This window comes from Erythranthe guttata, chromosome 13 (assembly GCF_056151865.1).
Source record: "Erythranthe guttata isolate IM_541 chromosome 13, IM_541, whole genome shotgun sequence".
Taxonomy (NCBI): Eukaryota; Viridiplantae; Streptophyta; class Magnoliopsida; order Lamiales; family Phrymaceae; genus Erythranthe; species Erythranthe guttata.
The window spans coordinates 15464883-16382500 of record NC_142545.1 but is presented as its reverse complement, the minus strand read 5'-3'; the positions used below and the strand labels follow the sequence as shown (position 1 = coordinate 16382500).

At 36.0% G+C, this 917618-nt stretch overlaps 190 protein-coding genes, 3 long non-coding RNA genes, 11 other non-coding genes and 3 pseudogenes across 269 annotated transcripts; 93 read left to right on the top strand and 114 right to left on the bottom strand.

Moving 5' to 3' along the window:
* The first annotated feature begins 1205 nt into the window (after positions 1-1205).
* Positions 1206-2412, top strand: LOC105969110 (protein S40-6). The gene has a single exon (XR_016029130.1). It is a non-coding gene; the product is annotated as a protein S40-6 (transcript).
* Positions 2413-18586: 16174 nt separating this feature from the next.
* Positions 18587-22058, top strand: LOC105968996 (putative GPI-anchored protein At1g61900). 2 transcript variants are annotated; one of them, XM_012993713.2, is made up of 8 exons: positions 18587-18917; positions 19816-19995; positions 20097-20702; positions 20798-21043; positions 21170-21181; positions 21299-21442; positions 21527-21571; positions 21665-22058. In XM_012993713.2, exons 1-8 carry the CDS (start codon positions 18848-18850, stop codon positions 21733-21735), a joined length of 1374 nt encoding a protein of 457 aa, XP_012849167.2. In that variant the 5' UTR covers positions 18587-18847; the 3' UTR covers positions 21736-22058. The 2 variants fall into 2 exon arrangements, with proteins under 2 accessions (XP_012849167.2, XP_012849166.2); XM_012993712.2 differs by having other exon boundaries at positions 21524-21571.
* A 13931-nt stretch (positions 22059-35989) lies between these two features.
* Positions 35990-38790, top strand: LOC105968717 (protein DETOXIFICATION 40). Its single transcript, XM_012993365.2, has 7 exons — positions 35990-36411; positions 36499-37130; positions 37237-37293; positions 37559-37797; positions 38090-38208; positions 38289-38375; positions 38459-38790. Exons 1-7 carry the CDS (start codon positions 36061-36063, stop codon positions 38564-38566), a joined length of 1593 nt encoding a protein of 530 aa, XP_012848819.2. The 5' UTR covers positions 35990-36060; the 3' UTR covers positions 38567-38790.
* LOC105968715 (heat shock protein 70 (Hsp 70) family protein) lies at positions 38752-43436 on the bottom strand. Its single transcript, XM_088827495.1, has 11 exons — positions 43382-43436; positions 43217-43301; positions 41778-42989; positions 41138-41350; positions 40655-40750; positions 40453-40563; positions 40175-40375; positions 39890-40036; positions 39684-39812; positions 39440-39570; positions 38752-39195 (listed from the first exon to the last, which is right to left on the bottom strand). Exons 3-11 carry the CDS (start codon positions 42945-42947, stop codon positions 39093-39095), a joined length of 2301 nt encoding a protein of 766 aa, XP_088683621.1. The 5' UTR covers positions 42948-42989; positions 43217-43301; positions 43382-43436; the 3' UTR covers positions 38752-39092.
* Positions 43437-47592: 4156 nt separating this feature from the next.
* Positions 47593-47934, bottom strand: LOC105968564 (uncharacterized). The gene has a single exon (XM_012993194.2). It carries the CDS (start codon positions 47932-47934, stop codon positions 47593-47595), a length of 342 nt encoding a protein of 113 aa, XP_012848648.2.
* Positions 47935-51415: 3481 nt separating this feature from the next.
* Positions 51416-53918, bottom strand: ABCI8 (ATP binding cassette protein 1). Its single transcript, XM_012993593.2, has 2 exons — positions 52281-53918; positions 51416-51875 (listed from the first exon to the last, which is right to left on the bottom strand). Exons 1-2 carry the CDS (start codon positions 53703-53705, stop codon positions 51657-51659), a joined length of 1644 nt encoding a protein of 547 aa, XP_012849047.2. The 5' UTR covers positions 53706-53918; the 3' UTR covers positions 51416-51656.
* Positions 53919-55016: 1098 nt separating this feature from the next.
* LOC105969217 (DNA binding protein) lies at positions 55017-57242 on the top strand. 2 transcript variants are annotated; one of them, XM_012993966.2, is made up of 3 exons: positions 55017-55315; positions 55554-55635; positions 55750-57242. In XM_012993966.2, the coding sequence occupies exon 3, from the start codon at positions 55815-55817 to the stop codon at positions 57135-57137; it is 1323 nt and encodes a 440-aa protein (XP_012849420.2). In that variant the 5' UTR covers positions 55017-55315; positions 55554-55635; positions 55750-55814; the 3' UTR covers positions 57138-57242. The 2 variants fall into 2 exon arrangements, with proteins under 2 accessions (XP_012849420.2, XP_088668236.1); XM_088812110.1 differs by having other exon boundaries at positions 55121-55315; positions 55558-55635.
* Positions 57243-57918: 676 nt separating this feature from the next.
* MED21 (mediator 21) lies at positions 57919-59581 on the top strand. 2 transcript variants are annotated; one of them, XR_016029291.1, is made up of 5 exons: positions 57993-58312; positions 58422-58499; positions 58746-58797; positions 59148-59315; positions 59402-59581. XR_016029291.1 is itself a non-coding variant. In XM_012993116.2 (4 exons), the coding sequence occupies exons 1-4, from the start codon at positions 58100-58102 to the stop codon at positions 59222-59224; spliced, it is 420 nt and encodes a 139-aa protein (XP_012848570.1). In that variant the 5' UTR covers positions 57919-58099; the 3' UTR covers positions 59225-59581. The 2 variants fall into 2 exon arrangements, 1 of the variants encoding a protein (XP_012848570.1); XM_012993116.2 differs by having other exon boundaries at positions 57919-58312; positions 59148-59581.
* Positions 59582-59857: 276 nt separating this feature from the next.
* LOC105968675 (polyadenylate-binding protein RBP45) lies at positions 59858-64178 on the bottom strand. The gene is made up of 7 exons (XM_012993312.2): positions 63747-64178; positions 62946-63411; positions 61347-61402; positions 61100-61230; positions 60904-61000; positions 60645-60818; positions 59858-60123 (listed from the first exon to the last, which is right to left on the bottom strand). The coding sequence occupies exons 1-6, from the start codon at positions 64038-64040 to the stop codon at positions 60663-60665; spliced, it is 1200 nt and encodes a 399-aa protein (XP_012848766.2). The 5' UTR covers positions 64041-64178; the 3' UTR covers positions 59858-60123; positions 60645-60662.
* Positions 64179-64387: 209 nt separating this feature from the next.
* On the top strand, positions 64388-65192 carry LOC105968676 (HSP20-like chaperones superfamily protein). Of its 2 annotated transcripts, none has more exons than XM_012993316.2 (2): positions 64388-64684; positions 64790-65192. In XM_012993316.2, exons 1-2 carry the CDS (start codon positions 64558-64560, stop codon positions 65041-65043), a joined length of 381 nt encoding a protein of 126 aa, XP_012848770.2. In that variant the 5' UTR covers positions 64388-64557; the 3' UTR covers positions 65044-65192. The 2 variants fall into 2 exon arrangements, with proteins under 2 accessions (XP_012848770.2, XP_088668235.1); XM_088812109.1 differs by having other exon boundaries at positions 64465-64684; positions 64802-65192.
* On the bottom strand, positions 65140-73161 carry LOC105968674 (binding / calmodulin binding protein). 2 transcript variants are annotated; one of them, XM_012993311.2, is made up of 20 exons: positions 72202-73161; positions 71053-71521; positions 70857-70942; positions 70613-70726; positions 70338-70526; positions 70095-70163; positions 69868-69918; positions 69644-69766; positions 69446-69562; positions 69072-69179; positions 68904-68991; positions 68317-68454; positions 67978-68127; positions 67276-67871; positions 66736-66913; positions 66421-66641; positions 66088-66277; positions 65773-65998; positions 65521-65664; positions 65140-65399 (listed from the first exon to the last, which is right to left on the bottom strand). In XM_012993311.2, the coding sequence occupies exons 1-20, from the start codon at positions 72916-72918 to the stop codon at positions 65312-65314; spliced, it is 4062 nt and encodes a 1353-aa protein (XP_012848765.2). In that variant the 5' UTR covers positions 72919-73161; the 3' UTR covers positions 65140-65311. The 2 variants fall into 2 exon arrangements, with proteins under 2 accessions (XP_012848765.2, XP_088668233.1); XM_088812107.1 differs by having other exon boundaries at positions 70098-70163.
* Positions 73162-74823: 1662 nt separating this feature from the next.
* LOC105968600 (derlin-2.2) lies at positions 74824-78333 on the top strand. Its single transcript, XM_012993230.2, has 6 exons — positions 74824-75418; positions 75763-75862; positions 76631-76845; positions 76947-77030; positions 77513-77566; positions 77924-78333. The coding sequence occupies exons 1-6, from the start codon at positions 75320-75322 to the stop codon at positions 78104-78106; spliced, it is 735 nt and encodes a 244-aa protein (XP_012848684.1). The 5' UTR covers positions 74824-75319; the 3' UTR covers positions 78107-78333.
* Positions 78334-78496: 163 nt separating this feature from the next.
* Positions 78497-82558, bottom strand: LOC105968599 (tobamovirus multiplication protein 1). Its single transcript, XM_012993229.2, has 11 exons — positions 82155-82558; positions 81933-82023; positions 81793-81845; positions 81311-81403; positions 80842-80913; positions 80089-80161; positions 79903-79948; positions 79720-79783; positions 79216-79269; positions 79012-79089; positions 78497-78914 (listed from the first exon to the last, which is right to left on the bottom strand). The coding sequence occupies exons 1-11, from the start codon at positions 82305-82307 to the stop codon at positions 78822-78824; spliced, it is 870 nt and encodes a 289-aa protein (XP_012848683.1). The 5' UTR covers positions 82308-82558; the 3' UTR covers positions 78497-78821.
* Positions 82559-82817: 259 nt separating this feature from the next.
* TRNAW-CCA (transfer RNA tryptophan (anticodon CCA)) lies at positions 82818-82889 on the top strand. Its single transcript has one exon. It is a non-coding gene; the product is annotated as a tRNA-Trp (tRNA).
* A 184-nt stretch (positions 82890-83073) lies between these two features.
* Positions 83074-84443, top strand: LOC105968596 (uncharacterized). The gene has a single exon (XM_012993227.2). It carries the CDS (start codon positions 83082-83084, stop codon positions 84324-84326), a length of 1245 nt encoding a protein of 414 aa, XP_012848681.2. The 5' UTR covers positions 83074-83081; the 3' UTR covers positions 84327-84443.
* Positions 84444-84487: 44 nt separating this feature from the next.
* CLS (cardiolipin synthase) lies at positions 84488-87610 on the bottom strand. The gene is made up of 8 exons (XM_012993228.2): positions 86998-87610; positions 86135-86201; positions 85947-86021; positions 85756-85807; positions 85300-85385; positions 85133-85207; positions 84925-85019; positions 84488-84832 (listed from the first exon to the last, which is right to left on the bottom strand). Exons 1-8 carry the CDS (start codon positions 87498-87500, stop codon positions 84730-84732), a joined length of 1056 nt encoding a protein of 351 aa, XP_012848682.2. The 5' UTR covers positions 87501-87610; the 3' UTR covers positions 84488-84729.
* A 78-nt stretch (positions 87611-87688) lies between these two features.
* Positions 87689-89640, bottom strand: LOC105968336 (putative serine/threonine-protein kinase PBL23). The gene is made up of 5 exons (XM_088812249.1): positions 89291-89640; positions 89010-89191; positions 88641-88830; positions 88146-88537; positions 87689-88047 (listed from the first exon to the last, which is right to left on the bottom strand). The coding sequence occupies exons 1-5, from the start codon at positions 89406-89408 to the stop codon at positions 87808-87810; spliced, it is 1122 nt and encodes a 373-aa protein (XP_088668375.1). The 5' UTR covers positions 89409-89640; the 3' UTR covers positions 87689-87807.
* A 336-nt stretch (positions 89641-89976) lies between these two features.
* LOC105968595 (phospholipase A I-like protein) lies at positions 89977-97656 on the bottom strand. Its single transcript, XM_012993226.2, has 18 exons — positions 96525-97656; positions 95975-96122; positions 95720-95798; positions 95456-95609; positions 95149-95358; positions 94826-95071; positions 94578-94740; positions 94236-94496; positions 93994-94115; positions 93553-93714; positions 93274-93466; positions 93043-93179; positions 92684-92822; positions 92007-92198; positions 91451-91928; positions 91133-91349; positions 90944-91033; positions 89977-90649 (listed from the first exon to the last, which is right to left on the bottom strand). The coding sequence occupies exons 1-18, from the start codon at positions 97158-97160 to the stop codon at positions 90206-90208; spliced, it is 4071 nt and encodes a 1356-aa protein (XP_012848680.1). The 5' UTR covers positions 97161-97656; the 3' UTR covers positions 89977-90205.
* Positions 97657-98191: 535 nt separating this feature from the next.
* Positions 98192-100894, bottom strand: LOC105969188 (adenosine/AMP deaminase family protein). The gene is given in 12 exon segments (XM_088811971.1): positions 98192-98511; positions 98513-98565; positions 98674-98778; positions 98857-98923; positions 99079-99192; positions 99272-99341; positions 99420-99511; positions 99514-99831; positions 99957-100016; positions 100132-100223; positions 100490-100560; positions 100721-100894. Coding segments are annotated over 12 exon segments (1194 nt in total). The 5' UTR covers positions 100798-100894; the 3' UTR covers positions 98192-98436.
* Positions 100895-103274: 2380 nt separating this feature from the next.
* Positions 103275-104896, top strand: LOC105968953 (vacuolar protein sorting-associated protein 28 homolog 2). Of its 2 annotated transcripts, none has more exons than XM_012993662.2 (2): positions 103275-103385; positions 103931-104896. In XM_012993662.2, exon 2 carries the CDS (start codon positions 104024-104026, stop codon positions 104651-104653), a length of 630 nt encoding a protein of 209 aa, XP_012849116.1. In that variant the 5' UTR covers positions 103275-103385; positions 103931-104023; the 3' UTR covers positions 104654-104896. The 2 variants fall into 2 exon arrangements, with proteins under 2 accessions (XP_012849116.1, XP_012849117.1); XM_012993663.2 differs by having other exon boundaries at positions 103366-103499.
* A 431-nt stretch (positions 104897-105327) lies between these two features.
* On the bottom strand, positions 105328-107774 carry LOC105968952 (tryptophan synthase beta chain 1). The gene is made up of 5 exons (XM_012993661.2): positions 107217-107774; positions 106561-106917; positions 106028-106461; positions 105855-105949; positions 105328-105762 (listed from the first exon to the last, which is right to left on the bottom strand). The coding sequence occupies exons 1-5, from the start codon at positions 107568-107570 to the stop codon at positions 105554-105556; spliced, it is 1449 nt and encodes a 482-aa protein (XP_012849115.2). The 5' UTR covers positions 107571-107774; the 3' UTR covers positions 105328-105553.
* A 3203-nt stretch (positions 107775-110977) lies between these two features.
* On the bottom strand, positions 110978-116384 carry LOC105968841 (homeobox-leucine zipper protein MERISTEM L1). 4 transcript variants are annotated; one of them, XM_088812224.1, is made up of 13 exons: positions 115932-116384; positions 115167-115292; positions 114420-114711; positions 114214-114331; positions 113914-114102; positions 113383-113814; positions 113109-113210; positions 112797-112997; positions 112506-112680; positions 112142-112413; positions 111842-111937; positions 111363-111758; positions 110978-111282 (listed from the first exon to the last, which is right to left on the bottom strand). In XM_088812224.1, exons 3-12 carry the CDS (start codon positions 114644-114646, stop codon positions 111390-111392), a joined length of 2181 nt encoding a protein of 726 aa, XP_088668350.1. In that variant the 5' UTR covers positions 114647-114711; positions 115167-115292; positions 115932-116384; the 3' UTR covers positions 110978-111282; positions 111363-111389. The 4 variants fall into 4 exon arrangements, with proteins under 4 accessions (XP_088668350.1, XP_088668351.1, XP_088668352.1 ...); XM_088812225.1 differs by having other exon boundaries at positions 115171-115292; positions 115932-116275; XM_088812226.1 differs by having other exon boundaries at positions 115167-115283; positions 115932-116275.
* Positions 116385-119419: 3035 nt separating this feature from the next.
* Positions 119420-120178, bottom strand: LOC105968993 (late embryogenesis abundant protein At1g64065-like). The gene has a single exon (XM_012993708.2). It carries the CDS (start codon positions 120032-120034, stop codon positions 119480-119482), a length of 555 nt encoding a protein of 184 aa, XP_012849162.2. The 5' UTR covers positions 120035-120178; the 3' UTR covers positions 119420-119479.
* An 84-nt stretch (positions 120179-120262) lies between these two features.
* On the bottom strand, positions 120263-122851 carry LOC105968994 (CRIB domain-containing protein RIC10). The gene is made up of 5 exons (XM_012993710.2): positions 122315-122851; positions 121993-122109; positions 121798-121895; positions 121628-121712; positions 120263-120864 (listed from the first exon to the last, which is right to left on the bottom strand). Exons 2-5 carry the CDS (start codon positions 122051-122053, stop codon positions 120656-120658), a joined length of 453 nt encoding a protein of 150 aa, XP_012849164.1. The 5' UTR covers positions 122054-122109; positions 122315-122851; the 3' UTR covers positions 120263-120655.
* Positions 122852-124328: 1477 nt separating this feature from the next.
* Positions 124329-126363, bottom strand: LOC105968337 (Tetratricopeptide repeat (TPR)-like superfamily protein). Its single transcript, XM_012992967.2, has one exon. It carries the CDS (start codon positions 126295-126297, stop codon positions 124552-124554), a length of 1746 nt encoding a protein of 581 aa, XP_012848421.2. The 5' UTR covers positions 126298-126363; the 3' UTR covers positions 124329-124551.
* Positions 126364-126899: 536 nt separating this feature from the next.
* LOC105968338 (transcriptional activator hap3) lies at positions 126900-127655 on the bottom strand. The gene has a single exon (XM_012992968.2). It carries the CDS (start codon positions 127520-127522, stop codon positions 127070-127072), a length of 453 nt encoding a protein of 150 aa, XP_012848422.2. The 5' UTR covers positions 127523-127655; the 3' UTR covers positions 126900-127069.
* Positions 127656-130587: 2932 nt separating this feature from the next.
* On the bottom strand, positions 130588-132097 carry LOC105969071 (thiamine thiazole synthase 2, chloroplastic-like). The gene is made up of 2 exons (XM_088811400.1): positions 131005-132097; positions 130588-130892 (listed from the first exon to the last, which is right to left on the bottom strand). The coding sequence occupies exons 1-2, from the start codon at positions 131908-131910 to the stop codon at positions 130722-130724; spliced, it is 1077 nt and encodes a 358-aa protein (XP_088667526.1). The 5' UTR covers positions 131911-132097; the 3' UTR covers positions 130588-130721.
* A 238-nt stretch (positions 132098-132335) lies between these two features.
* On the bottom strand, positions 132336-132415 carry TRNAL-UAG (transfer RNA leucine (anticodon UAG)). Its single transcript has one exon. It is a non-coding gene; the product is annotated as a tRNA-Leu (tRNA).
* Positions 132416-133275: 860 nt separating this feature from the next.
* On the top strand, positions 133276-134727 carry LOC105969100 (putative xyloglucan endotransglucosylase/hydrolase protein 8). Its single transcript, XM_012993837.2, has 3 exons — positions 133276-133808; positions 133899-134101; positions 134192-134727. The coding sequence occupies exons 1-3, from the start codon at positions 133515-133517 to the stop codon at positions 134592-134594; spliced, it is 900 nt and encodes a 299-aa protein (XP_012849291.2). The 5' UTR covers positions 133276-133514; the 3' UTR covers positions 134595-134727.
* Positions 134728-135424: 697 nt separating this feature from the next.
* LOC105969107 (postsynaptic protein-like protein) lies at positions 135425-137020 on the top strand. Its single transcript, XM_012993845.2, has 4 exons — positions 135425-135592; positions 135705-135822; positions 136496-136587; positions 136693-137020. The coding sequence occupies exons 1-4, from the start codon at positions 135577-135579 to the stop codon at positions 136755-136757; spliced, it is 291 nt and encodes a 96-aa protein (XP_012849299.1). The 5' UTR covers positions 135425-135576; the 3' UTR covers positions 136758-137020.
* A 194-nt stretch (positions 137021-137214) lies between these two features.
* LOC105969108 (MYB-like transcription factor ETC1) lies at positions 137215-137964 on the bottom strand. The gene is made up of 3 exons (XM_012993846.2): positions 137810-137964; positions 137640-137730; positions 137215-137549 (listed from the first exon to the last, which is right to left on the bottom strand). The coding sequence occupies exons 1-3, from the start codon at positions 137859-137861 to the stop codon at positions 137450-137452; spliced, it is 243 nt and encodes an 80-aa protein (XP_012849300.1). The 5' UTR covers positions 137862-137964; the 3' UTR covers positions 137215-137449.
* Positions 137965-138402: 438 nt separating this feature from the next.
* On the bottom strand, positions 138403-139973 carry LOC105968339 (protein translation factor SUI1 homolog 1). The gene is made up of 4 exons (XM_088811337.1): positions 139832-139973; positions 139189-139263; positions 138878-139083; positions 138403-138791 (listed from the first exon to the last, which is right to left on the bottom strand). The coding sequence occupies exons 2-4, from the start codon at positions 139223-139225 to the stop codon at positions 138693-138695; spliced, it is 342 nt and encodes a 113-aa protein (XP_088667463.1). The 5' UTR covers positions 139226-139263; positions 139832-139973; the 3' UTR covers positions 138403-138692.
* Positions 139974-140770: 797 nt separating this feature from the next.
* Positions 140771-141606, bottom strand: LOC148766044 (polyubiquitin pseudogene; annotated as a pseudogene).
* Positions 141607-142444: 838 nt separating this feature from the next.
* Positions 142445-143430, bottom strand: LOC105968569 (polyubiquitin). The gene is made up of 3 exons (XM_088827483.1): positions 143366-143430; positions 143253-143320; positions 142445-143138 (listed from the first exon to the last, which is right to left on the bottom strand). Exon 3 carries the CDS (start codon positions 143135-143137, stop codon positions 142559-142561), a length of 579 nt encoding a protein of 192 aa, XP_088683609.1. The 5' UTR covers position 143138; positions 143253-143320; positions 143366-143430; the 3' UTR covers positions 142445-142558.
* A 361-nt stretch (positions 143431-143791) lies between these two features.
* On the bottom strand, positions 143792-147831 carry TDP1 (tyrosyl-DNA phosphodiesterase-like protein). The gene is made up of 16 exons (XM_088827482.1): positions 147814-147831; positions 147693-147720; positions 147421-147609; positions 146754-147185; positions 146579-146639; positions 146397-146473; positions 146039-146305; positions 145713-145802; positions 145444-145578; positions 145178-145327; positions 144901-145004; positions 144779-144832; positions 144573-144663; positions 144381-144449; positions 144156-144300; positions 143792-144078 (listed from the first exon to the last, which is right to left on the bottom strand). Exons 2-16 carry the CDS (start codon positions 147708-147710, stop codon positions 143981-143983), a joined length of 1980 nt encoding a protein of 659 aa, XP_088683608.1. The 5' UTR covers positions 147711-147720; positions 147814-147831; the 3' UTR covers positions 143792-143980.
* Positions 147832-148041: 210 nt separating this feature from the next.
* On the bottom strand, positions 148042-151697 carry LOC105968882 (Chaperone DnaJ-domain superfamily protein). Its single transcript, XM_012993570.2, has 10 exons — positions 151383-151697; positions 151208-151270; positions 151053-151119; positions 150665-150724; positions 150155-150205; positions 149995-150075; positions 149149-149261; positions 148813-148930; positions 148582-148708; positions 148042-148425 (listed from the first exon to the last, which is right to left on the bottom strand). The coding sequence occupies exons 1-10, from the start codon at positions 151499-151501 to the stop codon at positions 148322-148324; spliced, it is 903 nt and encodes a 300-aa protein (XP_012849024.1). The 5' UTR covers positions 151502-151697; the 3' UTR covers positions 148042-148321.
* A 3523-nt stretch (positions 151698-155220) lies between these two features.
* Positions 155221-158037, top strand: GA2OX8 (gibberellin 2-oxidase 8). Its single transcript, XM_088812070.1, has 4 exons — positions 155221-155626; positions 156281-156750; positions 157195-157525; positions 157616-158037. Exons 1-4 carry the CDS (start codon positions 155534-155536, stop codon positions 157874-157876), a joined length of 1155 nt encoding a protein of 384 aa, XP_088668196.1. The 5' UTR covers positions 155221-155533; the 3' UTR covers positions 157877-158037.
* Positions 158038-159551: 1514 nt separating this feature from the next.
* LOC105969199 (uncharacterized) lies at positions 159552-162551 on the bottom strand. 4 transcript variants are annotated; one of them, XM_012993949.2, is made up of 6 exons: positions 162231-162551; positions 161819-161858; positions 161492-161638; positions 161104-161194; positions 160045-160294; positions 159552-159947 (listed from the first exon to the last, which is right to left on the bottom strand). In XM_012993949.2, exons 2-6 carry the CDS (start codon positions 161837-161839, stop codon positions 159866-159868), a joined length of 591 nt encoding a protein of 196 aa, XP_012849403.2. In that variant the 5' UTR covers positions 161840-161858; positions 162231-162551; the 3' UTR covers positions 159552-159865. The 4 variants fall into 4 exon arrangements, with proteins under 4 accessions (XP_012849403.2, XP_012849404.2, XP_088667793.1 ...); XM_012993950.2 differs by having other exon boundaries at positions 160045-160291; positions 162231-162549; XM_088811667.1 differs by lacking the exon at positions 162231-162551 and adding an exon at positions 161942-161960 and having other exon boundaries at positions 161819-161911.
* A 2602-nt stretch (positions 162552-165153) lies between these two features.
* Positions 165154-165725, top strand: LOC148766043 (Late embryogenesis abundant (LEA) hydroxyproline-rich glycoprotein family; the record flags this gene model as incomplete). The annotated part of the gene is given in 1 exon segment (XM_088812479.1): positions 165154-165725. A coding segment is annotated over 1 exon segment (525 nt), but the record flags the coding sequence as incomplete, so codon positions are not given.
* A 511-nt stretch (positions 165726-166236) lies between these two features.
* On the bottom strand, positions 166237-169780 carry LOC105968610 (putative UDP-3-O-acylglucosamine N-acyltransferase 2, mitochondrial). Of its 2 annotated transcripts, XM_088811666.1 has the most exons (11): positions 169530-169780; positions 169061-169268; positions 168704-168780; positions 168484-168533; positions 168202-168266; positions 168046-168097; positions 167899-167969; positions 167659-167725; positions 167400-167471; positions 167146-167279; positions 166237-167004 (listed from the first exon to the last, which is right to left on the bottom strand). In XM_088811666.1, the coding sequence occupies exons 1-10, from the start codon at positions 169639-169641 to the stop codon at positions 167175-167177; spliced, it is 879 nt and encodes a 292-aa protein (XP_088667792.1). In that variant the 5' UTR covers positions 169642-169780; the 3' UTR covers positions 166237-167004; positions 167146-167174. The 2 variants fall into 2 exon arrangements, with proteins under 2 accessions (XP_088667792.1, XP_012848696.2); XM_012993242.2 differs by having other exon boundaries at positions 166982-167279.
* An 871-nt stretch (positions 169781-170651) lies between these two features.
* On the top strand, positions 170652-173586 carry LOC105968342 (cysteine-rich receptor-like protein kinase 15). Of its 2 annotated transcripts, XM_088827556.1 has the most exons (7): positions 170652-171549; positions 171632-171772; positions 171852-171988; positions 172085-172295; positions 172386-172623; positions 172722-172872; positions 172955-173586. In XM_088827556.1, the coding sequence occupies exons 1-7, from the start codon at positions 170718-170720 to the stop codon at positions 173270-173272; spliced, it is 2028 nt and encodes a 675-aa protein (XP_088683682.1). In that variant the 5' UTR covers positions 170652-170717; the 3' UTR covers positions 173273-173586. The 2 variants fall into 2 exon arrangements, with proteins under 2 accessions (XP_088683682.1, XP_088683681.1); XM_088827555.1 differs by having other exon boundaries at positions 172085-172623.
* Positions 173587-175581: 1995 nt separating this feature from the next.
* LOC105968343 (cysteine-rich receptor-like protein kinase 10) lies at positions 175582-178522 on the top strand. The gene is made up of 7 exons (XM_088827559.1): positions 175582-176615; positions 176699-176839; positions 176946-177082; positions 177183-177393; positions 177479-177716; positions 177822-177972; positions 178058-178522. The coding sequence occupies exons 1-7, from the start codon at positions 175787-175789 to the stop codon at positions 178373-178375; spliced, it is 2025 nt and encodes a 674-aa protein (XP_088683685.1). The 5' UTR covers positions 175582-175786; the 3' UTR covers positions 178376-178522.
* Positions 178523-178665: 143 nt separating this feature from the next.
* Positions 178666-181969, top strand: LOC148766042 (cysteine-rich receptor-like protein kinase 15). Its single transcript, XM_088827558.1, has 7 exons — positions 178666-179692; positions 180098-180238; positions 180334-180464; positions 180553-180763; positions 180867-181104; positions 181203-181356; positions 181458-181969. The coding sequence occupies exons 1-7, from the start codon at positions 178897-178899 to the stop codon at positions 181851-181853; spliced, it is 2067 nt and encodes a 688-aa protein (XP_088683684.1). The 5' UTR covers positions 178666-178896; the 3' UTR covers positions 181854-181969.
* Positions 181970-182702: 733 nt separating this feature from the next.
* LOC105968344 (cysteine-rich receptor-like protein kinase 15) lies at positions 182703-186320 on the top strand. Its single transcript, XM_088827557.1, has 7 exons — positions 182703-183906; positions 184338-184532; positions 184624-184754; positions 184845-185055; positions 185184-185421; positions 185512-185662; positions 185756-186320. Exons 1-7 carry the CDS (start codon positions 183090-183092, stop codon positions 186125-186127), a joined length of 2115 nt encoding a protein of 704 aa, XP_088683683.1. The 5' UTR covers positions 182703-183089; the 3' UTR covers positions 186128-186320.
* Positions 186321-186367: 47 nt separating this feature from the next.
* LOC105968347 (antimicrobial ginkbilobin-2-like protein) lies at positions 186368-187761 on the bottom strand. Its single transcript, XM_088827561.1, has 2 exons — positions 186925-187761; positions 186368-186698 (listed from the first exon to the last, which is right to left on the bottom strand). Exons 1-2 carry the CDS (start codon positions 187688-187690, stop codon positions 186613-186615), a joined length of 852 nt encoding a protein of 283 aa, XP_088683687.1. The 5' UTR covers positions 187691-187761; the 3' UTR covers positions 186368-186612.
* Positions 187762-189541: 1780 nt separating this feature from the next.
* LOC105968346 (cysteine-rich receptor-like protein kinase 15) lies at positions 189542-195772 on the top strand. The gene is made up of 7 exons (XM_088827563.1): positions 189542-190368; positions 190460-190566; positions 194010-194134; positions 194221-194431; positions 194580-194817; positions 194909-195056; positions 195176-195772. The coding sequence occupies exons 1-7, from the start codon at positions 189563-189565 to the stop codon at positions 195467-195469; spliced, it is 1929 nt and encodes a 642-aa protein (XP_088683689.1). The 5' UTR covers positions 189542-189562; the 3' UTR covers positions 195470-195772.
* On the bottom strand, positions 191966-193380 carry LOC148766041 (uncharacterized). Of its 3 annotated transcripts, none has more exons than XR_016035198.1 (5): positions 192773-192904; positions 192605-192676; positions 192477-192520; positions 192277-192399; positions 192105-192176 (listed from the first exon to the last, which is right to left on the bottom strand). XR_016035198.1 is itself a non-coding variant. In XM_088827562.1 (4 exons), the coding sequence occupies exons 1-4, from the start codon at positions 193312-193314 to the stop codon at positions 192057-192059; spliced, it is 279 nt and encodes a 92-aa protein (XP_088683688.1). In that variant the 5' UTR covers positions 193315-193380; the 3' UTR covers positions 191966-192056. The 3 variants fall into 3 exon arrangements, 1 of the variants encoding a protein (XP_088683688.1); XR_016035197.1 differs by having other exon boundaries at positions 192288-192399; XM_088827562.1 differs by lacking the exons at positions 192605-192676; positions 192773-192904 and adding an exon at positions 193312-193380 and having other exon boundaries at positions 191966-192176; positions 192288-192399.
* Positions 195773-197107: 1335 nt separating the features above from the next.
* Positions 197108-197259, bottom strand: LOC148766040 (5.8S ribosomal RNA; annotated as a pseudogene).
* Positions 197260-197761: 502 nt separating this feature from the next.
* LOC105968348 (cysteine-rich receptor-like protein kinase 15) lies at positions 197762-199484 on the top strand. Its single transcript, XM_088812478.1, is given in 8 exon segments — positions 197762-198043; positions 198137-198258; positions 198352-198414; positions 198417-198567; positions 198702-198939; positions 199031-199181; positions 199309-199401; positions 199404-199484. Coding segments are annotated over 8 exon segments (1092 nt in total). The 5' UTR covers positions 197762-197850.
* A 356-nt stretch (positions 199485-199840) lies between these two features.
* LOC105968349 (antimicrobial ginkbilobin-2-like protein) lies at positions 199841-201060 on the bottom strand. The gene is made up of 2 exons (XM_012992978.2): positions 200280-201060; positions 199841-200067 (listed from the first exon to the last, which is right to left on the bottom strand). The coding sequence occupies exons 1-2, from the start codon at positions 201025-201027 to the stop codon at positions 199961-199963; spliced, it is 855 nt and encodes a 284-aa protein (XP_012848432.2). The 5' UTR covers positions 201028-201060; the 3' UTR covers positions 199841-199960.
* On the bottom strand, positions 200167-200238 carry TRNAH-GUG (transfer RNA histidin (anticodon GUG)). Its single transcript has one exon. It is a non-coding gene; the product is annotated as a tRNA-His (tRNA).
* Positions 201061-202147: 1087 nt separating the features above from the next.
* LOC148766038 (antimicrobial ginkbilobin-2-like protein) lies at positions 202148-203007 on the bottom strand. Its single transcript, XM_088827560.1, has one exon. It carries the CDS (start codon positions 202913-202915, stop codon positions 202157-202159), a length of 759 nt encoding a protein of 252 aa, XP_088683686.1. The 5' UTR covers positions 202916-203007; the 3' UTR covers positions 202148-202156.
* Positions 203008-205119: 2112 nt separating this feature from the next.
* Positions 205120-206315, top strand: PSBQA (photosystem II subunit QA). The gene is made up of 3 exons (XM_012993366.2): positions 205120-205570; positions 205652-205947; positions 206053-206315. Exons 1-3 carry the CDS (start codon positions 205270-205272, stop codon positions 206149-206151), a joined length of 696 nt encoding a protein of 231 aa, XP_012848820.2. The 5' UTR covers positions 205120-205269; the 3' UTR covers positions 206152-206315.
* A 477-nt stretch (positions 206316-206792) lies between these two features.
* On the top strand, positions 206793-208843 carry LOC105968662 (GLABROUS1 enhancer-binding protein-like). Its single transcript, XM_012993296.2, has one exon. It carries the CDS (start codon positions 207437-207439, stop codon positions 208625-208627), a length of 1191 nt encoding a protein of 396 aa, XP_012848750.2. The 5' UTR covers positions 206793-207436; the 3' UTR covers positions 208628-208843.
* A 302-nt stretch (positions 208844-209145) lies between these two features.
* Positions 209146-210046, bottom strand: LOC105968664 (transmembrane protein, putative (DUF1218)). Its single transcript, XM_012993299.2, has 3 exons — positions 209889-210046; positions 209610-209815; positions 209146-209525 (listed from the first exon to the last, which is right to left on the bottom strand). The coding sequence occupies exons 1-3, from the start codon at positions 209985-209987 to the stop codon at positions 209285-209287; spliced, it is 546 nt and encodes a 181-aa protein (XP_012848753.2). The 5' UTR covers positions 209988-210046; the 3' UTR covers positions 209146-209284.
* Positions 210047-211033: 987 nt separating this feature from the next.
* On the top strand, positions 211034-213336 carry HSA32 (Aldolase-type TIM barrel family protein). Its single transcript, XM_012993298.2, has 5 exons — positions 211034-211433; positions 211965-212156; positions 212238-212448; positions 212631-212854; positions 212940-213336. The coding sequence occupies exons 1-5, from the start codon at positions 211311-211313 to the stop codon at positions 213048-213050; spliced, it is 861 nt and encodes a 286-aa protein (XP_012848752.1). The 5' UTR covers positions 211034-211310; the 3' UTR covers positions 213051-213336.
* A 644-nt stretch (positions 213337-213980) lies between these two features.
* Positions 213981-216026, top strand: LOC105968661 (uncharacterized). The gene is made up of 2 exons (XM_012993295.2): positions 213981-215070; positions 215170-216026. Exons 1-2 carry the CDS (start codon positions 214422-214424, stop codon positions 215814-215816), a joined length of 1296 nt encoding a protein of 431 aa, XP_012848749.2. The 5' UTR covers positions 213981-214421; the 3' UTR covers positions 215817-216026.
* Positions 216027-218384: 2358 nt separating this feature from the next.
* LOC105968665 ((E,E)-alpha-farnesene synthase) lies at positions 218385-220947 on the top strand. The gene is made up of 7 exons (XM_012993300.2): positions 218385-218551; positions 218670-218964; positions 219136-219502; positions 219593-219811; positions 219893-220034; positions 220106-220351; positions 220543-220947. Exons 1-7 carry the CDS (start codon positions 218438-218440, stop codon positions 220843-220845), a joined length of 1686 nt encoding a protein of 561 aa, XP_012848754.2. The 5' UTR covers positions 218385-218437; the 3' UTR covers positions 220846-220947.
* LOC148766037 ((E,E)-alpha-farnesene synthase-like) lies at positions 220861-222309 on the top strand. The gene is made up of 5 exons (XM_088811932.1): positions 220861-221027; positions 221109-221327; positions 221405-221546; positions 221693-221938; positions 222136-222309. The coding sequence occupies exons 1-5, from the start codon at positions 220975-220977 to the stop codon at positions 222244-222246; spliced, it is 771 nt and encodes a 256-aa protein (XP_088668058.1). The 5' UTR covers positions 220861-220974; the 3' UTR covers positions 222247-222309.
* Positions 222310-223117: 808 nt separating this feature from the next.
* LOC105968670 (eukaryotic translation initiation factor-like protein) lies at positions 223118-227714 on the top strand. The gene is made up of 6 exons (XM_012993306.2): positions 223118-223648; positions 224044-224965; positions 225047-225234; positions 226337-226373; positions 226651-226712; positions 226812-227714. Exons 1-6 carry the CDS (start codon positions 223560-223562, stop codon positions 227290-227292), a joined length of 1779 nt encoding a protein of 592 aa, XP_012848760.2. The 5' UTR covers positions 223118-223559; the 3' UTR covers positions 227293-227714.
* A 99-nt stretch (positions 227715-227813) lies between these two features.
* Positions 227814-233876, bottom strand: LOC105968355 (trans-alpha-bergamotene synthase). 4 transcript variants are annotated; one of them, XM_088811854.1, is made up of 10 exons: positions 233748-233876; positions 233019-233441; positions 232860-232933; positions 230107-230236; positions 229680-229947; positions 229242-229605; positions 228939-229157; positions 228713-228851; positions 228371-228619; positions 227814-228278 (listed from the first exon to the last, which is right to left on the bottom strand). In XM_088811854.1, exons 4-10 carry the CDS (start codon positions 230188-230190, stop codon positions 227976-227978), a joined length of 1626 nt encoding a protein of 541 aa, XP_088667980.1. In that variant the 5' UTR covers positions 230191-230236; positions 232860-232933; positions 233019-233441; positions 233748-233876; the 3' UTR covers positions 227814-227975. The 4 variants fall into 4 exon arrangements, with proteins under 4 accessions (XP_088667980.1, XP_088667981.1, XP_088667978.1 ...); XM_088811855.1 differs by having other exon boundaries at positions 230107-230233; XM_088811852.1 differs by lacking the exon at positions 233748-233876 and having other exon boundaries at positions 232860-233101.
* A 9065-nt stretch (positions 233877-242941) lies between these two features.
* Positions 242942-245431, bottom strand: LOC148766036 (trans-alpha-bergamotene synthase-like). The gene is made up of 7 exons (XM_088811551.1): positions 245218-245431; positions 244792-245059; positions 244349-244712; positions 244046-244264; positions 243820-243958; positions 243478-243726; positions 242942-243385 (listed from the first exon to the last, which is right to left on the bottom strand). Exons 1-7 carry the CDS (start codon positions 245299-245301, stop codon positions 243074-243076), a joined length of 1635 nt encoding a protein of 544 aa, XP_088667677.1. The 5' UTR covers positions 245302-245431; the 3' UTR covers positions 242942-243073.
* Positions 245432-247817: 2386 nt separating this feature from the next.
* On the top strand, positions 247818-248991 carry LOC148766035 (transcription factor DYT1-like). The gene is made up of 4 exons (XM_088811856.1): positions 247818-248164; positions 248260-248430; positions 248519-248695; positions 248779-248991. The coding sequence occupies exons 1-4, from the start codon at positions 247844-247846 to the stop codon at positions 248848-248850; spliced, it is 741 nt and encodes a 246-aa protein (XP_088667982.1). The 5' UTR covers positions 247818-247843; the 3' UTR covers positions 248851-248991.
* Positions 248992-264788: 15797 nt separating this feature from the next.
* On the bottom strand, positions 264789-265389 carry LOC148766034 (trans-alpha-bergamotene synthase pseudogene; annotated as a pseudogene).
* Positions 265390-265574: 185 nt separating this feature from the next.
* Positions 265575-268029, bottom strand: LOC105968351 (trans-alpha-bergamotene synthase). The gene is made up of 7 exons (XM_012992980.2): positions 267861-268029; positions 267436-267703; positions 266997-267360; positions 266694-266912; positions 266475-266613; positions 266133-266381; positions 265575-266040 (listed from the first exon to the last, which is right to left on the bottom strand). Exons 1-7 carry the CDS (start codon positions 267942-267944, stop codon positions 265729-265731), a joined length of 1635 nt encoding a protein of 544 aa, XP_012848434.2. The 5' UTR covers positions 267945-268029; the 3' UTR covers positions 265575-265728.
* A 2504-nt stretch (positions 268030-270533) lies between these two features.
* LOC105968353 (transcription factor DYT1) lies at positions 270534-271570 on the top strand. The gene is made up of 4 exons (XM_012992981.2): positions 270534-270846; positions 270946-271116; positions 271205-271381; positions 271463-271570. The coding sequence occupies exons 1-4, from the start codon at positions 270640-270642 to the stop codon at positions 271532-271534; spliced, it is 627 nt and encodes a 208-aa protein (XP_012848435.2). The 5' UTR covers positions 270534-270639; the 3' UTR covers positions 271535-271570.
* A 1830-nt stretch (positions 271571-273400) lies between these two features.
* LOC105968354 (trans-alpha-bergamotene synthase) lies at positions 273401-275911 on the bottom strand. The gene is made up of 7 exons (XM_012992982.2): positions 275742-275911; positions 275317-275584; positions 274878-275241; positions 274575-274793; positions 274349-274487; positions 274008-274256; positions 273401-273915 (listed from the first exon to the last, which is right to left on the bottom strand). The coding sequence occupies exons 1-7, from the start codon at positions 275823-275825 to the stop codon at positions 273604-273606; spliced, it is 1635 nt and encodes a 544-aa protein (XP_012848436.2). The 5' UTR covers positions 275826-275911; the 3' UTR covers positions 273401-273603.
* Positions 275912-280373: 4462 nt separating this feature from the next.
* LOC148766033 (trans-alpha-bergamotene synthase-like) lies at positions 280374-282178 on the bottom strand. The gene is made up of 6 exons (XM_088812477.1): positions 282112-282178; positions 281782-281874; positions 281396-281663; positions 280951-281314; positions 280778-280844; positions 280374-280685 (listed from the first exon to the last, which is right to left on the bottom strand). Exons 2-6 carry the CDS (start codon positions 281863-281865, stop codon positions 280374-280376), a joined length of 1095 nt encoding a protein of 364 aa, XP_088668603.1. The 5' UTR covers positions 281866-281874; positions 282112-282178.
* Positions 282179-285599: 3421 nt separating this feature from the next.
* Positions 285600-287922, bottom strand: LOC105968673 (trans-alpha-bergamotene synthase). The gene is made up of 7 exons (XM_088811857.1): positions 287801-287922; positions 287419-287686; positions 286980-287343; positions 286678-286896; positions 286453-286591; positions 286110-286358; positions 285600-286015 (listed from the first exon to the last, which is right to left on the bottom strand). Exons 1-7 carry the CDS (start codon positions 287882-287884, stop codon positions 285716-285718), a joined length of 1623 nt encoding a protein of 540 aa, XP_088667983.1. The 5' UTR covers positions 287885-287922; the 3' UTR covers positions 285600-285715.
* Positions 287923-290056: 2134 nt separating this feature from the next.
* Positions 290057-291440, top strand: LOC105968560 (transcription factor DYT1). Its single transcript, XM_012993189.2, has 4 exons — positions 290057-290391; positions 290490-290660; positions 290749-290925; positions 291011-291440. The coding sequence occupies exons 1-4, from the start codon at positions 290185-290187 to the stop codon at positions 291080-291082; spliced, it is 627 nt and encodes a 208-aa protein (XP_012848643.2). The 5' UTR covers positions 290057-290184; the 3' UTR covers positions 291083-291440.
* Positions 291441-292134: 694 nt separating this feature from the next.
* Positions 292135-292995, bottom strand: LOC105968500 (uncharacterized). The gene is made up of 2 exons (XM_012993135.2): positions 292524-292995; positions 292135-292418 (listed from the first exon to the last, which is right to left on the bottom strand). The coding sequence occupies exons 1-2, from the start codon at positions 292951-292953 to the stop codon at positions 292360-292362; spliced, it is 489 nt and encodes a 162-aa protein (XP_012848589.2). The 5' UTR covers positions 292954-292995; the 3' UTR covers positions 292135-292359.
* A 1379-nt stretch (positions 292996-294374) lies between these two features.
* LOC105968830 (DAG protein, chloroplastic) lies at positions 294375-298375 on the bottom strand. Of its 2 annotated transcripts, XM_088811851.1 has the most exons (6): positions 297930-298375; positions 297273-297370; positions 297078-297143; positions 296779-296961; positions 296341-296692; positions 294375-296295 (listed from the first exon to the last, which is right to left on the bottom strand). In XM_088811851.1, exons 1-4 carry the CDS (start codon positions 298274-298276, stop codon positions 296789-296791), a joined length of 684 nt encoding a protein of 227 aa, XP_088667977.1. In that variant the 5' UTR covers positions 298277-298375; the 3' UTR covers positions 294375-296295; positions 296341-296692; positions 296779-296788. The 2 variants fall into 2 exon arrangements, with proteins under 2 accessions (XP_088667977.1, XP_088667976.1); XM_088811850.1 differs by lacking the exons at positions 297078-297143; positions 297273-297370; positions 297930-298375 and having other exon boundaries at positions 296341-296631; positions 296779-296826.
* A 4947-nt stretch (positions 298376-303322) lies between these two features.
* LOC105969160 (uncharacterized) lies at positions 303323-305594 on the top strand. The gene is made up of 7 exons (XM_012993903.2): positions 303323-303742; positions 303896-304409; positions 304558-304656; positions 304814-304879; positions 304980-305045; positions 305152-305205; positions 305450-305594. The coding sequence occupies exons 1-7, from the start codon at positions 303456-303458 to the stop codon at positions 305582-305584; spliced, it is 1221 nt and encodes a 406-aa protein (XP_012849357.2). The 5' UTR covers positions 303323-303455; the 3' UTR covers positions 305585-305594.
* A 1867-nt stretch (positions 305595-307461) lies between these two features.
* On the bottom strand, positions 307462-308760 carry LOC105968486 (NAD(P)H dehydrogenase (quinone) FQR1). The gene is made up of 3 exons (XM_012993121.2): positions 308606-308760; positions 308170-308526; positions 307462-307948 (listed from the first exon to the last, which is right to left on the bottom strand). Exons 1-3 carry the CDS (start codon positions 308626-308628, stop codon positions 307714-307716), a joined length of 615 nt encoding a protein of 204 aa, XP_012848575.2. The 5' UTR covers positions 308629-308760; the 3' UTR covers positions 307462-307713.
* Positions 308761-312651: 3891 nt separating this feature from the next.
* Positions 312652-314392, bottom strand: PUB8 (plant U-box 8). Its single transcript, XM_012993884.2, has one exon. The coding sequence runs from the start codon at positions 313992-313994 to the stop codon at positions 312891-312893; it is 1104 nt and encodes a 367-aa protein (XP_012849338.2). The 5' UTR covers positions 313995-314392; the 3' UTR covers positions 312652-312890.
* Positions 314393-315181: 789 nt separating this feature from the next.
* LOC105968356 (G-type lectin S-receptor-like serine/threonine-protein kinase At4g27290) lies at positions 315182-318679 on the bottom strand. Of its 3 annotated transcripts, none has more exons than XM_088811656.1 (7): positions 317023-318679; positions 316800-316922; positions 316536-316711; positions 316256-316466; positions 315943-316180; positions 315700-315850; positions 315182-315603 (listed from the first exon to the last, which is right to left on the bottom strand). In XM_088811656.1, the coding sequence occupies exons 1-7, from the start codon at positions 318314-318316 to the stop codon at positions 315286-315288; spliced, it is 2511 nt and encodes an 836-aa protein (XP_088667782.1). In that variant the 5' UTR covers positions 318317-318679; the 3' UTR covers positions 315182-315285. The 3 variants fall into 3 exon arrangements, with proteins under 3 accessions (XP_088667782.1, XP_088667783.1, XP_088667784.1); XM_088811657.1 differs by having other exon boundaries at positions 316536-316705; positions 317023-318633; XM_088811658.1 differs by having other exon boundaries at positions 316536-316696; positions 317023-318633.
* Positions 318680-319862: 1183 nt separating this feature from the next.
* On the bottom strand, positions 319863-321778 carry LOC105968357 (G-type lectin S-receptor-like serine/threonine-protein kinase SD1-1). Its single transcript, XM_088812284.1, has 5 exons — positions 321645-321778; positions 321307-321517; positions 320984-321218; positions 320744-320894; positions 319863-320180 (listed from the first exon to the last, which is right to left on the bottom strand). Exons 1-5 carry the CDS (start codon positions 321750-321752, stop codon positions 319863-319865), a joined length of 1023 nt encoding a protein of 340 aa, XP_088668410.1. The 5' UTR covers positions 321753-321778.
* A 524-nt stretch (positions 321779-322302) lies between these two features.
* LOC148766032 (G-type lectin S-receptor-like serine/threonine-protein kinase At4g27290) lies at positions 322303-323724 on the bottom strand. Its single transcript, XM_088812476.1, has one exon. The coding sequence runs from the start codon at positions 323722-323724 to the stop codon at positions 322303-322305; it is 1422 nt and encodes a 473-aa protein (XP_088668602.1).
* A 3012-nt stretch (positions 323725-326736) lies between these two features.
* RK3 (receptor kinase 3) lies at positions 326737-331206 on the bottom strand. Its single transcript, XM_088812280.1, has 7 exons — positions 329692-331206; positions 328512-328688; positions 328187-328380; positions 327887-328097; positions 327548-327785; positions 327286-327436; positions 326737-327212 (listed from the first exon to the last, which is right to left on the bottom strand). The coding sequence occupies exons 1-7, from the start codon at positions 331004-331006 to the stop codon at positions 326901-326903; spliced, it is 2598 nt and encodes an 865-aa protein (XP_088668406.1). The 5' UTR covers positions 331007-331206; the 3' UTR covers positions 326737-326900.
* Positions 331207-333312: 2106 nt separating this feature from the next.
* Positions 333313-337984, bottom strand: LOC105968620 (G-type lectin S-receptor-like serine/threonine-protein kinase B120). Its single transcript, XM_012993251.2, has 7 exons — positions 335778-337984; positions 335011-335121; positions 334696-334904; positions 334389-334599; positions 334071-334308; positions 333828-333975; positions 333313-333724 (listed from the first exon to the last, which is right to left on the bottom strand). Exons 1-7 carry the CDS (start codon positions 337105-337107, stop codon positions 333413-333415), a joined length of 2559 nt encoding a protein of 852 aa, XP_012848705.2. The 5' UTR covers positions 337108-337984; the 3' UTR covers positions 333313-333412.
* A 1742-nt stretch (positions 337985-339726) lies between these two features.
* On the top strand, positions 339727-340296 carry LOC105968624 (calcium-binding protein PBP1). Its single transcript, XM_012993256.2, has one exon. It carries the CDS (start codon positions 339818-339820, stop codon positions 340139-340141), a length of 324 nt encoding a protein of 107 aa, XP_012848710.2. The 5' UTR covers positions 339727-339817; the 3' UTR covers positions 340142-340296.
* On the bottom strand, positions 340263-343036 carry LOC105968622 (putative metal-nicotianamine transporter YSL7). Its single transcript, XM_012993254.2, has 4 exons — positions 342246-343036; positions 342027-342124; positions 341611-341935; positions 340263-341501 (listed from the first exon to the last, which is right to left on the bottom strand). Exons 1-4 carry the CDS (start codon positions 342783-342785, stop codon positions 340419-340421), a joined length of 2046 nt encoding a protein of 681 aa, XP_012848708.2. The 5' UTR covers positions 342786-343036; the 3' UTR covers positions 340263-340418.
* A 2941-nt stretch (positions 343037-345977) lies between these two features.
* Positions 345978-346343, bottom strand: LOC105968623 (glutaredoxin-C5). The gene has a single exon (XM_012993255.2). The coding sequence runs from the start codon at positions 346341-346343 to the stop codon at positions 345978-345980; it is 366 nt and encodes a 121-aa protein (XP_012848709.2).
* A 550-nt stretch (positions 346344-346893) lies between these two features.
* On the bottom strand, positions 346894-349964 carry LOC105968621 (G-type lectin S-receptor-like serine/threonine-protein kinase At1g11330). The gene is made up of 7 exons (XM_012993252.2): positions 349134-349964; positions 348888-348995; positions 348625-348815; positions 348323-348533; positions 347983-348217; positions 347663-347813; positions 346894-347572 (listed from the first exon to the last, which is right to left on the bottom strand). The coding sequence occupies exons 1-7, from the start codon at positions 349651-349653 to the stop codon at positions 347255-347257; spliced, it is 1734 nt and encodes a 577-aa protein (XP_012848706.2). The 5' UTR covers positions 349654-349964; the 3' UTR covers positions 346894-347254.
* Positions 349965-350476: 512 nt separating this feature from the next.
* Positions 350477-354163, bottom strand: LOC105968359 (G-type lectin S-receptor-like serine/threonine-protein kinase At1g11300). Its single transcript, XM_012992988.2, has 7 exons — positions 352434-354163; positions 352252-352359; positions 351952-352157; positions 351647-351857; positions 351319-351562; positions 351039-351189; positions 350477-350933 (listed from the first exon to the last, which is right to left on the bottom strand). Exons 1-7 carry the CDS (start codon positions 353764-353766, stop codon positions 350634-350636), a joined length of 2553 nt encoding a protein of 850 aa, XP_012848442.2. The 5' UTR covers positions 353767-354163; the 3' UTR covers positions 350477-350633.
* A 1565-nt stretch (positions 354164-355728) lies between these two features.
* LOC148766031 (G-type lectin S-receptor-like serine/threonine-protein kinase At1g11300) lies at positions 355729-358906 on the bottom strand. 2 transcript variants are annotated; one of them, XM_088812281.1, is made up of 6 exons: positions 357595-358906; positions 357406-357504; positions 357100-357308; positions 356523-356971; positions 356294-356444; positions 355729-356188 (listed from the first exon to the last, which is right to left on the bottom strand). In XM_088812281.1, the coding sequence occupies exons 1-6, from the start codon at positions 358904-358906 to the stop codon at positions 355889-355891; spliced, it is 2520 nt and encodes an 839-aa protein (XP_088668407.1). In that variant the 3' UTR covers positions 355729-355888. The 2 variants fall into 2 exon arrangements, with proteins under 2 accessions (XP_088668407.1, XP_088668408.1); XM_088812282.1 differs by having other exon boundaries at positions 357406-357501.
* LOC105968616 (G-type lectin S-receptor-like serine/threonine-protein kinase At1g11300) lies at positions 358865-362397 on the bottom strand. The gene is made up of 7 exons (XM_012993250.2): positions 360942-362397; positions 360680-360787; positions 360384-360586; positions 360084-360294; positions 359735-359978; positions 359510-359660; positions 358865-359419 (listed from the first exon to the last, which is right to left on the bottom strand). Exons 1-7 carry the CDS (start codon positions 362224-362226, stop codon positions 359120-359122), a joined length of 2502 nt encoding a protein of 833 aa, XP_012848704.1. The 5' UTR covers positions 362227-362397; the 3' UTR covers positions 358865-359119.
* Positions 362398-362551: 154 nt separating this feature from the next.
* LOC105968361 (G-type lectin S-receptor-like serine/threonine-protein kinase At1g11300) lies at positions 362552-366604 on the bottom strand. 2 transcript variants are annotated; one of them, XM_088812283.1, is made up of 8 exons: positions 366273-366604; positions 364504-365718; positions 364307-364414; positions 364007-364212; positions 363715-363925; positions 363370-363604; positions 363131-363281; positions 362552-363051 (listed from the first exon to the last, which is right to left on the bottom strand). In XM_088812283.1, the coding sequence occupies exons 2-8, from the start codon at positions 365591-365593 to the stop codon at positions 362731-362733; spliced, it is 2322 nt and encodes a 773-aa protein (XP_088668409.1). In that variant the 5' UTR covers positions 365594-365718; positions 366273-366604; the 3' UTR covers positions 362552-362730. The 2 variants fall into 2 exon arrangements, with proteins under 2 accessions (XP_088668409.1, XP_012848443.1); XM_012992989.2 differs by lacking the exon at positions 366273-366604 and having other exon boundaries at positions 364504-366044.
* Positions 366605-368056: 1452 nt separating this feature from the next.
* LOC105968880 (uncharacterized) lies at positions 368057-369333 on the top strand. Of its 2 annotated transcripts, none has more exons than XM_012993566.2 (2): positions 368057-369043; positions 369149-369333. In XM_012993566.2, exons 1-2 carry the CDS (start codon positions 368550-368552, stop codon positions 369246-369248), a joined length of 594 nt encoding a protein of 197 aa, XP_012849020.1. In that variant the 5' UTR covers positions 368057-368549; the 3' UTR covers positions 369249-369333. The 2 variants fall into 2 exon arrangements, with proteins under 2 accessions (XP_012849020.1, XP_012849021.1); XM_012993567.2 differs by having other exon boundaries at positions 368057-369056.
* A 2064-nt stretch (positions 369334-371397) lies between these two features.
* Positions 371398-373893, bottom strand: LOC105968879 (universal stress protein PHOS32). Its single transcript, XM_012993565.2, has 2 exons — positions 372911-373893; positions 371398-371689 (listed from the first exon to the last, which is right to left on the bottom strand). Exons 1-2 carry the CDS (start codon positions 373620-373622, stop codon positions 371670-371672), a joined length of 732 nt encoding a protein of 243 aa, XP_012849019.1. The 5' UTR covers positions 373623-373893; the 3' UTR covers positions 371398-371669.
* A 694-nt stretch (positions 373894-374587) lies between these two features.
* On the top strand, positions 374588-377588 carry LOC105968939 (phosphoinositide binding protein). Its single transcript, XM_012993642.2, has 2 exons — positions 374588-375037; positions 376715-377588. The coding sequence occupies exons 1-2, from the start codon at positions 374799-374801 to the stop codon at positions 377388-377390; spliced, it is 915 nt and encodes a 304-aa protein (XP_012849096.2). The 5' UTR covers positions 374588-374798; the 3' UTR covers positions 377391-377588.
* A 327-nt stretch (positions 377589-377915) lies between these two features.
* On the top strand, positions 377916-379849 carry LOC105968940 (uncharacterized). The gene is made up of 5 exons (XM_088811314.1): positions 377916-378444; positions 378842-378905; positions 379057-379221; positions 379345-379410; positions 379533-379849. Exons 1-5 carry the CDS (start codon positions 378149-378151, stop codon positions 379683-379685), a joined length of 744 nt encoding a protein of 247 aa, XP_088667440.1. The 5' UTR covers positions 377916-378148; the 3' UTR covers positions 379686-379849.
* An 889-nt stretch (positions 379850-380738) lies between these two features.
* Positions 380739-382477, bottom strand: LOC105968456 (putative cyclin-D6-1). Of its 2 annotated transcripts, none has more exons than XM_012993089.2 (6): positions 382057-382477; positions 381867-381953; positions 381660-381761; positions 381353-381566; positions 381147-381277; positions 380739-381062 (listed from the first exon to the last, which is right to left on the bottom strand). In XM_012993089.2, exons 1-6 carry the CDS (start codon positions 382228-382230, stop codon positions 380823-380825), a joined length of 948 nt encoding a protein of 315 aa, XP_012848543.2. In that variant the 5' UTR covers positions 382231-382477; the 3' UTR covers positions 380739-380822. The 2 variants fall into 2 exon arrangements, with proteins under 2 accessions (XP_012848543.2, XP_012848544.2); XM_012993090.2 differs by having other exon boundaries at positions 381353-381563.
* Positions 382478-386786: 4309 nt separating this feature from the next.
* On the bottom strand, positions 386787-390525 carry LOC105968948 (uncharacterized). Of its 2 annotated transcripts, none has more exons than XM_012993656.2 (5): positions 390044-390525; positions 388392-389730; positions 387782-388051; positions 387510-387665; positions 386787-387323 (listed from the first exon to the last, which is right to left on the bottom strand). In XM_012993656.2, the coding sequence occupies exons 1-5, from the start codon at positions 390049-390051 to the stop codon at positions 387204-387206; spliced, it is 1893 nt and encodes a 630-aa protein (XP_012849110.2). In that variant the 5' UTR covers positions 390052-390525; the 3' UTR covers positions 386787-387203. The 2 variants fall into 2 exon arrangements, with proteins under 2 accessions (XP_012849110.2, XP_012849109.2); XM_012993655.2 differs by having other exon boundaries at positions 388392-389739; positions 390044-390393.
* Positions 390526-391036: 511 nt separating this feature from the next.
* On the bottom strand, positions 391037-392081 carry LOC105968363 (protein MOTHER of FT and TFL1). Its single transcript, XM_012992991.2, is given in 4 exon segments — positions 391037-391386; positions 391500-391540; positions 391698-391759; positions 391842-392081. Coding segments are annotated over 4 exon segments (522 nt in total). The 5' UTR covers positions 392058-392081; the 3' UTR covers positions 391037-391183.
* A 2590-nt stretch (positions 392082-394671) lies between these two features.
* Positions 394672-396116, bottom strand: LOC105968512 (transcription factor MYB102). The gene is made up of 3 exons (XM_012993145.2): positions 395882-396116; positions 395675-395804; positions 394672-395572 (listed from the first exon to the last, which is right to left on the bottom strand). The coding sequence occupies exons 1-3, from the start codon at positions 396015-396017 to the stop codon at positions 394774-394776; spliced, it is 1065 nt and encodes a 354-aa protein (XP_012848599.1). The 5' UTR covers positions 396018-396116; the 3' UTR covers positions 394672-394773.
* Positions 396117-398572: 2456 nt separating this feature from the next.
* On the bottom strand, positions 398573-401487 carry LOC105969112 (Inositol monophosphatase family protein). The gene is made up of 9 exons (XM_012993851.2): positions 401318-401487; positions 401126-401228; positions 400942-401044; positions 400641-400852; positions 400256-400315; positions 399632-400020; positions 399145-399223; positions 399002-399052; positions 398573-398898 (listed from the first exon to the last, which is right to left on the bottom strand). The coding sequence occupies exons 1-9, from the start codon at positions 401413-401415 to the stop codon at positions 398761-398763; spliced, it is 1233 nt and encodes a 410-aa protein (XP_012849305.2). The 5' UTR covers positions 401416-401487; the 3' UTR covers positions 398573-398760.
* A 1795-nt stretch (positions 401488-403282) lies between these two features.
* On the top strand, positions 403283-406203 carry LOC105969079 (vesicle-associated protein 4-2). Its single transcript, XM_012993810.2, has 7 exons — positions 403283-403942; positions 404669-404739; positions 404888-404969; positions 405069-405187; positions 405408-405485; positions 405587-405706; positions 405826-406203. Exons 1-7 carry the CDS (start codon positions 403672-403674, stop codon positions 405883-405885), a joined length of 801 nt encoding a protein of 266 aa, XP_012849264.1. The 5' UTR covers positions 403283-403671; the 3' UTR covers positions 405886-406203.
* Positions 406204-406849: 646 nt separating this feature from the next.
* On the bottom strand, positions 406850-409773 carry LOC105968465 (sugar carrier protein C). Its single transcript, XM_012993099.2, has 4 exons — positions 409394-409773; positions 408995-409317; positions 407906-408535; positions 406850-407508 (listed from the first exon to the last, which is right to left on the bottom strand). Exons 1-4 carry the CDS (start codon positions 409530-409532, stop codon positions 407026-407028), a joined length of 1575 nt encoding a protein of 524 aa, XP_012848553.1. The 5' UTR covers positions 409533-409773; the 3' UTR covers positions 406850-407025.
* Positions 409774-411598: 1825 nt separating this feature from the next.
* On the top strand, positions 411599-414382 carry LOC105968365 (uncharacterized). The gene is made up of 6 exons (XM_088812278.1): positions 411599-413099; positions 413281-413533; positions 413622-413658; positions 413738-413843; positions 413922-414032; positions 414127-414382. Exons 1-6 carry the CDS (start codon positions 412935-412937, stop codon positions 414241-414243), a joined length of 789 nt encoding a protein of 262 aa, XP_088668404.1. The 5' UTR covers positions 411599-412934; the 3' UTR covers positions 414244-414382.
* A 14-nt stretch (positions 414383-414396) lies between these two features.
* LOC105968979 (cytochrome b-c1 complex subunit Rieske-4, mitochondrial) lies at positions 414397-416857 on the bottom strand. The gene is made up of 2 exons (XM_012993694.2): positions 416532-416857; positions 414397-415338 (listed from the first exon to the last, which is right to left on the bottom strand). Exons 1-2 carry the CDS (start codon positions 416707-416709, stop codon positions 414695-414697), a joined length of 822 nt encoding a protein of 273 aa, XP_012849148.1. The 5' UTR covers positions 416710-416857; the 3' UTR covers positions 414397-414694.
* A 55-nt stretch (positions 416858-416912) lies between these two features.
* On the top strand, positions 416913-416985 carry TRNAK-UUU (transfer RNA lysine (anticodon UUU)). Its single transcript has one exon. It is a non-coding gene; the product is annotated as a tRNA-Lys (tRNA).
* A 555-nt stretch (positions 416986-417540) lies between these two features.
* LOC105968906 (protein TRANSPORT INHIBITOR RESPONSE 1) lies at positions 417541-421807 on the bottom strand. Of its 6 annotated transcripts, none has more exons than XM_012993601.2 (5): positions 421467-421807; positions 420238-420813; positions 419563-420055; positions 418067-418824; positions 417541-417970 (listed from the first exon to the last, which is right to left on the bottom strand). In XM_012993601.2, the coding sequence occupies exons 2-4, from the start codon at positions 420753-420755 to the stop codon at positions 418069-418071; spliced, it is 1767 nt and encodes a 588-aa protein (XP_012849055.2). In that variant the 5' UTR covers positions 420756-420813; positions 421467-421807; the 3' UTR covers positions 417541-417970; positions 418067-418068. The 6 variants fall into 6 exon arrangements, with proteins under 6 accessions (XP_012849055.2, XP_012849058.2, XP_088668402.1 ...); XM_012993604.2 differs by having other exon boundaries at positions 418060-418824; positions 421467-421801; XM_088812276.1 differs by having other exon boundaries at positions 418060-418824; positions 421128-421547.
* Positions 421808-428511: 6704 nt separating this feature from the next.
* LOC148766029 (uncharacterized) lies at positions 428512-429860 on the bottom strand. Its single transcript, XM_088812475.1, has 4 exons — positions 429854-429860; positions 429264-429417; positions 429073-429196; positions 428512-429002 (listed from the first exon to the last, which is right to left on the bottom strand). The coding sequence occupies exons 1-4, from the start codon at positions 429858-429860 to the stop codon at positions 428553-428555; spliced, it is 735 nt and encodes a 244-aa protein (XP_088668601.1). The 3' UTR covers positions 428512-428552.
* A 3988-nt stretch (positions 429861-433848) lies between these two features.
* Positions 433849-434735, bottom strand: LOC105968556 (uncharacterized). Its single transcript, XM_012993185.2, has one exon. It carries the CDS (start codon positions 434545-434547, stop codon positions 433942-433944), a length of 606 nt encoding a protein of 201 aa, XP_012848639.1. The 5' UTR covers positions 434548-434735; the 3' UTR covers positions 433849-433941.
* Positions 434736-436070: 1335 nt separating this feature from the next.
* On the bottom strand, positions 436071-438265 carry LOC105969129 (Pentatricopeptide repeat (PPR) superfamily protein). The gene is made up of 2 exons (XM_012993868.2): positions 438145-438265; positions 436071-437747 (listed from the first exon to the last, which is right to left on the bottom strand). Exon 2 carries the CDS (start codon positions 437715-437717, stop codon positions 436326-436328), a length of 1392 nt encoding a protein of 463 aa, XP_012849322.2. The 5' UTR covers positions 437718-437747; positions 438145-438265; the 3' UTR covers positions 436071-436325.
* A 505-nt stretch (positions 438266-438770) lies between these two features.
* On the bottom strand, positions 438771-440368 carry LOC105969198 (F-box protein At1g61340-like). The gene is made up of 3 exons (XM_012993947.2): positions 439614-440368; positions 439435-439509; positions 438771-439342 (listed from the first exon to the last, which is right to left on the bottom strand). The coding sequence occupies exons 1-3, from the start codon at positions 439857-439859 to the stop codon at positions 439094-439096; spliced, it is 570 nt and encodes a 189-aa protein (XP_012849401.2). The 5' UTR covers positions 439860-440368; the 3' UTR covers positions 438771-439093.
* A 1552-nt stretch (positions 440369-441920) lies between these two features.
* LOC105968518 (FBD, F-box and Leucine Rich Repeat domains containing protein) lies at positions 441921-443925 on the bottom strand. Its single transcript, XM_012993151.2, has 3 exons — positions 442959-443925; positions 442501-442650; positions 441921-442390 (listed from the first exon to the last, which is right to left on the bottom strand). The coding sequence occupies exons 1-3, from the start codon at positions 443835-443837 to the stop codon at positions 442055-442057; spliced, it is 1365 nt and encodes a 454-aa protein (XP_012848605.2). The 5' UTR covers positions 443838-443925; the 3' UTR covers positions 441921-442054.
* A 1264-nt stretch (positions 443926-445189) lies between these two features.
* On the bottom strand, positions 445190-448936 carry LOC105969194 (uncharacterized). 2 transcript variants are annotated; one of them, XM_012993942.2, is made up of 14 exons: positions 448627-448936; positions 448455-448517; positions 448303-448355; positions 447814-447894; positions 447651-447724; positions 447480-447562; positions 447062-447168; positions 446721-446863; positions 446588-446635; positions 446441-446493; positions 446073-446157; positions 445918-445984; positions 445677-445790; positions 445190-445436 (listed from the first exon to the last, which is right to left on the bottom strand). In XM_012993942.2, exons 1-14 carry the CDS (start codon positions 448815-448817, stop codon positions 445357-445359), a joined length of 1242 nt encoding a protein of 413 aa, XP_012849396.2. In that variant the 5' UTR covers positions 448818-448936; the 3' UTR covers positions 445190-445356. The 2 variants fall into 2 exon arrangements, with proteins under 2 accessions (XP_012849396.2, XP_088668081.1); XM_088811955.1 differs by having other exon boundaries at positions 447814-447919; positions 448627-448852.
* A 237-nt stretch (positions 448937-449173) lies between these two features.
* Positions 449174-452976, bottom strand: LOC105969181 (bifunctional riboflavin kinase/FMN phosphatase). 2 transcript variants are annotated; one of them, XM_088811824.1, is made up of 11 exons: positions 452696-452976; positions 451942-452078; positions 451523-451709; positions 451302-451432; positions 451140-451209; positions 450977-451042; positions 450740-450894; positions 450563-450658; positions 450317-450468; positions 450133-450216; positions 449174-449468 (listed from the first exon to the last, which is right to left on the bottom strand). In XM_088811824.1, the coding sequence occupies exons 2-11, from the start codon at positions 452009-452011 to the stop codon at positions 449328-449330; spliced, it is 1152 nt and encodes a 383-aa protein (XP_088667950.1). In that variant the 5' UTR covers positions 452012-452078; positions 452696-452976; the 3' UTR covers positions 449174-449327. The 2 variants fall into 2 exon arrangements, with proteins under 2 accessions (XP_088667950.1, XP_088667951.1); XM_088811825.1 differs by having other exon boundaries at positions 451942-452002; positions 452696-452835.
* A 418-nt stretch (positions 452977-453394) lies between these two features.
* LOC105968366 (myosin-3-like) lies at positions 453395-455241 on the bottom strand. Its single transcript, XM_088811839.1, has 5 exons — positions 454636-455241; positions 454435-454567; positions 454062-454156; positions 453789-453977; positions 453395-453692 (listed from the first exon to the last, which is right to left on the bottom strand). Exons 1-5 carry the CDS (start codon positions 454816-454818, stop codon positions 453450-453452), a joined length of 843 nt encoding a protein of 280 aa, XP_088667965.1. The 5' UTR covers positions 454819-455241; the 3' UTR covers positions 453395-453449.
* A 1092-nt stretch (positions 455242-456333) lies between these two features.
* LOC105968796 (uncharacterized) lies at positions 456334-459417 on the top strand. The gene is made up of 7 exons (XM_012993466.2): positions 456334-456546; positions 456762-456826; positions 457328-457443; positions 458186-458325; positions 458437-458584; positions 458681-458840; positions 458929-459417. Exons 2-7 carry the CDS (start codon positions 456814-456816, stop codon positions 459021-459023), a joined length of 672 nt encoding a protein of 223 aa, XP_012848920.1. The 5' UTR covers positions 456334-456546; positions 456762-456813; the 3' UTR covers positions 459024-459417.
* A 187-nt stretch (positions 459418-459604) lies between these two features.
* LOC105968795 (calmodulin-binding protein 60 B) lies at positions 459605-464422 on the bottom strand. Its single transcript, XM_012993465.2, has 8 exons — positions 463665-464422; positions 462891-462966; positions 462539-462597; positions 461670-462163; positions 461440-461600; positions 461145-461348; positions 460813-461044; positions 459605-460562 (listed from the first exon to the last, which is right to left on the bottom strand). The coding sequence occupies exons 1-8, from the start codon at positions 463778-463780 to the stop codon at positions 460072-460074; spliced, it is 1833 nt and encodes a 610-aa protein (XP_012848919.2). The 5' UTR covers positions 463781-464422; the 3' UTR covers positions 459605-460071.
* A 457-nt stretch (positions 464423-464879) lies between these two features.
* LOC105968477 (small ribosomal subunit protein eS28x) lies at positions 464880-466190 on the bottom strand. Its single transcript, XM_012993113.2, has 2 exons — positions 466054-466190; positions 464880-465242 (listed from the first exon to the last, which is right to left on the bottom strand). The coding sequence occupies exon 2, from the start codon at positions 465238-465240 to the stop codon at positions 465043-465045; it is 198 nt and encodes a 65-aa protein (XP_012848567.1). The 5' UTR covers positions 465241-465242; positions 466054-466190; the 3' UTR covers positions 464880-465042.
* Positions 466191-466722: 532 nt separating this feature from the next.
* Positions 466723-471188, top strand: SPHK1 (sphingosine kinase 1). The gene is made up of 10 exons (XM_012993806.2): positions 466723-467154; positions 467313-467435; positions 467529-467629; positions 468262-468334; positions 468838-468924; positions 469045-469122; positions 469328-469398; positions 469857-470153; positions 470317-470439; positions 470684-471188. The coding sequence occupies exons 1-10, from the start codon at positions 466839-466841 to the stop codon at positions 470909-470911; spliced, it is 1497 nt and encodes a 498-aa protein (XP_012849260.1). The 5' UTR covers positions 466723-466838; the 3' UTR covers positions 470912-471188.
* A 741-nt stretch (positions 471189-471929) lies between these two features.
* Positions 471930-478984, top strand: LOC105968432 (B3 domain-containing protein Os07g0563300). Of its 3 annotated transcripts, none has more exons than XM_088812136.1 (15): positions 471930-472187; positions 472624-472754; positions 473571-473652; positions 473735-473830; positions 474459-474795; positions 474865-475198; positions 475405-475501; positions 475597-475771; positions 476084-476163; positions 476408-476510; positions 476823-477034; positions 477327-477379; positions 477501-477614; positions 477856-477926; positions 478005-478984. In XM_088812136.1, exons 2-15 carry the CDS (start codon positions 472645-472647, stop codon positions 478598-478600), a joined length of 2460 nt encoding a protein of 819 aa, XP_088668262.1. In that variant the 5' UTR covers positions 471930-472187; positions 472624-472644; the 3' UTR covers positions 478601-478984. The 3 variants fall into 3 exon arrangements, with proteins under 3 accessions (XP_088668262.1, XP_012848516.1, XP_012848515.1); XM_012993062.2 differs by having other exon boundaries at positions 472060-472187; positions 476829-477034; XM_012993061.2 differs by lacking the exon at positions 471930-472187 and having other exon boundaries at positions 472291-472754.
* Positions 478985-479102: 118 nt separating this feature from the next.
* Positions 479103-480959, top strand: LOC105968435 (syntaxin-124). Its single transcript, XM_012993068.2, has 2 exons — positions 479103-479897; positions 480266-480959. Exons 1-2 carry the CDS (start codon positions 479407-479409, stop codon positions 480765-480767), a joined length of 993 nt encoding a protein of 330 aa, XP_012848522.1. The 5' UTR covers positions 479103-479406; the 3' UTR covers positions 480768-480959.
* A 93-nt stretch (positions 480960-481052) lies between these two features.
* LOC105968434 (uncharacterized) lies at positions 481053-482796 on the bottom strand. Of its 2 annotated transcripts, none has more exons than XM_012993067.2 (2): positions 481973-482796; positions 481053-481695 (listed from the first exon to the last, which is right to left on the bottom strand). In XM_012993067.2, the coding sequence occupies exons 1-2, from the start codon at positions 482622-482624 to the stop codon at positions 481343-481345; spliced, it is 1005 nt and encodes a 334-aa protein (XP_012848521.2). In that variant the 5' UTR covers positions 482625-482796; the 3' UTR covers positions 481053-481342. The 2 variants fall into 2 exon arrangements, with proteins under 2 accessions (XP_012848521.2, XP_088668264.1); XM_088812138.1 differs by having other exon boundaries at positions 481053-481698; positions 481973-482753.
* Positions 482797-490630: 7834 nt separating this feature from the next.
* LOC105968439 (TatD related DNase) lies at positions 490631-492162 on the top strand. The gene has a single exon (XM_012993074.2). It carries the CDS (start codon positions 491086-491088, stop codon positions 491968-491970), a length of 885 nt encoding a protein of 294 aa, XP_012848528.2. The 5' UTR covers positions 490631-491085; the 3' UTR covers positions 491971-492162.
* Positions 492031-493666, bottom strand: LOC105968440 (uncharacterized). Its single transcript, XM_012993075.2, has 4 exons — positions 493198-493666; positions 492996-493118; positions 492567-492857; positions 492031-492385 (listed from the first exon to the last, which is right to left on the bottom strand). The coding sequence occupies exons 1-4, from the start codon at positions 493459-493461 to the stop codon at positions 492182-492184; spliced, it is 882 nt and encodes a 293-aa protein (XP_012848529.2). The 5' UTR covers positions 493462-493666; the 3' UTR covers positions 492031-492181.
* Positions 493667-494400: 734 nt separating this feature from the next.
* On the top strand, positions 494401-499808 carry LOC105968367 (beta-galactosidase 8-like). 3 transcript variants are annotated; one of them, XM_088811341.1, is made up of 20 exons: positions 494401-494806; positions 494900-495024; positions 495129-495224; positions 495471-495583; positions 495751-495817; positions 495907-495999; positions 496143-496286; positions 496373-496461; positions 496534-496639; positions 496735-496822; positions 496998-497116; positions 497240-497404; positions 497508-497713; positions 497859-497965; positions 498034-498143; positions 498213-498320; positions 498421-498531; positions 498628-498839; positions 498953-499283; positions 499441-499808. In XM_088811341.1, exons 6-20 carry the CDS (start codon positions 495913-495915, stop codon positions 499555-499557), a joined length of 2100 nt encoding a protein of 699 aa, XP_088667467.1. In that variant the 5' UTR covers positions 494401-494806; positions 494900-495024; positions 495129-495224; positions 495471-495583; positions 495751-495817; positions 495907-495912; the 3' UTR covers positions 499558-499808. The 3 variants fall into 3 exon arrangements, with proteins under 3 accessions (XP_088667467.1, XP_088667469.1, XP_012848448.2); XM_088811343.1 differs by having other exon boundaries at positions 494557-494806; positions 494921-495024; XM_012992994.2 differs by lacking the exon at positions 494401-494806 and having other exon boundaries at positions 494860-495024.
* A 272-nt stretch (positions 499809-500080) lies between these two features.
* On the bottom strand, positions 500081-502114 carry LOC105968437 (oxidoreductase, zinc-binding dehydrogenase family protein). The gene is made up of 6 exons (XM_012993071.2): positions 501662-502114; positions 501292-501471; positions 500916-500997; positions 500712-500819; positions 500479-500637; positions 500081-500380 (listed from the first exon to the last, which is right to left on the bottom strand). Exons 1-6 carry the CDS (start codon positions 501911-501913, stop codon positions 500181-500183), a joined length of 981 nt encoding a protein of 326 aa, XP_012848525.2. The 5' UTR covers positions 501914-502114; the 3' UTR covers positions 500081-500180.
* A 60-nt stretch (positions 502115-502174) lies between these two features.
* Positions 502175-504858, top strand: LOC105968436 (endonuclease 4-like). Its single transcript, XM_012993070.2, has 10 exons — positions 502175-502349; positions 502425-502540; positions 502669-502849; positions 503066-503179; positions 503254-503309; positions 503394-503477; positions 503590-503682; positions 503794-503852; positions 504138-504211; positions 504321-504858. The coding sequence occupies exons 2-10, from the start codon at positions 502427-502429 to the stop codon at positions 504437-504439; spliced, it is 894 nt and encodes a 297-aa protein (XP_012848524.2). The 5' UTR covers positions 502175-502349; positions 502425-502426; the 3' UTR covers positions 504440-504858.
* Positions 504823-506743, top strand: BFN1 (bifunctional nuclease i). Its single transcript, XM_012993072.2, has 9 exons — positions 504823-504965; positions 505119-505299; positions 505393-505500; positions 505589-505644; positions 505785-505868; positions 505987-506082; positions 506208-506272; positions 506396-506469; positions 506564-506743. The coding sequence occupies exons 1-9, from the start codon at positions 504840-504842 to the stop codon at positions 506686-506688; spliced, it is 915 nt and encodes a 304-aa protein (XP_012848526.2). The 5' UTR covers positions 504823-504839; the 3' UTR covers positions 506689-506743.
* A 670-nt stretch (positions 506744-507413) lies between these two features.
* Positions 507414-511081, top strand: LOC105968433 (internal alternative NAD(P)H-ubiquinone oxidoreductase A2, mitochondrial). 4 transcript variants are annotated; one of them, XM_088811346.1, is made up of 10 exons: positions 507504-507616; positions 507879-507934; positions 508543-509146; positions 509247-509460; positions 509617-509777; positions 509864-509929; positions 510043-510206; positions 510287-510392; positions 510500-510682; positions 510805-511081. In XM_088811346.1, exons 3-10 carry the CDS (start codon positions 508565-508567, stop codon positions 510958-510960), a joined length of 1632 nt encoding a protein of 543 aa, XP_088667472.1. In that variant the 5' UTR covers positions 507504-507616; positions 507879-507934; positions 508543-508564; the 3' UTR covers positions 510961-511081. The 4 variants fall into 4 exon arrangements, with proteins under 4 accessions (XP_088667471.1, XP_088667472.1, XP_088667470.1 ...); XM_088811345.1 differs by lacking the exon at positions 507879-507934 and having other exon boundaries at positions 507414-507616; XM_088811344.1 differs by lacking the exon at positions 507504-507616 and having other exon boundaries at positions 507752-507934.
* Positions 511082-511179: 98 nt separating this feature from the next.
* LOC105968441 (E3 ubiquitin-protein ligase AIRP2) lies at positions 511180-513836 on the bottom strand. Of its 2 annotated transcripts, none has more exons than XM_012993076.2 (5): positions 513269-513836; positions 512551-512701; positions 512401-512467; positions 512085-512319; positions 511180-511632 (listed from the first exon to the last, which is right to left on the bottom strand). In XM_012993076.2, the coding sequence occupies exons 1-5, from the start codon at positions 513355-513357 to the stop codon at positions 511422-511424; spliced, it is 753 nt and encodes a 250-aa protein (XP_012848530.2). In that variant the 5' UTR covers positions 513358-513836; the 3' UTR covers positions 511180-511421. The 2 variants fall into 2 exon arrangements, with proteins under 2 accessions (XP_012848530.2, XP_012848531.2); XM_012993077.2 differs by having other exon boundaries at positions 512551-512728; positions 513269-513625.
* A 4823-nt stretch (positions 513837-518659) lies between these two features.
* LOC148766028 (uncharacterized) lies at positions 518660-519174 on the bottom strand. The gene is made up of 2 exons (XR_016035179.1): positions 519080-519174; positions 518660-518958 (listed from the first exon to the last, which is right to left on the bottom strand). It is a non-coding gene; the product is annotated as an uncharacterized LOC148766028 (long non-coding RNA).
* Positions 519175-526376: 7202 nt separating this feature from the next.
* Positions 526377-526970, bottom strand: LOC148766027 (uncharacterized). The gene is made up of 2 exons (XR_016029398.1): positions 526840-526970; positions 526377-526661 (listed from the first exon to the last, which is right to left on the bottom strand). It is a non-coding gene; the product is annotated as an uncharacterized LOC148766027 (long non-coding RNA).
* An 839-nt stretch (positions 526971-527809) lies between these two features.
* Positions 527810-530584, top strand: LOC105968922 (uncharacterized). Its single transcript, XM_012993621.2, has 3 exons — positions 527810-529821; positions 529975-530065; positions 530149-530584. The coding sequence occupies exons 1-3, from the start codon at positions 528055-528057 to the stop codon at positions 530334-530336; spliced, it is 2046 nt and encodes a 681-aa protein (XP_012849075.2). The 5' UTR covers positions 527810-528054; the 3' UTR covers positions 530337-530584.
* Positions 530585-530643: 59 nt separating this feature from the next.
* LOC105968923 (CBS domain-containing protein CBSX5) lies at positions 530644-534001 on the bottom strand. Its single transcript, XM_012993622.2, has 2 exons — positions 533511-534001; positions 530644-531680 (listed from the first exon to the last, which is right to left on the bottom strand). The coding sequence occupies exons 1-2, from the start codon at positions 533834-533836 to the stop codon at positions 530777-530779; spliced, it is 1230 nt and encodes a 409-aa protein (XP_012849076.2). The 5' UTR covers positions 533837-534001; the 3' UTR covers positions 530644-530776.
* A 3260-nt stretch (positions 534002-537261) lies between these two features.
* Positions 537262-538846, top strand: LOC105968691 (stem-specific protein TSJT1). Its single transcript, XM_012993334.2, has 4 exons — positions 537262-537631; positions 537773-538013; positions 538143-538263; positions 538371-538846. The coding sequence occupies exons 1-4, from the start codon at positions 537429-537431 to the stop codon at positions 538553-538555; spliced, it is 750 nt and encodes a 249-aa protein (XP_012848788.2). The 5' UTR covers positions 537262-537428; the 3' UTR covers positions 538556-538846.
* A 154-nt stretch (positions 538847-539000) lies between these two features.
* Positions 539001-547541, bottom strand: SFR6 (sensitive to freezing 6). Of its 2 annotated transcripts, none has more exons than XM_012993331.2 (16): positions 546919-547541; positions 546549-546617; positions 545887-545975; positions 545596-545708; positions 545345-545446; positions 545167-545251; positions 543819-544415; positions 542784-543399; positions 542541-542620; positions 541997-542079; positions 541615-541851; positions 541310-541487; positions 540622-541136; positions 540081-540257; positions 539591-539968; positions 539001-539489 (listed from the first exon to the last, which is right to left on the bottom strand). In XM_012993331.2, the coding sequence occupies exons 1-16, from the start codon at positions 547263-547265 to the stop codon at positions 539343-539345; spliced, it is 3813 nt and encodes a 1270-aa protein (XP_012848785.2). In that variant the 5' UTR covers positions 547266-547541; the 3' UTR covers positions 539001-539342. The 2 variants fall into 2 exon arrangements, with proteins under 2 accessions (XP_012848785.2, XP_088668378.1); XM_088812252.1 differs by having other exon boundaries at positions 545167-545246; positions 546919-547472.
* A 1624-nt stretch (positions 547542-549165) lies between these two features.
* Positions 549166-552389, top strand: LOC105969143 (cold-responsive protein kinase 1). Of its 2 annotated transcripts, none has more exons than XM_012993885.2 (7): positions 549166-549495; positions 550061-550246; positions 550496-550608; positions 550823-551033; positions 551121-551355; positions 551476-551626; positions 551730-552389. In XM_012993885.2, the coding sequence occupies exons 2-7, from the start codon at positions 550162-550164 to the stop codon at positions 552057-552059; spliced, it is 1125 nt and encodes a 374-aa protein (XP_012849339.2). In that variant the 5' UTR covers positions 549166-549495; positions 550061-550161; the 3' UTR covers positions 552060-552389. The 2 variants fall into 2 exon arrangements, with proteins under 2 accessions (XP_012849339.2, XP_088668379.1); XM_088812253.1 differs by having other exon boundaries at positions 549371-549495; positions 550046-550246.
* A 198-nt stretch (positions 552390-552587) lies between these two features.
* Positions 552588-555617, bottom strand: LOC105969072 (clathrin light chain 1). Its single transcript, XM_012993803.2, has 3 exons — positions 554916-555617; positions 553349-553502; positions 552588-553243 (listed from the first exon to the last, which is right to left on the bottom strand). The coding sequence occupies exons 1-3, from the start codon at positions 555296-555298 to the stop codon at positions 552821-552823; spliced, it is 960 nt and encodes a 319-aa protein (XP_012849257.2). The 5' UTR covers positions 555299-555617; the 3' UTR covers positions 552588-552820.
* Positions 555618-556208: 591 nt separating this feature from the next.
* Positions 556209-563951, bottom strand: CPL1 (C-terminal domain phosphatase-like 1). 2 transcript variants are annotated; one of them, XM_012993551.2, is made up of 17 exons: positions 563193-563951; positions 561650-562126; positions 561216-561426; positions 560972-561129; positions 560816-560886; positions 560614-560719; positions 560350-560433; positions 559547-560140; positions 559384-559447; positions 558886-559016; positions 558742-558795; positions 558397-558493; positions 557850-558088; positions 557679-557765; positions 557355-557420; positions 557102-557178; positions 556209-556896 (listed from the first exon to the last, which is right to left on the bottom strand). In XM_012993551.2, the coding sequence occupies exons 1-17, from the start codon at positions 563454-563456 to the stop codon at positions 556788-556790; spliced, it is 2889 nt and encodes a 962-aa protein (XP_012849005.1). In that variant the 5' UTR covers positions 563457-563951; the 3' UTR covers positions 556209-556787. The 2 variants fall into 2 exon arrangements, with proteins under 2 accessions (XP_012849005.1, XP_012849004.1); XM_012993550.2 differs by having other exon boundaries at positions 559532-560140; positions 563193-563934.
* Positions 563952-564879: 928 nt separating this feature from the next.
* Positions 564880-568840, top strand: LOC105969183 (wings apart-like protein 2). Its single transcript, XM_012993928.2, has 12 exons — positions 564880-565746; positions 566037-566136; positions 566217-566487; positions 566624-566736; positions 566819-566947; positions 567078-567171; positions 567248-567474; positions 567578-567786; positions 567871-568006; positions 568100-568197; positions 568308-568389; positions 568478-568840. Exons 1-12 carry the CDS (start codon positions 564989-564991, stop codon positions 568562-568564), a joined length of 2304 nt encoding a protein of 767 aa, XP_012849382.2. The 5' UTR covers positions 564880-564988; the 3' UTR covers positions 568565-568840.
* Positions 568841-569645: 805 nt separating this feature from the next.
* Positions 569646-573240, top strand: LOC105968894 (4-hydroxy-tetrahydrodipicolinate reductase 2, chloroplastic). The gene is made up of 8 exons (XM_012993586.2): positions 569646-570070; positions 570270-570507; positions 571223-571356; positions 571533-571607; positions 571817-571918; positions 572342-572451; positions 572562-572649; positions 572787-573240. The coding sequence occupies exons 1-8, from the start codon at positions 569837-569839 to the stop codon at positions 572853-572855; spliced, it is 1050 nt and encodes a 349-aa protein (XP_012849040.2). The 5' UTR covers positions 569646-569836; the 3' UTR covers positions 572856-573240.
* A 7-nt stretch (positions 573241-573247) lies between these two features.
* Positions 573248-574857, bottom strand: LOC105968895 (epoxide hydrolase 2). The gene is made up of 4 exons (XM_012993587.2): positions 574432-574857; positions 574041-574208; positions 573686-573921; positions 573248-573603 (listed from the first exon to the last, which is right to left on the bottom strand). The coding sequence occupies exons 1-4, from the start codon at positions 574717-574719 to the stop codon at positions 573357-573359; spliced, it is 939 nt and encodes a 312-aa protein (XP_012849041.2). The 5' UTR covers positions 574720-574857; the 3' UTR covers positions 573248-573356.
* Positions 574858-575127: 270 nt separating this feature from the next.
* LOC105969168 (epoxide hydrolase 2) lies at positions 575128-576548 on the bottom strand. Its single transcript, XM_012993914.2, has 4 exons — positions 576191-576548; positions 575917-576084; positions 575589-575824; positions 575128-575505 (listed from the first exon to the last, which is right to left on the bottom strand). Exons 1-4 carry the CDS (start codon positions 576476-576478, stop codon positions 575259-575261), a joined length of 939 nt encoding a protein of 312 aa, XP_012849368.2. The 5' UTR covers positions 576479-576548; the 3' UTR covers positions 575128-575258.
* Positions 576549-577412: 864 nt separating this feature from the next.
* On the bottom strand, positions 577413-577515 carry LOC148766026 (U6 spliceosomal RNA). Its single transcript, XR_016029429.1, has one exon. It is a non-coding gene; the product is annotated as a U6 spliceosomal RNA (small nuclear RNA).
* Positions 577516-578063: 548 nt separating this feature from the next.
* Positions 578064-579720, bottom strand: LOC105968475 (epoxide hydrolase 3). The gene is made up of 3 exons (XM_012993111.2): positions 579408-579720; positions 578522-578928; positions 578064-578448 (listed from the first exon to the last, which is right to left on the bottom strand). Exons 1-3 carry the CDS (start codon positions 579693-579695, stop codon positions 578202-578204), a joined length of 942 nt encoding a protein of 313 aa, XP_012848565.2. The 5' UTR covers positions 579696-579720; the 3' UTR covers positions 578064-578201.
* Positions 579721-580218: 498 nt separating this feature from the next.
* On the top strand, positions 580219-583736 carry VIP5 (plus-3 domain-containing protein). The gene is made up of 2 exons (XM_012993606.2): positions 580219-580615; positions 581635-583736. The coding sequence occupies exon 2, from the start codon at positions 581647-581649 to the stop codon at positions 583516-583518; it is 1872 nt and encodes a 623-aa protein (XP_012849060.1). The 5' UTR covers positions 580219-580615; positions 581635-581646; the 3' UTR covers positions 583519-583736.
* Positions 583737-584426: 690 nt separating this feature from the next.
* On the top strand, positions 584427-585929 carry LOC105969062 (uncharacterized). Its single transcript, XM_012993790.2, has one exon. The coding sequence runs from the start codon at positions 584559-584561 to the stop codon at positions 585861-585863; it is 1305 nt and encodes a 434-aa protein (XP_012849244.2). The 5' UTR covers positions 584427-584558; the 3' UTR covers positions 585864-585929.
* Positions 585930-586035: 106 nt separating this feature from the next.
* Positions 586036-587980, bottom strand: LOC105969061 (putative polyol transporter 4). Its single transcript, XM_012993789.2, has 2 exons — positions 587718-587980; positions 586036-587445 (listed from the first exon to the last, which is right to left on the bottom strand). Exons 1-2 carry the CDS (start codon positions 587926-587928, stop codon positions 586094-586096), a joined length of 1563 nt encoding a protein of 520 aa, XP_012849243.2. The 5' UTR covers positions 587929-587980; the 3' UTR covers positions 586036-586093.
* Positions 587981-599911: 11931 nt separating this feature from the next.
* LOC105968368 (uncharacterized) lies at positions 599912-601304 on the top strand. The gene has a single exon (XM_012992996.2). The coding sequence runs from the start codon at positions 600074-600076 to the stop codon at positions 600974-600976; it is 903 nt and encodes a 300-aa protein (XP_012848450.2). The 5' UTR covers positions 599912-600073; the 3' UTR covers positions 600977-601304.
* Positions 601305-601960: 656 nt separating this feature from the next.
* On the bottom strand, positions 601961-619879 carry MOR1 (ARM repeat superfamily protein). 2 transcript variants are annotated; one of them, XM_012993264.2, is made up of 54 exons: positions 619409-619879; positions 619129-619234; positions 618891-619014; positions 618354-618433; positions 618083-618260; positions 617924-617988; positions 617181-617263; positions 616912-616997; positions 616719-616832; positions 615376-615495; positions 614931-615033; positions 614311-614447; positions 613909-613974; positions 613702-613813; positions 613573-613613; positions 613271-613342; positions 613034-613138; positions 612817-612922; positions 612251-612363; positions 612079-612166; positions 611810-611910; positions 610730-610837; positions 610498-610603; positions 610328-610407; positions 610097-610246; positions 609940-610015; positions 609744-609868; positions 609548-609658; positions 609314-609463; positions 609122-609196; positions 608956-609037; positions 608759-608865; positions 608585-608686; positions 608428-608502; positions 608002-608097; positions 607824-607925; positions 607593-607694; positions 607214-607396; positions 606941-607052; positions 606630-606706; positions 606467-606546; positions 606131-606193; positions 605574-605697; positions 604876-604998; positions 604717-604794; positions 604425-604583; positions 604146-604304; positions 603918-604015; positions 603616-603772; positions 603409-603525; positions 603197-603292; positions 602995-603066; positions 602619-602910; positions 601961-602544 (listed from the first exon to the last, which is right to left on the bottom strand). In XM_012993264.2, the coding sequence occupies exons 1-54, from the start codon at positions 619566-619568 to the stop codon at positions 602291-602293; spliced, it is 6051 nt and encodes a 2016-aa protein (XP_012848718.1). In that variant the 5' UTR covers positions 619569-619879; the 3' UTR covers positions 601961-602290. The 2 variants fall into 2 exon arrangements, with proteins under 2 accessions (XP_012848718.1, XP_088667720.1); XM_088811594.1 differs by having other exon boundaries at positions 602622-602910.
* A 2204-nt stretch (positions 619880-622083) lies between these two features.
* Positions 622084-624251, top strand: LOC105968974 (aureusidin synthase). The gene has a single exon (XM_012993689.2). The coding sequence runs from the start codon at positions 622266-622268 to the stop codon at positions 624030-624032; it is 1767 nt and encodes a 588-aa protein (XP_012849143.2). The 5' UTR covers positions 622084-622265; the 3' UTR covers positions 624033-624251.
* A 681-nt stretch (positions 624252-624932) lies between these two features.
* Positions 624933-626882, bottom strand: LOC105968369 (uncharacterized protein At4g04980). Its single transcript, XM_088811830.1, has 5 exons — positions 626522-626882; positions 626267-626432; positions 625626-625790; positions 625364-625516; positions 624933-625277 (listed from the first exon to the last, which is right to left on the bottom strand). Exons 1-5 carry the CDS (start codon positions 626782-626784, stop codon positions 625107-625109), a joined length of 918 nt encoding a protein of 305 aa, XP_088667956.1. The 5' UTR covers positions 626785-626882; the 3' UTR covers positions 624933-625106.
* A 628-nt stretch (positions 626883-627510) lies between these two features.
* On the bottom strand, positions 627511-631911 carry LOC105968370 (uncharacterized). Its single transcript, XM_088811593.1, has 9 exons — positions 631420-631911; positions 631083-631292; positions 630867-630962; positions 630649-630772; positions 628978-630259; positions 628735-628900; positions 628479-628643; positions 628221-628373; positions 627511-628141 (listed from the first exon to the last, which is right to left on the bottom strand). Exons 1-9 carry the CDS (start codon positions 631486-631488, stop codon positions 627944-627946), a joined length of 2463 nt encoding a protein of 820 aa, XP_088667719.1. The 5' UTR covers positions 631489-631911; the 3' UTR covers positions 627511-627943.
* A 1001-nt stretch (positions 631912-632912) lies between these two features.
* LOC105968798 (disease resistance protein (TIR class)) lies at positions 632913-637262 on the bottom strand. The gene is made up of 10 exons (XM_088811946.1): positions 636927-637262; positions 636774-636851; positions 636437-636619; positions 635999-636132; positions 635828-635880; positions 635685-635734; positions 635442-635594; positions 635165-635361; positions 633492-635068; positions 632913-633385 (listed from the first exon to the last, which is right to left on the bottom strand). Exons 2-10 carry the CDS (start codon positions 636830-636832, stop codon positions 633185-633187), a joined length of 2607 nt encoding a protein of 868 aa, XP_088668072.1. The 5' UTR covers positions 636833-636851; positions 636927-637262; the 3' UTR covers positions 632913-633184.
* A 5770-nt stretch (positions 637263-643032) lies between these two features.
* LOC105968371 (putative 2' cyclic ADP-D-ribose synthase BdTIR) lies at positions 643033-644026 on the top strand. The gene is made up of 2 exons (XM_088811891.1): positions 643033-643635; positions 643724-644026. The coding sequence occupies exons 1-2, from the start codon at positions 643145-643147 to the stop codon at positions 643791-643793; spliced, it is 561 nt and encodes a 186-aa protein (XP_088668017.1). The 5' UTR covers positions 643033-643144; the 3' UTR covers positions 643794-644026.
* A 1362-nt stretch (positions 644027-645388) lies between these two features.
* On the top strand, positions 645389-646712 carry LOC105968503 (NAC transcription factor 56). Its single transcript, XM_012993136.2, has 3 exons — positions 645389-645629; positions 645734-646044; positions 646246-646712. Exons 1-3 carry the CDS (start codon positions 645452-645454, stop codon positions 646687-646689), a joined length of 933 nt encoding a protein of 310 aa, XP_012848590.2. The 5' UTR covers positions 645389-645451; the 3' UTR covers positions 646690-646712.
* Positions 646713-648029: 1317 nt separating this feature from the next.
* Positions 648030-651311, bottom strand: SCPL31 (serine carboxypeptidase-like 31). The gene is made up of 10 exons (XM_012993762.2): positions 650475-651311; positions 650084-650191; positions 649893-649988; positions 649643-649735; positions 649451-649533; positions 649068-649358; positions 648843-648973; positions 648651-648746; positions 648454-648559; positions 648030-648344 (listed from the first exon to the last, which is right to left on the bottom strand). The coding sequence occupies exons 1-10, from the start codon at positions 650749-650751 to the stop codon at positions 648198-648200; spliced, it is 1428 nt and encodes a 475-aa protein (XP_012849216.2). The 5' UTR covers positions 650752-651311; the 3' UTR covers positions 648030-648197.
* A 2291-nt stretch (positions 651312-653602) lies between these two features.
* On the top strand, positions 653603-654831 carry LOC105969149 (alpha/beta-Hydrolases superfamily protein). The gene has a single exon (XM_012993892.2). The coding sequence runs from the start codon at positions 653779-653781 to the stop codon at positions 654727-654729; it is 951 nt and encodes a 316-aa protein (XP_012849346.2). The 5' UTR covers positions 653603-653778; the 3' UTR covers positions 654730-654831.
* Positions 654832-654903: 72 nt separating this feature from the next.
* On the bottom strand, positions 654904-654975 carry TRNAQ-CUG (transfer RNA glutamine (anticodon CUG)). Its single transcript has one exon. It is a non-coding gene; the product is annotated as a tRNA-Gln (tRNA).
* A 709-nt stretch (positions 654976-655684) lies between these two features.
* Positions 655685-664532, bottom strand: LOC105968738 (helicase-like transcription factor CHR28). 3 transcript variants are annotated; one of them, XM_088811592.1, is made up of 12 exons: positions 663906-664532; positions 663301-663354; positions 662467-662931; positions 661295-662328; positions 660652-660723; positions 659653-659730; positions 658695-659568; positions 658140-658270; positions 657825-658046; positions 656606-657172; positions 656293-656502; positions 655685-656157 (listed from the first exon to the last, which is right to left on the bottom strand). In XM_088811592.1, the coding sequence occupies exons 3-12, from the start codon at positions 662585-662587 to the stop codon at positions 656050-656052; spliced, it is 3417 nt and encodes a 1138-aa protein (XP_088667718.1). In that variant the 5' UTR covers positions 662588-662931; positions 663301-663354; positions 663906-664532; the 3' UTR covers positions 655685-656049. The 3 variants fall into 3 exon arrangements, with proteins under 3 accessions (XP_088667718.1, XP_012848853.2, XP_012848852.2); XM_012993399.2 differs by having other exon boundaries at positions 663312-663354; XM_012993398.2 differs by having other exon boundaries at positions 663308-663354; positions 663906-664500.
* A 1052-nt stretch (positions 664533-665584) lies between these two features.
* Positions 665585-668512, top strand: LOC105969179 (protein GID8 homolog). 3 transcript variants are annotated; one of them, XM_012993926.2, is made up of 6 exons: positions 665585-665790; positions 666303-666462; positions 666585-666691; positions 667252-667383; positions 667477-667633; positions 668146-668512. In XM_012993926.2, the coding sequence occupies exons 1-6, from the start codon at positions 665788-665790 to the stop codon at positions 668238-668240; spliced, it is 654 nt and encodes a 217-aa protein (XP_012849380.2). In that variant the 5' UTR covers positions 665585-665787; the 3' UTR covers positions 668241-668512. The 3 variants fall into 3 exon arrangements, with proteins under 3 accessions (XP_012849380.2, XP_088667887.1, XP_088667888.1); XM_088811761.1 differs by having other exon boundaries at positions 665628-666090; positions 666137-666462; XM_088811762.1 differs by lacking the exon at positions 665585-665790 and having other exon boundaries at positions 666323-666462; positions 666548-666691.
* On the bottom strand, positions 668283-669157 carry LOC148766024 (uncharacterized). The gene is made up of 2 exons (XR_016029083.1): positions 669002-669157; positions 668283-668731 (listed from the first exon to the last, which is right to left on the bottom strand). It is a non-coding gene; the product is annotated as an uncharacterized LOC148766024 (long non-coding RNA).
* A 1305-nt stretch (positions 669158-670462) lies between these two features.
* On the top strand, positions 670463-671536 carry LOC105968530 (uncharacterized). Its single transcript, XM_012993164.2, has one exon. The coding sequence runs from the start codon at positions 670463-670465 to the stop codon at positions 671534-671536; it is 1074 nt and encodes a 357-aa protein (XP_012848618.2).
* Positions 671537-673340: 1804 nt separating this feature from the next.
* Positions 673341-675383, top strand: LOC105968507 (uncharacterized). Its single transcript, XM_012993140.2, has 2 exons — positions 673341-674018; positions 675073-675383. Exons 1-2 carry the CDS (start codon positions 673713-673715, stop codon positions 675229-675231), a joined length of 465 nt encoding a protein of 154 aa, XP_012848594.2. The 5' UTR covers positions 673341-673712; the 3' UTR covers positions 675232-675383.
* Positions 675384-676299: 916 nt separating this feature from the next.
* LOC105968454 (uncharacterized) lies at positions 676300-677523 on the bottom strand. Its single transcript, XM_012993088.2, has one exon. The coding sequence runs from the start codon at positions 677295-677297 to the stop codon at positions 676449-676451; it is 849 nt and encodes a 282-aa protein (XP_012848542.2). The 5' UTR covers positions 677298-677523; the 3' UTR covers positions 676300-676448.
* A 2962-nt stretch (positions 677524-680485) lies between these two features.
* LOC105968998 (protein STRUBBELIG-RECEPTOR FAMILY 3) lies at positions 680486-685047 on the top strand. 2 transcript variants are annotated; one of them, XM_012993717.2, is made up of 16 exons: positions 680486-680872; positions 681045-681220; positions 681478-681607; positions 681711-681782; positions 681872-681937; positions 682061-682132; positions 682223-682294; positions 682399-682470; positions 682610-682675; positions 682770-682835; positions 682921-683575; positions 683657-683928; positions 684000-684138; positions 684233-684354; positions 684442-684598; positions 684716-685047. In XM_012993717.2, the coding sequence occupies exons 2-16, from the start codon at positions 681115-681117 to the stop codon at positions 684815-684817; spliced, it is 2169 nt and encodes a 722-aa protein (XP_012849171.2). In that variant the 5' UTR covers positions 680486-680872; positions 681045-681114; the 3' UTR covers positions 684818-685047. The 2 variants fall into 2 exon arrangements, with proteins under 2 accessions (XP_012849171.2, XP_012849172.2); XM_012993718.2 differs by having other exon boundaries at positions 680612-680872; positions 681051-681220.
* A 13150-nt stretch (positions 685048-698197) lies between these two features.
* On the top strand, positions 698198-703826 carry LOC105968877 (Transducin/WD40 repeat-like superfamily protein). Of its 3 annotated transcripts, none has more exons than XM_012993562.2 (17): positions 698198-698571; positions 699083-699213; positions 699763-699880; positions 700058-700284; positions 700371-700473; positions 700566-700636; positions 700840-700914; positions 700995-701138; positions 701225-701405; positions 701490-702062; positions 702155-702291; positions 702386-702589; positions 702675-702749; positions 702868-702980; positions 703063-703179; positions 703261-703329; positions 703426-703826. In XM_012993562.2, exons 1-17 carry the CDS (start codon positions 698547-698549, stop codon positions 703484-703486), a joined length of 2424 nt encoding a protein of 807 aa, XP_012849016.2. In that variant the 5' UTR covers positions 698198-698546; the 3' UTR covers positions 703487-703826. The 3 variants fall into 3 exon arrangements, with proteins under 3 accessions (XP_012849016.2, XP_088667958.1, XP_088667957.1); XM_088811832.1 differs by having other exon boundaries at positions 698210-698571; positions 701484-702062; XM_088811831.1 differs by having other exon boundaries at positions 698254-698571; positions 701225-702062.
* Positions 703827-704858: 1032 nt separating this feature from the next.
* On the top strand, positions 704859-710216 carry LOC105969084 (uncharacterized). 5 transcript variants are annotated; one of them, XM_088811834.1, is made up of 17 exons: positions 704947-705141; positions 705328-705441; positions 706147-706224; positions 706343-706450; positions 706543-706578; positions 706714-706824; positions 706971-707054; positions 707151-707269; positions 707458-707559; positions 707926-708042; positions 708123-708188; positions 708360-708426; positions 708961-709014; positions 709200-709289; positions 709564-709590; positions 709689-709715; positions 709811-710216. In XM_088811834.1, the coding sequence occupies exons 3-17, from the start codon at positions 706165-706167 to the stop codon at positions 709910-709912; spliced, it is 1170 nt and encodes a 389-aa protein (XP_088667960.1). In that variant the 5' UTR covers positions 704947-705141; positions 705328-705441; positions 706147-706164; the 3' UTR covers positions 709913-710216. The 5 variants fall into 5 exon arrangements, with proteins under 5 accessions (XP_012849272.1, XP_088667960.1, XP_012849273.1 ...); XM_012993819.2 differs by having other exon boundaries at positions 704973-705141; positions 706128-706224; XM_088811835.1 differs by having other exon boundaries at positions 705053-705176.
* Positions 710217-711084: 868 nt separating this feature from the next.
* LOC105968913 (secretory carrier-associated membrane protein 5) lies at positions 711085-715487 on the top strand. The gene is made up of 13 exons (XM_012993610.2): positions 711085-711360; positions 712315-712380; positions 712730-712843; positions 712963-713025; positions 713680-713713; positions 713844-713966; positions 714103-714165; positions 714242-714335; positions 714475-714520; positions 714595-714662; positions 714852-714900; positions 715006-715071; positions 715160-715487. Exons 1-13 carry the CDS (start codon positions 711301-711303, stop codon positions 715244-715246), a joined length of 933 nt encoding a protein of 310 aa, XP_012849064.1. The 5' UTR covers positions 711085-711300; the 3' UTR covers positions 715247-715487.
* LOC148766023 (U4 spliceosomal RNA) lies at positions 712394-712542 on the top strand. The gene has a single exon (XR_016029435.1). It is a non-coding gene; the product is annotated as a U4 spliceosomal RNA (small nuclear RNA).
* Positions 715488-715548: 61 nt separating the features above from the next.
* LOC105968914 (uncharacterized) lies at positions 715549-716342 on the bottom strand. The gene has a single exon (XM_088811837.1). The coding sequence runs from the start codon at positions 716272-716274 to the stop codon at positions 715831-715833; it is 444 nt and encodes a 147-aa protein (XP_088667963.1). The 5' UTR covers positions 716275-716342; the 3' UTR covers positions 715549-715830.
* A 1646-nt stretch (positions 716343-717988) lies between these two features.
* Positions 717989-719767, top strand: DES-1-LIKE (fatty acid desaturase family protein). Its single transcript, XM_012993636.2, has 2 exons — positions 717989-718364; positions 718693-719767. The coding sequence occupies exons 1-2, from the start codon at positions 718194-718196 to the stop codon at positions 719524-719526; spliced, it is 1005 nt and encodes a 334-aa protein (XP_012849090.1). The 5' UTR covers positions 717989-718193; the 3' UTR covers positions 719527-719767.
* A 75-nt stretch (positions 719768-719842) lies between these two features.
* Positions 719843-721133, bottom strand: LOC105968935 (tetraspanin-19). 2 transcript variants are annotated; one of them, XM_012993637.2, is made up of 5 exons: positions 720777-721133; positions 720564-720663; positions 720339-720419; positions 720157-720249; positions 719843-720080 (listed from the first exon to the last, which is right to left on the bottom strand). In XM_012993637.2, the coding sequence occupies exons 1-5, from the start codon at positions 720944-720946 to the stop codon at positions 719925-719927; spliced, it is 600 nt and encodes a 199-aa protein (XP_012849091.1). In that variant the 5' UTR covers positions 720947-721133; the 3' UTR covers positions 719843-719924. The 2 variants fall into 2 exon arrangements, with proteins under 2 accessions (XP_012849091.1, XP_088668131.1); XM_088812005.1 differs by lacking the exon at positions 720339-720419 and having other exon boundaries at positions 720777-721076.
* A 146-nt stretch (positions 721134-721279) lies between these two features.
* On the top strand, positions 721280-721352 carry TRNAV-UAC (transfer RNA valine (anticodon UAC)). Its single transcript has one exon. It is a non-coding gene; the product is annotated as a tRNA-Val (tRNA).
* A 135-nt stretch (positions 721353-721487) lies between these two features.
* Positions 721488-723562, bottom strand: LOC105968466 (defensin-like protein). Its single transcript, XM_012993100.2, has 5 exons — positions 723361-723562; positions 722354-722407; positions 722148-722251; positions 722009-722047; positions 721488-721886 (listed from the first exon to the last, which is right to left on the bottom strand). The coding sequence occupies exons 1-5, from the start codon at positions 723434-723436 to the stop codon at positions 721731-721733; spliced, it is 429 nt and encodes a 142-aa protein (XP_012848554.1). The 5' UTR covers positions 723437-723562; the 3' UTR covers positions 721488-721730.
* Positions 723563-723749: 187 nt separating this feature from the next.
* Positions 723750-728224, top strand: ALN (allantoinase). The gene is made up of 16 exons (XM_088812004.1): positions 723750-724598; positions 725024-725117; positions 725249-725369; positions 725454-725527; positions 725661-725737; positions 725912-725948; positions 726035-726120; positions 726208-726267; positions 726360-726508; positions 726585-726711; positions 726789-726944; positions 727150-727260; positions 727367-727477; positions 727556-727654; positions 727742-727874; positions 727956-728224. Exons 1-15 carry the CDS (start codon positions 724515-724517, stop codon positions 727865-727867), a joined length of 1512 nt encoding a protein of 503 aa, XP_088668130.1. The 5' UTR covers positions 723750-724514; the 3' UTR covers positions 727868-727874; positions 727956-728224.
* Positions 728225-728706: 482 nt separating this feature from the next.
* LOC105968712 (DNA mismatch repair protein MutS, type 2) lies at positions 728707-732185 on the top strand. Its single transcript, XM_012993361.2, has 5 exons — positions 728707-729272; positions 729421-730336; positions 730433-730957; positions 731075-731530; positions 731717-732185. The coding sequence occupies exons 1-5, from the start codon at positions 728806-728808 to the stop codon at positions 732035-732037; spliced, it is 2685 nt and encodes an 894-aa protein (XP_012848815.2). The 5' UTR covers positions 728707-728805; the 3' UTR covers positions 732038-732185.
* A 325-nt stretch (positions 732186-732510) lies between these two features.
* LOC105968713 (stem-specific protein TSJT1) lies at positions 732511-734065 on the top strand. Its single transcript, XM_012993362.2, has 4 exons — positions 732511-732852; positions 732935-733175; positions 733249-733369; positions 733469-734065. The coding sequence occupies exons 1-4, from the start codon at positions 732650-732652 to the stop codon at positions 733669-733671; spliced, it is 768 nt and encodes a 255-aa protein (XP_012848816.2). The 5' UTR covers positions 732511-732649; the 3' UTR covers positions 733672-734065.
* Positions 734066-735669: 1604 nt separating this feature from the next.
* GRXS17 (thioredoxin family protein) lies at positions 735670-738800 on the top strand. Its single transcript, XM_012993322.2, has 3 exons — positions 735670-736012; positions 736858-736932; positions 737382-738800. The coding sequence occupies exons 1-3, from the start codon at positions 735827-735829 to the stop codon at positions 738615-738617; spliced, it is 1497 nt and encodes a 498-aa protein (XP_012848776.2). The 5' UTR covers positions 735670-735826; the 3' UTR covers positions 738618-738800.
* A 102-nt stretch (positions 738801-738902) lies between these two features.
* LOC105968681 (Tetratricopeptide repeat (TPR)-like superfamily protein) lies at positions 738903-741029 on the bottom strand. Its single transcript, XM_012993320.2, has 2 exons — positions 740490-741029; positions 738903-740265 (listed from the first exon to the last, which is right to left on the bottom strand). The coding sequence occupies exons 1-2, from the start codon at positions 740742-740744 to the stop codon at positions 739000-739002; spliced, it is 1521 nt and encodes a 506-aa protein (XP_012848774.2). The 5' UTR covers positions 740745-741029; the 3' UTR covers positions 738903-738999.
* Positions 741030-741050: 21 nt separating this feature from the next.
* Positions 741051-743492, top strand: LOC105968683 (pentatricopeptide repeat-containing protein At2g20710, mitochondrial). The gene is made up of 2 exons (XM_012993323.2): positions 741051-741338; positions 741444-743492. The coding sequence occupies exons 1-2, from the start codon at positions 741051-741053 to the stop codon at positions 742587-742589; spliced, it is 1434 nt and encodes a 477-aa protein (XP_012848777.2). The 3' UTR covers positions 742590-743492.
* Positions 742595-744380, bottom strand: LOC105968684 (E3 ubiquitin-protein ligase RMA1H1-like). Its single transcript, XM_012993324.2, has 3 exons — positions 744271-744380; positions 743789-744127; positions 742595-743337 (listed from the first exon to the last, which is right to left on the bottom strand). The coding sequence occupies exons 2-3, from the start codon at positions 743853-743855 to the stop codon at positions 742682-742684; spliced, it is 723 nt and encodes a 240-aa protein (XP_012848778.2). The 5' UTR covers positions 743856-744127; positions 744271-744380; the 3' UTR covers positions 742595-742681.
* Positions 744381-747213: 2833 nt separating this feature from the next.
* Positions 747214-750324, top strand: LOC105969209 (DNA ligase-like protein). Its single transcript, XM_012993959.2, has 8 exons — positions 747214-747685; positions 747792-747881; positions 748640-748699; positions 748789-748828; positions 748928-749021; positions 749627-749686; positions 749768-749859; positions 749951-750324. Exons 1-8 carry the CDS (start codon positions 747576-747578, stop codon positions 750035-750037), a joined length of 633 nt encoding a protein of 210 aa, XP_012849413.2. The 5' UTR covers positions 747214-747575; the 3' UTR covers positions 750038-750324.
* A 343-nt stretch (positions 750325-750667) lies between these two features.
* On the top strand, positions 750668-751519 carry LOC105969210 (CASP-like protein 1C1). The gene is made up of 3 exons (XM_012993960.2): positions 750668-750937; positions 751040-751142; positions 751230-751519. Exons 1-3 carry the CDS (start codon positions 750780-750782, stop codon positions 751458-751460), a joined length of 492 nt encoding a protein of 163 aa, XP_012849414.2. The 5' UTR covers positions 750668-750779; the 3' UTR covers positions 751461-751519.
* Positions 751520-752399: 880 nt separating this feature from the next.
* GSL1 (glucan synthase-like 1) lies at positions 752400-758703 on the top strand. The gene is made up of 3 exons (XM_012993259.2): positions 752400-758118; positions 758249-758329; positions 758460-758703. Exon 1 carries the CDS (start codon positions 752775-752777, stop codon positions 758103-758105), a length of 5331 nt encoding a protein of 1776 aa, XP_012848713.1. The 5' UTR covers positions 752400-752774; the 3' UTR covers positions 758106-758118; positions 758249-758329; positions 758460-758703.
* Positions 755752-755830, top strand: LOC148766021 (small nucleolar RNA J33). Its single transcript, XR_016029445.1, has one exon. It is a non-coding gene; the product is annotated as a small nucleolar RNA J33 (small nucleolar RNA).
* Positions 758704-759046: 343 nt separating the features above from the next.
* On the bottom strand, positions 759047-762238 carry LOC105968372 (DUF2921 family protein, putative (DUF2921)). The gene is made up of 2 exons (XM_088811766.1): positions 759316-762238; positions 759047-759231 (listed from the first exon to the last, which is right to left on the bottom strand). The coding sequence occupies exon 1, from the start codon at positions 762124-762126 to the stop codon at positions 759334-759336; it is 2793 nt and encodes a 930-aa protein (XP_088667892.1). The 5' UTR covers positions 762127-762238; the 3' UTR covers positions 759047-759231; positions 759316-759333.
* A 2160-nt stretch (positions 762239-764398) lies between these two features.
* On the bottom strand, positions 764399-767204 carry NFD1 (Ribosomal protein L21). The gene is made up of 5 exons (XM_012993877.2): positions 766649-767204; positions 766467-766547; positions 765629-765730; positions 764994-765068; positions 764399-764883 (listed from the first exon to the last, which is right to left on the bottom strand). Exons 1-5 carry the CDS (start codon positions 767090-767092, stop codon positions 764770-764772), a joined length of 816 nt encoding a protein of 271 aa, XP_012849331.2. The 5' UTR covers positions 767093-767204; the 3' UTR covers positions 764399-764769.
* Positions 767205-767569: 365 nt separating this feature from the next.
* Positions 767570-771793, bottom strand: LOC105968373 (strawberry notch protein (DUF616)). 2 transcript variants are annotated; one of them, XM_088811764.1, is made up of 10 exons: positions 771025-771793; positions 770632-770941; positions 770069-770446; positions 769769-769979; positions 769528-769637; positions 769251-769450; positions 768694-768797; positions 768384-768571; positions 768116-768315; positions 767570-768005 (listed from the first exon to the last, which is right to left on the bottom strand). In XM_088811764.1, the coding sequence occupies exons 2-10, from the start codon at positions 770885-770887 to the stop codon at positions 767826-767828; spliced, it is 1827 nt and encodes a 608-aa protein (XP_088667890.1). In that variant the 5' UTR covers positions 770888-770941; positions 771025-771793; the 3' UTR covers positions 767570-767825. The 2 variants fall into 2 exon arrangements, with proteins under 2 accessions (XP_088667890.1, XP_088667889.1); XM_088811763.1 differs by having other exon boundaries at positions 770632-771682.
* Positions 771794-775354: 3561 nt separating this feature from the next.
* Positions 775355-777854, top strand: LOC105968809 (L-type lectin-domain containing receptor kinase VII.1-like). 2 transcript variants are annotated; one of them, XM_012993481.2, is made up of 2 exons: positions 775355-777523; positions 777609-777854. In XM_012993481.2, the coding sequence occupies exons 1-2, from the start codon at positions 775426-775428 to the stop codon at positions 777659-777661; spliced, it is 2151 nt and encodes a 716-aa protein (XP_012848935.2). In that variant the 5' UTR covers positions 775355-775425; the 3' UTR covers positions 777662-777854. The 2 variants fall into 2 exon arrangements, with proteins under 2 accessions (XP_012848935.2, XP_088667542.1); XM_088811416.1 differs by having other exon boundaries at positions 775362-777647.
* Positions 777825-779384, bottom strand: LOC105968810 (uncharacterized). The gene is made up of 3 exons (XM_012993483.2): positions 779048-779384; positions 778558-778783; positions 777825-778445 (listed from the first exon to the last, which is right to left on the bottom strand). The coding sequence occupies exons 1-3, from the start codon at positions 779309-779311 to the stop codon at positions 778033-778035; spliced, it is 903 nt and encodes a 300-aa protein (XP_012848937.2). The 5' UTR covers positions 779312-779384; the 3' UTR covers positions 777825-778032.
* Positions 779385-785713: 6329 nt separating this feature from the next.
* On the top strand, positions 785714-786819 carry LOC105968811 (basic helix-loop-helix (bHLH) DNA-binding superfamily protein). Its single transcript, XM_012993484.2, has 3 exons — positions 785714-785982; positions 786072-786476; positions 786606-786819. Exons 1-3 carry the CDS (start codon positions 785857-785859, stop codon positions 786693-786695), a joined length of 621 nt encoding a protein of 206 aa, XP_012848938.2. The 5' UTR covers positions 785714-785856; the 3' UTR covers positions 786696-786819.
* Positions 786820-787711: 892 nt separating this feature from the next.
* On the top strand, positions 787712-791584 carry LOC105968822 (eukaryotic translation initiation factor 3 subunit D). Its single transcript, XM_012993495.2, has 2 exons — positions 787712-790398; positions 791260-791584. The coding sequence occupies exon 1, from the start codon at positions 788653-788655 to the stop codon at positions 790393-790395; it is 1743 nt and encodes a 580-aa protein (XP_012848949.2). The 5' UTR covers positions 787712-788652; the 3' UTR covers positions 790396-790398; positions 791260-791584.
* A 4246-nt stretch (positions 791585-795830) lies between these two features.
* On the top strand, positions 795831-796916 carry LOC148766020 (pistil-specific extensin-like protein). Its single transcript, XM_088811934.1, has 2 exons — positions 795831-796309; positions 796419-796916. Exons 1-2 carry the CDS (start codon positions 795934-795936, stop codon positions 796739-796741), a joined length of 699 nt encoding a protein of 232 aa, XP_088668060.1. The 5' UTR covers positions 795831-795933; the 3' UTR covers positions 796742-796916.
* An 8585-nt stretch (positions 796917-805501) lies between these two features.
* Positions 805502-806657, top strand: LOC105968472 (VQ motif-containing protein 4). Its single transcript, XM_012993108.2, has one exon. The coding sequence runs from the start codon at positions 805778-805780 to the stop codon at positions 806489-806491; it is 714 nt and encodes a 237-aa protein (XP_012848562.2). The 5' UTR covers positions 805502-805777; the 3' UTR covers positions 806492-806657.
* Positions 806658-810638: 3981 nt separating this feature from the next.
* On the top strand, positions 810639-814636 carry LOC105969219 (Telomerase activating protein Est1). 2 transcript variants are annotated; one of them, XM_088811749.1, is made up of 6 exons: positions 810639-810989; positions 811483-811560; positions 811674-812249; positions 812335-812457; positions 812549-812721; positions 812808-814636. In XM_088811749.1, the coding sequence occupies exons 2-6, from the start codon at positions 811534-811536 to the stop codon at positions 814378-814380; spliced, it is 2472 nt and encodes an 823-aa protein (XP_088667875.1). In that variant the 5' UTR covers positions 810639-810989; positions 811483-811533; the 3' UTR covers positions 814381-814636. The 2 variants fall into 2 exon arrangements, with proteins under 2 accessions (XP_088667875.1, XP_088667876.1); XM_088811750.1 differs by having other exon boundaries at positions 810867-810989; positions 811279-811560.
* Positions 814637-815093: 457 nt separating this feature from the next.
* LOC105969012 (uncharacterized) lies at positions 815094-817659 on the top strand. Its single transcript, XM_012993730.2, has 3 exons — positions 815094-815284; positions 815432-815589; positions 817199-817659. The coding sequence occupies exons 1-3, from the start codon at positions 815204-815206 to the stop codon at positions 817296-817298; spliced, it is 339 nt and encodes a 112-aa protein (XP_012849184.2). The 5' UTR covers positions 815094-815203; the 3' UTR covers positions 817299-817659.
* Positions 817660-818824: 1165 nt separating this feature from the next.
* On the top strand, positions 818825-822387 carry LOC105969011 (uncharacterized). Its single transcript, XR_016029068.1, has 7 exons — positions 818825-819099; positions 819246-819343; positions 820486-820595; positions 820708-821117; positions 821340-821388; positions 821472-821553; positions 822153-822387. It is a non-coding gene; the product is annotated as an uncharacterized LOC105969011 (transcript).
* A 6528-nt stretch (positions 822388-828915) lies between these two features.
* LOC105969136 (uncharacterized) lies at positions 828916-830019 on the top strand. The gene is made up of 2 exons (XM_012993876.2): positions 828916-829140; positions 829229-830019. Exons 1-2 carry the CDS (start codon positions 829009-829011, stop codon positions 829814-829816), a joined length of 720 nt encoding a protein of 239 aa, XP_012849330.2. The 5' UTR covers positions 828916-829008; the 3' UTR covers positions 829817-830019.
* A 13123-nt stretch (positions 830020-843142) lies between these two features.
* LOC105968554 (uncharacterized) lies at positions 843143-844392 on the top strand. Its single transcript, XM_012993184.2, has 2 exons — positions 843143-843370; positions 843458-844392. The coding sequence occupies exons 1-2, from the start codon at positions 843239-843241 to the stop codon at positions 844235-844237; spliced, it is 912 nt and encodes a 303-aa protein (XP_012848638.2). The 5' UTR covers positions 843143-843238; the 3' UTR covers positions 844238-844392.
* Positions 844393-846463: 2071 nt separating this feature from the next.
* LOC105968504 (uncharacterized) lies at positions 846464-848609 on the top strand. The gene has a single exon (XM_012993138.2). The coding sequence runs from the start codon at positions 847433-847435 to the stop codon at positions 848351-848353; it is 921 nt and encodes a 306-aa protein (XP_012848592.2). The 5' UTR covers positions 846464-847432; the 3' UTR covers positions 848354-848609.
* Positions 848610-852936: 4327 nt separating this feature from the next.
* On the bottom strand, positions 852937-855123 carry LOC105968496 (Dof-type zinc finger DNA-binding family protein). Its single transcript, XM_012993131.2, has 2 exons — positions 854936-855123; positions 852937-854728 (listed from the first exon to the last, which is right to left on the bottom strand). Exons 1-2 carry the CDS (start codon positions 854954-854956, stop codon positions 853652-853654), a joined length of 1098 nt encoding a protein of 365 aa, XP_012848585.2. The 5' UTR covers positions 854957-855123; the 3' UTR covers positions 852937-853651.
* Positions 855124-861817: 6694 nt separating this feature from the next.
* Positions 861818-863379, top strand: SPL3 (squamosa promoter binding protein-like 3). Its single transcript, XM_012993875.2, has 2 exons — positions 861818-862368; positions 863052-863379. The coding sequence occupies exons 1-2, from the start codon at positions 862052-862054 to the stop codon at positions 863152-863154; spliced, it is 420 nt and encodes a 139-aa protein (XP_012849329.2). The 5' UTR covers positions 861818-862051; the 3' UTR covers positions 863155-863379.
* A 753-nt stretch (positions 863380-864132) lies between these two features.
* Positions 864133-866934, bottom strand: MBAC1 (Mitochondrial substrate carrier family protein). The gene is made up of 8 exons (XM_012993460.2): positions 866572-866934; positions 866014-866103; positions 865569-865670; positions 865288-865392; positions 865118-865216; positions 864860-865048; positions 864666-864764; positions 864133-864585 (listed from the first exon to the last, which is right to left on the bottom strand). Exons 1-8 carry the CDS (start codon positions 866665-866667, stop codon positions 864451-864453), a joined length of 915 nt encoding a protein of 304 aa, XP_012848914.1. The 5' UTR covers positions 866668-866934; the 3' UTR covers positions 864133-864450.
* Positions 866935-867274: 340 nt separating this feature from the next.
* DEG15 (protease-like protein) lies at positions 867275-872285 on the bottom strand. The gene is made up of 15 exons (XM_088811555.1): positions 872076-872285; positions 871801-871935; positions 871587-871633; positions 871282-871432; positions 871137-871184; positions 870979-871044; positions 870682-870825; positions 870098-870220; positions 869895-869995; positions 869689-869774; positions 869507-869601; positions 868761-869427; positions 868096-868273; positions 867926-868017; positions 867275-867835 (listed from the first exon to the last, which is right to left on the bottom strand). Exons 2-15 carry the CDS (start codon positions 871864-871866, stop codon positions 867564-867566), a joined length of 2136 nt encoding a protein of 711 aa, XP_088667681.1. The 5' UTR covers positions 871867-871935; positions 872076-872285; the 3' UTR covers positions 867275-867563.
* Positions 872286-875282: 2997 nt separating this feature from the next.
* Positions 875283-879703, top strand: LOC105968538 (putative E3 ubiquitin-protein ligase RING1a). Its single transcript, XM_088811575.1, has 10 exons — positions 875283-875617; positions 875753-875795; positions 877298-877356; positions 877593-877674; positions 877758-877878; positions 877970-878011; positions 878096-878635; positions 878839-878946; positions 879072-879266; positions 879375-879703. Exons 1-10 carry the CDS (start codon positions 875482-875484, stop codon positions 879405-879407), a joined length of 1359 nt encoding a protein of 452 aa, XP_088667701.1. The 5' UTR covers positions 875283-875481; the 3' UTR covers positions 879408-879703.
* Positions 879704-879962: 259 nt separating this feature from the next.
* Positions 879963-880952, bottom strand: LOC105968562 (dormancy-associated protein 1). Its single transcript, XM_012993191.2, has 3 exons — positions 880776-880952; positions 880426-880654; positions 879963-880341 (listed from the first exon to the last, which is right to left on the bottom strand). Exons 1-3 carry the CDS (start codon positions 880879-880881, stop codon positions 880305-880307), a joined length of 372 nt encoding a protein of 123 aa, XP_012848645.1. The 5' UTR covers positions 880882-880952; the 3' UTR covers positions 879963-880304.
* A 1042-nt stretch (positions 880953-881994) lies between these two features.
* FES1 (Zinc finger C-x8-C-x5-C-x3-H type family protein) lies at positions 881995-892082 on the bottom strand. Of its 4 annotated transcripts, none has more exons than XM_088811327.1 (9): positions 891716-892082; positions 889469-889612; positions 889065-889281; positions 888752-888945; positions 887683-888635; positions 887253-887593; positions 884083-884311; positions 882937-883353; positions 881995-882587 (listed from the first exon to the last, which is right to left on the bottom strand). In XM_088811327.1, exons 1-6 carry the CDS (start codon positions 891906-891908, stop codon positions 887564-887566), a joined length of 1731 nt encoding a protein of 576 aa, XP_088667453.1. In that variant the 5' UTR covers positions 891909-892082; the 3' UTR covers positions 881995-882587; positions 882937-883353; positions 884083-884311; positions 887253-887563. The 4 variants fall into 4 exon arrangements, with proteins under 4 accessions (XP_088667453.1, XP_088667454.1, XP_012848868.1 ...); XM_088811328.1 differs by having other exon boundaries at positions 883152-883353; XM_012993414.2 differs by lacking the exon at positions 881995-882587 and having other exon boundaries at positions 882860-883353.
* A 1689-nt stretch (positions 892083-893771) lies between these two features.
* On the top strand, positions 893772-898318 carry RLP4 (receptor like protein 4). Its single transcript, XM_012993691.2, has 9 exons — positions 893772-894161; positions 894622-895680; positions 896150-896297; positions 896653-896724; positions 896922-896993; positions 897110-897181; positions 897265-897342; positions 897448-897629; positions 897774-898318. Exons 1-9 carry the CDS (start codon positions 894092-894094, stop codon positions 897893-897895), a joined length of 1875 nt encoding a protein of 624 aa, XP_012849145.1. The 5' UTR covers positions 893772-894091; the 3' UTR covers positions 897896-898318.
* Positions 898319-904791: 6473 nt separating this feature from the next.
* Positions 904792-905647, top strand: ERF12 (ERF domain protein 12). Its single transcript, XM_012993929.2, has one exon. It carries the CDS (start codon positions 905041-905043, stop codon positions 905491-905493), a length of 453 nt encoding a protein of 150 aa, XP_012849383.2. The 5' UTR covers positions 904792-905040; the 3' UTR covers positions 905494-905647.
* Positions 905648-911673: 6026 nt separating this feature from the next.
* Positions 911674-912741, bottom strand: LOC105969192 (ethylene-responsive transcription factor 11). The gene has a single exon (XM_012993939.2). It carries the CDS (start codon positions 912653-912655, stop codon positions 911990-911992), a length of 666 nt encoding a protein of 221 aa, XP_012849393.2. The 5' UTR covers positions 912656-912741; the 3' UTR covers positions 911674-911989.
* Between the last annotated feature and the right edge of the window lie 4877 nt (positions 912742-917618).

Here is a 917618-nt window from a genome sequence, read left to right as displayed (position 1 = left end):
CTGAGCCGTCCAATATGCCTCTCGAAAGAGACTCTCCTTCATCTTCCACATCCTACTAATTAATGGCTTCGGGTTTTTAATTAGCCTAATCGAATAATTAATTAATTAACCAACTTTCTTTTGATCATTTCGGCGCATGCTTTCTCGTCTACTCTTTCGTATTATTTTGTCGATTGTTAATAACACTGGATTGAATATAATTTACCGATTTCTTAGTAAAACGGAAAAGGATGAAGAAAAACGAGTTAGGGAAATAATTAACTTAGTTACCTAATGTAACTGCACAGCATGGCCACATCTCAAACTTTTTATGACATCCTGGGAACCAACGTGGCACAGATGGTGACCTGTGAAGAATGTGGGGCCCACGCTTCGACGTAGCCCATCCACGTGTCGAATTGCGAAAGGATCGGTGATGAATAGGATGTGTGAACCCAATGTCCACGTGCCCTGTAGGGTCAAGATAGAAATTTCGAAAGCCACACATTTTCACCTTAGTCTTAATTTCAAACCTCAAGATAAAGTAATTAAATGCCACCAACTGTGTCAAGACTATACACACTCCTAGTAATTAATACTAATTTCATGCCCCTAATCATCATTTTTGACTAATCCATTAACTTCTCATAAAGAATTTTTATACAAATTTCACCTTTAAAATAATATAATGAAAGAATAATAACAAAACTAAAAAATAAAAAATAATTTCAATAGCATACACCAAATTCTTAAAAAAAAAAAAAACCCCGGCAATCATATATTCATGATGCCGATGAGGAACCATTCGATAAATGGGCCGAACTGTTCCTAAACTGGTTGAGTTGAGCTCGACTCGACTCGTTGTGTGGTATATAAATATAAAGTAATAATAAAATAAAATTGGATATATGCAGTGATATTTTTCTAATTAAGCAAAAATAACTGGTATAATATATATAGAATCCAAATTAATTAGTTAAATTTAGAAGTGGATACTGGATAGTGTTATCAAAACTTCCTTTATTTGGTGTTACAATTATAATGAATTAGATGCATATAAATAAATCCTCATATTTAAGACACACTTGTATGTTATGTTCAATCTGACAGGACAATCTAAATTTGTTGTAGTAATTACAAACAAGCACGTGTCTCGGACGCGCCTTCAGTAGCTGGAGTTTCTCACTAAATAATGAATCATGCATCCTTTTTTACAGTTTCGTGGTCGTCTTCCCAATATCAACATACATACATGGTTGCCTTGTCCTTATTGTGGCATTCATGAAATTCAGACAAAATGAAACCCAAATGCAAATGAAATTCATGTGGCCCCATCCATTATGCATTAAACGCTATATATATACATCCGCAGTTGAGTCTCTGTAAATCAGCCATTATATTTACACACTTACGTAAACACACACATTCACAGTTACATATATCATTATCTTTTTTTTTTTTTTTTTTTAATTCGTAGATTTTTTTTTTTTTTCATATACAAATCAAGATTCCGGCGAAAATCGGTCGGAACTCGGACGAGTCAAGAGTTTTGGGTTAACTCGGCTTTTGTGAACAGTTAATGGCCAAGGGTCGAAAATTAACCACCAGTCGCAGTGAACTCTTTCTAGGAAATTCCGGCTACAATTACCAGGTCCAAGGAGCGGCGAACGCTGCGGCGGAGTTGGGAGAAGAAGACGTCTGGTCGGCGGCTGACGACACGGTCGACGGCGATGATCACTCGGGTTATGGAACGTTCAGCTCACGCGCCTCCTCCCAGAGTAACGGAAGCTTCAGCAGCAGCTACAGAAGCCACCGCCAAGCTTCACGCGCCGACGGCCACCAGGTGGGCGGCCTGTCGTTTGCCTTCGACAACTTCGGCAACAACACCTCACCGCAGACGATCCTGCACCAATACCACCCGCAGGGCAGCAGCGCGGCGCAATCTCCACGTGGGCGCCACGTGGCCACCTCTGCCCCAGTGAACGTCCCAGATTGGTCGAAGATATATCGGGTCAACTCGGTCGAGTCGTTGCATGACTCAGATGACTACTGCTTCAACGAGCCGGATCTCGTCCCGCCACACGAATACCTAGCGGCGCGTGAGTATGCAAGCAGCCACAAAATGGCGGCCTACTCCGTATTCGAGGGGGTGGGCCGGACGCTCAAGGGTCGGGACGCGAGCCGGGTCAGGGATGCAGTGTGGAGCCAGACCGGGTTCGATGGATGAACGACTATCAAATTGATGACGTTTACTCATTGGTTCGAATAAATAATTAAAAATTAATTAATATAAGCATGCGGTATTTCAATGTTGTCATTAGTCAGTTATGAATTTTTATTTTTATTTTATTTTTTATTTGGTCATTGGGCAATGAGTCAGACCAAGTGAGTGAACTTGGAATAGATTGAGCCCAAACTCGTAATTTTCTATTATTATTTATTGGGTAAATTACAAATACCCCCTGAGGTATGGTTAAATTACAAAAAACCCCCTATTGTTTGGATAATTACATCTACCCCCCTCAACTATGATTTTTTCTTACCTTTATGGTGCCAAATTCAACATAGTCATCTAGATTCCGTGAAATGTGCTCTAGTTTGTACTCTTTGTGTAAAAAATACAGTTTTCGATGCACCACAAACTGATATATACAAGCTAAAAATCACATATTATGGTCATCTTGCTTCATAATGTAGAGTTTGAATGGGATAAAACGGGTACAAAAGTGATAATATTCCATATCATCTCGAAGATTCCACTAAATTTGATGAGTTGAGGGGGGTGGTTGTAATTATCCAAACAAGAGGGGTGTTTTTGTAATTTGGTCATACCTCAGGGGGGTGTTTGTAATTTACCCTTATTTATTATATCGTGCCAAAAAAAAAAAGATAAAGCGTGTTTTGGGATCAAGTACTTTTAATTAAGACAAAAAATATGGTACATTTTGGATTTACTTTTTAACTGTCACTGGGCATATAGTTTCTGACAAATTGTAACTAAAAAAATATGGGCACTAAATTTTTTTCAGACACACACACACAAACACACACACGAGCCTAGGAAACAGGGAAACATTAAATATAGGTTTTATAAAATGTCAGAAATGTTTGCATGAAATCTGAGATGTGAAACAGTTCACAAAGTCAGGCAAAAAACAATAATACTTATATTCATTAATTCCAACATTATTGGACCACAAAATACTTGTAATATTAGAAAGTGACAATTACCTACTCACTTGTAATACTTTGGCCGTTTGTGTTTATTAATTGTACTATCTAATTAATTCTTACCTTACTACACGTTTATTAACTAGATCTACTAAGTCAATTGACATTAATTAATTAAAAAAACAACTTATTTCACAAACTTTAGTATTGAACTAATTAGAGTAAAAAATAATTATATGGACTTAATCCCCAGCTCCCAATCCTATGGAGCTAGGACAAATAAATAAAATAATTAATATAAAAATAAAATGAAATAAAGAAAGTGAATTTAATTGGAAGGTGAAAGATGACGTGGATGCAGAAAGGAGCAAGTGGGAGTAAATGGGGGGTGTATGTGTAATAGTAGATTAAAAGCTGGAAGAAGCAATAATATTGAAAGGTAGATACCTTCTTGCTTACCTTTTTCAAGAAAATGATAGTTGTCCCCATTTATTGCTTATTGCTCCTCTATTTTCATTTCCTCCTCCAATTTCTCCACTATATTTAAATATTTTATATTTTTTTATTTTTTTGGTTGGGACCACACTCCACCCCTTTGGTCACATATTAAGTTAAAATACTATAGAGGACAATACATAATTTGGAAAAAAAAAGAAGAAGAAGAAAATATCAAGTAGAAATCGGACGGTTCAGATTGAAACTCGCAGTTTTAGAGAGTTCGAAAGTTGAAATTAAAAAAAATATAAGATTCAGAGAGTTCGAATGAATTGAAATTTGCTAGCTACGGTTTTATCGATTAAGCCCAAAAAAAAGAAAAGAAAAACAGAACCATAGCAAGTTCACAACAATTACTGGAGTGTGGATAGATGATTTTTTTGTGGTTGAGGTGAATGGTAGCCGTTGATTGGGTGAGCAGTCCACGATAGACAAGTGTTCCCCACCAGTGGCGGATCCACTATGGTTCTAGGGTGTGCATCTGCACACCCTTGATTTTTAAAAAAAAATATTCCTTATATATTTATGGTATATATTTTTTTCGATGTGTTCCTTTGATGAAATGTTGTTCTAGCTTGAATGGTAAAGTATTCAAGTAGATTTTTGAGAGGTAACATAGTTCAAAACTCATCTAGTGCATTTTACATGTTTCTTTTTTTATTTTTTGTAATATTTATAACTTTTTTAAATATTTAAGGCATTATATTTTAAATATACCTTTAAATTCTTATTTTTTATATATATTTATGGTACCACTATTTAAATACACATTTTGCTACTAGAAACTACAATTAATTTACAGTTTTTCGAACATTTTTACCAAGCTTATGTCCAAATATTTTCTAAATTACCCAAAATTTATAAATGATCTTTTTATATTTGAAGTTTTACATATTCCTATTATTTTATGTGTATATTATTTATTAAAAAAAAATCGGGGGCGCTGCCCCCGAACCCCCGTAAACTTTTAGTTCAATCTCGCACCCCCTTGGCGAAAAACCTGGATTCGCCACTGTTCCCCACCACACTAAATTGCGCATGGAACTTGATATGTATATAGTTGATGCTACATTGATTGATTTATCAACTTTTTCTCATATATATAAAAATATATTTTAATAATATTTCTTCCTAGTGTGAAATATGAAGTAAATCGAACATGTTCGAAAAATGGAGACAACGTAGTGCAAGTTGGTTTGGAATTGCGTGGCCAATTAGTAACCTGGAAATTGAACAAATATAAAGGTGGCCAATTTGCTTTTTACCGTTTGAAAAAGGCTATTTACCGTTCAAAAAAACTCTCTCTCTCTCTCTCTAAAAAAAATTGCTCTCAAGACAATTTCTTCACAAATCATTCCAACCATAGAGCATTGAAGAGATGGTTGGAATCGTCGACGGGTGGCTTCGACACATTTTGGGCACAGTATCACTCAATGATGAAAGATCAATTTAACGAGATACTAGCCGATTTTGCAAAATCAAAGAGGATTCGGGCCCACTTTGTGTATGTGAAGATGAATGACAATTGTCCGCTTCCTCCGTTTGATAGACAGTGGGCGAGGTATAGCAATAATAGTGTTGCATATCTACCAGAGGCGTTGCGGAGTCGACGTGAAATGTGGGATATTCTTAATAGTGTTTGATTTAGTTTTGTTTATTTTGTTGGAATGAATGTGTCACTATTGACATTGTATGTTATAATTATTATTATGTTATGATGTTATAATAAATATTACTATGTTATGATGTTCTAATAATAATAATAATAATAATAATAATAATAATAATAATAATAATAATAATAATAATAATAATAAAAAACGGAAATCAGGTTATGGTTACAACATATTTTATTAAACATAGACTTAGCTTAAAAAAACGGAAATCAGGTTATGGTTACACCATATTTTATTAAACATAAATTTAGCTTAAAAAACGGAAATCAGGTCCTGAACACCTAAGTATCCCTCGTCCTACGCCTGCGGTGAGAATGTCGCCCCTGAGAGGGTCCTGCATCCCGATCGTCAGCATCAGCACGGTCCAACTGTAGATACTCAGCGAATGGGGCGCACATGTCCTGGATCGTCCTGAAGAAGTCATCGGGCATACACCGATATCCTGGAATAGTAGACGGAGGCAAGTTATCGTAGAAGTACGGATGCAACAACAACAACAACACCAGCAACAACAACAACACCAGCAGCAACAACAACAACAACAACAACAACAACAACAACAACAACAACAACAACAACAACAACAACAATAATAATAATAGTAATAATAATAATAATACCTCTAATAGTGTAAGACATCCAGCAATCTGCGCCGCCTCAGCTCGCGTAGCCATGCCCAACTGTCGGTACAGATAGGCCAATGTAGCCGAACCCCAAGAATACTCGCAAATGAGATCGATTTCCTCTAACAGTGGGAAAAAATCTGCTCTAACCTTCGATCCACTCTTATCCACGAACAACAACTTTCCAAGCAAGTATGCAATATATGCTCGTACCCGATACGCGGAAGGAAATGTAGAATTGTCGCCATACTTCACCTCCAAATCATCTAACCGGGGTCCGCCACCATACCACCACTGCTCCATAAGTGCGGGTGCGACCCCGAAAGCTCTCGCACCAAGCTGGATCGCGTCGGCCTTATCCATCCAAACGTTAGGGCGAGTTCCACTAACTCGCAAACCCATGATGTAATGCACGTCGTGCAGGGTAATTGTCATCTCACCGAATGGCATGTGAAAACTGTTGGTGTCCGGCTGCCACCTCTCAATAAAAGCCTCTATGAGTGGGTTATTGTGCTGAGGCAGCGAACAATCACGCAAGTGATACAAGCCGGTATTCTCCAGTAGTGAGACACAATCATCGTCGTCGGGGCCCGGCCAAGTACACTTCGCGTGCGACCGTAATTTAACCATATGTCGACCCTGTTCAAGATATATTCATATATAAGTATACCACAAGCAAGTGTAAATATTATAAACAAAATTTATTAATATTAATAAGTATTACCTTTCCCTCCCAAATGTCATAGGCAATGTGTGCTCCAAAACTTGGAATCAAGTGAGCGTATTTAGGTCCACCGGGTGTCTCACCGGTCAACATCCAAGGTCGAGAAGGAAGTTTTTTTCTCGGAGCGGTGCGGGACCTCGAGACAGGATTAGAACCATCGAAAGTACCACCCATCGGGACAGGAGGCGGAGTCGGAGTCCGAACATCCTCGTAATCGTCATCGGATGGAAAATCCGGCACCGGAAACTGATACTTCTGCTGAAAGCGTAGTTGTGGATCGTACTCGTACTCCTGCGGCTGCATATATGCATCCATGGGTGCATCCATCTCCTGATCGGCCTCTGTCTCTGTCTCCTCCTGAATCATCGTACGTGGGGGTACAAAAGCACCAGTGCGTTCCCCACGACGTTTAGAACCGGTAACATTTCTATTATGTGTCCTTCCCTCCCGTTCCGCAGTATTCTCCTCCACCGGATCTGCAGGAGGACGAATCAGGAGTCCTTTCCCTTTTCCCAGTCCGAATTTTTTCGCCCAATTAGACATCCTGTAAACATAAAATTATTATAATTTTCTAACTTATTTTAATTCAGAAAAAAAATATTTCTTTTAAATCAGAAAAAAAAAAAAAAAAAATATATATATATATATTAAATCGAACGCCCGGTTTGGGCGTTTCCCGGCCGAACCGACGCCTGGACCGGGCGCCGGTTCGCCCGGGAAACGCCCAAACCGGGCGTCCAAACACTCATTTCACGCCCAAACCGGGCGCCGGCAGCATGAACGGACGCCCACTTTGGGCGTCGGTTCATGCAGCCAGCGCCCGGTTTGGGCGTTTGGCTCTAACTTCCGAAAAATTCAAAAGCCCTACAAATCGATTTGTAGGGCTTTTAAACATGAAATTGGTTGCAAAATCGAGTTACCCATTGCATATAACACATGTAGGTGTTGAAATTACCTGAAAAAATCGAAGCCCAAGCTCGATTTTGGTTGATTTCGAAATTTTTCGAAAAAAAAAAAATTTTCTGAAATTTTTGGAATGGGGGGTAATTGGAGAGAATTTCGAATTTTAGGGGTTTTAGAGAGATAAACTGTTTTTTACTTTGAACAGTAAATAGCAGTTATTAACCCGTAAAGAGCATTTTCTTATGTAAAACATAATTGAAATTTCAGAGGAGTGTATATTTATTTTTTGGGCCTAAATGAAAGGCCTGCTTGAGGAGCCAGCTCATCATCTAATATTTTTTTTAAAGCCCATTCTGCAACTATTATTAGCCACTTAATTAACTTGAGATTTATCATTTAAGGGTCTTATGTCGTAATTTAATTGCGTCCATTAATTAGCTTCTTGTGCTTGACTTTTTAATCACGTATTGACTTGTTAGGAAGTCAACCCATGGAAATTTGTGCCTTTGCCTTATAATTACTCCATGTAGTAACATTTAAAGAATGTTGTAGTAACTGTTAAGCCACCATGCACTACTAATTAGGGCTGGGACTGGGTTGGTTTTTATCCACCAACCGATTCAGTACCGACCATATTTTTAGACGGATAATCAATTTTTAACCGACCCATTGGATCGGGTCGAAAATTTTAACCAACCTATCTATAATGGGTCGGTTGGTGGTTTCTAATATTATCAAAAGTTGGTTGACCGATAATTATCGGTTATCCAACTATACTATTAAAATTTTATTAAAAAATAAAATAAATGCCGTGTTTTCTTAAGTGGTTATTGAAATTATCAAAATAATTAGTATTCTAAATTTTAAAACAATCAACAAACGAAAAAAAAATTGACCTAAATCTTCAACCAGTTTCTTTATGCCCAAGCTTAAACAAAAAGTCCACAAAACTTCACTAAATCTCTTGTGCATGTTGAAATTACTTTGAATTTCTTAATTATATTTTTTCGTTAAATTGTTATTAATTATTTTGAACTGATAAATGATGATCGCACCGTGGCAATACACAAAATTTGGATATTTTTACTCCAAATTTTTTTTTTTAAGTGAACTAGGTGGCGGGTATAAACCATCAACCGAACCATTTCGGAATCAAATATTCGGTTGCCAACCATCAACCGACTCACAAAGGTTGGGTCGGCAATGGTTTTCAAATTTGAGCAAAAATGGTTTGACGGTTGGGTCGGCAATGGTTTTCAAATTTGAGCAAAAATGGTTTGACGGTTGGGTCGGTTTTTAGGCTGGTAATCGACCGACCCAACCCAGTCCCAGCCCTACTACTAATGAAGTCATTTTTTAATTTTTTTTTGTAAAATAATCTAATGCAATTCTACATTATTTCAAAAGTCTTAATTTCATAGTTTCTGTACAATTTATTCAATGAATTGTCCGGCAATTTTATTTTTTATTTTTGGTCAAACTATATATGGATTGGTAATTAATAATTAAATATATTAAAAATTAATGGGGTCGGGTGTATTAAATTCAGGAAGACTATGGGTAGGTATAAGCAAAATTCCCAGTTAAATATACAAACCAAGACAAGGAAATTAATTATAAGTCTAAAATTGGCGTCCAATTCATTAATGAAACTTAGTTGGTTTGGTTGTTATCACATGCAATGCAAGCATTATATATATATTATACATATATATTGACCTCCATTATTCATAATTTTGAGAGCCTTGAAATTACATAATTAATTGATATATCATATAAGACCCAACCACTTTTCAAAACATTATCCTTAAATTTGTCGGACCTCTAATTGTTTGTTACTGTATTTGATATTTGATATTTGATATTTAGTAAATTAACTAATATATAATATATTTGGAAAAATGTGTGAATAAGAGAAATTGTTAGAGATGAGATTCAAGACAATTATGTATGAAAATGAGAAAATTCTGTGATGTGTGAAAACCAGACCAAAACACACACAGACACACAAAAACAGTGAAACATATATAAAAAGAGCGAGAGATACGCTAATCACGTGACCTGCATGTGAGTCACGAAACCACAGTGAAGAAAAAAAAGGCAGCACCATGGACTTTAATGCAATGCCCTTATAGCACCTTAGGTGGTTGTAGCCAACTAGCCATATGTTGCATGTATCTATCTATCAATATTGTTTTTATGTGGGTCCCACAAAAAAAAATGACTTAGTTTACCTCGTAAAATTTTACTTGAATTCGATTTTTTTTTTTTTTTAATTTTTTTATCAATATTTTAATTCTAAGTCGAACATGTTTTAAATATCTCGTGTGATTTAAAAGTTATTATACCTGACTAAAAGCATCCGGTATCGATTGACTCATAAAATTTCCCCCGGTTGATGCATCTAAGACCGTTCGTGCATTCTCGTTAATCCCTTGGTAGAAGATGTGGATTTGCCGCCATTGTTCGACTCCATGTGTTGGACACTGCCGCAAAAGAGTTTTAAATCTCTCCCATGCCTCGTATAATTGCTCGCCTTGCTCTTGGACAAAATTATGAATTTCTCGTCGGATTCTTTCGTCCTTCTCTGGTGAGCTGTAAACTTTCATGAAAAGGTTGAGGAGTTGAGACCACGACGAGATAGAGTGGGGGGCTTGGGACATCAACCACTGGCGAGCTCTTCCTTGTAAGGAGTGCTTGAAGAGAATTAATTGTAGCGCCTCTTGGGAAACGCCGTTTTGACGGTGGGAGTTACAGGTATCTAGAAAATTGACAATGTGAAGATGGGGATCTTCACCTGCCAATCCACTAAATAACCCGTTATTTTGGAGCATCGTCAAGAGGCCTTGCTTGATCTCAAAATTGTGCGCCTCAATGGGTGGATATTGGATGCTCGGGCGGAATCCGTCATGAGTCGGGATTATGTAGTCTTGAAGTGCCCGTGGCCTAACTGCTGGCTGTACTGGAAGTTGATGGGGTGGGTCTTGGACTTGGTTTCCGTTGTCCCCGAGTAAATTACCCGCTACGCGTATGCGTTCTTCGTCCTCCATTGTATTGGTTGCGTGTTGACGTCTCCTAGCGGCTCGAAAAGTGCGTTCGATTTCGGGATCAAACGGTTCTCTGGCAAGATCGAGTCTCCTAGGCATACACCGTACCTAAAACAAAAATAAAATAAAACAAAAATTAAATGGGTGAATCGTGAAAATTGTTCAAATCTAGAGCTAGAATAAAATAAATAATTAAAATGTTCCCCGGCAACGGCGCCAAAAACTTGTTGGTCGAAAACCTACACGCAAGTGCACGTATCGTACAAGTAATATAGTGGACAAAAAGTCCGGATATCGAACCCACAGGGAATATTTAATTATCTAATCCTAGACGCTAAATTCTACCAATTATTATCAAGCCCACCCTACACAGTCGACTTTAGAGAGAATTAACTAGATTAAATTAAAAAGCAAATTAAAACGACAAAGCAAGAAAGCAAATTAAACACGAAGATTTATCAGAGTAAACAAGCCTAGGATTTTATTCTTCCCCCTATGTGATTATTACTCCCCCAATTCCTTCAATTATGCAAGCAATTAACCCGGATTATTAACCTGAGATGCTAAAATAATCATAACCCGCTTCCGCGTGTATTACGATTCTAATACTCTAGATTCAATTACTATATTCCTATGCAATTAATTCTAGAACACAGCATTAAGCACAAATCTCAATAATAGCTACCTAAGAGATTAACTATATTCCTATGTTAATACAACAAAGGCTCTTCTACCACAGTTCTAATTATTAACCCGATCTTCCGATTCATGCGATTAACAATAACATAAAAGCGCATAAAGTGGCCAGTTTCATGAACTTAATAAAACAAGAAGAAGAAATAATCCGGAATTAAAACTTGCATAAAATCATAGAATTGGGTTCATAAATCCCACATAGGGTTCCAAATAAAATCCTAGAAATAAGAAATTTAGCTACTCATGATTAAAGGAAAAACACAAATAAAATAAATCATAGACGATAAATCTATGCTTGAAGTCTTCGAATTCTTCGTTATTGCTTTGTTGCTCTTGAAATTGTGTAAAAAGATCCTCAATTGTGTGCTTGGTTTGGTCTTATATAGGGTGAAGAACTTGGGGAAGAAGGCAGTTTCCTTGTGCAATTAAAATCCCTTTACTGCGCAACTTCGGATTCTCGGACGGGGGTCCCACGATTTGCACTAAAACTGGGACGGGGGTCCGAGCTTTAAATCTTCAGAATTTTGATATTTTCACTTTTGACCCATATTTTCGCCAAAATTGCAGTTTTGACCCCATACTTTTCCAATTCTTCAATTTGTACCTAAAATACAATAAATCAACTTTTTAAGCACCAATTATCGTTAAAACACACCAAAAGCTCAAATAAAAAGATACGATAAAGTGTAAAAATATACACTTAACACACCCCCAAACTTGAACTTTTGTTTGTCCTCAAGCAAAATCTACCAATAAGCAAATAACTTAACTATAACATCTCATCACATAGATCAATGATCAACTTCACGTTTTCAGAACTTGTAATTATAATGACAATTCTTAGGCATTCGCAAGCTCAAAATTCAACAACACTTAGTCACTCACCATTACCAAAAACCACAATTCATACAATTGCTTCAAGCATCCAATATTTATAAATTAAAGATAGAAAGAATTTATACTTACATGCATGCTTGACTCCAAATACTCACCAAATTATTCTACTCTACTAATATCGAACATTAAGCTATTGGGATCATTGGGGCTTTGTGGCTTTCAATTGTTAGGCTCTTTGGTTCGAGGTAGGAAATATGGGTATATGTGGCTATTTTTCTTGAATTTAGGTGATTACGCCAAAATTTGAAAGATAGGCGTTTGAAACAATGAATTCACCTTTACGGACTTCAATAAACTCGATTCTCAAAAGTTCAAAAGTCTCCACTTTTGCTTTTGAGACAATGGGTCGAGTTTTCAAAAATAATTCAACAACTAGTCCTTATTTCTCCCTTCTAGTCTCTTCTTCTTCTCTTTTTCTTTTTTTTTTTTTTTTTTTTTTTTTTTTTTTAATTTTTAATATATATATAGAAGCATATATATTTGTCTTTTTTTTTTTCTTTTTTTTTTTTTTTTCGAAGAAGAAGAAGGACCTTATAAAAAATTTCGACCGAACTCCAAGGGGTAATTTTTCAAGAACCTCCACTTTTCTACCTTATACACGTTGGCTAAAAGAAAGAACACATTTTCTCCGAGGCTCAAATCAAGGTTCTAAGGATAATTTCGATAAAAAGGTCGGCTTGAAAGGCTCAAACGGTTCAAAGAAGGCCCAAATCATATCCCAAATCACTCACTACTCAATACTTCGTATCATAAATTTCCTAAGGTGAGTCTTAAAACCGAACATAGCATGATCTAGCACAAATTAATTCCAAATTTAAAATACAAAACATTCAACCAAAGCAATGCACAAAATGTGATTCCTAGCAATAATTCGCTTCGAAGTCCCGTTGAATCGAAAGCTAAACAAACATCAAATCCTTATCACATAAAACAAGCAATTTCATCATCAAACATTGATCATCTCTCATCATCATAAATCATAGATGCATTCGACTCAAGCAATTTTTTTTTTTTTTTTTTTTTTTTTTTATATTCCGGAAAAACGAGAAAAACAATAAAAACGAATAAAACCTAATGCATGCAAACTAAAACAAAAAATAAGCACAAAAACATGTTTTTCACCCCCAAATTATCGAACACCTTGTGGGCGTGCCTTGAAAGAGTAGATTTTGGAGAATTTGGTTTGATTCTCTAGCTTCCTTTTGTGTGTGAGAGTTTGAGAAAAAGAACGAGGAGGGTTTAAGAAATAATGGGGGAGAAAATCTAATTTTTGAAAATTGAAACGCCCCCTATTGAGGTCGGACGGCCGTCCCACGTTTTTGCCTAATTCTCGGACGGCCGTCCGAGAATTTGTCTGCCCTCACTGGTTTGGGGACGGCCGTCCCGGTTTTAAGGCTAAAACTCGGACGGCCGTCCAAGGCTACTTGTTCCTTCTGGTTGTGGGACGGCCGTCCCATTTTTAAGGTATATTTTGGGACGGCCGTCCCAAATACAGTGCTGCAAATTTTTTTTTTTTTTTTTTTTTTTTTTTTCGCGGACAGCCGACTCGACCCTCGATCACGTTTTCGACCCTGAAAAGTAAAATTCAAATAATAAATTAGAATGCATGCTTATGATATTAAAAACGGAACGAAAAAATTTAAGAAAAATACGAAAAACAATAAAACTCGGGTTGCCTCCCGAGAAGCGCTAAGTTTAAAGTCTTCAGCCGGACATTGCTTCGTTATTTTCAAGCAAAAGTGACCGAGGTCACTTGGCATTCTTTACTCGCTTCCCAATACGATTTGAGCCGGCTCCGCTTCACGTTGAATGTACGATTTGAATCGCGCTCCTTTATTTTGACCACCTCATGAGGAAGAATTTCTTGGACAATAAACGGCCGCGACCACTTTGATTTGCGCTTCCTTGGAAATAACCAAAGACGGGATTTGCACAATAACACCAATTGTCCTTTGTGCAATTCCTTTTTGATTTTCTCCTTACGACCACAATAGCTTGACTCATCCTTCTCTCGTGACTTGCTCGAGCCTTTGGGTGGCAACATCTTCCTTGCATTCTCATCATCGTTAAGACCTCGATTCGCATGACTTTCTCTCGGAGGATTTAAAAGTGAGTCCATGAAATAAACTTGCTCCGTCCGATTCCCGTTTCTGCCATCATCCCCTGCACTCAAAGATACTTTCCCATTGTCCAAGTTCAAAACATCAAATTTTTCATGAGTTGTAAAATCCATAAGTTCAATAGAAAAACAATCATTATTATCACATGGATTTTTATTAGCACTAAAAACATTGAATTTGATTGTTTGATCGTGCACAGTCATTGTAAGATCACCACTAGCACAATCAATGAGAGTTTTCGACGTGGCTAAAAACGGTCTCCCTACGATAAGAGGTATCTCCCTATCCTCATCTATATCTAGTATCACGAAATCAACAGGGAAGATAAATTTATTGACTTTCACTAGCACATTCTCTAAAATACCTTTTGGGTAAACTAAAGATCTATCGGCTAATTGAAGAGTTATAGCCGTCGGTTCAATTTCTCCTAACCCAAGATTTTTAAAAGTAGAGTACGGCATAAGATTAATGCTAGCACCTAAATCAATGAGCGATCTAAAATTTTTACCTCCTATAGTACAAGGAACAGTAAACTTACCTGGATCGCCGAGTTTTTGTGGAAGAGGCCGAGTAAGAATTGCACTAATTTGCTCCGTGAGTTGGATCATCTCGTTCCCTTGCAATTTCTTACTTTTCTTCACGAGGTCCTTGAGGAACTTCACCCACTTTGGCATCTTTTGAAGTGCTTCAATGAAAGGAATATTTATGCGAATTTCCTTCAACTTGTCCAAAAATCTTTGATATTCGGCGTCGAGCTTCTTCTTTATAAACTTTTGAGGATAAGGAATTGGAGGGACTTGTGAAGGCACCGTCGATGGTGGCTCGTCATAAGATGATTCTTTTTCCTCATTCTTTTTCGGCTTCTCGATTACCGTGTTTCTCTTCTCTTTTTGTGGGGCTTCCTCCAATTTCTTGCCGTTCCTCAAGGTGACTGCTTGGCACGTCTCGACCTCGATCTTTTTCGTTAGCAATCTTTGTGGATATGGGATTGGCTCGACCCATTCGGCTACAGTGACTTGCGGCTTGACTTGAATTTCTTCCTTTTTCTCGATCTTGACATCGATAGCGTGGCACGTCTCGAACTTTTGCTTTCGAGGATCTTCCGTATTCGATGATAATGCTCCTTGCGGACGGTTCTCTTGATTCAAAGCTAATTGAGCGAGTTGATTCTCCAAATTTCGCAACGAGGCTTGGGTAGCGGTCATGAATTGGGCCAATATCTCATCCGTGTTTGATTTTTGGGCCGGTGGATTGTTGCCTTGATAGCTTTGTTGAGGAGGGGCTTGATTTTGGAATTGACCTTGAGGTCTTTGATATCCTTGGCCTTGTTGATTTCCTCCATATTGCCCTTGTGATCTCCACCCTTGATTTTGGAATTGGCGAGGCGCATTGTTGACGTAGTTGAGCGACTCCACATCTTGTTGGCATTGGAGCGTGTAATGATTTCCACCGCAAATTTCACAACATGGAGAATCGATTGCTTGGACTTGTTGTGGTGGACTTGCTTTGATGTGTTGTAGAAGGAGTTGATTTTGTTGAGCAATTTGGGTCACTTGAGCTTGAAGGGCCGTAATTGCATCTAACTCCAACACTCCGGGAACTTTCTTGGCTCCACTAACCGTCCTCTCGCTTGACTTGGCAAACCGATTTTGAGCAATTTGATCCAACATGATAAAAGCATCCGGTATCGATTGACTCATAAAATTTCCCCCGGTTGATGCATCTAAGACCGTTCGTGCATTCTCGTTAATCCCTTGGTAGAAGATGTGGATTTGCCGCCATTGTTCGACTCCATGTGTTGGACACTGCCGCAAAAGAGTTTTAAATCTCTCCCATGCCTCGTATAATTGCTCGCCTTGCTCTTGGACAAAATTATGAATTTCTCGTCGGATTCTTTCGTCCTTCTCTGGTGAGCTGTAAACTTTCATGAAAAGGTTGAGGAGTTGAGACCACGACGAGATAGAGTGGGGGGCTTGGGACATCAACCACTGGCGAGCTCTTCCTTGTAAGGAGTGCTTGAAGAGAATTAATTGTAGCGCCTCTTGGGAAACGCCGTTTTGACGGTGGGAGTTACAGGTATCTAGAAAATTGACAATGTGAAGATGGGGATCTTCACCTGCCAATCCACTAAATAACCCGTTATTTTGGAGCATCGTCAAGAGGCCTTGCTTGATCTCAAAATTGTGCGCCTCAATGGGTGGATATTGGATGCTCGGGCGGAATCCGTCATGAGTCGGGATTATGTAGTCTTGAAGTGCCCGTGGCCTAACTGCTGGCTGTACTGGAAGTTGATGGGGTGGGTCTTGGACTTGGTTTCCGTTGTCCCCGAGTAAATTACCCGCTGCGCGTATGCGTTCTTCGTCCTCCATTGTATTGGTTGCGTGTTGACGTCTCCTAGCGGCTCGAAAAGTGCGTTCGATTTCGGGATCAAACGGTTCTCTGGCAAGATCGAGTCTCCTAGGCATACACCGTACCTAAAACAAAAATAAAATAAAACAAAAATTAAATGGGTGAATCGTGAAAATTGTTCAAATCTAGAGCTAGAATAAAATAAATAATTAAAATGTTCCCCGGCAACGGCGCCAAAAACTTGTTGGTCGAAAACCTACACGCAAGTGCACGTATCGTACAAGTAATATAGTGGACAAAAAGTCCGGATATCGAACCCACAGGGAATATTTAATTATCTAATCCTAGACGCTAAATTCTACCAATTATTATCAAGCCCACCCTACACAGTCGACTTTAGAGAGAATTAACTAGATTAAATTAAAAAGCAAATTAAAACGACAAAGCAAGAAAGCAAATTAAACACGAAGATTTATCAGAGTAAACAAGCCTAGGATTTTATTCTTCCCCCTATGTGATTATTACTCCCCCAATTCCTTCAATTATGCAAGCAATTAACCCGGATTATTAACCTGAGATGCTAAAATAATCATAACCCGCTTCCGCGTGTATTACGATTCTAATACTCTAGATTCAATTACTATATTCCTATGCAATTAATTCTAGAACACAGCATTAAGCACAAATCTCAATAATAGCTACCTAAGAGATTAACTATATTCCTATGTTAATACAACAAAGGCTCTTCTACCACAGTTCTAATTATTAACCCGATCTTCCGATTCATGCGATTAACAATAACATAAAAGCGCATAAAGTGGCCAGTTTCATGAACTTAATAAAACAAGAAGAAGAAATAATCCGGAATTAAAACTTGCATAAAATCATAGAATTGGGTTCATAAATCCCACATAGGGTTCCAAATAAAATCCTAGAAATAAGAAATTTAGCTACTCATGATTAAAGGAAAAACACAAATAAAATAAATCATAGACGATAAATCTATGCTTGAAGTCTTCGAATTCTTCGTTATTGCTTTGTTGCTCTTGAAATTGTGTAAAAAGATCCTCAATTGTGTGCTTGGTTTGGTCTTATATAGGGTGAAGAACTTGGGGAAGAAGGCAGTTTCCTTGTGCAATTAAAATCCCTTTACTGCGCAACTTCGGATTCTCGGACGGGGGTCCCACGATTTGCACTAAAACTGGGACGGGGGTCCGAGCTTTAAATCTTCAGAATTTTGATATTTTCACTTTTGACCCATATTTTCGCCAAAATTGCAGTTTTGACCCCATACTTTTCCAATTCTTCAATTTGTACCTAAAATACAATAAATCAACTTTTTAAGCACCAATTATCGTTAAAACACACCAAAAGCTCAAATAAAAAGATACGATAAAGTGTAAAAATATACACTTAACAATAGCAATAAACAGACCTTTTATTTCCAAACACCTGAACAACTTATAAAAACAAAAAGTAACTTATAAGCTACATATCCAAACACCTTAAAAAATAATTTTTAAAATAAGATCTAACAGCTTATCAGCTCCGAAAACATCTTATCAGATGTAGGAGCTTATAAGATGTTTTAAATAAGCTTAGCCAAACGGGCTCTTAGTTTACCTCTTAAAATTTTACTTGAATTCGATTTTTTTTTTTTTTTTAATTTTTTTATCAATATTTTAATTCTAAGTCGAACATGTTTTAAATATCTCGTGTGATTTAAAAGTTATTATACCTGACTAAATTTACCCACCTTATATTTGTTTTTTGAGTTCCACACCAAGAATCAAAATATAAAAATATATATATTTAATTCCCTTATACAATATAAAAAAATAAAATAAAAAATATATATATATATATATTTTATATTTAATGAGTGGGCCCAGTTCATAAAATATGTACAGCTAATGTAGAATTACTGCTTTTGTCCCCACTCAACTTAAGCAGCTCATTCATGGCTGCCCCAACCCTCTTCATCTCTACCCACATCCCTCTCTTTACTCTTCTTCTCAATTTCCCCCCCGAATCTTTTCTTTTTTCTTCCTTGAGCTCCAATTCCAATTCTCCTTCGTAAAATTCTCTTACATTTCTTTTTTCTGCTTCTTCAATTTCGCTGCATTGTTTGCTAATTTCATTTCTCTGGTGCTGGAAGCAAGCTGGAATGGCGGGAGGCCCGGCCCGAATTTTCAGTCTATTTGCTCTAATTGAGCTCATGCTTCTTCTTCTTCTCTGTGAGTATTTATTTATATACAGCTCCTTTTCTTTTTAAAAAAATAGTTAAAAAAAATAAAAAATTGGTCATGGTGCTCTTGAAAATGCTTGAATTCTCAAGAATTTTACTGGGTTTTTATCTGTGATTAATGATTAGGGTTTTTTTAGGGTAAAATTCATTTTTTTTTTCAAGATTAGATTTTTAGAATGTTGTTGTCCTAAAGGCTTGAGTTGATTTATATATTAAATTTTGTTTATTTGGTCTGTGGATTCTGCGTTAATTACTGCATTGGTTGTCTCTAATCTTAAACTGCAATCAAATCTTAACAATTTACTTAGAGATAATATAATTCCATATCGGTTCTTTCGTGCGTGCTTACGGCATCTCTCTATCCCGAGTTTTACCCATTCGGATTGTGTCGATTTCTGCTAGGATAAGAACACTTTAGGGTTTTGAATTGGGGATTTCATTAATGACTCTTCTTTTTAGTCTCCAGGGTCATCTAATTAATTATCTTGATATTTCATATACTAATCGATAATTTAATTGCATTGGCTAATCTTGCATTGATTATATCTTTTAACCATTTCTGCCTTCATCATGAAGATAGATAATCCTTCAGTCACAGTCCTCTGATAATCGACTTAATTTACAGCAATCGAGTGTACGCATGAAGACTTTTATAATTCCGTTAAAACTCTTTCATTAGCATTACGTCTTTGCAACGAATATTTCGACAATTTAAATTTGAATATCACGATTTCCGGCTAGAACCAATGATAGCCAATAAAATTATCCCCCTTTTTTTTTGTCGTTATACGACAACTTTAAGGAAAGAAAATGCCAACTAAGTCCGGTGAATTCTCCGAGATATTTTGAGTTAATTCATTTATGTCGGATACTTGCTACATTTACAGGTACACACCAATCATTTTGCGTCTCAACGACGAATTCCAAGAGTTCGATACACGCAGACAAAAAAGCAGACGTACTTCTACCGTACACTTCTCCAACCGCATCGCCTCAGCCCTTTCTCCCTCTTCTCGCACCATCTCCATTAACTCCCTTCACAAACAGCACAATCCCCCAATTATCCGGTTCGTCTTTATTTATTTTATTTTTTTAAAAAAATTATCCATATATACGTCAAATCCACGTCATCGCATTAATTTCAAATTCCCGTTTTTTTTTTCCACAGGACTATGCGTGCTGAACTTCACTTCCTCCACAAACATGCTGACGGTGACATCAACCGATTGCATGGCGGCATTCGCACCACTCTTGGCAAACGTAGTGTGCTGTCCACAAGTCGAGGCTACTTTGGTCATTCTCATCGGCCAATCCAGTAAATACACAAACACCCTTTCTCTAAATGGGACCACAGCAACCCACTGCCTTTCCGATTTCGAGCAGATTCTCGTGGGCCAGGGTGCAAATGACAGCCTGTCAAAGATATGCTCTGTCCATTCTTCGAATCTAACGGAAGGTTCTTGCCCAGTCAGCGATGTTTCCGAGTTCGAGAGCACAGTAGATTCGTCCAACCTTCTCGCTGCATGCGAGAAGATTGATATTGTCAATGAATGCTGCCAGCAAATCTGTCAGAATGCTATTCTAGAAGCTTCTAGAAAGCTCGCTCAGAAGGCTTACAATCTCTTGACCCTCGGTGAGACCCACGCGCTTTCAGATCATTCGAGTAGGATTAATGACTGCAAAAGCGTCGTGCTGAGGTGGCTCGCGAGTAAACTCGAGCCTTCTCGCGCCAAAGAAGTTCTTCGAGGGCTGTCCAATTGCGGAATTAATAAAGGTGAGATTTTTAATACAAAAAAAAAGTTATAGCATATGATTTGTTTCGGTATTGTTTGGATGTTTTTAACTGAAAAAAAATATCGTTTTCTTCAGTGTGTCCTCTGAAGTTTCCGAATTTGGACCGTGTAATAAAAGGGTGTGGCGGTGGAATAAGTAATCGTACGGAGTGTTGCGGTTCTTTGGAGAGTTACGTTTCTCACTTGCAGAGGCAGAGCTTCGTGACGAATTTGCAAGCTTTGAATTGTGCTGCGTTGCTCGGAGTGAAATTGAGGAGAGCGAATATTACTGAAAATGTGTACAGCCAGTGCCGTGTTAGTCTCAAGGATTTCTCTCTTCAAGGTTAGTTTGGTCTTTTGCCACTTATCTAATGAAATATCCATTTTTCGAGGTGGAAAATCGAGTTAACACGAAGCTAATGGTTTTGTTGTTTTTGTCATGCTGGTCTCGTCTCGCAATCTGGTCCAGTTGGTGCTCAGGGTAATTTTCTTAAATATTTTGTGCTTTAAAATATTTTCTTATCATCGGATTATATATGATGTTTACTTGGTTTATATTGAATATATATGTTTTTTTATTATTAATTTGGGAGAATAGAATCGGGATGCCTATTACCGAGCTTGCCATCGGATGTAGTGTTCGACCGAACAACAGGTGTCAGCTTCGTCTGTGATTTGAATGATAATATTCCAGCTCCTTGGCCTGCTTCCTCTCAGTTACCACCTTCATCATGCAACAAAAGTATGGACAATTATTTTTATTTTATTTTTATTTTTTTCCGAATTATTACTTACAAACATAATAAACCTTTTTTTCTTGCAGCAGCTGTCAAAATTCCTGCCCTTCCTGCAGTAGCTTCTGGTCAAACCAGTAAGTTCCGGATTTTTTTTTATTACTATTATTATTTATTTATTTTTTGCACTCTTATTTCACTTTTTTTATATATATTTTTTTTAATTACAGGTTTCGACAGCTCAGACATGAACTCGTTTCTGTATTTAACGGTGTTAGCTGCTCTCTCGATTCTCATTTAGCTTTCACTAGAACGATTCGACTTTTGATTGATGGAATTAGTAGAGATTTGCTAAAAAACATGGGAGTCCATTACATCAAAAGCAAAATGGTCAACGTTCGAGCTAGGTGGGCCCCACCTGCATTCAGGTCCGGCCAGTTACTCATGCCTCAAATTTACTCCGGTGACTATTTTATGGTTTAGATTTCTTATAGTTTTACCATATATATTATATATAATTCTTGTGTGCTTGTGTAATAAGATTTTTTTGTAAAGGATGAGGAAATATAATTCATGTAAGAATCTATAAAATTTATATATTACCATGTATATTTTTAGTTTGGATTTCTAAGGAGCAATGGATTTTCTTGCCCTAATGAAAACATAGACCTATTGTGATGATGTAATAAGAGAGAATTAATTCTTAATAATAATAATATAATTTAAGCAACAAGGGTAAAAATAAGAAAAATTGAATTTATGCAAATATAAATATATATTTTTTAATTTCTAAAACGACAAATAATATGGAATTAGGCTTCAGGGGGTACGTAGATACGGCCACGGCACTTGCATCTCCATACTTCTGGGTAGAAATTCTCATCGGTACCGACAGCACCTGGCGGATGATAACGAACAAGAACCTGCGTACACGGCTCGCAGCCCTCGCAGACACCCTGGCAACTCGGCGGCTCCGACGAGTCAACCACAGTCAACTCAGCTTCTTTTCCTGAAGCACTCTGCTGCTGCCACGTGCCTTCTTGCATGTGGTCACTAATATTCGACCCACAAACTACAAAACCAATGTAGAATGCGGTCAAACAGATGAAACACAGAAGCTTCTTCATCGTACAGATCAAAATGATTTTTAATTTTTAATTTCTTTTTAGTTGTGGGGATGTATAATATATATAATAAATAGTAATGGGGAGATTAAAGGTTGTAATGACGAGAATAAATCGTGTTTCCTTAGCAATTTTAGGGAAGGGAATATTGATGTTTCCAATGAAAATCATTTAGTAGATTTTGTAGTTCTAAACCAAGGAATTAAGATATACACATTGAAAGAAAATAATCTATAAAGTACGTTTTTATCGAGTCGAGATCGAAGATATTATTATTTATTATTCAAACAAGATTATTAATTTATCGAGTATTAATTTATTAAGATCCTGTAATGCACTTGAATTGTACTTAAATATGAAATTTTGGATTTGGCAAATAATTTTAAATTATTTTAAAAACGTAAAATTTTGGAATCCATCACATACTCGAAGGCCCATTAGTGTTTCTAACGGGCCGTTGAGTTACTATGATTTACATTCCCCCATCACATACTTGTCGGCCCAAAGGATGAGGGCGAAAAATTTCGCCTTTTTTAGTACAAATTCTAAATTTTATAGATATCTAAAAAAAGCCCATTCCCGTAATTCCGGGCCCAAAGGCCCATTAGTGTCTCTAATGTTATCAATAATCATTGTAATTTTGTGCGTTTTGCTAGTGGCTGACTGTTATATTTTCATATTTTGCTAAAAAAAATTCGGGCAACTTTGTTAGGAAGTTTAGATAGAAAATAGTCATTTTAGATTAAAAATAATTTATTATTCTCTAATTCACTTGTCTTCAAAATCACATCCACTCTGAAAGAATTTATGGTCCCGAATTCGTTTTATACAGAGGTGTTGTCTAAAGTGTTATGACACTTGAACAAACATGCAGCGGAAATAAAGAGAACAATACTCAGAATTAAAAAAATGTTCACAAGTAAAGACTTGTGAACTTGCCCTTTACAGGACGAAAAATATATTAAAAACAGTATTCTAAGAATACAAACAGAAGAGTGCGAAAACTTCTTCCTTATGAGTAAATCTTTTTCAAGATCACTCTTACAACCAAATCTAGATACTAAAAGAAAAATATTAAAAATTCTAGATTTCAAAGAATGTACTCATAAAGAGTACGTACAACAGATCCTAGAAAACACACTAAAATTCTCGAGATTAAAACTTCAGCTCTATTTTTGTTTCCTCGAAATCTGTCCGAATCTTGAGTCTTGAGTTGGGTATTTATAGACTTGCCAAGCTTCCACTTCTCAGCCCATGATCTGCAAGAAAACCAACCACAAGAGCACTCAAGATAATGGGTTAGTGGGTTAGTTTGGAAGTTAAGATAAATTCCATAATTAAATCCACTAAGCACTACTTAACCCCACTTAGCCCACTAACTAAGATTTAGTTTAGAGTTAAGAAAAGTTAAAAACACATTGTGAAATTAAATCACGTGTTTCAAACTCCCCCTTTTTAACTTTCTGATCAAAACTAAATCGTAGTCAAAGACTCCCCCTGAGATATTGCTTGAACTCCCCCTGAATTTGATACCATTTGAAAAACATAGAAAAAATAAATTAAAACCAAATTCAGCAAGATAGTTCAACAAAAGAAATAACCAAAGTGCAGTCCTAAACAAAAGTTCAGAGGGAAAATAAACAAAACACAAACAAAAACAGAATATTGTTTATGAAAACAATCTAAAGTAAAATATCCAGAGTCTCCAAGGTCTCCTCAGTATCAGCTGCTGCTCCTCCATCACTAGAACCAGCTGCTGCTCCTCCATCACTAGAACCACTGCTTTCTTCTTGAGCTTCACTCTCTTTCTCTGCTTCCTCTACATTGACTCCTTGCTCTCTGCCTCTAGCATCCAAAGGGTGAGATGTTCCTTCTTCAGCTTCATGATCTTTTTCTCCCCCTTTTTGATCAGAAAGAGCCTTCTGAATCAGCTCCACCATGGACTGATGATAGGTAATCTGAGCTAGAGAATGAGTAAGTTGCTGCAATAGAAGATCTCTAGGAACAGACACAAGAAGGTTAGAAGTGTTGTCAACATGAGGTGCAACACCCTCAGTACCAATGTTATTTTGACCTGATTCAGTTGAGAGAAAATTATCTCCATTCCAGGGAAGATCTTGAACATGAGGGGCTCTCAGAAAATTTTGAGAAACAGTGATCATGCCTTGTGGAGTGTGAAGATATTCTGAGTCATCTTGGCCCAATTTTTGAGAGAGTAAGATGGAATAGATGAGAGAAGGATAGGGGAGGTGAGTGGAGGGTGAAATTTTCTGGGCAAGATGACCAATAGTATCAAAGAACAGTTTGCCAAAATCCACTGGTAAACCCATCCCCAATTTGTACATGAGTACAGCATGAGGCTTAGTTACCACAGAGACATTTTTGGATGGAATCCAATTAGTCACTGTGAGTCTAAACAGGACAGAGTAGAAAGCAGTGAGTTGAGACACTTGGAATTTTCTTGGGTGTGCAGGCCAATTTTTTAAACGGTTTCCAGAAATAACTTTGCAAATCTCAGTAAAATCACCATAATTATCCTCATCAATCACAGTAGGAGTTTGTAAATGAGAGTTGATAATTTTGGGAGAAAAAGAAAAGATGGCATTGCGCACAAAAACTTTGCCAAAGTTTGGAGAGTTTTTCTTTAAAAAAAGAAGTTTACAAATTTGCATAAAATTCCTTCACAACCAAGGGATCATAAGAGCAGGCAATCTCAACTAGGTTAAGAATTTTTCTTTGGTGAAGAAATGCAGTTATCCTATGCCTATCAAATTCTTCCTTAGAAATTTTCTTTTCCTCAATGAATTGACAATTCATGATTTGAGGACTCAACAGTGAATCAGATTCAAAATAAAAATGAGGACTGAAGGCATTGGTTACCTCAAAAGGGGTTGACAAATTCTTCCCATCCAAGTCTGGTTCTTCTTCTTCTGAGAAATCATCATCTTCTGAATCTTCAAGCTCATCAGGGACATATGCTGGTTCAGGTGATGCAGCAGGTGGGGCAACACCTTCTTCCTGCTGAGAAGAGTCTTCAGAGGATTCACTGTCAGAATCAGAAGAGGACAAGTTTTTGCGAAAAGTAGCTAGTGGAACCTCCCAACTGTCTTCACTTTTCTCTGATTCTTCAGCCTGAGGAGGAGTTGCATCTGCTTGAACTGCTGCTTCTGCCAGAGTTACCAGAGGATCTCCATGAGGTGCTGATGGAGTTTCTTCTGTAGTGGTGAAGTCTTGAGCATCCACATATGGAATATCTACATGCTCTGCTGATGACATTCCAGAGAAATCAGGCATTTCTTCATCCTGATAAGGGCCAGCATCCTCAGCAGCATTCTGAGGAGCATTTTCTGAAACAGTAGGTGCAGCAGCATCTTCTGTAGCATGTGCAGCAACACCTTCAGAAACAGGTACAGCAGCATCTTCTGGAGCATGTGCAGCAACACCTTCAGAAACAGGTGCAGCAGCATCTTCTGGAGCAGAATGTTGAGAGGCTGCTGTTGCCATGCTGGGCTGTGATGTCTCCCCCTGAGTTGATGCTGGGGAAGGTGAGTTGTTGGATGATGACTCGGAGGAACTGGAGGACAAGGCTTGAGCCTGTGGTGCAGCAAATGTAGGGTCTCCTTCTTCATCATCAGTTTCTTCATCCACCAAATGAAGACCTCTTGGTGGATTTGACCTAACAGGAGTGCGGCCACCTCTGCCTCCTCTTCTTCCACCTCTGCTTCCTCTCCGGGGAGAGTTTTCTATTCTCCGGCGTTGTGGCACCGCAGTATTCAGATCTGGGAAGGGGTTTGTGCGCTTGGACCGGCGCGTTGGAAACCTTCCGGCGGTGGAAGAGGGACCCACAAAATCAAAATTATCTGGGTCAATCGGGTTCAGCTCATCTCCGGGCTCAATGTAGCTGATTGGAACAGCTTCAAAGTTGATTGGATGAACGATGATGGCCAGATTTGGGTCTGCTGGTACAGGTGCTGCAGCATCGTTGTGGACATCATCATCGGCGGCTGGAGGAGGATTTCTAGGTGGGGATGCCATGATACAGTAGATAAAGGAAAATAGCTTCTTTGTGCTTTTGATTTTTGAGTGTGAATTTTTGAGAAAATAAGCACGAAATTTATAAGCCCTAATTTTGCTGAAGAGAGAAAGAAAAAAATTGAAGTGGAGAAGGTGAAGAAGTGGTGTGCGTTTTTCTTGGGGAGAGTGTGATTAAGGAGAATAAAATTTCCTTGGCAGTTTAAAGAAGAAACGTGACACATGGCACAATAAGGAGTGGACTTAGTGGAAAATAAGGAATTAACCCATGTACCCATGACCCATATAAATAGGGATAATTCAACAAAAATAAATAAAAAAAATAAAACTGTAGCACTCATGAAATATTCACAAAAATAGAAAAACTCATTTATTAATGATTAATAGTGAGAAAAATTTGCTGACAGGCATAGATACAATTATATATATATATATATATTTATTATAATTTTTTTTTTTTTTTTTTTTTTTTTTTTTTTTTTTTTTTATAATATATATATATATATATATAAACTCTTATTTTCAAGTCAAACAATTCACATGGAACATGATCAAGTGTTCAGTTTGAAGGTTCCTCAGTTACTAAGATATGACTATCAAAATAGAGGAGTTTGACTTATGTGAGTGTAATTATTGGCTAAATGTTTACATGAAGCATGATCACGTTTCACGGTGAAAGACTTCCAGTTACTGATTTAGAAAATAATACATCACAGTGAAGTCATTATTTAATGAAGCTAATGCTTCAGTAAATTGTGTTGCAGCTTAAGATATTTGATGAGGTGCTGCAACACGTTCCAGGACATGTTTATTGAGTACACATCCCGAGAGATTTTCTGAGTTTTGAAAACCTCTCATAATCTAATGCCTTTGTAAAGATGTCAGCCAGCTGATCTTCTGTAGGAATGTACTTTAAGCACACAATATTTTTCTCAACTATATCACGAATAAAATGATGTTTAATATCTATGTGTTTAGTTCGTGAGTGTTGAACAGGATTTTTTGAAATGTCAATAGCACTTGAATTATCACAATATATGGTCAGGGTATCACTGGCTAACCCATAATCCCCCAACATTTGTTTCATCCAAATTAGTTGACCACAGCACCCTCCAGCAGCTACATATTCTGATTCAGCTGTTGAGAGAGATACACAGTTTTGCTTTCTACTAAACCAAGAAACTAGATTATTCCCCAGAAAGAAACATGCACCTGAGGTGCTTTTTCTGTCACTAATATCCCCAGCCCAATCAGAATCACTAAAGCCTATCAAGTTTGTATTTGTGTCTTTGAAAAACTGAATCCCTAAGTCTACTGTACCTGCAACATACCTAATAATCCTCTTCACAGCTTTAAGATGAGTGACCTTGGGATTAGCTTGATATCTGGCACACACACAAACACTAAACATAATATCAGGCCTGCTTGCTGTTAGATACAGAAGGCTTCCAATCATGCTTCTGTAGAGAGTGCTGTCGACATCTTCTGCAACATCATCCTTAGACAGTTTTTGGCTGGAACCCATTGGAGTTTTCATGTGCTTGGCTGATTCCAACTCAAACCTTTTGACCAGATTGAGAGCATATTTCTTTTGATTCACAAACATTCCTTCACCTGTCTGTTTGATTTGGAGTCCTAAGAAGTAATTCAACTCCCCTACCATACTCATTTCAAAAGTGTGAGACATAGAATCTACAAAAGACTGCAAAAGGTTAGCACAAGTAGAGCCAAAAACAATGTCATCAACATATATCTGAACAATAATGATATGATTATTAGTTCTTCTAACAAACAAGGTTCTGTCTGCCTCCCCTCTTTTGAACTGTATTTCAAGTAAGAAGTCAGTGAGTCTTTGATACCAAGCTCTAGGAGCTTGTTTAAGACCATACAGTGCCTTCTTAAGCTTGAAAACATGATTAGGTTTGGCAGAATCTTCAAAACCCTTTGGCTGTTCTACATATGCTTCTTCATTTAAAACTCCATTCAGAAATGCACTTTTGATATCCATCTGATACAGTTTGATTTTAAGAAAGCAGGCTATAGCAAGAAGTAATCTAATAGATTCAATTCTAGCTACTGGAGCAAAGGTCTCATCAAAGTCTATACCCTCAATTTGAGTGTATCCTTGTGCTACTAACCTAGCCTTGTTTCTAACAACTGTACCTTTTTCATCAGTTTTGTTCTTGTAGATCCACTTAGTTCATATCACATTTACATGGCTTGGTCTGGGAACTAAGTACCAAACATCATTCCTGATGAATTGATTCAATTCTTCATGCATTGCATTGACCCAGAATTCATCCTTCAGAGCTTCTGCAATATTCCTTGGTTCCACTGAAGACACAAAACAAGTGGTTCCAGTTAGTGCACATTCAGAAGATAAATTTGCAAATCTTACCATATCTCTGTAGTTTACTCTCTCTTTTCTCCTTGTCCTCATTCCATCAAAGATATCTCCCACTACTTGAGTAGACGGGTGATTTTTCTGAATTCTACTTGAGGGTTCCTTTCTGCAGACATCAAAGATTGGCTGCAATTCAGTCTCTGTAGGATGTGTTGAGTCAGATGTGGTGACACTTGGCTCAACACCTTCTTCTCTTAAGACTGGACTGTTTGTGTCTGGGCTCTCTGTGGTAGAAGTGTCTTCCTCTGTTGTTTCTCTTTCAGCAATTAAGTCATCAACTTCATCTTCAGCTGTTTTACTGCGGAGATCAGCAAAGTCATCAAATACCACATTTACAGATTCAATAATGGTTCGAGTTCTTAGATTATATACTCTATAAGCATGACTGTTATTAGAGTATCCCATAAATAAACTCAAATCACTTTTTGAATCAAACTTAGCTAGATGATCTCTATCATTTAGAACATAGCAGACACATCCAAACACATGCATGTATTTTAGATTAGGTTTCTTACCATAAAGAATTTCATATGAAGTCATCATAGATCCTAATCTTAGGTACACACGGTTTGAGATGTGACAGGCTGTGTTGACAGCCTCAGCCCAAAACCTCTTAGACAGATTTTTTGCACTCATCATCACCCTAGCCATTTCCTGGATGGTTCTGTTTTTTCTTTCAGCAATGCCATTTTGCTGAGGAGTTTTTGGAGCAGAAAATTCATGCTTTATACCCTTTTTATTACAAAATGCAACAAATAAAGCATTCTCAAATTCTTTTCCATGATCAGATCTTATCCTACGAATAGAAACTTGAAATTGAGTTTTAACAAACCTATACAAATTTCTGAATACATCAAAAGTGTCTGATTTTTCTCTTAAAAAGTACACCCAAGTATATCTTGAAAAATCATCAACACACACAAAGACATATTTTTTACCACCTAGGCTTTCTACCTCTATAGGACCCATAAGATCCATATGTACTAGTTCAAAACAAATAGTGGTACCAACGTGTTGCAACACTTTGTGTGGTACTCTGGTTTGTTTTCCCTTCTGGCACATTCCACATATAGGAATATCCTTGATCTTGAGATCTGGTACTCCTCTTATAGCATTGTACTTGTTGAGCAGCTTCAGATTCTTGAAATTTGTGTGGCCTAGTTTCTGGTGCCACAGCTCTACTTCACTTACTCTTGAGCTCTTGCATGAGATGGTGTCACCTGTTTGATAGCAATTATCCATTGATCTGGAACCTGTAAGTACACAATGATTTTGATTATCAAACACAGAACAACAGTATTTATCAAATTCTACACGTAGATCATCATCACACAATTGACTGATACTGATGAGGTTTGACCCCAATCCTTCAACATGTAAAACATTTGAGAGTTTTGGAAGCCCCTCAATACTGAGTGTTCCACGTCCAACCACTTTGCCTTTAGCTCCTCCTCCATAGGTTACACGTCCTCCATTAAGTGTGTGGTAGTTTGATAGAAATTCCTTTGTTCCAGTCATGTGCCTAGAGCATCCACTATCAAAGTACCATGAACCTGAAATGTTAGCATTTAAAGAGGTGTATACTGCTTTGCACAAAAGTTTACCTTTGGGAGTCCATATTTTACACTCCTTTTTGGTAGATTCTACCTTTTTCTTTGAGGTGTTCCTTGAGGTGTTGTGGATTATTTTATACAACATTTTGTCACTGCTGAGTTTTTCACAAAATGGACGAATGTGTCCTGGTGAGAAACAATAATGACAAATATAACCTCTTATTCTGGAATCTGGAGTGGTGACTGTGGACTTCCTGCAATCCTTTCTGTTTGCACCCTTTTCTTTTACAAAGACAATTTCTTTCTTCTTAACTGGCTTCATTTGTTTTTTGAACCCTAGCCCTTCATGTTTGTAGTGCTTTTCCATTGACACAATCTCTTCGAGTTTAGTTGTGCCAGTGTTCATCCTCTTGATTGCTAGAGTTGCCTTTTTGAGTTCTTCTTTCACTTTTGCCAGTTCAAGATCCTTCTTGGTGATTCCAACCTCTAAATGTGTGATTGTTTCTTTGAGGGAGGAATTTTCCTTGTTGGCTGCATCTAGAGCTTGAGTCTTCTTCTCCAAATTTCTGATCAGCTTCTTACACATTTCTTCATCATCACTGACTGCTTCATTACTGGATTCTGCTGCATTCACAGAAATAGAGTTTAAACATGTATAATGATCAGTATTTAACTCACAAACTGAAAGTGTTTCAGAAAGTGTTGCAGCATCCAGAGAGACTCCTTGGGATTCTGTTTCAGAGAAACTTTCAGTGAGATATCTGACAGAAAGAGCTTGTTTAGAGGATTGCTGTTCCTCTGTCTGTTCAGGTTGTTCTTCCTCCTCATCACTGACAGCACAAATCAAACTCATTCCTCTCCTTCTCAAGGTATTTGCACATTCGTTAGCATAATGTCCAAATCCTGAACAAGCCCTGCATTTAATATGATCTAAGTTAGGTGGTTCAGAATTTGAACGATTAAAAGAAGAATTTTTTAAATTGTTTTGAGAAGGTGTTTGAGAAAATGTTCTCTGTGGAATTGATCTGTTCCGGGGCTGAGTTTGTCGATTTTGTGGAGACCCTTCTGGAAATAACTGTCTGGGCTTGATTCCACTTCGTCTGTTCGCCCTATTGAACTTCTGAATCTGAAATGCCACATTGTTAAGGCATTCTTCTGCATCATCATCAAATTCCGGAGCAACATCTTCCTTTTCTAATTCTGCCTGGAGTGCATTTGAGATAGCCTTTCCTTTCTCCTTTCTTTGATCTTCGAAGTTCATTTCTCTGGACTTGAGACTACCAATTAACTCGTCCAGCCGTAGAGATGATGTATCTTTAGCCTCCTCAATAGCAGTAACTGTCATGCTGAACCTTTCTGGAAGAGTTCTCAATACCTTATTCACTAGTGTCTCGTTGCTCAAGGGACCACCTAAGGATTGAAATTCATTAGCCAAATCAATCAACTTCTCATTGTACTGAGAAATTGTTTCAGTTTCCTCCATTCTCAGTCTCTCAAATTTGGAAGAGAGTAATCTGAGCTTGGTTCTTTTGACACTATCTGATCCCTCACAATGTAGCTGAAGAATTTCCCAAGCATCCTTTGCAGAAGTGCATACAGAGATTAATTTAAACATTGTTAAATCTACTGAATTAAAAATTGCATTTAACGCCTTTGAGTTTTGGTTAGCATTTGATAGATCGTCTGGTGTCCACCGTAATTCTGGAGTTGGAAAAACATCTCCGTCCACATCTGTGATAGTTGGTGGCTTCCATCCAGTGAGAATAGATCTCCATGCTCTCTCATCAATAGCTTTGATGTACGCCCTCATCTTGACTTTCCAGTAGGTGTAGTTCGTGCCATCAAGTACAGGAGGTCGCATAGAAGCAGTCATCTGAGTATCCATCACGAATTCGTTTCTGTAAAGAAAATAGGAACAAACACTTAGTATAATACGTCAAGTGTTGGCTCTTGATGCCAATTGAAAGAATTTATGGTCCCGAATTCGTTTTATACAGAGGTGTTGTCTAAAGTGTTATGACACTTGAACAAACATGCAGCGGAAATAAAGAGAACAATACTCAGAATTAAAAAAATGTTCACAAGTAAAGACTTGTGAACTTGCCCTTTACAGGACGAAAAATATATTAAAAACAGTATTCTAAGAATACAAACAGAAGAGTGCGAAAACTTCTTCCTTATGAGTAAATCTTTTTCAAGATCACTCTTACAACCAAATCTAGATACTAAAAGAAAAATATTAAAAATTCTAGATTTCAAAGAATGTACTCATAAAGAGTACGTACAACAGATCCTAGAAAACACACTAAAATTCTCGAGATTAAAACTTCAGCTCTATTTTTGTTTCCTCGAAATCTGTCCGAATCTTGAGTCTTGAGTTGGGTATTTATAGACTTGCCAAGCTTCCACTTCTCAGCCCATGATCTGCAAGAAAACCAACCACAAGAGCACTCAAGATAATGGGTTAGTGGGTTAGTTTGGAAGTTAAGATAAATTCCATAATTAAATCCACTAAGCACTACTTAACCCCACTTAGCCCACTAACTAAGATTTAGTTTAGAGTTAAGAAAAGTTAAAAACACATTGTGAAATTAAATCACGTGTTTCACACTCGAATACGTTATTCTGCCTCTTCCAATCAATACTCGGCCGCCGACCGCCTAAACTCTGCTACAACATCATTGGAAGAATATTATTTTCATCTAAAATATTTATTTTCAGTTCAAACTAGACTGTCTATTTAATAAAATAAAGGATGTATATTTTTATGGTGAGTGAGTCAAAGATATTCCACCATAGTGGAGATAAAGGGATTATCTTTGATTTTGATGCCCTTCAAATAAGAAGTTCTAAATGGGCCACATCGACAGCTAGTCCCAGGTAATAGTGAAAGGTTTTCCAATATTAATTATAATAATTTAATATGGATAACGACACCATATTGCTCTTTGTTGCACTTCAAAAGGATCTCTTTAATTTTTTTTATTACATATTTCTTTTTTCGTATTTCAATTGTTATGATTCGAATTTGTATCAATCTACAGGAAGGTCTATTTACAAAAAAAAACCTCTCATTTTTTCATAATTACATTTACTCCCCTTTAATTTATAGATTTCTTCGAAAAAAGGTAAGGGAAAAGTTGCTTTTACTTTCTTTTAGGATGCCCACCTGAACAATGGAATTGGGATGCTGGTCTTTTCAAGAGAAAGTAATATTGACAAAATAGTACGTAGTATTACAATATTATTACTTTTACTATAAATAAAAAAACACTCTATTAATTATTACTTTTATTTTAAAATTTATGAAGGGTCCATTTTATATACATCCTTAATATGGAAAATATATAGGGATAGGTTCACCCCTAAAATTCTTACTTTGAGATAACCCCTGAAGAGACAAAAGTACTATTATGCCCTTATTTCCATTTTTTGCCCAACTGCATTCAGTATTTTTGCTAACTGCATTCAACATTATGGTCAACTGCATTTAGCATTTAGACCTGCATTTATCAAATTATCAGATTTTTTTAATAAAAAATTACAAATGTTTATTTTATTATTATTTTTTATATATACCTCTGTTGTATTTTTTAATTTTTTTAATTTTTTATTTTTTTTAAATTGTTTAATTTTTTGTAATTTTTTATTTTTTTAATTTTTTTAAATTTTTAATTTTTTTAACTTTTAATTTTGTTTCAATTTTTTGATAAATTTACTGTACTGAAATTGACTACACATGACTATTGTATATATATTACATATGATAATATAAAAAAAAATTCATATACACCAAAACCAAAATTCACAATTTGAATCTTGATATTATAAATCAATTAATACCCAACAAAAAATTGGAAAAATACAATCATTAACATCACTATACATCAGAAAAAACACATAGCTTATATATAGCTTATATATAACAATATATTACTACGAGTTACTACACATGACTATATATGACTACACGTGACTATATATGAATACATTTATATGACTACACGTGACTATATATGACTACATGTATATGACTACACGTGACTATATATGACTATATGTATATGACTACGTGTGACTATATATGACTTGATAACGCAAATCTCTCCAACACTGAATCAAGTATAGCCAAGTTCCGATCTGAAAAATATTCTGCGACTGCATTACCCGTGCTCTTATTGGAAAAAAAAAACCAATCATAAATAAAAATTCATGACAAACATGGTAAAAAAAAATTATTTAAACGAAACAAGAATTCACACCAACCTATGGCAAAAACTATTAAACCTTTCCATCAAAAGAAATGCCTTCTATACTAATTTTATCTATTTCTTTCTCTCTCCGTAACATGGATTCTTCATCATCTTGTACAACAAAACAAAATTTCATATGTCACATACACTTTGTATAACATGTAAATTTGAAAACACTGTCTTACCTAGCACAAATATTTTCCATCGGCTCGATTAGCCAGAAAGATAGCACACATAAAAGAAATCATATCCACTTGATTCTCCAATTTCAAACCATCGTTTCAAAAAAAATGTGGAATTTTTTTTTAATTTATGAACTATCAAACGACATGAACTTTGTCAATGACCCAAAAAAAGGCAAAAATTCTTCTTAAAATAAAATGAACGCTGCAATACCTAATAATTTATGCATCATAAAATTAATGGAAGCACTTCTAAACAATTATATTGCTACGTTAAGCAAAGTGGAAAGAATATAGTTTTTTAAATGAAGTCAATTATTTACCCTGACAATTCACAATCAAATTGTAACATAATATTTATACCGTAGCACATGTATATGTTGTGTTTCTTCTTCCTCTTCTTCGTCGGCGCCAGATCTGGCGAGAAAGAGTTTAATATGAGAAGATCCGGCAAAGAGGGAAGTGGTGATGGGCTGCGATGTCGCCGGAAAGGAGAGTCGCGCAAGACAGACGGAAAGCGGCGGCGGGAGACGGTGGATTGGTGGTGGGTAGCGGCTGCCGACGATGGAGTGGTGGTGGGCGGCGGTGGGCTGTGGTAAAACGAGACAGAAGAGAACGAAAGTTGAGGAGAGAGAGAAAAAAGAAACGCAGTCTGATTAAATTGTAAGGTTAGGATTTTGCCTAGAAAATACATTAAATTGAAACTAAAAGGGTAAAACAGGTATTTGAAATTATCTATAGGAGTCTTATAAATTAAGATTAAAATTTGGATTTTTGCCTAGGAAAGAAAATATTATTGGACCTATACATATATATTTCCAAAATTAGGGTTGTATCTCTCATTTTCCCGACATGATATTATTAAATGACAACAACTACTTCTCAGGATAATAATTAATAATAGAATTCTACGTACACAAACTTTGTCATTGGACTTGTAAAGTCTATTTTTGGTGAAGTTCATCGGAATGTAATTTATTTATTTACACGTATAATTAGTGTGTGTGTATATATATATATATATATCATTTCAACACCAACGTTTTCTCACACAATACACACGCTCACAAAAGCTGGGATGGAGCAATTTGCGGATGAGCATAACCAATTACAAGCGCCTGATCACTCAATGCACCAGTCCTCACCGGAAACGCCGCCACCGCCGCCCGCCGCCGCAACTCACTCCAGTTCGGAGCTGGAAAAGGTGCTGTCAGACACCGATTTGACATTTTTGACGCGGTATAAGAAGGCCACGTGGATCGAGTTGAGACTCCTGTTCAAACTCGCGGCACCCGCCGTGATGATGTACATGATAAACAACGCCATGTCCATGTCCACCCGCATCTTCTCCGGCCACCTCGGCAACCTGGAGTTCGCCGCCGCCTGCCTCGGCAACCAGGGCATCCAATTGTTCGCCTACGGCCTCCTCGTTAGTTCAATTTTTTTTTTACATTATCTCTAATTTTAATCCCGATCGATACGACGTAGTTTTAAATTTAATTTATCAATCCTGCAGCTAGGAATGGGGAGCGCGGTGGAGACGCTCTGCGGTCAAGCGTACGGCGCGCGTCGCTACGAGATGCTGGGCGTGTACCTGCAACGCGCCACCGTGGTTCTCATGCTATTCAGCCTCCCGATCGTGGCGGTGTACCTTCTATCGAGGCAGATCCTCCTCTTAATCGGAGAGGAGGAGCAGGTGGCGACGCCGGCGTCGGTGTTCGTGTACGGACTGATACCGCAGGTGTTCGCGTACACAATAAATTTCCCGATCCAGAAATTCCTGCAGGCGCAGAGCATAGTGATGCCGAGCGCGTTGATATCACTCGCGACGCTAGGGGTGCACCTGGTGGTGAGCTGGATCGCGGTGTACAGGATCGGGCTAGGGTTACTGGGAGCTTCGCTGGTGCTGAGCTTGTCGTGGTGGATAATAGTAACGGCGCAGTTTGTTTACATTGTGAACAGCCGTAGATGTAAGGACACGTGGACGGGGTTTAGGTGGGAGGCGTTCGCCGGTGTTTGGGAGTTTGTTAAGCTTTCGATTGCTTCGGCGGTGATGCTGTGCTTGGAGACGTGGTACTTTCAGGTACTAGTATTGGTTGCAGGACTGCTTGAAAACCCTGAACTCTCCTTGGACGCACTTTCCGTATGGTAAATTTAACCGTCATTTAAATTAAATTAAAAAAAAAAATTGAATTGAATTAAGTTGATTTGTGTTTAAATCGATTAAATCTCGTCTAATCACACGCTTATGCAGCATGTCAATAAATGGGCTGCTGTTCATGGTTGCAATCGGATTCAATGCTGCTGCCAGGTTGGTTTGCCTCCATCCCTTGAGATCTTTCCACGTGTTTTTTTTAAATTTGTATTAATTTCAAATATGCTGATTATATCTAAATTTCTAAATTGGGCTAACAAGTACTTAACAAAATTTATTTCATCATCAGCATGGGATATATATGACACAAAGATGCACATATATTAATTATATTTCAGTAGTGGTTAAGTTAAATTAAAGCAAGGGGGTAAAGAAAAAAGTAGTAATTAATTAATAATAATAAATGAATGGAAAAGAGCAGTGTGAGAGTGGGGAATGAGATAGGAGCAGGGCACCCAAAGTCTGCGGCATTCTCGGTGGTGGTGGTCAATTCAGTATCTTTCACGGTGGCGGTAGTGGAGGCAGTCGTAGTCTTATCGCAACGCCACGTCATCAGTTACATATTCACCGGTGGCGAAACAGTCGCCAACGCCGTCTCGGACCTCTGTCCATTCTTGGCCGTCACTCTCCTCCTCAATGGCCTCCAGCCAGTCTTGTCCGGTAATACTTATTTCCCTCACACACACACACACACACACACACACATATATATATATATATACACATGCATGAGTACATTGAGTAGGAAGAGAATGTTTTGTATCATCATATGTTGACTCAGTTCTTGATAGCTTTTGAGTAGTTGACCTATAGTGGGAAGGTCAGCAAAAAGCCAAAATAACTAATACAGTGAGACAAAGATTTGATTAAAAATTACTTTAGTAATTTTTATTCATTTATTTTTTTATTTTTTTCTACTTGTTGATAATAATGAAAATGTTCAAAAATGAAGGGGTGGCAGTGGGCTGCGGATGGCAAGCATACGTGGCCTATGTAAATATAGGCTGTTACTACGTGGTTGGGATTCCAATTGGATGCCTTCTTGGCTTTAAATTCAACCTTGGTGTTAAGGTAAAATCAAATAAAAATTAAATAAATCGACATATTATAACAATAATATATAAATCCAAACTTAATACTTATGTTGGCAGGGGATTTGGACTGGCATGATTGGAGGAACTGCAATGCAAACTCTAATCTTACTCTGGGTAACATTTCGTACGGATTGGAACAAGGAGGTTAATTTTTTAATTTTTTAATTTGTTTGGTAGCAATATAAAATATGTCAGGTGTTAAATGAGCAAAATAATGAATATGGCAGGTGGAGAAAGCAGGTAAGCGTTTGGCCATGTGGGATGATATTAAAGAGCCACTCCTCAAGTACCACAAAGAGGTTGAAGAAATTAAAGATGCAAGCACACCACCCTAGGAGAGGGCTATCTCAAAGCCGGCATCTGCGACTCGATCGAATCACGTTGCTGTCGATATTTAGTGTTTACCGATACATATATATTGTTTGAGGGGCATCGATATCTTATTACTCTGATTCGTCCATGATCAGTAGTTACTCGTAGGAATAAATTTCCAGGACGAAAAAATATTGATCCATCATTAAACAAATACCAGCTTAAAAAATATTACATTACTGGTCAATCTTTATTATTCTTCCAGTATATAAGGAATCAGTCGAAAGGGGACAAATTGCTTTGGTATCACAACAACTGGACCTCTGTATCGAAGAAACAGCTATCGAAAAAAATGGGAGAAACCACCACCAATCCACCATATAAGTGAAACTTTTTTCATGTTTCAGTTGATATAATTAGCGCACATCCATCCAGAAAGATGGTGTAGAGAGAGAACTTACAAAAGAATTTTGACACACGTAAATCCACGTCATCAAGCGGTGATGGATTTGGGTACTTTCTCGAACTTCATCACTTGATACCGAAAAATCAATCAACTTGCATATCATCCCCTTTACTCCTTGAATCTGATTCTCTGCCAGCCTTTCGTTTGGGTGACGAAGACTTGGAACCGGTCACATGCTTGTACATCCTGAAACGCAATTCTCTTAAAAGATTGATAAAGCGGAGAAAAAATATTTTACTGAATAAATAAACGAGACTTTTAAACATTTTTTTAATCCAGGCAACAAGAATCAGATGTCTTTAGGTAATATTTCAGGTTTGGCGAAAAAGATAAAAGCATTGGATTCAAACATTATAACTACTCATTTTTACGATTCTAAATAAAGTAATGGACTGTATATTTCAATGTCTACTTGGGTTGCCAGACATACTCATCAAGAGCCTTAGCTTTCCTTGAGATTTCACCAGACCAAAGTATAGGATCTGCATTCTTGGGCAGCATATCCTGCTGCTGGCTTTTTTCCCGAAGCCACTGCTCTGCTTTATTACATTCTCCGATTACCTTAAAAACATCAAAATTGAGATAATAGTCACATCTTCTTAGGAATCATTCAAAAAGAATATTTCCGATTAGGAAAAAAAAAAGGAAAAGAGAAGGCATGCTAGGAACCATACTGCATCTCTTTCAGTCGGGGGAAGTGATCGTACAGCCATCCGGTACTCGACTAAGCAATTTAATAGGTTTCTGGTGGCCAGTGCCCTGGCCTCTTCTTCTTTGTATCGATCTTCAATTGGAACCACCATCTGATAAACATTTAAAAATGATCAATTAAGAGGAAACTATTAACTCAAGAAAGAGAAACAAAATAAAGTAAACGAACCTTCTTCAGATTTTCTAATTTTTCAGTGTAAACATTTTCGGACTCACTGTCCCCGTCTTCATAAAGCCACTCCTCTGTTTGTTGCAAGTTACTGCAAATCCCTTCCTTTTCAGAATCAGTGGCGAAACTCCGATATGAATTCAGAAGCTGTTAATTTTTTCACAAGTCTCTTATTAGATATTAAAATTGCCAAAAAAAAAGGTAAAAAGACAATGATAGCAATTAACAGCATCGGACCAAAGCACAAATCAATATGGGCATTGACATTTTCATGCGACTATATACCTTGTTTCTTGTTTCGTAAACATAAGCCTCGAGTGTATTTTTCTTCTCTTTGGTCCTCTCCATGTTTATGTCCTGCTGAGCCAACTGAAGCTCTTTTTCTTGAGCTTGGGAGAGCTCGCCCTGTGTCATTCCACCGTGTACAGTCTCGTCAATGAATATGTCCTGCCTTCTAATAGCCTTTAGCCTTCTCATTTCATGACCCTGCAAAAGAAGATCGTGATACTTTGACACTAATACAGCTTTCGTGAGATTAATATTAGGTAATCAACTGGACTTACAAAAGGACCATTTGCTTTGTCAGAGGACACATGATTGCTTGGTTCAACATTTTCTGAATGAGTATCAATTCTGTTGTTTACAGTAGAATCATCAACTTGATCATCCACCAGCTGCAGAGATAATACAACTTCCCAGTAAAAAAATTGGCATCACGTCAATAGTTCCTAACTTGATACGAATAACACATAAATTCATACTTACAGAGGCAGATTCTATAGAAAAAATTCCGTGGAGGTTTAGCTGAAGTTTAACCTTAATCTTCGTCCTCTCCTCATGCGAAACTCTGAACGGTCCGATCTGAAATGAGGGCCCGATAAATAAAGTATTAATTAAAAAAATTTCCCGATATTCACTGATAAAATTTGAAAAGTTCAAAGTTACTTCGACTAATAGAGGTTGCATGGTGTGTGCAACTAGCCTAGACGTCTGCATCCGTAATAGGAGTCAAATCCATAGTTCATGCACTGATACTATGTATAAGTCTTCTATTTGAGGTTATACAGAGACCAAATTTATAGTGTCCATAATACATGTTACAAATTACCTCGTACTTTGACAAAAAATATGTATTCATTCAAGTATAACAATTAATACTAAAGTTACCCTGTCAACTTAGATTTATAGTATTCCCATGTACAGTGGACAAAATGACCATAATGGCAGAATAATGTAATCGAACTATACCTTGAAAGAACTGATCCGAGTAGAGACACCAGAGGGTAGCTCATCGTGATTTGGATAGAAAGATTCCATCTGAAATATATCACTCCTGTGCAATGTAATCACCTTCGTACATGGAAAAGCATTATTTTTCGGAAACAACACTCCATCTTTCAACGAGCAGACTGGCCCTTCGTCTGATGCAAATGCAATTGAAAATGGGAAACGGTCCTGCACCTGCAAATAGAATGTACAAATACTTAGCACTGTCATTGAAAGGGGAAACTTATTTAGGCATAATTAACTGGTAATTTGAATAAGGTCAGGTGTCAATATTCTTACTGCGCATCCAAATATTTTTTCGCAAAACTTGATATTCTTTCTACTTATGAAAATGTTTTTTAAGGCTACAAAGTAAGATATTAGAAACTACAGTATTTAAGAGATTCTTCTTACCATTCCCGCTGTACGAGTTTTATATGCATACTATTTTTCATAAACAGATTAGATAAATTATTGGCATCTCAGAGAAGGGCATTCTTTCATTTTTAAATATCCTTCTTGAGGAAATTTAAAGGGAAAATGAGGATTTTCTAGATAAGATAAACTAGGATTTATCGATGGAAGGATGTATACGAAGATAATATAGCCACAGAAAACGAACCTCATACTCTCTAACTCGGGTTATCGGGCTAAGCATTGCGCACTGAAGGGCACAACCACGAGCCACACATTCACTTGCATTCAGTGTCCGGCTCGGCTCTTTCCTAAACACCGAATTCAGCATCTTAGTAACAGCCGGTACTCGAGAACCCGACCCAACAAGCTCAACACTGTGAATCTTGTCAACACTGAGACCAGATTCAATCAAAGCCCTACGACACGGAATGCTAATCCTCTCTACTAGTGAAGACGCCAATTTCTCAAACTCGTCTCTCTTGATATACCCTTTCACATCTTTCTCTTCCATCAAGCACTCGATATTAAGTGGCGCCTCCGCATTAGCACTCAAGACTTTCTTCAGCTTCTCGCACGATGCTCTCAGCCTCACAGAAGCCCGTGTACTAGAATAAACATCAATCCTGTACTGGTCCTTAAATTGAGCAGCAAAATGTCTGAACAGAACTTCGTCAAAGTCTCTTCCTCCCAAGTTGCTGTCAAAGGAGTGGGACAACACCTTCATATTCCCAGACAGAAACGATACAACAGCAACTTGCGTATCGCAATGGCCAATATCTACAAACACAACATTTGTGGGACCCTTTGTTGGGTAATCTGTCTTGTAAATACCATAACCAAGCGCAGTAGCAGTACAGTCGTGCATTAACCTCAATGGCTTCAAACCCGCAATCTCTGCTGCGTGCAAATATGCCCGTCTTTGCAGAGCAGTGAAGTAGGACGGAATTCCAATCACGCAATTGGAAATCTGCGTCTCGAGATTCTTTTCTGCAATCTGCTTTAAATGCGCGAGTAGCATTGCCAAAATCTGTATTGGGGTAAAAGTTTGTCTTTCTTCCAAGTATTGTAGATGAATCAGGATTCCACCATCGGGCCCCTCTGATGTCTCGAAAGGAAGCAATCTTAGGTCATTTTGCACTGTAGGTTCGCTGAAATTCCGACCGATCAATCTCTTGACCTGAGATATAGTTGACTTTGGGTGCATAGTAGCGGATGCCGCCCCAGCAGAGCCCAAGAACCTCTGCTTTTCTCCGAACGAAACCACTGCCGGATTCTCACGGTTTGACTCATCGTTTAACAACACATCGATCCCACGCTGCTTAGCTACAGCTATCACACAGTTCTCATTTCCGATGTCAAACCCCACCACACTCATCTCCAGCTAAAAATCCCCAATTCCAATCACAAGAACTTCAAACTGTAATAAACAACACAAAATTCAATATCAAACGACATAATCTAAATCCCAACCATTTTCAAATTAAACTATACAAAATGATCTCAACATGATTAGCTCATCGATTCAATAAGATATTCGACAACAGCATAATGAATTTCGCTATAGCAATACTCTAATTCTGCCGCATTGATTAGCATAAAATCCCGAAATGTAAAAGCCGGAAGGGTTTGAAACATGAAATATACCTCTACTTTGATAAAATCAGCGGGTGATAATGGAGAACCCTAAAACTGGACGATTGAGAAATTCCCCCAAATTTCTTGTAAATTCAGAGCGGACGATTTTTCGAAGATTTATGTTTATATATATATATATATACGTCGGATTGTGGTTATAGATGTAGACTTGTCCTAGTGCGCAAGCAAATAATGAACAAAGGTTCGATGTTTGCTGATATTATGCAATGGAAAACTGTGATTTAACTTTGTTAATTATTTAGTCTAATTATCTAAATATAATATTAATTTTGGTAGCTTTCCTTTTTTACTTTTTTCTCCTTCATAATTTCTCTTTAACGTATACTTTTCCATAGTGCTTTTTCAGATTTTTTTTTGATAATTTAAAATCAAAAAATCTAAATAAAAAAATTATATATAAATAGCTGAAATTATGGTCTAAATTACATCCACACAGTTCTCTTATAAAATTTTCATTATAATTCAGATAGAGGTTTCCTCTTCATATTTATTTTTTGGTCCAACCCCGCTTAAGCCCATTTAATCATAATTATCCACCATCAAGCCCACTTTTTTGGAAGGATGATCTTATTCGTGGAATTAATGTTTCACGTCGTGACCAAATGACTTCTCATTAAGTACGTTTATCTTCTATTTCATTATTTTTCTCATTTGTCTCTTGATATGCTCTTCTCAACTAGTTCGTCTGTTTTTTTGCTTCTTTGCTCTGTCAATCATGGGTCAAACTCAGTCGTACTTGACAGGTTTTGACTAATCGGTGGTCCCTTGACCGGATTTTGACTTGAGCTCCTATTTAAAGCAGAAGGTGGACTGGTGGAGATTAAGACTGAGTAAAAATCCTAAATACTTGTACGTTTTTCTAAGTCGTACTCTTTGTGTAAGATTTGAGCCTTTAATGAGTGTGTAAGCTTGTGTGCTTCGTTTTCAGTCTCCCTGTACAATTTCTGGATGGGTTGAGAGAGAGAGGCTGTGACCAATGATTTGTTCTCTCTTATTATCATTAGTGGTGTTGGTGGTGTTTTTAAGTTGATCTTTAGTGTGAATTCGGATAGAAAAAACTGATCTATACCCAAGACTATGTAACGATTTTAGGCCATGATTATACTTGACATGATAATTAATTTGTCAAATATATGAAATTTAAGTTTAAGCCCATAAAAAGTGAATGTGGGTTTTAATTAAAATTTGAAAGATAGTCCATATACAACCGGGCCGAAATAACGGCCCAATTATCCCTTGCACACTATAATTCAGTTTATTGCAGCCCAACTCTACCAATTACTGTCAACTCATCTTTCAGTGTCAGAATTTTTCCGGAAACTGATAACTGCAAAAAATCCCCTAAACTTTGGACGTTTTTGCGCTTTATCCCCTAAACGGAAAAAAGTTGCACAAGCATACCTGAACTTGTCAAATTGTTGCACCGACGAATAAAATGTCCATTTATAGCTAAATTTCTGCCTGAATTGCACATGTGCAACTCACACGTGACAGTGGAAGGGCAATTTTGTCAATTCACAATACTTTTAGGAAAAAAATAATAAAAGAACAAAGAAAAAGAAAAAAGAAAAAGAAAAAGAAAAAAGAAAAAGGAAAAAAAAAGAAAAACGGGACTGCTATTTGCTAACCCACCTTCTTCCTCCTCTCTTGCTGTTACTGCGGAACAGGGGAGGGGGGATTTTGTACAGCACCACCAACACCTCCTCTGCTCCGCCGCACCACCACCACCTCTTCGCCTTCGCTGACGTCCGCCTCTTTAAAATCGCCGAGCCCGCCTCCTTCAGCCGCCGCATCGTTCAATCGTTTGAGAATGGGAAGGTACCTTTGATGTGAGAAAGCTCACACAAACAAAGGCGCGTGGACTAGCGAGGGATGCTGGCGGTCGCTGCCCAAATCCGCCGGACTCCTCCGCTGCGGTAAGAGTTGCTGCCTCCGGCCGGACCTCAAACGTGGCAGCTTCACCGAAGAAGAAGACGAACTCATTATCAGAAGAAAGCTTTTGAGCAGGGGTATTGACCCCACTACTCACAGACCAATCAATCATAATCCCGCAATTATTAATCATAATATTTCATTTTCCGGTACTGCAAGTTCTAAGGAAGAAGATCGGAAATATATGAGCGGCTGCGGCGGCGGCGGCTATGGTGGTTTGATAGTCGGAAAAGAAGAGAAAATGATCAGCAGCCCGGTTAATACTATTATTAAAGAACGGTGCCCCGATTTGAATCTTGAACTGAGAATTAGCCCACCCACTTATCAAGAACCGATTTTGTTGATGATGAAATCACAGAGCCATGAGGATATAATTAGCCCAGTGTCAATTGTGTTTGATTTGGATAATTTCTTCCTTCAATTGATTGTGTTGAATTGAAATTTGATTTACTCAGTCACAGATTAGCTGTAGATTGTCTTTTCTTGAGTAGGTCTTTTTTTTTTCTCCCGTGGTGAAGCAGGAGGAAAAGAGGAAGAAGATGATGGGTGCCAATTTCTTCATTTTTTTTTTTATTTTTTCATTTTTTTTATAAAAATTGTGTGAGTTGGCGAAATTGCCCCTCTATTTTCACGTGTGAGTTGCACGTGCACAATTCAGGCAGAGATTTGGCTATAAATAGACTTTTTATTCGTCGGTGCAACAATTTAACAAGTTCAGGTATGCCCGTGCAACTTTTTTCCGTTCAGGGGGTAAAGCGCAAAAACGTCCAAAGTTTAGGGGATTTTTTGCAGTTAACCCTAAAATAAAATAAGAAAATTACAGTATTTTTCAACCAAAATTGAAAGTTTGAACCAATGTGGGACATGATGATATTTTGCTTGCATATGTTAATTAATTAATTTATTTTTTCTGTTCAAGCACATGAATAAGTGTGACAATAAATAAGATAACATGCCCAAAAAGATAAAAACCCAATCCGAAATGAGAAATTAATCAGGGGTCTGGATATTAGCTGTTCAAATTAGTGTGTAATAATTAGTCCGTACGTACTTGTAGTTGTAGTTGTAGTTGTAACTTGTACCCACAACGAACACATTGATGATTACTGGCCTTCTTCCTACCGAGTTGCCCCCACCCAATTCATTAACTCACCGACACCACAAATCATATTCATATTTATTACAAAAATTTAAATTTATACACACACACACACAAAAAGAACTCATCATTTCTTTCCTTTTTTTCAATATAACTTTTTGACCGGCAAGTCTAAAATGTGAGGCCGGTCAACGGGCAAAATATTAGGCAGATTTTATTGTGTTGTCGTTTATGCAGATTGAAAGGCTCTGTGGATTAATATAAAGTATAAACTCTCAACGACGACGTTTGTTATATGATCTTATGACATGCCTAGCAATATAATAGCATATGTGACATGCCCTTAGTTTGTTTCGATGAATACTATGTAATAAGTATATTTTCTTTGCTGTCTTTAGTTAGAAATTAAGACCAATGGAAATAACAATGTTGCTGTTGTTACATTTCTAATCATGCAATCCACATTTTCCATCCAGTTGTCGGAAAAGAAGTGGTCTTTCTTTCATGTTTCCGTTACAAAAAAGTTCACTCACGGTTGTTTTAGGGTAAATTACTAAAATACCACTATTTATCCATAATTACCAAATTATCCTTGACGTTTGTTTCTTCCTTGCACCGATCCTCTTATGGTTTGATTTTTGATGGATTTTTTATTTTTATTTCTTGGAATATTCCCGAAATATGTGATTCTTTCTCTAATTAAGAACAGTCTCTTAAGGGTCACTACACTTTCTAGATTGCTAGTATGAACCATCGTAGCATACTTAAGCATTTTTTGAACATATGTGCATGGCTACCTTCAATATGTTCTTCATCTGTAGGGGTATAATCGGTAAGAATATTCCCATAAATAAAAAAAGATTCATGAAAAATCACACCAGTCGGGTGTAAGGATCATGTAGTATTTATGAATCCTATATATTAAAATAAAAATCACAAATTACATTATCAACAACATTGTAAATAATGGAATAACAATTCTGATTACTTCTGTTGGTTAATTTGACACAAGTGCACAACCATGGATTTGGTCTATATAAAAACGTGGTTATGACTAACACCTTAAAACACAAAATTTAATCACCACAAGTCAAACGATTTTTCTCTTAGTTCTAAAACGAAAAATTAATTAGTGAAATAATCATTTAAAGAATATAATCAATTATCAAATTAAAGCAGAAACATTATATTAACCCTTTTTTTTGTTCAAGTACAAAAAAACTATAACACAATTAGGCTTTTAATTATGAAGCCAAACACGCCCCAAGTATACTTCTGTCACCACTCTCATTTTCTTAATGGACAAAACAGAGGAGAAATCAAAAACAAATGTTCAAAAAATTGGTGGGAGAGCCCCAGCCACAGAGCCCTGTTTGCCATGCAACAAGTGCTTGCAAGATTTCAGGACAGAACTAATCTGTTTGCATAAACGACCCTTGGAAGAAAAGACATTTGCAGATAAGCCCTTCTTAAGATTCCTCAATCTCTTACCAAACTTGATCTTCAACTTGAACATCTTCACTCTCAACCAAGATGGCCTTCTTCTATTACAGCTGTCAGCCCTCTGCATCGCCTTGTAGATCAAGAACTGCGCCAAACGATGCTGCGTTTCTTCCGGATCTTCGTTATCCAGCTTCGAGTAGTTACCGTATTCTCTGTTCATTAGAAGAGCCATCTTTTTTTTTCCTCTCTTATTTTTTTTAATTCAAGAATTAAACAAAAGAAGAGAGAGAAAATAAGTTGGTTATTGAAAGTTTGCAGTTTTGTGAGTATTTATAGGGAAGTATTATAGAGAGATGAAATGAAACAGTGCATGTGCATAAAAATCATAAGTCATAAAACAGCTCTTTTAATTATTTTTGCCTTGGAAAAAAAATGGGAATTAATTTTTAAAATGGGAAAGTGAGCTGGCAAAGGGACAGTGTAGAAGAAATGTTTGTCAAAGGGATGTATATATTTTAATTGATTTTGTGGAGAGGGTGATTTAATTTACTCAGACTGTAGATACACTTTTGTATTGATGATGATAATATGAAGCAATTAATTAAAAAAATTTGAGTTGCCATTTTTTAATTAGATTCTGCTAACATGGAACCAATAATGTAATAATTAATTAGAGATGATACTAAATGATTAGTTTCTGACTGCTAATTGTGAAAGTATTATTATTTTTTTAATGTGCCATTTGCAGTAAATTAAAAAGGCTGAAATAATTAGTTGAACACTACACTGAATATTTCTGTGTTACCCATTTTCTTGGCATTATTTCATGAGTGTAACCATAAATTATTTGTTTTTTTTTTTTTTTAAATTGACAAGTGTAGACTCAAATTCAATTGGGACTAGGGATGGCAACAAATCGATTTTTACTACTACCCCATAACCCGACCTATTATTCAATCCAAAATCGCTTAACTTACTAAGACTTGCCCCAAATAGGTCTGTTCAGGGTCCGAGACCCCCACAAACTCGTGCGCATTGACATCCCTAATTGGGACTAACGTAATATTGAAATAATCAAAGTAAAGTATTTCAAGATTTTGATAATTGATTTTGACTCTAAATGTAAATTTCCTTTTAGTCGATCTCAAAAGGTATAATACTACATAGTAGTAGTAGTATCTTGTTGTGGGTTGGATTGTTCCACCAAATGGCATTTTGGCCCCCCCTAATTGTCTAAATAATTAATTAATAACGTTAATAATAACAAAATGCAGGGCAGGGGCGGCATTGTTTTTGTAGATAATATTAGAATAATAATTGACTAAATTGTGATTAACAATAAAATAAAAAATTAGACGGCCATTTGCAAATTTACCTCATTAACTAACGTCATCATCTTCTTCATTATTGGTCTAAAAAAATATAACACTTGTGACTTCTGACGACATGAGAAGGTACCCCACCTCCCTACCCTACCCTACCCTACTGGTACCCTACCCCATTTTCCTTAAAGTCAACTACATAAATCACACACACTACTTTTCTTTTTCTTTTTCTTTTTTTCTTTTTCTTTTTATTTTAACTTAAATGCTAAAATAATTTAGAACTAGTTTTAGTGCTAGAATTGTAATAAACAATTGGATAAATTACGAAACCCCACTGAATTTAGGTTATATTTCAAAAAACACCCCAATTATTTTTCATTACCAAAATACCCATAACGTTTGTTTCCGTATTACATCAACCCCTTACGGTGTGATTTTTCATGGATTTTTTTCATTTCAGGTAATATTCCTCAAAAATCTCAATCCTACTCCTGCAAACGTGACGTTTTTTATGCTATTTTTAGACAAAAGTTACTCTCGAAAGAATAATGGTAATGTTAAAATGTTGTGAAGATGTTATTTAAGAAAGAGTAACAATTCCGTATAAAGGCCCCTTGAGGGTAAGTTATTCCTTTAAAAAGTAGCATAAAGAAAAGTCACGTTTGTAGGTGTAGAATCGACATTTTCTGAGAATATTCCTTGGAATTTAAAAGATTTTGAGAAAAAAGATTTTGTAATTTAACATAAGTTGAGGAAGGTATTCGTAATTTATCCTAAACAATATCCAATCGAACCATCACCACCAAAATTATTTCTTCACGGAACAATGGTGCGACAAGCTTCATTATTGTCCAGCAACGCCGGTTCGATTCAATTTGAATCGTTCCGATGAACAGTGATTTTAGGCAAGCATGAATTATTGTGAGGTGGGGCCAACAAAAGACGAGAGGTCGAGGCCATGTTTTTTCCAAGAGTTTGACTATAAATCACTTTGGCTTATGTCTTTTTCACATGCATTGACTCTAATATTTTAGGAACTGTATAAAAAAGTAAAATCAAAGGTCCAAAAACTTTCATATAAACTACACAATAACTATGTGATGAAGGGTGGTTCGAACTTGAATCAAATGCATGATTTCACGTTTTTTTGCTCCACTAACTAGATCACTAACCAGTAAAGGCTAAAATATCGTAAAATGTTGCAGAACTCTGGAAATCAATAACTTTAGAAATAAACTTTCAAATTTATTTTGATATTTAAAATGTGCATGCATGGATATTCCGTTTATGACCCTCGCGAATTAGGGCAATTCAAGTTCGGGGATTAATGGGCCGAAGTGACGTCGTTTAAGAAGAGACTCAAAAGCGTTATTTACACTTTCACGATTTTATTAGGGTTAAATACAAAAACACCCCTGTACTATGAGCTTTGTATCATTTACCCCCCTATACTACACATAAATACAAAAGCCCCCCTCACATTGCATTTTTTTCCAAAATATGACGAAAATACCCCTACTCAAGCATATATATATATATGTATATATATATATATATATATATATATATATATATATATATATATATATATATATATATATATATATATATATATATAGTTTGAGCCATTTTCCACTATATATTTTACCATTTTCAGTCAATTTTATGTTGAAAATTTTGGTATTTATACTTTTTTCTCCAAAACATCTAAGTGTTTACATTTTTTCTATTTTCTAAATAAAACCTTTTATTTTTGTCATTCTGAGTTTCTTCATTTTTTTTCTTAAATGTCTTCCGATAGTTCAAACATCCTAAGATTACATACATCTTTACAATCCTATTATTGTTGAGAATTTGAACTATGGGAAGATATTTAAGAAAAAAATGAAGAAATTCAAAATGACTAAAATAAAAGATTTTTATTCAGAAAATTTTAAAAAAAAATCGAAGTAATTAAATGTTTTGAAGGAAAAAATAAAAAAAATAAAAATTTCCCAAGTAAAATTGACCGAAAATGTTAAAAAATATAGTGGAAAATGGCTCAAACAAACCCTTATATTTATAGGTTTAGCAGGGGTATTTTCGTCAGATTCTGGAAAAAATATAATAGCAGGGGGGTTTTTGTATTTATGTGTAGTACAGAGGGGTAAATGATACAAAGTCCATAGTACAGGGGTGTTTTTGTATTTAGCCCTTTTATTTATTATGCATTTCTGTAATAGCCATAGCCTGAAGTTTTCCCTTAGGTTGAGCCCAGTTAAATTCTTCGCCGGCCCAGAATAACCAGATCACAACCTTGGACCGGCCCATTAGCTTAACGGGTCGACCCGTTTACGAATCCAAACAGCAGAGAAACTATAGCTGAAGTTGTTCCCTCTGTTATCTGAGTGAATACAAAACAAGGAACTTAATTTATACAACAGATCCCAGCACAAGTTACAAATTACAATAACAAATATTACAACTTATTACCTTTACAGTTTTACATAACACTGTGTGTGTAAAAAGGTCCATATTCAAGAAATGTATACATACAGTTACACCTCCATAGTTCTTCACTTTTTACTGATAATTTAAAAAAAAAAAAAAAAAAGAAAAAAAAAACTAACAAGTTAGAAACGCTCGGGCTTTAGCCGACAGATCCTTCGAGTTTCAAACTCATGAGCTGATTCACCTCAGCACCAAACTCATCGGGCAGTTCGTTGAACACATCCCTGCAAAAACCAGATATCATAGCAGCCATTGCTTTCTCGTAGTCGATACCTCTTTGTTGGAAGTAGAATAACTGATCTTCTCCGATTTTCGAGGTCGTGGCTTCGTGTTCAATTCTTGCTGTGGGGTTCTTCGCCTGTTTCACATAACAAACAAGTTTAAATAAATTTACCAGCTTTAATTTGCTATATATTAATCACCGGCTTCTACATTTAGGTCATTCGGTTACAGAGATTAGCCATGAATTGATTAACTAAATAACTGGACTTCGTTTAATGTTTGGTAAACCCGATAGTTATATCCGGGTGGACCCCAAAATATTATTTTATCATGGCATCTTGCCTTTCAGCTCACACAGTCCAGTAATATAATTAGGGTTTCAATAGATCGTTTAATCTTATCTTAGGAACCAAACGAGGCCCTTATAGTAGTAGGCCACCTTAAATAGATCAATGAACACTAACAAAATAGAATATGCTACCATATAAAACAAATTGCAAACGAATAAAGCGTTGTATAAAAAAGAACAAGGAATATTTACTTGAATATACGGATACGTATTCGCAGCAGCGCCATCTCCAATAAGCATCGAATCACACTGCGAAGAGTTCTTAGCATTATCGGCACTTGACATCACTTGAACCAAACCCCTATAACAATTCCTCGAATGTCCAGCCGAAATCCCTTTCGAAATAATCCGACTCCTCGTGTTCTTCCCCTTATGTATCATCTTCGTACCCGTATCAGCCTGCTGATAATTATTCGTCAACGCCACGGAATAAAACTCGCCAACCGATTCATCGCCTTCCAAAATCACACTCGGGTACTTCCAAGTAATAGCCGAACCTGTCTCGACTTGCGTCCACGAAATCTTCGAGCGGGCCCCAGCGCACAGTCCCCTCTTGGTAACGAAATTGTAGATTCCACCTTTACCCTCCTCATCGCCCGCGTACCAATTCTGAACCGTCGAGTACTTAATCTGAGCGCCAGCGTGGCAGTACAGCTCCACCACTGCAGCGTGCAATTGATTAGTATCGTACGAAGGTGCGGTACAGCCCTCCAAGTACTCGACAAAACTCCCTTCTTCTGCTACTATCAAAGTCCTCTCGAATTGCCCTGTTTCCATGGCGTTGATGCGGAAATAAGTCGATATTTGCATCGGGCACTTTGTGTCCTTCGGTATGTACACGAAAGAACCGTCACTGAACACAGCTGCATTCAAAGCCGAGTAGAAATTATCGTCGGCCGGAACAACTCTGCCTAGATACTTCTTGATTAAGTCGGGGTAGTCTTTAACGGCTTCCGATATAGAGCAAAAGATAACCCCCGATTTCTCTAGGGTTTTTCTATGAGTAGTAGCGATCGAGACGCTATCGAGTACGGCATCAACCGCGACGTTAGCCAATCGATTCCTTTCGTTCAACGGAATCCCGAGCTTATCGAAATACCTAACGAGCTCTGGATCGGCCTCCTCGAGGCTGTTTAAAGTCGGCTTATTTTTGGGTTCGGAGTAGTAACATAGATTTTGAAAATCAATTCTAGGGTACCGATTGTCGGACCAATTGGGCTCCTTCATGTTGATGAATTTCTCGTAGGACTTCAATCTGAACTCCAGCATCCAATCGGGTTCGTTTTTCCTTGATGAAATTAACCTGACGGTTTCCTCGGAGAGCCCCTTCGGGATGGTGAAGGAGTCGATTTCTTGAGTGAATCCCCACTTGTAGTCACGTTTCAGGAATTTCTGAAGCGGGTCGTCGTTGTCGGATTTCTTGGCGGGGTAGTCGACGGTGGTTTTGGATTCGTATCCGACATCGGCGGCCCTGATTTTGAGTGAGGCTCTGGAATTAGGGTTTCTGCAGATGGTGGAATTGAGAGAGGGGTGGAAGTATAATAGAGACCCTTTGGAGAAATCGGAGACGGTTTGTGAGGAGAAGGGCGAAATCCCGTTGGTGAGAAGAGACGCCATAGCGAGCGCGTGTGTGTGTGTGTGCGCGCGTGTGGTGGTGGAGGATTTCAATTTGGGGATACAGAGTTTCAAAGATGAAGATGAAGATGAAGATGAAAACACCTAGTAGAAAGAAGTATAGCTATTGTTTTTGTTTTCTTGTTAGAGAGAGAAATTTGCGAAATATAATAATTAATAATAATAAATAATTATGTGGTAATATATGTTGTGTGTGAGTGTGTGGCCAATGGTCGTTAACATTTTTAGGTGATGTCGCACGCAGACCACGAGCCCCTCTGGGACCATTACATTTGGTAGGGTTTTTAATTTAATTTTTTTTTTGATAATTAAGTTTAGTAGTTAAACTTAATTATTATTCATGTAATAAACAGAAATAGATTATTCATGTAATAAACTTAATTATTATTTATTTTATTCGCCCCTCATGGGTGTAGCTCAACTGGTTACGGGTAGTAAGTTGGTACAAAGTCCTATGATCGAATCCTGGCAGCGGAATTTCAACTCCAATGAGGGTTAGTTCCTTGTGGGCACCAAATTTGGGTCCGCGAGGGTTCTGGCAATTTCAACTCCAATGAGGGTTGGTTCCTTGTGGGCACCAAATCGGGGTCTGGCAATTTCAACTCTAATGAGGGTTGGTTCAGTGTGGGAATTTCAACTTCAATGGGGGTTAGTTCCTTGTGGACACCAAATTCGGTTCCGCCACATAATTGATGAACAGTTTTAATTACCTAAACAAGAAGGGTCTTTTCGTAATTTGACATTACTTCATGGGTGGCCGTAATTTGCCAATTTTATCGATTACGATCCCAAAATTTCATTTAATACTTTTCATACGGGATTTCAAAATTTTGAATTTCGATTTTTTTGGATTTGAACTGAAATATACACGAGGTTCCGATTTCCGATCCCAATTTTAAATTCTCAAAAATAATTGCAAAAAGATCGAGTTTTCATTCCAAAATGTACACTTATAATATCAAAATCATTATGTATTTTATATTTAAAGTAACTAAAAATTAGAAATATCCGAATTCCACAAAATCCGATTCCGATCTGAAAATTTTATTAATTTTGAACTAAAATGTAATACACAAGACATATTCCAAAACAAATTACGGATAAGAGCCCTAAAATACACACGACATGTTTTATTATGTGTAAATCAACGATGCAGATTACTTGGGCTATATTTCATCGGGTGTAGAATATACAGAACCGGGTGGTAGGTTGAGAGAAAATTGCTCCCCAATTCTCTGTCAATCCCAAATTGCTGCCAACAAAAACGGAAAGCTGAAAGCTCCACTTAGATGCTAAAAACATGCAATTAACGTTGGTGGTAAAGCATATTCATTTGCGGTCAAGTTTTCTTTCATTCACTGCACATAATTTACATCACCAATTACCCCCTTTTTTTTTTCTTTTTTCTTGATTTATCTTTTTTGCATGTTTCCGATTTATTAGTGATTTGTTTTAACAGAAAATCACACTCTTTTGCACGACTGAATTTCTTGAGTGTTTTCCCCCAAAAGACAGCTGAATTCATTGTAGAAAATCAAAGGGTTCATCGAACGGTTTCGATTTCCAGGCTACGAATTCGAAGCCTTGCGGAGGTGAGTTCTTGATTTTTTATTTTTTTTTAATTCCCCTTTTAAGGAATTTATATAATTTGAATATGTCTGATATATAGAATATAGAATGATTTTGTATCTATATGTGTGTGTATCTGGACTGTATGTATTTGGAGGTGGTGAGAGAATTGAGATTTATATTTTATATGAATGTTTCAAAAATTTGCATGCATGTTCGAAATGGAGGAGTTAAAATTATTGATGGGATTCATTAATTTAGACAGGTGAAGAGCACGCGCCTTCGTTGTTACCTCAAGAGGCTTCGATCAATCAATCAATCAATTGTTGCACAATCTCATCTGGTAATTCCTCATCCAAAGAACCTCTGTTTTTTCGGGTAAACGAAATCTCGAAAAAAAATCGATACCTCAAGAATTTCATTACATCATGATACTTGATTTCAACTTTTCTTGCAGGGTAAATAAAAAAAATTCATAGTACTAAACAAAGCTGCTGTATTTCGAGGCCGTCTTTTTTTCCGATGACAGATGTCTCGATCTCCCTCCCCGCCAAACGCAAGCGTGGCCGCCCCCGTAAAGACAACCATCTCTACAGAGAAGGCGGCACCACCTCAACAAACTCACCCAAACACCCGACTCAAGAATTTGACAAAAAATCCCACAATGCCCCTGTTATAGACGACACCTTGGTCGGGTCCACTGTCCACGGAGTTATAGACGGTTCGTTCGACGCGGGGTATCTAATTTCTGTCAGAATCGGGAACAACGAAACAGCTTTCCGAGGAGTTGTTTTTCAGCCAAGAAAATTCGTTCCTATTACATCGGCAAATGACGTGGCGCCACAAGCGAAAATGTACCAACGAAGAGAGATTAATAATGATATTGGCCCGAGCCAGAACATCACCGGCGCCTTTAGTCCTCAACCGGAAAATCCAGTTTTCCGGCCAGTTCTGCCGCCACTCTCAGCCACCACCGCCACCACCACCACCACCAACCCATCATACCCTTCGAGCAACAATAATAATACTCATTCGAACTTTCTCCATAATAACAAACAACAACAGCCTCCGTTTCTCCACTCGACCGGAAATCTAAGAATGGTGGAAGAGGATGACGTGATGCAAGCGTTCGAGGTTTCGACATCATCGAAAGCCATGTCGAAGAATATTCCAGAATCTTTATTCAAAGGTGGTAACGAAATGATCGATAAAGTCGGCCCGAATTTAGAACAACTCCACCACAACTTCATGGAGGATATGCCTCGGTGCGCGTTCGAAATCCAGCGAGACGAAATGGTTTGCCCTGAAAATTACCATCAAAATCTTTTGACCAATCATCATCATCAAACTCAAAATCCCGATAAATTGTTTCTTACGAGCGATCATTTGAAGTTGGATCTGTCTAATTCTTCCCTGCATGAAAAGAAACCAGAACAATTACAGCTTCTTGAGACAAATTATTTGGGGCTAAACGGGCTAAAAAGCCCGAATCTTGGGTACCAGCAAGCGTTGGTAGCGGGTAATCCTCTGTTGTTGCCCCCAGCGTTTATCGGTGAGCCTGCGTTGGATTTTATGCTGGGGAAGACTACTAATAAGTCACCTACAAACAGTAGGACTAATTTGGAGGTGGAATCCACTGGTGGTGCGGGTGCGGGTGCAGGTGCACCGTATGATTTGGAGCTGGCTACTCCACAGTCGAATGTGAACGCGAGGACCGCAAATGCGAATCAGACGAATTCTTCTGCTGCGTGTATTAACGATATGGATTTTGATCTGAGTGACGTTGTTCAACCTACGGAATCGCATGGCCGACAGAGCTACTTGTCGGAAACCGAGCATAGATGATGTAAGCCCTAGAAAATAAACATTCCATGTTTCGAGTGAAGTTGATAAAGATTATTTACCAGTGAAAATACTATTATATGATTGAGTTTCTGCCTTTTAAGTTAACATCTATTTTCTTGCAATGTTTTATTTTCTTGGATGCTATTTCTCAGTTGAATTTTAAGTTGTTGGACTAGACGAAACGAAATTTACACGTAAAGGGACGCGTAAGTATGACTTGGTGAAGTTCGTCGAATGTGTGTAGTATAAAACAAACCGTTCATAGACACGGCGAATGCAGATGGAAAAAGCAAGTAATTTGTTAGTAGCAACGACTAAAAAATGAAAAGGAGAGATTTTAATCTTTCAAACAATATTTTAATTTTCCAGATCATAGGTGGGATGTGATAAATGTCATTCGAGCTATAATAATATTGTTTCGACTTCAGGTGCAATTTTGATCATTTTTTACTCCAAATTTTGCAAAACTGAAAACATAGAATTTGTACTCTTTTGAGTTGGCTTCCTAATCCAACTTGAATCAACAAAGTTGGATGTCGGATGAGAAAGATATACATTAATCAATGAACACTGCCCACAGTTTATATATATTGAGTTAAATAAAATTCAAAATATGACTCATTCATACATAATTTTATCACACAACATCCAATTTAGCTGATTGAAGTTGAATTAGAAACTTATCCCAAAGTACTAGAATTTTGAATTTTGTCAATTTCAAACTAAAAATATGTCAACATCAGATTTAGAGTCAAAATGATATCAATAAAATGAAAACAAGCATTTAACACTTTAGTAAGATAAATAAAATACCGCGGTTATATATACAAGAAAAAATATTTTATATCTTATTTCGTCTTCCTCCAATTTATTTCGCCGCACCGCCATCTCCACCCCGCGCCACCCACGCGCGCAGACGAAGAACCAGAAGAGCAAGAGAGAGGCGAAGGAGATCACCGGATATGGATATTATATCTCAATTGCAAGAACAAGTGAACGCAGTAGCATCTATTGCATTCAACACCTTCGGTACACTTCAAAGAGACGCGCCTCCAGTACAGCTGTCGCCTAATTATCCAGATCCTCCCGCCAATCCCAACGGTGTAGAAGACGCCGCCACTCTTGCCGAGCAGCCCAAGCTTCTCAGCGCTGAACTGGTGAAAGCGGCCAAACAGGTTCGTTCATTTCATTGTTTTATTTGCTTACAAATGCAATTTACTGGAGTCAAACCCTAATTTGTTCATCTCCTTAGAAATGTAAAACCCTAATTTTTTTTTGGGGCAGTTTGATGCTTTAGTTGCTGCACTTCCATTAACTGAGGGGGGTGAAGAAGCTCAATTAAAAAGAATTGCCGAACTTCAGGTATGAATTATGATTGCACTATTTCTGTGATTGCTCCCTTGCTCGGGACTTTTGTTTCATACACTTTTGGTTATCTAATCTGCGAAAGCTTAATATGTTGCGATTATCCGATTATTGCATCATTCTAAATTCATGCTATTTAATAACTTTCACAGTATAAACAAATTTTACCCTGTTACGCATGTTCTTTGTTTTGTCATCGATATATTATGGTGAAGTCTTACTAATGGAAAGAATCACTGGCAGACTGAGAATGATGCAATCGGACAGGAACTTCAAAAGCAACTTGAAGCCGCCGGTAAGATCTTTTACCTCTTTAAAAAACAAAAACAAAAAAACAAAGATCGTAAACTTCAGTACTTCAAAATTTGATGTTATCCAATTCTTTTATAGCAACTAATGGGAAAATTCACTTCGGCATCTCCCTTTTCACTTTCCTTCATCTTATGACTGAACAAACATATGAACTACATCTTTCGTAAAGTTCCATGACGTAGTTCTGTCTCTAGATTTTGTTATGTAAAATTGGGCTATCACGGTATTACACAAGCTCCTAAATGCTATAAAGCATGCCCTGTTGGTGGATCAGTTTATCTTGAAGCTGCATATTTATTCTGAAACTTACAGATATTAATGCGTTTGTCCCAGAAAAGGAGCTGAGGCAGGTCCAGGAGTTGTTCGGCCAAGCAGTGGATAACTGTTTAAACTTAAAGAAACCAGATTGAAGCGAAAGATGGCCTGAACCATTCCTCCAAACCTTTCCTTTTACTCCCAAAGCTTATAAAGTCGAGCAGTTTTTTTCAGTCTTGGTAGCAGGTATATCACACTGTAACATAATGCTGCCCTGAATTTAGTTCACTGATTTGCAACTAGTCTCGTTGTATGACTATGAGATTTCTTAGGAAGTTGGGATCTCGGTTTTGATCTTCACCTCGTAGATGCTCTGCTGGTATTTCTACTTGATGAGCCTGGTGAAATCTCAGAGCATGCAAAAATGTCGCGGACTGTGTAGCCTAACTGGTTATTTTTGCACCGCGTTTAAATGCAGATGAATTCGTCCGGCTTGGACAGATATTCTAGAATACTTGTTCTTTAAAAGATTTCACAACTTCTTTATGGGGATTTTACAACTTTTTATCTGACTGAAAATTTCCAGCATACGACATATGAAGAAAATTCGAAGTTAGAACGAAGCAAATTGCAGGACTAATTTGAAAACTGACTCAAATCTTTTTGTTCAGGATTAACCCTTGATTGTTCCTTTCCTGCTAATATTTGAGGGCTCAAATAATTTTGCAAGACTGATTTTGAATTTGACTTGCATACCAATGTTATGCATTTCCTAAGCACGACATAACTTCACCAAAAGATGACCTCAAATAGAGAAAAGCATAAACGAGTTTATTTTGTTTTTCATTCTGCTCATAACGAATTAAGACAAAACAGGAGAGAGATGAGTTAATTTCAACAGTACAACTCATCCAATAGAAAACACAATCTAGCCAAAACAGTAGTCTATACAGACTCGTTAACTGCTAGAATCACACAAGAACAACCAACTACTCCCCTCATGGTAATCCCTGCTACGCCACCAAGTTAATTTCACTTTGATGCCGGTAGCTCACTGCACAACAAATTAGACGACTATTATTAACTTCAAGATAAATGAATATTGGTGAACAGCAGAAATACAATAAACAAAAGCAACAACAAACCACAAGAACAGCATCTAATATCATTTTGTTTTTCTTTTTCTTTTCATATAATAACCACTTTAGGGGGGGGGGGGGGGGGGGGGGGGGGGGGTAGACACTGAAAGTTAAGAGTTATTTAACTCTTCAATTAAAATAATCAAATTGAAACTTAGGAGTGCATAGCATTATTTTTTAGTCAAAAAACTTGCACCAATCCGTGCAAGGCAAGGATGGAAGGGAATAGTGTGTCAAAGACAATAAACAGATAAGAGTCGGGTGTCAAAATATAAGAGATAAGAAAACTACTCTGACTCTACTCAGAAGTGGGAAATTAAAGATAAGTTTATGAGTAAGAACCATTATATATATATATATATATATATATATATATATATATATATATATATATATATATATATATATATATATATATAGACACACACACACACACCTAATATTATTGCATCATCTATTGCTGCTGTTGTGGAGGGGGTGGGTAGTTCCCATAACCAGGATAGCCTGCATAGTACAAATTTGGATCCTGCACAGCTGCTGGAGCATAACCATAGGTTTCATATCCAGGAGTATATCCGTAATATCCACCACTCCACTGGTTCGGGTCAACCTGAGGGTAGAAGTTGAGATAGATGAGTATCTGTAACTGACAGCATAACAAAACAAAATAAATGAACAAACTTAGCGGGATGAACCTGTTTGTTTGAAGGGCTACGGCCCCAAGAGAGTCTAATGCTCTGTCCTCCCAACTGGGTTCCGTTTAACAATCTTAGAGCTTCTTCAGCACCACTTCTGTTATCATTGATGTACAAAGGAAGAAAAAAAAATTCAAACTTGATTTATTGATAATTAAACAAAGGGGGGAAACAACTGTTGGAATTCCCAATTCACCTGTCAGCATATTGAACAAAACCACAACGTTTGCCTGCAGGTATCTTTACATGGAGTAACTGTCCATATTGTCCAAATACCTGCCTTAGACGTTCATCTGTAACATCAGAGTCCAAATTCCCTACAAAGACCTGGAGGGTGAAAAAATTCAAAGCCGTGAATAGTGTTGTTCTCTTTTCCCAAAAAAAAAAAAAGCAAAGAAAGAAAGAAAAGGACATATCAAATGCTCTTCAGTAAATCTACTAACCGTTGTGTTAGAGGGATCATCCTCAGTTGGGCTTCCTTGGGAAGTCTGGTACGAGGCTGCAATTTGAACAGATGTATGTGAGAAACAGGGGAAGATTGTCGACAGAAACTATGGGGGAGGGTTGAGGGATGAACATTTTTTCCTAACTAAAAGGAAGCAATATTTAGTGCTTGTTCATAGCTCAATGCATAAATGTAAATCGTATGCACTATGCTAACTTCTATTATATTACAACAAAATTATAAGAAGAAAATAGTCAACACGTAAAATCTAGCCTGAAACCTTCAATCAATCTCCATGATAAAGCGTGTAGCTTATGCATTAAATATAAATAGACATTTCATTCATGAATTTCCACAGAAGTATGGCAGGGTAAACTGCAAAGAAGATGAAACTTGCGCCCGTTCCTTTGCTATGTACATATTTTCTTTTGGGCATATTATTATCCCACTTCATATAATTACCACCTGGGAAAATGATGTAATCTGCAGCAGAATAGTTCTTCAGTAGTAGACTGGTAGAGCATCATATTCAAGCAAATCACCAGTAAACTTTCTAAAATAAAGCACTATATAGAACCCAATAAGACAGAGATGCACCATTTTTATGGTTTCACCAATGTACAAACGAGAAACCTATTCGAAATTTGCACAAGAATACAGCAACATTATAGGTCGACTTATGGAGCTGATAAAAAGATGTACGACTTAACCAATCGTCATAGTCGTTAAAGAATTGGAAGGGAAAAGGTAAAAACTAGAAAATTGTAAGAAGGGAGCAACTCCACCAACGGAGAGGCTAACTTTGACAATTGTATTAAATGCTGGTTAGATCACAAACGATTGAAACCCCTGTGTGCTGTAAGAAGTTTCACTGGCCTTATATCATCGGCCACACTCCATGGTGAACCATTTGTAACAGGAGTATAACCAATGTCAAGTGCTTGAAGAAAAATTAAGACCAGAAACGCTGAATGAAAAAAAATATCCAATGACACAAAGGAAAGTGGTATCTGGATATAAAGAGTAAATTACAGCGGCTGAAATTTAAATTTGAATATTAAAAACAGGACAGAAAAAAAATTGTAATTTAACTTGACTGGGAGCTTAGAAAGTAAAAGGATTGGCGGAGGAAAAGAAACTGAAATTCGTAGCAGAATTAATGCCTGAAGGAATAAAAAAGTAAGAAACATTAACATAAAACTGACCTACACAAAACCAGGCACTAAAAGGGTTATCATTTCTGCTGAAATTGGCTCCAGGCCCCTATATGATAGAGCCTCCTGACACCCTGCTTTGAGACAACCGCAGTTTTCTATGAGATTATGCAAGTTTTAACAACTAAAAAACCTAAAATTCTTAAAATACGGGAAGGAAAAGGCAGTGTAGTTGTGGTTAGAAATCAACTTAATAGCATTGCTGAATAAAAAGACATCTATACTCAGTATGTTCCAAAATATAAAAGCCACCAATGCATTGAAGCTGCCAAACTAAACCAGAGCATCACAACACATGGGAATGACCAACTAAAACCAAAATCAACAGATATGATTTATATTTTGCACTGAAAGCCCCAAAAATCTGGAAGCACTAAGAATACCTGTGGTCTGACCACCCGGTTTTTGTTTGTTAGCAGCTGGGCCAATTCGCATGGGCCTGGTGGAACAAAGAATTCCATTCATTTCAGTCATGGCGCGAATTTGCTCATTTTCATCACCAAACCGCACAAAACCATAGCCCTTTGTCCGACCAGTTATCCTATCTGTGACAATCTTTGCACCCTTGACTGAAGGATAATTGGCTCTAAAGGTTTCCTGGAGCACGTAATCAGTAACATCTGCCGCCAAATCTCCAACAAAAATTGTATATTCATTGGCATCTTCACGTTTTTCACCAGCTCCCATGGATGCCCAGTTCAGTCGGAAAGTTTGCTCAGCATTTGGCATAAGGGCGCCATTATATGTCTGCAGAATCCTTTCAGCAGCAGCATGACTAGCAAACCTGATGAATCCATAACCTTCTGATTGGCCGGATTGCTTGTTACGGATAACTTTAGCAGAGACCACCTATAGAAACAAAAAGATACAATGACTTGAAAAAAAAACATAAATAATAAGAACAGAATCACGACGCATTCAACAACTTGTCACAAATCTAACACTCCAAGCCGTCATTGCAAAACAGACTTTAAATCACACATTGACAAACCCAATAAACAGAAGTTCAAATTGAAAAGCTTACAAAATAGAAATACAGTTACTGAATAGTTTCAGCACAGAGAAATCTAAAATTCACCAACACAAAGATAATTAAACTACATGCGTAAGACAAGCACTAAAAAGTAAGACTAAAAGCTACTAATATATTCATTAGTAAATGGAAAACAGACATGCGTGCATACCTCCCCAGCAGCAGGAAAACAGCTACATAAATACTGTTCGTCCATCCAGTATTGCAGGTCTCCGATCCAAAGACTCTTGACACCATCATCTGCCACTGACCGAGCCTGATCCGTCGGTGCGGCCGCGTACAATTGCGGCGGGACTGCGGCCGACGGTGCGTGTGGTTGCTGGTAATAGTATCCAGCGGCGGGTGGCTGCTGCAGCGGAGGAATCTGGTATTGTGGTTGCTGAGGCATCCATGGCTGAGACGGATGTTGTAGCGGTTGTTGGGCCATGTTGTTAGCCGGCTGCATCGTCGTCGAAACCCCTAGATTCGTTTGTGACGATGGATGAATTTCGTGAGCGGAACCCTAATTTCGGGTGACGAGAGAGAACCAAAGAGAGGTTATGAGGGTACCGGAGCTCGTGTATCGCAATCGCACAACTGAGGCCCAAATACAAATGTAGAATACCAATTATACCCCTTGACTAATACGAATTTTGACTTATAGCCCTCCTCTGTCAGACTTTCAAATCCATGCCCCAAAACCTTGTCTGGGAGAACTTAATAAGATATTTTGTGGGGATATTTAATAGCTTGTAATAAATTCAATTCCCCGGGAAAAAAAAAAAAAAAAGATTATTTTAATCAGCCAACATGAGAAGCCAATCATATTTATGGCTCAGAACCAAAACCAACCACCCTAAAATTTGCTGCTGCCCTATAAAAAGGGATGGTATGAGCACTCCCATAAAACTGACCAATTATTTTACAATCCCATCTTTTTTTTGTAGAGAGAGAAAGAAGAGAGAGAGAGAGAGAGAGGAAATATGGAAGTTACAAGAGCATTTCAGCCATATGCACGCAGGTATCTATTGGCTTATCATACGATTCCTGAAAATTATGTCCATTGGTCACAAACCCCTGAATCCCATGTTTACTCAGCTGATATCCCAGGTAATAACAAATTATAAATAAATAAATAATTTTTGATTATGTTATACTTGTTTTTCTTTTTTTTTTTTTATATTGGTTTCTTCATTAATGAAATATGTTTTGCAGGTGTGAGGAAAGAGGACTTAAGAGTGGAATTGGAGGACTCGAGATACGTCATCATAAGAACTGCGGAAATGGCGGAGAGGAGCTTCAGTAGGAAGTTCCGGCTGCCGGAGCAGGTGGATGTTGACGGAATCTCCGCCGAGTATGTCGCCGGAGTTTTGACGGTGAAGGTGCCGAGATCTTTCGTTAGAAGGGGATTTGTTGTTGACCTTGCTGACAGGCCTGAAACTGTTCATGTTCTTGCAAGGGCTGCTTGATTCTAAGCTATAGAATGAATGTTCAGTATTTGTGAGCCTTCATACAAGTTGTGTTTGTTGTTATTGTTCTAAACTGTGGTATGAAAATGCGACTTATTAAGGAAAATCAACTCAATTAATGTAGAAAAAACGTGGATTGTTTTTTCCAATTTAATCCCACTACACTCAAATAACTGCTAATAACAAATTCTCTTCATTTCCATGGTTGAATTTATATACACAATACAAAAAGGGGGAGAAGAAAAATACACCTGCAGCCGATTGTACCTTAGGCGTTCGTAACGAGTTTGAGGAGCTCGACAACTTCTCTCAACCTTCTCTCCGCAGTTTCTCTTCCCACCAAGTTCTTCGCGTTCCTACACACCAACAAATCAATCATTATTCAAAACAATTATTACCATCAACAAAGTTCGTCTACACATACGTATACATATGTTTTTACATTTCGAAAATATGAAATTTCTATTGACCACTGACCTGGACTTCCTGGCGAGTTCTTCCACGAGATTGTTCAACCTCTTCAAAAGAGCCGGTGACTTGCGAATAGCCTTCGCCCCTTTCTCGCATGCACATATTTTCTTCAACACTTCAGATGCAATGAAATATCCCTCCTCTTTGTTTCTAATCACCCAAAATAGAATGTCAAAATAATTTCAAATACTAAGCTTACACACAAAAACAAAAAAAAAACAACTTGTAATCATAATTCACGGAAATTCCCAAACAAACCTTATGAACTCCAACACAACAATTTCGACACACTGTGGACTCTCAACCAATACTTGGACGAGGTTTGAATAGCGGGCCAGGTTCCGAAGAGTGGATAGCGCATGCTTTAGAACTTGCTGATCGGGTATGCTCCGACTCACAGAGCGGATTAATTTCAGTAATGTGCCAATTGCTCCAGCAGCAACAAGCTCTTCACAGCATTTTTGTGAAAGTTCTGTGGCTACATCTGTTTAAAACAAATACCAAACTTTTATTGCTATTTATGTGTCTCGTAGAGTTCTCTATTAATAAAATCAGACGTGATTGAGGGCTTACCTAAAGTTGCACAAGTGTGCAAAATGCCACTGACACTTCTCATACTGAGAAGTTCCGAGAGTGCTGCAATAAGCCTGTTTATCAGACGCCTGCTATCATCTACGTTTGCAGCAGATTTTTGCATTCTCATGCGCAGATCAATGAGCTGACTTCTTGCGTCTTTTCGTGCAAGGTAACCTTTCCAGCACGACTAATCACACGGGAAAGAAAAAAGGATCACGAATAGTTGAAGCAACGAAATTGCTAAATATGTATTCGAGTAAACATATAGCACAAATCAAATTATTGTACAGTTATTGCAATTAAACACGCATACAATATACATATACTCACTTGAATCACAACCACGCTCTGCCTTTCTCTCTTAGCCGTTTGTCTTGCCATCCATCCCCGAAAATGTGATTGAATCACCACTGCAGACTTTGTTTTCACTCTAACGTGTATTATATAATACCTCCACCATCTCTGCAGCTTCACAACAGATTGCAGGAATATTTTCATTTCATGACCATGGAAGGTATGCATTGACGCCTCCTTACCAGAGCAGAAAGCTCCTGTTTTAGTGCATGTAGTCGAGTTGATGATTACAGCTAAAATCAAGAAAAATTGTATAAGAAAAACATTCATCAAAAGAAAGAAAAAAAATACCTATAAGCCTTTTCCTAGTGGTCTCCCCTCTGACAAAGCGTTGGATTTCAATTGCAGCATTGGTTTGAGATATGAATGCCTCGCGACAGCTCATACAACGGAAAGCACTTTGGATTATTATAGCAGCATCCTTTCGCAATATGAGCTCCTTCCTTTGAAGCCAACCGCGGCAGAAGCTCTTATTCATATCAACAAATAATACACGGTATAGATACAATCACATTAATGGTGGGAAAAGAAAAGTGAAAACATGATCAGTCAGTCGTGTTGATAAGCCCGTCTGACTGATTTTTGGAACATAACATAGTAGGCACTAGACATGAAAAATAAATAAAAAAATAGACAATCGCATGTTGACTGCGAACTAGAATATATCCATACAACCCTAGGCACTTAAGACATAATTTTGCTTCATATAATAATGGACCTAATAAAGCCAATGAATATGTTTTTTTATCACTAAGATGAAAAGTAATAACTTATAACTTATAAGCAATTCCATATTAAAAAAGTATTTATATGAAAAGCAGAAACAACTACCTGTATCATAATCAAGAGATTTTTTTCTCTGTGAGCTTCTCTACGAGCCATGCATCCACGAAAATGAGATTGAATGATAATTGCCGATGCATTTTCCTCTCGCTGTATCCGGAAATCCCTTCTACTCCTCAAACACCGAAAACTCCTTTGAATTTTTACTACTGCTTGCTTCTTACATGCAACACTTTTTCTCACAAACGAACCACGATAATGACTCTGGATTACGGTTGCAGCAAAGTGCTTATTTCGGATAGATTTTCGTAAGACATACTCTTTCCAAGATTGCTGAATTATGATTGCTGCTCTTGGCTGGATATTTTCCACAGACAAACATTTCTCTGTAGTTGTGACCCTTTGAGCATAAACAGACCTCACCTTCCATCCACGGATCCACTTCTGCATGATAATGGCAGCATTGATGAAATCTGGATTTTGCATATGATTATGAGAGACACTTTCATTATAATGCCTCTGAGCAATCCATGCCCTTATGGCCCGCTGAATGACTACGGTTGACTTCTTTAAGTGGACAAAGTAATGCCTATCAGCCATAAACGTAACATACATTCCAAACTCCTCCAAGTGCTTCCCCCTAGCTGTATGGTTAGCTATAAATCAGACAAGGTAAAGAGGAACAAGAAACTGAAAAGTACATCTCAGATCAAGTCAGATAATACGAATAAGATAATAATCCTATCCCACCTCTTGCTCTAAGCTCCTTCGTAGGCTTTTTCACCGATAACCAAGCCAATGCGATATTTTGCAAGACTATAGCCGCATTTGTTATTCTCATATAATTCCGTTGTAGTACGAATCGCCTATAATGAGACTGTATTATTGTTGCAGCATTCTCTGAAAACAGCAAAACATTGTCATGATAGTGTGTTAATTGATGACTCCAGACAAAGAGGATTTTCAAGGAGGATACAAATATGCACAACGAAAGGAAATATTTGAAAAATTAACAATTTCAGAACCACTGAACAGAGCATGTCAACAGGATTTACAAACTCTCTTAATAAACGAGCATGTCATACTTACCACTTTGGACAGAGCTGTCCCTTTTGTCGTTTAAGGAGCGTTGTACAGAAAATGCAGCTGGTTTTGAACTGCACTTGCCATTCTGATGAGCCATGTCTTGCCACCACGACATGATAGCCTTGAAATTTCTAGTAGGATCTGCATTAACAAGGATATTTTACATGAGCAACTAATAAGTAAGAAATTTTTTGGCTATAGTTCATGCTTTTCTGATTGGAAACGTGTCTAGCTAGAAAGCTGAATGATGTGTAGAAAAAGTATAATTCGTCATTGGTCAAGGGTACTGTAACTCGTCAATAATCTTATTTAAAGAGGAAGCCATATAGATAGATGTACAAAAGGAGAGAGTTTTCAGTTTGATTGTCAGAATGAGCAAGTTCACCAATTTAACACTGGTTAAACCTTTTTTTCCCCTTAAATCAATGGGCAAGAAAAATTTCACCCAGAACAACATACATACAGCACCACAATTTGAATCAAGCTCTTACCCTAGAATATATGCTATTTGTGAAATGGACCATTTTTGCATATCGTATGGGAAATGCTACAAGCAACTGTAAAACTATAAAGATAACACTAATTAAGACCTTTCTCATTGTTCCACTGTGTACTTAAATGCTGGTTGTTCGGATTCTGGCAACTGAAACCAAGCAATTTATGAAAGTTCAGCTTATCCTGAAAACGAAACAGAGCGTTAAAAGATTTCCATTAGCTGGGTCACAACATTATGCATAGTATTGTGTTTCGAACATTACCATATTTCTTTTTACAAGTAGTTGAACTGACAGAAATGCCAAGAGGACAATTACACTTTGTCCATTACATGCACCATTGTGTTCTAGAATGTCACTGACTTGTAGAACCTGTAGGTGGCAGTTTCATGCACATTAGTCCAATAAAATTCGAATAAATATCAACTTGACACGCGACAATCTGATATTAAAAACAATTCAATAAATATCCGCGCACTGCAGAAGTTTTGAACTAAGAAAAGGTTAACTTGATTAACTTATATGCACCAAAATGCTCAACTGAAAAAAGTTAAGATTTAGTCCTGATGACTTGGCATGATATTTGTGATTCGTCTATTCGGGCATCTATTAGTGCATACTTAAAACGAAAATATTACCTCTGGGAAGTTCCCTAACAAAGATGTTAGCTTTTGAGAAAGTATGAAATTGTGCACTGCATCTGTATACTCGATTGCTGACATGATAGAAATCTCTGTCTTTGTCCCGTCTGGGTTCTGCAAAACATAGTATGATAAGCTTGAATCTAATCAAATTACAGAATGGAAAATTGTCAATGAGAAATATAAGCAAATTACCTTAAAAGAACATAAACAATCATGTTCTTTGCGAAAATAATAATCAAGCAAGCACCACATTGCTTTTCCATCCAACAAGGAGGAGTGATTATCAACCTTGAGCTCGTACGTTTCACAAATTGCCTGAGAAATGCATTTTATTGTTTAAAAAACGTGTAGGAAATGCAACCCTCAGAAATTTTGTGTGCATCAAAATGTCGGGCTGTTTAGTTGGATGAACACACCTGGATCCAACTAAGCAGCAAATCCAGAAGCATCCGGGTGCTTGTGTTCTCCTGCAATTCAGTGGAGATTCAGATACTAATGAGACTCCAGAAATGGCGATATATAATAGTTGCGAAAGTCCCCACTAAAATACAAGATGAAATATTTGAAACATTTTCATTTAAATGGATACACGCAATCTTTTCTGAAACAGACAAGCAATAACAACAGTATAAGTAAATCACACCACCACTGCTGTTCCACGGATATTTGAAATTTCTTCAGCTAAAAGTTTTTTGTTGATTAAGAGGGGCAACTGAAAAAACAAAAAAGAGCAAGTGGTAGTCAGCATCAAATGCAGAAATAGAGACTGTCCAGTTTATATCCTTACCAATGTGCAAAAAATGATAATCTACCGGTTCAATTTATACAATAAAGAGATTAATGACTAAGAAAAAAAAAATGGATAACAAAAAAATCATCAACCCACCTGTAGGTGAACAAACATATTCCAAAGTAAGGAAAGAGTAAGCTCTTTGTCACCATTAACTACATCTTCTGCAATGATTTCTGTTCCATCCTCGTCAAGTAATGGTATACCAGCCTGCTTTAGATATTGCAGTGCAATACCACAATTAACCATACTCTTCTTTTGAGTATCAGATGGAACCACCACTTTCTGTCAAAACCAAAAAAATCAGGAATTGCATCATATTACGCAGAAAAATATAAGACAAACTAATAGACTACTCTTTTTACACCAACCATTAGAATGGAGGCATCATGTTTTAAGAGTTCAATGGCTCTGCATAATCGGACACCATCTCGAAGATCTTCGAATACATCAATGACTTTGAAGTCATACTCGACCAATGGACTCTGAAAAGAAAAAAATTACGATTACTAAGTTTAGCAAAGGTAAACAGGATAATTATGATTGTCACCCAAAAAAGTTGGAAAAAAAAAAAAACAGAACCTAAAATGAAAATTGTATGAGCTGAACTCTTACTTGCTGGTAAGTTACTTTGTATCCAACAATCACAAGATGCGCTAGAAGATTGCCTTCTCCATGCATTACATCAGAAGATAAAAAATCTAATTTGAGGAAATAGAAAAAAAGGTCAAGCCACATACTGGTAAGAACAACAATAAACAAAAAGTAAACTAGCACAACCATATGTAGAGCAGGAAAAAAGGTGGAATACCAATAATCAGTTGTCGGCTTGATTTAATATTAGATTTTGAAGAAAACAAAGGAGGAGAGCCGCCGTCCAGACCGTCAATACCATATTTTAGGGGAAGACTTGTTTGAGACTTGGCTCTATCAATTATGATAACAAGCAACAAAAATCTCTTCAACAGGACATTCCCTAACTTCTCATAGTAACCTGGCCTGTATAAACCCTCAACCAGCTTGTTATAAGCATGTGCTTTAGCTAAACCGGAGTGTGAGAAAAACTGCTTTTCGAGAACCATCCTCAAGAACGCATTTTCTTGCTCGTTATTGACATCATCATTTGGCAGCAAGGAGTCACCACCGAAGATTATGTATAAGCCAATTCGGAGCCAAATTGGGTTATAGCTCATGAGAATTCTAATGGCTTTCTCCTTCATCCCTACGTCACTAACTATTGGACAACTTGCCCTCATTTTCAGCCGTCCTTCATCGATGTTCTGGAAAAGAAAGAACAAAAGGCGATGTTACAAGATGATCACATAAAAACAGTGAAATCAAGGCGAAGCGTCAAATAAACTTACTTAGATGCATGGCCAGAAAAGGTGAATTCTAACATAAGGAAAAAAAAAAAGAAAAAGTGCACATTCCAAGTTCTGAAAAACGAAAATATCCTTCAAACAAGTTACAGTATACATCATCTAAATACCGTTGACTTCAAAATGATTACATATAACATTGGGTTGGTCACTGTACATGGCGGACAAAATTCCAACCAACTTAAAACCTTCCACCAGAATCTAATTCGTTACCAAACATAAAATGACACCTTCAATTTTGCATAGCTGGAGCATTGAAGTGGAGAAATAACGTTATTTAGCTAAATAACGCAAAATTGCAACAAGAAAGAGAGAGGACCTTAACAAGGTGACCTAATATACAATTTTAACACAGGGACTTCATCAACTACATGCAGTACCAGCTTGGTCTATTCATGGTGTGGTTAACACATTATTATTTCCAAAAAGGAAAAAAATAAATAAAAATGATTTTGCCAAATGCAGTAATGAGAACTACCTAAAACATATAATTTCCATAAAATCAATCTAAAGATATCATCAGATAAGCTCAACCTCCAATAAATTCACATATCACTTCCAGATAAAATGAAAAATCAAACCTTAGCTACTTGAGTCATTGCTTCGAAAATATCTTTAAAGCTATCCAAGGTCACATACATCCTCATCCTCTCCTTCAAATCCTCAAAACTGCATATCTCCTGCAACGAATTCCTCAAACCCGAAAACATTGAATCCGAAAATACATTCTTCCCCAACTCATCATTCCCCATCTCTCTCTGTCTCTTCGGGCCTCTCCACGGGCCGTCAACTCCCACCCTACGGCCCGACCCGCCCTCCCTCTTCCCATAATTACCAAACACTTCCTTCGCCCCATCACCTAATCTCAAATCGGAAGCAGCAATTTCTCCAGTAAAGTTCGCCGGATCGCAGCCACACGAACTAGGGTTTTCCAACAGGAAATTGAGCCACACGGTGAGCGATCTCGCAAGCGACTTGAGCGATTTTTCCTTCTCGGACTGAGCCTTCCGCGCCGACTTGGACTGCTCGAGCTCAAAGGCCTTCAATCTACGGGCCGCCTTAGATTTCAGAGCGGAGGTCTTGCAGCCGCGCCGCAGAGACGACTGTGGGGTGTTCTTACTGGCGGTGAAGAACTGGGGAGAGCTCTGGAAACATGGAGTTCTGGATGGATGTTTGGAATTGGGGGTTTTGAAATTCGAAATGTCTCTGAAGATCGAAGATGGTGGTGGATTCGGATTTTGCAGTGGAGAAGAAGGAGGGTGAGAATTTAAATTGGGTTTCCGTTTTCTCGACTCCATTGTTTGAATCTCCTTTGAATTTTTGGTATGTGATTTTGTAGGAGCGTTTGTCTGAAAGAGGAAGGGAATTGAATATTTTTGAACTTTTTTACCGTTTCGGATTTGAATTTGGATTCCGACGGAATGGCGGTTCACCGATGGGATTTGCCAATGTGACTGAATTGCCCTTGGTAGATTCTTCTTGCTTTTATGCTTCTCTTTGGGTCTTTCGCCCTTTTCCGTAATTTGGGACCACGCCCCCAATATTTTGTTGGCGTAGCAACTATGGTAAATTAAATCTTATACTATTAGTCTAACTCATTATCTTAGTGTTTTTTTCTCGATTAACTTATGTTAAGAGTTGACGCATTCTGATGTCTATAAATATGAATCTATATTGCTAGTTTTCATTACGGATTTTAGAATAGAAAAACGAGAGTATTTGGAGAGAAGAAGAAAATAGATTCGAGTTATTTTTATTATCTATTTTATAGTTTGTTGTAAGTATTTATCTTAGATGCATAGTTTTTAAGTCTAGAGATCTGTTAATTTATATTGAACAATCTAAACTTGACTCTACGAAGATCTGTGCAAGATACTTTCATAATATGGAATATCGTTTACTTCTTTTCTTCTGTATTCCTGTAATACTATTTATATAAGTATTTTCACCTTGGATGATAGTGGATATTAAAGTTTGTGTTTACTTTCATTTATTTCATTGCATGTTATGTTAAGTGTTATTACCTATGTTGCACGGACACGAATATGTGGACACGGCGATACACGGATACGGACACGGTGATACGGCATTTCCAAAAAACTAGGATACGGACACGCGAGGGACACGCGTAAATATAAAAATATAGGGGTATATTTATAAATAATAAAAATATAGTGGTACATTTATAAATTGTAAAGAATATGTATAAGTCGTCATCGCATAAGAGAACCGCTCGCCCTTGTTGCTCGTGTTTTTGGCTGGCGTCGCATGCTAGACTTTTGGAGTTTTGGGTGGACTCACAAAGAAAACAGAGGGAATGTGTATTACGGAGAAAAGAAAATGCGCATTTTTTTTATTAGGGCACTCTTAAAACGTAAGAGAAGTGTCCCAACTTTTTCAAAAATTGTGGACACTGCCCGACACAGGTGTCCTACTTTAAGCGAAATTACGACACAGCCCGACACGGGTGTCCGAGAAGTGTTCGGGTGTGTCCGAGTGTCCAAGTATCGGATACGGAAACTCTTCACCTTCTAGAGATGTCCGTGCAACATAGGTTATTACATTTCACATAATATCTCCGATATTCACTACGAATTCGGAGCCATTGATTCTCCCAATTATAGTAATTAAATAGTATTTGTATTTACACTTATAAGTAAGTCGTTTCTCAATCGAACCTAAAATAATTGAGTTTTTCTTTAACTTGTTGATCATCATTGGGTTGTGTCCAAAACCAATAATATTGGATTTGGACTTAAGATTATATTTTTGAAAATTGATAAAATTCTTTTCTCATAATATTTTATATAACTGTATGCAAATCAACTAATGAATGTAATAAGCTAATAATTAAAAAAAAAAAAAAAAAAAATGCAATAAGCTGATGGTATAAAGTAATTTTGAATCAATTTTTTGATGGGCTGTGAGGGCTTAAGTAAGAATAATGAAAGTTGACACGACCAGGCCTAACCAAATCCGAGATGGCGGGCTTCAAGAAAAACAGGCTCAAACAAATAGATCAAGGCCCACAAAAAAATATCCATTTATATAAATATTTCAAAATTCTTCACCATAATTAGAATGTCCGCAAAATATTATATTTTACAAATAAATAATTATTTAATACTCCTAATTTCATGATAAATTAGTAATCATGATAATTAGTAAATTATAAGAGTAAACTTTTTAACAGCAAAATCCACGTACATGAGAAAACTATTTTCTCACACACGAACACGTGCTAATGACATCACCGGCCACGCGTATTGGCATCTCATTGGTCGTTCCTCTCCCGGCGAACATCCTATTGGCTCGTGTATCACACTCCATCTTCGCGCGCGTGGCTTAAAAGTTTAACGAGTTTAGAAAGCAAGGAAACAGCTAGCTATATATTCGAAGGCACAGGAGATAGAAACAACGGGAAGACAAAAAAATCACCGCTTCGTTCTATTTGTTCTCATATATACACATCACCTGTGTGTATATATATAGAAAATTATAGATACACATTTTATATACACACATAGATACATTTCGATTCCAGCTGGTCGAGAGGCGCTGTTGATTTTGGTTGAATTTGCACCTGTTTTCACATTTTGGGGGTATATAACTTTTACAATCGCGGAGAAAATCGCGCTAGGGTTTCTCTTTTTGCTTTTTTTGATTGATTAATCAAAGAGAAATTCGAAGGAAGCGGAAATGGCACAAGCGGTGGAAGAATGGTACAAGCAGATGCCGATCATTACGCGTTCATACCTCACGGCCGCCATCGTCACGACCATCGGCTGCTCTCTGGATGTAATACTTCACCGCTCAGTTAAATTGTTTGTGTGTGTGTGTGTAAAATACAGTTGAATTTTATAATTCAATCGCCTATATGATTATATGAGTTAGATATAGCTTTGTGTTTTTAGAGAGGGGTTCGTGGGATTTCTGTTTTCGTGGTTGTTTTTTGGAGTCCAAAGCTAAATGATTTTTTTTAAAAGCTGAATTATTGGATATACTGAATTACTTTTGGTGCTTCATGTTATCATTAATGGTGTTGAAGACATTTCAATTGTTCGGGTATGGAACTGAATAGAAATAGAGTTGTGATTTTGTTGAAGTCTGACTGGAATTCCCTTTTCTGTGGCTATTTTCAGATAATTTCTCCATATGATTTGTACTTGAATCCGAAGCTTGTGGTGGATCATTACCAAATTTGGCGCATCATTACCAATTTTCTGTATTTCCGCAAGATGGGTAAAGTATCTATCTATCCTCCAAATGGTGTTGCTTGCGTTGATTGTTAGGTTTTGATCTTTTAATGAATGTATGCGGTTTGTTATTGGGGATTATAATCTAATCTGGTTCAAGTGGTTAGATGATTTAGTTATACGCTCACTTAATTTTTTGTGCATGTTGGGTCTAGGAGGTCAATTGATTTTTACGTCCTTCATATAACGACATATTTGAAAGCACATGTGGTAAAATGAAAGAGGAATGTTGACAAAGCTGATTAATGTTATTCTTGTATGGGAAATAAAATATGGTTTGATGTCTTGCACGTGTTTATTGTTTACGTCCATTGACTTAACAAGAAATTTTGTTATAGTTCTGCATATATTAGGGCTTTTATGGTACAATGGGCCTTGTTTGGTAAGACTTCCAACTTGAATGGAAGATGATCCATTTTCGAGAATATTTGCCTTCTAGTTATAGTGTTACACGTGTTAAACATGCATCCTTTTTTTCTACATAGCGTAGTTGCAGACGCGCAAAGAGAGCGCGTGCATACACAAAATTGTAGCTATTGATAATACAGTGCATTTAATTAGTTACTCCTTTGTCGCTATGTGTATTTCCTTAGCTCTGTGCTCAGTTGTTGTGCTGGTAATTTTGTATTCAGATTACTGAAACGATAATTTGTTTGATAAATTTAGAGCAAAATAGTCTATATGAGATGATAATTTTAATGGATCTTGTAGATCACTCCTTTAACTTACCACAGCTTAATTTTTTTCTTTACAGATTTGGACTTTTTGTTTCACATGTTCTTTCTTGCTCGATACTGCAAGCTTCTTGAAGAGAACTCCTTCCGTGGAAGGACCGCAGATTTCTTCTACATGCTGTTGTTTGGTGCGACTGTTTTGACTGGCATAGTACTTATCGGGGGGATGATTCCTTATGTCTCAGAGTCATTTGCGAAGATTATATTTCTTAGCAATTCCCTTACATTTATGATGGTTAGTTTTCCTGCAATTACTATGATTTGTGATTAAAGGATCTTTCAATAAAGCTGTTTGACATTCATCCCGCAATTTTGTTTCTTCTCTTATTGTATTAGGTATATGTGTGGAGCAAGCAGAACCCGTACATTCACATGAGCTTTTTGGGCCTTTTCACTTTCACAGCTGCCTACTTGCCATGGGTAAGTGATTTAATATCCGTCAGCTATCTGTTCAAGTGCTGCCATATTCTCCTTTTCCTTTTATACTATTTTCATCGCGTACTGTTTTATAAAAAATGTAAATAAGTTGCTGCACTTTTTTTTTTCTTTCTTTTTCTATTTGATCATTTTCTTCACATATGTTGAAATTTTGAGAGGGTCTACTTATATGATGCTATATGTATCTAATACATGGTTACTTAGATGCCCTCACAAAGTATGATAACTAATGATGGAGAATAACCTTTATGATGATGAAATATATTTCTTAAATATCTACTTCTTAAGATCCCTGTATATCTGACTCTTACAATGAGCTGTCTTGTAAGAATGAAAAAAGAACAATCGGAAGCAAGATATAATCTAGTCATTATTCGGCATGCTTTAGAACTATTTACAGTTTTTGCTCATTTACTTGCATCTGGTGTTGATACTTGACATATTCAATGGTTTTCTTTGTACAGGTTCTTCTTGGGTTTTCTGTCCTTGTTGGTGCCAGTGCTTGGGTGGATCTTTTGGTATGTCCTCACTATTGCACTTAATTTTCTCTTAAACTGGAAACTTCTCGTCACTTTAGCGTTTTTTTTTGGGGGGAATTATGAATGAGTTATTTATTTTTGTAAATGTCATTCTCCGAGCATTCCGGGCATTTATCAATGTCCGAGGTATTAGAATTTTCATCTGGGTTGCTAATGGTATAGCTGTGGCTGAAAGCCTCGATAGTTTGTACATATAGTTATCACATTTCATATGGCTTGCCTAGGGTATTCATGTGCGTACGAGTCTATTTATGATTATTCCTTTTCCTCACAATTATATTTGTCATTGGAAGATATTTCCGATACTTAAAAAACGAAGGATTGACTTTGTATCAGGGAATGATAGCTGGTCATGCCTACTATTTTCTTGAAGACGTGTATCCGAGAATGACAGCTCGCCGACCCCTGAGGACTCCAGCTTTCATCAAAGCATTATTTGCAGATGATCCTGTGGTGGCGGCTAGGCCTGATGATGTCAGATTTGCTGCTCCACAAGGCGGCCCTTTTCAAATGAATTAATTGGGTTGCGAGGTGTTTTGAGCTAGTGAATATTATTTGCATTTTATCTTTCACCTTTAGTTGTCCAGTTTTAAGCCCTGACTGTATAAAAATGCACCCCTACATGTTAACTCTGTTGCAGTATACTCTCTGCTTTTGCTACAATGATGTTTTTTTTCAGGCGACAGAATTACCATTATGGCAGAAATGTAACTTCTTATGGGATATTTTCGTAGTTCTTCCCTAAATTTCTTCGTCTTCTGTGGCTATATTAACATATAATTAAATAGCTCTCCCGAGGAGATATCATACCAGTAATTAGATTGCCGATGGGAGAAGTCTGAAATTCCCGTTAATAAGATTTGTCCGTATGAATTGGACTTGGATTAGGTGCATGCTGTAAGATGGATATTTAGATGGACAATAGCACTCAGAACTCGACGATTTAGTACGAGGAAAGTAATTTGCAACATTACAATTATGAGAAGCAAAAAACGTTAAACTGCAAAATGTGACAAAATGGCGAACTTTTTCCATGCCACAAGTCTAAAAAATAGTTTTATTGTTATCCTCAGCTTAAGATCAGCACAAGAAACAACCCAGAACAATAATAAATCTGGACTTTGTTTTCTAGGCTCTGGTTTGATCTTGTAAGACCACCAGATACGAAGCTTGAACCAGAGGAACCCTTCAAGCAAAGCCACCTAATTGTACGACTACTGCACCATTTCGTTGACTAGCGGATTGGATGGTACTGTGCTGATATTCTTTTGGGAGGTAACTTCCGCAAAATGTACAAGACAAGAACTGAAGGAAGAATCTCGACCAGCTGTTTTTGTTTTTTAAAAATGAAATATGAATCAGAATACGAGAAATACTCTTACTTGGGGGAAGTTGGCACAGGGACTAAAGAAGGAATACGATACCGTGTAGTAGATTAAGTTCAAGATTGGATGGTTTAATACGTCAAGTGTTGCATCTGAATCAAATGCTGACAGCACAACCTGCAGTAAAGGGGGAAATAAACACTTAACTTTTCCAAATTCGTACTTGGTCTTTTTCAATTTCTTGTCTGTAAATCTCGACCTAATGTTATCAAGAATAGAAAGTGAAAGGAAACTTAATCTTACCACGAAGCAGCTTACAAGAAAGCAAGTGAAGCATATAGCCGTTACGGATCCAACCTGTTAACAAATTACGGTCAGTTCCGGGAATCACAAAAGAAACAACAAGGAACGAAAGGACAAGCTATATAGTTCACCGTACAAAGTGAATTTACGAATAAATTTATTTCAGAAAAAATGTTGCCATCTGCCACTTCAACCATTGTTATTCTAAAGGGCTATCCAGATTTTAATTAATCTATTCAACACTTCTCGGAGATGGATAATTTGCTACATGTTGAGTTCTGAAAGTGGATGATGACAAATCATTGTTGGTGCCTGGGACAAAGTCGGAACTATAATTACTACTGCTTAAGAAGTCATAGAAATACAGGTACAGTCCTTCTGGAATATTTAACTCTCCTCCGACAATAAGCAATCGCATTTCCAGTTTAATCGATCGATACACAGTGGGAATCAGAATACCTTGTCACAAAAGTTTAAATGAATATGAGATAAATAGGCACAAACCTCATGAAGTTTCTTTCTCCTCCCTTTAGATTCAATAGGGAAGCGTTTGAGCATAAAAAATAACCTACAAAAAGAAAAATGACAAATTTGACACGCATATAACAGTGAAGAAATCCAAACTTAAAGACTCCGAGATAATAATTCTGGTAAGAAAGAAGAACAACAAACAAGAAAAAAATTCACCTTCCCCCATATAGCAAAAACCCTAATGCAGCTATAAGTGATACCACTGCAGAACATAAAGAGATAATCAAGATCAGATAAGTAGAATATCCACATCTCAAGCAAACTAAGAAACGCGAAGCCTCAAATTTTGCACAAATATTTATTCGAGACTGAACAAAAGAACTATGGTGGGGTCAGAATAACCTGCAATAAATATCTTCCCGATGAATTCCACAGTGCTGTTATCATCTATCCAGAGGTATACCCAAATACAGCCCTGATATCAACAGCTCTTTCTTGTCAGACTAAACAAATCAAATGGAAGATTTGCTCGATCAATCCAACAATTTGAAACATTTTAACTTTATAAATATCAGGACATCTTTGCAAACCTTACAATTCAAATTATCTTTATCTTACCTGACATTCTACACCCTTGGCAGACATTATGCAGTGTAGGCATGGATTAACTTAGACCAACAAAATAAGATAACTCATGCAGTCTATGATCTCAGAAAGAAACAAAATCGAAGTTATTGGAAGCTAAGTTTTTCATTGTGCATTAATTGGATTTCTGTAAAATCTTTAGGATCTTTTCATGTCTATTTTTCTAGTTAATTAAGTTTATCAGTTTTTTTACCTTTTGAAGTACACGCAGATAGGCAAATCTGATTTTGACATATTCACGGGAAGTCTCTAATCTTTCAAACCAAAGTTGGGTAGCAAGGCACTTGGTCACTGATTTTTTTCTTTCTTATTACATAACTTAATGTTAGTTATTCTACATATACGAGAATTCCTTACTTTTTGTTAAAAAGCAAGATTCAACATATAGGGTATCCTAATTCTGCCAGCTATAAAACTACGGTACTTCAGCTGAAAGGAGAAAAATAATGCCCACATATCAAGTAGAGAACCAAACAGGTATTTTGTCTAGAGATTGGATGTGCAGTGCACCTGTATGAAGTAAATTGCACCGTTGATGGCAATGTAGAAAATCTTCAGTTTATCTGCTGGCAAACTTTTAGCCTGAACAGGACAAGGATGAAACAAACTGTCAGTGATTATAATGTGACATAACTGCATTCACAATTCAAAAGCATCTTAATTTCAGCACCACTCCAATCAGGAAAAGTAAACGCAATGTTCGAGTACTTTAAAACATTCCACATTGGCTCCTTCTCTGAATTGAAGTCCCAGAGACTTGGCTTTTCCGACAATTCTATCGTATTTTTACTTCGAAAATCGATTTAATGGTGTAGTCATTACACTCCAAAATATTTCAAAATAAAGCCAAATCTCCTCACATGCTCCTATATATTTCCCCGAAAAACTAAAACAATCTATAATAAAACGTAGCATTCCTAACTTTCTTTAGCCACAACCTTTAACTGTATAAATTTTAACTTGAACTTTCTAGTCATACCTGATGGTAAATCTCTGCCCAAAAAAGGACAAGAAGCGAATATGTGGAAAAGAAGAGCAGGCCAGGAAAATCCAACAGTATCAAAGTCAAAGCCTGATTAGAAGTAAACAACATATATTAGATGATCAGAATAAGCATGAAAATGTATAATTATTAATGACATCTACAAGCATTTCCAATGAAATTCATCTAACTCGTAACATAATTAAAAAAAAAACTTCTATATGAAAGAACTATGCTAAAAAATCACAAAATATCGTTTCAATTAGCAAAGGGCCTCCATATGCTGGCCTTGGAAGATAACTAAGTAACTTGACTAGCTGACATCTTTCAACGGAATCAAACATTCTCTAAGAAAGTGGTAAAACAACTGTTCTTGATGAGTGATGCCGTAAAATTTTCTGTTACTTCAAACTTCAAGCAGACTGATAAGCATTATAATTGCATAGGGGCCATAAATCCGAAGGCGAAGCGAAACTTACCTTGGGATGCAAGAGAAACACGTGATAATGAAATCCAAACAGAAGAGCACGAACTGCAAGGAGTAGTTTAATGATTAATCCAATGAATAGAAATTATATTAAAAAAGAAAAAAGTTTAATTGAGTGGTTACTCTTCATACCTCCATTCACAATGAAGTTCATGAGGTGGAAGACTTTTTGGGTGGTCCAACCAAACTCAGGCACCCTTAGTTCAATCCTAATCAACTGTATCTGCAAAAGATAAAACGTAACCCCATTTTAGGGATTTCTATTTCACACACAAAAAAGAAAAAAAAAAAGAAAAAAAAGAGCAACGCGTATAAGCAGTAAGGAAATAAGGAATGAATACACAATTGACTAACAAGGGCGACGGTGGAGACGAGGGCGTAGGCGGCGCAGAGAGAGAAGAATATTCCGTCCTGCCATTTGTCGGACTCGTCGATCTCGTCCCACCAGCTGGCCCGCAGTCCTCCGGCGTCGATGATGGCCGGAAAGCTGAGCAGCGTCCTCGTCATTTTGCACAGAAGCTCTCTCTCTCTCTCTCTCTCTCTCTCTCCTCTTCTCCTTGCTCACGTGGTTGAACTGAATAGGTCAAAATCGATTAGCTGGTTGTGTGCCTGTACTTGTGTGTAATATATTATATATATATTTTCCAATCAGAGGAAGAGATCAAATCGGAGAGGTCTTTTTTTCTTACAGGAGAAAATAGAAAAAGGAAAACAGAAAGAAAGGTGTGAGATTTTCAAACGAAACATTGTGAAAGGACAACTTTACCCTCGTTGTTAGCTGGAAATACTTGAAAGGTCAAAGAAGTTATTTAACTGGTGGTTGAAATATTGTAATATGGTTACCATTTGACAAACTGTAAATCAAATATAAGGATTTGTGCTCTTAAATTTAAATAAAACTACCAGGATTTTATGATATTTAATTTTGCTTTTTAACTTTAATAAGTGATCAAAATTGCATTCATATCAGAATAAGATCAATAGAATTAATGTTAACGAAGAGAAATATCACCATCGGGATCCGTGGCGCAATGGTAGCGCGTCTGACTCCAGATCAGAAGGTTGCGTGTTCGATTCACGTCGGGTTCAAACCCCCCGATACATACGGATCATTTTTTATTTCTCGGCCCATCCTTTATATTTATATTTATTTCTCGGCCCACCCTTTATATATGTATATATTATTTTTTTCGGCCCATCTTTTATATTTTTATTATATTTGTCGGGCCATCCTTTATATTTTTATTCTTTTTTATCGGCCCACCCTTAATTTTCTTTGAAATGCGCAGTCAAGAACCAGGTTCATTTTTCATTTGTGCTTTCCTCAATTCGAGAACGATGCAACGATCAATGGCGTTGCGCAGCAAACTCCGATCACTGGTACTCCACCGGAATCGCCTTTTCTGCACCTCTGTAGTGAGCACAGACTCCAAAAGCACAGAGAAAACCCGGGCCGTACTCTTCCGCCTCCGCTTCGAGCAAAACCCCGACCGCATCCTCGACATCTGCCGGTCCGCCGCCCTCACCCCGGAGTTTCACCTGGACCGGATCGCCTACTCGAAAATCGTTTCAAAGCTAAGAGAATCTAACTACCCCGGCATAGGGGACTTCATCAAGGAGTCCATGGATCAAATCGCCTGCAAATCCGAACGCGTCCTCGCTCACTTCATCGTCCTCTACGGCCACGCGCGCCTTGCCAAGGACGCCGTCAACCTGTTCGACGAAATGCCAGCCCTAGGCGTCGATCGAGACGTGAAGACTCTGAACTCCCTGCTCTTCGCCTGCGACCTGGCCGGAGAATACGGCGAATTGAGGAGGGTATTTCTGGAATTCCCTCGAAAGTACCAGCTGGAACCGAATCTGGACACGTACAACATCGCCCTAAAGGGGTTGTGCGCCTCCGGCAGTGCGAACGAGGCCCACTCCTTACTTGCCGAAATGGAGAGGAAAAGCATAAGGCCTAACGCCACGACATTCGCAACCGTGATTGCGGGGTTCTACAAGGAGGAGAACTTCGAAAGCGTGGGCAAGATAATGGAGTTGATGAAGAAATACGGCATACCGCCGGGTATTTCTATCTACAACGTGAGAATCCAGAGCTTGTGCAAGCTCAAAAGATCGGCCGAGGCGAAGGCGTTATTGGACGGGATTTTATCGAGGGGTATGAAGCCGAATGCGATGACGTATAGCCATTTGATTTACGGGTTCTGTAGAGAAGGGAATTTGGTGATGGCCAAGAGTTTGTTCAAGGATATGGTCGACAGAGGGTTTGAGCCGGGTGTCAAGTGTTATTTCACTATAGTTTATTATCTTTGTGAAGGAGGAGATTTTGAGGTTGCTTTGGCTATCTGTGAGGAGTGTTTGGAGAAGGGTTGGGTGCCGAATTTTTCTACCATGAAAGCGCTGGTTATGGGGCTTGTGAGCATTGGCAAGGCTGATGTGGCCAAGAAAATCATTCAGCAGGTGAAGGGGAAATTCTCGAGGAATACTGATACTTGGGTGGAGATTGAGGAGAAGATTGGTTAGCGAAAGCTTTGGTTTCTGCGTTTCATTTTTGTTTTTGAACCATGTTTTTGTAATGGTTAACGAAAAATCGACACATTAAGACAGTGGTGTCTTTATGATATGGGTAGTTTCGTTTCACTTCCTAGAAAGAAAGCAAAAAAGTATAGCCAAGGAAAAACGAATAACCAGGCCAGTCAAAACTCGATAAACTATGCCACGATAAGATGTTGAGGCAACATTTTCCCTAATACGAGCCAGAAAATGTCCTCGTAACACTATTATAGACTGCTGCAAACGTATTGCTAAGGCATAGTTTTTTTTTTTCCGGTTTTGAGAGCATAGAAATAACAAGAAATGTAAAATCATGTAACAAGAGAATGGTCTGGCATAATCCCTAATATAGACAGCTCGAGTTTTGTTTTCTTCAAGCTTTGAACTTAGACTTGCTCAACAAAGCAGCTCCGTTTTTCCAGTGTTGTACCCCATATGCAGCAGTTGAAGCTACTGTGGTAGAAGCCACTAACCAACTGCACCAAAGCAAAATAATGGATCGATCAAATTTCGTTACCCACACAAGTATGTTTAAACATTAGACGATTTTTCGAGGCAAGCAAACTACCTCAAGTAAGTGATATATAGCTGAGTTTCTTCATTTCCAAATCCTGGTTGAAGTAGAGCTGCTGCAACCAGGGCCAGTTGGAAAACTGTATTCACCTGTATGTAGCATTAAAAAATAAGCATTTAAACTTCTTCAATGCTCATTACCCAGTTTAGCTACAATTTCACTCTTGATGGACAAAAGGAAAAATGTAATGTAGCTTATGTACCTTGCTAATGAAGAGAGGCTCAACTTTTGGTGCATTGGCTCTATTGAGATCGAAGAAGTCACGCCAGGTGTTCCACTAATAAGGAATAAAATTAGAAAATGTAACGATTAAATGAGATTTTAATTACATCGAACTAGACAGATTACTTGATGTTGGTCTTTTCTCACCTTCCAATCCATATCGCTAGCTCTTTTATAAACCGCACCACCAACAAGAGCAACGTCACGCAGCAGAACAAGTGCAACCAGTCCAGCTTCATATAAAAGAGAATCGAGTTTTCAAAACTAGTTGTAAGAACAAGTTACTCATCCCTCGAGTTCCAAGTAAATGAATAAACACCAGCGCTTAAAGGCTTAGTATAGACAATAAGAGATACGATCAACTAGATCACCAGAAAATATAATCTACTAACAATTAGCCAAAAACATTTTCGCTCAAATAAACAAGTCAGTAGCCTTATCCATAGAAGCTACTTTAATATGCAACAGTTCATATATCTACAGACATGCTTGTGGACACCTCTCTCAAGCGAGCATTCATATTACAAACATTCCCTGATATTATATAGATCAAGGAGAAAAAAATAATAAATACAGACAAGGGAAAAATGAACAATTACTCACGATGTAGAAGATCCTTATCCACCATTGCCAAAGCAACACTTCCAATTAGAACCTATAAACATTGTAATAAATAAAACCAGTGAGCAAGCGACTAGGAAGCTTCTCCTAATAAATGAGAAAATAGATATGAATATCCACAGGGGGGTTCTTGATTTATTGACCATTTGACAAAAAAGAACTTCCAAACTAACCTTGTCTGCAAGAGGATCAAGGTAAGAACCAACTACAGAATTGATTCTCATTTTTCTGGCCATGTAACCATCTAACTGAAATTAAATAGAGACATTATGTGAGGAATATTGTTCCTCACACTAAGGGAAAACGAATCTTGTCCTCACTGTCGCAATTGACCATGGAAAAAGAAGGACAACTTTCATACCCAGTCAGTAGCTCCCGATACGGCAAGTCCAATAAATGCATAAGAATACATGTCATGTATAATCATCCTACAAAAAAGTCTTTCAATCAATATTATGACAATGATTCACAAGAAAAATGAAAAATTAATGTAACACAAATGTTAATAGAGTGAAATAATTATGGAGTCCTAAATAACAAAAGAGAAGGAGAGCCCTGCCAAGAGCCAATATATCTACTTAAATGGTACATGGTGCAATTGCAGAAGAACAAACCATTATAACACAATAAAATTACAAACAACAAAAATTGTAAATAGAAGATAGTTATTGAAATTAGAAACTGAATGAGTTAAAATATCCGTGGTTCTTTTGATTTTTCGCCTCAAGAATGCGATCTTAGATTTTTATTTTTTTTTAAGAATTATTTGCAATTGATTTTCTTCAGGGTTGGATTTGAACAATATCAATGTTGATTGGGGGGTTTAGCACCACAGTTCCTAATCAAACACTATAACTTCACGAATGTTAACTTCTTATCCAGAAAACATTACATAAATGATGGCTTCATATCCGATATCAAAGTTCACATAAAATGCATTTGAATATCTATTTCCCCCACCACCCCATACACACATCAAATGCAACATTGTTGTCTCCAAATCTCTTATGTGGACAACATCTTTACATTACACATTTCTGAAGCAACGAACAAAGTAAAACGCCAAAAACACGCATTATTTCGACACAAACGATAATATACTCTGCCTTACATCATGATGGAGTACTCGAGTCAATCAAGTACACAAATCACTAATTGTATCATATTCAACTGTAACACCGATAATAAAACAGATAAACAAATCGGAGAAGTTCAGAGACTCACCATCCAATAACTGGACCAGAAAGCAACCGAGCGAATGAAATAAAATTTGGAAGATTCAAGTAATCGTCGCTAATCCCGCCGTCGCCAGTAAGCCGCGACACCTCCGAATCAACCGGATCCCCATTTTTATGTTCCTCCCTTCCACTCTCCTTAAGCAGCCTCCTAGCATCGTACGCAACATTGCAAGGAAGTATCGGTGGTTGAAGCAGATTAAGAGCACGGAGGTTCAATACGACGTCGGATTGGAGGAGAGGGGTGGCGGACTGAGAGAGCTTCCATGGAGGATTGAATAGAAATAGTGGTCCCCTCGCCGGATACAGAAAACTCGGCCGGAGGAGAAAGTGGCGGCGTAAATAGCAGCTGTTACTTGGTAGCAGAAACGGCGGCGGAATTGGTGAAGCGGAGCAGTTAGAAAGGGAGAAGAAAGTTCTGGAGAGAGAGGAAGGGGAATTGTTTCTGTGAGATCGAGAAAGTAGGGTTTTCAGTGATCTGAAGATCGCCATTAACGATCACGTTTGAGCATTTTTTGTGCGAAGGCACTGTTTGAGAGGGTATGGCGGTTCTGGGTTTTGGAGTGGGAAATCGAGGCGGCACGTGCCGAGGCTGTGGCACTGGCACGTGCTCGGAATAACATTTTTAATATTATTTTTGGAAACAACATCTGGAATTTTTCCGAATTAAGAGAAATAAATTGATTAATTCGGTAAATCTTGATCAATAAACAATGTGTGACAAATATTTCATACAAAAAAAAAAAAAGTACAACATATAAATAAGGAGAGCATGCATGAAGAAAATCTGTTAATATATTTACATAATTACATCTAATAAATCTGTTTCAGTACTACTGCTAACTTCATCAGTCCTGATGCATAAAAATTCAAGTGCAGTGACGACATCTCCGATAAGCGGTCGAGTATTCGCTTCCTCTTGTAGACACATCGCCGCAACCGCAATAGCTTGATGAAGACCCTTTGTCGGGTAATTCCCTTCGAGCAACGGATCGGCCATCATATTATACTTTCTCCTATCTTTAAATAGCGGTTTCGCCTGCATTCGATTTTCAATTACCTTAAGTTATTTATTTCAGTTATTCTTGTGTTATGTGATATATATATAATTTAAAAAACAAAAAAAAAAAAACTAACCCAAGCAACAAGATTCTCCTCATCGGGGGGTTTCTTGTTATCAATAGCTCGTCTACCGGAAATGATTTCAAGAAACACAACCCCGAAACTGTAGACATCGGATTTTGTGGTCAACTGTCCTGTCTGTGCGTACTCCGGTGCACAATAGCCGTATGTACCCATCACCCTAGTGGAAACGTGATCCTGTTCACCTGTGGGCCCCAGCTTAGCGAGGCCGAAATCGGAGAGCTTAGGGTTGAAAACCTCGTCCAATAATATATTAGACGACTTAAAATCCCGGTATATAATAGGCGGATTCGCTGTGTCGTGCAAGTACTCTAGCCCTTGTGCTGCTCCTTTAGCTATCTCCATTCTCGTGTACCAATCCAGCGGCTTCTTGTCCGGAGCTAAATCTGACAAAAGTAGAACAAGATCGAACGAGAAGAAGAAGAATGTGTTAATGCTGAATCGGATATGATTTTATTACATGTTTTTTTGAAGGATCTTAATTATTACCGAGAAGATGATCTTCTAAAGATCCATTGTGCATGTAATCATAGACCAATATCCTCTGGCGCCCGTCTGCGCAATATCCGATTAAATTAACGAGATTCGGGTGGTGGACGAGGCTTAGGGTTAGAACCTCTGCCAAGAATTCCCGGTTCCCCTGCACACCGTTTCTATCGAGCTGCTTCACAGCCACAATCTGCATGCATGCATGCCCCCCATGCAAATGAAATATCATCATCATCATAACATCATAAACATTAGAGAGAGAGAGAGAGAGAGAGAGAGAGAGAGAGAGAGAGAGAGAGAGAGAGAGAGAGAGAGAGAGAGAGAGAGAGAGAGAGAGAGAGAGAGAGAGAGAGAGAGAGAGAGAGAGACCTGATTTGTTTTGTTGAGATGTCCCTTATAGACCCTCCCAAATCCACCTTCACCAACAAGGAGTTCGGGGTTGAAATTATCGGTGGCGTTTGCAAGTTCGCGGAACGTGAATACCTCGGACGGGACCCTCACATTTCCATGCCTTAGTATATCTTCTGCTATTAGCCTTTGTTTGGTTCCACCTGCACCATTATTGAATCAATTAAAAAAAAAAACAATTACATATATCGATATGTATGTATATATTGAATAGAGATCCTTATAATTAATTAATTAATTACAGGCATTCATGGAAATGCTTCTGGCAATTGTGGATAATGCCTCTGCATCATCATATTTCTTGTTTCCCTTAATTCCATGGACAGAGCTTTTCGAGGTTTTGAGAGATGTTTTCCTCATTTTGTATCACTTGTTTTGATCCCCTGCAACAAAGACAATATGCTAGCAAAAAGGACCTCTTCTCTGAGGTTTCAAATTTCTTCTGTTCATTTTTTTCAATTTTTTTTTTTAAATTATTTTTTTTTGATCAATAAAGAATTGTGCAGATAGTTGAAAACAAATTATCTAAGAGAGAATTGAATGGGGAAAATTAAACGAGAATTGAAGATGGGAATTTGTGACCTATAAACATGGGGAACACCTACTTTTCAGGCTACCATAATCACAACATACCATCTTGGATTAACGGTCGTATTTTTCGGACAAGGTTAGGTGAACTATGTATATATATTTTGGGGCAATTTGCTATATGTCCTAATATAATAGCTTCTATATATATAAATCCAACTTTCAATAAATATATTAATTTTGATTTATCCAAATACTACCTAATAATTAATTTTGGTTTGCATTTTCGTATCGGGGATCGCACACATATAGTGATGGATAGGGGTTTCGAATTAGGGGTTTCGAAAATATGAGAGATTATTTTGGACAATATAAATATACTAAGGGACATTAAATCAAATTAACAAAAAAAGTAGTCCTTAGTTCAAATAAAATTAGGTGCACAGAGTTTTCTCTAATCCCGCCATTCTTTAAAATTTGCTCTTCTTTCCTATTCCTAATTTGAATGTTCTTTACAGTATAAAGTAGTATTACAGAAAGATGGAGTAAGATAAAATACCTCGGACACGCACAGTATCCTCCACTCCCCATTTATATATATAACAAAATAAAAAAAAAAAAAAAACTCGTTACAGAATTCTTGGGAGGTGGCATACGTATTTGAGGCTCCGATGCGAAGCAAGTGCATTCTTTAAGGCCACATCCAATCCCTCCCCCTGAAAAAGGGAATCGTAAATCTTAGCCACAAATTGAGCCAATTTTTTCTCGTCATCGTCCCAGAAACTCATTGAGTGCTCTCCGTTTTTTTCTGGTTCACTATCTTCCCAATCATCTTCATCAGCACTATCTTCATCATCTTCTCCTTCCTCTTCTTCTTCTCCGATCTCAAACTTTCCATTCTCGTAACTGCTAAACTCACCCGCCCCGTAGAAGGATGTTAACTGCAATTCCTCTGGCTCGGAAGAGGGGCATAAAACTGCTTTAGCACCGGAATCTAGAAACGCCTTGGTCAAAGCTCGGGTGGGCCCACATATTCCTGTGAATATTATAATCCTGTCTCTCCAAGATCCAACCTGTATTTATATTAGTGCCGTCAATAGTTTTTTTACTCTCTTTTTATTTTATTTTTTGGATTCTGTATATGAGAAGAATTTGTTCAGAATTTAATCTAGAAGTGCCTAAGCAAGTTGAAAGTACTGTTATTCTGTGTTACCATATGTTCCAACAATCATGGTTTAGCAATACGAGAGCAATAATTTAATCAAATTCAATCTCACATTACTCGTCATGAAGCTATAATTTTAGGCTGATAAAACTAACGCACACGCATGTATATATTTATATAAAGACAAGATTGAAGGACATACCATGCAACGAACATCTTCTGGAGCCAAGTGCATGGAAGGAACTGTTCTTCGAAACATGTAAGCACCAATTTCTTGATCATCTTCCATGACCTTCAGAATACCACAGCTAAGATGTCAATATTCCCACCCTAATTGAGCCAATCAATGACTTTTTCCAATGCCGAGCAATGGTGGGAGTATAGTGTATACCTGTGTTTGGCGTCCGATATACCTGTGGACAACACCGCCAATTTGGAAGTAGGGCCTGCATGACACAAGACCAGCAACCGTTGAAATGTTGGTAATGCTTGATGCATACTTCCTCCTCCTACCCTTCATCATTGATAGTAAGCTGTATTTAACACTCTGTAGAAACTTTTCTGCCAACTCTCCAGGTTCCGCCACCACAAACACATCATTCTGCCAACTATTTGACAAAAGAAGAAACTTTAGAGTGAAATAAAACCAACAACACAGTATATCATGAAGGAAAAATAAAATAATAATTGGGTCAAATTACTAATATACCTTAAAATGGAGCCTCTTGTGTCATTTTGCAAGGCCAAATGAAGAACTCCAACCTGGGGCGAATTTTGTATCTTCTCATGCAAAGATAGGACAGGAGCAGAAAGCTGCCTACGCTTGGGAGGAGAGTCGGGGGGTGAAGCTGATGATTTGGCAGAATGAAATCCATCCAAATTTAAAGGTGGGACTAAATCAATTCTACCAACACGTTGTGGGCCAATGTCAGGGCTGTAAATTAGGGGACTTGACGGGAAGCTTCCAGTAAATAAAGGTGATGTAAATGGTGTTGGAATTGATCCTGGAATATTCTTACTAGCCACAGATACCCCGTTAGCAAGTGATAATCTTATTCCATTACTAGCACAAAATGTCTCAAGTGCGCGCGCGTGATGAAAAACTCTTCCAGAATCTGGACTATTGGAAGCCTCGACTAGAAGTACACCACGTCTCCAGCCCAACGAGGCATTATTCTCATTTGTAACTGTGGCATAAAAAGACAACAGAAGTTCAAGGAAGCAGCTAAAGAAGGATCGAGAGTTAAAGGGGATTTCAGTAATACCTTTTGCCCTGAAAAGCTGCTGAGACCTCAAACCATCTGAAATTTTCTCATCGTGCATACTCTCGAGCAGTCTTTCAGCAAGATTTTTGAATGAAAGAGAATTATTCTGAATGTACTCATCTGTAGCACCCTCTAATTTCAACCAGATTGCTGGATCAGTCTCGTCAAGCTCCATATCACAACGTTCATCAACTGTACAAGCAATCAAATACTTGAACATGTTTTGTGATATTGCAATTAAAAATATCTGAGAGATGCAACTGCTTTCGTTGAAAGACACAACTGCTATAGTGATTGCAAGTCACCAAACAAGTTGGATCACTGTAGTGATTGCAAGATTGCAGTTTGATTTCTAAATTAATCATAATTAGTAGTTTTCACATTCCTGTGAGGAAACTGTCATGAGCCACGAAAAATATTAGCACGATCTTTGTAAACTTTTATGTTATTATTGATAAAAAGATTAATTGATTTATTCAATACAAATATACAGGCATCCTCTAACGAATATGACAATCATTTGACCCTAAACTAACAAAACGGTTTTTTTTTTTGAAGTTTAATATGTATAAAATCTAAAATAATCTTTTTTATTTCCCAGAAACTCAGGATAGGCACCTTATCTGTACTTAGATCTCATAGAAGACACTGGCAAAAAAACTTCTCTAAAAGTTCACCTGGATTAAATCGAAAATAGTGTACATCTGGAAGCATAGGAAGCAATGTACTTAAAGTTTCCTCCACACGGTCAACAGAGCATGCACTTTCAATGAGCACCTGCCCAGTGTCCAAATAACGCCAGCCACCCTTGCGGACCTAAAAGAACAGAAACATAGAGAAGTAATTTAAAGAACTATAGGAAAGGCAATTGTACTGATTCATAAAATAACTGCACCACCACAATCAAATATACTAATCCATTCACCAAAGTTTATCCAGTAAATGGTCAGGGAACTGTCACATTGAAAACTGCAAGTAAATATGAAACACAAAATCCTTATCACAGTCTGCAGCAAAATGATGAATCTTTTCATACCTTTGTTGGAACAGATCCACAGCCGATTGAAACTAAGCAATCAATTTTAGAATCAGGCCACAACAGTTGAGCTTCTCGTACAGCAAATATTGTGGGATTATTTGCTACAATAGCCCCATCTTGCCAGCGATATATACCTGTAGCATAGAGACAAGAAAAAGTTCCAGATATAACGATCTAGAACATGGAAATAAAATCCATGACAGATGGTGAATACAAAAAAGTAAGTACCATCAGAGAAATCATCCAAATAATATGGTGCCGCAGATGATGCTCTTATAGCTTGCCAAATGGGATGCTTACAACTCCCTATAAAAGCATTGCGTTTGTATCCAACCTGAGCTCCAGTAGTCGCCACTCCTTGTCCACCATTTGCCAAGTTTTCAGAAACTGCAGAAGAGATCTCGGGTGTTCCAACAGGGTACTGTACGTCAGAAGAACAGCGAATTTGTTAGATAATAAAAGGTAACAGAAATAATTCAGTAATACGATAATGATAAGAATATCAACCTGGTAATTTCGAAATATAAACGGCTGAGCTGGTGAAACGCTGACAAGAGTAGATACAACAAAAACTTTGGGGATCTTTTTAACTGCTGATTCTATTAGGAGATCTCCATCATCATCAGCACACATCTCCTTCAGCAGCCTCTCAAAATGATCTGCACTGTGCTGGAAAAAGATTGCAATATAAATGATAATGTCATGATGCACGATAAAATTCATATGATAAGAAATTGGGCAAATAGAAAAGCAGGACAGATGTTAGAGATGAAGTAAATGATTATAAATAGAAGAAAAAGTAAATACGTTTTGACATATCAAAGAAGTAAAAAAAAACTTGTATTCTCTCATTATTCTTCAATTTGTAGAAGGGCCTTATTGAAGAGAAAAAAAATTAAGATATCAAGACTGGAATAACGGAAGGAGATAGGAGAAGGGCATACATACTTTAGATCCATGAACGACAACACGAAAACTTTGCGATGAGCTCTTGTAAAGTTGATCCAACTTTTCTCTCCATGTTGCTGCTTCATTTTCCTTTGGAACAGGTTCCGCAAACACAAGTTTCCCTAGGAAAAATCAACCACAAAGTAATTACAGAGAGAAAAAAGAAAAAAAAAAAAAAAAAGAGGTGAAGGAAAAGATATGATAAAACATGGACCGAGGTGTTGAAACCATGAAATGATTACCAAGTTCCTTGTATATTTCTTCACACTTGTCCAAGGACATCAATTTTACTCCAAGAGCAACAGCAAGCATGCCACCAGTAGATGTTCCACAAATAAGGTCAAAGAGCTCATGGATCTGCTTTCCAGTACCCTTCTCAATCTCTCTAAGAATCTTCACAGTTGCCAACCCTTTCATGCCACCACCATCCATTGTAAGTATGCGTAAGCCTCGTTTGGGGACCTGCCTCCCTTTAATAGCACGTCGCAAGATCTCATTCTCCCCTAAAATGACATATATAAGTCATGCAAGACTGTATCCCCCATTCATATAGAATCATAAGAAAGATAACTGCAATAAATCACCTAAGATAGCCAAAGCACGGGCTGCAGCTCTGCACACACGGGAATCAGATGCAGCTGTCAGCCGCAGAAGAAGTTCCCGCAGACTTTCTGATGCAGCAAGCCCTCGGCGGTTTTCCAAACAGAATGCAAAATTTCCAACAGCAAATAAAGCTAATCTTTGCACCTAGAGGAGATAAATCTTCATTTGAGAAAACGACAAAACACAACGTAACAATACAGACGTAAAAGAAATATGTAATGCAACTTGCCTCTGGATTCTTGTGCGCACACAATACTTTCAATGACTTCAATGTATCTTTGGTCAACATCTTTAGAGCTACACTATCAGATGTAAAAGCCAACTTGACCACAACTTGCAGAACAGATATAACTTCTTTGGACTCGGCGGATTTCAGCACTCGCTCAATAGGTTGCATAACATCAGATTTTATTAGTTGCATTGCCACAGAAGCATCTGAAGCAAGAGCTGTGAGTGCAGAGCAAGCTTGTTCAACCTGGTATATAAAATCATAAATAATAAGTGCAAAAAATCAGAAGAAACAAGCAAATTAACTGATAAATTGAAACGTACCACATGCTGGTTTTCACTGCTTATCATACTTATTAGCTGCCGAACTGCATTCTCATCTTTTCCCACGACAACACGGTTTCCCTCGTCTTGCATTATCTTTGCAAGGGCAGATGCAAGCAATGGGTGATGGCAAGAAGAAAATCGGAATATGAGTGAGAAGAAGGCACTCAGTTTATGCCGAGATGCAACAAAGTAAGAACTATTCTCCGTCTGAATCAATCACAAAAAGATTAAGGGTGTAATTCAATTTAACAGCTTTTATCCTTGATATGTGTACTAACCATCAGAAGAATTCATCACCACATACCTCAATCTGTACATTGACGGAAACTAAATTGTCATCAGCCACAATCCGAATATTTGCAAGGGACAGATGGCGAAGTTCATGTAACGGCAAAATATCCGGAAGAAATTCAAGGGGATTGCCAAAAAGTCTTAATACACGTAACTCTGCCATAGCCCTGTCAACAAGCTGAAGAGAAGTATTAAGCTATGGAACAACATCTGAGATATTAAAGGAGAAAATCAATAGATATAAAGCAAGCAAAATTACAGGTGAAAATTTAATGACCTGAAATCAAGAATTGGGCGGACCAGCTTGTTGTGTTCCAGGGATAATTCAACAAGACCAGCACACTGTCTTAATTCAACTGCTTGGTTCCAGCGTAGATTATAAATGATGTATTAGCACGAGTAACTAAGTTAAGCTATAGTTTATGACTCATCAAACTTATTATGTGAATGTGGACATAGTTGCAGAGACAACCAACAATTATCCAATCAGTTATACAAAATGAAAATCCCAAAAGAAATATCCAAATCTTACCAGGCACAGAAACGAGCATGTTATAGTCTACGGCAAGAACTTGTAAGTTTTTCAGTTCACCAAGCTCAGGTGGTAATACTGACAGCTTGTTATTATCAAGGTACAGTTTCTCAAGAAGAGGAAGACCCGTTATCTCAACTGGCAATGCCTGAGGACAACAAAAACACAAATACAAACAGATAATTAGATTGTTGAAATACTCTACCTGCTTGATAAAATAACCAGAAGCTGACACTCATCAGTCAGTCAGCTTTAAGCATTCTAAATTTAAAAAAAAAAATCAAAGAGATAGAGACCTGCCCATCTCAGTATTAGACAATATAAGAACAGCCTTTCAGAACTAAGAAAAACTAAACACCGGCAGTTAAAAAAGTAAAGTCACCAGATAAACAATCAAACAAAGCACAAGCAGAGATATATCACATGAAAAACACCAATACACATAGTGAACAAATAATACGAAAGATATATATCATGCTATCCACAATGCACTCTAACGTGTTCAAATCTTCAATTAAAATCCCATGCGTTAAAGGAAGAAAGGACTCACGGTTAATCCAAGACCACAAAGGCTGACAACGGCAACATTCCGCCAATGATCCGCACAGCCGGACCCCACTGCCGCCCCATCTGAAACCCCATTGGCGAAATTCAACCTCATCAGCTTCACCAAAACCCCCATTCCCCCATCATTCTGTTGCCCCGAACCACCGGCTCTCCACATTATAACCCCCTTCAACGGCTCCCTCTTCCTGACAACCCTCATCTCCAACCCCACCCCCAACCCCTCCACTCCATTACTCTCCAAATTAATTTCTCCAGCGTCCTCTGCAATCCCCAAACAGTCCCCCCCATTTTCTGTCCTCTCCCTCAATTCAATTTCCACGATGTCTTGCGGCGTGGGCAGGGCGATCATCACCTGCGACTGCAGCTTCAACGCGACCTGATCCTCGTCATCGCCGGCGTTCCAATCTAGGTCGATCCTAAACCCTAATTGGTCCTGATTGCTGGTGGTGGTCGGCGGTCCGTCCTTGGAAGTGGGGGATGAGCCCGAGAAGGCGGAGCTGGCGGATGACGCGCGTGATGACGTCGGCGAGACGTCCTCAAGGGTGTCGATGTCCAGACCGTAACTCAGCGTCAGGTGGAAGACATCCGTCGGGCGCTTCCAGCCCAGTCCCCACGACATTGATGCCAAAATTCAGATCAGAATTGTTTCTTTTATTTTTCTCCAATTTCTCGGATTAACAGTGATGCGATCCGACCAGTCTGGATTCACGAATGTGATTCCACATTCGATTAAATCGTGTAGATCAAGGATTTGTGCGTATACACACAATAATCACAAACACAAGAGTGAAGTGTTACAGTGTTTTGATTTGTGGGAGTGATGGTGTGCGCGTGTGTACAGATGAATGTTCTGGACTGGAATACAGGAAATTTAAAATAGTATGATCTCCATTGCATGTGTTAATTAATCTCTGTTGGCTCTGTTTGTAGAGAGTGGCGTTTTTTTGGAGATTTTATTGCTACAGCCTACTGGTCTGAATGGCGGTGGAGGGGACGGACGGAACGACAGCGTTTCGAATAGGGAACTCTGTAAATGTTATTTAGTTTGCCCCTATTACCAAAATTCAACAAACATTAAAATCATGATACGAATTCGGATTGACTTATTGCCGTTTAATTAAATTTCTACGACTTGATTTTCTAGAAAGGAAAAAAAAAATGAAATTCTTAAAGTGGGATTCTTTATTTATCTATTTATTTATTTATTTATTTATTTATTATTTTTATTTTTTAATAGTTTAAGTCGCTCAAACATCATTAGAGTTTAAATAAAGGGTAAATTACAATCTATTGACTAAAAAATCCTTCATTTTTCATAACTACATCCACCCATTGCAATTTATAGGTTTCTTACATTAAAACTCTTTTGTAGGGGAAGAATGTAAGAAATTTATAAACCGTGGGGGGTAAATGTAATTTCTCAAAATAAAGGGGATTTTTTGTAATTACATTTTGCTTAGGGAGGTTGTTGTAAATTAACCTTAAATAAATGAAATTGAAGGACAAATTGGCATTGCTTTAAATTAAAATCGAAATCTGATGTTCGGATTCATTTTATTTTTGTAATTTTTGAAATTTTTTTGAAAATAAAAATCAGATTGAAAATAGAAATCTCAGATGAATCCGGGAATCAGATTTTTCCGAATGAAATTTCAGATGGTGGATTGAAAAATAACTCAAATATTGACCTCAATATACCGTTTCTTCAAAGTTATCTTCATCGCCACCGGAGTTCGACATACATAATTACATTGGATTCCAGACAAGTGAAAATCGAGAACAAAATCGAAACATATTCGTTCACAGAAACCAAGGAACAAGTACAGAATTCGCCATTAGCAGTTACTGTTGTTGTCGTAAGCAAAGTCGTTTGAAGCCTTGGATGAAAATTACGGCTATAAGTTGAGGAGTTCACTAAGACCTGAAGCAAACATAGTCTTCAGTTCTTGTTTTACTCTATCACATGCAAAAAATGAAATCAATCGCCCTGTCATTCATCTCGAACATTTCCCTCTTTCCAATACCTTATAATCGAAATATGACCAAAACGCAAAACAAAACAATAATCAGGATAAAATCATTAGTAACACATAGTTTTAGATTCACATGTACAGAATAATTACAACACCTACCAAATGTAGACGAGGCTAGTGCGTACTCAGCAGATATACTGGTAGAGAAAACCCCACAATCATCCGTGCACAATATTAACGGATGGTTTGATTTATATAAATCAGCTGCATGCAGAAATTGCTCCAGTGGATTTAAAAATGTATATCACTAAAGTTTATCCAGAAAGAGTTATGAAATCTGACCAAAATGATGAACATCTACAGAAGCAATCGTTTCAGTTATAATGTTGGATGTCAAACAAACCTCCACCTGTTTGAATAAAGGATCAATCAAACAAAAACGAACGACCAAGATAGCAAAATGCAGTGAGATGTTTTGTAATGCATTTCTAAACGTATATTATTAGTGAAGGCGCCCTTTAGACAACCAAAAGAACAAAAAAAAGGTATATATGAAACACTAACCGGAATCTTGAGCCTTTTTAAGAGATTCCACTCATCATCTTCAAAGCAACAAGCATGTCCGATTCTCCTAGGAAGAAAGTTTAGCATTGCACGGATTTCATCTGGATTGGGTACCTATAAGCACTAATAAGTTGCAAATACTAATGTTGGTTCACGAGAAATAAATTATTAAAGACAACAGAAATAATTGCACCTCGCCACAGTGTAGAGTAATTGGAAGTCCTTGCTCTTTAGCAAACTCCAAAGCTGGTAAGAATGTCAGCCTAGTACAAGGAATTACCGGATATTCATCGTCAAATTACGCAAAGAGAAACGATGCTGACATCATGTAGGTAAGTTACCATTCACCAATGACAGGGTTTCCGGAAAGATCTATGCCCACTACTCCCAAATCTCTCATTTCCAAAGCAAGCTTCACCTTTAAAAAAAAAAGGGGTAATAAAGTCTAAAATCTCTCGATTTGAACAAACTTATCAAACCTTAAAACTTATTTTATTTTACCACATTAATTTAACTTACAGTTTCAATTGCAGCTTCAGTTGTTTCACGGCGGTCGATACTGAGCAGTAGCCCCACGTATATCTTCTTTCTTCGAGTTTTATTATTACAGATATCATCCACAGTGTGGGAATGTGCAGAAGTATCTTCTTTCAGTTTATGACAAAGATCCACCTCAACCGAATTAACAGATCTTATGCCCTCTAGAACTGCTTCCATGTACGAGCGCTTGCTCATTCCTTTAGAATCATTGTTCTACACTTGAAGAATGTAAAACGTAAAGAACTCACATGTATCAAATATACAAAATCCAAGATCAAAGCAACAACGAAAAACAATAGAAAATTCAGTACTCATCGTGCAACAAACAGTATATATACCTTTGGAGTAGTTCTTAGTTCCAAGTAAACAACATTATCATCAGCAAAATCTTCAATAACCTAATGCACATTAAAAAAATAATAATAAGGAACCGAATAGTGAATACAAGTGGTGAATGTGTAATGTATAAGAATACGTAATACAACGACCCGGAATTATTGTTGCAAATAGTACCTCTTTGGTCATCCTAGTAACAATTTTGTGGTCGGTAGTAAGAATATGAATTAAGTCGAACAACTTGAACACTTCCTTGAACGATCGATCATCTGCACTCACAATGTCTTAATTCACATCAACGATAAACCCTCATACCAAAACTCATCTCAATAAAATCCCAAATAACTAGTCACACACGAATTTGTCAGTAAGCTTCAAGTATTCTAGTCGGATGTCTAAGGATTACAATAAATGGAGATTAAGCAGTAGTTCTAAAAATTCCCAAAAATTCTACGCATGGCAATTGGCAAAAAAAATAAATAAATTAGAATCTACAAGAAAATATTCATTAGAACCAAAACCAGAGGCGCCGTACTTTTCAGTATAACATGCTCCACGTCTGGGAAATTAATAGCTCCCTTCTCACCCAATTCTCTAGCAAGTTTCCTGCACATGATATTTTCTTCCGATAACTCAAAAAAAAAAAAAATATCGGACTTCCTTTTCAATTTTCAGCGCATAAATTGAAATCCGTACAACTGAATTAAAAGAAAAAATTACAAAAATTGAAAAATCAAACAGTTGAAGTGAGAGAAGGCGTACGTACAGTAGAGTGGAGTCTCTAATGGAGCCATTTAGATGAGCATGTAATTCAATCTTCGGCATCGATACACACCACTCCATCTCTCTCACTCTCTCTCTCTCTCTCTCTCTCTCTCTCTCTCTCTCTCTCTCTCTCTCTCTCTCTCTCTCTCTCTCTCTCTCTCTCTCCCTCTCTGCGAATTGCGATCAGCAGTTCAATATTTTTGGGGGCAAAAGACAAAATTTAGCTCCTCTTTCCAACTACTCTTGTACCTATTTGACTGATGAACTTTTGTTGTAGGGTTTTCTCGTAATTTGACATTACGTCAAGGGGCTAACCGTAATTTACCCTTTTTTTTTTCTAAGAACCACGTTTCTCTATATTGGGCTTGGTGGACAAATTGTTGGGCCATTTTTTAATATAGATCGGCCCCTTTAGGATTATATTTCCATTTTTACTTAAAATAAATATATTCTGGAATAAGAATTAAGAAGGCTTATTAAAATATTATTTAATGAGTTTATCAAATGTCCGTCTTTTTTTTTTTTTTCTTGATGTCAACGAAGATAAATAAACAAATAAATAATAAATATAAGTAAAAAAAAGAAAAAGAAAAATGGGGTCATTAGCGATAAGCCCCTCATCTCGCTAATAAATGGTGATATGTCCACCCCTTAAATCTTTCTTTGTGATAAACCCTTAGAAATTTTATTCCCAATACTACCCTTATATCAATTAGCACATTTTTTTCCTATTATTCATTTTTTTGTTTTTTTTCCTAATTCCTAAAAATCTGCAACCAAATAAAAAAAATTAATTTTTATTTATTATTTCGGATATAAGCATTTTTTATTTATTTATTTATTTATTTATTTTTTTTTTAATATTTTTTAATAAAAATATTTTTTTTAAAACAAAAAATTGAATTTTGTTCTCAACAGATTTATTAGGCCGAATGTGACTATATGTGACTATTTCAATTGTAGTCATATTCTTTTTTTATATTGCAGTTTTTTACATTTTTAACTTAAAAAATCCGATTATATTGTGTGGTACAATCCAATCAACATCCACAAAAAAATCACAATTCAATCTTGTTATTTTAAGTCAACTTGAAACGATAAGATAAAACATATTCGAATATGACTACTGCCATATTCAACAATAGTCATATTCGAATATGACTATAGTCATGTTATAGTCATGTTATAGTCATGTTACTGCTGTTCTATCTGGAAAAAAAAAAAGACGACAACGAAGATTGTCTATTATTTACGAAAACAATCCAATCAACATCCACACAAAAAATCATAATTTGAATCTTGTTATTACAAGTCAACATGAAACGATAAAATGGAACATATTCGAATATGACTACAGTCATATTCAACAATAGTCATATTCGAATATAACTATAGTCATATTACTACCGTTGTTCAAATCTAAAACTGTAATACAGAGATCTGAAAAAGAAAAAAAAATTCAAAAAATACAGAAATAAAACACATGCACAAAACAATATTTCACACACACATATATAGAACACACACACACACATACATATATTTCACACACACATATACAAAACACACACACGCATATACAGAACACACACACATATACAGAACACACACACGCATATACAGAACACACACACATATACAGAACACACACACACACACACACACACACACACACACACACATATACAGAACACACACACACACACACACACACACACACACACACATATACAGAACACACACACACACATATACAGAACACACACACACACACATATATACAGAACACACACACACACACACACACATATACAGAACACACACACACACACACACACATACAATATTTCACACACACATATACAGAACACACACACACACACACACATACAATATTTCACACACACATATACAGAACACACACACGCATATACAAAACACACACACACACACACATACATTTCACACATATACACACAGACCCACATACAAAGTCGCAAGAGATCCAAAAATCTAAAAATCACAAGAGACAGATCTCAAGAAAAAAAAAACATAACAGAGAAAGAGAGAGACAATATTTCACACACACATACAAAACACACACACACACAGACCTACATATCCATACAACATGAGTTTTTTGGAAGGTTTGACGGCGGAACCCTAGGCGGCGGCTGTGATCGGCGGTTAGGTAAGTGGATAATGGCGGTGGTGTGAAACGGAGAAGGAGGGCGGCGACGCCGGTGTAAATCTCGATGGAGAACGGCGGCACCGGTGTAAATCTCGATGAATAGCGGCGGCGGTAATACAGATCTGCAAAGAAAAAAAAAAGAAAAAAAAAAAAGAACAGAGAGAGTGAACGTGAGAGAAAGAGTGTGAACGTGTGAGGAATAAAATTAAAACCCTAACACATAGGGGCATTTTAGTCTTATCATATCTGATAAGGGGGGTCTCACTAATTTAGATTAGAATTTGGGTTATGGGAAAAGTCTTTAAAGTCAATTGGGTTTAATTCAAAATATTTTTCAAATGAGGGGGGTATTGCATATTTCCCCAAGAAAAATAGTATTATCGAATAAACCCCACACGCAATCTCAGACTGGCAAACAACCTGTTCTCCTCTCTGCAACACTCTTCCCATTATTCAGACGCGTTTTCATTCATTTGTAAGTGCTTTTCTTCCCAATTCCTTCTCTCTGTAAAATCAATGTGTTTTTGTGTGTTTAAATCTATTGGATTTTGCCCCGTTAATTTGGTTTATCGCAATCCTATGTTCTGAGGTAATTTGTTCTTCGCGATTCTATCTAAGTTCTGAGTTAGGGTTTAGGGTATAAATTAACCGATCTGAATTAATATTCTCGTATTTGTGTTTTTGGAGCTCGATTAAACTGCGAATCTAGGGTTTCTTCCCCGTTTCCCCTCTTTTTAACTTTCTGGGTAATAATCAGATATTGTTCTAATTGATTTGATACGAAGACTGTTGACAAATTTATTGTAGCAGAGAAGCCGATGGATTAATGATTCATTTGGCTAGCTGTTTGTTATACATGTTCTATGATGGCGTCTATATTTGGACTAATGATTCGTTTGGAAATTAAGGTTGAGGATTTTGTTTTATGTTTGTAATAAATCTTGTGTGTTTCTGTAAATATCTTACATTATGTTTAGAATGATGGATCTGATGATTGCTTGGACTTGTGATTTTGTGCAGTGACGAAGGATTAGGTTCTCTTTGCGCGTGTCCCATTCTCTTCTCCAATTATACGTAGATATATATACATATATATTAGATTAACATAATTCGATGGAGGTTAAGCTATGGAACGACAAGCGCGAAAGAGAGATGTACGATAATTTCGGGGAGCTATTCGCGATTATAAAAGTTACAGAGAAGCTCGAGAAGGCCTACGTGCGCGACATAATTTCCCCATCGGAATACGAAGTCGAATGCCAAAAGCTGATTGCCCATTTCAAGACTCTGTCCTCCACGCTTAAAGACATCTTACCTAGCATCGAGCGTTTTCACGATACGTACAAGATGGACTGCCCTTCTGCCCTCAACCGCCTCTTGGTGTCTGGAGTTCCGGCCACTGTTGAGCACAGAGCCGCCGTGGCTACATCGGCCAACACATCTGCCGCCACTGTGGCGGAATGCGTTCAGAATTTCATTACAGCCATGGATTCATTGAAACTGAATATGATTGCAGTTGATCAGGTGCATCCTTTGTTGTCTGATCTGTCAGCTTCTCTCAACAAGCTGTCGATATTGCCGCCTGATTTCGAAGGGAAGACAAAGATGAGGGATTGGATTTCGAGGCTGGCGAAAATGGGAGCCGCGGATGAACTCACGGAGCAGCAAGCTAGGCAGCTGCACTTCGACCTGGAATCGTCGTACAACTCGTTTATGGCGGTGTTACCTACTCTCGGTACATAATTCTTGATTTTGAGGTATGATTTGTGTATATAATGCTACAATTAAATATATATGTTATAAACTATTTAGTAAAACTTCTGGAGGAAGACAAACTGTTTAGTGCCGGTGGCTTGCATTTTGATGTTATCACGTGCTTTTAGGAATTGTATGGATTTTTGAAATGTGATTTGTGACTGTAGTGAATGGAATTTGTTGTCCTGTTTGATGGAGATGAAAGAATTATTCAAGTTGCACTTTGTTTGACCTTGTATTTGTAGTTTATCTTAATAAAATTTTCAAGGTATTTGAAGTGTTTTAGGCTTGTTCAGTAATATGTTACATTGTCGGAGGCATAAAAACTAGTGATTCCTCTTCTCCTATGCATTTCTTTGTCTCCAATGTGTCGAGTTGCAAATGGAAAACTACAAAGAATTATCATATTCTGCTTTATCGTGGCATTTGGAAATAAACACACGTAGTCCCTTGTAATTTTGCTGAGTTTGCTCGTTCTTGAACTTCTTTATTGTGCTGTATCGGTCAAGTAACTGATGAATTCGAAAGAGAACTGACTAACTCTATTCTTGCAATCTTATTTCTCTTGTATGTATGAACGTTTACTTGGCCTCGTCTGCGATAGCTTTGCTTCACATGTTTGAAATTTTTGTGGTTCAAACTTGTTTGATTATCTGCCTTGATTTATTTGGTAGTATTCTTATTCATCCTGCATTCAAGTAGTATATAATTGTATCTTACATTACAGTACAAGGCCAATGGTTTAAGTGTTCTTTAACTTAGTTACCATCACCATCCAATCCTGAATTCCCGATGATCCAACGGCTAAAAGTACGACTAAACTGAGATTGTATCGTATCGAGTATTTTATTTACGAGAGCAACATTAGTTGTATGAGTATCATTACAGCTAGTGACTAGTGCAAGTGTGTGAGGCTATTTGTTTCTCCAGTTGATAGTTTAAGACTGTCTTTGCATCTTTATTACCACCCCCACTGCAATTAACCACCACCTTTGTCCCATTTGGCAAACCCTCGCAAAGCTTTCCCAGATATGCCAATGCATGAGATGCCTCCAGCGCAGGGCATATACCTTCTACTCTGCACACCAAACCATACGCTGCAACCAAAAATAAAAAATAAAATAATAATTATTACATGATTGTTATTTAGTTTATGTAATATTTTATATTAAAAAAAAAATATTATTACCATCTAGGGCTTCTTCATCTGTGACCGTGTAAAACTCTGCTCGGCCAATGTCTTTGAGAAAGCACAGTTCTGGGCTAACCCCTGGGTATTCTAATCTGCGGTTTCAATAATTGAATTATTAATCCATAAATTGGAATTCATATATTTTTAAATTTTCTTGATTGATGACTCACCCAACACCGATTGAATGCGGGCCAATAATTTGGCCTTCGTCGTCTTGTAATAAATAGCTCATGGCCCCATGGTACACCCCTATTACTCCTTTAGCCATAGTTGCTGAGTGTTTGCCGCTATCTATTCCGGCGCCGGCGGCCTCAACTCCGATCAATCGGACGTCTTCGTCTCCGATGAACTCATGGAAAATCCCTAGCGCGTTGGACCCACTACCCACACATGCAACTACTACATCTGGCTTCCCGCCCCACTTCTCCATTGCCTGTTTTCTTGTTTCTTTTCCGATTATCGATTGGAATTGTCGGACTATGGTCGGACATGGGTGGGGCCCCACCGCCGTTCCGGCCAAGTAGTAGCTTTTGTCCAAATCTTCCACCCATTTTCGTATTGCTTCTGATGTGGCATCCTTGAATGTTCCTTGAACGGATGTTATCTGGATAAATGGATTTATTCAAATCTATTGTAGTTAACGATCAAACGTTAAATATAATACTAATACTAATACTAATACTAGTACTATATGACAAGGCACCTGAGCACCAAAGAGTTTCATCAAGAGCACGTTGGACGACTGTCTCTCCATATCCACTTCACCTATGACTATCGTACAGTCCAAGTCAAGCTTAGCACAAGCTGCCGCGGTGGCGACGCCGTGTTGGCCGGCGCCGGTGGCGGCGACCACCCTTTTCCGGCCCATGCGTTTGGCGAGCATCGCCTGAGCGATGGCATTGTTGATCTTGTGGGCTCCACCGTGGTTGAGATCTTCCCTCTTGAGATAAATCTCCGGGCCTTGTCCGTAGCAGTTCTTGTAATGATTAGTGAGCCTTTGAGCAAAATAAAGAGGAGTTTCACGCCCCACGTAATCTCTTAGCGCAACTGAAAGCTCAGCCTATATATACGACAAATAAAAATATAATTTCTATAATTAGAACAAATAAGGATAAGTAATAAAAAGAAAAAAATCATGTTGAATTTAAGGATACAAAATTACAGCTTTGTCCTTACTCGTTATCAATCAAATAGGTTAAGTTATTAGTTTGGGAATAGGGGATTATTAATTTATTATTCCGTAATTAAAATTAAGAATAAGAAAACACCCAACAACCTTGTGGGAATCATTAATTCTTAATACTGATAATACATATGAAAATCGAGCTAGAAAAATAAAATAAAATAATAGTAATTAACCTGAAAATGGGAATCATGAAGAACAAGATTGAACTCATCAGCAAGTTTGCTCAGACAAGTGACAAGTGTTTCGGGCACGAAGATTCCTCCGAACCGACCGAATTTTCCGGTACTAAACAAAGATGCCTCCTCCATTTGATTTACCATTCTGTGACGGCCGTCTGACGGTCTTCTTCTCACGCCAACATCACTCGAACATACCATCGTTGAATAAGCTTTATGTTCGACCGATGGCCGATTTACGTTTAGAACTCCAGGTAATAAATTAGGGATAAAAAATAATCGAGGGCACGAGTACTTGTTTGCATGGTGATCGCGAGAACGAGAATATTGAAGATGTGTGGTGCAAGACATCGAACTTATAAGTAAAAATAATATTGCTGGTAGTGTAGAGCAAAGTTTGTTTTTCTCAATTACTCTGTGTTTCGGGCTTTTTATAGAGAGAGAAACGAATAGCAGATCGAGCTAGGTAAAACAATGGAGTGAACGTATTCGATTCGTTTAATTATATCCTTTGTAGAAGGTAGGGTATATAGAATTATATTTGGCCCCTGCAATATTATTGATGAATTGGAAACACTGTTTTGTGGTTTTCAAGTATCACAACTGCACATTCAATTTATTATGTGGGGCCGGTCCGCGGTATTTGGTGGTCCTGGCCAAAACTATATTAAGAAACTAGGCCCTAAATAATACGAGTTCGGTTGCAGTATCCTCGATTTTTTTTAGAAATAAATGCATGAAATATAAATATATTTAACAATAAAATTATATTAGAAAAATTGTCTGCTTTAAACGTTAGGAAAAAACTAACAATTGTGAAAAAATAAGAATTAAGGTACAAGTTTTACAAGAACACAAATAGAATAGTACAAGTATATAACATCTTATAAGCTATTTTTAATTTTGTTATCTAATACGACTTTTATATATATTATTGTACTAATTAAACTTAAAAAATAAACAAGTATATATTTGATTTTTTAAAATTAAATATGACTATAATATGATCACTAAAAATGCTACTATACATCATAAGTCGTTGTTAATTTACTTTGTTTTTGGGTGGGGGTTGCGCAAATTGCCAAATACACTAAAATATATAATTAAAAATAAATAAAAACACTAATTTTCATTTTTCTGCAGATGGCTGCCCTACAAGCTATGCCTTGGGTCGCCCCTGCACACAACCATGCATATAAATAACATGCACACTATATATATATAATGTTTTAAAATATGAGCCATTTGATTGTTGTCGTGAATGACTACGGTCCAAAATATTATCTAAATGTACATTTAGATACTTAGTGCATGCATTTACTGCATTAAGATAATTACATCTACCATTCAATTATTATTTGTTTTTACGCTTCCACTTTTATGGTGCCAAATTCAACATAATCATCTAGATTTCGTAGAATGTGCTCTATTTTGTACTCGTTTTGTGTAAAAATACAGTTTCTGATCCACCATAATCTGATATATACAAGCCAAAAAACACATATTATGATCATCTTGCTCCAAAATGTGGAGTTCGAATGGGATAAAATGGGTACAAAAGTGATAATATGCTATATAATCTCGAAAAAATTCCACTAAATTTGAAACTGCAAAGGGTGGACGTATAAAAAGATTTATAATTGAGGGTTGGTTATAATTACCCAAACATAAATAGTGTTTTCGTAATTTGATTATACCTCAGAGATGGTTGTAATTTACACTTTTTTTTATTAATTACCAGGACCACACTGAAAAATAAATAAAAATATATATAACACCGTACAGCATAAAATAAGACAGCTAGCCCAAATCATGTAAACCAAGAAGCACATTAATCACTAGTAATGCACAAACATCCAATATCACTTTTGGACAATACTTGGAGGAAAATGTATATACTGAATATAATATATATATATATAGTGACGTGTTTTCTTTTTGTTCAAGATTTCGTACAAAAACATTTTACATGTGTTTTATTTACAAAGTCAGGTTGGAGTAGGAAAGGATTGGGACCCATAAAACATATATCTAACGTAGGTTAATAGGTTACGTACCTAGGTTAGCTGTCAATGCTGTGTTTTGTATTTATTTATTTATATGAACTGTCGAAGCTGATTGGGAAAAAACACGTTTAGGCACGTGTAGTTGTTTTTAAGGAAAGAAAAGATTCTATTTATACATGGGCACGTTTTACTTATTTTTTGCAACTAAACTGGGCTTGGTCCATCTACCGTAAAATTAGGCCCATTTATTTATTCGGGCTTCAGCTTTTTTCAAAACAAATTCTTTGTTTGCTAATGTTAAGTTTCGGGCCCATAAATGAATTTAATGCTCAACCCCAATGATTTCTTGGCAGGCCCAGTTTCAGGAATTGTATTCAGGCTTCTTAAGCCCAATTCAGTAACAACTTTTGATCTTGACCGTTCAGATTTTTTCGTTTCATTTGAATGTGTTGCTTTTCTCTTCCCCTTTCGCCCTCTCTATCCTGACAGTATTTCTGTCATCAGCTTGTTTTTTTCTGACAACGCTTTACATATCAGTCTTCATTGTATACGGCTAACTTTGACTCAAGAACAACTTTGTCTCTTTCTTTCTGTTGACTATGTGCCTATTTATACTACTCTTAGAAAGATGGACATCTATACACATCATCTCTGTAGTTTTCTTCTATCAATCTCCCTCTCATATGTGTGATCGAGTCTCCGAATGCGAGAAAACTAGGGTGAGTGTGAGAGTGTTTATTTTTATGTGTTGGGGAGTCAACTCAGAATAGAAAGAAAAGGGTAATAAGGTAATTGAAGCACCTCACTAAGTCAATATGATTTCTTCCGACAACTTAATTTTTTCTTTTCTTTTCTTGTATAAAATAAATTAAATACGTTTGCTGCATTCTACAACTATCACTTTTAAATGAAGCTACAGTGGGATGGTTGAGTCCTTACTCTCTCAAACTTTTAATATTTGGTTGATGCAAAACTTTATTACAATCCCATTTAATTTATGTTGGTATTTATTAATCAAAACATGACATCAGCAAAGACATCCACCAGAATGCCAAGTATAAATGACTGCTGCATGTTATACCAACACCACTTCACTCAATTTATTGCATCTAATTTTACTACCCTCAGTTTAATCTCTCTCTCTCTCTCTCTCTCTCTCTCTCTCTCTCTCTCTCTCTCTCTCTCTTCTCTCTATATATATATATATATATATATATATATATATATATATATATATATATATATATATATATATATATATATATATATATATATATAATATTTAATATTTAAGAAAATGATGAGCAATAATGGCAACCACCTGTTTATATTCAGTTTCCAACTACTCCCACCTCGTTGTTTTATTGCAACAATTTTTAGCTTGGCAGAGGGTGACCTCACCAAATTTAAGGAAATAATGATTATTACAGTGTACTGCCTTCTGCAATATTAATATCAGCCCCTCATAGTAACTTTATTATTATTTATTTTTTAAAATTACGAAATAAACCGTCTTGTTTAAGTAATTACAGCTACCCCACTCGACAATATATTTTCTTACAAAAAAAACCCATTTTATACATTAAATACATTTAACACCGTAAGAATTGACGTATTGTTGAGGATGGTGATTATAATTATCCAAACATGAGATATTTTTTCGTAATTTTACATTACCTTTATGGTGACCGTAATTTGCCATGAATATAAGAATAAGTGAGGTAATTAAACAATATTATAGAATAAATAAAGTGAGCCAAAATGTGGTCGGAAAATTAAAGAAACCAAGATTGAGGATAATACATGGTCTACAAACTTTAATTAAACTAATTAAATTAACCAACCTCCTTCAAAACACAACATTAATTAGCCCTAATTAAGAAAAGTACACAATGCATACAATTAATTAATTAATTAAACAAGGGTTTTTGTTTACTTTAATCCTTAACCGGTGCAGAGTCAATACCCGAACCTATTACCCTTTGCACAATACCAGGATTACACAAGGTGCGTTCTTGACTTCTTCCCTTCTCTTAATTCTTACAGTAAACAAATCCCTATGCATCAATTTTAATTTAAATAAATCAGTATATAATAATAATATAATTATTAATAAACGAATTAATTAATTAATTACCTGGAAAATGATTAATTTATTATTTGGTCAGGCCACGTCACAGAGGACAGCACCTTTGATTCTCTCGACGGTGCATTTGATGAGGCTATTAACAGTTGCAACTGAACCCAAAGAAAGCTTAGCCGTTGGAACGGAATCAACCAGTATCTGAAATGCAACGGTCAGCAGCGATCCACCAGATCCCACCTCCGGATTAATCCCCACCGTCGGATCAGTGGGCCCATCTGGTAGTATTGCAAAACCCGACGGCAAGAGTGCCACGTAATCCGGGTCGCCCCCACTGAGGACAACATTCATTGCCACTATATCCACCGGCGCGTAGATCACATACGACCCCGTCGAATCGGTGCTGCTCTCCTGCAGAATCAGCATATTGCTCTGGCTCGAATTTGCGCTCTGCATTTTTTTTAATCAGTAATTAATTAACATTTAAGCCAATTAATTAAAACGTTAGCTAATAATAATAACGACGAACTCACGTTGACCCGCAGTAAAGAAACGGAGTTCCCAGGATCACGGCCGTTTGCAATGTGGGCCATTTCTTGAACTAGGCCCCCGTTTGACAGAATATCCCACTTTTCCATAATACCAAACCAAAACAATAAATCAGTATGTCATTTAATTAAAATAAAATAAATAATATATAACCTCGATAAATTGATATTCTACAATAAATTAATAACTTTACCTCGATGAAAACAGATTGAATTATTGGTTCGATCATTTAATATTTTACTAAATTAATAGAATTTTGATAGTCGTAATTTATATAAAATTACCTCGCTTCTAGAATTCTCATCACGGAGGAAATCGAAGACTCGTTTGGGAGGAACGGGTAGCCAGAAAGAAGTAGCAGCACTAAGGACAATGCCAGGTGGCCGACCCGGGTCATCCATGCTTTTCCGGGTCATGACCCGAACATCGTCCGCGCCACTTCCGGATAGGGTCGTCCACGTATGGGCAGTCGAAGCACCGACACCAGTGCAGAAGCTCATCACCATTCTTTCAGCAAGTTTCAGCATACTCTTTCTACCTTCTGGTGATGATATCACTGCACCATAATAATACCATCCATGCACAATTATTTTCATTTTTTTTTTTCCAAAAATAAAAAATAAAAAATGCGAGATAATTAATAAATACCGCCAACATCTCCCGCCGAAATGTTATTAGCCATTAAACTCGCCAAGCGTTCGCATTGCCTGTCCAAAGTTGCCACCCAACGCTTTGCTCCGAAAGCGAGCCCCGAGTTCACTAGCGGTTTGTATATGCTGTGCACCGCTCTGTCGTCTATCTCAACATGTTCGATCCACGTTACCTATATATGTATATATATTGTAACAAATTATATAATCACATGTTACATATATATATATTCGAAGACACATTCAGAATTTTTTTTGAGATATTAATTTAAAAATTAATTATAATTACCTTGGAGTAGCCATTAGGCAGTTCTTGAATCAAACAACCAGAAGGGCGTCTCCTACATCTCGATATCGAAGAAGGTCTTAGGTTGTCCAAAGAAACATCGACAACCGCCCATGTTCCGTCGCTGTGCTGCTTGCAATATCTTATGTAGTAGTTCTCTCGTGTCGGGACCAAAGGAGACGGGACTTGGAACTCCGCAGTCATCTGATAATTAATTAACCACACCATTTAATTAATACGCAGATTTTCGATTTGTTTTTATATATATTATTCAACAAAATTAATTATAAGTTATTAATGTACGGACGAACGTACCACTTGTAGAGCGCCATTATAGTTGCCAGCCACACCGGTAGACAACACCTCCAAAGTCACCGCTCTCGAAACAATGCTAGCAAACACATTTGTCCATTGATTCTGCAAAATGAAAAATTATGCGAAAATTACGACAAAATATATGTTATATTATATATATATATATATATATATATATATATATATATATATATATATATATATATATATATATATATATATATATATATATATATATATATATATATATATATGTACAATGAAAAAATCATACCACATCCATGAGAATCTCGACAAGGTTGACATGATTCATAATAACAACAGCCGACTCGCGCGAGGCTTCCGATTTCAAGCCCAAAGGCTTAGGTCCGATCCCACGAGGGAATATCCGAGAATATTCCTCTTCACACAAGAGCTCACCGCAGTTAATGTCGGAGCTAGGAATCCACAACGGCTCTCCACTTTGAGCCATTCTTATCAACTCCTCCATAGCTGCAACTGCAAGCTCGATAATCATAGGCTTGTCAGCATCTGTGGGGCCCGTTACCGACCTAAGAAGATCGGCAGCTCCAAAACCCTCACTAGAAAGGCCCGTTTGAGGCCCGTAGTTCCCAACTCCAAGATCAAGCGAACGTGTGGGAAGATTAGGGTATGTCATCATTGGCTTGCCCACGTATTTCGCAGCTATTCCAGATATCCTATCAATCTGGAAAAATAAAAAGACAATATAAACAATATCGTAATTAATTATATGCACATTTTAAATAATTCAATTATTCAAAGTTTTTTTTCTTCGTTTAATTACCTCTTCTCGTAAACGAACGTTTTCAATCCTGAGATGCTGCTCGTCGAACGACATTTCACCAATGGCAGCTGGCCCCCCACAGTTTGGACATGCGGCGTTGCTTAGGGCTTCTTTGTACCGTATATTTTCGGCACGGAGCTTGTCGTTCTCGTTCCTCAGCTGAGTATTCTCATGGCGTTCATGTTGGGCCTGTAAGTAAACCATAAAAATAAAATGCACTTAATCATTATTACACTACAAAATACAAAAGAAGAAAAGGATGAAACTGAAGTTAGATAACTAAAGAAAACGAGCATATACCTTCATTTGCGTACGTTTGTTTTGAAACCAAAATTTCACCTGCAAAGGCTCCAATGCTAACCGACGACCTAGCTCCTTCCTTTGTTTGTCATCGGGGTGAGGGCATTCGTTGAAAAACCTGTCGAAAAAAGTATTAGCGAAAAGAATTAAATAAGACATGATTAACTAACTAATTAATATTTCTTGCTAATTAATTAATTACATACGATTCCATTTCTTGAATCTGATGCTGAGTATGGCGATGGTAGCGTTTCTTCTTGTTAGGGCGTTGGTTAGGGTCTTGTTCATCGCCAGAGGGTGCCTCCATAATATCGGTTCCCGATTTGCTTTCGTAGTCATCGTCTCGAATAAGGTCCATTTCGTTTTCCGGGGTTTTATTATGCCCCATGTCGAGCAAGTGGTGGTGGCTATCGAACATGTTTGGCTGAAACATCTTCACCTATTCGTATATACGTTGTCGTTGAAGCTGCTCGAAAAACGCTAGTCTTCTTCTTCAATCTGTCAAAACAAATTAAAGTGAGCTCAGACATGATTATTAGTTTGAACATAAACAAAGTAATTCAAAAATGGAAAAACTTCGATGATCGGAAAACGATAGTCGAAAACAAACTTAACAGGCCAAGATCTCTCTTTTTGCTACGCTGATCTCCATTGTAAGAGTAATTTACTGGAATTTAATTTCTATTACCTTTAATTTATATAAATTAAATCAACCAGATCTCAAATGTGTACACAATTAAAACCAGAGAGAAAATTATATTGGCCGACTCTTGAAATAATAAATGATAAAGGGAAGCTAAAGGGTTTCTTTTTAATTAAAAGCCGCACATCTTCCAACAGAAAGAATTGATGTACAGAAAATTCACAAATCCATTGAATCAAAACCCTGAATTCTTATCCATTTAATAATTAATAATAATAATCGCTAAAGGAAAAAGCAATAATTAACTCACCGACTTTTTTGTTGGGACAAAGAATGGAGTTCGTCGGAGTTCTTGCCGGAAACTTCACTCCATCGGACCTCATCAACAATCCTTTTGAAAGCTGCGGATCTTCACCTCCAGGAAACCCTAGAAAAACTTTTGTTTTAAAAGTTAGTGCGTTGAGTTTAATAAGATTCTCTGGCAGAGCGTTTGAGAGAAAAAAAAGTACAAATGGGATTGTTACATGTAATAACAACAGACTAACAATGGACTTTTGTTCCTCGTTTTCTTGTTTTTTTTATTCTTTTTTTATTTTATGTTAATTAATTAGGAGATGGACTTTTTTGATTTTCGAAACAAGACTTTCTATGTTCGCTGTAGTGACGTGCCAAAAGACTAAAACGAGAAAAAAACCAGCAAAGAGTTGACTCTGTGTGAACTCACCGTTTGACACACTACTACTATATTATAGCTACCTCTATCTTTTTTTTTCAAACCCTTGTTACACACATACATACATACATACATACATACATACATACATATTCGGTGGATGCAGATTCTCTCTCTCTCTCTCTACATGCCAAAAATAAAATAAAACGGAAGAAAACATTAAAATTAGAATACAAGTTACAAAATTTAAAACTTATTAGAAGGAGAGAATCACGCTTTAATTTCGGTTTATTTTTATATATATATATGTTTATATATAAATAGCAGAAAAATGGAAGTTGAAAAGAACGAGTATATATTATACAGAAGCAAGCTAAATGGTAAAGGTGTAAATAAACTTACTGTTGTTGAAACCCTTATCAGGAATTAGGGTTAGGAGAAAGAGACGAGGTTCAGATCTAGTTTTTCCAGGTAAAAAGTGATGCAAGAACTGCAGTTTTTTTGGATACTACAGAAATGGTGCTTTTCTTGTGAATAGAATTTATGAAAAATTCTTGGCATATATATATGTGGTTTGATAGAAAAAGAAAAAAGAAAAAAGAAAAAAGAAAAAAGAGAGATAGAGAGAGAGAGAGAGAGAGAGAGAGAGAGAGAGAGAGAGAGAAAGAAAAGGTTTGAAGAAGGTGAAGAAGAAGAAAAGGGGAGAAGAGGTAGAGAGAAGATAATGGCAGGGATGGAGTTATTGCAGAGCGTATAGAGATGGTGCGATAGCATTTATGGCGGGGGTTTGTGGGGGTGGGGGGTGGGGGGTGGTTTTTATTACAGCGGAGAGAGAGAAGGGTTTTGGGTTGGTATATCATGTTTAAATTTTCTGTATGTCTATATGGGGGGGTGGGGGTGGTCGGGGGTGGGGTGGGGGTGGGGGGTGGATTGGTCTCTTTACTTACTTACCCCTTCACTCACTCTCCATACAACTCACTTCCTACTGGATCCAATTTTCTCAGTTTTTTTTTTTTTTTTTTTTTTTCTTTTATATGAAATGTTTTTTTTTTCTTGTCTCACTAATTTATTATCAAAATGTATTTCTTAGGCAAAAGAGAAGTATTTATCATTAAATTAAAATGGCAGTAGACCTTAATTAATCCCATCAATTGTTTAAGAAAGAAAATAAATTACTATCAGATTAAGCGTCTTCATACGGGGCTTATGAAATCCGACACCCGATTAAAGTACAGATCAACGATGTAAAACTACGGAACCGTCAACGTGTTAGGTGATCATATTTTGAATTTTGTATATATTTTAAATTACAATTAAACTGGAGAGAATATTTATTTAAAATTATATATACGTATATTCGTCACAAAAATATACATTTATACATACACTTTCAGGTATATGTATAAAAGCCTCTTTCTCTCACATACACACAGATGAGATTTTCAGATGATGATGATGTATATAGGCATGCATTTACACTCCAAATATATTGTCAATAAATTCAAGGCGTCATCAAGCTGTAATTAAATCATGATTTCTGATTTCTACAAGTAAAATCATTTCACCTACATCTTATAAATTATATATTCACTTAATTAATTCACTACTGCATTTAATAAATATCCAGAAATGCTGATGACCTCACCTTACTCTTCTCTCCAATATTATATTATCCGCACAGTACCTCTTAATTGCCACAAATTTCATAATCTTATTTATTTACACCTCACAATCTTCCTAATTTATTCATACATTTTATATATATATATATATATATATATATATATATATATATATATATATATATATATATATATATGTATATATATATATATATATATATATATATATATATATATATATATATGAGAGGAGACACATGCAAAATATTTAACTAAATTAATTAGCCATTTGTTTGTAGTTTTTTTTTTTTTTTTTTTATCTAGTCAAAGTGAATTTAATCAACTTCGTTCCCGTACAATAACTCGTAAACCGCACGAGAGATGTAAACTACATCTTATTAACTACGCGTGGCAAACTCAATCTTAAAAGTATTGGCAGAAAAATTCGAACTATTGTGTGTTTCGCTCACCGCCCATTCATTTGTAGATGCTTCTTTCAATAAGAAGTTGGCGATTCTTGACCTAATTTATTCAATGTGAATGCTCTATATGCCAGAAATCTAACCCAACCAAGTACGATGATTTTTCACTTGTCCCTCAATGTGGAGGATGCCCTAATACATGTACTTATACTTGATTATATAAAACATCATTAATTAATAATTAGGATAATAGGAAATTAAATTAATTTATTACATTGTAACCTGATGAGACTTTGATTAATCAATTCATCTCGGCTTCACTAAATATTATGTTATATAGTACAATATCCTTTCAATTAATTATTTTTTCAGCAAAATTGTCTTAATAAATTTTATTTTTAATAGAGATAATTAAAGATGGAATAAATATTATTAAAATAATTAACTATCCCTTTCTCAATTAAACCTCAGAGGGTAGAGAAAGGCATCATTGAACATTGTACTACTTATATATTAAATTAGTCTAGACTAGTAATAAATTAGGACATTTAATTTAAAGAATTTGTGATAAATGACCAATAAAGATGATGAGTGTCTCACTAGGTGAAGCCGATGCACGTCATCATAATTAACGTAGGACCAATATTAATATTTATATTGCTTCTATTTCCAGTTGCATGACATAATATAATACTACATCACAATAAAGAAAATGATTATTATTAGCTATCAATTGGGTTAATATAATTATTATTAGCGTTAAGAAATTATATTGATGGTGATGAGACGATGACCATTGCATATTCTGTTATTGCGTTGGAAAATAAATTTATTAGTTTCTTAAAAAAATATAAAAATACAAGTAATTAATGCGAGCATGTCAAACAAGTGCCTAATATTAATTTCGGTAATTGAATAAAAATAAATAGAATTTTAATATATAAAATAATAAAAAAATAGAAGGCATTAATTCCACCATACTTGACATCCCAACTGCACAACAATGCTTTGGATTTTTCAATCTTTATTATATCGTCCAGTTGATAGCTACGCTGAAATTTGTCACTAGCTTAATAATAGTTTTTTCTATTTATTTTTTATTTTTCTAAAATAAAGGTAAATTACGGTCACCCCTGAAGTGATATCAAATTAAATAAGAATCCTTCATGTTTGGATAATCACAACTACCCATTAACGACTATGAATCTTCTTACACGTTCACCTTCGCGGCGTCAAATTTAGTGGAATCTTCTAGATTATGTAGAATAATCTCTAGTTTGTACCCGTTTTACCCCATTCAAGCTCCACGTTTTGAACGAGGTGATCATAAAATGTGTCTATCGGCTTGTAAATATCATATTGTGGTGGATCAGAAACTGCATTTTTGCAAAACGAGTACAAACTAGAGAACATTTAGCAGAATCTAGAAGCTTATATTGAATTCGACACCCATAAGGGTGGACGTGTAAGTAATTCGTAGTTGATGATGGATGGGATGGTTGTAATTACCCAAACAGGAGGGGGGTTTTCATAATTTAACCTTACCTCAGGGACAACCTAGTTTACCCTAAAATAAACAACAATATCGATACTATAATTTAAAGACCTTACCTCAGGGGTACCCGTAGTTTACCCTAAAAGAAACAACAATGTCGATACTATAATTTAAATTTTTGGGAAAAAAAAATTATAATTATTTTCATAATTGCATTTGCAACCCCTTTCCACATCTAAAATCCATTTTCGAATGGGTAATATTAACTTGAGAGGAAAAGCAGCCCAAAATTACCTGAGCAAATTATTATTTCAATAATATACAGCCCAAAAATCAGGCCCATATCAAAATGAAACTACCCACAATCGAGGCCCAATTTAAATTCTATGTCGAAAATAAAATTAAAATTAATTAATATTTGAGTTCCGACGCGCAAACAAAAGATGACGTCTGGGATTGAAGATAAACAGAGATGTAGCACGTGCTGTGCACGGTCGCCTTTATCTTCAAAAGTCTCAGCACCTTCGCCTCGCCGTGGAATGTGGTCAACGACGTGAAATTCAGGCATCCGGCGAGGATATCCGCCGGAAAACCAGGATTGGAGACCAAATTGTTCACAACCACCAGCACCGTGGTGCTGACGTCAAGCTCCCCTCGAGCCGGTATGGTGTCCTCCTCAATTGGGGCTTCAGCCGCCGGCGTATCACGGTAAGTCACATACGCCGTCGTATTGTCGTACTGAAAGCTGCCGTAGTTAGGGTTGTTGACATTCACCACAAGCCCTAGCGTGAAATTGAGGCTGAATGGATTGAATATGATGTTGAAATTTTCTAAATTGACTTGTTCAGTAGTGATTTTGGGTTGTTTGGGTTTGAGTATTGTGAGTGCTAGGGTTAGTATTACTGCAAATACAGTCACTACCACAATTAGTGTCACTATACAACATATTTTCACTGATCTTCTCATAATTTTTTTTTTTTGATGTAGAAATTATTTAATGAATCTTAATTGCAATTAGATGAAGTTTATGAAGGATGTTTACGAGGTGATCTCGTTTACGATTCCGTAAAAAAACAAACTATTTTTAGTGTACATTTCAATGCAGGGAAAAAAAAACATTTGTCCGAAACCTTGTTTCTATCGAATAGTCGAATGGTTTTTTCGAAGAATCCGAATTTGAATAACACTGCAAAGAATAAAACCAGGATTAAATAAAATGATGCTGAAACAAACAGTTGATACAAAGTCTCTCCTATTATATTATGTCCAAACCCAATAAGTAGTTCTGCATCAGCACAACGAACTTTTTCAACTCTTTACAAAGCCCTCTCCTCGTCGTAATTCCGATTACGGAGAAACCGAAAAAAAACACGATAAAGAAGAGACAGAAAATTAATTTCCTCCACATAACTGTCGTCTCGCGTATTAGCTAGATTGAATGTACCTTTTTTTTCGCCTTAGATTTTGCATGCAACCCCTCGAGAATTTCACTTAAATGCAATTAACCCCCCAAACTAAACTAATATACGGAAGTTTTCCACCACATGTTCTAAACTCTTCGTTTGATCCCATACTCGATTCTTTTGTTTATGCAACTTCAATGTTTGATGGTTTAGCATTGCCTTCGACGAATTTGGCCTTTGACTTTAATGCTCTCGAAGACTTTGATGAGGACCCGGAATTTGACTTTGGCGAGGAAGCTGACTTCATCTTCTTCCGTTTTTGCTTCTTCTTCATTGGAGGAAGTTCGTTAAACATCTCCGAACCTGATTGCTGCCTCATCGATTCCCCAAAATCTGTTTCAATAACCTAATATTAGGTAGATTTAAAACTTTTTATTTCCCTTTTTATTTATTTATTTATTATTTATTGGTACTTCAGGTGTTCTAGGGTTAAAAAGAGAGTTGAGGTTAGTGCCAAGAAATCCACCATTTCACAGCATGTGAGCAAAAAAAAAAAAAACACCAGTCATTTTCAAAAGGCCCATTTTCACACACACACACACACACACACACAACAATGTGCAAAAAAAACATCTCGTGACAGATGAGCCAAAAAAATTCCTGTTCTTTTTTAAGGCAAAGAATCTTATGATCTTTCCCCTCACAAAACTATGTCTGAATTAAAACACCACATACGACATATTATATTTTTTTTAAGTCAGAAATGCAGCCCTCGTGACAAAGGTTTTTGTATTTTCTCTAATTCAATCTGCACATGATGTAAAAAAATCTATGGATCAACTGTCCCCTCTCTCTCTCTCTCTCTCTCTCTCTCTCTCTCTCTCTCTCTCTCTCTCTCTCTCTCTCTCTCTCTACAGTTCTTGACCGTACAAATACTCAAAAAGTTATCCAATTCCTTCTTTAACTGTTCTTCAACATTCTTGTCTCAGGTAATAGAGTAATACTAACTTGTCGGTGTAAAATTAAGTGACGGATAATATCGAACAATCTTTTTTTCTTTCAAAGCAACTGTTAATTAACAATGGAGTAAAATTTTGCATTAATTATGGTATTATTATTTTTATTAAAAAAAAGATCAAGAGAGGAAAAAACAAACCTTGAGAAGACCATGGAGAAAGTGCAGAACCAGAATTACCAATTGAAGTAGCAGCAAAATCAGGGCCGGTCTTGAATTCATTCATCTGATAATAAAATTGTCTGAAAATTTGAATAAAAATAAATAAAATTAAAGAAATAGAAAAAAAGGAAGAGAAAAATGAGACATACCCAAGTGGGGGCACTCCCAGAGGGGCCATCCCACCCAATATGTGCCACATGCTTAACATCTGTCGGAAATCCAATCTCCATTTCACGCTCCTTCACAACTACAACAAAAAAAAAAAATTAAAATTAAAATTAAATAAATCATTGAATTTTCTGCTCAAACCCTAGAAAAATAAACAAAATTGAATAAAGATCTACCAAAGAATTGAGAAAGCGTGTATTTGAACCCTTTGTAGATCCCTTTCATTGCAGTTCCCATTGTGGGATATGAAGCCCAATGCAGAAGAAAAACTGTCGGAAAAAATTAAACTTTGCCTGCATAAAAATTGTCAAATCATTTCTGATGTAAGAATTCTGAATCCGAGAAAGGCAAAAAGAAAGGATTTTTCAGCACCAAAACAGGTAAAGATTGGATTTTTTTTTTGGGGGCACATTTGCAAAATAAAGAATTGATATGGGGTACAAGAAAAGCATATATAAAGGCAAGCAAAAGAACACATTTTTTTACTATAATTTTTACCTTTTCAGAGAAGAGTATTGAAGAGGAAGGGGGAAAGTAGATTCAAAAGAGAAGCTAATTGTTCTTCTTCTCTCCTCCTCTTTACCATTCCTATATATCTTCACATATAGATGTTGGTAAACATTTCCTACAATAAGCATGCGAACAAAATTGAAATTAGGTGAAAAAAGGGCTCTTCTGAGAATTAACAAAGAATCAAGAATTCAAAACACAACACACAAAAGGGAGTTGGAGTTGTGAAGAACAGGTGAAAAAAGATTGCTTTTTTAAGGTTTCAAGATTAAAGGGTGGGTTGGGGTGACATTGTTAGAGAGAGACGATAAGGTTGGATTTTGGGAATGGTTTTGAGGAGAGAGAAACAAGAATTAGATTGACAATGGATGAAGAGAAAAGAGCAAGAGAGAGAGAGAGAGAGAGAGAGAAGAAAGAGAACTGGAGAACCACGAAAATCTCCCCTAAAAAAGGGGGCGAGGGGGGTGGATTTGAAGGACATGGACAGAGAAAAACCTCACATAAGTTCAACGATACAGTCATTGTAAAATTATTACCAGTAATAAATAATTAATAATTAAATGCAAAAAGATAATGACCAAAGTCAATTGTTTTCATAAGGTAATTAAGGAGTGGGGGATTAAATATTTATTTTGCAGGGCAATAAATGGGCTAAAAGTAGTGTTGGTGGAAGAAAATGGGACCGAAGCCATCTTTTATTTCTATGTTTTAAGAATCTAATGACACTAATTATGTGGTCATACACCTCTTAATAACCCCAGGTGGACTACCTTAAACATATTACTTAGATTTCTAATCCATTATTAATTTTACAACTAGCATTTTTTTTAGGCTTACAACCGTACAAATACAACTAGTATTTTTTTGGAAATGATTATATAAATGAAATTTTAATTTTTTTTTTTTATTATTATTTTCAACTTATCATTTGAAACAATCAAGGGACTCAGACAGGAGGCCATTCGACTTCCCTCGACCCGGTACGACTAGATATGCATTCGGTGGAGCTCAGATCGGAGCCCCCTTGGCACCAAACACGCGATAAGGTGCAGGATATGATTGCAGTTGCAGGCATTCGAAAATTCCATTTCAATTTCCGTCCTACTTATATGTAATGTGTTTGCAAAGAAATAACGAAGATGGAGTGATTTTCGCAAATAAGGTTCAAATCATCTCTCTATCATAATTTGATTTTTCAAAGGAAAGAAATAAATAATTCCACACAACAATATAGTACCCGGATCCCAACTGTCATAAACTAGAAAACGACGTCGTTCTCTCGACTCTCAACGCTCCGTTTTTTCAAAAAATATTTTATTAATATTGCAAGTGGGATTTCTAGAACCAAAATTACATCATCATATCAATTATACAATTATTCCTAAATAAGTGTAACCTCTAATTATATAATTCATAAACAATAATTGCCAGTTGAGCCATTTCTCAGACATATTCCAACATAATTATTTAATTTTATTAATTTATGATTATTTTCATTCGTTGTAACCACGTTTTGGTATGTTGTTGCTTGCAGTGCAGCACTCATAATATTTCATATTACTGGAAATAGAATTTGTTGGTCGCCTTCAAACAGCTGATTATGATTCGTATCTCGAATTAATTAATTAATTTTCTTTGAATATTTTATGGTATGATTCGTATCTCGAATTAATTACTTAATTTTCTTCGAATATTTTATGGCAGAAATGGATAAGATATGCTACAGATTACTTGTCAGTGCACTGTATTTAGTTTTAGAAATGTTGTTAGTTCGTGATTTTTATTTTTATTTTAACTCGATTAAATTATATTTAGTAATTTTTTTTTTACATAATGTTGTGCATAATCTTCAGTTAGATATTTCTTTGGTAAATTACAAGTAACCCCAGAGGTATACCTAAATTACGAGAATCCCCTCTTTTTTGCAAAATAGTAACAATTATCCCCTCAAATAGCTACAAAAACCTAACAGAAGGTATGAAATGTCTAAATTGCTCCTGAATAAAAAATAAATGAAAAATAAATAGAAAATAAAAATTACAAATAACCCCCTAAGATATGTTAATATTACAAAAATCCCCCTTTTATTTGAAAAAACTACATTTATCCCCTTAAACTAACAATCACTTACAAACTCTATCGAAAATTTTGAAATCAAATCAACCACTTTCTTCACCGCCCAAAATCGACACAAACATCACGACAACAAACTCCGCACATTCGATTCACCCGAAACCCGAAATTAACCTCTTGTACGTTTTTCGATCGGGTTTAAGCCCCAATTCCAGCATTTCATCGTGAAATCTCATTGCTTTCCTCAATTCCTTCACACGACACAGACCACTTATCATGTGCGAAAAACTCTCACCGTCGAAAATTTTGCACGCTTTCATATAATCGAACACCTTGATGGTTTCTTCAGCTCTGTTATCTCTGAACAACGCCGCAATAAATTTATTGTACGCTGCAATGTCTAAACTACCCTTCAACTCCTCTAACTTATTATGAACCACAATCGCTTTACCAATTTGCCCGCTTGAACAGTGACGTTTCACAATAGAGCCACAACACGTTGAATCGAGCAAAAACCTTTTATTCAGAACTGCATTAAAGATTTCATCTGCTTCTCTCCATCGACCTTCGGCACACTGTTTGCTAATGTATCCGGAAAGTTCTTTCGGCTGAAAAAAGAACCCTTGTTTCGTTATATCCACTAACAAATTGGTTATCTCCCGTGATGGATTCTCTTTGCAAAGAATCACTACAAACTCACTGTAACAACTCTCACTTAGTAAAATATTCTTTTCACGAACGATTTTGTATAACTTAATCGCATCTTCTAATCTAGCTTCCTCGGATAATAATGCCATGAGCATACACTCATATGTACCGTGCTGCAGTTCAATCTTCGCCTCATAAGCCCTTTCCGAAAAGAGATCCACAGCAAATGTTTTTCCCTCATCACAAAGTTCCTTAACGATCGAATCGTAATCACAAACGGGAGTTTCTGCAATATGCCCCTTCTCTACCATTAAAGACAGCATATTTTCAATGATTTCTCCATCTTGATGTTTACAAGCCCCGTTGAGTATCGAGCTGTAAGTACTGAAACTCGGCCCGATTTCTTTACTGCACATTCTATTTAGATAATCGAAAGCAGCTTCGAAATCCCCTCTTTTGCTATGACCATCAATAATCAAATCGAACATCTCGGGTGTAAATATTCCCACATCGAACACCTTTGAAATTCTTTCGAATTTTCCATCTTTATGTAAAATTCTAGCAATTGAAGACCACGTAAACCGATTACCCGAAACCCCATTTCGAATAATCGAAGCGTAATAGCACCAAGCTAATTTTAGCTCATTTTTGTCACCCAACAAATTGAGCAATGTGTTACAAGAATCTACACTCAATCCAATCCTATAATCTTTAGCCATATGATAAACCTCCAAACTTTGCAAATACATTTGTTTGCTGCAATAACATTCGACGACGGAGTTCATTACCGGGGAAATATTCTGAAAATCAACAGCTTTGCGCGATTGAATCAATAGAGGGAAAATCTTGGCAGGTGGGTAATCTTGAACAATTGAATCTAAGATGGGGTTTCCAAGTACAGAAAGCTCCGACCCTAACAGTATCCGGATAATCCGGCACCGGTCGCCGATATCAGGCTTGAAATCGAGGGTTTTCTGAGCCCAATTGAAGAAACTAAAACATATTTTGGGGTGGGTTTCGATTCTGTTCAAGATTTGGTGAAAGAGGGAAGGAGTAAAATTGGAGGAAAACTTGAGGGGTTTGAGAAGCGGAGCCCATAATTTGGAGTGTCGTTGCAGGAGAACTGTGGAGGCCTGTGAAACAAGCTGGGTTTGATTGATTCGGATCCTCCAATTTCGGGTCGGGTTTCTTCCTGAAGTTGTGAAGTAATTTGGGTCGGCCGGATCTCCGGGCCGTTGATTTCCGAGCATTTGTTGGTGATGCGGGATAGGAATACGAAGCGGCCGGCGAAAGGGGAACGACTGAACATGTGTGTAGTAAAAACGTCATTCTGTAGTTTGACGATTTCTAAAAAAGGATAAATTCTTCTTTGACCCCTGTATTTTCAGTCGACGCTAAATGGACCCTAACTTACTATTAAGTACACAAATTTACCCCACTTTTAAGTCTTCAATTTTGAAAATGTTGTGTATTTTCATGGATATTTATTTAGCCCATCCAAATTTATTAATTAGCCCACCCAAAATTTCAATAAATGCAAAAGAAGTCCTATATTTTATTAATTAGCCCACCCAAAATTTAGATTAATGCAAAAAAATCCCAAATTTTATTAATTAGCCCACCCAAAATCCAAATTAATGCAAAACAAACTCTAAAATTTGTTTTTATTTTTTCTTTTTTTTTTTCGTTTCTCCTTTTCCTATTTTCAAAAATCCTAAAAAATCTCGGGGGCGCTGCCCCCGAACCCCCGAAAATTGAAGCCCACCATGTACCAAATTCCTGGACTCGCCACTGATTGTTCATTATAATTCTATAATGACAGGTGATATGTAATTAAAAAAAATGTTGGATATAATATTACATGAAAAATAATTACCAAATCTGAAATACCAAATAGCAGAACATTAATTTCTACCAATATTCCTTCTAAGTTAAAAAAGAAAATTCGTAAATTAATTATTCTTTGAAAATAAATAATAATAAAAATAAAACTCCAGTTGAAGAGCTGCATGCATGGAAAAACTACACGCCACTGGAGGACCCTTCTCCACCACCACCACCCTGATTCTGACGGCTGCCGAATATGCATTCATTCAGAAATTCCGTCAGCCCGATATATTCGTCGCTGTCCACCGCGACCTCGGCAGCTGCAGCGACCGGCGGCGGTGGGGACGGCGGAGGAGCGTTTTCAACCGCACGCGCCTGGTGACTCGTGGAGGGGCCGCCACGCTCCAGTTCTTGGGCGGCGGCTCGGTATTTGTTCAGATATAGGGTCAAGGGACCCACGTAGTTGTCGAACCCGAGTGCCACCATGGCGGCGAGCAAGTCGTCCGCCGTGATCATTTTCCGGTACTCCCCCTGGCACCGCTCGTTTGCTTCATCGGTGATGAAGCTGATGAATTCAGTGACGCAATCCTGCATAATCTCCTTCGACTCCTCTCCGATTTTCGCGTTGGGCGGAAGGCCCCGCCGCATGATGCGGGTGATGTTGGCTAACGGAGCGTAGTGGTTGGTCACTCGCCTGGCTGGCTCCGGCGGATTTACGTTGCCGGCGGCGGCGTTGGTGGCTGCGGGTGCGCCGCCGCCCTCTTGGATGACTATGCCTGAGATTTATGGAGAAGAAAACTTACAACCAGGCTGAATTATATAAAGCAAAAAAAGGCAATTTGCTTTAAATTTTTGAGGGGATTAGGATGAAATTTATTAAGAGATTTAATGCGGTTCTTATCCCTTAATCCCTTGTAATAAATTACTAATAATCTCAACACGTATTTATGTAATTGACTATTCAAAAAGAAAACCAAAAAAAATTATATTAATTAATTCTGCATTGTAGTAATGCATTTGATTCTGCATCATGTGTAAATTTCTACATTAATTATATATATACGCATATAAGTTATATGTGATAATATTTCATAATATATACCAAAAATCAAAAGTTTTCACAAATTATAATAAATTCAACGGGACTAAAAGTTCAAACTTGGTCGTATAATTAAATTTATTTTACCAGCAGTAAGGCTGAAAACTCCATTAATATTTATATCCATGTACTGGTTTTGGCTAATAAATGATTTTTTAAAATAAAGTTTCGGCTAATTGTATTAATTACTATGACCAACTGTAAATTAAATAGTGTTGGATCACGTTTTGTGACCATCTTCTATTTCTTTCATCATGTACAAAGAGCCAAGTAGTAATTAATTAATTGCGAACAAAATATGTAAAAAGGAAAATAAACTTTAACCAGTTTAAAAAAATAAAAATTACAAGGATATATGAAGATTTATAAAAAAAATTAAAAAAAAAAAAGAATTGGATCGAAGTTGAAAAAACAAAAAAATGAGATCTAAGATAATGTGAAAAAGAAAAAAAAAAAAAAAACAAAATTTGAATATTAATGATTAATTTAAGTATGTGAGCAAAACTAAAAACAATTAACGCGTGTCGCGTGACGGTGAAAAAATAAAATAAAAAGTATCATAGATCAATTAGTTACGTGTCGAACGTGATCTAAATCGCAATAGAATGACGCGCGGAAGCGACAAAATAAATCTTTTCACTTCAAATTTACGCGCCACTCGTATTTAAATTTAAAAACAGTATCATGGAAATGAAATGTTACCATTTTGTTTTTCAATTTAACATGCCAAACATCAAAGATCCAAGAAGTAAAAATCATTTTTTTATTGCATGTTAATAAAGAGATACATATATATGAGAGAAATACAATGGTACGAAAAAAAACTTTTGTGCAACTTTTACCAGATGTGGTCGCCCTTGTGGTGTTTTTTTCGGGTTGGTTTGAGCTTCGTCCTCCACTTTCCATTTTCGACTTTTACTTCTGAAAAACGATATGTATATATTTTTTAATTTTTTTTCTCACAAAAATGGCACACTATTTTGCTCACAAAAGTGTGTGTGTGTGTGTGTGTGTGTGTGTGTGTGTGTGTGTGTGTGTGTGTGTGTGTGTGTGTGTGTGTGTGTTTTACTCTTGTTTATGATTTGTGTAAGTATCAAGGGAATTGTACTGAATATATATAGAGAAGTGAAGGTTAAGAAATGAGTCCACAGGGGCAAAATGGATAATTATTAAAAATGTTGTCCCCAAAAATATTTGTGAATTAGGGCAAACGTGTAAGTTGGTGGGAAGGGTCGATTACTGTAATAAAGTGGCCTATTTTACTTTTTATTTTTTTCTGATAAGTAATTTTATTTCCTTTTGGTAAGTAGAAAAAAATTGTTGTAATTATAATTTATAAATAAGGGACCCTAGTTACAAGAATACATCATTTGATTTATTTGGTAAAAATAGTCGGATTGCTTATATTTTTTGATTACGTAAATTTTTAATGGCTATTACCATAAAGTTTATTGATGAAAAAATGATATATTTAGTGAAGAAGATATACTACTAAATATTGTGAGATAACCACAATTTAGTAGGTTAATTGTTTAAACTCTACAAATTAATACAAAAATTTATTAATTTAGCAAAAAAATAAATTATCAAACTAATAATTTAGAATGTTTTAATCGAGTTAGAACCGAAAAATTATTATTTAAACGGAGTTATTAATTTATCGAGATTATAACGTGGCTAGTAAATATAGTCAGTGTAGGTACATTTTCATATTTGATTTTTTGACATGCGTGATTTGTATTGTCTTAATTGAATTCTATAACCCGTACATATATCTAATTATTGAAATGTGCACCTTCTAGTTATGTTCTTATTTTTGCTAATACACGAAATCTTGTCACAAAGCTATCTTTGACTCATGCACAATATATGAATTTCTTAATTATTATTTATTAAATCAAGAGATATAATCAAGAGATATATGAATTTCTTAATTATTAAGACAGTTAGTTTCATTGTTTTTTAAATGCGAAATATTTAATTTGTATAATTGGATTTTCACCACTTACAACTAATTGCGCATTTACTTGCAAAGATGACATATTGATTTTTAATTCTGAAATATAATCCAAATTTCACATTGGCCCTAATTTATCTACAATATGCGAAGATGAACAAAAAGAATGGCAAATTACAACAATCCACTAAATGTTTGGATAATTGCAACTTGCCGTCAACTATGTATTGTCTTACACGTTCATTCTTACGGAGGCAACTTTACCTACTAAATGAGGGGTTGTTTTGTAATATACATAGTTGATGGAAGTTATTGTAATTATTCAAAGAAGAAAAATTATTTCATAATTTGGTCTTACCTCAGAAAGGTGTCTGTAATTTGGCAAAAAAAGAATTTAGCCCAAGGGTGACCTCGTTTGTTATGCATGCCAACATTTTTTAGCCCAGAAGTTAGTCCAACAACACAAGCCCACCAGCTTATATCTTCACTCCCATACTTTTAGAACTTCAAATAAATTATTACATTTAGAAAATGTGTAGTTATATTATTAAAAAATAAAAACCCTTAATTTAATACCATGGTAAATTTATAAAAAATCTATACGAGTACTAATTAGAGAAGATAATAGCATTTGAAGCCAAACACCATCTCCACATATCTACAACTAACAACCATGCATATTTTATTATTTTATACCAATCTCTCAAATATAACAGAATTGAATCATTTTTACTTTTCTGTTTATTTATCAAGCAATATATATAGTTTCACTAGTCGTCCCCCCAATTTAATTAAGCATCTACGGACACATCGGAATCCGCGGAGGCGAGGATGAATTCCGGCTGAGCAGTTTCGACTCCGCCGGCGTAAGAACCATCTAAAGCATTTGGCAGCCCCAATGCCCTCAACGCCAAATGCGCCGCTTTCTGTCCCGAAATCATCATCGCTCCAAATGTTGGCCCCTGTTATTATTTCATCAAAACAAAAAAATTAATTACTTCAATTTTGAACCAGATTAATTAATTAATTAATGGATTTTTTTAATTTATTTATTTATTTGAATATATACCGTACCATTCTTGGTGAACCGTCGATTTCAGCAACTTCCATGCCGGTGACGATCATTCCAGGCACAATCTCCCTGGTGAGCCTAACAATGGCGTCCTCGGCGGTGTTCATGTCGAGGGCCTTCATTCCGGGGACGCTCTCGATCATTCCGATGCTCCTCAGCCGCTTCACTCCGGTGGCGCCGAATGGTCCGTCGTGGCCGCACGAGCTCACCACTATTTTCGCCTCCATCACGTTCGGGTCCATGCACGACTGCGTGTGGTGGTTCTGTGCCACCAGGGCCCAGTTGGTGACCACTCCGGCGACCCTCCCTCCCTTGACGATCAGATCCTCGGCAGCGACGGCGTTGAACAGCTTGACGTTCGGCTTGGCCAGGAGCTTGCTCATGATCGTCGAGGTGAACAGGGCGGCGTGCTTGATCACCACGTAGTTGTCCTGCTCGTCGTACTCGATTTCCAGCTCGTCGAGGAACTTGTGGGCGGGTTTGCGGACGACCATGGCGGAGAACAGCTGGCCTCCCAGCCACGCGCCGCCGCCGGGGCTGACGGACTGCTCGATGATGGCGATGTTGATGTCGGGGTTCTTGCTGAGCTCGTAGGCGCAGGAGAGGCCGGCGGATCCGGCGCCGACGACGACAACGTCGGTGTCGGCGTAGGTTATCATGTCGGTCATGTATCGCCTGGTCATTTCGCGGGCGACGATGGATTCTTTAATCGGCTGGAAGTTGAAGCTGTCCAGATTGTACGGAGTGGTGGACATGGTGATTGAGAGGTTTGACTGGGGGCCGGATTTGATGGGATGGGCGGCGGCGCGTGTGGACACGGGGGAGCCATGGAAGGAGGATTTGTTGGCGTCGAAGAATTGGGTTTTTGAGAGGGAGGAGGAGGTGAGGGTTGTAGCCATGGCTGCCATTATATTTAGTTAATTAATGGAAAATAAATATATATGTATATGGAAAATAAAAAAGAAAGTAGTTGGAAATATATATTATATATATGTGAGGAGAAAAGATGAGAGAAAGTGGGGTTTAATTTTCACAACTTTAAAAGCGCGAGGAAGATAGAATTTGAATGATTCATAATACTTGTGGTTTTGTTTTGATAATATATGGAGCAATGGTTTCTTAAGGTGATGATGATAGGGTTGTGAATTTCAATTTAAAAAAAAATTAATATTAGAAAAATAATAATAAAAATATATAGAAAGTGTGAATTTCAATTAAAAATATAAATTTCTTAAGGTGATGATGATAGGGTTGTGAATTTCAATTAGAAAAATAAAAATAAAAATATATAGAAAGTGTGAATTTCAATTAAAAAAATAAAATAATAAAAAATTGACAGCTGTGGGATTTGAACCCACGCCCTTTCGGACCAGAGCCTAAATCTGGCGCCTTAGACCACTCGGCCAAACTGTCTTTGTTGAAATGAAATTCATTGTTATTATATATTTATATTAATTTACTATTAATCAACTAGAAAATCAGTAAATTTTGGTTACCCACCGACACCTTTGGCACGTGATTTTCAGCTGTATGCCACGTGAAGTTTTACAAGATAATTTAATCCATAATCTCCCAAGTCCCAACTAATATAAAATATATATGCCAAAACAAATTGAAAAAAAATGTTAAAACATTGATTGCCACTCTATTCAAAATTAACTTCCAAAGAAGTATATTATTTAATCCCCCCCTTTCTAGCTACGATTCCAACAAAGCCAGTGAGCACTCGGTACTAGAGAAGTAGCACAATAAAGTCATATTCCCTCAAGAACAAGACACAACTCCAAACATAGTTATGTGACTATGTTAAAAACATTACTACATGTTTTCTCGAATTGTAGACCAAAATAATAATATGATTTTTCATATTTTCTTATCTTTTTGGTTAATGTAACTGACAATGGCATGTTTGGTTTGGTGGATCCCTTTCCTCCAGCAGCTCTTCTCCCAACCAATACAATTCCACTATACTTTTATGGCTAAAAACTCTAAAGCACAACCCCCAAAAAATTCACACAAATATAAAAATATAGTGACAGCATCCAAACAAGAAAGTCAAAAGATAATAAATCCCTTAATCTAAGCTATTGACCATGCTAATCTTATTCTAAAGTTGCCTCTTTTTTTTTTAATTGCAAGAACTTTACTGCAAAGTGAACATTTAAACTACCGATGTAGATCTAGTGTGTCTGTGTCCACCAATTCCAGTTGTCAAATACCAAGAAACTTTTTTTTTCTGATTAATTATATAAGACCAAATCAAATGTGGTCACGTTCTTTCATGCGACATGTTGGACCCATCCCTAATTTTTATATTCCTGCAACAATTGAAATAGCAGCCTGGAATTTCCACCCAAATCACCAATCACACACACACACACACTAACTAACAGTTTCTTAATTATAAGTTCCACTTGTTAAACTGTCACTTGAAAAGAAACTAGCAAGAACTTATAGTGTGAGAGAGAGAGAGTAATTAAAGCTTGTCTTTATTTTTTTCCTTAGGAAAAAAATGGAGAAAAGGGCAAATCTCTTTGTTAGTGTTTTACTCACAACTTTAGTTCTAGCTGTACTTATTACATGTTCAAAGGCAGGGGAATTAAAAGGTACATTTGATGATAATTTCAGCAAAAGCTGCCCGGAAACCCATTTCAAAACTTCCGAAGATGGCCAGATTTGGTACCTCTCTCTCGACAAACAAGCCGGATGCGGGTTTATGACAAGACAGAGATACCGATACGGGTGGTTTAGCATGAAACTCAAACTCGTCGGGGGCGATTCCGCCGGAGTTGTCACCGCTTATTACGTAAGTCTTGATATTCAATTCATATGGCACCAAATCAGATGTTCCCGTATATGTAATAAAAATGCAATCTTTTTCACTTGAAATGTGTAGATGTGTTCGGAGAATGCAGCGGGGCCGGAGAGAGACGAGCTCGACATCGAGTTCTTGGGTAACAGAACAGGGCAGCCTTACCTCCTACAAACAAACATCTACAAGAACGGAACTGGTAACCGTGAAATGAGACACGTGTTATGGTTCGACCCGACCGAGGATTTCCACACCTACTCCATTCTTTGGAACACGCATCAAATAGTGTAACGACTTCTCGCCCTCGAAATAGTGTACCGAATTAGTCAATTTCGTCTAAGCTAATTAATTATTTATAACTTTTTTTGTGTTTTTAGGTTCTTTGTGGATCAAGTGCCGATTAGGGTATTCAAGAACGCAAACTACACGAACAATTTCTTCCCGAGTGAGAAACCAATGTACTTGTTCTCGAGCATATGGAACGCCGACGACTGGGCGACGAGGGGCGGGGTGGAGAAGACGGACTGGAAAAAGGCTCCGTTTGTATCGTCGTACAAAGAGTTCAACGTGGACGCGTGTCAGTGGGAGGATCCGTACCCGGCGTGCGTGGCGACGACGGCGGATAACTGGTGGGACCAGTACAAGGCGTGGCACTTGTCGGAAGATCAGAAGCTGGATTATGCTTGGGTGCAGAGGAACCTCGTTATATATGATTACTGCAAAGATACTCAGAGGTTTCCTAAGTTGCCTGAAGAGTGTTGGCTCAGCCCATGGGCTTGAATGTAATTACTTATTAGTAGTCTTTAATTACTATTGCATATGAGATCTATATTTCTTTACTATTCATGCATTTCTTGATTATTTATTGAAATTATGTACACCCCATTTATAGATCGTTTCAGTTCCATTGCAATGTCGTGGAAATTTTACGCCTAAAAAGAACATTTGAATAAAATATGCCAAAATAACTTGCAAATTCTTGAAATATATTACTAAGACTAGAAAAGTAGTATGATATGTGCTAAATACTATTGTTATTATTGGCAAAAATGAAGTTATAAGTTGTTATTATTATGTAAACATATGTTTGTCACTCAATTCTAAATTTGTTTATTTTTTGTTACAAAATATTAGAAATTATGATATTTTCCTTTGTCTTATCAAAAAAAAAAATGATATTTTCCTTTGGCCGTACATATGGCTAAGCTCATTGACATGGGATAATTATAGTTTTGATCCATATACTTGCCACCTAAAACGATTTTAGTACTCAAACTTCTAAGTTCATAAAATTAGTCCTGAATCTTACCACATTTAGAGGGCTAAATTCGTGAATTTAAAAATTTGAGGACAAAAATTATTTTAGATGACAAGTATAGGGGCCAAAAGTGTAATTAAGCATTTACACCAAATACTTGGGCTGGTGACCACATAGTTTGTTTTTGTTAATATAAGAGCCCAATTATTAATCCTACAAAAGTGGGAGATGTAATTAGAAGCCCAGCCCAATTTGATTTATAATTTAATTTTATTTCCACATCGTTATTAATTTTTATTTATTATTAAAAAAAAAAAGGGTAAAGATAAAACCGTCTCATGAAGGGTACATTAGTCTATTCGCATTCATGTTCTCCAGCAATCAGTAGGAAATCAGGCAACAATAGAAATATCCGCTTAAAAAAAAAAAAAGTAAAAATCCATCGCTAGTTCCTGAGATTGGAGGTTCCTTTTGTCGTCAATCGGAAAAAATTACAGCTTCACAATGGTTTGCGAAAAGTGTAAGATCCAATCTACGTGATCCGAATTCAACTATTTTGTGATGGATAATTGTGAATTATGTAGTTAGGGTTTTTGTGGAAATTCGTAAGTAATTTTGATGTTGATTTATAGGTGAGAAGAAGCTTGCGAAGGTGATAGTGCCGGACAAGTGGAAGGATGGGGCCCACAACACCACCGAAGGCGGTGGCCGTAAGATCAACGAGAACAAACTCCTCTCCAAGAAAAATAGGTCCGTAAATCTCCCCCTTTTTCTCTGCTTGTAATTATACTGAGGGAGAAAGAACCTTCTTTTTCCTTTTATCATTTATTGAATAATTAATTATTTATAGGTTTGAGGTTCATAATCATGCATGTAGATTGCGAGATGCAAACTTAGTTTTATGAGGTGCAAAATTGAAATTACAAGTATTTTGTTGTTTTTCTTCCCTTTTGGGCAATTGATTTGATCTTTAATTTGGGCATTTGGGCCAATTTTGTTTACATGTCTGTGAATGTTTATGTTGTTTGTTGTTGTTTATGCCCTAGGAAAGAAATTGGGATAGCTTGAATTTTCCGTAAATTCGTAGCTGCAGTTGTTTCTATTATTAGTTTTTCACTTTGTCCATTGCTTCGATACTAGACCGACTCTTTGTAGAAAGCTCGTATTTTATTTTATATTATGATTTCCCTTCTGTTTGGTTTTTCATAAAGACGTTTTTTTTTTTTTTTTTGTATTTCTTATCCATTTATGCTGTAAATAATATGATTGGGTTTCCGGGTGTCCCCTAGTGGGTATTTTAGTGTCGAATTCCCGAGTGGTTTCTCTTAGTAATTTCTTTATTTGTGAATGATGTTCTTGTTATAAATTTGATATGTGCTATGCCTTGTATCTAATAAGTAATTTGAAATCTGTTGCTTTGCAGATGGAAACCTTACGGACAAACCAAATGTATAATCTGTAAGCAGCAAGTACATCAAGATGGCAAATACTGCCATACATGTGCTTACAGTAAAGGTAGTTTCTTTTTTTTTCGTGTTTTTTTTCGTTCCGTTTTGATGTAATGTTTTGATGAACGAAAGCATTATTGCCGAGTTTTCTGATGTACTTTTGTGAATGCAGGAGTTTGTGCAATGTGCGGGAAGCAAGTACTCGACACCGAGTTCTACAAACAGAGCAATGTATGACAGATTTGATTCCTTCAGACAAACCTCGGAAAAGCTCTCCTAGTTGATGTCATCCTTAATTTGTATCTTAAACTGCATGTAACAAGAATGCTCTTATGCTCAGTAGACGAAATTTTATACAGTTATTTGCTCACCAAGATTTATCCGGCAGTTATCGTGCTGTGAAATGTATTACACTTACGTTGTACAGACGAACACAGCTGTTTGGTCTGTGCTGGGACCAGGCCACTTGAAAGAAACTCGATTTTATGTCGATTTTGATTTGCTGACCTTTCTAAATTTATATAGTATGCGCCGTCTGTTTCAAAAACATGTCAAGAGTGTGCATATCTCATTTCATTAAATAAAACTTTTTGACTTGTAAACGCCGTGTCGGTCTGGCATGGAAATAAATATGTGTACAGAAATCATCTTATTTTCTCGTCCTCTTATTTCTTTCTTGCACATTAAATACCAGTTTTGCATGGGAATTATTTTCAACCATAGTTTCTCGAATTATATTACATTATAACTTGATCAACGAGCAGCATAACACTTCGATTTTACGAATCGGTAACAAATCACGGGCTATAAATAACATTATTCCGACTGATATCACTGATCTTAGTTACAGACATACTAATAATACTAGAATACATCCTTAGGCAGCAGATGTTTGAAATACTACAGTTCTAACGGTAGATACATATGTTTTATTTCCGAAAAGCAGAGGTGGGATATCGTCGCGATATCCAGTATTTCTTGATTTGGTCAGCATTTCTTCCCGGAATTCTTCCAGCAATTAAAGACCATCTGTTATGCAAAAATATATACGACTTAAACTTAAAATTCAAAGAAAGAAACGAGAACTGTGTGAAGAAGGTGATCGATTATATTAATTACCTGTCCCCGACGAGCTTATACATCCTAATTATCAGCGATTCCTCGTCTTCCGAGAACTCGATTTCAACCTCGGATTCTTTCCTGTTGACTTCTGCAACTCAAAGTTTCTTAAGAAGCAGGTTTAAGAAATAGCAAGTTATAGCAAAAATAGAAAGCTAGTTATTTATTACCTTGAGAAGTGGAAAAATAATCATCTGAAGAAGAGTTTTCTGAGCTGGCCATTTTAAGGACTATTTTCTCACACCACCAGTTTTCACACACTTGTTTAGTATTATTACAAACTGCAGAGACTACACTATTATATATAGATAGGGTGCCGACAAATTGCCCAATTAATTTTATTTTTTATTTTAATTTTTTACTTTATTTTACACTGCAGGATTATCTATTTGGCTGTCATTTTTACTAGCGATTGGTACTGAATTTAATTGGTCAGTGGGGCAAATCAAAGTTGTCCTTTTAAATGCAAAAATAAGTCACATTCTCACAATATTAATTTTATTTATTTATTTATTTTTATTTAGATAAGCCACATCCACATGCATCTCCCAATTAATTCTTACTAATTTTAAGAAACTTTAAACGTGACACGTAAACTATATATAAGTACTACATTAGCTTTGATATCTGGAGGGACCATTGATTGAAATACAAAAAAGGACAGTTAAAAAAAATGACTTGATACAACAACTACCTTAGCTTATCCTTGTGAATTATGACGTGTCACTTTATTACTGGTTTGGTTGTAATGAAATGCACGGCATTTAATTAATTTTTTTTCAAATGAAAAATCACATCATGTGTGATTGTTAATTTTGTTCTGATCACAAGTTTAACAGAAATTCAAATATATCTCAACTATTTTCTTAAACCACCATAAAAATGTATTTTTACAGCACTAAGCACACATATATATACGGACGCGAAATACACGATACACAAAAACGTAAGCACGCTCTTAAATAAAATTTATATATAAAGAAAAGGAAAAATATTAACATTTTCGGAAAATCTTGAGCAACGCAAGTACCGAGGCAGAGTGTCGATGATAATTTAGAAACCGTGAATCTTGATGTGGTCTTTCTTCACAATACCTGCCTGAACGAGAAATGTCGAAACATTCTTCCTCTGATCACCTTGGAGTTGTATAACCTATATAATGAAACGAGCTAGGTCGTTACTAATTATATATAAACATAGAACGAAAATCGGAATTTCGAGAAGTGTAGAATGCTGACCTGGCCAAGCTCGGAGTCCTGAACAACAGTACCATTACAGCAAAACTCTTTCTTAAGGTCTTTGAGAATTTTAGTGTAGCTGAACTCTTTCTTCAAACCTTGTACGGTTGTCAGGCTTTTCCGACCATTACGCTGCTGTATGCGTATATGTACATATTCTTTTGAACCGACACCCGAGTCTTCTGCTTTTGCCTCGGCAAAAGGATCTGTTGTTACAACCAAGATAAATTGCGAAAAATTTAAGTGCTTATTTTTTTTATTTTTTTTTTTTGAATAAAAATGGGATACGTCGATCGATTCACTAGGCTTACCGAAGGGGCTAGGGATTTGAGTGTCAAGATCAGACATGAAAATTGGCTGTGTGAGTTTGACGAAAGTAACCAAGACTGCGAACGAAGAAAAACAGAATCTGCTTACTGATTTAACAATTATCGATCATGATTAATACTAATAATGAAATAGCGTACGTTACATATGCGCCAATTCAAACCAATGTACAAAACCAACAATAAATTAAAAAAAAAAAAAAAAATCAACCCTGACAGTGCACATTCATTGAATTTGTTATACAAACATCCACAATAAATTAAAAAAAAATAAAAAAAATTGGTTCGATTTTTGTAAGGGACAAAAGATTAGTTACATTGTGGAAAGGCATGCACATAATCACCAATTTCCAGAGACAAATATTGATCATGTTCGTCAAACGTAATGTTGTAAAAACAAAAGGGAATAACAAGAAAAAGTTTTCACCTTCGATACCATGCTTAAAAAAATCAAGAAACCTAGACTAATCAAAATTTCACGAAGAATTAATCGGTCAATTCTCAAAGAAAAAAAAAAAAAACCGTTCGGAGAATTATGGAGATCGTCAACGCATAGCTATAATTAGTATAAACAAATGCTGAAAATGTACATAAAAGAAAAGGGGAAAGTAGATTGATTGAAGAATACCTGATGAGATGGAGAAATGGTAAAATTTCTTCGAGAAAATAATCGAAGGCAGAAAAACTGAAGAGAGAAATAAGTTTGAGGAATGATGAATGAGGGTGTTTATATTAAGAGCACCAACCACACACCAAAATTTGTTCGTCTCTTATAATCTTTCGATTATCGATTGGTTGATTGCAATGCTCTCTTTCTTACATATATCTATGGAAATTAGAGTCTTGGTTTTAAATATAACTACTTTTAACTATAACTTCTATTTTTCTTTTAACTTATTATTTATCTTTCGACCATATATCACATTTTTCCCCCTATTTTTTCTCATTAAACATTCCACTTTTATGTATGATATGTCTAATTGGCTCAACCCAATGGGCATACAAATTATTTATCTACTGGGTCACGAGTCCAATATCGAAGACCACTATCACCGAGGCCGAATCACCTTCAAGCAAGGTTTGGGCCCGACAATCTCAACTAAGCTATAAATACACATTTGAACTCATTCCATAAGGTACGTCCTATTAACTGAGCAATACTACAATACGTATTATCTGGACTATTTCTACTATCAGAACGTCTGACTTGAGCGTCGGAGGGGTTTCCGCCGGATCAACCCCCGGCTTAGTTCATGTGTTCTATGATCGCAGGTACCTCAGGATCATCAAGTTGTCAAGCTACTGATTCTGCTTTGCTCTCCCAGTTCATTTTCTACACTACCCCAGGTGATCTAAATAATTAGCATCATCAATGTATTTTCGAACCTTGGAATTAGGAATTTGGCCTAAAATATTCAAATAACTCCATATATATTTCTATTTTATTTTTTAATACTCCCGAAAAAAGCTAAAAAGAATTGCAAATAAATTGATCATTCAAGCAAAGTTCAATCAATTTATTATTATGAATATATAACATGTATATATAAGTGGAACAAAAAACATATCATAAAAATATATATCACCTGCTATTATTAAAAAAAAAAAAAAGAAAAAAAAAAAGAAAAAACAACAACAACCCCGCACACACATAATAATAAGAATTATGTAATTAATGATGAAATGATGATAATTAATTAATTAATTAATTAAATCCGGCCGCCAGGAAGCCTCAAGACGAGGTGAAGATTAGACTCCTTGTGTATGTCATAATCTGCAACACTTTTTTCATTGCCTAATTCTTTCCCTGAAAATATCAATCTCTGATATTCCGGCGAGATTCCCTCCTTATCATATATCTTCTCCTTCACGGTATATATCGTATCCGACCTCTTAACGTCCAGTGTTATCGTCTTCCCCGTCAGCGTTATCACGAATATCTGCATCCCGCCGCCGCCGCCGCCGCTCTCAACGGGCGCGGGGAGGCGCTCAGTGCTAACCTCCGGCTGTTTTCTGGCGAGCGGCTGAATTTTTTCTTCTTCCATTTTGGCCTTCCCTTTGCCTGACGATTCGACTTCGACGTTGGCTTTGCCCAGGGAGAGGGTTCTCCAGGTGCTTGGATTCAATATTCTGAAATTTGTCGCCGGCGGCGGGTGTGCGGCGGGAGTCGTGGAGCTTTTCCCGGCGAAGATGAGGCGGCGGTGGTCAACGGGAATGCCTTCTTTGAGTTGGATTTTGGATTTAACGTTGTCGGAGCTTTCAACCTCCATGGTGATGGTTTCTCCGGCGAGAGTCTCAACGGAAATATTCATTGTGCGCAGCAATTAATGGCAGGAATGTAATTAGCAGCAGATCGTTGATACGTACAGATCTCAAATGAAGAAGATAAAGTTTATATATAAGTCAATTAATAGACAAGTCTTTGTAAATTCAGCACTAGAGAATTATTAGAGACTATTTCCTGATTCATTCTGGTGTACACGTCGTTCATTTACCAAGCTCTGTACTGAATTGGTAAATGATGTCTTCATGCTTATAAACAATATTATAAGTCAACTAAATTAAATTAAAAAAAAATCAGTTTACTAAATTAAAATGTAATTAGAGTTTTAGAGTCAGGAATTTCAAACAACCCCGTTAAATTTTTGGGTAAATTACGGCCTCCCGTGAGTTAATTTCAAATTACGGAAAATTCCTTCTTATTTGGGTAATTACGACTATCTCCTCAACTATGAATCTTCTTAAATGTTCACCTTTAATTTTGTGCAAAAATACAGTTTTCGATGCACCACAATCTGATATTTACAAGCCAAGAGACACATATTATGATCATCTTGTTCCAAAATGTAGAGCTCGAATAGGGTAAATCCGGTACAAAGTGGAGAATATTCCACTAAATTTGATACCACAAGGGTGAACGTGTAAGAAGATTGATAGTTGATGGATGGTTGTAATTATCTAAACAAGATGGGGTTTTTCATAATTTAACAGTAATTTAGCCTAATTTTTTATGTTCTTTTTAAATACTCCCCAAAAAGCTATAAAGAAATTGTAATGAAATAATTTAATTTTAAATTGATTTAACTCAAGCAAGTCCAATCAATTTTATTATGATTAATATAACATATGTGGAAAAAAAACACATCACATAAACAACCGAAAATTTCATTTGACAAAGCAAACGCAAACAGGCGGTGTGGGTTCCACATACATACACAATTACACGTGTATATTTATTCACACGTGAGAACCCAACCCTCACACACAAATCGATTAATCATCCATCATATTATAATTAACTATAAGAATTATGTAAATAACCATTTGATGATAATTAATTATGAGTTGAATTAGATCAGGCGCCAGGGTGCCTCGTAACGAGATGAAGATAAGAGTCCTTTTGTATGTTATAATCTGCAACAGTCTTATAATCTTCCAGCTGTTTCCCTCCAAATATCAGTCTCTGATATTCCGGCGAGATTCCCACCTTATTATAAATCTTCTTCTTCACGTCAAATATCGTCTCCGAGCTCTTAACATCCACTGTTATCGTCCTCCCCGTCAGTATCATCACGAATATCTGCATCCCGCCGCCGCCCTCAACGAGCGTGGGCCGCAGACTTAGCTCCGGCTGTTTTCCGGCGATCCGTTGATTTTTTTCGTCTTCTACTTTGGCCTTCCGTATGCCGGATGATTCGACTTGGGCGGGGCCCGGGGAGATGGTCCAGGAAAGTGGATTCAATTTTCTGAATTTTGAGGCCCACAGCGAGGGTGCCGCGACCGTCTTCGTCTTGGAGCTGTTCCCGGCGAAGATGAGGCGGTGGTGGTCGAGGGGGATGCCTCGTTTGACTTGGATTTTGGATTTGACGTTGTCGGAGCTTTCAACCTCGACGGTGATGGTTTCGCCGGTGAGAGACTCAACATATATATTCATTCTGCGTACCGAAATAACAAAATATATATACGTGCTCAGAATAACAGAAGCACGGATTTTCGATACAGAAATGGAAAAAAAAATATGAAAGATGAATCAATGAATGAGTACTCACCTTTTGGTTTGAAGATTTGTTCAGAATTGTACTGTGTGAGTTAAAAGGCGTGGGATACAGAATGTGTGCAGTGTGTATATATATATATATATATATATATATATATATATATATATATATTGATGAAGAAGCTTAATTGGCCATGGCAGATAATAAAATTAAAATAATAAAGTTGACTATATAATTGATTAAGGAACAACACAGGTACAAACGAGGAAATAACACCAGTTATTCATTCCCATTGAATTTGCTTATGAAAGGGAAATCTTGTACCTACTTAATATTGTCTTTACAATAAATTAATATATAAACAAATAGAATTAATTAATTAATTAATTTAACGATCCATTTTGCGGTCCACTGGACATTTTGTTGAACAAAATTTCGTCAAATTCAGGCCCGATAATTTGGTTGCGGGCCTAGTGAAACTACTTTATTTTTCTAAAACAGAAAAGCAATTTCGGGCCCATTTGGCTTTTCCCATGTGGAGTGCAGTGGGACACAAGAATGAATATCCTCTCATTATTCCAAAAGCCACGTGAGTGAAATTGATGTCATATCACACGTGAATGAATCAGTCAATGTCAATAGGTGGAAAACATAATATAATGCAGATATGTATATAAGGACTAAATAGCAATTAAAAAGAAGGAATATTCCAGTGAAGCTGTTATGCGTTTCAACAGAGTCAACCCAAACAGTCAACACAAAAAAAAAAAAAAGAAAAATCAGAAATCTTGACTGGAATAGAGCTTCACCTGCCTGGGCCAAACTTGACCGTACACATCCTTCTCCGTGTACGTTCGATCCCAGCACCACGGTACATCTGTAATACATTTTATTTTTCGGTTATATCTAACTTTTAGAGCGATATTATTATTAAATTAGGGCAGTGCAAAAAACCTGTCGAAGAGTACAGTCTTGGAGGAAGTTCGTAAGGCACAGGCAATCGAATAACTTCGTCATTTTCGTCGTTACCCTTTTCATTCCAAGCCAATGTGACCAGTTTCACTTGGGAATTTCTTACAGGTGTCGATTTATTATTATCCTGAAATAAAAATAGAAAATAAACAGCTCAATGTTTCGAACAAGACAGTTTATTTTTCTTGACATATAAATATATAATACCTCTGAGATATCTGTACAAGAAAAGCCACATCCATCTTTTTTGGAGATAGGCAGAAACAGCACTCCTAGCTTTGATGATGATTGACAAAATAAAATAAAACGCGTCGGTATATTTCACATCCAACGAGCTTATTACATAACTAGGCATTTCAGTAATACAATCTTCGGTGAGAGATATACATAATATAATACCTCATATGAACGGATCATTAACTGAGAATTGTTTTTCTGAAGAGCTCCCCAGGCAGCTTTGCTCAGGTTTGACGAAGTAAGCAGCAGCCATCTGTTCAATACAACAACAGCAAATTAGTTTTGACCAGTCAAAATCAAGATTGATGCCAGGCTGGCAGAAAAGCAACAATTTATAAACACGACACGTTGCTCGAATTCATTCTTACGCGAGATTCTGCCCATTGTAACGTGTGAATGTCTTTATATGAGGCATTGCGCGACTGCAAAAATAAAAAGTAAATATATTTTACGTACAAATCCCGTTGGATAAACACATACATATACATACCAGCGGCCTGTGTGGCTTGCTTTCCATTTAGCCCAATACTTCTTCAAGAACTCTTTCTCCACATTCTTTAGTGGACTCGGAACAGCATTCCCAGCTGCATAACCCTTCGCAAGAAAAAAAGGGATTATTTTCCATCTGATCTTGGATTTATCAGAAGAAAATTAAGAAAAACATTTGATTCTTAAGTACAAAACTATTTCACGACCCTCGGTTTATTACAATCAAGAAATTCTCGTTTTTAGTAGTATCAAATGTAATAAGATTTGTTTGCAATTACCTCCAAGGAAGATCTAACATCTTCGACTGATGGCCATACTATCAAGGGCTTCCCCATACCCAAAGGCTTTTTGTCTTGTGTAATTCCTGCCGACATTGAAGTTGCTAACTCTGTCACCCACTTCTCATCCACCGAACCTAGCGAAGAAAACTGCAGTATAATAATACAAATGATTTAATGTCATGCGTTCAAAACCTTGACAAGTTTTCTATATAATTCAATGCGTAAAAACAAAACCGTAAACCTGAAAGTAATATGATAAGTACCTGGTAAATAAGAGGAGACTTCTCAAACTGCTTCTCAAAGGTACACTCTTGCAGAACTGTACGTAACTTCATATGTCCCCATTTCCTTAAACTGGAACCCGAATGATATCCGGGAACAGATGCAATAAGCCTGACCTGGACATCAAAATTACTTTCAGAATTTCGTTTTACGTATATAAATGGGACAAATTAAACATTAGAAGAGAGTTCTCAATGGCTCAACGTGTAAGAGATAAAAAATACAAGTTGTAATTGAATGTGTCAATTACCATGGCAGAGCTGTAATCGAATTTCCTGAAGAATTGTGGGTTTATACTGAAGTTGCCGATACCAGGTAAATTAGCATTGAATTCAGGCAACTGCAAGTAAGAGAAAATTAGAATGAATTAACACAAACAGATGTAATGACACAAGTCCCTTTGTACCAAATTATCGGCAAATTTAGGTTTCTACAAGCAGCCTAACCATATACTTCGAAAACTTCAATCAGAAATAACTCCATTTTCTATCATAGGATGACTAATGCATGCATGCATTATTACCCAACAATTTGCATCTAACGGGAGCTATTGAATGGCAATGCAGATAGTAATACCTTGAGTGCGCCAAGATAATCGATCAGGTCATTTTCAAATCCACATGCACTAGGACCACTACTTTTACTGCTTTGATCTTTCCATGGGAAATCTTGCATCCATAAACCCTGAGTTTTGTTGTTCCAGTCAACATATATCAAGTTTGCTGTATGGACAATGACTCGCACTCCTCGAGGATAGACAAGAAGCATGGCTTTCGAATGGTGTGTTCCGTACGAAATCGGCAACGGAGGTTTGTGGAGAATCCAGTTCGAAGGCTTGTTTCTCTAAGAAGAAATCAGCAGATGAAAATTTGAGAACACATCCAAGAAATTTCAATGTCAAGATTTTATGACGAGAAAATAGAAATTGGTCAACCTTCATATACTCGAGGGTACCGTCACCTTCCCCGTGGACAACTAGGACATGAGGGACCCTTTTAATCATCGGACATGCTGAAACGAGATAGTCTTACTAAATCAATGAAGTTCACAGACGATACATAATAGATATGAAATTAATTGCAATCAGATACAAGGCTGAATAGAAGAAAAAACTACCAGAAAGTAGCCAATCAACGTCGACCATGTAATTTGATAGGACAGCTAATAGCACATTTCCCTACAAAACAAAAATTTAAGCACACATCAACATACTGACGAAAACAGGATATAAAAGATCCACTCAAACCAGAAAAACTCTGTACTATATTCTTTAGATATAGAGAACTCTTACCTGAATCACATCACCAATGGAAACAGCATTCGTATTTGCCCACTCCGGCAGTTCTTTCACTCGCAATAGCCTAAAAGTTGAAGGCAAATTATCCTTAGAAATACGAAAACTACGTATGCCCTCAGAGTTAGCATTAGCCTGTACATTCGAATCCCGAACAAGTGGTGCATCCTCCTCTGGAATCTTTTGTATTCTCTTTCCACTACAAGCAAGGTCTTTCTCGCCCTTACTACTTTCTTCAATCAAAGGCCTCTTCCCTCTAGAAGTAGTTGGAAAATTCCCCACTGTGTTGTTAGTGACGGGCACATACTTGAAAAAGTAATGCCCAGGTATCAACTCTATCACATCACCATTTTGAATTCTCCTCTTTTCTCCAGATAAAAGCTTCTTTCTATCATTTCCGGATCGTAAGACGACCGGGTTCGTTCCTTTCTACATTTTGAATTCTCATAGTATCAAAAATTCCGCGAAAGAAAATACTAACGGGACTCAAGCATACATAATTCATAAACCCACAAAACTACAAAAAAAAAAAAAAAAGTTGGAAATTTGTACACTGGTAAGGTTTTAGGCAGACCCATAATACGACGTCACCTTCCCAGAATTTGCAATGTTAAAAATAGGCAAACGAAATCAATTATAATCTTAGAGACAGAGGGAGGCGTACTACGATGATTTCAGCAGAGCCGTCACCGAAGGAGCTAACTGCGAGGTGGTTCCTGCTGACGCGCTTGTCGGTGTTCGAAATGCAATCGCGGCCGACGAAAGTAGTGCCCTTGGAGAGTGGTATTTTGGGAGTGGCAGTGTTGTTCTCTTCCTCCTCCAAAATACCATTCAAGGGCATCAAAAACCCAATCTTCAAACAATGAAACGGGATGAATCAAAAGCTCACCCGACTCATAAAAAACAGAGAGAGAGAGAGAGAATTGCTTGTGTTACCGTTGGAGCGGCGGCCATGGTCAACTCCCTCCGAAGTTGAGGGTGTTGATTTAGAGCATGCAGATGAATAAATAATTAATAAACCAAACAGATTGTGAAATTGGGGTTTTTGGGGGTTTACCAAAAGGTTTCTGGAACTATGGAAGCAATCAGAGGTCAAAACGGTGGAGGGAGAAGACAACTTGCTTTTTGTACAAATATAAATTGTTAATTTACTTATTTTTTAAAATCGGTCGGGTCGGGTCGGGTCGGGTCGGGTATAAATACATCGACAGGAAAACCCATATTAATGTCATCAGTATCGCATATATCAGTACTATCCTGTATATTAAGACTTGAAAAGGAATAATGAATTGTAGCATATGCTTGATATCAGCAAATTCTCATAAATATAGTATATAGCGATATCTTTGATATTACATCTTTTAAGGAACTATCATCGATAAAGCTTCTCGGTCGATTGATTGGTGGGCTCGAAAACGGATTCCCACCCTAGTCTTCAGTATAGGAGTATGATTATGTTTTTGTTATCTGTCAAAACATTTCTACCCAAAATTTTTAACTAATGGAATAAATTAAAATCAATGGAATAAACTGCACTTGTATTCTCTTCTCCAACACATTCAAAATTATCTTCGGCGCTTTGATTCTTTCCGCATCTCAGCTACATAGCTCTCCATGTTAGGTTTCTCCCATAGACGTCTCTCAATAAGGTCATCCTTTCTTGATTCATCTGGTAGATATCAATTAAAAGGTCATAATGTTTGTACAGAAATCCTAGCAAGAACTAAATATAATAATTAATTTAATAACTATAAAAAGCCCGAAGTGATTAAGAATCAGTCACACTAATAAATGGAGAAATATAGTGGTTAAGAAATATAATTACCAACGTATCTCCACGACTGGAAAGGTACTCCCAAGGATCTTCTTGTTAGATAGGAGGCATCCTCCCAAGAGTATGGTGCTTTTTTCACCTGATACCGCCAGAACCAACACCCATACCATAATAACAGCTGTAGGTAACAAGGCCAATCGGTAAGAGGTTTCAGTGAGGAATGAGTAAAACCAATGAATTTTTCTTATAATTAGGCAAAATTGGAGGAAAAACTATATAGACCTTTCCCAAAGTGTAAGGTAACAAAAGTAAACGAATGCCAAAAAGTTCCCAAATAGATGGTTTTTCCGCTCCTTTTATATCCAGTTCAAGTTCCTTGCTAAGGTCTTCCTCCATTTTCCTGCCAAAAATATAAAACTCAAACACTTATAAACTTTGAATATGTCTGACATATTAGCTATAAAGAAAATTGAGATAACCTTAAGGACAAAAAGAAAAAGAAAAGATACAGGCGTGCATTTGTAAGCCGAAAAAATAATTATGCGACATGATTCGTTTAATTTGCTGAATTTGCGATCAACATCGAATTGATGGACAATGATATGTAATGAGTCATACTTGTTTATCTGCTTGTTACCCTTCTTCTTATTTGTCACTCCCCCAGTACGTTCAAGTTCTAAGGCCTTTAGCTTATTTTTGTAAGCAGGAGTCTTCTTCACCATATCAATAGCCTGAAATGAGAAAATCAGATGAAATCAGTGGCAAAGACGAGAGTGAGGGGCCTATGCTTCAAGTCTAAATAATAAACACTATACACTGGCTGATCTTTTCATATTAACAAAGATAGTTCCATCGAAATAATGCTCTCACAAGACAAAAACCCAAACAATCTTGTACTGAAAATTTTGTTTTAGAACGAACAGAAACTTTCCATCTAATCTCTGAATAGCAAAGCCTGATGGCTCGATGAATGTGAAACAATAGCTAGCTGACCAGGAGTAGATAAGAACGGAATTTGCTGAAGGTGTATCCTTCATGGGTCCACCTCAGAGAACACAAATATAGTGAAAATTTCACATTTCACCCATAACAAAATTTCAGAGTTGTAATTTCGTTATTCGCCTCAATGTAGGAATTATTAGACCAGGTAAAATGGCTGAAAGCTAAAATCTCAATAGTACTGGGTTTTGAACATATTAAAAATTTCACCAGACATTGACATGTCATCACTCTTAGTTCAAACAATAGAACTGCTCTGAGAGCCATCTTAATTCTAACCAAAGAAAAGCTCCTTACATTTTATTAGAAATTAATTTATTTGCGTCAATTCTATGGAAAGGCTAATAATTTTACAACCTAAAAAAATGGAAGAAAAAGGAAGAGGGTATTGGAATCCAGGATTGAATGATTGTAATTTTCAGTAAGTGATGTCCTTGTTAAGTTACAGATAGTATCTTGATTTACCTGATTATATCTTGTCCACTGGTTCAAATACTGAAATCCCGAGACCACCAGAATAAGACCCACGAGGACAGCACGAGTATCCTGTTATAACAAAATAATCAAAATTCAGTATACCCAAATTTGCAGTAGATTAAAAGAAATAGTAGCCAGAAAATCTTACTGTCTTATGGCCATAGTAAGCATGGTAATACCGTGCTGTGTTGTAGAATACCTAATCAGGGAGTAAAAGGTTTAGCGTTAATGAATATCGTTTCTGCAACTGAAAAAAAACAAAGATTGACTACTCTGAATGTCATAATTTTAGTGGACATCCTGAAAAATAAATACTCTTTGAAGACATCTTCAGCATCAAAGTCGGAACTTGTCAGTGTATATGTGAATGATCCGATTAATGCCGAATAAAATCATGATGCAATCATCCAAAAGAACTAATCCTGATGATTTTGAATGATTGGATATGTAAAAGTCAAAGTAGTGGCTATAAAAATCAACTTTTCATCACGAACTACTACACTAACATGCAATACACTAAGATGGCAAACTAAATGAATATGGTACGATTATGAACCAAAATCTTATCGTGGATGCACAATATAGGAATAAACTATAATCATCTAGAACGTTTTGCATGTATTCCATCTAATACAGGAACAAATTCCACTAAACAAACCTCCTCTGGATGTGCAATTGCATAATCATACTGCTCCCTTGTGGCTTCGTCTTTCAAAATCTGAAAAATGAATAGAATTATAATGCAGGAAAACAATATGGCGACAAATGGTTGACAAATTCAACAAAAAAGGTACATATAGTAATTCAATAAATTACTCTTTGTCAAGTGCATTGCTAAGTCAATGAAATCATAAAAATTATATCATACTGAGTAGTTCTATATCTCAAATTTATCAGTCAATATAGCTTCACATTCATGAAAAACGCCCTTAATACATAATTAGACTAAAAAAGGTACAATTAAACAAAACCTGAACACTAAAATTTTCAACCCAATCGACTAATTGGATTCAAAATCCATTAAGACCAAAAATCAGTGAGCATACCTCGTACGCATTAGCAACTTTCACAAACAACTTCTTCGATTCTGGATCGGGATTTTTATCCGGGTGACTACAATTAAACGAAATCAACAATGTTCAAGGTCACCGGAAAAACAAAATTCACATATTAAATCAGGACAAAAAACAAAACAACTCACTGTTTAAGAGACAGCTTGTAGTATGCTTTCTTTATCTCGGAGCTATTGGCAGTCTGAGTTACTCTGGATAATTAATACGCAAAAAACAAAATTGGTAACGAAATAAGTCGAAAAATGGAGAAAAATAAGAGAAAGGCAACAGCAGAAAGGAACATCGGAGCAGAGGTATACGCACCCTAGGAGATCGTAACAGTCGTCCTCCTCACAGTAGATCGAAACGGACGGCTGAATGAGGAGGGCGACCACGAGAATCAGCGTGGGGACGCACCACCGGATCGCCGCTAATGTCTCCATCAGACTAGTTTACACGGAGGATCTCCACCCAGAATTGGGAATTTTGGTGCGGTCTTTTATGTCGGCGTAGAGCGAAAAGCACACCGGAGTACGCCGAATTACTATTTTGACCTTCTTAAATCAATATGCGCTTGTCCCCCACTCCTCACCATTTTCCCCTTTCTTTTTACGTTATTTGTATTTTTATTTTCTGCATAATAATTTACCTTTGAGGCGTGCTATTTTTAAATCTTCAAATTGAAAAAATAAAATAATAATAATAATAATAATAATAATAATAATAATAATAATAATTTTACCACCTATACTTCCTGTCTTGCCCTTCTTCCCTTATAACTCAAATTAAAATGAAAAATCAGCATTGGTATAAAAAAATATTCCCTTCTATTATAAAAAAAAAATATTAAAATACAAATAATTAATATTATTTATCACACATATAGGATATAATCAATTTTAAAAAATCCTATATGTTTATCTCGTTTAAATTCTTTACATGAGTTTAGACTTGTTTTCTTTTTAAACTTATTTGAGTATGTCTGAATTATATTGGTGTATATGAGTATATCTATACTTTTACGTTGTTTTGTAATTTTATAAAGTTATTAACTTAATATGTTATAAGTTATATTAAATAATATAAGTTCTTTTCAATAAAAAAAAGAATATAATATATTATTGGTACTAATAAATATTTTACAACGTGATCTTTTTCCAATTTTTTTAAGTTTATAAATGTGGGCCGATATCTTGAGATAATGTTTCGGATTGCATTGGGCTTTTTATGGTGACGTAATTGGGCTAATTGATAGAACAAGAGAGTTCGGGGTATAAGTTAATTCGGCCCGGTTTTGTTTATTAAAATTCAAAAGTTGCTAATTAGTAGTATTTTCTACATCAAAGGGACTTGAATAACTTGCAAACCGTTAGTGAGTGTGACAATCTTTATTTAGCAACCGTTGATAAGGGAATTCGAACTTCAGTCAACTGACATATATTTACTTGATACAATCGTTGTTTTTAGGGTTCGTTTGACTAAACTTGTTTAAAACATCTTATAAACATTTACATTCGTAAGTTCTCTTCGATTAAGATGAGGAAGAAGCCGTTACTATAAGAGGCTATGTCTTAATTGTACAATTAATTAAATCTATATAGATTGTCTTGAGAATCCATGGCGATTAAATGAACATAAACATAATCAGATCTGATCCGAAACATATATATTATTTCTGTAATATATATTAACTTTCTCTTAGTGACATCAAAATTACTCCATATATACTCGGATCGCCACATAAAACCTACAAGATTGCCATAAAACGAATTGGATTGGGTATTAAAACAAAATATTGAGTACTAATGATGATACTTTATCGGAGTAGATTATATTTCAGTATGAAGGAAATTATCATTAATTGCATATCCAAACCTTAATTTAATTTCTGTATATAATTAACCTGCATCTGCCTTCCCCACACCATTAGCTTTCATATATGTTGTGATTTGTTTAAGGTTTTCGTTTCTGGACATTCAAATACATATATTCATATCTCCAGGCAAAAAGATGGCTTCTCTCCCTATTGAGGTACTAAAACTATTTCATTAATTTAGTCAATGAGTCCTGCCAATTTGCATTATTTCATTTTTCACCCTATTTCATTACATATATATATCATTTATGTCCTTGCTAGTGATACATATTTTTCAGCATTTGATTGATCGATCAATTGTTGTACGTACATGTTATATATATAGTATTTTAATTAATTAAAAACATACATACATGAACAATTATACAAATATCTAAATTAATTAATTAAATATGAATATTTTAAAGTGTCGATTCAGAAAATTGTTTTATGCTGCTATTGTTGGTATGCAGTTTTTTGTCTTGATGAGGGGACAAGACTTGTCCTCACAATAAAAAAACGCACATGCTCACCTTAGGGATTAAAGTCTGTTTTCCTCTCAACTTATTAATGGTTAAATCGATCACGTGGGGGAGATGGTGTTTAGCATGTGATATAGGCTATACCCACGTGTCTGTGCATGGGAATGCTGACATGGATTCAGATTTTTAATACCCGGCCCGTTATTTCAGTTGGGTCCAGTTAGTATTATTATTATTATCATGTTGGCCTTGATCTGATTATCAACAATCAGGGTGGGGAATTGAATAGTGGAACTGGGAAATTAGACTTGGAAGAAGCACAACCAAACGAGTTGGTGGTGCATTTGGATACTCTGTGGGGACCACTGAACCAACTCTCCACCAATCGGATTTATCAATCATATCTTCATTATTTGATTGTAAATCTTTTTTTTTTTTTAATGGCCGCCTCCAACATTAAATTAATTTATTAATATATACCACTATATATATACACACATGGCAGTAATAATTCGGTAACCTTTGTAGATTAAGCCATTTAATTTGAGATTAAGCCGAAAATTAAAGATAATATTTTGAGGATGGGTGGTGTTATTAATACTACCAGCCTCCCTCCAATACCACTATAGTCTATATATTAATTCGGTAATAATTCGGTAACCTTGTAGATTAAGGCCGCGTTTGCTTAGTGTTATTAACCTCTATTAACTAAATAGTAGGGGTTAGTAAGATGTTTGGTTGACGAGATTCGTATTTAGTCTAGTCAAGTCCGCTATTACACTCAAAGCCCGCAATTAAGTGCTATTATTTGGTTAAATTAGTAGCACCTCTCCCCCTGCGATTAATTTTTAATTAAAATACTTTTTAGACAATTCACATTGAATACCGGAATTTAACAAATTTAATACAAGATTTAGTCTAACGAATCAAACATCTTACTGACTAAATAATTAATTAGTCAGTGGAATATTAATCCAATCTCACCTAATCCAATGTAATTCGATATAGGTAAGCAAACGAGGCCTAAGCCTTTTAATTTGGGATTAAGCATTTTAATGTGATATTAAGCCCAAAATTAAAGATAATATTTTGAGGATGGATTGTGTTATTTGGTGGAATTGTCAATATGATATTATAGTACTGAAAAATTGCAATTATTTTTGGACCTATATTAAGATCAAAGAGGTGATTGGGCCAGGTGGCCCTATAAAGACCAACAATATTGAATATGGATTTTTTGAGGTATCTCTATTATTACACGACAATTTTATCCTATCCGACCTGGCCTCTTATTTATAGTATATTATTATTAAAGTTGGAATATCTTGTTCAATGGTGGCTAATGTTCCTCTTCATATATAGATAACCCTAGCTATAGCTACTAGACCCATACATAACCAATGGTGCCATTTCGCCATTTTAATTGCCTCGTGAATTATTATTTATTTTTAATTTCATACAATCTAATTCATTAGTCTACCTATATTCATAAAAAATATTGAAATTTTCAGTGTTGATATTCTACCTGATGATAATTTGTAATTGGGTTTATGTTCCTGATCAATCTCATATACATAAATCATTGTTATTTTATTTTATTTTCTTTATTTATTGAATATATATATACCGGTGATAAATGATAATGATGATGAATATAATGTTTATATATATAATTTTGTCTGTAGAAAAATATCTTCCCTCCCTCCCCCTCCGATCTTCCTGGACACAAGTCCTACACGCACTCCAAAAACTTGATCAATTCCTACACCATTCCTTTTTCTTTCTTCAAGAGAGATATATAGTATAGACAGATGTGTATATATGAATATATAAATAGATATATATATATGTACTACCGGCCCCCATGATTGTATGTATATATCATATACTATACTATACTTCAAATAATTTTATTCGAGTCCCTGTTTATGATTTGAAATATTGTCATGCCAACTTGATTGCATGTCCTTGCACAGACAGTGTAGTATCTGTTCATCATAAAAGATTTTTCCAAGAATATCATATATAGTGAAAAAAGATTTTGTCGATTTCGATTAATTAGTTGCAAAAGTTAATAAACTTATATATATATATGATCGCTATATATATACTCGATCTCACTCAACTTGCACGAGAAAATGCAGGATCAGGGCTTACAGTGGCTACAATCCGATCAGACAGAATATTCTTCGGCGGATCATACTCAGATACCGGTGCCTATCAACAATCAAGTAAGGATTACATTATTATAAATATATATACATATTTCATTAGTTTAAGACAGACGTTCTTGATCCATTTACCAGTGTTATTCTTGTATATTAATTATAAAGACAGACATATATACTTCAGAAGTAGCTTAACTATAAACTAGTTTTGAAACAGTTATTTTGTGGTGGTGTAGACCAGTGCCTAATTTGTTAACATGTTTGTCTTCACTTCGTCTGCAGATATTTTTCATGTTTAATTACAATTCTACTACTTTTCGATCGGTCTGTATATACATATTATATATATTTTTTATGGCAGAATGGGTCCTGCATGCGTGCCGATCGATCTATTGTCTATCCTAAATTTCGGGTTCTAATATCATTACACAGATTTTACGCGGTACCCCATATCTCAAAACCCGCATCAAACACACACGAACGCTAGCTAGCTACCCTATAAATTAAACGAATAATTATTGTTTTCATTAATTATATACAACGATATATATAAAACTTTTATCATCTGATCTTGTTCATTTGCCCCGTCTCATGAAATCTCTGTTTAGTTAAAACTTAGCCACGACGACTACTACTACTAGTACTACTACGAGGGTTTTTCTGTAAAAGTTAAAGGTTAACAACATGGTTGTAATAACTTGCTGTTTAATTAACTAGCCTGGAAGAATGGCCGCCAGAGAATCACCAGATCCGCCGTTGGAGATAACCTACAAGAATCTCATCTCCGGCAAAACGCAGAATTACCGTCGTCCGGAGCTTCCGGTGGTAGAGGAGTGCGAGCTGCCGTTGATTGATCTGAAGGAACTGGACCTGGGAGATTCCGACAAGAACTTAGCATGCAAGAAACTGATAGCAGAAGCTTCCAGAGAATGGGGGTTCTTCCAGGTGATAAACCATGGAATCCCAAGCCAAGTATTGGAGATAATGAGAGCCGAACAGGTGAAGCTATTCGAAAAGCCGTTTGAAGAGAAGAAAACCTACAAAGATTTGAACTTCTCAGCTGGAAGTTACCGTTGGGGCACCCCTTCAGCAACCAACGTCAACCAGCTTTCTTGGTCTGAAGCCTTTCATGTACCCTTGTCCGATATATTGGCCTCCGCTCCAAACATTCATAACAACACCCTCAGGTATATTTTATTTATTTAATTAACTAATCATCATCTTCAATATCATTACGTAATATATATTCAAAATTATATATTTTCAATCCGTACGTACGGCCCTTATCCAGCTTGAATTTAGTTCACATATAATTTTTGGGGAAGTGAGTCATGAAAAGGAATCTTTAGTACATGAGATAGTGTACTTGATGGCGTTCACTTCTTTATATATATATATATATATATATATGATGTACAATAACAACTGCATTATATTAATATATGTACACTGTCTGAAAAGATGAGACATGCCAGCCTAGGGCATTGTTTATCTTGTGCCTAATTCCGAGACAAACTGCAGTAGTACGTACTAGCATAAAACACACATCAACTTTATCCTTGTTTTTTTCATCAATATATATAATATAATCAAGATTTTCATGAGTGATTAATTAGTATATAATTAATTAGCTCAACAATGGAGCAATTTGCGGCAAGGGTGTCAGAATTAGCGAAGAAGTTAGCGGGGATACTAGCGGAGGAAATAGGTAAGAAAACGGGGTTTTTCGAAGAAACGTGCCTGCCGAGCAGTTGCTACATACGACTGAACAGGTACCCGGTGTGCCCGGTGGTAGTACAGCACCCTCAGATGTTGGGTATAATGCCCCACACCGACAGCGACTTCGTTACGGTTTTGCAGCAAGACGGTATCGGAGGATTGCAGTTAGTCAAAGATGGCAACTGGATTGCTGTTAAACCTAATCCCCATGCCCTCATTATCAACATCGGAGATTTGTTCCAGGTACGTTACATAGTACACATGCATATATACATACATATATATCTGCATATATGTTTTGTGATTTACTAGTAATTACATGCATGAATGCAGGCTTGGAGCAATGATGTATACAAAAGTGTGGAGCACAGAGTTGTGGCAAATGCTGAGAAGGAAAGATTCTCCGCGGCGTACTTCTATTGTCCATCTAAAGACACAGTTATAGAGAGTGATGTTTATAAGAGATTTAGCTTCGGAGAATTCAAGAAACAGGTTGAAGATGATGTTCAAACGTTCGGCCATAAAATCGGGCTTTCGAGGTTCCTCGTACCACCAGGTGGATCATCATCATCATCACTAAGTGGTGGTTTGTAGGATTGATTAAACTAGATTAATGGAATAATTAATTAATTAGATTAACAAATTATGGGCTTTCATCGGACATTCCTAGTAATTAAATCAGTAGGGTTTTTCTCCTATGTTTTGAACAAGGTTTAATTAAAAAGCTTTGATAAATAATAAATAGACTTAATACAGTCCTCTTCTCCTCCAAATTGATTGGTGCGTACAAACTACAAATTAAAGTTGTTACACAGAGAGTTGAAGAGTTGTTTTCTAGTTATAAGACAAATCCTTTATTTAGGGGTGTGCAGGGGTCGTACGGTTCGGTTTTTGCAATAAACCAAGTACGTACCGATAATATCGGTTTTTCACATTTTTAAGAACTGAACATGTCGGTTTTTTCCGGTTCGGTGTTGATCGGTTTTTCGGTTTTCAGTTAACGGTTTCGGTATCAATTCGGTTTATTTTCGATTTCGGTTTCATCTATTAGTTCGGCATAAAACCAATATTTGATTAACAATGAATTTCGACTTTCATTACATTTGTTTGAGAAATTAACAAATAACAATTCAAAATTAACTAATAAACAACATGTCCCAACCCAAATTAACTAATAAAAAAATGTCATATTGAGGCGTTCGATGGATAGATGGTAAATAGTTATACTATATATCAAAACGATGTTGTTTTGTAAGAATCGGTTCGGTTCGGGTAATTGGTTCGGTAATTTTTTTATTCTCCATATACGAACCGATATTTTCGATTTTTGATTTTTTTTTTTACCGTGTATGCTGTTTTAAGTTGGGACGGTGTATATTGGCTCGGTTTTTTTCGGTTCTTGGTTCGGTTTTTTGGTTTCTCTTTTTTTTTTTCTCACCCCTACCTTTATTAAGCTTTCAATATTCAATTCGAAATTGATTGACCTAATTTTTTTAGTATAATTCTGGATTGCAATTTTAAAGCATTCTTGATTTTTACATAGGCCCAATTGGACAAAGTAGTCTATTAATACGACCCAATGGGTCAAATTAGTCTATTATGGCCCAATTGGTAAAATTAGTTATTACAGCCCAATTGGTTAAATTCGTCTATTACGGCCCAATTAGCAAAATATTATTTATTGGCCCAATTGGATTTACAATAGAATATAGGCCCAAAGTTGGCCCGCATCCGAATCAAACCCAAACAACCTCCCCTCCACATATATGGCATCCAATGGGAGGTGGTGCACCGTGCACGGCGGAGCAACACCCTGCTGTATGATTAATCACAGATTATAAGTGATTATTTGATGCGATTAGTTTAACCTTTTGAACTGCCTACTGAAAGTGTCTACTGCCTTTCTATAATAAATTATCAAGCAAAAAGCATAATCATGAACCAATTTTTTCATTTTTTTTTTCTTTTCAAATTTTCATTTTTTTTGGCAATAATGGGGATAGGTTGTTGACTGGGGCCACCTAGTGTAGTAATAATGTTGAGTGGTGGAGGGTTCTGAATTCCGGTACATAATCACCCGATGCTTTTGAATTCTGATTTGTTTGTTTGTATGTGTGCTTAACGGGTGAGTATCTGTATAGAACTACGGTAGAGAATCACCTGATGCTTTTCATCGAGTGTAGCATCTCACAGATCATGCGTATATTTGAAAATTCCATTTGAAGGACCATGCTACATTAGTATTATGCAGCACAAAAAAAAAAAAAAGTTTGCAAAATGGGCTTTCTTTATGCCTTTCAAATTAACATTAAAAAGGTATACAGCATCATGTACTTTTGATGTCTTCCACTCTTGCAACAATTAAAAAACAAAAAGAAATAAAAAAAAAAGATTCTCGATTCCTGTCTTAATGCTGCGGCGCCTATCTGCTGTCGAAAAAAAGTTTGATGCCCTTTCTGCCAAAAAATGGTGTTTCTCTGTGTTCTTCTTTTTGTTTTGAATCTTTTGTAGTTCCAACCTTATATTACGATCAAGAGTTGGTCCTGTAATAATCGAGCGTTCTACAATTTGATGTCATGTTATTCAATCGAGTGCATTTTCATCGCCTTTGAAGTTTCCCATGGATAATGTGAAATAGATCAGCACCATTGTTCCCATGCACGACCTGCAACGCAATTACGATTCATCAGTTACATAACACCGCATAACTATTTCTCGATTTACTATTTTTTTAAATTTAATTCACTATATCACAAACTTACAATGTGGCAAAGAAGAGAAATATCCTCTTAGGATTGAGAGTCCACGTCGGAGGAGACGATCGCCTGAAACTGAATCTCCTTCCGCCCAATTTGCTCTCCACCGCCGCCGGCACGCCGCTCAGGCTGCCGTTAGTGATTGTGATCTGATGATGAACTTGAGGTGTGATTGATGAGTGGTCTGTGGGCCCCACAGCCACCACCCCCTCTGCCTTTTCGGGCGTGCTGCCGCCTCCTCCATGTAAAGCAGCTGCTGCAATTTTCATATATACCAAACCAAATTAAAAGTTACAAAATAAATAGGCCTCTTTTTCAGTACCAAACTTTTTCCCTAATCTATCTAACAGGCGTGCCCAGAATGAAATGTATGTGGTGTACCAAATAGAAGATGCTATTTGGTTTAATAAGCTAATTAAATTAAACCATTAGAATTAATTAAGCACTAACACAGCTAATTATGCAACTTAATTAAGTCGATTATATCAACGATAAGTGGGGCATGATCTTTGCACGATGATGTATATTATTATTGTTATTGTTATTGTTATTGTGCTAGTCCACGTAAAAATATATCCGTCGAACGAACGATCGACGTGCAAAATCATGCCCCACATATCTTTGATAATGTATATAAAACAATTCAATTATGTAATATATATGTCAGTTTGTGGTTGTTGTCATTATAACAAATTAAATAAAACAAAAAAAAGAATTCCAGCATGTTATGAACACACAGAGAAACCCATCCCCCGACAAGAAACAAAAGTGCATACATACAAACTGAACTCAAAGACAACTCAGAATTAAATGCTGGAACAACAAGATTTTTTTTCTTTTTTTTTCTGATTTATTTAAGTCTTTTTCTCGATTAAAATTCTTTGTCAGCAACCGATGAAAAAAAACAAAAATGTTGAATGACCGACATTCTTTTTTTTTTTTTTCTGGGGTAAATTGTAGTAGTTCTGCAAATAAGATGATCTTTTTTTGTAATTTCAGAAGTTATTTGTAAAAAAACAAATTTAAATTAAAAAAAAAAGAATAAATTGATTGTGCCACGTGTACCTTTAGGTGAGATGGCAAGCAGAGCAGTGTCTCTATCGACTTTGTTCTCTCCAGTTCTGGCAGATCCTTTTCTCGAAAGGTTTCTCTGCAACTGTTTTTAACAAAAACCCCATATATTAACAAAAATTATATCTCTCCATCCTTTATTTATTTTATTTTATTTTTTAATAATAATACAAATTGTTTAGAAAATTGTTTAAAGAATAATCTTAAAGAAGTGACACTGGATTGAGACGAATTAATACGAAGTAAATCAGAGTGGAACTTTCTGGAATAAAGTCGTCATCTTATTTTATTTACTTATTTCATTATTAAAATATTTATGCGTAAATTAATTAATTACAATTTACAAGAAAAGAGAGAGAGAGAGGAGGATGAATGAACTTACTGTAATTCTTGAATGTGCATTTATGTCTTTTTCTAAAATATGAGAAAACCGTTCCATATCCACCACAAAGCTATCGGATTTCGTGCTCGAATGCTCCAACCCGTTTACTTGACCCGATACACAATCTGGACCCATATTATTCTCCTCCTGAAATACAAGTTCTTCTGAATATCAGTAAATTTAATTTCTGTATGGATATATGTCATATATATATATATAGCCTATAGAATTAATAACGAAGTGGAAACTAGTTTGGGTAAATTATGTAAGGTAAATGGAGCAGTTGGGAAATAATTATATAAACAAAAAAGGGAAAAAACCGCTTACCAGTTTTGGATTATCAGTCATTTTCTTTTGCCTGTGAATTCTGAAATAATCAAGAAGAAGAAGGGGTAAAGAAAAAGGATTGATTTTGATTTTAATTTTGATTTTGATTTTGATTTTGATTTTGATTTTGATTTTGGAGTAGTTTGTTCACAAGGTTGCGTATGTAATCAGGAAATCGTTTTCCTATTTCCACTATCTGATTTATCCAAACAGAAAAATAAAATAAATAAAATAAAAAGCACGCCTTTTTTGAGTCAACTTTGGATTACCTAAATAGATAATCAAAACAAGTTCTTTTCTTGCAAGAAAACTCTCGTGAATTATAAGAAACAGAAAGAAAGAAACCTTAATTTTCAAGCTTCTCTTTTTTTTTTTATTATTAATTAAATAAAAGAAAATGAAAAGTTCAAACCTCTGCACAGCACGAAAAGCAGAGCTTCTGTTAATCCCTCTAGAAGAATATATGTATGTATCTATGTATGTATGTATGTATGTATGTATGTATGTAACGGTACTATAATGAATAATACAGTAATTGATTGGAGAAGAAGGGACAATTGTGTGGGGATTTCGAGGATGATTATGGTGAGAGAAAGTTTGGGTTTTTATTATTATTATTATTGTTTTTTATTTTCTTTTGGAGAATGAATGAAATATTAATATTATGAAAAATGTTGTTTTTTTGCGTGAAGAGAGAGGGTGGATGGGGTCTTCAGTAAGTTGGAAGTTATATATATATATACACGCAGTTGTTGTTATCTGTCATTATTGTAAAGCTCTATGATTAATATTTAGAACTTATATTAATAATGGGTTTTAAAATTTGGAGCCGTGTTCATGTGAGTTTGGGGTCTATTTGTATGATAATAAATTCAAATTTTGTTACATGATTGCGATATATCAATCATGGATTTTGAGAAAAATATTGTATGATTTGATTTGATTATTTATATTTTATTGTTTTTTTGAAATTAATCGGGGTGAATTTAAACTGCTCTAATTTATCCAGTATCTATCCAAAAAAAATTAAAAATTAAAAAATTATCCGATATCTACGCATGTTGATGCAGTCATGGGTTTATAGAACTCAGATTCAATGCATTAATTTAAATAAATCAGTCAAAAGTTTAAAATAGTATAATCTGGTCTGAACGTATAATATCACATGATTCCCATTTTCCATTACATCTGTTTTTTTTTTTTGTATTTATCTTTTACATTCAAATAATCAGCACTCTTGTAACTTTATACCCCATTATGAATTAATAAGTATTATTGAGTTATTATGTAGTGGTAAACAATATTTATAATTAAAAGAGACAAAGAAGTCCCTGATTATTAACATGTCAAAAGAAAAAAAAATTACATGCTTGAGTGATTCAATGTGTATAATAATATAGTTCAATTTATTAAACAAATGACCAAAATTTCCACATGTAAAGGTGAAAAAGGAAGAAAAATTCAATTTGGCAAGAGTAAAAAGAACATATATGTAATTTCTTTTAGGGTAAATTACGGGTAACCCATGAGTTAAGAACAAATAACTTAAATACTCATGTGGTACCAGTAATCACAAAATACCCTTCTTAACTATTGCTCCATCTAATATGTAATATCAGGGGTAAATGTAATATTTTGTCTTACCTGAGAGGTACTAATTTATCATAGTTTGTTTGTTTAATAAAATGCTAATTTAGACAATTCATTCATTCTAGTAGCGTTTATGATCGACTATTAGTTTTGAAGGTGTATTTATAATTATTGATATTTACTACAAAAATTTATAGGTTATTTAATTTTACCCGAGAGGTATCCGTAATTATTTAACCTTTCTTTCATGCATAAATAAGTCAAGTCATATATACAAAACACACACATTTGGTATATACAATCATATAATAAATGAACAATTTTCTTTCTAAATTATAACTCGTCTCCTAGTTGCTACACACGGTGCAAAATATCGAATAGTTTTTCACCTTTAATTTACATACAGTCACACATATATGCATAAATTTGTAGCCTAGAGTAAAGCCCAAATACTGTGTGTAGCATAAATCGAACTCTATATATGGACCACTTTTCCCTCACGCCTAATTGAGCCCGGTTATCATGCTGCAATACGACAGGGTGCAACCTTAACTCCTTTATTTTATTAAATTTTTTATTTATATATACTGCAGCTGTTAAAACTTAAATTAAAATTGATTAATTGTCTCTGCTAACATGGCATTTGGATATATAATTTCTTTTATTTAACAAACTCACACAAAATAAAACAACTTGTTTATTAATTGTCTATACGTACAGATACTATTCACCTGTTTTCCTCAGATGTCTTTCAATTTATTATGCTACATTAAATGGGAATGCAAATGAAGGTCAAACGGTTGACTTTTTGTGCTAGTTGAGTTACTACTTGTACCACATGCATGCGGCCCAAGTCAACTCACTGTTTGTTCCAATTTTTTTTTTTCCCATGGAAATAAATTAAATATATATTTATGGTTCACTACTTTATGGATTTATGCAGTGATTTAGGTATTTATTGACTTTTTTTTTTTTTTAATTTATTATTTTGTTTATCTCCTCGTGCATGTAGTGGTTAATGTTCATTAAGGCTCTTGAATGCATTTGCCAACATTTTTAAATTAGAGGTTGACAAATATAGAGTAATGCAATAATGTAGAATTAATTACAGGTAATATATAATCAGGACTATTCCCCTTTTTCATGTTCTTACCGTGTTTTCTGGAAATATTTAATTACATATTACTCCTCTTTTTAATAGATAATATTGCAATCCTGTTGTGTTCAGACTAGTTTAAAACAAGCCCATATACCTTTTCTTATTTGGGCCTTTAGATTTTGGGCTTTGCTTATTTAATGTAATTCAAAATTTATTTACAGTTTCCATTATGCAGTAAATAAATCATCTCATTATTTTATATTTTTCAATTACAATTAACTGGTGATTATATTTTATTATTATATATTTTAGGGTAAATTACACCCACACCCTGAGGTATACTTAAATAATTTTAAGGTCCTTATGGTATCGATAATTACACTATAAAGTTATTTAAGCATACCTAAGGAGTGTGAGTGTAATTTACCCTGTATTTTAATATTAATTAGATAAGCTTCCTTTCTTTCCATAGACGAAAACATCCAACACAAACATTCTCCGGCAGATATTCCTTTGTACAATGGCTAACCAATTAATTATAGAAAGCATATATGCAACAATTTCATCTCAATTTTCCACGTCAGCATTGCGGGAGAAAAGGATAAATGAGGTCACCGGATAGTAACCATATTACAATTCAAATTGATCAATCAAGCCCACCACGCGGCACCAAACGGCGCGTGAGAAAGGAAGTCTCACCACCAGAGTATCACAGCTCATCTGCACCGCCGTGTTTTTAGCCCTCTTCTTCCTTATCGGCCTCACCACTTTCATCCTGTGGCTGAGTTTACGCCCACACCGACCTCCATGAATTCTCCATAACTGCAACGCCAGGATAATCTACAACGCCACTGCGCGTAATTCGAACCAAAACATTGGAATTCACTACGATTCCATGGATTTAACCGTTTATTACGACGAGGACCAAAGTGTGGTCGGCTCACCGTTGTTGTTCCCGTTTTATCAGAAACCGAAAAATACGACGTCGATCGCCGGACAATTGGGCGGCGCTGCCCTGAGGGTGACTGACGAGCGGTGGCGTCGGTTCAGAATATCGAGTTGGGATAGCAAGCGCCATAAGGTGCATGCTAATTGTCCGGTTCGAGTTGGACCGGACGGTTTGATGTTGCCGAATTACAAAGATACGAGGTGTCCGGTTCACTTCAGCTAATATCCCATAATGCTTTGTAGGATTTATTCAAATTCATTTTTTTAAAGATATTTTTAAAAAGAAAAATTCAATTATATTACAGCTAGTAAAATAGGGGAATATGTAAGTTTTAATAATAATGAATTGATCTAAACTTCAAAGATTAAGATGACTAATACTAAACAAACAAAATTCTTGTTCATGAAATTCAATGAATTCAAATAGTAAATATTTTGCTAAATTAATATTCAATAAACTAATAATCTCATTTAAATAATATTTTTTTTCGATCCCTACTCAAGGACAACGTAATCTGCTTTCGGCATTCAGGCAGGCGGTGTAAAATAATTAATTTATAAATCCTTGTTTAACAAAGGAATAGATTTCCTAGTCAGGGCAGATCACCTTCTACACATAAACCACATCCAACACTAATTACCATACATATATATTCTCTCTACCTGTTAAAGTCCCAAACTTTTCAAATGCTTAATCACTCCTAATCCTCATTAATAATTAATAATCACATCTATGCACATATATATATGACTTCTGTCTTATCAGATTCCATCCTTAATCCATCAATACAACCATTCTTCTTCTCTGATAATTCAACAGTTACAGCCAAAATGGTTCGCCGGAAAATCGACAAAAACCAACTTGATTTTTTCTGCTGGTTCTTTTGTGTGGTTACTATTCTAAGTTTGGCTGGTTTCGTTGCATGGCTAAGCCTAATCCCAAGAAGCCCGATTTTCAGAATTTCAGACGCACACTTTCCTTCACCAGATTCCAATAATCATTCTACTCGTAGTAATATATCAGTTCCAAACAGGCCCTTAATCTTTAACCTCGAAATCTTCAATCCAAACAAGCGTATGGGAATCTATTACAGTGGGATCAATATGGAACTGTACGGTGGTGGTGATGGTGGTGGTGTTGTTGGGAGAAATTCGACTCCGGGTTTTTATCAGGGGCATAAGAATACTACTCTGCTACAGATAGTGATCCAAGCCAATCAAGAAATTTGGCAGAGGGGTAATGGTGGAAATCTGGATTTCGTTAGGGTTAAAACTGGTGTCGTTTTTCGGATTATCAAATGGAAGACGAAGCTTCGCCAGATTGTTTGCGATGAACAATTCAGCATTGAGAAAGTCAATACCAATGGTACTGTTTTAGGAGGAAATTATGCACAGCAGCAAAATTCATCAAGAGTAAAAATTAGAAATTGAAGTGTTGATACAATCATACAATTATACCGTCGTAGAATCAAATTTTGTATTATTCTTTCTTTCTTCGGTTTGTTTTTCAGTTGAGTGTAATGTTAGAATGCATCAAAATGTAATATACCTGCAGAAAATTCATAAACGGGAATATCATTTGGTCGGTTGTGTTTCAAGATTTGTCTTTCCCGCCTAAATTAAATCTATATTCTGATGTTCTTAGTAATGTGAAGGAACTAATACGGCAGCAAAGAGCAAAGAGAGTAACCTTTATTCTTTACAGCTTTGACAAAAGAATCAACGACTTCTCTTATCGTCAGATTTCATCTTTCTATGGTACCAAAATTCCTTTGAAGTTTGGCGTACACTAACGACTTGCTTTCGCCATTCACGAATAGGAATCTGCAAACAAAGAAAAAGAAAGTTTTCTGACCATAAAAACTTATAATGCTATAAATTGTGTTGAGAAAGTCGATTAAAATGGATTGAGAAAAATAAAATTGAATTTAAGTAAATTCTTACAGCAGGGAAGCCTCCATAATCCCCTGCTTCAGTAATGTTCTTTGTGACGCAGCTATTAGCCGCTAATCTGACCTGCATTTCCACAGCCATTAACAGTTTTAGCATATTGTCTTAATTGGATTGCGACCCAAAACTAGAAACAATATTAATAAACTATCAGATCAGGAAGAAAGCAAAATTAAATATTCAACTACCGAAATAAGAACTCAAACGACATTAAAAATGATATCTCGAACATTGTTGCTATGCAGAGTTATACCTTTGATGCTATGCAGACATGATCACGAATTGAAACTCTTCCTCCTAATGCCACATAATCTCCCATCCTGAAAGAATTAAGTGTACAAACATGTCTCAGATTCTCAGAGGTTTTGAAATTTAACTGAGATTTGATCTTATGAAATATGAACAGATAGTATTAATATTAATAAAAATATTAATAAATAAATGTAAGTTGTTGGAGGTGTAAAAACAGAAAGTGTAAAAGAAGATAGTATACGTCACTGAACCAGCAATCCCGACTTGTCCACATAACATACAACTTTTCCCAATCTCCACATTGTGACCTATCTGCAAGGTGAAGCACTTAAAAAATGACTGCACATGAAGAATAATTACGATACTGCCAGAGAATAGAATCACACACCTGTACTAAATTGTCGATTTTGGTATGATCCCCAACTATTGTATCTCGCCAACTACATGCACAAAAATATTAAATGATCACCATACAAACAAATAGTTAGGAACATCCCACATTCTAAGATTTGTAATGATAGCAGCAAATAACTAGTTAGAGTACCTGCCCCTGTCTATGCACGTATTTGCACCAATTTCCACATGATTGCCTATCCTTGCTTTCAAGATCTGTAGACCAAGAAGGAAGAGTTCACAATAAAATGCCTAGAAAGATAAACAAATAGTTTACGCAAAGAGAAAAAAAAGATAAAATGGAAAAGAAATGGAAATTCGAGAAATGTCCTGTTTTACACGACTAACTGCATCTTCAGCGTTTAAAATTGTAACCATACATAAGGCAAGAATTCAAGACTGGTATCATAGAAAATTGTAATTGATAACTAACTTGAGGCTTCTTCACCATAGACCCCTTTTCATCAACAAAAAATCCAAAACCTACCAAGGAAAGACAATATGAACTGCACTTAGATTGAATGTTAGAAAATCAATGATACATGCTTGTAAGAAAAGACGATGTAATGAAAAAGGTGTAATAATATATGGAAACTCAAGAGTCAAGACATTGATAGTAACACCAACCCAAACAGCTTGAGGAAGGGCCTTACCATCTTGACCAATGCAGACCCCATGATGAATAACACAAAAATCACCGATCGTGCAATTACTGAGTACAACCTTGTAACTGGAGAAATACATGTTCGTTTAGTCGGAAAAAAAAGGTCAGTCAAAAAGTAAACAATAATCTATTAACACACAAAAAATGAACAAAGGAACTCCAGTGACCAAAAAGAACTGCTTAGGAAAATCATCACAGTGATTCAAAAGGGTTTCATGTAAGAGTTTCCGACACAACTTTGTACCGAAACGTGAGTTCATGAGTCAAAATGCAGTAATGAGAAAATATTCTTTTGTAAATGCCAAAAACCAAGGGCGGTTTTTCTAGGATAAACAAATGGCTGTACCCTGTTGTTGTTGATTGACCAATAGTGACAGAAGGTCCGACGATGCTTCCGGACCCAATGGAGACATTTGCACCCACAGTAGATTCTGAATGAACGAGTGCGCCAATCTCTATCCGGGCAGTTGGATCAATACGAGCAGATTTATGAAACATGCCTCCCCCATTGCACCATTGCTGATATTCTTGATCACATCTCTTGAAATCATCATCTAACAAGAATAACAAGAACACAAATCTCAACACCATTGAAATGGCAGACTGATCTTTTAATCCAAACAAAACAAAAAAAACGGGGTAATTGCAAACAATAGAAACTCAGGATTCATATCTAGTGTCAATGTATTAAAGCATAATAGGTGGGAATAATAAATTATATAGAAATACTTGTAAGCGGAATTTTCACAAACAGTTTGAGAGCAAGAAATTAGTAACGACTAATTTAGACTAGTGTGAAATAATAACTGAGTCACCTGGGTGTCGAGTTGTGAAATTGTTAGATATGGGTCTTGAGAAGAAGAAGGTAGTACGGATATCGGGTTTGATGAAGTTATAGGAAGCTAATTTAGCAATGCGTATAGCCATGGCAAATGTGAAGCCTTGTTGATTTCGTTATAGAAAGTAAAGCAGCTGGTTTTCTTTCAGAAACGCCTGGATTGTCTTTTCTCGGTTTCATGCCGTAATCACTCTAATCTCCATTTGAATTTTTTAATTTCTTTAATTTATATTTTTTTTTATATTTATTATATATATATATATATGTCAGGCTTCCCTATTTTGGGCCGTCCCATTTCGTTCATCCTTTTCTTTTTGGGCCATTCATTTACAACATCCTCCCATTCCCTCCAAAATTTTAAGAATCTTTTTAATATTTCAATTGCTTTGAGGTACGGTGAAATTACAAAAAAATTTCCTTATATTATTTAGGTAATTATAAGTCCTCCTAACTATGCATCTTCTTACAAGAAATACTTAGAAAACTATTTTCCAAAATTTAGAATTTCACCTCAAATTTAACGGTGGAAATTCCGCTATTTCATATATAAATCTCATAGTTGATTAATTTTAGAGATGAAAAAAGTGTATCAATGGTGTGATTTCGGTATCAATAGTTGATTTGATTCTTATAAACTTTTTAAATGTGGTAAAACTTGGTTTGCTAAGAAGTTGGTTAAAAAAAGAATAATTTTATTTAATTAACTAAATAATATATATTTATTTAATTATTTAATATCCACCTACATTTCTTTTTCTTATTTTAATTACATGTACCTTTCTTCATCTCTCTCTCTCCACCTTTACGATTCTCTCTCTACTCAACTCCTTTTTCTTCTTTTTTTATCTTGATATCCAGACCATTTATAACCTCCATTTCCGGTCGAACCGGCGTTTTTGTCCAATAACTCCGGTTTTCATTTCTCTGGTTTTCGATGTTGTACCAGACCGGGTATGTGGTGGGTCGCGCTCGGACCGCCCGGTCCGGTCGGTTCTGACAACCATGGTTGTGAGTCTTGTGACCTGCTCCTTCCTTTGTCCTCGTCGCTAAAGTCAGTCAAGAAAAGTACACGCTTCTTCATATATATATATATATATATATTTTTTTTTTTTATTTTTTCGAGCCAGCATCAATTAGTCAAACTGTGTGAGCAACTATAGTTATTATGACAATTTATTCATGTACAAGATCACAAAAAATGGAAATGAGAATCCAATTAGTAGTCGTGATTCTGATAAGCCTTTCAGCAAGTTATGTCGGAGCCCAGTCCCTAACTACCTACGCTTGTCTGAACAACGGAAACTACACAGTTAACAGCACATACAGCACAAATCTCAACACCCTACTCTCGTCTCTCTCCTCAAACATCACCGACGATGGATTCCACAACGACGCCTCATTCGGGCAGAGCCCAGACAGTACCGCCAACGCCATTGTCGTCTGCAGAGCCGACAGAACCCTCGACCAGTGCCGCACGTGCGTCCAAAGCGCTGCGGTTAGGTTATTAGAGCTGTGCCCCAATCAAAGGCAGGCTATTATATGGTACGATTTCTGTATGCTGCGCTTCTCAAACGAGTCCATTATCCGAACCCCGGCTTTCGATCCAAGGTGGATCACGCGCAATGTTGCGAATGTCCCGGAGATCGGTAGCATTGATCGGTTAAGGGAGAATCGGACAAGGCTGCTGCTGGACGATCTTCAGTTCCAAGCTGTTTATGGCAACACTGTAATGAAGGTTGGTGCAGGGTCCAGGAGTTTTTCAGATTCTACAACACTTTACGGGCTGGTGCAGTGCACCCCGGATTTATCCCCGTCGGATTGCGCATCTTGCTTGATCCAGGCAGCTCGAAGCTTGAGTGATGGTTTTGATGCAAGGGGAATGAGAATACTGTTACCCAGCTGCTATATTCGTTATGAGACTTATCTCTTCTACAATGAAACCAGGCTTCTCGAACTCCATCTCGTACTTTTGCAGCCCACCCCAACACTTCCTGCAGGTAAGAATGATTGACTGTTAGAATAATTATATTGATAAGTTAATTAACAAGCAACTAATCATCATGTATGCAAGTCTTGCAGGAACGGGTGATAATACAATTAAAATTGCTGTGAGCGTTGTTGTTCCGATTGTGGTGTGTCTATTAATCCTGGCTGCTTTTGCTGTAATCTGCGTGAGAAAAAGAATGAAGCGGAGGAGGCCGAATAGAATCCCCTTCGAGGGTAATAAATTAGTTTTTTTTCTATAATTTTGGTTTATTGTATTTTTCAATTATTGATTACTTTTTTGTTACCTAGCTAGATGGATCAGAAGATAAAGATGATATTAGCAGTACTGTTGATTCCCTGCAATACGATTTTGGTAAAATTAGAGACGCAACCAATGATTTTGCCCCTGAAAATGAGCTTGGGCAGGGTGGATTCGGGGCTGTTTATGCGGTAATTGAGCAATGATGAATATTAGAACAAAGACAATTAATTACATGCAGGTTTGGTTTAATTTATTCGATTGATTATATCTTGTTTTAACTTCAGGGGAAACTTCCAAATGGTCAACAAATAGCTGTCAAAAGATTGTCTAGAGATTCAGGGCAAGGCAATTTGGAATTCAATAACGAAGTGTTGATAGTGGCTAAGCTTCAGCATAGGAATCTGGTTAGACTATTGGGTTTCTCCAGAGAAGGAACCGAGAGGCTTCTAATATATGAATTCGTCGAGAATGCCAGCCTCGACAAGTTCCTCTTTGGTAACTTTGCTTTTTCTTTTTTGAGCTTTGATAATGAATTAATTAATGTTATTCTGATCGCTTTCTTGATTATTGGATATGTAATACTAGACCCGATCAAACGTTCGGATTTGGATTGGGATACACGCTACAAGATCATAGGGGGTATTGCAAGGGGACTTGTGTACTTGCACGAAGATTCTCGACTCAGGATCATTCACCGTGATCTCAAAGCCAGCAATGTGCTTTTAGATGGAGAGATGAACCCTAAAATTGCAGATTTCGGAATGGCAAGATTATTCGGGCAAGGTGAAACCCTAGGAAACACAAAAAGGATTGTCGGAACCTAGTAAGTGTCATTTATACTCGTATTAAAACCCCATTATGACATTAAAAGATTTCACTTTTGAATAAGAATAACAATTTCCAATAATTTACCTATCTCAGTGGATATATGTCACCTGAATATGCAATGCATGGACAGTTCTCCGTTAAATCGGATGTGTTTAGCTTCGGAGTGCTAGTCTTGGAAATCATCAGCGGTCAGAAAAATACTGGTATCGAAAATGAGGGGAATGTGGAGTACCTCTTGACTTTTGTAAGTATGGATATGTAGCATCATAACTTCGATGACTGTTAAATTTGAATATGAAACTAAAGATTTTGCATATTTTTCTCAGATATGGAGAAACTGGCAGGAAGGAAGTGTTGAAAATATGATAGATCCAGTCTTGATGAATGGTACGGGTTCATTGGCCGAAATATTGAGATGCATTCACATCGGTTTGTTGAGTGTTCAAGAAAATGCTGCTGATAGACCAACAATGACTGAAGTTCTTCTAATGCTCAATAGCTCCACCGTAACTTTGCCACTACCTTCAAGGCCGGCGTTTTTAATGGGCAGTCATTTTGGTCCAAACGTGGAATATGATTCCAAGAACATTCGTCAAGGTTCATCTGTAAATGATGTCACGGTGACTGAGTTACATCCACGGTGACTATATATGCAAGAAGGTGTCATCCGTTTCTGCAAGACGTGTTTGTATTTCGGTTATTTTTGCTTTACATCGATTTTGTTTTGTTTTTCTACATACTTGTAACCGTACGTAATTATATAGTATTATGCATAGGGTATGTAGTTAATACGCATCCAATCAATTGAATTTGTTTTGGGGGTCACAGTTGATCAATTGTATTCCAGGTTTCTGTAAAAACTTCTGTGGAATTTTAACAAACAGTTTGGGAGAGCATGAACTTTGTAACGGCTAATTTATCAGGGAAATAATAACTGACTCACCTGGGTTTTATGAAATACTACTCTGCTCAGATAGTGATCCGAGCCAATCAAGAAATTTGGCAGAGGGGTAATGGTGGAAATCTGGATTTCGTTAGGTTGAAAACTGGTGTTGTGTTTCGGATTATCAAATGGAAGACGAAGCTTCGCCAGATTGCGTGCGATGAACAATTCAGCATTGGGAAAGTCAATACCAATGGTACTGTTTTAGGAGGAAATTATGAAGAGCAGCAAAATTCATCAAGAGTAAAAATCAGAAATTGAGGTGTTGATACAATTACAATTAGACAGTGGTAGAATCAAAATTAAAAAAAAAAAAATTCTTCGGGTTTATTTTTCAGTTGAGTGTAATGTTAGGATGCATCAAAATGTAATATACCTGCATCATAGACTATAAATCTGCAGAACATTCATAAACAAGAATATCATTTAGTCGGTTGTGTTTGAAAATTTGTTTTTCCCTCCTAAATTAAATCTATATTCTGATGTTCTAACTAATGTGGAGGAACTAATACGGCAGCAAAGAGCAAAGAGAGTAACCTTTATTCTGTACAGCTTTGACAAAAGAATCACCGACTTCTCTTATCAGCAGATTTCATCTTTCTATGGTACCAAAAGTCCTTTGAAGTTTGGCGTACACTAACGACTTGCTTTTGCCATTCATGAATAGGAATCTGCATTGACAATATGAAGAAAGTTTTCTAACCTTAAAAACTTATAATACTATAAATTGTGTAAAGAAAGTCGATTAAAATGGATCGAGAAAAATAAATTTGAAAATTGAAGTAAATTCTTACAGCAGGGAAGCCTCCATAATCCCCTGCTTCAGTAATATTCTTTGTGACGCAGCTATTAGCCGCTAATCTGACCTGCATTTCCAGATTCAGTTTTAGCATATTTTCTTAACAAATGACGGCCCTGTTGTTGTTGATTGACCAATAGTGACAGAAGGTCCGACGATGCTTCCGGACCCAATGGAGACATTTGCACCCACAGTAGATTCTGAATGAACGAGTGCGCCAATCTCTATCCGGGCAGTTGGATCAATACGAGCAGATTTATGAAACATGCCTCCCCCATTGCACCATTGCTGATATTCTTGATCACATCTCTTGAAATCATCATCTAACAAGAATAACAAGAACACAAATCTCAACACCAATGAAATGGCAGACTGATCTTTTAATCCAAAAAAAAAAAAACGGGGTAATTGCTAACAATAGAAACTCATGATACATATCTAGTGTCAATGTATTGAAGCATAATAGGTGGAATTATAAATTATGTATAAATTAGTTTCTATTTATATATATATGTCAGGCTTCCCTATTTTGGGCCGGCCCATTTCTTTCCTCCTTTTCTTTTGGGCCATCCATTCACGAGACGACGACGTTTTTATATGACCTCCAAAATTGTAAGAATCTTTTTAATATTTCAAACTACGAGGCAATTTCAATTTTTTATTAAATAGTAGAAACTTTATTCCCCAAAATTTTAGAATTTCACTCAAAATTTAATGCCGAAAAATTCCGTTATTTCATATATAAATCTCATAGTACTATAATTATGCATCGTTGGCGCCGAGGAAACAATGCGACTGCTACAAACTAGCAAGTAGCAACCGATGATTTGTCAATTTTAGAGATGAAAAAAAATGTGTCAATGGTGTGATTTCACTACCAATGGTTGATTCTTATAAACTTTTAAAATGTGGTAATGTATGCTTGCTAAGAAGTTGTTTACAATAATAAACAGTGCTACTTATTCGTCGATATACTTATAGTAAATATTATATGTTTTATGGTGCATAGTAAAATAGATATATTAGACAACATTAAGATGAATGAAATGAGGAATTTATCTGAAAAATGAGACCACATCTAAGTATAGGCTAAAATTAATATCTTATTTACGAAAATAAGAAAGTTGGAATTTTCTTTGATCCAAAACTTGAACGAAACTTCCACGAAAGAAGTCTGTATACCGTCGCGGCCTGCTCCTTCGTTTGTCCTCATCGAGTAATGTCTAATTCGACTACTAATCAAACACATATGACATCTAAGTCTTTTCTCTCTCTCTATTTTATTTTATCATATTTTTAATTATTTTGGGTGGATAAATCTAATTATGAAGAAAAGTAGAGGTTTCTGATTCAAACTGTGTGACCAAGAATATAATATAGATAATGTGAATCTATTCTGATCACAAAATTTTGGAAATGAGAATCATCCAAGTTATGAGGAGGGAGCTACTAGTAGTAGTAGTACTCGTGATTCTGATAAACTTTTTATCCAGCTTTGTCGGAGCCCAGGATCAAAATCCGTACTACGTTTGTCTAAATAACGGAAACTACACAGTTAACAGCACATACAGCACAAATCTCAACACCCTACTCTCATCTCTCTCCTCAAACATTCATGACGACAATGTATTGATCTACAACAACGCCTCCGCCTCCGTTGGGCGGAACCTAGACACAGCCAACGCCATTGTCCTCTGCAGAGCCGACAGAACCCTCGACCAGTGCCGCACGTGCGTACACAACGCCGCCGTTGGGGTATTAGAGCTGTGCCCTAATCAGAGGCAGGCTGTTATATGGTACGAATTTTGTATGCTGCGCTACTCAAACGAGCCCATATTTCGAACTCCGACTTTTGATCCAGGACTTATCCTGCGTAACACTGCAGAAGTATCGAGTTCCGTCAATCAGTTTAGGGAGAACCGGACAAGGTTGCTGCTGAACGATCTTCAGTTCCAAGCTGTTTATGGCAACCCTGTCATGAAGGTTGGTGTAGGGTCTAGGAGTTTTTCAGATTTTACGACACTTTACGGGATGCTGCAGTGCACTCCGGATTTATCCCCGTCGGGTTGCGGCTCTTGCTTGATCCAGGCAGCCCAAGTCTTGAGGGATGATTTTGATGCAAGCGGATTGAGAATACTGTTTCCCAGCTGCTATATTCGGTATGAGACTTATCTCTTCTACAATCAAACCAGGCTTCTCGAACTCCATCTCGTACTGCTGCAGTCGCCCCCATCACCTGCTGCAGGTAAAAATGATTGATTGTTATAATAATTATATTGATAAATCAATTAACAAGAAACTAATCATATATATATACAAGTCTTGCAGGAACGGATGATAAAACAATTAAAATTGCTGTGAGCGTTGTTGTTCCGATTGTGGTGTGTCTATTAATCCTGGCTGCTTTTGCTGTAATCCGCGTGAGAAAAAGAATGAAGCGGAGGAGGCCGCGTAGAATCCCCTTCGAGGGTAATAAATTTGTTTTTTTTCTATAAGATATGTAATTTTCATTCATTTGTATTTTTTTTTTTTATAATTTTTCAATTATTGATTACTTTTCTTTTTACCTAGCTAGATGGATCAGAAGATAATGATGATATTAGCAGTACTGTTGATTCCTTGCAATACGATTTTGGTAAAATTAGAGACGCAACCAATGATTTTGCCTTTGCAAACAAGCTTGGGCAGGGTGGATTTGGGGCTGTTTATGCGGTAATATTTAAACAGTGATGAATATTTGAACAAGACACAAATGATTACCTGCAGTTTTGGTTTAATTTATTTGACTGATTATATCTTGTTTTAACTCCAGGGGAAACTTCCAGATGGTCAACAAATAGCTGTCAAAAGATTGTCTAGAGATTCAGGGCAAGGCAATTTGGAATTCAACAACGAGGTGTTGCTAGTGGCTAAGCTTCAGCACAGGAATCTGGTTAGACTATTGGGTTTCTCCAGAGAAGGAACCGAGAGGCTTCTAATATATGAATTCGTCGAGAATGCCAGCCTCAACAAGTTCCTCTTTGGTAACTCTGCCTTTTTTTTTTGAGCTTTGATAATTAATTAATGTTATTCTGATCGATTTCTTGATTATTGGATATGTAATACTAGACCCCATCAAACGTTCGTATTTGGATTGGGATACACGCTACAAGATTATAGGGGGTATAGCAAGGGGACTTGTGTACTTGCACGAAGACTCACGACTCAGGATCATTCACCGTGATCTCAAAGCGAGCAATGTACTTTTAGATGGAGAGATGAACCCTAAAATTGCAGATTTTGGCATGGCAAGATTATTCGGACAAGGTGAAACCCTCGGGAACACAAACAGGATTGTCGGAACCTAGTAAGTTCATTTAGACTTTTATACTTGTCATCATAAAACCCTAGTAAGACATTGCAAGAATTCATTTTGAACAACCGTTTACTATATTTAACCTACATTTCTCAGTGGATATATGTCACCTGAATATGCAATGCATGGGGAGTTCTCCGTTAAATCGGATGTGTTTAGCTTCGGAGTCTTAGTTCTGGAAATCATCAGCGGTCAGAAAAATACTTCTATAAGGAATGGGGAGAATGTCGAGAATCTCTTGACTTTTGTAAGCATAGATAGATATGTAGAATAACTAATTTATTTATGTTACTAAATTATATGTAACTAAAGATTTTGCATATTTTTCTCAGATATGGAGAAACTGGCACGAAGGAAGTGCTGAAAATATGATAGATCCCGTCTTGATGACTGGTACGGGTTCATTGGCCGAAATATTGAGATGCATTCACATCGGTTTGTTGAGTGTTCAAGATAATGCTGCTAATAGACCAACAATGACTGCAGTTCTTCTAATGCTCAGTAGCTCCACCGTAACTTTGCCACTACCTTCAAAGCCGTCGTTTTTTATGGCTAGTCATTTTGGTCCAGACACGGTATACGATTCCAAGAAAATTCCTCAGGGTTCATCTGTAAATGATGTCACAGTTACTGAGCTAGATCCACGGTGACGATGTTTGCGAGAATGTACCATCCGTTTCTGCAAGACGTGTTTGTATTTCGTTTATTTTTGCTTGTACTTGTAACTGTATACTATTTAAGGTTTCCGTAAACACTTGTATGTGAAATAATAACCGACTCACCTGGATTTTATGCAATTCGTTGGAAGAAAATTAAAATTATTTTTTCACTTCCAAAAAACTAATAATAAAAAAAAAAAAATTCAATTTCAATCCAATTCTGGAAAAGGAAATGAATTTGCAACAAGAGAGTTTTCGCTGAAACGGTCGCAAGCGCGTGTACCCAAACACGTCGTTATATGTCCACTCAAGTCTCATTCAGTAATAAAATTCCACAAACAGAGTGGAAAGCAAAACCCCACAAAGAAAAAACTTGCAATTCCTATTCTTTTGAATTCTCCACAATTGTATTTTAGTAGAGATTAAAATTATCAAACAGAATTAAAGAGCTCTATTTAACTATGGAATAAGTCTGTAAGTGCAAGAAGCATATGCATAGTTCATAACTAACAATGGGTTTACGAAGAATAATAATGCTTGTTTTCACATTCCTCATTTTCGCAAATTTCTTACCCTCGATCCAATCAGTCTGCATAAACAACGGCAACTACACCGTTAACAGCACATACGCATCCAACCTCGACGCCGTCCTTTCCTCTCTCTACGCAAACATCACCAGCGACGGTTTCTACAACGCCTCCGTCGGCCAAAATCCAGATAGAGCCAACGCCGCCGTGCTCTGCCGGGGCGACGTCGACCTCGACGAGTGCCGCCGATGTCTCCGAGATATGACCACCAAACTTCTCCAATCGTGCCCTAATCAGAAGCAGGCCGTTGACTGGGCCGACGAGTGCATGCTACGGTACTCGAACGAGTCCATGTTCGGAGTTCTCCACATGGACCCCGGCTTCTGGATGTGGAATCCGTACAACGCGACGAGTCCCGCCCAGTTTAAGGAAGATCTGAGAACTCTCATCGACGATCTGCGGAGCAAGGCCGTTGGCGGCGGCGGTATGAGGAAGTTCGCCGCCGGGAATGCCACGGCGCCTGATTTTCAGGACATTTATTCGCTGCTTCAATGCACCCCGGATTTGTCGCCGGAGGATTGTAACAATTGCTTAATTGGCGCTGCTGCGGATATACCCGGATGCTGTGACAATAAGAGAGGGGGCAGAGTTCTCCGGCCAAGCTGCAATCTTCGTTTTGAGATTTACCCCTTCTTTAATCAAACTAGGGTTCAACAACTGGAGCCTGTGCCGGTGCCGGTGCCGGTGCCGACACCTGAGCCTCCAGTACAGTCACCACCAGGTAATTTATGCTTAGGCTATTCTAATTATGGTTTATTGCATTTTTTTTCTCATAATTATGGTTTATTGCATTAAGCCCCCTGGATTTACTCTAATTAGTAAACAAAATTCCTTGTATTGTAAATATTAGCAAATAACCCCGATTTTTTTCACAACTATCCTAAACACTCAATATTGAAGGGTTGTGTGCTACAAAAAAAAAGGAATCATAGTTGGGTGTCGACTAATATTTCTAACACGGAATTTTTTTAGCAATTCAATGTAATGTTTCTTAGTCGGGTGTCGACTAATATTTCTAGCACGGATTTTTTTTTTAACAATTCGATGTAATGTTGAGTACTAAATACAATAAACTCTTTCTTATTACAAGGTATAAAATAATTTATAATGAGCCGAAATTTTGCAGGAAAGAATGATGGCAATTCATCAAATCGAACCGGTATTATCGTTGCGGTTTCAATTATTGCGTGTGTGATAATAGTAGCTGCTTTATTCGGCATGTGTTTAAGAAACAGGATGCGACGTAAACCAAAGGAAAATCCTCAGAGTAAGAGATCTTATTCTTGAAATCTATAATTTTATTTCCTAGCTAGCATAATTGCAACACATGTTCAAGTATTTTTTTTTTTTTTTTGACTTTAGTTGGAGCTGTAGACGAGACTACTACTACAGTTGAATCTCTGCAATATGATTTTAGCACGATGAAAACAGCAACAAATGACTTCTCTGATGATAACAAGTTGGGGCAAGGTGGATTTGGAGCTGTTTATAAGGTAAATTATACTATGATTTCATTATGTTATAAGAACAAAAGCTGATTAACATGGATGAAAACTTACAACTTTTGCCATTTGATTTTAGGGAAAACTTCCAAACAATAAAGAAATAGCGGTGAAAAGATTGTCTAGGAATTCAGGACAGGGTGATGTAGAATTTAAGAATGAGGTCTTATTACTTGCTAAACTTCAACACCGGAATCTTGTCAAACTATTGGGTTTCTCTATACAAGGAAACGAAAAGCTCATCGTGTATGAATTTGTTCATAATGGAAGCCTTGATCACTTTATGTTAGGTAACATTTATGTCTTTTGTAGTAGTTATAAAATAAAATCGTTAATATTGGTACACATTTTTGTTGTGATTTTGATTTTAACCTAATTAAATTGAACGTGTAGACCCAATAAAGCGTTCGTGTTTGGATTGGGATAGACGGTACAAAATCATAAAGGGTATTGCCAGGGGACTTTTATACTTGCATGAAGATTCTCAGCTTAGGATTATTCACCGAGATCTCAAACCTGGTAATATACTCTTAGATAGAGAGATGAATCCCAAGATTGCAGATTTTGGGTTGGCGAGGTTATTTGGACAAGACGAAACTCAAGGAAATACAAACATGATTGCTGGAACTTAGTAAGTACTTATATTTTGCATATTATAGACAATAAAACTTGGTAAGAGCAAGTACTGATTATTGTTGTAAGAGACTTAAAAAAATACATGCATTGCAGTGGATTTATGGCACCAGAATATGCAGTTCGCGGGCATTTTTCTGTTAAATCTGACGTGTTCAGCTTCGGAGTACTACTCTTGGAGATCATCAGCGGACGAAAAATCAACAGTTTTCGAGATGGAGAGAATATTGTAGAGGACCTCTTGATTATCGTAAGTATAAGTTCAATCATGTTATTTATTTCTCTTTGAAGCCCACTTCGAATAACGATTAATATTATAAACAAGCGTTATATGATAAATAAATGTTGCAGGCGTGGAGAAATTGGCGGGAAGGAACGAGTCGAAATATGGTGGACCCCTTGTTGTTGGGGTCCGGTTCAGGTTCGATGAGCGACATATTGAGATGCATTCACATTGGTTTATTGTGTGTTCAACAAAAGGCAGCCGATAGGCCAACCATGGCTTCAGTTATTATTATGCTTAGTAGTGTTTCCATGTCTATGGCGGTGCCTTCCGAGCCTTCGTTGTATATGGTCAGCGATTATGAGTCGGAGTACAGCTCGAGAGACCATGATCGGTACAACACCAACAACAACCATAATATCAATAGTAATCAACCAAAGATTAATTATGCTGATACACCAATCGTTCAATCTGATGACTCGTCCAAAAATGATGTATCAATCACTGAGTTTTATCCTCGATAATTTAATTTTCGGTAGCACAAATTTGTTCATAGAATTGAGTAGCAGAGCTATGAATAAGTCTTCTTTTTTACATTTGTGATTGTTTTATAATAATTATTTGAACAAAACAAAACAAACTAGATGTATTTTATTTTGAGCTTATTGCATTCGACTCCCTTGTTTAGTATCAAAGTACGAAAAACATCCTTCTATTACTTTAGTGTGCAAACAACTCCCATTGTAATGTAAAGTTAAATGCGATTTTTTTTTTATTTAGAGGTCATCGTATCGTATTACTCACTCACAAATTGTAAAATTTATATGGTAATTTAGGAATAAAACGACATTGATATCCTTTAATTGATTTGATTAATATTTCAGCTTTAATTCTGAATAATCCTACTTTTGAGGACCAAGTTGCAATTTCTACAATTCCTTAAAGAAAAACACTAATAATGATCCCTATACTTTTCCTTTAATTATTTTCCACCGTCTAATAAATAATAATATGTGATTTAACGATCATGCATTTAATTAATATGTGCTCCGAAGTCAAGTCTCGTACGTACGTCATCGGCGTAGAAAATAGATTGCTGTGGAAATTTCCTTCGTCTCTGTTACTTCGTTTGTCGTAATGGGAGTCCTGTCTTAATCTTTCCAAATTAATTAATTACGTAACCTCATTTCTGAAAAATCAACGGTTCCAAGTATATGGCCTTATCTCTCAGTCCAGGAAATTTCCCTTGGTGACTTTTTTTTTTTTTTTGGGGGGTAAATAAAAATAATTTTCAAGACTTGAAGTCTCTGGTGAACTAAACTAATCCAATGAATTAATAAGAGAGAGAGAGAGAGAGAGAGAGAGAGAGATGTAGTGAGATGAACAAAAATAAAAGGAGTAAATTAATTAATGAGGAGATCGAAACGACGTCGTTTTAGTGGCACTCCTGTCTCTTTCATATTATCTCATCGCACATTAAATTCCGAACGGAAGCAAAGACTGAAACGCTGACTAGTCTAATTCCCAGGACCAAGTCAACCCATAGGAAAAATCTGCCGTACAGCTTGTTGTGCTTCAAAGTTCACCTGTATCACGCAATTTATTCACAGTTTTACATACATCAAATAAATAGTAAATCGTAATTTTGGGCAGACATTTCTTCAATATAAACATAGACTAGTTTCTTCATCATCGTTTCTTATTCTCCCCCCCAAAAAAAAAAAAATAGAGAAGACAGAAAACAGAAATCATTTCCAGTTATGAGTTTTAAGAGCTGGAAAATAACGTTGTCTAAAATTCTGCTACTCGTGTTTTTTATTACAAAAATAGCCTTTGTCGGAGCCCAGGATCAACCTCCGTACGTTTGTCTAAACAACGGAAATTACACAGTTAACAGCACATACAGCACGAATCTCAACACCCTACTCTCATCTCTCTCCTCAAACATCGCCGACAATGGATTCTACAACGCCTCTGTCGGGCTGAACACAGACACGGCCAACGCCCTTGTCCTCTGCAGAACCGACAGAACCCTCGACCAGTGCCGCACGTGCGTACAAAACGCCGCCGTTGGGGTATTGGAGGTGTGCCCTAATCGGAGGCAGGCTGTTATATGGTACGAATTCTGCATGCTGCGCTACTCAAACGAGCCCATATTTCGAACTCCGACTTTCGATCCAGGACTTATCCTGAGTAACACTGCAGACGTATCGAGTTCCGTCGTCGATCAGTTTAGGGAGAACCGGACGAGACTGGTGGCAGATCTTCGGGTTCGGGCGGCTAACGGCAGCTCTGCCGTGAAGGGTGGTGCAGGGAGTAGGAATACATCGAATTCCGAAACGCTTCATATGCTGGTTCAGTGCACCCCGGATTTGTCATCGGAGGATTGTAATGATTGCTTGAACCGGGCGGCTCAACCTATCGGAAGTTCTAGTGCGAGAGGAATGAGACTGCTGTTTCCCAGCTGCAATATTCGGTATGAGCTTTACTCCTTCTACAATGAAACCAGGCTCCGCGAAATTCAGGCACTATTGCCGCCGCCGTTGCCCCCACCACCTTCTCCACCGGCACCGGCAGGTAACTATATATATCATTCATGATACGTAATCCTTTGATCCTGTTTGATTTTTTTAGTAACGATTAAATATTGCATTAGATCAATTTATTTTAAAATTAAATAAATGAAGCATATAAAATATGTTATTGATGTTGTCACGAATTTACTTACGTCGATCGCTACTATATTAGGACTAGTGCATATGCAATTAGGGTTTATTTATAATTGGAAGTATGTGGATTTTTCTTCCAACGACCTTTCTTATATTTCGGCGTACACGAAAAATGCCAAAGTGATGATGATGATACAAATGTCAAAAATAATTATTTTCGGAAAAATATATTTTCGGAAATTAGAAATAAGAACAAAACAACAAAGAATTGTGTTTGTGGTCCTGATAGTTAAAAAAATAATATTTATATCCATAAAATGCTGATGAAATTTTTCGCAGGAACGAATAACGATACCACAGGAGGAAACGAAACCAATAATGACAGTACAAGAGGAAAGAAAGATGATAACACAACTAAAATTGTTGTCAGCATTGTCGTTCCAGTTGTCGTGTGTTTAATCGTGGCTGCTTTTGCTGTAATCTGCGTGAGAAAGAGAATGAAAAGGAGGGCACGACAGAGAATCCCCTCCGATGGTACGATTTTTTTTTAGGATATAAACTTTTCGTGTATCGTAATTTTTTCTATTATTGTTTTAACTTTATAGCATGAACTTATTTTTACTAGATGTAGAAGATAACGGTGATATTAGCACCGTTGAATCACTCCAACACGACTTTGGCAAAATTAGAGACGCAACCAATGATTTCGACGATGCTAACAAGCTCGGGCAAGGTGGATTTGGAGCTGTTTATATGGTAATTAAATTGTACATAATATTGCAATATATACCAACAAACACTAGTTACCAATTTAATCATTTGCTTATACCTTAATATTAACTTCAGGGAAGACTTCGAAACGGTGAAGAAATGGCTGTTAAAAGATTGTCTAAAGATTCAGGGCAAGGCAATGTGGAGTTCAAGAACGAGGTGTTGTTACTTGCTAAGCTTCAACATAGGAATTTGGTCAGACTATTGGGTTTCTCTATCGAAGGAACCGAGAGGCTTCTAATATACGAATACGTCGAGAATGCCAGTTTAGACCAGTTCATTTTTGGTAAGAACAACTCTGCTTTTTATTACATCAATTATTCAATCTAATTTAGTATACTAATGACAATTTTGAGCTCTAACAATTAATTAATGTTCTTTTATATCACTTTCTTGATTACTGGATAATACTAGACTCGGTCAAACGTTCGATCTTGGATTGGGATAAACGCTACAAGATTATAGGGGGTATAGCAAGGGGGCTTGTGTACTTGCACGAAGACTCTCGACTCAGGATTATTCACCGTGATCTAAAAGCCAGTAATATACTCTTGGATGGGGAGATGAACCCTAAAATCGCAGATTTTGGCATGGCGAGATTGTTTGGACAAGATGAAACTCAGGGAAACACAAGCAAGATTGTCGGAACTTAGTAAGTGTTACTACATACTTGTATTATTAACTGCAAAAATAAACATTCTAAGCCGAGAAAAGTATTCTTAATTAACCTATGTTGTTGCAGTGGATATATGTCGCCTGAATATGCAATGCATGGGCATTTCTCCGTTAAGTCAGATGTGTTTAGCTTCGGAGTTTTAGTCCTGGAAATAATGAGCGGTCAGAAAAATAATTCTATCAGAAATGGGGACAATGTGGAGGATCTCTTGACTTTTGTAAGTAATTAATTACTTAGAGATGCCTTAAATTTGAAGCCAAATATTAATCAAATCTGGTCAAATTGGAATATAATCCATGTGTATTTTCAGACGTGGAAGAATTGGTGGGAAGGAACAGCGGAGAATATTATAGACCCTGTCCTGAGAACAGCTGGCACGGGCTCGTTACGTGACATGATAAAGTGCATACACATTGGTTTGTTGTGCGTGCAAGAAAATGCAGCTAACAGACCAACAATGGCTTCGATTCTCGTAATGCTGAGTAGCTCAACCATGACTCTGCCTGTACCTTCTGAGCCTGCGTTTTTTATGGCTAGTCGTTTTGGTCCGAACACTTTACTCTTTCGTAACTACGATGATTCGAACTCGTCGGATGTTAGCAAAGGATTGAAGGCCAGAACAGCTATGTCTGAAGGCTCGTCTGTAAATGATGTGACAGTTACCGAGTTAGATCCTCGGTGATTTTGGAATATTTTCTTATTGTGATAAGATTGGTTTGTATTATGTTGGTTGTGGGTTTTGAACTACGCATATAGGCTATATTTGAATCGCGGTTTCGTTTCATTTTTTATGTTTTGTGTGTTAATAATTCTGAAATAAAGCTGTGAAGTAGTGTTGTTATACACAATAATCTTGATTTCAAGGCTTACCACAATAAGTTTTGTCTTTCATTCTAATTACCTGGAGAAAATTTGCAAGCAGTTGTAGAACTATGTGGTAACCAATTGCACAATGGAGATCGAATAAAATTGCAATTTTATTTATTTATTTTAAATTGATCTCATTGTAGTGACCAAATGAGACCATTGAAACATTTGAAAATTGAAGGGAAATAAAATATATCATAGATTAAGTTCACAGAAGCAACTTAAAGAATGGGGTTAGCAACTGCTACCAGTTACAACATTGTGAATATTTTTGGCACTTTTGGTGGTGGAAGGAGAAGATTAGAGAAAAGCCATTGCTGTAATGAAAATGGTTATGGCCATGGATAATCGTCCTGACAAACCTCTGTTTGCTGCTCCTCTTAGTCCTACAAATATACAGACAAATCTTAATCTAAGTCTGGCCCAACTGAAAAATGTTTTAGAAATGCAAGATAATAATATTGGGCTGCAGAGAAAAATAAAAAGGATCATTAAATATTGTGGCTGCTGAAATTCGAGCACAGGTCTCCATGGGCACAACGTGGAATCCTCACCAGTAAACTACGGCCACTTCTGTTGAAAATGGTTCAAATAAAATATAATTATACTTACCCTCTTCGGCAGTAAGGTTAAAGTAGAAACTAGTATTATAGTACAACATGAAACAGCCCATCCCATGGATTTCACGACTCCGATCGTCGGAAACGTTTCTCGCAAAGCCCTCAACCAACCACTCCAAACAATCCCTACATGCCGACTTTCCCAAGTCTCTGGTGCACTGGGCCGTCCCATACCTCTTCCCGCCAAGGCCGTCATCGATCTCTCCCTTCGCGAACATCAAACTATCTCCGGGAGCCGCCTCCGCCAGCCCCATCATCAACATCTTCCCCTTTGCCGCCGCCACCGACTGCTCTACCAAACTCGCACGGTTCGATTGAGATACAGTTAAACTGTTTTTCTCCCAAGTCCCGAAGAAGCTCACGTTCGAAAACCTGAGCAAACACCACGTCTGCCAGGTCAGGACTCCTTTGCCACACGAGGGGTCGTTGACATTCAAAATGAACGACCGTCTGGTGCAGTTAGTGCAGTTAGACTTTGAAACATCGCCTCTGCACTGTATGAGTCCGTACGCTCTATCGGGACCTTTTTCCCCTGCCTCCGCTATGTAATAGCCGTTGTTCAGGATCACGTTTTCTTCCAGCTTTCTGAACATGCTGTTTCGATTTTCCGTCCACGTGGAAGATTTATTAGCTTTTGACGAATCCACGTAGCACGAATAACCCACATGTTCGTTGGTATCTGCATAGCAATGACGACACAAGAACAATGGTAGGAAAATCATTATCAATGACGACGCTGAACTTAATTTAAAGGCCATCTCTCTCTCTCTCTCTCTCTCTCTCTCTCTCTCTCTCTCTCTCTCTCTCTCTCTCTCTCTCTCTAATAATAATAATACCCCTGGTTCTTATAATTAATGTTGAGTTTTATAATGTTGATATAAGTTAGTGTGAAGATTTGGTGGTTGCGAAGGGGTTTGAGTTGATAAATTCCACGCGTAGTGTGCAAAGGGTTTTATCTATCCTACACCCGGTGAAGGTTACACCGGGTGACTTTTTACCGTTGATCTAAACATACCAATGTGGGTGTGTGTGTGTTTGTGTGTATATGAATGGTAAAGATCTACCCGGTGTATTTCACCCAGTGTAGGATCTCAAAAGCCGTGTGCAAAGTGTTGCAACTCCCGGCCAGATCCAGTCCCACCGACTATTATTCGTACGAATTTACTGTTTTTACCTGGTTGGTTTATCAGTTTAAAACATTGTCAAGTGGTCCCACTATAACTTCTGTTTCCGTAAGTCAACCCGCGGCCAAACGTGGTTGACTATTTGAGTAATGGGCTATTTGGATCTTTTGTTTTCATGGACTACTTGAGTCTGTTGGGCTTACACATCATATATTTAGATCCAGTTTACATAATTGCAACTCAAGAAATAGAGTTAACTACTATCACAATTCACAGTATAATGTGCAATCAAACTTTAGTGCAAATAAATAAATAATACAACAGTCATTAATAAAGATTTATTAATGTTTGAATCTTTTTGTCTCTATTTGCTGCATGGTATATACAGATACAAATATACAGACAAAATTAGTTGGCCAACTGTATCATGTTTCAGAAATCAAGAAATGATAATGGGCTGCCTATTTGGTGATAGCCCAGAGAAAAAATTAAAAAGTTTTCTTTTGTGGCTGCTTATGTTTCAAGCCCAAGAATTTGGTGAGGCCCAGAGGAACAATCAAATTAAAAAAAAAAAATTGTCAGTTGCTGGGGCTCGAACCCTGGTTTCCAGGGCCACAACGCGGTATTCTCATTGGTTTGTTGCGTGTGCAAAAAAATGCAGCTAACAGACCAACAATGGCTTCAAAGTGTGTTATGGCTAGTCGTTTCAGTCCAGACACTTTACTCTTTCGTAACTACGATGATTCGAACTCGTCGGATGCTGGCAAAGGACTGAAGGCCACGACAGCTACTTCAGAAGGCTCGTCTTTAAATGATGTGACAATCTATCATTGAGTTAGATCCTCGGTGAATTGCAAGAGTTTGACATTCTTCATCACCGAAATATGCGTGTTTTACCAACCCTCATTAGGAGAGTTGGTACCTAGCCTTTACTAATAGGGTAAAGGTCTAGGGTTCGAGTCCCCCCTCCCCTACTTCCCCTTGTAATGGACTTGAATTTACTCAAAAAAAAAAAAAATGCGTGTTTAATTTGATTTGTATTCCGCCGGTTTTATTTAGAACTATGTTTTGAATATTTTTTTATATTCCATTGCAGGATGGTATGAAAGAAATATAACTACTCAATAATAGTGCAAGCAATTAGGAAAAATTAGGTAATTAGGAGTTGTGCAAATATATATATATAAGCAAAAATTCTAATAATTCTTAGCGAAATTTTGACAAACAGTTTAATTTGTCACCAAGAGATTTTGATTGGCGAAACAAAAAACAGATTTACCTGGACGTTGACTAGTGAATTGAATACCAACTCACCTGGATGTTCAACTGTTAGATGATGACTGATGAGGTTAACCACTAAAAAATATGTTTAATATATACTAAATGATAAGGACTGAACTCGCAATCTTATATCTATCTTTCCAATTGCCATCGCTAATTCTTATAAAAATGTAGTAATAAATACATGCTCTCAATTTCATTCCCCGTTGTCTCTCATTCTCCAATATGAATTTTCAAAAAATTCTGGTAGCCTTGATATTCCTAATTCTGAGAAGCCATTTAGCCCTAGGCTTATGCATAGATTCCGCGGGTGGCAACTACACGAGTAAAAGCACGTACAGGGCCAACCTGGAAACCGTTCTCTCCTACATGCCAGCAAATGTCAACAGCAGCAGTGGTTTCTACAGCGCCTCCGCCGGTCAAACCCCGTATATGGTCAACGCCATCGTGCTCTGCAGGATCGACGCTCCGCTGGACACTTGTCGCCGATGCATCCAGGATCTAACTGCCGCGCTTCTAAAAGAATGCCCGAACCAAAAACAGGCGATTGGCTGGTACGAGTTCTGCATGGTACGTTATTCAGACCAGACGATATTCGGAACCCTAGCAACTTCCCCATTTGTATACTGGTGGATCCTAACCAAAGTTACGAGTCCCGATAAGTACAACGAGGGACTCAGGACGGTTTTAGACAGTCTCCGAAACCAGGCTTCTAATGGCGGTTCTCTGAGGAAGATTGCTGCTGGGAATGTAACTGTGCCAGATTTTCAGATCATATTTGCCCTGGTCCAATGCACCCCTGATTTGTCTGCAGATGACTGCAACAGTTGCTTAATAAGTGCTGCTGGAGATTTATCAACGTGTTGCAACGGGTTTAAAGCGGCTAGCATGAACTATCCTAGCTGCACTATTGTTTATCAAACTAATAACCACTTCTACAACGAAACAAGGCTTCAAGAACTGCAGTTTGTGCCACCGCCGCCCCCACCACCACCACCACCGCCGCCATCGCCACATGGTATTACCACTTTATCTTCAAATATTAAATTTAAAAAAAAGGGTAAAATAGAGAAGTCGATGTTTACAAGTTCCTTCGTTTTCTGCAGGAACAATCATTCGAACTGTCGTTATAATTACCGTGGTTTTGATTGCTGTAATCGTACTGGTACTAGTTGTCGGCTACTGCTTAAGAAAGAAAATGAAACAGAAACTAAAGGAAGAGCTTCTGAGTAAGTACTCTTGCTCTTTTCCTTCCTTAATTTTCAAATGCTCAGTTTTATATATTTGTCCGTTATGACTATTGTTTACATATTCAAGTACTATATAAATATTGTTGAATTTAAAGACAAGATTGCGAATACTGTCACTAGGCCAAAATGAACGACTGGCGACGAAATTTGGCGACGAAATAAGATACTTGGCGACGATTTTTCGAGACTTGCGACGAAATTTTTTCGTCGCCAAATCGGACAAAAAACGTCGCCAAACGTCCCGTCGCAAAGACTGCGACGAAAAAGCATTTCCGACGCGAGGTTTGGCGACTAATCTGGGAAATCGTCGCCAAATTCGTATTTTCCGAAAAAATGATTTTTTTAATCCTCGCGACGGATTCCATATTTTCGTTGCGTAGTGTTTGCGACGAATTGATATTCCGTCGCCAAATTTAGCGACGTTTGTTATGATTTCGTCGCTAATTGTGAAAATATGTTTGCGACTAATAATAGTTTTCGTCGCAAGGCGTACAACTTATTTGCGACGATGTGTTTATTTGATTCGTCGCAAGCTAGTCATTTCTTTTGTTTGCGACTATAGTCTATTTTAGTCGCAAAGTTTTTTTTTTTTTTTTTTTTTTTTAAATTAAATTCTGGTTTTCTATATATTTTCAATTGACGAATTCAACCTGTATTCAGCTGTTGTATAAAAAAATAAACACTTATATCAAAAATATTAAAACCAAATTTACGGATTAAATATCAAAAGGTAGCACACAAACATAAATTCAAAAAGTACATAAAAACTTAAAAGCATATAATTTTGTGTTTCAAACTTTAATGCAAAAAGCAAACAAACTTCATCCCTTTTTATACTCCACCATCATTAGAAAGAGTCGATGTCGAGGCTTCTAGTCCAAAACGCCCGGCCAAGGTGTTCACAATTTCTCGGGTTTCACTCTATAGTCTTAGTTCTGTAGTTGGAATACCGGCCCCTCCGTATTCCCGTGTCTACTCGACCGATAGCCATGTTAAGATTCTGATTTTCCTATACATCACCGTGCAATAACATAAATGAGAAATCATTCGACTCAAATAATATAACCATGTTAGATCGAACTTGCAAAACACATAACCACATAAGTAACAAACATATACAAAACATTTTCTTCCTTACAGTTTCTTATAACATACCAATATAATTATCTTAAATGCATCGTTCATACGTTTTCTAGGTTATACATTTATGTTAACGTATAAGCATACGATAACTATAATAGCACATGCACACATAATACATGAAATTCAAATCCACATACTCCATTCCAAAGAACTATAAAAAAATCGTATCAGCTTTGCAATATAATCACATTAAGATTCCAAAGAGGCATCATACTGCAAATAGTCCAAAGCAAACGACATATTAGCTCAATTACCAGATAGGAGTCGGACCCCCGCAATTTATTTCACCCCAACAAAGAATTTTCATCGAACAAAGAAATTGGATCTCAGATATAATTTAAGACTCGTGTTGACTCAGTGAACGAGAAAGTTACCTTATCAAATGCTTTGCGACATTCATTCGACTGCGTCCCAACAAATGGGATATTTGATTTCTCCAACAGCTCCTGCAAAGTAGTTCATACGAAAAAGATATCACAAAATGTACGACAATTGGTTCACTATATTGAAAAATGTATCAACAAATAAACAACTTTTGTAAGTCACCACAATCTCACTTGAATGCCACCGTCTTCACCGAAACGGCCATGTATAACCGGAAATACTATGTCCACGGAGGTGGCAAGGTGTTCGACAAAATCAGACAATGATTCGAAACCTTGAGCGAGGCTGCAATTATAATGTTGAACTTAGTTTTCGAAAATTGATTAAAACAAAATGGTAAAAATATCCCGGACAAAGCTTACCTTTCGAGTTTGAAATCAAAATCTGCAGGTGTGTTCGAGTAAACCTGCAATTGAAAATCATTATCAGAAGTAATATTTTTCAATCGGAGAAAATAACATATGAAAGATGAAGGTATAAATAAAGGGACCTGAGCAGAGGATATGGCGTAGGGTTTGAGATTGCAGTCAATGTAATATGCGCTGACATGCAAATCATCCCCCTAATCCAAATCAAACAGAAATTGTTCAAAGCTATCAATCAAAGTTCATAATTTAAATTGTTAATTGAAAAAAAAAAGAAAAAGGAAATTGAGTACCTGAATATGATCGAGCACAGAGCGGGCAGAATTGAGCTAAATTCCGCGCTCGGCGGAAGGGCCGCCGCAGATGAGTCCGACTCTCAAAACCCTCCTACCTTCATCACCGGCGGTGCGATCACGGGCCACCTCCGGCTCCGCGTTGTGGCAGAAGCTTTCACCACCCCGACGCCGCAAAAACGGCGTTCGCAGTTCAAACTCCGTTTCGAGGAGGAGGCGGTGGGGTTTGACGGAAAATTCAGAAACCCGTGACGGCGAGTAGAGAAGGGAGGCAGCGAGCCCTTGTTATTGCGGAAGAGGGTTGGGTTCAAAGCGGCGGAAGAAGAAGAAGAAGCCATTGGAGCTGAGAAGAGGGGTATTGATACATATATAACCGGAGTATTATATATATATTTGGCCGGCAGCGAGGGGTCTGTCTTTTTCCATGTTTATTTGAGCCGTTTGTTTAATCAAAGATTCAGGATGAACTCAAATAAAATATGTAAATGGTGGGATTGAATTTGAAACGAAATTGCAGGGAGAAGCGATAAATTAGCAACCATCAGAGAAGTTAATTAATTCAGGTTGGTGGAATCAGAGGGCGGACGGAGGCGGAGGCGGAGGCGGAGAGGGAGGCGCCGGCGGAGGGTGGGCTGTGAGAGATTGAAAGAGAGAGATTATGAGAAACGAAGAAGAAAAGAGTTAAAGAAGAGGGGAAATAGAATTAGGGTTTGTCTTCTAATTACAACTTTGGCGATGATTTATACAAAATCGTAGCTAACAAAGACTAAAACGAATCTCTTTGCGACGTTTTATTAGCTTTCGTAGCAAATAAAAAAAAAAAAAAAAAAAAAAAAAAAAGAAAATCGTAACAAACAAAGACTAAAACTTATTTTTCCTTTGCGACGATTCCGGAACTATAGTCGCGAGTTAGCGACAATTAATATTTTGCGTCGCTAGACTAAACACCAAAATCATAATTTCCGACATCTTGCGACGATTTGTAATTTAAAACGTCGCAATGCTGCGACGATTCATAAATCGTCGCACAAAAAAACGTCGCTAGTGAGACTTTTTATTTTTTATTTTTACTTTGCGACGATTTTGGAATTATAGTCGCGAGTTAGCGACGATTACTATTTTCGTCGCTAGACTAAACACCAAAATCATAATTTCCAATATCTTGCGACGATTTTTTATTTAAATCGTCGCAAGATCGCGACGATTCATAAATCGTCGCCAAATAAAACGTCGCCAGTGAGCTGTTTTGGCCTAGTGTGTGCAGAATCTCTGGATTATGGTTTTAGCACAATCAAAGCAGCAACAAATGATTTCTCAATCGATAACAAGCTGGGGCAGGGTGGATTTGGAGTTGTCTATAAGGTAATTTGATATTTGATTTGATGTTAATTAACAACTTTGAAGTGTGAACAAAATACTAAATATTGCTGTGATGTGTTTAATTTCAGGGAACGCTCGAGAACGATCAGGAAATCGCGGTCAAAAGATTGTCCATGAATTCAGGGCAGGGCGACCAGGAATTTAAGAATGAGGTCGTATTACTTGCTAAGCTTCAACATCAGAATCTGGTTAGACTCTTGGGTTTCTCTATACAAGAAAAGGAAAGGCTTATCATATATGAATTTCTTCACAATGGAAGCCTAAATAACTTTATATTTGGTAAGTTTTTATTTTATATTTATAATGAATTAATATATATAGTGTCTACTGATCATTATTGCAAATTATATAATTGGTTGCACATATTAGCTAGTGATGTGAATTGTGATTTCTTTTTATTTGGACTATATATATAATATAATTGTAGACCCAATCAAGCGTTTGAGTTTGGATTGGGATAGACGCTACAAGATCATAGAGGGCATTGCCAGAGGAATACAATACTTGCATGAAGATTCTGGACTCAGGATTATTCATCGTGATCTCAAAACTGATAATATACTATTGGATGGGGAGATGAATTCAAAAATTGCTGATTTTGGCCTGGCAAGATTATTTAAACATGATGGAAGTCAAGTATATACAAGTAACATTGTCGGAACTCCGTAAGTACAAATTATTCTAATTGAATCGAACTGCAAAAAAGCTTTCTAATTATAATAAGCTGAGAAAGTATTCTAATAACCGTTGTTGCAGGGGATATATCTCACCTGAATATGCAGCGCATGGGCAATTCTCTTTTAAGTCGGATGTGTTTAGCTTTGGAGTGATAGTCCTGGAAGTCATCAGCGGTCAAAGGTCTAAATCTATAAAAGATGGGGAGAATGTGGACCTCGTGTCTTGTGTAAGTATACACCTACATATATACATATACATCATGAAGATTAACTTATAATGATTCCTTAGTTTGTTAAATTTGAAGCTAATTAATATATATTGAATTGTCGTGTTTTGTGTTTTCAGGCATGGAAAAATTGGCGGGAAGGAACACCTGAGAAGATCATAGATCCTGAGTTGAGAGAAACAAACACGTTTTCCTTACAGAAGGACATATTGAGATGCATTCACATTGGTTTGTTGTGTATTCAAGAAAATGTTGCTAATAGACCGACAATGCGTAAAATTATTCAAATGCTCGACAACCCCAACACGACTTTGCCGATACCTGAAGACCCTGCATTAGCTATGGCTAAACGCTTTGGTCCGAACATTTTATTACTATCTGATCATGATAGTAACCGTGTTTCAAACGTGTAGGGACGACAGCTCTATCTCAGGGTGTATTTGAGTTGAAGGATTTGTTGACATGTCACGTGCATAAAGTTTTTCGGACGTCTAAGTTCTATCCACTCCAATAAGCAAGAATTTGTCATCCATTGATGATGTGATTCTATGTATATATCGCTGGTTTTTGCTTTAGAACTATTCAGATTGCCTGCATTCTATTTTGCTGCTTTTTTTTTAATATATATATATTTGTGTGTTAATAGTTGTGAAATAAAGTTGTAAGTAATGTCATGAATAGACGGTGTACCTAAGCATGAAACATGTTTGTGACAGCGTTGTGTGTTTAAACTAGAAGGACAAAGAGATCATCCGCAAAATAAGCAAACCAAAAGATGTTTATGTGGTATTTACCTAATTAATAAGTAGCTAATTATTTGTAATTAAAACAATAATGAATAGTACCTGGTCTAATAAAACATATTTTCCTGTTAAAAAATGCATAACTGTATTATTTGACTTTGTTTTAAAATTATTGATATCAGTTCCAATCGCTGAGTTGTTTTTTTTTTCGAAAAAAATAACAAGTTGGTGTTATATTTAACATCTTATTTTCAAATGTGATTTGATTGATCAATAAAATAAATATTACTTATAATACACGCTTTTATTATGTTTTAATATTGTCATGATTGTTAAGTCGCAAATTAAATTGAGGATTGTTATGCTAATTTTACAAATTGTAAATCATACCAGTTTTACTAAAATCGTTATATTTATTTATTTATCAAATATATTTTTAACATTATAAAGAGGGTCTTGGATAGGATTAAGAGGAGTATTATATTTTTGCCAAAAAAAAATATATATATTAATGCAACATCACTGGAAGTATTTTAGTATATTGAGGTGTTGATTAGCATGTCGTTCCGACATGGTTATTTCTTCGCATTACGAACGGGATTGAAGACGAACAGTCCATGTTATCGAAAAAAATATGATCATATACAATGTCTTTTATGAATTTGTGTTTTTTTTTTATAGGGTTTCATGAACTGATCAAGTCACAATAAGGTGTCAAGTAGACTTCTTTTGGTAGATTAATCATAACCAATTTTTAATTAGCACGTCAGCAGGAGGGGAAGATCAATAAGATTATTTGCATAATTTATTATTATGAATTTTCAAACTTACCACCTCCTCCTAATTTGTGAAATAAAATCGCAATATTAGGTTAGTACTAGTAGCCAGGACAAATTCAAGATTCCTCTCCTAGGATGACTAATATTTAATGTAATTATTGCCAGTTCTTACAGAAATTTATGTTTGTTAACAAGAAAACAAATATTAATAAATTAAATTAAATGTACACATCAACTACAATACAATAATGGACCTAATAACTATCACCTCATTTTGTGATTATAATCCTAATCCCATACTATGTAATACAACAACTCAGTTTCCAACCAATTACCAGAAAATAAGGGAAATTTCCAAAAAGTCCCTAGAGATTGAAATATATAGCATAAATGACATGGAAAAATAATATTATGCTAAAAGTCTCTCACATATCCATTTTACAATAATACCCTCATTTTTTATACTCGCTAAAAAGTCCATGAAAAAAGTAACGCTTTTATTTTTTTCACAAGTTCACCATCCGTTTTTAAACGCCCAGGTATACGTGCCTCCGGCCTAATGGCTTCGAGCACAAATTAAGTTCAAAGACATGGTTAATGGGATTCTGAAATTCACACAAAATATCTAATTTCATTACGTTTTTATCGGTACGAGAGCCGAAATATCCGTTGTCGAGAGTCAGTTTAGCATTCAAGACTCGTTAATGGTTTGGAGTTGGACTATTGGTAATAATAATTAATGAGTCGAAGAGTATCCAAGCCCGAAAAAACAAATGAAAGCCCAAGCCGCCGTGCTCTGCAGAGGCGACGTCGGCCTCGACGAGTGCCGCCGATGTCTCCGCGATATCACCGCCAAGCTTCTAAAATCTTGCCCTAATCAGAAGCAGGCGGTTAAGATAAGTAGATTTAGTTTTTTTCTTTTTTTTTTTGAGCAATAAAATTTAGTTAATAAAATGAAATAATCTTATCAGAAGTCAATTCATTTGTTGGACCGGTCCAATAAGTAAATGCCCATTTGGTTAAGATTAAAGATATTTTTTTTCCATAATTGCAAGCCAGGCCGAAACTTATTCAACAATATTATTTGGCCTTATTGAATGTCCAAAAATTGAGTTATTTAACCAAGAAGTTCTTGTTAATACAATGTAAAGTTATTTACTTATTTTGGGTTATTTTTCGTATACCTCCAAAAAAACTTTTAGGGCTGCTGCCCCGAACCCCGTCGTTTTAGGCCCCGCCCTCATCTATAATTCTGGCCTCATTACTATTTGCATGTCAAAAAGATTAATCGTATTCTTTCAAATATTGCATTCAAATATTGCAGGGAAGAATGATGACAATTCATCAACTCGAACTATCGTTATTATTGTGGTTTCAATTGTTACTTGTGTGTTACTGACAGTTGCTTCAGTTGGTATCTGGTTAAGAAAGACAATAAAACATAAATCAACGGAAAATCCTCAGGGTAATAAATCTTATTCTTGAAATCCATAAAAAAAAATTCTATTTGTATAATTGCTGCACATATTGATCAAGTATATGATTTTTTTCTTTACAGCTGTAGACGAGATTACGGCACTTGAATCTCTACAATATGTTTTTAGCACAATTAAAGCAGCAACAAACGATTTCTCTGATAATAACAAACTGGGCCAAGGTGGATTTGGTTCTGTTTATAAGGTAATTTTATATGATTTCATTATAGCGCAAGAATAGAAGTTGATGTTGCTTACAACTATACAAGAACTAAAGAACTTTGCAATTTAATATCAGGGGAAACTCCCAAACGATAAAGAAATAGCGGTGAAAAGATTGTCTATGAATTCAGGACAGGGTACGGTGATGTCGAATTTAAGAATGAGGTCTTATTACTAGCTAAACTTCAACACCGGAATCTCGTTAGACTCTTGGGCTTTGCTATACAAGGAACGGAAAAACTTATCGTGTATGAATTTGTTCACAATGGAAGCCTGGATCACTTTATGTTAGGTAATATTTCTTTCTTTTGTAGTAGTTATATAAAATTATAAATATAATATTGGTTAAAATTTCTTGCACATTTTAGTCATAGCTAATTAAGACACCTGTGATTTGGATTTAACCTGATTTAATTCAACATATAGACCCAATAAAGAGTCAGTGTTTGGATTGGGATAGACGCTACGAGATCATAAGGGGTATCGCCAGGGGACTTTTGTACTTGCATGAAGATTCGGAACTGAGAATCATTCACCGTGATCTGAAACTTGGTAATGTACTCTTAGATAGAGAGATGAATCCTAAAATTGCTGATTTCGGGTTGGCGAGGTTATTTGAACAAGACGAAACTCAAGGAAATACGCGCATGGTCGTTGGAACTTAGTAAGCGTTATTATATACTTGTATTAGAATCTAAGCCGAGAAAGCATATTCTATGTTTGACCTTACTATACAATCTGTATTGTTACTACAGTGGATACATGTCGCCTGAATATATTATGCACGGGCATTTCTCTGTTAAGTCGGATGTGTTTAGCTTCGGAGTTTTAGTCCTAGAAATCACGAGTGGTCAGAAAAACAGTTCTATCAAGATTGGGGACAATATGGAGGATCTCTTGACTTTTGTAAGTAATTAATTGATGCCTTAAGTTTGAAGCCAAATATTAATCAATCTGAACAAAATGGAATCCATGTATACATATATATATACATATATATATATTTTCTTTTTGTTCTTTTTTTTTCTTTCAGACATGGAAGAATTGGAGGGAAGGAACAACTGAGAATATAATAGATCCTGTCCTAAGAGCAGCCGGGGCTGTTTCTTTACGGGAGATGTTGAAGTGCATTCACATTGGTTTGTTGTGCGTGCAAGAAAATGCAGCTAACAGACCAACAATGGCTTCAATTTTTGTTATGTTGAGTAGCTCTACAATGGTTTTGCCTGTACCTTCTGAGCCATCGTTTTATAGGGCTAGTGGTTTTGGTCCAGATACTTCACTCTTTCGTAACTAATATGATTCATCACACTCGTCGATTTGATGCTAGCAAAGGATGGAATGCTAAGAGCCTAAGACAGCTACATCTGAATTTGATCCTCGGTAATTTGCAAGATTTTCTTAATGCACCAATGTTTGTTTGTATTGTTATAGGTTTTGAACAATGAATATAGGCTACATTTGAATCGCTGTTTCTGTTCTTTATCTTATGTGTTGTGTGTTAATATTTATGAAATAAAGCTGTATAAATAATGTTTTTACGCAGACAATGTATGTACCTAATCTTGATTCTCGAACCAGTTATTATTGGAGATTAAGTTTACATAAGTAACTTAAATAACGGGGCTAACAACTGTTACCACATTGTGAATATGTTTGGCTGTTTTGGTGGTGGAAGGAGAAGCTTAGAGAAACGCCATTGTTGTCATGAAAATGGTTATGGCCATTGCTAATCGTCCCGCCAAACCTCTGTTTGATGCATCTGATTTGGGAGGTGCCGGCTTTCCTAGTCCTACAAATATACAGACAAAACTTAATTAAGTTTGGATAATAATATTGGGCTGCCTTTTTCTTGATAGCCCAGAGAAAAATAAAAAGGATAACAAAATACTGTGGCTGCTGGGATTCGAGCCCAGGTCTCCACGGCCACAACGTGGAATTCTCACCACTAAACTACAGCCACTTTTGTTGAAAATGATTCAAGTAAACTATAATTATACGTACCCTCTTCGGCAGTAAGGTTAAAGTAGAAACGAGTATGATCGTACAACATGAAACAACCCACCCCATTGATTTGACAACTCCGATCGTCGGAAACGGTTGTCCCAAAGGCCTTTACCAACCACTCCAAACAATCCCTACACTCCGACTTTCCCAAGTCTCTGGTGCACTGGCCCAACCCATACCTCTTCCCGCCAAGGCCGTCATCCACCTCCCCTGTCGCGAACATCAAACTCTCTCCAGGAGCCGCCTCTGCCAGCCCCAGCAACATCGTCCTCCCCTTTGCCGCCGCCGCCGGCTCTCCCAAACTCGAGCTGTTCGATCGATATACAGTTAAACTCGATTTCTCCCAAGTCCCGTAGAAGCTCGCGTTCGAATACCTTAGCAAACACCAACTCTGCCAGATCAGGGCGCCTTTATTCCCCGCGCCGCCACACGCGCTGCTGTTGGCGCTCAAAATGAACGACTCTCTGGTGCAGTTAGCGCAGTTGGACTTTGAAATATCGCCTCTGCACTGTATGAGTCCGTACACTCTGTCGGGGCCTTTTTCCCCCGCCTCGGCTCTGTAATAGCCGTTGTTCAGGATCACGTTTGCTTCCAGCTTGGTGAACAAGGTGTTTACATTTTCCGTCCAGGCGGAAGAGCTTTTAGCTTCTGACGACGGCCAGCAGATAGAACCCCCGTGTTCGTTGGTATCTGCATAGCAATGACGGCACAAGAAAAGCATGAAAATTGGTAGGAAATTAATCATTATCAATGACGACGACGCTGAACTTAATTTAAAGGCCATCGATTTTTATTTTTTTCTTTTGGTGCTGATAAAATGGATTTAATAATTCCCCCTGGTTTTTATAATATTGTTGAGTTTTAGTCAACGTGCATGCATGTATTTATTTTTATAAGTTAGTGTGGTTTCGTGCTTGCGAAGGGATTAGAGTTGATCAATTCCACGCGTAGTGTGCAAAGAGTTGCAACTCCCACCGGCTATTAATCTAAGGTATTATTCCTACTTGTGTACTGTCTTTACCTGGTTTATCACTTTAAACATTGTCAAATTGTCCCACTAAACTTTTGTTCCCGTAAGTCAACTCGCCGCCGCCAAATGTGGTTGACTATTTAAGTAATGGGCTATTTGTATCTCTTCTTTTGACTTTTGTTTTAATGGGCTACTGGAGTCTGTTGGGCCAAATTTCTAGTAGCCATATCAAATATTACATGTGACAAATTAATGAAAACATCATCAAGAAAGACATTGCAATGTGTGCATTTTATTATAACTAAACTTTACTGTTTAGATAATTAATTAATTTATGAATCCATTATTATATTTTTAATGAATAGTAAATTTTACTGGTCCAATGCACCCCCGATTCTCAGACCATTGAAACGTTTGAAAACTGAGAGGAAATTAATATTTCCTTCAGTTTCCTACAAAGTAAAATAGAATATATATATATATATATATATATATATATATATATATATATATATATATATAGAGACTGAGTTTACAGAATTGCAAGTCAAGAAATAGAGGTTAACTACTATCACAATTCACAATGTGCAATCAAACTTTAGTGCAAATAAATAATATGTTTGAATCTTTTTCTCTTTTGGTGGTGGAAGAAGAGCTTAGAGAAACGCCATTGCTGTCATAAAAATGGTTATGGCCGTCGCTAATCGTCCTGCCAAACCTCTGTTTCTGGTAACGGAAGGTATCACCTCTCTTAGTCCTACAACCCAAATATACATACAAACTTTAATAAAGTCGTCGATCGGCCAACAGGTAAAAAAAATAAATCAGAAATCAAGAAATAATTTCGCCACTAAACTACAGCCACTGCCACTGTATAATGCCAATATATAATATTGAATTAAATTTACATGTAGTTACCTTCTTCAGCACTAGTATTGAAGTACAAATGTGTATCATCGTACAGCATGAAACAACTCACTCCATAAACACCCCAACTCCGTTTGTCGATTACCCCAAAAACCTTTAACAAGTCCTCCAAACAATCTCTACAATCGGACTTTCCCAAGTCTCTGGTGCACTGGGCCAACCCATACCTCTTCCCGCCCTTGCCATCATCCATCTCCGCTTTCGCAAACTTCAGACTCTCTTTAGCTGCCGCTGCCGGCAGCCCCATCATCATCATCCGCCCCTTCGCAACAACCCCCGGTTCCTCCAAACTCGAGCTGTTCGGATATACTGCAGAGCGCAATTCCTCCCAAACCGGCTGGTTGAAGCTTACGTTCGAGTACCGCAGCAAACACCACCTCTGCCAAACCACTGCGCTTCTGCTCCTCCGGCTGCACCAGCTGCTGCGGAATGACTTCTTTGTGCAGTCTGTGCAGTTTGACTTGGAAATATCGGCTCTGCATTGTATGATGCCGTACACTTTGTCTACACCCTTTTCCTCCCCTGCCTCGGCTCTGTAGTAGCCGTTGTTGATAATCACGTTTGCTTCCAGTGCGGTGAACAAGCTGTTTAGATTTTCCGTCCACGTGGGACTTTCAGCTTCCGACGACAGGTGCCAGCAGGAAGAACTCGTCACATCGTTTCTGTCTGCGTAGCAACGACAGAAAACCGATACTAAAATCATTATTGACGACAGTGAATTGAATAAAGAGGCCATCGATCTTTTTATATACGTGTGATCGAGCTAGTATATTTTCTTGCCGTTGAGAAATAGATTTCCCTGCAGGTTCTTATAATGCTGATTTTTCAGTTTAGTCTTTTTTTTTTTTGATAAATATTTCAGTTTAGTCAATATATATATATATATATATATATATATATGTGTGTGCTGCAAGTGTTTGAGTTGATCAATTCCAGGTTTTTTTTTGGGTTAACTGCAAAAAATCCCCTAAACTTTGGACGTTTTTGCACTTTATCCCCTGAACGGAAAAAAGTTGCACGAGCATACCCGAACTTAATAAATTATTGCACCGGCAACTAAAACTTCTATTTTCAGCCACATTCTTCCCTGAATTGTACACGTGCCATTCACACGTGAAAATAGAGGGGCAATTTCGCCATCTCACAAGATTTATAGAAAAAACTAAAAAAAGAAAAAAAAAAAAAAGAAAAAAAAAAAACAAATTGGTCATCTTCTTCATCATTCTCTTGGCAGCCAAACAGAGCAGGAGAATCTCCGCCGCCGCGCCACCACCTCTGGCTTCTGCTCCTCCGCCGCACCACCACCACCACCATCTCGGCCGCGCGTTTCTTCCAGGTCCACCAATTTCAGTCCCCCACCCCTTAGTCTCACTCTCAAATCAGCGCCCCTTTGGCTCCCCCAACAACTCTCCTCTCGTCATTTCCGTACACTTCTCCTTCAACCCTTCTAACCCCACTTTCTCTCTCTTCTTCAAACCTCAATTTGGATTTTTCTCTCTCCGAAAATCCACCTTCTCTCATACAGAATCGAGTGGCCTAGCAGCGAACCCAGAAATGGAGATGTCGGATTTGATTCCATCTCCTTCGGGTTTGTTCCACTGGAGTAGCCCGCTGTATCGTGAAGGACCTATCACCGGAAAATTATCGTGAGGGAGAAACCTTCCACCATTGAAACCGCCGGCGGTGGTGCATCAATTTCGGCCCCCGACCAATTTTTTTTCTTTGAATCAGAGTTTGATTCGCCAAGGATTTGAGTTTATGGAATCAAAGCTTAATCAACAATACAGTCCTCAATTTCGTGTTTTTTTTCGGGAGAGAGAGAGAGAGAGAGATTGATTAATTTGGTGTGATGTGCTTTCAAGTTACAGTCTTTAATTTCCGATTGACGGTGAAGTAGAGGCGGCAGGCGGTGGAGGGAGGCGGCGCAGAGGTGGCGGAGGGAGGTGAAGTAGAGGCGGCAGGCGGCGGCGCAGAGGTGGCGGAGGGAGGTGATGCAGAGGCGGCAGGCGGCGGCTGAGGGCTGGTGTTGACGGGATGAGGGATGATGGTGACCGGAAGAAGAAAACTTTTTTTTTTTCTTTTTAAGATTTATTTATATTTATTAAAAAGAAAATGAAGAGAATGGGTGTATAAGGAAATGACTCATTTAACCCAGCTATATTCACGTGTAAGGCACGTGACTTGGATTCCGGTCAATATTTGCCATAAATGGACATTTTGGATATTGGTGCTAAGAATAATAGAGTTCGGGTATGCTCGTGCAACTTTTTTCCGTTCAGGGGGTAAAGCGCAAAAACGTCTAAAGTTTAGGGGATTTTTTGCAGTTAACTCTTTTTTTTTTAAAATAGAATCACTGTCGTTAACTGTTACAAATTGTTCAGTTTTACTAAACATCTATATATTATGAGTTTTTAAATTGAGATCTTATCTATTTGTTTCCTTACGTCAATCATAAAAGATTTTAATACTCAATGGGAAAAGAAGATAAAGAAAAAAATTATATATATATATATATATATCAAAAAAGAAAAAAAAAAGATTATTATCGCATAAATTCAACCTACCGCGAAATATGGATGACTAGCATGATTTTTTATGTATATATTGGACTTCTTACTTAGGCCAACTATACAATTCAAAAATTTGGTATTAATTATTGTTTCTGTTCAGATTGATTATAGCTTTGGAGGAATTTTATCGATTTATAAATCATCGATGTTAATAAACTATAGTAATTTTTAGATAAATTATTAATTAATAATATCATTAGTATATTTTTTAACCAATAAATTTTATTGATTTATAAACACTTTTATCTGAAATTCGAATTTAGACGACAAATTGGTGCAAAATTTTAGCGATCCATGAATCCACGTGTCACAATGCTATTGCCTGGAAGAGATCATAATCATACGTGTCAACAATTGGAACACTCATTGGCTGAGACAACATCCAAAGTCAGATAAGATGATTTCTTCATCACATGAATATAACTTATAACTTAGCTTCATATCCCCCATCCTACATTTTCCCTTATTTTCACCTGAGAATTTCTTGTTTTAAAGAGAAATTAGATATACAGTTCTTGTAATGGCTCAAGCTATGGCGTCAATGGCTGGCTTGCGTGGCTCTTCTCAAGCCGTCCTGGAAGGGAGCTTCCAATCCAGCCGCTTGAGCACAGCCGCCAACACCGGCAGAATCGCCGTGTCCAGACCAGAGTACTTCACTATTCGAGCCCAGCAGCAGAACTCAGGCGAGACCGAGACTAGCCGCCGTACCATGTTGGGGCTCGTTGCCGCCGGAATCGCATCGGGATCCTTTGTGCAAGCCGTGCTCGCCGACGCCAAGCCGATCAAGATCGGAGGACCACCCCCACCCTCCGGTGGACTGCGTGAGTAGCTTCTTTTTTATCAGTTAATTAATCTAGTAATTAGTGGAGTAATTACACTACTAATTAATCATTAATTAACAGCTGGAACATTGAACTCGGACGAAGCAAGAGACTTCAAATTGCCCCTAAAAGAGAGGTTTTATCTTCAGCCAAAAACACCCATTGAGGCTGCAGCAAGGGCTAAAGAATCTGCTAAAGAAATTGTGGGGGTGAAAACGCTAATCGAACAGAAGGCTTGGCCTTACGTGCAAAACGATCTCCGTTCAAAGGCATCCTACCTCCGTTACGATCTTAACACCGTTATCGCTGCCAAGCCCAAGGCAGAAAAGCAATCTCTTAAAGATCTCACTTCCAAGCTCCTCAAGAACATCAGCGATGTAACTAATTAATTACTTCCACTATTATATTATTAATTTCGCATTTAATTACCAATTAGCAACTTATTATATGCTATTAAATCTTTTTTTTTTTTTAATCTCCAGCTGGACCATGCGGCAAAAATCAAGAGCTCGGCGGAGGCGGAGAAGTACTACGCTGAAACTGTGTCCACACTGAATGAAGTTCTGGCCAAGCTTGGTTAGAAAAAAATAATGTGTGTTGAATGAAATGTAACTTTTGCTTTGAGCCAATGGCATATGCTTTCTTAATTACATGAAATTTCAAGAATTTTTGTTTTGTTCTGTCGTCGGAGACTTGTATATTTGATCTCTAAGGTTGTAATGATCCAATTCATCTCTATGGTTGTAATGATCTATTGAGATTGCGAATTAATAAAGGTTAGAAAATATGCACAAGGATTAATGAAAAGAAACGATGATGAAATCCTCCCACTCAGTTGAAAAAAAATGTGAAAACTACACCAACTAAGTATTGAAAATAAAAGGTTCAACACATTCCACCAAATTAAAAAGATAGTAATTTTAAAAAATAAAATAATTCTCAATGACTGTTTATTCTCTTTCCAAAAAAAAAAATTTAATTAATTTAGAATGTGATCCGGGCTCATGGCATCGGACCTCTACATAGCGAAAGTCCAAACATTTGGGAAAGCCCGGTTGACAGGCCCACACTCCTATCCTGTTGCCGAGTAGCGAAGTCGGGAAGTACTGCCGAGATCATAGGTCGGCATACTCGGAGGCCCATTTAATGACTTGGGCCATATATTTATTGCACCAACACTAGCATTTAATGCTCGGATGTCCGCTTGCCGCGCGACAATGGGAGATACCATAACTTCCTATCTAAGAGACTTCACCTAAGGATATAAGGTGCCATCCGGCTAATCCAATGATGATGATTACACGGATTACCAAGGAACGTGCGGCGAAGTAACATCATTCACTCTCTCAATAAATATTTTCGCCAAAACACTACCTAGATATTTCATGACTTGATTGTTGGAGCGTTAATTCCGGCGTCAACTCGGGTTTTTTCTATCACACGTGAACACATCACTCCCAAATCACCTCTTGAGAAGAACCAATACTATTTCATCGGTGCTTGGCGGACGGGTTAGAATTATATATGTACATTGCATTTTAAGGATTTAAAAATTCAAATTATCTTTTTGTAAACACTAAAATTGTTTTTTTTAATATGAGTTTGAGATGGGATTAACTCTGAATTAGACTTACACTTAATTAATCTTATAATGTATGGTATAGCAATGTCATGCATTTGAAACGACACCGGATCGTTGGCTGTGTGAATTGAGACGTGGTACCCTACAACCTTGTTTTCTCCGACGTGTACGAAAATAAAATAAAGTTATTACACAATCCCCCAAAAGTACAACATTTTCTCCAGAAACCCTAGATTTTTTATTCACCACAACAATTTCTGTAATTAAACCTCTATCTGAAAAAAATGGCTAAGAATCGGGAACCGGAGAAGACCGTGGAATCATCGGAATCGCATGAGGAAGAAGATGACGACGACTCGTCTGAAGAAGTCGGTTCACACGAATCCGACTCCGAACCCGAACAGACCCAAGTTACCAAAAAGCCCTTGTCTTCGACACCGGCTGCAACCCTAAAAAAAACCCAACCGCCGTCCTCCTCCAAACCCCAGAAGCAGCTGCCGGCGTCCTCTTCCTCCGGCGAGGATGAGTCCGGATCTGAGTCCGATTCGGACTCGGACGGACCAGATCCAAAGGTCAAGCCTTTAGCAACCAAGCCCATGGACAGCTCACAGAAATCCAACGCCGCCGCTAGGAAGCCCGGATCCAAATCCGCAGCTTCAGATCTCGTCACTCCGGCAAAATCCGCCGCCGCAAAACGCCCTGCGGAGGAGAAAGAAACGGAGGCGAAGGATTCAAAGAAGGCGAAGAAGAAGGCCACCGAACCCGAGAGCTCCGCAAAAAAATCCTCCGACGATTCAAAGAAACAGCTTTTCCAGAGGCTGTGGAGCGCGGACGACGAGATCGCGATTCTGAAAGGAATGACCGATTACACCCTAAAGAAGAACTCCGACCCGTTAGCGAATATGAACGGTTTCCATGATTTCATCAAGAAAAATCTCCACGTGGATGTGACCCGGACTCAGTTGAGCGATAAGGTGAGGAGGCTGAAGAAGAAGTACGTGAACAACAAAAAGAAAGAGAAGGGAGGCAAAGACAGGACATTCTCCAACCCCCACGAGCAAAAAGCATACGAACTGTCCAAAAAGGTGTGGGGGAACGACACCGCGAAAGAAAATGGGGTCGAGAAAATCGTTACGACCCCAACCCCGAAAGCAAACGGCACCGCAGCGAAGAAGACGCCAGCAGCAGCAGCTAAGGTGGCTACTGTGGCCAAGGCTGAAGAAGAGGCTGTGGTGGCTGTGAAAAAGGATGTGCAGAGTTTGTCACCAGCAGCCACACTGTACGCCGATGGTGGATCGGTCGAGAGCAATATTTTGAGGACCGGTGAAGTGATGTTTGCGTCGGGAAAATGGACCGATAGGGAGAAGGAGTGGAACAGATTGAAGTTGGAGGAGGTTGCTATTATCCAGAGGCATTTGGAGATCAAAACCGCACAAGTGAAGCTTGTTTTGGATGGTTTGAAGTCTGATGAATGACCACTGAGTTTCCGGACAGGTGTTGCTTCTTGTTATAAATTGTATGAACTTTTGTTATTTTTATGTCTATGAATCGTTCTTGTTTCGAGGCTAATTAGTTTGTACTAGGTTAGCTTTCTTGATTGGCCTTCGTCTTTCTTTTCTAGTTATAAAGATTATGTTCTGCATGCTGTATAATGAACTCCTTTGATATATAATGTAGTATGTTTGTTGTTATGTTCTTGGTGTTTTCATTTGTGTTTTTGTTTTGCTGTCTATTAGTAATTACTTGTTATTCAGAGGTAGTTTAATCGAAATGGTTACTTTGTAATTTTCCATCTATTGCAGTTATTACCTTAATTGTGGTCATGTCTCGTTTTGTTTCTCTGGACTCGGGTTTGTAGCTATGCGGGACCTGGATTATGTTGCTTCGTATACATGCATATGAGTTATTTGTGGCAATAACTAGGATATTAAGATTGTCCATTTCTCAATGATGTTAAACTCGAACATTTTGTAACATTGAATCGATCACATCCTTTTGTCCCAGTAGAAAACCTTCATTAGAATAGGCATGTGTTGGTGATTATGAGTTACGAATTTACCGAACAATTATCTGTAGAAAGTAAGATGCAAAATCAAACATATGTATTGTTGATTAGGAGAAAGAGAAAACGCTCAGGCAGGTGGTGCTTGTTGATTCGGTTTGTTTTCCTGGCCTTGTTGATTTAGTTTCCTTTCTTCGTGAAAGACTGCAACCGCAGAAATATAGTAGGCAACCGCAAAAAGCCCGTGAATAAAACACAGTATCCCTCCGATCGACAGCTGGCGGTGGTGGGTCATCCCACAATTCTTTCTCGATCTCGAGTTCGCTAACGTTCCCGATATTAGCAGGATGAATGCAATACCCAACATAACCCTGTTTTTTTAACGAACGCAGATTACGTTAGTCATCTCCAAAACCTAAACCTAGTACTTATGTACTAAATAATATGAAGTGTACCATGACAGAATAAGGGAAGCAGCAGCGAGCTGCTTGTTAGGAGAAGCCCGATCCAGTTCTTCTTTCGATCCGATGAAGATGCACCCTGCGAGTAGATTCACTATGCTGTGTGCCAGACACAGTAGCACCACTGCACCCAATCCAAGCTTGAAAGCTTGGTAGCTCGGGTCTCGACATTCGAATATCCATAGCCTCAGCTGTTGAACCTGTTACACACGCGATTAAATAAACGGTAGGAAAATTAATTTTGACTTTTTTTTTTGTGGGATAAAGGCAAACCTTATTTTCGGCGACCTCGGCCTGGATGCCGAGAACTCCTGCTACAACGTCGATAACCATGATTAACAGACATACAAGTAAGTCCAAGTTTTTCGCCATAGCTTCTGAACAATTTAGAGATGTACAGAGCTTTAGAATTGGAACAAGAAGTTATGTTATCTTATAATGGTTGTATGAAAGAATCAGAATAATGGACAGGCTGACAAATGGTTCAGATGTGAGAGGGAAAAAAAGGTTTCATTTGTCTTGTAAGATGTCTTTGATCTCTCTCTGCTTTTTTGGTGCTGAGGATTCCTTTCATGGGTAACAAGAAAAGCAGAGATTGTGAAATACAGCTTGGTTTTAGGTTTATATTCTCTTGCATGTTTACTTCAATCTTTAGTCAGGTGTTTGCCATTTTTTATTTGTTACTTTCATCTTCTTTTTTCATGTGTATTCCCATACTCTTAACTGTAAGTTTCATCATTACATTGTTTTAATCAAGGTATATTTTGATTCTTTTTAGTTTTATTATTATCCTGTGGCTGAGTCATAATTTTGTCATAGCATATACAGTAAACAATCTTAAGGCCCTTAATCTTATCAACTTAATTATCTTACACAAAAAATAAATAAATTATCTTAGTTTGGATTTGGGGCAGTTCTACTCATTAAAACCAAAGTGGGCCTGAAGCCCAAATCTACGACTTGCGCTTTAAGATATGGGCCAAATTACAATTTTCTTTTTCTTCTCATTTTAGGAAAATTACAGTCAGCCCCCTGAGGTAAAACTAAATTATGAAAAAAAACCTTTTATGTTTGGGTAATTATAGCTATCCCTTCAACTATGTATCGTCTCACACGTCCACCTTTAGGAAATCAAATTTACATATTGGAGGGGTTTTTTCGTAAAACAATACATTTGAGGGGATGATTGTAATTATTGGAACATAAGGAGTTTATTTGTCATTTAACTTTATCTCAAGGGGCTGGTTGTAATTTTCCCTATTATAGAACTATGTTCTATTCTCACAGTATGGAATGGGCCATTATGTGAAATTCTTATTAAAGAACTTTTAATAATGGTGTGTTAAATTTAGTGATAATTTTTTTTTGAGAGAATTTAGTGATAAATTTTTATTTTTTTCCGAAAATTAATTTCGGGAAAAAAAAATGAAGCCCGAGTATAACTCGCGATTCTAATTTAGTAACTCGCTTTATTTTGTGTCAATAAAAAATAAAACAAACTAGAAGGAACACATGATTTCTAGAAGGCGCTCCAGAGTTCTTCAGCTAACAATAAACCCACCGATCTTACACCAATTCCTACTTTTTTTTTTCCAATCATATTTTCTGCATTCTTCCACCCTGCATCGATTTTAATGTTCAAGTATTGGATTCATCCAGAAGCTCGAAATTCAGTGTGACGAACAAGGAAAAAAGATGGCAGGATACCGATGGAAAACCTTCTTCGAAGAAGAGGATCGTCCAGAGAAGCCAAGGAGGTTCGGCGTCACCGAAATGAGGGGACCTCATTTTTCTCTTCTCTCCCAAAATCATCTCCAGGTGCGTAATTTCTTCTCCTTTTCCTACAGAATTAGTTTTATCAATTTTTTTTAATTTTTTTTTTATTTTCAGTTTATCGTCTTCGTTGTATGATTTTTCTGTAAATTGATCTGTGAAATCGTGCGAGTGTGATCAAACGATGCTTCAATTTCAAGCATATTTGAGGAAATTGAAGATCGAGTTTATGTGCATGCATGAGGATTTCATTTCCTTGTAATTGTAGCTTTTTGTTCGCATGAATTGGATCTGTGTGCAGTTGAATAATATTTTGAGGTGTGGCGTAGCTGGTTGTGCTTATTGAACTAAAATTAATAAATTGATTAGTTGTATATTGCTCGTGTGATCTAATTTTGCTACTTGGATTAACAGAGTTTACAGAAAGATTATGTATATCTACTCATCAAATGAAGCTTTGTTGCTTGGGTTTAGAGTTTCTAATTGTGTTTTCAGTACTAAATTATCAACGTAATGTTCCTTCGTAATTCTCTGCAACTATTACTCATCGTGAACTTTCTTTATCATGTGTTCAAGGATGTTTTCGAGTCAATGGGACAATTTGTTGACGGATTGAAATTTGCCGGAGGCTCTCATAGTTTGATACCTAAAAGTTACATCAAAGAAGTAACTGAAATGGCGCATAAGCACAATGTGTACGTAAGCAGCGGTGACTGGGCTGAACACCTTCCGCGAAAAGGTCCCTCTGCTTTTCAAGACTATATCGAGGTAAGTTAAATATTTTTTTTTCTTTCCCTCACTTATTTTAATGTATGTGGCGATCAATGTCATTCTGCAATTATGTCATAGGAATGTAAGCGATTAGGGATTGATACTATTGAGATAGATGCTGGATCGCTTGGCGTACCCGAAGATGTGCTCTTGAGATATGTGAGGCTGGTGAAAAGTGGTGGTCTTAGAGCTAAGCCCTTATTTGCTGTTAAATTTAACAAGTCGGATATACCCTCAAAAAGGGATAGGGCATTTGGATCTTATGTGGTCCCCACACCTCGAACTTCAGGTGAGAGCAATCTGATTTGTTTGACCGATTAATTTCTAAAATGTGATGATCATATTTTTTTCGTCTGTATTATGGCTGTCATATAGTTAGGTATTTGTCATAGAGGATTATAAGCAACAAATCTGCCAGTCTTCGTGTTCAATTTTTTGCTACCATTGAGCTTATTAAATATTATTGTGCAGAGCTAGTTGAGGATGTGGATCTTTTGATTAGAAAGGCAGAGAGATGCCTTGAAGCAGGGGCAGACATGATAATGATCGATGCTGACGGTGTGTGCAGACAGGCTGATTCAATGAGGGCCGATATTATTGCAAAAGTTGTCAGCCGTTTAGGGCTTGAGAAGACAATGTTCGAAGCATCAAATCCCAAGACATCTGAGTGGTTCATCAAACAATATGGTCCAAGGGTATACTTTCTTTAATTAATCCCTGTTTTATTAACCGTTCGATTTAATTCTGTGGAAGAAAACTTAATAGTCTTGTTTCTCATAGGTGAATCTTTTTGTTGATCATTCTCAAGTAATGGATCTGGAGTGTCTTAGAGGTCGTAACCTGGGCAGGGATCATGCATCTGTTCTTGGTTCATCGTATTTCCTACTTTAAGCTGCGGTTCGTATTGGAAAAATCATTGTCTGAAGGAATAAAAATGCTTTATAATTAGTATTAAATAGTCGAATTTGGTTTATGTGTTAAGTTTGTATTTGATTGCTTAAACATTATGTATTTCTCATGGGGTTAATAGTGTATATATATTCTGATATCAAGATCATATATATATATATATATATATGTGTCATCTACCGTTGGATCTGCATCGGATTAAAGTTCAATGTTTATTATTATTGATGTGCCTCTATGAAATACCGGTGTTGTGTATGATTTTGACAGACATTTTTCTTTAATGTGATCCATCTATGTGTTTAATATTGATGTGTTGTTTGTTTGAATTTAGACAAAGGCCTTTGAATTAGATTCAAGATTCGACACGTCGTATGAACTTCCTACTTGTACATGTGCTGTTGTCTTTCAGTTGCTGTTATCTTTAGAAGCTTTACTAATTCACTTCTTGCAAATGTGAACTACTATTTAGTTTCTCTCTTTCTCTCTCTGTGTGCATGTGCCTAATCAATGTAAAGCATGACCATAGGTGGGTAAGGGCAATTAATTGTGTCATAAATGTGATAGCATGTAAGTTCTTTATTTAGTGCCATTGATTGATTTGATCTGAAATTAACGCAAGAAAATCCCATATAAAACGAGAAACTTAAGCATTTATTCTGAAACCAAAATTAATGGTATGAATGCTTTCTTTTATCTTAATTAATTAATATTAATTTTTATAATTGATGGAGCGAAATTAATGAAGACGAAGGAGTTGAGATATCGAAAAGCACATGCAGGAGTAGTATATGTATATATATTGCAAGTTGAACAGTAGATGTAATAAACTGTAATCGGGTGGTCCGATAGCGTTGTGTCTGACGAGTCGAACGAGTAGTCTCTTTCCCGTTTTCACTACCATGTCTGCTTATTACACAAACATCCATTTCCCACTATTTAATGAATTAGTTGGAATGAATCTGGTCCCCCTCCTCCTTCTCCTCCTCCTCGATTAGATCATATTATATTCAATGGCCCCTTCTCTAAGTTTATCTGTTGTGTATAAACTGGAAGAAGACCAATATAATGAACTTTCCTTAAATATTCTGTGTGTATATACCATTCTTCATAAATTTCTCCACTTAGCCACATAAATTAAGGGGATATTGATTTCAGTAACTCACAATGCGCATTGATTTCAGCGCGTGGGATTCTATTAAAGACAAGTTTAAGAAGCTTGCCATAATTACTCACCATAATAACAGTCTATACATTTAAAAAGAATAACACCATTTCTGTATGGTATGGTGGTTTCGGCACTGAATCAAGAAACAGGGGATGGATGGTTGAAGAATCAGCAAGAATAATATAATAATGCCTGCAGTTTGGTTTGCTTTGAAGAGGTCCTTGCATTGCAAATCAGAGCAAGCCGATGTTTACGAACCGAAGGGCAACGACGACGACAATAACAGAAATTTGAGCAATATCTGCACGAAGAAATCTAGTGGGACCCGCTCCGGTTGTTCTCGGTCCATCGCGAATCTGAAAGATGTCGTCATTCATGGAAGCAAGAGGCACATGGAGAAGCCGACTATTTGCAGTCCCAGATCCATCGGAAGCAGCGAACTCCTCAACCCGATAACCCACGAAGTCGTCCTTAATAATTCCACCTGCGAACTCAAAATTAGCGCCGGGATTGGTTTCCGAGAAGGCGGCGATAGCGGCGGTTTTAATGACTTTGTTGGCATGTTGAAGCCGGGAACTCCAGGGCCGGTAGGGTTTCACGTGGGGCGGGTACAGAAGCCGGGTATATTGGGCAGCCCGATAAGGAGAAGCTCAAGCAGCCTTTCTAGGAGGAATGGATTTGGCGGTGGTGGTGGTGGTGGTGGCGGTGCTTCTTCGACAAGGCCGAGGTCATCTTTCGGTGCAGATTCTCACGGTGGAGCCATTTCTTGCCATAAATGTGGCGAGCAGTTTCTCAGATGGGAAGCTGTTGAAGAACATCACCTCTCCAAACACGCCGGTAATTCTTTATACATGCTTACAACAATTCTTGATTTTCCTTAACAATTTTTTTTTTTTGCCTCAAAAAAAAAGTTAATTATTTCTGTATGTTTTTTAGTTACTGAATTAGTGGAAGGAGATTCGTCAAGAAAAATAGTCGAGATAATATGCCGAACGAGCACAAAGCCGGAGAATCACCACCGAAGTACCGGAATCGAGAGGATTCTTAAAGTCCACAACATGCAGAAAACTCTAGCACAATTCGAGGAGTACAGAGAAGTGGTTAAAATCAAAGCAAGCAAGCTCCTCAAGAAGCACCCTCGTTGCTTGGCTGACGGAAACGAACTTTTGAGATTTCACGGTTCGACCTTAGAGTGCTCATTGGGTACGAAAGGAGGCTCGTGCAGCCTATGCACTTCCGATAGATGCAGAGTTTGCCGGATTTTGAGGAACGGGTTTTCAAGCAAGAAAGAGGTTGTGCAAGGTGGAGGCATTGGGGTGTTCACGGCTTCGACGAGCGGGAGAGCTTTCGAGTCGATCCAGGTGGCGGACGGTGATTCGTCGGTGGTGAGGAAGGCGTTGATTGTTTGTAGGGTGATAGCTGGGAGGGTGCATAAGCCGTTGGAGAATATACAAGAATTGGTTGGACAGACGGGATTCGATTCGTTGGCTGGGAAAGTCGGAGTTCATTCTAATATTGAGGAGCTTTATTTGCTTAGCCCAAGAGCTCTTCTTCCTTGCTTTGTGGTGATTTATAAACCTTGATGAAAAATTGGTTAAGTGAATTTGATTATTTTGTACAACTCTTTTTTTGTTTTCCCACTTGAATCGAAATTTCGATTCAAAAATTTTCATTATGGAATATTTGGTAAAGTTCCAATTCTTTTGTTGTTCTGGAAATTCGATACATAACTTTTGGAATTTTTCGTGTTTTCGATCTGATTTCAATTTTGAAATTACATTTATGTCCAACTCTATGGTGATGTGGATTACATATACATTGTAAATTTCCGCTTATTTGATGTTACTCACTTACACCCAATAAAATTTACCGATTAATTTCTAACCATTGATCTACATATACTCACACATCCAGCTACGTGTGTTTAGAGTATGGTAATAACAATCAACCGCTAATTAAAATCACACAGTATAGTATCTAACCCCTGTAAATCTTTATGGTGACGTGGATTATACATACATGATGTATACAATTACAACCCATGAAACACGTTACTGGGGACATTATCTTGGGCTTATGTCTGGGCCGTCACAACAAGGCCATTGCTTTGGATCTGGACCGAAAACAGTTCTGAAATTTCCATCACTACTTCCGAAATTTTTATATATTTAGAATTATTTTATAGTGCATGTTACGCCTGAAATATGATCAAATTTCGAAAAAATTCCTCTTGTTTGGGTAATTACTGTCACTCCTCATTTTAAATATTTTTACATAAAATTTATGTAATTCATTTATTTACCGAACCAAATCATATATTCAGTTCGGTAAACAGTATGAAATGTTGGCGTACCGAAATTTCGGTTTGGTTTTATCGATTTAACCAGGAGGCAGAACCAGGATTTTTCGGTAGGGGGGCCGAAAAATTAAAAGAGTAAATAAATATACGGTGGGGGTTTGGGGGCAGCGCCCCCGAATTTTTTTAGGGATATTTATGAAGAAATTAACCAACACAAATAGTAATGAGTAATAGATATTGTTTGTTGTCAAAACAATATTCATAAACTTGTGTAAAATAAATTGTAATATAGTATACATTTAGTTGAATAAGTAAGAGTGTTTACAAAAAATAAAATCTTGAAATACATAGAAATTCGATGGATTAAAAACTTTAAACATTGAGAAGAAATAAAATAAATACTTTCTTTTTTATGTTATATTAATTTTCTATCATAAGCTTTAATAGAGATTAGGAATTGAGATTGTGGAAAATATTTTATAGAATAAATTATAATAAAAAAGTGGAAATAATAATTCATTTTTTAATGTGGACATATATACATATTTGTAAATAAAAAATATATATAATAGTAGATAAAAGTTAATATACAAACCAATTTGTGTACATATATCCATCTAATATCTATAAGTATTAGTATATATATAATAGAAGTAAAAAAAAAAAAAAAAAATCTCGGGTGGCAACAGCCCCTTCTGCCCCAATGAAGTTCCGCCACTGGGTTTAACATCCCTAAATTTATTTCTGAAGGAATATTCGTAAGATAATTCATAGTTAAGGGGTGGCTACAATTACGCAAACATAAGGGTGTATTCGTCAGTGCCGGTCCTGGGGTGGGGCGTGCCATGTCTAGGGCCCAATTTTATAAGGGGACCATTTTTGGTGTTTTTTTATATATATATAACTACATTTTTTATGTGTGAAAAAAAAATATTTTTCTATTTTATAAAAAAAAGTTTATTCTTCTATTGCCTAAAAAAATATAGTTTCTATTTATAAATTTTAAAGCTTAGTTTAAAATATATACAATTTAAAAATATTTGTTATATTCTAACACAAATTATTTCATACATTTCTAACATTTGCTTTATAAAAAAATATATTTAGATATACATTAATATTTTCAATATTTTATTGATAATGAAATTTAAATTAATAATTATTTATCTATATTATTTCATAAAAAAAAATCGGGCCGTTATCGCGAAACCTCATATTTTTAAGGGCACAATATATATTCTTGCCCCGGGTTTGTATGCTGCGTTCGGGAAGGATGAATAGCTCGTCTCAACTACGCCGGACGGGCACTGGTTTTCGTAATTTGACCATAACTCATGGGTGACCATAGTTTGCCCTTATTTTATACGTACTTATTACTAACTTTATAACATAGTTCCTGGTCAACTCTTCCAATTACCCTTGTTAGAGAATACTTTGTGAAATACATGCTTTTAGAATTATGAACCGAAGCTCTTGACAAAAATCTCCTTTTCTGCACGTGAATTTAATTTAATTTATTCATTTTCAAACGGACATGATTTTGGTGCACATGGAAACGTGAGGCGGCTCTTATTGAATGGCCAGATATTTTTGTATGGAATCCATAGTGCAGAACATTGTGCCCATAAAATAACGTTCACAAACGCTGCTTTCAGGCATTTTAATTATGCGTTGAAGCTAGAGTACGTAATAAAATATAACACCTGAAATAATAAATAAATTAAAAAAAAATCTTTTTTTTACGATTCATCAACCTGGTCATATTTCTTCTCAATTCTCATCAGATATATATATCAGTCATCCTCTCTCTCTCTCTATATATATATAGCAAGCCTATATATAGCAAGCCTATAGCTTATACATACACACACATATAATATATATACAATTTCCAGCAGCCAATTAATGAACATGGAATCTGCAGTTGACAACTTTGCCAGGCGGCGAACAGCCAATTACAAACCAAACATCTGGAGTTACGATAACCTACTACACTCGCTTATAACAACCCAATACAGTGTAATTTTATTATCCATATATGATATATATAGTACGTGCATGGCTCATATTAATTAATATAATAGTGTTTTTACATTATTACTTACAACTAATGAATGTTAATTGGTTTTGTTCATAGGAAGACAAGTACAGAAGAGAAGCTGAGACACTGAAAGAGGAAATCCGTGGCATTATAGTGGGCCGTCGTGTGTCTTTGTCGTCGTCGTCGTCCGAGGATCCGTTAGTATTAATTAGCAATCTTGAGCTTATAGACGAGATAAATAAACTAGCGATTTCGTATTGCTTTGAAAAAGAAATCAGAGAATCCTTGGAGGGGATGGCGCGCTATACGAAGACCACGAAATTCGTTGATCTTTACTCTGCTGCGTTGTACTTCAGGATCTTGAGGCAGCATGGTTATCATGTTTCACAAGGTGAACGATAATTTTCATTCTGATTTTCCGATTTTCGGTTTTTCCAATTTTTTTTTTCTTAACAGAATTGGAATACATGTTAGGGTTCCGATTTTAATTTTCGAAAAAAACATTCCCGCAATTACACTTTTAGACTAACTATGTACGAGGTGATGCTATCGTGTAACACAGATGCAATCCTTGAATTGTTGGATGATCACGACGAGAAACTAAGTATGACAAGGGCTCGTGACTCGGAATATTGCGACAAAGCCATTGCTGAAATCTTCGAAGCTTCTCATCTTGCTTTGGATGGTGAAAATGGCCTGTTTGATATTATTGCTAGTTATTTCAGTGGTCTTAATTCAAATGATGATGACAAGGACGACAAATCGTATTCGGACAAGTGTCCTTCCCATTGGAGTGTCGCCTGGTTTAACGCCAAGAAACACATACATGTAAGTAATAATAATAACAAGTCTACGTTGCATCGTCTGGCTCGACTTAGCTTCAACATGGTTCAACTTCACCACCAAAAGGATCTCAAAGTCATTTTAAGGTGATCGATCGATATATTGTCCTACAAATTAAACTTTGAAAATTAAATTAGCTAAGTGAAAATTATTTGTCTATATATATGAATGAGCAGATGGTGGAGGAATCTGGGGCTTACAGAAGTTTTAACATTCACAAGAGATCGAGCGGTGGAGAGCTTTCTGTGGGCAGTTGGAGTGGCTTACGAGCCTCGATACGGAAGCCTTAGAAAATGGCTCACAAAATCCATTATTCTCGTACTTATAATCGATGACGTTTACGACATTTATGGCACCAACCGTGAACTACACCAATTCACCACTGCAGTAGAAAAGTATATATATTAATCTTAATTAGTGTGTTTAGTATGTATATATATACAAACAAGGTTTTTATTTATTATGTTCTTCATCAGATGGGATCCAATGGAAGTTCAGCATCTTCCCGAACCAATTAAGAGATGCTTTTCTGCACTATACGACACTGCATACGACATCGACCGTGAAATTCAGAAAGAGAAAGGCTGGAACTCGGTTTTACCGTATCTCAAAAAAGTGGTACTGTTTTTCATTATTTATAACATCCCATCTTTTCTTTTATATATATAACTCCTTTGGTTAATTAGCAGTGGACAGATTTTTGCAAAGCACTGTTAGTTGAAGCAAAATGGTACAACAAGGGCCACACTCCATCTCTTGGGGAATACCTAGAAAACGGTTGGATATCCTCGTCGGGCCCCGTTCTTTCGCTACATGTACTTTTCGGCGTCGGCCATGATTTTGCACAAACTCTCCTTGCCTTTAATACCAACCAAGAATTAATTCGCCACGCTTCTCTCGTTATTCGACTATGCAATGATCAAGGAACTTCCAAAGTAATTATTAACTATATATTTACACTCTTTTAATATCAAGGGTTAATTATTCATCTATGTTTAATGATCACACACACACACACACACACACACATATATATATATATATATATATATATATATATATATATATATATATATATATATATATATATATATATATATATATATATATATATAAATATATACAGGCGGAAGGGGAGAGAGGCGATGCGCCTTCGTCAATAATATGTTACATGAGAGAAGAGAATGTTACCGAAGAAGAAGCTCGGAGCCGTATCAAGAACATTATAACAGATTCATGGAAGAAAATAAATGGGCTATTCATTAATACTACTCCAAATTCTCAGAAACAAATAATCAAATACATTGTGAACGTTGCAAGAGTTGCAAATTTCATATACCAAAATGGAGATGGCTTTGGCGTTCAAGATCGAGAGACAAAAGAGCAAGTTTTATCATGCTTGATTGAGCCTCTTCTTCCTCTGCCTTAATCACCACGTACCCTATTTATTGAATAAATTGTATTTTTCACCACTTATTTGTAATTAAATTGTATTTTGTCTTCTGATGATGCATATGTTTCTAATGTAAAATTTATGGAAATAAATGAATAAATTGGAATGTATAACATGGTTCAGCTTCAGCACCAAAAGGATCTCGAGGAGATTTTGAGGTGAGTAAGTAACATTTGCTCAGAGAAAAATAAAATCGACAACCCCTTTTCATCGGATATAATTGGCTTTGATTTGAGCAGATGGTGGAGGAATCTCGGCCTTTCAGAAGTATTTACCTTTGCAAGAGATCGAGCGGTTGAAAGTTTTCTGTTTGCTGTGGGAATGGCGTACGAGCCTCAAAATGGAAGCCTCAGAAAATGGCTGGCAAAAGCCATTACGTTGATACTTATAATTGATGATGTCTACGACATTTATGGTTCCATCGATGAACTACACCAATTCACCACTGCAGTTGAAAGGCAAGTCTTGCCCAGTACAACTTACTATATATATTTTTTTAAAAAAAGGGAATAATATATTGTGTCATGAATTACAGGTGGGATCCAACGGAAGCTCAACATCTTCCGGAAGCAATTAAGATATGCTTTTCGGCCCTGTACGATACTGTTAATGACATGGATTGTGAAATTCAGAAAGACAAGGACTGGAACTCGGTTTTACCACTTCTTACGAAAGTGGTACGGTGTGTGTTTCCAAAAATAAGATGAATCATACCGACATAAAAATCGTACTATATATTGTTTTCTTTACCAAGATCCTTTTTTTTTTTTCTTCTCCTCGCATTTCGTTTTTTTTTTTACTCCTTTGCTTGATTAATTACCAGTGGACAGATTTTTGCAAAGCATTGTTGACGGAAGCAAAATGGTACGAGAAAGGTCACACTCCATCTCTCAGTGAATACCTAGATAACGGGTGTAAATCCTCGTCGGGCTCTATCCTTTCTCTTTATGCCCTTTTCGGTGTTGGTCGAGACATGGCACAAACTCTGCTTGCCTTTGACAGCAACCAAGAAATCATCCACCGTGTCTCCCTCATTATTCGACTCTGCAATGATCGAGCAACTTCTAAAGTCATTAACTATACATTACTTAAATGGTTATTATTTTTCCAACATTATAATTTAAGGAATATATTTCTTATGTAATGATATATGTATATATATATATATATATATATATATATATATATATATATATATATATATATATATATATATATATATATATATATATATATATATATATATATATATATATATATACACAGGCGGAAGTGGAGAGAGGCGATGCGCCTTCGTCAATAATATGTTACATGAGAGAAGCGAATGTTACGGAAGAAGAAGCTCAGGAACGTACCAGAGACCTTATAACAGATTAATGGAAGAAAATAAATGGGCTGGTAATCAATACTACTCCAAATTCTCAGAAACAAATAATCAAATACATTGTGAACATTGCAAGAGTTGCAAATTTCATCTACCAAAATGGAGATGGCTTTGGCGTTCAAGATCGAGAGACAAAAGAGCAAGTTTTATCATGCTTGATTCAGCCTCTTCCTCTACCTTAATCTATCACCCTATATTGCATAAATAAATTTTAATGTATAATATTTTTTATGATTGTATTTTTCATATAATAAGATTCACTTTATTTTTTAGACGAAAAAATAAATTAGGGTAAATTTTACTTTCCCCTTATACTTTGACTCGGTATTACTTTACCTCCTTCTACTCTCGATTGCATTGATTTGTCCCCTGTACTTGAAAAATTGTCTCAATGTGACCCTCGTCGCTAGTTTTCAGACATTTGACCTTAATACCGTTTGAGATAAGTCTGAAACTTACAAAAAAAACCACCTCTCCCAGTTTAAATAATTATTAAAAAAATAAAAAATAAATTGTGGTGGGTTTCGTGACTATGTTTTCTCGTTGTCTTGATTTTCTAATTATTTTATTAGTTTTTATTTATTTTATTTTTGTTTTTTTAATATTTATTTAAATTGAGGTGACGTTTTTGTAATTTTAGAGCTCAAATCAAACAGTGTTGAGGTCAAATTGTCTAACAACTAACAGCGATGCCACATTGTGACAATTTTTCAAATATAAGGGAGCAAATCGATGCAATCGAGAGTAGAATGAGGTAAAGTAATACGGAGTTAAAGTAAACGGGTGAAAGTAGAAATTATTCAAATAAATTATTTTGGGAAAAAAATGGTGTACAAAATCCAAAAAGGACGAAATAGGAAAATCGAGAACGCGTGTCCGCAATAATTCCACTGGGGCATATAAACAACAAGTAAAAGTACAACTCGGGAAGCGTAAGAAAATATAAAAAAAGTTAATCCTAATAAAAGTACAACACCTCGAAGCGTCATTGCCAGATTACTTACCCGTGAGTGCTAAAGTTGCAAACCCTTGCCGGCCCAAACTTCTTCTCCCCCCTCCTCACCTTCTACTGCGTGCGTGTGCGCGCGTGCCTCTGGATCAACAAACAAAATTGTTATCCATCAGTAGAAGGCAGGTTTCTGGAATAATTATCGATCTTTTCCTCTGTTTATATTTTTGCAATTCGAATATACATACAGATTCATTCATCTTATATCCAAAGGGGAGAAGATAATTACTTCCTTTTTTTCTCGATATATCGATATATACTTTGCGAATCGATTGATTCGCTAGTTTTCGCGAGAGAATGTCGAAGAAGAAGACGACGATGACTCTTAAGGACTTCCATGGCGGCTCCATTCCTTCCGATCTTCCTCTCCCCTCCGCTCCTGGCATGTATGATTCATTCTGCCTTTATTTTTATTTCAATTTTTTGGGTGTTTTTATACATTTGTTAAAAGATTTTGGGTATAGCACCTAATCTCTTCTGATCTGGCTTGATTAGTTTCGTTATCTGTTTATAATTACTAACTTGTATTATTCAATCCTGTATAGATTTCACGGTACCGAAAAAAATTAAACAATTGGTTATCAATTTTTGTTTTGTTGTGTTTTGTTTTAAGGTCTGGATTTATATAGATGAATAACCTAGATCTATGCATTATATATATAGATTTCATTTTTGGATATTTGGAACGCTAAAACCCATATAATGATTTAATCATGTTGCTGGATGCGTGTGCACGATAGAATTCCAATTTAATCATTTTGATTTCCGTAACATTTTTCAGAACTGCGAGACCAGTAGATCGTGGTAGTGGCTTTGATCGGCAGTTATCATGGGGTAATTCAGCTGGAAGGTCGGATAATCGCTTACGCCCTGCATCTGCTGGCTCAGTCAGGAACCTTGATGAAAAGACTCATTTCTTAAATCACAGCCCACATATTGGCCGCAACTTTGATGAGGATGAGCGCAAGCCTTTGGATGGGGTTTCAGGCCCTCGTCGAACAGTTACAGATGAAAGCTCTCGTGCTCAAACCAGTCCCGCGACTGCTTCGATCCCCGCGTCTCATACTTCAAGCGGTTCAACTGGTAGCTCTTATGCACGAAGGGTTAGTGAAGTGCATAACGCGAGATTGAACACTCAAACTTCTAGTGGCGGTCGTGGTCAGGGGTCGAATTATCTAGTTATGAGTGGCAATGCTGGGCAGGTAGTGGCTGGATCTACAAATGCGTGGGGAATGAGAAAGGAGACTGCTGGCGTGAAAGAACATGTATCTGCTGCAGATGCCGAGACAAAATTGGCTCATGCCAGTGCCCTCGAAATGGTTGGTCGGTGGAGCTTAAAACAACCTGTCAATCCTCTCAAAGATGCTGGACAACCGGAAATTGAGGGACAGCTTGAGTATAATGCCAACAACATATACAATAAAAAAATCTACAATACGTTGGATGTAGTTGGTGACTCTGACCGTCATGATGTTGCTCTTACGAGGCATGCTGAAAGGAGTCTAGCTGTTGATGATGGGATTCTCGGTGGTGGAAAGGAGAAGCAAACTAATGAGAGGGTTAGATCCATCATTCAAGTGGAGTCGCAAGAGAGAAAAAATTCTTTTGTATTGCCTTCAGAATCATCAGAAAGACCAAAATTGAAGTTACTTCCAAGATCCAAGCCGATGGAGAACTTAGAAACCTCAATTGACAATAAGCAGGTAAACTTGTTCAGTTGGGTTGTCAGGTTATATGAATTAGATTCAAAAACACATTTGTATTCATCATTTTTCTAGTAGCAGGGATATGAGCGGACAAGTGATCAGCATCATGTGGAGGATAACTATGTTGTCCGTGAACCTAAAAATCCCATGCAATCCGATGTTTCTGGATCGGTGGTTTGTGATCGAGCTCCAGAACGCCCAAAACTTAATTTGAAGCCGAGATCACCGCCCCTTGAGCAACTCAAAGGAAAGAGTGAAGTCAAAAGGTCCAGATACTTGGAATTTTTTTGTCTTTCAAAATTGCTCTTCTAATTTTCTAATTATGCTATTCTACCTGATTGTTATATCTCTTCTAGATACGATCTTATGAATAAAATTTTCTAGTAATGTGTAGATGTTAAAATGAGGCGACACAGAGGAATAGGATTGATCAATAAACACATAAAGAAAATCTAGGGGGTATATGCTTTATAAGATTTACAACTTTACACTCTGATGTTTCTGTGCTGTTCTTCCTGAATTTTTCTGAGCCCAGTTGAGTTCGAAAACATTAATTATTATGCTATGCTGGTTTACCTTCCCAAGTTTTTTGAGGTATTCTGTTATCTTTTAGTTGGTTTGGGTAGGTGGTCGGAGGGGGGTGGGTTCAGCAATTAAATCAGGAACAACTTGTAAGGCTTAAAAAGCAAAGAAATAACTCAGGATAATAATCGTATGAAATACATAGCATTGAGATGCATTGTTGAATGTTGTAGCTTAGTGATTACTAGGAAAATGATGATGTGTGTGAAAATACTATGATGAAGATGCTGCTTTCTGTTAAGAAATCACTTCAAAAGCATGGAGTATCATCCTATTTTCTTATTTTTGCTTAACTTTTTGATATATAACTACTGTTTTTTAAAGGTCCGTATCAGCTGAATAACAGTGTCTCTTTTAAGGATCCCGTTTTTCAAATTATGGTTTCAAATTATGTTCGAACAATAGTGAGAGGGCGGAAGTATAGTTTATATGCATCCGGTATTTGTACATTGCTGATTGTATGCATGAAAATGTAACAAGACTAATAGTAAGCTATGGGGATTAGTATATGTTAGCTACAATTCACAGTACATAGTAGTAACAACACCTGCTACTCCACAGCCATATCAGTAGTCGGAGCAAGTTTATTAGGTTCAAGTTCAACTAAAATGGGGAATACATTATGAGCATTTCTGTATTTTATATAATTCGGGAGTGGAATAAATTGTGTAACTGACATGCAGTTCCGTTTCTAACTCTAGACTTGTGTTTTTCTGTTTCCATTTGAAAATTTCCAACACGAATTTACTTTCTGTGATATTGATTTGTATCTTTCGTGTTGTTCAGAGGGACTGTTTTTGGGGGAGCTCGGCCACGAGAACTGGTGAGTTTTTTTTTTTTTTTTTTTTTTTTCATTTTACAAAGCAATTCATTTACCATCACATTCCACTTTTGGAATAGCATTGCAGAAGCTTGGGGATTGAATGTTTTGAGCTCTATCCATAAAATACTAGTTATATTTGCTCCTGTTGGCATTTATTATTGTTTTGCAGGACTTGTAGTGTTGCGTAATCAGTTGGCATTTGTTCTTTGAACCGTTTGTTTCCCTTTTTTCTTTTTTGGTTTTAATTTTTCTAATAACACGATTATCACAATACCAGGTGTTGAAGGAGCGAGGAGTTGATGATGATGTAAGCACTTACGAGAGCCAACCTCCTTTGAGGTACTGAATTAGTTATTTCCTTTTTCTTATCTTACTTTTTAAATGTCAATAACATGCTTGATCGCTAATTTTTTGTTGCAATAATTACCACTTGAAAAGGGCGAAGGAAAGCTCTCCGAAGGCTGACACATTCACGCATGCAACTCATGCACGCCATGGTGACAAAGCCGAAAGTAACATCATCCCTATCGATCAAAGAACAACGAAGTACCAGGTGGATGGTAACAGAATTGACTCACATAGAAAGAGCAGGCAAAACGAGACTTGGAGAAACAATGAGAAGCCTCGTAATCAACAACAACAGAAGCAGGTGCAGGAACGGGCCCCGTCACCAGAGACTTGGCGCAAACCCGTCGAGCCACATCATCATGAGAAGCCAGCTTCAACCGATGCCCCAATCCGTTACGGGAAAGCAGCTTCAGCGGTTGAGCTGGCTCAGGCCTTTTCGAAAAAGTCAGTATCCGATCCAACGGTTGAGGATCGATTTTCTGGTCTGAGAGGCATTCCCAACCAGATTCAGATCCCATTTTCTCGCCTAACAACAGGTTCATCTCCTAGGCCACAGATAAACGGTTACTGAAAATTTAAATCGAGAGCTTGGTGGGCTACATATATAAATATAACATGGGCGATTGAAATACGGAGAGGGAAATTTGTTTTATCTGGTGCTGGTCATGAATTTGTTCCAGTAATAATTAGATAAAGAAAAAGAACACATGGTGAAGTTGATCATTTAGTGATGGCTGCTGGAATTTATTCATCAAGTCTTCTTCCATGCCTTTCTCAGATGCATCAACTTTATGTATCGTGGTGCTTCTCGTAATCGTGTACTTGTATTTTTACTGATTCTTTTTCAATTTATTTCTAACTTTCTGTCCGCAATTATATTACTGTGGCAGTTAAAAGTTAATTTCTTCAGTTTCATGCTTGGGGATTTATTGGGAAAATTATCTCAGTTATAAGTTGATTTGTCGGCATACAATTGAATGCCCGTCATTAAAATTTTGCACGGATGATAGTTTGTTACATATAGAATATAAATTAGTGTTGGATAAATGAGTTGTAGTAGTTTGAAGTCGGTAAAATATGTACTAATTTGTCTTTATTTGTTGCTTGGAAAAACTAATTGTAGTATTATTGCTTGAAAAAACTTAGGACAGAACTTCTGCAGTTCTTTATTAGCTCGAAAAAATTGAAAATGCTAGAAATACAAATTACTTTATTCTATCGTCTCCGACAAATAAGTGTGGGTGCACATTGTCTTCAAGATGGAATAGGGATTGGTTCAGCCAAGAGTGAAACCAAATATGTCTTGGTGTCACTATCTGGTGCACCAAAACCATCACCAAACTGGTAAAAGCTGAAACCAATCCGAGCAAGATTCATAGCAATTGTCTGAAAATTCTCTATGGGCTTATCCATAAATAGTATTTCGTTGTTCATCTTCTTCAACAGATCATCAATCAGATCTTTCTTGATGTGCTCGCGCGCGTCCTCTTCAGAACAGCCTGTTTCGTGCATGTAACACTGGATATATTTCGGAACATCCCCTCGTTTTATTTCAGCCTGTAAATCAATTTTCATTAGACAAACCAAAAAAATATAAATATGTTAGTGATTAATTAGTTTTGATTAGTGGTTTAATTTTGGAAACGTACAGAAGAAGTGCCCAAGTCGTCTGAGAGGCGAAGAACGGTGGCCGGCCAACGAATAATTCCAGGGTATCGCTCTAAAAAGTGCAGGTCCTTGGTGTTAATGGGATTTGTTATGCAAAAGTAACCATGGAAAAGAAGCACAGGGCCTGTAATCGAAACCCAGGCTACGTTGATGTACTCGTTCGTGCTCGGGCGATACCCACTGTGGAACCATTGTGCTTCTTTATAGTAAGCTCTACTCAGTTCCGCCCACTGTACATAATCAGTACATACATGTAAGAAGATGATCAGAAGAAGAAACGAAAAAACGAAGAAAAAAAAACCGAATTATTTGCATATAAATACCAATTTTCTCAGTTTTGAGATGATGTTGAGACCTTGGTCCCTGAGAACTTTGTAAGCCAATTCATTAGCGCAGTTAAACAGAGCTAGGAAGCAGATTCGCATGTATTCGGGTAAGCGGTCCAATGCGTTAATATCCCACCTGATTATGTAATAATTATATTAATTAATTAAAACTTACTAGGATCTTGGTAATATATAAATACATTGTATTAACCAATTAATTTACCTCTCGACCGTATCGGTGAAAAGCTCGAGTTCATCCATCGTACCGTACACATCGTATATGTCGTCTATAATTGTAATCATTACAGCAATCTTGGTCATAAACTCCCTGGGATACCCAAATCGAACCTCGGGTGTAAATCCGACAGCCCATAAGTAACACTCCGGCAATCGGTGCCTGGCAAACCCCAACTTGTCTGCAAGACCGGTTTCTTTATGCCACCTGTAAGATAATAATATAATTAAAATTGTCACATAATTTCTTCATTTCTGCTAATTTAATTAAAAAACGACGATAAATGAGCACCTCGATAGCTGTTTAATTTCGTCCTGATAAATGGCTTGAACCATGTTGAAGTCCAGTGCAGCCAATTGGAGAAGAATAGGGTCACCATTGTAGATGTTCATAAACCATCTTGCTTCGAGTTTATGCACTCTCCAGTGCAGTGGAATCTCCAATGCATGCCTCACTTTCTCGGCTAGAATCGAGTCTTCGATTTGCTTCACCTTTTCAGTTAGATGACGAGTCGAGAATTTTTTGGCAGAATCCAATATTCTCTCACCTTCGACGGATAAAAACGAAGCTTCATACAGAGACAAAACTCCCTTCACATCACCAGCAAAACACTCCTTAAAATTTCCTTCCTTGTCCAAGAAACTTCCAAAAACCTCTGTATAAAAAAAATTAAAAAAAATTAAAAAAAATGTTGGTGTTATTACATAAAAAAATATATATAAAATGCACCTTGAGGGACAAGAAATCCATTTTGCCTGAGAAGTCTAAATTTAAGAGATGTGACATGCAAGTGTTGCACGTGTTTGCCGTCATCAAATTCATCACGGTAAATGTCGCCCAAGATCTTTTTGATTGAATCCTCGAAGTGGTTGGATATATGGAACCTCTGCAGATTATCGATAAGTTCAAGTTGCTCTAGCGTATGATTTTCGGTTTCGTCGATGATTATCTGCACCTGCCTTTTCAGCTTCTCAGCTTGCTCTACGTATTTCTTGTCCTGCATTTCCAACAAACAATCGTCAGATATTAAATTTGCGTCTTATGGATGCTCTCATCCAATCGTGAAACGTGTTTGATGAAATTTTCCCATAATTAACGAAACTAGTGATATATATTTATATGATCAAGCAAGAGATAAGTTTTTTTTTTTCCTTACCGTGTATGGAGTGGCGAGGGACTGAACGTAATCGTGATCCCAAATGCTCCTTCCGTAGTTTCCGGATCTTCTTGCCTCCTCCATACCGTTTCGGCGCTTACGTCGATTATGAGCTGTTTTTTTTTTTCTTCTTTTGTAAGAAGAAATGAAATATGAGTGCTGATAGAAAAGGTGTACCTTGGATGTTGATATTAGCAAGGTATTTATAGTTGAAGGTTGAGTCCATTGTTAAGTGAATATAGGGATGTGAGATTTACGGAATTGCCATCGGTCTCTATTGGTTTTGATGATGCGATTAATTAAATTGGTTTTGATGATGCGATTAATTAAATTGGTTCAATGTTGTTGCACTATTAAGAATTATGTAATATAAATAGTTTATAGACAAGAGGGTTATTTTTTTTGTCACTAGGTTTCACATTCAAGATATTTACTCCACTTGATTTCAAAAGTATGATTAACTTATGTAACTTGCAAAAGAAAATCAGATTTTTGGTCATGTTACTTGTTGAATGATGTAGATCTTCTGGTAAATCTAACATAGAAAGAATTATGCAACATATATAATTGAAACACATTGATTATATAATACTAGAAAAAAAAAAAAAAATCATTCATATTTCGAAATGAAAGTATAATCAATTACAAAATTTATAAAAAAATATTTTCAAATTAGATAACTATTATAATTTAACAGAAAATACGAAATTTTCAACATATTATTTTCAGAAATCTCGATTATGTAAATTTGACGACATATTCCAAAAAGTATTGGTAAAATTACATATATGATGATTTCAGAGTATTATTAGAAGTGTATATCTAAATGTTAGAACTAATGAAATACTATTTGCACACTTGATCTACGTATATATATGATGTAGAAACACCTGATAAATTATTTTTATGTTACGGACGATGAAAGTTACATCAGATTGTTTTTTACCGTTGATCTACACACACCAATATGAATATAAACGTGTGTTTCTGATTTTCTGTATATGAATAATAAAGATTTACCAGATATCTTTCACCCACTGCAACATACTATAAACCAGATGGTTGCAAATAAAATTTGATAATACACCAATAAATCACAATAGTCAGTGGTCAAATGTTTGCCTTCTTTTTCTCGTATTTTGAACAAGTCATGGGGAAGCGATTGTAGTAATTTAGTGATATTCTAATTTTTTTAATATAAAACATAATATTTATTAATTTTCTTAACATGTACTTCACAACTTGAGACGATATATTGGACCGGAGAGAGCACTAAGCAAGAGGGAAGAACAATACAAGAATTAAGATGGCTCGGAAGTTTCTCTGACAGCTTCTTATTATGTGCTAAACAATTATTAATCATATTATTAAACTAATGCTTTAACTAATTTAGTTCTTATGATTTTTTACTGATTTTAATTCTCATGACTTTTTAACCTTGATGGGTTCAATTCTGATGGCTTCAATCCTTATGACTTTAATTCTTATGACGTTCACTTATTTTAATTTTTATTAATAGTACCCCGTGCTATGCACGGTATATATATAGGGAAATTTGTAGTTTTGGTCCTCTATGTTGGCCTATTTAGGAATTTGGTTCTCTAACATATCATGTTTCAATTTTACATTTAATAACTTTTTCAAATATAGTATTTTTAATCCTTCTTAATAGGCATGACTAATAAAAATAAAAAATAGGAGAAAATGTCTGCTTTAAAGAAAACGTGAGAAAGTGGGTTAGAGATACAAAATAAGCTTGCTTTCAGGGCGGGAGCGCAATAGATGGTAGTAGGGGTGGGAACGAGTCGAGCTCGGCTCTTTTGGCCAGCTCGAGCTCGAGCTCGAGTCCATGTTGCCGAGCTCGAGCTCATCGAGCCAATTTTTTTTTGGCTCGAGCTCATGCTTATTTAATTTGTTTTTTATTTATTTATTATTATTTAATTTTTTTATTAAAATCATTTTATTTTTTATTAAAAATTATTCATAGGAAAATAAAAAAAATTATAAAATAAATAATGAACTCTAGTTATATATATTTTTTATTTTTTCTATTATTATTATTATTATAATATTTTATATTATTATGAATTATTTAAGTAATATAGATTTGTTTCTATTTAAATACTAGATATATTTATTATTATAGACTATTTACTATTTAGTTAATAATAATAATAATAATAATAATAATAATAATAATAATAATAATAAGAATAAGAATAATATATATATATATATATATATATATATATATATATATATATATATATATGTAAAAAGAAAAAAAAAAAAAAAGAAGGCAGCTCGCGAGCCGGGCTCGCGAGCTGCCGAACAACTAATTTTGGGCTCGAGCTCGAGCTCGAAAAACCCGAGCTCGAGTTCGAGCTTTTTTCGAGCCGGCTCGTCGAGTTCGCGAGCCGGCTCGACTCGTTTACCACCCCTAGATGGTAGCAATTTAAAGGCTTGAATTGGCCAATCTTAGTTTCATGCCATGCTCTAATAGTGAAGACCTGAAATTATTATTTTTGTTTATTAAGATTTTCATACATTAATCAAGCAGTTCACAACATAATGATAAATGGGCGGATATCATTTACCTTAACATTAAAATTATATCTGTCAATATACAAAAACAATCTGGGGTTGAAATGACATATTGTCATGTTAATGCCTATGTATATAATAATCAAGCAATGGTATATTTCAGACAACATAGTGATTAAAACCAACCATGGAAATTTAAACACTCATACCTGAGGATAGCAAGAGGTAAGGGCAAGTCCAGCCCATGGCTAAGGTGCCTTACCCATGTGTCGAAGTCCACTTCCTGTAAGTATGTTATGTCGGTTACTATTGCGTGCATTTGTTCTCTTCCAATATGTTCCTCACTGATGATGCTAGAGATAGATCACCTTAGAGAGTTGAAGTAGGATGAGCTGGAAGAGCAGAGTGGATCACTGGCTCACGAGCTTGATGACCTTGAGATACCTGCGATCATAGAACACGTGAACTAGGCCGGGGGTTGATCCGGCGGAAACCCCTCCGACGCTCAAGTCAGACGTGCAGATAATGGAAATAGTCCAGATAATACATATTATAGTATTGCTCAGTTAATAGGACGTACCTTAAGCAATGAGTCCAAACATTTATTTATAACTTAGTTGAGATTGTCGGGCCCAAACCTTACTTGAAGGTGATTGGGCCTCGGTGATAGTGGTCTTAAATATTGGGTTCATAGCCCATTAGATAAAGAAATTGTAGGCCAATTGGGTTGGCCCAATTAGGCATATCACTCACTAATTTCACCACCACATATAGGAAACAACAACAAAACCCTGGAATCAAAAGCACCCGCGAGTAAAGAAAGTAATTAGCAAAAATTTCGGTTGACATAACCATACATTCTCGATTTCTGGGGTATAAGGCTGCATAATGAAAAAAATAAAAAATAAACGGAAAGAATTATTAGATATTGCAGCAGAACTTTGTGGATATATACCTCAAGTGTGAATGCAAAAATTAAATGACAAAATATAATTCAATCCATTATATTAATCCGGAAATGAAGATTAAAAAAGATTGTAACAGAAATATTAATTATTAGAAAAATTAAATTAAAATAATAAAACAAAAAAACAAACCTATAAGCAGAAGAAGCAGAGCCAAAGACAAAACCTTTTGAAAAACTTGCTCTGCTCTGAGCAACAAATGAGAATTATCTATATCTATATCTATACTACTTATAAAAGTATGAATAGTTAGGTGGTTTCTTCCTTTTTTTGTAAGGACAAAATTGCCCTACAAAATATCCTTTATAAATAGGATCTTAAAGACAATTATGTCATTTGATTAACATACATTAATAAATAATAATGTAAAAAATTGGGATTCATTTGTATTAATTAAGAGACAAACGGACACCATGCATCCACACTAGAATATTAAAAGTAATATGAATACATGAATTGCAAATTGATGACAACTTTAATTTGACATTCAATCCAATATTACGGTTTCTTTTTGAAGAGAACATCTGTATTTGTTGCATGATAAATACTAACAGTACTCACAAATACATGGTATATAGTCCACCCCATTTTATGTGTTCCCATATCGAGCGCCCAACTATCACCTTCCATTGAAGAAAATTGTGTATGAATACATGCATGTGGTGGAGCAAACAAAATGAGGCAAGATCTCAATATTGTTTGGTAAGAATTTTATTAGTTTGTGAGACTGAACCATTACCTACTTTAGCAGATCCAAGTATAAAAGGGAATGACTCATCCATCCTCACAAATTACTTCTTCTACATATTTACCAAAAAATAAAAAATTGAGGCCTATTTTATTGATTATTTAATCTGACATAAAAATGTGTTTCTTGCTTCAGGTGGATGATGGAACAGTCAAGATATTGGAATTTAGATTTTCACTATGATAATACATTTGTAAGTTTTTCTGGTAATATATATCTACTCATTTAGGAATTAAGTATACATTAATATGTGACTTTCATCTAGGTAAGTCAGAATGTGATATATGGCGTGTTGCAGGTTTCTTGAGGGCGAATTCTTTATGTGTTAAGTTTCACAGTAGATTTTTCCATGATTCTTCATATATCACAAGAGAAAAGAAGCTACTGTAAACAAGGTGAACTATATTCTTAGTGTCTGTGAGGGGCACATAAATAATAAATGGGTATTTTGAATGGCATTACCACACATGCACGGTGCACCCAAAGGTATTCAAACGGCCCCGCTCTCTCACCGACCCTCATTGTAGAACATTTTCTGATACCACTTATGCTAAGACTCAATCATGATAGGTCTATATTAAGGGGAATATATAAAGAGGTTTTGGGGATAAATGATACAACTCATAATTTAGGTTGGTGCTTAATACGTTGTGTATAGTTTCAGGGTTGCAAATGTATTTTACAAGTGTAAGAATATGTATGTGTTCATGCTACCATAATGCATGCGCTAATTTGCGTCTATTTTCGCTTTAGATTGGAGTGCATTATGAGAATTTGCACATATTTGGTTAGACTTTTGTAGTTTTTGCCTTTTGTGGTTAGATTGCATTTTTAGAGTTTTAGGGATGCGAAGTAATACAGGGCGAAACAGGGGGAAGTGGAGCAACATTTTGTAAAAAAAGGAAGTGCAAGTGCTGCTCAAGCTTAAGGAATCACCGCTCGAGCGTCGTTTAAGCATATAGCCAAGTGACTACTCCCTGGTTTTACCGCTAGAGAGACAATATTTGCACTCTCGAGCCCTGAAGGAACATAAATTTGGGGAAGCTACTAGATCTGATGCTCGAGGGATAGATATAGATGCCCGAGCGCCGATGAAAAGAAAGAATCGAGATAGCTACTGGTTTTACCGCTCGAACGAGAGATTTTGCGTCCGAGCAGCAAAACTTGAAGTAATTTGAAGTAATTTAAATTTTTTTTTTTTTGGTAATTTGAAGTAATATTTTTAAAATATAGTTTTTGGCCCCCCAATCTTTTAAAAATATCAGTTTTGACCCTTCAATTTGTTTTTTATTTTCATGTAAAATTATATATTTTTTCATATTTAATTACAATATAAAATATAATTGTTAAAATTATACCAGTTTAAATAAACTTTATGAAATATTACTCCTTTTTGCTTACTTTTATAAATTACTCTTAAAACAATCAGGGGTGATGCCCCAAAAAACAAAACTTAATTGTCCCCATTCTATTATTTCATAAAATACAGGCCCCCTAATCAAATTCCCAGGTTTTGCCCCTGTGCTCGAGCTGGAGTTATCGTTTATATATATTATGTTTCCATTTTTTAAGAAGACGGGTCCACTTTGCACGAAAATACATTCTTTTAGTTATGGGAGAAAAAACCATAGCTACAACCATTAGGGTCTGATTGATTTGTGGAAAGCGATAGGGAAAATAATAGAGTAACTCGCATAAAATCATCTTAGAGAGAATATAAGTGGAGTGAGAGATTTTTTATTTATTTATGTGTGGGATTTAGTAAATTTTAGTGTTTTATTTAGCACGCCCCTTCTTTATTAATTTTTTTAATTAAAAAAGAAAAGGGGAGAGAGACATAAGAGAGAGAAGAGAAGGGGTGACTGATGAGAGAGGAAGAGAGGAGAGAAAGGAAGAATATGTAAGTAGAGAGATAGAATGATACATTTTCCTCATATTTTTTTAGGGAAACCCATTACCCTTGTTTTAGTACAATTTTTTTTCCACATTTTCCATGAAATTGTTTTACATAGTATTTTACTTATTAACCAAACAAGAAAACTATTTTACCTACTATTTTCCTTGAACCAATCAGACCCTTAGTGCCCCAGGAATTACATAGAGCGGTCACAAATCAAAAATTTAGACGTTAACACTTGATTAACAAAAAAAATAGTTTTTTCTGTTCTATCATGTTTACCATTGAAAATGTTGCTACTTCTTATAACTAATTGATAATTGATTATTGGATAGAGAAACTCCATGGAAGTTCATTATTTACTAAAAAAAACCATAATGAATTAGAAAGCTTTAAGCACAATGACCAAAGGCAATCTTAATTACAGTTTTATTAACTTCCAAGATATATAGATATCCGATTACATGACAAAACAATATTGGTATGACAAGTTATTGTAATTCAAAATATCTTTTATATCCAAAATTTCATCATATGTGTATAATAGTCAATCCGTAAACAAATAGCAAATCACGAGGAGGCGAAGTATATAAGATATCTCGTGGTCAAAATATAGTTATAGACTGCACTGCACAAATTCAATTAACAAAACAGTCCACGATCACTCAAAAGTCATGATAAAAAAAACTACAAAATCGATATTGAATGCAACAAAGAAGATAATATTGCATGCACTCGATACATAATTTATAAAAGAGATATTTATGTACAGGAAAATGCGCATGTCATGCTCAAATAATAAGATCAACAATCAAATAGATTAGTTTTTTGATACAAGTCACATAGTATTTTCAAACGGAATCTATGAAAATATTAAAAAATAAAAAAGTCATATATGGTGTATGATTCACGCAAACAACAATTCATGGCGTCAATCGTTAGAAAAATATATTTTATGAAGTAAAAGGGGAAAAATAAATCAATGTACTTTAGCGCACTAAGCCCATAGAGATCTAATGACTCATATTTTTTTATCACATCAAACAAAAATATATTCGTATTCATTGAACAATTGGAAGTTAAACTATATCTATATTTTAGAAAAAATAGTTATCATGGGAAAGAAATAAAAATAAACGATACCAGAAAACATAGAAAAATTAACCCGACACGTGCAACGCACGTGCACCTCTCTAGTTACAATAAATGCAACTATCAAAGCTTTCATGCTTTTTCTCAGCAACATCATTTTTATTTGCTCTTCTTCTATTTTTTTATTTTTTCTCAAAGTGTTTGAGTCTTTGTCTGCCTTGAAAAGTATGAGATTTGACATGTAATTTGTGTCTCATTCGTAAATTTCTCAAAAAGGCTGAAAATATTGCAACTGTTTGCATCCAACAACTTCATCGGCCTCTTCTTGCCCGTCAAACTTTGTTTCCCCTCTATCGAAAATTTTTAGCAGATAATTAATCGAATGAATATGGAATAAGCTAAGGTGGTGTTTGCAAATGCTTTTTGAAAGTGATTATGCGGTTTTTTTTGCTCATAATCTGTTTTTAGGTGTTTGAAAAATCAACTTTTGCTTTTGCTTCTCTTAAAATAATCTGCTTTAAGCTATTTTTTTAAAAGCACCCCTAACCCTGCTTTTTCAATTTTAGTTTATTTTCCGAAATATTTGCAAACACCCCCAACTTTTAGAAATAAACACTTAAAACTAACTTAAATCACAATCACTAACTTCTGCTTTTAAATAATCATTTGCAAACACCACCTAAGAGTGGAGAAGTTATGAGAAGAGAAGAAGTTATTTAACGTGTGCAAACATGATACGATCCACACAAGCTCCAAAACAAAGAATTGAAAGAAGAGAAAGCGAGTGATATTAATGGAGCCGTTTGTATTGGGATTAAAGAATAAAGGCTTGAATCAGGCCTTTGAAGAGTTGATGGTTTGGAATTGGAAGAAAAGAAAGAGAAGAATTCGTTGGACAAGTCGAATTCCATGCATCCGAGATTCTCGCCTATTCTGGCAGAGTTTACCATTCGGGTTATAACTCTCGCATCTGAAGTCCATTTAAGCTGATTCAAAATGATTCGGAAAGCTAACTGAAAGATCTACAACTTTCATGTTTTGAGCGAAGAGATATTCGAAGTGGAACAGTGCCGAAATTGAGATTTAATTGCATGCACGTGCACAGCCCAATGTCGCGAGTTAAGAAGGGTGATCGAGAAGTCGACTTGAAGATCAAGTTATCTAATTTATTTATGCACGTTTTTAATTTAGTATTTATTATTTTAGAGTCTTTTATGGTTAGGATTTGCTTATTTACAAGTTATCTTATTATAGTTTAGGTAGGAGTCCTTTTCCTTGTGAAAAATGAGTCTTTTTAGACCTTATAAATAGGTTGCCAATTTGGCTTATTTTATTGGACGAATTTTAATGAATATTTGAGTATTTTGAGAGTTATTCTCCTTCGCTGTTCTACAGCATTCTTCGGGAATTTACAAGTGGATTCTTGTAATTTTCTTAGCGCCATAATATTGGTTTCTGGTTCTTTATAACCACGGGGTCAATTTTACGAGACCCTCGTCCCATATTGACCACGGGGTCGCGGTTCCACCCTATGAATCTTTGTTTTTGGATGTTTTCGATCTTGCTTCCGCGTAGGGTATTAGGGTCTCGTAACGAGTTCTACGGGCATCGTATCAAAACATGTAGGAACGTAGGAAAGAAAAACTGTAAAAGGAAACTGACAAAATTGCAAAATAAAATAAATAACTTTCAAGTAAATGGACAAATAAGCCCCTAGGGTTACAAATAATTTACAAAATTGCATCTAGGGTTTCGGGCAAAACCTTTCTTTTATATATAAAGATTGCATCTAGGGTTTCGGGAAAAACCTTTCTTTTATATATAAAGATGAGTTTTATTCTTATGACTAATTGATTTTAATAATTAATCATACTAGCATTTTTCCCCGTGCGATGCACAGAATATTATTTCAAAAGTGAAAAAATAATCAATTTAATACATAATAAGAAAATGTAATACTCAAAAATAGTAAAATTTAATAATATAGTATTTTTTATATTTTATATAACATTATTTTTTTTAAATCTTACATATTAAGATTTATAATTCAAATAAGTAGATTAAGATTTAACAAATTGAATTTCTATCTTTATCTTTTAAGATTTGAGATATATTGATGAAAAATAGGAGATTAATAATTGCTGAAAATTATAGTTAGAAAATTAATACAGAAAAAATATTAAAAATAAATAATTACAGAAGTGCCATTAGGGTTGCCCAACGTTTCTTTCTTTTATATGTAAGATTATTCAATTTTAGATTTTAACCCACTCCTAAAAAAAAACATATATCACATATATTTTTTTTAGATATTTTATTTCTTGGCTTAACAACCTCCCCTCTCTCTCTCATATATATATATATATATATATATATATATATATATATATATATATATATATATATATATATCAAGCTGCTATATTACATTTATTCTGCAATCCCAAGAAAACTAATTTAGACCGGATTTCCCTTAACGAGTCCCTCGATATATACATTTTGTCGTGTATGGATGGATACTAAACCGGTTTTTTTCGAACTCGGGAAGATGGGGAAGAATAAGCAATTCTTACCATTGGGCCAACCAACATTTTTATTTTAATATAGACAATAAATATATATAATATAAAACACTGGTGTAAAATGATAAATATGTTAAATAAATTATTAATTTTCATATTAATTGTTATTAAATAATTTTAATTAAATTATTAACAAATGCAATATAAGAAACTTTTAAAAAATATATAGAATCACCATTCAATATTTCAAAACATCTATTATTAATTATTATATCAATATAATCTCCACTATTGAAAAATATAAAATATTGAATCAATTCAATATATAAACAAACGCGTTGATTTAATACAAACTCACTTATGTTATTAAAATCGATAGTGTGAAAAATTCGAATGAAAAATAAAATAAGATGTTTATTTAAAAAAAATGATTATAACTCATTTCAATTAATTTAAATCGATTAACCTCAATTGTTGACAAGAACTTATTAAAATTATTGATTATTTTATCATAAGATAATTATTTAAAAATATAGATGATGTTTATTTTAACAAAAATAGATTATATCTCATTCCAATTAATTTCTTACTTTAAAAATAAAACTATATATGACGAGTATAATCAAAATATTATGATGTGATTTCTGTTTTAATAAATGGTTTAGCTTAGTTTGTAAAAATCGTAAGAATTAAATCGTAGATCATATGATTTAATCTTTTTTTTTTACATTTACATTTTATTCAAATATTAGAATCGAATCGTAAGATTTAAATGGATTAAGCTCAAGTCCATTCATTTTTTTAAATTATTTTTATTATATTATATTTGTTAATAATTTAATTCAATTATTTAATAATAATGAATATGATAATTAATAATCTATTTAACATTATTTATTATAATCATTTTACACCTTTTGTTTATGTTATATATATTCCTTGTTATAATAATCCTAACTATAAATATAAAAATATAAATAACAGTATCAAATGATTATAATAATTGTATAACTAATGTTCTATAAATTATTAATTGTCATGTTGACTATTATTAATATCAAAAATCCCAACTAATAACAAATGCATATATATTTAATTTTGAAAAATATAAAAAAAATCCGATTTAATTTAAAAGAAAGATTGAATATTGATTTTTTTTGAATTTTGAAATTTTGAAAAATTTCTCAATTATTATTTTCACTTATAAATACCCATAATCCAATCTTCACGACTTTCATTTTATTTAGTTTATGTCTCAAGGTCTTAATTGTTTCATTTTTTTCTAAAATTGTTCAATGTTTAAATTCAATTATTTTTTTAATTTTGAATTTAAAGTTAATCTCATGTTTTTTCAAGTTTCAATATAAGTTTTTTTTGTTTAAAAAAAAAAAAGATTTTTTTTTTTTTTGAAAAACCGGATTGGACCCGGACCCGAATGGACTTGGGTGGACCCGCCCCGGACCCGGACCCGGTTCCCCGCGGGTCGGTTTCGAGTCCCCTAAAAGTCGGACCCGGACCCGACCCGCCCCGTGGCCATGTCTACGATGCAATCGCTTACATTGAAGAGCTGAGAAATTCCGTCGAAGAGCTTACTGACCAAATACTCCAAATGGAGGCCGCCGACGAAGACAGGAACACCAAATTTGAAGATATTAATATTAATGATGACGACCACCAGATGATCAAAATCGCGGTATATATGATAACTAATAAAATACATTTTAATGATCTTTTCTTAATTATAGTTAATTGTTCTTAATTATCATGACTTGGAGCATCAGCCGGAAGTTGAGGTAAAAATAATTATCGTCCAGAAGAAGAGAGGAAGGCTTACTAAACTAATGGAAGCAATTAGTGTGATTGGATTTCATCTCATTGATATCTGCATTACTACCTCACAACAAGCCATTCTTTTTACTTCATCTGCAGAGGTAAAAATAAATTAATTAAATTATTCAATAAAAATATGCATAAATGATATATATATATATATATATATATATATATATATATATATATATATATATATATATATATATATATATATATTTTTTTTTTTTTTGTGTTACCAAATAATTACTAGCAGGGAGTTCATGGTGGAGTGCAGGATGCTGATCAGATAAAAAAGTTCTTGTTGGAGATTATAAGGAGCATTTAGAGGAATTAATTATATTTAATGGACAATTATTTTATATATAAACCAATTGATCTCTGTTCCTAATTCAGAACGGCAACCATACTATTCCTATCAACCATTAATTATATTTCAGGAACGAAAATGACAAATTTAATTTTCTATTTAGTAATATTAATTATTTTATTTCCATTTCTCCTTCAAAAAAAATATATTAATTATCAAAATGAAAAATAAAACCCACTGGACCAAATACAAATATAACAGCAATCATTTACAATTAAAAGATAATATTACTTTTTTTTTTTAATTTTTGGATGACGAATGGGGATAATTAACAATCTCGCGCGCTCTCTCTCTCTCTCTCCTCTTTTCTCTCTCATGCAAGGAAATAGAGTCTCACACAGTCATACACTGATCACAGTGTGTTAATGAATTGACTAACAAACTCCAACAATAATAGATTCCCAATTTTCTTCTTCTTCTTCCTATTTGTCTCTTTTAAGGATCCCGTTTTTTCGAATTATGGTTTCAAATTATGTTCGAACAATAGTGAGAGGACGGAAGTATAGTTTATATGCATCCGGTATTTGTACATTGCTGATTGTATGCATGAAAATGTAACAAGACTAATAGTAAGCTATATGGGGATTAGTATCTGTTAGCTACAATTCACAGTACATAGTAGTAACAACACTTAAAAGTTAATTTCTTTAGTTTCATGCTTGGGGATTTATTGGGAATTATCTCAGTTATAAGTTGATTTGTCGGAAATACAATTGAATGCCCGTCATTAAAATTTTGCACGGATGATAGTTTGTTACATATAGAATAGAAATTAGTGTTGGATAAATGAGTTGTAGTACGTAGTTTGAAGTCAGTAAAACATGTACTAATTTGTCTTCATTTGTCGCTTGGAAAAACAAATTGTAGTATTATTGCTTGAAAAAACTTAGAATAGAACTTCTGCAGTTCTTTATTAGCTCGACGAAAAATGAAAATGCTAGAAATACAAATTACTTTATTCGATCGTCTCCGATAAATAAGAGTGGGTGCGCATTGTCTTCAAGAGCGTGTTGATGGAATAGGGATTGGTTCAACCAAGAGTGAAACCATATATGTCTTGGTGTCACTATCTGGTGCACCAAAACCATCACCAAATTGGTAAAAGCTGAAACCAATCCGAGCAAGATTCATAGCAATTGCCTGAAAATTCTCTATGGGCTTATCCATAAATAGTATTTCGTTATTCATCTTCTTCAACAGATCATCAATCAGATCTTTCTTGATGTGCTCGCGCGCGTCCTCTTCAGAACAGCCTGTTTCGTGCATGTAACACTGGATATATTTCGGAACATCTCCTCGTTTTATTTCAGCCTGTAAATCAATTTTCATTAGACAAACCAAAAAAATATAAATATATTAGTGATTAATTAGTTTTGATTAGTGGTTTAATTTTGGAAACGTACAGAAGAAGTGCCCAAGTCGTCTGCGAGGCGAAGAACGGTGGCCGGCCAACGAATAATTCCAGGGTATTGCTCTAAAAAGTGCAGGTCCTTGGTGTTAATGGGATTTGTTATGCAAAAGTAACCATGGAAAAGAAGCAGAGGGCCTGTAATCGAAACCCAGGCTAAGTTGATGTACTCGTTCGTGCTCGGGCGATACCCACTGTGGAACCATTGTGCTTCTTTATAGTAAGCTCTACACAGTTCCGCCCACTGTACATAATCAGTACATGCATGTAAGAAGATGATCAGAAGAAGAAACGAAAAAACGAAGAAAAAAAAACCGAATTATTTGCATATAAATACCAATTTTCTCAGTTTTGAGATGATGATGAGACCTTGGTCCCTGAGAACTTTGTAAGCGAATTCATTAGCGCAGTTAAACAGAGCTAGGAAGCTGATTCGCATGTATTCGGGTAAGCGGTCCAATGCGTTAATATCCCACCTGATTATGTAATAATTATATTAATTAATTAAAACTTACTAGGATCTTGGTAATATATAAATACATTGTATTAACCAATTAATTTACCTCTCGACCGTATCGGTGAAAAGCTCGAGTTCATCCATCGTACCGTACACATCGTATATGTCGTCTATAATTGTAATCATTACAGCAATCTTGGTCATAAACTCCCTGGGATACCCAAATCGAACCTCAGGTGTATATCCGACAGCCCATAAGTAACACTCTGGCAATCGGTCCCTGGCAAACCCCAACTTGTCTGCAAGACCGGTTTCTTTATGCCACCTGTAAGGTAATAATATAATTATAACTGTCACATAATTTCTTCATTTCTGCTAATTTAATTAAAAAACGACGATAAATAAGCACCTCGATAGCTGTTTAAGTTCGTCCTGATAAATGGCTTGAACCATGTTGAAGTCCAGTGCGGCCAATTGGAGAAGAATAGGGTCACCATTGTAGATGTTCATAAACCATCTTGCTTCGAGTTTATGCACTCTCCAGTGCAGTGGAAGCTCCAATGCATGCCTAACTTTCTCAGCTAGAATGGCGTCTTCGATTTTCTTCACCTTTTCAGTTAGATGACGAGTCGAGAATTTTTTGGCAGAATCCAATATTCTCTCACCTTCGACGGATAAAAACGAAGCTTCATACAGAGACAAAACTCCCTTCACATCACCAGCAAAACACTCCTTAAAATTTCCTTCCTTGTCTAAGAAACTACCGAAAACCTCTGTATAAAACAAAATGATTTAAAAAAAAAAAATTAATATTGGTGTTCTTAAATAAAAAAAAAGATATATAAAATGCACCTTGAGGGACAAGAAATCCATTTTGTCTGAGAAGTCTAAATTTGAGAGATGTAACATGCAAGTGTTGCACGTGTTTGCCGTCATCAAATTCATCACGGTAAATGTCGCCCAAGATCTTTTTGATTGAATCCTCGAAGTGGTCGGATATATGGAACCTCTGCAAATTATCGATAAGTTCAAGTTGCTCTAGCGTATGATTTTCTGTTTCGTTGATGATTATCTGCACCTGCCTTTTCAGCTTCTCAGCTTGCTCTACGTATTTCTCGTCCTGCATTTCCAACAAACAACCGTCAGATATTAAATTTGCGTCTTACGGATGCTCTCATCCAATCGTGAAACGTGTTTGATGAAATTTTCCCATAATTAACGAAACTAGTAATATATATTTATATCATCAAGCAAGAGATAAGTTTTTTTTTTCCTTACCGTGTATGGAGTGGCGAGGGACTGAACGTAATCGTGATCCCAAATGCTCCTTCCGTAGTTTCCGGATCTTCTTGCCTCCTCCATACCGTTTCGGCGCTTACGTCGATTATGAGCTGTTTTTTTTTTCTTTCTGTTGTAAGAAGAAATGAAATATGAGTGCTGATAGAAAAGGTGTACCTTGGATGTTGATATTAGCAAGGTATTTATAGTTGAAGGTTGAATCCATAGTGAAGTGAATAAAGGGATGTCAGATTTACGGAATTGCCATCGGTCTCTATTGGTTTTGATGATGGGATTAATTAAATTGGTTCAATGTTGTTGCACTATTAGGAATTATGTAATATAAATAGTTTATAGACAAGAGGGTTATTATTTTTGTCCACTAGGTTTCACATGTGAGATATTTACTCCACTTGATTTCAAAAGTATGATTTAATTATGTAACTTGCAAAAGAAAATCAGATTTTTGGCCATTTGACATATTATATATAGGTAAAAAGCATAAAACTTCGTGTGAAAGAAAACATGCGCCAAACTCCCCTCTTGTATTTTATTTTATTTTGCATGAAATCCTCTTTTTCATTAAATGTTAACGCTTAACTACAAAGGAGATTATATGCAATTTTTTTCATAATATGGGGTTTAAGGCATATCTTCTACAATACAAGGAAGTTTTATGCAAAATTAATTTATTCGTTTAATTTCATATTACTTTCTTAAATTAAGTCGAGCACATTTATTCGGTTACAATAGGGAAAATAGAAATTAATAGGTGTGGTGATTTTTTTTTAAAATCAATTTTTATATGATATAATTTATTAGAATTATTATATATTTTTATAATTTATTGTGGATTAATTATATGTGAAAAAAAACATGAATATTTGAGAATTCGTTCCACTTTCTATCTCGAATATTTTTTTTAGTTTTTCATATTTTAAATTAATAGATGTATGCTACTTTATTTAAAAAAATAATTTGAATTTTAAATGAATTTAATTAATTTTGCATAGGCCCCTCTGTGTTGCGAAACCATGCACAAAATCCTCCTATGTTATAAAAAACTTGCATAAAATCCCTTCTATAGTTCACGGAGTTAACTTTTAATGGAAAATGGGATTTTGTACAAAATAAAATGAAACACAACGGGATTTAACGCAAGAAAAAAACCACAGAGAAATTTAGCGCATATTTTTCTTAACACGTATGGCTTTTATACTTTTTACTATAATCATATATAGTAGGTAGTCGTATGATGTAGATCTTCTGGTAAATCTAACATAGAAAGAAAGAATTATGCAACATATATAATTGAAACACATTGATTATATAATACTAGAAAGAAAAAAAATCATTCATATTTTGAAATGAAATTATAATCAATCACAAAATTTATAAAAAAATATTTTCAAATTAGATAACTATTATAATTTAACAAAAAATATGAAATTTTCAACAAATTATTTTCAGAAATCTCAATTATGTAAATTCGACGCAATATTCCAACAAATATTGGTAAAATTATATATATGATGATTTCAGAGTATTTTTAGAAGTGTGTATCTGGATGCTAGAGCTAACGAAATACACTGAATATATTTGCACACTTGATCTACGTATATATATGATGTGGAAACACTTGATAAATTATTTTTATGTTACGGCCGATGAAGATTACATCGGATTATTTTTCGTTGTTGATCTATTCTACACACACCAATATGAATACAAATGTGTGTTTGTGTATATGAAAAATAATGATTTACCCGGTATATTTCATCCACTGTAACATGCTATAAAATTTGATAATACACCAACAAATCACAATAGTCGGTGGTGAAATGTTTGCCTTCTTTTTCTCTTATTTTGTACAAGTCATGGGGAAGCGATTGTAGTAATTTAGTGATCATATTCTAATTCTTTTAATATAAAACATAATATTTATTAATTTTCTTAACAAGTACTTAACAACTTGAGACGAGATATTGGACCGGAGAGAGCACTAAACTAAGCAAGAGGGAAGAACAATTAATGTACAACTTATGGGGTAATTAAGAATTAAGATGGCTCTGAAGTTTCTCTGTCAGCTTCTTATTATGCATGTGCTTAACAATTATTAATCATATTATTAAACTAATGCTTTAGCTTATTATATTCTTATGATTTTTTTACTGATTTTAATTCTCTTGACTTTTTAACCTTGATGGCTTTCTTTCTGATGGCTTCAATCCTTATGACGTTCACTTATTTTAATTTTTATGAGTTTTATTCTTATGACTAATTGATTTTAATTATTAATCATATTATTCAATTTTAGGTTTTATCCCACTCCTAAAAAATATAAAAATATATCACATATAAACTTTTTAGATATTTAATTATTTCTTGGCTTAACAACCTCTCTCTCTCTCTCTCTCTCTCTCTCTCTCTCTCTCTCTCTCTCTCTCTCTCTCTCTCTCTCTCTCTCATGCTAGAAACGAGGCTCTCAACGCCCAAAGAAACTGATAATTGTGTACGTTGAATAGATGCCTAACAAACTACAACAAGAAAGATTCCCCTTCTCTTCTCTCTCTTCCTAAAACACAAATTAAAGTGCTCTTCTTGTGAATAACACTCATCATATCATATGTATATATATATCAAACTGCTATATTACATCTATTCTGCAATCCCAAGAAAACTAATTGAGACCGGATTTCACTTAACGAATCCCTCGATATATACATTTTGTTGTGTATGGATGGATACTGCATTCGAAGATTTATGCATAACTGATGAAGACAGAAAAAATTGGAGTAGAATGGATAAGAGGAAGAAAACCGACCAAGAAGACAATGGCGTCGACCGAGAGTTCATATCCAAAAACCTCGAGGCTGAAAGAAGGAGGCGAAAGAAACTCAACGATAGACAGCTCGAGCTCCGCTCCTTAGTCCCGATTATCACAAATGCAGGAAGTCAAAACCCTTTTTTTTTTGGTTTCTTTTTTTAATTATTCTATATTACTTTTATTAATTTTGAAAGTTTAATGATGGATGTATGTAGATGAACAAAGCAACCATAATAACCGATGCAATCGCTTACATTGAAGAGCTGAGAAATTCCGTCGAAGAGCTTACTGACCAAATACTCCAAATGGAGGCCACCGACGAAAACAGAAACACCAAAAATGAAGACATTAATATTAATGACGACGACCACCCGATGAAAATCGCGGTATATATGATAATTAATAAAATACAGTTTAATGATCTTTTCTTAATTATAGTTAATTGTTCTTAATTATCATCACTTGGATCATCAGCAGGAAGTTGAGGTAAACCACATTTGCGGGACGAAGATATGGATAAAGATTATCGTCCAGAAGAAGAGAGGAAGGCTTACTAAACTAATGGAAGCAATTAGTGTGCTTGGATTTCATCTCATTGATATCTGCATTACTACCTCACAACAAGCCATTCTTTTTACTTCATCTGCAGAGGTAAAAATAAATTAAACTATTCGATAAAAAAATATGCATAAATGATGTTTTTATTTCTTGGCTTAACAAATAATTACTTGCAGGGAGTTCATGGTGGAGTGCAGGATGCTGATCAGATAAAAAAGTTCTTGTTGGATATTATAAGGAGCATTTAGAGAAATTAATTATATTCAGTTATTTTATATATACACCAATTGATCTCTGTACCTAATTCAGCACGGTAACCATACTATTACTGTCAACTATAAATTATATTTCAGGAACCAAAATGACAAATTTAATTTTCTATTGAGTAATATTAATTATTATATTTTCATTTTTCCTTCAAAAAAAATATTAATTATCAAAATTGAAAAATAAAACCTAGGGAACCAAATACAAATATAACAGCAATCATTTACAATTAAAAAATATATATATATATATATATATATATATATATATATATATATATATATATATATATATATATATATATATATTAAAAGTCAGCAAGTCTATGATTAATAGTGACTTGCAATTTCTATAGAATGAGGAAGTTGGAAGACTTCTTTTGTAGGTTGAAAAAGAGTTAAACGAAATTTCAATCTCTCTCTCTCTCCTCTTTTCTCTCTCATGGAAGAAAACAGAGTCACACACTGATCAGAGTGTGTTGAATGGATTGACTAACAAACTCCAACAAACTCCAACAATAATAGATTCCCTCGTGTGAAAAAAATACTCACTAATTCCCCCTTATGTTAACAAAGTCAAGGCATCCGAACCCCTAGAGGCAAATCGTGTCTCTTACTCACGGAACGTGCGATTTTTTATTCTATTTTCAGGGTGAAATGACATAAATATCCATTTATAAGAGGAAAAAAACCAGATTGATTTAATTATAAATAATCTAAATTTATAGGACTAAATTGTAATTTTTAAAATTGTTAAAACAAACAAAAAGAATACAGTAAAAAAAGGGTAAATAGCACTTAGCCCCCTTGTGGTTTAGACATTTTGCACATGACCCCCTTATGGTATGAATTTAGGCACATAACCCCCTTGTGATTTTTACATTTTGCACATGACCCCCTTATGGTATGAAATTAGGCACATAACCCCCTTGTGGTTTTGAAATTTTGCACATGACCCCCTTATGGTATGAAATTAGCACATAACCCCCTAGAATAGAAAACTGGAAAAGACTAAATTACCCCTATCAAGTCAAAAGTTCTTGTTTTAATTTAAAAATAATTATTTTATAAAATGAAAAGCTTAATGTAATTTTTTTTAAATGAGAAATATAATATATTATTGTGTTTTTTCTATTTTACCACACATGTATTTTTTTTTAAAAAATAATTTTTCATTTCAACTTTAGAGAAATATTTTTTTTAGATTTTTCTAAAAGAATACAAAAAATAAAGACAATGTTAAAGATTTTCAAATTGATTTTTAAAATTAAATAAATTGTCAGTCATACAATAACTAGTATTTTATACCTTTGTGCTGTAAAATTAAAAAAAAAAAGACACAATAATATATTATATTCTCATTTTACAAAAAAAATACATTAAACTTTTCATTTTATAAAATAATTATTTTTAAATTAAAACAATAATTTTTGACATGACAGGGATAATTTAGTCTTTTTCAGTTTTCTATTCTAGGGGGTTATGTGCTAATTTCGTACCATAAGGGGGTTATGTGAAAAATTTCAAAACCACAAGGGGGTTATGTGCTTAATTCCATACCATAAGGGGGTCATGTGCAAAATATCAAAACCACAAGGGGGTTATGTGCCTAAATTCATACCATAAGGGAGTCATATGCAAAATGTCCAAACCACAAGGGACCCGAAAAAAAAATCTAAAGGAATACATCGTCTTCTTCGTTCTTCCCCAAATTTTTTCCTCCACCGCCTCCTCTTTCCTTCCACCAACCGCCTCCTCCACTCTTCTCGTCGGTGACCGATGTTATTCCCTCTTCGCCTTCATGACTATCTCATCATCCTTCGCCAATTTCTCTTTGTCGCCGCAAAGTTCTTGAAGAACCCCAGCCCTCTGGTATTCGTCGATAATGGAGGATCTTCAGCCCTTGCGTCCTTCAACCACGGTTTTCTGGCGAGAACCACGAATGCGGGGAAGTTTTTTCGACGAGATCTAAGGGTGTGGACTGGTCCAAGGTAAGTTCGACAGGGCAGGCTTTTCCGACCAAATCTTCCGACGAGTTCTAAAGGTGGGGGTTTCGTGCGAAGTAGATTCGAGAGGGACAAATTGAACGGAAACACTTTGATTCCGCCGAGATCTCTCCGCCACCGGAACACAGATTCGTCGTCGCTGCTAATATATATATATAGAGTAAATTGCAAATACCACCCCTGTGTAATACGTAATTGTCAAATACCCCCTGTCAAATACCCCCGTCAAATAAAAATTCACTCATACCCTCCTGTGTAATCAAAGTCAAAGCATTGAGACCCCTGGAATCGAATCGTGTCTCACACGCGCGAGTTGTGCGATTTTTCCTTCACTTTTGCTATGGGAAATGACAGAGTTGCCCCCCACATCTTTTTCTTTTCTTCTTTGTTCGTCATCTTCCTCACGAATCGACCCCCTGCATCAAAAACTCCCAATCCATGGCTGTCGAAACTCCAGCTGTGGATTTGCAGTCACATATGTATATGTGTGTGTTGATAATGGTTACAGGAGCACTATAAGGATTTGCAGTCAAAATCATTCTTTTTGTTGTGTGTTTATAGCTACCATTTTCACTGTTGTTGTAGTGATGGATATGGAGAAGATGGTTGTGGTGTTGTAGCAGGGCAGCACCTGGTTGAGACGGGGCAGAGAAGAAGACCTCTTTTTGTTTTTTTCTCTTTTTTTTTTTTTTTCTTTTAATGATTATTGTTAATTTAATATAAAATATAACAAACAATTACAAAGCATATAAAAATACTAAAAAAAAGCATATAAGAACTTGTAACGTTACAATATATATTTATTTCTTGTTTAATTTTTAATTTTTATTTTTAAGAATTAAAAAAAATGCATAATATTTATAAAATTAAAGTGATTCTAAAATTAGTGTATTATACTTTACTAATTGCTAAAAAACCCCTTAGGGTATCTTTGTCTATTCACCATTAGTCAAAGTCTAAAATCAAAAAGGGTGCAGTGTGCTTCGAAAATGTTAACATAAGGGGGAGTTAGTGCTTTTTTTTTCACAAGGGGATATTTGACAATTAGAGATTATACATGGGTGGTATTTGCAATAAGCTCATACTTTATAGGGTAAAATTTATTTTGCACCCCTGTACTATGAGAAAGGTATCGTTTACCCCCCCTGATGTATGAAAAACATCAAATACCCCCCTACCGTTAACTTTTTTCTTGAATCTGTTAGTCAAACCCTTTGACTGGCCGTTATAAAGACTCGTTGGCTTTTTTTTGACGAAATTACCCCCAATAATCTCTATATAGGTTTTGTTTGATTGGCCAATTTTTTGGATACATTTGTTTTTGCTGGAAAGAATAAGAAACATGTTCAGTTGTTTTTGAAGAATCTAAAATTAAGTTGTTTGGTTACAATCAATATGAAACATAGTTAGTTGGTTTACAAATATGTGGATCTAAGACAAATGAAGAATTCAAGAACAGAAGAAAAAATGGGTAGTGAAAAAAAAACATGTTGAAAAGAGTGAAAAAATGGCTGAATAAGTGGGAAAATTTAGTAAAAAAATGGCTAAAACTAGACAATCTATATATAGTGATTATTGGGGGTAATTTCGTCAAAAAAAAAAAGCCAACGGGTCTTTATAACGGCCAGTCAAAGGGTTTGACTAACGGATTCAAGAAAAAAGTTAACGGCAGGGGGGTGTTTGATGTTTTTCATACACCAGGGGGTAAACGATACCTTTCTCATAGTACAGGGGTGCAAAATGAATTTTATCCTACTTTATATGCATCCGGTATTAATTTGTACATTGCTGATTGTGAAAGAATTTATGGTCCCGAATTCGTATTATACAGAGATGTTATCTTAAGTGTTATGACACTTGAACAAACATGCAGCGGAAATATAAAGATAAAAGAACAATACTCAGAATTAAAAATGTTCACAAGTAAAGACTTGTGAACTTGCCCTTTACAGGACGGAAAAAATATATTAAAATCAATATTCCAAGAATACAAACAGAAGAGTGCGAAAACTTCTTCCTTATGAATGAATCTTTTTCAATATCATTCTTACAATCAAATCTAGATATTAAAAGAAAAATATTAAAAATTCTAGATTTCAAAGAATGTACTCATAAGGAGTACGTAAAACAGATCCTAGAAAACACTCTAAAATTCTCGAGATTAAACTTTAGCTCTCTTTTTGTTTTCTCGAAATCTGTATATTCTTGAGTCTTGAGTTTGGTATTTATAGACTTGCCAAGCTTCCACTCATCAGCCCATGATCTGCAAGAAAACCAACCACAAGAGCACTCAAGATAATGGGTTAGTGGGTTAGTTAGGAAGTTAAGATAAATTCCATAATTAAATCCACTAAGCACTACTTAACCCTACTTAGCCCACTAACTAAGATTTAGTTTAGAGTTTAAGAAAAGTTAAAAACACATTGTGAAATTAATTCACGTGTTTCAGATTGTATGCATGAAAATGTAACAAGACTAATAGTAAGCTATGGGGATTAGTATCTGTCCGTTAGCTACAATTTACAGTACATAGTAGTAACGACACTTGAAAGTTAATTTCTTTAGTTTCATGCTTGGGGATTTATTGGGAAACGGTTATATGTTGATTTGTCGGCATACGGTTTAATACCCGTCATTAAAATTTTGCACAGACCATAATTTGTACATATAGAAATTAGTGTTTAATCAATAAGCGAGTTGTAGTAGTTTGAAGTAAGTAACACATGTACTAATTTGTGTTTATTTGTTGCTTGGAAAAACTAATTATAGTATTATTGCTTTAAAAAACTTAGTACAAAACTTCTGCAGTTTTTTATTAACTCGACGACAAATGAAAATGCAAGAAATACAAATTACTTTATTCGACCAGTACAGAACTTATGCAGTTCTTTATTAGCTCGATGAAAAATGAAAATACTAGAAATACAAATTACTTTATTCGATCGTCTCCGACAAGTTTGGGTGCTGAGTGGGTGGGCATTGTTTTCAAGAGCTTGTTGATGGAATAGGGATTGGTTCAACCAAGAGTGAGACCAAATTTGTCTTGGTGTCGCTATCTGGTGCACCAAAACCATCACCAAACTGGTAAAAGCTGAAACCAATCCGAGCAAGATTCATAGCAGTTGTCTGAAAATTCTTTATCGGCTTATCCATAAATATTATTTCTTTGTTCATCTTCTTCAACAGATCATCAATCACATCTTTCTTGATGTACTCGCGTGCGTCCTCTTCAGAACAGCCTGTTTCGTGCATGTAACACTCTATATATTTCGGAACATCCCCTCGTTTTATTTCAGCCTGTAAATCAATTTTCATTAGACAACCAAAATATAAATCTGTTAGTGATTAATTAGTTTTGATTTAGTGGTTTAATTTTAGAAACGTACAGATGAAGTGCCCAAGTCCCCTAAGAGGCGAAGAACAATGGAAGGCCAACGAATAATTCCAGGGTATTGCTCTAAAAAGTGCAGCTCCTTAGTGTTAATCGTGTACTTGTATTTTTACTGATTCTTTTTCAATTTATTTCTAACTTTCTGTCCGCAATTATATTACTGTGGCAGTTAAAAGTTAATTTCTTCAGTTTCATGCTTGGGGATTTATTGGGAAAATTATCTCAGTTATAAGTTGATTTGTCGGCATACAATTGAATGCCCGTCATTAAAATTTTGCACGGATGATAGTGTGTTACATATAGAATAGAAATTAGTGTTGGATAAATGAGTTGTAGTAGTTTGAAGTCAGTAAAACATGTACTAATTTGTCTTCATTTGTTGCTTGGAAAAACTAATTGTAGTATTATTGCTTGAAAAAACTTAGGACAGAACTTCTGCAGTTCTTTATTAGCTCGACGAAAAATGAAAATGCTAGAAATACAAATTACTTTATTCGATCGTCTCCGAGAAATAAGAGTGGGTGCGCATTGTCTTCAAGAGCGTGGTGATGGAATAGGGATTGGTTCAACCAAGAGTGAAACCATATATGTCTTGGTGTCACTATCTGGTGCACCAAAACCATCACCAAATTGGTAAAAGCTGAAACCAATCCGAGCAAGATTCATAGCAATTGCCTGAAAATTCTCTATGGGCTTATCCATAAATAGTATTTCGTTGTTCATCTTCTTCAAGAGACCATCAATCAGATCTTTCTTGATGTGCTCGCGCGCGTCCTCTTCAGAACAGCCTGTTTCGTGCATGTAACACTGGATATATTTCGGAACATCCCCTCGTTTTATTTCAGCCTGTAAATCAATTTCCATTAGACAAACCAACAAAATATAAATATGTTAGTGATTAATTAGTTTTGATTAGTGGTTTAATTTTGGAAACGTACAGAAGAAGTGCCCAAGTCGTCTGCGAGGCGAAGAACGGTGGCCGGCCAACGAATAATGCCAGGGTATTGCTCTAAGAAGTGCAGGTCCTTGGTGTTAATGGGATTTGTTATGCAAAAGTAACCATGGAAAAAATTGTTCATGAAAACAATCTAAAGTAAAATATCCAGAGTCTCCAAGGTCTCCTCAGTATCAGCTGCTGCTCCTCCTCCATCACTAGATCCACTGCTTTCTTCTTGAGCTTCACCCTCTTTCTTTGCTTCCTCTTCATTGACTCCTTGCTCTCTGCCTCTAGCATCCAAAGGGTGAGATGTTCCTGCTTCAGTTTCATGATCTTTTTCTCCCCCTTTTTGATCAGAAAGAGCCTTCTGAATCATCTCCACCATGGACTGATGATAGGTAATCTGAGCTAGAGAATGAGTAAGCTGCTGCAATAGAAGATCTCTAGGAACAGACACAAGAAGGTTAGAAGTGTTGTCAACATGAGGTGCAACACCCTCAGTACCAATGTTATTTTGACCTGATTCAGTTGAGAGAAAATTATCTCCATTCCAGGGAAGATCTTGAACATGAGGAGCTCTCAGAAAATTTTGGGAAACAGTGATCATGCCTTGTGGAGTGTGAAGATATTCTGAGTCATCTTGGCCCAAGTTTTGAGAGAGTAAGATGGAATAGATGAGAGAAGGATAAGGAAGATGAGTGGAGGGTGAAATTTTCTGGGCAAGATGACCAATAGAATCAAAGAACAGTTTGCCAAAATCCACTGGTAATCCCATCCCCAATTTGTACATGAGTACAGCATGAGGTTTAGTTACCACAGAGACATTTTTGGATGGAATCCAATTCATCACTGTGAGTCTAAATAGGACAGAGTAAAAAGCAGTGAGTTGAGACACTTGGAATTTTCTTGGGTGTGCAGGCCAATTTCTTAAACGATTTCCAGAAATAACTTTGCAAATCTCAGTAAAATCACCATAATTATCCTCATCAATCACAGTAGGAGTTTGTAAGTGAGAGTTGATAATTTTGGGAGAAAAATAAAAGATAGAATTGCGCACAAAAACTTTGCCAAAGTTTGGAGAGTTTTTCTTTAAAAAGGAGGTTTGCAAATTGGCATAAAATTCCTTCACAGCCATGGGATCATAAGAGCAGGCAATCTCAACTAAGTTAAGTATTTTTCTTTGGTGAAGAAAAGCAGTTATCCTATGCCTATCAAATTCTTCCTTAGAAATTTTCTTTTCCTCAATGAATTGACAATTCATGACTTGAGGACTCAACAGTGAATCAGATTCAAAGTAAAAATTTGGACTGAAGGCATTGGTTACCTCAAAAAGGGTTGACAAATTCTTCCCATCCAAGTCTGGTTCTTCTTCTTCTGAGGAGTCATCATCTTCTGAATCTTCAAGCTCATCAGGGACATATGCTGGTTCAGGTGATGCAGCAGGTAGAGCAACACCTTCTTCCTGCTGAGAAGAGTCTTCAGAGGATTCACTGTCAGAGTCAGAGGAGGGTAAATTTTTGCGAAAAGCAGCTAGAGGAACCTCCCAGCTGTCATCACTTTTCTCTGGTTGTTCTTCAGTCTGAGGAGGAATTGCATCTGCTTGAGCTGCTGCTTCTGCCAGGGTTTCCAGAGGATCTCCCTGAGGTGCTGATGGAGTTTCTTCTGTAGTGGTGAAATCCTGAGCATCAACAGTGGGAATGTCAACATGCTCTGCAGAAGACATCCCAGAAAAATCAGGCATTTCTTCATCCTGATAGGGAGCAGCACCCTCAGAAGCATTCTGAGGAACATCTGTTGAAGCAGTGGGTGCAGCAGCATCTTCTGGAACAGGTGCAGCAACACCTTCAGAAACAGGTGCAGCAACATCTTCAGGAACAGAATTTTGAGAGGCTGCTGTTGCCATGCTGGGCTGTGACGTCTCCCCCTGAGTAGATGCTGGGGAAGGTGAGTTGTTGGATGAAGACTCGGAGGAGCTGGAGGATAAGGCTTGAGCCTGTGGTGCAGCGAAGGTAGGATCCCCTGTTTCATCATCAGTTTCTTCATCTACCAAATGAAGACCTCTTCGTGGATTTGACCGAACTGGAGTGCGGCTACCTCTGCCTCCTCTTCTTCCACCTCTGTTTCCTCTCCGGGGAGAGTTTTCTCCTCTCCGGCGTTGTGGCACTGCAGTATTCAGATCTGGGAAAGGGTTTGTGCGCTTGGACCGGCGCGTTGGAAACCTACCGGCGGTGGAAGAGGGACCCACAAAATCGAAGTTGTCTGGGTCAATCGGGTTCAGCTCGTCGCCGGGCTCAATGTAGCTGATAGGAATAGCATCAAGGTTGACCGGATGAACGATGATGGCTAGATTTGGGTCTGCCACTTCAGGTGCTGCAGCATCGTTGTGGGCATCATCATCGGCGGCTGGAAGAGAATTCCTAGGTGGGGATGCCATGATACAGTAGATAAAGGAAAAATAGCTTCTTTGTGCTTTTGATTTTTGAGTGTGAGATTTTTGAGAAAAGAAGCACTAAATTTATAAGCCCTAATTTTTGCGGAAGAAAGAAAGAAAAAAAATTGAAGTGGAGAAGGTGAAGAAGTGGTGTCCGTTTTTCTTGGGGAGAGTGTGATTAAGGAGAATAAAATTTCCTTGGCAATTTAAAGCAGAATCGTGACACATGGCACAATAAGGAGTGAACTTAGTGGAAAAATAAGGGATTAACCCATGTACCCATGACCCATATAAATAGGGATAATTCAAATAAAAATAAAATTAATACCGTAGTACTCATGAAATATTCACAAAAATAGAAAAACACATTTATTAATGATTAATAGTGAGAAAAATTTGCTGACAGGCATAGATACAATTATATATATATAATATATATATATATATATATATATATATATATATATATATATATATATATATATATATATATATATATATATATATATATATATATATATTTTTTTTTTTTTTAATAATATATATATATATATAAACTCTTATTTTCAAGTCAAACAATTCACATGGAACATGATCAAGTGTTCAGTTTGAAGGTTCCTCAGTTACTAAGATATGACTATCAAAATAGAGGAGTTTGACTTATGTGAGTGTAATTATTGGCTAAATGTTTACATGAAGCATGATCACGTTTCAAGGTGAAAGACTTCCAGTTACTGATTTAGAAAATAATACATCACAGTGAAGTCATTATTTAATGAAGCTAATGCTTCAGTAAATTGTGTTGCAGCTTAAGATATTTGATGAGGTGCTGCAACACGTTCCATGACATGTTTATTGAGTACACATCCCGAGAGATTTTCTGAGTTTTGAAAACCTCTCATAATCTAATGCCTTTGTAAAGATGTCAGCCAGCTGATCTTCTGTAGGAATGTACTTTAAGCACACAATATTTTTCTCAACTATATCACGAATAAAATGATGTTTAATATCTATGTGTTTAGTTCGTGAGTGTTGAACAGGATTTTTTGAAATGTCAATAGCACTTGAATTATCACAATATATGGTCAGGGTATCACTGGCTAACCCATAATCCCCCAACATTTGTTTCATCCAAATTAGTTGACCACAGCACCCTCCAGCAACTACATATTCTGATTCAGCTGTTGAGAGAGATACACAGTTTTGCTTTCTACTAAACCAAGAAACTAGATTATTCCCCAGAAAGAAACATGCACCTGAGGTGTTTTTTCTGTCACTAATATCCCCAGCCCAATCAGAATCACTAAAGCCTATCAAGTTTGTATTTGTGTCTTTGAAAAACTGAATCCCTAAGTCTACTGTACCTGCAACATACCTAATAATCCTCTTCACAGCTTTAAGATGAGTGACCTTGGGATTAGCTTGATATCTGGCACACACACAAACACTAAACATAATATCAGGCTTGCTTGCTGTTAGATACAGAAGGCTTCCAATCATGCTTCTGTAGAGAGTGCTGTCGACATCTTCTGCAACATCATCCTTAGACAGTTTTTGGCTGGAACCCATTGGAGTTTTCATGTGCTTGGCTGTATCCAACTCAAACCTTTTGACCAGATTGAGAGCATACTTCTTTTGATTCACAAACATTCCTTCACCTGTCTGTTTGATTTGGAGTCCTAAGAAGTAATTCAACTCCCCTACCATACTCATTTCAAAAGTGTGAGACATAGAATCTACAAAAGACTGCAAAAGGTTAGCACAAGTAGAGCCAAAAACAATGTCATCAACATATATCTGAACAATAATGATATGATTATTAGTTCTTCTAACAAACAAGGTTCTGTCTGCCTCCCCTCTTTTGAACTGTATTTCAAGTAAGAAGTCAGTGAGTCTTTGATACCAAGCTCTAGGAGCTTGTTTAAGACCATACAGTGCCTTCTTAAGCTTGAAAACATGATTAGGTTTGGCAGAATCTTCAAAACCCTTTGGTTGTTCTACATATGCTTCTTCATTTAAAACTCCATTCAGAAATGCACTTTTGATATCCATCTGATACAGTTTGATTTTAAGAAAGCAGGCTATAGCAAGAAGTAATCTAATAGATTCAATTCTAGCTACTGGAGCAAAAGTCTCATCAAAGTCTATACCCTCAATTTGAGTGTATCCTTGTGCTACTAACCTAGCCTTGTTTCTAACCACTGTACCTTTTTCATCAGTTTTGTTTTTGAAGATCCACTTAGTTCCTATCACATTTACATGGCTTGGTCTGGGAACTAAGTACCAAACATCATTTCTGATGAATTGATTCAACTCTTCATGCATTGCATTGACCCAGAATTCATCCTTCAGAGCTTCTGCAATATTCCTTGGTTCCACTGAAGACACAAAACAAGTGGTTCCAGTTAGTGCACATTCAGAAGATAAATTTGCAAATCTTACCATATCTCTGTAGTTTACTCTCTCTTTTCTTCTGGTCCTTATTCCATCAAAGATATCTCCCACTACTTGAGTTGATGGGTGATTTTTCTGAATTCTGCTTGATGGTTCCTTTCTGCAGACATCAAAAGTTGGCTGCAATTCAGTCTCTGTAGGATGTGTTGAGTCAGATGTGGTGACACTTGGCTCAACACCTTCTTCTCTTAAGACTGGACTGTTTGTGTCTGGGCTCTCTATGGTAGAAGTGTCTTCTTCTGTTGTTTCTCTTTCAGCAATTAAGTCATCAACTTCATCTTCAGCTGTTTACTGCGGAGATCAGCAAAGTCATCAAATACCACATTTACAGATTCAATAATGGTTCGAGTTCTTAGATTATATACTCTATAAGCATGACTGTTATTAGAGTATCCCATAAATAAACTCAAATCACTTTTTGAATCAAACTTAGCTAGATGATCTCTATCATTTAGAACATAGCAGACACATCCAAACACATGCATGTATTCTAGATTAGGTTTCTTACCATAAAGAATTTCATATGAAGTCATCATAGATCCTAATCTTAGGTACACACGGTTTGAGATGTGACAGGCTGTGTTGACAGCCTCAGCCCAAAACCTCTTAGACATATTTTTTGCACTCATCATCACCCTAGCCATTTCCTGGATGGTTCTGTTTTTTCTTTCAGCAATGCCATTTTGCTGAGGAGTTTTTGGAGCAGAAAATTCATGCTTTATACCCTTTTTATTACAAAATGCAACAAATAAAGCATTCTCAAATTCTTTTCCATGATCAGATCTTATCCTACGAACAGAAACTTGAAATTGAGTTCTAACAAACCTGTACAAATTTTTTAATACATCAAAAGTGTCTGATTTTTCTCTTAAAAAGTACACCCAAGTATACCTTGAAAAATCATCAACACACACAAAGACATATTTTTTACCACCTAGGCTTTCTACCTCTATTGGACCCATAAGATCCATATGTACAAGTTCAAAACAAATAGTGGTACCAACGTGTTGCAACACTTTGTGTGGTACTCTGGTTTGTTTTCCCTTCTGGCACATTCCACATATAGGAATATCCTTAATCTTGAGATCTGGTACTCCTCTTATAGCATTGTACTTGTTGAGCATCTTCAGATTCTTGAAATTTGTGTGGCCTAGTTTCTGGTGCCACAGCTCTACTTCACTTACTCTTGAGCTCTTGCATGAGATGGTGTCACCTGTTTGATAGCAATTATCCATTGATCTGGAACCTGTAAGTACACAATGATTTTGATTATCAAACACAGAACAACAGTATTTATCAAATTCTACACGTAGATCATCATCACACAATTGACTGATACTGATGAGGTTTGACCCCAATCCTTCAACATGTAAAACATTTGAGAGTTTTGGAAGCCCCTCAATACTGAGTGTTCCACGTCCAACCACTTTGCCTTTAGCTCCTCCTCCATAGGTTACACGTCCTCCATTAAGTGTGTGGTAGTTTGATAGAAATTCCTTTGTTCCAGTCATGTGCCTAGAGCATCCACTATCAAAGTACCATGAACCTGAAATGTTAGCATTTAAAGAGGTGTATACTGCCTTGCACAAAAGTTTACCTTTGGGAGTCCATATTTTACACTCCTTTTTGGTAAATTCTACCTTTTTCTTTGAGGTGTTCCTTGGAGTGTTGTGGCTTATTTTGTACAACATTTTGTCACTACTGAGTTTCTCACAAAATGGACGAATGTGTCCTGGTGAGAAACAGTAATGGCAAACATAACCTCTTATTCTGGAGTCTGGAGTAGTGGCTGTGGACTTCCTACATTCCTTTCTGTTTGCACCCTTTTCTTTTACAAAAACAATTTCTTTCTTCTTAGCTGGCTTTATTTGTTTTTTGAACCCTAGCCCTTCATGTTTGTAGTGCTTTTCCATTGACACAATCTCATCAAGTTTAGTTGTGCCAGTGTTCATCCTCTTGATTGCTAGGGTTGCCTTTTTGAGTTCATCTTTCACCTTTGCCAGTTCAAGATCCTTCTTGGTGATTCCAACCTCCAAATGTGTGATTGTTTCTTTGAGGGAGGAATTTTCCTTGTTGGCTGCATCTAGAGCTTGAGTCTTCTTCTCCAGGTCAAGAGCAAGTTTTCTACACATTTCTTCCTCATCACTAGTTGCTTCAATGCTGGATTCTGCTGCATTTAAAGAAATAGAGTTTAAACATGTATAATGATCAGTGTTTAACTCAGAAATTTCAGTTACTGAAAGTGTTTCAGAAAGTGTTGCAGCATCCAGGGAAACTCTTTGTGATTCTGTTTCAGAAGCATTTCCAGTGATATATCTGACAGAGAGAGCTTGTTTAGTGGATTGCTGTTCCTCTGTCTGTTCAGGTTGCTCTTCCTCCTCATCACTGACAGCACAAATCAAACTCATTCCTCTTCTTCTTAAGGTATTTGCACACTCATTTGCATAATGTCCAAATCCTGAACAAGCCCTGCATTTAATGTGATCCAAGTTAGGTGGTTCAGAATTTGAACGAACAAATGAAGAATTTTTAGAAGTGTTCTGAGAAGGTGTTTGAGAAAATGTTCTCTGTGAAGTAGATCTGTTCCGGGGCTGAGTTTGTCGATTTTGCGAAGAGCCATCTGGAAATAATTGTCTGGGCTTGATTCCACCTCGCCTGTATGCCCTGTTGAATTTCTGAATTTGGAATGCAACATTGTTGAGACATTCCTCTGCATCATCATCAAACTCCGGAGCAACATCTTCTTTCTCCAATTCTGCCTGAAGTGCATTTGAGATAGCCTTTCCTTTCTCCTTTCTTTGATCTTCAAAGTTCATCTCTCTAGACTTTAGACTACCAATTAAGTCGTCCAGCCGTAGTGATGATGTGTCTTTGGCCTCCTCAATAGCAGTAACCGTCATGCTGAATCTTTCTGGGAGAGTTCTCAATACCTTATTCACCAGTGTCTCATTGCTTAAAGGACCACCTAAGGATTGAAATTCATTGGCTAAATCAATCAATTTCTCATTGTACTGAGAAATTGTTTCAGTTTCTTCCATTCTCAGTCTCTCAAATTTGGAAGAGAGTAATCTGAGCTTGGTTCTTCTGACACTATCTGATCCTTCACAATGTAGCTGTAGAACCTCCCATGCATCCTTTGCAGAAGTGCATACTGAGATCAATTTAAACATTGTTAAATCTACTGAATTGAAGATTGCATTCAACGCCTTGGAGTTTTGATTGGCATTTGATAGATCATCTGCTGTCCACCGTAACTCTGGTGTTGGAAATACATCCCCATCTGCATCTGTGATTGTTGGTGCCTTCCATCCAGTGAGAATGGATCTCCAGGCTCTCTCATCAATGGCCTTGATGTATGCCCTCATCTTGACTTTCCAGTAGGTGTAGTTTGTGCCGTCGAGTACAGGAGGTCGCATAGAAGCAGTCATCTGAGTATCCATCACGAATTCGTTTCTGAAAAAAAATAGGAACAAACACTTAGTATACGTCAAGTGTTGGCTCTGATACCAATTGAAAGAATTTATGGTCCCGAATTCGTATTATACAGAGATGTTATCTTAAGTGTTATGACACTTGAACAAACATGCAGCGGAAATATAAAGATAAAAGAACAATACTCAGAATTAAAAATGTTCACAAGTAAAGACTTGTGAACTTGCCCTTTACAGGACGGAAAAAATATATTAAAATCAGTATTCCAAGAATACAAACAGAAGAGTGCGAAAACTTCTTCCTTATGAATGAATCTTTTTCAAGATCATTCTTACAATCAAATCTAGATATTAAAAGAAAAATATTAAAAATTCTAGATTTCAAAGAATGTACTCATAAGGAGTACGTAAAACAGATCCTAGAAAACACTCTAAAATTCTCGAGATTAAACTTTAGCTCTCTTTTTGTTTTCTCGAAATCTGTATATTCTTGAGTCTTGAGTTTGGTATTTATAGACTTGCCAAGCTTCCACTCATCAGCCCATGATCTGCAAGAAAACCAACCACAAGAGCACTCAAGATAATGGGTTAGTGGGTTAGTTAGGAAGTTAAGATAAATTCCATAATTAAATCCACTAAGCACTACTTAACCCTACTTAGCCCACTAACTAAGATTTAGTTTAGAGTTTAAGAAAAGTTAAAAACACATTGTGAAATTAATTCACGTGTTTCAGATTGTATGCATGAAAATGTAACAAGACTAATAGTAAGCTATGGGGATTAGTATCTGTCCGTTAGCTACAATTTACAGTACATAGTAGTAACGACACTTGAAAGTTAATTTCTTTAGTTTCATGCTTGGGGATTTATTGGGAAACGGTTATATGTTGATTTGTCGGCATACGGTTTAATACCCGTCATTAAAATTTTGCACAGACCATAATTTGTACATATAGAAATTAGTGTTTAATCAATAAGCGAGTTGTAGTAGTTTGAAGTAAGTAACACATGTACTAATTTGTGTTTATTTGTTGCTTGGAAAAACTAATTATAGTATTATTGCTTTAAAAAACTTAGTACAAAACTTCTGCAGTTTTTTATTAACTCGACGACAAATGAAAATGCAAGAAATACAAATTACTTTATTCGACCAGTACAGAACTTATGCAGTTCTTTATTAGCTCGATGAAAAATGAAAATACTAGAAATACAAATTACTTTATTTGATCGTCTCCGACAAGTTTGGGTGCTGAGTGGGTGTGCATTGTTTTCAAGAGCTTGTTGATGGAATAGGGATTGGTTCAACCAAGAGTGAGACCAAATTTGTCTTGGTGTCGCTATCTGGTGCACCAAAACCATCACCAAACTGGTAAAAGCTGAAACCAATCCGAGCAAGATTCATAGCAGTTGTCTGAAAATTCTTTATCGGCTTATCCATAAATATTATTTCTTTGTTCATCTTCTTCAACAGATCATCAATCACATCTTTCTTGATGTACTCGCGTGCGTCCTCTTCAGAACAGCCTGTTTCGTGCATGTAACACTCTATATATTTCGGAACATCCCCTCGTTTTATTTCAGCCTGTAAATCAATTTTCATTAGACAACCAAAATATAAATCTGTTAGTGATTAATTAGTTTTGATTTAGTGGTTTAATTTTAGAAACGTACAGATGAAGTGCCCAAGTCCCCTAAGAGGCGAAGAACAATGGAAGGCCAACGAATAATTCCAGGGTATTGCTCTAAAAAGTGCAGCTCCTTAGTGTTAATCGTGTACTTGTATTTTTACTGATTCTTTTTCAATTTATTTCTAACTTTCTGTCCGCAATTATATTACTGTGGCAGTTAAAAGTTAATTTCTTCAGTTTCATGCTTGGGGATTTATTGGGAAAATTATCTCAGTTATAAGTTGATTTGTCGGCATACAATTGAATGCCCGTCATTAAAATTTTGCACGGATGATAGTGTGTTACATATAGAATAGAAATTAGTGTTGGATAAATGAGTTGTAGTAGTTTGAAGTCAGTAAAACATGTACTAATTTGTCTTCATTTGTTGCTTGGAAAAACTAATTGTAGTATTATTGCTTGAAAAAACTTAGGACAGAACTTCTGCAGTTCTTTATTAGCTCGACGAAAAATGAAAATGCTAGAAATACAAATTACTTTATTCGATCGTCTCCGAGAAATAAGAGTGGGTGCGCATTGTCTTCAAGAGCGTGGTGATGGAATAGGGATTGGTTCAACCAAGAGTGAAACCATATATGTCTTGGTGTCACTATCTGGTGCACCAAAACCATCACCAAATTGGTAAAAGCTGAAACCAATCCGAGCAAGATTCATAGCAATTGCCTGAAAATTCTCTATGGGCTTATCCATAAATAGTATTTCGTTGTTCATCTTCTTCAAGAGACCATCAATCAGATCTTTCTTGATGTGCTCGCGCGCGTCCTCTTCAGAACAGCCTGTTTCGTGCATGTAACACTGGATATATTTCGGAACATCCCCTCGTTTTATTTCAGCCTGTAAATCAATTTCCATTAGACAAACCAACAAAATATAAATATGTTAGTGATTAATTAGTTTTGATTAGTGGTTTAATTTTGGAAACGTACAGAAGAAGTGCCCAAGTCGTCTGCGAGGCGAAGAACGGTGGCCGGCCAACGAATAATGCCAGGGTATTGCTCTAAGAAGTGCAGGTCCTTGGTGTTAATGGGATTTGTTATGCAAAAGTAACCATGGAAAAGAAGCAGAGGGCCTGTAATCGAAACCCAGGCTAAGTTGATGTACTCGTTCGTGCTCGGGCGATACCCACTGTGGAACCATTGTGCTTCTTTATAGTAAGCTCTACACAGTTCCGCCCACTGTACATAATCAGTACATGCATGTAAGAAGATGATCAGAAGAAGAAAAGAAAAAACGAAGAAAAAAAAACCGAATTATTTGCATATAAATACCAATTTTCTCAGTTTTGAGATGATGATGAGACCTTGGTCCCTGAGAACTTTGTAAGCCAATTCATTAGCGCAGTTAAACAGAGCTAGGAAGCTGATTCGCATGTATTCGGGTAAGCGTTCCAATGCGTTAATATCCCACCTGATTATGTAATAATTATATTAATTAATTAAAACTTACTTGGTAATATATAAATACATTGTATTAACCAATTAATTTACCTCTCGACCGTATCGGTGAAAAGCTCGAGTTCATCCATCGTACCGTACACATCGTATATGTCGTCTATAATTGTAATCATTACAGCAATCTTGGTCATAAACTCCCTGGGATACCCAAATCGAACCTCGGGTGTATATCCGACAGCCCATAAGTAACACTCTGGCAATCGGTCCCTGGCAAACCCCAACTTGTCTGCAAGACCGGTTTCTTTATGCCACCTGTAAGGTAATAATATAATTAAAATTGTCACATAATTTCTTCATTTCTGCTAATTTAATTAGAAAACGACGATAAATGAGCACCTCGATAGCTGTTTAAGTTCGTCCTGATAAATGGCTTGAACCATGTTGAAGTCCAGTGCGGCCAATTGGAGAAGAATAGGGTCACCATTGTAGATGTTCATAAACCATCTTGCTTCGAGTTTATGCACTCTCCAGTGCAGTGGAAGCTCCAATGCATGCCTCACTTTCTCAGCTAGAATCGCGTCTTCGATTTGCTTCACCTTTTCAGTTAGATGACGAGTCGAGAATTTTTTGGCAGAATCCAATATTCTCTCACCTTCGACGGATAAAAACGAAGCTTCATACAGAGACAAAACTCCCTTCACATCACCAGCAAAACACTCCTTAAAATTTCCTTCCTTGTCCAAGAAACTACCGAAAACCTCTGTATAAAAAAAATGATTTTAAAAAAAAATTATTGGTGTTATTAAATAAAAAAAAAAAGATATATAAAATGCACCTTGAGGGACAAGAAATCCATTTTGTCTGAGAAGTCTAAATTTGAGAGATGTAACATGCAAGTGTTGCACGTGTTTGCCGTCGTCAAATTCGTCACGGTAAATGTCGCCCAAGATCTTTTTGATTGAATCCTCGAAGTGGTGGGATATATGGAACCTCTGCAGATTATCGATAAGTTCAAGTTGCTCTAGCGTATGGTTTTCGGTTTCGTCGATGATTATCTGCACCTGCCTTTTCAGCTTCTCAGCTTGCTCAACGTATTTCTTGTCCTGCATTTCCAACAAACAATCGTCAGATATTAAATTTGCGTCTTACGGATGCTCTCATCCAATCGTGAAACGTGTTTGATGAAATTTTCCCATAATTAACGAAGCTAGTGACATATATTTATATGATCAAGCAAGAGATAAGTTTTTTTTTCCTTACCGTGTATGGAGTGGTGAGGGACTGAACGTAATCGTGATCCCAAATGCTCCTTCCGTAGTTTCCGGATCTTCTTGCCTCCTCCATACCGTTTCGGCGCTTACGTCGATTATGAGTTGTTTTCTTTTTCTTTCTGTTGTAAGAAGAAATGAAATATGAGTACTGATAGAAAAGGTGTACCTTGGATGTTGATATTAGCAAGGTATTTATAGTTGAAGGTTGAATCCATAGTGAAGTGAATAAAGGGATGTCAGATTTACGGAATTGCCATCGGTCTCTATTGGTTTTGATGATGGGATTAATTAAATTGGTTCAATGTTGTTGCACTATTAGGAATTATGTAATATAAATAGTTTGTAGACAATAGGGTTATTATTTTTGTCCACTAGGTTTCACATGTGAGATATTTACTCCACTTGATTTCAAAAGTATGATTTAATTATGTAACTTGCAAAAGAAAATCAGATTTTTGGCCATTTGACATATTATATATGGGTAAAAAGCATGAAACCCCGTGTTAAAGAAAATATGCGCCAAACTCCCCTCTTGTGTTTTATTTTATTTAGCATGAAATCCCCCTTTCCATTAAATGTTAACGCCGTTAACTACAAAGGAGATTATATGCAATTTTTTCATAATATGGGGGGTTTAAGGCATATCTTCTACAATACAAGGAAGTTTTATGCAAAATTAATTTATTCGTTTAATTTCATATTACTTTTTTAAATTAAGTCGAACACATTTATTCGGTTACAATAAGGAAAATAGATATTAATAGGTGTGGTGAATTTTTTTTTTAAATCAATTTTTATATGCTATAATTTATTAATGTATTTGAAAAATTTGAGTTTTTAAAATATATAATATTTATTAGAATTATTATATATTTTTATAATTTATTGTGGATTAATTATATGTGAAAAAAACATGAATGATTTGAGAATTCATTCCACTTTCTATCTCGAATATTTTTTTTTAGTTTTTCATATTTTAAATTAATAGATGTATACTACTTTATTTAAAAAAATAATTTGAGTTTTAAATGAATATAATTAATTTTGCATGTGTTGCGAAACCATGCACAAAATCCTCCTATGTTATAAAAAACTTGCATAAAATCCCTTCTCTAGTTCACGAAGTTAACTTTTAACGGAAAATGAGATTTTGTACAAAATAAAATGAAACACAACGGGATTTAACGCAAGAAAAAAACCACAGAGAAATTTAGCGCAGATTTTTCTTAACACATGTGGATTTTATACTTTTTACTATAATTATATATAGTAGGTAGTCGTTACTTGTCAAATGATGTAGATGTTCTGGTAAATCTAACATAGAAAGAAAGAATTATGCAACATATATATAATTGAAACACATTGATTATATAATACTAGAAAGAAAAAAAAATCATTCATATTTTGGAATGAAATTATAATCAATCACAAAGTTTATAAAAAAATATTTGCAAATTAGATAACTATTATAATTTAAAAAAAAATATGAAATTTTCAAAAATCTCAATTATGTAAATTCGACGCAATATTCTAACAAATATTACTAAAATTATATATATGATGATTTCAGAGTATTGATAGATGTGTGTATCTGGATGCTAGAGCTAACGAAATACACTGAATGTATTTGCACACTTGATCTACGTGTATATATATGATGTGGAAACACCTGATAAATTATTTTTATGTTACGCCCGATGAAGATTACATCGGATTATTTTTCGTTGTTATCTATTCTACACACACCAATATGAATACAAATGTGTGTTTGTGTATATGAAAATTTATGATTTACTCGGTGTATTTCACCCACTGTAACATGCTATAAAATTTGATAATACACCAACAAATCACAATAGTCGGTGGTGAAATGTTTGCCTTCTTTTTCTCTTATTTTGTACAAGCTAAGTCATGGGGAAGCGATTGTAGTAATTTAGTGATATTCTAATTCTTTTAATATAAAACATAATATTTATTAACAATTTGAGACGAGATATTGGACCGGAGAGAGCACTAAACTAAGCAAGAGGGAAGAACAATGTACAACTTAATTATGGGGTAATTAAGAATTAAGATGGCTCTGAAGTTTCTCTGACAGCTTCTTATTATGCATGTGCTAAACAATTATTAATCATATTATTAAACTAATGCTTTAACTTATTATAATTCTTATGATTTTTTACTGATTTTAATTCTCATAACTTTTTAACTTTGATGGCTTTCTTTCTGATGGCTTAAATCCTTATGACTTTAATTCTTATGACGTTCACTTATTTTAATTTTTATGAGTTTTATTCTTATGACTAATTGATTTTAATTATTAATCATATTATTCAATTTTAGGTTTTAACCCACTCCTAAGACAAATAATTAAAAATATATCACATATAAATTTTTTAGATATTTTATTTCTTGGCTTAACAACCCCCCTCTCCTCTCTCTCTCTCTCTCTCTCTCTCTCTCTCTCTCTCTCTCTCTCTCTCTCTCTCTCTCTCTCTCTCATGCTAGAAAGGAGCCTCTCAACGCCCAAAGAAACTGATAATTGTGTACGTTGAATAGATGCCTAACAAACTACAACAAGAAAGATTCCCCTTCTCTCTCTTCCTTCCACAAATTAAAGTGCTCTTCTTGTGAACAACACTCCTCATACCATATCATATATATATATCAAACTGCTATATTACATCTATTCTGCAATCCCAAGAAAACTAATTGAGACCGGATTTCACTTAACGAATCCCTCGATATATACATTTTGTCGTGTATGGATGGATACTGCATTCGAAGATTTATGCATAACTGATCGAGACAGAAAAAATTGGAGCAGAATGGATAAGAGAAAGAAGATTGACCAAGAAGACAATAGCATTGACCGAGAGTTCATATCCAAAAACCTCGAGGCTGAAAGAAGGAGGCGAAAGAAACTCAACGATAGACAGCTCGAGCTCCGCTCCTTAGTCCCGATTATCACAAATGCAGGAAGTCAAAACCCTTTTTCTTTTTTGGTTTTTTTTTTATTATTTTATATTACTTTTATTAATTTTGAAAGTTTAATGATGGATGGATGTATGTAGATGAACAAAGCAACCATAATAACCGATGCAATCGCTTACATTGAAGAGCTAAGAAACTCCGTCGAAGAGCTTACTGACCAAATACTCCAAATGGAGGCCACCGACGAAGACAGAAACACCAAATTTGAAGACATTAATATTAATGACGACGACCACGAGATGAAAATCGCGGTATATATGATAATTAATAAACTACAATTTAATGATATTTTCTTAATTATAGTTAATTGTTCATAATTATCATGACTTGGAGCATCAGCCGGAAGTTGAGGTAAACCACATTTGCGGGACGAAGATATGGATAAAGATTATCATCCAGAAGAAGAGAGGAAGGCTTACTAAACTAATGGAAGCAATTAGTGTGATTGGATTTCATCTCACTGATATCAGCATTACTACCTCACAACAAGCCATTCTTTTTACTTCATCTGCAGAGGTAAAAATAAATTAAATTATTCAATAAAGAAAATGCATAAATGATTTTTTTATTTTTGTGTTAACAAATAATAACTTGCAGGGTGTTCATGGTGGAGTGCAGGATGCTGATCAGATAAAAAAGTTCTTGTTGGAGATTATAAGAAGCATTTAGAGAAATTAATTATATTTAATGGACAATTATTTTATATATACACCAATTGATCTCTGTACCTAATTCAGCACGGTAACCATACTATTACTATCAACTATAAATTATATTTCAGGAACCAAAATGACAAATTTAATTTTCTATTTAGTAATATTAATTATTATATTTTCATTTTTCCTTCCAAAAAAAAAATATTAATTATCAAAATTGAAAAATAAAACCTAGGGAACCAAATACAAATATAACAGCATTACAGCAATCATTTACAATTAAAAAATTATATATATATATATATATATATATATATATATATATATATATATAAATATATATATATATATATATATATTAAAAGTCAGCAAGTCTATGATTAATAGTGACTTGCAATTTCTATAGAATGAAGAACTTGGAAGCTAAGACTTCTTTTGTAGGTTGAAAAGGAGTTGACGAAATTTCAATCTCTCTCTCTCTCCTCTTTTCTCTCTCATGGAAGAAAACAGAGTCACACACTAATCACAGTGTGTTGAATGGATTGACTAACAAACTCCAACAATAATAGATTCCCAGTTTTCTTCTTCGTATTTGTCTCTTAATTTAAGGACCCTGTTTTTCAAATTATGTTCGAACAATAGTGAGAGGACGGAAATAGTATACTTTATATGCATCCGGTATTTGTACATTGCTAATTGTATGCATGGAAATGTAACAAGACTAATAGTAAGCTATGGGGATTAGTATCTGTCCGTTAGCTACAATTTACAGTACATAGTAGTAACGACACTTGAAAGTTAATTTCTTTAATTTCATGCTTGGGGATTTATTGGGAAACGGTTATGAAACACGTGGATTATTTCCACATTTTGTTTTTAACTTTCTTATTTTCTAAACTAAATTTTAGTTATTGAATAAGTAGTGCTTAGTGGGTTAAGTATAGTACTTAGTGGGCTAAGTAGTGCTTAGTGGATTAAATTGTGTGGTTATTTTAACTACTAAACTAACCCACTAACCCATGTTCTTGAGTGCTATTGTAGTTGGTTTTCTTGCAGATCATGGGCTGATGAGTAGAAGCTTGAAATGTCTATAAATACCGATTTCAATACTCAAGGAAATTGATTGATTCCAATAAATAAACACCGAGAGCTAAAAAGAATACATGAGTGTTTTAGTGTGTTTTTAGAATCGGTTGGTTGTACTCCTAATGAGTACAATCTTTACGTACTTGTCATGAGTACATTCTTTACGTACTTCTCATAAGTACATTCTTTGTAGTTTAGATTGTTTAGTATATATGTTTCTAGACTTGGTTGTAAGAATGATCAAGATGGTGATTCATTCATAAGTTCTTTACGTACTCCTCACGAGTACATTCTTTGAAATCTAGAATTTTTAATATTTCTCTTTTTGTTTCTAGATTTGAATGTAAGAATGATCATGAGAATGATTCATTCATAAGGAAGAAGTTTTCGTACATCTCCTGTTTGTATTCTTGGAATACTGTTTGTTTAATATAATTTTTTCGTCCTGTAAAGGGCAAGTTCACAAGTTTTACTTGTGAACATTTTTAGATCTGAGTATTGTTTTTATATTTCCGCTGCATGTTTTTTCAAGTGTCACAACACTTAAGATAACACCTCTGTATTAAACGAATTCGGGACCATAAATTCTTTCAGGTTATAAGTTGATTTGTCGGCATACGGTTTAATACCCGTCATTAAAATTTTGCACAAACGATAATTTGTACATATAGAATAGAAATTAGTGTTTAATCAATAAGCGAGTTGTAGTAGTTTGAAGTCAGTAACACATGTACTAATTTGTGTTTATTTGTTGCTTGGAAAAACTAATTATAGTATTATTGCTTGAAAAAACTTAGTACAAAACTTCTGCAGTTTTTTATTAACTCGACGAAAAATGAAAATGCAAGAAATACAAATACAAATTACTTTATTCGACCAGTACAGAACTTCTGCAGTTCTTTATTAGCTCGATGAAAAATGAAAATACTAGAAATACAAATTACTTTATTCGATCGTCTCCGACAAATTTGGGTGCTGAGTGGGTGCGCATTGTCTTCAAGAGCTTGTTGATGGAATAGGGATTGGTTCAACCAAGAGTGAAACCATATATGTCTTGGTGTCACTATCTGGTGAACCAAAACCATCACCAAATTGGTAAAAGCTGAAACCAATCCGAGCAAGATTCATAGCAATTGCCTGAAAATTCTCTATGGGCTTATCCATAAATAGTATTTCGTTGTTCATCTTCTTCAACAGATCATCAATCAGATCTTTCTTGATGTGCTCGCGCGCGTCCTCTTCAGAACATCCTGTTTCGTGCATGTAACACTGGATATATTTCGGAACATCTCCTCGTTTTATTTCAGCCTGTAAATCAATTTTCATTAGACAAACCAAAAATATATAAATATATTAGTGATTAATTTGTTTTGATTAGTGGTTTAATTTTGGAAACGTACAGAAGAAGTGCCCAAGTCGTCTGCGAGGCGAAGAACGGTGGCCGGCCAACGAATAATTCCAGGGTATTGCTCTAAAAAGTGCAGGTCCTTGGTGTTAATGGGATTTGTTATGCAAAAGTAACCATGGAAAAGAAGCAGAGGGCCTGTAATCGAAACCCAGGCTAAGTTGATGTACTCGTTCGTGCTCGGGCGATACCCACTGTGGAACCATTGTGCTTCTTTATAGTAAGCTCTACACAGTTCCGCCCACTGTACATAATCAGTACATTCATGTAAGAAGATGATCAGAAGAAGAAACGAAAAAACGAAGAAAAAAAAGCGAACTATTTGAATATAAATACCAATTTTCTCAGTTTTGAGATGATGATGAGACCTTGGTCCCTGAGAACTTTGTAAGCGAATTCATTAGCGCAGTTAAACAGAGCTAGGAAGCTGATTCGCATGTATTCGGGTAAGCGGTCCAATGCGTTAATATCCCACCTGATTATGTAATAATTATATTAATTAATTAAAACTTACTAGGATCTTGGTAATATATAAATACATTGTATTAACCAATTAATTTACCTCTCGACCGTATCGGTGAAAAGCTCGAGTTCATCCATCGTACCGTACACATCGTATATGTCGTCTATAATTGTAATCATTACAGCAATCTTGGTCATAAACTCCCTGGGATACCCAAATCGAACCTCAGGTGTATATCCGACAGCCCATAAGTAACACTCTGGCAATCGGTCCCTGGCAAACCCCAACTTGTCTGCAAGACCGGTTTCTTTATGCCACCTGTAAGGTAATAATATAATTATAACTGTCACATAATTTCTTCATTTCTGCTAATTTAATTAAAAAACGACGATAAATAAGCACCTCGATAGCTGTTTAAGTTCGTCCTGATAAATGGCTTGAACCATGTTGAAGTCCAGTGCGGCCAATTGGAGAAGAATAGGGTCACCATTGTAGATGTTCATAAACCATCTTGCTTCGAGTTTATGCACTCTCCAGTGCAGTGGAAGCTCCAATGCATGCCTCACTTTCTCAGCTAGAATCGTGTCTTCGATTTGCTTCACCTTTTCAGTTAGATGACGAGTCGAGAATTTTTTGGCAGAATCCAATATTCTCTCACCTTCGACGGATAAAAACGAAGCTTCATACAGAGACAAAACTCCCTTCACATCACCAGCAAAACACTCCTTAAAATTTCCTTCCTTGTCCAAGAAACTACCGAAAACCTCTGTATAAAAATAAATGATTTAAAAAAAAAAATTTATTGGTGTTATTAAATAAAAAAAAGATATAAAAAATGCACCTTGAGGGACAAGAAATCCATTTTGTCTGAGAAGTCTAAATTTGAGAGATGTAACATGCAAGTGTTGCACGTGTTTGCCGTCATCAAATTCGTCACGGTAAATGTCGCCCAAGATCTTTTTGATTGAATCCTCGAAGTGGTGGGATATATGGAACCTCTGCAGATTATCGATAAGTTCAAGTTGCTCTAGCGTATGGTTTTCGGTTTCGTCGAGGATTATCTGCACCTGCCTTTTCAGCTTCTCAGCTTGCTCAACGTATTTCTTGTCCTGCATTTCCAACAAACAATCGTCAGATATTAAATTTACGTCTTACGGATGCTCTCATCCAATCGTGAAACGTGTTTGATGAAATTTTCCCATAATTAACGAAACTAGTGACATATATTTATATGATCAAGCAAGAGATAAGTTTTTTTTTCCTTACCGTGTATGGAGTGGTGAGGGACTGAACGTAATCGTGATCCCAAATGCTCCTTCCGTAGTTTCCGGATCTTCTTGCCTCCTCCATACCGTTTCGGCGCTTACGTCGATTATGAGTTGTTTTCTTTTTCTTTCTGTTGTAAGAAGAAATGAAATATGAGTACTGATAGAAAAGGTGTACCTTGGATGTTGATATTAGCAAGTTATTTATAGTTGAAGGTTGAATCCATAGTAAAGTGAATAAAGGGATGTGAGATTTACGGAATTGCCATCGGTCTCTATTGGTTTTGATGATGGGATTAATTAAATTGGTTCAATGTTGTTGCACTATTAGGAATTATGTAATATAAATAGTTTATAGACAAGAGGGTTATTATTTTTGTCCACTAGGTTTCACATGTGAGATATTTACTCCACTTGATTTCGAAAGTATTATTTAATTATGTAACTTGCAAAAGAAAATCAGATTTTTGGCCATGTAACATATTATATATGGGTAAAAAGCATAAAACTCCGTTCTAAGGAAAACATGCGCCAAACTCCCTCTTGTATTTGATTTTATTTTGTATGAAATTTCCTTTTCCATTAAATGTTAACGTCGTTAACTACAAGGGAGATTATATGCAATTTTTTCATAATATGGCGGGTTTAAGGCATATCTTTTATAATACAAGGAAGTTATGCAAAATTAATTTGTTCATTTAATTTCATATTACTTTCTTATAAAATTAAGTCGAACACATTTATTCGGTTACAATAGGGAAAATAGAAATTAATAGGTATGGTGATTTTTTTTAAATCAATTTTTATATGCTATAATTTATTAATGTATTTGAAAAATTTGAGTTTTTAAAATATATAATATTTATTAGAATTATTATATATTTTTATAATTTATTGTGGATTAATTATATGTGAAAAAAACATGAATGATTTGAGAATTCATTCCACTTTCTATCTCGAATATTTTTTTTTAGTTTTTCATATTTTAAATTAATAGATGTATACTACTTTATTTAAAAAAATAATTTGAGTTTTAAATGAATATAATTAATTTTGCATGTGTTGCGAAACCATGCACAAAATCCTCCTATGTTATAAAAAACTTGCATAAAATCCCTTCTCTAGTTCACGAAGTTAACTTTTAACGGAAAATGAGATTTTGTACAAAATAAAATGAAACACAACGGGATTTAACGCAAGAAAAAAACCACAGAGAAATTTAGCGCAGATTTTTCTTAACACATGTGGATTTTATACTTTTTACTATAATTATATATAGTAGGTAGTCGTTACTTGTCAAATGATGTAGATGTTCTGGTAAATCTAACATAGAAAGAAAGAATTATGCAACATATATATAATTGAAACACATTGATTATATAATACTAGAAAGAAAAAAAAATCATTCATATTTTGGAATGAAATTATAATCAATCACAAAGTTTATAAAAAAATATTTGCAAATTAGATAACTATTATAATTTAAAAAAAAATATGAAATTTTCAAAAATCTCAATTATGTAAATTCGACGCAATATTCTAACAAATATTACTAAAATTATATATATGATGATTTCAGAGTATTGATAGATGTGTGTATCTGGATGCTAGAGCTAACGAAATACACTGAATGTATTTGCACACTTGATCTACGTGTATATATATGATGTGGAAACACCTGATAAATTATTTTTATGTTACGCCCGATGAAGATTACATCGGATTATTTTTCGTTGTTATCTATTCTACACACACCAATATGAATACAAATGTGTGTTTGTGTATATGAAAATTTATGATTTACTCGGTGTATTTCACCCACTGTAACATGCTATAAAATTTGATAATACACCAACAAATCACAATAGTCGGTGGTGAAATGTTTGCCTTCTTTTTCTCTTATTTTGTACAAGCTAAGTCATGGGGAAGCGATTGTAGTAATTTAGTGATATTCTAATTCTTTTAATATAAAACATAATATTTATTAACAATTTGAGACGAGATATTGGACCGGAGAGAGCACTAAACTAAGCAAGAGGGAAGAACAATGTACAACTTAATTATGGGGTAATTAAGAATTAAGATGGCTCTGAAGTTTCTCTGACAGCTTCTTATTATGCATGTGCTAAACAATTATTAATCATATTATTAAACTAATGCTTTAACTTATTATAATTCTTATGATTTTTTACTGATTTTAATTCTCATAACTTTTTAACTTTGATGGCTTTCTTTCTGATGGCTTAAATCCTTATGACTTTAATTCTTATGACGTTCACTTATTTTAATTTTTATGAGTTTTATTCTTATGACTAATTGATTTTAATTATTAATCATATTATTCAATTTTAGGTTTTAACCCACTCCTAAGACAAATAATTAAAAATATATCACATATAAATTTTTTAGATATTTTATTTCTTGGCTTAACAACCCCCTCTCTCTCTCTCTCTCTCTCTCTCTCTCTCTCTCTCTCTCTCTCTCTCTCTCTCTCTCTCTCTCTCTCTCTCATGCTAGAAAGGAGCCTCTCAACGCCCAAAGAAACTGATAATTGTGTACGTTGAATAGATGCCTAACAAACTACAACAAGAAAGATTCCCCTTCTCTCTCTTCCTTCCACAAATTAAAGTGCTCTTCTTGTGAACAACACTCCTCATACCATATCATATATATATATCAAACTGCTATATTACATCTATTCTGCAATCCCAAGAAAACTAATTGAGACCGGATTTCACTTAACGAATCCCTCGATATATACATTTTGTCGTGTATGGATGGATACTGCATTCGAAGATTTATGCATAACTGATCGAGACAGAAAAAATTGGAGCAGAATGGATAAGAGAAAGAAGATTGACCAAGAAGACAATAGCATTGACCGAGAGTTCATATCCAAAAACCTCGAGGCTGAAAGAAGGAGGCGAAAGAAACTCAACGATAGACAGCTCGAGCTCCGCTCCTTAGTCCCGATTATCACAAATGCAGGAAGTCAAAACCCTTTTTCTTTTTTGGTTTTTTTTTTATTATTTTATATTACTTTTATTAATTTTGAAAGTTTAATGATGGATGGATGTATGTAGATGAACAAAGCAACCATAATAACCGATGCAATCGCTTACATTGAAGAGCTAAGAAACTCCGTCGAAGAGCTTACTGACCAAATACTCCAAATGGAGGCCACCGACGAAGACAGAAACACCAAATTTGAAGACATTAATATTAATGACGACGACCACGAGATGAAAATCGCGGTATATATGATAATTAATAAACTACAATTTAATGATATTTTCTTAATTATAGTTAATTGTTCATAATTATCATGACTTGGAGCATCAGCCGGAAGTTGAGGTAAACCACATTTGCGGGACGAAGATATGGATAAAGATTATCATCCAGAAGAAGAGAGGAAGGCTTACTAAACTAATGGAAGCAATTAGTGTGATTGGATTTCATCTCACTGATATCAGCATTACTACCTCACAACAAGCCATTCTTTTTACTTCATCTGCAGAGGTAAAAATAAATTAAATTATTCAATAAAGAAAATGCATAAATGATTTTTTTATTTTTGTGTTAACAAATAATAACTTGCAGGGTGTTCATGGTGGAGTGCAGGATGCTGATCAGATAAAAAAGTTCTTGTTGGAGATTATGAGGAGCATTTAGTGAAATTAATTATATTTTGTGGACAATTATTTTATATATACACCAATTGATCTCTGTTCCTAATCCAGAACCGTAACCATACTATTACTATCAACCATTAATTATATTTCAGGAACGAAAATGACAAATTTAATTTTCTGTTTAATAATATTAATTATTTTATTTTCATTTTTCCTTCAAAAAAAATATTAATTATCAAAATTGAAAAATAAAACCTAGGGGACCAAATACAAATATATCAGCAATCATTTACAATTGAAAAAACTAGCATTTTTTCCCCGTGCGATGCATGGGATATTATTTCGAAAGTGAAAATAAAAAATCAATTTAATACATAATAAGAAAATATAGTACATTAACATAGTAAAATTTAACATTAATTTTTTTAAATTTTACATATTATGATTTATAATTCAAATATATAGGTTTAGATTTAACAAATCGAATTTCTCTCTTTATCTATTAAGATTTGTGATATATTATTGAAAAATAAGAAATTGATAATTGTTGAAAATTAACACAAAAAAAAAAATATTAAAAATAAATAATTACAAAAATAATTAACGCAATTATATTACTGTGGCAGTTAAAAGTTAATTTCATTAGTTTCATGCTTGGGGATTTATTGGGAAAATTATCTCAGTTATAAGTTGATTTGTCGGCATACGGTTTAATACCCGTTATTAAAATTTTGCACGGACGATAATTTGTTACATATAGAATAGAAATTAGTGTTTAATCAATAAGCGAGTTGGAGTAGTTTGAAGTAAGTAACACATGTACTAATTTGTGTTTATTTGTTGCTTGGAAAAACTAATTATAGTATTGTTGCTAGAAAAAACTTAGTACAGAACTTCTGCAATTCTTTATTAGTTCGACGAAAAATGATAATGCAAGAAATACAAATTACTTTACTCGATCGTCTCCGACAAATTAGGGTGAGAGTGGGTGTGCATTGTCTTCAAGAGCGTGATGATGGAATAGGGATTGGCTCAACCAAGAGTGAGACCAAATTTGTCTTGGTGTCACTATCTGGTTCACCAAAACCATCACCAAACTGGTAAAAGCTGAAACCAATCCGAGCAAGATTCATAGCAGTTGTCTGAAAATTCTTTATGGGCTTCTCCATAAGTAGTATTTCTTTGTTCATCTTCTTCAACAGATCACCAATCAGATCTTTCTTGATGTACTCGCGCGCGTCCTCTTCAGAACAGCATGTTTCGTGCATGTAACACTGGATATATTTCGGAACGTCACCTCGTTTTATTTCAGCCTGTCAATCAATTTTCATTAGACAAACCAAAATAATATAAATCTATTAATGATTAATTAGTTTTGGTTAGTGGTTTAATTTTGGAAACGTACAGATGATGTGCCCAAGTCGTCTGAGAGGCGAAGAACTGTGGCCGGCCAACGAATAATTCCAGGGTATTGCTCAAAAAAGTGCAGGTCCTTGACACCTGTAAGATAATATAATTAAAATTTCACATAATTTCTTCCTTTCTGCTAATTAATCAAAAACGACGACAAACTAGTACCTCGACAGCTGTTTAATTTCGTCCTGATAAATGGCTTGAACCATGTTGAAGTCCAGTGCAGCCAACTGGAGAAGAATAGGGTCACCATTGTAGATGTTCATAAACCATCTTGCTTCGAGTTTTTGCACTCGCCAGTGCACTGGAAGCACCAATGCATGCCTCACTTTCTCGGCAAGAATCGCGTCTTCGATTTGCTTCACCTTTTTAGTTAGATGACGGGTCGAGAATTTTTTGGCAGAATCCAATATTCTCTCACCTTCGACGGATAAAAAAGAAGCTTCATACAGAGACAAAACTCCCTTCACATCACCAGCAAAGCACTCCTTAAAATTCCCTTCCTTGTCCAAGAAACTACCGAAAACCTCTGTATATATCAAAAAATTAAAAATATATTAATCTTATTAGATGAACCGTATAATATATATATATATTATATAAAATGCACCTTGATGGACAAGAAATCCATTTTGTCTGAGAAGTCTAAATTTGAGAGATGTAACATGCAAGTGTTGCACGTGTTTGCCGTCATCAAATTTATCACGGTAAATGTCGGCCAAGATCTTTTTGATTGAATCCTCGAAGTGGTTGGATATATCGAACCTCTGCAGATTATCGATAAGTTCAAGTTGCTCTAGCGTATGAGTTTCGGTTTCGTCGATGATTATCTGCACCTGTCTTTTCAGCTTCTCAGCTTGCTCGACGTATTTCTTGTCCTGCATTTCCATCAAAGCAATGTTTAGACACTAAATTTACCTCTCACGTATGGTTCGAATAATTTTCTTTGTTATGATCTTATCCAAACATGGAACATGTTTTAATTTTTTTCCTGACTGTGTATGGAGTGGTGAGGGACTGCATGTAATCGTGATCCCAAATGCTCGTTCCGTAGTTTCCAGATCTTCGTGCCTCCTCCATAGTAATTATCTGCGATCGATTGAACACAACAGTAATGAATATTGCATTATCTTGTTAATTAGTATGTAATAATTTTGCTCCTTTCTTTCTCATATCTGTGATACACGATCTCTAAGGTATCATAAGATTTTTTTACGAAACGCAGGAAAACTCAAAATAAATATTATTCTGCATAATATAAAACCCTTTTGCAATCTTTAAATGATCAACATTAAAAGACACTAAGAGTCATATTGGAAAGAATACCTTTTCGGCGCTTAAATCGATTATGAACTGTTTTTTTTTTCTTTTTTTTTTTTGGGTAAGAAGAAATGAAATATGAGTGATGATATGTAGAAAAGGTAGCAAGGTATTTGTTAGAATTTATTTCGTGCAGATATTAAATTATTTGTGTCAGATTCAGTTTTTCGTTACTGTTGCGTGAAGTGTTGCAACAGTTCGTGAAGCAGTTCGTAAAAAACAGTAATAAACGAGACACAAATTTTAATGTGGTTCGGATACAACTGTACCCTACATCCACGGGGACCTGCAAATAAAATTTACTAATTTTTAGTTTTACGAATACAATAATAGGACTTAATCAAAATACAAAGACTCCCTCTTTGTTGACGCCTTTCTTGTATACTACGCTGAATTATAAATCTTCAATTTGCAGCACGTCCCTTGCTCCGCACGGTTGAACTCCCTTCAACGCTGAATCCCTCAGTCGGCGGATTGATCTCCTCCCGAGATCTGTTTAAGCCCCTCTCCCGAAGAACCGATCTTCTTTTTGTATAGAAGAAGCAAACTTGTGATACTCGTTGAATCTTGGTGTCTTCACCACAAAGCCTTGAAGCCGATATATTTTCGATGAAAATCACGTATCACGATGGAGCAATAAAAAACGAGAGGAAAAAATATTTCTCTGAAATCTTCTCTCGATGAAAAAGACGCTCCAGGTGCAGCAAAAATAAGAGCAGAAAAATATAATTTTTCTTCTCCAACAAAAGGCGTGCAACAGCAACCAAGAAGAGAGAGATCGGCTTCTCTCCAAAAAAACGCACACACCGTATTATGTTCCTGCTTCTTCTTTTATAGTTTAGGAACACTCATGTATTAGGTTTTACAAGGTTAGAGACGTAGAAGGAATTATCTTGTTAAAAGATATGGAATAAAAGTCCATGCCTTATTAAAATATTGTCATCCTAATTTAATGGGAATTCCCATGTAAACAAACAACCAATTAATGACAATAAAATATAAAAGATAATCAAGGAAATCTTTTCCTTCTTGAAAAAATTATAGCACAAGGACTATTGGATAGTCTTGGTGTACAAAAACTCTTTTTGATTAATAAAATAGTTTTCTATATAAAAGAAACAATTAATGACAAATTAAAGAATTTAAGTAAATAAAGAGACTTTCCTTTTGTGTCACGGTACATAGGACTTGTTGCACAAGTCTTTACTCATCCCTTGTTTATTAGAATCCAATTAGATTCTAACAGTATTTATAGTCGAAGATTGAGACCAGTGTTACGTGAACACGGGGTGATATTTATGGAATTGCCACAACGTTGTTGCACTGTTAAGAATTATGTAATATAAGAGAAGACGGTTATTTTGTTTTATGAAGAATTATGCCACTTATGAAACACGTTGATTATATAATACTAGAAAAACACATTATTCACATTTCGAAATGAGATCGTAATCAATTACAAAATTTATAAAAATAGATATTGAAATTAGATAAAAATTATAATATAAAATAAAATATATGAAATTTTCAACAAATTATTTTCAGAAATCTCGATTATGTAAATTCAACGACATATTCCACAAAAAAATATTGGTAAAATTTTATATATGATGGTTTAAGAGTATGACTAGAAGTGTATATATGTATTTCCTAGATCTGGTGAAATACACAGTATGTATTATTTGTACTAATGATCTACGCATATATATGATGTAAAACCACCGGATAATTATTTATATGCTATACCCGATGAAAGTTATATTAAGTGTAATGGGGGAAAGCGATTGTACTAATTTAGTGATATTCTATATTTTTTACTATATACATAATATTTATTCGTTTTCTTATTCGACAACTTAAGATGATATATTGGATGGAGGAAGAGAAGGATAAGGTACTTGTTGGTAAGAATTAAGATGGCTATGAAGTTTATTTGACAGCTTTTTATCATGTGCTAAACAATTATCAATGGAATAAAGTTGGATTTTTTCTTACTTCCCTTTAACTGTTTCAACACAGACCAAGCAAAATCGACAATTACAAAAAATATCAAGCGAAAAAAAAAAATACGAACAACAGTCCAGAAGTGAGGCACCTGGCAAAGAAAATCAAGAAAATGACATAATTTCTGAGCACATGACTGGTAACTATGTTTCTCACAATTTGATTGTCTTTATGTTATTGATATGGTCCCAAAAGAAAGAAGAAGAAATAGAAAGATAACAAAGAAGAATTGAGAGAAGATAAGAGGAATTATAATTCTCGGTGAATAATTGTCTGCCCATTTCTCTCATTCATCAGATTTATAACACTTACAAATAAAATGAATGTGCCCTATCGACTAAGCTAAGACCACTATGAGACGTGCCCTAATCTACTTAATTTAATTGACCTACTAATCCGCTAATCTAGCTAACTAACTAACCCACTAACTTTTCTAACCGTAACAGTTATTTATAACGTTTCACACTTGTAACAAATTCTCTAATATGTGAACTGACATTAGGGGCGGCTTTCATGTAATTTTATCCTTACTCCTTTTTCTTTCTTCTGAACAAATGTTACATATAGGAAAAGATGATTTTCTTGTGTTGATCTCGTCCATCTCGTCAAGAAGAGAAAGCATGCATCAACAGGTAATAAGATTTCAATCTTTCTTGAATCCTATGTTGCTCTTAATTGATTTAATTGTTTCTCACGTTAATTAACACTATGGAAGAGAAGCACTCTTCTTTCTCAACAGCCTATTCCACTTCGTCGGTGTGTGAAAGAAGAAGAAGAGGAACATGCTGTTGAGAAAGAAGAGGAAGCACTCGTCGTCGGAGGAGAATCAACGAAAATCTAATATAAATCAATTATAATGTTTTTGTATATATATATATATATTATTTTTTTTTTTAAATATAGTTGATTTTGCATTCTTTTGCAGTTGTGATTTGTTATTTTTAGTAGTAGATTCTTAATTGACTATACTTCATCATAGTCAATTAATATACCAGGTATAGAAAATATATATATATATATATATATATATATATATATTAGTGTTTAATCAATAAGCGAGTTGTAGTAGTTTGAAGTCAGATGTACTAATTTGTGTTTATTTGTTGCTTGGAAAAACTAATTATAGTATTATTGCTTGAAAAAACTTGGTACAAAACTTCTGCAGTTCTTTATTAGCTCCACGAAGAATGAAAATACTAGAAATACAAATTACTTTATTCGATCGTCTTAGCTCGACGAAGGATGAAAATACTAGAAATACAAATTACTTTATTCGATCGTCTTAGCTCGACGAAAAATGAAAATACTAGAAATACAAATTACTTTATTCGATCGTCTTAGCTCGACGAAGGATGAAAATACTAGAAATACAAATTACTTTATTCGATCATCTTAGCTCGACGAAAAATGAAAATACTAGAAATACAAATTACTTTATTCGATCGTCTTAGCTCGACGAAAAATGAAAATACTAGAAATACAAATTACTTTATTCGATCGTCTTAGCTCGACGAAAAATGAAAATACTAGAAATACAAATTACTTTATTCGATCGTCTCCGACAAGTTTGGGTGCGAGTGGGTGTGCATTGTTTTCAAGAGCTTGTTCATGGAATAGGGATTGGTTCAACCAAGAGTGAGACCAAATTTGTCTTGGTGTCGCCATCTAGTGCACCAAAACCATCACCAAACTGGTAAAAGCTGAAACCAATCCGAGCAAGATTCATAGCAGTTGTCTGAAAATTCTTTATGGGCTTATCCATAAATAGTATTTCTTTGTTCATCTTCTTCAACAGATCATCAATCAGATCTTTCTTGATGTACTCGCGTGCATCCTCTTCAGAACAGCCTGTTTCATGCATGTAACACTCTATATATTTCGGAACATCCCCTCGTTTTATTTCAGCCTGTACATCAATTTTCATTAGACAAACCAAAATATAAATATGTTAGTGATTAATTAGTTTTGATATGATTAGTGGTTTAATTTTGGAAACGTACAGATGAAGTGCCCAAGTCGCCTAAGAGGCGAAGAACAATGCCAGGCCAACGAATAATTCCAGGGTATTGCTCTAAAAAGTGCAGCTCCTTGGTGTTAATGGGATTTGTTACACAAAAGTAACCATGCAAAAGAAGCACAGGGCCCGGAATTGTAAGCCAGGCTACGTTGATGTACTCATTCGTGCTCGGGCGATACCCACTGTGGAACCATTTTGCTTCTTGATAGTAAGCTCTACTCAGTTCTGCCCACTGTACATAATCATTACATGCATGTAAGAAGATGATCAGAAGAAGAAACGAAAAAACGAAAAGAAAACAAACCGAATTATTTGCATATATATACCAATTTTCTCAGTTTTGAGATGATGTTGAGACCTTGGTCCCTGAGAATTTTGTAAGCCAATTCATTAGCGCAGTTAAACAGAGCTAGGAAGCTGATTCGCATGTACTCCGGTAGGCGGTCCAATGCGTTAATATCCCACCTGGTTATGTAATAATTAAATTAATTAATTTAAACTAGCTAGGGTCTTGGTAATATATAAATATAATGTATAACCAATTAATTTACCTCTCGACCATCTCGGTGAAAATCTCGAGTTCATCCATCGTACCGTACACATCGTATGTGTCGTCCATAATTACAATCATTACAGCAATCTTGGTCATAATCTCCCTGGAAAACCCAAATTGAGGCTCGGGTGTAAATCCCACGGCCCATAAGTAACTCTCCGGCAATCGGTTTCTGGCAAACCCCAACTTGTCTGCAAGACCGGTTTCCTTATGCCACCTGTAAGATAATAATATAATTAAAATTGTCACAGAATTTCTTCATTTCTGCTAATTTAATTAAAAACGACGATAAACGAGTACCTCGACAGTTGTTTAATTTCGTCCTGATATATGGCTTGAACCATGTTGAAGTCCAGCGCAGCCAACTGGAGAAGAATAGGGTCACCATTGTAGATGTTCATAAACCATCTTGCTTCGAGTTTTTGCACTCTCCAGTGCAGTGGAAGCACCAATGCATGCCTCACTTTCTCGGCAAGAATCGCGTCTTCGATTTTTTTCACCTTTTCAATTAGATGACGAGTCGAGAATTTTTTGGCAGAATCCAATAGTCTCTCACCTTCGACGGATAAAAACGAAGCTTCATACAGAGACAAAACCCCATTCACATCACCAGCAAAGCACTCCTTAAGATTTCCTTCCTTGTCCAAGAAACTACCGAAAACCTCTGTATAAAATAAATTTAAAAAATAAAAAAAAAAAATATTGGTGTTATCAAATAAAAAATATATATAAAATGAACCTTGAGGGACAAAAAATCCATTTTGTCTGAGAAGTCTAAATTTGAGGGATGTAACATGCAAGTGTTGCATGTGTTTGCCGTCATCAAATTCATCACGGTAAATTTCGCCCAAGATTTTTTTGATTGAATCCTCGAAGTGGTTGGATATATCGAACCTCTGCAGATTATCGATAAGTTCAAGTTGTTCTAGCGTATGATTTTCGGTTTCGTCGATGATTATCTGCACCTGTTTTTTCAACTTCTCAGCTTGCTCTATGTAGTTATTGTCCTGCATTTTCAACAAAGCATTGTTCGGACACTAAATTTACCTCTCATGGTTCGAATAATTTCCTTTGTTATAATCTTATTCAAACATGGAACATGTTTTAATTTTTTTCCTGACCGTGTATGGAGTAGTGAGGGACTGAACGTAATCATGATCCCAAATGCTCGTTCCGTAGTTTCCAGATCTTCTTGCCTCCTCCATAGTAATTATCTGCAATCGATTGAACAACAGTAATGAATATTGCATTATCTTGTTCATTAGTATGTAATAATTTTGCTTTTTTTTCATATTTGTGATACGATTTCTAAGGTATTATAAGATTTATTTACGAAATGCAAGAAAACTCAAAATAAATATTATTATGCATAATATAAAACCCTTTTGTGAATCTTTAAATCAACATTAAAAGACACTAAGAGTGATATTCGAAAGAATACCTTTTCGGCGCTTAAATTGATTATGAACTGTTTTTTTTTTTTTTGTTTTTTTTTTGGTAAGAAGAAATGAAGTATGAGTGTTGATATGTAGAAAAGGTAGCAAGGTATTTATAGTAGAAGATTGAGACCAGTGTTAGGGTTGAGATTTACGGAATTGCCATTAGCCTCTATTGGAACAGTGTTGTTGCACTGTCAAGAATTATGCAATATTAGACAAGAGGGTTATTTTGTTTTATAAAGAATTATGCAAATTATATGATGGAAACACGTTGATTATATAATAATAGAAAAACAATCATTCACATTTCGAAAATGAGATCATAATCAATTACAAAATTTATAAAAATAGATATTCAAATAAGATAAATATTATAATTTGAAAAAAAGAACATGAAATTTTCAACAAATTATTTTCAAAAATCTCGATTATGTAAATTCGACGACATATTCCACAAAAGATCTTGGTAAAATTTTATAAAAATATGATTTCAGAGTATTACTAGAAGTGTATATATCTAAATCCTATTGGTGAAATACACTGTATGTGTTTGTACAATTGATCTACGCATATATATATGATGTAAAACTATTTGATAAATTATGTATGAATAATAAAAATTCATCTAATGTATTTCACCCGATTAGCATATATAGTATGAACTGATGATTGCATAGTACACTTTGATAGCACACCAACAAACCACAATAGTTTGTGGTCCAATGTTTGCCTTCTTTTTCTCGTGTTTTGCACAAGTTGTAGGGGAAGCAATTGTACTAATTTAGTAATATTCTATATTTTTGGCAATAATACATAATATGTATTCGTTTTCGTATTCAACAACTTAAGACGATATATTGGACTAAGTAATAGGAGGACAGTATACTTTGATAAGTCTAAAACTGAGAGATGTAACATGCAAGTGATCATTTTCCACGTGTTTTCGATCATCAAATTCATCACGTTAACAAGGAACTGACCCTTTTGGAGGCGGGTTCAGGTCAGGTCCAATCGGGTCCGGGACAGGTTCAAAACCGGTTTTTGAATTTTTTTTCTTTAATTATTATTTTCACATATATCAAAAAAGAGGAAAAGAAAAGGCTAAATTTCGGGTACGGAATCAAAAGAATCCTGGCCCTTCATCTCAAACGGTCGAATGATCGTGACCGTTGGGAAAAAAAAAATTGAAATCAGTCAGATCGAGTCGGTTCGAGTCCGGGTGGACCCCAAGTTTCTAACCGTTGAAAACAAAAAAAAACAATAAATTCGGACCGAGTCCAGTTTATAGATACATTTCTTTATTCGAGTGAATCCGACGGGTACTCGGGTCGGGTCCTCAGATCCCCGCCGGGTAGACCCGTAGAGTCTCGAGTCTAAAAAATTGAGACCCGAAACCGACCCATACTTTGTCGGATCTGGGTCCGGGTCGGGGTCCGGGTCAATGGTCAACGGGACGGTCTTTGGGTTGGATCGGAGCCGGGCCGGGTTAAACCCGACCCGTGGCTGTGTAAGAAGTAATGTGGTGTTTTTGTTAAAGAGCCCCTACTTTAATTCTTATGACTTTCACTTATTTTAATTCTTATGACTAATTGATTTTAATTTTAATCATATTATTCAATTTTAGGTTTTATCCCACTCCTAAAAAATATAAAAATATATCACATATAAACTTTTTAGATTTTTTATTTCTTGGCTTAACAACCTCTCTCTCTCTCTCTCTCTCTCTCTCTCTCTCTCTCTCTCTCTCTCTCTCTCTCTCTCTCTCTCTCATGCTAGAAACGAGCCTCCCAACGCCCAAAGAAACTGATAATTGTGTACGTTGAATAGATGCCTAACAAACTACAACAAGAAAGATTCCCCTTCTCTCTCTTCCTTCCACAATGTGCTCTTCTTGTGAACAACACTCTTCATATATATATATATATATATATATATATCAAACTGCTATATTACATTTATTCTGCAATAGTTCCAATTCTTACAACTACTCACATTTCCTCCCAAGAAAACTTGAGACCGGATTTCACTTAACGAGTCCCTCGATATATACATTTTGTGGTGTATGGATGGATACTGCATTCGAAGATTTAGGCATAACTGATCAAGACAGAAAAAATTGGAGCAGAATGGATAAGAGGAAGAAAACCGACCAAGAAGACAATGGCGTCGACCCAGAGTTCATATCCAAAAACCTCGAGGCTGAAAGAAGGAGGCGAAAGAAACTCAACGATAGACAGCTCGAGCTCCGCTCCTTGGTCCCCATTATCACAAATGCAGGAAGTCAAAACCCTTTTTTTTTTGTTTTTTTTTTTTATTATTTTATATTACTTTTATTAATTTTGAAAGTTTAATGATGGATGGATGTATGTAGATGAACAAAGCAACCATAATAACCGATGCAATCGCTTACATTGAAGAGCTAAGAAACTCCGTCGAAGAGCTTACTGACCAAATACTCCAAATGGAGGCCACCGACGAAGACATAAACACCAAATTTGAAGACATTAATATTAATGACGACGACCACGAGATGAAAATCGCGGTATATATGATAATTAATAAACTACAATTTAATGATATTTTCTTAATTATAGTTAATTGTTCATAATTATTATCACTTCGAGCATCAGCCGGAAGTTGAGGTAAACCACATTTGCGGGACGAAGATATGGATAAAGATTATCATCCAGAAGAAGAGAGGAAGGCTTACTAAACTAATGGAAGCAATTAGTGTGATTGGATTTCATCTCACTGATATCAGCATTACTACCTCACAACAAGCCATTCTTTTTACTTCATCTGCAGAGGTCAAAAATAAATTAAACTATTCGATAAAAAAAATATGCATAAATGATGTTTTTATTTCTTGGCTTAACAAATAATTACTTGCAGGGAGTTCATGGTGGAGTGCAGGATGCTGATCAGATAAAAAGGTTCCTATTGGAGATTATAAGGACCATTTAGAGGAATTAATTATATATAATGGACAATTATTTGCCGTTTCTCCGGTTGCAGCCGTAATCTGCTACAACATACGGATCACAAGAAGAAACAACAATGCCTCTGAAAAATTGACTTATATATATATATATATATATATATATATATATATATATATATATATATATGTTCTTTCTATTTTTCGGGTATCTGTTTTATTCAGTTACAAGCTTTTAGTCTTATAATTTCATTAATTGTAACAAACATCACGCGAAGTAGGACCGCTGAACGAAAGCGTTAATTTTGAATATAATGATGTCCAACATGAATACATATGTTTTTATAACTTTTAAAGATTGTATTTGATTTATTTAACAAGTAACCTGAAAAGAGCAGAGCAAACATCACACTGTTTTGTTTTACCCCACCTGCAAAATCACCTTTCAAGTACCATTAACAAGATTTCATGCACTTTTTTTTTTTAATAATTTCTTTAGCTTTAATCAATCCTTTATTAATTGTTCATCACACACAAAACCGTCTATTAATGATTGATAAAATATCTTCCTCGTGAATTTTCCATTTTAAATCGAACTTTTCTGACCAAACCTGTTGGACTCAAAGGTAACAATGCGCAATATATATACATACAGATGTATGCATACAGAATACTATGATAGTCTGTTAAATATTTGATTTAAAAAATCAAAACATGTGGACCTGAGTTGGAATAATTTACTGCATTTCTTTTTATTGATGGATTGGTACTACTGTAGGGTCCAATTTACTCTCAGTAGTTACATGTTAATGTATGGACTATGGTAAATATATGATTTTGCCAACAGGTCCTCAATCTTTTTCATATTTTTGTTGTTACATTCAAGTTAAAAATATTCGGGTTGCTCAACAACAAAGCGATTTAGGGTCATAATTCAACCCGGTGTCGAGTTTAGTGAAATCAAGATTTAATCTTTATATTGGCTACGTTCTTCATCTCAAGAAAATTTGATACTTGCAATGTTATAAACAGGAAATTCCGACGTACAACAGACATAATTCACTACAATCGGGGGGTATTAGAAAATCCGAGAATCTTTTCATTTCTCTCCAAAAACAAACTCTGTAGTTAGTATCCATCTTTTTACAACCCTACAATCTCCTACATTAGGAAGAACCATTAAAAAAAAAAAAAAAAAAAAAAAAAAAAAAAAATCTTTTTCCATTTCAGGTTTCCCAAAATCTCAACAAAGCAAACGAAAACGAGGTCGCAAACAAATCGAACAACGAAAAAATCGAGACTTTCATCTCTGAACTTCAAACCCCAACTCTTTCCTTGTATTCATTTCCAGCACCCCTCCTCCTACATTGTCCCAAAACAAGCAAATTTCATCAGTTCCAATTCAAATTCTTACCAAAACAGAGAGAGAGAGAGAGAGAGAGAGAGAGAGAGAGAGAGAGAGAAAACCTTGAGTTTGTTGAGGATGGCAAAAAGGAGGTTCTTCGAACAGAGAAAGAGACATCTGTTTATGAGCAACACCAATATCAAACAAAATAAGACCAGAAGAAGGATCATAAACAATGATATCTTTAACAGGCAACCACAAGAACAGCTCTTCTTGAGACAAACCCTCAACCCCGATTAAGCCGCCGTAACTAAGGTTAGCCCTCACCACACTCTCAAAGAAAACCCTCGTCTCAAATGTTGCGAAACAGGGCCTCTCCAGAAACACCTCCAGCACACCATCTTCTCCGAGTTGGTATGATTTCACACCATTCTTTGGGAATAGTCCACCTGGCAATCCTCTGCTTTCTAGAAGCTCGTGTATGGAAGAACTTGTGGCCAAAGGAAGAAGAAAGAGACCAATGAGAAGTGTGGTGAATATCACCATAGCCATTTTTTCTGGGTTTTTAGTGAAATGGGAAAAGAGTGAAATAGAAAAAAAGGAAGATTTTTGAGGGTTTTATATTGCCGTTGCATTGAATAAAACGGTGTCGTATCTGTGGACTGAGTTTTTTTTTTTCTCATTTTGGTGTGTGTTATTTATTTTTCCCATTTTGGCCTTATTTGCTAAAATACCAATGATTTTTTTTTTTATTATTTTTTTTGTGTGTTTGTATGTTGAGCTGGCAATTTGAGTTGACAGATAAACATGCGATGTCTTGCCAGAAGACATCTACCTAAGAACCAATTATTATTGTACATATATATATTATATATATTACAAATATTTGATTTGTTTCTTTATATGTCTATTATTATTCTAGTAATATACACTAGAGTTATTACAGTCTGAAGACTTGAAAAACTTCAAAATGAGTAACCAAAAGTTGGAAGGGTAAAATGGTAAAAGAGGAAATAAAAAGTGTAGGAAACGCGAGACAAATGGCTTAAGGCTAAAGGGTGCGTGGTGGGGGTGTTTTGTGCATGGTAAGAGAATCATGTGAAAAAAGAAATTATTATTATTATTATTATTATTATTATTATTATTTATTAGTGTTATTATCCCTACTCATTAAAGTGGAACACCAAACCTCACATTTCTTATCACCCAATCCGACGACGGAAAATACGAGGTTGCCTGCCCCCACTTTTGGACCTTTCTGTTTCACTTAAAATAATATTTATTTAATCATTAATTTATTTTACAGTAAAAGATTAATTTTTAATTTTAATGTATGCTTGGTTATGAGATGCCTTTGGGCTTTCCCTAATATTCCTGTAGCAAAAATTTGCATACAGACATTTGAGTTGGGCATCTCTCAGACAAAGAATTCGACAGTACGTAGGACAAATTAAATTTCTAAATTTCAAGAATAATAATATTAATAATTACCAGTTTCTTCTAGATCCTTTTCTTTTTTTTTCTTTACCAGTTTTAATTAATGTTAATAATTTACCAGTATATGTTTTTAATTCAATGGGCTGCCTACTGGAAAAATATGAGAAATAAAATAACTGAGACAGAGGTGGAAGTTTCCTGAGTATCAACTTCGGTTGGCAGGCAGTTGTTACTGTACGGACAAAAACTGAAACAATGGTACTAAATAAATATTATTAAATTTTGATTTCAGAAGTACCTATTTCCAGGAAAATGGTCAGAGCCTATGGATTTCATTTCACACTAAAGTATGCTGTCACATTATTATATGGCTAATTACAAGGTAGTAAGGCATAATTACGAAAAAATCAAATCCTCGTTGTTTATATAAGTACGAGCACTACCCTGAGGTATTCTCCGTCTAACGAATTTACTCTGTTAGAGTTAACAATATCCATGAAATATCCATTTTGTAATGAGCAGAATAACCTTATAAGTTTTAAGGAAGAAAATCTCTAATTTAAAATATGTAATGATGAACTCTAACCATATACTCATACCAGACAGCATCACTGAATATCCTCCCAAAAAAGAGCATGATTTTGCCTTCCACCAATCACAAAATAGTGCCATATAATAAAAAATTATGGAAGCAAATAGTAAAAAAACATAGAGAATTATTTGAGAATATTGTTTATTGAAGCCATGAATGGTACTCATATTGAGCCTGCTTTTGGTTATGATGGTGATAGTTTTCATAATCATAAGTAACTGCTTCAGCTTCTGCTTCTGGACCCCCAAATAGATAATCTGCGGCTCTTTTCCATGGATCCATTCTTCTTTCTTCCATGAACTCACAATAGTTGTTCCTCTGCTTCTGCTTTTGCTGCTCGATCTTGGCTAAGCACGGCCAATAACCAAATATACTCTCGCAAATATCGATTGTTTCCAAACCAGAACCATATGGCATATAATGCATCCCCCTCTCACTTTCATCACCGTAATAATCGCCTCTCGCTGTTTCCTCAACCCCATTTTCATCTCCTTTAGCCATCAAATCATCGCCAACGATTTCGACTATTTCGGTTTCGATTGGTTCACCTCCATTCTTAGGCTTCTCTGGAAGATCAGCCATCAAATCATCGCCAACAATTTCGACAATTTTGGTGTCGATTGGCTTAGCTCCATTCTGAGGCTTCTTTGGAATAACAATATCTTCATCATCTTTACCATACGGTGAAGGAATCGAAGAATAAGAGAAATTTTCCAGTGATGACGTGGCATCAGATCGAGGCGCGGAGCGAGGGTAACAGGTAGTTTCTGAAGGAGGGAGTGGTTTGCCATATGTGGCAACCGGGTCATAACCTCCACCGTAAGGGGTCGGGTCGTATTCTTCGAATTCGGGTTCGTTGAATTCTTGCTTAGAGTATGATATGAAGAATTTTGTCTCGTAAGGAGGTGGCTCGTAAGTGAGAAGCTTAGGCTCAATGTAGTTGTAGTGTGATGGATTTACAGAGTAGTGGGAATAATTATATTCAATCGGATCGTAACGCAGCGTTTGAGGCTCGGAAGAAGTGTAGACAGAGTAGTTTAATTCCGGATCCGCAAAAGAATCATCATCTCTATAGTAGTAAGCAGAAGATTTATATTCTAAAAATGCAGGCTCACCGTATTCATATGGAGAGAAGTACAGCGATGAAGCTTCACTCGGAGCAGGGGCAAAATCGTAATTGTAATTACTACCCGTGTCGGCAAAGCCATAGAAGGCCATTGTCTATGCCTCAGATTTCAATGGAGTTGAAGAAAATGTGACACATTTGAACTGAGAAATCAGTTAACTCCGAAAGAAGCTTTAATATCAGCCATTTGATTCTTATCCACTTAGCAACTTGTTTGGTGATTTCACTATTTGTAAATTTTTTTATTACAAGTGAGTGATTTGTTTGAGGACAAAGTGCATGTGCTACAGTAGCTTCATCTACATGCCAAACCCCAATAAGTTAAAATCATGATTATGACAGTTGACCTCACGCAACTGTTTTTTGTAATCGCCATAATTCATTTACTATGGCATGTGGGCAAATGCACACATTTTAATTGGATGGGCAAATGCACACATTTTAAGCAACGTTTGGCACTCTTTTGTTCCGATTCAGGTCGGATCGGACCTGAATCGGAATCATGGCTGAAGCTTGTGTGTAGTCAACAAATCGAGTCACCGGATTGTTGACCCAAAACCAAAATCAGCCCGTGTATATAGGCCGGTTAAGTGTTGGTATTTTCTGACCCGACAATTTTCACGGAGCCGACGGGTCGAACCATCTAACCCGCGTCTGACCCGAGGGTTAATCTCCCTAAAATATTGAAAAAAATAATAAAAAAAAATAGAATACTCGTAAAATCACCTAGAGTAGTTTACTACAGTATTTGTATGAACAATTCGCCACGAGACAAATTGATTGCTATAACATCTCCACTAATCTTCCATTTTTTGTTTTTTTTGAAAACTCAAACCTCTTAGTGAATATAAGCTTAACTTAAATTTTGTTCGACACTATTAAATACAATTTTTTTACGGTTTTAAGCTACCAAAGTCAACCATATGCGAAAGGAAACAAGCATCATTTCTCAGACAATCGATTGTAGAACCATGACTAAGGATTAAGGAGTTCCAGATTACATACTCGTACAGCTCCGATTATGAGGGGAATCGCTAATCTTAATCAACCTCCCATCTGTGGAACCAATTCCAAGCTGTAAACAACATTACAAAAAAATCCATTTATACCAATTCGAATTGCAACTGCTACACGAGCTGCAGAGGACACAAAAGAAAGGAATAAATTGAATAGACTATATCAAATTCAGCATTCAAATAATATTCGGCAATTTTGAACCTACTCGTAATTCATTAAGAGGCAGATTGTGGAGGGGCTTCTTGTTTTTTAGGTCTTTTCTGTTCAGCAGGAGGGCCGTCTCTCTGTCTTACGTATGCTTTGCTCTTGTACTTTGTACTTCTATCCTGCCTTGGTTGATAAGTCGGATATTGACAAGGAATTATCTCTCCATTAACATATTTATCCCCTACAATCACCAAAAAACGAAAAGAACAGTGAAAATTACATAAAAAGAAAACAACTTTCCATTTTTATGTCGGATTATAGATAGTGTTAAAAAAACAAAAAAAAAAAACGACCAACCTCCGTAGTCCTTGTTCTTAACATCGATATACGAATCGGGCAAGACCCATAAAACACCAGGTAGACCTACAAATGGCGAAGCAGAATCATCAAGACGGCCATTTTTAGGGACCGGAAACTCAACCAATTTTCTGTGTATATGTGTTTGATAGGTTGAGATGAAAAAGAGATTTTGAGAGTGTGAAGAGAATATACCCTTGAATTTCTCGGATGTTTCTTCAGACACGGTGCATTGAAACCCGGTGTATGTGGTGGTACTAAATGCGTACATATTCTTCTTGGCTTCTTCCATGCTACACAGATAATTTCAGGTTCATTTTTCGAGATATTTGGCCACTAAATAGATACATTTTCTACTTCGAATACGCTAGCGATTATACTGAAACATATAGTGTCGTGGTATTCTCGAAAATCCCAATTCCCAAACTCTAGATTATAGCCACCTAGTTAACATATACAGTAGAATCTCGATTTAAATAATAGTTTCTCTTGGTCTCGATTCGGTGAAAAAATATGTTAAATTATTAACTCGATAATTTAATGATTCGCTAAATTAGTAGAATTCCCCACCCCCCCCCCCCCCCCCCCCCCGACTGTATTAATTTATAGAGGTTCAACCGTAATACATCAGCTTCTAAAATCAATATGCTAAATACTAGCAGCAAGCATATGATATAAATACATAGAAACAACAATCAAACATACTGCAATTTGAAACAAAAAATAAAAAGATCAAAAAAAAATTGTATTTTGGGGCTTCAATTTCATCCAAAAATAAGAAAATCATTATCCATATAATTACTACGTAAGCTAAGAATAAGAGTCCGAAAAACAAGGAAGGAAGAGAAAAACCTGCCGAGGACGGTGGCGAGAGTGTTGAGATAAGTATCAATCATCTGGTCTCTGGTTGGAGCTGGGTCTTTGGGGAATTCCATAACGATGAGCCAGTGGTTGTAGTCACAGCCAGGTAACATTATCGTTTCCCTTTCCTCGCCGCCGCTTCTCCTCTTCCCAGAGTATTCACCATCGCCCAACGCTCTCACGGCCGTGAAAGCGGCGGCTCTTGATTTGATTAGGTGCGCCGGAGCGCACGGTAGGAACGATAGGGATGAGGTTGAAGGAAGCGAAGGAAGAGTGTTCTGATTCCTGATGGCGGGGGTTAGGGTTTTGGGAAGAAGAGAGATGCTTAGAGAAGCCATTTTCTCGACTGTGAATGGTGGAGAAGAAGCACAGTCACTCTGGGGAGGAAGATAATACACAAATTAAAATTAGAGATTTTTATTTTTAATTATTTGTTTTGTGATAAATAGTTATGCTAATTACTAAAAAAAAAAAACTGATTTTTTTAAAGAAAATGGCCCAAGTATTAAAACAGATTATCTACCTAAGCCCATTGGACCCAAATTAGTGCAATAATTAAAATAATTGGGCCGGTTGATTTTGGGCAGCTGATACAGGCCCATTAACAAATGACAATGAAAGATGAGTCAACTTTTAGTAATTTATTTATAGTAATTAAATAGTAGTTGACCAATTCCTTTGTTCAGTTGAATAAATTGGTTGGACAATTAAATTGCGTCATCTGCATGAAAAAATCGAATATATATCTATCAAGAAGTAAGTCGAAAGCTTCAAGACTTAGATAGGTCATATGCATTGACGAAGAAAATATTAAATTAAATGAAATAATGAGGGAATAATTATTACAAGATTAGGTGAAAACCCGGCACACAAAAATATTATGAAAGAATCCCCCCTATGTTAGTTTGTAGTCGAATGATGTTTTTGTGTCTTGTATGAGAATAAAATACTACTATATATTTGACTAAATTGTATCTATTTAAGCGTGCAAACTACTCTTTTCCAAAAGTGAATACATACAACTTTACTTTATTTAATTTTAGTATTTATTTCACCAAATCTTCATACTTAATCAGTAGTTCAACATAACTTTGTCTACACCTAATGGTCTATGTAGCAAATACGATCGATTATTAGGGGTGCGCTCGGGTCACAAATCTGCGGGTTTTGCTGAAAACCCTACTTAGTCAAACAACGGTTCTTGATTTTAAGAAACCAAATTTATAATTTTTTTACGGGTTGAAGATAGACGGGTCTATTATCTATAGCGGGTTTATATATTAAGATCCAACCTTCACGGATCGAAAACTGTTACAACCTAAACATGTTTTTTTTAAGATATCCCTCACTAAGAGACTAATACCTAAATATTTGTTTTTTAAAATTTATTAATTGGTCGTTAAAAGTGACGTATTTCCGCATCTCATGAAAGCCCCTGTTTTTTTCATTTTTTTGGGGGTCAATAATTAGTGTTGTGTTCATAATATAGTAGAGTTGCTTAACCTCCCTTAACCGTAGTTTGGCGTGTAGTTTATGGCAGCAAATTTCGTTAGTTATTCTGATTTTTTAGCAATTTTTATTCTTTATTGGCATACAAAATGAATACTTAAATTAATAGACACAAAAGAAATCAAGCATTAACAAGAAGTCCTTCTAGACCTTTGACAATATTTACATACAACTTACGTGTCAACCCCACACACCCAAGACTTATATATATATATATATATATATATATATATATATATATATATATATATATATATATATATATATATATATATATATATATATATTAAAAGTCAGCAAGTCTTTGATTAATAGTGACATGCAATTTCTATAGAATGAGGAAGTTGGAAGACTTCTTTTCTAGGTTGAAAAAGAGTTAACGAAATTTCAACACCCTAAAAAGTCAACGATAAGATATGGTAGGAAAATAGCATAAGAAAGATTTACATTTCATTGTTTAATTAAAATAGCCTCATAAAAATTAAGTAAAAACTTCCGCTTATGTGTAACACGCGTTTTGAAAAGCAAAAATATAATAAGAGAAATTTACTAAAGTAACAATATGAACAAGTTAGTACTTATAATTAATTGACTTTAAGCCCGATAAATAACCGAAAGCTCCTCCTTTCGAAAGCTAGCAAGAATAGGAATGTTAACGATGATTCAGCGGTTGCTGGAAGTGAGTTTATATCAACGATCGACAAATCGAGTTTATCATACATGGTTAGTTTAGTGTCTGCCTTCATAGATTGGTGTTACTAAATAGTAAATAGGACCAATGTACAATTGTTGTACATAGGATAAAACATGTGGCTGAACATGTGTATACCTTCTTTTCCCCCCACTAATATACTTTTCCCAATTTCATCATTTATATGTGGAACCCTCCTCACCTGACTGTCACGTGCCAAAGTTTTTTCTTGGCCCATACAAAAATAACCTTCTGTGTATTCTTTTTGTCAATTTGTTACACCTCAATCTGAGATCAGCCTGATGTCATATTTATCTTTAATATTTTTAAGGAACTAAAATTGAATCCTAGTCTCCTATTGTATAGATATATAAAGCACTAATATTGACGTTAATTAATAATAATTATTGGTCTGAAAAATGAAGAAATTCGATTGTAGATCAAGTTTTATTCATATGCACCATTTCAATAGTTTTATTTTGTCATTGCAATAATAATTGAATAAATATATTGGCAAGACTTTAATTCGCAAAAAAATCATATTTAATTAGAAAATTCCAGGCCAGGGCTTTGACTCGTTGGACCAAATGGAGCCCACATGATGCGTCTGCCCCATATTTGGGACCGGTACGGCGTCGTTTCTTGCCCCTTACTAATTAATATTATTATTATCCAGAAAATGCTTTTGCAAGAAGAAGCAAATGACAAAATGAATTGTGTTTCATTTTCCTTTTTTTTTTTTTTTTTTTGTAATGGGAACTTTTGACGCTTTAGAATATTAATCACTTTGATTCAATAATAATTAATTAAATATACTTTTGATAGAGAATCGCTGCATTGTCGGTTGAATAATATTAACATGTCAAGTGTAACAGATGATATTATACTGTAGATAATGATCATAATGTGAATTCAGTATTATATTATAGTAAATTTCCACTTATTTACAGATACATTTTCATATTATTCACCATGCATTCACAAGTCAACGCGATTATGACTTAATACCTATTCCATCTTTATCACTAATATTGATTGTGAAAAATACCAGAAAACGTGTTGTTGATTAAGATATTTTAGCATTATGATGATATTATTAACTTGATCAAGTTTCTTGATGCTAGCTCAAAATAAGGTTCCTTTTGGTTTAGATGGTTAACCCTAAGTTATAATCACATTAAATTAAGTCTTATCGATTGACTTTTGCATTAATATTTGACATTTAAAAGCTTGTGATTAAGAAATTTAACCAATCCCATCATCTAGTCATTTTGTCAATTTGTCAATTTATGTTGTTAAAACTTGAGTATAAATTTCGAAACAAAAATTACGCTAAATATAGCTAATGCAACTAACTACTACCTCTAAAATAGACAGGTTAGCTTTTTAATTAATGGGAATTTGGAACACTTTTATTAATTGTCAGTTGAAATTTTCATAGTTTTCTCACCCTAATTTATTATTGCTGCACTTTTCAATTTATTTTGCCTTTAATAGGCTTCAGAATATGTATACTCAATACATTCATGATTCATGTATAATTAGAGATTAGAGACATTCTTTTTAATCTTATATATAAAAGAAAGAAACACTAGGTTACCCCTAAGAAACCCTAATAGTATTTTAATAATTATTTATTTTTAATATTTTTTATGTATTAAGTTTCTAACTATATTAATAATTATCAAAATTGACACTGAACCATGAAGAATCCTCCCGGTTTCAATCTCCTATTTTACATTAATATATCTCAAATCTTAATTGATAAAGATATAAATTCAATTTTTTAACTCTAAACTTATTTGTTTGAATTATAAATCTTACTACGTAAAAAAACTAATGTTATATAAAATATGAATAGTCGTACTTTCTTAAATTTTACAATGTTAGTGTATTATATTTTTATTATTATGTATTAAATTTATTATTTTCTTTCACTTTTAAAATACGATCCCGTGCATCGCACGGGAAAAGAAATGCTAGTATATTTAAATTCTTGAGCTTCCGAACTTCAACTCTATAAGTTACCACCAATTTCCGGAGCAATTCCCATTTAATGTTTAGCGTTATTATAAGATTATTAAAAACAACAGCTAAAGGTTGATTTAGAAAGATAATTATTACCATTAAGTATAGATTTTTCTACTATAGACATTAATAAAATAAAAAAGGAAAATAGCACTTCACCCCCTCAGTAAACCAAAATTTTCACTTTCCCCCCTAAAATATTAAAAAGAGACAATCCCACTTCAAAATATACTATTTGTTGCACTTTGCCTCAAAGGTGTATTCAAGAAGTCTCCTTCCTCCTATACCAAATACACATTTGGGGCAAAGTGCAACAAATTGTCTACTTTGAAGGGGAATTGTATCTTTTCTATATTTTTTGGGGGGAAAGTGCAAGAATGATGTCCTTTTAAGGGGGTGAAGTGATATTTGCCCATAAAAATAAAAATAAAAAGAATAAAAGTATTTAATATGGGGCCAAGAGTGAAAGTAGTTACCATAAAGCCCACAACTTTTCTATCAACCAGTAAATAATACTCCGAATTAATAAAATCAAGTATATGTTTTTATTTATATATATGTCACAATTATACAATCATCATGAAAATGAAATAAGGAAATGGTCCTGAAATTCCGGTTCACCTCTATAAAGTATAAACAATTTTCGACCTTAGAATTTTAATAACAACCCAAAAAAAAGGTACATTATTCGTCCTAAAAGTGACGTTGCGAGCCACATTAAAAAATCATAAAATAAAATAAAAAAATATACAAAAAGAATAAAAAAATTAAAAAAAAATCCAATCATACCACATCCCTTTATTTATAAGCAACTAGGGAATTTTTATGCTTTACACTAAGCAACAAAAATTAGACACTGATTAATCAAATCAAAGATGCAGCAGTAGCAGCTAGCCAGCCATAAATAATAATTTAATAATTTAATAATTCTCTTTCAATACCATATCCAGAAGAACAATTCTCTACCCAATATAATTTCCTCTCTTAATTTTTTAATCTCATAATTAAATATAATTAATCCAATATACCCTCTCCTTAATCTTGATTGTCTAATCACAATCTCTCTTACATTAAAGGGTTTCCACCAGATTCCTGTAGTTCAACTCACCTGATTCACATGTAAATCTATATATATATATACACTATATATACTATATATATATACTAATACACATCACAAACCATATAAAACTGAGCTCAAATTTGGCAAGATTTAATTTCAGGTGTATTATATATATTGTACACTTATATATATCAAGAGTCAATCAAGAAGAAGGGCAACTGCCGCCATGGCAGAAGAGTTATTTCACGGCGGAGTATGTGGCGGCGGAGCAAACTGGTGGAATAATTCAACGAGAAATACGTACAGTTCATCGTCGCTGTGTTCGTCTTTGGCAAATCGCGATCTGACGACGACGAACATGAAAAGTAATACAAGATCGAGCGATGCTGACTCAGCATCGGATGGCAGCTGCAGCTCTACTGTAGTAATCCAGGATGTTCTTAAACCTAATCAAACCCTACAAATGGTGGGGATTAGTCCAGATGATCATTGGATTAATAATCAAGATTTGCTGTAAGTATATATATATATACTTTTATATAATATATATGCTTGATTAATTATATACTTTGGACTTATATACTTTGTATAGAATATTCTTATGGAAAAAAGGAAGCTGCAAGTTGATTGAAGAAACTCATATATTTTCTTCTTGTCTTGTTGCAGACATAATAATGGGAGATCAGACCAAAATTACTCTAATATCCTTGATTCAAGCATGAATTACTGGCAAGAAAACGACTGGATTTCCGCGACGAGTAATTTAACTAGCCAAGATTCGAATTCCGTGATTAACTCGTTGAATCAAACTTTTGATCAGTTAAATTCATCGAATGGATTTCCGTTGATGAACTCAGCCTCGTTTAGTAGCTACGATTCGTCTTTGTTGCAAACTCTTTTTGAAGACACGGATTCGAACTCTCTTCGAAGCCAACAATCTTTATTAGATAACCGGGAATTCAATTACTCGTCGTCTGCTGAAAACTATCAGGTGAATTCAAATGAATTATTGCCTATGGAGAATCCCTCTTTTGCCAAACAACAGCAGTTATGGAATTCCACAGCTGCAGATTTGAGTACTAATGTTCGTTCGAGTTTTCTGCCTTCTTCGTCGCAATCTCAGTTTCTTCCGTCATCCCTTCATTGTAAGAAACCTAATCTTCCCAGCTTCAGTGTTAAGGTACATATCTATATATATATATATATATATATATATAGCCTTATATGAATATATATAAAAGATTTTTTATTTTATTTTTTGTTATTCAGAAGTGTTGTCTAGGGTTTTTAATTTGCAATTTTACGATATTTTTTTGGCGAATTGGCAGCATCAAAATGAAGAAGCTTCGGTGCCTAAGAAAGCGAGTAATGAACCGTCATTCAAGCGTCCACGAATCGAAACTCCATCACCATTACCAACATTTAAGGTATGGTATAATATAATTGATTAATATTAAGCTAGCTTTTTGAAAGATTTACAAAGGGAACTTTACCTTTTCTCTTTCCAAGTAAAAAATCAATACTCGTGCAAGGCGAAGGATGAAAAAAAAAGGGTACAATTCAGCTTTTTCTTTTTTTCGACAGGTTCGAAAAGAGAAACTTGGGGACCGAATAACTGCCCTCCAACAGTTGGTTTCACCTTTCGGAAAGGTAAAAAAAAATTATTGATCCTCCTTCAAGATTATGACACTTTCGATTCTAGGTCGTTGTAATAACACAAAATGAAGTTTCTAACGAATTACTGTTACAGACTGATACAGCATCGGTTCTCCATGAAGCTATTGAATACATCAAGTTTCTCCATGATCAAGTCAATGTACGTATCCATCACACATGAAATTAATCAGTATATACACTTCTCGATCACACTTACGGTACTAGTATTATATATTAATTATTATATTGTTTAATTTGATTTTCAGGAATTAAGTTCACCGTATTTGAAACACAGACCGTCTCCGGTTCAACGTCTACAGGTAGGACCTATAGAATTAAATTTAATTATTTCACTCATTTCTAATCAACATGTGGAATAATTGCAAAGTCCGCGAAACTGTTCATATATATTGGTGTACTATATATATGAGTAGAGATGATTGCGGTACACTTTTTCTCGTATTTTTAGAGCATGCCGAAATTACCAATAATCAATTACATATAAATGCATGTTAATTAGAGCTTGAAAATAATTAATCATGGCCCATCGATATTTTTGCTTAGGCTGAAGATAAAGAAGGGGTAATGCAAGACCTAAAAACCCGAGGTCTATGCCTTGTACCGGTAACGAGCACGTTCCCCGTCGCTCAGACCCCCGCAGATTTTTGGACGCCTACATTCGGAGGAAGCTTCAAATAATTAGACAATATATCAAATAAACCAAAAAAAAAAAAGGAAAGAAAAAAGGAAAAAAAGAAAAAAAGAGAGCTGCATTTTTGTGTAGTACTGAAAGCTTTGAGGAAAAGCAAGACAAAGTAAAAGGTGACAGCCCATCCTGGGCCATACCATGTAAGCCAAGCATATGTTATGATGATTAGGGATTGGACATATAATTAAGGATATATATATATATCTATATATAAAGTTGTAATAATCTTGGAATTACGTACTAGCTACAATTAATATTTCATTAAGAGGTGGTACTTGAGGAACAGGAACAGGTGCTAAATTCAGCTTTAGTTATTACTGAGATTCAGCTGAATTTAGCAGCTTATTTATATTATATATATATAATCTTGTTCCTGTTTCTTCATTTTATATAGGGGCATCCACTATTTTGTTATTTTATATATATGCAAAGTTGAATTCTCTATCGAAACACTGAAGATAATTGATGAGTATTGGTTAGGGTTTTGCTAAATGCTAACATTATTGTTTATGGGCATCGAGGAATTGTTTCTACCTAAAACTCCAACAAGGTTGTCTATAACTGTGGCACGCGCGCGCAAACACACATACATATATGTATATATGTAAACATGCATGGTATATAGTAAGACAAGGTAGTCTGTTGATACGCAACTTACACCTAGGATTATTGGGTCATGGGTTCGAGGCAGAAGGAATGGATCGGAATTGGGGAACCAGTAACTACCTTCCTTTATGAAAAAGAAAAACTAGCTAGTTTTAACAACAAAATCTCCATTGGCCGAGTCACACCAGAATCAAAATAAGAACAAGTGATCGTGTATCAAAAGTCTGTCGTTTTTCATCACTTTCTTTTTTTATCCGGATAGAACAATATTCTTTGATCCAAGCCATCCATATGTTCTCATTCTAATAATATTTGTTTTATTCAATTGTTCTGGTATCTAGCTCTGGCTAGATATACCTTTCACAAAGAACTCTTCTTTTTTTTTTCTCCGGACGAAATTAAGTCGTAATATACTTTGAAAAAAGTATATATATATATATATATATATATATATTGATTCCAACGTTGTGGAGCATCCAGCTTCATTGTCACAACTCACAAGTACAGTTTTTAGTACTTTGCCCAGCAAAAAGAAGCTGTGAAAGAACATTAATTTGCTTTGCATAAAGCCTTTATGTGTATATATATAGATCCCGAGCTTCTTACATATTATTATAATTAGTGGAATAAAATTAAACAATATGTTTAATTATGAGCATATGAGTACAGAGATTGATTATTTTATAGGTATTTATTTATATACCCACCCAATTCATATTATTTAATTAGTACACCTATAAAATATTTAATATGAAAATACTATTCACTACGATTCTCATTTCTCCAATGTTATGTAAATGTGGGAGCGTCTGATATATAATATTATTGAATTTCAAGGGTGAGGCATTTCTCCACAAGTACGATTATTCATAGATCGATCGAAGATTCTTTAGTGTATTCATAGTTAGGAAACTATTCGATATTATAAACATAATCTTTATTATATTCGCAATAGGCTCCGAGAATAACTTGATACAAATATTACATTTACGCTGGAAAATTGCCAATAAAAATTATGTTATTTAATATAATAATTTATATCTACCAGTAAAATTGGCAAATTTTATTTTATCTAAAATTTGGACATTTCCATTTATGAAAGATATTTAAAAAAGAATGGTAAAACTAGTTTAGACCCATATAACAATCTCCGGCCCAAGGTCATCTAACTTATATTTTATGGGCCTTAAATTAACATACCAGGCCCAAGTGTGACAAGGAAGAGCCCCATATATTATAATAATAAAACACAAAATAAATATAAATAGAAAAATAAAATTCAATAATCCATTGATCTGAGAATGTTCTTGAACAAAAGTATAACCAAACAAATCACCAGCATCCAATTAAGTATACTAAATAGAAAAAACACCACATTTAATTTATTCGATGAACACAAACTTAAATTAAAAAACAAAAACAAAAAAAAAAAAAAGAAGAAGAAGAAGAAAGTAAAATGAAATTGATGCATGTGTTGCTGTGTAGTAGGAGACAAATAGACAATAGAGAATGATCAAGCAGCAGAAGTTTTGAGCTTCTTAGTGATGGCGGCAATGTATTTGCCTTGGTGGAAAGCTTGTGCCAGCTCAAGATCGGATGGTTGTCTGGATCCATCCCCAGCGTAAGTCCCTGCACCGTAGGGGCTCCCACCCTTGATCTCCCCCATCTCAAACATCCCCGCTCCAAATGTGTACCCTATCGGCACAAATATCATACCATGGTGCGTCAGCTGCGTGATCGCCGTCAACCTGCAATCGTAACATCAACCAATTACGGTGATTTAATATTAATAATAATACTAATACAGTAACCTCGCATAAATAATAATTTATTTGATCAGTCGTCCTTACTTAGTCAGTCAGTCAAGACGTATTAAATTACTAGTTCGATAATTTAACAATATTTCCTTTAAATTTAATAATTGAGATTATATATGGGTTGAATGAAGTAGTAGTAGTGTAGTACTTACGGAGTAGTCTCTTGACCGCCGCCTTGAGATCCGGTGCTGTAGAATATACCGGCGGGTTTTCCGGCGAGAGCCTGAGTCCTCCATAGGCCTCCGGTAGAATCGATGAAAGCTTTGAACTGAGCAGCCATCATTCCGAATCTGGTCGGGAAACCGAAGAGAATACCGTCAGCTTCGACGAGTTCGTTGGGGGTGATGATCGGAACATCGCTCTTTGGTGGGCCACCCATCTTTGAAAGAATCTCGTCGGAAAGTGTCTCCGGTACCTGCCATAGTTTAGCCTCCACTCCTTCGACGGACTCAGCTCCCTTTTTGATCTCTTTGGCCAGTCTTTCAACGTGTCCGTAAGTCGAATAGTAACTGTAATAGATAATAATATATATAAATAAATACAGGAAAAAATTAGAAGTAATCAACAAACTGGAAGAGAGATACATACACAATGTAGACTTTAGTTGCCATTGGAATGAAGGTTTTGATTGCTCTGTTTTTGTTTTTGTTTTGCTGTGAACTTGTGTTTGTGAATGAATTAAATTGGGGAAGAGATGCTACGGTATATATAGATACTTTTATTTATGGGAAGAGAAATCTTTGACTTGGATTATGTAATAATTTATTCGAATTGTGGTCATTAGTTTTCTCATTAAATCTTTCTAGGTTAATGTTGATGTCACGCTAATCGTCATTATTACTGCAATAATTGGTGATTATATTGATAATTTAGTCAAATTCTTTTTTGATCTGGAATCTTCCTTTTTTGTTTATGACAACCGAAGGGGGTGTATTATAGTGAAAATTACCAGTTGTTAGGAAGAATTTTTATGAGCTGTAAAGATTATTAATCTTATTAATAAGAAAGAAAAAGGAAATAAAAAATATTAATAACTTTGTTGTTGTTCTTGAATTGGAGATATATTATTTCAAGGTTCGCAGTATCGGTTCTATATTTAGTTACCTTACTTAAGGTTAAATTTGAAACGCTAATATTAATTGATATTTCCAATGTATCACTAGGGTGAAATTTGAAGGGGTTCACATTGACAATTTTCTCAAAAAAATAATAAATGTAGGTAATTCATAATAAATTATACTATCATTTAATTACATTTTAGTCGAACTAATAATACTACTACCCTTTGCATTACTTGTGTTTATATTTACTACTCGAATTTCACACAACGTTAAGATGATGTGTGTATGACATCATCTAAATGCAAGATTAATTTAATTATTTGAATAAGAAGAGTGTTTTGTCACTAATGATGTTTGGTAGTCGTCATCTAATTGTAAGAGGTTTTTTTTTTTTTTTTTTTTTTTGGAGTAAATCTAATTGTAAGAGTTGACTCGGATTAATTAGAAGGAGGTAATTAATTTTATTTTTTATATAATACTAGTGTTTGCCTCTTCTACTTGGAAATTGGAATATATACAATAGAAAATGTTGGAGTACTTGCCAATTGGAATTTGGGTACAAGATTAGGGACTGTTATTGGCTTAGCCACAACGTGACATTATTCAAACCTAACCTGCATTTTTAATACACAATTTTCTACTACTCCTTATATAATTTTATGCTGAATAATGATGCAAAGTTTTGGCATACCTTAAAGGATAATTATTTTTGGCGCCCTAATTAATTAAGTGCAATTCATAAACCAATTATATAATTAATCATGACTAATTTTGGCCGTAAAACAAGAGTTAATCTAGGAACAGTTGATTTTGAAAGCTTTTGAAATTATATTGTGTAAGTTGAGTCTAACATTTGAAACATAGCAAGATTCGATTTGTGCATGTATGATTGGAAAGATGATGAATCAACCAATGCTGGCGGCCCCCTAAACACTAATTTTAAATTTCAAACCAACAACATATTAACTATTAACTACTATATTATATTATATTAATTAGAGTTAATTAAAATCAAGCCTTGAGTTGCCAAAATTAGCCCGTGATATAGGAAGTCGTTTTCATAAATTTAGCAGTAAGCAAAATTACTGTTAGTTGCTACACCAATTACGACGTGCTTTGATTCACAGCCCCAGTTAAATAATATAAAAAAATTAATATTTCTGGACTCTTTAATTTAAAAGGCTTAAATATTAAAAAAAAAAAAAAAAAAAAAAAAAAAAAAAAAAAAAGAGGAAAGCGACAACATGGCTGCGCTGTCTTATAAGAAGAATGACTGATTAAAACTTAATAATTGTTTTCTTTTTGGGACAAAAATAATGACTATATTATATTGGCATTTATAACGTATCCTCATACATCACTTGTTCTTCCATGTAATCATTACGTATTCATCTCGTCATACTAATTTTTAAATGTCATTTTTTCTTTTTGTTTTTTACTAATTTGTTGGATTTTTTTTAGTCCAAGCACTAAACAAATAGTGATTAGTGATGAACAAATTTCAGCCCAGGCCCATGAAGACCGCCCGCACCAAGTTCGTGGATTTAGCCCGCCTAACCCAGCAATATAATTCTACGGGCTGGACCGGCCCGTGGTCCGTAACGTACTTTTCAGTTTCTACGTTTATGGGTTTTTTTATTTTTTATTTTCTACTAATAAAATATGAAAAAAATACTTTAATAAATATATCTCTTACTTATGTAATAGGTTTAAAAATAATTTTCAAATTTGTAAACTCATTCTATAAAATTATATGATTTTTTTTTTTTAAATATTTTGCCTGAGGTTTGTCAAAATAGGATAACATGGGCTAAGTGTCCGGTTGGGCCGGCCCGTGAATATAGTGGACCGGGTGGGCTGAGCCCGCGGGTTAGACGGGCCATCTTCAATGGGCCGCGGGCGGACCATTTGTTCACCACTAGTAGTGGTGTGTGTTTTTCGTAAAATATAAACTTTTTTATTTTTATTTATCTCCATAATTGAAATTAATAATCCATTTGCGTTTGTAGACACGATGTATTTGAAATAAAACTATGCTCGAAAGATATAATTTATCCTGAAAAGAAAGAGAAAAAAAAAGTCGTGATTTGCTTTAACTCCGAAAGTTTGCTTTAGCATATATTATAGATTGCGATCTCATCCAAATTTATCTAGTAGACGAACTACAAGAAAAAAAAACGGTTTGCCCGTAGAATTAATGAGGCGAAGTTTGAACATCTGGGTTTTTAAAAAAAATTGCTTTACTCCCAAAAAAAAAAAAAAATTAGTTTACGAAATTGGATGTGAGATTAAAAAAAAAAAAGTAAGCATTGCTTAATTAGTGTGAGCATGGTGGATGAATAATGTTGGGCTTTATGGAGGATACAATGATTTAATGCTTTCGGTGCTTTTTGGTAATATTGCATATCATTATTAGTAAGAGAAGTGAATATTTAATAAAGCAATATTAAAATCTAACAATTTAGTAAGCAAATCAGAGCTCAATATTTATCATTAAAAGATAACAGCATATGTTAGTCTAATTTAGGTGACTTCCTCGAACCTACCAAATAAATAATTAAAGACAAACAACGATTTATATATAATTAGTTAATTACATGTCCGGTGGTGTTTCAACTGATTAATGTAATCCGCCCATCGCTTTAGTAGGCCGGCAGCCACTACATACACGTCACTGTCAATCCAATACACATTTAAAATAATAATAAATAAATAAATAAATCCAAGAGAAGGAAATACAAAAGTCAAACAATTGGGAAATATTCCTGGATACCAAAAAATAAAATATACAGAAGATGAAAATAGATCTCAATCATAGGACCAAAATCGATCTGCACCAATAGGGCGTGTGTCCTTGCGTGCACACGTGTGGGGAACAACGGGCTTAAAGAATTTCACGTTGGTTTAGTTTCTAGATAAAATCTAGGACACAAATTGATCAACAAGACAAAGAATTAGCTCAAAAACAGATCACCTGTAGCAACATTGTGTATAGATAACTTCGGAGAAAATTCGAGACTGGATAATTTAATAGTGCTCCAGAGGCCGACGAAAATAAGTAAAATTGATGATTCGTGGGATAAAAAAACTAAACGAAAATCGTACTTATCAATCCATTCAACATTCACAGTAAAAGATACACCGACGAGAATAGCGGACCAGAGAATAAAGTTCAGAAGCCACAAATTCATCAAAAACAACTAAGTATTTCGATCAAGTCATGGTAGTGCAGATAGTGGTTGGCGATACATTTAGCCGAATCATGAGCAAATAAAAGCAACACACAACACAATTATTATGTTACACAGATTCAGTAGCTACAATTTTACACATCTCTATCTATTAACATGATCAAGCATGGAAAGTCGTGAATTTGACTCGACTTTTACGGTATATGCCAATTTGCGGTTAAAGGGAAATGTCGATATATTATCCTCTAGCAAACGGAGATTGTATATCCAAAACTTAAATCCTCACTACTAAAATAAACAATGCACTCACATGATCACATACATGCACATGCATTAATTGACAAATCAAATACGAATACAACCAGTCCCACAAAAGAATGACTTCCGAGACAAGCTTTCGACTATTTTGAGGTAACATAAAAAACAGGAGAGGCCGCAGCCCTAGCCCGTATGTTTCGTATGATTATTGAGAATGTACAATAAAAGAACCAGATTTTCAATGTCTTTTCTTTATACAAAGATCTATTCAAGAACGACGAAAATTACAACAACAAAAAAAAAAACACTAACTACTTACCTCCAAGATGCAAATTTTCTTCACAGCTAACCATAAATAAATCATCACACATTTCCCCTCCTTTCTTGAATTACCTGAATCAAATTCTTCGCGTTCCGCCTCACTTTCTCATTGTCGTCCTCCAATAACCCGACACACGTCTCGAACACTCCTTCTCTAACAGCTCCCAGACACATCTTTTCACTATAACAACAAAGATAACTCAACGTCAACAGAGCGTACTGAACGCCCCTCGAACTCCCGTTCCTCGAGATTCCTATCAGCGTATCCAAGAACCCTCTAAACCTCACCATTTCGTCACGCGCCACTTTACATTTCGCCAGCAGGCCCAAAACCTCCACAGCTCGTTCGAGGCCCGAATTCGCGTTCTGGATTAGAATGGACACAGCCCCATACCGAATTGCTCGAACACGGTTATCCGGGAAAGAGCAGAGAGTGAACAGTGCGGTGGCTGCTTCTTTCCTCTCCCTCGAGTTTCCCATCTGAAGAAGGGAAACCAAACCCGGGATTGCATCAGGGTACGACCCGATTGTGACCTTGTTGACTTCCAGCACGGCGAGGCTGGTCAACACAGTGGCCGCCACCGCGCGTGAGTCCTCCACACCGTACCGAAGGGCATAAACCACCCTCCCGACGACTCCCTCCGCCACCAGCCCCACCTTGCTGTCGTCATCCAGGCTCAAGTTGAGGAGCAGATGAAGGGCCTTCTCCTGGACCCCCGGTTCGTCCGAGTCAATACAGGTCAGAACCGCCGCGACGGCCCCGGACTCGGCGAGTCTGCGCCGCATCGCCGAGTCGCGCTTGGAGACGCGGCTGAGCTGATCGAGCGAGTTGAGTCTATCTCCCAGCTGGGACGAAGGGGAGAGCAAGAGGTGGATTAGGGTTTGTGGGTTGGGAGGGCAGGGTTGGGGTTTGGGGAAGGAGACGAGGGCATAATTGGAAATGAGACTGCGCAGGGCGTGGTTGGGGATTAGAGAAGGAGGTTCCGGTATGGGAAGTTTTGAAATTGGACAGGTACGGTGGCCGGCGTCTAGCCACCGTTGGATCGAGGCGCGATCGAAGGTGTGACCGGAGGAGAGAATAACCGGGTCGGACATTATTTCCAGAGAAATCGGGCATTTAAAATCGTCCGGTAACTGAGCCGCCATTAAATTTCTTTCCTTCCTGCGCTGAATATTTGGGGAGTGATGAGAGAGAAAATGGAGGAGAGAGAGAGAGAGAGGTTTATGAGGTTTTACCGGAGAGGGGTATATTCCGTGGTAGAGTTGTGAATTTGTGAGGGCGGAAGGATTGATATATGGTGTATGTGAGGTGGTGGAGCTCTGCCTGTGACACTGGTATTCAATGTGAATTGACTATATTGCCCCTCAAAATTTCTTTTCTTTTATTTTCTCTTCTTTTCTTTTCCTAAAACAATTAAACAACCTTTTTAATTAATTCAATATGATCTCATTCATACTAGTGTGTGTAGCTCTGCTTTACCATAGGTTTTTTTTTGCTTCTTTTTTTATGAAGAAAGTAGCCATAAAATAAAATTGAATTTGGTATAATCATGTCTAAAATTTTGACTAGTGATATTTATATCAAAGGGGTACTTTGGGGAATACACATTCTGTCTTTTTTTTGCAACTTTTCAAGGCTGCTTGTGAAAGAGATGATGAAACGCAACGGTTGAATAAGGAGTTATTACAGTAGTATCTAACGGATCAATTTATTTAATGTTCCATTTATTTTAAATATTATTTCATGGATTTACTTTTGTGATATTTGCAAATTTTAAGCAATTAATTTCAGCCATTAACTTAAGTAGAAAATTTTACATGATTAATAAATTAATTGATTGCATCTCAAAATTTTAGCTCAATTTCATTAGTTTTAGATCACCAAACATGAAAAAAAGCAAATGAAAATTTTACTATACATTCTTTGACTTAAACAGTAAGTGGACCAAACGACACGTCACATCATTAGCATATAATAGCCGGTTTATTCTATGCTACATTCAACATTCAGTAAATAATTGAATTAAGTTGTGCGTAAAATTATCTAATGTAGTTCTCGATGTGTAACAATCGAAGAGATCGATATAAATCGTATGAAGTCAACTATTGTAGGCTAAAAAGGTTCGATAAACACATAATTAAGAATTAATCGTACTTAGTTTCCTCGAGAGTAAGTAAGAAAAGTGGGATTAATGGAAGATTAGAGAGGGGACCCAATGAGATATTTTCCAGCTCTGACTATTGTATATGACATGACTAATTCAATTGTGTCACAATCAGCTTTGCTGCCTTGGCTCAACCTCAAGCAAACAACTCTTGTACTAAATTGTTAATTTTGAAAAAGAAATATATTTAATTTTGAAACAATTCAGTACTCAAATGACTGCATCAAAACTATTTATCTCTTTTTAAGGGATTTCTAACAATAAAAAAAAAATTATCGACCGTGGAGCAAAGTCACAGTTATCTCGTTGGAAGTACGAGGTATATTCTTCCCTGTAGACGAAGAATCTGTGTCGATCACGGTTCGTTGTGTATAAAAACCAGGTTGTTTAGGTTGAGCAAGCGCTAATTGCTCGTTTTCTAACATCACCAAAACGTTGGACATCGTAGGCCTGTCTTCATGCCGTTGTTGCACGCACAATAGCCCGATTTGGATACACCGTAACGCCGTTTCAGCAGATGCTGATTTCACCTCCACCGTTAATCCATCCAGAAAATCCATCGGCTTTTCTTCATTCCAAAGTTTCCAAGCCTAAAACAAAAGATGACAAAAAATCGACTGATTTATTACCGAGAAATATGTTTAGAGCTCACTAAAGAAAATCGCAAAAGTCTCGAACTCACTCACATGTCCTAAAAGATTGAGATCATGATCTACATGATAGAATCCTCTGTTTTTCTTGCCGCTAAGTATTTCCAAAACCAGTACCCCGAAACTAAATACGTCCGATTTAACCGAAAATAGTCCATCCACTGCATATTCAGGTGCCATATAGCCACTACACACACAAAAAAAAAAAAACATCATTACAGTAGTTATAATTAGGAGATGTTAGAAAACTAAGAAGAGGAGGAACAATGCGTTGCTTACTATGTCCCCATTACTCTCTTCGTATTTTCTTGATTTTGATCTCCACCAAATATTCTCGCCAGACCAAAATCCGATATTTTAGGGTTCATCTCACTGTCGAGAAGAATATTGCTTGCTTTTAAATCCCTATGGATTATTCTCAACCTCGAATCCCGATGAAGGTATAGAAGCCCACGTGCAATGCCCATTATAATGTCGAATCGCGTCTCCCAATGTAGAGATGTATGTTTTGTTTGATCTGCACAATTGCAGAAATTTAGATGGGAATGCAATAATAAGTACTGCCGAATGAAATGAACTTTCGAGGACTTACTAAAAATAAACAAGTCCAAGCTCTTGTTGGGCATATACTCGTAGACCAACATTCTTTCGTCTCCTTGAATGCAACACCCGAGCAGCCTAACGAGATTTCTATGCTGCAGTTTAGACATCAGCATCACTTCATTCTTGAATTCTTTAAGGCCTTGCCCGGAATCTTTCGACAGTCTTTTAACTGCTATCTCTTTGCCACTCGAGAAAACACCCTGCATTACCAACTTCTAAGGAACGAATGTCTGAAATTCGTACAATGAGATATGATGAGAGGGGTGTACCTTGTAGACTGGACCAAACCCACCTTCCCCAATTTTATTAGAAAACGAAAATTCATCGGTGGCAGCTGAAACTGTGAGAAAATCAAATAGAGGTAATCCCAGATCTTCTTCATCTCTGAAGCTTTGACGATTTTCTTGATCCGAATTATCACGTTGCTGCTCTGCCGAAACTAGTGCTGATCAAGAAGTTATTAGAAAAGGAGCCATTGATCAAACATTAAGACAACATTCAAAACAACTGACATTTCTTGTCCAAATACTAACCTGCTCTGTTCTTGGCGGCCCTTCTACGGATGAACAGCCACACGATCAGAGCCATCACCGCTAGAAACAAAGCCACGGTTACAGATGAAACCACAGCTGCTTTCTTGGATTTGTTGCTTGAGCCTTTCGAATTTGTTTGAACACAGTAACAACTAATAAAGAACAGTAGAAACCAAACAAATTAACAGTGTACTCTCCATATTAAAACTGTGATTAGCCTTACCAAGTTCAGACAACGGCATCCGAACAAAAAGTTCTTGTCCACCTTCAGCATAAACCCTAATATCCACCAAATCACTGAACCAAAGAACACATCCAGTGGCTTCAGTCACAGCATATGCCACACACGAACAGTTCCTCAAACAAGCCCCCTCACATTCATCCAAGCTCCTCGCAGTACTATTCACCTCAGAATTCGACGTATCCGGCACTTTAAGCCCGGAAAACTTCCGGAACCCAGTGGGCTCGCTACAGTTCAATGACGGGCCGTTCCTAACGCACCCACCTTCCCAATCAAACCTCGCCCAATCCTGCCTCACCCGAGGCGAAAAGCCTCTCAGACAAGCACAAATTGGCGCTTTATTAAAGTCACAAACACCAAAGCTGCCGCATTTGGAGTACTCATCGCACGTGTCGGTCTGCATTGTAGCTATGATGGTCCACTGGCCACGGGCCGGGCTCCACATGAGGTGGTTCACTAGCCCTGATTGGTTCACCACGAATCTTGATATGATCGATTGGTCGGTGTTCTCGAATGCATAGTACACTTTCTTGGAATCAAAAGCGAATATTGGCTTGAAAACGGTGTTTTGCTGCAGAACGGGGGCCCCACCGAACCGAACACCATCCCATGGCCCGCTTCTGAACTGAATAACCGATCCTTGCCGGAGAATTATCGAAGGCAAACCAGTGGGGTTCATTCTGTATGTATATTCCCCCGGAGAAGGATCCACAGTACTTTTCCATGATGTTAAATACCATTCTTGATTGGTTATAAGATTCCAGCCAAGTTTCATGCCGGGGATTAATGTGTCGGATGGGTAGTCGAAACTCTGCCACACATAGCTGTCTGAATTGTTATCATCCGAGGCAGAGCTCATCAAAACGAGGTTACCGTTGTCTAAAAGTTTCAAGATTGGATTTTTAACAGTTAATCTCGAGGGTGAATTAGCAGACCAGAGAGGGGTTGACTGGTTAACCCTGGAGATGATAATATTACCGGAGGGGGTGATGGAGAAGGTGCCTAATGAATCGGTTATTGCAGGGTTTCTGTTGGCCACCCAGACAAGGGTTTGTTCCGGTACATTCTTGAACCATATTCCGATGTACCGGCTGTCGGAATTCGACGGACTGAAGAAACCCAACTCGAAGGTTCCGCTTCGAGAAACAATGGTTGTCCCGTTGTCTGTTAGGGTTTGGTTTGGAACTAGGGTATCAACTGCAATGGAGGATTCGAACAAGAATTGATGGATAATAAAGAACAAGGAGATTGTATATAACAGTTTAACGTATTTCATGATCTCAAATCACAACTGAGAACTATAAAAAGTGGGAATTGACCATTGAAGAATACAGAACAACAGATGAAGAAAAGTAGAAGCTAAACAGAGGAAATGCTGATTTACTGAACTTCCATGGAAGAAAAAAACAAGCCGCCATTGGAGACTTTTGCAGCATGTTTGATGTTTAAGAAATGCAAAAAAAAAAATCAATCTTGACTTGGAAAATGTCATCAGTTCGTAAGGAATTGGTCGACACGAGGACTTTTGGGGAAAAAATCTAGAAACAAAACCCTAATTGGTGAGGGAACTGTTCATCGTTCATCAATTGAATTGTTATTAACGTTCTACTTCCGCTGTTTCAAACTGATTATTTATATTTGGGCAAATTACGGCCACCCTTGAGTTATTGTCAAATTATGAAAATCTCCTTTTGTTTGAGTAATTACAGTCACCCATCAACTATGTATTATTTTACGAAAAGACCCCTCCATAGATAAATTTAGGAATGTTAAATCGATAAAAATCGAACCGAAATTTCGGTACGCCAACATTTCATACAGTTTACTAAACTAAATATACAATTTGGTTCGGTAAATAACCGAATTACATAAATTTTATGTAAAAATATTTAAGAGGAGGGGCGGCAGTAATTACCCAAATAAGAGGGGGTTTTTCGTAATTTGGTCATACCTCAAGGTTGGCCGTAATTTGCCCTTTATATTCTCTTGAACAGTTCATTTTCTCTGTTTTTGACTTTTTTCTCATAATATTTATTGTTATAAACTTTTATAATATAAATTGTAAAATTATATTATATTTTTAACTCTTTATAATTTTGGATTAATATTTTCTGTTTTAGAAAGTGAAATGGCATATAACTTTTTTTTTTAACTTTATAGAACAAAATATGAAAACTCGAATTTTTATTCTTATAATAAAATCATATTTATAAAATTATAATTTTAAACATAAATTTTAGTGAGTTCTAGTTTTAATATTTGTTTTGCAAAGATTTTTGATGTATGTTCGTTTTTATGTATTTTATTTATTTATTTTGTACGTGGAGTGTGTTTTTGTGTGTTGAATGATACTATGCTTGGTGATGTGTAGCAGTTGCACATCAGATGAACTATCCGTTTTATTACTTCTCCGACGTCTTCTTGCTCTTCGCCAGCCAACAATTTTGTTAGTTGAGTTGGGTGTGATCTGCAAATTTCCGTTGCATTAGACCTGCTTACGGCCGGAGTGATCTGTCAAAACGCATACCTATATTTTCCCAGAAACAAAAACATATATCGAACATAATTTGCAGAATATATTCTTTAACAATATTCGTCGATTGCCAAAACAATTTTATGCCCGTTACGTTGCTCTTCACAGAGTGTTCAGTATTAAAAAAAATTGTCGTCGACCAGATAATTATTAATCGATCATCAGCATCTTTTTGTAAGTATCAGCGTTTCAATTTTTCCGGGTCACAGTTTAAATTGTTGTATAATATAGTATCATCCTTTAATTATTATGTATCAGTATCGTTTGACATCGTTCCGTTTTTTGCATGCTAAGTCCTGGCCGTTAAATCCGTAAGCGTCAACCCATTAACGGAGTAACTTGTCCAGGCCATAGCCGAACCAATTCCTGGAGGCGGCCGTCTAGATCTTGGTGTGAAAAATCCAGGTTCTTTAGGCTCGGGTATTTTTATCTTGTCATTCTCTAACATTGAAACCACCTGTGACATCACTGGTCTTTCGTCGGTGATTTGTTGCACGCAGAGAAGCCCAACTTGGATGCATCTAGAAACTTCTGTCTCCTCGTATGCTTGTTCTAGAACTGGTTCTATCAACTCCAAATCCCTTCCATCCTTCCATAGCTTCCAAGCCTGAATATATATATAGTATTTTTTGTTATTTTATTATATATAGCTGAAATTAATACTAGGGTTTAGTGTCGAAAATTTCAAAGTGAAATGACGATTGCTAACTGTTTTCGTCGTTTTAATTTTATTGGTATTGTTTCAACTTTAAATACGATTTTGACCATTTTTGAAATATATGTATTTGGCAAAATTTGAAACACCGATTTTGTAGTCATTTGCGCTGATTTTTTAATCCAACTTGAATCATATTGTAGATTGGATATCGGGTGTGACGGATATGCATGAATGAACGAATGCTCACTACAATTTCGATATTTTGTGTTTTTTAAGCTTTAAACAGTAACCCATTCATGCACAACTTTTTCACCCGACATCCACTCTACTGATTCTAAGTTGGTTTAGAAAGTTCACTTAAAAAACTACAAATTTGATGTTTAGAGTTTTGCCAAATTCAGACTGAAAAAAGGGTTCAAATCACATTTGAAGTCGGAACAGTAACATCAAAATTGGAACGATATTTAGCATTTAAGAAGTGAAAATCGATGTACAATTTAGGGTTTACTTACATGGCCTATAAGATTAAAATCGTGGTCGGGGTGATGAAAGCCCCAATTCTTTTGTCCGCTTATCATTTCCAATGCAAGAACACCGAAACTGAAGATATCGGATTTCGTCGAGTAATAGCCGTCCATCACATACTCCGGCGACATATAACCACTGCAACAATATTACAATTATTCAATTTGTAGCAATTAAAATGAATTACAAGGTTCTTCAATTACTACTAATATTGTTTTTCCACTCACTGTGTGCCGATGACTCTTCTCGTAACTTCCGCATGTTCGTTTTCGGAGTTTCTTGCCAGACCGAAATCGGATATTCTCGGAACCATTGCATCGTCCAGCAGAATATTACTCGCCTTTAGGTCGCGATGAATCACTCTCAATCTCGAACCGAAATGGAGATATTCTAATGCCCTAGCTATCCCTTTAAGAATGGTTATTCGCATTTCCATTTGCAGGAGCCTCTTTTTAGCTGGATCTGCAAATAATTATACATATATATAATATGTGTGAGCCATGGAAATTAACAAGGTTAATTATATATGATGAATTAATTAGTTAGTTACCGAAAAGGAATTGGTCGAGGCTCTTATTAGGCATGTACTCGTAGATGAGCATTCTTTCGTCTCGATGAATACAGCAACCCAAAAGCTTAACGAGATTACGGTGTTGAAGCTGTACAATCATGTGCACTTCATTCTTAAATTCCGCGAGCCCTTGATTCGAATGTTCCGACAGCCTCTTCACAGCTATTTTTTCTCCGGTTTTTAGTTCACCCTGGAGTGACCATATGTATACATTATAAGATATAGATATAGACAAAGAAATATATATATATATATATATATATATATATATATATATATATATATATATTCTTTAATTAAGGTGATGAAATTATTACCTGATAAACAGGACCAAACCCTCCTTCGCCAATCTTATTCGCTGGCGAAAAATTATTCGTAGCAGCAGAAACGGTCTTCATGTTGTATAACTGAACATCATCGAACATTTCGTCATTCTTACCTGCAACAAATTCCTCAATCTTATAAGTTCCGAGTATACTTTAAAATTAGCTCAAGCTTTTTCAATCAAGAAATTAAATAAAATTATGATATATACTAGAGTTGATTCATTGTTTTTTAATTATTTCAAGTACCTTGCTCCTTTTTCTTCTTCGAATAGGATCTATATCTGCTTGTGCCGCACCATAATGCTGCTCCAAACACTACTGCCGAAAGGAGGCTGGAAATTATAATGATAATCGTCTTCTTCTTACTATGTGAAAAAGTGTCTGAAAAAGCACATGCAATTGAAAAGAGAGAGAATAATTATAATCGTATGTCACGAGTCGTAGACAAGATACGAAAAAAGAAGAAAAAAGAAAGAATATAAATCGTATGCCACGAGTCGTGTACGTCATAAACATGCATGAGTTGCATGAGCGATGCGTACTTGCATCCTAGATAGCGCAAACTATTGATACTTACTATATGATTAGTTCATACCGTTACACGATCGAGTGATCACTCACAACAAATAATGCTCCTAATTCAATCCTACTACATCCGTTTCAAATTAAGTATTTTATACTGATTAAATAACGTCACGACAAATAATATGCAATCATTATAGCGAAGCTCGTTCAATAATTTAATGAAGAAGATCGAGATTGTACCTAATTCGACACGTGCCATACGAATATAAAGCTCGTCCCCATCTTTATAAGAGTCCCTAATATCGACCAATTCATCCAACCACACGAGGCAAACGCTGCCATTCGCATACATATCGATGTTAGCGTAGGCCATGCAACTGCAATCCTTCAAACAAGACCCCTCGCATTTCTTCGGGCTCAATCCGGGCCGAACCGTGAAATTGTCCGGCAATTTAATCCCACTGTACTTCACAAAACCATCACCACTGCCATCACTGCAATTCAAGGCATTCCTTCTCCTGCATCCATCCGTACAATCCAACCGATTCCAATCTTGCGGCGAATTTGCTCTAAACCCCTTCAGACAATGACAGCCTGGACCGTCGGGGTAGCAGATTCCGTAGGGCCCGCAAGGCCCGTATCTGTCGCAGGTGTCCTTATTCAGGGTCACCATCGGAACCCAAACCCTAGAAGTGCTCTTCCATTTCAAGAACTGTACGGATCCCACCGAACTCACCACCAGCCTCAGTAAAATCGAAAGATCCGACATTTCGAATGTGAAGTAAACCTCTTCTGGGCTGTAATGGTAGACAATTTTGAACACTGGGTTGTCGTTTAAATTACTCGCACCGCTGAATCTCTGCCCATTCCACGGACCCCATCTCGACTCGGTCACGCCGTTTTTCAGCAGAATCAACTGAGGCGACTCGTGCGACTCAACTCGGAAAATGAAGTCACCGGAAAAGGGATTGTTTGATGTAAGCCACGATGTAAGAACCCGGTCCGTTTTGGATTTCAGGTCCCACCCGAGTTTCATTCCCGGCAGCATTGTGTCGGAAGGAGAATCGAAGCTCTGCCAAACGTAGGTGGTTTTGTTGCTGCCTGAAACAATTACGAGATTGCCTGAATCCAGGAGGACGAGTGAAGGACTGGATACAGAAGCTGCAGGCGGCGCGTTTGATGATCTGGAGAGGCAGATGGTGTTTCCTTGATCGTCGCCGATGAAGAGATCTCCACGTGAGTTCATGTGGAGTCTAACGGCGTCTCCCCGCAGGGGTTTGGCTCTGTTAGCGACCCAAACGGCCGTTAACGGTTGGATTCCGTTGTACCATATGGCCAAGTAGAGATTGGGGTCTGTCGTCGGAGAAGGGCTGAAGAAACCCAGCTGGAATCTCTGGTTGGCGGAGATTAAAGTTTCTCCGTTCATTAGGAGTTGATTAGGGCCTAATGTGTTTTGATTAGCGTTGGTGCTAGTGATGAAGAAGGAGACTGATAATGAAATGTACAGGAAACAGATTTCCGTTGACCAAGAAAGACCAGCCGCCATTGAAGAGTGCAGAAAACAGAAGCAAGCTTTTTGAAGAAGGAAGCAAATTTTTTTGTATAAATTTAGAGGTCGTGTGTGTATATGGGTTATGGATACTTTTTGCTGATTGGCCAGCTGGTATGAATTGTGGAGTCCGGCCAATGCAGAATAGATTTCTAATCTGCACTTATTATGGCTCAACAATTCTCTCTCTCTCTCTCTCTCTCTCTCTCTAAAAAAATGTAAGAATTAGAAGAAAATTAATTATGTACCCTAATTACATGCCGATTAGATTTATGGAAATGCATTTAACTTTTTGTAATCCTTGACAATGTAAAAGGTAGGAAGCAGTTGTATTATTACATAGTCAAAAGCTTTAATTCATTAATTGGCTTTATAAATTTTCATGGTGGCCAGTGACTGAAAACTTGGGTTACTACATAAAATGGCCGCCATGCTAAATTTACGACATGGTTCGTTTTAGGCACGTCGCATTTTTTCGGAAAAAAAAACCGTTTGTGTAGTTCTTGTCGCGAAATATTGAAGTATTGATGATTTAGAGATAAAATACTTATTAGAAACCCTATTTATATCAACAATTTACGATAACACTAAGCGGGTTTTAAGCAAGCAAAGTCACTTTCGATAGCTTGCATTCCCGGCGTCAAATAATTTGTGCCTGAATTTCGCACTTTTTATTTTTTTTGTAATATAAAATATCGTTGTAGGATTATATAAAATATATTCCAAATTATTTCAGTAATACAAGAATGTAATATATTAATATTATGATTATCTATTTTTTTTCTTTAGTAAGTGGTATTTTTAATTTTATTAATAGTGAGGCTTTTCCATGGAAAGTTGTCGTTGGTAAGAAAATCATTGAAATTAAATGTATGAGTCATCGATTCGTACAATAATCAGCGTGCTTTTTGTTTCAAACAGAAAGTGCAATTAATTCTGTTCTGTCCCTTTTCCTGACAGGTCATTTATTAAGATATTATCCGATGAAAGCCGCTTTCTGTCGCAATTCCACTACATAACGGTTCTCTGGGGAAACAGAATGCAAACCCTAACCGTCAATGATGACGTGTGCATACTACACCAAACGAAAAACCACCATCTTTATTCAATATAATTATATTAATTAAATATGTTATTTAACACATTTATATTGTGAAGTTAATAAATTACAAGTTTTTTTCGTATACAATTTTTTTTAAGAAACAATACTCCACAGGAGTAATTAATTAATATGAAAATATAAGCAAAAATAAAATTTAATTACTATGATTTAATGTAAGCAAAAAGAAAATTTCGACTATATCTATGACCAAGCGAGGTAGCTACATTTAATTATTTCGTCAAATTATTATTTCTGTTTTTATTAGTTATTAATATGTTGTTGTAAATAAGGTGAAAAAAATCTCATTATTATTTTAATTTTTAAGTGTGTTTCAACTTTCAATTTTCTCCCCTCCAAGTACATATGGGCTAAGCCTAAGCTCAAAATCATTGGACCAAATCAAATGCTATAGGACTTATTCGATAAAAGGCCCAAATGTGTCAAGGCCCAATATTAGGTTTGTTTTATTTTAAGGGTAAATAGCACTTAACCCCCTTGTGGTTTGGACATTTTGCACATGACCCCCTTATGGTATGAATTTAGGCACATAACCCCCTTGTGATTTTGACATTTTGCACATGACCCCCTTATGGTATGAAATTAGGCACATAAACCCCTTGTGACTTTGAAATTTTGCACATAACCCCCTTATGGTACGAAATTAGCACATAACCCCTTTGAATAGAAAACTGGAAAAGACTAAATTACCTCTATCAAGTGATAAATTCTTGTTTTAATTTAAAAATAATTATTCTATAAAATGAAAAGTTTAATGTATTTTTTTTGTAAAATGAGAAATATAATATATTATTGTGTTTTTTTTTAATTTTACAACACTAAAGGTATAAAATACTAGTTATTATACGATTGACAATTTATTCGATTTTAAAAATCAATTTAAAATATTTAACATTATCATTAATTATGATTATTATATTACTATTTTCTATATAATATATTATATTATAGCTGTTATCGAACCTTAATTTTTTTAAGAAACAAAGTCTTTATCTTTTTTATTCTTTTGGAAAAATCTAAAAAAAACATTTCTCTAAAGTTGAAATGAAAATTAAAGTTTAAAAAAAAATATATGTGCGGTAAAATAGAAAAAAACACAATAATATATTATATTTCTCATTTTACAAAAAAGTACATTAAGCTTTTCATTTTATAGAATAATTATTTTTAAATTAAAACAAGAACTTTTCACTTGATATGGGTAATTTCGTATTTTCTAGTTTTCTATTCAAGGGGGTTATGTGCTAATTATTTCATATCATAAGGGGATCATGTGTAAAATTTCAAAACCACAAGGGGGTTATGTGCCTAATTTCATACCATACGGGGTCATGTGCAAAACGTCAAAACCACAAAGGAGTTATGTGCCTAAATTCATACCATAAGGTGGTCATGTGCAAAATGTCCAAACCACAAAGGAGTTAAGTGCTATTTACCCATATTTTAATTATCCGCCTCAATCCATAATTAAATTAATTCTAACTCTTTTGTTGTAAAACAACATATTTAATCTAACCTTTTGATTTGGTGATATTGAAGATCATCATTTCACAAACGAAGCCGAAATTACAAATTCTTGGAGTATCCTCGCCCCACGAAGATCGTCTTTCGTGCTAATAACGTGACGTCAAATAGCCTATTTAATCTAATCTTATGGAATAGTAGTACATGAAATGAAATATAAATAAAGAGAATAGAACATAGAAATCAATAACAAGAGAGACAATCAATAGAGAGATAATTGTGTAGATTGGATAAGGACGGACTGTTTATATAAGTGATAGCCACCGAGAAGTTACATGAGAGTTACACAAAGTTATATCACTAATAATATCACTCGGCATTTTAGAGAGTAGTGAAAATGTAAAATTAACCGAGCGGATGTTACATTTGATTCCTAAAACTATTCCAACTTGTATAACGAACCATTTGAAAAGAATACCTAACACAAATCTTGTGGTTAAACTGTCCAACCAACCATGTCAAAAAAGAAATAAAAAATGAAGTTACAAACAAGATTGTTGGCCTTCAAAGGTCAATTCTTACAATATTACTACCGACCATCCATCATAGTAACAGTAACTTGGTTGATTGTGCACGATTCGTCCTGTTTCGGTGGCGACAAATCGTTGTCGTGGGGCCGCCTTCCCAGGCAATAACCTGGATGCTTAGGCTGCGGCATCGACACGAAATCGCTGCTCAGCATTAAGACAACGGTTGACATGTTTGGTCTGTCTTCCGTGTGTTCTTGCACGCACAACAGCCCCACTTGTATGCATCTCATTACTTCACTTGCCGAATATGCTTCGCCCGCCGCTTTGTCCACTATTTTCAGCCCTTCTCCTTCTCTGTACAGTTTCCAGGCCTGTCGAAAATTAATTCCAGGTTATTTTTATTTAATTTTATAACTTGATATATTGATTAATGATCATACTTACATATGCAAGAAGATTAAGCTGGTTATTGGTTTGATAGAATCCCCTGTTTTTCATCCCGCTCACAATCTCCAAAACGAGTACTCCGAAACTGAAAACGTCGGATTTTATCGAGAATAGCCCATCCATTGCATATTCAGGTGACATGTAACCACTGCATAGTTAACACAATGTATCAATAAATTAATTGAGAATTAAATAAATAAAATTAGTTAGTTAGTTAGTTAGTTAGTTAGAAAATGAATTTTGATGATGCATTGCTTACTAAGTGCCAACTACTCTTTTGGTGTTTGCTTCCGTCTGGTCCCCACCGAATATTCTTGCCATGCCGAAATCCGATATTTTAGGGTTCATTTCTTTATCGAGGAGAATATTGCTGGCCTTGAGATCCCTGTGAATGATTCTGAATCTCGAGTCCTGGTGGAGATAAAGAAGCCCTCTTGCGATTCCGCATATAATGCTGAATCTCGTTCGCCAGTCGAGCATCGAACTTCTATCCTTTTCTGGACAAAAATAAAACAGTGGACTCTATTAATATTAGAAACCAAACTGTCTGCAGCTACATTGCAATTAATAATGTTGCAAAAATAGGTAGTAAACTTACTGAACAAAAACGAATCGAGGCTTTTGTTTTCCATGTACTCGTAAACCAGCATCTTCTCCTCCATATCGATGCAGCACCCGAGTAAACGTACGAGGTTTCTATGTTGTAGCCTCGCGATTAACTTCACTTCGTTCTTGAATTCGTCTATTCCCTGCCCTGAAGTTTTCGACAGCCGCTTCACCGCTACTTCGTGCCCTTCTGCTAGCACACCCTGATTAATTCAATAAAAATTAAAAATTAATAAAATTAATGATCAAGAATTTTATAATTAATGAGATGTTTTTGTGATATTTGACTTACCTTGTAAACACTGCCGAAACCACCTTGGCCTATCTTATTAGCATCGGAAAAATCTTCGGTGGCGATTAATAAAGTTGCGATGTCGAGTAAGGGTAAATCGAGCTCGTCTCCTTCATTTTCGGTTGAGTAGTGGTCTCTTTTGCTTGCGATAGTTGTTGCATGTACTAGTGAGTCTGGACTTCTTTCCCTAGGACCTATGTTTTTTGATAGCAAGAAAGTATATTAATTAATAATCATATATCAAATGAATTATTATTATTATTATTGTTATTACACATTGTGACTATATATGTAACAATGCAAGACACATTGTTATTTTGCTTACCTCTGTGCTCTGTAATGTTTACTTGTGTAGTTTCCGGTTTCTCCCTCTTCCGTCCGAAGAAAACGGCTAATCCGATGAACAAAACCACCGTGCCAGAGACAATTCCGGCAACCATGATTAATTTTTTCTTGTTCTTGTTTGAATTATTTCCAGATCCTACAGCAGCTCCTCCTGGCTCTGAAAAACAATTATTTTTTTTATAAAAAGGATCAACAAAAAAATAGAAAAGTAAATTATATGTAAAATTATTTGTCCAATTTGATTATCCAAATTTTTGGATTGGTCAGATATTTTGTGAAATATAATTGGAATTATTATTATCTATTTAATGTCATTTTCGATCCACTAATTAAAATTTCCTATGGAGTTAGTAGGGCCTGTGATTGAAACTAGAACGAATAGGGCCGGGTGGGGCCCATTAAAGCCCAAATAAGTCAAACAAGAACGGCGATTAGGTGTTGGGGCCCACTTCGTCTCAAAGAATTCCCATTGGCTTTCAAGACTATTGTCCTCTACAAATCTAAGTTAATTATCATGCTTGTTTTCTTATGAATTATTATCAGATATATATTTAGCAATATAATTAAAATAGTTAAAATATTAAATACATTAACATGTATTTAAGATGTAAGAAATATCAATTTTCTGAAAAATGCTGCACTAGTTTATTTTGGTAATTTAGATTTTAGTATATTACCCTCTCTTCTTAACTAGAAAGGGTTTGACCAACGGAGCAGAAAAAAGATTAACGGCATGGGTTATTTGATATTTTCTATATACTATGGGGCTTAAAATGAATTTTATCCATATTTTTATAATAATATTTTCTCCAGTTGACTTAATTATTATTCGATTTATATTAAAATATTGGTTCTGCTTATCACGATCTAAGAAATCTCTTTCTGACAAATAAATCGAGCCAAAAAAAACCAAAGAATTCTAATAATAATATCACCAACAACTATGCACCCACCTGTCCTGCTGATTATTACGTTCGTTAAAGTCTTTCAATTATAAATATTTAATTTAATCTATAGATTATAAATATTATAATTTTATTAAACTTCTCAAAAAAAAAAAATTATAAATATTTAATCTATAATTAATTTCAGTTCCATAACTGACTGTAAATTATCCAAAAAGTTAAAAAGTTAATTAATGAGAAATTACACATACATACCTAAATCAGCAGCGGGAACCCGAAGATAGAAATCCTGTCCGCCTTCCGCCGCTGCGTACTGCCTCATGTCGTAAAGATCCGCCGCCCAAACCACGCAGCCGCTCCCGCCGCCGGTGATGTTCGCGTTGGAGTAACCCATACACGAGCAGTTTCTCCGGCACAGTTCCCGACACCCGTCCAAATCCATCCGCTTGTCAACAAACGCCGTCCCACTCTCCGGCAACTTCACGTTCCTCAACGTCAAAAACCCATCCGACCCGCAGTCCAATTTCCCGACCCGGATACACCCGCCCGACCCGTCTCGCAAATACCACGCCTGCGGGTTCCTCGGCTCGAACCCCTTCATGCACTTGCAAACCGGCGAAGAGTTCGTATCGCAGAGGCCGTAGGCCCCACATTCTCTGTAGTCGTCGCACTGATCTTTCGGCGCGTACCAGAATAAATTCCATATCTTGCTCGTCGGAATCCAGATGAACCGCTGCAGCGCGCCGGAATGTTTGACGAGCAGCCTCGAATAAACCGATTTGTTGTTCACGTTGAATGAATACGCGACTTCGTCGGGGTTCATCACGAATGAGAAGGAGATGAGCGGGCTCGGTTTCATCTCCGGCACGCCGCTGAATCTCAGCCCGTTCCACGGCCCGCTCCGATAATCCACCACCCGTTTGTCCGTCAGAAATATTTCCGGGAACCCATTGATGTTGAGCTTGAAACTGTAGTCTCCGGTGGACGGGTCGTCGGCGCTTTTCCACGACGTTATGTAACGATTCAGTCCCGTTTTGGCGTCCCAGCCGAGCTTCATTCCGGGGAGTAGAGTGTCAGTGGGGTGGTCGAAGCTTTGCCAGAGATAGTTCTCTGTGTTTTTGTCGTTTTCCTGTCGGAGAACGAGGTTTCCGTTGTCTTGTAATTCCGCGACAGTGCTGCCGGCGGCGGTGCTGACGGAGATGTTCGTTGACCATACGGATTTTCCGGCTTCGTCGAGCAGAACCAGGTCGCCGTGGTCAACGCTGACTTTCAAGATTCCGGATGAATTTCTGAGAGGCGAATCCCTGTTAGCAACCCAGACAATGGTTTTCTCTTCGGTGTTCTTGTACCAGATTCCGATGTACCAGCTGTCTGGTTTGCCGGAAGGGAAGAAGCCGAGCTCGAACTCACTTCCGGTGGAGAGTAACGTTTGGTCTCCGGTGAGGAATTGGGTTGGAGTTATAAGATCAATTGACGACGATGCGGCGAGGCTCGGAGTAGGGAAGAAGGTGAATAATGCAATGAAGAAACACCAAACTGTACGGCGGCGGTGATCGGCGGCGTTAAACATTTTCAGGCGGAGTGTTGTTGTTTGTATTGGTGGCTAACGTAGGCCATTTGCCGCCGCTGGTGGGGATGCAAGTTTCTTGATTGAAAGTCAGACGCATCAAAGTTTTTGATAGAAATATGAGAAGAAATTGGATTTTATATATATATATATATATATATATATATATATATATATATATATATATGACATTAGCATGTGTCAGTATTAATATTATATGTTTTTATAATTATATATTAATTAATTATGGATGTATCTATTTGTCCTCCCTTGACAATGATTAATGTCTACTCCGGCATTTTTGAATGCCTGAAAAACAAAATACACTTTTTTTACTTTTACTTTCTTCGTGAGAATTTTTGAGAAATTTCAATATAGAGTTTTATTTTTCTAAGACATAATGTTGGGTAAATTACGAAAAACTCCCTGAACTTAGGTAAATTATGAAAAATACCCCTACCCATCCATAATTACCAGATTATCTATGATGTTTCTCTTCGTCTTACATCGATCCCCTTATGAAGTGATTTTTCACGGAATCTTTTCAAGTCAAGGAATTATTCCCGAAAAAATACCGATTTTACCCTTGCAGACATGACATTTCTTTATGCTACTCTTTGAAAACAAAAATTACGCTTAGAGGGGAATCGATAACAATAAAAAGTTGTAGAGATATTATTTAAGAAGAATAAAAATTTCGTGTAAAATGATCCTAAGATAGATAGGGACATTTTTCATAATTTAACCTAAGTTTAGGGAATTTTCGTAATTATCCTAGAATGTTTTTGCTGACCGGAGTGTTAATTTTGAAGAACTACTTTTAGATACAAAAAGGCAAACACGAATTATTACACAAAAAGGCTATTCAAACATAGGAACCTACAAAAAGATAAATACAAGTTAAGCATACTAATTGGATGGTAAGGCTAGCTGTAATTAATCAGATGATTGTAATTTAAAGTATATTCCAATTGTTCAATAGTCTTTGGGTCCATCTACAATTTTGAGATAAAAGAGAACTCTTTATCTTAATTTATTACGAAATTATATATTCATCGGAGATATTTAGTTCTTACAAGAGTTGTGGTTAAATTTATGTTGGTTGGTTCAATTTTAACAACTAATTAAACGAGGCCTCTTCGTTTGCGATTCAAATTAAGTTCGATGGAAAATATAATAAGGCTTCATTTGATAGGCCAATTAACTTTAATAAGACTTCATTTATGATTGGATCCTATGATTTATTGTTGGTCGCAACATAATTAACTGTATAATTGTATGTAAAATAACAAATATAACCTTTTATGTAGTAAATATGACAATTATGCATTGTATTGTTATAGATAATATAATGGTAATTAATTCAATAAAACGTTATTAATTCTATCAATATTGAGGGTGCAAAGAAAGGACCTAAAGTTGTTTGACCACACTTCCACTATTGTAAAATGTCCCGAGTTGAATATATAAAAGAACCAAGAATTAAATGCAGGTGTGAATAGAATTAATAATATTGTCAAATGCTATCTATCTATGTTCATAGTTTGTTCACATTTTCATAGAGTAATTAATTAATTAATAATTAGCATCAATAAATATTTAAATGTTCATTAATATGGATCGGAGTTTACATATTAATATTGGATTAAAAAACCGTCGAATTCTTGCTTGGTTTTGTTGTACCTAATCTTTGAGGTCAGAATAATTGACATACAAATTGTCATAGCTTTGACATTGGCCTGTAATTGTAAATAAGAAGATAAGGTTTAATTTCCATATAAAAAATAATAATAATAAATTAATAAAAAAAACAGATGATTAATGTCATGGTAATCATTGTTTATTGGATTTATTCTGCTCCAAAATATTCAACGGATCATACTAATCAATATTATATATAAAATAAGAACGACCAACCCATATTGATCCACGGTCGTAAAAAAATAAATATTTTTTAGTTTAATTGTGCAGCCATTTTCTTTGTATGTTCATCCCATGACTTAAATCTATAATTTCATACTATTATTTTCGTTCCGACATAAATAAAAAAATAAAATAAAATTAATTTCATGGTAGTTGGTCCGAGTCAAAGGATCAACTCGTTAACAAAATTCACCAATTTAAAAGTCTGTTTAATAAGCTTATCCGTGATTGGTTGAACTAGTCTAACATATTTAGCTTCTTTTTTTTTGTTTGACTATTTGAGAAAATATATTTCCATTATTTAGCATTCTTTGGTCAGATAAACATGATTAAAGTGGTTTACGTCGTTCTCCTATGATTTCTAAACTATTATACGAGAGTTTATATTTACCCAGACAGAGCTGTAATATTCTTCACTCGTTAATATTTTTCAAGATTTAAATACAAAGAATCATGACTATGTAATAAATGAAGAAATAAAAAGAATCATCTACCAAGAATGACACTGATTGTGACATTGTTTGAGGAAACAATATCTTGATTATTCTCATTCCACATATCCCCATCTAAATTATGTCTCATTGATGTAAAAGTCGGCTGTCTAGGCATCGGCAAGCCTGAGTTCTCGCTCTCCAGCATCAGTATGACAGCTGGCATATTCGGCCGATGGCCTGCCACATCTTGCACACACAGCATGCCCACGTGTATGCATCTCAGTACTTGCTCCCGTGAACAAGAATTCAAGATTAATGGATCGACCAACTCGATTGCTCTGCCACTATCCCAAAGATTCCACGCCTGTAATTAAAGCATTTCAAAAAATATTAAGTTCTTGATTTTGAAGGTTCGTTTTTTATGGGACATGGGAGAAATTATGCTTTTTTTTTTTTTGTAGACTTACATATGCAATGATGTTTGAGTAATCTGTCGAGCGGAAGCTAGTGTTTCTTCGCCCCGTTATAATCTCCAATAGCAATACACCAAAGCTGTACACATCTGACTTGAGAGAAAACAGTCCTTCCATAGCATACTCGGGCGCCATATAACCACTGTTAGTTCATTAGCACAATAAATTTAGTGACGCAACGAAAAAAAATGTTACTTTTTTATAATTATTAGAATGAGTTATAATATTTATACTTACTATGTGCCTACGACCCTGTTTGTGTTCGCTTCGTTTTGGTTCCCTCCGAATATTCTTGCCATGCCAAAATCTGAAATCTTAGGGTTCATTTCTTCATCCAATAGAATGTTGCTAGCTTTTAGATCCCTGTGGATTATTCTTAGCCTCGAGTCTCGATGCAGATACAGAAGCCCTCTTGCAATTCCTTCGATTATGGTGAACCGCTTACTCCAGTCTAGTTGGGCTTTTTTATCAGGATCTATAACAAACGGTGTTCAAATGTAAGAACGAAATGCAACGGAAAATTAAGACATAGAAACAAATATGTAAATGACTAACCAAAAAGATACGAATCGAGGCTTTTATTGGGCATATACTCGTAAATCAGCATTTTTTCTTCTCCCTGAATGCAGCAGCCCAACAGTCGAACAAGATTCCTGTGTTGTAGTTTAGCAATTAGCATAATTTCATTCTTGAACTCTTCTACACCCTGACCAGATTTTCTTGACAGCCTCTTTATAGCTATTTCTTGCCCACATGGCAGTGTGCCCTGTCGATTATTTAATTAAGAAAAACAAATTAGCAGATGAAAAAATTATGACATGGCTACGAAAACCCAGTGTCCTTGTCTGAAAAACTTTCTTACCTTGTAAACAGGGCCAAATCCACCCTGTCCAAGTTTATTCTCATCGGAGAAGTTATTTGTAGCTGCAACCACAGAGTTGAAGGTGTAAATCGGTAGTTCAGTTCCATTTGGCTGCTCGCTTTCCACACCAAAGTCGCATGGTCCAGAAATATCTGTCGAACATTCTCCACTCGGATCCACTTTCGGAATTTCGTTTCGCCTTAAGATATCTGCAGGAAAAAAAAATTGGAATGTTTAATTGTAGAATTGTACCAAAGTTATGTAAATGTAGATAGTTAATTACTGACAAATGCTTTCAGTAAAATTATTTATTACCTTTGCATTTCGACTTGCGCTTGAACAGAAACCAAACCGAGACACCGACAAGGAATATTCCAGCGACAACAGCTGTTATGACTATAACTTTGATTACACGAGCACGGTTACCTATTAGAGTAGTCACAATTGAAAATTAGAAACAATACCATGTTGTAATTTAGATCTTACTAAGGAACATTTTTTTATTTCCCATAAGCCAAACGTAACTAAACTAATGTGCTTATGCTAATACTCGTTAAATGTAATCAATAACTTTGAGCCAACTAAACAAATCTAGAGAGCTTACTATATTTTTGTATATTACGTAAGCTGATGCAGAAAATGACAATATTATACTAATACGTGTTGTCGATTGACAAGGGTGCTAATTAGTTATTTTAAAGACTTGAGCAAATTAAATATACTCCTGGTGATGGTTTATTTATTTACTAAAGGCACGAAATTGAGCTTCAATGTTTATAAAATATATTGCAGGCTAGTTGCCGAAAACGAAAGAGTTAGGCCAACTGCCAATGGTGTGCTGACCAAAAAAAAAGTCGGGCAAACTAACAAACATACACATAATAATAAAAAATAAAACATAAAAAATAAAAACAATGTGTCATCAAACAACAACATATTAGAAAAACATCAGTTCTACCTGCTCCTCATACTTATCCTAATGACAGTAATTTAACAATATGCAGCAATGTAATAATCCACCATTTATTTTCATATTAAAAAACGAGAAAAAAAAACGAAAAGAAACGAAGCATCAATCATACCGAATTCGGAACGAGCAAGGCGAATGAACAAAGTGCGCCCATCTTGCCCAAATTGTTGAACATCAACCAATTCCCGGTTCCATATCATACAGTTTATTCCACTAACAAAAGCATACGCAGTGCACGAACAATTCTTCAAGCACCTCTCACGACAATCTTCAGCGTCTATATTTCCCACATAATCGACAAAATCTGGCAATTTTACATTATCAACGTTCACAAAACCATCATTTGCCTCCACGCTGTTATTCTTATCGGCACACTGTAATTCCGTTTTCCGAACACAACCACCTGACCAATTCCCTCTACTCCACGCATCGTTATCCTTCGGCACGAACCCTTTCACGCAACTGCATTTTGGCACATTTATCTCGTTGCATCTACCAAAAGCCCCACAATGGTTATAACTATCGCATTCCTCAACAGGATGCGATTGTAGAACACTCCACTCTCGACGACTATCGATCCACCTTTCTTGCTTCTCAACTCCGTCCCAATTTATCTGGAATTTAACCAAATCGGAGCTATTCAAAAGCGTATATATAAAATACAAGCCACCGTCGCCCTCGTTTAATAGTTTAAAACCTTGTAGATAAACAGCTCTCATTCCTTGAACACCTATGAATATGAATCCATTCCAATGCCCAGTTCTCCACTTTCGATTTCGCCCTTCCCATATCACTATCTGAGGCGATCCACGTGGATCGACGCCCATGGTATAATTTCCCGGTGAAGGGTCGGTAGCACTTTTCCAGGAAGTGAAAACACGTTTCTCTCCTTGTTCGATGTTCATGTGGACTTCCATGTTCGGGAGAAACGTGTCCGTTGGATGATCGAAGCTCTGCCATAGTAGCCTGTTTGAATTCGAATTCAAATTCGAATTCGAATTCGAATTGTCACTCCCACCACGTAGAACGAGATTGCCTGTCTCCGTGAGAACAGCGGTGGAATTATTATTACCTGACGGAACTGTGACGTTGCTGGACCATATTACTCGGCCGTCGCCGTTTGTAATTATTAAATTACCGTCGTTGCCAATCGTTAGAACCCCGCCGTTATCTGAGATTGGGGTTTCTCTATTCGCCACCCACACGACTAATTGATCGGGAACTCTGTAGTACCAAATTCCGACGTACCGGAAATCCGAATCTCTAGGGCTGAAGAAGCCCAACGCGAATTTATCTCCGGCGGAGATGATAGTTTCCCCATCTCTGATCGAGTCACCAACTTGAATTCTATCGGCAGCCGAAATGAAGACTGAAAAATAATTGCCGGCAATCAAAAAACACCAAAGGAATAAATATCTGTGACAACTGAATTCAGAACCCATTTCTGGAAAATTTGAAGTTTTTTTACAGAAATTCAACAGTGGAGGGCTGCTGTGGATTTGCTGGGGTTTTAATGTAGAGATGAGAAGATTGAAATTGAGGACTGCGAATCCTCTTTTATTGAAGATTCTTCTTTGACCAGAAGAAAAGCCCAACGGATTATAACAGAGTAAATACAATACACTGTTTCTGCTAAAACGACAACACACACAAAACAATTGACAAAAGGTTTGGAATTTTTAGGTTGATGAGGAGAATTGAAAAACCACAAGTTTGAAAACGTGTTCAAAAGAACACAAATACTATAAAGTAATCAATCACCACAGTGAAAAAATTGCAGGGGGAGAAAGGAAAACATGCGGTGGTTTCCGATTACACCTGATTGGGGGGCGGCGCGCTGACAGTGACGTCACCGGCCGAAAGAGAAACGTTGGCTTGGCTCCACCCACCACCCGGTTGCCATTTTTTTTTTTTTTTTTTTTTTTGATTGGTTCAGTTGATTTTGTAGTGTAATTGTGAATCGGATATGAACTCCATAAAATAAAGTTTGGTAAATCAGCAATCTAGATTTTTTATTTAATAGTGCACCTACTTTGTAGTTAATTTTCTTCAAAGGTTAAATTAATTACATTTTTTGGTGTCTTTGTGAAAGATAAAAGCTTTTAGAAACAACTTATTTAACTTTTTTTTATTCATAATCTGTTTTCAGATGCTTGCAAAATCAACAATTGAATAAAGATTAAATAAAATTTAAAATAAATAAATAAATAAGTTGATATTTTTATTCTACTAGGGTTTAAAGGCATAATTTATTCCTTTTGAGAAAGACATGTCAACTGAAAATTCAAATTAGCGCCTGAAAAATTGACTGCCTTAAACAATAAACCCCCAACTTAGCACGATAACCACAAAATAATTAACATGAATTTCTACTTAGGATGAGGAAGCCATTACAGCTAAGTATTTAAATATTTTATTTATACTAATCACTAATGTGAATATTAAAATAATATAAATATATTCGAAGGCATAAATATGTTTTCCTTGCAATAAAAGACGAAATCTCTTGCCTTCAGGGGCCCCATCCCTTGGCCCGACAAGGATTGATGGAGGAATGTAAATTATGGTAATTCAACGGCCCGTTAAGGTACCGGACTCGGACCTGGTGCCCACAATGAACCAATCTCATTGGAGTTGAAATTCCCACGGCTGCCTGGATTCGATCCTAGAATCTTGCACCAACTTACCACCTCCGGAACCAGTTGAGCTACACCCATGCGGGCATAAATATGTTTTCCTTGATATAATAATTGGATATGTATTAATAAATAAAATTATATATGCAAGTGTAATAATAATTAGGAGCCTTTTTAGTAACTGAAAAGTATATTTGATGGAAGCACAGTATTAAATATTTCATTTCTTCTTTTGGAATGAGAATATAATTGTGTGGCAACCAGCTCACTCAAGAAGTATTATAAACATAGTAGTATATTAGATGATTCATGATTGAGTTGGTAGCTATCTCTCTCATAAGTGTTTGTTATGATTAGGGGATCAGAACTGTAATGAAAATTTGGATTTATGGAGATTCCGATTACATAATTTCAGATTTTAGATTAATATTTCTCATTCCAATTTCAGAAATTCCCACTCTCTATTTTCATTTCCGGTTTTTTTTCTGATTTTTTGGAATTGAATTGACCTGATGAAGACCTTCCAATACTCAAATTAGCAACAATTGATGGGCTAGCTAACTAATAAGCCAAAAAAGTTATAAGGACAATAACAATTAATCGCATCGTTTTGATTTAAATATTTTGAATGTATTATATATTACTCCCTCTGTTCTACAATAACTGTCTCTTTTTTAAAATTATTTTGTTCCATATTATCTGTCACTTTAGATTTCCAATACTGCATTAAATGCATGTTTCCTGTTTTAACCTTATTAATTCAACTATAAGTATTAACTCTCTCTTATCACATCATTAAATAATCAAGGTCATTTTAGTCTTTCTAATATATTTTACCTAAAATTAAGACGCATTTATTGAGTTTCTTAATCTTTGTGCAAAGCCAAAAACGACAGTTAATAGGGAACGGAGGGAGTACCATTTATAAATCTTTGAAAAGTAGTTGTGGATCTGTTGGAATTTTATGGACTTTAATGAACGACCCTTCATGAAATGGCCGAATTTCTTATAGTGGATCGGCCCATTGGGTTGTCTAGTTAAACCGTAATGGATCCATTAAAAATATTTACTAAATAGCCCATATCATAAAATCGGTTTAATTTGACTTTAATTTAAAAAAAAAAAAAAAATGTATTAAAAGCAGTTACGGGTGTTGAAAAAACTGGTTCAATCTTTAACAACTCCATTTGCTTAAGTATAAGAAACGAAAATGCTTGGCACGATCACTGCTCCGTATTCTCCATTTTCCTTTCTCTGCAACTTCCGCGAAGCTAACAAACAACCTATGAATATTATTATTAATTATTATTATAACAGAATCCTCCGTCTGAACTGTACTTTGGCTGGCATCCTTTCTCACCTTCGACTCTTTCTTACGCGAAATTTCCCTCCTTCACACATACACATTATACATACACTGTGTAGGTGTATATATATAATAGATGGCACCCAATTTCTATCTCATTCTTCATCAATAACATCATCGGATTGATTTGATCCAAGAAATTAATTAATCATGGGTAAGGCAAAAGTAAAGGACGACGTCGTTGTTTTCGAGGATTATTTTCCGGCGATGGTGGAGAAATTGGGCGCCGACGGGTTCATTCACGAGCTGTGTAAAGGTTTTCGTCTGCTCATGGATTCCGAAAAGGGATTAATCACATTAGATAGCTTGAAGAAAAATTCCGCCGTTTTAGGGTTGAACGACGACGAGCAGCTCCGGTGTATGTTGACCGAAGGAGATTTGGACGGCGACGGTTGCCTCAATCAGATGGAATTTTGTGTTCTCATGTTCAGATTAAGCCCTCATCTCATCAACACAGCTGCTCATCTTCTTTAATCTTTAATTAATTCTTCATATATATATATACATGATCAACGTTTTTGTTCTTATATTCGTAAAATGAGCTCGTGTTCGAGCTTTTGTTGACTCATGAGCTGGTTTAGCTCGTTTATGTGAATTATGTAGTAAAATGACATTTATACCCCTCTTCATTCATATAAAAGTTCAAAAACATTCAAAAAGCTATTCAAAATAGTAACCAAAATCATAAAATTTAAAAAAAAAGAAAAAAAAAACTAACTAAATAAAAACAAACTAATTCTAAACTAGCCACCTAACCTAAAAAAGCATCAACTCTCTTGTTTGCCGAGGCAGACAAAAACTTCATGCAAATCGGAGCCTGTACGCCGGACAAAGCCAATACAGCCGCCGGAATTCCCCACAAAGAGTCACCGCAGATCAGACCCGAAGCAACCGCCGGAGCAAACTCCTTAGCGCCATTCCTGTTCTTCATCTCCCAAATGAACAAGATCAAGCTCCCAATACACATATCGACCGCAAAATACGCTCCGAGGTAAAACGGAATCGCCATGCACATAGGGCTCGGCACGAACCTGTAAACCCTGTACTTAGTCTCGTACCTCTTCAACAGCTCCGTCGCAATATTAATAACCACCGCCCCGATAAAAAACACAATCACGAGCGTCATGCAGTTCTTGGGGAGCGTGGAGAAGCCCTCGACCCCCAAGAGGGCAATCCCACGGTACATCAAGGCATAGGGTGCAGGGTAAGAGCCCTGTGGGTCACCCACACTGTACGCTTTGTAGAAAATCCAAAACACCAAAGGCGACATGAAGCACCCTAACGCGGTCCCTAGTACTTGTCCGACGAACATCGACCTAGGCGAAGATAGGGTTAGATACCCCGTCTTGAAATCCTGCATCAAATCTGAAGCCGTTGAGACAATGCTCATCATCACACCGCACGAGGCGAGTCCAGCGAGGACCCCACCTTGATCCATACCGACCCACGAGCTGAAAACGAGGATTGCTATTTTGCCGTAGTTTGAGGCTAAAGACCAGTCGGTTAGCCCGCATCCATATGCATTACAGAAGGCAAGAATCGGGGCGATTATGTAGGCTACTAAAATTTGATACCATTTCAATTGATGGAATATCAACGGGATTACAATGATAGATACAATCGCCAGCAAAACGTAACCGCCCATAGCAACTTTGTTTGGAATTTGGTCTTTCAAGAAAAACTCCGTTCGCTTCTTCTCGTCATAGTCCTGGTCAACGCCCGTCGCCTCGTTTGTAGATTCCTTGTGCTGGAAGAAACTCCTTGCTGTCACTGCCAGCATGTAGACCACATGGTATAGGCCGTCACCGAGCATCATTGCAATAGCAAGGAAAACCTGTGTCCATATAAGTGCAAAGTTATTCAAGAGTCACCTAAGTAAAAAAAAAATCATTTTTTTCTATATATGTATGTTATAATAAGTAGGGTTGATTTGATTTACGTACCCGGTAACCTTGGATACCGTGAAGACTGCTTGCCGGTAGTTCAGCGCTGTACCAGTCGCCTTTCTTGGACTCGATTACGGGCCATAGTATACCCCACGATAAGATAGCTCCGATAAGTAGGGAAACATTAACCATGTAAGGGCATATCATACCTACACCGACGTAAGTGGCCGAAAAATCGAAGTAGAATCGTTTGTTGAAAGCTCCGAGTCCGAATGTCGGGAAGCTGCTAAAGCCACATCCATCTGCAGCACTGAAGAACCATTGGAAACACGCCCAAAGGAAGCTACCCACAAAGGATTTGAATAGTACCCATACTTTTTTCCTGTTTGCAATGAATTAGGGTTATAAATTAAATAAATAAAAAAATAACCATGTAATAATTAATCAAGAAGATGAAGATTTAGTTACAATACTTGGCTACTTTAGCTCCTTTGGGAGTATGGAAGCTGTTGATAAGGTATGCTGTAGCGGTCCCGCTTGGATATGTTAGTTTGTATTTCAAGATCATCACCTGGAAATTAATTAATTCAATTAATTAGTTAGTTTTTACATCCAATTTTTTTTTTAATTAAATTAATTAATGGAACTAAATTAAACCCTAGAAAAAAAATTGGTTGAAAAATGAAACAAACCTTTCTTAGGGGGACTATCGAGAAAAGACCGAGGAAGCTGACGGTGAAAAGATACGCCATCATCCATCCAATAGAGAGTTGCTTGATGTTCATCGGGGTGTTTCCGGTGTCGGCCTGAGCGGCGGTGATTGGGCTCATTCCGAGTAGGTAACTGGCGGTGCCGCTGCTGAAGGCGATGCCGGAGGAGGCAACAACACACGTCTGAATAACGGTGTTCTCCTGTCTGGTGAAAGGCTGTTTTAAGTAGCCGGCTTTTTCCATCAGAACCGTCCATCCCTTAACCATGGCGAAGCCGAGAAGTCCGGCGGCCACGTTTAGGGAGGGGATTACTCCGGTGGAGAGATTCAGTTTGCAGACGATGACGTTGAATACGGCGCTCAGTATAACGCTGACCACGACTGACCTAATTGTGATCTGGTTCCTCCACGACGGCACCGCCATCTCCTCGAACTCCTTCTCCAGCGACGCCGGATCGGGGGCGGCGCCGCCGCCGCCGCTATCGACGAGTGCCGCGTCGTCGTGCTTATCTTCTGTCGCCATTATACTGAGTGTGTTTATTATGAAGAGCTGTATATGTGTGTATGTATATATGATGCCGTATATATATAGGGCTGAAAACAAGAGAACTTTCACGAGAAGGAGAAACAAGTTGTGTAGAAGAAGGATTGGGATTAGTGTTTACAGTAGAGAGAGAGAGAGAGAGAGAGAAAGAGAGAGAGAGAGAAAGTTGAGGTGAGAGACGTTTGTTTGGAGAATATTAAAGAATCCCGATGCATGAGGAGTTTCTGTTCGTCCCGAATTCCGTTTTTTTATTATTTATTTTTTTATTTATTATTGTAATTATTTTCACATGTTTGGGCCAGGATAATTTTTAGTTTATTTGATTTTACAAAAAAAAGGGCCGGTGTATACTTCTTTGGGCTTTCTTGTACACACTAATCAAAGGATCCTATATTTTTTAATTGAAAAGCTATTAATTAATTGTTTAAAAACAAATATCATCATAACTTTATAATACTTTCCTCAAGAAAAAAAAAAATTATCATAACTTTATAATACATTAATTTATTAATTTAAAAATGAAGCTCTGCAAACTTATGCTTGGATTCTCTAAATCTTGAAAAATCACAGTAAGTATAGGAGAGAAAAAAAAAATAGTTTAATTTAGTATTAGTGCTAGTGTTAGTTTTACGATTAAAATTAAAATTGTGTTTAGTATTAAGATTAATATTATTGTTAATATTTGGATTCTGGTTAAAATTATGATTATAATTATAATAAGAATAAATATTAGCTAGCATTAACATTAGAGTAGAATTATGATTCGCATTATTAGTACTCGTACTTAGGGGTGGGCATTCGGGTCGGGTCGGGTTATTCGGGTTTTTTGCAAAAAAAAAAATTACCCGAACCCGACCCGAGATAACCGGGTACCCGGTTATTTCGGGTTGGGTTCGGGTTTTGCTATTTTCCCCATTTTTTGTTTTTCCTAATAATTATTTAATACTTCCAATTCGAAATGTGACATCAGACTTCATAAAATATCAAAAATATATTAGATGTTGCTTTACTTGGGTTACAAATACGGGAAGTAAAAACATATTGTTATATACACAAATTCATAAAAATAAAAGAATAACTAAATTTATTACACAAAAACAATTAATCACAAAAAAAAAAAAAAAAAATTATCAAACAAACAATAACTAATTTACATAAAATATACATACAGACAGACATATATATATATTAGGGGTGGTTTCGGTACGGTTACCGAACATTTTGTTCAATAGCGTGTACCTACCGTATCTTTCGGTATTGAAAAATTCTATACCGTTATCGTACCAATAATTGCGGTATACCGTTATTCGGTATACCGTAAGTTTCGGTACGGTACGATCGGTACGTGGTAATCTACCGTACATCATTTTTTTGATGAACTCGGATGATACCATAATTAAGATGAATACTAAATAAATGCATAAATACAACAAATTAAGCAAATGAATATGGTGATCGATCAAGCAATCTACATGAATATACATTATACAACCGTAGTAGCATATGTTGCTTTAATTAACTAATACTTACCTATAGAAAAATTGTAGAAACTTGTAATGAGCAAAAAAGTTTGATGGTTTAAGTAAGAGAAATAAAAAAATAAATTTTTTTTTTGCAATAATGCAAATGAAACAGAAGACCGGGAACTCAGGGGGAAAGAAAGGGAGAAGAAAATATGGCAAAAAGTATACCACCAATAAGTGATTAATTGGACTTTGAAACTAAAGAAGTACGTGACATAAACAACTTTAACGAGAGCTACTATTGAGTTTGCATAAATATATGAAGATAATAAAAAAATTATAATTATGCATATATATATATAATATATATATGATGTATCATATCGTTATTCTTGTTTTTTATTTTCTTTATAATATTTGTTGACTATATTTTTTTTTATCTAAAGTTGAATATAAAGTATAAAGTTGAATATATTAACTAATTTTAAAAATACAAAGTTGCGGTACGGTACGGTATTACCATGGTATTGAAGATACAATACCGCTACCGTACCGTAAGGCAATGGTACGGTACCGATACCGTACCAAATGTAGTGGTAACCGATAGTTCGGTATTTATTCGGTAATTTATGGTAGGTATACCGTGGTAATCGGTATTTGGTAATTTTTGCCCAGCCCTAATATATATATATATATATATATATATATATATATATATATATATATATATATATATATATATATATATATATATATATATATATATATATATAGATATAATTTTTTTTTACCGGGTACACGATCGGGTACTCGGTGGAATTTCTAATACCCGGACCTGACCCGGTTTAATTTGGAAGCACCGGGTACCCGAACCCGGGAAAAACCCGATTAAGTAAAAAATTACCCGATTCGGTCGGGTCATACCCGAATAACCCGACCTGAATGCCCACCCCTACTCGTACTAGTATCAATGTTAAATATTAATATTAGTATTCGTATTAATATTTGTATTTGTATTTGTATCGGTAATAGATTTTAATATTGGCATTAAATTTTTACTTGTTTTGCACGTGTTTGTGGGCAATATTTTAAACGGTTAGAGTTAACTCTTTCAAATGAACGGTGATTAATGGTATGCCACGTGGGCCAATTCTCATCGTACAAAGACTGTAGAATCTAAATATCAGAAGGAGGTAATGTATGTAGTTACTATTTTGGGCATTTCTTGATTCAAGCACGAAGACTAGATTTTGGAGTTCAAATTTTATTCTATTTTAATATGAGTTTAATAATAGTAAGTAATAACACTCTAAATTAGAGAGATCCCAATAATTTCTCAACCTATCCAATTAATTTAAATAACTAATTAATATTAATTTAAATAACTAATTAATACTCTATTCGTTCCACTATAACTGTCATTTTAGAAAGAAAAAAATGTTTCATATCTCTTGTTTGTCAAGTGATTAAATAATTAAGGTTATTTTAGTATTTTTAATACATATTTCATAAAATCAAGAGACGATTACTAAAAGAAATTGAAAAACGACTATTATTTAAGAAGACTACATATGTCATTCATGATCATCTAGTAGTAAACCACCAAATGAAAGAAGATTATCGGTCTTTTTCCGCAATTTAATCATAATAATTACTATATGATTAATTATTAAATATTAAATAATTAAAACGAGAAGAACGAAGGTCGTCAAAGCCAAATAGCACCAGCCTGTTTGAGAAGGGGAGTAAGGGTTCCATTAATATGGGAAGCCAGAACAGCATCTATCCCACCAACCAGATTGCCGCCGATGAAGACCACCGGCACGGCGGCAGCGGCGGATCCAGTAGCAGCGGTGGTGGTGGTCATGACGAGACGCATCAAGGCCCTGTAAAGCTGCTTGCCTTTGGGATGTTCGTCAAGCTCGTGGACCATCGGACTAACCCCCATGCCGGAGAAGAGCCTCTTAACGGCGTGGCAGAGGCAGCACGTGCTCTGGCTGAATATAACCACCGCATTTTCCCTAGCCATTTTCTCTATGTCCGGCGTCGTCTTCTTCTTCTTCTCATAATGCATTTCCAGCCCCACTGCAAGTTTTGATGATGAGGTGATCACTTTTGTGTGCCGCCGCCACCGTCGGTGCATTTTCAGTTATTTTAGTTACCTAATATTTTTTGTTCTTGTGGAATATATGTGTTTTAGGGTTCTTATATGTATATATATATATATATATATATATATACAAGAAAATATATGTGTGGATGAAGATAGATACACATAAATGTAATTTACGTATAATAAATGCAGTGAGTAGTGAGTACAGAGTGGTACTACTAATTATTATTTATTACCCCCGGCCCAGATGGTGATTAATTAGTTAGAGTTGAAAATTCTAACCTTCTTCTCTTAGGAATGATTTTCGTTTTCATTCCGTCGTCATCATATTCATATGTACCGCACCACCCACTAAGTAGCAAGTAAATAAATACATTCAAGATTCAAACGTACAGGTACTAACAATACAAGAATAGTATTAATATTATATTTGTTTATTCGGACATATATTTTCGATTTTTTCATTTAGAGTATAAATTCATAATCAATATCACAAATAAAGAAATAAATATTTATAAACTAAACTTTACTTAAAAACATAAATTCTCTAAAAATATGAACTAATGTTTGCATTCCAGGGAATCCATATGTGTACAGACAAGTGGTAGTTCTGTTATACTTAAGAAGAATAAATGCAGAAGTGCCAAGCTGGCAGTGACCGGTGGAATGAGATTGTACAAATTGATACTGCAATTGAGATTTAATGTACTGAATAACATTGCACATGCATGCTACCAGAAAAAAATTAAAATTAAAATTAAAATTGAATGTCACCTGTTGCTGTTTCAATATTACTTCACACCTAATTCAATTCACTATAGATGTTCTTCTTTTACATGTAGCAGAAATTCTACCGCACCGTAGCAGCATGATCACCGACCATCAACCATGGTTATAGTAACATTATTCGTCGAGCAACTGCTTTGGCTCTGCTGGGAAGAACCCGTACCGGCCGTTTCCGACCTAACCGACTTCACAGAAAACGCAGCTTGCTTTGGCTCATACAGCTCTACAGTTTCACTGCTCAGCATTGACAGCACAGCCGAAACCGAAGGCCTGTCTTTAGGAAGTTCTTGCACGCACAATAACCCTATATGCATGCACCGCATAATTTCCGATGAGTATCCCGAACTTGATATCCTCGGATCTATCAAAGCCCCAATTTTGTCTTCGTTCCACAGTTTCCATACCTTTCAGTTTCGAAAATGATTTTTTAATAATAAATGATTTGATCCATAATTAATTAATATGAAATTGGAGAGTTTTAAAAGTTGACTAACATGTCCCAAGAGGTTCAAAGAGCCTTCTTGGTAGAAGAAACTCGTGTTCCTTCTCCCAGTTGCAATCTCTAGCATTAAAACTCCGAAGCTAAACACATCGGATTTCTCCGAAAATCTTCCTTCCATTGCATATTCGGGAGCCATATATCCACTGCACGAATAATCATATTAGCTTGAATAAAAAGTTGTAATATATATATATATATATATATATATATATATATATATATATATATATATATATATATATATATATATATATATATATATATATATATATATATATATGGCATGGTTGGTTCACCGAGACATATACTTACTATGTTCCGACGACTCTTACAGTGCTGACATGATCTTGCTTAGTTCCATATATTCTGGCCATGCCAAAGTCCGATATTTTAGGGTTCCAATCATTATCAAGTAATATGTTACTCGGCTTGAGATCTCTATGGATTATCTTCAATCTGGAGTCTCTGTGGAGATAAAGGAGACCTCGACATATACCTTCAATAATGTTGAAACGCTTTCTCCAATCGAGGATGTCCTGTGATGGATCTACACAAAATGAATTCACAGAGAAGATCAAAGAATTTTAATCCGAAATCTAATTTGAGAGCAACGTTTGGCATTGATAAAACAGAGTAGGAAACTTGAACTCACCGAATAGGTAAAAGTCCAAGCTTTTGTTAGGCATGTATTCGTATACCAGCATCGTCTCTTTGCTCTCCACACAGCAGCCAAGTAGCCTAACAAGATTCCTGTGTTGGAGTTTAGAAATTAGCACCACTTCGTTCGTAAATTCTTGCATCCCTTGTCCAGATGCTTTCGAAAGCCTCTTAACTGCAATTTGTCTTCCATCACCCAAGTCTCCCTAGAGTTGCACAACTTCATAATCAACAAATGTGATAGATACACATTATAATAATATAAACTCAAATAAATAAAAGATATCGATAGATTACCTTGTAAACAGGTCCAAAACCGCCCTTTCCGAGCTCGTTGGGCTCGGAGAAATTGTCGGTGGCGTTTGCAAGGATCTCGAGTTTAAACAACGGCAACTCTTCGAGATTAACTTGACTTAATGAAATTTGAAGAGCGGGATCGACTGAACCTGATGCACCCGCCATTGCAATCTCACTTGCTGTTTTCTTGACTAATTAACGAGGAAATGCATATTAAGTTCAATCTGCATATTATTTCAAGGGATTAAATGTACAATATTTACCTCTGCGCTTAGCCATCCATCTCCACAAAAAATACGAGCAAACTAATAGCAGAACCAAGCCAACGACAACAATAATTATTACGATCTTCTTGGAGCTTTTCTTACTCTCTGAGACAAAATAACAACCACATCAATAATTTCAAAATAGCAATATCTCAATGATAGTAAGAAGCACAGCTCAAAATAGAAGGAGAGATAAAGAAATCATAAAACAGTAATTTCTATTGAACAGACAAATGAAATTACCTAATTCAGAATTCGCCACACGAATATAAAAATCTGAGCCAGAGCCGCTGGAAAATTTCTGAACGTCGATTAAGGTTCCTCTCCAGAACATACATCCGATGCCTGTGTCGAACCCATACGCTATGCACGAGCAATTCGTCAAGCATCGACCTTCGCACTGACTCGCCGGTCCAACCCACCGGTCCGAGTAGCCGGAGAGTTTCATCATCTGAAGCTTCAAAAACCCATCCGCTCCTCCGCCGCCATTGATTGTCCCATTATTCGATTCACAGCTCAACGGAACCCTCCTCAAACACCCACCGGTCCAATTCCCAGACCCCCATTCCTGATTTTCCCGCGGGTAAAACCCCTGCAAACAAGTACAAATTGGAGAATCCTGCGCGTTGCAGCTCCCAAACGCCCCACACTTTCCAATTTCGCAAGTACTGTTGCCCTGTGCCCTGCAAATTCTAGGGCAGAAGGAACAGAGGACGATGATTGTAAAGAGGATAACAGAGACCGGACTTTTAGCCCTAATCATGATCGCCTGAGATACTTTCGCCCGCAGAAATCAGATAACGAGGCGTGAGCCGCCGCCGCCGCCGGAACTCGTTCTGAGGTAGAAAGCTCTAGCCGGAGGTGGAGAAGCTACAATCATCGGGAAACGATTGGATTAAGTTCAGTGAAAAGCTGCTGCATTTTTTTTTTCATGGGTATGGAGAAAAATACTGAGACCGGTAAAAATAAAATAAAAGAATATATAAAAATAAAATAAAAATGTAAGATAGTCTTCCTAATGTTGAGACAAAATTGACTGCATCAAATTAGACTCCAACAAAACATCAGGCGCACAAAAGGTTATTATCAAGTGGAATTTTTTGCTATTATACGCTTTTTATAATTAATTTAAATAATTAAATCACCAACTGACAATTCATTATTCAATTATTTTAGTTTCGATCTGTAATTATAAATAAATAAATAAATTCATACATGGTATTTTTTTTCTTCATCGTTATGATTTGTCTTTGTAATTTACAGCTGTTTTATTTTCCGTTATGTGAATTATTATCTATGATTTTATTCACACTACTTTATATAGTTGGGTTCATATTTGTCAAATGTCAACTTTTCACATCGCAACTTGAAGGATTTTATTATTATTATTATTATTATTATTATTACAACTACTAATATTATTATTATGCATTTCTTTTTCCTATAACAAATTAGCTGTGACCATTTTTGATTTGTAATTTTGTTCTAAAAGCGAGGATCATAATTCAAAGAAGAGGGCATTTATGTACAATTTTTAAAAGTAAAGTACCAAAAATTAAACAAAAAAAAAAAAACTACACAATAAATAATTAAATTGGATCCAATACTCCAAATAAATTTTATTTTTATAAAACAGAGTAATCACACACGTGTAAATAAAAGGCAAAGCAAAAAGACAAAAAAACATGTATATATATAAAATGTTACATTTCAATCACATTGTAATGACTAATGAGTCCCACGTCATCTGCCATCAAGCACAGTGACAGTGAGCTCGTTGACAGAGTGTCCAACTTGAGTTGAAGGCTGAGTCGACCCGGTCCACTTCTCTGCAAAGACTGGCTGCTCCGGCGGCGGCAGCTCCAGAATTTCACGGCTGAGCATTGACAGTACAGTTTGAATGGTGGGTCTATCTTTCGGAAATTCTTGCACACACAATAATGCTATCTGAATGCATCTTATAATTTCTTCCTTAAATTCCGGAATTGCTATGCTTTTATCAGCAAAACTCAATCCATTGTCTTCTCTCCACAGTTTCCATGCCTGTAATTAATTGTTGTCAAGCAATTAATGATAACATTAATATTAATTAATTATGATGCAAGAAATTAATTTATTATATGGGAGGATGACAAATTAAAGGCTTACATATCCTAAAAGGCTCAATGACAATTCTTGATTGTAATAGTGTGTGTTCTTCTCCCCTTTCACTATCTCTAACATCAGCACACCAAAGCTGTATACATCCGATTTTTCCGAAAATCTACCTTCCATCGCGTATTCTGGTGCCATATATCCACTGCAACGATCATAATATTTTAATTAAAATTCAATTATTTTATCGGAGTCTGGGACGTCAGACAAAAAACGAGGCTAATCTTTCCAACCAAACGAGGCCTAAATGTTTAAATTTGAAAAAATGACTTACTATGTTCCTACAACTCTGGCAGTATTCCCGTGATCTTGATTGCCTCCGAATATTCTAGCCATCCCAAAATCGGAGATTTTAGGGTTCCAATCCTCGTCGAGCAATACGTTACTCGGCTTGAGGTCTCTGTGAATTATTCTAAGTCTAGAGTCCCTATGAAGATATAGGAGGCCTCGCCCAATTCCTTCGATAATACTAAATCGTTTCGTCCAATCTAAATCCTTCTGTGAAGGATGTGTCGAATCTGCAAAAACATTAAGTTAAATATAAGTAAAAACTCTGCTTTTATAAACGACGAATAGGTTAAGATTTTGTATGTTGAACTGACCGAAGAGACAAACGTCCAAGCTTTTATTAGGCATGTATTCGTAAACGAGCATCTTCTCTTCTTTCTCGACACAGCATCCGTGCAATCTGACAAGATTCCTATGTTGCAGCTTTGAAATCACAATCACTTCATTCATGAACTCTTCCATTCCTTGTCCCGATGCCGCTGAAAGCCTCTTTACCGCTATTTCTTTCCCGTTTCCCAGGTTTCCCTAAAACCGATTACAAATCCCGTTTCAATATATACTTGTTATTACATGAACAAAGAGACACAATGTGCAGGAAATTAATTATGAAGTGTATTACCTTGTAAACGTGACCAAAGCCACCTCTTCCAAGAAGATTGTTTTCGTGAAACTGATCCGTTGCGTTCGCTAGCGTCTCGAAAGTGAACAGCGGCAACTCTTCAATATTAACTTTCTCCGATTCGTCTTTGAGTACGATTGCAGTTGAATCCGACGAAAATGTCTGCCCTGCTTCGAAAACCTTCGTCTCTTTTGTTTTTTCAGCCCCTGGTTTTAACCACAATGTAAGAATAGAGTAACTCAATACACTTAAACCATGTCCAAGAATTAATTGATCTCATCACATCACACAAAATCTCACCTTTCTTCTTAACCAACCAGCACCAGCCGACGAAGATCAAAACCGATATACCAAAAAACCCCGCCACTATCGGGATTATGATATACAGCTTCTTGTCTTTGTGATGATCTGAAAAAAAAAGGCAAACAAAATAAATATATTTATATTTATTATAAAAAGGCGAAGTTGTCGAAGAAAAATACCTAATTCAGAAGGCGGCAGACGAACATAAAGATCGGTACCGACACCGTTAAACTGCTGAACATCGATCAAACTGCCGCTCCAGAACATACAACCGATTTTAAGATCATGCGCGTAAGCAATGCAAGAACAATTCCCCAAACATCGAGTCCTACATTCGTCCACTTCTCGCGACGAAAACTGTTCCGCGAAATCCGGAACCTTCATATACTGCAGCCTAATAAACCCGTCTCCATTTGTGTTATTGCTTTGATCGCACCTCAATTGATTCCTTCTACGGCAGCCACTAGTCCAATTCCCATTCCCCCACTCCTCTGTATTCGTCGGCTCGAACCCTCGCAAACACGAACAAATAGGCGAGCCCCGAATATCGCAGCTCCCGAAGGGGCCGCAGGTTCCGTAAACATCGCATCGAGTTTGAGGAGCCGACCACGTAACATCCCAACTCTTCTTCTGATCGTCCCACAGTGTCTGCAGCAACATTCCAGAAGAATCCAGGCCGATCTTCATCAGAAAATCCGCCGGAGGTGCGGTGAAGTAGACATCGCCGGAGGTGGTATCGTTGACCACGCTGAACCCGTCCAGGTACGGCGAGTACATGTCCTGCACCCCGATGAGAATCTGGCCGTTCCAGGGGCCGCTCCGCCAGTGGGGGCGGCCGTTGTTCCAGGTGAAGATCTGAGGGATGTTCAGCGCTTCCAGACCCGCCGTGAAGGCACCCGTTTCCGGGTCGGATCCGTTTTTCCAGGCCGACACGACCACCTTCTTGCCGGTGTTTGTGTTGTCGATAATCTTCATCGTCGGCATGAAAACATTCGATGGGTTTGAGAAGGAGTCCCACACAGTGGCCCCCGTTGCTCCGTCGCGCAGGAGAATATTCCCGGTGTCCTGGATTTGAACGGTGGCGTTCGCCGCAAAGGAGGATGTGACGTTAGTCGACCAGAGGGTTTGGTTTCGGCCGTCGAGGAGTACGAGGTTGCCGTCGTCGGAGATAGTTACGGAGCCGGAGGAATCGTTCAGGGGTTTGTCTCTGTTAGCGACCCAGATCACGGTTGCTTCAGAAACAGAGTAGAAGACACCCAAGTAGCGGTTGGTGGAGTTTTGATCGGGTGTGAAGAACCCCAGTTTGAATACGTTCCGACCGGATACTATGGTGTCGGAATCTCCGATGGATACACCGTACGAGATTGTGTCTGTTTCTAAAGAAAATCCCAGAAAAGGAAGGGAAAAAAAGAATTGAAGAAGAAACAGGTGACGGAATTTCGTAGTGGTCATCGTTGATTGATCGGCGTGAAGAGTTGCTGTTTTGCCGCCGGCAGCCGCCACTGGTAGCATTAAATGTAGCGGTGGTTTGAAAAAATTGAAGTTTGTTGGTTGGTTGGGTGATGCTTGTTTGTGTGTATAGGTATATATCCAGAATTGGTGAGAGTGAAGGTCAACTCTCTAGTCAGTTAAATAAATGCTTACACCCAAAAGCCATCAAATTACTGTTTGTTGTTAAATGGAGGACTCTTTGACTAAAAGTCAACCACTTTGGTTTCTTTGTTGAGTGTCCATACTCACAAATGTTATCTTTTTACTTCATTTTTCTCCATTTTTGGGCCCACCAACATAGGCTTTGCCCAAAGGTAACGACTTTTAGCATTTTCAGTGTAAAAGAAATTCACTTAGATTTCCAAATAGTAGTTCTTTTCATTCAAATACCAAAAAAAAAAAAAAAAAAAATTGAAAAACAAATTATCCGACTTAATATCGAAAGTTAGACAAGTAATTAATATTAGAAATTCCCGAGAATCTTACATGTAAGTAAAACTTCGCCCTGGTTAATTTTGTGGCATACGGTCTTTTTCATAGTTAATCTACCACATAAGTTCACATGCGGTCTCAATGTATACACGTTTGAGTTGGATTTTTGTGATCAAAGAAATCATCGTTGAATGAGTTCGAACTCACGGTGCTCTAATTTCACATTTTCATATGATGCACCGTGCGATGGGGGGCGTAATTACATTATTCTAGTATTCGTACATTTTGTAGATAATAATAAAAAATCAACACCTACCGAAGATAGAAATCATCAGGACGTGTTCATACAACTTTTGACGAAACATATGCAAGGAAAAAAATGTGCTAAAGAATTTATTTAATCACAAGGGGGCCCCTGTTTTTTGTTTTTTTTTTCCTTCATAAAGGTCAGCCATTTTAGTGGGAGATTCCACAAAGGAGGGCTGACTAGGTTCGGGAGTGCTTTGGAATTTGAAGTGAGTAAATTAAATGGGTTTTCAAATTGATTGTGTTAATTAATCATAAAACGACTACCGATTCGTCGAACTGTTGGGCTTTTGTCCAACCGTGACGGACGTAGTTGTGTGGCCGGTTCATTGTCCAGTCCGATTTTAAAAACGTTGCAAATATTATGAGGCTCGTTTTTTTTGTTATTTTTGGAACTTCGGTAATTCAGAAAAATAAATAAATAAAAGAAGAACTGTCAGTATTTCTTAGAGTAAACTGCAAAAAGTACATCTGTGTAATTTTTAAATAGCAAAAAAACATATGTGATAAATAAACTAGCAAAAACTCCCATGTGAAATTCAGTCAAAGGCAAAAACCCCCTAATTGACTTTCGTGTGGGTCACTCGCGAGATGCGCGACTGATAATTGATTTTTGGATGTGAAATGATGAAATTGACCCTCAAAATGTATTTATATATATATATATATATATATATATATATATATATATATATATATATATATATATATATATATATATATATATATATATATATATATATATATTTTCTTTTTAATTTGATTGTTTATAAATTAAAAAATTTAGTAAACAATTAAATTGAAAAATTATTAAAAAATTGGTAACTAAATTAAGTATAGATTTTTTTAAATACATAATAATGGAATTTAAGTTTTCTTTTGATGCGGATAATTTAAAATATATACAAAAATTATGTGATAGTAAAATACCTTTATAATTAAGATATAACAAAAAAAAAAAAAAAAAAAATATAAGAATTTATTAATTGGAAAATCCCGGGGTATTTGTTTCTTTTTATATCAAGTCAACACGCAAATAAATAATGGGCCGAGTGTGCTATTTAAATAATTTCACATGGGGTTTTTGTCAGTTTATTTATCATAGGAGGATTTTTACTATTTAGAGATTACATAGGGATACTTTTTGCAATTTACTCGTATCTCCCAGTTGCAAATTGATAAGAATCAAATTTTACGATAGTCTCTGGTGCGAGTTTTAAGGATTTAATTTGATGTAATTACTAATTATAACTCAAATGCTGTCAATTACTCAACCTGGATCACTTCTTTGGACTTGTTCATTATTACATATAAAACATTGTAAAAGATCAGTGATGCCATCAAATTGGCGTTACTTATATGTATCAACAGTGTAATGAAAGCATTTGAGGTTCCACGTCAATTATCATCGGCCGTCGAGCGCACTGACAGTGAGCTCGTTAATGGAAAATCCAACTTGAGTTGAAGGCTGAGTTGATCCGGTCCACTTTTCAGCAAAGACTGGCTGCTCCGGTGGCGGCAGATCCACTATTTCACGGCTGAGCATTGACAGTACAGTTTGAATGGAGGGTCTATCTTTCGGAAATTCTTGGACACACAATAATGCTATCTGAATACATCTTATGATATCTTCCTTAAAATCCGGAATTGCTATGCTTTTATCGGCAAAAGCCAATCCATTGTCTTCACTCCACAATTTCCATGCCTGTAATTAATGTTTGTCAACCAATTAATTATAACATTAATATTAATTAATTATGATGCAAGAAATTAATTTATTATATGGGAGGATGACAAATTAAAGGCTTACACATCCTAAAAGGCTCAAAGACAATTCTTGATTGTAATAGTGTGTGTTCTTCTCTCCTTTCACTATCTCTAACATCAGTACACCAAAGCTGTACACATCCGATTTTTCCGAAAATCTTCCTTCCATCGCGTATTCTGGTGCCATATATCCACTGCAACAATCATCATATTTATATATATGTTAGCATATACTATACGTACAGATGGTTGAATTTGAAAGATTCACTTACTATGTTCCAACAACTCTTGCAGTATTTCCATGATCTTGATCGCCTCCGAATATTCTAGCCATCCCAAAATCGGAGATTTTAGGGTTCCAATCCTCATCGAGCAATACATTACTCGGCTTGAGGTCTCTGTGAATTATTCTAAGTCTTGAGTCCCTATGCAGATATAGGAGTCCTCGCCCAATGCCTTCGATAATATTGAAACGTTTCTTCCAATCTAAAATACTTCGTGATGAACCAAAGAGATAAATATCCAAGCTTTTATTGGGCAAGTATTCATAGATGAGCATCTTCTCTGCTTTATCTACACAACATCCGAGCAATCTGACAAGATTCCTATGTTGGAGTTTGCAAATCACAATCACTTCATTCATGAATTCCTTCACTCCTTGTCCAGATGCCGCTGACAGTCTCTTCACAGCTATTTCATGATTCCCATCTGCTAAGTTTCCCTAGTTACCAAAAAAAACAAAATAAAAAAACAAGAAATTTGATTTAGCCAGCACTTGTGATTTGATGAAAAAAATTATATTATAATGAGGATATATATATATATATATATATATATATATATACATACTTTGTAAACGGGACCAAAACCACCCTTCCCCAGAAGGTTTTTATCGTGAAATTGATCGGTTGCATTTGCAAGCATCTCAAAAGTGAATAATAGCAAATCCTTCATATTAACTATCCTTGATTCATCTTTGAGTGCCATTTCAGTTGAATCCGACGAGTATGTTATTAGCCCTGCTTCATCATTCTTCTTCTTCACATTTATCTTCTTCCCTAATCAATTCACAACAAATTATATATGAGTGACAGACAACGTCTAAATATACTTATAATGTTCAAGAAACCAGTCCATGTGCACGAGAGGTTTTACCTTTCGCCTTAACCATCCAGTACCAAGCAATGAAGATGATGAAAACAACAACAACAACAACAACCACGACCGATATTATTATGAACAATTTCTTGTCTTCTGAAAAAAAGAAAAAGAAATACGCGATCATAAATTCTAAAATTAGGTGAAAAAAAAGAATCCAGAGAGTAGTTTTGTGAAAGAAAGTACCGAAATCAGAAGCGGACAGACGAAGGTAAAGATCAACACCGATGCGATTGAACTTCTGAATGTCGATAAGAGAAGTAGTGTTGCTCCAAAACATGCAGCCTATGTTAGGATCATGTGCATAAGCTATGCACGAGCAATTCATCAAACACCTGGCACGGCATTCTTCTTTCCTTGTAGCCGAATAATACTGTTGAGCAAAATCCGGAACATTCACAAACTTGAGCCTCAAAAACCCATCTCCACTTTTTCCTCCACCAGTATCATTATTCCGATGAGTACACTGTAATAGATTTATTCTCCGGCAACCACTAGTCCAATTCCCTCTCCCCCATTCCGCCATGTTCGTGGGCTCAAACCCTTTCAGACAAGAACAAACAGGCGAGTATTGAGTGTGGCAGATTCCAAACGCGCCGCACGTGCCGTAAAGGTCGCACACGGTTGAAGGATTCATGGCTGCAACATCCCAACTCATCTTCTGGTCATTGTAAAAGGTTTGCACCAAAGTACCAGAAGAATTGAGGACAACCATGGATAGAAGCCTCCACCGGTCGGGAACGGTGAAGTAGAAAGTTCCGTCGCTGTCGTTCTTTATGCTTGCAGTATTCAGGTAGAGTGAGTACATCTCTTTTATACCCATAAAAATCCGGCCGTTCCACGGGCCGCTCCTCCAATGCGGGCGGCCGTTTTTCCAAATGAAAATTTGTGGGATATTCAAAACTTTGATCCCGGAAGTGAAGCTTCCTAATCTAGGATCGGACCGATCATTTCTCCACGACGACAAGACCACCTTTTCACCCGTGTTTATGTTTTTGCTTATTTTCATAGTTGGCAGGTAAACATTCGAAGGGTGTGAAAAGGATTCCCATATTGTGGCTCCTGTTGCATTGTCCCGCAGGACGAGGTTTCCACTGTCCGTAATCTGAGCGGTGGTGGTATTCGTTGTGGCGGCGGCGGCGGCGGCGTTGGTGGACCAGACGGTTTGGTTTTTGGAGTTGAGGAGCACGAGGTTGCCGTCATCGGCGATCTTGACGACGCCGGAAGAATCGTTGACGAGGGGTTTTTCTCGGTTGGCGACCCATACAACGGTGGTTTCAGAGAAGTTGTAGAAGACGGCCAAGTAGCGGTGGGTGGTGTTGCCGGCCTCGGGGGTGAAGAAGCCCAGTCTGAAGAGGTGGCGGTTGGATACGATGGTGTCTGGGTCTCTGATCGATAAACCGGGTGAAATGGTGTCTGTTTCTAAGCAGAAGAAACTCGAATAAAGGAAAATGGATTGGAGAATAAAAAGTTGAACGATACTGAAGAACATCATCATTGATTAAATAAACATGTAAGCACTAATTATTTTTTCTTTTTTTTTTTTTTTCTGAGAGTTGGTTGGTATTTAAGTAAAATGGTGGAAAGTGAGGGTCAAAAAGGTAAGTCGTCCACTGTAACTATGAAACAAATTTTTTTTTTGTCAGTAGAGCAGCACCACACTTGGGTCGATGGACCACAGATACCCAAAGGCGATTGAGATTCCACGTCGTCATCGGCCATCAAGCACAGTGACAGTGAGATCATTTACAGACTGTCCAACTTGGGTTGAATGCTGAGTTGACCCGGTCCACTTCTCTGCAAAGACTGGTTGCTCCGGCGGTGGCAGCTCCACTATTTCACGGCTGAGCATTGACACTACAGTTTGAATGGAGGGTCTATCTTTCGGAAATTCTTGCACACACAATAATGCTATCTGAATACATCTTATAATCTCTTCCTTAAAATCCGCAATTGCTATGCTTTTATCGGCAAAAGCCAATCCATTGTCTTCTCTCCACATTTTCCATGCCTGTAATTCATCAAGTAATAACATTAGTATATTTTGTAATGTAAGAAATTAATTTATTATTTGGGGGGATGACAAAAATTAAAGGCTTACATATCCTAAAAGGCTCAAAGACAATTCTTGATTGTAATAGTGTGTGTTCTTCACTCCTTTGACTATCTCTAACATCAGTACACCAAAGCTGTACACATCCGACTTTTCCGAAAATCTACCTTCCATCGCGTATTCAGGTGCCATATATCCACTGCAACAATCATCATCAATGTTAACATATACCATATATATATGTGTGAATGGTTAAATTTGAAATTGACTTACTATGTTCCTACAACTCTGGCAGTATTTCCGTGATCTTGGTTGCCTCCGAATATTCTAGCCATCCCAAAATCGGAGATTTTAGGGTTCCAATTCTCATCGAGCAATACATTACTCGGTTTGAGGTCTCTATGAATTATTCTAAGCCTCGAGTCCCTATGCAGATATATGAGGCCTCGCCCAACGCCTTCAATAATACTAGATCGTTTCTTCCAATCTAAATCCTTTCGTGATGGATGTGTCGAGTCTGCAAAAAATTGAAGTTAAACATAAGTAAAGAATAAAACTCCGCTGCAGAAAATTCTCTGATTATAAACAGCGAATAGGTTAAGATTTTGTATGTTGAACTGACCAAAGAGACAAACGTCCAAGCTTTTATTAGGCATGTATTCGTAAACGAGCATCTTCTCTTCTTTCTCGACACAGCATCCGTGCAATCTGACAAGATTCCTATGTTGCAGCTTTGAAATCACAATCACTTCATTCATGAACTCTTCCATTCCTTGTCCCGATGCCGCCGAAAGCCTCTTTACCGCTATTTCTTTCCCGTTTCCAAGATTTCCCTACCAATTAAAAATCCGGCCATTTCAATACCTTTTATTACACAGAGACCCAATAAAAAAAGGAAAAAAAAATAGATCAAGTATGTTACCTTGTAAACATGACCAAAGCCACCTCTTCCAAGAAGATTGTTTTCGTGAAACTGGTCAGTTGCGTTTGCTAGTGTCTCGAAAGTGAATAATGGCAACTCTTCAATATTAATTTTCCCAGATTCGTCTTTGAGTACAATTGCAGTTGAATCCGATGAAAGTGTTTGCTCTGCTTCGAAAATCCTTTTCTCTTTTGTTTTTCCTCCTGAGTTTCACAAGGAATATGAATGAATAAATAACTAAACTTAAATCGTGTTCAATAAATTGATCCATCACATCACGCAACGCAAAATCTCACCTTTCCTCTTAACCAACCAACACCAGCCAATGAAGATCAAAACCGATATACAAACAAACCCCGCCACTATCGGGATAATGATATACAGCTTTTTGTCTTTGTCGTTATCTGCATCGGGAAATAAAAGAGAAACAAGATCAGTGAAAATTGGTAAAGAATGCTGAATATTACAGCTTCTGAGTTTGATCAGTACTATATTACTAATAGATCATAAATTTAGTTGGTAAAGAAATAAATGGAGAAACTTGTGAAAGAAAGTTACCCAAATCCAAAGCCGAAAGACGAAGGTAAAGATCAACACCAACACCAGTAAACTTCTGAACATCGATCAAAGCAGTAGTGTTGCTCCAAAACATGCAGCCGATGTTAGCATCATGCGCATAAGCTATGCAAGAACAATTCCTCAAACATCTCCTCCGACACTCATCTTTGTCTCCCGCCGAAAACTGATCAGCAAAATCCGGAACCTTCATAAACTGCTCCATGAAAAACCCATCTCCACTTTTACCATTGTTTTGAATATCACACTGCAATTGATTTATTCTCCGGCACCCACTAGTCCAGTTCCCTCTCCTCCATTCCTCTGTATTTGCAGGCTCAAACCCTTTCAGACAAGAACAAACAGGCGAACCCTGATTATTACAGCTTCCAAAGGGCCCACACGTGCCGTAAATGTCGCATCCAGTCTCGGGAGCCAACCATAATGCATCCCAACTCTGCTTCGGTTCACTCCACAGCGTCAGAGCTAAGCTTCCGGAAGAATTCAGCTCCACCTTCGACAAGACTCTCCACTGGGGAAAGGTGAAGTAGAAAGTTCCGGAACTATCGTTGGATATACTAGCGGTACTGAGTAGCGCAGAGTACATATCCCTTACCCCGATAAGAATCCGGCCATTCCACGGGCCGCTCCTCCAGTGGCGGCGGCCGTTTTTCCAGATTAAAATTTGCGGGATATTCAGAGCCACAACTCCGGAGGTGAAGCTTCCTGTTTCAGGGTTAGAATCATCATTTGCCCACGAAGACAAAACCACTTTCTTGCCCGTATTTATGTTGTCGGTTATATTCATAGTTGGCACGTAAGTATTCGTGGGGTACGAAAAGGATTCCCAGATTGCGGCTCCTGTTGCATTGTCACGCAAAACAAGGTTTCCAGAGTCTGTAATATGTGCAGTGGTGGTATTTGCTGAGGTGGCTGTGGAGTTGGTCGACCAGATGGTTTGATTTTGACCGTTGAGGAGCACGAGGTTTCCGTTCTGTGACATAGTTACAGAGCCAGAAGAATCTCTGAGAGGGTTGTCTCTGTTGGCTACCCATATCACGGTTTTCTCAGAAACGTTGTAAAAGACACCCAAGTAGCGGTTTGTGGAGTTGGTATTAGGGGTGAAGAACCCTAACTTGAAGACATGCCCAGGAGATATAATAGTGTCCGGATCTTTGATGAATAAACCGGACGAGATCGTGTCTGTTTCTAAGGAAAAACCCAGGAAAGGAACGCAAATTATTACAAAGAAAATGGCGGGTTTTGTGTTCCTCGTCATGTTAATCATGAACTGCTGGTCTGCAAGTTGCTGGTTATAAATACTTAAAATTAAATGACATATATATATACACACACATATATATATATCCAGAATTGTATGTAATGGGTTTCATCTGTCAAATCCAGCAGGACCAGTACTTTAGTTTTAGTCCAGTAACAAGACCAGCAAATGTTTGTGCCTTGACGAAATATACGGTGAACGAGAGAGGCCACGATAGATAGGGTATAAAAATTCAAATTTTAGTGGGAAGATTCCATCGAGGACGGCAGAATTTTCTTCCTTTTTTACTCCGTAGAAATTTGTATTCTTCAATCTGGAAACGTCCTCTTAATTCTCGTAAGATTCTTTTCCTTGATTCAAAGAAGAAAATTCAATCTTACGTACGTGTCAAAGAAGTGGTGACTGACTGGAACAAATACATTTTTTTTTTCTTTTATGGAAATTAAAGTGGACTTGTTGAGAGAGACAGAAACTAAAGGCGTGAATCGATCGATCACCTAGAACATAGAATCATCGCCCCTCGAGTACTGTAATACTGACATTATTATTGGATGACCCTGTCATTGACTGGCTCTGGGAGGAAGAAGAAGTCAATGGACAAATCCGATTCGGCCTCTGCGTAAATGCAGGCTGTTCTGGCAATGGCAGATCTGCAATTTCATTACCAAGCATTGCAAGAACATTTGATATACTAGGTCTGTTAGCAGGAAATTCTTGCACACACAGAAATCCAATTTGTATGCACCGAATTATCTCGCCCTCAAACATTGGACTCGATATTCTCTCATCTATTAATGCCTCAAAATTGCCTTCTTTCCATATTTTCCATGCCTGTTAGAAAAATAATTTAAGCTCCAATCATATTGCAACACATATTAAAAAAAAAAAAAAAAAACCCGGCTTGGCTTACATGTTCTAGAAGGCTCGAAGCAATCTCGTCATTATAAAAGCTCGTATTTCTTCTACCGCATATAATCTCCAACACTAAAACCCCGAAACTGAACACGTCGGATTTTTCCGAAAATCTTCCTCCCAATGCATATTCAGGGGCCATATATCCACTGCAGCAAATTCAATGTGGTTAGCTACTATACTATATAAAAAAATAGTTTAATAAATAGGAGCGAATTTAAATTGTTTTTTACTAACTATGTTCCGACGACTCTAGCAGTATTGGCTTGATCTTCAATTCCTCCGAATATTCTAGCCATGCCGAAATCCGAAATTTTAGGGTTCCAATTCTCGTCTAGCAATACATTGCTCGGCTTTAAGTCCCTATGAATTATCCTCAATCGTGAATCTCTGTGGAGATAAAGGATGCCTCGCCCAATACCTTCCATTATATTGAAACGTTTTTTCCAATCTAGAATCTCTTGAGCTTGATCTGTATCATCATATTTATTTTTTGCCAGAGTAAATATAAATCAAGATAAGTGCTTAATACTCAAAATTTTGTTTTACTAATTTATCGGGAAAATTTAAGTTAATACTGACCGAAGAGAAAGACATCGAGGCTTCTGTTGAGCATGAATTCATATATGAGCATCTTTTCTTCATTTTCGACACAGCAACCTAACAAACTGACAAGATTCCTGTGTTGGAGTTTGGAAATTACGACCACTTCATTCATGAATTCTTGCAGCCCTTGTCCGGATGCTCTCGAAAGCCTCTTCACAGCAATTTCTTTCCCATTTGACAACTTTCCCTATATATAATATACAATTAGCAATAACAATGTATGATGGCTTAATAAAAATTATATAAAAAAAAAGGAAGAATAGATCACCTTATATACAGGTCCAAAACCACCTTTCCCGAGTAGATTCGCTTCGTCAAATTGGTCCGTAGCCTTAGCAAGCATCTCAAAGGTGTACAACGGTAAATCGTCAAGGCTAGCTCCATCCACATCATCTCTTAGCACTATCTCAGTTGAATCTGACGTATATGCCCTTTTTCTCTCATGTGCTGACTCTTTGCATTTTCTTTTTGCTCCTGATTCCAAAATAATAATATAAATTTGTTTTCCAGGACTAGTAAGTATCCAACATACTACATACAAAAACAGGTTCTCTCACGAAAGAATTACCCGTTTTCTTATTCCTCCACAGCCAAGAACCAAATATGCATACGGATATAGCCACCAGTCCGGTTATCACAGGGACTATGATAATCAATTTTCGGCCCTTCTTCTCATCTAAAAATAATAATAAGACATACAAACAGTTATTTTATTTAGATCTATTAATAAAATTTATAACAGAAAACGCAAATATATCAATGTACCTAGTACAGAATATGCAACGCGAATGTAAAGATCGGAGCCACCACTCGGGTACTGCCTAACATCCATCAAAGTATCCCTCCAAAACATGCAACCAATACCAGGATCATGCGAATACGCTATGCAAGAACAATTCCCCGAGCACAAACTCTCGCATTCATCTCTCCTACCTTGCGAAACCTCAATAAAATCAGGCACCTTAACGTTTGTCAGCTTAGAATATCGATCTCCTCTGTTTGCATCGCTCGAATTAACACTTCTCTCACACTGCAAACTACTCCTCCTTACGCATCCACTGCTCGAGTTCCCTCTACCCCATTCCACCTTGTCCACCGGTTCGTACCCTTTCAGACAGCTGCACATAGGCGAATGTCTCAAATTACAATTCCCAAAACGCCCACAAGCACCGTAAACATCACAAGCATCGATCGGAGCAACCCACGTGACATTCCAGTCCCTCTTAGCCTCGTCCCACATTGTCTGAACGAAACTCCCGTTCGGCTTCAGAATGACCTTCATCAAGAGACTGCCGTAGTAATCTCGGGTAAACGAGACCGTGCCATCACTTTGCCTGGTCACACTGTAACCATCGAGATAAACCGCGTACATATCTGTCACCCCCGTAAGAATAAGACCATTCCATGGCCCGCTTCTCCAGTGGGGCCGACCCATATTCCATATGAAGACTTGGGGAATGCTCAAAGCTTGTAGCCCAGCGGTAAAATTTCCGAAATCTGGATTCTCCAGAGTTTTCCATGATGTTAGTACCACCTTTTCACCAGTATTGATGTTGTCGGTTATTTTTAACGTTGGCAGGAAAGCGTCACCAGGGTGTCTGAAACTCTCCCATAGTACTCTTCCATTCGAGTTGTCTCGCAAGATGAGATTTCCAGTGTCGAGAAGCTGAGCGCTTGTGTTCTTTGAAGAGTTGGAGACATTTGACGACCAAACGATCTCTTTTTCTGAAGTGATGAGAACTAGATTGCCATCTTCAGACACTGTTATAGCTCCAGGAGAATCTTTAACGAGTGGCTTGTCCCGATTGGCTACCCAGACAATGGATGTTTCAGAAACAATATTCCATATGCCCATATGCCGGTTAGTGGTATTCGGAGGGCTGAAGAATCCCAGCCTGTAAACCTTGCCATTCGAGACAATGGTTTCCGGGTCTTTGACTATCAGAGTTCTTGAAATGGTGTCTGTTTCCAGGCAAGAACCTAAATGTGAAATCAAGAGTATTAGTACAAGGGATTCAAGAACATGTTTTGGGGTTGTGTGAGAGATTGGCATTTTGGATCTCTCAACTTGCTAATTGGTAAAAAACAGTAGATATAGATAGAACTAATAACAGAAAGATGGCTGCATTTTCTTTCTTTCTTCGCCGAAATTTCTGACTTGGGGATTCGGGATTTGCCATATCCAGTTCTGCTTTGCTCTTATTAGGATATTCTTCAACAGTCAATTGTTTCGCCAAACAAGTGAAAATGCGTAGATGCAAATTGCAATACTATTTTATTTCCAGTGGGTGGATATCTTAAATCCTGTCGTAAAGCGTTTTGGAGTATATATATATATATACATATATTGTATTCACACATGACAGAAATTGCCCATTTGCATCAATCTGTTTTCAACTTTACATATCGACATAAAATTTCACTGAAATTTAAAATTCTCGACTTGGAATTCAATTAAGTAATTATTAGGTATAATAACAGATAGTTTTGATTAAAAAGTTATTCTAGCATCATGAAACAACGACTCAATTTACCGGGGGGTTTGAACTACATGAATTATGGTGTTATGGTGTTAGTACTCCGACGGTGATTTCATCGGCGCCGTAGATTTGGGTAGGATGAGGAAGACAATCCGATGAGAGGGCAACTTGCCCTATCTTCGAATTCTGGGTGCTCCGCCGTCGTAGGTTTTGGTTTGGAGAAGCGCCGCCGAAAAACAGAAGTCAGATACGGCGGCGGTGTAGTGGAGGGCGGCTGTTGAAGTGAGTGGCGTCGAATCTTTTGAGGATTTGGGCCACAAAGCAAAACCTGATCCGGCCCACATTATTTTTAGCTTTTCAGTGGGTTTGCCCAAAACTTAAAATTTAATAATCAATTCAAAATAATATTTATTTGTATGGAAATTAAAAAAAATATATTATATATATATATATATATATGTGTGTGTGTGTGTGTGTGTGTATAACAAATTTATAATATATTCATGTACTTTTAATATTTTTTATACGTTATACATATGTTTTACCTAAGTTCCCGATTCTCCATTTTTTTAACATGTAGTTTCTCCGTATTTGTTTCTCAATTCCCGTATCGAACTGTGTCCGTGCGCTACATAGTTCAGAATAATTTAGTACAAAAACATTAATCTAATTAAGTGGTATTTCCATCATGTATCAAGGCATAAAATTCAATGAGATTGCATTATTGCGTGAAAGGGGGCTCATCCACCAACTTGTCATGGGCATGGTTGTATATTATTTTTAACTTTTGTCACCAAATTATTTATTTCATATTAAATATATATTTCTATATATTACATATATAAATTTATTTATGTTTGTTTTAACATATTCATAATATATTCAAATACTTTTAATATTTACACGCTTTACCCAAGTTCTCGATTCTTCATTTTTTTAACACGCAGTGTCTCCATATCTGTTTCCCTGTTTCCGCGTATCGATGTTTATGTGTCCGTGATACATAGTTCCGAATAATTTAGTACGAAAACATTAATCTAATTAAGTGGTATTTCCATCATGCTTTGGGCACATAACATCCAAAAAATGGAGGCATAAAATTCAATGAGATTGCATTATTGCATGAAAGGAGGGCTCATCCACCAAAACTTATCATGGGCATGGTTGTATATTATATTTATTTTTTGTCACCAGATTATTTGTTTCATATATTAAATAAAAATAAACCATGACCCTTGCTATCTTCTCAACCAGAACTTCCTCTGTTTTCATTTTTTATTTCTCTCGTCAAATCCTATATAATTTATTTAAAAAAAAAATATTATTTTATTGGGAAAATGGGTTTGATTGTAGTCTATTTGGGTTGGGTCACCTAGTCAAATATATAATAAAGAAAAACAACTAGACAATGATTAAATATGTAGGCCCAAAATTGAACACGCAGTCGCATCAAAAGGCCCACTAATCCCACTCGTTTGGTTAATGGACAAGGACTCAATTATACCCTTTGCTTTGTTTTATCTCAAAAGTTTATTTGTTTCATTCCCAGTGTTCGAAACGTAAATCGTAAATATGAACTCGTGAAATCTTGTTTGCAGTTTGTTGATGTAGATCATTTTTGTGTCCGATCCACATTAATTTCTTGCGTTGGTTATTCTCTTTTATTAATTATAATTTGTGTCTAAATAAAAATTATAGTTGCAACAGACTACTGTCCTAACAAGTAAATTGTTGTTACAACTATTTTATACGGTGTATGATACGATAAATGGAATGAAATTCATAGACTTTAGGATAAAAACATATCGTTAATTATCTTAAGTATCGTTTACTTGTAAATAGTAGTGGTTAGCACATGCAAAATGGATACATAATATGAAAAAGGCAAAAAAGAAAGAATATTACCTAACTATGGCAACTTACAAAGTATGCAAAGGCCACCAATCTTTACTTCCCAATCCTCCAATCACTTACTTAGATGATGCTCAACATTTTTTCATATTTCACTAATATATAATAATGTCACACACCGTTAATTAAATATTATAAAAACATTAGACTAATAATTTATATTAGAACCCACTCTCTACTGTCTAAAGATTTCATCCCTACAAATCCCATTAAAAGAAAACATTTTTTTTAATATTTTTTTTTTTTAATTCAACTTTCTTATAGAGATCAACTTGCAGTTTCTTTCCCCTGTTTTTGACCTTCCACTCTTTAAAAATTCATCTCCCCTGTTTCAGCCGCAATGCCAGGAAAAAATAAAACCTGTGCTATAAACACAGGTTTCCCTGAGTACTGAAACATAGTACAAACAAATTAAGGAAGATGAAGAAATGTGAGCTGTGTAAGAAGGTAGCAAGAATGTACTGCGAGTCCGACCAAGCAAGTCTGTGCTGGGATTGCGATTCCAGGGTTCACACCGCGAATTTCCTCGTCGGCAAACACACGAGGACTCTGCTTTGCCATTCGTGTCAGTCTCCAACACCGTGGACGGGGTCCGGTCCCAAGCTGGGCCCCACGGTTTCTGTCTGCAACGCCTGTGTCAATGGGCGAGACTCGAACGTAGGCAGAGATAGTGGGCCCGTTAATCGGAACACAGAAGATGATGAAGACGAAGATGAAGATGAAGATGAAGACCAAGATGATGATGAAGATGATGAGGAAAATGGTGTTAGCGTTGATGAAGACGATAGTGAAAATCAAGTTGTGCCGTTGTCGTCTCAGCCTACATCATCTTTTGCTTCCACTTCTTCCGGCAGTGAAGAAGAATCTTCCAGAAGAAGAGATGGGTTTACGACAGCACTTGTCGAAAATTCCAGGTCTCCTTATAATGTATGTATCTCCTTTTTCTTCATCTTCTGCAATAACTGATGTACGCTTTATTTTTTATAGTAATTTTGTTGTTTTCTTTGATCGCTTCTTAGGTTGTCGAAAGGCCGAAAGAGAGTAATCGCTCTCGGAATATCGAATCATGGATGTGGAGATGAGGGACTATTCATCATGTTAGATTTTAATTGTTTTTAACTTATAAACATTATTTAGATATTTCATGTTTAATGTATGTGTAATGTCCGTTTATGTTCGAGTTCGAGTTCCAGTTCATTCTTGATATCACACTGTTTTTTAACTAATCCTCTTAATCCATGATTTGGTTAATAATCACATGTATAACTCAACTTTGATGTGCTTGACTTTGTAATATATGACATGTTAGTCACTTGGCATACAAGATTAGACGAGAGGGTTGACTTTACGTAAGTGGTGTGTGTATAGACAATGGCCATCGTCAAGTTGCTTCGATATTTCTATGGAGGTTGTGTCAGAATGCTCGTGAATACAAGTTTTCCACATATATACATACATGAACTAAACTAAATTAAAATTCCCAAAATTTGTAATGAAATGTAATAATAGGAGACAAGTTGAGTTTTTTCATATGGTGTGCATTTAGTGAGTATTTGATGTGGTGATAGCAACACATAAGAATCCGTGTTTGCTCCAAATTCCATCCCTAACAGTCGCTATCAAACAACACACACTGACTAGTGTCCAGGTTTTTTTTTTCTTTTTTTTTTTAATTTAAAAATAAATAAAACGAAAAGCATTTAAATGGAATCAACTGTGCATGGATCTGGACCTGATGATTTCACATCAGACAGCGAATTCCTGGAAGCTGAATTTCTCACCCTACACGTGTTCGTCCATGGTTTATTTGTACTACTACTTTTGTTTGCATGTAATTAATTAAACCCCCCATTCTAATTAAACATGTTTAACTCAGATAATCTAATGAATCAATTTACAGGATTTCTGAATTCTTGGGGTTTTTTTAGTACTAAAAAATAGCTCTTTGGGGGTGGTGGTGCTGCTGCACTTAACCATTTAAAAAATTGTTACAAACTGAATAATTCCGACATGTACACGTGCCTAACACGAGACCCATAACTCATAATTAAGCACCATCTGCATTATACAAATGACAAGTTGATTTAGATTATATTGCAGTTTATTATTAATGATGGGGTTCAGTGCTGGAGTGAATCCATTATTAGTGGCCATAATTCATTGCCGCTGCATAAAGAGAGAATCAACAAATATTTGGTTGAATAAAAAAATAATATAAAAAGTTGTGGACCAAAATATTCAGGGATGGGATATTAATTTTTTTTAGGGCAAAGTACAGTTTACACCCCTGAACTATAAGGGTTGTACCAGTTTGCCCCCTGAACTATAAAACGTCCCAAATACCCCCCTCGAGTTTATGGTCAACCATTAAATTATTAACACTTTTAATTTAAATGTGCAATTACTTTTCTGCCCTTGGGGGTTTGTTGTAAGAAACTTCATAATTATATAATTAATACGTGTTTTATTTGTCGATTTTGTTATGAATTTGTGACGAAGTAAATTTATGGTTTGCATGATTTTCTTAATTGTGTTTAATTTTTGGATTCAGTATGTTTGCTAATTGTCCTTTTGTTCAATTTTGTGCATTTTTTGTTTATGCCCTTAATTAAATGCATAACTTTGGGGGTGATTTTTGTGCATTATAAGATGTCTTGTACCACGAAGTACAAAAATTTTGTGTTACTCGACATTTTAATAAATTTTAGAAGAAAAAAACAGTGGCCTTTTAGTGGTTAAATAATGAGAAGAAAAACGGAAATACGAGAAAATAAACCCGAAAATATAGAGCAAAAAATATTGACAACATAAAAAAAAAATTCAGTGAAAAAGCTTTAATATATATATATACATATATATATATATATATATATATATATAATTGAATAGAGGGGCAAAGTAGTCACAAAATGTCCAAATGTATAAAAAATAGCTAGAAATTATAAAGTCAAAGTGCCACGTCAGCATTTACAAATAAAATTTAAATATAGGGGGGTTTTGGGACGTTTTGTGGTTCAAGGGGGCAAACTGGTACAACCCCTATAGTTCAGGGGTGTAAACTGTACTTTGCCCTTTTTTTTTATGTTACAAAACCAGCCACTCCCTTATCTTAAGGCAAAGCAAAGGTATTTTTACAAACTTGCTATTAAAATAACCTTAATTCTGAGCAATTTGGCTAATTACACATCTTGCTACATCTAACAGATTCTCAGTGGCGATTTTCGGATGATTCATTTAGTTTTCAATGCAGATATCGGACAATCGTAAATACACACAACGACAGAAATGTGAATAAAACTGGAAGAGTGTATTTGTACAGCGGTTCGAAAAGAGAAGGGAAGAAAAACGGAACTAATCAACAATGGTGATCAATCCAACTCCAAAGTGAAATTAATACAGCAGCCAAAGCACAAATAGAAAGAAAGACTTCGACACAATTTAGCACACGTTCTTTCACATGCTACAACACACATCCATAATTACCATTTCACTCTCTCTTGAAAAAGGAGAAAAAAAAACCGACCTTATCGAGTCATCTGCTCAAGAAGTCTTCTCGACATCTGTATGAGATTAAGACAGCACAAAAAAAATTAATAAGTAAAAGGTAATCACAAAAGGCATAGGTTTGTAATTCTAAAGATGTCACACACATAAGTCACACACGAAACGAAATATCAATGATTAAAAGGAGATAAGAAGGAAGAAATCTGAATCTCTATTTTCTGCCAAATCAGGTGATAATGCCTCTCTCGACAACACAAGCATATACGCACATTTTCAATCGAACACAAGTGTAATATATTAATTTGAGTTCCCATTTAGTGGTTATAAATATGCGTGCAATTTATAGAAGCAGAGCTACATTGTTATGTCAATCTCATTGTCTTAGAATCGTTGGCACAGTTTGGTAAACGATGCCATAGAAATGAAGCAAAGCATACAACTCCCGTACAAGAGAGCATTTAAACCTCAAATCGACATAGTTTCTGGGATCTAATAATACTTTCTTCTGTCATTGTTTTCGGTCAAAATCATTTCTCATGTTAATCCGCAGATGAACGTTCTTGCTTCACTGACCTACTTTGTGTAACTTTGTTCTTCTTCCTCTAAACGAGGTTAATAAATAAATATCGTTTCTTCCACTGTCTCTAGGCAATTAATATGTGTGCAATATTGGTCAAGCTGGGCGAGTATTTCAAAATGTTACAGCAACAGGAGGGGTTACCAGAAAAATGGTAACCAAATTATAAAAAAAAAAAAATCATTTAAAAAAACTAATGTTAGAAACTTATATAAAGGGAGGCAACATACGTAATCGTCCACGATTTACCCGATTAGATGATTGGCCATTGTTGAACAAGAAACTGGATGTAACACACACACACACACACACTAGCCTACTAACTTTCAGCAACGACGTGCATTTCCCTTCAGCTCAACTTACACTGAAACTCAATAGACTTACTAGGAAATTCATGGTGTCTAACTCGCAATCAACCCAACTATCCATGGTGCACTATGTAGTGACAATGTTTATCTCGAGCAAATAAAATCAATAACCCTACATATCAAAGTCACACGAAACTCAACTTCCAAATGAAGCTTATTTTTTTCCTTGATCAAATATTTCATTTTATGCACAAAGTTCGCAAGTCATCCAAACAGATAGAAAATCAAACAAATACGCCTCGAATCCATAATTAAAGAAGAAAAAAAAATCAGCACAAATAACAGTAATCAAAACCTCAAGCAATTCTACACATTCGAAATAATGTTGTTACCTGCATTCTTATCAGAAGCATCAAGAAACAGAGGCTCTTCTTCCTCAGGAACTGTATGCAGCCCCAAAGCATCCTTATCAACCGCCTTTGACGAACCACCGGCCGTACTAGCATCGCCCTCGTCTTTCTCATCCGGAAACCTCACAACCACCACGGGGCAAACACAGTGATGCACGCAGTAATCACTCACACTCCCAAGCCGCCCTTTACTAGTCCTTCTAGAAGCTCCAAACCCTCTGCTCCCCATAATCACAGCACTCAATCCCAGCCGTTCAACCTCCAAGCAGAGCCTCTCCTTCATATCGTGGTCCTTCACGATATGGATCTTGAACGGGATGCTGGCCTCCACCAATGGCTGAGCCAAGTCGTTGGCTTTAGTAGTGGTGAAATTGTCGAAGTCGTCCTCTAGCTTCTGCTGCGACTTCTCATCGGTGGTGTCGACGGAGAGGTCGATGGCGCCCCAATCGGCGCCGTACAGGACGGATGTCGGGCGGACATGTAGGAGTATGACGGCGTCCCCGGGCCGGAGGTAATTTTGGACGGCCCATTTGACGGCGAAGGCGCTCTCGTCGCTGAGATCGACGGCGATCGCGATTTTGCGGTTGGCGCCGGAGGTGGGTGTTCCGGAGGGGAATCGAGGGGAGGCTGGCTGGTGGAGAATCGCGGCGGGTGCACGGTCGTTTCCCGGCCGAGGTTTGTTCGGTGATGCCATGCAGTGAAACTGTGTTGATTGCGCCCTAATTGTGTAATTTTGGGTGGAGATGGATTAGGGTTTTCGAAGATTTGTGGGTGAATAGTTCGATTAGCAAGTCAAATTGAGGGTTTGATGATATGATTTGGTTTCTTCTGCTTACAGGAACAAGGGGAACTGTGTGAAAAACCTCACCCGGTCAGGCTAGGGGCAGGAATCACATGTATCCGGTGTCCGTGTACCCGAGTTTATATTTTTCGCAAGTTGACTTTCTGACTCAGTCAATAAATATGGGTTTAATTCTATTTTGCACCACTGAATATATCTATTTGGCACTTTGTACCCTAATAAATATTTAATAGTAGTTTGCAGTTTGCACCCTTAGAATATAACATTGAATTTCTATAAATTAATGACGACAATTTCTTCTTTATACTCGTATTTTTCAACGAATACAAAATAATCACTTCAAATAACTTGAAAAATATTTTCTTTTTTAGTTCATACTAAATTCTTTTGTCACCAAATTGTCCGAGAAATAGGAAATTTTACTTTAGATAGTAAAAATAAATTTATGCTACCAACAATGGTGATTTTATTTTTCTTTGACTATTAAAAATTTCAATCGATTTGAAGAATATACCGTGTTTCTCAAGGGGTGATTTTATTTTTCTTTAACTATTAAAAATTTCAATCCAGGGTGGGATTTGAATAATATACCGTGTTTCTTAAGGGTACAAATATTTTTAATTTTCTAGGGGTGCAAAATGACAAAATAATGTATTTTGATGGTACAAAGTGAAATTAAGCCACAAATATGTCCTTATCTAAGTAACTAGGTCGAATCAAGTACAAGGGTGCGAAGTAGGAGAAAACTCCCTCTCTGTAGACAGGGACAAAACCATGTTCCACCTTTGACATTAAGACGCTGAAAGCCTATCCACTTCAAGAAGACACGTGCCCCGATATTCCCAAATATTTAATTCACCGCCTGTTACATTCTCAGTATACGGTAAAGGGCAAAAAAGAGAATAACGCCAATCCCCTATGCCCTGTTTGGTAAACCCACTAAAACGAAAATTCAGAAACAAAATCCCTAATACCTAAATTTCGAGTCTTCTTCCCCAGATCCCCAAATTCAATTTCCTCTGCCAAATTTTGAGGGTTTCGTTTCACATCAAAACACAGAGAAGAAAAATGCCTCAGAGACACTCGAAGAACAACAACGATTTAGCATTCTTCACGTACGATGAGAAGAGGAAGCTAGGGTACGGGACGCAGAAGGAGAGATTGGGCAGAGATTCGATTAAACCATTCGACGCTTGTTCTCTCTGCTTGAAGCCTTTCATTGAGCCCATGTCTTGTCTTAAGGGCCATGTTTTCTGCAAAGAATGCATTCTCGAATGCCTTTTGGCTCAAAAGAAAGACATCCATAGGTTCGTTCTTCCCTTCCTCTATTATCTATTTATGTTTGTGAGTACACACTGTGAAATTTAGTTGCGAATTGATCCTAGAAAGTTTATTACTTTGTTAAAATGAAACATAGCTGAATGGAACTTAGCTGAATGAACTTAGATTAATGGGTGGGGCAAATTGTATTTGAGGTATCTGAGTTTCAGTGTTTCATTTAATATCAAACAAGATAAATTGGTTAGCAGAGATTGACCGAGCTACTTAAAGATAACTCTTGATTTCAGGTTGCTTTCTATACGTTGACTTATTAGAGTTTTTCAGTGTTACCATACAATAAGACTCATGGTTGTAGCTTGCAAGTAGTAAACTTCGATTCTGCTTACCTTGCTGTGAATTGGATTATCTCCCAGTCTATTGTTAGTTCTCTCTATTGATGAGTATTTTGTTAGTGTTGTATTTGTAAAATAAACGGACAGATAACTCCAAATCCTCCCTGCAATTTAGGCAAGGGTTGGACTTAGGGCTGGGCATTTGGGATCGGGATTCGGGATCCCGTCCCGTCCCGAACGGAATTTTACTATTTGGGACTAAAACTTCGGGAATTCGGGATTACGGGATTCGGGATTGGGATTATGAACAAATACGGGATCGGTATTAGGGAATTGGTTCAATCCCGATCGGGATATTTTAATCCCGAATTAGGAAAAAAAAGAAAAAAAAAACTAATAAAAATACACACACACACACACACACACACACACACACACACACACACAATATATTGTTTCAACTTATTTTTAAATTTTTAAAATTTTATTTGTTCCAAGTTTTGTGGTAAAAATAAATAAGGCAAGAACAATAGTATGTATATAATATATTTAAGTTGGTTTAGTGTATAAAATAATACTAATGGAAAAAAGATGCAATATTTCTTAGTTTTTAGGCAAAATATGGGAATTCCCGATCCCAATCCCGATTCCCGAAATATTTAGGGATACCGATATAACCGGGATTTAATAGTTTGGGACGGGATTGGGATTTAAAATTTCTATCCCGAATCCCGAAATCCCGATCCCGAAAATCCCGAATTCCCGAAATCCCGTCCCGAACTCACCCCTGACTTGGACTAGTGAAGAATAGGGGCTAATTAGTACCGAAGAAGACTAAGCTAGATTTGGTTACAGTGCTTTTATTTGAAGCATCTTTCTTCGAAATTACATTGGAGAATCATTATTCAATAGTGGGGCATGCACCTCTCCGGCACCCAACATTACTGACTCGATCATGGAAATTATCTTTTATTATCACATTTGGTTTAAGTGAAATTGGAGTTTTGTGATATTTTCCGGGATACTATTTAATGTTCAACAGCTAGTTGGCGAAATTATGGACTCGATATGATCTCGTATGTGGCTGTGCTGTAACTAACCCCTTATGCAGTTGTTGAAATCTTTGGGGTACAATAGCTACCAATTAATAGTCTCGTTTGTTCTTTTTGTCTAGAGTTGGTTTCATGTCTGTTGTCTTGCCGTATATGACTATAGATTAGCGTTTGCGTATTTATTTTCAAATTCACTCAAAGATTACGAATACTAGCTGTCACCTAAATGACAACCCGATTGAAGCATGCCAACTCATGCCTTCCGGTCTCGGTGTACATTATATTGCTCTTATTCTTAACTGAGATTTATAATCTGCAGAAAGCAAGCAGCCCATTCTGCTCAACAGAAGCAAGAAAAAGAGGAAGAAGAGGAGAAGCTAACGCTACAAAAGGCTAGAGAACTCGACGCATTCGATCAACAGAACCACAGTGCAGTACCTCAGTACACTGGTAAGAACTACAACAGAGACAAGAACGGTTTCCAAGGTGCCAACAGTGTAAAAGCCACCTCGTACGAAGAGGAAGCTCTCCGCACCATGAAGGCGTTTTGGCTGCCCTCTGCAACACCCGAAGCTCCTAAAAAAGTGGACGCTCCATCGACCGACACCTGTTGTCCTGAAGGGAGCGAAAAACTCAGGCTGAAGACCCTTTTCCCCATCTCTTTCACAGAGGATAAAACCGAGCAGAAGCGGGCGTGTTCGCTCGACAAGACCTACGTCTGTCCTAGCTGTAAGGTCACCTTAACCAACACTTTGCCACTTGTCGCGTTGAATTCTTGCGGGCATGTTTTCTGTAAGAAGTGCGCGGATAATTTCATGGCGGTGGACAAGGTTTGTCTGGTCTGTGATAGGCCGTGCAAAGAGAGGAATCTTATCAATTTGGCCAAGGGGGGAACTGGTTTTGCAGGCCATGGGGATCATCTTGAAGCAACGGAGTTTAAGCACCTGGGAAGTGGTTCGGGCCTCGGGCTTGTGAGGCCTGCTATGAAAACTTGATCCCTTGATGCAATAGGTTCAGTTTAAAACATTATTATTACCCTCTTTCTGACTGGTTAATGTTGGGTGGTGTGTTTTTTTTCTTTTCTTTTTTAAATCTGTACTATATATATGAAATCAAATCTTATCCAGTCTATATTTCTTATCTAAAACAGACAGGGTATTTTAAGGATTTATGTAATGTGGTTGTCTCTATCAGTTTGCTGATTGCTTTCTTACCACGTGGGATTATTGAATAATTACATATTAATAAAACCTGTCACTGTAAGTCCTCCATAGTTGACCAGCCGAAAGCATGATAATTATGAATTATGATGATGCACCAAACTGATTGCAATAATGCAATAATCATTAACAAGCAATTTAGGTATATTTAGTCATTAACAGCTCACTTGCAATTTTAAATTATTAATTTTCAACTGTCAAAGAAACCCTCGATACACGTGGCATCAGCGATTCCCTCAGCCTCAACATACCGGTTGGCCCCACCGTTACATTAAAGAGGCGCCAACCCGGAGCACAACCATTCTTTTCATTACCTTTATCCCTCACCAGAATCTGCACCATTATCTCGTCCTTATCAATATTATAAATTAAAATACTTACACCCCCCACCCCCACCCCCACCCCCTTCTTCTCTCTCTCTTAAATCTCTATATAATATTTATCATTTATCAATTATCAATTATCAATCACCCCCTGCATATATACACAGAAAAGAAAGAGAGGCAGCGAGCGACCCTTTGTGAATTAATATTATGGCGGTGCCGGAAAAGAGATGTGGTGCAGACACGGCGGCGGCGGAGGAGGAGGAGAGGTTGTTGATGGAGGAGATGACTGTATTGGATTTCGACATGCTCTGCTCAACAGTTGCCATGCAGGCGCACAAGGGTAAATGGGGAAAGTTGAACGGAGTTAATAATAAAGAAGAAGAAGAAGAAGACAATCTTGATTCGGATTATGATTATGGAGGAGGAGGAGTTCATAGAATGTGGGAAGGTGATCTTGTTTATGACTTCTTACAACATCGACCAATCGCTCTTCAATCCACCTGGTATCTATCTATCTAATCCTCATTAAAATATTTTTATTTTACACTGTGTGTATGTAGAGAGAGAGAGAGAGAGAGAGAGAGAGAGAGAGAGAGAGAGAGAGAGAGAGAGAGAGAGAGAGAGAGAGAGAGAGAGAGAGAGAGAGAGTAACTTTTAGCTTGAAATCAACGCTTACTGATGTTTGAAAGTTGCGTATACGAATTTAGTCTTCCTTATGACAATATCTATGTTGATGTTCATAATCTTGCTACCTAGTATTTGTATGATGATTTTAAAAAATCAATTATGGGCTTTTATTTATTTATTATGTTTGACTAAGAATTATATATATCCACCCACTCTTTTTTTTTCAGACATTCAAGTCAATTTGATGATTAATTACATTATCATTTATTGCAGTTGCCCATGTTACAGATTTGGCAAGAATATGAGACGAGCTGGATTTGGTTCTTGTTTGGCCCAGGTAATTTATTAAAATACCTTATTCTCATTCGTTGTAGCCGATTAATTTTGTCTTAATCGATAAGCGTCCGCATAGTCGTATTCGTGCAATTTACTTTATAATTAGTTTAAGCAAGTAATGATTTCTGCATATGGATTAATGAATTGTCCAGGGATTCATTTACTTGGTTCTTGCACTCGTTGCCCTGTTCAGCCTAGTCGCGTTCATCGTTACCAGAAGATGCTATTTTCTGTATCTGTGTATTTCCTTCACTGTCTCAGCTGGTTTATATCTCGGGTACTACCGAATCCAGATTAGAAACAAGTTCAACGTTAAAGTAAGCATTGCACGCACGCACGCACTTATACACAAATGCAATGAATTCAATAACAATTATGCACATCATAATTATTTTATTCGAAGTCCTCAATTAAGGCTGATTCAATATCGATCGATGCAGGGTGGGGAAAGTTCTTTCGACGATTGTGTTTACCATCTCATTTGTCCCTGCTGTACTATATCTCAGGTCTGTGCGTGCCACATGTTAATTTATTTTTACAAATTAACCTGCGAAAAATTAACATCAACTTCTAACTATCGTGTTATGAGGGTTGGATTATTCATTAATGTTTTTCTGAAATGGAGCAGGAGTCGAGGACAATGGAGATGAACAATGTCGAAGATGGGATATGGCATGGCAGAGGAGACAGTGCTATATGCATCGGAAGCAAACCTTTTATTAATGTCTCAACAAAATCTCCAGAATTCACTACCATGCAGAAAATTACCTCAAATAATTAGTGACAGCGCTCGTTTATCAGCCTGAGTGATCATTACGTCTCGTATTTCTGTATCATGTGCTGATATAGTGAATTATCGAAGGGGTCTTGAGTAATTTGCTTTAGCATCCCAATTAATGTAAACTTGTAATTCAACGAGGAAATAATCGACGAGATTCTGTACCATTTCTATTTTTATTATTATTTTGTATCAGTGGCACAACCAACTTATTTATTGCCACTGCTTTCAACTCCACCTCCAACAACTACTTCTCCCCATCTATAAACTCCGCCACCAGACCCCGCTGCGCCGCCGTAGATCCGACCGCACCCCTATCCTGTGCCCTCTTCCCGCTTTCCAGTCCCGCATATTCCCGCGGGCAAAATAGATATGTATTATGTATTCTCTTCTATTTGTTTTCGAGTTCAAATGGATGTCCAACCACTAGAAATTATGATTATTATTAGGCATGTAATTTTCCAATTTATCGCTGGCTTCATTTTAAATCATAAAAACAATATATTGAAGAAATAGTCATTTTTTCTAAATAATAACTCTGAAAAAGCCCACATAGTTTTGTGGATTAGCCCACGTGGCATTGTTAAGGTACTATTGGACTATAGTTAGCCCGCATGTGTTTCTTGCTTCTGTTCCGGCCCATTTGTTCATCTTATCCAACAAAAAGCAAAAAAAAAAAAAAAAAAACAATTGCCTGAATAAGTTAGTTAATTAATTATATATATTGTATTTGTTGCAGAGGTAACATATTTATTGGCGTTGCTTTCAAGCATATTTATTGTGCCCCCCTCGACAGAGATACTACAATCTTTAAGACAACGACGTTTCATTGACGCTTCCTCCCTCCCTCCATTATCCCCCCACGCACCACTGCAAATAATATTATCCTTCCCGGCAAAATTCTTTATCCCTTTCTTTTTTTTAATAGAAAATTAAAAACAAATTTCAAAGTTTTAATTATCTTAATCTTTTTTTTCCCGCTTTGGCTTTAGATACTCCTTAGAAATTTTTTGAACTTATGGAATTTTGTAGTAATTAAATTGTCAGAGCCTTGACTGAAACGAAACTTATGTTTCTGCTTTTTTTTTTGATCTTTTTATAAAGAAACGCTGACTCTGGACTTTTACAAGGCGGCGCTAATTAACACCGCTGAATTTGGGAGATCTGGAAAGTTATACTGTCACATATACTACTACCATTTAACCTCCGCCGCTTAACGCTGTTATCGGTGGTACCTTCCTCGCTTACCGTGCTTGTACCTTGCCAGTCAAATACACTGATCGGCGTCACCGTACCACTCGCCGATGCTTGAACACTACTTTGCTCGTACCCCTCCCTTGTTATCTCCTGCATCGCACCCACGCATTCCAACAATACACCCTGCAATCAAATAAATTTTTTTAGTAACGTAACGCCGTTTGTTATATATATCTCGGCAATTTATTTATATGTAGCAGTGCTTACTCTGTTAACATATTCGGAGGAAGAAATTGCGGCTTCGCAAGAAGAAAACATGAGCGGAGTTAAGCCGTTGACGGCGCAGAGAAGCGCTGAAGCTGATATTATCGAAGGTTTATACTCCAGAAGCTCCATTTCTGCTTAAAAGTTGAAATTAAACACACATTGATTGATGAAGAACGTATTTTTTTAAATAAAATAAAAAAAATTACCGTGTTGAAGATTGAAAATTAGATCTGAAGCTCGGCGGTTGAGGCATTGAGTTAAGGACGAGTCGTCGTCGTCGTCGGTTTTGATAAGAGAGATGAAGTATTGGAGAAACGAGAAAGGAGTGATGGATCGCATACGCCATTGCAGAGTCGAAAGTAAAATCGTCTCCATTCGACGAACCGACTGCGATTCGAACTCAAAACCTTCTTCTCTCTGCTTCAACAACACAAATTGCATAGATATAATTTCAATTCATCATCCCACAGAGTTGTAATTATACAGTGTTGAGATCGTAATTAGTAATTAAACCTGTAAATCGGAGATTGGGAGAGATAAATCGGAGTTTCTCATCTTGGCGGCAAGTGAAAGGCTTGCAACTACCAGAATCTGCGCAATCCATGGCTTTTTCTCCTGATTTATCGTCAAATTAAATCTCGATTAATGAGTAATGTGATAGATAAAACCGTTTTCAGTATCAATTGTTCATCAATCTTAATATCAAAACGCACTAATTACCAGAGTTTGCTGCTTAGAGAGGAAACGGTCGATGTAATTCACAGAGAGATACACCAGAAGCGGATCTAAATTGTACGAGAACTTCGCCTGCAGAGAATTATTTACAGAGAAACAATAATATAAATCAGTTAGCCAATAATAATATAGAATAATTGATTTTATTTAATTTTCAGAGTAGGATGAATTTTACATGAGAAAGGAGAGCGACGGCGCTCCGGCGAATCGAGAATCGCGAATCGGAGGAGTCGAAGGAGAGAAGAGAGGAGGACATGTGGTCGGACTCATTGGAGAAGAGAGACGGAACGGCGTCGTATTGGAGGTCTTCGTAACTCGTCGTCAAAGGATTCTGAAGATCCAGCTCCATTTTCAGAGAGATTCAAGGTAAATAAAAAATAAAAATAATAATCCTTGAACGAATGCTAGACTGTTTATAGAATGTGAGAGAGAGCGAATGCCATTAAAGTTAGAGAGAGAGAACTGTATCAGTAGTAGTATTCAGTATCAAACGTTCAACGCCTCACTCTGGATATTTATTCATTCGTGACGGGAGTCTACGTTTCAATTATCCACAAGATCCAGCAATATTTAAATCCAGTAAAAAAAAAAATAAAGGAGAAAGCAGAAGGTCTAAACAGTAAATACACCAAATCTATAACAAAATAATCATGCCACTAGAATCTAACCTTTTGACTTCCAAATCAATGCTGCAGTAACAGTTTGCCCCAATCAACTATGGCCTATGGGTTATTTTTACCGGTCAAAAGTTACACTCCGTCGTATTTTTATTGTTGATCTAATATACACGAATGTGAATGTGTGCGTATGGTAAAATTTACTCGATATATGTCATCCAATGTAGTACAATATGAAGTATAAACACCGGTGAAATACATAGGTAATTTATATATAATCAAACACATTTGTGTATGGATATTTATACACATTTATGACATAATATAACTTGCTTATCTAATCAAGAAATCGATATCAAACTCCTAAATTTTGTTACAAAATATATTATTTAATATTAAATTCTCAATAAACATATATACACAAAACAAAATTGTTTGAACAATGGAATTGAATTGGTTGATGCAAAAAAATAACATTACAGGGAGGTGTCACGTGATTCATGTACACAAGGAATTGATTCAAATGCCAGCGAAGAGCCAGTCCCATGTTTCTGGAATTTCTCTTCTAATCACTAATTGAGCCACTTTATTTTTTTAATTTTTTTTTCCAGATTTTATCAATTATTGAATAATTTCTACACATATTTGTCACACACGTGACGTGACTGCATTAATTGGTACATTTTTTTGTATCAGTGCATTAATTGGTCTTGTTGATACACATTTCGCAATTCTCCTCGATACATTATTGTTTTGAAGGTAAATTATTTATTTAATTATTAAATCAAACATTTATGTTCCTGTCCTTCCAATATATGTACAGTTTTGGACAATTGCTTTTCAAAAAAAATCATGCATCTTATTTAATTTTACTCACTCACATGTGATCTTAGATTTAAATATGTAATATATTTAATTAGAATAATCTGTTTTAAAGTATATGGTTATTACTTTCTTTCACCATGCTTGTTACTGAATCACATCTAGATAAGTTAAAAGGACAATTGTAAATTAATAAAGTAAATGCATGCAGCTTTTTCATTGACCAGATGCTTCTTACATATATATACTCCAAAACACATGACCATAAAAACTCATACATATGACCTCAAAATAATTGTTTTAACTTTTAACTATATTGGTTGATCGAATATTGGCTCTATATATATATATAATACAGTCAAGCTAATTAATTGTTTTAACCATAAACGGTAGTCAGGTATATAATTTTCCTAACTCCATCAAATTAAAGAAACAATTCCAGTTTAATATACAAGTAGATATTATATATATATATATGTTCGAGATCAAATTTTACCTATATATAGATCCCAAATTCTAAGCACGCATTTTTCATTTAGGCCTCGTTTGGTTGGCAAGATCAGATTAGCCAAGATAAGATTAAATAATCTAATGAAATCCAATTATTTTATTGGAGCTTTGAACGTAAAAAAAAAAACTCATTACAAGACGAGATAAGCCAAGATAAGGAAAGATGAGCCCTGACTATATAATTTTTGCGGGTCGACCCCGCAATTTATTGGGGATACCAAACATCAAATTAAATCCAACTATTTAGTTAATCATGGATTATATATCTTGGCAACCAAACGAGGCCTTACTGTACATATATAATGATCTCTATATATATTATCAAGTTTTTGGCAGACTTTCTTTTTCAAGATTTGGAAGACAGACTTATAAACAATTTGGACTACTTTATACCAAAGAGCAACTTACTTTTATTAGTGTTATATACAGCAATGATATTGCCTCATGAACAAGCAACGTATATATTTTATTATATATACACACTCTGATTTATTATTTTGCGTTACGTTCAATATATATATATATATATATATATATATATATATATATATATATATATATATATATATTTGATATTGAATGAAGGGGGTATTGATTATTTTATAAGGAATTTATGGGCTTTTTTCATTGATAAAAGAGAAAGCCTCTGGGGCTCATTATAAATTAAAATTCCCACTACAACACGACAATTATAACTTTCACTTTATTCTTTCTTACTTATGCTTTCTTCTTTTTAATTTCACGATATTATATAATATAAATATTTTTCTTACGATAATTATAATTATTTATATATGTATAGCATAAATGTTAGTAGTGAAAAATAGATAGAATGATTGAAATGCAGAGGCATGCATGCATGCATGCTTAATATTGTATGAGTAGATGGATATTGACGCACGCCATTCACCCCATGCACACAGCACCATCATTTCTTCTTCTCAGTACTACTATCCCATTCTGTGGACCCCACTCCCCCCTTCTACACTTTGACTAAGTCAATCAATCCAATGTTCAATATAATAATAATTGAGATATATATTGTATTGGGCCCGGTTTGATGTTAAAGTTTTAGGCCCAATAGAATAAATTCATAATTGGGCCTGAACAAGATACAGCCCCCAACTTTGTGAATTTCCAACTTATGCACTCCGTTTTTTTTTTTTTTTTTTTTTGGGCCTAGTAAACTAGAAAAAAACTCGACGCCAAATCATCCTTATAAATACCCCTGGAGACATAAAAGTACCATATTATCCCTAACTAAATAAACTCGACGCAAAATCATTCTTCGGGTTTGTCTCCAAAATTTCTTCTGATAAGGCGTGCGTTTTACGTGGCGAAGACGTAATTATCGCAATCGTGAAAGGCAAGCAAACAACTTGCTGTTTTGAAACTGATTATGAAAGGGCATTTTAGGTACTTCAAGTGGACGAGAGAGGATGTCAAATTTAGAAGAAGAAAAAAACGTGAAATAGTATCACCTAATGATGTAATTTCCTTTATAGTTAGTTCAAAATACTTCTCTAATGAGGGGTCCATCAATTAATCCTAATAACAATTCAGTCATGTAAAATATATAATGTTACGAATATATTCATTAACATTATCAGTAAATATTTAATTTCGGTTTGTTCTATGTTTAACACACTGAAATGTCCTACCATTCACAATTATAGACTCACTTGTAATTTATACGTAGTATGTTTGTATTTCACCAAGTGTAGAATCTAACCATTCATACGGAAGATCAAATCTTGAAAGTCTTCCGCAACACGAGGGGCAAGGAAATATTTTTTAGTACTAGTTCCGATAATGAGTAGATTATCCATTCGAATATCTTTTGAGACGATAGGATTGAATTTAGTCGAAGAAGAAGGGCCTCCAAATTCAACGGCTATAGTAAAACCAATGCCTAAGTTCTTGGCTTCTGATAATTAGGCGGTTAAAACTCCAAAAAAAATGGTTCAATTTCAAGAAATGGTGGCAGTTAATAAAACAACGGTTTTAATGCTTTAAACCAAATCCACAGAGACAAAAAAAACCTGCTTGAGAATATCCACTCCAGAAAATAGAAATAAAATGAACATAGATTCCTTTATATAAATAAATTCCATCATCACTTTCTTCCTAAGTATCCCCCAAATTCTCAAACTACCTTGCTTTTCCTATACTCCTACTTTCAGACACAATGCATGAACACATGTTTTTTTTTCTTACCAACTGCATAACATAATTTCATCGTTCCTAAGTTTTGCACGTAAATGTTTGTATCTATTTTTTTTTGTGTACGTATATGTTAGATATATAAAGAGATGATGCCGATAATTTCGAGATTATTTTGCAACGGAGCAGCAATTAACCGGCCATTCCGAATTTTAGCAAGGAACTGGCACAGGGAAGCAATTAAGGTAACATGGGAGAAACCAGAGGAAGGTTGGACGAAACTGAACTACGATGGATCATGCAAGGGCAAAACGGGAAAATGCAGCATCGGAGGAATATTCCGAGACCACAATGCTGATTTCTTGCTAGGCTACGCCGAGTCAATCGGGCAAAGCAATAGCACAATAGCAGAGTTGGCCGCCCTGTTGAGAGGCCTCGAAATCGTGCGAGAAAACGGTTGGAGTGATGTATGGCTTGAAGGAGATTCGAAGAATCTCGTAGATATTATTGCTCGGAAAAGAGAGGTCAAATGCACACAAGTACAAATGCATGTCGATCGAATAAATTTGATCGTACCGGAAATAAAGAACTGTATTATCACGCACATTTATCGGGAGGGAAATAGAGCTGCTGACAAGTTTGCACTTATAGGGCATCAGTTGAAGAAGCCTCAGGTTTGGAGGAATATTCCCCCGCACCAAATCATGCGAATTATGAAGGAAGATGCACAGGGTAAAACATTTCTTCGAAGAAGATAAGTAAGCTTTTCGTACATAGTGTATATATGTGTATATTTTGATGTATAAGTAGTAGTAGTTGATGTTTATATCTTATAAGAAATGTACATATGTAACCTGGTATTACAAATATCCCGTCCGATACGCAAACTTGGCAAAATAATAACAGAAGTCGAAAGATTTATGTAAATTACAAACTTGAAACGACAAGAGTTTATTCATTACCTCAAAAAAAGTTGTCTTTCATGCGCCTCGTCGCCCGTGGTTTTGCAGATCGATTTAATGTGAATAATACAAAATATTACTATCCTTACCAAAATTGTGATTGGGCACACACCCCAACAATAAATGTCAATAATTTTATTTGCAAAAGAAATTTATAAATAACCAAGGAGTGCTTGATGTACAATTGAAGTGTTCTACATTGTCAAAATTTGTTAGGGAGTAAACTTAGTTACCGAACATAAGAGCATTCAAGGTGCCATAAGTCCATCTATTGTATAAGAAAGAGACTTAGCCCAGTCAGCTTTGAGTAGCAGCGTTTGTAGTGTGTGCATCATATCGTAATCTGGATCGAGCTTCCTCTGCCACCCCTACAAACGAAGCCCAAAAAAAAAAAATAATAATAAAATAAAAAAAAAAGATACTTGTGGAATATTGCTCTTAAGAACTTTCTAGACTCGTGTCTAACAAAAAACATTTTCGCATTTAAAGAATTGGACTACATTTTTTCAGATTACGTGTCGGAGTAACTGAAAAAGTTAGACAAGAGAATTTACCTCAAGGACTAAAATCGTCACCATCACAGTGCAAACATTGCCATCAACATTTACTCTATGCCGACGAGCTTTCTCGAGTACTTGCTCCATGCATTCAGCTGGATGGACCGAATCTCCTTCGGGTGTACCCCAAAAATCAAAAGACTCTTTCATTTCCTGTGACACCAAAAAAGAAAAAGAAAAAAAGATACCATGTACGAGGAAAGTCAGAAAATTAGGACGCTGTATCTAAGGTTGTTTCGAATAGATACAAAATGACAATTTTGTTTCACCTGAATGAAAGCCTCTGGATTTGGACAGTTCTGTTTCCTCGATAATCTAAGTGTGCACTCTGCTGCAGTTCGGCCATCTCTGCGAGCAACAGATTTAAAGAATTCCAATAAATTAGTCCGATCGTTCTTAGAAAGTTCTGCAGTCATTCCCACATCAATGAATACAAGGTGAGGTTTCGCTTTGAAGAGCTTTTTACGAGAACGTTTGCTCCTAGCTACTCGTACAAGGATATTTCCAGGGTGCATGTCTGCATGAACAAAGTTGTCCACCTAACAACCAAAGAAAAGAAAGAAAAAAGAACCCTTAAAACAATAGAACTATCGTTTGCTAATGAATGCATATATATATAGGAACAAACACACATAAACATAACAAAAGAGAACATCAGTGGCTGTCTCCAACTCGGGATTAATAGCTGATGAAAGTCAATTAATTTAAAAACTACATCTAAGTCAAATTACAGCCCTGATAAGTAGTCGTATTCATATTCATGATCGAAACAATGAAACTAATAATTCCCATCATTGCATAATCACACACACACACACACAAAAAAAAAAGGGAATTAAAGAATTTATAATAAAGTAAAAACCGGACACAAAAAGTTACCAGGAGCATCTTCAGAAGTGCATGAGTTCCAATGTGAGCAAGAGCACTTTTAATTCGCTCGTTCCCCTCCAGCTCATCAACATAGTGAGCAACACTTTCTCCATGTTCGAAAGTTTCGACCAGCACAGCTGGATGCACTAGTGGATAAACGGGCTTTGGGAACGAAACATCTTTCCAACTGCGGAAATTATATAAGAAGCGGCTCAAATTAGCAGCTTCCCTTGCAAGATCAACTTGAGACATCATGAAAACCGCAAACTGCTGCACGCTTTCATCCAATCTCAACCATTTCAGAGCAGGGATAAACCCCGAAATCTTGGCAACAACATTAATTATCGCGAAATCCCTCTTTATAGATTCCCCAACTCCTGGATGTCTTACCTTAACAGCAACAAGCATAGGCTTCATTTCACGGCCATGGTATCTGGACCGTACTGAAGCTCGATGCACTTGAGCTATACTTCCGGAAGCTACCGGTTCTTCCTCAAAGTCATCAAAGATTTCGTTAATCTTACGACCGAAAGCTCTCTCGATAGTCTTTTTCGTGTAGGCAAAGCTATGTTCGGGTGCTTTCATGTGAAGCTTTGACAATTCACTGCACAGGTCTCGAGGAAAAAGATCCGGTCGTGTGGCTGCCCACTGGCCCCACTTTATGAAAGCGGGACCCGCTCTTTCTAGGGTTTGGTGGATAACCTGAAGCCACAGTTTCCGAAAATGGGGCCCGAAGCTATCAGCAAATGGAGCCATGGCGATGCTCGGAGTGAACAGAACAGCCAAGTGAAGAGCTCTGAGCAACAAGAAAATCCCTTCGAATATGGAAAGTATCAATTTTGTTACAAAGAGCTGGCTGTCTTGAGCGCGCGTGTATAAAGAATTCCTCGGCTCGTACACGATATGAGTGTCTTGAACAGCTCGTGCAAATGCTGACTGGGTTCCAAACACAAAAGCAAACATACCCGGAACAACCGTGTAAGAGCGGCTCAACCCTAAGCTAACTGCCTGACCAAACCTGTTTAAAGGGACATGAGTTTGTCCATTATGTACAGAGGACTGTGTTATTCTCTTCAAAGCAATTCGTGCATAATGAGCTAAGGTATTACTAGCTGGAATTGCCGAATAACTCCTGGAGTAAATGGGATAGGAACTTTTCCCGGTTTCACGAGCTGCATTCCAAATATTACGGCCCCTGCTTCGAGGGAAATAATGCGAGTAAAATCTGTATTCAGGAGAAGATAAATTAGGTCTAAGGGCTCTGTCATTTGACCTTTGTGAATAGATGCTCGCCTGATTTGATCGAAAAGAAAGCGACAATCTCTTGAGAGCTCCGAATTTCAACAATCTGCAACCTCTTAAGGGGGCGAAAAAACCAATCAATAACAACACTTAGTGAAGAAATACAACAGTAGAACAATATCCCAATTCAGCAACACCTACTAGTTTCCCATAGATTGGCATTCATCCACTAGATTCCAACAATAATAAGTGACAGATACTGAATAACATAGTATAAAAGCTAAAAAAATCGAGATGTATTGTTCCAATTATAAGAAAAACACCTCCCAATAAACTACCTAATGTGTATTTCAGTAAATAGAAAACATTGAAGTAAGAACAATGAAAAACAAAAGGGGGGAGAAAGCGCCTCAACGAACCTTGACATGGCGAAAACTGGATTCAGTTAAAATTTGAGAGGCTAACGTGCGCGGGAGTTGTACGGAGCTGCCGACGAGCATTTTCCTGCGATTGATGGAGATTCAACCATGTGGATCATAAACGATTCACAAATTCGAGATTCGACACCAAAGTAGACACTGGGGGGTGAATACCGGCTTTCTTTACTCGTCGATTTATGAATGAATTTTGGAAGAAACTTTCGCAGGAATTCAATGAAGTTGAAATTTTGTTTTTTTGTTAACCTAAGCGCGGGGCGGCATAAGATGGAATGTGAAGGAGATGAAGAAGAAGAAGAAGAATTCTGAACCGGGTTCGACAAAGATAGGGGGCCACGGTTCGGGTGTAGAATCGGTTCGATTTGATCGCGAGTCTTGCGGCTTACGGCTTACTGCTGTTTTTCCAAAATTATTACTATTTCTATTTGGTAATTTTATTTTGAGGGATTTATGGTTTATTCTATATTTCAAATAAAAAATACCAGAGTATATTATATTTTTTTCATACTTTTTTCACATTCACCCACATATAAAAATAGGTTTTATTTGTTTAGTATAAAAAAAAAAAAATCGTAAATTAACATTTTATTTTTAATCCGCAATTAATATTTAATTAAATTAGTAGAACACCTCCTACATGAAATCAAAAGTTGTATTAAGTGGGCCAAACTTGTTTTAAATGGGCAAAGGACAACCATATTGAAGCCGAATTGGACATCGTTGACTTTTATTGTGACCAAATCAAAGTTGAAATGCCGGAAATAAGAGGACCAAAACGTGACAACAAGGTAGCCCACCGGCCACCTCTCATTTGGATCCGACCCGATTTGTTTGACTCAATTGGGCTTAATAGCCCGTTTTCTGAAAATATCTGATAAAGATACTTGTATGTGAAATAACCAAAACGATGCCGTATTCAGTATATTCAGTTCAACACAATACACCCTCACGCTAATTATATAAAAGAGCCAGCACGACAACACTATAACAAGAAAAAAGATACAGCAGCACATCATAAATCTACACATATGCATTACCAGTAATACAATCTTAATTAAACAGATAATAAACCCTTTTGCTAATATTTATTGTTAATTCACCGCCAGCTGGCAACTATATATATTATTTGTGAGATTTGAAATACAGAGCAGCGGCGGGGAGGCCAAGATCATTCTCACTGGCGAATTGGCGCGTGTTGAACAGTTGCCGCTCCACCGGCTTCCTTTTCACTGTTTCCATCAGTCCATGCTGCCGGAAAACTGCAAACACGTAGCGGTGAACGCCGGCTGGGGGTTTCGGCCCCATATATTCCATTATCTCCTTTCCTGCATATTGTTCATAAAATTATTTATTTAATTTATCCAATTAATTACCAACCAAAAATTAATAAAATAATACATATTTTTCATCATTAACAAAAATTAAATTGTTTCGTTACCATCGGTTGCATCGGATCCCTCAGGAATGTCTATTACCATCCTGCATCAACGAAATAATGATCAGTATAATTATTAATTAGTACTTGATTAACCACGAAATTATATTATGTCCAACATAAAATAAGTTTAGTAATTAATTATTATAGAATATACACAAATGCGAAAAATATTATGATTTAAATATGTTTTTAATTTACCAATGGAGCCACTCTCTGAGGGTGGGTTCACCTGGGCTAGGAGCATCTGGATCAACCATTACCTACGCATATGCATGTATATATATCCAAATTAAAAAACAATAATTAATTTAATTAGTTATAACCTAATTATAATTAACTTACAAGAGTGTAATAATTAGGAGAAATGGCGCCCTAATTAATCTGGACTTTAGGCCTTTGAGTCGCCGAGGATGGCTTCACCTCACTCCCATTGGCTATCTCTTCCCCGCCGCCGTAATGCACGGCCAGCTCCGCCGCCGGAACAAACATGTCCAGCACATCTCCGATCACTTTTCCCACAACCAGTGGGTCCAACGCCGCCCTAGGCATCTGATCCATGCTAATTAATCCTAACAACTTAATTAATTAAAGAGAAGGTTATTTCCGATTTATATATATTAATTTCATATAATCAGATTGATATGAAAAGAGAAGACACGTAGTCAAATTGTGTGATGATGGATCCTATTGCGGTGCCAGCGTGGCGGACAAGTGTCACCCGCATATGATGTTTATAGCCTCTGCGCTGGCATGTAAATAAAGCCCGTTGTTATGAAAATAAATAGCTTTTCTTTATTACTTTACGTGGGCCAATTAATCGGGCCACAATTCTTATACTAGTTTGCTTCTCGGGCCCTGCTTATTGTGTGATTTGTTAATGGGCTGGAATAATTCAAATATTGATGTTTAAATTATAGTAGTAGTTATTTGAATTTTCAATTTTGAACTTATACGTAACTAAATTTTATTTTATTTTGATTCCCAAATTAATAATTTTTTTTAAAATATCAGAAATATTATAACATGTCCAAATTCAATGAAAATAATTACAATGATATAATGTTGAAGAAAAAAAAATTCCTAAAGAAGTAACAACAATTACAAATTTTAATTTCAACATGTGTGTGGGAGATTGTGTAACATATTTCTAACACGTCAATTTTTCCTGATGACAACGATGTTTATGTGGACTAATACAAATTATACAATGAATTTGAACAATTCTCGAAAACTTTCACCATCAATTGACATATTTAACTAGAGCGTATTCACATTAAGCCTGTAATAATACACTGTCAATAATTAATAGTACTTTATAATTTTTATGATCTACTTTATTAATATATGATTTTATCTTTTTCAATGCTTGTAACTAAAACCTAGGACTAGTCCTAGATACTACCTTAACTGGAGATAACTTGTCCATGCATGAAACGAAAATTGATTAATCAAAATGCAATCATTCTCAAATTAGTATTTTAATTGCTAGCTATAATTGAAATAAAGTACTGAAAGTCAATTATCATGCAACTTTTAAAACATATATTAAAAAAAAGTTTAGAGTGGTGGGCCACGTTTGCTGATTTCTTGAGTTGAAGATTATTCCCTGTTTTGAGCGTAAGTTTCTTAGAGTGATGAAGTGTGAAGCTAAAGGTAAACATAAAGACTAATTAATGAAGAAAAATAATATGAATATTATAATTTAAAGAAAAATTAGAGAGTCTGTGGAAAGTTGACACGCAGTATGAAAAAATGGAAAATCAATAATTTGGAAATAAAAGACATAAATCCACTTTTAAGTATTCTTATCAAAAAAAAATCCACTTTTAAGTATATATATAATATATAGTCTACTTATTCGAAAAAATTCAAGGGCTTTTTCTTTGGGCGGTCGGGGAAGAAAGCGAGAGATAATTTAGAAACTAATTAAGTAAGGTGAAAATGAAATAACACACAAATATGAACACAGACTTTTTCCTCTTTGAATTTCATACATCGCCCGTACAATTATTGCCCCTGTTAATCTTTGACACGATATATAATTATATATATTTATTTTTTATATTATTTGAACAATCATACCACGAAGTTTGTCTGTATTACTATTTACTCTTTTTACATCTTATACCAATTCATTGTTCTCAATAATTTATGTCTTTTTATTTTTTTTACCAACTACAGCGATTTATCTTTCCACTTTTTTAATTACCTCGACGAGAGAGAGAAGAGTGGAATAAATAAATTGTTAACATTATTATTCTGACGTAATGCTGACGTGTGAATGACGTGCTCGGAAACTGGATCAACAGGTGGGCCCCATCAAAATTATATTGAAACCACGTGTCCTGGTGCTGGCGTCACCTAATGTTTGACGCACGGGTCATTAATTGCATGGGAGGACATAAAGGACAAGAAATTGCACAAGAGCCACGCCATATTTTTCAATAAAAGCTATTTTAAAACCTTTTCCTTGTGGGCCCTACTGCCAATTAACACCTTCAGCATCGGGACACGTGTTCCTCCGTTAGTCAAACCCTCTACGAAGCATTACCGATGCAAATAGTTTATTGACGTGGCATATATACACGTGTCTCCTACCGGCCACTGTCGGCTCCGCGCTAACGCCGCCGCTATTCCTCTGTCGGAATCGATGAAACCACTCCCCTTCTATTTCAATTTCTTAAACTTCCTCTTTCAACACAGTTGATTATTTTATTTAATTAATTCATTTGGTTGATGATTATTTCCCGGTATCAATTTTTTTTCCCGTTTAAGCAAGTTAACAGCAACAAATATTATACTGCGAGATATCTTAATTAATAAATTAATTAATAAACTATTGATATTGTGACTCTGTACGTATCCACCATAATCCATGCAAATATTTTTCTTTTCTTTAATCCCCAGATTTAATTATATTATTCCTACATTATTATTTTCTCGAGTACAATTAAAGTATACGAATTTTATGTGTGGGTTTCATTACGTACGTGTGTATGTTTAATTAATATATATTAATTTGTGATTACGACTAATTAAAAAAAGGCCTTTCAATATTATCTAATCAGATGCACATTTTGTTTTTTCTAGAATCATGGTATTTTTTTGCTTAATTGGTAGCTAATTAATATTATTGGAGTGATAAAGATTAATTAAGAACGCACCAGAAAACTTGTAAAAACTTATTTGAATTGAAATTTTTATTTACAAAGTACATAAAAAAAAAATAACATTCAAAAAAATAAATAAAAAGAAAATGAGAAGATGAAATTAATTAGATAAAATCATTAACATCGAAAATATCTGGAATTTCAAACTTCAAAATGTCACTGCAGTAACTTTCCCTCTCGTCTTCCGTTCCGCTGCCGTTAATATTATTATAAGCCGAATTCGAATGCAACGGGGTTGAGCTAGTTGACGGCGTCGACATATTCGACGACATAACCGATTGAAAGCTGAAATTGTTGGCGCTGTTGTTTGACTGATCAAACGTTGACTTCTCCAATGCTGCTGGAACCGGATCCATCACCGCGCATTGACGATGATATTGATCCGACCCGTAATTATAACCATAGTTCGTCACTAGCCCATGATCATAGTTATTACCTTCCGTCAAAGTAGTAGAAAGATCAATCATCGACCCGAACCCGTCAAGATCAGTTTGCGGGCCGTATTGCATGAGGTTATCATGAGCTTCAAAACACGAACTAGTGGGAATTGTTAATGAATCTTGAACAGGGTTTTCGATTAGATTGGTTTGATGAAGAAAATCTTGTTGGTCTCTTCTCTGGGAGGACAAAAGTGACGTGGCAAATCGGATTAACTCGGGGTTAATATTAATCAGAGGCTGCAACCCTAATAACCTTGAAAAATTCACTTGGGACGATGATTGCGCCGAGTTAGCGTAGAGAGACGAGTTTAAGATTCTGGAAAGATCGAGAAGGTCGAGTCGAGGGGCGTGAGTCACCGGGTCGATTCCCATACGCATAAGCCTTTTTCTGATGTGTGTGTTCCAGTAGTTCTTGATTTCATTGTCGGTTCTTCCAGGAAGACGAGCAGCAATTGCAGACCACCTAATTTTATTTTTGTTTATTAATTAGTGTCCGAATAATTAAATAAAAATATCTAGGGTAATATTAAAATGAATATAGTTAATTAATTAAACATGCACATACTTGTTGCCAAGGATGCTGTGGAGTTGAATAATAGTTTCTTCTTCTTCAAATGAGAATCTTCCTCTCTTGATATCTGGCCGGAGATAATTCGTCCACCGGAGACGGCAACTCTTGCCACATCTTTGTAGCCCTAAAATATTTATTTAAAAACAAAATTAGACAAAAAAAATTCAACCGAAATATGATTAATTTAATTAAAAAACTAACCAGCATTTTTAGGAAGAGTTCTCCAATTTCCATAGCCATTTTTGTGTATATAATCAAGAAGCTTTTGATCTTCTTCTGGGGTCCACGGCCCTTTCTTGAGTCCTCCATTTTTTTCACAGCAAGGAGCTCTTCCCATGGCTGCACTTTCTTATTTAATTAATTGATTACTCAAATTAAATTTCAGAATAATTTTTTTTTAATCAAAGTAGAGAGATGATTTTGTAGGTCCGTAATATATATGGAAAGTAGTAATAGGGGTTGGCCATATTTATATAGTCGGATAGAAATAAATTAACATAAAGTTAACAAATTCAAGTCAAAGGGTTCGGTGCCGTCCCTGTTAACACATAGTCGACGTGTCCCTCTTTTTTTTTTTCTGAGAAATCGTGATTTCAGCAAAGTCAATTATCTCATGGTAAAAAAATAAATAACAAAAATTGATTACTTCGTGATTAATTATTATTATTTCTGGGCCACACATAAAAAAATATCATTTTCCGGCAGTCTTAACTCCTCCTCGCTTTCTGGATTCATATTAGCTGTCTCCAATACAAGAGCAGCCACGTACACCCTAATTCGAGGTGATTTCCTGCGCTGCATGGCTTCTAATTCGAGCCGGCTTCATCAAGCCATGTATAGTGTAGCCAGGTGGTCCTCTTTTTTTGTGGTTGGAAATTTTGTTTGATATTATTTTATGTTGAATAATAAATGGCGCCGATTGGCATAAATTTCGTGGGCTACAGTGATTGAGTTTTGTGTTTGCCGAAATATGGACGCATTTATTGTGTGTGTAAATAATTGAGCTTCATCACAGTTGACCAAAAAATTAGTTTTATAAGGTCTCGTAATTTTATAACATAGATTCATCTAGTAGTCACAAATATTAGCTTAGTTTTTGTTCTAAAAAAACGACACATACTTAGATGGGTGATTAACAAAATAAAGTAGAGTTAATTTCTCAAAGTACAATTAATTTAATTTGGACAACGAAAACATCATTATTAATATCAGCAAAAAAATGACAATAATATGGTCAAATATATAAATAGTAACAAGGAAAATGACTCTCGATTATAAGCTGATGAATGGACTGTTTCTGGCCATTAGTAATATATATATATATATATATATATATATATATATATATATATATATATATATATATATATATATATATATATATATATATATATATATATATATATATTCATTCATTAGGAAAAATAAATTGATTAATTATCAAACATATTCAAATTATCAAATATATAGTTGATGGCTTCAAACTTCATTGACTTTAAACTCCAATATAAGCTACCATCCAAAATAGGGGCCTTACGTATATAATTTCAAGTTGATTATCAATGATTAACTATCACAATACCCTAATTAATTAATTATATACAAACCAGCTGGCAGAACCATATACGTGGCTTGATCTAGTGGTCCCAACTTAAATTTAAATAAATAAAATAAAAAATATCATATGTATAATTAGACTGAGAGCCACTCCTATCTGATCTTGGGACAAACTGTATATATAATTAATCTAATTTAATTTCCTATATATCAGCTAGAATACGACACGCGTCTGTATGTTACTGTGCCTCTAGCTAGTGAATTACAATATTTTAGTAACATATCTTAATTAATTAAATAAAAATACACGACGTATGTAAAAAATGTCTCCTTTCACGTCAACATGATTTTTATAACGTATGTCAAGATTTGATAAGATTTTAACCTAAACATATATAATTACAGTACTTACGCAGGGCAGCTTGCTTGTGTGCCCTTCTCACTCTTGCTCAAAATATGCATACATCTTTATCTTTATCGTCTATTCAAACATTAATTGTTCATTAATAATTCCTATAATGACTTGGATAGTTACATCTGTAGAACCTTATATAATCTCAGTTTAATTATGTTGTTCCCTGCTTTGTTGTCAAGCTTATTTAATAATCATAACAGAGTTATATAATTACCTCAATGTTAATACTATTAATTTAACTTTAAAAACGCTGACACGATACATCGATCTTGTAGTACTCCATTTTTAGTGTTAGGTTGGTTACCAAAAATAAGCAGCTCGCTAAAATAAAAATAAAAATCAGTTAATTATCGATCTGATAAAAATGTTATTTGTTTCTGCTATGAGTTGTTCGTTTCCTCCAACAAACCTTCGAATTTGATATATATATATATATATATATATATATATATATATATATATATATACACACATACACACACACACACATCTAATAAAATACAACACTTGGTTGCAAGATTCAGTAGAATTTGTGGCTGGTGCCCCAGGTTTACCATTCTCAGCAATTTCATGCATATTTTAATTTTATATACTGGTTGGTGTATGATTTCATCTTCATTATATTATTTATTAAAAAATAAAGAGGAAAGAAAACGTACTTGAAGTGTTTGCAGCCATGCAATGCAGTGAAAATTGATTGGGTGAATATTTTAATTATTTGATGAGATCAGACATTTTTGTATAAAATAAGAAGGGACGTCGACACCTGGCTATAAATAGAAATTCGAGATCCTTCCCATGAAAAAAATAATATGGAATTAACGTAAGCAGCTAACATTAATATTAATAAATTAATAGACGTTCGTCTCTAATCTCTTGCGATGTATTATGGACTTATTGTTGTCCTTTCTCACTTCATCTCGCAAAGTAAGTTTAAGAATATTTGAAGTGTGGATGCCAATAGTCATTGACACCAAAGAATAGCAACAAATTCTTGAAATAATACACATTTTTAGAGATCGATCATCAAATGGAACAGGTCCTAAATATTGTGACCAAAAATTTAAAATAAATAAATAAATAACAGATAACAGAAAAGAATCATCAGCTAGCTGGACGAAATTATCTCCAAGATCCGGTCGTGTAAGCTATCATTTGTAACCAGAATACCACCACAAGGAAACAAGACCCTTCGCTCGATTTCATCCACAGCAAAGTTAAGCTGACTGCCTTCCCAGTCACTCACCTGTTCATGAAATTTCTATCTTATTACACATTCTAAGTACCCCCCCCTGCCTTGCATATGATGGATGAAAAAGATAATAGTTGAAAAACGGTAGGAGACGTACCTTTCCACCAGCTTCGTGAATACATATGACTCCAACAGCATGATCCCATACCTATATTTTTGAGTATATTTTAGTCCGATAAATTAGCGGACTCAATTGTGCTTCAGCAATTTGGCCAAAACCAGAAATAACTAAAAACACACCTTGATAATCCTTTCAGTCCTGTCACGAAGAATGAAAACACTTGCCCTTCCCGATGCCACCATGAGATATTTGCACAGACTGTAAAGAACGCAAACATAAGAGATTGGGAAATATAATATTGGAAATGGGGTTTCACGTATGGCTTTCAGATTGATGCGATATATATCCCGAATAAGAGGCGATTGATGTTCGATAATGTTCTGAATTCATTTATAGGATTTAAAAGTAGGCAAGTTGGCTAGCAAACCAAGTGACAAAGATTTCAGAAGCAAAAAACAGCATTAGAGTCTTGGACGGCAATTAAAATCGAAGATGATGAAAATAGATAGGAAGATTCGCATTCATCCAGTTATTGTAACATTGTAGGATAATGCAACTCACTTCCGGATGTCAATACCCCGAGAATTTCAAGTTAGGTTTAGAAGTTCAAGGTATATGCATACAGTAAGGAAACGGAAGGTAAATGTATCATGACTTAAAATGAACCTTCCACAGCAAGTAGGAAGAAGAAGGATCTGTTTCTCCCCAACACGGTTCGAGTCGGTGGTTGCACTAAATTTTGTGGACAGAGGCAAAGACTCCCATGTTTGACTGTCTGAGATGCAGAAACGTGCTTCATGAACTTGATGAAAACCATCAACTAGGCACCTGGTCCAATCACGAGCTGTTTTAGTATTACTACTTTCTGGATCCCGCAATCTTGTTCTCCATGTTCCACAACCGACATGAGATATCATGATAATCCCTGATCTCGACATATTATTTTCCCCTCCCTGGATCTCGTCCACAACTATATCAGAATCCCCATATTGCCAGTTCGGGCATCCCATAACACCCAAAACAATCTCTCCTTCAACTACTAGCGCCAAACCTACCTGAAAATTCAATAATGCTTAAAATAACAAAAGTTCCATTTTGACCTAAACACGTAAACCTCGACTGCAATACTATAAGAAGACAAAGCCAACAGATACCCGAACATAATAAAATACTTATACCCATCAAATATGTCTCGAGGAAACCTATTATCAGTTCATTTAGTGTCATCTTCTGGTAACAATCCAATCCATTTGTTTATACAGAATAAATAAATTTGTATAGAAAACATACCACATAAAGAGCTCCACGTCCTTTAACAAATCCTCGGGTCCCATCAATTGGATCCAATATCTGTATATAATCCACGATATGAGTAACCAAGTTTCAGGAAAACAAGCCTAAAACACGAAACGCAAATAACATTTTTAAGACCATTCCCGGGGAGTGTTCAGTAATATACTGTGAACCAATGTCCAAATAACAACACAATATCCACCCTTAATACATACATCCACGAATTTTCTAAAACAAAAAAGATTGAAGTTAAATACTCTCGATCACTTTAGCAACATACTGTAGACAGCAAATCTAGCAAAACCTTGATTTAAATCCGGACCCTTAGTGAGAAACATAGACTCTTCAAAGACAATTCAAACTGAATTTTGATGAAGCTCACCCAATAAGTAGCTGGCTCGGCGCCAAATAGAAACGCATCTTTTCCCCCTCGATCAATTGCCATTAAAACGTCATCTCGACTTAGTTCTTTATCATTGATGGATGATTTGTCAGTAACCACTTCAAAAACAGCATCCACGAGATTATTTTCACGCACGAAAGCCGAGTCCTCCTCTGCTACCAACGGAATCGAAGGAAATAGTTTGCCCATCTCTGACCAGTGACCATGAAATCGGAGAACATTAAAATCGTAAATAATCAATAAACGGAAACGCTAATGAGAAATGTTCATCTAATTTTACCCAGACTAACAAGAGCTTGAACTCCAAAATCTGCGACGGTGACAGGTGTCTGATCCAATTTCTCAACGATGTTTCCATCACTCGAAAGCAGTGATCTTTGCACCTATCTTCGGAAACAATAAATCTCAACAGAAATACAGAGGACGAAAATGAATTGGAAAAAGCAAGAGAAGAAAAAAGTTACATCAACACAGAGGCGGCAAGCTCGATCAACAACATCAACAGCGGCTTGCAGATGCTCGTAATACTTGGCTTTCTTCTCAGGAAAAGGAAGGCTTGTACTTGACCTGCAAAATTGACAAAAAGAAGTAACGAGCGAGCAAAACCCTAGAATTGATGAGAAAAGGTTCGGGAGTGTGTGAGAATGGCGGAAGACCTGATTCGTAACACACATTGTCGGAGAGATGTACGGATTCTGCGGTGGGGATGAGGTACAGGGAATCGAAAGGCAGCTGAGTGGATTACGGCATCCATGGCGGGAACCAAACGGTTGGTTTTGGGGATCAGATGGTTTGGATGTTGAATCGGAGAAGTACGATTGTTTGTGCACGCAGATTTTTTTTTGGATTGTTTGGGCTTTCAAAATTGGGCCGTCGGCCATTATGGGCTTCATTTGATTGAAGGCAAGGCCCGCTTCTTAACTTTTTGGGCCTAGGAATCAATATTAATCTTAATTTGATTAACAAAATAATCTAAAGGCAAATATTTGTATAATCATGAACGATTGTGTTCGGATAATAAATATCAACAATAAAAATTGAGTAATAATAAATATCAAAAGAGGGAGCTTCTATAAGTTACTAGCATATATATAGAAGTCTCTGGATATTTGTTTCTGGTATATATATATATATATATATATATATGATAAACATGATCACACTTGGCAGGATAAGTTCAACGTCATTAATTAGCCCACATATATATATGGCATATGTATATATTCCCAATCGGACCATATATATCGTAATTAATACACCTCTGCAGATAGATAGTAATCCCCATTTCAATTATAACGACCATAAATATCTCGTGAAATTGAAACGGCCACGTGGCCGTTCACCCTATCGCATGATGCGGTTTCCTCCCCCAAATTATCTCACGTTCGGCAGCCGGTTGTAGCAGTTAGCCGGTTCTCTTCGCCTATCATGCATGTATATCTATCTCCAAGATCCATCCCCCCTGTCAAACTTTCTAATGTATAAAAAGCTGTACGTATAAACAGTACTTTCAAATTGAACGGAAAAAAAGAAAAATTGAGCAGAGAGTGGTATACTTTGTGCTGTAAAGATTGTACGTACGCACATGAGTAGGGTGGCGTACCAGGCGGGGATGAGGGTGATGCAGGGGATAAAAGACCCGGCTTCAAAACGTGATACCAACATCAAAACGCTAAAGGACTCATACGCATACAGTTCTTCTTCTAGGCAGGCGAGGAAATTATCTGCTGCAATCGAGTCCACCGGATTGAAGGCTGATAAATTGAAACAGGCTGAAGAGTCCCTCCGTACAGTCATGTACTTGAGCTGTTGGGGTCCTAATTGACATTTCCTTTATATCATATGTAAATATATACATAATATATAAAGTTTTTGTTTCCTGTTAAATATTGTTCCCTCTTTTTTTCTGGGTTAGTGTATATTTGAGCTCCTTTTGTTTTGTATGGGGAAGTATGTGGATGTATGTACGCTTTGCAACAAGAATAAATTTGCTGAGTACAGATGATGTGTTTATATTTATTCTGTTTTGTTGATGAATTGAGGTGTATATATACTCAGATTGAACAAATTAGATGATGTGTAGTGTGTTTAGTATGAGGATACACTTGAGACTTGACATTTGTATGCATGAAAAATAAATGTTCAATTCTGTGTTGTAATAAAAAATAGTGTACTGTGATTAGAATTTTAAGATTGCAAATATAACACAATTTAATTTTTAATTTATTAATTTAAACATTTAATAAGTTAAATACGGTTGGTTCACCTATAGATTCAAAATAAATTGTGGCATGGTAGAACTTTTACAAGTTAATATTTGATAAATTAATAACTTCACTTAAATAATAGTTTATCTCGGTCCCGATTCGGTGAGAACGTATTAAATTATTAACTCGATAATTTAATAATTTGCTAAATTAATAGAATTTGTCTTCCGACTGTATTAATTTATAGAGATTTAAGTGTAGTTTGTTCAAATTTTTTTACTATTTAAATGAGATTATGAGAGTTAATTTATCGAGATTTGTATACTACCATTGCATTAAACTTTTCCATATTTATGCTGTGACTTTTGAAATTCTATAGTACTCCGAAAAGTCTAAAACTGAAATTGAAGAATCATGTGAAGAAAGTCAATGCGGTTTAGCGCCGCCTCGGATTTAAAATTCGAAACGAAAATTCGGTGCAATGTTTTATACATTCAATTCTTCATTCATTATTTTATTTCAAAATTTTGTGAATATTATAAGTACATGACGTTTTTATTTTAATTTGGGTTGAAACCATATCTCAAAATTCAAACCCGGCACCACGACCCGCAGCTATAAGAAAGAAAAAGGAAATCGGCCGTTAAATTTTTTTTTCCAAGTCCTTGCGTACAGCGCACAAAGCACCAGTAAGGAACTTTTTCAAAAGTCACTTCTCTCCAAAAGCAGAAAAAAAAACCCCAAACTGAAAAACTCCTCACCGAGCGACGTCGTTTTGGAGGTCCGGCGACGGACAGTAATCAATGGCAATCGCCGAGGAGAAATTGGAAGGCAAAGTGTGGGGGCTATTTAAGCTGCCGTTCGTGAATTCGCAGCCGGCGACGTCTTCTTCTTCATCAAATTTCGCCCATTATCAGGAGAATTACGGCCATGGGAACAATAATATTCATTCTCAGGCCGACGGATCGGGTGCTCAAGGCAACACTGGGAGCTCCGTTTCTTCGGTCGCCAGATCTCTGCTCCCCACGCGCCGCCGTTTGAAGCTTGATCCCTCTAATAAGCTTTATTTTCCATGTACGGACGGTTTATTCCTCTAACTTGACTTCCTGTTGACTTTTGATTGCGTGTTTTTAACTTCTATTGTGCTCCTCTTTTATCCAAATTAGTTAAACTTGATCTTGTTATTAGTACTTTTTGTTGACGGATGATTTTGAAATTGAGATCTTATTTTCTTTTCCTTTTTCCTTTTTCGTTTTTATTTCCTTTTTAAGTTCTCTATTTCTTATGATGTGATATATATTTGGTACAAACAGATGCTCTAGAAAATCCAAAAAATTATAGTAATTCTGGCTTAAAGTGCTGCTTCTCCTATATTTTCCTTGCTTCCGATGGTGTTAATAGTTGGTTGAATTGGATCGAAAGATGAGTGTCGAAAAATATGCGAACCTGCTTGAGTTAGGAGTTGGATATAGGTGTTAGTGTTTAGTGGCATAGGAAGGTATACTGCATAACAGATCTCGTGTTCTTGTTTTCGGTATATTGTCTTTAAATAGAAGGAGCTAAATCGGGGGTAATCTCTTTCGTTAACTACAAATATTTTCGTGCAACAATTTTCATGTTCCAGTGAGGAGATCGATCGTTGCTATATAGTTGTGAATAAACTAGGTCAGATACTGCTTTATAGTCATGAGAAGTAGCTTTCCATATGATGCACATTATATAACAGAATTGATAGGCTGAATCCAGATTTCTTCTATATGCATGCAGTAGCTTACTTTTTTCTTGTTTAACTACTTGCAGATGAGCCTGGCAAGCAAGTCCGAAGTGCTATCAAAATTAAAAATACAAGCAAGTCTCATGTAGCATTCAAGGTATGCCGAGCATTTATCAATTTTTCATTTATTGTTTTTCTACTCTTGCCGCTCATTTTTACGTTATAGCTGATAGAGAACTAGTGATCTATTTATGGTTTCAACTATTATTGTTTCTTCTGAATGGTGCGTATTTTTTATGCTCTAGTTCCAAACAACTGCACCAAAGAGCTGTTTTATGCGTCCTCCGGGGGCCATTCTTACTCCCGGCGAGAGTATAATTGCAACTGGTAATTATTTGCTTTAATATTTTTGCACCTTTTATTTTTTGTGTTGGCAAAATTTCAGCCATTATAATAACTCTTTCTTGTCTTGGATGTTTCCATTAGTATTTAAATTTGTAGAGCCTCCGGAGAACAATGAAAAGCCAATGGATCAGAAAAGCAGGGTGAAGTTCAAAATTATGAGCCTAAAAGTGAAGGGACCAATGGATTACATACCCGAACTGGTTTGTCACATTCCTCTGTCATGTACAAAATATTGCTTTCGATGAAAAAGCTCAGTTGTAAACTGGCTACAAACATAGTATAATCAGATTCAGTAGTTCCATTCTTTTGAACTATTCTAGTAGCAGTAAAAACCACACATATTATATGGGCTCCAGAATTCTTGTGGTGTGGATTGAAATTTACGAACTCAATTTCAATATTTGTTTTTTTGTGACTCAGTTTGACGAGCAAAAGGATCAAGTGGCTGTCGAGCAGATACTTCGGGTAGTCTTTCTGGATGTTGAACGTCCTAGTCCTGTAAGTGTACAGTTTCTGTCATCTTGCGTTCATTCATAAATAAATAATTTTCATTTGAAAATGCTGATACATACATGCTTTACGCATATATGTGTATAAAGGCTCTGGAGAAGCTAAAACGCCAGTTAGCTGAAGCTGAGGCTGAACTTGAGGCTCGCAAGAAACCTTCAGAAGACACAGGCCCAAAGTTTGTTGGAGAAGGACTTGTCATAGACGAATGGGTGAGCTAGCTATCTAACTTTGAAATGATATATTTGAAAATGTTCATCACTGCCGGTTTTTTTTTTCTTCTTTTATTAAAAATTAATTTATCCACTTCCTCCCAATTTCGTATACGCAGAAAGAAAGAAGAGAAAGATACCTAGCTCGACAACAGGTGGAGGGGGTAGATTCTGTATGAGTGGAGAGTTTCTTCCGAAAAAATTGCATTGTGTGTGAGAGGACGGACTATCTTCAAATCGAAGTTGCAAAACTGTAAACAGTTGCCGGTTCAATCTGTAACTTAAGGTACTATCATGTGTTTGGCTTTATCGCCATACACATGTGTAGATATGTGATTTTGTTGCTTAAAAAAAGAGAGAGAAGCTAATATCTGTTTTATTATGTACTACTTTTCCATTGTTCTGTTTTCGTTACTCGTTTTCTCTGCGAACATAAATATATTTCAGATGAATTGAACACCACCAAGGCTATTTCCTGTGGGTCAAGAATACTCAAACTCTTTGGTAGCACATTGTGTATATATAATATACGAGGTACATATAATCATGTATGTATTGGAGTTGGCTAACTGAAAACATTAGCATGTGCAATTGTGCTAGGATTATTGTGAAACTGCAGATATGGGCCTGACAATTTTATGTAATAAGGCCTTAAAAAAAATGCTTGAAATCAGGTGTGCAAGGTGGAATGCACAATAACTGTTCGACAAAATTCCTGATAGATGTCTGAGTACTGGACCACCCTTGTCTTAGTTAGTGGGTTGCCTTTAATTCACATGAAACGGTTGTCCCACGCCAACTGATAGTAATTGCAATTGAAAATCCATCAATTTTACCACGAAAAGCAAAAGTTGAAAAATATTTCAATCTGCAAATCGATCAATTGGATTAATATCTTACACCGACCACAAACAAAGATAAATCATTGACGTAAGAAATTCCCTAGGGTTTGATCAATTTCCATCAAATCTTAATTAATTCTCACATGTCCATTTTCTGGTCACTTTCAATTTTGCTCACCGCCCCATTAGACTAAGTTTTGATTTTTAGAATTTAATGTGATGTGATTTTATTTTATTATTTCTTTTTTTTTAAGAAGAGAATTTTAAGTGATGTTTAAATCAACACAATGAACACGAGGCATTTAAACAAAAAATGTAGAATTTTTAGTTTCCATTTGCATAACAATTAAAAAAAAAAAAAAAAAAAATTTAAAATAAAGAAAATCTCTCAATAGAATCATCAACAATTTACTTATAATTAACGAAACATTATACTAATTATCCAGCCTTTTTTACTTTTACCATCATACTAATAAATCATACTTTCCGGCTCTTATCTCCTCCATTATTATCCATCTCAACCGACCCATTATTCCGATCATCCTCAGCGACGAACCTCGACCAGAACCAGTGCTTCTGCCACACAACCACCATCTCCTCAATCGGAATGTTCTTCGTCTCCGGCAAGAAAAAATATATAAAAAAAGTCATCACCACCACAAAGAACGCGAAGAACAAGAACAGCCCGAACTTCAAACGGCACAACATTGTCAAGAAAACCTGCGCAACTATAAACGTGAAAATCATGTTCACCGAAACGTTCAAACTCTGCGCGGCCGATCGAATTTCCAACGGAAAAATCTCGCTCGGCACCAACCACCCCAGCGGTCCCCACGAACACGCAAATCCGGCCACGTATATACATATAAACAAAACCACCACCACCGCGTACCACTCCGGCAACGCCCCCGGGTTTCCGTCCACGCCGAATTTCAGTCCAATGCATATTGCAACCACAACCTGGAAAAAAAAAAGGACAAGTTCAGAAATTATAATGAAAAAACTATTTCCAAAATTGATTTTTTTATCAGAATCGATTTAATTCAAAAATTCAAACGTTTTAGTCACCTAACATATGCAATGCATAATAATATTAATATTATAATTGTAATTTTGGTATAAAAAAGTCGACAGTTTTGGAATTATCTTCAAAAACTTAAATTGGATCGGAAATTGAAATTTCACATATACTCCAATTTTGATCGTTAAAAAAATTGGAATTGAAATTCGGGATAAAAAATGGCTTAAAAATCAGAAAATTTCAGATCGACGGAAATCGGAATTTTTGTTTCAATTTCCACCCCTAATTATATCAGTTTCAGAATTTTAAATATAATAATAAATATAGAAAATATACCTGGCATATGAGCATTTGGATACCCCCAACAAGAAAAAGGAACCTTCTACCCCACTTATCAACACCATAAATAGAAACAACGGTGGCCAAAACATTGACCCCGCCGGTGACGACGGCAGAGATCAACGATGCCTCACCGCCAAACCCTATCGTCTTAAAAAGTACAGGCGCGTAGAACATGATGACATTGATCCCGGTGAACTGCTGGAAGAAGGGGATCGCGATCGCCATGGTGAGGTGGGGGCGGTACTTCCGGCGGAGGAGGTTCCGCCACGGGTGCTCGATTTTCATGGAGGCCTCGCAGGCGGCGACCAAATCGTAGAACTCTTCGTCGACATTGGATAAGCCTCGGATTCGCTTGAGTTTGGATCGGGCTTCGTCTTGTCTGCCGCGCTCGATTAGGGAGTTTGGGGTTTCGGGGAGGAGTAGGGAGCCGACGGAGATGATTAGGGCGGGGACCATTGCGCCGCCGAGGCTCAGCCGCCAGCCCCATCCGCCGCTGATTTTGGCGAATCCGTAGTTTAGGAGATTGGCCGCGAGGATTCCGGATGTTACGGAGAGCTGGAATCCGATGTTCAGTGCTCCTCTGTATTTGTATGGTGCCATTTCCGACAGGTACAGTGGCACTGACTGTACACGTGGATATTATTTTTATTAGTTTTTTTTCATGTTCAATTTAATTTCTCGACTTTGGTAATTAAAAAAATTAAAATTAATCATAAATGAATTTGATTCAGTACCAAAAAAAAAAAAGATTTTGATTCCCAGGACTAAAATTGATGAGAGTAAAATCATTTAAATCATGATTTTACAATAATGGATATCTTCTATAATCAGCCTCAAAAAACAAAACATTTACTTCAAATATTATTCATCATTTAAATCAAATAAAAATAATTATTTTTATCAAAAGAAAAAATCCAATAAAAAAATCATTTAAATCACATAAGTCAATATTTCTCCAAGAAAATTGGAAAAAGGGGCACTTAGTTAATTTTAATAAATAAAGAAAAAACAGAGAAAATAATTAAAATAAATAAATATTTGTATTTCAATTTTCATGCATAGTAGTAATGATTGAGCAAGTACCTGATTGGCGAACCCAATACCAAAACCGAGGAGAATACGGCCGACAATAAGCATCAAAACATTCAGAGCAAAACCATTAATCAAAGCTCCGGCGCAGAAAAGAACGCCGCCGAACAGCATCGACAGTTTCCTCCCAAGTTTTCTGGTCACCGTCGAAGCCACAATCGACGACAAAAGCGCCGCCAAATACAAAGACGATGTAAACAGAGTCAGCGTAACACTGTCGAATTTACAATACTGGTTCGTCGAGTCATCCGCTTTCTCCTTCTTGTACACCGCCGGAAAGAATTTCTCCAGGAACGAATCCATCGACGTCACCCCACCTGCATGTCCGATATAAATAAATCAAATAAATTCCCCAAAAACAAAACAAAAAAATAATAATAATAATAATATTACCAGAAATTCCGATGTCGTAGCCGAAAATCAAACCACCCATGGCCGCAATGACACACGTCACCATGACGTACGCCGTCAGATTTCCGGGGTACTGTTTCCCAGTTCCGGGGCCTGGGCCGAAACCACCACCACCCGCCATTTTTTTTTTTTTATTTCTTACAGAAAGTGAAACTATGAAAAGAACAAACAGAATTTAATTTACTGAGAGAGGAATGGAAGAGGGGAAGAAGAATATATAGAGAGAGATTACGAGATTCTTTATATATATAAATTGATTTATAATAATAAACAATATATAATGGTGTACGGTAGTAGTAATAAGTACTAGTGGATTATGTATTTTACTAATACCTACAAGAATCAGTAATGTTAAGTTACTTGTTTTTATTAAACGGATTATGTGAATTTATAATAATTTTCACATGATTGGATTAAAATATGGATAAGATTTGTGGTGGTGAACACAATTTAGGTAATTAATTGGAACTGGATTATCCAACGTTGGATAAATCCCAAACAGTCAAACTTTCCTTAATACTCATTTGTCTTTATCCGAGAAGATTTGTTGAAATTCTGCTGGTGTCAGGGTGACGTGTGCAGGTCCGAGTCCACGATCCGAGTCCAAGATCCGAGTAGATAGAAAATTACATGAACCTTTGACCATCCGAATTCAGGTGATGTGAATGCGTATCCACGTAATTAATTACACGCGCAAAATGGTGTGGATATCGGTGATAATGGGAATTTGCCGCTGTAATAATTGTAATTAATTACCGTTTGACTGAAAACGGGCCCAAATGTTAAAAAATCGGGGGAATCTTATTTTTACCTTAAATGGGTTTCAAACGTGTTGTTATATGCGGGCTCTAGTCAGCTAATTTTATGGGTTTTAAATATTTATTATCAGGCCCATCAATCAGCATTTGATATAATTAATATTGCATTATTAATTTAAAATTGAGATGGAAACAACAATGATAAGCTCATGTGGCACGTCCTAACATTATATTATCTAATTTCCTGGCATACTAGTTTTTTGAGTTCTATATTTTCATTAAGTATTTATACTTGTGTTATTTTTTTAAATAAAAAAAAGGTGATAACCTATTCTTAAATATTGCGTTTGGGTCCTTCCTCGAAACTTCATCTTCAATTTCATACGAGTCTTTGGTGTTTTATACTTTTTAGCACCAAAAAGCTCTCCAATGGGTCTTTCTCACCGTAAGCCACTTTTTACCAAAATATATTAATCAAAATGTGAAATTATAAATCAATATATTTATAACATTTGCATATATTTTTGTTTTTGTAAACATACACTCTTATATAATCATATAAAAATCACGTGAGAGACGTAAATCATACTAGATGTAATCATGTGTGACGAACTCGATCAAACGACCGTTGAAAAGAGAATTCAAACTTGAATTAATTGACTGAAACTCACTTTCTGCTACTACTAGAACATCCCTTACGGGACAATGCATTTTTTTCTTGTATATATAAAGAAAAGAAAAAAAAAGTGAAACGAATGAACAAAATCCAACTAGAACTTTCACATGTACAAAGATTTCAAGATTTTGATATGTCATCACAATAACTTTACATTAGAAATATGTGGTTTCAAGAATATAGTTTAAATTCCATCTTTAACAAATTATTATTTTATTCAAAGAAAAATTCAGTTCAATCGATTGAACACACGTGTGCGCCTACTTAACTTGAATAATCTGGGGGCGAAACTCAAAAGACAGACAGAGCGAAACTCACAAGGAAACGCACTCCATAATAAAAATACTATTTTTTTCCCTACCGCCGGTTCCACTTACTACTATTCTCTACAGTTACAATATAATTCCCACTCTCCATTAATAATCATATACTACATCTCAACACTTCCTTCTTGGCAAAGAAATCATGGAACAAAAGTTGTAAAACCACATGCCTAATATAACTAAAACAAATAGGAGGGGTCAAATCAAAAGACCTAATTTTTTTTTTTAATTTATACTATACATCCCCCAATAGCTTTCTCAAATGTGTGCTTTTCACAAAAGTTTAGGCTTTGGTATCAACTTTTTAATAAAGCTAATATAAAGAAGCCTGTGTAGAATCCCACCAAAAATAAATATCACACATGCACACACACACATAAACTTTATGAATGTATATATAAACTCCCATTCCACTATCTTGATTTTTTGTGAAGCCATTAAGAAGTACATTTCCAAAATCAATTACACTTTCCTTCACACACACACACACACAAAAAAAAGAAAAAGAAAAAAACAACGATACTTATATTTGAATGGAGGGTTATTCAATGAAGGCAGAAAAGATTGAAGCAATGAAGAAAAATAACAAGAGGGCTCAATTTCTCTACAATTTGATTCTCTACTCGCTCACATCTTTAATCACGTGCTTATTCTTTTCCTACCCCTTCAATTGGTTCCCATCATCAATGAAGCACCTGATTTTATTCTATCTCGAAACCACCGATTTTTCCGATTTCATCAATCCCAAATCCTTGTTCGTTGTAGCGAATCTCATCATCTTCATCCTCATAGGAGAATCGAAGCTGTCGTCGCGTTACTCGTCTCCCGCTTCGGATGTATACGATGAGTACATTAGAAGAAATCGAAGCCGTCTTAAGCTAAACAGCTCGGACGACGAGGCTGTTATAATCAAGGAGGATCCAGAGGAAGAAGTACACGCCAGCATGCAGAGCGTGAAGTTGTGTGAAGAGAAAAAGCATGGTAATATAATTAAGAAAAGAGAAATTAGGGTTAGCAGAAGCAGGCAATATTATCAGAAAGAGAAGAAAAGTAATAGTGGTGGAATGAGAGTGAGCAAGAGTGAAGTATGGGGTGAAAGCGAGATTGCGAAAATGGAGAAAAAAATAATGGAGGAGAGAGAAAGTGTAATACCTAAAGAGGAGCTGGACAAAAGGGTTGAAGATTTCATTTCTAGGGTTAACAAGCAAAGGTTGCTCGAAGCTAAACTTGAACAACTTATTATGTAGATCATCTAGGGTTTGTTAATAATAAATGAGTTAGTCAATTTTGAATCGATTATCTAGCTACATTCTCATCATGAATTTCTTGTTATATTCATATAAATAAATATGTATGTATGTATGTATGTATGTATGTATGTATGTATGTATGTATGTATATGCTAACCCTAATAAATAATTGATATCCCTATAGGTCAATTGCAGAATTAATAATTGAAGTGTCTTCTTGATTATATTGGTGCACATGCATGTATGATGTCTAAATGAATTTGAAAATTCATATAATGACTAAACTACCCTTCTTGATAGTCATGATTGAATTTTATTTTTTTAAACGAAATAAGTATTCAACGATGGAGTTTTGAGGCAGAATGGAAAATGGAAGTCCAAATGAAGGAATAAAACAGGGAGTCCCACCAAAAACCGGTACAATTATATATATACACAATATATATTTCTCTCTCTCTCTCTCTTCATTGCTAGTAGAGAGAGAGAGAGAGAGAGAGAGAGAGAGAGAGAGAGACGATGACTTCATATCTGAGCCAGAAATTCCAGTACTTAACATCTTTCTCGTCGGAGCCTGAAGATGTAAAAGAAGGGGAACTTAACTCAGAGAATAGACAAGAGCTTGAGCAAAGTAAACTCATAATTATGAAGTCTCTTATCGAAAAACAAGATCCATCCGCCAAGGTCAACTCCAAATAGTCAACATCATTCCTCTGCTTTTTATTTTATTTTTTTTGTCGATGATGTTTCGTTATTAACGGAACGTACATTAGATTGAGCATTGTTTCTCGATTCAAATTTCGTATGTCTAATTTTTATCTATAAGTTAATGAAATAAAATGGTATATTTGGGAATGAATTGCAGGATGTGGATGATTTGATGATGCGTAGATTCTTACGAGCGCGCGATTTAGACGTCGAAAAGGCGACAGATATGTTGATAAAGTATCTAAAATGGAGAATAGAATTTGTTCCAAATGGTTTTATATCGCCATCTGAAATACGTAACGATCTTTCCCAGAATAAGTTGTTTATGCAAGGATACGATAAAACCGGATCCCCGATCCTAGTTGTGCTCGCAGCACGGCGTAAGCCCACACCCGTGCCAGAGTTTAAGCGTATGTATATACATTTATTTACTTTTACGCCCTTCCTCTTAATCTTCTTCCTCTTATGTTGTCTTCTTGTTTCATCGTTTTCCAACAGGTTTTGTTACTTACGTTCTTGGCAAAGTTTGCGCAAGGTAATTAATTACTTCCCTTTGCACATTGAGCTTCATTCTTTGCGATTATTTGATTATTTATTTAATATCAATTCTTCAGAATGCCGAGTGGACAAGAGAAGTTCACTTTCATCGCGGACCTTGATGGATGGGGTTTCGCGAACAACGACATGCACGGATCTCTAGCAGCTCTATCGATATTGCAAGTAAAACTTCTTTTTCTATATTTTTTTATAAAACAAATGCGTATATTATGGTAGTCTGATACGTTGATTTGGCAACAGGATTGCTATCCAGAGAGGCTAGGCAAGATGTTCGTCGTCAATGTGCCTTACATTTTCATGACTGTGTGGAAGATGCTTTATCCGTTTATCGACAAAAAGACCAAGAAAAAGGTCCGTCTTTTGCCCTTTTTTTTTCTCGTGTTACGCAGGCAAACCTTCATTACTTATTACACTAATTATATTTTTCATGGTTATTAATGTTCAGATTAATTTTGTGGAGAACGATAAACTGCAGCAAACACTGCTTCAAGATATCGATGAGAGCCAACTTGCAAATATCTTTGGAGGAACACTTGAGTTAGTTCCTATTGAGGACTGCTGATGGATTTTCAACAACATACAAAATTTCTTCTCGATTTTGTACGCATTATCGATAATTGTACATCGTCATGTCGATTTTCCATTTTTAAACTGTTTCAATGGCATGAAAATAAAACCATGGTTGCATAGTTTAGCACTCACATTACGAACGAAATGCGTCAACACTAAATTTTATTTCTAAAGCTCAAAACATGAAAACCAGCCTTTAAAAGGGAAAAGAAAGAACAAGTAGCCAGGCATTATTCAAGAATAATAAAGAGCCCCCTTCAGAATTACTGCTGGGCTCTTCCAAGTTTAATGAAGCATCAAAAGGAAAAGGCCTCAAAGCACAAAAAGAATTACAAATTACAAAAAATCAACGAAAAATCTTGAAAACTCGAAAGAGTTCTTCTGGCTTCCTCATGATTTGATGACGTATGAAAAAAAGAAAATCCCTAACAAATTAAACTTACTCAACCAATCATCAACTTGTTCTCCTCCAAGAAGGTGTAAGTGGGAACCTCCAGGTTAAACGGAGCAGGCCCTTTACGGATCCTTCCGGAAATGTCGTAGTGGGACCCATGGCACGGGCAAAACCAACCACCAAAATCACCGGCATTCGGCAAAGGAATACACCCCAGGTGCGTGCAAACCCCAACAACCACAAGCCACTCTGGATTTTTAACCCTCACAGCATCTTCTTGAGGGTCGCGAAGAGAAGCAACATCGACGCTATTGGCCAATTTGATGTCATCTTCGGTTCTACGCCTGATGAAAACCGGCTTCCCACGCCACTTCACGGTCACAGTTGTCCCAGGTTCGATGCTGGAAAGATCCACCTCGAGGGAGGCGAGGGCAAGAACGTCTTTACTGGCAGACATGCTCAGAACAAACTTGAGTACTAGGAGACGGGCCAATGATGCGTAGACAAATCTGCCACCTGTCAGAACGAAGTAGGCAAATGCACGTTTGCTCGGGTCGCCTGGAGGGTACCGCTCGTGGTTGTGCTCGTCGTATGTGATCTTTGAAGTGGGATTCTTGATTGCTGTAACTGTGGCCGGGATACCTGGAATCAGGTCGATTCCCTGTGCTTGAGCCAGAGCTTCGGAGGAAAACCCTACAAAAAGTTCGCCAACAGATGATGTACTATTGAACCTGTATTAGCTTAGCTGCCTACATTGTTTAGTTGAATTGAACCGCTAAACAGAGCTTATCGGTCATTTCTTGTATCTACTGCAGGACACCAGCTAAGCGTGTGGAGAAGATAAATGTGCAGATCAGATTCGTTGATATGTGAAGGATCGTGAATAGTTGCTAATTAACAATTTGGAAAAAAAAAGAGGATTCTCACAAGACAATGTGGTAAAAACATAAACGTCGAGCACTTATCAAATATCATGTTCAACCTAGCTCTCTAGAAGGCTGGTTATGTATGTCAAGGGAAGTTGCAGAATTTCACAAGCAATGAATTGAAAAGGAGATGTTCATATGTAAGTTATAAAACCCTTAATATATATATATATATATATATATATATATATATATATATATATATATATATATATATATATATATATATATATATATATATATATATATCAGTTTATTCAGTTTATTGATGTTATGAGATTTCTGTGAAATAAACATTTCATCCACATGTCAAGCAATTACATACGAGCACTCCTCACATATTAAGAGACTCGAGCTTGTAATACAGTCTTATTCTTCTACCATCTACGATATAATCATCCACATTTCCCTAAGGAATGATTATAATAAGAAAGGCAGTAGTACTAACAACCGTTATACAACTGATTGTACCAAAAACGGATCGCATCCGCTATTTCCATCAAGAAGCTTTAGAAAATGAATAATGCCAACGAAAACAAATGGCACAAACGTTCCAAAATGCATCAAGAAAGAGAGAACAACAGTTAGAACTCGTTCCCAATTTTGAGTTGAATGTCATATAACAAATCCATAAGGTTGAGAACAATTCAATCAAAACATAAAATAAAAGAGAATCGATTGAAGGTAATATCAGATTCGAGATGAAAACACACATCATTTGCAAGTGAGGACCACATTAAAATTCAAAAAATAAAAATCATTTTTTTTCCATAAATTTAAACTTTTAGTTTCATGAGCAATCCAGATCATTAAAACAGGGATAGGCCCAAAATCGTGCGATCAAATGGAAACATAAACAAAAGCAGTAGATATGAACCCAACCCACCACCAGCACCCTAAAAGCTTAGAAGAATTAAAAATAAGAAACAAAAAATAAAGAAATAAAAGAAAGAATCGAACCTCGGATTTGATCGGGGATGAAGGAGAATGAGTGAGCGGATGAAGAGATGGATACGGTGCGTCCATCTGAGGATGGATCAACGGCGGCGAATGGGTTTCTGGAGGCGAATGCGGCCGACGAAGCGTGGCCAGACTGCCACGAGAGAGACGACAGCCTCCTCCCAGCTAATCTCAGCATCTTGGGTCGGGTCAATGGAGGTATGATTGGCTGATTATTGATTTGATGGTTTTCTGATCTTTTTTCCTAGGGTTGTTTCTCCCACTGGAATACGGAATGAATTTGTGTGAGGTAGAGAGGAAAAGAATAAAGGAAATGATTAATAAACAAATAGTCAATTTATAAGAGATAAGTAACTCTATCAACTAATTAAATGTCAAATAGCCGTCTTAGCTCAGCTGGTAGAGCGCATGGCTTTTAACCATGTGGTCGTGGGTTCGATTCCCACAGACGGCGTTATTTTTATATTTTCCTTTTTTTTTTACGCGGACAGTTTTTAATTTAATTTTCTATTTTCCGATTTCTAAACGCTGTTGGGGTGGGCCCAGATACGCTGTACTGGGCTCATGAATTTTGGGCCGTTAAGAAGTTGTACAGGGAGGGGCCTATTAAAAATTAAAATGTTGTTTTCTAAGTAGTGTGTTAGATCATAGATGGGTCCTCAGATTTCACCAAAATCTAATTTTCACTCCAAACAACAAAAATGTATCTGTCAAGACTCCACCAGTTCCGCCTTCACCCATCCGGCGAGATCTCTCCGTCAAAGCATCCTAGCTTGACTTCGCCGGCGAGATCTCTCAGTCAAAGAATCGGTCTTAAATGCTATATTTTTGCTTGTGTTTAATATTGGATAAAGTTAAATAAGGTAACGCGCATGCATGTTCGAATTCTCGATTAACAAACATTAGAAATCCGAGAAATTGCAGCTAGCTGACACAGTTTTTTTTAATTATTTGATCATCATCTCACCATCAATAAGGACATCAAATAACATTACAGGAACATGTAAACTAACTAAATAAACAACATATTCCCATTATCCAGAATCTTGCCACCTCAGCACTCCTAAAATTGTTCTGCTGATACAACAAGTTCTACAGATTTTAAGCAACTAAACAATACAGCATGAAACCAAAACAAAAAAAAAAAAAATCAATTGGGAGAAATCTTCTCTTTGCAAGAAATGGTCTTCATATACACAAATATATGTTCCCCTCCAGCCATTTTCTCTACGCATTTCCGACGAATTGCATAAAGAAAATAATTTCATCGATTTGAAAGAGGCTCGCTTTCATGGTCATAAACATACATACACACACACTCACCTCTTTCTTTTATTTATTGCTCCGTTCTTTCCATTCTTCAATTTGTTCGATCCCTTAGAACAAAGTTTTGCTTTTTTTTCCGCAACCAAATTCGTATTCCGTGTTACTTAACCTTCCTGCATTAGCACATCAAATAAAAAATCATTAACATGGATTGATTAACCGAACGGTAGAAAAGCACCGACCAGCAGTAGTTTGCTATTACCACGCACCCTCAAAGCGTGAGAACAAAACCCGGAGCATCCCGCCTGGGCCCCGCCACAGTTCGATAGACATAAACCTTATCCGCTTGACTCCCGTCGCTACCCTCATCATTAATAACCTCAACGTTCAACCTCGGCATCTCCCTTGCAAGAATCCCACACCCCTTCATAGTCACATTACACGCCGACATCCACAATGACCTCATCGTTTCATACTTCAGCTTACCCGAGAGAAGAGCAGTGTTCCCGAACGGGCAATCCCTAATCTCGAGCTTCCTCAGCTTAGGGCAACCTTCTAGAACACTCTGCATCCCCCAATCACTGCTCCCCGCAAAAGCCACCGATAGGGTTTCAAGATTCTTGGCGTATTTCCCGATATACTCGAACGACACATCCGTTAAAAGCCCCGAAACAGAGAGGCGTTTAAGTTTCGTGCAGGTTTTAGCCACGGCTCCAAAGGCTTCGTCCATTGGCTCGTTTGTGAGGTGATCTGGCTGGCCAGGTGTCATTATGCAGAGACGGAAGTGCGTGAAATCGGGGCAGTTTTTCACTATGGTTATTACAGCGGCGTTGGTCATTCTCCGGCAGAAGTAGAGTACGTAGTGGAGCTTCGGGCATCCACGAGAAACCGCCAAGAAACCCGATTCCGACACGCCATCGCGGTGGTGGCGGTCGTAAGGGTCGGCGGGGAAGACTCGGAGTTCTTCTAGAAGGGGACAGCTGGATCCGACTGCCTCCAGCCCTTTGTCTTCGACTGTATCTATGACCTATATGCATATACATTACAAGAACTAGTTTACATAGGGGAGGTTATAAATGTCGTTCCGGTTTTTTACTTATACCGTTCCAACTGCAAAATGTGATTTTGACCGTTTGAATTTGTAGTCCTTTGAGTTTGCTTTCTAATCCAACTTGAATTGGGTAAACTGAATGTTTGGTGAAAGAGTTGTGCATGAATGAATGACACTGCTCTAAACACACAAATAAGGTGGTGTTTGCAAAAGTTTTTTAAAAAGCAGGAGTTGGTGATTATGAGTTAGGTTAATGACAAGTGCTTATTTCCAAAAGTTGGGGGTGATTGCAAACTCCATGAAAAATCAATTTCGAGCAACTTATTTAAAAAAAAGCTGGTCCTAGGGGTGCTTTTTGTATTTGAGCTTAAATCAGCTTATTTATGGAGAAGTAGAAGCAAATAATGGAACTGCAAATACTTCAAAAGCGATTCTGAACCCAAAAAGCTCAGAATCACTTTTCAAAAGCTTTTGCAAACACCAACTAAGTCTACTTCAAAACGTGATTTTGACAATCTTATAGTTCGAATTGCGGAAAACTCAAAAGATCAGAGTTGTAGCCTTTTGAATCGACTTTCTAATCCAACTTTGAATCAGCTATATTGATGGTTGGACGAAAAAGTTACGCATAATCTTGGATTTACGGTACCGATAAAACTAAAACGACATTTAGCATTTCAGTTTAAAAAACAAAGAAAGCACCAAAATGCTTACCCAAAGGCGCCGCAAATTAGGGCAGTGAACAAGAAGGTTCGCAAAATCGCCGCTTTGGAGGGGAGCATCACTCAAGTTCAAGAAAGTAAGACCAGCACAAGCTCCGTAAAGTAGAGGGAGATAAAGTGAATTCGCATCCCACAAACCCGAAAGAGCTTCTAGATTCTTGCAGTTACTAAACGCAGTCTCGACTTCTTCGTACTGACGTGGCGTGAGTTCTTGCATGAAGGAGCCGGTGCCGAGTTCGGTCAACAGAGGAGCGTGCACGAGCAAGCGCTGCAATTGGTCCAATGAGATGGTCTCGTTGACTTTCAAAACCCTTAAAGATTTGCACCTGCTGACGAGTCTTTCCAGGTCATCGAAGCTGATGTCACTGTTGAGACTGGCGAAGTTTAGTACTTCGAGCGACGAGAAGTTTTCCGGGAACGAACTTAGCCAACCTCCACCGACATCCTCGGATATACTGTCTTGTATATCCAGTTCTGTCAAGTTCCTACAACCCATATATATATAAACAATTAATGATCTCGTTAAGAAAAGAAATCGAACACAGTAACCTATAAATCAAACAAGAATCAGATATGTAACAACCGAAACAACAGTTGACCTTTTCAACAAAACCTAGAATCTAACAAAAATTTAACTCAATAGAAGATAAAAAAAACAAGAGATTGCCTGCAATGACTAGCCAATGCTTTGAGCCCGTTTTCGGTAAATCCGTCACAGCTCGACAAAGATAAAGCCTTGAAACCCGAAAAAGACTTAGCCAAGAGCTCCAAGCTTTCGTCGGTGACAGTCATTCTCTTCAGACGCAGCTCCTCAAGAAAAGGGTACACCTTTGCAAACATGACCAGCCAAGGGTGCACGTTAGCACCCCAATCTCGCGGCAACATATTAAAGTCGGAAAATCTCGGCTTCCCTTTAAGTGTAACGCTCTTAATTCTCGGAAATCTTCTAGCTACGATTTCCGGCGAAACCGAATAGCAGTTCCCGATGAAAAGCTTCGACCTTGTCCATCTTTCGGCATTGTACCAATCTTTGCGTACGAGTGATACCGAGCTTCTATCTTTGTGCGAATTTACGAATGAAAGGACTTTCTCTAATACTTCATCTGGGAACGGCAATTGAGGGTGATTTGTGGGCCCGAGCGATTTGTCCGAGCTCGACGGTGAATCTTCGGATGGATGATCCATCGAGTCTTGTTAAGGTGGCTCGATTCGGGGCTAGGAAATATTACAAACCCCACATAAGCTGCAAATTCAGAAATCAGAACTGATTTAAAGTCTTAAATGGGCATATAGGTTAGGAATCTTGACATTATATATATAAATGTGATGCAATCAAGAAAAGGTTAACTCTTAATCGATAAAATTAGGAACAAGTTCACATAAATTAGCAGTCTTGATTAAAAAAAGATTTTGACAGATTTCCTTATAACAAAAAAGGGAAGTAGTAAACTGAAATAACTAGAGCAGTTCAGAAAATCATAGTCTGAATAAATGATGAATAAATAATTCCCATTAATACAAAAAAAATCAATCTTGTTATTGTTAGCTCCCTTGTACCTTAAAGCAATAATCGCAGACACCCTTGTCCTTAAAAATTGAAATTTATGTCCGAAAAGAAAAATGTTAATGACAATATTCCCACAATAAACAGCTCAAATCAAGAACCAAGAAATAAATAAATAAATAAAAAATAAAAAGGAAATTAAAACAGAGATCCGGCAAGCCCAGAAGCTCTTTAGATCCGGAAAACTTACCCGGTTAGCAAATATATATATAACAACATGAATATTTGGGTAATACAGATTGAATTAAAGAACGAAATGACAAATCTAAAAATAGAAAGCAGTGAAAAATAGAAAAGGGAAAGAAAGAAAGAAAGAACTTTGGAAGGTTTACCTGTGTGTGTGTGTGTGTGATGAAGTGCTTGCTTGGATGAACCGAAGAGCCAAAGAAAAGCTCAGACAAAGCTACTTGCTTATTTTATTACAACAAATAATAAAATAATAATAATTATTACTGTTAATACTACTGCATAAAAGGAGCACCAAAAAGAATCACTTTTTTTCTCCTTATTTTAATAATAAACCCAGTACGTATATATACATTATAATTATATGAGAGAGAGAGAGAGAGAAGCAGGATGTATATATACGAATAAGATATGTGTATATATGTACGTAAAGCTTCTTTTTTTTATTTATTTTTAATAATTAAACAGTTCCAACTTAGCTGAAGTTGACAGAAAATGGAGGCGAAGCACCTAACCTCCACCGTGGGGTGATGGTGGGCACAGCCCTCTCTCCTGTTGACACGTGTTCTCCTCCTATTGGTCGGGCCCCCCATGTTAGGTCCCCTTCTCTTGCTTGATTAGAGCAACTCCAATGGAGAGACATCAAAATGGAGCATTAAACATTCATTTGATACTTGATATAATACTTTGATACTTCTAGAAAAAAAATTAACTCCAACCACAAGTATCAAATAGATTATCAAATTTTAAATATATGAATAATTATATTATTAAATGCCACGTGTCAAATAGTGATAGGTTAATGGAGTGGTTACATTTTTGATACCTCATTTTCCAGGGAGTATTTTTGCACCTCGGGGTGATTGAATATCAAAATAGTACTCACTTTAATGCCTCCATTGGAAGAGGATTTTTTAATTTTGGAGCATCAAAGTGGTAGTTTTTTAGGTTGATACCCCATTTAGTTCCTCCATTGGAGTTGCTCTTAGCATCAGTTAAATTAAACAGCGCAGTTACTTTTTTAACCGCGTCTTGATTTTTTTCTTAAACGGCGTTTCTGCCGTCAACGGCTAATCTGTCTCTTCTTTTCTCCCCCGCTCCGTTCATATTTCCAATCATATTTCAGAGAGTTAACTGCAAAAAATCCCCTAAACTTTGGACGTTTTTGCACTTTATCCCCTGAACGGAAAAAAGTTGCACGGGCATACCTGAACTTACTAATTTGTAGCACCGGAGCAGAAATTATCCATTTTTAGCAAAAAGAGACCGGAATCCACACCACGTGAGAAGCACATGATTGGAACGAGGATAAATAGGTCTTTTCCTCTTACACCTATTTTCTTTCTTTTATAATAAATATAAATAAATATAAAAAAAGAAAAAGAAAAAGAAAAAAAAAAAATTCATCTTCTTCACGTCACCACCACCAAAACCAAATTACTGTCCTTCTTCAGCCGCCCACCGCCTTTAATTCGCCGCCCACCGCCTCTAACTCGCCGATTGCCTTCTTCATGACCCTCTATCTCCTGCTTTGAAACCCTCCGCCGCCTCTGCTTCGCGACCCACCGGAAATAGAGGCATAAACCTCCCATTCACCAGATGAGAAAAACTCTCCACCATCCATAAAAACTCTCCACCAACCATATCGCCGTCGATTGGCGGTGATGCCTAGACTCACATAATCCGGCGGTGATCCTTTTGAAATTCGCTAATTGAATGTGAGGGAATTTGTACTCTTAAATCTGGCAGATTTGGTGGTGGTGGTGGTTTTAGAAAAGAAATTGGCCGCGGCGGCGTAGCGAGGGGCTGTTGGGTATAGGCGGATGAATTGGATATTTGGACGAGGTGTTGGTGGAGGAATTGGTGGTGGAGTTGGAGGTGACAATGGAGGAATTGAAGGTGGAGTCGGTGGAGGCTTAGGCGTTAGTATAGGTGGCGATGTTGGTGGCAGATTTGGTGGTGGTGGACCGGTGGTGGTGGGGTGCGGCGGCGGAGCAAATGTGGTGGTGGTGATGCGGGCTGGAGAGAGGAAGAATACCCTCGGATGTACTAGGAGCAAAGCTCATGAAGTGCTGCAAGAATACTCCAGCTCCTTCCATCACAGTTCTAACATAGGGATAGGGGTATTCGTTCCAGCTCGCACTGGGTCATGAAAGTCGAGCTCAACAAGAAGAATTCGACATCCAATCATCATACCTCGCCATCTCAATCATCGATGACATCATCACTGGAAATCGATGAAGAGAAAAAAGTTGCAGTGCAGATGGTTGCAGTTGCAGTGCAGATGGTCCTATTTCTTTGCTTTTTTCTTTTTCTTTTTATTTTGAGATCAGGGATTTTTCATATTAAACTTTTACTAATTCAATATGATAATTTGAGGTGGTGGAGAGAGATGGTGTTGTGAAAAATCCTGCTTCCCCTGATTTGCAGCACGAGGGAGACGAAGAAGAGGGAGACGAAGAAGAGGTTGGGTGGGCTTTTTTTTTTGTTTTTTGTTTTTCTTTTCTCTTTTTTTTTTTATTCTTTTATCTAAAATCTAGTGAATCGACGAAATTGCCCTTTCACTGTCACGTGTGAGTTGCACGTGTGCAATTCCGGCAGAAATTTGGCTATAAATAGACTTTTTATTCGTCGGTGCAACAATTTGACAAGTTCAGGTATGCCCATGCAACTTTTTTCCGTTCAGGGGGTAAAGCGCAAAAACGTCCAAAGTTTAGGGGATTTTTTGCAGTTAACCCTATTTCAGATCAACCTTCCCTGAAAAAGCTTTAAAATTTACCCCCGGAATCTTTTGTATTTACACTCTGCCTCCAAAAGTTTTTTCTTTTTACAATTTAACCCCTTTAGGTCATCTTTATTTATTTCGGTATTTTGTAAATGATTTCTATATTTATTTAGTTATATTTTGAAGGATAGAGGCGTAGCCCCATCTAGTCACATGCATTGGCTTCATTTCATATTAACAAATATGTCATGTTAGCCCTATAATTAGATGCTACACAAACCCTATTTCTGTGCTTCATATATAATTATTTAGCCTTTAATTATCTTTATTTTGGTGAGCTTGGAAGCCGACCAATGATTAATGGACACTAATTAAGAAAATTATTAAATAGTTTTGTTTGTTTAATTAAAAGAAAAATATTTGTCAAAACTACTCTTTTGCGTTTTATTTGAAAATTCTTTTTGGCTAAAGACACGCTAAAAAAGAAACGATACAATATATAATTAACTAGTTTAGTTATCGACTACTTGTTGAGTGTTCACCAAAATCAATAAATGGCCTGAAAATATAAGCGTAAATATATCCATATTACATACAAGAATTAATTAGTCTTTCTTATTTTTTGCAATAAAAATGATTCAATAATTCGGTAATTTATCGAATATTTTTTATCATGATTCCATCTTATAAAGGAATCATGCTATAGTAAATATATATCGTCGCTTTAGATCTGAAATAAATTTTGTAAAAGGCTGATGTTAGATATCAAAGATGGGATGATTAGTCATACTAAGTAATATTAATTATTAATAGATCTTGGTATATTATATTGGCTTGTAAAATAATAGCTCTAAAAAAACTTTCTAGCGGGACCATATTTAAAACCTAGAACAAAAAAATAAAAAAAAACTATATATATTATATGCTATGATTAGAGGGACATCATAAAAAAAAATAATAAAAATTAATAAATTAAAGAACAAGTGCATGAGAACTGGTTGGCAGGCTTCAACTTAGTCCACAAGTGGGGTCTTGAACAAGAAGATGGTTAGATGCTTAATTTATTACATGACTAATTAATTATTTAATTAATTAATTAGTACATCAAAGAATAATATCAGTTTACAAACTCTTTGGCCAAAATGTGTGAATGCAAAAATATATAGAATAAATAATACAATAGTGGTGGCATGTTCCCTGATCAATCATGTGACACTACGAAAATTATTTATAATTTATAAATTACTTGATATTATTTATTGCCAATAAAATATTAGATGATAATGTTTAAAACTAACTACGATTGTTCATGTGTAGTCACAATAATTTTTGCTGTTATATTATTTAAAAACTAATATTTTTTACATTGACAAGAGCTCTGTAATTTAATTTTCTTTTTCTGCTGGTATAATTTATATATATAAAAAACTAAAATGCAGTTCAAACTTGGCTTCAGTCATTTTGCTTCTGGTGTAAACAAAAGGGAAATTAATTAGTAGGCTAATTAAAGCAAACTTCAATCAATTTGCAGAGCTGATTTAGGTAAATATAATACTATGACAAATTGAGAAAAAAGATTTAGAGTTATGAAAGTTCTTTAATTGGTAATTATGAAAATTGTTGGCGCATAGTAATTATTGGTTCATCCTGTGCTGATATGCTTTTCACTTTATAATTATGATGCATAATTTCAACTTAAATCTAGATAATCATCTTTAAACCTAGACTCATCTATTAATTAAAAAAAAAGTATAAAATTGACGATAGTATAATATTTTGTTCGGATATCACTTGTAGAACTTGAGGCGATATCAATATCCTAAAACCAATTGGTGTCAAGAAAATTGCAAACTCTAGTCTTATAGTGCATTCAGCACACATAAGTACCCACGATATTCGATTGTGAGCCGTCCATTCCCGAACCTCCTCACGTGGACAATTGCTACTGAAACCAGACTCACAATATATATATATATATATATATATATATATATATATATATATATATATATATATATATATATATATATATATATATATATATATATATATATATATATATATATATATATATATATATATATATATATATATATATATATATATATATATATATATATATATATATAGTTAGAATAATTAACACAAATAAGACGATGGATCAAGTGAGAATTTTCCATTAATAATGTAGGGAATGGAAAGTTTGGAAATAGTGTAGCTCAAACAGTGGAAGAAAACAAGAGGAGACACATTCCCTAATCCATATATATCACATCCTTTTCACACACTAAAAAACATTATAGTTCAATGTCTATCCTTGTCAAGAACATATGCCTTTGTTTTTTTATGTACGAATTTCACATTAGCGTTGTACTTTTTCTTTTAAAATGGCTCGTGCTGATTAGCTTTCTTCAGCTGTTCTAAGTACTCAACTCAGCAAGATAATAATGCAATATTATTTGAATCTGAGTTTGAATTCCTTTATCAACTATTTCTGTATCGAGAACAAAATTGCCAATTGCATCTAGCTAGGGGCTATATATGGTTTCGAAAAAAAAAGTTTTTTCTTATTACATGAGGGGATAATAAGCTAGCATCAGACACATTGAGCTTATTCGGCTAAGTTTACAAGTTGTTTAAAATGAGTTTATACGATCTTTCAAAGTGTTAGGTAATTTTAAAAAATAAAATTAAATTGTATGAGTAAAGGGTGAAAATTAAAAAATAATTTTAAAAAATAAAATGTATAAGTGGGTGATTTGAAGTGAGAAATGACACGTAAAATGTTTGTCTGAAGGAGCCCATGTTACCAACAATCATCCCTTTTTCTCCTCCCATATGTCTCCATTCTTATCCAATCACTGTACACCTTTTGTCCACTTCCCATTTCTCCTTTTTTTTTTTTTTTTTTTCATTTCTTTTCAATTTACACATCATTTACCCAAAAATAATAATAAAAATAAATAAATAACGGACCCCCGTTCTTTTGTTGGGCCTATGGCCCATATTGAAGTGGTGTTGGGCCCTGTTGGCAAAATGTTACGGGGTTGACCCAGTCCCATCTTGAGGCCTATTTACACGGAATAATATATCATATAATATTAATCTCTTGTTTTTAACATAGAAAACACTTACATATTTGTATTTAAAAGGTTTAATTAATTACAACCACCCTGATATATGGTTAAATCACGAAACTCCCTCCTGTTTGGGTAATTATAACCACCCCTCAACTATAAATATTTTTACACGTTCATCCTTACAGTTTCAAATTTAGTGGAATCTTCTAAATTATATGAAATCTTGTCAATTTTATAACCGTTTTACCTCATTCGAGCTCCACATTTTGAAGCAAGATTGTCATATGATGTGTTTTTTGGCTTGTATATATCAGATTGTGGTGCATCAAAAACTGTATTTTTTCATAAAACGAGTACAAATTAGAGAACATTCCACATAATCTAGATGATTATGTTGAATTCGACACCATAAGGGTGGAGATGTAAGAAGATTCACAATTGAGGGGTAGATATAATTATTCAAACAAGTGGAGTTTTCTTTCGTAGTTTGACCATATCTCAGGGGATTGTTGTAATTTAGCGTATATATAATAATCACAAACGTGTATGTACTCATTAGTATCACTACTAGAAAATCGCCTATTAGCTACGGCACCATCCATCGCTAAACAATGTGAATCCGTCGCTAACTCGTGATTAGCGACAGATGTCATGCGTTGCCAATTCCGTAGAAAAAAGCCGCGTCGCTAAATTTTAGCTGCGACTTGATGAAATGCCGTCGCTACACGTGGCAACAGATAATGATCGTCGCTACACTCCGTCGCTACGTTTGTCACAGACTATTCTGTCGCTAATACGAAACGTGTATGTTGCTAATGGATGTGGCTAAAGTTCTCGCTAATTATCGTTGCTATGGTAGAAATGAATATCGTTCGTCGCTAAAATCTGTCGCTATACTAGCAACGAACACATCCATCACTAATGTTGATTTTTTTCGTTTCTAATATCCGTAGCTAATTATGTTGCTAAGTGCGTCGAAAATGTGTTGCTGCCAAATCCGTAGCTACGTACGTTGCAAATATTCCGTCGTTAATCTATAGCTAAGTCCATTGCAATATTCTATCACGAAATACATAAAATCCGTCACAAATTTCATTTCTAATTTCATCGCCAAAAGTAACTTTATACAACCATTATTAGAATTATTCGTTGCTAAAGCTGTAGCCAAATCATTTTACCAATTATTAAAACCTGTCCAGATATATAATTTACCAAAAACAAAACATCCAAATATGCTCATAAAATAAACATTTGATACAATACTAAAGTGCAAGACTGAAAACTAGTTAGCAAAAAATATTTTAAGCTTAACAATATCAATAGAATGTGCAACATCAGGTTCTAGAAAAAAATAACGTTCTTCTAAAAATATTAATTTTAATCTTATCCCATAACTATGTTGCTGACCGTGTATCTCTAGTAGATCCTCATGGTTCACTTTGGTGCACGGCCTGAATGGCAGCTTGGATACCGGCTTGTAGTTGCTCTTCAAAAGATGCACGCATATCTGTAATCTTTTGCTCCACCAATCGATTAACAACTTCTTCGAAAGTAGGACTATCAACCATGTTTTGAGAAGACGTTCGTGGTGTTGATGAAGAACTCGTTGAAGCATTAGAAATAAAGTTAACATGATGTATAAAATTAGCAGACTCTGATCCGAGACCATTAACTCTTCCTTTAATTGGTCCTCCAGTTGCCTCGAGCCAAGCATTATCAACAACTTCTTTAGGTAGAGCATGCACCATTTCCATGAAGGCCTCATCTCCATTAGCATAATCTTCTTCCTCGTCGTCGTTTATTGTTGTATCCTCATTTCCTTCTCCATCGTCATTGTTATCTAAACGCCTTCGCTTGATGATTGTCGAAAATTTATCCTGAACAAAGAAATAAAGAAATAAATAAATAAATAAATAAATAAATATTAGTTAATTAAAAATATAATACCTGAAATTCTCCAAACCAACTATCTCTGACATGATTTGGGACACTGTTCCATGTAGGCCATAGACCGCTAAATGATTTCTTGAATATTATAACCAAATTTCTCGAAGCATTCGAAGGATTAAAACTGTTCAATAAACTATAATTAATATTCTTTCACAATAATATATGTTTCAAATATTAAATAAATTTACCTGTCTCTATCCACTTTCAGCAATATTCGGTTGCTCGAGATTCTTTGTTGTGATGCAAGACTTGATTGTGAATCTCTAACTTCCCCTTGCTTTGATAGAGGTGTTTGTGGTTGTGGTTGTGATGAATTCTCACGGCTCGCTCGTCTAACACCTCCTCATCGTGGCATTTTTCTAAAAAAACAAACAAAGAAACAAATAAAAAGAAAAACATAAAGTGTTCAGGCATATGGATTTGTGAAACATGTCATAATCTAAGCAGCAGCCGTCTTGGTTATAAGAGACTGGAGAGGTATAAGGAAGTTGAGGATTTTGGAGCATCCGACGATGGCGGTTGAGGATGCAGCCATGCGGAGGAGGAAAAGTTAAAAGGGTCTTGAAAAGATGTTTGGAACACTGGTGGAAGAGAATTCAACGGGAAAGATGGTGAGGAAACTGTTAGAACCGGTTGCAGGTCATTTTTCCAACCAAATATGTAGCAGGGTGCAAAATGTCAAGCAAGTTGTAATTAGAGGGTGCAAATTGCTACTGTTTCAATTGAAAGGTCCAAAGTGCCAAATGCATGTAATTCGAGGATGCAAAATACCAATTACCCCCCATGTTTTTCACCAAATATGAAGGCATGAAACAAGAAAGTAAATTTACCCTATCAATCCAACTAAATAAGAAACAGATGCCATTAAAGTTTAATTTTTGAGATTGTAAGTGAACAAATATAAAGATGGGAAAAGTGTCATTGGCAAACAATTTTTTTTTATGTCTGGGCAATATCAAATTCGCACAATTAATAGGTAAAAGAATTAATTGAAGCATCTATTTCACATACAAAAAATTTCAGTTCATAAAAAAATCATAATTTCAGTTCATCAAAAAATCATAGAAAGTAGTTTCTAATCAATATTTTTTCAATACAAACAAAAATTAAAAGGGGGGGAGTCAGACTTACCCAAGAGAGGCGTCGTTCGTGGCGGTGGCTTCTCGTGGCGCCGCGGCGGTGGCTGGTCGTGGTACCGTGCGCGGTGGCGGCTAGTTGCGGGGCCGGCAGTGGGGATTTGCTCGTCGCGTAGGTGGTGGTGGCTTTCGTGGTGCTGCGGTGGTGGTCAGTCGTGGCGCCGCGGTGGTGGCCATTGCGAGGCGTGCAGTTGAACCGTCCCTGCCCTCTCAATTTCTCAAAGTAGTTCTCACAAATTGTATAGAAAGGGTTTTATGTTTCTTTTAATTAGGATTACTTTTTCCTTTTACCACAATAATTAATTAATGGCAGAAAAGTAAATAAAAGTGATTCATACATACACGCATGTATCACTTTTAATATACTAAAACTTTAAAATACATTTGTGTTAATATGAAGTTATTTTTTTAGGAATAATAATAATAATAATAATAATAATAATAATAATAATAATAATAATAATAATAATAATAATAATAATAATAATAATATAATAATGTACTTTTGAAATGGATTTGTTAGTCATTGCTAATATCCGTCACTACAGTTTCGCAAATTATTTATCTTAGATACGGATATAGTTTTCGTTGCTAAAATCCGTAGCACTTACTGATTTTTCTAAACCCAAGGGACGATTATAGTTGCCGTCACTAAATTTGTCGCTCAAATTAGAAACGAATTTGTTATCCCTTGCTCAAATCCGTTGCCACACAATTTTCCTAGCAACAAATATGTAGTCGTCGCAACATATGTTGCTACAAATTTATTTTAGAAATAGACTTAATATTCGTCGCTAGGGTTCGTTGCTACTTACCTACACTTGCAACGACTCTATTTGTTATCGCTATATTTGTTGCTGGAACATTATTTTTGAAACAAACTTATCAGTTGTCGCAAACATTCGTCGCTAAAAGCAGAGTAACACCACCAAAGGGACGATTTCATCTTCCGTCACTAATGCTATTGCTAAATCTTTACCGTAGCAACGAATCAGTTATACGTTGCCAATGTCCGTCGCTAATCGGCGATTTTCTAGTAGTGTATGTGGTGATCAATCTATATATTATATAAAAAGAGGATCTATGTCCTCAATGATTGACATGTGGCAAATGTTGATGTCATACATCAAAATTGCTTAGTTGGAGTTTAATTGATTATGTGGCATCTCTAATTGATTAGTTGGCTTTTCATGTTTGAATGTCCATTTTTTATGAATATTCAAATAAATTTTAATGATAAAATTCATTTTTTTTTTTATTTTCTTAATTATAGAATTTCGGAATATGCATTCAATAAATTATATTTATTTAAAATACAACATATAAACACTTTTATTATTTAATCACTTCATTTTATAAAATATAATAATATATTAATAAAATACAATAATGTACAATTAATAAAATATTTTCTAGATATAATATTATTGTTTTTTTCTGAAAACTATATAATATATTTTTTTGCAAGAGATAAAATTTTCGTACAAATTACTCTCTTTGAAAAAACTAAAACAATAATATTATGTATTAGTCATTAGATGATATATTCAACTATCTCTATTTTAATATATATATATATATATATATATATATATATATATATATATATATATATATATATATATATATATATATATATATATATATATATTTCGTGTGTGTGTGTGTGTGAAGACATGTTTCAGTCACGGTCAATTGTACATAGCGTTGTCTTGTGTGAAGAGTAGATTTGGCATAAAGATTTTAATCAATGGCGAATCCGATGAGTTGCCCAGTGTTACTAGCAACGCGTGTACAAAGAAGTATTCGAAAGAATATAAAGGTACACATTGACAAATTAAACATCATTTATCGATAACATGTTAATAATTGTTTAATATTTCAATGCGAATCTATGTATGTTCAATTTTATTTGCAGCATGTAATATATTTCCACTCGAATAATCGAGTATTTTTTTTTTATATGCTAACATATATATTAGTATTCTTTATCTACGTAATGTCTTCAACTTATATATTGAAAATGATGAAAAATAACAGATTATTCGTCCTCTTATCGTAGATCTTATTGTAGTTTCGTGGTCTTCTTTAACAATATTTATATTCATATGCAAGACTGGTGCATTGCTTTGATTTCAGTCTCGGAGTGATTGGCTACATTTCAAAGTGGATGGTGTTTAGAACATTGTCAATTTATTTTTTATTCAAACTTTTTATTGATAAATTAAGATATGATTTTTTTTTTCAATTGTATTCTTTACATCCTCGACATATTTTTTGTTCGTTGGTTTTCTACATTAACTAATTTTTATTTTTTGAATAAATCTCCGTGCATCGCACGGGTGAGTTACTAGTTGATGGAATAAGAGAATATCTGTTGTGTTTTCATTTGATTTTGTCTTAAAAGGCTCCGTTTGGTTAGGGAGATTACCCATGATTAACTAAATAGTTGGACTTGGTTCGATGTTTGGTATCCCAATAACTTATCGGGTCGACCCGCAAATATTATATTGAGTAAATTGCAAATACTACCCCTGTGTTATCTCGAAATAGCAAAAACCCCCCTGTGATAAATAAACTAGCAAAAACCCCCCTGTGAAATTTAGTCAAAGGCAGAATCCCCCCTAGCTGATTTTTTAGACTTGAAATGACAAAATTGTCCCTCAAAATGTATTTATATATATACATATTATATGTATATTTATTCTTTTTAATTTATTTGTTTAGAAATTAAAAAAAAATAGTAAACAACTAAATTGATTATTTTTTAAATAAAATAATTAAAATATTTATAAAATATAAGAATTTATTAATTGCAAGACTCCAGGGGTATTTGTGTCTTTTTATATCAATTCAACCCTCAAATAGTTCCATAGGGGGGTTTTTGCTATTTAAATAATTTCACAGGGGGGTTTTTGCTAGTTTATTTATCACAGGGGGGTTTTTGCTATTTCGAGATTACACAGGGGTAGTTTTTGCAGTTTACTCATATTATATTATCATGTCTTATTTGGCCTTTTAAGCCTGTTTTTTGTTGGACCTTCCATAAAACAATTGGATTTCATTAAATTATCTAGTCTTATTTTGGCTAATCTTATCTTGTCAACCAAACAATGCCTAAGTGTATTAGCTGAATTTTAACACAATACACAAAGATCAATTAATTGGACTTGTATGCAACTTGAGACTACCCAACCAAGCTTAAATACATTTATTACAAAAAAAAAAAAAAAAAAAAGAATAAGTTGGGAATGATATTTATATACATTGACCAACCATTTTGGGCATCAATAATGAATTGCACAAGTGGGTGAAGAAACCAGCAGCAGTGGTAGTGGGTTCAGTTCAACATTCTTTTTCCCAACTTTTTTATTGTCATATCCCTTTCACTCCTCTATACATACATTCATTCATCCACTCTCCACTTAACCAATTCCACCTAAATCACAACCTTTTTTCTTCTAAATCGATATCCAACGGTTTTGGTGGGGTCAGTTTGGTAATTTCATTTTTAAGCACACTCCAAAAATAATTAAATTAATATCAACTAATTAAATAAATTATCTTTGGAATTAGTAATCAAAATCACTTTGATAAACTTATGATTTTAAATAATCAGTTGCTAAAACCCAGAACCTCAGAAAAAAGTCTCTCCTTTTAGTAATTAATTATAGTTTGAATTTACAAAAAAAAATATAAAATTGAGATAAAACTGTACCGGAATTCCACGTCATCTCGCCGGAAAAAGATCAATCTCAATCAAATTCTCTTCATCGACCTCGCCGTTCCTCTTCCCATCCAACGCAATCTCTATCAAACCCTCTCTATCGTCTTCATCCCAGCCTCCGTCGGTCGGGGAATCACCATCGGACGAACAATCGCTGTCGGATTCCGGGTAATACAACGACAAGGAAGCATATCTCTGGATAATATTCATATCCGATTTCTTCTTAGCCTCGGAAACGGCGTCGTTTTCGCGAGCATCTTCGCCCTCGCCGTATTCCTCATATATAACCTCTAGCGGCGCTCTGACGTCCCATTCGACGAACGATTCCTCATAAAATCGGTGCGGGTTGTGATTAGATGCCCAATTGTGCAGCGGCAAAGAGTCGCCGGAATCGGATCCAATCGGTGCAGGCGCGGAATTCTGAACGGCGCCCAATCTGAGAAGGTAAAGCAGCAGAATCAAGGTGGAAAAAAAAACGGGGGAGAAAAAAAATCGGAGAAGAAGAGAAGGGGAGTAGATGAGCAGGATTGTGTAGAGAGTGATAATTGCTGAAAACAGAGAATCTTTAGAGAGAGAGTCTACTATTGTTTCTTCATCAACAAAACTCATGATTTTTAGCTACTGAATTTTTATTTTTTTTAATTATTTTCAGGGATGGAAAATTAGTGACAAAAAATTGGTAATTTATAAATGAGAGAGAATGATTTTTTATTTTTTTTTGAAGAATGAGAGAATGAATTTATTGGGCAGTGAGATGTATATATGACATGGGAGACAGTGAATATGTACATAGCATGCACTGTATTTTTTGTAAATCCCATGCACCAATATTTATTGCTTTTTCATTTCAAACTTAGCTAACTTAATTGTGAGTCGTCTTAAAATTAACTAACTTTGTTTAGGGGTGAACGAATCGAATCGAGTCAGAGTCGAACGCATCTTTATTCAAATTAATTATTCTTTTTATCCAACTTTCAAAAGTGGTGCTTCAATTTGGCATGATAAGTAGTCTAATCAAATTACAGCGATGATGGTATAAATCTACAGTCTCAAAAACTTACTCCGAATTCTACTCCCTTTGAATCGTATGAGAGAATACGGAACGGAATCAATCCCCATCAAACGGATTCTAATCAAGTCAAACAAGAATCAAGTTGATTTTATCCTACACATCCTTTCTAATTGATCACGAGCACAAACCGAGCTAAACTTCACAACTTATCGAACAAAAACATATGTTCAAAAAATCAGGTTAGTTATGTTTACAAAAGTAAACTCAAATTAAATAGCTTAGTTTGATTTCCAACGTAACGTAGCCATAACTTTGTGGAAAACAATGCTGATTTCTTCTTTGAAAAGTAGAGAAAGTCAATTAAATTATAGATATGAATATAAACATAATGTAGATGTGGTGGTGACACACCACATGCATAATGCATTAACATTGGAAAAAGGGTATTATTTTACTAGTAAGAATGCAAATTCTGGGCCAAAAGAAGAAAGAAGCGCCCTTCGAAAACTTCGATTGCCTCATCAAAACTTTGGGGGGCCTCTTTTTTCGGTACTATAAATAGAACTCAACATTATTTTAATATTTTTCCTTTTTACATAAAAACTAAATCATCTGAGATTTGAACTGTCAAAGTCAAACTTGAAAGCCACAGTCAACGTCCACCACCGTCTTCTTGTTAGAACAGTGCCACTACCCTATGTCAGAAAGATTAATTTCAGGGACAAATCTTCAGAGATATTAAAAGCTGGCATTCTTACTTGTCAAATGTAATAAAAGCATTTGTTTCTCAAATATCAATTTCATATGAGAAAAAGGGGACAATGTGCAATTCCCCTTACCACAAAGGCAAATTCTTGATCTAAAGCTTTCCAAGAATGGGAGTGGGTAGAAGATATGGTCCGTATTATTTGTGGCAGACAACGAATCTCGGCCGTCGGTTCACCGAATAATATCTCAACATACTTATGTATGCGTGATTGTGTGTATTCATTTTTAGTGCAAAATTACTCGATGGATGACCCGAAATTACACGCATTCATGTGTGCACATACCTATCTATCTATCAAGCTTAATATTAACGGAGCGAGCTAAGGACATGGGGGCCATGGCCCCCAAAACGTTTCTCAAATCTATATAAAGATTTTTTTAAAAATCGTGTATAATAGAACTATCGGTTTCAAAAGCTAAATTTGTGATCTAAGCAACAAATAACTTTTTCATGAGCCAAAAAATTAAAATCACATGCCTCTGGTCCCAATCCCATCTTCAACTTTCTCAATAGAAATCCGAATCCGAAATTAAAAACAAACCCTTTGACGAATTTAACCCCATTACAACGGTGTACCGTTAAATATCAGCAAACGGGATTCAAGAATCAAATACCGCGAAGCGAAATCTCCAACTGCTCCATTCTCTTGGCCAAATCATGCTTCCCACAGTTCTTCAATCCATCACACACCATATCGAAACTCTGCGACATTGGAGACAAATTCAACTCGGTCATCTCCATCAAATAATTGCCCGCCTCGACACACCGACCCCCGCGAACACACATCCTAATCAGCATAGTATAAACGGGCCTGTTCGGTGGGTGCCCCTTCACTTTCATATCGGCAAAAAAACTGAACGCGTCATCAAATTGCCCCCTCCGACAGAGAGCTTTCAAAATCGGAGCGTACAAACTCGGAAACGGCTTATGCCCATCTTCAATCGACCTGTGCAGTATCTTAAAACCCTCGTCAACTCTCCCGATTTTCGAAGTCGCAGTTATCATAATCTTGTACGTGTCTGTATCTGGACAAAACCCCAATCCACAGACATCGTTAAAAAGATCAATACAGAAGTCGGTTTCACCGGATTTAGATAGAGCTTCGGCCAAACAGTTAAAAGTGCTCACATCTGGTACATAACCACCTTTCGACATTTTTCTAACCAACCCTTTAGCCGACTCGAGATAACCCGCATTTAACAAGCCGTCAATAAGTAAATCACGACCACGCACAGGGGGTTTGTACCCTTTTTTACTCATCTCCTCCAAGAACTCCTGTGCCTCTCGCATCTTACCTGCAGAGCACCACGCATTAACAAGAACGGAGTACGTCTTTTTATCGGGAACGCTCCCTTTTCTGATCATTCTCCGTATCAAAGCGTAAGCACCCTGAAAGTTCTTAACTTCACACAGAGCAAAAAGCAAGGAATTGTACACTTCGGTTGTTTGCGGACAATCGAAGTTCTTGAGCCCGTTGAATAAGTCAACCGCTTGATCGATGAGTCCATGCTTAGCATACTGTTCGATAATGAAAGACACAACGGATGGAGAGATAGGAAAGTTCTGAGTCTTCATATTCTGAGCCACCTTCCACATGGTCTCCCAATGGCGGGTTTTGGCCAAGATTCGTAGGAGCTCTTCGAATTCGAGAGTGGTGGGGTCGTAATTCGGGTGGTGGGTCCGGGCCCAGTTGAAGAACCGGAAAGATTCGATTCCGCAACTGCAACAACTTCGGAGAACACGGTAAACCAGCTCGGAATTGACGATGTTGGATATCCGCATCTTGTTGAGGGTTCTCTCCAAGTAGATGTCTCGCCGGACGATGTTGGATATGTGGTGGATAGTGGCGAAGTAGTCGTCATTGGGTAAGCCTCTGGCAGTGGTTGTGGTGGTGCCGCCAGTGCCTTGGATGAAATTGGTGGCGGTGGTTAGGGTTTTGATGAAATTGAAGATGGTGGCGCCGGTAGTAAAGGTGGGAGCTTTACGAAGCGTAAGCATTCGGAGTACAACTTAGAATTTGATTCACCGCTGTTTAGAAAGAGAACAATGGCAGAGATTACTAATCAGGAATTAATCAGATTAGGGAATAATCAGGTTAGGGTTCAAATTTCATCAGCTGAGATGATTGATTATCTTCATTTTAAGGAAATATTAAATCACCACATTAACATATAAAATCAACACACAATTGCAAGAAAATAGCTTGAACACGTATTCACTAATATTACGAAATTACCAAGTGATTCAGTTCAATAGAGATGAACAATACCCATAACATCAACAATCCACAGTGAGGTACTCAATCAAAAGTTGCGTGGTTGTTCATGATGTAACAAATAAAATCAAAAAATTCGAAAAAAAAAAAAAGAAAAAGGATAAATTTAATTTAAGGGGATTGAGAGGAATCCAATTCAGTAACTCTCACCTTCTTGAATTGGGGATTTTCATCACTGATGAATAGCGAATCGCGTTTAACCGACGCCGTTTTCATTTCAGTGAGCGTGCCTGCGAGCGATACAATATAAATGAAATACAAAATATTAAAAAGATATTATTTATTTATTTAAATATCTTAATTTATTACGATAAGTTCATCTTTCTAGATCAAGGCCCGCACTTGCTATGGGCCCGGCCCATATGAGTTTGGACTTTGGACCAATACCCAAGTGGGATTAGAACTCTCCAGAAAATGTTCTAGAATTCTACACAAAGAGCGGGAAAACCATTTTTGAAAAACACATAGTCCCCACAAGCATCCATAATTTCAGCCATCTTCTTTAAATTTTTCCTTAAATTAATACTTTGCACCATAAAACAATAATTAATGCCAATTTATAACAAATAATCATCTCTAAATAACGATTTATACTATGCAGACACCATGTGTAAGCTCATTCAAACACATTTCACCAACAAAGACAACAAGAATCTGTATAAAAAATGGCAAGTAATAAATTTAGTTCAATTCCTCACACTAAAAAAGGAAAAGAAAATCCCACTTCTTTTAAAACACAAAGTAAAACATATCGATGAATCGCGTAACCAGACAAATACACGAGGCAAAACATCTTATTGAATTTAATCAAGAACTCAGAAACATATATCGTATACATACACAATCGCTTTGGATTCACAACGAACTGAATGAATGACAGCCCAAATTCGAATCCTCTTTATAACCAACCACTCCCCTATTTCCTCCCTACATGTACAAACAAAGATACAGAACACGCCAACTCGTCTTCAATGAAAAGTGTTGAAGAAAAAACTGGCATGTGGCGCTATTGTCTCAACATGTACAACAACAAAAAACCCAACGATTTTTCACAACTTACAACAACAACAACAACAACAATGCTATACAAAATTCTTGCTCATTCCTCCATATCGAGAAATAAATCCCTCCTAGGCCAACAACTGTCCTCGTCGCCAGAAGAAGCAAACAGGGCAACTGAAATGTCGGACATTTTCTTTGCAGTCAATCTTGACCGTGGAACCCTCGATTGTTTTGGAGCATTTGGCGCTTCGATTTCATCGAATTCACAAAAATGGTCGACACTCTGGAAACCAACCGTCTTCCTCGGTGTATTGAAAGCAAAATGAGATTGCTTTGCCACCAAAGTCTGTTCCAATAAAAACAAACACTATTAGAATAATACTAATCAAATTAAAAAAAAAATGATTTTTGCGAATTAAAAGCTTCGAAAAAGCTTACCGCTTCTCTTATCGCCTTGGATACGAAAAACAGAGTTTTCAAATCATCATGCTCCACACCACAAAGTATCCGAATCTGCACAATCGAAAACAAAAAAAAAAAGGAATCTTTTTAGTCATACAGCTCAATCGAAATGCATTGAATCATGAAATCAAATTGAAATCATTAACAATACTAACCAGAATTTCCTGAGGCAAGTCCTCAAGTGAAGCTTTTTCTGCACAGAAAAACGAATCTTCAAAGCATCTTCTCTTCGAAGGGGAAGGTGTGGTGGCGGCCATACAATTGTCATCGTTCTCGTAATCAATACTTAGATTTGACAGAGAAACTCTTTTCCTCCCGAACGAAGTACTTCGCACAAGCCCCATTCCGTACCCTTCGTCTGCCCTAGTCACATTCGAACCACATTTCTTCCCAATCGCCATTTTTGTTAATCAACGAGATCTGATTTTACAGCAGTCGAACCACTCAGAAATATCTCCAAAAAGCCCCAAATCTAATCGAGGATCTGACGAATTAGGCCGAATTAAAATGGTGAAGCAAACCCTAACTGGAGGACCAAAAGTAAATGAAGATTGATGTAACGGTTGTAGCAAAGAAGGAAACAAAGAACGGTTTTGCAACTATCTTCTCTCTCTCTCTCTCTCTCTCTCTCTCTCTCTATATATATATATATATATGTATGTATATCTCTACACCCACTCCCACACAATCCGAGACTTACTCTCTCCCTCTTTTATAAATTAAAATTAAAAAATCGAATTTTCCTTTTTTCTGAAAACAAATCGGTTATAAATAAATTCACTCTCTCTCCTCTTTAATCGGGTAAAAAGCGATTTTTAAGGGATGAAAATAAAATAAAATTAAACGATGAAGGTTTTGATTTTAGGTTATGGCTAGAAAGCGCTGGAATTTTCTCCGTCGGAAAAAGAATATCGGAGAGAGAGAAACACCAGGGTATATAGCGAAGCACGAAAACTAGCCGTTGGAGCCGGACACGTGTCGGCAGGTGAGAGGCGGGGAGATGTTGGAGGAAGGAAGGAAGCAACACGAGTGGTTCGGCTGACGTGGCGGGTCGGTCTAAGACGGCTGGCGATGTATATTTCAATTAGCGTGTTTTTCGTCCACAGACGTGTCCTGGTTGTCTTGCTATCGTGACCGCCTGTCCCTCACTGCGCATTTTGATGCTGACACGTGGTTACTTGAACGGCTGAGATCCGTTTGATGAGGATTCTAAATAGGCGGCTGAGCCAAGCATTCACACACAAACACACACACTGTTAGTTTTGTTATTTTAAGGAAAAATAATAAAACTACAGTTAGCCCAACTGTGTGCTGCTGCCTGTCACTTTTACCTTACCAGAAACCGCATCCACAAAAAGAAATACTTTAATTAATTGTTTTAAAAAAGAAAAAGCTAATTAAATAACTTTAATTACTCGAAATTTGAGACTATGTTTTGTTGGAGATTTTGAGTGGAGTAGTTGAGAATCATGTTATTAAGAAATGAAATGGAGAAATAAAATTAAAATATTGGACTGTACTGTAGATGTTTAAATAAACAAAAAACTACCAATAGTGTTTTAATCTTATTACTTAAATATAAATAAAAAATAGTGTTTCGTAAATTTTGTATTGATGAAGTGTATCAGATGTTAATCTTTGGCAATTTATATTAAATTAAATATATATTTTTGTGATTGTATGTAGATGAAAAATAAATAAAACAGGAAGATAAAAGGTCAACGGTCAATATGTTGAGCAATTTGAATGTGGATGTGTTTATAACTTTATATTAAATGTTATAAATATTTTACGTTGACTAGGCAAATTTGATTTGCTACAGAATAACAAGTTCAATGTTCGTGCTATATCTCTGTAATATTAGAACGGTTCCTTCGATGCTACACCCGGTGAAAAACACCGGGTGGGTCTTCTGCTGCCACGTGTTCTTTTTTTTATTTTTCTAAAACCCCTAAAGGTAAACCCTAGCGGGGAATCTATTATAAAATATAAAAAAGAGACACGTGGCAGCAGAAGACCCACCCGGTGTTTTTCACCGGGTGTAGGATCGAACAAATCTATTAGAACCAGGTTAAATAAATGTGAATGGTAAACAAAGAGTTACTTTGGGATTTCAAGATCCCACAAAATAGCACCTTTGATTTTGTTAATATTAATGAACATTATAATTGTAGTAATTCATTATTGCTTCACATGCTAAGGTAATACAGTAATAAATACTAGTCAATGTTTTTTTCTTCTCAAATTCATAATACTCACAAAATTCAAATGTTTACCTCATTGTAAATTGTTGAAAATTACAAAATATAATTTTATAAAAAAAGAAAAAAGAAACTTCAAATGGTTTTATTAGTATTTACTCATTCCGTCCCATATTATATATTTTTTGTGATTGTGCACGTATTAAGAAAAATCAATAAATATGCATAAATTATACTAAAAATTATAGAAATAACTAATTAACTAATTAAAATTAATAAATGGCAAATTGAAAAAAGTGCAGTTAATGCTTCATTGAAAATATAAAGTTACAAATAATTTGGGGACAAAATAAACTCTCTAAAGAGACATATCGTATGAGCAAAGGGGGTAGTAATCATCCCACAGGATTACGTACAGGTATCATGGTAGTAGTCGATTCTCGGTTATACTCAATGAGTTCGATTCTCGCATTAGATAGTATTCCCGAAACAAGGTAGTTTAGGGTAAATGTTGGAGGAAAATTGTAGTTTTTGGCTTTAATAAGAGTTAAATGTCTAAGGTAAATTGCATTCTTGAGAAAGAATCTAGCCATTGTAATAGATTGCTCCTTCAAAGTGAAGCCTTCCAATGCCACATATTTGAGTAATGGAAATAATGTTTCCCACTTATCAAAACACTTCCTCCCTTTCATAATCCAATAAGGACTACTCCCAAATGCATTCTGCCCAATCTGCCAAAAAGAAAATTAAAATTAAACAATTAGGGTTTCAAACAAATCAAAAAATTGAATTAGAATTTCTTTTTCTTTTCTTAAACAAAAAAAAAATTAAAAGTAATTACGTCGATGAAAACATTCTCAATACGCGGGCACTTCTTGAGGAAGTTGGCGATGTCGGAAGGATTTATGTAACTTTCTGATGCCACGGTCACCTGTAATTTCAATAGTCTCCAGAAGTAGAATTCCATCTCCTCGAATTTCGAAGTTAGCCCCTGCATTTTCATTTTTTTTACCAAAATTAAATCGAAATGAAGTTAATACTAGTAGAATTCTCAAAACAATAAATATGTATTAACATTAGATACAATTCTCTTTTATTATCAATTAATATGTATTAAAAATGATTCAATTACTCTTATCGAGAATTAATAATTCATATAATTCAACAATAATAAGGGAAATATAACGATAAATAAATAAAAAATGCAGTATTGATATTCTAAAGTGATAAATAATATAATTTTTTAAATGACGATTAAATTTAAAATTTAAAATTTAAAATTTGAAATAAAAAATATACCTCAAGAAAAGCACTGGAAATAGTGAGATGTCTAACATAAGCAATACCAACCACCATTTCCTTCTTGTGAGGAAGCATCCGGAAATCTTTCGAATGTTCGATCTCGAATGCCACGTCATTTAACCGCTCCATATGGCACTGGATCCGAAACTCACAGATCTTTCCACGGTAACGGAATGAACACAGAGACGGGGCGTTAATAATAGCGACGGAATCGTAATCCGAGCAATTCTCCACAACCAAAGTTTTGAACCGTTTCAAATCCGGTCCGCAAAGAATCCTCAGATTGTAAATGCAGCTGCACCGCACCAGGCGGAAAGTCGTGAGCGACGAGCAGTTGGCAAGCACCGCCTTCACCAGAACGGGCCGGGCCCTAACGCACCGGAGCGTGAGCTCCTTCAAGTGACGGAGGCCGTTTGAGTTTAACGGCAGGTGGAGCTCGCAGTTGACGAGCGTCACGGATTTGATCGTCTCCACGTTGATGAGATCCCAGCTCAGCGTCAGAATCGTCTTCGTCGGCGTTAGATCCAGTTCGAATTCCTTGATCCCTAAATTGACGGCCTTCTGAGTCCAGCACGACACGAGGTTGACGTCGTTGGTGGCGTCGAAGTACAGCCGGAATTTGTCGGCGGAGGTGCTCCGGTAGTGCTTGAAGAAATAGTTGACGGAGTTTTTGAACTTCTCCGTCGACATGGTTCCGGCGAAGTGTCGGTCGAAGGATAAATTCCGGCAGAATTTCCATGAGTATCGGAATCTGTGCGAGAGAATTGAGAGGCCGCGGACCTCTTTGATTGGGAGGTGAGAGAAAATTGAATCGAGTACATCGTCGTCCAATTCAGGGATCGAAACGACGTTGTTTTGCTCTTTCCTTCGTTTCATATAATTTACTGACAGAAACAAAACAAAATCGAAACAGAAAACTAGGGTTTGATGAATTGGGAAGAGAGGATTTCTGAGCAATGCAGAAATGTGTGATGACTGAATGAGTCGAGTGGGGGGTTTATATAGGAGTGCCAGTGGTAGAAGATGACTGGATAATGATTTTGACAGCTAGGCGTACGACATATTTCTCACGTCAGATTTTGGGATGTACAGCTAATTTACGTAATTTGGTTTCCTAATAAAAAATATTCCTGTTTCGTAAATTGGAAAAATCTGAATTTCGATTCTGCAAAATGTAATAAATTAAATGTGCTGACTATTTCATTTTATTTTTATTTGTGTGTGTAGCAAAATAAAAATAAAAAAGTATTTTTTGTTTCCAAATATTATTAGTCATTTTAGGAATTCAAGTAATTAGTTTATTCGTTTACGATATTCACCGTAGATCATTAACTTAAAACGACAAATAAAATTGTACGGAAGGTTAGTTCGTTGAATTTATTGATAACCGTACGAACGGATACTTATTACGATATTAGAGCTAGTTTGGTTTATTTGATCTTACACGGAGTAATTATCACCGAGAGTTTCTAAAAGTAACACGCGTCCTTTTTTGTTAGTTTTAACTACGACTTAACTTTCGATTAATACACGTGTTGCACGGAAATATTACTCGGAAATACAACTGAGGGTAATCGTTGGGTGTAGGGTTTGAAGGAACGTTATAGTATTTAAGCCATTGGATTTATTATTTATTTTGTAATATTCAAATTTATTGCATGTGCATTGCATTTATCCGTTTTTTCAAAAATAAGATTAGTGAAAATTTTATTCCACTAATTTTTTACAAGCAAAAAATGATAAACCCAATTACCTATATATGATAAAACAAATCCAAGTCGCAGGATTTCATTTCTACTACCATATATAGTATTTTAGCAGATACTGAAGAATCCAACAAAGAGATTGTACTAGACATAATGTAGGAAAATGTAATAGCATTACCAAATGGGATAATTAGAGATAAATTCCCATTGCCAAACTAAAAATGCAGTTCAATCCCTTGCCAAGTTTCACTTGCAAGTCAGTCCCTAAAACAGATGGCAGTGCCGCAATGGGGACTGATCCGCGTTATGAGTTTTGCAATAGGGATTTATCTGTAATTATCCCTTACCAAAACAGATGTTATATGAAAAAATATATATGTATTTCATGCCTGCCTATTGTAATGGCATAGGTTAATTTAATTTTGATGACACTAAATAAGATTAGGTAAACTTGAATATTTTAATATTCATATAGATCTACATATTCTAGTAACTTTGAATTGTATCAAGCTAAAATGGCAATTGTTTGAAACAGTATCAACCTCTATTAATACCATAAAACATATGCATCAGAGTTCATATTAGTCAAGATTTCGGTCATAATTTTTATCTTCAATGCAAAATTTGGAAATCTACAACATAAATATGGCCAATGTTATAAGCTATTGTACAGATCCAAAGTCAAGATATCAATTTCCAGAATCAGTGTTGGCTGCATCATCCGCTGTCGAAGAATAAAAGCTCCATGCAGACAAACAATTTTCGTGACCTAAAATTTACAAATAGAAAGATACAGTTAAACTCACAAGTTAACATAAAGTTGAGACCGTCTCAGATTACTTTACGACGGGGTATTGGCTAAAATATAGACTAAACCTAGGAAGTGCGCTGAGATTGAATATCAAGAAACGTAAATTAATATAATATGGTTACTGAAAAACTGATTGCAGATTATAAGCACACATGATGATGAATGGAGATAGTGTATTGAGGGACTGATGATTAATACCATTTAAAGGGTTATTTTCTTGAGAGTCATCCACTAATTCAGCAAATCGCCTATGTCCTGATGAAGTTGCTGCCATCGGGAGAAACGGGTGGAAAGCAAAACCATTTACGGTATCTGAAATACAAATGCAAGCATTAAAACAAAAGATAGATTGAAGATACTGTTTAATATGACAAACAACATTAGGGGTGGGTGGATTGGGTAAGTGGGTGTGGTGGGGGTGGGGGTGGTGAGCAATCACCTAGCGCAGCTTGAAAGCTTGATACCCATTCCCCTGTCTGGAGATCATAGATATGCACAAGACCATCCTTGATAAAAGAATTTAAACAAAAGTAAGCAATCAAATGATGTTGAATTGACAGCATGAACAAAAATACAAAAGCTAAAAATTGGTACCTGACCGCCAGTTCCAAGATATCGACCAAGAGGCTCAATATCAAATTGTATCCTTTGATTGGTAGTTTCGGATGATCGATATAGTCTAACCAAATGTGGAAAAAACAGTGAGTTAAATTATGAAGTTGCATTGTAATAACAGGTCCACTGTTCTTGAATGTTCATTTCAACATGGGAAAGAATATTAGTTGGTTCCGTGAATTCCACTTAAGGTTACTTAAATCCATGATCAACAAGGTCGTAGTTACATTTATTGTGTGATTCTGTTTTAAGTATTATAAACAATAATTTTGGGGCACTTACTATCTCCCTCCTTAAATAAAATTTCCATTTATTATATTAGGTTCCTAGAGGAACAAGAGACTTACTTGTAGACAATATCAACAGTTTTGCGAATATCCCAGCATAGCACATACGGATCCTGTATGATATTTGAGAAAATATTCGTGATCGACTCTTAAATAATATTGTATCACAAATGTTTGAAAGTCAAAATATGTGCAGTTTAACTATACCTTACGCCCCCCGGTGTACAAATAGTTGCCATCTTTCGAAAACTGAACCTGAGAGATGGCTTAAGAATGATTAGCCACTTTAAAAGAAAAATCGGAAATCTAAACCCTAAGAATGGTAATTCACCCAACTTACTTGTGTAACACCACCTTCTTGGCCATGCAACACATACAACAGCTCCATATTATCTTCTCTGTATATAGCAGTAGTTTGGCTGTAGGAACCCGCAGCCAGCATCCCAGAATCAGTGGGAGAGAAAGCAATTGAAGATATGATACCTGACCACAAGAAAAAAACAGGTTCACATGTCACTACTAATAGCTACTTGATCATTTACAATTTAACAACAACAAATAACTTATCCAAGAAGTTACTATAAAAAAATCAAACAAAGGGGAATGAAGTAAATATCACAAATATCAATCTGGTACTATGCATTTGAAAGTTTCACTAATGCAAAAATCTGATAGAATTACCAGATTGCCCTTCTTTTTTTCCCGAAAGAGTTGAATATTGTTCAAAATCTCTCCCCGGGCGATGAACATCAAATACTCTAATAGTTTTATTATATCCAGCAAAAATCCTGAATTGGGAAAAATAACAGTCACCAGAATAGTTAATGGCACATCATCGCGAGAAATGAAAGTGTTATTAGTTAAACAGCATAATAATGATGTCATCTCCTCTCCTCCAAGGAAATGAAAGTATTCACTAATTTAACAACACAAGTTAATAACGGGGCCCTCAATGAACACCTAACTGAATATTGTACAATTTAGGAACTATCAACAATATCGTAATTATGACGTATATCACACGAGCGCCAAGTCTTAACGTGGATTGGAGAGATAACAAGTCAACAAATTGGTGTCACGCATGTAGGTTGATGCTTACTTGTTTCCATTAGGGTTGAAGCCAATTGAGAAGGCAGCAGTAATCTCATCCATGGCATCATAAGCACGGTACGTGCAGCGGAGCTGAAATTACCACATTCATATATACTCATTACTCAAATCAAATAATACGCAAAGTAATACACACATACCAAGTTGTCGTTTATCCAACCTGTCCAGAATTAGAATCCCATAGATGAATTGGATGGTCTTTAGTAGACGTCGCTAATACACAAAGATCTGGATCTGAAATATCAAACGGGCAACATAGTAAATTCTACTTTCAAAAACAATATCATAGTTTGGAATAATAAAACCATGTCATGAAGATGTACTTGAAGCAGACATGTATGGGTACCAGCAATAGTCATATACAGATTCCCCCTCTCTCACAGCAACGTTTGCTGCATACGAATCTGCAGGTAGGCTGAATACATTAAGCTGCATTTCCAGAAAAAAAACTAAATTCTTGCAAGGCAATAGGGGTGAAAGGATACAAACAGAGAGTAATACCTTACAACAAACAAAATGTAATCGTAAACTATCAATTTGTTAGTCATTGATTATCAAATATATGAATAAATAAATGAGACAGAAAGGAATATTTTTCAAAGCCGATTAATGAATTAAATGTAAAGAAAACGAAAAGATGTTTAAAATCCACCAGTACTTGTGTATTTGACTGATTGCATAAGTGGAAGAACAAACATTTTCACTAACAAGTGTAAGAATGACGAAAAGCAATAAAAAAATTATCAAAATCTTTAAAAAGTTAACACAAGCATGATACATGGAATTTCTAGAGTTGGAGAAAATCAAGCTACCAGAATCTGGCATGGAAGCAGAACCATCTAGACTGCCACTCCCATTGTAAGGTCTAATGATAAAAACATCGATAATACACGATCAGAAACACAAATTACAAGGAATTAAATAAAATCGAGAACTGAGAATTCATCATGATCAATAAGCTTACAAGCTGAAAATCGGGAGGGTATTATCGTCGGAGCAAGTTAGGAGGCACGAACCATCCGGCGACCTGTTGAGAGAAAACTAGTAAGATTGGTACTAGCAAATGAGATGATTTGTTTATCCTCTTCTGAAATTGAAGATAAATGAAACATAATTTCGGTGTAAATGAAAAGTACCATTTGACGCCCTTCAGAAAGTTGTTAGGGTTCGAATCGGCGGTTCTAAACTGCTGGAAGAAATGGTAGGTTCTATATGGAGCGACGTCGTAGTGTACGGCCGGCCAGGAGTTTCCGCCATCAAAGAGTGTTTCCTTAACTCCGGCGGCGGAGTCCGAACTAGGGCGGAGCTCCTCTGCTTCTTCACCCATCAATCCTCCGCGCAGGTGACTGAAAAAATTACGTTGCCGCCAAATGACAATACTAAGGTCTAAATCAAAGGGCCTTATTGTTTTTACATATTGGGCCTGCTTATCCGATTCCTCATTAGGCCCACACTCTTCATAAATTTAATCCAATTTTTATATATATGTAATATGATTAATAATTATTTGTTTTAAGTAGAGAGAGAAAAATTAATTAAATTTTTTTTTTTTTCACGAAATTGCAAGTTATGAACGACAGGAGTAGAATTATATTAGATACAAAAATTTAAAAGGTGATTTTATCTTAAATTTTGTTTATCTTTTTATTATATTTTGGTAATTAAATTAGTTTAAAGAAAATATTGGTTGTAAATATTAAGTATTCATATAAGAAATGATCTTAGTGTACATAGAAATAAAAAAAAAGTGTAATATTCCAACTATGTAAATATTTTGAATGAATCAAGCCACGTATGCAGGCTCTCACGAATTATTCGAAATTAACAGACTAAACAACTAGCAATTCTGCTTCGAAGAAGTATTCAAATATGAATCATCTCTGTACTTCAAATAAAGAGGAAGTTCAAGGGCTTCCTCCGCGATTTTCTTGTCCTCGTGTATCTTCGCTACTAAGCTTTCGAGCGAAGGGAAGTTCGCCTGTACGATTGCACACCAAAATAAAAATAAAAAAATCTAGTTATAAAATAGAAGTCTCATGCATAAAAATTAGGGATGGCAATGGGGCGGGTATGGGGCGGGTTTTGCAATCCCCATCCCCGCCCCGCAATGGAAATCCCCATCCCCATCCCCATCAAAAATTCCCACGGGTATTAAAAGAATCCCCATACCCGCCCCATAAAATCCCCACGGGTATCGGGGCGGGTAAAAATCCCCGTCTTTTTTTTTTTTTTTTAATAAATAAATATGCACTTTACTTATAATTTAAAGGTTTATTTCTACAAATAAATCATTATTTAATTATAATACTAATATTTAATTATATAATGGAAACCTAAAAATCCCCATTTTTAACTAATATTTAATATATTACTACTATTTAATTATTTATATTTAATATTATAATTAAAAAATATATATTATATATATAAATAATGCGGGGCGGGTACGGGGCGGGTCTACGGGGCGGGTATAGGCAAACCCATCCCCGTACCCATACCCGGTCAAAAAAAAATTTCAATCCCCATCCCCGCCCCATTTTTTTTCGGGGCGGGTAATACCCGAAAATTTCGGGACGGGGCGGGTCAAATTGCCATCCCTAATAAAAATGACTGCAAAATACGAAGTGAATCGTGCACTATACCTCCGGTCGAATATAGCCAACAATAACAAGACGCAAATCCTCGCCATAAAAATCCTCGTCAAAATCATGAAGCAACCACGGCTCCTGTAACAAATAATAATTAATGCTCTCTAAATAAATAAGGGGCAAAAGGGCAGAATGGTAAAATGAACAAATAACCGAGCTAAAACGAACGACAACTCACAATTGTCTTCTCGGAGTTGTTGAAGTAAGGATTCCAACCCACGCTCATAACCATTTTATAAATACCTCGACCTGCTAATCCAGCCCACCCAAAATAAACTCCCGAAGGATGTTCCGACAGCACATCTGAATATGCCTCCGTGGACAAATTAGCTGGAATAAAAATAAAAAATAAAAAAAATAGACCAATAAAAAAGAATATAACATAGAATGAACGAAGAATAATGGATTGTGCCACGTAAGAAACCTGTAGGGATTCCGAGCACTTTCGAGCCACGGCCAAAGCCTTTGATGACTGGACCGCCAATGGACCAAGGTTCTATTGGTAATGTCCCTTCTACCCCTGCAGCAAATAGTTGAATAAAATTAACAGGATAATATTATATACAGTGTTAGCAAAAAACACAAAGTAGTTTGTTCTTACAGTCTTCGAATGCAGGTAGGCCCCACTTTTCTAGTTTCAGGTCTAATAGGGAGTTGATAACCTCGTCTGCCGAGGTGAAAACATCGGTTTGTTTGGGAAGAGATGGAACAGCAACCACTTCCATTCCAGCCGCCTTACCAGCAGTGACACCTGGCCTATAGTATTAAAATAAAATAAATAAATAAATAAAGCGACATTTTTAATGTATTTGGATTAAGATCGGAAAATGCCACTTACAAAGAATCTTCAATGACGAGACAGGTGGAAGTTTCCATCTTAAGCCTCTTTGCAGCTTCGAGATATCTTCAAATTGTGACGCAACAAAAGAGTATCAAGCAATGACACATATAACATTAGAAATAAAACGATCGGGTTTTTAACTTATTATATATTGGCTTACATTTCGGGAGATGGCTTTCCGTTGGTCACTTCATCGCCGCCTAGAATAACGGAAAACGATTCTTTCCAACCTACAACACAAGCAAAAATACGCAAACACTTATGTCATGTAAAAATAACGAATTTAATTATTTAGCTGAGAATACGACGCATAAGTAAGTACCTCGATGAAAAGATATCTTGGTCTCGATATTTTCCTTGGAAGAATTTGAAGCTAAGGCAATTGGCACACCGTGACTCCGTAAATGGTTGATTAACCGGTTAGCGCCGGGTTGAGCTTTGATACTACCCCATCTGCAATAAAATATCGGGATACGGTAATGAGAAATTTGCACGGCATTAATATTGTAAAGAAGATAAACGCAAGCATACGAGTAATATTACTTTTTGGAGAATATCGGAGTAAGTTCCGATAGGAATTCATCTGCGGTGACTGGGAGTTCGTAATCTTCGACAATAGCTGCTGCCGCTTCATAGGGTGTCTTTCCGACGATTCTGTGAGCTCTTTTCCCGTCCCATTTTTTTCCGAACTTAACCAAGTGAACTCTTAGAACATCGCACACAATGCCATCTGACATATATAAATAAATTTGATTTAAGGCTAATTGTCAGCACAAGTTCGAAATGAAAGTAAATGGCTAATAATGTTTATTGCGAGATTCAAGGCAGTACGATTCAGGGAAGAAAAAATTAGTCGAGCTATTTGATTTTAACACCCACATCAATTTGGAAAACAATAGCTATAACACATATAATTGCCGTTTAAATAAATGATTAATTGCAGAAGAAAAACATAAACTCACCTGTATTAATAAGTGTTCCGTCCAAATCGAGGATGACGCATGACATAAGCTTGCTAAGAGGCTTCGCCATCGACTTATCGTCAAGGTCAAAGATTGTGATTCCGTCAAACACGTTGTGAACGGAAAAAATATATATCCTGCAGTGATGGATTTACACGATGCGTTTGAATTCCGGAAACGTAATTAACTCAAAGCATAAATTTTGACATTTGCTACTTCAGCCCGATTTCTTGACGAGTCCACCAATAGTACAATAATTGAATTTAAAGACGACTACGAATAAATTATCGATCGTTTCAAATAATCGTAAGGAAATTACAAAATAAATACATCAGTAGTGGTTTTACATACTGAATCAAACAGCCCAAAAATAGTTAAAAAAATAGACAGACAGAGAGCTCTTGGTTTGCACACACTCACATAGTTTAGTTAATGATCACAAGAAAGTTAAAAACAAATATTACAAAAAAATGTTTTGTAATCCTCGGTAATTCAGTAAGGAAACTTGTAATAACAATAATAATAATAATAATAATAAATTACAGCTAACGGCCATTACATCAAAGAAAAACAACGCTCTTCCCCAATTGATCACACACAGAAAATATAATAATCAAATAAAATTTTGGACAATCGGATCATGCGCTTCGGGTTTGGATAGTTCACATTGGTATCGAAATATGGGCATTTTCGGATAGAAGAAACACAGAATTGTTGCAGAGAAATTGAATTGAAATTAGAAAAAAAAACTTACTTGTGAATTGATGTTTCTCCGGGATACAATTCCAAACCCTAAATCTCTTAAACCTCGTGCAAAGTCTGTGAAGAAATGGGTGAACTGTGTGCGATTATGTGGTTTGTGTAGATTTGTCGAGAACAATAGACCACAGCCAGTCAAAACTTGGTTTAGAATATTCGTACTAAAAGAATCATAAATCTAATGTGGTGAGATTAATTTATTAATTATATTTTTAACAGTTTTGATTATATGAGTCTCTTTATTTCTTGTTTATAAAAAATACAATTATTCCTCATAAAATATGAAGAAAAAAAGAATCGTATCTTATTTGTTCAATTTGAATTTAAAAATAAAAATCGTGATTTTATTAATATTTGATTCCACGGATAACGAAACTCTTTTTTTTTTTTTTTCTTTTTTTTTTTTTTGCAAATCATTAAATTTCATCTCAAAAATAGGATTTGGCGAGCTCGAACTCTTTGAGTAATTTTTTTTGGGCTCAAGATCGAGCATGAGCCATTTTGTGTATTGTTTTAATTCTATAAAAAAAAAATTATTAATATTATTATAAATTATAATACAAAATTCTAAATAAAAACAAGGACCTGCAATATATTTTTTTAATTATTTATATGAATTTATTACTTAATTTTATATTAATTAATTAAAAAAAAAAAAAAAAGATCACGAGCCCACTCGCGAGCTCACGAACCACAAAGAGTGAGTTCGGGCTCGACTCGTCATAATTCTCCGAACGAAGCTTATCACATCAGCTTGATAATCTCCCCCACCACTTCATGTGTTGGCTTTTCCCAGTTTCTGAATTACCAATCTTCTTGAATATTGAATTTATTTCCCTTAACTTTATTTTATACTCTTTCTTCCATTCTTTAAATCTAAGCTTCAGTTCATTATAATCCATGCTCCTCATAGTATTTGCATCCATGTTTCGATCATCGTTTCTTATTTCCGGATCTCGATTCTTCGCCTTAGCTGCTTCAGCTAGACATTCCTGCACAATATATTCAAAACAACATAACCTTTTATTTTATTTTTTATTCTTAAATTTATATTGAATTATAAAAAAAAAGAAAAAAAAAAGACACACTTGTATGTATGTAAACTGATCTTGCCATTCCTTCTCTTTGGATTTCATTCTTTCCTCGTATTTTTGCCGTTTCTTATCCAATTCTTCGAGCTGTATCTTAAGAGCATTATTTTCCTCTTGCTTTCCCCTTACTTTCGCCTCTGTCCTCAAAACTCGCGTTCGAAGATCAACTAGAAAACTATATGTCACCTGGTTTCGATCGTCAACTTTGTTAATAACCATATAGTAATTAATTACTAGCAAGAGTACTAAGAGTTGTTATAGCTAGTAGACCTTTGTGTCTGCTGATATTTCGCTCGATGGATGCTCGTGTGTGGTTTCATTACATGGACTCCGATTCTGTATCCGTGCATTTTCACCGCGTATATCTGCACAAAACCTAACAATATATCAAGTAATTACAAGTGATATGGGGGGTTAATTTATTGCATTTAGTAATTGTCAAAAATCTCCTCATGTTATTACCAAACTACCCCTAAGAACGCATCATTCAGGGTGTCGCGTGCTAAAAGAAATGCATTATAGGGATTTTTTTGCTAATATTCACAACACGAGGAGTTTTTTAAACAATTTGATATAACACACGTACTAATTACAACATAAACGAATTTCGAGCATTAATAATATTGGATTAATTAATTATTACATGATTGCAGAGCAATTGCTCCTCTTGTAAGCTCCTTGTAACCGCAGCGAATTCGGTGACCGCGGTAGCATTTCTGGATGTTGGATATTCCCTTTTCTGCTACTAATCGTTTCGAATTTTCGACTAATTCTCTCTGTGAAAAATTGGCTATTCAGATTTTCAAATAAAAGAAAAGAAGTGACACTAGTTTCAACTACTTACCTTCATCTGAAGATGATCAAGCTGCATTAAAGACTTTGTGGCCCGTGGCAACCGGGCCCGCGAAACGGGCCTAACGGGCAATGCTGGTGGAATATTCTCACTTGGCTGATCATCCACTAGCTGTAGTTTATCCAGCATTAGCTCCAGTGAGCTACGAGTTGCCGTCGAATTCGCAGACACCATTATAAATAATTAAAAAAATGACAATATTTTTTTTTTAATACCAGCTTCTTCAAGTCTTAGTCATATATATGACTCATATAACAATATCCCATGTTTTTTTCTTCTTCTTTTAATTGTACACTATTGTCATAAAATGACAGAAACTAGAACTTGAAACAAATTAATTTTGCCACATATAATATTTTTATTTTTGGCTTACTTGAGTTTAGGGAAATCTAGTATAGCAGAACTGCATGTGTTTTAACTGTGGAGACAGCTTTTTTGCTCTGCTTTTGCTTTTAGTGGTGTGTTTGGGAAGAAGATGGAAGTAGATTATATTTGTAATGTTGTATTAATGAGTATTAATTAGTATTAACAGTGTGACTAATTATTTTAGTTGGTACAATTATGGGGATCTGAATTTTCTATTTGAAGGAGAAGGTGTGGGTAATAATCATGATAATCATGATATACGATGAATTTTACTATAAAAAACATTTAATTAAATTATAATAAGAATGAAGGGAAAATAAAATGTAAGGGTTGAATTTTTTAAGGGATTGTTTGGGAAAATTGTCCCCTGTAATGAATTTTGACTAAAGAGAGTAATGATATGGCCTGTCACGTGGGGATCATATTCATTGGGCTTCACAAATTAGCACTTTATTCCCATGTGCAAACAAAGGAGCCTTCAAATTCTACCCCAGCCAAACATAGATTATACATTAAAAAAAAATTAAATAATGTTTAAAAAATTAATCTTGATAAAAAAATATCTCAAAAATTGGTACTAAAAAGTAAACTGAGAATATATAAACAGCTAAATTGCTAAAATGCAAACAGAGTAGTGGGTTGGGCCAAATCTACAGTTTGAATTTATACGGGCGGGCCCATAGAGTATCTCGGGACGTCATAGAAAAAAGCGTGACCAAATAAAAACTTGTAAGAAAATTTGTAAAAAAAAAGGAAATCCCTCGCTCCCTGGATCTCCATACCTTGGTCCGATAAGTATTTAATGGAGGAATGTATATCATAGTGCAAATAAAAAGTTTATCTCAAACAAATCGATCCAAGTAACAAAATAATAAACCGTTTAGACGCGAAAAAAATTGCGAGATCTATTAGAATTATGGTTAGACTCGTTTTTTTTAGGCTATAAGGTGTCCGACATGTGTTATCGAGTGTCCGAAACAAGGAAACATTAGGGCGTTGAAGTCTTCGTACTACATAATTCGACGCGGTTAATTCTTTCATACCGCAACTACATTGAAGGCCGAAAGACGAAATATAACGTATGCACCAACCGTATAAAGAAATTATTATATCATGCATTTTACGAGTATAATGATTCAGGTCGCACCGAGATATTTTTATTATTTAAGCAAGATTACTAATTAACCATTCATTTATTGAAATTTACCATGCACACAATTGCAAAAAAAAAATGTGAATAATTATAAAAAAAAAATATTTAAATTTTTCTTATTCTAAATTTGGAATAAAGAAATAAAAGAAATTACTAGAGAGAAAAAAAAAAGCACACATATAAACCAATCCCTTGTTCGAAAAAATGCGAAATTAAAAAAATATAAACCCTAATAAATCGGAATAGATTCTATCGGCTTTTCTCCTCTCTCTATTGTCGCCGTACAAACACTGGTATCTTTATCCAGATTTGCCAAGGTTTAAGCTGTCGATCGAACCATTTTCCGTCGCTAAATTCGATTAGGGTTTCCTCATTACCAATAGGTTTGCTCTTCACTCCAATAAACTGTTATTCCTGCACCGCCATTTTGTTAATCTGAACTTTTTCACTGTGTATCTGAGTTTCATGGATTAATGTTTTTTTTTTGTTGTTTTATTAATGCACTTTTAATTCCTTGATGCGTGTATAATTGTGAACTAATGGCTTCGTTGTGATTTCATTTCAATAACAGATTTGTTTTTTTTTAATCCAATTTCAGTGACTGTCCCAAATTCGAAGTTTTTCGAGGAGTTCAGTTGAACTGCGATTCGATGGAGGACTGGGGTATCTATTCACCTCATATCTGTTTTTATATTTGCTGCACTGATCAGCTTCTTTAGTTTGCAAATAACTAGGTTTTTGTTCTTGAGCCAACAGAAAACTTAATGGATTTGAAATTGGATTGTGTCTATAAATTATTCTCTAGTAGGATATATGTTGGATTGGTTTAGACTCCGTTCTTTGCGTCAGCTGTTTTATTGAATTTATAAAAGAATTCATGCTCTCTTTCTAAAGATATGATTTTTTGAAGAATGAACTAGTGCAGATTTTTACGACTGTCATTATTATTTTTATATCAAAACGATCTATTTTTGCCTTCTATAATACATCTGAGGATATCTGGTGTTTTCGGTTTGAGGATCCAAACCCAGTTCAGCACAAGTGTTGTGTTTTCGAACTAGATAATATTTACAGACCCTTATCCATCTCTCCATATCTTAATTTAGGGAGTACCTCAATTATTTTGCAATATAGTTAGATTGTAACAAATGTATGGTGTTTCAGAAGATGAGCCCGTTCTAGATATTCTCAAGAAAAAGGACCAGCCGTTAAATAAATGGGATGATGAAGATTTGGACGATATCAAGGATTCTTGGGAAGACGAAGAAGAGCCTGCTTTGGTACGATGCAGTTCTGTTATTCTGTTATTTTCATCCAACGTAATTTGAGGATGTCGTGCATTTTTGGGCTAGGATTTTTTATGCCACTACTTGCCTGCATTGCATCATTTAGCGAAGTTGTTTTTTCTTTTTTCCCGCCCGTTATCACGTTTAAAAATTTATGTAGGAGTGTTTATATGATTGCTTACAATATTTGATGCATATAAACATATTGATAATTTAATTTGTCACCATCCTGGATGCCACCTTTTCCCGCTCCTTACCCTTGATACATCGTCGTATCATTTGGTAAGACCATAAAGCAAAGCTGATGGACACATTTTAAAAAGAGTTTTTTGCCCAATCTCCGATCAAATCAAGTGGATTTTAACGATTTTACCTTTGGATGAGAATTGGGCTAGGATTGGGGTTGTTGGGCTAGATCCATTTTTATTTCAGCCCTCCACTCGACGTTTTCTGTCATTTAAATGGCATGGCCAATTCCAAAATATGTGGAAGACTGAACCATAGCACAAATATGTCTTTCGAATGTCAGCATATTAAGCCTGGTGGATTCTCCCATCTCTTTTTTTCATTTTTAAATGGTTACAATACATTTTCTATTAGATTCTCTCTTCCTGTTTCAGAGTATATAGAAACGTATAATTTGTGATATTCAGTGGTGGGCTATTGGTTTGCGTTATACACGCACGCATATATATGATTGAATCCGTTTACCCCAAATTCCCAATGATGTGTTTAGGAACCCAAAGCTCAGCCACCACCTTCTGAAAAAGGCCCTAAAAAGGCTGGAGTAAAATCGACTGAAAAGAAAGGGAAAGCTGTTGAAGCTGTGAAGGAAGCACCTTTAGATCCTTTAGAAGAAAAACTTCGCCAGCAGAGGTGGGCGTCGTACTTCTTTTTTAAGCTGTTTTAATTATTTTTAAGAATGTTTATTGTCGTACTTAACCGACATTCTATATATCTTTCTGTACTGAACAACCTTCACTACAGGCTTGTCGAAGAAGCCGATTATAAGTCTACTGCAGAATTATTTGCCAAGAAAGGCGATGAAAAGACGCTCGACAGTTTTATTCCCAAAACTGAAAGTGACTTCTCCGAATATGCGGAACTTGTTTCTCATAAACTCCGTCCGTACGAGGTTTGCGGTGTTAGCCTCATTTTTGCTGTTCTATTGAATGATTTATCATCTGTAAAATTTTGACCTGGGTATTTATTTCTTTACTGGGAACTGTAGAAAAGCTATCACTATATTGGATTACTGAAGGCTGTAATGAGATTGTCGACGACTACTTTGAAAGGGGCAGATGCCAAAGAAGTAGCATCTTCCATTACTGCAATTGCGAATGAAAAGATTAAAGCAGAAAAAGAAGCTAATGCTGCCAAAAAGAAGCCAGGTAATGTAGTACTTACTCTATAACCGGACTTATGCTGAGTCAATTGAGTGGGTTTTTTTTTTCTGATTATTGTTTCTCTTGTTTACAGCTGGAAAGAAAAAACAGCTGCATGTTGGCAAGACAGACGATGACATGGCAATGGATTCATACCAGGGTTATGATGATGACGATGATTTTATGTGAGCTTGTGCTGCACGTACCGTTGTGATTGCTACACCGTCTGGTTGAGTTGAGTCGAGAACAAATATGAAGAGAAATTTGCGGCATGTTTCCAAATTTTCAATTGGGAGATTGACTAATGTAATATTATCCTTTTGCTGAATAAGAACATTAATTCTGTTCAGGTTTTGTTTTTGTGGTTGCTACTGAGTAAATTCGTTCGTTTTTTCGTTTTTTGTGTCGTTTCGGGTCTTGAGATTGTCATTGGTACTGACTGGTATACGTGAATCCAAGGTTTGCGTATAAAAAAGTTGTATTTCTGTATTTAAGTATAGCCCTATCGATATTTGAGATTCTCCGTCTCCGACAAGAAACAAATATTATGGGATTCTTCAGGTTATTTGACCAGCTTCTTCCAGATTTACAGCTGCATTCTAGTCTTGTGGTTGGAATTATTATTTTGATTTTATGTTTTGGTTTTTGGGAACAAATCAAACTACTGTAATCCTAATGCTATTGTTGTTCAAAAAGAGTTGAATTCGTCTTGCTATCGAGGAAAAACGGATGTAACTCGTCCAGTAAATACAGACATGAAATTTTAAATATTGGAAGCAAAAGAAAATGATTTCATATACATTTCACTCAAAATCACGCAACATTATTTTGTTAAGAGGAGCCAGATTTCTGGGCCGTCTAAACTCAATCACCTAAGCACACTTCTACTATAAAAATTACAACAGCTTTTATTCGAGACAACGAGACATCATTTACGATGTTAGACGCTGACGCGACAACCTGTGAGGAGAAAACAGTAGATAAATACAAAAAACACACCTGCTACTTTTAGAACGAAAGCTAGGCCTTCTTTCAAGTTGCACTAATCGATAAGAACTTACTTATTATACTCACTCAAGATCGACGTTAAGATTATCCCTTTGTTCAGTTCAACCAACCAGAGAGAGGCTTTCTACCCACCACCATGGACTCGAAATCGCACAGGGACAAAAAAGTCGTTTTACAACATGGACGACTCTTCGACATGCCACAAACATGATAGAAAAGAGAGCAATACCTAAAAATCATCAAGCTCCTCAATTTGTGCTCGTCTCTCAGCAGCTTTCTTCCGGATGAAAATGCCCCACCTTAGTGCTGCTTTAAGTTTGAGCCACCCAACAACAGCTTTTCCAGACGAACGCGTACGACCCTCCCCAAAACCGAATGTTGAAGGTGTCGCAGGGGTATAAGCCGAGTAATAATTATGCTCGTTTCCACTGAAGGGTGTGTGACCACCCATACTGAACATACGAAGTAGATGTTGCATGTCTTCGTGTTCGAGCATCTCGTGACTTCTTACACGGATTTCATCCTCGGGAATGTCTTCGAAACCCCTGTAAGAGGTAAGATTTGATGTGCTGGCGGTTGGGAAGCTAGCCGTGGTTGAGATTGGTTGACCAAGAGCCAGCTGGTCATGAGGAAATGAAGTGCCGTCTAACTGCAGAGCAACATGGAGATTCGGATTTTGTGGCTGTATAGGATAACGACCTCCAAGATTGTCATGATAGCCTGGAGAAAAGATTAAGCGTTATATTGTGAGCAGTTTTTAACCGTACAAGCAAAATGAAGATTGAGAAACTAAAAAGGCCTTTTTAAATAGGAACAACTTTCTTTATAACGAACGGCGAGCAGATTTAGAAGAAAATAACGATGAGAGAATTAAGAACTCCAAGTCCATCATGTATCAGGAATAAAAAATCACGATATAATAAAAATCTCGAAATTAGTTCAAGTTGACCGTCCAACTGTGTAATCTTACCTCCAATGGTCAATCCGGGGTTCACAGAAGGATTTTGAGGAGGAATTGAAGCTGAGAGAATAGGTACACTAAGCTGATCAAAAGAGTTGAGCTGATCTTGTGTGTGTATCCTGAGATCGTTCTCAAAGGGAGAGCTTTTATTCTGATCGAATCCCAGAAGAGATTTGCTATCATATTCTAGGACATTCATCCAGTTGTCATATGCCTTCTTCACCAACGTGTCCACAAATCCCTGCAATGCAAAATGACATTAGCTATTTGTATAACTCCTCTTATTTCATCCAAGTAAATTAAATTCCTAGATGAATCGTTTTTAATAATCATGCACTAACCTTTTGACTGTCGGAAAGAGAATCAACTGAAAGAAATTGTCCACCAGAAATCAAACCGCTGAACACGTAGATATTGTTAAAGATGACGCCAACGTCCCTTGGCTCGTCGGGATAGTAGATGTAAAGTTTTCCACTCAGGGCGCAGGTCTTCGAGTGTTCTATGAGGACTTCCCACATTTTATTTGACATTCCAGTTCCGAGTATCTGACATAAGTACAGGAAATCCACTGTAAACATGAAGTAATAAACAGATGGAGGAAATGGATTTGACGGAAGATTTAAGTTATAATCTCACATTTCTAAGTTTGTGTGGGTCCCTCACTACGAATCGCAAGAAGTCTTCTACTGTATGTATTCCCGCTTTGTTAAGCCTCTTATGGAATGACCCATCTTTCCCAATCTTTTCCAATCTCCAAACTTCGTCATTAAGTGCAGGCGGATAATGTTTCTTGTATACTACAAAATACAAGAAAGTCAGATTTGCCAAGAAATGGATAAAAACTATTAAGAAATTGATAAACTTACATTCTCCTCTGTGATCCTTGACTATGAAGGCATCAGTCTTTGCTTCGCGGATCCGATAAGCCTCAGAGGTACCAGATGTAACTTTCAAACCAAGTCTAAATTTTCTGCTTCTAATCCAACTAGAGTTGTCGGTAAATGTTAGCTCTCCAAGGGTTCCAACACCTTCCTTTAAAACCACTTGTAAGTCGCCAGTAAGGAGTGGCCTCTTTCCTTCTCGCTCTCTTACTATATGAGACTCAAATATTTCTTGAGTCCAGTCTTCATCATGCTCGTGGTTGAAATCACCTTCAAGAACAACAATCTCTAATTTAGCTGAGGATTCTGGACCTGATGTTACAATACGGCCTGTATTTGCGTCAAGCAAGACAATATGGATTGCAGAGCCCTGCTCTCCTTCCACTTTTCCACCCGTAAATAGAGGCAGTGACAGCTTGGACCTGAACTGAAGCTGTAAACTTCTTCCATCACGACCCTCAATTCTTTTTGGAGAAACCCTGCATGTTTATGGTTGAGATCACTTTCTTTGGAGCTCATTTCATATGTTGAGAATTGTTTCGGTCTATTGGTAAAAGGCTAAGTAATGATAATAAAAGTAGTAGTAATTAAGAGTGTATATACAATCCACAAAATACGATTAGAAAACTTTTGTCAGCAAATAAAAACAAAATTGCGGAAATCTTCAATTGTGGGATCATGGAAGTATTGTGAGATAACTAGAGATGGCAACAATACTAGCAGTACATCTAGATAAGTAAAGAGTAAGGTGATGAAATGAACACAAAGCTACATGAATATTACAAGGAATGGCATCATTTATACAAAGAAACCTGGAACTTCTCAAATTTAGTTAAGAATGGGTCACGTCATACCTTCCATTTAATTTGGCAGGACCCAGTTTTGCCAAGGCACGCTCCACTTCTTCACTAACCTGTCCGTCAAAAAATTCAGGCTATAAGTTAGTGAACCATAAATTGCATCACAATATCATCTGTAATAAACAAGATAGTAGCAATCATGTACTGAAAGCTGAGTAAGCACTTGGGCATGAGATATTTTGGATTTATCCAAGTCGAAACAGGAGAAACTAACGGATAACAAAAAAAATGTGAAAGTCAAATTGATAGAATGATTTAGACTATTTCTTCTTTACAGATGAATGCTGATAATAGTTATTGATATTCCATGAATAAAAACAAATTTATAGAGAGACAACAATCTTACAACTCTTCGAAGAATTGGTTCCAAAGATGAGCAAAGCTTCTGCAGGCTATCCACTTTTAGAGCCTCGACAATAACACTGCATCAACCATAAACTCAACATCAGAAAATGCCTTGCAATATATATATATACAAAATAAAGGTACTCCCTCTTCTTATTATCAAAATCTATATCGAGATTGCGTTTACTTTGCACAATAGTTAGGTTCACCGTTTCATTAGTTCAAATAACTGTTTCGTGAATAACGCATAATCATCAACTATACTAGCAGAATGTTCAACCACTCCAGTTAGCAACGGAAATACAACACGTGGCAACTCTCGAACAAACAACCATAAAAACATTCGAGATTCTATAGTATTTACCCGAAATGTACAAATGGAATAACATTCTCTAATAAACTAAGCATTCTCTTAAAGTACTAACATCAAAATTAAGTTCAATCTACCAATTTTATCTCATAAAAAAAGAGGACAAAAAATTAAAAAAAATTGCTTCGTCGCTACCGTTGAGACGAATAATAGTGATCGAAAACATACACTACAAACAGCAAACAGAGACGCACAAACAAAACAGCCAAATTAACCAAGCTGAAAACTGAGAACTACTACTAAAAGTCAACTCTCTCCCCCAATCTTCACCAGTCAACTTATAAACGCAACCACAATTGTAATTATTCAATCACCGTAGGAAGTAACATGAACATTATACAAAATACCCAAAAAATAACAGAACGGAGTTTACCGAGCGTGTAAAACAGTAAATAGTAAAATTACCTGGCAAGAGCAGGGCGTTTCCGATCAGGCTGGCCTTCCTCGCTAGTGCTCGGATCCAAACTCCGTTTCTCCCTCGCCGCCATACCGTTTGATGCTCCGATGTACCGAGCCTGCATCTCTCCCGCTATGTGTTTGTTCTAGAATCTACAGCTCCGTAAGGCAATTAATTAATTAATTAATTAATGACCAGTATAAAAAAATATACTATTTCCTTGTTTCAGATCTGATCTGATCTGATTCTGGAAATTAACAACGCCAACTGTAAACTGTTTTGAGTGAAATTTGGAGAGCATGTGGGGAGATTCCGACAGTGAAAAAGGAGAATAAAAGGAGCGGAAAGCAGAAATGGAAAGCGGGAAAAATTGAAATAGCCGGGAAAGGAGGTGGAACTTTCTGTGAAGCTTCCTTGAATGCTCTCGGAAATTCATGCTTATTTTTTTTTTTTATTAATTAAAAAATAAATATAAGAAAATTAAAAACATTTTCTATTATGATGGCTAGGATTGGGTGGACGTTTATTGGCTATAAAAAATAATTATTTGTGCATTTTAATATTTTATCCAGATACTTTTGATTTATACTGGTAAACAAGAAGACTTAGAAGAGTCAATACAATTAAATAACTAGTCTTAAACTTACAAAATAAAATAAATAAATAAATAAAATCTACAAGCCTAACACACCATACTCAACTTCAATAGAATATATTAGAAAAAAATTAACACTCTAAAAAAACTTAACACTCTAACAAACCTAACACCACACTCAATGCCATTGTTGAGTATTTTGCTTTGATTACCGACCCTCCATGCTTTCATTGTTAGGCAGCAACGCGCAATATAACCTCGATAAATTAATATTTAACAAATTAATAATTTCTTCCGGTCCCAACTAGATAAAATTATACTAAATTATTAGCCAGAAAACAAAACCAAGAACAAACCAACATCAGATATTTATCTGAAAAGGACAAAGTCATAGCCCCAAAAGAAAACATAGATCAAACGACGAAAAAACATCCGTCTTCTCAAAACCAAAATCGAAAACATTAGCAAAAGGCTCGGCATTGCATAAGCAAAGATGAATCATCAATCACATCTCTAAGAAGCAAAATTTTATGTACGTATAACACTAAATATACTCTATCGCCAGAAAATGAAACCAAGAACAAACAATCTTTAACTCAAAAGGAAGAAGTCATAACCCAAAAAAACATAGATCAACCGAACTTCCTGAATAAAAACGCATATCTTCCCAAAACATAGATGTTTTAACCAAAAGAACAAACAATAAACACGAGAGTCAATGTCAATGTCAATTCAGAAACAAAATCGAATACATTCGCAAAAGCAACCAACTCCTAAGTAAGACGAATCAATTATCTCAACCTCCTAGCTTCTCGTTCAGACTCGAGCAAGGTGAGAATATCTCCTTCCCTAACGGGGCCTTTGACATTCCTCATGATGAAACGATTCTGATCATCGATAAATTTGACCCTCACCTGAGTAACTTGCCCACGAGACCCAGTCCTTCCAATCACCTTCACAACCACAGCATGCTTAATTTGCGACTCCATTTCTGCACCAAATTAAAAGGAGACATCGAATCAGTATAAATATAGAGAAACGAATTCGACGCAAAATTATAAATAAATCAAGCATATTTAGGTACAATAAATTGCTATAAATCACTCGGAAACATAAACAGGTGTACTAAAGGATGAAAATACAGTATTAAGCAAGCGATTGTATACGTCGAACGATCAACGTAACAAGACACATACTACAACACACAATTTGTTTTTTTTTTTTCCAATTACTATTTTCGAGCGAACTCACAGACACAGAACATCGAATTAGTATCAATATACAGCGAGAACACATTCAACACAAAATTACAAATAAATCAAGCATATTTAGGAAAAATAAATAGCTATAAAACACTCTGAAACATATACAGCGTATACTAAAGGATGAAAATTCAGTATTGAGCAAGCGACTGTATACGTCGAACGATCAACATAACCCGACACATACTACAACATACAATTTGATTTTTTATTCTATTATTACTAGTTTCGAGCAAACTCACAGATACAGAACAAAGCATATTTTTTAAAATTAGGTTTAGTTCCAATAAAATCAACATAATTCCGCCATGTAAATAAGTCTACATTCATGAAATTAACACAAAGAATGAAACGCTGTAAGCGTGGCAGACAGCAAAATCAAACAAAACAAGCACCAAGCGACGACAAACTGAAATCAGGAAAAAAATTAAATAAAATATTCACTATATAATAGAACGAACGAACGAACGAACAGCGTAATGATCTGCAAATAGTTATTATATATACATATCGGAGAAGCATGTAGGTGTGTGAACGAACCTGGGAAACGAAAAGACAGAGAGTTGCAGCCGTTCGATGAGCAACAACGGAAAAGAAGAAACCCCAAAAGAAGATTTTATTTTATAGAAGCCGGGTGCGTGACTGAAAATTACATTCCTACCTACTCTGTATAAAACGTACAAATAAAAATCGTGTGTTGATAACGGGCCGAATTGCAAAAATAATCAACTATTTACAAATTGTTCTTATTTTTTATAGGTCTAGCCCAATGAATTATAAAACGGGCGTCGACAATTATAAGCTTAGATCCAATTAAAGCCCATGTTAAGTTAACGAATATAATAAAATCTCGATAAATTAATAATTTTATTTAAATAATATTTTTTTTTTCATTCCCAATTCGATAAAAACGTATTGAATTATTAGTTAGATAATTTAAATTTTCATTAAATTAATAAAATTTTATTAGTCTCAACTATATTAATTTAAAGAAGTTTAATTATACCTAGCTTAAATATTATGAGTGATATTTTTTAATAATTATATTCTTCGAGTTTCTAATTAAGTACTCATATTATTCATCACTTCATAATTTTAATGAAACATTAATTAGTTTTTTTAACCTCTTCCAATTTTACCTTAATTGCTCATAGATTATTTTCAACATTGATTTTGTCAAATAAATGAACTAATTAACGGAAATAAATTCAACAAGAATAACAAGCAAAGTAGACAACGGGACAACTAAAAGTCCAAAACGGAAAAAACCAACACAAAAACCCGTTCACATTTATGATCCGATAAAGCAGTGAGTAAATCTCGTTATGGATCAACCGGAAATTGGGGAATTCATACTCTCGGAGCAAGTACGCGTTAACGGCCGCATTACGGCGGCAACTCTTTCTTCCGGTGGAGAATTGGGGTGGGGCGACCGGCGGCTGGACGTGAAGAAACAGGTCCTCGGCTTCTCTGTCGAGGGATCCGAGATTAAGATTAGAGCTGTTGTGGAGGCTGCGGCTGGATCATGGTGCTCCGGCGACAAAACTAAACTGATTAGGAAGTGCTTCACTCTCGAGCTGTTATCGATTGATTCTCTTCGCCTCTGGAGTCAGAAACTCCAGGAATACCTAGATTCTCTTGGTAAAGTTTTGGGCGTTCGATGATTGCGTGATTATCTCCTTTTGATGTGATTGATTACGTGTTATTTGGATTTTGTGTTGAGTGATTTGCAATTCCGATTGCGTAGATCCTCTGATCAGTTCGTTATTTATATTTCAGTTTTGTGTTTTTGGGTTCAGGTAGGCCGAAGAGGCTATTCGTATTTGTGAATCCGTACGGAGGGAAGAAGTCGGCGTCGACGATTTTTGTGAGTGATGTGAAGCCTTTGCTTGATGATGCCAGTGTTGAGTACACTGTACAAGGTCGATGCTCGGTTTTTGTTTTATTTTGTGTAGTCAAAAATTGCAATAGTGTTTAAATATATGTGCGTATTGAATCTACTTTCGTATTTCCAGAAACTAAATACCAGCTTCATGCGAAGGAAGTTGCTCGGTCGCTGGATCTTGCAAAATATGATGGAATTGTTTGCGTTAGCGGAGATGGAATTCTGGTTGAGGTAGGTTGGTTATTTGTGGTCACATATTTATGGATGTTCTCTGTGATTTATTATAATTATGCCTCGTAACTTGCGACTAACTTTGAAATCATTTTGCTGGTAAATTTGAGTTAAATTGTGGCTTTAATTGGTCAGTTAAAGAAAGTCAGTGATCCATGCCTTTTCTGGTGTTTAGTTGTTTCATTTAGCTGCTATATTGGCTGAACTTCCTAATCTGTATTGTTGTAAGTAGTAGGAGCTAAAGTGAGATTATGCACAATAATTCCAACTATGGATTAACCAATCTACCTCTAGGGTAAACCATGAAATGATATCAAGAGAAGTTAATGTTTGTTGATGAAAAACACTCGCTCGATTTATAATCTAGCCATGGAGAAACATGTATTATTGCTTACTGGAGGGCTTTCCAGACTCAAACGTGGTACTGATGTAGGTTTTCGGGATATTGGTTTTTAGGGGTTAATAGGCCATCCGATTGTTCTCCTGATGGAAATGGAAGTACATGAACAGCAACCCTTTCGTGAATTCATAAGCTCTTAGAAAAATTAACTGATAATTGTTAAGTAATTTCTGAAAGGTAAAAATATTGTTCACCTCCTCATTGTTTCTCAATATATTACGGCTCTTAGTAGGTACTAAATGGACTGCTCATCAGGGAGGACTGGGAAAATGCAATTAAAATACCTCTCGGAGTGGTACCTGCAGGTTAGATTCTTCTCGAATATTATCAAAATTATATCTGAGTAAGTTTCGCTTTATTCATAATAAAAAGAAAGTGAAATTTTCACTAAAAGATCTTTTCATTTCTTAGCCCACCATGCTATAAATATCCAAATCAACAAACACGTATATTTTTTTTTTATTAGAGCTCGATTTTTATCCAGTACCATGTAATCATTTCTCCCCAATTTCATGACATATTTCTAGCAGTCCTTTTTCGGAATGGTGTTAACTAACATTTAATATGTAGTCATTTGGGAGTTACTTAAACCAACTGTTGGGTTCTAGAAATAGTTGTTGCTTAGCTAAAATCATATGTACATAATTTGTCCCACAATGATACATTGACTCATCTTTATAGTATTAGTTCGGAGTTCGTCTCAGTGAATAGCAGTAGCAGTCAATTTAAATAAGTGATATCTTTTATTTTAAAGATATTTCTGATTGTGAGCTTTGAAAATATGAAATGACATCTCTAAGCAAAATAGGAACTGGAAATGGCATGGTGAAGTCGTTGCTAGATTCGTGTGGTGAACCTTGTGCAGCATCTAATGCAACTATGTCTATTATTCGAGGTATGTTGAGTTCTTCTTTTTCTTCCTGTTGCCATGTTGCCTGTTACCAGCTTCTTTTTTTCTTGAGATTTTTCTTAAAACTTAGTGTAATGGAAATATTTGCTTGCTCACATATGGCAGGGCATAAGCGCTCACTGGATGTAGCTACTATATCACAAGGGGACACCAAGTTTTTTAGCATGTTAATGCTGGCATGGGGTATTGGCCGTCCATTTAATTTGTGCAATGTTCTCAGTAGCTCAAATTTCAGTTTTCATATTCTTATTACTAATTCATTTGGATAAATAATTTAAACAAGTAAACCGAGTCTTACCGGGGAAAATAAACTGAATCTTTGCTCATGTAAGTAGACTGTGTTAGTTACTTATTATGATGTATACTTATATTTGAGATATAATTGCAGGTCTCGTGGCTGATATTGATATTGAGTCTGAGAAATACAGGTGGATGGGAAGTGCTCGGTTAGATTTTTATGTGAGTTTTACAGTTGCTATTTCCTTTTAATGTTTCAAAATCATATTTTGAGCAATCGTAATTATTAACCTATGTACTGCCAGGTATAAGTTATATGTTTGTGATCTTTCAGTTACTTGTTCTGCATTTTTCTAAAGGTGGAGCATTGTACTTCTATTATATATTAGTATGTAAATTACTAATATATAAGCTGTACATCAGCCAACAAAAAGGTTTCCTGTAGAAATATAGGCTGTATTTGATACTTGGTGTTTCTTGATTTAGTTATTTGAGATTACTTCCAATTGCTTGTGGCTTTACGTTGTTAATATGTCTGATGTGAAATTTTGAAAAGGTTTCTAAGTTTTTGTCTGGTGTTCTGTTCTGTTCTAATTGTTTTCATGTATCGTTGATTCCCAGGAATTAATTATTACCATACCCATAAATCTTGTCCTGGGACATTCTTACTATTATTTCAGGGTCTTCAGCGGATACTTGGTCTTAGGAAGTATAACGGCAGCATTATTTTTGTGCCAGCATCTGGCTTTGAATCTTATGGAGAACCAATAGATGTAGAGAAGGAAGTCATTTTTGAAGGAGAAAGTAAACCGAAATCTGACGATGGACCTGTTACAACCCAGGACTATGGTTACCAGGGTCCTAAAGTTGATATGAAGAGTTTGAACTGGCGCAAGATTAATGGACCTTTTGTTTCAATCTGGCTTCATAATGTACCATGGGGAGGTGAAGATACTATGGCAGCTCCTGATGCTCAGGTTTTTGTTCAATTCATGTACATAAATTTAGTCTTTCGGTTATTATATCTCATATTTTTCGATTTTACCAAGTGTTTACTTTTTATTGGACAAATATGAGGTGATTAACTAGCCAAAATACTTATGAATAAGAATCTCATCGTTCGCTCTATTTGGTATGCAGTTTTCCGATGGTTGTTTGGACCTGATCATGATAAAGGACTGTCCCAAGTTATCCTTGCTAATGTTGATGAATGGATTGAACGATGGAAGCCATGTTAAATCTCCACATGTATCTTACCTGAAGGTGCGTGCATTCATCATTTTTAATCTTAGTCCTCGTTTGGCTCCTACAATATAAATTAGCCAAGATAAGAGCCCAATTGTATAATTGCACATATGGTTAATAATAAGCCAAAATAAGAGCTCGTCTTTTCATGATTGCGGGCCTGCCTGAAAATTTATCGTACTAACCAAACATCTAATCATGTACTCATCTTATACCAACCAAACGAGGCCTTAGAAAAATCTTGACCTCTTGAAATGAACAGGTGAAGGCATTCATTTTGCAGCCCGGCCCGAGAGTTGATGACCAGACGAAAGCTGGGATAATAGATGTAGATGGTGAGGTTCTAGCTAGAGGGAAAGGATCATACAAATCCGAAGAAAAGACACTAATGAGTTATGACAAACTACTCATTAAAGTCGATCAAGGATTGGCTACTTTATTTGCTCCTAGTCTTGATTTGGCCGATCTAATACCTATTCCTCGAGATTGATTTCCCCCTTCTTTCTGAAGATTATTAAAAGAACAGAGTTGATTTCGGGATTTTTGCGCAACGGTAAGCATCGCGTGGCTTGTATTTAAGTTCACAAATAATTGATAATGTATGTGTTTTCATGTATAGACTACAGTATATATACAGAGTACAGACTGTATAGTGTTTGTATTTGGCAAAAAAAATGAAGTTCCGCTTTCCTCGATCAACTTTCGGTTTCCAGCTTATTACTTTGGGATATAAATTAAACAAAGTTATTTAATATTCTTTTTTGCAATGTTTCTGGATGCGTGTAAAATGTGTAACGTTTATGTTTGAGTGTAGTAGCTAATTATTACCAATATTGATAAGTCTTTTTAATTCGTAAAAAATATACAATGAGTTGGTAAGACAACAATAATAGTAATAAATAAATAAAAATAGAAAACGACAACCCCCTTTACTCTTTGTGAAAATTAGACATAATAGAGTAGTGAAAACTCAAAAGCACAACTGTTTTCTTTAGTGCTATAACAATGGAAAAGTTAAATTGAACCTGCAATATTCCCATGCATGCATCTATTTATGCACCATTTGCACTTTATTTAATTACACTTTATTAATAAATTGCTAAATATACACAGCAAACAGCCTTATATTTGGTGGGTTGATGCCAAATAGTCAAATTGATGTAGAAAATTAGTAGAAGCAAAGATTAAAAATCCATAAATTGATATTTTATTTAAAATACAATAATGAAAAGAATAATAACTCCAACTTTCTTAGTGTAGTTGATTAACTAACACAAAAACTATACATTTAAGGGTACTCATATCACTTGTCAGCCTTTTGCAGCTTAATAGTATATTCGGGGATTGTCCCACAAGGTAAATTAATCATAATTAACTGAATAATTGAGCTTTATTTGATGATAGTATCTTCAATAATTTGTCGGTCCACCCGCAAATATTATTTTATAATGGTTTTATCTTGGCTTATCTTACACTAAATACGAGATGTTCATTACATTATTTAATATAACAATCAAATTAAAAAGAAAACAAATAACTTTTTCTTTGGAAAAAAAAAATGCTAAAATCAAAACAATTAGGCAAAAGAATTAGAAAATTAAAAAGATTTAGCTTCAGTTGCAACTTAACAATTATAGTACAGTAGCTAGTAATTTAAAAAATTTACAGAAGACAGGACAGATCGCAGAGGCGGCGACAATTCATCAAGTAAAATTGAGAAACGACGACGCTGAACATCATAAAAGCACCAGTACCTCCCCCCAAAGGTCACTTTCCCAACCCTCACCCACCCCCCTACCCCCCACTAGAGAGAGAGAGGAGAGAGAGAGAGAGGGGGAGTGTTACACGCATGCACGCACAGAAAAAAAAACACACACACATATATATATATATATAAGTATGCCAAATTGCTCTCTTCACTCCTTGCGTCACACAGACACACTCTTTCTTACTCGGAGTTTCAGAAACACTAGCTTTCTCTCTCTAAAAACCCCCTCCTTTCTTATAATGATTTTGAAATTAATTGTAGTCGATTGCAGTTTCTCTCTCTAGCTTCCACCTAGGGTTTACAGGTTTAATTGTCGATAGGATACTTGAATGTGGGAATTTACTGCTCAATTTATTTCCGGCCTATTAAAAAATAAATCATTTTATTTTGGCTACTCTCTAGATACATTTTTTTTATTTTTTGTGTTCCGTTAGGGTTTTTTTTGTGTATGTGAGATGTCGACGAAGCTGTGCTTCAATTCAAAATGCAAAGAACCGTCGGATAAGTGGAGGAGAGGCTGGCGTCGCCGCACTGGCGAGTACGCTCACCTCTGTGATCGCTGCGCGTAAGAGTTTGCTTTCCTTTTGTTGATTTGGCTTGTAATTTCTTTTTACAGTAGTTAGAAGTTGGATTTATTGAATGTGTTCCTGTTTTTTGAGTTGCAATGAAGGATATGTAGTGTTCTGACGGGTATGATTTCCACTTGCTGGAGGTGTGGATTGGAGTTTCGCATTTGGATTGTGTTATAAATCCTTTTGAGTTGAACTTCCTTTTACTGAATCAGCTTTTAGCATCTAGCAAATAATCGCTTGTCTGATTAATTTAGAATACCTGTATTTTCAGGTCTGGAGTTCAGAATGTTGTAGTTGTTTTTGTTTATAATTTGGTTATAATGTTTATATTGCCTTAAAGAGTAATTGGAGTGGAGAGTGAGGTTTTGACTTGAAAAAGAAACCTAGTAAAAAAAGCAATCCTGGAAAATGTGAATTCCTGTTGATCGAATTGTTTACGTTGCTCAAATGGTTGTAATGTGGTCTGAGATTGTAATCGTTTGTCTAAAATCTGCAACAAATGTGTCATTTGTTGTGCTCGATTATTCATATTCTTAATACTTGGCTTGAATGGTACTTGGTGCGACATTGGCAACTCCAAATACACACCATTGATCGATCAAATTTTCTTGGATGAAATTGACTTTAATATGGTGAAGATATTATGTGATTTGTTCCAAAATTGGAATGTGTTTTCAACTTTATATGAGGTGTCGCATCGTGATTCCGTCTCCATGAGCATATATTTGGAAAATCACTTTGATTTCGTTAAATATATTAGGCCATTCGCCACTTCCTTTGAATATAACGCATTTTCAATGCAAATCTAGTTCTGTTTACGAGGACGAAAAATTTTGTGAGACGTTCCACTTGAAGTCTTCTGGGTGGAGATGCTGTGAATCTTGTGGAAAGGTAACGTAGCTTTTAAATTTTCGGGTTTTACTCAAGATATTAGAGAATCTGTAAATATTGAATAGTAAGTTCTCTCTTGCAGCAAATACACTGTGGATGTATAGTTTCATTCCATATGTTCGTACTACTGGATGCCGGAGGAATAGAATGCCTAACATGTGCAAAAGGTTGCATTTTGGTAAGACAATATCTTTTTAAACTACTACTGTCTCATGTTGAAAACCTTGAGTGTTATCAAATGTCTCTTTTGCTTGATATCTTTTGTTTCAAAGTATATTGAGTTGGAGAACTGTTGTTGCATACTAAACTTAAATTTCCATACCAGCGGTGGAGGTGCATTCTTGATATATTGAAAGGTTCCGTTAAGAAAAAGTTACAATTTAACATTTCCTTTTCTAGTTTTATGCTTACAGTGTTACACATCCGTAGTGCTATCTGTCTGGGGACACAAAGGGGGTTTAGGTCGTTGGTTCATCATATACAATTGAAATCATTCAGATGAGTTGTTTTAAGGGCCTGGTAACTCCGAAGGCAACTAGATTGTATAATTGAATTTTGTCATTGAAGCTTATTTAGTAAAGGCCTTAATGATGATTAATCTATATTATTGAGGATACATTCTGCTCGTATATTTTGGAGTGCCTCAGATGACCATAAACAGTAGTTTCAAATGGTTTCCTGATCAGTTGAGTTTTATATGTAATGCATCAAATGAAAAAAGAACTTAATTGCATGATTTCATATTGTTTTGCTATTACATTCTGGCATGACCAGTCCCTGATTCTTTACCTTTCTGCATTTTTCAGACCCCAAATCCTGCATGGCCACCACCTTTGCATTTCCTTCCTTCGCAGCCCGAAAGAATGAAAGACCTTTCTGCGAAAAGTTGGAGTCCTATTGTTGGCTCAGGTCCAGTACCGTGGCGTCAAGCTCCCAGCTTGTTCAATGGTTCGGATGTTCCATCTAACATGAAACTGAGGATGCCCGTTGAGGCAGATGTATCAAGTGGCATTGATAGGTATAGAATTTGTGAGAGATTATCTACAGCTTCACCTGAGATGAAACAAGGGTCCTCGTTTGAAAGATTAGTTAATGGAAATATGAGACATGGCCTTTTTGAAAAACCTCAGAACGGGAATACGGGTAATTTATTTACTTTTTAGCTCGACCTTATATTGTCCTTGGTCAGTAATATTTACATTTTTGTTACAGGGCTCAATGTAAAGGAGAAACGTTATTCCTTTGTGAATAATTTCAAGCCAGTATTCCCAAAAAACGACTCTTCTTCTGCTAATTTGAAATTGGCCACAGTTTCTTCATCAAAAACCGAAACAGGCAATGAACATATATGTGGTCTTCTCCCACCATCATCGGCTATTTCGATTCCTGTCGCCCAAAAGGTTTGCAGTCGCAATGGAATGGACTTATCTGGTGACACTCATATGCGTAATGGAAAGGGTAGAGGAGATGGCAGAGTCCGAGATCAGTTGCTCCTTCGGTACCGACCTCAAATAGTTGGCGAGGAGTTCCAACAAATTTCTAGCGAGTATCCTATGGTTGTAGCAGGCTTCATAATCTTTATTTGTTTCTCAATGATCATGAGAATAAAAATTCTCGAGCTTCTGTTTTCCTTATACCCTCCTAATTTTCCATTTGAACTTGCATTAGCATTTGAGCTGCACAGTCCACTGACTTTAAATACTGTTTGTTTCTGCAATTTGTTACCTAGATTTCACCTTAGCTTCTTCTTAGCTCAAAGACAGTTATTACTCCGTTGTTTGAGAAAATGTTAAGTGCAAGTGATGCTGGAAGGATTGGGCGCTTAGTCCTGCCAAAAAAATGTGCAGAGGTGAGCTATTATCTATCACGTTCAGGTTTTATTTGATGTGGTCAATGCTTTGGAAGTTTCATCTTAATAAAATTTACTCATTGATGACGAAACAGGCTTATTTTCCATTAATCACTCAGCCAGAAGGATTACCTCTATCCATACTGGATGTGAAAGGGAATGAATGGATGTTTCAATTTCGGTTTTGGCCGAATAACAACAGCAGAATGTATGTCCTGGAAGGAATTACTCCTTGTATACAATCAATGCAACTTCAAGCTGGTGATGTAGGTAATCCATCAGTACCTCCAAACTTAGAAATTTTCCTCGTGTTGATGTTTCATCACCATTTTTACTGGTGCATCAATGTTTCCATTGCTATTGTAGCAATACATATAATTTTCCTTTTTAGCTATCAAAGTACGTCCTTGTTTACCAAACTGATTTGCTGGTTTGCTTTCAAAACATAGGCATAGGCATATTTTTCTTCGACATTGTTTTATTTGGATATTCATGGTACTGGACATAGTTTTTTTGACTCGTGTTCCTTGCTCCATTGGTTTTATTTCAATTACGAAATGATTTGATGATATTTTGTTCCAGTGACGTTTAGTAGGCTAGAGCCAGAAGGAAAGTTGGTCATGGGTGGCAGAAAGGCTTTAGCTATTCCATCATCAGATCAGGTTTGTGATTCTCCAATACTACATGCTGATATTACATTTTTTCTCACTTTTATTTGTCATGAATTTGGGAGAACTACAAATTGTAAGTTTCGACAAAGTCTACTACATTTGCACTTGAAGAGGAGATATAATCTGCTTAAATTTGATCACGGGAATGATAAAGTTGATGGATACTTTCTATGCTTCTGTATCCATGAGTGCAATATTGAGTTCTTCATGTAATAGCATTTTTTTCGGTTTGCAGGGAGCTGAAATTTCTATTGTAGGGAATAACACCTTCCCTCCAGGGGATGGTAGTGGTAGATATAATTCTGTGGATGTTATTTCTGTGAATGGCCACGAGAAAGGTAAACTAGATCAACTTTTCATTAAGTGCAGTTTGGAGAAGTCCTTTTGCATCATAAATAAATGCTTGGTGAAGTCTATTTAAAATAGAAGTGTTTCATAACAAGAAGGTCATTCTCCAAGATTGTCACTTCATTTTTAAATAATTGAGGTTAAAAGGGTATTAGATTGAGGTTAGTATTTGGCAATCTCGAAAAGTCAATTTGAAAGGTGATTTCAAGCATGCTCAAAATCTTCAAATATCATCCGGCTGGTCAGCCAAGATACCAAAATAGATAGGGAAGCATGGTCTGAAATTGACAACTGTAGTATAGTTGCAGAAAAAATACTTGAAGATAAACCTACCATTCACAATAAGAGGAAGAACAGCAACTTCAGTGCGAAAAGTAAGCGCCTTAGGATTGATGACGGAGATATGATAGAGCTGAAGATCACTTGGAAGGAAGCTCAAGGATTGATGCGCCCACCTGCAAAAATTGTCCCGTCATTTGTTGTTGTAGAGGGTTGTGAATTCGAAGAATTTGAGGTACATGGAATTTAACTTGAAAAACTTAATTGCACTCCATTCTGTAATTTTTCGCTTGTGAATGAGGCTGAATTCCAATTCGAAAGTTATTGTTGGACTTGTAACTTCTCTTTTACAATTTACAATGTATATGGACTTTTTTGGATGATTACCTGTCACTTGATTTCATGTACATTATGGGTTGGGTTTTGGATGGATATTTGTCATCATTGTGTCTGATTGAGCTACACGACTGAATATAGCATGCCACACTTTTTTTATTTCCTGCTCTTGATTTGGTTCTCTCTTTCAGGAAGCTGAGCCAGTTATTGGCAGGCCTACTATTCCAGGGGTAGATAACTTTGGGTAAGTTCGTTTGCTTTTCTGAGTATCTGAAATTTCCCCCTCCCTCCCCCATTCTCTCAAGGCAGTCGTTTGTGTTACATTACACGGTAAAATGCTAATTTTGAATTCTTTCATGTCTCAGTGAAAAGATCCAGTGGATTCAATGCGAGGACTGCTTTAAGTGGCGTAAAGTGCCTGCAGATGCGCTTCTTCCTTCGAGATGGATCTGTTCAGAGAATGAATGGGACCTTGACAGGTATGCAAACCTTGCTCTATTGCGAACAACGAATGTAATGAAATTGGGAATTGTGTTTGGATATTTGTACTCTGGTTTTACTCCATCTTTTAGCTTTCAGTTATTTGAATTCGCATGCCCGATATTTAACTATATGAAATCTTCTCCCAGTCCCATATATCTTTTTGACTGTAAATTCCTTGCTGTGAGTATGTATGTCTACACGAGCTTTCTTGATTTCTTTCTATACATTCTGTATCAGATCTCTGTGTTCGTCTGCTGAGGAATTAACAAAAGAACAGCTGGAACATATGCTACCCACCATGAACAAAGGTCTGCACCTTTCTTTCTTGTTTTGCAGCCATTCAGTACATTTCTTAAAATCTTTGAAATATTATTAAATTTGGGCAGATTCTTCGATAAATGAGATCACCGAACTGGACGGGGATCTGGCAGTTGCTCTGGAAGGACTTGATGCACTTGCTAACTTAGCTATCCAAGGGGAGGCTTCATCCGAGAACAGGACAAAACACCCTCGTCACAAACCTGGCTGTACATGCATCGTCTGCATTCAACCTCCCAGTGGTAAAGGCTCTAAGCACAAGCAATCGTGCGACTGCATGGTTTGCATTTCATTAAGGCGTCGTTGTAGAACTCTGATGGAGAGTCGAGACAGGAAAAAAATGGAAAAGCAAGCCGAATCTTCTTGTCACAACTTGCAATCACAACCAAAACAGCTGCGTGGAAAGGTGAGTAAATCGGGCTATCTTAACGAAACTAACGAGAGAAAATCTGAAATTTCACCTTTGAAAGGTCAAATAGACCTTAACATCCAGCCAGAGAGGGAGGAAGATTCGTCTCCTGTGTCAGATTCAGCACCGCCCAAGATGAAATGCTCGTTGTTCCCCTCATTTTCTGCTGATGGAGTTTTTAAACAGCATCAGAAATCTTTGGGGTCTAATGTTATTGGAAACTTAGTCGGAAAGCAGATGCAGAAAGATGGTTAGGCCTCAGTCAGTTTGGCGGAGTCGGAATTTTCGTTAACCTAATCTGCTTTGTCCCCCGTCGCATGGATGGATAAAACTGTTACGTACATATAGAAAAAGGTAGAAAGTTAAGGCGCTTAGTTAATTTAGCTGCTTGCCATCCACAGTTATCGTTATCCCCATTCTATTGTCGACCGGTGTTTGTGTGAAAAAGCAAAATGTTCAGGATTGAGAAGGGAATTGAAGATAATTCAACTGGTATGTGTAATTATTTGCTCTAAATTTTATTTAATATATACTTTCAGTAATAGAATGCAAATTACTAACTAGTAGATCTTTCTTTTGTCCATTTTGTGACTTTGTCAATTAAATTGGATTATGGATTTGAAATTTTCAATTCTTAAATATTTGTTATTTGGCAAGTATTTACCTATAATTAATCTTTATTCCAAAAATAAATATAAAATAAATTTTATTTACGGACAGTCAGAATGCTGTATGAATATTGAATGGCTGGCAGAATGTTGAGAGTTGGTTTAATTACCACCAATGCATGGCAATAATTGTACGGCTAAATGAATCATCCTTAAACTGGAAACACCCTCTATTTTGTGGTCCACCTTTTTTTGTATCCATCTCTTTCTTCTTCTTTTTCTTCTTCATTGAAGAAAACAAGAAGAAAGATAATCAAAACAAGGGGGAGAAGAAAAGAAACCCCTTGTTTTCTTGCCCCAAATCTTCAGGAAATCTTCGGCTGGCGTCCCGCATAAAGGACCAAACAGCACATTTCTTGAAGAATTTGGGGTAAACATAAAAAGATTAAAAAAATGGAAGGGGGTGCCGCTTTCGACGGTTCATTTAAGATCTACGTGGACCCGAAAGACGGCCAAACATACCCGGATGATGTGGAGATGGGCCGAAATGGTGGATATGGCTTGGAAATTTTCTCAAAAGAAGTCGAAATGGTGAAGGAGGATATAAACGGTGCCAATAAGCTCTATAGCAAGGTGCAGGATTTAAACGAGGAGATCAAAATCGCGCAAAATGCCAAAGCCATGAAGGAGCTCCGGGCGCGGTTGAACGCTGACCTGGACCATCTTCTCAAGCTGGCTAAACAAATCAATAAGAAATTCGACGGGCTTGTTCGGGCCAACGCTGCCCAGCGCAAGGTGGCGGCGACCGGGTCTGGAGTATGTGATGACCAGACTCGTGCCAATATGATATCCGATTTGGGTGAGGACGTCAAGCAGCTCATGCGCAAATTCCAAGGACTTAGGGCCAACATGGAAACCGACCACCGGCAACTCATCGAGAGCAGGTGGAATTATCGTTACTGAACGTTTCAATTTACTATTACCATTTTCAATTCACACGTGAATTGTTGTGGCCAATGTCCGTCGATTCTTGCATATTTTCCTCACATTACATCCAATCATGGTGATTCAAATTGATTAGAAAGATAACTCAAACAACTATAAAATCCGTATTTTGAGTTTTGCCAAATTTTGATAAAAAAAAATGGTCAAAATCACGTTCGAAGTCAAAGAAACTATATATTTAATTAAAATCAGTTAATTAACAGGCTAAATCATATATAGTTGGGCGTTTTTTCATAATTTAGCCACTTTTTTTTTTTTTTTTTTTTTTTTTTTTTTTGGAAATTACATAATATTCAAAATGGATCAGATATTTCGGAATCACGAGAGAGAAGGCGACGGCGGAAGCAATCGACAATCTGATCGCGAACGAGGTGCCGGAAAGCCCACTCCACCACGCCATGCAGGAGCACGGCCGGGGCCCGGTGCTGGACGCCGTAGCGGAGATTCAGGAGAGGCGGGACACAATGAAGGAGACTCGCAAGAGTCTGATGGGTCTGCACCAGATACTCCTAGGCATAGCGACGCCGGTGGTGCCGGCCTCGGCTGCTGCAGCAGCGGATGGACAGACTGGAGGGAGCAAAGGCGGCGGCGCAGGGCCGCCTAGCCCCGTCGAGAATTATCCGGTGGTGGTGGTGGGTGGCGGCGGACACGTGGCGGCCAAGAGCGGGACCGGTGGGCTGAATGATTACGAGAAGGAGACAAGGAACCAGGCATATATCGCTATAGTGGTTGCTTTGGTGATCCTCATCACCATTATCGTTCTTATTCTGAGAACTGAGTATACCATTGAGAATGGCGCTGCTTCATAAATCATATATATATATATATATACTTACTCAAATGCTCTTTGCTATACTGATCATGCTTCTGCTTCCACCAGTTTCCTATTGCATTGTTTCTTTTGCTTCTTCTTTGTCATAATTCAAAGTAAGTTGCAAAAACGTGCTGTATTCACACTAATAATTCTACATTATAAATATTTATCTATCTATTTGAATTAATGTTGGTGAAATTCTCCCAGTAATTAGTAATTAATTACAATCTTAAAAATGATTGTAAATACAACAAATAGAACTATAAACCATCCACCAATGTAGCAATACATAAACTACAAAATAAATAGATAAATAATACTTACAAATAATTCATTCATATACACACCTACCAAAAACAAAACAAAAGAACAATCATTTGTAATTATCACCTTACAACAGACACTACCTAAATATTCTGTTAGTCTGACTGTATCGTTTTCCCAATCAACTAACTTAACCAGCTTTTTATATCAAAATTAATAAAAAACAATTTTTTTTTTTGGTCATAATCCTTTAATTTTAATTGTAATCAGAAAAAATAATTAATAAATATGAAATATAATGAATATCTAAGCCCCACCGTTCATCATCTCCTTGTACTGGTTCAACGATTCCTGCCTCTGCATCCTCATCTCCTCGTTGAACTTGTTGATGAACGCCTCCACTCGCCGGTTCAACTCGTCCTGACTCAGTGACGCTTCCTTTCTAATCGTCTTCGCCGGCGCCTCGTAGTTGCTCCGGTCCTTGAACGTCTCCGATTTGACAACGTGGTCGACTGTGGTGGGGTCCGCGTGGTGCTCCCACGTGTCGGATTTCTTCAGGTGCCTCGTGATCGGCACGTGACGCCCCTCCGTTATCATCTTCCATGTGCTCTCCAGCGTCTCCTGCCTCTTCGGCCTCGCCACCCGCAGTGCCCTCACACCTGCTGGAACGCACCCAAAAATTAATACTTCATTAACTCTAATTATTTAATTATACAGATAATTATTAATTAATATATTTAATGACGCAACATTTGATTTGCATGCTTAAACCGAACGCAATAGCAAAACTGCCATGGGGAATTCGAAAACGACGCCGTCGAGTTTTGTGGCTCGCCGTAAAAATAGGTTTTTCCGTTTAAGATTCCAAATTCAATTTTCAAATAATGCATATTAATTAATTAATACAAAATTATGAATTTATCCTGGTAAAATTACCTTCTGGATTGCTTCTGTTAGGTTTCCGGTGACCGAATCTAGAGGAAACCAGAGGTTTCTCCCTCGCCGGCAACGGAAACTGCAATTGAACCTCTGGAGAAATTATCTCCTCCGGGAGGGTGTTGTAGGCGAACGTCGACTCGATAAATACGTCTTCGCCTTCGTTCGAAGCGACTATTTCTTCATCTGTTTCGATATTGACCATTGAACCATTCACGATCACAGGTTTCAATTCTACAACTTCAGTATCATCTTCCACCTCCTGCACCACCACCTCCGCCGGCGCCGGAGACGGATCCTCCGCAGTAGTGGTGAAATCCGACTGAACTGAGAACGAAGACGCGTAAATCGAAGGAGGAGGCGTTTTGACCGAAATCAAGTGGTGAGATCGAACGGCCGACGACGGCGACGAAGGTTCGGCCGGCTGGCCGTGGTGGTGGAAGCGCGAGGTCACGGCGATGGTGAGGATGATTCCGTTGATGATTAAGTACAAATAAGGAGGCTTGAGCCAGGACAGAAGAAAGTACCACGCCGCCGGAGCACCACTCACCGCGACCGGAACAGAAAATTTCAGCACGGTAGCTAGGGATAAAACTCCGGCTGAAATCAGAATAACCTTCATGGATAAGATCCAGCTACTCATCGAGACCATCGGAATCTACTATCAGTACAACTAATGAAGTTTCTTCTTCTTTTGTGTGTGTGTGTGTTTTGTGTGAGAGAGAGAAATGAGCTGAACTGCTTAAGCTAAGTAAGAATATTCCACAAGTACTGCGAGTGAAGGAAAAGGGAAGAGAACGTGAGGAGGATAAATGGAATTTCGTGGGGGGCGAAATGGTAAATGCACAGAATATGTATAAGTGGGTGGGCCCGGATGAAAGGGACGCGGTTTGTGGGAATGTGTGAAATATGGGCCGTTGTAAGGGGCCTTGGCGCTTGCAGTTTGTGGTGTATGTGGGTTGGCCCACGTGTGGGTCAAACTATAATTAAATTAATTGACTGTGACTTTCTAAAGTCGTTAGTACTTATAAATTAAATTAATAAGTTAATTGTTGAAGATGGAAGTAATAAGTACATTTGATAATTTTGATCTGTCTAATCAACTGGGACCGGTTTCTGTTTGGTTTCTCTACAAAAATAAATTAGTACTAATGAATTAATTAATAAGTTAATCAACTGTGACTTTCTTAAGTCATTACTACTAATGAATTAATTAATAAGTTAATTGTTGAAGCTGCAAATAATAAGTGCAGTCATGATTTTGATCTGTCTAATCAACTGGGACCAGTTTCTGTTTGGTTTTCCTACAAAATATATTCATACATTTTTCTATATAAATTAATAAGTATTTGTTTTTTTTCTTTTTTTACCTTTTTAAATTAATCTTTTTATTTTTTTACCTTTGTGCATCGAGTAAACCTACACTGTTGTAGGATAGCTTGCAATCATAAAACTCGGTAAGTTGTATATTCATAATTTTCGGATATATGAATCATAATTTACAATGTCAGATTCGAAATTGAAGATGGAACCGGGTACTCGGGTGTAATTTATTTATATTTTTTAATATTACATTTTGAATATGATTTAAAAGTAGTTATATTTATTATTAAAAAAAGGGTCTATTAGATATAACCCCCTTAAACATTTAAATAATAGGGGTAGACCCAAATTTAAATTTGCAATTTTGATAAAAGCCCAAGCTTTTCGTAATTACATAATTACACTCAATCAAATCCCACAAATCCCGTTACTTTACCTTTTTAAAATTAATAGACTATCTCATATCTTTTAATAGACTATCCCATGTATCTAATTCGACTATGGGTTTAATTAATTTACTATTGGAAAAATAATAATATATATGGAAACTGAATAATATGTTTGTTTGAAATACTAATCAATTAGGGTAATTTTCCTTATTATATGAAAACGATTAGGGTAAATAATAATATATATGAAAAAATAATAATATATATGGAAACTGAATAATATGTTTGTTATACTAATCAATTAAGGTAATTTTCCTTATATCATGTAATAGACTATCTTATTGATCTAATTCGACTATGGATCTCGTTAATAGAGTATGGATCCCGTATTATTCAACCACATAGTATATTAATAATTTCAATATAGTACATTAATCTGCTGTGATAGTATATTACGGTTATAGTAGTGATATGAAATTGTGTTACAAACAATATATCACTGAAATGACAAGAACATTGAGAACAACACCAACGTAAAGTATTCCACATAACCAATAAAACAGTACATTAATAATCCCATAATTTCAATCTTGAGTTTTGATAAAATACATAAAACACATCATAACACAATCAAACCAATATGTCGAGTTAAAAAACTCTAGTACATTAATAATCTCATAATAGTATAATAAAATGATAATGGTAGTATCATACGGTATTCATAATAGTATACTACTGTATTACAACGGTTTAACACTTAACCGAAGTTACTGAGTCATTACATCGTAAACACCTCTTTATAGCAACCAACCCACCAAACCTCCACAAAATCCGTACGAAATTCGCCATCGAAAAAACCTAAAATCATGAAACAAAATTAAAAATGCAGAATACTAAAAAATAATTAAATAGACTGCAAATACATTTGAATGATAATACATTAATATCATCAAAAATAAACTTAAAATGCAAAATTCATACGCTAAATTAAAAAAGACTACGAACTATATTTTAATGTACTACCCAGCCCACTTAAATCGGCTGTTATAAACAAATAAACCAACTATCGATCGGGATAAAACATGAACTCGACCAAAGCGGACAATTATTCCGATTATTGCATAAACCAACTACGAAGCTCATATAAAACAACTCTGGTCCGATCTGCGTGAACCATCCTCTTCTAACTCTGTCAATCCTCTTCCAAACAAACATCATCGGCACAAAAAAAAAACGATATATATGTGACGGAATAATTTTGTTAAAAAACGTTCTACTTAATAGAATCAAGTATCAACACAACTCTTAAAAATTTCTAACCACCGTACAAGACAATCATGGACATTGAGCAAAAAATAAAAACGAATAACGCATTCATACCCGCTTAACATCGTCCAACAACAAACGCTCAAAAATCGATCATATTTCCACGACGGTGCAGAAATCTTCAATGACGATAAAACCCGCTGGAACGATGAAGAGAATCTTCAAAAAATATTATACACGATTTGATATAACGGCCAATGATCTCACGTAAATTTATTCCGTGATTTTAGGCAACATATCAGCAAATCTCAAATCACGTATTAAAGGAAATAAATGCCGTTTAATAATAAAACAGGGGTATTAAAGGGAAATTATATAATATATTTTGCCAAGTTGGCAAAATTGGGTGTATCTCAAAAAGGGGAAAAAAAATTGGATCTGCCTCATTAGAAAATATGAACAAGGGGGTTTTCCCTAATAAACCCTAAAAAAAAAAGATAGTAAAAGATAAAGTAGAAACAAACGGCCGGTTATTTTAATATTGAAAGACCGTTAGCCGGGAAGAGGGAAAAAAGCCCAAAGTATGTAGTAAGATCCGGGCCCGCGGTTGGCGTTGAGCCCGTCACGTGGCCCACAAGCTGGGTGGGATGCGCCTCTTAACCGACCATTTTTCCCTTTTTGATTCAGCAGCTCTAAAGGGATTCTCTTTTCTTCTGTAAATCAGTATTAAAGTCTTTGAATTTTAAAAGCCAAATGCTTTTTTTCACTCACACTTTTTTTCTTTTCCTTCTTTTTTAAATAAAAAATTAAAACTTATGTCCCACTGGAAAAGCACAATGTACCACACGAAAATAGTACTAGAAATAATAATTTATTTCCCTTTGGATGTTTCCACCATTTTTAAGGAACCGAAGTTGACTGTGTTTATTTAAAGTTCGGACTTTGGACAACCTGTTTGGTCACCTAATGTACATGACAATATTTAATTGTACTCTCTCTCTCTCTCTCTCTCTCTCTCTCTCTCTCAATGTTGAATGTTTAGGTACTATATATGTCCAATAATTAGGTAATCTTTAATCAAAGTCCTAGCTGTTTATATTGAATTTAATGATGTGCTTAATTATGAAGTGGGGACTAATCCAAATTATTTTTTGGTAGCTATTAATCTTGAATAGTTTGATGATTTGATCATAACAAGTCCCACAAGGAACATCTGTTTTTATATATATATATATATATATATATATATATATATATAAGTCGCGTTTATTAAATTTTTTGTACGACTAAGGCCTGAGGTCGGATGATTTCACTCTTAGTTCTTTCGATATATAAATTTAATACAACTATATATATAACAATTGTCTTTTTTTAAATATTTTTATTACATATTTTCTGCTTATTCGATTATTAGATGATCAAGGTTATTTTAGTTCTTCTGATATACTAGTGCGAAACTGAAAAATGACAATTAATTAAGAACGGAAACTCAACATCAATTAATTAGCTTACAAAATTTGGTGACGAAACATCCAATTATATGTCTCCACATTATACAACATTCAATGCAAAATATGGATCTGTCATAAATTGAAGAATGCTTAATTAAATCGTTGTGATGCTGCCTAAATGATGATTAATTAGTACCATCCATACGTACGAGCAAATTCACTGCCCTTGTTATAATAATATTGTATTAGAAGTTAGTTGAACTGACTATTAATGATGCTAACGTGGCTGAAGCAGATCAACTTAACTGAAGCTGATTATATATTTATAAGAAAAATAGTTAGGTCAAATTAAGGAATTTAAATACAACCCATTATTATATTAATCAATCAGCTACAATAAGATATTTATAATCAACTATCATTGTGAGATATTTCAATTCTGGCCTTTTATTTTCTTTATAATAATATTAATTAGTTAGCTGCCTGCCTCTAGCTATAAGATATTTAATTATACCAACCATCATTAGGAGATATTTAATTAAATTCTGCCCCTTTACTTTAAAATAATAAAATTTGAATTTTCTTTTTAGTTAAACCAAATTAAATACTGTTTTGCCCTTGTATTGCAACAGTGATTACAATCGCTAAATTAGTTATACTATTGAATCAATTATTGACTCCTTTTAATGCTTTACATTTAGTAATATTATATATATATATATATATATATATATATATATATATATATATATATATATATATATATGTATTTTCAACGTTCAAATTGTTCATACCGAAACAAATATTATTGGGCCACATATTAATTTGAATTCTTTAATTAATAGGAGGGATATTATGTGGATAAGTTACCGACATTTATTTTAATTTTTAAATAAGATCCGTTCGTGTTTACTATGACACGTCATATCATGCATGGAAACAAGAATTGACAATATTGTCTTTCATGCGTATATAGTTCAACTTGTTTCCAGATGATAAGTTGGTGCAAAATATTATGATCGAGTATGTCAGTTACGATATAAGAATTTTAACTTCAGTACATGTTGGTTTTTTTACTCCCAGATTCAAGGTCCACCATCCTATAACAGAGACTGTTGAGTTATCATAATTTACATTTCTTCATAAAAAACCCATACAATAATAGACAATCATTTTTTCCCTATGAGATGTAACGGTTGAATTAATGACAACCCATGTCTAATAATTTCTAAAATAGAATAAAGAAAAGAAAAAAAGAAATGGAGGATAATAATAATAATAATAATAAGAGTAAAAAACAGTTTACCCCCTAAACAAATACCCGTTTTGCACTTTGCCCCCCAAACAAAAAAAATTTGCACGTTCTTACCTAAACTCCAGTTTTTGTTGCACGGTACCTCAAAATTGGAATATTCAGGCCATTTTAACCGGAATCTTACACACGTGCTATTCACGTGAGTTTTAAAGGGGCAAAAGAGTCTATTCTCTTACATTCTTCATAAATAATAAAAAAAAAAAAACAAAAATTACAGTATTATAATACCTATTGCAATCAAAGCAGCAACAGCAAACATCTCAGCAATCGCCAGGGGCAAATTGGAGAGAATCGACAACACTTTTCTAGGCAAACCCTTCAGCCTCCACGAATCGACCTTCGGCGGCGGAATTTTCGGATCTCCACCACTTCCGCCGCCGGAAACCGCCGGAGCTCCGCCAGGATCAGGTGCTTCAATTTTAGTTGCCGTGCTCTTGTTCTTCTTCTTGCCCTTGTTAATTCTACTCTCATTGTCAGAGGTTTTGAGCTGCGCAAAAACGGCGGTGTTGGTGGTGAAAGAGAGAGTGAGGGTTCTGCCATTTCCGGTTTCTGCATGAACTGTAGAGACAGTAATAATTGTTGGGGAAGGGTAATTGGGATCCAATATACCAAATAATTGGTATATTGCCCATTCCTTGTAAAGAAGCGGGCGGCGGCGGTGGAGGGTAGGGTGGAGAGTGTGAAGAGGAGTAGAGTTGTGAAGAGGAGGAGCAAGCAGATGGAGCTTGTGGATTGGGCTTTGTTTAGGAGGTGGTGGTTCGAATTGTTGCGCCTGAGGGTGATGAATTTGGGAAAAGATTGAAATTGTTGAATTATTTGTTGGTGGTTGTGGCGGCGGCGGTGGTGATGGCGGCGGCGGTGGTGGTTTCTTGTTCTTGATTTTGGTGGTGTTCGTCGGGGAAGAAAACTAAGAGGAAACCCCCAATTGCAGATTTTCCCAATTTTGTTTTTATTTTTTTTGTTATTTTTTTTAATTTATGAAGAAGGTAAGTGAATAGACTATTTTGCCCCTTTAAAACTCACGTGAAAAGCACGTGAGTAAGAATCCGGTCAAAATGGCCTGAATATTCCAATTTTGAGGCACCGTGCAACAAAAAGCGTAGTTTAGGTAAGAACGTGCAAATTTTTTTTGTTTGGGGGGCAAAGTGCAAAACGGGCATTTGTTTAGGGGGTAAACTGCTTTTTACTCTAATAATAAATAGATAAGGCATGCAGGGAAGCCATAGCGTACGTGATGAGAAACTAATTAAAAAGACTGACGTACCTTAAATTTGACCGCAGGTTATATACAGATAGATTGATAGATCTCACATAGTCAATGTGTTAGATTTGGTCATTTGGATAAGAAATAAAAACTAAAAATTGAGTGGTCCAATTCTTGCAATTGGTTTAGCGGTGGAAAATACCATAATTGTTATAGTCCATCGTTTTCTTGTAAAGAATTTCGTTGTCATATATGTGTACTGAATATAAATTTCACTCATACGCAATAAGTTTGTAAATTATACGAAATAAGTAAACTGCAATCGACCAATTATGTACGATGAGTTCGACCCCATAAAATATCGGTAGGAAAAATCGGTCTCTAATTGTTAAATTTTGCGTTTTCTTCACCGATTTTTTTGTAATATCTATGGAGCTCGTCTTATAGCTGATTCCAGAGCAATCGAAGGAATCATTGAATATTATTATTATATATATTCCAGAATTCAGTGCTGACTTTTCTCAAAAAAACAAAAGAAAAAAAAAGAATTGAGTGCAGACTAATTAGGCCACATAAACGCTGCCGTTTTGGTAAACCTGATCTCTACTTGAAAGTAACAGTCTGTTGAACGGGAGTCGTTGGACGGTGGTGGAAAGTCAAAGGAGTAAGCTGCAGCTAATATTTAATAGCCTTTTTGTGAATCATAAATTTGTGTTTTTCTATTAAAATTAATATTTTTAATTTACCCATTTAAAAGGAAACGGACGGTGTAAACAAATACACTCTTTAGTGAGTTTAATTTTACACGTTAAAAAAATTCGTTAGTATTTACTAAAAAAACTAGTAGGTAGTTACAAACACTTGATTTTCCAACCTCTCAATTTCTGTATGAAAAAATAAAAATCAAGGGAATCTCACTTGTATTTTTGTTAAATTATTCAAACATGAGGGACTAGATGTGTAATTAATGCAAACTTGAAGGGTGAAAATTGTAATTTTATCAGAAAAATAATATATTGAACAAAAACAATGCCGACAAAAAGTTACAAATTGATCCCTTCTGCGGGAAAGGGAAAGGCATTGGCCCACGCTTATTGGGCTTATTTGGTTTTTCTTTTCCCATCACAAATTAGTACTTCATCCGATGGGCATGAATATTTATTAAATACTATATTTCATTAAATTTAATAAGATAATATTTGTTAAACATTAGGTTTATTTTCCTTTGTAATTATTAAATAATACATCCCACCGATTAAAAAATAAAATAAAAATAGTGCGTACCGTGTATCCAGAAAAAAATGGATTAAGAAGAACAATCGTTAGCAATGCTATCCAAACACGTCTCATCCACGTCATACAAGTCTCGTCAACACCAAACGGTTACTCGCTGGTGTGGTCGGAGCAAAAATGGATGATGCTTGATTGGATAGGATTGTAACGATTTTTAATGCCTATCTCGCACGACTACTCTATTTTTTTTTTTTAAGGTTTTCGAATTTAAATTAATTTTGGTATGTTAAATTGCTTGATTAAAACCTTAATTTATAGCCGCGAACCTGAGTAAGATCACATGATTCTTTGTTAGGAGGCATTTAGGTTTACTAATGAATTGAAGAGAGAAACTAATTAAATGATGAACCAACAAATCATGACCGGCTTCTCATCTTGACATCAAATTAACGTTTTTCAGTAAAACAGAGCAATGAATTAATTATTACATCCCACTGTCGGAATATGAGATTTTTATTATTAAAAAAAATAAAAAAATTATAATAAATAATAATATATTCGTTTAGGCCCGACTTTCGATGAGCTTGGTTATTGTTTTGTTTACATTAAAGCCCAACTTAGATTTGGGCTTCGGTCTTCTGACTTTTTGTGGACAACTGCAACTGCAGATTGAACTCCCGGTTTCGTATGGAGGAGCAAGTGTAATTCAGTTATCCAGCTGTAGCACCGCCGCCGACCGCCGCTCTCTCTCTCTCTCTCCAGGTTTCGTCATATCTCGGTTGATTTTCGAATTATTTTTTGAATAATTAGGTTAAAATTTCCCAAATAGTTATTCCTGTTTCGGCAATCGGTAGAAATCAATTGGAAATTGGAGTCAATTGTTCCCCTTCTCGAAATTTGGGGATAATAAGTTGCAGGTCAAATTCGGATCGATGATTAAACTCTTCGATTCTCACTGTCACTTACAAGATTCCAGAATTCTAAAATTAGCCCCAAAACTAATCAAAGAGGCCCTCGATACCGGTGTAGTTAATTTTGCCGTCAATGGAGTTTCCGAGAAAGACTGGCATTTGGTTAAGGAGATGAGCAATACCTACCCTTCTGTTATTCCCAGTTTTGGCCTTCATCCCTGGTTTATTTCCGATAGAACCCCCGATTGGTTCGACATTTTGAAAGGTTTCCTCTCGTCAACTCCCTCTGCTGCAGTTGGAGAGATTGGTTTGGACAAAGGTTCGTTTGGGAAGAAGATCGATTTCACCGATCAAGTTGAAATCTTTCGCCGGCAGCTTGAACTTGCAAAGGAGCTGAATAAACCGGCTTCCGTGCACTGTGTGCGTGCTTTTGGCGATCTTTTGGAGATATTAAAATCGGTGGGGCCCTTTCCTTGTGGGGTGATATTGCATTCGTATCTCGGTTCGGCTGAGATGGTTCCGGAATTATGTAAGGTCGGTGCATATTTCTCCTTTTCGGGTTTTATTATGTCGATGAAGGAGAGCAAGGCGAAGAAGATGTTGAAGTGTGTTCCTCGTGAGAGGATTCTGTTGGAGACTGATGCGCCAGATGCTCGACCGAAATTGGTTGACTCGAAATTGAAGTTCTTTGTTGAAAAAGAAGTTTCGAATTCGAAAGAGGTTGTTATTGGTGAAGAAAATAATTCATCCTCCGAAGAGAATATTAACCATCCGGCTAATATTCATCACGTGCTTGCCTATGTGGCACGTTTACTCCAGATGGAAGAAAAAGAACTTTCCGAGCTGAGCTATGAAAATGCGGTACGCATTTTTTCTTACGAGGGTTCGAAGTTGGTGCAGAAATGATTATTATCAGTAGTTAAAGTTGGAGCAGTAGCTAATAACTATTGAAAACTTATGTAAGTGTTTGGACATATTCAATATCTTTTTCGAATAAAACTCTGGAGACAAACATCGAGAAAAAAGTTACTGTACAAATGTTTAGCAGTTTAGTAACATGCGATAATCGTACAAAAGTATCGAGTTACATTGTTTTAATATGCCTTGTTTAGTTGTTTCAATACTTCCTCTGCCTGAGTTTCGATTCCAAGTCTCCACTGTAAGGTGAAACATGGTACGCGTATTGCTGGAGAACCGAGTACAGTACCATCTCAACACACACTATCACATTCTGTATAGCTTCTCCAACGTGCTCCGTATCTAACCAGAAATGATGCGATCGAATAGTCCCCGTTTTTACGAGGATGTCGAGCACTAGTCCCTGTATAATTCCATCAGGGGCATTTTAGTAAAACTAACAAGAGTATTGCTACTAACCAATTGACAAAGACGTACGATCATTTTCCATAATCAAGAAATATAATTCGAGTGAATAAACGATTATACTAACATTGAACATAAGGAAATAATAAAGATGGAAAACGGAAGATATTTTCGCTGACCTGCCAAAAGGAGAAGAAAACAATTCCTACGATGCAGATAAACTTTGTGAGCGGCTTATGCGGCTCCAATTCTTTGGCAAAGACACGGTAGAAAACAACCAACGCATACATGGCCAGCAGAATCGATAAATTCAAAACGACGACGAATGTCCAATTGAGCCAACTCGGATACATCCCGATAATTTGCAGTGCTGTCATCAATATAGAACAGACGGGGCGGATAATAACAAACTGCAATGTCCATTGCTTGAGGAGTCTCAACGTTTGCTGATTCAAATGCGCCGTTCTTGGCTGCATATTTCAAAAAACAAAAGACGAAATTACAAAATTAGGACAAATAAAAATCCAATCTTGAATCAAATTCTTGAAAAATCAAAATCACAAAATCATCGAATTTAGTTCATCGTAAAACAGAGGAAAGCCGATCACCTGAAAAAGATTCATCGGAAAAAAATGGTGGATCTCCCTCCCTTTGATCTCATCTGGCACAACATTGGTGCTCATGGAAATATTCAAATAACTATAAATCAAAGCCAAAAACGTCGCAACAGCCTGTACCCACAAATTAAACATTAATTACATAAAAATAAAAAAAATAAAAAAGAAGAAGAAGGGTGAAAAGGGCACACACCAAAGCATCATAGCAGTGTCTAACGGAGGTCAATAACAAGAACAAGGGTTTGCTGCCTTGGGTATCCAGTAACCCAACGAAGGAATTAACGGCGTAAAGTGGGGCCAACAGTATGATAACGGCGATGGCTTTTTGCTGACTGGGATTCTTCCAATAGAAGAGATGCTGTGATAACAGCGGGAAAGTGAAGTGCAGAGTTAGCAAAACGGACATACCCGAACCCGTCATCGTCAGTTGCCGTCGATCCATACTCCCGAAATCCATTGTTCAATTTCGCAGCTCAAAAACTTGCTTCTTCTTCTTCTTCTGCAAGTGGGTGAAGATTATTCGACGAATATATAGTATATGATCAAAGGAGGAGGAAATAATTGAAAATTCTTTGCTGAATTTTTGGAGACCGAGTGAGGTTTTTTTGACTGCAAAATGGCCGATCTTTGACAATTCTACAGAGAGAGAAGGTGAAGTCCGATTTCTCGCTGACAAATCGATGTGTAGAAGTAAAAGCGTGTTTTGTCATACTGTTAAAAGCGCATTCGTGTGAAAGCGGCATTACAGATTATGTGATGGGCCCAATTGTCATTATATTATTCTGGCCTTCTCAATCGTGAGGCTCCATTATTGCAAGTCCAACAACAATAATAAGCTCCAACAAGTCCATTGGGCTCCAATTTTATTTTTATTTTCCCAATTGGAAATTTGATTGTTGTTATTATTTTTATCAATCACTCTTTAATTAGTCAATTAAAAAATAATTAATGAGAAGGGTATTTTAGGATTTAGTTCTAAATAGACTCTGCACTCCTAAAGTATAGTTAAATATAACACTTACTCCCTTAAATAATGAATTAAAATATATTTTAAAGATTTAATGAACTAAAATAAATTTAAATACTTAAGATTACTATTATTTATGTATTGATTTCTTAAAATTTATCAGTATGAATATATTCAATTAATTGGTCCAACAACAAATAGATGTTATTTATTGAATATGTACCAATGCAAGATAATATATATTTTCATATTTTAAAAAACATTTGTCAACAAATATTTTTAGATGTATAATTTAATTATTCTTTTAGTTATTTCTTGACATAAAAAAAGAAAATTTTAAGGTATTGGGATTTAAAAGACAAATTAAATTGTACTTGACAGGAGTAATGTTACAAATTATATTTATAGGGGATAATTGTTACAGAAGGTATACTTTAGGGTGTAAACTGTAATAAACCATAACCCTAGTATTTACTTTGTTGCTCTAATTAAAAACAATTTTCTTGATGTTTAATCTAATAAGCGTATCGGTTAAGCCATTAACTCTCTGACTATATATAAATCAACTCTTTCTCTCTCTACTTTGTTTGTATAATTAATTTCTAATTCAGAAGGGCGCGAACATTACAATTTGCTGAAATTTCTGCAACAAACAAAACTTCAGGAAGCTGACAATTTATTTTTTCTTGTGATTATCATTCTCAGAATCCTCCCAATTTTTTTATTCAATGAATTCTCCGAATTTTTTGTTCGTATTTTATCCGTCACTATGGATCGAGACAAATACTCCAAGACGATGCCCCGTATGAATCGACATAATCAGACACCGTATAAGGTTAGGGTTTTTTTAATTTTGATAATCTGTAGTAGTTTCGGATATTGGATAATATGTTCTGTACACTTATTTTGGCGATTTTACTGTTTGAAGGTAATTTTTGTTGTCGAACAGTGGTTTCAACGAGTGTGACATATGATAGTAAGGCACTTGTAATTGATGGAAAGCGGAGAATCCTGCAGTCCGGGTCTGTGCATTATCCACGTACTACGCCAGAAGTGAGTCCACAATCGAAATCAATTTTTTGTTTTTTTTTTTTTGCTTGATAATTGTCTGGTGAATCAAAATTATGCAATAATTTTTTGTCTTGGTGAATTTTAAGGTATGGCCTGAAATCATTAAGAAGGCAAAGGAAGGAGGATTGGACGTGATCGAAACTTATGTCTTCTGGAATTATCATGAACCTGTGAGGGGAGAGGTATATATATATAAAGTTCCCATCTACTTCTAATTAAGTACTTATTTTCTTGTCCTGTGAATTCTCGTCTTTCATCCTTAGTTTCGCGTCATGGTTGTAATAATACGGAGAGTCGAGATTTTCTAAATCTTTCACAGTATTTGCAAAGTTACGATATGCTGATTCTTCGTTCTATAGTTGCTGATTCTTCGTTCTACATTCTCACTGTAACTGTTATCTCAGATACTGACTCTTTTCAACGTGAAGTACTATTTTGGAGGCAGGTTTGACCTAGTGCGGTTCGTGAAGGAAGTACATGAAGCCGGTCTGTTTGTGCATTTGCGAATCGGCCCCTATGCTTGTGCTGAATGGAACTATGGGTTAGTCTTACATTTCAGTCTTCTCAGTCCATTAAATAGTTATACTCTGTGTCTGAATGTTATAGTTCTGTCTTTCGGCTTTGTAGAGAAACAATCTAGAACTCATTTGTCAACTAAACAATCTTTGAAGTCCTTTCGACCGTGTTTTTGTTAACTTTTCTGAACAGGGGATTCCCAGTTTGGTTGCATTTTATTCCTGGAATACAGTTCCGAACAACAAATAGCCTTTTCAAGGTGCTTTTCAAATGTTCTCCATAGTAGTTTCTTGATAAATCAGTTTACAGAGTTTTCATGTAAAACATGTCTCTTTGTCATCAATGCAGAAAGAAATGGAGCGTTTTCTTGCAAAAATAGTTAATTTGATGAAGGATGAGAATCTATTTGCATTGCAAGGAGGGCCAATCATCCTCGCACAGGTTCTTCTTCTTATGTAGTTCGCTGCCTTTTTTTTAAATGGAAAAAAGTTCTTAAAACTAGTTTGGTTGTAATTCAGTCACTTTTTCCGTTCTGTCTTGATTTGTTTGTTTATAATTATTTTTACGAGACCGTATTTTTATAGGTGGAGAACGAATATGGCAATGTTGAAGGGGCTTACGGAGTAGGCGGAGTTTTATATGTCAATTGGGCTGCAGAAACAGCTGTCAGTCTTAACACTACCGTTCCTTGGGTGATGTGTGCACAGGCAGATGCACCCGATCCAATTGTAAGTATAATTATTCATCGATCCAATTACGTTTTTTAATTTTTCCCTTTGTGTTGCTTCACTAAGGAAAATATGTAATTATGCAGATAAACACTTGCAATGGGTTTTATTGTGATCGGTTTGCTCCAAATTCACCATTCAAGCCAAAAATGTGGACGGAAAACTATGTTGGATGGTAACATATTCATTATCTTTATTCATTGTTATTTTTTATAGCATCCAGCCCTAATAATATACAGTTTTATAGGTTCCTTGCCTTTGGATATGCTGTTCCTTTTCGACCCGTTGAAGACCTAGCTTTTGCCGTTGCACGCTTTTTTGAAACAGGTGGCACTTTCCAGAACTATTACATGGTGAGCTTTCATCAGATGATTTAAAGTTGATGCAACTTATAATCTGGCTAATGCAATCAATATACCTGATTACTAGAACATTTTGTATATTGCAGTATTTTGGTGGAACCAACTTCGGTAGAACAGCTGGAGGACCTTTGATTGCGACTAGTTACGATTACGACGCCCCGATAAATGAATACGGTAAATTTTCTGGACGGATTATAATTTGTTGGTATATGTCCTTTTTTTTTGTTTGCTTAAAAGATGGAATAGCTTAAGGGTGACTATTGAGTATAGGACTTTGTTCGAATGCACTGAAGCAGTTTATTTCATTACTTGGCAGAATAACAGAACTATATTAGAGCAACTTATGCAGGTTTAATCAATCAGCCAAAGTGGGGCCATCTGCGCGACCTTCATATCGCAATTAAAAAGTGCGAGGAACATTTGGTTAATGCCAATTCAACTCAAATATCTCTTGGTGATAATCTCGAGGTATGTTACTATCTAGGCGTCCGTTTTCAAACTACTCAGTGCTGTGATCTAAATAACTTATTTATTGGACCGCGAATTATTTGGCAACAAATATTCATGTTGGAGTCTCGATTTTGCCTTCAGGCACACGTGTACTACAAATCCTCGAAAGAATGTGCAGCTTTTCTTGCCAATTATGATAGCTCTTCAGATGCAACTGTCACCTTCAGAGGGAAATCTTTCTTTCTCCCCGCATGGTCTGTGAGTATTCTTCCAGATTGTGTGAACGTCATTTTCAACACAGCTAAGGTAATATTTGCATGATATTACGAGGTAATCTGGAATTTTGTGATTTAAAGTTTCGAACTATATTTTAGAAATCGATTTTTCCTTGCATTCGTCACGGACAAAGGTTACTTCGCAAGTCACTGTTGATGATAATAGTGCTTTTACGCGGAGCATCACCATGAGGGAATGTTCTCTATCATCATCATCGTCTTGGAGTTGGTATAAAGAAAAGGTCGGTGTTTGGGGTAACAACTCGTTTGACGCATCGGGGTTACTGGAGCAGATAAATACAACAAGAGATACAAGTGATTTTCTCTGGTATACGACAAGGTAAACATCTTTTAGCAGATTGTATATATATGTATCTACATACTTCGTATATTTCCCCAAGTATTTTCAATTCCTCGCAGCAAATCATATGTTTATTTCTATGCGTTGAATTTATCGTTATTTCTTTGTATGATCTGTATGGCAGCATAAATATGGATGAAAAAATTGGGCAAAATGAAACGAAAGAAGTAGGTCTGTTCGTCGGAAGCTTGGGACACGCAGCTCTGATCTTTGTGAATAAGAGATTAGTAGGTAAGCGATTATTTATACACAAAGTTATTCTTATTTTTGCTTATTGTTTCTTCTATTTCATACATCAGGATTTGGTTATGGTATACATGATGATGCCAGCTTCATGTTAACTGCTAAACTCAACCTTCGTACCGGAAGCAACACAATAGACGTGCTGAGTATGATGATTGGATTACAGGTTATTATTGTTTTGTATCAACAAATTTACGATTTTGTATCGTTTGAAACATCATATTTTTTTTTTCAGAATTATGGACCATGGTTCGATGTCCAAGGGGCGGGACTGTATTCCGTCATTCTTACGGGTTTGACAGATTCAAAAGAAGACCTTTCTTCTGCGCAGTGGACCTATCAGGTAGCTGCTGCTTATACTTTCGATTAATATAATTGGCGTTGTGTTATTGCATCATTAATACGAACCAGTAATAGTACTACAAATGATTATATACATTCAGGTTGGAGTCGAAGGTGAATTCCTAGGACTTGAGAAAGAATCTCTAGCAAATAGTTCGATATGGACTCAGGGGAGTGCTATACCAATCAATCATACTCTGACATGGTACAAGGTAAATTGTCTTGGCGCCTCAAGTCATACTTAGTTATTGCTAAGTGTATCATTTTGGATAAAATATATAACAACATGGGCTCAATCTTATGATCAGACTGCATTCCTCGCACCAGAAGGAAAAGGTCCCGTGTCGTTGAATCTTTCCGGGATGGGGAAAGGTGAAGCATGGGTAAACGGACAGAGTATAGGGAGATATTGGTCTTCTTACCTCTCACCATCAAGTGGCTGTTCTGAGGATTGTGACTACAGAGGAACCTATGACGCATCAAAATGTTTTAAAAATTGTGGTCAGCCTGCTCAAACACTGTAAGCAGGCTTACATTAATTCCGCTTTAGGTATATATATATATATATATATATATATATATATATATATATATATATATATATATTCTTATGGAAAAATGAAATTTATTAAGGTATCTTGTACCGCGATCTTGGTTACAATCCGGTGAGAACTTACTTGTCATCCACGAAGAGCTGGGAGGGGACCCCACAACAATCTCTTTTGTCACTCGAAAAGGTCAACGAATATGCAGCCATGTGTCAGATTCGGATCTTCCACCGGTTGATACTTGGGAACCGAGTGTGGGTTTTGGGTCCACAACACCACAACTTGGGCTGAAATGTGAAACAGGATGGCGTATTGCTTCGGTTCTTTTTGCTAGTTTTGGTACTCCTCGAGGGAATTGTGGGGCATCGTTTTATCCGGGAATTTGTCATGCCAATGTTTCATCAACAGTTGAGCAGGTACTTTAATAAGAATATAAAGCCAGTTATTACCCATAATGAACGGGAAAACAAGGTTATCTCTGTCGAATCATGCTCAAGACTTAAAGAGGAAGAGGTAAAAACATGTGTGAATTATTACACAACTAAATTTTCTTTTTTTTGAATTATCGTACAGATGTGTGTTGGGAAGCAAGGATGTTCGATTCCTGTCTCGACAGCCACACTTGGAGTTGGAGATCCTTGTCCGAATGTTCGGAAAAGCCTGGCGGTTGAAATCCTTTGTCAAAATTGAAATGGCTTCTTTCACAAATAACTGCAATTTCTAACCTTTCGACCACTTGTGCGCGGGCAAGTGTGATAACCAAAGCAACCGATCACCCGCTAAATAAGTTGTATCACATCATAATAATTTATCCTTGGCCAATAAGTCATATAAAATAAACACGATACAATAATTTATCTACCCATGTAACTTTTTTCAGATGATATACAAGGTGTATCCTCTGAGAATCTTTGAAAATTGATTACTACCAGGTAAGATCAGATCCATGATGTTTTAGTGTGGTCTGTCTGTATTCGGAATCACGACTAAAGCAAATCACTCATAGGCGGGCTCAAGAGTCGAGAGATGATCGAATTTTCATGATATGGGCACCAATTTTTTTCCACCAACACAAGTCAAAACCATCACAGATCTCCAGTTCAGATGTTATGTTAGTGATTCAAACAAAAGTCAGTTGAGAGAGAGAGAGAGAGAGAGAGAGAGAGAGAGAGAGAGAGAGAGAGAGAGAGAGAGAGAGAGAGAGAGCATCATATTTCAGTCATTTCTCATCTTAGAAAGAAATAAAGACGAAAAGGAAGACCATATCTGAACCATTTTTCGAGAAACGAACATAACTGGCATCAAATCTTTTTTTATTGAACAAGGAGGATAATCTTTCCTATATGCTGGCTGCTTTCCATAATCCGATGAGCTTCAGCAGCTTCTTCTAATGGAAGACTCTTGTACACAACTGGTTTTATCTTCCCTGCAGCTATCGCTGGCCACACATTTTTCTCAACCTCACTCACAATTAGCGCTTTGTTTTCTGGTTGCCTACCTCGCAGCCCAGCAGCTACGAAAAAAGTCGCAAAATAACATCGAATGAATAACTGAAAAATTAAAAGAAAAAGGGAAAAAGATTATGAAGATGTGGGCTTAAAAGCATGTTACCCTGCACAGTAAGGCGTCTGTACAACAAAGTGGTAAGATTTATTTCAGCTACTGATCCTCCCATAAAACCTATTATGAATAGTCTCCCGTCCAAGTTCAGGCTTTCCAGATTCCTCTTCAAGTATAAACCACCGATGTTATCCAGTATGACATCAACACCTGTTATCGAACATTTGCAAGATTGAGACAAATTATTGGAGTTAAGAACCAAATCATTGCAATAAGAGTTTAACCTTTTCCTCCAGTTTCTTCCTTCACTCGTTCAACAAAATCCTCCGTCTTGTAATTGATGCAAACATCAGCTCCTAGGTTCTTGCAAGCAGCTAGTTTTTCTTCACTCCCTATACGACACAATTAGTTATATTATCAATAAAAGAAAGGCAGACATATAATGATGTCACTCAGAATCAATTGGATGGTGTCATCTTTGTTGTAACCTGCTGTGACGAAAACTTTGACGCCGTGGTATTTAGCAACCTGAATAGCAAATGTACCAATTCCGCTGGAGCCCCCATGTATCTGAGATTACACGTGAATATCTTCAGTTAGACGCTATATATAATCGAAAACGCCAAGTAAAACACTCAGAAAGAAACTTTCCGATAGATCTTATACTAAATTTTGATGTCACATTATTCAATGTTGAAGTCCAAAAGCTCCGAATGTATCGTGGATGAAATTTCGGTATAATTATTCTTCCTTAAGAATAATATGAAAGCTCCAGGACCAACTACAGGACATTCTTACTTGACAACGAAAACGGCACAATATATAGCAAACGTTAGCTATACAAATGAGGGAAGGAAAAAATACCAGGAAAGTTTCCCCTTTGGCTAGCCGGCTCGTCATGAAGACAGTGGACCATACGGTGCACGCTACTTCAGGAAAACTAGCTGCCTCTTCCAACGAAATACCGGAAGGAACCGGAAGAACTTGCCCAGCTGGAACAGCAACTTTCTCCGCATATCCTCCACCACCGACAAGAGCACATACCTTTTTTAAGAACACAATTATCAACAAACAATCCCATTCCAATATGATGAATTTCATACTTCTTTTTTTACATTTTTAGCCCTCTACTTGAAATTCTGACATGTTAAGTAACAATTATCACAAATCAATCAATTCATCTTTCCCCTAGAAACTGAAATAAATGTGAAATTGAGGAAACCTAGAAAAATACCTGGTCGCCGATCTTCCAACGGTGAACGTTTTTGCCGACGGATTCAATGGTGCCGGAGCATTCGAGACCGGGATACTCGCTCTCGCCCTTGGGCGGAGGGTGCTTACCCTGCCTCTGAAGGGTGTCGGCTCTGTTGATTGCGGTGGCTGCAATTCTGATCAAAACTTCATCGTCTTTGATTTTCGGATCCTCCACTTCCCGCAACTGCAGGACTTCGGGCCCACCCGCTTCTGCGATCACGATCGTTTTCATGATCTTCCTTCTCTTGCTTTCGGTATCGAGGGTTTTGCTCTGGTTATGGTGTTCGGCCACCGTCGATTTGTTACTGTGATTACTTTGAGAGTGTGGGGGAAAGAGACAAAAGCTAACACGTGTAGTAAATTAGTAAAGCAGCCTTCTCTCCTCTCTCCAGTGTTCTTAACTGCTTTTTCGTCAATTTATAGCTAAAGTCGCGTTTCTTGAACTGCATTATAGTCGCTGGTAATATTTTGTGCTTCAAAAAAAGTCAAATCTGTTTTGACTTGTGCAACCAACTTACGCACATAAGGTTAATGAATAATGCGTAATTAACAAAAATTAGAGAATTGAGGTTTGGATTGCAGTTGCGTACTACTGAAAGCAATTGATCGATTTTAGGGTTCTTCCTTCGGGCTGCCATTCCCAAAACTACTATCGAATCGAATTGCAGGCACGTTTGATTTTTGAAATGTTTATTCTTCATTGCACACAATAGAACTGTTTATTGAGGATTGTATTGTGGCAGATATGGGTGTGTTCGAGCTGCGGTTGGTAATAAAGGTGATAACGTTATTGTTAATAGTTCCAAGTATGTATGGTTGGGGAAAACAAGGCCACTTTATGACTTGCAAGATTGCTGAGGTATTTTTTTTTGATTTTTTTTATTTGTTTGATTTTTTTGATGTTTGAGGTATTTTATTTTTTGGAATTTTGAAATGTTGATGAATGAATGATTAATTGGATTTGGGAGTATTCTTTGGATGTTACAGAATTTTCTCACTGAAGATGCTTTAGCTTCAGTGAAAGCATTACTTCCAGACAGTGCTGAAGGTGAACTTGCTTCTGTTTGCTCGTGGCCGGATGAGATTCGTCGTAAGGCCCACTATCGCTGGAGTGGTCCTTTACATTACATTGATACACCTGACTTCAGGTGCAACTATCAGTATTGCAGTAAGTGGATTTCTCTTTTATTAATTTTTTATTTATTTATTATGTTTCTGTTGTCTGCCTTCTGCTAGATTGTTTTGATCGCTTTTCCGGAGGAAGAATTATCGTCTATGTCGGTCGAGGAATTTATGCCACTATAATTGTTCCTGCGCAGCTTTACCACCGTAGTTTTGGTACCAGTTGTACCTTTACGTTTTCTGACTTGTACTTATGCTATAGGAGACTGCCATGACTCTGTTGGTCGTAAAGATAGGTGTGTCACTGGAGCAATTTACAACTACACAATGCAGCTTATGACAGAGAGTCGTGATTCCGATTTCTCAGTAATGAAGTGTATGTATCAAGATTTAACTGTTTGGTTACACCCTGGAAATGGAAATTGATAAACACATTTCTTTCAATTATAGACAACTTGACAGAGTCACTTATGTTCCTATCGCATTTTGTCGGCGACGTTCATCAGGTCAGCTCATTTTTTCCTTCCAAATATCTTATTATCTTCAATTTGATGATTATTGTGAGCTAAAAATCGATTTTGGTTTGGCAGCCATTGCATGTTGGCTTCACGGGAGATGGAGGTGGGAACACGATTATCGTCCGTTGGTACCGGAGGAAAACTAATTTACACCATGTGAGTTACAAATAATTTTTGCAAAACAAAATATAAAAAAAAAAAAGATTTAGATGAAAGTATGAATTTGTTTATCGTCTAATATGTCTTGTTTTATTATATTTACGTTAAGGTGTGGGACAATATGATCATCGAATCTGCCCTGAAGACATTCTACAACTCAGATATTACAACAATGATCCAATCTATTCAGAGCAATATCACGGTATGATTACGTGTATTCTATTGTCATTTGGTGCTTATTAATTTAGAGATTTATAGATTATTCTGCACTTATAAAGTTATTTAGTATAGTAATATTGCCTTCTTGATTTAGGAGGCCTTTGTTGACGAATACTCTTGGAAAAATTGCAACGGTACAGTTTGTCCAGACCCGTAAGTACATAATCCCCCTCTACCACACAAACACAGTTCTCTGTAACCCCTTTAAAATATTTTTCATTTCTGTCCTTGATGTTGTGAACTGCCTTACTATGACTTCGTTTCTTGGATTCATAATCGGAAAAGAAGGTAGGTTAAAGTAGCAGTAAAATTTTCATTTGAAAAGTAAAAGCAAATTTTAATATTATTTTGCTGTTTAGGCATGCTGCATGCACTAGTCATCACTCAGTTGTATACCACTCGGGAAATAATTGTATGTATTTTGTTGTGCTTATTCAGGTATGCTTCTGAAAGTATCAAATTAGCTTGCAATTTTGCTTACAGAAACGCCACTCCTGGAGTCACCTTAGGAGGTAAAAATTTGACTGATATGCTTTATATGCTGCGTATGATTCTGGTTTTGGATTTGTTGAGTAATTGCTGCTGTGATGTATGTGCCAACATTCCCTTTTTCTCGTGCAGACGATTACTTCCTCTCTCGTCTGCCAGTTGTCGAGAAGAGATTGGCCCAAGGCGGGGTCCGTTTGGCTGCTCTTCTCAACAAGATTTTTTCCAAGCATAAATCAACTGCCAAAGAATGATATAACCGGAGGATAGAGATGACAGGTGGGGACCGCTTTTTGAACCATCCCTTTTGGCTTGTACTTCCCCTCACGTCAATACATGTAACTGCCTAATTAAGTAGTTGATTGTGGGCAAAGTCAATATTTGCTGGAAAGCTAAGAATTATTGTGCCTTTTATATGTCTCTATGATCACACTATACACACTATTTTAAGTGCTAGGATTCCCTGTTATTCTGGAGTATGTGTCTTCCCATGTTGCTTCTATTGACAAGCAACTTAGATTGCACTTTATAGATGGGCGGAAGATTTAGCTTGTAAGCATTTGTAACCTATTAAGTATCAATTAATTTGTGTATATATATAAACCAACCCCCACCAGATTGTATATATTTTTTTAAGACCAATAACAAACGCAGATGTCGATTTCACGAGGAATTTTTGTTTCTTATTTTGCTTTATTTCTTTGTGTTTGTGTTGTTTATGAACCTTGTGTCCAGGCATGGAGTAAAGAAGGTCATTCCATGACATGCAAAATTGCTCAGGTAGACTTTCAGACAAGAGGGACTAAACAATAACTTGGGGATTTTTTTGTTCTTTTTAAAAAATTGACTACTGATAACCCAAGTTTTCTACAGTGTTTTCCGCCCTCGATAATTTTGACATAGTTCTTTTCTATGCATGAAAAAAAAACATAGGATTTGCTGGGACCAGAGGCGAAGCATGCTGTCCAAATGCTGTTACCTGAAAATGTTAATGGTGATTTATCGGCACTTAGCGTGTGGCCTGATCAAGTAAGACACTGGTATAAGTACCGTTGGACGAGCCCTCTTCACTTCATAGACACACCAGATCAAGCCTGTAATTTCAATTATCAGAGTGAGTAAAAAAAATCCCATCATTTCGTTTTTCTGATTACAAATTTATTCTTCTTATTATAATTGATTGTATAATATGGAAATTTGAATAAAGGGGATTGCCATGATCCACATGGAGTTAAGGGTATGTGTGTAGCGGGGGCAATTCAGAACTTCACCAATCAGCTTTCACATTATCGGCACGGAACCTCTGATCGACGCTGCAAGAAATCTCCCTTCTTTCGTTATATATTTATTATTTTTTAAAAGCAATCAGATTATAATAGCGAAATATATTTTTATTGTCGCAGATAATATGACAGAGGCCTTGTTGTTCTTGGCACACTTCATGGGAGATATTCATCAGGTAACTAAAGCAAACATTAACGGAAATTCTCTTTGTAAAGTCTTGGTTTACAATGATAGTTTTGTTAGTTCAACGTTTCCTCTTTTTTTTCTTGGAATTTTGTTTTCTTGCTTATCTTGATTTGGGTTTTCGTGTATTAGCCACTGCATGTTGGATTCACGAGTGACGAAGGAGGAAACACTATAGACTTGCGCTGGTTCAAACACAAGTCAAATCTGCACCATGTGAGTGTTGCCTTATAATCATTCCTTTAAATTACCGTATTTTGTTGTATAGTCGTGTTTAAAGTTGCAATTAAGTCTGTCTAAAAATCATTGATTAATCTCGAAACCACACGTTTAGGTATGGGACAGAGAGATAATTCTTACAGCTGCAGCAGATTACTACGGAAAGGACATTGACCTCCTGCAAGAAGACATTAAGGGAAACTTCACTGATGTAAGTAAATCCGCTTACGAATTTAATGCCCTATTACCTATATACTATATATTATATTATATATTCATATATAGGCACAAAATGCTAATTTACTTACTTGCCACATTCAATTGTTACACAAATAGGGAATCTGGTCTGGTGATCTTGCCTCTTGGAGGGAATGCAGTGATATATTTTCTTGTGTCAACAAGTGAGTATCAACTATCGACAACCGTAAAATAATTAGAAACTTACACAGACAACGAGACGTTAATAATGCAATGTTTCGATATTTTCATATACGTTATATAACGGTGAAATCGACTCTGGTCAGGTATGCTGCTGAGAGTATAAACATGGCCTGCAAATGGGGCTACAAAGATGTTAAATCAGGGGACACTCTTTCAGGTAATAGAAATAGCTTTTCTACCATATAATAATCTTTATTTCTTGGTTTTGAATATGAGTAACTAATAAGAAAGCCTTGTGTGTGTGTTGACAGATGATTACTTCAATTCAAGATTGCCGATTGTTATGAAACGGATAGCTCAGGGTGGAGTCCGGTTAGCTATGATTTTGAACCGGGTTTTCGGTGATAGCAAAGAGGATTCCTTAATTGCTACTTAATTCAACAGTCCCTGTACATTTTATTTTAGTTAATCATTTTAACAACTTTTTTTTAGCATTTTCTTTAACCAAAAAAATAAAAAAAATAAAATAAGAATTCACTTGGTAAAAATGAATTAATATGAATTAGCATGAGGAAATATGAAAGAGAAAGTGAGAAATCGTGTGAGGGTGATAGAAACGTGAAGAGGGAGGGAGTACGCTTTCTTCCCTTCTCTTGATTTCCTATTATTTCTATTTTATTTTGCAAAAATAAAATAAAAGTAATAAAAATAGTTTTTTGTCAGAATATGTTAATTTCGATCTCAATTAATAACTCCATGTAGGCCCGCTTACACTCCTAATTGCCACTTGTCTGGGTAGCTCAACAGATTCGTAAATTGGTACAATACCTTAGCATCGAGCTCAACTGGTTCGTAAAATGATACAAGTCGAATTTCAATTCGTGTTAGTTGGTTTCTTGTGGTCACCACACCCAAAATCCGAGGTACAAAATAATATTAAGAAAATATATATTTGGACGGGCAATCGAATTTCAATTCATGTTAGTTGATTTCTTGTGGCCACCAGACCCAAATCCGCTAACTTTGGTACAAAATAATGTTAAAAAAAATAATTGGAATATTCTCGGGCCTTATGCATAGAAACCCTAACCATAATTGTTTGGTAAGAGAAAGTAGTAGGGCTGGTTCAACTTAAAACTTGAAAATCGGCAACATAAACGTGTAAGTGAGTGAGTGAGTGACAACGTTATTTTGGAAGAAATGTCAAAATATGGCAACTCGTCTCCCTTCCCTTAATTCTTCTAACCTTCTTTTCCATTACCAACAATGCTCTAGGGATTTTTCTTATATGTATGTATATATACATACATCTCCATAGCCAGAAATCAACGGCCAGAAATTTTTGTCAGACATTGACGGAGCAGGTATTGTATTGTATTGTATTGTATTGTATTGTATTGTATCCCCACCTAACTTTTCTCGCACACTTTCTTGCTCGACAAGCCTTTCTTCTCACCATTTTTTAATGTTCCTACACTAAAATATTATTATTTAATAGTATACTAGTTTGCTTTTTTTACTGTCAGACATTTTTTGTTTGTATTGGTCAAATAAATTACATGTGCAATGTCTGATTTGTCTTCCCTAAACCCCTCCTTCAAACCATTCAAAACCCCCTTGTTCAAGGCAAAGTGCGCAATAAATCAGCTCTGCATACAGATACTTTTTTGTATTTACTGAAGGTAAAAGTGAAGTTATTGCTTCTGTTCATGTTTTAATTTCTTCCTTTTTCGCCCCCCTGCAATTATTATTATTTTCCTTCATTGGTGAGGGTTTGTTAGTTTTTGCTTGCTTGTATTTTCGTTCAAATCTATTGTTATTGCTTTCTATGTTGCAAATTGTACGAGGTAAGAACAGAGGATGTAGATCAATAATGAATACTGTTTTCTTTGATATTTACATAAGCTAAATATGATTGAAATACGAAAACCGTAACTTCTATTGTTTTATCGAACTCAAATAAACAGAGAATTATACAATAATTACCCGCCCACATCAAGCATTTTTATGTTTGAGGCTAAACAAATTACAATGTGTCGTTTCTTGGTAATAGATTTTCCAATTAGAGTATTGACAAAAGTTCTCCTTTGAAATTGCCGATGATATTGCTGACGATGAATGGTTCGTTGCTGTGTTTCAATTGACTGGTCTTGTCTTGCTTGAATAAAACTAGTTGGATTTTGTATTTTATTGCTCCAAATTCTTTGGAGTTCGCGGTACTAATGTAAAGCTCTTTTTGGTGTTTTGTTTTCCTTTGCTGAATTGTCGTATAAATAACCGATTATTACAGATAACATCAAGCATCATTAGCCATGGCCTTAGCAAGAATAGCAAGAAACGGATACCGGAGATCCGGAAGCAGCGCCATGGCCAATTACGCTAACTGTGAGAAAGATTTTATCTCCGAGGACAGGTGTCGTTCACCTATTGGCGGATTCTTTACACACCCCCACAAAAATATTCCAGCTAGTGGATACACAATCCGAACATTATCCGATTCCAACTTCGGAAGCAGGGGATTGAGAACAACTCCGTATTACCAATTCGCTAATGCGGAGCGAGTTGCGGAATCGGATTCCGAATACGAAAGCACAAAGTACCCCACATTGGAAGCCACGAAGCCCGGCCAAAAGCCTCGTGTGGTTGTTCTTGGAAGTGGATGGGCTGCATGCAGATTCCTCAAAGGGATAGATACTAGGTTGTATGATGTTGTCTGTATATCACCGAGGAACCACATGGTCTTCACTCCGTTGCTCGCATCAACTTGTGTGGGAACTTTGGAGTTCCGTTCGGTGGTGGAGCCCGTCACTCAGATTCAGACAGCTTTGGCCAACGATCCCAACTCTTACTTTTTCCTCGCTTCTTGCACCGGCATTGATTCAGACAAGCATGAAGTAAGTTGCTCATGCCATATATCTATATGTATATGTGCATGTATATATTCTCGCGTTTCTTGAAAATTTGAGGGTTGAATCCGATTTTCGTCTGTATCAGGTGTACTGCGAGGCGGTTGGTAATGATGGACTTGCGAACGCACCGTACCATTTTAAGGTTGCGTACGACAAGCTGGTCATTGCTTCTGGAGCAGAAGCGTTGACTTTTGGAATAAAGGGGGTCAAAGAGCACGCCTTTTTTCTACGAGATGTGACTCATGCACAAGATATAAGGAAGAGGCTTCTCCTAAACCTCATGCTCTGCGAAAATCCAGGTGAATTTTTTTTCACTATTTTTCGCTTATGTCTTTGGTGCTCGATTCGGATGAAATTAAATTATATATGGATTTTACATATAGAATTTTTGTCGACATGGAAAGAATGAAATGTCGAGGTAATTAAATTTTTTTATTTCTTTTTGTAATTTCTAGGAATATCGGAAGAAGAAAAGGAACGGCTGTTGCATTGTGTTGTTATTGGTGGTGGGCCCACCGGAGTCGAATTTAGCGGTGAGCTAAGTGATTTTATTATGAGAGATGTTCGCCAGAGATACGCTCATGTGAAAAACTACATGAAAGTCACCTTAATCGAGGTACGATCGCTATTTTTGTTAATTTAATGTTTTTAAATGAAAATCTGCGTTTAATTTATAGCTGCTTATCACCTGTCTCTGGACAGGCGAACGAGATTTTATCATCGTTTGATCTCGGATTAAGAAAGTACGCATCAAAGCACCTAACGAAGGTAACAACTCTCAACCACAAAAAAAAAAAAAAAAAAAAACACTCGTCTGTTTATCTAGCTGGTTTTGTGGTTAATATATTTTTTTTTAATTACCGGCGATCGTGAAAAATCAGTGTGGAGTTCGACTAGTAACAGGTGTTGTGAAAGAGGTTCACCCAAATAAGATAGTTCTCAGCGATGGAAGTGATGTCCCTTACGGCCTCTTGGTTTGGTCGACCGGAGTGGGTCCTTCTGAGTTCGTAAAATCTCTCGACTTCCCCAAGGCCCCCGGTGGAAGGTATATATAGTTATACTACATTTCAGTATACATATATTGAAAATTGAAATTCCTAAAATAAAAAAAAATGTGTTATACAGAATTGGTGTCGATGAATGGCTAAGAGTTCCAACAGTAGAAGACGTTTTTGCCCTCGGAGATTGTGCTGGATTTCTCGAAAAGCCGGTGCTTCCTGCTCTAGCACAGGTCTAGTTTCCGATTTCTCTCTTTGTTTTTTACCGTTATTTATTTTTCTAAAATATTGGTGGTTAATGTAATAAAATTAAATAAAATTAAAAAAATTGGAAAGTCAGGTAGCAGAAAGAGAAGGGAAATATCTGGTAGAGATGTTGAACAGAATAGGGAAACAGAATGGAGGCAAGGCTTTGTCACTGAAGAAGGATATTCCGTTGGGAGATCCGTTTGTGTACAAACATCTTGGTAGCATGGCATCTATGGGCCGATACAAAGCTTTGGTCGATTTACGTCAGTCCAAGGTAATTCGACCTTTTTTTTTTTTTTTTTTTTTAAATCGGGTTAATCGAAAAAGAAATTAAAAAATCGGATAATATTTGACAGTATATGTGAGAAAAAAACTGATACAAAGATTTGTGGACAGGATGCGGAAGGTATATCATTAGCTGGGTTTGTAAGCTGGTTTATCTGGCGATCTGCTTACCTAACTCGGGTCATTAGCTGGAGAAACAGATTTTACGTGGCTATCAACTGGGCCACAACTCTCGTTTTCGGCAGAGATAATTCCAGGATCGGTTGAAAATTGAAATTATTCCGCAATTTACAAAATATGTACTATTTTAAAGAAACATGAAACTTACATACTCGTCTTCCATGAAAACAATACCACTTCATAGAATAACTCGTTACATTTCGATCAATATTTTTTTATATCCATTCGAAGACTTTGGTAATAGCAAAGGCACCTCAAAAAACACCAATGTTCACCGAAAACGCACTCATTAACGAAATGCAGATATTTCATAATACGAGAGCAGTAAATTTCTTTCTTTTCCACGTCACGAATTCCATTTCAGCTTTAATAAGCAGACTCCGAACTATACAACCATTTACAAATTTATAACATTTTACCTTCCCCCATTTATCTCACTAACTTAAACCTCTGCCCATAATAAATAAGGGTCGGGTTTCTTTTTTTTTTTTCAAGTTTCTAAATCTATTTGATAAAGAGATTATTTCTTTCTCATCCAGTTAATTAAATTACCTGACATGAGTATCATAGGCATCGAATAAGGAATCGGGTACAACGACAGGCAATTTATCGATATAAATGAACAGCCTCTTCAAATTCTCCCTCGTTATAGACACCATGTCTATAGCATCCCTGGTTTCCAGAAACACCCAAAGATCACAAGAATTTACCCTCTTTAAGCTGTCACGGCAAAAAGGGCATGACTGTGATCTTGAATGCCTGCACCCAGAAAAAAAAAACGTTATTATTAGGCACATAAAAAATGGAAGAACAATTCATGTGACGAAAACTTAGATCCGATAAGTCAAAATGATAAGCTGCATTCATGCCCATCAATATTTTGTGATCGCTCTCTAAAGGGGCTATTCTCAATGAAAAGATGAACTTAGCAAATACGCTCATTAATTCAACACATTTGAGAATAAATTCCATGTAAAAAGGGTCAAAAGCATGTTCAAACAAGTGAGAATTGTTTTGCAGTAACTCGTAACTCAAACAGAGAAGAAAGTAACCAGTAATAATATCTTGACATAATACTGGAAATAAATGTCGAGACACCAATAGCGGACCAAACAAGCAACAGATTAAACATGGACATGGTAACGAGAAAGTATGTCTCATTTTTTTGAAATATCGAGAACTAAAGATTAAAAAACAAGAAAATGCGGTACCATTCTCTGTAGCATTTCAGGCACATGGCATGGTTACAGTTTGGCAATACTATCTTACTGTTCATCTCCATGCAAATCCCACATTCTTCCTCCCGTTCAATATCTAAATCCGAGCATTGCTTGTGCTCCTCTTCATCCTTTCTTCTGTATCTTTCCAGGCATACGGCTTTCTGCTTTTTATCTTCCGAATCTGTGACCCCTCTTTCAAGTTGCAGTAAAGAGGGATAAATAACAGCTGGCCACAACATAATATTTCGTATTCAGTTAATTGCTTCCGAATAAAAAACTGTAATCTATTAGGACCAAGAAAGTTTACCGTAGAATTCTCTAATGCTTGCTTTTCTCTCGTGAGTTGACATAGTGGTGGTGCCATCAACATAAACCTATACCCGTTACAGAGTTTGAAGTCTTGCTTTCGTCAATTGGACATAAGGAAGATAATGTAGTAACAGAACAAAGGACTAACCTTATATATTAGGATTCTCAACAAACCGAGAGCGCCAGCTAGGTGACAGTCGGTCCATTGAACGAGGAAAAGGAAAAAGTGTGCCGCTGGACTATACGACATTCTCATTTGCAGACACGCTCCATCATACTCCCTCGGAAAATCAGATGCCCTACAAGACCAGTTGTTCAAAATTTCTCTAGTGATGGAAATGGAGAAATTTTAAAACCAAACTGTTAGATATTCCACGACATAATGCGGGGACGAAAATCTAACTGAAATTGCTATTATTTTCAAGTGCACACTGCGATTATTCCCCTGTTTCATTCCACAGTTGATTACTTATGCTCACGGAAAATCAATTAAAGCCCAAAAACGATGAACAAACTGTTCATAAACCCTAGTTAGTTGAACATGAAAATGATACTTTTACCACAAATTGAAGCAACCGATAAAGTGAAATTTAGACTATCTTCAACTACAGATTCCCTAAATCAATATCCATAACCTAAATTCTTATAATTAAACCAGCAAAAATCCATATACATATGTCAGAAACATTAAATTTTCAATAGTAAGAAATCTAGCTCCGAAAATATAAAATAAAAATTCACGAAGTCGTTGAAAACAAAATCAAGCAACAAAAGCTTCACTGGTCATTTAAAAACAATTTTAAAAAAAATAAAAAATAAACAGCAGAAAATTTCGTCGGGAAAAAAAATCAAAAAAAATAACTCACAGAGTATTAGCATGCTGAATATCCGCTTCGAGAACTTTGAGCGAATCTTTGAAAGACTTCCGCATTGGACCTCCGCCGCTTACGTACATCTCTCTTCTCCCAACAAATTCAAATTCCCCCCTTTCTCTCTCTATATATTTTTCTCCAGGAATCAAATAATCATCCGTTACTGATGATTGATTATCGGCAAATTCAACACCGATTGAGCTTAAAAATTAAAGGATTAATTCAGATGGATATGCACGCAGATATTTCTTTGTTGTTGTTTTTTTTGGCACTGTATATCGAGAGAGAGGACTATCTGACTGAGACTGGGCCTCGAAATTATGGAATTGTCTTCTTCTGCTGTGATTCTGTGAGAGAAGTGAATGAAGGAGATAATAGGGGACACGTGTACTGCTGATGATGATGATGAGTACGAATTAATTATTCTTTTTTTTAATTAATTGTGTTTTTTTATTAATACTATAATAATTATGGCTTATTTATTAAGAAATGAGAACTAATGAGAAATTATTATTTTCTTAAATAAATTTAAATTTTAAATTTTGAACAAGCATTTAATGACAGATAAAAAAATATCAGGGTGTAATATAAATAATGTAGACAAGTGGGTCAAATTTCTGGTGACATTCTTATCCTTAATTCCACAGCTTTCTCTCTCTTAAATCTATATAGTTTCTCTCTCTAATAATAAAAGAATAAAGAAATAAAATTGGATAAATGGGAAATTGAAGAGGTATTTATTTATATAATTGTAGTAATATATATATTTTATATTATTATATGAATCTGCTTTCTGGTGTCTGCCACTTTTAATGCTTTGGCATTGTTATCTGTTCGGAGTAGCTTTCGGTTCCTACTGAAAGTGACGTTTTTAATTGCTTTGCAATTCTGCCCCTATAATTCAACTTATTTTCAGTCAACTTCACTTTGGTGATTTTTTTTAGGTGAGTACTTCATCTTATTGTTTAGTTTCGCTTTAGTCCCTTATTTTTCTATGGTCTAGTTTTCATCCTTCAACTCTACAATTCATATCATTATAGTCATTCGGTCTATAATTTTGTTATTTTAATGGATTTTTTTAATTGTTAATGGAATATTCTATACTTAAAATAATGTTTGATAAACTATAAAAAAAAGAACATATATAATCGAACTAGTTTTATAAATATTAACATAAACTCATAAAAAACATAAATTAAATTAAATAAAGAATATATGTAGATGGTATCTCATAATCAGTTGATATGTTCTAAAATTCTGTCATGTCAACAAAATAAATATAAATGATTGTTTGTATATAAATATAAATTAATGTGTTGTTTAATTGTTTAAGTTCTATTTTTATAAATTATGTTTTTCTATGTAAATAGTATTTTCAAATTATAAAAATTAAATATTTACTAAATTTTTCATAATTTATTAAAAACAATTCACAATGGAATATTGCATCCAATCTTGAAAAGATTCCATTAAAGTTAATAAATTTAGGGGGTAAATTACAAACACCCTTGAGGTATGGTTAAATTACAAAAACCCCCCTCTTGTTTGGATAATTACATCTACCACCCTTAACTATGATTTTTTCTTACACCTCCACCCTTTTGGTGTTAAATTCAACATAATAATCATCTAGATTCAGTGGAATGTGCTCTAGTTTGCACTCATTTTGTGTAAAAATACAGTTTCTGATGCACCACAAACTGATAAATACAAGCTAAAAAACACATATTATGATTATCTTGTTTCATAATATAGAGTTCGAACGGGTAAAACGGGTACAAAAGTGATAATATTCCATAAAACCTCGAAGATTTCACTAAATTTGAGGAGTTGAGGGGTGGTTGTAATTATCCAAACAAGAGGGATGTTTTTGTAATTTGACCATACCTCAGGAGGGTGTTTGTAATTTACCCTAAATTTAGGGGACTATATTGAGATGAATTGTAACATTGAGAGACAAAAATGAGACAATAGAGACATCAGAGACTAAAACATGACTAAATAATAAGATGAAGGACTGTTAGTGAAATTTGGTATTTTCTTTAGCATAAATTACACGTGCCCCCTTAATATTAGTATAATTACATATAAACCCATCCTATTTGGAAAATCACGCACACTACCCTTAAAGTTTGATATTATTGACGTTTGACCCATTTAATTCTTTGACCATTTAGGGTCCAAAAACTACTTTTTGTTAGAGCATCTCCCGTGACGGGGGTGGCTCCCCCGGGGCTCCCCTCACCCTCCTCCGACCCCAACCCATTTTTCGTCCAGCTGATCAATTTCTTTCTTCCATTTTTTTCCATTACCACTCTCACCATATAATAATAATAATAATAATAATAATAATAATAATAATAATAATAATAATAATAATAATAATAATAATAATAATAATAATAATAATAATAATAATAATAATAATAATAATACGTAATGCTAATATAATAAATAGAATATTTACATTAAAATTACTATTTTAAATTAGAAAGATGGAATTAGAGAAAAAAAACTAGAAAACTAAATTAAAATAAAAGAAATTAATAATAAAATGAAAAAAGGAAGAAAAAAAGAAGAACTAAAATAAATTAAATAAATTAAATAAATAAAGAAAAGATAAAAAAAAAAAAGAAAAAAAAAAAAAGAAAAAAGAAAATGCTAACGTGGAAAGAGAAGAATAAGGAAAAAAAAAAAAAAAACTGGAGCGTGAAATTCACGTTGGTTGGAGAGAGAAGAGTGAGAGCCCAGAACTTATGTCAGGGCTCAATTCACCCCAGCCACCCCAGCTCCACCCCAACCCCACCACCTACTCACTGAACACCTCAGCCCTCCCCTACCCCCACCCCTCCCCCATTCCACGGGAGATGCACTTACAATTAGAGCTCCAAATATATGTTTTTCTTATATTTTTTTGTATATAAAAAAATGCAAATGGAGTTCAAATTATATAGAAAATATAATATGATAATTAATACTTGTACTATTTATACATGAAATTAAAAAATAAAAATCATAAGGATATCCTTTGTGTATAATTTGCAATAGTACTTGCTAGTGACCAAAGATTGAAAAAAAGAATATACTTGTGAATCTTTATATTTTTTAATAATTTCACAAGGATATTTTATTGAAAAGTCATCAAATAAGATAAGCTTATTATAAAAAAACAGTTTATTGGCAATTTGAATGAAATAAGATTGTAGAGTTTATATAAATGTTAGTGACCACAAAATTGTCCACATGATTCGTCGGTAAAATAACATTTGTGTCCGAGAAGACAACAGTAACAATCACCCCACGCTCCACAATTTTTGTAGCGTCTGCACAAATTATTAATGTTTATTTTCCTCTCACTAATTCGATTATTCACCATCAATTTTCTTCCTATCATACTCCTCTCTTCGTTGCCTTCATCCAAAATTAATTATAAAAAGAATTATTAGAAAAAATAAAAGTTTTCATTAAAATCGAGTATGAAGAATAGATCGATCGCACTTACATTCATGGGGAACGAACAATGCAGCAAAGATCAAACAGAAGAGAATGAAATGAGTCAAGTTGTAAGAAGCCATTGATAAAAATTCAGAATAAACTTAGGTATATATAAATTATTTAATATATAAGAAGGATTATCATATATATTTATAGGAGCTTAATTAGAGATTATAATCACATCAAATTAAATATAAGAGCAAAATTAGAGAATGTAATCACATCAAATTAAATACAGGAGCAGGAATTAGAGAAAATCACAATTAGTTGGAATTTGAAAGTTTTAAAACTTAAAACCCATTTAATTGTCATTAAGCTTTTTTGTAGTGTAATATATTTTTACATTTTTATTCTATTTCTATTATATGATACATATTTTGTGCTACTTTTAATAGTTAGTCAAATATCTTACGATCGATATGATCATGATCAATAATACAGTACAATACGTGGAAGAAAACAATGGACAATATACTCAAATATCGATAACAACAAACTAAACATGTTTGATTGATACCGTAAGACAATACAACGTGAATGAAACAATTTTATAGAATTTCACTAGAAATAATAAATTTATAGAATTAAAAAAAAAAAAAAAAAAAAGGGTTTTATCTGCAATAAGCTCCACATTCTTCATCAGTGAGATAACATTGTGTGGGTCCAATCAGACAACAGTAACAATCACCGGACGGCTGGACACAATTTTTGTAACGTTTGCATAAATTAACGTTTATTTTGCTCTCACTAATTTTAATTTCCTTATTTTCCACCTTCAATTTTCTCCCGATCAAACTGCTGCTCCCAGCTTCCTCGTAACCTTAATTCAAAAATAAATGCACAAAAATTAAATTAATAATTTAAAAAAAAAATTAATTGAAGAATATATCAAAATAAAGCTATTAAAAATGTTTAATTTTATTCATAACTTACATTCATGAGGAACCAACAATGCAGCAAGGATCAATGAGAATATAATGAAACGTGACAAATTGTAAGAAGCCATTGGTTAATTAAAATTCAGAATTAGTGCTTAGGATACATATACATGTGTGTATGCGCATATATATATATATATATATATATATATATATATATATATATATATATATATATATATAAATATATATAAATAAAAGATAAATAGAAATATTGTTACATAAGGTAACACAATTATATAAATATTTGGTAATTTCCATTGTATTTATTACGAATCATTAACTACCAAAACACGGTTCAGTAATTTACATATTTGCAGTGCGTAAAATATATTAATTCCATAATTAAATTGGCTCCTGAAAATATGCATGGAATATACTCTCACGTTTTATATCTAGCTAAATCAAATATAGGGCAAATTACGGTCAAACCCTAAAGTAAGGTCAAAATACGAAACTCCTTTCTTGTTTGGGTAATTAGTAATTACAGTTGTCTCCTTCAACTATTAACCACATTTATTCTTATGTTGTCAAATTTATCTATTAAATAAGGGGTTTTTCGTGGAAAAATACATAGTTACGGGGATGGATATAATTACCCTAACAAAAAGGATTGTATCGTAATTTGACATTACATCAGGGTAGTAGCTACATCAAGAGTAGCTGTGATTTGCATTAATATATATGAACCATAAAATAATTCGGTGTGATGTCATTTGTATACATTTTTTTACTAGATTAAAAATTTGTATGTACATACATACACATATATATATATATATATATATATATATATATATATATATATATATATATATATATATATATATATATATATATATATATATATATATATATATATATATATATATATATATATGTATGCATAAAATAAAACAGTGGAGAAATTATAAAAAAAATAAATAATAATAATAATAATAATTAAGAAAGATTTCATAAGAATTTTTTTATTATAGTTTATTGGGTTAATTAATCTTATTTAAATGAAATAAGATTATTATTACATAGTTTATAAAAATATTAATTAACGATGACACTCTAAACCACATAAGCTATCTGAAGTGTAACACAGCCCATCACCAAATAGACAACAATAACAATCAACACCATCTACTGGACAATTTCTGTGGCGTTTGCACGGATTAATGTTTATTTTCCCGCCATTTATTTGAATATTGTTCATCATCTCTTTTCTTCCTATCATGCTGCTGCTCCTCCCTTCCTTATAGCCTTATTAATCCACAATCATGAATTATAATAACAAAAAAAATATTATTATGTTAAACTGCAAAATTAAGTTTCGTTACGTACTTAATGTATATATAAAATATATGGATCGGACTGCACTTACATTCATGAGGAACGAACAAGGCTGCGATGATTAGTGAGAGGAGAAAGAAACGAGTCGAGTTATAACAAGAAGCCATTGGTTAAAATGAAAATATTGACTTGGATTTATTTTAATATGATGTTTATTTATATAGTACCATGCCGATTTATATTATTGCAGTAATCCACTTCAATTTTTTCATGAATTCTTAGATTTCATACACAAAATTTAAATATTTAGTTAATGGCCTCATTAATAAGACAATCCTCACTGGTATTCTTAAGATTTTGACCAGCAAGAAGAGGCAAAAAGAAGATTTTGACTAGCTATAAGAAGAACCCATTTGGTCAAACTTATTTTCAACAGCTTTTACGTTTGATAAGCTGTATTTATTTTTCTTTTTACAATTATTTTTTGAAGTGTTTAAATAATGAGCGTATAAATTATTTTTGATATTATATGGTTAATATATCTGGTTTATACACACATGATATTCACTATGTTATGTCACGTGAGAAGCACGTGAGTTTAAGTTGCTTTTGCTTACTCATCTATCCTAGTCAGCAGTATAGTTTTTACACTTGAGCTGATTTGATTGGTGGATGAAATGGACGGCTCTCGTGAGTTGCTTGAAGAGTAAGTTCTATATATATATAGAACGGAGGCAGCAGAAGCAAGAGAGGGTGTGACAATACAGGGGAATACACATTGAGAGAGAGAGAAACACTTGTGAGAGGGGTTTTAGGGTTTCTGGCAGATCTCATGCTTGTTCATAGCTGAGATTATCATCTCTTGTTTTGTATCTGTATTGATCGTGTTATATAGTGAATTGGAGCTTGTATTGCTCCCGGGATGTAGATCTCACACTGAGATTGAACCTCGTAAATTCTCTTGTTCTTCTTTACTGTTTTGCAAGCTGCATGAGTGTGTGTTTGATGTGTGTGTGTGTTTAATTCTAAACAACTGAATCAAAGCTTCATAAAATCATAACAAGTGGTGCGGTGAGCGTGGATCGAAGTGAAGCTGGTTATTTCAATCAACACAAACCAGATCAGCAGCTGAAAATTGGAACAGGTACAATCCTGACTTAGATCTACTGAAGATGAGTAATTCTAAGTTTGAATTTGAAAAATTCAATGGTGATAATGATTTTACTCTCTGGAGAATTAAGATGAAAGCATTATTAGTTCATCAAGGACTTTCTGCTGCCCTAGATGCAAAATTATTATCTGAGTTAGATGATAAGAAAACAGTGCCAGAGATACAGTCAAAAGCACATAGTGCACTGATTTTAAGTCTAGGTGATGAGGTACTTCGTGAAGTCTCTGAAGAAACAACTGCTCTAGCTATATGGGAAAAACTTGAGTCTATATACATGAAGAAATCACTAGCTAACAGGTTGTATCTGAAGAAGAAACTCTACACTCTTCAAATGGAGACAGGGCAGGAAGTAAGAAAGCATTTAGATGAGTATAATAGGATTATACTAAACATGCATGCTGTTGGAGTCAAAATTGAAGAGGAGGATCAAGCTATTATCCTATTAAGCTCACTTCCAAAGGATTATGAGCACATAGTAGATACTATGCTTTATGGAAAAGATACCCTTACAATGACAGAGGTAAAATCTGTGCTAAATTCTAAAGAGCTTCAGAAGAAGAATGAATCAAGCTCTAATGGAAGTGGTGAAGGGCTTAATGTAAGAGGAAGGCCTGACAAGAAGGAGTTTAAGAAGAATAGAGGAAAATCCAGATCTAAGTCAAGACCACCTGGAAAGGACACCAGAAGATGTCATAAATGCAAGAAGGAAGGGCATATTAGAAGATTCTGCCCTGAGAGAACTCAAAAGTATAAGAGTGACTCAAACCAAGGTGATAAAGGAGATGCATCCATTGTATCAGATGGATATGACTCTGCTGAGGTGATGTTTGCCTCATACTCTGATTCACCTGAGGCACTGGTAGCATCACACCTCAATTCTGCTGGAGAGTGGGTGTTGGACTCTGGATGTTCATTCCATATGACCCCCAACAAGGAGTGGTTTCAGGAGCTCAAGGAATCTGAGAAAGGTATGGTGCTTTTGGGAGATGATAAAGCATGCAAAATTCTTGGGATTGGGGCTGTTAATCTGAAACTAGCCTCTGGACAGAAGAAACAGGTAAATGGAATGAGATATGTTCCTGCTCTTAAGAGGAATCTCATCTCAATTGGTATGCTTGATCAAGCAGGATATGAGATGAGAGCAAAAAATGGAATCATGAGGATATTGAAGGGTGCTCTAGTGGTCATGAAGGGCTTGCTGAGAAATGGTATTTACATATTAGATGGAACCACAGCTGTTGAAACAGCAAATGTAGTAGAACAAGACAAAACCTCACTATGGCACAGAAGGCTGGCACACATGAGTGAAAGAGGACTCCAAGAACTGGTGAAACAGAAACTTCTTGAAGCAAATGACATTGAAGAACTAAAGTTCTGTGAGAACTGTGTTCTTGGAAAAGCCAAGAGAGTAAAATTTGGGAAATCTCAACACTCAACTCATGACAATCTGAGCTATATACACTCAGATATGTGGGGTCCTGCAAGAACTGAAACCATGGGAGGTTGCAGATACTTCTTGACTTTAATTGATGATAGGTCAAGGAAGTTGTGGGTTCACATCTTAAAGACAAAGGATGAAGCATTTCCAGTGTTTAAGACTTGGAAACAAAAGGTGGAGACTCAGTCAGGGATGAAGATAAAACACTTAAGGACTGATAATGGACTGGAGTTTGTGTCATCAGTATTTAACAGATTCTGTGATGATAATGGAATCACAAGGCACAGAACTGTTAGAGGAACTCCTCAACAGAATGGTTTAGCTGAGAGAATGAATAGGACCATTCTAGAGAAGGTGAGGTGTATGCTTCTTAGTTCTGGTTGCTCTAAGAGGTTCTGGGGAGAGGCTGTCAAAACTGCATGTCACATTATTAACAGAAGTCCATCATCAGCTCTGAACTTCAAGACACCTCAAGAAATATGGACTGGAAAACCACCTTCATATGACCATTTAAAGGTGTTTGGTTGTGCTGCATATGCACACTTGAGACAAGACAAACTTGAAGCTAGAGCACTGAAGTGCATTTTTTTAGGATATCCTGAAGGAGTAAAAGGCTACAAACTGTGGTGTATTGAAGCAGGAAAACAAAAGTGCATAGAGAGCAGGGATGTCACATTCAATGAAGAAATGATGCCACTGAAAACTATGGAGTTGTCTTCTGGTGAAACCAGTCAGAATAAGACACAGTTTGAGGTGGAGCTTCAAGATGATGTGATAAACTCTGTTGAAGATGATCTAGTAAATACTACAAAAGCAGAAGAAGCTTCTGGAGAGATTTCTGAGGAGAGACAAGAAGATGAATCCTCAAATCTGCAAGATTATCAACTAGCCAGAGATAGAACCAGAAGAGAAATGAGAGCTCCAAATAGGCTTGGATATGCTGATATTATTGCCTATGCTCTGACTGTTGTAAATGAAAACTGTGGAAGAGAACCAGCATCTTTCAAGGAAGCTATTGCATGTGAACAAAGGGACATGTGGATTAAAGCTATGGAAGATGAGATGCAATCTTTAAAGAAGAACTCTACCTGGAGTATTGTTTGTAAACCAAAAGATCAAAAACTAGTTGGTTGCAAATGGATTTACAAGTTAAAGACTGGTATACCAGGAGTTGAAAAGCCAAGATTTAAAGCAAGACTTGTTGCAAAAGGCTTTACTCAGAGAGGGGATAGATTTTAATGAAATATTTTCACCAGTTGTCAAACAGACTTCTATAAGGATTGCATTCTCTCTTGCTGCTCAATTTGATCTTGAGCTTGAGCAAATGGATGTGACAACAGCTTTTCTGCATGGAGAGTTGGAAGAGACCATATATATGAGGCAACCTGAAGGTTTTCACATTGGAGGTGAAGACATGGTGTGCTTATTAAACAAGTCACTATATGGTCTGAAACAGTCACCTAGACAATGGTATAAAAGATTTGATATGTTTATGCACTCCATTCAGTTTGAGAAAAGCAGTTATGACTACTGTGTGTATCAAAATGGAAAGAGGGGTGAAGATCAGATTCTGTTGCTTCTTTATGTAGATGATATGCTGATCATTGGTAAGAAGCCAAGTGAAATTACCAGTCTAAAAGCCAAGCTGAAGGGAGAATTTGAAATGAAGGATATGGGAAAGGCTAGTAGAATTCTTGGTATTGATATTCTGAGGAATAGAAAGTTGAATCAGATATTTTTATCTCAGAAAGATTACTTGGAGAAGGTTTTGACCAAGTATGGAATGGCTGAAGCAAAACCTGTATTAACACCTTTAGCTCCCCATTACAAGCTGAGCATAAACCAAAGGCCAAACTCTATTGAAGAAAAGGAGTACATGAAGGAGATTCCATATGCAAATATTGTTGGAAGTATCATGTACTGTATGGTATCTACTAGGCCTGATTTGGCTTATGCTCTAAGCATCTTAAGTAGATTTATGGCTGAACCAGGCAAAGAACATTGGTTTGCCTTGAAAAGTCTACTGAAGTATCTAAGAGGATCAAAAGGAGTTGGTCTTCTGTATCAGAAGAGAGTAAATGCTACTCATGTGGTGAATGGATATGTTGACTCTGATTATGCAGGGTGTTTAGACACAAGGAAGTCTTTGTCAGGCTACATATATACTTCTTATGGAGGAGCTATAAGTTGGAAGTCATCACTTCAGAAAGTAGTTGCTCTTTCTACTACAGAAGCAGAATATATTGCTGCAACTGAGGCAGTAAAAGAAGGACTGTGGTTGAGAGGTTTTTTTGAGGAATTGTCTGGAAAGGTGAAAGAAATCACATTGCATTGTGATAGTCAGAGTGCCTTGTTCCTCATGAGAAATCCCATGTTTCATGAGAGAACTAAACATATAGAGATAAAGTTGCACTTTATCAGACAGGTTATAGAGGCAGGGAAGGTTAAAGCTGTGAAAGTAGCCTCTGAAGAAAATCCAGCTGATTCATTAACTAAACCTTTACCATTCAATAAGTTCCAACATTGCTTGGAGCTGGTACAAGTTCAGACTTGGCAGAATTCAGGATGATCAGGGGTGATCTCCTGGCTGCATGTTCTGAGAAGGAACATGGAGGAGCAGTACAAGTGGTGTGATGATATTTTAACCAAGGTGGAGATTTGATATTATATGGTTAATATATCTGGTTTATACACACCTGATATTCACTATGTTATGTCACGTGAGAAGCACGTGAGTTTAAGTTGCTTTTGCTTACTCATCTATCCTAGTCAGCAGTATAGTTTTTACACTTGAGCTGATTTGATTGGTGGATGAAATGGACGGCTCTCGTGAGTTGCTTGAAGAGTAAGTTCTATATATATATAGAACGGAGGCAGCAGAAGCAAGAGAGGGTGTGACAATACAGGGGAATACACATTGAGAGAGAGAGAAACACTTGTGAGAGGGGTTTTAGGGTTTCTGGCAGATCTCATGCTTGTTCATAGCTGAGATTATCATCTCTTGTTTTGTATCTGTATTGATCGTGTTATATAGTGAATTGGAGCTTGTATTGCTCCCGGGGATGTAGATCTCACACTGAGATTGAACCTCGTAAATTATCTTGTTCTTCTTTACTGTTTTGCAAGCTGCATGAGTGTGTGTTTGATGTGTGTGTGTGTTTAATTCTAAACAACTGAATCAAAGCTTCATAAAATCATAACAATTTTACTCATTATATGATTAAATAATTCAAAGAAGATCATAAAGCTTTCAAAAAACTTATCTTCTTTATTTTTTAGATTTTTTTTTAAATTACCAAACAATTTAAAATAGCTTATAAGCTCTTTTTAATAACTTAAGAATTGTTTAGCCAAACATCCTCTAAATTAACACTCCGTATATCGGGCCTTGAAGCTAAAACAAATTATAATTAACTGGTCTAGCCCATACTAAGATCTCCTTTGCGGAAATCCAATTTACTATAATTATATATCTCTGCAAAAAATAAAAAATAAACATACATGGAGAAATTAAGAAAAACTTTCAAAATAAATTTTTTTATTATATTTTATGGGGTTTATTATTTCATATTAGAATGAAATAAAGATTATTACAGAGTTTATAAAAATGTTAGTGACACTTGGATGCACACCAGGCATCCGTAGGGTAACAATCCTCGTCACCGGTGAGACAACAATAACAATCATCCCCTTCGGGACAATTTCTTGTGTGTCTGCACAAATTAATGTTTATTTTCCCGCCATTAATTCGAATATTCTTCACCATGATCTCTTTTCTTCCTATCATGCTGCCGCTCCTCCCTTCCTCGTAGCCTTAATCCAAACGTAAACGAACAAACGTAAATTATTATTAGAAAACAAAAAAATTCTTAAGTTTTATTTAAATCGGGCATGAAGAAATCGATGGGTTACGTTGCACAGACTTACATTCATGAGGAATGAACAAGGCTGCGATGATTAACGAGAGGAGAAAGAAACGAATCGAGTTGCACGAAGCCATATTGGCTAAAATTAAAATATTACTCTAGGATATATTTTCATATAAGTAGGATTATGATGTATATATAGTACCATGCCGATTCATATTGCATTAATCCACTTCAATATTTTCATGAATTGCATTATTGCCAGTAAAAAAAATGAAAATATAATAGTTAATCGTGTGCAATATAATTTTATCGTTTTCGTAATCACCGTTTATGCGGTGAGTTTGATTCTTATAAATTATAATCGCACCAAATATTGTAGAGACCGAAATAAATTTTGGTTATTCCATAAAAATATATAATTAATTAGGCCGAAATTATTATATATTGAAATTAGATTTTCGGTAAGATTCATGATTTTTGGCACTAAACATATTTGACAAATAATGTAAAAAATCCAGAGTGAATGAAATAAGATTATAGAGGTTTTATTTAAGAATGGGATTACAGCCTGTTTAAGAAACATAGGAAGATAATATAAACGAAAAAAAGAAAAAAAAAACCAAACAAATAAGCTATGAAAAGCTACTCCAACGAATGGAGATGCTTAGCTTCTAGTTACGACTCAGTTTCCAATTACACGTTTCTCATGCATAACGGTTTGCTATATAGATGGAAAAGAAAAACTGTATCCAAAGTATCGAAATTCGAAACGATAAGAATCGACGGTCAAAATTGATGATTTAAACTGTTCTCGAGATTTGACAGAGCAAAGAAGAATAGATTAATGGAGTGGATTAAATAATCCATTGGGCCCAGAATTGAGTCTCTTTATTTTCTCACACAAATATAATAATATTAATAAATATTTGTATTTTATTAAAAATTATTCCACGCTTTCTGGATACACCAATTACACATATGAATAATTAGTAGATATATAAATATATGAGTTTTAACTTTTAATTGTAATAAAATCAAAAACATTTGGCATCACAAGTTGGCTTATAAATATAACACTGCTTATTGACCGGACAACACCAGCAGCGCCCAATAATGCATCCCTTATCGGCAACGCACGGTGTTTTTACTTTTTTCTCCTCCATTACTCCCATGTGGGCCCCACCCACCTCACTGCCTGTAAGGTTTCATCAAAGTTAAAATGTCAGATTTTGACTGTATAAATAATTAAATGAAAACATATTTTATAATTTTATTTTATTTTTATTTTATTTTTATAATTATACAAATTCTGCAAAAAAATGAGTAACAATAAATAAATAATGCGAAGTAATTTCGAGTTTCGATCGACTTACAGTAATGAGGAGTGACGAGGGCAACAAGGACGAGAACGAAGAAAAAGAAACGGGCAATGTTACAGAATATTGCCATTGAGATTTATTAATATAATAGATCTGAATAGTGAATTATTTCATGTGATATAAATTATAATATGGTGAATTGAAATTTATAAGCAGCAGGGAATGGTTTGCAAATCTCATTAACATAATTTTTAATCATTAACTTTCCTTTCTTGCATAAATTTTTGGAAAACGTACTTGGAAATTTTTATTAATTTTAAAATAAAAGGTGACAGTTTTAATTATTTCTTTTTTCTGTGTAGAGTGACATTATTTTTCATGGGGTAAATTGGTAAATTGCGTTCATTTCTCTTGTGATGATATGTAATTACAGCTAGATCTCATTGGATTTGATTATTTAAATTAAATTAAATTAAATTAATGAATATAAATATATCCATCAATTTGGGCTAGAAGAGATTATTATGGCCCAATAAAGCTCAAATATAACATTGATTTTCAGTCAAGCCCAAATATTAGATTCACTTCCTCAGGCCCAATATCCGGATTATAGTGTCATTATACCAAAAATAAAATAAAATATAATTTGATTTCATAAAAAAAAAATTTAGGTACTTTATTTATAGGGGAGTTTGATAAATAAGTTTTTTCTAAGTTGTATCTGTCGTGGGATGCATCTATTCTCGTTTTTTCTTTCAAGAACATTTTATCTATTTAACTAAGATGTTGGTTATAAATATAACTGAGTTGTGAGGCAACGTCACCGGTATTGTTAGTTTTACGTTAACTAAATTGTTGTTTATTAATACAACAAATTATGTAATTAGTTTTAATTAACAATTTCGTTAGAGAAATTTTAGATCTAGCGTCAGATCCAAAGCGAGACGGGACACAAAGACTTTTAGCAAAAAAATCACAATTCCTTTATGTTTAAGGCTATAGAAAATATTCTTTTGGAGTTTTCAACTAATTAATTTCCCCTCATTTATAAGTTAAATAAATTTTAATATTCAACTTAATTTAGTAAAATAATAGAAATGTGTTCATAAATTGGATATAGATATATTATTAATAAAACACAAGTATCCTTTACAAAATTTAACAGCCAAATAAGCTCTTCAGTTGTCAGTTGTCACCTACTTCCATCATCGAACAAAGAACAAAAATACACTCAACGTTGCAGTAATTCTTCCCCAAAATCCAATCATAATGCAAACCCTAATTTACAGGAAACCAATTTTCAGATTTCATCGCCACCTCCCAATCTATGATCCACAGAAACATCAAAATCACGATTACCTCATAATTCATCCCAAAAGACGCCATTACCATCCTTTGAAAACTCCGAATCTATGCTCTCCCGCATCTCCTCAATCACTGAGCTATGGTGGCTGGGATGATCTTCAACTCATCGGTGACTCGGATCAATCTGGTGAGTCAAATCAGTTCCGTAATTTTCTGAGTTCATCTGGAATTGGTGATAAGAAGTATGTATTTGTGTATCTGTTTGGTTTCGTTTGCGCCTTGGCGATTTCTAGAGTTAAGGTCTCCACGATTATCGTATTTCCAGCTTGTGCAATTGTATTTGCTCTTGGATTTTCTGCTGGGTGGGTCAAAGGGGGTCAATTGAATGAATCAAGATTAATCGAGGATAAAAAAAAGTTCATAGACGACACTTTTAGAGGTCTCGTTGAGAAGTTGAGTAATTTAGAGGAGAATTTGGGTGGGTGTAATGCCGAGATTCTGAATGTGAAGAACGGTATTAGAAGAAGCATCGAACACAATCAAGTTACAGTAACTGATTTAGAAGGCTATATTGATGTTATAGAATCTGCCGATGTATCTTTACAAAGCACACTTGATGTTGTACGAAGCTGTATACAGAGTATAGTATTAGGTGGTAATGAATCAGGCCGAAAAAGAAAGAAATCGGGTGAGAACGGGTTTAATTTCTCTCGATACTTGTCTAGTTTGATCGGACGGAACTTCGATGGTCCAAAGCCTGGTAAAAAGGAAGTCTCTAGTAAGGTGGAATTGATGGATGTAGAGGCAAACAATAAAAGTTCGACAAACATTTTAGCTTCTGCCGTCAAAGACAGAAATTCGGAAAATGAGAATAAAAGTATGTCAGATAACCCTTTTGATAGCACTGTAAGAGCTCAAGATAGAGTAGAATATTTTGCCGACGAGACTGAAACTGAAAATGTATCACTTGAAAATGAGACAGATTTTGACCAGACAATCTATAATTACAAGAATAAGACATCGAAGCTTGTAAACGAACAAGCTTATTTGGAAGATTTTGATGATGACATAGAAACAATGTCATCTCAAAATGATTCGTACAGTTCTGTCGATGTTAGCATCAGTATGAACCGTATAAAAACCGCTAATAGAAATTATTCGCGTATTGAGAAAACGGAAGAGAGCCAACACGAGTCTCGTAGATATTTCCGTAAAAAGGGGCCCAAAAAGAGACCTTCCTCTGCTAATCAAGAATTTGAACCCGAAAATATCCTCGGTGATGATTTGGAATTCAATAGGTATATAGCAGAAGCTAATAATCTTTTCAAAGAAGCAAAAGGGTATTTCAGGCAAAAAATAGTTGACGGTAGGGTGGAGCATGCACTGCATAAATCTGCAGCACTACTATCGAAAGCAATAGAGATGAGGCCCATGAGTTTACTGGCCGTGGGCCAGTTGGGAAACACGTACCTCCTTCACGGAGAATTAAAACTAAGAACGAGCCGGGATTTGAGATCACTACTTGTGAGAAGTGACGATCCCTTACCAGCTGGCAAAGACAAGATTTCGTCGTCTCTTATTGATGTGTGTGAAGAATGTGAAGAGCTTCTAATGAAGGCAGGAAGAAAGTACAAAATGGCATTGTCGATTGACGCTAGTGATATGAGAGCATTGTATAACTGGGGACTTGCTCTTTCTTTTCGGGGCCAGTTGATATCAGATATCGGACCGGTAAATACGAGCTGCTTTTCCATATTCACTTTCCTTAGTTTTACAGCTCATATAGCCAACAATTAAACTGCTCATTCGATAGAAATTTTATAGGCTCAAATTATTTATAATTTTCACTCAAAAAGTGTTTGCACTTTGTGTCTAATATTACAGAGTGCTGCTCGTGATGCGGACAAGGTTTTCCTGGCTGCCATAGACAAATTCGATGCCATAATGTCCAAAAGCAATGCTTATGCACCTGACGGTATGCTATACTGTCAAATAAATTCAATACTGAATTTGTCGTATAGATTAACTTATTTTTAGTGGAAATTCGTGTTATTACAGCTCTATTCAGATGGGGCACAGCATTGCAGCACAGGTCTCGGCTAAGGCCAAGTCGCAGTCCAGAGAAGGTGAAGTTATTGCAGCAAGCTCGAAGATTATACGAAGACGCACTTGACATGGACTCGGGCAACATCCAACTACAAAAGGCTCTGTCATCATGCGTATCTGAGTTGAGGTATATCACATGATGTGAAAATAATAAGGCACTCTAATCAGTTGAGGTACCCTTTCTTAATAATCATTTTACACAAAGAATAAAGAATTCCCACACATAAATGTTCCAGATTTTTGTCTGAATAATATGTAATTACCCCGATCCACATATAGAAGGATTTTGCTGCAAGAACCTGTATTTTATAGGACACATTTTTGTTCCCTTATTTTTCACTGTAATTATGTAAACATTATACAATATACTTAATTTTTTTCCTTTGGATCTCTTATTATCTTATGAATCATTTGTTCTGAAATGGACTTGAACAAGGAAAAAACATGTAAATCAAGAATTCATGTTATGATTATTTATCATTGATCAACCTGATTAAAAGGTAAATCAAGAATAGCCTCAAAAATTTAGTTTCCAGATACAAAACATGTGATAAAAGTATAAAGAACAAAAATGAATTTATCAATCTCTGGTTCTACTATTATTGTTGTTGTTATTATTATTATTATTATGCCTCTCCGCAGTAGCACTGCGGAAAACATTAAGTATCCCTGCAAAAGTAACAGCCCCAACCAAGGTACCGTCTTTTTCCACAACCCACACACAAGTAACACGGTGCGCCAGGGCCTGCACCATCACCGCCACCAACGAACTCCCACGATTGCACACAATCGCCTTCGACCTCCTAGCCGGAAAGTGCCGCCCGCCGCTGCTGCTGCCCCTACTCGACCACCACCAGTTCCTACCAGATGACACGGACACAGACTCATCATCCGAAGAACAGCTGCAAGACGAAGAAGAAGAAGAAGCAGAAGAATTCAAAGGCATCGAAAACTGAAAAAACTCATCCATCATTTCCACCATGGCCCCCAAATTCCTCTCCTCGAGCCTCGTCTTGACCAACTGGGCCAAATCCTCCTGTGGGCCACCACAGTCCATGTAAGTCATGAGATCAACGGCTGATAAAGTCTTGATCGCCGCTGCAGCAGTTTCGTCGCAGCATGCTAGGGTTAAAGGCGAGATTTCACCTATCAACCTGTTGTGTTCGTCTACGATTGCGACGGAGGTTTGTTCGGTGAGGGCTCGGTTTAAGTGTGCCAGAGCGGAGATTGCGGGCTTGCTGTAAAGTATAGTCATGATGTCATTGTCGATGACGTTGAGGGATTCGATTGTGAAAGTGGGGATTGGAGAGAATACTCCTACGGAGTTTAGAAGGAATCGTATCACGTTTTCCTGCGTTAGCCAACAGTATTCGTGGCTGACGTGGCGAGCATTGTTGAGGAACTTCTTTCTTGGGTTGTGGTTCTGAATCGGGATTACTAGGTTTTGGGTGCCATCGAGTATGTAGTCTATCGCTTCCACCAAACTAAGAAGAAAAAAAAAATAGAGCAGATTGAGTTAAGACTGATGAAGAAAACTGCATTTAATAGCTTAAAATCTAACAAAATATCTGCAACTATGGTTTCTGTTTGATTTTATTTTGTGATGCGATCTCTCGAGTATCATAAGATTTCTTTACTAATCGTAAGAAAACTCTTCTTTATTATTTCTCTTCATAATAAAACCCTAGCACAATACGACTATTTAAAGATAATAAAACCTTAGAATCCTAATCTAACTAGAAAAGATAATTACCTATACTAATTAAATACTTAATAATCTCCTAATTACTAAACAGACGGCTATATAAATATAAATATATATGCTAAATATACTATTTTATATAATTAATAATTAACTATTAACTAAACTAATAATTAAATAATATATTAAATAATAATTCGTATCAAACCACCCCTCTTGAAATGAACCTTGCCCTCAAGGTTCGAATATTTGCAGCTCTCTCTTTTTTGCGCTTCCATCTATGCTTGATGCCATCAAATTTCTTCAAAAATAATTTGTTCTCATGTAGGATGCTGAGAACACGAATCTCAATCAATTGATCGACTACTTCATCACATGTCTCCACCATCGTTGACTCTTTAACGTATTGTTTGTTATGGTCAAACAATTCATTAAACATCATCGAGGAAATATTTGACACTTTTAGTGATACATCAATCTTCTCAATAGCATTGTTAGATTTCTTAATCTCCTTGAAAATCGTCAATACTCCTTCGTCTTCTTTGTTTTGAACATCATGGAAATCTCCCAATATCCATCGTAACTCTTCGTTCTCCTCCTTTGTTAATTCCTCGTCTACGTCCCAAATTACCTCAAGTGAATCCGATAATTCTTCTTTCGGCTCGTCGTCCCACTTTATCTCAGTTGAATCCGATTCTTCTTCTTTCGGAGAACTCACAAAAAATTGGGGCTCTTCGAAAAAATCATCGTCGTCCTCGTCCTCTCCCTCTGGCGATAGGCTCGGCAACGGCGGCGGTGGCGTTGGCGGTGATGGGCGGCGGTCCCTTCGGCTTTTGTGATGGCGTCGTCCTTGACTTTGTTCGAGCAATTTTTGGAGACCGATCCGTATCTCCTCCACGGATTTTTCCAATCGCTCTAAACGTTTTCTCTCGGACGGCATAATTTCGCAAAGTGTTGATGTAATCTCAACTTTGCTCCAGCTTAGCTTTGATATAATCGCTGCTTTGCTAACGAAGTGTTGGTGTTAATCGCAACTTCGCTCTGATACCAATTGATGCGATCTCTCGAGTATCATAAGATTTCTTTACTAATCGTAAGAAAACTCTTCTTTATTATTTCTCTTCATAATAAAACCCTAGCATAATACGACTATTTAAAGATAATAAAACCTTAGAATCCTAATCTAACTAGAAAAGATAATTACCTATACTAATTAAATACTTAATAATCTCCTAATTACTAAACAGACGGCTATATAAATATAAATATATATGCTAAATATACTATTTTATATAATTAATAATTAACTATTAACTAAACTAATAATTAAATAATATATTAAATAATAATTCGTATCATTTTGTTTCTGAAAAGTCAAATTTCTTTTGATTAATTAAATAGAAACTATATGGAAAGATCAACGTTCTGTATCTGCATCAATTTTTTTCCCCAAAAAAGGGCAAAACATAACTTCGCAGAAACAAATTTAGTGGATTAATTAAGGGAAAAGCTTCGTTTTCAACAAATTAAAACCCCAAAAAATGATGAAATTTCAATTCAGAGAAGAAAATTTGCAGTTCTAATAAGCGGAATGAAAATTAGGTCAACGAACCTGTAATTGGATTCAATATGCCTGACAATGGCGGATCCTTTGGGTAAAATATCGGAAACAGGAGATTCAAACGCCTTGAAAGGATCGGCGGAATTCTCCTCCCGGCAGAGGAAGAGGATCACATCCGCCATGCAAAATTTCCCGACGCACGCGCAACCGCCATTGCCGCCGCCGCCGCCGCACGCCCAGACGCTGATGTGTGTGTCTCCGGACTTCCTCAACGCCGTCAAGGCGTCGGAAATTGTGGCGGTGGCCGCCACCCACGCCACCTTCGGCTTCCCTAAGCACAGCTCCGAAACCTCTTCATTCAGAAATTTCACTGCCATGCAACGGTGATCGGAAATTGTGATCGGAATTCCTGACGGCGAGAGCGAGGGAAGTACTAATCAATGCGTAGAGGAAGATATTATATATATGCGCGTAAATTGCTGGTACCTTTTTTTTTTCTTTCTTTTTTTAATAAATAGTTTTTAAATCTAATTTAATAATTAATTTGCTTAAATTTATTTGATGTGGTTATATTGTAAAAAAGGTATTTATAAGCTAAAAAAGTGGTTTAATTAGGTGAGTGGTAGGTAAAAAACCCGTGCAGTTACTTGAGAGGTGACACGTTGGGTTTTTGGTCAAATTTGATCAAATCAAGTTGGAGGGCTTGTTTGGACAAATTGATAATAATATTTAGTAGGGTAATTAGCACTTAATCCCTCGTGGTTACAAGTTATTGCAGATGACCTTCATGTACTCGTAATATCAGCACACAACCCCTTTTGATTTATGGGGTATCTTCCGTTAGTTTTTCCGTCAAACTTAATCGCTTACGTCAAATTTCAAATGGGTCATCTGCAAAAATGAAATAGAAGAAAATAAAAGCACAAGAGGGCTATCTGCACAAAAAATACTTTGACGTTTGACACTTACGGTTAAAATTGATGGAAAAACTAAAAAGAGCTATTCATCATACACAAGGAATTATGTGCTAATATTAAAATTATAAAGGATTCATCTACAAAAATATGTAACCACAGAGGCTAAGTGCTATTTAGTATTTACACTATTTGGTATGAATTTTCAATTTTGAAATAACTCTAGCATATTTTACAATTAACAAGTTGGCCTAGAACCCAACTGTAAGATGTTAAATTGTCATTAGTTCAATAAGCCTGTTTGATTACCTACATCCTTGCATTACTAACTTCACAATTTTTTTAATTAAATTCTATTGTATATTTGTATGTATTAAATATAATAATATTTAAGTTTGTAATTTGAAGTTCTTAATTTTAGAGTTGGAGGCATCGTGATTTATGAAAACCATGTCTCGTCCATTGGATAGGTGTAGAACAACCTACCATTAAATAAAACTATGTTTGCTATTAATTAATTAATTAATTAATTAATTAATTAATTAATTAATTAATTAATTAATTAGTAGTATTTTTATATCATTTTATTTTATAGAATTTGGAGTTATAGAAGTATTGGAGTTAAGGCAATTTTAATAACAAGTTTTGAATGAGATTAAAAACTAATTCAATGAAATGAATTTAAGTCTAATTACCTGACTATGACTTTTTTGATGTGACCAATTTAATACTGAGAATGTGTTTATTAGATTAAAAATTATCGAAAAAAAATGATAAATTAATTACTCTTTATGAAGGTATTAAACCTCTTTTTAAATAAATATGAGTAGAACATATTTTCAGTAGTTAGGAAAAAAATTTGTGTGGTCCAATTTTATCAATTTAATTTAATTTTGGATGTTGACGTGGAATATATATACCATGGTATAGTTTTACGAATATGCCCGAAAATGGTCAAATTTGTACCAACAAGTGAGAGGGGCAAATGAATTATGAATATATAGCCACAATACAGTTAAACATTTTTTAATTAATACGATTAAAATTGACAAAAAATTATTGATTTAGCGAAATATTAAATTATCGAGCTAATGCATTTTTACGGAGTAGGGATTATAAGAATTAGTATTTAAATGAGGTTATTAATTTATCGAATATTAATTTATCGAAGTTCTTCTCGATGTAATTTGACAAGTGAAAGCAAATATATGAAAGCAACAAAACTTCATATTACTCTCTCTCTCTCTCTCGAATTTGATATTTCAAGACTAATGAGTACTAATAATAATAATCAAAGAGTTGGCCTAGCTAGCTAATTGTTGCATATAAATTAGTTGACAAGTTGAGTTTGTTAATGATAAAATACTGAAATATAACATGTTGCTAATTAAACCACCATTAAGAAAAAGGGCATCAAGTATAATTCGTGGACACGCTGTTGGTTTGGAATTCATGGACATGAACCATTCAAAAAAATGTACCATCGATGTCGAAAACCGCTGTCGGAATGAGCAATGTCGAAGGTGCACGGATGACAAATACCTAAACCCCCAAACAATTAATGTCTCGTTTCGTTATTGACATTAATTTGATAGGTCGACCCATAAATATTTAGGCAGCATTTTTACTGCATGTCTTGGGATCTGATAAAATAATTTAAATTATTTAATCTTATCTTAGCATTCAAAACGAGACTGTTAACATTTTTTTCACAAAAGATAAAAAATAACAAAAAATTATTAAATTAACATTTTCTGTCAGCTTGGAAATGGCCGGGCTATACTAATGAATAATTAAGAGTAAACTGCAAATACTACCCCTGTGTTATCTCGAAATAGCGGAAACCCCCCTGTGATAAATAAACTAGCAAAAACCCCCCTGTGAAATTTAGTCAAAGGCAGAATCCCCCCTAGCTGATTTTTTAGACCTGAAATGACAAAATTGTCCCTCAAAATGTATTTATATATATACATATTATATGTATATTTATTCTTTTTAATTTGTTTGTTTAGAAATAAAAAAAATAGTAAACAACTAAATTGATTATTTTTTAAATAAAATAATTAAAATATTTATAAAATATAAGAATTTATTAATTGCAAGACTCCAGGGGCTTTTGTGTCTTTTTATATCAAGTCAACCCTTAAATAGTTTCATAAGGGGGTTTTTGCTATTTAAATAATTTCACAGGGGAGGTTTTTGCTAGTTTATTTATCACAGGGGGGTTTTTGCTATTTCGAGATTACACAGGGGTAGTTTTTGCAGTTAACTCGAATAATTAATAAAATTCAAGAGTTGACCTTTTTTTTTTTTTGATAAATAAATTCCTTTTCTGTTGTTATCTGCCTGTAATCACAATATTCGTAATTATTATTATTAATTCACGGTGGATTATTTCAAAGGAATGATTGGGAATTTAGGGACTATGAGGTGTTAATTACTAATAATAAATAATAATGATAATAATAATAATAATGGGTTGAGTAAATAATAAAAAAAAAATGGAGATCCATCCAGAAAAGCCCATTAAAGAATAAAAAATGTTAAGTGGCTGGGCCAATCATCCAATGAAGCAGGCCCACTGAACCAAGCACAATACGCCGTTGACCCGACTACCACCCGGATCCACCAGATTAGAAACGGGATCTGAATTGAACCGACAATAGGAGATTCTGCTGAGTAGGATAAGTGTCAATACCACGTCAGACTTATGGATAAGCCTCCCTTACTCCTTAATCCTCGTATTAAGTAACACATATCTAATCTTGATTACACACACACACACCTTTAAAGAAGATATTATTTTGAAGTTAAAACCCCCCAAAAAGATTTGATCTTTTACTATTATAATAAATAAAATAAAACAAAAAAAAAAAAAAAGGAAAATTGTATTGGATAATACCGCCACCTACTTTGGCTCTCCTACAGATACCAATAAATACCCAACCTCCAAACTCCAAACATCTCTTATCCATTCGTACATTTCCCCATTTTCAATCTATTTAAAGATTTTTATTTTTCTCTCACAAGAGAAAGAATCAAAGAAAAATCAAGAATGTTGGCTATATTCAAGAACGGTTTGGTGAATCCACCAAAAGAATTGCACAGCCCAGCTTCAATCCAGCTGGCATCCGACAGGTCCAAACCTTCTGAGGAAACTCTCAAGGAATTCTTGTCTGCAAATCCAAACAATGGCTTCTCTCTTGGATTTGTTGACAAGGCTATCTTGGCCTACGCCCCACCCACCTCTCAACCTAGGTTAACCCTCACATTTACACACACATTTACACACACTAGTAGTGTCAATTGTATAACAATTTCTTGATTTATTTTTTATTTTAATAATGATGATTTGTGTGCAGTTAATTTGACAGAATACTATGGTTTATTTTATTTAAGGTTGTTCTGTGGTGTGGATGACGTGTACTGCACATTCTTGGGAAATTTGAACAACCTGTGCAACCTCAACAAACAATATGGGCTGTCAAAGGGTGGGAATGAGGCCATGTTTGTGATCGAAGCTTACCGGACACTTCGTGACCGGAGCCCGATTCCGGCCCATCAAGTGCTTAAAGAGCTCGACGGAGCTTTCGGGTTTGTGATCTATGATCACAAGTATGGAATTGTCTTTGCTGCCCTTGTAAGTTTTTTGCAGAATTACATCACCAAGAAAATTCTCTTGATTATTTCATTTCATTTATGATGATATTATGAATTAATTTCTATAATGTTTCATTGATTTATTTATTTATTTAATTTGTTGTGGCAGGGTGCTGATAAATCGGTGAATCTGTTCTGGGGTGTGGCGGCAGATGGCTCTGTTATGATATCGGACAATGTTGCCCTCGTTAAAGCAAGCTGTAGGAAATCATTTGCTCCATTCCCACCTGGTATGTTCACTTAATTTCTTCATTCCAAAATGGCATTTTTTTTAAAAAAATTATAGAAATCCGATTTTCGAGAATCTAATTCCTTTTTTTTTTTTTTTGTTGGACAGGGTGCATGTACCACAGTGATAGAGGATTAATAAGCTTTGAGCATCCAATGCATAAGATGAAAGCAATGCCAAGAATTGATAGTGAAGGGACAATGTGTGGAGCATATTTTGCAGTTGATGCTTATTCTAAGACCAACAGCATGCCTCGTGTCGGGAGTGCTGCTAACTGGGCAACTTGGGGCTGAAACGCCCGGCCTTGTGGTGTTTCGTTAACGTTAACGATCTTTTAATTCGTTTTTTCTGATTTTTTTTTTGTTTTTTTTTTTTGTTTGCTGATATGCCTCTGGTTGATGATTTGTTATTGGCATTGTTTTGGTTTCGTTAGTTGTCGCCCCTCGGCATGTAAATTTTAATATTCGAGGGGATTTGGATTTTTTTTCGAAATGGTTAGTTTCGAGGGTTCCTGTAAATGTAACCGCGGTATTACTGTGGCTACATGTGAATATCAACTAATCAGAAATATTTCCTTTGGATTAGCATTCAAGATTTCTTTTTTACTTTGGGTTTTTTTTTATTACATATAATAGTTGTAAGATTTGTTCATTTTCTTGAGTTTGTTAGCCAAGTCCCTACAAACACCTTCAAATTTAATCCACAAGTCAAGGTTAATGAATCAAGACAGGTTAAGAATTTACTGACAAAACAGGAATAGATATCCCACCGTAATTCAACTATCCAAAACTTCAGTTTATACAAATGATCTAGGTATACTCTATCGACTATACTACATTTTCCTGGTAACATTAGACATCGTTCTAAATGTCAAACTACGAGCGCAGGACAAAAGACAGCAAGAGTGAGAGGACTATGTTCTTGACAGTTTTTAATGAGCAAGGCGATTAGTTATATATACAAGAAAATTTATATGCAAACGGAGGACTTAGAAATTAATGAACGAGCTATGCATGCATATTATGTTGTGGAAACGACGAATAGTATATATATATATATATATATAGGCACATGATAATTTCAGACAACTCGAACCCATGTTCCTCCGCACATGGGGCATCCATATGCCCATCGGCTTATCCACCATATCTCTTTCTCGTTCTGGTTTGGACTGCTGCTATCGCCACGTGAAGCAAAAGCAGATGTCTGCCTCAAGCATCTTATGCACTGCAAAACAAACAAAAAAATAAATCGGAAGAATATTAAAGTACAAATTAGAAAATACCAGAGAGGAACAGGTGAAGTAAGAACAAAAATAAAGCACCCACCTTGTACCACACTCCTTCAAGCCCTGTTCTCCAGACAGATGTTACAACATCTCTTCGGGAACCCATGATACCATAATATGCTCCGAGGCCCACCGAAGTGTTCAATCCGAAAGCAGCATCTCGTTCAGACACCCTACGCTTTCTAGGCCACAAGGTGTGGGTTCCATTATAAACATCACCGTTTTCAGACGAACCTGGGACGACCAAATCCATCGAGCTGCTAAATTTAGTACCCTCGTCTGAAAGACTAGTATCGTCCGAATCGGACCAAGGTCCGCCAAACATATTCCTCTTATGCCATTCTTCGGATGGAGGATGGAGTTCCAGCTCCCGTAGAAGCAGACCTGCAGCATCTGCACCTCTAGGCCGAGGCATATTCTGCCGAAAGCAAATAAGCAGAAGGAATAAGAATGCCGATAGAATTTCTTAGTACGGAATTACATAAAAGAACTGTTCATGAACTTTGTACAACATTCAAAAAACAAGGTACCTGCATATGAGGGCCAAGTGATGCTTCTACAACCTCTGGTAGAACAGTATAGTTTCCATCAATGTAGTGAAGGCGGACCTGGATATTGCTGCTGCCAACCTGGGAAACAGGTAGTGGACGTGCCAAACCAGCTGTCCTCCGACAAAGATCCATAAGTATAAGGAAGAGGACCTTCACCTGCACGGAAGTCCAAACGGCCCTAAATTATCAAAGAACATGAAGAGTTTTGATGATAATAAATCTCCCCAATGAAACATGGGAATTACAATATCCAAGTTCGATGTAGAAAAAAGTTACTTTATGTGCGATCTAATTTAAACGCCACGGGAAAATTAACATTACTTGAATGGATTCTTGTGTTGCATGTTTGAAAGCATTTCATATGTTCTAATTCGAAGTGCCATATATAAAGGGTCACCCTTTTGTTTTCATTATTCCTTTTTTTCCTCAAAACTACGTCCAGCTCAGTTAATAAAACCGGAACCTATATATATATATATATATCCATCTCTCGTGAAATCATTTGTTGTTATCTATTTACCTCCTCAAACGTATATCCTTGACCAGCATTTCCGGAACCAAATCTTGACCGGCCAGGTGGACCTTCTTCAGGCCCTTTTGCACCATTTCCGGCCGGTCCAATTCTTGGAACTTGTGTTTCCTCTGATCTGGTTAAAGTTGATGACGGTTTTGTAGTTACTGAGTTGGTTTCATCTGATTTGCCTGGCACACCAGGCTTTTGGACTGATGGATCAGCATGTCTTTGAGCAGCTCCAATAAAGCGGGGTAGTTGTGTTCGTCGGAAGAAAAAACAAAATAGCAAGAGCTGACATAACCGATGGAGGAAATGGCAGTCTCCTATAAGCCTAACAGCTGGAGTTCCTGGAAAGGTTCCTGTATTGATACTTATTGGCATAAAGGTCGACGGGCCACTTATCGGATTTGGAGCTGAACTGGGAACACCATCCGTTGTACTACTAATCTTGGCAATAGCTCCTTGTACCCAGGCTTGCATCTGAGTACTACCTGTAGAGCTCGCAGTTCCATTTTGGGTTCCTGAAGATAAAGTCAGTTCAACATCCATCGATCAAAATGAGAAAAACACAAGGTTGTGTAATGATTAGGAAGATCATAGCAGAAAAATGAAAATCCACTCCATTTTGACACTAATTTTTTTATCCAAACTAGCTTCTTACATTTCACCATGTGGAACTACATTATCTACTCACCTGGAGTTGTAGTAGTAGCAGTAGCAGAGGCAGTCTGTGTGGGGCTTGTAACCAAATTACGGCTTCCACCTGTGCCAGCTGTAGCAGCATGGCTTGCCAGTGTACGACAGAAACTTGCATAACGTCGCAAACGAGTAATGAAGTGTGATGCTAGATCAAGGACTGCATCAACATAGGCCTGAAATTATCACAGAGAAGAGATGCCGATCATAATGAACACTATTGTATATGATTTTAAAGAAGAGTGTTGCAGGAAGACCAGAAGAAGTAGAGGAAAACATAGCAAGGCATGCTAAATAGTAAACCTGGATGCTAAAAACAAGCGCTGGTTCAACAGCCATTGATTCAGGGTCGATACCAGATAATGTCTCGCCAGATGCTTGCCAAGGTTCTTGCACCAAAGCTGAAGGATTTATCAGAGCTGATTCAATTCCTTTACCAAGCATGTCCAGCAACAGCCTTGCTTGCATGTCCAGGACCATAGCCCTAACCTCTTGAGCGGCCGTACCTTCTAGCAGCCTACATTTTATTCTATCCAAACTCTGTGCATTGTCCACACAAATGTAATGAAAATTTAAACAAAACCATGTTTCATAAGTTATGTTAAACAATAATTACGCTAAGACCATTCTATCGTATAATTCGAACTAGAAATCGAAAAAATGTACATAGAATTAACTGACTCACAGGTCCATACTGCTGTCTGTGCTGAGTGGAGGGGAGCGAGTGGAAATCAGCATCCAACACGGCGATAACACTGTTGAGCGAAACTGGGATATAGAATTTTATGGAATCAGCAGGGTGCAAATACCATAATACAATGACATATTTCTTAAAATGACGACCCATGTGCACTTTTAGTTCATATTTTCAACCAACACCAGCACGAGAAAAATTACAATGATTCTCAGAGTGGATTGACCATCATAATCAACTAAATGAGGTCATAAAAAATCTGAACTGTTTATACAACGTTTGCTTTATTAAGAGATGCAGTTAATATTGCTCTATTAGTTTCTTCCCCAGAAAACTAACTAAACGTAATATGTTCAAGACAAGCACACAGACCTATTCTTTTTCCCTGCAGTCCCCCATGCCAAAGTTTAAGGCCAATGTGACGCAGGGGGGCAAAGGACGTGAGAATGATTTTATTCCAGTAAATAGACATACAAGATACGCTGAACTCGGCAGAAAATATTTTCCAACTCAAGGACAAAGTTGTAGTTCTTACCAATGCCATCCTCCGCAGCACTCTGTGTACAGCCAACAGCATCCCACCAGTCAATTCCCACCAAGAGACTCCACCAAAATCTGCCACAATAAGGCAACTATACAGCTCAGAAGTATTATACAGGCTTAAAATAAATTAATGGTATCTAGAGCTGTTATAATCTAGATACTCTCGGAATAGGTTAGAGTAAATCACATCTAGTCAATTTCAAAATGTGACCTTAAACCTATTCATCAATTGTACCTTTCAGCAATAGCCCGCTCCCAAGTTGCAGAATTAGCTTTTGCTTGACTGCTAGAAACAGGAGGGAGAACCCGAATAATTTTTAACATAGTACAATCCTTGCTAGAATCGTTCCAAACAGAAGCTGAACAACAACTAGTAGAAGAGAAAGCAGGGGCAGCGATTGCAGAACCAACATTAATCTGGTAGCTATCAACTGCTCCGAAGTTTGCACCAGAGAAAATATGAACACCGCCTCGTAGAAAAGAAACAGCAATCTCACCGCCATGAGCAGAATACACAATTCGAGCAAGAGTTCTAACATCAAAAGGCAGATCAAACGGATCAAAACTGACCCTCTTTGCAGTCTCAACACCATATGCAGGAGTACTTTCCCCATCACAAATTGGTGGAACTACTGCTGCTCCAGGACTTCTAAACTCACTGGCTGCTGGAATGCATTTAATCACTTTACTCACCCAAACTGTTTGTGTTGGTGCCTGGCCACCGAAGTTAGAACTAGGGTTTCCAAATATCTGATGGATCACAACATCCTCAACAGATGATTCCCAGCGTTGAACTCTCCAGCCCGTGATTGAAGGACCCTCATCAGGATCATAAGGGGACATGTATTGCCCTGCATAAACGGAGAAACAAGAATTGATTTAGGTAGAAACTTGAAGGACTCGATTTTTTGCACGAAGTGTCAAAGCAAATACGGGAGGCCAAAAGGGACGACTAACACGGCAAGAATAATATGTACAAAAAGTAGTTGTTGTGGTTTTCCTTTAATTTTCCCTAAAATAGAGACCTCTCCGACACCTGACCTCTTCTACGACTTCAAAAAAAATTCTAGTAAAATGGAAGATATAAAAGAATGAGCAAGTCGTAATCTATAACGTATGTGTGGATCAAGAATTCTACAATACTAAATGCAATAATTTACTTTCTTTTTCTGGTGCATAGACTAATGCTAAATGATTGAGCCACAAATTATGAGAATTTAAGCAGAAATGTAAAGTTGAAAAGGATAGACATCAGTATAAAAGACGATACCTTCAACAATCACAACAGAGATCACGGAACCACCACGTGTCGGATCAAAGGCAACTGCAGTAACACCAGAACCCCAAGTTGTGGTAGCCGCTGACTGAGCTGCAGTCTCAGGACTCACATATGCAGAAAAATTTGAAACTGGAGAACAATGAAGTGCTACCTTGTCACTGTAATCCTGTTCTGTCTGCTTCCCCCCTTGTTTTGCTTCTAATAACAAATACTCCTGCCAGCTAAACAGATATGCAGCTAACGGGGCAAAACCATCCCAGGAAGGAGGGTTAAGCGATGGTGGAACTCCATTATTCACAATTGCCTTTGGGGTGGACTGAAAACCATTACCGGGGCCAGGTGTAACTTCCCAAACGACAACAGTTGATGGGTTAACAATGGGCACACCAGCCACATGCATGGCTCCATAATCAGTGACAATAGCATCAGCAGCCATTATTCCACTAGGCCCAGCTCCCAGAAGCCCTTTACTAGTGCAAAACCACTTGGATGTTGCATCACTCTGACTAGGTGGCCATTGAGACCAATGGAGCTGAACTGATCCCGAAGAGAAAACAGAGCAAACACAAAGAAAATTTGGCCAACCAGCTGTCACCAGATACAATGAACATTTGCTCAGAGGTAATTTCAGAAGTGGGCCAAGTGGCCAGTAGAACTGATAACTGATAAATGAATATTAGATCATGACTAATTGCACTTGGATAATGGAATACAGCAGTTAGTAAAACTGACATCAGTGATCCTCAATTGCTGACTTCACTTTATTAGCGCAAGAAAGATACCAGAGTCAAATAACATGCTTCACACTACAGAGTGCAGTGCATATGAAGCAAGAAATGTAAAATAGGATATACTAAGGTCTTACTACGAGCTAAAGTTTATTTTCCTAACGCAATAAATAAGAATTATAGTTCTCCAACTCCAGAAGATATCTACCTCAGAAAACTAAAAAAACTAAATCAAGGTTTCTATCAAATGCTTGTTTTCCAATCTTTCTTTATTTCAATTGTATTTTCTGGGTATAGGTTTGGAGGTTGGGTTGCATTGGTCGGCCCACCTAGTTCCTTACTTTTTTCAGCAAATCAGAGATTGATTACGAATAAATCCTCACCGAGGAAAGGATTTAACATGAGATACACTGCTTGACTGAAACTTAGATGATATATAATGCATAGACAGTCACATCCATCTAAAAGGATTGTGCCCATGACAAATGACAAACATGACGTTTTCGAAAATAAACAACTTTATCGTCACATAAAGTTTAAATCCAAGAGAATCATCACTGCTCACAAAGAAAGCTATCGACTGATAAAAGTACAAAGAAAAAACTGTTAACCTGGAGCATGTGGTTGCTGCGAAAGAAATTTCTCCTCAAATGTAGATTTTGTGGAACCACTGGATCTAGCTGAGAGCCACCTATACTAATTTTATGGCAAACCAAGTCAGCATAAAGCTAATACTAAATTAGGAACATGTTTTCTTTTAACAACCTTAATGATCATAAAACTACATACCGGAGAAACTCCCGACAGCCATTTTGTAGCAACTGCGATATCCTGGCGCCATTCATATTCCAGCTGCCAGCAACTAGCCTCTTTCACAAGATTTGCTGGTCCCTGAATGATCATACCAAAACAAACGCAATAAGAAGAAGGAGATGATGTCTGTTTCAAGCAAAGTCAATGGCATTTTAAATCAAGCCCTACAACTGAAACAGAGGGCGCTGTTTTTTTCACAAGTGTTCAATTCAATGGAACAAGCATACCTGGGAAGGCTGAGTCCAAATGGTTGTCCGTCCATGGAAATTAGCTATAAGTAATGCACGGGGACATGAAGTAGGGGACCACTCCATGAATTGAACGGAATCGCGAGGAGAATCTATCAAAACATCAAATTCCAAGAGGTACAGCCAATTGAAACATCACATAATAGGGAAGCACCCAATACCAAATAACATGACATATACGATCTCACACATTCAACTAATGTAAAGATGAACAATGCCCAACAAATTCAACTAAACGAATATTCACACCAATGTAGTTACAGATCATACCTGCTATAACATTGAAAACTGTACATTCAGTTGGTCGCTCTGGTATGACCAAATGTATGGGGATCCAAAATGGAGGGATGGTAGATGAACTACAAAGATACATAAATGTATATGTTAATCATATGTTTTACAGATAGAACAGAACAAAAAGCGACACGGTTTCCGACCCTGTATGTTTACAAACATATTTAACAGTGAACATTGTGAATCAGAATCATCTATGAGCGGACAGCATATCGGACATTGAACAAGTTCGACCCATAATATCCTGGAACGAAAAAATATTGTGGATAGATGCTTCTAATGGCCATCATGTGATGTATTGTGGTGGTATGATCAATAAAAAAATTACACCAACCACTAACGTGAAAGATTGCCAAAAAAGTGTGACAACTACGAAGAAATGTGGATCGCAGAAAGACAAGCATTCAGCAACAAACAAACTCATCATCTTAATACTCTTAAACTTCTATATAACCTGTTTCTGTGCATAGTTCCCAAATTCGTAGAAGTTCAGCCATCACTTGTGAACAGACGTTTAGGTTTCACAATATAAGGCTAAATACAATAACCAAGTGATCTCTACCATTATAGCTCAAGAATTTCAACAAATGAAACTACAATAGATTAAGATGTGTGGACCTGTGATTTAAGGTACAAACCTTGGGATCCTCGCACATGTTTCTGATGCACAAGCTATGATATTCAACTTCCCACACCAAGCAACGGCACTGTAAGAACCAAGAGAAACGTCTAAATATGAAAAACTTAAGAAACTACTAAGTAATACAAGCATCAGTAACACAGAACAGTAACATTTCAGACACGCACTAGAGTAAAATAAAAAAATTAATAATAATAATAATAACCAAAATAATCAACTGAATGTTACAGGCCATTTTAAAACTTGCTTAACACTCAAATTTGACAGAATTCCACTAAAAACCTCAATGAAGCTAGGACTCATTACAAAATCAACAATCTCAATATATCCACACAGACATTTCGTAAAATTAACCTAGAAAAACATACCTAAAAGTGCGGCATAGCTCGGGAACACTCATTTTATAGAGCAAATTAGACTTAGGCTGCTTAAGCTTGATGCAGAAAACAGTAGCTGGATTGCCAGAGTCCTCATCCAACGGATCGTCAGTGGGAATATTCGAAACCGCAGCTGCAGATTCCTTCTCCGTCATCACCTCGTCGTCCTCTTCCACCGCAGCAGCAGATTCCGGTTTCTCGTCGGGGGAATGAGAAGATCGAGGAGAAGAGGATTCCTCCTCGGATTCCTTAGCAGCACCAGTAGCTACTGGACCTGGTGGTGGTGATGGTGGTTGTGTGGGTTGATTAGAATTGGTGTTGTTGGTAGTGTCATTCATTTAGAAAAGAGGAACCAAATGACCAAAAACCCTAATTTATATATATAAAAAAGTTAGAGAGAGAGAGAGAAGAGGAGAGAGAGAGGTGAGAAAGTCGCGATTGAAGGCGACAGGAATGACTGTAGTGAGAGAGAGAGAGAGAGAGTGGGGAGAGAAAGTGAAGAGATGATTCGAAGACAAATTGGGGGAAAATTCAATTTCATGGGCGTTTTTGTTTCTTTCTTTTTCGCTTTTGCTATCGAATGGGGGAGCACTTCGTCCTCTTCTTCGAAAGTCTGCTGTCTTCTTCCTTCTAATTCCTTTTATTATTTATTTTTAAATAAATTTTCTTTTTTTTTTTATACAAAAATATTATATTTATGTTAATTGAAATGATAAATACAGGATGATTTTTTTAGTAAATACATGTCAATTTTTTAATTTTGATTTGTAATGCCATTCCACTGGTTTAATTATATTTAATTTAATTACATTCAGTGTCGTTAAATTTTAGAATTAAATTGGGAAAAATCATTCAAAATATGTCCATTGATTTGTCTTGAAATTGAAAAAGTAGAGGTTTCGATTTAGATTGAAGAGTTTACGAGTGATTTTGTAGATTAAAAACCCAAAAAAATTAGTGGAATTTTTTTAGCTAGGAAAGTTGTACAAATCTAAAAAAACGAGCATGGGATATTTTGATGATTAATAATGCGATATTTTGGCAATATAAATATTTGTAACTAAAACAATGGAATCGGTCCTAAGTTTTAATTTATTAAATAAAATGTCCGACGTCTACTAAAACGTGTCCTGTATTTATCAAGTCTCTTGTGTTAGTGGGCTGCGGTTCTCCTCCCGAACCTGTAATAAAAATTTGATGGCAAATATTACTAACGGCCCCAAATGGAAATTTAAAAAACGAGGCCATATATTTATTAAATGGGCTTATTATTATTGGGCCATTTTATTAGAAAAATAAAATCCGTTGAATTTCTTTTTAATTTATTTCTCGATAAATAGATGCTTAAGATTTTAACTATGAATGATTCAACAAAATATTTCCATATTCGATGCCACCTGTCCCATTTGCTAACCACTTGTTTAGACTTGGTAAATTGCTTCCGTTTGGTTGGTCAAAGCAGGGAAAGTTCAATCCAATATCCTCCCGCCACGTGTTCACGTTGACCTGGCAACATAGTTTAAACTTGGGTTGGCAAGATTGAATAATAATTATATTATTATTATTATTTCTTTTTGTTATTATGTAAATGGAAAAATGTCTTGGTCAACTGATGACAAACTAGGTTTACTCTTACTAGAATATTTTTTGTGTTATAAAAATATAATTGTAAACCGCGTTTCAAGTTCCAATGTTTGGATTTCGTCTTTAAGGTTGATGACAAATAGTAATATTTAGGTTTTGACTAAATCTTATTTACGAGTATCGGCAATTGAGTCATACCTAACTGAAACTCGGTAGCTCAACTCGATTATATTTTAGTCAAGTCTATTTTTTAGTAAAATCGGGTCAAGCTTGAGTCATCGATTCATTTATGTGTCGAGTTTGAGCTATTGTGGCCCAATATCTAGAAAATACGTTGGAGTACATCTAAAATTGCTTCTATTTATTTTATGTTTCTTCATTTTAGACTATGATGCATTTTTTGTAATATGAATTATATAACGATTAGACAGTTGCAACGTTAAACTTCATTTATTTTAAAGAGCAAATTATGGTTTTTATTTTATTTTACAATTATATTTTTTATCTTATTTAACTCTCAATGAATATTCTAGATTTTCTTCTTTGACTATGAAGGTTTTTTATTAATTTTTTTACGAATATGTTTGACCAAAGAGTTGTAAAGTATTGTAATTATTTGACATAAATTTGAAGTCTAAAAAAAATACACGAGTCGAGTTTGAGTGTATAGAAACTAGTACCAAGGTCAGATGGTATGAATAAAATGGTAAATAAAATAGAAAATTAGGAAAAAGGGAAGAAGAAACAACAGTCGCTATCAAAATTTCACGCACGACACACACATACACACAGTGGAAATACAATACAAAGGTGAGAACACAAAAGCAAATTCCTCTCGCGCGAGTTATGAATTGCGCATTCAAAACCACGAGTCGAATCAGTAAGACGAGTTACCCCAGACCCCACCGCCTGATATTCTCCAACATTTTTCTGCATTTACCGCTACATTCTTTCATCATCCTCCTCCCGTGCGCCGATTAATTTGTAAGTAGCGAATTGTTTCTCGATTTTATGTTTTTGGATGAATTACGTTTTTTTTTTTTCAATTCGACGGATCTCAGTTTAATTATGGCGTGCTTAAAAAATGCTGTATGAATTAGGATTAGGCGGTCTGAGTGGTTGTGCTGGCTTGGTATTGACTTTTGCATCTCAATTGGCCACAGCTTTTTTGTGGAATTCGTATTTTATTTGTTTGAAATGATTGATTGATATTACAGTAGCTGTTTGAGATTTTGGGTTGCAATGGTAGAAATCGTGTTGTATTACATATTGAGGATTTCTGCGATCACTTGTAGTAAATTCAGCACCTGGTAATCTGGTATGCTTGCCGTACAAATTAACACGAATTAATTGATTTCCATGAACTGAAATTGCATCTTTAAATGGCTAAAATCAATGGATTAAAGAAAAAAGGCGAATTGGAGAAGCGAGGACGGAAAAGAAATATCGAACCCTATTCAGTTAGTATAGACTATAGACTATAGACTATAGAGAATTTATCACGGCGATTTCTCGTTTGCTTCTTGTAATGTAATTGAAGTACCTGCAGGCGGGGAAGGAATGTGGGTATGAAAAGAAGGTGATGGCTAGTCTTTGTCCAGATTGAAGACACTTGAGTTGGATTATGTGATTAGTGTCGTTGAGCATAACATGAGTTGTAGCTGCTTTGGTGCCACAACCGTGCTCCAGAAGAAACGAGATAAGCATGTTCGTCAACCTCCGCAAGATGAAGAAGGTAAACACTTTATCATCTGTTGTATGGAGAATCATTGGAGTTGCTCTATATTCTTTCGAACAATTTTGTAACGATTCCTTGGAAACATAATATAACAACTGAAGCTCGTCTTAAAATATCCACTTCACGAAGACTGTGCTGATTATAACGTAGGATTGATTTATGAAAATTGAGACGCCCAGTGTTAATGGTATAGTTGAACAAAGAGGTTATGACGATTCGTATACGTTTTTTTTTTTTTTTATCCAGGGGCCTCAATTGCAAAGACGAAGAATTTCTCATATAATGAGTTAAGAGTAGCAACAAACAACTTCCATCGAAGTAACAAAATAGGACGAGGAGGTTTTGGTACAGTTTACAAGGTATTGCTTAATACTGCAACAATTTGGTCTGTTATTTCTGTTAGATTCCTTTCCTAAACGTAATTACAGGCTAAACGAAGCTTCATATTTGTTAGACTTCTATATACTCCTCTTGGTACTAAGATTTAGAGAGCAATGAAGTTGATGAACACTTTATTTTATGCGTTTCATTTGATACTGTTTGCATTTTATTAACTCAATTGGTGTTGGATAGGGCATTCTAAAAAATGGAACGGAAGTTGCTGTAAAGATGCTTTCTGCTCAGTCAAAACAAGGAGAGCGCGAGTTTTTGACTGAAATTGATACCATATCCAATGTCGTACATCCAAACCTCGTTGAATTACTTGGTTGCTGTGTTCATGGACCTAACCGGATTTTGGTGTATGAATTTTTAGAAAATAGCAGCATCGATCATGCACTATTAGGTATATGGTACATTCATTAGTAATTCTGGAGCAAGTTAAAAGATTTCGTGTTTCTTGCAGAGCATAATCCTTAATATGTATGTACAGGTGCAAAGAGGTCCGTAAAATTGAACTGGGAAAGGAGGTCCGCGATTTGCATGGGGACTGCCAGAGGGCTTGCGTATCTTCACGAAGAACTCACGCCTCACATTGTGCATAGAGATATCAAAGCTAGTAATATACTTCTGGACAAAAACTTCCAACCAAAAATTGGAGACTTTGGATTGGCTAAACTTTTCCCTGATGATATTACTCACATTAGCACAAAACTAGCTGGAACAACGTATGGCTCGTTTTTTGTTTCTTTTCGATTCTACTCATGTTTTCACTAAACGTATAAATTATTGTTTAAAATATAATTTGTATGTTTCCTTTTTTTTCCCCTTTGGTTTGTTCCAAGCAGCGGTTACCTGGCACCTGAGTATGTAATAGGTGGTCGCCTAACTATGAAGGCCGATGTGTATAGCTTCGGGATTCTAACACTTGAAGTTGTTAGCGGCAGGAGCAGTGCAAACACCAATTACAGAGGAGCACATAAGTTGCTAGTCGAATGGGTGGGTAAATATCTTATAATTCCTTTGGTAAATAATAGGTATTATTCATTTCTTTCTGATTAACTGAATAATTTCTCGTCATTCGTATTTGGTTGATTCATAGGCTTGGGAGCTTTATGAAGAGGGAAAATTGGTGGATCTGGTCGACCCGGAACTTGAGGAGTTTGAGGAAAACGAAGTTGTAAGGTACATGAAAGTGGCACTGTTTTGCACTCAAGCAAATGCAAGCAGGAGGCCATTGATGAGTCAGGTCCTTGAGATGCTCTCTAGAAATGTTAAGCTAAACGACAGCCAACTCACCCCTCCAGGTTTCTACGAAGATTCGGGCCAATTAAGCGGTAAACTATCGAAGAATCATAATTCATCTGAAACCTCGACCAGCTATCAGACGACTTCTTTTCCTATCACAATCACTCAGGTTACCCCAAGATGAATTTGAAGGCCTCAAATCCACTATTCTTCGAGATTTTTTTTTTCTTCTTCTAAATTGTTTATCCAAATCTGTGTGTATTTAAGTTCCACATGGCATCTGAATGATCCTTTTTCCGGTGCCATGTTATTGTTTTTTCGATGATCTGCATCGGGTATTTCCTGTATTATAGGAGGTATGTTGCGATGACACATACGTAGAGTAGAGGGACATATTGCGAGAATGACCTATTTTTTTTATAGTACTCAAACACATGATGTATGAATTACGAGGGGTTTTAATTCTTTTACAGCATATGAAATTATTCCATGGTGACAGTTATTTCTGTTTAAAGACATGATGTATCTTTGTATAGTGGCATTTGTGAATTTCACTGTCATCTATCCTTCGTTTCAAAAACTAGTTGTTCGAAACCTATAAAAGTATATATATATATATATATATATATATATATATATATATATATATATATATATATATATATATATATATATATATATATATATATATATATATAGGATACAAGTCATCTTGGAAAAAATAAAAGTAAAATTAAAGTACCAGCCGATATATGTTCAACAAAAAATTACAGCACAACAACACAAATCACCAGTTGTTTCAAACTCAATAAAGGAATTGCCAGACCCAGCCTGGAGTTTTAATCAATAAACATTAACAATGCAAAATGCATGGAAAAATCCCGAAGAGGAAAATACGAGTATGAAAAAAGAGAGAGTATGCAATCAAAACTTGTGGAATTTTAGCTAATTAGCTGGCAGGTCATTCGCCGGAGCAACAGATTCTTTTACCGTAACACCGTTTGGAGTTGAAACTTTGGCAGGTGCAGCAGCAGCAACTGTTGCCTCTTTTGTAGCAGCATCGTTTCCATTTTTGGCATTTTTCGGGTCCTTATCATCCTTGGCAGGGGTGGGTGGGGGTGGGGGTGGTAGCATGTGCTGTGGGGGTTTGTGCTTGAGCTTCACTAATAAACCACGCATCCTCGAAAGATCGGTTGGTTTACCAGGTTTCGGGCCTTGAATTACAGAGATTGATGGCTTCTTATCTTGATCCTTCTTCTTACCCCTCTTCTCAATATTGGCCACCTCGTTAGGAACGATCTCTGCTATGGCTTTCCAGTACTGTTTATCGGCTTCTTTGTGGAATTTTTCTTGACTGGATAGGTATGACTGTTCGATGTAGATAATGCAATAAAAGAAATGATGTTTTATTAACTGCTTTAATTGGGGTAAAAGATGAACAAGATTATATGTTTAACGCTGTGAAACTCAAACCTTTTCTCGGTCTCTGTTGCTAGTCTTGTTGGTCTCTAAATTAAGCTGTCTTTTCTCGTAGAAAGCTTTTATATACTCTTCAGCTTCTTCGAGGATTTTGTTTCGCATTTCTTTTTCCTTCTTCTCCTTCTCTTCCAGACGGATGGTATTTTGCCTGCATCCAAAACCCACAAAGATGAGAAAAACTCGGGTATAACATACCTCAGACTATCTTTCAACCGTACGGTGAATAAATACATAGGGCTGGTAGAATATACTCTCTCTTTCTTGTAAGTTGAAATCATGGATAAGATTTAAAGACTCTCCTATAAATGCTTCAATATCCAGTTTGTCGAAAGTAGAAATTTTCAATCAGTAAATGTTAGGGAAAGTCTTAAGACATGCTCGTTGTCAATTTCAAACTAGTGGAATCAAATTTCAAAGTGTTCTTCAAAGTTCAATACGGTCTCCATCACGTTTAATTACCATAACTTAACCTTTCTCCCCCTGGTCTCTGGCTTTAGCATCAAACTTATTTCCATCAACTCTAGTACCAGGCTATCCAAGGGATTTGACTTACCCAAAAAAAAAAACGATATCTGTAAAAATTTCAAGCATTTTGTTGTTGATAGTGATTGTCATATACCACAACTACCTCTTCTAGAAATCATAATCAACTATAATATTGTGGTCTTGCTGGCCACATAGGGGTGGAAATCGGACTGATCAAACCACAATTCCTTTCCAAAAAAATCAGCAAGATCAGAAATTGAAACGAAAAGAAAAAAATGTTCCAAACATTGGAAAGTTTCATATCGGAATCAGCGGAATTCGGGAAATTCCATTTATTTAGTCACCTAAAGTACAGAATACATAATAATATGGATATTATAAGTGCAAAATTCGGAATTCTCTTTTGGAATTTTTGGAAATTGAAATCGGAAGGAATCTCATATCTAATCCAATTCGAATGATTTTTTGTTTAGAAAAATCAGAAATCGGAACGGAATCTCATATCTAATCCAATTCGAATGAATTTTTGTTTGGAAAAATCGGAAATTGGAATGAAAAATATTGTTCCAAAATCGGAAATTTTCGGATCCAAATCGGCGGAAATCGGAAATTCCATTCCAATTTCCACCCCTATGGCCACATGTTGAAATTAAGACCGATCTATATGTTTGATGGGTGCGAGAAGGACCGGACACACGACATATCATTCATGAATTTTAGTAATGGTTAGCTATAACCTTCTTATATGCATCTTTATCTCAATATTCAAGCTAGATCTTCGACATAAATGCATTTCTCTCTACTAATTCAAGTCAAAATCTGTCCACTGAACTGATCAGCGACCAGTAAGGAAAATATATGATCTAGAGGGATCCCGTTTACAAGATTCAGCAACAACAAATCAAGTGATTCAAGTCTTTCAAGAGTCAATCGCAGCTCTATTTTGGCTTATAGTTTTTTTGAGATCAAAGTCAAATTCAATCAACAATAAAAGGCAGATCCGAATTTACATACAAAAAACAAAAATTACTTTGACACAGATTAGAAAATTCAACACAATTAGAGAAAATCTTACCTCCGCCATTCGCGAAAAGCGAATCCTTCTTCTTGCATCTCAGTAGGAGGCGGAAGGATCGGTCCACCCGAGCTGAATATTCCCTCGGAATCATCCCCCATGTTGTAAGGCGAACTTCCATGGCCATTGGATATCGGAACCGAACCGTCTGATCCGAACGGCTGAGGATTCGACCCGTACCCGAACGGATCCGGACTGAGCACGCTCTCCACCGTCACCTCCTCCGTATCGCCGTAGTCCGGAGTGTAAGCGGGGGCCGAGTACGGGGGTGTGTCGGCGGAGGAGAAGGCGGCGTATGAATCGTCGTAGGTGGTGTACCCGCCGTCGTCAAACGAACGCGCCGACGCGTCGCCATCCATGCTGTACGCGTCGAACGATGCCATCTCTCTCTCTCTCTCTCTCTCTAAAACAATGCACTTTCTCTCTCTATGTTCGATTCTCCTCTCGTTACATATAGAATTTTTGTGTATATATATAATATGTAGAGTACGTGCTTGAATTGATGTGTCTTTGTTACCATCCAAAATATAATATTTCTTTTTTGTTTAGGGTTCTGAAGAGGGACTAATTGTTTTTCCAGTTGCTGGATATTTAATTTGCTTATTTACTACTCATAATAATACTTCCAATTTTAAGTTATTTGTTTGTTTTCGAACCAAACAAGAAAATCTCAGGATGAAGAAGATGGGTTTTTTTTTATAGGGAAATTAAGGTTTAAATACAATATATATATATATACACACACACACACACTCATTTACTTTTAATATTGTACAATTTAATAATTTAAGGTTATCATTAAATATGTAAATAATAAGTTTATTAATAATACATATTACAATAGATTTTGAATCTTTAACGTTTTCAACTTGTTATTGAATTTACAATAATTAAATCGGTACGTTACGGTTGAGGTACGGTAAAATAATGGATTGGATAATTACAACTACCCCTTCAACTATAAATCTTCTTAAACATGTATGTTGAATATTCTTCGATTCGTACCCATTCGAATTCCACATTTTTAAAAAAGATGATCATAATTTGGGCCTCTTTGACTTGTAAATATCAAATTGTGGTACATCAAAAACTGCATTTTTGCACAAAATGATTACAAACTAGATAACATTCAACTAAGTATAAAAGATTTTGATGAATTTGACACCATAATAGTGGACGTATAAAAAGATTCATAGTTGAGGGAATGATGATTGTAATTACCCAAACATAAAGGGATTTTTTCGTAATTTGACCTTACATCATGACATGGTTGGCGTAATTTACCCAAAAATATTTGAAGAAGTAAAGCAAGACCTGTATTAGAAGCTTAGAATTAATCAGACATTATATATATAAAAACAAGTAAGTTTAACCAACAAAATCCTGTCATCCCAAATCATCAGTGAACAAAAAAAAAACAAAAAAAAAAAAAAAACAATGAAGTTATCATATATATCTTGTATCTATCTGTGCCTGATCACTGCAATATGACCAATGCTTGTCCTTTTCAACTCCAACAACAGATGATTCTTCAGGCAAAATCCCCAAGTGACACAATTTGAAGATGCCATTCATTATCATCATCTTCGTTTTTTTCTTCTCTCTTTTTCGAGGATTCGCATTTCAGTTCCAATATGTAGATACAAAAATTCCCATAGATCACAAATATGTACGTCGTTTAATTCGAACTAATAGGCAAAACTCTTGTGCAAAACTCTTTAAAAAGGAATCGGAAAGAAAGCACAGCAGATGGGCAGCGCCTGGACCCCAATTTACATGTATTTCTTCGTGCGTGTTAAACAGAATCGTGGGCCCATATTATACAACAAAGGCGGGAACCGAAGAAAGAAGATAAAAAGGTTGTAAGAGTTCTCACGGTACAGGAGAGCCATTCCTGGGGTATCTGCCAAATGACGGCAGACGCTGAGAAACTCGATTGAATTCTTGTTTTACCCTTTTGTTCGGTATACTCTGCATAGATCTGAACCAAGACTATTTCAATAACATAGCAATAGGATAGAAAGATGGTAGCATATTTCATTAGTTTGTAGTTTATAGGGCCATTGAACTTATGTGTTTAACCAAACTTATTGTTGCCTAGTTGCATTAATTTCTCGTTAAGTGTGATTTAATTCACCCAGGTACTGCATAACGATCTGAAAATGCCGAAAAGCAAATCCACTCACCTTGGAGAAGAACCCTGATGCCTGTATGGAAACTGACCGGGCATGGATTTCAGGGTTACAAGAGCCTTTTCAGCAGCCTAAGGAAAATGGTCTTTAAGTTAAGATCGAGAGAATCTAATAGATAAAAAAAGAATATTCATAGCGTTCAATTATAACCATAAAATGTAAGATTTTCAATTTCACGTCGAAAATAGTAAAATGGAAAGGGTGAAAAAAAAAAGATATAGAAGAATTTTGTCGGAAAACGTAATACCTGTGATCTAGCTTCATCCCATGTTAGCCCGATTCCCTTGCCCAATACTTGCCCGTTAACCTCAACCTACGTGCCAAAATAGACGAGTTAATTACCCAAGAAGATTCACATTATTCTTTACTTTTAGGTTCCTCTTTCTTTCTTTTTTTTTTCTCACTTTTCTGGGTAAAGGTTCCATGATGATGCCATTTCACCACAATGATTAAATCTAGTTCAGCTCATGATTCGCAATATTTTGTTCGAATAAATTATTTTCGAGAAACACTTGAATTCTGAGAGGTGGGAGGTTTTTAAGTTGTATGCAATCGTTAATAAATATCTGACCTGAGCATACACTTCGTTTCTCTGGCCAGGATTAGCCGAAAACTGTGGCTGAGTTTGAAATGTTACACCAAGGCCCTCCATTGTGCACTAGAGAATCGAGGATTAACAAAGGGTATGGAAATAAAATCAAAGGCATGTATAGAACATTGATTTTCAGTTAATGAAACTTACAAACTCTTTAAGCGCAGTAATTGAACCCATTATTGGCCTCTTCGAGACCTCAGTTCTTGGGTCTACAATCCGCGGCGGTGCTGCTACTGTTGAAAAGGGTAATCCTTCCTCATTAGGCAATGGTTGATATCCAAAAGAATTGGCATTACTGTTAAAACCATTCTCTTTCTGATTACCGACCCTACTCCCATCTCCAGGCACATAGTTGAAATCAGGTCTACTCCGTGACAAGTATTTATCTACAAAGAAATAGTTTATCACAGTCAGAATTTCAGCCAAATCATGACAAATGTGACTTTTAATAGGTTGTAAGACAGGTTTCCTAGAAAACTATCAAAATTAATTCTACGTTATTGCATGTTCATAATCAGTTCACAGAATGAGGCCAGATAAAGACTATGGACACATTAACCAGATAAAGAAGTAGATGAATATTTTGAGTAAGAGATTCAAATACATACAACATATATATGTACTTATATGAAACAAAAGATTATACAACACCCCATTCATTTCAACTATCAGGAAGCCGACATTTGTATGTTACCCGCCAAATATAAAAGAGACCCTTCGGCAGCCTGACGTTGTGCTTCCCTCCTTGTTCTACCCATTCCTTCGCCAATTCTCTCCCCTGCGAACAGAACCTGGAATAATACAATTACACTGGTCACATAACAAGATTTCAAAAATACTTCAAGTGCACAAGGTGTCATGGAAATCAAAGATTCCAATAATTTGGGAGAAGAAAGGAGGAAAAGTAATAGAGCTAAATGGATCGATAGGTGAGAAAAGGAGAGTGGGTAGAACATGAGTTCTTTTTATTTAGTTCTCATTTTATCTCTTCGTCAGTAAATACTAAATAGGACAATCGCAACTGAAAGTCTGAAACTACCTCTACAAAGAACTGCAGTCCTGTGCTTGATATAAGAGTTTGCTTGAACTCCACCTACAGATATTTGAGGTGACCATCACAGAAAATGATAGATGATAGCCACAAAACAGGGAGAAAAAAAAGGCATTAACAACTGTTTCATACCTTCGTTCCACACTTAAATGCAATATCCTGCAATGCTCCAATACACGTTTCTATGTAGGGGTCAATTTGTCCAGCTTCAAGATCAAAATCCTTGTTTGCTGAAGATGGCTGAGCCACAGAAGCATCTTCACCTTCAAGATTTAAATACAAAATGTAATGCTCTACTTCTGCCAAATGAAGTTAGAAAGAACTTGGTTTTGAACAATGATTGAAGAGATATCATTTCATATGAGAAGAAACAAATGATAGGTTCCAATAAAAAAATTGTGTTCAATTCCATTATAGGTTGTGAACTGTAACTTAATATGAGAACTTCATCAAATCGAATTCAGATATGAATTACTGATCAAGGCAATTGCATGAAATGTCAATGAATTTGGTGGCAATCTTGCTGTAGAAAAAAAGTCTCAACGATGACTTCCGTACAATTATGACACATGATAAAGCCTGGTAAAACTAGCTTTCTTTAGTTATGATAACAGAAGAGATGCGACTTACCGTGAAAAGAATGGAAATCAGGCAATGATTGGTTCAATCTTAATTGATCTTCTCTCGGGACTGCCTGTACACCATATCAGCGAACTTGTCAAACATGAAACTCACTTGGACTTCTATTCAAACTAAAATGTAAAAAATCGAGGTCTACCGAGAAATCAACTACCTCCTTTGGTAACCTCTGGCTTTCAGGAAGAATTCTACCAGGAGGAATAGAAGGCTCCACATTCTGGAGGAAAGGTGAATGATGACCTCGATTCTTGTCAATAGGCAGAGATTCAACATTCAAAGGGAACTCCTTTGGTGGTAGTGCCACTTGGTTCGGTTGTCTCGAGCTCATCTCTTCTTCAACAGGAAACCAGCCATGGGGCTGAACTCTTGGTACAGATACTTGCATAGGCGTGCGAGCAGGAAACTGAGGTTCACTTGGAGAGGGTCCTCTCATGTCTTGACCATGTTGCAAAATTAGCATTCTCCTTCTCGTATCAGGATCTAATTCTGATTCTGGCACCTCACCCTCTTCCCTTGCAGGAGAACTGCGGGAGGTTGTTTCTCCTTGTCCAAGTTGAACTAATGGTGGTTTAAGAAGTGTGGCCACTTGATGCATTTGCTGACTTGGAAAAGACATTGCTGGTCCTTGTGTTGTTGGTGGGGGAGCTGTAAAAGAAGAGGATGGTGCCATGTAATGGAGCACTGAGGCAACTATAGGATCTAAATTTGCAATTGGTGAAGGAGCAGTTGAAGAAGCTGATATTGCGTCCTGAATGTTCAGATTATCGTAAGGTAAGGTACTATTACCTACTGCTAACACTGTATTAGACATACTTTAAAGCACATCACCAAAAGCAGGAAAAACAAAATATCGGACAAGAAAAACTGCATATGCATAAAGACATCATCAGACAAAAGGAATCTCCAAAGTACTGACTTTCCACCATAGACAAAAAAAATTGCATATGCAAACTTCACCTTTAATCTCCTTTGTACTTCAGCATCTGCCATTCCATCATAAACAAGCGAGTCTTTGTTTCCACCAGAAGCTGAAGGATCGTCCTGAACAATAACAAAGAGAAAGACATCGTTTGGCATATTAAACTTTACTGACTGCCGCAAAGTCTCAAAAAATATGATAGTAAAAGCATTTGAAAGATCTCCAGCAAGCTGATTTTGAACTCGAAGTTTAGCGACTAGGACCAGATAAAACTTTTTTTTCTGGGGGGAAGGTTGACTTACCTCTGAAATTAAGTAGTTGCTCACATCAGGTGAAGAAGGCACATCTTTAATATCGTCTTCATATGCAACTCCGGATATTAGTTGTAACAGACCATCATCAAAATCCCTGTGTTGAATATATCAAATCAAACCCAATAGCTGGTACATGAGACCAAGTTATTGACAAATTAGAAAAAAACAATTACTGTTTGTAATAACTTACTTGAAAAAACCACCTCTGACATTGCAGGCTACATTTCTTGCAACACAGAGCACGGGGATAGTATTGTTAGCCTACAGGAATTAAATTGCAGATAATGTTAGCAAAAAAGTAGTTTCATTCATTCAGGCAGATAGATTGTCAGTGAAAAACCAGTACTTCAGCTTGAGGAGCATAATACGGAGCAAATGCAGGAACAACATGGACTCGTGGTTGATCTTTCTCATCCCATACTTTTAAGCGGTCATCAATCACCAATGCCATCTTAGGATGGCAGTTTCCATCTTGGAAAACATTGAAAAGTGATTTCCTAAACCCTGTGCAAGAAAAATGGATGTCCAGGCCATCACAAATGAATTACACTGAAAAGTTGAATTTAAGGCTAGAGTTCCTAAGCACGTACCAGATTTGACGCACACAACGCGTTCCAAAAGCTCCCTCGAGTTTATCAGATTAAATTCTGGATCAAGAAGTCTCCACATTTCTAAAGCATAATCTCTTTCAGCCATTGTGCAAACAAAAACTTCAAACCGCTTTCGACCTCTAGCAGTCAAGTAATTTCTAAGTTCCTCCCATGCAGGTCTTAATCTCACAAGCACACTTGTATCACGTATCTGCGTTAATACATAAATCATCCTAAATGATATGATTTCATAATCTAAATAAATAATTATCATTCTTGCTGAATTATATAATACAACATTAAGTTGCCAGAAGCAGCCAAGTGCTTTTCTTAAATATTCTCTGATACAACTGCATAAATTCTTGGAATATGTATAGCATTAACTCCCACTATAGGACAAAGATGTGTAAATAATAGATCCTGAAAACAATTACCAGTGGATTAATGCGAGTAAGAATTATATTTCTATCTTGCAGTCGTATAAGTGGGCGCACAATGGGTTGATGAGTCCCTGACAAAGCTGGAACAACCTCAGACTGCGACTTGATAACCTTCCCATTTTCGATTACCTGGTCACTTTCTGCGTATTGCTTTAATATGTTTTTATCATCCTGATAACGTTTAACCTCGGCTACCATCCCAGATGCACGTTGTTGATCAGACTCGGAATTTATTTTTCGCTGCAATGCCTCTATCCTATCTTCAAAAGAACGCATTGTGTTTGCAACTACGAGCGTTTCGTCGAGATCAAATACAATCCCAAGACATCTGAGATTCAGCATGACAAGGCAAGAATTGTAAACGCTTGATGCCACATTGAACCCCCAAAAACATGGGTTCCCTCCTTCATACTTCCTGGAGTGCATGGCAACTAACTGAATCTCCGCACCTCCAATGGGAACTACAGCAGTCTGCAAATATAATAACAAGATAATTAAATGCTGAAACTAAAAATGTTCATGCCTCAAATCCAAAGAAGTGGTGGAATTCTGAAAGGACAGTTCGAAATTTAGTATATAACATTTACAGGATTGCAGATAATTGATGATGAGAACAGATGCCACTACAGTCTTGAAACAAAATTTGACGCAACCTAAACTGCCACAGGCTAAAGTTAAAGCACATTGAAGCGTATAGGACGGAAATAAAAAAAAAAAAAAAAAAAAAAGGAATATAAAGAACCCCCCTAGACACGACAAAGCCAACCTTTCTGCATGGATGCCATTAGACACAGGTTACTAACAAAGGAGGTAGTAAAACCATGCCTTAATAACCATTCTCATCAACATAAATTTCCAGATTAAATGAACTTTGAAGAGGGAATAAAAATGTTCTGTTCAACAATTCAGCAACTCATGCAAGTGAACAGCTTCTCTCAGATTGAACTTACTTTCTCCCAAGAGTAAGTCCAATACAACAAATCACTTCCAGATTTATAGTCTCCCAAAATTGAGATATTAAACCATCATAGATGTCAAAGCCGTGCTCTTAGCATGTCAAAAGGCGTCATAACAATTCAAATAAGGTATTATCCTCCTGAATTAGATTAAATTTTATCAACTGTATGACAAAATCACATTTCAGCTCATATTGAAAAATAAAACAGAGATTCAGTAAAATGAACAGTGGAAATTCATTTCAATAATTCTGGAGTTCAATCTTTACATGTTGAATTCGTATAAATGAGTCAAGTTTATAAAGTTCACACTAAAAAAATCAACAAATGGTCCTTTGTAGTTTGTTCCTATGTCCAAAGTCCAAATCTTTCTGCAGCAGTAAGTTCAGTTCCCCTGAATATATATTCTCTTTGGAAAATTAGAACTTGCAGCTCCATTTAGATTTGTATGAATTATCCCAAAATCGAAAATAGGTTTTATTTTAGGTTGTAATATCTAATTAGGTCTGCATCAGTAACTGAATGAGCTGAGATATTTCCACTCAGTTTTGTGGTTTCTGTTTTTTGATGGGGGGCAATACCTTGTTATCTCTGAGACAGCTGGCATGCAAATGAGAGAGCGGCGACTCCTGATTCTTGGTAGTAGCTTCCAATTTGAAGCATATTCCGGTGGAGTTTATTGTGTGAAGCACGGCGAGCGGCGGGCACCTCTCACTCGGCGGTGAATAGTGTGATATCCGAATTTCTTTCAGCCCCTTCCCCAATACGACGCCGTCTTGCAGGTTTAACTCCGCCTCTCCCAGCACTCTCTCCCCTTCGTACACCACCACCAAGTTCCGATACATTTTTTTTTTCCTCCCAAAAAAAACCCCAAGTGTTCAACGGAAAAAGTTCAAATTTCACTACTCCAATGTGGTTTTTTGTGTAAATTTAGGGCAATATCAATAATTCAATAAAAAAATCAAAATCAACCAGTCGGTATCAGAAAATTGGGAACACACTTCTCTTCTTTGACATTTATCCGTTCCGATTCATCCAGATTTATAGATCGATTGCCGACGAAATCCAGAGGCAGTACATATTTTAATAAAAAAAATTAAAAAAAAAATACAGATTCCGGCGAATATCGATTGCCGTTACCGACGAATCGAATCCTGATTTTCCTGACGTCTTCAGAAATTGAGAGACGGGGGTTAATTTTTATGAGTTTCTGAAGTATTATACAGTAACGGTTAGTAATCATCTGGAATACATAGCGATTGAAAGAGAACCCTAGATCAAGAAAAGAAAAATGATAGGTCAAACTATTGTTTCTCTCCGGTCTCTCTTCTGGTTTATATAATAATAATAATAAAATACATTATAGAACAATTACAGTAATAATTGCTGCCACGTCATTTATTCGGAGACGAATTTTTCTTCCACTATTTACATTTTTACCATTTCTAATTTCTATTACATCTCATTTAAATAACTAATTTTTTTATTTTTTTTTGCATTTTGATTTCAGAATATTATGCATAATAAAAATAGTTAAAATAAAAATATAAAATAAATAAACTTTGCATTGTCTTTCTCACGAGTTAGAGGATTTATGTTTAAATTCAATAACCAAGATTAAAACAATCTTTAAGTAAGTTGAATATCAATTGCAAGTGTTATAGGACTTGGTTGTTTTCTTACCAAATAAGTTGAGTTTCGTCGAAATTGATGTAGTCCGAAATTTTATGTCCGAGTTTTCTCAATTAGTATTTTCTTTGTTCCACAATAACTTTCATTTTTTTTAAAATATTTTTATTATATATTATCTGTCACCTTAAAATTTCCATATTGTATTAAATCTATGTTTTCTAGTTTTAATCTCTTATAAATTATTAAATAATAAACGTTATTTTAGTCTTTTTCTTATGTGTTTATTCCTAAAATGAAGACACGCTTGTTGAATTTCTTAATATTTATGCAAATGCAAAAATCGACATATATTTAGGAACGAATGGAGTAGTAATTTATGTTGTGTTGTTATCTCACAGGTCAACACAAAATGAAGAAACTAAAAAATAATTTAATGTATTTTATTAAATTATTAACTATATTAATTTACCAATTATTTAATATTATTTTATGCAAACAATAAGGGGCTTAAATTTAATACTTATGGACCCCAAATCATATTAAGGCCCAAGCCCAATTTCTAAAAAAGAAAAAGAAAAAAGAAAAAGAAAAATGCCAAGTCCAAATAATAAAAGTGACAGGCCCAACTAGAGAATCAACGGCTATTAAAATAGGCCAATGAATAACGCATTCGAATTTTAGTGAGATTACTATAATACCCTTTCCCCAAATTCAATCAACCAAGAAATTATTCTCTCAGCAAATTATGAGAGCCAAAACTAACGGCCGACGGAGTAGGGGTCCGATGAGAAGCAATTCCGACGTGGTTTCCGGTTCCCCCTCTCAGGAATGTTCCGAAGATGTTTTCAATTTTACGTTGTCGTCCGAGGGCTCCGGTCGCCGCCACTTGTTCGGTTCATACAGTTTCACTTCTTCCCGGGAGAAGCGGCGGTCGACGATTCTGCCTTCAAGAAATGGCGGCGATTGTGGGGACCACGATGGGGGTTTGCGGAAACGGAAACGGAAGGTGGTTGACGTTGATTCGTTGCCGTACGGGGTTTTGGGGTTCAAGAAACCAAAGAACTTCATGAAAATCAATTCCACCCTGCGTAAGTGTAGTTCATCACGTGAGTCGGATAATACGGTTTTTGAGTTCTCTGAGAACAGGGACTTTTCGATATCAAAGGCGAAGAATGTCGATTCGGGTTGGTACGGGTTAAATTCGTCCCACGATTTACGGAATTCGGTGCCAAGAAAGTGCGATTTTAAAAGGGATGTTTCAAATTTTACTAGGGTTTGTGGAATATCCAAGAAGAAGGCTGGAAAAGAAAATGGGGTTTTACAGAAGACTAGGAAGAAGTTGGATTCGAAATTACGGAGCATTGCGGAGAATGTGGATGGTGTGAATTTTGCATTGGATGGGTTGAAGAAGGGATCACATGTGAATATTAGAAGGGCAAGTCTCGTTTCGTTGTTATCCGTTTGTCGAACAAAGCAACATCGGCAGCTTCTGAGGGTTAACGGGTACTTCCGTTAATCCTTTTTATTTTAAATATTTTTCGTAAAGGCTATGTTTAATGTAACACATTATGTTGCTTTTAGTACTGACTACTGATGTCGGGAGATGATTTTATAAAGTTATCGAGATTGTAGTACAGTAAGCTAAAAATTAACCTAGTGCATTCGAAAATGATAATGAAAATTTGGGGTAACGATGTAAATATTTACTTCATGTTCATTTAATTTATTTACGGATTTTCTGAGTGGTTGGGGCCTATCTTACATTAGTAACTGACTACTAAAATCTTTCGTAGGATGGCTAGAAATATTATCGATGTTGTTTCTAGACTTGTTTCCGATGACTGGCCAAGCAACCTCGCTGCAGCTACTTTAGTTTATCTGCTGACAAGTGATGTGAGTGATTTCGGAAAGTGCTCACTTCTTCAATCGCATTTCAACACTTGATACTTACTCTCGAGATCTCATTGTTTTAGGGTGAAGATGATTGCGTTTTGGGTTCACCGAGCTGCATTTGCTTTCTGATAAAGTCTTTGAAACCACTTACACCAAGGATGCGCAGAAGGGCTAGTTTATTACAAGACTCAGTTTATATCAAAGATTCCAGCGCGACTGCAATTATGACCAAGGTCCGCGAGATTCTTCGTAATTGCAAGGAAATGAAGTCGAGAGAATGTATCCATTTACGATTGTATCCTAAATGGATTAGTTTGCTTACAATGGAGAAAGCGTGCTTATCTATTGAAGGTTTGGAACTTCTTTTGCTGTAGTTTGCTTCTAGTAATACTTACTTTCTGCGTTCTATTTCTATTTCGTCGATGATAATATTTTATACATTTTCTCCTTTTTTTTTTTTTTTTTTTTAATGTTCTGGAACTATCAGATACGGCTAACACTGTTCGGAAAACTGGGGTTAGCTTCAAGGAAATACTTAGAGAGTTTGGAGGACTTGATGCAGTTTTTGAAGTGGCGAGGAATTGTCTTTGCATAATGGAGGTGAGACGCGACCCCTTGTCGGTTAATTTTTTTTATTTTTTTTTTCCGAGTTGATTTTCTGTAAAGTTCATTATTTATGCAGGAATGGTTGGAGAAGAGTCCGAATTTTGCACTCGAATTGAAAGACAACGCTGGGCTAGAAAGTCTTCTACTGCTTTTGAAATGTCTAAAAGTAATGGAAAATGCTACCGACCTTAGCCAAGACAATCAGGTATCGGATTTTATCGGATTCCGTGTAGTTGTTTCGAGAAAACCCATTTGTATTCATTTACTAAACATTAACTACTAGTCGATGTTTTGACTACCTAACTTCCGTCTCCGTATTTGATATTGCTTTACAGTGCCATTTGCTTGGAATGAACGGAAAAACGAACGGTCAACGAGCTCCACGTTCTCTCACAAACCTCATTCTTAGTGTCGTCAAGATTCTCTCAGGTATAGTTTACATGTGTAACGACTAATGCATGACATTCGTTTAATCGATATTAATTTATTTGTCTCTATTATCTAGGTGTTTCTTTATTCAGAAGTTCATCGAGCAGTCCTACGACTCAGGTATCATTCAGCGGAATATCTGGGGATTCAGATAGCAGTGATCCTTTTGCGTTTCGTTGGGACGAGTTTGGACCGTCAAAGTGGGACCGACTATCTGAAACGGCAGATAAAGTGGGACCCACTCCTGCCGGTGATGAAGAAAAGTTCAACCTTATATCCGACTGTCTTATCGCAGCTGTCAAGGTATCAACGTGAAATTCTCATTTTTTTCCGTATCATTTCGTTTCTGCAGCTTTCATCACTTTCCAGAGTCTATTGAATATAAATCGTTATCGTTGATTTACAGGTATTTATAAACTTAACTAACGACAACCCCGAGGGCTGCCAACAAATTGCAACATGCGGAGGCTTGGAAACCTTTTGTTCTCTGATTGCTCGTCATTTTCCGTCTAATTCTAGTCCGAGCGATACACATCTGACTGATCGAGAACAGGACTTTCTCGTTGCTATTTTGGTCTTGCTTGTGAATTTGGTGGAGAAGGATCGACAAAACAGGTAAAACTTTACTTGCATTTTTGTTACAATCTTGAGATAATTAGACGACAATTTTGTTGATCGTATATTCTTATTGTGTTGCAGATCTAAGCTTGTTGCAGCTCGTGTTTCGTTACCGAGAATCAATGATTTGGAATTGGAGGATCAAACGGACGGTGTGATTTCTCTTCTATGCTCTATCTTTTTGGCTAACCGAGCCGGTGGAAAATATTTGTGTTCGGTGAGAAAGTTGTTCTTCTGTTTATTTTGCTGATGTATGAAATGGTTCACGTAATTATAATAGCTTGAGTATTTTCAAACTTTAATTGTACAGGATGACGAAGAGTCCGGGTTACAGAGAGAGAAAGAAGCGGATAATATGATTATAGAAGCTTATGCAGCTCTTCTTCTTGCGTTTCTTTCGATGGAAAGGTTTAGTAATGTGCTACCATAGGCTCGTTTGAATTTGTGTTTTGTTTGAGCAAATTCCTTTTACCGTGTTTCTCGTGAATTTTTATTTCTGATTGGTTTTTTTTTTCCAGTAAGAGCACACGTAATGCAATTGCGAATTTTTTTCCGGGTCGGAACTTGGCTATACTTGTTCCGGTGTTGGAGAGATTTGCGGTATGTATTTTTACCATATTTGTTTGTTCAAAAAATATTATACAAACGACGTATTTTTCGTTATAAATGGTTTTTATTTTTTTTGAAGGTATTTCATGTGACGTTGAATTTGATCTCGCCGGAAACGCACGAAGCGGTGCTTGAAGTAATCGAATCGTGTAGGACGACTCCATGAGAGCTGCTTCAAGAAGTTGTACAGGCCTCAATTTTTTTTCTTTGTAGATTGTATTGTAATTTGTAAATACATATGTTGAGTTTACCTTCTAAGTTGAGGGGATGAAATTGTTGCATGCACAAAAAAAGAATATTTGTAATAATTGTACCTAAAAGAAAAAAAGGTAAATTTCATTTTACCCTTTGTACTTTGGCTGGATATCACTTTACCCTCATTTGTATTGATTTGCCCCCTTGTACTTTGGTTTGATATCACTTTACCCCCTTCTACTCTCAATTTATCGATTTGCCCCTTGTACTTTGACTCAATATCACTTTACCCCCTTTTACTCTCGATTGCATCGATTTGCCCCCCTTTGTACTTGAAAAATTATCTCAATGTGGCCCTCGTCGTTAGTTTTCAGAACTTTGACATTAATACCGTTTAATTTAAGTGTGAAAATTACTAAAATGTCACCCCTCCATTTTAAATAATTATTAAAAAAAATATAAAACAAAAAAAAAATAAAAAAAATACAGCGAGAAAACATAGTCCACGACGCCAGACACAATTTTTATTTTTTATTTTTTATTTTATTAATAATTATTTAAACTGAGAGGGGTGGTTTTTTTATAATTTTCAAACTTAGATCAAATGGTGTTAAGGTCAAAGGTTTCGGCGATGGCCACATTAAGGCAATTTTTCAAGTATAGGGGGAAATCGATGCAATTCAGAGTAGAAGGGGGTAAAGTGATATCGAACCAAAGTACAAGGGGGCAAATCGATGAATCGAGAGTAGAAGGTTGGTATCGAACCAAAGTACAATGGGGCAAATCGATGCAATTGAGAGTAATATCCAACCAAAGTACAAGGGGGGAAAAGTGGAATTTATCCAAAAAAAAAAAAAAAAGAGAGAGAATATTTGCATTATTAATATTCGAACCCTGAACCTTTTTTTAATTGTAGTGTGTCCTTGGTCTTAAATTTATCATTCAAAAAAGTCCTCTGTGCTTTACAAATTTGATATAATCCGTTCTTGAGGTGCAAAACTGTAATTATACACGATTTGACTAAATTCATTATTCCAACTTTTTGTTTTTTTAAATTAAATAAATAAATAAAGGACATCGAATGTAATCTGTTCATAGAAATAAAACAACCATTTTAAATTGCTTCTAAACCCTACCTTCATCGGCTTTCTCCCGACCATCCGCCGCTACCCTCCATCGTCGCCGCCGCGGTGCAATTATCTGCTGAAGGCTGACGTTAGCTTCTATTAGATTCTGTTCCTGAATGGCATTTGTCGTAAAATCCCCATTTTGCATCAGCCGCACAGCTTGGCGAGGAAACAATCAAATGCTAAATCCATCTTCCGACTCGAGAATTGGGAATTCAGTAGGTATTAGAATAAATTCGAGGTTTCCTACTGGGCGGGATTTCTCGGTCAAGATGTCAAGCGCACAAGCAGAATCTCTCCAGCTGGTGCCCACTGTTGCACCACCCAAGGATCTTGGAATTCCTATCATGGTATAATTTGAGCTTAATTTTTTTTTATTGAATTTCAGTTACATTTGAGTTCATTCGTAATTTTGATCGCATGTTCTTATTGGAGCTGCTCGAATATTCGCATAATTGGAATGTATGCTGAATGTGTAAAGTAAATGCTTGTTTTTTTTGTTTGCTTATTGATCCCTGTTCAGTGGTGAAAGTATTCTGTGTGTTGCAGGTGAATGGTTGTACTGGAAAAATGGGGAGGGCTGTGCTCGAAGCAGCTATGGCCGCTGGGCTTAACCCTGTTCCTGTAGCATTAGGCGGTCCAGACGATTCGGGGAAGATCTTGGATTTTGGTGGGAAACAGATTGAAGTGCATGGTCCCTCCGACAGAGAATCTGTTTTATCTTCTGCGTTTAGTGATTATCCGAACCTGATTGTGGTGGACTACACATTGCCAGCTGCTGTGAATGGTAAGCGTACTTTGACTTAACTGTAGAATTCAGAGTTTGATTTAACAAATACCTGATATAATTTTACGTTTGAACTATTTCTGACATTACAACACCTGATAAATTTATAAGTGAGATTATATCATGGAAGTTGGAACTATCTCATGATCGTGACAAATTATAGTGCTTACTGGCATCAATGGGTTCAGCATTTGTATTGTTGTTGTTGGACTGGTCATGATTGATGCATTTGAATTATCTTGCTTAATTGTCGATCTCGATACAAATCCATACAATGAATGAATAATGCAAGGTTGGAAACAAATTAACTCAATCCTATTCTTTTTTTATTAGTTTTATTTTCCTCGAGAAGTCTTTAGGTGTTTGGTGGGTCTAAATACATCATTAAAATCAGGAGTCTGTTCTTCTTTGGGAATCTACTGTCTCTTGTTTGCCATTATCTTGAGAGGTAGAAAAATAAGCTCTATTTCTTGTATTGATGATATTAAGTTATAGTTTTAGCATTAGTAAATAAGATTGGTATTAAAGGTTGTTGGTTAATTTGCCTTGTTAATACTTAAGACTTCCCCAACATTCCGTGTACGGACCGACTAATTGACTGACATGAAGATTCGGCCTATTTGAAATCTTATTTCTTATCTCACTCTATTCGTATTCTGATATTCTAATTAAATCTCAAAATTGGCCATTAAATTTGTTTTGCCATGGTATACAGACAATGCTGCACTGTACTGTAAAGTTGGAGTACCTTTTGTAATGGGAACCACTGGAGGAGACAGGGAACTTCTGTATAAGACTGTGGCCGACTCGAATGTTTATGCTGTGATATCTCCCCAAATGGGTAAACAGGTGCTGTAATCTTTAGCCTCTTTTTCTTTTTTCGTTTCCATTTTTTTCTTTCTTTTTCAATTTTTTTTTTCTCTCGTCTTTTCATTCACAAAAACATTCACAAAATTTTGGCACATTTTTTTTTCCTTTTCTTTTTCACTTTACATGTTTAACAGTTCCCACACTGATATTTTTAGGTGGTGGCATTTCTTGCAGCAATGGAAATTATGGCAAAACAATTTCCAGGCGCATTTTCTGGGTATAATCTACAAGTAATTTATCTACACTCTTATCTCTAATGAGAATCATTTATAGCATTCTTACTTGATTTTTATGTGAAGTAGTAATGCAAGAATTTTCATGGTTCTTGAATTGCCCACTTTTTATATTTTCAGTATATTAAATTTCTTCTCAGCTTCTTGAACATCAGCTAACTGGCCCTATATCCGCATTTTTGTTTTCCTTGTAAAACTTGTACAAGGTAATGGAGTCGCATCAAGCTAGCAAGGTGGATATATCTGGAACTGCTAAGGCTGTCATCACATGTTTCGAAGATCTGGGGGCCTCATTTGAACGAGACCAGGTACTACAGACAAATTATAATATTACTAAGTCACAAACCATGTCCTATTATATGTTCATTGGGAGTAACAGAGTTATCTTGGAGTGCATCTTATCCCAGTCGCAAATAGTTTGTGGCAGCGTAGATGGTTTATCAATCAGTTCATAATGCAAGAATAAGAGCGAATGTTAAGCATTGATGTTCATAACTAAGAACCTTAATTTAATTAAAACATTCGACTCTCTTTCATGATCTTGTCTCTCACATCACAGTGTGTTTTTCTGAGAATTTGTTGCTGCCAAAAATATTCAATTTTTCTGTTCTTTTAGAGCTTGATGTGTAGAAAACAAGGTTTTGGAAGCCTTTTGTTTTAATTGGAAATAAAGACAGATAATGTTCTCACACGTCTGATTTCTGGTATTTTTTATCAATGAATTCAATCAGATCCAGCTAATACGGGACCCTAGAATGCAAATTGAGATGGTGGGAGTCCCAGAAGAGCATTTAAATGGTCATGCATTCCACATGTATCACCTAACATCACCTGATGGAACGTAAGATATCTTTCTACCCTTTGATTATGGTTTCTTTTTTTATCCCACGAGTTACTTACGAGCATCAGACTTTCTAATAATCTTCTCCTTTGTACTTTTCCGTGGAAAAGTGTTTCCTTCGAGTTTCAGCACAATGTTTGTGGCAGATCAATTTATGCAGAAGGCACTGTGGATGCTGTACTTTTCCTCGCTAAAAAGGTAACTATTTTTTTCTGATTGATTGATTCAGTCTATAAATCTAGTAGTACTAATTTATAGGCGAATAGCACAAACTTTATGTACGTGATTCAGTCTTGCTTTAGTTGTTTGATTTAAAATAAAATTCCTAAATGCAGGTTAAATCCAATTCAGACAAGCGGATATATGATATGATTGATGTTCTCCGCGAGGGTAACATGAGATAAGAACGCATCTATTTTTATTTTTTCATGCTAGTCTCTTGTCCTTGCAATGTTTCTGTCAAGTAGAAGGAAGCAAATTTTGGCTCTGTGGATGCTGAGGAGATTCCCAATGGAAACTAAAAATACCATGTGCTTTATCAGCAACAAATTCCCTCGTCAAAACGAAGATACGCATGTTTTGCTATGTTCCCTCGACAAATGGTCAGTTCAATGTTGTTGCTTTAGGCCTCGTTACGGAATAAGATTAGTTCCTGATAACCTAATATGTGATTATCTCATGTTTTTAATTCATGATTATAAAATCCTTGTATCCTGTAATATTTGCAAAATATGTTGTTTGAGAATGATGACTATATTGGATTTTTTTTTTATAATTGTTTCAAATTAACCCAGAATTGTGAGAAAGATTATTTATTATATATAGGTTTCAAACTTCCCCTACAATTACACACCATGATGAAATTACAACATTACAGTGGTCACAACATCTCTTCTTGATTTAAATTAATTATGGGTTTTGAGGAAATTAACGACGAGGTTATTCACCTCATCGGGTGATTGCTCTTGCACAAAATGGCTTCCTTCGGGCACGAAAACGATCTCTAAATTAGGCACAAACGTTTTTACAGTTCCGCCCCTGATGTAGTCCTCCATTCCTGGAAAATTCAGGACATAATCTTTCTCCCCCATTATCAGCAGAGCTGCAACGTCAACTTTCGGATCTTTTATATCCAACACTAAATCCATCGACCTACGATAACAAAAAAAAAAAAAAACCCCGATTATTACCTCTAAAATACCACTATAAGATCAATTCATACAATTTTAACTACCTGTAAGGAACCTGCAATGCAGTTTCAAAACCCGAGTTCTCGTACAAGGCTCCATAGGTTGCAAGATCTTCTTCGGTGAACCAACAAGGCAGAGGATCGGACGGTTGAACCAAGTCCATGATCTCCTCGTTTTCATGTGCTATGGGTATTTCACTTTTCGAGAACATTATGTACACATTCCTTACAACACTCTTTGCATCAAGGCGACCAAAATCAGCTTCCGCACGTCCAGCTTCCTATAAGAAAAAATCGAATCTTTGCAATATAAGTCGCAGAAGATCTCTCTCTCTCTCTCTCTCTCTCTCACACACACACACACACACAAACACACACACATATATATACATATATATACCTTCCATCTAGAAATGTAGAAGCCCTCAGGGAGGTGGTGATGAAATGTGGGAGGATTAGGTGGCATGAAAGGCACACCCATTGTCACAAAGCCCAATACCCTGTCCTTGTGGAGAAGGGTAAAAATTGATACTACAAATGCTGCAAAATCTTTACCGATCAGAAAAACCTGCATACATACATAAATTTGCATATAAACCCTATTTTTATATAGATATAAATTATTTAGTACTCAATTGGCCGGATAAGATAGCTCATACTAAATTGCAAAAAAAAAAAAATCTAGTGAAGTTGATATTAATTTACTCAGAAACTTGAATAATTGAGAGAGAGAAAAAAATAAAATAAAAAGGGGATTAAATTTGGGAATTAGGGTGAAATTGATTGTGTACCTTGGGGAGGGCAAGTGCATCGAGAAGAGAGAGGAGGTCAGCCACGAGGTCCAACAACGTGGCCTTCTCGGGTTGTGGCGGCGGATCGGATAGTCCGTATCCTCTGTAATCGGGTGCGATTGCTCTGAATCCAGCGGCGGCGACGGCGATCATCTGGTGGCGCCAGGAGTACCATATCTCTGGGAATCCGTGTAAGAACACCACCGCCGGCGACGACTCGCTTCCTATCTCCGCCAGGTGGAGCTTCAGACCGTTCACATGTACGTACTTGTGCTCTATCTTCTCCATTTTTTTTTAAATTTGGTTGCTGTAAAGTGCAGTAACTTCTGCTTCCATAACTGGAAACCATTAATAGCCGAAGTTTGAGTAGGAAGGTTGGTGGTGGTCGGTGGGGATGTAGTGGTGTGTGGTTGATTTTTATTTATTTTATTTTATTATTATTATTTTTTTTTTAATAGAGAAAATGAAAAGGTACCAACTAAATAAAAAAAATCAGTCTTCCTAGATAGAAGCCATAAACCAGTTTCTTTTAATTTTTGGTTTCGGTTTCGGTTTCGGTTTCGGTTTCGGTTTTATGCGATTTTAACGCATCTTTTCGAATTATGTATTTACTGAACAGCCATTTTGGTCCTAGAAATCCCCTGTAACTTGTTACAAATCTTAATGCAGTTGATAAATCATGCTCATAAGAGACAATTAAACTGGAAGAGCCTTCATTTATTTCCACAAGGAACATACATTTTCATCAAATTCCGAAAGATAAACACCAATGTTTCGTCATAGTAGAATTTAACGACCAAAAAACCCGACAACCATAGCCAAGGCCTTCAACTGTGTTTGCTCAGAAAGTCGATTATCAACTTATTCACTTGCTCCGGAAATTGCTCCTGCACAAAATGGCTACCTTCCGGAACAAATACCGTCTCCAAATTAGGAACGAACATCTTCGCCTGTTCAGCCTTTGTGTAGTCCTCCATACCAGGAAACTTCAAGAAATAATCCTTCTCACCCATGATCAACAATGCCGGAGCATCAACTTTCATATTCGTTATATTGAACTCTTCCGACAATGACCTATATGTATATATATACATACACATCAGAAACAAATTTTGTTTACGAAGAGAAAGAAGTGATTAATCGGGTTACGGAAGTACCTGTACGGAACTTTGAGAGCAGTTTGGAAACCAGAGTTCTCGTACAGAGAACCATAGTTTGCAAGATCTTCCTCGGTTAACCAAGGCGGTAAAGAAGTAGACGAATCAACCATATCCATGATCTCCTGGTTTTCATCAGCAATCGGTATTTCACTGCGAGAAAACAGTATGTAGATGTTTTTCACTACCGTTTTATTATCGAATCGGCCGAAATCAGCCTCGGCTCTTCCCGGTTTCTGCAACATAACAAAAATTACAATACAATGTGTAGTTTTTTTTTTTTTTTTTTTTTTCTAACAGGTGAGATGAAGAAAGGGATAGGGTATACCTGCCATCTTGAGATATAGAAACCTTCGGGAAGAAGATCGAGGAAATTGACCGGAGATGGAGGCAGATACGGTATGCCCAATGTAATAATTCCAGACACTTTTTCGGGGTGGATTAGGGCAAATAAGTAAGCAACTCGAGCTCCGAAATCCTTTGCAATTACAAAAGCCTGTGTTCGTGTGTGTGTGGCAAATTTAGAACAAATATTCAATTAAAAAGATTTAATTGAGATCCGAAAACCTAATTAGAAGCAGATGGCTGGAAAAAGGGCATACCTTTGGGAGAGAGAAAGCGTCGAAAAGCGCGCGGAGATCGGCTACAAGGTCGGCGTACGTGGCATTCTCTGGTTGTGGGGGCGGGTCGGATAGTCCGTAACCTCTGTAATCGGGTGCGATGGCTCTGAATCCGGCGCCGGCGAGGGCGGTCATCTGGTGGCGCCAGGAGTACCATATCTCTGGAAATCCGTGCAGGAACACCACCGGCGGCGACGCTACGTCGCCGATTGCCGCCACGTGGAGCTTGAGGCCGTCGATTTGTAGGTACTTGTGCTCAATTTCACCCATCGTCAACGTCCGCAGATATGGAGTGTAGTGGGTTTAGTACTGAGTAAGTAGATATTTGTATTTGTAGTCGAGTGTGGGAATCTTTTCAAGTGTAGGTGGAATCTTTGACGTTTTGTCCGAGCATATTCGCGCCACATTAACTAGGAGCCGCCTAAATTAGGTACTTTTCGCGCCGCATTAACTAAGAGTTAGGCCAAATTAGGTAGGGGTGTGTACGGCTCGGTTCGGTTCGATTTTTGGCTAAAACCGAATATGTTGGTTTTTGTAAAATAAAAAATTATATATGTCGGTTTTTCATCGGTTCGATTTCTTTCAATTTCGAGTTTTTTCGATTCGGTTTCAATTAAAAGCAACTATGTATTCAAGTTATACAAACAAAATAATCCAATTACTATTATTCACACAACTAATGCAATGAAAATATAACATTTTTAATCTTATAGGAATTAATGAAACTTAGATGATGTATTATGTTTCATACTTTTTCCTACTTTCATCAAGCACATTGTTAAAACCATGAACTCACGTAAAATTTTATTCTAAATAAATAAATAAAATACTATGTCTCAATTGATGAACAAATACTTAGAATGAGACAAGTAATTAAAAGATAAAAAGTAAAATTTAGGGTAAAATAATACATATTACATAAAATGAAGTTATTTTATAGTTTCGTTTTGGTTATTCACCATTTCCATCATACCGGACCGAATAATTCGGTGTTTAAAAAAAAAACATCCATAAAATGAAGTTATTTTATAGTTTCGTTTTGGTTATTCACCATTTCCATCATACCGGACCGAATAATTCGGTGTTTAAAAAAAAAACATCCATACAGTTTGCTATTCGGTACGATATGAAATGACTCGGTTTTTCTGTCTTTTCGCCCACCCCTAAAATTAGAGAGGTTTCGATTTTTCAATATTGGAAAAAAAAAAATTTGGACCATTTCTCGATTTATGCGTGTCATCCTTGCGCAGGGGCCATGCTAATCTTCTCTGTATCGTTCCAATTTTATCGGATGTCCCCGAAGGGACAATTTACTTTGTCTCTTCTGAGCTATATAAAACGGCAGATGTTACACTACTGCACCGATGTGGGAGCGTACACAATTATATTTTAAGCAGTTGCAATTGGCCCAATAAAATAACTTGGGTTATGAATTGGGATTAATTTATTAGCCCAATATCAAATTAATTAATGAGCTGGACTTAATTTTTCATACTATTATCTGGGTCAATAATTTGGGCCCAAAGCGGTTGTACTGAAATAAACTCGTTAGATTAATAGCTGCCCTTTTGGATTTTAAGAAATTAATGGCACGACAGGTACAAAAAAATAAAATCCATATATATATATATATATATATATATATATATATATATATATATATATATGGGGAAATTAGTGATAACCCCCTAATTTTGAAAATATATATGAGGAGGCCCAATAAATTTTTCTTTCCTAGTCAAAAACCCAAATTCTAATCTTAATTAAGGAGGCCCAATATATATATATTCATTCTATTTGGTAAAAAAAATGAAAATTTGATTTCAAGTATGAATTGAATTGTGACTTCCGCAGATCGAAACAATTGTGATTCTATTTGGTAAAAAAAGTTCTCTTGTTCCAACCATTAGTGCGGATATGTATTATATAAAATAAAATAGTAAATGGATCAAACAATTCGGATTGAAAAAAGAGAAAAAAGAAAAAAAATATATCAACTGTGCCTGCTGAGAAAGCCAAGTATGAGCTGATTTACTTGGTCAGGTAATTGCTCCTGCATAAAATGTGAACCTTCAGGCAAATGCTCTGTCTCGTAATTAGGTACATACGCCTTCGCACGCCCACTTCTTATGTACTCTTCGATTCCCGGAAACTTCAACGAGTAGTCCTTTCCACCCACGACGACCAACGCAGGAACTTCAACTTTCCGATTCACTATGTCGAACTCTTCATCAAGTGACCTATTAACAAAAATCCAATTAACTCAACAAACAGTTACAAGATTCGAAAATCCGTCCAAAATCCAATTTTTACCTATACGGAACTTGCAAAGCAGTTCGAAATCCGGATTTCTCGTACAGAGAAGCATATTCTGCAAGATCTTGCTCGGTGAACCAATGAGGTAAAGAATCAGTTGATGGATCTACCAGATCCATTATTTCCTGATTCTGCTGAGCTGTAGGCACTTCGTTTCGCGAGAAAAGAATGTAGATATTACGAACCACTGTCTTACAATCGAAACGGCTGAAATCAGATTCGGCTCTGCCGCGTACCTGCCACCTGGATATGTAGGAACCTTCTGGAAGATTCTTAAGAACTGTGTGGCGGCTTGGAGGAGCGAAAGGTACGCCTAGTGTTATGATTCCAGATACTCTCGTGGAATGAAGCAGAGTAAATAAGTAAGCTATACGAGATCCGAAATCCTTACCAATTAGAAAGACCTGCATGTGTACAAACACTCTCATTACACATTTTCACATTTATCGCAATTAAATTTCATCAGTGCTCGGAGAAGCGTGAATGGCAGGGATACAAAGAAGCGCACAGATCATTGTGCTAAATGCTAAATATTTCGAAATACTAACTAATTTGAGCAAAAATTCAAAATGTCAAACTTCAGAAAGGGGCAAAACAATTAATAATTTTTTAATTAGGTTAAACTTATCTTCTTCATTGAATTTTTTCACAACTGCTTAAACTACAGTCTGTGATACAGTCAGATTTATGTTTCTCTGCTTTCCTATACAGATAAGTGCAATGCGAGTATCATGAATCAACTAATCAAATAACATGAAAATATGAATTTCAAAAAAAAATTAAAAATCAAACAAAACAGTAATCCTGAATAATCATCAAAAGCAAAAATTGAGATAAAATTCCATTGCTTATTTACTCGAATCGACGGAAATTGGTTGCGCACCTTGGATAGGGTAAGAGAATCAAGGAGCGCGAGGAGATCAGCTATGAAGTCCGAGAATTTGGCTTTCTCGGGTTCCGGAGGCGGGTCGGATAGCCCGTACCCTCTGTAATCGGGCGCGATAGCTCTGAACCCAGCATTGGCGACGGCGATCATCTGGTGGCGCCACGAGTACCATATTTCAGGGAATCCGTGCAGGAACACCACCGCCGGCGATGACCTGTTTCCGATTTCCGCCACGTGGAGCTTCAGCCCGTTCAACTCCACGTACTTGTGCTCAATTTCTTCCATTTTCAACGCCGGCAGAATTTCACCTACTAAAATTTTAGTAGCCCATTGACTTTGAATTTTCGTTGACTTTTCAGTGGTTGGGCCTTTGACCAGCCCATTGGGCCTTGAAAATTGTGGCAAATTTCTTCACACTAACTGAAATTGAACTATTGATGTATCAATCAATTTGTGGGATGATTTAGTTTTGATCCGATTTTAATTTTCAAAAATTCTAATTTATTTATCCATAATGGTACAATGATTTCTTTTTTAGTAAAGATCATGTATTTTAAATAGAGTTCGTCTATAACTTTTTCGTTAAAACTCATACACGTGTGATCATACTGACACGACGACTCATTGATTATTTCTTTTTAAGTAGAACTCGTTCGACATGTCTTTAATGATAGATCATGCATTTTAAATCCGGTTCGACGGACTTATCTTTATACGGATAGATCAGGCAATTTAAATAGAATTAACTTTTAATTTTCTTCTTAATTTCCTTATATATATAACTAACTTAATTGTGTTTGGGAGACGAAGGAAATTCAAAAATTTTGATGAGATATTTTTTTCTTTTATATAAGAATGCTATTCGTGGTTCAAAGTCAAACCAAACACAGCCTAAGGAATCACTATATAAAGGGGGGTTAGCCAACCGCACTCGGCGATTGACAAAAGAAAAAACCCGCTCTCTCAGTCTCCGTATCGAGTGCAACTAGACACCCTTGCGTGCCGCCGCAGTTCCTAGATCCCGGCCCGTCGAGCCACCAGCATTAGGTTAATTTGCCGTGTGTCACCGCCTTCCACCGCCACCGTCGCGCCTCACCAACCGCCACCGTCAGCCCTCCTTCGCCGCTCGAGCACGATTTGGCTATTGATAGGTTCTAAAAGTAGCCCTTGTAGAAAATCCCAATTGTGGAAATCCACGCCACCAGGTCAGTTGTTTATTCTAGGTTATTTTTTTTTTCCTTATTTTTCAATTGTTGAACAATTAATCAGATTTTGTCGATACTCATGTCATTGTTTGTCCTTTCAATTGTTGAAGATTGAAAATATGTTGTCTAATGTTCATCTAATTTTTTTCTTCTTTTTGGTGTTTTTGGGGAGTTAAAAGAGTTGATTGAGGCATTTTTTTTTCTCGTGGTTTTGAATGATTTTGTACTATATCTGATTATATTTATTGCTCTTTTTATTCTCACAAGAATCAATTTGACCTTACGCCAAATAGTTAGCAGCGTTTGGAAATTCTGGTGATAAATTCCCTGCCTTTGGTTTCATTAGAAACATTTTTTTCCTTTTTTTTTCCTCCCAAATTTGTTTTACTGCATTGAAACCATAGTTTTGTTTCCAAATTTTGTAGCTGAATCATTAAAGATGTAATGGTTTGGTAATTTTAGTATATACTGAAATATTCAAAACGGTTTGATGTAATCGAATTTGATGAATAAGACTCAGCTAGTTTAGGTTACAACACGTGTTGTTCGATTATATACATCTGTATACATATATGTATATATATTTATTCTTCTTATGCATTGATGATAAGAATCACTTGAGTCTAATAGGAGTACGTGTCCGTTTGTGCGTATCTTATGAGCATTTAACTGTACAACTTTCCTTTTTACATTCTCTATTTTCCCAAGAATTATTGTGTTTAACCTTAAATCTCATTAGTGGCTTATGTGTATATGTGAGACAATATTAAACTACTAAGATGCTAGGTGATGAGACTACGGGAATAAGTCAACAAGTCTAAGCTATTCCACAGAATGTTGATGAGGGATGTTGTGCAGATATGCTTAGAAACATCTTCTTCCTTGCAACACTCTTCACATGCATAGAGAATAGTTTTCCATGTTTTAAACATTTGATGAGTTCACTGGCTCTGTCTACATGATTGATGCATCATTTTTGTAAAGACTTCACTATTGATTTAGCTTCCCATCCATAACAGGTACCAAGCTCTATGGCGGACTTAGAAAAATTGCTCCTCGAGGCAGCTGGAAGGACAACCACATCCGGGAGGAACCGCCATTCATCTCCACCGTCTAGAAGGCGGCGAAAAGGCTCATATTCCGACGATGGAAGTGACTCGAAAAACGAAGAATCTGACGGCGACCGAGGCTATACAAATAGAAAGCCATCAGGCTCGCAGGTGCCTCTCAAGAAGAGGCTGGACGCCACCGATAGAGACGAAGATCGTAGCAGTCAAGAAGGTGATGAGGATGAGTACGATCACGACCGTGACAGTGATAACGATTCTGTTGGTAGTGACCTGTACAAGGATGAAGATGATAGGGAAAAACTTTCGAAGCTCACAGAGCTCGAACGGGAAATGATACTCGAAGCCCGTGCGACAAAGAGAAGTGACCGAGATTTGACCGAGAAATTGAAAAAGAGAAAGGGCCAAGACAGGAAAGGTAGTAGTCCGCCGAAGACGCACACACGTAACATGCGGTCGAAAGCTCAAAGAGCTGGCGCGTTGGACGAGTTGGTAAAACGGAGAAGGGATGCAGCCAAGGGGGGGTCCGGCGGCCGATACTCACCTGTGAAGAGGAGATCCTTTGCTGCTGCTGCCGCCACCACCACCGCCTTAAGCAGCCCTAGCAGGAGCGACAGTGGGTCCCACAGCGACGATGGTGACTCGACAGGTGATGGTGGACTGGGTGATAGTGACGATGATAAGGTATCGTCCAAGGTGCCTACTTTTGAAGACATCAAGGAAATCACAATTCGGAGGTCGAAACTGTCAAAATGGTTTATGGAGCCCTTTTTCGACGAATTGATTGTTGGTTGCTTTGTTAGGGTTGGAATTGGGAAATCGAGATCCGGATCAATCTACAGGCTCTGCGTTGTACGTAATGTGGATGCCACTGACCCTGATAGGAAGTACAAGCTGGACAACAAAACCACGTCCAAGTGGCTGAATGTGGTTTGGGGTAGCGAGAGCTCTGCCGCCAGGTGGCAGATGGCGATGGTTTCCGATTCCGCCCCTCAGAGGGAGGAGTTCGATCAGTGGGTTAAGGAGGTGGAACGGAATGGGGGCCACATGCCCACGAAGCAGGAGGTGATGGAGAAACGGGATGCCATACAAAGGACAAACACGTTCGTCTACTCAGCAGCCACCGTGAAGCAGATGCTGCAGGAAAAGAAGTCCGCCACATGGCGGCCGCTGAACGTGGCGGCGGAGAAGGATCGACTGAGGCGGTCCTTGGAGGTGGCAAAGGAGAACGAGGACGACGCTGAGGTGGAGAGGATCAAGGCGAGGCTGCAGGAGCTGGAGTCTTCACGCCAGGCTTTGGAGAAGAACTCGAAGGCGGTGAAGCTGGCGGAGATGAACAGGAAGAACAGGGTGGAGAATTTCAAGAACGCGTCGGAGATGAAGCCGGTGACTATTGGCTTGAAAGCAGGGGAGGCTGGGTACGACCCGTTTTCTAGGAGGTGGACGAGGTCGAGGAATTATTATGTGGGGAATAGTGGCGGTGGGGTGGAGGCTGAGGTGGCGGTTGAGACGAACGGTGGTGGTGGTGCTGCTTTGCCTGGTTTGGCGGCTACAGAGGCGGCGCTAGTGGCAGCAGCTGGTGCGGGGAAGTTGGTGGATACGATGGCTCCAGTTGATCAAGGGACTGAATCGAACCTGCTGCATAACTTCGAGCTGCCGATTTCGTTAGCTGTGCTACAGAAGTTTGGTGGGCCACAAGGAACACAGGCTGGGTTTATGGCTAGGAAACAGAGGATTGAAGCTACTCTTGGGGTTAAAGTTCCGGAGAATGATGGAAGAAGACATGCGTTGACTTTGAGTGTCAGTGACTACAAGAGGAGGAGGGGACTTCTGTGAGTATGTATACCTATCTGCAAATTTTGCACCATGCACCATGCACCATGCAACTTTTTTTTTTTTTTGTTCTTTAATATTTTTTTTTTAATTAATGAACTCATGTACACTAAGCTGGATTGGTTTGTGATTAACTCTTGTGTTAGCATGTGATGTGGTACTCAAAATTGTGATTTATATCCATGATTTAGTTATGTAGAAAAATATTTTATTTGCATAAATCTGAAAATTTCAAAATTTGAAAAGTTCATAAATCTGAGTTTGTGTCCTTTTTATTACAAAATCTGATTTGCCTGTGTCTTTTATGGTCTAGTGCAAGAGATGGTAAACAAATTAATCAGATCTTAATGATTTAATCACGCCATCACCATGTGAGATTAGTCAATGCCTTGGTATAATAATTATCCAAACAAGATTCCATCAGTTGTATTGAAAAAAGAGTAGTTAACATAGAAAAATTGCTCACTTGATTTATATGTGATCTCAAGATTTAATGCAAAGGAGATCGTGTTTGGTTGTTGCACTAAACAAATGAGAATTTGGGCAGCACTTCTCCTCAATCAAGAATCTCTTTCATCTAATCAAGACAACCCTTAATTGTGTGGATACCTTTGTCTGCATTGTAATATAATATTCCTCTTGGTTTTGTTTCATTTAATTAAACTGTACCAATTCAATGTCATGTTCCTCTCATCTTAACATATTTGTATTGGTTAAAGACAACAAATAACCACATTAATTAAAAAACAAATGGAAGAAGAAACAGTGCTATACTTTCTGTACTGGTTACTGATTAGTACAATTAATATTAAATAATTCTTATTTAAATAATAATAATAAAAAAAAAAAAGGTTAAGAAACCAGTGACCAACCTTCAATGTGTAGGGGAAACTTCCATGCATCAGACATATTTCAACACTTAATATTTCTAGAACAACAAATCCCCAAAAACACATACTACACACACTTCCAATTGTAGTACAAAATTCACTCAGTTTCTTCATTCTTTGTCTACATCAGTTACCAGACAAGAGTTTTATCTAATGTTGAACTTCACTTGTTTCTTGTCTCAGCTTCTTTTGCATTGGCGAAGAAGCAAGAGATCGTCTTTCTACGCTTTCATTTCTCTTCTATTGCTCTGTCTTTTAGCTTACAATAGTGCCTCTATATTCTGTATCCACTTCCGTTTCCCGGCAAAAGCTCCCACCGGGCCGGCGATTTTCTTGCCGGAATATGCCGCCGGAGAAACAAGAACGTCTCCTCCGGTGCCGTCAGCAACGAAAATTCGGTCTGGTGTAAAGCTCAACACCCGTTTGCGCCTTCTGCAAAAAAATCGAAACTTGGTGGTTTTGACGAACAGAACCGCAATGCATCACCCGAAGAGAAGTAAAAGGCACGCACTTGTTAGTAGTGTAATAAAGATTCTGGAATCTGAAGCTGCAGGGCAGTTTGAAGCTAGAGTGAACAACTTTTTCGAAGCCAATTCTTCGTGCGAACTCCGATTTTTCATGACTTGGATTTCTTCATCTCAGTCTTTCGGAGAAAGAGAGCTTTTTTCATTGGAAAGCGTGTTCAAATCACATCCAAACGGGTGCTTAATCATTGCCTCCAATTCACTCGATTCAAGAAGTGGGATGCGAATCTTGAAACCCTTTACAGATAAAGGGTTCAAAGTCACCGCAATTTCTCCAGACTTCAATTTTCTATTCAAGAACACCGCTGCTCAAGCATGGTACAACCAGCTAAAGCAGGGAAACGTAAACCCCGGAGAGGTTTCTTTAGGTCAAAACCTCTCGAATTTACTCCGAATAGGCCTGCTGTACAGATTCGGCGGAATTTACATCGACACAGATATAATAGTTCTGAAGAGTTTTACGGGTCTGAAAAACACGATCGGGGCTCAAAATATCGATCTTGCCACCGGGAATTGGAGCAGGCTGAACAATGCTGTGATGATCTTCGACAAAGGTCACCCACTTCTTCGACATTTCATCGAAGAATTCGCGCTCACATTCGATGGAAATAAGTGGGGCCACAACGGACCTTACTTGGTTTCGAGAGTTGTTTCGAGGCTGAGCGGCAAAACCGGCTGCAATTTCACGGTGGTGCCGCCTATGGCTTTTTATCCGGTGGATTGGACTAAAATCGGAAGCCTTTTTCAGGGCCCACGTAGTTTGAATCACTCGAAATGGCTGTTTTCGAAGCTGAAGCAGATTCGAACGCAAAGCTTCGCTGTACATCTATGGAATAAGCAGAGCCGACAGTTTAAGGTTGAAAAGGGAAGCATCATTCAACACATAATGTTCGCTTCCTTAGTCATCACAACAAATTCGTCTTCATTAGTATAAAGTATTTACCGTATCGTAGTTTGCATTGCATGAACGAAATAAACCAACGATTCTTCTGTAAATAAACTATTTCTCAACTATATATATATATATATATATATATATATATATATATATATATATATATATATATATATATATATATATATATATATATATATATATATATATATATATATTCTGTTTATATATCTATCTACATCCCCGATAAAAATTAAAAAAATTAAATGTTATTGCCTGTCTATGAGATGCTCAACATCTCCAAGCCCAACTTCACCTTCGGTTCGCTCGTTCTTGAAAAACAGCATCTCGATTTGCTCCAATGATTTCCCTTTTGTTTCCGGAACACACTTGTGAACAAAAGCAACGGAAACAGCAGAAATCGCTGCAAATACCAAAAATGCCCCTCCAACCGTTATCGCTCGAGTAACCGAAAGAAAAGACATAGCCACCAAACCGCTACTCACTCTGCTCCCCACTGCCCCCATAGCAGAAGCTTGAGCTCGAAGCTTCAACGGGAAAATCTCGGAAGAAACAACCCAACAAACGGGGCCAATCCCAATGGAGAAAAATGCCACATTCCCACAAACAAACAAAACCGCCAGCACAATCCCGATTGTACCCTCGCCCGATGTCCAAAGAGTCAACCCTAAACAGAGCAAGCAAAAAGTCATCCCTATCGTACTCACGTAAAGCAACGGCTTCCTCCCAACTCTATCGATTAAAAATATCGCTATCAAGATGAAAATCGTTTTAGTAAATCCAACAGCCACTGTTGCAGCTAAAATATCCGTATTATCCTTAATCCCCGCATTTTCGAATATTCTCGGACTGTAGTAAACAGTCGCATCGATTCCCGTTATCTGTTGGAATATCTGAATCCCACACCCCGTTACGAGCATCTTTCTCACGCCAGGTGTCGGATTAACAAGCAGATCGCGCCACGCAGCTTTCCCTTCGTTCGCAAAGGTTGCAGCTTTTCGTATTTCCGCCAGCCTGTCATCAACTTCACTACCATTTTCGTTCGTTTTTAGTAGAACCATTCTTGCTTCGTCTATACGATTTTGCATGACCAACCACCTAGGAGATTCGGGAATGACAAACAAGGCGAATCCGATGAAAACCGAGGGGAGAATACCCACGGCCAGCATAATTCTCCAGTTTATGTTCGAGGGTAAACCCGAGAGGGCGTAATTGGAAATATAACCGAGGAGTATGCCTAAGTTTATGAAGATTTCAGGGAGTGAAGTGAGGGTTCCTCTTGCGGTGGAGGGTGCAATTTCTGCTATGTAAATGGGCGCGATCATAATTCCGAAGCCGATTCCGATGCCGGAGAGCAATCGGCCGGTCATTAGTAGCGTGAATGACGTGGCGAGGGCGGTAATGGCGGCACCGGATTGGAATACAAGAGATGCTAATCCCATTGTCCACTTTCTGCCGATAGCGTCGGAGGTTTTACCGCCGGCTAAACTTCCGAATAGGGAGATGATGCTTAGGATTCCGACGAAGACTTCTTCTTGAACTTCGGTGAGTTTCAGGTCGTCTCGAATGAATAGAATGGCCCCACTCATCACCCCTACATCTGCCACATCAGCAACATCAGAAAGTGTGAGAAACCGACATTTTTCGAAATTATTGTAAGAACATACATTAGGGTTCTTGATCAAAGAGTGACCTTTTTCCCCCAAAATTGCATTTCGAATGTCCAATCAACAAAATGTATGGTTGTTTTCATAATTCAAACCCTAATTAATTCCCAATTGATCAAATTACAGAAAGAACCCAACAATAAAAGAACAATCGCCATGAATGAATTAATTAATTAATTAAAAAAAAAACAGAGAAAAAACGGACCGTATCCAAGGAGGACAGAATTGAGAGAGGCGAAAATGGCGTACGCCATTACACAGGAGCCGCTTTTGTTGTTTGTGTTCACATTTCCTTGTAATGGATGAGAAACAGCAGATAATTCCTCCTCCTCTTCATCCTCCAATTGCATTTTATCGAGATCGATTCTCCTGTACTTTTTGACACCCACATTTCCATTTTCCTGGGTATCCATCATCGTTTTCTTTCTCCTTTTTCTTTTTTCGGAGAGTAATTAAGGTGGCGAGAGCGAATATCTCTGTCTGAATATTTTTTTTCTTTTTAGGAGATTCTGATTTTCTAACGTACACTATAATTTCGCACGACAAAAATGCGGCTCAATTCGATTCTCTGTTACTACTCTTACTAATATGGATTCAACCTATCACCTAACTTTAGTCATGGTGGTGAGTCAATAAATCCGGTGATTTTTAACCAGTTAAATAATAATTGATTAAATACACACATACACGAGTGTGTACGATTATGTGTAGATTGAAAGTTTCTAATTATTTGATGCGACTCCAAATGTAACATCGAATCAACACCTAACTTCGGTCCGTTTCTGTCCTTGCGACTAATAAATTAATTTAGACTTTGGAGTTATTATTATTTTATTTTATTTGAGCTCAATCTAAATGCATACTAAATTAAAATAAAATCCTCAACAAAATAATTCAAATTCAAAAACAATATTTCAAATCCAAATATAATATTAGTATTTGTGAATTGTATTTTATTGTAATAATAGAGAATTAAATTTAGGCTGTAGTTACTAACTACGTTATTGGGCTCTATTAGCCCATTATTAAAAAGGTGTGCCCAAATTTAACAGGCCCACAGGTAATAAAATAGGTTTTAAGAGCCCATATTAGTATTGCGAGTTTATTAGTTGGGCCTCGCTTTTCTGTTGAAACGTCGCCGTTCGATCAATAGCACATTGTAAATAATGAAAGGGTAAATGAGTGATAACCCCCTAGTTTTGAAAATATATATGAGGAGGTCTAATTGGTTTCTTTTCTCCTAGTCTAAAACCCAAATTTTGATCTTAGTTTGGTAGACCCTCTGAGCACACTTGAAGTACCTATTTTGCCCTTTATAGAATCAGTGCTTTGTTTCCCTCTCTTCCTCCGCCATTCTCACTGAAGCTCTCACCGCCATCAAATCGTCGGAGTTTGGAGATGATTTGTAGGACCTGTTGGCAAGTCTCTGCCGCCGCCGCCGCCGCCGTCGTTGCGAGATCTGAGACCACAAGAAGGGAAGATGTTACGAGAGAAGCATTGGCATCTAGTTTCTATTTCACCACTATTTCGGCGCCGTGAATATGTTCTGATGCGACTCCGCCTCCGCCAACGAAGTTGCGCTCGTCACTCTCCTTCACCTTGCTGTCACAGATGAAACGTGTTGCTAAAATTGTAAGTTATTATTGCTGATATTTTGGTAATTGTTTGAACGTGAGTTTGATGGCCAAATTACAGAGAAGGTGACTTTTCAATTGATTTGATGGGTTTTATTTATTTATTATTATTATTACATAAAATGACAGAGGACTAGATTTTATTTAATTTTTTATTTTTGGCTGGTGAAAGCTTTCAATAAACAAATCCATGATCCATATATATATATATATATGAGTGTATATAGTTTGATTTCTGTTTCTATTACTGATTCCATTTTGATTTTTTTTTTTATTTTTTTGTGCTTTCGATTTTGTGTTGGCTTCTTATGAGTTCGTTCGCAGATTTGTTCGTAAACTTGCCGTTTCTTTTATCGCAATAAAACAATTATTTCGAAGAAACATATAATCGAGATTAAAAATTGTGTGCTTTTGATCTAACAACCATAGGGATTACTCTGTATATTTCGTTTTCCATTATGTTTTTCTGAAATCAATTTTTAAATGGTGTTCGTCATTCAAAATAACTTCTTTGCAACTGATAGATCAGAGTCGTTGTGTGGAGAAATGAGATTTGATTCACATTTAGTCGTATATATAACTATATATGACTATATGTAACTATAGATAACTATAGTCATGACTACATGTAACTATACATGACTATATAACTTCTATTATACTATAACCATTTGAAGCTCTTTAGACTATAATAAATTTATCAATAAATTATTTTTTATTGTTTTTTTTGTATTTTTTTGGAATTAAGTTTTTAATTTTCTATGTATTGTGTCTTCAATTGGTTTTCATATGAATACGCAGCTTCATTATTGCGGTTTAAGATCTGAAAATTGTCGGATTTTTTCGGTGAAGAAGAAGCAAGTTTTAATTTTTATTCCGTGTCTATAAGTAGAGAAGCTAATTTATCTAAAACAATATGTGAGTGTGCATTTTGATATGTATTTGTTGATTTATAATGTAAATGTTTTTAACTGACGCTGATTTTTTGTCACAGGTCTCGATGTTTGAACAACTTATATGCACTAAGTTTTTGCCAAGAGGACATGGTGTTCGTCAATTTAAAATAGTTTTGCAACTGATAAATGAGAGTTTTCGTGGTATTGAAAAGTGGGATTTGAAGCTACAGACTACAAACTACACTATATATGACTATACTCGTATAGTCACATGTGGTCATATACATGTAGTCATATATAGTCACATGTGGTCATATACAATATAGTCATATATGGTCACATGTGGTCATATACATATTGATATGTCTATTGGCCAAGCCCAATAGACCCATATTTACTGGGCCACATGCCCAATTTAATAGATATTTCTACGGAAGTCCAATCACATCCGAATAAGGTTGAGCCCGATAAATTGATTTCGGCCCAATCAATAAAGTATAAATACAACTTAAGTTTGCTTAATGAAGAGACGCTATTATTATTCAACCAATTCTTCTATTCGAATTCTCTCTGCAATTACCGACTATCCGCACGTCTGACATGAGCGTCGGAGGGGTTTCTGCCGGAGCAACCCCCGGCCTAGTTCACGTGTTCTTTGTTCGCAGGTATCTCAGGGCCATCTAGCACGTGAGCAGTGATCCACTTTGCTCTCCCAGCTCCCTCGATCTCAACTACTTAAGGTGATCTATTTTTAGCATCATCACATATAGTCATATATAGTCACATGTGGTCATATATATATAGCCATATATAGTCACGTGTACTAACATGTAGTAACATATAGTTATATATAAATTATGTGTTTTTTTTCTGATGTACAGTGATGTTGATGATTCTGTTTTTCCAAATTTTTGTTCGATATTAATTGATGATGATTTGTTCTTTGTTGAAGAACATATGCATGTGATTGTGTATTTTGATTTACATTTTTAGAAGTTGATTTATAATATCAAAATTTAAATTGTGATTTTTGTTGTTGGTGTTGATGAAGTTCTTTTTTGTATATAATCATCGGTCTACATAATCGGTCTTTGGAGTAAAAAGAAGGTACATGGTTATATATACCTATACTATACATGACTATAGAACATGTACTATACTATAGTCATTTGTTGTCAATTTCTGTGCTGGAAACTTATTGAATTTTTTTTAAAAATTTAAAAAAAAAATTAAAAAAATTAAAAAAACTAAAAAAATTAAAAAAATTAAAAAATTAAAAAAATTAAAAATTAAAAAAATCAAAAAAATTAAAAAATTAAAAAAATTAAAAATTAAAAATTTTTAAAACTTAAAAAAATAATTTAAAAATAACATAAAAATAATAATAAAAATTTGTAATTTTTTATTAATAAAACTGAAAAATGATAAATGCTGGTTCAACAATGCTAATTGCAGTTGGCTATTATGCTGAATGTAGTTGGCGAAATGCTGAATGCAGTAGGGCAAAAATTACAAATAAGGGCATAATTGTACTTTTGCCTCGTCAGGAGTGTATCTCAAAAATTACATACCTATTTCATTACAAATAGTTGGCTATTATCCCTATATATTTTCCATTCTAGGGATGTATATTGATGATGCTAAAATATAGCTCACCTAGGGTGGTGTAGAAAATGAACTGGGAGAGCAAAGCAGATTAGTAGCTTGACAACTTGATGATCCTGAGGTACCTGCGATCATAGAACACATGAACTAAGCCGGGGGTTGATCCGGCGGAAACCCCTCCGACGCTCAAGTCAGACGTGCTGATCATAGAAATAGTCCAGAGAATACGCGTTTTTGTATTGCTCAGTTAATAGGACGTACCTTAATAAAATGAGTAAAACCTCTATTTATATGTCGTTTATTGGGTTGGGTTTGCTTTGTTGGGCCCAAGCCTTACTTGAAGGTGTTTGGGCCTCGGTGATATTAGTCTTCGATATTGGACTCGTAGCCCAGTAGGTAAAGAAATTGTGGGCCCATTGGGTTGGCCCAATTAGGCATATCATTAAGCCCCCCACTCTCGAGTCGATGTGGGGGCCATGTTGTGATGGGTCTCAAATCGTGTCGAGAGTAAAAATTGGAGAAGTCGATCATTGGCGTATGGCCTAATGGTATGCGAAAACGCGTTGGAGCGTGTGTCGGAGGGGTGTGAATGCGCGTTGGCGCATAGCGCGACAAAGTTGCCGCAATATAAATTAATCGAGTCGTCGGTTTTGTCCCGCGACGATGTAGTAGCGATTTATCTCCTCGTGGGAGCTATCTTGTCGCGGGGTAATAGTGTTGATCGAGTTATCTCCTCGTGGGAGTTGTCTCGCGATAATGTAGTAGCACGGATCAAGTAATCTCCTCGTGGGAGTTGTCTCTGGGGTAATCGAGTTGATCGAGTTACGTCTTCGTGGAAGTTGTCTCACGATAATGTAGTAGCACGGAGCTAGTATTCTCCTCGTGGGAGTTGTTATTTTTCGACATTTTCAATGTTTTGACGCGTTGCTTGTATGTGTTTACATATAGCTTTCTGCGTGATGTACTTGAGGAGGGGATCAGACTCTCAAGATTTTTTTTATATGGGGGTCGTGCCCCTTGTTAGACCTCGTGGGTCTTAAGTATGTTTGGACCGTGGCCACGTTTTAATGAATGACCCATCGAAAACAAGTAGATAAATTTGAGTAATCAAGCTGGCCAGGCTATATAGATTCTCATAATATCTCTAAGTGCTTCTAGGATTGTAATCGTGCTAACTTGAGCTTGCGATTATATGGTGAATTTCGGGCGAGTTGTCTCCTCATGGGAGTTGTCTTGAGCGAAGTCGTAGGAGCATTGGATGATGCGCGATTTAGGCGCGTGTGGATTGAGGTTGCTCTGAGCGAGTTGTCTCCTCGTGGGAGTTGTTTCGCAGCGAGTCTTATTATCGAGCGAGGTAGTTGCACGTGGGAGTTGCCTTGCAACGGATTTGTAATATCGAGCGAGTTAGCTCCTCGTGGGAGTTGTCCCGCTGCGGGTTGGGATACCGAGCGAGTTGTCTCCTCGTGGGAGTTATCTCGCTGTAGGTTGTAGTACCGAGCGAGTTGGCTCCTCGTGGGAGTAATCTCGCTGCGGATCATAGGATGGAGCGAGTGGTCTCCTCGTAGGAGTTATCTCGCTGTGGGTTCGTAGGACCGAGCGAGTTGGCTCCTCGTGGGAGTTTCCTCGCTGCGGATCGTATGATGGAGCGAGTGGTCTCCTCATAGGAGTTATCTCGCTGTGGGTTCGTAGGACCGAGCGAGTTGGCTCCTCGTGGGAGTTTCCTCACTGCGGGTCGTAGGATGGAGCGAGTGGTCTCCTCGTAGGAGTTATCTCGTTGTGGGTTCGTAGGACCGAGCGAGTTGGCTCCTCGTGGGAGTTTCCTCGCTGCGGGTCGTAGGATGGAGCGAGTGGTCTCCTCGTAGGAGTTATCTCGCTGTGAGTTCGTAGGACCGAGCGAGTTGGCTCCTCGTGGGAGTTGCCTCGCAACGGGCTGTAGGATTGAGCGAGTGGACTCCTCGTGGGAGTTGTCTCGCTGTAGTTTTGAGACTAGAGGGGGTTAGCTCCTCGTGGGAGTTGTCCCACAACGGGGTATAGGACGGAGCGAATGGTCTCCTCGTGGGAGTTATCTCGCTATGGTTTCGTAGACCCGAGGGAGTTGGCTCCTCGTGGGAGTTTTCTCGCTGCGGGTTGTAGGACGGAGCGAGTTATCTCCTCGTGGGAGTTGTCTCGCTACGGGTTGTAGTTCCGAGCGAGTTGGCTCCTCGTGGGAGTTGTCTCGCAACGAGTGTTTAGGGCCGAGCGAGTTTGCTCCTCGTGGGAGTTATCTCGCTATGGCGTTGAGACCCGAGGGAGTTGGCTCCTCGTGGGAGTTGCCTCGCAACGGGTTATAGGACAGAGCGAGTAGTCTCCTCGTGGGAGTTAACTCGCTATGGTTTCGTAGGGAGTTGGCTCCTCGTGGGAGTTTCCTTGTAAGAGGTTGTAGGACCGAGCGAGCTGTCTCCTCGTGGGAGTTGTCTCGCTGCGGGTTGTATTACTGCGCGAGTTGGCTCCTCGTGGGAGTTGTCTCGCAAGCCCCCCACTCTCGAAAGGATGTGGGAGCCACGTTGAAAAGGGTACCGGATCTTGTCGAGAGTAGATCGGTGTTGTAGTCTTGCGTTAATCGTTGGCATGGTGTGGAGAAATAAATTTTTTTTTTTTTTTTTTTATTCGTTTGAGAGCGCGCGCGAATTGGCGAGTCGCGTTGGAGAGCTCGCGCAATTGGGTGGAGCTAGTTGAAATTCTCGCGCGATTTGGTAAGGCGAGGTGAAATCCGCGCGCAATTTATTAGAGAATAGCCAGAGATGCGCACACTCCAAAATAGGAGGCCACGCTTGGAAGAACGTGCACGCGCGCGCATGGGGTCGCGCGCGCTTTCTAGCTGCATGTAATACGGAAAGAGAGAGAGTGTAGAGCTGCCATGGGGAGGCGCGCGCTCCTTTAATGTGTAGAGAGAGAAAGGGTGGTGATGCAGGAGAGAGAGTGTGGTGCAATAAATGCAGGAGAGAGAGGGTAAGTTACCCACGTGCTCTCTCCCCTCTTCTCTTCCTTTTCTTTATTTTTATTTTTATTTTTTTTTCCTGTTTTCTCCTAGGCAGCCGCGCGCGCTGCCCAATGGGCGCGTGGGTGTCACGTGCGCGTGCTGCTCACGCGCTCTTCGTCTTTTTTTTTTTTTTTTTTTTTTTTTTTTTCTTTTCTGCGCTTTTGCTGACGCGCGCGCGCGTCAGCGCGCGCGTGCACTGCACGCGCGCCTCCTTTCCTCTCTTTCTTTTTGTTGTTTTTCTTTTTTCTTCTAATTCTTCTTCTTTCTTCTTTCTTTCTTCTTCTAATTCTTCTTCTTTTACTCTCTTTTTTTCTCGTTCTTGTATTTTTTCATCTTCTTTTTTCTTCTTCTTCTTTTTCATCTTCTTCTTTTTTCTTCTTCTTCTTTTTTCTTCTTCTTCTTTTTCATCTTCTTCTTTTTTCTTCTTCTTCTTTTTTCTTCTTCTTCTTTTTCATCTTCTTCTTTTTTTTTTTTTCTTTTTTCATCTTCTTCTGGGGTCTCGCGTGCGCGATTTTACCCCTTTTTTTTTTTTTACGTGGTTGATGTTCACCCCATTGGGGATGTTCTATTTTTTGAGTAGGGAGATTATTCTCGTTCCTTGAGATGGGATGTGCACCCCCTTGGGGATGTTCTATTTTTTGAGTAGGGAGATTATCCTCGTTCCTTGAGATGGGATGTGCACCCCCTTGGGGATGTTCTATTTTTTGAGTAGGGAGATATCCTCGTTCCTTGAGATGGGATGTGCACCCCCTTGGGGATGTTCTATTTTTTGAGTAAGGAGATATCCTCGTTCCTTGAGATGGATGTGCACCCCCATGGGGATGTTCTATTTTTCTTTTTTTTTTTTTTTTTTTTTTTTAGTAGGGAGATTATACTCGTCTCTTGAGATGTGATGTGAGCCCACTTGGGGTTGAAAGGTAAGGACGATGCTCAACCTTGGGATGGGGATAACTGCCCACTGTAGGATGAGGCGCTCTAGGTGGATGCGCACGGTTATGCTATTGGTTCGCGCGTGTGCGTCAGACCATTTTTCTGTTTTTGAAGTAGGGACGTGAAACACTTGATGGGAAGTGAAACCCCTTGGGGTTGAAAGGTAAGTGGATGTACCACCCTTGAGATGTGATGCCCAACTTTAGGATGGGATAGCCCCCCATTTAGGATGAGGCGATCACGAACCACTGGGGTGAGATGCCCCACCTTGGCGATATATGGTGCCACTGATTCAGTGGCAGCACGAGTTGAATCTTCCGTGATCATACGCTGAAGGTCTTCTTTGGTTATCTGAACCGTTCGAGAAGTAAGTAGAAATTGATCATGTTGAGGACCCAGTGGGGCCTCACGAGGAGGAGCGTTGGCTCCTGCTATGACGAATGAAATGTTTTGGGGGCGATGTGACCCCCAGGGAGTCGATAACCCTTGGCGAACGAAATACTTTTGGAGCAGATGTAAGCCCCCAGGGAGTCGATAACCCTTGGCGAACGAAATATTTTGGGGGCGATGTAAGCCCCCAGGGAGTCGATAACCCTTGGCGAGCGAAATATTTTGGGGGCAGATGTAAGCCCCCAGGGAGTCGATAACCCTTGGCGAGTGAAATATTTTGGGGGCATATGTAAGCCCCCAGGGAGTCGACGGCGGTGGTGCCATAGGTGGCTCCACATGTGGAGCAGGTGCTGGTATCGCGTTGGGAGCATTTGCTCCCCTCGTGGCGATATATTGGGTCACGGCCTCTATGGCAGCGCGAGTTGAAGTTTCTGCTATCATGCGTTGAAGCGCATCCTCGGTTATTTGAACCATTCGAGGAGCAGGGAGCGGTGGATCGGCGAGTGGTTGGTCCCCAAGGGGGATCACCTGAACCTCGCGAGGCGGATCCATGGGATGTGGAGGAGGTGGCAAGCCAGAGCCTCCACGAGGTGGGAGGTCATTTGCTGTGTCCTTTTCTCTCCGAGCAGACGCCTCAGGAGGATCTTGTTGGCTACGTGATCTGGTTTGCATCGTTCCCACAGACGGCGCCAAAATGATGATGCTAAAATATAGCTCACCTAGGGTGGTGTAGAAAATGAACTGGGAGAGCAAAGCAGATTAGTAGCTTGACAACTTGATGATCCTGAGGTACCTGCGATCATAGAACACATGAACTAAGCCGGGGGTTGATCCGGCGGAAACCCCTCCGACGCTCAAGTCAGACGTGCTGATCATAGAAATAGTCCAGAGAATACGCGTTTTTGTATTGCTCAGTTAATAGGACGTACCTTAATAAAATGAGTAAAACCTCTATTTATATGTCGTTTATTGGGTTGGGTTTGCTTTGTTGGGCCCAAGCCTTACTTGAAGGTGTTTGGGCCTCGGTGATATTAGTCTTCGATATTGGACTCGTAGCCCAGTAGGTAAAGAAATTGTGGGCCCATTGGGTTGGCCCAATTAGGCATATCATATATCAAATGGTCCCATAATGAAATTGGTGTCCTAATCAGCAGGTGCCGAAAGGGGCGTATAATATAATCCTGGATCTTAGGCGCTTGTCTCCCTCTTTCCTTCATTTTTTTCTTCATTACATCATTCATTATCAATCCCATCCAAATCGCCAAAATACCTAGTTGATTCATCATCAAGTAAGTGTATGCATTTATTAGTTATTAGTTATTACACGCAATTATATTATATCTTATTATATACTGTTTACCTTATAAATGGCTCCTGCAAAAATACATGACAAAAAAAAAACAGTTTATATAAATACAATTACGGTTTCTCAGACTGCTCTAATGTTTTTTTTTTTTTTTACTTTTATATCTAAAAATATATTTGATCCAACCTATGTTCGGGTATTATTGTTTGGTAGCACCAGACCGGACCCATGCTGCAGCTGCACGTGCACTAGTAAAATTTTGTTCAATCCAAGCACAACCAATTTAAATTCTAATAATTCTTGTAAAAAATCAATTCTTTGTACTAAATACATAAATTAATCAGCGTGCAATTATAAACAAAATGGGAGCAATTGATTGATAATTAATTATAATAGATAGATGCTAATTCAAATTATGGGAGCACGTGGTTTGGTCAAATCAATTCCCTTTTTTTTTCTTTTTTTCTTAATTTTTTTAAAATTAAGCCTTAAGGGATTGATTTAATAGTTTATTAATCACGGTTTAGTATTAAAAACATATATATTAAGGTAGGAATATACGAAAGAAATTCAATTGGTTGTAGTATATATAGTTTCTTAATAATTAAGGTGAAGTGTACCAAGTCACTATCCTAATTCCTATCCGACAAATATTCGTTTTGAGGGCTACTTGTCATAAATCAATTCGTCAAAAGTGGCTTTACCTAACCGACCAACCAGCTTCATTTACATATTCTCTGTCCTTAATTTCTTTCTTTTAATTTTAGGGTAAATTACAAACACCCCCCTGAGGTATGTTTAATTTACAAAAAAACCCTTCTTGTTTGGATAATTACATATAGCCCCTTCAACTATGTTTTTTTTCTTACACCTCCACCCTTATGGTGTGAAACTCAACATAATCATCTAGATTTCGTGGAATGTGCTCTAGTTTGTATTCGTTTTGTGAAAAAATACAGTTTCTGATGTACTTACAATCTCATATATACAAGCATAAAAATACATATTATGATCATCTTACTTCAAAATGTAGAGTTCAGATGGCATAAAAAGGGTACATAAGTGATAATATTCCATATAATCTCGAAGATTCCACTAAATTTGAGGAGTTGAGGGGTGGTTGTAATTATCCAAACAAGAGGGAGGTTTTCCTGATTTGACCATACCTCAGGGGAGTTTTTGTACTTTACCCTTTAATTTTATTGTTTTTCCATTTACAAATAAACCAATATTCCGTTCCAATAATCGTATAATAATTTGTAAAACATACAAAAAACTGTATAAAGATCAAAGATACATTATATTTATTTAATTAGTTACATTTATTCTCGAGTCGGCACACTAATAATCATTTCAGGACTTGTTTTCAGTCTTGTCCAAAACACGATTATCGTTTCCCTGTGGCCAAATCTCACGGTCGCATCAAGAAATTCGTATTTATATATCATAGGGGAGACATCTATTTCTTGATTGATCATCATTTCTTTGGGTGACAAAATATAAATGCCGACTCAATTTCTTTCACAACTACTAGCACTCTTCATATAATCATGTTCGATTTATTGATCCTTTGATTCGAGTTTTTAATTTATATATATTTAAGGAATAAATCGAACTCGAATCGTTCAATTTAGGTCATCATTTTGTATGCACCCCAAGTTGTGCATGTGATAACATAAATAAATCTATAGCAAAAATGGGCCATATATATGAAATATCATGACCTAATCTACAATAACAATAACAATTAAAAGGGAAGAAGAAAAAAGAGAGTTTATAATCTCTTCCACGAGGAGCCACGTGGTGACAACTGGTTTTTAACCCCATACATCATCACTTGACAAACCCTAGCTATAACATATACATATACATATACATGATATAGATATAGATACAACTTTCTTCTCCAAACATTTGCTTTATTATGGTTAAACAAACACTAGAGGCAGTTGCCTACATTATTAGGGGGTTTTCACCAACATGCAAATTGGTGGCAGATATGATTTTTCAAACCGACCAAACATATAAATGCACATAAATCCAATCAACAAATTAAATCATACATATCATCATTAATCATATTCATGCCCGTGCTACATCGCTATTCACCATTCTTGAATCATGTCTTAAATCTAGCATATACCATTATACATATACACGTACACTTCCTTTACTGCTTGCTACATCTATATACACAGCGGCGAAGCCAGCATAGGGCTAGGGGGCCATGGCCCCTCCAACACCCATTAGTTTAAATAAAAATATATAAAATAACATTAACGCTTTCCTCAGAATTTTTTTAATGCATTCACACCCTCCCTCTTTGCCGACTTAAAATCATGGCTCGACTATTGTATGTATGCATGCATGTATATATATATATATGGGTAGATATAATTGGGATGTAGGATGTGACCTAGCTAGGGGGTGGGGGGTGGGAGCAAATTAGTGAGCGCATATATACCCCACATATATCAATTCTAAAACCCTGTTGGAATCTGGACCACACAACGTAACCTCCAGTGATTGTGATATGGAATTATTATATATTGTTTTTACAGATAGATTTTTAGACACTGATGATCATATATCCAAATTATTTAATATTGAAATACATACATACATAGATACATGTACAATCGCAATTTCCATTTCTCACCACTGCACCTTCCCTAAAAACTCCATACAATATAATATTAATATATATAATACAATCTCTCCAATAATATATCTTCACAAATCCCAACACTAAGGCGAAGCTGTACGTATTACAGTAGTTTCATGGGTTTGAGTAGTAAACATGTTTCTGCAGATCATCGTGATGATATAATTCAAGGGTTTGATTGGGGCGGACAAAGGTCATCATCAGGTGCGCCGCCGCCGGAGCTTTCAAAACCACCGCCCATAAGGCGGCCGCAACAATCATCAGAGCCGCCGCTGAAGTGCCCGAGGTGTGCTTCCACAAATACAAAATTCTGCTACTACAACAACTATAATAAATCTCAGCCTCGCCATTTCTGCAAATCTTGCAAGAGGCATTGGACCAAAGGCGGCACCCTCCGCACTGTTCCTGTCGGGGGTGGCCGGAAAAACAAGCGCCCCAAGATTTCTAACCCATCCACCACCACCGCCGCAGTTCATCAAGAAGATGATAAACCCAATAATTTTCCGTCTAGAATTCTTTACCAGTCCTTGATTAATAATGCCACTTCGTCACCACCATTATTGCACGAAACAAGAGATTCATGTACCAATATTATAATCGGAATCAACGGCGGCGGCGCAGATTCGACAACGATATCGACAGGTTTGAATATTAATAATAATCCAAACGCAGAGTTTCACGAGTTCACAAGTTTAAGCAGTTTCGACATGATGAGTAATGCTTCTGTGGGTCCCACTTCTTATAACGATCATCATGATTCGTTAAATGTGTTCGATCATAACTACCCGGCAAGGAATCTTGAATATTCCATGGAGGAATCAACCATCACCACTGTCAATTACATTCCGACCTCGTCCGGCAGCGGGCCCTCGTTGTGGCCCGGCCCGAACACGACAAGTTCGTTGGAAATGCCGAGCTATTGGAACTGGAACGAGATTGATGACGTGTTAACTTCATCCGATCATCTCGACATATCATGGCCGGATGATGATTACGACAAAGCAGAGATTAAACCTTAAAAGTTAATCCAAGATTAATATAATGATCATATCTTCGATATTTGAGTACTACTGTTAGCTAGTGTGTTTCTCTGGGTAAAGTTTTATTCAATCCGGTCGGTCGAGGGTTTCGATCAATGATCTGAAACAATGTTACAAGAATTTGTGCAGTTGTTGTACGTGACTGTATAAGATAGCTACATAAGCTATTAATAATATAGTACTACTGAAGCTGTCAATTTTAGAATCAGCTTCAAGCTAAGCTAGTCGTTGTCTGCATTAATATTTGTGTATTCATCTCTGTTGAAGAAAGAAAGAAAGAATCAATTGGATTTGTTGGTTTTCTTGGTATGGAGCTGGATTTTGGAAAGGTGGCTGAGAGAAGGCAAATTGGTGGGGGGGGGGCCTTGTATTGTAGCTACAGCTGGGGTGGGGGTGAGTTACAAGTGGATATGTGGTGGAAGATTCTTGTGGATATGTTTGTTTTTTTTTTTTTTTTGTATAGATATTGTTCACCTGCAGGGGTGGGTTAATTTCCCTGAATTATTTTTTTGTTGGTTTCTTCCACCACCATTCTTGGAGGAAACTCGGTTGTCACTGACAATTGGGGCTCTGCTGCTTCTTTTTGCATTTTTTTTTTTTTATCGTTTTTGGTCTGTCGATCACTACTTTAGTTTGGTAATTGTGGAATAGTAATAGTAATACAGAAAATGTAAATAACTAGAATAGAACTGAGAGAAAGTAATAATAAGAGACAATTCGTAGAGGTATAATTGTGGGTGTTAAATGGGAGAGGGAGTTTTTCTCATTTATGAAAGTGATGGTTACCAAAGAAAGTTGCAAATAAGTTATATCCGACACACGTAGTGGGGCTAAGAAGCGACAAGTTAATACTAATTGCCCAACAAAACCAGTGAGCTAAAACAGAGCCACTGAATTGACATGCAGAACCCAGCAAACAGGACTTTCTAGAACAAAATACAAGGATAAATAAACCCAAATATATTTTCGCAATTCCAGTATTTCAATAGATACTCATCAAAAACCCAAGCAAAATTCATAAAGAAAGTGAATTCATCTAACGATTTCGGAAGGAACAGACGACCGACCGGTCATAACTAATTTATAGAGACAGAGAGAGCACTACAATATACAAGTAAATACCGACAACACAATAAGAACGAGATTTTCTTGCATTCGTTCATCTAAAGAACCAACGCCTCTGCAACAAATTGACACAATATCCAAAGTCTAAAACAATAATTGCCCAATATTCAAAATCTCACCATTTACAAACAAGATCAGCATCCAGTGGGATACTTAACCACAGCTTTCCTACAGTGAATCAAATGAACCACTCTTCAACCTTTCCATACGAGCCTGTAGCCCAGATAATGCCTTTTCATCCATCGGAAGTATCCCACCCTGCACACGATTACCTGCCCCGTGCACTTCTGGAACAGGATGATTATTAACATTCCCGTTTACTTGTATCAATGGCCGATTTCTGGGATCTGGATTCACTGCAGATGATCCTAATTGGATGCTCTTCATCCTTTCCCTAATAGCGTCTAATGTCCCATTTGACACTGCAGCAACCGTAAATAATTAGGTAATTATCAAATAAATAAATAAGATTAACAGCTTTGATGAAATAACTAACCACCAGATGGTAATCTCTCATTTCTCGAATCATCCAAGTTATGTTGTAACGCCGATTGACTATAACTAGACACTCTTGGAGAAATGACATTGAAACCCTGATCATGTTCAGCGTACGATGGTGGTAAACTGAAATTTGTTGGTTCGGCTCTCGCATTCAGATTTCTTGAGTCGTTTAATGTGTTTGCATTTACAGGGGAAAGAGGATTCGGAGAGAGGTTGAGAGCAGCTGGGGGAGGAGTGGACAGGGGCACGCTTGAAGGTGTCCTTCCTGCTGCGGCGTTTTTCTCCATCTGCCAGAAGAATAAATATTAGAACAGTTCATTAAAGCTTACAAGATGCTGCAACATATAATCAATAGAAAACGAGATCCAGACCTGTGCCAGACCATCTCTAATGTATGTTCGAAATGCATCACTAGCATTTTGAAGCTGTGAAAAAATGTCAACCTGACAAGAAGTTGAGCAAATAAAATTTTACTGAAAAAAATTGAACATTAACAAGCTGTTTTAAACTAAAAGTGTATATAAAATATGGTAAAGATCGAATGTTGGCAGATGTTAGAGACAGATCGATTACCTGAGGATACAACTGTGTTATGCGATACAGTTCATACAAACCAATAGAGCAAGTCTGCTTGTCACCAATTTTCTTGAAAATTGCAGCCAGTTCTTGCTGTTATATGCAGATACCAGGGAGCTAGTTTCAGAAATATGGGGCCAAACATAGCGGGAAAAGGCAAAAACTAAAAGGATAATATAGCAAGAGACTAATAAAAGACCTCACTATACCTTCAATTGGGCATCTGCAGATTGTGCAGTAGGTGCTGGATTGTTGGCAGTCGAGTCGCTCCAGTGAGTTTGCCCAGCAGGCCCAGATGGCGTCAACATTCTAGCAGCTGCTAAGGTCTGCTCAATTTTATTTGAATTAGAATGACTACAATTAATTATGAATAACCACAGTAAACAACCGTATCATCGAGAGTACACCATAACTACCTGAAGATTAAGATCGATGTAGGCAAGAATGATAGGTTGAGGTTGCATGTCTATTGGGACCATGGAAAGATGACCCTTTATAGCAGTTCCACGAAGTTTAACAAGCTCATGTAGAACGGTTTTAACCATGCGAAGTGGTTTGTCATCAGCTCCCGCTCTTAGTAAATTCATAAGGTTAAAAAAAAAAAAGCATGTTATTGATACACAGTCCATCACAAAGACCGCAACAATACTGACGTTTGACAGTCTACCTCGTCAAACAAGGAACAAAAGTTAATTGAAACAAGTAATTAAATGAGTACCTCTTCCGTATTTCATCCATTCCTAATTCTTGTAGATATATATGGATGCTCTGAAGGATGCGGTCAAGGTCTACATCATGTATTGTGTTTTGCAGGACCTATATTACATGAAAATGGGACAGATTAAACAATCACTATGTATACAGATCACAAGTTTATTAAGAGTAAAACCACAAGTGGTCTAGATGGCTATAAAGAATGATAAGAAAACAAACCGTATAACAATACCTTGGTAAGTTTAATTAAACATTTAACAACCAAATCTGAAAATTTCTGATTTCTAATAACGAGAGACTCGTTTATTGCTGGAGCCGGCCATCTTGATGGATCCAGAGGTCTCAAGAGATTTATAAGCACAGCAAATGATGAAGTACGGTCTGCATTATCCTGAATTCGGAAGACGGTCATCCAAACAAGCAAGAATAAGTAATCTACAGGAGAGACGAATACTCAAAAAGCTTAAGGCCTGCTGATGCCCTTTTATGACTATAAGTTAAAAAAAGTTACCAGAATCTTCAACATCAGAACGTTCAAAGCTCTCAGCAGTTGACTGCCATCATCCATCTGCGGAACCCTTTCATCCAAAAGCCATAACAACAGTTCTGTGATGAGACTATCAAGGGTACTTTGCTTGACTGCATGAGCAAGTCTCTTGTTCTGGAAAGTCTGCACGAAAAAAAAAGGACAATATCCAAACTCAAATTTAAGCTTTACAATTCAAGACGAGTCCAAAGTTCTTGGCTCACGTCCAGCGAAGAGGGAATCAGGTATGAATAAAACAAAAGAAAGTAGCCCCTACCTGCATCAAAGTGTTCAGGACATATTTACAAGATCTTGAAGAGGCACCAGTGAGACTAAAGTCAAAAGTTTTTGCCACCTGTAACAAATAAAACATTTTTGAGGAATTCTGATGTGACTAACAGGCAAAATTAAAACATGGAAAATAAAAAATAATTGCCTTATTTGCCAAGCATGAAACAAGTCTATCAGCATCTTTCACTACATCATCCATTGCGCTGCCATCAGGATCAGCGGTTGCTTGTGCCAGTTCGTGGCATATAACTTTCATTCCTTCGACCGACTGCAGAAAACAAGGACTCCGTTGATAAATGAACACAAATACAAAAACCTTCTTTTTTTTTTTTAAGGAATGATGTCAAGGTTAAACATCCAAATAATTGAGATATTTCAAGCTAGATAAGGTTAATAACAGTTGAGGAAAACAGACCTCAGTTTTGTTCATGCTTTTGGTAGAAAATATTAAATAACAGAAAAGCATTTAATTCATGCTCTAGAAAATATAGGGACAGTCCAGACAAGCAAAACATTCAGGACCTGAATAACATCTCAACGACTTCAAAGCTTTCTTAGCAAACTTAAAATTGACAATATACAAGCTTGGGCAAAAAATTCAGAGAAAACTCTCAAACTAAATCATGAAGATTGGTATATTTACATGTTCTTGAAGTCGTTAATGTAACTCCATCAAAAAAATTATTCTTTCATTGATACTGTTGAAATAATAGTGTCATTTTGACTGCATTAAATAACAAACATGACAGATAAATTTGGGACAAGAGCAATCCCTATCTTTCTATAACTCCCTTCAGACTTCTAAAACCCGATGTTTCTTCCACGTGAATTTTTAAAACAAACCTGCTCGGGAGAACCATATGTAATAATATCCAGCGATTCGTTCCAATCTGTGGGGCCCACACCAGAATATGTCTGAGTCATCGGAAGTCTATCCGTGTGAACTTCAGGAGGACCATAGTTCTCCCTGTGACAAATAAATGGTAATGATAAACTTAGAACAATATGGGCCTCTGTACTACAAATATAATGAGCAGGGGGAAACAAGGAGTGGCTGGTAGCGGATCTACATTTTTGCTGGGGTAGACTTCAAGCCCACTCTCAATCAACTTTTTCATATTTCCTAATAGCTTATTCAAATGATTTAGCTCACCCAAACTATCTCATTTAGCCCGTCCGCCCAAATTCCCAAGCGGAAATCTAATATTAAAAGCTCCAATAATCATATTTCGGACACATTATGTTTTATTTTAAACTATTGCAATTAAGGTCTACACATATTTACATTGTTTTGGTATTTTTTTGGGACCCGAACCCTCATAAACCTTTAATAAGCCCTCTTAGTAAATGTTGGCACCACCACTTTCATATAAATAACACACCAGGAAAATGTCAGGTACCTGTTAAAGATTGGGACTGTTATAGACCGTGAAACTTCGCCACTCTGCTCAGCTGGGTCAGACCTGCAGAATCATGGAAAAGTTATTTAGCAATCAACTAAAACGAGAACATAAAATTGTGATCATATGTTCATTTTCTCCTCAGTAATACAACAAAGGCAGCATGAATGAACAACAACATGAAAGTTTCATTGTGGTCATACTCATACGGTCACACGTTCATTTTCTTTCCAGCCTAGAACTTTATCTGAAAGCTAATAAGTTCTTGACCACAAACTTCACTCAATAGTAATGAGCTTAATATGACTAATAAATCAAGCTCGCCCAAACACATACCCACTATCTCTAACTGAACGTCTTAGGGCAGCTCTAGCTTCGCCTGGTCTCCCTTCCTTCCTCTTCTCCATCTCTCGAGCCTGAGAAAATAAAAAATATATACATATATTTAAATGTGGTAGAGTAAAATTTTATTAAAATGGATATCACAAAATGTACTTACCTTCCACTTAAATCTATCATCTAACATACTTCTTTGAGCTTCAGTAAGCTTCCCAACATATCTCCAAATATCATCACCTAATGCAAAAATTATTGTCAATGATCAGGCAAAAGAATGATTAAAACATTAAATAATAACTGTGATGATGAATGTTATTATATTTGTCAACAGCAAAAGAAAATTTAATCATTTACTAGCATCAATCTGGAATGAAAATACTCTCATTCTTTTACAAGAGTTTGTGTACTATGCAAGAAGTCCAAATAAATATTCCATCATTCTGCCAGCAGTAATACCGATATAAAACTCACCAAGAATCTTAAATCCAGTAGCTAAAGTATTCAAAGCAGCTTTCCTAGTGTCACCGTCTCGTTCAGAAGTTAAACTTGCAACAATTTGCAAAGATTTCAATTGCCCACTTATCTGACAAGAGAAGAACAAGAAGAATAACACATAAAAGACTTTGCAAAGATTTCAATTGCCCACTTATCTGACAAGAGAAGAACAAGAAGAATAACACATAAAAGACTAAGTCAACTGAAGTAATGATAACGATAATGAAGTGGCTCTAACTAACAAGTTACCTCAGCTCCATGATTATCCAGTAAGAATCCAACAAGATCAGCACATTCTATCCTCGTTCTGTTGTTTCTAGAACGCAAGCCCTCCAATATATAAGGAAAAGTTTTTGCAGCAGAATACGTGTGGACAATTTGCTTCATCAGTTCTCGCATTTTTTCTCTAACTTTTTCAATATTATGTCCAGACTGCAGTGCAAAGTAACGACCATTGGGTAACAGTTGAACAAAAACCAAATATGGTCACAAAGTTATGAGAATCATCATCAAACATGCAAATGCAAATTGAAGTTTAGAAAATAATAACATTTGAAGCAACCAAGGCACTAGTGGGCATCCACTTAAGGAGAGATCATTCTACTATGGGATGTTACGTGTCTATTACCTTCTCAACCAAGCAAGGAATAAATATGGCTGCCTCTGCTTCAGTCATTACATAGCTCTCATTCCGGAACATATCCAGAAGTTCGGGAAGGAATTCCAGTACCTTATAACATTGCACATGAATGGAACCAGGTCAGTTTCAGCGAGATGTTAAAAAAAATTATAAATATTGCAACCAAAGATGTCACTGTAAAAAACTAGTTTGACCAGAATTTCATAATAGATTATATACCTTTAATAAGCATGATGTATTGGATTCGCAGATCCTCAACACAAACCACTTTAATAGTATGTCTAAGACTTCAATTAACTCCCTTCCCATGGATGGAAGAGCCTGAAATATCAACAAGAATGTAAGGGCCTATTCATATATCGTGCAAAGAAAAATTATGAAACTACACTAGAAGAACCTTCTGCAGCATCTCAATCCCATCAACTTGCTTCTTAAAGTCAGTGCTTAATAGCCTCCGATGCAAATCCTCTCTAAAGTACCTCATGACATCGTTCTGGCGAAACATGAGCAGAAACATTTATTAACATCTCACGATGATATAATATCGGTACGTAATAATTTCATGAAGCACCAATATGATTCTGATATTGAGACCAACTCACAACCCTTGAACGGTATCGTCCTATGTGACAGACATATCCTAAGACCAGACCAAAAATACAGGTTCTAGAAACTGTATAATCCCTTTTCATCTAAGAGGTGTTTTCCCATTATCCCATAAACTATAAGGGCCAAAAGCGCAGAAAACTTCAAAATTTATCACAATCTTAAACAATGACATCAAAAAGCGCAAATCAAGCAACAAATGCTCAGTAAAAGAAACCTCAAGATCTTGAATTTGCTCTAAACGTAATTCTTCAAACTTGAATCTGCGAACAACCAATCTCTCTCTGTCATCCTGCATCATTATCACTCAATCATACATATTTGTTTTCAACAAAGATTAATGAAGCTGCTGAGTATGACCAAAGTTAATGTACCTTGTTTGAATCCTTGACATTCAGCAAAGCTTGAGACTGAATGTTGATGTCTTGAATCGACATGATTGGCTCTTGCCTTGATCCCTTGGTAGGAACAGTTCTCTATGCAAGCAGAATAAGAATCAAAATGTATTATGCTTAAAAATCAAGCAATTTAAACGCATGAAAACATACCGAGGGCACAGCTTTGCTTCCATGTCGTGAACCATTTGTTTTTCCAGTCTTTGTGCTGCTTTTGGTTGCGATGCTTGCTGAAGCCGATCTACCAGATTCGAAATTTTCTGCTAGTCAACGAGCAGAATAATTAAATAAAGGGATTTGCAATATAGTACTCTTTGGCTTGGGAGGAGTAACAGAACAAAACAAAATACCTTGAAAACCCCCGTATGACTTCATTCGTTCGACAATTATAGCTAAAGCAGAACCTTGTATATCTTTCAAGTTTTTGGTCACCTATGAAGTGAAATAGATTATATACAAACCATAATTACATAGGGTGTATCTTCGACAAGACTCAAAAATTTGCAACCTACATACCGTTTCTTGTCCACAAATCCTCAATATTTCACTAAAGCATGTTTCAGCAGCTTTACGAACATCTGCTGATTTATCCTGGAAAGTTAACCAGAAATTTAACCATGCAATATCCTTAGAAAATACTTAAATAGAGGCAAATGCCAACTTCAGAACATTTCAGTGCACGTCATTAGATTTTATGTAAGAAAGTACCGTCATAGCAGATGCAGAGGGTTTTAGCAGCTGTACAGCATCAGGAAAGTCAATCAGTCCAACAAGTTGTTTTGACAACCAGTCAAAAAGGTCCTTGCGCCCTTCTGCACCAAGCTTAGCATCTGTGAGAGCAGCTGTAACATAAGGGACCTAAAGAAAAGCGAGAGCAACAAGGTTAACAACGCATATATAAAGATTCATGAAAAAATAATTTCTAAAGTAATGAATACTGACCATTTTATCAAGATGTGCAGCAGCAAGCCAAGAGTCTAAGGTACTCAATGTGCACTCTCTCATGTTCTTCTTATTGTCCCCAAGGCATTTCAAGATATCTGAGAGAATGCCCTGCATGAAACAAAATAATGTAAATAATATGACTACTTTTTAAGGGAGAAGATAGATATGAAAAACTAATTTTGAGAACATGAACCTTGCTTGACTTCTCAACTGGCTGCCCCATCGCAGATGCAAGAGCACCAATAGTGGACAATGTTGCCATAATCAGATTTTTGTTGCTATCATGCAAACGGTTTCTTAGAGCCCCAAATAACTCTCCTGGAAGTAAGAGAAGAAATGAACATACATAGAATCCTGATAGTTTTTATTTTAACCAATAGATACTATACCAGTTCCAATAGGCTGAATACGCTTGTTGGCCTCCTCCAAAATTTTATTGACGCTCTCAATAGACTCCAAGCGAATCTAGGACAAAATGTAAAATCAGCATACTGACTTTAAATGATTTATAGATCTGATATTCATCTCTACTGTATGTAACCACACCTTCCAGTCAGAACTCTCCAGGCCCTTCAACAAAGTGGGGGTGATCTTTTCACTAATATCTTCACGTGGGAGACCATCCGCACCACCAGCAGACAAGGTTGATGTAGAATCAGTTACTTTCACGGTCTTCTTTGGAACTGCAGATGCTCCCTGTGGATATTGACATTAAAGAAGTAAAGACCACAAGAAGTAGATTTAAGGGGGAAAACTGTTAACCACCCAAGTAATTACCTCAAATGGATTTTTTTCATACTCAGCGTCAAGTGCACTTAGAAGAGCAGGTTTAACATCAGAGAGGAAACTCTTAATATCTACATAAAGAGTAGCAGTCAACCCCTATGAGATCTGAATAGCATGATTATAAACAAATTATATAAAAAAAAAAAATTCACAAGCATCACCTGGACCGACAAACTTGTGTAGAGAACCAATTAGTTTAATAGTAGAATTTCTAGTTGCAGCAGCACTAGATTGTAAACCAGTATCTTTGCAGAACTCAATTAAATCCTGTAACAACAAACACGGTGCATGTTAAACAGTTGAAGTCATCTTAAGGATGTATTGCATGAAATAAATCAGATCGGAGGAAAACATTATATTTCTTTTTTTTTTTTGCAAAGTAGCTTCGATCACCTTCAGTTTAAGATATGAAATACCAAAATCGTCCACAGCAGAAACCATCCACAGTAGGCCTTCACTGAGAACCTTGGGATTCTTGTGCTCTTTCATGATTTTATACAGCTGAAACCGGTGATTTAGGAAATAATAAGCAAAAAATTAGCCAAACGAGTGTTTTTGAAAAGAAAGTAACCTTATAAAAAGTACAAATAAAAAATTGAACGAAGTGTCAGCCGTGACAACATTAGCAAAAGAAACAATATCACAAATCACTTTATGTTTGATTATACAAAATTGCAGACATTTTTATCAAGCAAGTCATTGCTTTAAACCCTTAATGAAAGAAGTTGAGCATTTTATTGATTTGCTTATCTTCATTTACCCAACTCCCCCATAAAATGTACACGCAACTTGAGAAGTTTGGGTGCACTATTTCCAGTGTTCGGATAACCAAAACTAACTGCTCTACAGCACAGACAATATTCAATTACCCAAGAATGTTTCTCTTTTTAGTTGCCACAATCACACCTTCGAAACTGTTGCAATAAAGCAGTAACGGTATATATAAATCTCAGGGTTCTAATCTGGCAGTTCTATTTTTTAAGTAGCTATCAATGATTGAACTATATTGACTTAAAGTAATTCAGAACCACAGACATTACGTAGTTCTATTATAAAATATTTTTTAATGCCCGAGTCAGTTAGAGAAGATAAGCAGCACTACATGGATAGTTTTCCAGTTGAGAATGTGTTATTAACGCTAATCCCGGCTGAATCGGTGAATATGTTGCTGCAATTACTGGGGATGAACAAGGGTAAGAAAATAGAACCCGAAATGGCTTATTTGTTCCTTTCCCATCTAAACGATAAGTTTGACTGACCATGTATAGTGGTTCATTGTTAGAATACAACGGTGAAATAGGATAACAAATAACAAGGACTTGAGAGTGGGAGCAACTTGTCATCCGGTTTTTCAAGGCTACATAACAGTAATTTCACAATGTAAGATACTCGCAACTTGCAAGAAGAGGTAAGCAAAAGAATCTACTACACAGCTAATATTATTCATAAATGTATCTAAAGGGAAGGACTTACCCTCTCAAAAATAAATCCTGGTCCTACAGCTTCACAAAATGTAGTAAGGCACTTCATGGCCTGACCACGGGTCTTTATGTCAGCAACTCTTTCAGTAATACCTGTCAACAAGTCAACATTTAGATAAAGATACTAACTCGTAAATTCAACTCCAAGCAAAATAATTCTAGTTATCACAAATGCAAAATAACTCGTAAATTCAACTTCAACCAAAACAAACTATACTATCACAACATTAAATGGGGGTAGAAATAACAGATATTTCTGACCTAAAAGGCAAAGCACGACACATTTTTTGGGAAATTTCGATGCTGTTGAAGCTATGTGTGTAATAATATCAATAAGCTGTTGCTGGACCTGCAAATCAACACCTTGCAAAGGATGAGCTAACTAATCTAAGTAATCAACAATGGAGGAAAGATTGCACTCATGATCTCATACCTGAACATTTTTCTCATTCCAGCCAGGAAGAACACAAAGTAAACGGATCAAAATCTCAACTGATGGATCAAGACTGGTTAGTGCTTCAACCTGCTCTTTAAAAGACGTAATAGCTGCAACAAAACAATGTGATTAATTCAAATCCACATAACGTAAGAAGCACAATTAAAACATGCAAGACACATTCCATTTTAAAAATCATATAAAAGCTATAGTTAATTGGTCAGAATGAATGTAATGTACGTAATTTAGTTGCTCAGCCAACAAACTCCAAGCAAACTCTGAAGCACCAAGAGATTATATCTGAGACTTAGAAGTATTCGCTATAAAAATAATTAAAGAGAAGGGGACAAGCCATGTCTTATACTCCATAACCAAAATATCATGTGAAAGTTAAGAGGTGAAGGCACCATTTGAGTTCTCTCAATAGGAAAAGGGAAAGCAGTTACCAACAAAAACCATGCACTCAATGGTCTTGATTCAAGAAAAAAAATTCTAGAAGTAAAATGGAATTAAGCGAACATTATGAAGTCAATAAAGTCAAGCAGTAATTTAAAGATGCAAACCTTCAAGCCGCTCTTTCCATACAGCACTCTTTAGCTGAGTAATTGTATCTGCTTGTATAAGGGATCCTACTCTGCTCTCAATCTCTTCCAAACTCATTTCTGATGGCTGTAAGAAAAGGTGGATTATTTAATCAAAGAATGACTTCTTAGAATTACCGGTGTAGCATCCCATCATGGAATTACAGCTAGAGTGAACGAAGGACACGTAAGATTTTACCTCAATGTCTTCCTGTTCCGTGGGCTTGGGAACTTTTGATTGTCCTACATCACTTTTCTTGTTGGTACCAGATTTCCCAGAGGCAGCTTTCTTTGTAGCAGCAGGCTGTCGGTAGTAATAAACCATGCATATGTCACAGGTAGATATCGACAAGTGATTACCATTTTATTTATCCCTTTGTGGCAAGAATTTTGCCAACATCAGTGGAAGTGGGGTTTGGGTAATAAAATAACTTACAGCTGTATTAATAGGCTTCTTTCCACTAAGCATGCTAGCCGCTGATCTTCTAGCAAAAGATCCATCAGAAGCCTGCATGAAGAGAATAGAAAACAGAATCAGTGACATAAAGTCTAATCCACAGAACATTATATGCAAAGCAATATATTTTTTGAAATTACTGACAAATGAGGGTGTATTAAACATTACGGAAAAGGAAAATTTTGACTTCCATGCTATTAGCAGACCACATTAATGAAACAATGAATTTCATGTTTACACACTAGAACACGGAAAGCCAATTTGGAAGAAAACCTACTGACCTCGGTGCTAGGCATACTCCGCCCAGAAGATTGAACTGCAACTGAATTTGATGTAATAAGTAGATATGTTAAGAAAAGCGTAATAAAATAAATTGAATCACATAAGATAATAGACATTAGATTCCAAACCTGAGCTCGGAACGGAAGATGGGTCCCCTGTCCCGATCATTTCAGACAACTTCTTTTTCCTAACATCATCTAGCTTTTCCAGTGACTTCTCCAAAGGCCTCATACCAACCATCTAAAATAAAGAGGCATAAAAACAATGGAATTCGTGTTGTCAAAGGAGAAGGTGAAAATTGACAAATTGACAGATGAAGATGAAAAATAAAATACCTTAGCAATAGCTGCCAAAGCTGAGAAAGCTGCATCCCTCACTTCAGGTGTTCCATCATTGAGGCACTGGAGTTCATATATATTTCAACAAGAAAATCAATAACAGAAAAGATAAAACAACACTCCTTGAACAAACTAAATATGCATAACACTCCTGATAGCAAAATAGATATCATTATATCAACAAACAATTAAGGATTCCTAACAAAAACAGGTGTGTAGCTACATGGATGTCAAAATCTATGATAATTGACATCAAGTGATAACTGAATTTGTTTGTGTCAAAACTTATGATTATTTGCTAGGGAAAATAGTCCAACTGAACCATGATACATCTCACTTATATCAGAGACAATTAAAAATCAAAATGTGTGGCACAGAAATTATGCATCTATTGCTGACCTCCATGCATATTGGAACATATTCCTTGTGCACTTTGAGTATAGCTGCCTTGTTACTTGTCTCAATACAAAATGTAACCCAGTTCAATGTCTGTGATCGTACAAGAGGAACTTTATTTTTCACTGCTGTCTTAACATCTGCAGGAAAACAAATTTATTCATCAGCAGGTTATTCATCTGTAAAGAAACCTTGCTAATATAAAAAAACTAAAAGTTTACGGAATATAGTAGATTACAAATCACAATATATTCTACAGCGATTGAGGGAAACTTTCAGAATGTACATTATATTGATGAGAAACTTCAAATCAGTAATCCTAAGATCAAAAAAATTATCTGATATTCCAATACACCCTGCAACATAATTAAGAGGCAGCAGAAACACGTATATACAAGGGCTGTCATAACATAACCGAAACCTACAGACTGATGTCAGAGGTGTCGTGAATCAACTATAAGACAGTAAGTCAGAAAAAGGGTAATATTGCAAAATACAAGATGTCTTCAATACATAACACGAACAGGAAGTCTCATAATATTCAAAGGCTGGGAAGTGTCGGGTGAATAAGTTAAACAAAATAACATATGCTGTATAGATATTCAGATATGTATAAATCCTGCCTTCAACAATGTCAGTGAAACTTAAGCATCCTGATGTGTGCATTGCTTGAAGAGTTTGCATCAGCGCCTCTGTCATTGTAGGTTTCTTCTCCTTCAGCTTTTCCTATACATCATCAAGGATCAAGCTCAAATAAGTCAACATCAAAAAGTACAGAACTATAGTTCATCAGTAAGCAAAACTTGTACAAATTTATCTCCATGGCCAAAGCTACCCGTGCAACATACAAAACTAAAATAAACATAACGCCAGTAGCTATTGGTATATTTTTATGTTTGCATCCTCAAATTTAATTGAACAAGTACAGAATAGGGAAATTAACGTAAAACTTAATGACACATGGAGACAAAAGAAAAGGTTAAATCAGCCCTCATTTCAGATTCATTGTTAGGAGGTCTTGGACTTTTTCCACTTTATAAACAATAAATGTACAAGTAATATACTAACCAGTAATACAGGCAATAAGAAGCGAGAATTGCCTGAGAAATGAGTTCTCAGACCCCTGGCAAGATTTCCCAGGGCTTGTATAGCTTCAACAGCAACAGCAATGTTTACATCTGTAATAAGCTGCAATTTTTTTAAAAGTAATGTATCACTGGAGAGGTCAAGTTTCTTTTACGTCGTTCCAAAATTTATGTGACTGCAAATTAAGAAGAAATACAGAAGAGATATATTTCAAATCATGAGACCAAATATTGTTTAGAAACCATAGACTTCAATACAGCCCAGGAGAAACAGTCAATTGTAAAATAATTTTGCTTCAGACAATAGTATACCAACAAAGTTGAATTTGAAATTCAAAACAGCTTGTGGACATACATCATTATATAAAGCAAAGTCAACTTCAGTTAAAATTTTTGCATGGAGGAATGGATATACCAATAGCAAATCAATGTGTATTTTATCCCGAGTCGCCATGCCCTTTTCTAGGAAAATTCAGCTGAAGGGAGTAAGGAGTATACTTTATTCTCTCCATCCATACCCTCATGAATCTTATCAATGTGTTGCATATTTGTCGTGAAGCTCTTTTGCAGCACAAACATCATAAATCTAGACATTTATAACACATAGCACACCAGTTTTTATCCTCTCATTTTTTTATGGCATCATCTTGCTTTGACCACTCGATAAACGTCATAATCATCAACATTTATCTTTTAACATTCCCCTTCCCTCCATCCCCATCACCACTCTGTAGCCTTTTCACAAGATTCTATCAATGTTTATAGCAGCCAAATTCCAGCATATACCAAACCCATAAAGATTGTCAAGACAGCACCAAAATTACCAGCATCCAATAATACATCTCCATTAATCAAAAGATTAATAAGACAATAGCAATGAACATATGAAGAAAAAATGAGTGGAGAAGATCGACAACGAGTGCTTTTCTTGAACAGTTCTAACAGCTAATCTTTAATGACTAGTTCTTAAAAGTTCAAACTATATTTGAAGAAAACCCAGTCATACATGTCAGTACACTATACCTTCTCTCTCCTTGGCAACCTATTTCAAGATGATGCATCATCATCATCATCATTATCATCATCATCATGTCTTCTACTATGGTTCCCATAGTGTGATTGCAAGCAAACGAGTTATGGAGGGAGAGCTCAGAAACAAACGCGAACAATAGAATATTTCATCTAATATTGACCACTAGAATCAGCCAACAAAACCAATTACACCCAGATACGCATGCAATTGAGATAGAAACGACAAAAGAAGCACTTACACAGTTTACCAAAGAAAAGAATTAAAATAATACAGAAAGCCAAACCAAGGAGAACCTTTTTTAATGTTCGACAAGCTTCTGTAAAATCTCCAGGAGCAATCCTTTTAGTAGATGCAAGTTTCGTTAATTCAGCAACAGCGTCTTTTCGCTCAGACCATTTGGCAGCTTTCTAAAATAGATTAAAATATAAAAACAATCACAGAGAACACATTTCTTAAATTACAAATGATAACACAGATCTGACTCACCACTCCTTCCCAAAATCCAGACTTCTCCAAAGGTGTTATAATATCAACTGGATCAACAAGTTCATACTCATCAATATCCTGAGGAACTGATAAAGAACATGTGTCAGACAAAAAATGGATAATCATATGAAAACCAGGACAATACAGAAAAAATACAATAAGATATATTGTCAAAAACAATAATCATTGCGGTGCCCGATTCATTTTGTCTAGCTTGTCCAGAAAAAAAATCCAATTAATGACAACAATTCAGCTCAGTAAGAACATACTATCAGCTGCACTTTCTTCGGCAGGACTAGATCCCACAGCTTGACTAACAGCTTCTGGTTCTGGCTCTTTGTCCTGCTCAGACCTGATGGATAAAAAATACAATAAGATATATTGTCAAAAACAAGAGTACTTCACACTGAAGGCTGGCGATCACGTACAACGGTAAGGAATAATATTCAAATATATTCCGCATTTTCTATCAGAAGGTGAGCTTCTACTATCCAATCATGTAAAATCATAACCAACAGAATTAGCAGTCACCGGCTGGACATGCTTGTTGCCGGATAAGAAAATAATATATTAAACATTGTATTTAACTCCACTGATCATCATACTAAAACATGAGACAAAACTTAAGACTAAAAATATCAGACTCAAGAGCTGTACAAAAACGGAGAGTAAGGTTATCTTCTGCATACCTTTCCAACAATCTCTGACACACTAAAAAATCAAATGTCCATCACATAAACACCACATCAAAATACAAGCCTATCCTACAAGTGAAAAATTCGAAAAACAAATCTCCTAAATCAACACCAAAGCATATAGGATTAATATAAAATAATCATGAACAAAGTCGGGGCATGCTAAGTGAAAATTTTATATAAATATATATGTAATTTTTTACATCAATACCAGTACGAAGTGGAGACTTAGTTACACCTAAAAACCAGAACCATTATAAAAAAAGCGTATATAATAATTTATTGTTACTGCAAGAGAGCGAGAGAGAGATACTCACCTAATTTTACGGGTTGGCTTTGCACTTCCAGTAACATTGGCAAGCTCTGCCTCCAACTCTTTTTTCTTCCATGTGACAAAACACAAAAGAATAAGGATTTTGCATATAATACCAGACATTGAGGCAAAAAAGAATTAACAAAAAAATAAATTCGCATACCATTGTATCTCGCATCTTTTCAAACAATATTGATTTGACGGGGTCCTTCCCTATCCAACGACAAAGCTCTAGTGTCAGACCTTTTGAAGAAGCACGAACATTCTGATCTTGGTGATCAAAGAGTTCAGGAAGCATCTTTAATATTCTTTTGGGTGGTACTATCTTTGACCCAAATTCACTGATTCATTATCCACCCAAATGTCATTGTAATGAAAAACTGATAAGGGCTATTTTTTTGAGAAATGATGGACAACAGCAATTAATTGCACACCTTAATGCCTGAAACATGACATCTATTGCAGGAACAACTGCTTTGGCAACCTTATTTTTTATTGCTTTCTCCATAGCATCCTACAAATGGAACATTACTCATCCAATTAAGAATATCTTATAAGAAATGCAACTCCTGGAAAAACAAATATGAGCAAAACTAGAGTGCAAAAGTCTTCAAAGGAATTAAAACATTTAGCAACCCATGTCTTAACAATGAAATAAAGTGATTCAAATAAACTAGGGAGTGGACATAACCCATCCAGGAAAGAAGGCCGTATTACCCACATTCTATCAACTTTTCAAACATTTAACTCATGAAGCAAGTTATACAGCATCTAGTAAATATCAGAACCAGAATCGTGAATTTCCTAAATATTCTCAGTTTCACACGTACCTCTATTAATGCAGGCAACGGGAAGATGCATTGTTACTATTTAACAACTAATATTTCTCAATGACAGTAATGTTCTTTAGTATTGTACTACCAACTAAATTAGTCGTTCCAAAGAAATAGCATATTAATTTTGAAACATACCAGGAAAGCTTCAACAGCCTCCAACTCTAGCCATAACATAAATGCCATCTGCGCCTTCTCCACTGTTTTGGGCCTTCCGGTTAGACATTTCGCCACTATTGCATCGCATACCTCTTTTGCATATCTAAACCGCAGACAGAACCAAGATAGTTAACTAAACAACACATTTAATAGTTTCACATTTGTCTAACAAATACATAAAGTAAATTTCACAGAAAATTTTGAATGCAAATTTCACCTTCCAACATCAGCATCTGCAGCTTTTAAATAAGCAATGAGAGCGTCCAGGGCCTTCTCCTGCACGGGCGCATTGGAATCCGCTACCGACTTCCTGAAAAACGGACCTAGCAAAAACTCCAAAATTAACAAGCAAGCACTAAATAATTCAAAAAAATAAAATAAAGACAACAACACATTAAACGTAGCTCGTTCGCCAGTTTCTTACGCAGATCAACCACACCGCAATCAAGCATCACATTAAATCAGATCTACGACGAGAAATCAAACTAAATTCTCACCAAATTCACGAAGTCGCCCGTCCTTGGGATCCGAGATGGAGTCACAAACGGCGGCCAAATCGAGGTTCGCATCATTCCTCACCTTCCAATTCTTGTGCGTCAGCCGATCCTCCCACGGCAGTTTCTTCGCCTCCTTCAATAACTTCTCATCCTCCGACATTTTCCTATTCTAGCCGATAAATATCCGTCCCCAAATCTGGCAACGATAATATACTCAAAATGAGAGACGACGTTCGGAATCCTTCCGCCGTTCGAATAGTCGCCGTTAAATTAACCTGTGTATCCACTCCGCCGAATGCCGGCGATTCCCGATTGAGGGTTGAGTGTGAAGCGGGGGTGGGTGCATACGATAAATCTACTATATTTTTTTTTTCTTTTCCTTTTTTCTTTTTATTATTTTCTCTCTCAACATTCAAAAAAAAAATAAAGGAACAGAGGAGAGAGAATGAGAGGGCTAATTTTATGTTTTACGTTTTGGGACAGAGGGAGGCCGTAAATTAATACGACCGCGTACAAACAACGACTAATAAAAATCGGACACGTGGATAAAATGAGCCAATGATCTGCCGACGTGAATTAAGGGCTTCAAAAGGCGCGTGGGTTATAGCGAGTACATTTGTTGTGGTTGAGCGGTGTAAATTTGAATGGGACTGGTGCGGGTGGGGCCCACTGTGGGGAGAAGACAAAGGTGCTTGTAAAATATTTGCAAATTCAAAATTATTTCGAGTGGGGTTAATTAGGTAAGGAGAGCGGATTGCCTGCGGTGATCCCCACGCATTGGCTCTGCGCCGTGGCTTATTTTTATTTTTTTAAATGCAAACAAATTGAAAAGATTTGATCCAACGGTTGGGAAAGGGATGCACACGAAAAGATCGATAGAGATGCCAATGCCAGATCATTGATTTTGTTTCCTTTTATTAACGAAGCGTGACAGTATTATTTTTGTATTTAAATTTGGTATTTTAAATTTCAAATAACTGAACGGCTATTTGTTTATTTAAATTTGGTGAGTATGAAGCGTATCTGATGATCATATAAAATTCACAAGGAAATATGATGAATTAACAGTTGTTCAATTTATGGAAATATTTACTGGACTTTGGTATTCAAAATCAAATATTCTCAAATTATATATATTTAATTTAATTCATTTTTATATGCTCAATTATTACAGGTAGCCCACATAGAAGGCCCACAAGAAAATAACAAATTATAACTCCATTTTGCTGCTGTGTTACCTGCTACGTACGACTAATGCCCGATACTCTGTGTAAGTGAGCTTAATCCATATAAATACAAAAACAATTACTAGTGTAAATAAGTTTATATATACATGGTAATATATTTTTTAATAAAATAAAAATAAAGTCCAATTGGAAATCAAAATTAAAAACTAGGCCTGCTTTTGAGCCCAATTAAAACCGGGCCCAAATTCGTATGTTTCTAAAGTGAAATTTAATTTCGATTTTGTTTCAGGACTGAAAATATATTTTATCTATGGAATGTAGTCAACAAAATTGAAGACTGGCCCGAGCCTATCTTTGAATTTATTTAAATCAACATTGGAGATTTAATTGATTCTCTAATTAAAAGTCATGTAACTAATTTAATAACAGAAGTCAAATATTGCTAATGCCAAAAATCGACTTATCATAAATCATGGATCGAACTTTTACAATCCAAATTGTTTACGCAAGACACGATTGATTGTCAATGAAATAATCGTATGAAGTAGATCATTCTCAAATTAAATTGAGTTTTCATTTATTCAACTTCTCCCGCTGTCGGGATTTGAAAATAAAATGGTGCACATGGTCTATATATGTGATAAATAAATAATAAAATAATATATATATATATATATATATATATATATATATATATATATATAGATAGATAGATAGATATAAGATACATCCAAAAATATATGTTTGAATATCAAATTTCTATTAACTTCTTTAAACGCAACTATTTCCTTAATCCTGTCCCACTGCATTAACCTTTTTGATAAATACAATTCAATCTCGTGCATAGGTTATAGGATTTATCATGCATATTGGTTATTGAATTACTGTGTTTTATATTATAATGTTTTTAGTTTATCAACTTTGCTAATATGAAAAAGGAATTTAATTATTAGATGGAGGTGCAGATATAGCTAGCTCTTAGCCGCCTCTATTCTATTAAAATTAAATATTAATCAATTAATTTAGGATAAGATTAGCTTTTCCAATATTTCCTAATATAATTAATTAATTTTTTTTATTTTTTTTTGAAAGAAATATAATTAATTAATTAATAAATTAGTTTTAAGTGTGTGTCAAACTAGCTGTCACAAAAGTATTTCCCTTTTTAATATTCTTACCTGCCTCCGTGAAGTCCACCACATTATAAAAACAAGGATATATTATTATATTCTCTTTTTACTTTATTTTTCTTTTTTGATGTATATTCCCTTAGTTAATTGCTTCATAAAGTTGTTAAATATTCCATCTCCGCACACAGATTAACAAAAACAATCACTGTCAAATTTATTTAAACAGTAATTAAAACACATAATTACTTTGATTTTTCTTCGCATCCATGAATGTCTTAATTTGAAACCCTAATCACATTGACTAATATACTTACCAAATTAATTATAATTTGACTATATTGGCACCAGATCTACCTCGCCAGAACAAACGTAATAAATTTCTCCAACATTAATAAACAAGTTTTTCGGTCCAATCGTGCCACGTCATCGTTAAAGAATAGTCTAAGATCTAAACCATTTTTTTTTCAAAATTTTCTCTATATAAACCTAACTCATGTATAATGTATCTCCACATTCATAGTAATATTCACTATTCAAAATATGGCTTGTTCCATTAAAAATACCCCACACATCGCCACCGCCGGCCGCGGCGGCGCCGCCTCGAGTCCGCTTCTCGTTAAACCGACGCGCATTATTCCGACGATCAGAAAACCTAACAGCCGCCACAAAATATCATGCAAATCCACAAACAACCACGATCAAGAACCGGTCGGAAAGTTTGACAGGAGAGACGTATTAATCGGCCTCGGAGGTCTATACGGCGCCACCACTTTCTCCGCCTCCCCTTTCGCTTTTGCCGCCCCTATATCCGCCCCGGACGTAACAAAATGCGGCCCCGCCGATCTGCCACAGGGCGCCGCTCCGACGAACTGCTGCCCCCCGCCCACGGCCACGATCGTGGACTACAAATTCCCTCCGCCGTCCACCACCATGCGGGTCCGCCCCGCGGCTCATTTAGCCGACAAAGCCTACGTGGCGAAATTCAACCGGGCAATGGAGCTCATGCGGGCCCTCCCCGACGACGATCCCCGGAGCTTCAAGCAGCAGGCCGCCGTCCACTGCGCCTACTGCGACGGCGCGTACGACCAAGCTGGATTCCCGAATCTTGAGCTTCAAGTACACAATTCATGGCTGTTCTTCCCCTTCCACAGATACTATCTTTTCTTCTTCGAGAGAATCTTGGGTAAGCTAATCGACGACCCAACTTTCGCGATGCCGTACTGGAACTACGATTCCCCCGCCGGAATGACGATTCCGGCCATGTACACCAACCCCAGCTCCCCCCTGTACGACAAGCTCCGAAACCAGGGCCACCAGCCGCCGGCGCTGATCGACCTGAACTTCAGCGGCTCCGGCACCATCACCGCCGAACAGCAAGTAAAGAGAAACCTCACCGTCATGTACAGGCAAATGGTGTCAAACTCCAAAACCCCACGTCTCTTCTTCGGCAGCGCCTACCGCCGCGGCGAGGATCCAAACCCGGGAAGCGGGTCGGTCGAGAATATTCCCCACGGCCCGGTTCACGTCTGGACCGGCGACCCGACCCAGCCCAACGGCGAGAACATGGGGAACTTCTACTCCGCCGGAAGAGACCCGATCTTCTACGCCCACCATTCCAACATCGACAGACTGTGGAGCCTCTGGAAAGGCCTCGGCGGGCGCCGCCAGGATATAACCGACCCGGATTTCCTCGACGCCTCCTTCCTCTTCTACGACGAAAACGGGCAAATGGTTCGGGTCAAAACCCGGGATTGTCTGGACAACACCAAACTCGGGTACACATACCAGGAGGTGGAGATTCCATGGCTGAAGAGCCGACCAACGCCGAAAGTTTCCTCCGTGCTGAAAAAGCTGAAGAAGCTCGGAAAAGCGAAAGCCGCCGCGGCAGAGACACACCGACCGCCGAAGGAGGTGCTTCCGGCGAAACTCGACAAGGTTCTGAAAATCATGGTGAAACGGCCGAAGAAGAAGAGGAGCAAGAAGGAGAAAGATGAGCTGGAAGAGATTCTTATTATCCAGGGGATTGAATTGGAGAGAGATGTTTACGCGAAGTTCGACGTTTACATTAACGACGAGGACGACGAGACGAGCACAGAGGAGAATACGGAGTTTGCCGGAAGTTTTGTTAACGTGCCGCATAAGCATAAGCATGGGAAGAAGATTAAGACGCAGTTGAGGCTGTCGATTACCGATATTCTCGAAGATTTGGACGCCGAGGACGACGAGCATGTGTTGGTGACTTTGGTTCCGACGAACGCCGGAGATTCCATTACTATTCACGGTGTCAAGATTGAGCTTGACGACTAATAATCGTACGTCCGATTTTTACGAATAATCAATTTTAATTATATATTTTTTTTTAATATTAATTTCCTTTGTGTTGGAAATTAACCATTTGGTGTAATAATTGTTGTAATGAACTATTTGGTGTGTTTTGGTTTTTTTTGAGAAAGTATTGAAATTGTTGTAATGTTGTATGTGGCATGTGAGGGTATTTTCGGTACGACAGTATTTTTGAATTGCAAATGATTAGTCAAATTTTGACAGCTACGAGAAGTTAGAGATTACGTTAATTAATTAGACTAATTAAATAAATTAAGTACTTTTGGATAATGAATTTGTAAACCCCAATGTTATGTGGTTGTCTTCTACTTAATTTAATGAAAACCCACCGAATATTAATACAAAAAAACCTGCTTTCTTGAAAAAATAATGTTATGTTAAGACCTGCTCTGTGTCGTTCACATGGCCAAGTTGCCTAAAAAAAATCATTACATATATTAAACTTTTTCCTAGTATTATTGGGTGCTAACTATGTAGCACGGATACGAAAACAGCTATGCGAGAAAATGAAAAAACGGACGAGGGAAATCAAATGACCCAAAATGGGGGTTAAAAATATTAAAAATATAGGAGTATAGATATAACTATGCTATATAAATATATATAAATTCTTTTTATATATTTCCATAAAATCAATATTATTATCAACTATGAATTTGCAATTCATCAATAAATCATGCAAATAAATGAATAATTATGGAAGCAACAAAAAATATTTTAAAATTTACTATTCAAACATGTTTTCAACTTTTCAGAAATTGCAAAATGGCCCATAAAGGTGTCCGTCATCTGTCCTCGAGCGTCGGACACGAAATACGTTTTAAACACGAATACATTGACTAAGTTAAAGTAACTTAAATTTCATTTTCTTGATTGGAAGAAGTTATATATATTATATATAATCAAAATGCTCAAACATAGAGATGCAAACTGTGAAGTGCTATTTACACATTTATTACAAACATTTTTTCTTGCTTTCTAGTTTTGTTAATTACATTCATGTAATGGAATAATATTGTCTGCAAATTAATTAATTAATTAATTCTCAGTCTCAATTTCTTGTGCTACTTCTCTTATAAGCTTATCTGCCCTGTCATCATGCCCACCTGCAAATTTATAAACCCGGAATCCAAATTGGAATGCCCTCCACAGCATTTTTGCAGATCCATTATTATTCTTCTTTTTTCCATCTCTATTTTCTCTCTTCTCCTGAATTAATTATTATTATTTAAAATCCCATTATATATTTATCATTTAATTTATTTAATAATTAATTAAGAACAAAATATAATTACCTTAAGTGCCAAGTCCATGCAGTTGGAAGAGAGATCCACCATCAGCTCTTTGATGCGTGTAAGAACGGAGAAATCGAAAGTGATATTTTGAGATAGCAATTCCTTTGTGTATTCGTCTTTGGTCCGCTCCAGTGCGTCGAGTTGCAACTTGATCTGGATATGTACGTACGCTAAGCTAGGTTTTCGTTACTGAAACACTGATATTAAACAAGAACGCATTTTTTTGACTAAGAATTTATTACATGATATGTAAGATTTTTACCTTGCTTAAATACTGGTCGGCTTTGTCGAGAAGTTGGGCAACCGGCGAAACTATCGGCCAGTTCTTTAAAGTATTGGCAATTGTATCTAACTTGGTGTACAATGCTGCAGCCATCCTCAAAGCTTCCAACTTCTTATGAGGAAAATCCTCAAATCTTACTAGAACCTATTTATTGTTCATTAAACAATTTATGACTATATCAAAACCAAAAGGGATATATTTATAAATATTTTTTTCATCACCTATCTACCATCTTTATAATAATTCTTATTTTGTTTTTCTCTATTAATTCTCTAATTTTCACTTGAAATGTTAGTAATTTCGTGCATTGGAAAAATTTAAATACTAGTAATAATAATAACTCTTAGCGCCTACATATATATTGAAGTTATAACTCCAATATTAATTGAGTTTATTGCAATTACTACCTCTATATTATATCGAAATTCTAAAAGCTACCCCATCTCTATACTCTATTAACAACAACCCCCTATGCAACACTTCTTTTTAGCACACATGCCCCCAAAACAGGTACTACTAACTTCTTCAAAAAAATTAAATAAGAGGGGCATTTTTGACAATTTGATATAACACAAGGGTACCATTTGCAATAAACAAAAGTATGAATCGAACAAACAAACCTGATTTTCATCTGTGAGTTTCTCAAGGCGAGATTCTACATATTTATTGAATTTAATGAGCTCAGCCTTATCAGATGTTTTAAAGGAGCTGATTGCAATTTTCACTTCCTTAACCGCTCCAGCATATTTCTTCACATCCTCCTCAATTTGTTGAAAGTACACCGATCTGATCAATTCTTAACCAGTACAAATTAAGTATATATTTATATGTATGTATGTATATGTAAGCTATATATATTAATATATACATACGACCTTTTTGATATCTCAGCTAATGCATCGGCCATCCCCTGTTTGCCACCGCCGGCGGCGGCGGCGGCTGCTCCAAATCTAGGCTTTCGTTCGGGGCGAGAGGGTTTAGAGGAGCCTTCAACTTTGCCTTTGACACGTGTGTAAAGATTAGACATGTGAGAAGATCTCTTCAATTTGGTAGCAACAGCTGATGGTTTCTTGGGCCGAAAGCCCAAACCCGGAGGCGGCGGTGGTGCAGCCGCCCGTTTATGATCGACGCCCTCCATTTTATATATCGGTTCGATTTTGATGAAGCACTAAATTTATTTTGTTTCGGACGGAAAATGTATTGATATTTACGAAGAAATTTAATTGAGTATGCATCAAGAAAGATATATATGTTTTCAGACACGCTAATTAATTAACTCAACTGGTGATTATTAAAGTAAACACACGTAATTAGTACGTGTATGTTGAATTAGTCTGATGGTTGATATGCTAATGACAAATTCTACTAGGGAAGGTTAAATTGTAATGTGTGTATAGATTGTTTGAAGTACTGATCAGAAGAACTGATCTTGATGTTTTTGATCTGTTTTGCATGATTTTTTTAATTTTATGACACGACTTTTACTTATGTGGATGTTTGAAAATTATAAATTCGACATTTAGCTTACCTTTTGATCGGTCTTTGATAATGCGAGTTGACTAATTTATAGATGATCTATGTAATTTTAAGAAACATTAAACAGCGTGCTAAATTCAAAGTTCGAATGAAATAAGACGAGAAATGCTAATTTTGCATAATCATTACTTGTAAAAATCAAATTAAATACATTTTTTAGGACTAAATCATGAAGATGGCAAACATATTATAAGGACCGAAACTACAATTTCCCATATTTAGATAGCATAAGAAGTTGTGATAGAAGATTAAAAAAAAATAAAAAAAAAATAAAAAAAAAAATTAAAGGGCCATGAAGAAAAGCTAGCTAATAAATCCTTCACACATATTCTAAAATAAACATATATATGCATAATGTTCAAAAACCAATCACTTGCACAAATACAACAACAAACAATGTAATTTAATTTAATTTAATTTGCTAAACCAAATAGTGGTTAAAGAAAATAAAAGCTAGAGTTTAATTAGCTTATAATCTTCCCCACACAACCTTATCCTACTCCTCTACCTGTAATATATATATAAATATGTATACATATATGTAAAAATTACCGAAGCATCCAACAGGACAAAAACCCAATAAGTGCTGCAGTGTACATAACAACAATAAATTGAATGTCTCATGTATCTCTAACTCTTTTTTTTTCCCGCATTTTTCCCTTTTTATTTTTTTATATTTTTTTGAATAATTAATTATAATTAAACCCCTTTTATATTACATTCATGCAATGAAATAATATTGTGATCTGCAGATTAATTGATTAATTCTCCGTCTCAATTTCATGGGCTAATTCTCTCGTCAGCTTATCCGCGCGGTCATCGTGCCCGCCCGCAAAAGTGTAAACCCGGAACGCGAATTGGAATGCCCTCCACAACATTTTTGCTGTCCCATTCTTTTTCCCTTGATCACCTTTCAATGTTTCTGTTCTGTTTTCTTTAGCATTTGCTTCTCTCTTCTCCTGCATTTTTTTATTTTAAATTAAATGCCAATTTTATATAATTATATATATTTTTTATATATAATTAAGAACAAATTACCTTAAGTGCTAACTCCATACAATTGGACGAGACATCGACCATTAATTCTTTGATACGAATAAGTATGCCGAAGTCGAAAGTGATCTTCTGAGCTAGAAATCTCTTGGCTTCTTCGTCTTTAGTCCTCTCCAGTGCGTCGAGTTCCACCTTAATCTGGATGTGCGTGCGTGCGTGTGTGTGTATATATATCATAATTAATTAATTAATTAATTTCCATGATTAATTATGTTTCAAGAACGATAAATTACGTTTACGTACCTTGTTGAAATAAGCCTCGGCTTTGTCGAGAAGTTGGCCGACGGGGAGAGCTATGGGCCAATTCTTTAAAGTATTGGCAATTGTATCTAACTTGGAGTACAAGGCTGATGCCATTCTCAAAGCTTCCAATTTTTTGCCGGGAAAATCCTCAAATCTCGCTAGAACCTAATTAATTAATTATTATCACATTGAATTAAGTTAATCGAATTTTATTTAAAGAAACTTATAATAATGAAGAAATGAAATGAAATAAAACCTGAGTTTCATCAGTGAGTTTCTCGAGGTGAGATTCGACGTATTTATGGAATTTAATGAGTTCAGCCATGTCAGATGTTTGAAAAGAACCGATTGCAATTTTCACTTCCTTAATTGCTGCAGCATAATTCTTCACATCTTCTTCAATTTGTATGAAGTATGCTGACCTGGATTTTTCAAAAAATAGTTTATTAATAATTATATATTAATAGATATATGTATTTGTATTATTATGTGTACGTGCCTTTTGGTCATCTCAGCTAATGCATCAGCCATGCCTTGTTTTCCGCCGGCGGAGGTAGTTCCGATTTTACCCTTGCGCCCGCCCGATGATCTACCGTCTAAGCTCGATCCTTCTACTTTCCCTTTGAGAAGTCTGTACAGATTTCCCATCTGTGCAGATCTCTTCAATTTCGTTGTTGATTTTTTCGGGCGGAGGCAGGCGAAACCTGGAGGCGGCGGTGGTGCTGCAGCCCCGTTCATAGGTGGTGGTGGCGGCGGCGCCCCCCCTCTCGACGCCCCCATAGGTGGAGGAGGTGGTGGCGGAGCAGCAGCAGCACCTCCTCTCATCATGGGTGGAGGAGGTGGTGGCGGAGCAGCAGCAGCACCTCCTCTCATCATGGGTGGAGGAGGAGGCGGGGGTGCGGAACAACCCCTCAACGCCGCCGTCGGTGGAGGTGGGGGTGGAGCCGGTGCTGTATTTCCAGGTGGCGGGGGCGGTGGTGGCGGAGCATGTGTTGTTTTTCCAGGTGGTGGCGGAGGCGGTGGCGGTGCCGAAATTATCGGTGTAATAGGTGCTGGCGACGACGGTGGTGGAGGAGGAGTAGGAGGTGGCGGCGGTGAGGTAACCGGAGACAGGCGCGGCGGCGGCGGCGGCGGCAGTACTTCATTTGGGATAATATCATTCTTTACTGCTTCATGTATTTCTGAATCGTCGTCTATCCTCCCCACCGAAACACGTGGCCCAATATCCAAAACCTGGGTTTTCATCTCCCGGTCAACGACCTCGTTGACTATCTCCATATCCTCAAGCATATCATCATCGTCATCATCCTCATCATCTTTATCATCATCATCAGCAGCAGCCTTAATAATGACGTCATCGCAATCGTCATCGCGTTCAGTTTTCTCAACCCGCGCCGGAATTTTCTGTTCCAGGGTTTTGGTTTGCACAGCGTATTTGGGATCCTGTACAATTGAAACCGCGTGGGGGAACATGTGGAAAGAAAGCCGCTTCACATCGATGGGGTTCAGTTTTCCGACGGCCTGCACCCTCAGCGGGAGGAGAAGCGGCGGCGAGTAAGACGACGTCGTTTTATCGGACTTCCAAGCTTCCGGCAGGACGGAAGTTGGCGTCGCCGGGGAAGAAGAAACTGAGGCCGTGCTGTCGGAGTAAGACTCCGATAAAGCTTTCCCAAACGCACTCCCCGCCGCCGGGCTGTAATCTCTCATATCTTCGTCGTCGTCCATTTCGTCGAACAATCTCTCTCTTGCCACTTTTATTATATCCTCAAGCATTGCCAATGCTGTCATATAATTAAAAAAAATAATAATAAGTAAGGAAACTACATTATATATTATTTTTGGGTAAATTACGAAAAACCCACAGAACTTAGGCGGATTAAGAAAAAACACCCCACATATTCGTAATTACCAAAAACTCCCTGAGGTTTGTTTGCGTTTTACGCAATTTCTCACCTATTTAACAGAATGTATAATAGACTGTGCACATTTTCTGTTATAAAACTCGATCACCGGTTAATCAGAAGGGGATTTTGGTTATTACGGATAATTGAGGGTGTTTTTTGTTATTTATTCTAAGTTCAGGGGTTTTTTCATAATTTACCCTTTTTAAAAAATATATATATATGAATTAAAATTTAATTAATCGCGGAAAACACCAATAAAAACATACCGGTTTTCTCGATTTCGACGTGCTGTAATTTCATAGACGAATTGTATTTACATTTGAGCATCCATTTATTTGTTGTCCAAAGGTCTCCAAGTGATTTCAGAGTGTCACACAATAATTTCAGAGCCTGTTTCATTCCAATATTAACTTATAATTACAATTAATTATATATCCATTTGCAGTTTAAACAAATTAAAAATCAAGATTTGTAAATAACTAACCTTATGCATGGTTGCATCTTTAATGTGTGACTTAAAATTATCTGGTTTGATTTTCGGATACCGTTTATAGAGATCAGTCATCGTCAATACCAGCAACTGCGTAAAAACCAAAAACAAAATCGAAAAATACGGTATATTATTTACATGGAATAATCGACAAATAATAATTAATTTACGTGATATTTTTTTTTGTGTGGTATATATCAATATATGTACCTGAGTAACAGAAGCGGAAGCGGAACAAGGAGAAAAATCGAGCAAATCCCGGAAGATCGAAATCTTGTTACGAAGTTCTGTCATGGTTATAAAATTGCCAGCAACTCCACTTGTACTACTAACTGTGGATGCTTTCATGTTCCTACCATTATTGTTCTTCGACGAATTTAAGGTTTTATTATTATGATGATTCTCCGACCGCCCTTTTCCCTGTCCGATTTCCCAACGTATATACATATACACATGCATTCAATCAAAAAAATCCATTTTCTTGATCGGAAAATCGAAAAAACGTGCAAAATTAAAGTAATACAAACGATAACGAAAAACGATTTACCTCAAATACGGAAGAAAGTTTCTTGCGAAAAAGAAAAGGTGCGACACCGCATAACGCCCCGGCAGACATGATGGCCAATTAATCACAACTTCTTTTTATATAGAGGTTTTTAATAAAAGGCCTTTTGACAATAATATAATATAATTAAGAAATTACAGATTTGTTTGACAAAAATAATAATAATAAAAAAAAATAAAGATACGTTAAAGAATAAATATTCTTGATGAAAGACTATTCAAATATTTGAATTTAATTAAAAAAGAATATGATGATTTTAACGTGCAGCCCAATGCTGAATGTGTTTCTTCATGGATCCATTACAGGACAACTTTTCTTCTTCTCCCTTTGTTACCAAAAGAAGAGAGAATAGAGAGCCGAATTGGAGAAGATGGATTCTTGGTTTTTTTTTAGGGGACAAAGCTGTGTGTTGCCGTGTTTTTCGGGGGATTTTTATTTTAATTACTGTCTTAATTTTGTCATTAATTCAGTTATGGATAATTAGTTTACTGTCTTTTATGAGTGAAATTTTCCAACGGCTAAATCAAATCCCAGGAGAATAGGAGTTGTTTGTGATATATAAAAATACGGGGAAATTGGTTGTTGCTCCCTGAAAAATATTTCTGATCGGCGAGGTGAAAAGGTGGCTTGCAGGGTATAATGCTAGGGGTATTTTGGTCCATTATTAATGCTTGAATACCTAGTCGATTGTTAGCAAAAGGGAAAATTACGGTATTTGTCCCTCAAGTTTGTACTGATTTCACATTTCGTCCTCCATGTTCACGAAAAACATAATTGGTCCCTCATGTTTTCAACACTTTAAGTCATTTCCGTTAGTACTAACGGAATCAAGTGTGTGTCCGTCACTAATTTAACTGACGAGCTAACGGTAAATTGACGGAAATGGCCGAAAGTGTTAAATTATTAAAACACGAGGGACCAAATGTGAAATCAATGCAAACTTAAGAGATGAAAACTGTAATTTTTCCGTTAGCAAAATGTAAAATGTGACTTGTTATTTAAAAAGAAATTATAGTAGAGGGGTGTAGGTAAATTGCCCCATAAATATATTTCATCTAAAGTACGTGAATGTGTTATTCTTTGGAAAACGAGCTTATGGTTTTAATATGACTTATTTAAAAAAAAAATACTATATAAAAAAGAAGTTTGAATCATTTTGTCAACGGTCGTTTGATCGAGTTTGTCACACATAGTTAATCTAGTATAGTTTATGTATCTCGTATTATAGTTAAAAAAAAAAAAAAAAAGAAAAGAAAGAATGTTTCAACTTTCAACTACTAATCCTTTTCTATTTCTTTCTTTTGAAATATTCAATGCTTAAACATAGAAGCAACAACATATGTCATCAACAATTATAATGAAATTTCCCCAAGAAAATTTCTTACAACGTTCATCAAACTTCATCCCTAAGCATTGTACGTCACTCTATTTAAATTATTAAACAATAAAAAAATAAAAAAACTATAAAGAATTAATTTAAAGACTATAAAAAAAGAAAATCTGGAATCTCTTACCAGTTCTCCATTTATTGTGATCACACACACACATATACCAAATTCAATTTATTTGCAACAGACAAACATGACAACTATATTGAATAATAAATTAAATAAATACCCCACCACCTTTAAATAAAAAAATAAAAAATTACATAAGCAAAGAATCAAAGACTATAAACATTTCTTACAGCTAAGTCCTCAACCAAGAGTGGATGACCATGATGATGTGTTTGATCATGCAAACAGTTTCAATTTGCCGTGAGTTTAGGTTGACTCAACCTCCTCGTATCCTTAACCACGGTTAACGGTTTGCCCTTCTCGAGTTTCGGCGGCGCCGATGCAGATTTACTTCCCGCCGGAACCTTCTTCGAAGCCGAAGCTGTTCTTTCCGCAATCCTCTTCTGCCTTTGTATCACTAGTTCTTCCAATCTCTTTCTCTCGTCTTCTTCCTATATATATATACACATACATACATACACGAGAGTGAATTATTACAAGTAATGTACGTCAGATAAGAAAAGAAATCGAGACAGTTAATACGATTTTCTTTATTACCTTCAATAGCTTGGTCTTTGGAGCCGTTAACCTGCTCGACGGAGAAATCTTCTTGCTCTTAACAAGAGGTCCGCTCTCGATTTTCTTTCTAGTGGGGCCCACATTTTTCTTGCCGTTAGTATTTTTACCGTTTGCTTCCGGAACTTCCGCAGCGTGACCGTTTGATTGGTCAACATCGGACGATGATAGTCTTTTATTATCAGCTTCATTAAATGAAATCTCGACTTCGTAATCCATTTCCGGGGTCCACAGCCCACCGGAAGATTCCTTCGATTCCCTCACGAGCATCATGCACAGGTCGTCTGGCTCGAACGACGCCGACTTGGCAGCTGGCGCGGCCGGAACCGCCACGTCTGCATCCATGCTGATATCGGTTGACCTCCAGTGCGAAACATAGTGCTGGTCAGCCGATGACCTGGACTCTATCATGAAGGAATCATCCACCACAGAAGCTGCTGCCTTTGCCGTTTCTTTCTGAACGAAGTTTCTTTCATACGACAGAGAATCGAGATTATCGGAGAATCCCAATTGCTTAGTACCATCAGAAGAATTAGCAACAAACCAATCTTGGCCGTTTCTTGTTTTGGTAGTGGCGGATAATTCCGAGGAAAAATCCGGTGGGCCCCCCATCGTAGCAGTACCTCTCGACCCGTTATTGAATTGTTGTCCGAAAATTGCATTTTCATCTTGAGAAATGAGTTTCTTCGCATTCGAGTGCACTTCCTCACCATTAACAAAATCCAGAGCGCGGGCTCTGTCACCATTCTCCCTCTGAAAAACAAGAACCGAATCATCACCGATCAAGGGCTGCCTCGTAATTTTCTCGGACTCCAATTCAAAACCGTTGCCAACTTTGTCTGAAGTTTTCGGCTCGTCTTGACTCATTAGAATATTCTGGAACGTATCCCACGCATTACTATTATTATTATTACCACTTCCTTTCGCTCCTTCAGAAATGTACGCATCGAAATCATGTCCAAGATTGTCTTCAGCATAGCCATTCAATCCGTTTCGAGCATTCGATCCCCGTTTTTTCTCTCTACTCTTGTGTTTCTCCAAAGAAGCAATCGCACTATTCACTCCCCCTCTGATCGAAGCTTCGTCGCCGGAATATTCCTCTTCAGAAAGCCCATCGTTCTCTTCTCCGTTCCGCCTCTGCGAAGTAATATAGTTTATGTTACGAATAACGACCGTTTTTTTCGAACTCTTCTTCTTGTTCTTTTTCGCATTCTTTTGCCCCTTCGATGGAGCCTTCTTTTCCTCGTCCGAATTGCTCGCAGTGTCTGAATCACTAGTCGCAGTTTGTTCTTCATCTTCATCTTCGTCAGAGTCGTCATACATTGTCCCGTTCGTGTCTGAAGATTTCTCCTTCTTCCTAGACGAAGACTTCTGATTCTTCGAAGGAATAGGTGGGGACCATCCCATGTGATGACCTGGATAATACGGCTGCACAGGTGGCATACCTGGATGATAAGGATAGCCTTGGAAGTTGTACATATACGGAGGCATCTGATTCATCCATGGCATCTGCTGGTTGTTCACATTCTCCGTCTTTTCAGACACTGGCAAATTATTGTCTGAGGCATAAAAGAAACACTCGAGATTAGGAAACGAAAACAATATCTATTCGAAAATATTTCAACCAAAAATTATATATATACCGTTACTATTACCTGAATTTGTTGGAGTGATAACAGGGGAGATTCCATTGCCAGGAATATTAGTTTGATCACCGGTTAGCATAATTCCAGATGCTCCCATAAACGAGAGGTCGGTCATAGGGTAAGCTTGTACTGCAGCTAACTCGTCCATCCATTGATCGTCGGAATGCTTTTTCTTGTAAAGCTCTTTGAAATCAACGCACGCCTCTCTGCATCGACGATAAAAAGGATTTATTATATTTGAATAATTTAAAAAAAAAAAAAAGGCAACACAATTAAGTGTTAATACTTTAGACGCGATGCTCCGAACATGTCGGCGAAGCATATGAGGTCATCAATGGTGTCCATTTCATATCCCGCCACGACTGCACGAGCATAAGCCATGGCTTGCTCTTTCTGCAGTAACGCCTTTCGAGTATCCATAAGGCGTTGAAGACGAACTCTGTAACAAAAAAATAGACGACTCGGTTACTAAAAGTGTTATAGAAAGAGTAAATTCGAGGAATTTAGTAAGCGAGGAATTATCAATTACCTCGAATTTTCTCTCAGTGCAGCTGCGTGATCTTCTTCTTCGGAAGTTAACTAGAAAAGCCATGACAAAAAAAAAAATTGAATTATGTAGGAAACGCGAAAGATTATCTACTTGTTAGTGTCGGTCAAAATCGGTCAAAATACCTTTGAGGGATTAGTTGACTTTTTCGTGTTCCCATCGACAACTGACAAGTTCCCTGAAAACACAATGTGCTTAGTATTTAGTAAGCAAAAAACTAATACAAGTACCATTTTCAAGATGTATCTAAATTCGAATCTTTTTTTTTTATTAAGAGATGCAATGGTCGTTCGTACCTTCCCCTGGATTTCCCGTCTCCTCCACGTGAGGAATTTCACTAGATTGAACCGAATCGTCGATCTGCAGAATTTCCCTTTCTATTCGTATAATCCTCTCGAGAATTTCAGGAGTGCTCACAAATCGTACAAATCTGCCAACCACAAATCGAAAACAAGTTGAATCCCTCGTTTAATTCGTAATAATCCTCCCAAGATTCGAACTTTTTTCACCCGATAATTACTCTAAACACAATTCAACTTCCACAATCTTCTCCCTTTGTTCATAATTCAGGTATGGCATGTGATCAATATAAATGATTGTCAATTAATTACAAATCCAACCATCCAAGAGACCAAGACAAGTTCAACAATAAACATTGCATCAAGATCAGACAGTTGTAGATTGAACTAAAGTCAAATCTATACATATAAATACATATATAGATACAAAATTACCTCTGAAATGTGGCCTTAGTGAACCAAGAGGCATCATCACCGGTGGCGGGCGGGCGGAGAGTAATCGAATACCCGCCTTTCGGAATCTGATCTTTCGCATACTTCAAGTGAGCAATGAAAGGTTCAACTAGCCCAGATGCCAATTTCTCATTTTTCTTCCCAGAAAACACAACAAGATCACACCTTTTTTTTGCCCCCCAAAATCAAAGCAAAACCCAACAAAAAAGATCAAATCTTTATCAATACCCCATTCATAAAAATCCAATCTTTAACGAAATTCAACACATTTTCAACATGTGGGTGAGTTGAAAAAACAGAGTAACAAAGAGTAGCATACCTTGTTCTTGTTGGGGTGAGCTGGAACAGGGCGTAATCGAGAAGAGCCTTGGAATCCATACTCTCTCTCTCTCTCTCTCTCTCTCTCTCTCTCTCTCTCTCTCTCTCTCTCTCTCTCTCTCTCTCTCTCTCTCTCTCTCTCTCTCTCTCTCACAGTATGTGTGTGTAAGAGAAATAAACCTTGTTCTTGTGTTATAAGGTTGTGTTATAGAAAGTGTAAGTTCATGTTCTTGAATGTGACATTCACAAACTTTTATTTTTTCCGAGTCTTAACTGGAGATGAGAGAGAGCCAGCGAAGAACTGATGGAGCATTGCACATGGGCAGTGTGTGAGTGGTTGTGTGCGAGTGTGTGTGAGAGAGAGTGTGAGTGTGTGTGAGAGAGAGAGAGATGGAGAAAATTTTCTTGATTAAAATTAAATGTAGGGACCACGAAATGCCGACGAGCCCACCTTTTCTCCATTATTCTGCAATTACACTATGCTAATCTCGTGTGGGGAAGCTGTACCTAAATCTTCCTAATTATAATATTTAATTAACATTTCTAGTAAATTACACAATTATTATAACATATACTATATTATTTCAATAAATTTAGTATTAAAAAAAATTATTATCTATATTATTGTTGATCAAGTTGCAATTGTGGAGATGATTAGGGAGGTTGAGTGTGAACGCAATTATTTAAACAAGAATGGCCCAATGGGCCATCCTATATAAAGATAAGTGTGCCGATTTTATTTGCAAATTTAATGAAGCATAAATAAGAAACAAATGAAAACAACACTTGATCTTGATTTGTTGGCCGGTCTTTGTCGACTCGATTTAACATCCATAATTGTGTGTTAGTGCGAAACGAGTCATAGTTGTTGACTTTTTGTACTCTTTCTAATTTTCAATTCTTGTGAAGATTTGATTGAATTTGTTTTCTTCTTCATTCTTCATTTTTCCTTTTTCTTTGTTCCCATTTAATCAAGAATAAGTACACAATAATACTCAAGGAAACAAAACAAAAACAAAATTATAGTAGTAAGGGTAAATTTAGTTGTGATGTTGTATCACGTACTTCTTACGGTTGAATAACAATGGTACAGTATATCACTGCAAACGAGTAAGTGATTGATCTGACGGAAACATTTTCGACACTAAAGTGAGTAGTTATCTAGGCAAGCAGGAATATAGGTCACTCGAATACTAGAGAGCTCAAGTGAATAGTAAAAATGTACCTTGTAAAATGAATCATATGAATTATTTACAGTATGATTAATAGAGTCCTTATAAGAGTAGAATCCTAAGTAGGATTAATAAATTATAATGGACTTATAACCTCTTATTAATATAATTGTGCCATTAATTAATGATCTTATAGGTGAATGACAAAATAGGACATTTAGATGGCCTGAATGTTCACTGTCTTACTGGTCGACCCAATAAGATATCAAGGTAGTATGATATGAGACCGAACAAATTAAAGTAATCCCTACTTTAATATTCTAATTAATAGATCGAGTCAATCACATATAGTTTATCTAGATTAATTCAAATCAGATCAAATCATTATTATTTTTCAAAAAAAAAAAAAAAAAAAAATCATGAAAATGCGTACCAATCAAATTTAAAGAGGAGTAAAAAAATGATTTGTGAGAGGCCATTTTATTGCACGAAAGCAACAAGAATTAGGTTGTCTAATCGAATCATGTGGCCTACAAATATCCAAACCACATAGATTCCAGCTTGCATTTCATGAATTTTCAATTTCTTGGTCGAATATTCGTCAAGTTAAAATATGGCAATTTTTTTTTACTAAATCAGGAATAATATTCGACCCAACGAAACTCGAACTCCCAATGTAACCTAAGTTAAGGTCTTGACGAAGGGGCGGAACCAACTCGGGTGGCTTCCGCCCCTATAAATTTTCTTTTTAAATATCATTATTTTATTGCTTTTTGTAATTTTATTTTATTATTTATCTATTAATTTTGCACTATAGTCCCCAGAAAATTTTATTTATCCCCCCAACAACAAGTTGACTCTGGTCTTGACCATTGATCTCCTAATACTCTCAAGAAACGTGGAACTCATTTGGAAATATAATTCCAAAAACAAAAAATGCAATTTTTATTTTTTATTAAAAAAAATTGCAATTAGCAATGAAATTGTCCCAACATTTCTACTGATTCCCTAAGAAGATTCCAATATTCTAAATTTTAATTAATTAATTGAGAAAAATGGATGTGAGTACTTATAATATATAGTAGAACATGGCTTTTTTTGTTTTGCTTGGGATGGAAGAAAAGAACCCAAGTAAAGTAGGTATGCTGACCTTTTCAGCTCTTTACTTATTGAAGTTTGGCTTACAAGTATACTCTCCCATTTTCACATTCTACCACTAAATTATATGAAATTTAACCCTACATTTATTATTATAGCTAATTATCTAATATAATAATTATTCACCTATATATACATATTACAAATAGGCGGCGGCTAAGAGAGAGCTGAATTGGTCCAAAATTCGGTTTTCTACAGAAGTTACTAAACAACTTCTTGGCCAAGATTAATTAGATTGATTATGGGATCCCCTTTTTGTTAATTTCTAATTTTCTTAACCACTAAACATTCTAGTTAAAATACTAATTAATAATTATTCAAGATCAAGAAAAGTACCCCTACCCACTGTACCCATAAAAGGACGAGCCATAAGGCGTGTCAATTTTCACACGAAAGTCCTCAACCACGGTTTCTCTTCACGATTCACACTACGCAGAGTGACCGAATTTGAATTTTATGTGGATATCGATCGTTCGTGACATGTGAAAATAAATAAATTGATAAAAAAAAAAAGAGTAGCAAGAGCAGTTCAATTATATATATCACCAGTGGCGAAGCCAAGATTTACTGTCGAGAATCGATGGGCAAAATATGAATTAAAAAATTTAAATGAAAAATAGGGTAAACAAATTAATGATACTGATGAATTTAGGATAATGTTATAGGTTGAACTTTAATTTATTTTTTTATATATAATTAAATTGTTAATAAAATATATGAGCATAATACAAATGCAATAAATTATATATGCGTATATATACAGTGAGCCATGACCCCCTCTAACCCTAAACTGACTTCTCGACTGTATATTACCTAATCGTTGAAAGAAAGTCTCAGTTAATTCATATATTTCCCCATTTTAAGGTTTGTACGGAAAAAAAAAAATTTTTTTGAGTAATACGGTGCCAATTATCATAGTCAATAAATATTGTAAGAATTTTGTAAGAATTTCATCGCAATGCAGTATGTATGTATTATATTTCATTAAAGCTATGACATAAGATGTCAAAATTGACCTCGTCGTACTATTACTCTCTCTATATATATATATATCCTACTTTCTCTCTCTACACAAAAAAAACTAGTCCAAGTTCCACTTTTTAGAATTTAATGGAAAATTTTCCGTGGAGTTGATAATATATCTCAACAATATTCGTATTTTAAGAACTGACAAACTGTTAAATTTTCTCAAAATGTAATTTTCACATGTGTTGCATTAACAATAAATTAGTAAAGTCTAGTGTTTAGAACATATGCAATCACATTCAAACTTTAGACTAGACAGTTAAATTGTATGAGAAAATCGGGGAAACAAAGAAACACGACTCTTGAATGAATTTGGCTACATCCAAAGTTTTCTCATCAATCTGAATATAAGACGCCAACCTGGATTTGAAAATATTTAGAATATTCAACTGCAAAACTTAAATTAAATTCCCTAAACAAAGTTTAATTTTTGGGATTTTTATGCAAAAGTCCCCAACCAAGCATGTTTATTATTCTAGGTTTAGGGGACATATCTCTTTTACCAATAAGCCCATCCCTTTAATATTTATTATAACTAAAGGAAACATTCATGTATATCCCAATATTACCCTCAACCATTTATACCCAATTCTTAATTGTAATCCAAATTAATCAATTTTGTCCATAAAAGTTCAATTTTGACCACAAAAATTCAATTTTGACTTTTTTTTGGAGTATAATTTAATATGCTCCAATTTCATCCTTAACTTAATTTAATCTCAATTTGACCCCAAATTTCACAAATTATTAAATTTTGACCCAAAATTTTTTTTTTTTCAAAAAATATTTTTTTTTTCAAAAACTTTTTTTTTTCCGCCGGATTCCGGCGTTGACCGGCGGTCAACGCCGGTCTCCGGCGTTGACTTTTTGAAATTTTTTTTTTTTTTTTTTTTTTTTTCTTTCTTCCGGATTTTTTCGCCGGTTTCCAGCGTTGACCGGCGGTCAACGCCGGTCTCCGGCGTTGACTTTTTTTTTTTTTTTTTTTTTTTTTTTTTTTTGCTTTTTTCTTTTTTTTTCTTTTCTTTTCTTCCGGATTTTTTCGCCGGTTTCCGGCGGTCTCTTTTTTTAGTGTTTTTTTAAGTTTTTTGTTTTGTTTTGTTTGGTTTGTTTTGTTTTTCCACGTCCGCCGCTAAACGTTAACCGTAATTGTGCTGTCACTGACAGTAAATTAACGTAATTATACTGTCAATGATAGTTAATTAACGTAATTGTACTGCCGTTGACATTACATTTATGTAATTGTGTTGCCGTTGACAGTAAATTAATGCAATATTATATTTTTTTATTTATTATTATTTTTTTCTATTTTTTTTTGATTTGTTGACAAGTCAACGTAATTATATTACTGTCGTTGACAGTAAAATAACTGTAAACACAATAATATTACTGTCAACAACATCAATATTATTATTTTTTTGTGGTGTTTGTATTAATATTACTGTCTATTATTGTAATATTACTGTAAACACAATAATATTACTGTGGTTGACGGTAATATTACTGTTTGTTATAGTAATATTCCTGTCAACCACATCAATATTATTCTTTTGTTTGGATATTTTGTTTGTTTGAGTTATTCACGGAGTAACGTAATAATATTACTGTCTACTATTGTAATATTACTGTTGCTATAGTAATATTACTGTTGCTATAGTAATATTACTGTCACTCACAGTAATATTAATTCTTTTGGTTTTTTTTATTTTGTTTACATTTGTTGAACGGACAACATAGTAATATTACTTTATTATACAATGATAATGAATTTTGTTGTGTTAATATTAATGTGCTAGAGATTAATATAGCAATATCACTGTGTTAAACTATAGTTTAGTTAATTTTACTGTGTTTAACAGTAATATAGTTAATATTACTGTCATTCACAGCAATATTGCTGTTTAAACGGAAAAAAAAGTTACAGAAAAAAAAAAAAAAAAAAAAAAAAAAAAAAAAAAAAATTAAAATTAAAATAAAAAAGTCAACGCCGGAGACCGGCGTTGACCGCCGGTCAACGCCGGAATCCGGCGGAAAAAAATCCGGAAGGAAAAAAAAAAAAAAAAAAAATTAAAAAGTCAACGCCGGAGACCGGCGTTGACCGCCGGTCAACGCCGGAATCCGGAAAAAAAATCCGGAAGAAAAAAAAAATAAAAAAAAAAAAAAAAAAAAAAAAAAAGTCAACGCCGGAGACCGGCGTTGACCGCCGGTCAACGCCGGAATCCGGCGGAAAAAAAAAGTTTTTGAAAAAAAAAAATTTTGTGAAAAAAAAAAAGTTTTGGGTCAAAATTGAATAATTTGTGAAAGTTGGGGTCAAATTGAAGTTAAAGTAAGTTAAGGATGAAATTGGAGCATATTAAAGTAAGAGGGGTTATTTTAGTCCTTTACATAAATCTGGACCATGTGTGGACTTATTGGTAAAGGAGAATATTGTCTGGATCTCTTTATGAATAAGTTCCCACTGATGGGCTTATTTGTAATATGCCCTTAATTTTTTGTTGGGTTCGTGATTACATTTTCCAATACAACGCGCACAAGAAAAATCCATTAATTATAAAATACAACCATATAAATTCAAGAAAGAAAAAAAAAAACAGTTAGAAGTATGATAAGATGAATTTAAATATACAAACTAAATAAACGTCGAAACTAAACGCCAAGAGAGTCAATTTATTTAGTTAAAATAAATAAATAAAGGGACAATAAAAGCGTGTTTGAAGGATTAAACACTAGATGGTAAGCGTTAGGGAGTCAATTCATTGAAATCTTTTTATTCTATTTTAATTTTCCCCCAAGAAAGAAAGATCAAATATTTTTCAAAGAGTCCAACATTCTGATTAGTATGTACATTATGTTTTTCCCCTATAAATACACCTATAAATCCACTACACCACTAATCGTAATCAATACTCTACAAATTTAGCATCACATTTAATTTCTTTTTCCAAACATAATAAGGCAGCAAAAAACAAAAAATCGACCGTACACATAGTAGTACACACACACACACACAAATTAAACCATGCAGCGTGCATCCTCCGTTGCGGCCAACACCGTATGCCGCCAAATCCTCCGCAAACACCAGCTGGCGGCAGCGGCGCCGCGGCCGTGCGACGTGTTCATCAACCACCGGGGAGTGGACACGAAGAGGAACGTGGCGGGGCTGCTCTACCACGACCTCCTTGGGACCGGGATCCGCCCTTTCCTCGACAGCAAGAGCATGAAGCCCGGGGACAAGCTGTTCGACAAGATCGACGTGGCAATACGCGAATGCAAAGTCGGCGTCGCGGTCTTCTCCCCGATGTACTGCGACTCGTACTTCTGCCTCCACGAGCTGGCCCTCATGGTCGAGTCGAAGAAGAAGGTCGTCCCCATTTTCTGCGATGTCAAGCCGTCTGAGCTCCGTGTCAAGACCGGCGACGGGTCTCAGTCGCCGGAGGATCTCGATAGATTCCGGTCCGCCCTCGAAGAGGCCAAATTGACCGTCGGATTAACATTCGACACTCTCACAGGGTAAGCAATTTATAATAATTACTTCATAAAAAAAATTATATTTATTTATTACCTTAATTAATTAATTAATTGTTATTTTTTTAATCAGGGATTGGCCCGAATTTCTAGCAAATGCAACTGATGTGGTGATCAAGAACTTGATTGAAGTGGAGGAATAGGGCCTAATGATAACCAGCAAGCAGCACAAATACCACCTTGATTAAATCAAATTCAAATTAAAATTGGCGCCGAATTCTTTAATTAATTACCTTAATTAGTTGATAATCATCTTCGTAATTAATTAGCTAATCCTCGTTTTTAATGAACTAGCTAACGAATTCTTTATTATTCTTTCATTAATTAATGTACGTACGTACGCCTCTCGTGACAATAAAACGGTCGTGAAGAAGTTGTAAACATATGCTACTATTGATAAATAAAATAATCAAATTGATAATCTTTATTTCGTTTTTTTCTATGAACTAATTCTTTTCGCATAAATTAATAATTACGTAAGTTTCCGATTGCATTTCGAGTGAATGAATGAGCAATTTCTAGTTCATTTCTTGGCTATGCAATTTCTAGTTCATTTCGAGTTAATGAATGAGCAATTTACGTAAATTTATGAATGAGCAATTTATACGATTCGATCAGTGAATCGGGCTTAGTCAAAAGTATAAAACTGAAAAAGGTCAAGCCCATCTAATATATATGGGCCGATACACATGTGGGCCCAAAGCCCGATTTATTAAAATGAAACATTTGCTATTTAGAGAGAGGTGAATAAAAATTTACTAATAAACAAAAAAGCGGAAAATAAGGAAAATGTATGGAGTATGTAATATTAGGGCATAGATTCTCCTAAATAAAGACAAACAAACCCATATGCGAGAACGACTTGTTGTCAATTTGTTTGGCTATTCAACCGTCTTTGATTTATATATTCAACCCCTCTCTCTCTCTCTCTCTCTCTCTCTCTCTCTCTCTATATATATATATATATATATATATATATATATATATTCGTATATATCTATTTCAATGCAGGCATATCTTTTTATTTTTCCTCATCTATTTAATTTTAAAAAATAAAATAAAGATAAATTGGGTTATTATTTTTAACATTTTCTACCTAACATAAAATTGTGTAACACATGTACTACTCGAAATAAAAAATAGAAATGTGTAACTCATCTACGATCTATTAATTACGAACTTGATAATCTCGTAAGGAATGATTTACCGGTAAAAGCAAAGGAGCTTGTGTCAATTGATTCAAGTTCGAATTCATATATTATAAGAAAATATTATGAATCTTAGAAAGTAAAATAAAATAAATTAATTTTGTATGCTATTTAATTAATTAATAAATCCGAAATTATCGTCAGTGATGTGGACATAAAACTGCATGAGTATTACAGTGAGCACGAATGCGGCGTCCGCCCCCATATCTCTCTCTCACACACACTAAAACGCACAAACACAAACAAAAAAAACACACATGAAAGTGTGCGTAAAATTTGTTTTCTTGGGTTGCCAAACAAACCGCCAAAGTAAAGAAAGAGATATGGAGGAGGCCAGGGGGCTTTGTCTGTTACACAGAAAACGCGTGATCGAACTACGAATGTGGTCCCCACTCAATATTTGAAAACACGTGTCGGTATTTCAGTGGCAGGTGTTGGGTAACTTTTGTGCACCTGAGCTCCTCCTGATTCCCTCACATCATCATCGTCATCATTAATATAATAATATCTCTGTTACATTTTTGCATTCTGAGAATAAAACAATTTAAAAAAAAAAAAAAAAACCTTTTTTATTTCAGAAAAGCTGGTGGTCCATGGAGAGCAATAGCGCCGGAAACAACCACCCGCGGCTGCCGCCGGGGTTCAGGTTTCATCCCACCGACGAGGAGCTGGTGGTTCACTACCTCAAGAAAAGAGCCGCCTCCGCCCCTCTCCCCGTCGCCATCATAGCTGAGCTCGATCTCTACAAATATGACCCATGGGAACTTCCAAGTAATAATTCATAACAAACCACCACCGATTTCTTCGTTCAGTCATTTCATCAAACACCTATTGAACATATATCTTTTATGAATATTCGATTATGTTATGTTTAGGTAAGGCAAGTTTCGGCGAGCAGGAATGGTATTTCTTCAGCCGGAGAGAGCGCAAGTACCCTAACGGCGAAAGGCCGAACCGGGCCGCCACGTCGGGATATTGGAAAGCCACCGGCACCGATAAGCCAATTCTGACGGCGAACGGAGCCCAGACCGTCGGCGTGAAGAAAGCCCTCGTTTTTTACAGCGGAAAGCCACCAAAGGGCATCAAAAGTAACTGGATCATGCATGAATACCGTCTGGTGGACGGCAACTCCGTCGCCAAAAAAAACCCCGGAATTGCTTTCATAGGCAACAAAACCTCCTCCCGAGTACGTTTCATTTTTCTATTAATTAAGAAAAACATTGAATAATCGAACTAATATAATTTAGTAGTTTCTACCGACTCCCGACCAGAAAAATATATTATTTAAGCGAGGTTATTAATTTATCGATTGTTAATTTATCGAGGTTCTGCTGTATATTATTTTATTTTTGTCGGTGATCAACATTCTTTTTTATAATATGTGTAGCTTGACGACTGGGTTCTATGCCGGATTTTCAAGAAAAGCAATTCCGGAATTACTCGGCCGGTGGAAGAATCCATGCAATCTTCTCCAATAAACAACGGGTATCACAATTCCATTCCGGTGATGCTATCCGGGAACGGATTTGCGATTCCCGGTAATCCGATGAGATCGGATAATTTTCCGGAGGATATTTCACTGTCATCTCAATATTGGAACGGAAAAGCTTTTCCGATCAGTAATAATGATGAAGATGATAACATGAACCCTAGCAGCTGCAGCCAAATTAGCGACGAAGATCAACATGGGAATCTATCTTTTATTTCGTTGCTGAATAATTACCACCAATTTCCACAAAGTTTCCAACAAAATTCATCGCTTGTTGATTCCCATGGTGAAGGGAATGGAATCTTGGATCAATCATGCCAGCTCCCCACTTCATACTTCTAATAATAATAATAATTATTATTAATTAATTAATTATATAGCTAAATTCGACAATCTATTAAATAATTACCGTCATAAATAGTACAATATAGATATAGTAATTTTTTTGCCCATATATATTATAATTTGTACAAACACTTTTCTCATAATCAGTTTTGGGATTGTACAACAAATCAAAGGTTTTTTTTATTTTATGCCAATTTTCTATACCTCGTGGGTTAATGATTTTTGTACTGCATGCAACCGACTAATGAGAAATTTATTCTACTTGCTATACTTCATGAATTTATATTTTGATTAAAGTTTATTTTATTATATTATCATATGGTTGAGAAAGAGTTACCATTTAATTTATTTTCTGAATTAAGGATATCAACATCTGTGATTATGACAAAATAAACAGAGAGAAATGAGTTGTCTTTCATTATATGTTATTATCAACAAATCTTTAATTAGCACTAATGTAATGGCCAGGACCATTATACTATAATTGGTAATAACAAATTAATGTCACTTAAAAATGTTTTAAATGACATTTAATATATATATGTATTAAAATAATTTGTACTCAAAACAACTATTATGCTGTATTTACATTAAAATATTATATTAGATTAATTTGGCCTGTGATTAAAGTAATTGTGGACCTCTAATCACATTCTGTTTGGGGGAAGAAATTAATTAGCTTTCGGAATGGTGAAGTGCCTATCAATTTTAGACTCGATAAAACGTGTTTCTCTAGCTAACCGGTAACCACGTTTTTGCTTACGAGAAAGATTGGGCCATTCAACTTTATTGGGTAAATACTGGGCCATAAATACTGGCCCGAACTTATTTGGGGTTTCATACAACTTTGGGCCTGGACCATAACACTGGGCCCGAACTTGTTAAGATTAAGCCCATTAGGTAAGCTCAAATTACGACAAAACCCCTTGTATTTGAATAATTACAACCAGCCCTCTCAAATATGAATATTCTTACCCGTCCACCCTTATGGTATCAAATTCATCATAATCTTCTAGATTCCATCAAATGTTCTCTAATTTGTCCGCGTTTTGTGCAAAAATGCAGTTTCTGATGCACCACAATCTGATATTTACAAGCCAAGAGAAACATCTTATAATAATCTTGTTTCAAAACGTGGAGTTCGAATGGGGTAAAACAGGTACAAACTGAAGAATATTCATGATCTAGAAGATTCCACTAAATTTGACACTGCAAGGGTGGATTTGTAAGAAAATTCATAGTTGAAGGGTAGTTGTAATTACCCAAAGATGAGGGCTTTTTTTTTTTTTTTTCATAATTTGTCATAATTACCCTTGATTATTCAGTAATCAACCATATGGTTAACTTCAGTCCATGCTGAAATATATATGTATATACATAAATCCATGTAGAGAAAAATTACATTCCAAGAAAGTCTTATTTAATACTAATCTGCAACAACAACAATATTAAGCACTACTATAGAAGCTCAGATTGGATTTAGCAAAATTACTGGATGATAAAATTCATCTCTGTGAAGGCAAAGATTCCCCTACAAGAAACGAGGCGAAGAACGAAAGTGACTCGCTCGGTTTGAATATCGGTACAGCATGACCTGCTCCTCTAAATGTGGCAAATGTAAGCCCATAGTACTCTTGTACCCAACCACCAACCTATTTTAATTACATCATGATTAAATATTTTTTCAGTTAATCAGATTAAAAGAATAATGATATGTATATTGTCCTAACAAAAGGGCTGTAATAAAACTACAAAGGAAACCTGTTTCTGATGGTACCAAGGTCTCCATGCCTTCTTGATTGGAAGCCCTAAAGAACTCAAACTGTATCTTGTGGACAAAACCGGAACTCTGCCATCCGTATCTCCACTGCAAACGATGACGAGTGTGACGACGAAGTAATATAAATTATTTAAGTAATCGCGACATGTAAAAAAAAAGGAATAAAAGAAGAATATACCTGTATACCCATATTCGAAGTCCTGCAGCTATGAGCTTCTTATATATAGGAAGAACAGATCCTTTTGAATCTGACCATCCATCGAATACTGTCATGCTGTCATCACATGCGATTTTATGAGTTTCTACACATAGAATCTCGTTTCGGACATTAAATGTATAATCAAAAAGAATTTTTAAAAAAAATAATTACTTGCAGATGGTCCAATTCCTGAGGCTAATTCCATCACCAACATGAAGGGCCTTTTGAACATCGGGCCGATTGTAATACGATTTTGCGTAGTCATCCAAACACGGGTCATACCCACCCATCACCCTCGGCATCTACTCACATAATCGAAACATTTATTTTTTATTTAACTCATCATACTATTAATTAATCTTGAAAAAAAAATTTAAATCTTGGATGTTATTATACCATCTTGGACGAGCCCTTGGCTCGGACTAGAGTTGACGATTTGTCTTGCGAGGAAGATGAGTTGAATATACAGACGGAAGTGTACAGGCTGTATATATCTATCTCTTTATACTGGCTAAGTAATTCCTCCACACCGGAAGTACAATCGGTGTTGCTCCAGGTATCGTCGTTGTAGAAGTTGCATGATTGGACGATGGTTTTGTGGGTTTCGTCAGAGACTACAGCGTGGCTCCATGCGTAATCCACCATTCCTTTCCAGTCCTCTGCATCGTATGTCTCGGGATTTCCCAGCTATGTTTTTTGAGAAAAAAATCAGTTCTTGAAATGAGCTATCGAAATTGTATTAGCATGTAAATTCTTGAATTGAAGAAAAAGTATTGTACCAGTATGCCTCGTAGATCAATGAATAAGGAGGGATTGTTGTTCTTGTCATGAATAACTTCAGCCAGCTCAGGAACATACTTCCCTGATTAAATAATTTATTTATATATAAAAAAGAAGATGAGACTAGACGAAATTTTACGTAAACAGAACACGGGGGGATAATAAATAATTAAATATAAATGTATATATACCTGCATAGCTCTCGCCCGCGATATAAAAAGTGCGGGTTCGATAAGAAGGGAACTTGAGAAACCACTTGTGCAGGAAAACATAGGCATCATTTGCTGGTAAGAATAGTGCAGAAAATGGTACAAAAATATAAACAGTTAATTTTTTAATGAATTTGGTCAGAGTTGTAATATCTCGCGGGGTCCACGTAAAAGTGCTTTACTGACCAGATTACAGGAGAAAAACAAAACAAACATGTAGTATATGCTTAACCTGTAAAGTCATCTCCTAGATTATCATAATCACCGCTAGTATTCGAGTATGAAAAGCCAACACCAATTGGAGATTCCAAGAACAATAAGTTGGCTTCTGTATCATCATCAAAACAATATCGTACCCGTAAAAAAATCTTCAAAATCGCGTTTGTTTTGTGTCGTTGAAAAGAAAAGAGAAAAAAAAAAAACCTGTGTTCCAAGCGAAAGAATTAAATTTTAAGCCATGCCCATTAGCATCGACGAGGAAAGGCCCAATCTCTTGTGTTGCTCCGTATCCCACAGAGGAGCAACCGGGACCTAGAAAACAGAGTTGTTTGTTTGTCACCTTACAAGAGAACAAGACAAAGAAATATACACTAAATAATAAAAACTGTATTTTATTAAAAAAGTTGTTTTTTCGGGGGAAAATAAGTGATGAGTCCACTGAGTTTTAATGTTTTATCTATGGATCAACTTCATTACAATGAATCTTCTTTCTTTAAATTCAAAAACCCTGCATTATAAATAATCATTAACATGCATGCATGCAAGTAAATAGATATACCATATATCTATATATATAGATATTTATCACTCTTACCTCCATTTAGCCAAAGAACTAAAGGTTTTTCGTCAGGGAGAGAAGTGGCTTCATAAAACCAGTAAAAGAGTGATCTTCCGTTTTTTTCATCTACCGTGACAAATCCAGCGTAGTGTCGGAAATTTACACTAGGTTGACCAGGAAGACCAGTCACAAGATCCTCAAAATCGGATTTTTTTTCATTAGACCAGTGCCAATATCTAGCATCCACTAGCGGTTCGAAAAAAACCATAACAACTAAAGAGAGGACAAAGAGCACTTTTAAGACAAGATCCATTGAGATGGTTTTACAGTGCTCCTACTCAATGTGAAAGAAAAAAATAATGGGGAAGACCAGCACGTTTATTTATACTTGTTAGTTGTCCTAAAAGAAACCGTGAGAGATGGACGAAATTTCAAGATTGTCTTTTAGTGTAAAGAGATATCCAATGTGTGGCACACTTTGCTTTAATTTGGCATCTGATATTAATTTAGGCATGCCCTACACAGCTAAACCTTAGCATGAAGTAGAGTGGAGCCTCCATTTTCATATGTGGGTTGTTGGACCGAAATCACGTGGATATCGAAATAAATTAAAAATAATTAAATTCTATTGATTTATGTGACATAGCGTAGATCTTATCCTTCAACAAACTTATTCCAACCTCCCTTCACTTTATTTTTTCTATTGATAATGATGCAGCCTTATTCTATTAATTTTACTGCCTACTACAAGAAAAAGTGTAGGAATGGCATTACAGTAATATTAAAGTAATGCATGAAATTTTCAAATTGTATTATGTGAAATTTAACAGATCAGAAAGTAGAACGTTCTTTGTCTGACATATTCGAGATGGAATGTGTCATTAGTTACTTTTTTTACATATGCACCCACGAAAGAAGCGACGAGTCATAGAAAGCCACATTACCATTCTTTAGATGGAAGATGACATCATCAACGCACAAAATCAAGGTACTGACATCGATCTTACAACTGTAAAAAAAAAACCAATGACGGGATCAGATTTGAACAGGGAACTTATCTATGCAGCAACGTACTATTTTTCCATATATAACGATCGTGTATATGCTTATAACAAATCTTGTCTTTCTTTTTAGCCTTTATTTTCCTGTCATGGAAGTGGGAAGTGAAATGATATTACAGTATATATTCCGAATTGGTGGTGTGTGCATTATGCTGTGCAGATAAAAGTTGACCAAATTCTTTCGGAATCTAATCATCAAAATAGAGAAAGATTTAAAAAGAGTATTTTTTTTTTTGTGGCGAACCTTATGGAAGGAGGAGGATATGATTGCAACAGCCAACTTTGATGTGAGCCATGACTTGGATTTCAACTTCAATTTCAGTTGAAAAACGATAAGGAAAATCATCTGTAATAAGATAAAAACAAGTTGAGATTTATTCAGAAATCCGACTGCGACTAACTTCATTTACTACTGACTGCTGATATGTTATTGCACTGTCATGTGAAAAAACTCTAATTACAATAATATTTATTGCAAAAAATAAGTAGAAAAATGAGTTAGCATTAGGTGTTCGAGCAATAAGAAAAATTTAGTGGAACATTTCATCAGGTGTGATTTCAGGGCCACTATAGTCTATAATGTCTTCCACATTCTAAAAGCAGGTAAGCTATGATGTCCTAATAATCTTTTATTTTTCTATTTTTTTAATGATGTCCTAATAAGTTTATTGCATTTAGGATGAAAAAAAAATATTATTATGAACTGTAGTACACAGGTCCAAAACCTGACGTTCTCGTATCAGTGATTGCATGCATAGATTGCAATAATATAATCGAGCTTGTGGTTTAGGTCAACAAGCATGATGCGAAATTAATTACTAGGATCCTACTTTCTGATAGTGGGAAACTATTTTTTTTCTGAAGCAACACATTAATATTGTTATATGCAGGAAAATGATCAGACAATGAACCAAGAAATCAAGAAACCGATTCATCGTTGATTTTCTTTCTCGTACTTTATCAGATCACAAGTGTCTAAGTATGAGAAAAAAAATAGAAATTAAAAAATCATAAGCAAAATACTCATTTAGATTTGACACCACAATCCTCTTTTCACCAAGTCAACTATGAATTGGTAGGAGAAAAGAAGTTTCATGCAACTTTTTTTAATTTTGGCAAAGATAAAAAAGTGCAAATATAGCAGGACTTGCTAGAGCCATTCAACAATGATCGACTCCCAACATACCGAATTTTCAGTACAAGAGCCTAAAAAAGGTTATCGTGAATTAGTGGTAGATAATCATATTACATATTTAAGACTAAGCACTATACTAAACTTCTACACTTTATGACAGAAAACATCAGTTAAGTCTCTTGTGCTGTTTGGCACGCCTATATTTAACCCTCGAAAGTCGAAAGTGATTAAGCTTTATAACAAAGTTTAAGTTTCTCAGATAAAGATGAGATCCCAATAGATCATATTTGACTAACAAATCCTAATCTTAAACTCCAAATTAAAGTATACCTAGGATAGAGTAAACTAACTAACGATTATATATATATATATATATATATCAGACCAGAATTCTACTGTACTAAAAGGGCAAGTTACCTAATACCACTTAAGAAAAAAGAAACCATATGGAGCCATGTGAAGTTCCTTTAATTTATTGGCACCCACTCAATCAAAAAATTGTATTGTATTGAGTTTTCCTATCAACAATTTTTTGAAAAAGCTATGTCAATATTCTCTTCGTGTACTCAGTCAAAAATGCAGCCTGAAAATATTATTGTGCTATTGCTTTATCGATCTTTATTCTTCGTGGCGACACGAAAGAAAAAGTACATGCCTTGAATTAATCACCATAGCTTCACTCAGAAACTGCATTTTTTTGAAAAAAATTATCAATAGTCACAAAGACAAGAGAAAAAACAAATAAAATTGCAAGGATATATTCTCTTCCAATTATACCAAGAAAGATGGACTAATGACACATAAGTTCATCAATAATGAGTCTAATGACATTGTTACCATCGAATACTAATTGCATTAGCAAAACAGAGACTAAAATCACAAGAGTTGACCGCCTAATTGGTGGAGTTACACCTTTCTTTAATTAGCCCTTCATCTACTAATTAGTAATTACATCTTTAATTGTATCCAAATGGGGTTTGACTATTGGTCATAAAATATAGTTGCTGCCACATCGAAAACAATTGAAATATATAAAAATAAAAAGGGCCTTTTCCAATCCCCACCAATCAGAACCTTCCACGAAAGTATAATATTTTCCCAGAAAATAAAAATTTAATCTTTTAGGAGAAAAGAGAAGGCAAAAATGGAGGGAGGAGAGAAGAAGCTAACCCATTACTGGGGGAACACTTGTGAAGAAGACTACTACAGAGAGCAGGGCATCAAATCAACCAAATCCAATTACACATCACCAAGAGGGCTAACCCTATTCACCAGATCCTGGCAGCCTCTCCAATCCAGCCATACACGTGGCGTCGTCTGTATGGTCCACGGCTACGGCAATGACATCAGCTGGACTTTTCAGGCCACCCCAATCTTCCTCGCCCAGAATGGATTTGCCTGTTTTGCCCTCGACATCGAAGGCCACGGCCGCTCAGAGGGGCTCAAGGCCTACGTTCCGAGCGTTGACGACGTCGTCGACGACTGCCTCTCGTTTTACGACGCCGTTTCGGCACAGGATCCGGATCTACGAGATCTGCCGAGGTTCCTGTTCGGGGAATCGATGGGCGGCGCGATCTGCCTGCTGATCCACTTCAAGGCGCCGGAGTTTTTCAACGGGGCGGTCCTGATGGCCCCGATGTGCAGAATCTCCGAGAAGGTGAGGCCGAGGTGGCCGATTCCCCAGATCCTGACCGCGGTGGCGAGATTCGCGCCGACGCTGCCGATTGTGCCGACGGCGGACTTGCTGGACAAATCGGTGAAGGTGGCGGAGAAGAAGATAATCGGGGGGATGAATCCGATGAGGTACCATGGGAAGCCGAGGTTGGGTACGGTGCTGGAACTTTTGAGGGTGACGGATTACGTCAGCGGAAGGCTGAGGGATGTGGGGATACCGTTTATTGTGATGCACGGCGATGCTGACGTGGTCACCGATCCGGCGGTGAGTAGAGAATTGTATGAATTGGCGAAGAGTGAGGATAAGAGTGTGAAGATATATGAGGGTATGATGCATTCATTGTTGTTTGGGGAAACTGATGAGAATGTAGCGATTGCTCGTGGTGATGTGTTGAAGTGGTTGAATGATAGATCTTGTTGAGACAAGGAGTGATTCTGTGTAAATTGTATATATTTAATTCAAAACTCATGATCTTATTATTATTATTATTATCCTGCGGAATGCATGTTATTTGTTCTAAAATCATGTTCTTCTTCTTCATCTGTAGAACAAGTGTTTAAATGTCATGCTAAAACAATTCAAAATGAAAAAAGAAGGTCCCACCGAGACTTGAACTCGGGTTACTGGATTCAGAGTCCAATGTCCTGACCACTAGACCATGGGACCACTGTTGGTAGTGATGCTTACATATTTGATATACATCTTAAAACGGAATTTTCGATTGTTTCCTGTTCCAGCTTGAGAATATTTTGTCCAATTTCTGAGTTTTTTTTTTCTTTTACTTTTCTTCTTCTAATTCTTGGATCAGAATAAAAATGTTCTGGAAATTTCTGATTTTCAATCCAATTTTATTTCCGAAAATTCCTATTCCTTAGAAAACAATTGATAATATTTATCTTATGATACATAGTATCATGCATAATAGATTCATATAATAAATTCATTACTAGTTTCTATTTTTTTGACGAAATGATATTTCACATAGTATTTTATAAGTTGCGTTATATAACTATAAACTTTTCAATATGACCCTTTATATACGTCTCGATGCAGTGGCACAAGACTGATTAATTTATCGGCATAAAATGTAAATTTCCATTTTCAACGAAAACCTAACAAAGACACCCAACCTGTCTTCAAGATAGTACACACCCACTGAAATACACCGAAAATTTCCCGCCTTTAATTCAAACACAATCACGCAAATACCTATTGAAGTATAGAGAAATAACTGCAGAAACACCTGGAAAGATCAAGAACAAACAGAGAACACCACAAACTACAAATGTTCATCTTTAATACACTCAAGAATTACAGGAAGAAAAAAAGGTGTGATAATATTAATGGAATAAGAGAGAATATCGCCATCGCCCCGTGGAAAACGAATATATTAATATTAACAAAAAAGGACTACAAAAATGTCGATAAGAGACCAGGTGGCAGGTAACATTTACAATCAAATCAAAAATAATTTAAGTAATCGGTATTACTATCTTTGTTAATGCAAAGGACCTCCATCTAAATGCCTATATATACCCTATTAAAACAAAAGTATCATGCAAATCTTTGTTGAGAAAACTCGTACGAAACCAATCTGCAAGATCATGCTGCTTTCCGAGGTTTACCAACTTCCTATCAACCCTAACAATCTACATTCTGAAAGCTTAAAATAAACAGTGCTGTAATTGTTAGCCTATAAAGAATATAAAAAGAATTAACCATCAACCATTAGAAAAATGTTTAATCAGCCCTGAATAGATACTTCAGGTCTTCCACTGTAAGCCGAGTTTGCGTGCCACCTGTCCCATCCTCTCCAAAGGCAGATGCAACCATCTCTCTCTTCTTTTGCTGAAAATGGACAGGATAATAATTACAATCCATAGTATCAAAATTAAATGAAAATTTGAGGAACATTTTGAACCTATAGTACTGCAATCAAGTAAAAACATTGTTTTTAAACAAATATTGAGAATAACGTGGTACCTGGAGAGCCAAAATGCGATCTTCTACTGTATCCTTCACGGTTAGCCGAAAAACTGAAACCGGACGCGTTTGTCCAATACGATGTGCTCTGTCAATAGCTTGGTCTTCGGTCGTCGGGTTCCACCAAAGGTCCAGGAGGATGACGTGGCAAGCTGCTACCATATTAAGTCCCAGACTAGCAGCTTTCAAAGACATGATCATGACAGTAACCTAGCACAAAAGTTTTACAATATTACTACACTTCGAAGATGCAACTATAAGCTAATGGAAAGCAAAACAATCGAGTAATCCAAAGAAAGAAGAAAAAGAAAACCTGAGGAAGAGAATTAAAATCTTTCACAGCCCTGTCTCTGGCAATAACAGGCATTGTTCCATCAAGTCTACGATACTGAACAGAAGAATCTTTCAAGCAAACTTCAAGCAAATCCAACATCCTCGTCCACTGAGAGAACACGATTGCCTTTTCACCCACAAACTTGACAATACTATTTGAACCACAACCATGTGATGTTTCTGAACTATGACACCCTTCTATGGACTCTGTGGGACCTGTTAGTAAGGCAGGATCTTGTGGCTTGGACAAATTCAACAACAGCTGTAGAGCAGCTCTAATTTTGGAAGAACCTTGAGGGCAATTTATAGAAGGTGACTTGGAAACTAAAGCAAGCTCAGAACCAGAGGAGACGGGGGTATTTTGGGCAGTCTGCTGATCTGATATAGCAATACGTAGAGTGCTTATAGAAAATACGTGCGACATGGTAATATGGGTTTTGCAACTTTTGGTGGGGCACTGGGTGTCATCACCTATCAATTGTTCACATATGCACTGATTGCAAAAGACATGTCCGCAGACAGTTACAACAGCATCTTCAGGTGGATCCTGAAAACGACAATGAATTCATAAAGCGTAATATGAGAATCCATTTATTTCATTCCATCTTCTAATTGTACAAATTGAAGGGGGAAAAAACATTTTAACATGTTTATTAAAGTGAGATTGACAAAACAGGGCCAGATTAAAGACTTAAGATCCTACAGTAGAGTAAAAACCAGATAGTAGGATAAGGGTTCATAAAACTCTTCATATAAGCCTATCGCAAAAACTGAAGCAAATGACAAGCAACCTTTTCTTCCTTTCTACAAATAACTCTTAATGGAGCACACTCTACATCCAAATAGAGAAAAGACCACATAGTAGGATAAGGGTTCATAAAGCTACTCGTATCAGCCCATAACAAAAACTGATGCAAAAGAAAATCAACCTTTTTGTACTATAATTATGTTTTATCACCTAGGAGAAGAGTGGCTAGATATGACGCACCAATCTGTGGTGTATGAGGACAATATAGGACCTTCAACTAGAAATACATCAAACACAACCAAGGAAACCAAAAGAAAAAATAAATTGAAGGAAAGATAGAAGGGATAACAAGGGCAGAGCACATGTCAGAGAGAAAGAAACATAATTAATATGGCATAAAAACTACACTACAGCAAAAGCAGGAATGAGGTGGTTTCAATATATTTCTTACGTTGCAAATTCCACAGATTGCCAAAGAGGCTTCCAAACAATTCAGAAGGAACATGTGTTTCTCCCGAGGAAGTTTCTTGGCTATAGCGATGGAGGAAGCCATTTGTGAATTAGAATTCAAACCCTTAACAAGAAGAGGGTGGTCACAAGCTTGTCGAAGCCGCAGAAGCATTAATAATATGTTCACATAATTTTGTTTGACAGTTCCTGCGGCGGCGTATTCCTGTCAAGATGCAGAAATAGAGGTTTAAGTCTAGGACTTGTAGATCCACCAAAATATCACATACAATATAGCATTTGATAAAATTGAACATACTGCAAATTGGGCCCGCGAATCAGCCTCGAGTCTGCAATAGAAGTCACGCTCCTCCATGGAAAAATCAACTCTTTTCAGTTCTATAGTTTTGGGTGGAAGATTGATAATCGGTTCTCCATCAATGAAAGTGCCTGGATAAAAAATACAACCAAAATAACATCAATCACCGGAAAGATACTCATGCAGTTTAAGCTGTAACAGAAACATTGTAGATACAGCATCAAAACCTTGACTCCATCACTACCTTTCCATTTCTATACTTATCAACCATAACTAGACGGTCTTTTGTAGAATACATACAAAAACACACAAAAACTCAATAAGCCAATCAACTTGTCATATATATGAAGGATACCTGATAATGCAGTTACAGATAATAAATAGTTACAGGCAATGATATAGTTACATGTAATGAAAGAAACCTAGACGAAGGCATATACCTGAAGACAGGAAGGTAAAAAGGAACTCAAGAAGCCAATCAACTTGTCCTAATTATGGAAGAGAATTACAACTAAACTAAGAATGAGAAAGGATAGAGGATGATAATATTTTTACCTTTTGTTCGACGTAACATAATAGTCTTCAGCACAGCTTGTAACTTCTTGTACCCATCCTTTGGATTCCTATGGATTGGTGCCTTTATTTGCTCACAGAAGGTCTTAAAAATAGCATATGGCTCGTGTCTGAGAAATCTGAAGTAGCTATAAAGATCATCGATTGCATTCTGGATCGGTGTTCCAGATAGGCACCACCTACGTTTAGCACGAAGGCCCCAGCAAGCCCTAGCAACTTGTGTTCTGTGGTTCTTAATACTTTGAGCCTCATCCAGTACAACTCTAAACCATCCAACTTTTGCAAGAGGGCCAGATATAGATTCAAGTAATTCATTATCGATTCCTTTCTTACTCTTCTTACTCGTACAGGGTGTTTTACCATTTGTATTTGCATGTAGCTTTCTCTTTTTACTAGATGAAAATCCTTTATATGGAGTACCTATCGGATCATCCTTTTCATCAACAACTGGCTGCTTTGGCACTTCCATGCTTACAATAGCATATGTTGTGATCACCACATCATACTTGGCCAGCTCAAGATGATCTTTTGTACGGTTGCCTCCATGATAAACTAGAACAGAGATATTAGCTTCACTTGTCACTTTGGTGTGTAACTCTTCATTCCATTGGCGGAGAACACTTGTTGGACATACAATAAGGGTACCGCCAGCTGGCCTGCACTTAGATTGCAGACAACCCTTGCCACCATTATCCTCACGAGGTTCCTTCACATGGTAGGACAGAGATTCTTCATCATCCTCATCCAAACTCAACATCTGCGCCTCATTTTGTTCTTTGTTAGCTTTAGGAGCTTTAGAAGATGGAGACCTTTCCTTGAGTATGAGTGCAATAGTTGATACTGTCTTCCCAAGTCCCTGCCAAAAGATGAAATGAGAAGTAAGTCCATGCAAATGAACAGTTATATATCCCTGAAAAGGGAAAAGAACTCCCATAAACACCTGATCATCTGCAAGGATCCCACCAGAACAGCACGCACTTCTAGTTTCCTTGTTAACCATCCAGGATAAAGCAATTCGCTGCCCAGAAATTCAACAAGTGTGAGTACAGATGGTGTGCGAAAAAAAATAATACCCATCCTTCCAAGGGTACAAAGTAATGATGGCAATTGATTGGTAAAATGAAACCCCATGTAATATAGGCTAACAAGAGTGAATGATAAATCTGACGCCAGTTCCACTTTTTCAATCAGATGCACAGAGCACCATGACATAAAAAAAAAAATAGAAGAAACACTCCTAGGTCGTGTCTAAATCCTGAACCAAACACTCCTAGGTCGTGTCTAAATCCTGAACCAATTTCTCAAATACAAGACTTGTGCGGAGATAATACTCTTACAGGTATAAAATACAAGGTGGACAAAATGATTCTCCAGTCAATGAGGTCCACTGCGGTTCCCACAAAAATACCAAAATAACTAAAACCTAGTTGTTCTATGTTCATTTGGAGAACATTTTTATGATTTCCTGTACTGTAGATATGTTCATTTTCTTCTTCAAAAATTATTCAAGAGATGTGGAGTAACAAAAGCTATCCGTGCAAAAGAATATTCAGACAGTGCATATGTGCATCCTTTTTCACAAGACACATGTTTCAGTCAATTCTATTAAGTTAAGATTCAAGTGACTTACAAGTTATCCAGGGTCTATACTAAATTATTCAAAGTTAAAGACATATGGATCAGCTAAATAGCTCTTCACATTCAAAATAATAAATGTGCATCTGGCTGACAGGCAGGCACAAATTTAAAATAAAACAGAAATGCCAAATGCAAGACTAATGCAATGACGAAAATAAGAAGAGGAAAAAATGGGATTCTCCAAGAATTCGAGGAAATTTAATCTCACGCAGTTTTGCTCTTGCTCTTCACCAAAGCCACAAAGAAGCAGCGGACGAAATCAAAATCGTGTTTTCACAAAAACCAAGTAAAGAACATATACCTGGTGTTTCAGCAGAGGCACAGCCAAAAGACCATCTGGTGGAGTAGCTTCCGATTTCGGCTGCGAAAGATCCTGCATAATCAATTGTCAAATTAACTTCTTCTTTTCGAACTTTAAATCTCCCAAAAAAAGGTCATATCTGATAAAAATATCACTGCAATGATATGCCAGCTCATAACTTCAGCAAATGAAAGCATGAATTACAAAATAATATCTTCCTCTTAAGAAAATATTTACAATGTTCTTATAAAATGACACTAAGAAGACTATATACTGAAAGCAACAACAATTCAGTTTAACACATTCTACAGAAGTGAACACACACAACATAATACATTTCAGAGATTTCTGGCACCAAAAAGAAACACAACCATTAGATGAAGATGAATATCTTGTTGGCTTGGCATAGTTATCTAAATGAACTGGAAATAAAAAGCTATCTGGCAAGAAGATCATACTGACATTTAGTGAGAGAACAAGTAGAACGCAGCATAGTAGATTCAATAGATAATAGCACAGTCAAATATAACCGGCAATAGATTCATTATTCACAGAAGTAGAAAACAGCATACTATTGCTTTGGTAAAAACACACATTCCAATCATAGCCTGCTAGAAAAGCAGAAAGCAAGCAAGGAGTTCACCTGCACTGCAACACGAAATATGACCTGTTCGTCATTTGCTTTAATCCTTGAATGTCCCATTGGGTCTCTTGACGCCAAAAATGGTGAAGCACCAACCAACTTGCCATTCAATGCAGGATTTGGGCGTGCTGGTGCACTCATATCCTCAAGAATAAACACATCAGGTTCATCATCAAGATCGCTCAGTTCTAACACGTCACTCTGAACCCCTGGATATGGTATGTTAGAAGTACAATAACTTTTGTACTCTGACACCTCATTTTCCATTTTTAGAGAGTTAATTTCTGCCTTGACTGGACGGCTCTGAATTCCTCGATAAGGTATGTTAGAAGTACAATATTTTTTGTACTTTGGCACCTCATTTTCCATTTTTGCGGAATTAATTTCTGCCTTGACTGAACGGGGAGGCAGTATGCCAGAATGACAACCATGAGCACCAATAGCTGAAACTTTTACAGGACGCTCACCAACCATACTTGAAGAAAGGAGAGTTCTTTCTAATTTAATGAGTCTGTCTTCATTTTCATCCTTTATGCGAGCAACGTAGTTCTTACTAGAGATCGGTGGCAAAGAATTGGCTGTAGACCACTGTATACCTTCAGTAGCAGGTAGCATACCTGCACCCCCATTGTATTTCTTACTAAATACGTCATCAATTACATCAGAAGCTCTGCGCACTATATTATTAGATGTAATTGATTCATTATTCTTCTTGAACTTGATACCATCTTGTCTTTTGCTGAAGAACACATTTCTCATTGCGTTCATGTCATTATATTTGGCAACTCCAACTTGACCATCTATGTGATGTGACTCATTTCCAATCAGATCACCATTAGGAGTCATACTATTAAAATCCTCATCCGGGTTCTTCGATTCATCCAGAGTATTGACCATCCTACCACTACCAGCTAATGATTGAAATCCAACACTATGAGGAAAATAAGGTGGATCATCTGAGTTTAAAAGGTACAGATCACCATTTTGAGATAGAAGATGTGGAATGTCTTCCATAGAATTCTTGTGGTACAAATCTGCAAACAACATTGAAGCCGTGATACTTTTAATGCCAAAAAATTCAGAATGCATGTTATAGTGAAGAGTAATTAACTTAATGATTTCTACACAAACACGATAAACGTATAAAATGAAGTCTCGTGGGCAAGACTTACTTTCAGAACCAGAGGGCGCCGCCCCTGAGCTTCCAAACAGGTCTTCTTCGTAGTTCATGTGACAAACTTCTGAAGACTCTCCATCATGATTAACAGGATCAGCGCTATAAGAAGACATCATGTCACTCTGTGTGGGTGTCTCAAATGGAACTTTCCAACTGTCACTTTGGCAGTAAAATGAGGGAATCCGAGAACCACCAACAGCATGAGCAAAAGGAAGGCCATCTCCCTGAACAGGTATAGAATCAGCTACACTTCTGGAGTAGCTATGATCTGCAAAACTAAACTGGGAAGAAGGTTCAAGCCTTTCAACATCAGCACCAAAAGAAGTCCCAGCAGATTCCGAGAAGCTATCTGAACATCCTGTCCTACAATCTGAGGCTTCGGAGTTATGTGAAGGTGATAGTATACCACATCCTGGTAACTCAGATCTTGGCGAGAGTACATCTTTTACATTCGGAGATCCTATTAAAATAACATCCATTAACTTTATTTGGCCAAAATCATCATATAAGAGAAAGAACATTGTTAAATATCATGTATCTTAATTTTTTTTAATGGAAAAATAAGCTTCTATTGTTGATATTCATTCGATTCGAATATCAGCCCGTGTCTAGTAGATGTGACTTAATCAAACATAATATTATCAGTTTTCACTTTAGGTAGAAATTGTTATCATTCAAAGAACTGTAGGTAAATAACAACTAACCGTTATAAGAAACTCACCATGCCCTCACCAAATTTCATCGTATAATTTCAATTCAAAAGGTCCATTCGAAGAATCTAAGAGGAGTAGATAGAACAAAAGGAAAACACAAAAGTATGAAACTCAACTGCTTACCAACCTTGTAGAACATCAATAGAAGGTAAATTTTCCAACATACACTCCTGCAAATTAACAAAAAATATGATCATTCACTGATCTACACAATTAAAAAAGTGGAGCAATTCACCAAGAGGATAAAGATAGCATGTTTATTTATAGTAGATTTTAATACGTGCTTAAACACAATCACAGTAACATTAGAACACTGAAACACAAACTGGGTCTGAAAATCATATCAGTACACTAGCACACATTAAAACAATGGCAGCAGAACCATGGAATCCCAGTTATCATACAAATCCCAAATTTCCCAGCATATTGGAAAAAATACAACAACAAAAAAAAAAACAGTTGCATTCAGATTAACCTCTGACCAGCACTGAATCAAGTTGCATAAAGTCCATTAACAGTAAATCAAACACCACCCATCATCAAAATCAATCGCCCACTGTTCCACATACAGAATGTTTACAACACACACATAATAAAATCAAAAAAAAAGTTTACACTCTCAAGCTATCCAATGAGACCAAATCACACACTCCAGTACTCACAATTCAAACAACATCAATCAGATTTAACCAGGAAACATAAACTCTAAGACGAAAATAACCTGCAAAGGTTCAGTAGGCTCTCCTCCCATGACTCTCCAGAAAGAATCAAGATCAAGCAAAACGTCGTCACCCTGATCATCAACACTGAACAACTCATCCATTATACCCAACGATCCCTCCTCCGCGTTGGCCGTCAACATCTCAATTTCTTTCTCCCCTACCGATTAATAAGAAACCCTAATTTCCACAAAGGCTCGACTGCAATTCCAATTATCCAATACACGAACATGTAAGAGCGGAAACGCATATATACGGCACGAGATACAGTGAGAGACGCCAAACAATCGTCAAGTAGAAAAAGAATTCAGCAAAAGAAATTCACTCGGATTTCCAGAATTTAGGAAGGGGAAAAAACAACGGCGGTGCCCTAGAAAAAAAATATGACGAAGAATAGAAAAAATAAAATTGATGGGCGGAGGTGGGAACGGGGGCGTAGGTTAATAAGGACTTTATGATTCCTGAATGGAGTATAATTCTGACTTATTCTGTTCTTTTTTCTCTTTAATTTCTTGGAAGTTTAATGGGGTGAGCTGTTCTAAAATACGCCGCCTCGCCTTGTCTTTTCCCCTTCGTATTTGGTAAAGTCGCCTCGCTGTTGCGTCACGCGTCTGTTTTTTTACTTTTTTTTTTCTTTTTTTAATCAGTATTAATTAAATTACCTTATTAGGGAAGGAAACCACGTTTATATTATATAAAAAATAAATAAATAAATAATGGTAAATTACGGCGTACCGTACCCTGAGCGTTAAGGGTAAATTATGAAAAGAACCCTCGTATTTGTATAATTACAATCATCCCCTAAACTATGAATTATCTTACATGTTCACCCTTACGGTGTTAAATTTAGTGGAATATTCTCCAATTTGTACATGTTTTTACCACACTCGAGCTCCACATTTTGTAACAAGATGAGTCTCTTGACTTGTAAATATCAGATTATGGTGCATCATAAATTGCAGTTTTGCACAAAACGATTACAAATTAGAGATATATTCCACATAATTTAACAGAATTTTGTTTAATTTGATACAATGGGAATAGACATGTAATTACTCGAGCACGATTGATTTTTTCGTAATTTAATATTATGTTAGGTGAGTGGCTGTAATTTACCCTATAAGTTCGATATTTCAATTTTATTCTTATAAAATTCAAAATATGAAAATTGTATATAGTTTTGTTAAATTTTCAATCTTAAATATTAATACAATGAACTCAGTCACTAAGCTTAAGTAGTATCAATTTTTAGGTAATGAATAAATTATTTGTCATATCCCTTGGAAATTACGCAATAATTATAAGTAATTGCTAGCTAGAAAATGTAGTTATTTTTCCTATATATACATTCTTGATTCTTCTCTTGTAATATTTTCAGACGGAACTTTAATATAATTCGTAAGTTATACTAGAGATGAAGCACAATAATTAAAACGTATCTTTTTTTTTTTGTTGGGGTTTTAACATTAATACTTCCTCCCTTTTCCTTTTTAAGTGTGTTTAAATTTAAGGTAAATAAACATTAATTAAAATTAATTAAATAGTTTTTATTTTAGAGGAAAGGTATTTATTTGCCAAATTCAAAATTTAGAGGTTATTTTGCTGAAAGAATAAAATAATGTGGCAATGTTTGCATTTATATATAATTGAGGGAGCAAGTACCAATTTACCCCGAAAATCTGTTTCCAAGGATCAAGGAAAGAATGCAGTTTTTTCTCCTAACTGCCGACTTCCTTTTCTGTTTCTCCCATTTAAATTTCGCTGCAAATCAAACCATTCAACACAGAGCAATCAAGCAGGGAGCTAGCAGTAAATTTTTCCGTTTTGCAATTGGCGTGAGAGCGCCGCCGACAGGGTGAATACTGAATCGCTGTTTTGAAAGATATGGTAAGTCCGTCCAGCCACCACCACTCGCCGGCCGCCGCGCGCGGCCAGCCTATAAAATTGTTTTGTCGCTGTTATTTTCAGTCCATATTATGCGATTTTTTTACTCAATTGCTGTTTCTATTCACGAATATAGAGGCGTTTATGTGCAATATCAATGTGTATGGATATAAACCTGAGCTGCGATTCTTGGTGTAATTTAGGGTTTTTCTTTCTTTTCCGACTGTTTATTTTAGGTGAAATGATTAAAAAAAAAATATGTCGGTTGTATGTGCAAATGTTTTTAATTCTGAATAGTCTGTTGTACAGTAAGTGCCCTAAGGGGTATTGATAGGTACACTAGAAGAAGGTATTTTCGGTTTAAGTTGTATGAGGCTAATCCTATTCGTTTATGTGCCCTAATTTTGAAGATGCTTGATGGCTCAAACTTGGGGTTGATCGTGTGATTATCGTTGAATTATTGTAAGCAGCGATCTATCAACGTTTATTTTGTGAATTTGGTTATTTTTTTACAGGACTCATCGAGGAAGGATATAAGTTGGGATAAATGGGAGGGATGGCTCAGTAATGATGCACATAGCATAAGTTCAATTCAAAAGTTGGTGATCAATTATATGACTACTGAGGGTTATATCGATGCTGCAGAAATATTCCAACTAGAGTCTGGGATAAAGCGTATCCAATTTGCTTCTTTTTTTATTTTTTTCTGTGGTTTGTGTGATTTAAATATATGTTTTGGGTAACTCTATAGCATTTGCAGACTATGAGAATCTACGGATTTCCTTATCCGAGAATAGCTGATGTAGATCGTGAAACTGTGATTCTTCGTACGCTAGTTAAGAAGGCAATACAGAGTGGTGATGCGGAGCGTGCTATTGAAGAACTTAATCATCTGAATCCAAACGTAAGATAACTTATTCCTTTTCTTATTCAGTTGCTTGCACCATAAATATTATTCAATTCCTGTATTTATTTCTTATTTGATCTCAATAAGGACCTGTATTTCTTCATAATCGATAGAGCATTATTTTTTTTTTTGTGTTAGTTTACTTTGTTGTTGTCAATTCGTGATAAATATAACGTGTCAATTAAAATAAATGTTAGATATGTTGCAATTGCAGTTTGGATAGTTTATTGGGTACTTCATGCTTGAGAATAAGACTCAACATATATGTTGGATGAATGGCTGATAACACGTTCAGGAGTGTCATAATATGAATGAGCATATATACACCTTCAGTATGATATGTTCGCCCATGCGTTCTACTGCAATTCTATTTGCTTTCACAATAATTTTACGTTTGCTACAACTTACATGAAACTTCAATTGATCAATGAATTCATGATTTAGATAGTAAACATCTTTGTTACCATGATTGGTGTCTCAGTTTGGTAATATCAGGATTTGATTTGTTTTCAATACTTCCATATCAAATCGATACCACTTGATTTTTCTGCATGTAGATTCTGAAAGAAAATCGCGGACTCGCTTTCCGTCTCGAGCAGCTACTTGTGATTGAACTGATCCGGAATAAGAATTTGGAGATAGCTTTGAAGGTTGCTCAAGAGGAACTTGCTCCAATCGGAGAAAAACATGTAATATTCTGATTGATTTATAACTGTGGACTGTTTCTTTTCTGAACTTAATGCATTTTATATATTGTGAACTTAATACATTTTATATTTCAGAATGATCTCTTAGAAGAGTTGGAGAGGACTGTTTCGCTGCTTGCTTTTGAAGATTCAAAGAATTGCCCTGCTGCTGATCTGCTAGATGTATCTCGGCGCACCGAAATTGCTAATGAGGTGGACGCATACGTTCTTTCAAGAATTGTTGATGGAAAAGGTTAGTACTGTTACTGCTCGTGAATCACAGTTAAACTAAACTTCTTTTAGCTCTTAATTCCAGTATATGAAGCCTTGATTATTTCTGAAGTTCTTAATTGATTACTCATCGATAGATTCATGATATGTTTTAAAGAATGAACCTCAGGAGAGGATCATGAAACGTGCTAAGTAGCCAGGACATTTGATTGTTATTCAAGTTATAAGTGATGAGTTAAGTGAAATCCGAGATTAGAAAACAATTTGCAGTTATCATGACAACTGAAGTGTAGTTCCCGATGGGAATAGTAAACTTCTGCCCAATAATTTCTCGGTTAAGATGTTTACATTTGACTGGTTTCTTGATTCTGTATCTTGTAAACGTTTTGGTGGTACTTTTAATGGCTGCATTTAGGAGCTATTGTCACATGCTGGTCACATTTGAAATCTTGATAGTTTAAATTCTATAATTATATCTCCATTTTCAGAAGTACATTTTACTTACATCGTTATTTTTCTGATGCTTATGAACAGATGCAAAGACTATTACAGGATCAATGAAAAACCTGATGTTGGTGATAAAAGAGTTGGGAAAAACTGAAGCACCTGATGAAGATCCTGCTGTTTGAGAGCTGAAATCCAATGCTTGGAAAATCATGAAAAAAGGTGACTTAAATAGTGAGAAATACAAATATTCCGTATTCTGTGGAAATTGAGGTGTGTACATATGGAGAGTAACAACAGTAGATGCAGTGAAAATATAGTCGTGCATAACGGTAAAACATGAAATTTAACCATTTTGAAGTTAGCCTAGCCTAGCTAATAAGACTCCACCCGAAGTACATAAACCCAAATGGTGATTTCTGGGCAGCCATTCTGCGTAAATTTTGCATGGTGAAAATCTCTGATCTTTGTTTCTCCTGCTATTAATATTTGTCGGTGGCTGTTATAACAACCGTCGTCGAAATTGAGGGCGTAACTGTGAGGATCGTACTGGAATTTCAATTTCTTCCCTTTGCCTCTGTTATTCCTCATCATCACTGCATTGTTATTGTTCTTGATTGCTGCTTTAATTCTCCATAATAGGCTTCTGCACTGTTTCTTGCCATGATTCTGCACCCTAACCCAAAAACTTTCCATCAAGAATTACCAAAGATCAAGAATTGGGGGGGGGGAGAGTTGGTTATAGTTTTCTTGGATTCTGTAGGTAAAATGGAAAGATTAGATGGGGCATAAATAAACAAGAAAAGGGTCTGAGTACTGAGTAAGTACTTTCCTTTTGATTTTATTTTTTTCACCAAGAGTAGGAAACTGGGTAAAACCCAAAAACAGAAAAGAAACACAAAAAAATGATGCAAAAATCCTTTTGGTCTTTTAGAAGAAGCTATACTAGCTCTGATGAAATTTATTGTTGCATTGGGGAACTTAAATTCCATAAGGCACACGCACAGACACACAGTGAGTGTGTAAGGGAGACAGGCAGCAGTGGGAAGAGAGCCCCCCCCCCCCTCTCTCTCCCCTCTCTCTCTCTAGCTCTCTCTCTCTCTAGTCAGGGTCCTATCACTATCAAAACTTGGCTGTACAGTAAAATTTGCTGATAACGAAAAAGTGTTATATCTGCAAATGTTCAAAGCTCCATTCCTGTGCAGTAAATGCAATTGAAGGGCGATCCCCAAACAATTAATTATATTGTCCCCCAACCCTACACGCTGTTTTTCTCCATGGTTAATATTAACTAACTATTAATGCTGTTTTGCATGGTTTTATATGTTCAGTACTTCTGCCTGCATGCCCTTATTTTGTGTACTCTTGTTACTAATATTTTGGACTTTGCTTTTAATGCGTGTCTAGTTCATTGCATGCATGCACCGGCTACTATTACGTTCGTGCGAACACTTACATGAATTAATCATCGTTATGTGTAATTAGTGGAGTATTTTAGGGTATGTGGTCATTAAGTTATTGGAAAAGCCGATTAAATTCGAACACAAGAGTTGACCACCAACGCATGAGTCGTTAATTTTCTTCAAAGGTCTTGACATCCAATGTTTCATGGTTATTTGAAGTGGTAGAACACAGTGTTTGATATCCAATGGTTCATGGTTAGATATTGTAATTCATTGTTGTAATTTTTTTTTTACCGTAGGGTAATATATCTGATACATCAAATCCAATAAAAAACCCCTTTTATCACCAGCAAAAGGGGTTGTGCAGCTGAGAGGAATAAGATAATACTGGGATTTGTTTATTATTTTGCTCTTTGCACTGTGTCCTTGTTTGCTGTCAATTTTTTATCCTGTCCAATTTATCTGATACATCTCTTTTTCCCTTTTTATTTAATTATTTGCTTTTGGGCCCATCTTCTTGTTGAAATTTGATTAGCATGATCAGCCCCCCATTACAAGAACCAAAAACTTTAACATAGTGGGATGGCTTTATTTTATTAATTAATTTCAATTAACAAAACTGAAAAGTAGATAGTGAAAATCTTAAGGCTGTAGCTCGCATGCTTGAGACAATATGTAGTGTAATAAAATCTTTAGATACGACAATCTCTGACTGAATTAATGTTTGGCTCGATAACACCTATGTTAGTCAAATTCGATATGACATCAATTAATTAATTGCTTAATCAACCAATCCTTAATAATTTAATACTAATCTTTTGTCATTCGTACTGTTCAATATGGAGTACTACCAAACATGCATTGTTTTCTCAGCCGTATGTTACAACACTTGATCTTAAATTTTCCGGTACAAATATACGTTAAATCGTTAAACACTTTGGTCTAAGCTCTCTTAATCTTTCACTAATACTAATTAGCAACTAATTAATCCTCCCAATTACCAAATGAGTTCCCTCTCCTCCCCACCACCGTCATCACGCCGTCAGATTTACTTAGCGTTTTCCTCCAAACAACCAGATCGGAATACCAGTTCTTCAAATTGGCTTTCTCGATTTGATCCCGACAATAATTCATGGAGTTTCGCGAGTTCGATTCCTGGATTACTAGAAAACCAAGTGCTGAAGGATTTCGCGATGACCTCGATCGGCGAATCGATCTACATAATCGGCGGCACACTTTGCCGGGAAGACAAAAACCTCGTACCCTCCGACGCCGCTGTTCATGTCCGGCGAGAAGTGCTCCGGTACGACGCAGCTTCCGATCGATGGTCTGTGTGCGCGCCACTCAATTTACCAAGGTACAACTTCGCGTGCGCAGTGTGCAACAACAAGATATACATCGCCGGAGGGCAGTATGAGGTGGCAAGTGCCAGGAGCACCTCGTCCGTCGAGATGTACGATCCAACGGTGGGCGAATGGAGCCAATTGCCTGATCTGAAGAGACGAAGGTACAAGTCCGTGGGGGTGACGTGGCAGGGGAAGGTCTACGTGGTGGGTGGGTTCGTGGAGGGGTGTGATGACGTGGACAATTCGATAGCTTACGTGGGCCGCTGTTCTGCTGAGGTGTACGACGAGCAAGGAGAGGTGTGGGACCTAGTTAGAGGGATGTGGCAGTTGGATGTGCCACCTAATCAAATTGTCCACGTGGAGGGCAGATTGTTTAGCTCCGGCGACTGCTTGAATGCGTGGAAAGGGCATATTGAAGTTTACGACGGTTGTTTGTGGAACGTTGTTGAAAATTCACAGTTGAAGAGCTTTGTTGATTTTTCCGGTGGCCGCCGGCCGATGCAGAGGCTGTATATCACGGTGGCGCCAATTGGGCACTATTTGTATTTTTTGTCGGGCTATAAATTACTTAACGGAGATATTTTATGTGGTGGTGCAATTTCGATGGTGCATAGATTTGATACCAAGGCAAAAGAAGATGCTTGGACTGGCTTTGACCCGGCGTTGACTGAAGAGGGAGAGGTAGAACTATGCAGCCATTGTTGTGTTGTGGAGTTTATGTTAGATAAATAATTCGTGTGATTTAATTATTGGGGTAAGTAGAAAATAATTATGCTTTTGATTTAATTTAGGTGCAAAATAAAATTGGAATATTTTAAGGCCCGTTACACTATTGCGAGCCCAATATTTCTCATCGGCCCAAATAGAAAAAAGCCCATTCGTTTAACAAAAGAAAACGTTACATCAAAAGAAGAGAAAGTGCTAATCAGAGAAAAAGGTCAAGCCTATGACCCACTGGCACCGTTTTGGTTCAACGTGGGCCCCAACATAGGTTTGCCTTTTTACGGTGACTGCTCACACGCGCGCGCACACACACTCGCAAACTCACGTGCGATCGCAGCTCGACTGCACGCGGAGTACCTTATTCGTTTGACCCAAGGGGCATAGTTGGTAAATTGACTAAAATGACTTTAAATTTTTGCATAGATCTGGACCGTCCAAATCCGAGGGCGGGATCCCCAGTAACGAATATCGCATGATAGCGACAATTCGAGGAGTTTTGATAATAAAAGCTGAGGGAATAGAGAATTTTATGAACCACGGTAATGCAGCACTGCCAACTATTTTTTAATGCACATTATTATATTATTTAATTTTTTTTCTTCTGGTATATCGTTATTTAATTAATTAGAAGGCAATTTATTTATTTATTCGTTAATTTAATGCACATTACTATCTAGCGCACATGGGAAATCACAATCTTGAACTTAATTTCCCAGGCAAATGAAGGAAACTCGAGTGTGACAGCGACCAATATAATTGTTTTTAGATTTAAAATGAAATAATTATATAGTTTGATAATATGGAGTATTTTAATTGTTACAAATTACAAAGTGTCGATACAATAATTTGGTATTGGTGGTTAGAGGAGCAAAGGAACAGGAAGCATGTGTAGGTAGTTAATGGATTAGGAGTTTTGGGCCGGCTTGTCTCAATTTTTGGTGATGACTACGTGACAATATGTGATACTAATTAACATTATATTATTAAAAATCTTTTAATAAATTAAATTATATCAATTATGGATCGATCATATTTAAGTTATACTAGAAACCAAACACTACCATATATGAAACTTAAAGGAGAAAATTGGATATACTAAAAACAAACCAAGTGATAAATGGGGCCTAAGTTTGCTTTGTGGTCGATCCGGGACCAAAAATGTTTTATGTTTCCAATTTTGATTAACTCCTACTTTATTTCAAATCAAATTGGGTAGATTAAACACTGATTGAATGCAAATATAGGAGTATGTTTCTGTATGCGAGTAGATGATTAGAACAAGTAAGGAAGAATGACTGAGTCATAATTCATCAAAAAAGAAGCGAGAGCGTGAACAGAAATATAACGTAACTAGTAGAATTCTTATTAAAGTAAAACTGTAAATTAAATTTGTCAATCCTTTAATTAATTAATGATCTTGTAGGTGGATGATAAATCGGACTTTTTAGGTGGCCCAAATACTCATTAAGTAACTGAATCGGCCCAACGAGGTGGTATATCAATATGCTTTTCGTTGGTGATTCCAAAAATTCAATAACTTTTGTTTGTAATTGATTATTATCACTTTTATTATGATTATTATTTACCAACTCTATGATGGTGTTTCCAATTACTTTTGTTATTTTTATTTTTGTTAATTTAAAAACGGTGGATAGTTAGTAAAACTTGTAATAATTAATTGTGAAGAGTTTGAGAGATAATATTACTATTAGTTATTGTAATTCTTAAATTAAAAATAAATAAAACATGAATTAAACGTATATAATATAATAATTAATTCATGTTTAAAATGACGTTCCTTTCAACTGTCAGCACAGAGGTGCTATTTCCAAGTTTCCAACCCTTTCCTCTTCATAATTACTCTTCTAAAGCAAACCCTCAGCTCTCTCTCTCTCTCTCTCTAAAGCCCTAATCCCACCTCCATTTTCAACCTCCGGCCATCTTCTCTTTCTCTCTCTAAAGAAGAAAGAATCTTATGTACTGCTACATATATATATAACCTAGCTTTCATTTTATTCAAAAGACTATTTACTTTTGCTTTAATGAGATGAGATGAAAACGCCGTGAAGAAGAAACCCCTGAAAAAAGCTTTCCCCTGTCTTTCCAAACTGCCATAACCACCAACTCCGCTTTCCAAACCCTAATTTTTTGCGTTCGTTGAAAAATTGAAGGTGTGAAATAGCAAATGGGGGCGGAGGAAGAGGGGTGGGGAGGCTGGCCGCCGTCGCCGGGTGGTTCGCCGCTGTACATTCAGAAATACGACCACTGGACGCACTTCGACAACTCCGTTAACGCCGTCTCGTTCGGATTTGTCGCCACCGCCATTCTCATTTCCATGTTCCTCGTCATGGCTATTTTCGAGAAGTTCCTCCGCAACACCTCGCCGGCTCTCTCTCCATCCGGCGGCCGCCGCCGGCATTCCGACATTGAGGCCCAGAATCACCCTCCCGGCAGCTTCAACACTAAGCCGCTAGCCTACCCATCGCCCAAAGTGAGTATTTATCTCTCAAAATTAATCCTCTTCGAATCTCTGTTTTTCTCCACTGTCTAAAAAATAAATCCTCTGTTTTTTTATTTAATTTAATTTAATAATTAATAATAAAATAAATTCCTTAAAAGAAACCTGCATGTGAATGTTCCTGTACCTGTTGATAAAATTGAAATTGTTAATTAATTGGTCCCTACTTCCATTAATGAAATCTGAGCTAGCTACAGTTCTAATTAAACCTGTTCATTCTGACCCACACTTTTTTATATGATCCCCCTTTTGACCCATCACAATTCACTATTTATTATTTATTATTTGTGATTTGTGATTTATGATTTATGATTTATGATTTATGATTTATGATTTATGATTTATGATATATGATTCGGCTCGCATGGGAAAACCCCTTGTATGGGGACAGGCTGCCATTCTTTCAAATGCCATTGTTTTTTTTTTTTTTTTTTTTTATGTTAGTTAATTGCCTTCTTTGCAACTTTAATAATGCATACACTTAGTTATAACGAGGGCCCGATAATGTTGGTTATTGAATAATCTTTGTTCTGTATGTTTTTAAAATGGGCCCGATTAGGGAAGACATGTGCTCGATACACCCCGAAACTTTTGCTGTCGTGGATTATTAAGTGGTGTTGAAACTAAAGATAATTGGGCTTTTAGGATGATGAATTTGATTTAAGTTTTTTAAGGTAGGATATTGTTGCATTACGACTCGAAACCATCTCTCACTTGTTCGTTTTTACCGTACGGCCATCTTTTGTGTTAAACGATTTATGTTTAGGCACTTGTTTTCTCTTGTTTCTTTTTTTTTGGTGAAGTTCGACGATTTTCTTGGTAATTCTTACCCGCATTGATTGGCTACATGGTCGCACACTCGTCTTTCATTAATGAAAAATACTGTCGGAGTGAATGGAATTTCCCTATCTTTTTTTTTAACAAGATTATAATTTTACACAATCCTACTTTTAGTTATTAGTTGCATCACTCTCTCTAAAGTCTAAATTGTAATGAACTTATGAAAAATATGAATTGAAATTGGCAGATATCAATAAGTGCAAGAGAAGTATCAGTGGTGATGCCAGGTGATAAAGTTCCAACTTTTATTGCACATCCAGCTCCAGTGCCTTGTCCACCCGAGCGAATGACGTGTCCTCCACATCATCACATTTCCATTCTTAATAATCTACACCACCCCACTTGATATTCTCTATATATATATATATGCACATTCAACTTATTTCGAATTTTCGAGCTCTGCCATCTTTTTTGCACACAGCTCTTAGTTTTTGTATGTATAGTATATGTAAAACTCTCTTCCATTTCAGGTTTCAGCTCCTTCTGCCCATTATCAAATTTTGTCACTCATGTCTGAATACGACGCCGTATGAACTGTGCCAGAATGGGTATGAATTCACTACATATAATATAACGACAACAATTTCCATTATGTTGTATGTATAATAAAATATAAATTGTCTATCAATCAGTCTGCACCTAGTTTGAATTTTCGAACCCTCCAGACATTCTTTTATGTTTTTTTTCCAAAATTAAAATAAAAAAAAAAAACAAGAAGAAGAATCCAAATATCACCAAGAAAAAAACAATTCTGAAATTTACGAAATGTCAAATTGGAAGAACAAAGCTCTGCAAAGGCTATCCTATATATAATATTGCCAAATAGTGGTCCATATATTATATATTAATATATAAAATTGGTAGCTTTACTGCAAAATCCAATTTCCAAATCTTGAAGCACGCTTTCTCCTACTTTTGGCAAATATATATTCAAACTGCATCAACTTTTGTAGTGTACCCCACTTCACCACTTTATTCATTTGCCAGGTTTGAGTCGTGACTCGTGACTCAGCCATCATTATATAGTATATACACATATACACAACTCATCACAATCTTCCATTAATGAGTCTATAGCTCTAGCTACCTGCTTTATTTATTACCAACTCACTTGTTGGGAAATGGCCATATCATCATCTATTTTCAGTTATATACCTTTAAATTCTTTACCTAACTCACAACCGAAAACTCATTTCACACACTTTTGTGTGTGCCCAATTATTATTAATTATTTTTTTATAACAACATTAATATTTAATATATAAATTCTTTAAGGCTTCAAATACATAGGATGATCCTGCACCGTTAATTTACGCATAATAACACAGTGTTTTATACACAGTTATCCCGTGTTTATATAGATCTATAGTTTAAAATTAATCAATTTTGATTAGCGCTATATTTGCGGATGGTATTTAGTGGAATTATTTATTCTCCCTCGAAAGTTACCTTTGACTTTTTTTTATTTACAAAAGCAACAAAACAAAAGAGGGGGTGTTTTCTTAACAGCTTTTACATGCCGAAAGTACCCCTAGTGATGCTGCAAAAATTACATCTGCAAATCTAGAGAAATATAAAACATTCCAAGGACACAAGCGGGTTTTCAAGCGACTCGTTATTTGTCGGTGGCCACTTGTTACTGTCTTTCCCTTCCTCCATCTTCCGGATCCTCTCTCCCAACCCGGATCCGACCCGACCCGGAGATTTACCGGTTTTCCTCCCCGATGGGCTCCGCCCCAGACCCGCTCTCGTTGGACCCGACTCCGTCGTACGGGTCACCGGAGATCTCGACCTTCTCCCGGAGCTCTCGCCACTATCCTTTCTCCTAACGTACCCGGGACCGTTTGCAGGTCTGGCCCGGCTGGGTGACGGTTCGGACCTCCGACCCGGAGATCTCCCAACGGTCTTTTCTCTCTTCACCTCGCCGGAAAATGACCGGTTCTTTAACCTGGCCGGGGACCTCTGCCGGAGTTCACGTAATTCGTCGTTGTTGTCTCTTTTCTCCGTCATTGTCGTGGAAACACTCACACCCTCGCTCTCGCCGAGGGTGCTGCAGATCTCGGAGACCTCCTCGGAGAGATCATCGCCGCCGCCGTAAGCGGCGAAGGGCTTCTTGCATACGGCGCTGCTTCTAGAGAAGTCGGAGAGCAGAGGCGACGATTTGATGAACGGGCTCTCGCTCCGGCGATGAATATTGCCTTGGAATCTGGGGATGTGTGCCGGTTTGGGAACGGCGGGGGTTTCGGAGAGGACTTCCTTCACCGTTTCTTCTTCGAGGAGTGGGTGGGTGGGCGGCGGAGATTTGCTAATGCTGCTCCGTTTGGCGGCGGTGGTGGTTTTGGAGTTGGCAATGTGGTGGGGTGGTGTTTTTGTTGGCCGTGTGGATTTGGGGGTGCTTGCGCAGCAACCCATCGGTGGTGTTTCTAATTAATAATGGGTGGTGTTGGTGGTGGTGGTGGTGGTTGTATAGTTAATACATGGAACGACGGCGGTGGTGCGGCGGTGGGAGGAGTTAATGGAGTAGCTGTGGCGAAGTGAGGTATTCAAGTGTTGATATAGAATGGTCAATTGTATGTATTTATTGGGTTGGGTGGAATTATTTGTGAGCTTCTGCAGTTGGACGATTTATATTTATTAGTTAACAATAAATAAATAAATTGAATTTTTTATATATATATTTTCTTAATAATATCTGTATTTATTTAGCTTCTGCACCAATGGTGGGTTGAATTTTGTTGCATACATATTGGGGGTAATAAATTGTCACATTCACACCCATACTATGATTAAAGTTCAATACTCTCTATTTACTCACTATGTTCCACGATTACTGTCTCTTTTTTAAAATATTTTTGTTCCATATTATCTGTCACTTTAGATTTCTAATACTGCATTAAATACATTTTTCCTGTTTTAACCTTATTAATGAAACTCTATTCATTAATTTTCTCTTATAAATCATTAAATGTTAAAGGTTGTTTTAGTCATTTTTATATGATTTTTCTAAAATCAAGATATATTTATTGAGTTTTTTAATCTTTGTGAAAACTAAAAAGCGACAATTATTTAGGAACGGAGGGAGTATAATCAGTAATCACTTTTTATTTTATTTTTTACTTTTCAACTTATTAATCACTTCTTGATTTAGCTGAATTGCACTTAACCTAACGTATATTGAGCTCTGTGCACACGACTCCCTTATAGTTTCAATATACGCATATGACCCTCTGTACTTTGGACTTTGTGAACATAACACGTCGATGAGGGAATTTTTTAAAGTATACGGAGATTATGTGTTACTATTAAAATACAAGGGGGTCATGTGCTATATTAAAAGTATAAAGGAGTCATACGCACAAAGTTGGAAACCATAGGAGTAAATGCTATTTATCCTTTCAATTTTACCACTTTTCATTTTCTGTACTCGCTAGTTATTATTAGTTGAGATATATAATTAATGGTTCTCACACATTTAATAAATCTAGAAAAAGCACTACACCAACTAATTAATTGAAGTTTTTATCTCTAATATGTATGTAATTAGAAATCAAGGCAACAAACAACACCAAAATAAATAAAATTTATTTTATCTTTGTTTTCAATCTATGTAACATTTATATGCATTACCAATAAAAAAATTCAATAAACAATTTTTTTTGTTGATAATGACAATTAATTATAAAACTAACAATGGCTTGTGATTCGTGATTAGTGTCCCATGATGACGATTAGTTATAATAATAGTGAGTCGCATGTTCCCCTTAATCTGTTTTTCCCAATAATCACGTGCATCGAACGTGTTATTAATTTTTTTTTCTCGTCAACCACATGAGTGTGTCTTTCATTTATCACTGTTTTCTCTTTTCTTTATTATTATTAATAATAAGAATCTTGTTGTTATATTTTTTGGTACAATTAAATTAGTTTGGTGGATCTATATATCAATTATCATGTCTTGATCGGATTTGCTTATCAATATATATATTTATTAATCTATAATAATAATAGAGTCATAATTATATATAAATAAATAAAAAAATAAATAAAATTACTGACTGGAGCAGAGTTGAGAAGTAATTTTAGTGAAAGTATTGATTGGGAATTTGTGAAGCTGGTTGAAGCAAAAGAATCTGACACAGTGTGGATAAAAAATGTGGCATATCTATCTACCATGATTTCATGATCTCGATTATTAATTGCACTTTTTTTTAATAATTGGACCAATTAGTGGGGCCCACACATCTGCTTGGCATCTCAGTATATTAATTAATTCTCAGTTGTCAAGTCGAATACTAAATCGGACCATCCCCCCATTCTAATTATTCTCTTTATAATATGTATGATTAGAAAATATTATATTTAGATTTTAGCCCAATTTTATAAAAGGCTTTCGGCCCAAAAATGTGTTGATTATTGTATATATAGTATGGGCCTGTCACAATTTTAAAAACATCGATATAATTTGGTGAATGTAATAAGTTAATTTCAATTTTCAACCAATGGACCGAACCCAATATATCTAGCTTAATGGGCCAAGGGCCCAATAAATCATAAGGACCCGGGAATGCCATGATCCGCGGACCGGTGCCTACATAAGCTGAGCCCGAACCGGGTTTTCTTTCCCATGGGGAGCTTCGGACCTAGGTTCGATTTATATTCTTGCAAGGTGTCGTCTTTTTGACTCAACCACCGCAGACTAATGTGCGTCAACATCCACGAATCATTTGTAACCATATCGGAGGGGGCAAATGGGCTCGCTTGGGTTCAGTATCGTATATGCCGGGAGCATTCCTATATCATTAAAAAGAAAAGGGCAAATTACGGCCTACCTTAAATTGTTGTCAAATTACGAAAACTCCTCCTCATGTTTGGGAAATTACAGCCACCTTATCAAGAGATAAATTTAGGGATGTTGAATCGGTAAAACTGAACCGAAATTTCGTTACGACAACATTTCATACTATTTATCAAACTAAATATACGATTTGGTTCGATAAATAATAAATTTTATGTAAAAATATTCAAAAGAAGGGCGAATGTAATTACTAAAAAAAGAGGGATTTTGTTATAATTTGGTCATACTTAAGGAATTGACCGTAATTTGCGCTTAAAAAAACAACAATTTATTTACCAACTCAGAAACAATTATTTTATTTTATATGTAATTAAAGTTGTGTCATGTGTGACTGGACTCCCTATAAAGTTTATAGCACCTTTTCCTTTTTTTGTTTTTTTTTAATTTGATGACAATTGACTACGTTATTGCTTAATTTTGTAGCAGCAAAATAGTGGTGGTTCAATTTTGTGGGTCATTCTAAATTGTCTCAAAAGTGAATTGTCTCATTATTAACTTGTACATCCCATGTAAAGAGACTACGACAGCTCACCTTTTGTTAAAGGCAAAAATAAATTAAATAAATAAAAAGGAAAAAAATAATGACAAATTAGGAAAAACAAGTAACACATTTTTCAATTAATTAATTACAGCAAAGAGCATTAATATTTTCTTTTCCATAACGGGCTGGGCCTTAAAAAAAAGCCCAAACCCAAATTTTCCGGCGTGTCATTCCTTCACCATGGTTCAACGGTACACGGAAACTATTTTATTCAAATTAATAATATTAAAATAAATTTTCAAAAAAATAAAATAAAAAAGAACAAACCCAAACACCACTTCATGATTACCTGTTTCAATGAGAAAAGAAGAATTGAATACAAATCATTTTGTAGTAATCCTTTTGCTTTGCCTGTTAGTATAAAACTTCTTTATTATCAAAAGATACACACACTCAATGCTTTTTCATCTCTCTCTCTAAATGCCCGCTTTATAAGGGATAAAAAAATAATCAAGAATCAGAAGCAAGCACCAAGCCAACTTTTTCTCACACCCTTTTCTCTACTCAAATTGAATCATTCATCGCCATTTTTTATTTCGCCTGATTTTACAAGAATCTCGGAATTCGTAATTTTCGTATTACCGGTTAAAGGTTAGTTCTTTATAGCCTTTTGAACTCCCCCACCCCACCCCCACTCCCCACTTAAAACTCGCTTAATAATGAAGTTTGCGATTAACCTTTATTTTTCTTTGACAGTGTATGTTTTTCAAGATTTCTTGGTTCGAGTGAATAATTGTAGTTGTTTTGTTGTTTTTTTTTGTAGTTGCAGATTCGTGAGGGGGGTTTTACGGAATCTTTAGTTTGTGTGGGGGGGTGGGGGTGGTGGTTATAAAATGGCGATGGCTTGTTTGGATTGTAAGATTCGTACGTGGGTTGTTGGGGTTTTCGTTATTTCATCTGCCTTATCCCTCGCCTGGGGAGTAACGGACCCTCGTGATGGTAAACGCCGTTAAATATTTCTCCGTTTTCTTTTTGTGTTCATTCATTTGTCCTTATTTGGTCATGAATCTTGATTGCTTGAGATTAAGGTGGTGCTGCTTTGTCTTACTTGTGAACTGTGGTATAATTAATTTAATTCGGTTTCAAAATTTTACGAATCGTGCGATAACGATCGCGGTAGTTATATTGTCGGAACGAGTCAGTTTATAGTGAAATTGCCCTAAAAAACTCTGTTTTTTTTTTCTTCGTTTTGTCAGTTTATGCGATAAGCGAGTTGTATGCTTCGTTGGGCTCCCCGTTACTTCCTGGATGGATCCTCGGAGGAGATCCATGTGGGCCCGTAAGTTGGCAAGGGGTGTCGTGCGTGTACGGAAATATAACTGCAATGTAATGATTTATTTATACCACTTCTTGTTTTTTCCGATGTAGTAGTTACATAGAAAAACGGGGCTGTTTTTGTTTATCGAATTTGTCTTCGTCCGGTTCGCAGAAAACTGGATAGCTTGAATTTGGGCGGTTTATTGAGCGAAGGTTTGGCATCATTTGCCTCGATTATTCAAATGTGAGTCCATATTTATCAAATAAAAGTGGCCGCTTTTTATTCAATAATTTGCTGCAATTTTACGGAATTGAATTCACTCTCGTAAGCAGAGATCTCAGTAACAACCAAATTGGAGGCGGTATACCAGCCAACTTGCCGACTACTCTAAGGAGTTTGTATGTTTCTCTAAACCTAAACTTCGCTTCCTTAAGTGAAATTATTATAGATACAGACATTGTCTCTAAATATGTATCTGTCTGATAACGTTTGTCTCCTTTTGGGAAACTGCAAACCCGTAGTTACCTTTCAGATAATCAATTTACTGGTCTTATCCCAGGCAGTATATCTTCATCGACCCAATTGACAGAGCTGTAAGTTGTAATTCCCGATTTTTCGTTATTACAAATGACGAAAGAAATTCAACTAACAAGTTAACTGAGCATTTTGTAACGTATTTTCAGGTTTCTGAACAATAACCAATTTACGGGACCAATTCCAGATGCCTTTGAACCGCTTACGAGTTTGATTAACCTGTAGGGATTTTCTTATTTGTTCATAGTGATATTAGCATTCGTAAAATCTTGTTCGACGAAAGTTGTTTGATTTGTTTAGATTAACAATGCATGCATACATGCAGGGATTTATCGGGGAACACTTTGAGCGGTGCGCTTCCTCCTTCGATGGGGAATTTGTCATCTCTGAAAACTTTGTAAGTAACATTCTCTAGTATTTGTTTGAAACTTTGACGAACTCATCAAAACGTTTGCTCCTCTTCCCAGTAAAAAAGATTCTTTGATATTTCAGATTCCCAATTATATTTTATTTAATACCTTGGAAGTTGCATGTAGGAATTTGGAGAACAATCTGCTTTCCGGAGTGCTCGATGTTCTTCAATATCTTCCGCTCAATGACTTGTACTGTACTATATATATATATATACAAACTCGATATATTACACTCACCGTTACTATATACACATTCTTATCGAATTTATTGAATATATTACAGGAACATCGAAAATAACCAGTTCTCCGGGCCTATACCAAACAATCTGCTAAATATTCCCGATTTCAGGTGAAACCATACTTCATTTCTATTTTCGTCTGGTCTATAAATCTCGTTCCAATTTCTTTACTACTTAGTTTCTTTTACGGTGCAGGGGCGATGGAAACCCTTTCAACACTAGCATCATACCTTCTCCACCTGCCTTATCTCCTTTATCCCCTTCCGACGCACCCTCGCCTCAATCGTTCGACGGTCCACCTGGACCATCGGCATCTCCGTTACCAGATTCCGGAAGAAGTGAATCGAAGAAACACGCATCGAACAAGACCACATGGATTGTTATCGCGGGGTTGTTTGCCCTGGTGGCACTTGCCCTAGGCCTATGCCTTTCCATGTCCACATGTTGCTGTAAGAGACGAGGGTCGAGTGAGGAAACTCTCACCGGGACCCACAAGCAAGATCATTCTTCGCAAAACTCTTTTCGTCGGTTCGAAGCAGCTTCGAAGCAAGTGAATTTGAAGGGAGATAATCGTAATCATAGTCACAGTATAGATATGAAGGGATTGGATGACAATAGTGATCTACAGACGAGCCCACTTCCGTTTCCTTTACTTCCTGCGGAAAGAATTGTTGCGGACCCCACTTTTACCCCGTCGACCGCAAGGGCAAATTCGTCCAAGATTGTGGAATCTTCAAAGCTATTTACGATTGCATCTCTTCAGCAGTGCACGAATAGCTTTTCTCAAGAAAATCTTATCGGTCAAGGCATGCTTGGTGCAGTTTACAGAGGCCGGCTTCCCGATGGAAGGGTAAAAATGTCTTATATATATATAATTTTTTTTTTCTTAATTTTAGTGTGTGAGGAAATGTATTATCGTATGGTTTGTTAGGTTATTGCAATCAAGAAACTGGATAAGGCAGTATCGGCGAATGTAAGTGATCGAGAGTTCGTTGAGATGGTGACGAGTGTCTCTAAAATAAAGCATGAGAATATAGTTGACTTTTTAGGTTATTGCCTCGAGCACGGTCAACGCCTCCTTGTCTACAGTTACTGCAGAAACGGGACACTTGACGAAGCACTAAATACGGATGACGAGATCAATAAGAAACTTTCTTGGAATGCTCGCATGCGTTTGGCCCTTCAAGCTGCAAAAGCCCTCGAGTACGTCGCATATTTTTTTTTGTAATATAAAATTATATTCGTCGAAATTTTAATTGATTGTTTTCTTGAAGATATTTGCATGAGGTGTGTCAGCCACCTATCGTGCATCGGAACTTCAAGTCGTGTAATGTGCTTCTAGAAGATGATCTCACCGTACGAGTCTCTGATTGTGGTTTGTCTCCTTTGCTCTCGACTAATTCCATGGCTCAGGTAATCATAATAATAACAATAAATCTACTATTCATAAATTGAAGTCTTTTTAATTTTTTTATTTTTTACATACTATTCTTTTTTTTTTTACTAGTTGCAAGGTTCCGGTTACGGTGCTCCAGAACTCGAGTTAGGAAGCTATTCTCACCATAGCGATGTTTATAGCTTCGGAGTTGTGATGCTGCAACTTCTAACGGGGCGAAAATCCTACGACAGGTTTGAGAAACTTCTAGAAACGTAATTTCTCCGATATTTATTAACAAAAAAATACAAGGTTACATTAAAAAATGAATAAACATTTAGGTTACGTCCACGAGGGGAGCAATATCTAGTTAGATGGGCATATTCACAGCTGTACGATATAGATGCATTGTCGAGAATGGTCGATCCTTCGCTAAACGGATCGTACCCATCCAAGTCTCTGTCGCGGGTCGCGGATATTATTTCTTTATGTATTCAGGTATATAAATTTATTTTTCTTTTACATTCAATCTTGTAGTTTATGTTTCAATGAGATATAGTTATTTATGTTATATTATCATTATTATTACTTATTTATTTATTTTTTGTGAGATAGGCTGAGCCAGAATTTAGACCACCTATGTCTGAGATTGTGCAAAAGCTATTAAACATCATACAAAAAGAACCCAGATTACCAAGACAACAGCAGATGAGTTGATGATGTGGAGCCTTTTGATTGGTCCAGCATACAATTTTCTGACAATTAGTTAATTTTTTTTTTTTGGATCTAATAACTTATTAGTTCAGAATTACAGTTGTAGTTTTAACAGTGTTTTTTTTAGTTTTTCAGTGTGTTTTATGTGGTCTATTATTATCCTTTTAACTGTAAAGAGACTTGGATGGGTACGACCCGTTACGCATTGAATATTGGATTGGGTTGATGCAGAAGGTGGTCTTCATTCTTCAAGCAATTCATAATAATTTTATGAATTTTAAAGCAATTCATAATAATTTTAATGTAAGATGTTTGGTGACTAATATTAACTAAAATTTAAATTTTACGGCATTAATTATATTTTTAGATAATAGGGCTTAACCCCTCTGTGGTTACAAGAAAATTAAAATCATCCCCTTGTGTTTGTAATACTAGTTCATAATCTATTTATGTGGTTAATATAAGGGGCAGGGCAAACGTAGTTAGTTTTTCTGTTAAATTTAATCACGCAGTCAAACTTCAAGGGGACATCTGTAAAAATTAAAGCAAAAATGCTTTTCTGTTAAAGTTAATCACGCAGTCAAACTTCAAGGGGACATCTGTAAAAATTAAAGCAAAAATGCAAGCACAAGGGGTCATATTCATAATGTAGTATTTGACGTTAGACACGAACAATTATTTTTGACGAAAAAAAAAAACGCTACCACATCAACCACAACAGGGTTACGTAAAGATTCTCATAAGAGGGGCTACCCTATCAACCACAACCACAAGAGGGTTATGTAGAGATTCTCACAAGAGGGTAATGTAGAGATTCTTCGAGGATTCTAGAACCACAACCACAAGAGGGTTATGTAGAGATTCTCACAAGAGGGTTATGTAGAGATTCTTCGAGGATTCTAGAAAGCTTTTTAGAAAGGTTAGATATTTTGTAGGAATTCTTTGGAGTGTTCCAGTGAACCACTACTAGCTATTAAATCAAATAGATCTTCAACGTCCATTAAGGAGGTGGATCTAGTATAAATAGGATTATGAACTTGATTTGTAAGCCTTCAATAAAAATTCAATAAAAATCCAAACATTCAAAAGACAAGTCCTTTCTTCATATCAACAATACCAATTGACTTTTGCATGACCGAACCCAAATGTAAATCGTTTGATCAAAGGCTTGAGCGTCTTGGTTTCCTATTTCAGATATAAGGATCATCTTCAAAACCCGTGACGGAGGCTTAAGACTCTTAAACACTCTTCCAACAGCATGGCCGAGAGAGAGAAAAAAAAAGATTAATGAATCATGTAACAACTATAACATGAAATAAACACAACATTATAAGCAAAACTTCGCCAACTGACAAATAGTAGGCGTTCACTATGCCTCTGTGAATGCCAACTGACAAATAGTAGGCGTTCACTATGCCTCTGTGAATGACGTCTCTGATTCATCAACCACCTGAGATGAGATTAATAAACAATCATGCATATTAATAAGCAACCTATCTCAGTCTATAAAATAATCAAGACGTAATAAGAGCGACGTTCATTGCAAATTATGTCCTAATAAATAGAACTAAATTACCATTTCAATTTATAAGAAAGTCGAGATGATATATATATATATATATATATATATATATATATATATATATATATATATATATATATATATATATATATATATATATATATATATATATATATAATTTTGGTATATGAGGAAATGTATTATCGTTAGGTTATTGCCACGGGCGGTACATGAAGGGCAGGGGGCTGTTGACCCCCAAGATTTTTTTTAGGTATTTGGTATTGTATTTTTTGAATATTACTTTTGGCCCTCCAAAAAGTTTTTGTAAATATGTGTCTTATCTATTATTTTTTTTTCTTTTTCATAATCTTATATAAATAATAGATAAATATATCATATTTAATATAAAATATAAAATAAGATGGTTAAAACTTGTATTATTTTAAATAAAATTTATGAATATTACTTATTTTTGAATTTTTTTTATCAATGCCTTGAGATCGTGCCATGAATCCCTGAAATATTAAGTGCAATACATTATTAGAATAATTTAAATTAGTTTAGAATTTTGTGTGATGATTAAAATATGATATAATTATTATATATATGATATTTTAATTAAAAATTAGTAATATAAACTTATTTTTACAATGTTTTGTGATTTTAGTTAGCCCCCTACATTTTCATCCTGGTTCCGCCCCTAGTTATTGCAATCAAGAAACTGGATAAGGCAGTGTCGGCGAATCTGTTAGCCTGGGTTTGGCAGCAATTGTCCACGTGGTGGAGGCCCGGGTATGGGCGGCCCACAATCGAATGTCGTGGGCGCTTGTGTGTGTTGAATGCACTATAAAGCTAGGGTTTGCGCCTTTCCTAACACCAATTTGTTTTAGGACAACTGGTAGCGCCTGAGGTCCTACAAGTGGTATCAGAGCCAAGGTCACGGGTTGTTAGCCTTGGTTTGGCAGCAATTGTCCACGTGGTGGAGGCCCGAGTATGGGCGGCCCACAATCGAATGCCGTGGGCGCTTGTGTGTGTTGAATGCACTACGTGGTGGAGGCTCGGGTATGGGCGGTCCACAATCGAATGTCGTGGGCGCTTGTGTGTGTTGAATGCAGTGCAGTTTAAGGCTAATAGTGCAGAAATGGGACACTTGACGAAGCATTAAATACGGATGACGAGATCAATAAGAAGCTTTTCTTGGAATGCCCGTTTGGCCCTTCAAGCAGCAAAAGCCCTCGAGCAGCGAACATATAAGGGGCAGGGAGTTGTTGCCCACCAAGATTAATTTTTTTTTTAATTAGGTATTTTGGCATTGTAGTTTTCGAATATTATTTTTGGCCCCCCTAAAGTTTTAGTAAATATGTGTCTTAACGTTCAATTTTTTTGTTTTTTCTCCACAATCTTATATAAATTATACTTGTATATATCATATTTAATATAAAAATATTGAATAAAATGGTTAAAATTTGTATCATTTTATATAATATTTATGAATATTTACTTATTTTTGATTTTTTTTTTATCAATGTCTCTTAAAAATAATATGAGACGATGCCATTAATCTCCAAAATATTTAAGTGCAATACATTAAGATTTTTTTGCCATGCTTAAAATATGATAAAACTATAATATATATGCTATTTTAATAAAAAATTATCAATATAAACCTATTTTTGCTATGCATTGTGAACCTAAATTTTTTTTCGGGCCGTTGTCCCGTACCCCAAAATTTTAGTTAGCCCCCTACATTTTGATCCTGGTTCCGCCCCTGCCCTCGAGTACGCCACATATTTTTTTTTGTTTTGTTTTACTAGTTGCAAGGTTCCGGTTATGGTGCTCCAGAACTCGAGTTAGGAAGCTATTGTCACCATAGCGGTGTTTATAGCTTCGGAGTTGTGATGCTGCAAATTCTAACAGGGCGAAAATCCTACGACAGGTTTGAGAAACTTCTAGAAACATAATTTCTCCGATATTTATAAAAGTTACATTTAAAAATGAATAAACATTTAGGTTACGTCCACGAGGGGAGCCATATCTAGTTAGATGGGCATATTCGCAGCTATACGATATAGATGCGTTGTCGAGAATGGTGGATCCTTCGCTAAACGGGTCGTACCCATCCAACTCTCTGTCACGGGTCGCGGATATTATTTCTTTATGCATTCAGGTATTTTAAATTATTTTTCTCTTACATTCAATCTTCTAGTTTCTGTTTTGAATGAGATATAGTTATTTATGTTATATCATCATTATTATTTATTTATTTATTTGTTTTTAATTATTTATTTTTGGTTAGATAGGCTGAGCCAGAATTTAGACCACCTATGTCTGAGATTGTGCAAAAGCTATTAAACATCATACAAAAAGAACCCCGATCACCAAGACAGCAGCAGATGAGTTGATGACGTGGAACCTTTTGATTGGTCCAACATACAATTTTTTGATAATTAGTTAATTGTTTTTATTTTTTGATCTAGAGTTTGTCTTTTTGTTGTTTTTTTTTTGTTAAAATTAATTGTGTGCGTCAAACATCGAATACTACATTATGAATATGACCCCTTGTGCTTGCATTTTTGCTTTAATTTTCACAGATACCCCCTTGAAGTTTAACTGCATGGTTAAGTTTGACAGAAAAATTAACGAACGTTGCCCCTTATATTAACCACAAAGGGATTATGAACTGATATTACAAGTACAAGAGGTGATCTTAATTTTCTTGTAACCAAAGAGTTAAGTGCTATTACCCAAAAAAACAATTGATGCCGTAAAATTTAAATTTTAGTTATTATTGGTCACCAAACATCTTACATTAAAATTATTATGAATTGCTTTATAATCCATAGCAAAGATACGGTATTACTTCATTTTTTTATGGAAAATCATAACCTAGTATTGCATACTAATAGATAATTAAATGTAGAACATCATTTTCAGCTGCAGTGATAAAATAGTGGATTTGGAACTCAATTTTAATTTGATTAATGTTTCAAGCAAGAAAACCTTGATTTAGTATTGATAAAAATCAACTCTTCGTATAATATTTGACAATATGGTAAAATCTGGATAAATTTATATTCTCGCTTAAAGAAGAAGAAGAAAAACAGACCTGAAAAATAAACCTGAATATATAATTTATAGAACTTAGAATGTAAAGGTAAGATAAGAATTAAAAAAATTAGAGATATGAATCATATATTGTTTATTTCAAACTAGGGGCTCCTACCAAATTAACTACTTAAATTTGATTTTTAATTTATTTTACTCATCCGACAAGGTTATACAAATGCGGATCAATATATAAATAAAGAGCAAATTACACCCATCCCTGAGGTAAGGTGAAATTATGGAAAAAAAATCTTTTATGTTTGGGTAATTATAATTACCCTTCAACTATTAATCTTCTTACACTTCCACCCTTTTGGTGTTAAATTCAATATAATCTTCTAGATTCCGTGTAATGTTCTCTACCCTATAAACTTTCTTTGCAAAACTACAAATTTTTATGCACTACAATCTGATATATACAAGCCAAAAAACACATTTCATGATCATTTTACTTTAAAATGTGGAGCTCGAATGAAATAAAACAGGTACAAACATAAGAATTTTCCAGAAGATTTCAGTAAATTTGACACCAAAATGATGAACGTATAAGAAGATTCATTGTTGATGGGTGGTTATAATTACCCAAATATGAGAGGGGTTTTCGTAATTTAACCTTACCTCAGGGGTGGTGACCGTAATTTACCCTAAATAAATAAATAAATTAGCAAAGCCGTATTCAGAAATATCTATCACCTTCGCATATCAAGCAGCAGAATGAGAGAGAAGGGGCAGAACTAGACACGGCCACGGGCCGGTTTTGGGCCCGGAACCGGCCCGAACCGGCCCGTTGACGGCCCAAACCGGCCCGTTGACCGTGTGAACCGGCCCGGAACTGTGAACCGGCCCGTCCTACCCGGGACGGGCCCGGTTCTTAGATTTGGTGAACCGTGAACCGCCGGGTAGACACGGCCACGGGCCGGTTTTGGGCCCGGAACCGGCCCGAACCGGCCCGTTGACGGCCCAAACCGGCCCGGAACCGTGAACCGGCCCGTCCTACCCGGGACGGGCCCGGTTCTTAGATTTGGTGAACCGTGAACCGCCGGGCCGGCCCGGCGGTTCACCCGGATTTAAAAAAAAAAAAAAAAAATCAAAAAAATTCAAAAAAAAGTGAATAACGGCTGGTGAACCGGCCCGAACCGGCCCGGGTGAACCGGCCGTTATTTACTTTTTTTTGAACTTTTTTGAATTTTTTTCCCCCCCAATTTTTCCTATAAATACCCTCACACCCCAATTTTTCCTATAATTTACTTATTCATCAAATATTTCAAACTTGTGCTTCTAAATTGACTTTTCATTTATTTCCTTTTCCTTTATCTATTTAAAATTATTTCTTTTAATTTACTTATTCATTAAATATTTAAAAAAAAAAAAAAACAAAAAAAAAAAAATTCAAAATTTTCGGGTTGACCCGGAACCGGCCCGGATAGGCCCGTGAACCGGCCCGAACCGGCGGGCCGACCCGGCCCGGTGAACCGTGCACGCCACGGGCCGGTTCCGGTTCCGGAAAATGTGAACCGTGAACCGGTCCGAACCGGCCCGAACCGGCCCGTGGCCGTGTCTAGGCAGAACTAGAGGAAAAATGAAAATCTGAAACAAGTAGAATAATGCGTTCTAATTATCTTTCCCGGCTTGCATCGGACCACCGGCGGATGGTTCTTCTTTCAATTTATGATATTTCTCGTCGGATCTCTCACTCTCTCTCTCTCACGCGCGCGCGCTCACACGCACATATGTACGGTTCTCGAATTTAGGGTTTGCACCGGACCACCGGCGGTCGGTTCTTCTTTCGAATTTTTTTTGTCTTTAACGTCGTATCTATCACGCTCGCACACACGCACATATGTACGGTTCTCAATTTTAGGGTTTGCATCGGTAGGTTCTTTCGATTTTTGATCGTTCTCGTCTTATCTCTCACTCTCACTCTCTCTCACGCGCGCACACACACATATGTAACGTTATCAATTTTATGGTTTGCATTGGTCGATTCTTTCGATTTTCTATCTTTCTGGTCGATTTTGACGAGAAACCATGGTCACCGAGCTATGTCCAGTTGCCCATAGTGGTTTTCAATGCTCAGTCAGTTTCCACCTAATAATATGTTTATGTTGGTGATTATTTTTTGCTGATCCGGTATTTGTCTTTTGTTAGGCTGCGATGGTCACATTTTTTGTTTGGAAAAGAATGGTGTTACTATCAAATATAGGACATGGGTGTTTTAATCGTGATATTTGCTCCCCTGCAAGCACGGGAAAACTCTTGCATAATGTTGTCTACTAGGAGAACTTGGGAGAGAAAACTCTGCTGCTCTGCTGCTCGGTTGTGGAGGTAACATTAGTTTATGAAATTAATTTAATACCTTTAAAGTAACCATAAACAATCTTTGCAAGTTACTGATTTAATATTGACTTATTTAGTTGTGAGGATCCTTTTTTAGGTCAAAGAAGTCTTTGACCTTTGAGTGCGTGATCGGCATTTGTTGATTGGTTTAGCAGCCGGTAAATCCTCAATTAAGAAGGAGATCTCAGCACTCATAAGAAAACCGAAATTGGATGGTGAGCAGCCACGTAGTAGTAGACACGGCCACGGGCCGGTTCGGGCCGGTTCGGGCCGGTTCCGGGCCGGTTCGGACCGGTTCACGGTTCACATTTTCCGGAACCGGAACCGGCTCGTGGCGTGCACGGTTCACCGGGCCGGGTCGGCCCGCCGATTCGGGCCGGTTCACGGGCCGGTTCCGGGTCGGCCCGGAAATTTTGATTTTTTTTTTTTTTTTTGTTTTTTTTTTTTGAAATATTTAATGAATAAGTAAATTAAAAGAAATACTTTTAAATAGATAAAGGAAAAGGAAATAAATGAAAAGTCAATTTAGAAGCACAAGTTTGAAATATTTGATGAATAAGTAAATTATAGGAAAAATTGGGGTGTGAGGGTATTTATAGGAAAAATTGGGGGGGAAAAAAAATTCAAAAAAGTTCAAAAAAAATTAAATAACGGCCGGTTCACCCGGGCCGGTTCACCGGGCCGGTTCACCCGGGCCGGTTAGGGCCGGTTCACCGGCCGTTATTCACTTTTTTTTGATTTTTTTTGATTTTTTTTTTTTTTTTTTAAATCCGGGTGAACCGCCGGGCCGGACCGGCGGTTCACGGTTCACCAAATCTAAGAACCGGGCCCGTCCCGGGTAGGACGGGCCGGTTCACGGTTCCGGGCCGGTTCACACGGTAACGGGCCGGTTTGGGCCGTCAACGGGCCGGTTCGGGCCAGTTCCGGGCCCAAAACCGACCCGTGGCCGTGTCTACGTAGTAGAGTGAAGTGAACATACTGTTGCTTCACTAGGAAGGTTGATATTATCAATAGCAACAAAGGTTTCACTCTGCAACATCTGAACTTTCTTGTAAGTTGAAATGATAATTTTGTTCATAGTTGTTTTCAATGACATGTTTTAGTTCTATTTATTAGGACATTATTTGCAATGAAGTTGGCTTTGATTAGGTCTTGATTATTTTATGGTATTTTATAGGCTGGGATATGTTGTTTATTAATATGCATGATTGTTTATTAATCTCATCTCAGGTGGTTGATGAATCAGAGACGTCATTCACGGAGGCCTATGGCGGTTGTGTTTATTTCATTAGGGCTGGGACTTTGGGATCGGGATTCGGGATCCCGTCCCGTCCCGATTAGAATTTTACTATTTGGGATTAAAACTTCGGGAATTCGGGATTACGGGATTCGGGATTGGGATTAGGAACAAATACGGGATCGGGATTCGGGAATTGGTTCAATCCCGATCGGGATATTTTAATCCCGAATTAGGAAAAAAGAAAAAAAAAACTAATAAACACACACACACATACACACACACACACACATATATATATATATATATATATATATATATATATATATATATATATATATATATATATATATATATATATATATATATATATATATATATATATATATATATATATATATATATATATATATATATATTTGTCAAGGAGATGAGAAATACAATATAATATATCGTTTCAACTTATTTTTAAATTTTTCAAATTTCATTTGTTCCAAGTTTTGTGGTAAAAATAAATAGTGCAATAATAATAGTATTTATATAATATATTCAAGTTGGTTTAATGTATAAAATAGTATTAATGAAAAAATATATATATATATATATATTTCTTAGTTTTTAGCCAAAATATGGGATTCCCGATCCCAATCCCGAATTCCCGAAATATTTAGGGATACCGATATTACCGGGATTTAATATTATGGGACGGGATTGGGATTTAAAATTTCTATCCCGAATCCCGAAATCCCGATCCCGAAAATCCCGAATTCCCGAAATCCCGTCCCGAACTCACCCCTATATTTCATGTTATAGTTGCTACATGATTTATTACTCTTTTTTTTTTAGGCTTTCGGCAGTGCTGTTGGAAGAGGGTTTAAGAGTCGTAAGACCCACGGGTTTTGAAGATAATCCTTATATCTGAAATAGCAGACCAAGACGTAAAGACGGTCAAGCCTCTCCAGCTTCATGATCCGCTGCTATTAAGCACTAAGTTGCTGAGATCCTTTAAAGTGGTGGTATGAACACCTAATTTCCGTATTAATACACTCTGATCTTTGTTCAGTTATGTTTTGTGTCAAAATTTCTTAATCTATTTGTAAATGTGTTTATTGTGGCTAGCTTGCGCTTTTGGAAACTTTGCAAGGGGAGAAGGGCTACGCACTTTCTTGAATAGTCCAGTATAGTATATGACCATGTAATTAAGATTGCAAAGTACTATTGCTGTCAAGAGGTCTTATTTTAATCTTAATTACATGGTCATATACTGGACTATTCAAGAAAGTGCGTAGCCCTTCTCCCCTTGCAAAGTTTCCAAAAGCGCAAGCTAGCCACAATAAACACACCTACAAATAGATTAAGAAATTTTGAGACAAAACATAACTGAACAAAGATCAAAGTGTATTAATACGGGAAATTAGGTGTTCATACCACCACTTTAAAGGATCTGAGCAACTTAGTGCTTAATAGCAACGGATCATAAAGCTGGAGAGGCTTGACCGTCTCTACGTCTTGGTCTGCTATTTCTGATATAAGGATAATCTTCAAAACCCGTGGCGGAGGCTTACGACTCTTAAACCCTCTTCCAATAGCTGCCGAGAGAGGTAAAAAAGAGAGTAAGGAATCATGTAGCAACTATGACATGAAATAAACAAAACTTACAAGTCACGGGGTTCTTAATCGTAAAGCTCGCTAACTGACAAACAATAGGCGCCCACTCGACTAGTTCGACAAACATACGACTCGGCCGATTGAGGCACAATGTAGTTGATTATATATCCAACCCCTTCGGCATCCACTCCTCTAACCATTCCCTCCACGCAAATCAGGTGTGCGATGAGGCGGAGAATGTTATGGATGAAGTTGCGCTTCCCGAACGGCACCTATATGGTATTCGGCTTATCAAAATTGTGGTTACTGATGAATATGTGTCCGACCGAACCAGAATCTATAAACTTGGATTGTATCATCCGAAGTTACTAATGGCTCGGCCTAAATGTCGGTTTTATTTATCCTTTCGTTTTTTCATGATGATTTGCAATTCTTTTTATTCTCTCTTTCTTTTTTTTTTTTGTTTTTTTGTTTTGTTTTGTGTGTGTGTGCTCTAATTCTCTATTTCTTCTTCTGAATGTATGTTTTTTTTGTATTGGATTGACTAGTAATTGTACCCGTGCGATGCACGGGACAACAAATTGCATTTGGTTAATTTTCTTAAATCATCCCTTTTAATAACATGTCCAATTACATATAAAATGAAATAATTGTTATACATAAAATTTGAAAACTTTGGTATAAATTAATGAAACACATAATTTAACAAAATGAAATTACCTATAAGCCATGATGGAAAAAGATGTAAACTAATTGGCACACAGTCAATAGGATGAAGAAGAAGATAAGAAACAAAATCTAAACTCGGGTTACCAAAAGAAGAAGCCTTAGGTAGGGAAGAAATAAAATTCAAATGTTGTTGACATTCTGTAAAACGATGTCACAAAATCCGCTAGGGATGAAAATCAGATTTATTTACCATTTTCTGTAAAAATCGAAAATCAGATTATTATAAATAATATCTAGGAGAATTTGATGAAAATCGATAATAATATTTAAAATAATATTTAGGAGATAAAAATTTGATAAAAAATTGAAAATAATATTTCAAATAATGTTAATGAGATAAAAGTTGATAAAATATGAAAATAATTAGAATAATATTTAGGAGATAAAATATGATTAAAATCATTCCGTAATAACTCCAATTCCACATTCATACCACTCCTCGGTATTATATTGAACCATATAGGTTTCCTTGATTGCTTCAAGCGTATATTGACCAAACTGATGAATTGTATTATAAAGATGTTTAGGTATGTTTCTACATAAATAATCTTTAGCGCATACAAGATCCTTTCCAATTAATAGTTTGATTAAGTTAGGTGTCTCAGAAAAAACTTGAAAATTATATTTAAAATTATAGTTAGGAGATATAAATTTGATAAAATTTAAAAAAATATGATTTATAATAATATTTAAGAGATAAAAATTTGATAAAAATAAAAAATAATATTTAGGAGACAAAAATCTGATAAAAATAAAAAATAATATTTAAAATAATATTTAGGGGATACAAATATGATAAAATTCGAAAATAATATTTAAAATAATATTAAGGAGATAAAAATTTGATAAAAATTGAAAAAAATTTACAAATATGACATTAGGGTTTCTTAGGGTTGCCCTAGCGTTTCTTTCTTTTATATATAAGATTAAAAAGATTAAAACTAGGGTTGATGCTACCTCTAATATTATAGTCTAGTTTATATTTATATTTATGTCAAGAAAACGTACGCTTGTCTTTCTTTTTTTGTTTGGATCTACAGTTATAGTTTTAACAGTGTTTTTTTAGTTTTTAAGTTTGTTTTATGTGGTCTGTTATTTTCCTCTTAACTGTCAAGAGTTTTTTGTTATTATGATTATTATAACCACTAATTTTGATTATTATTATTTATTAATTTTGGGGTTAAGTATAATTAATGATAAGCACGGGACCAAATATTAATTTTTTTTGTAATTATTAATTTAAGTGTAATGTTGGGACAAAGAACAGTTGGAAGGTGGTGCTGATGCACATGATTCCCTCTAATTATTGCCATCAACTTTTGTCTTTTTTCTCAATAAAAATTTGTTGGGGAAGATTCACCTAAGTAATTGATGCAAAATAAATAGTATATTTCAAAATTAATATATTTAGGGGCACCAAAATATTATACTTCCGGGAGTAGTAATAGTGTTAAAAAAGAAAAGAAAAAAAAAAACCGTAAAGAATGACCTAGGGGTTGGAGCGAATGAATATATGTTAAATTAGCTCAGATTCGAATCGTTTTACCAACGGTTGCTAGCTCGAGCTTGTCATACTTGGTTAGTTTACATTAAAATTGATAGCGTAAATTTTGAATTTTAGTTATTATTAGTCACCAAAATTTTTTTGATTAAAATGATTATGACGTGTATTATAATCCATAGCAAAGAAATAGTAATACTTCATTTTTTTATGCATGCTTGGGAAAATCATATCCTATTATTGCACACTAATAGATAATTAAATGTAGAATACTCTTCTTAATTTTCATTTTCAACTGCATTGATAGTGATTGAACTCAATTTTAATTTGGGTAATACTTCAAGCAAGAAGACCTTGATTTAGTATTGATAAAAATCAACTCTTTTTATAATATACGACAATATAGTAGAATCTCGATAAATTAATATTCTTACTTATATAATAATTTATTTTGGTCCTGATCGGTAAAAAATAATTTAATATTTCGGTAGATTAATAGAATTTTACTAATCTCAACTATATTGATTTATGGAGGTTCATCTGAATTTATATTATTTCTTAACTCTCAGATATTCTTAGATATTTTTAATCGTTTAAAGTTGATGATTTTTTGCTTGTAATAAACTCGATACAATAACGAATTAAACGACTTTATGTAACATAGTATTGTGATTTGTGGCCCAACAAAAATTGCAGGAAAATAATAGACAAATCAAACAAATACTCCCTCTGTCCCATATTATATGTCTTTTTAGAGAGTTTTTTCTGTCCCAAATTATTTGTTATTTTACATTTTCAATGAAGCATTAATTGCATTATTTTCAATTTTACCCTTAATCACTCCTAATTAATTAGTTGAGAATCAATTAATGTTGAGGATATTTTAGTAATTTTATATATTTTTTACTATAATCTATGCACATTTATTGATTTTCTTAATATGTGCAAAACAACCCAAAACGACATTTAAATTGGGACGGAGGGAGTAATAAATATATTAAATAATTAATTCATGTGGAATTGTGGATATTGTAAATTCTCCATAAAATTGGATAAAAATTAAAAAGTTAGGAAAATCATACAAAACAAATAAATCCTGACCACTATTACATTTCTTACAACCTAGTGGTTGGAATGTCTCCGCAAGTTAATACAAACAAAAGACAATTAAAACCCAAATAAAATAGAAAACTGTAAAATAAATAATTCAATAATTAATTACTATTCACCCTAATTTTGTTTTATTGTATTAAATTTTATATGATTAACTTAAATATAAAATTAATTTGCCAATCATGTCGGTCAATCCATTAGGGGTGAAAAAAAACAAACAAACGACGGCGTATGGAGTAAATCACACACGTGAGTGAGTATAAATAAAGTGAGAGACGGAGGTTTATAAAATAATTAATTAATTTTTGCTTTCGCCATACTTTCTTTTTCTTTGATGTCTACTGTTCAAATCTCTCCTCTCTGAAAATTTCCCCTTTTCTTAATTTTCCTTTTTCTCAAGTTACCGTTCCAGAAATCTATTCTTATCTTTTGTCGCTGGATTTTCTTCATCTGTAAATACAAATCAAAATTGTTTGTATCTGTGTAGTTTCTACACTGTATCTGTATCCGCTTTCAAGGATTCCGTTATTGGCCGGGCGCCGCCGCGGCGTGATTCCGGTTGTAGATTTTCCGGGAGGAAATGGCGAAGCGTGGATATAAACTGCGTATCCTCTGGAATTATTGGTGTTTATTTATTTTTTTATTTTTTTTTCTTTTTAGCTACATGTTTTGGTACACTTTCTGTATGCGTGTCTGCGTGAATGGCGCGTGTCGGTGGGTTTGAATGGTCGGTCGTTTAATTTATGTTAGGGTTTTAATTTGTGTTTGAGTGATCTAAGATGATGCGGTATTGATTTTCTGGATAAGATGCCTTGTTAATTGGTGTTAAAAGGAATTAAATCAGTGATAAGAAATCGAGAAATTGGGCAACGAAGAATTGTTACTTGGATTTCTTGCGTTCTATGTGTTTTTGAAAAAGCCTAGAAGATTAATGAAAGTTGTTAGGAATTGTGTTGATTATGGTGGAAATTCTCTTTTCCTGCTCTTGCTTTCAAATGTATGTTTCCCCTTCGATATGTTGTGCTTTATAACTTTTGGTTGCAATGCTTAATTGATAACTTGCAAAACTGTATTTTCTATGATGAAACTGTCGTTTCTTGACTGAATGTGATTTAGAGGAATTTGTGGCACATGGTGGGAATGTAAATTGTTTGAGCTTTGGGAAGAAGAATTGCAGATCGTTCATTACAGGTGGAGATGATCAGAAAGTCAACCTTTGGTCCGTCGGCAAGCCCACGTGTCTGACGGTTAGTGCCACTTGTCCAATGAGCGCTGACATGATTTCGTTTTAACAGTTGGATGATTGATTTTCGTATAATTATGTGACGATGACGTGATTAGCCCCTTAGTCGCCCCTTGTTTTATTAGTATCTTGATGGTAATGTGGGTCTGCGTCTTTGCTGACTCAAACCAGTACGAGAGGATGCTGTAAATTTGTATTCAGACTGAAATTTCTGAAAGAGGGACATACTTAATTTTTCTCATTTTCCATTTGTCGCTTTAACGTAAACAGCCTGGTATTAATTACACAATATGTCGTTGGTGGCTAAATTTAGAAAATTTCACGATTTGCGGAAGGTGCTTTCTACATTTGCTTCCGTTGTTTTTTTCAAATTCATCTCTCTCTCTCTCTCTCTCTCTCTCTCTCTCTCTCTCTCTCTCTCTCTCACACACACACACACACACACTATCTATTTATTTATATACATACAATGTGCGTTGTGTGTGTCTCATGCTTTCCTTAGTTTCCTGTCACATTATAAAACTGAAAGAAGACGACCTTGTGGTGATTGCAGAGCCTATGTGGTCATACAAGTCCAGTAGAATCCGCAGCCTTCGATTCAGCAGAGGTTTTAGTGGTAGCTGGATCATCTTCTGGAGCCATAAAGCTGTGGGATTTGGAAGAAACAAAAAGTAAACTCACCATCTTCATCATATCTTTTATATTGTTTCATTTGAACTTCAGAATCGATTATTTGCTTTTTTAACGCGAGTTGGAGAGCATAAATTGTTAAATAATGAAATCAACTACAACCAATGAATATATATATATTTTTTAATCCTGATGTGTTTTCATGCCTTGAAATGTAGTGGTTCGCACTCTTACTGGACACAGATCCTATTGTACTGCTGTTGAGTTCCATCCATTTGGTGAGTTTTTTGCATCGGGTTCAATGGACACTAATCTAAAGATATGGGATATTAGAAAGAAAGGGTGCATCCATACGTATAAAGGCCATACTCGAGGGATAAGTACTATAAGATTCACCCCTGATGGCCGCTGGGTAGTCTCTGGTGGATTTGATAATGTTGTAAAGGTATTGCTATCGAATTCTCGAAAAGTTTTATTTACCCGACTATTTCCAACTGTCTTGAATTCTTAGTTTTATTACACCATGTACAGGTGTGGGACCTGACAGCTGGGAAGCTTTTACACGATTTCAAATTCCATGAAGGACATGTTCGCTCCATAGAATTTCATCCGCTCGAGTTTCTTTTAGCAACAGGTGACTGTTCGTATGGATTTACTTTAACTGTCAATGGTTGTTTTCGAGGCTTTATGGCTGATAACTGTAACAACGAATAATATACATTCCAGGTTCGGCAGATAAAACTGTGAAATTTTGGGATCTTGAGACTTTTGAGATGATTGGATCTGCCAGACGCGAGGTAGGTAAACATATATGTATTTAAATTTAGTATATTTTCACCCTCACAGAATGTGCAAGCATCTAGTATCCAATTCAAATATATAACACTTCACTTCTGTTTTTTGTTATACACTTCTCTCATCTTACTGCTTATTTCTCTCCGTGATGTTGTAAATAAAAAATTGTTTAAGTACCAAAGCGATTTGTTGTCTTCTCCTTCAGGCTACAGGAGTAAGATCACTTGCCTTCCACCCTGATGGAAGAACCCTTTTCTGCGGTTTAGATGATAGTTTAAAGGTTTGTTTCTGGAATGTATATTTCTGTAAAAAATAAAAAAATAAAAATTATTCAGATGGCCTATATCTTTCCAACTGCAGGTTTACTCATGGGAGCCTGTAATTTGCCATGATTCAGTTGATATGGGATGGTCAACTGTCGGTGATCTTTGCTTCCATGATGGGAAGCTTGTGGGCGGTGCATATTTTGAGAACTCAGTTGCACTTTGGGTGGCAGATGTTTCGGTATTCGCCTGTTATTTTCTGATTGTCAAAATACTATTACTATTTTTTTCCCTTAACAATGATGAAGTGGCATTTCTGTGTTTTAGCTTATAGAGCCATACGGCACAAGATTGGCTCCGGAGCAACATAGCAACTCAGAGCAGAAATGTGATAGTCAGAGCAGTCTTTCGGAGAAAGAGGAAATCCATGTAAAGCCAAAATCCAATACCCGATCGACAACGCCAGATAGCGATTCTTCTAAAGAAATCAAAACCATATATGTTGACCGTAAGTTTTCTTTCCCTACAATTTTTACAGTCTCTAATTTCTCACCAACAGAAGATCAATGTTTCTACCCTTGTGAAGCTGCAGGTGTAAGCTCTGTTACTCCGAAGACAGTTGACCCTCCTACTTCAAAGACGGTTGACCCTGTTGATGTTCCCAAGGAAGTGAACGCTGTTAGAATTCAGAAGCGTGGCCCCACATCAAGTGTGCCTGCAAAAGCTCTTAATAGATCTCTGATTATGCCTAGTATTGTACCTCGTGATGGTCCCGATGGAAGAGATTCTGTTGGGTCTAGAAGGGAATCTATTGGGTCTAGAAGGGAATCTATTGCTTCATCTAAGCCAACCAGTTCTGGCATGTCTTCTAAGCCACCTCATGCACGGAGGCTATCAACCGGCCGGTTTGATATGGAAAGAATGTCGGTTTCTCTTGATTCTTGTGACGATACGAAAAGTTCTTTGGTCAGTAAAAAAGATTCGCATCTACGCAATAGGCTTGTTACCGATGAAAATTCTAACGAGTCCTCTGAGGTGAAACAATCAAATAACAAGACTGCTGTGGAAAAGGTGGATAGAACTTCGTCACCCGTGACAATTGTTCCAGGTGATCAGACTCTGAGTTCCAGTAGAGGGGCGATTCCTGTAAAAGTTGTCAATGGAGGTTGCTATCTAACTTTTATTACCACCTTGTCAGAATACGAGAGGTGAAAACTAATCTGTACTTATATTAATTATGTGCTTTGATACTCGCAGTGGCAGTTGTGCATGGAAGGACGCGCAGTTTGGTTGAGAGGTTTGAAAGAAAGGAAAAAATAGACGTAGATGAGAGTGGCATCTCCGATAAGGCTTCTGTTGTGGCTACTGAGCCTGTCGAAACACCGCTACCTCAGGTAGAATTTTCCTCCTCTTATATTGACTTTTTTTTTTCTTTCCCTTTTTGCCCCCCTCAAATAAATATTAATTGGATAATGTGGTGGGCTGCAGAATAGCGACCAACAGAGTGTGATGACGAAGAAGGAGCAGTCAACTTATGTAATCGTGAAGGAGAAGCCGTCAACTTTGGATGATGATAATGTAATCCTGAAGGAGAAGCCGTCAACTTTGGATGATGATAATGTCATTGAGAATCTTTTGCAGGGTCACGATGTTTTATTGAGTACATTTAGGTCCCGATTGACAAAGTTACAGGTAATCTTTGAACCAAGTTATTTCAATAATTAACTCCAATTATATATCAGTTTTCTAACAATGGGCATATAAATTTCTGGTACAGGTGGTGCGACACTTTTGGGAAAGGAACGATGTCAAGGGGGCCATAATTGCTGTCAGGAAATTGCCCGACCATTCTGTTAGTATTTCTTGCTGCAATATATTTTCAGTGTTCTATCTGCAGATATATATATATATATATATATATATATATATATATATGCACAACTTTTCATAATATTATTTCATTTTTGCAGGTACAAGCAGATGTAATAGGTGTCCTCGTAGAAAGGCTGGAGATTATTACATTGGAGCTGTTTTCTTGCTTGCTTCCTGTGCTTTTAGGGTTGCTCGAAAGCAAAGCAGAAAGGTAAAAATTCTTACAAAGCATAATTGGAAAAATAAGGAAAAAGCTTGTCTGAGATTATTACGTGTTTTTTCGAATGTGTTAGGCATGTTAGTGTTTCTCTGGAGATGCTTCTGAAACTGGTAGCAGTCTTTGGTACACTTGTTCGTTCAACAGTTTCAGCACCTCGATCTGTTGGTGTCGATCTTCATGCAGAGGAGAGGTACCATTTTCTTTCATCCGAAATTTTCAATTCGTTTTATGCTGTCTTAAAATCGAATACATTTGACGTGTTTGGTGGCAGACGTGAATGCTGCAAACAGTGCTTTGTCCATTTACAAGGTGTACAGAAAAGTCTTCCGGAGCTTATGAAGTGAGTGTCTTTTGTCTTTTTAACTCTTACACTTTTGTCGAATTATTTCCGGCTATATAAATATATATATAAATGATTTGTATTAATGTGGTTTAGGAGGGGAGGTGTAGTAGCAAGATACGCACAACAACTGAATATGGTTCTACAACAAACGTGACACCCGGAAGAGAGAGAAAGTAGGTAGCTTATTACCAATTAACAAGAATTACTTCAAGAGAGATATAATACATATCTATATATCAGGTAAATGTCATACTTGGGATATTGCAAATTTTGCCTTGCCGGTATCCAGTATGTGCATCGGTGCTATTACATATATATGTATTCCCAGTTGTATGCATTTTGTGTTGCAAGTTGTATTGTATTAACAGCTTGTGCTTTGTTGGATACAAATGACTTGCCAAGCTGGTTACCTGTAATTAATTTATGTGCAGTCATATATATTTATATTTTTTTTGAAAATGAAAATAATATATATAGCATTCATGGTTGTTCTTTGTTTTTATCTTTATTATTAGGGTAAATTGTACATACACCCTTGATGTATGCTAAAATAACATTAAAGTCCCTGTGATATTGGTAATTACATCCACACCCTTGAAACATATACCTGAGCCAAGATTTCACGTCTTGGGGATCAATATGCACTATATTTGTTTCGTGCGTGCCTTTTAATGCTACCATAGACGAAAATTTATAAATCTTATATAAAATAACAAGTATTTAAGAAATGTTAGGAGAGTCATGTCACCCAATGTATTATTCCGTTATGATTTCTAACAATGTTTCAAAGGTGATTGTAATTATTGGTACTAAAAGGACATTAAAGTTATTTTAGCATACCGACTGAAGTGATGTATGTGTAATTTACCCTTATTAATATTATTTGGGCAATTGGGCTATATCTTCACCAATTAAGAACAGCAGTACATGCCCTCGTGGGCCATGATGTGATTAAATATATTTTTGTAAATAGCCATTAGGCTAAATATTAAGAATATTTTTTTATAATTTATTATATATTATTTATGATTCATTTCATCATATAATTTAATGACACCGACATTCAATTACTATTGAAAGAAAAAAATTAGATAAGAATTATAATTATCCTATTATTTAAAATGGTAGAGAAGAAGCTATGGAAGAGGAAAACTACAAAGAAGATGGGCCAGTTGATTGAAGTCCGACATCACACCTAACTTGCTTTCCAACAAGACCCAGGTCTATTGCTGCAACAGTATCCAAAATTGACCTTATTCCTTATTTAATTAACAATTAAATAACCAATATAAAAAGCAATCCAATTGCTGCATGAGTATATATATTTTGTACATATATATATATATAAAATAATGCAGGAAAAACATATTCTATAGGGTAACTTACGGTTACCCATGAGGTCAAATTACGAAGAAAAAAAAGTATGAAGAGTTTTTCGTAATTTTATTTTATCTCGGGGTGACCGTAATTTTACAGTATTTTGGGATATAAAGAGATTTGTGAGGGATCAAATGAATTGAATTCCTACTTTTTGGAGAATATAAATCAGGTGGTCCAATTAATTATCGTACATGTAAAAGTCACAGACTGTAGGGATGTTGTAACATTTATTTCATAATAATCTCCCTAACTCTAACCATAAATATATTTATTGTATATTGCCATGAATTCACACAAAATTAATTGCATTAGTGCGCTATTAAAATATTAATCCTAACACTAATCCTTTTTTAAGGAGTGATAACAAATGAGGTTAGCTGTATGAGTTTTGGTGCCGCTCATATTTTTTCTGCAAAAATTCAAAGCACAGTGAGCAAAATTCAACAACTCTCTCCGCTTTATACGTGGCGCTTCTTATTCTTTCTCCCCTCTTTCCCCACCCTTTTTTTTCATACACACACATACACATAGTTATACGTAGATATTCACTTGTATCTATCTATCTATACTTTTTTTTTCTTCAATTATTTTGTACATATTGGATTTATACAACAGATACACGCAGAGGTGATTGGAACGTAGGATTTTTGTGGAGATTGATTTCAGCTGGGGATTCAATCGCGTGCTGTAAACCTGTGCGTCGGATTACTTGAATCTGTGGCGAAATCGGTATGCGTTTTTTCTTTTTTTCTTTTAATTTGTTTTTCGTTTGGTGTAATTTTTTTTTTTTTTGGCAGTTTATAAATAATTGGTGATCTGCATATGATTATTGAACAGTCGATCCAGTTGTTGAAATTGCGTTTTGGAATACGTATAGTTTGGATTGTATTTTCTGGTAGCTGGGATAGTTTAGTTCATAAATGGCCCTGTTTGATAATCGTTTCATATTTGATTTTTTTATTAAATTGTTTTAAGGAACCACATAATTTATTCTTAGAGAACAAGGAATCATTTGAAATAAATCAAAGTGGATTTTGTATTTCTTTGATTTCTGAATTTTGCTCGAATTTCTATGTGTTCTTTGTGACATCTTTAATACAATTATTGCACGCACTACATGTGAGCACCTTTGCAAACAAGATAAATGTGCACTATAAGAAGTTAAGCACAAGATAAATTTGCATTCGGGAAGTTACGTCATGCAAATGGTGTTTGGTGATGAAATTTGCACTTACGGCGTATTCAAAACTTTTGCTTTTAAGTTGAATCACTAGTCGGCTTCTAATTCTTATATAAACTATTTAAACCCCATATTTGTTGGAAGTAGGTCGCAATTGCAAGTCTATTTTCAGATACATAATTACATATGCAATCGTGGATGAATGATAACAATAGATGTACCTAACTTATTGCAGTTTTTTTGAGAGAATCTAGGAAATTCCATGTTTGCCTATGAAGGAGTCCAAATCATGGAGGTGGCCGGTGAAGAAACAGAGTATCTTGTTTGACACGGTATGTGACCTACAATGGTACTTTTCAGAGAATAGATAGTTAAACTCTGTAAAATCTTTAAGTAGGAGCAATGCTGTTTGTGAAAGTACAAGCGGTTAACTTGTAAATATAACTGCAGAGAGCACTCGGATCGAAGATGAAACAGCTCCCATTTATGGTAGCTGTCTGTATAATAATGTTGTTAATAATATATACAAGTACAAAGTATCAGTATCAACAAACAGAGGTACGTTAACAGAATGTTTGTCCAAATTTCAATTTTTATGTTAATCTCTTATCATGGCCCTGATTACTAATTTCCTTATGCCTTTTCATCAGATGGATTCAACATTTTATCCATTCTACACATTTAAGGTATTTATCCAATAAAAACATATTTCATATTTTTATAAACCCTTTCAGTATCATCCTTTATAGTGTCCTTATTTTTTCCGTAAGATTATTTTATTTTTTATTCGCTTGCTGAGATCAACTAATGGTTTGGTCTAGGAATCAGGCGTGGATTCAAAAAGTTTGGATAGTTTGCCTCGTGGAATCATCGAAGCAAGGTCAGACCTGGAGTTGAAGCCTTTATGGACAACAAGCAGTTCCAGATCAAAGGTAAAAGTTCAAATAGTGTCTCTATGCCATTTTTAATATTTCCCCCATTTATCTCATTTCACTGTGATATAATTTTGATTGAATGATTGTTGATACATTTATTATAAATTTTTTTGACAAACATATGCATTCCTCTATATTTATAGGTTAGTGATCGGAGCTCTAGTAACTTGCTAGCAATGCCTGTTGGAGTTAAACAAAAGCAGAATGTTGATACTATTGTTCAAAAGGTACAGCTGCTTATTGATGTTTATATAGTAGAAAAACTCAGTTATCTATTACTTTAACAACTGTTCACATTTATTGCCTAATTCTTTTGGATTCAGTTTCTTTCAGAAAATTTCACAATTATCTTGTTTCACTACGACGGTAACTTGGATGGGTGGTGGGACCTGGAATGGAGTAAGAAAGCTGTACATATAGCTGCTCACAACCAAACGAAATGGTAAGCCTTAAAATTGAAGTTTCATGTAGTCTACCAAATGGTATGTATCAGGATATCGATTACAGAAAAAAGAGGAAATCAATCTTCGCCATGGTCATTGATGCCCTCACTAGTAATTATGCTATTGGCTCTGGAATTTGAGTTTCTTCTTTATAATTGGTGGTTTACTGATAAAAGGAAATCTGCAGGTGGTTTGCAAAACGCTTTTTACATCCAGCTATTGTATCTATGTATGATTACATATTCCTGTGGGATGAAGATTTGGGGGTCGAGAATTTCCATCCTGGAAGGTACTGTTGCAGCAGCATCATACAATATTCTCTCTCTTCGGATGACTTCTTTTATTTGTTTCTATTATAACGTTATTTGAAGTTATTTGTGCCAATTGTTCTTCTCAGCACGCTATATTTACATTTCACGATATGAATATTTCTGTTTCTTCACAAAGATATTTTGCCACTTGTAGTTTGCATTATTTGTTTCTAGTTAAAGATAACTTTTCCATCTAAAGATCTAAGTCAACATAGAATTTCATTATTCCATGAATTTTCTGTATATTTATCGTTCTAAGATCAGAATGTTGGCTTTGCCTACCTTAGTGCTCGAAAACACCATGTGAAATCATTCTTTTGGTCTTCTTGCTTCTACTTTGTCAGGTATCTGGATATTGTAAGATCAGAAGGGTTTGAAATATCTCAGCCAGCTTTGGACCCAAATTCAACTGGTATACACCACAGGATCACAGTAAGAAATAGAATGAATATATTCCACAGGTGGGTTCTGTGCACAATCTATGTGATTTTTTAACTCCATTTGTGGTGCTTTTGGTACTTATATGTTCTGATTTAAGCAGAAGAGTCTACGAAGTCAGAGGTAGTATTAAGTGCTCGGATGATAGCGAGGGGCCTCCATGCAGTGGGTAACTTATCATAACTTATCTCGTTGTTTATTTTGTATAACATACCAATAGACATACATAATAAAAGCTGAATGCTCATTCTATCTTCGGTGATTGCATGTTCAAACAAGTGATATGGTACCCTTATTCTTCCAATTTTGAGAAACATGCTAATCCCTTCAAGATTTGCAGTTTTGTGGAAGGTATGGCTCCTGTATTTTCGAGATCTGCATGGCACTGTGCCTGGCACTTAATACAGGTAAAATTTTCTGCCTTTTCAGAACAAAAAAAAAATCTTTCGTGTAGTTTACACAAACATAAATGTTATACAGTCAAATTTGCAAAGCCACATCTAGTAATCAATATTCTTTGTTATGTTCTCTAATATGCATATGCTTACACCTTATTGATTGGCCATTCAATTAAACAAAGGAAAAAAAAAGGATTAAAGATGTCTTAAGAATCATTCCGAGCACCTTATTGAGGGGTTATTCGGGAAAAAAGAAGAGACAAAAAATCCTTTGAATGCCACTCGTTATTATCACTGAGATAAATATAGGTGATACGTCACAGATTTGGCCAATGCTTAATCCCCAGATACTGCCCCTGCTTCTTCTCCGTTAAACGAAGTTAATTCGATAAGTATATTGTCTGTTTTCTATTATAAGGAGCAAATATACAGCGACTGATTTGTGGCCTCTTCTAGCTGTTTTAAGAGCTTGTAGTTGCATTAATCTGCTTTATTTAACTTTCCAATCTATAAATCTTAGAATGAGGTATCTTTTTGCATCAGAATGACCTTGTACATGGATGGGGAATGGACATGAAACTCGGCTATTGTGCACAGGTACGACCATTATGTTTTGTGTTTGTCTATAATGTTACTTCTGCTGTGCAGCAGAGTTTCATTCCACATTTAGATATAAATTGCACTATTCTTTTATGTTCCCGAGATTACAAATTTCATACTCAGTTAAAAGTGGATAACACTTGTATTTAACTTTATTAACGTGCTTTCTCTTGTATAAATAGGGGGATCGTACAGAAAAGGTGGGAATAGTTGATAGTGAATACATAGTTCATCAGAGTATACAGACACTAGGTGGGGCATCAGCAACAAAAGTGAGTAACTAACTCTATATATTTGTGATTAACTTTTTTCTCCTCAATTTACATTTTTGTCGTCTTTGTTCCCTTACACTGAAGTTCTACTATTTACTAATTTCATACTTCTACTACATATGAAGAAAATTAATCCATCTAACCCCAAACGTTGGGCATCTAAAATAATTGGAATTATACTCTGTTCAAATATGCATATCTTGTGGTGATTTTTTTTAGCATTTATGGCAATTTTCCTATTCATTTAAATTAATGATAATTGATGTCCGTGCAGGTCTCGAATCATGAAGAGACTGTTAAGGTATTATAGCTTAGATGAACTAATCAGTATTTATCAGTTAAAACCACAAATCTCGACTTATTTGATTTTCTTTTTGGTTTTTTTCTTACTTGTACCAGAGGCATGGTGTGGATGTGAGATCAGAGGTGAGATACCGTATTTTGTGAAAATAGCCATTAAAAAAATTATTAATTTGATTTTTTGTGCTTGTGATGTAATTGGTTGGATTTGTGCGGTGCAGATAAGAAGGCAATCATCAATAGAACTTCAAAAATTCAAGGAGCGATGGGAGCAGGCTGTTAAGGATGACGAAAACTGGGTTGATCCGTTTTCAAAGGATTAATTAGCTTATACTAGAGGTGTATTTACACCCTTTTTTTGAAATTTTTGCAGCTATAACTACAAACTACTGAACATGTCATATAGTCTTTCTTTGTACTAATTTGGGACAATCTTCATTTTTTTAATTTTATTTTGGTTTGTGGGTTGTAAGTAGCGTAAATCGGAGATGGATTTGTTAGGGTTTGCGGTATCAGAGAGAGAGAGAGAGAGAGGGAGATTGGAGAAAGAGAGGAATTGTATATTGAACTGTAAAACTCAGATTACACAAATGTTTTTTGCTGCTTAACTAACCAACACGTTGATCAGCCTACTCGTAGCACGATTTTATAAGCCATGTGTGTCTCTTCCAAGTGGCATTGTTTCGTTTCTCACTTACCTTCACCAACTGAGATAACGACTGTTACAGATTTACACCTCTTCGAAATTCTTGGTCTCGACCCCGAAACCACAATTCATTCTTCTTCTCTAATTATCACGTGAATTAGGCGATGCTCGAATCAACGGTGATCGCGATAATTTTCAACCCCTGGAAATTGAGTCGAACAAAGAACACATGGAAATAAAAGAAAAGGAGAAAACAAGATGATATTATTTTACAAGTTCTATTTGAAATCCTAAACATAGCCCGATAATATTTTGTTCTTGATATAATTTCAATAAGCTGGTTCCAAGAGAATTTTATAATTGAAAACAAGGCAAATTACGGCCACCCCTGGAGTATGACCAAATTACGAAAGCCTCCCTCTTGTTTGGGTAATTACAGTTACCGCTCATTTTAAATATTTTTACATAAAATTTATGTAATTTGGTTATTTACCGTAGCAAATCGTATATTCAGTTGGGTAAACTGTATGAAATGTTGGCTTACTGAAATTTCAGTTCGATTTTTACCGATTTAACATCCCTAAATTTACCTATGGAGGAGGTTTTTCGTAAAATAATACATAGTTGAGGGGTGACTGTAATTAACCAAACAAGAGGGGGTTTTCGTAATTTAACCATAACTCAGGGGTGGCCGTAATTTGCCCTCGAAAACATGATGAATTCGAAAGTTTGAGGGAGCAAAGTGATAGAAATCAGAACAAAGAGGTGCTATTCTGATTTTAGAATATAGATGGAGGGGCATACTATAATTTACTCCCTTATTTTTTCAAATTGAAAAAAACTTGACCTGACTCACAGCAAGTCCACGCGCCTCTCTCTCTCTTCTCTCTCTCTAAACGAACTTTCTCTGATTAGAATATAATTTCCTGGCATTGAATGAACTGTCCAAAATTCTTCTCCTCTAAGCTTCCACACTTACCTTTTACCCTTTTCTAACACCGTCCTAATTTCACTATTTAGATCTCAAAATCTCTCTTTCGTCGCTCTCTGCAAGTGTTAAAGGAAATGGCCGGCCGTTACGATAGCAACCCTTTTGATGAAGGAGATGAAGTTAACCCCTTCTCTGTAAGTTTCATATGGTTTATTTTTTTCGTATTATGTTTTGAATTTTAGGGAGAAACAACTTTGTTTTCGCCTTTAATTGCTCGAAAGTGGAAGCACATTATGAATTTAGAGGGAAGTATTTGTTGTTGAAGAATTTGGTATGATTTTGGTTGACTCTAGGGCTAATTATAATGTAGGTGGTTTTGAAGTTCGTGTTTAAATTGGCGGAATGTTGCTTGTGAATTGTGATGATCCTCTGGTTGGAATTTTGATGTGCTCTTCATGTATTCGCCCGCGTGGTATTACTTGGCCTTTGACTTGATTTTTATTGTCGATTTCAAAATTTGGTTGCATCTATGGGTAAAATCATGATTATATCAGTAATGCATCTTGTGGGTGTGATGGAGAAGCTGTTGTACTTTTTAAGTCGTGTAGCCGAGGGTTTAATCGAGTTTTACCACAATTATGCTTCAAAAATTATGGAATTAGATGAACATGTGAAAACAAATCTTGCTTTCCTCCTAGTTTTTTGGTGCATGCTTGATAAGTGAGCATAATGAAAAAGTGAAATATTGTTTTGAGTTTTAGTTGTAGAAGATGGTGGGCATGTATCGTGGCTTTGTACGAACGGGTGGTAGTTAAGAATAATTGGTATTTGTAATGTAATCCCGGCGGGTATTTCAGGCAAGGTGTTGGGATGGCATAGTAGTTGTTCAATGTGTTTTAGACACTACGTGAACAAGTTACATCCAGCTTATTATGTCCAACTTCGTGAAATAGAGAATTGGCAATGCATCCAATTAGAACAAAGAAGTGCTTAATGAAAACTGGTAGTGGGTTGAGGTTGATACTTTAATTTCTTGGCGTGTGTAGTTTCGCTGTACTATGTTCTTTTATTCTGCTCGGTAAAATTTAGTGCTCCTACTTTTGGTTCTATATTCAACTTTGAAGCTTCAATATACTTCTTGAATCCAGGATGGAGGGGGAAAAGGAAAAGCAGCTGGTCAGTCAAAGTTTAGTAGAGGTTCATTCTATACATCGGTGAGTTCATCTTATCTTTGTTCTGGGGAAATTATGCAGCTAGTGATTTTCCAACCGAGACGTAAGTATTGTTGTTAAAAAACTATTCCCAACCCTTTGTTGGGAGTTGGGCCTGGCTTCGCTGCTAATCCCTGACAATTTATGAAAGGGCTCCCTCTGGCCAAGGGTAGTGAAATAATTCATATGTTTTTGGATACATCTGAATTCATATGTTTCTGACACATCGTGCATGTACTGCTTATGAGTTCAAAACAATCATTTTCATGATCTTTACTATATGATATATGTATAGTTCCCTTTCAATTAGTTAATTCTTACATGTAACATTCAATTTTTTTTTAATCTTCAGAATACTGGTAGCGTACCTCCTGCTTCAAATTCAAGGCTGTCACCCCTTCCTCCAGAGCCTGCTGATTTCTACAACCCTACAGCTTCAGTCGATATTTCACTTGATAGTGCTTCGGTAGTTGAATTTTTTTATTCTTTTTTCAATTGTTTAGCCTGCAGTGCTACTGCTATATTCCTTTTTCTGCTCCCTGCACCAGCATTGTTTGCTCTTATCGAAAAAAATCTCTAATATAGGATCTGAAAAAGAAGGAGAGAGAGCTGCAGGCTAAGGAGTCTGAATTGAAAAGGAGGGAACAGGTACTCTTTTATGGTTCCTGACTTCCTGTTAATCTTGCTCGGATGAGTTTCTGTGCATTTTCGGATGGTATTTGCAGCTATATTGCTGATCATGAGGGAACACTTTAGCTTTTTCTTTGCTTCGTTGTGATCAATTTTAAGATGTTTGATTGTATAACTGCTTTTTTTTACAAACTTTTATAAAAATAAAATTATAAAAAGTAATTAGATTGAATTAAAAAGCCTTACAAGCTTTTCTCTCTCCTGAAGCATGGCAAATAATTGTTGCATTATTTTCAACACTTAATTTAGGGCCTTCAACTTGTACATGTTTTCTATTTAAATATACGACTCCCATATTACAATACATGCTTGACTGCTTGAGGGGTCAAAGTGGGTAAAGTCCAAAAAGTCATGCTGCAGAGTTATTTAACTTTCTCGTAGCCCACACCAAAAACACGAGGATATTTTAAACTTACATACACGGCATAGAGGATTTTCTCCATTAGTCTTGATAATTGGATAGCCAGAAAAATATATTGGGTAGATAACCCCAAGTTGTACAAGATTCTGATAGATATTTGTCCTTAACAAGATTGAATGTGTAGAATATCAGTTGAATTGCCTTCCGCATCACGAACATTGATCCTAAGTTGTATTAATGATGTTCTGCAGGAAGTAAGGCGGAAAGAAGAGGCTGTTGCACGAGGTTCTTGCCTTCTACTACTAGATATTTTTATTACTTTGATGCCCTTTATCAAGAAAATAATAAATTTCACTATATAACGGAGAACGTGTAAACCAAAAGGAATTTGCCGCTGATTTCTTGTTTCTCGCAGCTGGTATAGTTATCGAGGAGAAAAACTGGCCTCCATTTTTCCCTATTATCCATCATGATATTGCGAATGAAATACCAATTCATCTTCAGAAGCTGCAATATGTTGCGTTTACGACCTTGTTAGGTATGTAAATTTTAGGCTTTAGAATCGGACCTTTCTCACATATCATAGACTATTAGTATGTCATATCTGAAATATTAGAGCTGCAAGAAGTTTCCGCATGAAGTATACTGATGATGTATTTACTGGTGGTGATCAGGACTTGCTTTTGCACTTCTATGGAATGTCATAGCCGTGACTACTGCATGGATTAAACAAGGAGGTTGGCCTTCAAAATCATCACCAAGTGCAATTCTTATGCATTCATTTTCCCTAACTTACGATTTATTGTCAACTAGATGCAAAGATTTGGTTTCTTGCCATTATCTACTTCATATCTGGGGTTCCAGGAGCCTATGTGTTATGGTATCGTCCTCTCTACCGAGCTTTCAGGTTTGTGCTTCTATCTTTTTGTGGAAGCAACTTTTACATTTACAATTGATGTTGTGAAGATAATATTTACGAATTCTTATGAGATGGAGAATATGAATTAATGGAAACTATAATAATACCTTTTTATTGCAATTTGCAGGAATGAGAGTGCTCTGAAGTTTGGGTGGTTTTTCCTATTTTACATGGTGAGTTTCTTATCTTAATTAATTTTCTCGTCTTCAACTGAATATACGACAACTTACCTTGTGGCGTAACACAGCTCCACATTGGATTCGTCATCTTTGCTGCCGTTGCACCTCCCGTTGTTTTCAAAGGGAAATCTCTAGCGTAAGTGCGCCCTTCCAATTATTACCCTCACAGCTGTATTCTTGATTCGAATTTCGAACCGGATAACTTATATTCAGACAATCCTAGACGTTGTCTTGTTCAATCTCCTCTTTTGATAATGTTCTTGAATATTCTGAGCATTTACAATATCTAGCGTTTTGATCTGATTGTGGGTGGGTGTTTGCACAGAGGTATACTGCCAGCCGTAGATCTCATAGGCCAGCATGTTCTTGTTGGGGTAAGTTCATTGGGGGCACAATCTGATTTTATCACTAGAGAATACATATACAGCTCCAAATTATTACATGATTCAATACATTATTATTGTCTTTGGTCGACACAGATCTTCTACTTCATCGGTTTTGGACTCTTCTGCGTCGAAGCGGTTCTCAGCGTCTGGGTTATACAGGTTCCAAAATCTACGTTCCAAACGCTTTTAACTCGTGACTCGTGCTTGACAATATTAGTAATTAATATTAATGCTCGTCGTTTTGCAGCAAGTCTATATGTATTTCCGAGGCAGTGGCAAAGCAGCCGAGATGAAGCAACAAGCTGCTAGGGGAGTCATGAGAGCAGCAATTTAATTGTTGACGAGTTTGTTCATAAAGCCGACTCTTTTCCGTATCGAGCGTTCGTTTTTTCCTTTTCTTTTTCGGGATGATTGAAGGAAGTACAGTCAATTTTTTCATGATAGTAAAGATTTTGGGTCTAGAAAGAAGAGAGAGAAAGGTATATCCGCATGGATTATTTTGGAGCTATTTGTATTTTTGTTGATTCATGATTGTTTGCATATACTTTTATACAATACTCTCATTATTTGTTTCATTTCATGCTTTAATTTTCTTGATACTAATTTTTTTTTTAAACAATTCTGAAAAGAGAAAAATTAATTCAAGAAACTGAAATTAAAATAAGTTATACGATCATTATTACAGACCATTTCCAACAAACTGCAAAACTCCAACTTAAAGCAACAATTTTACAGTGGAATTCATATTTCACTTGCCATCTTTTATGCATATAGATATATTATATATATAATATATAGAGATATATATATATATATATATATAGAGAGAGAGAGAGAGAGAAATACTGCTGTAGTAGTAATTATGAAAACCAATACCAGCTATTTATATATATATATATTGATGATCGTCTCCAGTGATCAGCAATAAGCAATACATTTCTTCTGGCAATCCATGGTGCAGCCACCGCCTCCGCCGCCGTATCCGTAGCCCTTACCGGAGCGGCTGTAGGAGGTGAAGCACTTGGCCGGACACGTCAGCTTTTTCTTGTAACACGGGCCCTTGTCTTTGCACACAACGGTAGACCTAACAACCCCATTTTTGGAACGCCCTCCGCTCGGGCTCCCGTACCCGGATCCGTACCCGCCGCCGATCACAGGCCCGAAACCGGGTATGTTGAACCCGCCTCCTCCGGACCCGAAACCAGGAATGTTGAACCCGCCCCCGGAGTTGTCATTTCCTCCGCCACCCTTCTTGCTTGCGGGCTGGCGGGTCTCCGATTCGGGTTCGGGTCGGACGGCGAAGGAGACGGCGGCGCTGAAGAGCAAGAAAGACAGGATTATAGTGAGAGAAGTGGATTTCATGCTTGTGAAATTTGTTTAGAGAGATGAGAGAGAGAAATTAAGAGTTATTATAAGTAGAGAAGGGGTGTAAAATAAAATAAAAGAAAAAAGCATTTAAGAAGGGAAAAGTGGATAGAAGTTGAGGGGTACTTTTGCAATTAGGCAATTGCAAATTGCCATTTGTGAAATAGGTGGAGGGACAGAGTAGAGTTATTGCACACAAAAAAGTCTGCAACTTTGGACTTTTTGAAACTAGTGTGTACAGTAGTTCTGGATGGAGATCAACACTGTTAACTGTTAAGTATTTAATTTTTTTATATTACTTAACTTTTATTTATTTATTTTTAATTTGATTTTATCATATTATTGTCATGGGATAGACCGTAGTAGATCTTTATTTTGTGGGGGTAGTATAAGAATTTCATTTATTGAAAGGAAAAAAGTGGTCTCAAAAGCAACTATTAGGGTTGTTTTATTGAATTGTTTGTGTTAAATTTCATTACTATCCCTCTATCCCTTTCTTTAGCTTGTACCAAGCTAAAGGCTAACCATATTTTATTGAATTCTTTGAAAATAGTAAAAAAATCTCGATATACTAATAATCGATAAACTAACGTGCTAAATTATTAATTTGATAATATGTATTAAATAACTGGGAGGCATCATTAAGTAAGACACCTACACTGAAATATCTAGTAGAGAGTCAAGGCAAGTAGTAGTAAATGCGGAGGGCCGACCACTCATGATCCTATGATAATTACATGTATATCCATTTCCGCAACCGTATCTGTTTTCTTGACGCGCTTCTTTTATGACGGAGTATTTGAACTGTTACTCGTAGATCTACGTATAATCATTCAGATACGCGTGCTTCGTGAGTGATTATATAATCAGGTTGAAATTTACTTGCCCAGTGTAAATAATAATATATCATGTGTATATTGGGCCACTAGCCCAATAAGGCCTCAAATTAAATAAAGGTTCAATTCTATTGAGGCCCAAAATTGTGAATCATTGTCACATGTCGTTTGTGAATATAGCTATTTTCATTTTGTTCATGTATCAAGGGACAATTTATTTAGGTAGATCATGATGAATTGATGATTGTATTTTTCTATCATATATCCTATGTCCAATGCTTTAATCATGACATCTAGGATTGGATAACATTTTATTTTAATGAATGAACCGCAACCAATTATATAGGTGCATAGATAAATTCACACTCTCGTATAACAACATGCAAACCATACAGTACACGTAAATTACACTAGACTAATCACGTTTGACAAACTCCATCTATCTATTATTAATAAACAGATTCGAATTCGGGTTAATTGACACAGACTCATTTACTCCAACCGTTAATTTATCCATGCGAAACTGATTGGATCAGTGGATAACATTTTCAATAGTGTAGTCCATTTGAGAAAGAGTAAAGGTGGGTTCTTATTGGGCTTATGGTCCGGTAACTAGTTGGGCTCAATTTTATTATATATTTGAACATTTATTTATTAAAAAAAAAAAAAAACTCTATTAATAATTAATTTTATCAAAATGTGTGATTGGAGCTTATTGGTGGCTGTGGATACACGTGTACGGAGGGAGTCAAGTCACGTGCGATTCCCCGAATATACCTGTCCAATGTCCGGCTGTCCCCCTACCCCGATTCCAACCTGTAAAACACACCATCCCTTTTTTATATTAATTAATTTTATTAATAAAAAGAAAAAACACCAATCAAGAAACCAAGGTCCATTAAAATTCACTGGCAACCCGAAAATATAGCTGGCATATAAAACCAAACTCACCCATCTACTTTCAAAATACAAAAAATTGAATCACAATCACCCCCTCCAAAATAATCTCTCTCTCTCTCACAAGAAAGAGAAATAAAACGTATTTGTGAGAGAAGAGGGGGAAATAAGAAAAAAAATAAAATGGGGTACGAAGGTAAAGGGAGAGCTGAAGAAGAAGAAGAAGGAGTTATGGCTACAGATTTCTTCTGGTCGTATACAGATGAACCACACGCTTCCCGCAGAAGACAGATTCTCTCTCAGTATCCTCAAATCAAACACCTCTTTGGCCCCGATCCATTTGCTTTCCTCAAGGTAAATCCTTCAATTCTACCAATGTAGGGTTTTATTTTTTTTCATAATTCAATTCCGCCGAGATCTACGCGCTGCTGACTGATAGATAATTCAGTTCCGAGGATTGTGTATTGTGATTTTGTTTTTGATAATGTGTTCTGAAGATTTGATTTTTTTTGCGTTTTCGTGATTTAGGGCTATTTCCGTAATTTTTTTGAATGGTTGAATCTCTTCGAATTGGATTATTGTTTTTTTCAGCTGAAGAAGATCTACTAATTGAATTGACATTTGATTTTGATTTTCTGAAAATATTAATTTTGTCGTCTGGTTTATTCCTCCTGCATTGCAGATTGCTGCGGTGGTGTCGCTTCAACTATGGACCGCGACATTCCTCTGCAACTCCGATTGGTTAAAGATACTAATCGTGGCGTATTTCTTCGGCTCGTTTCTCAATCATAATCTCTTCTTAGCTATACACGAGCTCAGTCACAACCTAGCCTTCTCAACTCCAGTCTACAATAGATGGCTAGGTATCTTCGCTAACCTCCCCATCGGTGTACCGATGTCCGTCACTTTCCAAAAGTACCACCTCGAGCACCACCGCTACCAAGGAGTCGACGGAGTTGACATGGACATCCCGAGTCAGACAGAAGCCAACCTCGTCAAAAATGTAGTGTCGAAGTCGATATGGGTCCTACTCCAGCTCTTCTTTTACGCACTACGCCCCCTCTTTCTCAAACCGAAACCCCCTGGTTTGTGGGAGTTCACTAATCTGATTATCCAGGTGGCACTTGATGCTGCCATGGTGTACTTTTGGGGGTGGAAATCTTTGGGCTATTTGATTCTTTCCACCTTTGTCGGTGGTGGAATGCACCCCATGGCGGGCCATTTTATCTCGGAGCACTATGTGTTTAACTCGGATCAAGAAACGTATTCTTACTACGGACCTTTGAATATGATGACGTGGAGCGTGGGGTACCATAACGAGCACCATGATTTTCCGAGAATACCCGGTAGCAAGCTTTACAAGGTGAAGGAGATTGCACCCGAGTATTACAACCATTTGGATTCGTATAAATCATGGAGCCAGGTTATCTATATGTATATTATGGACAGGACTGTGGGCCCCTTTAGCAGGATGAAGAGAAACATATCGGTAAAGTCAGTGAAAAAGTCTGAATAGGTGTGAGTTCTCTGATTATTACTCTGTTCCTCGGTTTTTTTACTGGTGTAGTACGAGAGATAGTCATTTTTTTGTTTGATTCGCATTGTTATTTTTGTATCGGAGGATTAGTTTGTTCATTATGCTATGGATCGGTGATTCATTAGTTGTTGTTTAGCCAGTTACAAAAGCTGTGATTGTTTTATATTTTTGTTGGGAAGAATAGAAAGAATCACACTGAACCAGGCATTTTTTTTTTTAATATTCCGATTCGTTGAATGTAGTTTATATATCACTTTTATAATGGATATGCATCGATAACTTATTACTTTCTCAGTTGATTAAAACGACTATCAATAATCAGATACTAAAAAGCAATGTAGTACAGATTCGACATCGACATTGAAGCAAAGAAGATCTCAGACAAGGTTCCTAGTAGGTTCAGTAAGTCGCCATTGGGATAATGTGTCTAAAAGTGGATACCTCGGTTGCTCGTTCACTTGTTCGATTACGTTGCTATTGACTTTAATTTCGTGATAAGTCCTCAGAATGGCTACTGAGAAGACGCAAACGCCCTGCAATAGTTTGACTCGTAAGTAGTGTGCAGTGTATTTTTACCGCAATATTTTGTTAGTTATATCTTATATTTACCTGTATTAGATAGATAGAGTCGACAAACCATCTCCAGGTGTGTACAAAATCGTTAAATTCGTCAAACCTCTCAGATAGTTCTGCTGGTAACTCCTGATTACACACAGCAGCAGCAACAGCCGTTTACAAAGAAGATGAAAGACGAAACATAGTAAAGAAAAAATTGTGCACGGTAAATAAACCTTTTTCAAGTTGGGATCGGAAAAAACTTTTGTTGTGATCACAAGTTCCAGTATGAGCAGCAAAAGAACAATATATATGTACTATGGTGGCTGTGTTAAGACTTAAGGGAGGTGAAAAGTATTGCCGAAAAAATCGTTAGGTAAATTCTGATGGTCGATATTTTATTACGACGATAAATGCAAGTAAAAAAAAATAGACACTAGATTTCACTTAGTTGTGGATACGGAATAGAAGCATCGAAAGTTTGCAGTATGTGAGGCAATGTAGCCCAAGTAGGTGACTGCGCACAAAGCAATACCGACTCCAAGAAAAGCGTAAAAGAACCTACAAATTAAATCAGATTAAAAGATATTTACTATCAAGACCGAAAAACAGAGTGCGAACACAGAGGTTGTTCTTTCTTTTTTTTTTTTTTTTTTTTTTGTGTGTGTCTTTACCATGGAAAATATAAATGGTGAGAAGACGAGTCATCTTTACGATGCGGTTGCAAGACTCTAACCGTTGAAATACCGAAAACAATCAGAGCAATGCCGCCTACGCCGACACTGAAATTCAACAGTTTCAGAGACGACTTGAGCCATTTCTTCACATTTACTAAATCGCTCATTTTTCTTTTCTTGTTTTTGCAACAGAATAAGGAAGATCGTGAGAGTTAATAGTTACAATGTCGAATATTACATAAATCTTCTTACTAGTATATAATTTGTGAGGGTTACCGTTTTAGGTGATCGTTATCGGGGATCTTTACGATATTAGAACGTGTATTGTATTTACTGCAAAGAGAAAATGAGTGCACGAAAGGAAAGAAGTTTCCAAGAAATTACCAGTTTTTGTTTGCAGATAGGTCACACATAAAATACAATGATAACTGAAATGATAAGAGATTGGAGACTGAAAAGTGTATAATAATTTTATGTACCGTCTAGTTCTCAAACAAATTGATGCTGTGGTGTAGTGGTTATCACGTTAGTCTTACACACTAAAGGTCTCCAGTTCGATCCTGGGCAGCATCACAATAAAAGTATGTTTTTTTTGTATTTTTGGAACAAATAATTTGTTGTTTTATTTCATTAATGCTAACCTCTTTTTTTTTTTTTTTTTTTTTTAAATAAAATAAATAAATTGATGAATAGAGAGCGGATCTACAATGAACTCAAAACAAATATTTAATTTTTGTAGCTTCCAATTTTCACATTGTATGAATAAGAGCTCTCCAGCAAGTTTCAATGCTGGGACAACTAATCCGAAATCGAATCTGTAATAAAACTAAAACTTACATGTGACATTTCCTTGTCCGATTTTCGTCAAAGATAATAGGCCACCCAATAATTGATGTATAACTTGTCCAACACAAAACACAAAATCCTAGCCAAGAATACGAAAAATTTTGATTAAGCAGAAGTAGTAGGTATCTCGCCGGGAGGAGGCTTCACTACATTAGATATCTTGGAAGAGGATTCACCGACTGGTGCGTGTGGCTTCTCTTCGACTGGATCCTTTGGTGGTCTTGAATGAACTTGACTCACTTTCTCCAACGGAATATCAAACTGTTAACAAAAGAAAATATATACGTCACATACTTAAATTTCGACATTCTATAACTTAATAAGATTTAAATTAAGTTGATCGATCGGTATATTCCTAACATGAATAACGGGATCGAATTTACCTTGTAGCCACAGCCAGATATACAAGCACGAAAGCATTCCTGTAATTAACCACGAGAAGAAAAAAAAATGAGCAAAATAAACGTAATTAGTAGTTCAACTTGTCGATAAAAAAAGAAAAAAACAAGAAAAAAAAAGAACCTCTGAATAGGCGGCAGAACCGGGAGAACGATCAATATACGCGCTCCATTGTTGGTCCTTCAAGACAGGGTCTTTGTAGCATATCTCGTCACATTCTCCTATACCTAAATATTAATTGCATACTAATCAATAAGAAATGATTGAAATTGGCTAATTAGATATTTTGTTCATGAGAAAAGCAATAAACGTGGCAGATTTCGACTTACATTCGTCCCACGTATCACCGTCAGCGTCACACCCTTTTTTGCAAAATACCCTCCCTGCAAGAACCCATACACGGCTAGTCAAATCTCCCACTTAAATGCGTAAATCCGATAAAAAAGAAAATACCGAAATGCACCATAAAGGAGAACTAGAAAAAAAAAGGTTACACCACTAGAATATACGACCTTAATATAGACGGAACGAGTTACATGTTTGAATATTTTGCACATAACAATTAATAGTTTAACGCTTACATCTTCGGTCCCAATTGTTTCATCAAGAAACCTTCGATCATTATACCTAAAATTACCATTTTTTTCCCCTTTGATACTTTTTTTGTTTACAGAAGTCCGTTGGAACATTCTTTTTCCTTTCGAAAATGGTAAAATTTCACTAATGGCAACGATCACATTTAAAAGTCACCTTGACAAGAGTTTCATATAGGCAACATTTAATCGAATGCTCGTTCACAAATTGCAAAAGCTTATATCAAGTTCGACCTAAACTTTCTTGAAATTAACAAGCAGACCCTCATAAACCTTTATACATGAATCGTAGTCCTTCTTTGCTCATAAACTGGTTCAGCAGTTTTAAAGAAACTACTTCTGATAAACCAAAGCATAGTAAAATCAAGAGTTAAACCAAACTTCACCAGCTCAATTTAATTGGAAAAAATTGTCATATGATAGATACACGGCAGCCCATATCGCGATACGAAAGATTCAGGTCAACCATACGATACGTGAACAACATAACCCCGATAAATTGGGAAAACAAGAACAAAAACCCAGACGAAAAAAATTTAAATCCAGTAATAAACTTAACAGAAAAAAAAAAACCCAGATGAAAATCCCACAATTATGCCGTCGCCTGACCGAATATGAATCAAATCAAGAAGCCATTGAGAGATAGAGAGAGAGAGAGAGAGAGAGAGAGAGAGAGAGAGAGAGAGAGAGAGAGAGAGAGAGAGAGAGAGAGAGAGAGAGAGAGAGAGAGAGAGGTGAAATACATGGGATTTGCATAAGAGAGGCGTATTTGTTAACACATTTGCTGTTGCAAGGAGGCGCCCATGGCGATGTAATCATTTCCTCCGACCAAAGAATGTTCTTTTTTAATCCGGATTTCAAATCTTTCTCCTCGATTGTTTTCGCGTTTCATCGGAGTAGACAAGAACACATTATTACAATTTACAACGTTGACGCGTGCGAGGAAATGGCGTTCCGAATATGCAGTTTTCATTGCGCTTTGGGCTCGGGCTCGGGCTGTTCTGCCGATTTAAAATTTGGGCTTTTATGTAACTTGGTGGGCCGTAGCTTATCGGATATGGGCTTTTTAAATATATATAATTTTATTTAATTTAATATATATATATTTTTTTATAATAGTTAATTCATAATTGAACATACCACTTGAGACATGAGACATCCACTAGTGTCTGTGTCACCATACCACTTGGTTTGTGGATTTTTGTCACCCTGCACTTGCCTAAAACAATATACTATATTATATAAAATGTTATGCTTTGATCAAGAAAATATACGGTACAATTTGTTGTCCTCAAGCATAATTAGAGTAACGAAATTAAACCGGCATGTTTGTCTAAAACTTATTTTAAACAACTTCTAGAATTAATTTTAGAGTATTTGTATAATAAGCTTATAAACTTTTTTTTAACTTATTATAAGATCTTAAAAATAAGTTAAAAACGTGGTATAGTATTTCTTTAAATATTATATTAAGCTTAAGCAAGCCCCCTCTAATTAAGTTTATCGGAAATAGAAAAAGTTTGAAACATTTTGTATTGATTGAAATTAGTGAAAGAGTGAGAGTGAGATAAGATCGATGCAGCTCACACTTGACGGGCTACAACTTGCGACCAATTTCATTGGTTGGCGCACAGCCAACTTGACGGCGTTGTATCACACGCGCTAACCGGTCGAAATACTCTCGAACCGGACTTTCCTTATTGGCTCCGTGAATTCCGGAGTTGTCTTCTTATATTATGATATGTTCTACTTTATTTCAGTTTTGCCTTTTCTTTTCTATTATAATTTATAAAGTTCCACATACTGTGTGTGTAAATACCGCTGTATGTAGAAACCGCAGATTGAAAATAAATAATTGTATATATAGAGAGTGTAGAGAGAGAGAGTGGCAGAGAAGATGGAGTCCGGGAAATTGAGGCTTCTTGCTCTGTTGCCGATTCTCGCTTCTCTTATTCTACTCTATTTCGATTTTTTCCCGCAGGTTTGTTCCTTCAATTCTCTTTTTTTTTTTTTTCAATTTATTTGAATTTCCACTTATCAATTTTGGGAATTTTTCGATTCTATTTAACCCGGAACGCACCAATTTATATGATTTTTCATGAGTTTTATGTTTCTCACACACACACACACACACTGATCTATATGTGGATTGTGCATATATGAAAATCTATTTTCTGCATGCATATTTTTTTTAATGTTAATTTCAAGTCATATTGTTTGATGTTAATTGTGCTGATTAATCCTGCCCTAATTCCATGAACTCTGTTACAAATTCTACCTCTTGTTATTGTTAAGTAAAAATAGTACATAAATTTCGATCTGAAATTCTCGTTTGTGAATGGCGATTTGGTGCTATTTGCCTCTGCGAAACTACGCTAATGCATTGTATAAACATCCATTCCACAGAGCTACAGGAGCAACTGCAGCCTTATACAGTACCGACATTTTTGGATAGCTAGCAAGCGAATCGTGACACCTACTTCGATAATTTCCGGTGCAGGTGAATTTCGAATTTTTTTTTTCTGAATTATCCAAGTTTGTGCATTGAGTTCTTCTTCCTTTTATTAAGGTTATACTTATTTTAGTCGCACTAATATTAAACATATTTTACTGAATTTGGATAACGAATAGTTGAAGTAAGAGGAGGGAAAATCAAATCTGTTGTTGAAGGAGATGGATGGCGAGGTAAATTACCGAGTAGCCAAGTTATTGATTATGGGGAAGCTGTTGTTATACCTGGATTAGTTGACGTGTAAGTTGATATATAAATTGCGTCCCTGTTTTCTTTGAAAATGGAATATTTAAATTAATATAATTGTTATGTTAATATGGGCAGGCATGCACATCTAGACGACCCTGGAAGATCGGAATGGGAAGGATTTCCTTCAGGAACAAGAGCAGCTGCTGCTGGTATTGTTTTTTCCCCTTTAATTTTTAATACACTCAATTTGAATTTCGTCTACCTTTTTATTCGGGGACTATGTTATAAATGACATATGATATAGGTATGTTTTTGTAACGAACTATTTGTATGCATTTACAGGTGGAATTACAACATTGATCGACATGCCTTTGAACAGTTATCCATCTACAGTTTCAGAAGAAACACTGAAGCTTAAGGTAGAGACTAAAGTCTAGTCTGCCTTTATTATTAGTTCCTCGTTTTTCTTTATTGCGATTATTCTCGATATAACATGGGATATGAGTAACTTTCTCAGATTTAATAATCAATTTATTTTGCATTGTATCACTCTGGCTCACTCGATTAGTCCTTTTTTCTGCTCGTGTATTCAGACCAAAGCTGCTAAAGGAAGGATCTTTGTTGATGTTGGTACGTTTGTCCTAATTTCTATCATTAGTAGTAAGTCTTCACTTTTGGCATATTAAAAACATGTTTTAATTATTGTCGAGAAACAGGTTTTTGGGGTGGTCTTGTCCCCGAAAATGCATTCAATGCAACTGCTTTGGATCGTCTTCTCCAGGCTGGAGCACTCGGCCTCAAGGTTCACTTTTTTTTTTTTTTTTTAATAATTAGAAACTACAAATAATTTCGTCGAGTATTATCTGAAATTATGTTATCTTTTGTCTAGTCTTTCATGTGTCCTTCTGGAATCAACGACTTCCCCATGACAAATTCCAGCCATATTAAGGTACATATAAATATATAATTAATTCGTCTATTTTTTACACATTGTATTGTAATTCTTTTGTGACAAAGTTCTCTCTTTTTTTTGTCCTTTAGAAAGGGCTCTCTGTACTGGCAAAATACAAGAGACCATTGCTAGTACATGCCGAGATTCAACAAGAAGCCAATGATGACCTGGAAATTCAAGAAAATACTGCCAATCCTCGATCTTATTCCACATATCTCAAGACTAGACCTGCTTCATGGTACGAGGTTTATGTTATTTAAATACATTATAAATTGCATACAATCTTTATATTAATACGATCTTTATCTGTTCAGGGAAGAAGCAGCAATTCGAGAGCTAGTAACAGTAACGAAAGACACTAGGGCTGGGGGCCCCGCTGAAGGAGCTCATCTTCACATTGTTCATTTAGCTGATTCCGGCTCTTCTTTACAACTTATAAAGGTACTTATCGAGTAATGGTGTCTTATTGAGAACATTAACTAAAGCATTAAGAGCTTATGAGGAGCTTATCTTTATAGGAAGCTAAGAGTAGCGGTGACAGCATTACAGTCGAAACGTGCCCCCATTACTTAGCATTTTCAGCTGAACAAATTCCAGATGGCGATACTCGATTCAAGTGTTCTCCACCGATTCGCGATGCAGATAATAAAGAAAAACTGTGGTCCGCTTTGCTGGTATAAATACATACACAGACATATATATATATATATATATATATATATATATATATATATATATATATATATATATATATATATATATATATATATATATATATATATATATATATATATATATATATATATATATATATATAAAGAAAAACTGTTTTGCAGATAATTCGATTATTTATACTTTTTTTTTTTGTGTGTGTTTCAGGGTGGAGATATTGATATGTTGAGCTCTGATCACTCACCGTCAGTACCGGAACTTAAACTGTTCGGTGAGGGTGACTTTCTCAGGGCATGGGGCGGTATATCTTCTTTGCAGGTGCGCATTAAAATTAAACTCACCCTTTTTTTTTTTGAAATCTTGTTTATTTTGTTTTTATCAACTGCTAATTAGTAATTGCCATTGTTTTGAGTGTATCTTGTAGTTTGTTCTCCCTGTGACATGGTCGTACGGACTTAAATACGGAATTAGTCTTAATCAATTAGTTTCGTGGTGGAGTGAGAAGCCCGCGAAACTTGCTGGCCAAGATTTGAAGGTGACAATTAAATTATTCTTGAAAATTATATGAACTAATATCATTTTAAGTTTATTTATTAATTTATTTTTTCTGTAGGGAGCCATTGTAACAGGAAATTACGCAGACATTGCAGTATGGGAACCTGAAGTAGAATTTCAACTCGATGCTAATCACCCCGTTTACCTTAAGCACCGGGTAAACTTGCCATTAACCACGATTTAACTTGTTAATTTTTTTTCATTATTTATTTGAGTCTAATAAAAAAATGATTAATTCATGCAGAATATATCGGCATACATGGGATCGAAACTCCGGGGAAAGGTCTTAGCTACATTTGTTAGAGGTAACCTTGTTTACCAAGATGGGAATCATGCTCCTGTTGCTTGTGGTGTCCCAATATTGGCTTAAACGAAAGGTATATATGTAAAAAGAAAACGTGTTTCGTGTATAATACGATTTCTCGTTGAAGTCTAACTTGTTATATTTTCTGTATCAGGTTTTTTTTACATAGGATGGCTTAAAGCTTAAAAGATGGTTGTCCTGGAAATAGTGAAATAGATTAGATTTCTGCTATTTGATTGTTGCCAATCCTGGTTGGCAGTAATTTTATTTATCAAGGCTCAAGTGTAAATATTATGAATTTTGCAGCCCAATAATTATTTTTTTTAATTTTTTTATTTGGTTATATTGTAATTTATTGTGATTATGAATTATGATCACAAATATTGACTTTAAAAAAATGAAATTAAGAGGGTGTTTGGCTAAGCTTATAAGATGTTAAAAGGAGCTTATAAGATGTTTTAGAGCTTATAAGCTCTTCCAAAGTGTTTGGTAAATTTTTAGAAAAAGATCTTAATTTTTTTTAAAATAAGCTGTTGGAGAGCAAATAAGATCTTTTTAAATAAGTACATCTACCCCACCTTTTTATTTAAGATCTTTTAATATGTAAAAATAGGAAATAAGTCCATTATCCAAACACTCTAAAAATTAATCCTAAAAATAAGATGTAACAACTTATCAGCTCGTAAAACATCTTATCAGACGTAAGAGCTTATCAGCTGTTTAAAATAAGCTTAGCCAAACATCCTCTAAGTTTACATACTCCGAGACCAGGTTAAGCAAATAGCGTTTGGGCTGGGCCATATAAATCAGTGTGTGTATACTTTTTAAATAATTTGTGGGCCAACTTTTTACGGGCCGGGCCAAACCAGGCCCACATATATAAAGCAAATATTTATTCAGAGGTGTCCACGTGGATTGTAAGATCAATTTTCCCACGCCATTCCTTTGTGTTTTTCTTTTCGGATAGGGAGAGAAATTTTTCAAATCTTGCCGGCTGTCCTTCCATGAAACTCGGCCACAACTTCCTTTTCTCGCCGCACCGGAAATTCTTCCCTACCACCACCACCACTTCCTACGTTTCCCTATCCGGTCAGCCGGAGACCGAGCGAGTCAAACTTGCCGAGTCACTCCAACTCGAGACGCTCAAAATCCTCGAATGGCCGTCCGTTTGCACCCAGCTCTCCGCCTTCACCTCCACATCCATGGGCCTCAAAGCGGCACAGTCCGCGAGTATTCCAATTGGACGAAGTCCGAGCGAGAGCCGCCGTCTCCTGGCCCAGACCTCCGCCGCCGTGGCAATCCCTCGGCCGTTGGATTTTTCCGGGATCGAAGATGTTTCTCCGATTGTTGTCGAATCCGTTGCCGGTCGGATGCTCTCGATCGCCGAGCTTTGCTCTGTTCGTAGGACGCTTAGATCGGCTAGATCATTGTTCGAACAGTTGCAGGATATTTCATCTCACAACAATTCGAGGTTTGTTGTTATTGCTCGATTTTTATTATTAACGCTATGGAAATAGTAAATGGAAGTGATAGAAATTGGAGCAGTTAACCCTAGTTTTCCTCTAAATTATTGAGTTGGCCTGTAATTCATTGGGTTCTGTATATCTTATATTTAACAGGTGCTCTCCGCTGCTTGAAATTCTTCAAAAGTGCGATTTTCTAGTGGAACTGGAGAAGAAGATAGAATTTTGTGTGGACTGTAGTTTTTCAAATGTCCGCGACCAAGCTAGTGAAGAACTGGAAATAATTAGGTCAGAAAGGAAATCAAACATGGAAAATCTGGAGTTGCTGCTCAAGCAGATATCTGCTCGAATTTTTCAGGCCGGTGGAATCGACAGACCTCTTGTTACGAAACGACGGTCAAGGATGTGTGTTGGCGTCAGAACCAGCCATAGATCTTTGCTTCCTCATGGAGTAATATTAGACTCTAGCAGCTCTGGAGCAACTTACTTTATGGAACCAAGGGAGGCAGTTGATTTGAATAATATGGAAGTCAGGCTATCAAATGCTGAAAAAATGGAGGAGCAAATCATTTTAAGTTTGCTCAGTGCTGAAATTGCGGAATCGAGTAGACAGATCAATTATTTGTTAGATCGGGTACTGGAACTAGATCTTGTTTTCACAAAAGCTGCTCATGCTAGGTGGATCGACGGGGTCTGTCCAAATTTCACTTCTGAAAGTTTTCAGAATTCTGAGCCTAACTCGTTGTTAGTAGATATAGACGGCATGCAACATCCTTTGCTTCTCGAGTCGTCACTTAGAAATCCTTCTGGTCTTTCGGATCAGGAAATTGACATCAGAATACCCTCCAGAGAGGCTGGTGCTTTAAGTTTTCCTGTGCCGGTTGACATGAAAATTGGAAATGGAGTAAAAGTGGTTGTGATCTCAGGACCAAATACAGGAGGTAAAACTGCTTCCATGAAAACTCTAGGGTTGGCTTCTGTAATGTCGAAAGCTGGAATGTACCTCCCTGCACGGAACCATCCACAAGTTCCTTGGTTTGATCTTGTTCTTGCAGATATTGGCGATCAGCAGGTAATTGATTCCCTCAATTTGCCATTGCACTATCTTCTTGTTTCTTTTATGATATAGAATACCTACTGACGTAAAATTATCTGTGTCTATATGAAGTCTCTAGAACAAAGTCTTTCGACTTTTAGTGGCCACATATCTCGGATTTGTAAAATCCTGAAAGTGGCGTCTGAAAGATCTCTCGTCCTTCTTGACGAAATTGGATGCGGGACTGATCCTTCAGAGGGCGTGGCTCTATCAGCCAGCATATTGCAATATCTGAAAGACAGAGTAAGTTTGGCTGTTGTGACAACGCATTATGCAGATTTAACTCGTTTAAAAGAAAACGATGCACGGTTTGAAAATGCAGCAATGGAGTTTTCCCTGGAGAGTCTACAGCCTACATATCAGATTCTTTGGGGAAGCATGGGCGAATCAAATGCATTGAATATCGCCAAGACGATTGGTTTTGATGAAAAAATAATCGAGCAGGCAAAATCTTGGGTAAAAAAGTTAACGCCGGAAAAAATGCAGAAGCTTAATAGTCTGCTGTATCAGTCTCTAGCTGAAGAGAGAAATAAACTAAAGACTCAGGCAGAAAGAGCTATCTCTCTTCATTCAGACATATTGAAACTTTATTATGAGGTAAGATTTCCAAATGCTTGTAGACGATTGAAATCTTGCAATTTTTCGCTTCGAGTTTTTTAAGGGATAACTATGTTTCAGTCTATTTTTGTTTAATTTTCTGTTCTTGTATTGAAGATTCGTGACGAGGCAGATGACCTTGATAAGCGTGAGGCAGATCTCAAGGCAAAGGAAACACAACATTCTCAACAGGAATTAGAGGTTGTGAAGGCCGAGATTGATACTATATTACACGAGTTCGAGGAGCAACTGACAAGCGCCGACCCCATAGAGTTCAACATGATTTTGAAGAAAGCAGAATCTGCTATAGGATCCATTGTCCAAGCTCATCAGCCTTCCTTTGATGTTCCTGTTGATATAACCGCTAGTCGTTTACGTATACCACAAATTGGAGAGAAAGTCAATATAAAGGGTTTAGGAAATAGGTTGGCAACTGTTGTTGAAGCACCGTCGGATGATAACACGGTCCTTGTCCAATATGGTAAAATCAAAGTTCGCTTAGACATAAACAACATAGATTCTCCTGCCGACGGTGGTGATGCTGTAGCTTCAGCCCTGCGCTCAGTTAGACAGGTATATTTCTCTTGGTAGCATCATTTCTCTCAGTAAAGACTGCATTAGAATTTGCAATCTAATATGCATGTGACCGATGATTCTTGCTCTTAGCCAATAACGTATATCCAAATTCGTAGACCTATGTATAAAAAAACATAAATTTATTGAGATTTATGTGAAGGAATCTTGTACTTGATGTTGTAGGGCCAGCCGAAGAAGAGACTCAAGAATCTGAAAAATCTTTCAGAAACCATGAAAAACGAGGAAGGTTCTTATGGCCCTGTAGTACAGACATCAAAGAACACCGTGGACTTGCGGGGTATGAGAGTCGAGGAAGCTACTATGCATGTCAACATGGCTATCAATGGCAGAGGGGCGAATTCGGTTCTCTTCATAATACACGGAATGGGCAGTGGAGTTTTGAAGGAGCACGTGCTTGAACTACTCGATAGACACCCACTCATCGCAAAGTTTGAACAGGAAAGCCCGATGAATTATGGCTGTACAGTTGCCTACATCAAGTGAATTATTCTTACAATCAATCTTACAAGAAAGTGCCATTTTTCTTCGAATCTTGAGATTGACTTCAAATACTTTTTTATGTATAGTAAATTGTTCATGCTATTATATCTTCGTCCATATTTTCTTTATTGATATAATTTTTTTTTTTTCATTTGCCTTCTGAATAAATTGTAGTGGTCCCACATAAAGAACAAGCTTCAGTGTCAATACTCAGCACGTGAATATCATCACCCACCATTGGATTGAGCTAATTTTGATGCAGGGTTATTTGTATTCATCAGGCTCTCTGATGCACAAGAGTCCATATTTATTTCTCGAATACCGTGAAATGATTAGCTGCAGCTGCAGATTTTGCATTTATTTTTATATACATAATTGTTGTACTCCAGTTTCTGCTCAGGTTATTACACGTACATCCTCAATCACAAGTGAACAAAGGTAGTAATGTGCCACCTACTTTGTAGCACGTCACTCAGTCAGCCCTCATTTGTTTTCAGTTGCAAAAAAGGTTAAGTATTTGGATAAGAATATATACTCTTGCAACCATCTTCTTCACCTCACCATCACCATCACCAGATATTATTAGTCCCTTTTTTTTATATTTGTTGGTTTAAAATGTTGGCCGTTTTCGAGAAATCCATCGGTAAACCGCCGATAGAACTGAGTCTTCCGGCGGTGGGGAGGAAGTGTCTGAACGGCTCTCCGGAAGAAATCGCAGAAACCTTCCGTTCATGGAGATCGGATTCAACTTTCTACTGCTTCTCAAACTGCAACTTCTTGGCTCTGTCTCATGAAGGTGAAAATCCAGTATATCCTAGGTAAATTTTTCCTTCACATTCTTCAGTATTTGATTTTTTCGATTGTGGTATTCTTGATAATCATTCGTGTTACTGTTGGCAGAAGTATAGTAGTGATGGATGATATATTCTGCATATTCTCCGGTGCACTGTACAACACTTGTGAGCTGAGAAGGCACTACGGGCTATCAAGACAAGCCACAGAAGCCATGATCGTAATCGAAGCTTATAGAGTTTTACGCGACCGTGCACCCTATCCGCCCGACCAGGTCGTCAAAGAACTCGAAGGAAAATTCGCGTTCATCCTCTTCGATTCCAAAGCCTCTGTCCTTTTCCTTTCCAGGGTAAATAATACTACAAATACTTTTTTTTTTGGGTCGATTTTTCGAGATAATTATCTTAAAGAAAATAACGTAGGACCATGACGGATCGGTGCAACTCCACTGGGGAATTGCAGATGATGGTTCTTTAGTATGCACTGATGACCCAAATGTCATATCTGAAGCTTGTGGAAAATGCTACACCCCTTTTCCTCCTGGTTTAAAAAACCCTTTTTCTTTATTATTATATATTTTTTTTTTGTTTTCTATTGTAATCCTTATTTATTTATTTAATTTAATATTAAATTAAATTGCAGGGTGCATTTTCATTGGAGGGGAGAGGCTAATGAGTTTTGATCATCCTATGAATAAGGTGAGAGGAATAGCTCAAGAGGATGATGAAGGAAATATAAGTGGTGTGGTTTTTCAAGTTGACCTGTTAGCCAGATTTCACAGCATACCTCGAACTGATAGTGCTGCTAATTGGGCTAATGCTACTACTCTTATTGAAGGAGACTAATTACTTAATGTTTTTTTTTTTTTTTATGTTTCAATGTTTAGTCCATCAATAAGCTCTAAATTGTGAGGTAAAGATTAAATTACGAAAAAGTCCCCCCTATTTGGATAATTACAACCACACCCTCGACTATGTCTTTTCTTACGGAAAACTCCATCCTACAGTAGGTAAATTTGACACTGTAAAAGTGGACGGACGTGTAAGACAATACATAGTTGAAGGTGGTTGTAATTATCCAAACATGAGGGAGTTTTTAGCAATTCGATCTTACCTCAGGGGCGACCGTAATTTACGCTAAAAATATATTAAAAAAAATGAAGAAAAAACTAAACTTGCATTCGAATTCGATTTGTTCAACCCTACACCTGGTGATAAACATCTGGTGGGTCTTCTGCTACCACGTGTCTCTTTTTTGTATTTTATAATAGATTCCCCGCTAGGATTTACCTTTATGGGTTTTTGAAAAATAAAAAAAGGAACATGTGACAGCAGAAGATCCACCCGGTTAGACATGGCCACGGGCCGGTTCGGGCCGGTTCGGACCGGTTCACGGTTCACATTTTCCGGAACCGGAACCGGCCCGTGGCGTGCACGGTTCACCGGGCCGGGTCGGCCCGCCGGTTCGGGCCGGTTCACGGGCCTATCCGGGCCGGTTCCGGGTCGGCCCGGAATTTTTGAATTTTTTTTTTTTGTTTTTTTGTTTTTTTTTTTTGAAATATTTAATGAATAAGTAAATTAAAAGAAATACTTTTAAATAGATAAAGGAAAAGGAAATAAATGAAAAATCAATTTAGAAGCACAAGTTTGAAATATTTGATGAATAAGTAAATTATAGGAAAAATTGGGCTGTGAGGGTATTTATAGGAAAAATTGGGGGGGTTTGGGGGTAAAAAAAATTCAAAAAAAAGCAAAATTAGGGTGTGAGGGTATTTATAGGAAAAATTGGGGGGGAAAAAAAATTCAAAAAAAAGTAAATAACGGCCGGTTCACCCGGGCCGGTTCGGGCCGGTTCACCGGCCGTTATTCACTTTTTTTTGAATTTTTTTGAATATTTTTTTTTTTTTTTTTTTAAATCCGGGTGAACCGCCGGGCCGGCCCGGCGGTTCACGGTTCACCAAATCTAAGAACCGGGCCCGTCCCGGGTAGGACGGGCCGGTTCACGGTTCCGGGCCGGTTCACACGGTCAACGGGCCGGTTTGGGCCGTCAACGGGCCGGTTCCGGGCCCAAAACCGGCCCGTGGCCGTGTCTACACCCGGTGTTTATCACCGGGTGTAGGGTCGAAGGAACCCTCGAATTCAGTGGTAAAAGCTGAAAACAGATTATGGGCTTTTTGCTCATAATAATGATTCCTAGTGGGCCTATATGTTCAATTTCAATATAACCAGGCCTCGTGTTCTGGCCCAGATGAACTTAATGTTCAGGTCCAAATCGTGGTGATCATACAATTTTTTATTAATATTTAATAGTCATTTTCTCCTCTCTAAAAAAAAATATTAGTCATTTTCTGAATACATTAAATCTCTACAAATTAATTTAAATAAATTAATTATTATTCATGTGTACAATTTAGATGATCACATAGTATTAATGAATCAATGTCGACTCTTCACTATCGTGCAAAAAAATAATAGAGATGTTGATTGATGAATAGATATTCGAGAATATCATTGAAACTGGTTGTTAATACGATAAATTTCAGACGATAGTGCTACGCATAGTCTTGTCGAGATTATTTTTTTGAATCAACAATGGTAGGATATTGAATAATTTTTTGTTTAGCATTTGAAGCGATATTAAATTAAACGGGGAAAAAATAATAATGATATTTTGAATCATTATGTGTAAATTGTTCTATGCATATATTATATTTAAATTTCAACAAATGGTTAATTAATGTGACCAATAAAAGATATACATTATTTATGCAAGGTTCTTTTTTTTTTGTTTTGATCATAAATCGAATATTAAATTGCTATCGTGGGATATCAATTCGATGAGTCAAAATCGTGTTTTGGAAAAAAGAATAAGAATCGCGTTTTCACCAAAAAAAAGCAGTGGGAACAAACGACCATTCTCTCTTTATCAACGAGGGCAAAGCAGCGTAGATTCGCTCTGAAACAGCAAGTCAGTGCACAGAACAGAACCTCCTTGAGAACTATGGCGGCAGCCGGCGGAGGAGGAGCGGTGAAGGAGGTGAAATCGAAGGCGGAACTCGACAGCCTCGTTGGCGAGGGTAATCCTGTAATTCTACACTTCTGGGCGTCGTGGTGCGATGCCTCCAAGCACATGGATCAACTCTTCTCGCACCTCTCCACTGATTTCCCTCTCGTTCGCTTCCTTAGGGTACATATCACCATATTCTTCACTTTTGCAATTTTTATTTTTCTTCTTTTGTTTGTTTCATTTTGGAAATTTGATTTATTCCATTTTATTTGGTTAAGGGGTTATTAACTTATTAGCGATATGAAAGTATGGCTATTATTTGATGGGATATGTTGTTGTTATTGTTGTTTTCTGATTTCAAAGGACTTTGCCTGATTATTAAGGGTTTCAACTTCAAATGATAAGCATTATTTTGACTTGTCTGAGTAATATACATGATGCTGATCAAATTTCATGGTGTAATTGGTAATAACTTGATTTATATCATATTTTGCGAAGCAACTATTGAAGGTGGCAGTTTGTTTTTATAATTCCTTGATAAAAAGTAGTTACATTATTCACTTTTAGAAGAGTGGAAAATTTTATCTCTTCGTTATCTTGGTGATATTTACTAGCTTGGCCTCTTATTCAGAACTGGGACTTTGATCTCATATTGTCTCTCTCTCTCTCTCTCTCTTTTTGTTGGAAGATGAAAGCGATTGCAAATTAGACTGTATTTGGTTGGTGCAGGGATAACAAAGGTTGATATGATTTATAGACGTAATCCTCCGTAAGAATATTTTTGTGTATGTTATTCTGGAAACTGAGGTTCGATCGAGGCTTACTATCATTTGTTTTGCCACTCTTTTGTTTTTTCTCTTGGTCAGTAATCATGTTGTTTTGTTGCTCACTTTCTTGCTTTTGTGAAAAACATGTAATGTTCTTGAACCTGTCCATTATAGCACCATTGATGAGATGAAAATGCTCTTGGAAAATTTCTGCTTGTATTCAATGACTTGCTGAAATAATTTCTTCTGATATTATAGGTAGAAGCTGAAGAACAGCCTGAAATTTCGGAGGCGTACTCAGTGTCTGCTGTACCTTACTTTGTATTCTTTAAGGTACAAGAATATAATTATTCCTATCTGTCTCTCTCTCACAAGGTTGCATGCAATGCCTTAATTGTTCTTCAGCAAACTTGTGATAGTTTAGCATGAGTTTATATAGACGCTTGATCGGAGCAGATAGCACCTATTTCAAGAATTTCTTACGTAGCTTTTGAATTTGATGAATCAAAACCATTGTAAATTTTTCAAAATTGAGGAAAACATTTCTGGTTTCCACTCTCTTTAGGTTGGTCGTTTTTCTTTCTAGCCCTTGAAATTCAAATTTTATGGTCATCCAATTAAATAATCGAATCCTCTTTAAACAATTTGGAGATCTCTTAGTTTTTAAATGGCCCCTGTTATGTAGACTTTATGCACCATCCTTCCCCCTAAATTTTGAGAAACTTCTGCTTATGACTCTCTTCCATCTATCTTATTTGGATGAACTGTTTTGGTTCCATTAGGAAGGCAAGGCAGTGGATACATTGGAAGGCGCTGATCCATCAAGTTTGGCGAACAAGGTTGCTAAAGTTGCAGGATCTATCAAACCTGGAGAACCTGCAGCTCCTGCTAGCCTTGGGATGGCTGCTGGACCCACTGTTCTCGAAACTGTCCGAGAACTTGCAAAGGACAACGGTGCATCTCATCATAGTGGACAGCTGTCTTCTGGTACAGGTGATCAGCTGAAAAAGAGACTTGAGCAGCTGGTTAATTCTCAACCAATCATGCTTTTCATGAAAGGCAACCCCGAGTCGCCCCAGTGTGGCTTTAGTCAAAAAGTAGTTGACATCTTGAAGAAAGAAAACGTCAAATTCGGAAGCTTCGACATCTTATCCGATAGCAAAGTTCGTGAGGGATTGAAGAAGTTTGCGAATTGGCCGACTTTTCCCCAGCTGTACTGTAAGGGAGAACTCCTCGGTGGTTGTGATATCGCAATTGCTATGCACGAAAGTGGGGAACTTGGTGAGGTTTTTAGAGACCATGGAATTCAAATTACTGATTCAAACGAGGGTAAAAAACTCGCTGAACCGAATCTTGGAAAGGGCGGTGTCACTGAACCATCAGGATTGAGTACAGCTACGACCGAGCGTTTGGGAACCCTTGTTAACTCAGCCCCGGTCATTTTATTCATGAAGGGAAAACCCGATGAACCACGGTGTGGCTTCAGCCGCAAGGTAGTTGATATCCTCAGACAGGAAAAAGTTGAGTTTGACAGTTTTGATATTCTTAGTGACGATGAGGTTCGTCAAGGGCTTAAAGTGTATTCGAACTGGTCGAGCTATCCTCAGCTATATATAAAGGGGGAGCTTATAGGTGGATCGGACATTGTGTTGGAGATGCAAAAGAGTGGAGAGCTTAAGAAGGTTCTATCTGAGAAAGGGGTTACTTCAGGTGAGACTATTGAGAATCGGTTGAAAAAGTTGGTGAGTTCTTCGCCTGTGATGCTATTTATGAAGGGTACACCAGATTCTCCAAAGTGTGGTTTCAGCTCAAAGGTGGTGAACGCACTTAAGGGAGAGGGTGTGGAATTTGGGTCATTCGATATTCTGAGTGATGATGAGGTGAGGCAAGGATTGAAGACATTTTCGAACTGGCCGACTTTTCCGCAGTTGTATTACAAAGGTGAGTTGATTGGAGGCTGTGATATTGTGCTGGAGCTGTCTAGTAATGGCGAACTGAAAGATACTTTGTCCGAGTAAAACTAATCTTAAGTTTCGACAGAAATTACTTCTGCATCTTGGTATTTTTGATATAGTGGTGTGGTGTTTCGCAAAATGCCCATGTTTGGCACCTTTAGTTTGCTGGGTTTTTTTTTCTTCTTCCGTACACTCTTTAACTTATGAATGTTTGGTGATTGTTTTTTGCAGAATTTTGTCTTTCCACAGTTGTTTTTTGGTTGCGATAATTTTTTCACTCGTGTAGTTGTGATGCTGGCAATACCGCGCGAACGTGTAACATGTATATCAAAGCGACGAGACGAAAAATTGCCAGCTCTGTGAAGAGTATATTTTTAATACATTAGATGTGGTACTAAAAATTTGCTCAAATCAGGTGAAATGAATCCTCAAATCTAAATAACATCTAATTTATTTCATAACTATCAGATTTCAATTCCTGCTCCGAAGAAGGAATCTCCATCGTTTCTTCATCTTCGTCGAAATTATCAGATTTCATAATACCTAAAACCCCATCCACTTCTTTACCGCCATCGACAAAGGCTTTGAGCAAAGCATGGTACATCTGTCCTTTCACCGGCGCAGCAGATCTCAACAAATTCACAACTTTCTCAGCATCTTCAAAGCTGCCTCTCTCACCAACCAACCTCAAAACTTCCGTAACCACCTTATCATCAAGCTTAATCTCTTTGCTCCCGTGACATAAAGAGAGTGCGATTTTCAATGACTCCAAAGCACTGCCCATCTCACCCTTCTCTATATACCCCATTGCCAGTTTCGCCCATATATACGGTGTCGATGCCTTACCCATTTCCATCAAATACTCGAGCAATTCTTCGGCTTTTTTACATAAACCCTTTTCTATGTATCCAACAATAACAATGCTCGGAACTCGAAAATCGTACAAGTTATTAGAAGACTCCCACTCCTTGAGCACTTTCACCGCTTCTTCAAGTTCATCGAGCCTTACAAGAGACTCCATTATATTTATGTAGTCCCTGTTTAGACACTTCTTACAGACATTCTTTTCGAGTGACCATAACCTGAAAACATCGTCTTTGTTTCCTAGTCGAGCGTGGAGCGATATAAGATGGTTATACCCTAGTCCATCTTTTTTATCCAGCTTCTCCTCAGCTTTTTTTAGGATAATATTCGCCTTAGATGTCATGCCAGCTTTATCGTAGAAATTCGCCACGACTGCATATGTGTTCCAGTCCATTACAATGTTGGAGTCACTCTCCATTTCGTTCAGAATATTCTCTAATCCCTCGATGTCGGATCTCACTCCGAACGAATTAATGCAGATTCGATAACTCAAATTATCGGGCGCAATACCGTTTTCTCTCATCTGTTTAAAGACTTGGGGGATTTTGTCGTTCTGACTGATATTGGAGTAGAGTGACATAATGTCGTTGAAAGCTACAGAAGACAATGCAATGCCCTTCTCTTTCATGTCCTTGAGATGCGTCTGTGCTCTCTCGGTTTCGCGCTGTCTAACGTAACAATGTAGAAGAGCACCGTACGCCTTCTCGGTTTTATCTTCCTCGTTCAAGCTATTGAAGTAGTCTTCTGCTTGCACGAATCCGTGGATCTTTCCTATCAAATCCAAGTGCACCGCATGCTGACCTGGCGTGAACGTGTAGTTACCACTACTTCTCATCCATTCCGAAACCTGCTTGACATGACTACGATATTAGGAACAAAACAACTGATGAATCCTTTTACAATGTTACAAGATCAGGGTACAACAAATACATATAGCTAAAACGATTACCTTTGTAGTTGCAAAACGATTTCAGGGTTTATTTCACCATGAAAGAAGCTAAAACAGAGTAAAAACAGTACACCCCCCAAAAATTAATATTAATACTAAAAATTACATGACTGTATGTATACCTGTAGGGCTTGCGAAGAACGTTTACGCTTCCTGAGATCGACAATTATGCGATGAAGTTCGGAGAATCGGACTTTATTTCCCGTTTCGACCCATTTTTCGAGCTCCGGAGTTACATTCACGTTAGGGTTTCCCAAGGGGCTGATTATCGAGTACAGCGACGCTTTGTTCTTCTGGCTGCTGTTTGAGTAGTACCACCGGCTGCTGATAATGTACGTCTGGATCAGGGCTTTGAACGACTGTCGATTGGATATCATTTTCAGATTTGAAGAGAGCTAAATCAATGTGGGGGGGTTTTTAGAGGGTTTATGCTTCGCGGAGGGGGAGGGGCGAAATAGCAATTATGAGAATTATAAAGGACTAGAGGAGATAAAATACTCGCTAAAGCAAAAGTCGCGTTTTAGTAAAAAACTCGCCAATTTTCACAAATTTAAACCAAAGTCGCGTTTTGTCCACGTCAGCCACGTGGAAATAGAAATAGTAGTAGCCCTTCTGTAAAAACACACACACTCTCTCTCTCTCTCTCTACCGCAGTGCAGTGCTGCACCATCTTCTTCTCTCCAATGAAGCTATTCTCTGTATCTTCTCCACAAAATTCACGCGCTTATTCTCTCTATAAACAATTACGAACGCAGTGCTTCAGTAATACTCCTGACCCGACCCGTTTCTCTAGAAACCGGTCGGTTTCGCCTTCCCTGTACAGTAGAATCTCACCTTTGGGTGACCCGAACCAATCCATGGCGCCGGTGCTTGACCGGTGGGTTGGAGAAGGAAATTCCGTAAACAAATCGGAGATTCTCAGAATAATTAAGGAGTTGATGGCTTATAGAAGATTCAAACACGCACTTGAGGTTTTTTACTGCTTCTTTTTTCTCTTATTGAAAAAATATAAAATTCAGGTGTTAGGGTTTTCATAAAGCGGAATCTGTTTTTCCCCAATTGAATATTCTTCGCAGGTGTCTCTGTGGATGACAAACAAAGGACGAATACCAGTTGCTCCCGTCGACGTTGCCATGAGATTGAAATTGATATTCAAACTCTTCGGTTTGGAAGGTGTGGAAGATTACTTGAAGAAGGTTCCGGAACATCTGAAAGCACCCAGCGTCTACCTCGCCCTTCTCAACTGCTACACCGTCGCTAAATCCGTAGCTAAATCGGAAGCCGTAATGCAGAAAGCTCGAGATTCGGGCTATGCCACTTTACCCATATGGTACAACCTCATGATGAATCTCCATTCCAAATCAGGGCACGTGGAGAAGGTAGAACATCTACTCAACGAGATGGAATCCAAAAACATCCCCTGCGACCAATTTACTCACTCTGTCTGCCTGAGTACGTGCGCGTCGGCTTCAGATGCAGTGGGAATGGATAAAATAGTAGCGATTATGGAGTCCGATAAACATGGCACTGTGCATTGGAGGACGTATGTTATTGCAGCTGAGGGTTACTTGAAAATGGGCTTAGTCGATAAAGCTTTGCCCATACTGGATAAACTGGAGGGGCTGTTGATAACATCCAACGAAAGCAAGTTGATAACATCCAACGAAAGCAACGTTATTTTGGTGCTCCTCTTCAGATTATACGCCGAAGCTGGGAAAAGAGACGAGTTGGACCGAATTTGGGATGTGTGCAAGCAAAAGGGCAAGATGGGTAATAAGGTTTACAGTAGCATGTTGCGCTCGTTGTTGAAGTTTGGTGATGTTGAAGGAATGGAGAAGATTTACGAGGAGTGGGAATCGAGGGGGTCGCACTTTGATTTTCGGGTTCCCAATTTCTTGATCGATGCTTACTGTAGAGATGGTAATTTGGAGAAAGCCGAAGCCTTTATAGCGAGAGAAGTATTGAAATGTGGCAATCCGACTGTAGCAACGTGGTGCCATTTGGCAGGAGGGTATCTCAAAAAAAATCGAGTAACCGATTCTGTGGAAGCATTGAAGAAGGCAATATCAGTAATCCCTTGTAAGTTTATTTCTCAGAAGAATTCATTGACCACTTGTTTGGAATATTTGGAGAGTGGGAATTGTATCGAAAAGGCAGAGGAGTTGATAAATTCAGTTAGGATGAGGGGTATTTTGGGTGCTTCTTTTGATCATGAATTATAAAAGTATTTCAGGCAAAAATTTTCATTTTAATTATGTCATAACTGTACAATGTATACAAACTAGGGAGAGGAGTTCTTGATTTGAAATAAAGATCAAAATACAACAAGGCACAACAAAAGAAAACAGAACAAGAAAATCGAAACCCTGCTCAAAGATTCGTCCGCCTGCATCTCCTGTCTTCTCAGCCTCGGTGTCCTACTCACGACCGAGTTGTACGAATTAGGATACGTGAATAAACTCTGCGAATTACCAAACACTCGAGCATAAACCATCTCACCAAACTGTGGCGACGAATCTCCCTCGTAACTGTTGTACGCATTTTGAAAACTATGTGGGCTCTGATGAGAATCGCGAGCCGGAAATTGGCGCTGAGGAATGATCAAGTTTGTGAGGCCCTTAATGCCACGGGCAGGTGGTCTAGGAGGTATAATCTTGCCCTCGTTTTCCGATTGAGAGAGGGATTGCCCTCTGCCATATAAAGGCACCATCGTTTTTTCAGATATTTCGGCTTTGCAAACAGGGCACTGAGGGAGCTCATCTGAAGAAAGGGAAGTTCTTTGTGAATCGAACCATTTGTATATGCAAGGCCAACAGTAGAGATGCCCGCATAGTGTTACTACCGGATCTCGTGCGAAGTCTAGGCATATGCTGCAATCGAAGCAAGCGGAGGTTTTTTCCGATTCTGTGGCTTGTGCGGGGATTGATTGCCAGTTCTGCACAAAATACTGCTGAAATGCTGCCATATGACCTGCGGAATTATACGCATAAATACTATTAAAATCGTATTCGTGCTACATATGATCGATAATTACTTTGCAACATTTACTATCTTTAATTGTAAAAATGCATGATTTAAAGATCACTGGTTTGAAGGACTACTAAGAACACTGTTCTCTCTCTCTCTCTCTCTCTCTCTCTCTCTCTCTCTCTCTCTCTCTCTCTCTCTCTCTCTCTCTCTCTCTCTCTCTCTCTCTCTCTCTCTTAATGTTCAAATCCATTACAAGGATTCAACCACTACATTCATTGACAATATAAGAAGATAATGAATTAAAAAATAAAGGGGATAATGATAATTAATCAGTCAGCCGCCGTTGGTCTAGAAAGTATTTATATCATCAATTATTAAATTATTAAAATATGGTAGCTGACAATTATTAGAAAGATAAGATATATGTTAGCTTCCAAAATTTACCACCTACCACCAAAGCTTAATTTCCTCTTGAACAGCTGATCCAAATCTATCAGCTCTGCTAATACTATTAACATATTTTTATTTTTTTTTATTTTTCATTTTGGTGAAAATAATGATAATTTGACCTAAAATCGATATATTCAGCATGAAATAAGAACAATAAATGCTTGAAGAACACAGCATAAGCTGATTAAATACCAGCAAAACTTAATGAAGCTGAAGATCGTTCAGAGTTTATATCGATCACCGACCAAGGCAAAAAAAACAAAATAACACCATTTTTTGTGCAGTAATTAAAGCACTAACACACTTCCAAATTAACAGATCGCGAGTAATTACTTGTCGTCTGAAGAAAATTAAACACAAAAAAAAAAAAAAAAAAAAAAAAAAAAGCAGAGTTATCTACATATGAAGAAGCTGATTAAAATAAATAAATCTCTTCACAAAAAAAATGGAATTAAAAAGCATAATTGAGTAGGAAATACATACCAGTAAAAATAATCAGGTGAATGAATTTAAGTTGTGGGAGAAGATAAGCTTATCCTTGGTGGAATGATGGATACACGTTGGAGATAGAGATGAGAAATTGATGAGAAATACTTATGGTGGTTGAGGGGTTTTTATATAAATAAATTTGCAAGAATTTTCTCAATAAAAATCAGAAAACAACATTTGCTGACGTGGCCGGTCCTAAAATAAATTATTTTTTCTAAGTGTGTAAAGTTAGGTGCCTAGCTCGCTTCTAGTCCTAGACCTACCATGAAAATGGAAAATTTTACCAATTAGAAAGCTACTTCTCATCTAAATGTCATTTTCGAGGACCAAAGGTTAAATTTCCATCTCCAAAAATATAAAAATAAATAAAATAAAATTTTCGATTATCCGAAAACCGAGAATTATTGGATAGGAATCGTCGACGGCAAAACTTTTGTTCCAATTTCCACCGCTAACTCATGCAGATGAAGTAGAAAAGTACAACATTTACGAAAAATAATCTTTTACGTTTGAGTAACTACAGTCAACCCCTAAGATAATTACAACCACTCATCAGCTATGTATTTTGTTACGAAAAAACTTATTATCTAATAAGTAAATTTGACACGGTAAAAGTGAACGTGTAGAAAATATATAATTGAGGGATGTGATTGTAATTACCCAAACTTGACTGGGTTTTGATAATTTAGCCTTACCTTAGTTAGGTGGTTGACTGTAATTTGCCCAAAATGTTAATAACCATAATGTGATTTTTTTGTTTTAAACTCAAAATTTAAATAATTTAACTTCAAAATATGATGTTATAAATTTAAGCAACGGTTTTTCCCTCAAAAATCAAAATGATGCCTTATTTTTTCAGAAAAGTGGTATGAATTATAATTAAAGAAGTAATTATTTTATATGAGAAGTTTGAAAATAAAATTAGAAGAAAGGTTCAAGTGTTCAATAATTGCTCAAACTCAGCAACAAAATCAGCATGGGTGGGGGATTTTTTGTCAATATTTGCCGCATCTAGATTGTTATAACTATGTGGGTCCCACCCCTGGTTTACAAACACTAATTTTGTAATCTTGATCTTCTAGAAGGGTTGCCCATTCATTAGTTAATGCGCCATCGTTTAGACATGTTGACTTAAGTCTCGTATTTCAAATGTTATACTTGATGTGCATGGGCTGAACTTTTAAAACAAAGTTTATTGGGTCAAAAGCCCGATCAATGCAAAAATCAAGGCAGGTCAGATGTTCGTCTATGAATGAATGAAGAACTTAACATTATAGAGCTCGTATAGGTGAAGTACAGCGCAACTCGCATAATAAGAGTAGCATGAAATGATAGATGACGAGCTAAACAAAAGTCGTTAGAAGTAAAAGACTCGGATACACTCTTCATAAATAGATAAGAAAAACATGCAACGCAATTGAACAATTAATGTAACCAGACAAATAAAGAGATTCTTAATTAAGAAATGCCTAATTAGAAACCTTCTATATAAATGAATGCAAATACCCTATTAGAGTCGTAATTGTAACATCAATGTATAACACATACTCTCTTCTAAACACACTCTCTCTCTCTCTATATATATATTTTTTGTTTCTCGAATTTATCTTCTCTGGCGAAAGATCGACGTTCGGTGAATTTTCCGACAGTTAAGTGAGTTGAGTTTGGAAGGAGATTCGGATGGTGCAGATCCCACACCATCGATTGGTACATAATAATTATTTAATATTTGATGGATAATATTAAATATAATATGATACTAAGGTTTAAAATTAATTATTATCACCCTAACAAATACAATCAATCACGGTCACTTGTAACATTATTAATGACTAGTAATGTGTTTTAGTCCCAATTTTTATTAATAAAACACAGCCACCTTTGGGAGTATTATACTTCACATGTAATTTTCAAATCAATTTTCAATTGTTGGTAATAAGTAGGAATAAATTCAATGAGATGAATGAAAGTGAAATCAGCGTAGGAGATTAATTGAATTATGTGAGTGGGTGGTTAGTAGTGATGATGACAATCATTATGAAACAAATGTGTATTAATTAGTACCGAAAGCGATTTCTTCTAGAACACCATTAATTAGTAGATAATCCTTGTGATAATTACCACTCGTAAAATATATCGAATCGTAATATTTTGTGGGTAGAAACTGATAAGTTATTGAGGATATCAAATATGAAATAAAGTTCAATTGTTTAGTTAATAATAGCTGATTTACCCAATCAAACGAGAACTGATAGATTTGAATCAGAACGATGAATTAGAACCTCGTGAATTTACCTAATTTAGAATTTCATGTATCAAATTTTACCTAATTTAGAATTTAATGTATCAAATTTAGGAATTAAATGTGTGTGTGTGTACTTTTCCGTTCAAACATGCTACTACTAGTCTTGATGTTAAGAAAAAATAAGCGAAAAATCGAGAAACAAACTCCACCACATATATAAATTTCTCGGCCAAAGGACTAACTCGATATTCGCTAAATGCCGAGGAATTTATTGAAGAGAAGTGTTGGAATTTTCTTGCTGACCATGAATGCAGTAGAATGAAACCAAATTTTCTAGAAGAAAATAATAATCTTGTGGCTGCATTTAAATTCTACGTGTGGTCGGTGGAAACTTGTGCTGATAAATTGGTGTTTAGAGGCCCCATTAGTTGAATTTTTAGTCCATAATCTTACTTTTAGAATATTCCAACAGAAAAATAAGAAACAATAAAAAAAAAGTTGAATAAATTGCAATTTTACGATTAATTGAATCGTAAATTATAAGAGTTCGACACGTGCAGTGGCGAGTACCAGTAGTGGTTGAAAAGTTGTGAAGAAGGTTCAACGACTAGCTAGTATATCAAATTATATTTTTGGGGTTAAAGTAATTATGATAAATTAATTTTCAAATTAAAATATTAGTAGTATTTTTTAGGATAAACTAATATGTTTTTTTTTTAATATGTTGGTACTTTACTAATGTGTGATGGACTGATGATCACATAGGCTTTGTTAATTGGGCTAATTAAATATTTCGAACTCGGTTACTTTATTAATCTTATTCTTGGCACCTATATTTCTAATTGGGCCTATTAAAATAAAATTTATCTTTAAATTTTCTAGGCACGATATTCATTCATTTCCCGCCAAAATAACAAACTTATTTTGCATCGTCTACATTTCAAATACAGCTTCTCTCTCTCTCTCTCTCTCTCAACTTTCTCTCTCTAGTTTATATAGGCACAGAAACAGAGAACATACTGGAGAATTTGAAAAAGAGGAGAACACATTGACAATGTCCGCGGCAAAAGCGAGCGTGAAGCGAGTTTCTGAGTCGGAGAATGTGAGGGCGGATCGGCGGAAACGAGTCATGGTTGACGATGATTTTGACGCTGCGATCTCCAAGTTCGTATTCTGCAACTGATTCCTCTTCTATTGCTAATTTTTTTTGAATTATTCCTACAATTTTTTTTTTCCACTTAAAATTGACGAAGTTCTGAACTATTTGCAGTGATCTTAAAGGTATTATGAGCGCTCTTCAGCAGATCAAGGAAAAGGCGCAGAAAGATGGTCAGAAGAAGAACGAAGAGACAATTTCAAGGTGAAAAACTATGTGTTTTTTTCTCTGTTCTAGACTAAATTTGAAACATCTGTATGTGAGCTCGTTTTCGTCCACTCGGATCTATTTTAATCTCGAACGAAGCTTTGCTTTGGTCACCTTTTCGAGAACAGAGTCCCGATCTCAATTTGTTAGATCCACGAGGTTTTATTTGTGATTATATTTTGACGTATGTGAATTCAATAGCCTGATTATCTTTGCTAATTATAAAATTTTGTGATACTTTACGAACAATCTCTGTGTGCAAAGTCATTACCAGCTTTACAACTATGAACGTAGAACATGGAACCTGTTAATCGGGCATTTTAATTGTGTGTTATAGCTGAAAGCATGATTAAGCAAAATAGTTGGGATTAGAACACATTTCAGTTCTTCGTTAACTTCTCCGGTGTTGTGAAAAAGCTCATTATGAATGAAACTGGGAAATATAAATACTAAACGATTTTTTGGATCATTATCTCCCAGATAAATATGGGAAGGTAACAGGGAACATGGCAAATGTGAACTATATGATCAATAGAATAATGGAACTTCAAAATTGTCCGTAGTCACTTTGTATTTCCTTTTATAAAATCATTTGGATATCTGTTTCAGTGGAGAGATAAGTTAGTTAACCAGAATATCAATGTCGTTTACAGTGTTCGTTTACTTTTCTTTCAATTATGGCATGTACCAGTTATGCTATTAAGGTAAGGAGTAATAGATAGCTTAGTCAGTTTCTGATGATGTTTTGTTGACAGTGTGGCTTCAGAGATCAAATCAAATTTGGATGAGTTGAAATCGAAACTGGAGAAAGAAAGGTGAATTGACATCCTTGTTCATCATACATGCATGTCTATTATTATTGCCCCAGTCGAGATTTAAACGTGTTATTTCACAATAATTACAGGCAAAATTTTGCTAAGGGACTCTCAAAGAGCTCAAAGGAGGTCCTCACATTGTGTTTATGAAACAAAATTGGTTGATTCTTGTAATATCCTACCACTTTTCGTACTTGAGTTTGACTGGAAGTGTTTGCATCTGTGCAGTGTGAAAACTTGCTGAAGAGTGAGACTGCTAGGTTCCAAGAAGTTTATGAGAAGTTCTCCAAAGAAAAATCTGCTCATCTTCAGGCCCTGAAAGGTAATTTCCCACATTTTTGTTCGTTTGATGAGTTCTCATATTTCTTGGCAACGTGCATGTAGAGACGGACGCCTTGATTTTTAAGTCAGCTGATAGTATGTCTTTTTGACAGTTGGATGGAAATCCCGAATTTGATTTACTTTCAAATGATTAGTATAGAAATCAGGACATTCGTTTTCAAATTCAGCATATATTGATGTCTCCTAATTTAGGTGCTCTTTACGATACAAAAATTCATCACATAAGTTATAGAGAAAATGCCTTTGTTATACCAATGGAACTTCTCTATATAGCGTTGTAAATTACGAGATTCAGACATTTGTTGGTTCTTGTTAGCAAAATTATTTTCATGTGATGTTTTAATAGGGTGGTAAGCTGAACACCTAGAATACTTTCATTCTTTCATAGTTCAATCATTGAAGTATTGCCTTGTCGGACATTGTGTCCATGGCAGAGCGACATCTCTACTATATTCACACATGCAAGAATGTTTTCAAGACTGTATACTCTATATATTGTGTAACTAAATGTATTGTTCAACTATTATCCAGCACTGGCATCGAATGGGCCTTGTTTGATGTTACATCTAACTTGTGTTACGACAGATGTAATTTCCAAATATGAAGAAGAGAAGGAAAAGCTATTTGCACGATATGAACAACTAAGTGAGCAAATGCAACTTTTTTCTCACTTGTTACTCTGTATATGGAGAAAACACGAGAATAATTATTGAAAACTTCTCTCAGGGAAGAAAGAGAGGAGTATGTTAACTGAACACGAGAAAGCAAATTCAGCAAGAATAGCTCAACTTGAGGAATCCCTGAAGAAGAAGAAGCAGGTGAAATAAATCTTGTTTTTTTTTCTTTTTGCCGTGCTATTTGATATTTTTCCATATTGCATTTGTGTGACATAATTCTTTTGGTAACTAGGATGATAAAACCTTCAGCATTTTGAAAAAGACTCTCGGTTCGTTTCTTGGAGATGCTTCCGATGAGGACTTCCCTCCCAATGACTGAAAGCTTTTTTTCAATGGCCGGTCCGCTTGAAAAAAGTCATTTTCCACCTCCTTTGGAAAAAAGTTTATCAAGTTATGAATTTCGACCATTCATAAAATTCCATCACACATATTGATGTAACTTGTAATTAAGTACTAGTTTGCTGTTACCTCTGTGTTACTTAGACAAACGGTTTTTAGATTTATCTTAACTGTCGCTAAATTCCGTGGAAAACGACTTAGGCTATTTCGTCTGTTAAGTGTCGACGATTTGTTATTATGGTGTGTTACAGTGTTTTGACACTGGAAGCTGCTGTTTACAGGCGTATGGAATATATTCAATCTGCTAAAGAAAATAGTTTAGAAAAAAAATTAAATTACATATACAAATTACAAGTCCACGTAACTAATGCTGGTAAGAGCTGTCACATATTCAACAGTTAGTAGTTGGCCTGCACACTCTTCACAATGGCCTTAAACTAAGTCAATTTTAATCAGTATAGTTTAAACTTAAAAATTAAAAAACTTAGCATCACTTTTGGGGATTCACCTGAATTAAAATATTAGGACATGCACAAATATATTTTGAGGCTTCATTAGGTTACCTAGAACATGTTTGTCATGAAGATAAAAGACCACCTCCCACTTATCTGCATTTTCCTAACTCATAATTTCTCTCCCTCTATAACTTCCACACACACAATCTGTCACTACACGAACTAATCGTCGCTCTCGAAACAACAATAATCCGAAAAAACTTAATCATGATTTTGTCTAAAAGAATTCTTCCGATTTTTCTGCTGAGGCTCCTGGCCTTGGGAGCCACCGTTTCTGCAACTGTACTCATGGTCACCAGCCGCGACTCCGCTTTAGTCTTTAACATCAAATTCGAAGCCAAATATACGAATTCGCCGACTTTCAAGTTCGTCCCATCATCCCATTTTATCTTGTACAACATATATTTATAATCATCAAAAAAAGTTCAATTTTTTTTTTCTAATATATAAAATATATATTGATGCAGGTACTTTGTATTGATAAATGCAATTGCAAGTGGTTACACCCTTATACTACTATTTTTGTCATGTAAGAGTTCATTCGGGCACTTGATCTTGGCTCTAGATTTGGTAAGCAAATCTCCTACATTTGTTTTTTATATAATTATTTTGTATAAAAAAACTACTACTTATAATTTGTTTTTGAGTATGTTGTAGATAATGACATTGTTGTTGGAATCGAGCATATCGGCATGTATAGCGATAGGGCAAGTGGGGAAGAAAGGGAACAGCCATGCTGGTTGGCTGCCGATTTGCGGACAAGTCCCGAAGTTTTGCGACCATGTTACGGGAGCCATGATTGCTGGTTTTGCAGCTGCACTTGCTTATTTCCTCATACTTGTCTACTCTCTTCACAATCTTATTAGTCTTTTCACTCTCAATACTTAGAAATTTTTATTTTTTTTATATTTTTTTTGAAGAATTCGCCCTCTGTTTTTTTATATTAATGTAACATATAATATATATGTGAGATATTGAGTTATTCAAGAACATATTGGTACTATACTAATGTATCCATTCAAAGATTGTATGTTTAATAAATCTAAGGTTCAATAATTTCAAAATGGGGTTGAGATTAAAAAAAAAATCACAAAATTAAAAAATAGGGTTTGATGAACTTGGGAGGTGAAGTACGTAATGCTATGATGGTGACGTGGCGTGATGCAAGTGGTGCAATAGACGACAGAGCAACGGTTACACTGTACAGAGGTAGATCTCTGGGCCGGGGCCAACTATTTCACTTTTCAATTTTTTCAAATTAATTAATTTATTATTATAATAATAATAATAAATAAATAGTAAATACTCCTTTTGGGGAAGACGGAAAGTTCTTGGGGTGGCAATAATGGAATATCCGCCTTTGCAAATACTTGTTCACACAAGTGGGCGCGTGGAAATGTGCGCGTGAGCCTCTTAAAGGTGAGAAATTCGAAAAAATTAACAAAATGACAAACAAGGGATAAGCTGCCTGGTTAAAAGCATGTGATTCTAATCCTTAAAATAAAGGAAATGTCCTTTTTGTCCCTACTCCTTTGCCTTTTGGAAAAGTGATTCTATCTTTAGCTCTTGTTTGGTTGATTTGTAAATGAATATGATAAAAAAATTAACTATTATTATAAATTTGCATATAATACTTTTAACATAAGTTCAAATTTAGAATTTTATGTGTCTAATTTTGTTTTCCTATTGATTAAAAAATTAATAAGATTTTTTTAAGAAGTGATTATAGATTTTCCAGTTAATGGTTGGCACGTGTGAATTTTGTTCTCACACGCTCTTTAAGCCCGCCCACAATAAATTTCTGATTTTATGCAAACTGACTGAATTGCCCACAAAAAGGAGCAGCCCCACTTTTTACTCCCCCACGACCCCATTGATCCCGCTCTCCACACTCGCTTCCGGTAGCGCGTGGTGAACACTTACTCTGTCACTAGTGTAACTTCCAGACCCACGATGGCTGAAAGTAAAACCAGTCAAACAAGAAACGCAAAGGTCTCATTTTTAAAATCTAATCCCTATTTTTCAGTAATATAGATACAAACAGCATATAGATACACGCAGCCATACATACATACAAAATTATATGTATATTTCTTGTGCGGGTGAAGAAGACGTACTTTAAGTGCAGTTACACAATTTGCATCTCTAGAAATTAATTAATAATTGCAGTTAATTTGACTGTTCGAGAGAGTGCTCCATGCCATGAATCTGAGGCAGCGCCCGATTCCGACGGGCGGCCGTGGCCCTCACGCGCCGCCTGTGCCACCACCGCGCCCGCTGTTGTCCGAGCCTTTCAACATCATCCCCATCCATAACCTACTCGCGGACCACCCTTCCCTCCGTTACCCGGAGGTACGCGCCGCAGCCGCCGCTCTACGCGCCGCCGGGGACCTCCGTAAGCCCCCTTTCAACCAATGGCACGAGAGCATGGACCTCCTCGACTGGCTAGGTCTTTTCTTCGGTTTCCAAAAGGACAACGTTCAGAACCAGAGAGAGAATTTGGTGCTCCACCTAGCCAACTCGCAAATGCGCCTGCAGCCGCCCCCCGCCGCCGCCGACCGCCTCGACCACGGCGTCCTCCACCGCTTCCGCCAGAAGCTCCTGAAGAACTACACTTCGTGGTGCTCCTACTTAGGGAAGAGGTCTCAGGTTCGTCTCCCCAATCGACACAACCCCGATATCGAACGCCGTGAGCTCTTGTATGTATGTCTTTATCTACTTATATGGGGTGAAGCCGCAAACTTGCGTTTCACCCCGGAATGCTTGTGCTATATTTATCATCACATGGCATTGGAACTTAATTACATTCTTGATGATCACATTGATGAGAATACCGGACAGCTTTTCGTCCCCTCAACTTGTAGACAATTTGGTTTCTTGAATGAAGTTATTACACCAATTTACACTACGATTAAGGGGGAAGTTGCGAGGAGTAGAAACGGGACTGCACCACATTCAGCTTGGAGAAACTATGATGATATTAACGAGTACTTTTGGAGTAGGAGATGCTTTAAGAAGGTGAAATGGCCTTTAGATTTGTCGAGCAACTTTTTCTCGGCTGATAGGGAAAAGAGGGTGGGGAAAACTGGATTTGTAGAGCAGCGCACTTTCTGGAATATATTTCGTAGTTTCGATAGGTTGTGGGTTTTGTTGATACTTTATTTTCAGGCGGCTGCTATTGTTTCTTGGGCGGGGAGGGATTATCCATGGCAGGCATTGCAGAGTAGGGATGTGCAGGTGGAGCTGCTCACACTTTTCATTACATGGTCTGGTTTAAGATTTATACAATCGATTCTTGATGCCGGTACTCAATATAGCTTGGTCACAAGGGAAACAAAGTTGCTTGGTTTCCGAATGGTTTTGAAAAGTATGGTTGCTCTTACTTGGGGTGTTGTGTTCGGAGTGTTCTACGCTAGGATTTGGAGCCAGAAGAATTCAGACAGGTCATGGTCATTCGAGGCAAACCAAAGAATTCTTGTATTTCTCAAGGCTGCCTTAGTTTTCATTGTTCCGGAATTACTTGCTTTGGTCCTGTTCATTGTTCCATGGGTTCGCAATTTCATTGAGGATTCAGATTGGCAAATTTTCAATGTCTTCACATGGTGGTTTTACTCCCGAACATTTGTGGGCCGTGGGGTTAGAGAAGGGCTCGTTGATAACATAAAGTACACTCTGTTCTGGATTGCAGTGTTGGCTTCGAAATTCACTTTTAGTTACTTTCTTCAAATCAGACCCCTAGTTGGACCGACAAGATCTCTCTTGAATCTCAGAGGGGTGACGTACCGTTGGCACGAATTCTTCACTAGTAACAACAGAGTGGCAGTTGTGATGCTGTGGGCCCCTGTTGTCTTGATATATTTAGTCGATTTGCAAATCTGGTACACGATATTCTCCTCTTTCTCCGGTTCGTTGACTGGGCTATTCTCTCATATAGGCGAAATTCGAAACATCAACCAGCTGAGGCTCAGGTTCCAGTTCTTTGCCAGTGCACTGCAGTTTAACCTAATGCCAGAGGATCACACTCTTAATTCCGAGGCAACAGTTGTGCACAGAATTCGTGATGCAATGCACCGTATTAAGCTTCGGTATGGCCTCGGCCAGCCCTACAAGAAGATCGAATCGAGCCAGGTTGAAGCAACTAGATTCGCTCTGATATGGAACGAAATAATCATCACTTTAAGAGAAGAAGACCTAATCAGCGACCAAGAACTTGAGCTACTGGAGCTGCCGCCAAACTGTTGGGATATCAAAGTGGTGCGCTGGCCTTGTGCTCTCTTGTGCAATGAGCTACTGATTGCTCTGAGCCAAGCTAGAGAACTTGTCGATACTTCAGATAGGTGGGTGTGGTCTCGTATATGCAAGGTTGAGTATCGAAGGTGTGCTGTCACCGAAGCTTACGATAGTATCAAGTACTTGCTTCTTCAGATTATCAAATACGGCACAGAAGAATATTCCATAGCTACAAAATTTTTCCTGGAGGTTGATGATTACCTCCGGTTTGAAAAGTTTACAGGGGCGTATAAGACGACAGTTCTGCCCAAAATACATGAGCATTTAATATCTCTCATCGAGCTTCTCCTTTTGCCAGAGAAGAAGAATATTGAGAGAGTGGTGAATGTAATGCAGGCATTGTACGAGCTTGCGATTCGGGAACTTCCGAGGGTGAAGAAGTCTGTGGCTCAGTTGAGGCAGGAAGGTTTGGCGCCTCTCAATCCGAATACCGCTGATGGGCTGCTGTTTGAAAATGCTATCCAATTGCCTGATGCTGACGATGCTTTCTTCTTTAGGCAATTACGTCGTTTGCGAACGATTCTTAATTCTCGAGATTCGATGCACAATGTCCCGAAGAATCTCGAGGCGAGAAGAAGGGTTGCTTTCTTTAGTAACTCGCTCTTTATGAACATGCCTCGTGCGCCACAGGTAGAGAAGATGATGGCGTTCAGTGTGTTGACTCCTTACTACGATGAAGAAGTCCTGTTCGGAAAAGAGATGCTTCGAAGCCCGAATGAAGACGGTGTTTCCACCTTGTTTTATCTTCAGAAGATTTACGCAGACGAGTGGGAGAATTTTATGGAGCGTATGCGAAGGGAAGGCATGCAGGACGACAGTCATATATGGACTACGAAAACGAGGGAACTCAGGCTATGGGCTTCTTACAGGGGGCAAACACTGTCTCGTACTGTCAGAGGGATGATGTATTATTACAGAGCCCTTAAAATGCTTTCGTTTCTTGATGCTGCTTCAGAGATGGATATAAGACAAGGGTCGCAAGATATTTTTTCGCTCGGTTCGCTGAAAATGAACAGCGGGGTGAATATCGGTGGTGCAACGAATACTCGAAGTCTAAACAGGGCAGGGAGCAGTGTGAGTATGCTTTATAAAGGGCATGAATTCGGTGTTGCTCTAATGAAATACACTTATGTAGTTGCATGCCAACTGTACGGTGTTCATAAGGGGAAAGGCGATCACCGAGCTGACGAGGTGTTATATTTGATGAAAAATAACGAGGCCCTTCGAGTGGCTTATGTGGACGAGGTCCACTTGGGAAGAGAAGAGGTTGAGTACTACTCTGTCTTGGTGAAGTACGATCAACAGCTAAAGAAAGAAGTGGAGATCTACCGAATTAAGCTTCCCGGTCCTTTGAAACTAGGGGAAGGCAAACCCGAGAATCAGAACCATGCGATAATATTCACACGTGGCGATGCTTTACAGACCATCGACATGAACCAAGACAACTACTTCGAGGAGGCACTCAAGATGCGTAATTTATTGGAGGAATTTAAGGTAACTTATGGCATAAGGAAGCCCACAATTCTAGGAGTTCGCGAAAACATATTTACTGGTTCTGTTTCTTCGCTCGCTTGGTTTATGTCTGCTCAAGAGATGAGTTTCGTCACACTTGGGCAACGTGTTTTAGCTAATCCTCTCAAGGTGAGAATGCACTATGGTCACCCTGATGTGTTTGACAGGTTCTGGTTCTTGACTAGGGGTGGTATAAGCAAGGCTTCGAGGGTGATTAACATAAGCGAAGATATATACGCGGGGTTCAATTGCACGTTGAGAGGCGGAAATGTGACGCATCACGAGTACATACAAGTGGGTAAAGGAAGGGATGTCGGGTTGAATCAGATCTCCATGTTTGAGGCTAAAGTTGCGAGTGGCAACGGTGAGCAGGTTTTGAGCAGAGATATATACAGATTGGGTCACAGGCTCGATTTCTTCCGTATGCTGTCTGTCTTCTACACAACTGTAGGGTTCTTCTTCAACAACATGATGGTGGTGGTCATGGTGTACACGTTCCTATGGGGGCGGCTCTACCTCGCCTTGAGTGGAGTTGAAGAGTATGTTAAAAAGGCCAACAACAATAAAGCCCTCGGTGCTATTCTGAATCAGCAGTTTGTTATCCAGATTGGTATTTTCACTGCTATGCCAATGATTGTAGAGAACTCTCTAGAACGTGGCTTCTTACCGGCTATCTGGGATTTCATGACAATGCAATTGCAGTTTTCTTCATTTTTCTACACTTTCTCTATGGGTACCCGTGCACATTTCTTCGGCCGGACAATTCTGCACGGTGGGGCAAAGTACCGTGCTACAGGACGGGGTTTTGTGGTGCAGCACAAGAGCTTTGCAGAAAACTACAGGCTGTACGCACGCAGCCATTTCGTGAAGGGTATCGAACTTGGAGTCATTCTGCTCGTTTATGCTTCAAGTAGTGCATTGGCTGCAAACACGTTTGTGTACATTGTTATGACGATATCAAGTTGGTTTCTTGTTCTGTCGTGGATAATGGCACCCTTTGTCTTCAACCCCTCTGGCTTCGACTGGCTAAAAACGGTGTATGATTTTGACGATTTCTTGAGCTGGATAAAGTACAGAGGTATTCTGGTCAAATCGGATCAGAGCTGGGAGACGTGGTGGTACGAGGAGCAGGATCACTTCAGAACAACTGGTCTGTGGGGGAAACTGCTGGAGATTATCTTGGATCTTCGGTTCTTCTTTTTCCAGTATGGAATTGTCTACCATTTGAATATTGCGGGTGGGAACAAAAGTATTGCGGTTTACTTGCTGTCTTGGATATATCTAATAGTAGCTGTGGGTATATATATTGTCATTGCGTATGCTCGGGATAAATATGCTGCGAGGGAACATATTTATTACAGGCTGGTTCAGTTTCTTGTGATCTTGCTGACAGTGCTTGTGGTGGTTTTGCTTCTGCACTTTACGAATGTGACTGCGGTTGATTTCATAAAGAGTTTGTTGGCGTTTATTCCAACGGGTTGGGGGATTATACTTATAGCTCAGGTGCTGAGGCCTTTTATGCAGACGAGTGTCGTTTGGGAGACTGTTGTGGCGTTGGCTCGTTTGTATGATATGCTGTTTGGTTTAATTGTTATGGTCCCTTTGGCTTTTTTGTCGTGGATGCCTGGATTTCAGCAGATGCAGACTAGGATATTGTTTAATGAAGCTTTTAGTAGGGGGCTTCAGATTTCGCGGATTTTGACCGGCAAGAATTCTTACCAGGACACCTGATTTTTTGATTGAGGTAAAATCTATGTTGCAAATATAGTTGTTATTAATAGGGGACTGGTCTTGCTTTAAGTTCAGTTACTACTTCGATTCTGATCGAAATCAAGTTTAATTGTTAATCAGTCGCCCGTGTGTCTTACTTACAGGTTTCCAATTCAATGACAAACATCATCATCATGAGTGCATCCTAGGTCTACCGAACTGCTGTCAAAGCTAATTGGTGACTGGTAAGTGCATCTCTCTCTCTCTCTCTCTCTCTCTCTCTCTCTCTCTCTCTCTCTCTCTCTCTCTCTCTCTCTCTCTCTCTAAACTCTCTCTCAAAACTCTACAACGACATCCGATGAATGATTAACGCAGGTTCTCTCCTATGGAATGACGACGATTGATTGATGGTATCAACTAATGGAATGAAGAATAAATAGTGTGTAAGGTAGCAGTAGGAAAAGCAGGACTGGTTGGAAGAACATTGTTGCTATATCATTTTTGGGACTGTACATACTAGTAGTTACTTCTTTTTTGTTCATCTCTTAATTTATCAGAATTCTGAATTTCTGTTTTTTCTACCATTCACTTATAAGCTATATATAAGTGCTTTAATGCAGTGCTGTTGTTTTCTCTACCATTTCGAATGCTACTATTTTTCGCCGTTTGCTGCGAAATTCATAATTTGGTGTGCAGCATTGAGAGTAAATTCTTAACCACTTTCTTCGCTTCAAATCAAGTTTCTGTAGCCGATCACTGACAATCAGGGCTAACAAAAATTCAAACTTCAGCTCCAAAATCCGAATATGTAATAAATTGAAGATGTATATAATATCTAAATAGATGATAAGAGAGGACATATAACCAGTGTTATTCAAAGTAAGCTTTCCATCGATTCCATTACATTATTTTTAACGTGGCTTCGCAGCATTATAATTTCAGCAGCAATATCAGCAAGCAAGAAGATGAACAAATTATTTATATATAAAGAAGTGTACGTGCAATGTATGTGGAATCATACGGCCTGAAAAATACCTCAAGTTAAACAGACCACAAAGAAGAGGAACACCAATCGCTGTACAATACGAAACTTGACGAATTAAAACTAAAGAATGTGGCAGCCATATGCATAATAATATCGTAATTCCTGTCACGAACCAATTAACTGATTTTCAAAATGTGCACCAATAGAAGAGGAAAAATGAATCCCACAACCAAAGAGTGATGTTACCTATACCATTTCTCAAAATTACTCATCAGGGCTAGTGGCAGATACTTTTTCATACGCAAATCTCTGCCAGAACCTCTTCAGTAAAAGACACCGCCCACCATACCTCTGCTGCAAGTAAATCAGGACAACAAATATAACACCTCCAACGGATATGATGACATCCCAAGTAGTGGAATAGTAGTCCAGTTTCGGGTCTGCGTATATATAACTGAACGACCAACTCGAACTACGAGTTCTGTAAAGGTCATATGCATGTGGAAGCAATCGAACAAAAGTAGTTCCCACATAAAAGGGAGGTGCAAGAGCCTTCTCTTTAGAGCCAAAGAATAGATTGAACAGTATTTGAGGAACCAAAAACCCATCCAATATCAACCCAGCATAGGATTTTAGGTCACCCCAGAAAGACTGTTGTTTGTATCCGAAACGGCGGTTCCTCAATAACGGGCTCCTATAAGACTTTCTTGACAGGTGGACAAACCACGCGATCAATCCACCGCCAATATACATTGGTAATGAAAGATACAGTACTTTCTTATCACATGCCCATAGGTTGTTCTTTTGGCTTCCATCATCACTAGATCTTGCAGACCAGGCCAATTGTAGAAGACGAAATTCCAGTAAGAAGGCTACCATGGTTATTACCCTCACTAATACCTCGTTAACTTCAAGCCATCCATCGCTATCGAAGTAGAAATTCACGGTGTTGCGGCTTATGAAGAGAGCTTCGAAATTCAACAATAGAGGGATCAAGTGTCCTAGAGTGAGCACAATCAGCATTATGACAGAAATCGAGGGCAGTACATCTGCATGTCTTTTGACATGCAGTAGCTGCAGACCAAGGAAGATGCACGAAAGTGTGCTGGAAATCAGAACCATCGTAATCTCCAGATCCATTCTCCATATGGACTCTTTGGCTTGCCCTGAATAAATTGAACGTGAAAGAATTTCAAAAGATTCGAAATAAAGACGGTCAGACTTGTCTCTTGTGCTTTCAATAGTTCCCTTCACAGGATTTACATTTCTCGCATTCACTGGAGGATAGTGAATGTCAACCAGAATCTCACAATCCATCGATGACGATGAGTTCCCCCATCTTGTCTTTTTAGGTGTGACAGCGACATACATACAGCCAGTCATGCAAAGATGACCTCTTTCAGAATCATAGGTCCCTTCAGCAGAAATTTCAAATGATTTGATTTGCATGTGTTCACTGCTGAGCTTGAAATCATGAGAAGATGCGAGGCTCAATACATAGCTGACATTAATCACACTAAGGTTTTGCTTTTCTTGCCAAGAGAAATCAGCTTCCTCTCCAAAAATAGTCGATAACTGATAAAGCCTACTATCCACAAAAAGTGGAGATGAGTAACCCCAAAGGTCATTCACTTTCTTGTTTGTGACAAGCATATCAAACCTCATATCAGATGATAATGCATTAGGATATTTCCCTCCCTCTCCCTTCTGCATTGTCTTATTCGCACATGATCTCTTTGTATTCTCGATCTCCATGTACTCATAACCCAAACCAGCTGCCCTGATGTTCTTATTTTTTGTACTTGAGAAAGTAACTCTGCCAAAATAGCCAGCCTCATTAACACTTCTACTACTCCATAATTCCCCCATCACAGAGCTTCTGTTTCTCAATGTCCACGTAGAAGGAAATCTCAAACTTAGTCTTATCAAGCACTCCCCAACAAAACCCTCATCCCAGTCACTAAAAATACGGCAGGCAACCATGTTAAGACGCCTTTTCTTCCGATCCCATCTCCCTTCGCTAACCAAAGTCACGTTTGGTTCAAAATTCAACTGATATCCATTGCGCCCAAAGTCCCCAAACGCCAACAAGAACCTCACTCTACCATCCTCCAAACACTCGATTTTATTGAAATTCATAACACTTGGCGTGAAATTACCATTTCCTTTTCCAAGAAAATTGCAATTCACACTGTTGCAATCGTTCTGATACTCCAGTTCAGCAATTCCAGCAGATATAATATATCTACATACCCTCTCCCCCGAATATTCTACTCCTAAAGAAACATTTGTCATATCATCCAACAATGAAAAGCCATTGATTTCACTTTCTTTATCAATCAACTCGTACCTATAATTCCTCAAATTCACCCCCAATATTGATACCGATTTCAGATCAAAACCACTTTCACTGTTTACATCTAAGCTTTCCAACGTGCCATTGACTAAACTAGAGAATATACTCGAAGAATTCAAATAATCAAGCTTTAAAACAACATGATTAGAGCTTAATCTGCCAAACCCTGTCCCAACCATACAAAGCTTCCCTGAAACCGAATCCCAAAATCCACCCAACGAAAAACTCAATGAATTCCGCAATTCACCTGACGTCAGCGGAATCCGAGGTGGCCGGAAATGCACAAGGCGCAATCCCCTGCGAGTGGAATTGCGAAAGTAGCCAATACGATTAATGCTCAAGATCGCATCGATTTTGAAGACTCCATCCTTCTGGGTTTTGAACGCTTTCTGGGAGAAGAAGGAGAGAGACCTGGGAATTGAAGAAACATCCTTGTTCCCATCGTTTACACTGTAATAAACGTGGGCGCGGCGAAGAGAGAGAAACCTAGGGCTGGTGATCGGAGGATTAGGGTTTGGAAGTAAGGGTGGATAACGCACGAAGTCGTTGCAATGAGCGGAGTAAGAGATTTCTACGGCGGCGGCGGAGGTAAGGGAAAAAAGGAGGATGGCCGTGAACGAGAGAGCGGCGAATCGCGGAATCCATTCGAGCAATATCGGAGTTATGTGGATTTCAGGAGGTGGAGAATAGGTAATCTCCATAGATGAAGGAGATTTTGAATCTGTATTTTGAGTTCGGGGAATTTAACTCACCGCCTGCCCTCTCTCTCTCTCTCTCTCTCTCTCTCTCTCTCTCTCTCTAGCTTTCAAAAGTCGTGTCGGTTTAATCGAAAAGTCGCAATTGCATTTATTTCTTAAAGTTGACCTTCCCTTAATTAATCCCTTCGGTCTCGATGTTTAATAGGTAATTGTTGGATTATTAGGCCCAAATGAATTAGTGAAATCCGGCCCATTAGACACATTAATACTCAAAAACTAGTAGCCCAAAGTTCAAGTGGGAAATCTTGACAGTTGGTTTTCTCTACTTTGATCATCACCGTCCATTCGAGTGTATTAATATTAGCAAGCAGCAAAGTTCTTCAAAATGACCTACCCAAGTTGGATAATTAAGTTAACAACATGGATTTGTTAGGGATAACCCCTTGTTGAGATTTTCTAATGAGGTAGATCCATTTGATTTTTCCATTTTTGAGATACACCTAAATATATCAACTTGGCACAATATATTATTTAATTTCTTTTTAATACCCCTGTTTTATTTTTGAACGGCATTTATTTCCTTAACTACGTGATATGAGATTGCTGATACGTTGCCTAAAATCACAGAATAAATTACGTGAGTATATTGGCGGTTTCGTTATTATCAAATCGTGTAAAATCGACTTTGAAGAATTTCTCCACCGTTTCATCGTTTTCCATCGGCTTTGAAGAATTTTTTCATCGTTTTCCATCAAACTTGGTCTGATTTCTCGTACATATATTGTTAGATGTGAGTATTTTTGCGTGGTTCTGTTTTTGTTGTTTTTTTGATCTCGTAAGTTTTTTATGTGTTCTTTCTCGTAGTTTGATGATTTCGTTCCCATGGATTATTGAATTTGGATGTGTGTTTGTGTTACAGTTTTTGTTCGTAAGATCCTATGTTGTTGGTCATAAGCAATGTTAGTCCCGAATTTAGGTTCAGCAATGGTGATGTTTTTTTGTCCAATGTGATATACCAGAGTCGATTTAATATCACATGATAGTAGATTTCAGGTCACGTAGTCGAATTAGTAGACTATCATTCATATATTACTGTACTACCATGCGATTAACAGACTATCATGCATATGTTAACATACTACTAAACTAATAGTAACGCACAGACATTAGGACTCCATCATTCATATATTAATGTACTACCAAGCGATTAATAGACTATCATTCATATATTAATGGACTATCATTCATATTTTAATAGTCTATTATTCATTTATTATCCAATAGGTGAGTTGTTGTTTGCCGGCGAAGGATTTCCAACAGCGACGCAGCGAAATAAACCCCTGTCAGTGGATTTTTTTTGGGGGTTATGAACGAATACACTCCATTAGTCGATTAATTAACCAGACGTTCCTTCTACGGTGGTGTGATGGTCCGGTGAAGTCGGTTGCGCCGTCGTCCCACGAGATGTGATTGCTGGATTTCGGCATCTGATTTAGAGAGGATTTCTGGATTTCTGTTGCCGTCTGTAGAATGGGAGTAGTGAATTAATGGGTAGTTGTTTTGACGATATTATAGAGAGTGATTTCTTCTAATTTTCAAAAGATAATGTAAAAAGATAATGTAACGTGATTTGTGAGATTTTATTTATCAACATTAACATTAGCGAAGAAAAATAAAACTCATAAATTAGTAATTAATTAATCAATTGACTTTAATGAATATTACGAGTAGATCGTCTATTAAATTTTGGATTAATTCACCGAATGTAGCATAGGTGGTAGAATTGACCTAAATATATCATTAGGGGTGATATTAAAATTAAATATTATAATTTGGGCACTAAAACATATTTATACTTCAAATTGCTTTAATAATTTTTTTTTTTTTGTTTTGATCCAAACAGTAGCCTTGCACACATAAAGAGATTAAATACTACTGTTTTGCGTTGTGCTGAATTTTGTTAACCAAAAAATATTAGTACGGTCCTGGGTGAAATACACGGGATAGATGTTTATCATTCATAAACACACAAGCACACATCTACCAAATTACCTCTATAAGTCAAGAATATATAGGTATTGACTATTGAATATAGACATATTTGAATAATAACGAAAACACAAAACACAAGTTAAAACTTGAAAGAAACCAAGCAAAACCTATCAAAGTGATAACCACCAGTGTACACATCTCGCAGTTAATAAACAAATTATAAGGAGTAAAAAAGAACAATCTTCAATAAAATCCATTAGACAACGAGCCTACAACACCAAAATCAAGAATAAACTCGGTATTTAGTAAACACCATGACTTTTTCAAGGAAAACGTTTACTCGAAACAAGTCCACATTATTTCCACTACTAAATACAGAACCTCGAAACTCAATTTGCCAATCCTACAACAAAGTGATTTGTGGCCCTTTCTTTTCATGAAACAGCCCTTACTTACAACGGCTAACTAATAAGAACGTAAAGAAAGTAAAAGCGTCTCAAATAGAAGCCACATGCAAATTCAAATGCTATTTCAGCTTTCAGCTCTTGGGCAAAAATGGGTAAGAAATGAAACAAGAAAAGGTCAGGACTAAACGAGACGTGTTCTTAAAAGTAATTGAAAAACAGCCTACCATTCTGAGCTCAAAAATATTTATTACGCTTCAACAGCCACCTTTTCTTTCTTTTCTTTCTTCTCTTTCTTCAAAGGTGTAACCGGTTCTGGCTTCTCGATCCCTTGTATATCCGTAATCCTTAACTTAGTTAATTCCTAAAAACAGGGGTATCAGAAAATATTACGAGCCAGACAACAATACTTAATCTTTCGTTGGGAAATCGATGAAAACAAGATATATCTGATAGTAATCTCATGTCAATTACCTGACGATGACCTTTCGTTCTTCTATAGTTCTTTCTTCTTTTTTTCTTGAATATGATCACTTTTGCATCTAGGGCCTGCAAAAAGAGAAAGGCACAAACTCAAGTAAGACAAAAGATCAAATCTACTACATAGAGGAGGTGGAAACTTAGCAACATTTTCTGGATGATGGAATGATATGTTCTTTCATGTTACCAATGCCCAATTATATATCTCAGTAACTTAACTTGGACGTATTGTAACAATAAATAAATATCTCAGTTCACTTCTTTAGTTATTTAATTAAATGACTATTTGAACAAAGTGCTCTATTCAGCTAACCATTTAAATCACAGAAGAAATTATAGAAGTGGCAGAAATTATCAAGTACCATAATTCTTTGCCATCTCACCTAGTTACATAATCAAAAGCAGGTTCCTAATACTGATAAGTTACAGATGATAGAAAATATATTGATTAATAGTTTATATATCTTGAACGTGCACAACTCTGCGTTTTCTACTTAACTCCATCCGCACATTTCATGGTATAACAAGTCAAGAATTACTTCAGTTTCAAAAATATGTAAGAAAATCATACATAACCCATCCTCATTCGAGCTGCAAATAAAGTAACAATAATCTTAAATTAATCTTACATGCTCCTCGACAACAGCATGAACAGCTGCATCAGGCAAAATTGGCCGACCAATGATTGTTTGCGTCTCTGAACCAAGCATAAGAACCTTATTGAGGACCAACTGCAAGAATAACAAGAATCATTCACCAGATGAACTGGACAATTTTTTTTCATCAATATCAATGATGTCAAGTTAAAGTCGTTGACATGCCGAACTGGTTCTGTCATGAACATCAGAAATAAGACTGATGGATTTCTAAATGAACCTTTACTTGCAAAAACATTCCATAAGAGTGGGTTAACAATAAATGGTTATATGAGAAGAGCTGGCCAAGAGATATGTGTACTCAGTATAGACATTAAACTAATTTGCGGATAAGTATCATAGACTATGAGAGATTGCTTTAACAACCAGCCCATGAAGTCCGAGAGACAAAAATGTGAAATTCAGTTTTACTACACATGAGCTTTACGAAAATGTAAAGGGGAAATCATGATTTAAGGCACCTTATATATGGACTGAGTTGAATTGTCCATAGCCCAGTCCCGACGCAAATTTTTAAATCTTGATGAATTGATTTGAATATATACAGGTCAAAATATATGAAAAAATTAAAATACAATGGAACTTTCGCTGTCTTCGAAGTTTCATATAGAGAACATCTGAAATCACAATCCCTAAGAAGATGAAATGAGGGGAACAACCACAGCCATGGAAGCACTACAGCAACACAAAAAAGGCATCCATAATTCCAGAAATTTTTTTAATCCAGAGCATTTATAAACTAATCATTTCATTTCATGAGCTAATCAATTCACATTTTATAGCAACAAGCTCATGAAATTGTAACACTGACCTTGTCATTAATATCACAGTACTTCAGCCTCTCTACGTATATGCTATCACGGTTGCACACCTTGAATTGATGCGATCCAATCTGAATAATTCAAAACAGGGAAATTCCACCCCCCAAAAAAAAAATAGTTAAAATACTATTTCAATCAAAACAAAACCCCCCAAATACATTGAGATTTTGACCTGAACAACTGCAAACACAGGCTCGTAAGGTTTGAAAACCCGATCCGACCGCTCAAGCGGACCAACAACCGAGTACCCGATTTCAGCAGCCTCCTGTAATTTTTCCTCTTCTGACATAACAACGCTCTGGCGATTACTCCCAGTTTCCTCTCCTTGGCTTTCGTAATCCGCATCTTCATCTTCATCTTCATCCTCAGTTTCATCATCGTCGTCGTCTTCTTCATCATTCTCACTATCAGTGTGCTTCGAGGAAAAATTCCGGGCGAACGAGGAAGGATCTCGGAAAGCCGTCAAATGGTTGCCCAATCTGTGATTAGCGGGCTTCTGGACGACGATTTGGTGGAGGTGGGTTGGGGTACGGGCTATGGTCTGAGACAATGACGTTAGGGATTTGAAGGAATGGAGGCAGCGACGAAGAGTCCGAGAGGAAAGTCGACTCGCCATTGATGCGTGTGCGAATTTCTTCTTTCCTTCGCAGGGTTTTGAGAGGTGTTTCTGGTCTAGGGTTTATGGTGTACGAGTTAATTTGGGGTTAATGTCATTTTCCCCCCATGTATTTTTAACTCTTATCATTTTATCACTTTGTATTTTATATATATATTCTTATATACTGTTGAAATTATTAAATTTGCTTGTTCCAGAATTATGAAATTACTTTTTTACTCATATATTATGTATTACAAATGTTTGCTACTTTGACATATTCGTATAGCTCAACTCGTTCTGGAGAAGATAAATTTGTGCAATACCCTACAATCGAGTATCGACAGCGGCAATGCGAGAATTTCATATGTAATAGATTCATTTAGAAAAATCATTAGTGCTTACTTTTTGAATTTAGCATAATTCTTGTAGTTTGATTAATAGCAATTTATTAATATATAAATGAAATATTGGATCTCATACATATAGTCTCACAAGTAATTGTAAGAATCATATAATATAACAGAAAATCTCAATATACATTATGTATATCTACATTGAAAAAAATAGATAAATATAACAAAGAAATAAAAAAAAAAGGTAAGGATGTTGTATGTAAAATATAACTATTAACTCTAATCTTGCACAGTTCCTAGCTCCGCAACTAATAAAATAAATTTTAATTTTTTTTTAAAAAAGAAAAAGGAAGGAAAGTAACAAGAATCTTTACCTAGACAAAATTTTAATCAGTATTTTAATCTTTACTTCCAGTATTGACTTTCCGGTGCCGCTTTGACTTTCGTTCTTTTGCTCGTCTTGCAGTTACCTTCCTCACCGGAGTAATATTACTTAACATGGTGTCAGCAGAAGTGTTGACTGTAATAATTGGTGGTGGAGGTGGAGACCAGTGCTCAAGCAAGTCTCTATGGTAACCCTGCAGCAGTGTTGTAAATATACAATTAAAACCCATACTTCGACGAGCAAACGGGTTAAGAAAACGAGGGTCGATTTTATCCTCCCTGACTTGAATAATTACAAGATTACCTGTACAACGAAGTTGCGTCTTTCGCAATCCAAGAACATGTTGATAGTGTAATTAGTCTTGGACCTGATCTTGTCTCTAACAGTGGAAAAACTTATTTGATCTCTGGATGTAAAACGGTCTACTTCATTGAACCAGAGACACGTGAAGAGGTTCGAGATTGGGATGTGCTCCCTAATTATTACACATCCTTCCGGAACATCTGGACACCAAAAAACATCAACGACCGAGAAATTTTAAAAATAAACGAAAAATAGGCAAATGTCCTACCACTAGTAATCGGCAGTTTTGCAGTAGAATATGTTGTTAAACCCTCGTTCTTGTAAAATTCAATCTGGAAATCGATGGAAGCGTTGTCGTACTTCCCAGCTGCCTTATTAGCTTCTGCTTCTTCGAATACATCGAAACGCTTGTAATGCCTTGATATTGCAAAACTCGCGTTTTTCCTCCACAGAAACCTGCCAGGACCAAAAAAAAAAAGAAAAAAAAAGAACAAACAAACAAACAAATCTTCATCTAGAATACATTTTCAAGAATCTGATTAATCATGGAAGTGTATATGTAATAAAAGTGAATCTACCTTTCAAGAATCTGAATTGGATCAACAGCCAGCTCAAGTTTTGCATCAACCCACAGAGAATAACGGGCTTTGGGAAAAAGCCGATGAAGCAGTAGTTTTGGAACCTGCCATGTCAACAGCAGACGACAAAGAATTAATACAGAAAAAATAGATCTCCACTGTAAAGATTATAATCTCCGAAGCAGCACTTTTGAGTGAAAAATTGAGTGCTCAAATGCTGATAGCATTTGCTGGAGGCAAGGCGTCAATAGGCGTATGATGAAATTAAGGTGATTTTAACAGCTATTTCTTTAAAACAATGGTTCTTTTGAAAAAACTGTAGAATGCTATAATAGTATCAAAAAGGCAAAAAAATATATGCTGTTCACAGTTTTAGATTTGGCAGTTGGCACTTGAGTTCATCACGTGTAAATAACTAATACGCAAAGCATCACTTGAACTTTATCTTACAAGAGCAATCTACATTTATGTAGGTTATATTTCTAGCTTAGATGTCGATAAACAAAACTCTGATGTGATCTTAAAAAAACCTACAAGCTAATTATTGAAGTATTTACCTTTCCGTTGCGTCTTGGATCGGAGTAAGGTAGGTTGTGAACAACAATGATTCTCCACAACCCAACTTTATTGTCACTCCCAAGCTCACTAGAATTTCTCAAAAACGCCTCTGTTTCGTTATCCACAAACATATGAAAGCAGATATTTCTTTTGGCATATTCACTAATATTCTTTGGTTGTCGAATTAAATCAAATGCCCCTGATCAAGAACGTATTTACTACATTAATAAAAAAATTATATCAAGGTAAACTGAAACACCATTAGGGGGGCAGTACCAAATACTGCTGATGCCACAACCACCCCTCCACAAGTTTCCATCTCAAGAAGGTCAGAATCATCAATGTCGAAACCTGTTTGATGGCCTGGTTTCGATCCTCTAACAAACCTTTGCCAAGACCAAGAAACATCGTAGAAACACTTCATCAAAAAAAAAAAAAAGCAAAGCCTAAAAGTAATAATTGAAAGAAATTGCATACCAACAAGAAACCCAATTTAGTCAATAGAGAAGTATCATACCCACAATGGACGTTCATTGACTCTTTAATATCATAAGAATCATTCCTCTCTATAAGTGAAGGATATCCACCGAATTCCGAACCTCCAAATTCAGATTTAGTTAAATTTTCGTCATGAATATATGTCAAACTTTTAAGTACAGGAGAAAAGGACGGTGCATTTGGGATAAGACCAATAGCATCTTCCACTGGCAGGTAACAAACAGGGCATGCTGCAAGAATAAAAGGCAAGCAAATTCACCAAAAAGGATAACATCCGTTATAAAATAATACAATTCAAGAGAAGTTGCTTCAAACTCACGACGTGGCCCTGTCCTTTTCTTATCTGCTGGTGGTGGAGGCAACGTAAAACTTTCGCACGGATTCCCACGAGGAAGCGTGTATCCAGTAAAATAAACAGGGGCTGGAGGTGGAGTTAAGGGCAGAGGAAGAGGTGGCAGCGGTGTGGTGGCATTTGCAGTTTCCTCGACTTCCCTAACTTGAGAAGACAGATTTGAACTCATTTTCTTCTCCTCTGATATTGGTCCAGAGTGAATATTCTTATTATGAAAAATGGTTTCTCGAGCATCTTCGACTTCCCTAACTTGAAAAGAGAGAATTGAACTCATTTTCGTCTCCTCGGATATCGGCCCAGAGTGAATATTCATATTTTGAATGATGGTTTCTCGAGCATCTTCACCTTCAAGTAAACACAGTCTCGTAATTATTAACTTATCAACAAATCAATCCATCCCGTGTTTCATTTATGCCTAAACTTACCCATTTTACATTAAAAGAGTAGCATAAACATGTTCCTCTTCAACATGCTTCATCATCAGCCAAAACTGAAATCAAATTCGAGACAGAAAAATAGGAAGCCCATACCTTTGCCGACATACAACACCCAGGCGAAAACTGCCGTCGAGACAAGGCACAGGAGCAGCATACCGACCTTCTTTCGAGGGGCGAATCTGCAGATCCAGTGGAACAATCGATCCTTCTCCTTAAACATCTTCGGGGGCTTTCTTGATGAGATAGGTGGTGTAGTTTGAATGGGCAGTGATAAAGAGCCGTTCTGAAATTGCTGCTGCAGTGATCCATAGCTTCCGGAAGATCGAAGCCCGAATGATCCTGTACTCATTGTTCAACCCCCAATCCCCAAACTTCATCTCTCATATCTCCCTCCCCTCATTCACTACACCAACAATTGACTCTATTTATTCAATTCAATTCCCAATAAAACAAAAATTACAAATCTGCAGTTTTTTCTAGATTCACCTCAAAATTCAGGAATCAAATCGTAGAATGAACAATGCTGAAACTGCAGAACCCCAATTCACGAAACAGAGCAATAGTAGCACAGTATGCACAATATAAATAAAATAAATAACTGATCAGAGTATTTCTTCAGCTGTATGAATCCAACTATAGTTTGATTCTTTGGATACAATCTACACAAACAAAGTTACAAAACCTTTTGCAAAACAGCCAATAGAAAACCCAGAGCAAGTACAATTGGATTGAATCGGAACTCTGTGATCGAAGAAAACAAAGTCCGACGAACAAAAAAAACACACTTGCACACAATCAAAACTGAGGAATGGTGTTCCCAAATCCGCACATCAAGGAAGGAAATTCTGCTCGGTATTTCAACTCCAAGTCCACTAATTGCAACGCATTGATTAGACAGAGGAGAACAGAACAGAACAAATTGAAAAAAAATAAAAAATTAAATTAAATGAGTCCTGAAATTGAGGGATGAGCGGGGGATTAATTTTCTAGGGTTTGTTTAAAAATCTGTACAGATCACGATTCACGAATCGGATTTTGATTGGAGAATGTATTTTGTCTGTTCATGATTTCATGTCTATGTGAGTGACGGTGCTGAATTTATTTATTTATTTATTTACTAAAATACCCTCGAAACCCCTTTTTTCATAAATTTAATAAATAATATAAAAATCATTAAAATAAATATTTTACATAATGTGAAGAGGATATCCTGCGCCGAAATAAACGGGGGTCCTACTTTTTATATTGTTGCTGTAAGAGCAATGAGTCATGCAAATTGCAATAAGATCAATAAAATCATTGAGGCTAACATGCGCCATGTGCTACAGTTTTAGCTTATTTATTAATTAGGCCCATAAAATTGCATTCTCAAATGTTAAATGTCTTTTGTATTTTATTAAGTGTTTGACTTATAATAAAACTATGACTATTTTCTAGTCTGATTTTGGTAAAATATAAAATACGAAAATTGTAGACTTTGGCATTAGCTTTCTAATTAAATATGAGTTAGTTAATTTAGATGTCAAATGAAAAAGTTATGCATGAATGAGTTATATTTTGAATTCTAGATAATTCAAATTACCAAATGTGTGGACAGTGTTCATTGATTCATGAATAACTTTCGCATTCGATATTAATCTTGGTGATTCAAGTTGGATTGTAAACCTAACTCGAACAACTATAAATTATGTGTTTTGCGTTATGCTTGATCCGACCTAAAAAATGGTCATAATCACATTTGAAGTTGAAACGATATTATTAAAACTGAACGACGTTTGTATTTCATTTTTGAAATAAATAAATGCTTAAACTTGATACAAATTTTGTAAGATGCACCAAACAATTTATTGATTTTAATTTGTTTTTCCCTTAAGTTGTATTATATGAGTAAAGTAAGAGCTAAGCTTGTTTGGCCATAATAATTAGTGGCTAATACCTACCGGTGTGTAAATTAAATAATAGAGTTGTCAGTCTATATTTTGTGTCACCATGTGTGGACGTATTACCCAATTAAGAAAAGGACAATTAGGCAATTTAATGTATTTCATTAGGTACATATGATAAACTGTCATCTCAATCTATTTCAATTGGGATGTGATGCTGCTCAAATGCCAGCCCACAAAGATAGAGAATGCCGTGAGTCACTGCCATGTGTTCGAGGTAGTCGAAGAAAAGATAGAGAATGCCGTGAGTCACTGCCACGTGTCCGAGGTAGTCGAAGGGACTGCTCCGTTCGTTAACCTACAAAACAATTGAAACACTAGATGACACGCCGGGTTTGGCCCGACGTTTATCCTCCGACGCTCAAGTCAGAAGATGTATTAATATAAGCAAATAATAATAATTAATTGTCAAATTAGAGTGTACCTTCCTATGTGAAATGACACATATATGTATAGGTGGATGAATAGGTAGGACTTTTGTAAAAATCCGATGTGGGACAATGTGTTGTCATTTTTAAAGGTAAAAAGTAATCTAATTGAGTTTTGACACACAATTAGATTAATTAGATAATTTGGGCCTAATCTTAATTAGGTTAATGGGCCTAATTATGATTAGACACATCAGGATGTTACGTTGAATTTTAATTTAGTATTAAATAAATAAATAAAAATGTCGGTATGTGTTTCAATTGTTAATTGTAAATTGCTGGATTCGTGAATCTCAGTCTATTTAAACTACCCAATGATTATTTTTTAGAAAAAATCAACTGTCAATTAACAAATAAATGTTGTTTTATAGATGAAGGATCACGCAAAAAAATAAAATAAAAAGGAAAAAAAATAATCAGCTGCAAAGCTCTAAGTATTAGAGAGGGTCGTAGATGGATTAGACTCCTTAATTACGAGTTTAATTAAACAGATTGATGGGAACATAAGCATCAGAAATCCAGATTTTTAGGATATATAGTCAGTTTTTAGTTTTACACAAGTATTAAGAATTTCAATACATATATTTCTTAATTTTAGACGGAAAAAATACATCATAATGACTAATATAATTTTAATCATATAATGATGTGATAAGAAATTAATAATTATAATTGAATTAATAAAGTTAAAATAGGAAAAATAATGCATCTAATGGAATATTGAAATTTTAAAATAATAAATAATATCATAGAACATAAATATATTTAGAAAGAGATGGTGATTATACAACAAATTACGCACACATCCTTGTGAGTAGCAATTTTCTGCAAATATATTTTGTTATATTTGATTAGTCCTCAAATGATTTGAGAAAGACGTAACAACTTATCATCTTTTAAAATAATTTATCAGACGTAAAAATTAATCAACTATTTAAAATAAATTTAGTCTTAATTATAAAGTGTCTAAATGATGTATTAGATTTGACCAATAGATTGTTTGACATTGAAATTTGAACTATACATTCATCTCCATGACATGAGTGAGAGAACTATTCAACTATGGAAGTCTTGATCTTAAATTCGGTTATTGAACTTTTAGTTTTATATTATTATTATAATTATTAAAAATATATCTTTTTTGTGCTAAAGTCAATACTTCAACAGTATTTTTATTATAATACAATGATATAATCTTGCTAAAAGAAATTGATGACTTTTTTTTTTTCCAATAGTCAATGAAGAGAACATCTTAATCACATTAAATTCGAACTATCACCAATCATATATCCATACTTATGAAATTTTCAACTCGGATCTTATGAATCAACATTTGTATCTATAAATTAAATTAATTTTCATATTTCAATAAATAAATAAATAAAAATTATATTAGTCATGGGTCATTACAGTGACCAATATTATAATGAACAATAAATTATTAATTTGGGCCGCAAAACGTGGACTAACTCAAAATCCTGGGCCCATTAGCCCTTAATCAAGAGTCGCTACTCAATTAACAATATCAAAAGTTGCTGATCATAATTATGCGTGAAGGTGACGCTTTTGTTATCTAATTACTAATGCCAGCTGGCACCGTACACGAACTAATAACCACCGCCGTACATGAACAAATTCCGATAATGCCACTTTCTAGAAGCAAGACAAAATGATTTTTCGACGCCGCCCGGCGGCGGCGTCGCGCCGGCAGCGGCCTTCTCGCCCTAATTTAATACACTTTATTCATTTTTTTAATATTTAAATGGTCATCATTTCAAATTGCAGTTAATTTCAGTAGGAAATTTAAGGTGGGAAAGGTGGAAACTTCCCCCTTTGACCCAGCTTTATTCAAACTAACTTTGCAATGACAAATTTGCCCCCCCCCCCCTTGTTCATTTAACATTTACACATTTATTTATACGGTCAAATTTATAAATGTAAACTAAGATACATATTCAGTTTATTCCGAGGTGTACGTAGAGCATCTACAAAACTATCATGTAAAGTTTTTCGACTCACTATTTAACGGGATTTCGGTCAATTTACTGCATTTTCTTCTATCGTTTAACCTACGTAAAAGCTTTTACACGGTTATTTTTTATATACCATATATCATTCATTATTATTTTTTTAATTCATAACGTAAGATGCAGTCGATTTAAATGCACCTACTATCTATAAACAATAATCGTCTCCTATTACTACACCTGGTGAAATAGACGTACGTACATTGGATAATTTTCAATTTTTATATACAATATACAAATGATATAGGAAAGTATATATTAATCCATACACATGAATATTAGAATATAGCTACACAAAGAAAACACAACCAAAATAAAGAAATCATCAACACATTCAAAAGACTCCAAGGGTAAAAAGGTAAATTCACCAATGCAAAGTTTGACTCATCAAAATAGTCAACAAAAACACCCGGCGGCTGGGCACTGCCATGAATTCCTATCTGGATTCTCTTTCCCCCCTTCCCCAAATTTCTGCAAACCTCGATCTCCATGAAAGCCACCTCATTCAAACTCCCAGAGCTGCACGCAATGAAGAAACCCCAAATCCAACTCCTGCTGTACTTACTAGCAACAATTCTAACCACCCAACTCACCTCCGCCGCCGATTTCATCTACAACGGCTTCGAATCGTCCGACGTGTCACTCTACGGCAACGCCACAATCGAATCCCGAATCCTCACACTCACGACCGACGCAACTTTCTCCATCGGCCGCGTTCTCCTCCCTTCCAAAATCCGAACAAAGCATCCCAATTCGTCGGTAGCTCTCCCCTTCTCCACATCATTCATTTTCGCCATGGCCCCTTACGCGGGCAGGCTGCCCGGACACGGCATCGTTTTCCTGTTCGCCCCGCACGTGGGAATCGAGGGTTCGAGCTCGGCGCAGCATCTGGGGCTCTTAAACTTCAGCAACAACGGCAATTCGAGCAACCGCGTCTTCGGCGTCGAATTCGATGTGTTTAAGAACCAGGAGTTTCGAGATATTAACGCCAACCATGTAGGGATTGATGTGAACTCACTCATATCTGTTGATTCTTACGAAGCGGGTTATTGGCCCGACGATGGTAACTCGTTCAAGAGACTGACTCTCAATAACGGGAGGAATTACCAAGTTTGGATTGATTACGTTAACGGCGCCGTTAACGTGACAATGGCGCCGGTTGGGATGAGAAGGCCTGATCAGCCGTTGCTAAGTGTTCCTCTCAATCTTTCGGAAGTTTTCGAGGATGAAATGTATGTGGGATTCACTGCAGCTACTGGAGCTTTAATCGAGAGCCACAAGATTTTAGCTTGGAGCTTTAGCAACACTAATTTTTCGATAAGCGAGAGTTTGATCACTCGTGGTTTGCCTTCGTTCGAGCTTCCGAAAACTCCGTTTCACAAGACCAGAGGCTTCGTTGCAGGTTTGGTTGTGGGCGTTTTGTTCGTCGCCGCTGTTTGCTCTGTTATTGCTTTCTTGTTGGTCAAAAGGAATAGGAGACTAAGAAAGATAAAGGAGGAAATGGAGGATTGGGAATTGGAGTATTGGCCCCACAGAATCACTTACCAAGAAATCGAAACCGCAACCAAGAACTTCTCGGAACAAAATGTAATCGGAATCGGTGGAAATGGTAAGGTATACAAAGGAATATTCCCCGGAGGCTCGGAAGTCGGTGTAAAGCGTATCTCCCACGAAAGCAGCGAAGGCATAAGGGCATTTGTGTCAGAAATATCGAGCCTCGGCAGATTGAAGCACCGGAACTTAGTGGGGTTGAAGGGTTGGTGCAAGAAAGAAAAGGGCAGCCTCATTTTGGTCTACGAGTACATGGAAAACGGAAGCCTCGACAAGAGGCTCTTCGAATGTGACGAGAGCAAGATTTTGAGTTGGGAAGAAAGAACGAGAATTTTAAAGCAAGTAGCTTCGGGTGTTCTGTACTTGCACTACGGATGGGAGTCGAAGGTTTTACATAGGGATATTAAGGCAAGCAATGTGTTGCTCGATAAAGAAATGAACGCTAGGCTAGGGGATTTCGGGCTAGCCCGCATGCACGACCACGATAAGGTGGCGGGGACCACGCGGGTGGTGGGTACCGTTGGGTACTTGGCGCCGGAGTTTGTCAGAAGTGGGAGGGCTTCGATGCAAACGGATGTCTTCGGCTTCGGGGTGTTGATTCTGGAGGTTGTTTGTGGGAGAAGGCCGATCCAAGGTGGCGAGCCGCCATTGGTGGAGTGGGTGTGGGATCTTTTGAGGCGGGAGGAATTGATCACAGCCATTGATTCAAGATTAAGGGCTAGAGGGAATCTTGATGAAGAGGAAGTCGAAAGAGTGCTTCATTTAGGGCTACTGTGCGCTCATCCGGACCCTAGTGCAAGGCCAAGTATGAGACAGGTGGCGAAATTCTTCGAAGGGAAGAGTGATCAGGTTGATCAATCTGAAGGGGAGGACATGGGTATGCACTTACTAGACAAGATGAAAACCAAGGAGATTTGGTCTATGTATCCTCAGATTTTCAACAGCGGTTCTTCTAGTTCGCATCCGACTTTTGAAGAAATTAGAAAAGGGTTGTCTGATTCGATGTCGGTTTCTTGGTCTAGTGCAGTGGTGGAGGGTAGGTGAATCTTTCTGAAGAATTTATTAGTGATTGTTGGCACTCAAATATTCATGGAATTTGAATGGTTTATGGAAATTTTCAGGGTTTGGATTCTTTGGGATCGGAAAAGGCGATGTTCGTGGGCAGAGGTCGTAGAATACAGCTTATATATTATTTGGTGTGAAATTATTTGGTTTGTTGATACCTTCATTTTTGTTGATCTGTGTAAAAAAGATTCAATCTTTATGTTTTGTCAGTTTGTTGTTCTTGAATCATGGCTCTACACACAGAGCAGTGTACATGTAATAAACTTCTCAGATTATGAACATGTCATTTGTATTTCTTTCAACTCTCCTTCTTACAGAACAAGCTTTTCTCAGCTGTCTGAGTTTAGACAGCTAATTATATCTTTCCTCAACTCAACTATTAATTCCAAAAAACTTACACGAAAAACAGACCACATTCGAGAAAAAAAAAAAAAAAAAAGGAAAGAGAGCGAAAACTAGAAAGAAAAAAAATCTCCGACCTCAAACGACTTCAACCGTGGGTCGTATATGCAAATTCGAGAAATTATCCACAAAATCAACACTCGGCTTAGGAATTATCGGCCTCGCCGAAGATGAGAAAGGCTGAGAAACGGGCAATCTCTGGCAAGATCTGAGCCACTTAGCTTGCATGTAACGGTGCTTTCTCCACGGGCCTAAGTGCATTTTCTTCTCCTTCATGCACTTCTTTGCCGCTGTGCACATAATCTTTAACAACACCAAAAGTCTCTCAATTTTGCCAACGAATATTTCGGGCAATCTCTTTACCAGCTTATTGTACTCTTCGCTCGCTCGGGCCATCTCGAATTCGGCCCGGAAATTCAACTCGATTATTACCCTCACTTCTCCCTTCTTCGCGTTTGAGTTGTCTACTACATCCAAAAACGTGTGTTCCCCTGTAAGAAAATAAACACACGTGTTAAATGCCAATTCAGATAGTGACTACAATTAAGAAGTATTCGTCTCTATCTTCCACTTGAAAAATTAAAAATAAGAAATAGGAAATACCTGAGGGAATATCTGACGAACTCTTCCACTTGGTTTTGCAAATTGCAGTATTGAAACCTTCAATTTGGAGGCGGCGGCACACCTCCTCCATTCGACATTTCCGGCAACCCTGGTCTACCGGTTTACCGCAGGTGCAAAGGTTGCCTGGATTTTGTGTTTCGTTTAATGCTTCCTTTGTTATATTTCTGATTCTTGATTCTAATGAACTCGTTCTGCATATTGTTGACTGCCATAAAAAAACAACATAACGAAAAGTTAATCATGAGTTATATAATCACGCAACAATTAAGGCAAAATTATATATATGCATATATAAATTGGTTTTAAATTTTTCTAAAGGCTACGAGGAAATGAATATTGACAATTCAGGGGTTTTCTGATCAAATCCAGTTTTAGAAAAAAAAAAAAAAAAAAGGGTATCTTTCTAAATTCATGGATCGGATTTGAATCCTAACTTAATTCAATAATAATTACGAAAACGTGAACTTACTTGCAGCAGCTGAAATTGAGATTCCCAAAAATTATCATTTTTCGCCCCTAGGTTTTCGATTTCGTTATCGTTTTGGTTTTCTTTCTCGTCGGTATCTTCTTCTTCGTTCTCGTCGAAGCTGCTCGCCGGAGATAGCCCCTCGTATTCTTCACTCAGGAACTGGAATACCGTGTCGTCCGATAAGTTGATCGGCGCCTCGCCGGAAAACTCAATCTCTCGGCTATTACAATTCAGAATCCGGTGGTTTATGCGAATTTTGGCCATTTAATTTTTTTTTTTATATTTTCTCTGGTGGCGACTGCAATTGTTTTTTTTGTGTGGTGAGTATAGAAATTGCAATTCAACGATCCTTGGAACTGAATTTATATACCTAGGTAAAGGGCAAGTGGTGGGCCCCACCCAATCCTACGTGGACAAAGAACCGGATGTGCACATGGTGATGATTAAATATTTAGGGTAGATTACAACCATCCCTGAAATATGTTAAAATTATAAAAACGCCCCTTCTGTTTGGGTAATTACAATAACTGTTTTTTACTATAAATTTCCTTGCACATCCATCCTTGCAATTTCAAATTTAGTGAAATCTTCTTGATTATATGGAATATTATCACTTTTGTACCCATTTTATTTGATTCGAGCTCCATATTTTGAAGCAAGATGATCATAACATGTGTTTTTTGACTTGTATATATCAGATTGTGGTGCATCAAAAACTATATTTTTAAACAAAACGAATACAAACTATAACACATTCTATGCAATCGAGCTGATTAGGTTGAATTTTACACCATGAGGGTCGAGCCATAAGAAGATTCATAGTTGGGCATAGATGTAATTATTCGAATAAGAAGGATTTTTTCGTAATTTAACAATACAGTATGTATTTGTTGTAATTTACACAAAAATTTAAAACGCACCTTCCCACACCTTAGGCGCTGATTGGTTAGCCCCAATCGAGTGGGGCCCACCAGATTGGACCAGACAGCCAGGATCCACGTCAGTCGGACTCAATAAGTTCATCGGCTCATACGGCTTTGGATATACTCGAATATTCTAAAATTAATATTTTAATGCAATTATTTTCGCTAGCCTATCCTAATCCCCACCCGTCAAATGTGGGCCACCACAATTTTGGATTTGCTGGGGGAGTGATGACACGTGGCGCAATCCTAGACGTCGATTTAATATGTTTATCTTGATGAGGTGGGGCCAGCTGGTTTTCCTACCCAAAATTTGTTGTCGATACTTACGCGGCGCCATGCTCGTGTTTATTCTTCTTTGGCGCGCTGGATTCCGCGATTTACCCCTCACTTGTGACATATATTGGATAAATACAAGGGGTATTTTTGTCTTTTTCACATTGTCTTGGTCATCTCAGGATTGAGTCGCTATGATTGTGGTGGGGAAAAGAAGACAAACATTATTGTATTTTGTTTTTCTAATAAAATATTATTTATACACGTAGCATAAGAATCATTCTGTCCCAAAATAATGAACCCAGTCCGAATAAAAATAAAAATATATTAATTAAAATTGTATAATTTTTTTTTTGTGAAGAACCTGTAATATTGGAATCTTTCTGTCTAAATAAAATAAAATTATAACATATCAATTTGCAGGGCTTTGATTTGTTAAAAGTTAAAACTTCTTAATACTAAAATTATTTAATGTAAGAACTTTTCCACTTGATAAAAGTTTTGCGATCGGATTGGTTTAATTAAAATAATAAATAACAGTGTGATCTAATTAGGTTGGTATGTATAATTAATTAATTATATATATATTTGCAGGTACAACTCTCGGTTTAATTTAATTTTGTAGTAATATATGGGAACACATCCAAAAGCAGTGAGAGGCTGAGAGCAACATAAAGTTGGTTCCTAATTTATATAATATGAAGTGGGGTTAATTATATATTTATATACCAAGTTGTGATATTTTTTTCCAATTTTCACGTGAAAATAATTCAATAAGGACAAGTTTCTTGTTTTATACTTGATAGAAAGTCTACTAATTAATTTGTGACCATATACTTACACTCAAATCACTATATATATCTCAATACATGCAAAATTAGCAATTATCTCTATATGCGTATGTATATAAGAGATATTATTTGATAAAGGGTAAATCTACAAACTGCAAGGGTATAGATGTATTTTTCTTAAAAAGTAGGGTCTTTTTTGTAATTTACTAAAAGTTCATCCAATTTGGCCAAGTAATAAAGCTAATATGCAATCAACAAACATTATTTAGTAATTGATTTTTTATTTGATCTTGTCCAGTGTTTTTGGTCTTCTTCGCCAGACAATAATTATTGTTTAACCATGATTGAGGATTAATTGATTGATTATTAATAATTAATTAATTATGTAATGATGGTGATACATTCAAAAGAACGAAACAATAAACGTGTTTAAGTTTCATTTTCAATTTGAATATTAATCACTTGTAAAATATTGCAAGTTCTAGCTAGGTAGATTCATTCATAATAATAAAACATTCTTGCCACTCGTTCTATATATATATATATATATATATTATTATCAAAGACGAACTATTATATAATGTATAAATTATTATTTTGATGGAGAAACCTATGCCAATCTAACAATAAATAATTATAAATAAATAAATGATAAATTACAATCACCCTCAATGTATTGTACAATTACGAAAAGCCCCCTCTTGTTTGGGTAATTACAACTACTCCTCAACCATAAATCTTTTTACACGTTCACTCTTGCAGTTTCAAATTAAGTGGAATTTTCGAGATTATATGGAATATTATAACTTTTGTACCCGTTTTATCTCATTCGAACTCCACATTTTGAAGCAAGATGATCATAATATGTGTTTTTTGGCTTGTATATATCAGATTGTGGTGCATCAGAAACTATATTTTTTACACAAAACGAGTAAAAACTAGAGCACATTTCATGAAAATTAGATGATTATGTTGAATTTGACACCATAAAGATGGAGGTGTAAAAAAAATATAATTGAAGGAGTAGTATAATTATCCAAACAATAAGTGGTTTTTTGAAAATTAACCATACCTCAAATAAACAAATGAATAAGACAGCTTCTAATACTAATTAAGGAATAGATGAGTTCAAACATTTTTAATCAAAATTTTGTTTGTACATTTTCATAATATAATAATGGAAAAACTCGGTATCTTGATGTAAATCTTGTTCCTAATTATTAATTGCAAAGGATTAAGAAAGATGACAGGCTGCCAAAAAATAAATAAAATAATTAAATAAATAAATAAATAAAACTGATTATGATGGATACTGGTAATTAAAATACAGGCCTTATCCTCACACATCACTCCTAGCTATCAACTCCAAACTTGTCGAGTGATTTTTTTTTTTTTGAATTAATGAATGCCAATTTGCCCAACCACGAAAGTGGATTACGGGCCGGGTTCGTTTAATTTTCGACCCGGCCCGTAACGAAGTTCCTTCAAAACACGATCAGCTTCAATTCCAGGGCTTAATTCTTGTTTTTCTGGATTTCCTTTTGTCGGCAGTTGTAATATTGCCTTCTACAATTAATGATTATTATTTTACAGGCAAGAAAGTAAAAAAAATTAGAAATATAGTAATTGTATTAATTTGCAATTAGGATAACTAAATTACAGGTTTAACAGTGAGCATGACAATTCATAAGAAAATGATGTCTGATTTAGATATTAAGGTATTACAGATATGAAAATTAATAAAAGTTAGGCAAATGGGATATGAATTGATCGTCGTGGAAAGGGAAAAGTGCATTAAATTAAAACATTAACCTAAATTATCTGTCTTTTTGCCAACTTTGACATTATATATTATACTGTGTAAGAGTAGTCAGAAAAAGTGTGTAACAAGTAATAACTAATAAGGCTATGAACGAGTCGAGCTCGAGCTTCAACTTGAGTCATTTTGACGAGCTCGAGTCGAAGCCCATTTTGATTATTTGTTTCTAATTTATTTGTATTATATATTTTTGTAAAATTATTTATATTATAATAAAAAGATTACAAAATAAATAATGGACTGCATTTAATGTTTTTTTTTTCATTTTTATATGTACTTTTTATAACATTATATATATTATTTAAATTAAAAATAATGTATACAAAATTAAAAATAAAAATAAAAATCCAAACTTACAGATATATACGATATATCAATTTGAATTACAATACTGGAAAAGTATGTTCATAAGTATATGGTGCGCGTGTGTATATCACTTCAAATATATTAGTCAATAAAATCATGAAATAGGACAACAATATTTAATAATAATTAATTATCATCACAAAGACTTGATAACAGAGATTGCCATATTAATAATAATGTGACAGTAAAGGGCTTGATCGTAATTAAGAGATAATTATCAAAATTAGAATTGACCTGGCACCATCACTAACCAGATCCAGTCACGTGCCACCTATAAAATGCACGTGTCCACGTTTCTGATGGGACAAAATGCCACCTTATTCTTCCTATTATATAAATTAAATCATGTAAATACATAAAATTCAACAATGGTGGCCTCCTTTTTTTTTCTTTTAAATATTATTTAGGTGTTCTCTTGTTGACTCCAGAACCCTAATTGGTGATTAATTAATTTAAGCAATTTAACTCATGATTTAAATATTTGTCAGGATTATTATATTTGTTTTTTACAATCACAAAAGCGGATCCTACTTTAATTATTAAAAGAAATAAAAATTAAAATAGGTATTTTGGGCCTGAGTGATGGGTTGGACCAATTTCAGCTTGTACAAATTACAATATAATTAAGCCTATCTGAGTCCATTGATTATATCTTAATGGACCTATTGACTTTGGTATTCGTACTTGTTTAGTTATATTTTATTGGGTAAATTTTATTTTCCTCAATTTACTTTGACTCGATATCACTTTACCCCTTATACTCTCAATTGTATAGATTTTCCCTCCTGTACTTGAAAAATTGTCTAAATGTAGTCATCGCCGTTAGTTTTTAGACCTTTGACCTTAACACTGTTTGATCTAAGTCTGAAAATGACAAAAAAAACATCCATCCTAGTTTAATTAATTATTAAAAAAATTAATATAATAAAAAATAAATTGTGGCTGACGTTTTTCTCGTTGTCTTGAATTTTTTATTATTATTTTCGTTTAAATTATGGCCATCACTAAGGTAATGTCAAATTACAAAAAGACCCCTACTTACATGTTTACCCTTATTGTGTCAAATTTACCAGTGAATGAGGGGTTTTCTCTCTTTAACTTAACTTTATTTCAGGGGTTGGCCGTAATTTATTTATTTAATTTTTTTTTTCAATTTTTTCCAGTCGTCCACACCAAACATTATGTTGGATTTCGATATATCAAATTAATTTTCGTTTAAAGAAATTTGTTTAAATTTGGTCGGAGATATGAAATGAAAGAGAAATGAGAAAAAAAGGTGCATATTTCTATTTGAAGGGTTCACACACATTTCGTTCCCTTGGTTTCACACACAATTGATAAAAGGGGAACACAAACACAAAGCAGCTGAACAATTTTGGGAGTGGGGTAAACTGCAAAACTAAAGGTAAAGTCAAGAATATTTATTCAATTTTCCAGCGTCTTCCTCGGAATAGTACCACATTTGGGGGACCCCTTTGCAATAATCACTAACCTTGAGACTTGTCTATGTCAAAAACCAACCCCATCTTTTTTTATTGCTCGCACATGTTTTTTTTCTTTCTAAAGCTACTTTGGGAGAATCCATCAATTTACAATCTCTCTCCATTATAGCAAAATGAATGAGACATTTTATTTCTTATAAATTTAAAAGAAAAGAAAAAAATGTTAGAGGTGTTTTTTCAGAGTCTCATTATTTTTTTATTGTGATAACAAATAGCTGATGATTCTGGTGGCGACAAGATCCTAGCACTTCAACCAGATACGTTTATTTTTCCAGACGTCGGGCAAATAGCTAAAATGGTTGAGCATGACGTGTTTTTTTTTTTTTTCTCGTAATTTTATGAAGATTTGAACATTTTTGGGAACTATTATTGTCTATTGGAAGGATGGATAAGAGGTGTTTGATTACATTTATGGATAAAAATAGGGAAGAAAAAGAAAATACAAAATCATTTAATAAATGGTATTTCAGATATTTTTTGGTGGAGAGCTAAATAATAATAAAATACTAATAATAGCAGCACGAGGGTAAAAAAGAAATTCATTGTTTACATATGCGCTTTGGCAGTCAATAGTTTGCAGAAATCTGAACTTTGTCAGGTTGCAATTTGGTGCAGGAAAAATACAATTAATTTAATAATGCATTAATTGAGAAACGTGTTTAAATTAATTTCAATCAACGCTCCTCGCAATTAGTACATGCAATTGTGTGATGTGGGAACACAATAATTATTGATTAGCTAATTAAATATGTGTGGACACATATTAATTCCTCATTTTGTTTACACATCAGTATATATATATATATATATTTAATTTAATTTATTTAAAATGTATATAATCATAAATAATTTAATTTATTAACTTTCATATATTAACAAAGACTATGAAATGGTCAAAAATGGGTCCAAAATACAAATAAAAAAGCACGGCCCACAATTAATGCTCTCAAATCACAGCTTTTCTCTTCTTTCATGCTAAATATTATGCTGTTTTAATTTGCCTTTTTTTTTTTATTAAATATATTCTCTGAATAAATTGAAGCTTCAAAACACTACTTCTTTACATACATATATATACCATCAGCTGTATAATCTGATCTGTTAATTAAATATAAATAAAAAAAATTAAAGGATGGAACAAAACCCTAGTTCATCTTCCTTCAAAGCAGACAGAAAAACCATAGAAAAAAACAGGAGAAATCAAATGAAGGATCTCTACAACAAGCTCACTTCTCTCGTGCCTCGCCCAAACCCTAGGGTTAGTTAATTACCTTCATCAACTTTTCAATTTCAATTTCTGTAATTAATTTAATGTATGTGTTGTTTCGGATAACCGTGTTCGTATAGGAGTTAGTTTCGTTGCCGGATCAACTAGAAGGAGCAGCAAACTACATACAGAAGCTGCAGCATGACTTGGAGAAGATGAAGCAGAAGAAGAATTGTCTACTTATGGGAACAGTGTCCGCAAATTCGACTACTACTGCTACTACTACTACTACTACTACTACTACTAATAAATCGAGCATTTCGAATACTGATAATAATAATAATAATAATGGAGGGATTAATCTACCGGATATCGATGTTCGTGTAACGGGATCTGCCCTAGAAGTTGTGGTGATAACTGGACAAAACAGTCATTTCATGTTCAGCGAAATTATCCGAATGCTGCATGAAGAAGAAGGTGCTGAAGTAGTCAATGCCAGTTTTTCTATGCTCCAAGATTCCGTTTTCCACACTTTGCATTGCAAGGTATATATATAATTAATTACATTGTATAGTGTTACTATATATTTTTAGTAATTTCATGACCTAAGTTAGTTATGAAGTGAAATTATAATTAAACGCGATTTATTTTATTTAAATTTTTTTTTTTGCCAGATTGGAGAGTGTTTAGTGCAAGATTACGATGGTGCAGCTGCTGCGAGAATTTCCGAGAAACTGAGGAAGTTCGTGTACGAAGTTAATTAGTCAATAAACGACATCGATCTTATGCAAATTAAAAGTAATTAGTTTATCTCCCTAATCAAATATAATTTGTGACTTCTGATTTGATTTCTTGTGTTTGAGTATATACATTCAGTTTATATATATGTGTATGTACTCTCTTAATTAATTAAATCAGAACAAATCAATTAATTGGAATCACTGAATATATATGGATTAGGTTTCTGCATTATATATAAGATATATATATATATATATATATATATATATATATATATATATATATATGTATAAAATAAAAAATAAAAAAGTTGTGAGAGAAGCTGGGAGACAGGCTAGATGGGAATTTTTTTTTTTTTTTTTTTTTTTATAATGCAGGAACCCGCAGCCAACCATATAGGTGCACTGGGTAAACCTACACTCTCGTATAATAGCTTGCAATGGGGATTCGAACTTGGGTCAATTGACCCAATCTCTCTTGCTCCAACCGCTAGGCCACACTTGCGGGTTGACTAGATGGGAATTGTACAGACAGGTTGTGATAATAATATAGGAAAGGATAATTTGAGGAGATATATGAAATCAAATTGAATGGTCTGAAATTGAACAACATGAGTGTGTTAAAAGTGGTCACTATTTGCAGAACTCATACCCTCCACAAATTTCATTTTCCTTATATCGTCCCCAAATTTGGTGACTTCTCCAATATGATCCACTTTAATTCCTTCCCCATGTGTTGGAAGATTTAGCAAGTAGCTTTTGTAATCAATAAACTTCTTTCTTTAATTTATTAAATGTATTATTTGGCTTAATTTTGAAAAAAAGAAGTAAATTATTATTAATAATAATTAATGGTTTAGTTTAAATGAGATTGGTATTGCATAAATTAATCCGTCTTATGTTGCTGAAAGCAATGAAAAATGAAGCATGTGAGAGTTTTACGCGCTAAAATAAATACATGAAATTTTGTGTGGGTTTTCTTCAACACAAAGTTGTATCCTCTTTACCCCTTTATTATGAGAAATTAAGAACACTATATCGAACAAATACTTTTTTAAACAAAGAGGTTCATTCCTAGCTATAAGTCCCACTGGAAGGCTCGTTTTTGTAAACTGCGTAAACAAGGATGACCTCACGAGTTCGGATCATGGCGAGAGGGCAGGTGCACTTATTATTACAAAAGCATTTAATGCGTTAGTGTTCGAAGATAGTCGGAAAACTGGAGAAGGCCATGTGATTCTGTCCCCGTAGGACATGCCTAGGAGTATAGCTAAAACGTCGATTAGACGATTAGGTGATAATGATGGTCCGGATGATCACGAGACGTGCAAAAAGTAGGCATAAAAGGCAATTTGAGTGGCGGTTCAAATTACCAACCCGATTTCTATGGCCCTTTGGAATTTGATGAAGGTAACTATAAATAGGGTTTTCCATCACACTCACAAAGGAGAGAGACTCATGTGCATGAAGAAACAATATCAACATTTTCAATTACTTCCAATACACTTGAAAACACGTATATCGATATCCAGCGACTCGACCGTCAGAGTGCTAACTCCGGCGTCATCCCGATTTTTTTCTTTTTGTGAAGACCGACCTCCGTTTTTCAAGGTCTTCCGTAGCTGGTCAAACTCCTTAAAAGGACCACACAATACATCCGTTTTTGGAGATGGATCACAGTATAAAAATGTGGGTTTTTTTTAATAGGGATTTCTTGTTTCTCATAAAAAAATGTATGGACCAAACGATTAGCCCAACTATGAAATATCCACACCATATAATAACTAAAAGGACTTTTACGAAAAAGCCCATTAGAGACAAAAAGCCCACTAAGGATAAAATAGTCAACAACACACGAATTTGGGAACAAATACTTTATCCCTTTATGTGAAGGAAATTAGGGTTTTTCTTCTCCCCCTCTCACAAAACCAAGCAACAGTAATTCAGATCACAGCAAAATACACCCACCAAAGGATAAAACATGGTAGGTTTCGAAGTCGGCTCGGTGCCATTCAATCCCGACGGTTGGGGTCCGCCGGATTCCGCCGCCGCCACGCTCTCCCTCCCCAATCAGCCATCCAACGTCCCCTTCGCCCCGTTCTCCCGCTCCGAGAAGATCGGCCGCATCGCCGACTGGACCAGGAACTTCTCCAACCAGGGGAGGCCCGGTTCCAAGCACGGCGCTCACCACCAATCCGATTCCGCCTTCGATTTCTCCGGCGACGACTCCTTCGCAAGCCTAGCCGCCGACGATGACTCCTCGTTCCGCCTCGTCGACACCTCCGCCAAATCTCACCACCACAACCCTAACCGCCCCAAATTCAACCCTAGGTGGAGGTTCAACTCCTACAACAACGCCCGCTCTCAGCTCCCGCAGCGCCGCGACGAGGAGGTCGAGGCCAAAAAGCGCGACGCCGAGAAGGAGCGCGCCCGCCGCGACAGGATGTACAACAACCGCTCGCAGATGCCCCAGCGCCGCGAATCTTCAGTTTTCAAGTCCTCAGTCGACATTCAGCCTGAATGGAATATGCTGGATCAGATTCCATTCTCCACCTTTTCGAAACTATCCTTTTCGGTTCCCGAACCAGAAGATCTGCTTATCTGCGGAGGGCTCGAGTTCTACGACAGGGCTTACGATCGGATTACACCGAAGAACTGCCGTCCACTGGAGCGTTTCAAGAACCGGAATTTCTTCAAAGTCACAACCACTGACGACCCCGTTATTCGTCGTTTGGCGAATGAGGATAAAGCCACAGTCTTTGCCACAGATTCAATTTTGTCGACTCTAATGTGCGCCTCTAGATCCGTTTACTCATGGGACATTGTGGTTCAGCGCGTGGGGAACAAGTTGTTCTTCGATAAGCGAGACGGGTCCCAATTGGATTTGCTCGCTGTCCACGAAACTTCACAGGAGCCTTTGCCTGATCTTAAGGACGACATTAACTCTATACACTCGTTGAGCGTCGAAGCTGCTTACATTAACCAGAACTTTTCGCAGCAGGTTTTGATTAGGGACGGTAATAAGGTCACCTTTGACGAGTCCAACCCGTTTGCTAGTGAAGGAGAGGAGGTTGCCCCGGTTGGCTATCGCTATAGAAGGTGGAAATTGGATAATGAAATGTATCTGGTTTCGCGGTGTGAAGTGCAGAGTGTGGTGGATATTAATAACCAGAGGTCGTTTTTGACGCTCAATGCTTTGAACGAGTTCGATTCCAAGTATTCCGGTGTTGACTGGAGGCAGAAGCTGGAGACGCAAAGAGGTGCTGTATTGGCAACTGAATTGAAGAACAACGCGAATAAGTTGGCGAAATGGACCGCACAGGCTCTCTTGGCCGGAGCTGATATGATGAAGCTCGGATACGTTTCTAGGGTTCACCCGAGGGATCATTTCAATCATGTGATATTGGCTGTTGTGGGGTACAAGCCGAAGGATTTTGCCACACAGATCAATCTAAACACTTCTAATATGTGGGGTATAGTGAAGAGTATTGTGGACTTGTGCATGAAATTGGATGAAGGAAAGTATGTGCTTGTTAAGGATCCAACGAAGCCGCAGGTCAGAATATACGATGTCCCACAGGATGCATTTGATAATGATTACGTGGAAGAGCCTTTGCCGGAGGATGAACAGGCTCAGCCTCCTGCTGAGGATGTAGATGGTGAGCTGGCAAATGCGATAACAAACGATGTTGAAGCCAAGGAGATAACAGACGAAGTTGCTTAAGGGGTATTAATCTATCACTTGTGCTTTTATTTATTTTATTTATGCTGATCTTTATGCAATGATAATGGTGAAATAGTTAACTTTTTGAAGAAGTGTTTATCTATGTAGTGCTTGTCGTGTATGTTTAGTTCTTGAAAATTGTTTAGTTATGATATAATGTGGTAATCATATATATTTCAATTTTCTGCACCAGATGTAGTACAGAGATGATTTAGTTTCCGTGCCTCGAGTATTTTGTTGCAGAGTTTTGTGATGCTCTACTGTTTTGCAAAAGCTAAAAGTGCATGTGTACGAAAAATAGACATGTTTTCTCATTTTATGAATTAACGGACACATGCTTTTCTGATTTCATACCAAAGTATATGCATACAAAAGATACACAATTCTTTTCCTTCTTCCTTCGTATAACTTGGTTCTTTGTTGCTTAAAATAGAATTTCGGATTATATTTTTGCATTGTTTTCCTTTGCCCTGTATTCAGTTCGAGTTTGCTGGTTCGGCATTGCTTCTAGGTACTATCATGCGTGTTTCACTTAAAAAAAACATCTGATTTCGACCGATCAATATCTGCATAGCAATTCTGATAAGAGGTAATATAGAACCTCCATTGTCTTGATCAACATAGACAAGCAAGTTAGAGTAGTTCTCTTGGTTATGTTGTTAAAATTCTTTAATTTCGTGACCACAGAGCGGATTTTTCTTCATTCTGTGTGATGCATAATTTCTTTTGCTAGTCTTGTTTTCGTTTCTTTGGTTACTTATCCACTTCACTGGTTATGCCTCGATTCAAATCTTGCAACGGCATAGATACTTATGCCTACTATGTCTGAACGCTTATATTTATAATTGAGTTTTTCTTTTTCAGGCTACAAGTTTTAGGAGTATCTTCAGCTTTCGTTTTTGCCCGTTTGAGATGTGGGAGAAGGAACAAGAGAAAGACGTGCCGAATCTTTTAACTGTTTCTTTTTCTTTGGTATTTTTACTCATATACTCTCCTCTACTTAAATCTTTGATAGCTGTAAACATATTGTCTCTTCTCAGGATTTATCCTCCACTGTGGGATATGAGGTTTCTTAGGTTTTTACCTATTTTGATGTTATGTTGCTGGATTGAAAATTTTGACTTTATTGTCTCTATTTTGACTTTGAGATGTTTTGCTTATGTTAATGTGAGATTTCAGCTTTGTTTCATACAAATGTTATTTATTTCCATCTATGTAGGATATGGGTGAATTTTCAAATTTTCGATTCTCCCTCGGACAAACACACGTCTCGAATAAATTCGAACTCCCAATACCTCGTCGAATACACTGTAGTAGTGGCTCCAATACCACTTGAACTAATTCTTGGCTCTAGGGTTTTTTTATTCTTTCTTGATTTGTCAATTAAAAAAGAAAATAAAAACCAGGTCCTCAAACTGCAACTGTTTCTTGAACTATATTAACAACCCACAGATAGAGAGCAAATTGCAAGAAGTTGGTTTTTTTGGGGGCTCATAGTTTTAGGAAGAAAATATGATGATCAAAGAAAGACAAGAAAAACCATGAGCTGGCAAGCACCATGTTTTCTCAATCTAGGAAAACCTCAAACTTCTCCACCACCTTCTTAAATTCTCAACTACTTTTCTCATGCTCTAAATTCTTTGCAACAATTTCCCCCTTTAAATAGCTCAGCTACATTTCTTTTTCCTATACACTTAAATTTACAATCCACCCGAAAAAGAAAAATCAGCTCTTAAAATATTAGAAATGGCTTCTCTTGTTCTTCTCGTATCCGAGCTTCTTCGCCATGAAAACGTTGACAGCCTCATATCATCATCGTCTTCTTCTACTTCCACCTCCGTTGCTCCGCCGTCTGCCGCCTCCAGAGTGGCGGCAAGCAGGGCACCGAAAAGAAGTTTGCCGGCGAGATGCAAAAACGGCACCCAGGATCAACTTCAAGAAGAATTACCCAGGATCTGTGTTGACTTAGTTTGGCCCTAGTACTATTTTCTAATGTCTCCATTTGAAATTTGCAGATTCATATATCTTCATTCAACTTTTCGAGTTTATGTTTAATTCGTATACTATAGGCCCATTTTCAATTGGGCCCAACTCCGTTTCTTTGTGATCCAAGATAAATATACCTAAGGTCTAAAAGGCCCAATAAAATATTTGAACATAAGCCCCAAATAAGGGCCCATGCAAGGTCAAGGTGGTCATTTCCATTACACATAACAAACCCCCACTCGAGTTATGATTTACATAATATGTATATTTAATATTTATAGATATATTAATATTTTACAAGGTATTTGAAAATTCGAAATACACGGAAAAAAAGCGGGATCTGCGCGGGATTAAAAATTGTATTGTAGTAATTGTCATAAATTCTAATTGTCCATTGGTTGCACCGCTTCTGAGTCATCTATCACGTGAGTAATAATTGCCCATGTTTTCTAATGCTCTTTACGGTTTAAAAAGTGCTATTTACCGTTCAAAACAAAAAAGTGTTTATCTCTCTAAAACCCCTAAAATTTTCGAAAAAAATGGACGAACGCCCAAGTCGGGCGCCCGCCGCCTGAACAGACGCCCAAAGTGGGCGTCCGTTCAGGCGACGGGCGCCCGACTTGGGCGTGTAAATAGTTTTTGGACGCCCGGTTTGGGCTTTTCCCGGGCGAACCGGCGCCCGGTCCAGGCGTCGGTTCGGCCGGGAAAAGCCCAAACCGGGCGTTCGATTAATTTTTTTTTTTTTTTTTTTTTTTTTTTTTTTTTTTTCTGTTTTAAAATAAAATATATTTTTTTCTGAATTAAAATAAGTTAGTAAATTTAATATAATTTATGTTGGATGTCTAATTGGGCGAAAAAATTCGGACTAAAAAAGGGAAAGGACCCCTAATAAAATATGTTGTTCAAAACCTTATTATTATTATTATTATTATTATTATTATTATTATTATTATTATTATTATTATTATTATTATTAGAACATAATATAATAATAATAATAACATACTAACATTCATTATAACATCATAACATAATAATAATAACATACAATGTCAATAGTAATACATTCATTCCAATAAAAAAAAAAAACTAAATCAAACACTATTTAGAATATTTCACGCTTCACGTCGACTCCGCAACGCCTTTGGTAGACTACTCTGACCTCCCATATATTGGAAAATGATTATGCTTCCCGTATACTACTCTGACCTCCCATCTATCGTCCGACCGTAGCTTTCCGACAATTTGAAAACCACAGTTTCTTTTTTTGCTACCAGTCCTTCTCGGGCGCGCGTTTGGGTTAGTTGATGGACATTCTCGTTTCTCCCCGTATAGGTCACAAGTCAGAAAAATCCTTTTTTTAGAACAACTTTTTTTTAGCATTTTCACAAAAAGACCTCTTGCAACGAACCTCGCCCAAACCACTACATCATCCTTCGAGTCAAACAACTGAGTTGTTGTAAAATAATCGGTATGATCAACTTCAATTGTAGACGTATCGTCCTGAAAAAAACGTAAAAAAATTGATTAAAAAAAAAAAAAAAAAAAAAAAAAAAAAAACGTTTCAAAGCCCAACTCGGGCGCCCGAAGGTGCAGTGCACGCCCATGTTGGGCGTGCAAGAGCCAACTGCACGCCCAACATGGGCGTGCACTGCACCTTCGGGCGCCCGAGTTGGGCTTTTAAACGTTTAGCCCATTTTTTTCGATCGAAAAGACGGAATTTTTACCTCGTTGTGTCCGCTATCCAGATCTTCATCCGATGAACTCATTTATGTTCGTATATCACACCAATAAGTATGATTTGTGATGAAATCGTCTTGAGAGCGAATTTTTTTAGAGAGAGAAAGAGAGAGAGACTTTGAACGGTAAATAGCACTTTTCAAACGGTAAAAAGCAAATCCCTTTCTAAAATCTAACACCGAGGAAATTTAGCTTAATCAATTCTTTCATATTATATAGTCCTCCATTTATAAGTTTTACATGTCCATTTACTTTTGAAGTTTTATTATATACTTCTATATATTCCTTCAAGATAATATAAAAAATATAATATTCATTGACTTTTTTGTTTATGTCTCTTATTGCATTTCCTATCATCATCATTATTATTATTATTATTATTATTGTTATTGTAAAATATGCAATGAAAACAAAAAAAGAAAAAAGAAAACAAGGGTAAATTACACCCACACCCCTGAGGTATGCTAAAATAAATTTAAGGTTCTTGTGGTATCAATAATTACACTCACACCCCTGAAACATGGTTAAAAACTCTAATGAGATAATGCATTTGATACGTTATTTCGATAGAGTTCTAACGGACTATTAGTTTCAGAAAGTGGTCGAAACAACAAATAACTATTGATGATTTAACAAATGTTGGGGGAACTATGTCACTTTCTAAGTCTATGTTGTCTCCACCACTAGCTAAAAGTAATAGTCCGTTAGAACCTATCGGATTAACGTATCCAATGCATTATTCCCATTAGAGTTTTTAACTATGTTTTAGGGGTGACTGTAATTATCAAAACCATAGGGACCTTAAAGTTATTTTAACATACTTCAGGGGTGTGGTTGTTATTTACCCAAAAAACAAAGCCATTTGCCTGCTGAAAAAACGCCTGGTTAAAAGGTGGGGGGCTTCATAGTCAAATTAATGAAATCCATATCCAGCCAGAAATATCAATTAATTAATATTTTTTTAACTATTAAAAAAAATAAACATTGAGCCCAGGTTTATCAGAATTCCAGTGGCGGTATTTGCGTGTACTACACCTCATCATATCAAACCTACACTAGCCACCGGCACCGCTCGATTTATTCTTAATTTACACTCCTTTTAAAAAAAAAAAAATCTAAATAGCAAGCATTTTAGTAGTACAACTCCTAAATCCTAATTAATGCATGTATTAAAGAGTTAATCGCAGTTAAATGCGTGTTTGTCAGATTAACCTCACCATTAAATTCCGTGGAATCTTACTACTGAAATCATAACCCAAAATCGAATCATTCAAGACTTTTACTCACAAGTCATAACCCTAGCAAACTGTGCAATGTGCACACTAATAATTAAATATTCCTTCAAATTTCTCTATTAATTTTTTTTGTGAGAATCAAATTTTGAAAAGGATTATAATTTATGTCAAAATAAAATTATAATAAATATATTATGATTTTCTTTTTCCAATTTTTTTTAGACGGATAAAATACTTATACACAAAATACATAGAAACAAAAAATTAAAAGATTGATAAATGATAAAAAAAAATCCTCCAATGCATGTGAAATATAAATCCATATGTCTCCAATTCATTAGTAAACCTAATTATGCCTCGAGACTTAATCTATTAATTAACCCATTCACTATATATCTGTAAAATAATCAAGAGGCACAGAAGTGGGTCCCACGTTAAATTATAAATAAATATTAAATAAAAAAGTAAAATGTCACAATTAACCCCTCCAGAAAAATGCCGCTTCCTCAAACCACTATAAATTCAGTCCTACTGTAACCCTTAACACCATCATCACTCCCACCAAACACACACAACAATGGCAGCAAATACTTTGCTCCTCTCTTTCCTCTTCATCTCCGTCGCCGCCGTTTGCGGCGCTGAAACCCTGAACTCACACCCACCGGCCGTAGCCCCTCTTCCTCCACCACCCCCACCTCCTCACCACCACAACCACACTCACCCTCCTACCCCACCCCCAAGCCACCCCCCAACACCACCCCCCAGCCACCCACCCACACCACCCCCCAGCCACCCACCTGTCAAACCACCAGCAACGCCGCCGAGCTACCCACCGGTGAAGCCCCCAACTCCACCTCCCCAAAGGAAGAAGGTCGCCGTACAAGGCGTCGTGTACTGCAAATCATGCAAGTACAGAGGAGTCAACACTCTTGTCGGAGCCTCCCCTCTCTCCGGTTAGTTCGTTACTATTATTTTATTTAATTCTTCTCTGCATGCAAAAATCGCTATTTCAATTTTAACGCTTTTTGTTTATGTATGTTTTGTTTCTCTCTCTAAAAAAAGGAGCGGTGGTGAAGCTGCAATGCAACAACACAAAGAAGGGTTTCACTGAGCAACTGAAAACAGACAAGAACGGTTACTTCTTCTTCATGCCTCAGAATCTGACGTCATCTGGGTCCCACAAGTGCAAGGTTTCCCTAGTCTCCTCCCCTCTCAAGAACTGCACCGTCCCAACCAACCTCCACGCCGGCGCCGTCGGAGCTATCCTCTTCGGCACCCCCAAGCCGCCGCCGGTCGTCGCCCCGGCTAAGCCGCCGCCGCTTGTGATCTTCACCGTTGGCCCCTTCGCCTTCGATGCCCCCAAGAAATTCCCATGCCATTACTAGAATTAATTGTTTGCTTTAATATTAATTAATTAGTAGTGTTTTTACAGGGTTTTCAGTGTTTTGGTTTCATGTATTTTTCTTTTTTATGTGCCTTCTTTGTATTATCTGTAGAATGCAACGAAGCGACGTCGTTTTGAATTTTAGCCAGATTTAATAATAAATATCATTAATAATATTATTAATATTATTATTCGTATTCGAGCATGGTTGCATGGAGGCAGACATGAATGCAATTATGCGGGGAGTGCTGACCTGGCACTGTCACGTTTCCCGGTGTTTATTTAATTAATACTATTTTACTAGCTATGTATTTAGGTTAAATCCAATGGTACAGAAACATTGTCCCATATTTCGATAAAGTGCTGTTTGGGGTAACCACGCTTTCACGTGATAAGATCAGAGACGTTTGCTTGAATTAGTGACTGTAGCATCAGACAAATATCAGGTTCTCTCTTTACTGTGTTGACCTTTGACTCTTTATTTTTTGATCGAGACTTTTGTTACCTATTCCTTCCTAGTTTACCTATAATTTCAAATAAAAGGTGAGAATTACGATTTCCATCCCTCATGTTTTAGCTTATCTCAATTTTGGTCCTTGTTGTTCTAAAATTAACAAATTTCACCTCAAAAGCTCAATTTTAAACACTTTTCCTCCACTCCATCATATGTTTGTTAACGTTAAACGGAAAACACTATTTTGGGGTCGAAATTGAAATTTAAAATTGTTTTGGAACTAAAAATAATCTATATAATATATAAAAGTTGAATTCCATAGCTAATTGATTGATATTTGGCAATTTCAATTGGTGACATGTCCTCAATTTTATCCCAAGTGGCGAATTGATTGGTGGAAATAAATCATCAAAAAACATGTCATCGTTTTCCAAAATTGAAGGTAATTAATATATTTAATTATTTTATTAATATATTATATCCTACCATTTATAAAATACTCTAAGTATATCAACTTTCTTGGAAACTCTAAATAAATTATTTTTCAATTTAATTTTATAATTAATTTAATTTTAATTCAGTTAAATTCGATTTAAAATCTTCCCTTATTATTGCATGATTGGTGGTGTTACGGAAATTTTGAGTTTTAATTAATAAACTTGAATTTGTATTAAAAAAATATTGCAGAATAAATTATTTGATATTATACATTTCACATGAACATGACCAGAGAATATGTATTTTTTTACTAATTTAATATTATATATTAATATTATCTGTAAAAAAGAAAGATACATGTTCGAATTTACTATATCGCGAAAATTGACACTATTTTTTTCTGCCATGTGTCGAGTAATGTACTCCCAATTATTTACCATATTGAAAATTATACTATATGAATTTCATGTTGTTATTTAAAAAAGTATTTTTTCTTCACTGAATCCAGTGAAAATAAATTTTACGATTGATTTAACCTTTTAAATTATATACTAATTAAAATACAAATTTTATCATGATTATACTAATAAATTGAATAACCTAAGTTAAGTTTAACAATTGATAAAAAAACGAATTGATTTTATATATTTCAAAATATAATATTGTTATTCTAAATCTTTGGTGTTAAATTTGTTTATCCACTTTATTTAATACCAAACATTAAGAATATCAATTGTTTTGTTTAAAATGTATAATGATCGTATATACTATATATTATATTCCACTAATAAGTATTTCATTATAACTCTGGTAAATATAATTAAGTAAATATCTAGAGCAACTCCAACCCAAAAGTATCAAAAAAAAATTCCAAATATTTATGTGGTATTTAATATTTTATTTTAATATTTATCTAAATGTATTTGCTCGAACCATATGTATTAAATAGTTTTTAATTAAATATAATTAATTGTCACATGTTATTTCCTAAATGGATACTGAGGTGGTTAAATACATAACTCATGTTTGATATTTTATTCTGCATGAGTGCATAATGTATTTTTACATTCTCAAAGATGAACTATCAAAATACAACCCTTATTTCATAACTCTATTGGAATTAAAAATTACTATTTTTTTAGTATGAAAATGGTGGTTAAACGTTTTGATAGCTCATTTAATAATCTCACTCGAAGTGCTCTTGCCGTAAATAGTTTATATTAACAAATACAATATCAATCAGCAAATTAGTAGTTTCTACGATCCATTTTTAGTTACAAACTCAATAAGTTATTTATACATTAATTACATAAACGACTACAATTACATGAGAAATAATTGCATAATTATGTGTGTGTCTTTTCAAATTGCGAAAGATTGTTGAAATATTGTGGCTATGGATGGAAAAAGTTATCTAATATCAAGTATCATAGTATACCAACAAAATATTATCAATCAAATACTAACTTAGTGGTTATCATTTCAGTTTGCACGATATTGGTACTATATCAAACTTATATGATATTTACTACAATCCTGTAGTGTGGGTAAAGAAAGATATAACAACCTATCATTGGAAAAAAAAATGTTCTGTTTAGCAACAAATATTCTGACTAATTTTTAATTAAAATTTTAAACCATATGAAAATAAAAATATTAATGTAGGGTATTACAGCGTAAATGATTATTAAATATTTTAACAATATATATATTATATATATATTTTTTGGTATTGGAATACATGAGTTCTTTTGTCTGACTTATAAGTTATGTATCCAAATTAGTGAAATATTCTTTAGTTTTCTATTTCCCCATCATATATAATAAGTTATATTTATTTTTTAATTTTTATTTTTAAAATATTTGTAAAATGATTTTTTTATTGTATAATGTTTATAAGAATCTAATACCGATTCTATGTCTCTATGTTTTTTTTTAAATCACAATGTATTCGACTGATTTACATAAAAATCTATTTAATTTTTATTTTTTTATTTTTTTATTTATATAAGCATTTTATAGTGACTTTTGTTTACTTGAAATTTGATCTATTTTCAATAGCATTAGCCTTTATGTTAGTTTCTAACATATGGTCATACGTGTAAATAAGTTTAAGTTGTATATTAACAAGGATAACTTATGAAAACCCCCTGAACTTATGCTAAATCAAGAAAAACACCCTCACATATTCGTAATTACCAAAATTCTCCTAACGTTTGTTTCTGTCTTACATCGACTCCCTTATGGTATGATTTTTCAAGGAATTTTTTTATTACGTGGATTATTCCTCAAAAAATGCTGATTATACCTGCACAGACGACATTTTTTTATGGTACTTTTTAAAGACAAAAATTACCTTTAGGGGAACTTTACCGAAATCTTTATTCTTCTTAAATAAAACTTTCACAAATTTTTATTATTACCATGACCACCCGTGAGGCTAATTTTTTAGTTTAAAAATTACGATAAAAGAAATGTCACGTCTGCAAAGGCAGATTCCATATTTTATTGGGACATTACTTGAAATAAAAAAGATTTCGTAAAAAATCACACCATAAGGGGGTCGTGTAAGACAGAAACAAACATTAGGGGAATTTTGGTAATCACCAATAAGTGAGGGTGTTTTCTGTAATTTAGCCTACGTTCAAGAGGATTTTCATATGTTATCTTATTAACAACAATTATTGTTCTTTTACGTCTTAACGTTTGCTTATACCCTTATAATATTTTAAATAATTTTAATGTCAGTTTTATAATATAATTAAATATTAATTTCTAATATATTTAATATGTGTTTTTTATGCTTTAGCTACCACACATAAGAAATTCGATATAAAGGTTCGAGATTGAATAGAATTGTTTTTTTTATACTAAATAATAGATCATTGCAAAAAAAAAAAAAAAAAAAAAAATTGTTGCAAAATCGGAATTTGTGATTAATATTAGTATTAGAATTATAATTATAATTAATATTCTTTGAATTAGTATTAGTATTAATACTAGAAATAGGATTCAGATTGTAATTAGGATTAATATAATATTATAATTAATATTCAGATTATGATTAATATTAGTATTAGAATTATAATTAAGATTATGATTATGCTTAGTACGATAATTAATGACATGCATTAGTATTAGTATTATGATTAGAATTAGGATTGGGATTAGAATTATAATTAAAATTAGAATTAGAATTAACATTAGCATTAGCATTAGCATTAGCATTATTAGTATGAAAATTATTATATGATAACTGTTAGGAATAGGATTATGATTATGATTAGAATTATGATTAGTGTTATCATTAGGAATATGACAAGGATTTGGATAATATTAGAATTACATTATAATTAGCATTAGCATAATAATTAGCATATCCAGATTAACATTAGCATTAAAATTAGTATTAGCATTAACATTAACAATATTAACATATTAGTATTAGTAATAGTATTAATAATAGTATTAGTATTAGTATTAGTATTAGTATTAGTATTAGTATTAGTATTAGTATTAGTATTAGTATTAGTATTAGTATTAGTATTAGTATTAGTATTAGTATTAGTATTAGTATTAGTATTAGTATTAGTATTAGTATTAGTATTGGTATTAGTATTGGTATTAGTATTCGTATTAGTATTAGTGTTAGTTATAGTATTAGTATTAGTATTAGTATTAGTATTAGTACAAATATTAGTATTAACATAAGTATAATTATCCATATCAATATTAGTATCGGTATCAGTATAAGTATTAGTATCAGTATCAGTACCAGAATAAGTATCAGTACCAATATTAGTATCACTACCAATATCAGTATCGATATTAGTATCGGTATCAACATCGGTATCAATATCAGTATCAATATCAATATTAGTATCAGTATCTGTATCAGTATCAATATCAGTATATGTATCATTAACATTAGACCATTAACATTAAAATTAGTCTTAGCATTTATATTAGTATTAGTATCAGTAGTAGTATTAATATTACTATTAATAATAGTATTAATACTAATATTAATATTAATATCAGTACAAGTATCCTTATCAGTATTAGTATCGGTATCAATACCAGTATCAGTATAAGTATCAGTATCGGTATCAACATCAGTATCAATATATGTATCAATATCGGTATCAATTTCAGCATCAGTATCAGTATGAGTATACATATTAGTATCAATTTCAGTATCAATATCAGTATCAATATCAATATTAGTATTAATATTCGTATTATTAGTATAATATTAGTATTAGTATTAGTATTAGTATTTTTATCAATATCAGTATGAGTAACAATATTAGTATCAATATTAGTATATATGAGTATCAGTATGATTTGAGTATCAATATTAGTATGAGGATCAGTATTATTATTAGTATTAGTATTAATATTAATATTACTATGAGTATCAATATGACTATCAACAACAGTATCAATATTAACATCAGTATCAATATCAGTGTCAGTATCAGTATCAATATCAATATCAATATCAGTAAGTATTAGTATTAGTATTAGTATTAGTATTAGTATTAGTATTAGTATTAGTATTAGTATTAGTATTAGTATTAGTATTAGTATTAGTATTAGTATTAGTATTAGTATTAGTACTAGTATTATTAGTAGAATTAGTATTAGTATTAGTATTAGTATTAGTATTAGTATTAGTATTAGTATTAGTATTAGTATTAGTATTAGTATTAGTGTTAGTGTTAGTGTTAGTATTAGTATTAGTATTAGTATTAGTATTAGTATTAGTATTAGTATTAGTATTAGTATTAGTATTAGTATTAGTATTAGTATTAGTATTAGTATTAGTATTAGTATTAGTATTAGTATTAGTATTAGTATTAGTATTAGTATTAGTATTAGTATTAGTATTAGTATTAGTATTATTATAAGTATTATTATCAGTATTAGTATCAATATTAGTATGAATATTGATATAAATATTGGTATCTTTATTGGCATTGGCGTATACATCTTATCTCTTTTGCAATATTTATAAGTTGTGTGTTGTTTGAGTAATGTGCATCGCTAATTGAATGTTGTTAGTGATAAACTTGCAGGTTATTTGAAATTCTATTGTGTTACCTATATGCTACTGTGCTTGTTGTTAAGTTAGTTATTTTGCAGAAGATTCACATGGTGTAGTAGATTGCATTTCATGAAATAGAGTTATACCATATGTTTTAAATTATTTCACTTAATCTCCATATCGTGTTTTGCGCCCTTCGCGTATTCTTCTTTGTGATATTTAATTGAATTTCATATGTTACAACTCTGAATTAAGAGATAATTTTTTTTTTATTTCCTTCCATTTTGTTTTACTTGAGTTGGTGTTGTTGTAGAGAGATAATCGTTTAAATATTATTATTTTTATCATTTTAAAACTAACCTCCGTGCAACGTACGGGTGAAGTACTAGTTATAAATGTAAAGTTTGATCCACCGACCCAAAATAATTAAATTACCTTATGTTGGGCCAAATTAAATAAAGCTGGACAGGCCCAAAATCAGATGAAGCCCTGAATAATAATTGGGCTGAATTAAATAAAGCTCGACAGGCCCAAAATCAGATGAAGCCGTAAATAATAATTGGGCTTTATTTAATTCAAACTTAATTTTATTAGATAAGGTTTGTTTGGATAATTATATTAGTTGGGCCAACTGAATATTCTTGGATGAAAGCCCAATGGTCATATCATACATCATTATATTTCAAGGTTAGAATTATTATTTAAATAAAATTGGTTAAATGGGTATTGACTAGTGTAAACTTGGTAATCCTTTTCTCTAAAGTCTTTATTTAAAAAAATAGAAATAATACAGATAGATTGGATCAACATATAGAATGACATGGTAATTAATTAGGTGACAAGGGACAAGTCATTAATTAAATATTAGAAGCCCTAAGTCAGTGTATTTGAATTGAAATAGCCCTCATAGACTGATGGGCTTCTACTAAATAAATAATTAAATAATTGGGGGGGTGGGGGGGGTGGGGAAACATTGATTAGTGTACCACAATAATTACATTAGACTCAGGCAGCATAGATTAATGGTCAGCATTGAAATGGTGCTATCAAGTCAATCCTAAATAATGACATTTTTATTTTGACAATTTCTTCTCTTTCTCTTTCTCTGTCCCACCATAAGTTCCAAATTACTGCTACCGATTTATACCATGGTTCCAGCTTGTGATTTTCTCTCGTCTCATCCCACTCTCTCTCTCTCTCTCTCTCTTGAAGCGCGTGATCCTCACTTCTTTCAATATTGCTAATTAGTATATTTTATATCTTTCTAAATAATTTACCAGAGTACTTTTAACCTTTTATTTTTTATTACAATTGATCTATTATTTGATTTTTTTTTTCACGTTATGTGAATATTTAACCTTTTCTTATTATATTTGAACCGTATGAGCTAAATTAAACCTCACCCATTGGTTTAGAACTTTATTGTATTACAATAAAATTATAGTAATTAAATTTTACTTTAATCATAGATAAGGATGCACTAAGAAAGTTAGAATATCACAACGAATTTTGACTTAAAGTGTATAATCTAAAATGAATAATTCTTCAGCTCTAAGATATATTTGAAGTTTGGATAGACGTTAGTGTTTGTTTTTAGGGGTTCTTTGAGAAAACCCCTCACTATTTTTTCTAATGAAGGGAGGTCTAAAATATTTTAGTTCATTTGAGAAAAATCCACACCCATTTTTAGCCATTATGTTTTCTAGTTTTACCCCCGCCCGACACATCATCACTGGGTCAAACGCTCAACGATTTTTTTTTCCGTTTTTTTTCCCGTCCTTTCTGTATCAGTTTCCTTAATTGACTGTGAAGCATAGTCGATTACGGCTCATAGTCGATTAAGGAAATTATTATTATTATTTTTTTTGTTTTAATTTTTTTTATATCAGGTATATAAATCGACTTTGATGTGAAGCATAGTCAATTAAGAATCTGCTACTAAAAATAACAAATCACAACTGCGAAAAAAATACAAAATCAACTATATATTACAAAAACAAAAAATATACAAACATTATAAATCATTTATACAATTCAAAGCAATAAACAAAAAATACAAAAAAAAAAATAAAAAAAATTGGAGTCGATGAACCTTAATCGACTACCAGAGCATAGTCGATTAGCTTAATCGACTATGAACATGTACATAGTCGATTAAGGTTTCAGCCTGCGCAATTCTCTACACGCGCCTTCATCCGTCCAATCCAAAAAAAAATCCTAAATCTGTCTTTCCATCGTCACCACACCGCCGTCACAACACACCATCATCACCTTACTTTGATATTACGATGGTTTTTTTATTATAAATAAATAAATAAAATCACAACTCGCACCACCAACCAAAGCAGAACCACCACCCATCAAAATCCAATTTCGGTGACAAATCGACAATTTATGGCTTTTGTTAAGATTTGTCGACGACGACCCCGACCCCGATTTCGACGGCGACGGCGACGGAGACGGCACCGACGACAATGGCTTCAACGGAATTAGCATTCGTTGTTCTGGTTGGTTCTTCATCTTCCGATCAAGAGAGAATAATCTAAAGAATTGAGAGAGAAAAATATAATATAGTGAAAAAAAAACAGAGAATAGACGGGAGAGAAGAGAAAATAAGATTAGGGTTTGAAAGAATATAGTAGACAATTAAGGGTAGTTTTGAAATTATGAAAATATTACTTGGGTAGAATACTAACTTGGAGGTTTTCTCTAATTATTTTTGGAAGGGAGTTAAAGATGAGGGTGTTCTTGGTAATTATCCCTTGTTTTTAAAATAAAATTGAAAGCTATTGGACTTAAGAAAAGTCAAATCTATTTGCAATAATTCGAGATTCTTTATTTATAATTGGAATAAAGAAAAGTGATATGAAAATTGAAAAGTTATATTTAGTTTTGCACGCGCGCCTCCATGCGATTAGGATGATCTCAGATGACCTCAAGTACACACAACTAAACGTTTCTTACCAACCAAAGAAAATTACCAAGTAATGCATAAAATTATAAAAATAAAATAAAATAAAAATAAAAGTCCATCTCTTTCTTCTTCTTCTACCTCTCTCTACTTTTATTCTTCGTCTGCACCAAACTATCTATCAATGGAGAGTTCCCGAAACCCATCACCAATTCCATCTCCAAGCAGCCATAGTTCTATTTGTTCGACCACCACCAGCAATGGCCAGCGCCACCGCCTATCGCCGCCGTCACCACAACCACCTTCCGTGCCTATCAGGAGATCCGACTCCAACAACAACAACCCGTACCCGACCACCTTCGTCCAGGCAGACACTTCCTCCTTCAAACAGGTGGTCCAAATGCTAACCGGTTCGACCGAAACAACAACTCCTCTCTCGACCCGACCCGAACCCGTCAGAAACCATATTCCAGTAATGAAGACCGGTCCCAGAAAGGACAAATCCGGTTCCAAGCTCTACGAACGCAGAAACATGATAAAAAACTTCAAGATCATCAGTCCGTTGGCTCCTGGGTTGGTTGATAACACGAATACGGGTTTCTTCTTCGGGTCGTATTCGGGTTCGCCCCGACGACCCGGAACGCCGGAGATTCTTTCCCCAAGTATACTTGATTTTCCGTCGCTCGCGCTGAGCCCGGTTACTCCACTTCTGCCCGACCCGTTTAACCGCTTCGTATCCGGTAATAGTAAATTGGATACAGCGGCGGAGGAGAAGGCTATTAAAGAAAAAGGATTTTATTTGCACCCGTCGCCGGCGAATACCCCGAGAGAATCGGAGCCCCGGCTCTTGCCTTTGTTTCCGGTTACCTCACCTAAAGTCGTCGCCGGTGAATATTGAGTGAGTTTTTTTTTTCTTTTTTTAATTAATTTAATTATTTAATAATGATGTACGGTTTCATATGTTATAACCACAGAGGAAAAGTCGTGTTTTTTATGTCATAAATGTAATTTTGGTATTTATCTTTTATCTTTTGCTTCAGTTCAATAGATTTCATTTCCGTTTATATATACATTTCTTCTTTATTAATCACAGTAGATATTTCCGCAAAAGTCGCACTTATCTTTATTTTTATTTTATTTTTTTTGAGGAAAATCAATTAATTAATATTGTTGAAGAATGCAAATAGTCTTACTTAATCCATTGGAACAGAAAACAGATAATACGAAACTACTTTTGTACTACTAATTCGGAAGAAAATAATGCAGAGGTTGTTCTTTATTTGATGCATCAAATTCAAACCCTCCACTCAAACGCTCTTTTTGACCTGAACAGAAAAAGTGAGATAATGAGAAAGTGGGCCCGGTATGTATAGCTCAACTGGCTCCGGGTGTCGTAAGTTGGTACAAGGTTCTAAAATCGAGTCTTCTTATTTTCATTTTTCATTGCCACAACGAATTAATGTCTCTACCATCGAAATTCAAGCCTTTATTTTCTTAATGGGCCAGTCTAATTACTTGGATCAATTCTATTTTTGTTTGACTTGGAAAAAAAAGTGTAATTATTCCTTAAAAAAGAAGGATAAAGAAAATAAAAATTTGTAAAAAACATTTTTAAATGGGAAAATGCCAATTTCATGTTTTCTGAATAAAATTTTCTTTTTATTCTATCTATTTCCATAAAAAAAAAGGAATAAAATTTTAGTGGGCCCCAAAAAACGTCATCTCTTTTTAGAGATAGGCCTAGTTTCCTTGGTCCAGTTGTTCATGGGCCAAAAAAGACTGTTTTTGTATCAAGAAATGGACCGAGTTTATAAATTGAGAACTAATTGATCACAATCTCACTTATAATTAAACCAAAAAAAAAAAAAAAATCATATTCAGCCCCACATGAATATCAGTGATATTCAGTGCGGAGTCAACATAGGACTAGAAGGGGCCATAGAAAAAAATATAAAAAAAATTGTGTATATTTATCATTATCGGTATCCTCATAAAAATTTTAATACATTCGACCTCGCAAATTGAAAATTCTGACTCAGCTAGTTAATTTCACATTCGATAGTTGCGAATCGAGTGAATAATTGCGAAATCTTGACTTACTAGTTAGGGATTATTTCACAAAAGTCCCCCATTAGACAAGTCCAGTTAAACTAGGTCCAAAAAAAATTCTCAATTTTAAGATAAATCCAAAACATATTTTATTAATTAAAAAAAGTTAAATTTGACCATTATAGCCCTTTAATTATTTATTCAACCCTAATTTTATTGCCTACAATAATCACCTCCTTTGACTCAAAAAAAAAATAAAAAAATCACGGGAAGAACAGAGAGGGAAGAGGAAAGACATCAGAGAAGCAGAATGTTCGGCCCAAGGGGTTGCGTTTTCTTAGATACCAGCACTATCAGCACAAATGGTAGCACCACCACCGCCACCACCACCACGGAGGTTTTTCTTCTTACGATCTTTTTCCTCGTTCTGTTTTTTTTTTTTTGGTATTTTACCACAAATTCGTTCTGATTTTCAGTTTTTTGGTTTGGGCACTGTTATCTGCCACTGATCGGCGGTATTACTTACTAATATACCGCTGGCACTCACAAATATACGCCGGTATTACCCTAATTTTGTTTAATTTTTGCTTCTCTCAAATATACGCCGCTCCTAGTCTCTTTCTCCCTCATGCGAGATCTGAGGAATTATTCGGCAACAAACCGCTGGTACTCACAAACTTTCCCTCTGCACGCCGTTTCTTTTTAATCCATCGCCACCGCATCACCGTCTTGTGTTTATTGCCTCGTAAGATCTGATTTTTTCAAATATGAAGCCAACGAATACTTACATCTGAGGTAATCTCATACAATTAATTGTGTAGTTAATAGTTTTACAATAAAAAAAAAAAAAAAAGAGCATTCTGAATTTTATTAAAACTCGGCAAATTTTCTGAGTTGCTTTCATATTTGAAATTAATGATTTTAATAATATATTACTGTAATTATTCGAGTCAAGATAATTAGTGATTTTAATAATACATTACTGTAATTACCAATCCCAAGATAGTGTGTTATATGGACATGCACAGTAGTACTTTACACAGGTGTAATTGTATGCATATGTTGTTTTTTCTGGATCTTACAATAAAATTTATGGAATTGATCAATAATATATTTTGGCACATAAAAACCTCAGTGACCACATTTCCATATACAAGTTTTGTGATCCATCTAGCAGTTGTAGATTTAAAATTACTTGTGTATTTAAAACCACTTGTGGATTTTAATACGAATTTTTAATTCGACGTTTATATAGTTGTATATACATAGTGGTTTTCATGTTTATATAGTTGTTTATACATAGTGGTTTTCATGTTAATATAATTGTGTGTACAGAGTGGTTTTCATGTTTTTATAGTTGTTTTATACAAAGTGGTTTTCATGTTTATATAGCGGTTTATACAGAGTGATTTTCAAAACGTTTCAAATAACGAGAAGAAGATGATTACACAGACTATGATCTACGGTTCATTGGAGAGAAGATGGTGTCCCTTATAGTGGTTTTATAACTTTTTTTTCGCAGATTTTTTGATGTTTTTTTGTTAGAATTCATAGTGATTTTCGATGTTTATATACTTGTCTATATAAAGTAGTTTTCATGTTTATATAGTTGTTTTATACATAGTGGTTTTCATGTTTATATAGTTGTTTATACGGAGAGGTTTTTATAATGTCAGGCTTTGTCTTTGATAAATTTATAGTGGTTTTCAATAATTTTTGTACATATTTTTATTTAACTGTATATACAGAGTTGTTTTTAAGTTGACATAGTTATTATAAAGAGTGGTTTTCAAGTTTACATAGTTGTTATACATAGTATTTTTCATGTTATATAGTTGTTATAGTGGTTTATGTTTATAGAGTGGTTTTCATGTTTATATATAGTAGTTTTTATTTGAAAAACACTGGAAAGAAAATAAAAAAATCCATTTTAAAAAAACTTTGAAATTAAAAAAAAAACATGAAAAAACGAAAATAAAAATAAAAAACCATTTTTAAAATTAAAATAAAAAACATGAAAAATATAAATAAGAAAAAAAATAATTTAAACAACCGAAAAAAAAATATAATTACAAAATTTTATTTTAAATGGAAATAAAGAAAATCATTAAACAAAATAAAAAAGAAAAGGAAAAAAAAAACTGAATTAACGTGATGAGGTGAATAATTTTAGGAGAAGATTTGGGTGTAGATTATGGGTGTAATTTTTTTTAAATTAAATAATTATACTAATTAATAGTTAGTGGGGGCATATATGATTTTTTAAACCCATTGGATTTATCTCAAATATCATTTATAAAAAAAGGATTTATCAAGAATTAAATTCCCAATGAAGGGTGTTTGGCATATTGCCCCTACTAGTTATTATGCATGAAGTTTGTCAATTAGTGCTAAGTCTTTATTTATTCAAACTTTTGACACCATAGCCGCAAAGGGGTCACCTTTCGCCAATTTAACTATAGTAACAACTTCCATTATTCAGCAGCAATATGTCGACGGTGATATTTCAATCTTCGATGCGGCGAAGCGTGATCCGACGGCCAGGATCAATCATTTGGAAATAGACGCAACCGCAGAGGATAATCCCCCCACTAATTAATGCTATTGAGTGTTATTTTAACAAGTGTCTGAACTAGACCAAATCAATAACCTAACACCAACTACGTCGACCCATTATGGGCTATTTTTGTTTACATTAATTTGACTGTGAATTAATTATTTATTAATCGTTTTCGTGCTACAACATATATTTAGCAAAATAGAAATGATTAAAATTTAAAAAAAAAATTTTTGCAGTAATTGTAGTGGCAGCTTCCCTAATTATCTTTGTCCAATCAATGTATAACAAACCACTGAACCCGGGCCCACTACCTACCCCCCCCCCCCCCCCCCCCCACCACCCCACTTTGTTAACAGCCTCCAACTGTTGTAACTATTCAAAAGAACAGTGACAAATAATAAAATGTATGTATACAAGTAGAGGGATTAATTAGCTTGGATTACAAGTGATTCTTCAAATAAAAATGTTTATGATGACAGACCCATTTTAACGTATTCCTTTTTTTATTGTCTCATTATTAAAATTAAAAAGAAAAATAAAAAAATATATGTACAGAGATCAAGTGCCAGGAAAAAAAGGGCAATTTATAAAAATCTTTTCTTGAAGTTCATCAACAAACATACATACATACATACATACATACATACATACATACATACATACATACATACTACCTTCTCGTTTTTTTCTGTCTGTTTTGATCAGTACTAGAACACGCGCCCAGTTTCAGTTTTTTCGTCGACTCTCTCTCTCTCTTTCTCTCTATAAAGAGTGTATCTTTCTTCAGGTACTCTGTTTCTTTTCATGGCTTTTTAATATTGTTCATACAGCTGATCGTTATTTATTATTATTTTTTTTTGATAGTATTTTTTGTTAAATTACTGCACATGTTTTTTTTCCCATGATTTCGATCCCTCTCTGTTGTCCTAAGTTGGAGTTTGAAATTATTGTCGAATTCCCAATTTTTTCCCATGTTTTTTTTTTCTTTTCTTGCTAGTATTTTCAAGAGTAGTTATAAGGGTGATGGTCAAAATGATTTTTAATAATCAGGGTTTTTGTCTGCCTGTTTATTTCAGGGATCATCATCAACTCAGTTAGTTAAAAGCAAAAAATAAAATAAATAATTAAAATAAAATTGGTGGCTAGTATATTAATTATTAAGCAATTACAGGAATTGCCTGGAGATTGAGTTAGATGAGTTCCTTCTTTTTTATTTTTAAATAATATCATTATTGTTATTTTTATTATTAGATTGTAATGTGTTCTTCTTCTTTTGACAGCTGATTTAAAGATAATTAAAAAAAAAAAAAAAAAAAAAGAGCTTGTACAAAATGGAAAAGCAGAAGTTTTTCCTTGAGGTAATTTCTTCACTACATACTTAATTTTCAACAACTCTAGATATGAAAAAGTAAAAAAAAAAAAAAAAAATCAAGAATCAAAAATCACCATCTTCCTATGTTTTGTGTCGAAGGTTATTAATTCGGAGAAACAGATGTTGGCTTTGATACATTCGAAGGGCATCTTACACAAAAATGTCCTCGATCAATACCTCAAAACCCGAGCTGGATACGAGAATATTCTGTTGGACATCAATCGGTCAATGGTCGAGCGCCAAGAAATCGAGTACCGCTTGTGGAAGCTGCATTACGAGCTCATCAATGAATTCCGTAAAAGAATTAGGCCAATATCCAATAATAATCCAGATATTTTGAAAAATGACAAACTTTCAGACGAAGGCTTGGAAGGCTTCAAGTCGTTCTTATCCGAATCGGGCGAATTCTACGGGAATTTAATTAAAAAAATTAGGGAAATGTGCGGGCTCCCTTCGGAAATTTTTATCAAGGATCGTAGATTGTTGACCGTTGTTGACCAAATAAAAACGCAAGAATGTCAACACACATGCCATCGCCTCTTGATTTGTCTAGGAGATCTCGCTAGATACAACGAGATTGTCAAGAAAACCGATGCTTGCGAATGGTCAACTGCAGCTAAGTACTATCTAGAAGCTTCTAGAACATGGCCGGACAGTGGTAATCCACATAACCAGGTTCGTTATTTACTATTATATCGTAATTTACATCCATGTATATTTATAGAATTTTGAGCACATATATATATGTGTGTGTGTGCAGCTGGCATTACTGGCAACGTATGTCGGCGATGCTTTTCTTGCGTTGTACCATTGTGTACGAAGTTTGTCGGTGAAGGAGCCTTTTCCCGATGCATGGAGAAACATTATGTTACTATTTGAAGAGGTAAATTTTTTTTTTTTTGTGATTACATTAGTTTGTTGCAGGATTTTTTTTCTTGATATATATTAATTTCGATTGTGATTTGAATTTGCAGAACAGGTCGATTAATTTGCCGTCGGTTTCTACCGACCAGGTGCAGTTCGATTTCTCAAACCCTTCGAAAAGAAGTTACTTGCAAAATACACGCAACGAAGAGAATTGCACTCCACGCGATCACTTATGGCCGTTTCTTGTCAGAACTATAAGCTTCCTTTTAATCAGATCAAGGTACATTTACATTTATTTCAATTTTAATTATCGACTCTATACGTATATTTCGTTTTAAATCAACGTTGCTATATGATCTAATGCAGCTCGGAAGAATTTCCACGTATTTTAACTTCCGCGTTGCACAATTTAGAAGCTTTACTATCATCAGACGATGCAAAACTCGCTGTCAATTTCGAGTCTTACCAAAGTATGGATTCTTCTAGAAGTGGCCCTTATCGCGCTATTCAACTCGTATCTATATTCATATTCGTTCTCCATAGCACGGACGAGACCCCTAAAAGAGACGAGTCAACAGAAAACGACGGTCAAATAAATTCCCTTTTTACACCTCTGGCATTTGCTGCTATATTTGTTCTCATGGGCAGGCTCACGGAGAGATGCCTGAGGGAGAAACAGAGGAACATTTGCCCGCTTTCGCCAGCTGTCCTCGTATTTCTAGAGTGGCTAGTGGGGTCTCTGGACAAGGTTCAGCCACATCATGCAAACGAAAGGGTTAAGAATGCTCTGTCTTACTTTTTAACTGCTCTAACCGATCTCTTGGATCGGATTGGAGAAAGCGAAAAACGAGCTTCTCTTGATATTTGTACCGCCCTTTGGGAAGACCACGAGTTCAGGGGGTTTTATCCGTTGACCGTTGCTCACGAAAAGCTGGATTTCGACTCGGACAGCAACTATGGGTGTCGAAACGAGATTCGTTCCCACCGCATATTTCTTGCTGCCACGAGAATAATTGCTCTTTCCGGAAGCTTCCGGAACCAAGGAGAAGCGGAAATCGCTAGTCCAAAAACACAACCTATGATAATAGAAATCGAAGAGGAAGAAGTTATCCTCTTCAAGCCAAAGATCACTAGACGTAATTCAGCGCCACTTTATATATCTAAGGATGCATTTTGTCCCGAAGAAACAAATTCTTCGCAAACGGAACTTTCCGAAGAGCGGTTAAGACGTGCCACGTCACTATCCGCCTGCAAGAAAACCGAGGATAATAATTATAATATTACTACAGACTCCTTCAGTTTCTGCTCCGCCACATCGAATCCTGGACCTCCCTCACTCAGTGGGTGGGCCCTATTCGAAGGAGGTTCGGTGGGGCCCACGAAAGATTTCAGCAGACAAAAAAAGCTAACTCCTATAGAGGAAATATCTTCTACCCCGTTTTTCGATCTCTCCATTAACGAATCCTATCCCACTCATTTTGCTGCTCCCGTAACACCGTCTGCACCTTTCTTGCCCGATGACGGCATTCTAGGTGCAGCTCCGGTTAGCGGGTCCACGGGTCGACCCGCGGTGTATCCGCAGATCGGTTTCGTGGACGGATACGCACCGTATGTCGGAATGAGTTCTTCGGAATGGCTTTATCACTACAGAAACGGTCAGAATATGGGCGGCGTTAATACCAACGGGCCCGCGCTCGGAAATATTTTTCATGCAAACGAGGTTTCTGGATTTGATGTTTGTGATCAATGGGGGAATCGTTTTGTACCGAGCCCGATGGCGCATTGCTTTGGGGGTGGGGGCCCACAAGTGCATACGAATTACGGTACTGTCGGTTACCAGAGGGGATTTGTGAGTTATGATGAGCCACAGCTTCTGCAGTATCTTAAAGACAAAGAGAGGCAACTGCAGCTATGGGGTCCTGCTTATATGGGCAACTGAGTCAACTCACTGGTCCTTTTCTTGTACTTTTGCATCAATCATTATTACAGTTTTCATGATTAATGATGTTTCTGCTCTACTGTTGAATTTGTCTTGATATTACATAAATCTTATTGAGAAGTTGTAAATGGAAATAACTGAAGTTCATAGTGACTTAGTGTGTACATTCTTGATCTTTTAATAGCTAAAAAAATGGGAGTTCTGTTGTTCAATATTTCATCGATTCTGATAAGAAATTTCTCGATTTGTGGAACAATATTTTACATTTAGAATTTTTAAAAATAATCTGAATTTCGATTTGTTATGACTTTTTGTAGTCAATATTGGGGTATATATATGAGATTTCGAATTACGACCTAATCTTAATTTCCTAATATAATTCCGAAAATTCTATTGTTTTTTTTCTACAAAAATGCTTAAATAATTCCAAAAATAGAAGTTTTCGTTAGTTTCGATTCGCAAAATTCAGATTTTCGAACAAGTCATTCACCTCAAATTCCAAATTTTCATTTCTTCCATGATTTTTTGGAACATACATTTAAAAATTTATAAATTAATACAGTCAACGAGACTAGAAAAATATTATTAATTTAGCGAAATATTAAATTTCAAACTAATATTTTATTACATTTTCATTTAATTGAAAAAATTATTATTTAAACGAGGTTATTAATTTAGTAATTAAAATTATAATCCAAAAAATTGTTAAATCCCTCTCTCTCTCTCTCTCATCGCTCTCACACACACACACACACACGCATCCGCACACAGAGGCACGCACGCACCCAGGGAAAACTAAAATCAAAGATCTAATTGCCCAAAAATGGAGGGTGGACCGTCGAATAAGGAACGTTTCTCTTCTGCTGAAGCAGTCATGCTTGGCGCCTTGGCTCCCGGCGTCAACGTCTGTACCAATTTCCCCACACACTATTAACAACTCTTTTTTTTTTTTTTTGCCTTAAATTAAGATTCAATATTTCATTCTGTAAATTCCAGCCTACTTTCTGCACAAAGCTCTGATCTTCTTTAATGGCGGAAATTGAAATTTCAGGGTCCGACATGGAACACAGTGAAGATCGCGTTTCTGATGCTTGGTGTTTGCCTCGCTGCTATGCTAAGCTTAGCCTTCTCCTTCAGTGACCCCTCCTTGATTTTCCACGTCACTTTCCTCGTCCTCATCGCCGCCGTGCTTTTCGTGCTTCTTAGCAGGTATTATGGATCTCGATTCATTCCTTTTTCAATTCTTTTAGTTTAGGGTTTAGTTTGGGATTTCTGTTAGTTTATAATTCTACTGTTTTAGTTTGAAGTAGTAGTAGCTTCATGAAACTTATATCGAATTGCCAGAAACACATTCAATAATTAAGTTGATATTTATGCCAATTTTGAAGTTGGGATTTTGTTGCGTGGTCTAACGAAAACACGATGTGTTACAAGTCTAGTTTCGTTCTATACGTTCGTCACCGACTTAAGAATTTACGCAGTTACAAATCTATTACTTTGTTGCCGTTTACTAGTTTCATTAAACATTCTGCCAACCTGGAGTAAACGAAATCGATTCTCCCCTTCCTTCCTCACTAACTCGACAATACTCCGGTTATTTTTCCCTGATTCCGGTCCGAGAAGTTGGGTGGGGGGTGTTGGTGGTTTGGTATATTTAAATTTCTGTGCGCGTGGTAAAATGGATATGTTATCCGAGGCTGTGTCTTATGTTGTAAAACCCTCGATCCATCAGCTACTCGCACTTTGTCTACATGCTCGTCTCATGATTTAAAGTATTTTAAGCATAGTAGTTAAACTCGCGATATATATCGCGAGACGGTACGGTCCCAATCAAAACGATACAACTCATAATATGTATCGGCTATGCATAAATACCGTTAAATATCGCGAGATATCGTATCGTATCGCCATATCACGGTACGATACGATATTTACGATATTAGTCAAAATTAAAAAAAATTAAAAAAAAATCGAAAATTAAAAAAAAAAAAAAAAGAAAGAAGAAAACGAAATATTCACATTTCCAGGGCCTGAAAACGAATTTCAATATTATTTAATGTTTTTTTTTACACATATTAGATCCAAGAAATTTATACGCCAAGTTTTATATTGATAAAGAGAAAATAGGAAAAGGCCAAAGTTGGAGTTGATGAAGTTGAAGAGATTGATGAAACATGAGGATGAAGACACTCATTCAAAATTGGTGGATGAAAAAAATTTAAGTTACATTGATCTTGAAGATTATGAGTGATATATTAGTTTTTTTACAAATTAGAGTTCAAAATTTGAACTTTGTTGATGTTATTTTTATGAGCAGTTATGACTTATGTCCTATTTTATGATAGATTAATTTTTTTAAGAAATTAAGAATGAGTGGTTTGACTTTAAAATATTAAATTTTACATTTTTATAGTATTTTTATTATGTAGATATATATATTTTATTATTTTTAATAGTTGGTTAAATATCGTACGATACGATAACGATACGATACGATACACAGAGGAAAACGATACACGGATATTTTCCGATTCGATAACCATGATTTTAAGTACATATTTGGCAGCTGAAAGAAAAGAACCGTAATTAAACTAAATATATCAAGATTTATGGATGGTCAACTAAGACAAAGAACAATTCGACTTTTCTTGCCTTTGCGATGGTTATAATAATCATCAGTCTGTGGTTCTCGATAACTCCTTTGTATTGGTGTTCAATATATTTTCTTGAGAAAAAAGAAGACTATTTAATATGTCTTATATTGCGAATTGATTGTTCATGCTCGTGTCGTAACACTTCATTGTCTATTATTATGTAGCTTCCTAGCGGAGACGGGCCTTGTCTCGGTCGAACATCAAATGCAGGAGATGGGCTTATCGAAAGAAGACGTTGGGGATAAAAGCAACAAGAGCAATTGATTTTTATTTCATTTTTTCGATTTTGACCGATACACGCAGTTATATAAAGTTTCAGATAGATATGACCTTACAAATCAAGAACAACTCTGTTTCGATCATTTGCAAAAGCTTGCTCTTCAATTCTGTCTTCAGCCGTCCTTCTTTTCCTCCTCCTCCTTCTTCTTCGAGTTATCGGTTTTGGTTTTGACGAAGCAGAAACACGAGCAGCAAGGTAACTGCATCAACAACTTCATTTCTTCGAACAGCTTCACGGAGGATCGCAGCTTCCACTTATGGTTCTCTTTTTGCCTCTTGTACTAATATATTGTATATGATTTTGATTATATTCCATTCAGATAAAAAGATGCTTAGCTTCTTTGAACATAGTTGGTTCTTTATTCTTTCTACTATTATACTACACAGTATTTCTTTTTGGGTCCATATAAGAGATTTATTTGTTGGCGGGTCGGGTCGGGTTGGATCTTAGGTTGCCTATTTGACTGGACTGGACCAGATATATGATCCATGAAATTTTCTGAAGATCCGTATTATATTCAATGTGATAATTTTTTAGACCTAATAAATAGTAGCTGTACTCATTTTAAATTTTCAAAAATTACATAAATATCAACTTTAAATATAATTAGGATTATCAAATATATTAAATACAATTCACATTGAAGCAATACGCACATATGGTGTCTAGTTATTAAACCTTCTTAGTATTTGATTGTATCAATTCAATGCAATTTAATTTCCACTAAAATCTAATAAAACTTCGAGTCAAATATATATTTTTATTTATTTTCCTCTTTCTATTAAAAAAACAATCCAACGCAATATGTACTTATTTTCAGGAAAAAAAGTCACCGAAAAGAATTTCGTAACGCATTTGATTTGCAAAATAGAAGTAAAATTAAAAAAATCTTGTTAATTGTGTTTGTCCAATAGTGCAACGACTTACAAGGTTAGAGCAAATGAGTACGTGTCAATTAATCAAAATTCAAATTTATTTGCCAACGATTGCTAGATCGAGGTGGTCACATATAGTTAGCTTAATTTGATTTACATCTCTTATATGACAAACTATAATACGAAAGTGTAAATTTACCCGATACATCTATATTTTTTAGCATCGAAAAAACCAGGATTCTCGCGTTGTCTTGTCATAAATTATATTTATGGTTGATGCAATCTGCAAGACCAATTATTTTTTGTCCTATTTTCAACCACAATTTGCTTTTTCCTTTTGTTTTATTACAATAAAGTGGAGTATCTTTTTCATGGCTAGCTCGTTCATTTGGAAAACTTCTCATTGAATTCAGCAACAATCTCAAACATAAAAAATCATATCTCCAAATTATGTATTTTTCCAAATTTTACTTTTTTTTTTCTTGAAATAAAAATAAATTACACTCGAAATAAAATAAAAACATATCCCTAACTTTTTCTAAATCTTAATTTGAAATTTGTGTAACATTACCAAAAAAAAAAAAAACAGAAGTGCTGGTCAACTGTTTTCTCTCAGTAAAACTCTCTTAATTAATAACAGAAAAATTTATATAACGGGGTTTTTGTAATAAGTTGGCAGATTCTTTATATTAATTTCTTTGTGGTAGTAATACACATTTTTGCATGGTTTTCGCACCAACTTTCTCCTCACAAACATATACACACACACCTCCACCACCTCACTCTCTCACTCTAAAAGCTCTCTCTCTCTCTCTCTCTCTCTCTCTCTCTCTCTCAATCACAAGGGTTTAATTTTCTTTCTAAAGTTCCTGTCATATACAAAAATGGCTGACTGGAATGCTCAGAAGATGTGAGATTTGTGTATATAATTAATTGTTCCATGTCAATTATTATTTTTTTCAATCAATTCTTGATTTAATTTATCTTCTTGATGGTTTTTTTTTTCTTTTTATTTATTTTTCTTTTTTTTTTTTTTATTTTTTTAATTTTTTGCAGGCTGGACTTGTATGTTTATGATTACATGATCAGAAAGAACATGCACCAATCAGCTCAGAATTTTATGCGAGAGGCTGGTGTTACCCCCAAGACTGTTGGTAAATATCATTTAATTTTTTTGATTTTTAGTGATTTTTTTATTCATTAAACATATATAAATATACTTTCATTATTTAATTATATTTCTTTTTATAGTTATAAATGATAAACAATGTATTACTTAATTCTGCAACTTTGTTGAGTATGAACATTTCTATCTGGTTGGTTTTCATTGTTCAATTTTTTCCTTTCTTCCTTAGATTTTTGGACAAATCTTTATTGGTTTAAGGATGTTATCATATTAATTACTAATTAAATTTAAAAGATAAGTTTCACCATTATATATAGATAATGCCTTTCATTATGTCTCTTTATGAGAGGGATGTACATCTTTTTAATTTTAATTAATAATCTTTTTATTATTTTCCAATTACATTTTCTCAATTTCAAAATATTTATAATTTGAAATGATAGAGTCCAGATAAAGAAAAAATATAAAATAAAAACACAAATTGCATTACTTTTTCGTTAATCTAATTTCTGATTGAACTGAAAAAAAATTAATTCTTGTAACTAAAAGTTACCAAAAATAAATTATGTTAATTTGAAAATTTGATTTCGTTTATATTTTAGTGCTTATTTGACGTTATTTATTTATTTATTCATTATTATTTTAAATTTAGCTAAAAATTGACACGTGTGTGTGTGACTCACACTTGACAAAGGAATTAATAATAAAAAAAAAATTAAAAAAATTAAAAACATTCTGCCAACCTGGAGTAAACGAATTCGATTTTCCCCTTACTTCATTAGTAACTCGAACCAAGGGTTTGCGCCGGCGGCAGAATTCACCGGAGGATAACAAATAATCCGGTTATTTTTCCCTGATTCCGGTGGGAAAGGTTGGGTGGGGGGTGGTGGTAGTCTGGTATATTTAATTTGCTGTGTGCCTGGTAAAATGGATATGTTATCCGAGTCTGCGTCTTACGTTGTAAAAACCCTCGATCGATCAGCTACTCACACTTCGTCTACATGCTCGTCTCATGATTTAAAGTATATTAAGTACACATTTCAGCAGGTCGATTTGGTATCTCTATTTTTTCTCCCTGTAATTTTAAAGAATTGATGCTTCAGTTATAGGATTAGGGTTTGCAATTTGGTTCATAATTTCTTAATTTCCAATTTTGTTTTTTTTTTCCAGAGATCGGTTCTGCTGAAGGGTTTCTGGTGGAGTGGTGGTCCTTGTTTTGGGATGTATACACCGGTAGACTTGTGAAGAACACCCGAACAACACCAGTCTCCCCCTCCGAGGTAGTTATATTACATCAATCTTAATTTTATTTACTGTTCAATCACATTCATCTATCAAAAATAAAAGTTGTGATTCTCGTGCATTCAATGTGATTTTCCCATGATTTTTCAGGCAATCGAGGGAGCTGAAAACGTGCTGCAAAATGTTCGTCCCGTTCCGCCCATGCCAGATTTGAACGAAATGATGCAGCTGCAGAACATTTGTGCAGCAACGCGAAATCCAGGACTTCTTAATCTGCTACAAACTGTCAATCCAACAACAATGTCGATGCAAGATATGGAGAATTTGCTGCAAAGTTCTGTTTCGATGCAGAGGGCAGAATTCGATCCAAATACGTTAGAATCGACTCCTGTTTCAGACAACAATGCGAAGGAAGAGCAAACTGCAACAAGTTTTATTGCTGAGAGAATTCGTGAGCTACAAGCTCTCCCTAAGCTTCCTCCCGTAGGCCTCGATAATAATTCACATCTTCTTGATGTTGATCAAGTAGCCCAAGTGATTCCAGCTTCGATCAGTACCAGGTAAATGTTTTATCGAATCCGCTGTTTGTTATCTGATTAATGTTACGCTAACTTGCATGTTATTATCGAGCATCTCTATTTGCTCTGTTTGTTCCGAGTTATACTAGGTAAGAAGAAGCGAAGAAGATATTTTCTTTCCTTTTCAAGTTCATTCATTTGATACCAGATGCTAATATGTTTAAATGTGATATCCTTTTTTTTTTTTTCTTTTTTTTTTTGCAGCCATACCGAGAAAAACGCTAATAATAAGAGGCCATTTTCTGCTACCATAGTATGTGTAAATTTATATACGATCAATGGACTACGATTATAGAAAAAAGTGAAGATGACAATATATTTTTACGTGTTCTGTAGGATGGCGGCATTGAGACTAGTTTGAGATCTACCGTTGCAAGGATAACTCCTCGTGCGCCGATACAAGAGGAAATCGAAACTGGTTCGTATTCTTGCCTTTTCATCGTCTTGAACTTATCTTTTTGTTGGCTTTAATATAACATGTAGGCTGATTACTTGAGTGAAATTTGAAAATATTGTTAACTTCTTAGGCAAATAAACTCACCTTCACATATACAAATCTGAATTGCTAGATGTAGAACTTGCATGTTTGCGTTTTTGTAGTCTTTCATATCTGGTGATTGTCTTGTAAAAACTCCTTCACGGAGTTTTCTTGTTCTTGCCCTAATTCTGACACGCGGTCAGCAGAAGTTGATATTTCTGCCCGTCAAAGTTCCTTTAAAGATGATGTAAGGAGAGGAACTTGGTTTAGTTTAGGGTCTTAATGATGTGCACGTAATTTTCTTTCCGAAGTGTCTTAAGTTAAAATGAAGAGGTGAAATTCCAGGGTACGAGAATGTGCAAGAAACATTTCGCTCTAGAACACTTTTTTGTATACACTTGCAAGTTATGTTTATGTTGGCGTGTACGGCTATCACACTCTGGTTGTTGTAGGGCAATATGTCGAATACTATCAAAATGTTTTAAGAGTTTGTCGGTCAGTGGATAATGAAAAGCCCGTTGCTTTTATTCTGGTATTAGGCTCTTCATCAAGTTCCAATTCTTCATGTTCTGATGAATCTGATACGAGCTCCTGAATTCAAGAACTTGTGGTGACAGAGGAGCGACCCGAGAAGCTAATATTTTCAAAAGCATGGTGTTTAGAAACTTTATTGGCCTTTTGACATAAAAACTCAATCGTTAACTTATTTTTGTATTTATCTATTCGCTGGACCAGTCGCAAAGTTTTTGATTTATTTCTTCCTTGTGTTTTTGACTCGTTTTAGAATTACTTATGTGGGATTCAATAAGATGGCGTAGCTTGGCTTTAGCTTTCAAAATATAATGAAGTCTTTCAACTACTATGCTGTACAAAATAGTGTATCTTTTTGCATGGTTTTAGGTAGGTTAAAATAGTGTATGCATGGGTTTGTGGTTTAGGTAGGCTAAAATTTAGCGTCGATCATTGTAGATTCCAATTAACTACTTTGGTTGATAACATTTATATCAAGTAGAAGCTATCACCACTCCCGTCGGTAATACTAATTGTATCATTGTACATAGGATGGTAAATTTTAAGTATCAATTACCACATACCATAAATCCATTAGCTTCATATCGCTAGCGATAGCTCCTTGGTGACTTTAAGCATATAAAACATTCCAACTACCGTTAAACCGTTAATGCTTAATCTAAACGAGGCTTGGAAAGTAAGATACAACTTAATTGGTAGTTGCGTCTGGTTTTTTAATCATCGAATCACAACAAATTGAATGAAATGTGTTGTCTTGGAGCTTTCAGAAAAGGGTAGCTTAGTGTGCAAGGACTAAAGCACTAATATATCTTTCAACCTATTGGGGTTATTTTTTCGGATCTTAAACTTCTATGTTGAAACGAGTTGGTTTCGTAGTTTTAAAATGATATTGATTCCAAGTTCCGCATCTCCTTCATTGTTCCCGTCGACAAACATGGAAAAAAATCTTCATGTTACAATCAATATACAACTTTCCGATAACCGTTATTTGCATATTAATAAAGAATGATGTTGATGAAGCAAGTTTCTAGAAAGAATAGAGAGGCCGCGAAGTTTTAACATTATGTTGATTCCAAGTGTTCCATCTCCATTATTGCCTGTATTCGAAGAAAGACATGAAAATAAGTGTTCATATTACAAGCGCACGATTGCATATGTTTCTCTTGTTCAACCGCGATTAGCATAGTACTAAGTAGTAATGATGCGGACCAAATTTCTATGAAGATTGGAGAGGTCGAGAATGGTCCAACTTAAATTTAATCTCCTTATGCGACCAAATTGTAGAGTACACATCTACACAATTCGGTAATTTGCCTACATTAATGGGAGAGAACGCCGAGACTTTGTTCGCCATGTTGGCTTTCAACTAAAATGTGCGGTGCGAAAGATCTTCTCTTGTCTCCGTAATTTGAATCTTCATACGAGAAAACACTTGATTGTGGTGTCATCTCGGATCCCATAAACTAATCTAACTTCACTAATACATTTTCTAGCGTGGACTCCACTTTAGTTCTAGCAAATGAACTTTTCCGCGATCTCCTATGTGGATGGTACCACACTTAAAACATGTTCAATATATGGCCTATGCGCACCATGGCATACATTTATCTATCGAGTGCACTAGCATATGAAACACTACACAAGATATGGATTCAACCTTCTCCTTAGTCTATGGCGTTGTCGAGAGCTTGAAATTATCCGTCATTGGAGAAAAAGAAAAGTTATAGATTTGATTTTTTTGTTCAAAAGCGTTAAAACACCTCTACGTGTTTTGTGAAAGAGATTTTATGCCAATTTTAGAGTAAGGAGCAACGTCTCACGAATTATTGCTTGTTGGAATCACATCTTCAACCTATTGTACAAGGTTTTGATGTTTTGTAGCTCGATCAACTATCTTAATGTTATTACAATTGATGGTTGACAATATATCGCATCAATGTGGAACTTGTTGAAGAATGTGTAATAGTGAGTTTATTTGCACATCAAAAGATCAACCACCTCATAAGCATGGCCAAAAATGTATGCGGACCGTTGTCTTGTCAAGGAAAGTGTTTTGGGGTCTAAATACATGTTATGCTTTCAATTTTGTGTGTTCAATGAGCTTAAAGACGATTCTTTCGTCAAAATAAGCTCGCATACATGGCCATGAGTAAGAGACAAGTTATATAGATGGAATTATATAAGAAAATTGAGATATAAGGGACTAAATAAGACCAGATTATAAGATGGACTATTAATGAGATTTGCCCGACTTCTTATTACATGTGTAGTTTATGAATTTCTTTGTACATCTTTCTGAAATTGACGGACTCTCTTTCCCGTGTTGTGGATGTAGCCAAATTTGGCTGAACCAATAAACTTGTCATTTATTACTTCACGGTCTTCGTTTGTGATTTCCATTCCTAATAGATTAGAAAGTTGATTGGAAATATGAATTACGCAATTATATGCTCGATTGGTCCCTTCTCAAATCTAAGCCATCGAGTTAGTAAAGTTGACTAATTAAAAGGTTTGATGATGACTTTGTTATCCAATTTATGCATAAACTCATGAAAGTTACGTGTGCTTGAAAAATATGTTTTACATCTACATTATTATGGCAATGAAACATGTTTGATGCTGGAGCTATGCATATATACTCAAACTGGAATCATTTGCTTGCACATTTGCATGTGTATTATTTTCTTCCGGCATGGCGATTCTGATCAGAACTTTTGTGCTGATTTAGCGCAGATTTTGTACTGATTTAGCGCCGATATAGCGTTGATTTAGTGCTGATCGTGAGAAACTTGGATTACTTCACGTATATGTTGTGTTTCATACATATTTTAGATGATTTGTTTTTGTCTTACCTTTTCAATTGAACTTTTCAGGGATGGGTGGATTCAACAAAATCACCCCACAGGGGTTTTCTTTCGCTGTAAGAGCATGGCGATATTTTGTATTTCAAATAATTTTAATTTCTTGAAAATTTCTTGTTCTGAATTCAATTGTAATTTCATGTCGGGTCTTACTGTCAGGGAGTTGGACGTGCTGACAATACTCGAGTAAATTATCAGCAGAAATATGCAGCACGTTTTCCACATTATACCGCACCTGATTTGGCGGCTGTTGGAAGTTCCAACCAGATGGTTAGCCCCGTTCTTTTTCACGATGGCTCAAAGCACAAACATTTGCAGGTATATTAAATTAATGCCAGGCTGGAGTTATAAAAATACTCGTATTCGTAAGTTCTGTTTTAAAATTGTATTACCAGCTATGATGGATTATAAAGTTAGGAAATTCTGCACTTAAAATGCACTTTGGTTGGTAGTTATAGAGCACAGTACAGGGGAAAGCAGTAATCTGCTGTGGGCAGGAACATGCAATTTCTTCCTCACGTTTTTTTGTCTTTTTTTTGCTCGGTAACGATTTGCCTGTTTGAGTTGTAGATTGAAAAGAATACGGGAAAGGAGAAAGCAAGGGATGAAGCTTTTAAGTTGTTCTTCTCGAACGATGAAAAGCCAAGATGAAATCACGGATGAAGGCAAGTTTTATCTTCTTTTACTTTCGTAATTTACACATGTGAGGATGTGTATACGATTATCGATATCCAGCATTTACTATACATAATTAAGGAGATATGTTAAATCTTGTGCCGAAACGGAAAACGTCTCGAGTTACTCACGTGTGCAATTATTGTGCATAACTGGAAAATGTCGCAAGTTATTTATTCACGTGTGCAATTCTTGTGCAAAAATCTGCTATTCGGTATTTTTTTTTTCTCAATGTGGCTTGATTATAGTATTCTCTCGTTGGAGGAACTATTGGATTTAATTCGTGAAATCTAATATAATCATTCAAATATTTTTGCAGTGAATCAATAACCGGAACCCAACTACGATAAATAAGGTTTGGAGTCCTGGAGGCGATGACCAGTGGGTTCTTGAAGTAGAGTAATCGAATTATTCTATCGTAATTTAATTAAGTGTTACTGCTTGAGACAAATGTGTGCAACCAAAACCTGTTTCGTGCCAGTAGGCTTTTTTTTCATGCTTAATTTTCCGAATTTTATCTAAACTTATTTAAGATACACAATTCTAGCTATAATGTAAGGTAGAAACACTCTACAGTCTGAATTAAACTCGAAAAAAATGCGCTAAAACGGAACATGGCACGAGTCACGAGTTACTCATGTGCAAATCTTGAGCTAAATAAGTTCACGTGTGCAAATAATTTTACTCAATTTAGCATCACAATAATGTTCTAAACATGAAAAAATACAAAATAGTCGATGATGTGGCATATTATTAATTTCTTAACTGATTTGGACTTTCAATAAACTAATCCAGCACATATATACAAAGCCCAATTTCAGATTTGGGCTTTCAAGAACTAATCCAGCCCATATATAAAAACCCCAACTTCAGATTTGGGCTTTCAAGAACTGATTTGACATTCACCAGAATGAATGTCCACGTGTCACCAGGCATCCACGTGTCAACAGCTTCTTTCTGCCACATAATTGTATGCATAATTTTCCGACCGAAAACCAGAGTAAATGGCAAGAAGACGAAGGATACATACTACACACAGTACAAACAAACAAACAAGCAAAAACAAGCAAACAAACAGAGGAAGAAGAATTTGATGAAATCCGCCATGTTCAATCTATCAAGAAGGAACCGATACGGCGTCGTCGTTTTAAGTAGAGAAAGCCGCAGGATTTTCCACAACAATTATAATTATAATAATAATTATTATTATTATAATTATTCGTCACAGAGCAAAAGTGAAATGATGGAGAAGGTTAACGAAAGCATGCATAACAGCACCAAGAAAACCGGCGGCAAATTCGCAGATGTTTCAGAACATACGAGTAAGGAGGAGCCTATAATGAAGAATGAAAATAAAGAAGACCAAGATGAAATTAAGAAGAAATTTGCGAAGGATCCAGGTGTTGGCGGGAAACCCATTGATGAAGATCAAGGTTTGGATATCAACTGGCGCCCTATTGATGAGAACAAATCTTAACACTTTTTTTTTAAATCTTAATCTTCGTTAATTATTCATCAGTGGAGGTAACATTTAATTAATGTGCTGCTTAATACATAGTTGGATATAAACATATTGGCTGCGGCTATATACAAGATTAATTCCACTTGTGCAAGACTATATTAAAATTTTCAATGTATAAATACTATAATACCCTTATTTATAAAAAAAATAAAAAGTTCCAAATATGCAAGACCAAAAATTCAAAAAAAAAAAAAACCCTATCACAAGACCACAAAACCACAAGACCAACTCTCATCTTCTCCATCTTTCAAAATCCACAATACCTTACTCCTTCCTCCTCCATTAACCCACAAAACCTAGAAATTCAAAATCATCAAAACTCAACAAATCTTACAACGATGGCAAGTATGGAGTCAGAAGACATCACAATAGAAGATTCTACGATGGAAGAATCCAAGAATGTATGCATTTATGGGTTTTTTAGCTAGAATATTGATTTTTCAAAAAAAATCCCGCGCAAACGAATTCGACATGTACAGGTCGAATTTTACAGGTAAAAATCGACATTTAGATGTCGATTTTGAGGTATAAAATTCGACATGTAGATGTCGATTTTGAGGTATAAAATTCGACATTTGAATTTGTGCTATAAATTCGACATGTCAATGTCGATTTTTACCTATGAAATTCGACGCTTAAGTGTCGATTTGTAGCACACCTTGGTGTCGATTTTTGTTTTTTTCTCATTATTTGTATTTGGTCTTACATGAGAAAAAAAGCCAATTTAATTTATGGGCATACTTGTCATTCCATCTTAATAAAATAGAATCTTTTGGAATATTTCTTTAATTTGGTCTTGCACAAGTGGAGTGAGTATTGCATATAGCCGCAACCAAACATATATTGTGACCTTATTGGAATAAATAAATTAAGGATAAATTTCAATTTCAATTCCACCCAATTTTTTTTTTATTATTAATTTAAATTCTACCCATTTAACTATTGTAGGCAGATAGTGTTATGAGTCTCATGACTATAGTCAAACTCAGTATTATTTCATACCTTAAATAATATTGGATGAAATTATTTATTTCATTAAACATATGATTTAATTTTAATATTTTCATAATGTTAAATTTCATAAAGTCAATTTTAAATAAAAAATAAATAATTTAGCTTGAGAAAATATTTAGGTATTTATTGGAGTCAATTTCTTTTTTTTCATAATAATTTTTGATAAAACCTTTTATCTACATCAAGTAGTTTATAAATAAAAATTGAACATAAAGAAAAACACAGCTAACTTTTGTCAACGTAATTGATGAATAATGAATTCATATTGGATAAAATTTGGCCATATCTTCCTATTAAAAACTCCAACCACATAATTGCCAGGCAATATAAATATCACTGATTGCAATGACAATTCAAAATTGAAATAAAAATAAAATGGAAAGAGTGATATTTGTTTCGGCTCCCTCGACCCTACACCCAGTAATAAACACCGTGTGGATCTTCTGCTGCTAGATGTTCTTTCTTTTTTATTTTTCAAAAAATTCGAAAGATAAACCTAGCGGAGAATATATTATAATATAAAAAAATAGATACGTGGCAACAGAAAACACACCCAGTGTTTATTACTAGTGCGTGTAGGGTCGAAGAGGTCGGCAGGAGATAATAAGTATAACACGTGGCACTCTCTATACACGTGTCGACTTTTGGCATGGCCAACTATCTCTGTTCTAACACCTTATAACACACCACCTTCCTCCATACTGAACAGCATCTCAGATATTATTATATCTCATATTACCGACAAAAGTTTGCAAAAAAAAAAAAAGGAAGAAAAAATCAAAGGTGGTAAAAATGGCGGCCATGGCTATAACCAAAACTGCAATGCTAAACCTTTCAAATTCATTTTCCCAGAAATACCCCTCCATCCATCTTCACCACAAGCTCTCTAGGGTTTCCTTCGCTTCCGCTTCCAGATTTCCCGAGGTTATTATTAATATATCAATTATTTTTGTCTTCATTTTTTTTATTTTGGTATTATTATATATTAATATGTATATTTAATTGATGTAAGGGACGAACGGCGGAAGATGACCGGAGAAGAGAGAACAGTCCGTACAACGCCGTCGAATCGGTGGACAAAGCAAAAGACAAGTTCCAAGAAATGAAGGGCAAAGCTACGGAGTACACCGATCAAATGAAGGACAAGGCGGGCGGCGCCGCCGCGGAGGTCGGTGACAAAGCTACAGAAGCGAAAGATGCGGCGGCCGGAAAGGTTGAAGAAGCTAAGGACGGTTTGGGCGACGCCGCCCGAGGTGCAAAAGAGAATGTGACGGAGAAAGCAAACGAGATGAACGAGAAGACAAAGGAGAATTTGGGCTCCATGGCCGACAAGGCCTACGAGATGAAAGAGAACACGATGGAGTCCGCCGGAAACATTGCCGACAAGAGAAAAGAGCAGGCCGTGGATGCTGCCGGAGCCGCCGGGCAGAAGATGAAGGAGGTGGCGCGCGACGCGGAGGAGACGACGAAGGGTGTGGCGGGGAAGGTGGCGGAGACGGCGGAGAGCATTACGGAGAAGGCGAAGCAGACGGTGCAGGGCGCGTGGGAGGCGGCGAAGGACACTACCGAGAAGATCGGTGAGGAAATCGGAGGAGGATGATGTGGAGGATCACGTGAAGAAGCGGGAGTTGATTGGGAGAAGGTTATAGAGGGTAAACAACATAACCCCCTGTGTTAATGGAACCTTCGTCAAATCTCCTGTATTTTTTTCCTTGGGTAAAATTCCATGTGTATTATTTTGCTTTGCGCAATTTCTCTTTATTGTGTAAAATTCCCTTATGTATTGTTTTACTTTGCGCGAAATTCTCTTTTCTGTTAAAAGTTAACATCATTAACTATAGAGGGAATTTTATATAAGTTTGTTATAACTAACTATTGGGATTTGGTGCATGGTTTTTCAAGGCAAGGGGTTCTACGCAAAATTAATCTATTTATTTAATTTTTTTTTTTTTAAATTAAGCTTAATATATATATATATATATATATATATATATATATATATATATATATATATATATATATATATATATATATTAATTTAAAATATAAAAATTGAAAAAAGTAATATTCGATAAGGAAGATTCAACGAATTCTCGAATTATTTATGTTATTTTTACATATAATTAATCTATAATAAATTACAAAAATAAATGATAATTCTAATAAAATAATTATATATTTTAAAAAATCAAAATTCTTAAATACATTAATAAATTATATTGTGTAAAAATTGTTTTTTTTTAATTACTAAATTTATATTTTTCATATTGTAACGGAATAAATGTGTTCGACATAATTTAAGAAAATATTGTTAAAATTTCGAATGAATAGATTTATTTTGCGTAATATCCCCTTGTATTGTATAAATTATGCATTAAATCCCCTATGTTATAGAAAATTGCATAAAATTTCTTCTATAGTTAACCGTGGTAAGTTTTAATGGAAAAAAGAGATTCCGTGCAATGTAAAATAAAACACAAAGGGGTTTTTACGTAAGAAAAAAAATACAGGGGATTTAGTGCAGATTTTCTTTAACATAGGGGGTTTTATGCTGTTTGCCCAGTTATGGATGAAGGAAGGAGCGGGCAGCGGTCAGCGGAGAAACAGGACCAGAACAAATATTGAAACGGCCGCGTTTTGTTTTGTCGTCTATGATTTCACACTGTATTTAATTTCTGCTTTTTTAAATTTAAAAATCGCTTTTGAGTTTGACTTTTGGTCATGTAAGCTTCTGTGATGTGTTTATTAAGAATCCAGAAAAATCAATATGGGCCTGAATTTGGGCAGGGGTCGGATCATAAAATTGGGTTGGCCCAAATAAAAAAAGGCCCGTAAATAAATGGGTTGACCCGTCAAGTATTAGATGACAATGGGCCTAAATTTGGGCAGGGCCCCGATCGTAAAATTGGGTTGGCCCAAATAAAAAAAGGCCCGTAAATAAATGGGTTGACCCGTCAAGTATTAGATGACAAAAGAAAGAGGACATATATGGGAGGTGATATTCGCGTTAACAAAATTACGACTGCGGGTTTAAAAAATCCAATCTCATTTATCTTTCTCTCTATATAATTTTATTTTTAATATTTTTTTATATTAGAAATCGTTCCAAAACCCATGTGATTGTAGCGATTTACAAAGAAATATGAGTCCATTGAATGAGGATCGAGATACGGAACCCAATGAAGTAAAGTTAGTTCGTTTTTGTTCTATAAATCGCGAAAATGCGACTCGCGACTAATTTGGACGCTGAAAAGCCCAATTCACGTCTGATTTAGGTGCGCAAATGTACTTCCCGCGCGCAAAAGTACTAACGCAGACTGAGTTTTAATAAAAAAAAAACCATATATTTGCGCTGCTACAAGGGCTCTCTCTCTCTCTGTGTATATATATATATATATATATATATATATATATATACATATATATATATATATATATATATATATATATATATATATATATATATATATATATATATATATATATATATATGATACCATAGGATGAGATCGCTTATTATATCAGTAGTATCCTGTTGGGTCTTTTAGAAACACAGATCGGATATTACTGAGGACATCCATAGTCCATAAGTTAACCTGAAAAAAGCTTAACGCCCGAAAACGCCTGCGCCTCACATCGGCATAACGGCAAACAAGGCAAGCCCACATGGTTAACTTATGAATATCACTGGAAACCTCATACCTTCTGGTTAAACCAAACTCTACCTCTGATATCTTAAGTAAAATAAATCTTACATTTCACAAATGCACATGATAGTAAAGTAATGTTGAGTCAAGCCATGATTTAATACAGGAACTTAGCCGACCATTGAGGCGGCGATCATCGAGAAAAATAAAAGACTGGAAAAAGAAATAAAAGAAAGAGTACCTTAAAGAACACCAAGAACTTCAAACAAACTTCTATTCCACACAATATTATACAAGAGAGAAATTAAAAAAGAGAGAGAGCTGCTAGAAAAGTGATGCCTAAGGAGTAGAAAACTCCAACTATAAATAGAAAAAGAAAGAGCCGGACATCAACCCCGGATTTCAAAAAGATAAAAAAGCGTGAATAGTAAAAAGTTGTGAATAGTGTTTTTACTATTCATAAACAGTGCTTGGTCTGCTGGCGTAAGCAATGACGAAATTTAATTTGTCGGGTACTGTAGAAGCATCTTGCTGGAATGCTCTAAGGTTGAATCTTCCTTAAATCGCCATTAAAGAAGCTTGTTTCTTCAGAAGTCTTAGAGTCTTCTTAAAATAATCTAAGGACTGGACAACGAAATTGTTTCTCCGTCTGATCCTTTCTTCAATAAGGAAAAAATCTTCAAGGGCCGCAATCTTCTTTTTAAGAATCTTGAGATAATTCTTATCTGTGATCTCGTTAGATTTTTCATCGAACCTAACATGAAAGGGAACTTTCCAGATGTTCCAACCTGGTGATGAGCTGAAGCGTACGAGATAAATCTCCCAGTCTTCCATCAATCCTTTCTTTTAATTTTCTCTTTAAGAGAAGACTTAAGTAAATCAAAACTTTCTTGTAAAGAAAGATCTTGATAATCCTCATTAGGATCCTGTGCATCTTGGAGATCAGTAACCGAACTCATGGAAGCATCTGATTTTGAATCAGAAAAGTCGATATCATCGAATAAGTCTTTCTTGATATGGTCCATATAAAGATCCATAATTTTATCTTTAGGGAAAATGTCTAAGTACTGCTTGGAGAACTCAGAGAATGAAGGAAGACTATATGAAGTATTCTTAGTAGAGATCTTTTTGTGATCTTCCATTTTGGATTTAATCCTCTGGATATTCTCTTTTAAAGGTGACTCATTGGAGCCAGGAGTGATGACATTTAGATTGTTCCAAAACCTTGTAGTATGGATTTTCCATAAACACGGTGAACCGTTTGTCGTGAAACCGAATTGTGGTTTCCACTTCCAGACCCAAGGGATTCCGGAATCAACAAAAAACATACAAATAGTTTTACTACCTGTATTGTGTGTTTTAAGAGAAGAAAAACAAATAGAGTATTCTTCTAAGAGAGATTTAATCTCTTCAGGCAAAATGTCTGCCATAGCCCCAAAGATTTCCCACCACGAGAAAAGCCAGTTTGGAATTTGATTCCTACTGATATTATCGCAGATTTTTATAAGCCAAGTATGAGAATGCTTGGGATTCTGGTATAGAAGGGTTTTATAAAAACTTTGTAAGTAATCCCAATAATTATATTGGAAGGCTGACCTGGTAACTTCATTGGTAATGGTCTTTTCAGCAAAAGGGGAAGTACCCCATTCCTGGATAGAGATGATCTTCTTAATAACAAATTTAGAGTAGTTAATAATCTTACTCTTAGGGGGATAGTGCTGAATATCAACACTTCCTAGACTGATGAGGATATTCTCATAGAATCCTCTTGTCTTGTAGGTTTCGACCTTCCAATAATTTGTCGGAAGATATTTATCCATAAGAATCCATGGGGACTCTTTGAATGTTTCATCTTCATTTTCAATGACTAAGATTAACTCTTTCTTAGGGGAGTCAAAGAATTTGTATTCTTTTTGAGCCATTGAAGAATATGATTCTTCTTCTGATTTTGAGGAATTGTCCTCCATTGGTATATTTTTCTCTCTTTGTCTGAGGAATTCTTGGAACTCCTTTTGGACTTCTTTTGAAGAAGAACTCGCACCAGAAATATTCTGGTTAAAAAGGGATTTTTTCCCTTGCTGAACAATGGGGAAACCTCTGCCTCCCCTTCCTCTTTGAGAGGAAAAAGGGTGTCTTCCAGGAAAGCTCATATCTGTCATGAAGAAATATATTCACGAGTTAAGAAGTCTGGAAGATGATTATCTTTCCCTTGTTTATAAACAATGTTAAAATCAAAGTAAGCAAGATGCGATTGCCATCGGGCGAACATCTGTTTGGAAACATTATGTTCAAAATCTTTAAAGAGCATAAACGTAGCAGCTTTACAATCAGTCTTAATGGTAAACTTTTGATTGTATAAGTCATCCTGAAATTTAAGGACACATTTAACAATAGCAAGAATTTCTTTAGCTGTAGTAGAATAATTTTTTTGAGCATTATTCCATTTACCGGAATAAAATCGAATGATGTATTCAATCTTATTATCAGGGTTGATTTGTTTTAAAATACCCCCATACCCCAGATCTGAGGCATCAGTTTCAACGCATTTTTCCCACAAAGGGTTAGCAAGCATAAGACACGGAATGTTTTTAACTTTCTCCTTAATATTAATAACAACCTTAGTGTGATTATCACACCAAGGAGAAGGATTCTTCTTAAGCCTATCATATAAAATAGCAGAATCGTTAGCAAGATTTTTAATATAAGAAGAAACATAATTAAGGCTTCCCAAAAATCTTTGCAGCTGAGTTTTATCGGTAATAACATCGGGAAATTTATTTCCAAACTCAATACTTCTTTGAATGGGAATGATGTTTCCTTTTTCAATAGTATGACCTAAGAATTTTATCTTAGTCTGGAAAAGAACCATTTTAGGTTTTGAAATAACTAAACCATTTTTAATGATTATGTTTTTAAACATATAAAGATGCTTAAAATGCGTCTCAATGTCTTTAGAGAAAACAAGAATATCATCAATATAAACAATGATAAAATCACTATACGGATAGAAGATGTCATTCATGATTTGTTGAAACTCAGAAGGAGCATTCTTAAGGCCAAAAGGCATAACATTCCATTCGTAATGACCGAAAGGAACGTTGAAGGCAGTTTTATACCTATCCGTCTGATTTATCTGTATTTGCCAGAAACCTGATTTTAAATCAAATTTTGAAAACAAAAGAGCATTGACCAATCTGTCAAGAAGATCCTTTTTATTAGGGATAGGGTGTCTAATCCATTTAAGAATTTTATTAAGAGGTTTGTAATTAATAACCAGTCTAGGAACTCCTCGTTCTTGCTCTGAATGTTTATTAACATAGAAGGCAGTACAAGACCAGGGGGACTTGGAAGGGGAAATAAGTTTCTTTTGCAATAAGGACGATATTTCCTTCTTACATAACTCTAAATACTCTGAGTTCATCTGGCAAGGCCTAGACTTAGTAGGGATTTGACTATCTTTAAATCCTTCTTCGTAGGGAAGAGAAACAATATGTTTTTTTCTATCCCAAAAAGCGTTAGGGAATTCATTGCAAATGTCAATAGAGAATTTATTATATAAAAGCTTTATTTTATCTTGAAGTTTTAAATTCTTCAATCTATCTTCAATAGTTAAAGAGTTAAATTCTTCTTTGAGAAAATTGACCTGACAATTTTTAAAATCAATTTGATCTTGGATAGAGTTAAGAACCTTATGAATAGGTTTAGTGATAAACTTAAAAGAAATAGGTTTACCATTATAGGTACCTGTAATCCCTCTTTCATCAATAAAAGTAAGAGGATAAATCTTATAAAGAAATGGAAGGCCAATAATCATTTGACTAGTAATGTCTTCAGCAATAAGAAAGTCATTAGCAATACAACAACCTTCGATACAAACATAAGCATTTTTAAGCTTATAGTTAATTTTTAAAGATCCTCCTCCTGCGTGAGAAAGAGAATGTGTAGTTTTTTCAAAAAACTTGGTGGGAATTTTTCCCATTTGAATAACACTTAGGTCAGCGCCACTATCAATCATAGCAATGAAGTCTTCCTTGTAAGAATTATTAATGAGGAGAGAAATCTTTGTATACCATTTTTGAGAAATAATAATATTAATGGTAGATAAATGATTTTTATTTAGAGTGTCAAACTCATCGGAGTTAATGAACTCTGTAAAAGTATCTTTTTCTTTGCCCTTTTCAATAATAGAAAGACGCGACGAAAATTCAGAATTATTCTTTTGAAGAATCTTAATATCATTTTTAAGATTATAAATCTCTTGACTCAAATCATTGATAGTGATAGGACTATTCTTGGTACTCCTAAGTTTAAGAAGGTTATTTAATTCTCCCATGTTGTAGTAATTATTATCAATTTTACTAGAGAGACTGGTGCTAGTATTACTAGTAGAGGGACCAGAATCATGTAGCTGGTCAATGACCTTATCTCTTAAACTAGGATCCTTAATCTGTTTAAGAAAGTCAAGAATATTATTATTAGTTAACACATTTATATTCAGGTCTTGGAACTGACTCATGAGTTTGTAATATTCATCTTCAACAGGATTATCTGTATCTTTGATGCAATTAAGACATGGTTTACCAAGAGCACAATTATTGCATTCATCACTCTTAGTAGAGATATCATCGGAAAAATCCGATTCTTGGGAGGAATCAGATCTATTAGAATCTGTATCATCCTCAGATTTCATGACAATTTTATAAAGGGTTTCTTTTAAATCATCATCAATATCAAGATTTTTAATCTTATCTTTAGCATAACATTGATTAGCATAGTGACCTGTTCTACCGCATTTTCTGCAAATAATCTTGCTAAGAAAATTACTATCCCTTTTATAGGACTTTTTTCTGTGATAACGATTTCTACCTTTGTCGTTATCTTGCTTTTCTTTAATCTGTTTACTATTATCATAATGTCTTCTCCTTTTCCTGTAATTAGGTTTATGATTAAATTCTCTTTTATTTTTATGAGAATCTTTTTTGCCAGGATTGTCTAGGCCAAACTGGTCACAGAAATGACCTAACTGTTTTCTTTCAAGCAGATTATCCTTACGGATCTGGTTTCTTAACTTGATTTCATTACAAAGACTTAGTCCTTCTTGAATACAAGTACTGACAATTTGGCCAAAAGTAAAAGCCTCATATGCAATATGATCTGAGTCTTTTCTAAGGACCTTTTTGATCCTTTCAGCAAATAAGTAGGGAAGACCATCAACAAACTTGTTTTTCCAAATATCCTGATTGCATTCAGGAATATCGAAAATGCGTGATAGAAAAGTATCTTTGTACCATCTAAAATCAGAAAGGGTTTTACACTTCATATTTAAAAGAAGAGTTTTGGTGTTTTCAGATTTATTAGTAAATCTACCAGTAAAATGTTCGAGAATGGTAAGAACAAGAGAGTAAACCGCATTAGGTTTAGTTTCACCATCTTCAATTTTAACAGAATTGAAAATTTCTTGTTTATTTAAATTATTTAAATAATTATCCCACCAACCTTTAAGCTGGCCGGTAAACCCAACCGTAATGGCTTGAGCAGTTTGTAAATCATTGTTACCACTAATTCTGCAAGCAGAACCATACATAAGCATGCGATGGCATTGAGTAATAATATGTTTGTCACTACCGCCATCAATATTCCATTCATAGATGCTCTTTCCTGAATAGGAAGTATTGAAGAAGTTTTCATGTTCTTCATGAAGAACATCCATAGGGGTGGGTCTATTATAATAGAATTTAGAAAGATTGGGCTTATCGGCCCATCTCATTTTATTAATACGTTCAGTATTATCATACTTTGTAGAGCTAGTGCCAGGACTATCTTCAAAATCATTATTTAAAGTAGAAATATTTAATTTGCTGAATTTATTTGAAATAATCTTTTCAAAATCAGAAACAGAGGGTTCAATTTTGAAATTGTCTAATTCAATAGGAGACTGTATAGAAGAGGCAGTCTTAACAACTGTACTTTTATCAAGTAAATCAGACTTAGTCTGAGTCTTAGTTTGGAATAAAATTTTGTCAATTTTATCATGTAAAGATATAATCTCCTCCCCTATAATCGAAAGATAAAGATTGCCAAAATTATTTTGTTCAATCATTAAATTGATTTGTTTAACCGTAACTTGTAGAACATCATTTTCAATGATTTTAGAGAATGGAAGAAAATTAAAAACTCTACCATTTTTCTCAATTTGAAAAGGAACATGAGGAGGGTGGATAGATTTCTGTATACCATCAGAGATAATTTTAAAATCTCTTTCAATAACTGAAACATGATTAATGTAAAAAGTTTTTATGAACCAAGGAACATAATAGGTAATTTCATTATGATAAGTGCAGAATTTATAAAAACTGTCAACAAAGTAATCTAAATCGGTTTTTGAAAAGGATTTAAAATACCAAACTCTGAAATTATCCCATTTGGGATCATTAAATTCATCATTAATCTGAGCTCTTATCGAAGAACCCTTAGAGAAATCAAGAAAGGTTTTAAAATCCATTCAAATCTTAAAATTACAATCCGAAATTGTTTCGGGATCAATCTCATCTTTGTGAATGATGTTATTTTCATTAATAACGATTCTTTCATAATTGTTATTATTAAAAGCATCTTCTCTATGAGCAGAAGTGGAAGCTCTAGAGGTACAAGGTAGTTCAACCTCATAATCTAAAGGAGAGATGAAGGAGTGGCTAGATCTAGATCCAGAATAAGAAGTCGAACTTCTTCGAAGTAAATTATTTGAACCAATATTAATGATTCCATCATTTCTTTGAGTGATGTGTTGAAAATTGCTATTAATAATAGGGATCTTGGGAACAGATTGTTCTAAAATCCAGTTTTCAGGAAAAATAATTTCTTCCCATTTAATAGATCTCCTGGTAGTAACGTTTGACTTACTAAAATTTGTTTCAATTAAGATAGTTTCATTATTATCTTTTTCAATTCTTTTACACATAGGATTAAGAGTAAATAAAGGTTTATAATATAAACGATAGCAGATACACATAATTTCAGTACCAGGTATGTAATTATAACCATGAGTTTTAACATTTAATGTTAATGCTTCAAGAATATTACTATCTGATAAGGATAGGGATAAATTAGGATAGGCATCAAAATAGACCGGTCCTAAAGCTAAGCTAGATTCAATAATTCCCATAAGGGATTGTTTCCAGTTGAGATTTCTACCATCTCTTAGGGTAGCAAGGAAACTTTCTGGTAATCCGTTTAAAGTAAGAGGCCTAAAGGCAACTTGAACACAACCAATATGTAAGAACTTATGAGTTCTTTTAAAAGGTAAAATATCATTTTTACTAAGTAATTTAATAACCATTTCAGATTCATGAAGAGGTATAGAAGATTCAGTGGTTTTAACAATTTGTTTGAACCCTAATCTTTCAAAAGTACCCAGTTTATAAACCATATTAGGTTTAATAAATGGAATAGTCCATCTATTTAATAAATCAAGATTTTCAGGAACATCATATTCCTGGGTCATACTGTTTTTAACAGTATCCTGATTTCTGAAGATATTCATCATTAATTGAAATGTATGAAATGTATTAAATCACGACTTAAGAACAAAACATACTTTACTTACATGGCTCTGATACCATAGGATGAGATCGCTTATTATATCAGTAGTATCCTGTTGGGTCTTTTAGAAACACAGATCGGATATTACTGAGGACATCCATAGTCCATAAGTTAACCTGAAAAAAGCTTAACGCCCGAAAACGCCTGCACCTCACATCGGCATAACGGCAAACAAGGCAAGCCCACATGGTTAACTTATGAATATCACTTTTCTAGCAGCTCTCTCTCTTTTTTTATATATATATATATATATATGGAGCGTGAATGATTGAGATCGAGAATTATCCACCAACGGTCCAGATTGAATCTGTTTTGGGCTTTAAGTGATTTGATGGGACGATGTTAAGGGAGTGAGCTGTACAAGGTGGATTAGCAATTTTGGGCTTGTTTATAAAATAAACATTTGAGCCCCTTTTATCTAAAACCCCAACTTCCGATTTGGGCTTTCAAGAACTAATCCAGCCCATATATACAAAGCTCAATTTCGGATTTGGGCTTTCAAGAACCTAACCCAGCCAATATATGAAAAGCCCAACTTTAGTTTTGGGCTTTCAAGAACTAATCCAGCCCATATATTTAACCCAACTTCAGATATGGGCTGTCAAGAAATAATCCAGCCCATATATAAAAAGCCCAACTACAGATTCGAGCTTTCAAGAAATAATCCAGCCAATATATAAAAAGCTTCAGATTGAGGCTTTCAAGAACCTAATCCAACCTATATGTAAAACGCCCAATTTTATATTTGGGCTCTTAAGAACTAATCTAGCCCATATATAAAAAGCCTCAATTTCAGATTTGAGCTTTCAAGAATTAATCCAGCCCATATATAAAAACCCCAAGTTCTTATTTGGGCTTTCATGAACTAATCCAGCCCGTATACAAGAAGCCCAACTTCAGGTTTTGGGCTTTCAAGAACTATTCCAGCCCATATATAAAAAGTCCAACTCTAGATTTGGGCTTTCAAGAACTTATTTGAGATTCACCAAAATGAAAAATCCACCTGTCACCAGGCATCCACGTGTCAACAGATTCTTTCTGCCACTTTATTGCATGCAAAATAATTTTAGTCACTGTAAAAACTACCCCTGTGTAATTTGAAAATAGCACAAATCCTCTTTTGATAAATAAACTAGCAAAAACCCCCCTGTGAAATTTAATCAAAGGCAGAAAAACCCCTAATGCACTTTCGTGTGCCACACTCTCTATATGTGCGTCTGGTGACGGATTTTTAGACCTAAAATTACATAATTGCCCCTCAAAATATATTAATATGTGATGCCACCTCCCAGACTCCCACACTGCAGCACAATAGCCGCTGCGACCGCCGCCGCGTGAAGAACACATCATGAGGACGCACAAGGGGCCGACGATTGGATAAGCTTCAGGAGATTGGGGAATGTCGGAAGCAGCTAATCTTCTACGGCGGCGGCGGCACGAATTGATGCTCTGCGAAGCCCTACAACCCCGATTACAAGATGTTCGAGCCTTTCTCCACCACATCTGAAATCTTCGTTGGTGTTGGACGGATTTTGTAGAATTGTATTTGGGGATTTTGCTAGTTTTTGCACAAGGAAAACGAGCTTGATGCTCAAATCTTTCCCCCTATTTTTTCTTTGAATTTGCTTTTGGATCTGGACGAAAAGAAAGATTGGATTTTTTTTTCTTTTGTTTTTTTTTATTTAATTTCTTACTGTGAAGGTCATAGTGGTGTTATTAGAGATGGCAACGGGATTCAATTTGTTGAAGACGATGATGATTCAACTTATCTTCTTTTCTAATTATCAAAAAAAAAAATTATCTTCTTTTCTTCTGATTTTTTTTTTTTTTTTTTTTTTTTTTTTTATAAACCAATTAAATTGAAATATTATAAAATTTTAGTAATCAAAAATTAATTATGGTTTTCTTTTTTAAGATAATTCAAAATAAAGAAATACATAATTTTGTAAATTTATTTTTTGATAGTTTAATTTTGTAAAATTAAGTTCTTCTTTTTTTACATAATTTAAAATAAAGAACTTCTATGATAATTTAAAAATAAAATAAAAAAGAAACCTATTCTACTTTTCTGATTAAAAGTTATAATAAAAATAAAATAGATAAACTATTTATAAATATAAGAATTTAAAATATTTATCCGAGAATTGTAAATGTCATTTGTATATTTGTCATAGATATACCAGGGTATTTATGTCTTTTTACTCTTGGTCAATGTTTAAATTATTAAGGAGTGAAGTGTGCTATTTAAAAAATTTCACATGGGTTTTTGCTAATTTGTTTATCACAGGGGAGTTTCTGCTATTTTGAAATTATACAGGGGTACTTTTGCACATTACTCAAATAATTTTCCGACCGAAAACCAGGGTAAATGGCAAGAAGACGAAGGATACATACTACTACTGCTACACACAGTACGAACTAACAAACAAAACAGAGGAAGATGTATTTGATGAAATCCGCCATGTTCAATCTATCAAGAAGGAACCGATACGGCGTCGTTTTAAGTAGAGAAAGCCGCAGAGAAGGTCGAAGAAAGCATGCATATATAACAGCACCAAGAAAACCGACGGCAAATTCGCAGATGTTTCGGAACATACGAGTAAGGAGGAGCCAATAATGGAGGGCTGGAGGAATGAAAATGAAGAAGACGAATATGAAATTAAGAATAAATTTGCTAAAGATCCAGGTGTTGGCGGGAAACCCATTGATGAAGATCAAGGGTTGGATGTCAACTGGCGCCATATTGATGACAACAAATCTTAATTAAATTATTTCAAATCTTAATCTTCCTTAGTGGATGTAATGTTTAATTAATGTGCTGCTTAATACAAAGTTGGATGTAAACATATTTTGTGGTCTTATTGGAATATAAATAAATTAAGGATAAATTTCAATTTCAATTCTACCCATTTTTTTTTTATTATTTTAAATTGATCTACCCGTTCAACTACTATAGTCATGGTTATTTTTATGCTACACCCGGTGAAGGTTATATCGGGTGATTTTTTACTGTAATCTACACATCAATGTGTGTGTTTTTTTGTGTGCATATGAATGGTAAAGATCTACTTGGTGTATTTCGCCCGGTGTATATAGTTAGATAGTGTTATTAATATAGTCAAACTCATAGTATTATTCATACCTTAAATAATATTTAAGATTATAATTTTTTTAAAATATTGGATGAAATTATTTATTGTTTATAAAACATATGATTTAATTTTAATTTTACATAGTGTTAAATTCATAAAAGTCAAAAAATATTAGCTTGAGAAAATATACAGGTATATTGGATCAATTCTTTTTCATAATTAACTTTTGTTAACCTTTTATTAACATCAATTAGTTTATAAAAAGAATGAATATTAAAAAAAAAATACAGCTAACTACTTTCTCAAAGTAATTGATGAATAATGAATTAATATTGGATAAACTTTGGGCATATCTTCCATTAAACCTCCAACCTCATAACTTACCACGATATATAACTGATTGCAATAACAATTCAAAAATAAATAATGAAATAAAATAAATGGAAAGAGTTGATATGTGTTTGAGTGGCAGGAGTTGTGCATGAAAACGTGGCACTCCTCAAATACACGTGTCCACTTTCTGCATTGCCACCTTTCTCTGTTCTAACACCTTATAACAAACCACCTTCCTCCTTACTGAACAGAAACACAGAAAATATATCTCTTATTACCCACCAAAATCTGCAAAAAAAGAAAGAGAAAAAAAGAAAAGAAAAAGAAAAAGAAAAATCAAAGGTGGCAAAAATGGCGGCCATGGCTATAACCAAAACAGCAATACTAAACCTTTCAAAGTCATTTTCCCAGAAATACCCCTCCCTCCATCTTCACCACAAGCTCTCTAGGGTTTCCTTCACTTCCGCTTCCCGATTTCCCGAGGTATTTATTAATTGATGTTTGTGTTGATTTTTTATTTTTTAAATTTGTGACTATTATATATTGATATGTATATTTAATTGATGTAAGGGACGAACGGCGGAAGATGACCGGAGAAGAGAGTACAGTCCGTACAACGCCGACGAATCTGTGGAAGAACCCCAAGACGAAGTCAGGAAAACCATGGACAAAGCTAAAGACAAAACTCGAGAATTGAAGGACAAAGCTAAGGAGAACACCGGCGAAATGAAGGACAAGGCGAGCGGCGCCGCCGCGAAGGCCGGCGACAAAGCTAGAGAAGCCAAAGACACGGCGGCCGGAAAAGCCAAAGAAGCCAAGGACAGTCTGGCAGACGCCGCCCGCGATGCAAAAGAGAAGGTGACGGAGAAAGCAAACGAGATGAACGAGAAGACGAAGGAGAAGCTGGGCCCCATGGCCGACAAGGCTTACGAGATGAAGGAGAATACGAAGGAGTCCGCCGGAAACATGGCCGAGAAGAGAAAAGAGCAGGCGCACGCGGCCAAGGACAAGGCGATGGACGCCGCCGGAGCCGCGGAGAAGAAGATGAAGGAGGCGGCGCGCGGAGCGAAGGAGACGACGAAGGGTGTGGCGGGGAAGGTGGCGGAGACGGCGGAGAGCATAACGGAGAAGGCGAAGCAGACGGTGCAGGGCGCGTGGGGTGCGGCGAAGGACACGACCCAGAAGATTAAGGAGACGGTGGTGGGGAAATCGGAGGAGGATCACGTGGATGATTACGTAGAGGATCACGTGAAGAAGCAGGCGAGAGAAGATTGGGAGAAGGTTATGGATGAAGATGCGGTGGACTCCGGGCAGAGGTCGGCGGAGAAACAGGACCAGAACAAATATTGAAACGACGGCGTTTTGTTTTGTCGTACTACTTCGATTTCATACTGTATTTAATTTCTGCTTTTTTTTTTTAATTTCATAATCGCTTTTGAGTTTGACTTTTGGTCATGTAAGCTTGTATTATGTATTTGTTGTTTATTAATGCTAACTCTTTCCTATTTTTGGTGTGTTTATTTGAAGTACATTTAATTTACTTCGATCATGGCGGCATATTAGGGTCATGTTACTAAAAACTTCTTCAGTCACACATTTTTTTATCTAAATTATTTACATAAAATTTTTGTAATTTGGTTTTTTATCGAACCAAATTGTATATATAGTTCGGTAAAGAAATGTTCGCGTATCGAAATTTTGATTCGTTTTTTATCGAATTAACATCCCTAAATTTACTGGGTTGTTGAAGGGTGACTATAATTATCGAAACATGAGCGGAATTTTCGTAATTTGATCATAATTCGGTAATTTGATCATAATTCGTGTTGCTTGTGACTAGGCTCTCATTATCTGAAGTGTACAAGCACTTTACATTTGAACAGTCCAGAAAAATCAATATGGGCCTGAATTTGGGTAGGCCCGAAACATAAAATTGGGTTGGCCCAAATAAGAAAAGGCCCGTAAAAAAATGGGTTGACCCGTCAATCCGTCAAGTAGTAGAAGACAAAAGAAAGAGGGCACATAACATAAAATATATAGGGGAGCAGTTGTAACCTCTCTAACCATCCCAATCGGAGCACCGTCACCCTTCCGTTTCTCTAACATCGTCACCTACATACAACCATCTCCATACCCACAACATACACTTATAATTCATTTGTCAACAAAATAATAAATTAAAAAAAAAATACAATTCCAATTACATATTGACATGGTCGTCTAATGCATATTTATGCTACTTTAAATTAAATATACCTATTTTTGATTATATGCATGTTCCACCTTGCTTGCAATTTTTTTTTTATATCAAATTAGTAGAATTTTATTGTAATGTACATATATATGGAATAATTAAGTTCTCTACTTGAAAATTATATGTATGGATCATAGCAAAAACATCAGACTGTATCGAATGGATATCGAATGGATGGGAGAAGCTTTGTCATGCGATGCGTTGGTTATCGGGACCGTAAATGTGGAAATTGTCGGTATATGAGAGGAGGGTTGTTTCAATTGCGGCGATAGAGGTGTTTGCAGTGGTGTCTCGACAGTGATGGAGGTGTTTTGATGTCCAGACTCCTCGACGGTGGTGGATTTTTTTAATGCGAAGACGATGACGCCTCGATCGCGATCGTATGTGAGGAGGAGGTGATTCGAATCTAGTGTGAAGAGGAGTGAACAATACTTTTGCCTAAAAAATGAGGGTGGACCTATAATTGTAATAATATCATGATAATCTAATACTATTAAATGTTGAATGACTATAATATAATTATGCTTGTTATCAAAATTAATAATGCGAGAGGTGTAGGCTTGAATCCAATGTCATATATAGGTTGATTTTGTTATTAAGTATATGTTGATTCGACAACTATTATTTCATTACTTTCATTAAATAGTATTCACCCGTGTGATGTACGGGGCGGCATATTTTCAAGTGGAAATACATGTTTGAAAAATAAATTTACACAGATATCAATTATTACGCTCATTGAATTTAAGTACAAAACTTCATCGACCAACAATATTAAAAATATGTTATAAGTATCATATTCTTCATAGTTACAATGTAAGAATAATATTAAATATTAGTATATCGTCAAAAATAAATCTTAAAGATAATAAGATTTGCACTAATCATCCTAGGAACATGACTGAAAATAACATCGCACGGGGGTAAATATATAGAGAAGAAATATCTGCCAAAGAATAAGTTGTTAAAAAAAAAAAGAGGACATGTTACATGAAGAACTGATAAATATGAAAATATTTTCTAACTTCAAATTCGATGAAATACTTTCTTGTACACGACATTTCTAGTAACATTGGTGAGTTCAACCGAATCCGGCTTGATGAATATCTTAATGCCACTTTCATTAATGTCAATCAATTTAAGATTAGTCATATATATAAGTATGAATTACAATGGTAATCACTAATCATTAAAGAAAATTAATTAATTTAATTGGATAAATTAGCAAATTAAAAGGGTAGGAGTCCAAACAGACCCCTAAAACTGATGTCAGAAAAATGGAATAGAATAGAATAGAATCACTCATGAAGAAAAAAGTGGCAAGAGAAATTGAAATTAAATTAAAGTGGAATGAGAGAGAAAAAGACAGTGTATGTTAATTTATAGTTGTTGTCGAAAGACCAAGACAATAAAGCTGACACCACCACCTCCACCACCACTTCCGATTGCTCCTCCGCCGCCGCCGTCCGCCGTCTCTGTCAGTCTCTAATCCCCCTCATCACCACCACTTCGTGGTCCAGAAATTAAAACACCACACCCTATTAATTATCCCACCCACCTATCTATCTCCTCTAAATCACCTTATAAACCCTAAACAAAAATCTCATCTCAATTATATGTGTGATGACATGAATTTTATTCTGATCATTAATTAAGGTTAGTTATATATTAATCATGGTGTCCGTACAAATTAAAGTCAGCTCCCCTCTTTTATACTATTTGTGTATTGGTCTCTTCATCTTTTTCTTAAAGGCTTCTAAAGCTCAAGAACAAACAAGAAAGAGTGCATGTGTCATAATTTCTCTCTCATCACAAACCTAATTTCCACCCTAACCAATTAGCTTTCTCTCTCTACTTCTTTTTCTTTCTTTCTTTTCCTTTTTTTTTTTTTTTTTTTTTTTGTGGGCAGTAAAAAAATCTGCCCAGATTTTGTTGGGTTTGAGACAGATTTTCTATTTCTGAAATTTAATTTGGCCTCTTTCGTATTGTGGGAAAATACAAAAAAAAAAAAACCCTGGAATTGTGAGGTGGTTAGGTGTGGAAGAAATCAAACCCTCATTCATGAATACATGTAATTCAGCCAACTGAATTTTCTGATTCAGGAAATCCATAATTATTACAGAGAGAGACAAGTGTGGATTACATACATATCCGCAGCGTTGAATAATATGCAATTCAAGCCCACATGCACTAAAAGCTTCTACACCTGAAAACCCTCATTTTCTCTGTTATATATATACCACGCCCAGGTACTAGTTATATATAATATATATCAATCATTATATATATATATGCACTGTTCTATTGTTGTCAAGAAAAACATGGACCAAGAGAGACCTGATAATAATAATATTAATAATAATAATCAAGACAAATTCCAGCAGTCGCTGCGGCGGGGGAAGCAGCCGGAGGTTCAGATGCCGGCGGCCCACCAGCATAATAATCATCAGGGGCCGCCGCCGCCGCCGCAGCTGCAGAAGTGCCCGCGCTGTGATTCTGCCAATACTAAGTTCTGTTACTATAACAACTACAGCCTCTCGCAGCCGCGCTACTTTTGCAAGGCATGCAGGAGGTACTGGACTCAAGGCGGAACCCTAAGAAACGTCCCCGTCGGCGGCGGCTGTCGGAAAAGCAAGCGCCCGAAGCCCTCCCCCGGCGAGACTTCCAGAGCTCAATCTTCATCAGTAGCCGCGCTTGCATCTCAGAATCTGACGGGCGGTTTCATTCCAGGCGGCGGCGGCGGCGGACAAGGGTTTAGAGCTATGCCGCCGGTGATGCCGCCGTCGATGGGTAACTCTTTCTACACCGGCGGATCGTTCTTGTCCTCTCTGGCCGCCATGCACTCTTTACCAGCCGGGATCAACCAACGGGCCACCACGCTGAACTTGGGTGGTGGTGGCGGCGGCAACAACAGCCAATACGACGCAAATAATATGGCGGTTTTCAGAGCTCCGCCGCCGCTGCCGCCACAACAATATTTCCAGGCCCAGAATGAATTCTTCCCTTCAGCCATGACCATGCCGCCGAGGCCTCTAGGTTCCTGGACTCAGACCTTCATCAACAGAGGCGGCGCCGCCAGCTCCTCCGCCACAAACCCCAGTTTTTGGGGCGGAGCCGCCACCGCCGGAGATAACGACAACCAGGCTGGAGGCTCTTCCTTCAATCCAAATCATTGGCCGGATAATCATCCAGGGTTCGATCCTTCTCAGTGACGAAAGACACAAAAAAAAAAACAGAATTACAAACCAATTTTCTTAATCGAGTACTATATATTTTGGTTTCTTTCGTATATGATTCTGCTTTGATTTGTCTTTGAATAATAATAATACAATGTGTTCTGTAAAAGAATTATTACAATATTTATATATATAGATAGATAGAATTTATAATTTGAGTTGGGTTAGGTTTGCTTTTTCTTAATTGTAACTTTTATTTGTTCATATATCAGAAAAGTTAATTGTGTTTTAATGTTGAATTGCTTTTTGTTGTTGCTTTATTTCATCAGTTATGACATTATACAAATCCAGTTAATTACCGCTTGTTATAAGCAATAGAAGAGATTAGAGTAGAGATTATATCGACATAATTTATTCAATTCAATTTGCTTTTATTAATTATATATATCCAACTTTATAGTTAAAAAAGGTAGGGTTTTCGTAGTGTGTGAAAAGTCATTAAAGTAAGCACATTATTATTAATCTAGGGTTTATATATATATATATATATATATATATATATATATATATATATGAGAGATTAATAATGCATGAATTTGGGTGACCTGAACCTGTCAGGCTAAAGCTAAATCCTAAAGGTGATGGATAATATGCTTTTTATTTTTTATTTTTTGTTTTTAAATAAAGGAATACGAAAAGATGTTTTGAATTAAAAAAATAAAATTAAATAACGAATATGCATAAAGATTCGATGAATAATTCGTGGTATTGTAGATCAAATGTGGGTTTATATATTTAATAAAACAATCTTACCTAAGACACTCATTCATAACTCATGATGAGTAGGTTATGTATATTTAAGAAAATAAAAATCTAAAATTAGGTATTTATGTACTACCTGAACATAAATAATAAACATCCTTTTAACTAATTAACACATTAATTATATTAATAAAACTCCTAATTGATTTAGTGGTCACAGTCTCGTAGATGATATATAGCTGCTAATTAGAAACCAGAATATATAAAAAATGCAAAATATATATTTAATATAAGCATCAAGGAACAATCCATTGTCCAGCTTTAACACTACCATGCCATGTTATATATATTTTACCTTCCTTTTTCTTTTTTTTTTTTTTTTCCATATCGCATGCACATTAATAAAGGGACCGACCCTATTGCCTTTTTTTTTTTCTTTTTCTTTTTTTGGTTAACCATTCAATTATATGAAGAAAAAAAATATCTCAAAAAAAAAAAAAAATTCTACGATAAACAGATTTCTTTTGCTATCATGTTAGCAAGTGTTGGGTAATTAGTGAACTAAGAAACGTATAACCCGATATCGAGTTCAATTTATGTTGCACTGTGCATGGCCGGGGAGTTAGATTAAATATAAACATATATATACATGGGTATGTGTGAGATTATATATAAATCTACAATTAAACTACATTAAGTGTAAATAATCAAAGTGTAGCATCTAATTACTTGCGCCGTGTTTCTTTGTGAAAGAAAAAAAGAAAGTAATGGAATTATATATTCAACCCTAAAAAGAAAAGTACAAGTGAAGATGATTGAGAGGTACCACCATAATTTGGTCGTCGTCGGTCTTCTGGTCAATTTGATTCTTTTTAATGATTGTTTGTATATTATTATTATTATCATTTCATTTGGCCAATTATATTAAATCCTTTCAAAGCAATTTAACACCTTTTTTGTTTCTCTAGCTTTACTGCTTTGCCCTTTTTACTAAGTGATGAATCATTATAATTCATATTTTCATTACTGGTTTTTATTTTTGAATTAATTAATCATATGCTTTGATGACTCTGCTGATTAATTCTTTAACCCCACGTGTCTTTTGATTTTCAAATTCTCTTCTAAATAGCACTTAGCCCCCTCAAAAAACGCCATTTTAGTATTTTCCCCTTGAAAATATGAAAAAGGGATAACGCCCCTTAAAACATACAACTTGCCGCATTGTGCATCAAAAGTGTATTTACGGTGAATTTCTCGTCGGATTTGAGTAATCTGAAATGATAATTTCATAATTTTGGACTCTCTTTTTCTCCCGCAAATCGGATCAACCAAATTAGGGGGTTCTTCTTTACTCCAAGTCTCAAATTAGAATCGGAGTCGTGAAATTGGAGTCGGGCTCCATTTTCGGAAGGAATTCGTCCACGAATCCTTGGACGCCACCGAGCCGTCGTTGTTGGAATCGGAAACATCGGTCGGTGGAACTAAAGGGCCACCCCTCGGAAATTATTATTTTATTGTGGTTCTAAACTGAAATTGTAAAACAAACATTTCAATGTAACGGGCCGATAAAATTGTAACGCTTCAACTTTGGGCCAATCATATCAATATCAGCAACTATATCTACATATATACATGTCAAATTATTATTATTATTATTATTATTATTATTATTATTATTATTATTATTATTATTATTATTATTATTATTATTATTATTATTATTATTATTATTATTATTATTATTATTATTATTATTATTATTATTATTGATATTTCTTTTGTTATAAATAAAAGTTGAATGTATCTGAGTTTTTTTAGGGTAAATTACAACCAACCCCTGAGATATGATTAAATTACGAAAAACTCCCTCATGTTTGGATAATTACATCTACCCCATCAACTATGAATCTTCTTACACCTCCGGTTTTATCTATCCTACACCCGGTGAAGGTTACACCGGGTGATTTTTCACCGTTGATCTACACACACCAATGTGGGTGTGTGTGTGTTTGTGTGTATATTAATGGTAAAGATCTACCCGGTGTATTTCATCCGGTGTAGGATCTCAAAAGCCTTACACCTCCACCCTTATGATGTCAAATTCAGCATAATCATCTATAAACATACAGTTTCTGATGCACCACAATCTGATATATACATGCCAAAAAACACATCTTATGATCATCTTGGTTCAAAATGTGGAGCTTGAATGGGATAAAACGGGTACAAAAATGATAATATTCCATATAAATAAGAAGATTCCACTAAATTTGAAAATGCAAGTGTAAACGTGTAAGAAAATTTATAATTGAGGAAGTTGTTGTAATTAACCAAACATGAAGGGATTTTCATAATTTTACCATACCTCAAGGGTTGTTGTAATTTATCTTTTTTTTAATATACGACAACAATGTATGTGAGTTATTACACCTCGTAATCCTTGACTGCTTGTAATCCACAGAAAAGATGTAAATCATGTTACACATAAACTATATACTATATGACAAATTTTACCTAAAAATTGTTAGCGATGGATTCGAACCCATGTCATTTGACGGTTCCACTAAATTTAGCAATTATTTTAATTAAATGAAGGCAGCAGTTATATGCAAGCCTATTTTTTTATTAGTTCAAGACCTCCAACATAAAAATACTAATTTACCCATAATGAAATTCAAAACCAAATAAAAAACACAAAATGTATAAAAAAAAAACGGCATTACAACGCCGATTTTTACTTGTAAAGTCGACGTTGTGTCGCCGATTTGGTTAACAAAAATCGGCATTATGACGCCGATTTTCGTGTATAAAATCGGTCTGGATAAACCGATTTGGGAAACCAAAGAAAACGCACAAAAAAACCAATTTCAATCTCAATTTTTTTTCCAAAATCGGCTAAAGCATTGCAACCCAACAAGAAATAAGTATAGATTAATATTCATTCACGCATATTTATGAAGAATCGAGATACTCGATTAATGTTTTAGGATTTACAAACAAAAGTTTGTAAAAATGACTTACCTGTTGGTGGTGGTGCAGTGGGTGGGTCGCTAGTCGTCGTCGGCGCGGTGGAAACCTCGCTGGTCGGCGTTGCAGCGGTCTGGCTGCAGCGGCTGTCGTGAGGTTTTTTTTTTTTTTTTTTTTTGATGTTTTGGTCTTGAACAAATAAAAAATAGGGTTTGTTTGTATTTGGATATTATTTGTAAATAAGGGTATGTTCGTCCTCTTTGATCTTGATGTAATAAGATTAGATTAATTTACGGGTTTAAATTAATAAATCCTTTTATATGGATTTGGACTAATAAATAAATGGTTTTTATATATCCGTCGCCTTAAATAAATTAATGTTCCCTAAATGAGATGTTCATGACTAAGAGAGGCAAAATTGGACTACAATTTCTGATAAAATTATGTATTTTCGTATTATATAATAATACTATATAATACAGTTAAAATTATATAAATTCATATAATTGAAATAATAATTTAATACGTTTTCACCGAAATAAAAAATTGGATTGAAATCTGTTTAGAAAAATCATGATATAAAATTCAACATATATTTTATTTTTGATTAAGGAAAAAGTAAAAAAAATAAGAATTCTGAATTAAGTTTGAATCGGCGGAATTCAAACCAACAAACAGTGGCTGCTTCAACCCGACCGCATTGTTTCGAAAACTGTGACGAATCATTCACTTTAATCTGTTCCAGGCTAAAGAGATGATGGTGGTATCATATTTTCTTGAACAAAAGATTAAAATATGCATCAAATTAAATTAAATGAAATTAAATTGTTGCTGGGAGATTAAAACATATAGCAAAATGAACAGCACTGCAAATAAATAAGACAGTAACACACACAAACACCGAATTAAATTAACTTAGAAGTGTCATCGAAATAATAATTAATCTCCCCTCTCTTCTATACCAAATCCCAAACTCAAATTAAATCCCCCAAAAAAAAAAAACTTAAAAGCTGATGATAAACAAACTGAAATAATACACCAAGAAAGAAAAACCTCCAGGTTGATCTATATATACATACACACATATATATAAATATATAATAAAAGGTTTTTAATAAGAAATCATCAACCAACGCACTCCTGGAAAAATTCGAAACTTGAGCTAACCTTGGAACAATGTGGTTGATGACAAAACCTTAATTTGGCAAATTAATGGCAGATATAGTAGGTAGTATGACGTGGATCCGAGGTTCCTCTCAGCGCAAAAATGGCGGCAGCCTTCCGTAGCTTCTCTAAAAGTAAGCAGGCCGCCTGCTTATATATATATATGTATGTATATACCCAATTCAAGAATCTTCTTCTTCTTGCTGCTGACATGATCACTCCCATCCAGATCATTAATTAATTTAATTTCTCCCATCATTAATAAATCCTCGATCCATCCATATATATATATATATATATATATATATATATATATATATAGAGAGAGAGAGAGAGAGAGAGAGAGAGAAATTGGAAAACAAAAAAACTGAACTAAAAACCCCTCTACCAAAGGACCAAAGTTAATGAGAGAGGGAGATGCAGGAGATGAAGAAAAGAAAATTAAATGAGAGAAGGGACTGAAGAAGAAGAAGGAGCCATGTTCGAAGGGTCAAACCAAGAACCAACGTTGTTATTATTACTACTACTTGTGTTCCATACAAGTGATGAAGAAGAAGAAGCTGCCGGATCAGAAGAATTGTTATTAATCATCATTTGTTCGTTATTAATATTTGGATTCCACCTGTTTATTGAAAGGTGGGTATTATCCTCATTATCATAATTATTAATAGGAGGAGGAGATGAATCAGTGATACCGAATTTCTGGTGTTGAAGGGTTGAAGCTAGCAGGGAAGCCATTGTTGAACTTGAAGATCCGAACAATACTGAATTGTAGTTGTTATTACCAGACGATGATTGGATTAATTGCCTGCTGAACCCGCCATTTTTGTAGTCTTCGTCAATTGCTGCTGCCGCCATGTTCAGACCAGATGAAAACCCTAATATTCCAAGGCTGCTCTCATGAGTTTGTTGAAGATCGAATATTAATCCAGCACCTGTATTATTATTGTTGTCTGAAGAAACCCTAGCCGCTGAATTAGTACTGTAGCTTGAAAATGGAAAGTTCAGCTCAATTGGATAAAACGACGACGTATTACTGTTGTTGTTGTTGTTACTCATCATATAGTTCGAAGCATGTGGCCGGGACGACGACGACGACAGATCTATCTGTTGATGATGTTGAGCACTACTATGTTTAGCGGCGGAGGTGGTTATTCCTCCACCACTACCACCGCCGGCGCTGGACGACGGGCGACGGAGCTTCTTGTTCTTCCGGCAACCACCGCCGACGGGGACGTTTCTGAGTGTCCCACCTCTAGTCCAGTAACGCTTGCAAGCTTTGCAGAAGTGTCTCGGCTGAGACAAGCTGTAGTTGTTGTAGTAGCAGAATTTGGTGTTCGCCGAATCGCAGCGCGGGCACTTTAGATGCGGCGGCGGCGGCAGTTGCTGCTGCTGCGGCGGAGGTGGTGGTGGAGGATCTGTTTTTTCCATAACTTTATTGTTATTTGGTACTGATGCAGCTGATGATGAATCTATCATACTTTTCTGATCATTTATCTGCTGTATCTGGTTCTGGTTCTGAAACAAACAAAGAGAGAGAAAGAAGAGAGAGAGAGAAATGAAGAAGGCGTGGTATTAGGGTATAAAAAACAACAAGATGGATATTCTATGACAAAAGCTAAGAAACAAAAGAAATGGGGTCATCTTGTAATAAGTCCAATTATTGATATATATATACATGCATCTCTAGAGAGAGAGAGAGAGTTGGGAGAGAGAGAAAGGAACCTGTGGCCATTGATGAGTCATGATCTTCTCTCACAGTAGGTTTGATCTCTTAATTAGTTCCACATACAAATACACCCAGAAATTAAGAGAGAGAGAGAGAGAGAGAGAGAGAATCCTTTCAAACAAATAGTTAGAAGACAAGGAGCAGGTGACCAAGTTATGAGAAGTCGTTTTGGTTGACGGGGTTTGAATTTTTTATTTTTTTATTTTTAAATCAATTAATTTCGAGAGAGAATGATTAGAAAGGGAATTATATATATATTTATATATATATATATATATATATATCATTTTTTTATTCCTAATTTCACGTGAAGCTCCTCCTGCCCACAACTTAATTAATTCAATTAACTTTTTAATTAACAATAATTATAAAAATTCGTTGCATTTAATTCTTGTCACATATGTGATTTTAGATTTAGATTTTACCTCTTTTAAAGCTTTGGTTGATTTAAGAATTTTAGTGCACTTAGGTCGTTTGATTGACAAGATAAGATTAACCAAAATAAAATTAAATAATCTAATGAAATCCAATTATTTTATTGGAGCTTAAAACTTCCAATAATAAAAACTCATTAGAAGGCAAAATAAGCCAAAATAAGTCATGATTATATAATTTTGACAGGTCGACCCGACAATTTATTGAGGATACCAAACATTAAATTTAAGTCCAACTATTTAATTAATCATGGCTTATCTTGGCAACCAAACGGGGCATTAGAAGTTAAAAAAATACTTCGAAGAATGTAACAAATGACAATTTCAGCCCAGAAAGCAGTCTAATTGGTGGAGTAAGTGAAATCTAATTCGATATTTTTTTTTGATTATCTAATTCGATATAACTATCTGATGCCAACACTCATTAGGTCGAACTCACTCGCACCTACATTTTATGTGTTGCGGGTTTCTTTGTCACAAGATTACAATTATATATATTAGAAGAGAAATTGTATTTTTTTATTTCTTTAATAACTTGAATAGAGCAAAATAATTGAATAAAGAAGAATTCTATTGTTATTTCAAAATAATCATAGCTCTTAATATATAGAAAATGGCGTGTAGTATGTATATATATAAGTTAGAAGAGCATTCTGAGAGTAGGAATAAAAGAGAACAATTGACATTGAATTAGTGTGTGTGTGTGTGTGTTATCTATATATTTATATATACTAATACGTATGTATAATTAATGTATGTATGTTCTTATAAAAAAAAAAAGTATAATGGATGCAGTATGTATGTGTTATGTATGTATGTAGAGACATAGATAATAGGGAATCCCTGGGGCTCGATACACGAGGTTCCAACAGCAAATCCCACTCACTCTTCTTCTATATTAATAAAATAACTTCAACTAAAAATAAATTAAAAAAAAAAAAATGTTCAAGGCTTTGTTTGGCACTTCCCAAAAACTTTTTGCCTCTCTTTTTTTTCAAAATTAATCTGAGGAAGTTGGCGGAATTTTTTTAAGACACACTAGATCAGTTTTCTTTCTCCTGCATAAAACATATGAGGCACAATTTTTTTGAAAGCAAACAGTTATTATGAAATAGAAATAGTATCGAATTTTACGTTTGTAATAATATAATAATAATAAAGTATATATGTAATATCTATCATCTGTTGGCAAACAAGAGTTTGAGTGAACTTTGCAGAAAATTGTCCACTCCTTTGTTTTGCCATTTTATTTGTTAAAGAATTTAAAATCCAGATATTCCAAATAAAAAAATGCATATATATATATATATATATATATATATATATATATATATATATATATGAATAGACCAGCTTTATTCTGTAAGAAGGAATAACATTGAACCCTGTGTGCCGATTCCTCAATTAACTAAGATATACTAATATTACATTAAACAAATAACCTTATCTTAAAAGAATGTCTTTTATCTCTCTCTCTCTCTCTCTCTCTCAGACACACATATATACATACACAGACACATAATCATACATAGTACACAGCATATATGTGTGTGTATATATATATATATATATATATATATTGTATAGTATCTTAATTAAAGTGAATGTACAGTAGAGAAAGATTTGGGTTAAATTAGATTATGAAATGATGATGAAGAAGCAATTAGCACGAGGACCCATGTGGTGGCAGCTCATCATCTCTTATAAAGAGAAAATTAAAGCTGGGAAATTAAATTAATTAATTAAATAAATAAATAAAATGTTTGGAAGAACAAATTGGATTTTGTAGTCCCCCAAGGGATTTTCTCAATCTCCTAAAATCCCATCATTATACCTAATTAAGTACCACCTAATCACATTATATTAAATAATTAACTAGTGAAAGATTGCATCTTTTTATCTTGATGTAATTATTATATGGTGCGTGTGAGATTTTCTGAGTTCGTGAACTCAAAATTTGATTGCAATATTTCATCAAATATTAAAAGATTAATAATATATATATTTTTTTTCAAGAACCTTGCTAAAATATTAAAAGTGCAGTGTGAACTATATATGCTAAGAATTTATTTTGATATTCATAAGAAACTAAATCAAACCTTTTAGACTGCTTTGAGCAATTAAAGTTTCTGTCTCATTATATATACTTGCATGACCCAAGAACTAAATACGTACCAGTTATACTTTTGGACTCATCTGGAAGTATTGTAACTCGAAATTATCAAGTACTTTATATTTTTTATTAGTTTTAAAGTAAAAAAGAAAATAAAAACAAGAATTTTATTGTAAAATAGCCTATTTAATATATTATTTTGGTTTAATGATTGTGAAATCACATAAGCACGTAAATAATAAGAATAGAAATACAGAGAAAATAACAGCATGAGAGAGAGAGACAATTTGTATGTTCGCAGTAAACGTCAATTAGATCATATGTTCTGGTTATATGTTAATGTAAACTTTATCATTTATATCTTACTATCGCACATATGTATAGTCTAGATGAGTACATATTTCACATACATTTAATATTGTCAAAGTAAAAGAATTATTCAGTGTATCTCATCAAGTGTAACGTACATGAGTAACACTGACCCATATAGTATTTGAGACTTTGAAGTCAAGTTATATTACAAGATATCCAAACAAATTTAAATAAATTTGAACTTATTTATTCGAAATCCATAAATCCAAAATGTTACTAAATTGTCTACAAAAAGAAAAAAAATAAAAAATTGACAAAATAATTGTCAACTGAGAAATGGAAATATGCCACCGCCCATCCTCCACCCACCCCCACCCCCACCCCCACCCCCTCCTGGGCCACCCCCACCATGACTGGCAAAGAGACACGAGAGATTCCCCAAATGGCGAACATGAAAGAAACTCAACATGCACGATTTCTAGAGAGAGAGAGAGAGGACATGATAGGAACACTCATTTCTTCGTAGGGACCAAACTGTCATTCCAACCTAACACATCTACATCCATCCTTACCCAAACAAACCACGTCGCGACAAACTACGAAATTAACCTTCCCCTTTCTTTTATTATTATTATTTTTTTTAATACAGTTTACATTACATTGTTTGGGTGGTTTGTTAATCAATCCCTATCGAAATTTTTATATACTAGACTCTATTCTTTTCATATTCATTACACCTTACACCTAAAACCCGTCGGAATTAGGAACAAATATCTATCCTCATTACAAAAAATAAAAATAAAAAAAAACTAGAGAATGTATATATTGATATATTTATTAAAAAAATATATATATTATAGAGAAAGTCACACGTTGGGTGAGTCAGACCACACTACCTAAAACCTCATTATTTAATTATAGCAAGGCTAAGTGCATTGGTCAAAATGAGTCCACATGCTTCTCTATTTTAAGTATTAGGCATGGGAGAGTGGGTCCCACCTTGTTACGGGACTTTTCTAAACTCACCTACAAATTAGTACAATCTCCTCCACCTATTTAGTCACCCCCAAAAAACATATTGCAAATTGAATAGATATATTCATTGACTCCAAATCCTTTAAATAATCACCATAATGTTTTTCCCTTTTTTATATATATTTAAATATCAGATTTTTTTAATTATCAATTTTAAATGAGAAAAAAAAAACATTTTTTTTCTTGGACAAAGAGTCACTAAAATTCAAGATTTAAATATACATTATTCTTGAAAATATTCTGCAAGTCTTTGACGTTGACTATAAGTATGACTATTGCAAACTCATATTCCTATATTGTATGGTATGTTAAGAAGTTGGTAGAATGGCTCGAGACAAGTATTTTCCTAACAATAACCAGAGATTATAAAACAATAATCAAGACAACTGCCTCAATCGTTGTTCATACTTTTTGTTAGGTAAAGTGCACAAAACGAACTACTGATTTTTCTATTGCAATTGACAAAAAATCGGGTTTTGATTCTTAGAAGGCTCTAAAATAGTTCAAAATATGGGCAAAAGTCAAACCCAAATATAATTTTATAATAAGCAAGGAATTTTATTCTGTGGGGACTTTACTTAGGCATGCAAAATTGAATATAAATATATTTTTCTTCAGCAAGACTTCACTTAAAATGGAAGTCGACAAACTTACAGCAAAAAACACACTAATCAAATATTCAGATTCCCCATAGTATTATTATTATAATTGTCATGATGGTGGTAGTGACAAGAGTCGTTATCTTCTACCTGTCAACTTCTTTGTTGACTTTGCAAATCAACATAATTATTTACTTAATTGAAACTTCAAAGGAAATTAGTAAAAAAAAAAAAATCAATAAAAAACCAATCTCGATAATTTACCTACGATGTTCGTCCTAGAAAAGCATCTCAGGCGCCATTAGTTTCGTCGTAATTCCTACACTAGGTAAACTCCTAACACGTAAAATGATTTTTGAGGTGGTTAGATTAATGTAGAGAGATTAGAACGAATAAGACAACTAATAGGCACCTAAAGCACTAATGATGGGTTTTAATGGGACCACTAATCCATACTTAGTGGATGTAATGAGAGTCAACTTCAAGTAATCTTTTATGAGAAGTTATGTCCGTAGAAAAAATCATAGGGGGGCCATCAAGTCTATTATATATCTTGGATTTTTTGTGATATAATCCTCCAAATCTTGTGTGATTGAACTATTTCGTTTCTTAATTGTTAATTCCGAATCTAACTAAATTCGTAAAGTCAGACCTAAAATTTTATGATCTTGAAAAATTATAGTTGACTTTCAAGTCATCTTTTTCAATATTTTCATTTGTAACAAAATCGGATTTTTTGTGTGGCCTAAACTGGTGCTAAAGTTCTCACATTTTGCTCTGGGCCTCCATTGGTTAACATATTTTGATTTGGGCCTTTCATTATTACATGAATACACTAGGCCCTAATTATTATCCATAAATCTATATAATGCTTATAGACTATATAGCCCATTATAAATATAGGGTAAATTACAACTACCCTGAGATATGGTCAAATTACCAAAAAACGCTGTTGTTTGGATAATTACATCCAACCCCTCAACTATGAATCTTCTTACACCTCCAACCTTATGGTGTCAAATTCAACATAATTATCTAAATTCCATAGAATGAGCTCTAGTTTGTACTCATTTTGTATAAAAATACAATTTTATGATGCACCACAATCTGATATATACAAGCCAAAAAACACATCTTATGATCATTTTGCTTCAAAATGTGGAGATCGAATGGGATAAAACGGGTACAAAAGTGATAATATTACATATAATCTAGAAGATTCTAATAAATTTGAAACCGCATGGGTGGACGTGTAAGAAGATTTATAGTTGAGGAGTGGTTGAAATTACTCAAACAGGAGGGGGTTTTTGTAATTTAACCATACATCAGCGGTGGTTGTAATTTACCTATAAATATAAGATGTTCCCAAACGCTCCCAAAAAAAACTACTATTAAGAATGCCTATTAAATATGTCATTATTTAAAAACTTAAATCATTTTTTTATTTTATTTTTAATAGAACAAATATAAGATTAACTTTTTATAAAATTTAACCTAGACCGAATTGTAAAATAATTAAAACCCAAAGATTGACAGCCATATTATATATGTACGCACTCGCACTAGCTAAGAAATTACCCGCCATAAAAGATACTTTTACCTCCATTCGATTAAAGCGGGTCATCATCCGAAACAGCTGTCCTCGTACAAAGGTGGGCCAAACTATACACACGCAAATGTACCAGCCAACTTTATATTCAATAATAATAATATTCGTACCACCACATAACATTGATCGCTACATCAATTTCACTACCAAAGCTATATAGTGGCCACTTTCCCTCAAAACTATTGGCAAGCATAGGGGGGAATTCCTTTTTTTTTTACTACCCAAGGACAAAATCATTAAAGCAGGCACAGCGCAACACGTGGCGATACATAAGTGGGGCTTACTCTTTTAAATTATTGGACTGTTCACTTTCTAGCTAAAAATTAAATAAATTGTGGGGAATCGTCCCTCTTAGACTATGACTCTATCTAAACCAATAATTAGAAGCAAACCTCAGGTGGTACCCTCTACTCATTCATCCAGCAAGAAAAGCTTTACACTAATCATCCATAAATTAAACAATTTCAATAATTTCTAAGCTAATCTACAAGCCTAAACAAGTGTCGAATCTTATTAATTACCGTTCTTTACGCAGAATATTCCCTCTTCCACCCCCGCCTAACTGCTAAAATTCACACGTGGTACTCGTATCCGTGCTCTTATTAGTTCTATAAACTATAATCGGCTAAGTTAGGCTGTCAAAATCGTAGCAAATCAAGATAAAAATACATTTCGGGGAGATGACTCACAGGCACACGGTATTAATCTAGTATCAAGAAATAATGATGTGGGGTCGCACGAAAGTTATAAGTTTGATTGGAAGATTAAGAGTGGTTAACCACATTTTCTCTTTATATCCTACTGAAATTGATGGCACCCTACCATTAATGAACTTTATAGCACCTCTTAACATCAAAATCGAACAGTACACTATTTAGACTAGGCAAAGAAAAAAAGATGGTACCTGTGGTCCTCGCTTATTCTTGCTCTTTTTTTCACCATCCAAATTCACTTTCTCTTCATCTGATTGATTACACACTTCTTCCGAACTTCTTCTCCATACCATAGGAATGGAGGAGGATAAAGAAGAAGGGAAAAAGATCACGGTGGTGAGTGAATTGGAAGAAGAAGGTGAAGAAGAAGAAGACGATGATGAAGATTTCGAAGATGATAATAAGAAAAAAAGAGCATTAACTCCCTGTATGAGAAGGGCTTCGAGTGTAGGAGGAGGATCGACGCAGCGTTCTTGTCAGGTGGAAGACTGCCTTGCTGATATGAACGCGGCAAAGGCGTACCATCGCCGCCATAAAGTTTGCGAATTCCATGCCAAGGCTACGGTTGTTCTTCTTTCCGAGTTACGGCAGCGGTTCTGTCAGCAGTGCAGCAGGTTAGAATTTCCCAAATTTTATGCGATTAATTCTGTTCCCTATATTATTTCCTGCATAGTGCAATATACTGTCAGTTAATAGAAATTGAAGCACGCAAAGACATATCAATATCCAACAGACTATGAAAAATGAGACTCAGTTAGAGATATCACATAGATGTAAAAGGAAAATGATTCGTTTATTACGAAATTCTTATAAATCACACTAGTTAAACTAAATTTTATGTTCATCGATGGACACACTAGTTAAACTAAATTTTATGTTCATCGATGGACTCTGCAAAAACATAAAACAAAAAATGGAAATTGTGCCAGGCACAAAACCATGGCTAATGACTCAAAGTGAGCAGATTAATAAAACAGTACACAATAAGACAAGCCTGGAAATAATCATGGGCTAAAAATTGGAGGTATTAGCACTTCACAGTGTGGTATGCTTCATGTTAGGTTAGGAAGTAGTCATTTACATAATTCAGCATGTTGTAAAACATATCTACTTTAACTGTTTCTAATTTATAATTACTTGATATTTATGGTCAATTATATCAACAAAGCACTAGTAGACATGAACTCATGAGCACTTTAATTTAGGTCGGACTTAGCCAAGACACAGGTAGAAGTGATATTTGACAGAAAACAAGATCTAATATAAATATTCAATCTCCGGATATCATGTCCTACAGGTTCCATGAGTTATCAGAGTTCGACGAAGCTAAAAGAAGTTGCCGAAGGCGTTTGGCGGGACACAATGAGCGTCGGCGCAAGAGCTCATATGATTCACAATAATAATATATTGAATTAATGTAATTTCTAGACCAAGGCAAACTCACTCATCGATGAGTACTCGAGTGGGCCTTCTGTTCACCCCTGAAGAGAATGCTCTCTATCTTCTGTCATTGCTGCTTGATTACTTTTCAGAAAGCACTAGCTGGTTATGTATAAGTAATAAGTGAAAACTACTTTGTAATAAACATTAATAAAAAGCTAATGTAATGCATCCATTTCATGTTACCTACCTTTGTTTTGCTACCATCCTTGGGCAGAAATATTTGGCAATCAATAGCAATAGCCTGCAAACACAACAATATCAACACTTTTTCCATCATGTTACCAAAATAGAAATAGTGATACAGTGGAATCATAGACTGGTAGCCACAAAAAGTTCCAAGTAGCCCAATTATTAAATATAACATGTAACTATCTCCAAAAAGTACACCAAGTTCAAATTAGCACAGAACCTGAGTTAAAGATGCAGCAGCTAATTAAAATCTAAAATCTCTGGCAGTACATCTGCATCTTTAGGTCTGAGTAATGAATCTCTATCTGCAGCTGTAAAATGCAAGAAAATATTATAAAAAAACAGCTCTATATAGTTCATATAAGATTCTAAAACTGAACCAACTTGGAGGTTTGAAAAACAACATCTCACAAGCTAACCTTGTTTTCATACAATGCAACAAAATGTCCAATTCCAGGTGACAGCCAGGTATGACTTTCCCTTTTTTAAGACAATTCATTGTCTTGTGAATCATGGAAGGACAGAGAGTATCTGCCTTATGAACATATTTCCCGTCTAGTAAGCGTTCGACCACAAATCTTGCACAGTCAAGGACGTTTTCCAAAAAACTATGATACCCGAACCACCATGAAGAAAGGCTATGTGTGTGTGTGGTGTGTCAAATAAAAGACAAATAAATTTCACAGGATTTGATATCTCGCATGCAATTTTAAGCTCTAGGATTCCTCAAAACAAGAAAAAAAAAATTGAGCAAAAGAACCTGCATAAACGCTTAATAACCTTTTCAATTCCCTTAAATATAGCACTATTGTTTAATTACCTCTCCCTACTTTAGGTAAAATACGAGGGGAAAATCTCCCCTACTAATTTGATGATCAAAATTCTACAAACATGCAATCCACATTTTATACATGTGGATTCTAACGAAGTAGCGTTTTGCATACTTTATTCGCAGCAACAACCCTAATCATCAGATCCTTTCACTATTGTACCACATTAAGAGCATAACATCTAGAAAGAATTACAACACATGCTAACAGCCACCAATCACTATGCCTTCATGCTTATTCACGCTTGATTCCCAACATTTTCATAGCCAATTCCCACGTGACAATAGCAGCAGCATTAGCAGGAAATGCTCTGACTATTGTAGGACCAAGACCTGTATAGCACCCTCTAATTCCAGATATCTTGTAAATCTAGCAATGAAAAATAATTAGGTATTTATTGCTACATCTCTGAAAACTCGGAAGAAAATTTAAAGTTCCTCGATGCATACCTTTTCTAGAATCTGAAAAGGATTTCTTGTGTGGTTTTTGTCCGGCGCAGTTTGAATTATGGTCTTTGCCACATCTAACGGCAGGATGGCTGACCAACACTAACATGTGTAAAAATGTGCCAGAAGTTAGAGTATCATAACAGAGACGGTACGGATAAATAGACAGGGGGGGCGTATAAAACTGAAACACTTACAGCGATTCCACCAAGGCCACCACTAAAAATTCCAATTCCCACATCAGCAAAATGGGATACATCAGAGGAAGCATCTCTCAGTGACCGACGCATGTAATAGCGCACATGCTCATAAGTGCTAAAGAATACTGCGTTTCCAATAGATTCCCTCAACAAGGTAGCGCCGCCACCTCGAAAAATGCCTGTAAGCTGAAGAAAAAATCTATAAGCTAGAAAGTAATTCAGTATTTAGTTTTGATTGAGCATGTTGATTCTCACCCCTTCACTTTTTATAGTTTTAAGGGCACAATCAATAGGACCGTTGTATCTGCTGGAGCTCTGAACGATAGAGTCAGTGCCTTGAACTTGCATTCTACACTGAAAAACCCCACAATCAAACAAACGAAGTAATCTCGGAGGGAGAAGTGTAAAGCTTCTGATTCACTTACCTTTACTAGCTCTGATGGGCATAATACAAAGCTAATAACAGCTCCAGCGAAAGCTGCTGAAGGAAATATTGTAAGAAGCTGTGGCTTGTCAGTTTGTATCCCTCCCTATAGAGATACGAAAAGTATCAGTATGAGCATATCGATCTTGCAATGAGTCCCAAATATTAACATCCATAGAGCTGCATTTTAACTATTTTACTGTGTTATCAAGGTCAAACAATTCAAGAGAATATAGGATAGTGATGTCGCTATATGATTCAATATATAACAGAGCAACAAACCTGCAGCAATTGTTTTGTCTGAGAATAAATTCCAAATGCAAGCGAGCTTTCAAAGGCCATTCCCACAAAAGAAGATGTTGCACCACGATAAAGCCCTTTCACCTGCCAAACTAACTATTAATTGGCACTATGCAGAAAAAAGGATGCAAGCACCACCAATGGATTACTTGCACCAAACTCATAAATCACCTTGAATATACTATAAGGCTCCCGGCATACTAAGGGGTAAAAATGAGAGTTAACAATGACGAAATAATGCATAAGTTAACACACTCAACTGCTTAAGATAGCGAGACAAAAGGAAATAAACACACACCTAAATGAACCAAAAACATTAAGTAATAAGATTAAAAGGAAGGATCACGCGCCAGAGCCTGATGGAACATAAATACAATCAGAACATGTTACATTGAAGCAATGTCTCGGGGGGAGTAAAGAGACGTACTCCTTCTGTCTTCAAAATCCTTGCAGTACAGTGCAAACCACTCTTGTACTTCATCCCACTAGCTTCTGTATTGTGTTTTTGAAGCTTCACCTGTTAATATGGATCAAGATGGGCAAACAAATAAGGCCTCGAGTTACAAAACAATCGGGGCAGCATTCATTTTCTTATTCTTAAACAACAATGTAATGAAAAAAGAGCAGCCAATGGCTTCTCTCCTTACTAGTGATACCTATCAATCAAATACAAAATCAAGGTGCTCAGTTACAATTCTGATACTCTACTATACATACCATTTCATTTATGAACTTCAATACAAGCTTTATATGTATTTATCTTATCCCCTCAGCTTGGGGTTCTTATAATCTCTGTAGCTAAACAAATGTACTCAAACAATCAATTGTATTCCACCAACCTATCGATTATCGCCTCAAATAAATTCACACTCACCACGTTGCTAGGCCGATAAAAAAAAATAGAATGAAACAGAATCAGAGAGAGAGAGAGAGAGAGAGAGAGAGAGAGAGAGAGAGAGAGAGAGAGAGAGAGAGAGAGAGAAACCTTGACAGTGTCGAAGGGATGACCAACAACGACAGTGGCAACTCCAGCCAACATACCGGCGACGTACTCCTTGTAGCCCGAGCCCGAGCCCGACATTACTTACAGGTTCGTGAGTTCCGATGAAATCGGAGAAGCTCACGGGCGCAGGCGAATCGACGGTTGTGATCCGCCGGAGCTTTGATGGTGAATCCGCTCGTGAAAACGGCGGCACTTTTTATTTATTTATTTGTTTATTAGTATTTGAGATTTGAGATTTAAGATTTAAGCGCAATCAGGTTTATGCTTCACGCTATTGGAGATGGGGCGGGCGGTGGCCACACTAAAACTACAGTAATAGTAGTATAAAGTTACTTCTCCTAAATTAACTCCCTCTTGTTTGAGATTTGTGCATATAAACCCCTTCTACTTTCAATATAATTATGTATATGACCCCTTGCAGTTTTATCTTTGCGCACAGGACCCCTTATACTTTTAATATAATTACATCACCCCTAACCACTTGTTAAATAATCATGTGCGTTAGGTTATTGAAAGTACACAGGGTTATGTGCTTATATTACAAGAGAGCAAATTACTGTCACCCCTGAAGTATGGTTAAATTAAAAAAAAAAAATAACATCATGTTTGAATAATTACAACCACCCATCAACTATGTATCCGAGTATCATTATTTTCCAAAGTATTTCATGCTCACACAACTATCTATAACAATAAATTTCAAATGCACGATTAATTTAAACATCCAAACAATAAAAGATACAGTACAGCAATACAGGCACACAAAAAAAAGGATCAACATTGACATATACGAACACTAACTCCAGCGGTCTAATAATAAAGGGTACAACAAACAACTATATAAATCAGCCTTCAAATCAGCAACTCTGTTTATTTCGTATTGCGTATATAATCCTTGTAACGAAGCATATAAAAATATATTCATAAACAATACCTTTCATTTGCTGAAGCAGCGATTTGTTTCTTTAATAAAATCACAATTTACTGGATATAATAAGGTCATTAGTAAAGCTGCTTCTAGCCATGCCACGCTCATCTGTCTTGTTCAGCAACTCGTTTCTATCAGCTATAAATTTGGCAAATCGAGAGCCCTTTGTTGTACCTTTGATATTCTCTTCTATTGGAAATTTCTGAATATCAGGCACAGGGTCCGGCTTGGGATACAGTGGTGGCATTAATGCCCATACCGAAGAAAGGTGTTCATTCGGTTTTTCAAGTTCTTCTAAAATCGTAATATCCTGCATATCTGAAGAAAATAGAAAAAGGGGGTTTTTGTTACGTTGCATTTTACCAAATATTTATTTTATTAAATGATCGACTAAACAATTTTAATAACCTTTAGAGAACTTCAAGATCGGTTCGAGAGCAGCACATGGGATGCTGAAGTTCAAATGTGGTATGACCGTTCCTCCACCATGCTTAGCATTGCTGTGGAAACAATTTTCACAATTTACTTTTGAATAAAATTACTCGTAGAGAGAAAGAATGGCAGAATAAGGTATATACCTTGTGACAAGACCAATCATGTGACCGTTTGAATTGACAACAGCACCGCCACTACTGCCAGGGTGGACAGCAGCGGTTGTTTCCAGCATGGCAGGAAATTGTTCGCTTGAGTTATGTGGAGACCTAGTTGCTTCAATTACTTTAGCTATTACTCCGAGGCAAGCAGAAGGACGAAAATCTGAATAAATTCCAAAAAGATATTATATATATCAAATTGTCACTCAAGGTGGAGTATAGAATTAAACATTGAGAATGACTTTTACAGTTTTAATAATACCGGTTCAACTTCAAACGTGATTTTAACCATTTTTCGAGTCTGAATTTGTAGTCCTTTGAGTTAGATTTCTAATACAACTTAAATCACCATGATCGGATGTCGAGTGAGAAAGATACGCTGAATCAATGAACATCCACAACTTTGATGTTTAGAGTTATCTAAAATTCAAAATGAACTCATTCATTCATGCATAACTGTCTTCCGACTCCAATCTAGCTGATTCAAGTTGAAAGCTAACTCGAAGGACTATAGTTTCCGTGTTTTGATTTTTGACTTTTGCCAAAATCATACTAAAAAAAGTTCAAAATCACGTTCAAGGTCAAAACGGGATTAGTAAAACTGAAACAACATTTAACATTTCACATACTAAAAGGGAGGTAATATTTACCACAACGAGGTCCAAAAAGCCCGTGGCCGATCACATAAGCTTTTGATCCAGGTGAAGGGCAATCAATGTCAACAACGATAGGGCAAAGCTGATGTGGAACAATCTCAAGCTGCAGTAGAGCAATATCCATGGGGCCCTTGGAAATATACACAATCTTAGCATCACTCCACATCCAAGGATCCATAAAATCTAACCTCACGCGTATGTTTCTGTGGTTTGTGTTGCCCACCAAGGAGCTGCATGTGGATAATGCATTATCACAGGTCAAACATATATCTGTTGCCTTTTTATTTGAGGTCTTAAATACATCATCTTGCGTTTCCATGTTGGGTATTATAGCGACATGTGGCTTGTTATCGATTCTGTCACCATTAGCAGCTGTTTTGCCAAACCGCCATGGCTCCAGTAGATGAGCATTTGTAAGAACCAGGCCTTGTTTATTCAGCAATACACCAGACGCCCATGATCCATCGTCTGAGGTAATAAGACAAATCGAATTCATTGCATCCTCAATAGGAGACACGGGCTGGGGTAATATTCTATCCTTGGATAACATATTCCCTACGGTGTTCAAGTTTCCATTATTATAATCGATTTTTTTCGAATGGAGATCATCCTGCAACAAGTCACTGCATGCAGATGCAACGGCTTCCCATGGAATCACCATCTGTCAAGAAGATTTGAGTATTCAAAGATAAAGAAATATAAGTCGGGAGGGAGGGAGAGAGAGATAACAGCCTCCATACCTGAACTTCAGTACCACTAACTTTTTGCCGAAGTGGTCTTGTTAGAAGACCAATAAATCGAGCATGTTCGCTGAAAACTGGGCTACCTTCCATTCCTGAAAGAACAGAGCTAAGATACTATCAGAATCGACAATATACAATAAAACTAGAGATGATATTTTTTTCAGGCAAGTTGCTCGCACCTGGAAGACACCTAATATCAGCCATCAAAAGAGATCTTGTGGAAGAACTTGGTGGATAGGTGTTGCCAACTGACCCCACCGAAATACTGCATATTGAGAGCAAGGTTATAATTATATCATAATAAAATAATATATAATATGTCCATTCATACTGTCATCATATTGAGTTTCAAGACTATTTTGAACTATATAGGAGCAACAATTACTTGTTAAAGAAGTGCAGAGGTGATAATATGCCAAAAGGAGAACCCATAGCCAAAAGAAGATCCCCTCTCTTGGGAATAGATGTTTGCAACTTCGGAAAATTCTGAAAAAAAAAAGGATTTACACCATCATTCAGTACATTGCAACTGAAACTATTTTAATTCAAACAATAGCAAAAAAATCTAGTGGGTGAAAATTATATTACCGAGGAAAATTTGGAAGGAATTGCTAGCAGGGCAATTCTTGTCGCTGATTGGCCCATAAGATTTGGATTGCTCGACTCCATCCTCACTGTGGACCAGTTGCCAAGGAAGGGTGATTGTTGAACCTGAAATCATCAGTTGATAGTTCCTGTTACATAATACACCATCTATGTAGTCAAATTTTGTTATGCTTTTTCTTTCAGACAGAGGTCCAACTTTCTTCGTACAGGAACAAAAATAAAAACAGTGTGAAAAGGATGTTGATAACACTACTTAAAATTAAAACGAACAGGCTGGGCATAACGTTATGGTACAAAAATCGATTGCGCCTTTCGTTAAGCTACACTGTGATGCAGAGAGCCCAAGCTGCTTTCGTTTCAATTTAAGCAACTAGAAATTCCCAATATCAATTTCCTACATATAAAGGATATTTCATATGTAATTGCTGTTTAATTAGAATGAAAAACCTTGATTGGAAAATTTCCATCACAAAACGCATAAACGAAAGTAATACACAAATAAAGGGATAGCATACTAAGACTATAATCAGTTTAAGTAGGTGGTAGATGAAAACTGATTAAATTACCTGTGCACGAGAACCTTCTAGAACATTCTGAGGACCACGGCTGTGAGAGGCTAGAGACCAACCAACTTCCCAACTATTTTCCAGTGAACCACAAGAAGCTTCGATTAGTGATTGAACAGCAGCAGATGATTGTGGAATGTTCACCTTCAAAAGAATTCACCCCATCATTATTGACGCCTTTTTTTCAAAAAAGATTGAGCGGTAAAACAATGATAAAAATATGCACACAATGATATTACAACGAAAAGTTCAGTAACTAAATATTTCAGAGCATTTAGTTATTAGTTAATTGTTTACCATCTTTAGCAGTTCGGCAGAAAGCCAAGGTAACGCCTCCATGTTGCCATCCATCATAGATTTGTCCTAGTCATCGAAAAGCCATACATGCATCAGACGTATAGCCAGCATAAAAGAGCAAGTAGCTAGACAATAATTTCTCCAATAGCAGGCTATACCTCCATTAGTATATCGATCTGCACACCCGGTACCAAACGAGGTTTGTCCTGCGGGAAATGAAGAGCAAATGTTGAAAGGAAGACAACTCGCAGAAAACAATTAACTTATGAAACCCTAAGTTGAAATACTATCTCCAGTCCAAACCTTGGATGGGTTTTCCCGATATTGTTGCAATAGAAATGGTTCGATCACAGATGCAGCTGTCAGAACCAAAACAGTATCTGAAGATTCCAGGTTGCAAAAGTTGGAAGCTGGAAATATCGTTCCTGAAGCTGAGAGCATTGTTTTTCCAGAACTACAGAAGCACATCAATGGATTTTCACTTCAGTTATCGTGATTGATATCGAATTCAACTTCAAATAAAGTGTGCGCGGGCGTGTGTGAGAGAGAGAGTGTAGCATACTAAATTGAACTGGTTTACACTCAAACATCATGTCTGGATGACTTACTTGTAATGGTGGAATGCGTGATTTCTCATTTTTAAACCCTTTGGATCCTGAAAACAACGAAGACCAAAAACCCATTACTACATATAAATCAATCGGACACAAAATCATCGCTGCGTACCATTTACAACGAGCTGAATTTCAATAAATCTGCACATATACATACACAAATATACATAAATAAATACGCGTGAAATAACAAGGGGATGAAACTCACGGGGCCTTGAACCCTGACCATTACAGCGAAATTACGAGCAAAATCAGCAGCTTCAGGAAGACCCATGTCGATGAGAGCAAAGTGGTCTAGCGATGAAGTTGCATACAGTTCTCGAATACCGCTATCCCCTCTTACCTAGGGATTTATTTTTTAAAAAAAAATCAATCAGTAAAATTCAACGAATAACAGAGCTGCGCAGACGAGCGAGGTGATTAACATATCGAGGTGACGTCAGCGGGATTGAATTGCACAAAATTGCGATTCACGAGGCGTACCTGGAGAAGACGGCGACGTTTGCCGGTTCGCCGCAATTCTTTTTTCTCGGAATCTCTTTCTGTAATCGAGGCCTTTTTTCTCCATAATCATCTGTGTGAATTGTTGATTAAGAAACTGAGAGTCCACGGTAAACAATTCAGGGTTATTAATTTATAGGATAATATACATTTGTGCCCTTCAAGTATTGTGTATTTAGTATACACCCCCTCAAATTGTTAGTATCTGCATTAATTCCTTGCCATTTTGTTTCCGTCAAAGACGCCGTTATGAAATGCTGGGTCCCGCCTAATTCATAGTGTTTTATTAAGAGTTAATTGCACAGGAACCCCAGTGTAACGTCTAATTGTCAAAAATGTCCACGTGTTAAAACTATTAGCGTTTATCCCCCTATGTTCTATAGTCAAAGCCAATTAAGCCCCAAAGAGAAGATTGCGTGACTCACTCGCGGCTTCTGTGAGTATTTCTTAGATTTATCTGGCGAAATGACATAGATACCCTCTTATTAAATAAACATAAACTATATGTCGTTTGAGGACCAAATTGCAGTTTTAAAAATTATTGAAAAACCCCGAATTTGCAACAAATCATCAATTTCCCCCCTCAAACGTGAGATGAACGAACGTGAAGAAGATGTGCGATGGTTGGGTGGGGCTGGGGGGAGGGTGGCGCGTGGGAGGTACTTTTTTATGTGGGCACGCGGAATACCTTTACTATTTTTATTTTATTTTTATTTTTTGTTGATGGATTAGTTATGATTTTTGTTATTTATTGTATATTTAAATAGGGGTAGTTTAGTCATGTTATTAAGTCAAACAGGTTAATCTCGACTGGGGCGGTGGGCTAAATATATGCAACATAGGGGTTAATTGCTAATTTGTTTAACAGAAGGACTTATTTGATAATTAGACGTTACACAGGGGGTCTTGTGCAATTAACTCGTTTTCTTTATTAGTGCAAAACCCATGACTTTCTTGCGATAATTTGGAAAACAGATAATGAATTATAGAAGACTTTTGCTGCTAAATGTAATACTTTGAACCTATTTTAAATTGCATAAAAATAACATATTTAATATAAATTCTAATAATAATATTATTATAAATACATATAAACTAAAAAAAAATATTAGTTCATTTATTAAAATATTTTGTCGCATAAAAAATAATAATATTAATATTATAAAAACCAAAGCAAAATAAGCTCGAGAAATTTGGCTCGAGCTCGGACTCATTAGAATTGTTGAACTCAAACTGAGCTCGGCTCGTTCACACCGTAGGACCGTAGGTTTGACCAATTTTTTTCTCATATTTAATACACATAAATGTTATTTCCTTTTTATTACTCTATCGCGACCACCTCTCTTTCATTCACAAATATACCTACAAAACACTGCGGCGGCGGCGAACATTGGCGATAATCGTTTTCCTATCTACCTTATTTTCATATATTATTCTCATATGTTTCAAATATAGAACATTTATCGTGATAACGACAAGTTTATAGAGGAAAAGGTAAGTTTTCTGTTTCAGATTTTTTTCAATTTTAAGGTCATCTGTTTTTCGTCTATTTTTTTTCTTTTCTTAAAGATCGATATACCTAAGTTTTATATTTAATTTTTTCAATTGCTACATGTTCTTTCTTTATTCGATTTGTGTTTGATTCTTCGATTGGTTAATGAAAATGTTTAGAGGCTCGCATTGAGATGGATTTGGTAATTAGGGTTTATCGTGATGAATTTGAAATAACACAAATTAAAAGAAATTAAAATGTGCAATTGGAGGAGTATAATATGCAATTATGTTAGTACTTCAAAAAAATACTTATAAACGAATCGTTTGAATGGTTTTCGAGATAGATGATAGATCTCACATATGAAAGACTAAATTTGGATAATATACATACTTTGATACTAACCAACATTTAACACATTTGATCGTCGATTTTTCTTTTTCAAAATTTCATGTTTTCTCGTTGACCGAATATTAAGTAATCACATTTAGACATTTTGTATTTTTGAAAACTCTAGACGATTGCAATTTATTCGATATTTGGTCAGCGGTAAAAATATAATATAAAAAATTCAATGGTTATATGGGTAAGTGACCAAGTGTTAGCTAATATCAAACTACTGGGGATATATATGCAATTTTCTAAATCAAAGGGGGTTTATATGATAATATGTGCTGCAAAATATGCACTACATATGAGAATATTGAGACTTGAAATTGCACCCTCAGTCCTCAAACCACACATCATATATTTATTGCACTAATTAATTATAATATCTACTAGGGGTGGGCATTCGGGTCGGGTCGGGTTATTCGGGTTATTCGGGTCGGGTTATTCGGGTTTTTTTCAAAAAAAATATTACCCGAACCCGACCCGAGATAACCGGGTACCCGGCAACCGGGTACCCGGTTATTTCGGGTCGGGTTCGGGTTTTCCTATTTTTTTTTTTTTTTTTTTTTTTTCATTTTTGAAAAATAAATAGTAAAATTTACTTAAGATATATATATATATATATATATATATATATATATATATATATATATATATATATATATATATATATATATATATATATATATATATATATATATAGACATACAGACATACAGACATATATGTATATATATACAGACATACGTATATATATATATACAGACATACATATATATATATATACAGAGATACAGACTATACATATATATAGACATATACATACATATACTGCATTACACATACATATACTGATATATATATATATACATATATATATATATAAAAAAAAAAAAAAAAAAAAAAAAAAAAAAAAAAAAATTCAACCGGGTACCCGATCGGGTAACCCGGTAGGATTTCTAATACCCGGACCCGACCCGGTTTGGGAGCACCGGGTACCCGAACCCGGAAAAAACCCGGTTTCATAAAAAATTACCCGATCCGGTCGGGTAATACCCGACCGGGTCGGGTTATACCCGAATAACCCGACCCGAATGCCCACCCCTAATATCTACGATAGATTCATATTTATATCCAATATAATATGTAAATAAGCTGCAACAAATCTCAGTTTCATTTCCTTATAAAAAGTACTGTGTATTGTACCTAGTTGATTAGGACTTGTACCTTTGGTGCTGCAAAGTAGAAAGTGCTAGTTTAAATACAAAGTTGTTACTCTTGACAGAGAGACCCAATTAAAATTGTAGAGAACTGTATGGGAGCAGACTGGAGACAACATTAACCCAAATCACACAGAGATACAGTATTATTAACACATTATATTTCGACAAAGCACCGGAACGAAGACAACACTCAATTGCCTTTCTTCGCTGACTCCGTCCCTCGGCCACCTCCGCCACCGCCTCCGCCGCCACCGCTGAGCTCCTGCACCGCCTGGTCAACTCAATGCCCGCCCAAAAGCGTCCCCTTGAAGCATCCACTCCGCCTCCTTCCCCTCAGCCACCGCTCGAGGAAGAAAAACCCGATGATTCGGTCCAACTCAGCGAGAATCACAACCAGAAAGAAACCGGCGACGCCTCCGGTACGTGTTCATGTACACTTCTGCGCACATGCGTTATTATTTGGTTGCAGTAAATTCGAGTTACGGTCAGCATTTTTATCTGATTTTATTTTCTGATTAATCTAATAATTTACGTGTTTGTTCAATTTTTTTCAGATTCCGACGAGAGCCCTTACTCTAGCGATGGAGAGAAAGAAGAGTACTTCTATTTCTCCCTCTTTCTTATTTCTGCCTATATTCTTACTTATTCGCGCACTAATACTGTACGCGCAGAGTCACGTACTAGCACCCTAGACACACATATGAATGAATGTATGTATTTGTTTGTAATTGCTGGCTGGGTCGACTCTGTTGTTCTTCTCGGCCCGTTTTGATGTTATATGAGTAGATATAGTTTGAGATCTGCATGCTTTGTTGTGCGATACGTTGTGTTTACTTGAAGCCAATTAAGGAGTTGTGACTTATTCTTACATTTAGATCTCTAGTGATTTCGATTCGTAGACTATCTTCGATTTCTTGTTGAAAGCTGATGAAACTTAATTTTGGATTTGGCTGCACGATCCATCTACAAGTGACCTAGGATTATGATATCTGTATTTGGGTTTAAGTTTTGGGGCATAGGTAGTTGAGAATTGTAGGGTTCCTTTTGCCGTTATTTCATCAATATTATCTCTATAATCGGATCAAGTTTTGGGAATTAGATAGTTTCTTTCACTTGTGGACTTCGTAATTTGTAATTAAAACCTTTAGATTTGCATTTTACTTGCAATGTCAAGCTATTCGACTTCATCTATAGTTATATCTTTTGGCTTCTGTTTTCAATAGAATATTGTTGGAGGTCGAATTTGAGGTAGATCCTAGGTCTTGTGAGCAATCAGAATTTTGGTTCAAATTACTATGCACCCGATTGCCACTGAAATGGCCACATTGGAGTAGCCATGGATGTAGTTGATTGGTAAAGGCTGGCTTTATTTGATCTGGACAATGAAATCAATAGTGGGGCCCATCGGGGGTACTTTTGGCACATATTTTTTTTTCTGAAAGCCTGATGTAGACTAAATTTTTACTACCACAACACGAGAACTTTAAATTCTGAAAATCGGCACCTGGTGGTAGTTTCAATAGTTTTGTGCCTTTGTGGTTAGGAAAGTTGTGCGTTTTTGGCCTTCTGTTTGTGATAATTATGGTGGTTACCATGTTCTGGGGACATTTACCTAGGTGTTAATGCAATTCTTTTGTTGAAATTTGACACTTGTCAGATTAATTTTTTGTATCAATTCAAAATTAGCAACTCAAAATTTAGAAAATCATCTTAGTTCATTTTAGTGAGCTGGAATGAAGAAAAGATTCATCAGTCGAAGTTAATGAATACTCATTATCACTTACCAACCCCAAACCTAATGTGGCAGAAATTACACTAGTGATAACAAGATGCCAAAGATTGAACTCTTCAGATATGTGTTTTTTTGAAGAACCGAACTTCTCTACGAATCTCACTTGACCTTGTCACTTATTTCCTTTATTGTATTACAATTATCTCACACTTTTTCGTAATCCTTTATTGTACCATACATATTGGTATGCAAGGCCCTAGAGTGATGCAAAGAAATAATCTCTCTATTCATTTATACGAGTTTGGCCTTATTTGCATGTGGCATTTGGTACGAACTAGTCTAAAAGTGTGTGCTGTGATATTTCCAGATTTATTGTTGTGAAGCTGGCAGAAATACGCAAGGAAGTGCAGTGTCCAATATGTTTAGGTATGACTCTTTAAGTTTAGTTTTTCAGATTCACATATATGATAGTTATATGCTACAAAAAGCCGTCTAGTTGAAACAACAATGACGATCTGCTTCTGCCTTCTAGTTATTGGCTTTTTTTTTTAAATGGTTGTTTTTCATGCTAATGTGGCTACAAATTAAGAAAATAAACCCCTTTCGGTTTTTTCTCAGTTCAGTATTCGGATGCTTTGATTTTTAACACATTTGACTGACAGGTATTATTAGGAAGACAAGGACAGTCATGGAATGTTTACATCGTTTCTGCAGAGAGTGCATTGACAAATCCATGCGCCTAGGGTACTTTTTTTCCCCTCCTTTTTAGTGCCCTGATCAACTTTTGTATACTGGCTTTCGAAATTTACTGTTGGCCATGAATGCAGGAATAACGAATGTCCAGCTTGCCGCACACATTGTGCCAGTCGTCGTTCTTTGAGAGATGATCCAAACTATGATGCCCTGATTGCCGCTCTGTATCCAGACGTTGACAAATACGAGGAAGAGGTAACAGTTACGAAATTATTGGAATCTTCTTTTGTCAATATTAAAAGTCTACTTCGCTTCAGCAGAAAAACTGTTTTGTTTATTGTTGCAGGAATTGGCCTTCCATGAAGAGGAAAAGACTCGCAATAAGCATGTGAGAATACTTTATATAGCAAAATGATTACTCATGAAACATTGGCAGCTGCATTTGTGCTAATAATTTTCTGTTCTGTTACAGATTCAAGATTCAATTTCCCAGACTTTCCGTCGACAGGCAGAAGCACTGGGAAAGAAACGAACATCAGCCAGAGTTGCAGAAGCTCCCCATCCTCGTGTTAGTAAAAATGGCAGTAATCGAAATTTGAGAGGTCGGAGAAACAATCGAGTCGCTGAATATCAAGGATCCGATGAAGATGAAGAAGAAGCTAATGGGAATGATGGCAGCAAAGACTCATCTTCGGCCGACGAGCGTTCGCCTGAAGTCAAACCAAAGAGGTACAAGAAATGGGGTGGAGCTCGAAGTTCACAGCAACAATCATGTGGAGCCAATGCAGCAGATGGAGGCTCTGATGGTACTGAGATAATAGAACCTAGCAGAGAATTACTCGGTGCTTCGGTTGGATTTCTTGGAGGTACAGAAATTCTTGGCTGGGGAAGAGGCGGCATGAGGAGTACCGCCCGCCATGGTGGTGGCCTAAGTTGGGCTAGCGGCAAACTTTCCAGGAACCGCCTCCCAAAGCTAATAGAGCATCTCCAATGTTCAAACGAAAATGATGAGGTAAAAATGTTATAAAATCCCCCCCCCCCCCCCCCCCCCCCCCCCCGACGTTTGAAATTGAGTTGAGCTGTATGGTTAAGGGTTGATTTGGTATAAGCAAATAATGAAATATGCAGACAAATAAGAACAGCTTCATTTTCGTGTTACTGCGGTGGCATTCTAGTGAGAAACTTGAGAGGTTTGAGTTTTGATTTCTTTTTCAGATAAAGATTAGTCTCACGCTTGTTTCGTTGATCGAGGACAAAATACCCAGCCTGAAGAGACCTTATCTCTGCTGTAGCTCAAGATCGTCAGTTAGACACTTATGCCAGGTATTTCCACACCTGCGTTTTCTAGTTCTTGAAAATATTTATTCAGCTGTCCGACATATTTTCATATTTTCACGAAGAAGTAGATACAGAATCCTGAATGGTTTTTGGATCCCCTATTCTTGCAGTATGTTGCTATGCAGACATCCATGGAAGCCAGTGAAATCGAGATACTGATAGTGAAAGATTTTCATCCTCTAAACAGCTCTCAAAGTTTCAAAAACAAACTCGGTGTAGTAAACCCGTGCCAAAACGAGCTACGGCTGTTGAACGAGCATCAGATGTTGGGTGAAATACTTGCCAGTTTTACCGAGCAGAATCTGGTAAGAACTTTATCCTCCCCTGTGATGTATAAAAAGTCGAACTGAGCATATTTTCTCTTGCTATGGCATATGGAATAAACAGTCATTGTTCTAATTCTGTGTGTTCAGGTTTTAGCATACCGGCAAAGGGTGCAAGGCTAAGGAAATCGGCGAGGATACGAAGCCGCACCCCAAATGTGATTACTGAAAAAAGTTTGCTTCGATTTACTAAATTACGGTTCTTTTTGTAAGATTTTCAAATTTTACTAGTTCTACAAAGTCAAATATATTTATGCAAGAACTAGATAATTACTAGAGGAGTTAGTCTGAGTTTTCGTCTATGATGGCTTCACTTTCGACAGCTTTATATATTGGTACAGGTATTTCGTGTATAGATTTTCTTTAAATGTTAAAATATTTTTCATCATTCATATTGGACTCTAACTTCATCAACTGAATATACTCTCAGCATCATAGCCAACTTACATATCAATATCATATATGGATGCATTAGTGTGTAGTGTGTGTTTGTGAATTTATATCTGATTTTTTATTTATTTATTATTAATTTTTTTTTTAATATTTGATCTTATTTCTGAACATGGGCGTTGAATTATGATTGCTAAAATTCATTAAGAAAGGTCCATTATTCGAGGTTGTAACTCTATTACAATGGTAAACAAAAACAAAAAAAAAACCATTAAATTAAATAAGTAATTAAAAAATAAATAATTCACAGACAGTTTATTTTATAAAAATACTAGTAAGATAACATGACAGATGATCTACAGAGTCCATAGTAGATCAGAAAAACTGCCAGCATCTTCACAAGAAGTTGGCCAATTAAGCCAACTAAATCTATTTAATTATTATTATTTAAATATATATATAGCTTAATCACACAATAAACAATTATTAATCACAATAAAACTAAAAGCATTAAGCAGCAGCAGTGATCATCTCCGATCCACACGCTGAGAAAGGTGGAACAACACATTATTTACATACAACCACCGGTGATGTTATCGATCGGTGATCGTGATTCCCAACACTTGTTCTTCAGCGATGCTTGCTCCTAGTTTCCCCACTGTACATCCTGCACACCAGATTTTTTATTAACTAATTAATTAATTAACCAATAAGAACGATAAAATTAATTAATCTATATATAAAATAGTACCAATCGTAAACGGTAGGTGCATTGGCCTGCGGCTTATCGAAGTAATCGGAGCCGACGTTCTTGGTAGCGAGGTTGCTACCGGGGTTGAACACACTCCGCCACACGTTGTCCCTTTGCCCCCCCGTCGGCGACAGGTTGGTCGGCGTTCCGGGCGTCGGCGGGCTGGACGGCATCGACAGTGACCTCTGGTATTTGCTATTACCACCGCTGCTACCCTCTCCCACAAAATCTACATACATTCATCAAAACACACACAAACACGTGTCCGCGTCCGTGTGCGTGTAAGCCATGCACATACATACATGCTTACGTATGTATGTATATATATATAAATGGTAATTAAAACTAACCTTTGATGCTCAAGGGGTTGGTATACACCTTCTTGAGGTGTTTGAGGCCACGTTCGGGCTGAGGCCCGGCTACAACATCATCCCAAAGTTGATCAAGAAGCACCATTTTTTTTCTTTTTTCTTTCTTTTTTTCGTTTGTTGAGAAATTAATATAACTGTTTGGTTTTTGTAGCTACATAAATAAGGAGAGTTGGTTTTTTCCGTTTCCATATTTCCCAATTAAAGTTATTACAGATGATGGATCTTTGTACAAGTGTTGGGTTTTCTTCTTTTTACTATGGTTGTCCTTTTTCTATCTATGGGTAAGAAGAGTATGAGAATATTGGGGTCCAACCAAAATGCCATTATGTTATTTAAACTGACTTAATTATTATTATTATTTTTTTTTAATGAATAAAAAACAATTTTTCCAGTATTGAAGTGAGAAAATCATAGCATTTGTAAATCAGTAACTCACCAATATATATAATTAACCAGCCATTTCAAATACTATATTTTGATTATATAATTCAGTAACTCATCAATATAATTATCCAATAATATATCTTATTTTTTATATCATATTTTTCACATCTAATAATTTTTAATCAATTATTTTGTTTTATTTTTGGTGTATTAAAAAGGAATAATTGTTTTCTTTATATTATGTCATATTATCTAAATCAAATATTAAAGTTATCTATTATTTTATCTAAAATTCTTTTTACTTTTTAAATTATTCCTATACGCACGGGTGAAATAGTAATTTTAAACATCCAAAAGCTGATTTTCCAAAGTTGATTACTATAATTGAGATTAATATACAATTATAATAAGGGACTATTTGAGAAAACTCCCTCATTATTTCTTTTAATTGAGGGAGGCCCAAAATATTTTAGTCCATTTGAGAAAAGTCCACACCCATTTTCAGGCATTATACTTTCCAGCTTTGCCCCCACCCACCACATCATCACTGGGTCACGCTCAGCGACTTTTTTTTTTTTTTTTTTTTCCGTTTTTTTTCTTCCGTCTTTTCTGTATCAGTTTCCTTAATCGACTATGAAGCATAGTCGATTAGCCTTAATCGACTATGCTTCATAGTCGATTAAGGAAATTATTTAATTATTTATTTTTTTTTTTTGTTTTTAATTTTTGTTTTATATCAGTTATAGTAATTGACTATGATGTGAAGCATAGTCGATTAAGAATCTGCTACTAAAAATAACAAATCACAACTGCGAAAAAAATACAAAATCAACTATGTATAACAAAAACAAAAAAAATATACAAATATTATAAATGATTTATACAATTGAAAGCAATAAACAAAAAATCTAAAAAAAATAAAAAAAATTGGAGTCGATGAACCTTAATCGACTACCAGAGCATAGTCGATTAGCTTAATCGACTATGAACATGTACATAGTCGATTAAGGTAACAGCCTGCGCGAAATTCTCTACACGCATCTTCATCCGTTCAATCCACCAAAAAACCCTAAATCTGCATCCCCATCGTCACCACACCGCCGTCACAACACACATCATCACCTTACTTTGATATTATTAGTTATGATGGTTTTTTAATTACAAATAAATAAATAAAATCACAACTCGCACCACCAACCAAATCAGAACCACCACCCATCAAAAATCCGACGACGACCCCGACCCGACGTCGACGACCCGACTTTGTTAAGATCTGACGCCGACGACCCCGACCCGACTTCGTCAACGATGGCGAAGGAGACGGCACCGACGACAATGGCTTCAACGGAATTAGCATCGTTGTTCCGTTCCGGTTGGTTCTTCATCTTTCGATCAAGAGAGAGTAATCTAAGAATTGAGAGAGAAAAGTATAAAATGGAGAAAAAAAAAAAAAAGAGAATGGACGGGAAAAGAAGAGACGGGAGAGAAGAGAAAATAAGATTAGGATTTGAAAGAGTATAGTAGACAATTAAGGGTAGTTTTGGAATTATAAAAATATCACTTGAGTGGAATATTAGGTAAGGGGGTTTTCTCTAATTATTTTTGGAAGGGGGTGTTTTCTTAACTCATTTACCTAGATGAGGGGGTTCTTGCTAATTATCCCTTATAAGCAATTAATCTTTTTCAGTCAAAAATTTAAACTTTCAATTCAATATTTTTCTTTTAAGGACACGTCATCACAGATGTATGCACTCACTACACATTTAACTTTGTCCCTCTGTGACGTCATCAATTCCTCGCCGCCGGCAGTTGTAAATTTCAGGAGGGACGGCTGCAAACAATGGGATGTAGGCCCCACTGGAGAATGTTACCACTGAAATTTGCTAAATGAATTGCATTGGAACACTCATCCTCACATAAGCGGTTTCTACAACCTGTTTTCTTCTGACAACGACACCACCTTAAACTCACCTTCACCAATAATTGCAACTCTTCGGAGTATCCCACACTTTCAACCTCGTACACATCAATTAGTTCAAATCTCTCTCTCTCTCCAACATCCCAATGCCACGCGCCCACGGCAACAATTAAGTTTCACAACTCCAACTAGTCCACAATGATGATCCCTGCTGCAATTTTACACCAATTCTTGACAGTCTTTACAAGATTCATTCTGCACTCAAAGAAAATAAAAAATTGATTCATAAATCATAATATCAAAATAACAACTTTAATCGAAAAATAAAGATGCAATGCAACAATTTCAGACACAACTAATTTACATAAAAATCCTCAAACTAGACAACGAAAAAAATATGTTCTACAAAAGACAGACAGGATCTCAGAGAGAGAGAGTACATACACACAACCACAAAGTTTACGTTAAGCCAAACGAAGAATATAAATATAATCCTGTCACTGTCATTATTAACCCCAGCCTGACATATAAAAAGGTCAAGAAACCTTGCAAAAAACATTAAAACTATCCAAACCAGTATGGCAAAGAAAATGTTCCCCAATATGGCAGCAGATTTCGCCTCAAGTGAGTCACTCTCCTTTGCAGGCCTTGTATGTATTCAAGAACAGAAAAAAGAACACCCCAAAATGCAGAAACAAGAAACGGACTTCGAATTCAGAGGCTCCAACCTCAACAACAATTTATCACCCGATAAATTGCACTCCAACGGCCGAATCTCTACATATCAACATCAGCCCGCCCCAAATAAAATAATTTTGGAAAATTTGTTGACAGATATTCCGAGCCGCAAGAAAAGATCAGATATAAAGCAGCAGTCAAAGCACAAAAGTAACAGTAGAGAGACAAATTCACAAGTCAAAAGGAGAGCAAGCGGAAAAAAGAAGAGCAAGAGTTTCAGCCAGAAACTATTATCATTCACCACACCTTGTAGAGATTGTCGCAGCCTTGAGCCAACACCCCGCGTCAAAGAGCAAACATTGCAGTGAGGGAACTGCAGAGAATGGCGAGGCTTCATTTCCATGATTTTCGACACTTGTACTCATTTGAGTTTTGCAATTAACTGTGGCTAGGTCTTTGTTTGGTATGTTCCAGCTTTGTCCAGGTAAGGTTACATCTGGCAGATTACTGAGATTTGGCTTTTATAGCAGGAAATCTGTTACTCACAAGAAAGAATTCAGAACATTTTATCAATCTTTAATAGCTGCTCCAGAAATCTTACATCTGTCAGTTATATACGAATTAAATGCATGCCAACAACAGCTGTGCTTATATGACTTACCATAATTAAGCATTCCCAATATTTAAAATAAAATCAGAAACATAATTCGACAGTAATCTTTTGTACTTACTAATATATCAAAGATGATTTGATTACGTACGAGAAACTTGAGAAGCTAATACACATTTAGATCATGTATTAAATTATTAACCATTCTAATACAACTTAGCGAGTACCAAATACCACCAATTTACAGTCCTCCTTGGTTCATAATAAATTAATAGTTGGTGAATTTATAGTTGTCTAATTGTTTGTTCCCCAATGATTTAAATGAAAATATATAACATCAAATAGGAACCCACCCTGGACTATCATTAACCCCAATAATCGAGGGATTGGGCTTAAATATTTGAGCGAGTCCAACATATTCGTACACTCATCGTAGGTTCCGATTCAATGAATGTATCTAAAACATTTGAGGAACAAAACAATTAGACAACTGTAGTTTTACAAGCTATTAATTGTATTATGAACGTCGGAGCTACATATCTTTGTATGTGATACTCGCTAATAGGACTGTCAATTGAGTTGGGTCTAATCGAAGCCCGATGGCTCTACTTGACTTTATTTGAGTCGAACCAAGTTAATTGTAGATCGGACCGAGTTTGAGACTATACTAAGCCTATAAAATTTATGAGCATAGTTCGAGCTCACCATTTGCTTACTCCGATTTAATTCCTATTAAATAAGTAACTTAAATATTTACCAAATTTATTATTTATACAAATACACTAATTGACAAAAGCACTAGGCTGATGAATGAGAATTTAAATTTACACTCATCCATTGAAATTTATTTCTAAACTTAAATGTTAAAATAATTCACGAAATTCCTTTTTTGAACATAATAAATATTTTTGCTTTTTATTTATTTGGACCATTTAAAATATTTCTATGATGAGCAAAGGCATTAAATGTTTTCAAAATGTTTTTAACATATTTCTATGATGAGCAAAGGCATAATAAATTTACATAGCGTATTTTTTAGCAAAGGCATTAGATTTTTTTTTTTTAACATTCATATAGCATATTTTTTTAAAAGGAATAGTTTTTATGCTATTTTACGAATATTTGAAATTTAGTTAGTTTTACCATAATTCCTATGACCTAGACTTTTTGTTTTCTAATAACTTTAACATTCTATACTATGGACTATAGCATGAAATTGATATACTAGTGTGAAATCAGAACAGTCTTGTGTATTTAAGTAATCAATAATTTTTTCTTCAATGATGAAATATATTAGTGGTATAAGCCCGAGTTGAGCCCGATTTCAGCCCGATACCCTAAATAATATGAGTCGAGTTTGAGCATACAACTTTAAACTCTGGTGGTGTTTGAATTTGAAGTTCTAGTCGTAAAATCGGGTGGTATTTGAATTTGAGCTTATCAAAGCTCGGTTCACATGGCCCTATTGCCAACCCTACTCGTTAAGTTGTATTAGAAGGATTCCATAATAACTTACTGTACATCAGAGCTAAATGTCTAATATGCATCTATAAGCTTCTTGTACCTCAATCATCCTTTATATATGTTCACGAAATCCTCATCTATTTGTGTATGCTCACTAGAAGGATATTATGTTATGGACTTGTAAAGACAAGACAATTTTCAGTCTAGACCAACTCATGTCTTATATGGCCCAGAGACTCTCTTTGAAGAGCAAGGAAGCATCATATCTCTTACAGGATTACTCAATTGTGATCAGTTCAAGCTCGCTTGAACCTGAGTAAATTTTCATGAGCTCGAGCTCAAATTGAGCTCGCTCGATTCTAAATGTTTAGGGATTCAGTTCACGATTAAGTCTCACGAGTTGACTCATGACCTTTTTAACAGTTAACAAGTTTAATTTTAAAATTGAAGTATTATTATTAATATTTTGTTCTATATTTATTAATAAGAATAATAAGTAATAATAATTTTAAATTTTATTATTATTATTATTATTATTATTATTATTATTATTATTATTATTATTATTATTATTATTATTATTATTATTATTATTATTATTATTATTATTATTATTATTATTATTATTATTATTATTATTATTATTATTATTATTATTATTGTTATTGTTATTGTTATTATTGTTATTATTATTATTATTATGACAACCGTATTTCTCAAATATCTAAAACAAATTTATATTTTATATTTAAGTACTATTATTTATATTTTATTATACATTCATATTTAAAAAAATATAAAAAGCTCACGAGCCAGCTTGTGAGCATTTAAACAACGAAAAATGAACTGAAACTCAGCTCATAAGAAAGTCAAGCTCGTGTGCTCGAGCTCAAGTTTTTGAAGCTCGATCTCAAGTTTTTAAACCTAGAGCTCAAGTTTTTGTTGAGCTAGTTCACAAAGCTCGTAGACCGACTTGGCTTATTTACAGCCCTAGCTATAGTAGGCGAAACTTTGTCGTCTTCTTCGTCTAGGAATTTTTCATGATTTCAAATTGTCAGAATATTATTACAGGTCATAACTGTTATTCATACTCCAGACTGTGTCAGATCATCCCCCAAAGATATACTGCTGCTAGATTTAGGAACCTAAATCACACATCTCAAGACACACTAACGTAAAGACATGTGAACAACATTAGATGAGCCCCATCTGACTCTTTCACATCAAAAATCAAGATTGTCACCAAGTCAGTCATTAATAAGTAAGCCATGGCATAATCCCTAGGCTGAATTAGAGACAAAACTGACATTCATCCACATCCCCATTTACGAAGGAACTTCTATCAAAAAGAAGATGCAGGCAAAGGCAAATACTGTATCAGCATCATTCACCACATAATTACCTCTATTGAGTTAACATGTAAACATTGCAGGTTGATGCATATATGCGAACTCATGCAAGTAATTCACCGAAATTTTCCCTAGGGATTCACATCAGAGAGTAGAGATCTATAAAGGGTTAAACTTTTATCAACAAAATAAGAAATCTTAAACACAAAGCTTGTAGTTCACCAGCCGTTGTTTTAGAGCCGACATTAGTTTTTTTTTTAATAAAATTATAAGGGCCCACGAATAAAGTTCAAAACTTCCCTTTTGGAGAGATAGATGGAGAGAAATGGAGGATACTGGTACAGAGATTACACAGTCAGCAGTCTCATGATTTTCCATGTTTCTCGATATATGCCTGCAATTATAATGGCAAGATATCAAATAATAGAAGTAGCAATGTAATTAACTCTGGGTAGTATTCTACCAGTGAGTGAATAGACTAACCTCAACAAGCTTAACAATTTTGGGCTCAGATACAGAAAGATACAACTTAGTTGATTCAGCTGTGTTAGGAATTTGGTGGCTTTGCAAAGTGCTCAGAATTTTGTCAACGGACTTCTTCAGTATTAATTTATAAGCATCCTTGCTCAGAAGGCGCTTTTCCCAAGTTGGGCTCAACAATTCTTTCACAAAGTCTACAAGTGCAGATTGAAACCATCTGTAAACCCTTGACTCAATTTGCAACTGACTGTCGCTCTTGCCACCGAGACCAGTTTCATCACTTTTCATAGATCCATCAACCTTCACAACATTAACCGAACTCATACGCTTCTCCTCTTCTTCAGAACTTTTTGACTGCACCTTTGCGTTCTTAATAGATGATCCTTGGTCGGAATTAACATTTTTTTGCGAAATGCTGTCGCCTATGGGGTTATGTACATTTTCTTTCACTAGTAAATTTCGAGTTATATCATGTGAAGGGAGGAAAGGAACAGATGGCTCCCAATTATTAAAAGATAACTCAGTCTTATGTTTAGCTGGCACAGTATCCCCAGAAACAGGGTCCCGTGACCGACTTTCTGGTTCAGAATGAGGAACCAGTGAAATGCTTTGGTGAAAGGAAGAGGATACAGAAGCACGCTGCTCTAGTCCTCTTTCCGGAAGCTTCTGGGTTCCAGAAGCATTGGTGTTCCGAGAAGATGAACCAAAAGATAAAGGCCGTCTAGAATGAGTATAAGGTAATTCTGTAAGCAGATTGTCATTTTTCACTAGTTCACTTTTCTTACTAATGAATTCTTCAAAAGAGGGAATCCTGGGTCTATGATGATTGTCATGCGATGTAAAAGAGCCACCAGCACTGAATTTATCATCTTTACTTTGGACCAACTTCTGGGTCTCACTCTTCAGTTTTGGGTTCTCCCCACTTTGCTGCGGTGGAATACATGCATTTGAAGATGCTGCCACAACCAAAAAAAAAAGTGCTCATCTATTCATAAGATCGAAGACTTAACGTTAAGACGTACTTCCGAAAATAGCATTGATTAGATGCCTCAAGACCAAAAAATAAAGTTACCTTCGCTATCCAAGACATCAATTTTCTGTACCGCAGCATCAGGTCCGTCCTTCAAATGAAGGAACCTACAAGAATTCCCTTTGATGCACCATCCTTTCGCATAAAATTCACATGCAATCCTCAGTTTTTTGTTCCCCCCATCACGCTCACCAGTAGGAGGAGAATCTCTGACCCTTATTTTTGCATCATGTGACCTGAGAAACCTAGTTGTAATCAGGACTTTATTCTAGCAAAAGGAATACTGAAATTAACTGCTACTGTAACTAGAACCACTATGCATATATGACTATTGAAATTAGAATAGGAACTTAACCTTGTTGACATTGGAATTACATTAGGCGCAGCTTCTACAACAGTTTGATTGGTTCCTGCCGTAACAGGCAAAATAACACTATCCTTCACCCTAAAGGCTTCAGTAATTACCATTGCAGTTTTGAGATCTCCAACAGAAGGAGATCCTTTTGTATGATTCACTGCAGCACTGTTGTGAAAAGGAGTCTTTGGATTGGTGTCTCGGGAGGTTCTTTCCCCTGCAAGAACCATAAGTTCAGATTTGTGGTTCTCAAAATCAAATCACAAAATTAACTAATAAAGGACTACAATGTGATATGAAACAAACGGAGATCTTCAGCATCTCTCCTTAAGGTTAACCTTCATCGCTTAACATAATCAAATACTATAAGTGCTCACCATTAACATGCAACTCTTCTTTCTCACCTGACTTGGAAGTTTTGACATCACCAGAATTTTTCAGTTCAGCGATGATATCAGTTTTTGGGTCTGAAACAGGTATTCCTTGAGTTACAGAACCTGAGTTTATGTGTTCTTCGTCCTCATCAATCTCCATAGATAGATAGGTATCTACAAGGCAGAGAAAGAAAGGTAAATACTTTGAAACAGATTTCACCAGAAAGATATTTGAATCCCTTCAGATAGACAAGAGTTTTGAACGTAATCTGGTCTTACAGAATTAGTTAGTACCTCCAGTGCTTAATACAAATACAAAAAGTAAAAATTGTTTCTCGAACTATTTATTCAATAGAAACGAGGTATACTTTTTTCTATCCTTTTGAATTATGATAGATGCTGTTTCAGTTAGGCAACCAATCCAGCTTTGTGCAGAAAAGTGTCCAAGTGTACACCAATTTGCTTTCTGGAAGTGTCCTGCTAATGGTTTCTTTACCATGCAATGGTAAAAATATTATAAATATGGTCCCATATGAATTTTGAGTGTGTAATTCATACCATGGATTATACCAATCCGATATAGTAAGGCAATACCATTTCTTTTTATCCCATAGAGAAAAAAAAAGACTGAGTTGATCCAGAACAACTTAAAAGTCAAGATTCCAAGTCAGTACGACATTTGAAGTGTTTTCTTTATCACACTTCTGAGGCTGGTCTAATCAAATGTGTATTAGATAACCCAGCCTTGACGCAAAGACAATGCGAGCTTGTCTTGGCCCCAATTATAACAGAAAGCCACTGCCCATTCAGTAATTCATTTCTTTATATTTCAAAAGAAAAAAAGGAGACCTGTCGCAGAAAGTACAAGATGAGGTTACACATGAGTAGGTCATAGAAGGAATGCATTTCGGATAGGAATATGGTAAATAAGGGCAAGAATTATTTCCTTGTCCCTATATTTGGCTAGTTTGCGAAAAGGGTGATTTGTTGTCCCAATATTTGGCTAGTTTGCCAAAAGGTTGACAAACTCCCGTGTTATTTACGCTCGCTTCTATTTGCAAGAGAATAAAATATGTACCATGTGATACACATTGATGCATTAGTTGAATCATTAACCAGCAAGAGAACTGCGAAAACTTGGCCTGAGTGGTATTGGGGTGGGTTGAATAGTATTAGGTTAAAGGTTTGATTTCCTTTGGGGTCGGATTGTAGGCCGTCTATAAGGCTAATTTTTTTTTTTTTTAAACAACAGAAAAAAGTGAAATCAATAAAAAAAATTATCTTATTAATGAGAAATGTAGGTACAAATATTTATTAGCTTTCCAAATTTCACTTTGGTTTCACTAAATATTTCCATAAAATAGAGAGATAAAAACGGCTGCTATTCGGAAAAAAGTTGTTAAAAAATAAATAAACTATCGATAACCTAAATTAAGCTTTACGAATAGCGTACACGTAAATGTTAAATAATATCAAAACGGCCTCCCCAAGAAAACAATACTGAGTATATAGAAACGAAAATGCCAAAAGGTAATAGTTAATAGTTAATACCCAAGTCACATAATTGACAGCCACAACTTCAGCAAATGCTATGAACCCTAATGACTTCGAGGTGGAAGCCCAACTTAAGGCACTCCGAATTTTATTCAGTACGCATATTAGAAAATCTTTTTTGCCACTTGACTCTTACAAAATCAGAGAAGCAATCAAGCATGGTGGTATCCAATCAAAAATCCGGGATCGGATGGAGAATAATATAGAAAGACCACAAAAGGCTTCAAGTGTTGGTGATTTTGTAAAAACAAGGAAAGGCTACAACAGTCCCTTTACATGCATACACAGTAATTCAGAACATAGATGCATTTCTCAGATTAGAATCACAGAAAGTCAAAAGTCAAATGTTGCACCAGTCTCCAAATCGATGATAGTAAAAATGAAGACTCAGTTAAGCAAAGTGGCTAAAAATCAATTGAAGATCTGTGAAAAATCAGCACAATAAATGCACAGGAAACAAGTAAAATGCACTAATTCAGAAACTCCTTTACGAAAAAAATGCCCAAATCGCCTGAACATTTGAATAATAAATTGAAATGGATCAAATCGAGAAAGACAGACTAATGCATTCCCAATAATCAGCACACATGCAATTTAACAACATAAAATTCAAGTTATCCATGGCAATTAAACACGATTCGTATCCAAACAATCATAAAAATCAAAAAACAAAAAACAAAAAACAAAAAATCAAAACGAAATCAAGGGTAAAATAAAACTTGCCGTCATCTGGATTCTCTTCGACCGGTGTGGAGTCCTCTTCAATTTCATCGCTATCGATTTCTTCTTCGACCTCCACCTCCTCTTCCACTTCGATTTCCTCCTCAATTTCCTCGTACTCGTCGCTGCCGTAATCGTTATCCGAGAGCGAGGGTTTAGGCGATGGGGGAGGCGCCGCTGCGGCGTGTGAGGCCATTAGGTCTATCTCTGACGAAGAAGCTGAAACGGCTGCCTTTTTTTGCTGATTGTGTTGAGAGAGAGAGTGTGGCTGATTGTGACACAGCCCACCTGTCGGATCCCGTATATTTATACTACCATTGGGGGGCACACACACACACACACACCTGCTTTTACACTTTGGACTTGATTTTCTTACAATTTGTCTACACTTTAGTAGCATATTTTACAAAAAATAAATAAAAATCATTTATTGGAATATTGGAAATTTAAAACAAATGAAATGATACCAACAAATGTTAATAATTGTTGATCAAAATAAATTCCAAATATAGTAACTAAGTATGAAAAGAATTTGTCCGTTGGTTGACGGTTATCGTACTAGATATCATCGTAGTTTAAGTACTTTATTGATCAACACGTGTTTTATTGTCACGATCGAATTGTACGGATATAATTAGTTAGTTACATTGGACTAAAATTAAAACACGAATACCGACTTGGATCCGGTTCTAGATACGAAAAGAACATGTTTGTTAGTTGGTAGTTATCGTACTTTAAGTATTTTTATTGCTCAACACGTGTTTTATCGTTACGACTGAATTGTACGGCATAATTAATTATTTTTAGTCAACGCCACGTGAATCCAAAAATCAGCTCCAAATACGATAAATAGTGTTCGCGGATTCATAGTTATCGAGTTATAACTACTTTTGCAGATCAACACGTGTTTGATCGTGACGATTGAACTGTGCAAATATAATTAATTATTAATATTCCATTAAAATTAAAGCACAATATGAAAAGAAATTGTCCGTTGTTTGGCAGTTATCGTACTTGATAATGTCGTACTTTAAATACTCCATCGATCAACACGTGTTTTATTGTGTCGATTAAATTGTACGGACATAGTTAATTACTTGTACTCCATTAAAACCAAAACACGATACATATACCAATAAATAAATAATTCAGAATCCAGCTCCAAACATGTGATACTATGTAAGATAAAACCTATGCCATCATTTATTTAATTTAATTTAAATAAAAAACTCCTTTTGTTTTGAGTTTGTTCTATAATGGGCTGAACCGTTGAATTTAGTCTAAGAGATAAGTCCATGACTAGTGACTAGTCAGAAGTGTCAACGGCCCATAACGATCACCAATGGCCCGTTTAATTTGAAAATGGATCCAACCCGACAAGTCTGATATACCGTATACGGGCCTTGATTCCGGTTTCCGGGTCTCGTTGATTGCGCATTAATTCATGTAATTCTTTTCTCTTGCTTACGTGGCTTGACTACGATTGAAGGGTCAACATCTAAATCTAACCCAAAAAAATTTTAAAAAATATATATAAGAGATCGGAACTATATCAACCGTCAGATCAGTTATATAAAAGTTAACTAACTTTTTCTTCTTTGTCAACGAGTCAAAGTGAACTGGGGCTAGAAGGTTATTAGGCTATTATTAGAAAAATGATAAACTAAATCTAAGTTACTAAGTTCGATCTATATTGATTTTACGGTAACCTTTTTTATTTTATTTTATTTTATTGTTAATTACAATTAATCTTCAATTATGAATTTTTCTTACACGTCTATGTGGTGTCAAATTTAGTAGAATATTCTAGATTATGTAGAATATTTTTCAGTTTGTATCAATTTTACCCCATTCGAACTCCAGTTTGACTTATAACTATCAAACTGTGGTGCATCAAATCCTGCATTTTTACACAAAACGAGTATAAACTAGAGAATATTTCACGAAATCTAAATTTTTTTTGTTGAATTTGACACCATCAACGTATAAGAAAATTTACAACAGATAGATTGGATAAGAAAATTCTTCAATATGAGGGGTTCTTTCGTAATTTGACATTACCTCAAGTTGGACGTAATTTACCAAAAAAGCCTGAAAACTGAAGAGACGAGTAAAATATACCGTGAACTAAACTAAAGAATAAAACTTCAACTGTTGTTTGTTGTAGCTGCACAGCACGTCCCACACACAAAATAAGCTTCGTTTTCCCAAATATTATTCATCTGAACTCGAGAATTGAAGATCCTCTCCGCCCTCAATCAGTAGAAGATCCAAAAATGGAATGTTAGTTGTGTTTTCGCCTCTTTCAATTCAAGCTTCGGAAAAAGTAACTTCAGATACAGCACAAGCAACTTCAGATTTTACCAAATCTGAGCTTCAATGCTGGAATCTCGGCTGCTGTTGCTTTTACTTGCTTTGTTCTTCGCTCCCAGACCTTCATTTTCTCGAGGTCCCTCTCTCTCTCTCACACACGCACAATTACACACACACACACACACACACACACTCACGCGCACACACTCTCACACACACACACAAATTGTGCATATTTAGTTTGTTGATTAGTTTAGTGGATCTATTTCGGTTTTATGGTGAAGGATATGAATATAATGTGATTAAATGGGCAGTTTCTCGGCTTTGATTGTATATACAGAGTGAACTGTTCGATTGGGTTTATGCTAGATTTGACTTGGGTGACTTCTTTCGAATTCATTGTGTTGTTTTAATTTGGGAGATTTATCATTTGTTTGGGGTTTTACAATATTTCAGAACAAGTATGCAAAATTTGATTCTGATTTCTATTCATGGTGTCAAAATAGGGAAGAACAGTAAGAGATAGAACAAACAACAGTTGATTATCTGATCCACCATTGTTTCTTTACATTTCCATTGTTTTGTATTCTCTGCAGCACCGTATGTATTGCGAATAAGCTGTGGGGCCCGTGATGACGTTCACAGTCCTCCATCAAACACTCTCTGGTACAAGGACTCGTATTACACAGGAGGAATCCCCTACAGCGCGACCCGCCCAAGTTTCATATCCCCTTCGCTCGACACCCTCCGTTACTTCCCTCTATCCGAGGGTCCGGAAAACTGCTACAACATAAACCGGGTCCCGCACGGCCACTATCTTGTTCGAATCTACTTCGGCTTAGTCAACGAGTCGAACTTCGACAACGAGCCTCTGTTCGATGTCTCGGTTGAAGGAACCTTAATTTACTCACTCCCCTCTGGGTGGAGCAACCATGACAACGAGCAAGTGTTTGCGGAGGCGCTTATAGTTCTCAAAGATGGAACGGCCTCTATTTGCTTCCACAGCACAGGGCATGGAGATCCAGCCATTCTTGCTATCGAAATTCTCCAGATTGACAACAAGGCTTACTACTACGGTAAAGGCTACGGTCAAGGAACAATTCTTAGAACAGATAGGAGGCTCAGCTGTGGGGCCCGCGATCCGAAATTCGGGGCGGATTACAGTGCGAACCATTGGGGTGGGGACAGATTCTGGGATGCACTCCCCACTTTCGGTCAGAGTTCTGATCTTGTGGTATCTACGAAGAATGGAATCAAAAAGGCATCTGTATCGCCTAATTTTTATCCGGAGGCTTTGTATCAAACGGCTCTTGTTAGTACTGATACTCAGCCTGATTTGGCGTACACTATGGAAGTTGAACCGACGAGGAATTACTCGCTTTGGCTGCACTTTGCGGAAATAGATCCTGCGGTGACTGGAGCAGGGGAGAGGGTGTTTGATGTCTTGATTAATGGTGATGTTAAGTTTCGAGATGTTGATATTGTGGGTATGGCTGGGGATGTGAACACTGCTCTCGTGTTGAATACGACTGTTGCTGTTAATGGCAGGAGTTTGACTATAACGTTGCATCCTACGAAAGGGAATCATGCCATAATCAGTGCAATTGAGCTTTTGGAGCTTATTTCGGCTGAATCCAAAACATTGCCAGATGAAAGTAAGCCAAAGTCAGATTTTTCAAACATTAGATTTAACATGAATTTTGTTTATGGTAGGCGTCTGAATACATTATCTTTTCTAGCTTGAGCGAGATTGCATGTAAGAAAGAAGCATTGGACCTCATTCTAGTATAATGTTTTAGCCTTGAAAGAATGAAAATGTCATCTATAAGTGAAATGTAGCTGTACCATCGAGTTGTAGAGTGGAGTAATGTTATCGAGCATTATTTGTTACATCCAATGCTAAATTTTAATCTGTGTAAGATGATGTGTGCATGTACCATTTTTAGATAGAAAAAAAGAAAAATAAAAACGGCCAAGACGGTATGTCATACTCTACCTGCATGCCTATATTTGAATCTTGAACGGCATGCACTCTGAATCAAAGAGCTCTTTATCTATTGCAGTTCGTTTTCTCTGGCATCTACTCCTATTTGTGATTGTTGATTATTTTTTGTTTTAATGTAGTTAAGGCTTTGCAAAAATTGAAGGGCGCACTTGGTCTTCCTGTTCGTTTGGGGTGGAATGGTGATCCGTGCGTTCCCGAGCAGCATCCATGGAGTGGAGTAGACTGTCGGTACAACAGGAATATCAGTAAATATGTTATTGATGGATTGTGAGTAGCTTCATCTCTACCAAGTCTTCTATAAGCAAGTGTATATAAATTACTACTGCAACAGAATATCACAACTGTTAAACTGGCTGAATCAACTTACTCACCAATTGGATGCAAATTTGATTTGTTTTTTTAGATGACAAACGACCAATAAAATGAATCCAATGGTTATAAAGAAAAGGGTTATTTTGCTTATTTGTTCAGATGGCGGGTACTGGCAAAGAATAATGCTGAAATTATTTGATTCGTAGATACTATCACTTCAAAGATTTTCGTGTTGGGTTTTTTTAAGTTGTACTTTCTAGTGACATGTGTAATATGATTCTAATTCTTTTACTTACATTTGTGAGGGCAGAGGTCTCGACAACCAGGGTTTGAAAGGTTTCCTACCAAACGATATATCCCGGCTTCATCATCTCCAGAGCATGTAAGTCAATATGAAGCTGATCCTTTTATACATCTCAGAATGAACAATTTCAAACAAGTATTTTTTTTCTTTCTCCTATGCATATGAGCATTTTCTTCAATCATCAAATTAATCTGAATGCCTTAATTAAATATAAATATATAATATATTGCAATTTATCTTCAATAAAAAAGTTCCTCTCGTGTTTTTCTCCACAGAAATTTGAGTGGGAACAGCATTTCGGGGGTCATTCCTTCTTCACTTGGAACAGTAACTAGCCTGGAGATACTGTGAGTAAAGTTTACGTAATTAAAGATGCGAACATATTTTGCCTCGATGTAATAACATATATTGCCTCGTTTCATTCGTTAAACAAATACTGAATTAAGGTTTGGAATAATAACAGGGATCTCTCATTCAACTCCTTGAATGGATCTATTCCCGAAAGCCTCGGACAGCTGTCCTCACTACGAATATTGTAAGAAACTTCAACATCTTATTATTCACCTCTGAAATGAAAATAGTTTGACCTTGACTGAAGTTTACGCTCTTCTCACACAGGGACCTAAACGGAAACTCTTTATCGGGAAGAGTTCCAGCTGCACTTGGTGGAAGGCTCTTGTATGGAGCTAGCTTCAAGTATGTTTTATATCTATCCTTTTCTTTTTAACATTGTTATTAATTATTCATGTGATTCACTTATTATGCATAATTAACATTTTCTTTTCTGTGGAAAACTTGCAGTTTTACTGATAATGCAGGTCTTTGCGGCATACCTGGATTACCAGCATGTGGGCCACATCTTTCTACCGGGGCTAAAATCGGAATTGGGCTAGGATCTTGTGTGGCACTTCTACTTATTGTCACATGCTTGACATGTTGGTGGAAAAGAAGGCAAAATATCCTTCGAACTCAAAAAATTGCGGGTTTGTCTTATTTCTCTGGAAAAAATCACGAATACATGAAATATGAAGACACTATTAAAATTATCTTAATATATGATAGTATTATTGTTCTGATCTTCGTCTTATTTATTTATTTATTTAATTTAAATTTTTTTTTTGGGTTAGCGAGAGATGCTCCATATGCGAAAGCTAGGACGCATTTTAATCGAGATGTACAAATGGCGAGACATCATGGAAACGAACATGCACGGACAGCAGCTGAAAACGGGCCTAGCTTACTTGCCTAAATTATTTAAATAAAAAAAGACAGATTTTTGGTGTGAAATCTCGTATTCTGTGGATGATTTTTCGAATATGGGGAAGATTCGCAGTGGTACGTGAAAGGACAAATATGCCCTCATGTGGTTTATATGATACTCAGAAGCTGATTGGTTTGGTGGTTGAGGCTCCGATATAAGTGGTAGCCAGCCACTCTTGTGCCTAATTGAAAAGATAAATTATTGATAGAAGAAAGTGTTGTATATTGTTGTAGTGAAATATAGCTCTGATTGAATCATCAAATTGCATTTGCATCCATATAAAAAGGTTCCCTTGTCTTTCCATACATGTACTTTAGATTAACATAACTCCAGGTTAGCAATTTTATTTTTTGGGTTCAATTATAAATTCGTGTAATTTTAATTCTTTTTATTTAGTACTTTTGTTGGTAATTTCCGTACTCTGCGGCCCGATTACTTTATCTCTCTTATTTGCACCCAAGCGAATTTATCAAATGCATACATGTAACTTTGGAATTTTTTTATTAAAAAGTAAATGCAGGTACAAAAACTGACGAATACAAATTCGAAAAAATATTGAACGTAGTTCGGCGAAAATTGCATGATTGCGGTTTTGCATCCCCGGGGCCTATAAGAATGATTTCGACTTGAATTTTTCTCTAATTTAATTGGGTCGCGTCGCGACATCTCAATGGGCCTTATTATTTTTTTCGGGCCTCATAAATTGATACTAGAAAATTAGGCCCGATAAATCGATAGCTGGCCCAACTTCATGATAGACAATACATGCCTTAATTGTAGGGCTTCCCAAAGCCCTGTAAGAAGACAAAACAAATTTATTTATTTTTAGAAGAAAAAAAAAACGTTTAATACTAAATAATATTTCTATATATATAACCAAAAATTAAAAAAAAAATGGTATAAGGTGATGATTACAAAGTGATAGAGACATATGAGGGCAGACGTGTCTTCCAAAACTCTCCATCCATCAACCACCCCTCTCGATATCTCTCACACACACACACACACAAAGTCAAAATATTTAGGGCAAATTACGGCCACCCCTGATGTATGGTTAAATTACGAAAAAACCCCTCTTGTTTGGATAATTACAGCCACCCCCTCCTTTTAAATATTTGTACGTAAAATTTATGTAATTCGGTTATTTACTGAACCAAATCATATATTTAGTTCGGTAAACGGTATGAAATGTTGGCGTACCGAAATTTTGGTCCAGTTTTACTGAATTAGCATCCCTAAATTTACCTGTGGAGGGGTCTTTTCGTAAGATAAATACGTAGTTGAGGGGTGGCCGTACAAGAGGGGGTTTTTCGTAATTTGAGCATAGCTTAGGGGTTGGACGTAATTTGCCCAAATATTTATAAATCTGAAAAAAATAATAAATTATAATTAAAAAATAAAAAATAAATCTGCCGCAGCAGCAAAACTCCCACACAACACTCAAACCTACGTCATCACTTTTTCCTCACTAAATTTAACTTTCTTCCGACTTTAGATTTGAATACAGAAACGAAAAAGAAAAATAAAAAAAGGAACGGTAATAAATAATAAAGTAGCGGGTTAGGTTAGCGGGTCAAGTCAGAAGGACGATTTGACCCAATATGTTAAAAAATGATAATTCGGGTGAGTTTGAGTACCCCGAGGCAAACTGGGCTGTCTCCTTCAACTCGGACACCACGTAATGCTTCCCCTCCCCCACGTGCCAACCTGACACCACCATTCCCTCTCTCTATATCTATCCCCCCACTGCTTTTACTTTATTCTTTTTTTTTTTTTTTTTTTATAAAACACTCAAATTTATTTCATTATTTTTTTATTATTATGTTTTTTCAAAACACTCAAATTTATTTCAAATTTCTGATTTATTTGTATATTTCCTTACAAAATTGAAATAAACAGTATCTAAGGACCACAATTAATGTATTCAAAAAAATAATTACACAGAATAAATTAATTTAATCATATTCTAAAACATAGTGGTGTAACTATTTGACGGCATTAACTGTAGATGTTGGAAATATGTGATAATATATAGGCTGCGGCTATATGCAAGACTAATTCCACTTGTGCAAGACCAAATTAAAATTTTCAATGTATAAATACTATAATACCCTTACTTGTTAAAAAAATAGAAAATTCCAAATGTGCAATACCAAAAATTCAAAAACAATTTTTAAAAAACCTATCACAAAACTACAAGACCAACTCTCATCTTCTCCATCAAAACCTTTCTTCTTCCTCACCTATAAACCCACAAAACCTAAACATTCAAAATCATCAAAACTCAACAAATCTTACAAAGATGGCAATTATGGAGTCATAACACATCAAAATAGAAGAATCTACGGTGGAATAATCCAAGAAATTATGCATTTATGTGTTTTTTTTAGCTAGAATATCGTTTTTCCAAAAAAATTATGCGCAGACGCAGTCGACATGTACATGTCGAATTTTATAGGCAAAAATCGACATTGAGATGTCGATTTTTTAGTACAAAATCGACACCTTAGTGTCGAAATTTAATTGTTAGTAAATTAGTCTAAATATACTAATTTCGACATTAAGGTGTCGAATTTATGGACATATATTCGACACCTTAATGTCGAAATTTAGTTGTTTCATATTTCGACATGTACATGTCGAATTTTGTAAGTAAAAATCGACATTGAGATGTCGATTTTGGAGTACAAAATCGACACCTTAGTGTCGAAATTTAACTGTTAGCAAATTAGTCCAAAATTTACTAAATTTCGACATTAAGGTGTCGAATTTATGGACATATATTCGACACCTTAATGTCGAAATTTAGTTGTTTCATATTTTTTTATTATTTGTTATTTGGTCTTGCATGAGCAAACAAAAGCCAATTTAATTTATGGGTATATTTGTCATTTCATCTTAATAAAATGGAATCTTTTGGAATCTTTCTTTAATTTGGTCTTGCACAAGTGGAATTAGTATTGCATATAGCCGCAGCCTAATATATAATTCCAAATAGGAATAATTAATTACAAATGCCGGCCGGGCCCCCCCCCCCCCCCACCGCAACAAACAAACTTCTGTCATCCACCTCAAATCCACTGTCCAAATAAGTAATTTTGTTTCACCTTTAGTTTCTGCCACGTCATTTTTACCCTCACAATATTCACTGCATATCATAACTTATTTACTGTGAGAAAATATATTTCACCACTAGATATTTCGATTTTCTGGATTGATGTTTCGATTCATTTTAGGAGTTTTTCTTTTTTTTTTTCGTCTTTCAAATGTAAGTTGGGCGAATAATTTGAGAATTAAAGTATTTGTTTATAATGTTAAGCAAAATTTATAAAATATAATGATATTGTTAATATTTTAGTAAAAACATTTTTCTTAATGTAGTAGTTATTTTATTTACTTGTACCAATCTAATCATATCAGGTGGAGAGATAAACCGTTGAAATCATTATATTATTTTTTTAATTTGTTTTAAACTTGACAAACACTAATTCATTTAGGGGAAAAATGTAAAACTGAAATTGAAATGAAGCGAAATATTTGTCAATAGTATTTCGATTTAGTATTTTGCACCGTGAACAAAAAATAAAAGGCTCCGGCTATATGCAAGACTAATTCCACTTGTGCAAGACCAAATTAAAATTTTCAATGTATAAATACTATAATACCCTTATTTATTAAAAAAATAAAAAATTCCAAATATGCAAGACCAAAAATTCAAAAACACAAAAAACCCTATCACAAGACCACAAAACCACAAGACCAACTATCATCTTCTCCATCTTCCAAAACTCACAAGACCTTTCTCCTTCCTCCTCCATTAACCCACAAAACCTAGAAATTCAAAATCATCAAAACTCAACAAATCTTACAAAGATGGCAAGTATGGAGTCAGAAGACATCAAAATAGAAGATTCTACTATGGAAGAACCCAAGAATGTATGCATTTATGGGTTTTTTTAGCTAGAATATCGATTTTCCAAAAAAAATCCCGCGCAAACGAATTCGACATGTACAGGTCGAATTTTACAGGTAAAAATCGACATTTAGATGTCGAATTTGATGTATAAAATTCGACATTTAGATGTCGATTTTTAGGTATAAAATTTGACATTTGAATTTGTGCTACAAATTCGACATGTCAATGTCGATTACCTATGAAATTTGACGCTTAAGTGTCGATTTGTAGCATAGTTTTTCGACACCTTGGTGTCGATTTTTGTTTTTTTCTCATTATTTGTATTTGGTCTTACATGAGAAAAAAAAAAAGCCAATTTAATTTATGAGCATACTTGTCATTCCATCTTAATAAAATAGAATATTTTGGAATCTTTCTTTAATTTGGTCTTGCACAAGTGGAATGAGTATTGCATATAGCCGCAGCCAAAATAAAATTGAAAACAAAACCAATAGGCTAATTAAATCCACAGTTGAATACAGATTTTAGCATTATTAATTTTTGGATAAACATTATTTTATCCAAGCTTCCAAAATATAAAAGTAGGAAAAACCTGGTTATGATATACACTAAATAATAAATATCAACATCAAATTAATTTTGCATCATCCAAGGAATGAAGCCAAACAAGAAAAAGTATTAAAAAAAAAAAAAAAAATATACAATCAATTGACACAACAAACACCCAGCTAGCACGGCGTTGTTCAAGCATAGAAAAATGTTGACGCATTATCTATCTCTATTTAAATAGTATTTACAAATAATACTTTATATATAAATAATTACATGATAGGGTTTGAATTAACCTAACACATAAAAGCCGCCCACATAGTCAATTACACTTTTAATTATTTCAACATCCAAAGCAATAAAATAGAAAGAGAAACACATTCTAGACTATTATAGAGTAACACAATTTAAGAATCCAGTTAATTTATCGTACTTTAGATAGCAACATAATCCACTCAAGAATAAAATATACATATATATATATATATATATGTAATAAAGTAAGAAGAAATAAATTAAAAAGGGAGGAAAAGGGTGGAGGCGCCGCTGAGGTGCGCCGTACAAGTAGGGTAAGGGCTTACGTAAGCAAATGAGGACGTGTCGGAAGAGTCACATGACAAAATGCAACGCCCCCAAGGCCGCGACACGTCTTATCAGGCGGCGCCTCCTCCCTGCCTCCTCCAACCACACACATTCACACACTCACACCGTTTTTTTTTTTTTTTTTTTAATTTAATAATTTCCCTCTCTTTTTACTGTTTGACTAGTCACCTGTTGTAATAATTATCTGTACAAATACATTCAATCATGGTGCTTGAGCTATTTTCATGAATTATTATTATTTTGATTTTTATACTAAATCTTGATGCAATAAAATTTGAAAATTAAATTATTTGGCAACAAATAAAGAGAAACAGAAAAACCCCACGACCCAGTAACATTAAATTCGAATTCCCAAATTAGGATGGAAATAAATTGGTTGCGTGTGGAATTGGATCTAAAAAATGAGATGGGGGCAACTATTTTGAATACTAATTTTTGCTTAGTTGAATACTATCAAGTTGAAAACCACAATTGAGTACATATTTATAAGTTTTTTCTTACTTTAAAACCAAAATAAAAAGAAAATTACAAAAACACCCTTTCATACAAAATATCAATTATATCAAATTTTATTAGAAATTACCTAATCAAAAACCAAATAAAAAAAAAAGAAAAAAATCCCTTTGTTGTAAAAAAAAAAAAACTCCAACCCTCTTCAACCCCCGCCGCCGCCGCCGCCGCCGCCGCCGACGCCGCCGCCGACGCCGCCGCCGCTTCTTCGTCTATTGTTATCAACCCGCCGCCGCTTCTTCGTTCCGGTTTCATTCATCCAAGTAATAATTTTTTTCGAATTTTTTTTCTTTAATATTTACTTAGGATTTGATTGTTTGATATGGGTAATTAGGATTTGATTGTTTTAGGTAGAAATGATCGTTAATTAGTAATGGGTGCATCTAATTTCAGTCGATTCGAGCATTGATTTGAGATTCGTGGGTTGGTTCTTCGTTCACAATTTTCGACCTGTATATGTCGATTTTTGATGAATTTTCGACAGCTTGATGTCGAAAATTCATCCAAAATCGACATATAGTTGTCGAAAAATGTGAATGAAATGGGATTTTTGATAATTCGACAGATAGCTGTCGAAATTTGGATGAGTTTTCGACAGCTAACTGTCGAATATTCAACCAATTTTCGACAGCTACCTGTCAAATTAGATCTGTGTAAATTTTTTTTTTTTTTTTTTTTTTTCGACACATAAGTGTCGAAAATATGGGTAATTTTCGACACTTAGGTGTCGAAAATTGTATCAAAATTCGACACTTAGGTGTCGAAACTTAATAAAATATGAATTGTTATGTTTTCGACACATACATGTCGAAAAATAAGGGTATTTTCGACCTGTATGTGTCGAAAATACATGGCGAGTTTAAAAAAAAAAAAAAAAATTCAAAATCGATGTTTTAGCTCAAAAAATACATGAATATATACTTGAATGGGTTCTCATTGCTCGTAAACTACCATTCTATTGTCATTTGACGCCATTTTGCAAGTTGTGTAAGGTTTTGATTTCTTTTGTTTTGAGGTTTTTTAGGAGGGTTTTTGGGGAGGAAGAAGAAGGAGGTGGAGGAGGTGGAGGAGGTGAGGGGTTTGTGAGTGAGGAGATAAATATTTTTTTTAGGTTTTTGATTATTTGGTATTTAAGAAAGAAAAATAGTATTTGTAATATTTTTTGGTTTTAATTTTCATTAAGGGCATTAAAGTAATTTACAATTAATTATTTATTTTTTATTTTTTTGGTATTCAAGTAAGCAAAAGTTAGTATTTGAAATAGTGATCCCCAAATGAGATTTATGAAACGGAAATCAAACGGCGAAGGCGCACGCCAAAGGCCTGCACTGCAGTCGCACACAATAAATAACTCGCTGTTGTTTATTTAAGCGGTTCGTGCCGTCCAGCCGACGATTACGGGAGACTCTGTGGGCCCCCCCACTTTTTTACAAACACAAATACACACGCCCACCCTCTCTCTCCTCTTTTTTATAGCACCGCAAAAGCTATTCTCTCTCTCTCTATCAGACCACCAATTGCGTTTTCTCTCTCTAGAATATCTTCTCTCTCTTCAATGGCGTCCACGCGCGAGGGCCACTACAGGGGTGTGAGGAAGCGTCCGTGGGGCCGTTACGCGGCGGAGATACGCGATCCGTGGAAGAAGACGCGTGTTTGGTTAGGCACCTTCGACACACCTGAGGAGGCGGCGTTAGCTTACGACGGCGCCGCCAGGTCCCTCCGCGGAGCCAAGGCCAAGACAAACTTTCCGGCGGCGCCGTCGGGACTCTCTCTGGATCTCAACCTCCCCTCGGATCACCGCTGGATTGCGCCGTCCGGCAGAGTCATGATCCACGACTTCCTCCACACCGGAGTCCTCAAGGATGTAAGCTCCCAGGGCAATGACGCGCAGGCGGCGCCGACAATCGGGCCGACGGTGGCGGAAATCAACCCGCCGGCGATGTTTTTTGGTATTGTTAGGCGTGGGCTGCCCATCGACTTGAACGAGCCTCCACCTGTATGGATGTAGTCCCATTTTTGTCATTTCACTCTCATCTGGGTGTGGTAACCCTAGGTTACGGCGCATTTTAGCATTTCCTAAAAAAAAATCTTATCGTCTGTACATATTTGTATTCCGAGGTTTTAATTTTCTATGAAGACGAGATCCATCCTTTTATTTTCAATTAATTAAGTGGATTAAGCTGTTTAATGAACACCATTAATGAAGATAAGTATTTAATTAATTTAATACTCCTTGGATCAGAAATAATTTAATTTGGTGGCTCACACGCCGACATAAATTTGTTTGGTGTTTGAAAAAAAGCTGTTAGAAAGAAGAAAAAAGGGATTTAAGTAAAATAGTTACAGTGATGGCAAAAGATGAGAAAAGCAAACGTGTGGGCATAATAATAAATTAATGGGGTGGTTTGATTGCAAATTTCCGTTCTGAGGATTAAATAGTACAAGGTTCTCCCTGCTTTTTACAGGCATACGATAATTTTTTGTATTTAGAAAGAAAAAGAAATTTAAAAAAAAAAACAGTATATTCATTGCGGTTGGATTTTCTTTTGGACAGATGATGGTCAGGTTTTCACGTGGGTTTTGAGCTATTCTGTTTAAATGCCCTGATTTGACCATTAAATTACCTGATTGCCATTTGCTTCATCGGGTGGCAAATTCTGTGATTGTCTCCAGATCTGATGGCGCTTTGAGACTCGGTAGTGGTGGTGGTCACCTTCCACATTGCATTATTAATAAAAATAAATGATTTAAATATTTAAGTGTTATGGACTTCAATTTTCACTCAAATGTGTATTTAATATTTATAAATACTTACTCCTATGTAGGTACATCTTAATCTCGTTACACATATTTTGTATTGGTATTTAACGATTTTTATTTTCAAAAAATTAATTGTCGATATTTAGTTATTTATAGTTATTTATGTACTAAAAAAGATAATCACCTCTATTTTTTTAATAACAAATGGGTAATATCAAAACTATTTTGATATACCCATTTGTAGGGTTGTTCATTAGGGTAAAACTTTACCGAATCGTTCCAGAGTTTCGGTACGTCAATCTTTTTACTGCTTATCGAAACGAATTATTCGATTCGGTAAAGTAAAGTAAATTATCTTTACCGAATTAATTCGATTTTTTTGGTTCGCTGTCAGGGAAAAAAATTATATATTTTCTTATTTCACAAATGTAAAAAAAAAAATTAAACTAATTAGTTCTTGAGTTTGACATTCAAATTTCAATATTTGGGCCTAAAAAAAGATCAACAATAGAAGCTAATTTGTAAATAATGAAAATATCAAAATTAAATTTTAAAATATGTTGAATACCGAATCAAACTATTATTACAATACTCGGCACGTTTCGAATTTTCATTTCGATGCGGTTCGGTATTCGTACGATCCTAATAAGCCCATCAATTATTGTATATATTGAGGCATGAAAGACGGCCCAAACACCAAACTCATCCACTATTAATTAAGCTAACTCACCAACTTTAAATTACATTTGGTCTAATTAAAATTAAAATTGAGTGCTTAATTATAGCTTTATTATGTCAATTTCAAAAGCCAATGTTCTATTCTAATTTTTTAAAACTTGTTGATTGGAACTAAATAGCAAGGGTTTAATTGTTTGTAATTTACACATAATAAAGTCGTGATAATGAAGAATATTATTACTGGAAAGACGTATCAAACGTGTTAAAAACATTTGTGTATAGTGGGGGACCAAATTGACTTTTGCCCAGAATTTGGTGGTGTTAATTGGAAATGGATAAAGTTAGGCGGCCACCCCCGGGGGGGCGGCGATTGGGAGTGGGTGGGAGTTGTGGGCGCGTGGGTCATGTGCCGGCTTTGGTGTCGTTGTCGTCCTTTCTCTGTCACTTCGGAATCTGTCGGTCTTATTACCGTTTCCATCAACATTAAATTAATCCCTAATCCTGTTGTTTTGCCGTCTCATGTTATATTAGATTTGAAAAGAATATTATTAATTTTCGTTAATTATTCCTTTTTAAGTTAATACAAACAGTCAAAACACATTAAGCTTGTTACAAAAAAAACTCCAAAAATAAATATTTAATCTGGTATCTAATAATGGACCCAAAATCCAATTTGGCCCACAACTATCATATGGACCCAAATTCACTATTTCTATTATAGGTGGCTGAATAAAAAAAAAAACCGAGTTACGATTTTTTATCGGAGAATTTTCATTTATATAAGAACTTTTTCTTTTTAATTTCTGAAATTCAAATTTGGAATTGAAATCATTTGTTACTGTTGAGAAAGAAAAGTTAATTTTTTGAAAGTGCTAATTTCAATCCGATATACAAATTCAAAAGGACACTTTAGTGAAGACATATTCTTAATCTCAATCATCCAATTTAGGGTGGGATTACAAAAGACAAAATCTAATTGAGATTCATTTAGCTTAATTAATCATATCTTAATTAATTGGGACCACGTACTTTAGTGTAAACAAAAAGAGAAGAGAAAAAAAAAAGAGTGAGATAATAATAATTAAGAAATGGGAAAATGAAAAATGTCAGAAATTCCGAGGAATGGCATGTGGTCAGCTGCTGTGAAATTGTTGTGTAATAATACACGCAACTCCCCACTTCTCTCTCTATATATAAAAATATAATATAATCTCTCTCTAAATATATATATAAAAGAATTAAAAGAAAATAAAAAAATAAATAAGCATACCTAATAAAGCGTCAGCAGCAGCCACACAGAAGAAAAGTCTAAGAATCTTTCAGAGGTTTGCAGCAGCCGCTGCCACTGCCCCTCCTTTTCCTTTTCTTAATTTTATTTTATATTAAATAAATATAATATAGCAATCTAGCTATATATCTAACCCTGCCGTCATTTCAAACACCACTAATTCCAATTATTTTATAATTTATATATTACGTCACTCTCTCTCTCTCTCTTAGTTGTTTATTAGTAGTATTCATTTTTGAAATATTATTCATTTGTGTCAAATTCAACTATTAATAAAATTTTAGCGTGTTGATATTATATATATGCGATGTGATAAATGTCGTTCGAGCTTTAATAATACCGTTACGATTTCAAACGTGATTTTGATCATTTTTAATTCCAAAAATTGAATTTGTATTATTCTGAGTTAGTTGTCTAATCCAACTTGAAACACCAAAATTGGATGTCGGACGAAAAAGATATACATGAATCAATGGATACTGGCCACAACTTTGATGTATTGAGGTATTTAAAATTCAAAATGTGACTCATTCATGCATAACTTTGACACAGGACATCCAATCTGGCGGATTTAAATTGAATTAGAAAGCTAATGTAAATGACTACAGTTTTCGTGTTTTAAATTTTGCAAAAATCAAAATAGAAATATATCAAAATTATGTTCGAAGTCGAAATGACATTTGCAAAATTGAAACGACACTTAACATTTCAGTATATATATAAGGCATTAAAATACAACAATTCACGGGTTGAATTAAATAGTACACCCTAGCCTATGTATATTAAAATATAAATAGATCCAACTTAAAAAATGAGGGTCAATACGGTCAACTTAAATAATACACCCTAGCTATGATTGTGGACCACATGGTCCACAATCCACATCAATACTACATCAATTATGTGTGTGCGTGAATTGGAGTTTTTTTATGAGCCTCCTTTTCTATTTGCTTCCTCACCAAACACTCTCATTTGCTTTGCTTACTAATTATTACCAATCAATCAACCGAATTAGATAAGTTTCCTACTTAATTCCGACTAGAATTGATGTATATAGTTAATTGAACTAGAAATTTAAATGAATCCTAATATTGAATATACTTGCAATCATGGCGAAATACCTGAATCCATTCTCGATTGGAGTTTAAGAGAGAAGTGTAATCATGTAATTCAACTGCCCATTAAGATAAGCGAATTTGGGCCTAGTTTTTAAATTGTACAAACTCTCATTCAGTGTGAAATTCTCATACTGTGATCGTATGTACTTGATTGTAGTATGTACTTGATTGTAGGACATTGCATCAACTTAATTATCATAGGAAAGCTAGTTGAGGTACGTTCGTGCGTGAAATATTACAAATACTGTAAGTATATATTATTGTTTAACAAAAAATGGTGTTTATATTTTTGTTTAATATTTTGCTACAATAATTATTTTTCCTCTAGGCATTATTTCCTTGTGTGTACAATTTAGTGTAATGATCATATCCTAGGTATTGCCCTCTTGAATTTAATCCTCAAATAATAATTCAAGTATGAATAAGGAAATAATAATTGGTAGGTGCTCCTAGATTAATTAGGTTATTTCTCTCTTTCTCTCTCTTTAAATTTAGCGTTGAAATAAAAAGAAAAAAGAAGACGACAAATTGCCGTAAATGTTGAAAATGGAGGGGTCATAATGGGTACGTGGCACGTTTTGAGATAGAGAGAATCAAAGCGGGGCCCACCGGAATATATATATTTTTGCAATAGTGTCGGTAAGAGCGGAGGCTTCACGGCGGCTTGCGTCTTATTTTGAATAATAAATATGTCAAAATTATATATTATATATATATTATGTATAAAAAAGTGTTGTTGCTGTCGTTTTGATTCGCCGGCTTTGTGTCGAGTCCATGTGGGCTCCGGTGCCGCCGTCGTCGAGGACACCACGTGTCATTAGTTTATAGGGTCGTCGAATCGTGGTGTACTGGACCAATACCCCATTGTAATGTAAAGCTACCTTCAATTATTGCGTCCCGTTTTCACTTCTCACAAAATATTTACGGCTGTGCTTTTTCTTTTTTTCTCTTTGAAATATATTAATGGGTTTGTCAAAGTCCACATGTTTGTGATTGAGATGGTTGAAAAAGCCCAACTGTTAAGGGCCCAAACTATCAAAAGTAGATGGGCGAAAATATGCTTGTTTTCGAGGAAAGAATGAGCGGACGAGATCACTACGCTACTTATTGCCCGTCGAACCAATTTGTTAGTTTCGGTAGAGAATAAAGGGATCCAAGTAGATGATGGATGGGGTTCAATTCGTTACCCAATGAGCCGAACGCCTCATATTAAGTCGAGGTTCACCAACATATATATCGGAATAAGGACGAGGCTAAAAGAGAGTTTGGCAACAACAAAATCGCTGATAGTTGTTAGACCATGCGCGCAAAGCCTTTCGACGCACACGATGTTGTTTGAGAAGAAAGATAACCAATATTTATAAGTGACAAGCTCGAAGATTGTCGTTGAAGAAAATTCTAGAATAATTTCCGCAGATGAATAAGAAACACATATCAACCAACCAAAATCAATGATATTTATACCATGTGGGACTATTGTAGGGTACCAAAAAAGTATTTTCTTGTGTTCAAACTTCAAATCATTAGTCAACATTATGATTTTTGTGTTATTGTTTCCACTTGTTTACACTTTAGGGTTTTTGACCCGGTTTTCAAACACGAATGCCGGCTGGAGCAAATTGAGAGCCACTCCTCCCTTTCATTATCTTTTTATTATCTTATTTATATCACACATGTATAACTTATCTCAAATTACTGTTAAGCCCTTGCGCCTTGTTTGTATTACTGGAATTTATAATTTTGAAAAGAGCACATTTTTTTAATTTTCGTTTAACTAGTAGACATATTTCAATTTCATTGACTCAACTTTCTTTCTAGCTAAGGTATCATTTCAATTTTCTTTTTTCAAAATAAATATTGCATTTATTATTGGTGGTGACCAAATTTAATTTTGACAATTTAATTCATGCAACTGCTCATGCTTTACCATACTATTATTTTTTGACTAAAATTTAATTCATTAAAATCAAATTCATCTATTAAATGGCTATTTTTAACATATGTAAACATTTTATTAATTTTACCAGAAATTATTATACAATTAAAAAAAAAAGTAAAAAAAATTATGATGATGATCTCAACGCGTGAGCTTTACTTTAACGTGTAATTATCCTCTATGAAGAGGCGCACTGCACTGCACTACGTGGCAGGGAATCCCATCACCATTTTCGAACACACGTATCACGGTAGTGTCCGTACAGACATGGACCCACACGTGGCGAATTGACCGACAACATAGCCGAATTTTCCGGTAAGTTTTTTCCGGCGAGTGAGTTCATTCCCTCTGAATGTTATACGAAAATTGGAAAATTTGATATTAATGTTTTATTTAAAATTTTGCAGATAAAGAAGGAACTATTGATTTAATATTTGGAATATTTAAAAAGCTAAATTACATTGATAATTAAGAACACAGAGTTTGAAGTTAATGAAACGACGGCGCTAAATTCCGATGAATTGTATTTCTCATTTGGCCGTTGCGAAAAAAAAGAACAAAAAGGTAGATCAGCTACAACTATTCACAACCAACGGTGATCCTTAATCTCGTCGGAAAACAACAACCGGATCGATCGTTTCAAATCTATCACCGATTTTTTTCTTCTTCTTGGTTTTAACGAAAATATTAAATTCGATTAAACGAAAATTCATCCCGCCGGAGATCAAAGGTTTTCCGGCGGAGGAAGGTTGAGATCTAGATTGAACGCCGACGATCTGGGAAGGTCAACGACGACAGACGATGAGTCGGACTCGCTCTGCGCGCCGCCGTGGTTATCTACGGGCGGCCGCCGCATTCCGTTCATTAGCTCTACTATTTCCTGCCGGGATTCTGGACGGAGGTTCAGCATCGTGGATTGAAGCGGCACGATCTTAACAATCTGACCGGCGGCGGCGGCGGGAACAGGGGCGTCAGGGCGGAGATGGCGATTCTGCTGGAAGGGGAATCTCATTTGTCGGGGGCCGATGGTGAGGTCCAAGAGGGTTGAATCCAGCACCGCCGGCGGCGGCGGGAATGTCTCCCTGCTGGAGGATTCGACGGTGCTGGTCTGGCTGGTGCTGCGGAAACCATTGGCTTTGTTGATGTCCGTATCCGGCGGAGGAAAATTCGTCTTGGCCTTGGAGCCGCGAAATCGGCGGGCGGCGTTGTCGTACGCTCTGGCGGCGTCCTCCGCCGTGTCGAATGTGCCGAGCCACACGCGGCTCTTCTTGCCCGGATCCCTGATTTCAGCGGCGTACCTACCCCAAGGCCTCTTCCTAACGCCTCGAAAATGCGTTTCGTGTTGGCCGGTTTCCGCCGCCGCCGCCGCCGCCCTAGGCCTCGGCGCCATTACATATACACTGTATGCAAATTAATGGTTGTTTAATTTAGAGGAATAAATTAGGAGAGTACGGCTTGAAAGAAAGAAGAGGACCGAGGGGTAAATATATACAAGGGTCTCAAAGAAAGGAGGTGGGACCAAAGTGCCACGTGGAGAGTGGGATTTGTTGGCGGCAACGGCACCGTTTTATTAATTGGATACGTGGGAAGTGTGAAACCAGTGTCCAACGTTTGTACAGCTGACTGCGGCCAACGACTTTGCGTGGCGTATTCTCGTACTACGAGGCATGTGTCTTCCATTTCTTTAGAGACTCCTTATTTTCCTCTTATTTACATTTCTCACCCATTATTTTTTGCTTTTCATATATTTTTCAACATAATAATGTTTAGCTTGTAATTGTATTCTTGTTATGTATAGTTCTATTTGTCAAATTCAATTCATGCAAAATACATGTTACTTGTATTATTGTTATTTTTTTAGAAATTATATGACTATGTTTGGCCTTGATTAGTAAACTATCCAGCTGATCAAGTTCAATTTCGTAGTCGATATTTTTCTATCAACTTATAATTATAATTAAACAATTTCGAGTCGATGTTTCAGATCATGACAGCCGAATATATTGTCGCATATTGTTTTGCGCTTTTGTGCAAATTCTTAATGATAGGAAAATGTTATATGAATATAAACCATTACACGGATAAAAGGTGATAAGATATGTATACATCCTCAATAGAAAATCAAGGGTAAATTACAACCACTCCTAAATTATGGTTAAATTACGAAAAAATCCTTTATGTTTGAATAATTACATATACCCTCAATTATGAATCTTTTTAGATTTCCACCCTTATGGTGTCAAATTCAACATAATCCTCTAGATTTTGTGGAATGTTCTCTAGTCTATACTCGTTTTGTGCAAAAATACAGTTTTGATGCACCACAATCTGATATATACAAGCCCAAAAACACATTTTATGATCATCTAAGTTCAAAATGTGGAGTTCTAATAGGATAAAAACGGGCCCAAAGTTAAAAATATTTCATATAATCCAGAAGATTCTACTAAATTTCAAACCGCAATGGTGAGACTTGAAAGATAATTAATAGTTGAGGGGATTGTAATTTGTAATTACCAAAACAAGAGGGGGTTTTCGTAATTTGACCATACCTCAAGAGTGGTCGTAATTTAGCCAATAATTAAATAAGTATTCCTCTTTTAAAATTTAATAAAATAAATAATAATTATAATTTCACGATTAATTTAAATTCACGCTAAATGACAAACATATTTTATGTGTATATAACGAGAACAAAGATTAATAATCAACTATTGTAAAATGAAATCACAGAAATTGACTAAACTTATTTACAATAAAAATTAAATTAATTTAATTTTCTAAAAAAATAAATATTAGTATTTCCAATTGTTCAAATTTTATTTAAATACATATATAAATAACAAAAAAAAGCCGGGAATCTTCTAGGTTAGGAGCCTAAGCACGACCGTTTGCCCTCAGAGCCGACCCTGAAAGCGGCGGCATTGTTGCTTCACGCGGTGGTGCACACTTTTTGGGTACTACTTCTATTTTCTCTTGGCGTGGATATTCACACCAATTGGGAGGGGACACGTATGTGGTAGAGCGTATGGTAAAAGTAGAAACTACTAACTAGAAAGCCAGCATGATTTTGTGACAAACCTAAGTATGTGATTTTTGACTGAATATTTTTTTTAACTATAAATGCATATAAACTTGATTGATGTAATTAGGAAACCTTGTCTATTTTTATCTTTATGGAGTATACAATTGGAATATGTACATAATTAGTGTTTAATATTATATGCAAAAGTGGTTGACTCATATAGACTCTTCAATAAATTATTATATATAATTTTTTTTTCTTTAAATTTAATTTGGGGTTTCTACATATGGATAGAGGGAGTCACTGGTTTTGATAATTATCTGTGGGATTTAGGTAAATGCAGCAAGAGGAATACAGAATCCTGCTAGATTCATTGATGGCTATGTGCCAATAATTCCAAATTTGCTGGCAGCTATGGTTGCAGTTATTGTGGAATAGACACGTGTATTAATTCTGAATTTCTAGATTCTGTTTCTTATCCTCACAAAGCAGATAACACATTTGATTTGGGCTCGAGGCTCATATGTTATTATAGAACATTTTATATAAAAGCCAATAAATTAATGGGCCTAGACTAATTTTAATACCGGCCCAAAGCAATTCAGGCCGATAAGTTACTGTCAAAAGTAAACTATTTATATTATTATTAAATATATTTAATATACCTCTTTTGTATTTTTTTAAAATTAAGATGTTTAATTTTTTTAATTTTTTTTATGATTGGCAGCCAGAGACACGTGGATAGTCAAAATTAATTATAGTATTGCTATTTTGTTTTCCTCAAAAAATCGGGGTTGCAAAAACTTCCCGGAGTATTTTTGTATTTTGACAGTTGGTTAACGGAAAGAAAGGTGAACGAGCGAGTGTGCTACTCTAAAAACACGTACATGGGGTATTTGCTAGTTCTTTATCACATAGGAGAAAAACACAGTTGCGAGTTTCACAGGGTATTAAATAGTAAATATATATGTTTATTTCTTGACAGTATTTTTCCACAAGGGCTGCGTTTGGTTGAAACTTTCGTGGTGGATCATTGATTTTAGGAGTGTGGGTCGGTGGAGGCGCGGCCGCGGGGAAAGTCTTGGTCGGAAACTGGACCAATCATATGATATCTATAGGGCCATTTATTTTTCTACACCATGTGGCCCAACTTTTTTCAAAATTATGACACATTTCCAAGCTATTTCACAAATACTAATGACGCGTTTTAAAAAAGTGACATGTGTCAAGGTAAAATGTGGTCCAGATTGTATTTTTTATATAAAAAGTTTTAAATTTGTGGGCCCGGGTTAAAAGCACTTCGGATGGTTTATGGGTGGGTGTGTTTTATGGAAGGGGTTGGTGGGCCCCAGCCACATTTGTATATTAATTTATACTTATTTCTGTATGTTACTTTTCTCTTTTTTTTTTCATTTTTAATTTGATTTGAATAACTAAGAAAAAAATAATTAAATAAACAAATATTTATTTTTTGTGTTTAGTAATTTTTGAATACGTAATTACAATTTGTTTATTTATTTATTTTAAGCCCTAATTTAGAATTTGATCATCGATTCTAAAATTCCAAAACATCTTGAAAACTTTTCAATTTTGAAAAAAATAATAATAATAATAATATATTATTTAAAATTTAAACCCATATTCGAATTTCTGAAATTACAAAATAATTTAAAAAATCCGAAACAGTATTTTATTTTCGATTTTTTACAAAATTCAAGAAGTTTTCAAAATTTTAATGATACTACTTATTATTATTATTAATAATAATAATAATAATAATAATAATAATAATAATAATAATAATAATAATAATAAAATCTAAAAAAGTGTCTGGGACCCACCAAACCCTTCCCACAAAACCCCACCCACCACAAACCCACAACCCATCCGAAGGGTTTTATTCAGCGGGGCCCACAAATTTAAAAATTTTTACTTCAATTTTTTATTTGAAAAATACAATCTGGCCCACATCTCAACCACGACACGTGTCAGCTTTTTAATACGTGTCATTATAACTGACGCATTATTGTATTTATGAAATAGGTTGTAAATGTATCCTAATTTTACAAAAAAATGGGCCACATGTTGTAGAAAAAAAAATGGCCCGATATCTATATATATATATGTATATATATATATATATGGGTTAATTGCAAATACCACCCCTGTGAAATCTCTAATTGTCAAATACCCCCTATCAAAAAAAAATTCACACATACCCACTTGTGTAACATATTTTGAAGAACACTGCACCCATTGTCATTTTAATCTTTGACCAAGCGTAAGAAGACGAGAATGCCCCGGGGGCTTTATTGCAATTAGTAAATCTTATTAGTTTTTAACATGTTTTTAATAGTTTTTCAATAATAATAATAATAATAATAATAATAATAATAATAATAATAATAATAATAAATAAATAAATAAATAAATAAAAAAAAAAAAAACATCTTCAGTACCCAACAACAACCCACCACCCACGCACATCCCCAACCATCCTACACCACCACCAGGCTCACCAGTCCTCACCACCACCACCACCACCACCACCACATTTTCCACAGATCCGCAACACAAACTCCAAGCAAAAAATTTCAACAATGGAAACAATACATCTAAAATTCACATGTTGAATACATTTAATCCACTCATCTTACTGGCTTGATGCAAAAATAAAATTGGACCTAAAATTAGGTTATATTAACATTATTTTCTCTCGATTTCTTCATCTAAATCTACTAAGATCTTCTACAAAAAATGGAGGATTGGACGATCTTCTCACAATTGAGGTCGCCACCATGCCGCGGCGGTTGGTGGTGAGACCGGTGCGACGGCAACGGTCATTCTTGGAGTTGCAGAGGCGAGAAAGCAATTATGTGAGTGGTTTCTACAGATTTTTCGGGCTATGAGTTCTACAGGAAGATTTTTTAAACAGGTTTGACAGGGGTGGGTTTGAGGAAGATGAAGAAAGAAGGAGATACATGTTTTGACAGGGCAAGGTTTGATGGGTTTGAGGAAGATGAAGAAGGAAGGAGAGGAAAGAAAAAGAAGGGGAAAAAAAAAAGAAAAAGAAAAAGAAAAAAGAGGCTTGGGGGTGTTTCTGACATTTCCCACGGAAAAAAGGAGAAAAATTCGCATTATCAGCGCGTGAGAGACACGATTTTCTCCGAGGGGTCTCGATGCCTTGACTTTTGTTATATAGGGGGGTATGGGCGAATATTTTTTTGACAGGGGGGTATTTGACAATTAGAGATTTCACAGGGGTGGTATTTGCAATTAACTCATATATATATATATATATATATATATATATATATATATATATATA

Excerpts from the sequence above, each read along its gene's own strand:
- DES-1-LIKE (XM_012993636.2), top strand. The coding sequence starts at position 718,194 with ATGGGGTACGAAGGTAAAGGGAGAGCTGAAGAAGAAGAAGAAGGAGTT. Across the intron at positions 718,365-718,692 it reads ATCCATTTGCTTTCCTCAAG|ATTGCTGCGGTGGTGTCGCT; the intron begins GTAAATCCTTCA and ends CCTGCATTGCAG.
- LOC105968357 (XM_088812284.1), bottom strand. The coding sequence starts at position 321,752 with ATGTTCGATGATGTTCAGTTATACAACATGAAGACCGTTTCTGCTGCT. Across the intron at positions 321,219-321,306 it reads CCTCGACCAATTCCTTTTCG|ATCCAGCTAAAAAGAGGCTC; the intron begins GTAACTAACTAA and ends AATTATTTGCAG. Across the intron at positions 320,181-320,743 it reads ATTTTAATCTTATAGGCCAT|GCTTGGAAGCTATGGAAGGA; the intron begins GTAAGTAAACCC and ends ATATATATTCAG.
- LOC105968354 (XM_012992982.2), bottom strand. The coding sequence starts at position 275,825 with ATGGAGGAGGCAAGAAGATCCGGAAACTACGGAAGGAGCATTTGGGAT. Across the intron at positions 274,794-274,877 it reads GAACTTAAACAGCTATCGAG|GTGGCATAAAGAAACCGGTC; the intron begins GTGCTTATTTAT and ends ATTACCTTACAG. Across the intron at positions 274,488-274,574 it reads TTCACCGATACGGTCGAGAG|GTGGGATATTAACGCATTGG; the intron begins GTAAATTAATTG and ends TTACATAATCAG.
- LOC105969100 (XM_012993837.2), top strand. The coding sequence starts at position 133,515 with ATGGAGAAAAGGGCAAATCTCTTTGTTAGTGTTTTACTCACAACTTTA. Across the intron at positions 133,809-133,898 it reads GAGTTGTCACCGCTTATTAC|ATGTGTTCGGAGAATGCAGC; the intron begins GTAAGTCTTGAT and ends TGAAATGTGTAG. Across the intron at positions 134,102-134,191 it reads TGGAACACGCATCAAATAGT|GTTCTTTGTGGATCAAGTGC; the intron begins GTAACGACTTCT and ends TTGTGTTTTTAG.
- LOC105969198 (XM_012993947.2), bottom strand. The coding sequence starts at position 439,859 with ATGGCGATTGGGAAGAAATGTGGTTCGAATGTGACTAGGGCAGACGAA. Across the intron at positions 439,510-439,613 it reads ACTTGCCTCAGGAAATTCTG|ATTCGGATACTTTGTGGTGT; the intron begins GTTAGTATTGTT and ends TCGATTGTGCAG. Across the intron at positions 439,343-439,434 it reads CCAAGGCGATAAGAGAAGCG|ACTTTGGTGGCAAAGCAATC; the intron begins GTAAGCTTTTTC and ends TTATTGGAACAG.
- LOC148766042 (XM_088827558.1), top strand. The coding sequence starts at position 178,897 with ATGGGTTTACGAAGAATAATAATGCTTGTTTTCACATTCCTCATTTTC. Across the intron at positions 180,239-180,333 it reads ACCAAAGGAAAATCCTCAGA|TTGGAGCTGTAGACGAGACT; the intron begins GTAAGAGATCTT and ends TTTTGACTTTAG. Across the intron at positions 180,764-180,866 it reads CCTTGATCACTTTATGTTAG|ACCCAATAAAGCGTTCGTGT; the intron begins GTAACATTTATG and ends TTGAACGTGTAG.
- LOC105968664 (XM_012993299.2), bottom strand. The coding sequence starts at position 209,987 with ATGGCGAAAAACTTGGACTTACTTGTATGTCTGTTAATCATGGTTATC. Across the intron at positions 209,816-209,888 it reads CCGAGGTCGCCGAAAATAAG|GTTCAACAGCTGAGGCTATG; the intron begins GTTTGCCTTTAT and ends CGTGTGTAACAG. Across the intron at positions 209,526-209,609 it reads GCTTCCCTTATTCTGTCATG|GGTTATGTTGGGTATTGCAT; the intron begins GTACACTTCATA and ends TTAAAAAAACAG.
- LOC105968437 (XM_012993071.2), bottom strand. The coding sequence starts at position 501,913 with ATGAAAACGATCGTGATCGCAGAAGCGGGTGGGCCCGAAGTCCTGCAG. Across the intron at positions 500,998-501,291 it reads CCAAAGGGGAAACTTTCCTG|ATACATGGGGGCTCCAGCGG; the intron begins GTATTTTTTCCT and ends GTGTAATCTCAG. Across the intron at positions 500,820-500,915 it reads CAAAGTTTTCGTCACAGCAG|GGAGTGAAGAAAAACTAGCT; the intron begins GTTACAACAAAG and ends TGTGTCGTATAG.
- LOC105968355 (XM_088811852.1), bottom strand. The coding sequence starts at position 232,969 with ATGCACGCAATAGTAACCGACATAACATACTTACAGGAAGTGGACTTC. Across the intron at positions 229,948-230,106 it reads CCCTCGCCACTCCATACACG|GACAAGAAATACGTAGAGCA; the intron begins GTAAGGAAAAAA and ends TTGGAAATGCAG. Across the intron at positions 229,606-229,679 it reads TGGATTTCTTGTCCCTCAAG|AGGTTTTTGGAAGTTTCTTG; the intron begins GTGCATTTTATA and ends TTTTTTATACAG.
- LOC105968877 (XM_088811831.1), top strand. The coding sequence starts at position 698,547 with ATGGCGAAGCGTGGATATAAACTGC. Across the intron at positions 702,063-702,154 it reads TGTAAAAGTTGTCAATGGAG|TGGCAGTTGTGCATGGAAGG; the intron begins GTTGCTATCTAA and ends TGATACTCGCAG. Across the intron at positions 702,750-702,867 it reads GGAAATTGCCCGACCATTCT|GTACAAGCAGATGTAATAGG; the intron begins GTTAGTATTTCT and ends TCATTTTTGCAG.
- LOC105968361 (XM_012992989.2), bottom strand. The coding sequence starts at position 365,791 with ATGCCAATCTCTCACACAACCCCAAAACATGTTCTTGAATCCCTTGTA. Across the intron at positions 364,415-364,503 it reads CGTTGCATATTCTGTACTAG|ATGAGAAGAAGGGCCGAAAA; the intron begins GTACATTGATAT and ends TATTATTTTTAG. Across the intron at positions 363,052-363,130 it reads CTTCGAGCCTTCTAGAACAT|GCATGGAAAATATGGAAAGA; the intron begins GTAAGCCAAGCC and ends TTTTTCTAACAG.
- LOC105968507 (XM_012993140.2), top strand. The coding sequence starts at position 673,713 with ATGGGGGCGGAGGAAGAGGGGTGGGGAGGCTGGCCGCCGTCGCCGGGT. Across the intron at positions 674,019-675,072 it reads TAGCCTACCCATCGCCCAAA|ATATCAATAAGTGCAAGAGA; the intron begins GTGAGTATTTAT and ends TGAAATTGGCAG.
- LOC105968356 (XM_088811656.1), bottom strand. The coding sequence starts at position 318,316 with ATGAAATACGTTAAACTGTTATATACAATCTCCTTGTTCTTTATTATC. Across the intron at positions 316,923-317,022 it reads GATGCCGTTGTCTGAACTTG|GCTCAAGCAACAAATCCAAG; the intron begins GTAAGGCTAATC and ends CAAATTCGAAAG. Across the intron at positions 315,851-315,942 it reads AAGAGAGTAATGGGGACATA|TGGCTATATGGCACCTGAAT; the intron begins GTAAGCAACGCA and ends TTGTGTGTGTAG.
- LOC105968681 (XM_012993320.2), bottom strand. The coding sequence starts at position 740,744 with ATGATATCCAATCGACAGTCGTTCAAAGCCCTGATCCAGACGTACATT. Across the intron at positions 740,266-740,489 it reads GTTCTTCGCAAGCCCTACAG|GTTTCGGAATGGATGAGAAG; the intron begins GTATACATACAG and ends CATGTCAAGCAG.
- LOC105968496 (XM_012993131.2), bottom strand. The coding sequence starts at position 854,956 with ATGACTCATCAATGGCCACAG. Across the intron at positions 854,729-854,935 it reads TGACTCATCAATGGCCACAG|AACCAGAACCAGATACAGCA; the intron begins GTTCCTTTCTCT and ends TGTTTGTTTCAG.
- LOC105968343 (XM_088827559.1), top strand. The coding sequence starts at position 175,787 with ATGAGAATCATCCAAGTTATGAGGAGGGAGCTACTAGTAGTAGTAGTA. Across the intron at positions 177,394-177,478 it reads CCTCAACAAGTTCCTCTTTG|ACCCCATCAAACGTTCGTAT; the intron begins GTAACTCTGCCT and ends ATGTAATACTAG. Across the intron at positions 177,973-178,057 it reads TCGAGAATCTCTTGACTTTT|ATATGGAGAAACTGGCACGA; the intron begins GTAAGCATAGAT and ends TATTTTTCTCAG.
- LOC105968477 (XM_012993113.2), bottom strand. The coding sequence starts at position 465,240 with ATGGAGTCGCAAATTAAGCATGCTGTGGTTGTGAAGGTGATTGGAAGG.
- LOC105968351 (XM_012992980.2), bottom strand. The coding sequence starts at position 267,944 with ATGGAGGAGGCAAGAAGATCCGGAAACTACGGAAGGAGCATTTGGGAT. Across the intron at positions 266,614-266,693 it reads TTCACCGATACGGTCGAGAG|GTGGGATATTAACGCATTGG; the intron begins GTAAATTAATTG and ends TTACATAATCAG. Across the intron at positions 266,041-266,132 it reads ACGACTTGGGCACTTCTTCT|GCTGAAATAAAACGAGGGGA; the intron begins GTACGTTTCCAA and ends ATTGATTTACAG.
- LOC105969168 (XM_012993914.2), bottom strand. The coding sequence starts at position 576,478 with ATGGGTGAAATTGAGCACAAGTACCTACAAATCGACGGCCTCAAGCTC. Across the intron at positions 576,085-576,190 it reads ACGCTTTCTCTCTCCCAAAG|GCTTTTGTAATTGCAAAGGA; the intron begins GTATGCCCTTTT and ends ACACGAACACAG. Across the intron at positions 575,825-575,916 it reads TCTATATCTCAAGATGGCAG|AAACCGGGAAGAGCCGAGGC; the intron begins GTATACCCTATC and ends GTTATGTTGCAG.
- LOC105968538 (XM_088811575.1), top strand. The coding sequence starts at position 875,482 with ATGCCCGCCCAAAAGCGTCCCCTTGAAGCATCCACTCCGCCTCCTTCC. Across the intron at positions 875,796-877,297 it reads AGCGATGGAGAGAAAGAAGA|ATTTATTGTTGTGAAGCTGG; the intron begins GTACTTCTATTT and ends TGATATTTCCAG. Across the intron at positions 878,947-879,071 it reads CAGTTAGACACTTATGCCAG|TATGTTGCTATGCAGACATC; the intron begins GTATTTCCACAC and ends CTATTCTTGCAG.
- LOC105968622 (XM_012993254.2), bottom strand. The coding sequence starts at position 342,785 with ATGGCGACAGAAGATAAGCACGACGACGCGGCACTCGTCGATAGCGGC. Across the intron at positions 342,125-342,245 it reads CGATAGTCCCCCTAAGAAAG|GTGATGATCTTGAAATACAA; the intron begins GTTTGTTTCATT and ends ATTAATTTCCAG. Across the intron at positions 341,502-341,610 it reads ACGGTATCCAAGGTTACCGG|GTTTTCCTTGCTATTGCAAT; the intron begins GTACGTAAATCA and ends ATATGGACACAG.
- LOC105968454 (XM_012993088.2), bottom strand. The coding sequence starts at position 677,297 with ATGGGTTGCTGCGCAAGCACCCCCAAATCCACACGGCCAACAAAAACA.
- LOC105968336 (XM_088812249.1), bottom strand. The coding sequence starts at position 89,408 with ATGAGGAAAACATCTCTCAAAACCTCGAAAAGCTCTGTCCATGGAATT. Across the intron at positions 89,192-89,290 it reads AAGCATTTCCATGAATGCCT|GTGGAACCAAACAAAGGCTA; the intron begins GTAATTAATTAA and ends ATAATGGTGCAG. Across the intron at positions 88,048-88,145 it reads AGGAGAATCTTGTTGCTTGG|GCGAAACCGCTATTTAAAGA; the intron begins GTTAGTTTTTTT and ends AATCGAATGCAG.
- SFR6 (XM_012993331.2), bottom strand. The coding sequence starts at position 547,265 with ATGAATGACACTACCAACAACACCAATTCTAATCAACCCACACAACCA. Across the intron at positions 540,258-540,621 it reads AAGGATATACGTTTGAGGAG|GTGAAGGTCCTCTTCCTTAT; the intron begins GTAAATAGATAA and ends ACTTCCGTGCAG. Across the intron at positions 539,490-539,590 it reads TTGAAGGAGTGTGGTACAAG|TGCATAAGATGCTTGAGGCA; the intron begins GTGGGTGCTTTA and ends TTTGTTTTGCAG.
- LOC105969199 (XM_012993949.2), bottom strand. The coding sequence starts at position 161,839 with ATGACTGATAATCCAAAACTG. Across the intron at positions 161,195-161,491 it reads ATGCACATTCAAGAATTACA|TTGCAGAGAAACCTTTCGAG; the intron begins GTAAGTTCATTC and ends TGTTAAAAACAG. Across the intron at positions 159,948-160,044 it reads TTTCTCTTCTTTGCCACATT|GTCGTGCATGGGAACAATGG; the intron begins GTAAGTTTGTGA and ends ATTGCGTTGCAG.
- LOC105968948 (XM_012993655.2), bottom strand. Across the intron at positions 387,666-387,781 it reads ATCCAGAGGCTTTCATTCAG|GAAATGAAAGAGTCTTTTGA; the intron begins GTGAAACAAAAT and ends TTGGTGTCACAG. Across the intron at positions 387,324-387,509 it reads TGACGATTTTAGTCCTTGAG|GGGTGGCAGAGGAAGCTCGA; the intron begins GTAAATTCTCTT and ends CTTCGTTTGTAG.
- LOC105968894 (XM_012993586.2), top strand. The coding sequence starts at position 569,837 with ATGGCATTTGTCGTAAAATCCCCATTTTGCATCAGCCGCACAGCTTGG. Across the intron at positions 570,071-570,269 it reads ATCTTGGAATTCCTATCATG|GTGAATGGTTGTACTGGAAA; the intron begins GTATAATTTGAG and ends TGTGTGTTGCAG. Across the intron at positions 571,357-571,532 it reads CTCCCCAAATGGGTAAACAG|GTGGTGGCATTTCTTGCAGC; the intron begins GTGCTGTAATCT and ends TGATATTTTTAG.
- SCPL31 (XM_012993762.2), bottom strand. The coding sequence starts at position 650,751 with ATGGATCTTGTCTTAAAAGTGCTCTTTGTCCTCTCTTTAGTTGTTATG. Across the intron at positions 648,974-649,067 it reads CCAAGGGCTCGTCCAAGATG|ATGCCGAGGGTGATGGGTGG; the intron begins GTATAATAACAT and ends TTATGTGAGTAG. Across the intron at positions 648,560-648,650 it reads CTTCGAATATGGGTATACAG|TGGAGATACGGATGGCAGAG; the intron begins GTATATTCTTCT and ends CATCGTTTGCAG.
- LOC105968500 (XM_012993135.2), bottom strand. The coding sequence starts at position 292,953 with ATGGCTATGGTGATATTCACCACACTTCTCATTGGTCTCTTTCTTCTT. Across the intron at positions 292,419-292,523 it reads CCATCCTCAACAAACTCAAG|GAGGAGGGGTGCTGGAAATG; the intron begins GTTTTCTCTCTC and ends GGGACAATGTAG.
- LOC105968440 (XM_012993075.2), bottom strand. The coding sequence starts at position 493,461 with ATGGATTTCGGGAGTATGGATCGACGGCAACTGACGATGACGGGTTCG. Across the intron at positions 492,858-492,995 it reads TTCCGATGAATCTTTTTCAG|CCAAGAACGGCGCATTTGAA; the intron begins GTGATCGGCTTT and ends TGAAATATGCAG. Across the intron at positions 492,386-492,566 it reads TTTTCTTCTCCTTTTGGCAG|GGACTAGTGCTCGACATCCT; the intron begins GTCAGCGAAAAT and ends GGAATTATACAG.
- RK3 (XM_088812280.1), bottom strand. The coding sequence starts at position 331,006 with ATGTTTAACGCCGCCGATCACCGCCGCCGTACAGTTTGGTGTTTCTTC. Across the intron at positions 328,098-328,186 it reads GTTTCGGCAGTGTTTACAAG|GGTGTGCTAGCAGAAGGGCA; the intron begins GTAAGTCAAATA and ends TGAATTAATCAG. Across the intron at positions 327,786-327,886 it reads CCTCGATTCGTTTTTGTTCA|AAAAGGATAGAAGTTCGATG; the intron begins GTAAGTTTACTA and ends ATTTTTGTCCAG.
- LOC105969136 (XM_012993876.2), top strand. The coding sequence starts at position 829,009 with ATGGCGGCCATGGCTATAACCAAAACTGCAATGCTAAACCTTTCAAAT. Across the intron at positions 829,141-829,228 it reads CCGCTTCCAGATTTCCCGAG|GGACGAACGGCGGAAGATGA; the intron begins GTTATTATTAAT and ends AATTGATGTAAG.
- LOC105968906 (XM_012993601.2), bottom strand. The coding sequence starts at position 420,755 with ATGGATCATCCATCCGAAGATTCACCGTCGAGCTCGGACAAATCGCTC. Across the intron at positions 420,056-420,237 it reads GCATTGGCTAGTCATTGCAG|GAACTTGACAGAACTGGATA; the intron begins GCAATCTCTTGT and ends TATGGGTTGTAG. Across the intron at positions 418,825-419,562 it reads CTAATTTGCGGCGCCTTTGG|GTCATAGATACAGTCGAAGA; the intron begins GTAAGCATTTTG and ends ATATGCATATAG.
- LOC105969183 (XM_012993928.2), top strand. The coding sequence starts at position 564,989 with ATGAGAGCCAAAACTAACGGCCGACGGAGTAGGGGTCCGATGAGAAGC. Across the intron at positions 566,948-567,077 it reads ACCTTAGCCAAGACAATCAG|TGCCATTTGCTTGGAATGAA; the intron begins GTATCGGATTTT and ends ATTGCTTTACAG. Across the intron at positions 567,172-567,247 it reads TGTCGTCAAGATTCTCTCAG|GTGTTTCTTTATTCAGAAGT; the intron begins GTATAGTTTACA and ends TCTATTATCTAG.
- LOC105968998 (XM_012993717.2), top strand. The coding sequence starts at position 681,115 with ATGGCGATGGCTTGTTTGGATTGTAAGATTCGTACGTGGGTTGTTGGG. Across the intron at positions 681,608-681,710 it reads TACGGAAATATAACTGCAAT|AAAACTGGATAGCTTGAATT; the intron begins GTAATGATTTAT and ends TCCGGTTCGCAG. Across the intron at positions 682,471-682,609 it reads TTGTCATCTCTGAAAACTTT|GAATTTGGAGAACAATCTGC; the intron begins GTAAGTAACATT and ends AGTTGCATGTAG.
- LOC105969179 (XM_012993926.2), top strand. Across the intron at positions 666,692-667,251 it reads TTAATCATCTGAATCCAAAC|ATTCTGAAAGAAAATCGCGG; the intron begins GTAAGATAACTT and ends TTCTGCATGTAG. Across the intron at positions 667,384-667,476 it reads CTCCAATCGGAGAAAAACAT|AATGATCTCTTAGAAGAGTT; the intron begins GTAATATTCTGA and ends TTTATATTTCAG.
- LOC105968504 (XM_012993138.2), top strand. The coding sequence starts at position 847,433 with ATGCACTGTTCTATTGTTGTCAAGAAAAACATGGACCAAGAGAGACCT.
- LOC105968623 (XM_012993255.2), bottom strand. The coding sequence starts at position 346,343 with ATGCATTATGAGAAGAAGAAGAAGACGACGCCGGACATAGAGAAAATG.
- LOC105969192 (XM_012993939.2), bottom strand. The coding sequence starts at position 912,655 with ATGGCGCCGAGGCCTAGGGCGGCGGCGGCGGCGGCGGAAACCGGCCAA.
- LOC105968367 (XM_012992994.2), top strand. The coding sequence starts at position 494,860 with ATGTTCTGTACACTTATTTTGGCGATTTTACTGTTTGAAGGTAATTTT. Across the intron at positions 497,117-497,239 it reads CTCTTGGTGATAATCTCGAG|GCACACGTGTACTACAAATC; the intron begins GTATGTTACTAT and ends TTTTGCCTTCAG. Across the intron at positions 497,405-497,507 it reads TCATTTTCAACACAGCTAAG|GTTACTTCGCAAGTCACTGT; the intron begins GTAATATTTGCA and ends TCACGGACAAAG.
- LOC148766020 (XM_088811934.1), top strand. The coding sequence starts at position 795,934 with ATGGCAGCAAATACTTTGCTCCTCTCTTTCCTCTTCATCTCCGTCGCC. Across the intron at positions 796,310-796,418 it reads CGGAGCCTCCCCTCTCTCCG|GAGCGGTGGTGAAGCTGCAA; the intron begins GTTAGTTCGTTA and ends CTCTAAAAAAAG.
- LOC105968600 (XM_012993230.2), top strand. The coding sequence starts at position 75,320 with ATGGCACAAGCGGTGGAAGAATGGTACAAGCAGATGCCGATCATTACG. Across the intron at positions 77,031-77,512 it reads CAGCTGCCTACTTGCCATGG|GTTCTTCTTGGGTTTTCTGT; the intron begins GTAAGTGATTTA and ends TTCTTTGTACAG. Across the intron at positions 77,567-77,923 it reads GTGCTTGGGTGGATCTTTTG|GGAATGATAGCTGGTCATGC; the intron begins GTATGTCCTCAC and ends ACTTTGTATCAG.
- NFD1 (XM_012993877.2), bottom strand. The coding sequence starts at position 767,092 with ATGGCGAGTCGACTTTCCTCTCGGACTCTTCGTCGCTGCCTCCATTCC. Across the intron at positions 766,548-766,648 it reads CTGTGTTTGCAGTTGTTCAG|ATTGGATCGCATCAATTCAA; the intron begins GTCAAAATCTCA and ends TGAATTATTCAG. Across the intron at positions 764,884-764,993 it reads GAACGAAAGGTCATCGTCAG|GAATTAACTAAGTTAAGGAT; the intron begins GTAATTGACATG and ends CCCTGTTTTTAG.
- LOC105968554 (XM_012993184.2), top strand. The coding sequence starts at position 843,239 with ATGGCGGCCATGGCTATAACCAAAACAGCAATACTAAACCTTTCAAAG. Across the intron at positions 843,371-843,457 it reads CCGCTTCCCGATTTCCCGAG|GGACGAACGGCGGAAGATGA; the intron begins GTATTTATTAAT and ends AATTGATGTAAG.
- LOC105968512 (XM_012993145.2), bottom strand. The coding sequence starts at position 396,017 with ATGGGAAGAGCTCCTTGCTGTGAAAAAAATGGAGGACTCAAGAAAGGG. Across the intron at positions 395,805-395,881 it reads AACTCTTCCTAAAAATGCTG|GGCTACAAAGATGTGGCAAG; the intron begins GTTAGTTTTTTA and ends TAAATATTTTAG. Across the intron at positions 395,573-395,674 it reads CACAGCATCCTTGGCAACAA|GTGGTCTGCAATTGCTGCTC; the intron begins GTATGTGCATGT and ends AAATAAAATTAG.
- MED21 (XM_012993116.2), top strand. The coding sequence starts at position 58,100 with ATGGATATTATATCTCAATTGCAAGAACAAGTGAACGCAGTAGCATCT. Across the intron at positions 58,313-58,421 it reads TGGTGAAAGCGGCCAAACAG|TTTGATGCTTTAGTTGCTGC; the intron begins GTTCGTTCATTT and ends TTTTTGGGGCAG. Across the intron at positions 58,500-58,745 it reads AAAGAATTGCCGAACTTCAG|ACTGAGAATGATGCAATCGG; the intron begins GTATGAATTATG and ends AATCACTGGCAG.
- LOC105968953 (XM_012993662.2), top strand. The coding sequence starts at position 104,024 with ATGGAGGTTAAGCTATGGAACGACAAGCGCGAAAGAGAGATGTACGAT.
- VIP5 (XM_012993606.2), top strand. The coding sequence starts at position 581,647 with ATGGCGGACTTAGAAAAATTGCTCCTCGAGGCAGCTGGAAGGACAACC.
- LOC105969012 (XM_012993730.2), top strand. The coding sequence starts at position 815,204 with ATGGAGGGTGGACCGTCGAATAAGGAACGTTTCTCTTCTGCTGAAGCA. Across the intron at positions 815,285-815,431 it reads CCTTGGCTCCCGGCGTCAAC|GGTCCGACATGGAACACAGT; the intron begins GTCTGTACCAAT and ends TTGAAATTTCAG. Across the intron at positions 815,590-817,198 it reads CTTTTCGTGCTTCTTAGCAG|CTTCCTAGCGGAGACGGGCC; the intron begins GTATTATGGATC and ends ATTATTATGTAG.
- LOC105968895 (XM_012993587.2), bottom strand. The coding sequence starts at position 574,719 with ATGGAGAAGATAGAGCACAAGTACGTACATGTGAACGGTCTGAAGCTC. Across the intron at positions 573,922-574,040 it reads TCTACATTTCTAGATGGAAG|GAAGCTGGACGTGCGGAAGC; the intron begins GTATATATATGT and ends TTTTTCTTATAG. Across the intron at positions 573,604-573,685 it reads GCATTGCAGGTTCCTTACAG|GTCGATGGATTTAGTGTTGG; the intron begins GTAGTTAAAATT and ends TTGTTATCGTAG.
- LOC105969143 (XM_012993885.2), top strand. The coding sequence starts at position 550,162 with ATGAGTTGTAGCTGCTTTGGTGCCACAACCGTGCTCCAGAAGAAACGA. Across the intron at positions 550,247-550,495 it reads ACCTCCGCAAGATGAAGAAG|GGGCCTCAATTGCAAAGACG; the intron begins GTAAACACTTTA and ends TTTTTTATCCAG. Across the intron at positions 551,627-551,729 it reads ATAAGTTGCTAGTCGAATGG|GCTTGGGAGCTTTATGAAGA; the intron begins GTGGGTAAATAT and ends GTTGATTCATAG.
- LOC148766035 (XM_088811856.1), top strand. The coding sequence starts at position 247,844 with ATGTATATATATATCAAACTGCTATATTACATCTATTCTGCAATCCCA. Across the intron at positions 248,431-248,518 it reads ACCACCCGATGAAAATCGCG|CAGGAAGTTGAGGTAAACCA; the intron begins GTATATATGATA and ends TTGGATCATCAG. Across the intron at positions 248,696-248,778 it reads TTTTTACTTCATCTGCAGAG|GGAGTTCATGGTGGAGTGCA; the intron begins GTAAAAATAAAT and ends AATTACTTGCAG.
- LOC105968371 (XM_088811891.1), top strand. The coding sequence starts at position 643,145 with ATGCAGCGTGCATCCTCCGTTGCGGCCAACACCGTATGCCGCCAAATC. Across the intron at positions 643,636-643,723 it reads ACATTCGACACTCTCACAGG|GGATTGGCCCGAATTTCTAG; the intron begins GTAAGCAATTTA and ends TTTTTTAATCAG.
- LOC105968616 (XM_012993250.2), bottom strand. The coding sequence starts at position 362,226 with ATGATTAACATGACGAGGAACACAAAACCCGCCATTTTCTTTGTAATA. Across the intron at positions 360,295-360,383 it reads GCTTTGGTCATGTTTACAAG|GGAAATCTTGGAAACGGGAA; the intron begins GTAACATACTTG and ends TTTAATTGGTAG. Across the intron at positions 359,979-360,083 it reads CTTGGACGTTTGTCTCTTTG|ACTCGACACATCCATCACGA; the intron begins GTCAGTTCAACA and ends AATTTTTTGCAG.
- LOC105968465 (XM_012993099.2), bottom strand. The coding sequence starts at position 409,532 with ATGGCGGGTGGTGGTGGTTTCGGCCCAGGCCCCGGAACTGGGAAACAG. Across the intron at positions 408,536-408,994 it reads GTATTGGGTTCGCCAATCAG|TCAGTGCCACTGTACCTGTC; the intron begins GTACTTGCTCAA and ends CCACGTGTACAG. Across the intron at positions 407,509-407,905 it reads TCCAAATGCTCATATGCCAG|GTTGTGGTTGCAATATGCAT; the intron begins GTATATTTTCTA and ends TTTTTTTTCCAG.
- LOC105968661 (XM_012993295.2), top strand. The coding sequence starts at position 214,422 with ATGCCTGCAGTTTGGTTTGCTTTGAAGAGGTCCTTGCATTGCAAATCA. Across the intron at positions 215,071-215,169 it reads TCACCTCTCCAAACACGCCG|TTACTGAATTAGTGGAAGGA; the intron begins GTAATTCTTTAT and ends TATGTTTTTTAG.
- LOC105968662 (XM_012993296.2), top strand. The coding sequence starts at position 207,437 with ATGGCTAAGAATCGGGAACCGGAGAAGACCGTGGAATCATCGGAATCG.
- LOC105968569 (XM_088827483.1), bottom strand. The coding sequence starts at position 143,137 with ATGAATATATATGTTGAGTCTCTCACCGGCGAAACCATCACCGTCGAG.
- LOC105969062 (XM_012993790.2), top strand. The coding sequence starts at position 584,559 with ATGTTGAACTTCACTTGTTTCTTGTCTCAGCTTCTTTTGCATTGGCGA.
- GA2OX8 (XM_088812070.1), top strand. The coding sequence starts at position 155,534 with ATGCAGGATCAGGGCTTACAGTGGCTACAATCCGATCAGACAGAATAT. Across the intron at positions 156,751-157,194 it reads ATTCATAACAACACCCTCAG|CTCAACAATGGAGCAATTTG; the intron begins GTATATTTTATT and ends ATAATTAATTAG. Across the intron at positions 157,526-157,615 it reads ACATCGGAGATTTGTTCCAG|GCTTGGAGCAATGATGTATA; the intron begins GTACGTTACATA and ends GCATGAATGCAG.
- LOC148766037 (XM_088811932.1), top strand. The coding sequence starts at position 220,975 with ATGTATAACATGGTTCAGCTTCAGCACCAAAAGGATCTCGAGGAGATT. Across the intron at positions 221,328-221,404 it reads TTCACCACTGCAGTTGAAAG|GTGGGATCCAACGGAAGCTC; the intron begins GCAAGTCTTGCC and ends CATGAATTACAG. Across the intron at positions 221,547-221,692 it reads TACCACTTCTTACGAAAGTG|TGGACAGATTTTTGCAAAGC; the intron begins GTACGGTGTGTG and ends ATTAATTACCAG.
- LOC105968952 (XM_012993661.2), bottom strand. The coding sequence starts at position 107,570 with ATGTCTTGCACCACACATCTTCAATATTCTCGTTCTCGCGATCACCAT. Across the intron at positions 106,462-106,560 it reads TGAAACTCTTTGGTGCTCAG|ATAACATCCGTTCAAGGAAC; the intron begins GTGCCTTGTCAT and ends CCATTTATCCAG. Across the intron at positions 105,950-106,027 it reads CCGCATTCAATCGGTGTTGG|ATTAGAATACCCAGGGGTTA; the intron begins GTGAGTCATCAA and ends TTGAAACCGCAG.
- LOC105968882 (XM_012993570.2), bottom strand. The coding sequence starts at position 151,501 with ATGGAGACATTAGCGGCGATCCGGTGGTGCGTCCCCACGCTGATTCTC. Across the intron at positions 150,725-151,052 it reads AAGTTGCTAATGCGTACGAG|ATTTTGAAAGACGAAGCCAC; the intron begins GTATGCTCACTG and ends TTCATTTTTCAG. Across the intron at positions 149,262-149,994 it reads AGTGGACAAGATATAATCAG|GCTATTGATATGGTGAAGAA; the intron begins GTAAATCAAGAT and ends TTCTCATTTCAG.
- LOC105969071 (XM_088811400.1), bottom strand. The coding sequence starts at position 131,910 with ATGGCAGCCATGGCTACAACCCTCACCTCCTCCTCCCTCTCAAAAACC. Across the intron at positions 130,893-131,004 it reads TCGACGGTTCACCAAGAATG|GGGCCAACATTTGGAGCGAT; the intron begins GTACGGTATATA and ends AAATAATAACAG.
- LOC105968809 (XM_012993481.2), top strand. The coding sequence starts at position 775,426 with ATGAAAGCCACCTCATTCAAACTCCCAGAGCTGCACGCAATGAAGAAA. Across the intron at positions 777,524-777,608 it reads GTCTAGTGCAGTGGTGGAGG|GGTTTGGATTCTTTGGGATC; the intron begins GTAGGTGAATCT and ends GGAAATTTTCAG.
- LOC105968935 (XM_012993637.2), bottom strand. The coding sequence starts at position 720,946 with ATGAGCGATTTAGTAAATGTGAAGAAATGGCTCAAGTCGTCTCTGAAA. Across the intron at positions 720,420-720,563 it reads ACTTTCGATGCTTCTATTCC|TACATATATATTGTTCTTTT; the intron begins GTATCCACAACT and ends CAGCCACCATAG. Across the intron at positions 720,250-720,338 it reads CCGATCCCAACTTGAAAAAG|GAGTTACCAGCAGAACTATC; the intron begins GTTTATTTACCG and ends GTGTGTAATCAG.
- LOC105968368 (XM_012992996.2), top strand. The coding sequence starts at position 600,074 with ATGGGTTTGAGTAGTAAACATGTTTCTGCAGATCATCGTGATGATATA.
- LOC105968564 (XM_012993194.2), bottom strand. The coding sequence starts at position 47,934 with ATGGCTCTTCTAATGAACAGAGAATACGGTAACTACTCGAAGCTGGAT.
- RLP4 (XM_012993691.2), top strand. The coding sequence starts at position 894,092 with ATGCTGGAATCTCGGCTGCTGTTGCTTTTACTTGCTTTGTTCTTCGCT. Across the intron at positions 894,162-894,621 it reads CAGACCTTCATTTTCTCGAG|CACCGTATGTATTGCGAATA; the intron begins GTCCCTCTCTCT and ends TATTCTCTGCAG. Across the intron at positions 896,994-897,109 it reads GTAACTAGCCTGGAGATACT|GGATCTCTCATTCAACTCCT; the intron begins GTGAGTAAAGTT and ends GAATAATAACAG.
- LOC105968441 (XM_012993077.2), bottom strand. The coding sequence starts at position 513,357 with ATGTACGTAAGCGGCGGAGGTCCAATGCGGAAGTCTTTCAAAGATTCG. Across the intron at positions 512,468-512,550 it reads TGAGAATCCTAATATATAAG|GTTTATGTTGATGGCACCAC; the intron begins GTTAGTCCTTTG and ends TAACGGGTATAG. Across the intron at positions 511,633-512,084 it reads CTGAAATGCTACAGAGAATG|GCATTCAAGATCACAGTCAT; the intron begins GTACCGCATTTT and ends TTCTGGGTGCAG.
- LOC105968994 (XM_012993710.2), bottom strand. The coding sequence starts at position 122,053 with ATGGGAACTGCAATGAAAGGGATCTACAAAGGGTTCAAATACACGCTT. Across the intron at positions 121,896-121,992 it reads CACGCTTTCTCAATTCTTTG|TTGTGAAGGAGCGTGAAATG; the intron begins GTAGATCTTTAT and ends TTTTTGTTGTAG. Across the intron at positions 121,713-121,797 it reads CTGGGAGTGCCCCCACTTGG|ATGAATGAATTCAAGACCGG; the intron begins GTATGTCTCATT and ends TTTTATTATCAG.
- LOC105968673 (XM_088811857.1), bottom strand. The coding sequence starts at position 287,884 with ATGGAGGAGGCAAGAAGATCTGGAAACTACGGAACGAGCATTTGGGAT. Across the intron at positions 287,687-287,800 it reads CCCTCACTACTCCATACACG|GACAATAACTACATAGAGCA; the intron begins GTCAGGAAAAAA and ends TTGAAAATGCAG. Across the intron at positions 286,897-286,979 it reads GAAATTAAACAACTGTCGAG|GTGGCATAAGGAAACCGGTC; the intron begins GTACTCGTTTAT and ends ATTATCTTACAG.
- LOC105968674 (XM_012993311.2), bottom strand. The coding sequence starts at position 72,918 with ATGGAGTCGAGAAAACGGAAACCCAATTTAAATTCTCACCCTCCTTCT. Across the intron at positions 70,527-70,612 it reads ATGATGCCTCCATTCTAATG|AAAGTGGTGGTTCCATCTGA; the intron begins GTTGGTGTAAAA and ends TGGTTTTGACAG. Across the intron at positions 68,992-69,071 it reads TACTTGTAAAAAGAAATATG|GATAAGCTGAACTTTCATAA; the intron begins GTAATGTTCGAA and ends TTTCGTTTTCAG.
- LOC148766033 (XM_088812477.1), bottom strand. The coding sequence starts at position 281,865 with ATGGAGGAGGCACGAAGATCTGGAAACTACGGAACGAGCATTTGGGAT. Across the intron at positions 281,664-281,781 it reads CCCTCACCACTCCATACACA|GACAAGAAATACGTCGAGCA; the intron begins GTCAGGAAAAAA and ends ATGGAAATGCAG. Across the intron at positions 280,845-280,950 it reads GAAATTAAACAGCTGTCGAG|ATACCCTGGAATTATTCGTT; the intron begins GTACTAGTTTGT and ends CTTTTTTGAGCA.
- LOC105968738 (XM_012993399.2), bottom strand. The coding sequence starts at position 664,046 with ATGTTGACGGCCAACGCGGAGGAGGGATCGTTGGGTATAATGGATGAG. Across the intron at positions 662,932-663,311 it reads TTCTATTGATGTTCTACAAG|GATCTCCGAATGTAAAAGAT; the intron begins GTTGGTAAGCAG and ends TTATTTTAATAG. Across the intron at positions 660,724-661,294 it reads TATTTCGTGTTGCAGTGCAG|GATCTTTCGCAGCCGAAATC; the intron begins GTGAACTCCTTG and ends TTGATTATGCAG.
- LOC105969210 (XM_012993960.2), top strand. The coding sequence starts at position 750,780 with ATGATTTTGTCTAAAAGAATTCTTCCGATTTTTCTGCTGAGGCTCCTG. Across the intron at positions 750,938-751,039 it reads ACGAATTCGCCGACTTTCAA|GTACTTTGTATTGATAAATG; the intron begins GTTCGTCCCATC and ends ATATTGATGCAG. Across the intron at positions 751,143-751,229 it reads TGATCTTGGCTCTAGATTTG|ATAATGACATTGTTGTTGGA; the intron begins GTAAGCAAATCT and ends AGTATGTTGTAG.
- LOC105968830 (XM_088811850.1), bottom strand. The coding sequence starts at position 295,648 with ATGGCCTTCTATGGCTTTGCCGACACGGGTAGTAATTACAATTACGAT.
- LOC105968369 (XM_088811830.1), bottom strand. The coding sequence starts at position 626,784 with ATGGAGGGCGTCGATCATAAACGGGCGGCTGCACCACCGCCGCCTCCG. Across the intron at positions 626,433-626,521 it reads TTAGCTGAGATATCAAAAAG|ATCGGTGTACTTTCAACAAA; the intron begins GTCGTATGTATA and ends AGAATTGATCAG. Across the intron at positions 625,791-626,266 it reads AACTCACAGATGAAAATCAG|GTTCTAGTAAGATTTGAGGA; the intron begins GTTTGTTTGTTC and ends AACAATAAATAG.
- LOC105968433 (XM_088811345.1), top strand. The coding sequence starts at position 508,565 with ATGGCCTTAGCAAGAATAGCAAGAAACGGATACCGGAGATCCGGAAGC. Across the intron at positions 510,207-510,286 it reads CCCAAGGCCCCCGGTGGAAG|AATTGGTGTCGATGAATGGC; the intron begins GTATATATAGTT and ends TGTGTTATACAG. Across the intron at positions 510,393-510,499 it reads TGCTTCCTGCTCTAGCACAG|GTAGCAGAAAGAGAAGGGAA; the intron begins GTCTAGTTTCCG and ends TTGGAAAGTCAG.
- MOR1 (XM_012993264.2), bottom strand. The coding sequence starts at position 619,568 with ATGTCGGAGGATGAGAAGTTATTGAAGGAGGCGAAGAAACTGCCGTGG. Across the intron at positions 608,503-608,584 it reads ATGTCAAGGATTCAAACAAG|GATGACAGAGAGAGATTGGT; the intron begins GTACATTAACTT and ends ATAATGATGCAG. Across the intron at positions 604,999-605,573 it reads CATATGGTTCTCCCGAGCAG|TCGGTCGAAGGAATGAAAGT; the intron begins GTTTGTTTTAAA and ends TGTTTTCTGCAG.
- LOC105969194 (XM_012993942.2), bottom strand. The coding sequence starts at position 448,817 with ATGGGTGAAGAAGCAGAGGAGCTCCGCCCTAGTTCGGACTCCGCCGCC. Across the intron at positions 448,518-448,626 it reads TTTCTGAAGGGCGTCAAATG|GTCGCCGGATGGTTCGTGCC; the intron begins GTACTTTTCATT and ends TTCTCTCAACAG. Across the intron at positions 446,636-446,720 it reads AAGAAGGTGGTGTTACACAA|GTTCAGTTTTCGAAAGATGG; the intron begins GTAAGTTGGGTG and ends GCCATCTCTCAG.
- LOC105968923 (XM_012993622.2), bottom strand. The coding sequence starts at position 533,836 with ATGGCAGTGAAATTTCTGAATGAAGAGGTTTCGGAGCTGTGCTTAGGG. Across the intron at positions 531,681-533,510 it reads CATATTGAATCCAATTACAG|TTTGGTGGAAGCGATAGACT; the intron begins GTTCGTTGACCT and ends TTTTCTTCTTAG.
- LOC105968676 (XM_012993316.2), top strand. The coding sequence starts at position 64,558 with ATGGAAGTTACAAGAGCATTTCAGCCATATGCACGCAGGTATCTATTG. Across the intron at positions 64,685-64,789 it reads TTACTCAGCTGATATCCCAG|GTGTGAGGAAAGAGGACTTA; the intron begins GTAATAACAAAT and ends TATGTTTTGCAG.
- LOC105968940 (XM_088811314.1), top strand. The coding sequence starts at position 378,149 with ATGGCGGTGCCGGAAAAGAGATGTGGTGCAGACACGGCGGCGGCGGAG. Across the intron at positions 378,906-379,056 it reads TTGGTTCTTGTTTGGCCCAG|GGATTCATTTACTTGGTTCT; the intron begins GTAATTTATTAA and ends TGAATTGTCCAG. Across the intron at positions 379,411-379,532 it reads CCTGCTGTACTATATCTCAG|GAGTCGAGGACAATGGAGAT; the intron begins GTCTGTGCGTGC and ends GAAATGGAGCAG.
- PSBQA (XM_012993366.2), top strand. The coding sequence starts at position 205,270 with ATGGCTCAAGCTATGGCGTCAATGGCTGGCTTGCGTGGCTCTTCTCAA. Across the intron at positions 205,571-205,651 it reads CCCACCCTCCGGTGGACTGC|CTGGAACATTGAACTCGGAC; the intron begins GTGAGTAGCTTC and ends ATTAATTAACAG. Across the intron at positions 205,948-206,052 it reads TCCTCAAGAACATCAGCGAT|CTGGACCATGCGGCAAAAAT; the intron begins GTAACTAATTAA and ends TTTAATCTCCAG.
- LOC105968432 (XM_088812136.1), top strand. The coding sequence starts at position 472,645 with ATGTCGACGAAGCTGTGCTTCAATTCAAAATGCAAAGAACCGTCGGAT. Across the intron at positions 475,199-475,404 it reads TTCCAACAAATTTCTAGCGA|CTCAAAGACAGTTATTACTC; the intron begins GTATCCTATGGT and ends GCTTCTTCTTAG. Across the intron at positions 476,164-476,407 it reads CTATTCCATCATCAGATCAG|GGAGCTGAAATTTCTATTGT; the intron begins GTTTGTGATTCT and ends TTCGGTTTGCAG.
- LOC105968359 (XM_012992988.2), bottom strand. The coding sequence starts at position 353,766 with ATGCTACCAGTGGCGGCTGCCGGCGGCAAAACAGCAACTCTTCACGCC. Across the intron at positions 352,360-352,433 it reads TCTGCCGCCTTCTGAATTAG|ATCATCACAAAGACAAGAAG; the intron begins GTATTTTTCTTC and ends TTTTTTTTTCAG. Across the intron at positions 352,158-352,251 it reads CTGGTTGGTTAAGAAGAAAG|GGGCTGAAAAAACAAAAGAG; the intron begins GTGAGATTTTGT and ends GGTTAAAACCAG.
- PUB8 (XM_012993884.2), bottom strand. The coding sequence starts at position 313,994 with ATGGCGGCTCAGTTACCGGACGATTTTAAATGCCCGATTTCTCTGGAA.
- LOC105968713 (XM_012993362.2), top strand. The coding sequence starts at position 732,650 with ATGTTGGCCGTTTTCGAGAAATCCATCGGTAAACCGCCGATAGAACTG. Across the intron at positions 733,176-733,248 it reads CTGTCCTTTTCCTTTCCAGG|GACCATGACGGATCGGTGCA; the intron begins GTAAATAATACT and ends AAAATAACGTAG. Across the intron at positions 733,370-733,468 it reads CTACACCCCTTTTCCTCCTG|GGTGCATTTTCATTGGAGGG; the intron begins GTTTAAAAAACC and ends ATTAAATTGCAG.
- LOC105968610 (XM_088811666.1), bottom strand. The coding sequence starts at position 169,641 with ATGGCTATACGCATTGCTAAATTAGCTTCCTATAACTTCATCAAACCC. Across the intron at positions 168,098-168,201 it reads ACGTGCATAGACAGGGGCAG|TTGGCGAGATACAATAGTTG; the intron begins GTACTCTAACTA and ends TTGTGCATGTAG. Across the intron at positions 167,970-168,045 it reads AAATCGACAATTTAGTACAG|ATAGGTCACAATGTGGAGAT; the intron begins GTGTGTGATTCT and ends TTCACCTTGCAG.
- LOC148766036 (XM_088811551.1), bottom strand. The coding sequence starts at position 245,301 with ATGGAGGAGGCAAGAAGATCCGGAAACTACGGAAGGAGCATTTGGGAT. Across the intron at positions 243,727-243,819 it reads TCTCAAAACTGAGAAAATTG|TGGGCGGAACTGTGTAGAGC; the intron begins GTATTTATATGC and ends GATTATGTACAG. Across the intron at positions 243,386-243,477 it reads ACGACTTGGGCACTTCTTCT|GCTGAAATAAAACGAGGAGA; the intron begins GTACGTTTCCAA and ends ATTGATTTACAG.
- LOC105968810 (XM_012993483.2), bottom strand. The coding sequence starts at position 779,311 with ATGGCCAAAATTCGCATAAACCACCGGATTCTGAATTGTAATAGCCGA. Across the intron at positions 778,784-779,047 it reads CTCAATTTCAGCTGCTGCAA|TCAACAATATGCAGAACGAG; the intron begins GTAAGTTCACGT and ends TTTTTATGGCAG. Across the intron at positions 778,446-778,557 it reads TTCGTCAGATATTCCCTCAG|GGGAACACACGTTTTTGGAT; the intron begins GTATTTCCTATT and ends ATTTTCTTACAG.
- LOC105968337 (XM_012992967.2), bottom strand. The coding sequence starts at position 126,297 with ATGCTCGGAAATCAACGGCCCGGAGATCCGGCCGACCCAAATTACTTC.
- TDP1 (XM_088827482.1), bottom strand. Across the intron at positions 147,186-147,420 it reads GCTCTGCTGAAATCATCGTA|AAAGGAACGAACCCGGTCGT; the intron begins GTACGCCTCCCT and ends TTCAAAATGTAG. Across the intron at positions 145,579-145,712 it reads TCGATTACAGCTCTGCCATG|GTCAGGCTTATTGCATCTGT; the intron begins GTAATTGACACA and ends TTTGATGTCCAG.
- LOC105969112 (XM_012993851.2), bottom strand. The coding sequence starts at position 401,415 with ATGGATGCCGTAATCCACTCAGCTGCCTTTCGATTCCCTGTACCTCAT. Across the intron at positions 401,229-401,317 it reads CAATGTGTGTTACGAATCAG|GTCAAGTACAAGCCTTCCTT; the intron begins GTCTTCCGCCAT and ends TCAATTTTGCAG. Across the intron at positions 400,853-400,941 it reads TCAAGCTCTTGTTAGTCTGG|AGATGGGCAAACTATTTCCT; the intron begins GTAAAATTAGAT and ends GTCACTGGTCAG.
- LOC105968365 (XM_088812278.1), top strand. The coding sequence starts at position 412,935 with ATGACTTCATATCTGAGCCAGAAATTCCAGTACTTAACATCTTTCTCG. Across the intron at positions 413,100-413,280 it reads AACAAGATCCATCCGCCAAG|GATGTGGATGATTTGATGAT; the intron begins GTCAACTCCAAA and ends AATGAATTGCAG. Across the intron at positions 413,659-413,737 it reads CTTGGCAAAGTTTGCGCAAG|AATGCCGAGTGGACAAGAGA; the intron begins GTAATTAATTAC and ends TCAATTCTTCAG.
- LOC105968599 (XM_012993229.2), bottom strand. The coding sequence starts at position 82,307 with ATGACGAGGACGCTGCTCAGCTTTCCGGCCATCATCGACGCCGGAGGA. Across the intron at positions 80,162-80,841 it reads GTGCAATTTACTTCATACAG|GGCTGTATTTGGGTATACCT; the intron begins GTGCACTGCACA and ends TGTTGATATCAG. Across the intron at positions 79,270-79,719 it reads GGAGAAAGAAACTTCATGAG|GTTGGATCCGTAACGGCTAT; the intron begins GTTTGTGCCTAT and ends ATTTGTTAACAG.
- LOC105969219 (XM_088811749.1), top strand. The coding sequence starts at position 811,534 with ATGGAAAAGCAGAAGTTTTTCCTTGAG. Across the intron at positions 812,458-812,548 it reads TTATGTTACTATTTGAAGAG|AACAGGTCGATTAATTTGCC; the intron begins GTAAATTTTTTT and ends TTGAATTTGCAG. Across the intron at positions 812,722-812,807 it reads TTCCTTTTAATCAGATCAAG|CTCGGAAGAATTTCCACGTA; the intron begins GTACATTTACAT and ends GATCTAATGCAG.
- LOC105968922 (XM_012993621.2), top strand. The coding sequence starts at position 528,055 with ATGCAAACCCTAATTTACAGGAAACCAATTTTCAGATTTCATCGCCAC. Across the intron at positions 529,822-529,974 it reads TGATATCAGATATCGGACCG|AGTGCTGCTCGTGATGCGGA; the intron begins GTAAATACGAGC and ends CTAATATTACAG. Across the intron at positions 530,066-530,148 it reads CAATGCTTATGCACCTGACG|CTCTATTCAGATGGGGCACA; the intron begins GTATGCTATACT and ends GTGTTATTACAG.
- LOC105969072 (XM_012993803.2), bottom strand. The coding sequence starts at position 555,298 with ATGGCATCGTTCGACGCGTACAGCATGGATGGCGACGCGTCGGCGCGT. Across the intron at positions 553,503-554,915 it reads GCTTTTCGCGAATGGCGGAG|GCAAAATACCATCCGTCTGG; the intron begins GTAAGATTTTCT and ends TTTTGGATGCAG. Across the intron at positions 553,244-553,348 it reads GCAACAGAGACCGAGAAAAG|TCATACCTATCCAGTCAAGA; the intron begins GTTTGAGTTTCA and ends TACATCGAACAG.
- LOC105968373 (XM_088811764.1), bottom strand. The coding sequence starts at position 770,887 with ATGAGTACAGGATCATTCGGGCTTCGATCTTCCGGAAGCTATGGATCA. Across the intron at positions 769,980-770,068 it reads GAAAAGGACAGGGCCACGTC|CATGCCCTGTTTGTTACCTG; the intron begins GTGAGTTTGAAG and ends TTATTCTTGCAG. Across the intron at positions 769,451-769,527 it reads TGTGGCATCAGCAGTATTTG|GGGCATTTGATTTAATTCGA; the intron begins GTACTGCCCCCC and ends GTTCTTGATCAG.
- LOC105968595 (XM_012993226.2), bottom strand. The coding sequence starts at position 97,160 with ATGTCGTGGGGACTGGGCTGGAAGCGCCCGACGGATGTCTTCCACCTG. Across the intron at positions 93,715-93,993 it reads TTGTCGTTCATGGATCTAAA|CACAGTGCAGATCATTTTGA; the intron begins GTATGTATGCCC and ends ATCTTTTTCCAG. Across the intron at positions 91,929-92,006 it reads GCAGCTTTTCAGGGCAAAAG|TTACAAATGAGAATAATGCC; the intron begins GTATTACTGAAA and ends TTTATGCCACAG.
- LOC105968366 (XM_088811839.1), bottom strand. The coding sequence starts at position 454,818 with ATGGTGTCTGCGAATTCGACGGCAACTCGTAGCTCACTGGAGCTAATG. Across the intron at positions 454,568-454,635 it reads TTGATCATCTTCAGATGAAG|AGAGAATTAGTCGAAAATTC; the intron begins GTAAGTAGTTGA and ends AATTTTTCACAG. Across the intron at positions 454,157-454,434 it reads AGCAATTGCTCTGCAATCAT|ATATACGCGGTGAAAATGCA; the intron begins GTAATAATTAAT and ends GGTTTTGTGCAG.
- LOC105968370 (XM_088811593.1), bottom strand. The coding sequence starts at position 631,488 with ATGTCTGCCGGGGCGTTATGCGGTGTCGCACCTTTTCTTTTTCGCAAG. Across the intron at positions 630,963-631,082 it reads CTTCCGCTTCTGTTACTCAG|TTGCTGGTATTGACGATGAC; the intron begins GTACATATATTG and ends GTTTTTACGCAG. Across the intron at positions 630,260-630,648 it reads CGTCGAAATCGAGAAAACCG|CATTGGCAATGCTTGAGGAT; the intron begins GTATGTTTTTAT and ends ATTATATGACAG.
- LOC105968339 (XM_088811337.1), bottom strand. The coding sequence starts at position 139,225 with ATGTCTGATCTTGACACTCAAATCCCTAGCCCCTTCG. Across the intron at positions 139,084-139,188 it reads TCAAATCCCTAGCCCCTTCG|ATCCTTTTGCCGAGGCAAAA; the intron begins GTAAGCCTAGTG and ends TTGTAACAACAG. Across the intron at positions 138,792-138,877 it reads AGGACTCCGAGCTTGGCCAG|GTTATACAACTCCAAGGTGA; the intron begins GTCAGCATTCTA and ends TTCATTATATAG.
- LOC105968620 (XM_012993251.2), bottom strand. The coding sequence starts at position 337,107 with ATGGGTTCTGAATTCAGTTGTCACAGATATTTATTCCTTTGGTGTTTT. Across the intron at positions 335,122-335,777 it reads CCTTGCTCGTTCCGAATTCG|GTAACCGTGCTCGTGTAATC; the intron begins GTATGATTGATG and ends CTACTCTAATAG. Across the intron at positions 334,600-334,695 it reads GATTTGGCCCTGTTTACAAG|GGCACACTGCCATGTGGGCA; the intron begins GTAAGAAAGTTT and ends AATAATCGACAG.
- LOC105968879 (XM_012993565.2), bottom strand. The coding sequence starts at position 373,622 with ATGGCATCACCGAACAAACCTCGGCCGGGAAACGACCGTGCACCCGCC. Across the intron at positions 371,690-372,910 it reads TGCTTCTGATAAGAATGCAG|ATGTCGAGAAGACTTCTTGA; the intron begins GTAACAACATTA and ends AATCTCATACAG.
- LOC105969079 (XM_012993810.2), top strand. The coding sequence starts at position 403,672 with ATGGCAATCGCCGAGGAGAAATTGGAAGGCAAAGTGTGGGGGCTATTT. Across the intron at positions 403,943-404,668 it reads TAATAAGCTTTATTTTCCAT|ATGAGCCTGGCAAGCAAGTC; the intron begins GTACGGACGGTT and ends AACTACTTGCAG. Across the intron at positions 405,188-405,407 it reads TGGATTACATACCCGAACTG|TTTGACGAGCAAAAGGATCA; the intron begins GTTTGTCACATT and ends TTTGTGACTCAG.
- SPL3 (XM_012993875.2), top strand. The coding sequence starts at position 862,052 with ATGGAGGAGGATAAAGAAGAAGGGAAAAAGATCACGGTGGTGAGTGAA. Across the intron at positions 862,369-863,051 it reads TTCTGTCAGCAGTGCAGCAG|GTTCCATGAGTTATCAGAGT; the intron begins GTTAGAATTTCC and ends CATGTCCTACAG.
- LOC105968880 (XM_012993566.2), top strand. The coding sequence starts at position 368,550 with ATGAAGAAATGTGAGCTGTGTAAGAAGGTAGCAAGAATGTACTGCGAG. Across the intron at positions 369,044-369,148 it reads GCACTTGTCGAAAATTCCAG|GTTGTCGAAAGGCCGAAAGA; the intron begins GTCTCCTTATAA and ends ATCGCTTCTTAG.
- LOC105968691 (XM_012993334.2), top strand. The coding sequence starts at position 537,429 with ATGTTGGCTATATTCAAGAACGGTTTGGTGAATCCACCAAAAGAATTG. Across the intron at positions 537,632-537,772 it reads CCACCCACCTCTCAACCTAG|GTTGTTCTGTGGTGTGGATG; the intron begins GTTAACCCTCAC and ends ATTTTATTTAAG. Across the intron at positions 538,264-538,370 it reads ATTTGCTCCATTCCCACCTG|GGTGCATGTACCACAGTGAT; the intron begins GTATGTTCACTT and ends TTTGTTGGACAG.
- LOC105968503 (XM_012993136.2), top strand. The coding sequence starts at position 645,452 with ATGGAGAGCAATAGCGCCGGAAACAACCACCCGCGGCTGCCGCCGGGG. Across the intron at positions 645,630-645,733 it reads TGACCCATGGGAACTTCCAA|GTAAGGCAAGTTTCGGCGAG; the intron begins GTAATAATTCAT and ends TGTTATGTTTAG. Across the intron at positions 646,045-646,245 it reads GCAACAAAACCTCCTCCCGA|CTTGACGACTGGGTTCTATG; the intron begins GTACGTTTCATT and ends TAATATGTGTAG.
- LOC105968795 (XM_012993465.2), bottom strand. The coding sequence starts at position 463,780 with ATGCAGGCTCGGTACATCGGAGCATCAAACGGTATGGCGGCGAGGGAG. Across the intron at positions 462,967-463,664 it reads AAACGCCCTGCTCTTGCCAG|TGTTATTGTCGAGGCTCTAA; the intron begins GTAATTTTACTA and ends TGGTTGATGCAG. Across the intron at positions 461,349-461,439 it reads ACCCACACAAACTTAGAAAT|ATACTCGGAACTGGAATGTC; the intron begins GTGAGATTATAA and ends TACTTATGTCAG.
- LOC105968338 (XM_012992968.2), bottom strand. The coding sequence starts at position 127,522 with ATGCGGCGGGGCCTTCCGCCCAACGCGAAAATCGGAGAGGAGTCGAAG.
- LOC148766031 (XM_088812281.1), bottom strand. The coding sequence starts at position 358,906 with ATGATGATGTTCTTCAGTATCGTTCAACTTTTTATTCTCCAATCCATT. Across the intron at positions 356,972-357,099 it reads GTTTTGGTCCCGTTTACAAA|GGAAACTTAGCAGATGGGAA; the intron begins GTATGTATATAT and ends TTTGGTAACTAG. Across the intron at positions 356,445-356,522 it reads GCAAGAGTTGTTGGAACATA|TGGATATATGGCACCAGAAT; the intron begins GTAAGTGAATCT and ends TGATTGTTGCAG.
- LOC105968456 (XM_012993089.2), bottom strand. The coding sequence starts at position 382,230 with ATGGAGCTGGATCTTCAGAATCCTTTGACGACGAGTTACGAAGACCTC. Across the intron at positions 381,567-381,659 it reads TCCCAATCTCCGATTTACAG|CAGAGAGAAGAAGGTTTTGA; the intron begins GTTTAATTACTA and ends GTGTTGTTGAAG. Across the intron at positions 381,063-381,146 it reads CCTCCGAATATGTTAACAGA|GGTGTATTGTTGGAATGCGT; the intron begins GTAAGCACTGCT and ends ATTTGATTGCAG.
- LOC105968562 (XM_012993191.2), bottom strand. The coding sequence starts at position 880,881 with ATGGTGCTTCTTGATCAACTTTGGGATGATGTTGTAGCCGGGCCTCAG. Across the intron at positions 880,655-880,775 it reads CAACCCCTTGAGCATCAAAG|ATTTTGTGGGAGAGGGTAGC; the intron begins GTTAGTTTTAAT and ends GAATGTATGTAG. Across the intron at positions 880,342-880,425 it reads GCACCTACCGTTTACGATTG|GATGTACAGTGGGGAAACTA; the intron begins GTACTATTTTAT and ends TCTGGTGTGCAG.
- GSL1 (XM_012993259.2), top strand. The coding sequence starts at position 752,775 with ATGAATCTGAGGCAGCGCCCGATTCCGACGGGCGGCCGTGGCCCTCAC.
- LOC105968974 (XM_012993689.2), top strand. The coding sequence starts at position 622,266 with ATGGCTTGTTCCATTAAAAATACCCCACACATCGCCACCGCCGGCCGC.
- LOC105969160 (XM_012993903.2), top strand. The coding sequence starts at position 303,456 with ATGGCAGAAGAGTTATTTCACGGCGGAGTATGTGGCGGCGGAGCAAAC. Across the intron at positions 304,657-304,813 it reads CACCATTACCAACATTTAAG|GTTCGAAAAGAGAAACTTGG; the intron begins GTATGGTATAAT and ends TTTTTTCGACAG. Across the intron at positions 304,880-304,979 it reads TGGTTTCACCTTTCGGAAAG|ACTGATACAGCATCGGTTCT; the intron begins GTAAAAAAAAAT and ends TTACTGTTACAG.
- LOC105969084 (XM_012993818.2), top strand. The coding sequence starts at position 706,165 with ATGAAGGAGTCCAAATCATGGAGGTGGCCGGTGAAGAAACAGAGTATC. Across the intron at positions 706,825-706,970 it reads CAAGCAGTTCCAGATCAAAG|GTTAGTGATCGGAGCTCTAG; the intron begins GTAAAAGTTCAA and ends CTATATTTATAG. Across the intron at positions 707,560-707,925 it reads GAGAATTTCCATCCTGGAAG|GTATCTGGATATTGTAAGAT; the intron begins GTACTGTTGCAG and ends CTACTTTGTCAG.
- LOC105969217 (XM_012993966.2), top strand. The coding sequence starts at position 55,815 with ATGACAGATGTCTCGATCTCCCTCCCCGCCAAACGCAAGCGTGGCCGC.
- LOC105968560 (XM_012993189.2), top strand. The coding sequence starts at position 290,185 with ATGGATACTGCATTCGAAGATTTAGGCATAACTGATCAAGACAGAAAA. Across the intron at positions 290,661-290,748 it reads ACCACGAGATGAAAATCGCG|CCGGAAGTTGAGGTAAACCA; the intron begins GTATATATGATA and ends TTCGAGCATCAG. Across the intron at positions 290,926-291,010 it reads TTTTTACTTCATCTGCAGAG|GGAGTTCATGGTGGAGTGCA; the intron begins GTCAAAAATAAA and ends AATTACTTGCAG.
- LOC105968683 (XM_012993323.2), top strand. The coding sequence starts at position 741,051 with ATGAAGCTATTCTCTGTATCTTCTCCACAAAATTCACGCGCTTATTCT. Across the intron at positions 741,339-741,443 it reads GATTCAAACACGCACTTGAG|GTGTCTCTGTGGATGACAAA; the intron begins GTTTTTTACTGC and ends TATTCTTCGCAG.
- LOC105968596 (XM_012993227.2), top strand. The coding sequence starts at position 83,082 with ATGCGCAGTCAAGAACCAGGTTCATTTTTCATTTGTGCTTTCCTCAAT.
- ABCI8 (XM_012993593.2), bottom strand. The coding sequence starts at position 53,705 with ATGGCGTCTCTTCTCACCAACGGGATTTCGCCCTTCTCCTCACAAACC. Across the intron at positions 51,876-52,280 it reads ATACGTATCCGTATATTCAA|GCGAAGAACCCCACAGCAAG; the intron begins GTAAATATTCCT and ends TATGTGAAACAG.
- BFN1 (XM_012993072.2), top strand. The coding sequence starts at position 504,840 with ATGTCGATTTCACGAGGAATTTTTGTTTCTTATTTTGCTTTATTTCTT. Across the intron at positions 504,966-505,118 it reads TGACATGCAAAATTGCTCAG|GATTTGCTGGGACCAGAGGC; the intron begins GTAGACTTTCAG and ends AAAAAAACATAG. Across the intron at positions 505,869-505,986 it reads ACAAGTCAAATCTGCACCAT|GTATGGGACAGAGAGATAAT; the intron begins GTGAGTGTTGCC and ends CCACACGTTTAG.
- LOC105968466 (XM_012993100.2), bottom strand. The coding sequence starts at position 723,436 with ATGATTACATCGCCATGGGCGCCTCCTTGCAACAGCAAATGTGTTAAC. Across the intron at positions 722,252-722,353 it reads CGGTGATACGTGGGACGAAT|GTATAGGAGAATGTGACGAG; the intron begins GTAAGTCGAAAT and ends ATTAATATTTAG. Across the intron at positions 722,048-722,147 it reads GTTCTGCCGCCTATTCAGAG|GAATGCTTTCGTGCTTGTAT; the intron begins GTTCTTTTTTTT and ends GGTTAATTACAG.
- LOC105968798 (XM_088811946.1), bottom strand. The coding sequence starts at position 636,832 with ATGGATTCCAAGGCTCTTCTCGATTACGCCCTGTTCCAGCTCACCCCA. Across the intron at positions 636,620-636,773 it reads CTCACCCCAACAAGAACAAG|GTGTGATCTTGTTGTGTTTT; the intron begins GTATGCTACTCT and ends GGCAAAAAAAAG. Across the intron at positions 635,881-635,998 it reads GACGGGAAATCCAGGGGAAG|GGAACTTGTCAGTTGTCGAT; the intron begins GTACGAACGACC and ends TTGTGTTTTCAG.
- LOC105969061 (XM_012993789.2), bottom strand. The coding sequence starts at position 587,928 with ATGATGGATACCCAGGAAAATGGAAATGTGGGTGTCAAAAAGTACAGG. Across the intron at positions 587,446-587,717 it reads TTCTGTCCTCCTTGGATACG|ATGTAGGGGTGATGAGTGGG; the intron begins GTCCGTTTTTTC and ends CTGATGTGGCAG.
- ERF12 (XM_012993929.2), top strand. The coding sequence starts at position 905,041 with ATGGCGTCCACGCGCGAGGGCCACTACAGGGGTGTGAGGAAGCGTCCG.
- LOC105968979 (XM_012993694.2), bottom strand. The coding sequence starts at position 416,709 with ATGCTGAGATTAGCTGGGAGGAGGCTGTCGTCTCTCTCGTGGCAGTCT. Across the intron at positions 415,339-416,531 it reads CATCCCCGATCAAATCCGAG|GGTTTTCCTCCGAAGCTCTG; the intron begins GTTCGATTCTTT and ends AACTTTTTGTAG.
- LOC105968822 (XM_012993495.2), top strand. The coding sequence starts at position 788,653 with ATGGTAGGTTTCGAAGTCGGCTCGGTGCCATTCAATCCCGACGGTTGG.
- LOC105968347 (XM_088827561.1), bottom strand. The coding sequence starts at position 187,690 with ATGGCCTTTAAATTAAGTTCAGCGTCGTCATTGATAATGATTTTCCTA. Across the intron at positions 186,699-186,924 it reads TAACCTTACTGCCGAAGAGG|GACTAAGAGGAGCAGCAAAC; the intron begins GTAAGTATAATT and ends GTATATTTGTAG.
- LOC105968624 (XM_012993256.2), top strand. The coding sequence starts at position 339,818 with ATGGGTAAGGCAAAAGTAAAGGACGACGTCGTTGTTTTCGAGGATTAT.
- LOC105968621 (XM_012993252.2), bottom strand. The coding sequence starts at position 349,653 with ATGATTAGGGCTAAAAGTCCGGTCTCTGTTATCCTCTTTACAATCATC. Across the intron at positions 348,534-348,624 it reads GTTTTGGACCTGTTTACAAG|GGAGACTTGGGTGATGGAAG; the intron begins GTAATCTATCGA and ends GTGCAACTCTAG. Across the intron at positions 348,218-348,322 it reads CTTGGACTTTTACCTATTCG|ATCCATCACAGGACATCCTC; the intron begins GTGAGTTCAAGT and ends CATTTTGTGTAG.
- LOC105968914 (XM_088811837.1), bottom strand. The coding sequence starts at position 716,274 with ATGAAATCCACTTCTCTCACTATAATCCTGTCTTTCTTGCTCTTCAGC.
- LOC105968684 (XM_012993324.2), bottom strand. The coding sequence starts at position 743,855 with ATGTTAATAGTATTAGCAGAGCTGATAGATTTGGATCAGCTGTTCAAG. Across the intron at positions 743,338-743,788 it reads GAGGAAATTAAGCTTTGGTG|GTCATATGGCAGCATTTCAG; the intron begins GTAGGTGGTAAA and ends ATAATTCCGCAG.
- LOC105969149 (XM_012993892.2), top strand. The coding sequence starts at position 653,779 with ATGGAGGGAGGAGAGAAGAAGCTAACCCATTACTGGGGGAACACTTGT.
- LOC148766041 (XM_088827562.1), bottom strand. Across the intron at positions 192,400-192,476 it reads TTTGATTTCAAACTCGAAAG|CCTCGCTCAAGGTTTCGAAT; the intron begins GTAAGCTTTGTC and ends TTATAATTGCAG. Across the intron at positions 192,177-192,287 it reads GTGAAGACGGTGGCATTCAA|GAGCTGTTGGAGAAATCAAA; the intron begins GTGAGATTGTGG and ends ACTACTTTGCAG.
- LOC105968434 (XM_088812138.1), bottom strand. The coding sequence starts at position 482,624 with ATGGTCTCGATGAGTAGCTGGATCTTATCCATGAAGGTTATTCTGATT. Across the intron at positions 481,699-481,972 it reads TAACAGAAGCAATCCAGAAG|CAGGTGTGAGGGCACTGCGG; the intron begins GTAATTTTACCA and ends GGTGCGTTCCAG.
- LOC105968435 (XM_012993068.2), top strand. The coding sequence starts at position 479,407 with ATGGAAGGGGGTGCCGCTTTCGACGGTTCATTTAAGATCTACGTGGAC. Across the intron at positions 479,898-480,265 it reads CGGCAACTCATCGAGAGCAG|ATATTTCGGAATCACGAGAG; the intron begins GTGGAATTATCG and ends AAAATGGATCAG.
- FES1 (XM_012993413.2), bottom strand. The coding sequence starts at position 891,908 with ATGGCCTCACACGCCGCAGCGGCGCCTCCCCCATCGCCTAAACCCTCG. Across the intron at positions 889,282-889,441 it reads AGAAGAGTTGCATGTTAATG|GGGAAAGAACCTCCCGAGAC; the intron begins GTGAGCACTTAT and ends TGGTTCTTGCAG. Across the intron at positions 888,636-888,751 it reads TGATGTCTTGGATAGCGAAG|CATCTTCAAATGCATGTATT; the intron begins GTAACTTTATTT and ends TGGTTGTGGCAG.
- ALN (XM_088812004.1), top strand. The coding sequence starts at position 724,515 with ATGGAGTCCGGGAAATTGAGGCTTCTTGCTCTGTTGCCGATTCTCGCT. Across the intron at positions 725,118-725,248 it reads TTCGATAATTTCCGGTGCAG|TTGAAGTAAGAGGAGGGAAA; the intron begins GTGAATTTCGAA and ends GATAACGAATAG. Across the intron at positions 725,949-726,034 it reads AAGGATCTTTGTTGATGTTG|GTTTTTGGGGTGGTCTTGTC; the intron begins GTACGTTTGTCC and ends GTCGAGAAACAG.
- LOC105968344 (XM_088827557.1), top strand. The coding sequence starts at position 183,090 with ATGAGTTTTAAGAGCTGGAAAATAACGTTGTCTAAAATTCTGCTACTC. Across the intron at positions 183,907-184,337 it reads TTCTCCACCGGCACCGGCAG|GAACGAATAACGATACCACA; the intron begins GTAACTATATAT and ends AATTTTTCGCAG. Across the intron at positions 185,663-185,755 it reads TGGAGGATCTCTTGACTTTT|ACGTGGAAGAATTGGTGGGA; the intron begins GTAAGTAATTAA and ends GTGTATTTTCAG.
- LOC105968475 (XM_012993111.2), bottom strand. The coding sequence starts at position 579,695 with ATGGAAGAAATTGAGCACAAGTACGTGGAGTTGAACGGGCTGAAGCTC. Across the intron at positions 578,929-579,407 it reads ATTCTCTTACCCTATCCAAG|GTCTTTCTAATTGGTAAGGA; the intron begins GTGCGCAACCAA and ends GTACACATGCAG. Across the intron at positions 578,449-578,521 it reads GCTTTGCAAGTTCCGTATAG|GTCACTTGATGAAGAGTTCG; the intron begins GTAAAAATTGGA and ends TTTTGTTAATAG.
- LOC105968717 (XM_012993365.2), top strand. The coding sequence starts at position 36,061 with ATGGAGCAATTTGCGGATGAGCATAACCAATTACAAGCGCCTGATCAC. Across the intron at positions 36,412-36,498 it reads TGTTCGCCTACGGCCTCCTC|CTAGGAATGGGGAGCGCGGT; the intron begins GTTAGTTCAATT and ends TCAATCCTGCAG. Across the intron at positions 38,376-38,458 it reads GTACGGATTGGAACAAGGAG|GTGGAGAAAGCAGGTAAGCG; the intron begins GTTAATTTTTTA and ends TGAATATGGCAG.
- GRXS17 (XM_012993322.2), top strand. The coding sequence starts at position 735,827 with ATGGCGGCAGCCGGCGGAGGAGGAGCGGTGAAGGAGGTGAAATCGAAG. Across the intron at positions 736,013-736,857 it reads CTCTCGTTCGCTTCCTTAGG|GTAGAAGCTGAAGAACAGCC; the intron begins GTACATATCACC and ends CTGATATTATAG. Across the intron at positions 736,933-737,381 it reads CTTACTTTGTATTCTTTAAG|GAAGGCAAGGCAGTGGATAC; the intron begins GTACAAGAATAT and ends TGGTTCCATTAG.
- LOC105968811 (XM_012993484.2), top strand. The coding sequence starts at position 785,857 with ATGGAACAAAACCCTAGTTCATCTTCCTTCAAAGCAGACAGAAAAACC. Across the intron at positions 785,983-786,071 it reads TGCCTCGCCCAAACCCTAGG|GAGTTAGTTTCGTTGCCGGA; the intron begins GTTAGTTAATTA and ends GTGTTCGTATAG. Across the intron at positions 786,477-786,605 it reads TCCACACTTTGCATTGCAAG|ATTGGAGAGTGTTTAGTGCA; the intron begins GTATATATATAA and ends TTTTTTTGCCAG.
- LOC105969107 (XM_012993845.2), top strand. Across the intron at positions 135,823-136,495 it reads CTCCTCTCCAAGAAAAATAG|ATGGAAACCTTACGGACAAA; the intron begins GTCCGTAAATCT and ends GTTGCTTTGCAG. Across the intron at positions 136,588-136,692 it reads TACATGTGCTTACAGTAAAG|GAGTTTGTGCAATGTGCGGG; the intron begins GTAGTTTCTTTT and ends TTGTGAATGCAG.
- SPHK1 (XM_012993806.2), top strand. The coding sequence starts at position 466,839 with ATGGATCAACCGGAAATTGGGGAATTCATACTCTCGGAGCAAGTACGC. Across the intron at positions 467,155-467,312 it reads GGAATACCTAGATTCTCTTG|GTAGGCCGAAGAGGCTATTC; the intron begins GTAAAGTTTTGG and ends TTTTGGGTTCAG. Across the intron at positions 467,436-467,528 it reads TGTTGAGTACACTGTACAAG|AAACTAAATACCAGCTTCAT; the intron begins GTCGATGCTCGG and ends TCGTATTTCCAG.
- LOC105968715 (XM_088827495.1), bottom strand. The coding sequence starts at position 42,947 with ATGAGTGTGGTGGGGTTTGACATCGGAAATGAGAACTGTGTGATAGCT. Across the intron at positions 41,351-41,777 it reads CCCGAGTTAGAGAGTATGAG|GTGCAGGACCGTTTCCCATT; the intron begins GTTCGTTTTCTG and ends TTCTATTTGCAG. Across the intron at positions 40,751-41,137 it reads CTCGGATCAGTTCTTTCAAG|ATCGGACCGTTCAGAGTTTC; the intron begins GTATAGTTCGAT and ends CCCTCATTTCAG.
- LOC105968486 (XM_012993121.2), bottom strand. The coding sequence starts at position 308,628 with ATGGCAACTAAAGTCTACATTGT. Across the intron at positions 308,527-308,605 it reads GCAACTAAAGTCTACATTGT|TTACTATTCGACTTACGGAC; the intron begins GTATGTATCTCT and ends TATCTATTACAG. Across the intron at positions 307,949-308,169 it reads GGCGGTCAAGAGACTACTCC|GTTGACGGCGATCACGCAGC; the intron begins GTAAGTACTACA and ends TTACGATTGCAG.
- CLS (XM_012993228.2), bottom strand. The coding sequence starts at position 87,500 with ATGGCGATCTTCAGATCACTGAAAACCCTACTTTCTCGATCTCACAGA. Across the intron at positions 85,386-85,755 it reads GGATAAGGATCTTCTACATC|CTGGACTGGTTGCACTTGTT; the intron begins GTGAGTAATTGT and ends TTTTATATGAAG. Across the intron at positions 85,208-85,299 it reads CTAGCGATATGGATTGGAAG|TGGAACACCTGGCGTGACTT; the intron begins GTGAGAAAAGAC and ends ATTCCTTATTAG.
- LOC148766032 (XM_088812476.1), bottom strand. The coding sequence starts at position 323,724 with ATGGCGGCTGGTCTTTCTTGGTCAACGGAAATCTGTTTCCTGTACATT.
- LOC105968530 (XM_012993164.2), top strand. The coding sequence starts at position 670,463 with ATGAGTTCCCTCTCCTCCCCACCACCGTCATCACGCCGTCAGATTTAC.
- LOC105968556 (XM_012993185.2), bottom strand. The coding sequence starts at position 434,547 with ATGAGTTTTGTTGATGAAGAAACAATAGTAGACTCTCTCTCTAAAGAT.
- LOC105968353 (XM_012992981.2), top strand. The coding sequence starts at position 270,640 with ATGGATACTGCATTCGAAGATTTATGCATAACTGATCGAGACAGAAAA. Across the intron at positions 270,847-270,945 it reads TAGTCCCGATTATCACAAAT|ATGAACAAAGCAACCATAAT; the intron begins GCAGGAAGTCAA and ends GGATGTATGTAG. Across the intron at positions 271,117-271,204 it reads ACCACGAGATGAAAATCGCG|CCGGAAGTTGAGGTAAACCA; the intron begins GTATATATGATA and ends TTGGAGCATCAG.
- LOC105968796 (XM_012993466.2), top strand. Across the intron at positions 457,444-458,185 it reads ACGAAGAAGAGCCTGCTTTG|GAACCCAAAGCTCAGCCACC; the intron begins GTACGATGCAGT and ends TGATGTGTTTAG. Across the intron at positions 458,841-458,928 it reads TGCTGCCAAAAAGAAGCCAG|CTGGAAAGAAAAAACAGCTG; the intron begins GTAATGTAGTAC and ends TCTTGTTTACAG.
- LOC148766038 (XM_088827560.1), bottom strand. The coding sequence starts at position 202,915 with ATGGCCTCTTTATTCAATTCACTGTCGTCAATAATGATTTTAGTATCG.
- LOC105968472 (XM_012993108.2), top strand. The coding sequence starts at position 805,778 with ATGGAGAGTTCCCGAAACCCATCACCAATTCCATCTCCAAGCAGCCAT.
- LOC105968939 (XM_012993642.2), top strand. The coding sequence starts at position 374,799 with ATGCCTCAGAGACACTCGAAGAACAACAACGATTTAGCATTCTTCACG. Across the intron at positions 375,038-376,714 it reads CAAAAGAAAGACATCCATAG|AAAGCAAGCAGCCCATTCTG; the intron begins GTTCGTTCTTCC and ends TATAATCTGCAG.
- LOC105968346 (XM_088827563.1), top strand. The coding sequence starts at position 189,563 with ATGAATTTTCAAAAAATTCTGGTAGCCTTGATATTCCTAATTCTGAGA. Across the intron at positions 194,432-194,579 it reads CCTAAATAACTTTATATTTG|ACCCAATCAAGCGTTTGAGT; the intron begins GTAAGTTTTTAT and ends ATATAATTGTAG. Across the intron at positions 194,818-194,908 it reads AGTAACATTGTCGGAACTCC|GGGATATATCTCACCTGAAT; the intron begins GTAAGTACAAAT and ends CCGTTGTTGCAG.
- LOC105968342 (XM_088827555.1), top strand. The coding sequence starts at position 170,718 with ATGACAATTTATTCATGTACAAGATCACAAAAAATGGAAATGAGAATC. Across the intron at positions 171,550-171,631 it reads CACCCCAACACTTCCTGCAG|GAACGGGTGATAATACAATT; the intron begins GTAAGAATGATT and ends CAAGTCTTGCAG. Across the intron at positions 171,989-172,084 it reads GATTCGGGGCTGTTTATGCG|GGGAAACTTCCAAATGGTCA; the intron begins GTAATTGAGCAA and ends TTTTAACTTCAG.
- LOC105968712 (XM_012993361.2), top strand. The coding sequence starts at position 728,806 with ATGAAACTCGGCCACAACTTCCTTTTCTCGCCGCACCGGAAATTCTTC. Across the intron at positions 730,958-731,074 it reads TATTGAAACTTTATTATGAG|ATTCGTGACGAGGCAGATGA; the intron begins GTAAGATTTCCA and ends CTTGTATTGAAG. Across the intron at positions 731,531-731,716 it reads CCCTGCGCTCAGTTAGACAG|GGCCAGCCGAAGAAGAGACT; the intron begins GTATATTTCTCT and ends TTGATGTTGTAG.
- DEG15 (XM_088811555.1), bottom strand. The coding sequence starts at position 871,866 with ATGGGTCTTCCTGAAGCTGCTGATTTTGCTCGTAATTTCGCTGTAATG. Across the intron at positions 870,221-870,681 it reads TAGAAGGTTCTCGTGCACAG|GTTCAACAATCACCCTTCCT; the intron begins GTAATTTAATCA and ends TGATGATTTCAG. Across the intron at positions 867,836-867,925 it reads GATCTTGAAGTTCTCTAAAG|ATATGCAGGATATTACGATT; the intron begins GTTATTAAAATT and ends TATTTTCTTCAG.
- LOC105968518 (XM_012993151.2), bottom strand. The coding sequence starts at position 443,837 with ATGAAACGAAGGAAAGAGCAAAACAACGTCGTTTCGATCCCTGAATTG. Across the intron at positions 442,651-442,958 it reads TTTCCAGTGCTTTTCTTGAG|GGGCTAACTTCGAAATTCGA; the intron begins GTATATTTTTTA and ends ATGAAAATGCAG. Across the intron at positions 442,391-442,500 it reads TTGAGAATGTTTTCATCGAC|ATTGGGCAGAATGCATTTGG; the intron begins GTAATTACTTTT and ends TCTTTTTGGCAG.
- LOC105968439 (XM_012993074.2), top strand. The coding sequence starts at position 491,086 with ATGATTAAACTCTTCGATTCTCACTGTCACTTACAAGATTCCAGAATT.
- CPL1 (XM_012993550.2), bottom strand. The coding sequence starts at position 563,456 with ATGTATCGGAACTTGGTGGTGGTGTACGAAGGGGAGAGAGTGCTGGGA. Across the intron at positions 560,720-560,815 it reads GTCAGAGGTGGTTTTTTCAA|GGATTTTGATGATGGTCTGT; the intron begins GTAAGTTATTAC and ends TATTCAACACAG. Across the intron at positions 559,017-559,383 it reads TGATTTCCATTCTTTTCACG|GTGAAGATGCTTCTGTGGCT; the intron begins GTAAGTCGCATC and ends TAAATCTTGAAG.
- LOC105968436 (XM_012993070.2), top strand. The coding sequence starts at position 502,427 with ATGGGTGTGTTCGAGCTGCGGTTGGTAATAAAGGTGATAACGTTATTG. Across the intron at positions 502,541-502,668 it reads TGACTTGCAAGATTGCTGAG|AATTTTCTCACTGAAGATGC; the intron begins GTATTTTTTTTT and ends TGGATGTTACAG. Across the intron at positions 503,310-503,393 it reads TTGTCGGCGACGTTCATCAG|CCATTGCATGTTGGCTTCAC; the intron begins GTCAGCTCATTT and ends TTGGTTTGGCAG.
- MBAC1 (XM_012993460.2), bottom strand. The coding sequence starts at position 866,667 with ATGTCGGGCTCGGGCTCGGGCTACAAGGAGTACGTCGCCGGTATGTTG. Across the intron at positions 866,104-866,571 it reads ATCCCTTCGACACTGTCAAG|GTGAAGCTTCAAAAACACAA; the intron begins GTTTCTCTCTCT and ends CCATATTAACAG. Across the intron at positions 865,217-865,287 it reads GCCCATCAGAGCTAGTAAAG|TGTAGAATGCAAGTTCAAGG; the intron begins GTAAGTGAATCA and ends GGGGTTTTTCAG.
- LOC148766029 (XM_088812475.1), bottom strand. Across the intron at positions 429,197-429,263 it reads CTGAAAGTGGATAGAGACAG|TTTTAATCCTTCGAATGCTT; the intron begins GTAAATTTATTT and ends TTTATTGAACAG. Across the intron at positions 429,003-429,072 it reads GTTGGTTTGGAGAATTTCAG|GATAAATTTTCGACAATCAT; the intron begins GTATTATATTTT and ends TTCTTTGTTCAG.
- HSA32 (XM_012993298.2), top strand. The coding sequence starts at position 211,311 with ATGGCAGGATACCGATGGAAAACCTTCTTCGAAGAAGAGGATCGTCCA. Across the intron at positions 211,434-211,964 it reads TCTCCCAAAATCATCTCCAG|GATGTTTTCGAGTCAATGGG; the intron begins GTGCGTAATTTC and ends CATGTGTTCAAG. Across the intron at positions 212,157-212,237 it reads CTTTTCAAGACTATATCGAG|GAATGTAAGCGATTAGGGAT; the intron begins GTAAGTTAAATA and ends ATTATGTCATAG.
- LOC105968670 (XM_012993306.2), top strand. The coding sequence starts at position 223,560 with ATGTCGAAGAAGAAGACGACGATGACTCTTAAGGACTTCCATGGCGGC. Across the intron at positions 223,649-224,043 it reads CTCCCCTCCGCTCCTGGCAT|AACTGCGAGACCAGTAGATC; the intron begins GTATGATTCATT and ends AACATTTTTCAG. Across the intron at positions 225,235-226,336 it reads GGAAAGAGTGAAGTCAAAAG|AGGGACTGTTTTTGGGGGAG; the intron begins GTCCAGATACTT and ends CGTGTTGTTCAG.
- LOC105968841 (XM_088812224.1), bottom strand. The coding sequence starts at position 114,646 with ATGTTTCAGCCAAACATGTTCGATAGCCACCACCACTTGCTCGACATG. Across the intron at positions 114,332-114,419 it reads CAGATTCAAGAAATGGAATC|GTTTTTCAACGAATGCCCTC; the intron begins GTATGTAATTAA and ends TTTTTTCGACAG. Across the intron at positions 113,211-113,382 it reads TCGAGATTCTCATGGATGTG|AATCAATGGACAAATGTGTT; the intron begins GTATGATTTTTT and ends TTCATTTTGCAG.
- LOC105968993 (XM_012993708.2), bottom strand. The coding sequence starts at position 120,034 with ATGAGAAGATCAGTGAAAATATGTTGTATAGTGACACTAATTGTGGTA.
- LOC105968996 (XM_012993712.2), top strand. The coding sequence starts at position 18,848 with ATGGCGGGAGGCCCGGCCCGAATTTTCAGTCTATTTGCTCTAATTGAG. Across the intron at positions 21,443-21,523 it reads ACCTTCATCATGCAACAAAA|CAGCTGTCAAAATTCCTGCC; the intron begins GTATGGACAATT and ends TTTTTCTTGCAG. Across the intron at positions 21,572-21,664 it reads AGTAGCTTCTGGTCAAACCA|GTTTCGACAGCTCAGACATG; the intron begins GTAAGTTCCGGA and ends TTTTAATTACAG.
- LOC105969209 (XM_012993959.2), top strand. The coding sequence starts at position 747,576 with ATGTCCGCGGCAAAAGCGAGCGTGAAGCGAGTTTCTGAGTCGGAGAAT. Across the intron at positions 747,882-748,639 it reads AACGAAGAGACAATTTCAAG|TGTGGCTTCAGAGATCAAAT; the intron begins GTGAAAAACTAT and ends TTTTGTTGACAG. Across the intron at positions 749,022-749,626 it reads TCATCTTCAGGCCCTGAAAG|ATGTAATTTCCAAATATGAA; the intron begins GTAATTTCCCAC and ends GTGTTACGACAG.
- LOC105969129 (XM_012993868.2), bottom strand. The coding sequence starts at position 437,717 with ATGCTTACGCTTCGTAAAGCTCCCACCTTTACTACCGGCGCCACCATC.
- LOC105968372 (XM_088811766.1), bottom strand. The coding sequence starts at position 762,126 with ATGGAGATTACCTATTCTCCACCTCCTGAAATCCACATAACTCCGATA.
- LOC105968675 (XM_012993312.2), bottom strand. The coding sequence starts at position 64,040 with ATGCAGCCGGCTAACAACATGGCCCAACAACCGCTACAACATCCGTCT. Across the intron at positions 61,403-62,945 it reads ACCGGGTGGTCAGACCACAG|CCTCGTACCAGACTTCCCAA; the intron begins GTATTCTTAGTG and ends TTCAAATTGCAG. Across the intron at positions 61,001-61,099 it reads TTTGTTCAATATGCTGACAG|AAGTGGTGCTGAAGAAGCTC; the intron begins GTGAATTGGGAA and ends CAATGATAACAG.
- LOC105968665 (XM_012993300.2), top strand. The coding sequence starts at position 218,438 with ATGAACATGGAATCTGCAGTTGACAACTTTGCCAGGCGGCGAACAGCC. Across the intron at positions 218,552-218,669 it reads TTATAACAACCCAATACAGT|GAAGACAAGTACAGAAGAGA; the intron begins GTAATTTTATTA and ends TTTTGTTCATAG. Across the intron at positions 218,965-219,135 it reads TGGTTATCATGTTTCACAAG|ATGCAATCCTTGAATTGTTG; the intron begins GTGAACGATAAT and ends CGTGTAACACAG.
- LOC105969108 (XM_012993846.2), bottom strand. The coding sequence starts at position 137,861 with ATGGCCAGCTCAGAAAACTCTTCTTCAGATGATTATTTTTCCACTTCT. Across the intron at positions 137,731-137,809 it reads TTATTTTTCCACTTCTCAAG|AAGTCAACAGGAAAGAATCC; the intron begins GTAATAAATAAC and ends TTTGAGTTGCAG. Across the intron at positions 137,550-137,639 it reads TATAAGCTCGTCGGGGACAG|ATGGTCTTTAATTGCTGGAA; the intron begins GTAATTAATATA and ends TTTGCATAACAG.
- LOC105968349 (XM_012992978.2), bottom strand. The coding sequence starts at position 201,027 with ATGATTAATTTCCTACCAATTTTCATGCTTTTCTTGTGCCGTCATTGC. Across the intron at positions 200,068-200,279 it reads TAACCTTACTGCCGAAGAGG|GACTAGGAAAGCCGGCACCT; the intron begins GTACGTATAATT and ends GTATATTTGTAG.
- LOC105969181 (XM_088811824.1), bottom strand. The coding sequence starts at position 452,011 with ATGGCGAAGCCTCTTAGCAAGCTTATGTCATGCGTCATCCTCGATTTG. Across the intron at positions 450,469-450,562 it reads AGTGCTCGGAATCCCTACAG|CTAATTTGTCCACGGAGGCA; the intron begins GTTTCTTACGTG and ends TTTTTATTCCAG. Across the intron at positions 450,217-450,316 it reads ACAACTCCGAGAAGACAATT|GAGCCGTGGTTGCTTCATGA; the intron begins GTGAGTTGTCGT and ends TATTTGTTACAG.
- LOC105968913 (XM_012993610.2), top strand. The coding sequence starts at position 711,301 with ATGGCCGGCCGTTACGATAGCAACCCTTTTGATGAAGGAGATGAAGTT. Across the intron at positions 711,361-712,314 it reads ATGAAGTTAACCCCTTCTCT|GATGGAGGGGGAAAAGGAAA; the intron begins GTAAGTTTCATA and ends TCTTGAATCCAG. Across the intron at positions 712,844-712,962 it reads TTTCACTTGATAGTGCTTCG|GATCTGAAAAAGAAGGAGAG; the intron begins GTAGTTGAATTT and ends TCTCTAATATAG.